Source organism: Melanerpes formicivorus, unplaced genomic scaffold, assembly GCF_026170545.1.
Source record: "Melanerpes formicivorus ecotype bairdi unplaced genomic scaffold, bMelFor1.0.p_v2 SCAF_22, whole genome shotgun sequence".
In the NCBI taxonomy this organism is placed as follows: domain Eukaryota; kingdom Metazoa; phylum Chordata; class Aves; order Piciformes; family Picidae; genus Melanerpes; species Melanerpes formicivorus.
The window spans coordinates 12,011,333-13,164,765 of record NW_027142374.1 but is presented as its reverse complement, the minus strand read 5'-3'; the positions used below and the strand labels follow the sequence as shown (position 1 = coordinate 13,164,765).

At 40.2% G+C, this 1,153,433-nt stretch overlaps 7 protein-coding genes across 18 annotated transcripts; 5 read left to right on the top strand and 2 right to left on the bottom strand.

Annotated features, from left to right (window-relative positions):
- The first annotated feature begins 223,900 nt into the window (after positions 1-223,900).
- FMR1 (fragile X messenger ribonucleoprotein 1) lies at positions 223,901-254,480 on the top strand. Of its 5 annotated transcripts, none has more exons than XM_068152204.1 (15): positions 223,901-224,284; positions 232,222-232,274; positions 233,245-233,338; positions 234,359-234,430; positions 234,735-234,883; positions 235,886-235,979; positions 236,071-236,187; positions 240,726-240,896; positions 241,073-241,151; positions 242,444-242,553; positions 245,793-245,879; positions 247,309-247,504; positions 249,082-249,261; positions 250,611-250,693; positions 252,509-254,480. In XM_068152204.1, the coding sequence occupies exons 1-15, from the start codon at positions 224,234-224,236 to the stop codon at positions 252,617-252,619; spliced, it is 1,647 nt and encodes a 548-aa protein (XP_068008305.1). In that variant the 5' UTR covers positions 223,901-224,233; the 3' UTR covers positions 252,620-254,480. The 5 variants fall into 5 exon arrangements, with proteins under 5 accessions (XP_068008305.1, XP_068008304.1, XP_068008303.1 ...); XM_068152203.1 differs by having other exon boundaries at positions 223,904-224,284; positions 252,458-254,480; XM_068152202.1 differs by lacking the exon at positions 223,901-224,284 and adding an exon at positions 230,265-230,422 and having other exon boundaries at positions 252,463-252,550.
- Positions 254,481-258,166: 3,686 nt separating this feature from the next.
- Positions 258,167-268,310, top strand: FMR1NB (FMR1 neighbor). The gene is made up of 6 exons (XM_068152264.1): positions 258,167-258,239; positions 258,324-258,395; positions 260,258-260,371; positions 263,415-263,552; positions 264,317-264,410; positions 268,208-268,310. The coding sequence occupies exons 1-6, from the start codon at positions 258,167-258,169 to the stop codon at positions 268,308-268,310; spliced, it is 594 nt and encodes a 197-aa protein (XP_068008365.1).
- Positions 268,311-277,177: 8,867 nt separating this feature from the next.
- On the top strand, positions 277,178-715,534 carry AFF2 (ALF transcription elongation factor 2). 3 transcript variants are annotated; one of them, XM_068152207.1, is made up of 21 exons: positions 277,178-277,203; positions 464,201-464,321; positions 471,662-472,552; positions 561,820-561,864; positions 583,755-583,841; positions 586,563-586,599; positions 586,856-586,907; positions 623,734-623,785; positions 637,687-637,724; positions 678,258-678,420; positions 678,957-679,976; positions 682,116-682,240; positions 688,709-688,943; positions 690,831-690,970; positions 691,514-691,577; positions 695,425-695,561; positions 698,911-698,982; positions 699,348-699,441; positions 703,138-703,187; positions 708,126-708,340; positions 712,322-715,534. In XM_068152207.1, exons 1-21 carry the CDS (start codon positions 277,193-277,195, stop codon positions 712,441-712,443), a joined length of 3,771 nt encoding a protein of 1,256 aa, XP_068008308.1. In that variant the 5' UTR covers positions 277,178-277,192; the 3' UTR covers positions 712,444-715,534. The 3 variants fall into 3 exon arrangements, with proteins under 3 accessions (XP_068008308.1, XP_068008307.1, XP_068008306.1); XM_068152206.1 differs by lacking the exon at positions 277,178-277,203 and adding an exon at positions 375,705-375,863 and having other exon boundaries at positions 682,119-682,240; XM_068152205.1 differs by lacking the exon at positions 277,178-277,203 and adding an exon at positions 375,705-375,863.
- A 107,503-nt stretch (positions 715,535-823,037) lies between these two features.
- Positions 823,038-845,970, bottom strand: IDS (iduronate 2-sulfatase). 3 transcript variants are annotated; one of them, XM_068152193.1, is made up of 11 exons: positions 845,708-845,970; positions 833,623-833,754; positions 832,299-832,602; positions 830,772-830,908; positions 829,556-829,733; positions 828,602-828,690; positions 827,655-827,855; positions 826,785-826,955; positions 826,000-826,126; positions 824,316-824,489; positions 823,038-823,657 (listed from the first exon to the last, which is right to left on the bottom strand). In XM_068152193.1, exons 4-11 carry the CDS (start codon positions 830,901-830,903, stop codon positions 823,158-823,160), a joined length of 1,572 nt encoding a protein of 523 aa, XP_068008294.1. In that variant the 5' UTR covers positions 830,904-830,908; positions 832,299-832,602; positions 833,623-833,754; positions 845,708-845,970; the 3' UTR covers positions 823,038-823,157. The 3 variants fall into 3 exon arrangements, with proteins under 3 accessions (XP_068008294.1, XP_068008295.1, XP_068008293.1); XM_068152194.1 differs by having other exon boundaries at positions 832,495-832,602; XM_068152192.1 differs by lacking the exons at positions 832,299-832,602; positions 833,623-833,754; positions 845,708-845,970 and adding an exon at positions 831,612-831,772.
- A 39-nt stretch (positions 845,971-846,009) lies between these two features.
- On the top strand, positions 846,010-857,479 carry TMEM185A (transmembrane protein 185A). Of its 2 annotated transcripts, none has more exons than XM_068152195.1 (8): positions 846,010-846,217; positions 848,865-849,041; positions 849,633-849,840; positions 851,616-851,699; positions 852,603-852,779; positions 853,092-853,215; positions 854,469-856,163; positions 856,790-857,479. In XM_068152195.1, the coding sequence occupies exons 1-7, from the start codon at positions 846,180-846,182 to the stop codon at positions 854,714-854,716; spliced, it is 1,056 nt and encodes a 351-aa protein (XP_068008296.1). In that variant the 5' UTR covers positions 846,010-846,179; the 3' UTR covers positions 854,717-856,163; positions 856,790-857,479. The 2 variants fall into 2 exon arrangements, with proteins under 2 accessions (XP_068008296.1, XP_068008297.1); XM_068152196.1 differs by lacking the exon at positions 846,010-846,217 and adding an exon at positions 846,350-846,468.
- LOC137448052 (EOLA-like protein) lies at positions 857,470-865,357 on the bottom strand. 2 transcript variants are annotated; one of them, XM_068152198.1, is made up of 3 exons: positions 865,337-865,357; positions 859,691-859,974; positions 857,470-858,431 (listed from the first exon to the last, which is right to left on the bottom strand). In XM_068152198.1, the coding sequence occupies exons 2-3, from the start codon at positions 859,941-859,943 to the stop codon at positions 858,214-858,216; spliced, it is 471 nt and encodes a 156-aa protein (XP_068008299.1). In that variant the 5' UTR covers positions 859,944-859,974; positions 865,337-865,357; the 3' UTR covers positions 857,470-858,213. The 2 variants fall into 2 exon arrangements, with proteins under 2 accessions (XP_068008299.1, XP_068008298.1); XM_068152197.1 differs by lacking the exon at positions 865,337-865,357 and adding an exon at positions 860,538-860,700.
- Positions 865,358-1,054,741: 189,384 nt separating this feature from the next.
- MAMLD1 (mastermind like domain containing 1) lies at positions 1,054,742-1,140,360 on the top strand. Of its 2 annotated transcripts, none has more exons than XM_068152190.1 (5): positions 1,054,742-1,055,058; positions 1,105,295-1,106,992; positions 1,136,107-1,136,253; positions 1,137,749-1,137,830; positions 1,138,120-1,140,360. In XM_068152190.1, exons 1-5 carry the CDS (start codon positions 1,055,005-1,055,007, stop codon positions 1,139,142-1,139,144), a joined length of 3,006 nt encoding a protein of 1,001 aa, XP_068008291.1. In that variant the 5' UTR covers positions 1,054,742-1,055,004; the 3' UTR covers positions 1,139,145-1,140,360. The 2 variants fall into 2 exon arrangements, with proteins under 2 accessions (XP_068008291.1, XP_068008292.1); XM_068152191.1 differs by lacking the exon at positions 1,054,742-1,055,058 and adding an exon at positions 1,100,368-1,100,388.
- Positions 1,140,361-1,153,433: the final 13,073 nt, after the last annotated feature.

Here is a 1,153,433-nt window from a genome sequence, read left to right as displayed (position 1 = left end):
AGAGGACCCAGTCTATTTTAGGCATACACACAGAAAATCTCTCCCTTAAGCCAAAATAAGACCACACATACACATCATTCCCTGTTCATTTCTTTAAAACAATGCAAACAATTACAGGGAGCAATGCATGTGAAAAATTGCACTGTCATCCACGCCTAGAACAGACTTAGACCTGCTACTCTAAATAGTTTAAGAAAATTTAGTGTGGGCCTGTACCTAAATTTAGTGTTAAACTTGCACTAATTTTAGTCTCTTCTATTTTAGTCTCTTCTATGGAGACTGAGAATGAGTAAACTGCAAGATTAAGCCTCAGAATCCCTGCCTATCTACAACCACAACAAAAAAAAGTTTAAGTTTACTTTAAACTTCACCTTCTTAAATAACTGGAATCAAAGGGTAAAAACCCCATGCCATATACAATTATAGCATAGATGTTATTAATTTAGAATACGGAAGAACATAGAGATAATTGTTCTAGGGTTGTCAAGATGAAGACTCAACTTTATGCGCTTAACTTTTAGGATATCTCTTCTATGACCTTCTTCCATCCTTCTTCAATCTATGCAATATTTCATTCTTCACAGTGGCTGGACATGCATTAATAATTGTTTTTCCAAAATTTCGCCAGATCAACCAGTCTTTCTAGTTCTGAAACTGACTGTACTAAATCCTGAGTGGAGCTACTCCTCCTGCAGACTAGATGGACCCACACAGAATCATAGAATTGTCATTGTCAGGGTTGGAAGGGACCTCAAGGATCACCTAGTTCCACCCCCCCGCCATGGGCAGGGGCACCTCACACTAGATCAGGTTGCTCAGAGCCACATCTAGCCTGTCCTTAAACCCTCCAGGAATGGGGCTTCTACCACCTCCCTGGGCAACCTGTTCCAGTGTCTCACCACCCTCATGGGGAAGAACTTCTTCCTAATATCCAATCTACCCATGTCTATTTTTTTTTCTATTCTCCCTAGTCCTCTCATTACCTGACACCCTAAAATGACCCACAGTGATCAGACCAAAGGCACAGAGTATATAGCTTTTTGCATCTACCTTGCTTTCTTGAATCCTCCTTGGCCAGACTGACAAAGTCTTACTAAATTGCTAGATAATTGGCTCATCAACAAAAATGGTAACAGTACTACTCATCTGATGAAAGTGATACAGAGGGATCATAGCTTGCTTTGATTGTTAAGAGAAACAACTGGGAAAACTGATACTGGAAACAACTGTTTCCACGGGCTTTACTGCATCACTTCTGATTAGTGAAAACTACCCCACCAAACACACATAAATGAGATGTCATTACCATTTATTTGTATGGAACAGAAAGGAAAGTTTCCAGGCTAATACTAAAATATTTATGGAAGGAAAAGAAACAGGCCCTCTTACCTCACATCACTTGAATTATAAGCTAACCACAGCATCAATCTGTCATCTTCAGATGCTTCCATTGCAATTCAGATAAGCATCTTCCATTTCTTATTAGATAAATATAATCTTTTCCCTTAGCTTATCTTCAGTAAGTATGCTTTTAAAGAGACAGTAGGCCATATCCTACCCCATTAAATTTTACAGATTTAACCAATTTCAGGAAAAGGGAAGGGGGAGTTAAAATAAGGCATGGATACACAACTTGCCATCTGAGATCCCATTTTTTAATATCATCTGGAGCACTGAGGCAAATCCAAACATCTCTGTATCTGAGTTGGGATTCATCAAACTAAACAAGTGTGCAGAGAGGCATGCTCTTGTAAAATTACAGATTAACACTGAAAACATTTGCAGAAAGAGAAGCAGAGGCAAATGCATGAAGAATTAGGGGAGCCAGAGCAGAAACTGGCCCCAAGCCACAGCCAAGATTTTTCTCACTTTAAAGCAGAGGAAACAAGTGGGATGATAGAAGCACGATCTGTTGCTGGCAGCAGCATCTGTGCAAACTACTGTGGGTTACACTGGTCTGCCTGGCTACCACATCTGAGTGCATGAATCAGAAGCTCTCTCTCAGGATTAAATCATTTCCAATAATGAATTCTGTTTTCTAATTTTCAAACAGTGTGATACTAGAGCTTGGGCCAACAAACCATCACAGTCACAGCACGGCCTTTGCTGCTGGCACTGCAGCAGAAAGCAATAGTGACACAAATGACATTGTCAGCAGCATTAGCAGTACAGATTTGTTTCATGGAATTGGTCAGCTAATATCTGCTATTCTAGCGTGCTAGCAGGTCTAAGACCCATGGTGTAGATGAAAAGAAGTCACCTAGGGATGTGGTGAAAGTTTGCTAGTGTCCAGTAACAGCTACATGGTAACAGTTTGTAATCTCTGCAGTAAAATCATGTTTCTCAATTCTTTTTTAATGCAAAAGCCCTTCACAACTTGCTGTGGGAGAGGCAGAAGTGATCCACAGATTCTGTGTATATCACAAATGTCTCTAACATGATAACAGGATCAATATTGTACAAACTTCTGAAGGTTTATTAGTTCTACTTTATTTTTTGTGATTTTTGTGTGTATAAAGCATTTTCTCCCCCTGTTGTTTTTCCATAAGATTAGTAGATACCTTCAGATACACTGAGGACCACTGGCTGAGAAACTCAGGAGATGGGTCAAGATGGATTTGGAGACTTCCTGATTACTCCTAGTCCTACAATACATGAGTTGAATGTTTCTTAGCAAGCTGCACAATGATTTTGATGGCAAGTGGGAGAAACACTAGCCAGATTTTTCACCCAGTTTTGTACACCAAACCATTTTTCCCACCCTGAGGGCTGCTAATTGACATTTCACATCAAAAAAATGCCTCCCACAAATCCTAACATAAGATAAAAAAAGTGGTCAAAAAACTTCCCCTCCTCTTGTCAGTTCCTTCAACCTTCGGGATTTGGTTTACAGTTTTGTTTTTTAAAAAGAAAATGTCTTATGAGTTCTAGTGTCTAATGTTGATAGATTTGCTGGTTGGCTAGAGGTTACCTTCTAGCAGATGTCATTTTTGATGCTTCATATTGCTGGATTCTTACCCTTCGGTAGCAAGGCAACACTTACTAGAAAAATCATAACCTTTTCATCAGTCACAGTAGCACTGTAGGGCCAATATCCAGCAAATGATGGTTATGAAAAATATACTCAGGTCTGTCAGTCTGAGAGAGATGAGCTGCAAGTCACCCACCCACAGGCATAACTTTACCCCTTTCGAAGACGTTCAGCCTCAAGAAATCAAAATGCAGAGCTTGCAACAGACTGAAATGGAAACTCCAGGCTTCCCAGAGAACGGTTCCCATTTTTACAACCAAATTACATAAATCTACCCTCAAGCTGCCACTAGTCAGTAATTCAGCTTGAAAAACAATGTTATTATTGCCACATGGTATCTAGGAGAAAAGGTAGACAATTTGGATCAGGACTACATGCTTTCTTCTCTAAACCCCATAATTTTCAGGTTTGATTTTTATTTGTAGGCTTATTTGTGTCACAAAAATGACTGCTAGTATGGCAATGTGCTATATTTTGTGATCAAAGGCATTGTAAGAGAAGGGGAAAAGTTTCTGTGCATATATATAGGAAAGTGGTATCTGATGCCGCTGTTGGACTTCTTTCAGATTAATGTGTTGATGTTGAGCTACTTCAGCTAAGCCCTTTCCAGACCAGCCATCAGTTGCTATTGAGTTTCAAAATAAAACTTTTTATCATACAAAAAGAACACTCAGTAGAGGACAGATTATACCTCAACACCAAACCTCTGTTATTAAAAGATCCCATTAACACTAGCTTCTATTACCACAGTTTTCACTGAAATCTGCATCACCACCCAGGATTAATGGGAGGCCAGAAAAGTGCAAATCATGGATCAGAGCAGGTTTGTTTAGAATTGTTATATATCCATCCCTTTTTAATTTTGGAAAACTGGAAGACAAGAACTACAATGAGGCAGTACATGGCAGAAAAGGGGATGTCTTTCAGATGTAGCTGGCATGGTAGAGAAGAACCCATTTCATCTAGCTCCATCTATCACTGGCTACACTTTCTGATCTGAGCCAGGTGATGAGTTCACTATCTGACAGCTGGTTTCACTCAACAATATGTTCCTAATTTTTGCCTAGACAAGTCTTACTGAAAGCAAATCAAATGTGTTGTAAACTCAGATCAAAGTAGGCCTACATTTACCATTGTGTGGAGAGAAAAAAAGATCACAAGAAAAGACAAGGACAAAAAATGAAATCTTTGCTGATAACATAAACAAAAAGGAAATACTCTGAGACAAATCATTTGATTTTGACAATAACCATAACCAGAAGCAGCCAACTGCATGTTTTTTTGTGTTTATTGTAAAACAAAGCCTAACCATTTCACACAGGTCTGATCAAGCAAGGTGACAGACCAGATTTTAGCTATATATTTAGCTATGAAGTCAGTGGACATCGCTACTACATGTGTGGACCTCTCTACTACATGCATGACTGTAATAAATACATGATAACAAAAGTAGCTGTCTTGCACATATTTGTAACTATTATCTGGGTTTTGAAACCCTGCAGGAAAAATATGAGTTGTCATCTCCTTTTTTCTTCCCCAAGTGAACCTGCTTTGAACCAGCAGTGAATACCAGAATTAACAGGTCTGGATTAGCCCAAAGATATGAATAAACTCAACGGTAATGTTATAAGCCACTGAATAGACATAGAAGTGCCTTAAAAACACAAAGTGATTCTGAGGGATTTTACTTAAGAGTAGCTCCTACAGATTCCACAGAATGAAAAAAAGCAGAAAGATCAAAGAGGTGGCTTTGTATTATTCTATGAGGTTTCCAATTTTTAGCATATTATTAAACCATTAAAAAAGCACATAGAATTATTTTAACTTTTAAGATGTTATTATATTTCAAGGAACTTTATCAGTCAGCTAAGACTGTTTAAAAGGGGCACTTGTGTTCCTCAAGTTAGTTTTTTTGTAATGCCTAATGAGTGATTGGCCATTGGGATGTGCTGCCCAGGGAGGTGGTGGAGTCACCATCACTGGAGGTGTTCACGAGGGGATTGGACGTGGCACTTGGTGCCATGGTTTAGTCATGAGGTCTGTGGTGACAGGTTGGACTTGATCTTTGAGGTCTCTTCCAACCTTGGTGATTCTGTGATTTTCAAATATATCATTCTGTATTTACTAGACTCAGGTCCAATTAGGAAATTACTTCAGAGAGTACTTAAAGAGATACAATTAAGGTAAGCAGTTTCACAAGCAACACAATTAATGAAAACTGGTTTTTTTTTACAGGCTTGTATCTCACAGCTAGATTCTTCAGGGTCTCATATAGAGCAAGGCTGAACTGATGCTTTCTTAAATTGGTTGCTCTCTCTCTCAATTCTAGAACATAATATAATGTGAACCTATGGCTAATAAAGTTTTCCTCCTTTACCAATACACCTATATTTATCTAATCAGATTTGAAACTCTTGTCAAGTTTAACTGAAATTGTCTAACATGCTAAAATAAAAAAGAAAATAAAAGAAAGTTGAGGTGAGTTCATTGAGGTAGAAGGTCACCTACAGGACATCTGCTTCATGAAGGATCTTGGGTACATTGTTTGAGCCCAAATTCTCCAAGGAAACTAACCAATGACTGCAAATTAACTTCCCTGATTCCCAGGTTCCCGGCACATTGAATGTACTGTCTGTGTAATTACATCAGATACATTGAAGAAAGAGCCAATTACTACAGCAACCAATCCATCACCTCAGCACTTCACAGGCTATTTATATTAATTTAGTGGCAGGCAGACCTATCAGCCACTGCATGAGTTACAGCAGTATTAGAAGATCTGGCCTTCTGCTGCTTTCCCTTACACTTGAGCCTCAGGAAGTTTAATTACATGGGCTTTATGCAGGTGACTTTCAAATGTGGACTTGTCAGGACCTGGGGTAGATGAAATGATTGCTTTTTTTTCTCACCTCCACACTGAAATTTTTTCTTTTCTTGGGAACTACTACAAAAGTTTTGATTCCTTGGTCTAAGGAAGTAGATAAGACATATTCTTGATCTACAAAAACCCCTGGAAATTTCCTGTAGGTTTCTATAAATATTTTAGCAAGGAACTGGTGCTTCTTGTCTTTTTACTTTTTAACCTAAGGACTTGCTCAGATGAAACACTTTGTGAAAGCCTCTTTAGTCAGTCCTGCACAGGTGTTAATTAAAACAAATAAAAATAATAAAAAGGCTTTCATTTTGGTTAATACAACTTTGGCAAGCTGGCATTCTTGCATTTCCATGATTTATAGCAGTCTTAGTCAATGATCTTGGAGACCTCTCTCAAGTGAAACAGTTCTATGATCCTATGACATGGTATATTACCTACTGCACAATGAAGAACCATTGCCACAGGTCCTAATCTATTGACACAAATTCATATTTGAAAACTATCCTTTGAATTCAAAGCCACCATGCTTTATTTTGAAGCACAGATAGGTTCATGTCTTTCCCCACCATAAAAAGAAGTCTCCTTGCTTTTTTAAAATCCTTGTGGAATATCTTCAATCTCTCTTTTTGATTCTTTTTTTTCTCTTAGAAGAAAAAATGCAATTGATCCAAACAGAGCTTTTAGAATCTCTTTTAATCCTTCAAGGAAATTAAGGAAAATGACATTTGAAGAGTGGATCTCTCCCCAGCACCAGATAAAATGCTAAATTTAAGTGCATTTTTCAAGGGTTTCAATGAGAAAGAACTAGAGAGCACCTCATGGATATTTGTCTTACAGTACACTACTTGATGAAACAAATTCCCGTAAGTCCATATTCCAGACTTATGGAAAATCAAAGTCACTTTGCAGTCTTATTTTTACAGTGAAAATCTGCTGTCACTGGACATGTCTGGCATGTAGCAATTTAATCTGTTTGCTAATTGTAGTCCCATAAGTAACTCTGAGCATATGGTCAGAGATTTTAAATTAGGTTCTGTATTCAACCAAAAGCCACTATGGAGCACAGAGCACAAAGGACTAAGATCATAAAGAGCTCTGTTTGCTTATCAGCTAAGCCAATGACTAACCCTGTGCTGAAGTAACTCTCAAATACTCAGTTGTCAGACAAAAGAGCTGAAATCCAAACTTGATCAAAGGCAACAGTGATTTGCTACAGACTGCAAAACTTCTCTCAGAGCCTTGCTGCTTCTTCCCTACTGGACACCAATTAGAAACCCAGGGCAGCAGGAATATATGTCAGCACAGAATGCATCAGGTTGGAAGGGTCATCCAGGCCAACCACCTTGCAGTGATCAGCAACAAGGGTTATTATGCCAATTACACAAATTTTAGGATTTAAATCAAATAATCCTATACTTTTATACTGCCAATTTAATATTTGACACACCACAGGAGACACCAGGATGGCTTTTGATCATTTGATGGGCAGCTAGGTTAAAAAAAAATAGAATAAAAAATTGTACCTCAATCTGGGTTCTAAGGACACCAAACATTTTTGGGTTTTTTTTGTGAATTAACAGCACTTTATACACAAACACTCCCTAATGGGATTCTACAAAATATAGGAGAAAGAATAGAATAGAATAGAATAGAATAGAATAGAATAGAATAGAATAGAATAGAATAGAATAGAATAGAATAGAATAGAATAGAATAGAATAGAATAGAATAGAATAGAACAGAACAGAACAGAACAGAATAGAATTAACCAGGTTGGAAGAGACCTTCAAGATCATGTCCATCCTATCATGCAACACCAACTAATCAACTAAACCATGGCACCATGATGGTGACTCCACCACCTCCCTGGGCAGCACATTCCAATGGGGAACCACTCTTTCTGTGTAGAATTTCCTCCTAACATTCAGTCTCAACCTCCCCTGGCACAATTTGAGACTGTGTCCTCTTGTTCTGGTGCTGGTTGTCTGGGAGAAGAGACCAACCCCCACCTAGCTACAACCTCCCTTCAGGTAGTTGTAGACGGCAAGAAGGTCTCCCTTGAGCCTCCTTTTCTCCAGGCTAAGCAACCCCAGCTCCCTCAGCTCTCCTCATAGAGCTTGTGCTCCAAACCCCTCACCAGCTTTGTTGCCCTTCTCTGGACACGTTCCAGCAAGTCAACATCCTTCCTGCTGGCCACACTGTTCCTGATACAGGCCAGGATGCCATTGGCCCTCTTGGCCACCTGGGCACTCTTACACAGATCTTCCCTTTAAATAGGCAAGAATTATTTAACTAACTGAATGCAGCTGACAACACCTCTTGAGGGAAAAAAAGAATAGAAATAGCCATCAATTACTTGTTTACATTTTTAAAATTAAAAATTACTTTAAAATGCCCTTTGGCATTCACTGTTCTTAAGCATCTGTGACTAGGTGGATGTGCACTGAAAACCTGCACTTCAACATTGAAAGATACTCGTGATGATAGGTTTGTCTTTACAGAAAGCGGTAAAATCCAGTCCCTGAACACTGTTCATCTTTGCAGTATTGTACAATAAACTGCTGTCAATATAATGCTATTGTTTCTTTTTCCAGCTTCATATAAAGCTCAGTTACACAAAAGAAATACGAGCCACTTGGTAACTCCATGCAATTGTTCTGAATAAATCTATTCCCCATGCTAAAGCATTTTTGCATGACTAGTAATGAAACAAGCATATACTGAAGAGTAACATATACTTCTGTAAGTGCCACTTACTGGTTTTCAACAGTCTTTTACAAACCCAGCCTTGGGACACGAGCAGAACAACCTCTCTGTAATACAGAATGGAAGAGAAAATTCTCATTATTCAAAACCTAAGTTGCGTTTATTGTTCCCCTTTCTCAATTAACTAACTACAATTTTCTCCTTCCTATGATAACTGAAAGTTGTTCCCTTTATAAACTGACACACTTTGTTATATGATATGTAACATATTTGCCATATCTGTATATCTTGTAAAATAAACTTTATTTTCTTTATATCTGCTAAAATATATCTTAAATTAGGCAATGATTAGAGTGTTTAAAATTCACTTCATACTCCAGTGAAGTTAACAGAAATACTCTCCCCGACTTCAACAGAAGTTGACTTGGATCCACACCATAAATTTGGAGTCCCATCAGAGAAATTTCTCTTCTAAAAAGCCAAAGTTGTATTGTTACACACCTACAAACAAGTTCTCCATACAGTTACTATTTTATAAGAGACAACTCATAGACATAGATCTAATATGACAAGTGTCACAGTAAGAAGATACTTGTTATAGCCTCAGGATTTACCTTCCATATTTGACAAACAATATATTTAGAAAACTAGAAATAGCTTAACCTAACATAGCAATTGTTCCATGCAATGATCTATAAAGCAGACATTAAAATATAAGCTGGCAGCTGTCATTCAGATATGGACTTGGAAGGTATGTCATTTGACAGTTTCAGATATCCCTGGCTATCATGGGGGTCAGTGAGGCTCTTCTTGTTTAAATAACAAAAATCTCATGGAACTATATTTGCAATTTATTTTAACACTGGACATTGTGTCTTGCTTAAAAAGCAGCACCATCAAAACCCAAACAAAACAGCCTAAAATTAAGGTGACAATTCTCTGCATTCTAGCATTAATTTTATGGGGTTTATTTATTTCACTTTGTATAGACTATCAGGTTTAGGAATCTCATTAATTCTTTCTTAGCAAGCATGAAATTTCAGTGATACAAATCAGTATTAATGGAGAAAAAAAAAAAACCCAAGATTTTTTTTTAAATGAGGAATTAGATGTTTGATTTATAGCCCACAGAAACCAAGGAAAAGACTTCTATTATTTCAGAAGAGATAGATAGTTCTATTTTTGTCAAACTGAATAAAACAATGTCACTCACAATTTACTATTCCATATTCCCACTATGGTTTTTAAAGACCTTTAGCATATATATATATATATATATATATGTAAAAAAAACCACCAAACCAACAACAACAAACTCATAGCTTCCATTAGAGGCAAAGGAAATAGTGGGAAAAGATTCCCATTACCTTATACTTTAATTCCCTAAAACCTAGGAAAGGATTAGACTCTTTAACAAGCAATCAGAATATAATCTTGATAGAAGTGATCATTATTCCACACCAAACAGGGGGAGAGAATAAGGTGTATTTCACAGACATCCTCTTTCAAAGAATAGAGGAGAAAAACACCTGTTTCTATAGGTACTAAGGGACTCTTTGAAACATTCAGCATATAAGGTTTAAAAACTGACCAGATACTCAAGAGTACCTACAGAACAACTCAAGGCTGGCACTTTTTCTTCAGCAAAATTACTAATCTCATTTTTTCCTTATTTCCCATGGCTCCAACCACAGAAAACTCCAGAAGTAACCCACTGAATCTCATCATTGATTTCCACACAAGTTTACCTCACTAGCTGCCAAATGCCTCTAGAGAGAAATGAGACAAGGTGAGAGCAAGAAGTCTCAGTTATGGGAGCGTAGATATGTCATGTTACTATGGAATTCCTCTGTAGCTCATATTTGGGTGTTTGCAGAGTGACAGGGGAATGGGAATTCAATGTTCTCCCTCCAGCAAAACCATTTCTTCTGAAATGAACATACAAATCTTGATGCAGATACCTTTTCATGCCTGGGGAGGGAAAAGGAGAGTAAAGAATATTTGCAGGAAATAGATGAGATCTTTTGCAGTCAAATCTGAGTATTTATGTTACATACAGCACTGACAGCCAAGTGTATTGCAAATCTGAGAAAGTGAATCATTGTAAACATTTAGGGTTAAATCCATATATTTTGAGTCAATAGCTGACAATGGATTTCTCTGCTAGTGCTAAATCAGGTCTTATGGCACTGTGGCACTCAGGCACAGAATTGGAGTATTAATCAAAATATTTTGCACTCTATTTCTCATTATATTGTCTGTGGGGTTTTTTTTAATAGCTGTTCTGGATTTACTTTTTCAAGACAGTAAGCAGAAAATGCTTCAAAGACTTACAAGCCAGACTGCCTGTATATCAGTGGGAGGTAAGAGGAAATAAAAATATTGAGACTAAAATCTGAAAATTTCTTATACAGTGACTATGAAGTGTATTATACTCTAGTTAAGAAAAACCCAGAAAGGTTCATTTACCAAAAATATTTCTTTTCTGTGAAGTTAGGTTTTCCAAAACTGGTAACAGCATAAGTGTTGCATCTTTCATAGTTCTTTATTCTTCTTGTTGCCCCATTTTCCCTGCAAGGAAGCCATGAGAAAAATAAACTCATGAGATAATCTGTTTAAAATACTGTAGTTAGTCTGCAAAAAAAGGATAAACCTTATTTCTAACAATATTTTGCATCAATAATTTGCAGCATTTCTCCAGCCCTTTTTTACTGTAACATAAAGAATATTTCGCTTAGAAACGAGAGGCTGGCAGACACCAGAGGTAATCCAGAGTAAGATGAAGCTGACAGAAAGACATATATTATTTATCCTCCAAAAAAATTAAATAATGGTAATAAAGAGACTGAGCTCTAAAAATAGAGGAGTGTTAAAAAGCAATAGATTAAATATTTCTTCATCCTACTTTAAGATGACAGTTTTGCAGACTAAAAGCTGCACGTCAATGTATTGCTTCCAACAGTTTGAAGCAACTATTTTAACACTTGCTTATACAGTAAATACATCTATTCAGACAGCATGTTCATGTCACTTCAAGGTTTATGTCAGAGAACCCTTAATTATCATCATTCAAGGCATCTATTTTCACCTTTTAAAATATGCAATTTACATGCAGAATAATTATCTTGATGCTTTGGTGTTTATTTCACAACTTTGTAATTTTTGTTTAGTCTACATCGTTAGCTTTACTCATACCTACATGTAATAAAGTCCTCCTCATTAGTAGGTTTGAAAGCCCTCAAAATTGTGAAAATGTTCTGGGACTATGGAAGTTGTACAAAACCAGAGCAAACCAGAGGCACCAGTTGCACAAATAGCTTTTAATGCAGCACTAAAAAGGTAGCTTCCAGAGTTTAACAAGAAGAGAAGGAATGTCTCTACATTCTTTCAAGCACTCCTACAGTTATTACAATTTTCATAAAATTACCTTGCAAAAGATTCTTCTAGTAAAATTAATATTTTTTTTTTTTCTGCAGCAGCAAAGCCTATTAGAGACATTGATAGAATGAAAGACCTCATTTCTGAGCTATTATTCGGCAACAGCTTTCCACATCTGAAGATTGGCTACAATGCAGTATCCACAGGCAATTTAAATTCAGCCCTGTACTCACAATTCAAGGTAATCAGTTCATTTCATTCGTGAAACAGATGAAGCAAAGGTAGATGGGTATGAGTTACAGAATAGATAACATGCTAAATTAACATAATGATTAGCAAGATGCAAATATCTGAAGCAAATACAGCTATCATACCACTTATGACATCAGCAGCTTTCATAAAAGAGAGATTTTCATGCATAATCCAGAGTCAAGCAATATTGACTCTCACTTATCAAAAGTCAGACCATTAATTTTCCCTCTCACCCACTGGAAAAGATAAGCATCAAAAGGCTACAAGCCTACTTTCCTGCTGTCTGGATTCCAAGCACATTAGGCACATAACTAAAAGGTGAATAACATCTCAGTGAGTACTTCTTTACTTAAATATCCTTGTCAAAAGCCATTAGTCTCTTCCAGTGTACCATCTCTGCAAGCTGTCACTGACCCAACTACACAGACAGCATCCCTAATGTTTTAGTCCTGGAATTATTCTAGAAGTATATCTTTATTTAAGCAAGAAAATTAACTAACTTTCTTTCAGACCTCCCCAACTTCCTCATACAGAATCAAGTAAGTGTGCACAGTCATAAACATAGCCATTGTACAGGCTGTCTGCTACAGGCTCCTTTATTAGAGGACAGACTTTAAGGATCCTGAGTATTTCTGGGTTTATTGGCTAAGCCTGTCTTGTCACACACAGTTTATCTAAGGAGAGCTATTCTGTAGCTGGAATGTTTCCTGCTCTTCAACTATAGGGCCATTGTATCTTCCTGTATAGGCAAGCCATAACAGTCGTTATGGCTTTGTCGTTGCCTCTTCTGCCCACAGAAAAGAAGCAAAACTACCATCAAGCACTTGATGGTATCATACATTAACTCAGTTACAAAACTGCTGGTGTGTTGTCTCTCACACAGACCTAGTTTCACTGATGCTTACCTTACACATATGATAAGATATACATGAAAAACTTTTCTTTCAACTTTCTTGATCTTGATCTCTTGATTCTTATCTAGCATTGGGCTTGGCAAATGTACATCTAGGTCCTTAAGTCACAGTTTGACAGGTTCCGTACAAACATTCAATCCACAGTTCAGAGCATAAATTATCCTCCAGCTACAAACATTTTATGTAGAGTTTGACTGCCAGTTAAGTTCTGGTCACCAAACTTTTGCAGCTTCTGCAAATTGCCAAATGCAAGTCCCTGTGCACTAACCTACAGGGACCACTATTGTTACCTAATTTGCCAGTTCCAAACACAAGTATCCATGATTTCCCCCTTTCTCTTTCCTCTTTAGGTTCAGGAGGGGAATCTCTGGGCAGAGGGAAACAAAGCAATCTGTTCCCAAATCTTTTGCTATCTTAGGGAAGTGACCAGACAAAACTACTATTTCTACTTCCTGCTTACATTGTACTGTAATGAAAACTAAAGCTCATTCCAGAGGATAGAAGTGAAGTTACAAGACAATGCCCAAACATCCACACACAACTTTTTAACACACCTACTGCATTTCAAAAAACTAGTGCTTGGCCTATTTGTTGCAGATTATTAAAACAACTAAAGATATATGGACCTATTCTATACAATATATATCCTGACAGTGTGGTAATCCCTGGATTTGACATAACCTGATGAAATGAATTCAGTTGGTCTAGACTATTCCAAAACTATTTGAAATAATATTTCTATTCCTGAGAGTTCAGGGGAGAAGCATGACTGATAGAGCACTTATATAAATGTGATTTTAGCTAAAACAGATGGAGCAAACCTCAGTGGGTAAAGGTAGTAATAACAAAGCAATATCATTGCCAACAGCCAAGCTCTGCTTAGAGAATTCTTTTTCTAAAGGAAAAAACAATAATCTTTTTGGAACAGAAAGAATGTCTCAATCCCTGAGATGAAAGAGCACTTCACCAAGCCAAAACCAATACCAGTGGCAGTAAATGTCCTACAACTATGGGTAATGTGTGTCAGCTGTTAGCTTTTTTGAGTTTTGATTTAGGCAGTGTAGATATTTAAAGGCAGAAATTAATAGAACATGGCTATAGGTTATTTCAAAAGGCCACAGGAAAGCAAGCTCCAGAAAGAGGTAGATACACCAAGCCTTGGATGTATAATAGTTCAGGCTCTTCAAGCTTCATGTAACAAGGTCACTGAATTTGCTTTTGGCCATAAATAATTAGTCAAATGACTTTCTCATGTCTCTTTCCATTAAACTAGTGAGAAAACTAAATGTTGTTGCTTATCCTCTCTTGCACAAGCTGGTGGCACACTGGCAGAATAAGTGAAGAAATGTAAGTGAGACTTTTTCCATTTTGGCTTTCTCAGGCAAGTAGAGCATTTATCTTTCTCTTCCCTGCAGGATAGAATATGAAACAAATGCCTACTAAAGCAAATGATTCATGATAGCAAGGGAGTAATATAGACACCTATCTTCTTTCCAGTGGCTGCTGCAGCCCTTTATCACCAAGAAGAACAGGCAGATGAGGGAAGACATGGAAGAGCCATGAAGCTGCCAGTAGCATTCTGCAAGAATTCCCTTTCAAACAAGATGAACTGAAAGAAAGCAGAGACAACATCAGGGCAATTTTTTAATGCATGGATTCCTCTATGACCATATCTGTATAGAGGATGGCACCCACTACAGCCAATATGACTCATTATTTTATGGGGACTCACAGCAAGAAAAAAATATCTCTCTCTTAACTTTGCATACAACAGACTGGATTCTCCACAGTTTTATCAACACCAGCAGGTGTACTTTAATGTGAAATAAGTAAGATCCAGAGGAAATATTAGCTTCTCCAACTTACTAAAAACAAGGCATGAAATTGGAATATTTTATAGCTTTTCCATTGCAGAAATTTTACAGGAGTTCAGCATGAAGAAACAAGCAAAGACATAACCTTGATTTATGTGTACTGGCATGTTCCCTGGTGCAGTTCCCTAGTAGAATCTGAAGTTTGAACTTAAGACATGGAACTATGCAAGGAGCCTCACCTGGGGGAAGGAGGGAGGGAAAAAGGCAAATAAAAAAGTAAACAAACAAAAAAACCCCAAAACCCAAACCACAAACAATCAGACAAAAAGCCCTAACTGACAACAACAAAAAAACAACACCAGGAACAAAGAAAAGCAAGACAACTTACCTTAGCAACAATAGGGAAAAATGGCTAATTTGCTTTGTCAGTGACCAAGCTATAAGAAAGTCACATTCAGTGAAAGATGTTTTAGCTTTTAGGACATTAAACTACTTTAATAATAGCAGACATTTAGTTTGCTTTAAATCCCTCTGTTAAGCTCATAAGGAAAAATTCAATAAGGGAAAACGATGGTATTGATTTTTTTCCCATCTTTACAGCTAGTGGCTCTAAATATAACCCTTAAATATTTGTTGGTTGCTTTGTGGTATGTCCTTACTTTCAAAAATGAAACAATAAAAGCCTTTAGCCTCAGTATATTGGTGCTTTAAAGTGTCTAAATAATATACTATGAGTGAAGCTGATTTCCAGGTTCATACCCTGAGGATTTATACTGGAAGACGAGAAAATTTCATTATTGAGACATTGCCAGATAATATGGCACCTGCTTAATACACTGGCTTCTGGAACTAGAGCACAGTTAAGGTTATGCTTCAAAGTACAACAGAAAGATAAATTTTACCCTCTGGTTTTTAATGCAGTAAGGCTTTTTATGGAAAAAAACCCAACAAAACAAGACAACAACACACAGACAAAAATACACCACTGCTTCTTTTCACACTAAGATTTGAGTTTGGGGAACATGATTTCATTCCACACTGAAAAGAAAATTGAAAATCTATCCCTCTGCCAGAAATCTCCCCCTCACCAAATAGGGAATTCGCCTATGATATAGCAGGTTTAGCTCTGTGTCCCTTTTCTGGCTGAGGAATCCAGTTTAAATTTTTACCTCCTAAATACAAGGAAAGCAAACAAATTATTAGCTATAAGTGACTGCACATGGTTGTAATTTCTCCTCATACAATACATTTCAAGCCACTGTTGCTATGCTTGAAACAGAGGTTGGTGGTAGTGATGGTTGACTACAGAACCAGATGCATTTCATGTAGAGACAAATAGATTTTCTGTATAATATGTTATATCACTGTGACCATTAAATAGAGCCAAAGAACAGTGATAGTGCACTGACAAAACTTCTGCAAGAACTATGCACTGTATTTTTTGTTGCTGTTGTTGATGTTAAAAGTTTTCAAGTCTTGTACCATTTGTCTTAATGCAGACCAAAACAGTCTTCTGAAGATAAAAGTATGTCAGCACTTTCAAAAATCATAACTCAAGGTAATGTACAATGCACATGCCTAAAAAGAAATTGCAGTAAAATATATCAATGATCAATGTTTTCCTCACTAGTGTTTCACAATTTATATATTCCTGACTACAGTCTTGAACAAATTAGAATAGAATAGAATAGAATAGAATAGAATAGAATAGAATAGAATAGAATAGAATAGAATAGAATAGAATAGAATAGAATAGAATAGAATAGAATAGAATAGAATAGAATAGACCAGACCAGACCAGGTTGGAAGAGACCTCCAAGATCATCAAGTCCAACCTATAATCCAACCCATCTAATCAACGAAACCATGGCACCAAGTATCCCATCCCATCAAGTCTCTTCCTAAACACCTCCAGGGATGGTGACTCCACCACCTCCCTGGGCAGCACATTCCAATGGCCAATAACTCTTTCTATGAAGAACTTCTTCCTAATATCCAGCCTAAACCTCCCCTGGCACAGCTTGAGACTGTGTCCTCTTGTTCTGGTGCTGCTTGCCTGGGAGAAGAGACCAACCCCCACCTGGCTACAGCCTCCCTTCAGGTAGTTGTAGACAGCAAGAAGGTCTCCTTTGAGCCTCCTTTTCTCCAGGCTAAGCAACCCCAGCTCCCTCAGCCTCTCCTCATAGGGCTTGTGCTCCAAACCCCTCACCAGCTTTGTTGCCCTTCTCTGGACATGTTCCAGCAAGTCAACATCCTTCCTGAACTGAGGGGCCCAGAACTGGACACAGTACTCAAGGTGTGGCCTAACCAGTGCAGTGTAGAGGGACAGAATGACTTCCCTGCTCCTGATACAGGACAGGATGCCATTGGCCTTCTTGGCCACCTGGGCACACTGGTAGCTCATGTTCACCTTACTATCAACCAGTACCCCCAGGTCCCTTTCTGCCTGGCAGCACTCCAGCCACTCTGACCCCAGCCTACAGCAATAAATGGGGTTGTTGCAGCCAATGTGCAGAACCCAGCACTTAGATGTATGTTAGCATTTGAAAAATATGGATTAAGTACTCACCTGTGGGGATTAGTGTGGCATTACAAAGAGTTTATTTCATTACAGACAGAATGTAATTATGCAACCCATCCCCAAACGGTAACATTTTTCCCCATTAAAGAATCAGTCAAGCATTATTAAAGTATATCTGTAACCCCTTTTCTTTCTGCCCATTCATTGTCCTCAAAAGGATATGGTACAACATGAACTTGCATCTTTTAAGTAAAGAGCCACTTTGAAGATATTCAATAAACTTAGCTCCCCCAGCCTCAAACAGTGCTTTTCATAGCCTGTTGAAAAGGCCTTACAAGTCAAAAGGAACAGGTTTCATTTTGCAGAATAAAGCATTTCCTTCTTTCCCACTATCTTCAAGGTCAGGTGAAACTAACAAAAGGTAGCTTGCAAGCAAGCATACTTATAAAAAGCAAAATATTTTCTGCCAGGAACAGTATACAGTCTGTGCATTTCTAAGTAATCCACAGCAGGCAGGAGCTGCCACTGTTCTCATTCTGAATTCCACCCAGAACTGTTCCAGGGTGCAGTGAGGGTGCATCCCAGCAGAAGTTTCTCCTAGCAGCACAGAAGTGATGCCACCTGTTACACTGCTACATATATTAGAGTCTGCTCTGTTTTGTCATAACACATGTATTGACTACAGTGCTGAATACATGGGCAGAAATCTGTGTTTCAGCCCTGTCCACTGGAGCTTTAAGAGAGAAGGGCTGCTGCTTTTTATTTACTGTGGAAAAACCAAAGCTTTCCAGTTCAACTTCTTGCTGCATGCATTACTATGGAAAAAAACCCAAACCAAAACAAACAAAGAAGAAAAACAAACAAGAACAAAAAAGTAAAAAATGTTTGAAGGAAGATAGGTCTCCCATACCCTTGAGAAGTAGCACACCAATTCTCAGGTCTTAAAAGAAATGTAAGTGAACTCAGGTGAGAGCAGAAACAGAATATGAATATTGCCAAAGAAGCTCTGCAGCACCACTGCAATCCTGAACCCAAAGCATTGCAGAAGTATTACAAAGCATCTTAAGATAGAACAGCAGGTAAAAGAGCTATCATACATTTGTGCACCCCACCACTTGTTACTCTTTTTATATCAACCTTCAACACTTGTAACTGAAAAAAATAGATCACTAAATAATCTCCATATATGCAAATTGTTGCTTACCTTAGCAATGCACAAGCATTCCACTATCCCTGGTTTAGAACAGAAATTAGCTTCATGTAATTAGCTTCTCAACCACAAGTTGCTAAGGATGGGAAATCAGTTACTAAGCAAGTAGCAGCAATTACATTGGTTACACAACTCTGCTACAGACAAGTTGATCTGCAGAACGACAAACAGTATCATGAATACTTGGCATGAATCTCTTGACACTTCATTTAACACAATTGGAGAGTAAATGTCAATATACCCCTGAAAATGCAGCATGGTAAAATAATGGTACCCATGGCCTCACAAGCAGAGGTCAAAACCAAAGTGAACTGGGTTGCAGCAGTTAAGGAATGGAAGAGAGAAGAGACAGAAATAACGAATCATTGCTCTCAGTTTCCTACAATCCCTCCTGCTGCTTTGCACTCTGAGACTAATCTTCAATTGTGAAATCCTGGACACCTGCCCCCTGTGACCAGGTGAGCTGCATTTTGTATGCTGGAAACATTCCACAGATGTTCATGGGATACTCACTATAGGCAGACTTCAGTGAAGAACTGTGGTACAGGGAGCATGGAACCTTCCCAACAGATCACTCTCAAAGCAGATGCAGTGCCAGGAAGACAAAATCAGACCTTCTGTGATGCTAGACAGTACCTCAGTGACAAGGCTATCCTTTCTTGTGACTTCAATGAGCTTCTAAAGCATTATATTTTTGACATATCTTCACAGTTGTTGCAGTGAAATTAAATGGCAATAGAGACATTTGTATATAATTACTGAACCATTTTAACCACCTGTCATAATTTTGTGTCTCAAAGTGTCAAAGGTGCATTTTAGCATAAAAACCTCAAGTAAACATGGAAAATAGCTTTCATTATTTGACTTTGTATGTCTATCAAAGTGAAATTTCACCTTTACAGAAAGCATCTATGAAATTAATTGTGACTTAGTCGCTTTTTGACCTGCTGTACACGTAAGTCTCTAGTAGCAAGTGCACACTCAGCTGCCTGACTGCTCCTTCTAGCTACAAAAGACATGGTAAGCATACAAACTAAAACCCTGCATTTTTATTTCCTGCAGGGCTTAATAAATTTTACACAACTCTGATACAGATGATAAAGTCAGGGTTTGACATATCTGGTGTGTCAGCCCTATTGTGTGGCAGCGCATATAGCTAAAACCAATGCTTATGACTGCAGAGTAAGGCTGAGACTCAAAAGTTTGCTTTTAATGTCACTTTTCATCTATGAAAGTGGGAGAATTAAATGCAAAACTATTCACCGAGCAAAAAAACCCTTGGAAGGGTCAAGCCATCTGCTAAACATGAACCAGAGTTCAAGTCTACAGTGAAACATGAAGCTGAGCCAGGTGGCTGTGGTTGTTCTTCCTCACTCAGAAGTACATTCCAATGCATTCTGCAACAAATGATTCCCTCTGTGGTTTGAACAAAGCCTTTGTACTCTGAACTTTAAGTGCTTTATCCAAATTGTTTAGGGGGGTGGGTGTGTGATTCTTTTTGGTTTTGTCCTACCCACAAAGAAAAGTATTCAAATTTAGATGGCACAGCTTAATGGATAACACACAATTCAACTCTCCATTTTTTATTATAGATAATTATCAGGCACTTGGTACAGCTAGAAGAGTGTTAACACTCTAGGGTTAGAACAGTAGGAAAGGAGAAATGATGGTATAACATGATTTTTCTCATGACAATTCTTAAGTCTTTCCTGCCTTCCTCCCTTATTCTCTCACTTTACTACCACATTACAAATCTTTATTTATAAGCATTTATCACTTTTTTATTGTTCTTGACCACTCTTAAGTGTCTTATATGTCTTTTTAGAAAGCTTATATCGGTCCAAAGCATGATAAAGACAATATGATCAGTGACAAATATCACAGTAAGATCAGACTACATAATGTTTGTGAATTTAGGATCGAGCATGTGAAATCACTAAAATTAAGGAGGTTTGACATGCAAACACAGGAAAGCATTTAAATACAGCACAGATCACTGCAGGATATACCAGAAAGAATTCTTCTCAAAATATAGGCAATGGCAAGGGCATCCATGGATTCAGATATTTCTTTTGTGTATGAAAAAGCCCAACAGTTTCTAATAATACAGATTATAGCCTCTGCCTCTCACCTACAAAAACTGATTCAGATTTTATTGCTGAAACTGTCAAAAATACTGCAGGCAAACTAGTAGTGGAATCATACGATCACAGAATCATTCTGTTTGGAAAAGACCATTTAAGATCATTGAGTCCAAACACTGTCTAATTCTATCCAGTCTGATGTTACCTGAAAGGAAGTTGTAGTGAGGTGGGTGTCAGTCTCTTCTCCCTAGTAACAAGTAATAGGTTGAGAGAAAACGACCTCAAGTTGCACCAGGGAGTGATACATTGGATATTAGAAGAAACTTCTTCACTGAAAGGGCTCTCAAACACTGGAATAGGCTCCCCAGGGAGGTGGTTGAATCACCCTCCCTAGCAATGTCTAAAAGACGCTTAGATGTGATGCTAAGGAATATGGTACAAAAAATTCTTGCGGGTACAAAAAGGCTTTTTAAGAAGGAGGAAAGGTTAGTCTAAAACTCCACAGAAGATAAGAAAGTAAGTGCAATGACAAAGAGTTTCTCATTGAAAAGCAAGTTGTGTACTTGACTAAAATAGTTATGTATTCAGAAAGACATTAAGGCTTAATCATATGTACTGTGTTCGTGTTCTTGTCAAATGAGACAGAAGAATTCAAGTGAATGTAGTGATTGCGCATTTAAAATGTTTACTTCGACATGATGTGGAGCAGTATTCATTAGAGCATACACATGGAAACAGAACTCTGAACAGAAAAGAAGCCCAGCTTGCTAAATACCAGTCAAGACAGGTGAAAGATATTACAAGCACATTTAAATCTCTAAATATGAATTACTTTTACCTTTTTCAAACTAACAAGGCATGAAGGATGGTATTTCTTGTACGAAGACAAGCACCCTCCTTGTTGGCTGAAATAGTCCCTAAGACTAGAATACAGTTAAAAGCATAAAACTGGGGTCATGATTTCTCTCACACTTTTTAGAGCTGTTTGATTTTGCATCAATACGACAAAAAGGTAATAATGAAGACATGTATGCTCTGAAATATATTTTCTAATGAACTAATGGAATCTGGTTTATATATATTGATACCAAAAAGAGTAAATAAAAAACATTACACTTCATATGCAAAAGCTGCACCATCATTGGAGGTGTTCAGGAGGAGACTTGATGGGGTGCTTGGTGCCATGGTTTAGTTGTTTAGGTGGGTTGGATTGGTTGATAGGTTGGACACAATGATCTTGAAGGTCTCTTCCAGTCTGGTCTGGTCTGGTCTATTCTATTCTATTCTATTCTATTCTATTCTATTCTATTCTATTCTATTCTATTCTATTCTATTCTATTCTATTCTATTCTATTCTATTCATTTTCTAAAACTATTGATGCTCAGCAAAGCTCTTCTCAAATCAGGACCAAACTATGTGGAGAGGGACTGTTTACAAAAGATAGGGCAATGGTTTGAAATTAGGGAAGAGCAGATAGGGATTCAGTGTGCAAGTTCTTTACCTTGAGGGTGGTGGAACACTGGAACAGGTTGCCTAGGAAAGTAGTTGAGGCTCCATACCTGGAAATATTCAAGGTCTGGTCAAGGTCAACAAGGCTCTGAGCAACCTGATGTAGGGGAGGGTGCCCCTGCTTACAGAGAGAGGGTTGGACTGGATGACCTTGGGAGATCCCTTCCAACCCAAAGTATGAATCTATGATACTATCTCTATCCTAATACATGCTTGAGATCAACTTAGACAAAGGAAACAAACTGAGTAATTTTACTGTCCTAAAACCACTAACTAATTTTGGACCAGAACATCTTGTATCATCAAGCAATACCAAAAAACAAGAAATATTCATCACAACAAAACAAAGAAAAAGAACATTTTGAAATCTCAGTTCCATGGCAAGGGGAGAGAGAGATTTCAGTTAAAGGGGATTCTCTCTCTTCCACCTGCTTCCAAGAAAGAGACAACCAGTTCTCATAAGAATTTTATTTGAAAGTTCTTGCAAAAGTCAAGATGAAATCAAATCACGTTTATCTGTTCAGAATGAGATGACACTATGTCATATCTGAGCTATACAAGCCTAAAGATCCAAACACTGTAATGCTTTGAAAGGCTCATAGATAGCTCCATTATTCTGCTCTACAGGAAATTCACTGTTTAGCAAAGTAGGCACTTGGAGAGTCAAATTTAATGTATTTTAATTACTTGATGTAACAACTTAACAGAGCAGAACATCAGCAAGTGAAAAATATGAGGAATATTCCTCCAACAGGAATATTTGCAGACTAGGCACGTTTCTGTGCTTCATAACTTGTTTTAAATGTAGGTTGCAATAATTCTGTGTAGGAATCTTTTTGCACATGATTTGTGCACATGGTTTGTAAACTCAGAAGTAATCTTGACGGTGTTTTTGCTCCCCTACATACACTAAGTAGTTTATTGTTGATAGTGCTTTCCCCTGGCGGGGGGAAAGCATAGTATTTTGCCATTTTCTTCTTACCTTTTTGTATGTGTAAAATGAGATTCCTTGTATTGTGTCATAATATTGAGAGTACTTAAGAAACTGTCACATACAAAGCTGAGGTATCTATTTCTCTCTCTCTAAATATATATATATACACACACATATACTTGGAATGTAACCAATAAAAGACCTTAACATTCCAAAAAAAGCTCATTTCCACAGATATTGCCAGTTGTAGCTACATTAAGTAAGGCATTTTTATTTACATTCAAGAATAGATAGATAAATCAACAGCACCTATATGCAGATGGATGATGTCAAGATGGAGTTAGAAAATATAAGCAGAGATAAACCAGCTCTGATTTGGGTTTTGTCAGAAGTGAGGTTATCCGACCCTTTCTGAAAAACAGCTTAGACAGGCATATTCAGATTTCATACCCTGAAGTACAGCCAGCACAGAACAGTACATAGAATGTTATAAAGTTTGGTTTATTGTATAATTCAATTTCCCTCAATCCTGAAAACATCAACTTAGACAGGCAGAGAGAATGATGATCATGGCAAAGATTTAAGATGCATATTGATGTCAAATAAAAAGTTCTCATAACTTGCAAAGAGCTGCATTCTCTTTTAGAATAGTGAAGCAAATAGACCTTAACTTTTGATAGAGACAAAGTGTTCAACCTGTCAAAAAATTCAGCATTATTTCTGCAATACACACAAGACAGCAGAATATTATAGGACATTGTTAGGCTACTCAATCAGTTTCATTGGCAAACATGGGACATGATTGTTGTTATGATAACTTCTCAGCAACACAGACACTAAAAAATAATCTCTCATTTTTTTCTCCAGGCCCAACAATTCTAGCCCAACTCTCACTTCCCTGTTATATGCCTATAGCAGTAAGGTATGTTTCTCCATCAGGAGGCTATGGATGCCATCAAATCCAAAGAGAAAACAAAAGGGAACCAGGTTCTTGGATATAGGGTAGGATGGGGACATGCACTGCATATACAGGATCTCAGAAAGCATAAACTGAGATTATTCTATAGAAGCACAGTGTCCTAAACTCTTCAGCAACAGGATCACACTTCTCATCAAATCAAGCTGCCCTTCACTTAAGTCACATGTTGGAGCTTTATGCCTGTCCCAGAAATTGAGTTTAGGATAGAGCTCATTTTTCAGTACCATATGAGGAAGGTTTTATAAAAATGTGACTACAGAATTTCTACAAGTTTAAGGCAAAACAAACTGAAGTTAGAAATCAACAAACCTTTATAAACATACTTAAAAAAACCCACTTATGAACATAATCTGATATCTGCTTTCAGGAGTTTATTACTATGATGTACAATCAGGTCAGATCATTGGAATATCTATTGTCATGTCTGGTCCAACTTGGGTTGGGCAGCTAGGAAGGTAAAGATTTCCCTTCATCACCTTAACTCCCTAGCCTTGTACTACCCTGTGCTCTTCCTATAAATTTCACTAGTTTGAACACCCTATTACTTAGCCTAAATTTTTCAACTACTGAATTTAGTAATTTAAAATGCTGAGATAACACAGGCTTCAGTAGTGTTTTCTCCCTTCTGATACTAGGAGATTTCAAGTTGTAGACAATTCTTATATTGGTAGCATGGAAACAGAGGTAAAGCAGACAACTAGACATGATTTATTCTGTATCAACTGGAAAACTTGGACAGGTAAGTTATTCCAGACCTTCCAGGTCCTTTCCAAAAATTCACACATTTTCTGGAAAAACCTGCCTCCTACTCAAACAGCCAGAAAGCCATTCAGGTTATTTCTCAGCTTGCACCATACAGCGCTCCTCTCCTTTTCTGTCATATTAGATTAATGATATTCTTCTATTGCCTTCTCCCTTCAAATCTATTCTGTACTACCTCTCATCTTCTGCACTGAAGTCTCCTTGATAAGACTCTGAAAAGTTTATCCATCTCTGCCATTATTCTAACTGCCAGCTCCTTCCCCAAGGCCTTCCAGCCAAGTGTGCAGCTCAGCTCCTCAGCTGGATCAGTAGGCACCTGCTCAGCCAGCTCTATCATAGCCAAGTGTCCTGCTCTTTCCAAAGGACAAAGAAGTAAATCCAAAATTTAGAAGACACTTCATCCTTTAATTTTGTTCCTGTTAAAATGTAGGTATTATGAATTGAGTTTGCAATTACAGTTATTGAGAAAAGTTCCCCTCAAATCCATAATTTTGCCATTTCAAGAGATGGCCAATTATAATAATTATGTCCTTAACAAACTGAAATCACAACAGGAAATACAGAATCGTATTTTCTTTTTCCCCTCAAGGAAAATACTTTCAATGTTTTGAATTTCTTAGCAAAAGTTGATGAAACAGTTTTACCAACACACAGTCTGATGGTTATTGAACTCAGTTATAAGGCTGCATTCATCACAATTTCAAATGTAATGGTTGCATAAATATGGAATATGTTATTGAATGACCCATATAGAAAAGACAATCAAACATTTTGAGTTTGTGAGGAGTTTTTGTAAAAGGGAGAAGTATAAGCAATGATCAAGTATGTCCTTTTTGTGTGCTTCTTTCAAAGACACAGCACACCATGTTTATCAACCATTCAATAAACTGAAGAATGTAGGGAAATGGTGCACTATTGACTGCAGTAATAGTACAGAAAATGCCATTTGTACTTAAGTAATTCTTCTCCTGTTATAACTGCATGAAGCTTTGAACATGTTAGGCAGAGAAAACAGGAAAAAAAATAGTAATTTATTTACTTGGTGAATGTTATGGCATTTGCAGGGGTACATTGTCAGACACAAAAAAACATTTTAAAACAATTTCAGTGGCACAGCAGCACAGAAAAACTTCTCATCACCAAAAATGTTTCTTTGACAGGAAAATCTATCACAGATAATCCAGTGCACTGTATGTGTTGAATCATCCTGTTGAAATGCTTATCAACAGGCCATTCAAAATGGGCAGCTTACATTTTTCTCCTGATTATTAGAAATGGGATTACAAACATCCCAGTGGGCAGAAAGTGTTTGTGTGTTCCACTTATGAAACCAAAAATCAGATAAGGTAATCAGAAGGGTACAAATTCTTAAATCCTCACAGATAGAGAGTTTGCATTCAGGCTCTTTCAAGCCAGACATTTCATAAAATGTTTCAGTTTGCCACCACTTTAAACTACTAATAAAAGCTGTAGCATTAGTAAAGAATTTGTGCATAGGTTGAAGTGTTTTATCATCTAGTAAAAGACATACATAGGCTTATTTTTGTACACAGACTGATGTGCTTGGCTTAGTCTGAGCCATAATGGCCCCTCAGTTTAGGAAGGATGTTGACTTGCTGGAACGAGTCCAGAGAAGAGCAACAAAGTTGGTGAGGGGTTTGGAACACAAGCCCTACGAGGAGAGTCTGAGGGAGCTGGGGCTGCTCAGCCTGGAGAAGAGGAGACTCAGGGGTGACCTTATCACTCTCTACAACTACCTGAAAGGAGGTTGTAGACAGGCTGATGATGGTCTCTTCTCCCAGGCACCCAGTACCAGAACAAGAGGACACAGTCTCAGGCTGCGCTAGGGGAGGTTCAGGTTAGATATTAGGAAGAAGTTCTATACAGAAAGAGTGATTGCACTATGGAATGGGTTGCCCGGGGAGGTGGTGGAGTTGCCGTCATTGAAGGTGTTCAGAAGGAGACTTGATGGGGTGCTTGGTGCCATGGGTTAGCTGTTTGGGTGGGTTGGATTGGTTGATGGGTTGGACACGATGATCTTGAAGGTCTCTTCCAACCTGGTTTGGTTTATTCTAATAAAGGTTTATTCTAATAAAGGTTTATCCACTAGACTTTATTTCAGTGAACATAGCTGGACTAAAGACTTATAAAAATCTCTGACATGTCAGTTCCATAATCTGGTAATAGCTTTTGATTATTCTTCAAAATTCTTCAGAAGCCTAGGAGTTAGGTGCCTGGATATACAAAACATCTACCATTATGGCATAGTCAACTTTTCCTTAGAGATCATACCCTTTGTATTTTTAAATACAGAGGGAAAGGGTGGCAAGAGAAAAAGGAAGGCCTGAGCATGGTACCATCTATTGCTGGAATGCATCCAGAGAAGGGCAATGAAGTTGGTGAGGGGTTTGGAGCACAAGCCTTATGAGGAGAGACTGAGGGAACTGGGGTTGCTTAGCCTGGAGAGGAGGAGACTCAGGGGTGACGTTATTGCTCTCTACAGCTACCTGAAGGGAGGTTGTAGACAGGTGGATGATGGTCTTTTCTCCCGGGCAGCCAGCACCAGAACAAGAGGGGACAGTCTCAGGCTGCACCAGGGGAGGTTTAGGTTGGATGTTAGGGAGAAGTTCTATACAGAGAGAGTGATTGCCCATTGGAATGGGCTGCCCGGGGAGGTGGTGGACTGACCATCTTTGGAGGTGTTCAGGAGGACACTTGATGGGGTGCTTGGTGCCCTGGTTTAGTTGTTTAGGTGGGTTGGATTGGTTGATGGGTTGGACGTGATGATCTTGAAGGTCTTTTCCAACCTATTCTATTCTATTCTGAAAGTATTTTAAAATCACTTTACCTGGACAAAAATTCTTTCCTAAAGAGAACAAGTTTCAGAAGATATCAATAAATTCCTTATGCCTCTGACTTAAATTTACCAACACTGAAATAGTACAACAAATACCTTAATAGAATTATCAACAATGTAGTGTTTTAAAGTGGCTGCAAAGTTAAAGATTTAAGTGTGCAACCGTCTAATACTGCCCTATAGGTTCACCACTCTCTGCACATCTGCTTTGAAATGCTTAACATCATGTCCCTAGTCACCATTTCCTACCTCCACCTTCTCTCCACTTCTGATGATACTTGTGACCATGATGTAAAATGGGTACCAAAATGATCTATTAAAAATAATACCTCCCTGCACTTGTAGGAGAGGTCATTAAGTCCTGTGGAACAAATTTTTTCTAGAAGATGAGAAGGAAAAAACACAGTTCACAGAACACAGAAGATATATTATTTTCTAAGCCACCTAGTAAAACACAAGCAGCACTTAACAGCAGGCTGAAAGTTCAAAGAAGATGCTCATACGTAAGCATGTTTCACTTTGCATTAACATAGTAGAGGAACATTTATTCAGTCAAAGCACTTCTCAGCATTTTGGCTAAGGTCAAGTGTAGTGTAATTGCAGCACCTCAGCTAAGGAAAGGATACCAGAGGGATAGGAACTTCATAATTTATATATTACTAGAAGAAGGAAAGAAGTGTCTGTTGATGACCTCAGTAACTATTACCTTGAACACATGAATTCTACTTGACTATCATCCATTCAGAATTCCTCAGAAATAAGTAATTGGTGGAATAATATTGTTTTGGTTTGTTTCCAATCAAGTTCATCAAATACTTGTAAAAAAAGCTTGACAATGATCTTGCACTTTATAAGGAAAGTCAAACATGTCTCGCTAGTATTCATCTCTCAATAAATCCTGGTAAAGCTATAAACAGCTTTCATGCACTTAATCGACCATATTGTCACCTCAACAATAAAATGTAAGTGGGTTCTTTTTTGGGGGGGGAAAAAAGTAGTAAGCACACTGCAGTGCAATCATCTGAAACATGTTCTGTGAAGACATGAAATAACTATGCAAGAAAATGAGGCAAAGTGTCAGAATTCTTTCATTCCAAGACCTCATTCCGCGCTGGAATAATGACAGAACTCACTGAGGCTGAACAGTAAATGTTCGATACAGATCTAGTAATACCCTTAAATAGAAAATCATCATAAAAAAAAATATTCCTAGTTACAACACATGAAGTTACAGTTTAACAGAACAGCATAGAGAAGCTTAATGATCTCTTCCTAAAATTCAACTTGGTAGATACAGTTTTATGGATGTTTACCACGTACCAGTATCAGAAAGTCTGGAATTCTAATGAGCATGTAACAAGGTACATAAACAGTATTATAATTTTAATATAGCCAAAAGTTTCACATCAATAAGGAATCATAACTTAGAAACCTAAGATTGTTCAAAGTATCTCATATTTCTAATAATTAAAGAACAATATTTCTAATAATTAAAGCACAGTTTACAGTTTATAGTTGCTTAATGAGTGATAAGCTTTAGGATAGGGTAGGGTAGGGTACGGTAGGGTAGGGTAGGGTAGGGTAGGATAGGATAGGATAGGATAGGATAGGATAGGATAGGATAGGATAGGATAGGATAGGATAGGATAGGATAGGATAGGATAGGATAGGATAGACTCAATAAGGTTGGAAAAGACCTCAAAGATCATCAAGTCCATCCTGTCACCCAAGACCTCATGACTACTAGACCATGGCATCAAGTGCCATGTCCAATCCCCTCTGGAATACCGCCAGGGACAGTGACTCCACCTCATCCCCAGGCAGCACATTCCAATGGCTAACAACTCTGTGAAGAACTTTCTCCTGATCTCCAACATACACTTCCCCTAGTGCGGCTTGAGACTGTGTTCTCTTGTTCTGGTGCTGGTTGCCTGGGAGAAGAGACCAACCCCCTTCTGGCTACAACCACCCTTCAGGTAGTTGTAGATAGCAATAAGGTCTCCCCTGAGCCTCCTCTTCTCCAGGCTAAACAATCCCAGCTCCTTCAGCCTCTCCTCATAGAGTTGTGCTCCAGAACCCTGCTCCTGCTGGCCAAGCTATTTTTGATTCAGGCCAGGATGCCATTGGCCCTCTTGGCTGCCTGGGCACACTGCCGGCTCATGTTCAGCCAGCTGTTAATCAGTACTCCCAGGTTCCTTTCTGTAACTTGAAGGACAATAGACAATAGACATCAGCTATTTCTAAATAATAAATAGTCTTACATAAGAAAGCAAATAATTACAATCTAGTTGCATCTACATTGTAAATGCTCGATTTTGTGAAATGTGGAAACTGCCTCAAATGAACAGTTCTCTTTTTATATCCAACACATTTTGAGTTATCTCACGGAATTAGGAATGGGAACAAAGTAACTGAGCCTGCAGATGTTTGTCTGAGAACTGAAAAATCTAAATCATCTTGACTCTTGAGAGAGGAATTTACTAATAACGTCTTGAAAATTAACAGAACTTGATTTTCCTTTGCCTTCCATATCTTGGCAGCGTAAAACCACCTTAGCAGATGGCAGAATTTTCTAGCTTACTCACACAAACATAAAAACTGTCCCAGGTTCCCAAAAGCTTTCCAAGGCCTGTTTTTCCAACCTACCACCACATCTTACTGAAGTTTCTAATACCAAGAGGAAAGAAGAATACTAATTGTGTTCAGTTTATTTCCTGGTTTATTTTTAGTCAGGATGGTTGCTGATTTTTATGCAATAAGGTTTACTAAGTGTAGTCAATATCACTGTCATTACCAACAAGACTACTTACAGAGAACATTCGATGGTGGTCAAACCCAATGCTGCATGTAGTAGTATAGCTAAGCATGTTCTGCTCAGTAAATTGTCTTTTATTGTAGCTATTACTGGATTATGAAAACCTTTTTACTAATTGATTATTAACTCAGAATAATGGAGTGTGTTTTCAAAGAATAACAAGCAGCCAGTAAATACAATATTAAATCAACAGTTATTTCTTACCTCCTATCTTGAAGTCTGACTACACCAAACACAAAAGGTTAAAAAATGTCTCTTTCTTGCAGCAGAGAGAGATGGAAAACTAAATAAATCAATAGAATAGCAAATCAAAATGTACTGCAGAACAGAAGACTAGTCACAATTTTCAAGTAGAATGAGTGAGAGAAGCTAAACATTTACAGACATTTCTTCAGCTAACCTCTGCTAAGTCTGATTTTATCCCTTTAAGCATTTTGTGTTGTTACAGAGTAGTGAAGTATGCAGCGTGCTGCCCTGGGGTTTTCTTGATCAATCTCTACATTTTAAGAGAAATTTTTGTGGGAAAGTTTATTTTTCCACCCTGAGTTTGAACATAGACTACTCTAAATTTAGTGTGAAATTAAAAAGCTGCAGGGATCAGGATAAGACACCTGCCAGAGACTACACCGCCTTGTATACAGACACACATTACTTCAACAGAGATCTGCATCGTTTAGTTCCTTAATTTTCAGTAAGTCCTTTGAGTTTATTTGTTGACAGAGATTACATCTTTTTATTTTTTACACAAATATAACATTACCTCTGATAACAGGAAGGAAATTGTGAGGGGAAGGTATTTTAAGATTTGGGTTTATTTTTCATTATCCTACCCTGATGTCCTTAAGAAAAGAATAAACTAAATGTTACCAATTTGAGTCTAATTTAAAAAAAAAAATAAATAAAACAACAACAAGATGGAAAAACTACAGACAGATTTTGCTGACAAATGCACAAGAAGAGTGTGCACTGATGCTAGTTAAGGTTGATTCAGTTGTTACAAATGACCAGAGGAGAATAAAGCTGTCTACCTTTGTGGCTGTTTAGGCTGGGTGCCACCAAAAAAGAAGCCACAGAATTGAGATCTCCAGTGTCTGGAGTGTCCAGGCCAGTGGGGGAACACAGGAAATAATGTATTTCAAACCATAAATCCTGCACTCTTACAAAATCTGTCTGCAAAGTTATTGTCCTTCTTCCTTCTCTGCTCCCCTGGGAGAGAGATGCTCTCTTATCTGGTAACAGTGGGGGAGTATCAGAGGCTTCTTTGGATTGAGTAGCTTTCTTTTTCTCCTGTGCAATCTTGGCCTGTTTAGACCTAATGTGGTGGGTTGAAATTTGTCCCCAGCATTACCTTTTTGCCAGACCAACTCAGAAGCAAATGAAGCTGTATTTACAAGCAAAAACTACACTCTACAATGGAATGCAATGAATATGTACAAAAGATACAGTATTTACAATATTATACAGATATTTACCATTAGCAAACAACATGAAAACTCCCCAGTCAAAAAGACCAGGGAAGCTGTTCCACTGCCCCCTCTCCCCCTGTCCCAAAAGAGAGAGGAGCAAAGAGACAGTCAGTGGATTAGACTTATCCAAGGCCAGCCAGAAGCATATTAGCCAGAGATCAGAAGAGAAGAGAAAAAGGAGGAATTGTTATAGTACAGCCCCTCTTATTCCAGATGTTTACCCAAATAATTTGTTTAGATCATCTTTTGTTTTCCTTTTTACACCCAATAGGAGGAGAAAGTTCTTCACAGAAAGAGTGACTGGCCATTGGAATGTTATGCCCAGGGAGGTGGTGGAGTCACCATCCCTGGAGGTGTTCAAAAAGGATCGGACGTGGCACTTGAAGCCATGGTTCAGTAGTCATGAGGTGCTGGGTGACAGGTTGGACTTGATGATCTCTGAGGTATTTTCCAACCTTATTGATTCTAAGATTCTATGATTCAGTTGTGATTTACTTATATTTTTCTACTTTTCTGCTCAAAATCTGCAACTAAATTTTAAAGGCATGGCCTAAAACCACCACATCTAATGCCAGGGTAAAAAGGGGGCACAGCTCAGGCCTGGCCAGCCTGAAATCAGCCTCGCAATGGGGTACAAGAGCAAGCCCTGGGGGTTTTGGTGACCCCCAGATGGGGAGAAGGAGAGAGTGTTGGGTTTTTGATCTGGTATAAAGGAACTTGTGTGTTAAGATTATACTGGAGATTTCTTTGAACTTTATGTGCTTTGCTATGCTCAACACTATGCTTTTTGGTTTTTGTAGTATATTAATTGCTTTTCCATTTAAACTTTCCATGACTATCCAATCCATTTGTGTGAGTGTTGTTCTTTTTAATCCTTTTGGAGCAATAGAACAATCTGTCTCTCTCTAAGCTAGGACAACTTGAAAGGAAGGATATCCAAATTCTTGGAAAGACTAAGTCTCTTAAATTGAAACAAACTCCTTGCAAGCACAGCCTCACATATGGATGTTACATAAGTCATCTACTCCAGTAGAAACAAGTGAGGTTTAATTTGATACTGAATATGTTTTGCCAAATTGTATGAAGAAAAAAAAAAACAGGTTCACAAAGGTCAACTTTAGCCAAGAGAAATCCAGCTCTCTAGGCTCCCCTAAGGATAATTTAGAACATCTAAAGTTAGCTGCCAGCTTTGAATTGCTCTCACATTAATGAGCTAGAGAGACACAAAGGCTGAATGAGTGAGAGCCTTGAAAATTCACATGGTGTGCAGCAGTGGAATAGCCCACAGAGTTCTAAGAGACTGACATAACTTAGAGCAACCGCTTTGCAAATGGATCTGCTTGCAATGTGTGCAGATGCCTAGATTAGATTCAACCTGGATAACTTGAATGTTGCTAACAAAATTGCAACAACACAGACACGAAGAGATGGGTACAACTGCAAAGCTTAATTTAAGAACCTAACCTAACTGCATAATGTGGTTTATCCCCACATCTATCTATAGTCATCTACAGATAACTGACAAGATAATCTTAGCTTGGTGAGGACTCAGAGTAGGATGTCTGCATTCATGTTAAATCATGTTTAATGGACTTAAAAATGTAAGAAGGTTGCCTAACAAACCCAAAAATGTACAGGCAATAATAAGTGCTAAATGAAGGGCAGTACAGCCAAAATATCTCACTGGAGATTGCAAAAAAACACCAAAGCATGGAATTTAGCATTAACAGCACTAAAGCAATCACTGAAGTTCTACTCAGATAATATACAGCATCTAAATCAGACAAGTTATGATTTTCTTCCTGGTACCATTTATTCATACCTAATTGAACTATTAATTCTTTTTTCCCCCATCTATCAGCAGAGAACCATTTGTCATTAAGAGGAAATTCCCATCTGAAAAAAAAACCAACAAAAAACAAAAGACAATCTTCCTACCGGAAACCCACTTTTTTTTCCTGACCTTTACAGAGGTAGCTTGAATGAAGATGAAGTAATTGCAAACCTTTCAGAAGGTAATAATAGGAACGTTTACAGCAACCTAGTTTATTCATAGGAGTCCTTCCTCTAATTTTTCTCCAGCATGGCCTTGGATTATATCCAGCTGAGAGCTGAATTAAATACATACATTATTGGCATCACTACATTACAAATAGTGTGGAAAAGATGTGCAGTGTCTGCCTTACATCCAAAACTAATGCAAGCCAATTAGAATCTTTTAATCATGGTTGAGCAAACCTGAACACACACGACTAAGCGTCATGACACAATTTGGTTCCCTTCTCACCCCACCAAAGTTCATTTCAGTCTCAAAAAGACCTATTCTTCCTCCTTGTCAACGACAACCCAGAAACCCCCAAAACCCACAGAAGCCCCTGACTATTTACAAGACAAAGTAATCATTAACGCACCAAGTGGTCTTCCTGGCCACCTTTTGTTGAGCTTTGGGGGCAGGATTAGATTCAATGAAGTAACTGTACAAGTGCAAGCCCTAAACATAGAAACACTGCAGTAGAAGCTGCAACTTAGCCTAGTCACATGTAGCAGCAAGCTGTGCCGGATTTGGTGACAGGTTTTGAGAATTTTTTTTGTGCTTTGCCAGAACAACATTATGGTTTGATGCTAATGACTAGTTGATGTGCAAATTAGAACCTTCATCACAAATCACAACAGGAGATCCTGTTCTTTCCATACCTATGCACGCTGTTCAGAAAGGCAATTTTATTTATAGTGGTACTTTTCTCTGCAGAGCAGCAGAGGATCCAGTAGAGAGTTTTTAATGAAGCAGCAGCAGAACTGGAAGCTTTTTACTATACAGAGCAATATCTTGAAACCCATGAGAAGACAGCCTTTTGGGGTGGACTCTGAGAAAAGGTAACTTTCCAACTAATAACAAATGAAAAGGAGCATAACTTCATCCTTAAACAAAATTATGAGGATATGCTCAGTTACCACAGATCCCTACACATAGCCCCAAATGTAATAGATATTCATAACATTATTGTACTATTTCTACCTGGGAAAAAAAAAATCTTATCTAACTTATCTTTCAAAAATTAAAAATGGAATGGGGACAGCTATAACTACTTCATACTGCAGGGAACTATATAATGATATTGGAGAATGATCAGAGCAATACAGATATCAAGGAAAAATATTTACAATGTTAGTATAAAAGCTCTGGAATTTTTTAGAATATCATTCTTTGTAAACAGGTAAATTTAAATATGGAGCTGGTGACTAGTTGCATAGCAGGAATAAGCAAAACGAGGATCCACAAACAATCAGCTGTGTCACCTAAGTGTGCTGCTGAGTAAAAACAATGAAGAAATTTGATCAAGGCCATTACATAAAATAATTAATATAAAATCTGTCCTTGGCTAAATTACTGTATAATCTTGTAAATTTCTGCTCTGTTTTTCGAATCATTACAGAAATTAACTTAGTCTCTTCATTTAGTCTAGCTTTTGGGCCACAGGCTGCCACTTTTAGTAATCAAGAGATAGAATGAAATTTGGGGTTCACCACGTGGCTCTAAAGTGATTTCTTTTAACAATCAGAAACACTGAAAAATAATCAAAATTGTCTAATCTCTAACATCTAATGATGCAACCTACATGCCTTGTATCCAGAGACAATAAAATGCCCCTAAAGCCCCTAGGGAAGAGTGACAAGAAAAGCATGTCAAGGCATTTGCATACTTGTGTTAGTCGTGACAGTCTGCACTGCAAAACCAGTTTGTACATCTACATTTCTTTGCTAATTTGTCATATATTTCCCTGTGAATATTTTATTTCAAATACTTGATTAGACATGGATCAAAAAAATAAACTTCTTGCTTAGCAACACATAGCAAGGTTCTTTTTGCATCATCTTCATAGAGGTAAGTAGTTAATGACATAGGATATAATTCAAATTCATTTTCATGCATTCTCCTTGTTGGTAGGAATTAAGGACAACTGTGCTATCATGGTCCTGGTCTGGTATGCTGCCTGCATTATTCCAAGTATCAGCAACTAATCTAATGTCTGACAGAATCCAATCTCTGCACAACCATCATCAAAAATGGAGGTTTGATTTTCCAACCTTCTTCAACTTATACCTCTACTGTCATCAGGGACTGGAAGCAGTTCTTTATGGAAGAATATGGATATTATTAGGAAGCAACATATGGAAAATTATCAGCAGTGAGAAAAGGTTTAGAGCCTGTGATTACAACATATCATACCTGACCACAAAATAAACCTCAACAGAACATGAGCTACACTCCAGCAACTAAAAAGAGACCAGATACTTGCAGTGCTCCAGCACAAAACTGATACCTACAAACATGTCTGCTGCAAAAGGTGAACTCACATCACTACTGCTAATTACAGTTTAGATGAGCATTAACTTATTCAAATATTTTAGCAATTTAAAGCAAAACAGTTGAAGTGGTCAGGGTAAACTGCTCAAGCACAACAGCAAAAAAAGGAATTTTCTGACTTTTTTCCATCTACAAGAACACTAACTTGTTCCATTCTTGTATTGCCCCATCTCATCCTATCACTCCGTTTGATAGGGCTTCTTTCTGGAATTGCTTTGATTCACAGTATGTCATGTTGACATGAGCTTACATCTTTTTGTGCTTGGAGCAATCAAGTAGAAAATAGGACTCAAACAAGCTGTGGAGCTATGTATCAGTAAAGCAGCTGCATAGTCCATTTATACCTGTATAGAGATTATCTAAATAAATTAATAAAAATCCTGTTTAATCCTCTCTAACAAGATAGATGTATAAAAATAATTTCATGAAGCAACACTGTAAATCATAGAATTGTTTGGGCTGGAAGTGATCTTTAAAATCCTCTAGTTTCAACCCCCTGCCATGGGACACCTTCCATTTGATCAGGCTGCTCAAAGCCCCATCCATCCTGGCCTTGAACATTTCCAGGAATGAGACAGTCACTTCTCTCAGCAATCTGTTCCAGTGCCTCACCACCATCACAGTATTTCTTCCTAATATCTAATCTAAATCTACTCTCTTTCAATTTAAGGCCACTGCCCTTTGTCCTATACAAACAAATGTTTGTTTGTGTCTTGGTGGGTTTGCTTCATTTTAAACTGTCACTGTTTTTCAGACGTTTCTGGATGCCCAGTGGTTGACTATTGATTCTTCTAAGACTCCTCCTTATCAGTCTAAAGGAATTTCTCTTCAAACACCAGGATTAGACTTCAACATTAAGTTATACTGTTCACATTTGTCAGGAATTTATCCCTGTTTAGAAAAAAATCTTCTGATCAAAAGTGCTGTGTTAAAAATGAAAACTTCCTGGTCTTAGTTAGATGACATCTCTGACACAAACACACAAACAAAAATCAAGGTATTTTCTTCATGAGCTCCTGACAAATTCTACTCCTGATCCCAAGAAAGAAAATGTTTTGCTAGGAAACAGAAACAGCACCTTTCATTCTGGAGAGCTGAAGTTTCCTCACATAATTTTGAGGATTGTCCCACCTTCCAGAAAGAACACAGTTTCTCATTAACACTGCACTGTCTATACAAACTGGAAAAGTTATCTGTTTAACTAAAACACATGAGTAGCAAAAACAAAACAAAACAGAACCATAAAAAAACCCCAAACAAACAAACCACAAGAGCAACAAGGCACTGAAGAGAATATCCAGAGCTGTCTCTTGCGAAGCAACAATACAGTGACAAACTACAGACTTTGAAGCACGCTCATCAAATATTGCAGACATGTAATTCCCTGCCTAGAAAAGTTAGAGTCAGCAACAAAAGCTATTTGGAACAAAAGAGAGAGAAGAAAGCATTCTGATTAGGGGTTATATACAAACAGGAATAATCAAGAGGAGGAGGAGTTGTGTGTAATGGGATCAGGATAGGACAATCAAAGACTGAAAATAGATACTTCAGAAAATGAAAGTGAAATCAAGAGATTTTTGCATATTATAAAAGAAAAAGTAGACAGACGTTGTTACCTGATCCTTGAAGTCCTGAAATTCACTTCTGCAAATAATTATGAGATGGAAAATGCTGATTTTATTTCAAAATCAGAACTGATGCAAACTAGAAACATCAAAATTTTCTATTTTTAGCTCTAAACCCCTCACCAACTAAATGGTATATTATTTAGTGCATTTTAATCACCAAATCAAGTAACTAAATATTCCCCCAACTCCAGTACTTAAGATCACAATTACAGTCTCAGCTCATCTGAATGTCTAGTCAAAGTCAAATTACCTTTTCCATAACATGTGCTGCAAGCATTTTGCCTGCTACGAAGATCTATGGCTTAAACAAAAAGGCATCCTTTTCTCAACATTTTCAAGAGCTGCAAACAATCTGTTTAAGCTGTATCACTGCAAGATAATCTCAGAAAAATATATTGGACTTGGAGGCACTGTGATAAAAAGTCTTTAAAACATCCCAGTGGCATGGTAACACATACCATGGGCCATTAACAATTCTACCATTACCAATCCAGGAACTATTTCTACATTAAATATATAAATATATATATATTTTATATATATTTTTTTTTTATCTACATACATTTTATATATATATACACACACATATACTCTTTACTACTCCTGTATCTGAAGTACTGAAGAGAAAAGTTGAGGCTGCCTAACATCTCCAGTACTAATACCTTTCTATTGGAAAACAAAGAGAAATACTCCTACTTTTTGCTAGCCAGCGCCCTCCCCAAACACACTGGAAAATATTTCAACAAAGGGCTCCGTTGAATATAGGAAAACTGGGGACAATAGCTCCAGGAGTGTTCTCCTGCAGAATTCTCCTGAAATACTACCAAAATGTTAAGATATCTGTAAGAAATTAAAGCTTTTCACCCTCCAGTCAGAAGCTTTCTGCTGAAAGCATTTTCACTCTCTCAGGGAAACAGCATCCACAGATAATCAGCTACAAGTTTAATCACCTGGAATGCCCAGTGTAGAACAACCAAAAGAAAATTAAATTCAAGCCTAGGGAATGAATTTTCTTTACTCATCAAATAAATTTTAGGCACCTTTGCACAATAGCACTAACCCAGGGTACAGATACTTAATTCGTGTAAACTGGGATTCACAGAGGCTAACTCGTTCACCTGTATCAGCCATCTGGGAATCAGGCAGGAGCCTGTCTGTCCTCCTTTCTGTAACTGATTCTCCATGGGATACATACTAGTTACTACACAAGTGAGAATTATTGAATACCTCAGTGGTTAGAGCCTGTACCAGAGAGACATCAGTTCCAGTCACATATTTGTGAAAATGCTTAAATATTTTGAAAAGAACTGTGGCATTTCTTCTCTTAGGAACAACCTCTAATCAATAAACTAAAGGCACTCTTTCTCACTCAACCTCAACAGCAACAATTACACCAAGAAAAGGCTTAAAAAAGGATGAATTTAAAGACTCCCACTGCTGAATACTTCCAGGTAAGTGGCTAGGGCATCTCCCTCTAGATTCGTCTCTATCTCTACTTATAGTTCCATAACCAAGGAATGCTTTAATGTAAATAAAATGGAATTGTGATTCTTCCTTCATATTTTGTGAAGTATTAGACTCATTCAGTGGCTCTGGTCTGAGTGATCTGCAAGTTAGCTAATGCACAGCTGGCCCCTGTGCTGGCAGAAAGGGTAGGCTTAGCTAGTAAACCCATCTGGAACAGAGGAGATGAGTTTGGTATTCAGATGATAAATACCATGAAAAGGGTGATATTTATATGCATACCCAACACTGGTCTTACTGAATATTTTAAGTTGGAAACTTGTCAAGGGGAAACCTAGGTGGTTGGGGTCAATAGAAAGCATCTGAGCATAAATTCTGAAGAGATCTTCTTCTTTGGACACTATTATTCTGAAGACATTTCTGAGAGGGTTGTTTTGGTTTTTGGGTTTTTTTTCCTTCTTTTTTTATCACCTATTAAATTCTCTCCTTCACCAAAAACTCTGATCAAAAACTGCAAACCATTTACTCTGCTCAATGTTGGCAAAAAAACTTCCTGAGCTATCAGCATAGACATCCTTATAGTTAATACAAGGACAGGAACTTCTAAGTATGATTCAGAGTATTCAGATATGCAATAGGCCAAATGAGTTGGAAGTCAAAATGTGCCTCCAGTGAAAATAAAGGAAGTCCACACAATTATCTCAGATATAGCTGCAATTATAGTTAAATTTATCTGAAGTCAGGCATGGTGAATCCCATGACTATTGTCCCTGTCATACATTCATCTGGGAGAAGGAATCATAGCTAAATGACAGCTCAAATATATATACTTCATTAATTTTGATGGCTGTTTTCATTCCCCAGTCATTAGTCTACATTTTCAGTGAGAAAATTTAGGTACAAAAGTATGCTGAATGGAGAAGCACCTGAAGCAGGATTTAAATCAGATTATGCACTAGCTTTTATGTTAAAATTCCATTATCATCTTTCCAGTTCCACAAGTGTAAATAAGGCTCATTATCACAATCACACTGTACTCTGTAACGTGTTATCTTCAGCTCTGACGTGTATAAATAATCATTAGAGGCACATTAGATTCACAAAACATGACATAATAAAGTACTATAAAAGACCAATGGTTAAATCTACAGGTGGGAAATTAATTCCATGTTATGTAGTTTATATCATCCAAGAAATTCAACTTCAGATGAACAGTCTCTGAAAATGACAATTCATAACAGGATCCTATTTTTAAACTGAATTACTACTTTCCATTTTCAAACAAAACCCCAAAAAAACAACCAAAACCCACACACAGGCCTGAAATAATTTTCTCACACATAAACATACACCCACACTCTCACCTCTCCATTCTTTGCTACTTATTCTCCCATAGAGATGAAATCCCTTTTTTAGTAGAGATGAGTGAAAGTTATGAATTTCCTGTATATAAAGTTCATGGTCATGGACTCACCTCACTAGGGATTGCTGATATCCTATTATCGTGGTCTTTTGAATAGAGAAAGAGATATTAATTTCAGGAACCCATCTGTTTTCCTATGATAAACCTTATTTCCTCCATGGAGCTGGAATTGGAAACTTAACTCTGGTAAATTATTTTATAAATACTGCAGTAGTAAGTGATGTGAGGGTTGCAATTCCTTCAGGCTTCATTATATATCTCTCCTGCTTAACATTTTAGCTGTTTTGCTACTAAGCAAAAGGAAGTGGGAAATTAAGTATATTTCCAAGTGTGAATATCTCCCAGGACTTCCTGAAACAGAATTAACACATCTGTGTATTGTTGAGTACCATAAACAAACCACAAACCAGTTACTATTCAAAAGCTGTGGGCACAGTTTTATCTGTGCTTGAAAGTATAAAGGAAGTTTTCACTCAAAAGAAAAATTCTGTCAGTTACAGCATCTTTATGAAAAAGACATCACACAGTACTTCCAGAGTTATTCTAAGCCAAATCAACCAACCCATGGCTAACTGGAGAGATACCTTTTTCAAACTGAACCAGCAGCTCTGCACATGGCTTTTTCTGTAGATAAAACTGAATCATTTCACTTACCAGGAAAATAAAGGTCCTGGAGTAGAGCTGATCACATCAGAATCCTTGAAACAATATCTGAAAACTGAAGGCACGTTAGGTAGAGAGGGCTGAATGGAATTATCTAAATTGAAAAATAAGTGGAGACAGAGATTTTCTTTGCTATAGCTGAAGATAAGCATATCCAGTTCTTTCAGAGTATCTAAACTCTCTCTGGTTAGTAAGTAAAACATTACTCCTCATAACCCTTTTGTTATTTGCTATCCTCAAACAGATAGTGGGATAAGAAATTTTAGATTTATCTAGATATTTTACAGCTTTTACCAACGCCCTAGGTCTTTCTTCTATTTCATTTAGTATCAGCAAGAAATAAATTCTTCTGGCGGAAAATTTACTGGTTTGATAGATGCAGAAACGATGTGACTAGAGTCTGTAAATAAAAGTATCAATGTGTAGTTGCATGAGCGTTGCATGTTGAAAGTAAAATATACCCCCAAAAAAATCACAAAGGAGACATAAAAATTGGGAAGTGGATGATTAAGCACCCACCAAAACAATATTGTCCTGTAAATGCTATTTCTCAAGTGCAATAATTGCACTTATTGCACTTGTTCATTGATAAATCTCACCTTTTACATGCAACTGCTTTGTGGGTCTTCCTAAAAGGTGTCCATGGAACTGCACAAAACTCATTAAAAATAAACAAATTACTTAGCAGAAGTCTTTGAACAGTGGGGCAACACCAGCAGGATTACAAGGTCTTGTTCCCAGGCACTCTTCAATCCAAACAGCCTTGCTAAAGCCAACTAAACCTATCTCTAGCACTGTAAATTTGCCCAGTCCATAGCAGGTTCAGTATCTGTAGCTGCCTTAATATATGAACACAGCATTCTTGTGTGACAGCACTGTAATAAGTGCTAGAAATCACAAATATTTGAGGACGTTAATTGAACAGGCTTTGAGCACTCTTGTTTGGTAGATTCATGTACACAGCAGGTGAAGTATGAAGTCAGCAATGACATGTTTCTCCAAGGTGTTAGAGGTTGGTTTTGGGGGAGTAGGTTGGTTGGGCTTTGATAGGTTTGGGGATATTTTTGGTTGGTTGGTTTTATTCTCCTCAAATGTAAGCAGCTGTCTGGATTGTGAAGACTTTCTTAGGCAGTAGCAGGATGCATTGAGGAGGGATTCTGTAAATATTATCTACATTCCTTCTGCTGCTCCTGTCTGTCATGTGTTATTACAAGGATTATTTAATTAGAAGTGTGTGTGGTTCAATAATTGGTTTAAGTCTTTGACTTTCAAGTTTGCAGGGATTAAAGTCTCAGGCAAAGCAAACAACCTTTTCCAGTTTGTAACCATTTCCATCCATCTTGTTCATGCTGCTTTGCAAGTAATTTTAAGAAGTTATTTCTCCAGACAGGCATAATTCAGTACAAGTTTCTCAGCAGGCAGCCAGAGAAATTAGGTGCCTTAGTCAAGTTCTAATGGGAAATTATATTCTACTTATTTAATGTTCCTTCTCTAGTGTACTCTACAGTATTATTCCTCTTTCCTCATGATCTCTTGTGCCACTATTTGGTGTTAAGCAGCTCTTCTTGTGTATCTAGAAAAAATTCCTAGTTTTCAGTAGAAAATATCTAGTGACAAAAACACACTAAGTTGCACACCCTTCTGCACTCAGCATGATCTTTGCTTAATATCCATTTCTATCATTTGGAATGCACAAAGTGCTAAAAGGTGGAATTACCAAAAGGTAGTTGCTCACTCAAAATGTTTTTTACTGGTCCAAAATCACAGTTCTTTTCTCATTTTAGCAACTCAGCATAGGAATTGTTCTAAAGCAAACCAGCTTGCTTTTCTTATTGATATTTTAGATGCAGACTTAGGTACATGATTTCTGTTGCTTTCATGAACATCTTTTGAAAGAATGAGAATATATGGCTGTTTGACATCCCTCTAAGGCATTATTATCCATCAGCATTAAAATAAACCAACAAAGTCCCTAAAACCTGCTTCCTCATATACTTTTCAAAACACAGAAGATGCAAGTAATTTCCTGAGCAAACTTTATTTCTCCTCATTACTTGAGTACACTTCTCAAATAATTCTTCTCAGATGCACCTTCTCTGACAATTTAATGTCTGGCACTTCCTTTTCTGCACTGTCTTTCAGTTTTGCACTGAAGAGAATGTGTTTGAATAACACACCTTGGTATTAACCTCTGATGGGCAATCTATTAAATGTATTTGCTAAGAAGGCTTGCTATGAAGGAATAATTGCAATTGTGTGTTACTGTCTGTCTCCTTTTAATATTTAGCAAGATAAATTAGAATGAAGATCCTTAGAATATATTATTTTCTTTGTCCTGGTCAAGAGATCTTTGTCACTCTGTGCCTTCCACAAAATTTCCATCAGTATAAGTTCATTAAAATTTATGCATGTGCCTTTGCATGTAGCTTCAGTTGCAGATAAAGTTAATCAGAAAGCTATTTGAAACCATAAATTCATTCAAATGTTATCCACTGATAAAAAAATGGATTATAGTTCATGTCCTCTGAGCAAGTGAACAGTCTTATTTAAAAAGAAAAGTTGCCTGAAGTGAATTTTATGGAAAGATGTCTAGAACAGGTACTGTAAATGAGGACAGACATACTTTATCACTTTGCTATTAATTAGAATTGCATTTCGCTGCTCCAATTAGAAAATAATTTGCACACTTAATTGAAGATAGTTCTACACAAGAAATCATCCCCATTTTTAATCACAGGGCTACATATGTGCAACCCCCTCACTAACTGAGAGCTCTGCTGTGTTCTTCATGCAGTGGCTGTGAGGACTGTAATAATTACAGGTTACCGAAAGGCAAGCTGTAGAGCTGCAGATCACTCAGTCTCATGTTTTGATTCTTTTCTTCCTCTTTGGTGTCCTTTATCCCATTGAACCTCCTGCCTCATATTAATGGTGCACTTACACACAAGTAGTTCTGTAGTTTTGTTTAAATCCAAAATCCCTCTCCCTCTCTGCAAAGTGTGTCAGTATGAAAAACTATAGTCCTTGCCAGTGCTCACACCTTAGCTTTAAGTAAAATGTCTTCTGGTAAATGACAAAATATCATAAAAAATTCTGCAGCAAAGAGAAGATAAAATATTAAATCTTTGAATTGTTGGCAACTTTATATTATTTATTTTTTTTTTTCAAATTCACTTTGATATTCACAACACAATGAAGCTGTGTCAGGGGAAGTTCATACTGAAGAATAGGAAAAGGCTCTTCACTGAGACATTTGGTCAGTCACTGGAACAGGCTTGGTCATGGTACTAAATCTTCCAGAGTTCAAGGAGTCACATGGATTCTCAGTCATATGGTTTAATTTTAGCTAGTCCTGTGAGGAGCAGGGAGGTGGACTCAATGATCCTTATGGTCAAGATTCTCATAATAAAACCCTTTTTTTTTTATAGTTACACAGCCTCTTCTATGAATTTGCTGAAGGGATATACAGATTTGCTCTTATTTCTTTGTTTTTCTTATTTGGCTCAGGGGCTCAATCCAATCCCTGCAAAATTCTACTGGGCTGAACACTTGGTGTTACTCCTTGAGATCACTCTGAAGAGCATGCATACATTTTAAACTTCTTGCAAAAAATATGGTAATTGATCAAAACATCTGGGCAATCCTTCATGTTTTGCAAGGGTTTGTAACTTTCATTGTTCATCTGCTGCTTCACACTGTAATTAGAGTCACTTCTAATTCCTTTGCCCTGCTTTACTGAGTATTAAGCAGAAAAACAAAGTTTCTCTACTGAGAGAGATTTATCTGGGTAAACTGAGTTGTTCATGCAGGATCCATTTACCACTTTACTATTCTTACATTTACCAACTACCTATTTGCTGCTACATGATTTATTAATATGATTTTTTTTGGTCATATAAACAGTATGAATCTTATAAAATACAGCAGACAGCGCTAACAGGGAACCATCTCATTATCTGATTGTGCAAAAATGAGGGAAGCTAGGCTTCAGACAGAAAGTATCTCTAATAGCCAATCATTATCTAGCCAGACCCTGGCCATGTTTCAAACTAAAACAGCAATTTAATTTTTTTCTTTTTATAAAATAAATAATATAAACTTGCAGACACAAGTCATAAACATGGATCAAGGGTTAGGGTTGGGCCAGCCACTAAATCAGTGACAGATGCTCTATTAAACCTTCCCTTCCCAGAACAGAAGGAGAAAAAAGAATAAGGGTGAGGGAGTTATAGACTGGAAAACTAAAAGAGCTTTGATGAAACAGGAAAATAAAAGAACTGACTCTTCTTATGTAATAATTAAGCATGAGTTGTAGAAAGATGGGGTGCTTGGTGCCATGGGTTAGCTGTTTGGGTGGGTTGGATTGGTTGATGGGTTGGACACGATGATCTTGAAGGTCTCTTCCAACCTGGTTTGGTTTATTCTAATAAAGGTTTATTCTAATAAAGATAGCTTTCCTGTATAAATGTAGAGAAAACACATTGCTGTGTTATACATTCCAATTTCTATTTAATAACAAATGTGAGTAAGAAATAAAAATGCCATAATCCTAAAGCTTAGGTTTGTTGGTTTTGCCTCTACATCCAACAAGACAGCTGCAAGAGATGCTTACTCTCCTATAATTTCTGGAATCATTTCAGTGTGACTGAAACAGACACAATGAGGTAGTATCTGTATTATGAAGCAATTCTGGAACAAGAAACAGAAGTAGTTTTACTGTTAGTCTTCTGTAATATGAACTTAATTCTACTAGAAGAAAGAAACACATGCAAAGAACTTGTAATCATGTTAGTTTTACTGCACTGAAGAACTTAAGGAAATACTTTTTTTTTCCCTCTACAATTTTAATAATCTACATACTGGATGCTAGTTTTATCTTGTTCTTTAAAAAAAAAACCATTTCATTTACAAATGGAAATAACCCCAGAAGGACTCAGATTGATTAAATCTCACCAGAAGTTCCTGTAAATATCATTTTGGATGAAAGTTAATTTAAATGTAACTTAATTAGTTTGTTTTTAATTTCTGTGTCGTCACTGGACACCTTAAAAAAAATATCCTTCAGGACATAAAAGCTATGTCAATTGGTACCAAATTTCTCTATTCTACATTTTTCAGTTGTCTTTTTTTTTTTTTCATTTTAAATAATAGTCTTTCACATATGAAAACAAAAAAAAAAGCTTAATGTTATCCTTTGAAGACAATTTTTTTCACTTGGCCAAAAAAACATTCTCTGGGTGACTCCAGTTCTATTTCCACAGTGCCAACAGCCAGCATACTCCCACTGCAACTGGAAAATAAGATTTGGCTCCCTAGGGTTCTAAAAAACCCAGATAATCTTTAACTCAAAATTACATCCAGAGTACTTGGGCAGTTCTGCTCTTACACTGATATTTTCACTGCACAAATGATGGCTGGAAAGTTTAATCAGGAAAATATAAGTGCAGAATCTATAACAGCAGAACGGCATGTGCATAACTAAAATCATAGCCAAGACCAGGAGACCATAATACAAGCCCAAGATAAGATCTCAACAGGATTTAATGAAGGCATGTCTCCATGTTGATTAAAAAAGCTGAGATTCAAACTGCAATACAGTTTGTGAAATATGTGGGGAACCCTTCAAAAATGACAGTGTCTGATGGTACTATTCTCTTGGCTAATGCCTTCAAATCCTGATACTGAAAAATAAATAGTAAACATGACTTGCTGTTATCTTGTCTCTGAGTAGAGCAATGCTCATTAGCTATTAAAAGGGCGTGGAATCAGCATTCTAACAGCCTTGATTTATCTAACCACTCTGAAAGTGAATAGCATCCGGCTAAGCATGGTGGCAATTAAATTACTGCCAGTGTAGTAAAGCAAGCGTTGACAATGTAATATGTCACCTGCAGAAACATCAAGCAAATAGCAGCTGATATCTTCTCCTCTCAAAAAAATAACCTACCAGAGTACACCAGAAACTGATAAATAAGAACATTCAAATGCATCACGATGTGTTGAAGGTTTTTGAATAAAACAAGATATTCCTTTAGAACAAAAGAAAAAAAACTATCAGGCTTAACTATTAAACTATTCTAAATCAGGAATTCAGTGATTCACTACTGTGCACACACAAAAAAAGAGAAACCTAATGCCAGAGATGCCAAAATGAAAGCTGTATCCTGTCTTCAGTGTTTGTTGCAGAGCACAACAGTTGCAATTAAGAACAAATAATTTCAAATTAATTGCAGTGTATCAAGTTTACTCAGGAGAAATTCTAGGAAATCAGTGTGTTTTATTACTTATCTTTCAGTTTAAGTCCTACAGCAAGGGAGCACTGTATAAGCAGTACTGAAACACATGCGTAAGTAAAAGAAATTAGTCAAGGACAAAGAATATATTAGAACAACTGCGCAGGATTCTGACATCTGGATCTTCAGCAGTAAGAGATGGCTTAGGCACCTGCATTCCAGAGCAGAAATGAGTTCAGATATATACTCTGCTTAGTACTTCCTACAGGCTGGTTCTAGAAGGCTCCATTTCATATGAATCCATGCTTGCAATATACAAATTACCTGACTTGAAAATAGAGTACTTCAGTGCTGATGCTGGCTTCTCTCTGTGGTAAGGCATGACAATTAACCTGTAGCACTTACGCATCAGGGAATACAGAATATTATCCACTTTTCATATAGAACAGAGAATCAATCCTTTGATTAGCATGATCTTAAGCACCAGAGGCTAGAGGACTTTAAATTACCAATTTAATTCTCTATAACTTCAAATTCAGCTGACACTCCCAGGATTGAAACAGGAACCATCTGAGCACAAAGTGTGAACTTTGCAGAAAACAATTGAAGAATTTAGGCTAAGTATCTAAGACTGTGACAGACACATTCTATATGGGACCACCTCTCTGGCACAGAAGAGAAGCTGCTCCCCCTCCATATTCTGCCATTCTCATATCAACCTTTCTCAGTCAAGGACAGCAACTGATAGATATAATTATTCATGGTGGTTCTTTCTTACTGCCTCAAGACGCTTTCATTTTTTATGAGTACACTCACATATTCTCCTCTGCACCACTGGCTTTAGTCCTATAGGCTGTATTAGCTGGTCTGTTCCACCACTGCTTTGTATGCACTGTGTCCTGTTTCCATTGTACTTTCTTGTACTTTCATGTCTTCAATGCATTTTCATCTGCTGTTCTTCAAAGCCATTAGGAACAGATGGCATCCCTATACAAATGTTCTTTCAATCTGCCATGATGGTGTCTGCTTAGTACTGGACAAATTGTTTTGATAGAAAAGTTTTTGGTTTGACATTGGCAGTCACATTAATTTGGGTGCCAAGCTTTCACAATGCATTTTGTTAATGCCTACATCAAGAAGATTTTTTCCAATATTGCTAAATAGTTCTGCATTCCAGGGATTATAAATACCCCTGAAACTTTATCTTGTCAGTCAGGACTTCCTGTTGCTCTATTCTACATACAGTGATGATGGGCAAACAAACAAAAGTTTCTAGAATGCTGAGAATCATATGTTGATTAAACAACTAACAAAGAAAACCAACCAAACAACAGACAGAATGAAGATCTGGCTTTCTGTCAATGATTTAGCTCCTTTGGAACCAGGAGTCAGAATTATGAACAAATTTTTTCCAAAGCTAAATAATGTTACTTACTCTAAACGAAAGGATTGCACCACCCAGTAAACACAAGCCAAAGTCAATTCCCCATATTTCTGCAACTGACCCAAGATATCTCCCAAGTCATTAAACCAAGGATTTGTTTATAAATCACTTGTAGATTCAGAGGGACAGGTACATGTTTGGCCAGCATTTCAATGACTACAGGGTTCTCCTGCTTGGCCCTGAGATCTCACAGGTGATATCCTGTAGCAGATGCCAGACTCAGGGACATAGAGTTTAGATTTGAGGATTCTGGATCTGTTTTGGTTTACTGCTGGGTTTTATTGGTTGGATTGTTGTTTTGGTTTGGTTCTTGTTCTGTTTGTTGGGTTTGTTGTGGCTGTAACTATACCATAACAATAAATAAATAAATAAACAACTGCAATGACCCTTGACAAATATTGTAGCACTCAGTATCTTATTAAAATGAGCCCTCTATACTTGTATACTCCAAATGAGAAAAGATGCAGAGAATCCTTTCTACATAACATGATGTAGAAGCACTGTCTGCACGTAATGATATTGTACAGTTCTTAAAATTAAAAATTACATGGATTTTGTACAACTGACATGAAATATTCTGCACAATTGCAAACCTGAGCTTTACTAGGGCTGAGCTGTCCAGATTTCTTGAAGACTCTCTGACAAAGATACAGCATTAAATGATATCAAAGGAGCAATCTTCATGCAGTAATTTCATCCATTCTTCTTTGGGAAACTGAAAAACTTTGAAAAGCCAGAGACCACTTGAGACATATTTGCTTTTTTCCCCCCCTCTACATTTTACTTCAAGAATATGGCCTTCATTGACTTGTAATTTTAACTCATTTTCGTTAAGTACTGCTAAACTTTGGCAACCTTGCCATATTTACTTTTTCAGAGACAAAGTTAACACATGGAATATTATACATTTTCCAATTTATTTTGTTTTCTTAGAATGATAGATCAGATGTGAAGTTTTGGGAAGGTAAAACATAAAAACATTAATTTTAAAAACTCCTAGAAGTATTACTTTACTGGGTTCTCAGAGAGTGATGTCACCGAAGTCAGAAATGAAACCATTCTCATGCTACTCAAAAAACACTTGATAAGAGCACAGCCTAAATACTGTAGGTGGTTCTATTCCTCTTCTTTCCTTTAAAGAAGGAAAACATTGCAACAGAAAAAAAAAAATGCTACAGGATCAAAGTTACAGAACATCTCCCACACAAAAAGAAAATAAATAGATCAGACTGAGGTCTGGAAAATGGCCCAATCAGGACTCTCTGAGCTTCCACAATTCTCTGATGTAATGGAAAAACAGACTGACAACTACTGGGCAGGGAAGTACAGCTACTGACAGAGAAGTCCTCTGAAACTTCCAAAATCTACTGCAGCCTAATTAAATGTGGTTACAGAAAATGAGATAAGCCTTGGGTCAAAACTAAATTTGAGACTAGCAGAGTTATAATTATCTCATTCCTATAATAACACAGATTTAAGAAGCAATCAGCTTTATGTTGATAAAAATTGTGCAGCAACAAGGAACCAAATAAAGGGAAGTTGTACTATGCTACAATTAATATATTGCTCAACATATTCAGATCTTTTTTACTGGCAGAAAAGCAAAGTAACCATCAAAGTACAGTAGCAGCTGGCCACTGTACATGCCAGTATCTACCTTCTCTAAGGAAAAATGTTGCAACTGACACAAGTCTGGCTTCCTGTGTCTCCTTATGAACTATTCCAATTTTTTACAAAACAAATAACAATATTGCAACATGGGGGAGTAACAGGGATAAATAAAGCAGATGTTATGAGTCAGATGCTCAGTTTGAATGAATCAACACATGTAATAAAGCCAAGAAGTAATTTGTACCATTTAATAATCATGTCTGCATATGAAAAGTATTCCTCCATGAACTCAAACAAGTACAGAGCACTAAGCAAAGGGACATCCAAGTGAGTACTGGCCAAAATACTTCAAGGCAGCATAGCCTCTGCTCAGTGCAACACATCACACAAATTGAGCTCAGAAGCCCTTCTTATGGGATTGCTTCAGAGTTCTCTGCTTCTACCTCGAAAAGGCTGTATTTGCAGAAGACCAAGCCAGGACTTCTCCTGCAGGTAGACTCCAATGTTGTATTGTAATGATAGGATTTGAGCATCTGGGTGGTTTGAACCTTCTGAGATGCTTTAGAGGACCTTTGCAGCTACATATATTATTAAACTCTTCTGAAAAATGGAGTGCTTTCAGCCTTCCTGTCACCCCCTCCATATTTGCCTATAGCCAAAGGGACAGAAAAAGACCAAATATTTTTGTTTGCTCTTGGATTTGGAAGATATTTATGTGATTCAGTCTTTTAATTCAATTGCAGTAACCTTCATGATTCATTTGTGAGTAATATACTCAGACTGGTAAGATTCCTTTCTGGAATGCTTCAGTATTGTTTTTGCAAATAGAATCATTAGCTTCAGAAAATTAACTTCAGAAAATGCACCTCAATGTGAGATGCAAGGACACAGGTTCTCATGCAAACTGTCTACAGATGTTCCTGATTACCAATGTCATAAATGTTTATATGTTTTTCACATGGAGAAACTATAGGAAAAGAATTTTTCCATCAACTGTACCATTTTTGTCTGACAGTTGGTGTATTTATTTAAACTGTCAAATTACGCTATCTGTCAAAACATATCGCCTCCTTTCTATCACCATATGCCTAGATAAGTCTTAACATTCTCACTTGGCTGTCATGACTGCTTCAGCATTTTGTATTGCATATTCTCCCAAGTGTAGAACAACCTTTGCAATAAGTACTTTACTAATGCAGTAACAAGAAACAAAGTATCTGTCGTTACCATTAATTTCCACATTGACAGCGCTGTGACATCATGACTATGGCAGGAAGTGGTCTGTTTGCCTATAATTAAATGTCATAGATATATCTATACATGAAATAAAGGTAAAGTATGACATTTAGACAGTATTAGAGGGTGAAGAGCCACCAAATTACATGGGAAGTTTAAGTACTGTTTTAAAAAATTGATGGAAGAGTATGGAAGACCATGACTTCTCATAGAACAGAACAGAACAGAACAGAACAGAATAGAATAGAATAGAATAGAACAGAACAGAACAGAACATGCTGGAAGAGACCTTTGAGATCATTGCGTCCAACCTATTATCCAACACTATCTAATCAACTAAACCATGGCACCAAGCATCCCATCCACTCTCTTCCTAATCACCTCCAGTGATGGTGACTCCACCACCTCCCTGGGCAGTCCAGTCCAATGGGCAATCACTCTTTCTATGAAGAACTTCTTCCCAACATCTAGCCTAAACCTCCCCTGGCACAGCTTCAGACTGTGTCCTCTTGTTGTGGTGCTGGTTGCCTTTCAGGTAGTTGTAGACAGCAATAAGGTCTCCCCTGAGCCTCCTCTTCTCCAAGCTAAGCAACCCCAGCTCCCTCAGCCTCTTCTCACAGGGCTTGTGCTCCAAACCCCTCACCATCCTTGTTGCCCTGCTCTGGACACGTTCCAGCAAGTCAATATCTTTCCTAAACTGAGGGGCCCAGAACTGGACACAGTACTCAAGGTGTGGCCTAACCAGTGCTGAGTACAGGGACAGAATGAACATTGTGTTCCAAAAACTGTGATTTATGTGAAAACTGTTCATCTTTCATTAATTTTAAATACAAAGTTGATGCCTAACTGCAGTTTTCAACATTGAAAACTGTTCTTGAACCTGGTGCTTTTAAAAGCCTGATGCATTGCTTTTAAAAGCCTGATGCAGCTGTGTGTGCTCATAGCTCTTGGAAGAGTTCAACTTAGAATTTCAAAATGAAGAAGAAAATACAGCTTGTTATCAATATGGATATTTTGGGGTAAAAATTTAAAATCTAAGTGTCTTTTTGTTTGTTTGTTTTAATGCTTCCTCAAGCTCAGAGATGATCAGGAGCTGAGTGACAAGACAGAGTTTTCATCAATTTCCAACAGTTCAAGGCATATTCTTGCTGTAGCTGCAGATTAAAAGAATCAGAAAAAAGAAGACAATTGCAGCACAACACCTAAGTCAGCTGTCCATAACAGCCTTGCAAAGTGTTTCATTTTGACTTAGAATATCACTTCTTTAAAATTCTAAAAGATTATCATCTCATATGCAGAATATCACGCAATTGAGGTTATTTATAGAAGAATGTTGCAAATACTCAAGTCTTATTCAGAGAAAATGAAAAGGCTTTGTACAGAAAAAGTAAAAATAAACCATCCTAAAGAGTGTTTCTCAATACTAAAAGACTTTAGTCATAAAAAAATAGTTCCCTACAAAACACTTGAGAAGCTTTAAATAGAGAGAGGCTTATTTATTTAATTGCAGACACAAGATTGTATCTGATTGTAGCTGTTTACCTGTGTGTAAGATAAGCAGCAGGAAAAAAAAAAAGCAGGAGCAGAAAGAAAAGACATCAAGGAAGCAATGGCATGGCCAAAACACAACCTGTTTGTCCCTCACATAATTCAAGTAAAAAGCTGTTTGGAAAGAGGTTTAAGATTGCAAGCTGTTTCCTGTTAGAATCTGCTTCAATTTGAATCTTTCTTATTCAAAGAAGCAAGACTATGCACCTTCTAATCAAGCTAGCTTTCAAAATACTGTTTACCACTAATAAATAACATGCAAAACAACCCCAAAATAAACAACAGTTTGGCAAGCCACTTAGGTGAGAGGGCAAGACAAAAACTCATCAAGAAAATACTGCAGGCAACAATTTTCATCAGTGCTGCCATAATCTTAGACTCCAGTCCAAGGAATAAGGAGTATACACTCATAGCCCAGATGTTCAAAAGCCTGAATCACATAAAAATCTTTTGGGAAGCAAAAGACTCATGCTCCCTTCATAGACTGTAGCTGCACCCCCTCACACTAGTCATTCTGATCGAAAGCATTGTCTTATTTCCAAGGAATATGCAAGGATTGGAATATCCAATCCAAGGATTTGAATGCAAACTCACCTACTCCATGTCTTCAGTGTCACTTTCTGGAGACAGACCCCTGGCTTGAAGAATCTTCAATGTCCCTGCCCACCAAACTATGGGCCCTGAAAGGTAAACTTGGAGGTAAAATCTGAAATCACTCCTCATCACACATAGCTTCTGGATTTTTCACAGCTCTGAGCAGTCCACTTATTCTATGGATGGAGAATTAATGATCCCTTTCATACAGAAATATTGAGATATTTGAAAATGCTCAGTTGCAGCCCAAGGTATTTTAGAAATTTACTCTGGCGGTTCTTTCCCAGACTTATTAATAATTAACTTTCATTATAACACAAAGCCTCTGCACTTAATAGTACTATCACCCATCACTGAAGGGTAATTTTCAGCACAATGATACTGTAATAGACAGGGTACCTTCATTTTTATGATCCAAGAAAACAAGCAGTAATTTGGAGAACAAGACAGCCCTGACAAACGGAGAGATTAGAGGGATAGTACTTTTTTTTCATCATGAACCTACTACATCATGAACCTACTAAAACTCTAAACAGTGCCATGTAATTCCAAGATTGCTTTCTCAGTATCAACACATCCTGATACACATACAATTCTTAAGAACTTTCTTTGTTCCAGTGCCCCATTCCAGCATATCTTTCTGGTACCTCTTCCTTTTGCTTCTGCTTATGAAAGTACTTGTGAAGGAGTTTAGGCTTCATAAACTGCAACGGAAATTTATAAGCTTGTGTAATTCAAATCCACAGGAACCACTACACTAGAACCCTCAGAATTAATTCCATAAAATTACAAGTATAACTACCTCTATATTTATCCTAATTGCTTAACTTTGGTTAAGGCTATCTTCCCAAAAGATGTTTAGTTTTGTCTTGCATATCACAAGGAATTAAGAATCCGTTTTGTTCTTTTTTTACTTTAGTCCAAATGGTCGTCATCCTCAAAGCTATTTGAAAAAGTCGTATTTCCCATTTGAATGCACCTTTCCTTGCAGAATTAAAGAGTATTTTAGAGCTAGGCATTTTTTTCCATCAAGTTTCTCCTGCACCATAATAAAGGTATATTTTAATCTGCTTTCTGATAAGCCTAAGAAACAGAGATAGAAAAATCTCTCTGATGCAAGTTCTTTTTCAAGCAATTTTGTGACTCTCTACTTACTGTTAACTCCTTAACAAGGGGGAATGTCAGAGGAAAAATGCAAAACTTTTCTCTCCAAGAAAGAATAATCAGGTTTACTTGTCCTTCTCCTGGTCATCTTACAAAAATTACAGCAACTTCATTCTAGCACATCACGCTACACTTGCCACACAATTAATTCTTTGCATACTATGAATATGAATTGCTTTGCAGATGTATCAGTTTTGAGAACAATCTATTCCACAACACAGAGTATTCTTGCATTTCTAGATCCACAGATCTAAAAAGCTTTCTGTGTAATTCAGAAAACTGCATCACTGTAATGTAAGCAATATAATTTTAATTCCTGCCATCTCTAAATAACAAACTCAACAAGAAGTTGTTCTCTATTTATTAAAAAATAATTTATGAGGAAATAAAACCCCAGAACTTTGTACAAATAGCTTCAGAAACACACCAGAATGCGAGCAATTCTAATTTTCCTTAAACCACGCTTTACACAAAAGGAGTTGATTTATACATTTTGAATTCTTCTTAGGAAATGGTCAATTGACTGTGTCATAGGATTCTTATTTGTATTTATGAAATCAATTAATTTCATTTACCAGCACATTAACCATATTTATATCTTTTTTTCTTTTTAATTAAGCCCCTTTTAAAAACATAATTTATGTTTATAAAATATCCTGTAGTCGCCCAAGTCGAAAACCAGCCTACCAAAGTAAAAGTTGCATAGGAATGTACAGGGGAAGCAGAGCTTTTAGTTGTCTTTGCAATCTGGGAATATGAGTCTAGGACAATACAGAAGAAGAAAGATCGGGGTAGGAAGAAAAGGCAGAAGTCATGATTCAGATCTACTTTTCAATACTCTGCCTCCCATAACCAGAAAGAACAAAAGTTGCTCTTTATCACAGTGATGTGAAAAGACCTGTTAATAAACTTAATATTGTACCAACACATAAGTGATTTGTTGAATATACTTGGGAACTCATTTCTTTCAACAGGCTCTGCACATAGTAAGTTCCTATTTGGGAACAGCAGAGAATCTTGCTTAGCATGGAATAACTTCCAAAACCCCCCAAAATAAACTCACTATAGTCTTCATTTGTTTCTAGTAATTATTTGAATGTTTGAGCAAATTAATTTAATATAATTTGATGATTGTACATCTGGTTTCCAAAGTTATTAAATTATAACACTAAATGGCTCATATCTCTTTTTAAATACAACTGTATAATGGATTGCATCAAAAAGAATGCCTTACAATTACTGTGATATTCAGAAAGACACAAGTATGAAAACAATCATTTCCCTCTAGAGTGGATAATGCTTCTAGTTTAACAGTCACTAGCAAAGTAATTTGTGAAGTTTATTAAGATTATGGCTTTACAGGCTCTAATTTATTGAGACAAAGCCTCATTTATGCATAAGCACTAGGACATACTACTGACTCATTTTATATCAAATATTCTTCCTGGAACAAATTTTTCACATAATTACTTCAAATAAATGAGATGTTTATACTCAATGAACCAATTCCCTTTAATCTGTTTCTGAAACAATGCATAGAAACTTATAGAAAAACAGCAGTAAGTTTTGTCAAACTAGAAAAGAACCTGAGAGTGAAACAGATCAAGAAGTTAGTATTTCTAAAGAAATCCTTTTACTTGACTAACCATATCCCCACAGAATTTAAACAATTCCTGTGATAAGTACATTATGTCTAGGTCTCAAATCTCTAGCTTATTTCTCAGTTTCCTACATTGAGAACAATTATTACCAGATCAAATTCCAGGGTTGGTTGTTGAGAAGCTGGTTTTGTACCAGACCTACTGTGAGTAACAGCACAACACTCAAACCCACACATAAATGAAAGACCAACAACTGAGCCCAGTGAATGTTATCATGACCTGCAACATTCACACATCTGCTCTTATTTATTTAAATTAAGAGAGTCTTGAATAAATCTTGCCATGGAGATACACTAAGCTCTCGGCACAGTCTCCTTAGCCCTGCTATGAGGTCTGGTTAATCAGCAGTCAGATAATGCTACAGGCCTCTAGTGATAAACAGACTGCATGGTTCCTGAGTCAGGTTGTATTATTTCATCATGCCTACACATCATACTACTGCACAGCACAGAAGTAAAGTTCCTGCATAAAGGAGACAGAAGAGTATCAAACAAGTTGCCACTGGACCATTGTCTCATTTATATGGTACTTCATTCTTTGGATGCTTTGCTTTAAGTAATCAACCTCAGTAAAAGAAACGTTTACTTCATGTTACTGTGTTTCAGTTTGTGCTCTTGTCCTGAAACTGGGAATGACAGAAAAAAGTCCATTCTATTTGCTTTAAACCCTCCCTTCAGATATTTCCATATTTCCCCCTGAGCCTTCTCTTTTCCAGTGTGAACAGTCTCAGCCCTCTCAGCCTTTCCTCACATGTGAAGCGTTCCCATCCCTCAATCATTTTAGCAGCCCTTTGCCAAATATCTTAAGAAAACAAAAATCTTCTTTGTAGCTAAGGGTAGATTAAGACCCCACCTCGGCTGAGATGTGGCTGCTTAAGTGTTCCAATTACTGCCTTCCTAAACAGATAGCCCAGTATAGAACAAGCTGGTATCTCATGATTGCGAGAAATTGTTCTGTAATCACTAGAAGATTTATAAAGGCAAACAGAGTGAAATGTCAGACTGAGTTCAACTGGTAGGACTCTGCTAATCTTCAGTGTACAACTCTGTAACCAAAACCCATTTCTGCATCTACTGACTGCAAATGTGTTCATAATATCTAGCACCCTGGAGGATTTACTGTATTGTTATGTTAATCCAGTAAATGGATAATATATGTGTTTTACATAAAGACTACCAATGTAATTCTAAAATCTCTGCAAAGCTATCTTTCATTCTAAAGAGACAGGTTGCCGGGAGGGGGTGTTTTTTGGTTTGTTTTTTATTTCTTTCCTTTTTTTTCCCTCTTTAAATTAAAACAACTCTTAAGAAATGCATTTTACTAGAGATGAGAACAGGAAAATTAAAGAAACAATACAGAAGTGTGACAAACTTTGGTAAGTTCAGTAAAAAGAATCACGATTACAATACTCTCTGGTTTCTGTTCTACTACTCACATTGCTTCTTCTTAACAGAATATTAACTGACTCCTGTTAACATAACAAGTACTGCAAATGCATGTATGTTGCTCTCTTTGGAAGTCAGTATTCAAGAACCTAATCAAGAATCTAATGTAAGCTTCCCCCCGCACACTTCAACAAGACAAATAACTTTCTTGTGGGAGCAAAGGCCTAGGAGCTTATTGCTGTGGAGGTAAGTGTTCCTCTCACCATTCACACACACTCAGAACAAGGCATTCCTCGAGATTTACTACAACAGAAGCAAAATGATTGTCAGAGTGCCTCTGCTTCCCAGTGGAAGAAAATTTAATGCAAATATTATTTCAAAGGATATTAGAGCTGGTTAGAGAAATTGTTCTTTGGCAGACAAACCACTAAACGTTCCAACTGTTTCCAAAAGAAATAAAGCAGCATTTTTCTCAATTCCAAGTGACATAAACCTATGGATTCTTATCATCACAATGACTTTGGATTTCTTCCCTTATTTCAAATCAGAAAACCTATACAGCTTTCTGCTCACTTCCATGTATGATTTGATATGATACAATACTTCACTAAGAAATACAGGTGCCAATTATGGATACTGTCCGTAGTTTGTATGTTTTTGTATGTTCAAATCCAACCTTCAGCAAGCTCAAAATGCACAATCACTTTCTAATTTATATATAATATATCTACTTCCAAGCCTGGAAAACAAGAACATTTCAAAATGCTCTTTGTCCAATATAGCAGCAACTGTGTTAAAAACCCAAAAACATACATTGTCAGGTCTTTAAGTGAAGTACAGGAACATTTGTAGCACAGCCAGCATGTCACATAATAAATGATATGAGTTTGTTAGCTTTCTTCTGTGTGAGAATCCTTTTCTTTTTTTCCTGGATAGATGACCCATGTCCTTTTTTATGGAGCCCAAATAATGATCATGTTAAGACAAGCATTGATTGTTAATATTGGGGGGGATTTTTTTTTTTATACTGGTAAATTTAGAAACATCTTCATAAGAAAGAGGATGAACAAAGCTATACTGGTCCAGCAGGTGGTAAAGATCAAAAGTGAGATAAATCAAAGAGGATGTGCAACAGTTACTGGTGCTATTATGTCAACTCATGATGTGATAGTTAAGGTTTTAACTATCGGGTTTGTTAGATGCTACCATTCCTCAGGGTAGACAACTTTGAAGTGAAAACTCCCTTGATGTACAGCCCTGAAAATAAGAGTTCTCAGCTAAAAGAAAACACCTTCTCCCATCAATCCTTTGCCTTTGGTTCCTTAAAAAGATATAGTTTAAAAATAATACATATATAAAAATCACAGTTTGTCATTAATGTGCTTGCTTCTAACAAGTTGGCAAACAGTCTTCATTTCTTGTCCTTGCTCACCATTACCTATAGGAAACTCTTCACAGGCATCATTTATTTTACACAGAAAAAGTACAGCTTACTTTACTCCCCCTTTCCCCCCCCCAAAAAAAAACAAACATAAAAGGGGAAAAAAAACCACCAAAAAAAAAAAAAAAGCAAGCATGCTGTGCCTTTGTATCCTTTCACATTTCTTTTACAGAAGTTGCATACCTGAAATCCACCACCAATTAAAATAATGCAATAGACTTCATAGGATTATACCTCTTAGAGCAAGAAATCACATTTGGTGAATCATATTTATTTCCTAGGGAGGAATTAAGCAGCTTTTTGTTAGCTACCACACAAGCTTAAGGAATTAAATTCAGGAATCTTGTTGCTCCTATAAGCAACTGAGAGGAACAAATTAAGATCCTATTCTGAATCACCTACTGGAACAGCTTCTTTGTATGCACCAGTGGTAGAATACACTTTGTCTAAGCAAGTATCACTATCATTATTCATTCAACTATGAATGAAGATCCCACTGTCTGTAATGTGGAAGAGTAGGTGTTTACAGCATTCCCACAGTCCTGGCCTTTGGAGATATACTGCCTATCCTCCATGGCACATCAGGCACACAACAGGGGCCAGAGTGGGAGAACACATACCATGCCACATAAACCTCACTTCTGCTTCCCATCTCAAAAATGTTCACCAATGGCTGCTGCCCTGATCATCACAAAGAGGAAAGGTTCCTTCTCACCAAGAGCAGGAAGTATGGAATCATGATAGCACAGCTTTTTGCCAAGAGTCAGCTTGACTAAACAGCTGGGAATTAGATGCTGTAAGAGAGGAGGCAAATTTTTCCTAGCTGATATCAAATGTTAAAGCAGAAAAGTATTGACCTATTTGTACTTCTCAGGATAATAGAATTACCCAGAAATTTCAAAGCAGTTTCTAAAATTCCATTTCAGTTCCATGTAATCTTAAGATTAATTAACTTATGTGTTCTTTCATTGCTCCTCTGTGTATAATACTGCTTTATTGACATGTAGGTCAGGAGGGAGAGGGCATGGGTGGAGAGGAAATCCTCAGATGTTCAGTATCTTTTGCAGCAGAACATGAAACATAAAGAAGTCACACAGTAATTCAATGCATGAAAGTCACTAACAACTAATACATTCTCCACACACTTTCCCAAGACTCTGCTTAAGTGACTGCTACACACATAAGAAACACAAGCAAATGAATGTCTGTCAGAAACTGCTTTTTCCTATACTTCATCTTCAGAAACGCAAGTAATTTCTAATGATATTTGACCTTTCTCATTTGAAAAATTAATCTGCAGGCAAAACTAAGAAGTCTTGTACCATCTCCTTCCCACCCAGAAAATGGTAATAGTTTTGGTTCAAATGCAAACGAATCATATTAACCTCCAAAGTTTTCTTCCTTGCCCAGCACCTACATTTACAGTTCTGCATTAATCATAATGCTACTCTCACAGTAGGAGTTCACAGTATCACTTAGGTTGGAAGGGACCTCGAGGATCATCGAGTCCAACCTATCAACACAGACCCCATGACTAGACCATGGCACCAAGTGCCACGTCCAATCTCCCCTTGAACGCCTCCAGGGTCGATGACTCAACCACCTCCCTGGGCAACCCATTCCAATGACGAATGACTCGCTCGGTGAAGAACTTCCTCCTCACCTCGAGTCTGAACCTCCCCTGGCGCAGCTTGAGACTGTGTCCCCTTGTTCTGGTGCTGGTTGTCTGGGAGAAGAGGCCAAGCCCTTTCTGGCTACAACCACCTTTCAGGTAGTTGTAGAGGGCAATGAGGTCACCCCTGAGCCTCCTCTTCTCCAGGCTAAACAATCCCAGCTCCCGCAGCCTCTCCTCATAGGGCTTGTGTTCAAGGCCTCTCCCCAGCCTTGTTGCCCTTCCCTGGACACGCTCAAGTGTTTCGATGTCCTTCTTAAACTGAGGGGCCCAGAACTGGACACAGTACTCAAGGTGCGGCCTAACCAGAGCAGAGTACAGGGGCACTATGACCTCCCTGCTCCTGCTGGCCACACTATTCCTAATGCAGGCCAGGATGCTATTGGCCCTCCTGGCCACCTGCGCACACTGTTGGCTCATATTCAGGTGGCTGTCGATCAGCACACCCAGGTCCCTCTCTGTTTGGGAGCTCTCCAGCCATTCCGACCCCAGCCTATAGCTCTGCATGGGATTGCCATAGCCAAAGTGCAGCCCTCGGCACTTGGACTTGTTGAATGCCATCTCTACCTGCTTGTGTTGCTATAGTTATAATCCCATCAACAGTGCAGAACTTCATCAATGCTACAGATTCCATTGCTTATTACTGATTTATTTTTCTGTAAACTATCAGAGTATTTCTACCTTACTGGTTTCTACCAGCCAATTTCTATTATCTGTGAGGAAGAAACAAAAATAAATAATAGTTAAAAGAAACAACAAACAACAACTGTATACTAAAAATACCAATGCCGATGGCAATCACAAACCATGTTGTGCTTGATTTCTGACCTTATTTTGTGAGTACATGAAATTAATTGTACACTAAAATTTTATTTGAACGCAAAAGTCATATGAGTAAGACAGGCAACAGTAAACTGTGTTTAAAATTCAGTCAGACCAAGCTAGTAATCCCTTTGTTTCTTTGTTTCCTATATCAGTTTTATTAGTTTAGCATGCTTTTAACAGTAGCCACAGAGGTTTGGCTCAAACCCTTAAAAATACAGAAACAAGCCATTAAAAGAGGTACCATATGGTAGAGATTATGCAGAGTAGATTTAAGCATCTTAAAACCTTTCTGCACTTCACATTTTAAACTAAAACAAGCATATGCCATCCTAGTCTATATTTGTACATATTAAGGTACTGCAAATCCTCTCCTCAGTGAAATGCTGTGACCCTGCACTGGGAAATTATTAACACCAGAGCTTTTTCAAACTTCATTAGCTATGAATGTCTCACCAGAATCTCATAACAAGAGGTGCTCAGACATACACAAAAATCATGATTCATGTTTCAGCCAGATGAGAGGATGATGTGCTCTGCAAGGCTCATTGACACTAAAGGCCTGTATGCTCCTGCAGAGTTCAAACCTGCAATGTGCTGTCATCTCTGCAGTGGCTATCCTTACAGTGTCTTTCAACCACAGCCTCCTTCACTTGATTGTAGTTACTGCTGACCTTCAGTGATGTGAAAATATACTATCTATCCTCTTTGCACTGGATACATTCAGTGCTAGAAGGTATTTTTTTCACTGCTCAATCTGTGAAAAATCAACTTTTAAAATCAGATACTTCCAGTTTTAATTTGCAAGAACATTAGTTATGAAAAGAATGAGTCAATGTCTCCAAAATTCATCCAACAAAAATATTAATCAGAGTATACTAAATTTACAAAAGCAAGATGAGAGCACTTCGACTGTGAAAGGACAAAGCTATAATGAGGTCTTTCCTTCTACACACACCAAACCATTTCATTCAAACAGAAAAATCTAAGTATTACGCTTTTGCATGAAATTGTATTAGCACTCCCTTTGCGAATCTGTAGATAATAAGATTTCAAACTGCTTTTATTGTTATGTTGCTTAAAAGCATGCTCTTCATTGCCTTCTAGAAGTAAAGAAGGTTTTCCTTAAATTCAAGTTATGCCTTCTGTGTTCTAGTTTGTGCTCATTAGCCCTTGTCCTGTCACTGCTCACCACTGAAAAGAGCCCTGTCCCACCCTCATGATCTCCACACTTTAGAAGTTAATATGCATTTATAATATGTAACAATTTAGCATGTACTGGGAATTTGATCAGAAGACCTTGCTCTCAGAGGTGGTAAATTCAAGGTATTCACTTTCAGCACAGTTACAATCCAGATTTTTTAACTTTTAAATATCTTTTTTTTTAAATATGAGAAGCAGTTTAGTCTTATTGCTATGGAGCCCTTCCACATTCTCATTTAGTAAAGAGTACCTTAAATGTGGTCTAGTCTGCAGACACAGTCATGATCTCATGATGGTCTCATTTGCATTTGTGATTAATTCTGATGGCTTGAGAATGTACCAGTTACACTTCTGTCAATTTATTCTTCCTACTTGGTTGAATCATAGATCAACATCACTGGTGTCCTGCCAGACAGGAGAGCAACAATATCTGGCAGCTGAAGAGATTTAAAGTAATTGGTGGAAAAACACCCGGTCCAAAATGACTGAAGGCCTGGCTCCTGTTCAATTGTCAAATAAAGTGTTATCTTAATTACAAGGTTTAGGCTTTGCTCTGAGCATAGTAGTTTGTGGAAGTTGGTAGGTTTTTTTTCCTCTCCTTTTTCTGTACAGTTACTGATTCCCAACTGTTACAGGATTACCTTTTCATATCTTAATACTCCAGGCAACATAGTCACAGAGAAGCTGCCTCTTGAGAGAAAGGAACACAGAAAGGACGACTGCCAGAGGTAAACAACATAATGAGCTCCAATTCTGCAACTAATACAGAGAATGCTTCCTCAGTGTGACACCACTGTTCTCTTCTCTGTATGCATCATTTTTGTTTATATAATTGCTAAAATTATTAGTTAAAAGCAGTCCTTAAAACTACAAAAGTGAAAAGATTGTAGTGTTTGATGAATCAAATAGGACACTGTACTGACCCAGGTATTTAATTCTTCTTTTCCTCCATCTTAGTCTGTTACATCAGTTTTCGTATCACTGCCATCTTGCCAGTGCTGACAGACACACTAGGGATTCCCACCAACATGCACAGCACAGAATACATGAAAGGGAGAAAATTTTAAAGTGGTGATACACTGATGTAAGGATTTCAAACAGCCCTTCTGTGCTTACTTATACATATTTTCCTGCAACTTAGACTGGAAGGAATTCACTGAGGAAACATATGCCCTCCACTCAGCTTTGTGTCCTCTGTGAAAATTCCTACTTCCTGTTATCTGGAGCAGCAAAGCTCTGTGATCTCAAAGATATTCCAGCATTTTTCTTTAGTTAATTTGAAGGCACAATTTTGTGCAGCCCTTTGGGACAGCAGCAGTAACTCAAAACACTTCTTAGCAGGGCGAAATGCATTACTACATACAAGGTACTTTGGTCTCCTGTGCTAATGTCATAAAACACCCAATATAACTAAACTATGTTCTCTAAAGCAGTTTCATTGAGGATAGGGTGGGAGAAAACGGTAAGAAAGACTGAAATTAGCAAATCAGATTTCTCCATACTGAAGGAAGTTCCACTCACAGTGATTTAGCCAAAATCATGGAAGAAAATAATAATAATAAAACCTCACATTCTATTATTTTATTCCATAAAGCATGGACACTCAGTATAACCACAAATCCCAAAAAAAACCACTGACACAATGTGCAACATGGTGAACCAACTTTGCATAAAGAACAACACAACTTTTACTTCCTGATTAAAAATGGAAAAAGTACAAGGAAAAAAAAACCACAAGCTCTTAGACCAAACAGAACTGCTGCAGCATAATACAAACAAGAGATTTATGGGTGAACTATGAGCTCTACTTTAGAAAGATTACCCTAATCTGAGGGTAATCAGAACCTTGCCAAACTATTCATATGGTTACTGTTAAATATATGGATCCTACTTCTTACTTAAATTTGTCCAGCCTTTGATTATTTTATTGGTTTTGCTAGATTCAAGCATCCCAAATGAATTTCCTTGATTTGAGAAAACTGGAGATCACTGGAAAACAATGAGCAGACTGTCTCATCTTAGCTTGCTTTTTGAGCAGAACACATAGTACAGAAACATAGAAAATATTTATCCTTCCATTGGAACCCAAATTAATTCGATTGGCAAAAGAGATGAGCGGTCAGTAAGTTCCTATGTGCTATACAGCACCACTAATAGCAGCACCACTAATTTTTGAATTCATAATGAATTGCTCATTCACCCTAAACACCTGTTCTACAGAAAATCTGAGTAATAACTGCTAATGCCCACATCACACCATTTGGACAATCCACATCATTTCTTCACAGTCCACTTCTTTCTGGTAAAATTTGTGAAATGACTGCTTCTTGGTTCTGTGTCCATGAATTGCACAATATTCATGCTATTCATGGTTACAGCTACTAGACTTATGATACACATCATTTCCAGCCTGGAACAATTCACAAAAGGTGAAACACAAGCAGTTGAAAAGAAGTAACAGTAAGCAGAAGCAATAAAGTGAGTTCCTTGTACACTGCAGGCTTTCTATTTTACAGCTTCCTCTGAACACTATTCTCTGTTATCTTGGCCTTGCTGCATCTCAAAGTACACCTAAAACTTAGCTTAAAAAAACCAACCAAAACAAAACATAGTGCTTTGATTAAAATAGCAACAACTTCCATAGAGGATGGCTTGTCCCTCATCTTAGAGCCACTGACACATTATTATGCAGCGCTGATCTTCCATTGAGCTCTATAAAGTTATGCCATATCACATAAAATTATTTCACCAAGCTACATGGCATATCATCTGTAATGTGCTATGCTGTCTTCCTGCAAAATGCTATATTTTTAATATGTCCATAGGCACAAAGGAAGCAAATTATTTTACCTGAGGGACAGTAAGCTCTGCGTTCCACTGCCAGAATTGCAAGCAGTCATGCACACTTATGAAATACATTTTTCCTGTTTCTCTCTTCTGGAGGGTAAACACCAAAAATTAATAAAAAATGCCAGTTTTTACAGCCTGCAAAAATTTCTTTTTCAAACTTCAATCCATGTTAGCTTTTCAGTTCTTGAAGTCAGGATTCCCTATCACACAGGGCTAAGTACTGTCCAAGTATATCACATTGCATTTATAGTATGCAACACAAAGTCAAGAAATGCAAAGTAAATGTTATGTCATACCACTGACTTAAAAAACTAGTTTCTTTAGGTGGGAAGTCCAGATTATGAATTTAACAGCCTGATTCATAAAATCAGAGGCATGCTTTATACCTTCAGTACCTGAAAATTCACTAAGACTATAATCCTTCTAAGGACAAAGTCACCATTATGCACAACCACCACTACACAGTGACACTTCTTTGCATTCCTTCTCCTCCCTCCATACAGCCATAACTCAGGCTAAAGCATTAGAAGGGAGATGTGGTAAATATGCTGTCTTATGCCTTAGATTATAAGGGACAGGAATCCTTACAGAACAGACCTACAGGAATGGACATGTACCAAGTCATGCAAAATGGACATCAAGGAACCTTGCCTCACTGAGAAGTATTCCTTGTTGCAATACAGAACACATCTGCAACCTTCACAAAATAGGTTAGTCTCCAAGTCTTTAAACTTTATTTATACATATTTCACATTAAACATACAGAAATGGAAGGGGAAAAGCATACAGGTATACTAAGGCCGTCCCCAGCAACCCTCAAATTTACTATGATTTCTTTCTGTTCTGGTTATGCAACATTGTCCATGATCTAATGTATGAGAAAAGGAACACTAAAAAAAAAAAGAAGGACAAAACCAATGTTTTCAACACAGTGCAGAAGTTTACCATGCGGAAATATATTGTACTAGGTTCTACATTGTATTTGGACTCAAATCTGAAATTATTTTAGGACAACTGCATTACAGCCCCTTCAGTACAGCTTTTGCCAAAGAGTAATGCCTAATTCCAAGATTCAAGACTCCATATAGAATTTGCAGATTATTTGTTTAATACTACAATCAAAAATTAATCTGTCTTCAAGCTGAGATTTTCTGAAACAGAAAATAAGATACGTTCTATGGAACACCTTTCACTAGTTATCTTTAATAAAAACCAAACACATATCCAGTCTAGCTTAGACAAACCCAGCAGGACTTGGACAGAATATGGTTAAACGTAGCAAAATATAACTTGGAGGCATGACAATTAAAGAATTGAGGAAATACCATTAAATAGCCCTCTGCAGTAAAACATGGCCAGAATTCCTTCATAGACTACGTACCTATTCTGACCTCCACAGAGGAAAATCTGGTACACATGAGGTCAATAAAGGACTTGTACTCAGTAAAAATTATTTTTGTAGATCAGAAGTGGCAAGAAGAAAGAATGGCTTACTAAAGAAAAAGGTACATAATGTTCCAAAAATGCTCCTTTTACCATTAACTTCAGCTGAGATGTATTGTGCATCCTCCTTACATACTTGGAAGGCACTCCAAATGCTTTGAAGTTCATCAGCTTAATGAGGAAGTCCATATAGCTCAGGCAACTGCTGCATACTTAGCAGCTCTTTAAAAGGAGAACCATTTATAAACCTAAAGGGATAGTTATCCAGCTACAAATAGAAATTCACTTACTAGCTCTGCTGCTGACATGACTCATTGGACTATAAGTGCAAGATTTAAATATAACACGGAAAGGTACTACAGAAGTCTGTTTTGATTCACTGCAGCAATGAATGTGAGACATCTACAGCAAAAACAAAGCTGTAGAGTTTCCCAAAGTTCTGTAAACTTGGCATCAGGTCCATGCAATTACTGCACTATCCAAATGCTTTAAAGATTTGCACATGACTCTAGCAGCATGAACAAATGTGTGTGCTTTCTGAACAGCCCACCAAAAATTAAGCCATGGTTGCTGCATTATATTTCTAGACTTATATTCTATTGCATGCCATAGGCTTAAAAAAAAGTTCCATGAAAAATGAGTAAAAGTAGAGTAAAATGAGTAAAATGAGTAAAAGTAGAGACTGAAAAACACTGTAGAAAATATCTGTCTAGAAAGCATTACTTATGACCTGTAAACTGGTTACTCCCTTTAACTCAGAATTTCATTTTCTAATCTGAAAGTACACTTTTTACACCATTGAGCTGTCCTATTAAATTCATGTACTTGAATCACATGAGAGGAAAGTATAACATTTTTGTGATGCATACCTTCATTAAGAACTTTTGCTGCCTGCTTATCTTCCAACACTTGCATTTTCCTTGCTTGTATTTTTTTTTCTGCACTCCTAATTACACTGTAGCTAAATTTCTTAAAAGAATCTGGAAGAAACAGGCCTCTGGGAGACAAGGGCAGCAATTAAGCTGGAAATGTCTTCTTTTTCCTTAGCATAAAATGAAGCATAATTATTCAAGTGATGTTTCGACTGTATCAGTTCATTATCTGTGTGCCAACATAGAGTTCCTGTTGGACAGAGGTCTCTAGTCAATCTAGGCTGTGCCAGCATGGAAGAGCTGAAGTTGCCCAGTTTTTGCAAATGCAAACAGAAAGAACTAAACATCAAAACTGAAAAAAAAAAAAGTATTTATGTATGTTTCCTAAACAACCAGGATTCTCTGGAGAGAAAGGCAAGCTGCTATTTACAACTACCTGAAGGGAGATCGTAGCCAGGTGAGGGTTGGTCTCTTCTCCCAGGCAACCAGCACCAGAACAAGATGACACAGCTTCAAGCTGCACCAGAGGAGGTTTAGGCTGGATGTTAGGAAGAAATTCTTCATAGAAAGAGAGACTGGCCATTGGAATGGGCTGCCCAGGCAGGTGGTGGAGTCACCATCACTGGAGGTGTTTAGGAAGAGACTGGATGGGGTGCTTGATGCCATGATTTAGTTGATAGATGGTGTTGGATGGTAGGCTGGACTCAATCTCAAAGGTCTCTTCCAACCTGGTTAATTCCATTCTATCCTATTCTGAGTACCCTAAAACTCATTTACAGGATGGAACTTCTTTTTGGTAACTTTAGAATGTGTTGTCTTTCTGCTTCCTACGGTGCACATAAAACTAAAATCTGAAGTTTGCAGACCATCACCAAGGAATGCTAAAATAAAGTACTGAAATGGAGTATAGAAATAGTAAGAATGAGTTTGACCATCACATCAATTTGCCCACTGAGGTCACATCTAAATTCAGAGTATCTACACAGCATACCATGGGATACAACACTAAGTTAAGCACCAGTAATATGATACACAGAAGCTACTGCCAATCATATTGTATTATTCAGGAACACTTTGAGTCACGTGTTTAGGTTATATTTACATGTATATACTGCATTTGATATGTCTATGTATGTGTGTGAATTGGTATATTAATTGATACATCAAAATAGTCTTGATGAAATGTGGCTGATGCTGCCTTTTTATTGCAGAGAGGTGACCTGGGATTAAATGTGGCACTGAGGAGGAGTAGAAACTTTCTGTTCTCAGAGATATCAGAGTTTGCTTAGAATAGAATAGACCAGACCAGACCAGACTGGAAGAGACCTTCAAGATCAAGTCCAACCTATCATCCAACACTATCTAATCAACGAAACCATGGCACCAAGCACCCCATCCAGTCTCCTCCTAAACACCTCCAGTGATAGTGACTCGACCACCTCCCTAGGCAGCACATTCCAATGGCCAGTCTCTCTTTCTATGAAGAACTTCTTCCTAACATCCAGCCTAAACCTCCCTTGGTGCAGCTTGAGAGAAACAAGGAGATTGCCAGAGAGCAATGTAGGATTTTGGTTTTAAGTTTGTCTTGGCTTTTTGCTGCCTACTCTTGAGCTTATCTCATCAATTTTGATGTTAAACATGTAATTAAAATCACAACATTCCACAGATGCCACCATGTAAAACATCTAGAGGAAATAAAAGGGGAGGAGAGAACAAGGAAATTTAATTTTACATACACAAATAAATAGATGGCAAACATGACCATGAAAGCAGATAAACAGCGAAAGCATGGGAAATCAAAAGCAAAGAACACCATCTGGGTACCCAGGACAGCAGGAATATTCTGTCCCCATTGTCCAGCTGGCAAGTGGCTGGGACATGGTACAGCTAACACTCTTAATGTATTTGAGTTTAGCCAGCTCTGTGCTGCCCAGCAATCTGTGTGTCTGGCTGCAGAAGGAATGAGAGCATTGACACTTTATGTTCTAAAAATGCAGTTTCTGTGAATCAAGATCACTTTCCTCTTGAGCTCAATAGGCATGAGCTCAAGCCCTGAAGTTAACTGGCTGAGTATCTTACATCATTTTGAATTAACTTCTCTTTTCAGTGGTCACTTCTTTTAAGGACTACCTTCATAAAAGGGAAGATTGAAGGAAAACACATGAATAATTTCCCGTATATGCTACAGCAAAGAAAAAGTCAAAATGCTGTTCTGTGTCCCTTAAGTACTGAGTAGCTGTATGGGGATTAAAGTACAGCAAGGGGAAATTAAATTGGATTTTGTCACATTTTCTAACAATTAGGGTAATGAACATTCATATGAATCAGCCTAGGGACACTACGTGATACTCACCATTGCATGATTCCAAGAACAGGTTAGAGAACTTTTGAGAGAATGCTTTAAATAGAGGTATTTCTGATTCAAGAAAAAGAATGATGGAATGGTTGAAATAAGACAAGCTCTCAGAATCTCTCCTCAACCAAAAACCTGGGGTAAAAATTCATGATGGTGAGATGACTAAATTTTCTATATAAGACAAGACAAAAACAATATAGCCACATATGGATACAAGTTTTAGCATTTTTGCTTTAAGTTGTAATTCAATTTAATCCTATAGTAATATTTTTCCATTCTGCTTTTTAATTATCTCTTAGATTAATTACCATGTCATGGCTGGCAGTCTTTCCTCAGTTGTAATCACTGCTAATTTGTCTGAAAAAAAAAAGACAATAAGTTGAAATTCTGCAAGAATATGAGAACTATGATGACTGCCTCCAGACAAAACAGAAGCACAGGACATGGAGGTATTTTCTCTGAAGTGATTCTTAAACTTCAAACTTGTCACCATAAAATTGTTCACACGTTAAATACAATATGCTCCTAGATAGACTACAACCCTGCCTGAGCTCTCTGCCAAGAATGGTGCAAAGAATGGTGCTGTTGCTAATACAGCTGTAAGGGTTGAAGTAAAAGCCAGACTATATTCAAAGAAAACTACTCTGCATTTATTTTCCTGTACTTTCTACACACCCACAAACTACACCCTACTATTTGCCATAGCCACATCCCAAAGAACTTGACAGGGCAGCATCCCTTTGTTCTTAAACTGTGCCGACCAAGCTCAGTCCTAGTGGCTGGAGAGCTGCCAAACAGAAAGGCACCGGGGGATACTGACTGACAGCCAGCTGAACATGAGCCAGCAGTGTGCCCAGGTGGCCAAGAAGGCCAATGGTATCCTGGCCTGCATCAGAAACAATGTGGCCAGCAGGAGCAGGGAAGTCATTGTGCCCTTGTACACAGCACTGGTTATGCCACACCTTGAGTACTGTGTCCAGTTCTGTGCCCCTCAATTTAAGAAGGACATTGAGAGTCTTGAACATGTCCAGAGAAGGGCAATGAGGCCGGTTGAGAGGCCTTGAGCACAAGCCCTATGAGGAGAGATTGAAGCAGCTGGGATTGTTTAGCCTGGAGAAGAGGAGGCTCAGGGGAGACCTTATTGCTCTCTACAACTACCTCAAAGGAGTTTGTAGGCAGGTGGGGGTTGGTCTTTTCTCTCAGGCATCCTGTGACACAACAAGAGGACACAGTCTCAAGCTGTGCCAGGGGAGGTTTAGGCTGGAGGTGAGGAGAAAGTTCTTCACAGAGAGAGTTGTTAGGCATTGGAATGGGGTGCCCAGGGAGGTGGTGGAGTCTCCATCCCTGGAGGTGTTCAAGAGGGGATTGGACGTGGCACTTGGTGCCATGGTTAAGTAGTCATGAGGTGTTGGGTGACAGATTAGACTTGATGATCTTTGAGGTCTTTTCCAACCTTATTGATTCTATGATTCTATACAGCAGAGGAAATATGTCCTTCCTGCTGTAGTACACAACCGTTTACAGTACACAGGTGTTAGTCAAGAAGAAAAAGCTTACTCTTTGTATTATAGAAATGGTACTACTCTGTCCATCACATTTTGTTGTGCTCAGCTATAGCCCAATAAAATGAGTGTGTGAGCTGAATATGCCAAAAGATTATTTCTGAGAAGTGTGACTTCAATTAAATATTCCTAAAGTGTAATGTGCAGGTATAATTGAATCCTTGGCTTTTTTCAGAAAGAATTCAAGAAACATTGCCAAGTGATAAGCTGACTGATATGATTAGGAACAAAATTCCAATTATAACAGCACACAACTGTAACCATTAGAGAGTTATTCGGTGCCAAATGCTACTGAAATGCTTTTTAAAAAGTCAGCTTAACATAGATGTTAGTATGCAAGGTATGTTGGCACCCTTTAACAAACTTCCAGTTTGAGGTTGTCAGTGTGAAAGATCAAACAGAGGTTTGTGCAAATTCCAGGCTGTCAAGATATATCTGACAAAGAATAAAGAGCAAAAGTCTGCAACTCATTTTAATTTGACATTAATGAGTATTTTTGCCTTGGAAAGGGCCAAAAAACGTTTGCAAGACTTGTGCTGGGAGGTGCAACAGTAAAGCATTTAAGGCTAGATTCAGAAAACATAGTAGCTGTTTAGGTATTGTGCTACCAACTGGTATTTACAGTGGCAAACCATGTAATGGTGAACCACAAGACACCACAGAACAAGAAATGGACACAATATTCCAGATGTGACCTCACCAGGGCAGAGTAGGAGGAAAGGAGAACCTCTGTTGACCTACTATCACAGTATCACAGTATCACTTAGGTTGGAAAGGACCTCGAGGATCATCGAGTCCAACCTGACACCACAGACCCCATGACTAGACCATGGCACCAAGTGCCACGGCCAATCTCCCCTTGAACGCCTCCAGGGTCGATGACTCAACCACCTCCCTGGGCAACCCATTCCAATGCCGAATGACTCGCTCGGTGAAGAACTTCCTCCTCACCTCGAGTCTGAACCTCCCCTGGCGCAGCTTGAGACTGTGTCCCCTAAACCACATGCCTTCTAATACAACACCCTAGAATGGTATTGGCCTTCTTGGCTACAACAGCACATTGCTGGCTCATGGTCAACCTTCCGTCCATTAGGATCCCCAGGTTCTTTCCCCCTTCACTGCTCACCAACAGGTCAGTCCCCAACCTATACTGGTCCAGGGGGGTTGTTCTTTCCCAGGTGCAAGACTCTACACTTGCCCTTATTGAATCTCATTAAGCTCCTTGCCCAACTCTGCAGCCTGAGTGTCGCTGTATTTGACACCATGTTCTACCAATATAATGTCTAAATTATTTTTCAGCAGAAATCTGCTACCTTCCTAAATGCCTCAATTTGACATTTCCAAAGTATTTAAAAAATATGAAAATAAAATAATTTGTCTGCTTAACACTTGCCCTTAGCAGCAGCATCTTTCACAGAGAATTCTTTCTCTTATTGTACTGTAATATGGCAACTTATTTTTAGCATATATATTATCCTTAAGATAAATCATTGAGCTTGTCAGCGAGGGCTTTTGTTTCTGTGGAATGTATTAAGAGGCCAGTGTATGCTCATGGACAGGTGCCCATCACATGGATTTTAGTTGAGTCCAGCTGCCAGAAACAGCTTTAGCTGAGATAAATAGCAATTCTGGAGTCCAGCTAATTAATGCCTAATTTGTCAAACTCTGCACCTCTGACATTTAATGGAGATCTTGTCAGGTATTCAGGATGAGATTTCTATGAGAATAAGTTTGCAGACTGCAAATGAAGCCCACATAATCCCAAGATTTAAAAGCAAAGCTAGACTGTACATACCTCTTTGGGATGGTTCCACAGACTTATGGTGAACACAAACTAGAAATTCATAAGGTCTGGTTTGAAATTTTGAGAAAAAAAGGTACCTTAAATAAATGTCCTTTGATTTTGCCATCACCACTGGTTAACAACTGGGATGAGATAAGTGTTGCTCCAAATGTTATTTGTAATAGAATAGAATTAACCAGGTTGGAAATGACCTTCAAGATCATTGAGTCCAACCTGTCACCCAACACTATCTAATGAACCAAACCATAGCACCAAGTACCCCATCCAGTCTCTTCCTAAACACCTCCAGTGATGGTGACTCCACCACCTCCCTGGGCAGCACATTCCAATGGCCAATCACTCTTTCTGTGAAGAACTTCTTCCTAACATCCAGCCTAAACCTCCTCTGGCACAGCTTGAGACTGTGTCCTCTTGTTCTCATGCTTCTGGTTTAAAAAGTCTCTCTGCCTTTCCTAATAAATGTTTATCTTGCACTTGTAATATTCAGGATCCATTATCAGTGGCCCCTTACCTGGGCCTAATTGATACCCTAACTGATAAATACTGCATGCAAAATAATATAGTTACAATGGTATCAATTTTACTTTCAGTAAATAAATTGTTTCTGTAACTCCCAACTACATATTACCCCATAACCAACAATCCCCAAACCTTCTCTACTGGATAGGATAATTAGTTCTATTCCAAAATAAAGTCACCTAGATGACGAGAGCGGAGACAGGGACGACAGCACTCAATATGAGTGATAGTAATCATCCAACTTTATTGTTCCACACTTCATTATTTATAGTCTTATGCATAGTTAATTCTATTCTAATTTAACACATACTATTGGTTTCTCTCTAAAAGGTTACATCATTGTTTTCACAACTCTGTGGAATTTCTTCTGCTCAGTCTAATTGCTCTTTTTCCCAGATCTCGCCTCCTCCTTATCTTGCTTGCCTCCCTTCTCAGGGGCAGCTGGACTTCAGCATACCAGGCAACCAACACTTTCCTACATGTCCTACTCCACCGCTATATTATCAACAGAGAATTCTTCAAGGCCTGAATTGCACAAGTGTTCCTGGGACCCATGTCCCCTCTTTCTCAAAACGATCCCCAACACCTAGAGAAGATGGAATTGAACTCAGAGAAGACATGTTCTAAGTGTATGCAACTGGGTCTTTATCATTCAGCTCATCTTCTCATTATGTTAACTCAGAAAAGAGTTAAGCAGGCAATCTCACCACCTCACATCTATGGTCCCGTTGCACTAACATATCTTCCCTTTATTTTGCTTATAAATAGCAAGTTGATTTTTATTGTAGATTTTTTACTTTTAAGCTTAAAAAGTGTTTCTGATTGTTACTCTAAGACAGTAGAGTCAGCTCAAGGATGTTGCTGGCACCATGCCAATTAGAGGTATTCAAACCTCCCATGAGTTCCTTTGGCACACGTACAGTATGCAGTGTTTTTATTCGATAACTTCTTAGCTCAAAAAAAAAAAGAATATTAAAATGAGGTGCTTTAGAGCATTATGATTTACAAAAAGGTTCTAAGCAGCTAATCCAAATAACTTCAGGATTATAAAATTTATCTCTCCCAATGACGAAGGGGTAAAATGAGCAATAGCTCATAAAGTAGTAGCAGTGTCGGAATCCATTCATTCTCCGATGACCTTCTACTGGCATTGAACTTCACTTGGCACTGGAATGCAGAAGTGTACCAACAGCGCTTACTGATGAAATACATAATGAATGCAATCTGCTTTTTGGGATATTTTGTACCTTGCACAAATGTTCTGAGAGCTCAGGAATTCTTCTGTTCCTTCTCTGCTTGTGAAGAAAAAAACCAAAAGTCTGTTAATAATTAGAGCAGCTTTTTGTATTGCCTTAAAACTCTTTTTCAAGCTTGCTCAGAACTTTAAAAAATGATCATGGTCCTGATAGAAATTCCACAGCCATTAATCTGTTAATATCCAAAAAACTAATTTAAAACTACAGAACTCATTTTGACCTGCTACACATTAAAAGCTATTGTAACAGATAACAAATTATGCCTTGCAAAACTTAATCTATTTTGTAGCCTATTGTAACTGGAAAGTCTTATGTTAAAAGAAAGGGGAAAAAACCCACACAACCTCATTCAAAATAAAATTTAAGTAGTCCATGTTCAATTACTGCCTAGCATAATTACTTCTTTTTTTGAGTTCTATTACCTTTTTCAGAACAATGTTTGTTTTCTTTCACTAATATAATGAAATGGGAATAAAGATAATTTAACATTCTAGCCAGAGGGCTCTTTTAATGCTTGTAAGATGAAAAGAATACAGATAACAAACAAAACAACAACAAAAAAAAAGTGAGACAGAAAAGATAGCCTTTTGCACTGCCACAAAATATACCAAATATGTGACTAACAATGTGTTAAAAAAAAACTCCAAACAAACAAAACCACAAAACACAAAGACAGATTGGTAAAATGAACCGAGTTTGAAGCTGTGTGAGTGTGTTTTCCACTAGGAACATCCTTGGTGTTTTCAGGAATAGAAACAATATGAGCTTTGAAATTCAAGGGGAAAAAACAGTATTGAACAAGAAGATAGTCTTTATCTCTAAAGGCTTTAATCAGTATCCAATAATTCAATAGGGTTTACCAGGCACTGTTTCCAGATACCGAGCCAAATCTCATTCACAATACAGTTCATTGTGTCCAAGAGAATCACAGAAGGGATTAATTTTACTTGTCAATTTTATTCTTTGGATAACACACTTGTAGTGAATCAGTTTACTAATTTGCAATGTTACATCACTGGGTTTGTAACTTTACCACAAAGAACTCTGTGTAAAGGTAAGAGATACTCCAAACTATTCACTGGTTACTCGGGCACTTCATGAATAGCAAAACACATCTTCAGAACCCCATACTAATCTGTAAAACTAAGCTTGTGACTTTATCCTTGTCCTAAATTCAAGAGCTATAAAACAACATGAAGAAAATTTTGAACAATTTGCAAAAAAAAAATAAATAAAAGCAAAGATATCCTCACATACTTTGTGGCACAAGAGGAGACCCAACTGAAAAGGTCCATTTTCTTCCAGGTAAGCATATTCCTAGACCCTAATGCGGTTCTTTATAGAACAGAGGTCTTTCTAAAGCCATTTATTCTATCTAGTGGGTTACAACAATGAAGTTCCTGGCTGTAAAAGAAGCAGTAAGTTTTGCAGACCTGTTGAGTAGGAGCAAGCTTGTCCAAACTCACATCTGATCTTGCACCTGTAGTTAATTTGACAGAGCTGCCAGTCTAAGAGCCAAAAGGACAAACTGCTGCCTAGAAAAATTAATCATCATTGGTCAAGTTTTTACATATCTGGACAAAGTATCCCAAGAGCTCCACTTTTTGAAGTTGTAACAAAATGTTAGAAATTAAAAGCTAGGTTAAGCCAAATTGATGACTCCACAAGCTCAACATTGTACTACTATCATAGAATCATAGAATTGTCAGGGTCAGAAGGCACCTCAAGGAGCATCTAATTCCAAAGTCCCTGCCACAGGCAGGGACACCTCACACTAGATCAGGTTGCTCAGAACCCCATCCAGCCTGGCCTTAAGAACCTCCAAACTAAGGATAAAGTCTAGTAGTGGCATAATATTACCAAAGTCATTTCCATTACACTTGCAAGAGTTAATGTTTCATTTAAATACTAAGTCCATTTGAAAAGCTGGAAATGGCATGATTTTAAAATGTTTGTGTTAATGTAGTCTGCCTGATAACCCTGTTTATCATTGTCTACAGTTCAGCAGCATCATTAGCAGTAAAGTAGACAAACATCATAAACTGACAATAAGACTTGAGTGCTTTAGCACAAATAAGAGTACGGCTTCACACTGCGTTGAATTTATTTTAAAAACCCTCAATGATTTCAAAGAGAGTGCACATACACACAATTAGAAAAGGCAGAATAGGCCCTAAATTAGCTCTATGAATTCTAGGTGCCTTACTCTTCATAATGTGCTACACCAATAAACTGTTAGAATAATCACACCGGTGCCAAAACTCCCATTGTCTCTAATAAGTTTTGCCATTTGCAAAGCAAGTGCAGTCTCATGCAGGCAGCAAGAAGGTAAAAACAGAATACTTAATGGAAAGTGTTAGTTCTGATATATCAAAGTTACTCCTGGGTCCAGAGGAGAAATCAGGACTGTAATGGCCAAAACATGATAGTTTGTATGGTCATCTAAAAGCTAACTGCTAGGAAAAGTTCAATAAGCTTTATTTTCTAATAAAAGCCTCATTACTTGACTTGGTTTCTATTGCCAATATTATTTTCACAAGTCCTATCTTAGCAAGTCTTTGTTCTTACTGTCATCTTTGGGTTACTTTCTACATTACAGTTCCACTGTGTGATTGCAAGGAAGACCTTGCACTTCAGAGACAGTGCATAAGCTTTTTCTAATAATTAAGTCTTTATTTGATTAAATTATTATACCATTTGTACCTAACATTTGAGATAGTCACAAAGAACCTCAGCAATATTTGTTGACAAACTAGAATGTTTGATCTTCATTATCAGTGATTTTGGGGTATTTAAAGTGCTGTGTCAAAAACCTGCTACCAACATTTATCATAAAGTCTGGTTCATCAGTTTGGCAAAGAAAAAGTATTTGTGCCAGAAAGTGTTTGTTTATTTAATCCAAAGTTCAGAATATATCTGCTAAACTGTAGGTTTGAAAAAAATATTGGGTATGTATGCTTACCTTACATGGCAAGGTTTCAGTAGCAAAGGGGCTACAAGAGTGATTTCCATGAGAAGCTGATAGAAGATTCCCCCATGTCTAAAAAAGAGTCAGTTCCAGACATTTTAAAACAGGCTTGCTGCTGGGAAGGCCAAGCCCGTCAATGACAGGGGTAATGCCTCTGGGATAACATATTTAAGACAGCAGTAAAACCACTGCACAACAGCAGCTGGAAAGAGGAGTGAGAATGTGAAACAACTCCACTGACAGCAATGTCAGTGGAGGAGGGTAGAAAGCACTCCAGTGCCAGAACAGAGATTCCCCTGCAGCTTATAATGAAGACCATGGTGAGGCAGATTGTCCCCCTGCAGCTCATGGAGGTGCACAGTGGAACAGATCGATGTGCCCCAAAGAGGCTGTGACTTTGTGGGAAATATGCACTGCAGCAGGCTCCCGGCAGGACCTGTGGGTCAGGATGTAGAAAGCGGAATGGAAGACCACATTGGGGGACACCTAGCAACTGGCCAAGGTCAGCCCACTACAGTATGATTCAATCTCTTTCATCTTTCCCTTCTTCATGTGAACTAATTAAACTAAATTAACATTCCCATATTCAATACAACAGAAATAAGATTTAATTCTGCAACTGAATACAAAATTCCCACCTAAACAATGGAGATTTTGAGCAAGGAATTAAGAGGAAAAAACAAATATATCAGGTGATCTATGACTGGCATTAACTTCCTACTGTTGGTAGAGACATTCTCACTGCATTAAGTTATAACCCAGAGTCTAATTCTTGTTTGGAGAATCATTATCTGGGGCTCTCCATAGCAGAACACAGATTCATTCAGCATGAGAATAAGGTCATTGTCACACCAGACCCATTCTCAGCTATGTGCCACATTTTCGTTATCATCATAACTCCTTCACAGTGAAAGATAAAAGAATTACTTCAGCAGCTGTCTCCTGAAAAGCAGTTTAGCTCTCTTCAGAATTAAAAGCCAATCAGCTAACACCTACACCAGTGATTATTTTGGAGGGTAAATAAATAAATAAAATCAATTAATACAAGTATATAACAAATACAAACATCTCAGTCGAGAATTTGATGATCAGAAGCTTGCCATGAGCCAGAAAGAAATTGCTACTGACAAAATAGAAAAGGTACTTCTGTTACACTTTGACAAATCATTTTATTGGGCTTTTCCCCATCATTTCTTAGTTTCTGTGCTTCTGATTTAGAAATGTTACAGCTAGAAATACACAGAAAAAAAATATAATCAAAACTACAGATTGCTTTAAGAATTTTTTTTTATGATATAACTGAAATTAAGAATACTTTAAAAACCTCTTTGGGTTTTTTTACTATTATAATACTCTACCAAGTCTGCACAACTGATGCTTCTATTGGAATAATAAACCTATAACAGTGAGTTAAATGAGAGAAGTTGATATTAGGGAATATTTATTATGGCAAAACCACTTAAAAAATAATGGTTGTGACAAAGTAGGTATAACTAATTAGACATTCGGTCTCCTCTGACTTGAGATATAATTGAACTCCATCCAGAGGGGTTTAAGTAGACTTAAAACAGCCAGCAAGGTACACTGGTCTTCCTCAAAGCTATCCAAGCATTCACAGTATCTTTCTATTCTCCCATATCATGGGAAACCTGATGGATATTCTGGAGGAGATTTTCTTTTCCACTTAGCAAATTTGATTAGGGATTTTTGCTTTTAAGCACCTTTACTTTGCCTTTCAAAACACTGTAAAAGAACTCAAGAATGTGCAAGCTTTACTGCAAGCATTATAAAACTTTATCAGAACTTGTTTTCCCCTCATTAAAAGCCAGAAAACACACAAAAATACAGGCAATAAATTACAGTTGTAATTCAAGTTCATATTTTCTTTCCCCCATCATTGACAGTGATAATTCTTTCCTTCCAAGAACTTAGATGCTTATGCTTTAAGAGTGGATTCAGTGTTCCAAGGTGGCAGTGCCGGCAACTGAAAGCACACAGACAAGTAGGGAGCAGTAGAAACATCAGGAGTCTTTATGACTAAACTACAACTAAGTAGAATAGGAATAGGAATAGACCAGACCAGAAGAGACCTTCAAGATCATCGTGTCCAACCTATCATCCAATACCACCCACCCAACTAAACCATGCAACCAAGCACCCTGTCAAGTCTCCCCCTGAACACCTCCAGTGATGGCGACTCCACCACGTCCCCAGGCAGCCCATTCCAATGGGCAATCACTCTCTCTGCGTAAAACTTCCTCCTGACCTCCAGCCTAAACCTCCTCTGGGGCAGCTTGAGACTGTGTCCTCTTGTTCTGGTGCTGGCTGCCTGGGAGAAGAGACCAACCTCTGCCTGTTTACAACCCCCCTTCAGGTAGTTGTAGAGAGCAATAAGGTCACCCCTGAGTCCCCTCTTCTCCAGGCTAAGCAGCCCCAGCTCCCTCAGTCTCTCCTCATAGGGCTTGTGTTCCAAGCCCCTCACCAACTTTGTTGCCCTTCTCTGGACACACCCCAGCATGTCAACATCCTTCCTAAACTGAGGGGCCCAGAACTGTACACAGTACTTGAGGTGTGGCCTAACCAGTACACTGTTCGTGATGCAGGCCAGGATGTCATTGGCTCTCCTGGCTGCCTGGGCACACTGCAGGCTCATGTTCAGCAGAACCCGGCACAATAACCCTATGAAGTGCTACAGGCTAGGGTCAGAGTGGCTGGAGAGTGGACAGGCAGAGAGGGACCTGGGGGTGCTGGTTGATGGTGGGCTGAACATGAGCCTGCAGTGTGCCCATAATAAGTCTAGAGCATCTAGTCGATAATACTGCCAATTACACAGGCCTAAGATGTTAACTTTCTAGAAATCATGTTACAGCCACACACATTTCATACAATCATAACTCATTAATAAACTCAATTGTGCAGAAATCCAAGAACCAATTTCAGAAGAGGAAAAAGAAAAATGGCAAGGGGACATAAGGAAGCCCTTCTAATATCCACATTATTTTACTGTTCAACATTCCCCAACCCATTCCTAGCAATAAAAAGCTATTGTGGCTTTAGGAATATTGAATCATTTCTATTACTAACTGTGGACCAATTAGCAAGTCATTTTCCCCTTGGCAGACTTGAAATTTCATGCCTCTATGTTTAGTTCTATATTAAGCTGATTAACACTAAGAAGAGATGATCAAACTGGTATCATATATCACAATTATATTTCCAAGATTTCCTTTAACAGCTATAAGGCACTATTGCAGTGCAGTCTCATACTTGTATTCCTTATAAACCACATGGCATTTTCAATACATCACATATATGCTGTGTATATACTGTACAACCTGCCTGGATTTAAATCATAGCCTTTGTCCCTATGAGTTGTATACATAAATGCAAACACCTAAGGAGAAGTGAGAAACAGAGCTGGTGCAATCCAGCCTCAAACAAGCAATCACCAGGGCAACAGCATCTGCTTACTTCCCTCACTGTAGCAGTTTCTCTGGAATGAAGGGATACAGCATAATTTATCTGACTCATATGTATTTATATCTGCTCATTACCCACAAAAGTCTACATCCTGCTTTTACTATAGAAAATAATGGAGGGTAAAACACAGTCATTGATGAGGAATAAAATTGCAAATTTTGGTTTTGCTTTAATAAAATACCAGAGAAGAAAGTGAGATACATGAAAGAAACTATTCCAAGTCTTCAGAAGCAGCATTTCATATTTTACATGACAATTTATGCTCCAAATGTCTTAGTGTGCTTTTATCTGCACCTATGAACTCCTAAGATGAACAAAAATACTGATCTGTAATTACCAGTAGACAGTTAAAGATTTCTGAAAATCTACTTTAATTGACTTCGTCAACTTTCAGACTCTTCAGTTCACATTTGAGCAAAATTAATCTTTAAACCACAGTCTGTGAGATGATGTTTGTCTTCTGCTCTTAATTACATTGCATCATCATTTTTGTGAGTTCTACACACAGCTCAGACACGAATCCATCCTTCATTTTCCTTAGACATGCAGTTACCCAATTTCCACTTTTGCTTTTTTTGGTTTTTTTTTTTGCTGTATGCAACCATTTTTCTTGACAATTATTTCCAGGGTGGCTATTTTATTTCTAATGCCTTTTCTTTTTAATGCCTTTTTTTTTTCCCCCAACAATCTTCTAATTTCTTTCATATATATAACCAAGTTTTTTCTGAAGTATTAACTTTCTAGTTACTTTCAGCATTCCTTAAGACCATTCCTTCCCACTAAGGTCACCACACTGCTGCTCTCTGCTGTCTGTAAGAAGAATTCACATGAAATTATTACCAAACTGCCTTTCATTTTAGGGTCTGTAGCAGAGAGATGTTCACTTTGAATTTTCACATTTACAATTTTGACTTCTCATAAGAATTAATTCTAATTTCAGCTGGCAAGAAAATCCATGCAATTGCACATACCATAAGGCAATGAACACGAGGAGATTTGGAGCATTTTGCAAAGCAGTTGCACTCATGTTTGGATTACACAGTTCAAGGGGACTATTATGCACACCTTTGTGTGGTTTCCCTTCTAGCTCCTAATTCTTTATTCCTGTTTTACAAATGTAAAATGACTTTTACAGGAAGGACATGGACCTGATGGAGGAGGGCCACAAAGATGATCAGGGGCTGGAGCACCTCTGGTATGAGAATAGGCTGAGGGAGGTGGTGGTGTTCATCCGGGAGAAGAGGCAGCTCCAGGGAGACCTAATAGCAGCCTTGCAGGATAGGCTGAGGGAGGTGGTGGTGTTCAGCCCGAAGCGAAGGCTCCAGGGAGACCTAAGAGCAGCTGTGCAATACCTGAAGGGGGCCTACAAGAAGGCAGCAGAAGGACTGTTTCCAAAGGCTTGCAGTGATAGGATGAGGGGCAATGGTTTGGGGTTGGGGAAGGGCAGAATTAGACTGGATGCTAGGAACAAGTTCTTTGCCATGAGGGTGTTTGAGCACTGGAGCAGGTTGCTCAAGGAGGTAGTTGAGGCCCCATCCCTAGAGATGTTCAGGGTGAGGCTTGATGGGGCTCTGGGCTACCTGATAAGTTGGAGGATGTCCCTGTTCTCTGTGGTGGGGTTGGACTATATGACCTTTGACAGTCCCTTCCAATCTGGGTGATTCTATTCTATGAGTCTAACCCACTATACTATCCTGTATGTAAGGAATCCAGAATTAATTCCAAATGATTGCTACATAGGCTGACCACTGAAATAAATAAATAAATCACCATTTAATGTAAGTTTGCATATTTTCCATCATGAAACTATAAGCAAATATTTCTCTTGGACAAATAGCAGAAATCTTTCAAGAACAGGGAATGCCTACACAGATCAAAGCTGCAGCAATAGAAAATTTTAAATGTTACTGTTCTTGCATGATTTTTAAAATGAAGCATTTGAAGTCATTAGAGTGTACACTCTCCAAGGGAAATAATTCTCCTAAAGGGAGAAATTTTTCCACACTAGGGCTTTATGCCACCCTAAGTGCTCCTACTTACATTTTAAGAACGTGTTCTGTACAAGAAACAGAAACCAATTCTTGTCAACTGATGCCACAATCCATGATACATCCAGTTTTATTTTTATATATATATATATATGTCAGGTACAGGTCCAAAACATTTTCAATACAGCAACATTCATGTGACAACCTAGACTTTAGGCTTAGCTGGTGTTAAAAAAGACAATACAACTGGAAATGAAATTTTACCCAATATGCAGTTAGATATTCCCCATTCTAATGGCTTTATTTTCCTCAGAATCAATTTATGCTGACTCTTTTTCTCTCCTCACCGTTTATCATCTTTCTCCTATGGTAGTACCTATGGCCTTCTGAGTAGCACACTTCACAACCCTGAAAATCTGACAATTATGCCTAATTATATGTGCAACACAGAAAAGAAGCACAGCTACAAAAAAGGTTGTGAATCTATTTTTGCATGGGTAAATCAAAGATGCTCTCTGTTTTACAGTTTGGATGGAAACACAGCTAGCCTATTTAGATTTTGTCCTCCTGCTGCAGTCTCTTCATCTATTTTGTTTAGGATGCTGCTTCTCTTCCAGTTCCTGGCATGATAGAAGAAAAGGCTCTCTATAAATTCCTTAAAAATTACCAATGAAAACAACTCCAAAAAATTCTGCACTGTGAGTCAACAATAGCAGCTGGATTGTTCCCAGCACATGGATGGGATTAGTCAGTCTTCCAGGTGCTCATGGCTACAAGCAATAAGCAGAACAGTCTTAATTACAATTTGACATAAATTAGGATTAGCATACACAGAAAAGCTTAGTCAGTTATCAGCAGAATGCATTTTACCTAAACCAGCACTTTGTATACTCATAGAGTCAGTGCATTTTTCTCCTCACGTGGGTTGACTTTTACACAAATGCATTTCATGATAGCTAAGGCAGGATTTATCGAACTCGGTATATTATCTACACCTAAAAGTATTACTACTCAGGAAGGCAGGTGCTTTGTCCAGCACATGGGAAAAGAGGGTAGAGAGGCTTTGCAGAGAGACCTCGACAGGCTGGACAGATGGGCAGAGTCCAACGGTATGAGATTGAACACATCCAAGTGCTGGGTTCTGCACATTGGCCACAACAACCCCATGCAGTGTTACAGGCTGGGGTCAGAGTGGCTGGAGAGCAGCCAGGCAGAGAGGGACCTGGGGGTGCTGGTTGATGGTAGGATGAACATGAGCCTGCAGTGTGCCCAGGCGGCCAGGAGGGCCAATGGCATCCTGGCCTGCATTAAGAACAGTGTGGCCAGCAGGAGCAGGGAGGTCATTGTGCCCCTGTACACTGCACTGGTGAGGCCACACCTCGAGTACTGTGTCCAGTTCTGGGCCCCTCAGTTTAGGAAGGAGGTTGACTTGCTGGAACGAGTCCAGAGAAGGGCAATGAAGTTAGTGAGGGGCTTGGAACACAAGCCCTATGAGGAGAGACTGAGGGAGCTGGGGCTGCTTAGCCTGGAGAGGAGAAGACTCAGGGGTGACCTTATTGCTGTCTACAACTACCTGAAGGGGAGTTGTAAACAGGCAGAGGTTGGTCTCTTCTCCCAGGCAGCCAGCACCAGAACAAGAGGACACAGTCTCAGGCTGCGCCAGGGGAAGTTCAGGCTGGAGGTCAGGAGGAAGTTTTACACAGAGAGAGTGATTGCCCCTTGGAATGGACTGCCCGGGGAGGTGGTGGAATCGCCTTCACTGGAGGTGTTCAGGAGGAGACTTGACAGGGTGCTTGGTTACATGGGTTAGTTGATTAGGTGGTGTTGGGTGATAGGTTGGACGCGATGATCTTGAAGGTCTCTTCCAACCTGGTTTATTCTATTCTATTCTATCAAAGGTTGCAGCTTCAGAGCAACCAAAGATCTGTTGCTTAATAGTAAAATATGTAACTTGAAATTATCATAACTCTCCATGCCCTTAAGAACTTTTGCTCTGTAACACCAGCAAGGGAATTGCTCTTTTCTTCTTTCACAAAACTGAAAATATTTTTCCTTCCAAACATCTGTTGAAAGCTCAACAAAAAGATGTAAAGCAGCATGTGCTAAACATCCTCCTTAAGCTCCAAACAATGCAACAAGGTTATGCACCACTTAAAATAAGGAGGGGGAGGAAAGAAAAAAACCTGAGTTTATTCCTCTGAGAACTACTAAAATGTTAAAGTTTGTTCTGTTTGTATTTACAGTAATCTTTAGAGATTCATGAATAAAATCTTAACTTCAGTTTTAAAGGATGGCATCAATTTCAAAGTGACTTTGGTTTGAGCATTAAATAATATCAGTGAATTTAACTATAAAATTATTACTGAACATGATTGCAGTTTTCTCTGATTTCTAGTTCTTTTTTCTACTCATATGGCTGCACTCTGTACTAGTCTCCTAGCTTTCCCTAGACAAAAGATTAACTTTACTCTAAGACATCTCATGAAGTATACCAGCACTTTTTGCTGAAAACAAGAAGAAAGATACTGAGAAATCCAAGAGATTGTTTGCAGTGACAAGTCTGGATTAGGTTCACCATTTCCACAAAGTTCTTTTCTTCTCATGTAAAGAACAGAGTTCTGGAACACTCATCACAATACCAACATAAAATGCTGAACTGGTAGTACTCCCTGTATGACTCAGGTCAGTCATTTGTTACGCAAACTCAAAGAATCATGGATCATAGAATCAATAAGGTTGGAAAAGACCTCGGAGATCATCAAGTCCAACCTGTCACTCAAGACCTCATGACTACTAAACCATGGTACCAAGTGCCACATACAACCCCCTTTTAAATAGAATCATAGAATCAGTAAGGTTGGAAAAGACCTCAGAGATCATCAAGTAATAGTCCTTATGAAAAAATTGTGATCTATCATTAAAAAAAGAAAAAAAGTTAGTTTTTGCATTCTTTGCTCCCTCTGAGGTCTCAGTCTTTAGGTGGCTAAAAACTGTCCTGTTGTTTCTTTTCTCTCCAATCCACTGAAAGGTTACTGCGTGCTGTAGTAATGACTTGCTGTAATAGAAACTGGAGAACAGCATTACAAAATTTCAGATCTATCCATTTTCTTCCTACTCTGTCTAGGCCCCTTTGTTAAGCATTACTCAGCTCTTTGTAAATAAGGAGCTTCCTCTGGCCTTTACTTCCTGCTACATTCTCTCAGCAATATCATAAATCCAAGGTCTGTGACAATAGCAATCAAGCTACATAAGAGTGTGTGATAATAAAAGTGGTACTGCAGATATCTTTACACCAGATATAGAAACTATTGTCCTGACTGACAATCAACACCCACATGTTCCCAAATGAATTATCTTTATCAAACCTTGTCACCCTGTCAAGATTTTTATTACTGGAAACGTATTTTAAAGAAAACAATCAAGCTCTATCTGGAATTTCTGAAGGTGCTGAAGTGCTTGAATGCTGGTGAAGTCAGGACTATGAAAGATGTAGGGGGAAGAAAAAAGTGAGAAAGGTAAGTTTTAGAACTTCAGAGGAAAACCTTGTGTGTAATACCTGAAGGAGAAAAGCATTTCAAATGTGAGAAGGTAAGGGTTATTAAAAGTTTTAGATAATACAGATCAAGGTATAAACTACTTTTTTAAGAGGAAGCTGTTGGGTGAGGAAAGACTTGTGTAAATGAGATTATTTTTCTTGTTACAGGAAAAAAAAATAATGTTTGACATTAGAAACAATTTGTCTTTGACACTGAGGTGGTGAAGATTGCGATAATTTTAATTATCTTATTTGCATTACAGTAGCACAGAGCAGTCTTAATTAAGAATTATTTTACAAACCTGCAAAATAAGGACTGTCCTTTCCTGGTGCTTTAATAGTTTAACCTTTAGGTCTCATCAGATTGATTCAACAAGGAAAGTTATGCTAGGACACATTTAGAGGTCAGCAAAATTCTTCTGCAAAGCATCAAAACAATGTCATGTGGGTAGAGTGCTAATTGCAAAGGAGACTGTGGGGGATTTGCATACCAAAGAATTGATCTTTATGGTCTCTTCCAACTTGGTTTATTATTATTATTAATTGTCAATCATTAAAAGTTAAAGCTAAGGATTTGTACTTTTCAAGATCTGCTTGGCCAGAAATAACCAAGTATCAAACTGTTAAGGTATGTAGACATGTACAGACTTGAGAATGCCACACATACACACAAGAACATATAGATAATATATTGAATAGAAAGGGTCAGGTTATTAAGTTTTACTGTTTCTGGCAAGCAAAGAGAAAACACCAAGAAAGTGCTACTGAAAAGTGGCAAAGTGTCCAAAAGAGCTCTGAAGTTCAATTTAACAAAGCAGAATTTATGTCTAGCTATTATCTCATCCATTACAATTTTTTTTTGACAATATGCTCTTCCCAACCAAAAAAAAACTATGTACAAATACCAGACATAAAACACTGCTATTGATGAAACCATCAGCTAAAAAAATGCATTCCACCCACTAACCATAATTAAAAACTACTTTCCATTTAATAAGTGTGGACAACTAAATCCATCCTGGAGAAAAAAAAAGACATTTTGTTTAATGAAATGAGAGATTTATTTTTATTTATTTATTGCTGCTAAGAAATCAAATGCATTCTGGAACCATTACAAACCTTACTCTCTATAGTCTTCTGCCCCAGAGAATGAATTAAAAGTTGGATTGTACAAACAGCTATAATTCAGCATAGCTCTTACCTAAGTAATCCAATGGTAAGGAAATTACAGATCTAATTAACACTTGTTGGTAGAGGTAGAATAACATTTTTATTGAGGGAGCTGGGGTTACTTAGCCTGCAGAAGAGGAGGCTCAGGGCAAACCTTACTGCTGTCTACAACTACCTTAAGGGAGGCTGTAGACAGGCGGAGGTTGATTTCTTCTCCCCGGCAACCAGCACCAGAACAAGAGGACACGGTCTCAGGCTGCACCAGGGAAGGTTTATGCTGGATGTTAGGAAGAAGTTCTTCATGGAAAGAGTGATTGGCCATTGGAATGGACTGCCAAGGGAGGCGGTGGAGTCACGCTCCCTGGAGGTGTTCAAGAGGGGATTGGACATAGCACTTGGTGCCATGGTTAAGTAGTCATGAGGTCTTGGGTGATAGGTTGGACTCAATGATCTCAAAGGTCTTTTCCAACCTGGTTAATTCTATTCTATATTATGTATTTCCATTGCCACAGCCAGTAAAAAAAAAGAGATTTTGCATGGTAACAGACAGAATAGAGCTTATAAACTCTGACACAGGCATCCAAGTAGAAAGCTTGAAAAAAAATAGCTTAAAACCATAAGTTTTTCATTAGCTTATCCTGGGACCAAATCACATCAGCAAAAAGGTGAGGCTGTGGAAGAGAGAATCAAAACCACAACAATTTCTAATGAAAGGAAACCTATGGACTGTATTGCTGAGCATCACAACAAAAACTCAGCCTACTAAAAATGCTGTTTGAGTGGAATGCACTAAACAGGATAAACTGCAAATTGTTATAATTTTTTTTTAAAATGAGACTTGGTTTACTTTTATTAGAGATAATTCTCTATTTCCTCAGGTTTCAAGAGGAATTAACACTCTGTAGCTGGTATTGCTGAACTAAAATGGAGACTGTTGTAATTTCTGTTATTTCTAATCAAAATTTAATTTGCACCTTCCTCCATGTGTTACAAGCCCATGATTAAGGGAATTTTAGAATCATCTTTGTCTTATCTAGAAGCATCCACATTTTGTTATCTTACACTGTTGGCACTTAAAATTAAAGGATTTTATCTAATAGATACAGCAGTCATAATAAATGTTTAAGATAACTATTTAAATTTTGACTGTATTAACATTACAATGTAAAGACTCCTAATTTTATTGGCCTTTATAAATCTCAGATTAAACTCATTATCTTGCTTGCCCTCACCCAGTTAGATAAATTCACATTAAATACACTGAATTATGTTTCTTCATTTTGTTAGCTTTGTTCATTTCCATATATTTAATTTGGAAACACAATTATTTCTAGTACTTACTGGAATGCTGATAATGAAACTACTGAATGATTTTGTTTCTGGGTCTACAGTTAAAAATAGTTTGAACTCATTCAGAGGGGTTAGAATCTTAGTTTTGCATAAATGAAATCCTGCCTCAATTTCTGTTCATTGCTATGGCAGACCTGTAGGAATCATCATGAACACTGTATTACAAACTAGGGGTCAGAAACTTGCAATTTCCCACAGATTCTCAGTAATGATCCCTTAAAGCATCATTCATAGGATTTATTGAAGTGTAATTCAATGCTCAACCTCATAATGATATTTTGCAAGATTCTTCCCAGTTCCTTTTCAGTTCAATAATAATTATTTTGCTCACACAAATACTATTTTTAGGACACAATTTCTATAACATGGACAGTCTCTGTAGAGCCATCATAAGTGTTTCAGGATGGAGAACTCTTGGGGATATATTTGGAGGAGGCACAAATTGGGGCATTTCATTGGAACTGCACTGTATTTGCAAGCAGAGCCATGCCAGTTAGACCAAGAACACAGTGTGCAGGACAGAACAACATAGTAATTCGTAAGGAGGTTTTATTTTTCCTTTAGCAGGTACCATGTGCAGAGAGAATGGTTAATAAAGCAACACTGGGGGAAATAAAAATTTGCTGATTCTGCTACCATAGATTAAGTAATAGCATATTAGCTTAGTCCTCAGCACGTTTCCAAATCATACATCATATCCCAGCTTCTGGGAGGTATTACAGAATAGATTAACACTGGTTCAACAGCAAGTTGAAAACACCTTATTGCTCACTACTACTACATTCAAGAACTGTTTCCAGTACATTCTAGACTTGTCTCTGCAGTAATGGAAAGCAAATCTCTTGATTGGCCAAAACTAACATGGCCACACTTTTCAGGTTATCACTTTAGAGGAAAACAGACATAGAAAGAGCATCTAATCTCTTTCCTTATTACATCACCACAATCAAAGCTAGCAAACTTCAATCATCTAAAACTTCCACTGAAGTTATACATAATGAAATTCTTCTTTAGACTGTCCCCCTCTACTCTTAGACAAAAACTTCCTCTTTTGCCAAATCCAATTAAAAAAGTGGGTGGAAAGTGCTTTGGAGGTAACATTTCCCCTTGGGGATGTTTCAGTGGCACAGTAATAAATTGGAGCCATGCTGTGCTGGACTCCCATGTCTGACATTCTGCAGGCTGTCATCAGCTGCTTTGCATGCAGCCCCTGCTTCTTCCAGCTCAAACCACATCCACATCTAAGGCACAACCAAGATTTAAGTACAGTAATGAACATAACCTTACTTTTTCCTCAACTACAAAAGCATTATGAGATTCTATACAAACTTTCAGCATTTATTTGCAACATAAAAACATTAAATTGTTCTAGATTTTAACCTAGGGGGTTTGCTCAAAATTGCTGCTAAACTTGAGAGTAATTAAACATGACGCAAGGTGTTGTCAGGTTAGATTAGCTTTAACAAGCTACACTCAGAGTTTCTCTGTTCATGCTGAGAGCAACAGTAAGCATTGATTCTGAGGCCCAGGAATTTACATGAACAAACTTGAAGTGATGCAAGCAAACCCCACACTTGATGTTTTATCAGGTATGATTTCACCTACTATAAAAAAGCCATATATTATCTATAAAATACACATATTAACATTTGCTGTCTCCTCCCTCCCCTGCCTTATTGCTTTTTATTTGACAAAGTAATTTAAAAGGAAAATGAGGAAAAGATTAAATTTTCTAATCATAAGTTGTCCTTCTCATTTTCAGTGATAGCTGAAGCAGGAAGAAGCACCACTATGTTACAAAACTACAGAAGCAAAAATACTACCAGAAAAGAAACTTTTATGAAGCACATACTGCAACATGGTATATCAAAGCTAGGTTAACATTCATGTACACTTTCACAAATTTCCTAGAAACTAGTGTGGCATATGGCAATTCTGACTTTGATTTATTTTATCTACCCATTACATGATGATATCCTGTAAGAATTGCTTAACAAAAATAAATATCCCTGTTCCTTGCCTTACTGTAGCCAGTATTGCCTATTTCCTTCTAATTAAATTCTCATTTGTTTTGTGATTAATTTTCACTGAAACACAAAGCATATTTGTCTCTGCAGAGACTCAGGTAAGGTATTAGGAAATCAGGGAGACCAGTTTGAGAAAATCATCTTTACTTTTGAAGATCTGCTATATGTGTGAAACTGGCACCTACCAATGTAGAGTAAACCTAAAGCAATTTACCAACAGTCTGATCAGCTATAAAGTGGCTGTTCAGTGAATAAGCAACTATTTAAAGAGTAACATTTGAAAATGCGACCAGAGCAAAAGATTTATTGATTTATAGCAATAAGAATGCCATATTTAGAGAACTGATAGAGCCAAAGCCCTCTAAAGCCATAAAAAGTGTTCTGCTTGGCTTCAGTGGTTGCTGCTTAAGGACATAGTTAAATATAAGGTAATTCATTGCAGGACTGTGGAAGACCTAGAAGTTGGATTATTTGAAGAAGACAGATGTGCCAAAACTAACATTGACTTTTCTACCCTACATGTTGAGGGAAAGATTAATGTAATCTGCCATTTGTTTTGATACTGAAACCAGAGACATTATGAGTGAGCATTTTGTCTTGAAATCAAATCAGATAGACGTGGAAGATAAGTCTCTTCAAAGATATTCAGGCTTTTCATCTACACTCTTACATCTTAAAGAAAGTAAATAGAATCTTCCTCACCCAACAGAAAAGATGCTTATCTGACTTGAACATAAAACGTTATACATATCAATTTATAGTTAAAATCAGGAATTTATTACTTCAGGTTCTGCAAAATCTCATTCTGAGAGACATTCCATGCCAAACATTTAGAACACAAGTAGACAAGACAAGCCCGTTTGGCAGGGAAAACAACAGCTGAACTCGCTCAGTGTCACACAGCAAGATAGGGACAAAGGACTTGTGAGACTTAATTCCTAGTATATCCAAAATGTTTTATTCATTGATTGCTGACTTAAGTGGATGATTTTAGCAAGCAGTGCATGTATATGCATGCAGTTTCAAAAAAGAACTACTAGACTGGAAAAATGTAATTTCTTGTACTTGTGTTGTAACAAGCTAACCTAACAAGATAATTTTACAATCACCCAAAACTTATGAATTTCACCTATGCATTTACTTGACACCCAGTTCACTTTATTCTCCTTAGGAGACTTAACTCATGCACAGGTTTGCACTGACATTGCTCTAGTGTTTCTCAAATGTTTAAGATGTTAGGTCCTCAGATGTTTGATTCAGAGCTTATGTTTCTGTATGCAGACCTACCAGTGCATCCGGAAAAGTAAACCAACTTCACATATCCAGTCAGCAGCAGAAACAGGAATACAATTCAGCACTCCAAGGTCCAAAATAACATTTCACTCTGTGAAGAAGGGAGAGAAGGGAGAGAAGGGAGAGAAGGGAGAGAAGGGAGAGAAGGGAGAGAAGGGAGAGAAGGGAGAGAAGGGAGAGAAGGGAGAGAAGGGAGAGAAGGGAGAGAAGGGAGAGAAGGGAGAGAAGGGAGAGAAGGGAGAGAAGGGAGAGAAGGGAGAGAAGGGAGAGAAGGGAGAGAAGGGAGAGAAGGGAGAGAAGGGAGAGAAGGGAGAGAAGGGAGAGAAGGGAGAGAAGGGAGAGAAGGGAGAGAAGGGAGAGAAGGGAGAGAAGGGAGAGAAGGGAGAGAAGGGAGAGAAGGGAGAGAAGGGAGAGAAGGGAGAGAAGGGAGAGAAGGGAGAGAAGGGAGAGAAGGGAGAGAAGGGAGAGAAGGGAGAGAAGGGAGAGAAGGGAGAGAAGGGAGAGAAGGGAGAGAAGGGAGAGAAGGGAGAGAAGGGAGAGAAGGGAGAGAAGGGAGAGAAGGGAGAGAAGGGAGAGAAGGGAGAGAAGGGAGAGAAGGGAGAGAAGGGAGAGAAGGGAGAGAAGGGAGAGAAGGGAGAGAAGGGAGAGAAGGGAGAGAAGGGAGAGAAGGGAGAGAAGGGAGAGAAGGGAGAGAAGGGAGAGAAGGGAGAGAAGGGAGAGAAGGGAGAGAAGGGAGAGAAGGGAGAGAAGGGAGAGAAGGGAGAGAAGGGAGAGAAGGGAGAGAAGGGAGAGAAGGGAGAGAAGGGAGAGAAGGGAGAGAAGGGAGAGAAGGGAGAGAAGGGAGAGAAGGGAGAGAAGGGAGAGAAGGGAGAGAAGGGAGAGAAGGGAGAGAAGGGAGAGAAGGGAGAGAAGGGAGAGAAGGGAGAGAAGAGAGAGAAGAGAGAGAAGAGAGAGAAGAGAGAGAAGAGAGAGAAGAGAGAGAAGAGAGAGAAGAGAGAGAAGAGAGAGGAGAGAGAGGAGAGAGAGGAGAGAGAGGAGAGAGAGGAGAGAGAAGAGAACGAGAACAGACCGGAAGAGACCTTCAAGATCATCGCGTCCAACCTATCATCCAACACCATCTAATCAACTAACCCATGCAACCAAGCACCCTGCCAAGTCTCCTCCTGAACACCTCCAGTGATGGCGATTCCACCACCTCCCCAGGCAGCCCATTCCAATGGGCAATCTCTCTCTGTAAAACTTCCTCCTAACCTCCAGCCTGAACCTCCCCTGGCATAGCCTGAGACTGTGTCCTCTTGTTCTGGTGCTGGCTGCCTGGGAGAAGAGACCAACCTCTGCCTGTCTACAACCCCCCTTCAGGTAGTTGTAGAGAGCAATAAGGTCACCCCTGAGTCTCCTCTTCTCCAGGCTAAGCAGCCCCAGCTCCCTCAGCCTCTCCTCATAGGGCTTGTGTTCCAAGCCCCTCACCAACTTTGTTGCCCTTCTCTGGACACACTCCAGCAAGTCAACATCCTTCCTAAACTGAGGGGCCCAGAACTGGACACAGAAGGAAGTTGCAAACAACCAAATATCCTGGTTGAGCCAAGGATTTAAAATACATCATAGATAAAAACAACAATATGGATCTATACGTGGTTTCAATTAATTAGCTACCATAAGACTTGGATTTTTATCCACATGCAAGCAATATGTGGTGGATTTCCCACGCTTTCTGCTTATTTCCAACACCACTACTGCAGCAGAGAGTGTTTCTCACAGAAATACACTTTAAAAAGGAAAGAAAGAAGAAGAAAAAAAATATATTAAATCCTCCATCAGCTACCCAGAATTACAAGGGAAAACAAATACAGAGCCCAATGCAGCTGCAGTGCTAAAGCTTAGAAGACAAGAATCTTCTAAAATTACAGAAATTATTTATTATCCAAGTACTCACAGAAGCATGTGAAATAAAACTGAGTCAGTGGGGATCATTAGCTTTGCTATCCTTCTGATGAAGAACTTCACAATATAATTTGTGAATCTAGTTCACCCCACTTCCATAAAACTCATTGTTGGATAGCAACTACCCAGCATATGCAAGAGTTCCACAATAGCCAGGTTTACTGACAGCACCTTAAGGAAAAGTCATACAATAAGATCTACTTTCATTGACGTCTTGCAGTTAAAAAGGCACAAGAATCAAAACTAAATAAATTAAAATTAGACATTATTAAAAGTGAACAAAATCATTGCTAAAAATTAGCTGCCACCTTGGACTATTATAGCAATTTATATTTCCCTCCATTTTCTCTTTTAAAGCTACAAGTTATTCTATTAGATTTTTATTGATGTTCAATCAATGCTGCAATAATTTGAGTACATCTGGGGTTTTGTTTTATTTCTGCCCTAGAGCTTGAGTCATACAGAATTTCTCAGAAATAATAAATATGCACTTCCAAGTTAACACAGGATTCACATCTCAAGGGCATACAGAGAGACGGTTTGTTCTGCGATGTTTCCCCCCAGTTTGCAGCTAGAAGTAAAAGCAGCACCATTTCACTTTTTGAGGTGAATAAGGTCTTGGTGCTGACACAAAACACCGATAGAACTGAGACAAGGTAGAAATATAGATCTGTATGGAAAGAAACCAAGTACAGCAGTACGAAAGGACACTTGTGTTACCTGTCAAATGTGAAAGCACCTGTAATCTTCTACAGTGCAGTTTAAAGCTGCTTTCTTAGTGGTCCATAAGCATCACTTCTGGTTGATTATCATCCAAGAACAGAGCCAAGACTGCATAACAGATGTGAGAAAAGGTTTATAAATAATTGTACCATATTAAAACTATGTTAATTGAATGATTACAGCAGCAGTTTCTTGCTGTAGTTACTTTTTCTCTTATTACCTCAGAAAATTCTGATCATAAGGCCAAAGGAGGCAGGTTGCTAATTACTTCTACCTTCCCATCTGTGCTCTTTGAAAATTATACTAATTTAGTAGTAGAGTGGGAAGGTTTGAAAGTTCTGTAACATGACCTGGGAACTGCAAATTTACAAAGAAATACTGGCTAAAGTGGAAAAGATAATCATTGTTCTTATCAGTTAGTGCTTTTCTATTTCAAAACAAAGCCTAAGCCACAGAATGGCTTAATGACAAACGCAGTGGTGCTAACACTCAGGCATGAGTGCACTATCACTAATTACAGCAAACCAGTTCACTAAGTATTTAATTTTTTGAATTTTTTGATTAGGTTCACAGAGCCATTTCATGCATGCTTTTAGCTGATCTCAACTATTTTTACTCTTGAAACACTCACGAGCAATGAAAATCAGAGATCTCAAGGCTATCAGACATCTCGGGGCTAATTCTACAAGGTCTTATAAAAAGCTATAATCAGAGATGCTCTGCCCATGAGTGATAAGACTCAGAATTACATAAAGATTAAACACTCTGCTTTGTAAGTTACATCCTATGGCTTATTACCTATAAAGCAGGAATGTTAAAAAGCAAAACAGCCCCAAGTAATGTATTGCTACACTTTGTGGGGAACCAATTGTGAGCCCTCTATCCAGAAGCACAGTTTATTTAAATGGGCTAGAATCTCAACCCCTGACTCTCCATCCACTTTCAGTAATTTTACTCTGATGCAGACAATGAATTTGCAAGATGTCACCACTAATTTACTCATCATCAGAAATATTTGATCATCTTAGAGTGAACCAGTAGTGAAAAGAAAACCAATAGGCCCAGGCAGCAAAAGGATGAATGTTTGAAAACAGAACACACTGTAAAAAAAAATGTAAGAGAGTGTCATGAAGAATGAAATCCAAAAGCACATCTATGAAATCAAAAGCAATCCAACAATTAGAAACATACATCAAATCCCAGCAGGCAATTCAAAACACAGTCATAATCAAGGTAGTATGGCTATGTAGGGTAACTGATTTATCCAGACTTAGAAACCCTTTAACATGCATTTGCAAGGTCAGGACATTGCATGGAGTTCTGATGTGCATGGAGTGAATTTGGAACTCAAAAATGTCAAAATAATCCATTTTATATTGCTGGTAATATTAAGTCTGATTGAAAAGCCTTATCAAAAAAAAGGAAAAAAGTAATGTCCATTTTTAGCAGGATATTAAGAGTACAAAAATAACCAAACAAACAAAGAAAAGACAAACAAAATATCACCCCTCAAAGAAGCTGCTGTCATCTATTGAAAAACAACACAGTTTTCAATATTGGCTCACTCTTCAAAAGTTCAAATAAAGTCTTTAAAGTCTTTGAGGCTAACTACCCTGTTTTCCCATGAAAGGTTGTACTTTCTCCTTTTTGCCATCTATAAAAATTGATTAGCAATTCAGAAAGCTAAACCATGTCAAGGATAAATAAAACAAAACGTCAAACACTTGCATTTGACTTTCCTTTTTAATCACTTTTGGGCATTAAGAACATTGCCTGTGACATAGGACGCAAGCTAGATGAGACAGACATAAAAATGGACTGTCACATACTCTGAGCAATAATAGTGTTTGCTCTTCTGATCCACTTCAATGACTTGTTGAACAAAGCTTACAACTCAGCAAAAATCATTTTGTGGTTACATCAAGAAAAAGTACAAAAATGGCTAAATATCAGCACATTAAGTGTGGGAAGACAATGTTTTTGGATAGCCTTAGAAGGCTATAGGGAAGATTTGCCTTTGCTCAAATTGTCTTTGACTCTAAGGGGAATGTAAACACCTTGTAACCAAAGGAGAGAAACTTGACAGAATTTGGTTGGATGTGTTAAAACATTGTTTTGTTATTTTGACCTATTGTATGCCTTAATTACGCACATGCCAGTAAAAAATGGTCAATTAAGATGTGACACATGTGCCTTCTGGTTGACTATATAATTTTGCTGTATAACGTAATAAATGTCTTTGCCTGCTTACATCTTGTCCTGGAAGGGTTTGTAGAGGCAAATCTACAATCGATATAAAATCTATATTACAACAAATAAAGAAGGCATCATTATAAAACACCATCAATAAGCTATTCTGCCTTTGCACTCATAGCAAGCAGAAGTCAAACTGATTCAGTGCAATAAAATACAAAAGAAACTAATTCCTCTAAGCTAGCGTTAAACATTGTTGATGATTTCGGCTGGGATGAAAGTAGTTGCCCTCCACCTTGTTATCAGACAATTCGAAAACTTCTTATATCCAGCTCACATTCAGACTTCTGAGAAGTTCTCAGTATGAAGAGTACGTGCAGTTCTTCCAGATTTCAGTCAAGAATACCTGCAGTTAGCATAGGCTGCCAAGAGCAATTTGAACACTGCTTTCATGACAATGCACTTTTAAGAGACGACATAGGACCTACTTAAAACTCACTAAGCTAAGACAGAAAAAGAGATGATCCCTGGGTTTCAGGGCTGTTATAAAATGTTTCAGGTGGTTAAAACACACGCAGGCTTTCCAGATATGTGAATTTACATCTGGTGTTTTCATAGTCATACCAGCATCCTAAAGACAGTCAGTTTTTCAGCTGATGACTGTTTGGCATCTTCCTTAGGCATCAGACAACTACCCAGTTACAGACTCCTTCAGAGAAATATTTCCATTTATATACCACAAAAATCCACTGCTTGATGCCTTTTGCTACCAAATCCACACCACACCCCCACAAAGCACTCTCTTCAGCACTTGTAAAATACTACTTTAGAACAGAAAATTATGTGCAGGAAATAACATGAGAGCAGCTGCAATGACTACTGGAACAGAGCACTTCACTAGACCAGATGCACAGTACGTATGAGACTCGTGGGTAATTAAGAATAAGCATGCAACACCTTAACCACTAAAATGCAGTTCCAAAGCACACTTTATGCTATTTCTTCATTCAGTCTTTTTAATATTTCATTTCCCAGTTTGTTCCAGCAAGTAGGTAATCTCCTACCTGTTGTACAATTTAAAGCAGGCCAGAAACATGAACCACCTTCAACTAGAGAGAATTTATATAGGTCTGTGTACGACATTTTATGCAGTCTGGAAGCAGTTCAAATGGCATAAGGATGAAAGTAAAAAAATACAGCCCTTGATGTCTCACTGCACAAATTACAGGTATTTTGTACTCTAGCTTTTTAATTCAACTTGAGTATGCTGAAAGGCCCTTGGATATGACAGGCTTTGTCTTACAAATATTGATTACAAGGCTAAATATGCAAACTGAACCAGCTAAGATGCGTTAAACAGCACTGCGATGTCCACAAGTGGAAAAGAAATTGTTGTATGTAGCATCACAAAATAGGGAAAAGTGGATGGCATGCCAAATGCAGATTTTTGTAATTATTGAAGGCCAGTATTTACAAATACAAAAGTGACACAGCAGGAGCAGGGAGGTCATTCTGCCCCTGTACACTGCACTGGTTAGGCCACACCTCAAGTACTGTGTCCAGTTCTGGGCCACTCAGTTTAGGAAGGATGTTGACTTGCTGGAGCATGTCCAGAGAAGGGCAACGAAGTTAGTGAGGGGTTTGGAACACAAGCCATATGAGGAGAGACTGAGGGAGCTGGGGCTGCTTAGCCTGGAGAGGAGGAGACTCAGGGGTGACCTTATTGCTCTCTACAACTACCTGAAGGGGGGTTGTAAACAGGCAGAGGTTGGTCTCTTCTCCCAGGCAGCCAGCACCAGAACAAGAGGCCACAGTCTCAGGCCGCACCAGGGGAGGTTCAGGCTGGAGGTTAGGAGGAAGTTTTACACAGAGGGAGTGATTGCCCATTGGAATGGACTGCCCGGGGAGGTGATGGAGTCGCCGTCACTGGAGGTGTTCAGGAGGAGACTTGACAGGGTGCTTGGTTGCATGCGTTAGTTGATCAGGTTGTGTTGGATGATAGGTTGGACGTGATGATCTTTAAGGTCTCTTCCAACCTGGTTTATTCTATTCTATTCTATTCCTGGACATTGGTAGCCTTTCTGATATTACTCTAATGAGAAAACCACACAAAGTTTTGGTGGATTTCTTAATGAGTAGGAACATTCAGACTTTTCCCACAACATCTTCAGCCTTTCTTTCTCTGAATTTTCAACACCTGAATTAGTTCTTACTAGCCAAAGCATGGAACAAGTATTCATCTGCACCTCCTTTGAGGTAGGTCAGCTGTCTCCAGCATCATAGTTAATTATTTTAACTGGCTCTAGATATTATAATAGTACAAAACCAAAGTTCCTTATCAGGCCTAAGGCTCTACTTCTGGTGTAACTTATTCTGCCCTGATAAGATATTGGTAGATACAGTAACTGATTCAAGGGCACTCCATTTCACACAGTGCAATACTGCATCTTGCACTGAATTGGCGCTAAAAACCTTTTGAAGTTTTTAAGGTTTTTTTGGTAGCTTCTGATTTTGACATGGAAGCACCAATGTTTATAAGTACAAGCTTTCTGTTTTGTCACTACCCATCCAGAAATAGACAGGAGCACTCTGCACCAGCAGAAACTACCAAGTACTTCAAATCAGAAACCTTCCTGGAACAAATTAAGTGACATTTCCTGTGTGGTACCTTCTGCAACTACAAACAACCACACTGCCTTTAGAACTGCTTGTCAATGTGAGATCCCTTTCCATCAGCTGATAAGCACAATTCTATTTTACAGGGAACTGTAAACAATTATAATATTGTGACATCTACATCCATTCATCAGCAAGTGCAATGAAATGAGTTCAGCTTTTCCAAGATTAAATTTGCTGTCTGCTGTAGTTCACTAGCTCTATAAAAGTACTCTGAAAGAATTTGCATGCTACTGCACTTGCACTGTATTAATTATAAATCAAAGCACTTCCATCGTATCTTCCACTTTAGAAGCTCATGTTTTACTAGCAGTGGTTTCACTGTATGCATGATATTCTGGGAACAAGAGCTATCAAATTTCAGATACTTCAGCTGGTGGAACAAAGGTTATTTTTACCTACTGTCATTGCTTTGCTGTAACCACTTTCAAATGATTGAAAAATCTTCTAGCTTTGAGAGAAATGCAAAGCTGCTTCTACATTTGATCACCAGTTTGTCCCTGGCAGGAGTCTAATAAATGGTTTCATTACAAGTCCTGGTAAAATTCTGTTTGTTTTTATCACTAATGAAAACATGAAAAAAGTTTCTAAACTAGGGCAACATGGTGCTAATTTGTTTAAAGCTTTGTCTCCAGTTCCTTAGGCCCTTAAACCAATGAGGCAAAAAGATCAGCGTTAACCTCACACTACGCTCATTTCAGAGACTGAAAATGTCATAAACTCATTTTCAGTTCTCTTCATCACTTGCCTGCACATTAGATACCTGCTTACATTTAGGCATAATGGTTGCTGAACTCTACAGTTCTGCATGTTCAAAGCAATAAAGATCCTTAATTTCACACTTGTGATAAAATACAGTTGGTACTTCTTTTATCTTTCCTATGTATGTGTGGATCTTCAAACCATTAAGAGCTTTAATTGCACATTCTCCCAAAGTCCTAACCAGATACAAATCTATCATTAACACAGAATTATACCATATATTTCAAATATAATGAGGCATGATTCTGTAACAGAACTTTTTTCTGGACCTTAACTGGCTTGTAGATTATAACCTGGATCATAATACTAGATAATTCAGTTCTGTACACAGAAGTATAAATGTTATCTTTCTTTGCTTTAATGTCAACAATGCTGAATGTCAATGTATTGCAAGAATCAACTTTGCACTAAAATTAGGTTTTGATGCTTTCTTTTGCATATTGTTCACTCATTAAATTATAACTGTTGGTGATCATGACTTCAATACAGTGAATTCCCCACTTCAAACTTAAATTCCAGGTGTTCAGACTTTCCCATTATTCGACATGGTTCTGATCTAGATTTCACTTATTCTCATTTCCAAAAGAAAATTTAGCAAAACCTGTCGAGCTAGTTGTGTCTAATTTTAGGAAAGCTCTTCCCATGGTGAGAATGTGAAAGCTTAAATGCAGAGTAAAAGTAATAAACAAAAAACTTTGTAACCTGGAGGGAACTCAATGACACAGTAAGAACAAGTGCAGGCAAGAAACAATTGCTTTAATTAGAGAGTACTTACTGAAGAGATAATGACTTCTCACCCATTCTGTGCAAGTTACTGTGTATCTGAACATAAAAGGCACATGTGCAAAGCTAAATGTATTTTGAGCAGAAAACCCTTCAGCTATATTTGGGCTGAATCAGGTAATCATTATGATAAGTGTCTAAAAATATGTGGTAGAACTGAGTAGTCTGTAGAGAAGTAGATAATGAGATGGTGATGGGCATCATTCATTGGGATTTAAAAAAAAAAAAATGTTGCTGAAACATCTCTGAAACACTAACTCAGTGATTACAAACAATGGAGAGAGATTAAGAAGTAGCCTATTAAAACGTAAGCCTAAATACACCACAATTACTGGACGTGGAGGGCATTTAATAGTCAATAGTTCTGGTCCTTTTCTAAACATATACTTTGGCCATTTACGGGATGATGCAAAGGGCATCCAGGGTACCTGGATCCTGATCTTCTTGGGCTTCTTAGTCAACTGTCAGAGGACTGCAAAACAGGCAAAAACCTATGTAAGCCCAAAATAGATGCATTAGCAGAAAAATAACCATCCCTGACAGCCAAATTGTCACAATCAAATTTCGAAACTAGTATTCCACTGGCAGATCAGAATAAATCTTAAACTTCCTTTCTGAAAGTATGAATATGGTATAAAACACAGTTTTGAGCAGCAATTCTGGCTGTATAGAAATGATTGACATTGGTTGCACTGTACCAGTTTTGTGGTGTTGATATATGATAGTTTATCTACAGAAAAATATCACATTTGGCCAACCAAAACTATTGCCAGAAAAGGAAAACATCTATTTGTTTAAGTAGTTACAGGCAGTATCTAAAATTTGTTCTAGCATCTTGTATTAATATTGCAAATGCTTTAATACCTAAAAGTAAAAGCTTCCATTTGTACTTCCAGGTATGCCACACAAGGAGATCCCCAGAAAGAATGTAAGGATTCTTCTGCTCTCCTTCCAATCTATCCAACGTGGTCTACACATTCTGAAAGCTCTTTACGAGTTCACATCTAAGATATCTGTTAATTTAGTTTTTGAAAGGATTCCCACTGTGGAGATTTAGACTAGAAATAAAAATCTCATTACAGCAGAGAACAGAATACATCTTGTCTGTGGAAAAAATACAGTCATAATATAATGCAGCACTGGTAATAATGCCTGTTTCTGAAGAGTGGAGTGCCACATACAGGCAGCAGCACTCCTGCTTTATTGTCTGTGTAACCTTCTTCAGTACAAGTCTGCAATCTGATCAGCTCACAAGTATAGGGAGCTGTAATATTGCACCTCAAAGTGACAATATGATGGGTTCATTTGGGACCAGCTCACATATTGTGGCTTTAGGCCTTTGATCTCCTTTCACTACTTGGTAATAATTTCTGACTTTAGCCTTCATTACAAAGATTTGTGGGTGATTAAAGTGATTAGCACATTTTGGTTTTGAAAACTCTGTGGCTAATTTTATGACAAATATGACCTTTCTATCTTTACCTTAGCACGTGGTTGCAACTGAAGTGCAATCTCAACCTCAATAACCATAACACTATAAGCAATTAAAGATCAGCTGAGTTACAGCAAAAAATTATAATTAAAAAATTATTCATCATGCTGTTTACTAGGAATGGAAATTGATATCCAAATGCTTATAGTGGAATACAGAGGTTTAGGTTCTAAATTCAGTTCTCTTTAAGATACCTAACTTTACTACAGATAATAATGCTAGGTAAGTTTATTCTGATCAAATAGTTAAGTCTTGCAGTTTGCAATAGGAGGTTACAAGCTTGAACAAGCTGGCTGATATAGGTAAATTTTGCCCTAACATAAAATTACTCTTACTATTCTGTCCATTAATTGCCATTAGATATGCTTCCCTAATGATTCACCAAAACAAATTCTTTGGTTTTTTTCCCCCTCTTTATTGAAGATGAAGAGAGCAGACCTCTGCCACAATTCTCTGAAGCAATACATTTACATATGTAGCAACTCTCATTAATTTCCATTTTTTGTGATTCCAGACAAACTGACATTTTCCTCTTCACCAGTTAAGTAAATTCTTTTCACAGTATTTCAAAGACTGTTTTTAGCCCATGTTTTTATCAGCACATGAAAGGTTTTCTAGTGTTTGAGGCTCACAAGTATCTAGACATTTACATTACAATCAAGCCATTCATAATAAAAAGTTTCAAATAAAAACTCAGAAGCAATAGCAGTGTATTTTTTTATCACCAAGGCAGATTTACACGATCAGATTTCAAGGCCCTCTGTAACCAAGGTCCCACTGACTCAGCAGACCTCTACCATCTACATCTGGCATCAAACAGGACACTCAATGCATCTCCCATAGTGGAGTCTTTTAATGTACTAAGTACTTTGGGGGAAGGGGGGGAAGATCATGTCTTTATTGTTCCTACAGCTTCTCTGTACTCTATTTCCCTCTGTAGTCAGACATCTATAGAGACCTCAGACTTCTACAATAAATTTTAAAAGTATGGTTGGCCACAGTTTATTAGGCTGATAGTTCTTCTAAATCAAAAGGCCACTGTCTGAGTGAAATATGAAATAGGAAAGAATTGCCAGTCACCCCCTCTCACAAAAAAAAATAAAACCACAAAACCAACCAAACAAAAACCCAAACAAAAAAAAAGCCCAATAAAAAACTACAACAAATACCTTAAAACCAGCCTCTCTTCCTGATTTCTCCTGGGATTTAAGGCAGACTGTGTATTCCAGCTGCTCTAATTAGCACAGCAAAGTAGAGTTTTGCTTGTAAGAAGGAACAAATTAAAACTTTATTCTTCTGTTTCTCAGTAAAGTATATCCCCTAAATAAAATACATTCTCAGAGGCGTAAAGGTAGAATACATTTCACATAATTTAAGTTTGAGAAAGGCAAAAGGCTTCCAATGTTTTTTAATACACAGGCTTTATTCTTCACTGACATTGGTTTTCTGTTAATTTTAATGAGACACACATGCAAACACACGATAAATTGTACCCATAATTGGAAGGCCTAAAACAAACAGGGACCTGAGAATAGAGGAGAAAAGAAGTGATCAGTATCATTTAGGTCTTTACATATGTACAAAGCTTAGAGAATAGAAATGAGGCATCAGCACCCCCGATGAACTGAGGTCCACTATCTCTCCAGACTTCACAAGAATCATACAGACATTAAAGCAGCTATAGCTACTTTCCCACCAGTAAAAAAAATATTTCTGTTTTAAAAAAAGCCATACATACCTACAAACAAAATCATGAATAAAAGAAAAGCCACCAAGAATAACCATATATTACTTAAAGATCACTCAACTCCTGGCACACTTTGGTGTTTTGCTTAAGAAAAGTGAATCTTGATACGTGTCAACTCGTTTAATGAACCTAAATTTAGAAGCACACATCCTAACACTAGTGTTTAAAACTGCTTTAAAAATGACACTTTAACTTACTTTGTACCAACCAGTTTCTGTTTAGCTAATTCAAAGTCAACCAGTTTTAATTCTGAAATACAAAATTAATATGTTGCTCTTCACACAGCTTTTTACATACAGTCTTTTATTCACACCTGCATGTACATTTCTGAAGATAAAATGCAATATTCAGAAGAGATGAACTTTCAGCTTCAAGGACACATTCACGTGGTGGTGGTGTATTACAACCACCATGAAAAGAGAACTAAAGGACTCATTTTTCTGCAGTACTGGAAGAGTAGTGGTTAACAAGAATGCTCACAACTCTGTGAGAGAATACATATATAGGCACACAAATATACACAAAAATACATACATATACAATGAGGTGTGGTGGGAGTATTATTTTCCATTCTCATTTTCAAGGAGAAAGCATTTGAACAATATAATTTGCAAACAAACCTCGTGATTTTCAAATCAAATGCAAGTGAAATACCTTTTCATCTGTCATCTAGAAATAGCTGTTAAATAAAGCCTGCAAGAGAAAGACACATTAAACATGCAGCTGAATGTCAAGTCATGCCCTGACAAAACCAAGAGAGTCAAAGTAAATGTATAGATCCAACCTTACATTCTTTCTTCAAAAGGAAATGTCAGCTTTTGATTATGCATCAGAAATACAAAAAAGAATCTGTCAATACAACAGAAAAGAAAAAGAAATAGAAATCTGACTATTCTGGGTATCAAACAACATGTCTAACAGGCTTCTTGACAATGCCTAGTGGGTAGAGATGCTCAGATGCCACTTGTCACCCTCATCAACACCTTTCCTCCTTTCTCTGTTGTACCTGTATATCTTTACTTTCTTATATTGAATGTAAAAGCTGAATGCAATAAAGGATTTAGGGTCTTAAAAGTTAAGTTCTGTAATACCTAGTATTTTAGTCCCAGAGTACCCAAAAGAGAAGGCAGAGCTCTGAGCTGGGTGCTTCCATGCCATCCTGGAAAGCACCTGCAGTATGTGAACTCGGCCCACCTAGGAAGATGGGCAGGTGGCCACTGCAGAGTCACCTGGCTACAGCTTGCATATGACCAGATCCAGAGTCAAAAAGTGAGGTGTGTTTAAAATTTGCATCTTCACACACCTCACCCAGCACTCTTTCAGATCAGCAGACCTATGCTCTCTTGGAGCACTACCAAGAGGCCCAAGTACATTCATGGATTGACTCTGTGCTGGTGCTGACACCCCAAGCACCAAGATCCTCACACATCCTCTGGTTTCTCATCTGGCAGTAGCCAGCTGGCCTCAGCAGGAGGGAAATCTCTATGTAAGGAAAAGCAACAGGCATTAAAGTGGCAATTATTCCCTAAGCTCCATCCCTATGATAAAATTTAACATAATAAAAATAAAATCAAATATGTGATTCTCCTCACTTGACTCCTTTGTTAACAATTTTAATATATTATAGAATAGAATTAACCAGGTTGGAAGAGACCTTTGAGATCATTGTGTCCAACCTATCATCCAACACCATCTAATCAACTAAACCATGGCAACCAAGCGCCCCATCAGGTCTCTTCCTAAACACCTCCAGTGATGGTGACTCCACCACCTCCCTGGGCAGCACATTCCAATGGGCAATCTCTCTTTCTGGGAAGAACTTTCTCCTCACGTCAAGACTAAACCTCCCCTGGCACAGCTTGTGACTGTATACTCTTGTTTTGATGATGGTTTCCTGGGAGAAGAAACCAACCTCCACCTGGCTACAACCTCCCTTTAGGTAGCTGTAGAGAGCAATAAGGTCTCCCCTGAGTCTCTTCTCCAAGCTAACGAGCCCCAGCTCCCTCAGCCTCTCCTCATAGGGCTCATGCTCCAAACCCCTCCCTAGCTTTGTTTCCCTTCTCTGGACACATTCCAGCCAGTCAACATCTTTCCTAAACTGAGGGGCCCAGAAGAGGACACAGAATTAGAATAAACAACTTTATTAGAATTAGAATAAACCAAACCAGGTTGGAAGAGACCTTCAAGATCGTGTCCAACCCATCAACCAATCCAACCCACCCAAACAGCTAACCCATGGCACCAAGCACTCCGTCAAGTCTCCTTCTGAACACCTTCAATGACGGCGACTCCACCACCTCCCCGGGCAACCCATTCCATAGCGCAATCACTCTTTCTGTATAGAACTTCTTCCTAACATCCAACCTGAACCTCCCCTGGCGCAGCTTGAGACTGTGTCCTCTTGTTCTGGTACTGGGTGCCTGGGAGAAGAGACCATCATCAGCCTGTACATCATCACAGTACTCAAGGTGTGGCCTAACCAGTGCTGAGTACAGGGACAGAATGACCTGCCTGCTCCTGCTGGCCACACTGTTCCTGACACAGATTCTTCTAATGAAATGGATGCTTTCAATGAGTGAAATAAAGCCACTTCTTCTTTTATTTATTTTTTTCTTTAATCGGTCCTTCTGTTCATCCTTCAATTCCAGGGTTTATTGCATCTCTTTAAAAAAATATCTTTCCTCTGTTCACTCTCTTGTATAGGAAAATTAATGAGAAAATAGAGTTTACTCCATAATTTATTTTCAACTGATTAAATTCCCATCATTTTGGTCACTAAAGCCTGCCCTAAACCCCACCAAAATCAATAACAATCTGTTCAGTCACATGCACTGGAGCTTAAGGTATCAACTGCCACATTCACCAATGCTTAAGCTGTTGATATTGGGAAACTGCAGACTTAATTAGTAATTTCTGATTTCTGTTCTTAAACGCACTTGTTCTGCTGGTAAAATTTATTTGATGAGATCTTATTATACAGAAGCTTATAGATACTAGAAATGGCAACTTTCTCATTCCCTTACTGATTTTGTTTGTTTTTTTTTCCTTTGAACTCTGAAGCAAATGCTTTGAAGTTGGTGGATTTCCATATTTGGGACATCAATTACCATCTACTTGTTCTTTCTGTTAAAGCAGTAACAGTGGGGCAGGTGGGGGAAAGCAAAACAATTGTGTTGCTTTCCTTTCTTATGCAACCATCATAAAAATGTTAACCAGCATCAGCAAGGATATGATCAAAATCTGAACTCAGTTTCAATTTGTTTAGGCAGAGCACACTGTATATACTTCATTTACTTCATACAAATCAAGACTCAGTCAAAGCACTGGTATGCAACAGCATGCTACACTAGTACTATACAGTTGGCAAATACTGCCACTATGGAGGTAAAAGCAAGTGATCAGCAGAAATTGTTCTGGAACATCTATTTTCCCCCTTTTAGCTGCTGCCCCTACACACTCCTATAATTCTCTTGGAAATCTGTGTTCACTGCTCAGTTTAAAAAATAAGAATGCCAAGGCAAACATAACTCAAGGAGCTATTTATCTAAATGCTAGCATTAAGTGTTTTATCAACTGTAATAAATAATTTTAACAGCAGGAATAGATTTTTTAAAGAGCCCTGGAAATTAGACAAAACAACATATTTTATGTGTAGCTAAAAGCAAGTTTAACTCATATGGCAAAAATTTGAGATACAAATAAATACAACCCAGGAAACTATTTCTCATTCTATCAGGAAAAACAAAACAAAGAACTTTGCCAACACCAAAGAAAAAATTATCTTACAAGCAGTCTACATTTTTCCCTGTATAATTAAATTGTTGCATTCATTAATACAAACACATAGGTCTCAAACTAAACATATATCAGAACAAAGAAATTATCTGTATCGTGGTGATCTGCCATAGGACAGAGAACAATTGGTATAGACTAGCACACAAGAGGTTTCACTTAAACTTTAAGGAGAAACTTCTTTACTTTGAGGGTAATGAAGCACTAGAACAGGCTGCCCAGGGAGGTTACCAAGTCTCCTTCAAAACTCACCCAGACATGTTCCCGTGCAACCTGATCTAGGCACACCTGCATTAACAGGGAGGGGTTGGACTAAATCTCCAGAGGTCCCTTCCAACCTCTATCATTCTATGGCTAGCCTATGAAATATTTTTGCAATCTTATGCCCAGACTGCAAAAGGTAGGGTGTCCAAAGTACCCCCAAAAATGCACCATTCTTATACAGGTGTCAAGCAAGCTACAGACTCCCCATTTTGAAGCTTTGGCTGGCAGAAACTAAGCTGTGTTTACATAGTATGAAAAGCACATCATCTATCATTTATCACAGTATTTACAAAGGATTTCACAACACAGTGCTCTTTTCCTCCCTCCAGAAAACAGATGCTGCTGCTTGAAAGCTGGTTTGGAATAGGGAGATGAGGGGGAAGAGGGGGGAACAACAACAAAAAACCTCACCAAAACAACCCCCAAGCAATTTGGCACACAGATTGTAAAGATAATGTGGTCTGCTCAGCTTCTTTGAAACAATCACTGCCTCTTGAACGCCAAAGATTATTTCTAACCTTCGATGAAAAGCTTTTTTTTGAGACAGCAAGATTGCGCTGTTGCTTCTTATGGGCAGCTGATACACATTTTCATCAAGTAACATTTTAAATGGCCTTGCATCTCTTTCTATATTGAATAACATGACCTCTGATGACAAGCAACTGTAATTGCATTTGTTAACTTGACTTCAGAACTGAACAAGAGAGATATTTATGATAAATTCTGCACTGCCAAACAAGCTATACAATGTATCATTAGTGAAAGGAAAACTGGGGTGGTTCAAATGGTGTAAACTCTTTGGGAAGAGTGCTGAGCTATCCAAATGGTGGCAGCTTGTGTCCTTTGTGCTGTGTATCTCATCAGTAATTTGTGAGCTTGGTGTTTTCCTGGCAGCTGGTGTATGCATGCAAGATCAAAAACTGGAGATGTAAACAACATTAAGATTTGTTAGCAATAAGGCTCCAGGAAAACTACCTCTGCAAAAGGAAAACTAAAAGCTTATCTTGCAGTGTTTGTTTGGAAGGTAAATTGTGACAGATCTGCAGGAATATTGGTTTATCCCTCTATGAGCATTCTTTACATATTTCCACATTAACACCACTTTCAAGTGCACAAAAAAAAACAAAACCAAAAACCTCTTGTCAAACAAAATTCCTTTTACGTTCCTTTTATATTCCTTTTATTGCAGTTCCAAACTAAGTCTTTTGCTCTCAGTGCTATTTTGGTCAATCTTTACATTACAAAAATAATTGAGAGAAAAGGAGCACAGGGAGACACTGAAGGCAAAAAAAAAGATAAAAAAACAAACACAAAAAAAGAGGAAAATAATATAGCCAAGGCCTGAATATGGTTACAGGAAGCATGGAACATGATACAGCAGTCACAGAAGCAAGCAAAAATGCTATTCTGACCGTAGGATCTCTAGGAAATATATTTGAAAGAGATGCATATCTTATGCTCAGTAAATGTGATTTTGTAGTGTTTCTTGACTTAGTAGATGCCAATTTTAGAAGTCAAGGGAAAATGAGGAGGTTTAAATCACTTTGATGAGTCTCCTGACTGCAAAAATGTCAGCAGAGCCACTTTTAACCAAATATCTAGCAATGTACTCCTACCTGAGCTCAGGGACTGCAGTCCATCAAGTACAGCAAATCTGTCCTAGAGCATTTTCAGTTCTCCTCTTGTTTCTGTAAGAGTGCTTTGTTTCAGTACTCTAGAAAGTATGTTGAGGAGTCACCCCCAACCTTCTGAACTGATATCAAGAAAGAGTCTATTTATTAAATTATTTTTTCCTTAATTCCAGCAGTTAAACAAGCATTTTGAGACCACTTAAATTCTAAGAATTTTTAAACAATTTATTCTTAAGTCCTTGAATTTTCTCATCTCACAGCTCTATGCTTTCATATAGTAATAGACCTCTATTTCTACTGAAAGCAAAACAACAAGAAGCAAGCAGCAACAACAAGAAGCAAGCAGCAACAACAACAAGCAAGCAGCAACAACAACAAGCAAGCAGCAACAACAACAAGCAAGCAGCAACAACAACAAGCAAGCAGCAACAACAACAAGCAAGCAGCAACAACAACAAGCAAGCAGCAACAACAACAAGCAAGCAGCAACAACAACAAGCAAGCAGCAACAACAACAAGCAAACAACCCAAGTTTCTGAAACACCAGGAGACTATTTCTGCTCATTTAACACTGCTCAAATTTTCATCCCATGCATGTAGACAAAGACAGCTAAGAATAACTGGCAAGCCAGACAGGCAGACAGCTGATGTAATGCTGAGTGCAACAGAACTGTTCAGGAGTTATATATAACCACAGGGCCTTGCCTAACAATGAACTTTGCTAAACTTTCCTACATAACACAAGTGTTCAAATAGTTTGTTTTTATTTCATCAGCTTAGGACTTAAAGAATGCAAGCAATCCTAACTCTCCAGAAGGCTCATATGGACTACCAAAAAAGCTTCCTCACACCACAACATGGCCATTCACTGAATGTGAACATGCAGGAGCAGACTTGTGCTACTCAGAAACATTACAGACATGCTGTTGGTAAAGCAACAGGATTTTCAGTCTTTCCATATGCTTTCTAAAAAACACTTAGTAGCAACTTAGTAAAACGAAGGGTTTTGTATCTATTATGCTGATTTACGATTTGGATTACAACCCAAGACATTCACTATCTTTGTATCCTCTTGCTATGTCTTATGGAAGACAATAATGTAGAAGATGATATTGAGTTTTGTGCTAGGCACTATAAATCTTACAGGAAAATAATTTATTTTACCAAACAAAACCAGCTAACATTTGTTTATTATTATTATTATTAAGCTTCAGTCATGACACTGAAAATGAATGATTGCAGCTGCAATACAGATTTTGATCTGCTGCTATTAGATATTGGTACAATTACTTGATGAATTGCTTTTCTCTAAAGAGCAAATGATAATGAGGTTTCTGAAGTTCCTGGACTTGTGTGAAGCATTTGACACCCTCCTGTACAACATCTGTGCCTGTAAATTGGAGAGAGACATCTTTGATTTGTATCTTATAATGAAACACTGGGAAAGGGCCCTGAAAAGAGTTCCCAGAAATTTGCGATGTACACGGAGATCAGCACTTTTACTCTGAACTTCTCCATCCTAAATGATCCTTTCTTTTTTGATACTTTTCCAAAACTACTTTGGACATTTGGTCAACAAATGCCTAAAGAAAGCTTATGGTTTTACTACATCCATCAAATACCTAGATAGAGACAATACCATTTAAGAGACAATATATTTAAATGACTGCCACACTTGCTAATTACTAGAAGGAGAGGAAGAAAGGAAGAATTAGTTCCCTTTTCTCTTCTCTTTTCCGATCTCTGGCTGGTTTTTCTTTGGTTGGGAGGGATAACCTACTTTATCAGCTGGCTTTGGCTAAGCCTAACTTCTCTGCTCTTTTCTCTTATCCCTTTGTACAGAACAGCATAGAATAAACCAGGTTGGAAGAGACCTTCAAGATCATCGTGTCCAACCTACCATCCAACACTATCTAATCAATGAAACCCTGGCACCAAGCACCCCATCAAGTTCTGGTATTGGTTGCCTGGGAGAAGAGACCATCCCTCACCTGGCTACAACTTCCCTTCAGGTAGTTCTAGACAGCAATAAGGTCTCCTCTGAGCCTCCTCTTCTCCAGGCTAAGCAACCCCAGCTCCCTCAGCCTCTCCTCACAGGGCTTGTGCTCCAAACCCCTGACCAGCTTTGTTGCCCTACAGGGGTGTAAGGGAGGCAGGGGAGAGAAGCTAGTAGCTTCCCCTGGTCCTTGCACCCTTTAGTAATTGTAAATACCTGTATAATATTGTAAATACTGTATACTTTGTACATATTCATTGCATTCCATTGTAGAGTGTAGCCTTTGCTTGTAAATACAGCTTCATTTACTTCTAACTGACTTGGTTTGGCAAAGCTAATGTTGGGGGGAAACTTCAACCCACCACAAGACTTTGGCTAAACATTTAACTACAGAGCTCTGAAACAGAAAAAATACTCAGTCTTAAAAAAAAAGACTACACACCATTAAGGAAAATGAAGAGATCAAGTAGAAGAGAAAAGAATAGTTTTCACCTACAAAGAGTAACAAGGAAAATGGTGCAAGCTTTCCTCTATTTTCTAGAGCCATTTGGCTAAGGAAAATTAATACAGCTACACTCCTGAAAATTATAAATTAATGCTAACCACATGTTAGGAAGGTCTAAATAATGTGTCTTTATCTATAGAAATGGGGCTGCCATCTCCACCTTTTTTAGACACTCAGTGACTATGACATAACTCTGAGTATTTACTTTGATGGTGGATAATAGTCTGTCAATCAATACTCAATCGATACTCATTCTTGAGAAAATAAAACCCAAGAAATATCCTGAGGCATCCTTCATTAAGGCATATATTATACATTTCATTTTTAACTAAGGGTATGTATTAGCCTGGAGAGGAGGAGGCTCAGGGGTGACCTCATTGCCCTCTACAACTACCTGAAAGGTGGTTGTAGCCAGGAAGGGGTTGGCCTCTTCTCCCAGGCAACCAGCACCAGAACAAAGGGACACAGTCTCAAGCTGCACCAGGGGAGGTTTAGACTTGAGGTGAGGAGGAAGTTCTTCACCGAGCGAGTCATTCGTCATTGGAACGGGTTGCCCAGGGAGGTGGTTGAGTCATCGACCCTGGAGGCGTTCAAGGGGAGATTGGACGTGGCACTTGGTGCTATGGTCTAGGCATGGGGTCTGTGTTGATAGGTTGGACACGATGATCCTCGAGGTCCTTTCCAACCTAAGCAATACTGTGATACTACTGTGATATTCTAAAATAAACTTCTACATATGACATGCTGAAGTCACAGACACTATGATTCACATTTCTTTTGAATTTAAAGACGCGTACATTTCACTAAGGAATACACAAATTGGTTTTATCCCAACTCAATTCCCTGTAGGCTGTCAATCAATCTCATCTATCCTTCAGCAGGTACAGCTAATTTCTGAAGCTAAGAGCCTGTCTCTGTGAAGTTCTTCAGGAAATTATAATTCAATAATATACAATTTCATCTGTATAATTTTATATAATTAGATTCCTGACAACTCCTTTATGTGATAATATGGTCCCCACACTGCACAATCAATGCAGCTCACAAATCTTCACAATGCCTCAAAGCACTATCTACAGGAGAAACTGAAGGAAAGGCACCTAAATTACTTGCTGCAGCAGCACAGGAAGTCTGTAACTGCTCCACACATGTAACAAGAATCTTGACGTATTGTCCAGTCTTCCATTAAGTATTTCTTTCCCCCTCAGTAAAACAGCAGGCAATTTCTCCCCCAGACCCACTTTGCTCTGAATCATACAGATGAAACGTATTATGATCTAGCTTCTCTTCAGTAGGACAATTCCTACATCCCAGTAATTTTGCCTTACTCTATCTAGCAAACAAAAGCAGCAGAACAAAGAAAGAGGAGCAATTAGTTTGGGCGGTTGCAATGCGTTAGTGAAAGTTGTGCAGCTTTAAAGATTCACAGAGATCTTTGTAATGATCCAAATGAGTTGTTATAGACGTTAGCCAAATTTTGCTCCTCCAATAATCTCTGGTGTGATAAAGCTTTCCATTCAGGTGTAGATATATCACAAAGCCCTGAACTCAGTAAATCTTGACCAAAGCTTGCTGAAATCTCTAATTATATTCATCTATATAGTCTACTTCTTTCAAACGTCCTGAAATTAAGTCTATATATAAGTGGTTTTCACCTTCTGATTGTCAATGCAAAAATTGGTAATACAGTCACCACCAGATACAGAACATCAGCTAAAATTCACAACTTGGGTCTGACAAATTGTTAAGCTTACTACAAAAGGTGGTAAGAAATAATAAGAGTCATTTTACAGAAGAGAGATTATCCTTAGCCCTTTATAAGACACTAATAAGTCCCCAGCAGACCTAAATGAACAACAACAAAAAAAAAGGCACATAATATAATACATCCAGTGACAGTTCAGAATTCTTTTAAAGCTTTCCTGAGCAGTTTCTATAAAAATCAAAGCTCCTCAAGGTGAAGAGCTCAAAATCCTGAAAGAGGGATAGCTATAGCAACCAAGGAAAAGGTGAAACACTTTAGCCTTTAAAAGCTCACCTCGTCACATACAAAACTGAAAATACCTCAGACATTCCTTTGCAAGAAGCAGAAGTGGGAGTTTTGTGATAACTTTTTCATGATCTCGTCCCATGAGCATCTCTCCACATAAGTAAGATTTCCAAACTTTAAATAAAAATCATTTTTCCATTGACTTTGAAAACTATATGGAAATTATAAGGGAATGTGGAAGCTGTGCAGAGCAAGCTATTGGTTTTTTTCTGTTTGTTAAGCATATACAGTACTTAGATTCTTCCTCTGCAGACTAAGTTTGGGTCCTTTTCTTTACACTTTTCCTAGTGCTTCTGCTAATAATCTCTAAATCCTGCCCTGTAAGCAGTCTAGTTAGACTCTTTCATTTAAAGCCTGCCTCTCTAAATACCCCATTTTTCACTTCAAACCTTTCCATGTTTTCTTCAGAAGCATCTCAGCTTCATAACTCACCACCTCTCCTCTTTCAAGGGCTGCTTCTTGCTAGCTTTGACTTCAAACGTAGCTGCTGTTTGGATGTTGTGCAGATTCATCTCAGCTTACTTACTGGCTCTGTTTTATTCACCTGTGCTGTTAGCTGATGGATAAAAGCTTTCACTAATATTTTAGAATGTTACAGGATGATTCTACAAAGTCCTTTCTCTGGGTACTTGCCCTATGTTGCATTTCTGTGGTTCCAACAGCATCCCTTTCAGATTTAGATTTTGCTTTTATTTATCCCAAATATTTTTTCCCCCCTGCCTATAACTTCACTGAATAGGCAATATCTTTCTGTTCACTAATAAGTTTACATAATTTCTAGTAGGTTTGAAAGCGAAGAAAGTTTGTCACTACTCACTCATCTGATTACTCTGTTTCATTTATGGGTGGTTTCAGTATCTTCTCCCAGATAACTCTCTGACTTTTCATCTTGTCTCCTAGCACAGACAGAAGCCTTTTCCGTCATCCCTTCTGAAACATTAACTCACTTAAAAATATTGTCCCAGCCATTTCCTTTCCTCTATCTTAATTCTCTAGAGAATTCAGCACGTATTAAAGACATCACAGCAAAACACAATGGCACTGAATTGTAAACCCACAAATTTTAAACACACACACACTGAGACAAAGGATATAGCTGATAAAGAAAAAAAGTTGCATTTTTCCTGTTTTTTCTACAGCATAATATAACTTTGATAGCAAAATATGTTCAGGTTTGCAAGAAAGCACAACCTGAGCAATTAGCTATAGGCTACATTATTCCACTGCCTTGCTTTCAGTTCAAAATGTTTGCTCTAAAAAGTTTTTTTCTAAGAAAGAGAGGCCATTTAGAAAAGAGAACAAAGACTTCAGACAGTTACTTGGGTTTCTGTCTGCAATGACACTTTCACCCAAAATAAAATGCTTTACAAATATTGCTTCTTCTGGGGCACACTTTTATGAGCAAAAACTAACTATGAAGCCAGATTTTACACTATTGTACAATATGTGCCTTGTGTCTGTATAAAGAGTAACACTAAAAGTGTTTTGATTAAATGCACACCATATACTTAAGAATCAATCTTTATCATTTTTCTGTTATGCTCATTGAAAATGCCTTTACTGAGATTGCCCTCAACTGCAGAGACCTGTAGACCAATGTCAGTTCATCTACTAGTAAGAAAACTAGTATTCATCAACAATAACTCAGCAGCATCACCTAAGCCTACGCTAAGGCCACGTTCATTCTTGGTAGACAACACACAACAATGGGACAGGAAAGCCCTGTTAAGGACAAGATAGGCAAAGGACAAGCAGGCATCAGGGTATAGCACCTGTCTCTCAATTTCTAGCAAACTGCAAACTTTGTGATAGATGTGAACCAGATGCAGCTGTCAATTGGACACAGCTCCTACCCTCCTCACACTCTCAGCATCCTTCCCTCATCTGAATCTTCAGCAAGATCTGAACTTAGGGTGTTTCATCCCTTAGCATAAACATGTGCCTCAGTGAATAGAGACTAAAGCTTAAGTTAGCAAGTCAGATGGCTAAAAAGCTTTGACTACTCAAAGTAATTGTCTGTTCCCCAGGAATAAACTCAAAGGACAAAAAACACCTCATAAATAAAGTACAGAAGAGCATAAACCCTGCTCCCTTCCTCTATGACAGCTGATCTACAGAGCAATTTTCTGCAGTGACTCTTATGTAATAACATTCTGAAAGAGGGGATTAGAAAAGCTATGCAGGTGCAACAGAAGTCAAAAAGAATGTGGTTATCTACATAGAACGCAGATTGTGCTTCCAGTAGTAAATTTGTGCCAGATTCCAGCTGTGCTTATGTATATTGAAAACTCATTATATTTTTCATCCTTTGCTCCTGACCTTCCAAATGGCCCAGAGGGGTGAGACCACATGAAGGATCATCAGTTAAGTACAACAGAGCTTCTTCACAGCTTAGCTAATGAGATTTCTCCTTTAGCACTCTGGAAAGGAGCAGAGGAAGACAGACCAGCCTAGGCTCCCGTATTAATTATTTATCATTGCTCATTTATTGGAGGTGCAACAGACATATATGGAAGTACATTTGCTTGAAAAGGTTGAAGGCCATATTTGCATGCAAAATTACACCCAGCAATTTATAGTCTACATGTTTTTTACACAAAACATCGCTGGTCAGAAAACAATGAATTATTAACATTCACCTCATTAGGTAGGATTTACATAAATCAAAAGCAAATAGCACTGTCTGTAAAAAGTAATACTGTGAGGAAAACATTCTCCACATCTGAAATAAATAAGAAAACCTCTATAAATTATAGGAAAAGCAGCAATACAGAATCTGAAGACAGGAATCACCCTTAGGAATTGCATGATTTGAAAAGCAGATGAGAGCTACAGATACACTTAAAGTGGAAAAAACTCTCTACTGCTTGTTTGAAATTAGCAATTGCAATTTCACACAAGTGCAGGAACTCAATATGTGTTAGATTTTGCCATTGCAAGCTCCCTCTCTAGCATTCTTGTATGTCCTTTTCAGCTGCTGTAAGATCTCTTCACAGCCTCTCTTCTCCAAGTTCAACAGCCTCAGCTCTCTCAGCCTTTTTGATAGGAGAGCTGAGACCTGCCCATAGTTCCACAGATCTTGTTTTTTCACCTGCTTTTGAAATGAGGAGTTTCCTTTCATTTCTACAGTCAGCGGCAACATCTCAGAAGTTGTGGTAATCCAGTGATGTGATCAATAGTGGCTTAGCAACTTCATCTTCCAGTTCCCTCAAGAACTGCCTGTTTACAAAACTGTGGCAGCAATAAGGTGACATAAATGCTAGGACAACTCCCAAGATATTGTTGTCTAATGAAAAGGACAAGTTGAAATGTCATAGAGTTGATCAAAACATTTCCATTATACATTGCAGGCTGGTTTATTCAGCAGTGACTAATTCTCCTCAGGGGCTCCCAGTGCTAGATCACAAGAAATATTTTCATATGCCTAGAAAACGTCCTTTGGTCTATACATTAAGCACTTCATCTTCCCCATTACAAATGCTCTTATATATATAAAAGGATGGAGCTTAAGGCTATGCAGTTACTTTCTGCTTGAAATCCCTTGGTAATTAGGTACCAGACTGACATCACTAATAATTTCTGAAAATGTACTAATATTTGGCTGTTTAATCACAATGTCACTTTGAAACTAATATGGTTTAGAGACTGCCAACAAGCTGCAGTATGGCCTCCTGTCTATAAAACCATGCTTTAGCAGAATTTTTGTTAGCGCTTCCTCCATAGTATGCTCCATAATATGTGAAAGTTTGATACCAGTGTGGGTTCCTAGTTTAAACAAACAGGGGGTTTTATGTGACAGTGAAGCAGTTACCTGTAAAAACTAACCAAACCCACTCACATGCTTTGGTTTTTCTATATTAGAAATGGGAACATTGGTCTGCCCATAAAATGAAATAGATATGGCCCTTGCCCATCTCTATTTCAATTCTACTTTATGTTCATTTTTCATTAGAGGATGCTCAGAAAATGTCTGCTCAGGGCTTATGTCATTATCATTTATGTCAAAACCCCCCACCATAGGGCTGATCCTTCCTAGAGCTGCATTTGCATTTTCATAGACAGATACCCTGATGACCCTGAATAATTTACAAGGATCTTTTCATTCCTGTTTGATCACCTCAGCCTAATGCTGAAATGTTACTATTTTAAGTGCACAGCCATTTAGTCATTTTTGTCTGCCAGTGGGTTGCTGGGGTTTTGGGGGGTGAGATTTCTTTGCTTTGGGTATTTTTAATTTCTTTTAAGAGTTCTTATAATTACCCACTTTCATTTGCACAGTATTCAAATATTCTGCCAAATAAGAGGAAGAGCTTTGACCTGTGCTACACTACTAATTCTAGCCTGGAAAGCCCCATGTTTAGCCTCGGTCAGTCTAATCACACTACGTCCTGTGAGGAGAAGCTGAGGGAGTTGGGGTTGCTTAGCCTGGAGAAGAGAAGGCTCAGGGAAGACCTTATTGCTGTCTACGTCTACCTGAATGGAGGTTGTAGACAAGTGGGAGCTGGTCTCTTCTCCCAGGCAACCAGCACCAGAACAAGAGGACACAGACTCAAGCTGTGCCAGGGGAGGTTTAGGCTGGATGTTAAGAAAAAGTTCTTCACAGAAAGAGATTGCCCATTGGAATGTGCTGCCCAGGGAGGTGGTGAAGTCACCATCACTCGAGATATTTAGGAAGAGACTTGATGGGGTGCTTGGTTGCCATGGTTTAGTTGATTAGATAGTGTTGGATGATTGGTTGGACATGATAATCTTGATGGTCTCTTCCAACCTGATTTATTCTATTCTATTCTAATCCTCTTCACACCATCCATTTGAATCACTCTTGCAGGGGATTGTCTATACAGGTGGAATTCAGTGGTAGGTCACTACATTGAGTATAACTGGCTGGATTTTGGTGGAGGGAGCTGCAGGGTGCCCCATGTAAGAGAAAGAAAGAGAATATCCTGTGGTAGTCCTAGCCAGCTCAACAATCATCAAAAGGGTCCCTTAGGACTGCAGCAAACCAAGGAGGTCTCTGGCCCTGCTGTGAGATATATTTAAAATGGCAGTGGCTGCTCCCAAAAAAGTTCATCTCTTCCGGGCAGTAGCGACATCAGAGCATAAAGTCAAAACATAGGCCCATACAACACTCCCACAGTAAGCACAAAAACACAGCAGGGAGCTTGGAATCATGCAGCCAACAACAAAAAAAAAAAGCCACGGCAACAATCAACAATCAGAACTAGAGAAAAAGTTTGGTCATTGTGTTTATGGAGTGTTTAGATTGCACCATGGGAAGTGCAATCGTACACCTCATCCATCAGCAAATGGTCAAAATGGAAATAAGAAACTGTGGGTTTGAATTGTTAGCCACTCTGACTCTTTCCTGTAAAAGGAAGTCTCTCAAAATTGCCAATTCTTGAAAGTGTTTTCACTAAACAAAGCTCATGCCTGTCACAAGATCTCTTTCCATGTGACAACAAGCATTATTCAAATGGACACAAATTAATGTTATTGTCCTGACAGAGAGTACGAAGGAGAATGGAGAACATGATACGACATTGTCAGTGATGTAACAACTTTCCACTGCAAAAATAACCAGCAAACAAGTAAATGTGCTGGCAGCCAGGCAACGTGACCCTAAAAAGGCACATTCTAACCCTGTTACTATCCACGTGGCTCAGGTGCACTCACATTGCATCGACTCACTTTGTGCACCTCAAATCAAAACTTTACTTCAGTTTCAGGGAAATATGAAGGAAAGACAGCAAAGAGAGATGAAAGCTATTCAAATCAATCTGCAGTTTTAACCAAGCTCTTTAGTGAAACAGAAGGTATTTAAGACTCTAAGGAAGATAAAACGAACTTTGCTTTTCTAAGCATATTACAGAAACACTATTTGATTTTAACAAATTATACATGGCCATTTCCAAGTTTTAAATACAAGACTTTAACAGCTTCTTAAGCTGAGATAGGACATTTGCATAAATACCAACATGGAGGTCCAAGTTTTACATTTCCCAGCTCAAATTTGAAAACAGTTTGCCATTTAAACTGTCATCTGATTGATCAAAGATCTCCCATCTTACATGGGCAATTAGTCCCTCCTTTTGCAATAGTCAGAAGTTAATTTTTGTTTGGTTTTTTTTTTTGTCAAGTACAGGCACACTGCTGAAAGCCCCAAAAACCCCCCAAAACAAAGAAACAAACAAAAAAAAATCCCAGAGTAACAGAAAGCACTGAATTACAAACAAAGGGGGGAAAAAATACTGGAACGGAAATGAAAAGCAAATAAGAACCAGATTTGCTCCTACACTAGAAAAGTTAGGGAACAGAACCTAAGAGTTTTGTTTTGAGATTTCTTAGAGCTCTCTGGAAGAAATGTGAATAATGCTGTCCTAAAAGACAAAAGCTACCTAACAGGAGCAGTTGATGCATCCTCTTCTCTAAAATTCAAAGATTAGAAGTTTGCTTCCTAAAAAACATGAGACAAGAAAGAGACAAGAAACAGTAGCAGGCAGAATTCTGCAGCTCTAGGAGATAATATGCATTAGAGCTACAATTAGAAGAAGATCAAAGAAACAAATTCATGCTATATATGTGCATAATGGACAGAGAATATAACTTTCTTCCCCCTCCCTGTTTAGAAGCTGCTGTGATCCCAGAATATTTTCTTGGTGGTAGTAGTTTAGGAATGCACCTATACACTAGATGCTGAATACCTAAATGCTTTTCCCTGTCATTCAGTAAAACCTCTGAAATGTGCACTTCAGCACATTTAATTTTGTTTATAATATTTGATATATTTAAGAATTACAAACAATATAATGACCCAGTGTTCTTTTTTTCTTCCAAAACCCTCTCAACTCCTGAAGGGACTGAACTGTTTACAGCATTTCTCATGTCTTGTATTCACATCTAGAGGTAGTTACTTCAAAGAATTGCAGCACTTCACCTGACCAGACATTACACTACATCATTTAAGAGTTTTGCAGAGTTTCAGACTACAAGAAACACAATAAACAGCCAAAGAAATGCATGATCAGAGCTGCAACCATGCTTGCACGTTCTCTTTAATAACACTTGATCAAAAAGGAAGGGCAGAAATATAATCTCAGAGGTACAGAGTACTGGGTTGTTTATTTATAATGAAAATAAACATTCAAGAGTTGCTTTATTTTGGTTTTCTCTGCCCATATTTTGAACATCAAACCTTCAGATTTTTTCAGAGTAGGAAAAAAAAATGTTGTCCAACAGAAAGCAGTAATTTACATGTTATTTTAACATTTAAGTTGTAAAGTTCCCAAGAGGCATGATTAGAGTAAATATTGCAGTGAAGTTAACAAGTTAGCATTTTTGCATGAATATTTGGAGAAATAAAGTCCTAACAGCAAGGATATAACCAGCCTTCAGACAGATCAAACAGAAAAAAGCTCCAGACAAATCACACAAGTAAACTGCTAACAGAAATGGTCAAATACATTACTTGGGACTTATTCATGAAAGTAAATTAATTTAACCTAGACCCTGGATTTAAGATGATAAAGATTTCCTGGGGAGAGATGGGAATAAAAACGCATTGCTAAAAAGAGATGACTTGCATCATTACAGAATATGTTGTTGGGAAAGAAAATGTATTCACATCCTCAATGGAATGTAACAGACATAGGATAAGTGTTTGCTAAGAAGAGAATGAGTTGGACTTACCTGTTCAAGAGATCACCTTTAGGTCCTGTTATCTTACATGAAGCAACAACCATTGCCCACTTTGCCAACATGTCATTACTGGAGGCGTTTAGGAGAAGACTTGATGGGGTGCTTGGTGCCATGGTTTAGTTGATTAGATGGCGTTGGATGATGAGTTGGACACGATGATCTCAAAGGTCTCTTCCAACCTGGTCTGGTCTATTCCATCCCATCCCATCCCATCCCATCCCATCCCATCCCATCCCATTCCATTCCGTTGAAGCTGCCCTACAGCATATAGAGCAATAAAAATTAAATAATTATGTATATATTAATTTTTAAGGAACAACAACAAAAAAATCTGTAACTGAAGTTATTGTTTGAGTCACTTACAGGTCACTTGTTGTTACTAATTAGGATCATGATATAATCACCCTTAGAAAGCCAGACCATCTGTTCATGAAAGTCCTAGCAGCTATTCTGAAGTAAAATATAAAGATTGAAAGCCATGTATCATAGTCTGGATCTCTCTCCAATTCTAGCATTGAAATCTGAAGTATAAAGGCAAAGAAAAATGTTTGAAGACTAAATAATAATAATTAAAATAAAAAATAAGAAAAACATAATACCCAGGAAATTAAAAAGAAAATTCATATGGCCACATGAAACATTTTTAATGCACTGTGATACCTTCTACTGCTGGTCATTGCTTGAGCAAAAGGTGGTTTAAAATTCAGTACTGTGTGTTAATGTCAACTTTTCGCTAAACCAGGATTAAGTGAAATGATTGCTTGTACTGAATACTAATAAGTCTATTTCATTGAATCATTGTGTAGTTTTCCAAGGCATCTCTATTTATAATACAAGCCAGTTATGTCAGGTTTCTTGATATTGATTCCCTTTACTGAGAACGACAGACAAGCATAAGGGAGTGTTTTCAGTGACATTTGTTTCTCATACGAGATTTCCATGGTGCATTAAAGAGTGACTCTTAAGGAATAGTTTTGCTTCTAAAGAGTATACAGTACACTACTAACTCACTGCAACAACTTTATAATCACAAACCTCTTCATTTTCTTAAAGATCTCTACAATTCCCATGTATCTAGGCTGGAGATTAATCTCTAGGGTGCTGTCAGATTTGATGGATATATTTTTCAAGTATCAACTTTTTTTCCCCTTTTTTCTCCCACTACATCATGTCTCTGATCTCAGGTTGCTATATTTCTCAATTTACAGTCCCTGAATTTCAACATGTCTGCTTCAAAACCAGCTCACACTGAATGCAAGGTTAACTGTTGAATTCACCTTCTACAGACAGGCTATCTATGACAATTTTGTTTTTCCTCTTCTTTTCCCTCTTCAAGGAAAGTTACAAGTTAACATCTAAGATTCCTTCACAGAAGCCATCAGAAATCCACACAGGTGCACACATTGCACACAATTTATGCTTCATGTGGTAACTTGTCATGGATACTTTTCTGTTCATGCAACACATCTTCCTTTAATTATGAGTGCCATTATTCCTGTGAGAATAGCCCCTATTTGAAAGCTATGGAGGTAAGAATCCCTTACTACCATATGCTACCAAAATGGACACTAACTGAAAAAGTTCTTGCCTAGAACATGGAGCACGTAGGCCTAGCACTGCGCACAATGGTCTCAAACACAGGTCACCAGTTCACTGCCCTGTCTCTGCAGGACAGAACTTTGAGACCTTTGGCTAGGGGAGAGGAAGAATTCAAGATTTCAGCCTTGTTGCTGGTGAAAAAGATATCTGCACTTTTGAACTAGACAAAAACAAATACATCAGAGTTACAGCTGGTCATTATTAATTTTGTTTTTCCAGGTATTAAAATTCGATTGCTTTGACTTTGGGGATTTTTGCTGCTTGAAGTCTGTGCCTAAATTTATTAAGATATGTTCACTATGGAACTGCTGAAACCATTCTTTCATCTTAGTTTCTCTGCCTGTCTTTCACAATGGTACTGTATGTCAAAGGCCAGGAATGGATGGGACTCTTTCTATTTTAGTTTTTGTTTTCAAAATGGTATATATGAAAACCTCTAAATTTCTTAATCAACTTTCCCCTTTTACACTGCAACAATCAGAAAGAAGCATGAAGGAAGAATATTTTACTTTCAACACTGTAAAGTAGCATACTTCACAGAAGTAAATTACAGTATCACAGTACCACAGTATAACTTAGGTTGGAAAGGACCTTGAGGATCATTGAGTCCAACCTATCAACACAGACCCCATGACTAGACCATGGCACCAAGTGCCACGTCCAATCTCCCCTTGAACGCCTCCAGGGTCAATGACTCAACCACCTCCCTGGGCAACCCGTTCCAATGACAAATGACTCCCTCGGTGAAGAATTTCCTCCTCACCTCGAGTCTAAACCTCCCCTGGCACAGCTTGAGACTGTGTCCTCTTGTTCTGGTGCTGGTTGCCTGGGAGAAGAGGCCAACCCCTTCCTGGCTACAACCACCTTTCAGGTAGTTGTAGAGGGCAATGAGGTCACTCCTGAGCCTCCTCTTCTCCAGGCTAAACAATCCCAGCTCCCTCAGCCTCTCCTCATAGGGCTTGTGTTCAAGGCCTCTCCCCAGCCTTGTTGCCCTTCTCTGGACATGTTCAAGTATTTCAATGTCCTTCTTCAACTGAGGGGCCCAGAACTAGACAGTACTCAAGGTGCAGCCTAACCAAAGCAGAGTACAGGGGCACAATGACCTCCCTGCTCCTGCTGGCCACACTATTCCTAATGCAGGCCAGGATGCCATTGGCCCTCCTGGCCACCTGCGCACACTGATGGCTCATATTCAGGTGGCTGTCGATCAGCACCCCCAGGTCCCTCTCTGTTTGGGAGCTCTCCAGCCACTCCGACCCTAGCCTATAGCTCTGCATGGGATTGCCATAGCCAACTTCTCTTAGGGAATGGTCATGCTGATCAAAGAAAATTAGAGATATCACAGAGGTTGGGAGGATTTTTATTATTATTTTTTTAAGGTTCTTTTCACTTTTCCTTGTACATTTTCAATTTATACAGCTAAAGCATTTTTACTTAACTAAACTCACAGGACAGACTTTGAAAAACAGGAGCTGTAAACTCAAGATGTGCTGGTTGTGTTGCTGCTTCCTGCGTTATAATTTCTTTACCACATCACAGATGGAAGATTTCTTTTATTACCACTATTTGACAAGATAAAGCACGGGGGAAAACACACCTTTCCTTCCAGAGATAAGGCTGGCTTCTGAAGAAAATCAATGTGTAAAAGAAAGCAGCAACAGAAGTAAATATTAGTATTCAGGATTTCAACCAGAATTTGTTGACTTCAGTTACAACTATTTATTTTACCCAGTAATATCTGGGCAGTCCCAATATTTAGGTTTCAAAGTGACTCAGAATTGTAATGCTATTTCCATTCTTCTCTAAAAGCATGTTTTGCTGGGCTGTAAGATTCATGCTGAAAGCTTGACCCCAGAGCTCAGCAGCAGTGTTATTATGCTGGTTATCTTCAGAACAACACCTGTGCATGGCACCAGCTTCAGCTAACCTGCACAGCAAAGATGTTGCAGAAAAGTTGTATGCTCAGGCTTAGCAGCACATGCTCAGAATCACTCAAGCTCCAGCTCCCACAACATTTCCCCCTCCCTACAATCCAAACCTACACTTAGCAAAAAAGTCTTTAAGTCTCTGAAAGAAATATGAACTTCCCAAGCATTATTGAATTTACAATCCTTGTTTGCTCTTGAAAAATCCTTCAGTTCTACTTCCCAACTGCCCACCACCTCAAATACTGGGAGTTAGTCTGCTGGTAGCCTTCAAAGAAAATCCCCAGAGAAATAATTTTGAACTTCTCAGGCCTTTGGGGGCTGTCCCAGTTCCCTCTTCTGTAATGCCAACCTACTTTCATGAAGCCTTGTATCCTCTTTTCTGTCCATAAAGCAGATAGTTGCTTTATTCAACTCAGCTAACTCACTCTTGTTTACTCTTGAAACTATCTCCCTGAAGCAATCTTCAAAGAAGTCCAAGGTTCACAAACTGATTTTAACTCTTTCAACTGAAAAGTTTACACAAGTCTATCTGTATAAGCTAACAATTTAACTCCTAGATCTGCAGCTTGATGGATTGAAGTACTGACATGCAGTACAAGATCTGTTATCCCCAGGGCACTTGAAAGAGATTGCGAAGTTTAGAGTTTTTTCCAAGAAGAAACTAAACTAGATACAAACAAATCAAAATTCCATGTTGAAAATAAAAGGGGAAAGGTTTAGCATGATGACACAGTTAAGACAAGTCATTAATACACATGCACACACATTCCACTGCTATTACTGTCCATTACTCAAAATCCAGCTTAATTTAAAAACCAAGCCAAGACCAATGGATTCCCATGAAATTCCAGTTACAAAAATAATACCTCTGTCTTCTACACAATTTGGCAGATGTAATTTTTCCACATTACTAATACCTCTGTTCTTTAAGGAGGATGAATATCCACATTCATAATGGAAAAGCTCAGCTCTTGGGGGAATTTTGGAGTTCTCATTTTCACAGATTTCAAAAGTATGAAACTGAGTATGTACACACCTTTTGATAATAATATTTATTAAGCTCTCTAAAGGATATGTGAAAGGAAAAGCATGACAGCAGCATTCCTGCTCGGTTTGTGAAACAAGAATAATGTTACCAGCAGAAGATACAGGAGATTTTAATGTTATATAACCAAAGGCAAATGTGTATACATGCCAATCAGCTGTCAAACAACATATACCCGTATTAAGAACACAGTAAAAGAGCAGCAGCATCACATAACAAAACTTTTATAATCCTTCACATTTCATTCTATGGTCCAATGATCATAGAAGCAGAGTTACTCAGAGTGAAGAGATTAAAGTCTATTCTTCCTTTTCCATTAGTCTGCTGAGAAAACTTTGGCAAATTGATTTACTTTTCTACATGTCAACATCCCAATTTGTCAAATTGGTGTAGCAACAATTCCTTTATAGATCACCTTGACATCCAGTGATGAAGACAGGCTTTACTGTAACAAAATGAAACAGTTCTGAGTCATTTAGTAATGTTTACTAAGACTCATTAATGAATAATAGCTTAGCTTTCTCTTTCTTTTTTTTTTTATCAGTTTAGGAAGTAATGAGCTTAGAAGTTCAAAACTGTTCCAACACTTTCAGAAAATAAAACAACTGCTAGAACACCTGCCTGGGTTGTTTTTTTTCCAGTGCTGATATTAGACAATAATATTTCTTTAAGAAATATCTCCTTAGTCAAGCATATATGGTTTCCACTAAATAACCTATCAAGTAGCTGAGAGCTAGCTATGAATCATTACCTATGGAACATGCTTTCTTTTGCTCTTCCATTTTAATTCAGAAAAAAAAAAATAGGCTATTCTTATAGTATCACAGCTATAAGTAGAGTATTACACTTTTTTGACTGCCTTTTTACTTTACATGGAAGAGCGATTGCGCTATGGAATGGGCTGCCCGGGGAGGTGGTGGAGTCGCCGTCATTGAAGGTGTTCAGGAGGAGACTTGATGGGGTACTTGGTGCCATGGGTTAGCTGTTTGGGTGGGTTGGATTGGTTGATGGGTTGGACACGATGATCTTGAAGGTCTCTTCCAACCTGGTTTGGTTTATTCTAATAAAGGTTTATTTATTCTAACTTCACCCAAGGTACAGCTGATATGCTTTTCAAATTTTGTTATATACAATTGTCTTTACATACACTAAGGTTCTAAAGAAATGGAATATAGCAAGCCCATCTTTGCCTCAATTTTATCACACACAGCAGAGCAAAAATCTGATCTTGGCTCTCAGAAATTCCTGTCTTGTTTTATGAAATCCGATTGTAGAAAGCCCTCTTTCCCCTTGTGAAAATAACTTTTGCATGGTTAATATCAAAACATTCCTTTTTCTCTCTGACAAAGTTTTCAGCTGCTCCACAAAAGGTAAAATAGTCTCTGACACTTCACCTTCCAAATGTTTTCACTTGCAGAACATATTGCAGTGTGAGTTTCTCACAGTATTTTACATCCTTATTAAGCATTCCAGGTTAACAGAAAACCCTTTAAAGCTTTGATAAACCTTTCAAAGAATCTTGCTTTATTTTTGAAGAAAGTGATCACTGAAAGAGGAAAGATTTTAAAGGAGGAAAAAGTATCAAGAGTTCACTGGATATTTGCATGTACTGAGAAATGCTAGTTTAATTCTGATCAAGTCAGAGACTTGAAGACTTAAGTGCAAGATGCAGATTTGTGCATGAAGACAAAATCTTAAATAGCTCCAAAGTTTCATCACAATCTACAAGCATGGTAGTTGCAACTTTCCAATTAGACATGAGATGTGTGTATGGATCTTTTTTACTTCACATCAGCAACTTTTATGGGGCTCTAATTGCAGGGATTGCATGAAATTGGCTTGTGCTGAACATTGGTCTAAAAAGATTTAGATCTATTACGAAATTCTCTTTCTCCTTTTTTATATAGACTACTGGTATAATTATCAGCAAAACAAAAAGCAGCAAGGACACACTGTCTTTTCCACTAGAAATACTATGCTTTGCAGAAATAATTTGCAAAATTTATGTTTAGAAGCTTTCAAATTCCCAGTGGTTGTTGCAACATATACATTCAGGGAACATTAAGTTCAAGCAAATACATTTAAACACTAAATTAACACTGCCACATCCCCACACCGACCATTCATTACAGTAACTCTTACATTATACGCAGCTGGCCTGCTTCTCTAGTAACACAGCATATAATATTTTAGGTAAATATTTAGTTTAGTGCTGGAGCTGTTATACAGCACTTACTACAGTAATATTCCAAATATTTAAAATACAATAAACTGGACTTTGTTGTTGTGTTTTCAGAAGTAAGCATCTTTTGATTAGTTTATAGGAAAATGCTCATAAGTGCTTTGTACTTTTCAATAGTTATTGTACATGCATACATGTGTAACTGGATATAGATACACGTGCCTAGTAGAAAGAATGAAAGATGGAAATGACAGGGAAACATTTTGTCTGGCTGAAGTTACCTTAAAATGATTCAACCTTTCAATAAACATTTTCACTGCATAGAATATTACAGCAAAAGCAATGGCTAAATTCACCAGGCAACCACCAATTATCCACATCCAAAGCATTCACTGCTAGATATTTATAGAGCTGTATCCATGAAATAGTAAAATATAGCTTTATATCACAAACACAAATATCTCACCACAGACTCAAGCAATTAATTAAGCATGATTTGTTGGTACACTGATTTTTGAAGAGGATGGTAAATGGCTGTTGCAAATGAGGCTACCTTGCACCTTTTCCTTTTTTCTAAAAAGTAAGTTTTTACTTTAGAATTAAATTCTGTGTAACTTACTTGTCTCTAATAGATATGAACTGAGTGTTTTTAAAGCAAGCCTTAATGCGTGACATTCAACTGAACACTGACATTTGAGGCTATTACTGAAAAACTACTTCCTTGCATGATAATTATACACAATCTTGTTCCTTTGACCTCTAATACCAGTCATGATCATCGCTGCTTTTCGTTTTCAGCTACTCACTATAACAACCAAACCATATATACTTGAATTCTGAAGCACTTTAATGGCTTTCCATTTCACTTATTAATCTGACTTCCATGTTATGCCCAATACTGTTAAAGGTTGTGAACTTTGATCCCTACTGCCCTACACATACCACATTCATTCACGAAACAAGGGTAAGCTCTCCAATATCATTCAAATGCATTTTATAGTTAGATTTTTTCCCACAGGTATAATTGCTGCAAATGCCAAAGTTATGTAAGAGTCAATCCAACATTAATTTGATAAACTGCTAAAAGAAGTACCAATTTGGTATTTCTTTCAAGGTGACTGATCTTCCTTATAACTTTAGATAAGGTGTACAAAGGGTTTAGTAGAGAAAACATTGCGTGACATGGCTATAAGATTGAACAAGAAAAACCTGCTACTAACCATTTTTTTACCATAGGATAAAAGGGGGAGGGAAAAAGAACAAAACCAACCAACAACAAACAAAAAAAACCCACCACCATAACAAAAAAACACCACACCACAAAAAAAAAAGGAAGAAAAAGAAAAAAGGTAATATAAAACATGAGAAAATAATGTTAATAATTCAGGCTGGCAGAGACCACAGGAAGTTCAACACCTGCTCAAAGCAGAGCTCACATTGATTCAACCCCACTGTTCGTAGTCTGAAACCATCAGTCTGTAATGCTTCCAAGGATGGTGATTCCATGCAGAACCACAGATCCCACATCAAAAAGAATACATTACATGGGCTAGAAGAACAAGACAGCCTCACTTATGTCTTTTGACAGACAGCAGCATGACAGCAGATGGTACAAGCAACAGTTGGTCAATTCCCTTCAGGAGCAGAGGAGATAAAAAAAGAATTCATTCCACCTCTTAAAGAACTGTGGTCATGTGATATTTCACTATTTCAGGCCACAGACTGGCACTTTCAAGGGCAATGTGCCAGCTTGTGTTGGTCTTCCTTCAACTGCAGGCTAAGCCTACTAGAATGTTTCCTGAATTCTGTGGAACTGAGCCCAGAGATCACCAAAAATTACTTTGTGTCCACAAGCATCAGCAGTGTTCAGCTCCTGCAGTTGCTGGGATTCACCAGCTCTGAATCACTGGCCACATTCAAAATAAATCACCAACCTCTATTAAGCAAGAACAAGATAAATTATCCTTTCTCCCTTTAGGGAGATGCTGCACTCAGCCTCCGAGTGAGCTATATACAGATACAGAAGATATAGAATTAACCAGGTTGGAAAAGACCTTCAAGATCATCAAGTCCAACCTATCATCCAACACCATCTGATCAACTCAACCATGGCACCAAGGGCCTCATCCAGGCTCCTCTTAAACACCTCCAGTGATGGGGACTCCACCATCTCCATGTGCAGCACATCCCAAGGGCCAATCTCTCTTGCTGGGAAGAATTTCTTCCTAACATCCAGCCTGAATCTGCCCTGGGACAGCTTGAGACTGTGTCCTCTTGTTCTGGTGCTGCTTGCCTGGGAGAAGAGACCAAGCCCCACCTGGCTACAACCTCCCTTCAGGTAGTTGTAGATGGCAATATGGTCTCCCCTGAGCTAGACACCCCCAGCTCCCTCAGCCTCTCCTCACAGGGCTGTGCTCCAGACTCCTCCCCAGCTTTGTTGCCCTTCTCTGGACACGTAGCGCTCAGGTTGAAGCACTCTTCCTCTCCTCATCTCCCAGACTCATACTCTCAATCCCATCCTCCTAGGCACATTGTCCTGATTCCTGACCTTTGATTTGCCGGGACAGCTTGAGATTACCACTCTGACTTGAGAAGGCCACAAAGGAAGCAGGGTTAAAGCAGAAGGCAACATGCAAGAGCAATGGATGCCTATCCTCAACTCTTGTAACACAGCATTATTCAGAACTATTCGATCAGATCACTAAGCATTTGAGTTTCCTAAAATTCAATGCATACATGGAGATTCTTTCCTCATTAAAAGTGTAAAACTGATTGTGAAAGATGGCTTTACAGTTCATGAAGAATGAGGGCTCTACTTGAACAAACTCACACACTAATGACCAAAGATGTGGGTGCAACATTAGCTCTAAATAGTCTGACCCAAACCTGATGCTGTCATACTACCCTGAATTGGAACAGAAGTTCTTTTTAATATGATAATACTTTACAGTTTAACCAAAATGCAGATCTTGTCTTTAAGGTCCACACTTACATGCATTATGCATCAAAGCACACCTCAGCATAGAGAACTAGCAGGGAGTTCTGGTAAGTCTCATTTCTCAAAGAGTATTATCTCCAGTATAGTGTTGAACTTTAAAAGAAATACAATACAGACAATTTCTGTGCAAACTCCATTTTAAATAAAAATATCTACATAGCCATAATTCCCACCTTACAGCAGAAATTCTATCATATTTCCAATCCTCAGCTAACTTGAAATAATAATGTACATTTACAAAGAGAGATATACATTCAGAGGCTCTTATTTCCAGGCACACCTCCTGCCCAAGCCAGTTAAGTATAAATCCTAATACTGTTTCTGGACTAAAGATGGTAAAGCAACATTTTCTGAAGCACAAATATATGTTTGGAGAGAAAAAGAAAAATGCTTCACACTGCTGGATTGGTAGTGGCAGTAATAAATACAGAGAAAATTTTACCTTTGCTTTGTGTATGAATGCTTACAAAGGATAGCCCTGGGATGAATGCAAAGGAATAAGCAATTAAAGAGAAGAGTGCAAAGCTGTCATCATGGAATTAAGGCTTTCAAACTAACAGAAAAGTAATCACAAAGAAAAAGATTAAAGGATCACAAGATACATTTCCAACCACTTCTACAAGCAGGCTTTTATGTGACAAAAAGAAATAAAAAGGACTGCATCCCTATGAGGGTTTATGAAATGGATGAGTTCCTCTTTTAAAAGCACGCATTATGAAGAATAAAACAATGAGAAGAAAAGTACTAAGCCACCTGCAAGGGCGTCAATAACCACAGGCAGGGTAAGGAAGAGTGGGAAATCTGTGAAAAAGAACAAATCCAGATTTTTTTTTCAAATCTATGATTTTGTTCAATTAAAGGGTCCTTTCTCTGCTGCACAGAAAAATCATGCTGCAGCGTATACTCTGCAAACTGCCACATATCAAACATTCTGCCAGACCAAAAAAGGAGGATTGTGAGAGCAAAGGTGTTTATTTCTCTAATTCAGGTAACATTTACCTAGAAAAAGAAAAAAAACATAAATGTTTAAATAGCAAAATAAACGTTTAACAGTTTTGGAAGCAGAGATATTGTTGCTTATTTCTTCTCATATTTTTGGGTTGGGATTTCTTTAAGCAATACTTAAGCATAAATCCCACCAAGATGGATTCAGGTTTTAAATGCTTTCTAATTGCCGCATCTACTTTAGGACAGCACCTGAAGAAGCATGTCCCTAATTCAAGACATATATTTTTATCTTGGTTTAGATGGCTAGGATTGTTTGTTTTTTTTTTTGAGGAGGAGGCATGATGTTTGTTTTTTTCTTTCTTTCTTTTAAAAGAGAGATGAACTGTGCTGGGAAACAGACAGTATGTTTTTCTCCTTCATTCACAGCGATGTGATAGCAAGCTCAAAAGTGTAACCTTTTCTTTGTTATTTACTGAAAGTAAGAAAAAAAGAAAGAAGAAAAAGAAGCAGCTTTGACCATGTCAAAACTAGTGCAGCTACTTCTGTTTGAAAACTATAGACAACAGCAGAACAAAATATTTTCTGAACATTTAAGAAATGCATTTCCAAAAGTTTTGTACTGCTTCTGTCTAGGAGGGTAGGAGCAAAAGAGCAGCAGCATTTGTTTTCTTTCAACACCCTGTTTCCAAGGATGAAAAAGTTCATACCCCAGAACACAGGTAATTGCTAAAGCTAATACTGAGAAGAGAAAACATCCACATTTCCTTCAACAGAAGATATTATTGTTCAAATCAGTGGGGACAGTAGAGACAGAAAATCTTATCCAGGAAATCTTATCTCACACCTTATTAAAGCTAAGGTTTTGCTTCAGATCTTATCTGTCACTAAGAAAACATAAATTTAAAAAGTTCACAGTAGCTCAGAGTGGGAAGATGGCTTTCTCAGTCAAATTAAGCTGATCCAAACCTGTGCTTTCATATATTTATCAACAATTAATGAACCAAGAAATGTTTGTACTCAACAGTCTTAAAAGTTTTTTCCCCAACCAAAATGTTTCCATGATTCTCAGATCTGAATGCAGGAGTTGAATGCACCATTAGCAAGGTTTCTGATCATACCAAACTAGGAGGTACTGTTTGCCTCTCGTGAGGGACAAAAGGACTTGCAGAAAGATCTAGATAGTCTGGAGCACTGCGGTACAATTCATGGGATGAAATGTAACAAGTTCAAATGCTAGATCCTTCACATGGAGCAGAGTAATGGAAAGCACAACCATAAACTGGAAGATGAGTGGCTGGAAAGCAACCCTGCAGAAGATCTGCAGGGCAGTGTGCCCAGGCAGCCAAGAGGACCCTGCAGCAGTCAGTCAGGCAAGAGGTGCAGCCTCACCTTGAGTACTGTGTGCTATTCCAAACCATACAATTTAAGAAGGATGTGAAGGTCCTTGAATGCTTCCACAGAAAAGGGATAAAACTAATGAAAAAGGCTGGAGAAAATGTCCTGTGAGGAGAGACTAAGGACTTCAGGTTTGTCTTATTAGGACAAAAGGAGGCTGAGGGGTTCCTTACAGCATGAACAAAACCAAAACAGTCCTGACAGACTTGGAGTCTTTACTGTGGTTGTTAGCGAGCTCACTCACTGAATCAGTCTTGCATATCCCCAACACCACAGCTGTAGCTTTATAACCATGATAAAAAGGCTGCAGATTATTGATTCCTCAAAAGGACTTTCAGATATGTTCTAGAAAAAATAGACAATATCAAGTACAGCTTTACAGTAAATATTGCAAATGTAGTCTCATGTCATGATCCTCAAGCTGCATCAAATAGCATTCTAGACCAATATAACTACTCTAAGGCAGAACTTCAATAACAGAATGCTCTCTATGTTGCCTCTTCAGTCTTACAATTCTTCATTTGCTACATGCTACCAAAGCATCTTCTTATAAAATAATTGCCAGTAACATACAAAAACTTTGGTCTTTTTGTTTAAAATACTCTGATAAAACACTAAATGGAAGAATCATCTGTATGGGATATGTCTACACTCAGTTGTAGGCAACATTTCTGGGCTTAATTTCTTCATGTATCTACTCAAAGTTAAGGTAACATGAAAAATTTACCTTACAAGCAGAGAGACAAAACGTTAGCTACAGCTCAGTATTTGTATTAAACTACCTTCTATATCTATGAGTTTGCAAGGGATACATAAGTACCTGCAGTGCAAAAGGTCAATAATTAAAGCTGCAAGTTATGCTCTGACTAAAGGTACAATTTAAACACAGCAATCATAAAAATGTTCCAGATGAAATCATTCCATTTTGAGAGAAATCAAATGCATTTTAAAAAAAACTGACATTTAAAATATGCTGATGAGGCACACATATACACAAAGTAACACATACATCAGAAGTTATGACGTGGGAGAAGTTATGGGGAAAAACACTGATATTTTCCAGACTTACTGCATCTCCCGGTTGCCCAGCAACTTGAAATCACCAGGTGACTGCTCAAGGCTCCAGACTAGACACAGCAAAAGACTTGAAAAGCCTGAACTTAAAGCACTTAATAATTAAGCACCTCACTCTCAGAACAGAATTTAGAAATACATCATATTTATTCACTTCCTGAGGAAAACAAAGCTGCAGGGAACACAGCTCTAAACAGCCAGCAAAGCCTTCTTGTGAGATGCAAATTTAGGAACCATATATAAATGCTGCATTTCTCTGAGGATTAGCTGCAGAGCCCAAAGTAAAGGCTTCTGTTTGGTTGGTACCCACAAGAGAGAAACTACTTGTAGGTAGGTCAGCCAGCAAATACTTTTAGGGATCATGATCATTCTCAGTAGGAACATAGGTGATAGTAATCATACCTCCTGCAAACCCATCTTGCTGAGGGAAAGCACGTGAAAAGAGTATCTAATACATGCATAATTTAAAGCATTGTGTCAGCTTTGTGTGGCTTTTGTTTAAAGTTGGTATGATCCTCACATGGAAAAAAATACAAATATTCCAAAAAACAAAAGCATTCTGCTAGTTTAAACTTGGAACCTACAGGTCTTATTTTCTATTTCTTTTTAAATCATGTTGATGTTAAAAGGGTTCTTTATTCTTAACTACATCACGGCAAACACCTTGGTCTATGTGTGTCAAGGTTCAGTTTTCAGGATCAGTCCATAAAGAGTATGGTAGGCTATTCCTAATAGTTATTTTTTTAAGTTAGCATAACAGAAATCCAAGATCATGGCACAGTTGCCATGGTTTTGACAAGGTCAACACTGAAAAATAATTTACAGAAATATGTCAAGTTTTGTGCTAATATAGAACCTATTGAAACTTGGTTTGAACATGATCAGCAGATCTTCCAATGTTGCTGCTTTTCTCTTTTGCTAGGGCATGAATGGAAAAATTAAGGCTTTCTGCTCTCTAGAAGAGTAGGAGGAAGCAGTATATTTAATAGAATAATTAAGAGAAGAAATGCCTTATGATTAAAAGCTATAAGCCAGGCCACCCTATAGGTGACCAAATAAAAAACAAGTCCCATTACTCATGTCAGCTTTGGAGATCAAAAAAGCTTTCTCATCACACAGAGAGAACACTACTGCCACATCACAGCAAAAGCACGCGAGCACAGCAAGCTTGTAGTTCTGAAGCTTGGATTTATTTCTCATCAAGAAATACCTTGTACTCATCAACTATGTTTTGCTATAGTTAACAATGAATTCAGGACATTCCTCAGTAGAAAGAGAAACCACACAACCACGTCAGTTTTCAAGGCTCTGCTTGGTATTCACTAACTTAGTGGCGTCAACTGGAAATTTCTGCATTAAATACTGCACCTCATTACAGTAAGTAAGCTACCAGTTCTGTTAAGATAAAACACCATTTGTGGCTCCTCATCATTTTCTCGCTCATCAGCTTATGATGGTTTCAAGTTTTAACATAAAACAGACAAAAACTTTCTATGGCATTTGGTTTCATTTAATTTATGTCTTCATCTGATTTTGCAAGCTTTGCTGTAAACAGCAATAACTGGAAACAACAGATGTTTCTGTTTGGGTTTTATCTAGCTAACTGTTGCGACAGAACAAGGGTAAGTCCAGCATAAGGATTACTTTTGATGTCTTTGAGCCCTAGACTGACCCATTAAGTTAGTCTCCATACCAAGATAGCTTAATTACATGTATTTGACTAAGCATACTTACATAAGTATCCAATTATAGCTTAAAACAACACTCAACACACACAGCCATCTGTCATTGGATATATCTGTTAAAGGCATAATAGTGTGCTCAGTTTCTTCCTTTCTGAATACATTACATATTTTGTGCAGCTAGAGTGAAGAAAAACTGGCATAACAATTGCCTGGAGTGCAATAATGCATTAGCTTGACGATTTAAAACACGAATTTGCAAGACAATCTCCCAATATTTTCTAAACAAGTAACCATTACAGCTAATACTAGGACTAACCACTTGCCTACACATAAGCAAAACAAAGTAGTTTGAAATTCTTCTACATTTTCTTTTCAAAATATTGTTCGATATAATTTTTATTCTAGGACAAACTATCAGCATTTCTGCAACTGAGAGATAAAATTACATCTAAGTATGTCTCGGGAGAATAGGAGTCAATCAGTAGAGCAAGAAAAGATAAATGCATGATGAGATATATTTAGGAAGCTCTGTAATGACACACTGTTTTACAGTGGGAGGCATTAAAAACCCTACTATTAGTCATTTCTGACTACAGAACTGTGAGACTTGAGGAACTTAACATTAAAGTTGCTGATGACAGCCGCAGTACACATACTCCAAGCCTCAACCATCATTAGCATATGGACTTACATTATCTGCAACTAAAATTAGTATTTTGTTTTTTAAATAGGATTTTTCCCTTGCAACACTATTTCTTTCCTTAGCAAAGCACACTGAAGTCTGCAAACTGTCACAAAGTGTTCATGTTATTATACTTAAAATAATAAGAACAACAACAACGTTTTGATACACGCTTCCCTGCATGTTTTAGGCTACTTTGAAAGAAATGTGTCATTTCAGATGTTTGTGGCATCTGCAAGAAATAAAAAGTCTTTTTTTTCTCCTATTTTTAAGCATGCCTGTAGAGTCAAACAGCTGACATTTTCAGTAAGGAAATAGTAAATAATAACATTACTTCTCTGTTGAAGCGAACTATTTTAGCCTGGAGAAGAGGAGGCTCAGGGGAGAGCATGTCCAGAGAAGGGCAACAAAGTTGGTGAGGGGCTTGGAACATAAGCCTGAGGAGAGGCTGAGGGAGCTGGGGCTGCTTGGCCTGGAGGAGACTCAGGGGTGACCTTATTGCTGTCTACAGGGGGGTTGTAGACAGGCAGAGGTTTTTCTCTTCTCTCAGGCAGCCAGCACCAGAACAAGAGGACACAGTCTCAGGCTGTGCCAGGGGAGGTTCAGGCTGGAGGTCAGGAGGAAGTTTTACACAGAGAGAGTGATTGCCCATTGGAATGGGCTGCCTGGGGAGGTGGTGGAGTCGCCGTCACTGGAGGTGTTCAGGAGGAGACTTGACAGGGTGCTTGGTTGCATGGGTTAGTTGAGTAGGTGGTGTTGGATGATAGGTTGGACGTGATGATCTTGAAGGTCTCTTCCAACCTGGTTTATTCTATTACATTATTGCTCTCTATAACTACGTGAAGGGAGGTCATAGACAGGCAGGGGCTGGTCTCTTCTTCGAGGCAACCAGCACCAGAACAAGAGGACACAGTCTCAAGCTACGCCAGGGGAGGTTTAGACTGGATGTTAGGAAGAAATTCTTCATAGAGAGTGATTGGCCATTGGAATGGGCTGCCCGGGGAGGTGGTTGAGTCACCATCATTGGGGGTGTTTAGGAAGAGACTTGATAGGGTGCTTGGTGCCATGGTTTAGTTGATTAGATGGTGTTGGACGTGATGATCTTGAAGGTCTCTTCCAACCTGGTTTATTCTATTCTATTTTCACTGTAGCTTCCAATTTGGAGAACTACAAGCAGAAGTGAGGGCAGAAATTGAGAAAAATAAGTAACAAAAGAATTTTATTTTTTTTTTTAAATAAGATTCTAAAACAATTGCTAAGCAAAAAAAAGAGTAGAAGTGGAAATACCTTCCTTTTTATAAATGTTTAAATGTGAAGTCTGCTTTCATTCTCATTATGCTGCTTAACAAAGGAGGCCACATTATTCCTTACTTGAATGTATGCTGATAATACACTGAAAACCTGTTTGCTTCTAACACTTGCTGCATGGAAGACAGATTCATTCAAAGCTGCCTCATGAAACCTGCACAGACAACTTTGTGGAGAGTACAGCATCATGTAACAAGGATAGCCAGACCTTGGACCAAACTGCATTTGCTAGACTAAAGCTCATTACAGCAAGCACATGGTCATTGAACACTCTTGAATCACCATTAAACTGGGTAAGTCACAGTGTGAGCATTGATTGTTAGGAATTCCTCTGTTTGTGGGCAAGAATAAGGTGTTAAAATGACTCAAAGTGTCTGATACACATTCAGACTTTACCACTTAAGTAACAACATGCAGCAGCTTACAATCCTTCCTATCGCTTGCCTATATGACAGAATTACTATAACTGAAACTTAAGGTTTAAATTTATACTGTATTGCTGTACTTCCTAACTTGCAAGACACCACAGAATGACAGAAAACATTGTAAAAGTTGCCACCACTAATACATACTGCACATCAGTTTGTACTTTAAAGAAAATCAAGCATACCTCCACAACTCTTTCATAAAGTACAGTGGTTTCACTTAAAACCATTACCACAGGAACCTAGCACATCCACAGTTTGGTGTTGGCTGGGGGTTTGTAAGACTTCGGTTTTGTTCCACTAAAGTTTTGAATGAAATACTTTCTGAGACACAGGCACAAGGACTATCTGAATTCTGAGCTAATTGTCTGCTGCACGATTGCCTGTGAATAATGGACTGCTTTAATGACATATGATTCCCTTCCAGTACTGACATCTAGAACAGAGACAGAGCGAAGATTTTGCTAATCAGCAAACAGCTAAGAAAGCCACTGGAGAACATATATTAAAACTGTATAAATGCAAAAGCAAATGACTGACTTCTTAAATATTGACTAGTCTTGAAATGAATTTGTACTTCCTAATCTGCTTTAAGTACAGTTTCATGTATTTCCCTCTTTAATGATACTTGCACATAAGTATTATGAAATACAGCTCCTAGTCATTTTAGGAAAATTGGTCCAGGGCAGCCATGATTTCCATTCTAAATATGTTATTGTATAATGAAACTATAACATCAAAAAATGTGATTCATTAGGGACATCACAATCATCATCTCTTGGAATTGCATTATGTAGATATTCACTGTAGCTTTAAGTAATTTTTTAAATATTAAAACCAAAAAACTTCAGAAGCTCAGTTCAATGCTAATTCTTTAAGTAACACTAAGAAACTACAGCTGTTAATGCAGCAATGTTACCAGTGAGACTATGCTTTCTTATCCTGCGATCTTACTCATAACTCACTACTACTAATTTTTCATGCATCTGGAGCAAAGCAGACTTTGTGTATTCAATGTAAGGCACACAGAGATGGAGCTTTTGCCCTCCAGCCTCAACCACCAGCCCTCCCTTTGCCTAGTTCTTGTCCTAGCAATCACCATTCTCTTTTTCTTGTATTTCTCACTTAATCCTGGTATTAGATATCCTCAATAACTAATCCTCAATGAAGTCACCTAAGCTGGCTGTGTTCCTATATTGATACATAAGCACTTGAACTTCTGCAGTCTTAAATTCACCTGAGAAACAAAACTGCTCCAAACAGTTCAAGCTCCAAAATGCTGTTAAGAAGCTAAAATAGAGGGAAAAATCAGGAAAATCTAGTAAGAGTGGTACTAGAAGCAAATTCTGTACTAGACTGGTTCCCCACCTAAAGATGCACTGAACATCATTTTCTTTTACACATGACACTTATGCTAGCGGTCTTCATCTAGTTGGAATTACACTGATGGGAAAAGTAACAAACTCCACAGAGATCTAGCACTACTTCTTCTAAAGGTAATACAAATCTTATGTTGACACCAGGGTTCTATTTTACCATTTTCTTATCACCACAGCATCCAAAGAAGCAAACAGGAATAATTATGCTCACTCAATGCCAGTCATGGCTGCAAGAATTTGCATTTACAACAAGATGCCAGAGATCAAGTGAAATACCAACAGCAAGACTGGAGTTGGCAGTAGCATATTCTGATATCCCCTAGACAATATTAAGGGTTGACAGCAAAAGATAACCAAAAACTGCACCATGAATGAACTCTCATCTAATATGACCTAAAGCAAGAAGTCAGCGTGCTATACATAATTCTTCAACATTAATTTCATTGTTCCAACACAGATTGCAGCAGATGAAAGACATTGTAAATGTTTCAGCTAGCAGAGTAGCACAGCTTTGATTGTTTTCCCTATACCATCTACAGGGATTTGTCAACTTCAGAACTTTTGGTCAAGTTCAAGGCCTACCTTAACAGCTCAAGGACATTTCCTATATTCACATCCTCATGTACATTTATTATCTCTGTTCAAATAACAGTACTCCCTGTATTTCATGAGAATTGTGGAAAAAACCCACACTAATCCATGCTGCAAAGGGAAAAATTCAGAAGTTAAAAATAAAAAAGGAAAACAGAAAATGGATCCTGTTACAGAGTGTCTTCTGATAGTATATTTGAGTTGGAAGGCTAGAGGAAAGTAATTTCTTTCTGCAGTAAAGTTTTGTGTTTCCCACACAACGTCTCCATGAAGTCAGAAGCAGCTGTGGCACAGCCACTGTTGGTCAGAGAAAGGGTGGAGGTGAATGGAAACCAGACAACAGGGAAAAAATGCTTAAAATATTGAAGCATTAATCCATTATTAATAAGAAAGGTAATTTTTTTCCACTTTGCCTAGCCAGAGCCCATTAGGCCACACGCTATAGGAGCTGGTTTGGATTCTGTATGTCACCAAAGCAAGTTATCTCCATGCTCTCTTAGACTCCCACCTTCTGTACACAACATACTTTATCAGTAGTCACCATCAGTGAAGTATTTTAATTAGATTTTGAGGATTTCTAATGTTCTTCTCTGCTCTCATTTTCCACAGCCACAGACTGTATTGTCAGAAGAAAGTATTTCATTTCTGTCTTCAAGTTTCTTGGGAGTTCCTTTTTTCATTTCATGATTCAACAGAGAAAAGGGAAGAATATATGATGCACATTTGTTAAATATTCAGCATCTTTTATTAAGCAAATCAAAATCTGCAAGCCTGAAAGCCTCTGTATAACATCCTATTGAATGACCTTTTATATTTACTCTTTAGAAACCATGCATTGACTTAATAACCATATTCCCTCATTATCATTTACTCTGACCTAAAGGCTGATTTTGCAGTCCACAGGGGGAAAAATTTTCCTGATAATTAGTTCTTCTTGGCTGTAGACCAAGAGAAGTGACAAATTTCACCTTGTTTGAGATGCCTCTTGATAACGGTTTAAGCCAGCAGAGAAAGCATACGTTAAAAATAAAAAGAAGACATGCACGTTTTTCTCCTGAGGTTGCACCACTATTTTGTCCAATAACTTGTTATTTTACTCTCCTCTGTTAACTGTGGCCTACAGAACAGTCAGCTTTTCTTCCTTCCTCTCTGGGGAAGCTCAAAATTTGACAAGATGCAACATGCTGGTAAAATAAAGTCCTTGCGAAAACATCCATTACTTCCAGTATTACACATGCAGGTATTTGTTTTCCTAGAGGTGCCCAATGCCATATGTACATCTAAATTAACACTAGCAGAAAGTGTAAACAATGGATAAACATGTGTAACTGAAAACAAGACTAGGCCCCATGACAAATAACAAAATTTATCCTTATTACTCCTGTCTCCTCTAGCAATCCAAGACCTGGATACCACTATAAGCCGTGGAGCAGGCAATGGAGGAACCAGTGGACTATCATTGGATATGTTCAAAAATAGTTCAGATAAAGCTTTGTCACAAATACATGCCAGTTGATTTGCCTGGGGCAAACTGACAAGATAACATCCAGCCCCATTTTCTAGGGCTGTCCTATATATTCTAGTTTCATTTTTGGTTTACTAGTATGTGTATATATGTAAGTATAAATACTACGATATACTAGACATAGTGTATATATCTCTTTAGATGTATTTTCCACCATACACTTCCATATCTACCCATCCTTTCTGTATTTTTCTTCTATTATATATATGTATACACATATTTAGATATAGTGTATCCATTATTTAACTTTCTTTAGTAAGACTCTATTGTAGGTTGAGGACCTTAGAGAAATTCCTCCAGAGTACTTGGTGGTCTCCAGGGTGGACATAGGAAATTGTAATCTTTGTTATTCCATCCCATCCTGCATCTCCCTATATAAGGGGAGTTCACAGCCAATTCTCCCTCTTTCTCCCTTCTCTCTGTACCCAGTGTGGCTGCTGCTATCTCTTGGATTGTGGGGGAGTTTGCAGTCTTCTGTGGCTTTCTTGGCAAGCTAATTCCTCACTGCACGATTCAGCCTAGCCTGGCAGGGGGAGGGGCGGCATTGAGGCCTGTCCTGGTGAGGGTATTTTTCATTTAACCTCCAATTCTGTATGAGTGCTTTTATTTCACTCCTTCAGGGTAAAATACTTTCTGTCCTTCTGGCCTGGGCATTTTGTGGCTCAATGAGGACAGAATCATTACAGTCACAAACAATTCTAATAAATCTCAGTTTCTTCTTTATTTGACAGCAAATATTCCAATTTCAGCCCTTAGCACATAATATAAACTGAAGTTTTTAAGGACTCCTAATTCCTACTGCAGTCTCTTCCCCACCCAAATAATGTGTTATACAATGGAAGCATAAATTAAAACTAGGAACAAAATTAAGTTTGTTTCACTGTTTCTATCAATTTATCACTATCCAGTGACCAACAGTTACAGAGAGATTAGTATATTATAAACATAATTGGAAATGCTTATTTTCACGTAACTTGATATATTTGTGCAAATTCAATTAATGTGACTAATGAATGAGAGCCCAAGAAGGCATTAGATTTGTCTTCTGTACTTAAAACAAAAGATTAGATGATTTATGGTTGTCAGCAAGTTAATGTATGAGAAAGAAGGAAAGAATCATGAGCTCCTCTGAAACAGAAAATTCAAGATCCTGAAATCAAGAAAGTTGTAGCAATATTTCCATCTACTGGAGGCTGGAGATAATCCACAGCTACTCACATCTGCCATGTTCACTTTTTCCTCTGAAAGTCAAAGAAAGTATAAATGCCTCTCTTACTGGATTGACCATGCAGTCTGGCTTGATGAGCTCACATTTTTCATATATGACCCCAACATTAGGACGTAAAAAGAAGATATTCTGTTGAAAACCATTTGCTTTCTTATCTTAAAGGACTGGAACAATACTAAAGCAATATATAGAAACTTTTGCAGAAAGACAGAATGTGAGTCAGCCACATATCTCCATAAAGTAAGACTTCTAGATTCTATTAATGCATCTACTGTTAGACAAATTAAGTTGTTACATGACAAAAGCTTGATTCAAGGAGGAAGGTCCTGGCACTTAAGGAACCAATGATGTCAAGGTTACAACTATTTTTGTAGCCATAGTATACAGTAGAAGTTGCAATTCTGTTTCATGTGCAAGACTATTTGCCCATGTCAGCACATTTGTTAAAAAACAATCTGTTATTTCCAAGTGGCATTTCACAAAAAGCTTAAAATAAAAGTGATCAACGCATCACTGCTAAGCAGCAACCCACCAGTCCCTACACTGTCCATTTCTTGTGGCAGAAAAGAAGGACTGAGCGCAGAGTTTGAAGGAATCTGTTTCACTTGAAAGACTTTTGTCTCTTTTCAAACAGAAATTACTTACCATTGTCATAATTTCTGTGTTCAGCTAAATCCCACCATATGCTATTCGATGATAGCCTACAGCACTAGATTGAACAATTTAGTCATAAGGCTTTACAGATGGGCAGTTGTGGATTCTGAGACCACTGAATTTTGAGATCATCACAGATTTATGAAAACGAGTTTCAGCAAAACACTTCAAATAACTTGTTAAAGTCCACACAAGATGAGGATTCATTAAATCTTCTACAGCATCTGAAGAATAACAAACAGACCAATGTCTTGCATTGCTTTTGTAGTTACTTCACAACACAACACTGCCAGTTTGAAAGTAAAATCCATATGCAAACACAAAACATCCATAGGAGTAGCAGCACCAACATTGACCTCAGTTACCCAAACACACAAAGCTTCTGACTGACAACAATTCTACTCTGTATTTACATACCCTCACATCCACAACAGAGTAATTTCAACCACTATACCAACTTTGCCATTACAGGAAAGATCAGTTTCCCTTCTCTAGCATACCAGTTTCAAGTAAAGCCTTCCAATTGCTTTTGTAGAGTAATTTACCCTACTATTTGTTGTTGTTGTTCATGAATAATTCAGACACTGGCAGTTAAGTCTCTGTTATTTCAAATTGTGCGGACATGTTATGTAAACATTTTTCAGCACCTGCTTCTGTTGTTTCTTTTGTGCTTGTGGGAGGAGGTCACTCAACTTACATGGCAGCATTTATGCTCTTCTCTTTGAGAGTGACCCTTATAAGGGAAATAAAAGCTTGCTGCACAATGACATTTGTTCAAGCCTCAGAGTCCACAGAAAACTCAAAGTTTACACAAACTACTATTGTCCATATGTACACTAACTAAAAGAAAACAAAGGAGGTATTTGAAGATAGACAAAAATAAAATCAATGAACAACTTATAAAAGGATCTTACTCCTTGTTATTTAAGAGGTACTGCAAAGTACAGGTCAGTTGCAGCTGGTTTCCAAGCAGTGGCTTGCGGCATATTTGTAAATCACCAGTAAAGGTTAATTCATTTTTAACCTGCAGTCAAACAATTAAGAGACAAAAGTTCCTTGACACTAATCTCAATAATGGTCCTTGACACTAATCTCAATTAAAACCCACTACTTAAACTGGGAATAGCAAATACTATGTCAAAAATGTTCATTCTGAAAATACATCTGCATGACTTCACATCTGGTTGCCTTCCACTTACATCAGTTTTCTCTAATGAACTTGAACCTCCATACATGCTAGACAGAATTATTTGACAAGCTCATGGGTAACAGAGACCAGGTGCAATGCAGGTGTTTCAGTGTTTATTTAAAACAGAAAGTACATTTGTATAATTCATCAATAGATTGTCTCAAGAGAAGCACTTAAAGTGCCACTTAGGTAAAAAACAAAGTAGAAGGCATTGGTGCTATGTCACTAAGTGTACACAAGCTCTTTTTTCAATGGAAATAGGTTTGGGCATTGACAAAAAATCCTTCCTGGTATTAAAGCTAATCTGCAGTATGAATTCTAACCACCCTAAAAGAACGTTCTACTACTTTCTTAAAGACATGTATTCCTGGTGTATATTGACTAGCCTGCCTAAATCATCATGATTAATTAAATTGTCAGTGAGCCATTTTGGAGGAACCATCTGCTTTCTATCTCTGGAAAGTGAAAGTTATTATGATTACCTAGTTTTAGCTACCTAGGGCTCAGGAAAGACTTTCCACTTGAAAGGATTTCCCCAATGCAGCATGTAAAATAAGCTATTGTGAGCAGCAGTTATCACAGTGATACCTGAGACAATAGAGCAATATTTTTTCACTCACAGATTAATGTAAAACACGTGGAACAGAGCCTTAGGGCCAAATCCTATGAAAACATTTACTGTTTGCTGATTTAAAAAACCCTAGTAAAACCAACCAAGAAAGCCAGCTGACAGAGAGCTGCAGAAATTCAGATAAATTGTAAAGAATCAAAAGTTTTAAAGCAAGCAAATTCTTTTCTTTTTCCCAAATTCCACCCTTCTCTTATTTCCATGTTACTTTTTATATCTTCTTTCTCTCCTATTCTTAATTTCTTTTTTCATTCTTATAACAGAAAGATGGGAAGTGAGAAATACAAGAGAAATCACTAATTCCATTTCATGGACTATGTTTCAGTTTTCAACTTTGCTAAGCAGAAAAAAATATCTTCAGGCTTTTAGACCAGCCCTTTAACTGCAAACCATGTAATCTCTGTTAAAAAACACCCTATGAATCTTCCTTTCATGTTCCTTATAAGCATAATAAGCCCACTTCATCCTATGAAGATTGTTGTAATAATGCCACATGGCGTAGCATCCACTACAAGAGACTGTGTAATTACATCATAACAAACTCCTTCCCTTAGAAGAATCTTCCCTTCAGTTAGCTAGTGTTGTCTTTAAAGTCCACATTTCAAAGAAGTCAAAGGGAATGTTTATAAAAACCTTAAATAATTTTCTTTCCTTTACAAAGTATAGGTGTGCTATAGTATGTTAAAAACACTCTCATTGCTTAATAAGCTAGTAATTTTCTTCCTAACCTCACTTTCATAAAAACCTGAGCTGCTGTAAAAAGCTTTAACAGATCTTTAGCAGAGAGTTAAAGCAAGTTAGCAAATAGAAGCACACCTGTTAAAGGGAACTATAAAGCAATCTTAATAATGACTTACAGCACAATTTAAGACTGTGAAGAGGCCCAAAGGAAATCCATTGCCAATTTTTCACATTTTATAGCACATCTTCCCTTTTAGAAGTTCCATAGCAAAGCATAGAAACAAAATGGTACCATCAAAATGGCAGTGAGTCAGTAATAGTCACTGAATACAGCTTGTAGTTTTATGAAACATTTGGTGTGTGAGCTAGTGGGAAACATGACAATGAAGATAGCTCATGTCTCATCAGGTCTCATGTCAGTTCCTGAAGATGTGGATTTTGCTAAATAAAATGCAAGCACAGTAAGTTATCATCTCTGTAGTTTATATGTCTGAATCTATTCAGCTGCTGTCAAGTAATAAAACTCCTTCAGAGTATTTTTGCAGAAGTCATGCCTGCAAAGCTCTACAGAAAACATAGAAAAGCCCTCAGAAAAACACACAGCAAAATGTCTGATATGCAGCTACTTCTCTGATCATCTAGGAATCCAAAGGCAAATATGAACTTGCTCAATCAATATGTTATAGGCAAGCTGGGCCAGATGACATAATGAATAAATTAGGAAGTGACCCCCTCCTACAGAAGGGATATCACTCATGATGCATAATTCATTCTCTGAAAGAACAAGCCCCATCTGTAAGAGGAATTTTGTTCTTTCTTCTACTCCTGTAAGGTCAGTTTGGAGCCTCTCTTCCCCAGATCCACCTTGTGGAAATCTTATTTGCAGGCTACTAGCACTTGCCAATTGTCATCACTGTAGCTTTCCCACACCCACAAAGACATGTTGTCTTTTAATATCAGAAATTTGGGGCAATTCAGTAACTGCAGAATAAGTTTATTACTTAAACAGAGCTACTTGCAATCCAGTCTGACTTATCTAAGTAATGGAAGCCACACAGCCATATGTCAAATTTCAGCAACAGTTTCTATTTAAATGCCAAACTGACTACAGTCCAAGATACAACTGCAGTAGTCAATACTTTCTTTAGTTCAATAATCTGATAAGCACATGAAGCTTACACAGTCAAAATCTGCCTTGATTCACGCATCTTTAGCGACACTGATCTTATGGGTCAAGTCTCAAGGAAGATGCTCTATTGGTATACCCACTGATAAAGCACTTTAAAATCTTCTTTAAAAGCTACTTGCTGCTACTATATATTTCAAAAATAGAATAAAAAAATATATTCCCAAGGCATTAAAGGAAAGCAAAACATATTCACTGAACAAAAGCATTCTTTTCAGAGTAAGAGCATTTTCTGTAACTACCCTCAAAAAGTCTCTCACTTTCTTCCCTTTGAACACAGAGCCAGAAGAGCTGGGCAAAAGAAGAATGGAAGAAAAAAAATATATGCAGAAACTGACACACTGATTTGGTACCTGAAAGCATGGAGAATGTCTGTGGATAGGACTAGAGAAAAACCTAAATAAAATTCAAGCTCAAAGAATGTTTTCCTTTTAAAGAATTAAAGAATTCCCTTTCCAATGTAATTGTTATTATAACTAAAATACACATTACATGAGGAAAAAAATATTTCTTTTCTTTTTTTTTCCAAATGCTATCTGCATCCATGGAAAAAAGTCAACACTTAGCTAAAATCTGACCAGGGAGATCAAAGCACTTATACTTGGTAGCACTGGTGCAGCAGCCTAACTGCAAGTGCCTGAAGCTACAATCCACAATAGCCAGGTTTCTGAATCACACTGACAAGAGTAAGCAAAGACTTCTGTGCTTCACCTTGATGGCTCAGCAGAAGGAATCGTGAGAGAACATAAAATTTGATAGAGGCTAGTCAGGCCATAACCAAGAACAAAGACTTTTAAAAAAAAGAAAAAGAAAAAAAAAAAAAAAGACAAGATTACAGTTCTTTTGAAATTCAAAACACTTCACTTTCAAGTGAAAGTGCAATGTAAAGCTTTGAACTTTTCAGTGTAAATAAAAATTTGTTGCAGGAAAAAAAGAACATTTTTCAGCCAGCTGAGTTTAGAAGTTAAAAATATATCCAAAAACATAATCTGGAAGGCAGCAAATTCAGAGTTAAGAGTCCTCCAACACTCTGTCAATAGTATAACTATCTTTTCAATCCTTCAGTCAAAGAAGAGCAATGAACTAGAGATGCACTTCACAGACCTCTTCTCACCTCTTTAAGGGAGAGGGAAATTAAAGGTGTTACCATACTGTGATCTTAAGAAGTTGTGGCAACCATCAACCATGTTCACTTCATACTGGGTCCAAAGCTGCCAATCAACTCAAAGTAAGAAGTCATAGAGTCAGAAATAACAGCCCTGTTCCATGACAAAAAAAAGCTGGCTTTATCTTTTTCTATTGCCATTACAATGTTTGCTTTCCATGCCTATCTCTACAGAGGAAGTTAACTAAACTCAATATTAATATGAGCTCTTGTGATTCTGTGACTACTATGACCCTAAAGGGACTGGTAATTATCACTATGTTCACACTGTGAGAAGATTCATGTCAGACTAAGTACAGTTCTCTTCATCTTACACTACACTAGACAATATTGCATCTTGTTTTCTCAGTCCTTATAGAGCACAGAAGTGAGAAAAATCCCTTGAGGACCTGCGAGCAGAACAGAAACGTTCTTTCAACTGACACAACTACACATCACACTCCCTCTATGGATGCTCCATTAGCTGATGCATCTTCTCACTCCTTTTCTTTCCAGATTGTGATCTTGAAACGCTGTTTACTAATTGCTTCCACTTTGAAAGTGCTGGCACATTCTGCAAGAAGTCTACAAACATCTTTGCAGCAATGTGATGCACTGCTCAGCTTTCCTGAAGTTCTGTGCTGGCAGATCTTGCTACAGGTAGTTATTCTTCTTCCACTTGTAGAAAGCTATCAATTAATTTTTTTTCAGAGAAATTGAATGATGAAGAAAACACTATTTTGTACAGAATTCAGGTAAGAAGAAATCTGAAGTCATCTCATCTAGCTGTTTCCAAGAGAGCTTAGTTTCTGTGCCTTGATTCTCTCAAGCACAACTACCAATATCACAACATCTGTCTCTAAAGCACATACATCACTGCTTTGATTAAGTGGTACAATTAAGACCTTTTTCCCCCAAAGGATCATGAAACACTTGACAATAAAAGGGTCTTCTGAAACATCCCTTTTTTCAAATTGCATCCATAACTCAAGCCTCTGAACATACACCTGTGTAGAGCAGCAAACTAACAATAAGAGCTGTTTGACTGAACTGGGTTATTTGACAGGTATTTTGCACTGGCTAGAACAAGGAAAAACCAGTGCAATTAAAAAAAAAAACAACCCACTCCCTTATTTTTTATTTACTCTTTTTCCATTTAAAGTATTTCTGTGTTTGCACTGAAGGTAGAGATTTCATTTACATTTCATGCTGCTCAAGTCTCTGGTCTTGCATTAGAGGACAAAGAGAAAGTGGTTTGTTTGGGTAGAAATCTAAACAGAATCAACTAACCTACACCTTATGCCATAATAAAAGAGGGCTCACAAGCATTCCAAAACACAAGTGAGATTATCTAATACATGCCTACGAGTACAATTATGGTAAGAGATTAAACCATAGACTGAAATCTGTGTAGAATCTGGATTTTAAAAGTGCATCTTCACAAATTACAATGTTTGGTAGTTTTGATTGTAATCCAAGAAATATTTGTCATCTCTGGTGAAACTGCATCTGTTTGAGCCTGAAATAATTTCCCATCTGAAGAAACTGTTTTCTCCACTGATACACTCTCAGGCTGATTTGAAGCCTAATTCAAAAGGAGCTCAATTTGATATTTAGGCATATGTTAAAGTTTAAGCATCTGGATAATCCCTGTGGAGACTACTGCACAACATGTACTTGGCACCACTTCACTAAGTTGAATCCTATTACATTTCCCTTTGTGTGATCTGCTACCCTTGGGGAGAGTTCAAAGTGATAAGGTGCAGTCCATTTAACTTACCAATAAAAAGAGTACTAACACTCATGAGGAAAAATGTAATCAGCTTCAGACCCCAATCAAGCAAACTGTAATTAAAAAGCATCTCTCTCCAGATGCAATGAATTACATTGACATCTATTAACTTCCTCATCTTTTTCTTTCCTTCCTCCTCCTCAAAAAGTAGATTACATTCTTTACTCTCTTGCATAACAGAGTAATAAACTGAGGCAGTATTATTGTTTTGACTATACGATGAACATCTGCATAATCAAACACTATCCAACTAAAAGAGAAGGGTAAGAAGAGAAAGGTATTTCTATCATGCTTTGGACTGGAATGAGTTCAAACACAATGTAGCCAGTAAAGTCAGGTCAGCACTGCATAATACTCTGTTTATATGTGAGCTTCACTCAAATTCCTCTCCATTATATATTTGCCTCCAAGACAAGGTTCTGCAATTGTTACTATCATATTAGTCAGGTTCCTTTCACAAATAGAGAGGAAATTAGAAAGCTTGTATATTAAATATGGTTCATCTTGCTTTACTGAAAGTTAAAATAAAAGTACCTTTTAAAATAGGCAATAGAAAGAATTCTCACACTAAAATGAAACCAAAGTCAAAAAAACCCAACCAAAGAAAAACACACAAACACACCACACCAAAAAATCCCCAAACACACAAAAACCCCTCCAGTAAAGACAGAGCAAAAGTACCTTTACTTAATACCAAAACTATGCTCTAAAGTCATATTTTTAACTAAGCCAAATGACAGATTATGTATTAAACACTAACTGCACTTGACTGAAACCTAAACAACCCAAGGATAACTGTATAGACTAAAATCCAACTCCTCCATATGCAAATCTACTATTTACAAGAGAGGCTGACCTGCTGCAAGAACTGCGATCAGAGAACATGACTGACAGACGGAGCAAACCACTTTAAAAGCTCACACATCTAATTCTCAGGTGCAAATCTTAAGCACTATAACACAGAAAAAGTTTAATATCTCCAAGCCACTTTATCATGGCTTGAGGACTACTAAAAACAAATGTTTGTGCCTCAAAACAAAAGCAACCTAACTACATTTTCTGTTGCATCTCTTTAAGTCATCACCAGCAGTGAATGCTCCAGTCCATTCATTTCACGGTCAGAAAATCTATGAAGATAAATTCTAAGCACACCAATGCAAATCTCTAGGAAAAAAATAAACATAACTCAAATGTCTTATGCAGCTAAGAATTTTAACTAGGACCCAGCTATGACAAACACTTTTGCTTATTGAAATGGGAATTTGCAGAGAAGTGTGTAAGTTTTTGCAGTTAGCTTGGTTCTGCTTAACCTGACTACATTTTAGGAGCTAACCTTTTTGTGCTCCCTTACCTCTCCCTTTCCAGTTCTGCTCTGGAATATTAACAAAAGAAATAATCCTTCTTTGGACAGAGTGTCCACATGAAAAAGTTGTAAGGTAGTAATATTCACATACGCTATATATCGCCTACATGTACCATTGCCATATGTTCATCAGCCTTACTTATTAGCACTCCTAAAGATATCTGTCTCAGTAGTGAAACAATCAGACTTTAGCCTGGGATTTGACTACTCATAGCCTGATACAAATAAATGCCCTGAAGCACTTTTACCATTCACATTTCTCGTTTGTGAACATTCACTAGCACAATCCACTGCAGGAGATACAGACCAAAATGCTCAAGAGATCAAACATTTCAGCATAAAAGTCCACGTGTTGTCTAACTTGACTTTAATTAAGTGCATCTGATCTTATCACCAAAGAAAATATCAAGTGTGGCACAGCCTCCTTGCATTCAGCATGCAGGTCAGACTACCCCTTAAGTTAAAATCTGTCTGCACAGATTTGACTCCACACTGATCACCATCCAAACAGCAGTAGTTCCATCAAACCACGTATTAGAATACATTTGCACCATGAAAGTAACCAGAGTATAAACACAGTTTTGACAGAAGCATCTGTAAGATTCAGCAACAAATTTTATAGCCCTTTTTTGACACACAGGCTATTCCTATAAAGCAACACATTGTCACAGAAAGTTTTCTTTCAGCAAATGTGGAAATGTTCACAAAAAATGTCTAATGCAGTTCAAAGTAGGGAAGTTTGACTTTCTGTTTCTATTTGTGCAAAGGCAAAAGAAAGCAACCAAAAGTCAGCATAATGTATTTGAAAAAGCTTTTTTCATGCCACAAAAAAAAACCCTCTCATCTGATTATAAACTTTATTAATGTTTCTGAGCTCAAAAACAAAAAGAGACAAAGAACTGGATTTAAAGTTAGAAATTGCAGCATTAAGTTACACAGAGCTGATTGGTTTTGCTCTTGGACAGTGAACAGAATTCAGACTCATTAATAAGGGACATCTTTAAAGAAGTCAAGCAGAAACTTTCTAATTTTCAGCTCTTTGACAGCTTATATAATTGTGGCTCAAATTAGCCCCAGACTAATAATGACTTGGTTCTTTCTACACAACATGATTTTAAAAAGCTTTCATTAACATGGGAAAAGAAGGAAAGAAAAGTAATTCAACCACCACCACCAATGGGGTTCATAAACAACTATACTGTTGTGCAAGTTTCCTATCTTTCCGTTTTCCAGAGAGCTTTTGCTGTTTCCTCTAGGAGATGATGGACCAGCTGCCTTGTCTCACAAATGTATTGATTCCTCTTTAAGCAATATACCTGGTTTAGGTGTAATTGCTAAAGCACTCTGTTGAGCTTCTCAGAATGTCTACTGGACTTCTGCCTGTTTTGACAAGTTTCATGCAGGCAAGTACAATACCAGCCCACACCAGGCTGACCAAAAGAAGCATGCTCCATGTTCTTTTAAGTCTAATATCCTTTGTAACATAATATTTTTTTGAATCTATCTTATCAAATCTAGAACTTAATGTCTCCTTGTAATTTTTATAGTTCATAATGGCACTTACCCTCATCAACAGCCTGCAGGGATAGTTACATAGGAAAAAAAACCCACAAGCTGGATGGTTGCTCTGGCCATATTTTAAGTAGCAACAACTTTATTGTTCAACAGGACAGGCTTAGAATTATAAATTTTATTTTCCCTGTGGGTAAATGTTAAGAAATGCAGCACCTGGAAATCTGAGCTTGGTATGGTAAGATGTAGGGAGAAGTTGTAACACCAGCTATGTCAACTAGGTAGTAATGATGAAGTACAGAGTAACTCATATTTAGGATTAAAGTTGAATCTTCAAAACTTAACTGCTAAGGGCTTTGCCACTCACTAGTTCTTCCTAGCTGATGAAAAGCAGTACTACAAAGAAATAAGTATTTAAAAGAGTAAAATCACTAGTCAGGTCTCTCACTTCTTCCAAAAAACAAAAAGCTGCTTAGGACCCTAAAATTCTCACAACTGTTGACTGAGTCTTGCTGCAGTTTATTCTTATGCTAGCAAGTTTTAAAAGCAACAAATACACAAAAACACAAGGTATGAATTAAAAAGAGAAAACCAACCAACACACACGCATTTCAGATGTCCTATTCTGCTATCATTAAAAATCCTCAGGTATTAAGAATTAAAAAAAAATATAATTAAATAAGTCTTACCTCCCTTATAAGATAGAAGATATGTTAAATCTGTAGTAGAATTAGGAGAGAAGGCACAGGGATGTATTTATTGGGTTACAGAGGCATTGTAGTTCCTGAGCTACAAAACCATCTGTCCCAAACAATGCAAGGGACTCAAGACCTTCATGGCAGCACATTACTCACCTGCAGCTTGCAGGCTATTTAGCACATTTGCAGACTATTTAGCACATTCTCTGCTCTTTACCTAAAGTGAAAACAAAAAAATACTGCTTGTATCACAGAGATACTCTTATCATCGTCTTTAACAGGATAAAGTTCACAACACCTTTGCATGCCTACAGTTGGAAGTGTACCCCAGACTTACCTGAGAACTGCCCTTTGAAAAGTAGTTGCAGACAGCCCAAACCAAGACAATCAGCTGAATTTCCCCCTCTTCACAGCAGAATGGCTGGAAACATCAAGCCACATTACACAAACTCATTCCATGTTCCTATGTAAAATGAGCTGATTGTGTTGTGGAAAGTAACCCACAAGTATTATTCCCATAAATTTGAAAGAACTTTCATCCCATTTCCTGTTTGGGAAAGCAAACATCCCCTCACCAGAGGGTTTTTTTTCATTTCTATTGTTCCTGCAATTCAATATATGCAGCTAAAGCTAATTAATTTTAAAATTTAAGCTGATACTCCTCCTAATATTCTCTAAATTCTATTAAACATATAAAAATGCTGGTCCTTATTCAATACTGAAACTTCCTATATTTATTGACCTAATATTAAGTTCACTGAAATGAGTGAAAACATACATTACTTTGGCACAGTTATTTTTGTTACTTCAAAACTGCAGCATGAAGTTCTGTCAGCAGTTATACCTACTCTGCTCTGAGGGAAAAAAGAAGGGAGAACGTGGCCCTTGTACCTCCATTTAAAATATTTATATTGGCCATTTAAATATTTATATATTTGTCACTTTAAAATATTTATATAACTACCTATTCAAGCACTTCATCTATTGGAGAGTGAACTTATATAATGCAAATAAATTATGTATTAAATATTTACCATATGTTAATATTTTATGACATTTATTGTACACAGAGTAGGAACAAAACTGGCAAGTGATGAGGAACTCAAAAGACTGCATTTGCACTTTCAGCACAAAACAAGAAGTATCACCCCTGCACTGCTTTTAACTGATTTTATAGGCTTGCTAAGAAAGATCCTCTGTTTCAAAATTATGTAGCTAAATACCAAAGGATAATTTACCCTTGGGCAGAATTCTGCCAAGGTTTGTGGCATTAGACACAAATCAAGTTGATCCTGCAATTGATAGGATAGCAGGTGAAAGAAGGGATTGGGGAAAAAAGAAGTTCTATATTTTAAAATATTAATGATCAAACTTCTAAAGCTGCTTTTGACTCCTGTGCACTCAATATGGGTTTCTAACAGTCTATTCAAAGAGCAAAGCAAATCGAAGTATTTCCTTTGTCCTGAAGATTTAGGCATGACCAGAACCTCTCAACAGCTCATTACAAAGACAGGCTGAGGGAGCTGGGGTTGTTCATGGAGAAGAGAAGGCTCCAGGGAGACCTAATAGTGGCCTTCCAGTACCTGAAGGGGGGCTACAAGAAGGATGGAGAGATTGTTTACAAAGGACTGTAGCGATAAGACAAGGAGAAGTGGCTTCACACTAGAGAAGAGTAGATTTAGATTGGATGTTAGGAACAAGTTCTTTACCATGAGGGGGGTGGAACAGCAGAACAGGTTTCCCAAGGATGTGGTTGGAGCCCCATCCCTGGAAATATTTAAGGTGAGGCTTAACAGGGCTGTGGGCAACCTGATGTAGTTGAGGATGCCCCTGCTTACTGCAGAGGGGGTTGGACTAGATAACCTTTGGAACTTTCTTCCAACTCTGACCATTCTATGATACTCCATGTAATAAGATTTGAAAAAATAAGCAAACATTTCTTCCCCACAGCTCTGATAGGTTTATTACTCCATCCACAACTGAGCTCCTGTTTTAACCATCAGGCCAAAACTTGTCCCTGTGTCAAATTCAAAACAGCCACAGTCTAGCTGAACCTTAAAAAAAAGAATAAAAATGCTGTGAATTAAGAAACACAGCAGCAATTCCAAACATCTCTCCCTATGTTCTGGGACACAAGGATGAGTTCAGGATCTCAGAAGTCAGCTCAGATAACTATGGAGGCATGGTCACTCTTCAAATGAGATACTTCTAGCAATGACTAATAAGAAATTAATGCCAAAAGGATATTTGCAGTACAAATAGAGTCATCATTTACATTTTTATGACAAGTTGAGGTATCAGCAGTAAGTTTACACCAAGGAGCTATATGAGTAGAAGAGTTCTTATGGCACTGAAATTTCCTCAAAGCTTTTTAATTCCTTCATAAGGTTTTAATTCTGATTAACAGTCATAATATACTCTACATTTACTTACAGTCACCAAGCATTAGACTTTATTAATCTACATAATGTGGCAATTAAGTTAATATACTTCAATTCTGTCTGGTTCTGAAAGATGTTTTAATTTCACTGGCAAGTACAAATGCAAACCAGCAAGTGAGACTCCTTGTTCATTTTTTGAACAATTGATATATTTTGCTGCATTCTAATAAATTAACGTCCTTATGGGAAGTGTGTACTTCAAGAACTAGGGATTGTTCCCCTTGCTAGCAAACACAGCAAGGTTCCTGTCTTTGCACTGATCATCTGAAAGACACACAGGAGTCAGACTTCCTCCAGAGGTAGAATTTGTCCACTGGTCCAAGTGAAGTCCTCCACAGCTGCCTGGGTAACACACATAACATGACAAACTCTTCACTGCCATATTGTTAAAAGTGCTTATACCATAGTCTCCCCCTTGAGAGAATTGTTCAGTGGCTCTTGTATAAACTCAAGTAGGGGACTAACAAGACACCCAGAGCTCTCAGGCTTACAGAATCATTAGTTTTGATAGATGGCTGTTATTACACCTGTCCATGTTTACTTGTTTTCTACTCCAGTTTCCTATAAGCCAATTAGGAAATGCCTGCAGCTTCTTTCTTTCACATAAATGGCACCATCCTGATTTCAGGGCTTCCAACAAGGAATGAAAAAAGCCTCTTCCAAAAATATCTATACTTGAGTCAATTGTCCCTCCTGATGTGACTGCCTTTTTCTAAAGAATTGCTAACTATTAAAAAAATATGCAATGCTGTCCTCTCAGGTGAGGTGACATGTTGATTCACAGGTAGGTATTTTCTTCACAGTTTAGTTCTAGGTGTGCTAGCCTAATATCTCAAACACTTTAGGAAGTGCTCTGGCTAGGAGCAGCTGGGCTGTAATGGTCAAAGCACTTGGAAGCAGGTCTTTCAAAAATTACACTGTGGAAGGCAAGACACCACCTACCTGTCACAGACAGAGAGCATATGATCAGACACTGCAAGAAAGTGACCTGCCATCAATTTATACCCAACTGGACTCAGACCAGCTTATCTACCTATTTCCCAAATAACAACATGGAATGTTATTGTGTATTCATAGTACACTCCTTTGGATTTCTTATAGCATCCTTTTTTATAGAGGACAAAATTTGAAAGAAGAGAAGGAGGGCAGTGGTGAAGAGGATATTAACAGAGTCTCCTGGGGACCAGTAGGCATTTTAATTGATGGTACAGGAATACAGAAAAATCATTAATCTAATATGGAGAAAAAAAAGGAATAGAAGCACAATGACCATAGGAAATTCAGCAGAAAAAGGCATGAGAATGCTTAACTGTCTGACCTGCCTTAATGCAATTACGGCTGCAGATGAAATAATATTTCATAAAAAATGTTCCTCAATTAAGTTCTCAAGCAGTTACTTCACTTGCAAAATCAATCACGGTTTGAACACGTTCATTTTGCACAAAGTATTTTACTCATGAATCAGATTGTGTAGAGGGTTTGATACAGAACTGAAGTCTTAGGTTCACACATTTATTTGGACTTCTGAATATTCTGTTCAGCAACACATGCAGAAAAGTACTAGGAATTAGTTTAGCTCTGTCCTTAATCATGGGAAGTCAAAGCAAGAGTAGTGCTATATTTCTGATGCTTCCCTTGCAAGGTCAATTTTTTCTAGTCAAAGGCTCACGCTGAACAGTAGCTTACAATGTATTTTTGAAAAGTATTTACAAATCTCATTTCAGCATGACTTGGAAAGGTTAAATTGCAGTGAAGCAAGCTGATAGTCACTTACCATCTGTATCAGACTTGAAGACTTTAAAATAACTCTGTTTAAAACCAACTGTCCTTCCCCCCATCCCCAAATGAAAACAGAATCTCAATCCTCAACATCAACAACTGTGAGCAATGAAAGCAAAATGAGTTCTATACAACACCAACAGAAGTCAGAAGTTTCTTAACCTCGATATTTAATGACTGATGTGTTTTACAAACACACATAAATAAAAAATATCTAATAATGACCTTTGGATTGAGAGAATTAACATACCCAAGTACTACAGATAAAACTGACGCTGGAGTTACTTCAGTAATTTCCTTAGAAATTGGTTTGGGAATAAATGCTGAGACATGAACAAAAGACATCTTCATCTCCACAGATCCTGGAAAAAAAATATTGCAGAGGTGTGGTGAGAGTTATACTTGCTGACAAGCCTCATTTTTTTCTCTATTTTTCTCAACCTCCCTTTTTGCTTTTGGCAGAATGATTAAGCAGCATTTTGCAGTGAATCATTCACACAGCCCTCAGCAAAGCCTGTCGTGGCCTCCTGTTGCTGCCACAGAGGTTACACCTCCGGTGTCCCAAGTGTCCAGCCCAGTAGGTGGACACAGGGAATAGCATATTGCATAGCCATAATATCCTGCACCCTATAAATCTATCTGCAAAGTCTTTCACTTCCTCTGTCTTCCCTCCCTGCTCTCGTGGGAGATGCTCCCTATTGGGTACTGGTGGGGTGTTATCTCAAGGGGGGGAGGAAGAAAGAGCCCAGGAGGTTTTGGGTATACCCTCAGGTGGGAGAAGGGAAATGTTGGGAGGCTTTTGGGTATGCTGTAGGAGACTCTTTTGTCACTATGCTTGTGGCTCCCTGTAATGCTAATTGCTTTTTCTATTTAAACTTTCCATCACTTCGACAATCCATTTGTTTGAGTGTCATTCTTTTGCTCCTTTCAGGGGCAAGAGAGGATCTGTCTGGCTTCAAACCAGGACACCTGTGAAAGAACAACACCTTGTACAAGACCCAGGACTTAAGCAGAGCAGCTATAGCCATGGTCCAACGCAGAAGCCCTGAAAAGCTGGCCAGACTGCACATTCAAGATGGCAGTCAGTGGAAATATTTTCAAGCATAAAGATGACAATACAAAAAGAGGTAGGAATGGCCAGCAGACTCCTATGAGGAGATAGTCTTGTTCCCATTGCCTACTTCACCTGTGCCCTGCATCCCAGAAGTCAGGCTGGCTGCCAAAGTGGCTGGGAACACTGCTGCTGTCACAACCAGCACACTCTCACGTGCCTGTTTGTCCCAACACCTGTGGCGGCAACAGCAGGAAGCCCAGATCCTCTCCTTTAGTTTTCCCCATCCCTTTCCATGTCAGAAGGGTTGCTGCACCAACCCTTCTTTTTGACTAACAATATTTAAGTTGTCACAACATAAATTTAAAATTTAAATCTAAATTTTAATGCTAGAAACAATGCTCATGTTTTATCTTCAATGTCTGTTTACACAAGTGTCTTGAAGTACCATCTAGTCACAGTGAAGTCACAAGCTTTGAAATGTTCAGAACCGTTAGGCTTTGTACTCAGTATGTTTGGTGAATATTCAATCAGGCTTCTTCTCTCCTTGTACAACTAGTTCCCCACATGTAAATTTCACATACTGAGTCATTCACATTCAAGATGACAATGTATCAACACAGAACAAAAACACTCTCCAGAGACCAATGTAGATATCACAAAGAAAACACATGGGGAGAGAAAGGGTACCACAGCTAAAACCTGCTCATGCTTCTTAATGAGAATCATCCATGTTAATAGGAAATACCACTACATTTCTTCTTTAAGGCAACTGGTGGACCCTCCCCAATATCCTCCACATGTCAGTCATTGCATGTGTCTCCAATACGTTCTTAAAAAGTACTGCACTGACACAATCCCATCATCTGACTCCCTTCTCTGAAATGGGGATAATAGAGTAACTCTCTGCACACAAAAAATGAAGCATACTGCTCAAGTCATAGTGCACTAAAGCCCCCAACCAACAACACACCTTTTTCTCCTATACAGTTGATGTAGTCAGTGAACATCCCTGGACTTTGCCTTGGAAAGCCATTTCTTGTTGCAAGGTCTGGGAAAGGAAGGGGGTTCAATTCTATAATAAATCTCCTTATTTTCTACAAAGACGTAGTGCATATGTTCGCACCACAAGGATTTGCCTGCTTATGATCATCCTTGTGAACAGCACAATTAATCACAACCAATTCAAAGATCAGAGATGTCATTTGGTTTCCTTCATGGAACGACACTGATATATGCAAGTAGAAAGACTAGTACTAAAAAGGATGTAACACCTTTGCACTTTGCTGAATGTAACTCTCAAACAATCTGAGCCACCCCAAAGCCAGAAGCAGCCACTTACTGTCTTACAGAAATGCTTACAGTATTTTTTCTTACTATCTGCACAACTCTTAAAAACTTGGAAGTAGAGTCCTCCCAAACCTAGAGAGCTTAGTATTTCACACATCTAGTTTCTAAGCACAATCAGTTTTTGACTGATAGACTAAACTCAAGCTGCTTATAAAGTGATTCAGTTCTGGTTAATGGAAAGGCAGATTATGTGATATCAACTAAAATATATTACAGGGTAGGTGCATGAAATCAATGACTCGCTTAGCTTTTATAGTCAGCCTGGTCACATAGCAGATGACCTTGTCCTTTTCACATCTCAGGGATCAAAAGTATGCACTTCTTAACATTTTTCTTCTTTATCTCACAACTGACAGTCCTACCATCCTGGTTTTTCTACTTTCATTTGCCAGTTACAGCAGGGAAATTATGAGTGACGTACGTGTTCAAGATCAATATGCCTATAAGGATATGGAAGTCATGTTGATCTTCAGTCAAGCAGCACATATGCCTTATTTGTTATAATCCTTTCACTACAAGCAGAAGCGCTGCTCCTGCATGCTGAATTTTTGCCTTATTACTGCTTCAGTAGTGCTCTTTCCTGCTCCTACATCCCATTCTCAGATTGCCCCTAGAGCACTATGTAATCGCTGCTCCTAGGCTTTAGAAACTAAATGCGAACGGTAGTAACAACTGGATTTAGTGTTTCATGGCAGCAAAACTGAGGCTCCACTTTCACAGGAGAACTTCAGCTACTTCAAAAACATGGAACATTTGTATATGAATATCTTCAATGGCAATTAAGCATCTTTTGAGTTTCTACATCTAACACAGCAGTATTAATGAATTCATGCAACTTTTACTCTAAAGTAGCAAAAACGAGAAGGATTTAACAGAATAGCCTGTGAAAAAGTAGTCTGGGAGCACTCCTGTAGAAACCAAGATGATGAATTAGAAAAAAACAATATTAAAAATTAATCTTTTCCCTCTCTCTACTTGATTAACCTGTGATTTCAAGGAGAGCATTTGCATAAACAACAGGAACACCACGACATATGTCATATTCAGAGAGCACACGGTGCAGAAAGGTGGAAGTGTATCAAAAAGCAGTTTCCTTGCAAGAGCCTGGACAGGCAGGATTTCCAGCAACTAAAGCAGTCTATGTAATGACATTCTGTTTCTTCTTTAATTTAAAGTGTGAATGCCAAAAACCCCTAAGACTAAGGAATGTGCTTTTCTCTTCAAAGGCAATACTGAAGATGAGTGGCATGAATTCAGATTCTCCTCCTTCATAAGGAAAGCAAAAAATGTATTCCCTTCGTAATTTCAGTGCACACATCAGCTCCCTCCACTGACAGAAAGAAGAAAACATGGCACTGTTGACCTGAGATTCAGTCACAGTCCAGCTTCATTGCACTACACTGCTAAAATATTGCACCCACTGCTAAAATAGCCTTTGGAAAAACATCCCAGCATACAGAGGTTGTCTGGCATAAGCTCAACTGAACATCCACTGCAGAAGGTGTCTATGGCATGAGTACATTGCGTTCTGGATAACCTTTTGAGTAGCAGCACTAACCTTTATTTAAGGTGGACAGTGAGAAAATCACCAACTGTCCCAAAGATACAGGAAGAAGTGGGTTTTCTTCCTTATTGCACTGCCTGAATCAAAAGAAGACAAGAGATAAAAGGAAAACTGAGGGGTTTGTGCTTCATACGTGAAACTCAGTTAACCAGCAGATCTGTAGCTCTCAACCCCCTTCATCTGCCCTCCCCCTTCTCTTCTACCCACTCACTGCAGTTTCATTGATGATCTCTGAACTGTCCCCTTGTGCAATAACAGACACACAAGGAAGGCATGCTGGCACCAGGAGGGGCTGAGGGGGAAAAGCCACTGAGCAAGAATACTGCCAGAGGAAAAGAACAACAAAGAGGTAAGCGATTGTTTGATTTAGATACATATTTGAAGAAGACCCAGGAGGGTGCTAAAAACAGTTGCAGAATCAGACAGCATTTAAAAGCAGGAAAGAGGCTTCAATTTCATCTCAATGAGCTAGCTCAGGGGAAACACGAAAAACATTACTTTCCTCACATAGCATGGCAAATCTGCTCCCCCTATGACGCATCCACAGCTGTAGACCAATTTGTTGCTACTTTTTCAAATATCACCCCACCTCCCCCAACACAGTGGTCCACAGTTATGGAGTATCAGAGACACGTGAATTACGCAGCAAGGTGCATCAGGCTGCTTTGCAATGTCAAGCATAGTAAGTCAAGGAACATAAACTCACTAAAGACGCAGTGAAGCATCCAGGGAAATGAAAAAGGTAGTCTTTGTATTGATTTGTAAAACAAAAACCTATAGGCTTCAGGCTTGGGCATAGGGCAGCAAGACAACTCACTCTGTACCTCTGGTACAACTTTGGAGCACTGTTTTGAACCATGCACCAACACAGGGTCTCAGCAACAATAATATAACACATCAAGAAACAAGCAAAGATTGCAACATTTTTAATTTGGGCTTTTAAGACTAATTGAGGTCATTAGGAAACAAAGCAAGGGAAGCTTCTGAGTGCAGAAGCTCATCAGCTGTACTTGCCTCACCCAAGGAACTGGCAGGAGGTATGACGGATCGCCAGTGTCATGTCAAATACCTTCAGTGATGTTGGTGGTGCAACACTACTACTGTTAGGATTACTGCTTCTCAGTGTTGAAGGTTTGGGTTTCATAGCAGTCCCTCAAATCTGGAATTTGAATGCATTCCATGTAAGAGTCCTTAGTCAGGCCATCTGCCAGGGTGTGGGCCTGAAGTAGCATGGCCAGCGATGCAGGAGTTTTGAAAGAGCAGCACAATGAAGTCCAACAGCATTAAAGCACTGAGAGTTTTCAGCACAAAGCCCAAGATACACACTCTTGTATCAACAACATACTTTTGCTACATAAAATCATTTTCTCTTCTCTTTAAACAGAGTACAGAAAGGGAGGCTTAAAATATACCTCAGATGACTTAAAACATAGCTCATCCTTCCAGTGCTCATTACTAGAATTAGTTTCATAGTTTCATAGTTTCATAGTTTCATTCAGGGTTGGAAGGGACCACAAGGATCATCTAGTTCCAACCCCCCTGCCATGGGCAGGGACACCCCACACTAGATCAGGCTGGACAGAGCCTCATCCAGCCTGCTCTTAAACACCCCCAGGGACGGGGCCTCGACCACCTCCCTGGACAACCCATTCCAGGGTTTCACCACTCTCATGGTGAAGAACCTCCTCCTCACATCCAGCCTGAATCTCCCCACCTCCAGCTTCATTCCATTCCCCCTAGTCCTATCACTACCTGACATCCTGAGAAGTCCTTCCCCTGCCTTCCTGTAGGCCCCCTTCAGATACTGGAAGGCGACAATTAGGTCACCTCGGAGCCTTCTCTTCTGCAGACTGTACAGCCCCAACTCCTTCAGTCTGTCCTCATAGGAGAGGTGCTCCAGCCCTCTGATCATCCTCGTGGCCCTTCTCTGGACACGTTCCAGCACCTCCACATCCCTCTTGTAATAGGGGCTCCAGAACTGGACACAGTACTCCAGGTGGGGTCTCACCAGGGCTGAGTAGAGGGGGAGGATCACCTCCCTCGACCTGCTAGCCACACTTCTCCTGATGCAGCCCAGGATCTGATTGGCTTTGCGGGCTGCAAGTGCACACTGAGAGCTCATGTTGAGCTTTTTGTCCACCAGCACCCCCAAGTCTCTCTCCTCAGGGCTATCCTCCAGCCAGTCACTGCCTAGCCTGTATTTGTGCCTGGGATTGCCTCGACCCAGATGCAGGACCCTGCACTTGCTCTTATTGAACTTCATGAGGTTGGCCTGTGCCCACCTCTCCAGCCTGTCAAGGTCCCTCTGGATGGCCTCCCTTCCCTCCAGCGTGTCTGCTGCACCACACAGCTTGGTGTCATCAGCAAACTTGCTGAGGGTGCACTCAATGCCACTGTCCATGTCCCCCACAAAGATGTTGAATAAGATAGGTCCCAGGACTGATCCCTGAGGGACTCCACTTGTCACTGGCCTCCACTGGGACATGGAGCCATTGACAGCCACTCTTTGGGTGCGGCCATCAAGCCAGTTCCTTAATTACACATTTTGTATCTGGCTGTACATAGATGGATTTTTTTTTCCCTGCTTCCTGCAAAACAACATTTGCTTATTCAACTGCCTTTTAGCAATGGGCATAATCATAATCCCAAGTGACATATGCAGCGAGAGCAACTGACTACTTCTCTCTCTCCAGCACTTTATTTCTAGAGATGCTGTGTTTAATTAGCTCCACCGTAGTCAGAAGAGCAAACAGGTCACCTCTATGCCAAATCTCTGATAGTCATCTTCCTCACCACTACCCCCATCCCCTTAATTTATTTTACTGTTTTGCTTTTGTTTTGCATATAACAAGTAAGGTTATTAGTGTCACATAGCTTTTTGTGTGTGTGTTATGTTCCTGAGTATCTGCACTTTGGGGAAGGCAGTGAAATAAACTGTGAACTCCAGCTTACAGCATCTGTGTGAGGGAGGGAACATTTCAGATAAACTCTGTATTCAAACTGAATGTCACCAGAATTCTCTGAACAGATGATGTCATAAACATAGCAAAACCCTGAAAGTTAAGAAGGAAAATGAATTTTATCTTTGGCTGGTTTCCAAAATATCTAGGGTACCTGTAATATTAATCTTTTTTTTTTCCTTTTGCCATATCCTGTGAGAATCTGTCCTTGGATTTGCATTCCAGTGACACTACACCACAATCTATCGCCTTTAAAATAGGCTCGCCACAAATGTTGAGTCACAGGGAAGCATATATGAGGGGCAATTAGATGTAGAATAACTGTTCTTTGATGCTTTGTCTGAAATAGACCAAGCTAGCAGGCAGAGGACAGGAAGAAGATGCATTTCCAAATTTAAGATGTGTGTAAGCCACAGAACTGCTTAGTTCTGCAGGAAGTAGTTTGCAATCACTGACATTGTGGCAGGGCCCAAGTGACTCAAGTCCAATCTAGAGTATGACTAGGGTCATGCTTCTTTGACTGTGCTTCTACTGCTCAGTTTCCTAATTTAGATAGCAATCCTTTTGTACAGTGGCAATCTAACTGCAAAACTATTAATTTGAAACCAGCTGTTGACTCTTGAAAGAAAGGCAGTGTTCTATAACACTTCCAAGATACCAAAATCTTTTTCAGTTTCAGTATTCTTTGATCATTATAAACCATCCCACATTAGATTTTTGCACATTATGTCTGTAATTTTACCACTATTATGTAGATTATGTAGAAGTTAAGTTTGCTAATTAAGTATAAAAACAGCTGAGGAATGTAGACAAATATTTTGTAATGTTATATGCTTTTTTAAGTGGATTTGGAGGTTTGACAGTCTTGGAAACAACCAACCACTGCTGCTGGTATCGACAGATCTCCACTGACCTCAAGGTAGCCACACTAATAAAAGCAAGCTAAGTCTCCAGCCCATGTATCTCTATCTGTCCATTGAAGATCTGTATGCATAGGATAAAATAAGTATTTATCCAAAATACTGTTCATCTAAATACATATCTATTAATAAAGGACCAAACAAATACTGTTTCCTTCCTTTCTTTTTAGTAAGGTACCTATGAACAAGCTACTTTTGACATGCATGTGTGGTGCCAGATGGCTACACCCTTGCACTTCTAACAGGTGTAGATAGGAGGGGGAAAAGGTGTATGTATATAAAACTGCTACTTAAAATATAATGAAAATTTGGTAAAGTTAATCTATTGTCCCTTGAAAGCAATGGAAAATATTATCTTCTATACAGTCAGGTGACAAACAGAGCTATTAGGTTCTGCATATTTAAAATGAATGTAAAATTTTGAACTCCTTCACATAGAACAAAATCACTATTAAATAAAATAACATTCTGAGGAGAGGCTGAGGGAGCTGGGATTGTTTAGCCTGGAGAAGAGGAGGCTCAGGGGAGACCTTATTGCTCTCTACAGCTACCTGAAGGGTGGTGGTAGCCAGGAGGGGGGTTGGTCTCTTCTCCCAGGCAACCAGCACCAGAACAAGAGGACACCGTCTCAAGCTGTGCCAGGGGAAGTGTAGGCTTGAGGTGAGGAGAAAGTTCTTCACAGAAAGAGTTGTTAGGCATTGGAATGGGCTGCCCAGGAGGTGGTGGAGTCACCGTCCCTGGAGGTGTTCAAGAGGGGAATGGACATGGCACTTGGTTTAGTAGTCATGAGGGCTTGGGTGTCAGGTTGGAGTTGATGATCTTTGAGGTCTTTTCCAACCCTATTGATTCGATGATTCCATGATTACATCTGAAATCACGGCAGCATCTCAAAAAGTACAAGTAGCTGTCTGGCTCACAAATTGTTAAAGAAAACCAGAATGCATAAGACTTCCCATAAGTTTTGGGAAGATAATGTTTGTTTTTCAAAAATAGCCTGCTAATACAGCTTTCTGGTATCTGGGGCTACTAGAGGCATTGAATGTTCTTCCTACTTAGTATTTTATTAATGTAAAAGCTCTTGGAGAGACAAAACTGTTTTGAAGAGGGGTGCTGTTCTTATGAAATATGTCTGGCTGATAGGTCTAGAGGAATATTTTCTCATTCCATGTAAGGCATAACAGAATTTCACTGAAGGATTAAAATGAAGTTGATATTGTTCACTGCAATTCAGTGTTTTGGGGCTTTTTATAAGACACAGATGAAATAGGAGGCAATTTAAACAGTTAGGGCTTTTCTCATTTATTTAATGTGTCATAGACATTATGAGCATCATTCTTAGAGACTTAATTTTAATCTTGTTTGCTACAGGATGAACCATAGGTAATGTCACTTAAATACTTGGATTTCTATGAGGGGAAAAAAAAAATCTATCTAATTAATTTCCAGTTATCACTATTTTAAGTCCCAAATATCTTACAACACCTGAGGCTGGGTCCAAAACAATAACCATGGCCACCCACTGCTGGGATGAGAGATGTTATGTTGGTATTACACTGTGTTACACATTTTACAGTTTGGGCTGCCACAAATTTCTTCATGCCTCCCCTTTTTTGGAAAACATGATCTGTTTGAACCTTTCCCAAGCACCAGAGATAATGCATAAATTGGACATTTGCCAGTGCCTGTACTCTGTGCTGGTGTGTACACACCAGCTGCAGAGGTTAAGATGACTGGTATGTAATTTAACACAGAAACTCAGTCAGGACATACACTTTTGCATCTAGCTATGAAGGTAAACATGAGGCACCGGTGATGGAAGTGGAAAATAGCCTAAAGCAGGCTTCTGATGTCCTGAGACACGGGAATACTGCTCCAGGTACCAAAATGAATCTACTATGAAATTTCATTGGCACTTACAAATCTCCAGCAGTACCATGTAATTTGGTTATGTGTGGGCTTTTTTTTCCCCAAACAGAAAAAAAGAATGCTTGGTAGAAACACAATAAACATTTCAGAAGACTGGTAATATTAAAGGGTTTTGTATTTTTATTGTCTTAACAAACAAAAGACTCCCTTTGCATTTCATGGGAGCTCTGGCTTATCAGTCCAAAGATGAGTTAAATTAGAAGTGATTGGGAGCTGTTACCATCTGTTGAGTGCATGGTGGCTTGTGCCATATGAGTTAATATATTTTAGCAGACAGATGGGCAGAAATGTGCAGGCCTCAGTCAATTAGCACACTTGTTAGCAATCTGAATAGAGAGATCAGAAACATGGGAAGCATAGGAATAAATTTCTTTTAAATTCCATTACAAAGTCCCTATGCCTTGTGCTTTTTGGCCTTTTTCAAGGATATTTCTCCAGTTTCTTTCTCTTATATATATATATATATATATATATGTTTTTTTTAAGTGGGATTAAAGGAAAGCATTGTTTTTTTCCAGAGGCTGTCAATCTTGGCCCTTTCTGTTACTCTAAATTAAAATGTTAAGACAAAACAAACACACACAACAGCAAACCCCACATTTCTGTTTATGCCTTCAGGTGTTGAAACCCACACATTTATCTCTTCATGGACTGTCGCAGTAGTTAAATAATGACAGTGTGAAAGAACACTGCCATATCAACTATGATTTAACTCTCTTTTCCCTCTTTTCCTCCTACCCAAAACAGCTTTTCAGGTCTAAAATCAATTCTCCTACAATGTGAAAGAAAAAAAACAAACAAACCCAAAACCTGAACTGACAAGGAACTATTATTTAGTAGACAGCCACACTGAAAATCAATATATATCTTTTGGGTAAATATTGCTCCATTGGAAGGACATTATCCATCTTCACACTCAGAAAAATCTTTCTTATACTAGATAGTCTAATGAAAAGGAACTAGTTTAACCAAGGAAAGAGGAAAAGGGAACACAACAGTGTAGTTTCATAGTTAGCCCAAGCTTTTGTGTGCTCCTTCCCTCTCTATGCATCAGTTTCCTCATCTACAGCTGGCAAACATTAATCCACATAAGCTATCACTAAATCCCCAGATCCAATGCCTTATCTTTTCAGTTTCCAAGCATCTCTTTCGTATCAGTTAGTTAATTCTATTTCATCATGCCTCAAATTAGTACAGTTTTGGAGCAAGGAGATTACCTTTTACTCTTCAAAACATTTGCTCCATTTTCAGAAGTGTATATATAGTTTCATTAAGAATTCTACAGCAGAGAAACATCAAGAAATCAGTCACTCAACATTACAATGTGTCAACCTAAACGATTCACATTCCCTTAGCACACCCATATTTATTTAATCAAGCCCAGCTTTCCTGGATCCTGAATCTGCATTTTTAACAAAGACTAGAAAGTGTGGTGTCTTCCTGAAATCCTTCATTGCTCATCCTGGAAGTCTATATAGTAGGTGTACCACATAAAAAGCAAAAGAAAAGAAAACAACAATCAAAACCAAACATAACAAGAGTAACTGAAGACTTCAGCATTATGCATAAAAAACATTCTGAGGAGATGCTGAAGGAGCTGGGATTGTTTAGCCTGGAGAAGAGGAGGCTCAGGGGTGACCTCATTGCCCTCTACAACTATCTGAAGGGTGGTTGTAGCCAGGAAGGGGTTGGCCTCTTCTCCCAGGCAACCAGCACCAGAACAAGGAGACACAGTCTCAAGCTGCGCCAGGGGAGGTTTAGACTCGAGGTGAGGAGGAAGTTCTTCACCGAGCGAGTCATTCAGCATTGGAACGGGTTGCCCAGGGAGGTGGTTGAGTCATCGACCCTGGAGGCGTTCAAGGGGAGATTGGACGTGGCACTTGGTGCCATGGTCTAGTCATGGGGTCTGTATTGATAGGTTGGACTCGATGATCCTCGAGGTCCTTTCCAACCTAAGTGATACTGTGATACTGTAATAAGGGTGCAGCTTCAACAGTTTCTGAAACAATTTTCACATGAAAATTTGCCCTGTATTTCTGACCAACACAATTTCCAGTGAGGCACAATCAGAAGAAAATATGCTGCATAACCAGTGTACCAGCCCTTAGAATTGCAGCTACAGAATATTTCAATGAATTTAAAATAACAGATTGTTATCATTGTACTTTTGAGATTAATATATCATACTGAATGTCCAGCATAGATAATGCAATAAAATGCAATGCACATGGATGCATTCCTGTGCAGACTACCCTAGGTGATCCTGCTTTTAGCAGGGGGAATTGGACTCTATGATCTCTGGACATCCCTTCCAATCTCTAACATTCTGTGATTCTGTGAAACTGTCTCTTATCTACCATTTCAGGATGGTAATACAAAATAATCTGCAAATTTAAAATCTGACAGAATACCCTGGGCTAATGTTATTAAAGGCCCTCAAAGACTTCTGCTTTCTGGGAGGTGGGGAAGAGAAAGCAGAAGATTCAGATGAACTTTAGTAGAATGGGGTGCAGAGATTGATTTAATAGGTTTAAAAGGTCCATAGTTTTGTGGTGAATATTGACCTTGACTCTGGTGATACACTAACTGTGCACACATTCAAGTACAATGTGAAACAGTACTCCTACTGGTGACAGATGAACAAACTTATGTCCCATCATGGTGCTCACAGCTCATGAAGTAACCCCTCTTCATCTGAAAAGTAAAACAAAAGCATCAACTGGTTATGCTTTTTAATCTCAATAGTAATTGTCTCCAAAGGAAAGCTTTAGCCCATAAAGCTCAAGCAAGCTTCCACTCTGAGTAATCACATTCTGCCTACAGTAATTATGTTCCTACTGCAGTTTCACATGAAACTAATGTCCACCCACTTGCTACACTGAACTATTTTATTGCTGTACAATTGCTGTGAGTAGCTGAAGAGTTGCTGGAGTGGGAGAGGTAATCTGGGGCCAGAGACAGCTGCTGAGCAGTGTCTGCATGGTGGCAAACCATTCCCTATCAACTGAGCCAGAATCTGTACCATAGCAGAGAACACTGCTGAAGGAAAGATTATAGTACCTAGGCCCACATTAAGTCTTCCTCGAAGATAATTCAGCTTATTGATCTCAATAAGTGTTGTGGGATCTTACAGGAAGAAAGGCAGTAAGTACAGAGTATAATGAGATCAGCAGTTACTCATTAAATGTAGCAGCAGACTCCTTTGCTGTACTGAGCACTAAGACACACAACACTAAATACTCAGAAAGCTTGTAAATACACCAAAATGGCATTGCCTTCTCTTTTCTTAATGTGGGCTTCCACTGTCATTAGAGGCTTAGACCAGCAGCAATTCAAGTTAATAGAAGTTTTTCCATGCAGTTATCAGAGCAATCTTAAGCACTGTCATTCCACCTCATGAATTGAGTGTAGTCTGAAAAAGGCTCAGCTGAAGCATTACATCAACGTAAAATCCAGAAAATGCATTAAACATAAGCCATAAAAGGATGTTACCATTCCCCTTAAGTTGTGGAAACTGAATGAATGGAGAGTCTAAGTATGGGTTAACAGATTCGTGTGCACAACAAGTAATGCTTCTGTATTCCACCAAGGAAAAATAACACCTGTTCTTCAGACATTTCCAGAGTGAGGAGGCTTTTACATTTCATAAAGAAAGAGAATAAATCTTTCACTCAGAAAATCATCAGGTACCTGCGATAAGGACTCCCTAAATAACACTCTGTGAAATGCAGCAATGACTGGCCTGTTGCAAAATAATCTATGAGCTTTTTCCAGTGCTTTTCTGAACAGCATGTGGACACAAATCATGTAGAGGATCCATGTTTTAAGGGCACACTGAATGCATTGGCTCACTCACTGTTACATCTCATGCAATAGCTCTGTCCACCTCCTTCTCACGTTCCTCAATAGACTACGGTGATTCTGTCACAGATTTTTGTCTTGCTTTTACAACACTGATTGTTGCTTAGAGTCATGTCTACCTAGTAGCTACTCATAAAAAATGCTCTGTGCACCTTCACTAAGCACCAGATTTTTTTGATTTGTCTTTGAAAAACACTATAGGACTTTGCCTACAATATGGAAACAAATGTATTTAACAATCTTGAATTTAATCATCAAATGTCTGTCACTGATTTTCTGCAATGAAAATATTTTCCTTTCTCTGCTTTTCATGTCCAGTTAGCTATGTCTGAGCAATTGTAAAATTCTGGTTTGGGCCTGTGTTTTTTTTTCAGTGCTTGCTGCAAGCTGAGGATGTTTTGAGTATTCAGTAAGTGAATAGTCTGCCTAAATTCACGGGGGCCCAAGAGTTCAGACATAATACCATGGTTTAGCACCTTCTTGATCCGAGTGCTTTTCCTGTGTGCTTCCAATACATCAACAAAGGAGTTCATTAGCTTTTCTTCCAAGATATATAATGAAAACAGGTCTATATCTGTTTACTGTGTAGAGGTGATCCAAGAATAGTATCTAATTTTTGTAGTATAACAAGAAACAGAAATCAGCCAAAGCTGAATAAGAAGCTGAGCAGTAGATGTGAGTTTAAAAAAAAGAGAGAGAAAAGAGAGAATGGGATGAATCAGATCTATTTGTTAATTCAGCAGCTGTCTCAAATTTACCATATGAATATTAAATCAATTGCAAAACCTAAAGAGTCATGAATTTTTATTACATACTATCTTTCACAAGTTACTGGATATTATTTTATTACAATTAATAGCCATTATAAGACATCATGAAGTCCCTCTATAGACATTGTCTATTGCCCAAATGTTGCCTGGTTTGGCTATATAGAAGCAGAGAAATTGAAAGATAGCCCTTAAATAATGATTATGCATTACCTCAATACAGAAGTGAATGTAGCTAAATAAACCATGCCAAATCTTCTAGCAGAAGGAAATGTCTCCTCTTTTGGTGCACAGTAGGGTCCATCCTAGCAAGCTTCATATATGAAGCAATTCTGCATTACCTCTAATCCCCAAAGCAGGTTAACAACCATCACTACCTCTCTTTCTCTCCAGCTGCTCCTCAGCAGCTGGGACTGTCCTCTCACTGGTGCTTGGTGCTCTCCATGCATGGCTGAACACATGCTAAGAATTTCATAAGTGAAATGATCTGATTGAAAATGGACAAGATAGCTGGGGAAACCATTGAAAAAACATTGCACAGATCCTCTTTAGCACAGACACAGAGCCAGGTGAATCAGTTTGAGCAGATGGTAGGAATTAAGCAATAATTTCTTTATCCAGCTCTGCCTTAACTGATTCACAACATGGAAGCGTAGGTAGGACCTTTGCTAAATCTTCACAGATCCCCCCTTGCCCACTGTCAGCTCTGCTGCCTGTCCTGCACTTATCATAGGGCCACAACCTGATGATTATCAGTTGGAACTGAGAGCCAAACCATGTTAAAGGAGAGTGGCTATGATTTGACAAACTGTTTTCTTCCTGCGAGGAAGAATTGGTATTCTTTGAGAAATGTGATTCATAATAAATTAATACAAGCCCTCATTTGGTCTGCTTTTCAAATTGAAGGCTTTGACATGTAAACAAGTCTTTGCCCAGGAACACCACAGCACAAGCAAGCTGCAAAGCAGCAGCTCTCCATTTATTGTGAGGCAATGGACAGTCATTTATTCTTCCCTTATTTTTCTGCTTTTAAACTTTTCTTTTTTGTCTAATTCACCATTTGGTTTCCTCCTCTTTTCCTGTTTCTGGTCCTGCTTCCTTTTCCAGTCTGTTAATATTCAGCCTAGATGATCTGCTCTTCTGTTTTGCAGTGGGACTTAGCTGCTGGGACATGTTACTGCTGGCCTTTGAAACTACTCACTGCTGAGACTGTGCTGCAAAACTTCACATCTCCCACAGTTAACTTTCACGGTAGTAAAGAGTCTGCTTTTAATTGGCCCATTTGCTACTTCTAAGTTTTGCATATGCCTTTCACCAGCACTACTTACAGATTCTTGTGATGTGACAGTAGCAGGCAGGGAGGTGATCTGATTTTTCTGCTTCTTTAAATGGTTTTAAACAAAACATTTTGTCCACAGACACCAATGGTATGGGGCATATAGAAGCCACTTCATTTCCAACTCTGTTTCTCTCCAGGCTCCGTGGCCTAAGCCATGAAGATGAGTCTCAGTGCCCATAAACTGATGGACACTCATCAGCTAATAGAATTTGAAGAGAGAATATACAAGTAGTCCTGAAATACATTGTGAATATAATCTCCATATAAGCCTCTTACAGCTTTCAACATCTGTTCTGTTGACTGACATTTTCCCCGATGCTGTATGTTTCACAAATAAATCCCCGAGTAGGTTATTAATGTTAGAAGTGTAAGTGAGGTCTTTTAATGCTGATTGTGTACTTTAAAAGGACACTTATGCAAAGGAATGCTACTCTGTATTTGAAGGCCATTTGTTGGCCAAGCTATTTTGTGGGTTTCTCTTACCTGAAAACACTAGCTCATCCATTTATAGCTCATTTCCTGATAACAATCTTTTTTACTACAGTAAAGTGCTTCTAAGAAAAGTGCTAAACTCACTGAGCACACAGAAAAATTATATTGACCCCAGCATGGCCAGGGTTTCAGCCTTGATTTCCAGATTGTTTGTGGCATAACTGCTTTGCAGTCAGTAATTGGATAAAAATCCACAGTGGATAAGCTTTAGCCCAATTAGTTACATTCATGACCCATATTACCTCTAAGAAAAGAGACACAACGTCAACAAGAGTAACCTTTTCACGAAAGAGAGATACCTACACAACTCAGAAAAACCTCTTCCCGTTCCAAAAGTTTTCTTTGCTGAACACTTTACCTTTAGGGAAAACTACCAATGCATACAGGCCTTCTTATAGGGTATTTTTCTGCCTCACTTTTTTGACCAGTCCTTTAAATTCCTTAATTTCCAGAGAAGAGATTTTTTTTTTAAAGCAGCTATTTTGTAACTGGTTTCTTCTTCTCCATTTCTGCCAGCAGGTAGAATATTATTTCCAGTGACTTTTCTTCCCCGTCCTCCTTCTGAAAGGGATGGCATCTCCATGTAGCTGCATATTAAGTACTTAGCACAAATTTTATGTTTAAAGTTATGAGATTAAAAAAAAAAAAAGAAAGAATGTTTACTTTGTGTTTTCAAGTTATAAATATTTCCACTGAAGGTTTGATTATAAGAAAGGCTTCCCAGCTGAAGTCCATCAGCTTTGGTAACAGAACAAGCAAGGTGAGGTACTTCAATGACAGATTTTGGTCTGTGCTGTTTCCCAAAGCCCTCTGGCTCAGTCCCTGGACCTCTGTGTTTCACACTGTTTCAGCCATTTCCCAGCTCAGTGAAAGCTATGGCACATGTGCCTACAGTGCTTAACAAAATTTGTGTCTGCCATTTTTGAGCAGTAGATGTTTGAAGAGATGTAAGATGATTTTAATCCAAAAACATGGATCTAGGCTTTAATCATCCACAAGTTCACAGCAAGAAACAACTGCAGCTCACACCACAGGGGACTGAATAACCATGGTCTAAGATAAATTTTGGCCTTTCTGGGACTGAGAAGAGTCAGAGAGCGGTTGGTTTGAGCAGAGTATTCCTACCAGCAGGCTGGGACAGGCCAGCTGGCTGCCTCAGCTGTGCTCTCTCCTTCCCATGGAAACTGAATAATGGGCACAGAAGGGAACAGAGATTTGCCTCTCTCCCATAACAGTTCAAGCATTTTGATACACTCTCTCAGACTTTTACAACAAACATTAGACTTTTTCCAGATATGTTTGGCCAAAGTACCGCTATTTTTATTTCCATCTCTATCATTGTCCATTTATGACAGTAGGGGGTTTGGGTTGTGCCCAATTTCTTTTGAGCAACTTTATGAAGGATTGTGATACTCCAGAATTTTTCTACCAGCCCTTATGCATGACTCAGCATAGCACAAAACAACTCACACTCAGAGCTGCCATTGCTGTCCTTATAGATAAAACCAATCACTACCAAATCCCTCACAGCATCAGAAATGTATTTATGCAAGAAGTATATATAGGCTGCATCAAGTATTCATAAAACTGGAAATTATAACAGACTCTTTAGGTTCACAAACATGAGGGTTTGGGTTGGTTTTGTTTTTGCAGCTGGCAAGCTACAAAATAACCTTTAAAAATAAGTACATAAATGTTAACAGTTTGACCATAATGCCATATTTTCGGATGCTGAAGCTTGGACTAGAACATCAAATATTATGAGCTTCATGGCAAAAAAACACAAGACTTGGCAACCCTGGAATTGTGGCAGCCTGTTAAATTGCAGCATTTTGTAATCAGGCATCTGGCATTCTTAAATATCCCACCCCAAGGCCCTGAACACTAAAACCTCGGGTGGCATTCTGCAGAAATGACAGGGACTCTACCCAGGCAGGGTAGCCTGCCTGCGTGGATCACCTTACATGAGCAGGGCAACGCTGAGGAAGGAGGGTAAATTAACAAGCTTGGACAGAGGCTGTGCCAGCACTGCCACTGTATGGACTAGCCAGCATATGTCAAATCAAGACAATATTGGTCACTGAGCCACAAGGCCAGCTGCTCTGCATTCAGCACTATTTTACAAGGATTAACAGCCCAGGATTACTAGAATGGCTATTTATAGGTACATACTCACTAAATTGCAGCTCAAAAAAAAATTGCTGTTAACATTTGGCTTCCTAGTGTGTATGTTTGTCAGAAAGCATTTTCATTAGATAATCTAAAAGCTAAAGCAGGATCTGCAGAAACAAAGAGTTTAATGGAAAACCCCGACAAATTTTAAGAGATAAGGAGATGGAAATTTAACAGGTTCTAATAATGGAAAGTTTCTTGATGTGTGCTTATCTCAAGAAGCCTTTTCTTTTCTTTTCTTCAGTCATTTTCACAACAGAGAAATGCAAGATTTGAAACCATGTGTGCATGTGCATGTAGCAGATCGGATGCTCAGTTGGTACAAATCCGTGACGTCAGTGGGGCTCTGCTGATACACTCCAGCTAAATGTCTGCTCTAATATGTCTCCAGACCATTCATGTGAGAAGGCTGCTTCTCACTAGTCAACCACAAATGCCTACAGTTGCTTAGTGATGGCCTCTCAGTGCAGGAGACCGTGCCACCAAGGTACCCTCTGTTCATCTGCTCAAGCCCCTTCTGTTAACTCTTTCTTTTGTATGATGGTGGTCACACTATTACAGTACCCAAGGCAAGAATTCTGTGGGATTTAAAATGGTTTAAGCACCTAAACCTACAAAAGAGGGATCAAATAATGTTGGGTGCAAAATGTTGGCAACTACATGGGGTTTAAGAAGAATCTTTTTCTCCAAAACCATAAAACATTTTATCATGAGGCTTCCTGACAATACACAGTGGTGGCCACCTCTGAAGGAAGAATGACAAACTCACCAGTCCTTCAGTTATGATCTAATATGACAATTCTGATGTTTCTGTCAAGTACTGAGTAGTGCAGAGCATGAAATGTGTACAGTCACCTCTCTTCTGGTCATTTATTCTAACTAATACATCCTCGGGCTAATGAATACTTTATCTCCTGTTTCTAACAGATAAATGTTCTACAGTAATGCCTCTCACTAAGAAAACATAATTTTAACCATGTAAGAGGTTAAAAATAACTAGAGAAATATTGTGACAGATGGTGCCGCTCATGCTGCCGTAATATTTGGGCATGCTCTGTTTAACGTTTCTTTCATTCTCTTGCTTCAGAACAGAAAATCCAATTAAATTAAGCATGTTGTAACATTTCTGACTTTTTTTCTTCTCCTTTCATTTCTTCTTTTTTTTTCCTTTTCCCTTTTTCACTGATGGAACCAGTGTGAATTTAATGTCCTGTTTAGATGAGGAATAGGAAGCCAGGGAAGAAATGTTCTATGAGCAGACATAATGAAGGTTTTTCTGCCACACTGTAAATTACTGCAGAGAGGGAGCCTGTACTTCAGACTCTGTTTTTTCAGTCCTCTACCTCTTGAGGAAATGCAGTGAGTTGTGTTCAAATTGTACTGATTTTTCTTCAGAAATATGGTTAAGATTTCCTGGAGGGAAACGAGCTACACAAGACAGAATTTATGTAATATTTTCTTGTGGTTTTCCCCATTTTGGAGGTCTTATATCTGCTTCTTTGTAAAGTGCAGTGGAGATGATAGCCCAGTCCCAAATTTCTTTTCAGTCCAATTTAATCACAAAGAGAGAGCCAGGTGTAGCAGTTGTAGATATGTTTTGACCATGTTTGTTCCAGGCTTCAATAGATGTGAAATTTAACTGCTTCCATCAGCCTTACAATACCACTTTTCCCTCTTTCCTCCTTTCAACCCAATTTTAAGGTTCTTTTGGAAGAAGAATATAGCACAAAGCTTTTGTTCTGCATGCTGTAGCTCTTGCTGCTAATGGGTCTAGATGTAGCCTTAGCCTCTTGCAATTGTGTCTCTTGGAGGATTTAGGCTACATCAAAGAAGCATCAAAGGTCAGAAGGACACAGTGGCCACCCCCAGTCCAGCTTTTGTGGCTACTGCTCAGGTGTGATACAGGGGTCAGCAAACCAGAGTAGTTCTCATGACCCTTTGGAAAAACTCATCCTCTCAGACTTTTTACCAAATTAATTCCTATTTCAGGCTGTTAACTATTCCAGGAATGTACCACAGTCATCCTCTGGCTCTATCAACACTTTAGATTACATTTGAGATCTACATACATGCTCAAGAAGGGCCAACCTGGCAGAATATTTTTAAGAAAACTGTGGTCCTGCTCTCTCATTATGCAGAATATTCTTTCCTAAACATTTCATGTAGGTTCTTTCCTATAAGTTTTGGAAAGGAGATGAATAGAAGAAATCTGAGTTCTTCCCACTCAAACTGAAAAGATAGCACCAGACAAGTCTCACATTTGATTTCTCTTTGTCAGCTCTACCAATCTGACTATTCCATGGACATAATCATGTAATTCTCTCATGCCACTGAACTCTCACTCCTTTGAACTAGTCCCACATGTGCCTAGAGAGCTACTAAAACTACAAGCCCTATGAGGAGAGACTGAGGGAGCTGGGGCTGCTAAGCCTGGAGAGGAGGAGACTCAGGGGTGACCTTATTGCCCTCTACAACTACCTGAAGGGGGGTTGTAAACAGGCAGAGGTTGGTCTCTTCTCCCAGGCAGCCAGCACCAGAACAAGAGGACACAGTCTGAGGCTGCGCCAGGGGAAGTTCAGGCTGGAGGTCAGGAGGAAGTTTTACACAGAGAGAGTGATTGCCCATTGGAATGGACTGCCCGGGGAGGTGGTGGAGTCGCCGTCACTGGAGGTGTTCAGGAGGAGACTTGACAGGGTGCTTGGTTGCATGGGTTAGTTGATTAGGTGGTGTTGGATGATAGGTTGGACGCGATGATCTTGAAGGTCTCTTCCAACCTGGTTTATTCTATTCTATTCTATTCTATAGGAAGTGAAGTTAATGCTTTCCCTATCTGGTGCCTTAATGCTTCTAATGCTTTCTGCTGAAAAGAACATTTCTCACTCTGATACAGTCTAGTTGTATCAAACAGTCTCTTGCTGCCTGCACCTTTTTCATAGGGAGAAATGAAGAAAAATCTATATATACAACACAGCAAGTGTCTACAATTACTGCCATTCCTGAGAGGCTCATCAACTGGCAATGCACCACTTCTCTCTCATATTCCAGGCCTCTAAGACCAGCCTTAGGAAACAGGCAATTAAAGACGCTATGACCCTGCTGTAGTTTTCCTTGTGTGACAATCAGAAGCTCACCCGGAGGCACAAGCTGCAATTTCCAGCAAAGTTTTCTACTGTAAAGTCACATCTGAAGACACTTTTGTCATTTCAATAACTTTTAAATGTTTTGTCTCTACCACTCACAGAGGAGAGTGAAACTTCCTTCTGTTGATTGAAGAGAAAACATACACAAAAGTCATTTCCACAGGGAAAAAATAATCCTACATGCATAACTTCAGCTTTGGTCCCTAAATGTGTCAAGCTTTCAAAAAAATATAGTATTCAGCTACTCAGTATAAGTGAGTCTTTTCTGATAGCTATTAAAACAAATGCCACAGAAGGCTGGGAAACCACATAAAAACTAAATTCAAATTATATTATAGCTGAGCCACCTTCACTTCCTATGCTTTTGATAGGTGCACTTGTGTATGTATTCCTTCCCAGAATGAGAGCAGAAGACTTTAGAAAACTCCTTTCTAACAACTTGCAACGTCAACAGAAGAGGAGAGAAGGTAGGCTTTAAAACAATTCAGTTAAATGTCTTCTTTTGCTATTGCAGAAATTCTTTGTTCTCTAGACATCCAAGATGTTTGTGCGACGTGTCCATGCAGCTGACTCTGTTTTATTCCATCAAATCAAATGAAAAGGAAATCTGCAGGAATCTAAAAATATATGGTCTCCCTCGTACAAATATGACATTTTCTGAAGTGGCTATGAGCTACTTTCATCCCCCAGTACCCTCACGCATTTTTAACGTTTGTATTTTGCTTCCCCGGATTGCTTTTGGAGGAAGAGGTAACTAAGACATATAGCAGATTTGCCTGTGGGTTCATCTGCTTGTTGCCTGGGTGCCTTTTGTGGCAGTTTGGCAGGACTGGGCTTCTATAGCATGAGGGGCTAATGATTTTTTTTGTTTATAACATTTACAAAGGAAGACTGATAGCTGAACAGAGGGTCATAAAAGAAGAGACAGACACAAAAGATCATGGGCCTATTGGGTATCTCGTAGAAGTGTAGTGAAGTCAAAAATCTCATCTTCCTGATGGGAAACTGCATCAAATCATAGAATCACAAATTCTTTTGGCTCCCGGGACACAACCTTGACTCATATTCAAGTCTCCATTAACCCAAACCCTAGGAGTTTGCATGAGGAAGGCAGGAAACAATCTCTGCCCTGAACCAGGGCGACTGTCTCACCACCCCACCTGCCAATATCCCAAATTCTCTCCCACAGAGGCAGAGCCTCTGTAGCCAGAAATGCTTCTACGACATCGGGAAGAATCCTTGGCTGTACTGCAAAGCTGAAGCCCCAGCTTATCAAAGCTGTTTCTCTGAGCCCTGGCTGTCCATCGGCTGCCACTATCTCCCTCCCACCCAGAGAGTAATCTCTGGGGCAAGGGCAGGCATTTTGTCCTGTGCTTCAGACAGCACCTGAGGCACAGACAGCGGCAGCTGGCAAGCTCATCATCATAGCCTCTATTCTCCCAAAGGCTTCTCAGTTTGCTTTACTATTGATAATAGCTGAAAACATTTTCTCACTACATGTGTGTGTTCTTTCCTTATCCTCTTCCATAGGCCTTTCTTCAGAAGCAACAATAGTGTGAGTGGTACCTTAACAGCTCTTCTTTGGAGAATAACCTTTTCTGGGAAGTGTGGGTTTAGTGGAACAACCATGTCTCACTCAACCATTCACATATTGTCCTGAATAAGGGCTTCAGCCTAGGAAAGTAATTTGCATAAGCAGAAGTAATCAGCCTGGTCCTGCACCTGCAGTCATGGGGAGCTAAGCTCTTCACAGATTTCATACAGTATGCAGTCTTCATTATGAAAAAAACCAGTAAAAGAGAGCAGATGGCTAAAACTTCTTTAAAGGGGCAAATGTCAGATAGCAAATCAGCAGCCATACCTTTCACTGACTCTTAATTCTGTCAATCATTATTTTCTCCAAGCAAAAAATTAAAAAAATAAATAAATAATCTGACTGTTTGTCTGAGTCTGTTTTGCTTTCAGGAAATCATCATATTTTTCAACCTATTTCCCAGTTTTTATATGTGCCAAAGAGGGCAGCCTCGATGATGTCAATCCCTCCACCCACCCCACCTCCCTCTAGAACTCTGAAAATTCCAAAGATTTTTTGTCAACCAAAAGTAATCAGCTATCAGGGCTGGGAGGAAGTGGTATTTTCACTGAGGATCCAGTCAGGAGCGTATTCTGCCTTCCTCATAATACCTTTTATAGTTTGAGATGTTTTGAACACTAAAGCTTAATTATTACAGACACTTATGCATTGCACACCTTCATGACAAACAAGTGTCAAAGCTGTCAGCTTCTGCTGCCAATTTATTTGAAATAAAATCTTCAGTTGAAATAGACTTTCACATATCTGAATAATTGTCTCTTTGAAAAGGGTTCTTAAAAGATAGATGTCAGATTCTTAGTCAATTTCATTGTTTACTCCAGGCCACAAACATCTGAAGTTAGATATAGTTTTTTTTTAATCTATCTGCTGTCACAGTGATTGAAGTCAAAACATTGTGTTCTACCTTTTGTTTATGTACTGCAATCAGCTCCACAAGCCTCTACAACTAGAAACACAGCTGAAAACTGCTTTATGTGCTCCCTGGAATATTTTTCCTTCTATAGGGTGGACTATACCAATAATCTTAACTGACAGAAACAAAACTAGCATTAGGGTTGCAAACAAATGCTCAAAAAAAAATACTTATTTAGAAAATAAAAACCCTTAGAAAATGTAACACCTAGGTTTTAACCATTGTGATGGTGGTTCTGCAAGAAGGTATCTCTGATCACACTCAGATGTTATGCTTGGAAAACAATCAGCATGCAGTTAGGGAGGAAAACTTCATTTCATTAGCAGCTCTGCTCTGAATGCCTTGTCATGCACAGTGCATGGTGGGAGCTTTTTGAGAGGGGAGTGAGGAAGCTCAGTCTCCACAGGTAACTGGAATAAGGCTTGGAGCTGAAGTGTGCTGCAGCATCCTGCACAGTGGTCCCTAAATGCACCCTAACAGTTCTCATACACTCCCTGTGGGGGTGCTCAGGCATTTCCAAGTGGAACATTTCCCTGGAGACCTCATGCTTTCCTGTGGCTGGTGCTGGCCTTTCCCTCTCCTTACTGGCAAGCTTGGAGCTACTCCTCAGTAGCTCTGTCTTACTATTGATTCAGTTTGGAAACCAAAAAGACATCTGGTATTCCAATGTGACTACCCTTTTAATGTAAAAATAGGTAGCCAATTGTAATTTGAGCTACTTCTGATGAATGAGAATACCGGGAGAGCAGTTCGCAGTTACAAAGCAGGAGGAAAACTATCAGTTGGAGCAGAGGCTTCTGTGCTGAAAACACATTTCTGCAAGCTGCACCTAGAGTACTCCCACTTGGAAGAGGCACTGAGAGGATTTAATCCTGCTAAGGGTTGGATCAGGAGGGGAATAGGGAATACAGCTGGCCAGATTCCATCCTTGGACCCAAGAAAAAGGTGCTGCTCATTCATTTGACTTTTCTCTCTCACTTTCTGTCTCACCTGCAGGTGACTGGTCTTCTCATTCTCACTTCAAGTAAGAGTGCTAGTAACATGATATCATCCTGCAGATAGGTTTTCAAGTGTATGGAATGTAAATGAAGGATTCATTTTAAAGGGACAGAAAACTACACATATGCTTTTCCGTCTGATTGCGCACTAGAACACTGTTTTCACATTGGAGTTTACAGTGCCTCAGTAGCTACCAGCACACATAGCTGCCACATCTGCAGCTATGTACTAGATTGCTTACTCTTCTTTTGAAGTATCCAGGGTCTCAGACGTTATAGAGACTGAAATTCATGGCTGTTTATTTGACAACAGTTTATGGATGGGTGTCCAAACACGTGGCAGCCCTTTAGTAGTTACCTCTCTACCTTATCGTGACAGCAATAGACTCTGCACCATTTTATTAACCCCAGTTCCTGCATGTTACAAAGCCTTAGTTATCTAATGCAAATTGAGTGGATAGGTGAGGGACAGGCAAGAGGCAGCTGAAATAAATGATGACTTGAGAAAGTTATAAACCCATGCTAGTATGTAAAAGGAGTATTTGTCTTACTTTAAAGTGGTGTGAAAACTGCTGACAATAACACTTGCCTGTAAAGTGTCCTTTGCAATGATATTAGAGGTCATGGTACCTAAGCAAGGACTACTCTCTGTTTTCCTTGAAAAGAACAAGATTACAACCAGGATTATGTGATATGATTTCATCCTTGTTGGTGGCACAAGTTCCAGTGGGAAATGCTGTCTTTCATTACATTTGGAATTGAGGGATGGTGTAAGTCTTGACTATGCTGCAACAAGCAAAACTTCAGAGAGCAGGGTGAAATTTGTATTTAATATTGGTTATCTAGATGCTTCTCATCTCAGTCTTTGTTCCTGATTTAACATTCATACCAAAGCCTACTGTTAACTCATTTAGCATTTTGACCTCATAAAGAATCCATGTAACTTATTAAAATGCTACCACATTTTCCTTCAAGGCTGATCATTCTCTGGTTTATTGTGCTCATCCTTTTGTGATGAGTCTGTCCTCTTTAGCACAATGTGCAAGCAGCAATATTAATGTATAAAGCTCACTTCAGTTGACTTACCCTTTGAATGACTAAAAGCTTTGCTCTTGTGTCTGGGAACTTTTTTTAAAAGCATATGTCCATGTCTAAATGTTTCCAGTATCATAGCATTTTGGGTTTATGTTCCATGCAACAATTTTAATTGGAGCAGATTTTATGCTCAGCTTTAAAATTACAGTGTTGGAGAAAAATAACATTATCATTTCATTATCCAGCTGAACCTTGGAAAAATTACGAGTTCAAGTATTTGTAACAAGTGAGTTCTGAGGTCTCACACCAATCCTTACACTGAGTAGATGTTAGTCAGATTTAACAAAAGGGAAACTATTAAAAAAAACCTGAAGGGACACTGTGCTAAGCTAAAGCTACATCTAGACAGTACTTCTGATATTTTAAAAGCCACTTGCAGCACATTACTCAATTCCTGTTTCACAGAGTGGATAACAACTGATGACATTAACCAAAAAAAAAAACTATAAAGATGTCCCCTGGCTTGCTGAGCTGTTCATCCATTAGATGCTACTCATGGAAGAAGCAAAGAACAAGCCAAAATTCTCATCTGCTTCAAAGGAATCTGTGCTGCAAGTCTCCAGGAGTTCACAAAATGCCTCTGCAGCAAGATTGGTTTTATAATATAGGAAACAGAGAAATCCATGATATAACTAAGCCAGTATCATTTTCACAACCAAGCTTTATTGTATTCTAGGCTTTAAAAATAAAATGTATTCTCATCTCCACATGGCTCTTTGGTTCCTATTAACAAATAAAAATGTTCATTGCCTAGAGTGTCTAGGTCTTGTGCTGCAACTCTAACACTATGAGACCAGCATATGTCAGATAAAATTGCTTTAGGTTTCACAGAAGGCTGTTGAGAGCTAGAAGACCCTCAGACACAGATGGCTACAAAGAGGAAAGACCTCAATTTTATTCTTGCCCAATGTGGGTAGGACAAAAAAATAATAAACTATTATAGAGAATATTTAAGTTGAACACAAGGAAAATGTTGTAATGGTAAGAACATTAAGAATGGGATTAGATTGCAAGAGTGTAGCCTTACCATCATTTCAGGTTTTTACAAACAGCTTGGAATGACAAATTATTCTTGACAATTCTTAAGGTATAGTTTACTCTGCCTGAGGGAGAAGAGATGTACTCAGTGACTTCTCAAGGTCCCTTCTAGAGTCATTTTGTGTGATCTTACAATATCATAGCTGCAGGTCTCCAGAGGTTTTTTTCCAAGTTTAAAAAAATACATTGGAAGTGTTCATCAGAAACAAGACCAGTGCATAAGACTTATGGGGAAAAGCCTTTACCAGCACTATAAAGCAACTAGAACCAGTAAGTTCCTGCACAAATTTTGCTTCTATTATATTGAGAGCATAAATAATGACTTGAAATATGAAGAAACAAATGAGAGAACACCATTACATAAAACTCCATTCCACCACAAACCTCACATCATTTTGGACTGGGTAGCAAATGCTCTGAAAATTATCTGGTCCTGAAGGAATAGCTGGCACGAGCCCAAGATGTCTGATAATGAGACATTCTTGCAAATATCTGACTAGTCTCCAGCCCCAAATCATTCAAGCTGATATTTGATTCCAGCTGAATGAGTTGATGTCAGTTTAAGATGAATGTATTTAACCTTTCAGTTGTTAAATCACTATGGAAAACTTAAGAGACCCTATATATACACTTTCTTTTTCTCTTAACTGCCAGGCAATTTTTGCTTAGTTCCTGGCCTACAGTTTACAGGGTATAGTCAGCTATAAAAGTTCCTAAGTAAAAACAATTTCCAGAAATGCTGTGGTTAAATCAAAAGCTTTTAAACAGGGAGTTTAAGAGTTTTCAGAGCATATAATTCAATTCTTCCTATTTCAGACACTGTGTTATCAATGGACTTAGTAATTTTTCAGAACCTGTGATATATCTAACTTCAACATTTCTTGTTCAGATCTATTTCAAATTTCCACTTACCAAAGCATTTCCAAATGGATGTTTCTGAAGACAGGCCTCTACACTACCTTGGACAGCCAAACACTGTCTGGAGTAATGCCCAGCTACTCCAATTTCTGCCACTGGATAATACCCAAATATCATTCAGAACAGTAAATTTTTAAAGCTTGTATGAAAACTCAAAAGTCATCACAAACAGCAACACCTCATTCACAAATGTTGAGCTATTACCATTTGCCATGTGTAAATCTCTGCTGGACATTTCATAAAGGAAAAGAATGGGCACTCTCTCAGCTTCTACTGGGAACTTTACAGTGAGGGAACATGTTCTTATTTCCACTGAGTATAGAACTGTCAGCCCACACTAGCTATCACTGCAGACAGGGCACTAGAATTTGGCAGAGCTCAGATCAGGCACAGAAAGTGCATTTCTGTGGAAGGCTTATTGCTGACAACACAAGAACAATAAATTAAGAGTCAGGAATAAAAGAAGACATTAGGGCCCCCATGGCACCATCTTAAAAGAATTTAATGTGCTAAGATATTTCACTTTCTACTCTATGTGCCATTTATAATCTAGACAAGGCAATATCCAGAGAACAAATGAGGTGTAATATTCATGCTAATTATGCTAGATGCATTTATCCTTTTCTCATACTTATTTTTATATTGTGCCTTTAAAATGTAAAAAGACAGTAATATTAAAACACACAAATTAAATTTTAACATTATTTTGCTATCTTCATTCCTTCTGTTTTCATAATAATTCCCAGCTGACATTTCATCCTGTCTTCTCACTTCCAGTCTCAGATGACAGACTTATTTAGTCTCTTGGCCAAACCCTAGAGGTTTCTTTTCAATCCTTGCCCAGCAAAACCTTGAATGAAATGTGCAGGTGCTCTGAGCAAGGGCAAGAGAAGTTGTAAGAGCTAATGTCGTTTAGCTTGTGACTGTGTAAATCAGGGGCAATATAAATGAAGGTAAGGAACTCACCAGTTTTACAGTGATGTATGTGATGGTAAAGAATTGAATTGATGGATAACATCCATCCAATGTCATGTGACATTAACCAATTCTTTTTCATTGCTGCTATGTTTTCCTTAAGCAAATTAAATTATAAATTAAATTAACCAACCAGTTTTTGAAGGTCTCTTCCAACCTGGTCTGGTCTAGTCTATTCTATTCTATTCTTCAGTCAGAATACAGTTACAGCCACTTGAATAACGTTTCTTAAGGAGAAATGAGTTGAAAATCTTGTCACATATTTATCAGTGTTATTTAATATTTCAGGCAGTTCAGAGAATCAGTTTTATTTGCTTATGTATTTGTGGATTTAAATGAGCCCATCATCTTTTCTGGGTGAGTTCACAAAACTGACATCATGAGAAACTTAAGCTGACCTGATGCATCTCACTACCAAATCATCTTCCCAGGCTGCCCCAGTAATACACCCACCATTTAGTGCTCCTTTGCAGTCATGATACTCAGATCCTCTCTGGCAGCTTGGAAAGCAAATTTCATACTGCAAAAAAACTGCAAACTCTTGAATTTCATTTCCCAAATGATCCACCTGGCAGTAGGCAACAGCAGGTTGGGGAAATTCTTGTTTTAACTGGAATTTGCTATCATCTTGAGCCTAATAGACTAAAAAAAAACCAGGAAATTAATCCATATCCACAATGATGCTACAAAATGCTGAGCCCCAGCCAGAGACTTCTCTTATATCCTGCCTTCATCTAAGAATAATCCTTGGCTTCATCTCCTAAAGGACAAAGAATGAAAGCGCTTATGTCAGTATATTTGTTGTTCATCCCATAATGTTTTTTCTCAAAAAGCGGTATCAAACCCTGAATCCACCAATTTTCCTGTTTAGATGGACTGGTGCTGCATCTGCCACCATAACTGCAAGTTTTGCTACTATTTTCCTAAACATGGTGCTTTAGAGTACATGCTGAAAAAATAGTCATGGAAATTGGGCTAATTAGACTGGATTAAAATTACACTCCCAGAATTATTGCTGAGTCAAAGTTTGATGCAAATTTCTATTTCTGCTTTTTATATGCCCCATCTCAGCATCATGCCAATTTTCACAGCTGGTCATGTTAAGACAGCGAGACTATTCACATATTCTTTCATTGTTCTGAAAACAACCTACTTGAGACACAGCAGAACCAGAGCAAGCCATGATGAGGAACCCCACACAATGTCAAAAGTTCAGAGGAGCAAAGCCAAATGAACATAGACCTTGACATGTCCCATATTATAGTTATCCTTACATTTCATAGCTGTTTGAAATCATACATAAAGCAGCTGGCAGGGATGATATTGGGACTTACTCAGCTAACCAGCGAGCTACAAACAGATGTTGTGTACAAAATAAGAGCCACTGCCATTGACACATCTCACATGCCAGACAGTGGGGCAAAGTGACTCAATCTGCCATGAAGAGGAAATTGTGTGTGACATGTCCTTCATTTCAATGAGTAATGTGTCACTTCTGGCCAAACTTTTCATCTGAAACATCAAATGCTATTTGACAGGACACACATGTGATTTCTGGGGTGGTGAAAGTCTACTGATGTATATATACCCACACACAACAAATATAATGAGGGACAGAGTGACTATGCAGCAGGAAAACAGGATTTCAGCACTTAATTATTGGACTGAAGATTCTAGGGGTTTTAATAGACTATGTTGGACTAACATTTCTTGTAAATACTGCCCACAAGCATCAACAGTCATTCTAGAGGGGTAACTATCAATGTTTAATTCTTTCCTACAAATAATGGGTTTGCTTCCAACAGTGCTTTCTGACTGGACTGAAAACAATGTTCTATATAGATGAACACATAAAAGATGACTCAGAAGTGAGGAAAGACAGTGACTTGTGCAGATATATGGCTGTGATAACATAGGATTTAGAAGTTTTCTCTGATCTTTGGTTAGATGCTTTTGAACAATGGTGCTTGCTCACGTATCTGCTTACACAGCGACAACTTTCTTTTCCAAACTCAGGACTCCAAATCTGAGAGAAATTTAACATTTTACAGTAATGACAAAACCACAGAATTCGTGGTCAGATCAAAATATTTCATAGGTTCCTTTCTCAACACAATTTCTCCAGGTAGACAAGTGCTCAGGTTGCCAAGGACAAAGTTACAATTATGTGAATGAGAATAGATTCCTTGTGTAATCACGTAGAGTTACAGATGGGCCCATCCTTTCACTCCTGACTAGAAGATGCTTCAATGTGTACAGCACTGTGAAACAGGCTGACAAACAGTGAGCAAAATAGGAGCTCAGTGCAGCAGAATGTAGAAGCACTGTTTCTTGTAGACAGCACCTAGCTTAGGGTTAAATTTTTGGAGGAGATTCACCTGTGAACACTTCCAAGTGAAAACTAAGATTATTTTTCTTTAAATTGTAGGTAATGTTCTAACCACACATGGAGAATTTAGTCCTGGCTTCTCAAATTCAAAGCTGTGAGCAAACAGGATGATTTCCGTGGGTAAGGATGAACATCTTGGCCAAGAGTAAGTTGTGAGATACCCACTCACTTCCTTGTTGCTCATTTATGGATACAAAAGGCCTGTAACAAACAGAAATCTGGGAAAGGAGGTCTCATGGCAGTATAGCACATCAAATAGTTTATACCCAGTAATTAACATGTTTTCTTCATGCTTTCAATTATCAGATATTCCCAAAGCATATGCAGTAGAGAGCAAAAGCAGATTTATAATACTAACAGGAATTTTATTAATGGCAACATTGGCAGTGTATGTAGGCAGAAAGCCAAAGGGTACAAAAAATTGGGTAAGGTTTTTTTGTTGAATTAGTCATGTTGCAATGTTCAGCAAGGTTTTATTTGTGATACTAAAGTTTCCAAGTACTGGTCTAGCTGCCAGGGTTCAGGGCTTCAGCTCAGGTATCAAAGTGTTGATATTGACTGCAGTAAACGAGAGAGCTGACTCTGAAAAAACCTCATAGCTCTACCAGTATGTACAGAGACTGCACTAACTCCCGAGGCTCAATGTTCTGCTTTCAGTAGTTTTTATATTCAGCCCCAGCTGTTGCATCTCTGCACAGCCAATTGCTCCCCAAGCTCCACAGTCACTCCACCCATGTTTTTGTTGTAAGCACCATCTGAGGGGTGTTGTGTGGGCCAACACTAGTGTTGGCTGCTATGACCTCTGCTACTGATGATTCCCAAATCAGACTGCTTTGGTGGTCACTAGCAGAAAATAGCAAGGAAAAGGGAAACAAAGTAATTTGCAGTTGAAAAGTGCAAGACTCAAACTCTGCATCATTTTCAAATCTCTGGGTGCTAGTGTTCTAGAAAAAATTCTTTGAAGGTTTTGATTCATGGGGAACTGAAAACATCAACATAGCAATCTGATATCATATCTAATCCTAAAAACTGTAAATACCCAATGAGTCAGAGATCAGACCCATCAGACTACTCTCCAGTTTTAACTTGTCCAATTCCAGTTACAGAATTTGGATTTGCAAATAGTCATGTCACTGTCTCCATATAATTCAGAAATAAAGACATCATGACCATGCAGACAGGTCACTAAGGCAGACAACTCTCCTTTATTTTGTAAAAAAATAAGAGACAGTAATTTTTAAGAAGTATTTTAAATAACACTGAGGTGTGGAAATACATTTCCTCATATATTTCTTAGGCACTAACTCCACAATTGTTTTAAAACAGTTTTATGCAATAGGATCATGAACAGCTGTTCACCTTGATTCTCTGGTGTCTAATAATAGTCATGCTATCGACTTAGTTTGGTCAATTCTGTGACCCACCTCAACAAAACTTGTGCCAATATCATTATACAGACCAGTACCTCCCTGCCAAGTTTAGCTGAAATCTGGTTTGGGGTTAAAAATATTACTGGGAGAGGAAACACAGATACACAGATGGCCCAATGGCTTAAATCGTATTTCCTCCTGAAGATAAGCTTTAGAACTGGTGATATACCAGACTAATGTGGACCAATAAGCCATGGGAATGCATCTAAGTGCTTGAAGCATGATAATGTGTTCCTCTAAAATCTTACAAGTGGAGTCAATGTTCCAAAGCACTTTCCCAAATAGGCAAGTAGTTTGTGAAATATGTTAAGAACATGTGCCCCTTGAAATTCAACTGTAGCTTTTAAAAAGAGACAGTCTAGAAAAAATAGAAGGGTAAATACAGTAAGATATACAGAGCTGGAACCATTTGCCAACTGGAAAAAGCACAAAGGGAGCATCAACCTACTCTACTCTGCCTGGGTCACTGCTTCCTGCAGCCAAATATAGCAGCTATTTACATCTGTCACCGCTTTTAAGAACATATTAAACTATAATATAGTCTTGCTGTGATATATAATGACTTCCCTCCCCTGTTAAAATTGGGTTTGCACACCTGTCATACAGTTATTAAAATATTCTATGAGTAACAGATTAGAGGTCCCTTCCAACCCAGACCAGTCTGTGATTCTAGCAGTCGATGAAATGCTACAGATCACATAAAATAAAATATTGTTCCAAGTTAAGTACCTTTGTACCCTGAGGAAAGCCCCAGAACAAAATGTGTTCAAAGAGAGATTGGATTGCAGCTCTAGGTTTTGAGATTTTTTTTTATTATTTTTTTTTTTTTTTAGCCCAAAGGAGCTGTTTGCAGCAGTTCTGGGCCACTCAGTTTAAGAACGACATTGAGATACTTGAATGTGTCCAGAGAAGTGCAACATGGAAGGGGAGGGGTCTGGAGCACAGCCCTGTGAGGAGAGGCTGAGGGACCTGAGGTTGCTTAGCCTGGAGAAGAGGAGGCTCAGGGGAGACCTTCTTGCTCTCTACAACTACCTGAAGGGAGGTTGTAGCCAGGTGGGGGTTGGTCTCTTCTCCCAGGCAACCAGCACCAGAAAAGAGGACACAGCCTCAAGCTGTGCCAGAGGAAGTTTAGGCTGGATGTGAGGAGAAAGTTCTTCCCAGAAAGAGAGACTGGCCATTGGAATGTGCTGCCCAGGGAGATGGTGGAGTCACCAGCCCTGGAGGTGTTCAAAAAAGGCTTGGATGTGGCACTTGAAGCCATGGTTTAGTTAGTCATGAGGTGTTGGGTGATAGGTTAGACTTGATGATATCTGAGGTCTTTTTCAACCTTACTGACTCTATGAAATAACCCACACGCAGAAATAGTTCTGCACGTTGAGAAATTATCCTTCTGAATCAGCAATGACATGTTAACAAAAACTTCTCAGCAGCATATCAGTGCACTGGTTTGGGCTAGAATGAAGATAATTTTCTTCATAGCAGCTTGTAGAGGGTTATGTTTTGTATTTGAGACCAAAAGATTGTCGATAACACAGTACTGGTTTGACTGTTGTTAAACATCAAGGCTCTTGCTGTTTCTCACACTGCCCTGCCAGTGAGCAGGCTGGCGGTGTGCAAGAAGTTGGGCTGGGACACAGTTGTGACAGCTGACCAAACAGACAGTTATTTCATACCATTTGATGTCATGTTCAGCAATAAGAGCTGGGAGAAGAAGGGGGAACATTGGAAGTTACAATGTTTGTCTTCCTGAGTTACATGTGATGGAGCCCTGCTTTCTGGGGGATCACTGGATACTTGTCTGCTGATAGGAAGTAGTGAATGAGTTCATTATTTTGCTTGGCTTGCACATGCCTCTTTTCCTTTACCTGTTGAACTGGTTTCATCTTCACCCACAAGTTTTGAGTTTTGCCCTTCCAATTCTCTCCCCATCCCAATTGCAGGGAGTGAGGCAGTGAGTGGTTGAGCTGCATAGTGTGTGGGTGAACCCACACCAACCATTAGACCATTCATCTTGCTGAACTGACTGAACAGCACATTTCCATCTGTCTTAGAAGCAGTGTTTGATTATACTGAACAAATAAATCAAAGAGATGGAATACATAATCAAGGTGTGCCATGAAGTAGTCCCTGAAAGAAAGTAGACTGTTTCACCTAATTCCTGCTACATGTTAAGTCAGATCTATGGAAGAGTCATAAACCATGCCTTAATGTTTTCAGTAACCGATGGCTGATGCTTCTACTAATGAAAAATCCCACAATGTTATTAACTGGATGCATTTATTAAAATACATAAAGAGATGTCTTCAAGACAGATGAAAAGGCTCTCTGCCTGCATTTGATTGCCCAGCAGTAAGTACTGGTCCTTAGGGGAAGAGGTGCCTTATAGGATATTAAGAAAGCAATATATATGCTCTGATGAAAAAGATCAGAGACAGACTTGATGAAAATCACTTTAAACAGACATAGGCTCATGTCATGCTGGGTTCACAAATCCCACTGAGTGTTCCAGACATCAAACAAGAGCAAGGACATGAGTTGTCCTTTGAATTTTATTTCTTTTTTTAAATATGTCCTGCTTGAGTAAGTCTACATTGGACATGACTCCAATACTTTAGGTCACAGAAGAGGAAGAGTGTTTGGCTGATGAGTCCTGCAGCTGCTCTGTGTAGTTTGCTGCTAGTTTCAGGCTGAGTAGTAGAATTGGACACAGCTCAGGAAACAGGAAATTTATGAAATTAGTAGAAATCTTCACATAAACTTGAGCAGAAAGATTTGGACTTCACTTCATCACCAGGACATCTGTGTGTTAGGTCTTTTAAGAAATGGTTCCAGACATTTCCTGAACAGCAAGGAAGCTGGCTCTTTCTTGACCTTTTTTCAGTAAGAAGGGAGACTTTCAACAAATATATCACTTTGTGGCAAAGACAACATCCTGCAAGTAGAATTTTCCATTGTAGACACTCTTAGCCCAAGGAATATGAGATAAGCTCTGCTGCAGCTCTAAATAGACAAGGAAGCTAAATGCAGGCTTTTCTGTACATCTCTGACACATTGTCTGAAATTGACTCCATCTGCTCTGAAACCCTGTGGAGAACTACTGCACCCCCAGGTCTCCATTCAGCTAAATTAGCACTGTGAATTCCCTAGGAGAGGAGGGGACAATGTGGGGAGTGCAGTGCTAAGAGGTACAAATGCCGATTTGAGAGGACTCAGTACACAGGGAAATACCACAAGCCCAGAAGTGAAACCAGGAAGAAGCCAGGATGCAGTCTGGTCAGTGCTATTAGACTTCCTTCTAGATCTTTTTCAGTTCTCCAGGAACCTCCCTTGCTCTACTTCCAGGATGTGTTCATTTCATCACCATTTCTCATTTTCCATCTTTCACCCAGCTACAAGTACTTCCTACATAGGATAGAAAATAGTCAGATTGCACTTAGCATGGGAAAAGAAGATGGAAATGAAACTTTGCTGGATTGTACCCAGACTCACTCCAGAAATACAGCACGAAGTCCTCAGTGACTCGATATCCTTCCTGTCAGAGTCTGAGGAAGCACTCGAGAGTAGCCCCTGTTAAAGTGGTTCATTGCAAGCTTATTTTTGGAAAGAAGCCTTCTTTCTAATCTTTGCCTTCCCTTTACTTGTACCTGCCAAACATGCCTGTGATACTGTTACCAAGATTTTATACTGCTCCCTAAGGGCAGGAGCTAATACAGCCAAAGTCATTTTATGCTGGGTGAACGGCCAATTGTTCACACCAGAGATATTTTTAACCCTCAGTAATAACAGTCAAAAGCATTAAAAAAAAAAAAGTCTGAAAGCTTCTTGTTTTTCTGCCAAATACTTTACACAGGAAAATAGATTTTGTTAATACCAATTTTCCCAAGTGTCTCAATTACCTGGAAACATTGCATAGTTTACATACTACAAGTGAATGCAAGAGAGAAGAAATACAGTGAACAGTGCCAAATATAAAATTGAGAAATCTTAGTTTATGGATGGCTCACCCAGTGCTATCAACATCTGAGCCTAGGGAAGAAACATCTGGATACCATAAGCACTTATGCTGCACTTGTTCATGATTGGTATCTGTTCCCAGCTTGATCACAGCCCTGAAAGCACCCACTGCAGGGACACCATTTGGTTAAGTAATGTTGGAAATGTATGGAAGAGTTTGTGTAAACAAACAGAGGCTGGTGGTCAACAAGTGTTTTGTTAGGTACTGGAAGAAGGGAAGCCTTGATTTTCCGTTGAGCATGGGTGATTCTCATCACACCTGGCCACCTGTTAGGACTATCCACCAATTTGGACCCGGTTCCTCTGGCACTTGTTTTGTAAAGGCTCAGATGAAAGCTTGGACTCTATTTTCTTCCCAGCCAAGCCATAACAAAGCCATCATTGATCCTTGTGATGACAGCACACACTGCCACAATGAATCACTATCTCATTGAAGATTTCTTTAGCAGCTGCTCACAACAGCAAGGACAAAGTCTGCCAAAGGTCAATATGTTAAACTCTTGCAAGAGATCATTTTGAGTTTACTTCACAAATGAGGTCCAAGACAAAATGTCAATAACCAGAAATGAGACCTGCTTCTAACACAGGGAAGTACTCCAGCCAAAGGCACATTTCTGTAGTAGATTTCAGTCCCACATTTTAAGTGTAACAGCAGTGGACTATGACTCCCATAGGGAGCTCTCAGGTAGGCAACAAGAATAACTTTCTTGTAATAGGCAAATCTTTCTTACCTTTTGTCTTGTGTAATTTCATTTAATTAATAAAGTATTGGTGCTTGGGTTTTACAAATCAAACATTGTTTTTCACTGACATGCCTGCATACAGCAGCCACAAATCATCTGCCCATTATTAGGCACTCTTGTGGATCTCTCACCACAAAATAGGCAAGAAATGATGGCAAGCAGGATGAAGCTCATGATCAGCACCATATGGATTTATGAGAAATAAAGCCTACTGCTTTTCAACCACAAAGGTATTTTTGTTATTCATTTTAAATGTTACACATTGAATAAGTTCACTTCTAGATAAAAATTCATCCTAACCCACAGTCTAATCAGGGTGGTTTTCTCAGGCTGATAAAAAACAGTGGAGCTCTGGAGACTTCTATGGGGAGTATTCCACAGTCTTTGAAGATCTAAAGTTTGTTGCTTAGACACAGGTTGTTAATCTAAGCCTTCAGGCTACAGGATGAAACAGCCTGGCAAACTAATTTTCTGTGTTTCTGTGATGGTCGTTTTAAGTACGCTCATGCACAGCTCAGGGAGCGACACAAGCCAACCCACTTCCCAGATCTGAAGATCAAGAGCTCAATCACAGGTTAGGGTGTAGAGTTTCAGCTATTAGCACCCACACTTGAATTTCCTCTTTGGAATTCACATCAATTCTGCATTTTCATTTGTTCAGATGAATTTAATCTTAATGTGCTTCATTAGTAGCTTTTATTACAATGAATTATTAATGAGCTGTGATAGCACAGGAGAGAAAAAGCTCGTATTTTCAGCAGTTTGTCCAGCACACTGAAATCTGCTTTCCCTCTCTTGGCTTGGACAAATGCATGTCAAGTAGAGTCTCTGCACGGCTCTTGTACAGAGGGTCCTGTACTAGTTACATACTAATAGAGAACATGTAGTACATGCAGTACTCTATATATGCTGTTGCAAAATATAAAGCAAAAGCACCTACATATTTTTACTTTCACATGTAATATATCAGTCAGGCCACCTGATGAATATTTAGAGTTCAATCTGGGTTCCTAATAACAAGGCCAATCACTTTCCTAGGTATATTTAGCATAAAGAAAAAGCTCTCCCAAGAGGACCAACAAACCCTTGTGTGGGCTGTTCAAATCCTGTGTAAAATCTGCATTCAGGAACTGAGAATTAGGAGGAGTGGGTGGTAGATTGAACCTCTGCAAAGGGTTACTGCAGCTGTAGGGATTCCTGTAAAACACAGCATGTGTCACAGCCTGTGCAGGCATACTTGAGCCCCATCTCACCTCCCTTGATGCACACTTATGACAATGAAGTCATGGAAACAGTGGCTTCACTGTCAGCTACATGAGGCAGATGGGCACTGGCTACCTGTTCTGGCAGCTATCACACAAGACTGAATTTTGGCTCCTCAGTTCAAACTAGCTGGATTGATGCATACATGGAAGCTATAATGTTCTCCTTCATTGCAGTGTAACTTTTGGTGACTTGCCATGCCCTTTTTCTGGATATGGGATATTCTATGGCTCTATCCAGCCACAGGCGTGGGAATCAGCCTATTTCCCCTGATGTGACAAGAAAGCAATAACTGAGGCACTGGACCATATTCCACTTGCTCTTGAATCAGATCATCTACTCATGGGGGGAGCTTCAGTCAAACGGTCCTGCATAGTCTGTATAATAGTAAACCTTTTTTGTAATCTAGTTACCACCTATGCAACTGTATTCTCTAAGACAGAGTGTATAAATAAAGTCACTGAGTTCTCACAAGCTTTTACACAGCAAATGGCCAAGTGTTCTGCTTGTTCAGTTTGGATGTAAGGAGGAATGCAGAATGCTAGCATTTCAGTTGGGAACTTAAGATCCTTATGCAGCAATACACTATTTCATAGTGACAAATCATTTTTCAGGTTTTTAGAGTATACACTGGTGAGCAATAGCCTCCTACTTCATACAAGTTTATTGCAGAGGAAAGAATAGTGGTGGTCATCATCCTCTCATTTCCTTCATGCCAAATGCTATGGTTATGCAGAAATTTAGAACAGGTTAATTCTCCTCCCATCCCTTTTTTCACAACAAAGTTGTTGAGAACCGCATCAGTTTATGATGGGATCATACATCAATTTCCAAAATGAATTATAGGATAGGATTGCCCCCAGTAACAAGGGACTGGATATGATAACCAAATGAGCCTTTTCCATTCTTTGCTTACTTTCCTGCTCAACGATTTAGCCCACGCACTGTCTGGTCTGAATTCCATGGGATTTCTCCACATCCTCAGTTTACGTGAGAAGCTGTATATAGTGAATGAAAGGTTCATTAAACATCGGAACTTCCTGGCCTTTTCTTTGCCTTCACTCTCCCCCTTTGATAGCTGAATGTACTGCTTTACTGACAAAAACCAAAGTGCCCTGGCAGGAGGGAGGCATAACACAAGCACGTGCCCTGAATACGGAGAGTTGAGAGAACAGCTCTGGCAGAGCTTCTCACTCCCAACCCACAGCACCTCTGCCACAAGCACGTCTGCAGGGCTTAACAGGGCAGACTCAGCATACATAGCAAACCTCTGCACAATGGTGTAACTATGCAAAAATTATCTACTGAGCAGTAGGTTCCTTCCCTGCTTAATTGGAATGTGAAGACATGGTGTTACAAAAGAAAATGCTAATAGTTTTTGTCGCTCTGGTCTTTCCCAGTTCAGCCTCTTCCTGTCTCTTAAACCCGATAACCTGTTTAGACATGGTCAGGAAATCCAGCAACATCAAGCATTCTGGTTCAATTCATTTCTTGTCTGAAGTAAGCAATGTGAATAAAGCTCTGTACATAGACCTAGGGGAATCTGAAGGCTGATTTTAGTCTTGAAGCCAGGTTACAAGTATAGCATGACAACATAAAACCTATGTTCTCTTTGGTTTAGAACAGAGCTGTCATTCATTGAAGAAGTTTACTTTTGTACTTTTAAATGAAGCAGTTCTGAACCATATATTAGAAATTTATGACTACGAATGCACATACACCCCAACAGTATTTCAACCAATAAGAAAAGATTTATTGCTAAAAAAGCTATCAAAATTCAGCATCAATTAAAGCTGCACTTTCCCAACACCTCTTTCACATTGTGCTTAACATGAAATTTTCATGCAAATTCTGCTATAGTTGTAATAGGTCTAGAAATATTATAAGTCAAAAAGCCCTTGGATCCTCATAATTCATTACAATATCATAATAGAATTTTTTTAGCATGCAATTCTTAATTGATTGTATTTTAGGAATGGTTCCCTGATGCTGTTAAAACACCTTTGTAAGTGGAAGGGAGTCACTGTGAGTTATTAAGCTTGAACATTACAAAGATTTTATTTCAATAAAGATTGCTTCTCTTTGGTGCTTTAATAATTTTAAAACACAATGATAAATGTAAAACTGAACTTAATATCTCATGTCACCTCTTCATAAAAGAGTAATTTTGCCTAAAAGCAATTTAGCTTTGCTACCCATGCATTATGTTCTGTTGCAGACATGTTGGAGATATTTGCTGTGTGGCTTGCTGTATCTCATGTGGAGTTTGGCTTCCAGGCTACCAAGCAGCAGACCCACAAGGCTCCTCACTGTCTAACAGTAGGACTGTAGCACACCATCTTACTCAGCCTAAGCCCTGGCACATTCTTAAAAGACATTTGTGCCCTCACTTGACTTGGTTTTCCTTTGCTGCAGTGGAAGACCAATGTTTGGCTTTTAGTCCCGCGTTAATTTATGGACAGCTAAGTTTGCTATCTTCACTTAGGAGTAATAGCAATTGTATCTTCTATACCAATTTCAGTAGATTCCCAGCTTTTTTTCCTGCTCAAAAAGACTATCAGGAGTGCATCTAAAACACTAGTTTGGGGATAAAAGAAGAAAACCAAAGTCAACTGCTCCTTACACCCCTCTTTGAGGTAATGAACTAACTGTAAGAAAAGAAAATACATTAATTTATCTGTGGCTCATAAAGCTGCCCTTTCCTGACCTGCAGCAAGTTGGCTACAGCCATCCAGGCCTATGACAGCTTTTGCCTGGATTATTTTTATTTGTGCCAGAGTAAGACACTCAGTCATATCATCTTTGATGAGGATGAGAGATGTCAGACAGTTATGAGGTAGGGCAAGCCAAGGGGAGCCTATTATGGCAGTACTCCACAGTTTCCACTGATTACTTATAGTCAGCTCTACCATGGGGCTTTGATGCTATTCTTAATAGGGCAAATTTGTGGGGCAATTTAAAAATTGCCTCCTTATAGAAAAGATGAGAGCATGCTGCATCCCCAAGAGCTGTCCTGAGTCTAACAAAACTGCAGCATTCCCAAGTTCTGAGATAGGCTGTCCTTATTTGGAAGGGAAACTAATATGTTTGTGTTGATTGAGGTAAGCTTGGTTGGTCTTTCTCCTCTGAAAACAAATAACTTTTGCCAATTTCTCCCCAGTTATTTAAAACTCTTCCATGTGTTTTTTAATTTCTTTCATTTCCTTTAGCAGTCAAAGCACATACCAAAAAAAAAAAAAATTGTCAGAAATAAGGAGAAAATTGCTCTTGTCAGCCTCTTACCCCAGACATTGCTTTGTTTTGCATTCAAGTTTACACCCCATTAAAAGCTATTTTCAAAGTTTTGATGTTCATGCACTCTGTTCAGTGCTAAATTTCACAGTATCTCCTACTGTCTGCTCCACTGCCAAAGACTCTCCCTTTATGAAGGCTAAATACACAAACACAGAAACGCAGATTTCATGTAAGCAAGTTCTTCTCCAGAGATCAGGAACTATTTGCATGAGCATGGATTGTTAGCTTAATTGTTTCTTAATATTGAGCAGTCCTAAAATTGGTGGTTAAATAAAGCCAGGCAAGATGCATATAGACTGATTTATATAGTGTGCATAATTAAGGTAATACAGGATCTGAAGGAGCTGTAAAAATACAAATCTATGCAAGTAACTGCCTCGGAGCAGTTTGAGTCTCAGAGTAAATTAAATGAGCTGTTTGACCTGACAGACCTTGTTTTGGAAGGGTTTAATGCTTCCTTCAACTTTCATGTATGAATCAAATTTTAATGCTGAATGCAATCCCCAAAGCTTTCAGGTCAACCTATGGGTGGATTAAAATCTTGGCAAACCAATAGTTTTAATTCTGCTTTTCTTCTTCCTTAAATACAGTTTATTTACTGGAACACCTAACAGATTCACTGGAAAACAACTTGCTGCAGGTATCAGAGGTGGAATATTGTGAGCTCAGTACTTCTCACTGACCAAAAGGACTGAGGACATTCATATGAACCAGGAGTCAATGTAAAAAGAGTAGTGCAGAGAAGATGTAAATTAGTCCAAACCAGAAGTCTAGCTGACACAGACACACAGTTGCTGCAAAGGAGAAACACAAAACAGGAAGCTAACAGCCACTGATTTGTTACAATTAAATCTGCTCTCCTTTCACTGCAATAAAATTACAGGTTCAGATAACAGTAGGGAAAAATATTGTTGGACAACTAATTAAACTGCTAAACTATTTGAAGTGGTGAACCAAAACATGCACACATCTCACTCAGAAAAGGAAAGTCTCCCACACATATCCATAATTATAAATATATATATACTTGCCAAAGCAGAGCAGGGGGACTGGGATGTGAGATTCCTTAGGTTCCATTCTAAAGGGGAGAAGTTCTGAGATGCAAAAGCTGCTTCCACAAAAGAAGTTCTTTGCCATACCAAAACTCCTTTTATACCCCTTTCTGTTTGGCTGTGATCAATTGCTCAATTAGTTGGAGGGCAGGTTTCTCCAACCAAAGAAAAGAGCCTTACACTCATCAGAGACAAGGAGAAGCTGAGCTTTATCAGCTGATCTTTATCAGCTTCTAGTAAGCTTCAACCCAAGGGCTACCAGGTCCTCATTTGGGGGAGATGCATGGATGCATTTGAAGGAAAGCAAGTGTTGTCTTACTTGACCTTCAGTGATGGTTGAAGAACAGCCTTGTAATATTTTCCTGAGTCTAAAACCTGACCAAGTGCAGCTGATGTATGCTGAGCAAAAAATAATGGTTTCCAAAGTGACACATCATGCTGCACACCCTGCTTGGGTCTCAAAACTCTTCTGTTTGCTCAGCATCCAAGAGCAAGTATGAGACCTATTTAGTCAGTTACATGAAAACCTGAACTTTAGGGCTCAGTCTAGCAATGTCTACAATTGCTGAACTCTATTCTCACTGCTAATGGTCATGATTTTGGGGGGATTGGTCAAGGTTGCAAAGTCAAGGATGTGTTTGCAGACCTGAAGCTCAACAACAAACAAGTTGCATTGGAAGGAGAGGAAGAAACAAAGTCATTTAACCTATGGAACAACTCAGAAATCATGTATGCCTGACAGAAAAATGGGGTATTTAAAAATACAAGTCCTGTACTGAACTTTCTCTGGAGAAAAATAACTTCTTGGCCTGAGAGACTTGTCATATGAAGAGCTGCTACTTACAGAATCTCTTCTCCTTTTCTTCATTTGTCTTTTTGCTTTAGTGGTGACTTACAACAGAGGTAGACAACTGAAATCTCTTGATCTGAGAGCCTTAAGGAATAGTTACTATGTGAAAGCCTGTCTGCTATGTCTGATTTAACAGATGATTAACCAATGTTTGGAATCTTTCAAAGGTTCACTGACATAATAGACTGCATCAAGTTCTTGGTTTTCAATACCTTCAAACCATAACTTATGGTGCAATTACTTAGCTTGAGTTGGTCTCATAATAAGTAGAAGTGGTAATGACCACTAACCAATACAGACACCCCCAGCACTACACCTCTGCTGATGTCTGACTTTGCACTGTGCTACCAAGGTTGTGGAGAGCAGTGCCTGGCCCATAGGGGAAACTCAAACCAGAAAACTCAGCTAAACTTGCCACTGAAATTTTCTGTAGCAGTGCTGCTGTCCTTTAGAAACCTGGATAAGCATGTTAATAAAATCCAGTCTGACTATTAAATGTTTGATATGAAAATAGATTCTCATTCTGCACAAAGTCTCTTCCTGGTGCTCCATAAACAGGCTGGTCACATAAGGAGTCTCCCTCCACTGTGATAACTAGTTGGCTTGTGAGGTAGAGTTCTGCATCTGTCATTGCTGAAGGAACAGCAAGAGATTTATTAAATGCATTATGCATTAAATGTATTTAAGTCTCTCTAAATAGTATAAGTTACACTCTTCCTAAAAAGAAGAAAAGAAAAGATGCTGAAGAGCCCAATCCTATCTGCAATACCATACCCCCCATTTGCCCCTCTCCCCCCAAATCAAAATTTTCCACACACTGAGGGGGAGATGCCTACAAGCACATAGAGCAACTGAAAGAAATTGTGTGGTTTCTGTTAATGAAACCTGTCTCTGCAGAGAGAAAATGGTTGGAACACTAAATAATACAGTGCAAAATATTTCTCATTCTATGCAGGTGCTTCAAAAAAGGACAACAGACTTTTTTTGCAGTGAAAGAAGAGATGGTGGATTAAGAAAAAGAGTAGAAGATAAGGAATAAAAGAAGCAAATCACAAAATTCCAATGTTGACAGACAAGGATAAGCATCAAAAGATGCTTCAGCAATACTTATTTTCTACAGGCTGTTTTAAAAATACTAAATGCAGTCTTTTGTGTTTATACCAACCCAATGTTTGGAAGAAGCACAAGGTATTGTTTTACAATGAGTCATGACCAGAAAACAACTGAATTTGTGAGGCTTGTGAGCATTGCTGTTTGAGATATAAAAAAATACTCGTCCATTTTCTCCAGATTTGATCAGCTTTATTGCAGTGTGATGAACTTGCAATGAAATAAAGGGAGATTTCATTATTATATAATAATAATAATAATAATAATAATAATAATAATAATAATAATAATAATAATAATAATAATAATATAGGAAAAAATATTTCATTTACAGCAGTGTTTCTCAAAAAGGTTGCAGAGTTTTCTCAGGGCAAAATCCACATGCTTCCACGGGAGTTTTTCTGTGGTCTTGTGAGCAACTGTTTATAATTACATCCACTCCTCTGCCTTTTTGAGTGACCAGCAATCACTGATCTAGACTTTGTAATACTCATTTGCATTCATTCTGTTTCTGGATATCTTTTTCCCACTTCCACAACGACCCTGATTGAATTCTGCTATGAAACAATGTTTTTTGTTTTGGCAAGAGGATCACTGAGGTCAAAAATTAAATATCAGAGTATTGGGTGATATGGATTCTTCTATCTTTGCTCCTATTCCAGCAGTGTTTTTTTTCCTGTGCTATTTAATTGCTTCTCTGTGGTGTTCTAAACATATCAAACTTCCTATAGAACTAATTTCAAAGTAAATGAGGGCTGATCCCTGAACTGAGCTCCTGTTGCACCACTGACTCATGCACTACATTAGGACTAGGGGGAATGGAATGAAGCTGGAGGTGAGGAAGTTCAGGCTGGAGGTGAGGAGGAAGTTCACCATGAGAGTGGTGAAGCCCTGGAATGGGTTGTCCAGGGAGGTGGTTGGGGCACCATCCATGAAGGTGTTTAAGACCAGGCTGGACGAGGCTCTGGCCAGCCTGATCTAGTGTGGGGTGTCCCTGCCCATGGCAGGGGGGTTGGAACTACATGATCCTCACAGTCCCTTCCAACCCTTACTGATACTATGATACTATGAATTAATACAACCTGAATTAGCTGTCTTTAGGATTGGAGGAAGAAATAGCAAACAAGTGATGTATCTCACCCCTGCTAGAAGCCTGAATCTAGATTGCTCCATTTGTGAGGGCTAATTCCATACAGTAACTTTATAAATACGCTCATTACAAGATTTTTCACATAAAGAGGAAGGATCATATGGTGATGATCATTAGCTCTTCTCAAAGTAAAATGCCTCTATGAAAGGCATTTGTGGAGGTGTTGCCATCTGTAGCTAAACAAATGCAGGTAGCTAGGGTTACAGGTAATGTGATAATGGTAAAATGCTGTAGTAGACTGAAGAAATGAATTTCAAGCTAGAAGCTAATAGGTCCTGTTCCAACAGTCTCTTATACATAACGTTATAGTCCAAAACAATATGCACTTGAAACCATAAAGGAAATGTCACAGTAAAATCAGTGTCCAACAAGATTGTTTGGAGAAAACAGGGATCAGGACCTGGTAAAAATGAGACATGTAGTACAGAGCCTTCATGAGTACCCAGGCTCAACAGAAGATAGACCATAGAAAAGTAAAATGCATTCCTAAAAGCCATGAGCTTGTCTTACAGGAAAGATACATTTTGCTGCTTTTGCAAGCTCTTTGTTATTCCAGTGGCACTTCTCTTAATAACACCTTTTAAGTAAATCCCCTGCTACACAGTAAAAGTAATATCCATTGTAAAAAAAAAAATAATAAAATGAACCAACAAACATATATATATGAAAAAATATGTATTAAGGAGAAGATCTTACAGGATGTTCAACTTCTGGAGCAATTATTTTCTTCCATTGTAGCACATTGCAGAGAGCTACAATAGGTGCTCAAAATCCAGAACGTTTAAAGCCTAAGAAGGAGACAGGAGTTTGGGAGGGTACAGGTCACACCTTGCTTTTCAGCCTTAATGTTGAAACTATGCATGTTCAATTTCCCCATGATTTGCAGGGTGTAAACCTAATTTGTATTGTTCTGGCTACCTGGGATTCTATTTGCAGATCAGACCTGCACATAGCAGAAATAATGAGAAAGCTCTTAGTGGAGTTGTATTGACTTTGTTGCTACTTATCAGTTCACAGACAAAGCACTACAGACAGTAAGACTTTCTCTTTGACACCTCAAGTTACACCCTGCTTCCATGGCTTCTGCTGGAATGACCTGTACCACTACAGCATAAGGACTGAGAGCAACCCAGAGGGTAGCAGACTGAAACCAGCACATTTTCTCTCTCAGGATACTACAGAAGAATGCAAAGAAAGCCTTTGAGACAAGATAGAAGCAGCAAGATACTATTTTCTGCTTAAAAACTTAGGAAGTGCTCTTGTCATACTATGAATGAAGCATAGACTTCAAAAAGCAGCTCTTAACTACATATCAACCCTGGAACTTTTTTTCCTCAGTCATTCTGAGGTTAGCAGCAAGCAAACAAACAAACAATCAAACAAGAGTGACAGCTGCATATAGCCTTGTACAACCTCATTTCCTTCTAACCACAAAACTTGCCTTCTGCTTTGTTGTTCCAAAGTACCTAAATTACTTTGTTGAGACTTCCAATGAATTCACTCTGGGCATTGAAAGTTCAGCCTCAAAAAGTAAAATTGTAACAAACCTGGAAGGATTAAAATGACAGAATAGACCAAGCCTTTACAGCAGATTTTTTGAAGCAAAAGAATATAGTTCCAAATTCAGCTTTAAGCATGAGTATACTCATGAGTTGCACATGTCTTAAAAAGGATAACTATTGTCATTGGTGTATCTAAAATTGGAGTTTGAAGTCCACAGGAGACATGCATCTGTTTCTTAATAATGGGAGGAAAACTTATAAGTTACACAAATGTTCTTAGAATCTTTTTGATGCTTTGAAGATGTAAAGTTTCATAAGAATGGTTACTGCCTCTTACTGCTTATGAATTATCACAAGAACAGAAGACTGTAAGCTACTTCAAAAACAGTGAGAAAATACTTCAGATGATGTCCTAATCAGGTACCATCAAAGCTAGCTTTTGGTTTCCTATCTTGTGAAGCTAGATACTAATCACACAAGCAGGTGTAAATCTTTAGTTCTCTGAAATCTGCTAAAACTATTTATCCTCGTATGATTTAGACAAGGCTGTTACCTGAAGTCTGCGTTTTTCTTTTCCCTGAGGAAGTTTTTCACCTACATATAGAAAGATGCTACTTTATTCTGGAAAGAAAAATCTGGGTTTTAATTGAGGATTTCTTTGTTAGAAGAGAAACTCAGTTGTAGAGTTGCTCTTATGATGCTGTGGGAAATAATGGAACAGAGTATGCTGAAAGGGGCAAGGAGAGGAGAAGAAACAGAAGCGTTTTCAAATATATGTCACTAATATTCTGATCTATGGAGGGCTCAGTCCGAAGCAATGCCATTTATTTGAGGTGGGACAGCACCCCCGTGAGGCGCAGGTCTTGAACTGATGTCAGAACTGGAGAGGCATGAAGAGCACAGAAGGGAACTGCTGCTTGCTTCTGGCAAGTCTTTATATAAAAATCAATCTGCTGTGAATAACAGTGGCTTTGGAAGCAGAGCAGAGAAGTGTGTGCAATCAAAGATGAAAGAGTGCAGTGATTTGGGGTGCTCTCTTCAGACATCTATGTGTGTAACTCATTAGGAGAAGACTACAATTCATGTAAATAACTGTTGCAATTAATGTAAGGATTAACGCTATTAAAGCAAGAGTTTTTCTGAATTTTAGGGGTGTCTGAACACCAAAGCCTGCTAGCATTAGGAAGGGAATTAGGAAGAAGTTCTTTTCAATGATCACCTGCTCCTATCAGTGAATAACTAGTAAGAAGCATTGTGCAGTGTTTAAAGTTAAAAGCTTTAGCTCTCCTTCCTCGGAGATGAGTAAAACCCAGCAGGAAACTCAGCGTGATATGCAATTTGTATTCATAAAACCATGGATCTAAGAGCTGGATAAATGCCCCTAGCTTGGATCATCCTGAAGTCTACAATGCTCCTACCACCTTGGAAAAGAAAAAAGAGCTTCATGTTTGTTACACATGATGTAGTAGTCAGTCAGCAAGACCTACTTAACTTTTGACTTCTGAATACATTCATCTCTCCTGCCTTTGAGGACATGCTCAGTATTTCATGCAGGAGAAGATATTTTGGATTTGCAGCTAAGCAAGTGGTTTAGTGCCTGAAATGCCTGCATTATAGGTCAATAGGAACTCTTTAGTCAGCTTTTTCCCTCCTCTGTGTACAGAGAAAATTTCAAAACACGTCACTCAGCCCAAGAAACAAGCTGATGCTCTGACTAGTTATTTTTAAATTTGGGTCTTCACAAACAGAATATCTAACAGACTTCTTGATTTGTTATGCCACTCACTGGCCTCAAATCTATATCACCATTTAGCAACAAGCTTCACTGTCACTCCTGCTACCTGCCGTGTTGTACTACCTGCAACCTTCATGACAGCCTGTATGTATGTACTTGAAGCAGCTTCAACTACAGTTTCAGCAACATCATTTTATTTTGGTATAATGAATTAGCAGGTTTACACTGCATGTGTTTTGCTACCTACCACATATGAGCTATGGAGTTCTAACTCTTTGTGTTGCTCTAATTTGATTCCAAATAAACATGAAGTCCTACATCCCTAATACAATGAGGAAAGACAGTGAAATGGTAACAGTAACAGAGCAGAATTCTATCACTCACTTTCCACTACAATCCTTGAGTTGCATGTGCAAAAACCTGCCTTATGCTCAAAAGAGACTCCTTCAATCATGCTCAAAGTAGCATGACTGTCCTATAGTATCTGAGATGATGCCAATAATCATCTGAAGTTAGATCCCAAGGCATTGAGATCACCTTACAATTTTGACTCCATGTGCCTCAAACTTGGCTTCAGTATAGTTTATGAACTTCAAGGCATAGATATCAGCCTGCCAAAGTCTCTGTCAACCTATGTCCCTCTGTTGAGAAAGCATTCAATACTGTCTCAGTGAATGCTGACAGCTCCCTAGAAAGCATTAAAGTGTTTTGTAGTTTTTGTTCTCTTTCATTTGTCTTTGCTGATGAAGTATCCTGTTCTACTCATTGATTTCCACAAGTACTATACTCAGCTGCAAGGTCTCTTAACTACACTTTGTTCTGTGTAAAGTTCAACAAGCATGAAAAGTGACAATCTGATTTTGTATTTTTCACTCCCTTCACCAGCAACTTTTTCTTCCACTTTCTATTTGATTTAATGGTCTCACTCAGACTCGTAACTCCCTTTCATGTTCTGGCAGAAGTTCGTCAGATGTCAAAATCATATAGTTTCCATTGCTTATGCTTTATGCCTTTTCTCTAAAACCCATTTTGCCTACTCATATTGCAAACAGTTTGGAGTGAGCACAAGCCTGACTGTACCATGCCACCCAAGTAAGGTCTCACTCTAGGCTCTGTCCAATACAGCAATGCAGTAAATGTAGTAAGAGGAAACTGCAGTGACAATCACTGGGGAATCTGGTTGCTAGACAACTGAAAGAACAAAAGAGAAAATAAAAGTAATACATTTGCAGGTAAAGTTCAAAGAAATCTGAAACAGATTTCTTTAAAAGCAAAGTCAAAATTGAATAGTAGACCAAACAAAGCAGCAGAAATCAAGAACCTGGCAAAGAGTTCAAGGGAAGTCAGGATTTAAATGTGATACATTTGTTAAAATCTCATGTTCTTGCAGATATTCTCAACTCTGTACTGACTACTTCCATTTCTTTGATTCTTCCAATTAATTTATTTCTATGGCTCTTATATCCTTCTTACCTAGCAGGGCTTGTTGTTTTCTCATGAGTTCTCTTTTCTAAGCCACTACTTCAACCACACACTCAGAAAATCAAGTTGTCTGGTGCAATAAAAGAGATTTTGGTGTGGCCAGCTCAGCAAAGGACCATCACCCATACCACAGAATTCTCTTATGTACTTCACAGGAATGATTGCAGACCCAAACCTTCAGGAAGGATCAAAAAGATCAACCAATAAGACAAAAGAATCTCAGATATGGATGCAGTTTGTAAAGTGAAATCTCAAACTGCTAGCAAAACTTGGGACAGAGAGGAAGGAATCTTGATTACTATTTTTTAAATGGCAAAATCTAAACAGGAGTAGTCTAAAAGAGCTGGGCTTTGCCAGTATGTATTAAACCTGAACAATACAGGCTGGCTGCAACAGAGCTGTTAATATAACCATTCTTATTAGCACATTTTTACCACAGGAAACAAAACGTTACTGTTTCCAATCACTAACATATTGAATAGTATTTTCAATATGATAATTCCAAACACATTTCCTCTTGTAGCTATTTTATTACATTTCATACAGAGAATGCTTATAAAATTATCACACTTATTGTTATTATTATAGCCTCTGGTTCAGGAACCAAACTCTAATGAGAAAAAAAGTTCTGTTTTACATTTCTTAGACCCGACAGGGATACAACCTTCCTGTGTTTAGCCTCTGTTATCAAAGCTCACAGTGGAAAGTGACCAAAAACCCATAAATTAATCCATGTCCTAAAAATAATCCCCAAACATCCATGGAACAATCACCCCTAGTCTATCAAAGGGGGCAAAAATACCTTCAGCTTCACTTCTGAAGAAGCTATAATTAGTTTGTTTCATGTGAGTGAAAGATTAGAAGGCTCATGTCACATTTTAGGGGAAAAAAAGGAAAAATAAATGGAATAATCACTTGTTAATGACAGGCTTTCACACCAAGATAGGAAAACTAACGTTTTTTGCACTATGGTGCATCTGAAAGTATGGTGTGATGAGAAGAAAATTAAAAAGGAACTACAGTAAGCTGTTCTGTTTTATTGTGCTGACCAAAAAAAAATATTTAATCCTGTTTTGCAGCTAAACAAAATTCTCTTCTTTTTAGCTTTGCACAAGAATAGCTGATCAAGGAAGCAGTCCCAGTAGATAGCAAACAACTGTAATGGAATATAAATTTCCCAGAAAACCATTTGACAGTCTTCTTTATAGTAACTGAGGAGTTTAAAATGAGGTCCTATTATTCTTTCATTAAGACTGGCATCTGATAAGCACTCATATTTCAAGAGACAGAGAATGCTGCTTAGGAAGCAAGGTTTCATGTTTTGACAGACATGCTGCTGTATTGGTCACCTTAGATAAAATCTTAATGATGATTGATTTAGCATAGATGAAGTCAAGGTTTCAGGGAGCTCAGGTTTTCATTAGCATATATATATCTCTCTAACAACAGCAATTGAAGAATGCTATTCTTATTTTGTTTGTGGGTATAAATTCAGATCCTAAAACCAAAACAACACATTTTAAAACCCCAACAAACAAATGAAAATCCAACAGTTTATGTTCTTGTATGTGATAAAGTTTGATATTTTTCTGCCTGTTTTCTCAGAGTCTTTCTAGTTTCCATCAAAATAATTGGGAGATTTGCCTTCATTTCTGTGGTGACTAAATAGGAACTTCAATTGTCGAGAGCCTGGAATGGTACACCATGTGCTTCAGCCTCTAAGAGAGATGGGAAATGTCTCTTACTGGTGACCAAGAAGGATACTTCTCCCCTCACTGTGTACTTAATTTAGACTGAAAACAGTCTTGAAAAGAACCTCAGTTGTACTTCCTTATTTATGTTCTTAATGCCCTAAATCATCTTTATTTCCACATAGCTGCTCACAGTTTTTCTTGGAACATTCTTGCTCTGTTCCGGTGTACAATTTTGTTATCCACAGAGGCACGTAGAGCCTCTTAATCACTTTTTTTTCACAAATCACCTTTTTTTCTGTGAATGACTTATTTTAATCATTCTTTTTCATGTTGGGAAGCTGTCAAAGCTAAATCAAATCAAGTGAACACATCACCAGTTACTACATACACAAGCACTGCTAAGATTTGATAGATCTGTTTCATGCACAAAGCACTGTTGGGTCTACCTTGTTCTTATTCAGATAACAAATAAAACTGTTCTTGAATTTAACAGCAATCATTCCTACTTGATATTCATTTTACTGGAGCACTTAATTAAGATTTCTGGCCTATTACAATAGACCTGAGAGATAAAGGAGAAAGATGCTACACCACACAGCCTGCCTGTGCACTTGCTGTTCTCCACAAGTCTCACACTTAGCTTTTCCTCCTGTCCTCCCCCATGCTCTTGCAGGACAGAGGGCAGAGAGAAAGTGGAAACAGGCTTTATGCCATTGCCCTGTTCCGTGTGTATACTGACTTTTTCACCTCATGCAGCTTCACCATCAATATGCTGTTGGCTCATAAAGCAGCTTGCTCACCAGTAATTCTCTTCATATCCAGGATCATACTTTCATCTCCTTCAGTGGCAACTCCTCCTTGGCCTTTCACCCTCCTCTCAATTGCATCATCCCAAACAGAGTTTCTTAATTCTTCTTCCTGTCTCCTCTACAAAACTATTATTTTGATAATGATGTCATCTTTCCTAGTGCTTTAGCCCAGAGGCTGAGATTTATTTATTTTTTGTCCAATCAATATGAAATAGTTGAGAAATTATCTGATAACAATATTGTTCCATAACTTCTCAAGTAACCACAGTCCTACTGTTCTTTCTTGGGCTGTTGTGAAAAGCATAATGGATATCCAATGGACCTAAATCTTTGACTAGCTCTATTTTCTTCTCTTTCATGACTGACATATTGATAGCCTTTACAGTTTACTGTAGAAAATTTTGTGTTTATACCATTTGTAAGCTGCTTTACATGAAAATGCCACACTATTTCATTAAGACAAATTCCTTCAGGATTTAAGATGTCTATCACCATAATGTCATATAAGAAGAGCTGGTTTCTTGTCATTATGACTAATAATGTTTGTCTCTTTCTGCTGAGTGTTAGTCATTTCAGAGACATTTTCCTTCTGTGTGGAGATGCTTTTTCTCAGCTGTTAATTAACTATGCCTTTTGTTATTTTATCTCTCTCTGTTCACCAGCTACCTTCTGGCAATACCCACCATCCCCATAAAGCCTATGTGGCAGAACCTGTTGCCACATTACAACCTTTCCATGGTATAGTTTCCAACTCAGAGATCTGCTGCAATGCACTCTGTAGCAGGTGAGACTTAACAAGGAACTGAAGTAGTCAATAAAGCAGAAAAATACTGTCACCTAAGCATTATTTTTAACCACAGATGTGGCATTTTAATATTTAATGAAAACTGGCCACATGGACATCACTTCTTGTTCCATCAAACAGCATGAATATCTGAACATGCTTGATGTGCAGAATTACTCCACCATTACAGAATCATAGAATAATTCAGGTCAGATGTTATATATGAAGGTCATACAGTGGCAATGGTGTTTACAGCTGGGCAACTTAGATCCTGAAGACTTAAGTGGTCAATGGCAACAGGAATCTTGACATCACTGAAACTAGTTGCAAAGCTCCTGAGTACTTCTGTTCACCAGAGCACATCACCAAAAGTATTTGTATCACAGCACCTCACTAACTGTGGTGTGCTTTATTTTGTGATACAGAGTGAGAAAACAACTTGTGATTCCTAGTGATGACTTTATTTGGCACCAGCCCAAGCTGTCATTTTACATACAGACTAGGTGATGCCAATTAGCCTACGCTCTCCACCAACCAACAGAAAAACAGCCAACAGCAACTGGTGCAAAGGCACATCTCTACAAGAACAACCACTGAAATCTGTAACTTTCCTTCCACAGTTGAAACAGTTCTTCTACCAACTCCCAGATTCAGCAATGTCTGTTGCTCCAAGAGATTCAGAGAGTGCTCATTAAAAAAAAAAAAATTACACTTCTTTTTTCCATCTCTTCAGAAAGATGTTACATGTACAAAAGGAAAAATGATGCACTCACTGAATGACACCTCTTTAAAATGTAAATCAATAATCATGTCTGACATCAAAACACTAGAGTTCTGCCAAATCTTTCAGAGAGGTGTATATTGCTAATCTAACTTGGTACAGGGACTAAATGTTTTGACAATGACGTTAACAAAAGCTGGAGAAGTATAAAGTGGAGAGACAAATGATTTTTTTTCCAAAACATATGAGAGCAACAAGAAAAAGGACCACACAATCATCTATTTAGTCTCACGAGGCAGCTAGGGGAACAAACACCATGTTGTGCCCATGGCACTGAGCCCATCACACAAGTTGGGATGCAAGAGCCTTTCAAAATGTATTTTCAAAAACAGAACAAACAATCACAGGCTTTTGCCTGCAGTAGAATGTATAAATACAGGAATGAAATAGCAGTGAAGTTAATTTATATCTTATTGATGAACATACTATATAAATTTGGGGCTGAACTCCCTTCAGGCACAATACCATCATTTATAAAGGAAATACTTTTAATTACATTCAATTAAGCCCAGCAGTGCTTCTGCTTGCTGTGTGGCATTTTCCACAGTGACAGGGAAAAGACCAGTCGATGGAGTCAAATACTTTATTGATATTTACACACACAAGAACCTAGCTTCCTACTAACTTGATGATACATCTGCATGAAAACACTATCTTTCTACAGTAATGACCTAATCTTTTCTGTTGTTTTGCAAAGACAGACTTTTACAACTTGCCATTAAAATGAAGTTTTAAAGTTTTGAATAATTTTCCATTCATTGTTTGATACTCCTAGGTCTTTATATACTTTTTTTTAGATTAAATTAGAGGGGATGTTCCTTTAGCAACCTTCCATTTAATATGATATTTTTGCTGAAAATTCTATTTGATTTGGCTCAGCTTTTTAAGGAGTAAAGAGCCTAGCACCTAAGCCCTTCCTTTAGAACAAAAACATTTAGCTGACTTTTCATAATAATCCAAGAGAGCACAACCTCACTCTCCACTTTCAGTACATATTATTTTCTTTGAAAGTCTGTGAAAATGAACTCAGTTGAAAGGCACAGAACCAGTGAAGCAGGCTATGTATAGTCTAGTTACAGGCTTCATATGGAATGTCATGATTCAATGCATGGACCACATAAGTGTTTCACAGTCTTCTCAGTAAATGAAAGTAGTGGAAGAACAATCCAGATCATGGTATACAAGAGATTAGAATACATTTAGCAAATAAAAAAATGATCCCTTAAAAGTGTTTAAGTTTACTGCTAACAAAAAATAATAACAAAAGGCATGCTTCATTTGGTTCAAATGTGGTGCCTGAGTTCACGTGGAAAAAATAATTAGCCCTAACATAGTCTGTAGCCAGTATTTATGGAGCTACTAATATATCTTATTTCAAAATCACAGTGAAATGTGCAAGTTTTCTTAAAGCATAGTTAAATACACGGCACACATCAGTACTCCGAAGACAAATCTTTATCATCCCCCTGTCCAAGCTGCAAACAACTTATCCTTGGGCGCCCTCTTGTGGTAAAACCTATTTATTGCATTTTAAATCTCGGTGTTCAGGTAATCTTCAATGTAATCTGCCTGCAAACCTTATTTTCTGCAGTTTGTGAAGATACTAAAAAAATAAAAAAGGCGAGTTATTATTTCATTATGTTTGAATCCCACAGGAAAAAAAAAAAAGTAAAGCTAAAAGTATACCTATGCCAAATATTGCCAGGATATAAAGCTACAAATGTTATGTCAAAGATGCTTTTCAGACTAATAAAGAATAAAATGTTAGCTATTGAGACAAAAATGTCAGCTATGTTAGCTTAAAAACAAAAAAAAAAAAAACAATAAACCAGAAATCAGGACTAAAAGACTATCATTACAAGCTGACTGATTCCTTTGTTTTCTTGTTTGTTTGTTTTTTCACACTATTTACTTGTTGCCACTGTATAAGATTCTAGCATTGATTTCTATTACAATTTAGTGGGAAAACACAAATGTTTTAAGCTATATATGCTTGCAATAGGAAGTTAAATATTACAAGATGTCCAGATTATGACATTTTATATAGTACTTCCATAGATCTACCTATCAGGGTCAATAAAAATCACACTAAGCTATATAAATATATCAGTGTCTATAGCATGTATGGTCTTTGAAAGAAACCTCTTGCTGTCCAACACTCTGGAAAGCTCTACTATGGATTGGAAAGAGTCATGTGATCCTTTCAGTGAAAAGTGCCTTAAAAGAGGCAGTAATCAACTTGCTTAAATTTCTGTATCCTGATTGTACAGGGTAAAAGCACTGATGATCTTCATCTGATTTACCACGGTTGCTTTCTGTGTTATAGAATCAGATGTGAAGTACTCTAGAAATGTCTGTCCACTGAACAAAGATGTTCAAGATTGAACCCTATAAGCTCATGAGTCCCACCTTTGACATAGATGCTGATGAATATTGCCCTTTAACAAATAACAGGAGCTGGCTGAAAACTCAGAGAAGACTCATAATGTGGAGTTCATCCAACCAAGAGTAGATGTCTATAGTGTAGCTGTCCTCAGCTGAGTTGTCATTTAAGGTTCTGCTTATGACCACTGAAATGTAGGGCTCTACTTGCCTTACTCTCAGGATGGCTAAGTGAATCACAACCATTTTGATGCCAGTAACTTTTGGATATGATTCTCATTCTATGAACCATGCATCACTGCTGAGTTAACTCCTGATGCACCAATCTCTTCTTTTCTAACTGGCAACATTAGTGCCTACAATCATGAAGATCATAAGGTTTATAGCTTCCAGGGTTATAAACTACTAAATGCTTTATGTTCATACTAAAACTCACTTAGCTGAAGCAAGGACTACTGTATGGATTACCATACAGATTCATACACAGTTATGCAGCATGCATAGTGTAGGAGAGCATCTGCAGTTTTATGGTTATGAATGCTCTTTGTCCACATGAGAAAAAAGAAAACATTTCTCTTGCATTGCACTCTAATCAGGTGAACTCCCAAGTTTGCTGTCATTTTTACTGGCTTAATTAATTCATTTTCAAGTCCCACTTAATCCAGGTAATCCTTTCACTTTCATCTTAAATGTGCTTTGGTTAATAGTTAGTAATAACATAAAAACTGAATAAATTAATGTGCAGCCTTACACATAAATGTGAGTGTTGTCTATTAACGTGGTCTGTTTACAATAGCAAGATACTTCTGCAGATGAAATAACATACACTCAGAATAGAATAGAATAGAATAGAATAGAATAGAAAGAGAATAGAATTTAAAACTACATCTTTTCAGAAGATTATATTTTTGTAACTTAAACAGTTTAATGATTTTCTGAAGTTTAGATTCCAGTGCTTGCTTCTTTAACTCTTCTCTGTGAAACTGAGAAACTTCTGTACTGTAGGTGCAAAGTAGACTTAAAACCCTCAGGCTTCCTTCCATATTCAGGTCAGGAAGACACAGTATACTGTAGAAACTGAAAACCACTAGTGGAAACATATATCTACATTACAGTAGAATCTGTGACAAAATGAACCTTGGATGCCTATCTATTCCAAACTTAATATACAGAAAACTGTACCCTTGGGTGAGGAGAAGGTGGAGTGATGACTTACAAAAGGAACAGTCAAGCTTAATCAAAAGTCAGTAATTATGATAAAAAATGAACAGAGATTAGTTGGCTTTTCTCCCTGGTATATTTTACAGGATCAAAGATTACCCATCAGTCTAAGACATATAATGAAGGATTTGGGGTTTAATGATTTTACAATATTCAGTTTTGTCTTTTTGTAATGGTTACACTTTCATTGCCTTTCCATGTGAATGCTGCCTTTTGAAATATTTAATTGTGACTCCCAGATAAAGCCCACATTAGCTATTCAAAGAACTGAATGAACACGCATCACATAATCTGATTTCTTGTAAACATACAGCAAGACTTGCAAATCCTCCCTGGTTTGGTTCAGCTCCTCTTCACAAGTTCTGGGAATACCTGCTGTTCTACACCCTGATTTGGATATCTGTAATATGTGGGCATCACTTTAGTCAAGGCCAAGGTAACAAAACCACAATACTTTAGCTATATTCAACCTTCAGCCATTATTGATTAATCAGAAAGCAACATTGTCTATGAAGTGACTCGTGTTCATATCTCTATTGTTTGTAACTGCTTCTTCCAGTTTCAGACCTGATTATTAAAACATGACCATTGCACTTAAATTACTGAAAGGCACTTTATTGAGACTACATTGTAAACCAAGAAGAAAAGAGCATCTGACCACCTTTAAACTGGTGTGATAGTCTCTTGCTCTGACACTTTAAGCTACAGCTATAAACTCACATCAGTCGGAACTGTTCAGTCCAATTCAAGTAACTCAAAATCCTATGTATCTCAGATGAATGCAAAGTCTTTTGTTTTTTGTTTCCAGTATCAAATACAGTGCCAGAAATACAACATACATACTGTATGTCATGCTGAAAACCGTAACGTAGAGGAAAAGACTTCAAGGAGATGCTTCTGTCTGAAGAGATGTACAAAAAACCCCCAGTAGATACACATTTGAAAGGTTGAATTAAGAACTCTGTGAACCTTGATAAGACTAAGACTGATGCTGGGAAAGGCTGAGCTGCTGCTGTTGTGAAAGGCTGGTGTTGACAGCTACACTTTAAATGTTTAACTCCTTCAATGCACTGAATCAAAGCTATTGGAGAAGATCAATAGACAATGAACTGGAACACCTAAGATACAAACCCTAGGAACATATTAGTTAAACTGGTGATCAAGGATACATGGTTCTCAGATGTCCTTTGCTTTCTGTATTTCAACTTTCCTAAGGAGGACATGATGGCAGGAGGCCTTTTTCTTACATTCTTTACAAATATCTAAGAAAGCATTTGAATAAATCCATTTGTGAATAAAAGTCAAAGGTGGTTGCTGGGTTTTATTTCACAATTTTGATGATGAAAACAGGTATGCCAAAGACCTCAAACTGCCTTCCAGTCAGCAGATTAATCAGCAAACACCAAGCAGTATAGATCTGGGCAAGAAACAGAAGCACCAAGCATCTGTAGGACCAAACCCAAGACCTGGAACATGTGGAGTTGAGATCGTTGGAGACTATGAAATAATTCAGAATCCCACGGCAACTGCATAATGTAGCTGAACACTAAAACAATATATAAGAAGTCTAACATTTAAATGAAATAACATTTTACTTTTATAGTGTCATTGCATTTTAAGCATACAAATATTTTAAAGGACCTAGTTTACTCTAAGCTTAAGAATTAGCTAATTCATGAACACACTTCAGAAAGGATAGACAATTCAATCTGAGGACAGCTCAATCTGAAGACAGTTCAAAGTAAAATAGCAAAAACAGTAAGTATTTTGAAAAATAAGAGGAAAGATTAAGGGTCAGTCAGCAGAAAAACTTGAGAATATGCTCAGGAAATATGCAAATTCCCTTACTAAGTAAAGAAGGATTAGAATATTCACTAGTCCAGACAAGACGGAGACAATAGTGTCAGGAAACACTTGGGGCAAACAATCAATGCAAAACAAAAATGTTCAGTTACCTTTGTTTTGGGACTCAGCATCATCTCTCCTGGTAGACAGCTGAAATTTTGAGTTGAATCATGTGTATGTTTTAAACAAATTATTTCTAACATGAACAAGTAAAAATGAGATTTTTTTATTATTATTGTTTGTTGAGACTCTGCAATATCTGCATTCCAATGTGGTTTTATGATCACATAAACCTTGTATCACTGCCAGCACCAGAACAAGGGGACACAGTCTCAAGCTGCGCCAGGGGAGGTTTAGACTCGAGGTGAGGAGGAAGCTCTTCACCGAGCGAGTCATTCGGCATTGGAACGGGCTGCCCAGGGAGGTGGTTGAGTCATCGACCCTGGAGGCGTTTAAGGGGAGATTGGACGTGGCACTTGGTGCCATGGTCTAGTCATGGGGTCTGTGTTGATAGGTTGGACTCGATGATCCTCGAGTTCCTTTCCAACCTAAGTGATACTGTGATACTGCGATACATTCTTCCTCCTTCATTCCTCTCAGACCCTCTGCCAAACCCAGGCATGTCAGTTCTCTACCTCTTCAATGAGCACAGTAAGGCTGTCAAACTGAATCAGTAGATTTACCTCTCATCATACTGAAGAACGAGTACCCAAAGCCGATGAAAAGAGAATCAAACACCCTCCCTTAAAGGTACACTGCATACCAATTATACTATTAAAATTTACTTCGATACTGTGAATGCATACAGTAAAGATCACAATAAGCAGGTGACTGCGGAGCATGCAGGAATTATTGCAGGCAACTCAATCTCAACCACATTATAAAAAAAAAAATAATAAAAATTGGTGGCTTATAAGACATGCCAAACTGCTTTAAAGGGAAGGATGACATCATAGGCTTACTAATTTCAGGAGTTTTGAGCAATAGGTGCAGAATTTCAGCCTACGATTTACGTAAGGAAAGCACCACACATTTATGAGGAGAAATGACAGCCATGGTTAACACAGTGCAATTGTGATTTTGGAAGATAAAAGGTATAAATTTTTTTCTTCCTCTTTTTCTTTGTAGTTGTGTGGGGGGGAGGGAGATCAAGTTAGAAAATCATGTTAATGCTTGCGCAGGTCTAATTGAAGGCTGAGCAGCATACTTCCAGTTGTAAATCCTTCCTCACTGGTAGAGGAGCTCTTTAAACCATTCACCACCCGATTCCACACTGTAGAATCGGGTTATACATGGTCATACACGGTGTAACACCTTGCGGACAGAAAGCTTCAGGAGTTGAAACGTGCCTGACTCTTCAAATGTCACTAAAATAATGTGTGTGCTACACGGGGAACTTGTTAGCTTGTTGAACAAAGCTCAACTCTCTCATGAAAAGGTAGAAGGACTAGCGCATCAGTCTTCCAAGCCAACAGGCCTGTTCATCTTGTATTCATTCCTTACGAGGTGTTCAGCTCTACAGCACTGCTACCACCGCCCGTGCAGCCGGAGCACAGACGCTACCTCCGCCCGCCTCGCCCCTCTGCAGAGCTTGGCGGAGCAGGCCGCGAGCCCGGCCCCTCCCCGCTCAGGCAGCGCTGTGCAGCTCGATTGGTCAGGGGGGAAGTCATTCAGGCGCGTGCCAGGAGTGTAGGCGGGACCTTATCCGCAACTTCCGGGTTCGATCGCCCCCTTGCTGCTGCGGCTGCGCGCGCGATCCGGCCGTTAGGCGGTGGGTGAGCGGCGCGTGCTGGCCGGGGCCAGCTCCTCGCCCCGCCTTCCTCGCCACGGTCCGTCACGTGACGCGGACTTAGCGTTGACATTCGAAACGGGCCCCCCACGGCCCCCCTGACCCGCGCGCGCCGCCCGGCGGTGACCGTTTCGGTTTCATTTCCGGGCGGCCGAGGGCGAGAGCGGCGGCGCGGAGCGGCCCTGCAGCGCCCCCCCCGCAGTGCCCCCGCCGCGGCCCCACCCCCTCGGGCTCGGAGTGAACCGAGGTTCCCCTTCCCCTCCCCCGCGCCGGCACACACACCCCTCCTCCTCCTCCTCCTCTTCTTCTCCCCCCCTTCTGCGCTGAGAGAGAGAAAGGAAAGGGAGGAGGCGCCGGGCCTGGGTCTCCCGCTCCGAGCCGCCGCGGCACAACATGGAGGAGCTGGTGGTGGAGGTGCGGGGCTCCAACGGGGCCTTTTACAAGGTACCGGGTGCTTGCGGCTGGGTCGGGCTGGGCCTCAGGGGAGGGAGTGGGGCCTGGGACGGGAGGAGGAGGAGGCGGCGGCGGTGGCGGCTCCTCCTCCCCGCTCTGAGGGAAAGCGGAGGCCTCGGGGCAGGAAGGAGGAGGAAGAGTGGGGCAGGGGTGGAGGCCTCGGCGGGTCCTTCTCGGTGTCTTGAGAGAGGCAGCTGGGTCTCTGGGGCAAGAAGAGCCAGGGGCCGCCACCGCCCCGGGGCTGAGCGAACTTGAGGCCTGATGAGGTGGGAGAGAGAGAAGATAAGAGAGGGCCCCGGCGACGAGGAGGCCTTGGGCCTTCCCCCTATTGTGGGAAGGTTTGGCCCTCGCGCTGCCGATGGGAGAGAAGGCGAGGAGAGCCCTGGGCCGCCTTCTCCTTGGCGCTGAGGCGAGGATCAGAGCTGGGGATGGGGCATTAATTACTAAATCCTCAGCTCTTGTCGCTACTTAAAGAAAGTCTTTCTTGCTCTCTAGGTTCCCAGGAGAGCTGCACTGCTAGTGCACGGCGTTTAAGGCGGGGGAGGAGGGGGGGGGGGGGACCCTTCATAAATACGCGTTCGTAATAAAACGCTGCCGTGGATTCCTGCTCTTAATGCCATGGCAGAGGACACTGCCTACTGATATTAAAGAGAACCTTGCTTGACCGAAAATATACGTGCTGAGTTGCTAAACACATTTAGTTATCAAATGTACTTCTTAACTGCATCTAATTAATGGTATTCAATGTCTGTTCGCAAGCCCTTCTGCTTGGTGCTGAATAAAGCCGTCATTGAGCTTTGAATACATATGCTGAGTGCTTAATATTTTTATTAATATGTGTAGTATTGCGTGGCTTTGCATGTGCTGGGTTCTATTCATCAGCATATTAATGGAGTATAATTTTTTGGTTCATCCTGTTCACTAAACCGCAAAATTCAGACACAGTGGGTTTGGGCCTACTATTACTGACTTACCAGCATACCAGAACTCGGTATGGATTATTTTCTGCGAGTCTACCTTCGTTTAAATGTTTCTACTGCTTTAAAAACTGGGCCTAGTTATTGTGCGACATCCAATATTTATGTTAACAATGAAGGAACAGGTAGAATTTCACACTCTGTTAGTGTGGTGGGGCAGGTTGATATCCCAGTGATACAGTTCCAACAGCTCTGAGTGTTTCTAAAGAAAAAAAAGAGACACTTCGTCTTTAAAATACATGTAATAGTTTCTTATTCCGATGTTTTTTTTCAAGCATGTATGAAGTAAGTCTGTAAATATGTCAAATAAGCATCCCATGTGTTTGCAGTGTTGTAGTCAAAGTCCTAAATCTGTATGTTGCTTCCTGGAATAAAACTGTTTAGCAGCTTCCAAAATCAGGTTTGCGTTTTTGAAGATACAGTATTTGCTTAGAAAGAAACAGGAGGCACAATATGTTGCATAAGGGAACTTTCAATGAGTATTTTATCAAGTTGCATGAGAGTATTTACACAGTCATGCCAAGTAGATGATAGAAATTATATTGTGCATTCTTCAGTAGCAAATACTATCAAAGAAACCTGGGAGAAGTGAAAACTTGTAGAACTTCTTTTGATTACAATTTTGGCATTGTAGGATCCTGTGCCTATTGTATCCATAACACACCAACTTTTCAAGTTACACTTAAGTGAAAATTTAATTTGAGCATTTGTTCATGGGAATTTATCTGTTGTAACTTAGATTAAATCATGATTAATGAAGATTTCCTCCAAGTTGCATATTAAGTTTGCCTTTTAACATTTAGAAATTGACACACAGGATTTTTTTTTTTGCCTCTTTTCTTAATCCCAAACCAAGAGGATATAGTTATATTATCTAAGCAAACAAATGGAGCACAGAGATTTATTGATCTTCACTTGCATTACTTCTTTAGATGGAGCATCACACTTAAACGCATCAACTTTTTCATTCAACTAAAAACCAACAAAATCTCATGCAATAGTGTTCATTATAAATCAGCAGTTTTCCTCTGGCTTCAATTAGTTGAATTGCAAGTACAGTTTTTCCTTTCATCATAATGTCTGAATAGCGCTCTTATGAAGTAATTTATATGAATGCTTTCGTGTGAGTTTTATGCCTGTCTTTCAGATGGGGAATTTGATTGTAAAATCAGTTGACCCAGGGTAACAAGTATGTGATGTCAAGTGCTGATTTAGTTGCAGGATAATTTTTCTTTTTTACATTTCTTTTTTTTTAAATTTAAGAGGTTTTATTGAAGCAACCTCTTGAGAAATGTTTTGCAACTGTAATGCTGCAGACAAATCCAAAGCAAAATTATTTTGTTGGGGTAGTTTCTTTGGCTTTGAATTACTCTGAAAATCATCAGAATTTGTAAATATTTTGGAAAAATACATCTCTCTTCTTATACTAAGTCACAGAAGGAAGGAATGTGACACTTGTAGAGGCTTGAAGGAACTAGGTGGCACAAGTAGGCACCTAAATGCCACTTTACATGCTTGTTCCTGCTGGTAGCTCTCTTTGAGAACCTTATAAATTCAAGTCCTGAAGCACATAGCTTGGTTTTTATTATTGTACCCAGCAGAATCTTGATAGTACAAAACTGGTACCTAGTTATCATCTAAGCCTACCTGCTAGTATTACCTGTGAGATTTTATCCAAAACATCTTTTGAGATAGAATGGTTGTGTTTTACACACACAAAACACAGGAGGTGGTTTGAGGATGCGTTAACACTCAAAAGATTTCAATTAAAATTTCATCCTGGTCAGGTGGGCTACGTTTCACAGAGTACTGGAGTGTGTTGGTGGAGACTGCTTCTTCCGGAACTGAATTAAAATATCACTTGGTGGTGAACGCTTCATACCTTCACAGATCTTTTCTTGGCTAAGATGGATTATTCCATGGAAAGTGCAATGCAGCCAATGAGCATGATTCAGGGATACTTGACAATCTATTACCTAGAGATGCTTAGTCATGACCTGGTATGTTGCAGGCTCCTGAGTCCTTGGGGATGGGGAGGGGGAAGAAGAACCCCATACTTTAAGAACCCTAGTCCGACAAGCCACCAGGACTGTGAATCCTGGGGGGAGGGGACTGCCTAAATCGTAAAGATGTGTGCTATGAAGGCATATCTCTTCACATCCTTTTTGTATAGGTGTAGTAAATTGGGACTTGAAGTTCTTTTACTCAGGGGACCAAGACAGTTAGTGGGATTGATTTTTACTTTTTTTTTTTTTTTTTCCTTTCTAGTTTGGAAGTGATTCTCTCTTGTATCCTTTGCTAATGATAGCAAGTGTCCTGTTTACAGGACAAGTAGATTTGGAATGATGTTTGCTGTTAACATCTGTGTTGTCTGTAACCAACTCTTGCCACTTCTTGCTCTATAACCTTGTAAAAAAATCTTCCACTTTTTATCAGTAGTTCTAGCGCTTTGCTATTGTTTCCTTGGTTTTATAGATACTTTTTTTTTCCCTAGTTGAAGCTACATTTGACAAAATCATTCGTCATTCTTAGTTCTTTATTAATTCGGTTCTCACTACTAACACGTGACCCTTTTGCCTCCTGTTGCATTTTGTATCACTTTTTCTTCTCTTTCACTGTTCCATGCAGACATACTCTTGGCAAATACCTTCAGTCTCTGTATCATCCTCTTTCTGAGGATGGTTGCCTGTACTCTTTTCCCTCATTTGGTTACCATTTCTGTGACTGTTCTTTCCCTGTTGTTTCTTTGTATGGCCTGCCTTTCTCAGATTTGATTAGCCGTGTGTGTTCCCTTTTGACTTCCTCCTTCCAACAGGTATGAAATGTTACAGAACTGTCATGCAAACAGTAGAGGCACGTTTGTATCAACCTAGCATTTTTTTTAATCTTAAAAAGCGTACTTCCTCTGCTTTAATTCCTTACAGTTAATTATCCTCCTTTATTAAAATGGCTGACAATGCTCACAGCTGATGATGTGACCAGACTTCAGAAAAAGCAACAAAACTTCATAGCAGCTGGAGCCTTTATTTGTTCCTTCAAATTGTCTGTCATTCTCAAAAAATAACAAATATATTGATCTTTCACAGAGTTCTTGCATTGCATGGAATAATTTTAAAATTCAGACTATTACCTTCAGAAAGTAGCCCTTCTTAAAATGTGAATGCTCATGTATTTGAAAAATGCCATGACATGTCAGCGCTGGATTGTGAACTCTTACTTAATTATGTCAGAAGCATGGAGACGAACATGAATGGTTTATGTGACTTAAAGTCAAAATTGATGTAGAAAACTGATCACATTTATTTTTTTCCACTTCAGAGAATAAGAATCAACTTTAGCCATTGTAAAATGTGCTTCTGTTCACAGAAGTAAAGCCAAACCTTTTTTACAGATTGCAATTTCTTTTTGGTTTATCTTCTATTAATGATATTGCAGCTGCTGCAGTTTCTCACTGTCCTGTTCCCTCATTTTACTTCCATCTAATTTCACTATATTTCAGTGTTTTCATCTACATGTTCTCATTTGTCCTACACAGTGTTCTGTCCCTTCTTGGGTTTGCATTTCAAACTCCCATATAAGTGCCTTTATGTTTCAATTTCCATGCCCAGCTTACACTCCTTATTTCAAAAAAAGATGGATGAATTCTCATTGTCCTGCTCATGATACTTCACCTGAAATCAGTAGCTCTTCTCTGCCATTACTGGCATCTGGGCCTGGCTTGTCCTGTGTTTCTGCATTTGTTTTATGATGTTGAAGGACTCATCTCTTTTTAGCATTGTGTATAATTTTACTTACCACAGAATTAAGAAAACCAAATTGATAAGATTAAAAAAAAAAAAAAAAATTAATGAAAACTCAGAAATGCTTAGAAACATTTGTACTTTCAAGTGTACAAATACATAGTGCTGTAGAGTCCAATTAGATATTACTTGTTACAAATCTGTCCAGAGGAAAGTAGACAGTGCTATGAAAAACTGATGTGATAAGTATCTTTGGCATTTTTCTGTGCCACAAGAAACTGAAGAACAAGGAAAATCACCTTTCTATGGGTAGATGGGATCAGACAACCAAATATTTCAGCTGTTAATAATTAAAAACTCATTACAGTGAACTTTTGTGGTTTTGCAAGGCTAGAAATTAAGAGGCAAACAGTGTTACATCATCAATTTTTTTGTCCTGGCTGGATTGAAAAGTAGATATTCTAAGTCTTTGTGTTTGAGTCATCTGAAGTTGGTATAAACTAAATAACTTACACCACTTTTATAATTTTAACTAGCAATGTCTCTATTGATGCTGGTTGTATATGGTCAACAGGTATCCTTAAGGTTCCTCATTCTCTTCAGGTCTCTGGGTTGTGATTAAAACAGTGCTCAAGACTGTTTAAGGATAGCTTAAAGCATAGATCAATAGTGTTTCAACTAGCTTTGTGTCCCAGGTTTTGCTTTCTTTTCAAGATAACATTCAGTGCTAGACTGTTTAAAGGTCTTAAGCTAGTCTTCGGCTTGATCGCTTACATTTAATTTGTGTCACCATCTGGTTTCCTTATTAATGGTAGGTTTCAGCATTATTACCACCAGTTACATATATTGCTGTAGTCATTAGGATTCTACTCAAGATGACTTGGATGTTATGAGCTATCAGAGCTGAATATGAGATGCTGTCTTGCTCTTCGCTGTACTAGTGCATTTTTCTGTCATTTCCTGTAATATTTACAGAATGCTATATAGAGCATCTTCGTTGTTCATCACCATAAGATGGGATGACTTCTCCAAATGTCTTTTGTAGCAGAAGTCCCTTTTTTGCCAACTTGAGGATAGAAGTAATTCGCACAACAACAAATTCTTTCTTAGGGTATTGTCTTGTGTCACTCTTGCCTGTAACTCAAGGCTTTGTAGCTTTCTTGGAGTCATTTCTGTTGAATTTGCTTAATAAAATAATTTCTGCTTTTGCATACTCAAGTGTTACTAATAATACCAAGTCCTATAGTCTTCCAGTCTGGGGGGTGAAGGAGCCATACCAAATACTTGGTAGTGACTGCAGTATTTGTCAGGTATTAAAGTCATCCATTTCTGCTGCATCTAGAAGTATAGGTGTTTCAGAGCTGCACATGACAAACTTTGGAAGAAATGTGGATGGAGCCTTTGAAGGAAAAGTATGTAATATGAAATAACTACCATGATACTTGTCAAGTGCATATCCCATTCTGCACTCTCCTTACAGACAACACAGCAATATGAACCGTTTATCTAATGCGTAGTAGCTGTAATGATCAACTGGGACTTCTGTTGGTCTTTATGTAAATAGCACTTCTGTACTACTATCGATATGATCCTGAGATGCTGTCTTAAATCTTTGGTATCATGTTATAAAAACCTATCATCAACTGTACTTGTAATTCCTTTGGAAGGAATACCTTGGAATTTTGAAATAGGTAATTATGTAAATACCGTAGGACACTGTTTTAAATCCTTGGGGTGCTAGCAATAATAAACTTCCCAGTAACCTTGAGCTGAGAGGTAAGCAAGGTATAAAGCCATTTTTTGATGTTTGGCTTTTTTTTTGACTTCTATTCAAGGTGACATTAGTTATTTTCAGATTTTTAACTGCCTTGTTGTACGGAATGTCTCTGAGTACATACATTTGTATGTATGTACTGCTTAGTTTTGGTATTTTCAGTCCTTGAAGCTTTTTATCAATCATCAGGTAGAGGTGGTCTTTGATACTGAGGTGCTGCAATACTGCTGCAACTCAGGAAATACTTTGGAATGCTTTATAAAGGAAAAATATTAGAACTTTTTTAAACCGTTTGCATTCAATATGAGAAAAACTCTTACTTTCTTGCAAGAGATAAGAACTGTTCTTGGCTTGGAAACTTGAAATTCAAGGAGAATAGAATGTTTGACGCTTCATTAAGTTGTCTTCAGAAGCAGTAGTTACTGCTAAATTATTTTCAATTTCCTGGGTATTTTTTCATATACTAAGGTGGGTCTTTGTTGGTTGAATAGACTTTCATACTCAGTCTTGCTTATTTATCTACCTACCTTTTAAGAATATACTATTTGTGGATGAATCACTAATGTTTATCAATTTCAGAAGTTCATTCAGATGTTTCTGAATGGAAAGGGTGGGAAAAAAGCCACAGCCTTTTAATCCCTGTTTGCCCTGTCACCTCCATCATTTGAGGCTACAAAAATGTTTTTATTGGTAATCCCAAAGTTCTTTGAGTTTGATCTTGCTGTTTGTTCTGTAAGTAGGAGAGGGTGTTCAGGCTTAATGCTGAAAATTGATCAAACCTCATTTGAGTAGTACATGAGGCAGGAAAGCACTCTCAGTGCTGATTCTTAATTCTATACTTTGCTTTGTGGTTGCATTGGAGATTTTGTACAATTCCTGTCAATCTCTAGAAGGAAAGTGAAGGAAGGCTGCAGGGCATTTGCCTTGACTTGCCTAGTACATGGACATGAGTGTGCTGAAGTAAATAAAGGGGAAGCTGTGCTGGAATGGCTGTAGATGAGTTTTGCTAATCCAATGTTCAAACTTGCCTTGAGGTTAAAGAGACAGGATTTATTTTTTGAGGAATACTGATGTTTAATTTCTCTTCCTGTGAAAATACATAAAATACTATTAGAAAATCCAATATTTTAACCTTTTGTTTTTAAACTATTTGTAATGTTGTCGTTTGTTAGCAAACCTTCTCCTATTCTAAAAACCAGTAAGAATGGGTATATAGCTCAATTGATCTACCAGCATGTTAGTATGCTAGCAGTCATGACCCCAGTAAGGATATCAGCTTTCACTATGCATTTTGTATAAGTCTTGCAAAATTAAAAAGGCTGACTTGAAAACATAGTTACATTTTGCATTTCATCAAGAGGAGGACATTGTGTGGGTTTCATACTATTTTTTAAATACCTATAAGCTTTCTCTAATTATACCTTTTTTCCTACACAGGCTTTCGTAAAGGATGTGCATGAAGATTCTATTACAGTTGCATTTGAAAACAAGTACGTATGCTGCCGAGGTTATACCTATAACCCTTGCCTTTGAATAAATACAATATAGAGTAACATCTTTTAGATATTCTGCTAGCATATCTTAGAATTGTTTGAGATTTTCTGCAGTATGGTATTTCTTTAAAAACAAACAGTTAAAAAGCAATTATAAAGTACAAAACTATAGTAACAGGATTTGTTGGGAAGATAAGCGTGTTCTTGAATGTACATGATGACAATCGATGTTTGAGTCAGCCAGCAGTGGTAGCATGACTGCCTCTGTCTTGCGTGAATGTCTTTAGATTTAGGAGAATGCATTATTACAAAATTTGGTTTATAGTGAGTGATAAATACCAGATTTCTAGGCTATAAATTAAATTATGTTCATTTCCTATCATTTAAGGACATAAAAAGTTGACTTTCCATTATACCATTTAAGTTTCGTTTCCTTTAGGAAAGGAATAACACGCTGCTATATACTTGTTCCTGTGAATCTTTGTTATGGCATCACCTCTTGAATTTTGGAAATTGTTTTCTAGTTTATTTTTTTAAAATCATCTTTTTCTGATGATTTTATCCAGTCTGTGTTAACTGAAAATTAAAACTGTAATCAGACTGAATCCTCATAAAGTTTTCATGATCTATGGTAGATCCAGATAAAAATAATAAATAGGCTTGTTTTGAAGGAAGTGTCACTCTGTGTTATGGAGTGCATTTTGAAACTGTTTCTTATGTTGGGGGTTATAACCTAGAACTGTAAAGACTGCAGGTAGAGTCAGGGGTTGGTTTAAGATGCTAGTTAGTCACTTAGGTATGTTTCATACTATTATTTATACATTAGATCCTGTTATATTTAATACATATGTGCACAGAAACTCCATAAAATTTAAAAATGTAGAATTAATGGAATAAAAATATTTCTGATTTCTATTGACAAAGCAAGTGAAAATGTTTAGACCATTCACTGTATTTTTATTTGTAGCTGGCAACCAGAGAGACAAATACCATTCCATGATGTGAGGTTTCCACCACCTGCAGGCTATAATAAAGATATAAATGAAAGCGATGAAGTAGAGGTATTTATGCTCCATTAACATTTGTTTTGAGAAGTGAGAGAAATCCGGGTGAAAACTGTCAGCCAAGCCAGTGGAACGTTTACTTCCATGTTATGTGCTGTCTCCTTTTTCATTTTCAGTACTACATAAAGCACAATGTCTCATCAAAAACATTTTGACAGTTGTGAACTATACAGCTATTTTAGAATTCCAATCACCATAACCTCCATGCTGATTTACAAACATCAGCACTGTTTCTTTGATTAGATCAGTTTGTTATCAGAATGGAGTTAATCTAGAATTAATCTAGAATGCTGAACTATAGTTATTCAGCTGCAAGTTAATAATGTCTGTATTACCAAAACATCAAGCTGAATGAGATAATTTGCATTATGCTTATGCATGTAAAATACAATAATGTCTATATGTAAATGCTTCTGAATATGGAGAGACTGGCTTTAGTATAGAGCATTCCTAAATTTTCTTCATTTTATAGACTTAGAAAAATTGATTTTTCTAATTCTAAAAGAGAGAAGTTTCAACATTTATATTATGCTTACATTCTATTTAAGTTTATTTTGATTTGAAAGACGAGAAAGTGGCAAAACTTTAGTGTGTGTATCAGATCATCCACTCGAAACAAGAAGTGTAGATACCTGTCCTCTTCCACACAGTGGTAGGAACTCATTGGACCTGCAAATAATGAGAATGTTGTTGATGAAATAGTAACAGATGTAAAAGGCTGAATTATCTCTCTCCTGACCATATACAAAACTGAAGCAACTAATGCCAGTATGCTGGGTACAATTTATTTATCTAAATCTTCTATACTTAATCTACCTGTACGTAAGTCTGTCTATATTTGCAATAGACGTTTCATCTGTTACATGCTCTCTGTAGTGCTTAGATTAGAGACTTTATGCACCTATATTTTTTGCTGGATTTTGCCCCTATAACTGAGTTCTGGTCATACTAGAGTCAACTTTTGTGATGTCTTTAAGAATGCTACAGATAATGTAACATGTGATCTTTATTTTTTAGGTTTATTCTAGGGCAAATGAAAAAGAACCCTGCTGTTGGTGGTTGGCTAAAGTGAGAATGATAAAGGGTGAGGTAGGAGTATGCATATATACATATATATATATTTTTTACATATTTATGTGTATTTTTGTTTTTTATGTTGATGTGCATAATGCTTCCTAAGTTGTCCCTCTTGATTTTCAGTTTCTTGATTAGAACTTTTGCAATCACCTTTAACCTATTTATTTATTCTAAATAAAGGTTTTTATTCTAAAACCTCAACCTGAAAAATTCTAATTTGACTTAGTTACCAAAAGTGCCTTTTGCTTAGTAATGTAATAACTTGCTCTTGTTGTAAAATACGTGGCTTGGATGATTTTATTATTTTTTATATCAGTTCTACGTAATAGAATATGCAGCCTGTGATGCTACATACAATGAAATTGTCACCATTGAGCGTTTGAGATCTGTGAACCCCAACAAACCTGCAACAAAAGATACTTTTCATAAAATCAAACTGGCAGTTCCGGAAGATTTAAGGCAAATGTAAGTACAAACATTTATTTACAGCTGACATCAAAATATGGGTAACTTCCTGAGCTTGATTCAAGAAGGAATAAAAACATCTTTTTACTGCTCTAAATTAACTTTAGAATTTGCAGGTACAATACAAATGCGGACTTGCTCATACTTCAGAAAGAGAAAAGTGATTTTTGGAAAGACAGTTGAGTCCTGGATGAGGAAATAGTTTCTTCAAGGCTTGTATGTGGTACAGATTAAGAATTTAGTTCTTACAGATGTTGAGTTATGTGCAGACTAATCTGAACCCATTCTTTGACAACTCTTTTGGTAATTTTAAAGAGGCCACTCTTTCAAGGTGCTTTGATGGCTGTGGGAATAGTTGTGCAGCAATCAAACCTCCTGTAGTAAGATACGAAACCAAGTAGTTTTCTCCCGGAACATGGGTATGTCAGTCTCATGTAAATATAGCTCTAAAACTGACTCCCCCTTTTTTGCTTCAGATCACTTCCTGCTTTTTTGAGATGCACGTTATTGCCTCAATGTGGAATAATCCATAAATCCAGAAATTCTTCTTTTAACCTGACGTTAATGCTATAGTGCACAAGTTCACTAAGTAGCAAGTGGACAGAAGAAGCCTGGAGAAGCAAATACATCATGGAATGAGTTTAAGGTCATTAGAATGCTGCAGCAGTTACAGTGAAGTTGCATATACTGATGCATGGTGTGTTTGAAATTTGGGACTTGCTGATTGCAACAATTACAGCTTTTTAAGGCAGTTTTGCTTAACCAGTTTACATTTGATAGATGTACATGCAGAAAACTCTTGAAATCTTTCTAATCATACTTATATGCAAAGAGATGAAAGAAAAAATAGCTAAGTAAATTATAACAACAGAATAATAATAACACCTGCATTAAAAGGGAGAACTCAGATATATTTAAGTGCTTTGTATTAAGAAGTTAAATTTTTTTGGCTCTGAACCATAAATGCAGCAGTTACAACTTGGCAGGTTTTTGTATTCCTAGGTGTGCCAAAGAATCTGCACATAAGGACTTCAAAAAGGCAGTTGGAGCTTTTTCTGTAACATACGATTCTGAAAACCACCAGCTTATTATATTGGTAAGTAAAGACATCCAAGCATACCATTGCCAGTGGTTTGTTTTAAATTGTTTGTATGTAAACTGCTGTGTTTTCCTTGTTAATAATTTAGTCAATCAATGACGTAACCACAAAGCGGGCGAATATGCTGATTGATATGCACTTTCGAAGTCTTCGTACCAAGTTATCCCTGATACTGAGAAATGAAGAAGCCAGCAAACAGCTAGAGGTATGTTGTTCATTCTCCCTGAAATGGTTTGAGTTACAAAAATCAATGCATAGAATATTTGTACATTTCCTAGCTGGTGAGACTTGCATTGGAGCTGTAGTAGTTATGTATTGTTGGTGTTAAAAAGGGGTGGATGGAGATGTAACCAAACAAAGTCGTTTACAGGTAAAGGGCCTGTTTTGCGAAGGCTCATTTTCATGCAATCTCATCTCATTCAGCAGGACTTTTTGTGGGATAAATAAACATATATATATATATGTATCTATATGCATTTATTTCTTTTATATTTTGAAGCATAAAATTATTAGTCATTGTTGCAGAAATAATGCCACATTCAATAGCTTTGGATTACTTTAAAGAAAAAAATAGACGGGAATGAATATGGGATGATATTGAGATTGCAAGATCCAGCTCTAGGCCAAACACCACCGTGAAAATGAGGAGTGCAAGGGGTGCAGCTAATGTTGGTAGGCTGTACAAAGGGATGGGTTTGTCTATAGATGAAATGTTAAGGAATCATCTTAGAGCAGATACAGCTTCTGATATTCCTGTGACTGGAGAGTGGGTGTTGACTGGTAAGAAGCTTGACTCATACTTGCCCATAGAAGGGGAAGGAGGAAAAAAAAAAAAAAGAGTAGGAGAGTAGGCTAGGAAATTAGGGGATGCTTATAAAGTAGAATTTAACATGTCATGTGTTTTTCCTGTCTACAAATTAGAAAAAATAGCAACATCTGAAAACTTCATTTTAGTATGCCACTGTAACTACTGTAATTCGTTTTACATGTTGGTATGCCCCAGCCTTGTTACTTTAAAGCCAGGTTTCATTCCCTCCCTCATCCCAAGGGTTACATGTATTTGGTTTTACCTTGAACAGAGATGTCTAGTTGACACCTCTTTTATCTAGTAGGTGTGCTAGTTGTTTGTAGAAGTTCTCTCTCCTGCTTCCTTTAGTCTTCTGATTTCTGTATTTCAGAGCTGTAATCCAAGCTTGTTTGGGTCTTGACTTTCCTCAAGACCAAGAAAAGACCGGTTTCTTCTCATTCATGTTCCTTCTTGAGCACACCACTGTAGCTCTTCAGTAATCCATTCTTCTGTCTTCCTCCAGAACTGACAATTGTGTGGGCAGTTTACCTCTTGAAGTGCAAAGTATTATTTTAGAGGTGGGAAGAAAAACAGCCTCTATAGAGCTAATTCTCTTCATGTGCCTCCACAAATGCATGCACCAACAGCTGTTGTTATTGATTCCTTTCCCAAACTAATCTTAATTGTTCAAATTTTGAAGTTCTTACAATGACTGGATTTTGTTCTCACTAGAAAACTGTTGTTGGACTTGAGCTTTTACCTGAGCAGTATTTAAGTGAAGGTTGTGAGATAAACACATACTGTTGCAATTTGCATGACAAAAGTTGGCTGGTGTTTTGCATGTTGACATTTGCTTTTTCTGCAAATAATAAATACAAGATCCATTTCAACCAAACCTGAAAAGAAAAGTTCTGTGTTACAAAAACTGTACTTGTTTATATTGAAATGCTGACATACAAACAGACTGTACATGTCTGTCTGCAGCAGAGATACTTAGTGAATGCTTTGGATTTTAGTGCATTATTAATAGTTCATTGTTTCCATCAGTGTTCTGTGTCATACTCTCTGAATTTAAATATCTGCTACTAATTTTTTTCTTACAGCAGTTTTACCTTTCCTGCTTTCTGAGCCATTATCAGCACACCAGCTCCTTTTTTTCCATTTGGTTGGGTTTTTTCTTTCTTGTTTTTTTTTGTCTGGTACCCTTTCTGTATGTTAGCTTCTTGAGTTGCTTGGCTCTGCTTTTCGAACATGGCTTTTAGAGCATCAAGTAAAATAACCACTTTTTGTTTGCATTGTGGTTTCATTGTTTTGACATACAGAAAAGCTTTAATTTACAAGTGTACTTTCACATTCTAGTTCAGATTTTGTCTAAGTACAATTTGGTCATGGCCTCCAAGTAGGTTTCATGCTAATCTATCGGAGGGAAGTAGAGTACAGAATTTCCTATGCTTGAACAAAATACATTTTGTAATAGGCAATTCACAGAAAAGGTAATGTTATTTTAGTACAAACAATGTAACTGCAGCCAAGGCCCCCAGTGACAATGTTGGTCTTTTCTACATATCATAGATATGTGTTAGTAACTGATTGTTGACTTGAGAGTAGAGAACAGGGTGACCACGTGGCAGTCTGTAACAGATGTCAACTAATGAATCGACATGTGAATTATCTGTTAAAATGTAGATCTGTGAGCATTTTAAAATTGTTTGCTTTGAGTTGTCTGTAATCTAGTTCATGAAGTGCTTGATAAAGCTCTCTGAGTATATGAAGTATTTAATGATAGTTGGATATTTTTACCGTTGTGTACTTTAGCCAGTTCTCTGTGATAGTGATTTAGCACAGGATCTCAACAGCATTAGGCTGGAGCAGGTCAGCTAACAGCAGCAGCTTAGCTGGCACAGAGTAGGGCTTACTGTGGGTACTTTCCTGATGGTTTTTTCAGCCTGTGTAGAACCTCACACTGCTGAGGTTAAACTGCTAATTTGAACTCTGCTTATATGTGTCTTTATGGTAGTTACAGTTTTGATTATGTATCTTGGCTCTGGAAAGATAATATACAGCTTTAGCCCTTTTCTTCCTTGCAAAACTCTTTCCATTTTACTTGATAGACTATCACAATTGGAAATTCTCTGTCTTCCCTCGCTGTATTAAAATACTGCTACTTTCCTCAGATGTTTGTTGATAGTGTCCACGCTTATTATGTAGGAATTTTACTCACTGTGGCAAATAATGACTTTTACTCACTTTATATTTGCTCTTCTTTGTGGATTTAGGTACTGTAACTTCCTTTAAATATATGACAATGTTATTTCGAATTTTAGAATAGAATATAAAGAATACTTTTCCTGTATGTTTATCTCTTACTGATTTTTCTTCATATGTTTATTTTAGTTCTCAGGGTGACTACACTTTGCAATTTTCCTGCTTTGTGTAGCACAAGCACCCTATAAGAACTGGTTTTGAGACTATGAAGAGGCTGTATAGGAGAAACTTAACAGTCATTGTTTTAGTCTTTTTAAACTTGTGGGGAGTTTTTTGTTTGGGTTTTTTATGGTGTTTTTTTTGTTTGGGTTTTTTGGGGTTTTGTTTGTTGTTTTTTTTTAAAGAGTCTGCTTATCTTCAACAGTTTCCCTACACGCTTAACAGATTCTGCACTATATGCAGTTCAGCATTTCCTAAGTGTTTTTCCTTGCACTCATACGATCTGTTCATGCTACTAATCTGAGCCACCTGGGATTGACTGAGGGTGTTTATACCAGTGCAGGATTGTATGGATGTTGACAAAATCTAGGTTTCCTGCATGTTCAAATATTCTCAGCACCATCCTACTCCAGTGTGCTACAAAATATTTCATGAACGCTTTCCTCTGTTCCCATCTCTCTTCTGTGATCTTACTGTGTGGTGGAAGCTTTATATAATTAAGAAAATACTAAAACTATATTTTATATATGGGCATTTATATGTGTGCTTGTGCATCAAGTCAGAGCACACTAACAGTTCGTTTGGAAGTTCAGGGCTGTTTTGGGGGGTTCTGCAAATTTTGTCAAGGTTTCTAGTGCCACTTTTTCAGTTATTTAGAAAATCTTCCAAATATAAAAGTTTGTTAGTTCTTGTTGCTTCTCTTTCTTTTCTGGTATCTCATTTAATGCAGAAGATACTCATTAAAGCATTGTTAGCCATTTTGTGTTAGGTTACACCATAACAGTTGCATGCAAGGGTGATGAGATTTGCAAAACAGTAACCAGGTTTTTAATTCAAAAGCATATGATTGAATGTCTTTTTAATAGTATAGTCCTTAGTCATTGTTACTACCCTGCCAAAACAAGGAATTTTGTCTTGTTAGCACATGACAATCTCAAGTTCTCAGATTGATCCTTCTGTCTTGATAGAAATGTGATTGAAAGAGATTAAATTCTTCATGTAATTGTTCTCTGAATCCAAGCAGTGTATTCCAATTACACCTTTATTTTGTCTGGTCTTTCATAGACACAAATTATTCTTTTTGTGGATAAGTGCAATAGGTGTCTATGGTTGCTGTTTTCTATATGATTTTCATGCCCAGTGAATGAGTTCCTCCTGTTTCCACCTACCTGTTGAAATGGATGTAGTTCTTCCCTCAGATCACAGGGTGTGCTTTAATAATCAGTGCAGGGCTGGTGGCTTTATTATTAATGCAAATGCTGCCTTAAATAGTTACATATGACAGCTATGGATACTCTGTGGTAATTGAAATGTAGAGGTGTCAATACAGCTAGAGGCTAGCCTTACTAATACTTAGAAGCAGTATCAGGAGTTCTGAAGAAGACTCCAGTATATTCAAAGTGAAAATAAGTGCATTATAAGGATAAATGAAAAAGTAGGCCAAGTACCCAATTAAAGAATTGGCTGTAAATTTATGTTGATTTCTCTCTGGTATACTGAAAATCCAAGTAAGCTAATATGCTTTTCTTCAGAGTTCTAGACAACTTGCATCACGATTTCATGAACAGTTTGTTGTACGTGAAGACTTAATGGGTTTGGCCATTGGCACTCATGGTGCTAATATCCAGCAAGCCAGAAAGGTCCCTGGAGTGACTGCTATTGATCTCGATGAAGATACTTGCACATTCCATATTTACGGAGAGGTAAGCTCCCTTCTTTAGCCTTTAAAAAGATAAAATCCTAACAATCCAAACAAACAAGAACAAAAACAACAACAACAAAAAAAACAGCTCTAAACAAAATAAACTCACAAAACTGAAAATCAATACAAATAGTTTGGGAAAACAGAGCTCACTTCTTTCATATCTGTCTCTTTTAGGATCAAGATGCAGTGAAAAAGGCCAGAAGTTACCTTGAATTTGCTGAAGATGTCATACAAGTCCCAAGAAATTTAGTAGGTATGTCAATTCTGGCGGCTGTGTGATAGTAAGGAAAAATGGTTTCTGGGAACTGTGGTTTTACTTTTAGAATGGTGGCAAGGTAAAAAGCTTGAAAAATAGGAAAGGTTTCAAATGTTGGGGTCTGGGGCTTGTTTGGTTTTCAGCTTCATGGAGAACTTTTGTAGACAGGTTTACCTTCAGTACATTGTAAGAAATTGTCTCCTGCTTTTTAGTTCAGGAATTTCTTAAACTAGGAGCAATGTGCTGATGTTAAATAAGTAGTAGAGTAGCTTCTGGACTGAGCCAAATAATTAAATTACTTCCTCCAAAGATTTCTAGAGATTAGTTTAACTATACAATAGATTTATCTGCAGTCTTCCAGTTTCCTACTGTACTTTTAATCTTTTTTTTTTAACTTGTATTTGCCTTTTTTCCCCTTCTCCTTTGACATCTGAAATAGTTTTAGCAGCAGCACAGTGTGATCAACTTAACATCTAGTTAAGGTCCCCCAGAAAATACTCCAAAAGATGATCTAATAGATTTCCTTTATCAGACACCTTACAAAGTCCTCAAGAATGCCTGCAACCCTTGTGTGTGAGGAGAAATCTATAGCTTCATTTGCTGTCCTTATCTGCCAGTACTGGATAGTACAACATACCTCTACAAGCAGATACTTAATAGGTTGTCAAGCACTCTATTAAAGCTAGTGTTGAAGCAATATGAAATTCTGCAAAATAAAACTTGTAAAAGAACTACGAGTTTCTCTATCCGGAAGGTGGTTACAGCAAATGTTAGGGTATTGTAAAAGGAATTTTTTGTTTCTGTTTGTTTTTCCTTGGTTTTTTGGGGCGAGTTTTGTTCTTGTTGGGTTTTTTGATGTAACCAACAACGTTTAGTTGTAAATCACTGAGGTTATTTTAAGCCTACCAACGAAAAATCGAATAAGCATGAAAGATAACTGAATATGTCTGTAATTGCATAATGTTCAACAATTTTATAAAAGGTAAGGCATTTGATTGAATTTCCTTTGATCTTTTATAAAAGCTTTGAAAAAGAAGGAAATTGTTTTTAGTAACAACCTTTATTATTAAAGTCCTTCTCTTTCTGTATGCTGCAGTGGTTGCTTTGGACCATTACCAAAGTTAACACCACAAGCTTTCTTGGACATTTTAATTCATGGCTTGTTAATGAAATCTTTGTTGTGGTGTATGAAGTCATTTTTGACAAATTCTTGCGCGTACTCCTGTTTGATTGTAGTACTACTCTTGGGTTTAGGGGAAATCCCTACATTCTGTCTGTTCTCTTTCTAGGAAAAGTAATAGGAAAAAATGGAAAACTGATTCAGGAGATTGTGGACAAATCTGGTGTTGTAAGAGTGAGAATTGAGGCTGAAAATGACAAAAATATTCCACAAGAGGAGGTATGTTTTCAGTTAATGTCACTTCCCTATGAGTTGACTGTTATAATCTGCCTAATGATAAAATCTTCTTTGGTCTTCGTAGTGCTAAGATAAAGTTTTGGTTAATGTGGAGTTTTCTGATGGAATCTGTATTTCCCTCTTAATACTGAGGGGTAATTTTATATAAATTGGACTTGTTTGAAGAATTTGCTGGTGATGTACTTTACAAATTATATTTTATTCCTGTTAAAAGCATTGATACTGTTTCCCAGAAGCAGCTAAGCTATAAACCACTGTGCATAAAATTCTCTATTCATTGATTTGCTTTGAGTTTCATCTCTTAGGGTTTTACCTGGTTTAAAGTTCTGTTAGTAATTTCTGAAATCGTAAGGAAAAGCCTGTACTTGATGTAGAAAACCTTTTGGTTGGTTGGGTTTTGGTTTTTGGCACTTTTTGGTTGGGGGAAAAAAAAAGAAAACTAAATTCAGAATAGCTTGTAAACTGTAACTTAAAGGAAAAAAAGTGCACACAACATATGTACAGGAAAGCTGTCAACCTTCTGTGAGGCCTTAATGAGGTCTTAAACTTTGTAATTTGAGGTTCTTTTATGTGGGGTTGTGTTGAGGAGAAAGTTTACAGATTTTGAGTAATGTTTTGGGCATGAAACTTTTTAACATCTCAATGCAAAAAGATTGCCTGCAATTTCAAAAGTGAATTGTGCTCAAGAAAAACTGAACTGTCTGTAATTTACTTGGAAATCTAAATACATACCAAGTAAGGAACCTTTGCTCCTGTGAACAAGGTATGAAATACCCTTTCAGAACTCAAGTTCTTGCTTAAGGACCTATTTCATCTTTCTTATTACCACTGTAAAACTACTATTGAAGACTCCAAATGCAGTTTCCATTTTTCTGTAAATGGTGGCTGAGGAATTAAGTAAGTTCGGGGTTTTTACTTCACTAGGTTTTTACATCTGTCTGAAAAGGTAATGATCAATGTTTAGATAAAAAGGATTCACTGTCATATTTAACTTCTAATGATAAATTCTTAACAAAAACTTAACTAACTTTAGCAAGAGAGTGCTATCATTGCTGCAGGCTAAAACTTTAAACATTGTTAATGTCAGTCCAGGGAATAATAAAAGAGTAAAAGAGAATCACTTAACTGTTGTGGCTGCACATTGTATGTCTGGGTTTTTTGATTAGTTGGGGTTTTTGGCTTGAAAAAGCTTACTTGTTGATGCTCTTTAATCTGAAATGCAGCTTTTAAAGATTAACTTGAAAGCTTTTACCTGCCAAGCTCTGAATTCATATTCTGCTAATGATACTGCTAACACTTGGCATTGCCTACGCTGCTTCATATGTTAGTGGTGTCATACCAGGAGCAACACAGAAACATGAGATCAAATCTTGGCATGTAATAGTTAGTTCCTGCAACTTTATCTGTATTTCCTATTTGAAATGTGCATTGGTCTTCACCTATGTGAACTTGGATGTTGCAGGCCTTCTTTTTGTAAAGATTAGTTCAGTTTTAAATTTTAGTAAATTCTATTTCCAGTGAGTAAGATGTTAGAGTGCTGCCCATGAATTTCAAGTGCAACTTTCTGAAGGTCTCATTGTCAAATTATACTTTTCATCTTTGTAAAATGAAATAGGCACTGCTTGTGACAATAGTATATTACTTTCATCTCTACATGCCTTACACATGTAAGGTCTGCTCAGTGTTCACCACTGAAGCTAAGCTGAAGATTGGTACTTTTTGCTTTGAAGATGGAAATGGTGTTTAATAAATAAGCACTTTGATGCCTCTGTATGGTTAAAAGCATTGGACGCTGTTACCAGCTCATATTTTTAATAGTTGGCATTGCTGTATCTAGAATCCACTGCTAAAAAAATAGCAAGCTGTTTTCTTAAGTGTTTTAAGTTGACTGTCTTGTGATCTTTTAATAATTGATGTACTATGTGCTAGTTAAAGCCAGGTTAGTAGAAATTTCATTACCCTTTATCAGATTAAATATTTATGAAAGTTAAAATACCCCAGAAAAAGCATTTCAATCAGTGATGCCTTTGACTAATGGATTTCTCATGCTCATGAATAGTAGTGCTAGTGTTGAAGTTTAAGATTGCATAATTTAAAAAATTTATTTCATGCAAATATAAGATCTACCAAAAGTTGTTTAGCTGTAACAAAAAAAAAGGCAAAGACAAGACAAATGACGGACTTGCCACTTGAAACCTCACCATGTTGTGCCTATATCTTATTTTTGAAGATATTTGTGTCTCAAGTTGCTTTACTTCTGTGACCAAAAAAACAATTGAGATACCAAAATTTTACTCCAGTAGGCATAGTCAAGATGTCAGTCTACAGTGGCACAGGTTTAAGCAGCTAGGTGTTTATGAGGCTTTTGGGTTGACTTTTGCATTCCACAGTGAAGTTTACACTGCCACAGTGATGCTGCAGCTGGTCAAGTAGTATAAGGTTAGACCATTGGGTCTGTGTGGGCTGCAGTCACACCTCAGAAATGCTGCTTAGATCTTTTTTAGTGTCAGGAAGTTTGGTGTGGAATTTATTCTTGTATCTGCTGAAGTTCAGTTTTCAGCACTCAAGGGGACTCTTTTAGGTTGATCTCTTATTCTGTTTTGGCCACTGAAGTTAGTCTTCAGGTATTTTATTTCTGAGTGTCATAACTTCAGGCATTAGAATATGTAGCTTTACATTTTTCAGGTAGTTGCTGAATTGCTTAAACAAAATGCTTGAAAGGTAGATGTAGGTTAACAATCATTAATGAAGTACTAACTCTTTAATTTTTCCCTTTTTACAGACTGGGAAATTCTTAAAAAGGGTCAAGTTTTGTTTTGTTTTATGGCATGGTGTTAATTTGATTTACATTTTATAGATCAAAGGTTGCTTTACCTATCTGTAGCTTAAAAGAACGTGGTGTGAGAGTAGACATCAGCAAAAATAATGTTAATTTTGAAGGGAGGAAGCATGAAGTGTTTTGAATTGACTCTTTTCTACTTTGTCAGAAAAATGCTGGCATTGTGATACATACAATCTCAATTTCATTGCTGAAACTTTCTGCATGAAGGGAATTGGTCTACCTGATCTAAGTAACACTAAAATGTATATGTGACAATAGTATATTTAAAACATGCAGAAGTTAAAAAAAAATATTTTTGAGTTTGATTTTAGTATGTTTGGTTCTCTTCAGTATGTGATTCCTAGTGAATAACTGTAGGACTACTGTTACTGTGTTTTAGGGAATGGTACCATTTGTGTTTGTGGGCACCAAGGACAGCATCACTAATGCAACTGTTCTTCTGGATTATCATCTTAATTATTTAAAGGTGAGGAAAATTATGCTGCTTTGCCAATGGAATTTTTCTATCAATGTTTAAGATATGTTTATGATCCAACTCTTCAGGTCCCAAAAGCTGTTGAAAAAATTGGTGTTACAAAAGTTTTTTAGCCTAGAGTTTTTTTTCTCTAAGCCATGTTGCATTGTCATGGAATCATTTAACTGAAGGATGGGCTGGAAACCAGGGTTTTTCTCAGATTCAAAATACAAAATAATAAAATTTATAAGTCTGTTTCAGGGGCAGATGCTAACAGTATCAGGGATCACTTTGAGCTTCTGGCAAAATTCAGGTATAAAAAGGAAGCATACACCATGAGAGTGGTGAGACCCTGGAATGTGTTGTCCAGGGAGGTGGTCGAGGCCCCGTCCCTGGGGGTGTTTAAGAGCAGGCTGGATGAGGCTCTGTCCAGCCTGATCTAGTGTGGGGTGTCCCTGCCCATGGCAGGGGGGTTGGAACTAGATGATCCGTGTGGTCCCTTCCAACCCTGAATGAAACTATAAACTATAAACAAGGGGTGGAAGTGAGGACAGGTGAGCCAGGAGGGATGAGTTCAGGAAAGCTGAAGTCCATCTGGATTTGTGGAGGGCTAGGAATGTCAAGGGAAGAAAGAAGGGTTTCTACAGTTATATTGACAGCAACAGAATCCTATAGAACATGCAGGCCTGCTGCCTAACGGGGGTAGGGAACTTAGTAACAAAGGAAAAGGATGAGTATTGAATGGCTTATTCACTGTGGTGGTTTGGTTTGGTTTTTTGTGTTTTCTTTTTTTCTTACTTTATTGATGAGATTTGTCCTGAGGAGTACCAGCCCCTGAAACCAATAGGAGAATCTAAAGCTACAAAGACTTAGCCTTCTTAAAAGAAGACTAAGTTAGGGGGCAGGATCTGATTGGATGCATCTGAGTGCTGAGGCAACTTGTTACAGACCTAGCTGGACTGGGTGACCTGTCTAGCTAGGCTGCATCTCAGACTAGGAAAAGTATTCTTATGTTGCTGTAGAGTATTGTTTATCTCTTTTTAGCATGTTAAGAATTCTGTGTGCTGGCTGTCTTTCTGGGCCTCAGTTACAGCACTATGCTTTTATGCTTCCTCATTGGTATTATTCATTACAATTAAGTGGAATTTAACAGCAATATAGTTGTATCTGCTAAAAAACATTCATTAGATGACTTTCACCTGATATATCAGTTTTAAACAAACCTAAACTTGACAACTGTGCCGCTAGGAGATTTATGTTGGTAAGAAATAGATTTGAATGGAAGGGGTTTTTTGGTAAACCAATTTAGCAATAGCTATTTAAATACTAAAGAGATTATTAGTCACAATACTTAAGCACTTTTTCTTTGAGAACTGCGTGCCTGTACATTCAGACAACTTGAGGAGTGAGTGCTTACATATGACTTGCTGTGTTTGTGTAGGAAGTGGACCAGCTGCGTTTGGAAAGATTGCAAATCGACGAACAGCTTCGGCAGATTGGAGCTACTTCTAGGCCACCACCAAATCGTACAGATAAAGACAAAGGGTACATGACCGATGATGGTCCAGGACTTGGACGTGGAAGTCGACCTTACAGAAACAGAGGGCATAGCAGACGTGGTCCAGGCTATGCTTCAGGTAGGTAACTAGAAGTACACTTAGTATTTAGAGAGTGGCCTAGTGGTCTTCCACTTCATAAAAAACCCTGGACTTGGAAGGAGAGCTGCTAAAACAAAATTTCAGTTAATACTGAATATTAATATTTAAAGATTATATAGAGCTTTAAGCTGCAAAAACAGTCTGAGGTAAAATGCAGAGCTTATAAGTATTCTAAACTTAGTTCCATGCAGTTCCTGACTGACAGTATACTTGTAGAATAGTTCAGGCAGGAAGGGACCTCCAAAGGTCTGACCTCCCTACAGTCAGCAGGGACATCCTCAACTAGACCAAGTTTCCCAGGGCACTGTTGAGTCTCACCTTGATTATCTCCAGGGAATGGGCCTCAACCACCTTCCTAGGCAACCTGTTCCAGTGATCCAGCACCTTCCTAGTAAAAAATGTGGTTCTAATATCCAGTCTAAATCTTCTCTAGTTTGAAGCCGTTGCCCTTTGTGCTGTCACTGCAGGCCTTATGTCTTCTACATTATCAATTCTTTTGGGCAATGATTGTTATTTTATCCATATCTTGAACAGTTCCTAATGATAATGCCTCAGTTTTTATTTGACCGTATAAGAAGCAATCATAATACAAATATTCTTATGTTAAACTATGTAGCTCAATTTGCAGAAAAGCTATTTTCCTTGTATTATGTTGAACTTTGTTTCTACTACAAGAGCCTAGTCACCAAAATGCAATGTACCATTTATAAAACCTTGTGTAATTCATTAATATTCAGGAATATTAATATTTTCAGGACTGTGCTGCTTCAGAGCAATTTCTTAGTTCATTATCCCTAATATAAGTTAGCTGCTGTTTGTCCTGGCTGAAAGGCCTGTGTTGAAGTTTCTCTTCTGCCTCATAAAATGAATGTTTTTGTGCTGAAGCTGATTCTACTATTTTTAGAAGATCTTAGCTCACCTACCTGATAACAGGGTTCTGCAGGAAAAGATTAGGGAAAAGAACCAGTTTCTAATCAGTGAAGGTGATCTGTTAAGTACAAAAATTATAACGGCCAGTTAGTTTGGATTTGATACATTTCTAGCATTCTGACTTGGTTATCTGCTTTTGTAGTGTCTGTTACAGGCTGTTTCATGATAGAGTTTATTTTTCTTTTCATAGAGGTGTTGTGATGGTGAGGAAAGACAGAACAGATTTTACTCAGAATTTTTGGGTTTAGAAATACAAAAGAATATTCTATTAGACTTACTACGCTTTACCAGGCTTGCTTCATTTGCATAGTAGATTCAGTAATACATTGGTAGGCTGATGACACCAATACATTTTCTGGTGCACTTAATTAAATACACTTCTAACTTCTGTCTGTCTAATTTTTGAAGAGGCAATGCATATCACAGTTTTATGTATTGCCTATACTGTGTGGGTTGGGAGGCAAAAAACCCCAGAACTGTTCAACAACACCTGAAAAAAAAAACAAACACGTTTTTGTAAGGGCTGGTGGTCTGTTGGATTTTGTTGGGTTTTTTTGCTGCCTCAGTGTTTTGATGGTAAGCTACACTGGCATGTTTGGAAATTATTTTTTTTATCATCTCGATAGGAACTAATTCTGAAGCATCAAATGCTTCTGAAACAGAATCTGATCACAGAGACGAACTTAGCGATTGGTCAGCAGCCCCAGCAGAAGAGGAGCGAGACAACTACCTTCGTAGAGGAGATGGGCGAAGACGTGGAGGTGGTGGAAGAGGGCAAGGAGGGAGGGGTCGTGGAGGATTCAAAGGTAAGTGTAGATTTGATTTTGAAACAGGTTAGTGTTAGAATCCTTGAGCAAACTCCCTTCTATAAGCTTCATGTTTGTCATCTGCTCCTGCCTTCTAGTCATCCTGGTGGCCCTCTCCTGAATTCTCTCCACTTTATTAGTGGCTTAAATTGACTGCTTTGATTCAGATGTGTTAAATGTTGAGGGGATAAATTCCTCCTACTCTGCTGGCCACATTCCTCAGGAAACAACCTATTATTCAGTCAGCTGTCCCTGTTGCAAGAGTACAGTCATGTCTTATTCAAGTTGCTGTCCACGGGACAGCTCCTTTCATGTGGAGCTGCTGCATACGTAGTCATTTCGTGGCATGTACTATTGCATGAGGTAATCCTGTTGAAGCTCTGGAACTTGAGCTTCATCCTTAAAGCTAATGAGTTTTTGTTGGCTCATTCTTTCAGCTTGTTGAAGTCCGTGTGATTATCAGCCTTGACTGACCTCGAGTGTATCAAACTACTTCACACATTTTGGTGTAGTCTGCAGAATTGTTAAAGGGGGATTTCATCTCTGACTCTTCATACGTTATGTGAAGCCTATATGAATAAATTGGGGTGGCATTTTGAATAATTTGCTTTCCTGATATGCATCTTAACAGAAGTTTGTGGGCTGTGCCATCACTCATGGGGGTCAAGGCATCAGGTTGTAGTTCATCAGTGGATAGAGAAAACTCTTTTATCCTGTTTTACTCATCCCACTCTCTGTATTCCCATCTTGTATTTTATTTCTTGCAACAGGATTGTTTGGGGTTGTAATTAGAATAGAATTACTGTGTTTAATGGAAATGACTAAACAAAAGTAAGATGAAAGAACTTAATTATGTGTATTTCTTGTGGTATTTCATTATTTAAATATTTTTTTTTTGTCTACAACTCTCCTTATATCTTGATATTTTTTTTTTCCAAAGTATAGGTGTGGCTGAACTAATAAGATTTTCTTTGTAGGGGGTAATGCTTATATGGTTTATATGTGTATATGCTCTAATGGTTTATAAACCATTAGAAAAATTGTGAACATGTTAAGCAGTACTAAAATCAGTGTACTTCTGAGGTTAATTATTTTGAGAGATGTTTTTCTTCAATAGATAGTCTCTTTTTAAACTGCAGTGGGTTTAGACACAGTGGTTTTGTCTACTTTAACACGTGAGAACATTTTCTTCAGTGATTCTTGGCCCATAGTTTAAGAACTGTTACGTTATTAAGAATATCTTTAAATTTCTTATCCAAAAACATTAATTCTCTATTATGCTTACATACCACTGAAGTAAGTGAAGATCATAGTTCTTTGCTGAACAACTCGATAAATTCTTCTTATAGGAAATGATGAACAGTCACGAACAGATAACCGTCAACGTAACTCAAGAGATGCAAAAGGGAGAACAGCAGATGGATCTCTTGAGGTAATTTTTCTCTTATTAAAAGTCTGCACTGCTTAAGGTTGAGTGTCATACTGACTTTAGAGTCTTAGCTGCAATTGACACAGTGGCCTTGTGCTTCCTAATTCTCTAATGGGATGTGGAAGAGTTGTGTGTCATTTTGTAGCATGCACACAGGAATCTGGATATATCAAGTTGTGTAAAGATGCAACACTGTAATGTTAGCTTAGCTCTCAGTTTAGCTGGAACTCTAATCACCAGTACCAAGCATTTATTAATCAGATTGATTTCAGTCTTTGTTCTTACTGGCTTTTTGGCTTTAGCTTTTGTTTCTTGCTGCATTTTGTGGTGGTGTTTGTCACCTATATACCTGAGGGAGGAGAATCCCAAACACTTCATATAAAAAGAGTGTGTTGTAGCCAGAGTCTTCAGAGTAAGATTAAACTTCAGAAACTACCTTCACTACTAAATGAAATGTTAGCAATTGAAGGCTATGAAATCTAGAAAGTAAGTTAAAAATGCATGCCAAGACACTTTCCAAAGTCATATATTGAAATACTTTACAACCTTAAATATTTTATAGTCTTTGATAAGGATATTTCTACAACTTTTTCAAATACGTGGTGTTGGGTAAAGTTTTCAGGCTATTTCATGTAGGTTAAGTTTCCCCATATGGAAACTGTTGTTTGAAATAACATGCAAACCTTCTACCATTTCTTACTGCATAGGATGAGTTATGTTGGGAAGAACTAATGAGCAGCTATAAGCTGCTGCCCTCTGCGTGGTGCTTCCAGGAGTCACACTTCCAATGGGAGATTGAGATGACTCTTGGTTTGGTTTTAGAGAGCCTGTTTAAGAAATGACAGGGGGTAGAAATGGAGCAATTGATTTTCCAAGTGGGCATACTACACTTGAAGGTGTAGTACCTGAACATATATCTGAAATACAAATGTGTCATAATTTTTTTTTATGTCCATGGAACTTCTATAGTTAAAGACTGATTAACTTGCAAAATTTGTTGTAGTTAGTAGTCAATTGTGGTGCTGAAAAAGAAACTAAGGCACTTCTCAACAGGCCATGATCCTTTTTTTTTTTTTCCTGTTGCTCTGAGATCTGGATGAGATTATATTCTGTATGGGAATTAGTACTTGGATATTGTTGAAACTTGACTCTTCAAGTTGGAAGCCTTTTTAAATACTTCAAGGAAAGACTTATTTCCTTTATCAGCATTCAGGTTTTGCTTTTGAAATGCATCTTGTGAAATTTTTTTTGCGACCACTTAAAAAGGACAAAGAAGTCTTTTTGGTGGATTGAATGAACTTTTTTTTCCCCCCCCAGATTCAACAGTTGGCTGAGTAGACTTTTATGAGTGTTAGTATCATTTCATGGCAACTTTTCTGTAATTAAAAAGAAAAATTGTATATGATAAGTAATAACTTGAATTATTGAAAGTGAAATGATTTTTCAGACTTCAGTCTGCTGTTAGTTCTTCAACTTCCTTTTGCACAAACACACTGGGAAGAAATTGTTTTACTTCTAAGGCTAGGTAGAATGTAGATAGGATTTTTTTTAGTTGGTTGTTTGGGGTTTTTTTGTCCCCAGTATGTGGCATTTTTGAACAGAAACACACACTCTTTGTCTGGATACAGTTAACAAAGCCATGAGTGTGTGGTATTATCCGTGCCTTCTGTTCAATAAATAATGCTTCTCCCAGGCAGCTAAGGTAATGAATGTGTGAGGGGTGAATGAAAGGAAGAGAATGCTTTATATAACTCTGACTTGTTCCAGATCAGAATTGACTGCAATAATGAAAGGAGTGTCCACACTAAAACATTACAGAATACCTCCAATGAAGGTAGTCGGCTGCGCACGGGTAAAGAACGTAACCAGAAGAAAGAGAAAACGGACAGCGCAGATGGTCAACAGCCACTGGTGAACGGAGTACCCTAAACTGCATAATTCTGAAGTCATATTTCCTATACTGTTTCAGTAATTCCTATTCTATGTTAGAGAAACTTGTTAGGCCAAAGACAAATAGTAGGCAAGATGGCGCAGGGCATGAAATGAACATATGTTCTCTGTTAGCCTTTTTTAACATCGACAGTATGCAGTTGTTTTCAGAATAAGAAGTTATTCAAATATTTGCATAAAAATATCTGAATTTCTCAAAATTGCTTTCAAGTACATATTGCAGTTCAAACAATGAAAGATTCTCTTTTGTTTTAAAAATACTGAGCTGTGCATTGGTAAACTTTCTGTTCAGTTGTACCATTTTAACACATCGGGTCAAATCCACTGCTCAATTTCAATTTTCAGAATAAATAGTGTTTGCAGTAATCAAATTGGCTTCTGTTTTCAATCTGACTTACAAGTTCTTCATGAAATGCTATGTCGTTTTATGTCCTGTGTCAGTTCACATTCTGGTCCACCTTTTTCAATATTTTAGTGGACCCCGAAATACGTGTGATGTAACAATTGTCATTTTCATTAGCAAAAAAAGTTGTATGATCTGTGCCTTTTTTATATCTTGGCAGGTAGGAATATTATATTTGGATGCAGAAATCAGGGAAGATGAGTTGGTAACACTAAATGTAAAATATATGTAGCAATCCTTGTCAGGCGTTAGTACTTTATAGACAAGTGCATGCTTTCCATAATTTTTTCCTTACATAAACATTGAGTTAGGCAGTTATAAGAATAGGAAATTTATTTTGCACTGAAGATTTGGCATATAGTGTTATTGAAAACGGGGTGTAATTTTTCCTTTGTAGGCAGTACAGAAGCTTTTTTTTTTTTTAAAAAAAACAAAAACTAAAAAAAAAATAAAAATAACAACAACAAATCACACACTCAAAAAACAAAAGCTGAAAAAAAAAAAACAACCACACACCACCTTTCCATTGTGGAAAACTAAAGTACTCCATCGTTACTGAGGGAACAAGTGTAACGTGTTCACAAGCTAGTAATGTGTGCCTGCTCTTTGGCCAGATGACCAGTTTAAACTGCTGATGTTTTTCATCCTCCCAAAAATTCTTTAATTATTTTAATTTGGGGGCTATCTCATCAGAGTGAGGAAGAAAATCACCAAGTGTAATGCCATGAAATGTACAGAAACAGTAGTCGGAGATATTGAAGGTTGAATGAAAATTGATCATCTTTTGAGGTACAAGGTCTGAATTACCCAGCCAGCTTGAAGGTGTCACAGAGTTTAATCCAAAGTACAGTTGTACAGCAGGAAAGGATGGGAAGTGGTAGGAAGAGCTGTCCTTTTTATTTCTGATCACACATTAGACTTGGCAAAACTGTATAAGGACCTTCACTTAAATCCATTTTTACTCAGATTACTCCAGGAGAGCCACTGTTTTATGTACGGAAGTGTACAAACTTGACCTTGCCTCTGTATTTTGTGAGTTTTATTTCTTTGCTTTTTTCATTCTTTTTTTTTTTTCCTTGCATACAGGTGAGCATACTAAAAATGGCAACAAACTGCACATGATTTAACAAATATAAAAAATGTCTTAAAAAGTATTGCCAAACATTAATGTTGGTTTCTAGTTATTTATTTTGGGAATGTATAGTATTTGAAAACAGAAATTGGTACCTTGCACACATCATCTGTAAGCTGTTTGGTTTAAAATACTGTAGATAATTAACCAAGGTAGACTGACCTTGTAATGTAACTGCTCTTGGGCAATATTCTCTGTACATATTAGCTACAACAGATTGGATTTTATGTTGACATTTGTTTGGTTATAGTGCAATATATTTTGTATGCAAGCAGTTTCAATAAAGTTTGATCTTCCTCTGCTAACTGATGTTGATGCAATCCTTATGAATGATTGCTTTTAAAAATCTCAACTCATAAAAAGTAGGAAGTATTACTTTGTTTAGACTAACTGTAGTCATTGTTCATTTACACATTTTAAGAAGGCATCTAAAATATTACCAGTTTGCAAAAATATGGCACATAATGCTCAAGAAAACTCAGTCTCATTATGAAATGATACAGTACCTGTTGTCACACTACATGCACTATATTTCTCACGTTCAGTGGTTGAGTTCACTAAGGTGCTAACTAGGTTAAATGTGAAATTACTAAACTACAGTCTGACTAACTAGCTGCATTCCATTTTCAAGTGCATTTTGGGGTTATGACCTTTTCCAGTATTTGTGCGCTTCACATGTATCCCTTTCAATTCAGACTCCAATGTTTTTAAATGTTATGAGATTTCAACCAATTAAACTGTGAATCTAAATGTACAATTTCATTTTGCAAAGTCACGTTGTTACGAAACTTGAAAGTGCAACAAATGTCTGATGCTTGAGTTCAGGTCCGTCCTATTGGTAACTTATAAAGTATGGTCTAATGAATTAAAATTATTTTTAAAATAAAGTTCTTTAAAAAGAGTGAGAGGTATTGTTGAGTGGTGCCAAAGTCTACCTTCAGTAGGGCTAAGCACAAAGCTTAAGTGGCTGTGAAAATAGGAAGCTTGCGTTTCCTTCCTTTACCGAATGCATTTTTCGTTAATGGTGGTGGGAAGTGAAGATTTCAGAGTTGGTATAAAATGCTAATCAAGGAAAAAAATCTTTTACACAGAGTTAAGAAGCAGAAACTGCTTGAATCACTTAGCAGTTTTTTCAGCCTTGTGTCTTTTACTATCAGATGTCTCATCCTTTCAAGAATCCAGAAATGAAATTAAGTACTGTGAATATGATACTGAGTGTAGACTCTGCATTCTTTGTAGAACTGCTTATTGTGAAACTCATTTTCCTGAACTGTAGTTTTTCTCTGCAATACCCTTCAATATTGAATATTAAAAGAGAATAAATTAATTAGCTTCCAGTGAATATTCCCCAGTCACTGCAGTAACCTTCCTGCACAGTTCTGGTAAGTGACGTTCTGAACTGATCTGCAAGATTTATTTACAAGGTGGATCTCTATTTATTTTTTTTTCTTAGCCTGTGTATTGTGAAAGATTTTTCTATTTTCAGAAACAGTAATGCTTGTAGTGAAATACCTGTATTGAGGGGAGATGGTGATACTGAGTCTGGGGGCTACTTTATGAAGAATTTTTTTAACAAGTGACAAGGCTTAGATTGATGTAGCTTCCACGGTAGTGTACAGTAAGCTGCTTCATCATCCCCCTGAACTTAACAGTACTTAGATTTTCATTTTATAAGTTGCTAGTCAGTCTTTTTTCCAGCCATATTCACATCCATGAAAATTGGTGTGACTAAGAACTTTTAATACCTTAACAGTAAAACATCTTTTAATACCTTAACAGTAAGACAGCTTTATATATGTTGTGAAAAGTGAGATTAGTTCTTCTGAGTTAAGTGTACTGAATGATTTCTGTTTGATTTACAAGGTTTTCCTTGCCAGAGATTCACTAGGCTTAAGTGCAGTATAGTTTTCACATCATATTTTTATGCTGTTTTTACCAGGGTTAAATTGACTACAACAGCTCTTTACTCCTCAGCAGTGTCAGTTTCTCACAGCAGCCTATGGATCTTTGCCTGCATCAGGGTATTAATATTTTACTCCTGTTTTTTAGATGTATCTCACATCTGTCACTATTGCTTTTGTGGTTATGAAGTCGATCTGTCTTGAGCAATTAATGATGGAGATAACTAATTGCTGCTAAACCATGAATACAAACTAGTCCCCACTGATAGTTCAGTTGTTTAAAAGTTTCTTTACAATAGGCTTTGAAGTAGTAATTCTGTGTACTTTTGAGTGCTGTATGGAAGTGGATAATAAAAAAGCCACAATCATAGATGGTTGTTTTGTGTTTCTGCTGAGGGTTCAGTAAGAGACCTTTTGCATTGAATATAAGACACTAATTTTCAATAATTCAAAGCACACACAAACATCCCATGGATGGAGTCTTATTAATGACTAGAAACTTGACTATCACAGAACTGGTGTAATGATAGTTTTGGGTGGTCTGGGGTTCATGGACTTCAGCCGACTCCTAGATACAGACTGCAGAGACAGCAAGGGTAGTCAACAATCCTAAATGTAATTAAAACAAATAAAAACGTAAAACAGAAGCAATTTTTGTGTATTAGTCTGAAAAGTCCCATATTTGTGCATCTGAAATGCATTGTGCTATATACAGTGTTCTGTAAAAGACAACAATGTGGAGGATGTTACTTGCATGTGAAGTCGTGCTACAGAAGCAGCATTCTTCATTTTCTGAATTAGGCATTTCTAATTATCTTCTTGGTACTACTGAGTGGCTGTGTCTAGTCTGTATAGAATGAATAAAATTCAGGATATTGTAGCTTATATTGGCAAGCTAATGCTGCATACAAATCGGGTTAAAAAGTCACCCTTTGAACTAATTACTCAGTTAAATGAAGAAAACCAACATTTGCATGTGAATATAACTTTTTCAAGATCACTTACCTGTTCAAAGGGCTGCTAACAGCATGTGTTTTCTAAAAGGTGACAAGCTGCTTGGAGAACTGCAGATTTGGGGACATCTGCATTTATTTTAGGCTCCAGTATTTCTTAAGTCACCTGCCCCTAGTCTGTTCATAGAGCCTCTCCTTAATAAAAGGAGTGGAAGTGTCTAAGAAGTACTTGTTTCAGACTTTGCTTTTACATCAGGTATGCAGATACTTGGTGAAGCAAGGGGATGATCCTGTTACCTAATTAATTCACATTTAATGGATTATTGGGAAGATTTAAGTAGCCTGAATAAACTTTGAGTGCCTTTTGATGTCCTAAGGTATCTATTACCTGGTTGGTAAAATTAGATGGTGTTGCTGTGTTTCACACTGGGGTGGGATTAGTGATAGCGTAAACTTGGTTTTAATTTACTGAAGCAGGCTAAGAGTCTTTGGTAACAGTTGTGAGGATGGTGGCTGGTATTTTCTTCTTTAACTCTCTGCACAGCTCTTTTTTCTGGCCACTGATGCACTTGGCACATCTGTGTGCTTCATTCTGAGCTGTATCATAGCAACAGGGAACCCATTGTTACAAGCTTTGATTCCATGTCATGCATAACCAGTCTGTAGTTGCTGTACTCGAGATAGCTGCAGTCTTCCTGTTCCAGCAGTAGCAGAGAAGACAGCAAGAGAAGTATGTAATGGGGAAAATGGGAATTCTCTCTTAGCTCACTTGCTTTCCTTGTTCCAGGAATTGTTTTCCCACTTTATCCTAGATAGCAGAGATTTAAGTGTCTTGGAAAACATGATTCCTGTTCACTTAAATAATTTCACCTTTAACTACCAAAACAAAGTTTATCTGTGGGACAGAATGTGTTTGTGTATTGCTCTACAAAACACATAGGTTCTGTCTGCAGGAAAGCTCCCATCATTTAGCCACAACAGCATAGAGAGAACAGGCCCTTCAAAAGCCAATACTTCCATAAAATACAATCTTTGTTTTACTTGTGATCTTTTTACTTGTGATCTTTTTTAAAAGTGTCAAGTTTCCTGCTCTGGGATACTTCAGAGATACTTTTTTGGCTAATCTCTGTTAACAAGATGTCGCTAAGCGCTCTGCTCCTCACTGCAAAACAAAAGGGCAGTCCTGTTCTGTGCAGCAATCTGCTCTCACGTTTGTTCTAATCCATATATGTGAAGTTAAGACCAATAATGTTTTCAATGCATAGCCACATTCTTACTGTTGGTTTTATTTCAGTAATGCTGCTAATTCGCACCTGTCTAGCATGGAGCTATGTGGTACCAATACTGGTTCATAGCATCAATTCAAGTGAGTACTGCAAGGAGTAAAGCATTTTCAAACCAAGAAGTTAAGCTGACAATTTTGTTGTCTTGGCAATGATCAACAAATAGTGCTACCAACAGTTAATTATTTCAGATGGGATTGACCAATCCTGACACTTAAATACAGCAAAATAAAAGGTTTGTTCTTCTCCCAGCTGTAGTTCACATTTCGCTCTGTATTTGTATGATAAATGCACGCTACTTGTTTCTGCTTTGGCAGTGTCTTGCTTTTATTTTACCCTGATTATAGATTCTTACGTGTTTTTTTCCCCCCACTTTGACTTCTTTTTCCCTATTTACTATCAAAACTCTTCTTACCTGTTGAGTCTTGATGTATTTGCTTACTGCAGCAGGTGGCTCAAAGTAATGTATACACAATCAGCCCACATGTTGTTAATCTTGCATTTGATTTTTATGCATTGAGAAACCAGTCTTCAGAGACTACCTTTACAGATCTTAGTGAAAGGCTATTAGTTGCTGCAAGTGTCATCATAAAATGTTTCTGCACTATCTAGTTCAGGTAGTTCTGTTAGAGCAAGGAAACACAAATAGCAAGCAACCAAAAAACACACCAAGGCAGACTTCAAAACAAATAAAGGAGGCAGAAACCAAGCAAATGTGTTTTTCTTGGGTGCCTTTGTGAGCTTTACATCTGCAGCTTAAAACTGCTCAGTACTTCTCATTTAGTGTACATTTGTGGCTTGATTCTCTTAAAACTTACATGAGAGAGTAATGTAGGAAAGCCATAGTCATATTTTTAGATAATTCTGAACAAAGTGATTGCCAGTTGCATCATCTCATGAAATTCCTGTGAAATCATTCCAGAATCTCATTAATTCTCTGTTCTTCTATCTTGATTACTGGTGAGGAGGGGGGCCATGAAATAACTGTTAGTGTGAACTTTGGCCACACTTTGGCTACCCTTTAAGTCTCTTCCTTGACATGCATTCAATTCTTCTTACTCTGGAGTTTGTCTTTCACAACAGAGTTTTATATGGCACAAAACAGCAAACAGCTTACACACCTGGGGCTTCACATGCTGCTGCCAAAAAGACTGAATTTGTTCAATACCTTAGTTTTGGGTTACTCCACAATCTCACTCCTGCTCACAAGGAACTGCAAGACCATGAAATGGCATTCAATGTGCCTCATCACTGAAAGCTATTGAAGTTCTGATGTTTCTTACATGCTTAAGGAGAAAGATGTAGTTAAGCAACAAGGTTTACTGATGTGACATTTTTTTGAGTAGTGTGTATGAAAGGTGCGTGAGAAGTCCCAGAGCAACAAATCACTAGGGGAAAATACTGCAGTGTGTCTACACTCAGGAACGTTTTGCTCTTTTCTACACTGCTACCATAGCTCACTCTGAAACAAGATGTTGGGATAGATGCATGTTAGGTTGTATCTGGTAATGCTGCCTTTCCTTTCACTACATTGCTGTGTTTCAGCTGGGGTCTGATCTTTATCTAAAACAAAGGATGCAAGTTCTGCTTGCATCCATAAGAGAAATACATCTATAGCTACAATGCAGACTTTTCATGTAACCTGCATCTTCTAAGGTTAGCAGGAGGGCTTTTTGTCTTGACAGTTTCCACCTGAATGGCTTCTTTAATTTAAATTTCACAGCTTTAGTTCTTCATTCATTGTGGTTCATGAGGCAACTTGGAAGTAATATAATTGAATACAACAGGAAGACATCTACGCTTAACCTTGCTAGCCATCAGTAGTCGCTATTCATAATGACTATAAATGCCTTCATAATGAAAGATAATCACTATGAAAATGTCATTGCATTTAATTAATTATGGATATTTTGATGGTAATGAGGTAATCATTATGAGCTTTCAGGTTTTGCATCACCAACTCAGCATATTTTAGAAAAAAGAGAAGTGGCACCCAGCAACCTTAGCATGGAAGCGCAAGATGCATACGAACATGTCATAAGCTTCTTCAGGCCAGTGAGTATGTGTCACTTCATCACTGCAGCATTGTTTTCTTTTCTGTCTTCTCTCTCTTCTGCCTCACTTCCAGTTCACCTTCCCAGCCCTACTATCAAAGTATTTAAAACTCTGAATCTCAGACTCTAAAACCTACTGGATCTCTTCAAAATCTATCAAAGGGGCATTTACCAATCCCAATCATAAATTTGCTTCCCCTGCATTATTACCCTCCTATGGAATCATTAAGGCTGAAAAAGACCTTCAAGATTGAGTGCAACAATAACCCAACCACCATGATCACTAAATCATTACCCACGCCACATCCACACACCTCTTGAACACCTCCAAGGGCAGCAACTCCACTGCCTCCATGGGCAGCCTGTTCCTCATCCTCAACAGCAGTGTTCTCCCTGCATGCACTAAAGTGTGGATTTTTTCTTGGGCTTTCTTATTGTTGTTAATGTATTTATAAAAACATTTTTTGTTATCCCTCATGGCTGTGGCCAGGTTGAGTTGTAGCCAAGCTTTTGCCTTTCTGGTGTTCTCTTGTATGACCTAAATAGATCCCTGTAAGACATCCTGGGTTGTATGCCCCTCTTTCTAAAGGGGGTAAATTCTACTTATTTTTATCTGAGCCCCTACAAGAGTTCCCTGTTCAGCCAGGCCAGTCATCTTCCCTTCCAGTTTCTCTTGTTTACTGCCCATGCTGTATAGATGCCCTTGAGCTGGCCTATCAGTTTCATCCTTGACATGGGCATGCCACCTCTAGGTGAGCTTGGATTTTATCCCCTTACTCCTTCAAACTTAAAGCTCTATCAGCCTTGCCAACTCACATGTGAGAATCCTTTACCCCTTTTGAGACAGCTGAACTCTCTCTGTCCCCAGTAGTCTTCTTGGTGCCTCATGTTCCCAAGATCAGAGAAACCAAAATTCAGCATGTGGCACGAGCCCCTGAGCCACATGTTCATCCTCTTCCTTTCAGTGTCCAGTGCAGTCTTCCCTGCCCCTGAAAAAAACACCACCTGTGCTCATGATACTGCAACCAGTCACCCCAGGGCCTTGAGCTCCTTTTTAATTGTTTTTGAATGTGTGTACTCAACCTTATGGAATCCAACCTCTATGACCAGTAATGGATAACCATCAGAGGGACAAACCAGACTAGGGAGTTTCTTAGTAACGTCTCTGACCGGGGCCTCAAGGAGGCAGCAGATTTCCCTGTGGGATGGATCTGGCTAGCATCTGGGGCCCGCTGTTGCCTTCAGAATTGTTACTTGCAACAATTATTCTCCTTATTTTTTTTTCTCTAATACAAGTAGTTCTAGTGCTTGGGACTGGCTGACTCACCCCAGGGAAAAAAACTCAAATAGGCCTTCATCTACTTCCTCTATAGCCTGGGCCTCCAGTTCCAGAGCCCCATACCTGTTGTGTAAGGGCAACTGGGAAGGCAAGGGAGGCCAGGAGGACATTTGCCTGCATCCCCAAGCAGGGACCTTCCTTACACATTTGAGCCCTTCTCACAGATGATCTCATGATTGTCAATAAATCTGTTATTAAATAGCACATTTTAGAACTTGGTTAAATATTTTGTCCAATAATTAGATTGGATATCTTGGAGACTTGTTGCCATCAGCTGATTTTTAATTGCATGCATGAACATGCAATCAGTGCTAATGAGAGAGCTGGGTAGTTGCATCCAGCTCTGGAGCCCTTAACACAGGAAGGACATGGGTCTGATGGATGTGGTCCAGAAGAGGGCCATGAAAGTGAGCAAGAGGCTGGAACACATCTTCTACAAGGACAGGATCAGGGAGCTGAGATTGTTCAACCTGGAGAAGCGAAAGCTCTGTGGAAACCTAATAGCAGCCTTCCTATACATGAAGGCCTACAATGAGGCTGTAGATGCAGTGACAGGATGCAGTGACAGGATGAGGGGCTCTGGTTTGAAGTTAGAGAAGAGTAGATTTAGATTGAACGTTAGGAGCAAGTTCTTTACCATGAGCATGGTGGAACACTGCAACAGGTTGCCCAGGGAGTACTGTGTCCAGTTCTGGGCTCCTCAGTTTAAGAAGGACATCGAAACACTTGAATGTGTCCAGAGAAGGGCAACAAGGCTGGGGAGAGGCCTTGAACACAAGCTCTATGAGGAGAGGCTGAGGGAGCTGGGATTGTTTAGCCTGGAGAAGAGGAGGCTCAGGGGTGACCTCATTGCCCTCTACAACTACCTGAAGGGTGGTTGTAGCCAGGAAGGGGTTGGCCTCTTCTCCCAGGCAACCAGCACCAGAACAAGAGGACACAGTCTCAAGCTGTGCCAGGGGAGGTTTAGACTCGAGGTGAGGAGGAAGTTCTTCACCAAGCGAGTCATTCGGCATTGGAACGGCTTGCCCAGGGAGGTGGTGAGTCATCGACCCTGGAGGCGTTCAAGGGGAGATTGGACGTGGCACTTGGTGCCATGGTCTAGTCATGGGGTCTGTGTTGATAGGTTGGACTTGATGATCCTCGAGGTCCTTTCCAACCTAAGTGATACTGTGAGGTGGTTGGGGCCCCATCCCTGGAGATATTTGAGGTCAGGCTCAATAAGGCTCTGAACAACCTGGTAGGCTCATTGCAGGGGGATTAGAATAGACAACCTTTGGAGGTCTCTTCCAACCCAGACCAGTCTGTGATTGTCTAAGAATTTGTGCTGGGCCCCTAAAATATAAAAATACTTACATGTATGTTTTCCTTTTTTTAATTGAAAATAGCCCATTCAGAAATGTTAGCTTGCCTTTCCCACTTCCTTTACAAGCCTAAGCACAAGGAAGTGGCACAATAGTGTTTGGATTTACTTTTGCAAACGTTTCTTACTCAAAGAAAGCAAATTACTGAAGAATTTATATTACATGACTTTAACTTTTCTGTTAGGCTGATCAGTTTTTGGGCAAGAACACATATAAAAGCCAATTACACTGTTTTCTGGCAGACTTACCCTATCAAAACATACTAAGGAGGAAAAAATGCTAACTTCCTCTACTTAAGCATTGCTCTAGACTAAAGATCTTACATATATTTCTCTCCTTTTTTTTTAGCGTGCCGTCACAAAGACGAACAGATCTTAATTCCTTGTCACGTAGGAGAGGACCTCGACACAAATGAATGCTTGGAAAATAAATGTTGTCCTGCCAAAACCAGCCTTGAACTGCAATGTTACATGCCATTTAAAGACAGTAAGTATAGTTCTGTAGATAACTTGTAGTACAAACAATGAACAAGTGTGTGACAGAAAAAAGAAGTAGTCACATACATTAGTACAAAGAATAGAGTGGAAGCTTTATTTACAGAAAGGGATGGGGGTTAATCCAAAGTAAGAGTGACTGTGCTGTGAAGGAACTGAGGCTAAGTGGTTATGCAATAGCTACTTGAATGCTTCTGGATGCATAACATGTCCAAAGAAAATACAAACACTGCCCTGGGAGCGTGTGCTGTTTGCCTTCTAGCAATCTGTTGACAAAATAAAAGGACTTAGCAGACATTGGACTCATGACACTTGTGTTTCTGTGAGATGGTTACAGGCTACACACTTCACTAGTTCTTATTTGGGAATTTTGGCTTAGGTGAAGCTTTAAGAGAATGCTGCAAAAGTTATGAACAGAAGTAGATACATAACATTCGTTTGAATGAATCTGTCCCTATTGTTAAAGAAGAGTCTGAAAGATTTTGATTGTTTATATTTTTTTTGCCTTCATGCCCTGAGCTCATTCAAACCCCATTTCTTTCTGAAGCTAACCAAACACTTGGGCTATTCAAACTCAGCTCAAATCTGAGACTTGATCTTTCTCATCTGAGCCTGTTTTTAACACCTACTTTCCCCCATCGTTCTGCTGGCTGAGATTCAAGCATGTCTGTCTTAGAGGCTAATCTTTGTCATCTATACCTCAATGTGCATCTCAGAATGATTCATGGCTAATGCGAAATTCTGCTCACTCTGCAGATGTGCAACTGGCATTTCGACTGATTTTGCTTGTGGCAGGAGGACTTTTTATTTTGGGGTGTCTACCATTCTGTTGTGCCTGTTTGCAGAGAAGGTAAGCATTAGAGCATAACCAGACCAAATTTATGATGTGCTGCTTCTAAACATAGAAAATATGGAGAATAGACATGTTTGTAGTCAGTGAGGGAAGAAAAGACTTGGAAAAAGGCAAGAAACTACTGTGCAAACATGAAAAATGGGACCTTCTATTTTGAAGCTACATAAAACAGTCAATTTAGCTTAAAGAAAGTCAGTTTGTGTATGCCCCACTGCTCTGTCTAAAGACCCAGTTATAAAGGACATGGACTTAGTCTTCTCTTGCTTGGGAAATTGCATGTAAAATATGAAGGCACATTGCCTGCAAGTTAGAAAAGAAATCTCCACAATAAAGCCCTGAATGGGGCTTGAGCAGTGGTGAGCTTGTTTTCAGCTGTGTTGGAATTGGATCCTGGTTTTGGGCTTAATAAATGAAATATATAAGACCAGACCTTTACTCCCTTGATCCTCCGGTTATCTTCACCCACTTTCTGCCCCTGCTCTCCACCAAAGGCCAGCGTATCCATATGTGTTAAATGAACTTGGTTTCCATTGTGCTTTCATTCTTCATTGCTAGTGGTGAGGGAAAAATAAAGATGGCAACAAGACTTAAAAGCAAATCACACTCTTGGGCAAGATGTGGCACTGCACACAGCTCACACTGTTCAACCCAGAATAGGCTTTTGCAGTGCAATGTCCTGAGTGCAAAGAAAACCCAGAAAAGCAAAGTTATGAGCAAAAGTCAATTTCACTGTTTAACCTAGGTTTAAACAGAAACAACTTAGAAAACTACTGACTAATTGTCTTAGCTTTCAAAAATCACAGGGTGAAGGGAGACAAAAATGGTTCTTTAATCACTGCCTTCAAAAGGCACTTCTGCAAGAGAGTGATGTTGCATATGGGAAATGATTGACTGCTTCAGAAGAAATGATGTGCAAGCAGGAATTAATTGTTTTAATGACAATAGGGAAGAAATGAATGAGGAAAAGCAGTTTGTAAAGAACAAGTAAAAATGTGTAGGATAAATATAGAGTTGCACAATAAGGTACAAAAGGAAAGAGCAAAGTTCTAGGTCTGAATAAAGTAAGAAAGATGGGCAGGGAGTTTGCTTGGGAGAAAAGTGAAGTGGTTATCTGTAGTGCTTCTAATATGCTGGGGGTGGGGGGGGTTGTAATGTATAGGGCATATCACAGCCTGTGAGTGCTGTGCAAGTAGTTGAGCATTTGATAGTGTGAAGAGTTTTGGTATGTGTACGTGTTCTTGTGATAATGGGAAATGTTAAGCTCAACAACATCAAAAGTCATTAAACTATGATTGAATGTATTGACATAACTGCTCTATTTTTCTAAGGTGGGAATTCAAATATAGTGGCTAATGCTATAGCTAGATTAATATCACAGATTTGTCTTTTCTGTGAAGATATTTTTTTTCCCCAAGTGATAAAACTTCTCCTTTCCTAAGATACTAGCAGTTTGTATGGGATCATATATACACACATACACAGACTTCACTAATGTGGCGGCTTAGCAGATGGCTATTTGCTGTGGAATTCCACATTTAGACAAAACCTGCTGTGAAAATCTCCACATTACATCTTACACTGTGCTCAACAGCTGATGTTCAGCATACAGATAGCTGCACTGAGTCATCAGTGACTCTGAAACAGGAGGCAAAGAATTAACATGAAATTATCATAAATTTTCTGGAAAAGGAATTAATATGTGTTCGTTTGAAGAGAATCCACATTAATGTTTAAATGATCGGTTTGGGTTTTTTCATAGCCAGTGAAACTAGGAATATTGCTGTTCTGCTATGACTTGGGCTTTGCTTTGCGTTTTAATGCAGTGATTAACCAGATGCTAAATGCATTTAGTTTCCAGCATCATATATTTGAATCATAGCATCAGAGAAACAATAAGGCTGGAAAAGACCTCAAAGTTCATCAAGTTCAACCTGTCACCCAAGACTACTAAAACACGGCTTCAAGTAGAATAGAATAGAATAGAATAGAATAGAGCAGACCAGGTTGGAAGAGACCTTCAAGATCATTGCGTCCAACCCATCAACCAATCCAACCCACCTAAAAAACTAAACCATGGCACCAAGCACCCCATCAAGTCTCCTCCTGAACGCCTCCAATGATAGTGACTCCATCACTTCCCCAGGCAGCTCATTCCAATGGGCAATCACTCTCTCTGTGTAGAACTTCTTCTTAACATCCAGCCTAAACCACCTCTGGCGCAGCCTGAGACTGTGTCCTCTTGTTCTGGTGCTGGCTGCCTGGGAGAAGAGACCAACATTCGCCTGGCTATAACCTCCCTTCAGGTAGTTGTAGAGAGCAATAAGGTCTCCCCTGAGCCGCCTCTTCTCCAGGCTAAGCAATCCCAGCTCCCTCAGCCTCTCCTCATACAGCTTGTGCTCAAGGCCTCTCACCAGCCTAATGAGTTCTAGGAAAGGAGCAATCCTGTCACATAGTAACTAGTTTTGCCAGGTTTAGACATAGTTGGTAGACTATATGGCTTTGAAAAGCATTCCTTTAGCAAGCCTCAAACTTTCTTTCTGGATGAAAATTGTTTTCAACTTTGTATGGTCATTTTGGAGTGTCCTACACACAGTGCCAAAACTGTGCTGCAAGGGACATGCACAAAAGCAAAATTGTTCTCTAAAGCTATAAAAAAAAAAATCCAAGGGCTTGTGCTGATGGAATTTGGCTAATTGATCTGTTCCACTGTGACTCTTCTAGAGCAAATTTCAACGTTTCCCATAGGAGTCTGTATTTACCTTTTTACCTCAGTAAAAAAATAAAAAATAAGGGAAGAAAAGCCAAAAAAAAAATATATGGAGGGAGCCAAAAGAGGGAGACTTCACACCTGGATGACTGGCCTTGGAATGCTTTTGTAGGCACTTTTACTATGTAAGTAGGGTGGGCTGTTTGTCAAGAGGTGCCCAGGACTAGCACAGCAGAGGTAATTCCATAATGTAGCCAGTCTAAGAATACAAAGGAGCGTGGAATTCCTGGAAAAAGGGAGGCAAGTACTCCTCCCCTTGCCACACTTGGTCACTGCTAGGTTGGTCAGTGAGGCTTTGTTACTTCTACATCCCCACTCATGAACTTTGCATTTGCCTCCTTCCAATGGTATTTTTGATGCTGGAAGCATAATCTACATGTACCTGTTCCCTGCTTATTGCCAGTTTCTCTTGTGTGCTATCAACAGAGTATCTTTTCTCTTGACCTGTCCTCTCTGGTGCTTTTGTTACGTCTTTAACTGTACTATGCTACCTTATTCCTCTCTGGGTTTTTGAGTCATCTTTAACAGCCACACACAATGATGTTAAGACACTAAAGGTTAGGAAAATACAGGTGTAATTAACTAGTACTATATTGAGTATTGCCTTGAATATTGTTGTATTGAATAATAATATTAAATTGAATATATTGTGTAGATTTTAAAAGTAGAGTTAAGAATTATAAAAGGCCTTATTTTGTTCTGATGAATTCCTAGTATGGCTCTTGGAAGCAGGCCATAAAATACAATTGGCTAGTTACTGGGGATCTTTCTGGTCATGATTGCATTATATGAATCAGAAGGTGAGTTGAAATTAATGAATTGATGTAAGCTTACTGAAATACTTTTCCAAGGCTTTATCTTTCTATGTTCTAGTCATGAATCTTGTGATGGCTCCTGAAATCAATGGTAGCTTTGTGTTTTTTTCCACTAGATGTAGGATTTCATGGGTAAAGTCTCAGTGATGTTCTCTCAGTTCCCTTTATTTTTTGGAAATCAACCAGTTTCATTTGCTTTTAATATGTTGCAGCCGATGTGCTAATCCTTTACAAAAAGCCAACAACAAAGTAAAGCAAACTGTGTTGAAGAAAAGAGTACATAATGAAGACATCTATATCCCTTTATTGGAGTGACTTAAGAAGGATTCTGAGGACCAGAACAAAAGAAAGGTAAAGTAACCTTGGAGTATTCTTTCATTCTTTCAGTTTAGGATTGGTATCTTCTCTCCATTCTATATAGAATGCTAAACATAGGCAGTACTAAATGCCTGTTGCTTTCCAGTCTAATAGACTTAGTCAAAACACAGTGCTCATCAGGCATGACCTTCAGATTCTGTTGTGGGAGAAGCAATGAATCTGCAAGAATTTGATTGCTGTACTGGGATGCTAAATGAGAGCAGAGGAAGCCACAGACTATAATACAGTCCTAAATTTAAGTCCTCTGCCATTTCAGTGATCCTTGTCCCACGTGTGTTGTGTAGAAAAGTGGAAAAGCAAAGTAAGGTTTTGATGTTTTCAGGAGATGCAGATCCATTTACAGGTATTGAGAAATCTGTCCTTCTGTATGCACAGAGGTGTTTTACAGCTGACATGTTTACATAGCTTCACATTTTGGTGTTCTTCCTCAATGCTGAGGAGCAGTTGACTGCTGAAATAAATGTAATCTAAGGGTGAAATGCTATTCACTCCACATAAGCATGAAAAACTATAGCCTAGTAAAAGTGACAATGAAATAAAAAAGTGTCAATGAGGTCATTAGGCAATAAAGAAATATTTCAGGGAGAGTACTGATTTGGCAAAAAACTAAAAGTGTCCCTAAATCTAATTGTACTAATGTTTAGGTTTGTTTTTTTTCCCCTTTAGTGTAGAGGATCATCCACCTCATCTTGAAGACCTCGAGCTGATGGACATGAGGATTACTTGCATATGGTCTAGAAAATTAGATGTGGGGTTTTTTAGTACCAGAGTAATACAATATTGTCAGCTTCTGATAATGCTGTTGATTTTGCAATAGAAGGTCCTCATTTCTTGTTTCCTATGCTTATTCCATATTTTCTGTATAGAAATTCTAATAACAATGAGAGGTAAAACTGCTCATGGCAGCCCTTCAATAATAAAGCCAGTTTTCTCTTGCTAATCCAGAATCCCTGTGGAGGGATATAAAGATACCAGTTAAGTGTTCATCACAATTTAGAGGTCAGTCTCAGTTTATTATCTGGATTAAGAGGAAATTGCTGCCATTCATTAAACTGGTAGTTCATTAAACTTAAACTTATTCTAAGTATTGGATGGCACCATATCTACTGAGGAGAATGGCTTAATATCTTACCATGCTGCAGAGGATGTGGGAAATCTGTTGTTGTGGTGGTAAGGTTCTCTCTGGCATCGTTCCTTCTATGGTATATCACTGCACCACAGAATTTTCTTTGGATGACCTGACTCCCAGGGTAGATGGTTTCATAATGCAGTTACTTTCTGTTTCCCTGTAGCATAACAAAAAATAAAAGAAACAAACATGTAACAGTCTTCAGCAGCATGAATTTAGGGGCACTGCCACAGCTGAAATGTGTATGTCAAAAACCATATACATCCTCATGGCTGATGGTGGTTTTGGAGAGAGAGGGGCTTCATGGTTATGATTTGAAGGGTAATAAATTCCTTCTGTTTCAATGTCATTGACAGCCCAGCTGCTTTCAACATCACATAACATTCTGACAAAGGGACTCACACTGATAAAACAATTCTATTTAACAGCAAGCAAATGATGCATCTGCAGGAACTGCATCTGGCAACACCAGAATAAGATCCACATAAGCAAAATATATGCACTGTAAGGGGTGAGATAAAAAGACACAGCAGGATTAGTATTTCCTCTGGTGGGACAGTAGTCAAGAGCAAAGTGCATGGATTTGGGCCCTGTCCTTTTTCCATGTAACAGCTTCATTGTAAAGATGTTCTAAAAAGCTGTTAAGTTGTGCTTTTCGTTGAAGAAGATGCAAGCTCTGATTTTAAATGTTTATTTCTATAGTAGCATGACAGTTCCTTGAATCAATAACTGTCAAGCATGGGTATTGCATAAATAACTTTTATCTCTGCCTTGTGTGGTTGTTTTATACTCTTAAACCAAATTTCAGCATGGGATGACCCCAGATCTAACTGGAACATGTCTTTTCTCCAGTGCCTAAAGTGCTGGTATCTTTTATACAAAGCTGCCTGTTACTGAGACAACCCAATTTTCTTTTGTTCTTTCTGTCCCTCGAATGATTTCGATTAGGGCTCAAGTCAGCTAGAAGGCGGCACAAGCACTCTCACAGGGCTCTTTTGTAGCTAGCAAAAGAAGCTGCTTAGGGCTGGGTGCGGCTCCCAAGTTTGCAGAGCCAACCTTCCAGGCCCAGGGAGAGACACCCTCAGTACTAAAATCTGGGACCACAAGATGGTGCTGCAGGAAAACGTTTTTCCTCGGCGATTTTGATTTCTAGAGAGCTTTATTGATTTCCAGCTTTTACAATGTGGTTCATCAAGTCACAAAAAAGGCAGATAGTGTACAATAGAGCAATGGTCACTCAGTAAAAAAAGACAACATAATACAGCATATGATGACAAGGCTTTAGAAGACTTACAAGATATACAGACTGTTGCTTGTGGCTTTAGATCTGCGTTCTCTGCTATTGAACCGATAGAGTGAAACAAAAGAGCTCTCAGTGGAACATCCTTCTTTATCCTCACAAAGATTAAATAAATACAAGGCTAAACAACCCGCTGCAATGCACAATAGCCGTGTCCAAGAGTGGATGCTACTACCCTAGAAGCAGGAGCTATGATGGGCCTTCAACAGTAGCACAGCTCTTTCACATCACCCAGAGCCTGTATCGTGTTTAACGGCAAAGGGTTTGTCTCACTTTCTGTTTCCCCTGAAACCTAACCCACACCTTTAATCACATTCTGTAAGAAGAAGAGAAAGAGTTGAGATGATTTTTGGAAAGCTTTAAAGCAATATAAGACGACTGCATCACACTGCAGGCAGTTGTGGCAATATCTGGCACCTCTCTCCATCTGACCTTTAGAAAGCTTTCAAAGTCATGAGAATTAAAATGAAAAAACAAATACAATAGAATGAAACCCAAGCTTCTCAGAGTCATAGTGAGAGAACAGATTCAAACTGTAAAGCTCAAAGATCCAAAACCAAACACAAATTTGTATTTAAGCAAAATCCCTGTGACTTAGGAACTTGTCTCATATTTTTCAAGGCTTGAGGTTCAGTTCTGAAGCCTGTCTTCCCCAGCCGAGATTCATGTAATGCCAGATAGTGCACATATAGGAGGCAAATGTACTTTGTTGCTCAACAAATATTTTCCCAGCTTGTCTCCATGTAAGGGATGCAATTTTGAAATGTTATGGTTCTTCTGATCCTTTGCCAACCTAGACTTGGATGCACAGGTACAATGAAGTACAAAGGTCTCCCTGGAAAAAGTGTTTTGTGTTCTCCTATAGGGTCTCAGTGGAGGAACTGGCTCTGTCCAACTCAGTATTGCTTCTGATCTTTATGCTCCAAAATATTTTTGTTCTCACAAAATATTGGGGGGAATTCTGCCAGATGAAAGTGAAAAACCATTCACAGCTGTACTATTCTAGCCTTCTAAGTTTCATTGTACTCCTGCCAAGTCCCTTCACAAGAGGCATGTTTCTTACTGCATTGCTTCCTTGCAGGTTCTGCTATCTTACATATATCTCCCATCCGAATCTTTGACCATATGCACATGTTCTATTCTGTGTATGGGCAAGTACAATAGAGCTTCACTCTGCAACAGCTGTTTCTCTGTAGTATCAACCACCATCACTGTCCAGGTAGCTCTGCAGGTTTGGTAGTCATCTGACATTCAGGCACTGTGGGAAGGGTGATGGCAATTCTACAAAGAACCGCCCTTTAAAAGGGAGCATGGCTACAGATGTTTCAGGCATGCTGCACCCCATCTCCCTGACTTTCATGTCTGTGAGGCTAAAGCTTTTCAATATTCCACCTAACTGTAGATCATTGGCTCAGCTGAAGTGAAACAGTTAAAACAACTTTTCTTTACACAAGGAGTTTTCTGATACATCTGCTTGCCCTGTCATTTAGCACTGCACACGTGCCCAGGCTCCTGTTAAGGTTTTTACTGTCTCTCTAAGCTTTTACCATTTTCTTATTCAAGATACCTGATCTAGCACTGACATTCCTGGACTAAATGTGAGATGGAGGAACTAAGGCAACAAAAAGGGCAGGTAATCCTGTGCTTAGGAGTTACTACACAGGCGGGAGATGTGAGGAGATAATGCATACACAAAATACTCTTGCATACACTTCCTGACAGGAAATCCCTGCTTCAGTTAAATGCTCCAGGTAAGTATCAGCATTACTAAAAAGCAAGTTCTTTAGTTAAACTTGGGCTTCTAGGTTGCAGTAGCTAAACATTTGAGAACTGTGACTGGCTCGGTGATGCATCTTTTCCTATCACGTTCAAGGAAAGGGAGGAAAAAAATTCATTCCCGTTCCTAATTTTGAGTGCATTGTTGCTGACATCTCAGTTTTTATTTCATGGATACCGAGTTGCTAACTTTAAAGAATGATGGAGCTCAGTTTGAAGGAGGAGGAGCCCTTTGGGACAACTATCAGAAGCAAGGAAACCTGAGAGCCTGGGGAAAACCTGTTATTGGGATAGTGTTGACCAGTCATTTTGATGACACAGTGGGTGACCAAGATCTAGTTTTGAGTAGTGAATAAGCATGGCAAATTACTGTTATGGTCTTGCTCACTCATAGCAGTCCTAGAATGCTATAAAATTACTATAGTTAAACCATGAAAAATCTGGAGTTGGGGCACATCAACTAATGACCAGGCTGTACAAGCTGGAAAGGAAGAGAAGGGAGATCATGGGAAAAATAACCTCATGAAACATGACATGGAACATTTTACCAGAAGGCAGCAGACTCTCATTCTCATTTGGCTTTTGAAGTTTATTTTTGTTAGTGTCGTCACATGTCTGTAATGGCAATAAAGCATTTATCTTTGTGGGTTTGTTTGTTCTTATTAATAAGCTTGTGTGTGTGTGTGTTTAAAAAAGTATAACTACAATTAATTAGAACTCACCAGTGCAGCTAGCTTGGAAACAAAAGGTTAACAGAAAATTCTATTTTACTGGTTAGAGATGCTACTATTGCAGCATTTGCTCAAATGGTTGTTTTACACATGCAGTGGCATCATCCAGTTTAAATCCTGCTGTGTTTCTTTGCCAACAACTGCTAGTGAACATTTGCCCACCTTCCCTGCTGCTGAGTAGTATCAGGATTAGATGCAGGGAGGCGAGCAGGCTTACAACTTCATCTGTTGGCACCACAGGAATGCAGGAGCAGAACAGCATGGCAATAGGAAAAACTTTCAAAATCATCAATTTTAAGGTCTTACCTCAAAATGGCTATTTCCTAGCTGGGAGGAAGGGTATCTTTCCTCAGCTATACAAGGAAAAAGAAAAAAAAAATCAAGAAGAAAATCTTTCTCAAATAAAGACATAATGGGCATTTATTTATGATCCAACCTAGCAGGCAGGTGGACATCTGCAAAACTGTACTGGGAAGCAGATTTTGACATGGGAGAAGTGTCTGTCAAGAAAACACTGGTCTTATCTGGCTCTGTTGGAAATAAAAATTTAGGGAGCTTTAGTACATCTTGGACTTTTTTAAGATGATGGATAGCTTGCAGCAACAGGCATTTTCCTCCCCTCACCAAAGGAAGCCACTTTCCCCTCAGTACTTAGCAAAAGTCTCTTTGAATGACATGATTATAGAGAATCATATTCTGAGCAAAGAGACTGGTAGAGACAGACAACTGGGATTGCTGAGCATCTGCATTAGCTTTTGCCTGCACTTAAGAGCAGCTGAATGAAATCTACTTGCTGGATTCCGTTTTTAACCTGCAAAAGTAGGTGCCTGTATCTGACCTTCTCAACCACTAGCTTATGCTTATGGGGCAAAAGAGAGGCAAAGTAATGTGCCAAAGGGCCTAAAGACAAAGGAAAAGGTGGCATTACTCTTTCCCAAGTTCCTATGCTGGAAGTTTTGGATGCACTGGCTAGGTCCAAACTTGTTGCTACAATGGATGAGCCGAGCTGCACCATCTTTCCTAGCAGAGCATTCTTAGCTGACCTGCAGTAGACAGTTGTTACGAAAGGGTGGGCAGCAAGCAGCTATAGCTTTTTAACTCTAAATGTAGCATTAGTGTTTCCTCATCATTTTTTTCAAGCAGCTGAGTAGAGTTAAACAGAGGAATAATCTGTCTTCCATCGCATCTTTTCTCATTGTTTGTCCTCTGTAAACATATGGCAGGCATCTCCATGATTAACTTTGAATTTGAGTCCCCTGTGATTTGGCTGATGCTAGTGATGCCTGTTTTTCATAGTTACTGTAGTATTTCACCTTCCATGATTACACCGTGCTCAGCTATGGCACCAAACAATCAGCTTAAATTGCGTGTTGGCAACTACAAAGTAATTGAGATCTTTTTTTTCAGGTTATAATGGATTGTGACAAACTCAGATGACAGCTCCAAAGCAGCTGTTACAGTCTACAGTTAGTGGTGTGCACTGAAGTGCTCTTGACCATGTATTTATGCAATAAACCCAATAGCTCCAAATTAGCTATTATGATCTATAAATTAAGTAATATATACCATTAAGAATGCAAAGATAAACCCAAAGGAGTCATTGTTATCTACTGTAGCAATGTTCATGTTCTTCAACCAACTTTTTTTCTTAGAATAATTGCTGTTCTGTTTGCTTAATGCTGTTAATAAGAAACACACAGCCAGTACTGAATGACATGCTCAGAATTTGCAAAGTCTGCACAAAATACTGTAGTCAGTTTAAAATATCATCTGTAGATCGTCTTGACAGGTTTGAGTTGTTACAGCATGAATCTCACATTTATGCAATTATTTGGAACAGCAGCAAGAGGTGTAACAAGTGACTGAATTTTCCTTCTTTTGTGGTCATCTTTACCAGCCAGAGCATTGTTTGCTTTACAGGCATCTCCACGTGGGCTGATGTTCAGGGCAGGAAGTTCAGGTCTTAGCACTAGTTTTATGAGTAGAATAATGACTCTAACACTTACCTGTTCCAGCTATTTTGCTGTTTCAGGACTACTCCTAGTGAAAAGGCTGATCTGGAGCTACCTGCAAGACCAGTCCCTTGGGTTTGTGGTCTTTTTGATCACATGTCTCTATGAGTCAAATATTTTTGAGCATGCACCCTTATTCTACTCTACTAATATGTACCACATAAAATATACACAAAGATAGTACTTGAAAAATGATGCAATGAAGATGGAATAAGCACTGGTTTAAATTCTTTTAGAAATTTGTAACGGTATGAAAAATACTTGCTTCCTTCCAATGTGTCCCCTTGAGGGCCTACACTCCTCTTATGAGACCCCTGCTTTAGTGTGGTACAAGAACAGACCTCACTCCCTTCCTTCTTTAAATATGATCTTCTGTGTTTTAATGCTCTTTACACTACTCAGTTTTCCCCACACAGATATCCTAAACATACAGGAAATGATAACCAATGAGTCAGGTATATGGCTATTTTTCTGTCCACCCTTCACCTTGTAATGACAAGCCTGTTACAGATATAGCAAGTTATTGACCACTATGAAAATGAAGAGTAGAACATAATTATTCTTAGGATGTGATGTGATTAAACTGCTTTAGAAAGCCCCTATAAACTGTAATAAAATTTGGGTTTGCTTATCATTACAGGTTAGGAAGGTATTCTCTACTCCTGCCCTGACATTATATATGCCATCAGTTGCAGAGTCCTGTCATTTGCTCCTCTGCTTCTTTATTTGAAGAAAAATGTGCTCATGCTTTCCAGTGAATGGAAATGACACTTGACTGAACCAGGTGGCACACTGGAAGGCATCATGCATCCCTCCAACCAATGCTTTTCACATCCACATTTAGCTCTTATTTGTCTCCTAGTGCATGAACTAGATCATCCACACATTAGCCTCCTCCTAGCTGTCACCTTTCTGAGCTCTGTGACTCCAGTTAAATAAAAGTACTCAGGCACTTAAGAGACCAGTGGTTTATGTCACAGGCTAAAGTGAAAAGAGGTAGAGCTTCCTCTGCAGCCAAGCCTCCCAAAGTTGTAAAGCTGCTCAGACCTGTTTTACTCATACTTACTTCTGCTGAGCAAGGGGAGAATTCTGCCAATCTGAGTAGGGAAGCCTCAGAGAAAAGAATAATTATTTCTTGATTCATTCAGACAAGCAGCTGAAAAGGGTTTTGTCTCCTTTCAGATTTGATTGTCTTCTTACAAAAGCTGTGGACTTGTTGACAGCAGTGTAGGCAAACCTACTATTAATGCATTTCTTTGGGTTTGTGATAGCCTCCTCCTTCTATTCTAGTCATGGCTTGATGTATTGGAAGAATACAGTTTGAAACTGACTGATGTTTTGGAGGATAAGAAACCACATACCAGATCCAGAAAAGTCCAGTATTGAATTAAGGTTTTATGGAATTCTGTGGGACTGCTGGGTATTATGTATAGTCTTAGGTTGCTCAATCATTTTTGCATTTGTTTTAATTTACCATCCTTTGGGGGTTCTGTAGTAATCCTTGATACTTTGTCTTTGAAATACTGTTGATTATGTAAAACTATTCTTGAAAGAAGAGATTTTAAGAAGTATCTTGGAGGAGGAGATTGAGATTGCTGCATGGAAAACACTTGCCACTAGCCCTTTACTTTTCAGTGGCTGATCCAGGTGAAGATGATGAACCTGATGATTAGGCCACCACACCTCAGTGAAAAAGAAGTAAAAAGCAAGATGAGAGAGCAGAAATGTTATGGATTGTCTGCAGCTGGTAAGGAAGATAAGTATTCTGCATTCACACAGCCCCATAGCACTTTGCTCCACTCAGTGCTTTCATTTTGAAGCTGGCATGATGGAAGCAGATTCAACTGAACCCATGGCACCAAGTATCATCGATGGCTAAGAGGTAAGAAAGAGATTGATCTAGGCAGTTGATAACAATATGTTCTTTTGTATCTCCTGGACTTTTGAACAGCAGTGGATATAGCAGAGCTGATGAAGAGGAGAGAAAATAGAGCTGTTTAATCTACTTGGTGATTAGCCTGTGAGAAGGAGAAGAGTAAACTGCATGAGCTTCTTTTGCCTAGTTTAGCCATCTACCTCCCTACAGTCTCTTTGTTCTTTGTGGTGTAGCTTGTTACTTGTTTTATCCCCTTCACCATTTTGTAAGGAAGGAAGGGCAACCTGGTTAATGATAGCTAGTTTGTGTGTCTGGGCTCCTTGACAGAGCAAGTTAAGAGTGGGAAAATTAACCCTTGGTGGGAAGAATAAGAGAACCTCCTCTTGCTGGAGGATGTAGCCAGGGAAGAGGTATACCAGGGAAAGCAGAGGACAGGTTGTTGTGGTGATGGCTTACATGCAGAGTGGATTTCTGGGAGCAGAAACTTCTTGGCTCACTTGTGTGGAAAGGTGGAGTATTAGGTCTATGTTTCAGGTAGGTAAAAGGAGAGTGTATCTGGAGCACAGTGAGTAGATCTGAAGGTGCTTAAAGTCTTGCTCTTGTGTCAGTGAGCTCAATGGTGTAGCTCAAACCAATTTGTGACTACAGCAAACAGGAATTGGGAAAATCAGCTCTTCTTTATTACCTGTGATTCAGAATTTTTTACCATTTCCATAAGTGGCCTTCCAATATATCTGTGTGACACTTTCTGTGTTATGCCATGTAATTCTGAGATGAAAATCAATTAAAAGGAAATACGAGAAGGTATGATAGGAGAAGGAAAGCAGTAATTGCGTTTCCACCATAATACAAGCAAAACCAGTAGACTGTAAACAAAGGTTTGTGAATATCTATTTCTGCTGTTAGTCATTGCCATTGGTCCCTTTGTTTAAAAAAGACAGGGCCTGGACTCTGAGGTTGTGACAGCCTCTGTTCAAAACATGCAAACAGCTTGACCAGTACCATTCGGAGGTATTAACTCTGCAACAACATATGCCATTCATCTAATGGTAATTGGTTTTGTAAAGACTATTTTTACATATGATTGCACAGGACAAAAAATTAGAAATTTAAAAGAAAAAATGGATCATCAAAGCTGTTGCACTTAGGGTTTGGCTCTGGATCCAAAATATTTATGAATTGATGCTGACGTAAATTTCTTGGGAAACATTCATTCACAAGTTTGATTGCTTTAAAAAAAAATGCCATCTACTGAAGAAATAAGTTATGAAAGAATCAAGTTTCATACAAGGAGCCCTGGAAAACAAGCCTACAAATGACAAAACACACTATTTGGAGCCCAGATGGCTGCATAAAATAAATAGCCATTTCCTCAGTGGAAGCATAGGCAATTTGGCTGTGTGAAGCTACAATTCCAGCAGAGATCCCTGAAACAGATGTGAATATTGCTTGTGCATGAAAACTTTAGTAAAAAGCAAGATGCTCAGGTACCATGAATGTAATGACTGACAACCTCACATTTCTTTGTCTGTAGGAGAGATATGTGCTTAAAACCTTAAGATGACTGCTGTAGAGCTTGGAACATAAATGCACATGTTATAATGAGCTAACACATGTGACTGCCTAAGATGCTGGGGACATTTTGCTAATTTTGCCTTAGCTGTAGCTGGTAGCCCAGTGAAATATATTTAAAACAAGAAGAAAAATTGAAGCTGAACTGAAATATCAATAGAAATATATAGATATAGATAAATATAAAGGTATGATATCTTTATGTAGAGAAGAAAGAATGCATGAATCACTCTTTCTTTATGTCAGGTAACCTTAAAAACTGTTCTGTTTTCATGTGTCTATCAAGAGTGTGTGTTTATTTCTGATGTACTTGATCAAACTAAGTAAGCCCCTGATTAGAGGCAAGCCCTACTTGTCTTTTCCTCAGGTGGTTATATTCTTGACTCATGTGGCTCAGAGCAGCAGACACTTGAGTGTGTTTACTGACCTCAAGATACCCTAGTAATCTCCCACATCGAACTAAGTTACCTTATAAAAAGGAAAAAAGATAAAATACTTAAGGGTGAAAGGACCTTGATACTTGAAAGAGATTAACAGAATATGTAAACCATTGCAGGAGATCTGATAAACGTGTGGCAGAGAGCTACTGCTGTCTCTGCTGGACAATGTTGGAACTACTTAGCTTGAAACTGTATCTTTGAGTGTGTCGACTATCCTTGATTGTGTTTACTCTCCTTCCGAACAAGCAGTAGATATATGCTCTCTTGATAAAGGTTCTGGGATCTCACCCCAGCCTTTATAGCCTGGCTCTGAGTCATCTTGTTGCTCAGCTTAGTGACAACTTCTGAAAGGGTACTGCTTATTGCAACAGTATAAAGCCTCTGTCTTCTAAGGCTTAGTGTTTCTTGAGTAGAGCATCATAATTAAGACTCCTAAATCATTCACTTGGCTGATCTCCTTCAGAATAGCTCTGTCTCTGCTACATTTTCCCCATCTGCAATAACAGACATATGCCTGTGCAGGAAACTGATATCTTCAGCTAAAAGTCTAGTACCAAATACACATTTTTTTAAAAAGAAAGCATCAGAAATCTTTCCAAAAAGAAATAGCTTTGCTCTATGCTAAATTGCAGAATCTCTGCTGTCACATGATACTGCTTCTCTAAACACACCTAAGTCAGCTGGCTCAACAAGCTAAACACCACACATCCCAGTATTAATTTCAGCAATCTTGACACCTCTGTACCATAGTGTTACACTTCTTAACTCAGCTGTCAGCATGCAGTAAATGTAATGGTACTGTCAGCCCACACAGTCTAAGGCTTAGTATCACAAGGAGAGAGTTTTCTATGCTCACTCTGAGAAATTCCATTTTTATATGCTTTCTACATTCACAATAACAATGGACTGTTTGCCACCCAGTTAATGTCTAGTGCTAATATTGTAATAAACACTTATTTGCTGAGTCTTCCTCTCTAAAGAATCCCTTTCTTTGCTGTAGAACCAAAAAAAGTGTTCTTTCAGTCGTTCTTTCAGTTTCAGAGGAAACACACATCTACTGGAAATTCTTACAACTGGGACACCTGTTAGCCTGACCAATGAGACAATAAAATCAGACTCAAATTGCTTTATTCAGTAAAGATAAGTAGATAAAATCACAGAAAATAAAGTCACAGTAAATTCTTGCTCCATTCACAGCTGTTAGTTTAATGGAATTGCCTTTCTCATGAAAAGCACAGCTGCTCCAGCCCTGCCTGCAGTATGTATGGGTGCATGGGCTGGGAGGGGACTCTGGTGCTCCAGCAACACTTGTCCTAAGCAGGCAGGGCTGCCATTAAAAATCACTCCAATTAGACTATACATCTAGAGCTAGAGCAAGCTGTTGAGTATTTTGACCAAATCATACTGGTGCCCATTTGGTTGGAAGCTCATCTGGGAGCTTGATTTATAAATAGCTCAGCATGTTTGCTGGCAGACCACTGTCCATCAGGCTGTAGCAGATCTTGTGCAACTTCTTCCATTCTGCCTCTTAATACCATCAATACTTTTCCTTGTTGCAAGTGAGCATTTGTCCTCATGAACTGGTAGAACTTTGCAAACCACACTGTTAGCCTTGGTGCAGAAAAGTTATTGGCGTCTTGTGTTTGCAGATATTGGGGCCCACATCTTTTCAGGTTCAATTAGTTGTGTGTAGAAATGCAGTGTTAGACATGGATTCAATTTGTGAGTCTGCTCAGTAGTTAAACGTATAGTGCTTTTTTCTCTACTTTACTCCATCATCTGTCAGACACACAATAGTACTCTAAGCCTTAGTCTGCCATTTCTAAATGAGAATAATAAACCCCCTTATCTCACAGGAAAATGGTGAAAATAAGTCAGTTGGTGTATTGGAAATGGTCTGATGTTGCACTGGCAAGCACAGAAACAATGCTGCTTTTAGAACTTGGTCTAAATAGTATGTAAAAAACCAAGGCTCTAGACCAGTAATGAACAGTGACAGAAGGAGAAATTATTGAATCGTTGCTCATTTAGTGAATGTGATTCCTGCTGTGCAATGGATGAAATTTGCCCTGTGGGGAAAATAGAAAGGAACAGGATAATTCTTACAAAAACAAGAGTGACTTATGGTTGCAGAGACAAGCTTCAGTTTAGCATTTCCTCACTTTTGAGTGGTAAGTGTGGCCATCCAAAGACATTTCAGAAAATACTGTGTGGGTGTTTGATTTGGGTGGTTTTCCAGCGTTTGAAAAGAGAACTTAATTTGTAGCAGTTCTGTCCTGATGCATTGTTCTAGTATCTACTGGAAGTAACAGTTGATTGAAAGTGCTGAAATGCATAAATCCACAGGTATCTCCTTCACTTCAGCTAAGAGAAGCTGCTTAGATGGTATTCTATCACCTTCTGCACAGGGAGATGTTGTGGGGAAATACGAGCTTTGTCACAAACAAATGGAGCTTCTAACGTGGTGGAAGAGGGAACCAGTACTGAAAGTCATAGTACTTGGGTGAGCAGTCAGAAGTATCCTCAGAGTAACAGAACCACAGAATATATTTGGTTGGAAGAGACCTTCAAGGTCATCTAATTCAACTTCCAACCCAGCACTGCAGGGTCAACACACCATTTAAGAACCTCCAGGGATGGTGATTCCAACACTGCCCTGGGCAGACTATTTAATGTTTGTTCCTTCTCACTTTTAGCTTGGTTCAATCAAGGAATGAAACTGAAAGACTTAGTCCACCTTAGATGAATAAACTGGTTTGTGAAAAACAGGATGGATCATAACTTTCTAAATGCCAATGGATTTTCATGGGGATGTCACGAAGTAGCCTTCTCTTAGTTTTCAAACCTTTTCCTAAATGTGTTTTCTGAGATGGATTCATTTGGGTTTTTAATGTTGAAGAAGCAGTTGCTAGAATTTTGTGACACAGGTAAAATATCTTCTTTTCCTTGATATCATCCTTGGAAAATGCAGAAATGCTTTGCGTGGTTTTCTCCACTATGGCCACTGTGAAAACTTTGCCCCAAATATAATAGAGAGATAGTTACAATAGAGATAAATTGTAAACAATTGAACACAGAAACTTCTAATGAGAGGTGTCAAGAAATATTAATAATAGACATTACTTCAGCCATGCCTGTAATAATGCATGATAGGATATCTAAGGTAAATAGATGCAAGTGCAAAGTGAGGCAAATGTATGTATTCATCTCTTACATTTTAATGGGACTAATTAATGAGGCTGGCATGCTTTTGAAAATGCTTTAATTTATTCTTTGATTAAAAAGTAGGAGTCTCATTAGTACAAAAATATCCTTTCTGAGTTATACTTCTGGAGTGTATAAAACAGATCAGTGCTGATATAAACTGGGAATTTCGAAATTATTGTTTACATTGCATACTATTTCTGCATCATTCATTGTGGATTCACATCATAATTAGTTTGCTCTGTTTTCCCTGCAGTGAGCTTGACTGGAAATGGGAAAGTCTCCTGGTTTTAACTGTTGCACCTGGTTGCTTTTTTACTTTCAGACATTGGCCATAAGGCATTTATTATTTTTATCTATTTGTTTCAATGAGAAAGAGAGAGGAGGAAAAAAAAAATCTGCTGCTGTATTTGATTTATCAAACAACTTCTTTTCAGTTTTGGCCAGTTTTATGTAAGGTGACCTTTGCGTTTGTGGAACGGTGTTTTGATTATAAAACGCTGCTTTGGCTAGCTCAGAACTGTGGGCATATACCTTAATTTACATTATTCCCCTGCAGACCTCATTTGGGGGAAAAGGATCTAGTGCAGCCATTCCGCTTTAATGCCAGGTTCTGTAATTAGTATCTGCCTTCTATTTTCTCACTATTTGGATTTATTGATATTAAATAATGGGGGGGGGGGAAGGAAATGCTGTTCCCACTACAGATATACATGGGGTGACACCATTCATGGAAGTAACTGGATATGGCTCCAGAAGGAGCAATGTAGATGCACCTTTGGATAAATGCATGATTCTGATATTTCTGTGCCTTACTTTGATGGATAAAATTCTCCCTAGGCTAGAGGGTTTATGAGGTCTTTACATTACTAAAACATCCTTGAGCTAAAGCTAAAATCCTGCCAGCTTTCAAGAATTCCATCTAGATAGAAAAGAATTTGAATGTGTTGCCTTGCCAGGTAATAGTCCTGTAATTCCTACATCAGCTGCCTGCATTTCTGCAGGTTGTCAGCCAGAGCAGGGCTGTCCTCAATCATGTTGTGCTGTTCTAGCCCTTCTACTCACCAGCCTTCACCTTTCCTTTCTGCCTGACATTTGCAAAGCAGTGGAGGAGGGAAATTGTTGTTTAGACTGAAGAGTTCCTGGTTTCTGCCAGCCTGCTAATGTTCTGCATGTTGTCCTTTCTTGTATCCCTTGAAACTGTCACAGAAGTAAGGAAGATAATGGTGTGGTCACCTGCTGTAGAGCTCAACCTTAAAGCAGCTGAAAATGCTGTGAATTGAACAGTGGCTTATTGCTTTTAAGGAGACTTTTGTGTGTGTGTGTGTCTTTCTGCTGCACAATATTCAGTCTCTGAAGTGAAGTTTCAATCTTCCCTGTTCTTTGCTTACCCATGTTGTGTGGCCAGGAAGATGGTTGTGACAAAGGGAGAAGGATTTTCCTTATAGAAAAGCAGGATAAGATCCAGAGCGTCGTCTTGGCTAAGTAGAACAGATGGGAAGCATACAGCTTTGCCCTCCTCAGCAGGTTAGAATCTGGTGGCTTGCGCATGAGATTTAATGTGGATATGAATAAATAATAGAGAGAAGAGAAGGAAATATTTGCTGAAAAGAGAGTTTACAGAGTGATATGACTGATAAATCAATCCGAAAATACTTCCTTGTCGAGACTAATTTTTCAGCTCCTTTGACAGCAGCTAGTGTCCCAATTTGAAGGGCTCTCTGTAGCTTTCACTCCCACTATTCCTCCACATCCCAGCAATGTTACATCTCCCAATTTTGCAAACACAGAGCTCTTCCTTGTGTAAGGAAAATAAATTAGCAATTTAGAAATGTTGAGCAGAGACAACTCATCAAAGAGGAGTCCAGAGCTGTGTGAGTGGCAGCACTATCTTACAAGTTCTATAAATACTTGATGTCACTCCATGCACATCTTCCTTGGATTTTGCATTTATTTCTCCCTGCATTATACACCAACATGGGTAGCAAAATATGAAAAAGAGGAGACAGCAGAGATTAGGGGCTGGAAACATTTTCACAGCAGTATCTTGTCAGCTTTCCAGCACACTCTGACTTATCGAGATCCAAACACTCACAGCTGGTGCATATTTTAATGCCAAATGACTGGCATGGCTGAAATTGGAATTCACAGTCTCTCAATGCACTGTACTAGCGCATTTAGTCAGCACATTGCTTTTGTGTGACTCTTTTAAAGTTAAGTTACATTTCAATGAGGGTATTTTTATGGAGGCACTGTGAACTTGCACGGAAGAGTGTGTGGCTTGGTGTGCCAAGTGGCTGTATGTCTGATTAAAATTAGAAGTAAAACAACATGAAAAACCCTGCTAATTTACTACCCTAAAATTGTCAATTAGAGCAGTGCCAAGCAGTCTGGCAAGAGCTCCAGTTCTTCCAAAAGGCAAAAGAACAGTGCCAACTTTGAAGCAAAGGAAAGCTGAGGAAATATTTGTCAACTCTATATAATAACTGGTCACGTAATAATTGGGCAGTAAATTCTCTAACCTGAGCTGTTTGGGGGAGGGACTTTAAATATCTTTAGTTTGCTATCAGTGTGTTCTTTATCATTGGTATTGCAATGGGCAGTTGTGCAACTCAGTGCTGAGCTGCATGTTCTACATTGCCATGTTTCCTGGACATCTCAGTGTATGATGTTGAATGATCTTTGAAATTCAAAGTAATTCATCAGTTTCTTACAATGACCCTAGAGGAAAGAAATTATTTAGGACAAACTGCTTCAACAAGGTGATAATTGGTGTGTATTGGTCCTCTGAAATTCAGAGGCCAGAAAGATGAAGGCCATTTCTGGGTTTCAGAAGTACAGTTCAGTTCTGTAGTAAGATGTTGCCATGACTTTGATTTCCTGAGCACACCACAAAGTACCACTGTGAAGTAAGGGTCCACCCAAGAACAGGTCCTCTAGCAGAGCTATTGAGGTTGTCATCCTCCTAATGATACTGCTGGAAAGGGTTGTGTCATGCAATATGGGCTATTTGGGAGCTTAGGAAGATCCCAAACACTGTCTAAACTATTCTAGAATCATGGAGCAACTCAGATTTAGTTCATTAAAATTCTTGCTAGACTGTGAACTGAATCCAACTCAATTCAATGGAAGCAAGATCTCACGATGAGAGATGCTTTTGAACTCTCCAGACCTACAAGAGTTTTCAGTTTTTTTTCATGTGATCCATATGTTTGCAAGCAATTATTACACTGGATTAATTTGACACAGAGGGAGGCAACAAATCAACCAGTACTTCTATTATAACCCAGATTTTCTGGGACTTTGTTACCTGCTTTCTCTGGGCTTGTTTTGTTTGTTTTTTAATCTTGAATTTTAGCTTATTTTAATGACTGCATTAGATTCAAACGTTAAGGATGAACAAAACACAGCATATGCACCAGTGTTAAAAAATGGTTAAATATACCCTTTAGTAAAAAAGCTGGGGAGGAAACAATAGAGAAGGTAAGTGAAGACACTGTCAAGAAGTAGAGCCAGTTATTGAAGAACATGTGGAAAACAAAATGAGCAACAGGTGGTATAGGATACTAAGTGGAACAGAGGAGTTCAGGCCAACACTCTCACACATTGAACTGGACAAACTCAATCCTTCATTAACTTCTTTCCCTCATCATGCAAATCTGTCCCAGGACAGAAAGAGATGTTTCAATGAGTCATGGGAAGATACAGTCAAAAATTGAAGTAAGTAGGAAAGGGTGGTAAAGGGAAAGAACTTTGACTTGTTTCACAAGAGTAGTTTGGTTTGGTTTTAGTTTGCCTTTTTTTGTTTCTTTCTTCCCCCCCCCCCCCTTGGAGGCTGGTCTGAGACAAATGAGAACCAGATTGGCTAGCTGTTGTGTCTGCTCTGTGTCAAGAGCTTATGCCTCAGAAACTAGTGAGGTTCAACTCTGGGATCTCAGCAAGGCCTGAAGTCTGACTATTCTGTAATCTGAAAGAAAAGAAAAAAACAAAGCACAACAACAAAACCACAGTGTCTATTTTTTCCTAGGGTTCAAATCATGTACAACTCTCAGTGATGTTTCACTACCACCTTCAGTGGAAACAAAACCAGACCATGAACAGTGTATTTTACTGTTATTATTGAATGTACTATGTATAAGGGAGAGGGAAAAGAAAAATGCCAGTGCTGTAGGAACAAGTCTGAGCTCTTTCACAAAGACCTTTCTGGTCATCAAGAAAAGCTGAGGTAGCACAAGGACCAAATCGTCTGTATTCTCCACTTGCACGCAGCATGTTTAGGGTTTGGAAGTTCCATCTTGGTGGAGTGCAGAAACAATTATTTATGTGCAAAAAACAGACCCCTACCAAATAATCTAGAACAGCTGCTTCTTTTGATATTAAATTCAGTGGGAACAGGAATAGGGCCATGATGAGTCCGTATAAAAGTGCAATGATCTTTGGCATAAGCATTTACATTTTACTCTCAGTTTCAAATTCATGTTCCCTTCTTAAGGCTTCCATTCCTGTACTGATTCGAGACAGGGTATATGCCAACTGTAGTTCTTCACATGCCTCTTATATTGCAGATATTTAATGAGCTTTAACATAATTTATTACCAGTAGAGAGCAGTCTGAGATTAGAATTAATATTGGGCCTTGCATGAGGAAAATATCATGGCTGAGCCATATGTAAATACACAGTACAGAATTAAACTGATTAATTTCTAAGCATATGTCAGATGTAATTGTAAAAGTAGCTTATTTTTGTCAGTTGGGTCCTTAAAAAGCAAAGAGTTGAAACTTTTGAATATAGCCTAAAATGAAAGAATACATAGTAGTGTTCTTAAACAGCGTAAATTTTGAAGGTGTGACTGCTAGAGGTCATATTACTTTGTTTCCCTTCCCTTGTTTAAAACCAGATCTGTTGTAAATAGTATTTATAGTCATGGTTTTCCTTAGTTTCTGAGCTTGAAGCTTGCCTTGGTGAACACTGAGTAGAGCATTACGTTGTTGTCTTCATTTCAGCTCCCTGAAATTATTTTTATTCATTTTCAAATTACAGACATAAAGCCTGTTTTTCATCAGTAACTTCATACAGTGTTTCATTCATCCTCTTGAAAGATGCAAGAAGTAAAAATCATTGCCAAAATCAATAAACGAAAAGTATCGGCTTTCAATCTCGTCCTGTTTAGAAGACATTAATCTACATACTAGATCATGTCATCATTACAGTTCTGTCCATCTTGCAGTTTTCATTCGTTTTTTTGTACCTTGTCTTCTAGTTATATTGGTCTTTCTGTACTTGAAGGGTTTGGTTTTAAATGATGTTTTGGTTTGTTGCTTCACCATATAGCAGTCGGTGCTCTAATGTTGCTGCACGACCCAGCAGACAGATGGTGCTGTTAAGGGTGGATCGCCAAAATCTTTAACTCCTGAGTTTAATTTCTCTGGCAGTATGAGCAGCAGCGTACCAAGCCATAAAGAAAGATAGATATGTTTATACTGTACAGTAAGCTTCAGTGCCTGGAGCTGCATCTAAACAGATTTTATTTTTCTTAGGCTTCTGCTCTCTTATGACTGCACCTTGCCTTTTGTGTGTTTTTCTTGTGGTTTCTTCTTTCTTTTGTGCATCTTTCTGTGTGGTTTTCTTGGGGTTTCCTGTGCTAGGATACTCTGTCATCCTCTCCACCAGGGCAAGAACTCTCATATTCTGCAATGAAATGGTGGGAAAGAAACTGCTTGACCTACCTCTTCCTGGCATAGGGCAGAGATATCAAGTGAAGTTAAAGCACAGCTGAGATTTACTCCAATACAGATACCATAGGGCATGGATGACAGGTTTGTATATGGATGGTCAGGTGGCTCAGGCAAAAGAAAGCAAGTAGGAACAGAGCTGAATCAAGAGTGCAATCACCTGTCTCTGGAGACATGAAACAGTAGGTGTGTATTGTGTATATATTCATTAGTGTTGCAACAAACAAATGTGTGACCCATCCCTCCAAATGTCTAATCCAAGTTGACTCCTTTCATCACTGAAGAGCCTTTTAAGACTTCTCCAAAAAAAAGTTCAGCTTACTTTCAACTCCACAAGGCATCAACAGACTGATGTGGGCCTACAGGAATCTTTCTAAGCATAAAAACTCACTGATAATGACAACTTCTTTAAAATGGCATCATATAGTCCTTAAAGCTGAGGAATGTGTGCATGGCCTGCCAAGAACTAATGCACAGTTGTCTTTACAAGATTCTGGTGGGGAAAAGGGAGATTGGGGTGTTTGCATACTTGGTGAAATGGGAAAGGAAATCAATACTAAATGAGAATTTGATTTGTGCTGTGATTGTTTATACAACCCCAGTGTGTCAGTTAGGGGAAGAGCATAGATTAGACACATGTTGAATTGTAGTCTTTTATTCTAGTTTTTGTGTATGTTTTTAGGAAAACCAATTGAGAAACAGCTTCATTTTAAGGAAGCAATGATGTGATACTCTAACTGAGCACAGTTACAATGAAACAAACCCCCAAACCTTAAGGAAACTGAGGAGGCTGAGAAGAGACCTTACCACTCTCTCAATCACTCTGCAATAGGACATGAGGAAACAGCCTCAAATTGCACCAGGGGAGGTTTACACTGCACATCAGGGGGAAAAAAAATCTTCACCAAAAGGGTTGTGAAACAAGTTACCCAGGGAAGTGATGGAGTCATCACCTGTGGAGGTATTTAAAGGATGTGTAGATGTGGTGCTGAGGGACATGGTTTAATGGTGGACTTGGCAGTGCTAGGTAATGGTTGGACTCAATGATCTTAATAGTCTTTTTGAACCTAAAGGATTCTATAATTCTAAGACTTTGTTTTCAGTCTGAATCAAAATTATTCATTTGGCCCTTTTGTACTTGATGTGCACTAAGGATGTACTGTGCTTGATATTTTCCAGTGTGTTACATTGATACATATAAAAACACAAGCCTGAGACAGCAAGACCTTACCAAAAGCACTGGCAGGGCAGACACACCAGGACTGAAAAGTGTACATGTTAATTGTGTCCACAGTCCTGCACTAGAATGCTTATTAGCCTTTAGACAGAAACTGATTTCATCACAGCTTAAACTTTCCTTACAGAATCTGCTTGGTATGCTATTTGTTACATCTGTGCAGAGGATTAAGTAGTTAATTGCCAACCACTTTTGATTCCAGACTTCTTGTTTATATATTCGTAGGTTTTCCTATTTGAATGACATAAATAACCGAGGCAGAGACCTAGCTTGCAGGAGCCTATCTTGGTCTTTATCATTGAACAGAAGCTGTCACTTCATGGGTGCGGTTCACTTGTTTCTTTCATGTATTTCTTGCTCTAGCGTCAGCCAAGCCTCATCCCATGAGAACTCGTGGTTGCTGTTTTTCTCAGTGCTTCCTTATCTCAGGTTCCAGGGTTGTCTTTTTTTAGCTCTCTTGTTGTGTTGTAATCTCTCCATAGACTCCCTGAAATACAGTGCAATAGGGCAGCTGAGGGGCATTGTTTGACTCTGTGTCTTGGCTTGGATATGTTTAACCTCTCTGGTGGTGTGGGGAAATTGATAATTAAAGATGAGAGGCTTGTTGCTGTAGCATAATGTAGGGATACTTTAGAATCAGAAAGCAAGCATCACAATGCTCAGGAGGAAATTAAAGTTCAAGAATGTCCTCATTATTAATCACTTGCATTATTTATTTCTTTGACAAAAATTATCTGTATTTTCTGACTCTGCATGAATATTTACAGCTAAAAAACCAAACCGATGTATTCTTTTAACACAGTTTTCTCTTAATGGCACTGCTGTGCTGTAGATGCCCATAGGAATCACACTTGGGGGGAAGATTTATATCTAAATTCTCCAGCAATAAAATAAGAACATTTGTTTGAAAAGATTTGCCTAAATTTTATGTGTAATCTGTAGATTATAAATTCTTGGAGATAGAGAATGCCTTTTATTCTGTGCGAGTAGGGTACCTAGAACAATAGTGTCATTGTAAGCGACTGTAGCTGAATAGATATTGAAACCTAATATTTCAACAGCAACAGTACTCCAAATGTGTTTTGAAAGATGATATATAAAGGCTCTTGCAAGCCTGTAGTTTGTAAACAATATAAAAATAAAAAATATGACACTTCCTTTGCCTTTCCCTCTGTCCAAATACTCAAAGCAAACATAAAATCCTGAGCCTAGGGAAAGCAGCATTACAAAATACTCTGCTAACACGAAAGAGCTTGTAGTAACAGCTTTACCCTTGTGTTTGTGCATCTTAATACAGCTTCAGTTACACCTGACTATGGTATTTCCTCACTTGTAAAGCACTCAGGTGTGCTTAGCATAGTTTTGTTTTAAATATGGAATATAAATAGTGCTGTTCAGAGAGCTGTTCATCTGGCAACAGAGGTTACCAGGTTCAGCATATTACCTTCTGTTCAGAGGGTAGCAGAAATGGTTTTGGAGATGGAGTAGCGGAGTTGGTTCTCAGGCTTGTGCTGAGACAAATGCTGCACAAAGTGGCTGAACACAGCCAACTCCTCTGCTCCTTTGGAGTCTGCACCTCATCTGCAGACGACCAACACATGCTTGCAGGACAGCAGCGGAAGAACGGGAAGCAGGTTACACAGTTGCCTCATGGCAAAAGCTCCTTTGCCCCTGTGTTTCCACTTGACAGCACAAGTAGAAGCACTGGCTAGCTGAAGAGATCATGTCAGGTCTGAATTGAAGAGCAAATGCTACATGCAGCCTGCTGCTCTGGCAGAATGGAGAAAATCCAGGAAGAAACAAATGCAGGATTTATTGTAGCAGTTCTGCCACTTTCCTTCTGTGGTATCTGTCCTTGTCAAAGATGGCCAACCCCCTTCACGGTCAATTGGCCTCAAGGGAACTACTTGTCTCCAGAGAACTGCATCTGTCTCCTTCATCCCTCTCCAACTCAAGCTCATCTACTAGCATGACAATGTTTTTTCTCTTTGAGGGATATTATCTTTATTGACTGCTCTTTTGTGTGTGGCCCTTCCCCCTTCTTCTGGCCATACGGCCTTCCCCTTATGCATACTTTCTCCTTCCTTCCTAAGGTTTCCCTAAACAATGAATAGAAACAGGAAGCCACTTATGTCCTGTTGCCTTCCCTTTCACTGAAAAGCATTGGGGCTTTTTACACAGTGACCTTGACATAGCCTTCCTTTCCCAACTCAGACTGGGGCAGACTTTGGGGGGGGGGGGGGGGGGTGCAAAGACAAAGAGGAATTGAAATAATTAAAATGAAATTAAACAAAGAAAAAGAAAAATATTGATTCTGACTGAGTAATTCGGGGGGGGGGGGGGGGGAATAGACAAAAAGAAAAAGGGCAAAAATCCCAGTCAAGCCAAAAAGGCAAGAACCCCAGTTCACCTGTATAGGCTCTGATGTCTCTGAATAGCTACCTCATGGAGGTGTGATTGCTCTGTAGGTCACAGTCATTGGGTGACTGAGAGCTTGCAGTCAGATGCCTGGGGCTTCCTCTTCCCACAAAAGCAGTAGGGAAAGAAACAAGGGTTTAAAAAAGTATAAAAAATAAAACCAACCAGAAAATTACTGTTTTTTTCTACAGGCTTATCTTAAAATGTTACTCCTATCAGTATCAATGGGAGAGGCTTTGGTAAATTATGGCCATTTTCAGGAGTGCACACTTATCCAAAGGTGTTCAGCTTCACTTTTTCCTTGAGTTCCTGCTGACAAAACTGCGCTGTGAAATGGCTGAGTGTCAATCACCAGCAGACGCTGTCGCGTTCAGTGGAAAGTACTGAGCAGCTCGAAGAGGGAGTGTTTAAAACATGAGCAGCCTCAAGGAATAACCACTGTGTATTGCCTCACTGTAGTTTTGGCTTTGCTTTTCCACTTTATTTTCTTGTTAATTCCACCTTCTAAATGGCAATATTTTAAGTCATGCTTAATAAAATACCTGTTTAAAGGTTATGGTAATGAGCAAATTATAGAGTTTCAGAGCATGGCAGGTATCAACATATAAGTCAGGCAGTTCACTATGTCTTTGAGACACTAAAAGATTATTTCCCTTAGACAGCTGAGGACAATGCTGACTAAATGACTTGCCAAAGTCCTCAGGTGTGTCTGTCAGAACTGCCTTGTGAGTTTGCCTCATAATCAGTTTGTCACCCTGGCATGAATATCAATTAAATATAGTCTTTTCCATTTGCTACAAACAATGTCATTTGAACTTTCCAAATTTCATGGAGCTGAGCCTGTTTATCTGTTTTCAATGCTACAATAATGTGCTTTGCTAGGTCTGTGATGGCTTCCATCTCCTTTTGTGCAAAGAGCTGCATTCTGGAAGCAAGCAGGGAAGGAAGAGTCCTTTTTCCCCCCTCAAAAAACATTGATACAAAATCAGCTGCCCTGGACTTTTCAAGTAAAGTGAAATACTTTCAATTCCTCCTCATGCTTTTACTGTTCTTGACTTGACTCCATCTTGGTATTATAATTTCCTCTGGATTCTTCACTCACCTATTCGAAGTCCTAGCTCTTCTGTAAAGGAACTATGACTGGCACTGCTGTTATTGCTGGACATGTCTACAAGTCTCAGGCTAGCACCCTGGATTTAAAAGCTTGCAAGACAAGAGCTCTGATTATCTTTCTGATCTTAAATACAGTCTGGGCTGTTCACATGCCTTTTACCAGGGTGAAGAATTTGAGTTACTGAAACTGGCTCCTTTTGAAATGCAAGGTACATTCATGTTTGCCATGAGGCACTCTCTTCCCACCAAAGCTTACATTCCTGAAACCTGTTTCATTATGTGTGCTCTACGGAGAACCCTTTAGAGAACAATTATGTTATCTAAGGTATCATGACAAATGCTAGATATAGTAACTCCTAACTCATAAAAAGCATGAATGCCTCCTTTCTTGTTGCCTTGTATTTCTTGCAGCTTTACATCCAGATGGATTTCCTCATTGTCACTGCACATTAAGTTCAAACCCATAGGGATTTTTCCATTCGACTCTTAACTCTTTCTGGGTCATTTCAGCAGGTATTTCCCTCCTGCAGCTTTCCCGGTTCCACTAGAGGTGTCTATCTTTCATCAGTTCTGTTAATTCAGATTCCTTATGTGTGATCCAACCAAAACAATTTTCATTCTTTCCATTCTAGCCACTCTATTCTCATGGTGATATTTTTTAGAAACTGGGGGTGAGCAGAGCAGACCTCTCAGCATTTTATGGAGATTAATGACTTCGCCTTCTTAATGTCCCCCACAAGAAAGAAGGCAAGGAAGTTTTACGCACACACACACAGGCAAAACATAACAATGAAAAACCTCACCAACCAAACAAAAAGAAAACACCACAAAAAAACCCAAACAATAAACACACAGGTAATCCAGAGAGATTAATGGATTTGGTGACGATTACAAGGAAAGTAGTGGCACAGAGATGACAAGCTCTGACATAGCTCACAGTCCTTACATTAGGAGTTATCTTGACAGGAGAAACTGTGGTTTCTATACTGAGTAGTTTGTTATTTAACAAAGAATATAGTCCCTGTGACTTCTTATAGAGGAAAATAAGAAACTATCTATCCATTCCCAAATAAATGGATAATTTAAGGCAGTAGCAAATACAAAACACAGGTGTCCAGGGAGAGAAGATGGAGCCAAAAAGCCCAAATCCATGAGTTTGTCTTGCAAGCTGAGTCATAATAATGAACCAAAAGTCAGGTGTCCAGACAGTGTGGAACACTGACAATATGGAAGTTACTGAATATTTCCTTATTCAGTATTAAATATGTTAGGCAAAATGTTACATGCAAGTGTAATAGATCCACCATGATAATTTTTGTTGATGTTGACGGTAAGGCCAAAGTCTGCTCTACACTGTCTTTTATCAGTCCTCAGCTTCTACTGGGTTGAATACAATTTACCACCTCATGTAGGAAAGGAATGTGGAGCTGAAATCTGAATGATCTGTTCTGACCTGTCAGTACATGTTGTGACCCTCCTTATTTATACAACATTTTGTTTTCTGTTTGAGGGCTGAAGCATCTTAGGGAATACCGTTGCTTTCCATAAATGCAAGCTTAGGCTCAAGCCATGCAGTGTACTTTGCAGTGATATTTAAATGACCTTTTCAAATACATCCAATTAATGAAATTTATTTCAACTTATCCTGTATCACCGATTGAAGTGAAGAACTTCATTTTTGCCTTGAAGGTGGAATACGTACGGAACAGTCTCTGCTGAAAGCTTTAATCAAATTTGGGTGGGATTGCTGGATTGCTTTCCTTCTGTTCTGTAACCTTCCAAGTGTCCTTAGCTTTTAATTTTTCATGGTTGTCCATTTTCTGGGGCCTCCTGGAAATTCTTGGTAATAGAGTGGCAGGTTTCTATGCTGTACGCTGGGCCATCTTTGCAAAGACAGAAGTCTGTCAAACAAATTGAAGACCTCACTGAATTTAAACACAGAATTTAGAAATCAGTTGAGTAATCTTCAGATCTTCCTTGGCAACTGAACAGTAGCAAAGAAGTAGAATTTCTCTCTTTGGACTATAAACTAAGTGACATTTCCTCTGTAGTCCCTGTGAGTGACTAGTAGTAGTAATATTTTCTTACATCTCGTTTTATATAGTAGTAAATATTGTCTGATAACTTCTGAAATACAGATATGGATGTGGGTATCTTTGTTTGAAAATACCATTAAGTTCCCCTGTTTTGTACTTCCTATTAAGGGAAGACCTGTGTTCAAAGGGAATTGCTTTATTTCCTATGCCAGAGGCACCCTCTCTGATGTTAGATGAGGTCACTTATGATGTTGATCACATCATCGTCCCACACAGTTTTGCATGAGTGACTTCTACAATATTAATCTCCTTTGGAATTCTGTCAGTATTTGGGTTGCAGGTACTTTCATGCACAATGATTTCTTGCTCCACTTATGCAATGCCTATGCAGCTTCTTACACCAGGGATACAAACCACCACCGTACCCCACAGTCTACATATTCCTCGAGTTTTCTAATTCTTCTTCTGCTTTGTTTTTCTCCAATTTTGTTGTTGTTGTTGGGAGCTTTGCTTAGCATAGTCAACTTGCCAGACTTTATTGCAGCTTGTTTTGGTGTCAGCCTGATCCAGATGGAGCTTTCATTTACTAGCTCTGCTGTCCAGAACGGTTAATTTCTCAAACACAGTCTACCCTGTTTTCAAATGAGATTATAGATTTATTTCTTTTTCTCCAGCAAATGCATCTCACCATGGAGTACTACTGTACTTTCTCTCCAGCTGTCTTGTGCTTAGTCCTCATGCCCTATTGTTGCTCCCTCCAACAACAACAAAAAACCCCAAACAAAAAAAAAGGCACAAGTAAACTGTGTTGTGGTTCTTTGTGCCAGAGTAAGAAGGGAAAAAAACAACAAGTATCAACTTCCTTTTTATGTTTTTCTTGAGTTTTGTCTCCCTGACGTTTCTTTCTTTGTTGTTCATTTCTCATCTGTGTTGTTCAGTATTTTGGTTTTTCAAATGTGTCTCATGACAGGAATGAAAAATGTGTTTTCTGAACAAGGCCACAGTTGAAACCAACTGTGCAGATACTGCCTAAACCACTGAACACACATGAGCAAGGCAAAAGCATTTCCTATCCTTCTCCCACTGCTCCTAATTGATTCCCTGCAAGGGGCATGAAGGTTGGAGGGGTGGAAAGCCTGATAACACACAACATGTAGTCATGGTCATAGCATGGCTTTTGGCTAGCTCCTGGCAGTATGCCAGGCTGGTCCTTGGCGCACAGCTCTGCACACACAGTCCAGTAGACCCGGAGCAGTAGGGACCCACAATACCCAAAGCCCCGCACGCCCGCGCCAGCGCCCCCTGAGGCAGCGCCGGGAGCTGTCCGCGGTGCTGAAGCCGATCACACGGCCCCTCCGCCCTGCGTGGGGCAGCCGCGGGGCCACGCTCAGCCTGCGCGCAAGTTGTGGCCCCGCCGCTGTACTCCTGGTACCAGTATGAGTTTCTTGCCGTACCGCAGTGCCCCATGTCGTAGAAAATATACGTCTGAAATACTAGAGGAATCAATGTATTGGCACTTCTTAATCATATTTTCTTAACCTGTTTTGTGTGACCCTTTATGCAGAAATGGAATGGGTGAGGTAGTCGAGATTGCTCTGGAAAATACTTCTCGCAACTAGTCTTCAGACTTGGCAGAATGGCAGATTTATTTTATTTTTCAAAATGTCTAAATCTTAAGTTCTAGGCATATAAGTATATTCAAAATATGCAGCACCTTAACTGACTGTGGGATGGAGCTAAGCATTTAGTGCTCTATTTTTTTTTCCAAGTATTAGGAGACTATTAGTACTAATATAAATCTACCTGTACTAAGCAGAAACTTAACAGTAGAAAGTACTAAGCTGGATCTTTTAACTGAAAAGGTCCTGACATGACATCTAAGCAGAATACTGTGATCTGGTAAATGCTTAAGGTCACAAAATAATTCCATAATATTTTGGAACAAGAGCTTAGCATCGTAAAGTATGTTGACTGTTCAAGGGAATGTTAATATATCATTCCTGTATGCACTGTATAACTGTACTTTTCAATACAAGAAGTTAAATATCAACTTGCCACCATTCCATTTATACATCTCTCACTCAACCTGGGAGTTATTATTTACTATGCTGATCTTGTATGGTGTTGTGATAATGACAGAAGGGTGATGCTTGAGAAGTAGTGGGGCTAGTGGAGTTAGAACACCTCTATTTCAACCCCATCTTAGTTAATATTACCTCATTACTTTAAAATGCATCACCTATGGCCATGGTGCATCAGCAGCTAAGTGGGAAGTAGAAGCCTGACAGATTCTCCAGCTTTACTAATTGCATTTTCACTTCATAATAAAGAAGGTACATGAGGGAGCTGTAAGTTCCCCAGTCTACTCAACATTTTTTTGGTTTTGATGAGTGTATTTATTCAGCTTTGGTTCTGTCCTGAGCTTTTGTAATTTTATTTATTGCTATGCTTATTTGTAAAAATGAGAAAATCAATAGAGTATTTGGGAAAGGGAGGGAAAGAAAAAGGAAAAAAAAAAATCACTTGGAAGCACTGCAATAATTTTACTACAGGATAGAAAACTCCAGAGACAAAAAGGAGATAAATGCTTGATGATAAAGACTGAAGGCAAAATCTGAATCACTCATTGATTCATCATGTCTTTTCTTCAGTATCTATAGAGAGCCAAACAAATAAAAGGAAGAAATAATCCCAGTAGCCTAATGAGAGTTTTACAGTCACCATAAAGACCTACATTCTGAGGACTGAACACAGTGACATGCTCTATAGATTTGTATTTAATAATGGACAAAAGGGTGTTGTGAACTCACCTGGGCATTAGATTAGCTTAGCTGTCTTGGGAAAACTCATTAGTTTTATCCTGAGATAACTTTACCATCTTGGGTTTTTCTATGATTATTAAGCCTTGTTTGTTTTAGAAATGAGGGGATAAGACCCTGTTGTAGAACTCCCTTCTATCCCTCTCCTATTAGCTGGATGCATTGATGATTTTAATGGAACAGAATAAAGAAAGGATAGACCTCCATGAGGTATTGTTACAAGTTTCATGACAGTACATGGTGAAAACAACCATGCTGATTATCCCATTTAAAATGGGATGTGGTTTCTGAGTTCAAGTGACACACTTTCCAAGGGAGGTGGGGTGGGGGAAGGAGGAATCTGAATGCCTTGTTACTTAATGAAATACTGTTAGTTAAAACCTACATCTGTCTAAGGATGACAAATCCACAGGAAGTCAGTCTTCGTTAGTTCTGCTAAACCAGCAGTTACAGTACTATCTGGGAAGATTGTGTGTGTGTGATTTTTGTTTATTATGTTAAGAGAAAAACTTATGCATTTTATTTTTCAAGGCTAGTTTGTCATTTAGGGAACCATACTTTTCAAGAAGGCCAAAAGTCAATATTTATTTGTAGACATAGCTTTGCATTCCTTTTCACTGAGGAGGCATATGTGGTCATCAAAGTAGCAGACAATCCTTGGCCTGAATAGCTTCTAGACTGCAGAGACAGACAGCCAAAGTGGCAAGGAAAGGATAGCTTCCAAGATGTATAACCACTATGGTAACTGGCAAAGTTCTGCTGGTGTTTATTGTTTGCAACGGACGGCTGCCAAGTTACAGATTTTGCTTGTGAACAAAACAAGAAATGAATTTTTTTTTTTTTCCTGGCTGGTGCAGAAGTGGGGCTTTCCAAGATGAAAAAGACTGAGAATACTTGACTGGAGTCCTCCATACTGTAAATCTTTTCTTAGCTCTTGTATTGCTGCTCTGCAAGTTTTACTCCCTTGCAGTTCATTCATTCTTTTTCCCAAGTCCTCACAGACTATATCTTAGGTGCTTAAAAAAAGTTATGGTAGGCACAGCTTAGCAACACCAGTAAGCAGAAATGTCTTCTGATGTTGTCATGCTGGTTTCACTGTGAACTGCTGTCTCCTTCAGAGGCTCAGGCCCAAAAGAGCGTAAGAGGAAGGCATATCGGTTTCTCTAGAAAGGCTACTGTTTTGCATGGACTAGTTGGTAACACTGAGCAAAGCTCTTGGTCTCCCAAGGATTTCTTTTTTCTTTATTCTTAACACATTCTTTTTCTCATTTTCTGTGCTTGGCTTTTATATAATAAACTGTTACTGGTGTAGGGACTGGATCTAAAAGACTGCTTTTTTTCCTTGCTTATGCACCCTGATTCTACAGATGAACCAAAGCTCTTACTTTCCACAAGATTTAAATTGGATTTTTATTCAACAGCCAAATCATTTAGAGAGTTTCTCTAATCTCTGCTACTCTGGTTCATTAAGTGCAAAAGGATTGTCACTTCCACTCACTCTCATTGAAAAAAACAGCCTGTAGTAACTTTGCATATAGCTTGAAGGCTCCTTTTGTTCCCCAAAATTAGTTTACGTTTAGCCTATATTAGTTATTCCCCTAGATACCGTGTCCCAGACAGCCCAGTATTCAAGAGTCCTTGCAAATATAGAAGAATAACACCAAAGACTCTCTACAAAGACCTCATTGTAAGACTAAAAGGATTTCCTGTGAATAAGAGCTACACATGGAGTTAACACTGCTGGGAGCAAGAACATACAAGGAGAAACCAACTAAATAGCGAAGCCAAGACATTACTGTTTTTTAATGATTTCTTTGTAGATAGGGAGAAGAGGCCTTTTCCCAAGGAGCTCATGATAATACAGCATAGCCAAGAACACAAGGGAGAATGTTGTATGGAAGGAAAAAAGGGAGCCTTGAAGGAAGAGAGGAAGCTCTGAGCTTTCTCTGTCTTTCTGTTCTTTTCTACTCATTTACATGAGGTGTGAACGTAACTGATAGGCAATGCACAGTGCCAGGCAATGCACACTGCCTCTTCTGCAGAGATTCCAGTGGGATATAATGATTTCTTAGTCCTATACTATGGTGACAGTTCAAAGAGGTGGCAGAGCACAACTGAAAGTAACATCATTCTTAAGGCATATGCTATAGGACTGCTCACCAGAGCAGAAAAAAAAGATGCCTTTAAGAAATCTCTAGCAACCATTTCCAGAAATGCATGCGAGATGGTATGCATTTTACACAAAAAAATGTCTTAAGAAATAAAAAATAGCAGTATGCAATGGGAATGGAAACAATAGAGGAAAACAGTAGAAACTCGGGAGTAAATGTTGGTTTTGGTAAGTTAAACTTCAAAATGTCTTTAAAAAAAAAAAAAACACCAAAAAACTGAGGCATTTTTTCTTCATATGAATCTTCTCCTTTGGATAGCTTTAAATAAACTCACGTATATATCAATAGGGAAATTTGTTGTTTCCAATGCAAAACAGGAGTAACTTCAGCCTGAAAATATGAAGGGACAGGAGCCTTTGTAGGCTCTGTGCACAATAGGCTCAATAGCTCAGTTCCCTGAGTAAAGCTGGCCAAGGAATGGTTTGTTAGGCAGCTGAGTATCTAGGGGTAGTCTATTGGTCCTAGCGTATGGCAGGATCTGATACTAGTTTTGCTAAATAAAGAGAAGTGGGCTTGTTTGTGCTATCCTCACCTCTTCTCTTTGTAACAAAATAGTCCATTCATTTGCTTCAGCCCAAAGACCAGCTTACATTTTATCCCATCTCTGACCAAAAGCAGTAGGGGATGCTTAGGAAGATGAGAACAACTGCAGTCTACTTTCATCTTTACCAGCGGGCAGCTCAGAAACTCCGTGAAAGAGAGGGTAGTGCCTACTAGCCTGGATTTTGACCATCTCTCCATTGCTGATCCATAGGATCATCAGCTCAGCTTTATCTCTAAAATGCAGTTGGCTGGAGCTAGCTCTGGAGTTGGCATTAAAGTGTTTCTGCAGTTTAGAAAAACAAGCTTTGTTACATGTGTCTGCAGAAGATATTTATTCTGGTCTGCGCTTCACCATTTGGTGGAGAAACTTCCATGGTATTTAAAAAGGAAGAGAAGCTCTGAGGATGCAAACTTCTCTGTCAAATTAAGAGTAGAACTGTCAGGCCTTTTCATACCTTTTTGTTCCTTTCTGCTTTATCTAATGACACCTTGTTCATTTTTTCGCTTCCCTAAAGCCTCCGTAATGAATCTCGTAGCTGTTGGACCAACCCGATTACATGCTGAACCACACTGATGTAATCTTGCTCTTTCTCTTTCCTCGACCTTTTCACCTCTTTCCTCCATGTATTCAGCCTCTCATTTTTATAAGAAAAACGAAAAGCTACTCATAGTCTAATCACAGTGACCTTGGAGTCTCAGTTGGTGAGAAGCTACCTCATTTTGCATTCTAAGCCATAATTAGTGTCAGTCAATGTCAATGGCATGAGAAAGGGTTACACGCAAGAAAGGTTAGAGACTGACTGTTCCTTAGGCTGAGTGCACAGTGGGATAGGTAGGTGTCCCCTATCTGAAATTTGTGTGTGTGAGTAATCTAACAGGATACTCGACCTCGCCATGTAGTTGCCAGGTACAATTTCAGATCATAGTTTTTTTCACATTACAGTATTAGTTTTGATAACCATGCAGAGACAGATGGCATTTTGTCGGCTTTCCAAAGCAGAGGAATAATTTGCCGAGCTGTAGCTAGTGTAATGAGAAGCCAAGTAAGTTGAAGATGAGGTAAAACCAAAGCATCTGTCGGTCCTCGTTTGCCAACTTTCAGATGCTGCAGACAAACTAATATTTCCACACACACACACACAAAAAAAAAAAAGTAGTGACTGTTATGCATTTGGGTAAAAAAGATGGCATTTGATAACAATGCCACAACAGATGTCGTTGAGTCCATGCTTGATTTTTACTACTGCTCTGTGCACGTTTGGAAGAGATACTTGCTCTGCACAGCTTGTATGGAGTATGTTCATTATAACATTTTATTTTTCAGGAAACAATGAGATAGAAAGTTTGTAGCTAATCTGATATTGTCATCCTTTATCATACTTTCTTAGTGGTTAGGGAGGAAGAGTTTATTCTTGTTTGATTCCTTTTCAATCTTTTTTTTTTTATGGGACAGAAGTGTCTATACATACAACTATATACTGTATATCATATAAAAAAAATCTTAAAAGAGAGCTCTCTATTAAAATACAATGAAAAATTTGAGGTTACTTGCATTATCCAATATTACATTTTCCAGCATGTGTCATGGAAAATGTGTAATTATATCTTCCCTATTCAAAGAAATCCTTCTCTTCACCTTAATCCTATTCTTTCTCATCTTCTTTGATGAGAGAGAACAATGTTTCAAAAGTTCGCCTTTAAGAGCAAAGCTTGCAAAAAGAAACCCATAGAATACTGTAGCCTACTTGACTCTTTCTCTTCGGTAATAGATGTGGCAACTTAATAAAAGCAGTTTCTATCTAGGTCAAAATTATTTGAGGCATGCATACCTCACCTAATATATATATTTATTTATTTTTTCCAAATGCCTACTATGATGTGGTATCTTCCACACAGCCTGCATTGTGTATTCAGAGTGTGAGGGGGCCAGTGGGAGTAGATGAAGGTGAACACATTCCTCAAACTGTGGACCTGACAAAACCTAAACATTTATGTACAAGCCCTTCTCAGAATTAGAAACAGTAGGTCCATGGGTCAGTGAGAGGGAGGCTGAGGAGAGAAAAACAGCACTTGGGAGAGAGTAGAGAAGGGAAGCAGGATTCCCCAGGCACCAGAGCATCTCACTGAAGGCCTGTGTGTGGCTGAGTGTAAACCTCAAACAAAGAGACCCAAGGCTAAGCAGCTGCTTGTTTTTATTGTGCTTCTACTGCTTTTTTGTTGGTTGTGAGCAGTGGTGCAAATGTTGCTTTGCTGGGTGCAGGGGTGTGGAGGAGGAACGCAGGTGTAGTTTTGTGTTTAGCCGTCAATGTCTTGCTCCCAGGGAGCGGCCCTGGCTTACTCTTGCCAAAGTCTATCAGTAGGACTGAACTGTAGCCAAGAATTAGAAGTCCAGTTTGGGGCAAAAATGACAACATGTGAACGGTACAGAGGCTGAATTTGAGGGGCAAAGATAGAACCTTTGATAAGAAAAACATACAGGAGTGTTTGGTTGATTCTTTTTGATACCTGAAGCCCAGAGGGAAGGGTGAAAACCCTGAAATTATAAAGTGCTTTCACCATGGGTTAGCAGCTGCTCTCAGCCAAGGGAGTACTCTTAGACCTTGCCAATTCTTCAAAACACTTTTGTCTGCCAACCAGCATTACCTCTGCCTTATCCATGTTGAACTGAAGTCTAACATGCTTTCATCCTGTACCAGATTTTTGCCAAGTGTTATAAGAACAGACATTTTTCTTGCAGTAGATCTAATTCACTGACATCCTCCCCATTTCATAGCATTCAAAGGGTGCTTAAGACATTCAGTTAGAGGCTAAAATTAGCATATTTTATACAATTACCATTGAGCTTTAATCGACTATCCAAAATAAGATCTGCTGTTTTCAAACTGCTGATGCCTTGTAGCTCTTACATATCCTGCTTTCATTGTATATGTTTCCTTATGAGTGTGAAATACTCACATTGTTTGGGGTATTTAAACTAAACCTTTCTACAGACTCTGTTCAGTAGCAAGTATTAGTGCACAGGAAGTCCACTAGTGTGCGAGAATGGAGTAAATACACTTGAGCTAGAGAAAGAAAGAAAAATAGCATTTAGCTTTTTACTTCTGCACCTGTACAGGAAAATCTGGCTCATTCAATGTTTTTCATTGTGCTTGAATGTTCATTTATTGCATATACCATCTATGAGAACCTTGCTTCCACTCAGATACTGCACACAAAAAAAATATCATTTGATAAAACTAATGCTGATAACATCTTTGGATGTTATCTTTGGAGACAGTTTGAGTTTCTTTATATGAAATACTTTTAAATGTCTGGATAAGTCTAGACATCACAACAGCTTGCAATTTTTGAGTCTTTGCAATGCAAAAACTGAAATTACTGGGAAGATGAGTAGGGGTGTTCATGATGGTCCAGAAGAAGAAATGATGCTGCACGTTAAGACACAACAAACTTGGGTTCAGTTCCCAATCTGTCCAAGGATGACCTGCTGAATCATAGAATTGTTAGGGTTGGAAGGGACTTCAAGGATCATCTAGTTCCAACCCCCCTGCCATGGGCAGGGACACCTCACACTAGATCAGGTTGCTCAGAGCCACATCCAGCCTGGCCTTAAAAACTTCCAGTGATGGGGCCTCCACCACCTCCCTGGGCAACCTGTTCCAGTGCCTCACCACCCTCATGGTGAAGAATTTCTTCCTAGCATCCAATCTCAATCTACCAATTTCTATTTTTATTCCATTCCCCCTAGCCCTATCACTACCTGACACCCTAAAAAGTCCCCCACCAGCTTTCTTGTAGGCCCCCTTAAGATTCTGGAAGGCCACAATAGGATCTCCTCAGAGCCTTCTCTTCTCCAGGCTGAATAGCTCCAACTCTCTGTCTGTCTTCATAGGAGAGGTGCTCCAGCCCTCCGATCATCCTTACGGCCCTCCTCTGGACGCATTCCAGCGTGTCCGGATCCCTCTTGTAATAAGGGCTCCAGAACTGGATGCGGTACTTCAGGTGGGGTCTCACCAGAGCAGAGTAGATGGGGAGAATCAGTGGAGGTAATAATTGGAATCTCAAATATGAAAACTCTAGCAAATCAAAATACAGATTTAAAATTTACAAGTTTAATCACTATAAGAATAGTTTTAGTAGATAAGAAGATGAGCACATAAATATGAGACTTTAAATTTGGTATCATTAAAGATGATCCAAGAAGCTAATATAATTTTGTTCTGCATCGCTTTCCTTAAGTACTATTTTGCTTTAATACTGAGCATAATAGATGTTCTGATGAGCCACTTATACAGTGCCAGCTTGAAGTGCATTTAATCCTTTTTTTCTTGAACTATTGGTTATTCTTCTGCATGTTCTCTCTGCTGTGGTTTCCACTGACCCCTGTTTGCTAATAACACATTTTATTAGTGCCAGTTAGAATAAATTGGTCTGTTAGGTTTAGAGCAAAGATGTTAATAATGTTTCCAACCTTAGCACAATGAATATCATGCAAATCACTATGCACACACTTCAAAATACAGGGTCACTTGCATCTATGCAGTTTCAGTGATTTGTGAATTTGGTGTGCCGGTTATTAGAACACCATTCGTAACCCATTTTCTCATCCAGGATACATTACTTAATCTTTCAGGTAATGAATTTCAATCATAGGAGTGTCCTTTGCACCAAGGACCACTTACCAAAAAAAACCCCAAACACAAAAAAATAATACTTATAGGCTCCAGTGGTTTTCAGGAGGTGCTTGCACTCAGACCAAAGCAAATACTGGTGCAACTAAAATCTAGTGTGCTCTACTCACATGTTCATGAGGGTTAAACAGTAAACACAAGCCCTATGAGGAGAGACTGAAGGAGCTGGGGTTGCTTAGCCTGGAGAAGAGGACACTCAGGGGTGACCTTACTGCTCTCTCAAACTACCTTAAGGGAGGTTGTAGACAGGCAGAAGTTGGTCTCTTCTCCCAGGCAACCAGCACCAGAACAAGAGGACAGTGTCAGGCTGCACCGGGGGGGGGGGGGGGGGGGGGGGGGGGGGGTGCGGTTTAGGCTGGAGGTTAGGAGGAAGTTCTACACAGAGAGAGTGATTGCCTATTGGAATGGGCTGCCTGAGGAGGTGGTGGGGTCACCATTACTGGAGGTGTTCAGGAGGAGGCTTGATAGGGTGCTTGGTTGCATGGCTTAGTTGATTAGGTGGTGTTGGATGATGGGTTGGACGCGATGATCTTGAAGGTCTCTTCCAACCTGGTCTGGTCTATTCTATTCGAGGATGACGACTAGCTTCACATCTTGCATCAGTGTCAGTACCACAGTGAATCTGTTGCCAGTTGCAAACATAGCAAGAAAATTCTGCCCATCAATTCAGAGGCTAAGAATAAATTAAGTAGTCTGTTTTTACTGGGGGGGGGGGGGACACACACACACACACAAAAACAGTAAATCAACTCTAAAATATTAATTCACTTTTTGATTCTTCCCAACAGAACATGATTTTGCTCGTATCTGGTGTTTCTTTTCCCAAAGGACAAAATTGCTTTTAGAGCCGCTACTAGGAGGTGCCATTTTACCTGACAGCTTATCACTTAATGGTCTGCAGGACCAATGGAAAGCACTGGGCTATTTCAGAGTGCTGGGCCTAGTTGTCAGCTGTCGTTAATTGACATCAGTTGAGTTATTTTTGTTCAGTGATGTCTAATCCATAGGTTGCAGTTCTACTGTTCAGAAATGTTCCAGTTAGGGTTTTTTTCCCAGTTTGAGGTGTAGTTTATGGCTTTCATATTCAATGTTTTCAGTCAGGAAGCAGGTTAAGTTCTGTCACATCCTCTCACCCCTTGTTATATCCTCTGTGCTGTGCTAGGTGTACCGTCTCTTTGACTTGCCCTCCTTTCCCTGATCATCTTCCCTTATGGTAGGACCATGATCCTCCAAGAACAAAGGACACTTTTATATTTTCAGAGATATTTTAGGCCTAAAAATTGTGTGGGTGTCCACTTTGTGTTCATTCCTTAAGAATGACCCAGAGAGGCAGCCACAGTCTTCTGGACTGCACAAGGAAGAGCATTGCCAGCAGCTCAAGGGAAGTGATTGCCCCACCTACCCAGTACCGGTAAGGCCATGTCTGGCATGCTGTGTCCGGATATGGGCTCCATAGCAGAAGAAAAGGGCTTAAGGGAGGATGTACAGCAAAAGACCATGGAGATAATTAAGAGACTGGAGCATCTGTCATGGTAGAAGAGTCCACAAAAGTGGGGACTGCAGCTTGGATAAGAGGAAGCTCAGGAGGATCTTATCAGGCAGTATGAATACCTGATGGAGAAGTAAAGAAGACATAGCCAGGCTCTTCTCAGTGGTGCCCAGTGACAGAACAAGAGGCAGTGGACACAGAGAAGCTGTTCAAGCATAAGAAAAAACTTGATTGTGAGGGTGGTCAGACACAGAACAGATTGCTCAGAGAAGCTTTGGAATCTCCATCCTTGGAGATACTCAAAACGTAACTGTATGCAGCCTGCTCTAGCTGATCCTTGCTCTAAACAGGGGGTGGAACTGGCTGATCTCCAGAGGTGTCTTCCTACATCAGCTTTTCTGTGATGAGACCTCAGAACCTGCTACTTTAAGTTCTTGCAAATGCAATACTAGATCTCTGGCATCCTATCTGCTCTCATGCCCATCTGCTAGAATGGCATTATGCCCACTCAGAAGGTGCTATGCCAGTTTCAACAAGGCACAGGTGCCAACCAAACATAGATTTATAAAGATACCCTGCATAAGATCCTCCTGGTAGTAAGTAATGCCAAATTAGGCCCACATGCTTTATTATGAGAGATCACATCTGTTGAGGCTTGTGGGCATTGTACCATCAATTACAGCCTTTATCCTCTCTTTCTCTTCCCTGAAAGCTTTAGTGAATGGAAACCAACATTTATGAGCCAATCAAGTGCTTTGAGAAAATCTGGATTTTTCCTCAGTGATCTCTCTCTTTAAATCTCAAATTTCAAGCTGCTTGTGTTTATTTCCCTCTGTTAGACATGCTTCAGTATATACTAGATTTGTTTATGATGGTAACAAAAGAAGACACTGAGAAATATATTATCTCTTGTCATTTAATACCATGAGGGAAGGATTGTTTGCAACTTGTTAGATCCTCAAACATTTGGACTGGTACCTTCATTTAGTATAAGAAAACACACTATTTGGTTGTTATGTGTTCTCATTTCACATAAGCATCTAAGAGATCACAAACCCCAATCTGCTGACCACTGTGGTGCCTGTTTTATGTTGTCTATTAATGTGTCTGAGACTTGAAGATACTAGATTGCTCAATATACACTATAAGAAGGACCAGTGACCCAGGAAGAATGAACAAACCCTCTTGCTCCAAGAAAATCTGGCCTGGGTAGGTAAAGATGAGTGGCTTAGTGCTGCCAGGCTCACTTGGAGCAATTATTATTATAGGACATTTGTCCTTCATCACATAGGCTAACTTGGGAGTTTATGATGCCAAGAATACATCTCCTGAGTCTTTTCACTGTTGGCCCTGAGTTATCCTGATCTTTGCTCAGTGAGTTTCCTTCAGGATCTCCCTAAACTAGAGACTGTGACTTGACATGAATAAAATAACTTAAGAAGGACTGAGTAATGCTAGAGTAAGGGTGAAGAACACAGTGAAAGAAACTGTCTTGAGCAGAGCTGTCTAGATAACATGATTGAGAGTGACAGCCTGGGCTCTCCATAGTGTGTCATGATTTACCTCAGGGTGTAGCTGAGAGAAGGAGGGGTACTGCTTTGTACCTGTCTACACCTCATATTTACCCTGATGGGAATTGGCTTGCATTAATTGGCAGTCAGCTTAATTTGAGTTATACCAGCCATAAAAGCACAAGCCCAGACAAAGCCCTGTGATGTGCCAGAGTGTGCTTTCTCCTGGTTGAGCTGGGAAGCTTGCAGGGAAAGGCAGTTCTAGCTCCCACCCGCTGCCTGTGCAGACAGCGTGGGGGGCCTGCCAGGCTGGAGGGTCGGGCACTGAGCTCTGTGCAGCAGTGTGTGGTTCAAAGTGTGCCTCCTGCCGCTGGGCTGATGGGCAAAACAGCTGCAGCACACACCAGTAATAGAAAGCATCATAATTTTGATGATGTTTATTTCACACTTAGATCATTAAGAGAAATATGTTTCAAAATATTGGCGACTCCTACAGACTGAATTTTACTCTCCTAATGATACAAGTATTGATATCCGAACAGTCCATTATTTATGCACCATTAGGTATTCTGCTCCTGGCCTTTTCCCATATCCTTCCATCTGAACCTGGAGAACATGTGCTGTCATATGGCTTGTCTATTCTTTAAGAGTTAAAACAATAAAAAGAGCACAGCAGGGTCTTGTCCATAAACAATGGAAACATTGCTCTAAATTCAGTAGTACTTCTGTTTTTATTATGTGATCGCTTCTTTGTTGTTAATCACTTGCCCTACTTAATTCATTCATTATACTCGAAAGCTTTGAGATTAAACCCCCAGGCAGGATAGCTTCATATGAATCCTTTCTTTTTTATCTGCTCCAAGTTAGATTAAGTCTAGGTCCTGTTTAATGAGGTGCCACTTGCTGGCTTTTCATGTAGAAAGAATTCCTCATACTCAGCGGTATGTATATATGATATAAATTATAAAATATTTTACATTTTTTTCTGAATTTCTAACTAATATGTCCTGCAGAAAGCACTGTTATTACAACTTCCCTGGGATATGGGTGGTTAGCCACCTGTGATTTGATTTCCCTTTTTTTTTTCCCTTTAGTGATGAACAGTACTGCTATTTCTTTTATTATTTTATTTATTTTTTATTCATATTATGTCCTTTCGTTACAATCTTGTTGTTTATGACAATGATAAGACTTCCTATTTGTCTATGCCTACAACTGAGTAAGACAGTTATTGGTATGTCTTCACCTGCTGTACAATGATGACAGCCTGACCATGGCCAGCCATGCTTCAGTGTTCATAGCCTAGCAGGGCACATAAGGCTTAGGTATGGCTGGTTCGTGGTCAGCAGTAGCACGGGGAGTGTGATGGGGCTCTCACTTTACAGTCTGAGTGATGAAGTACTTTATACGACCACGCTGACTGGGGTTAGGCTTCAGCATGGATCCATTGTTGGAATTTGTACCTCTGCATCCTTACTGAAACATCTGTTGGAATCTTTTGCAGCCTCTGTTGTGTGGTTAACAAAACTGCTCCATATCAGCAGATTCCTCATACTTATAGCATTTTCTCTGCAATCATGGAATTGTTTGTGCTGATACGATCTGGGCTCTTGATTTGATGCTGGACGTATATCCATGGGTTTGGCCTTTGCACATTCCTCCATTACCTAAAAAGTGGTTGAAAATGCCATGTGTAGATTTTCCTAATGTTTCTACCCATTTATAGGGAAGATACACTCAACCTGGGTTTCTGTAGACTCTAGACTAATGTAGTCAGTCAGATAAGGTCTTGTATTTAGGCTCTTCTTCAGTGCTGTTCTGAACTGTTAACTGTTCTGTTGTGAAGATCTTGCAAGAATCCTTCCCTTTTGTGCAAATGAAAATTGTGGGTTTGTGTGCCTTTTGGGTTCCTCCATCTTTTCATGCTCCTTGATGCAAAGGTTTTTGTTATTTCACCTCAAGGACCGTTGAGAGTCTAACGCAAAGGAATCTGTATACAACAAATATAACCACAAATGACTGGTAGTGTTTTCTTTTAACTGTGTTCCTGGTTAGTTCTGCAGCTGGGAAAAGTTTTATTGTTATCTCTACCACTAACCACAAAGTTAAAAACCATATAAAGCTTCATATTGAAGATTAATATTCAGGAGAAAGAGGACAGGGACATGAAATGTTGGGGTTTTGGAGCTTTTTTTGCTTTTTAGCCATAGATGACTAATTTTGAGAACCATGATGGGAGAGAATGGAAGTCTAGAGTTTAACTACACGTAAATATTTGGTGTAAGAAATGGCTTACAATTTATTCTTTTTTTTTTCTGAAGGAGTGACCAGTCAAAAGAGAGTCAGTACTAATAAGAAAAGATATTTGGCTTGGGCAGAATAGTAGATTTAATTCTGGTTTCGATAATGCTTTAGGGAACCTACAATCACAAACTCCTTAATACCTTTTTTTTTTATATATATGTATGAAGAATATGCAGAGGCAGCAGATGGCTCAACAAGTAAAAATGGAAGAAATTTACTTTTCTGAAATACCTCTGCATAGTCAAATGTCATGAATGCAAGTACTGGTATATAGATATCATCAATCAATAAGGAAACCCATCTATGTTCCTGTCTTTACAAAGTTCAAAGTGAAAAACCGAATTAACCACTTGTTTTACTTCTGTCTGCCCTCCACTGCTAGATTGTGCCACTTACAACCTGTGAGACATCCAGACCTGGAACAGAAATAACAAAGGGAATTGCAATGCTTTCAATTCAAGGGACTGGTGGTGGTTCACAGTAGGCTTGCCCCCCACAGCCAGCTTTAGAGAAGAGATCGGTAGTTTTTCAACTGCATAGTGTGATGTTATCAAATATTTTGAACTGTAATCTTGCAATTACTATTAATGTTGCATTAAAAGATTATTTAATGAAGGAGATCATGCAGAGAACAAGCAATATAATGGCTCCAAGCAGCTTGCCTCCCACATACCTGGAAAACCTCCCTACTGCTACAGAGGGAGGAAGAACAGTTAGTGCCAGTTCTAAACAATAGGTTTCACACTGTATCTGTTAAGACCTGTTGCTTTTGGCAACAAAAACTGACTCAAAGGCATGAATTTAAATTTTAAAAAGTGGTGTTCGGTGATTAAAGACAAACACAGAATATTCTAGTTTCTGCTGTGCATTGTTTAGTATTCAAAGGCAGTTGTGGGGTTGTTGGCTGCCTGGGCGTTCCTTTCCACCGCATATTGTTTAACCTCTCTATGCGTTTCGGGGCCAGATCGTGTTCTGACAAAAGTGTGGGTAATTCAGAAGCAGATGCAGTTGCACTGGCTGTAGTTCTGCTTTAGAACTGAAATGTATTTCGTGTTGTAAATCTGTCTGTTGCTCTAGTGCTCAGCTGGCAGGACCCTAATATAGCATATCTCACTTTGGTATCTATGACGATGGCTGCCTGGTGCTTCCTTAAGCCTTCACTTCATGTATCTGTTTTTCTCTTTGCAACACACTGAAAGCTGAGTAAAGTGTGATGATAATGCGTGGCTAAATCCAGACAAGACAGTAGTTGCACAGAGAGTTCTAGACTACAGATACTTTCAGAAATTTTTCCACATTAAAGAACATGTAAGACATGGGTGCATTATATACAAAGTAACACTAACTAAGAAATACATTCAGAAGAAAAGGCTACTAGAGGTGGCAAAATTATCACCGCATCACAGTATAACTTAGGTTGGAAAGGACCTCGAGGATCATCGAGTCCAACCTATCAACACAGACCCCATGACTAGACCATGGCACCAAGTGCCATGTCCAATCTCCTCTTCAACGCCTCCAGGGGCACTGACTCAACCACCTCCCTGGGCACCCCTTCCCAATGACAAATGACTCGCTCGGTGAAGAACTTCCTCCTCACCTCGAGTCTAAACCTCCCCTGGTGCAGCTTGAGACTGTGTCCCCTTGTTCTGGTGCTGGTTGCCTGGGAGAAGAGACCAACCCCTTCCCGGCCACAACCACCCCTCAGGTAGTTGTAGAGGGCAATGAGGTCACCCCTGAGCCTCCTCTTCTCCATTTCTGGTGGTCTAAAGATACAGACATGGCAAGCTTTCTAGGAAGAAAACTCTTTTTCTTTTTTCACAGCTGGGATTGCTTAGCCTGGAGAAGAGGAGGCTCAGGGGAGATCTCATTGCTCTCTGCAACTACCTGAAGGGAGGTTGTAGCCAGGAGGGGGTTGGTCTCCTCTCCCAGGCAATTAGCACCAGAACAAGAGGACATAGTCTCAAGCTGCACTGGGGGAGGTTTAGGCTGGATGTTAGGAAGAAGCTCTTCATAGAAAGAGTGATTGACCATTGGAGTGTGCTGCCCAGGGAGGTGGTGGAGTCACCATCACTGGAGGTGTTTAGGAAGAGACTGGGTGGGACACTTGTGTTATGGTTTAGTTTAGATAGTGTTGGATAATAGGTTAGACTCAATGATCTTAAAGGTCTATTCTATTCTATTCATCCTGTGCAGAGTTAATAGGAAAAGTCAATAAAAGATAAGAACCTTCACCTCTGCCTTTCACAACTTTTATCTTTTACTCTACTCACTGTGACACTGTATGTAAATCTACTTACACAAATTTGTCACCAAGCAAAAGAAAATCCTACCTCTGACAAAATCTAATTGTTAGGCTGGAGATATGAGTGTTCATATCCATTTCTTTACATGTTTAATGTTAAGTGTTTCCATCCAATTCATTACAGAATAAGCCTCCTTTCCTCTCATCTTTATTTGCAATTTCATTTAGAATCCATGAATAATTAGAAATAATATTTGAAACAAAGGCCTTTGGGGCTATATTAATCAAGGAGAAAAGTGTTACTCATGAAATTTTATGGCATAAGCACAACCATCAATAGAAGGTTATTCCTGCTGCACCTTTTTTTTTCCTTAGTCACATTAGAAATACAATATTTTGCAGGAAAAGTACAATATTTTCTCAATGCATGATGTACTTTTGAAATGAAAATAATATTGTGTTTAACCTCACTATGCCTTTGGGGAAAAGATTGGTTTAATTCAACCCCTTTTACATATGAGAAAATTGCCTAAGTGATTTTCAGGGCATATGGCCTAGAAATGGAACTGTATGTCTTGAACGAGTTCCAGCAGATTTCATGTGCTCTTCTTTCACTGCATCTTTGTTGACACAGAGGACAAATTACTTCAGTCTTCCAAGTTAGTAACCCTGAGTAGATTGACAGACTGCCTGTCTCTTCCTCTACAGTCATAATTTTCCATGATATTTGTATTCCATTGGGCATTGAAATCTTCAAAATTAGCCATAAATTCATGAGCACATGAGGGAGCTTTCCTGATAACTGGCCAAATCTTTGGAATACTTGCTAAAAGGAAGAAAACATGATCCTGGATTTCAATATATTGAAAACTATTACCCAATTATTTTTAGATTATTCTTTTCTATGATTTATTTTTCTCAATAAACCACTGCTGGCCGTGTGCTCTCCTCATCCCTTTACCTCTGTAGATTAAGCAAATGAAACAGAAGAAATAAATGGAAGAAATCAGCATACTATAGGAAAAAAAAAACACCAAACCTAAACACTTATAGATAGAACTGCATAGCAAAAGAGAATATTGCAGAAATCTGTAACAGACCAAGTTTTCACCATCTGTTTATCAATTCTCAAATTGAAGCAGAGCATGTAAAGTACATTTCAAAGTGCAGAGTAGCCCATTGTGGGTGGTGTGGTGCTAATGAACTTCCTCAACACCAGCCTTTCGAGTACAATCCTCTTTCTTGTCTTTATGAGCTTTGAAACCAAAGTTTTATGAGTCTACCACACCACAATATTTCTTCCTCTTATCAGCGGGCTTTTAAAATGACTGTCTACGCTGCATTCACCTCTCAGACACTGACAAATTTTGCCCCTGTTTCTAAGCACCAGCCAGTCCCTTAAATGCTTTTACAAATTAAGCTTGAATGCCGGCTTTCACCACTACCTGAAGCGCAACTTATTTTTTCTAATGATCCTTCCTCCTTTTTGAAATGCCACTCAACTACTCTTTACTGTAACCATTAAATATAGCCAAACAAAACATAAACGAGAATGCTATTTCTAGCATGTAAGCCTTGACAAATGTATCAGTTACATTTCAACAAATTTTCAGTTGATAACAAAATCCTCATCTCTGATTTATTATTTTTTTTTTGTACGCTGCTGTGCTGTATCTCATGATGAAACTTCATGGAGTTTCTTTTAACACTGTTGGTGGTAGTGTTACTGGGAATTTGTGTGAACTTACGAATGTTACATTTATAATGTCTTCTAAACTGTTGTTGGAAAATGGTGTCTGCTGGAGATTTATGAATATGTTTACAGGCGTAGGAATAATTTGTAGCTATATAGTCACTTATTAGACAAAAGTAATGAAAGTCTTGAGGCTAGTTCTTACTTGAGTGACACCAGTTAAAAACATCACTTCCTTTTTGAACCACTTGTGATGTAGACAGGATTTTTCCATGAGCGTTCAACAGGAATTCTGTTTCATAGTGAAGAAGTGTCGTTCCTCCAAATTCAAGGCAAGCAAAATATAACCTTTCTTCCACTCCTTAAATAAAAATTTGCTAATGATATGTTAATTAATTGCATTAAAATGTAGGAGGAAACCTGTACTTGTATTTGTACTTGTTCAAAATTATTAGCCACATTTTTAGTGTTATATACAACTTGAAAACTGAACCACTCATCATTATTTATTTTTGGCAACCATGCAACACTTGGATGCTTACACCTTGCATAATGTAGCAATGAATAAGGAACAGCTTTATGTTCTTTTGCTGTTTTAAACACTTTATTTTAATCTGTGATCTGACTATGTCCTCTGTTTTACACAGAGGCTTTGTTCTCAATTTTTATTCTCAAGAGCTGTGGAGCTGAGGTGAACTTCTAGCTATTACTGAGAAGCATAGCTTGGAAAGCAAGTTTCTCAAAGTTCAGTATCGACAATGGTTTTATGTCAAGAGAAAGTATTTAGCAGTGTTTAATTTCAGGCACATTGAATCCTGTGCAAGTTTACATGTACAGGTTGAATGGATGTGCTTTCACTTCTACACCAAGGCTAAATACAGAAATCACAAATACTGTACTCAGATCATCAGACTAGTAGCGAGATGACATGGACTAGGAAAGTTTTATGAATGATGTAAAGCTGAGAACCACTGAACTTCAGGTACACGTCGTCACTTTTGCTATACCCTATGTCAGTAGAAGATCAGAGCAAGTAAGAGGACAATGACATAGAAACCTGTGTTGTTTTGTCATCTGCTATTAGCATTCTCTGAAATCCACAGATAGAGTTCTTTTTCAAATAGTTGCAACTAATTCAGTTATAGTCATTAACAATAAAGACTGTAAAACAGGTTTACTTCAGAAACTATGTCTATCTGGTCTCGGACTGACCTTGCCATAGTGTAACTCTGAGGTGATGCTATTTATTCAGGTTCTAAGGATTTTCTACTTGTGCAGCAGAGTGGAGAATCACAGGCAAGCTTATTTTTCTGGGCTTAGCATGTCTTGCACCTTTCTGTTAAAAAGTGAGAATCTGGAAAATCACTGGTGGTAAGTGTGGGCAAGTTTCCAAATGTGCATATTTAAACAGAAACCTGAAACTTTAATTTCTTCCAGTCTGACTTTTGGGAAGATTTACATACTTCTAAGTGGAGTTTATTGCAGTCTTTGCTTTGGGGCAGTCAGTAAATGGGATGTTTTGGTTTGTTTTTTCCTTCGTGAATGGATAGATATCTGGAAGAGTTAGGTATTGCTGCTCAGACAGTTCTGCATTCCACTGACATGCTCTGTGCAGCTTTTGCTTTCTATGGACTCTTGCAACTTTTCCTGCCAGTCTTTTAGACTTATATGAGAGAGTAGAGACCTGAGTGGTGTCCAGCTGGAAACTCCTTCTAAAAAGCCTTTCAGTGTGAAACACCTATTTTTCCTCAGAAAATCAGTCAAATTTTGCATGAGATGGCTTGCTACAGTATCAGACTAAACCTGGGCATTGGCCTTTTCTCAGTAGTCCTGGAAGAAGTTGTGAGAGTGCAGTTTGTAGTTTCAGAAATAATGACCAGTCTGTTTGCTGGTGTTTAACTTACTGCATTACTCTTCCAGAGCCTGATGTGACACTTGGTGGCATGGTTTAGCTGATATTGTGGTGTTAGGTCATAGCCTGGACTTAACGATCACAGAGGTCTTTTCCAGCCTCAATAATTCTGTGAGGTCTGCAATGTGTCTGTGTTTTCTGATCCACCTTGTTATGTCTGTCACAAAAATTAAAAGCTGCTTTTTTTTTTGCTCCTCTTCCAGCTCACTTTTAATATTAATTTCTGTATGTTTCTGCTACTATTTCTTCATCACTTCAATAGCCTAAGGTGTATTTAATTGCAACCTAAGCAGCTTGCATTCCCCTTGCACACATTAAAGAATAAATTCTGAATGATTGGACATAACTAGCACTTATCATAGTAAATAACATATTAATCTCCTCCACAGTCAGACAATTTTTGTACTGTGCAACTTTTCTGCTTTCTGAAATGCCACCACTTAAACTTGTGGCATGTTGTTCCCATGAGGATGCATTGGCAAGGCCTTTACTGAAACACAGCTTGGAAATGTAACCTGCACATTATATTTAACCCAGTTTTATAGCACTTAAAAATTGGATGAATATATACAATACTCACACAGTAGAGACACTGTGCTTTTTTCTTCCCCCCCCCCCCCCCCTTATTTTAATGAGTTTTGAATTCTGTTTTAACGTTTAAGTCACTTGCCTGTTCTGTGAAAACATTTCTCTATTATTAGTCTTTGCAATTGCAGAAGTGAACTCAGAGTTATCTCTCTGAGGTGATGCATATCACAATGAAAACTCAGATGCTGCACCTATAATTTCTTAACCTTGAAATGAAACCATCATGACTTTTATAGTTTTTTGGATCATGACTTTGCAGGGGAAAGCTGCTCTTTTATTGGTGAAAAATGTTGGGGTGTTCTTTTTAGCAAAAGCTCTATGAATATGGAAAAGGGGGAAATAAATCAGGTTTAATTCAAAATCTGTTTGATACAGTTGTTTCAGTTCTGAAGCAAACCACAAAGTCACCTATCTGCAAGTAGACACATGAGCTACCATATGCAGCAGTGCTGTCCTGGAAAGTCTCCCTTCCTTCTTAGTGCAGTATTTTATAAATCCCAGAGAAACAACCAGAAAGGATTTGGTAAAAATCATCAGGAGGTGTGGGGGGGAATACAACTTAATACCACAGATCAAGTTAAAAATAGAGATTTGTCAATTTCTGTCAGCTTAAAATGTGTCCATTAGAAGGATCAGCACCAGAACCCCCAACACAGCCACCACCATTCCTCAGGGACACCTGGGGAGAAGCTGGCACAACTTGGACAGCGCACGACCTCAGCCACTGCCAAGTAAAGCCAGTGGGGAATTTCTCTTGAAGTGGCTTGTGAATGTCAGATCATGCCAACAGAGAATTGCATTCCAGAACTATTCATCATATGTAGGGGTCTTTTGATACACTTGAGTATACTTGTCCTGTGTAATAAAATACAGAAAGGATGGACTTTTCAAGGACTTACTTTTGCTTCTAAATAATGGAGTTAAGCTACTACATTATTTTTCTAAGTCGATGAATGATACACAAGCAACTGTGGCACACACAAATATGACTTAGTTTGGACTGATGTGTCAGATTGTTGGTTTGGGCTCTGGTTTGGTTTGGAGGGCCAGTGCCAGATAAAGGACAAGTGTTACTGTATACAAAGTTGCTATTGGTCCTTATTTAAAGATGGATATTGTGCCATTTTACACGTAAGTGAAAAAGAAACTCTTTGGGTGTTTGTATTATGTGTAAGTTTCAAAGCATGGCTAATTAAGTGATGGTCTTTTATTAAGGTTGAATTTTACCCAACACTCAGAGACCTACAGGGGACAAAGCTGTTTACATGTGGTTAAGAGTATTCCCAAAGGACTGCATGGCAATGTCTTAAACTGGCTTGAACCTGTGAACTCATAGAAATATTTGCCTGGGTATTGGGGCTGCATGGAGGGGCTGTGAGCTGGGAATGCCTGTGGGGCCTAACCCCAATGGTCAGTCACTGAAAGACCACTACAGTGTCACTGTGAATGGATATTGCAGAACACCATGTGCTGCCAGTGCAGCAGGTTCACTGGCACCCCTGGGCAGTGGCTGTCCTGCAAGGCTGAGTGCCCTGGATGAGTGCCAGGCTGGGACAACCTCCATCCTTTGGAGCTAGCTTTCATTTCACCTGTAGCCTGTTTGTCCATTTTTGACAGAAAGCAATTATAGATGGCAAATATATGGTGTCCTGTGTGCACTTTTACTCTGTGTTTATGGATACCAAAGTGTCCTTTCAGCACACTTCCTTTCACTAAAGGAAGAACGGTGTGATGTGGTTAGTCCTTGCTGTTTTAGTTATTTCCCCACTGCAATATAGCACTTATTCATTTTATCTGGATGTATTTTTTCTCCCCTTTGTGCCAACAGCTGAATACCTCCACTTGTGTGGTTATGTTTCATTAATTGGGTCTCAAGCCATTAGTCATTGTGGCTTTAATGGAGAGTCTGATAGTGAAAAGAAAGAGGCTCATGATATCCTTAGAATTCTGAGGCTGGGAGCATTCAGAGGTAGGGAAGAGCTTCATGCAGGAATTTGTAGGAACTGTTGTCTGGCCACAGGGTTGAAAGCAGCTCTATGTTACCATGAAGTAGAAATTAGAGGTTTCAAAAATACTAAATCCCACTCAATGCAAATACTATCTGCCATATAAACCATGTAGCTATTGCCAGCATGACACCAAACCTGAATTAGTGTGCCTTGGGCTGACACAGAACGCCCACAGCTATCCAGCTTCTAAGCACCCATGAGTGGCTTGTCTGCAAGAGATCGTGATGATGTCTTGCACCCTTGGGAATCTTACAATCTTAGAATCTCTTTTAAAGTTCACAGAAGTTATGCAACCCAAAGTTTCTGAAGCTTCCTTGGTCTACCAAAGCCTCCATCTCATTCTCCAGAAAACATGCAGTCAGATGAGAAAAGATTTGCAGTGGTTTAGTTTTTGTTATTAACCACACGACTCAGTAATGTCAACAACCACCTTAGAAACATGGTGCTGAATCAAACAAAGGACACTGCTACTCTCTACCTTCTCAAGCCCTTTCAGGGAGCACATTCTCCACTCGTATGTCTGATGCCTACTACTGTCTGATCCTAATCTGTAGAGTCCAGGACCTGCAAATATATATGGATGCATAAACACACCTCTGTTTGTGTAAATGAATCCCTGTGTGTGCACCTATATTCATGTCTCAAAACAAGCTGAACATATGTTAAGTGCATCAGCTGGTCTGGCAGTGCAGACAGCTGAGCCAGAGTTTCAGCAGTTTCATCAATGGCTGTAATCTAAGCAAAAGGCTCTTCCCCTCCACAAACTCTTCATCTCCAGTGCATTTTTGTTTCCCTACCTATGCATAGATCAGCCACCCTGTGATAGAAATGGTAGTTTCTTAATTCATGTGGTTATTCCACACCCTCCACCTTCTCTTGCCTAAATGCTGTAAACAGTGATGAAAACAGCAGTGAGAGTTCCAGTTTCCTCTGGTGGCAAATCCTCTTCTGCAAATTACTGGAAGTATTTTAAACTGGGGGGGGAGGGATTTTAAACGTTTTAAAGTGTTGCTTCTAACTGCAAATCTGCACTCAGAAGACAAAAATGAAAGAGGGTGGAAATGTGTGGGCCTGATCCTGCTTTCAGGGCAACCCTTTGCAAAATTTCTCTGGCAAAATCCTAAAGGAGCTTGACGCTGACAGCCTGCATGAAGTGCTCTGTATTTGAAGCAATTGAGTTAATGTTTGAGACTCTGACAATCGGAAAAGTAGGTTGGCATAATTATATTAAGATATCTCAGAGTATCATGTACTTTGCAAGACTGAATTTTAAACTGTTGATTTAAATTAATAAAGATTCAAGAGTTTATAATTTGTTTATTTATTGAAATCAAATGCAGTCCATGTTTCTAACTAATTGAAAAGTATACTTGTGATAGAGAAAGTATTTAATTTGGGCAGGCAAGCTACCAGACTTCCAAACACAGATGATGAATTGCAAATTCTCAATCTTAATCCCTGTAGGCTGACAGTTACCCCTTTAAAAGCAACATTTGAGTGATATACTGTAGCTGGTAATAGCACACAGCTGCAGAGTAGGAAATCCCATTGCTATTTTGCAAAGCTTTTATTTTGCCTCATTCATTTATTTTTCAAAATGATACTTTCCTTATTTAGAATCAAGAACTTCTGGGGTTTTTTTTGCCATGGCAAGTGGACTGGACCTTTAACAAACACTTGCCTGTTTGCTCTCCACATGCAAAAATGCCTTGAGATCAATTCAGAATTTACTTCACTTGCAAGCATTTGTGATTTTGCAGCCTTTTCCCCACCAAGTGCAAAGAACACATTTCCGCTATACATCCTAACAGTCAGCACACAAGATCAAATGCAAAGAGGGTTTTTTCTGTCTTTAACGTATAAAGCATGTGTCCAACACCAGCAACAAAATCAGTGCCAGAAGAAGCAGTCCATAGGGAAGCAGTAATTTGTGTGTCTGCACATTATTCTGTGTCTATGCACATATTAACCCTGGTATACAGTAAATTGTGTTACCATGGCAGCCCTCACATGGAAAGTTATAGACTAGTAGGGTATCTCTAACAACCACCAGCGGGGAATACACGTCTGCTGGCAAATGGAAAAGGCTGTAGTGTTTTCCTGGGAGGAAACAATGCACTATAATTAACGATGGGAAAACCAGGTTGCAGAAGGGAAGAAACAGATCAGTATTTGCCCCAGATGTAAGAGGTGAAAAAAAGTCCTCAGAAGAACTCCCTTCCCTCCTTTTCCCTGTGTCAGCACCACCATGACTCCCATGGGCTGGAGTGCTGTAGCCTTTATTCAGACAAAGCTGCCATTAAAATCCTGTCTTATGGTTTCCATCCTGTATACTTTTCACTGAGGCTTTTACAAGCACTTTACTTACATTAGCTTTTGTCCAGTTTTGAGATCACACTTCTTTCATGATGAGAAAGATAGTTTTTTTTCTGAGGGTGAGCTCTTATCTGTGATGATTACAGTTCTCCAACACTGCATGCTATCGTATGCTGTGTTATATTTATAGTTGTATATACAACTTTGCCAAACTTCAGCTTTGTGGCTGACATTTTGAAACAGATGCTATTTGCCTGAGTGATGACTTCTTTTTTATGTTTAAACAAAAAAGGTTCAACCATTTAGAGGATTCAGGTAGAGGGGTGGGGGTGGTGGTGGAATTAACCCCCTTAGAAATGTTTTTGATAGTTGTCCTGGAATGTTTAGCACCTGCTGGTTTGAGTTGGAGTCTTAATATTTAGGGATGCTTATATGATATTGTCACTCAAGGAGAAATGAGAGACAGTGTCAGTGTTTTGTGATACAAACCCCAGCAGTGAGTGGAGTGATTGTAGGGTCAGTACTTTGTGTTTATCAGTGATTTAGAAGGAAGAAGAAAAGAAAGACATGACAAGATAGACACTCCCAAGAGCTACAGACCTGTTGTATTAGCTGAAGCTTAATGGAAAAGCAGTGCTCCTGTCAGCTGGTGTTACTGCATAATAATGCTAACACTACTAGAAACAGGTTGTGGCTTATTGCTTGGATTTCTTATGTACTGGCAAGAGAATTAACAAGATTGATGCATTAGGATCTTAGATCTCAGTCAAATTAGATGACTAAGAGAGTGATGAAAAAAATGCTTATTCTTTGAAGGAGCACAACTCCATCAGAAACTTGTTACATCCTAGCATCAAACCATTTGATGAGCTGCTGATTTAACAGCACACTTAGCAGGCAGTAGTTACATTGATAGGGGCAACTACTTAATCAGTGCTTTAAAGAAATTATGTTCAGAGTGATTTAAAGGGATATTGTGCTTTAGTAAGTGTGTCGTGGGTATGAATATGTTCTGCATGAAGTGAATGCGAAAATGAGGTTGCAAGTGTCATTTATACTGCCAGCTTCTTTATTTGGACATATGTTAAAGGAAGAAAACCCCAGTAAATGCAAAACAGATAATAGCATTTTGAAAACTTTACTTACTGGAAGGAAATTATGATTAGTGGAGAAGAACAGGGAAAGAAAATAACAACTATCAGATTCTATGCATTTACACAGTAGAGAAAGAGAACATAATGAAGTGATGTACAATACAGGAGATGAGATTTTTTGAAGATGCAATGGTGATCAAAGTGCTTGTTTTCCACTGTCTGGATTCATGGGACAGCAATGTGCCCTTGTGGCCAAGAAGGCAAATGGTTTCCTGGGGTGCATTAAGAGGAGTTTGTCCAGCAGACCAAGGGAGGTTCTTTTCCCCATCTACTCTGCCCTGGTGAGACCTCACCTAGAATGTTGAGCCCAGTTTTGGGCTCCCCAGTTCAAGAGGGACAGGGATCTACTCAAGTGAGTCCAACAGAGGGCTATAGGGATGATTAAGGGACTGGAGCACTGCCCTGTGAGGGGATGCTGAGAGACCTGGGACAGTTTAGTCTGGAGAAGAGAGGCCTGAGAGGGGATTTAATAAATGTTTATAAATATCTGAGGGCTGGGTGTCAAGAGGGAGGGGGCAGGCTCTTCTCAGTTTCAAACTGTGGTAGGACAAGGGGCAATGGATATAAAGCACAGGAGGTTCCACCTCAACACAAGGAGGAACCTTTTCACTGTAAGGGTTGCAAAGCACTGGAACAGGCTTCCCAGAGAAGTTGTGGAGTCTCCTTCTCTAGAGATTTTCAAGACCCATCTGCATGCATTCCTGTGTGACCTCTGCTAGATTCTATGGTCCTGCTCTGGCAGGAGAGTTGGACTGGATGATCTCTGGAGGTTGCTTCCAAACCCTAACATCCTGTGATCCTCTGAGCCAGTAATTCTCTGACTTGGAGAATTTCCCTCATCATCATGAACATATCCAGGAATGTTGACTGCCTTTTGATACCTGTCTCATGTAACAACTGTCTGTAGGAATAGATCTTGCATACCTTACCAAACAAGGGCAAACCAGCTTGGTACAGAGGGAGCTGTCAGTGCTTGTAGATCTGACACTGCATTTTGTATCTTATAAATATCTGTGGAGAATCAGCATGGGAATTGCTTTCTGAAGTCTCACAGAAAACATTTGAAGTAACAAACAGCAAAAAAGCCAGTGAGGAGGCAATATCACTGTACTTGCAATATCTGACACTGGAATATGGCTGAGGTAGAGGGTGCTTCATGCCAAGTGACTGATCCAGATCTAAAATGATTGCAGCTTTTACATAGGCTTTGTCTTTAATTTTGTGCTGGTGACTGTAGCTCTGTAGCTTACCTGCATAACTTGAGAGGGGTTTGCAAATACATCCCTTTCTTGCCCTGGAGTCCAAATGTCTAATGCTCTCCTTAACCGTCCACAACACACTGCAATTTGGCAGAAGGGGCAGAAATTAGCCACCCCCTTGCTGGCTGATTCTTCCTAGTAACATCCACTTACTGCTGGGACAATGGGGTGCAGGCAGTAGAGCCTGGAGCCCAGTACCAGGGTCCCATGGACAGCTGTGGTATTGTCATGGAACTTCTCCTCAGCATTGAATTAATTACCTTTTGGAAATGGTTATATTTTTAAGGTCCATCACAGCAAGCACAAAAATAAAGGAGAGAAAATAAAAACAGGCTTTGCATAGAGCAGGGGAGCTATTCATTTTGTTGAGGAGAAAATGGAGCAAGGCAGAGTCATTACGAGGGCTCCTTATGAAAGCAGAAGTTGCTGGGGAAATTACAGTGCCATTGACTAGAATACATCGAGTACAAAAGGGAGATATAATAAGAGGAAAGCAGTTATGCACCTAAGCCCTGAAATGTAGCATTACATCCATCCTGAGAGGTAATCATTCCTGTCATTACTAAGCTGTAAGATCACTCAGTCCTAGCATGGCAGAAATCCCGGAGCTCAAGACATCAGTCAGGTAGTTTTTCATAGCACTCTGCTTCTGTGGCTCAACTGGAGTTTAAAAACCAAAACCAAGCAAACAAACAAACATATGGTGGCAGTCACTCTTAAGGTTGCTAGCAAACCTTGTAAATAATAAATTATAAACCTCCTTAATTGAAATAAATCAAATTTTCTCTTCATCACTGCTTTGCAGAGTCATTTGAAAGTGCAGTGTTTCTTGCTCAGGAACTGACCCGTAGATATGTGCAATTGTGGCTCCAAACAGAAATCCTTTAGGTTACCATTGGTGTTCCCCTCAATTGCTACAGCTGTAGTTTGTCTGTTCGTTTGTCTACATAATGTGTACCACATGGCTGACCCACACCTGTGTAACTAGTGTGACAGAAATCACAGGTATCCCCCTCCCAGATAGGTGATACATGTAGCCAGAGGTGATGGCTGTATCAGCAGAGTAGAGATGTGACATTCTGTCTGCAACAGAGATAAGCAGTGGAATAGAAATCCTGAACACAGACCAACTGTTTGACCACCACACTGCCTGTGTGCAGCCACTAATGACTTTACCAGTCTTACTCATTGAAATTGTCTTTTCGCTGCTGTAGAAACCATTCACATTTTTCCTAGTACCACCTCACAGATACAGGACATGATATACTGACTTGAAGAAAAGGTCCTGCACTCTATCTGTGAAGCAGCCAGAGAAATCGGAAAGTAAATGTCTGAGTTATTTACCACAAGGTTTGACAAAATACAGAACCTTCTGACATCCTTAGAGGATAGAAAACAGCGACAAGCACTGCCAAAAAGACGGTCTTGGAGAATGAGATGGAAAATCATGTTTCATTGAAAGATTCAGAATAAAGCTGTGACAGAACAAAATACTGCATAACAGTGCAAATAATTGAGGATTTCTCCTAAAAGATGCAGAGGTTCCTATGACCTTAAGATTAGAAGCACCACAGAGCATTAGACTTGTCCCCATTAGTTTCTGTGTCCAGTCTTTGCTCTCATGTTGTCTGAGACCACATCCCAGAGAACAGACAGCTTATATTTACAGGATCAAGTGCTGAGGAATTAATTTGAACTGTGGATGTATAGTTGTATCACCCCATTAATGTTGCTGTTTATTACCAAAAAAACCTTAACTCCTGTGTCTTCATTCTAATAAAGGTTATTCTTTATAATGGACCATGTATGAATCACCCATTGGCCTTTTTTGGCATAACCTAAACAGAGTTTCTGGCATCTCCAACTGCAGGATGGATTCTGTGGCCTTGAAATCTTTGCAAAAGGGTTTCTGGATCACTTCCAGCTTGTCAACAAGCTCCTAAAATGTGTGGATTGAATACTTAGGACTTAACATTGTGTCAGAGGGCAATTTACTAATTTCCCATTTTCTCTGCTATTCTCAAGGGAAGCATTACTGAGTATCCTGGCTGTGTATACCCTTATCTGCTGGGATGGATGCAATATACTTCAGTTTCCCAGTCACCAGACATATAGATCAGGCAGGCATCTGCCCAAAATGTTTTGGAGTTTCTGTGGAGTCCTTGCACCCCAGAGCACCTGTACTCAGGAACCAGACATTTCTGCTCATCTGGTGATAGACACATAGTGCCTGTTGGTTTTGAGTGGGACTCCTGTCCATCTTATGCTACATTCTAGGGAGAGAGAGAGCGTGCATTACACTTTGCTTTCTGATTTGTAGGTTGAAAACACTAAAAAGACTGCTCACCTGGAGAAAGAAGCTGTACTGAAGCTTAGTCCTATAAATGGTATTAGTCTTTGCTGCTTGTCATCGCTGCACCTAGCTTTTAAAGACCTTAAAATCAGTGAAAGCTGTGAATCTGAATTAAAGGCTTTAAACTGCATTTTATGGGCAAAGATAGGCACCTCAGAAGGGTATTCATTGAGCAAAAGCTTCTAATACCAAACCTCTATCAAGATTGCAAATAGTGCATCTCAGATCTCCAAGATGCTCTGTGCTTCCAGCAAGTCTTTTATAATTTTTTCCTTATTCTCCAAAGATAAACTAATCTAAAATGTCTGAAAAATCTTGGGAGTGCAGACTAATAGACCTGTCCCAGTTCAGATGGGGTCATGCAGGTTGTAGTTTTCTTCCTCTAGAACAGGGAATTGGAAATGTTTTCTTGCACAGAGCCGCAATTTCAATTTTAAGAGTGACAAGTCTCAGGTCCCAGAACAGCTACTGATACTCTTACAAGATAGGAGAGAAGGTTTTAAAGTCCCTTTCCTGAAAGGCTCTGTAGCCCAGACCTCCCAAACATTGTGTAAGGGACTGTGCAGAGCTGGTGTGGATAAGATGGACACCACCCACCTGAATGTAAGCTGCCCACACTGCTATTCTTTTGTGCGTGTGACTCACCCTGTGTGTGCTAAGCTTGGTTTGGGTGTTTGGTGCTGGTTCCTGCAGTGATGTGGACTGTGGTCTGAGCAATTGGAGAGCTCCTGAACAAGTGAGGCACTTACTGTAATGTTCTGGGAAAGTAATGCTTCTTGATAGGCAAGTTAAATTCCTATGGACTTTAGAAATGCAAATTTAGATATCTAAAGACTCCAGCCAGGCTTTGTGTAAGATATTTTAGGAATTATGCTCTTCTACACAAATGCCTAAATTCCACCCATATACCACTTCAGGTTTATTAGTCCCTTTATGGATTTAGGTCTGATAAAATAAAAGGCAGGATGCAAGAACCACTAGACTGTACTTAATAATGAACACATAGGCTTTGGTTTGAGGTCCAGCCAAAATTGGAGTCAAACAAGAAGAGAAAACACATGTCTTTGGGGATAGAAGATCAGCAAATTAGTGCTGAATAGAAAGAGAGCAGCAGAAGAAGCTGAAAGAGAAAATTGGGACTTACAGAAAATTGTCCATTCTCTCGAAAACATTGCCAACATTTGCTACAAGCAGGGGCTATTAAAATACACACTCAAAGATGTTCTGATCTGTTTGGTTTGGTAGCAATCTTGAAATTGCAATTTTTTTATGCATGATGAATGATAAGTTAGAAACTGCCATGTAAACACACCTGGATTTAATATATATTTCTTTATACAGCTGCTTTCCACCAAAATAGCTAATGAGGTGCAAACTTGGAACCTCCTCTTAGGTTAGTTTTATATTGTGCAAGGAAAGGAGTTTACCATTTCACTGGAAAGAATGGGCCATGGTCACAGCAAGGTCACAGGCAATGTTCACCCACTGTTCAGCATGGGGTGGGTATGGTCCAACCACAAATGCTGAGCTGAAGTTTCCCATATGGAACTCACTGTCTTCTGTGGACTTCTACCTACTCTATACTGTTCCTGAACACTGTTACCTGCAGTTATGGCAGTAGCCTGCTTGTGCTGAATTGGAGCTGGGAACATCTAGATGAAGAGTGACCTTCCCACCAGTCCTCATCTCCTTTAGCCTTTTTAATCTAGTGATATAACAATAATAATAACAGCATCAGTAATAATGTAATCACCAAACTAAGAACTCTGCTCATCACTACATGGAAGTTCAGCCTGATGCTCTAGTTTACACTGAACAACGCTTTAAGCTACAAATGAACTTGAATGAGGGTAATTGTACAGAAAGCGATTACTCAGACTGTAAACCCTGTGGGACAGCCACCATCTCTGCTCTGTGTTTGCACAGCACTTAGATGCACCGAGGTCCAAGTCTCCTCTGGGGGATCACCATCTGTGCTGAGATAAACTCTAACTAATCTCTGAGGATTAGTGCCATCAGCACTACAGAGTCTCTGTTCTCTCTTGATTTTTCCACCACCATTTTATTCAAAGATCTTAAGCAGAAGCAGTGAAAGTAGCAAGCATATAAGGTTATGCAGAACTCTTTATGGGGTTTTTTGGATGTTTGACACAGAGGAGGTCATCCTTAGCATCGTGTTTTCCATCTTCATTGATTTTCTGCCATTGGCAGAAGCCCAAGAGAACCCAGGATTGCTGGGCAACCCTTTCCCTCTATGGTTCTGAAATTTATGAAAGCAGACAAAAAATATTAGAGAAATAATTTCATGGCTAAATTAAAAACAAAACCAAAAACAACCAAGCAGAAATGTCAAAGATATTTCAGCAAATGAAATGCTAGTTGTCTTAGTCACTGGAGAATAATTTAAAATCTATTTTGTTTTATGGTGGCAGATTGTCATGTGCTTTTCAGTGACTGATAGAATGACTCTATGGGAAAGGCCCAAAACAATGCCACATTTTATTCCATTTAACCAGTGAAGAATATTAGACATACTGGAGATAGGAATATTGGAGATACTGGCTCCTTTCAGTGTTTGGAGTACTTCTATTTTTACTTACTTTGCTTTGTAACTCTTCTATTATGATCATAGATCCATGTTGTAATACCAGGATACTGTGAAATTCAAATTCATAGCAGTTTCATAGATGTCCTCATAAATTCGAGTTATGGCAGCATGCACATGTTGTAGGGAGGATTGGAACTAAATTGCTCCTGGTGCTGAACAAACATGGGAAAGGTGATTCCTCATCCTCAGTATGAGCCTGTCTAAAGAGTAGATACAAATACTTTCCTGTGATTAAAGTGACCAATGGACCAACAGAGTTTAAATCTCAGATATTGTGTTTTGCAACTGATCTTCACAATAAAAGACTGTAAACAAGTTAATATATATACATATTGCCAAGTTAATTCTATTGAATAATTGGAGAAAATCACAAGCTGTTTACAAACACTCCATGAACAGAAAGTGAAGCTATATTAAATCATGTAAATGATTCTCTGTGAGCTGTTTACTCTTTCCCAGTAATGATGTTATTTGTCACCCCAAGCCCCTGTATGTGGATGTAAACCAAAGCACATGTTAGGAAAAGGAAATAACTATACACGACGTGAGCATTTCCTCTCTAGAGAAGTCTAGTGCTGCTCATTTTCATTGTGGCCTTAATTAAGCAGTGATTGATGCTTATTTGGAGAGCTAAAGATAATTACTACCTTTTCTGACATGAACTGGCTATTCATTTGACCTCCCTGTTTTAGCCAAAGAACATTGTGGGGAGTACAGTTCTTTTTATAATGCACAAGAAAAAGTGCTTTTTTTTCCTGTTCATATATTTGCTAAGTTTTGCTCTTCAGAACAAGACTCCATTCTCCTGCCAGTTGGGTTTCCAGGCTCCTAGGGGACACAACAGGAGGAAAAAGTGCTTCAGGATGATACCTGCTTAAGATGAAGATCTACCTACAGCCTATTCCCTTTTCAAGAGGGGAGAGAAGAAACATCCCAGTTGTTGCCTGTTGCTTCTGCCTTGTGTTTGGATGGCTAGGAGGGCAAACAGACACTGTCCATGCAATTTCGTCACTAGTGGCTTTCAAATCCTTTAAAAGCTAGAGCATGATCACCATTTCCTTCAAAGGAACCTTATTAAGCCTCTTTATTGTTGCTGGTTTGTTTGTTTTGGTTTTTTTTGCATTACTACACAAGTGTGTTAATGTCCCAATTTTATGACAAAGAGGAATGAGAAAAAGATTAGGAGCATGCTTTCTGCCATCCATCTCTGTCTGTCTGTTTGCTTGCTGTCAGCAAGAAAACAAACTCCACTCGAATACAAGCTTTTCCTTTTTCCACATTCTTTTCCTTTGTTGTTTTCCATATTGACCTGATGTGAGGCTCTGCAATGGTGATCTCCAAAACCTTGAGCTCCCTTCCTTATCTTGACTTACATTACATGCAGCTAAAGCAGAATCAATCAACAACAAGGTTGGAAAAGACCTCAAAGATCGTCAAGTCCAACCTGTCACCCAACACCTCATGACTTCTAAACCATGGCACCAAGTCCCCCTCGTGAACACCTCCAGGGAGAGTGACTCTGCCACCTCCCTGGGCAGCCCATTCCAACGGCTAACAACTCTCTCTGTGAAGAACTTTCTCATCACCTCGAGCTAGGTAGCCTTTATTTTATAGCAGGCATCTGGCGAGATTTAACCACCTCCAGGAGGCTTCATGCTTCAAATAAAATATGGCAGATACCTGGGCCAATGAGCTGATGACACATTTTATCATTCCAATGGGCATTTTCCATTCTGATAACAACGACTTCACAAGTATCATGTCAACGAGAGTGAAGACAAAACAAATGTCCATTCTGTCTGAGACAATGGATTTGGGGTTTTTTGTATGACAAGCTGTAAGTAAGCTAATTGACTTCTAGGTATGTTACAGAGACATGAGAAATCTTTGTGCTAGATATTTTACTCCAGTGTGTGGTGTGCATGCTCCCCTTCCTCAGCAGCTCCTGCTTGCCTTTCTGAAGTGCTGCACTGACGGTCTAAGGATACACTTCTTCTCAAAACCACCTTGGGAGATTTCAAATGGTGTGATAAAACAACTGTGTGATAGAAATTAGAAATCATACAGTAAGTACTCTACTGGGGATGTTTAAAACCCCATGAAAATGTGTGTGTGTGTGTGTATGGTATCATTAGAAAATATGTGAGTCCCTTTCTCATTTTCCTAATAATTATTTTAAGTTCTGCATTCTTCATTGTATTCCTGAAACAAACAAGAGCAGCAGATCCCATCCACAGTTAGGGAAACGCCAGTCACAGCCTCATCTCACATAAGTAGAGGATGGCAATTGCATTTTACAAGCAATTGGAGGAACTTCTGGAGTTTCCACATGCACTCTGTGATTTGGCAGCATGGCAGAATTGGAGAGATTTTAATGTTACTGCTGAAGGATTGTAAAATCATGCCTTGCGATGTAGAAAATGGGAGTTCCTTTGAAAACTGCATTAATGAGCTCATTTTACTAAACTTCATTAAACCAGCCATATAATCTGGGCAAACTTAGTCTGCTTCTCAATTACATGGAAATGGAGTGCACTCTGACGAGTTAGGAGGCAGTGGCCATTACTGATTGTGTCATGCCAGGGAGGATAAACCATTGCAGATGTCTTCTTTTATGATTTTTTTTTAAAGCTGTGGGTGAGAAGAATTCAACTGAGAAATACAGCACATGGCTGTGGGTTGACAAAAGACCTGCAGGACACAGGGTCTTTGTGCACCAGGGCTGGGCAAACAGGCCAGCAGACAGCAGATACAGCAGTGCTGCATTTGGGTTGGCAGTTGCGCTGAGTGACAGATGCAAACAGGTATTTTCCAGTACTCATCAGAAATTACCTTAGACCTGTGAAGGAACAAGGCAGAGACTCAGAGAGGATGGGATGATCCAATGTATCATCAAACAAACCTGAACAAACAAAGCTATGGGCAACATTTTTATGTACTTGAACACATTATCTCCCTCTTACCCTAAAATCTCTGCTATTGTCTTCTGCTGTGTTGGACAGGGATAGAGTGCTGCCTGTGAATGAAAACTGTGGTCCTGCAGACACTGTTCTCTGCTTTGTGGGAGTCTGCATGCTGTAGAAGTTTCCTACAAGGAGTTTTGTTTCATTTCACATCTTTGAGAGATGCTAATCTACCAAATGCAAAATATTTCAGAAAGAAATTCAGTTTTGTGGAATTTCACAACTCAAAACATTCCTGCCAAAATCCACCCCTGCTGCTAATGATTTATTGCGTATTGTGAGGAATAAACTTAGCTTTATAAGTCAAATAGAGAAAATTCAAAGAAAAGACTGAAATAAAAATATTGAATTAACCTCAACCTGCTTCACGGGTTTCCATTTTCAGTTAGCAAGTAGTTCTGGCAATATAACTTTTCATCCCATCTCAAGGATTTGTTTGAACCTTTGATATGGAAAACATTGGAACGATCAGGTGCCTTATGACATGTTGTAGTCCTGTCTCCACTGGTGAGGCAGGCTAAATTTGTGCCTTGCACATGTTAATAGACTTTTGTTTAATTATCTGTTTATCCAAAGTCTATTCCAAACCTATAATATATATCAATTGCTAATCAAAGGGTCCAGTTGTCAGGAGCAGATGTGGCTTGCTTGCCTACTTTCTCTTTTATTGTATCAACCTGTCCTTCAAGTGTCCTGGTGTTTTAATTATGTACCAGTTGTGCCATATCCTGTCTTGTGGGACACAACGTGCTCTTACAATAAGACCAGAACATCAAAGCTGACTCAGCTTTTATTGGTGAGGGAAAAGTAATGTTAAGTGGTAAAGCAGCACTTCTGGGATACCACAAACTGTCTTTAATCACAGGTGAAACTAGAGGATATAAAAGTGAGCGGGTGACTTGGTCTTTTAATGTGACTTAAATAAAGTAGTTAAATCTGATACAAGTGCTTCAAAATACATACACTTAAGTTACTCACTGTACATAAATCAGCTGTTGGTTTAGATACCCTAACCTGGGACACTCAACAGAGAGGTGGTTTTCAGAAAGTGTTAAGTATCTGTCCATCAAAAAATTTGCTGTCACTACAGTGCTGAGACAATGTGTGCCCCGTGGTTAGAAACATTAAAGAGTGGCAAATCATTTACAGTCCTGGCAGCCACCACCCCACCGAACCATGGGCAGATTTACCAGCATAACACAAGCCAAAGCAAATTGAAGATACAGACTGGCCAGGATACCTGGATAAGTTATTTAGAACCTCTCTATGAAGGTGTTTGGTTCCTTTGCTGCATATGGTCCCAATAAAAGCTTGCTGTAAATGTAGTTTTATCTGATGCAAACATTTGAAAGAAGAGCTTGTGATGAGGTTATTTAAATAAACCGGCTGTGCCTGTTTTGCCTGCATGTGAGATGATTGGTTTGAGGCAGCATTATTTCCAGAGGAAAGGTCAGATCTTACAGAAGGTCTGTGAGTAAGGATGTATTCAAGGCCTGTCTGCAAAGTCTTCTGTTCTGTTGCATAACATTATAATCTGATGTTGTGGTATTGATGATAATATCAATGTTAGGACAGTGGCAGCAAAACTGACTTTGGAAACACCACAATGCTAACGGGACAAGAGGACCCATATGGCATTTGAACAGGACCGTTTTGAAGTTCTCTTGTAACTGGGTCCTTGCATGTGGCTCTGTGCGTGGAGGAGGTTTAGGAAGACTGACTGGGGTAAGGAATGGAAGAGAGAGACTGAGAGCTGGCTCTCAGGGTAGAATGGCAGAAATGAGGCAACAGAGACTCTTCCTTAAATAGTTCCAAGTTTTGTGCTGGCACAGACTGGTGTTAGAAATGGGGAAAGAGTAACTGGTTGCTGCTGTTCCCCCAGGCCTCAAGGCCAAGAAGATCTTGTTCAGAAAAGGTTCTGGTTGAAGGCAGTAATTATCTGGTAATTAAATGATGCTATTGCATATGGTAGATTTCCAAAGTGGGATTGTCCTGGATTAATATAAACCTGTCTATGAAGAAGGTGAGCAAAATCTTGCCCTAAGTCTTCCATGTGCTTTTTTACCCTGTGTGCATTCTGTAGTACAAAGCCAATGTTAAATGAAACTATAAAGTGAAACTATCCACTGCATGGCAGTGGTTCAAGCAAAAAATACTTTTAAAGAGCCGTATCATATTATAAGCATGAAAAATCTTTTCTGAGTGACTGTGTTTCAGGGAAAACCAATAGTTGTAATGCTAACAGTAATTGCATCAGAGGCAAACCAGCATGTATGGCTAAGGCTTCAATATGAGCAAACTTTGGAAGCTGATACATTAGATTTAGTGATTCAGGTGTGTTAATATATTAAGAACCATCAGTAAATTCCTTCTTAGTCTGTCATTTTTCCAGTGCCCTTCTGGAATAATCTCTTTTCAGCAGAAGCAGCAAAGGTAGAAGCACTTACATAGGTTTGTCTACAGTGCAAGACATGCTAAGACTCAGGCTAGCAATTATTTTTTGAACACAGAATGTAAATTTTCTCAAGGCAAGATGTTCAAAGGCTGGCCTCAACCTGCCATTAGAGCTTTATTGGGTGGTTTCTAATTTTTACCTGCATGAAGGATCCATATTACGTTTCCTTTTGTGCCCTTTCTGCAAACCAGTGCCTCTAACTGAACCTTCCCAAATTTCCTTATTTTTTTTCCTTTTTAGATATTTTTTTCTTTACTCTTGAGAAAAATCTGTGTGTACAATGGAGGGCAGGGTGCGATTAGAAGATTTAAAGTACTACCCTTGCGGTGTCTGAATCAGTGTGTGAAAAACTCTGTTTCAATCTGGGGACTTAGAAGAAACATTTTCCTCAAGGCCAGAAGCCTTTCATTGATGGGTCAGTTCTAAAGATGAGCCCTCAGAGTTAAGAAAAGGCTGACCAAAGAACAGACAAATTGTGCTGGTGTTGCAAAAGTGTGTAGGGAGTGATGACAATTTGGATTAAGAAATGAAGAAAGTACTTTTTTCCAATCCAATTTTATTCCCCAAAAGCAATGCTTAAAAATAAGACAAAAGTTCTCTCAAGAGGTTGACTGCTGTTCCTATCCAAAACAAAGCATATTTGCTGCTACTGAATAAATTTCACTTTTTCCTGCATTCTTCAGTATGGTTTTAGTTTCCCAGTCAATGGAGCCCACATTCAGAAAAGGTATCATTTCTTCAGCTGTTGGCCATAGTTGCTTTGTTCCTTATCATCTGTGGAGCACAGTCCTACTTCAAAGAGACAAAAGCAGTCCTCTGCAAGCCATGGGGTGCATTCTTGCACTTTTCTCTCTGTTGCCATGCAGAATTTATGGCAGTTGGATTTTTTTTTATACCCTGATGTGACAGAACACAGAACATGGCCTGGTGTTTGAGCTTGCTGAAAAGTCCATACCCATGGCCCCCAGCCTACAAGGTGCTTGTTGATAACCAATATTGGCTGCACCAAAGAGGAAACAGGGTGAGGGCAGGAGAAGGCCTGACCTCTGCTTCATAATGACAAAAAGACTCCATCAAAACTCTAAAATCAAATTAAATACACCTTTCATTTATATTCAAACTGTTACTCTCTTGGATTGCAATGGCAGTTGATTGATTCCCACTGAAAGCCTTCCTTTCACTCAGCCATCCTGTTAAAAGTCAAAATGCTTCTCTTATGGATCAGCAAAGCTTGAAGCTGGATATTAATCAAAGCATACTTGCACAGTTCCATCAGGAGCAGAGGTCAGAGGACTCCAGAAGAGCTTCCCTGACCATCCAGAGTGGTGTAAAGACAAGAGTGGGATATGGATTGCAAAAAGGAAAGGGGTCTGAGTTGTGCTCAGCCCTCTGTCAGAGAAACGATGGTTTCCCTGGAGATTTAGGAAGATGAATTGAACTCCCTGCATTCCAAACTTCATTTTAAGACTACTTCCTGATAGCCTATTTTTACATGAGGAGTGAATCTGCGCAATTAATTCTGTTGCAATATTTTTTGTCGCTCTGTTTTCACTGGCGTAGCTTAAAAAGTCTAGTCCCGTAATAAATAACATCTCAGTAAGCCCTGAGCTCCCTGTCAGTGATTCTCTTTTAGTGCCACCTGATTCATTTCTAAGGCTCCTGTTTCTCATTGTGGCTTATTATTACATTTTACTATGCTGAAAGATGATGTAGGTAATTGCACTGGTCCCTTAGCTAACTATAGATTCTTTTTAGTTTCTTAATAATAATGAAATTGCCATAGATGCCTTATAATATTTTTCTTCAGAAATAAACATTTAAGTAGAGGTTCACACAAAGTAATCCTGGGCTGCCCTGTGGCAACAATTACAATTAAAACATAACTGTTTGATTATATAATTGAAATTGCTTCCATTTGATTAGCTTGGATCCTTTCCATGCCCATACCCCTCTTTCTGAATAACTCAGCCTTTGTACTCTGTGCTGCAGGAACGTTAATGTAGATGTAGTCGTGGGGTGAAAAATATGTTTGTCTCAATCTACAGGTAAAGAAAACATTTGATTGTAATGCTAATTGAAAGAATCTAGTTTGGGTGTAATTAGATGGCTACGTAGCACGTTAGAAATACAGAGCCAGTGCTTAAAAAAATAGCAAAACAGGCAGTGAAAAGCAGAGCTCAAGTGTCTCTTGTCACTGACGATCAGTCTAAGAACATGTTCATGGAGTCACATCCTTGCTCATGGGTGGTTTTTCACTCTTGTGCATTTTTATCATCAAAAGAAGTCTAAAGATGATCCTGAGAGCTCATCTTGTTCATTACTCTATCCAAACAGCAGAAAATGTGGGCTGCCTGGGTTTCTTTCAGGTTTTCCCCAAGAACACTGGTTAGAGAAGAGAGGAAACACACTTCTGGGAAGAGTGAGGCATTGCTGGCAGTGGAGTACTTCCATGGTGAAGCCCAAGTGGATGTTATAGTCTTCCTCAAGAGCTTTGTGGTAAAATATGGTGAAAGCATGTAAGGTTTTTATATAGGGCTCTGAAATGGTAATTTGACATATATAACTCACCCAAAATCATCCCTGGGAATAGCACAAGGGGCAGTTGGTATTCTTTTACCACAGTACAAGTGACGTCAGAAGCTGTGAAAGGGCACGGCATGTAGAGTAACTGATTATTTAATTTGCACAGTTTGCAATCAAGTTGAGTTTATCTGGCAGCAGAAATAGAAAGCAGCTCTAAATATTGCTAGAATTTCAAAGAAGAAATAAATTTGACAGCGTAATTGCAGCTTCCTTTTATGGTTCTATCAACAATATTTAAGTGCACACAAACCTATGCTTTTACCAAAACAACAAAAAAGAGAAAAGCTTCATGAAAATCCCAAATTGCATTGAAATTCAGGAGAATGAGGGATGAAAAGTCAAATTTGATTGCTTCATAGGGCATAGACATAGAGCGTGATGTTCCATTAAATCATTATTAAATTGGGGGTACTGGTCGACGGTAGGCTGAACATGAGCCTGCAGTGTGCCCAGGCAGCCAAGAGGGCCAATGGCATCCTGGCCTGCATCAGGAACAGTGTGGCCAGCAGGAGCAGGGAGGTCATTCTGCCCCTCTATACTGCACTGGTTAGGCCACACCTCGAGTACTGTGTCCAGTTCTGGGCCCCTCAGTTTAGGAAGGAGGTCGACTTGCTGGAACGAGTCCAGAGAAGAGCAACAAAGTTGGTGAGGGGTTTGGAACACAAGCCCTATGAGGAGAGACTGAGGGAGCTGGGGTTGCTCAGCCTGGGAAGAGGAGACTCAGGGGTGACCTTATCACTCTCTACAACTACCTGAAGGGAGGTTGTAGACAGGCGGATGATGGTCTCTTCTCCCAGGCACCCAGTACCAGAACAAGAGGACACAGTCTCAGGCTGTGCCAGGGGAGGTTCAGGTTGGATGTTAGGAAGAAGTTCTATACAGAAAGAGTGATTGTGCTATGGAATGGGTTGCCCGGGGAGGTGGTGGAGTTGCCGTCATTGAAGGTGTTCAGGAGGAGACTTGATGGGGTGCTTGGTGCCATGGGTTAGCTGTTTGGGTGGGTTGGATTGGTTGATGGGTTGGACACGATGATCTTGAAGGTCTCTTCCAACCTGGTTTGGTTTATTCTAATAATAAAGGTTTATCATTGGTTAATGACTTCCTTATTTGGTGACAATCACGTAAACAGAAAAGTTGGAACATAGCAAATTAAGGAAAGAACTGTGAAAAAAGTTTCAGTTCAGGTTGAAAGCCAATGAGTTGAAATATCAAGTCAGTCACTTAAAAAAGGATTAGAATTCAATAGTTCAAAATTTGTTAATCATTTTTATAATCATTTATAATCCATATTACATATGGAAGGAGCAAAGGGTCAAAATACAGAACTGTGAGCATATTTTGGCCAATGTAAATATTGCAATGAACAGTGTAGTTGCATTTCACCTGGAGTACATTAGCAACTTTCACAATGATTATTTTTCTTGCTTTCAAGGAAATTAAATAATCAACCAGCCAAGACAGTTCTAAAATAAACAATTGACCTGTCACAGGATAGAGGGATTGGTTATTCTGTAGTCTTCATTTCACTGTACTGGATACACATCAGAGCAGACTTTCAGAGGTGTCTAAAGGTTAGCTCAGCCATTTTGAGCCCCAGCCTCAGGACTGTGAGTACATTCAGTCACAATGAACTTTATAAAAAGTAACCCAGGGTTTATGAAGTGTCAACCCTTAATCATGTGGATGCCAGGTAGCACGGCTGTCTATGCTGAGGTGGGGCAGGAAGAAGGTGTCAGGAGCATCTAAGTCTTTTTGCTTCAGAAACACAAATATTAACAGTTTACAATCATGCTGTGAGGTACAAAGATGCCAAACTGCTGTAAGAGTCACCAGGTTGCTTATTTTGTGGTTACTATCTTCTAAATATGGCAGGTGACTAAGAGAGGAATGAAAGGGTTGGCTAATCTTCAGTGTGAGAGCATGGGAGAAGCACCATGTCAGCAGGCTGAACAACAAGCACATGGTGATGTTTTCCTGATGTTACGCTCAGTAAGAGCTGGAGCTCTATTTTTAGAGAGGACATTGATACCACTGCAAAACTTCTCGAAGCTTATTTGTGCTTTGTCAAAAGCACATGGAGAATTTATTTTGGTAGGTGCCAGTACCAGAAGAGAGGCACAGTAGAATTTGCTTGGTCTGTGCTCTACATGCAGGATTTCCAGGGAATCCAGAGGGATCTCTGTAAGGGGCTTATTGTCCAGCTGAACTTTTTCCCTGTTAGGGCACTCTGTGTCCTGCAGTATTTCCAGAATAAACACCAGAGAACATCAAAACCATGCTTTGGTTTTGTTCTGTTTGAATTCTTAGGAAAAAAGAAAGAGATTGTTTTCTAAGTAATATGATTTCTGCCTGTTCAGTGCCAGTGGTGATACTGGGGTTTTGTTAAGAGTGGACAGCAGGGAAAATAGTCTGCTTGCCTCCTGGGCACTGCATGATATAATTAAGGATATAGCCACAGAGAATAATTGTCATTAAGGACAACTGGGTAAAGCCAGACTGGGATCATCAGTACCCAAGAACAGGAAAGCAGAAATGACCACCTGGGACAGCAAATAAGATGAACAATCTAATAAAATCTATCAGATACTATTCCACATGCCATCTTCCACTGGACAATCTCCAGTGACCCAGAAGAATTTAACTTCTATTGTACAAACCCACACTGACCAATAGTCCCAGGACATCTTGTATTTGTCTTGCTGTGGTCAGCTTTTGGCAATTCACATGTCTTCTGTAAATGCTTGCGATGTGTGACAGCTTACAGACTGCATCCAGGAATGGCAGGAATCACAGATGGAAAGGAACTGTTAACTTTGGCCTCATGGGACTGCTCTCCATATTTTAATGCAATGTGCAGTTGGCCCATTCCAGATGATCTGATAGAGATGTTACTGTCACTTTCCCCTCTTAGTCAGAAGAGCTCATCAGTGACAATGAAATAGATAATGTTGCTGCCAATAGGAGAAATACCGGAGCCATGACTCTATGGGTTCTTTTGAAGGAAAACGACTTAATTATAAGGCTAGAAAATTACCATGGAATAATTAATATGCCTGGTATTTTCACTTAGGAAAGTGATTGTAATGCATAAAATACAGTATTAAATTGGAATTAGCTACACATTTCAGTTACTAATATAGCCGCCCTCCACACCACCTCTTGTGGGACCTCTTCAACATCTGTTTGAAAAAATGAAACCAAATCAGCCCACGGTTTCTGCATGACCTAATTGTAAATCTCCAGCAACTTCTTGGGCTCTGTCCAAAACAACATGAGTTCCAATTTTTCCAGTTTTTCCTTATGCTGGGAAGTCAACCACCCATGTTATTACTGGGAAACATGACCCTGTGTTATGTTCCCTCACTGAGGTCCTTGAGTCAATAATCCCAGCAGTGCCTCAGCTTTTTTAGAAGTCCTGTTCTCTTCTTTTAACACGCTTTACTCTCGACACAGCGCCAAATGTTGCAACAAGTTTTCAGAGGTGCCAGAGTTATGATAATTAATGCTAAGAGAGTTGTAGAAAGGATGTAAAAGCTCATACCTCCGTGTTTCAAACACTTTCCCACTCTAAGAGATTAAGATGAACCCATTTTGGGAGGGGTGCTTGATGAGTCCCTGTTTGCCAAAACTGATACCTCTTTTGCTTTTGTCCAAGGCATCTGGTTATGGCTGCTATCAGGGATGGAAATGTGGACAAGGTGGGACTCTAGCTCTGATCTGGTAGTTCAGATGCAGGAGTGAAAAAATAGGACAGACTTGTTCTGTCCTTAGTTTGTGGGATTTTGTGCATGCTAATGGAGTGATGGTCACAGCAGCTGCTGCCATGGAAGGGAAACAGGGCAGAGTAAGTCTGCATCAGGCCATCGAGGTCTCCAAAACAAAACTTTCACTTCAAAGTGTGCAGTCCAGTACTTCTGAATTCCAGATTCAGACACTTGTTTTGCATGTTTGAAAGGTTTCACTCAGAAGATGGCAACCAGAAGTAATTCTGTGAGAAAACAAACCTGACTGAATTAGCACAAGTCAGGATCCTGTAGCACTCTTCCTCAGCTGTACTTGTGATGCTCTTTCTCTGAACACCCTAGTGCCTGCCAGAGCAGGAGTTAGAGCAATATTACCTCATCAGGATTTTGCTGCCTTCAGAAATAATGTTAACACACATTCTGTGTTTGTATTTTTACTTTGTGCCTCTCCTGCCAAGCAGTGAGCCTCAGATCAGGTCCTGGTGAGGATGCTGCCCTTTGCAGGGTTTTGATGAAAAAGCACCCTGCATGTCATGCTGGTGTGGCCACTCATGCCCTGACTGTGGGCAGCACGTGGTGTGGAAGCCCTTTGGCTGTGGGCTAAGGGGGGGTTAATCTCTTTGGAAAACTCTTAATTTTATTAAAGGGTGAGTTCCAACAGTTTTTCAGCATTGAGAAAGAGGTTGTGACCCTCTGACAAAATTTTGGCTGCAAAATGAAATTTCCTCTCCATGCAGGAAACCACTGGAGAGAATATTTCTATAATACTTCCATTCAAACAAATCCAGGTATTCCAGTAATTGTATGGTCTCCAGTAAAAATATCAAATAAACCTGTCACACACTTTTCTCCCAGATGCTTAGATACTGTCTCCTTTCACTGCTTACCCATGTAACACAGCCTGAAATGCTAACGGACATCCAAAGTTACACTCCTGCGGTTCAGGCTCCATGGCTTGTCCTGGAAGGAGACAATGGTTTCACTATGCTCTGGGGTCTGCAGCTCGGCAGTGCTCCTGCTTGCCCAGTAAATGAGGTCAGAGCGGCACTCTCTGCTGGTACCTTGGGTAACACAAGCTCTCGGTGAGAGCAGTTTGAATGTGATGCAATAAAAGCTCATAACTATATAATTTATTAACTTGCTTGGTAAGGCAAAAATGGCACCGCATAGAAAAAGTGTACTCTGTAAGGAATGTACAGCAACCACAGTGGTGAAACTGTCTAATAAAGTCTTTGTTCTGTTGGAGAGGTTTGCTGCAGAGGCAGATAAAAGACAAAGATCAATAAAATGTAAAAACCTTTACTTAGAAGCCTTCTGTCTTAACAGGAGACAGGTCTGCCTAGCCAGTGTATGGAGGGTGCATGTTCTTGTGGCTGCTTTTGTACTAAGGCTCAGATCTGACTATTTCTGCTCCCTTCAGGTCTGCAAAACCTTGCCTTCATCCATGCCATGGCCTTCCAGTGTCGCCCCTTGAGAGAGCTTTCATTTGATACAGAAACATTTAAAAGACTGTTGGTCATTTACACCACTTTACCTCCACAGTAGACCTCTCCGCTCATCTACCCAGCTGCAGAAGGGCATTTTCAGCCTTTTACATGCAGCTCACAGCCTCAGCACAGCACTGTAGACCCAAGCTCCCAAACATTTTAAACAAACCAGAGATGAGACACTAACACAAGTAGTAAATCTCAAAGACAGCTCAGTGATAGCATGTGCTGCTTTAGCTTTGGCATACAGTAGCTTAAAAAATTAGAATTAGTTACGAATAGTAGATTTCTCACACTGCCAGCCTGTATCATTTGTCTTACATAATTTACTACATCATTTTCTCTTATAAACAGCTCAGAAGCCTAAGACTGGGTTAAAAAAAAAAAAGCAAAACAAACAAAAACCAGAAATGGAGTTAATATTTAACTGTTCTCAGGGGACCAAACTCATTCCAGGTAGAACTGAATGAGTTTGACCCACTCTGAGCAATTCCCATCAACTTTAATAGAGTTTCCTCGGGGCTGGGCTCCACCCTATCTGTTTTTTAGCTCTTATCTGGATGACACTATTAAAATTAGAGTACCTTGACCTCCACTGGCAAAAGAGACTAAAGCCCAATGTATTTTTCTTTCTTACATCTTGTGGCACATCCATAATGACTTTCATCTCAATGTAAGCACTTTGGATATATGAATTGATGTGTAGCAAAGTTCATCGATTAGAGCATGTGTACAGGCACCTCTCCTCCTAGTATTGTTTGTGAACATATTCACTCACTTATCAATGAGAAATCCAGAAATGTATGTGGTTGGATAAGTGTTTCCTGCTTGGAGATGTTCAGTCATACTTGAGCATTAATTTTGCATACAGGAAGAGGGATTTCCCTTTTGATAGTGAGTTCCTGTAACAAAGAGATGAAATGGTCTGAATAGTTGATACTATTTATTATTATGAAATGGGCAGGAGAAATTGAGTGACCTTCTGGGTTAATAAGAATTTCGAGCAATGGATTCATTGAGATATAATTCAGTGTTCAGGAGGCATAAGTCTTATATCTTAATTAATAATATATAGATATTTTAAAATAACATTTTGTGAGTATTAAATCTATTATCACAATAAGACACTTCAGTGTGTGAACTAGTGTGAATTAATTCACACCTAGTTGTATGGATGGCTCTTAGCCCTTTGGCCCCATACTTGACAATATGCTAGGTTTGAATTAATGCACTGTAATTCACAGCTTGTAATGCACTGTAATTCACAGCTTGTCATGTCTTATTGCTGAAGCATATCCCTGAAGTGGATTCACCAATATATAGGCTGGCTTCACACTGTCTCACAGAAGAATGGCTGCAGCTCTTCCCAGTCACTGCTACTCTCCAATGCTTTTACCTCTTAGAAAGGTGTCTCATTTCCCACAGCCATCAGCTGGAATTCCCCATTCACAAAGCTATTCCTACTATCTCTATAGCCTCGGTGCCTGGTATGCAACACAGAGCTCAGAAGCAGCTTCCTTACTTTGAAACATTGGATATGCAGTTTGGAAAAGAGCAAACTTATGAGAGACACCTTGCTATAACTTGACTGTGCCTGTAGGGTGAAATGCTGTATTGCATCAGCATGGTACTGGCAAGTATGAGGGTTCACATGCAGTGGAGAATAAGATTTCTCCTCCATTCTTGCTGAACAGAAATAATACTGAATAAACCATCCAAGACAGACAGTGACTCATCCACTGCCGGAATTGCTCAAGAGAACTTCATTTCAATGCGTGGGAAAATACTACCCCTGTAATATTGCTACAAACTGCGTCGTCTTGATTTAGCCTCCTTCTAGAAGTGCAAGCATTATTTGCTGCATCCACCTGGATGGTAGCCTCACATAACCTGCTTACTTTTCTGCTTACTCATTTGTTTGGTCAGCTGGCTGGTTGTTTTTCAGATGCAGTTGATCCCATTTGACATTCCTGATTTGGAGGTTTATGTGGGAATACCGGAGATGCTCTGCCACTCTGAAAGAGTAGGAAAAGCTCCAGTTTTGTCATGAGCTCTTAAAAAAACAGCTGAGGTGATGAAGTTAGGAAAAGGGGAAAAAAAACAACAAACAAACATGTAAAAGCAAAGAGCTTGATAGGTGTGGTGATAAATCTGAATAAATAAATGAGAGTTGCTGCAAGACATAGAGGTAGCAGTTTTGCTGAGCTGTGTTGGAAGAAAGCCCAGATCGTGTGCCAAAGTAAGAGAGCAGCTGTGAAATGCTGGGTGTGGGTACTCAGCAGTAATCTGATTTAACCCAGTACTTAATAATATAATGCAATGTCCAGCCCAAGATCAGTAAATGGTAAACCACACTAAATAGTTGCCACACAGGCATAAAATATACATAACCAGTTTCTTTTGTTCTGCAGTAATCCACAAGAAGCAGTACTTGTTCTTCTGTCCATCTCAGGAACCATGAAAAGATGAGGCTGAAATCTTGGTGTGATCAAAACCTCTCTCCAGACCAGGTCACAGGTCTGTATTCTTTTCTGGTGCCGTCTTAGTGCTCTTCTCAGCATTTCCCTTGCATAAATTGCCAAAGTTGCCCTTCGGTGCCAGAGTGAAGACAGCTAGAAAGTTGTAAAATACAACCGCTATGACAAGAAGAAAGTTTCTTGAGATGCAAGTTCTACAGCAATGTGTGTTTTCCCAAGGGGGGGAAAAAAAAATCTAGAAGATCTCAGTGGATTTATTCAAATGCAGTGCTCCCAAGGTTTTCAGCTCTGGATTTTACTCCAGTCATTAAGATCTGTTTTCAAATGTGAGTGACCAAAATATTTTATCAGCATCTTAATATAGATGGTTTCTTTTTCTTCTTCTTCTTTTTTTCTCACCTACCATAGGTGTCACCTATTCAGGAAAGAAAGGCCTATTATTCAACAAAATTAAAGAAGTATATAGGAAATCAGTATCAGTTATTTTGGTTTGGAAGTGTTGTCAACGTTGGTTTTGCTTCCATGCACACCTCTGGTTACACAGCATGCGTATACAAAAGCTGATAAATTACTATATACATCATGTCTGAATACATACAGAAGTTCAGTATTTCTATTTACAGGGTAAAGTAATGGAGTCAGTCTTATCTGAGAGAGGTTCTGCATGCAATTTGAGGGAATCTATGTTTAATTTAATAGGTCATGTATCTGTCTCAAGTGGGGATTACAGTATCTGGTTTAAAGTGATCTACAGTATCAGACTTATTATGTAGCTTTTATTTTTAGCAAGAAATGGATTTGACAGTTGACACTCCTACTTAAGTATGAAATACATCAAATTTACAACCCAGGTCAGCCTGCAGGCTCTACTAGACACACCAGTTTACAAACAACCTTGGGACTTTCACTCGTTGGGTAGTTAGGGGCAGTGCAAAGTGGCAGGCTAGAGGCATAAAATCATCATGATCCTGCAGCAACCTGGGCTGATCTATGGAGCAGTATTGTTGGTGAGGTTGTAAAGCTGATTGGAGGATGGGTTGATCGCTGCACTGGGAAAAGTTATAGAGCAAACCTGGGTAGAGAGAATCCAGAGTGAAAAATAATTCATGCTCAAATGCCCTGAAAAATTGTATCGCATGCCCTGCTTTATACTTGATGAGTGCTAATGCAGCCAGACAGTGGGACCAGCAGAGCTAGTCTGCAAGGAATGAGAGAAAAACAAATAAACAATAAAGAAGTAACATGAGCATAAGATTTCTGAGGGCTGAAAGGAAATATATAAGTGGTTGCAATGCATACTACGGTAGAACCAGGGTTTGCATTTGATAGCCTTGTTGCCAGTTGCAATGTTTAAATGATTTGGATACAGCAAGAGATCAAAAGATTATCGTATTTCCTGTGATGATTGGCTGCTCCCTTGATCTCTCCTTGTCTGTACCTGCCTATTCCTCACTACATCTATCTTTGTAGCTGGTTTCCAGCTAGAAACCAGTATCAGGAAGCTGAGTGCTGGTACAGTTTCTAGCATAATGAGATAACTTTCATTTTGCTTGTGTAATAAGAGTGGCAAAATAGAGGCAAGTCATAAAGAGCTTATCTGTATTCTAATTAACTCACTTCTTGTTTCTGGCCTGGTCTGTAGGTTTTCTTGGCATAGGAATGAATCCTCTCAGGTGCAGAGAAAGAGAAGTGTAATATCTAGTCATCATAATTGAACCAGCGAAAACTGCTATATAAACAGAATTATTCTGCTAAAATTGCATTTCTCCTAGGAAGTCTATTCTGCTTCTGCAAATGGCTCTAATGGAGTGATACAAAACTTTCCTTGTATGTCCTGGCTACATAAAGACTGCTGTGCCAGGACCAAACAACACTAGCATGCCTAAATGAGCAAAAGGTTTCCATAGCAGATACTGCATTGGTCACTGAGATAAAGCTCAGGATTTTTTTTTTCCCCCTTTAACTCATTTATATCTAGCTGTAAAATCAATATCTCATGGCAAGAAGTACAGCTATAAAAAGTCCAATAAATCCATTTTCAAGTGCAAGTTTTGCTTCTGAAAATGGTGCTGTAACAGAGTCATCACGCAGTTCCCTGTCTACCATGGAACAAATCTGCTTCATTTGCAATTGAAAGTTAGCTTTTCTAATTGCCATCCCTAGTAGCTCTCTACCTGAGCTCTGACAGCCCACCCAGGGTCAGGCCTCCTCACACATCTTTAGCAGCTACAATGACTTTGCAAGCTGAATTCTATCCTGCTTTAGGCTTCATTCTCCAATAGTGAGAATGGTCAGGGGTCATAACTTCAGCTTTGTACAAAAGGGAGAGAACCTGGCTCAGGTGACAGAGTACATGCTGAGTTCTCTTCTCTGGTCTTTCAGATTTATTCGCTTGCATATTTACTTTGGCACAGCCACTCCCTGACATTGACTTTTTGGGATACCACAGACAAGGAGGCCAAGATTTTTCCACATGGTGGTCGTTTTGACATGGTCAGTAACAGAAACAATTGGAAACTTCAGAATCTTCTTTTGTCTTCCTCTTCTGCCCTCCTGATACAGCCCTGAACTAAACTCCACTTTCTCAGCTATTGAACAAAAGGTGGTGTGCACGCAAGGTGGCAGGTTAGTGGCAGGAGGACACTGCCACACCGATGATATCCAGGAAGTTTAATTGGCTCCCCAAAGGTCCTATACTTCCAGTATGGCTTTTGTAATAAATCCAAAACGTCACTTGTTCAATAACCCAAGACCTCTCTTGTAATCACACAGGATTACATTAGAACATTAAATCAGACATAATTGGACTGTCCCATTTAGACATAATTTTAAGGTTAAAAAAATGCTAAAAAAAAATCAGACAGTAGTGTATTATAGGTTATGAGAAATTTATTGCAATTCCAAAAAATACCTTCACTGAAAGTATAAAAGAATTTATGGGCTAATATTTTTTTGTCTTAAATACAAAAAGAACTAACTAGAGTGTTTTAATCTGCAGCCATTGAAGTAAGCACTTTCTGATACAAAAGGTTTGCTTTTATGAACAGTAATTAGATCTTTAGTTACCTGTAGAAGAAAATATTCAAATGCTCTGCTCTTCCCTCGTCTTATCTCTTTAAATTACACTTTCTACTTGTTCTTATCTCTTTAAATTACACTTTCTACTTGTTCTTGAAATAGCATCAACATAACTTCATTGGCTTGGATATTTTGACATATAATCAACCTCAGAACTGATTTCTCAAATGAAAGGCTTAGAGTTAAACTGGAGCCTGTGAACCAAGACATATAAAAATATTAATTTCCTTTCTGTAAAGTTTATTATTATTTATAGTCAAATATATTCACTGTCAGAAGGCTTCCTTGCAAAAGAGGTTGAGAAAAGGCAGAACTACTATTAGCACTGCTGTCTTCCTGGAAATGTATGCTCTGCACATACATTCAGAGGAATTTTTACAGAGATTTCTCTACTCCAGAAAGTGTGGGAAATGATCAGGCAGTAGGAAACTACCCCAGGCACACAGACATCCTGCCCAGAGGGAAACCCCAGTAGCCCATGTGTGGGGTTGTGGGATGCGGGTGAGTTAAAGAAACACACATAGGATGCCCACAGCAAGGTCATACCGCTGATGGTTTCCTTCCAAGGCCATTATGATGCACCAGAGCTCTCCTCTGTCACACAGCCCAGCATCAGTGTAAGGTGGGCAACGGGTTCCTGAGATGGTTCATGCTCCTTCACAGCATGTTTCCAAACCCTGCTGCTGTTACGTCTTTTCATAATTGTGAAACAAGTATATGTGCAGAGGGGTTTGGCTTAAGATCTGATGAAAATTATGTATGATTTGGCCATTTTTGTATACTGGCCAGTCTCTGCCTTCAAGTAATTCTGTGCTAATATCACTCTCAGAGAAAATTTGTGCTTCAGGAAGAGTGCTGAGACTTCAGTCTTTATTTCTCATGCTCTCTCTTTTTGATGTGCTTTGCATGTGTTTTAAATGAGGTGGTTTGGAACTTATGGATGGTGTGCTTCCATCTGTGTTTTATAGTCTTTAAGATTTCTAAATCCATACACTTCATATTTATATCACAGAGAACTCTAATAACCTTGTGTTATTATGATTTATTTCAGCTTGACATAAATCAGGAGCCAAACGAAAGGGAGGACAGGTTTTTCTGTGTTTAACTAGGTTGCTTCACATTGCTTGACATTCTCCATGACTTCATTTAAAAGCTTCCCTCCAGCTTCATTAAACTGCCTTTGACAGACAGCAGCTTAATATACACGTGCACACACACATATGTATATATGTACTCATTTAAATGTGGGCCCTTTCCCTCTGGTCTCTGGTAATTACGATTTGTGTCTAGAGGGATGAACTGTCTAAAAAATAATAAATAAGAGGCCATGAGAATTGAAAGCCAGCGTTCAGGTTCATCTAGAAAGAAATTAAGCAAATCAAGTTCAGGTTTATAAAGGGAAGCAAATTACCCTGGGGTCTCCACACACTGGATCAGAACTGACTTGACATATTTAATTATATTGCAGGTTCCTGCCCTTCTAAAGAAAACTGTGGCGCTTTTACTACAGCCACCTAGGGAGGTGACAACAAGGTTATCAGGCAGTCTAGAACTGCTGCAATAGCTCCTTAAATACACCCAGCCAGGAAGGGTTACTAGTGTTAACACGTCCTCACACCAACAACTTTGTGCCCAGCTGGCCAGTAATCATCTCTATGGCTGATTGCAAACTTCAGCCATTTGCAGGTGTGGGTGGGAGGAAGGGACATGCCTCCTAAGGAGATAAAGGAAGAGGAGATAGCAGTGGGGGAACTTGTTGATCATACAAAACATGCCTTCAAAGTGGCAGGAGGCTAGTGTGGAGGCCACCTTTGCCTATTCTACTGGGTCTGAAGGGCAGCAGGTGCTGGATTCATAGTCTGCTTGTGGCTGCAGCTCTTGGTATGCTGGGAATGCTGTGTACCACAGAGGTATGCAAAAGAGATGACTCAACACCAGTCTGATCATGATCCTACAAGCAGCTTGGGGATTTGGTCTTGATGGTGAGCTGATTATTATTTTATCTCTTACCAAACTGCATAATTCACAGCAGTCTAATATTTGCATGTTTTCTTTGTAAGCCACTCTTGCTATTTCTCTAGTAGCTGTGTTAAAAGAGAATGCCTTTCCCCCCACAAAACTCTCTTCTCTTTTATGCAGAATGCTCCCAGCCTTTCCACCTCCCCACAGAACCCTGAGCCCACTTGAAAGGTTATGTTTTTGTAGTCACTAAACAATCCATTTCAGCTGGATGCAGAAAGCCATCTCTGATTTCAATTTTCTCCTAAGTGATTTAACTAGGCTCCTGGGTGAGAACAGATCTTGAGAGGGGTCTGGAGTGGTTTCTGAATTCAGTCACCCAGAGGAGAAAGTGAAATTTGAAGCTGCTGACTGTGCACAATACATCCATGCACCCCCACAGCCACTGGCCATGGTGAGAGATGCACCTGAGCACGTGTCTTAATGTTGTGGGGCTGAGGATCTTGGCAGCATCTTCTCTCCAACCGCTGAGATTTTGACCTTGTTTTGCCAAGGCCATGAGCAGAGTAAATAAGCAAATAAATAAACTATCAATACAGGAGATCTTTGCACAGTTACCTGGAGTGAAATCCAGGTTCTGGTTACTTACGGGTTTCACTTAGAAACACGTGAGTTGATGTTGCCTCCACAACCCATGCAGCCTATTCATGTGGTCACAGGCAGCAACAAAGTTAGCTCCCACACTGTGCAACAGAGCAATGAATAAAACAACCAAGTGCCAACCAGTAAGTAATACTGATGGTGTACTCAATAAGAGGTTGGAGGAAAAGGGGAAGGAGAGAGCACTGCTTGAGCAGCATATGCTAAGACACATCTTACATCATGCAATCCTGAGGACATGCTAAATCCTTCTCACCCTCATCCTATGATTAAAATCAGTAACTGAGAGCTGAGGAAAAGGCATGGGAATTATGTTGGTAGGTCTTTCTTTCATAATGGAAACATTATTTGGATGGATGACACTCAGCTGCTGCCAAAAGGTTTGGAAAGCAATGCTGTGAATGAACCAAATGTCATTGAGAGTGGAAATAGGAAGCTCCTTCTAAAAACTGGGCTGCTCTTTGCTGTTTTCTTCAATAGTTAACTTCCATTTAACTTGTTTTCAGAGGAGCATTTGTTTCTTTAAAGAAACAACAAAAAAAAACCAACCCAAATGTAGTAAAATGTTTGCATCTCATGGGCAAACCATGTCCAGATCAACTTCATTCAACTAGTCCCTTAAACTTTGTTTGCTGTATCCCCTACAAAATGTGTTTAAGCTGTACCTTTGGTGTTGGAGGGGGTTTTATTCTGAACATTGCACATTTTCGCAGCCACAGCTTGTGACAGTTACTAGGCGTTCCTACTTTACTACAGATGAGACTTTCAGTTTCAAATTCTTTACCAAATTGTGCAATACACATTCTTTATGAGACACTGAGTTAGCATTTAAAAAAGAAAAAGAAAAATTGGCAGTGGTAAGACTGTTATAGTTGTGTGACAAAATTCAGATTGGAAGGAAATAGCTCACAAAAGCATGAATTAAACATCTAATTAAAAGTGTTAAGTCTCATTTTCATTTTCTTTAAAATGCCAAAGACAGAAAAGCAGCTGTGTGCCTGAAGAGTGCAGTACGACAGGATTCAGTTGGATATGAACATAGAACTGATACAGACAGCTTGAGGAAACAGCTCTGGAAAATGCGGATTTGGGGAGTTCTTTAAGACATGATTTACCGCAGAGTAGATGTTTTGTAAGGACTGTTGATGACATGAGATCTGAAAGGAGTGGTAGGATGATGGGGTTTCCCAATTTAATTAGCTTCATTTTTTCAATTAGCAGATGATGCTCTACACATAACCTCGTGCCATGCCTCTAGAATTGGACTAATGGGTTCACAGGGGTCTGGCATAAATAGGCTCATATTTTCAAGCAACTACTTGAAGATATGCAATTGTCTCGGCTGAGAGTTACAGCATCCTGTAAGCAGTCATTTGAAAATATTAGCAAATAATTTGGCTCCTTCTACATTTAGAATTGCAGTTCTAAGCCAGAAACATTTTGTATGAAAGCTCCTGTAATTTAAGGATAATACTACTTTTTTTTCTCTCTTTTTTTTTTTAATCTTCTGTATTACATATCTACTTAAAAAGAGCATACAGCATGACCTAGGATTGTTATCTATTGTTCAATAATGTAACTGGACAGTCTAATATTTGCTCTATGAGTGTGAAAATTGGAATGCTAAATTGCTTGGGCCATTCCAAGTGATTATAGGGGAAAAAATCTCCTTGCCTAATTACAATTGTAATTCAAAATGTATTTTAAAATATTAAAAAGTTATCTGCCCTCGCAAAACTCAATCTAGCCAGAAAGAAATGTGTTGTACTTATATTCCTCTCTGTGGGCTGTGTTCTGTCAGATATTGTGCGGAGAAGCAAGGTTCAGAGAGATGATCACTGAGACTAAATGCAACTCTCTCCTCCTTTCAGCTCCAACCCATGCAAAAAGCTGCCTGCCCAGACAGAGTGCAGGTACTTCTGAAAGTTGAGGGACTAGACTTGGATCTGCCCTCTAAATTAGGATGGTTTTACACTGGAGCAGCTGGAATGGAGTTCTTGTTTTACACCAGTTGCTAAGAATTAAGAAATGAGCTTTTGAAATCAAACTGTTTTTCTTTTCAAGTCTGCCCTGATGTTGGGATGGCCTCTGTGCAGAGCTGAAATAATTGATACTTCTAAGGAAGCAACACCAACAAAAGGCTGCACAGCTTTGCTGAGAGCCAAAGCATACTTGCAGACTTGCATGGGTGCTGCTGTGGTTGTGTGTGGTCTTTGTGTGACAGGAAGTTTCTTCAATTTGAGAATCCTCATATTTTGCTGTTTATATTTTGTAGAGAGTGAAGAATTTTGTGACTAAAATGCTGAACAGGTTGTTGGACACATCTAGGGGAAGCAGATTGATTGATTTGAGCTTATTTTTCTTTGATGTGAGAAGATACAAGGCTTTATTATACTTTTTTATCTTCAGAAAATATCTGCGGTCTGACTAAATGCACACAAACTGGAATGCAATTACCAGTAGCTCTACAGGTGTATTTTATTCTGGGTTTTCAGGTATTGATACCCAGCTGGCCAGGTGCTTGGGTTTATGCCTTGCATGTCTGAAAAACTGCAACCAACACTGAAACCACACAGTGGAACAGTTCTGCCCCAGTTCTTCCCTCTCCCCAAGACAGTGATGCAGCCGCCTATGGCTGAGTGTTCCTGCGTGTGGCTTGGGGAATCAAGCAAAGCAATACATGAATTTCAATAAGCATCCCCCCGTCTCTGTGCATGGTTCCACATGCCTTGCCCAATTCTGTTTCTGAACAGAACAATTAATGGGCACAGGCTGTGTGAAGCCATGGGCAGCTAGAATATGGGTGTAATTTAGCACTGCAGACACAGTACTTGTAGACGGAGACATTGGGCAGAGTGAGTCAAATTCAGTTCTTTTGTTATGAAGGTCCTGGGTGCTGGTCGATACAGGTAGAATAGGTACATTAAAATGCATTTAACATCACTGTGAGCTGTTCTTTATATATACTCTGATTAGTTTTAGATCTATAAATAATGCCTTACAGTATTGCCAGGAACCATCGTGCATGCTTTGGATTAAGAGAGGAGAGGAGGATAGTGTTCTAAGAAAAATCAATGAAATATTTAAGCAGAAAAAAAAAGTAATTTTGTCTATTTGATTTCACCTGGTAGCAGCTAAAAATACAGTTTAGGAGCCTTTAAAGTGCATCTAATTTTTCATTCACTGCCAGGAAAAAAAGAAAAGGAAAATTCTGTGGCTATTCACAAACACAAGAGTAGTATGAAGTGGTTACTCATTCAATATATTATTGCACAACAGCACTCTAAGAGGTGTAAAGAGGCTGGAAATACAAAGCATTGGAGTATAGCAATGGTAATAGTAATTTGCAGAGGGCAACTGAAAACTGGAGAGGGAGGAAATGGGTTGGATAATAAGATTAGGAACTCATAAAGAGAACATCCTGACTTTCTTCTACTACCCCCACCACACCCCCCACCCCCCCAAAAAAAAAAACACACACAAAAAAAAACCCCAACAACCTAATAAAAAAGAACAAAACAATCAAACAGCAACCAACCAAAAGCCCAAACCAAACAAATCCAACCAGCAAAAAAATCCCTCAAACAAATAAACCCCAGCAGCAGCAGCAACAAACAAACAAAACCCAAACAACCCGCCCAAAATCCCCAAACCCCACCAAAACAACCAAAAACCCCAACATTAAACTCCCTCCATAACAACACAACCAAAACCCTCAAGAAGACAAATAATTTGGAGAAACTGCTGAAATTAAATAAAACATCAAGTGCTAGCCTACTGAAGGGTGGGAGAGAAGGATTGGCTAAGAAATGGAAATCAGCTATGAGGCAGTGGCTGGAAATGTAACAGTGAAAACAGCTTCATAATTTAAAATAAAAAAGCTTTGTAATTAAAAAAAAAATATATATAAAAAAATTGGTCACTAAATAATCCAAAGCCCACCCTAAAACCTGGAAATGTTTCTTTGCCCAGAAAAGGTTACTTCTCTGCGTGTGCTGGATTCTCTGTCCACATATGATATGCATGAAACTGTAACTATTGCAGCAAAGGTTGAGCAAGCAGCTGATGCTGAGGAGTTGGTGTCTGCATTGTCCAGACTTCAGGCATTTGTGTTTCAGATTGGCTCTAGCCTGGTCAGGCTTCATGTCCTGGCTTGCAGCGTGAAGCCAGTCTAGAGTAGTCAAACAGGCTTCCTTTTGATGGAAAATAAACTGAGATGTGGCCTGTTTGATGCAGTTGCTTCAAAAGAGCTGTCTTGACTTGAACTGCCAACAGACACTCTCCCAGCCTGGGAACATGGGGTGTGCTACTGAAGCTCTTGTGCCCAGATGAAGCTTTTTGGAATTCTGGTACTTGTAGCCTTGTCTAAAGTTGATCAGCAAGGCCATTGCTTGCAGATGATGAGTCTTCTGCACACCTTGTGTTTTGGCTAATACCTATATTTGGTGGAATGATCATGTGCTTCTTCTGTCCCTCTCACTCACAGCACAGATAACGGGCTGATCAAAATGAGATTGCTGCAATAGTTTGTGAAATGATGATTGCTGGGGACTGCTTGTACTCGATGGGGACTTTACCTACTTATTGCTATGTTGAGAAATCTGATAACTCTAATAATTCTGCTTTTTTTCCCTGTGTTAATACACAGAGTGGTGACCAGTCCCAGTTATCAAATACCACATGGTTGACAATAGAACTGATTTTAGACCAATCTTCTTTAACTTTTTGTGCATCTGTGCCTCTGTGTTCTGTCTTGGTCATTACCCAGAGGACAATACTCATATATTGCATGGCATTTGAGCGTAGGGCATTAGTTTTGTTAAGAGTTGTGCACCCCATCAGAATTTTGATTTGCTTATTTTGGAGTCCCATGTGTGATTAAGAAATAGAGGAGCAAACTAAAATGTACTGGAAACGCTTAGCATCAGTGCATTCACTGTTGTACAGGAAACAACCAGCACTTTACAGTGCTCTCCAGGCATTTTATATCTGTTCAGAAAAGGTGGCACAGGAGGCTCTGTACCATTTGGCACTCTTTTTATGTAAATGAGCACAGCTGAGGATTGTGGCTATTAATATATTTTTAATTGAGCATGCATTAACTAGGCAAAAAGAGAGATGTTTATAGAAATGCTGCTGGCAGTCCTCTCTCCACAGAGCATCAACCAGCAAAAAAAAAATAAAAATGGTGGCATAACTATTTCATAACTTAAAGATACATTTGACCATAAGATTCAGGGCAAGATAATACTAGCAAAAGTTTCTATTGCATTATCTTGCTCAGGCTGTCCCAAGGAGCATAGTGTAGGTGCTGACCTGGCATGGAGAGTAAGGTATCTATCTAGAAGATTTTCCCAGCACTACAGGTCTTTCATCATACTGCTTTAGTTTGTTCCCCAGCAGTACACCTTCTGCTAGCCCTCTGCCTTCAAGAACACCAATAGACAAATATCCTTAATATAGAGTATAAGGAGCAGCAGTAACTTAAATTAAGCCTGAATCAAAAGACTGCAGAGTCACTGGGCCAAAATCTGCTCCCAGTTCCACTGAAAACACCAGCATCTTGTGGCTGTGCTGGCAGAGTGCTCTATCACCAGCCATCAACCTCAATGAGCACTGCTGAGTCACCTCACGCATGGCTGGGCCTGCCGGGATCTGGCTTCCCTCTGCCAGGCTGGTCCCTCCACTTTGCTGTGCGTTGCATGGCACATGCACACCTGAGGCCAGGATTATGCCTGTGGATAAAACTGAGAAGGATTTTTCTGTAGTCATTCTACATCAGGAGTTATGTCAGTTTACTTAAAGGGTGTTAAATGTCTTCTATATTGAATTTTTATATCAATAAATATGAAAACGCAATCCTGATAACCACTCATTAGCTATGTGTCTTAGGTCTTATCAATCATGAAGAAAACAATACTGTTATTACTTTGTTTTAAAGCTACATTTTATTCTTAAAGCTGTAGATGACTATGATTCATTGTGGGTTTTATACTAGGAGAGAGTTTTATCAGATTATCTTTTCTAGCCTGGAAAAAGGAGATTTAGTTTCTCAGCACAAAATGAAGTTACAGATAGGGCCACCCAAAGCATTGGCTCTTAACTTGCTTAATTTGCTTTGAACCACAGGCAAAGCAGAATTCCTGGTGAAGCAGTGGTAGGGAAAGGTGTAGACTTGATATGGATGTAGGGGATTTCCCCTGTGTCAGGTGGGTAGGAGGCAGATTGTTAGTGAACAGTGTTTTTCTACAAGATCTGGAAATGCAAGCAAAGATGCACTCTCATTTTCCAGTGAAAGAAATATTCACCCTAGTACTTGAAACATTAGTCTTCAAGTTTGGAAAGAAAGGATAGCTGCTCATAGTGGATTCTCAAGCTGCAAGGTATCTGTTGTGACAGGTACGGCATAAGAGCAGGGAAAATGATAGAAAGCAAGATTAAAAATATTATAATAATATGATTGCTATTTTAAATTCTCATGTTTATTCCTGACACTTCACATAACACTACAGGGCCATCATATCTTGGTTTAGTTCCTAAATGGATGGACTTGCTCTCCACGTCAGACAGTGGCAAAATGCATGTTTCAAACTAGAATTTGTCTGGTGATTCTCAGGAGGTGAAACTACCAACAATGCAAATGAGACCCCGGACTAAAGGTTATTCTGTGTGAACAAATCTCCTCCTTCAGTGTTGGAGTGGCTGACTCCAAAACATTGCAAGTTTTGAAAGTGCTTTGATCCAGAAAATCAGTGCTAACCCCAGTGGTGGACTCAATGTTGCAAATTAGCCCTCATACCTCTTGCAGGGAAAGCGTTCTTCCAAAAGATAACTTCCACCTTTCATTATTGGAGAGATTAATGATGCTGGGGAAGTACTGAGGTAACTACAAAGGGAGACAGGACAGAGTGCTGAACATCTGGAATGGGCTGCCCAGGGAGGTGGTGGAGTCACCATCCCTGGAGGTGTTCAAGAGGGGATTGGACATGGCACTTGGTGCTATGGTCTAGTCATGAGGTCTGTGGTTACAGGTTGGACTTGATGATCTTTGAGGTCTCTTCCAACCTTTGTGATACTGTGATCTGATAAGGCTGAAAATTAATGCTTTGTTCTGAATCACATGGCCCAAACCCAGAATAACATTAAATAGTGACACTCAAGGGACACTGACGAAGTGGGACTTGAAGGAAGCAGGAAACTTCAGCAGTGGAACAATACATAACCAGCTAGAGGAGTTTTGTGCCAAGTGGAAGGATAATTTCTAAATTGCCACAATATTCTGTTTAAGTGAGAACAGACCCATTAACACAAGGCAATACAAGAGCCCCACATTTGTCAATTAATTCCCAAGCTGTGGGATTGTCTTAATGAGAGAGGAAGGGGAAAGGAAAAAAAAAAAAAAGACTGAATTTGAAGGGAGAGGAGGAAAAAGGAAGGGAAATGTTACCATTCTGCGACTGCTCTGTATCTGCAGGAGAAAAATAGCTTTCATTTCATACCACTTGTCACTTGCTGCCTGGGGGATGGTGGTTTATAATATGGTCATAGCTGCACTTCTTTGGCCTTTTATAAAGCGCTGCCATTTCAATTTGCACTTTGGTTTTTAAAAAAGTCTTGTTACTTCTTCTCAGTTACAACTCTTTATCCTCCTGGAACTGATTTGTCCCCTCTGATTCTGCTACTGTCAGAAATGAATTTCCTGCATATCATTTGTGGCCTTTAAATATCTCTCCTTTAATCTGCCTTCTTACACTGGGAGGCCATCTAGCTTACCCAAACCAGTCTGCAGGGGACAGAAAGTCCTCTTGGTGTATGACCTGCCATCCCTTGGGGCCCTGCAGGCAGGAGGTGCATTATCAGGGCTGGGGAGGGGGTTCTCCCACAGGGGCATGGGAACTTACAGGAGCAGCAGAACTGCTACCTAATTCACCCTGCTCTGACTTTCCTAGTTGGAAGCATCCTTGTGTGCTGTCACCCATCATCACCATAGACATTTTGATACTCTGTGCCTAACATTCTCATCTAAAATGTCAGAGGGCAAGGTAAATGAGTTGTTAATTTTATCCGACTGACTGTGTAGCTAAAGAATTTATTCACTGGAGATGCTGTGAGCTAAAGGCTCTTTTTGGCTTGTTCTTTCCCATGAGCTGAATTTTAATGCTATACTCATGGGGTTTTAAGTCTGTTTAATGACTGAGGTATTATTGGATGGTTCTAGAAAAGGCGATGTGGGGAGAAGTCATGTGCAATTAAAGAATGTTCAAGTTGCCTTTTTGAAGGATTGGTTTTCTTCCCTGTAATTCTCATCTGGAAAGCACTACCTGCATTTGGTTCTCATATATTTTTTTCCATTAACTATGTTAAAAGGTAATAATTTTCTGAAACAATGAAATGGTAATGTTTATAAAATGAACAATAGAACATACGAAATGATGTAGCAGTGCTTGTCAGGATGATTAAATGTAATTTGGTATTTTTTGATGCTACTGTGTACCTTATGACAGATAAAAACAGTAGGTTCTCTTGCACTTGGCAAATGCTTTATCTGTAGTAGTGTAGTATCTTAAATGTACAGTAGATTCATGAAAACTACACATTTCATACTGTGAACATGGTGCCTGACTTCACATTACCACCAGTCATGTTAGGAGTTTCATGTCCCTAGATGTAAAGAATTAAGTCAAGAAGCAAGATAATTGAAAAGTCAGTATAAATGTAGACATTACAGATCATTACAGATCAATCAGGAATATCCCAAAAAGTCTTGTCATGACCTTAGCTATTTGTTTAAGCATAAACAAGTAATCCGCTACATTTCCTGTCTAGAAATAGGATCATTGCCAATTAACTTAGGACTTAATCATCTCTCTAAGGTACTGAACTTTAGATGCATCATAGACTGTGTCTTAACATTATTATTAGTTATTGCAGTGACTCTAGTATAGTCTTGATTTATTATTATTGTATAACTATTACATTTACACTTATGATGCTATTAAAAAACAAAGCCTCCAATATTACATTAAAGTTAATGCCACATAAAGGACAGAGGTATTAAATAAAAGCAGAATGAAACAGACAATATAAGTTTACATTGGAAACCCACTGGTACAGCTTCTGTTCTTTGCTGGGAGGCATCAGCATAAGAGTTTATATGTTTAGGGGTATTAATTTTCCATTGCCAGCTATAATTGCTCTTTATTTCTGGTCATGAGTTATTGGATTTGCCAGCCCTTTGGCATCTCAGGGAAGTTAAGTTATAGCACTGTAATGTAATCCCTACCTTCTGAAGATCCTTCTTGTTTGTCTCCTGTAACAAAACACGGACAATCTTGATTAGTTTTTTCTTCCTTGCTCTCATGATATCCCGGCAATTTCTTTTTTTGGATACCTCGCTGACCCAGTTTGCTTCTTCTGCTTCTCCTTCTGTTTTAATAACTACAAGCTGCATTTTTCCAAGGCTGAGAAGAATTTGTTCTGTGTTTGCCAGGAATAAACAGTCCAGCGGAACAAGTGTTCTCTCTGCTGTACAGAGGAGTGAAGAGAGGAAAAGTTGGATCAGTGCAGGCATTTAAAGCTGTTCCTGTGCTCAAAGAGAATGTTAACGTTAGTTGTTTGGCGGCATATGATAAATGTCTCTAGAACACTGAGTGTTTGGAAATAAACCTACACTATAAGTGATATGCAAGTGGAGCTATCTCCTTGCGAGCTGGCAATAACACCACCAGCACACATCTTTTGTAAATGGGCATTTTGTCTTTTTTATGACCCTAAAAAAGTCACTGCAAAAGTATTTCAATCTTTTATTTCAGAAATACTGTCACCTTGTCTATAAGTCAAATCTTTTTTTGGGTACTTTTATGCACTCTTTCCACTTGGTAGAACAGTGCGATCTAGTCTTCACCTTTGGCTTTACCACAGTTTTAGCTGGCATCTAGGCTTTGGCTTCTTTACCACTTTATGACTGAACTGGACAAATGGGGCTAGGAAAGTCAATGTACCTTTTGGCACTAATTATATTTACAGCAACAGTGGCCTAACAGCAATTTTATTTTTTTCATGAAAGAATCATTTCAGCTTTAAGAAAAGCTCATAGCTCCCCTGTGTATTACCTTGTGGTTTTGGGTTTGTTTGGGGGTTTTTTGTTTGTTTGTGATGTCCAAACTTAGGAAGTAAAACAATCTGGTATCTGCTTCAAATCTGGCAACCTAAACATAGGTGGATTTTGGATTTGCAAGGTTTGTGTTGAGAAAGAAACGGGCTCACAGAGAACTCTTTGACAGTACTGAACCCGCTCCTTTACAGTGTCTGAAGATTTCAGTATTCAGTATCACTAAGGTTGGAAGAGACCTCAAAGATCATCGAGTCCAACCTGTCACCACAGACCTCATGACTAGAGTAGGGAGGACACTACTGCCCACTGCAGGCTTGAACTCATGAGATCAGGAGCTTCCTTGTTTGAAACGCTCACTGGTACATGTTTTGTGATTGACTTACTAATGATATATTCATATCCATGGTGGTGTTGCCACAGGCTAAACTAAAACTTCTTCATCTCTTCATCTACTTGTCCTAGGCTAGGATTACTGTTAAGATTTCCGACTCTACAGCATCTCTGACAGGTGCCATATACATTCAATACATTGCACACATCTTCCTTTAATTCTTGTCTAGACTGGTTGGGTTTGATTTTACCTGGATCAAATAATAAGTCTCATACAGCAAAGTGGGTGTCTAGCCAGGGAAGTGAATTTGGCAGATTCTGCCAAATGTAGCAGGTGAGCTATTGTTTATAAAAAGGCTAAAGGAATCCAAAATGAGACACTTTTGTTATTGAGTAGAAATAGCCATACTGGGAGTGTCCTTTCTGGAAGTGAGCCAGGAATAAGTCTGTGGAATAAGGCCACACGAGGACTCAATGTTTTCTGTTGTCTCCTGGGCTTTTTCCTTGTTAAAAAAAAAAAGTCAACACAAAACCTCCCTACTACATAGAGAAGTGTTTCAGTTGCTTTCGGAGTTACTATCAAACATCATTTCACAATACACCTTGATGTTATCCAAATCCATCTATTGAGCACATTTTCTAAAGAAGCCATGTTGTTATTTCTTTTTAGGGGAAACAAATGAACAAACAAAACAACCCCCCCAAAAAAAACCAAATAATGAGGAATACTCTTTTTCCTTCTTTTTCCTTTTTTCTTCCCCCCCCCCCCCCCCCCCCCCCAGATGGAGTTCTAGCTAACCTATATGTATATATGGATGATTGGAGTAACGTTACCATAGGAAAAATAGGTCACTTCTTGCATACATGTCTGCCTTGGTTTGTGTGCATGAGCTTCCTAGAAGAAACATGTCTGGTAGGAGACTGAGGGGGACTCATGGTACTCATGTAGAACTCATTCCTTCAGTATTATATCTCATGCTCTGGTACTTTTCTTCTAGGTCCTTCATCTCTTCCTCACTGTTCTTTATTTCCCAAGGTAAAAACTAACCTAACTCTCAGATAACTGTGACCATTGCTAATGTCAAGGATAATATCAGCTCCTGTTCTGGCCCTTTGTGACTCAGCTGCTGCTTTGCCTCTGTGTGGCCTTAAAGCTAAACTGAGCAGGGAAGCAAGCAGCTTCTGCAGTGTGCTTCTCTGTGTTGGCTTGCCAGTGGCTTCCGATGTGCAGGGAGAAAATGATGATGTTATTGCTATTGCTGGGTAGTGCAGAGGTACTAATATCTCCACAGGCATTAAGGAATTGAGTTATGCCTGGGCATTTGCTGGTTATGTACTAGCTCACAGTCACGCAAAGAGGCTGTTCAGATATGGAATAGGGCACATCTACTCTGTCTCCCTTTCCTGTGATTTAAAGGACACTCCTAATCATGACTTTATTATGCCTGCCACGCACTGCTTATACTTCTGAAAGGGACTTGACTGAGAGTACTGACATTTCTTAATGATATTTTGATCATTTTCCTGTAGATTATAATGTTAGGAAATGTGCCATGAAGAGTAGAGGAAGGAATGGAGGATTTTACTTTCAGCCAGACGTAGATGAGTAAATTTTGCCACAGTCCTGAGTCCTTGGGTCTTCTTAAGCTGTGCTTAAGATATTAGGAGCCACACTTGAAATTTCTCCTGAATTTAAATATAGGGTTTCGATTAGATGCTTGAATATTTAACTGGTTTTGCAATAGATTGTGACCATGCTGCTTTTGTAGTCTTCAGCTCACCAAGTCCTCATATCCTCATGAGCAAAAGTAACATCATCATTGCTGTTGCTTAGGAGTGATTATTGTACCGAGTACAGCAACACACAGTTAGGAGATTAACCTACCCCTGCTGAGGGAAGAAGGAGGCAGCCTATGATGGAAGGTCAGGCTGGTGGCAATTAATGGTCTTTTCATCATATTCAAGTATGTTGTTCTATTTTGGTAGCTGGTGGCTTAGGCAAGAGAGATTAAACTCTGTGAGACAAAATATAAGGGAGGGAGAAGGAAAGGGGAAGAAAAATATACAATGTATGACACATTGCAATGATGTAGTAATTTTGGCAGTTCATGAATGACACAGCAAATCCCAGACACTATGAACAATGTTAATTTTGTGGGCTGTGATACAGACTCCTCGTGTTCAGCCCACCTAGATCAGAAGATCTATCATCAGTAATTGTCACAGACAGAAGCCTATGTTGTTAGAAACAATCTGACCTCAATGGCAGGTGGGATTGGAGCTTGCAGCAGTTTTTGAAGGCTTGCTTTATTTATATTTTGCTCCATGATGCCTGGCACTGTGCATGGACCAGAATCTGGGTGTGTTTTCTCGGATTTACCACCTCCCCTACCCAGCAGTCTTTAATCCTGCTGCAAAGAGACTTTCCATCTGGAAGGGAGAGATTCCCATCGACAGAAATTACTTTGCAAATTGGAGGGCAACAGCTAAGAGGGTTCCTTATCAATAACACATACTGGATGTTAGCAAAACTATGAGCCTATCTGAAATAAATCAAGATAATCTTTTTCAAAACCTCCTTCAGCATCACCCTGAGACTGGGATTTTATTGTTAACTTCATAAAATAGTCTTTCGCTTTCATGATGTGATTTACAGGACAGACTACACAAGCTCACCAGGCTTTTGGTGGCAGCCTGCATGGCTGAGTTTTCTTTGCTTCCAGCCCTTAAGTAACCAGGAAAAATCCAATCAGGTATGTTGATCCATAATGCAGATCCACTTATAATTATACTATTAGAGTATGAAATCGTTTACTTCACCTGGCAAAGTTTTAAAAGAAGCAGCAACAACTTAAAGCTTGGCATTGGAAATCCAACTTCCAGATGCTTTTGTAGAACTAACCAGCCCAGGCAATCTTAGCAAAGTCAGGTCCACTTAGTGACATTTAATTCAGCCATTTTGTTGTTGATTTTTCCCTTCATAAGCAAATACTAAAGCTCTATGTTTCTTCCATGAGCATGTTCTTGCAAAGCTCAATTCTGAGCTATAAACCACAAAAAGCTGCAGCAAATCCTAAGGAGCAGGTTAAAAATACAAAATGTAACTTCTGGAATTCCTAATGGATAACATAAGCATATCACACCTGCAATTGCTATATCCCCAGTTAATGCACCTACTGCCATTTTCAAGTAGTAATTTAGCCCTTCTGCTTCAAAATTCTTCAGTCAAGCAGACCACACACTCATAAATTGAGGTTATCTGAAGCAAATATTGTTCCATTTTTTTCCTCTCTAAAATCTTTAAAGATTTTAGACCCATGTAAAACAGAGCTTAGCAGAATACATACTGTTATCGGTGACTAGAGCCAGGCAATCAATCTTAGAATCATCCCTGGAGTGCACTAGCATTTCCTTGCACATGGGTGCTTTCAGAAAGCAAGTAAATTACCTGTTTAGAGAGATTAAGTGAGCTGGTGTACTAACCTGCAAACTATAATTTAAGGAGTCAAAAGCCCTTCTCTCCTCACCCCCTTCCACAGAAATTAACAACTCCAGTGGCATAATGTTTTTCTGTGCTGCCGCTCTCTCTACAGTAAAATATACTTTATTACTATTTGGAGGCTTTATCCCTTTATGACAACCAGTATCAAGAGTAATATTACACCAATAACTTGGTTTGCTAAGTATTAATACAAGGGAAATTATGCTAAGAGCACTGTGTGAGTTTAATTGCAATTCACACTTTAATATTTTGATGCAGCTGTAAAAATGTGGAATGAGAAACATTACAATTCTATTAGATACTAATAAATTGTGTTGTGGAGTAGCGTATGAGCTGTGCTTGCCATAATGAAGCACATTTTACTTCCCATCTCTCTGTTTTGATCTGCCATGTGCATGAATTTGTAGAAAGGTTCAGCAAAGGTGCTACAGAAGAAGTATTGAATGAATGCAGGGCCATATATTTTTGTTTCAAATAATCAGAAATAAAGTGGAAATCATGTAAATCATCTTGCTCGTGAAGTGTTTATGTCAAACACTTCATTTTCTTTATGTAAAATGTGGGGTTGTTTAGAATGAATCCCATTATGTTTAATTTTTTTTTTCTTTGCTGTGCTTAAGCTTTTCAGGTTTGGATGCATTTGTATATACAAAAAAAAGCATTCTGAAGTTCCTCTCTTTTGTTTTTTTCCTAATAGAAATGGCTTTTTTTTAACTGCTATACTTATACCTGTTTCTATTAATAAGGGATGCACTATTGTAGCGATGTTTCCGTGAGCTATATCTTGCTGGCCTGTGCAATTAGTCATGTTGCATTTCCCTGGGTAATCATTTGCTGAAGGCAAAATGCATGTTTGGCCCTGGACTAGTAACTTCAGCAAATAGATAGATCAATAGATCGATTGATTGATTGATCTGAGACTGGCCTGCAAGAGCCCTCAGAAGGACAATGTAATCCATGGTGCCAATAGTACAAAATTACATGTGATGTATTTGAGCTGTTGAAACCCTTGTGGTGTTTCCAGGTACTTCTCTCTTTTTTGATCTTATTTTCCTTTTGCACTGTGCACTGAATCAGTTGCTACAACACACATTGGTTGTTGTGTTCAGCTCTTTGAGAATGCAGCCTGGATCAAGGACTCTTATGCTGGATGCTGCAGGTAGCTACAAAAAGATATGGTCCCAATTGAGTGATCTTTCAATTAGGCCAAGTAAATGGCTGAAAAAGGTAGACTGCACTGGAAGATCCCCAAATTTCATGCCTTGCATGTTCTCAAGTAACTTGTGTGTGTTCAAAACATAAATCCTGTGGAGTTTCCCATTATCAGCATCAACTGAAAGGAGACTGAGCTGAGTTTAGTCTTTAGACATCTGAAGATACATAGAACTATGTGACTTCAGGCAAATCACTCAAGATCTTGGCTTCTGTTTCAGCGGCTGGGAAGCAGAAAAAGAAATGTCTTTCTCCATCCCCAGTACATTTTTCTGATGGAATAAGGGTGTTACTTGTGTCTAGTTTCCCCTTGTTCTAATTTTTGGAAATGCATGTAGAGGTTGGAGTGATCCAACTGCTGTGCCACCGATACAGAGGGAGCATAGCATCCTTTAGTGACACTCTCCTTAATTTATCGGTAACAAAGACAATATCAGCCACAAAATATTTTGGCATCTGTGCCAAATGTGGTGTCATGCCACTGACAGCAGTGCAAGACTTCATGAAGACCCATCTTATGTCCTCGGGGACAGCAGCCCAGCACCACTCCAACAGATCTGCTGACTACCTAACTGTAGCTGTATTAAATAGTGGTTTGCTGTGATTTTCCCCTTTGAATATGTGTGAATCATAGTGCGCAGGTAAGAGATCATGCAAGATTTCTGGTTAATTTGTTCTCCTTTATAAAGTAGAAATTCAGAGTGAAATCAAGGCTTGTAATAGCAACTCTTACCTTTTTCTCATCAGGCTTGATTCTCAAAGGTCAGTGTAGTTTTCCACTGGCTTCAGTGGATATTTCAGGGCTAAGACCATCCTCCCCTTGTAACTTACCCTAGCTTGTAACACTTTGCCTTTGCCTCTTCCACCCCTTCTGCCCATCCTGAGCTGGGTAATTTGTTGTATCTGGTTCTCTGCCTTCTGCCTGCACTTTCCACCGAGCACAGCCAACTGAACATTTCTCTCATTCCTGAATCTAAACCCATCCATGTGTCTTGAATGAGCAACTTACGCGGGGATCTTCTCAATTAAAACGTTCCCAGAATCATTAAGCTAACTAATGGTGGAAACTTCAGTAGAAATAATGCTGTAATGAGACAAGCTTTCATCGTCTCGCTGAGGAAAACATATTTCACTTGATTCAGATAAATTATATGCCCCTACGTATTATGATCAATATTTTAGCAAGATTTAGCATTTAACTGTGTCATTTTTGAGTAATGAATAATCATGTTGAGGGTATGAAAAATGGGTAATGACAGATATCACTGGACTGGTACGTTTCTGACTTCTCAAAATGATGTTTAAATTTTTATGAAAATGTTGTACGAAGGATTCAGTGACTCAAACTTGTTCCTTTTAATGGGCATCTATCATTTAATACGGTGACTACTCCCAAAGAGCAGGTTAGCATAAGTAATCCTAAAATACATTCAAAGAGTTTTGCATTTTAACTGAGGAAAATGGAACCCAGTTGTCAGGAAATGCACGCGATGAAACTGGATTTCAGAAATAGGAGGTCTGAGCCAACCACTAAAATTACTCTCGTGTTGCATAATGACAGCAGTACTTAGTCATTCCTGGCCACTTCATGGCTTTGCTGTTACAGGAAATGAAAGGTGTAAAGCACTTTTATCAGAAATAATATGTAAAATAAATAATTATTTTTAAATAACGTACAGAAAACCGCAGCAGTTCTCCTGAGCTAGACGTGGTCTAACTTGTTGGATTATTTGCCTCTGCTTATGGTGTCTCATTTATTTTGTGTATAGCCTTCCCAATCGCTCATGCCGTGATTCTTTTTTTAAGTGCTTATGCTTGAAACTACATTCTTAAAAATACAAACCAGGACCAAAGGAAATGTTTTGATTTACCTCTAAAAATGCCAATGTGATTTCAAGCACCTGCTTAAGAAAATCTTTGCTTTGTCCAAGGCCTGTTAAACGAACCATCAGTACATATGTGGAGGTCTTAGACCATTGCAACTGTAATCCAAAACGAAATCTCGCTATGCATAGGGTACTAATTTTTTCTCAGTCAAGGAACTGATTACTTGATTACATTCATCTGTGGTTGACTTTTTTTCTTCCAACTACAGATCTGTCATGTAGGTTTTAGGTTGCAATTGGGTTGATAGATATTGTTCTATGTTTTCAATATCCTGAGGCTGCAGTTGGCTGTTCTGATCTAGATTGATTTTTCCGTGATGTCTAGCAGGTGCCTAAAACTAATCTGCAAGTATGATGGGTGACTTAGAGACTTGCTCTCACAACTGGGTTTAGTGGTGCAGTATTGTACCTCTTCCCTGAAAAACAACAACCAAAAAATCCCCAGAAACCCAAAACAGAAAAATAATGGTATTCATGAGTGTACCATATTTCAGTTGCATTACAAAGATCCATCATTGGCCTCAATTGTTATTTTTTGGCCTTCAAGATTAAAACAGGTCAAGTCTTCTGTCAAGCAGCTCCTTGCAGAGGTTGGCGCTGGTATCTGTAACAAGCACCGTTTGGTTTTAGTCACCTATAACTTACAAAGAGGTTTCTATTCCTAACACAGTGGACAAAGGGCTTTTCAGGTGTCTCCTCAGAGTAGCTGCCTGTAAAGTTTCCTTTCAATATTCAGTTATTTTACAGTCCAGATAAATGTTTCTATCATTTTGTGGAAGAATAACCTCAAGAAGATCATCTATAATCTTCTCATTATATTTACATAAATACTATTCTGCTTTTAAACTGCTTGCCAAGTGTGGCTTTTTCACTCAAAGTGAAATTCTCTCTTTGTCAATATCAGTGTTTTCCTTAGGGATGAAACTGCTAATAATCCATACTATTTAATAGGAGAATTCACATTAATACTATCACAAGGATGATGATTACTGACTTGTGTAGGACTGGTTTTCCATAATGACAGAAAGGCATTGTAAAATGCATTTTCATAAATTAGGTCATTTAAATCACTTCAATATGTAAGTCACAGTAGCAAATTTTTCACTTGGAAGCTTTTCATTATGTAGCTTGGATTGATTCTGATTTAAGAATGAATGTTCAGTTATTCACTTTTTCCTCAGAACTTCATTTTCAATACCTGTGGTTGCATCACAAAACGTTACAATGTAATTTGGTCCACCTGCCTCCTCCAGCTGTGGAGGTGACTTCAAGAGGCACAGTCCCTGTAAACATGAGAAATACAAGTAAAGCAGGTAAATAACTGGGCAGCAGTTTTTCATTTGGGATAAGGGGAGAAAAAAAGAAAGCAGGAGCAGAATCGCACCCCACGCCAAATGATGGGAGTCAATGGAAGTTATAGTACTTGCTTTAGGAAATAGCTTTTAAGAGCATAAGTCATTTAACCACTTTTAAAGACTTCACTCTGTGGTGCCTCAATGCTAGAGCTGTACAAACACATGGTAAAAGACAGTCCGTGCCCCAGTGAGCTTAATAGCCCTCTCTGTTTCCCCCGGCGATGCCATTATGTTCCAACCCTCTTCTCTTGTGCAGGATGAAGGCCTCTGCCTCCTCCTCCTGATTATTTTAACAGACCTCCGGTTAGCACACAGAGCGAACCCTCTAGACTTTGCCGTCAGCACTACAATCCTTTCAAAGCTCACCTGGCAGGTTTCCCAGAAAAGCAAGACACGGTCGTTTAAGCTGGTTGCCAGGAAAAAGGCTGAATAATGCTCATTCTAGCTATTTGTTTGGGATACTGGTTCTCACTTTATGAAATAAATATGCCAGACATTCATTTCTTGAATGAAAAGAAATTGCTGCACTGTTCTCAGCAGAACCCTTCCAAGACCTCTCAAAGGCCTTTGATGGACCATCTCAGACACTGTAATCCTAATGCTGTTTCTGTGTGGAGTATCAGTTTCACTAGATCTTCCAGGGCTCAGATGGAGTTCATTGTCTTGTAGGTGGGCCTGAATATCTTCTCCTCAAGTCGGAACTGGCCTTTGTTTCTTGTTAAAAAAAAACAGAGCTGGGGTGGGGTGGGTGTGTGAACACCCAGACCACTAGCATTCATGCAGTGCTCTGTGCTTGCAAAGAATGGACATGTGGGCCGGTACTCTAAAGGTATAATCTATATCACAGTGTATGTTATATCATAGCAAACCAGGATGTAGTAAGTTGATGGGATCATGCAGTAATGGCTGAAATATCTGGAAGACTGTCTCTGCCTACCCACAGAATGCAGACATCTCCATTTTTTTTCACAGTGTGGCCAGGAAGACATCTGCTAACTCAAGACTATTGGCCTCTGTATGCACCAGTAGCCTCTTAATTGTGTACATGGAATGTTTCTTGTATATGGATGCTATTTGTGCATTTTAATGCTTCATATTATCATGAAGTTTTTTTGGTATTGGACATTAAGACAAATGCCTGTTTCTGGGATTATGTTGCTTTATTATTGTTAATCCTGAATGGCTGTAAGATCTCTCTCATGTATTTGTTATAGATACCATACTCTAATATTAGTAGAAGACAGGAAAGACTACTTTCTAATATAGGGGTGGACCAGACAGTTGAGGTTGAAGGGAATGAACATAACCAAATTATTTTATCAGAGTAACAGAAGAAAGGAAGGTATGAGAAAGGGAAAAATAGATCAGCTTTTCTTGTCTGATATTCCACCTCTGTGTTAATGCTGTCTGCCATATATTATTCTTTTTGTTTCCTTCATAAAAAGGATGCTTTGCCTAGTCTTATGTTTCTGCAAAATACATTAGAGAAAATCATCATAAAAATCACTGACGACAAGACAGTACTTCAGCAGCTTATATATAGGCATCATCGCTGTAAAGTGCTTCTGTCTTTTGAATGCAACATGGTAGAAAGAAGGAAGCTTGATGTGAAAGGCCTTTTTGCCATGCTTTTGCACTTCCATTTTCTCATTGTATTTGTGTTTCAAAGTTGGTGCAGCAGTTTTGGTTTATGCTATGCATTAGCTTTGGTTCCACTCATAAGGAGCATATGGTCATGCAATTGGTTAAAAAGCTACTACAGGGATTGCTTCTGCATTGCCAGGCTAGGAGAGGGTAAGAGCCATGCTAAGGCTGTAAGCAATTGCTTTGGTTAAAGGAAGGGATTGCAACAGATGGTCTCTTCTTTAGCTGCTCAGTTTGGCCCATCATTTACAATGAGTTGGTAAACATGTAATAAAATTTAGTTCCTTAAATTTTCAAAGAAGATAGCCAGCTGCTTTGAAACATACGAACCAAAATATTAGTCATAAACATGCAAACAAGAAGGGAAAAAAAATAAAAGGAAAGTAAAAAGGGAAGCAGGTGGAAGAGAAGGATCAAATTGTGATGATCTGAATGAAATCTCAAATTATCCCCTCACCCCCTGCCCTCCATGGAGCCTTCGTACTTTTGATCACTGGTGCTCTCCAAATTCCTAGTTGTGTCGCCCCCCTATTTTGCTCTCTGTGATTGATTCTTATCTGCTTTCCAGCAGATCTTTTTGGTTACTTGTTTCTGAAGAGTGACTTTCTCATAGCTTTTGAATATAGTTTTTGGAAGTTTAGACTATTCTGACAGTGTTTTAAGAGTTGCCTGGCTAATGTGCAGAGTGACAGTAATAAATAAGAAGCTCATTATTATTGCTTTTTTTCCCCTTTAATTATTTTGTGAAGCTGTGCCTTGGTCAGGTAGGGTCACACAGTGCCACAGTCTAAGCACTGCAACACTTCTAATGGATTGCTGGGTTATGTGTGCATCTCTTGAAAGCATTAGTTTGCAACATGTATTAGGGAGGACTTTCTCATCACCTGAAAGGCATTCCTGGAGCTTTTGCTGACATGTGGACAACATATGGAGAGGTACCAAAAGAGGGAGCTGAAATCCCCTACGACCAATCCACATCTGACTATTGTGGGACCCTGTAACATACCCTGTGCATCTTATATGAGCAAAACATGCTGAAACTTGGTGTACCCTTGCAGCTAGCTGTGGACATATCTTAACAAAAGATATGTAAGGACTTGCCATTATGAACTCTAATGTAATTAAAATATCCAAACATCATGTTTCCTAAAGGAGTCTTAAAAAATTTACTCAAGGCAGAATTATTCAGCAGGATGTGAAAACATTCCCCCTTCCCACAGGAAGAAAAATTATCAATACATTGCAGAAGTGATTATTGTATTAAATTATTCCTGCTTTGTAAAATAGGAGTAACAGCACTAATAAGAGAATAGCTCTGCACAGTTGAATAAATCACTCAGGCAGCACGAAGATGATAATTGCAATTAAGATGGCAGGAAAATAAAGATTAACTATACCTATGCACTTGAAACTGAGGACCAATATACTTTCAGTAACTAAAATTCTTATGTACTTCCAAACAGGAAATTTAGCCATAGCAGCGGCACATGATGGGTTCCTGCTTTATATATGCACATATCAATGTTGATATAGCAGCTTTAGGATACATAAGATTTATGCACTCATGCCAATGGCCTGTTCTCACGGAACTGGGCTAAATATTCTTGTGCTGCTTTGAAGCAGATGCTAATGTTAACTCAATTTTCAATGTATTAATGTAATCTGGGTGCTTTATCTGAGGTGTTATAAGTTTGTTCTCTATACATGTTTAGTGCAGTGTGAATGAGACATAGAAAGAAAAATCAATCATTGCTTCACAGAGAAATATGAACTCTGTTAGCTTCATTTTTCACACTGTGAAAATGACTTGACCTTCCTTTCCTCAGAAATCCAAATATCTCCAATCTGTATTCAACAGCATAGCTGGGCACAAATTTTCCATTAATGTTCTCTGGATAGAAAACTGTGATTTCATTCTTGTTGTTTTGTGGAAAAATAGGGTTTTCTTTGGATCAAATTGAGTATTCTCAGCAGAAAAGGTTTCTGTGCTGTCTCACAAGGGCTGCAGTTCAGTTACCTTCTGCCTCTGCAGTTGTGGACCACTGGTCTCAGTCTCTCTTGCCTGACCCACCATGGTCACAGCCCTGCCACTCCTCCTTCAGGAACAGGGACAACAGGGCAGCTGGTGGAAGCTGCAGCCTGGCTGCTGAGCCCCGCCTTTACAGCAGGGCACTGAACAGCTCCTCATTACTACTTCTCCATATCTTCCTCACTGCCTTTGTATTTCCCTTTGCATAAAGAGCACATGTGCACAAAGCCTTTGTGTAAGAGGGGTAGCATGGGATGCATGTAGAGAAAGAATGAGGCTGGCATGCCCTTTCTCAACTTCAGCCTCTGTACCCTGCTGTTTGTTGTGGACTGGGAGGAGCATGTGGAATGTCCAACCATTTTGGTGCAACCTCAGCATTTCCCTTGGTTGTACAGTGCTTCCAACCTTGTTCTGCTATCCACACCAGCTCTGTCTTGGCCACACCACCTGCAGCTGCCACCCATGGGGGGCAGGTATTTGTCTCTTCACCAGAACGGTGCTCTGGCAGGCTTCCTCCTCCTCTAACCCTAAATGCAGGCAGCGACAAATGCCACCCACCAGGAGCATCTTGCCAGAAAGCTGGCTCTGGCCTTGTAGTGCTGGGTGAGTGGGGGAAGTGCTGACTGGTGCAGGTCAGTGGTGGGTGAAATGGCAACAGGACTTGTAGCTTGCAGCCCCATTGACAAAACAGGAACCTATTCAATGCGGAGCCAGCATCCCCCTTTGTAGAAGACTGTGGGGCCAGGCCATGGTGAAGAGGGCCAGGAGACCTGGCTGATCTTACTGTCCTTGTCCTGAGCTGTTGCAGGTGCTAAGAACAGTTATATCTTCCACTGTAATTTTAAAGGAGGTCATGCTAAGGGCAGTTGAACTTTCTGTTCCTGGCAGTTTAGGTAAATGAACCTTTTGCTATTTGAAGCTGGGACATCATGCTTGCACTTGCCCCTAAGTTGGCAGTTTGCAGAGGCTGTTTGTCCCTCACTGCCAGCTATGAGACATGCACTGCAGGAGCACCCTGATATGCTTCCTGCAGGCCTTTGCTCATGCAGCCCACAGCCGTGGCAAGCAGGCTGTGAGCTCAGCCAGCTCTTGCTCTGGTTGCTATGCATTGAGGTCATGTGGGGCAAAGTGTGGCCACCAGCAGTGGAGTGTTGTTTGTGGTTAGGGAGAGAGGTGGTGAAAGCACCCTCCCACCGGTCCCCTCAGCGGCAAATGTGTCCGTTACTGGGCTCCAGTGGAGCCTGGGCTGGGTGTCTGCAGAGGTGACAAACGCATCTTTGAGTGGTTTGAAAACTGCAAAAACTTTCTTGTGCAGCTGAGAATGTGAGATGTTTGAGGAGCTTCAGGCCCAAACATGACTTCTGAGGAGAGGAATGGTCTCTACTATTGCGCTTGATGGGAACAGCAGGTTTGCTGGTGAACACAGGAAGTCCTGTCCCTTATCTTTGCTTGACTAGGCTCTGAATGCCTTTTGGGGAATGATTTTGTGCAGCTCTTGCTAGTTTCTGAAGAATTGATAGAAGACTTACTTTAAAAAAGTGAAGGCATTATGGGAAGTGGGTTTGGCTTCTGCTGGGTAAGAATAACTGGAGTTGCAGACCCTTTTGGTGTAGGGAGGCCAGCTGGCAGCCACCAGACCCCTTTCTGAGAGCAGGAGGGGAGCAGAACTGCCACCTCCTGCAAGTCCCAGTGCAGAATACTTCTAGTAAGTCATTAAGCTGAGTTTCATGTTTTAAGATCAAGACACTCAAAACAGGTGAGTTAGGGAATGCGATTAGGTAACAAAGGAGGCTTTTAGTTTTATTAATAGCAATATTTAAAGCCAAACCCTTCTGTTTCTGAAAAAAAAAAGTTCTGAAAACAAGACTATACCTCTTATGTTGGAGCAAAATATTGGCAACAAATCAGGATGCTGAATGGGACTTTTAAAACCAACAGGATCACAAAAATAAAAAATAGGAGTGAGGGGCCTGACTCACAGTATTTTAAAGCTCAAGCCCCAGAGCAGAAACAGAGATTGCTAGAGAGGAAATGCTGCATGCACCTGCCTGCCTGCAGCAGGGAGAGCAGCAGTGCTTTGGGTTTGCTGGGTGTGAGTGCAGGCTGTCAGTCACACAGCCTCGCCTGAGGTCCCTCCCTTTTGGGGGCCCATAAGACACAATGCAAATATGAATCTTGTGGTGAAACCCAAGCTCAGATGAAGTCTGTCATGTTTGACTTCCACTGATAACAGTTTCTCACAGCTTTTTCTCTGTGATATTTTTAACCCAATAGCACTTATAAAAGAATTGTGCCCTCCTTAGGAGGGCAAAAATTGTGGATTACATTAGCTGCTCTGCCACCAATCTAACCCGTAAGCTTGGATTTGTCTCTTACTTCTCAGGGAGTCCATGACCATGCTTCTTCTATAGGGTTCACTGCAGCCTGATCCCTATGGTGGCAGAGCTGGCCATTTTGACTGGCTGTGTGAGCCTCCTGGGGCTGTGGCATGAGTGTAGAGGTTGGGGTTGTTTTGAACTTTGCCAATGCCACATCCCCAAGATTTGCTGATTGGAGAGAAATTCTCTGTGTATCTGGTCCTATGGAAAAAATGGGGGTAAAAATGAACTTAGCTGTATTCTTGCAGTACCAATCTACCTACTTGTTCACTCAGTATGTGTATTTGGAATGTTTATAAGGTGGATCTGGAAAATCTTAAGATACTAGCTACTGCTCAGAAGGCAGTTGGATACAAAAGCATGCAGGCGGGGTGCACAAACCTGCGTAGAAAATAATTTGATTTAGGGTACAGAGCACACAATGGACCCCTTTCCCCTTATGTCATGTGGGAAGAAGTCTGGAACGCGTGCCTGGCTCTCCCTGGGGTCAGTGGGGTGGTCTCTGTAACAGTGCCTGAGGATGCCTGAAGGTGCAGGTGAGCTGTGCCACTTGCCAGTCCTCATGAGTCAGGCAGGCAGGGCTACCAGCCCAGCCGGTGAGCAGACGGTGCCCACCTAAGGCAAACCCCCCGGAGTGCTCGGAAGGACCCTTCTTTTTCAGTCGTTCCCCTTGCCCAGGGAACTTGGGTTGTCCTCTGCCCCCTTCCCCTGCATCGTGCATCTCCCAGTAATGCTGAGCGGGAGCGTTGTCCGTGCCACGTCTGTCACCGCTCGTGTCAGTCGGAGTCAGGTTTGCCCACTCGCAGAGTTGGCTTTGGCAATTAAATGAAAAGGGCACCTAAGATGTAATTATTTTTTTTCTCTCCCTGCCCACACTTCTTTCACCCCCGCTCCGATTATCCCAAGGCGCGAGGCCGAGCTGATCCCCGCCAGCCCCCGCAGTTTCTCCCTTTCTGCAGGAACTTCTCCGCGCACCCCGGGTGGCGAGGCTCCGCCAGATCCCGACGGTGCCGCCGCGGCAGCTCCATGCCGCGGCTTCGGGCCGCCCCGGCTCCTCCCCTCGCGGTGTGTGAGTGTGTGTGTGTGCGTGCGCCGGGGCCGCCGCCGCCGCCGTGCCTGCCTCTCCCAGCCAGGCAGCCAGCCGCGCCGCGCTGCTGGCGGCGGCCGGAGCGGGCGGCGGCGGCGGCGCTCGGCGAGCCCCGGGCGGCTCCGCGCGGCCCCGCGGCGGCCGCCGCTGCCCATGCCGGCCGGGCTGCCCTAGCCGCGCCGGCTCTGCTCAGCTCTGCTCGGCTCGGAGCGGGGCGGGGAGGGGGCATCACTTCTCTGAGTCTCCCCACCAGATCGTTATGGACCTATTCGACTTTTTCAGGGACTGGGACTTAGAGCAGCAGTGGTAGGTTTTTTTGGGTTTTTTTTGGGGGTGGTTTTTTATTTTGTTTGTTTGTTTGTGGTTTGTTTCCCCCCCTTCTCCCCCCGTTGTCTTTCCACCCTTCTCCCAACAGCTGCCTCCTTCCTCTCCTCCCTGCTCGCTTCCCCGGTGCCTTAGCCTTTGTTGATGGGCGAAGCGCCCGGTGCCCGCCGGGGAGCGGGTCCGTGCTGCACTCGCGGGGAACCGCGCCGGGGCAGCCGCCGGCCGGCTCCCGCCACGCTCCGCAGCTGCGCAGCGCTCCGCAGCCGCGTCGCCGGCTCCGACTGGTGGGGGGCAACTCGCGGTCCGCCGGCGGCGGGGGACGAAGTTGGCCTGAGGGGGAGGAGAAGCATGGGAAGCGCTGAGATGTGCCGACTGAAATAGCAACAGCAGTTCCCGTCTCCGAGCCGGGAAGCGGTGCGGAGAGGCGATGTTTTCCCTGGAATCGCGGCTCTGCTCATGTTGTGTTCACTGCTGTCAGTGGCAGTATTCCTTTCACCGAGAGAAACGCAACTGTAGTTTTGCAGTGTGGCACAGTTCAGCCGGAGCCCTGCTTAGCGTGGGGGCTTCTGTTGCTGTTTTTGCTGATTTTCTGTTCTGGGTGAAGCGTTATTGAAGTTAGTTTTGGAAGTGGGAAGATCAGTCCCCGTGATATTATAACAGGTCTTTTTTTTTCTTCTCCCCCCATTTTTTCCCCCCTTTCTGCCCCTTCATTTATATATATATATATATACATTTAAGAGTGGAATTTTAGGTTTATATTTCTCTATGTGCACACCTTGAAAAGGTCGGTGCGTCTGCTTAAGTGTGAACTTGTTCCAAAGTGAATGTTAAGGAATTTTAGATGGGTGACAAGTTGCGGGGAAAGTTAGAATTTGGGTAGGTATTTAGTCACTTCTCCAGCAGTTTAATGAGATTATGCTTATTCTTTGGCTTTATCATTTCTTTCTTTACTTTTCAATTCAGCAAATACAGTTATAATGCTTTGTGCACGATGAAATTCAGTGGTTGGTTACTTCTTTGTTAAATGCTTTTAGACTGTACTGCAGTTGGCCAAGAAAGAGACTAAAACACTGCATTTTGTGATCCTAATCTCTAGATGTCACACAGATTGTATGTTTGCATGCGTGTTTGGACCTCATGTTTTGCAGAGGGTTTACTTTAGTTTGTGGATAATATAAAGATAACTCTTGGGAAAAGATAATCTATTTATTAACTAGCTATCATTTTGCTAAGCACAGCCTAACAGTTACAGTTGCAAATCCAAGATAATCAGAACCAAATAGCTGTCACGTTCTATTTTACATCACTTTGTAGTAAATCCTTGGAACCATAAATTAGACTATATCAATATTAATCTGTAAGCGGGCGTTTTGGATCATGTGCCTGTTTTATCAGCTCTGCATAAACCATAGTATTACATCTTTTAATAACCATGCTGTTGTTATTTAAAAGTAATAATCACAATAAAATTAGCGCTCAATTAAATATTATGCTTTTACCACACTATCTGTTCTCTGCTACACTAATTTATTCTGCAGGCAACTGATAACCACCGTATTACCCCTCAAATAATATTTGCATACAATTTGCCTAATTTATAGTATGGGTAACATTGTTAATTTAATAGAAGATGTTACAACCCAATATGTGGGTGTAGTACAAATACTATGCACATTGTAGGTATTGAGTTCTAATGTTTGCTTAATAACTTACTTTCATTTGGCTATGGTTTTATGTGGATTTAGAGATGTACATCAGAAAGAAGGGAACTCCCGTGCCTCTGTTTTCCCCTAAAATATGAACACATTGCCATTCCTAGAAATTCCATTTGCTTGCTTTCGTACAGTGAGATTCATTAGTTTTAGTGCTTTTTGTGGCATATGAGGAAAGAACATTTTTACTTTGACTGTTCCCAAGTGTTTGATAGCTATGCAAACTCTATGTGGCACAGGCATTCACACACAATTACTTATTGCAGGGATCAACTTGGATTTAGCTTTTAATAATCCAATTAGTATATGCAAGTGCACATGTATATAATATGTAGGTACAAAATCTACATGTGTGCACAAATATTACATGTATTTTATTGTACTCACATGGATTTCTGACAAGTGGTTGTGTTGCCTAAGGAGACTTGAATTCAGCTTATCCATAAATATTTGCATGTTCATGTGTGCAGTATGTTATACGTGCCACATCTTTACACACCCAGAAACAGGCATGCTCACCCATCAAGATTTATTAATCTTTGTCTGTGTATCCAATATGGTGTGGTTACTTCATAATATTTATGAGTAAGTATACATAACATGATATGTGAAGCGCTGTTTCTTATTTTGAAACTGCCCTCCTTCTTTCTGTTTGTAAGCTGGCCTTAGGTAAAACATGTTTCACAAGCATCTATAAGGCAATTAGAGACCCTCTTCTGCATTCCTTGCAAACCCAAAACTTCTGCTAATCTGTGCTGCGATCTCCAAGAAGGCAAGCTCAGGCCTACAGCCTGTGTGGGTGTTTGTATGTATTATCTGTATGCGAAATACAACAGAAACATAGTTAGCCTGAGAAACAGACATGAAAAAAAACACAGCTTGAGGAGAGATTTTTGTAGTGTCTTTTCTTTTCTTTTCTTTCATTTAAATCTCATGGAAAGGTGCAAAGGTAACGCTTTCTGTGCATTGCCATTATATCAGGAAATGATTCTCCAAAACGTTTTGGGCTGACGGGGAAAAATACAGTTAATTTCCACCCCCCTTGGATGGAGGTATGTCTCTGTGTCACTTCTTGAAACATACTTTGTCAAGAACTGTCAAGGGTTACAGCGTGTGCTGTTGCTACACGTGTTCTTAAATTCTCACCTGGCATTCTAGATGACTAGTGGGAGTTTTGTCTTGCTGCAAACCGCAGAATCAGCCCTTTAGTTTTCCATATCAGGAAGGATCACAGTAATGTAAGAGTGAGGTGTTTCGTTGAACCTTCAAGAATGTGATTGGGAGGGTAGCTGTGGATTGGTGTGGGGTTTTGGTGGTGGTTTTGGGGTTTTTTGTGTGTTAACACTTAGGTAAAATGTGTAAAATAAGGGCCACAGATATCCCGATGGATGTTTTGCCAGACATGAAAAGCAGGAAAAAAACCCCAAAACAATATAAATTAATCTAAACTCTGGCAGAGGTAAAAGGGCCAAAGCTAAAGTCTGCCTGGATGAGTAAGAAATGTTTACCTGGGCTTGTATTCAATATGAGCCATACTATGAGGGAGAAGGGAAGGGAGATGGATATAATGAAAAGCTTGAATGCCTGTGTGCACCAAGGGGACCACTTGCTGTTAAAAATCAAATTTCATCTTTTAAATCACTTTCCACGCTTGTCTGTGGTAACCAAGTAAATGAAATCTTGAGGTGTCCTGGGACCGTGTGGCTAGATTTGAACCTGCTTATGGAGTAAGGTGGTGCCATTAATCACCAGCTGGGAAACAACAAAACCCAACAAAAACCCAACCACCCCGGAATGTATAGCTCCTCATGAGCACAAACAAAGGCAGAGAGACCCATGGTTTGTGTTATATCAATTATTGTTGGTATGAATAGTCTTTTAAGTTCTCTAGTCTTTTAAAGAAGTGGAAGCTGAGAAAATACTTGGTTGGAAAATGCACATTGAGGCATCTGAAATAAAACCCGGGAAAAAGAAATAAAATCAGCAGGTAAGAGGATTGTAGTTACGTGGATGTGATGGGGAAGACTGCAGAGAAACAAGCCTCTTGGGGGTTTTTGTTGTTTGGGGTTTTTTTGGGTTTTGTTTTTTGTTTCTGTTTTTTTTGGTGTTTTTTTATATTATGTATCACAAGTAGCCTAATTACAGCAAACCCAGCAAACTGCCAGTTACACAGGAAGAGGCTTAAACTCACTAAACTGTTACATAAATAGAAAGTTCAAAGGTCTGTTTGTGGCTGACAAAGCTGAGAACAGGCCATCTGCGGGCCAGGTTCCTCTCCTGTATGAATGCAAAAACATACTGTGTGCCACAGCAGTGTGAGCTTTCAACGTAGTCCTCAACCTGGAGGGGGTGATCCTGCTCTCCATACAAAGATGAACTGTTTCAGTTCCAACCTTGGGTATTTCTTCCCCCTTCACCCACCTTCCCTCTTCCTTCTTCTGTCTTTGCCTTGTGCCTCTGCAGAAGACCTTCTCAGTTACTGTTCTTTCACCAGCCTCTGTAATAGCTCAGTAAATGAAAAGTCTTCTGAACATGGAAGCAGTGTTGTGTTTCTGATGGGAATGTGTGAAATAGAGCAGATAGGCTCTTTGGGAGTTAGATTGATTTTTTTTTCCTTTCTTTTTTTTTTAGTTTTTCTTCCTTTTCTTTTTGGTGAGGGGATGATGGCAAGAGCATTAGTATAGCAAAAAGACACATTTTTAATGGATCTCTGTAAGGTTCCCCCCCCTACCCCCTTTCTTCACTTTAAGAAATGTTACAGTTGAATTGCAGTTACTTTTTGGATTTGTGTTACAGACGTCCTCAAGGAATTATTTGAAAATGTTTTGTTTTGAATTTACTCTTAAAGTGTAAAGGGATGGATTGTGTGGCTGCTGGTGGGTGGGTGAAAGGGATTAGATGCTGTCAAAACAAGCAGCTGAGGAAGACTAAAAATAGTCTTGGGCCAAAACCTGTACTTGAAGCACATCCTGATTTAGTAATTCTTCCCTGGCTGATATTGAACTCCACAGAGTGTAAATCTTAAAAGAATTTGGCCATTTGCACACATTAAGCTTACATCTATCCTATGAGGCAAAATTACTATCAGTTTAACAGCATTTGAATTGTTTTCCTAATGATTCATTCAAGAATTTAATGACTTTTAAAATACACAAATTGGGATGGAAAGTAGATACTTCAGATACTGTTCAGCTATTCTGAAGCCAGGCAGAACTTCAGAGCATTTAAGCACTTTGTATGTGAATGCCAATTATATTGTTTGGGATTTTCTTTTTGAGTAAAGCAGAATTATTCCTTTTGTCTGTGTGACAACACTGTCACTGCAACCTGGAATTTAACTAAATAATTTAAGGGGAATATAGGACATTCTGTGAAGGATTAAGTTAGTAAAGATAGTAGATAATCACTGGGGGAAAAAAAGTGGACACTACTGGCCTTTGGGAGCTTCTTAGGACTGTGACAGCATGCTTCAGAATTGTGGAAGGCACGCTGTGATGCTTTCCATATTATAAGGCCCTCTGTTTTTATATGAGTCAAGCAAAATCCCCATCATGCAAGATGATGGGGATGAAATTTGCTCTAAGACTTTGAAAACACATGTGGCCCTTCGTGTAGCAGGGCTACTCAGATTTTAAGTTGTTTTACTGAACTGTGCTCTTGATCACTCCAAAAAGATCAACATGTTTTACTAATGACTAAACCCTAGTTCTCCATCTATTTAGTAGTGGAAACTGATGTTATTTTTGACGGTGTAGTACACATCCATTTGCCTGAAATCTATCAGCAGCTTTGCATGATTGCACAAATAACTGGGCAGCCAGAAAGAGTGCAAACATTAAATCTTATTTTTTTGAAAAATCTTAAAGAATAGTGGAAAATGTTTTATGCCCTTCAACCATGAAGTAGGTGGACTAGGCATTGAAACAGACACCATTCTGATCTTTCCCTGGTGCCTTTAGTTTGAGGTAATGAAATTTCTTTGTGTAGATGACTTGAAGGATTTGGCTCCTGGATAGTTGTTAAATGCATATAATCAATAAATACCATTGAGTACCCATGTTGTCCTCCAGTCTAGACCTGAGCCAGTAGCCAGTGACATCAACAGAGATGCTCCCAGTGGACTTTTGAGAGTACTGCATTTGACCCTCTTTTTGGCCAAAAGGTAGAGTCCATGAAATGTGGAGCAACTCTTTAATGACCAGGATCAGCAAGGCGCTTTGCACACACCCACCTAATGCTATGCATGTAGAGAAACTCCACAGAGCCCAATTCTGAACCTACTTCAAATTTACTGCCTTTCTTTTGAGAAGAAAGAAAAGAAAATGGAGAGGAAAGCTTGAATCTGTTCTCTTGGTTGCAGTTAATGGAATGTATTTTATAAAGCCATCAAATACCTATTAGCACTGAACCTGTGCTGCAAGTCTGGGTTTTGCGATGTTACAAATTCTTTCTTAAGCATGGAAAAAGAAGATAGTAAATCCAGTAATATGTCGTGTTAGTAGAGCCTTCCAGACCACTCATAATATAATATAGTCAGGAAGTTACAACAGTGACTTGAAAAGACAGCTCTTTCATCCTTTTATTGTTACTGAGTGTTCTACAGTGATGCTTTGTAATCAGAATATTTGCTTAAATTGTTCTAATAGCTTTGGTCAGAGGTCAGAAGGTACATTAGTCCTGACTAATGGACCACTGTGGAGATAAAAAATGAGAGGAAAGATGGCAACGTGCACATCAGTAGCTTTTAAGCTCCATTTTGAATAACTTCTAATGATACAGTTGTTTGGCTTTTTGACCAGAAATTCTCAGAAAAGGCATTCATGGGGGGATTTGTTTTCAAAAGCTCTGTATTGAGTCTAGTCTTACAGAAGCTTGGAAAAAAAGAATTGCATGTTCCTTCTGATTTTCAACAAGACTGCTGTTGAGTGAGGGTTGGGCTCACAGAGCTGAAAAAAATAATATGGAACTAGAGACCTGAGTTAAGGGAATAACCCAAAACTTCCTGTAGTTAACTTCTTCGCTGTTACAAACTGTTTTATCAGAAAAGACTGTTTTAAATCTTGTACATAGCAGATCCACACCATAAATTAACTTTTAGACAAAGGTCTAGTCAATAGTCTGTTCTTCTGTAAAACTTTATCTCACATTTTAATGATGTTTTATGAATGTGTTCAAACCAAGCCACCAAGAGAGGAAAACTCTCACTTGCAATTCTTTCTTATCTGACCTCAGCAGTTAATCTGTGTCTTTTCAGTGATGGTTATCCATGAATCCTTACTCCAGGTGATTTGGAATGCTGATGTTTAAAGAGAGTAGGAGATGGTACCACAACTGGAAGCTGATTTTTCAGTGTAGTTGAGACAGAGAATGGGGGAAATGCCATTTACTACATGCAGCATGTGAGTCGTGTTTAGTGAGGAGCTGTAGTCAGCAGTTCACATTCCTGGCTCAGATGCTGCATGGTACTACCAGTTATAGTAAGACATGAATAGCCCACTCGTAATTATATGTTTTTATAGGACTGGGGTATTAACAACCAGCAAAGAAGAAAATGAAGTAGAGCACCAAGTTAAAAATCACTCAGTTGTTCCTTTGACAAGTATTATGATAGCTATTTTTGTATTGCTGTGGGTGTACATGGTGTTGTGGGATAAGTAAATTCTGTAACTCTGCATTGCTTTCAGTGCCTGGGGCTCAAACCTGCAGACATCTTACTACTGAGACTTGTCTTTTTCCCTGCGGCACTTTGTGTGGTGCGTAGTGGTGGACTTGGCAGTGCTAGGTTGGTGATTTGACTCAATCTTAAAGGTCTTTTCCAGCCCATATGGTTCTGTGATTCCGTGGACTGTTGTTAGGATTGAACTGAAGTTCAAAATTTCTTCTTGGTCATTCAAGTGTAGACCCTTATGATAGGTGATGGTATCTTGCAAAATGATAAACAGTGGAAAGTAAGGCTGGGTAAAAATGGAGCAGTACTTGGTGAGTTGCAATCTGTGTTGAGAAGGTAGCTTCCCAATGGAATGTTTTTCACTTAAAATACTTTTAGACCCAAGGGTAACAATCCGTTATGTAGATCTACTTGTTCATTTTTTTTATCCCTTCACTCTGTCTCAGTGGTTTAGGTCAATATTTCACTTGTGAGGAAAAAAGCAAACAGCTATCAGTAGAGAGAGCAAATGCAAAACTTTAAATATAAAATCAGGAAGTAGAAAATGTCATTAGGATTGCCAAGTCTCATTTACTTTGGTGTTATGTCATCAAGGAAACTAAGATTCTGCAGTAACACCGTGTTTAGATGACTGTTTCTATGTTGCCATCAGTAATAATGTTTATATCTGAGAATGTTTTATTCAAGACTTATTCAAGAGTATGTACCTGTTGATTATGGACTTCCTTTGTCTGCACAGAAGCTAGTGTGACAGATTACTCCAATGGGCTTAGTTTCAGAAGGTTGCACACGTTTTTATGTCTCTGTCCTCAACTCTCAGGTGAGATGCCCATAGCTTGGGGTAGCCAATTCATGTATAAAAACTTTGGGCTGCTCTTTTGAATGTGGGGATGATTTATTCTTCCAGTTTCTTTTCTGTAGAACAATGGAATGACATTCTTCCTGGTATTTCCTATGAAGAATAATGATGAGGAATTATCTTCTCTGTCTACAAGTGTTTAAAAACTCATTAGTTAGGGTCCCTGAAAGAATTCCAATACAAGTCAGTGGGTGTGGTGAAGCTGATTGTAATGGGAAGCGGACTGGGCCCCGGGGCTGGTGATCAGCAGGGAAGCAGAGCTGTAAAGAATACTGTGCATATGCTATAGTAAGCATTTTCATGAATCTTCTCTGTGGGAGAGGACAATGGCTTTGGAGCTCATATTTACTCAAAAAGCAGTCCTTTGACTTTTGTGGCTTTATGCTTCGCTGCACATTGGGAAGCCCATTTGTCTTCACCAGTCTTTTGAAGAGGGATAGGTGAAGGGATTGAGGCATTGGCCATTAGCTGAGGAGGGTAGCGGTTGCTTTGCTTTTTTTGGTAATATTTTGGCAAAGCTGTTGTTTGCTAAATCAAGGTGAATATATATTTAGGAATAGAACATGGATTCTTTTCTTGGCTTTGCCACTAGCTGCCGTTGGAAAGTCACTTTGTGTCTGTCAAAGTGGGGTAATGGTATTTACATCTTTGATAATCTGTGTTATTTTTATTCAGGTGGAAATCATGAGAGAGAAGGGCCAGCTGTGTAGTTACCTTTATCTGGTGTTTCTCTTCATTTTTTCATCCCCCTGGGTGTCAGCTGGGAACTGCTTTTGACATTTTCTCTATTCTGAATGTTGCTCTAGCTGCATTGTCCTTCACTAGCTTGCTTGTGCTGTCTTACCTACAAGAGTAAATGGTGTTGATGTTCTCTATAGCATAGCTTATGTGCTGAGGTCCTGTGTTGGATGTGACTTTTGTGTTTATGATATCTGAACACATATTTAGAAAAGTGAGATGATGTTTGTAGCCACAGACCTTTCAAGTAATGTTGATTTATGTCTATGCTTTACCTCCTTTTGTAAAGTGAGAAGAATAACATCTCAGAATTCTACTGCTAGACTGAAACATTTTGTAGAGCAGACATTGTCGTTACCCCTTCTTATGTAAGGGGGAATGGAAAGAGAGGAGCAAAGTGACTTGGAGAAGAATCTGATGTTGGTCAGGACTGCTGTCAGCTGAGTTCCAGTTCACTGCTTGCCCACTGATGAGTATATTTTCCTATTCCACAGGGGTGTGATGAGGTTAAGTCCCTTAATGTTCATGAATGTTTATGGTGATAGAGCAAGACAGGAACCTAGGCAGATATATTAGTAGGGAAAAGGCAAGATCATAAAGAGGAATGGTAGGATTTGGGCAGAGTGTATCTACCAGAAGAGGTAATCAAAGCAGAGAAACTCTTATGAAGGGCAGAATTCATTTACAGTGTGCATATTTGATATAATTTACCCTGCTCTCAGCTGGACAGTGAAGGTCATGGACCTTCAGAGACAGAATGATCTTGTTACTCCAGAAGGCTTGTCATTTCCCGCGTTCTTATAGCAAAGCTTTGTATATGGACCTGTAGCTTAAGTAAGCATTGTGTCTTGGATGCTTCACTGAATAGTACATCCACACGTTTTCAGAAGCATTGTTGCTCTTTGAACCAGCTGCCTTTGTTTCTAGCATACTGCTGCTTTGCTGGTTAACCCTGGCCATGAGTTTTCTTCACATATGTTATTAGACTGAACGTATTTTCTATTTATACCACTTGGGGATACAAATTACTGTGTTGCATTTAGCGAGCAGTAGGAAGAGTACATCTTTGTGATGTACAAAAAAAAACCCAAAAAACAAAACCCAGAGGGAAATATTTATTCAAAGATCTTTTCTTTCAAGGTTCAAGGGAAAACAGGCAGAAAACCCAGTTGATAGTCTTTATTTTTAATGTCCTTGAGATGCAGGAGGTATTTGTGCATGAGAGTTTTAATAGATTATGTTGGTGGAATTTGGTTCTGAAATTGAGAGTGGGCTTTGAAGAAGGGGATGAATTTTGTTGGAATCCTGTGTATCATTTTAGGCAATTAGGGAGATTAGTAGCATACGTGCTTTGAAGTATTGTCTTTGTGGCTTCGATAGTTGTCTGTGGGCCAGTAAAGTTGCATTAGAGGGCTAAGCTGAAGGCCACTGCAGCCAGTTGGAAGTTTTTTTCTTGGTTTACTAAACTATAAAACATACTTGGCTAGAGCTTCCTTTGCTTGCTCACTCCATTTCTGAAGAAGATGACCTTTACCTACTCTGTGGTAGAACTCCAGAAACATTATGCAATGCATTGCAATATTTCTGTTACTGTTCAGTTTTTCCTTCTCTAAGAGCCCTTGCCCAAACTGTCAGTTCTTTGATGTGCACGTGGATGGATCGTAAGTAAGGAAACGTAATTCAAGAGGATTTTGTTATCTGTGTAGGAAAAAGCGGTTGTGTGCTCATTCGGAATCATACAGCCCCGTGAGCAGGACATTGAAACATGTTTGGATTGTAGACCATGACTAGGTGTTACCCTCATCAGGATAATAAATAAAACACCTTGCTGTCACATCACTCTGCTTGGTTCATTCCCCATTACCCAAGACAAGCTGTTGTGCGAGAATTTTGCCTGGTTGTAGACTGCTCATGAATCTTGCAGTACATGACATGCAGACATCTAGCAAACATGACTAGAAGCTGCATAAAATACACAGACATAACACAGAAGTCATGTGTTGGAAAACACATTGTTGCTCCACAAATAACTGGGTATCTGGAAAGCTTTTTTTCCTCCTGTATATCCATAACCAAGTGTATTCTGCTAGCTGCATTTCAACCAGATCCAGGGTTATTTTAGATTTTGTCATGATTCTCAGTTGTGTAAACTCACACAATCTGCCTACAAATTCAACTTCAATGATAAAAGGTCTTATCAAAAAAAATTGAGGCAGACTGTGACGTTTGATTAAGATTTAATATCTTTCTAACTAATTATAAGGCAGTGTCAATGTGTGGTTTAATATCTGTGGAAAGAAAAGGAACCTAAATGATACAATTCCATTCTACCAGGTCTTCTGTAAACAATTAATGGTTGGGTGGATGTTTGAAGAAAGGGTGAGAGAACTGATAAACCTATTCCAAAGGGCTTGCAAAGTTGAAGTGATTTCTAGATGTAGATTAGTAGCAAATGATGACAACCAAGGCAGCATTACCTCAGTTGATTAATTTATAAGGATACTGGTCAATGATTTTAACCAACAGCTATGCATAGTGGAATCCTAATGGGATCTGTCTGTTAAGATTACATAAAGTAGAGCATTTGATTTATTTCATAGCTTTCCAACGCTCCACTTTAACTTCATACAAATAATGCATTAGTCACACTGGATAAAATGGTGTATTGAATAAAGTTGTGATTTTGTCTGCTTCTTATAATCTGATTTTTATAAAGGATTAAATCTGTTTTAGTAGTTTATTCATATCATAAAAGAGATTGTTGGTTGAATGAAATCTTTACATCTGCCACTTTCTATCTCATTAGAAAAGACAGTAACATAAAGTTCCTCATTTCCTCCCAGTCTGTTTTATCCCCTGGCATGTCTGAGTGTGTATATCTTCTGTGCATGTTTATATATTGTAATGTCAGTGTGCTTTAGAAGTTGTGGTTAAGACCCAGTGTGGAGGGAGAGTAACATGGAGGGATATAAATGTTCTGGCAAAGAAAATAACCAGCCAGAAAAAAACAAACCACCACCAACCAAAAATGGGATGCAGCAAGGGGGGGTCTGTCAAAAAAGCTGAAAATGATGGCTTTTAGCAGCATGGCCACATGTGTGTGCATTGCCAGATCCTGCAAAAAAAGGTATTTAAGTAGATGCAGTACTTCACTGTGAGTGTGCTGCCTACGTCAGCAGATGCAAGTGCGTGCTTAATGATAAGTGCATGTTGACTTATGGCTGATTTAAGAGGACGTGAAGGGTGGGCATTCCTTGGAACTTAAATGTGAATTGTCAGTTGTGATCAAACTGCACAACAGTCATTCATCTGTCTCAATTGCAGTACTTTTAAAAAACATTCTTCTGATTCAAATGCATTATTGTTGTTCTTGTTTGTTTGTGGTTTTTTTTTTTAAAGCTAAGTATTTAATAAAGTATTATAAAATTGGGCATGTTTATCCCTTATTGCTGAAATGTTAGCTATCATTTGTGTATTTTATCATTTTTTTCCATGTATCATAGTATCATTCGGGGTTGGAAGGGACCACAAGGATCATCTAGTTCCAACCCCCCTGCCATGGGCAGGGACACCCCACACTAGATCAGGCTGGCCAGAGCCTCATCCAGCCTGGTCTTAAACACCCCTAGGGATGGGGCCTTGACCACCTCCCTGGACAATCCATTCCAGGGTTTCACCACTCTCATGGCGAAGAACCTCCTCCTCACATCTAGCCTGAATATGTATGTCATTAGCAGGATGCTGCTGTTATAACTGGCACTTGTTTTCAGGTAGACCTCTATAAAGTCAGCACGGCAGGTGATCTTTTCATAAATGTTTTATTATTTGCATTTGAGGTTCTTGCCTTTTCCCGTTAATCACATTAAGTGTTTAGGGCCAGACATGGTCTTCTGAACATGAGGTTCTCTTGGTTTCTGATGTTGAGCAGGGAGTTTGTGTCTAGGTCTTTTAGTTTTCTTTTCAGTTAGAAAAGCATGTTCTGCGGATCTCGCTTCTCCCTTCTGAGAACTTGCTAAGGATGAAACTTCTTCATTCAGATTTTCATATGTTGATACATTGTGCAGTTTTATTTGCTCTGGCTTTTCAGTCTTGGCTCCTTTTCCCACATACTTCAAATCAGTAGGAGTATTTTGATATAAAATGTGAAGTCAGCCTCTTCTGTAGAGCAGGGAGCTCCTTGCAAGCTTTGATTGCAAGTACAGTGGGAGCAGCTGTAGTGCCTGGGTGGCAGGGAGGCTTGTGCTGGGCTCTGCCTTTGCAGAGGGCCTTCGTTTGCCAAAGTGTTAATACAGGATTATACCCATTTGACTCCCAGTGCAGGACTGGGGCTTGTACCAGACTCCAGCTAACTTCTTGAATAAGACTTTAAGAATTGCATGTCATTCATCAGCCCACTTTGAGGAGAAGCTCTTTGCTCCACACTGGCCATTTCTCTGCAGCAGTGATGCATTTGCTGACTGAGCTGTACAGTCCCAGCCCAGTCATTTTTTACTTAAATTGTGCTCGTTACTGAAATTGAAGAAACAAACCCTTGTCACAAAAATGGTTTTGGTTGTGAATACATTTCTGAGATACAGAATGCTCCTATAAAGGGCAGTAATGCTTGCTGAGGTGGAGATACACCCTGTGTTGCAGTTTTTGGGGCCAAATCCAGGGAGTATGCATGGGTTTGTTTGCTGAGTGCAAGTTAGTTTCCATTTGGCATTACTAAATGAACAGTGCCCTCTTTCTCAGTTACATTTAAGTATCCTCTGTGGCAAGTTTACTTACACATGTGAAGCAGCTCTAATATCTCTGACCTTGCTTTAAAAGTGGGTAGTCATAAGAAGCAAACACAGGTCCATTGTGTGCCTATGTGTGGCTTCAGCAGCACTGGAGGAGGTGGGCATTGTAAGCGTCTGGAGAGCCAAGGGAACCTTCCCCAGCCACCCTCCTTCCAAGTAACCTGGCCTGTTGGAGTGGTCATCCTGGAGCTGCATAAGGCTCTAGCACACATCCATCACTGCTGTCAGAGAATGTTCAAACCAGGCACCTTCTGCATGCATTACTTTTTAATAGAAGCACGTTAGCTTTCTCATATATGTAATATATGGAATGATTTCAGGGTGGTGAGCACATGCTGGTTCCATAGGAATCTAGTTGCTCTTTAAGAGCATGACCTGATGGTGGACCTGCAGGTTTGTAAGATGGTGAGGCCTGTGGGAACCTACCAGCATTCAGTTAAGAACTTATGCTGCGAGATGGTTAAGGCAATAAGACACAGCATAAGTATTTAAATATGAAAGAGCATAGCCCACTGTTTATTTTCTTTGAGGAGTACTGACTGTATCTCTGAATGCACAGACAACAGCCTTTTATGGGGGATTTTTGTTGTATTTTATTTGGCAGCTGTTTGTCTTAATAGGAGTACTTCAATAGTATTTATTGTATTTTGTGCTGGTAGGGGGGAGAGCCAAAGCAGAATCTGAACAATTTTACTTGCTTTACTCATGAACAATAAGAAAATATTGCTGTATTAATTACTGTTGTGCTTTATTGGCAAAAATAAAGAGATCCTATAATATGAAATTGCTAATATAAGAAAGGCTTTGATTTTCTCATTAGCACAGGATATTTTGCATCTGTTCTGGTTCATGAGTGCATTGCCGGCACTTAAATAATAATAATGACTCAGTAATGAATAAGAATAACAACAAAGAGGCATGTGAGTATGCAGGCAGTCAGGCACCCTCCGGTGTTTATCAGTAGGTTGGTTTTGGAGGTCTTGCAAAATGAGCTGTTCCCATATGCCCATTCAGATTTTCTTAGATCATTGCACAGCCTGGAGATTCATTTTGCTGCTGGCATGGCTGGGTTATATACAAGCACTTTTTTTCATTGTGTGTCAGGAATAAAGTGTTAAAGTTCTCGTTTGAAATGGAAAGTCATGTTTCTTCCTCTTAGAAATATTTAAGTCTCTGGTTTTGGTCTGTTTTTTTCTCTCCCCCCCCCCCCCCCCCCCCCCCCCTTTTGTTTTTGTTTTTGTTGTGTGTGTGTGTGAATGGAGTCTTCAGCATCTCATTGCTTTGAATTCATGAAGATCTCAGAGCTCTGGATTGTTCTGCAAGTCTTTCAAATATGTTTTTCAAAAAGTAGCCTGGAAATATACCTTCACTACAGTTCAACTCAGTTTGTACCAAATTGTCCTTTTTTTCTGTAGTTACTATTACAAAACCTGGTGTTAGCAGTCTGTCTTAGACATTAAAAGGCCTAGGATTCTAAAATTAAGGTGTAAATTCTGATCTGGTGGTTGGTTTGTGGCGCTGTCTCATCTTGTATGAAGTCCCTTGCCCATCTGTATAATGTGCTGCACAGTACAATTTACAGATTTCATTTTTTTCCCTCCAGGTCTTATCTAATTCTAAATTGTTAAGAACAGTGACAAGTGAAGGATAGCACAATGCTCCCTTTGTTGTTAAAGCAGTGGCAAATTTCATCAAAGAAGGTTAAATTTTAGCCTTATGCTCAAAAGAATTTGGACTAATGATATGGCTCAAATGGTTCTGAGTTTGAGACAAGGAAGATGTTTAGTTCATGTTGGGGGGGGAGGGGAGTCGGAAACCATCAGCAATCATGTTGTGAATTACCATTTTCTTAAAACACTACTCTGCATTGTAAATTATACCCTTGTGACCCTGCAGCTCAAGTGAAAGTCACAAAAAAGGCGTGTGTCTGTATAGAAACAATGATCTAGAATTTGACAATTCTGGTCAAAATACATAAAGTTCCAGGCTGACAGGTGAGAGAGGGCATCTTCTGTGTGAGGGCTCTAAATGGTACCTGTCATTTAATATCCTTACAAGACTACTTTAAGAAGAATCACCCCCAAAAAAGTGGCCTTATTGATTGCTCCAAGTGATACTTGCTTTAAAAAGTCTGCATGTGTTAATGCACATTTTAATGATGGCTGTGAAGCAAAGCAAAACAAAAGTGTGTTTTGGTTTTCTGTATTATTTGTATTTTTTGGTTTTGTCCAACAGCCATTAGCTGTAATGGCACAAACATTACAACACATGCAGAGTTAAAATAAAACAGCAAGGGAAGAATGAAAACCAAACAAACAAAAAAAGAAAACAAATCAAAACCCAAACTTCCCCTCCAACTAAAACAGTTTAGCCCAGGGTAAGCCAAAAGAAATTGGTAAAGCAAGTAGTTTAATCGCACATGACCTGTAAAGTACTTAAAGTGATCTGTGAGTGGAAGCTACTCTAAGTCTGCTTCTTGTCACAGTAATTTGTCTGGCTTAAGGGCAAAGTAAGTGGGTATCCTTGGCAGTATAAGAGCAAGTAGATCACCAGGTAAGATCAGATAGGAGTCTCTGGTGGTATCAACAGAACTACAACAGAACCCTCTTTCTGACACCATTTCTGTTGCTTTTACTGCTGTTAACAAGTGTGCTAATTGTCATGAAGCTGATAAGGCATATTATTTGAACTAAATCTAAGTTCTGGTCAAATAGAATAGACTTCACAGGTGCTGGTTTGCTTAGCTGCTGTGTGCAGTGTAAAGTATGCTTCAAGTATCTGTGTTTTGACTCCTAAATTTTGGGGAGTCTAAAAAAGATCCTGTTTGACTTCCAAAACATAAAAGCTTGAGGTTTTCAGATTGTCTTCTGCCTTTCTCCCCTATCCTGTGATACTTTATGCAAGGACAATTAGTACCTGGAGTTTTTGTACGGCAGTAAAATCCCTCTGTAGTCATTTGTCACATGTTTCCATGGCACAGAGTAGTGTGGACTAACTGTTTAATCTCCAGACACTATTACAGCAGTGAATGTTGGATAATAAATAGCAACAGCAACCAGTTTGATGGCTGTAGACTTAATGTGGAGGACACTGTATTGGGCTTTTGGTCAGATAATTTTCTATCTCGCTATACCCATTTAAAAATGGATACTGTAGCATACAGTTGTGTTTAGAGGCAGCTTACAGCATGCCTAGTAGCTGTGAATATACTTTGAGGTCTTTCAAATCTCTTTCATATATCCAGGCAAAATGGTATCAGTGTGCTTCTTTTACCAAGGAAGAGGGCATTACCTGACTTAGGTGTTTCAGTGTTGTAAGTGAAGACATGGAAGGTGGTCATGGAAGAAACAAGCATGATACCTCTGGTGGGAAGTATCACAGACATTCATTGAAAATGCTGGCATATTTGTAGTATATTTTATGTATTCCATAATGAGGCATTGCCATTAGTGCACATGACCTCTTCATTTTGTCGGGAGAGCTGTCACACAGTAGCATATGCTGATGCTGAAGCGTGTTGCAAGAGCAGTTGAGTTTTGTCAATTCTCTGCTACATTGTATTACTTTTAAACATTTCAATTCTTTTCCTCAGTCTCCCTCCAGTAACTTTGTTAATATTTTAAGGCAGGCAGCTCTGGAAACCAGTGTCCTTTGCCTTTTAGGAGGCCTTGGCAGAATGAAGTTCTTCATCCGTGCAGTGGCCACTTCTAGAAGAAAGAGGGTATTTCATTGTCCCTCGTTTCTGTACTTGATGTCCACTGTAATCTGAACCATACTCTTCTATTCACTCTTGCTGTGTAGTAATTGCCCTCAAAACCAGCCAAAGTAATCTTCCCAACAACTGCACACAAGGCAAATCCTAGTGTGAGGCTTGTGCAGAATTTCAGGACTCTGTAATCTCGCTGTGAATGGGGCTGGAGTGGTAGTCAGTTAATTTTTATGCACGTGGGATAAAAATAGCTGTGTGCTCTCTGCCCTGTGCATGCCACCTGTTCCAGTGAAAAGAGGAAGCCATAGTTGCTTATAATGGTCATGAAACTAGCTGCATTTTACTGAAACATACAGGTGCAAATAACCCCTTGTTTTAAAATATGTAAAGTAATACATTGACTGTTGAGAAATTAGAATGAAGATGGACACATGTCCAGGGTGAGGGTGGCTTGTTTCTCTGGGTGCTCCCTCTTCTATCAATGCATGGTAGTTACCTGCTGTTGCGCTTCATTTTGGATTACATGATCATTTCATCCTTTTACTACATGCAGTGCATTATTGAAGGTATATTGCACTATGTCTACAAAGTCTTTTTTTTTTTTCATAAGAAAAAGGTAAAAATTTACACTGGCTTCCTGCCTGATGAACATGCTGCAGGGCTTTTTAATTTTTGTTTTTGGTTTTGTATTCAGTAATTTATTGTTTGTTCTAGAGCAGCAGTGAGTGGGAGTTAAAGTTTAAGTGCACATTTGGCTCTTTAAAAAGACATTTAGTGTACAATTACTGCTGTTTACCATCTTATAATTGTTGTGTGTTTAGGATTTGTCAGGCTTAGGAAGATGGGTATCTGTAATCTTTTGAGGGCTACAGCTCCCTGTCCTAGTTTTCACAAAAGAGAAAGTAATTATAGATATTGAGATAGATACAGATATAACACAACACTCTGTGCTGTGATATTTTACTGATTAGTGTAAAATAAACACATAGAGAAAGAACTTATGGTAGAAGATGCTGTGTTGGGCTGCAGTTTCAGTCAATGATATTCAGTGTGATGCTCAAATAAGAGAGTCAAGACCACTCTTCATGGAGTCCCCAGTTTTACTGTTCTGTTGTTACACAGGTGCACAGTTTGCAGAACATTGGGTTTAAGTATGAGGCCCTATTTGTAGTAACAATGATACGTTAAACCACATCAGAGCAACCAACTGCAGTTATGCCTTGGTTGACAGCCCCATAAACAGGGGTGTCAGCATGTCATGGAGGAGAAAAATCTCCATCAGCCTTTTTTTGGTGGACATGTTTGTTAGATAGGGAATACTAGAAAGGTGGATGAGTTTGTACCTGGGAAAAACTCAGACCCGTGTCAGGATCTTGACAGTGCTTACAGTGATGTTATGAGAGTGACCAAGGCTTGGAAGCTGCAAGGTTTCATAGTTTGAGGTCCATCACAGGAAAAGTGATTTGGCAAATGTTATTTGGTGACCTGTGTTGTCTGGATTTTCTTCACAAGGAAATATATCTCTGAGGAATGGAATGAAATGGGACTGAGATGTGTACAGTAAAAAAAAATAATATGTAAATGAAGTTGTGTGAATTGATTTTGCTTTGAACTTGGGTTGAAAGGACAGTTGTGTGAAAACAATGTAAGAAATATGTAACTGAAAATGCCAGAGTACTCGAAAGGCATGAGAGATAGGTAGTTAAGAAGCATCATTAGCTAAAAAGTATCGTCTTCCTTCAATTTTATGACCCACTGTAATTGGAAGATGTAGCTCCTCTGTTTTTCTTTAAACTGGAGAATATTATTGGATTTAAGGCCAGTCATCTGAAAGTTTTCACTTATAAACGTAATGAATGCTTTCAGCTGCATTTGTAAGAAATGTTTTTGGATTACAGATGCTCTCGAGAAACAAATCTCTTGGAGGGCTATTTTGTAACTGAAAGCCTTTGAGAAAATGTTCCTATCATTCAAAGAAGATCTGAAGCTCTGAGTATGTATTGTGACTGTCATATTAACTTTCATACTCGGAATGCAAAGGACAACTAATCCTTCCCTCCATGGTAGGAGTCATATGCTGCTTTTTAGCTTTCATCACCATGTTTTTTTTTTTAATGTAATTTTAATGAAAAGGTGGCTCTGGCATCTAAAGTGGTTGTTTGTGGCTTATCTTCTGATGTCACAGTGATAGGAGTTCCAGAATATTATATATATTCTGCATTCAAACTTTGATCTTTTGTTTAGTCCTATGAGTTGAAATCCATGACACTTTTCTTTGGGCTTTATCTGTAGCCTTTTAAAGCCAACTGCTATTTTTTAAACAGACTATAATAGTCTCTGGATTGAGACCACAGGCTTGAATACTTGGGTGTTTCAAAGGTGGAATATGGGGAGTGAGGTGGTGAAGATCAAATCCACCATCCCATTTGAAGGATGGAGATAAAGCCTGATAAGGTACCCCACCTCTCCTTGATAAGGCTGCTCTGTCTGTGTTAATGCTGTTCCTCCTACAGCGGTGAACTTCACCCACTGACATTAAATCCTCTCTCATAAGTGATTGGTGTACAAGCCTACTCTCTGATTTCCAGGCGTGTCAAGGGATTTAGCTGTACAAGCTTTTTCTTGTATTTGAAATGCAACTTTTTGATAGTAATAGGAAGCAGGGATCAAAATGTGTGATTCATCCTCTTTTATTTTTTTTTTAAACCATAAACCCCTGTAACAATAGCCAAGCTAATTAATAAAGTTAATTCATCTGTTCAATCTGCTAATTAATAGGGGGAGAAACCCACCACAAACCAGAAATCCTGAAACCTATCTACATTAAAAAAAAACAAACCAACAAACACCAAAAAACCCAACAAAACACAACCCAGACTAAACAAACAAACCAACACCCAACAAAAAAACCCAAACAAGCAAACAAAATAAAACAAAAACCCTAAGTTTCTTTTTTTAAATGAAAATCTTGGTGTGTTTTTTTTTTTTTTAAGATCATATTTTTATATAGGAAAAATATTTTTCCCCATAAAATGTCAGGAATTTGATGTCAGTACTGGTGGAAATCTTTCTAATTTAGAAAAGGATCATTTTTGCCAGTGGAGGAGGAAAATTGCTTTGCTTTGAGAAATAAATTTGAGCATCTCCTAATAAACACCAGCATTACTCTGTGTTTTATCTCTATGTGCTTTCATAAAAGGTTCTTTTTAGTGGAATACACATTTGGTTAAATCCTACAATACCTTAATGCCTTTCATGCTAGTGCATCCCAAGGCACTTTACAATCTGTAAAGTTAACGTTAGAAATGCAGCTCGTAAAATTCCCGAAGACAATCCTTTGTAAAATGCTGAATAAAACATCTCAACTGTTAACTTTGGATTAAATGGCCCAGCAGTTGGTGCATTTTTTTTTCTGTTTCTGTGGAAAATATGGTTGAAACCAATGACTGAAATTAATAGAAGCTCTGTAAATAATATGACTTCAAATGATAATTCATGAAGGCCGAAATCTGCCATTCTGCAGGAGGAAGTCTAGACATGTACAAAGTTCAGCTCTGTTAATTAAGAGGGAGCAATACGCTGCAGTGAGTCAGAGCAATTTTATAATCCAAATGCTGCTAAAAGGGACTCTTGTCAACCTCAAAATCTTATTTGTTTTGTAATCACTGGGTAAGGAGACTTGCTGGCTGAGGAGATACATGTCTCTCTCAGATTTGAATGCAGTCCAGCCTGGTAGTGACCAAAAGCTGTTACCATCTGATAACTGTTTGTTAGGCTATGCAAAATAATTGTAGTCTCCAAGCAGTTCCCAGTGTCAACGTCAAAAAAACACCCCCGCGCTTGGCGCTAATTATTGCCCTTGCTGGCAGCCCTGGCGAAGAGGCCAAGGTTTGACTGCTATTTCCCCTTTCAGTGCTTACAGTGGTCCTGCTGAGAGTGTGTGTGTCTGGTTTGTGGTTAAACGGTGTATGCTCTGTTCTCTGCAGGGCTGCCAGCCTGGCATCTTTTAGAGGTACTGATTTTTATCATTTAGAAAACAAGATCCTTCATTGCCGTCTTACTCCACCTTTGTGTCTGCTGTGAGCTGGTTTTTATCTCTAATCTTTTTTTATATTGATGCACTTAAAATATCCCCAAAATAATCCAACCAAAAAACACTAACAGACACCACCAACAAAATGCGACCCCAAACCCCCAAAACTAAGGATCCCAACAAACCAGCAGAACAAAATGAAAGAAATGGCAGGTATGACTTTGTTGGGCAGGATAAGATGGGGTCAGAGAGAATCTGTGCTTTTTTTTTAAATAGCTTTTTTTTTTTTCAAATTAAAATAAATGAAATGTACACTGGAAAATGAAAACAAGAATAACTGCCAGCTGATAGCAGTGGAATACATAAGAGGAGAACAAAAAAAAAACCCCAAACCCGAGGATTATGCAGCCTCAGAAAAAGCCAACAGATGTTCAGGGCGGGTTAGAAAAACAACGTGATCAACTGTATGAAAGCTGTGACAGATCTAAACAAAACCCTGAAACAGATGCAATTATAGAATAGGCCTGAAAAAGAGAAAATCGTTATAGGCTTTCCTCAGTGCAGCCACCGGTCTCTGATAAAGCAAGATTGAAACTTTTCAAAAAAGGAAATTTATACCACTGTGGGTTTGCAACTTCAATTCTAGAGACTTCTCATGCACCTCTGCCAGTGGGTAAATTGGAAAGAGGATAAACCTGAGCACTCTGTTCCCCAGGCAGGAAAGGTGCCTGAAGGAAGAGCTAATCACTGACCCTGTAATGGAGTGGCACTTTCTTAGGAATTGGTAACATAGTTGTTGTATCACTTTAAAATAGGTTTTTTCATTTTACTGGACAATTTGATCTGGAAGTAAGTCTACAACTTACTTGTAGTTGTAGAAAATCACATCTCTCACCCTTGATACTGTGCTGCATATTGCCATAAAATGAAGGCCATGTGAAGCGCAGGTGAAACCACATCAGTGCGCAGCAGTGTCAGGGATACTGGTGTCCCTCGTGGCCACTGCTCTGAAGCTTAGATGAGTGTTATTGCCTGACTTAACCATCCTCCTCCTTCAGCACCAGAGAAATCACTTGTTGGGGCAGACTGAGGGCAGGCTGTTTCATAGGGGTCTGGGATGCTATGAAACTGGTCGTGCTCTCATTGGGGTCCAAGACAGCTTTCATCAGACACTGGTGGCACATGAGTGAGCCCTGTGTAATGTGTTTAATGATCTGAAGCCCTTTCATTCCTACTTCAAATTGTTTCTCACCTAAATGGACTGGATGTCTATTTACTCCTGGGAGGAGTAAAGTGAGAGACATCTGATGCTGCCTCCCAGCAGAAAGGGTGCCTGGCCTGGACAGGAGTCCAGAATATTGCTTTATTTTTGTTCAAAAATTGGAGAAGCACCAGAGTGATAGATCTTGACTTAGTGTTACAGGAAGGGCATGATGTAAAGACCTGGGTGCCATGTTGGGTGAGGTGCAATCCTGCTGCTCTGGGCTTCTCTGGCCTACAGGAATCCCTTTCAAAATGCTAATTATTGAATCTACATTAAATTGTATAAATTATGCAAATCAAGCAGCAGTTGCACACCGCTGTGGTTTAGGTGCATCTCATGCTGTACTTCATGTTGGACTGACACAGGTTTTGTTCAGGACAATAAATGGGTTGGCTGTAGAGTGTTTGGAAAGCAGCTGGTGGTGGTAAATGGTTGTAGATTATACTGCTGCACTTTGTTAGTTTATTTAATAAATATGTGGTGAGAGAAAATGGCCTCAATTTGCACCAGAGGAGGATTAGTTTGCATATTAGGAAATTTTTTTTTCGCTGAAAGGGTCATCAGCATTGGAGCAGGCTGCCCAGAAAAGTGGTGGAGCCACCATTCCTGGAGCTGTTTCAAAGACCTATAGACATGGTGCTTAGGGATATGATGTATCAGTGGACTTGTCAGTGCCAGGTTAAGGGTTGGACTTGATGATATTAAACCTGTATCCTTCAGGGGAGTGCTGTAGGGGTGTGTTTGTGGAAACATGAAAGTGATTGTGTGCTTTATTAAGGATAAGTAATTTATTTGTCTCTCCTCAGGTTTAGGAAATTAAGGAATTAGGAATTCATTTTGCATAGTACAGAAGTGGGCAGGTTCAATAGTTGACATTGTACCGTGGGTTTTTGGTGTTGTCTTGCATTGAGGCCCTGTGCCATTGGCTGCCCTCCCCTGCTGTCATCTGGTGATGTCCAGCGTCTTCCTGTGGGAGCATGCTGAGCAGAGCTGAGATCTGAGCATATGTTTCCAGAAGAAATCCAGCTCTAGCTTTTCAGATGAAAAGGTTAAAGGCTTTGACACAAGATAATTATGAAAGGAAAATTAATCTTTTCTTGGATCAAAAATTATTGTGTAAGAGTGTGTAAATTATGGCGTGCAAGTTAAGTAACGGCTTTTATACTGAAATCTGGAATTACTGTGATGAAGGAGATGGTGTCAGACTGTGGTAATTTATTTCATTTTGGTTTCTCAGATCTGCAATGAATTTAGAAAATTCAAATTTATAGCAAGTGGGACTTTGTAAGAATTTCTCTGCAAGAATGAGGATACTTTATGGAACTTCCATCAGGGTCATATTCATACCATTATTCTAGCTAGGACTTCCAGTTAGAAAGTTCCCACATATGATTTGTTTCACTGGCTTCTGTGAGTGGATTTTTCAAACTTTAAATGTTACTTCCATTTTCTCACTTAACTTGCATCGCTGCGCTTCAGTGTTTGAACAGGGATCTGGTGATGAGCATAATGCAGTATTTTGCTAATGAACCATTTAATCTTCCAAGCACTGTTTACCTTTTTACTAAAATAAATAAAATAAAATAAAATAAAATAAAATAAAATAAAATAAAATAAAATTTGGAAGTTGTTAGGGCTTCTTTCCAGATGCTGTATAATTGTAGTTGTTGTTATTGTAGGAGTATTAAGAGCCCAATTTGAAGCTGTCCTGGAAAGAAAATTGAAGTTCTTAAAGTTGTATTTTTGAAAGATTTAGTCAGATTAACTACAAGGGCTCAATTTTATTCCCAAATGGAGGGTGGTTATGAATTGGTCATAAGTATAATTCACCTCTGAGTCGCGGCACTTCATACAGAAAAGTACTGTTGATGCTGCAGAGCATATCGTCTGCCTTGCAGTAAATCAAAACCTAGGGTATAGAGTCCTTCTGTGTGTGTTTAAAGAAAGAAATGAGCAGGCTGTGTATCTGCTGTATCTAAACTGTGTTCTTTTGTAAACAGAAGAGCTATTTTTGAACCTCTAGCAGGATGTTTCTGGCGAAGGGATAACGCAGATGGATCCTTGCATGCACACAGGCATGCACCCGTGTTTATCACCCAGAGAAGGGGCTATGTGTATCATTCATTTAACTGGCAATTCTTTTGTGGTGTCAGTATCATTTCCTAGCGAAATTGGCTAAAGGAATTGTTTCAAACACAAAAGATGTTTTGAACCGGCCTAATTACTTGCTCACCAGCCAATAACTTTGGGAATTGTTTTCTATGTGAATTCTAGATACAAATTGGGATATCTTTCCATTTGTTTAAAAAAGATTAAGCCAATAGGAGGAAAAAAAAAAAAAAGGATCTTTACCCATTTTCACTGAGCAGTGAAGTTTGAATATACAGCTTGCAATTGAAACTATTTTTTTTCCAAAGCCTTTGAGGGCTGTTTCTCAGTCTAGTGTAAACAATTTATTGTTAAAGTCCTAGAATATTTGCATTTTAATTAAAGACAATTTTAATTAAATACAAAACTTTAATCAGAAAAGCAGAGTTTAGGCAGATAGTGTGCTTGCATGCTAAACAAGCTTGCTCTGAGGGGACCTGTACTCTGTGTAAAACTGGTTTGTGTGATATTTTAAGCAGAAAAGTTGTAAATGGATCTTTCTTGGCTAAGTTACCTACAAATACTAATCTCCTTCTTGCATCTTTTACCTTGCAGTAAGATAGTCTCCCTAAGGGCAATGAAGTGAAAGAGAGGGCAATACAGAAGTCTTAAAGGGGCAGTAAGCAGGAAAAAAGCTTCCTTTGAATACATAAGGATGCCTATAAAAACAACTGTTACAATCATGTTTGCATTTAAAAAACTAATGTTCTATTTCAGTGATGCATTCCAAGTTAATTTTCTTTGAAAAAGCATAAGCAACACTATGGCCATTTGATGTCAAATAATAAATGTCACATCTGGATTTGTCTGTGCTCGATAATGTTGTAATGCTGATTCTGCAACAGCATCTTGAGTTATGGCCCACTGCTTTTGCCCTGTTTGTAAATGAAGCTGTCTGTGCCCAGCCATAGGATTAATTTGGGACATAATGGGCACATCTGTAATAGAAAGTTATGGTGCACCATGAAGTAAATTCTGAGGTCTAAGAGGTAAATGTACTTGTGGAGCTTTTCTCCTTCAGTCTGATGGAAAATTGCTTAGGCCAAGACCTCATACCTGGGCACTGAGTAAATCCTTCCACAGCGAGCTACGAGCTAGCCTTCTGAGAAATTCAGTGGCAGCCCAACTCTGAGATTTTGATTGGCAGTTATTGTATGAGTTTATTTCTATATGTAAAGTTTTAATATCCTAAGGTAGACAAGAAGCAGGTCGGCATCTCTGCTCCTACTATCTGTCTATTGGAATTCACTTAAGCCATTGTAAGAAAGCAACTAAGAACTAAAATGATAAACAGCCACAATATGAAAAGAGGATATTTCATGTTTACCATTAGCTCCATGTTTTGAAAGCAGCACTTCTCATTAAGGTCTCATCATTGACAAACTGCTCATAAAAAATTAGAATGCAGGTGTCACTCAAGATCTGTTTAAGAGTGAGACTTCAGCTGTGATTTAGTATAATATCAGCATCATGTTTTAATTCAGAATGGATATATAGCACACATACAAAAATATTTTCTCTTAGGCTTAAAGTTGCTTGCAGTAATGGCAAAGCAGTTAATATATTACCTTTACTAACAGGAAAAGGGCTGCATATAAATATTTTTAGTCAATAATGTATTTTAAAAGATTTCTCGGTGGGATCAGATTTATGTTGTCAGAAAAATTTATTCTGCTGACAAGTGTGGATGCCCAGCACATTGCATATTCTGAGATTTACAAAGCAGTTTCTTCCTGGATGTCAGTTGGATGTGATTATGGCAGGGTTAGGTAGAGAACTGGAGAATCAGTCCAGAAATCCTGTTGTGCAAAATCATGCCCTAGATTGGCATGATCCAATAAACCTCTGCCTCTACATGTCCACAGTAGCTTCTGCAGCATTAGATACTCAGGTCAAGAAGGGGCAGAGCGCTGGAGTCAGGATCTGTGGTACGGATCTGAGAACAGAATTTTGCCTGAAGCATTTGAGATTTTCCTTATATATTAAACGGGCCATTTCCCTCCCCTTGTTATTTGTGTGTTGCTGCCAGATGCAGTTCAGCTAGGTAGAAGTTGGAGCTTTCTCCTTTGGTTTCCACAGATAGAAAGTAGAGGATAATAGTACTTGTGCATTAGGTTTTTGCCAATTGTACATGTTTCAGCTACGATTGTCAAAAAGATCTTGCTTACTGCTTGCTGTACAAAATACGTACATAATGAGAAAAATATGCTTGAACTGAGATTTCACGTTGCATGTAGTAGCCAAACTGTATAATTAGTACAAAAGAACAATGCTGCTTAAATCCATTTCAAAACTAATTATCACACCATAATGGAAATTCAACATCTTTGAAAATCAAGTCTTTAAAGTATTTAAAACATCATATTTCCCCTTTGTTTTTACAGTTCTAAGATCAGTTTGTGAACTCGTTGCATCAGTCTTCATACCTTTTTTTTTTTGTTTTTCTTTAAGGAGCTGTACTCAGTTGCACTGATTTTTAATTATTTTTTTCAAAACCACCTTAATTGGTTGAATGGAATCTCTTCTCCTAAGATAGAGGTAGCTAAAGCCAAGGAGGCTTTTTTTTTAGCTGCTTAATTAGCTCGATTTGCGAAATGATTCGGTATAGGGGATGTCAGGAAGGATTTGACATATCTGTGCTGACTCTGAGGTAATCCATTGATTTTTATCAAATAGAGAGCTGGAATTTGGGTGGTTTGGGTTTTGTTTGGTTTTTTCTTTTTTCTTTCTTTCTTAATCAATAGGTGTAAAGTACGCAGAATATTTCCCCTTTAATTTTATGTCCTTTCTGAATAATTATAGTTATCTAATCAGCATAAAATTTTTACTGCAGTTAAATAGCAATGCATGATTATACCTGATGATTCACTTTTCTTTTTTTTTTTAACAAAAAAGAAAAAATCTAATAACAGGATTCTGTATTGATTGTGCTACTAATTCAGCCTCATAGCACAGACTGGCAGAAGGCAGGTAGCTGAATTGTATTTAACGGTTTTATTGTGATGTGACTAAGATGGATGTGACATGGTCCTCTATTATTCGTTTGAGAGTGTGGACACTAATGAAGCCATTAGCTGAGCTAAGGCAAGTGAAGAAAATAGGGAAATTACCATTATTCTGAAGCCATTAAGTTGTAATCTGCCACTTTCTCTCCTTACTCAAAAAGGCATCTTCTTTTTAAGGCCTCCCTGACTGTCCTTTAAAGATTCATTAATTCATTAACTTTCCAAAGGAGATGGAGGAAACACAATTGAAATTTTAATCAGCTCAGCATGTCATATTATTAACATTTTGAGTGTATCTGTATTCACTGTTGCACCACATCAGGTTAAGGTTAAATAAACTACATTACAGCAAATAATGTTCTGTTTCATACCGTAAAACATAAAATGTTGAAGGCAGAAATTGGTTTCATGGTTAAATTAAATTACAATACAGAACTCATATTATAAGTTCTGTTATTCAAATGTATATTCTTTGGTGGGAATGCAATACCACCTCCATCTTATCAACATTAATATTTGCAAAATATTCACTATTAGTCTGTTCTGTGTGCAGGGATATAGAAAGCACTACAACTTATTTTTCATGTATAAATGTCTGCTTTTACTGTATACTCACTTATGATCAATGCTTTTATTTTATCTTTTGTGAAGTGACTTATTTTAATGCCTCTTGTAATGGGTCATTCAAACATTATATACAATTACAGCTGTAAAATTTCCTCTTTGCTATTAACTTTCATCGAGATACTACAGAGTGCTGTTTTTATCTGTACTTTCTTGCTGAAAATAACCAAAAGAAACCCAACAAATTCCCTTTTGCTTGAGTTGCACTGGAGCCTCCTGGAGCACAGTAAGAAGCTTTTGGTCTGTGTTGCTAGAACTGATTGAGATACTGCTCAAAATTTTGAGTGCTCTTTTTCAACATTGGAATACCCCAAAATGTGACCTAGGATCTGAGTATGGGAACACTGTTAGATACCAGGTAACAAACGGGGGCGGGGAGATCCTGTTTCATTTTGGCCTTTCTAAGAGTGGTTTTATTAATGCCTCAATAAAAGGAAGCCTGGGGTCCAGACACTTTTCTGGAAGTTGCTTGTTTTAAGGGCATGCACAGGGGTATGGTGGGAAAAAAGGTGTAGGAACAAAAAATAGAGGGGTGCTGACAGCCTGCAGGTCGGAGGTAATTCAGGCATAAAGACGAAGGGAGGTTAATGGAGGCCTGAATGTGGTGTTGCTTCTGTACAAGTTTCAATCCAGGTTCATCAGATTTCTTCCTCTTCTTCCTATAATTTTATGTTTGAAAACACTTTCTGTTGGATTCTGGACTGTTTTGCCCTTGTGAGGTATCACAGAACTTTTAAACAGCCATATAACAAAGCCTGCATGCTTAGTATTTATGCTAGGCAGGCAAGCCTGGTATAAATCCGAGGTGTTTTTCCTTTTTTCTTTTTTTTTTTTTTTCCTTTTTTTTTTTTTTCCCCTAGCTGTGATAGTGTCAGTTTGATATATCACCTTTCATGTTGTGTTTGTACTTGAGGTCAGGAAACTTCTGAGTTGTGCGTATCATCAGCATTGTAAATACAAAGTAGCCTTTGGCACCTTAGTGTGGTGCCTTGCAGTGGATTTGTCAAAACAAAACAAAATCCCCTCTTTTGTTTTCCCCTGGAGTCAATTACACTGGGGATGAAGCAGTTAGTGACACCAAGGATAGGAGCTGAAGCGTTACAGGTTAACCTGCTTTTCAGAAGTGCAGGCATTGGTATTTTCTAGTATCACTGGCTAACTTTTCTGGTCCATTGAGAACTTCTGCTTTCAACAGGCCTTTGAAAACTCCCTAAAGCATCTTTGCAGATTTTGAGCTTCCAGAAAGTGCCTACCTAAATAAACCGATTCTGATGTGTCAGTGCTGGCTGTCAGGGCAGGACCTTTTGTCTTTTGCATATGAAAAACCCCTTTGATCAGAGAAGTGGAGCGGTTGTGCCTTCCAGCCCTGTCCTGCATGGCGTGTTGCAGGGACAGGGAAGTCATGTGCCAGTCCTGCTGCCCTGCTCTGCCTGATAGCTTTGGGGACATACCAACTCTACCACTGCTGCATTCACTCTATACATTTATCTAGGATATACTGTCCGTAAACGGGTCCTTAGTGCAGACTAGGAAGAGTTCTTGGGCTTTAGAGGGCTCAAGTGTAGCTGTGCATTGTTGTGTATGCACAGCTTTGTAGGTGTAGGTACTGTTGTATGCTGTATGATGATGTAGGACATATCTATTTCATATATATGTATATACACATGCAAGTATATTCCCACATGTGAACAATATACCTGCTTATTCTTAAGATGCTGCTTTGCACCATCACATGGGGTGGTGTAGTTGCAGCTGGTTTCTCCACACACTTGGAAAATGGGCTGGAGATCTGTGGTTATCCTAGGTTTAGTACAGCCAAAGAATAGTAATTCAGCAGTGGTTGGTTCTGTGTGTCTTGGACTTCAAAGTGCCCTCTCTATGCGTAAGTATATATAGCTTTATAATATGAACTAATCTAAACAGATCTATTTCTGAACAAAGCTTTTGTTATTGTGCAAGAAAAGTTGGGGTTTACTCCCTTCTCAGATAGGTCAGCTTGTTAATTTTGTTGCAGATGCGGTGGCTCAGGTGTTCCTGTACTGCTGTTGCATGTCAGTTACAAGCTGGCTTTTCTAAGTAGTTTCTGTATGTAAGGCTAAATTTCAGCCATATTCTGGAAAGAAAAAGAATTGAAAATCTAAGGGAGAAAAAGAAGTGTGTGCTTCAGGAGCAGCAGAATGTATATCACATGTTGTTGTTTTGATGAGATCAGTAGATGTTCATTACACATCAGTAGATTAAGAAACTGTTATTGGTTTGGTATGGGGTTTCCAGATGTATTTGCTGACAAGTAAGGTTTGGGACCCAGTCACATCTCTTGTGATGTTCTTTGCTTCAACAGAGCTTTCTTCCCATCTCCTTTCACTGGCTGGAGATTAACATAATATATTTGAGCACAGAAAAAGGTCCAGACATCCTGGCCAACAACCAAAATATGCTCTGTACTTAATACTGCTTCGAATTTCTCATAAATGCTCTGTGATTATTCCAGTCACAAATAACATTGAGAGCCTTTGAGATAGACTTTATGTCCTATGGTTATGAGTTCTTTTGTAATAAAGCCAATCCTCAGGAGTGAGCATGAGTAATGGTTGATCCTGAAAAATGAGGAATAGGGCTGTGTTTTGAAGCTGGGTGAAAAACCCCACATGTTGTAATTTATTTATTTACTTCCATTACTCTGCACTTCTCCAAGCGCCGAAACACAACCAGAGCATAAGAACTTATTGCAGATCTGCAAAGTCCTGTACAGCAGGGACTGCTCTTAGTTATTGCTATCAGCAGCAATAAATATAGTAAACATAAACCTCTCATGACAGCCTCATACATCCCTCAGTCTGTGACTCCCCCAGCAACCAAAAAACAGATGAACTTTTCAGTGGGCCTGTAAGGGGTTATCAGCAAACTATGGGTCTGCAGACTTGTAGATCAGGTTTCAGTGTCCCATGATCTTCATGGAAAACATGATGTCATCAGGATTTTCTAAATTTTTGAGGGGCTCAGGTCATAATTTGTTGCCATCTTCCATATGAGAAGTAGGAAACTACTTCGTAGGCAAAATACAGCTAGAAGTGTTACAAGCTGAATTCAGTGTCAAAGAGCCTATGTCAAAATTAGCCAAGTGCCTGTCCAGACTTTGGAGCACCAGTGGCCTGTGTGAAGTGGGGCTGCAGAAATAGGTAGCCCCAAGAGTGTGCATCAGTGTCTTATTTTGAAGTGAAAAATTCAAAGCATGGCTAAATCTGAAAAGAATCTCAATTACATCTTTACTGAGTCTTTCCTAAGATCCATATGAAAACTTAGACCCCCCTTGTCTTCAAAATGTATCACTGGTGACCCCACCACTCTTGACTGTGCATCAATATCCCTCAACAAAAGAGAGGTTCTGGGAGTTGGGTTTGTTCCCTTAAGTGTGTGTAGGCAGAGATCTTGGTGCTGTGGGGTGGGTCACCTGAGTATATTGAACTTAGGAAATGCACTTCTTGTGAACTTGGTTCAAGATGGAAATATATGTGAATAAACAATGTGTATGATTCAATTCTCCCTCTCGTGGTCAATGGAGGTCCTTCTCACAGCCTTCAACTACACACAGATGTTTGTGTTTGATGTAACCTGCATCTTTGGAGGACTCTAATGTTTGTAGTACAACTAGGATTTAGTGGGAAAGTTACTGATGGTTCCTGAAATACATATATTGACTTTTTGCCACACTGTGAGTGGACAGATTGGAGATCTGAACTGAACTGCGACATTCTGTGGAATTGTGTTAACCTTACTTGTACACACCTCCCCTAAGTGCTTCTAATTTGTCTCTGTTTAGGTGTTAAAGTACTTCTGAAACAAAGCTCTCTTTATCATCCCCCTGCACTACTGTTGGCTCCAATGGGTGACACAGTGTAAGCTCTGTTGATTTTAAAGGATGCTGCAGTGTTTTTCACTTGGGTGGGAGCGTTCCTCTAAATAAAGAGAGTAGGATTTGTCTCTATTATAAATCCCACTGTTTGCTAAGAAAAGTCCGGAGGATTTTGTCCAATGATATTTAAGTCTCCCAAGGAGCAAAACAAACCCCAGCTTAAAAATAAATTTACAAACGTGCAGGATTAAGCATTTCAAAATCAATTCTTAATTATTGTTTAATTGATTTCAGATACAAAAAGGAAAAGAAGAAAATTTTCAAAGGTATCTTTTACATGAGGCCTAACAGCCTTTTTCTGTCACAGTCAATATTAGAATAATACCAGAATTCTGTCATGCACGAAGCCATTGCACACCAACAAGCCTTTGGTTTGGTTTTATTACTGAGGAGCAGGAGTTTTACTTGAACTAGTTTTTCTGTTTAATTCACCAACATTTTCCGTTGCACGTATCAGCTTGAAGTGCTGTTAGCACTTCTACCTCCATCCACTTCGTGAGAAAATAATTGCTGCTGGTTTTGAAACTGTTACGTTCTTGACGCAGTAAGTTTAATTGCTTATTATGTATTTCTAAGCAGTTAGTTTCCTCTAAGAATTGGCTAAAGATTTTCCTCACCCAGATCTTGACTCAAAGATTGTGCTTCAACTAGAAAGCATTGATTTGCTTTTGTTTGGCCCCTGTGGAGAGCACCTTATCTCCAAGACTGGGTTTTGTTACGATGAGAGTTGACAGAATTCAGATGTAGCCACCTGAAGTCTGTCATGGTCAGTAAAAATATTGAGGAGTCACAGTAATAAAATATTATATTAATCTTCTGTGGTTTTTTAATTGTTTTTTTTTTTAATCAAAGGCAATTTTTAATGATGCAGAGATTTTGAGGAGTTTGGGCTTACTGAAGTAATTCATACTAATTTTCTCATCTGCTTAGTATGTCATTTGTCTTCTGCGAATATCGCTGCCTACATCCATTTAATCCAAAAATCATTAATAGCCAAACAATTAATAATGAGAGATAGAATCTGAATTGAAAAGAACTTTAAAAGATGTTTAAATATATTCATGATTGTTAAGACAGAAGATAAATATTGCATTACATTTCAAATTGTTTTATCAGAAGAATTATTTGAACAACTCATACAAAATCATGCTTCTTTTTGTTATACATGACAACTATTACTTCATTAGCAAGTATATTGTGGCAGGTCAGGGATCAGGCTTATGTGCCATAGTACATGAATTGTGCAAGCTTAGTAAAAGGGCACTGGCTGTAGATGGACAGCCCAGACTATTGAAGTGCAGTGGCTGCCTAGCTGATGTAAGCAGGGAGATAGGTGCCTTTGAAGAGTGATTCAGCAGCTCTCGGTGCTGACTAATCAGTAGATTTAGCCACTAGCAAATGCAAGATCCACGGTGATGTCTGAGCTCCTGCCTTTTAGGGCTGGCATAAGGCTCTGACTCAGGGCTGTATCTGCCCACTAATGATTTGGTGCCTACAACCCTCTTCTGATGCGAGATATCTGAGCCCATTTTGAATCCTTAAAACTAGCAAAACCTTCAACAAAATGTTTCTGCCTTAAATAGTACTCTGTAGCTTTTCTGTGATAACCTGCTGACAGAGAAAGCATGGCTTTGGGGATCTCAGCACCTTAAGGGGGCAGAACCTGCTGCCCTTGCCTGGGAGAGGATATCCCTGTGAAACTGCCCTCTATGCACCTGCCTGAGGATGAGCTACAACACAACTGAAAATGCAGCAGTCACAGCATCAAAAGTAAGTCTGTTCCTATAGCCTTGTGGCCTGGGATTCACCTGAAGGGGATTGGTTGGGTCTTTGATCTGGAGTGTTTATATGCTTTTCTAGCAGATAGGAATTGGACAAAATAAGCATGAACACTACTTCCAGTCTAGGGTGACAGATACGAGCTGCTGTTGTAACATGGGACAACTATATGCACTGCCTGTGGGGTTCAGCAGGATCTATGTAACTTCCACGTGGATTCCCCACTTGCTTTCCAATGTCATTTGCTGCTTTTGGCTTTAGCAGAGTTTTTGCACTGCTGAGGAAAGGACTTAAAAAATGTGAAGGTGGGTTAAGTAGATGTGGAAGCAGTAGCCAAGAGCCTGCCTCTGGCTCCCAAAACCTACTGCGCTCATCTGTGCTTTCAGACATACATGACAGGGTGATGTGGAGGTTAGCCAAGTATGGCTAGAGGCAGAATATGGCCAGTCACACAATTTAACCGCCTTGCCTCTTGGTGCTGACATCTTTCTTCACTCAGCAGGGGACAGTGTACCCTTGGTCACCTCTTTTCTGAGTGTTTTAGGACATTGGCCTCAGACAGTCTTCCTTAGCAGTTTTCTGATGTAAGTAAGCTGGTGGATTCCATGAGTATGTTCTGTGTTATTTAAGTTAATTTTCCTTACTACAGGGATGCCTGTGGGCTATAGCAGAGCTGGCATAGTTTGGCCATACCAGTTCTGTAGTAATAACCTCATGTGCTACTGGCACAGGGGACATGGTAATGTTGTTACAGTGGTAGGTTTTGTATGTGGTTATCTGAGCCAGAGCTAGTTTGGATTTCCAAAGGTGGGAGTTGGAAAGCATGAAGGGACAAAAGGGATAATGAACCTTGGATATATTTATTTTAATTTTTAAAAAAATCATCTGTAGTATAGTCTCAGCCTGGACACTGTCAATTGTAGGTGTGTTTCTTCATGCACTTTAAATCTGACACATAGACAGACTGCCAGGACATGTGCTGTCCTGTCTTCCAGTCCTGCTGCAACTACGCATTTGTTCTGTCTGCCTTGTACTGCTACCAGCTTTTAGGATGTCATGGTGTGAATTAGATCAGATGATCCTGTGGAAAGCATTCTCTCTTGGGGTTTTTGTTTGGTGTGGTGTGTTTTTTCCTTTGTTTGCTTGGTCTTTTATTTTTTGTTTGTTTGTTTTTAGTGGGGGTGAGAATGGGAGAGAGGGAAATTGTTTGTTAATTTTCTGGTCCTGCCCATGCAGTTGCATGCCACAGCCAACACGAGGAGTGGAGCAAAATTACTGCAAAATGAAATTGTTTGTGGACTGCCATCTTTAGATAGGAAAGAATAAGTGTGATTACTGTATCAACATTACTTTGCTCCAGTTTTTACATACTATAGGCTAGGACCATGTAGTTGTAATCATTATTCACTTGAAGTGTAGAGTAGTTGTCAAGCATGTTTTTTGTGACTTCTCTAAGTATATGTCTGCTCATGTGTACTGTGGTAGTCATTGTTTATTAGATGAAATACATTTATTGGTGGGAAAACAGAGCTTGACTTTTCACCACAACAGTTGTAGCATGAATGATAATGTTGCATCTGCTTGATGGTGTTAGTGTCTTTTAAACACATGTCGTCCTGAAGATGTTTTAGCTAATTCTCACTTTTGTAACTGCTGTTTGCAAAGGGTTGAAGGTGCTGAATAACTCAGTGGTCTTTGCTGGCTGTGGCCATGGATTCTAATCTTACCATTGATGCCTACTGTGTAATTTTTTTTTCAGCTTTGTATATGAATTTACCCAGCCCTGAACTTACCCCTGCACAGTCTTAACAGTTTTACAAAGTGATTGCCATTAGTGTAGCATACCCATTCTGCGTTCATGTTGCTGTTATAGACATGCTGGTGTACAATTCTGATTGGTCTTTAATCAATGTTCTGCATATCAAAAGTAAAGAGTATAGAGTACTGTGTCCAGTTCTGGGCCCCTCAGTTTAGGAAGGATGTTGACTTGCTGGAACGAGTCCAGAGAAGGGCAACGAAGTTGGCGAGGGGCTTGGAACACAAGCCCTATGAGGAGAGACTGGGGGAGCTGGAGCTGCTTAGCCTGGAGAGGAGGAGACTCAGGGGTGACCTTATTGCTCTCTACAACTACCTGAAGGGGGGTTGTAAACAGGCAGAGGTTGGTCTCTTCTCCCAGGCAGCCAGCACCAGAACAAGAGGACACAGTCTCAGGCTGCGCAAGGGGAAGTTCAGGCTGGAGGTCAGGAGGAAGTTTTACACAGAGAGAGTGATTGCCCATTTGAATGGACTGCCCGGGGAGGTGGTGGAGTCGCTGTCACTGGAGGTGTTCAGGAGACTTGACAGAGTGCTTGGTTGCATGGGTTAGTTGATTAGGTGGTGTTGGATGATAGGTTGGACACAATGATCTTCAAGGTCTCTTCCAACCTGGTCTGGTCTGGTCTGGTCTGGTCTATTCTATTCTATTCTATTCTATATATATTAATTCTATAAATGCAATCGTAGTTTGGTGACAAAGTTCTTGAAGCAGACAGTTGCTTCAAATATAGCTTGTTTTGAAGTAAAGTGAATAGATAGATACCTATCCATTATACATTACCAGCTGTAGAATAATATAGCAAAATACTTAAGTTCATTCTGTTCCTCTATTTTATTAGTTTATTAGGGTAGTATGACTTCAGTGGATGTGAGAGGCAACTTGAATGAATGAATGTGAACAAACAGGTTTCCAGACAGGATACATTTTTTTTCCCTTCCATTAGTATGTATTTCAATGCATTAATTCCAAAGCTACTTAATAACTTTGTAGATGCAGTTAGATTTTTATAAGCAACATTCTACTTCTTTCCTTCTTTAAAGGCTTTTACACAGAATTCACTCAGTTTACATGTATCTCTTTGCATAAATACCAATAATGCTTTAATTTATGGGTGTTTGCTGTGGGGCTTTGTTTAAATGAGTTCCATCCAAAAGGAATCAGAGCCTTCTATTCTAGCAGAAATGAATAAACCACATGAGGTGAATTTTCATACAACCCATTTCAAACCTGGAGTTTTCAGGGTATAATTTAGATATTGCATTGGTGGTTTATGACCATATAAAGTGTAGGTGTGTAGGTAGGAGGTTAGATAGATGTACTTGTAAATGGCTAGAAGCAAGGAGGCTGAGTATGGTCTCCAGCAGTGCATTTTTCAGCTCACAGTTTCACATCTCTATCCCAAGGCATTAGGTTACTAATTCTCCAAAAGCCAAAGATTTGTTTTACAGAAGAAAATTCTGATTTGATTAAGATATTGCTTTGAGACTTAATGTTCCTTTAGTGAATCATGCCACGACTGGAAACGTACATGATTGGAAATAAACTGCATGTTATCTGAGAAAGAGCGAAAGCGCCTCATGATTTGGAATGATCCTGCAGAAGCAGCGTTTAGTGTAATGACAGTACACTTAGATTAATTATAGCGCTGCTTGCAGGCGCCACCATATACTTACTGTTGTGTCAGCATTTTTGCTGTTAACCCTGTGTTGCAAAAGTTCATCATTTCCCTCTAAAAACGAATAAATCTTCTAATTTGAATTCAGGCTTTTGTGCTGCATGCACAACACACCCCACCCCCACCCCCCCAGTTAGTTATAGGGCCTGAATGTTATTGTTGTATCTTTAGCTCTTCAAAGTGTATAGCTGTAGAAATAATCTTAGCTGTTTAATACTGTGTATGTTTTCTGCTCTGCTCACTTCTGATGGAAAGTTTAATTTCATTAAATGCTTGGACTGTGTTGTGATCACTTCAGATGGTATGAAATAAAGCACTGAAATATTTGACCTTGAAAATTGGAAGGTATAATTATGAAGCCACTGTTTTTCTACTCAGTATGAGTTAAACTTAAATTTGGCTCAGCGTGTATTTATATGATTAGCTGCAATGATTTTGAAGGATTGTTAAGGTCTAAACATGTTATAAAAGGCTGTTTACACTTAGAAACTGGAAATACTCCGAAGAAGCTATTATAATTAGTCATGTAAACACTACAAAGTGGTTTTAAAAATAAACATTCAAAATATACTATAGTCATAGAATTGACAGGGAAGTTAAGTAGCTTTTTGACTAAATCATCATAATGATCTTTATCTTCATTTTACTGTTGACAAGACAGTAATAAAAGCTGAGCAAATAAACTTGCTTGTACCTAGAACATCTCCTCCTGCAAATACAGGAATCTGTGCACATTTTTCTAGTAGCTCTTAGTCTCTTGTCCTCTCTTCTTTCTAATTTCCACTGTTAGATTGTATATTACGCTTTTCTGAGTAGTGCTGACAAGTGGCTCTTATCAAGAACAAATGATGCCATAAATCAGGACCAGAATCAATGATGCTGTGGGGCTGTAATAGCAAGATGCGGTTATGTGGGCCTGAGTGTTTTACCTGCCTCTGAAGCCAAGAGCGAAGCCCTGGGTACAGTTCCAACCCCTTGGCTTCTAATTTACTGGCAAGTATCTATATATACAGCTGTTTTGTCTCAGTCCTAGAGTGGGGATATCAATACTAAACTCTTGTTTTAATGTGTCTTTCCCCATAATGCAAACAGTAAAAAGCAAGTGGACATTCATATTCAAGTAGAATTGCATAGGAATACAGAAAACACTTAATCACTCCACCTTTAATGCTGTTAGAGTAGGGTTTAGGACTGGCTGAGGTGCCTGGCAGCATATTGGCTCCTGTCTTTTTCTTTTAGGTGGATGTAGATGCAAAGGCTATTGGGTGTTCAAATCACAGGACCAGTTCCAATAGTTGGAGGAAGGTTTATTTGCCCAAAGCAACAGGGTCCTTAATGTCATGACTGGCCATTTTCAGCTGTAGTTACTGCTCTTCTCTATGATAGGTGGTAGTATAAACAAGGAGTGATTTGTGCTGCTGGAATAAGGCCATGTGTGTTATGCCAAATATAAAATGAGAGGGCTGATATGAGTGCCTCTTGGACATGTCTTTCATTACCCTTTATGCTTCCCTTTCCTAATAGAAATTGGAGGAACCAAACGCATGCTGTATGCAGGGTTTTATTAGAGTGCTTTGCCTCGGGCCCTTAACTCCTTTAGCTGGTCATTACCTGACCAGTAAAGACCTCTAAACGGGTCATTAATGCTTAAGTAATAAACTGTTTCACAAGACTGTCTGCTACAGAACCTCTTCTATCATTTTTACAGTTACTGTTTTATAGATAAATCAATGACCAACAACTGGATATTCTTGTTTTGCTACATAATCTTGTAATAGTGGTCACAGTAAATAGGTAGTGGGTTCAGTTAACTCTGTTCAAGAGAGCTGAAGATGGCCACATGCAAGTGAGACTCACTTATATGTAGGGTAAACTGGGAACAAATTAAAGAATGAAGGCATGTTCTGATATTAGAAAAATAAAGAATACCTGCCTATAAAGGGTATTTGTTTTTTTTCTTTCCCCTCTGGAAGTTGTTTAAGTTCAATAAGGTGGCTTTTCTTCCCCCACTGACATATTAGGGATGAATAGGTTTCAGTAAAGCCTAATGTAGGGGAGAGAGAGATTTCCTACTTTCACAGAGTGTTTCTGAACTAACAATTAGCTGATATTGTAAGTCTTGCACTCTTCTATACCATACATCTTTTGACTTTGAATTCAGTATTTATTAAATATTTTCTAGATATGACAGTAAAAGTCGGCTGTGGCTCACATTTTTCTCCTCATTCTTCACATGAAATTTTCAGGCCACTCCTTTGATCAGCCTAGCCCTTCAAATAGGTTTCTGTGCCTGAAGCTGTACAGAGGTCTTTCTCTTGAAAGTGCATAGTAGGTACCATACAATTTTATGGCACTGTATCATTGACTGCTGAGACTTGGAATTAACAACCTGGTCATATACATCTTTTCTCATGCTAACCTTTGAGGAGTGCCAGTCTTTGCTGAGACTGTTGGGGTTCTTTGGTTTGCTTTACTTTTAAAATGATTTTTATTTTTTTCATCATAATGCATGAATTTTCTGAAGCAGAATGAAATGTAATGCTGAAAAAGCTTCTTTGTAGACACACAGTGTTTTCTCTGTGGTAAAATGAAACAAAACCTCTGCAGATCGATGACATTTGTTGTGATTAGTGCCCACGGAGCAAACACTTGGTAACTATTTCTCTAAGAAATTGAATATATAGAATAGAATAGAATAGACCAGGTTGGAAGAGACCTTTGAGATCACTATGTCCAACCCATCATCCAACACCATCTAATCAACTAAACCATGGCACCAAGCACCCCATCAAGTCTCCTCCTAAACACCTCCAGTGAGGGCAACTCCACCACCTCCCCAGGCAGCCCATTCCAATGGGAAATCACTCTCTCTATGAAGAATTTCTTCCTAACATCCAGCCTCAACCTCCCCTGGTGCAGCTTGAGACTGTGTCCTCTTGTTCTGGTGCTGATGTTAGTTTTGGGATAAGTTATCTCTTGCAATGTAAAACCATTAATATTGAACAGCTGTTTCTAGGGTGGGACTAACTTTTGTAAAAGATGGGTGTGTTTCTCTATTCCATTCTACACTGAATTGGGACTTGTGTATGTGGAGCTACCATCTTGAATCTAACAAGAAAAATGTTGGGGGGAAAAAAAAAGACAAATGATTTACTGAAAGAAATAAACGCTTTTTTCTTTTCCATCTCTGAGAAAAACAGACAAACAACAAACAAAAAAACCCCAAAGCCAAATAAAACATTTTAAGGCAAAGCTTCAACCCAACCCACCAAGGACTTTGAGGTGACTTCAGTCCCACAGCTTATTCTGCTAGATCCTCAAAGATGATGCTGAAAGTCATAACATTATGTCCAAGAATTGTGTGCTGACTTACACTTTAAGTAGGGATGAATCTGACACAGCACTTTGTTCAGATTATGACTCTCATATTCTTAGCACCTGCAGAACGATTTTAATTCATTCAAAGCAAAAAAATGCACAAAAGCTGACATAGGATTGGAAAACAAATCACACTTCATAGGTTGGAACTCCATGGTTGTACCATTGTCATCTTTGCTGATACATGATACTGGTATGGTAGTGGCAGCAGCAAGCCCAGTATTTGTACTGAATCATTCCCACGTATTCCCTGGACAGAAGCTGTCCTGTGTGTCACTTTGCTGTGTTAGAACATCAGGAGCCAATGTAGTCCCATCTGCAATCGTCTGATATAATCAAGCGCTATTCTGTTTACTTCAACTCACTACCTACAGTAAGTGATTTGTGTGTGCATGAATATTAACCTTCCCACATAAATGTGTGAGTAAATCTGAGCTGACTATAAAAGTAAGTTATTTATGTGCACTGAAAACTAGTGTGTGTTACTGTTTTTATAAAACCCCATTATATTGCATCATCATAGTGTGAATAATGATAATTTGCTTCCCTTTTCTGTAGTAGGAGAGAACAGGAGATCCCAAATAACATCTGTGTATTACTGCTTTCACTTGTGACTGGTGTAGTCTCCATTAGTTTATTGTAAAGACTTTCATCTGTAATTTTTAAAGTCAAAGCTCTGTTAGAGAAACTTTGAACAGCTCAACAGCTCTTAGTTTCTTCCTATGACTTGAGTGCAAGTATATTTGCCTAGTGATTACAACAAGGCAGATACAATATTTACAAGCCTTTGCAATTCCTGTGCAAATGCAGTCTCCAGAGAAGGGCACAATAACAAAGCAAGCAAACATCACAGTTATCTAAATAATAAGAAGTTGTAGGCATTGGGGTGGTGACTCTCAATGTGGATGGAAACCCTGGAGTTTGAGTAATTTATGGGGGTGCCGAGGAGATGGATTTAACTTAAATACAGTAACTGCTGAAATATTTCTAAGTTAAGAAGTCAACCAGTGGTTAAGTAAATATCCTCTTGACCCCTTTTAGCTCTTGTGATGTACCGTTGTTTTAAAGTATTTACTTTGAAATGCTTGAGTCATAAAATGACCCAGAAGAGATGAACTGATCACAGATAGTTAATGCATAGGATTGAGTTGCTTAAAATCTAAACCCCATGCCCATTTTTTATCTAATCTATTGTTCTTTAATTGGATGAATGAGGTTATAAATGGAAGGCTGTGTAGTCTTTTAAAAAAAATAAAAAAAAATACAAAAAGAATTGGTTTCATACAGTACTGCAGAAAGCATTAGGGGAAAAATTTAGAGAAGAACAGAGATTCCTTCTTGTTTCTATAGAAACCAATAGTGATCAGGAGGGGAGAGGATTTCTTTCAAGTGTGCATTTTAGTGAGGCTGGCTCAGCAGCTCAGCACACTGGACGGCCAGTGTGAAAAAAAAACCCCTCTTGTGGCTTGAGATGTGGTATTTCTGCCCCTGTGATACCAGCTGGAATGAGGGTAACGCATCACTGAGAGCTGCTGGTTTGCACTGCTGTGGGCAAAGGGAGCTCTTTGCAGTGCCACATCCCCAGGGAGTGCAGCCTGGCAGGAGGGCTCTCGGCAGCTGAGCATCGCTGAGATGGGAAACCAGCTGCAACGGGAGCTCGCACAAATCGGATGTTAAAAAGGGGGCGAGGACAAAAGAGGAGGAAAATACTGACGGAGAAGTGTGCTGTCCTATGTCAAAATTAACCATGCTAATTGCTTTGAAGCAATAACCTCCTTTGGTTTTATCATGGCAGAATCATGGCCACTGAAATACTGTGTGTCAAAACGATTACAGCCAGAACTCAGTGACTTGGCTTTTGAATCATGATCTTATCCCCAGTATTTGACATAATACCTAATCCCCTCCACAACAGAATTATATTCTTAATTATCTTCTGGTTTTCTAATATCACTTAAGTGTTGCCATAAAGTGCAGATCAAGGGAACATTTGAAAACAACATTCTAGAGCAAGTCTAAGTCTTAACCAATATTATACCTTTAAAATAATTGCAAGATTTCTCTAAATGAAGTTCAGGTCAAATGCAATGTCAAAAATAAGGCAGTTTCAATTTGCTGTAACCTGACAGATCCAAGAAGTGACTGAGGAATATCTAGTAACTGGCAAAGACACCTCTGTTTGACATTTACTTTCTCATGTAAACAATGGAGCACTGTATATTGGCATCTGAATGTATTATCTGGTGGTGATCCAAACCATAGTATGAATATAGATGGTTTTCTTTTCTGTTTATAAATACATAGTCTTGATAACAAGGGAACATTTACTGCAATCTTGCTCTGCAGTTGTCAGAGCAAAATGAATCATTTTGAAACATAAACCTCCTCAGATCTCAAAAATATCAAGAAAAACATAAAACATAAGGGAAAAGGATTATAAAATACAAATAAAAAAGGCTCTTAACATATTTAGAGGCCTATGGGCTGTAAACACTGTAGGTTATCATTAATGAAACTCTCTGCCAAGTACACAAACCACAGTTCGGTAGCAGCTGTTAAGCAAGCATTGTTCAAAGCTGGATAATCCCTTGAACATTATACATTGTGGCTCTCTACCTCTTCCTATTAGTAATCAGATAATTGCCTTGCATTTTCTGTTACACATTTTTCTTTCAAAATTCAATTTCATTCCTCTTTATGTCAAAAGGCTTTATCTTGCAATAATCACTTAGGCAAAAATCCCGCAGAGGTCAACAGGCAGGGCTGCAGTCTCCTTTATTTTCTGGAAATCTGATGTAATACAATTCAGTCCTGTGGAGTTACTTTGGCTTTACAATAGTGAAAGAGAGAAGAATCCCACTCTACAAAAAAGGTGCTTGAATCGTATTGTAACTTGGTTCCATTTTTTCTCCCCCCTTAGCAAACAGGCTCTTCTAAATAATTTGGGATTTAATTAAAAATACTTTCTGCCACTACTTTTTACTTTAAAAATGAGTTTGCTGTCACATGGTGGGAGGAGGATGAGAAGGTGGGGGACTTTTCTGATTCTGTTTGTCCAAAAGTTCAAGCCTCTTAGGAAGACTTTCCAGGATATGATGTCTAAGTATCTTGCCAGAAATTTGGAAGTGACAGCAACTAATTTTTTTTTTCCTGCACTGAAAGATCCTTAAGTCATAAAAGCACAGAAATAGTGAGCCATAGCCTCAGTAATTGTGAGTTCCCTTGAGCTCCATTGGCTATTAGGGTTGAACTGAGAGAGTAGCTTATCTTGCACTTCTGGAATTTCTCATAACCCTACAACAAAGCACTATTGATTTTTCTCAGTCAGGCAGGAGGGGAGGAGAGATAGAAGAAGGTCATATGTAAATGTACTAACTTTAGTAAACATCTGCACCAAATATTACTGAGTCTAGAACCTCACTTATACTAAGTAAATCCATTTTATAACCTCTGAACTGTATGCATGCTGTCCCTTCTCGATTAGCAAGCACCTTACGTCTCCATTGGAGTGTTCAGCCTAACAATATTTACTGACGATGGCCATTCAGTTTCAAGCTGCCCACATCATTTTGGTGGGCACTGGCTTCGAAAGCTGTTGGCATCAACTTCCTTAGTTCAAGATCTGGTTCCTATCCCAGAAATCAAAGCAGATGGAGACATAATGTGGAGAGGAGAAAATATGATTCATCCTTAAACTTGCAAGGATTGCAAGGACTGTTTCTGTCTAGTACTTAAAATTATGGCTGAATCATAGAATCAATAAGGTTGGAAAAGACCTCAGAGATCATCCAGTCCAACCTATCACCTAACACCTCATGACTAACTAAAACATGGCTTCAAATGCCACATCCAGTCCTCTTTGAACACCTCCAGGGACGGTGACTCCACCACCTCCCTGGGCAGCACATTCCAATGGCAAATAACTCTTTAAGTGAAGACCTTTCTCCTCACCTCAAGCCTAAACCTCCCCTGGCACAGCTTGAGACTGTGTCCTCTTGTTCTGGTGCTGGTTGCCTGGGAGGAGAGACCAACCCCCACCTGTCTACAACCTCCTTTCAGGTAGTGGTAGAGAACAATAAGGTCTCCCCTGAGCCTCCTCTTCTCCAGGCTAAACAAACACAGCTCCCTCAGCCTCTCCTCACAGGGCTTGTGCTCCAGACCTGTCACCAGTCTCATTGCCCTTCTCTGGACATGTTCAAGTGTCTCAGTGCCCTTCTTAAATTGAGGGGCCCAGAACTGGATACAGCAAAGGTTTCGAGAGATGGTGTCACTCCCTTTCCCGTTTTCCCCTCCCCCAGCAAGGCATAAGGGATGTTTTCTAGCTAACATAACTGTAGAAGAAAAATTTGCCTTCAAAAAAAGCAAACAAAACCAAGCCAAAACAACCACCAAACCCAACCAACCAAAAGAACCCAAATTGCAACATTTTTGTTTTCAAGGGATTCTATTGCAGAAGCAATATTATTAGTGCCAGTCAGCAAGAAATATTAGAAAAAGGATGGTCTGAAAGACAAAAAGAAATGCTTTCCCCCCATTTTCCAAAAATAAATTACCAATGAAGCAGGAGCTGTCTTTAGGCAGGGTTTCAGGAGGCAGATTAGATAGCAAAGCCATTTCCTTGTTCTAGTGAGAGGCAGTTTTCGGTGAAGACAGGAATTTAAGAGTATTTCTAAGGGAAAAGGTCTGGCAGCTAGACTGCAAATTGGGCCGCATTGTGCATAAAGCAGCTAACTCACTGATCCTCCTAGCAAAGCAATACCAATTAGAGAGGTGTCTGTAACCAACAAAGTATAGGTATACTGATCTCAGGTGCTGTGAAAGGAAGACATGTATGAAACAATATTATTCTAAAGTGCAGCTGAAAGGTTTGGAGAAAGCAACTTCAGCTGCCTTGTTGTATGAAGCCCCACTCTGTGCACAGTTATCTGCTGATAAATTCCTTCTAGTGTATGTATTGATTTCTAGGCTATTCTAGAAAAACAAAACAAAGCAAACAAAACCCAGCTCTGTAAAGATACCATCTTTTGGGTGAATTTACAGACTTTACAGATTTTATTGTCGTACATACCCAACAAGGTGCTTTGCCCTCTGTAAGAAGGTCACAACAGTAGCAGTTTCTGTACCCTGTTTTCACACAGCCATTTGGGGCTTGCTGGAGTGCTTGTGGCCTTCAATTGGGATATTTTCTTACCCTTAATTATCTTTACAGTTACATAAAACTATTACATTGTCTTGGTGGTTTTGTGTTGGTTTGACTGTTACATTGTCTTGGTGGTTTTGTGTTGGTTTGGATTTGCATTTCTTTAGAATGCAGAATGTGTCAGAATCTGCCAAGCAGTCTCAGCAGCACTGCTACCCAAGGAAGGCTAAATGGTCTGTGATTAACTCCACATTTATAGAGGCTTTAGTGTGCCAGTGCTATGCAGTGGTTGGGGGTGTTTGCAGGTAACAGTTGGGGACAAAACACCAGCTCCAATGCTAATACTGCTTGATGTTAATCTATGTTTTATTGTTAGAGAGAGAACGTTGGCCGGCCACACAGGTTGTCCTGTGGTCTGATGCTTTCATTTGAATTTACAAGAGCATAGTCAGAGATGATCTCTGAAGTTGGAGGGATGGGCAGTTTTGAAGAATGTTAATCTTCTGGTATTGGGCACAAATATGGAAATAAACCACTTGGCTTCCATGGTCTATTAATTATTAGCATTTTGCTTTTCATACATGTGAGTTATGGAAAACAGGGAAGGGAGAAACTGGAGGAAGCATCCGATCCCATAACTAATCTCATAGTTTTCAGGGAAGCTGCAAAGCAATTGAGTAGGGGATTGAACAGTGGTTTCCACCCACTCCCTTCTCATTACCTAAACATATTCTGGGATAAAACACTGTTTCTGAGAAGTCTAAAACACAGCTGACCTGGTTGCCAGGCAAACACAGAATCTGAGACTTTTCTTATGTTTTAAAAGAAAACAAAACCCAACTGTTCACAGTTCCCCTCGAGTGGAATCCAGGAATGCCTTCAGCGTTTGACTCCTTATGATGGAAGGCTCACAGCTTCAACTAGAACCTAGGCAGCTGCCATTTGTGATTTGGGTAGTCTGTTCTGGGTGAAAGGAGAAGATTGAAAATCTTCATTTTATATGACATGAAAAAAAATAAATCTGTGTTGTTATCATTGACCAAATGTATGGACTTTGAGCACAGAATCCTTATTAACAGATTATTCTAATAAGGAAAAAAAAAAGTTCTGATTCCCCTACTGGAGAAAATTTGCAAAAGACAATAGCTGTCATTGAATCAGGTGGAACATGTGCTTTGGATGTCAAAAATGGTGTAGATCCACAGTAAAATTAAGATCCTGTTGTAGGAAAGTGTGACTGTTTAAAAAAAAATCCAACTGACAAAAGAAGAAAAACACTTTGGGGTGAAATGAATCTAAAAGGAGATGGAAGGGGTAAAGCAGTGCTTCCCTACTAATTTTCCCCCCTTCATTCTGTGTTTAATTTAGTAAAGCAGTCATAAATGTTTCTAAACAGTCGAAAAATTAAATGTTGCTGTATAATTTATGGTGGTTACAGGATACATGAGAGTGCACTTTAATTAGCAAATTGCATGTTTATTTTATTTGCTCAGCATATGATTTAGATTGGATAAATGCACTTTGACTGGCTATGGCACCTTGGTATCCTCATTTGGTGTAATTTTTAATCACATTGTTTGGGAGTTTTATTGCAACATTATACAGTTGATATAACAGTGCACAATTAAGTATGCTCGGTTCACACCTTGCTCTTGAGGAAATTACTTTTTATCTGTGTTTGGATGGAGCACTTTGCATGGCAAGTGAGAACTTGGGAGTAATAAAGAACACACACTGTGGGCACTAGAACTGCAACCTGAATAGTAAATAATAATAGTAATGATGGTGCCCTGCTAGTGAAATGTGTTTGGGAGAAGGATGTAAAAAAAAGCCCCGAAACAGCACAACCCCCCCTCTACAACAACCCAAACAAACAACCCCCCCAAAAAATCCCAACACGCCTAAACAAAACCAAACCAAACCAACCAAACAAAACCCCCCAACAACAACAAAAAAACCCCAAGAAAACACCACAAAAAACCACAACCAAAATAAAACACAGACAACCCTTGGAAATAGGCAACTGGAAATTATTATCCTATGTAATAGTTTATTAGCTGTATCATAACAATATGTTGACCTGCCAGCTCAACTTAGAGAGGATCAGGATTGTGGTAGGTGCTGTAAATAGCCAGAGGGGGTGAGATTTTCATGCAGCAAATATTAGGGGAGGAAGCAACTGTTGAGTAGAGGGTAAGTAGGTGATACAGGGTGTGAGACATTATCAGAGAAAACTGACATCTCAGTCCTGGGTCCGACTCCTGCACTGCTGCCACACTGGGACCTGTGTCAGCACGCAGACCAGCTTCTAAAATGTCATCAGCATGAGAACTACCATAAGGAGACAGTATATTGGGAGAGGTGAGTACAGGCATGATGTGCTTCTGTCATTCTGAGAATTAAAAGTATTTATGCACTTTTTGGTTTGTTTTCTGTTGTGCATTTGACCATCTTCAGGGAGTGTAAATCTGGGATCCGTTCATGGTATTCTGACTTTAATAGGCTTTGAATCTGGATCTCTGTTTTCCTTGGTGTTCACTTGGCATTTTTTATGTGGTGACAGGACTGAAAGAAGACCATGGACATGCTTTGGGGAATTCACATTCACCTTATCATTATAATCCCCACTGCAGGTAAAAAGGTCAGCAGCAGGTTCAGGTAATCTGTAGATGTTGCTGAAGATGTAACAGGGCTGCAACTTGGAGGTTCTGGAAAGAAAAGATACATTGATTTGCGTTTGTTTCTTCTTTTTTTTTTAATATTATTTATCTTTTTTTAACTGAAAAATATTTCCTAAGCATAGACATGAATAGAGACCGTTATTTTTATAGCTAAAATATGGAAGGAATATGGAGCATTTAACTGAGATCCAGAATAGATCTCAACAGTGGCATTTTATGTAGTGGTTCAACTTAGAAAATTCTACAGAAAAGCTATCACTTTCACTTACGTTCTGTGGACTTCTTCCATAAGGGCTGCCTGAGTATTACATATATGCCAATCTGAGATCCCAAGCGACTCGGTGTTGGGAAGATTGATGCTGGGCCAGATTATGCTTTCAGTCACACAGGTATAAATCTGGGGTAACTCTATTGTCTCGTTTCCACTGAGGAGAGGATCTGGCCCACTTTCCTTTCTTCTCTGCCTTTGAGTAATTGGCCCTGTAATGCGCCAGTGCTGCTCTCCTGTGATTGGCACTGATCGTTTCGCTGTGACAGGACGTCGGCGGTGGTATGTACTGCTTCAACACTGACATTTCTTACTTTGTTACAGTGTGTTTTGATAACGTTATCTGTAAAGAATGTTCCTTGCACTGATTATGGTTATTAAAATATACAGAGATCAACAGATATGGCAAACAGCTGCTTAGTCACAGCTGATGTGAGAAATTTGATTTAATGTAAGTTTTACAATTGGAAACTATATCCTCTAGAAAAACACAGGCGATTAATCTGTGCTGTGTGCAAGCTGGTTGACTTTGTTTAAAATAGGATTATATCAGGATGATAAACAGACTAGAATTAAAGCACCTTTTTGAAGATTGTTGAAATACAGAAGAAAAAAAGGCAGAGAGCAGAGCTTTTCTGGTTTGGGTTAGAGTTTGGGGTTTTTGAGGATTTTTTTGGTTTTGTTGGGGGTCTTCTGTTGGTGGAGGTGTTTTTTGGGTTTGCTTGGGGTTTTTTCTTTATTTTTTTTCTTTTTTTTGTTTACTGAAGTACTGGAGTGTTTAAATAATATTTATGAGACCTATCATGTAGATGTCATAGTGCTGTAAGAAAATACCTGTGATATTTAGAGGCAGTGATGCAGTCCTTCTAAATATCTCTATTGCTCTATAAAGGCAGTGCTTCCCAGCATTCCTTATGGAACGCAGGGAGAATAGCATGGACCTCTTGAATAATTAATATGGTTTTCAGAGCAGTAGTCATGGAAACCCAGGCAGTGTCACATATATGGATTTTAGGAATTAGGCACATTTTGAATTGCACATTTAGCCAAAAAAGAGCATGCTGTAAGTCCTAAAGATCAGAAGCGTTTTCTCACCGAGTCCCTTGTTTACTCTGACAAATGCAAATACTTTATATATGTGCTTGATTCAAGTAATACTTGGACACAGACAAAATTACATAGAGGGGGGCATTAAAGGCACTAACTGCCATAGGTCATCTTTCTTTGGTATCTTACTCTTTTTTCTTTCTTTCTATTTTTTCTTTTTTATTTCTTTCCTCATACCTGCCCCTGGAGGTATTAGGATGTAGGTTTTAAACTGTATAGCCAATTGCCGTTCACTTAAAGGACTGCAGCTTTACCACTAAGTTGCTAGGCCCTTTCTATTAGTTCACTTGTGTGGCTTTTTTATCTGTCTCAAAAAATGTCTCTTCAGGATCAATATCGTCATTACCTTGGGTGTGTATGTTGAAGAAGTCAACCAGGCAGCAGTGAAAAGCTATCATCCAGTCCTCAGTAATATTGTACGTGTAAAGAATAAAAATACATGGAAGTTATTTATAGACCATAAACCCTCTGGTTTCATAAACCATTTTATACTATTATTTGTCCAAGTCTATAGAGTCTCTCCTGAGTTCACGGCACACTCAAAAGCCTCTGTTTTTTATTTCTGGCTCTTTGAATTGGGAAATTAATTAGAAATACACTTAGCAATTTATGGACATGAAAAAGCCATTTGGCCCAGTAAGTCTGCTTTCTTTTACCTTTTTTCATCCTCATTTTGTTTTGTAGCTCTCTTTCAATCTATTCTCTGCTAATAAAAATATCAATCTGCTTCATAAACTCATTGAGACTTCGTGGCAATAATATTACTTGGCAGCATAATATGGCGTATTCATTACTCTCTAAGCAAAATGGTTTTTCTTTACATTTTGTGATCCAAATTCCTCAATTAGATGCACACTTGCAGCTTTCATTTAAATCAATGGGAGTTTTATAGCTGTCACTGACAGCAGATTCTGGCTCTTCATTTCCAAATGTGGAATGCCCGCAGTTTTGGTTTTTATTCAAAGTGGTAGTGAACAGGTTCTCCTACATCCCTGTGCTGCATTTACAATTTTCCTAATAAGAAATGCACCCTTTCCATCCAGTCATTTTGAAGTGATCACATTCCTCACCAGAATAAATTCAGTTGCACTGGCCTGTCTTGGCAATAAATCTTTACATATCCAAGGTTCAAGGTTTTTAAAGGTGCTCCCCTCTCCACAGTAAAACTAACTTTCCTGTCTGATGCTTAAAACTGTGGACAGAATTCCAGTCGTGAAATAGTTATTAGAGAAATCATTTCACCTCCTATGATTTGTATTGCAGCCCTTTGTTGATGCATCTCTATGTCCTTGTTACGTTTTCTTTTACTGCAGCCATACACAGAACAAATGGCTTCAGAGATGTATTTTTTTACACTAAGCTCTAAATACCTTCCCAGTTGCTCTGAGCACTATTTGGCTGTTCCCTTTTCATATGTATTCTCTCTTTCCTGGCTTATTATGCTACAGCTCTCCCAGCTAAGTTAGCCATTTGTAGACTTTTAAGATGATGTGTGTTAGTGATGGAAATAGTCATAAATGCAAGAGGAGCAAGTCAGAAAAGATATGTCTCAGAATTTTACCCAAGGACTTTGAGGACTCAACCCCAGAAATCCCATGAAGTTGATAATCTTCTCAGCTGTAGTGTTTTCTGGGAAGAGTCACATGGACTTAATTAAAATGCTGAGTGCCCTTCAGACTTTTAGAGTGATTAGAGAAGTTAAAGGGGGACAAGAATTTAGTCCAGAATTGTAGCTGCATGCAAGACAATTTACTGATGAGTCAAACTGACATTTCCACAAGAGCAGGGTGGGTCATGGAAATTATAACTGAAGAGCTGAACTTCTAGGTGTGTTTGACTGGCTCATTTTCTGCATCCTTTCAGCAGCAGTCCAGTATGTTAGTGCTACATACCTTCCTTCTTCCACTGCGAACCAGTACATTCATGATACTAGTACTACCCCAAGCTCATTCTTACTCAGGGTTGTTATGCTTCCCTACACATGGAAGAAGTCATTTTAATGGCAACTTTTGCAAAAATCCAGTTCTCTCCTGGTTTTAATGCAGAAAGTTATTAAGCAGTTCTTTAGTTCCCTTCTCACAGAACTGTACATATATTTTTATAGAGAGACAAACACAGACAAACACTGCTGTCATATCAGCAAGTAATCTGCAGTACCATCATTGCTGCGACCTTTCAGACTGCTGAATGTAAATCAGATTCTTACTCTGTGGTCTCTGTGGCAAACTAAAATTACTCACAGATTGTGTTCGAACAGTGCCTATCAAGTCAGATGACAATGCAAGAAGCACATCATCGTTCGGGTTGCACTGGCACATTTCCAATGCTACACCAACTGCAGTGTTTTACAATGCAATCTGTGGTTTGTTGATGGTGTGTGCACCTCTGTTAGCTGTCACATGATTGCTCATAACCATTTTGTTCTCCCTGCCTTCTACCCCCCCCACTGACCCCATTGAAGAAAATCCCTATTCTTGTTCTTAACCCATCAAATACCTTCAAAGGTTACTGGCTTTGTGGATTTGGGCTTTTTAGATGGACACATGACAGTAACATCATGCCAGGTAATCAGTGAAAGATGTTTTGCATACCATATTTTGCCAAATTTACATCTGTCTTCACAGGGACATTTTGAAGTCCAGGCAGGTGTTTTAGCACTTGGACATTTTAAGTAGGGTGCAATGCCAGGTCCCTGGGAAAAAGGTGATGTGGAAATAACTAAGTGCAGAGGAGCAGAGTAGTACTGGAAATTTTCGTTGTGAGCTATTAAACTCATCATCTCCTGGCATGATCCTGTGGAGACATGTGTGGGTTAGTAGGTTCTATCTTACAGGAAGCAAAGTGACCGTGATCACAAGGTTCTTTCATTGCTAAAGAAAGGCTATAACTAGGATGAAGAAGAGGATCAATAAATACGATTTCCACAGAAATTGGTCGGTAGGTGAACGAAGAGCACTGTTTTTAGTTCATCCATTGGTGCGTTCCATGTGACTGTAACAGCACCAATCTTATCATATCTTGCCTTTGTTAGGCCTTTCTAAGTTACAATTTATCAATTTTCAGCGAAAGATCAAAGAAGAGAGGAAGATATTTGTGTAAGCCAATCTAGGTTTTGACCTCTAGAGCCTTGATTCTCAAAGCAGGGTGGGTGGCCTTGAGCTGTAATTCTTACAATGGCGTTCACTGCATTGGGCATTCTCCAGGATCCCTTTCTCCTCTCAGACATACAGTGGTGATAATCAGGTAAGAGATTGATAGTCCATCATTTTTCTCCTTCTGAAATTCTACATTTAAGTGACTGCAGGAATTTCAGGACTTAACTCAGCTCTTTCTGGCTTAAGAGAAGGAAAAATGTGTGTGTTTGGATATCTTGGTGTTCATAGCCTGTTTTCATCATCTGTCCAGGATTGTGTAAAAGGGGTTGGTGTGAGGCTAGATTAAAGAGACTCAAAGCACAGCTGATCTGTCTTTAATACATTGTCGGTAGAAGAGACTGTCTGAATGCTGCAGTGGGCTTTAGATCTTCTTTCCATCAGCTCACAGTGGAGATCAGGTGAACCAGTGTACCTCATAGAGAGAAGGAAACTGAAACCATGGATCTTTGCCACAAATCTGCATGGCACGTGGCCAGTTAAGAGCTGAAATAGTTTGGTATTAGCGGCAGGGAAGTCTGAAAATGCTCTAATCATACCTATCCCAGCAGCGCTCTTAGTGCAATGACAGGACGATCATCTTGACAGAGAACTTTGTTCTTTAAACACACACAAAATGGGGGGAGGGAGGGGCTGAAAAGGAGAGGAGGGAGAGGGGAAGACAGCAAAAAGCTTTAACTCTGCTGATGTGACTTCTTTAATTTGCTGTCAGTGATGCCACCAATGTTAATTCTGGCAGGGTTAATTATGAGAAATTAAAAAGCTGCTCAGAACAGACTGTACCCTTCGTACTCCAATAAAGAGGCAGCTCTGGCGTGAGAAAATTTCTTCATTAATATATATCCCCAAAGGGCTACTGCATACAGCTTTCTGAATATGAATCATAAACTCCCAGGGACCCTGCAGGAAGCAAGGGAGATAGGATTCAGAGGAGATTGACTGTGCTACTTTTACTGCTTCAGGAGAACGACGCTTAGGCTGGCAGGAAATCACTATGCCGGTGACATTTGGGAAGAAGAATTTATTAATTTGCATGTTGGCATGTTACAAGCTTTGAAATATGGTTTTAAATATATTCTGTATGGACACTGCTGTATCAGGGTTGGGTATGTCAGTCTAATGCATGCAGCTGTTAACATGGAGCTTAGCATAAGCATTGTAATTGTTTACCATTTAGTATTTCGCAGAAATGGCTTCAGGGAAGGCATTTATTTCTCAGGAAAATTTCACTGGCTTCTCACAAGCTAGACACTATATACTCTTAGCCTAACACATTATACCAAAGGGCAATGTGGTTATACCAGATGCATTGCAGAAAGTAAACTTGAGAAGAATCCCACAGAACAAATCGTGCAGCTCTAGAATATAAGCTGAAAAAAGAATGTGTCCCAAAGCAACAATCTATAATTTCTATTGGTATAAACTTGGCAAAGCCACATTGCCAAAGATAAGTACAAATTGAGCTGGGTAAAAGTGAAATGCCTCTGTGATATTAACTTTCAGCAGAAATAAAGCCCTATTGTTAAAAATTTGTGCACTTAGAGCATTTGCAGCGTAACTCTGTGCTGCTGACAGGGTGTTCCACTGTGCTGGTGCAATTTGGAAGTCTCTTCCCAGGAAAGGTATTATGGTCTGTAAGGCATTACTACAAAGCAAGCAGTTAAACAAAGTTAACTTACAGCATAAAGGTCTAAAAGGAGGCCAGAGAATCAATTTTTATAAGAAAATATATGTTGTTGTTGTTGTTATTTTTCCCATCCTCTAGTATAGAGTGAAGCACTGGTGTTCAGAATGTAAATTTTCATTCAAGAATCTCAACAGTCTTTAGAAATATTAATTAATTAACCTTAAGCAGCTGTGGTCCATGAATGTTATTTGGAAAGCTGTTGTAAATGTTCATTTAGAGGACTGATTAAAAATCAGTTGAGATGGACCTCTAAGAAAGATGAAACATTACTTGCAGCAGTTGAGAGTATTTGGGGACAACCTTTTAGGAGAAGTTATTTAAGCAGATTTCTTTATCAGGCAGATGAGTGTATATGACAGTTGCAGTTAGCAGTGTAACTTTGTGCAGAAACAGAAACTTTGGCACATCTGCAGTCCCAGCATACTGGGGTCTGTTTTGAGAGCTCTTTGTATGCCAAGTTAACCTTGCTTATCAATATTTTATTTTTTTTCTGGCCTCTTTGTTAACCTGGAACTAGAGGCACAGGTAAACTAAGTGCTACTCACAAAGCCACAACACAGCATCAGGCAGGACCATTGCGACTAGAAGCAAAGTCAGAAAACCTGGTGGTCATTTTCTTTGTTCTAACACTGGAATCCCACTTTCTTACCTACATAACTAAATCTCTGCTATCAAAACTAAGGGGAAGATTAGGTATGTGCTATAAAAAATGGCATTCCTTTTGCTGCTGAAAAATGACTTTAACATTTCCAGGAATAAAGACCTCCTTTGTTTTCTCCAATTCTAATCCTGGTCTCCAATTTCGCCTTAGAAGTGTGTGTCCCTCCCAAACCCTGAATCCCTGCTGTCACCAGCTGTGCGTTTCTTGGCAGAAACCCACTTATCAATGTTAAGGATGAACTTTGGAGGCTCACTGAATCATTCATTGTAATCCTCATGTAACAAACATAACATTTCAGCAAGATTTCTAATTACCTTTTGACTGTTTTTTTCGTAGTGCCCTGTTGCTGTTGGAATGGTTCTCATGGCATACACAGAAATAACGTTAGACTGTAAATCTATCGACTGGAGCAGTGGTAGGAAGAAAAAAAAAGTGGAAGGGGAGAAGGTCATTTTTATAATTAGTGTAATATATCAACATGCTAGGAAGCTGAAATGGAAGAAGTTGTTAGAAATGGAAATTTGACTGAAAGTGAAAGTTCATCTGTGAGTCTCTTCTCCACTTCCCTTTTGTTACCTTACTCTCCAAAGCAACCCTTCTGACAGCTCCTGGGTATACTGTTCTCACAGTCTGAATGTGCAACCCAATACATGGGCAGGGTGAGCTGCTTGTACCCTCCTGGAGGATGACTGCTTTAAAATATTCACATAGTAGAGATGGGCACTGTTCTCAAATTACTCGAAACCACTATTTCCAAAGCCCTGAGGAGGGTAAAGCAGCAGACCAGTCAGAACTGGGTTATGCAGGTGTGTCTTCAATGTTTCCCATTCAGGTCTGCACAGAGCAATTAGAAAGCCCTGTTTGTTCCCAGTCCTTGCTAATGGGTGACCACTGGACTCTCAGTAGTTCCCAGCATTAAGGGGAGTGATAGAATCTGAGATCTGTGGTGAGGATGGTCAAAGTCTGCTTGGATGAGATAAGCCTTATGTACCGATACATGTGGTATCAGCTAGGAATTAATATACAGGCTGCTGTGATTTGGAATGGTTGCCCTAAAACCTTTTCAAAAGCTTTTGATTTCTAACAGCCTTTCCCAGACATCAGCATATTATTTAGGCAAAGATCATGAAAACTGCTCTGTTTTCAACTGGATTTTTCATCTAAAATGCAGCTCACTCACAACTTGTTACTGTCTAAAGAGAATGCTAACACTGCCACATTTCCTCATTAGCTTTGCATAAGACAGACTCCTGTGTCACAGCTGATGGAGCCTTTATGAGCCTTTTAGCCAAATGACTGATGTTTCCCTCGTTATGTCAGATCTGAGGGCACTGCTGGCATCTTTCTTTATTCGCTGTCTAACACCATCAATCGAGCAGCTGCCATGCACCCATGATCAGGCTGATTATTAAAATGTGCTCAGGAGGCTGCCGACACCAATTTTCTTTCATCTGAAGAGGCCAATATACACTGGCTCAAGCCGACAGTTATGTACATGGAATATTTAGTGCAGGAACCAGCAGGTAAGACTGAGGCTAATTCCTCACAATCTGGATCCAGTCCACTGGGATTATTATTAAGATGTTATAGAAACAATGGTGGTGTTTGTTTTGGGTTTTAAGTTGGTCTTTTAATTGGGGAGCACTTCCTCTAAAATGTAGCCCTTCCCCTTATACCTAGATGTCCCCGGTGATAAGGGATCACAACCATTGAGGAGCGTGTTAAACTTGAGTCCTGCTAAAACCAGACTTTTGCAGGGTTACTCACTCCTAAGGTTTATAATACTAGTTTTACTCTGCTGTCTCTTCTTTCACTGATACGTCAGTCTCCTTCAAAGGAAGACAGCCCTTGCCTTCTTTCTGATGCTAATAGTAAAAAAGCCTTCTGTAAACAGTGTAGTTCAGAGCCATGAGCTGACCCAGTGTGTCAGGGATTGATCAGGATCTCAAGCACACCTAGAGTTTCCTGACCAACAGCAAACATGACAGTTTGGGCCCGTGTTTAGGCGTGCAGTTAGGAACTCCCCTTTTAACCCACTTCAGTCTTTGTCTCTAATCATGAATGTCCTCATTTCCAAATAGTAACTTCACATCTTTATTTCTAATGCAGTTGTCATCTTGGTATTTAAGGATGACCTGTGAATGTATGATTGTGCCATTGTGAAGGTCTGATTGGGCCATATATTTTTTAAAGAGTATTTTAAGTTAAATGGTTCTCAGAAGTAGTTTTGGTTTAGTACAACAATTTAATTGTGAGTGAATGAAAGGTGTAGCCAAATGAATGTCATATAGAGGTTTTATTCATAGGCTTATGTACATATTATAGTAGCACAAGACCAAAGGCAGGGAATATCTGGACAATCCAGGCTGCAGAGCAAGACACGGAGCAAGAGGGCCTGTCGCTGTCTGGTTCTTGCTGGAACAAACAGGGGCAGAAACTTTATGCTTATGTGGTGGATCCCCATTTCTTGCCCTTGTTCTGCGCAGTCTGCTAATGTGCCCAGACCTCCCTTTCTCTGCATTGCCTTTTAAATAGACTGCTATGCTTCAGAAGTGGGTTCTGCCTTCGTGCGGCCGGTCATTCTTTCCAGCTGATGCAGTGTTTAGACCAAATCTGTAAATTGGCTGCAGAGGAGTTCTAGGAGTTGTGTCACTCAGTTTGAGTAAGGAAATGCAAACCTGAGCTGTATTGCACTATATAAATGCAATATTTTCACAATGGAGTAGCTATTTTTCTAAAGAAGAAAAAAAAAGAGGGGGGTGGGGGGAGTATGAAGCTGCCTGTATTCCTTGGGGATAGAGATCCTCCTAGACCGCAGGATAATCACAACCTCCCTTAAACTCTTAGTACTGCTAATTAGCTGTGTTGCACTGTGGGGCAGTTAACACTTGTATTGTCTGTCTCAAGTTCACACCCAAGAGGTTATTTTTGTTGAAGAACGCCCTCCGCTTAGGGCGAGGCTAGGAAGGACCAGATGAGAGTGACTAAATGATCAAGATGCTGAGAGTAAAGCTCCAGTTACTTTGAAACCTGTTTTGTTCCTGATGTACTGGTAGGAGACTTTGCTGCAAGAGCTGGTGAAGGAACATGTCTTAAAGAAGACAACTGCAAAAAGAAGGTTTGGTTAAGGTCTTAAATCTCCAAACAGCTGTGCCTGTGCTCCTGTGTAGCCTTTATGTCAGTAGTTTTGTGTGGCTGAGAGTGCATGTATGTGTTACGGCATGTGTGCTGAAAATTCAGACCATGGTGCTGTGCAGTTTTTAAACTCTTACTCTGTAAATACTACAGGATTAACACGAATTCTAACAGCGTGATATTCTGTGGTATTAAGTGAATATGTTTTTCATGGCCCACCTGCTAGTGTAACTAATTAACAGCCATTCTCATTAATTACATTGATCAGGATCATAAAATACTTTCAATTTGCTGAATATGATCAACAGGAGTGAAATGGTTTCACTTTAATCCCTTAATGATTTTTTTCATGATTAATCAAACAAAATATGTGTAGTTGTTTGATCATTTTTTTTTTTTCCCTTCTTGGAACTGCAACTCAGAGCAATTACAGTAGACATAAAGTTGGTGCAAACAGAACTACATTTCATCTGGTAGCTAATTAAGCAATAAGGCACAATAGGATGGGGGGGTGTGAGTGTTGTGAGAAAATCACCCGCCTGAGGATTAGGGAAAAAAAAAGTACATATGAGGATCTCTTCTCCCCCAGGAATCTGATTATATTTCTATAACCACATACTCTGCAGTTGCCTTCTTGCTAGCAATAAGTTCTTTAAGATTTTATATGAAATAGAAATAAGGGGTGGAAAAGAAAAAAAGAAGTCTTGTCAGAGTCTGATCAGAGAAATGGTGAGCTGTAGTGTCGGTGTCGAGCTGGAAGGCTCACCAAATCAGAACTCATTTACAACTCAAAAACCCAGTCACCAGCTTTTCTCAATAGAACCAGCATTTAATGCCAGGTCTTTGGATGTTGTATAGGTCTGTCTTTGACAGCATGTAGCTCTTTTTCCATGAGCAAACAAACATGGCCTTTGTTCACAGTAGCTTCGGACGTGATGTTGATAAACCCTGAACTCAGGCCATTCAAGTGGGATGTTAAATATTGGTGGTTAAACTGTAAAGAATCTTCATCGTATGTATATGCACAAAATAACATATGAATCTGAAAAATGTTTAGAATGATGTTTGTCATGATTTATTGTGCTGTTATTACTCTTCTTTATCCCACATTACTGTGACATTGGCAGTGTTTTGCATGGTCACAGAGGTAGAATGGTTTGTAGCCATACTGAGATACCAGCAGGTTTCTGTACATGGTAATTCATAGATATTTAAAAAGGAAAAAAGAATTAAAAAGGATGGGGTCATTTATGATCATTAGGTGCCCATGATCAGAGTTGCCTCAACTTAGAGGCCATAATGCTGAGGTACTTCCTAAAGACTAAAGATTAGTATGTCTAGTCATGGAGAAACATGCCTGATGTCTACCAGTCCTGGCCATATATGTGGTAGGGTGCTGCTCTCCTGGTAGCCAAGGAAGAGAGCTTAAAAGTCCACATGGTAGGAGCACCTTGTGCTCCAGCTGTCCTTTCCAGCTGCGTACATGGCAGTCAGAGGTGGGAGCAGTCTGTTGATCTTCTGAGCGGTGCTGCTGGTGAGTGGGGTGGGTTGACCTTGGCTTTCTGTGCCCTTGTGTACACCAAGGAGAAAAAGGATGTGTGATGGATGATGTTGTTAGTGGACCTGAACGACCAGGCAAATTCAGTAATTTGTTCCTGTGAAAACTTTACCAGGCAAACATTCTGTACTTAAAGCTTGGAGATTTTTTTCCTGATTTGATAGCTTGCGGTTGGACTTACCGCGGCTTACCCAGCAACAGAAATACAATAGCATAGTCTGTCATGATAATGCTTTCTGTGTGGTCATAAAGATCCACAGTATTTAACCTAGTTTTGCATGGAATAACTAGATTTAGATCAATCACAGTCATTTTGTAGAAGAGAGAGAATATTAACTTGGTCTTGAAATGTGATTAATTCCAATTTGCTGTTTTCAAAGATAAGCGATGCTCACAGTCCTGTTAATTAAAAAATTTGGAGGTTTCCATTTTACTTCATGCACTATTTTTTAATGAAATAAGTTTGTCTTTTGCTTCTTATTGTGACTGATGCCTGGCTCCACATGCCACAGGCGTCCTGGAAGAAAAGTGGTGTGTACTTGTTGTGACCCTATGAAATGAAGATAAATGGTCTCATGCAGGATACATTATAGGCTTTATGACATGCATAAATATACAGTAGATTGTATCCTTTCCATAGAAGTGTTCTTATATTTCTAATATTGTGTTTTAATGCAGTTTTGTTAACAGGATGACAAATAGTGAAAATATGTAGGCATTAAAATAGGATCCCAGATTTGTGTGCTGTTCACTGAACTGTCAGCAATTGCTGCTTCTCAAAGAGCAGTCCGACTTTGACCTTGCTAAATATTCATTTCATGTCTCCACCATTGGATGATTAAGTCAGGCAACTTTCTGTGTGTAGCTGTACTTGGCATGAATCTGACTGCCATGTGGAAACACTTTTTTGGTCAAGGTTAGGAATGAGCAAGACCTTGTTAAAAACTAAACAAGCACAGGAGTTAGGAGATTTGCATGATACAGAAATGCTGGTTTCTTATGAGAACTACTGGTTTCACATCTTATCTTTAGGGCTCAGCATTTGTCAAGCCTGCATTATATATTAAGAAGAGGAAATGTCAGTTATTAACGTGCTCTTAAGTGGCCTGGCCAGTAATATGAAATGACCTTTAAACTAAAAACCACAAAAAAAAGAGGAGGGGAAATAAACCAGATTTACTTTATAATTTGCTTTAGTAATTTTATTGTTTGACGTTTGGGTTTTACATCTTGCTTATGCTGGTAAACTCAGTTACTAGTAAAACCAGTGATGGCCAAACCAATAACCATCCTTTAAAAAAGTTTTACTGTGCTGTGAGTGTATAGGATGTGTGTGCAGTGGGCTTTGTCTGTGCCCACATTGCTCAGTCATTACTTCTAAAGCCCTGATTGAAAACCACTGTTGCTAACAAGCTGCGCTGTGCTGAAGCATTAAGTCACCCATTAATTGACAGTGTGGGATAGATTCGGAATGTGCAGAAAGTTGTGCATCAAGTGCTCTGCAGTACTCAGCTGAGCAGTGTTACTTGATATGTGCTTAGCATCTGATCCCATGCCTTATTTGGAAAATAAATCTTAGAGCAAATTGTATGTTTTTAAAATTGGATTGTCTAATTATTGTTGCTAATCAAGAAGGCAATAGGGTGCAGGAATGTTTATACCTGTAAATATCCAGGTGCTTTGCTCTTTTGAAGTAAGCAGCAGTCAGAGTTGATAAATGTCTTGGCTGGAGTTTAGCAACACAATGAACCTCTGTATAGATATCCCACATGGTATCAATTGAAGCTCCATTTAAGACCTAATCGTTGGCCCATACAAGCAGAGGAAAGCTTGGCTAGACAGATGGAAAGAGCTGCTTTAAGAAGGGATCAGAAAAGGCATTGCTACTCGGCTGGCCTAAATCCACTAATCTGATGTTATTATTAGCGATAAGGAGCAGCGACCAGGATAAAATCTCATTCTCTGCAAATGTCATTTAAATAGGACTCTGATATTTTCCAGTCAAGTAGACAGGCTTTGGTCAAATAGTGAGCACTTTATTTGTAAATGCAGGAGGAAAAGAAAAGCTTTAGTTCAGCAAGTTCTTAAGATGTCAGCTTACCAGTATTGATTAATCGTTCAGCAGTGGCAGCTGCTTCTTTATTAAAAGGGTAGCTCTCTGTACAAAAGATATCAGATGTAGGAAATGTTTGTTGACAATTTACCTTTTCTCACAATGTGGCAAGTGCTCAGTCTGTTACACATTCCCCCACTTTCTGCCCCTGCGACTCAGATAATACCCGTGAAGGAATGTGTTAGTCCATCTGCACAAGGTAGATTGTGGCAGCTGGACTCCCCTGGATATGTCACTCTGTTTGGGAAAAAACCTTCATTGCATTAATTCCCAGCATGGGAATTAATTCATGGAGATCCAGTGCTGCTTAAGAAAACCTTTGAGTTCACTGTTTTTTTTGGAATATACAGAAAAACAGGGCCTGATGGAGCCAGATTGAAGAATAAGATGAATGCTGAACTTCGCACAATGACGGATAGGACCTAAGGTGCATCGTCCTGCATTTGCATTTCGAATGGTTAAAACCTTTGGTTCCACCCACTGCTGAATCAAATGGTTGATCTAGTAATGTGTCATACCACAAAGGCACCTGGAGGTGTGTATGAACATGGGGACTTATTGCAGCTAAGCATACAAAGATATCCCAAGATGAGTATTTTCTTCTATCTTTAGACTTAGGACACAACTTCTCTTGTTGAATTTTGAATATCTGATCATGTGGGCTCCCTCCATGGAAAAAGGTAGGCAATGAGGTACATTTCAGGGGAGTCTCCTCTTTGCTAGTATAGAGGAAGCCTGTTGTGTTTACTGTCACCTCATTTCTTGAGTGTATTTCTAGAACTAACAAGGTTGAAGCCCAGTGTTAACTGGTTGTGGAACAGTGGAGGCAAATGTTGCACAGTGTACTAAGAGCACAAACCAGGTTTATCATATGGCTTATATCTTCTTTTCTTACCAAATGCATAGCTGAAGAAAGAGTTGCTTTTCTAAGGGATTAGAAGGGATCTGAAGTTGCATCAGCATACATAGTGTCTTTTCTTATAATGTAAGTGTAGTTGATAACCAAATATTATTCTGGAAATTTAAATAATTTCTTTGCTGTACAGCATCTTTGACTGAATCTCCTCTCTCCTGTTTCCTCTTTTGACTTCTTCTTTCAATCTGAGCTCTCCTGCCATGTTCTTTAGAAGTAACACAGTTTGACTGATACCATCTGAATTTGGCCTCAGCTTTCACGGAGGCAGGGGAATTAAAACGGATTAAAACCTGCAAACTCTACTCTCACTTTCAGCAAATGCATAGCTATAAAAGAAAAAGGAAAGATACTTCAAAATCCTTGTAATTACTGAATGCTGAGTGTTCCTAATCTTGGATTAGTACACAAGGGGGGTTGTATGTCAAATACACCTGATGCTAATGCATGCTTGTGGCGAACGTGTCCACCAGACCCAGACGTATCCAGTGAAGTCGAAACTATTTGCTATTTGAGCTATGGCTGAGTAAACCTATTAAGGACTTCTCCAAATCTTCACTGTCATGTCCAAGTCCTTGGGACACAATAAATTATTTGATGCCTTGTCATTATCATTTTCATTTATATGATTTTGCTTTCTGCAGCAAGCTGGCTTCTAGTAGGTATTAGGCGTATGAATTTATTCCTTGAAATCCCAATTTGTAGTTTCTGAGAGCTTCTGTTCAGTTGAAAACCCAAATTAATTTCCATGTTATTAGCGATGCTTACCTGTGATTAATTGTCCTAAACATTTTTTACAGTAAGTGGTGAAATAGGCATTATTAGTCCCTGATCTGATAATTTCAAGTTTTCATCAAGGCTCTGTGATAGTATATATATTTCTAAGGTTTCAAAAAATTTAAGTGTCTGTGTCAAACACTCAAGCAAGCCAGATTTCACCTGTCTTCTCTTGTTACTGAGACTATGACATTCTGTTTCTCTCAGATGCCTGTAGGTATAGTTTGGATTTTAGGTGTTCTGAACTAGTAATTTATGGAGTCATCCAGCAGTAAATTCACCCATTGACCTTTGTTCTTGCTGTCCAACTATTTATGGTTAAGAATCCAACTGGGGCGATCTGGTGGATAATGTATGTTACTGTGGTGTGTCAGGCATTTCTGTTCATTTAGAAATCAAGGTACATTTGTAAATGGTGTTTGGAGAAGGGCATCTTCTATGCTTAGTAACTCCATTTACTTACTACACTGTTGTCTAGGGATCAGTAGGTGACTTTACCATGGAGATATATATATATATATTTCTCTTTGTCCCAAGATTTACATTCTTTAAAAAGAAACACTATTAAGCAATCTGTCAATAAAACTCTTCACTACTGATGTGATGCTAAATTGGATAAGTAGTTCCCTAGAGTTGATATTTTTATACAGATTCATGAAATCCAGGGCTTGATATAACTTGAGATGACTCAGCCTTGGCCACATAAATTTCCTATTTGTCTTTCAAGTGCTGCTGCTGGTCTGTTGGTAGTTGCTTTGAGCAGAAACTGGTATTAAATTTCCATAGTGGGTATACAATAGTGGTAGTGTGGAATCCTGATCCCAGAGAGCAGAGTTTATTTTCACTTGTGATTTGCCATCTCCAGCCAGGGCAAAACACCAGACTTCTCACATAAAACCCGTGTCTCTTTTAGCTTCATTATGTATTATTTTGGCAGTGAAACATTTGCCCATTGTTTTTATGTGGCACTCTCAAATACCGTGCTTCAGTTCACCTTTAGTAACTGTCTGCAGAGTCAAGAATTACTGAAGTTTAGGTAACCTTCTTTTCCTTTTAATTAAGAACATGTTTAAAGTATATGCTGCAAGGGCCATGTTTTATTGGCTTGGGCACCAAGCGATGAACACCTTCTGCCAACAATGCCACTTTTTTAATGGGAGGTGCTGCACAGTGTCCAGTAGGAAATAACTGTGGGCTTGGACTGATGTGAGAACACAGAGGGACCTTTGCAAGGCATGCTGATGGATTTTAAAGATGCAGTTGTGTATTATTTTCTGAAACACATCTCAAACATAAGATAGTTTTGGTGTTGACTCCTAGGGACCACAGGAATGCAAACGGAGAGTGCTGTATTTATAAAATAAAAATAGGTGCTGGTCTGAAGCTGTCTGCTAGAGTAGAAATGATTTTTAAATTATGTGTGCCTGAGGCTTTACTTTACTTGCCGTGGGCAAGGCAGATCCTCCAGCCATGGCACTATACGCACAACTGTGCTACTAACAAAACTCTGCTTTGGGAATAACTGAACCTGTACACTTTGTAAAGCTTTTCCTTCTGCTGAAAAAATATTACCTGATGATTTTTTATATTTTTTCTTTTTTTTTTTTGCCATCCTTCCTACAGTTTTACTCTGCCGTGCTTAAGTTAATGCAGAGTTAAACACAAAGCTGAACTTCCACTCTGTCTGAAAGCAATGCTCTGCTAATGCCATCTATGAATCTGAAGCTATGAGCCAGATTAATGGAAATGAGATGTTCCACTTTTCCGCCGGCCCTAAAAGTGATTCTCTGCCTGGCGGGGTGAGTGCAGAGGAGACTTGCTTTCTGCTTAGTGCAATTATAAAATCCAACCAGACCAGTAGCACTTGAAAATATCAGCTTCCAGAATCAGCAGAATCAAAACATCAGCCCAGCCTTTCACATTCTACTTTTCATTTTTCTTGGGGCTCTTTGAGGATACTTGTATTTTTGAGAGGAGGATTAAAAAGAAGTTTTGATATAGTGATTGCATAGATTATTTTTTTTTCATCATCAGTTGTATGTGGAAGCATGTAAGCAGAAAAAAAAACCCCAACAACAAACCCCAATTCTTTGTGTGGTTTGTTGGGATGTTTTGCTTACCTGCTTTTCAGTGCTTTGTAAGAGGTTACTCTGCTTAATTGAAAATATGCTGCAGCTGCTGAGTAGAGCTGCTGGCTTGGGTGGGATTGCTCATGTGAGTAAGGGCAAGTTCAGGTCTTTTGTGTTGCTTGTGCCTCTGCTCCCTGTGAATATAAAATGTCATTTGGCATCAGTAATATCAAATGGTGAAACTAACACTGGAGAGTTCAATATTTACAAAAACTCTGTAAAATAAAGAGCTCTAGAGATTTGATTCCAAAGTCCTGAAAGCAAGCATAAAAACCTCCCACATCCATGAATGTATGTTGAGCAGAAATGAAACATTTAGATTTTGCTTCTCTCTTTCTATTTGTGCCTTTAGGGGGCTGTAGTAGAAATGGAATACATAATGTATTGACAGGAGATATATATTCCACTTGTGAGTAAGGCTCTGAATCCTCTTGGCTTCACTGTTTCTGAATCATCATGTCTTTCCTCAGTGGAGAGATAAATATGGCATTCACTTCAACCCATTTAGCCCATTATTCATTTATATAAAGCAAGACCAATTAAGACATTCTTTTGTGTATTTGCACATTCTACATATAGAGCAAAAGGGAGTTAAAAATATCTGTTGCAGCAAATGTGACAGGATGCTCTCTGAATACTGAACACGTTACTCCTGCAACTCCTCTGAGCAGCAAACTGACATTCGGGAGCTGCTGAAATATACAAATAGACACTTGTTTGGTTTTGTGTTTGCTCTGTTTCTGATGTGCAAGATGCAGAGTCACCCACTCAGTTTTCTAAAACAGTGCATTCCTATCCACTGCTACTGCTGCCTGCTACTGAGTAGACAGTGCATAGGCACAGGTCTTCAGCCATGGACAGAGGCAGAAATGACCAAACAGCTTCTGAAGCAAATGTTTGTATTCCAGGAGGGAATAGCACTGGTGTATCAAAATGAATTATTTTATTGCTGTTGCTGCTTTCTTTCAGAACATGTGTTTTGACTTTTTGTTCAATCTCTGGGAGCTTGAGAATGAAGTTAAAAATAAAATAATAACCCCCCCCAAAGAAATTCTTGCTATCGCAGGCTTAAGGAAATAAGCCAAAATATACATTTTTCAATTCCAAAAACATTTCAGAATGGTATAAGTCTCTGTTGGCTTAAGTGTTTCTTGGCACAAAATGCTGATTATGTATGTCTCAAGGAGACAATCAGCATGTTCTTACAAAAGTCTCAATCCCTAAAACACAATAACATGTGGTTGCCACTAAAGATTTGCTGTCGAAATAGATAAGAAAAGTTCTTCTGGATTACGATATGGGGCTTTACATTGAGAAGCTTTGTTTTGCATTAAAAGGTAGTTTGTGGCATTGTGAAGTGATGAAATGGTATGCAGCATAATACAATTTGAATGGAAAGGAAATACAGTAAGATATAAACTGTTTTGATGCTATTTTTCCTGGTGACTCAGTAATGTTTAACTATTGTGTTGCTGCCTGAAACAAGTCGGTCCAGTCCTTGCTGAGCAAGATGCAGTACTGGAGTGCAAAATGTTTCTACAAAGCCTTTTGTACTGGCATTGCGGTCCAGTTGCAGATGGGCAACTGCTGCTTTTGCAGAAGGGTTTGTCTAGGGGAAGGCCTCAGGATGGCCAAATATGTATAAATAAATCCTGTCTTGTAGACCAATGTAACAGTGATGCCCTTGGGTACATCACTTTGTATCTTTTGTGTCTGCTAGGCTGAGTTTTGTTGGTTTTTCATGTACGGTCTTTTCCAAGTATTTCTCTGTATTGTGGTTTAGAACTTCAGCATCTCTCTGTGCACAAGTTAGTGAATGTCAGTGTGAACATATGCTGGAAACTTCTGGTCCTGTAGTTTTGTTGTGTCGAGTGTACTGTCTTTGGAACAGGCAATTTATGAACAAGTCCAACTTTCTCAGCTGCTCTGGCCCCGTAAGTGCACCTACAGAATGTCAAGCGAGGAGCCCACCCCCAGAGCCATGGAGGGCAGAGGCAGAGCAGAGTGGTGCTGTTTGGCTGGTGAAGACTTCATTTCATCCCTTCTGCCAGGGCCTATGCTAACCCTCCTGTGATGTAGTGTATCTTTAAGAAAGCTGGTTCCAGTTCCTGTGTAAAGGCTGTAAGTGGCTGTGAATCCAGTGCTGTTCTAATTAAGTTGTTAAAACAGTTATTATTCTCTCACATTGAAAATTGATACTGCGTAAACTGGTTTGAATTTGACTGGCTTCAACTTCCAAGCACTGGATCTTGTTACGCCTTTTTCTGCAAGATTAAATACCCATCTGCTCTCAGCAATCTCTTTCCTGTCTGTGATCAGGTTGCTTCTTAACCTTCTCCTTTATGAACCAAGTAGACTGAGCTGCAGTCACTCCTTGTAAGGCGAGTTTTTCCAGGCGCTCTAATTGCTCTTGTAGCACTTGTCTGAAACCTTTCCAAGTGTTCAAGAACGCAGGGTATAAACCAGCAAAGCACAGGAGGCCTGCTTTTGTTTGAGCAGTTTGGTATCAGGAATTGTTCATTCCTTTCGAGAAGACCAAGAAGGAAAACAAAGCGGTGTGTTTCATCTGGCAAGTGGAGGGGCATTGTCAAGCATGTCTTTTCCAACCCCCCCATCTTCTTAGTCATTAGAAGAAATTCAAACTGAACCTGTAGTTGTTTATTCTTCTTGGTCCTTCTATCATATATTTCCTAACAAGTGCAAGTGCTGACCTGTGTGGATCAGGTCTCATAACCTCTGACCCTACCTGATGAACTAGGGTGAAGTTTCTCTGTTTGCTTTGCATAGTGCCAAAATAAATATTAATCTGACCACGAGGGGCTCCCAATGGAAGCACCTTGATAGTTGCATAATTTAAGTATTATTTTAAAATAATATTTGTTATTTTTTACTTTAAATACATGTAATGGACCACTGATCTCTTTTGTAAAGCAAGGTATTTGTATGTACAACTTAGCTGACCTATTAGCTGTCCAACTTCACGGCACGCGGCAGCCATAGTTCATTATTTGATGTAACTGCAAACCACTGTGGTAAGAGGGAATGGCTGTCTCCTTTTGGTTTCTCATTTTCTAAGAGCAGAATAACTACTTATAGGCAGATGTGACTAGATCTTCATGCCATACAGTTAAATAAATTGTTGCTGTATTGAGATTCTATTTAGTATAAACAACAAATGTGAATAATTGACGATCTTAGCGAAGTCTTCATATTGATTGTATTGCCAGTGGTTTGTGCTGAGCATTTGGGATTCAATAGAAATATGTTGTAAATATGTTCTCCTTTAATGCTGCTCACATTTAAACATGGCATGTTGTTAGGAAGAAGCTTCAATTGAAGAATCAGAGCAACTAATCCTGGGTAAAAATCAAAATGCTTTAAAAAGTTTGAGCAAATCTTTTGTCCTTCAGGTTATGTGACCTGAAAATAGAAGTATGCAAAAGGATTTAATAAAACATAGGCTACCCTGTGTGAGAGCTCTCCCAAGGCTTTTCAAGGAGTAAATGGTTACCATTACCAGAGGTAATGTACTTCATTTGCTTTCCTAAGAAGCTACTTTGATATTAAGAGAAACTCCTGAGATAGGATTGGAATTTAAATTCCTGTGTATTATCTCATCTTGTGCCCTAACAGACTAGCAGTCTGTTTGATTTGGAGGTCAGATGTGTTACTGGGCATCAAACTGGCCTTAATAAGTTCAGTGGTGTTTCTTTTTTCTTTTTCATTTTTTTTTTTTCCTTATTTCTGTCTTTTTAAATGTTGTCTGTACAGCTCCAGTAGCAACTTCGAGCAGTTATGGGATGTGATTGCAGAGTAAACTGATGATGGCTCTGTTCAGAGTTTCTCATTTAAAATTTCCTGTATAAATAATATTGTTTTCTCTCACCAGGTCTGTATTTAAAATGAACCAAAAAAAACCCCTTAATTGTAAATATGAAACCATACAGGGTTTCTTTATTGGGACACCGCTGTAGCTGGCTCCCTAGAGTACTTCTGCGAGCAGAGGTTCCCAAGGGAATAGTAGTACATGGGTGCTTTGAGGATGAATATATTCCACCCTCCCCATTTTCTTAATAATGATTCAGTGGAAATAAATAGGTGTGCCAGGAAGATTCTATATAGGGGTGTGTGTGTATGTTTAAAAATAATTTATACCTGTGTGTTGCATTATGTGTTTTGATGTGATTTTGTTAAATACTGTCTATCTGTTTGGAAAGTAAAGCCATATTTTGAAGGCACCAGGGCCTGATTTCGTGTTTGCTGAGGTCAGCAGGGAGCTTCCACTTCATTTTGAAGGGATTTGGTTCTGGTGCACAAAGAGAAAGTTGATCCACAAGACTGTGAGCTGTGCTTGGGATAGAAAGAATAGAAACTGAACGCCGGAATGTGATACTTGCCCTTAGGCACCTGGAGGAGATGATGACCCAGTGGAACTAGAAACAAATATATTCTTGCCATTTTTGCCATTTCAATTTCCATGTTGTATGAGAAAATTGTTACCCATTAAACTCATTGCTTCATCTCTGAGCCACTTTTTCTCTCCTTGCTTTAAAATGCTGCAGCTGTTTCAAAACAATAGAGACCTATTCAACTCCTGGGTTTCTCAAGCACTTACATGTACAATTTTTACATGTTATATTTCTTCTCAATTCCTTCCTCTGGTAGCCCAGGTGCTGGGAGGTGTAAGCTGGGGACATTTGAGAAGCTGGTGCAGTGTAAAGTCATCTTTACTGATATATCTGCTCTGAAATCTGTCTCAATTTAACAAACAAACAAACAAACAATCCTCAACAGAGATGTCCTCTTTGGTGTTTAAGACTGAAGCCTTGTGTTGACAAGTGAAGGTATGACCTCTAACCATAAACATCGTTTCTCCTTCCCTTGCTTTTGGCACTAAGTGCCATCATCTTAATGTATAAAATTCTTGTTTGGCATGCCAGATGAGTTTCATTTTGAGGCAGAAATACAGTTGCTCCTTGTTACACGTATACAAGTGTAAAACAGAGACTGGAATTTCATCAGGCACCATACCCCCCAGGTTTGTTTAATTGGACTTGCTATATGCAAAGGACTGGCAGGTAAATGCATTTCATATTCATATTGGATGCTGGTTTCTTAGGTAGAAACAAACTATTTGACTCCCAGTTTATCATGGTCAAGTAATATGTAAGAAAGCTTACTTCTAGTTGATGAGTGGAGGATTATATTCTGGCTTGATTTTTGTTTTGTGCTTATCAGTTACCTCACTGACAATAGATATGTTCCAATATTTCACATTCTGTCCTACTGTACAAATAATAATAGTATTTCCAGTTCTCACAAATGGTCATTATTACCCAGCTGCTCATGACTGTTCTGTTTTCCTAGTCCTTTCCCTGGAAAGCTCTTTTTTGCTGCCATAGGTCTCTGCATGCTTCCTTACAATCCTGCTGCTCTCCAGTAAAGTTCTGTCAGTGTTTGCTGGATTAGCAGGGTAATTTGCTCTCCTAGCATGTTTTGCTTGTCTGTAGGGACAGGCTGCTCAAAGGAAGAGAGACTTAACCTGGTGCATCAAGATGCAGAGACTAGTAACTATCATTAGTTCTGAGTTCAAACCTCTTGGCACTGGACTGCGTGGTCTTCAAGAATGGAAAGATTGATGTGTCTGCTGCTAGTTTAACATGCCAGCATAGCCTGTTTCCAAACTGAGTTGTAGTGTTATTATCCTTCAGTGACAGATATGTGCAGCGATGGTGATCTTTGACCTGCATAAAATAAGTCAAAGGAACAAAGCAAAACTTCAAAGAACATGAGCGTGCCCAACACTTTCAAGCTCATGAGAACAATATACTGTTAGCGTGAGTATTGCGGAGCTTTAATCGTTTCATCTGTGTCTTACACAGGTTTGTAATTAGGAATCAGAAAATCCTTTTCATTTTAGGCCTATGATGTCTTTCCTTTTTCTTTGTCTTCCTCAGAAATCAATCCTGTGCTTTGGGTTTTTTTTTCTTTTAACATTTTTGCATATTGTGTACTCTAACTTACCAAAACAAATCTAAGTTGCACATGCAGCTACTAAAAAGCACTAACGGCCTTGTTTTTGACAGAACAAGTCATTTGAGCCAGCTGCAGTAAAATTTTCTTGGTTCAGACTAATGAACAGGAGAGAGATTGCAAATTCCAGAATTTTCTGATGTAGGGAGCCAGCAAACAGCTCTAAACCCCAGAACAAATGCGTCCTATAATGTACTTTGTTCATTTATTTCGTACCATAAGGATAGTTTTGTTTTAATTATTTATGATAATAAACTTCTGAGCAAAGGCATTCTGCTATATTTTGTAATGATAATGAAACTTGAGTGATGCAGGGCCTCTCCACAGCATCCTGATAGTAAACGTGTCTTGCAAACAAAATAAGGAGTTGGTCTTTTAGGACCTTTTTTTTCCCTTGCTCTCTAAGTAGGGGCTGAAAGCTTGCTTTTTCTCTCTCTCCTGTCTTTCCCTTCCCCCTCAAGATGAAACAGGGGCTTAATGCTGCTTCGTGTATTGGAAATTCACACTATTAAAAAGAAGCTCTTAATTAAGGCTCAATATCATGCACTTTTTAATGTAGGAGAGCTCGTGGAAAGCATCTTAAGGAACCTTTCCAAACATTCTCTGCAAGTTTATAGGGAGCACCACAAATTTTGCCCACTGGCTGCTTCTATTGTCATGAAAAAAAAAAAAATGATAAAAAAAAAAAGAGGAGTCAGAAATAGAATTAAAAAGGCCTTTGCAAGTTGCCTGTAAAGTCTTTATGTGCAAATTATGGCAGATGCAACTCAGAGACTCCGCAGTGGTTCGTTTTCAGTGGCATGATTCTTTTGCTCTCACTGGTGATCTATTTAAGCAAAAGCTATTGAAGCAAAAGGCATTTCATGGGGAATTAATGATCGGATGGGAGGAGTTGATAACCTAATGTACAAGTGAGGGCCATCTATCCCAGCCCATCATTAGTCTCCAGAAAATGCCCTGTACTGAGGTCACTGATTCACGGATTTATTTCTTTTATTTTTATTTTTTTCTTCAAAATGTACAAAGGCTGAGGAGCGCTTTCTGCATTTTTTATGATGCTCACATGTTGCACTTATATTTAATCTGTTTCGAGCAGGTGGATTGATAGGATGACATAGTATGGGGTGCTTAATAACTTGGTAAATAAAAATACTTGGAGCATTTATCAAGAGATAATGCCTCTCTGCTAGCCAGTTGGAGTACTTTAAAATTTGTTTGTGTTTCATTAATCTGATAATCATTAGTTTCCCAAGTACTGAATTTGTACTGTGGGGGTGTTACAACTAGAAAGAGACAAACACTGCAAGTAGATTATTAATGGTAACACTCTGTTTAGGTTTTAGCCCTTACCAGATGGTACCTACTTTCTGACAGGTAATGCAAATAGAGGAGTTGTAACATCAACTCTTCACCATTAAAAAGGGAGGTTAATCAAGTTGTAGTTAACAGGTCTAAAACATGGGCGATGGGAAGTGGTTCCTCTCCCACTGCTGTCACTGGTTGATCCTGTGGCCATGAGCAAGTCCTTTCACTTCTCCGTGCCTCAGTTTCCCAGTTTGGAACCCTTGTTGCTAGTGGTAATTAACTACTTAAATAGTGTTTGCACATTTTTCTGAATGAATAGCTGTCGGGAGAGCCCTTGTTCCCTGTTGTTGTTAGCAACCATTAACAATGGGGAAAAAATGAGTGATTTATGTGATGAATCACATGTTCTCATCCTTTGGTGTGGCAGGCAATCCCATCTTCACCCTTTGCCTGATGATTTCTGTGATCGTTATTAGATGGAGGCCTGTTAAAAAAATCTCCTAGAAGAGATCTGGCTACAAAATCCTATTTAGACTAATGTTCTGATGTGATTGTGCTGTAATCCAGAAAATTAACAGGAAGATTTTTAAAAAGTGGGCAAATTATGATTTATTCAAGGAAATGCTTCACCAGAATCTGTGCAAAACTGAGGAATGTAATTGATACAGTTTCCTCGGGAGGGCTCATCCAGGATGAGTTGAACTGGCAGAAACGGATGAAATTGGTAAGTAGTGGTAGACTGGCTCTCCATAAGAACAGACTTTGAGGTATGGAGGAACTGAGACTATTTCTGTTCACTGACACAAAGAAAAAAAATCCAGGGAGTCATACAAGTGGATGCTTTTATAGTTAGGAGTATATTCCTTGTGGTACTAATTTGATACAATACGAGTTAAAAGAACATAAAGCTGTAGTTCTGTCTTCTGACTGCTGCTCGGTATTTTTAATACCTGGTCTACAATGGTGAAGGGATCCACAGGGCCATAGTCAGATGAACTTCTTGAAGCTGAAATCATCAAAATGTTTAAATCATCAAAATAAGTAAAGGTAGCTGTGAAATGTGGCTATTCATGTGCAGTCACGAGGCTCATAGCTGATGATATGCAAATAGCTGTAGAGGCTGTTAGCGCCAGGCACTGGGTTCTTGCTGATGAGCTGAAAAGCCACATTTGGCCCTGGCTGACTGATCCTGAGGGTGTTGACTGGCTGGCTGTTCCTTGTGTGTCTGGAGGAAGCCAGGCTGGGACCTTGTTTTCTGAGGGTGTGGGATGTGCTGGCAACAGAGATGAGCCACCTTAAAGATTGACCCTCCCTGTAGAAACTTCTTGGTTCGTTGTACTCCTTCCATTAGCTCTTTTAGGGCATGTTTTCTGATGTGGGCATTTGTGGCTCAGGAGGCCAGGCTGGGTCTGTCAAGGCACTTAGTTTTGTCTCACAGGCTTGTCTTAACCATAGGTGGGTGTTATATGGCTATAAAATCCACGCTGTAGGATTGCTTGAACAGATGTTACATTGGCTTTAGAGCTGTAATTCTTTATTTATGTCTGGTTGCTCAAAACTGGCATTTAAAAAATGACAGGTTCTGGGGTAATATAGAAAAGGGGTTTGGGGTGTGTGAAATATATACAGTGTGTCAAGTTAATGTGAAGAGAATAATCCACATTTGTAAAAATCAGAGAATCCTTCCCAGGCTGCCAGTAATATACACTTCTTTTTTCTTAAGCTTTCAGTGTAGCAGTGCAAGACTTTCAAGTGGAAAATTGTTAATTTACTATAATGAATTGAAATGTGAAAAAAAACAACAAATATTTAGTTAATTGCCTCATAAATCTGTCTGTTACTATCAGTGGAATTAAATTGGTAAACAGTTCTTTAAAATTAATTTCCACATGGCAATGTGCAGATTTTATTTTATTCAAACCCCATTAGGTATTTGTATGAAATAAAACACAAATTTGTATTTCTGTCACATTAAAGAGTGTGTGTGACAAAACACACGGTTTATACTGTGGGTACTGAGGTATTAATATGTTTGGCATAATGAGAGCTCAACGTTAGTTATTTTCAAAGGCAATGCCAGCTGAGAAAGTCAAAGCACACCATGCTTTCCTGGTGGTAGCATGGCACTTTGCTCTCAATACGGCTTAACTCAGAATCCTTTTGCTGTTGGGGTCAGGGGAGCATGGACACGGTGTTTGGAGGTCACATGCGGTTTTGGGCTGTGGCCAGTGCTGAAAGTGCATCAAGAGTCTGAGGGGAAGGAGGACTCTCACTGGGGGACTATGAAGCTTATTCCTGGTTGGAGGAGGGTTGGTGGTTTATGTTACTGGGCCCAATCTGGCTCTGCAGCCACAACTTTTCCCATTTTAGAGCCTGCTGCAGGCCCTTGATATGAAAAAAGGTGGGAAGCTGCCTGTTCCTGTACTTTAATCACCTAATGCCATTATGCCCTGTGCAGTATCAGTTTGTCAAAGTAAGTGGGGCACTAGACAAAATTAAATAATTCGATACGCTTCCAGCAAATGTAATCAGAACATCCTTGCTGACCTCTCCCAGAGACATTCAGCAGAAGAGAGCCTGTCTCACAGTGTATGACCCCATGTTCTGGAAACACACGTAAAGAGAATTCCTTCTTGCCGTACGGTGTTGCTAGTTTTAAATTTCAACTTGATGGTTGACATCTCAGCGTTTAGTGGTGGTTGAATGGTTGCAAGTTACAGCTGGTCATATGGTGAAGTTTAACATCTGAGAGTCAGGACGCCTCAAATTTCTTCCCACAGCCATTTCTTGCTTCTTGAATGACTGTCATCAACCCACTTAAACTTTCATTCCCCTAGTTGTTTTCTTTGACGGTAGTTGCTCCTTCCCAGAGGTGTCATTGGCATGACTTCATAAAGAGCATGAAGATCCCCCAAAGAAGCCAACTGGAGGGATGAAATATTATTGATAACAGTGACCTATAAGACTTCAGAGGAAGAAGATTGCCAACAGATTTTCATTTAACTTTAATAATACTTCAATAATCAAAAGAAAAAATGTAATGTTTAATATTTAAACAAAATTGCATTCACTTTCTTCTCATGCTAAGTGAGTATTAAAGCAGGATGGAAGCTAGTTTACATATTTTTACACTAGACTGTTTTATTATTAACTACTGAAATGTGCTAGAGTTGGCCAGCCTCCAATGAATATGACTCAACTTATATTGCATTTTTAATATTTGCATGTTGCATAGTATAATATTTCTATTAGAAAAATGCTTGATGGTAGGGAATTTAAAAAGGATGCACTTTATTGCCACCGTGTTTATGTTATGAAAAGAAGTGGTATTCATTTGTTTATTGACAGCCAAAGGGACAAAAATATAAAATGTAAACAACTATTATTTAGGATGCAAGAATCCCTATGTTTGGTCTTGAAAATGCATAGTATAGTAAGGTCCATGAGTTGTGTGCCTGAGACACTTGAAACTGAAGAGTGCAGGGGTGTTCTGCTGGCCTTGTAGGTGCCGCCTCAAGAATGTGTGTCAACTCTCTTCTCTCATATTCAATAAAATAGAAACAATCTTGTTAAATCAATCAGATCTTCAGACTTCTGAGAGTGCTAAACTTAGTTTGAAATAAGTCTTCTACAGATGTTAAATACAGAGATGCCAGGCCCCTTGCATTTAACACATAGCTTCATGTGCTAAAAGTTTCACAGGGCAAGGTCACTACTTTGGGGAGCACTTGGTCCTGTTCCTAGGGACTTTACTGGGCATTTGCTGTTGGCTGTTGTTAGAAGCAGGATAGGTTAAACAGAGCTTTGGTCTTACTTCTGAGAATTTGGTCTTAAATGGCCTTGTTTTCCCCACTGTAATATTTCTGTCATTCATGAAGTTATACATGCGAGACTTCAAACACATTCAAAATATAACTGGGAAAACAGATGCAGTTTGTTTGGCTCTGGAAAATGCAGCACTGGGATAATCATTTGCATCACACCCATCTGAAAAATTCAAATAATTTCAGACATGAAGCTATACTTTTGGCCAGTCTAAAGAAGCTAGTATCTGTTGTAATTAATGACTCTAGAAGCTCTGTATCTCTGGCACATGCTGGTTTGTGCTTTGGACTTTCTAAACTCTTGACAGTGGATGCAAAATTTCTGTTAGCATGAGGAACATAACAGAACAGCTAGCTTATACCAGCAAGTTGCTCCTGGTTAGAGCTGGCTGTGTTATGAGACTTGACTTTTTTTGTCATTATTAAATGACTAGGTCCCATCCAACCCTCATTGAATTCACTGGGAATATTGCCAGTAGCATCAGCTGAAGTTGAACTATGCTCTTAGAGAGGATGTAAACCTCAGCAATACTGATGAACTTTGTGCTTCTTTGGTTAAATTATTTTGTCATACTTCATACCCTGTTTATAAATGAGGAATAAACATTAAATGTTTGCTGAGGACATGAGCAGTATTTGTTACAGATTATCTTCCTCACTAGGAGCCAATGGTGATGATAATCCATTGACCTACTGACTCTGAATCTCTTTAGGAAAAATAAGTGCAAATTATTATTATTATTATTATTAGTGTAACAAGCATCTGGTTGATGTGGGACTTCTTAAAGTTTAGTGGAAGAAGGAGTTTGAAAAGTTGTAGGTTCTTTCCAAGCTGATGACCATTAAGTGTCATGGAGCTGGAAAATCATTTTGTCTCCTGCAATTTACTAGTGTTCAAGATGAGTAATATGTTCACAATAGTCCACTGAGGAGGGGATGTGTGTTTACTTGAATTTAAAAATGAGAGCACCTTGCATTTATTTGATCATCTCTTTCCTGTCCAGTAGATATTAATTACAACAAATGGAGGCAATTGTATAGGATTTTAGTTCAGAGAAGAGTAATATATTAAGAAGATAATTTCCCTAGCCAAACAGTGTCCTAAATGACAGTCAATTAAATTCTATTAGACTTACACTATTTTTTCCTGTGCATTGGGGTGTAAATTGGTCTGTATGTGTGCACTGCACACAGACCTGCATGTACTTCTTCAGTCCAAAACAGATGAATGAAATAATCATCCTGCTGAATTCTTGATTTGCCTGTGGTGGTATTTTTTAGCACGTGTTAAGTTTAAGAACATGTGGTTAAAGACTTGCACAGCATGTGAAAATGCTCAAGGGAGTAGAGGTGCCTGTTAGTAAATGAATGCATTTATTAGAGCTGTAGGAGTAGCATGGAATCACTTCTGTGATAAAGTACTCAAGCAGTTGTCTGCTGATTCATCTGTTTCCAAAAGGTTGTGTTAATCAATGATTGTTTAGTAACATTTTTTTTAAAGGCTAGATTTATTTCTGTTAGCTGCCTGTTGCATATCATTGCCATATTTCAAGCAAATACAAATGTCTGTGGACTCCATTTTGAGTAGCAACATTAAATAAAGTAAGTTAATAGGAAATCTTAAAAAATATAAAGGCAGAAGTAAGAGTTCCAAAATTATTTCCAGCTCAGATGTAAGAATGCAATCTGTACACATGAAGTAAAAATAAATTAAAGGGGGTATGTTTCCACAAATTAAAATACATTTTAGTCTTTGAAAATTATATGCATACAAAACAAACAAATTTGGACATTTTCAAGAAAATTGTCATAGTTTGAGGTATCCAGATGAAGAAAAGCAGACAGATATTTAATTTCATCAAACTGATGTTATGCCTTGTGAGTATCACAGTATCACAGTATCGCTTAGGTTGGAAAGGACCTCGAGGATCATTGAGTCCAACCTATCAACACAGACCCCATGACTAGACCATGGCACCAAGTGCCACGTCCAATCTCCTCTTGAATGCCTCCAGGGTCGATGACTCAACCACCTCCCTGGGCAACCCGTTCCAATGACGAATGACTCGCTCGATGAAGAACTTCCTCCTCACCTGGAGTCTAAACCTCCCCTGGTGCAGCTTGAGACTGTGTCCCCCTGTTCTGGTGCTGGTTGCCTGGGAGAAGAGGCCAACCCCTTCCTGGCTACAACCAGCTTTCAGGTAGTTGTAGAGGGCAATGAGGTCACCCCTGAGCCTCCTCTTCTCTAGGCTAAACAATCCCAGCTCCCTCAGCCTCTCCTCATAGGGCTTGTGTTCAAGGCCTCTCCCCAGCCTTGTTGCCCTTCTCTGGACACGCTCAAGTGTTTCGATGTCTTTCTTAAACTGAGGGGCCCAGAACTGGACACAGTACTCAAGGTGTGGCCTAACCAAAGCAGAGTACAGGGGCACTATGACCTCCCTGCTCCTGCTGGCCACACTATTCCTAATGCAGGCCAGGATGCCATTGGCCCTCCTGGCCACCTGGGCACACTGTTGGCTCATATTCAGGTGGCTGTCGATCAGCACCCCCAGGTCCCTCTCTGTTTGGGAGCTCTCCAGCCACTCCGACCCCAGCCTGTAGCTCTGCATGGGATTGCCGTAGCCTAAGTGCAGCACTCGGCACTTGGACTTATTGAATGACCTCCTTCTTGTGGAGTACTACATGTACAAATACACACTTGGCAGCAGGGCTGTGCCATGTCTGCTGTGATGTGCATAAAGAATAATACACAGCATGCAGCTAGACATAACTGTATTAATCTGTGACATTAATATATAGCATGTAACAATATGTAGAATGCAGGTGCTGATAGGCACGTGGAGTAAAAGGGTAGCTAGGAAACCAGTAAGAGATATGCTTTGAAATATGTTTGAATTAGTATGTATTTTCACAGAGAATTAATGGCTTCATTGCCATCAGTGATTCTTGAGGAGGCTTCAAATCATGGCAAACATCATCAGAAATAAAATGAACAAACAAACAAAAAACCAATAAACCAAACCAACCAAAAAAAAAAAAAAACATAGAAACTAACTATCATATCCCATAAAACTCGTGAGAACAATGAAATTCAGAACTCAGGTTGAACCTCCTTCCCTGTTCAACACCCTTGTAGTAGTCAGAGTCCCCGAACAGTCACAGCACATTACCCATCTAATAAAGCTTCCTAACCCAGCTCCTGTGTTCAGATGTAATCTGTTTGGTGCCCAAAATGCTCATAGATATTGCAGGTGCCTAAGTTTGTTGAAGTTTGTCAGTGGTTCAGTGCAAGTCATAACTAGAAAACTGGATTCCAGGTCTTTCTGGAAATAAAATAAGAAAGGGGTGGGGGGACGGGGACGGGGGGAGTGGAAGACAACAAAAATAACCCCACAAGTGTTGACTAACTCTTCTGTTTACATGTCAGATGTTTGCTCTTAGAAATATTGCATATTGCATAGCTATTTTATGTGACTGATGTTCTAATGACTATTTGTCTTTTAATGTCCTTTCCAAGCTGTGGTTAGAACCATTTTTCTCTTCAGTTTTATTCCTCCCCCTTCCCCCCCACTTCCCCTTCAGTTTTGCTTTTGTTTCTCATACTGCAAATTTGAACTGACAAGAAGACTGTAATAGGACTCCAAAACATACCTTGAACAAACATTGTTAACCAAATTACAATTGCTGATGCCATTTACACGTGTTGCCTTTCAAAGGATGAACATGTTCATTTAATTTGCTTTTTAAATATCCATAACAGTGTCCCCAAGCATTTTAATAAAACAGAAACAGTTAATTATTGCCAAATAAGGATATCCAAATATAGTGATTTGCAGCATGCATTTAAATATATCTGACAGCACTTCTCTCTTGAAGAGAAAATTGTGTAAATTACCAGTTATTATAATTTTTAATAAATAAGTCTTATCTTAACTCGGTTTCTATCTTTCTTTCCCACCCCTCTGCAATGCTGTTCAACAACCATACTTTCAGTGGGACCATTTCTATTACAGAGTGATTGAGCTCTGATTTACACATCAATTACCCAACTTCATGGAGATTTTCATGCTCCCCTAGCTGACATCAATGAAGCATAACTGCGTAAGAGCTTTTATTTCATCCCAGTTCTTGATAACTCAGACTGATAACTAATCATATTGAAAGACAATGTGCTGTGATACAGGAAACAATAAATGCCCCCCTTTGAAACCTCATCTATTCTTTATACACTTACTACTCAGGAGCTTATCTCTGTCATCCTTCCCCCAGATTCCTCCAAATTCATGTTAAGGAAAGGTTTGGGGTTGTATAATACCAAAAAGAGGAGAAAATTGAGTGAAAATAACATTTTCCAGGTACTTGGTGGGGGAACCCTACAAAAGAATAAAGGATATGACAAATGCAAGCCAAAACCTTAGCCTCCTAGCTTAAATTTACATAAATTGCCCAGGGGATTTTTGGGTGTTATTTTATTTGGAAGGTTTAATCTTCTGTATTCTCTACCAAGTGTGCTACAGGAATGGCATTGTTTTTAATGCAAATTCTTAAGAGATTGAGCTCATGTGGATAGATAACCAGTGACCATCTCAAGTGTTTCTCTGCAGAACTGTTGAACATCAAAGACAGAATATTCTATTTTTTAAAGATGAATCATTTATCTGGAAGTGCAATGATAGATATGTTCTGTGCTAGATACTTTCAGTAAGCATGCTATGAAGAAGAGCACAACATTAAAGTAAATGTTAAATATGACAGATAGTGAGGAGTGTAAAGCTGTTCTATCATGGCTTGATTTGTCTCTGCCAAGTAGTAAAATACCAGGACAAAGACGCAGGTTTAGTGGTGATAAACAGAGGAAGAGGAACTTTGTGGTACTGCTTGTGATGTTTATTAGTAAGTGAAACAAAAACTTAAGTTGAGCCAGGAAGATATGTTAAGTTGGCCATAGTTCTCCTTAAAGCTCAGCTTTTGAAATTCCCCTTATTTACTGAATACATTGTAAGATCTACAATGAAATTTAAGACCTGAGGCTGCTTTTTTGTTCAGGTGTTTTGTTTGTTGGTTGTTTTAGTTTTGTTTGGGGGTTTTGCTTGGTTTGTTGTTTTTTTGGGGGGGTTGTTTGGTTTGGGTTTTTGACATTTGCACAATAAATATATTGAAATACCAGAGTGTATAATGGGAGAATCTGAATATACCAAGGAAGCTGTTCTCCTTCCCAGGTGCAGTATTGTGGTACTGTGCTTTTACATTAAATCAATGGAGTTATGGTGAGAATTACATAGCAGTGGGTTCCCAGTGTAATCTATTAGTGTTTTACCTAGTTTGATTATCAGGTGAAATGCTTTTTTGCCTTAATGGTTTTACTTGCACTGAAAAAGAATTGCCCTGGTGTGGAAAAGCAAGCCTGTATTTTGAGCATGGGAATATTCTTATTGACCCAACTTAGGTTACTCATGTCAGTTAATGAGTGGGGGTTTATTTCGTATGTTTGATACCTTCTGCAGACATCTGAATTAACCTTTGAGTAATCCCAGTTTCTGAATTTACTTTACCAACTTCCTGAGTGCTTGTGACAGAGCAATGATTCTGCCTCAAAGTAACAACTGTGAAGAAATGACCTTGGGAAAGGACTTTCAGATCTCAAATTTATACCCTTTTATATCCGCTATGTCTTAGTTCAGAAGCTCATGTTTGTTTCTTCTTTCCACAGATGACAAACATTTAAGTTTGAGAACTTCTTTCATCATTTAGGCATATCTGATATTTGGTGGGGGAGGGGAGGGTGTGTGTGTTTGGAACCAGTACAGGGGGATATTTGATTTGATCATAGTGTACACTTCTGTAAATTCAGACATGTTATTGAGAACAGCAACTGCTTCTTCCCTAGGTTGTGGGTAAATGCTGGTTTTTCTTGAATGTTGTTTATTTATCCTTGTGGATGTAGTCTGTCACTACTATAAAGCCTCTCTGCTCCAGCATTTTTATTGATTCTTTCCCTGTTGGGTTTTTGTTCTTTTGACTGTATCAACAGAGCAGTGTGCTGTTCTCACTCATGATTCTTCTGCAGTGTTAGGTATTTGATGATTTTTGTTCTCTTTTTTCTACATATCACAGTGACTACTCCTTCAGACTTTTCTAGTCTGACTTACTCTATTTTTTTCTCCTCTCTGAAGGCTTCACCTGCCATGTCTAGTCTTCTGTGCTTTGTGAGACTACTTCCATGGTTTTAGTTAGTACATCTGTGAAAATAAAGCCCAAATGCTATCTCTCAGTCTTTAGCTGTTGGTCTCACTTACATCATCATTCCTTTAACCCTTCCCACTAACTTCTTGCTCTGTTGCAGCCTGTCCTAAAATGTTGGGTTTTTCTTCTTCAGATCTTATGTATCACATCCGCCCACTTTCACCACCCTTTCCAATGCCCCCCAACTTGATTATTTTTCTAGTTCTCTTTTACGCAGACAATGTATATCTGACTTCCTTCTTATCACCAGATCTGCACTTTTAGCTTCCAATCTGACACCTGCCTGCATGCCTGTAATCTTTTGCCTTGATATAACTTCCTCCTGTCTCAGCCATCTTCTTCCTTTTTCCATTCTCTGCTTGGTGGCAATTGTCCCTGCAGCCATCGAGGGCGGCAGCGGGTGTGAAGGGTGCAGCCTCATGGGCCTCACTGACGCTCTGCAGATTCATACAGGCTGAGCACCTGGCCTGTCACAGTTCATCAGCTCACTACTGTCCCTTAGGGTGCCTGTAGCTGAGAAGAATGACAAATGGATGTGTGCTGGTCTGATTTTGAAGGATTAAGTATCAAATGCAGTTATTCAAATTGCATTTGCAGCATGTCTCGATGTTAAACGTACTAAAACAGTAATACAGTTGTGGTTATTGTTCTTTCTGCCACATCCAGCATGCTGGCAATCGTAGATCTCTGCTCTTGTGTTGCTCACCATTCCTGAGCTTCTCGGGTTTATGTACACACTTCCCCATTCAAATTCAATTATTGATCTGATGAGTGCTAACAAAAAATGAAGCTCTTGTATTTAAACTATGTTGTCACATAATAACTGTTTAGGGAACTGACCCTCAGTGAGTGTTGTGGCCTGCAGCTGTCTTCTACATCTTCTTTAAAAAAAATATTTGCCAAAGCCTGCCTTTGTGAATTTCTACACTCCTAGCTTTATAGAAGCCATGAAGTATTTCTCATACTAATGAGACAGATTGAACTCTGGCGTTCCTCATGGTATCTGGCTATAGTTTTCACTGACACCTTCAGCACTAATCACATATTTGTATTTCACAGAACATTAGTTAAGCTAAATATTAAACATAAGTCCCACAGATTGCATTGTAGCTGCATTAAGAGTTTCTGGAGACCATCCCATTAGGTTCTCAGTGCATTGCAGCCTTAAGATGTAATCAGCGTCCCTCTTTGGATTACAAGGAACCCAAAGAAGTTGTTATCTTAATCTGTGTATGATCTTATAATATTTGACTTTCTGTAGCCCCAATCAGCACCCTGTCAAGCATTTCCATGGCAAAAGCACATTTGCAGAGAAATAAGCCAAGTAATTGACCTGACAGAATGAGCAACCGCTTCCTTTTGAACAGATACTTTGTACACTTCAGGCTGCAATGTGACTCTGAGTGGAAAGTTCAAAATGAACCTTTAATTTTTAAAATAGTGTTATTTTTTTTTTTGTTCTCACAAGAGAATATATGAGAGAGCGATTTGGATTGATGCAGAGGTAGCGATTCACTTAAGGCTTTGCTTGGACTGCAAAAATGGATGCTCACAGTTTGGTGGTGTGTAGGCATCTCTGGCGTCCAGGGCATGAGAGGCAACTTTGTGCTCAGCTTTTGGTGTTTGGAATTAGTATCTTTCATAAACACACACACCAACAGAGAAATACTTCACTATATTGTGTTGGAAAAAGGAGATTTTTTTGTTCAAACCTTTTGCTGTTAGCATTGTAAATACTTAAGCTAAGGTTTAAGTTAATATCTTTTAAAGTGATGATGACCTCTTCATTTACTGCTGTTTTCATATTTTTTGTATTTGTGGTTTTGTGACATGTTACAATGCAGATCTTAATATTCTTAGAGACTTTGCTGCTTTTCCTCAAATGGGATAGAGCTTGATGCCTCACATGAGTCCCTAATTACTTTGCATGCTTGAGTCCAGAAGCAGCTTTTAGATAACAAAGCACTAGAGCCTCACTTGAAGGTCGAGATCTGTGCTGTAATCGGCACTTCTGTGATCTGTGTGTTCAGTGGCCAGATTCAGTTTGATTTGAGTGGGCTTAGGACTTCACCCTGAATCTCCAGGCCAAGGTTGCCATTGGGAAGCTGTAAAACACAGCTCTAACCTTAATGAATCAGCAATAGGACTACTCCCATAAGCAAAGATTGTATATGTAGAATGTAAAACCCCACTTAGACTAGGGCCACTCTGTTGGCATTAAGACTGGGTTTATAACATCATAATGGTCTCATTTTACTGCAAGAATCTGTGGATCAAACTGCCAAAGAAACCCTGGAAAGATATACCATGAGTGGAATATACATTGTGTTTCTGCTGCTCCTTAGCTAAACCGGACTGTCCTCTGGAAGAGTTTTGGGCAAAGATGGGATCAACCTTGTCTTCATGTGCCAATTTGGGAAATAGTTTGTGCACACTCTCATGTATGTGGAATTCAGTCTTGATTTAGGACATGAAGGGAGACTCATTCTTCCCTTCTGAACAGGTTACTTGTTTGCAGTAGTGTGTCAGCAATATGATCATCTATAGTATATTAAAAATGACTGCTGCCTACAGATTTCCTCCTGTCTCCCTCAGGAAACCAACAAATAGTACTATAGCTTCTACAGAAGTACCAAGAATGATTTTTGTTGGTGCCAGAGATATTGCTAAATCAGGAGGTATTAAATAAGATGTGGCGTCATTCAGCTCTATGGTGACTTCGCATTCTGTTTACAGGCGGTACTCAAGCTTTATTCAATCCAAGCCTGAGTGATCTTGAATTGCTTAAACCAATTATTAGCTCATATTTTTTATTTAGAGATCTCATTGTAGCATTTGTCCCTTTTTTAATTTTCCTTCCCTATACAAAACCAAGTATATGAATGTAAAAGATACATGGAGTCATCAGGCAACAGACATATGCTTTCCTGTGCTCTCTGCAGGGCTTGCAGGTTCAAACACAACCTGCCTGAATCATAAGAACTTTAATTGAGTAGATAAAGAGGTCCTCATAATTATAAACTGCAGTAGGTATAACAAGAGGCTAAATACATAGCTGTGGTTTTAATTAGCTGGTGCTTCAAATTAGTAATTGTGGTTTCACTCAGAAATCAGTGACTTTATACACTGTTAAAGCCTCATCACTGTGCAGTTCATTCCTCATTATATCTCTCGGTGTGAAGCTTTCAATACAACATCATGCTGAGCTAAAAAGGCAAAAGTTGTAGATATTTGGTTATCTTCCAAGTGCAGTGGAGCTCTATGGAGATTTAATTCATTCTTGCCAGAGACAGGAGAATTAACTCTTCTTTGTTACATATGTAATATGTGTGTTTGTCCGTATGCGTTTGTACGTGGCGAGTGTGCTTGGATGTGTGCATACATGTCCAGTGTCTATCAGGGAAATGATGCTTACAACAGATAACATCAATGCATGTACTGAATCTGCTATTCAAATTGTCGTCTGGAATTTGATAGCTAATTAACTGACACAAAGCAGAGCCAAAAGCTTCATAACAAGTCAAATATGGGTTGAAAGCACAGAAGTGTCCCTTAATGCTTGTCACATGAGAGGTTGTCAGTGCAAGCTGAAGCATGCATCTTTTCCTTTCCTCTTTCGTTTCCTATTTTTTCCCCTCTCCTTCAGAGTTTTAATTATATCTTTTTCCTCAGAGGAGCAGGAGGTAGTTTGCAAAGCCAAGAGACCAAAGTACTTCGGTGCTATTCAAGGGAGAAGTGAATGTGGTTTTCTCAGCTTGTCATCTAGGTCTGGCAGGTGCACAAAGTAAGCTGACATACAGATAAGTGCCACTCGCCATTGCTACACTGAGGCACTAGATCCTTTTCTATTCAGCTGTTTGTGTGTAGAATTATCTGATACTGGAGTCACCTATCCTAAATTCTCTTCCGGGAGCCTGCTCCAAAACCAAATTTTTTAACCACCCCCTCTCCCCGCCTTGACACCCACAATGAAGCCATACATAAATTTCAACAAGTACATGGGACAGAATTAGGTGGTCTAAATCACATAAGGCTGAATTGGAGTATTGAGATGGATGGAGGCAAGTGTTACCCAGTTAAAAGGGTTTGAAGATGCTGCTATGCTTCATTGGCTTCACCTTTGCTGTCTCTGCACAGACACATGCTCTGCATAGGTGCATATGTGTGTGTGCACATGTGTTTTGCAGACTGTTCATACAAGTGCATCAAAATGCATATTCTTTTTTATCCATAATGCTCTATTAATTTGAAAATACAAATTTTGTCTGTTTTCATTTGAGAAGTGTCCTGATTGTCCTACTGTCCAATTTCACCCAGCATTAGAATTCCAGTTTTGGGGAAAATTGTTCAGTGGCTGCTTCTTTCTTTCAGAACTGTCCTTGGGAGTTGCATTGTTGCTGGTGTTTTGCTGCTCTTGCTGATAGTGATGGATGTGTCACTAAATTATGGGGAAAATAATGTATTGTCTTTTTCTGTCTTTCTCTTCAGTCACTATGAACAAGACCGGAGTGCACTTAAGCGGAAAGAATGGGAGAGAAGAAACCAAGAAGTCCAGCAAGATGAAGATCTCTTTGCTTCAGGCTTTAACCTCTTTGGTGAACCCTACAAGGTAAATTTCTTTGTTATGCTTTTCTTTTTCAGAATGTCTTTTACCTGAATACATTTTACAGATACAAACAAAGCTTCTCACCACTAGCAACAAATGGAAGTGTCTCATCTGCCTGGGTGCTTATACTCGTGAGTACACTGATTATCCAAATCAGCGTAAGGCAGCAGAGCAAATTGGATGCTCTGCCCAGCATTGCATATTGGCATTGACAGAATCAGGAGTTTTGGTTACTGTCCAGTTCAAGATTGCTTTCTCTAAATACAGAAAAAAAAAGTCCTGCAATAGAAGTATGTACAGCTGATATCTCTAGAAGTGAGTTTGTTCTTACAGAGCTAGCACTTAGTCCTTTTATTTTTAAGAAGATATGCCTGAGTTGTTAAAACCAGTGTCCTCTCTAGAGATAATGAGTCCATAAGCTTTCTTGTGCAATCATAACCATCCAAAAAGTCTTTTGGGAGACTGAATCTTTGGGGAGCATAACAAGGGTATGAAAGAGACTTATGACAAGTCTTATTCTCTCTAAGGAGCTTTGCTGCCTGAGATTTTCCTCACCAAGGGATGTCCCTCTTTATGATTTCTGCTGCTTTGATTTTCAGTAAGACATTCCCTGAAGAATTCATCAGAATGTAAATTTCCATATCTCTTTCTCCTCCCAATCAGTGACATCCATTGAAAGGCCACCACTTCATCTTTCCATTTTACATTGTTAGCAGCCATAGGGAGGATGAGGGCTCTTTGAAAATTGCCTGAAAAGGAGGAGGAAAGACTGACATTATTATCAAATGGTGTCTAATAATTATAGTCTGAGAGAGTGTGACGAATACACTTGACTCCTAGCTGCATTTGGTTCCAGCTGACTAAAGAGCAACAGGCTTGGGGTGAACTTGTGAACTGAAAAGTCCCTGGCTTACATACAAGGTTGTGGAGGTGTCTTGAAAAACATTTTGAAAGGTGTCTTTGAAATCCAAAAGTGCAAGATAACAGAAGTACAGAACAAGATATCAGAGCTAAAAGGACATCTATTTTGTCTGTACAATTGACTAGAAGCCACTACTTCACCCTGTACATTACCATCAGGATGTGCCCAATTTGAGCTTTCCCTGAACTGCAGCTGGACTGCATGCCAGGTCACTCTCCCAATAAGTTGAGACACCTCTAAAGGGTAGAGATTCTGTACCTAAGAGACCTTCTTTACCCAAGGCAGGGCAATCCCTTTACCTGTGACAAATCCTCAGTGAGTTACTAAAAGCATGCTGAATTAATAACATGAAACATTACTAGTCCATGTAACTACTCAATAATATTGTACATATTGTATGGGTAATTCCATTAAACATGAATTGTTGACTCAATCTCAGACTAAGACTGGATCCAGCTGTACCTAGTCTCCAAAAGTAATGGGGTCCACTCTGAACCTCATGATTCAACAGGAGGATCCTCCTTACTCTTTGCACCTCTGGTCTTTGTGTGGATCATTGTAACTTGATTCTAATTCAGATTTTGTTTGAGTGTTTCTCCCATGCAGTAATTAATAAGATGAACTTTGCCATCAAACTTACTGAATCTGGTCAAACCACTCCTAAACTGCATTAAATTCAATCAGACTTGCTGAATTCAGTCAAATGATTATTTTACCTGAGTAAAACATATTTCTGCTTTTCTCTTTTGAGCAATGTATTCTGGTCACCCCTGACAGGAAATTTACTCAGCCAAAGCACTAGGACACGCTTTGGGGTTTTTTTTGTTTGCTTGTTACAAAAAATTTAATCAGTGCACTATTTCTGTGTTGGGCCACATTTTAACACCCGTATGGGAATACCAGCTTACTATGAGCCGATTTCATTGAGACTTCCTGCAGGTCATGCAACTGGGTTTCTTTAGATGAGTGGCTATTTGGAATTCAAATATAGACCGATATTCAAATCCCTGCAAAATTTTGTATCAGGAACAAAAACATGCCCCCTCCCCCCCGATATCTACTATACTATAAGAATTACAATGTCTGATCTTAAAGCTGCTTAGTGCACACACATTTGCACCACACATACACAGAGCATATATCACAGAATCACCAAGGTTAGAAGAGACCTCAAAGATCATCCAGTCCAACCCACTACCACAGCCCTCATAACTAAACCATGGCACCAAGTGCCACATCCAATCCCCTCTTGAACACCTCCAGGGATGGTGACTCCACCACCTCCCCGGGCAGTGCATTCCAGTGGTGAACAACTCTCTCTGGGAAGAACTTCCTCCTCACCTCGAACCTAAACTTCCTCTGGTGCAGCTTGAGACTGTGTCCTTTTGGTCTGGTGCTGGTTGCCTGGGAGAAGAAACCAACCCCCTCCTGGCTACAACTATCCTTCAGGTAGTTGTAGACAGCAATAAGGTCTCCCCTGAGCCTCTTCTTCTCCAGGCTAAACAATTCCAGCTCCCTCAGCCTCTCCTTGTAGGGCTTGTGCTTGAGGCCTCTCACCAGACTCGTTGTCCTTCTCTGGCCATGTTCCAGAGAAACCTGTTTTGTGGAAACCTGAAAAACTAAAAAGCAAAAAGTTATCCTAAGAAAATTATTTTTATTGCTTTTCACCTGCTTGGCAGAGTAATTTTTCTGATTAAGCAAAACATAACATATTCCTATCATAAAAAATGCATTGTAATTATAAATTGAAAAAGGTAAAAATTAAGAGAGAATTGCTTGCAAATGTAGTTCTGTCATAAATTTCTTAAATAAATAGAACCAAGACTAAATAGGAAAGCTGGGTCTTGCATACATTCTGTGCTATGGGAGTGGAGGGGGAAAGGACAATGTTCCAGAGTGGCACTTCCTTTTTAAGTTCTATTTGCCAAGAACCAGTTTCCTAGGAACTAATGAAAGCTGTATCTAACTCTCACTGGATATGTGGTGACCACGTGCAAAGCTAAATTCAATGTTTTGTTCATGTTTATTCTAAAATAAAATGAGACCATGAGGTGAGAACAAGTATTCTGCATATTCAGTTTGAATTCCTTTTCCATTTTAAGCTGAACAGATGTTTCTGTGTGCATGAGACTCAAGGTCTGTGTATACAATAGACTGACCCAGTCTTGTCTCTTCTGGTTCCACTGAGTGGGAGCAGAACAAGGTAAAACACCACTGAGCAAAGTCACCTCTTGTGGCCTGTGATGTGCACATCTTTTTTCACATCTTTTATTTCTGGACTCTGTTTCCTGGCTTGTTTATCATTCCTTTTTTCACAAAAATAGCTCAGAGAGGGGACTGTTGTGGTAGGGAACACCACCACTGCTCTTTTGGTGCTTAAATGCTAAACAACTGGCAGCTGTTCTTAGATCACGTTAAAGTTTGGAATTTAAAATCTTGGTCAAAGAAAACAGCCCAAATTTTCTCATGAAGCTTAGTGTCAGTGTATATCACAAGAAGTGTGGAGTATCCGCTTCCATCTATCATCTCCTTGCTCCAGCTGTTAGAGAATCTTTCTTTATATCCCTCTGTCAAATTACACATAGGTGGTTGTAATAGTTTTGGACAAGTGCATATTTCTGCATTGATTCTTTGTAGTGTAGGCAGGTGTGCGCATACATGAAAAGCTGTTTCTGGGGGTGTTTAAAATACCTTTGTACATAGTTGTTAAAATATAAAAATGTTGTTCTGAAGCTCTGCTGTCTCATGGGGAAACAACAGCTCTGACAATGTGATGAGAAACAGCATTATTTTGGGAAGGTCAGGGAATGGTGGCTACGTTGCTCTTCTATGCGAAGTGGGTTGTGGGTCTTGCCTTCAAACTCTGGTGCAACCTGCTAATGCTTGATTTTGCAGAAGAGATCAGAGAAAAGCCTGCAGCCTTAGGACAACAGGCATTTGAAAAAGCAATGTCAGAGTTTTCCAGAGAGAAGCTGCAATTTTACTGCTGAATTGTTGATACCTTTTAATGTATTGAATTAGTAAAGGCTTTCAGAGATGAGTATTTTAGAGAAAACAGTGGGAGTATTCTTGTATATTTCAAAGGAATTGGCTCAGAAGAGTTCAGCTGGAGAAGGAGAGCCCAATGGGCAGCATTTCCATTGGGGATCTTTTGGTGAATGTTAAATCATTTATCTTTTCCAGGTAAAGCCACTCCATGCTATTCAAGCTTAGCATAAAAAAGATCTCAGTTTCTAATCCATGGAGGTTAGTTTAACTATGAGGCATGTGAAACTAAATGAATTATGAAACCTCAAGTTTCATACAAATTTTCACAAAACCCTTGAAAATTGGGCCTGTAAGTTTGAGTGCATTAGTTCTTCCCTTTGTAAAACTATAATGAAATAGCTAGCCAGCAAATTAGTCTCCCAATAGGATTCTATTACGGATCATTTTTGAAAGCAACAGAAGCAAATGTAGGAAGGTGTGCATTTCCTAAATTAACAGGAGCCTACAATGAGGGGGAAGGCTACTAGTCGTGAGTCGTAAACCAGACATAATTTATGCCTTGAAATACTCAGAAAATGCTGCATTTCCTTGATAGCAGCAAAATTGTGATTCAACATGCTGTTAGGAAAGTAAGATGTACAGAGGTTTCCTTTAAGAAATCAGCCAATTATCCAGAATATGAAAGTAGAAATTATCCCTGCTCTGCAAGTAACAAAGAGCACCCCGGAATGGGTTATGTGTCTGTCTTGCTGGTATCCAGGCTTCTCAGGAATACTCTGCTTCTCACAAGAGCTCTGAATTTGTTGAGGAATTAAAATAGAAGCATTAATGTTATGCTTTGTTTTAAAAGCTAGTACTACGCTGTGCTACACATCTGAGCTTGTATGGTCTTAGGTTTATTTAAGCATAAGCCAAATTGCCACTTATATTCACTGTCTTTTTTCTACTTTGCAGTCTGGTCTAAAGGCCATTGAAGACAGTAATGATCCTTCCATTGACTTCAATAGCTACTGGATATTATCTTTAGTACACTTAAAATATGCTAAATCTTTAAATTAATTTAATCTTCATGCTTTTTCAGGAAACATTTTTTATTAATGCTCCCAGTAAATGACTACAAATAGCAATTCCTGACATCTCTGCAGCGGTTTTTATCCCCAAGATGTGAATGGTCTTCATAAAATATAGAGAATATCAAGCAAAATTATGTTTATTACGTGACATGTGAAAGAAAATAAGTTGAGAGAGTCAAGATACCCCCAACACAGAAATGACTGAAAAGTTTGCATTCCAATTAAAATATTGATAACCTCTGTGAGGATCTAGACAAGAGCCATTTAATGTTGGAAGTGTTACAGTGATGTTCTGTTGTTTAAACTTTTACTTTCCAGAGTGAGCTGAATGCACCCTGGCAGTGTAGCTGAACTAGAGGTGAAAGTTGGTAATCAGGCTTTTTTTTTGACACTTGGTTGTTTCCTGTGTCTATCCCATAAGGAGTTAAAGTGTTTGGGGAAGGAGGAAACCGAACAAGTATGTAAGTGTTTAGACTTCGCATCATAATTCCTGCTGGGCCCTTAAGCACAATGGAATCTCCTTGTTTTAAATTTGGGGGTTGAACAGAGAGAGTCTGGTTTTGGCTGCTGCCCAAACAGCTCATTGTGCAACTCAGTTGAAGGAGACTGCTCATATACAAAGAACTTATTCTTGGCTTAGCTAGAATATAATTTTTGCCACTAAAATGACCAACCTAAGGATTTAGTGAATAAAAGTGATTCGTGGTTCTCCACAACTGGGATTATTAACTCTGTCAGTTTGGAGCACTGGCAAGATGTATATAGATGAGAACAACACTGAACAGTTAATTGTTAAATCACTGCCTCAATGCAGTGGTAATATATGTTACAATCCCTGAGAATGAGCAAAAGGAAATTTGCATTTATTATCTTCTTTTTCAACATCTTTTTAATGTCATGTGTAGTACTGAGGAAAAAAAAACCCTTCAATATTCTTCTTATCTCCAGTCTACTTCAGCAGTGGATTATATAAGATATTCCAGGAGAAATCCATGCATGGATATTTTTCATCACTCAAAACTTCTGCTCAATGCTTGATGAAAATGGGATCAGTGGCATGGTAGGATCCCTCACTGAGGACTGAGGTGTGACAGTCTGACCATGCACAAGCTCAGAGTCCTGCCTTTCCCCATGGCCTGGTGTTAAGGTGTTGTTAGACTGTGGAATTACTTGCTGTATTGAGTGAAAAAGAAAAAAACAACCACTCAAACCCAAACATAAGTCAAACTATGGTTGGCTGCATCCTGAAGTATCTTACAGGCACTGCAAGTTTGCTGTTGAATTCCAGACTGTAGAAGTTCACCATCTGCTTGAACAGGAAGCATAGTTTTGCTTTGTTTTTCTCCTTTGAGTCTCATAGTAAGAATAAGGAATAAGACTTTTAGTTTTCTGCTGGTCCTTGCAATGGAACATAAAGGTCAGTAGAAAGCTGGTATTTTGGGGCTCTGTGGGGTGAATTAGCACAGGAAGAGAGGGTATTATCTGTGTATTACAGCTTCCAGCTTTTTGCAAGTGTAAGAGAAATGGAAAAAGAACCAGAAAAACCCACTTCATGCTTCAAAAGAAAAAGTATGATAGCAGTGAAGCATGGATGAGTCAGTATTTATTTAATAATTACTGGAATTCAAAGAAAAGCACGATTCACAAATAAAACCAGCCTGCAGACAAGGAAAGAATCCTGATACTTGAGAAGGTGGCAGTCGTGTCTGTTTATGTTCTGTAAGAAAATATTTTTGAAGGATATTTTATCTGAAGCTACTGTAGCATTTGAGTGGGTAGAAGCTTTTTCTCTTCTGAATTCAGATGGTAGATACTTCAGGTCAAACTGAACCCTCTAGCAAAAAGTAATTGGAGTCACACTGGAGTGAATAGTTTGGTGGTCTATGTTTATTGCAGACTACCCAGCTTCTATTTATGGCAGGATTATGGGTCAAGGGGCTGATGGAGCAATAACATACTTAAATAAACTGTGTGATTGCAATTCAAATGCTCAGTATCCAGTAATTGCACATTCATGTTTTGCATGATATGAAATGTACAAGCCCAGCATCTCTGACATAAAACTAGCTCCTAACATCCATAACTGATGCAATTTAAACACTTCTCTGAGAACATATTTAAGAAAATGGGAAGCAGTATACAAGTGTTACTTATGAAAGCCTGTTTAAAGAGATTCTTTGAACACAGTTATTGATAGGTTTCTTGTACATAACATATGCAAAATGTAATTGAAATTAAATTAAATGTCAGCATGACACCAGTACAGAGCTAACATTTCCATCTTCTAAGACAACTTCCTGAGCAGTAACTTCATAATCAGGAATTTGCTCACTGTTTTCCTTTATTTTTTCATATTTTAGACAAATAAAGGCGATGCCCTTGCAAACCGTGTCCAGAACACGCTGGGAAATTACGATGAAATGAAGGACCTGTTAACTAACCATTCCAACCAGAGCCACCTTGTAGGAATCCCAAAGAATTCTGTCCCACAGACACCCATTGACAAAAATGAACAGAACTTTTTCCCAGAACCAAGAAACAGGATGATCCCATCTCATCAAATCAGTGGCCACTCATCAGCATCGATGCCTCCGCCTTCTTCATTGTCATCTAATTCTACTTTGCTGCACAGTCACCAGAGCAGCCGGAAGTCGAGGACAGACTGGTCACGTGGTGGTCACAACTCTAGTGGGGCTCAGCCAAGCCAATCCAGTAGTCAGCAGAGTCGGACAAAGCATAGCTCTTCTCACGACCAGCCACAGGGCAGATATGAAGACCTCTATAATTGTCAGAGTGAGCAGCATAAAACTGGAGGAACTGAGGAAGCAAATTCAATGGCAGCATCTTCACATTCAAGGAGGCATACTCATTCAAAGTCAGCGCCTGGAGAACATACTTACAAAGAGAACAGTCATTCAAAGTCACCCACAGAGCTTGAATTTGTAGGGCATGGTTCTGGATCTCCACTTCCTTCCACTTCTTTGTTATCGGCGAACAATGGTCTTTCGACCCAGAACTTCCCACCAGGACTTCACTGTAAAAACAGTATGGTCCAGCAAAAGCCTACAGCGTACGTCAGGCCTATGGACGGTCAGGACCAGGTACCAAATGACTCACCAGAACTGAAACCTCCGATAGAAATTGAGAATGGATATGGAAATCAGCCCTTCGGTACGCTGCTGGAAGGAAAAGCGAATGCACCTAGTTCGAAGAACAAAGTACCAAAGCTCAACATTCCTCCTGTTAGTGAAGTAAGTAGTTTAAAATATCTTCTTCTAGCAACACTTGAGTATTTCAGGCACTGTATATTTCTCTCTGGCAATATGCAGTTCCATTTCCTGGAATTACATTCCTTTTTCTAGAATGTGCATGGCTACTTTTAGCTAAGTTTGTTGTGATAGTCTCAGTAGCAATATTTAATGAGGCTTTAAAAGCACAGTTTGGAATACTAGCATTGCTTATTTCTGATTAATATTAAAAAGCTCTGTCCCTGTTGAGAGTAATATATTTATACTATCTAGAATTCTGGTTAGAGAATACTGTGGTTCATCTGCAGTTTTCACTCTTGCATTCTCAGGAGCTAGTTTGATGGAAAGATTGCTCTTTTAAACTCTTAAGGAAAAATGGCAGTGTTCAAATTTCAGTGGTACTAAATAGTTCTACCAATAAGGGATTTATCTGCAGAGCCTGATAAATTCCTATTGCTTTTAAGAGAACTAATGTGGCTTAAATTCTGGGTAATGCTTATGAAAATGTGTCCCATTAAAGCTTTTATTCATTTTTAAGAGCTCTTAATATTGGGATTCGTTCCCAATCTCTGCCACCAACAGTTCAGGCTGTTGAATGTTGTATTGCTGGTCAGTAGAGTGGTCCCGTGAGGAACATTTTAGTTGGTTCACATTCATGTCCATTCCAAGCGCAGATGTGTAATAAGGATACCAACTGAACTATTTTTACTCCGTGTACTTTTCCCCTTATTCTGAGTTGCTGTAAAACGCTAACCTCTGCAGGATAGGTTTATAGTGTACATATGAGCAGAATTGCAATATGGGTTTTTCATAGCTTTCGGGTTTCCCCAAAATATTTCTCTGCTTGGTAATATTTTTATACTAGGAATGAGGAGCGATGCATTCTTGAACCACTTTATTGCAAAAGGTCAGCTTTTTCGACTGGAATAATTGTTTCAAGCCAATAATTTGTTTGACTATTTAAAAACTTGATGTTATTTATTAACATTCCAGGCAGCAACAAAGACTGATGTGTTTTGCAGTAGAGCTTGGAATAATTTTCTGGGAACTGCATCTGAAAACAGTAAAAGGCCTATTTATATCAAGTGGAAGCTGAGGGTTGCTTGCAGATGGTGTTTTATTAGAAAATGTATTTGTTAATAAACGTAGCTTTGTACGCGATTACTTTACAGATGTTTCTGTTTATTTTTACCTTAGGTTAAAAATCTGCTGAGGTAGATGGCTTCATAGTCTGTTGTGATTTGTCGCTAGCATTGTTTGGCAAGTAAATAATTGCTTGAAAAGGAAATAACGCTGTTGCAAAAGCAAATACATTTCTTTCCACTTTTGCCATCTATTAGCAGTATGAGTCAATAGAGGGACTTTAAAGTGCAGCGTTAATATGAAGTATTTTTGGAAGTAGAATGTAGCTTTTGCAAATGGTATCAACTATTAAGAACCCTTTCCCCCCCCCGCTCCCCCCTTTAAATTTTGAGTGGGATCCTGGCACTGCTGAAATCAGTTGAGTTATTGGCAATGTGTTTTGGTGCAGGATTTCACCCACGGTCTTTTTGCATAGCTCTAGGAACCTCTGATGTGAACTGTTGTTTTTGGAAAGATTCCTAGTCACACAGATGAAAAATTACATTGTGAATTTGTTGCTATAACTGCTTTAGTTTATATCTTGTGCTGAGGTGTATAATTAATTTCATTTATGATCAGATAAATGGTAAACTCTAGGCACTTCAGAAATGCAGATAGTGATCTTAAAGCAGTCTGCATTATAACAGCGGACAATAATTTGAAGAGGGAAAGAAAACCCAAAGCTGTGTTAAGGTAACAAAATAACTTTTCTCTCCCATACAGAACATGTGACAATAGCCAGACTGATGGATCTTTTACAGGCAAATCTCCTCCTGAGTTTGGAGGGTTGGATTTTTTGTTGCTTGTGTCAGGACTGTGAACTTTGGCCCTCTGTGTTTTTCCACAGATGTGTATCCTGAATTTGATTTACCCTGCATTCAGCAATAAAACTCCTTCCAATCCAAGGTTATAGATAACTGGGTTAGTTTAAGCTTAATCAGAACTGACAGTGCACACCTGTGAAACCCATAACCTTTTCAGAATGACTGCAGCGAGTGACTCTGTTGTAATCTTTAAACAATTGATGTGGAGGCTTATGATCCTTCGGTGGTGCTTATCAATTTATGAACCTTCCCTAGCCACCTCAGGCTGTAGTGATCTGCTTGAAACAATTTTGCTCATGCTCCACAGGTTTCCATCCTAACTCTGTTCCAGTGGTGGTGGTGATCTTCATCAAACTAGCAGTAGGAGAGTTACTTTTTTGGGGTGTTCCTCCATAATTTGTTCCATGGATCCTCTGTACCTTTGAGTCCATTTTATAAGTTGCTGGGTGTACACGTAGAGATGGCACTCCAGTGATTTCTCTCAGATTTTAACATGTTTTTAAGATGAGGGATTCTGTGAAGCAATTAAATTCCTCAATGGTGGTCCTGCAGTAACGGTCTGTATTAGGATGTACGAAGCAGGTTTTGGTATCTTAAGGGGGCAGGGGAGGGCAGTAAGTAACCAAATATTTGAAGGAAAGGAAAAAAAAAAAAAAGGTGAGTTCAGACTGATTTGGAAATATGGTGTCATTTATTATGGCTTAATGGCATAGGATGTTGAGTGCCCTGGAAGCATTCTGCCATGTGTAAGAAAGTGATCATTTTTACAACATAATTTGTGTCACTTGAGGTGTTGCTCTAGGAATCTTTGCTCATTCACTGGGCCAAATTCTGCCCTCAGAGATGCCCATCCATCTTTCGGTTCCTCTGCAATGGACAGCATTGTTAATGCCTTGCTGCTAGCATGTCTTCGCTGTGAAATAGATTGTGTTTTAGTGACAGAATTCTGAGTTTGTAGGGATTCATGGTGAGTTCACACAGACTTAGCAGCCTGGATCAGATGATATGTTAGCAGCACTTACTGCCCCTGAGTAGGTGTTGGTGTGTGATTTCCAGACCTTGACTAACCCACGTACAGATAATTCAGACCTGTGAGCATCATGTATGGCCATTTCTGGTAGGGAAATAGAATAGAATAGAATTAACCAGGTTGGAAAAGACCTTTGAGTTCATCGAGTCCAACCTATCACCCTACACCATCTTATCAATTAAACCATGGCACCAAGTGCCTCATCCAGTCTCTTCTTAACCACCTCCAGTGACGGTGACTCCACCGCTTCCCTGGGCAGCACATTCCAATGGCCAATCACTTTCTGTGAAGAACTTCTTCCTAACGTTCAGCCTAAATGTCCCCTGGCACAGCTGGAGACTGTGTCCTCTTGTTCTGTTGGTGGGACAGTAGAGCTTCTAGAGAATTTTAGGCATATCCTGTAAGGATTTCTTTATGATTTTGTGGATTCTTTAAAAATTTCTTTTACCTGTCTCATTGGTTTTATATATCAGGATTGTTTCCTAAGTGTGAAGGTAAAAAATGTGGTGCCTTTAGTGAAACCCAGTCTAACCACTAGTACCACAGCCTACCAGGCTCTGAGATTCAGAAGTTCTGAAACTCACCTTCTGGAACCAGGAGGCCATATGAGGGCATTGTGTGACTTCAGGGGACATGGAGAAATGCACCAGCTATCGTGGTGTAGAATTGATAGCAATGGTCCTGGAACAAAAACTGAGAGAGAATTTTGTAGACATCCTCAAGCTGTAAACATTATTTCCTGTTCCTTTTTTATTAGCTCTCATCTCTTCACTCTGTGTTTAATCTGTACTTATGTACATATGTATTAATTTTGAGTTTGCATTTAACATTTGGTAAATTGTGGCAAGCCTGGGACATCACAAAGAGCTTTCATATTATGTACATTTCTGTCTAATTAAATTGTTGATGGCAGATGATTGTTACCACTCAAAGAGAGCTGCGTAGTTAAATCCTTTGAGTTCTTGAAAAAAGTAGAGGTTAGAGACCACAATAGCAGCTGATCCTCTCTCTGCTGCATTACAATCCAGAATCTTGATACTTGTATGTATATTTAAACCTCTAGGAATCAGATGCTTACAAATTATTTCAAATCGCCTGACTCGGCAGGAGACAGCTGAAAGAAAGCCTGTACTTTTCAGATTGGACTTGAACACAAATTACTGAGAGTAGTGAGTAAAGCAAGGGGTTTTAAGGTCTGTGGGAACATCAGAAGATGTGTTCCTGGAAAATCTCAGGCATTGTTCTCCAGAACAATGCATAGATTTCCAATAAATGTTTCGGGATGGGAAATCAAGGGCCATTGAGATAATGTTTGATTTTTCAAGGCAGAGTTTTTAAATCTCACTACAAAATTGGCCTCACGTTCCTACAAAGTAGCAAATGCTCATGTACCAAATTTTCGTAAACATGCAAAGCTAGGAACAAATCCAAAAGGCCTACAACATCTATGTCACCACCCACTCAAGTAATAAAAAATGGAGAACTTCTATTTTCACTTTACTTCTAGGAAAATATTTTGACGCGTTCAGTGTACTGCAAAGTGATAAGCTTCTGTTACATGTTTCAAATCATTCTGTTATCACTGCATGTATTGATTAGCTTAGTACTTTCTGAGCTAGCTATAAAAAAAGGCTGCTCTCTTTCTGCATTAAAGAGCAAGAAAAATTGACAGGTAGATAACCATATTGATTGAACCCAAATAGTAAATGCAAGAGCCTTATATATGACTTATAAAAGTCTCTATAGGAACCTAAGCCACTTTAATATGTTTATTTTTTTTAATTAAATAAAAAGTGTCTTTAATTAACTACCACCCCCACCTTTTTTGATTTACAAGATACACCATTTGTCAGCCATGGTATATTACCATGGTTGTGGGCAAATCACTTTTTTTCAGATTGAAGCTTTAGCTGTCTCCCAGATTTTGAGCTCTAAAGAACGGGCTGAATCCCATATTAAGCTGAAATCCCTTTTCTTGGTTCATGTTTCAAAAGTCTGAGGCCAAAAACAAACCCAAAGAGCAATATTTCTTGCAGTATTACAGGTTGCAGCCATATGGTTTTCATTTGTAAATACTGTGAGAAGTAATGTTCTTGTGATACTTCCAAATGAGGACCATATGATACCATTCGACTGAAGACCTCTTCTAGTGGCCTTTCTAAGGCTACTGTCCAGTTGCTTGGACAATTGCTAGCAAAGCTATTTGGCAGGGATACTGAGAAGTAAAGTTGCCTATTTTAATTCAAACATTAATAAACATATTTAGAGCCTGTCTTTGCATCACTGTGACCAATGGAAACGTTTTATTTCACATGAGAGTGCAGAACAGGACACTTTAAGTGTGCTTAAAGGAACTGACCATCATGCATTCCTTGGTGTTTTTTTCTTTCTTAAGTTCTGATCTTTTCTTGCTGAGAAGTAGAAAAGAAAGCTCAGTGAAATTAGTGTACCTCTATTTGTGAGGAGTTGTCTCATGGTGTCTTGAAAAATAAACCTTTTTACAATTACTGTAATTTTTTAAAACCAAAGTAACTCTTATAAATGCAAGAAATACTTGTATTCAAATGATGTCCCTGAAATGTCACAGGGCAAAATGACCTCAAAGGGTTTGGAGAGACCAGTAGCAGAATTTGAGTTTCTTGAGCAAAGATGTGGAGGCATTATTTAACAGCTGTCAGGGAACTGTAGGGTATATTCCTAAATCTGCCAATAGATTCAGTGTGTGACTATGGGACAGTCACCTTGGCAGAGTCATTATAGCCACTTTAATTTGTAGAGGGTTTTTAGTCAAAGACATAAATACTTTTGTGTTGTTTCTCATTTTGATGAGTGGTCAGGACTTTGTTGCATCTCACTAGGAAAGGGGGTTATAATATTTACTCTTTGACATTAGAGGAATATTGTTCATGTATTCAATAGAAAAACACTTCTATGGTTGCCTTTCTATAACTAAAACTGTAATTTTTCTACTTCCATTAAGTTAAGGAAAACATCCCAAGCCATTTAAAAACAGTGTTAAGTGTTGTGGTATGTTCATGCAGACCAGTAATGTACTTTCTGAATAATGATTGGGACTTGGTAGAACTGATTTTTCAGCATGTAGTTTCCATCCATCTGGCCTTCAAATGCATAAGAAAGGATGCTCACGATTCCTGGTAGTCTGCTTAGCTGTCAGCTAACAAGGGCATTCTAGGAGCAGTCCAGCAGGCATAAGCAAATTAGAGCCTTTGCACTATTTGTTAATACTTTTCTGGAGCAGGACCTGCTTGTATAAATATTCTCTGTGAACTGTGAAACAAAGAATGCTCATGTAAGAAAAGATCAGGAATTACCATTTTCAGGTATTTGAATCTTTTATGATGTGTGTTCTCACTCTGTAATCAGCCCTCAAGTGAACAGTATGCATGCTTCTTACAGAGAACAGCATTGGCAGGTATTTGGGTGTCAGCATTTGGCCTTCTGTGCTAGAATGAATAGCCATTTGTAAACTGAACTTGTGGCTCCTCAGGACAGCCACTGCTTCTTTAACAAGAACAAGGGCTCTTGCTAGTAGCTATAATTGATTTCTCCCAGGGCTACTCATTTAGTGAATGTGATGAAAACATTTCATCTAACACACCTGTTACATGTATAAAAGGGGGCATAAAGAAAATAAGTGGTTGTAAATGTAGGCTTGGAGAAGGAAGTAGAAAAATAGACTTTGCTTTATGTGGGAAGCACAGATCTGTAAGAAACAACAGGAATACTTTCTTGCAAATGCCATGAATCTGAACAGCTGAATGGTGCAGAAAGTGTGATTAGATATTGTAGAAGCAATAGGAAGCCAAACACAACCCTCTCTTCAGAGGCAATCTTAGCAGCTGAGACTGAAATCCAGCTAGCAAAAGGTGAAGGAGGAGAGATAGTACCATGGGTAGCCAAGCTGAGTGAGGATTTATAAATAACATTGCAGCAAGTAAAATAAGGCATAGGAACAGTCTAAGAAGGAAAAAATAATTATCCCACAGAGGCGTGGTAGATATGAAGGAGATGTGGGTGTGATCTGAACATACAGTGAACCATCACTTCAGCCTTCATTAGGAAATGCTGACCATGAAGCAGAGCATGGACAGTGGAAGTGAGGACTGGGCAACTGGAAGGGAATGACAAAATACAGTACTCAGACATGGTCAGCTTTCTGGTGGGAATCTCAAGAGCAGAAGTGCTTAACTGTTCTTGTAAAAAGCTGCATGTGATGTGGAAGTAATTAACCCATGATCCAGGAGGCAGCCTCCTCCTGCTCTGCGTTCTTGCATTTGTACCTGCATTAGATGCTTGCTCACATGCACACTTCTGGGCATTTTGTATGCTTAGTTTGTTGACATGCAGAATTATACACAGATTTTAAAACCATTAAAGCAATACCATATGAATCATATTTATAACATACCTTCAAAGTGAGAAAATCAGAGGAGTGTCTTATATGAGCATTCCCAACTTTCTGGCAAGAGCCACCCCACTATAATCTAGTAGTCTGTGATTCAAGTATGGAAAAGCATTTAGGAGCTGCAGGTGAAAACATCATATGGGAACACTTTAATAAAAAATAAAATAATAATAAAAAAAAGCAAACCAGAGTGAAAGAAAGTTGAGCATATAACTTGGCAACTCTCCATGAACTGCAGATACAGGTTAAAGTTATTTAGTTGGCAGGCGATTGCTAGTGTATTAGTAATGCTGGGAGAGGGGGGAAAAAAAAATCTAATTTCTGTATTTTGGCTTGTGCAGTAAAGAAATTCCTCCCACATAAATATGTTCATTTCACCTTCTGGGAAGCAAAGAAAGGAAACTGTAGCTGCAGTCTGTTATTTAATCTTCCTGAAATTAGCATTTGGTGCTCAGAAAGATTGAAAGATTTAATGCCAATGCCTTCCTCAAAAGAAAGAAATGACACACCACATATGTTTTAGCACTGGTTAGACTGTTAAATGGAATTAGGCAAAATCCATGTTAAAATATTTCCATGTGTTAATTAGCAACGGTTTGGAACATTAAAATACATATTGGCTTGGGAATAAATTAGTGAAGAAATATCAGATTGAGTTTGTGGGACGTTAATTGTAACATAATATACTGTGTGTTTTAGGAAGGTAAATATGCTCCTATGAAACGCTATGGCAATGTACATGTAGAAGTTGTGTAGTAAAACAATCTAAACCAGACTTTTATTGTGGCAGAGACAGTGATACTATTTCCCATTTTAAAAGAAACATGAAATATTCCCTCATATAATAAAGTGAGAGAAAAACAGTTTAAAAATGTCAGGAGTTTCATCTCAGGCCAAAGGAAGCTTTAAAATTTCTCCTTTGAAAGTCATGTAGCAAGTACCAACACCATGTCTCCTGTTGTGCGCAGAAGAATTCACTTTTGACTTTTTATTCCTGCTGGGTCTCTGCAAAGTTTGTTTCCTATTCCCTCATCCTGCTTTTGAGAGCAGCAGAATAGCACAGATTTCCTTAAGTATGCAGTTGAGACTGAACAAATGGGAATGTTCATACTCATAAATTAATGCTCACAAGAGAGATGGAGGTGTCTATGGTAGCCTTATAGATAGCTAACTCCTCACTGATGATAGAGGCCATGATTGACCCACAGAGGAGGAAGGATCCATTTTTCTTCCTAGAAGGGGCATGACCTTTATTTTCCATGACAAAAGAATATGTAAAATCCACCTCAAAGAGGTTTCCAGAAATTGCATCCTAAGGTTGATCTCCCATGATTATGGTGGTGGGGATGATTTTTATGTACCTCCAGTATAGATGACTCAAGAAGAAAGCAGTTGCTTTTAATTTTTTATGGTTGTTTTCAAGTACCCATTTGTAAAACAACATTGAGCCTGAAGAAAAGGTTTAGGGAATAGAGAGAGGAAGAGGCAAAGTGAGTTCAAATTCACCCACTTTCCAGGCTAATAAGCCTGCTTTTGCTTGGATTTGCAAAGATCTCTGAGATCATAGGTGTAAGCCTCAATCTCCATTAATACTGCCAATTAATACTGCCAGTCTAAACATTTCAGTTAATACATGCTGCTTTCCCTTGCATGTTTCCTCAGAATAACTTCCCATTGTTATATCCCCCAGATGTGTAAACTCGTTGGGTTATATTTCACTGAGCTGCAAGCTGTGACACTTAAATCCACAAGACAAGCTGGCAATTACTTCTGCTGTTTGTAAATATCCAGGCATCCATTTACATTTGCTGGTATTTAAAATATAAACATTGAGATAATTCTTTCTTAAATATGTTAAAACACTGACACATACCCTTTGTAAACTTAGAAGGCAGTAAAAATCCTCAGATCACTTGGGGGAGTCAGGACTTGGATTTTACTATATAGTTTCCCCCCTGAATGAAGGCCTTCGCATCCCAGTCAGTAGCTTGCATCTGTGGCTTTTAATTCTTTTTGGATGCCAAGAAACCCTAACTTCTATGTCATTAGAAATTAAAAACATCTCAAAAATGTCTCCTAGCACATGCCAGTGAAACTTGAATATGCTTAATTTTGAACTTCTCTTTACATCTGGGAGTATCTTTCTTAAGTGGCTCTCTTGTGAAGTAAAATTTCGCAGTATATTTTGCACTGAGAAGGAAGAGGTTGTAACATCTCCACTCCTGCCAACACATGCAGTTACACATTGACATGAAATATGGCACAAATTTAGCTAGGGAAGTATTAAAAAGAGTAATTTTTATTCAAAGCAATTATTCTAGCAACCACATCGTTTGCTGCACAATACCATGATCATTAAGGTCACTATTTAACATGGTTTCATGGCAAGGATCACACACTGTGGTGTCATGGACCACAAATGGTTTGCAGATCCAAGTTTGGAAATAAGGGGCTTAGGGCTTTGCCAATATTTCTGAAAGCAAAACTTTACCATTAAAGTTTCCTAATGTCTGTGGAGTCACAAAAAGCCAGTGAGGGGCTATGCTCTGTGCCAGTGGCTGACATTTTTTTAATTGTCATAAATTATTTCTTCCACCACCAGATAGAAAATGACTGTGCAGAGTGGAATGGAGACATGGCTGCCTTCAAAATGTTTCTGTATGTGAATAAAAACCCAAACCAAAACAAAACCCCCGGCACACTTAAATCCCACTACATTTGTACTTTCAACTGTTATTGCCTTTTCCCTTCCATTTAGTGATGAACCTTAAAACTTAAAATACTCTGTTCACTGTACTCCAGATAATCAAAATAAACCAGGCTGAGGAGCAGACCCTTCTCTAAGGGATGTAAAATATAGCTGGGATAGACCTGTCTTACCCTTTGATGTTGGAATCGCTGGGCAAGTAATCCCCCTAATTCCACATGAGGACTCAGGCTTTCTGATTTTGACTAGAAGAAGCAAAATTGGGCCATAAATGATCAGTCTGAATAAGACTGATTTAGGAGTAGCAGCAAGAGTAGGCTGGAGCAGGGATCTAGGGAATGATTACTCTTCAGAGAAGTAAAATTTGCGAATGCTGTTTTCATAAACACATTTTATTAAGATGTAACTGCACCTGCATTTCATCAAGAAAATTATTTTGCTAGAGGTTTTAATATACTTTGATGTGCTGAATATATTTGATTTATTTTGATAATAATATTTTTTCTGCTTTTACTAGTAGTCTATGTTCTTCAAGTCCCTAGTCCCAAGTATCAGATCTTGTGAGAGACGGTCTGTTTACTTATAATTCTCATCCCAGTTTTTAGCTATAATGAAGACTTCAGATAATCAACCAGATTTCAGATGTTTAGCTGAAACAGGCATTTCATATGGCTATTGACTTTGCTTGGTTACAAGAGCCAGGTGCCAGAAACAAAAAAGGAGCATTTCTGTTAACCTTTCAGCTTATCTTAGCAGCACACTTTGCAAATAAATCTGATTTTCCCCTGCTCTGTCGTTCACTGGGTGTTGGTCTTAGGATATGTGAACTGAATCTGTTTGGGTTGAAAGAAAACCGTGAGAAGCTCTGTAAGGATGTCCATAATGTGCTCTAAATGTTCTGTAGGGCCCAGGTGAAGTCAGACTTGCAGCCCCTTCTCTTGCCTGCTCTCCCCCAAGGTGCAAGATGGCTTTTTCTCTCCACAGATTGACTCTGTTGTGTTGTGCTTTTTAGTAATGTAGATGCAGCTTAATCCTCTGGCACTGGGACAGGTAGTCACCTGGGATAAAATTTCCTGTCATAGTGTTATAAAAGGGGTGACCAACTGATACAGCTTGCATCTAAGAGCTGTAAACATGAACAGCTGCAAGAACTCAGAACACTGCCCTCTCCCATACCACCACCTGCACCTCTGTAGGACAGCCCAAGTTTAGATCTTTGAAAAGAGATAACTCTCTTAGTGATAGAGGCTAAGCTAAGTGCATTAAAGCAGAGCTGATTTTTACAGTCTAGTGTGGGAGATTTTCCATAACAAATCTTGCATATAGGTTCAGAAGTGAGAACACAGAATAATTCTCCATGTCATGACTGCTCCAGTAATTTTTGGTTTTTAGGGTAAGGCATATGTCACTGAAGGACAGAAACTTGAGGGAAAGGGATTTCCCTTTCCATTAGTCACAATAAATATGTTTGCTCAAGAACAAATAGCTGGAATAAGATGTGCAGTTTTGATGCTGAGAAGAAGTCTGTTTGTGTTAAAAATATAGGAAACAGTTAAACCATTCTAAGTGTTGTCCTTTAATGAGGCCAAGTTTACTTGGAGCCCTGAGTACATAAAGGCTTTGTATTTCATTCCTTGTTCCATTAGCTAACGTGGGGCACTGCATGGTGAGCAAAGATGTGACTGCAGTGAGCTGGGCTTTAAACTCTTTCAGTAGAGTGTACTGCTTTACTGCAAGCTGCCTCAGACTTTGGTGTTGTCAGAAGTCCTTGTTGAGTGGGATTTCCAGGTCTAAAGTCAACAGCTGGAGGCAAAAAGAAGAGATGCTGTCTCTGTGGCATGCCTTTAATAAAATGTTTGCTTGAACATATCTCTCTTATAGCAAATCTGTGTATGATGACAAGAGTATTTACTTGGCACTCATGGGACTACTCATGGTATTTTGTTGTAAGGTGGAGAGAGAGAGAGAAGTTCAGAGAGGGACAAAGCCTATAGCATTTGAGCGTACCAGGAGTACTTCTGTGGCTGTCCCAGGCAGAGAGGTGGCACAGGGTCAGGTGGCCATAAGAAAAAACACAAAAACAGTTTTCCCTTCCCAGGGGACCTGGTGCCCTGTCTGAAAACTATTCTACAAGTAAAATTGTGGCCATTTATGCTCGTAAAACAAAAGACTTGACCAGGAGCAAACAGAACTGAAGGTCTGAGCCCCAGTAGAAGACTGTGGCAAAGGACATGGGGGAAGACCTAAACCATGCTGAGGATGCATTACCCAACTTTCTCAACTGCTACAGCCTCTGGGCTTCTCCAGAACCAGGATGTTTCTTCTTTGTGGGGTTCTTGCAGATCTCATCTTACTTCCCTTTCTGTGGGCACCTATTTCTTCAAAGTACTGGAAGTAAAGTCAACTTCTATACTGTTTGTGAATTTGAGCTTTTGTAGACTTTGTAGCTTATTATTTTCCTGGCAGTGCTGTCTTCAGTTTTCTCTGTGTGTGTGCACACATACAAATCCAGATGTGAAATTACAGATTAGCAGTACACAGTCACATAACCACTTAGATCTACATCCACATTTGCAATACAGAGGCTGCAAAGTCTCTCCCTGGCACAGTGCTGTGGTTTCACAACAGATCACAGATGATGAAAGTGGAAAGGAATGGCATATTTTGCTGCCTCCTCTCCTGTGACATAAAGCCACGTGGAGATCTTCACTGTGTCTGCTTTCTGATTTTGGCTCTGAATATGGGCAAATATCATAGACCTTAATAATTGTCATTTCTGGTCCTCCCTTCAAAAGGGAGACCCAAGGGAATTAGTTTTCAGCAGAATGCTCTGTTCTGTTGAATGCCCAGATTTACTGGCATTGTTTATCTCTTTGTGAGCAGAATCATACAATTAGTTCTGAAATGCCTTTTTGTTCCCACAGCTACTTTTGCACTTGGTTCTTCTGCAAACAAAGTAAGATTGGCTTTGCTCACAGTGTCTGGTGTCCCATGGCTCCCAGCACTTACTGCTTCCTCTGCCATGGGGAAGGGTGCAAGTCAGTGGTGTGGAAGTTGGAGAAGAGGAAAACAGTTTGGCTTGTTGCCCATGGTGTAGGGAGCAGAAAGAGCTGTGGACTTCAGGAGCTGGGGGAGAGGAAAGGAAGACACTGCAATCCCTAGGTAGAAGAGCAGAGAAGTGATGCATCACTGTGTGCTTTAGTGGATAGAAAGATGGACCTGAGAAAGGGAAAAGTACAAGGGGAGAACAAGGCAGATATTCACCTGCAGATATTCAAGGTGCAGGGTTTTGGACTCACTGTCTAGAGGAGGCAGCAGCAGGAGCACCCACCTGGACAAATGGAAAAGCTGGAGGATATTCTGACAGACTTCTCAACAGTCTTACCTCTTCCTGTGAGTTTGCACCATTTGCAGAGTGTGGCAGTTAACTGTAAGAATGTGGGTTTAGCTCAGATCTCCAATACATCCACTGTAAGGAGAGGTAAGATGTGCATGAGTCTTCTGCCCATCTCCGGTTTCCTTTTATGTAGCACCAGATACATGTTGCAAGTAGCTGTGGCTGTGATAGCAGCACAGCCTGTGCTCGGTTGTGAGAGAAAAGCCTGGATGTTTGAAGTGAATGCTTGGTACCTGAGAAACAATCCAATATCTGCTGCTAGGAAGCTTACAGTTTGCAGGCTTTGAGTTAGCAAGCTGCTGTTAAACCTTGAGGTGATTATAGTACACCTGTATAAGATGTAGAACCTGAGCTTCCGTATTTTTATCTGTGTCTAAGAGAAGGTAGTCAAGTATTCCATCACCAGTTTCCATGTATTTTTACAGTGGTGATGGCTGGACTTTGCATATGGATTAATGTAATCCTACATCTGGTAGCAAAGTCTCCACTTGAATTGAGTGTCACATTGGGAAAGACCATGGCAGGTATTTTGGAACAAAGGTGTTAGGGTTTTTTTCTGTCAGTGACCGCTTTGTCTCTAATCTGAGGAAAGGAACAAGCTACAGGACTGCATTTACCACAGCTCTCTGTCTGAGCTAATAAACTGTGCTGAGAGCTTCAGCTCAGTCTTACACTTTTTTTTTTTTCTTCACCAGCCTGAAACACAGAGAGATAACTCAAGTCTGCCCACAGTAGACAGCACAAATATTCCTTTAAAGAATTCAAAAAGTTTCATGGCCTGGATAGCTACAGCAAGAGTTTGTATGAGTAGAAAAAGAAATACCATCCAGGCTATGTATAAAGCCATTTGAAAACCAAGCAAAATGTGCCCCCAGCTCCATTGAGACTGCTGTTGAGAAAAAAAAAACACACACCAAAAAAAAGGAAAAAGGAAATTTGCAGAGTTTTCTAAACACAAACACACAAAAAAACCCCAACAGCCACAAACCCCAAACAAACAAACAAAAAATAAGGAAAAGCCAACACTGGCAGTTTTGCATGTGGCTGTTATGCAAGTCTCCTTAGGGATTACCTTTGACACTGGGCTCTTAAAGTTGCAGCATCTTGCATAACGTGCTTGCACAACACAAGCACTGGCTTCACAGGCAGCAGGTTTAGACCCAAGGCAGTACACAGCGATCACTGACATTGTCTGCAGCACTTTGTGAGAATGCTCTGAACCATTCCAAAACTGAGGGATAGAAAATGGAGTAAGGGAGACTGGGGGGGGTGTGTGTGTGTGTAAACTAAAGAAAAGTAAAATCCCCACCACACATCAGTCTTTTACATTTGGCTTTAAGTGAAATAGATATAAGTAATTATTTCAAAATCTGGTGTCTAAGCTTTCATTTACTAAAAAGGAAAAAAAATCAATGTGTTTTCTCCAGGAGGATCAATTTGTGCTTCTGCCAGAATCACTGTACTTTTTATTTTTGTATTCAATGAAAAAAAAAATGTTGACCCTTTTAATTAAGGTTAATATATGAAAGCGTTCCCCATTTCCCTCCCTCCCTGCCCCATCTATACCTATTCTACAATACGCCAAACAGTGAGATCCAGAGATGAACCTCTTCATCTGCAGAGGTTATATTTTCAGGGACAGAACTCCAACCCCACTGTTGCTTATAGAAAACTTATCTTTTACTTTTACTTCAGTAGTGTTTGGACCAAGACCTGTAAAAATCAATTCAGAAGGAACCACTCTGAAATTAGTACTTACAGAAGATGACTGCGTTATAGATTGGCCTGGACTGTGTATTTGCACTGTCCTCTTATGTAGCACTTCAAAACACCACAACTTTGACTGGAACAAGCTCTTGGGAAAATAAACAGAGAAGTTTCCAAATACTATAGCTGCTTCAGTATTCATACATAATAAACCCAGCTTCTGTAAATAACTCATTTTATCTGTCAAACATTGTAGGCACATATGCCACATTAACTGTCACTGGGGTCGTAAATAAACAATGTATCTGTCTACACATTACTTATGTCTGGGGGGAAATGAACAAGTACACAAGAAAAACAGTAAGGAACATATTTTAATTGTAAAATAAAATGTTGAAGTTGCCATTACTAATTATTTTAAATACATCTGAACTTAAAAATGCCGTTCATAATTCAATGCAAGAGTAATATCCCAACAAAATCAAGTTAATAATGCATCTAGCATGTATTTCTTAAATGCACTTCTCCTCCCAGTCATGCAAGTGTGACTCTGGGCACATTTTAACTCTGTTCTAAACCAAATAGAAACAGCCCCCCACCTCTCCCCACCCAAAGCACAAAAGCAAAATTTGGAGGCACATATAGCAATGTCTGTAACTGATACTCTCTGATAATGCTTGACTTGGTGGCTGGAGACTTTGAAACAAATGGCATTTACAGACTTGTCTCAGTTCCATCAGATTCAATTGTGTTCTCTGTATATGACCACATAGAATTTACATTTGGGTTTAGACTGTAGGTCCCAATTCTGGTTCACTTACATCTCTTTAAATTGTCACAATGGATTCTCTAATAGTCTGTCTGCGTGATTTCTGCCTAACTGTCCCTGCTTTACTGCTTGCTTGTGATCACATTTATGCACCAGAGATAGCTGGAGACTTCTAATGAGATGCCAAAATTGCAGGAATCTGCCTTTGACCACTGGAGTGTCTTAGCTGTTGAGTTATTTTCTGTACCCTTTCAATTTCTAGTTCTGTAGGCAGCGTTGTCATTTTAAAGAGTAATTCCTGAGCCTTTCTTAGAATAATTTGCTTTCTGATGTGTGCTTGAGAACATGTCCCAAACCAACAAACCCACAGATTCCCTTCAGCCCCTTCTAAATTTGTTGTACTTTGGGTAGGGGGAAAAAAAGTTCATTAACCAGCTGGGTACAGATAGGGATAACAAGCTTGACTTACGATAGAGTAAAATTAAATTAAGCTCTGTCTGAGCCAAAGTGATAGTAGATCTTACTTTGATATTGTTAGGTTATAATATCTTTATTAATTATAGAATTACTATGATTTAGAGTCTGTATTGACCACTAATGCTACAAGAGAGACAGTGTTTTAAAACAAAACAAAAGCCTTTATAAATCCTGTTGATTGGCTGAAATGCACCTTTTATATTAATAGTCCTTTACCTAAGCTAATGAGCCAGAATATTAAGATTTAAGACATTAGTGCTATTAATGTGATAGCTAATGATGATGAAATTCAACCCTCAGATATTTCCACGGATCTTTTGGTAACTTATGAATGCACAGAATTTGACCCTCCATGCTTCACTAAAACACCAAAAATACCATGTTAAAAGGCTAAGGTATATTTAATATGGGGATGATTAAGTCACAAAGAAGCTATGTCTTTGAAAAGTACTTCTGCTTGGCATGTATATAGCCCAAATCCATTATATGTATCCATGTTATTTTCCTTTGATGTTGTTAAATATCTGGTAAGTTGTTTTCTGCCACGCACAACATTGCAAGTGGCACATTAGAAAGCATATATGATCTATAAGGAGCTCTTGTTGCTGGGTTTGAACAGAACAGCTATGAGAAGAATTCCAGTGCAGACATCTCTTGTTAACAGCCCTTCCGTAGGTGCTTAAGTTCAAATTAACTGTTCTGAAACCCAAATTAGAGTAAAATCTGACGTGAGCCAATTTATTCTTCACAACAATCATAGGGAATGAAAAGTGTTCTGCTAGATTGCTGTTTAAATTGGATCGCTATAGCTCCCTTGGTGGGAAAGTAGTGCAGGGTAACAATGGCTAGTGGCTAAATGTAATTTAATTATTGGGTTTATGTATTGGTTAGTTCTTGCATTGTTTAAGAAGAAACATTTTCAAGCCAGGTATACAATTTCTGGCCAGTGTTAGAAAGAATATAAAAAGCCAAAGGAATAATAGACCAATGATCTAACACATTTAAATTAAGCAAGGTCTGATTGTTGAATCTTGCAGGGTGGTGAGTTCATTTCCATCAAGGGCTGACATTTTGTCCTTTTTGTATATTGCATTGTTAGTAGTATAATGCATACAGAAATATGGTGATGAAAAGCCTGAAGACTGTGAGTTGGAAAATAAAGCTTCCTTAGGGTTGAACTGCTTGTTTCACACAGCAGTTTTTCTGGGTGAAATCAGATGGTAAATTTGAGACCCTCCATTTAATATTTAGAAATCAAAGGAAAAGCGAACTAATGAGATATCAGCCCATCTTCATCTTTCATCTGTTCATTAGATTTTGTTCCTAACTGAAAAGTGCTCCAGGTTGCTGAATGTGAGGTGGTGCAGGGCATCCTTGTCCTAGTACTGCACTTTTTTTCTGTCCCCTCCACGTTCCTTCTTATGTATCATAACAGCAAAATTCCATATCACATAGTTGTTTGATATGAAATTGCTTGGTAGGGTGTGATGACACATTCATATTATGTTAGCAGCATAATTTAACTGCTCTGTTTTTTAAAACCATTTGCAAAAGTGCCTGAAATGCGTGCATTGTAAAATAGGGTCATTAGAGCTGTCGTTGAATTGGCATCTCGGTAATAAACCCTTTGGAGAGGGCTAGATGTTAATGCTGATCTTTACCGTTATAAATATGAATCAGTCAGCAACAATATAGAGTCACTTCAATAAATGGACACTGGAAAACCTGGTTTGATGAATGCTGATACTCTGACTCTCAAAACCTGACATCATGCCACCAAAATGCTTGCCAGGGCTGGTGCAAGTCAAGAATGTAGCTTTTTTGGTTGTTCAGAGGAGGAATGCTGCTCACGAATCAGCTAGTACCACAGGTCAGAAGTGTCTGGCATCTGCTGTGTTTGCAGGAAAGGAGGATGAAAGGGATTGCCATGATTGCCATCTTTCAAACGCAGCCTCAGTCTGTGCCTGTATTTCATACAGGTGCCAAAGCCCATCTCATTATGTACCTCTGTGGCACTGTGGATCCAGGATCCAGCGGGCTGTCTTTGAGTGAAGCCTACTGCAATGAATATCAGTGTCTCCCAGTAAAACTGGTACAGTCCTTTGTGCTCTGTTTCAGAAGAATGTTTTTCACACCGTGTTGAGAATAGAAGTGTCTCTTTATTGCATATAGAGAACTGAACAAAAAGATTTGTATGCCAAAGCTTCTCATCTCATTCTTTTTGTGTCCTTTCTTTCTGAGGAAGTTACTTTAGCTGTACTTCCCTGGGGGATAAAAGACATCCCCATGGGAAAGTGAAAGCATGTCTGGTTGTGAAGGGGAAGCAAAACACTGATCTCAAATTTGGATTTGAAGTAGGTTAGTGGACACCTGAAGAATCTTTCCAGATGTAGCTCTCTGAGAGCACAACCTCATGTTTAGTCCCATATACATTTCCTTCCTCTTCTTGAGGCATGGGATGGAAGGAGCAGTTACCTCAGCTTACATCACCAAAGCTTGTGGTCCTAATTCAAGGAATATCATTGGCTGCATTGACTTAGGTTTTATCAGGATTTAGACTTCCAGAAGCCTATCTTTGGAATACCTGTTACAAAGTCAGGTACACTTCTCAGTAATGATACAGTTTGTGTTGTCACTTAGGGTATGGGGTTTCTTCTGAGTTTTACTTTCTCCTTTTTATACTCTGTCCATGACACCAGTAGTAATTCACAAAAACATGTTTTTACTGCTGGACTTTTTCTGTGTAATTCTTTGTCATTTAGTGGTGCCATTTCTAATCCATGCCATATTCTTCTGTCTTCGGCAGTATGATCCCATAGCATGGGACATGTTACAAACTGGGAATTTCTTCAGTAGAGGCCTTGTCTATTCATAGACTTAATGCCTACTTTTCTGCATCTCTGTCAAACAATGGCTGAAGAAAAACACCAATAAACATGGATTTTCACTTTGTGATAAATTTAATGTCAGTTAGTGTTTGGGGACTACAGACATTTATGAATGAAGCATGAATAAGCAAGATCCATTCCCTACTGTATGTCCATTATGAAATGCTAGAATTTGGTCTGTCTGCACACTCTATGATTTACAGAGATTTTTAACTTGAAAGTATCTAGGTTTTGTTATTTAAAGGCTCTTGTGGTGGAAACACATACCATAAGTGGCTGCTAAGTGAAAATGCAACTGACATTTCTCAATTTCACATCATATTGTTTAAAATTAGAATAATGTTGGATGGCTTTTTTTAATGTTTATTCACTGAATGGGCACAAAAGTCATATCTGCCTGCATGGTCTATTTATTTTTTAGGTCAGATTTGACACATATATGTGTTATTTCAGGAGTGTAATCACTCAACCTGTTGCTGGCTTCAGGGATACATATTTTTTTTATCCTTAGGTCCTTGTGAATTGAATTAAATGGCTAAATATTAATTTGTTATGAAAAATAAACAAACAAATAGATTGATGGCTGTTTTCCCTCTAATTAAACAGCATGAAACAGAGAGATGGTTCCTTGTTACATGTCTGTCTGGAAGGCTAAGTGTTCCAAGCATTTGAGGGGGCCACCATGTCTTAAATTTTAAGCAGCTGAAATTAGTAAGGCCCTTCTAATACAGGTGGAGATAGGCCTGACCTGTGAGTTACTTGCACCATGTGAGTCCACATTATTGAAACCTGTAGTTTAAATGAAGTCATTTCCCATGTTGAAAAGGAACAGAGCATTTCCAAAACTCCAATATTGTGGGGTGTGTATATTTTTATATATATATACACAAAATCTATAGGTGTTCTTGATGAATAACAACATACTCTGACAGCAAAGAATCAACACAGAAAAATTAGGTCACAGCAGCTTGCTTGCTCTTTACACTGTCATGGTTGATTGGTTATTCTCATCACCCTTTGTTTAAAATCATTTCAGAATTAATTGGCGTTCATTAACGCAAGTCTTTGTAGCAGAATCGCAGAAACAGTCATTAATGTAGCTAATAAACATAAAAAAGAAAAAAGGATCCTATTACCAGGTCCCTACAGGCTGTTAACTAACATTTTGAATAAGAATACATAAACATAAATTAAACATTTTTACAAACTGCTAAGGATGTGGGAATTTAGCATGGTGGTCTGTAGTAGTGCTCTGAGCCAATTTGTCAGGCTATGTCGATTTTTTAAGGTTTCTGCTATTAAGATGGTGGTCCTGATTACCTTAGATTTTCATTGCAGTCACGCAGGTTTCTTAAGAGGTCTGTCTACCTCTGCCATCTACTACAGGTGAGCCTGTGATCCTTCTCCCGTGAGTTCAGTGAATACTTTTTTTTCATGGGGTGCAGAGGTTCAGGTTCCTTTCATGACATTTTGAGAAGAAATGGAGCAAACAGAATCTGTTTGGATTGAGGGCCCAACAGCAGTTGGGCTTGTAGAATAGAATAAAATAGAATTAACCAGATTGGAGAAGACCTTCAAGATCATTGAGTCCAACCTATCACGCTGCACCATCTTATCAACTAAACCATGGCACCAAGCACCCCGTCCAGTCTCTCCTAAATACCTCCAGTGATGGTGACTCCACCACCTCCCTGGGCAGCACATTCCAATGGCCAATCACTCTTTCTGTGAAGAACTTCTTGCTAACGTCCAGCCTAAACGTCCCCTGGTGCAGCTCAACACTGTCCTCTTGTTCTGGTGCTGATTGCCTGGGAGAAGAGACCAACCCCCACCTGGCCGCAACCTCCCTTCAGGTAGTTGTAGAGAGCGATAAGGTCTCCCCTGAGCCTCCTCTTCTGCAGGATAAACAATCCCAGCTCCCTTAGCCTCTCCTCATAAGGCTTGTGCTCCAAACCCCTCACCAGCTTTGTTGCCCTTCTCTGGTGCAAGTATTACCTGCTTAATTTGTATGGGTGAAAGTTGGTTGCTGATTTTATCTGGGTGCTCTACCATGTCTGCCATGTAATTTTTCTGTTGCCTTGATTTAGACCAACTCTGTAAAATGCACTCTCAGATTTGCTGTGTGCTAAGTACAGGATTTTCCTCATTTGGGCTGTTGCCCTGACTTGATGGAATATGCCTTTTAGAAGGCACTGCTGTATCTCTTAACATCCCTCAGACACTTTTTCTCATGGATGTCCCGAGCTAAAGGGTTGTTAGTGGTTGAGTACAACACACGTAGGAAATGTCACCTCTGCTCTGTACCCTGGCATGCATGGGAGAAGTGAATGGATACTATGGTGTGTGCACAGCAGTGGGTCTTGAGCATGTCTCTTCCTGACATTTTTACAAGTCTGCAGGGATGCAGTAGTAGTGCTCTGGCACCTGGCCTGGGCTGGAGCTCTCTAAGGAAGAAAGCTCATTGCTGTGCTGGCAGGTACAAAGAGAAATGGTGCCTGTACTGCCTGCTTCCACATGGAAGGGAATTGTGGATGTCCAAAGGGTGTTAAAAGCAACCGCAGTATTGGGCATGCAGCAGAAGCTCCCAGCAGCACAAGCTCCTGCTGGCTCTTTAGGAACTACTTCAGCTTGCACAATAGGTTTTCGCTGTTCACCCACCCTGCTGTAGCATGGGGAGCAGGAAGTGCAGCTGGGAGAGGCAGCCAGGCCAGCCATGTTCACACAGCCTTTCTGCACCTGTCCTGGACTGGCACAGCTGCCTCATGGGCACTGTTCAACTCCCTTGAGAGTCTGCAGGACATCTGAGCCCCTAATTTGAAGGCATGAAGCAGCCAGGTGAGCATGGCCTGAGAACAAGTGAATGGAAATGCCAGATTATTTACCCTGAAATGTTGTAGACCCTGATGTGGAGCCCCAGTGAGGGGCAATTGGAAAATGTGTCCCCTTTTTAATTTTCTAATGGCTCCGCTACAGCATAGTGAATATAAAGAGGGTAGTTTGCAGACAAACGACCTAATATACCACCTCATATAGCTAGCTGGTAAATTCTGGGGGCACTGCAATGCCTGAACAGCATTGACTGATGTACTTTCAACTTTGGGTAAATGCAGGGTCTCCATGCAAATGCAGTCTTGGCACGCAGAGTAAGTTACAACAAACATTTCAAATATGAAATCAACTAGACAAATATATTGCTTCGTATGTCTGACTCTTGATACACAGTGTCTGTATACATTCTGACACAGGCAGAGAAACGTGAAGGCTTGCCAGTGATCCATATACATTGCTTTTTATAGCATGCAATTGCAAAGAATTCAAGCCTTAAGTAGCATACAGTTGGTAAAGGGAGAAAGAAATATATTTACCCCTGCAATTAAAATATAATAAAGGAAAGACTAAAAATTGTTTTAGCCTGACTTTTGTTTATTGACTAGAACATATAAATGGCTTTAGGCACTACTAAACAATAAAAAAAATGTGGCTCACTATTGGGTCTTTTATCCATTTTAATTTATTTTGATGCTGCATGCAGTTTCTGAATATCTTTTGTGGGTTGTAATAAAATAGCCGCAGTGCAATTTTGCATGTATGTCAAGCGGTGCGTGACCTGATATGCAAATTTAATACCAAGGTGCCAAAACTGAATTCATAATGTTTCACATCTACAGAGCTGTTTAAGGCAGTTTAGAAATCAATGAATATGTAATATGAAGGTGATAAGACCTAAATAAAACCCCTATTTATCTACTATGAAAAGTATTTATATACAGAATATTTAGCACAAGCAGAAAATGGACAGAGTTTCCAATTATATGGTTTGCATAAACAAATGTTGAACCATGTGCTTAGAATAGATAATAACATAGCGAGTTCCTTTGCATTATACTTTAGAAATGTTTACAGATGTCTCTCTCTCAGCATATATATAAAATGAAACACTAAACTGAAGCAGCTTTTGAAGAAAGCCTCTTTGAGGTCTTTTCTTTTTCATTTACAGTATATGGGGTGCTTCATTATACATTTCTGTTACCAGTTTTCAGGTTATTAAAGATCAGTGAAACAAGATACACTTTGGTGGAGTCTCGTAGTTAATGGTGAAATAAGGGGCATAAATTTAACTGGTAATAAATAAGAATCAAATGTTTTCCATCTGCTTACCTTTAAGACCAGAGAAGATCTAATTTTGGAAGCATTTCAACTTTTGAGATCTTTTCCTGGATTGATGAACTGATTATTTCTATGGTTTTGTCCAAAAAGTTAATCTAATAATGTTTCAGGAGTTTACCAAACGATACTTGTGAATTAGATTGGCCTTTCATTGAGCATATTTATACGTGCAGATGGACTGGGAATCCAAATCTTGATTGATGGCAATCAGTCCAGGCTATACAACTGAAAATATATACTGTCTCCCCATGGAGGAAGAGAGAGTATGTGTGTTTGATTGGAGGGCTGGCTGCATTGTTTTACAGCACCCTGCCAGTCGGCACAGGGACACATTTATATTTCTTGGCTTGAAATAAGTTGCTACAGTAACGACTACCAATGTGTTGAGCAATCAGGAAAAATGTAGGGGTGCAGCAGATTTTGAAAAGTGTCCATCATGCCATATGTGCACTGCTGATACTTGGAAAAGATTTTGCATCCGCCTTGCTAGAGGCCAAGGTCCATCACAGCAAAAGCCAGAGCATTGGACTGACAGGTGAAATAATAATTTGAAATAAATACTGGTTAACCTTTTTTCTTGTGTAAGAAACTAGGAGAATCTCAGACCCTAGAAGTGTACACTTTTTTTCCCACACCTGACTTTAAACCAGCTTGGGCGTAGATTTAAACTGTTGGTCAACAGCCTGTTGAGTTAATGTCTTGAACCTCATCAATACTTTTAAAGTCACATAAAATTTGAAGATCTTCTTTGTCTGACCAGATACAGATGGGCAGGACTGGGAGGTAGATAATAATCAAGAAGATCTTAGGTTTTGTCCCTTGTGTGGCTACTACCCCGTGAAATTGCTGCCTCCCTCTGAGAAATGAATGATGGGGTCATTTTTTGTTTCTGCATGAGGGATTGCCTACGTTTCTTCAGTGAGTGCTAGAACCATTCATTTTTATGAATTTTTCCTTTGGCTTGTGCCCCTATTTATTAATAGAAGATTGTATTAAAAAAGATAGTATACAGCATACTGTGAGCTGTACTTTCCTAGGTCTCAGTTATGTCCAAAAGCCTGTACCAAGTATGCCACATTAACTTTCCTCCACTGAGGGCATGATGCCACATTCCTTGGAGGGGAGGCATTCAAGTAGCCTTTGCTCAGAGGTGCTGCATAAGAGGTTTCTTTAAAATGATCCATATGGGTCTTTCTATATGGAAATAGATCCTTCATATTCCATCCACAATATTATCTTTTTGTTGTCTTCAAGTTCCTGAGGAATGCTGGGCTCTCTTGGAGACCACGTCTTTTCCAGTCTTAAAAGAAACCTACAGTAAAAGCCCAGGTTCAGATGAACTGTGGAACTGTACCATAGAGAGATATACCTCCAGTGGGACATGGTGCACTTGTAGGAACTGTGCTGTCATGTTCCTCTTTGCTTGGTCACACATAGGCACTGAAGGGACTGAAAAGCCAAAACTAAGTCTTTATATAGTAAAAAAATGCATGGATTAGTAAATAAGTGAAATGGAATGTGTTGCATTCCCAGGAATATCTCTGTTCTGTAAATCTTTTCCTGGAATGTATTACCATATTATTAATTTATCTTTAAAGTGAATGGACATTATTAGAATTTCCATGGAGTCTCTATTTTGATTTTGGCTGTGCTTTTCCCTTTCTGACTTAAGAGACAGTGTTTGTTTTCATTCTTTTTTTATTAACAGAATATTCCATGGAATGCAAATTCTGGTTCCTAACCAAGTCATAGAGCACATGATAATGTTATGGCAAGCAATTTGAGTTGGTTTTCTCCAGAATCATCATTTCCCTCTCCAGCCTCTTGTCACAGAGTGTGGAGGAGAATGGCAGGAAAAGTTTGTAATCTGGAACTGAATGGGGCAGGAGACCATCACTTCCCTTTGTGCAAATTCTGGGGTCCCACCAGGGAGTGTCTGGGCTGTAATAGAGACTGGAGCTTTAATTGTTTGTTCCTGGCTTCAGCTTTGAGGTTAGATGAAAACTCCCCTTCACACCGAAACAAAGAGGATTTTTCAGTGAGCTGAGCTACTTAACCTTTCTCTATGCAAACCCTGAAGCAGCTGTATTATGTGTGGCATTGAATTTTTCATAAACTTTGGACTAGCATGGACATGGATCTACAGTGCAATGACTGATTAGTCAATGCTACTAAAAATAAAGTGGAAGTCTTAGTCTGTCAGTGAGAGCTGGGACCTCCCTTGGGGTTTCTTCTGGTGCAGAAAGGTGTAATGCACCATTTTACTACTGTTGGCTTAAGACTTGAGCTGCCAGCCTGTACTCAAAATACATCTCCTGTGAAGTTCAGTGTGTCATTCTGGATTGTTGTCTGCTTCATTATTCAGCAGTGATCTAAACTAGTAATTAGGGAGACTGATGTCATTTGGAAAATACTCCTAAAATTGGGAGTATTTTTGTGTTACAGATCTGGTTTAGTGACGGGTTTGCTGCTTTGGAGAATATCTATCCAGGAGAACTATATTAATAAAGGAAGCATTCAGTACTTGAAAACCTAATTTTCTTGGCAGCTTAAATGTCTTTATTTGTGATCTTTCTGTCCATGTCTTTTAATCAGTGTCATGCTGTGAAATCTGCCATTCTTGCCATGACCAACCCATGAAATTTGTCATCGCTGTTTGTGTGATTTGCATGAGGCTTATTTTATGATTATCAAGGGAAGTTTACAAGTGGCTGCTTTATTTCTGTGGATCTCTGCTCTCAAAAAAAGTAATGCATGATTTCCTAGTCTTGACTCTCAAAAGAGGCTGTAACCTAAAGCCTAATATTTCAAATTAAGGGATAGTTATTTTCAAGTGATATTATGCTCCTTTCTGAAAGTGATTATTGGGTCAGGCAACATGGTGCTGTCAGTGGATCTTACCTGAAATGCTTGTGTTCATCACCTGTTTTGCAGCATGCTCGTCTTTACTCAGTTTGGTATATAGGGAAGCCACACAAGCTTTCTGCAAAAAAATAATTCAGACACTTTAAGAGCGTGTCCTGCAGCAAAGCAGATTACCACAACAGGCTCAGCTAAGGGCTGAATCCCCAGTTTGGAGTGCAAAATCTGTAGGAGAAAGTGAGGCTCTTACTATTAGATATACAGTAATTATATAGTGAATTATAGTGATCTATAGTGCATTGTTTTTAACACTGAAGCACTACCCTATGAATGTTTTTGGCTTAGCAAAAGACAGTATGCTTAGTTTACCAGTGAGATGGTATTTTGACATTTTAAAAAGGAGAAAAAAAAAAAGGTTTGGCTTCATTTTAAGTGTGTGGTCAGAATGAATTAATTTGCTCTTACTGGAAGAATACTTATCATAATGGATTCATGTGGTATCCATGTGCTTATCATGTGTTCTTTTTTTATACCCATCCCTCTAATTCCATTTCAATGCCACTTTAATTTAGCACTAGTTGATGGACTCCACATAAAGGTTGCTCATTTTTTAACTGGATTCTCCAAATGAATTTCTGATATTTAATACTGTGAAGCTGGGGAGGAGAACACTAAATAGCAGCACTGAAAAATTAACAGAATTATCTGCCTTTTTGTCTGTTGATTCCCTTTTACCACTTTACAAATGAATAAGAAAAACAATAAGGGGCTAGATAGTAGTCATTAAAAATGAAAGGCATTGTTGTAAGAGAATGTGCAGCATACGTGCCAGTCACTGGTAATTCTTGGGCAGCATGAGATGATATGGAGATCACCGGTGGTGAGCATGGTAGAACAAGAACGAATATAGTCACCAGTTAAATATAGAAAAGGTGCTTGTATTAGGAGCTCAATTCTAGATTACTTTCTGTAGCTGACAGAAGTAATTCCCCTAATTACATGATCTAATTTCTGGAGATAACTGCTTACTTTGGACATTCACCTAAATCTAAGGCAGGTGGTGGGAATATCTCCTAATATGTAAAATCTGGAGAGGTCCATGGGAGTTATGCAGTTTAATTTAGTTGTAATCTAGGTTTCAACCAGAGGCTCGAAGGCCTGACATTTTTGAGAAGTTTTTCCATTGACTTCTTCAGGGTCTGGCATAGGATGGATGGGCCAACATTGTGGTGTGAGACACGAGCCAAGGTAGAAAAGATCCATTACAATAGCCAGTCAGGAGAAGAAAATACTTCAGTAACTAAATTGGCTCCCATTGTTTATTATCTATTATTTATTATCCCATAAAAAGGCCTGATCCAATAAGACCAGACCTGAATTTTCATAGGGCGTTTTAAACAAAAGTGGCTTCATGTCAAATTTATTTGGGAAAGGTCAACATTAGTTTACATCAAAGGTTTGGGTTGTTGAGAAACAATAACATAAGGTCATAATTTCAGCTTGTTTGAAGAGCTGCAATGAGCTGTTTGCCAGAGATTCGATCTCTGGTAAACAGGCCCCTCTAGGCTCACTTGGAAAAGCTTGCAAACACACTGACTCTTTGCCCATTAGGTTCAGACTGAAAAGGAAGCCTGAAAGCTGTCAGTGCTTATATACAGAATTTGCTTCTTTCTTCTTCTTTTGATTGATTTTATTTTTATTTTTATTTTTCCTCTACTTTTTTCCCGCTTCTTTTTTCTTTTTCTGTTGTCCTCCTTCTGTTCTCCCTTGTCCCTTTTCCTTGATCCCTTCCTCTTCCTCTTTCCCTTTCCTCTTTCCTTTCCCCTTTCCATAGAGTAGAACAAAAAAATGGTGAAAGGAAGGGAGTAGGTAAGAGGAAAGGGGTCATGACATTCAGACCACAGCTTAATCTGGCTTTGCAAATGCATTGTACAATTGGAAGTTGCAATAAAAGTTGATCCTAAGGGGTCTTTAAAAATATTTTATAAACTACATCTGGTTGAGAATAGGTCAGAATTGAAAGCTTCCCTCTGTGTAGGAGGAGGAAGTCCTTGCTTAGCTGATCACATGGAGGGCTCACTGAAGTGCCAAGCCAGAACCCCTTCCCAAAGTCAGAAAGGGCCAGATTGGTCAATTTTGAAGGCTGCCTGCAGCTGGTTCTTGTGGGCTGGCATACCTTTGACCTGCGGTAGCCCTTTTTTCAGAGGGTAGACTGCACATGCTTTGCTGTACATTTGCATCTGTGTTGTCATTGCTAGTGGGCTGGTGGAAAGGGTGTGCTGAGTGCCCAGGCAGGAGCAGGTGAAGGCACTGCCCTTTCTTTACATGGTCAAGATCTCTTTCCATCCCCTGAAGAGTAACATTTCTTTCCCCTCTGGTTACCTCTCAAAACGCACATTTCAATTGCATGGAGACCATTGAAATGTTAAAAGGGCCTTGTCTGACACAAATACTGCAGCTGTTTGTTGGGCTTTAGGAATCCATGCCTCTCTCCACATTTGGTTGTTGGAGTGATGTAATTTCCATACTTTCACACACATGGAAGCTATAATATCTTCTTACAGATGGAAGACTCCAATGATTAGCATTCTAAAGAAGGTTGACAAATCCCATGCAGTTTAAGAATCACCTTTAAAAAAAGAAAGCAAGAACAATAGAGTTGCAATGCTGTCTTTAACTCTGAGTGAACTTTGTAAGCCTCATTTATTGGGGTGGAATATTTGGCCTCTGGGGCTTGTTGAAGCCCTAGAGTCCCATAGGATCAAGTGACAGACCTTATATTGGGAGTATCCAGTAATTACCCAAATCCTTTGAGTACCATTACTCACAGTTCTGATTTTTACTCTAACATTGCTGGTGGTACTAATTTTTAAGTTTCTTCACAGACTTCTATTCATTACCCCTCAGTGATGTGCTAATTAGAGCAGCCAAATGCTACAAATGAGTCTGTGTTTGCGATTTTTTGAGGACTGGAGCCTAATCATTTTCTCCACCACTATAAAGATGTCATGAGGTAATGTGCAAAGTTATGCCATGGGAAACCAAACAGAGAGAGAAGGAGATAAAGCATTCAAGGGTGTCTGATTTAACTCCTCTGAATATGGTCGTGCTCATGCACTCCAGGTTGGAATAGCTGGTATACACAGGGTACTCTGCAGCCTTGCACTTTCAATTGCATGAGTGTTTTTTTTTCCTGCTAAGAAAGAGAGATAGTTTAATACTCCTAAACATTTGTTTAATCATTTGAGTCTGGAAGGGAGCACCTCCAGAAGACTCTGCACAAGTGGTGTTCTTCAGAATAGGCAGTAAACAACGTCTGCTCTTAGTCTGCCAAAACCAAAGATCTACCTAACTAGACAAAAATCTGTGAATAGGGGAATGCCCAAAGAAAATTCATGGATTCAGTCCCTTTTCCCCTAAAATGCCTTCCACAATAAACCAAAACAATCTGTTTTCTTTTAAAAACAAGCACCCTGGAGACACTTGCAAGCCTGACACTAGTGTTTTATCAGCTGACTGCAGTATGGCAGCTCTGTGATGTGTGGCAACTCAGTCAGACATGGGAAAACATAAGATAGGGAATTTCTGCTATCTGAAGTTAGATTCAAATCCTTGCTGTGTGTTTTATCCCACCAGATTTTCGTCACTTCTTATAAGACACTTTGTCCAAGATTAGGTTGTCTTCTGTAATCAAGTGAGAGAGATGGTGAGAGACCTCACCTGCCTTGTAACTTTGGCTTGCAATTACATTTCCATATATATTGACCTAGTTACTATACTTTCCAATAAGGGTTTAAAGTTTCAAGTGTGTTTACTCATGAGAAGTGGTATCTTCTTTCAACACATGCAGTTACATGTTCTGCGTGAAGAAGAGTGGTGAGATCCCAAAAAGCTAGCACTGACACTTTCTTAGTGGGATTTACCTGTGGTCAACCTAATAGCACAGAGTAGCTTTGTATGCATATTAAGTTTTGAATTTTTTAGCAGAGAAATGATTCAATGCCTCAGCACAGCATGCAGACTTCACATTTAGTACATGTGGCGGCTTACCTTAAATGCATTTACCCCGTGCTAGAATATCCTAACCTAATGCATGAGAGACAAAAGAGCTCATCCACTCAAGGACTGAATCAAACCATTTTGAAAACAGTCATCCTGCTTTTCTTGAACACAGTGACAAAAAATATTGCTCTCTTCAGCAAGTTAGGATTGAAAATTCTCCTCTCCACTGGCATTTTTGTGTGGGTTCAAAATCTGTTCTATAACACTAGTTGACTAGATCTATGATGATGTATGCCAGGACATGTCAAAATAATTGTGTGGTGACTATTCTGGGTTAAGGAGAATCATATTTAATGTTACTAATTTTCACATTATTTCACCCATAAAAATCTTTCTAGCAGCAAAAGTTTTATTGCACTGTATTTCAGAGCCTCTAATTTATTCATGGGATAAATGTTTCATGTAATGAATTTTCTAGTAAATGTATTCTGAAATTCATACAGAAGCAGAACCACTGTAAAACTGCACACAGTTGTGCTAAAAGAGATGGATTTTCCCCATTTGAAAGTTTGGAGGGCAAATCCTGTCACTTTGTGCCCTTACAACCCTAATTTCTTCTTTCATTAAGGTTTTGTAGAGCTTTAACAGCTTTATCCTTAAAATGCTATTGCCACATAATATGCAAATTAGATTTTGAGTTGGTTCATATTTGCAGTCCTTTGCACTTACAGAATATTATTAAGCCTGATGTCTTGATCATGAGGCTTAACTGTGTTTTTAGTGTTTACACTGAATTGTCTTTGTTCCTACTTCACATCTGGGCACTCTTAGGCAGGGAGCAAAAGGTCTTGAAAGCTCATATTATTTTTGCTAGAATTAGGCACTGTGTTGTAGACACACCGAGTGAAGAGGAGGCAGAGAAGAGCTCTGTAGAGAACGATTCTACTGTCTCTTGCTCAATGTCCTGGTTTTCTTACACTAGAAAATGGTACCTGTATGATGTGACATGTACAGAGCAGCACAGAGATCATAAGGGCATAACCACAAGCAATATATTAGTGACCTTAGGTTTCTCTTGAGTCAGTGTAGAGTCATTTGGCTGTAAACTGTCTCTTGCTGCACACACCAGGTACCAAACGCAGTATTTCTGACAATCTAAAACCTCACACTTCTACATCAGAGAAGTAACAGATGTTCCTCAGATGCCTCACCCTTTGACATCAAACAAAATTCCTTACCTTAGGGACTATGCTCCTAACCATATTGTGCTGAATTGGTGAAAAAATTGTGGTTAAAACTGGGTTTGAATAATAAAATTATGTCACAGAAGGTCTTATCCACAAGCTGAGTAAGTTTCAGGGACAAATTCACTGTTAGACAAAGTGCTTATTGGCAACTTGCAGCAAAGCACATTTACACCACTGCCATGTCATAGAAAATGCACACAGTGATCAACATTGACATAGTCATTAGCTAAAATTACCTCTCTCCAGAGAAGTAACACCTGTGTATTTTGAACTCTAGATGTAAGAAAATACTGAAGTTTGCACTGTTTTTTAAATGCTTTCTATTTAACCAGGATCAAAATAACAAAAAAAGTGAAGGATCAGATCCTAAACTGGAGTTAATCAATGTGTCAGGGGTACTGGTTCAGTGAATCAAGAAGTCTACACTGCAGTGGCCCTAATTAGTTACAGTGCTGCACCATAACCTTCAACATGGTCAAGGCAAATATTTAGCAGTAATCAGAAAAAAGAAGCATTGCCAGTCTCTGTGGTGAACAGAGTGGACATCTGTAATCTGAATGGGTATGGTCTCCCAATGTCATTTCGTTAAGGCCTCTTCTTAAATAAATGAGGCAACCATAGCCCATTCCAGAGCTCTGCTTTAATATTCTTTTCATGGTATGGAAATCTTAGGATGTGAATCTCTGAGTGACCAGATGCATAGGAGCAGGTATTAAACTGCTACAATCTAATTGATATATGCTGCCATCAGTTCTGACCCAGGTAATAGCACAGCTAAAACAATTTCGAGTGGGATGAAACATCCCTGGAGTACTTACTGCAGTGATATAAAAATCTTGAAGCAATGTGTCTTAAGTCCCGTAAATCATGTTAGACTTAATGAAATCTCCTGCAAGAGTGTGCTGTATCTATGATGCATTCAGCTGTAGCCTGTTGACATTTTGTATCTGGTTTTAAGAATTATGTAAACTTTTGATGATGTGCTTATAGCAGATAGGACTGAAAAATAAGGATTGCTTTTTAATGGTTCATTTTTGTGGTGATCCTAATAATTGCAAAGGAAATTCCCCAGATCCAATGTATTTCATCCTAATGTTTTGATTTCTTTTGCCCAGAGGAATTTTTCCTTATGAAAACTTTGAAACCAGAGATGTGTCTGTTGTGTACACAATATCTGTTTCAGCTGGTTGGATGCAATTGAGTCAGACCAACTTCATACTTGTGTTGCTTCTGTACATAAAATTTATCTGCCTTATATTTACCAGTGAGCTATAAATGTTGTCCTTTGGAAAGGAAGTTACCAGATAATGACAAGAGAAAGATAACAGGTGAGACTGCAAACACATAGGCATACATTCTTTGCTGCATATGCACACATAAATCCTTCTGACATTAATGAGGACAACATGCATGTAGTGCAAAGCAGACAAGACTCCATAATAAAAGTTATGCCATGTGAAGCACTTAAAATGCCATATCAGGCTCTGTTTTCAAATCTTTTCTTATCATTATTGCCGTGCTTAGCACATACAAAGGTTTTTATCTCTTATAAATTAGGGTTGTGCTATGTATTTTCTTAATTCATCCTTCCACAGTGTGTGTTTATTTAGTAGAAACTAACTTCTCAAGCAGAAGAAAATGCTACTCTGTTGTTCCAGAATATACCTGAAATAAATGAATTCAGCAATTCCAAGGAACTTTGTTCACATTTCCAGAGCTGTGCATCTTGGAGCTGTGCTCGCCCCTAGTCTACAGTCTGGTGGATTCAAGTACACTGGGAAAATGCTTATTTTAGGAGGGAGTGGAACAAGCCGAGGAACCCTAAAAATCCCCAGAGTGTCACAGAAAACACTCAACAATTTTGAAATTCAAATTGGACTTCCTCTAATTAAGCCACACAGACCAATAATCATTTTGGAAATGGTGGTGTGTGATGCTAAAAGACCTATCCTTCATTTACAACCAACCATTTATCAAACAAAGCCATTTAACAAAACAAAAAGCCCAAACCCACAAACAGACAACAAGACTAAAACCAAAACACAGGTTCTTTCTCAAAAAAATCCTGAGCCTGGCATAGTTATCGTGACATTTAAAAAAGTAATAAGGTCTCATGTGCTCTTATTTGCTTTCTGGTTTCCAAACAAATAAAGGTAACATTCTGAAGCTTTTCTCTGGGACTGTGTAAGCTAGAAAGCTCTTAAATAAATTGAAACTAAGTTCTTCATATGAATAAGTGATGTAGTAGCTTAGGCTTTAGAACAAGCACCAAATGTCTCAGAACTCTGTGTAAATCTGATGGACTAGCACTGTTTCTTCAAAGCTGGTAATTCATTCAAATGCTTGCTTGGCAAAGGTAAATACATTTTTTTTTTTAAATCATGTTGCTATCTTAAAAATATAAAGGTCCTTTCTCCTGTAGTTGATCTGGTAGCAAAGAGATACTGCTTGATTGCTTAAATAAGAAGTTTTGTTTCATGAAGGGTCTGAGAATGCATCTTCTACAATTAGCTTAATCGTAAGGAGCATTGTGTGGTTTTACCATGTAATCCAAAACCTGTTGTACACTGGGCTGTTTTGAAAGGATCTGGCATGCATGTAGAGAGTGGGCTTCACAGTGCAAAGTATGGAAAGATGCTACCATTTAGTGGAATCAAACATTTTGAGTATGAAGCTTGCCAGTCCTATGAATATTAAGCTTCATAAAACCAGAGCCCATACTTAGTTCTTCATTGTCTCACTGAATTGCATCCTTTTCAGCTCTTCAGAAACATTAAGCCAATATTCCACAGAACTCTGGCTTCTTGTCAGTTTTTCTCCTGAGTTCTGCTCATGGGCTTTAATTCAGGGCTCGGTCAATTGCCTCATGGAATCTGGAAGGGTCAGAACAGGGAAATAGAAGCAGCAGAGCCCCGTGTGTGGCAATGCAAGAGGGAGCACACCACAGATACCTGCTGACAAGACTGTAAGAAATGCTGACAGTTCCCATCATTCCATGCTGTCTGGAATTTCTCCTCTGTGTGGGCTTTATTGTCATAATACCTTAATTATTGTTGTTAATCAAATGGGTAAATTATTACAAGTCTTGAGCTACTAGCAATGTACTGGCTAAGTCAGACAGAGAGAAGGTCATTTTAGTTTTCCTGGGTCAGTGGAAAGCTGAGCTCTGCTGGTTTCTCTCTGTGGCCAGGAAACGTGGCTTAGAATCTGCATTTTCTGTGACTTGGGATCTTCATTTTCTGTCATCCTTGGACAGGGCAATGGCTGTCCTTTAACCTGTGGCTCCTTATAGGTGACTGCCTGAAGTGTTTGGGCTCATGCAGTGAGTTCTGTTTGGCATCATGGGGGAGTCTGAGCACCAGGTCTTCTGCCATGCTCAGCTGTGCCCCTAGTAACGGGACAGTCTTTATTTGGAAACAAGTACAATTTGTTTTAATAGTATGTGAAAATGCTTAGAAAGAAAGGGGTTTAGAACAATCCACCAGCATTTCCATCTCACCATGGGTCTTATTATTCCCTTGGAGCAATCCAGGCTGGCCTAATTCCTTTAGTCACCTTCTGTAGATGTAAAAGTCAATACAGAAATCTGATTCCCCTGAGCAGTTCCCACTCACAAGGGAAAGCCTCTCTCTCAGCAGCAATGGTTTTGTGTTCTTTGCTGTTCTGGGTGAAACCAGTCAAGTATACTTACCAGAGACAGAACCATTTGCTCTCAGTGTGACAGTGCACTGTGCTACCATGGATACCCTTGAGCATTCTCCTTTCTTCTGTGCTTCTCCTGTGTGTTGACATCACCTCACAACTTGAATCTCTGTCATTGTACCATAAAAATCTCAGTTGAACAATCTGGTCAACTTATAATATCTTTTATGTTTCACTCTGGTTTAGATGTGCTCAGTAGATGTTCTTGAGTGGTCAGATCTTTTTTGAAAGTGTGCTGATGCTGAATGCTTTTGAAAATCTGGCCCTTAGGAGAATGCACAGGCCCTAGAGTAGAAGTACTCTGTGATATGGCTTTTATGTGATGAGTAGTTTCTTTTGCTGCCCACCAGGTCACACTGTGAACACAGGTGTGACTGAATTCCTTAGTACTGTCCTGCAGGATGCCTGATTGGCCCCTGAGTTTTACGGTTTCTGATTCAAGTCAAATAAAGGATCCTTCCCAAATACAGTTAGATGTGAGAGGTGTCAGCAGCCATGGTAGAGTACAGATCTGAAAGCAGTGAGTCTTTCTGGATAAATTCCACCATTTTTTTTAGGTCTTTGTCAGTCAACACTGTTGAAAGCTAAGGTTGCTCTCCAGGTATTTCTTGCCAAAGGCAGCTTTACCCATTAATTAATAGCAGGGATTTACAAATCCTTCAGTCACTCCCTTCTCAGCACTGTTCCTGATCCACAGAACAGCCTTCCTGTGTTGTCTGCCCTGAGTTCCTGCCAGGCTCACAGTGGGGCAACCCAGTAGGCACCATTCAGCACAGACAGAGGCAACCAAAATCTCACTACCAATAGATGCAGAAAAATGGTTTGAGACGGTGCTAGGTGTAGTACCTGTCTCAAAACAGAGTAACACTGTGCTTTCTTCCCCCACATGGGACATCCTGTAGAATATAATTGCCAACTGAAAGATTAACTCCTCCCTAAAGCCCATTCCAAAGAGAGTCTATCACACTCAGACACTGTAAACACTCGCCTCCTTATCCCAGCCCTCTCTTTGTATTCCCTCCACATGACCATTCTTTTCTCTGCTTATGATACCCATTTTCATCTTTCCTGTTACATCACTCCCACCACACTGAATTAATCATCTGGCCACTATCACATTACACTTAATAAATGAACAAGATCTAATACGAAAATCCCTCCAAACCAGATGACTTTATACTTTTTTTTTTATGCTTAACTCTTTATTTTATTCCACAGATGTCTTGCAAACACTCATGAATGTTCCATAGTGGATGAAATGCTTTTAACAAAAATAGTTTGAAATATGTGTAACTTGTATAAGCTATTTTAAATAGCCATGTTCTTTTCTGTTTGATGGAGTATTGTACATCCTGTCTTTATTGTAAAAAGAGAGAATATTGCTATTTTTTGTGTGCAAAAAGGACAACCCCCCCTACGTTATCAGCCTAGTTTAACATGTGGCTCTAAGAATAGGAGATGTCAGGGCAGTCCATGGAAGAGCTGGAACAGCAAACGCTAACTGTAGCTTCAATATTCTCTTCTAACTGAAATACCCCATTTTCAGGGGCAAAACAAATCACCTTCAAGGGTGCAAGTTCAGCTGTGTTGGGAGCCACTGGCCCCAACTCCATTGTTTTTGCTTTCACATCCCCTGTTGCAGTGTTGCCTTGTCATCTGTGTTTTGGACCTCATAAAAAGTTGAATTTTCATTTGGTATTTCTTGCCCCTGCAGAGCTCCTGTGCCCAGATGAGGTTGTCATCCCCAAATATGAGCATTGCACTTTGATAGCAGATCTTCCAGACCTCCTAGGTCTGCTCTCCCCTTCCTGGCTGTTTAAGCAACATTCACAAATTTACACTCCCTTAAGTTTGCCTGGCAAGTCCTTATATTTGGCTTTCTTTTGCTGAAAGTTTTTAACTTCCAGACTGCAGTCTGTTCACCTCAAAACATTCTACAGAACACATTAGGTTTGTACATTGAAATAGTAATGACCCTTGTATGACCATGAAAGATTAAGCTCTGGGCTTTGAACACATCAGAGGCTTAAAAACACTGGTAAGTAGGTATAACGTTAGGTGATTAAGAGAAAGAGGTTGAACTTTGCATCTGGTGTAGCTACCATGAAGTGTTCCTGGAAAATGTAAACCAAATTACCCGAGTGCTGGAAAATTGCATTTGAAAATAATAACGGTTTCATTTAGTTTTATCATGCAGAGTGACAGCTGGAGGAGACTCGGTCCATTGCCGAACCCCCCAAATCAACAAGTTTTGTCTCTTGACACACACAGGGGTGGGAGAAGCTGCACATTTAGGATCAGTAAACAGCCTCTGCTGTGAAATTCTAATCCTTTCATTAAGTCTTGCTCTCGGACTGCTGGCTATGTTCACTTTCCTTTCTCTTAATGCACTATCTCCTAAATTATAACAATTGAAAACACATTAGGACCAAGAAGGGAAATGGAAAAGCTAAAGCAGACAATCACCTTGTAAACATCTTGTGATGGTGATGGCTATTAAACAGGAACGTTCAGTACCAACTGAGGCACAGGCGAGCTTATCCAAGCAAATCAATGCAAGTTAATCTTTCAGTGTCAGCTGGCTGAGTTTTGGACTAGTGATGAATGCCTTGACTGGAAAGATGAAATGCTGGAATGCCAGGCACTGCTCTGACAGCTACAGATGGTGCCAATTACTGCCAGTAGAGCCTGTCCTGCTGTGAGCCCAAGATGTCTGATTTGTGGTCACAGAAAAATGAAAAAGAGGTTTCCCAGCTGGGCCTGTCACCTGTCCTATATTGCTGCACAGCAAAAATGGTATTCATGTTCTAAAATCAAATATCTTTGTATATTTATGCTAATGATCCCATCATGCTAATTACCAGGCATATGCCTTGCAAAGATGCAGACACTATTAGAAAATAGAATTTTCCTTTCCCTTGATTAAAATAAACTTCAGAAATTACACAAAAGTTAGAATAAAATGCAGTGTTGAAATAAAAGGAAAGGAGGAGGAAAAGTAATTCAATAGTGCAGGCAGACACGTGCTTAATTTTTCTCCATGCAGTTGAAAGGGATTTGCAGGCTGTAAATCAGAACAGGATCTGGCCCATGGTCTCCAGCCTTACCATAGCGAGCTCGTATGTTAATATAAGCCTTTATTTTTCCTTTGTATATTGGAGCCTTTTTGTGTTTGTTTTTCATGTGCCGTCTTATTCCACTGCTGCCCAAGCTATACAAATTGTCATTTATTGCACTTTCACATTATTTCCTGCCTCTGTGATATTTAAAAGGATTAGTCTAGACATCTGTGATCTGTAATTGGCTTTTTCCATGAAAGGGGATCAGCTGTAAGAACTTAAGCAACCCAGACTTATTTTACTTGTGATACTTGAAAGCCTTCTGGACAGAGCACCTTCACTGCAATGATTTAACACCAGGTTACTCAGTGTGCAAATGCAGCTTCAGTCAGCCCTTTGCCATTGAATCCACTGTGATTTTATCCACCTGAAAACAGGCCATGTGTTTTAATTAAAATATATTTTGAAGTAACTGGTTCCAGGTTTGCCTTGCTTTAGCATTGTGCTGTGAAAGGAGACTCTAACTCTGAAATATATTTTCATTCTGCCTTTATTTATATATTAAATTAACAATAGCATGGTAATTATCCTTATTGGAGCATGAAATACAAATCTGCCTCTTTTTCCCCTGTCCTTGGAACTCGTTTACCACAACTTGCTAATTTGTAAGAGCTCATAGATGGGGGCTGAGAGGCAGACAACTGATTTCCATTTTATTAGAACTCAGCCTTTGCTAATGAAGCTGTTTTCTCTCTACCTCAAACATAAATGTTTAAGATGTTTAAAATTCATTTAACAGTAGTAGTAAGTTAGTAGATAAGCTGTACAATAATAATAACTCTTAAAGCAGCTGTGGAATGGGGTGGGCCGAAGTACCTTTAGGTCCTGGACTGAATTGTGGAGTATCGAGTGCTTTCAGATAAGCACTCAGTTGCCAGTGGTAATTCCACCACATAGACTGAGAGAACTGGTGTTGTGAGTTCCCAATAGCTGTGAACAATAAATGATAAGCTTTCAAACAATGATTAAGTATTTAGGAATTAAATGGTAATGATAAAATGGAAGAAGAAGCTACAACTTGTCTTCATTTTTATCTTTTCATCTTTTGTCAGGTGATGAGGAAGGTAAGACACTTGGGAAGTTTGGGAAGGCTTTCAGTATGTCCATAACTTCTTGTAGCTTTTGTGTGCCTGTTGTCTGAAAGTGTCATTAGGTTGCAATCTTTTATTTGTAACTGGGTTTGCTTTCCCCTACCTGTAATTATTTGACAGTTAAAACCGAATATATAGGTTTTGCTGCCAAGGTCTCAGCTTCTTGTAGAGCCTCTTGTTTTAGCACACATCAGTGAAATCACTTGTAGTTGTTTTCTTGTTCTGTGTAGGTTGCCTATCTTTAAAGACATTGTCATTAATATAAATGCAAAGAGAGTTTGCCAGAGAGGTAGTGGGAAGAACCACATAAAAAGCCATTACCTGTGTGAGTAAGATCCATAAGCTCCTTCTCAGGTACTGCTATGGGGATTATAGATTTCCTAACATGAAATAGAGAAGTCTCCCAACCTCCTTTTTTCAGTCAGAAATGAAAAGATGGTAAAGGAGCAAGACACCACATTTGAGGCTTACTCCTGCAGGTACTCAAGGTGCCAAAGCTGTGCTGTAGCTCCTCACAGGGCAGTGGGGCTGCAGGAGGATGCCCGGTGCTGCGGGTGCATTGCACAGTGTGGTGAGCCCTCAGCAGCTTTCCTGACTCTTGTCAAAGAGCACCATTAGACTGCAACCTCCCATTTGTTACCGGATTTTCTTTCCCCTACCCCTAATTTTGTTATAGTTAAACTCAGATATTTAGGTTTTACTGCCAAGGGTCTCAGCTTCTCGTAGAGAAATATTTCAGATGTCTTCTGAACCACTTTTTCATTTCCTGACTGCTGGGAGAAGAAGGATAAAACGAATGAAAGCCACAGTGGCGGGCCTCCCGAGTACAGCGTTTTTGGGGGCAGATACACTGTTTTGTGTAACATTAAACCTGGGGAGATACTTAACCACTTTGCCTCAGTTCAGCATGTCTAATACTTGGCACAAATCAGCGTATTCGTGTTTCATTCAGCCTGGCCAACAGCCAGCATAGAGACTCTATTTTCATTTTTGAATTTCACTTGGCAGATCCTTAAAAGTCACTGGAGAACTTTGCCTGGGTAATAAAAAGCAACTTTTTATTGAAAACTAATTATTTTTTCAGCTTCATGTGCCAGCTGTTTAAAAATGTTGTGGTCACGTTAGCACATACTTTAATTACAGAGTTCTAGAAAAATGCAGATCCTATTGTGAAATGTTCCTCACAGCAGTTAATAAGCTGCTTATTTTCAGCCATGTCCAAAGTGTTAAAATACAGAGATTGGTAGGTTGGTTGGTTTGTTTGTTTTGTGGGGTATAACTAAGTATCAGTTAACACTAAATGCACAGATACCAGGATAAAGCAGCTGCCTGTTTAAGGTGAGCTTAAGGCTAGAAGACCAAGCCTGTGCTTATGTGTAAGGACATGGGTAATAGTGAGTGAGGTTTCCAGAACTGCTCAGGACTTCCCATGTCTCTAAAATCACCAGACTCAAAGTGCTTTTGAAATTTCTGCAACTCCCCAAGAAGATCCCTGGAGGATTCCTTTAGGCATCTTTATGTATCCTTAGGCACCTAAATGCTTTTGAAAATCAGATGTGAAAAGACTCCTGGGATTCTGGAATGAGCTCTGCTATCTCAGGACACAGTACTTGGCTTAGGAGGAGCCAGGCCCTTGATTTCAGTGACACAGGCCACAGCACCAGAGGCCCAGCTTCCTGGCAGCTGTGTCCCTGAGCTGGATGGAGTGTTGGTGTCAGGAAAAGAATAGGGGCGAGAACAAGAGGATCAGCGGGGAGGACAAGCGCTACATGAACCGAAGCAGGAGGTCTTTTCTGCTTTGAAGTGAGCACCACAGGGATGGTGTGAGCTGGGTCCCTCCGTGCAGCTGCAACTTGCAGCTTTCCTGCGTTCACCCTTCCTGTGTGACCCAGCTTCCTCCACGGAGGACGTGTTTCTTCCAACACGCTGTGTCGCATGAGACTTCATCTTTCATAGTGCCAGCGTTTGCAGAGCATTTGGCCTGCCAGATGCTGCTTCAAATTAAGGATGGGTCTGAGCCAAAATCTTGGGTTCAAACACCTTCAAACTTTGGGAAAGTTTTGCATCCCAGTTTTATGGCTTTGCTCTATCCCTGCTTCATTTCAGTCTTACCTAGTTACAGTTTTTATATCCTCCTGCAATCAGAAGCTGCAAAGAAATGTGACGGGAACAGAGTGGGTGGATGTTCCACGGGAGAATAGTAAAACCTCTCCTGGCTGGAGGCATGCTTGCTTTCCTTGGTCAATTTATTGGGACATATAAAAGGGATTATTCAATGGACAAGAACAGTCCTGCATCTTTACCTTTTTTAAACACTCTATTTTTGGTCATACATTTCATATAAAAATAAAGTACCTTTTGCCTGTTACATTTGATTTGTCCCCATGAAAACTAAAGTGTTGCATATATATAGGCAGAATTTTTATTTAAGCATATAAACACTAAGGGAAAATGGCAAAGCAGATGGCAAGTAATAAATCCATATAAAGGTATTGCTGGACATGCAATACCAGACATATTTCTTCTTCAAAACTTTTAATTGCTCTTTGTTTTGGTTGCATCTGGCATATTTTCTTTCCTCTCATTGTTTTGAAATGGGTTGAAGATTCATTTCACCTATATTCATGTGTTTTAAGAGTAAGCATGTGGTAGTAGAATGGTAGCACAGCAAACTGTGTAGGTATGATATTTGCTTGTATTTAGTTATATCTAATTTGTGTCATGAGAGACACCTGCAGCTGTTCCAAGTAGCCTGTTCTAGAAATAAAATAAGATGGAAGTGTCAAATCAGTCTGAAGATGTGAATTTCAAAACTATTTCTTTGACCCCAGAGTGTGTCAGAATGATGCAGCTGAGGATGTCTTTTGGAAATGAAAAACCCAAACTAGAGTAACTGTTTTGATACTGTCCAATTTGACATTTTCTTCCAGGAAATGCTGAAAACCAAGGAGATGAACCAGTTTAAGGTGAAGAGGGAAGGAAGAAACAAAAAGTACATTTTAATGATACATTTACAAATGGTTCAGCACAGAGAGAGGCACATTATGCTAGTACTTTGTCACTGTAAATATTGCAGATGTCATTCCTCTCAGTTTGTCCTGGAGCGTTATTATAACAAAATATACAAACACAGGGCCAAATCTTTCTGTGTTGATATTAATGCCTTTGAGTCAATCAGGCTTGAGCAGGGGATCCAGGTCTGTGCCTCAATCAAGTAGTCATTAGGACCCAAGACTAATTGCTGTGACAATTAATTCCATGCAGCCACCAATACTAATATTTGTCTGCTGGTGGGTTTTGTCTGCAGCACAGGAAGGAAAAGCCAAAATCCTGGTGAAGCTGCAACCCATGTTAGGTGCTAAGTGTGGATCCCTTTGTGCCTTGCCCAGCATACTGTGTGTAGCAGGGAAAGCTAGCCGATGTGATGATGCTTCCCCCAGAAGCCCTTCCAAAGGGACAGGCTGATCCTAACTTGTGATCTGAGAGATGGCTTGAGGGCAGCCAACCAAGAACATGCATTCAGCAGCCACACTCCTGCCTGCGAAGTGCTGGGACATCACATGCCTGAGACTGGCTGCTATTGTGGCACAGCTGGCTCTGTTGGGCTTGTGCGAAGTTTTCTTTTACTGCTTGTCAAATGTCCCTGGCCTGCCACTGCAGGCAGACAAACCCTGCCAAGCGTCTGGGCTGACCAGGCAAGGTGTGCAGCTGCTGGTGGGCCCCACTTGGCCCTGGCTATAGCGAGTAGGCTCCATAAGAAAGGGGGCTAAGTTCTGAATTAAGAGACTCTCATGGGACCTAGCAGAAAAGTAGACAAAACACAACTGGCTCAAGCAAGGCCTCACATAAAGAGGGGAAGGGTTCTTCTTGCTGGGGAAGAGATCTTTACAAGTAAACATGGCTCTGCATCATTAGCACCTTATCACTCAGCAAAACAGCTCAGTGCTTTATGCACCCTACATCCATGAGTGTTTATTTCACCATCCTTCCACACTTTATTACCACATCTTTTACCAGATCTTTTAGTTAAATAGCAGAAGCTTAACTTTTTGTTGTTGTTGTTCCTATCATCCTGAGCTGTCAGTCCCCCTTGCCTATGTTTCATAGCTGTACTGGTTCAACTTGATTTTGAAAAATGTGCAGGTGGAGGCAGAATCAGGCAACAGGGAGTGAGGAAGGAGGATCTGCTGGGTCTGTCTCTCCTGATTGCTTAACTGGCTGTGTTTGGCATGACTTAGTCCTCTTTAATGTGGTATAAGGAAGCATACTTGCTTTGGGGCGAGGTTCCTCCTGAACTTTCTCAGGTGGTGCATTGTTATGAGGTTCTTTAGCAGATAACCCACAGAGAATGTCACCAGCTTCCCCTACAGTGGGTGGCAAAGCTCCAGCTGGCTTTTACTGGGGTGAGAAGGGTTAAGAGGAAAACACAATGGTTTTGTCATATTCCTTCTTATCAGGAACTGATGGTTTCAGTGAAAGCTGTCAAACCCAGAGCATTCGTGGATGTTTCAAAAGCTCTATTTTCCTCTTCAGATTTTGCCAGGAAGAGCAGTTATTTTTATTCATGCTATATTTCAAAAATGCAGTTGAGCAAAAAGTTCATATTTTCTTAAAACTCAATCATTCTTCATAAATTAGTAATGTTTAAATTTTTTTGGCTGCTAAGCTTTTTTGGACAGCTGCCATCTTCTTAATGTATCAGTGTGTATGTATGCACTCCTTACCACCAGTGAATGTAATTAATGTTTGAAAATTGTGGCTTTCAGTCTCACAAGCATAGAGAAATGTTTTAATTTGACAGTATGGCTGACAAAATACTCATTTGTTTTGGGACAGACCCTCACCTAGTTGTGTGGAGACAAGTGAAAATAGGAAGCAAGGCCTTTCCAGAGTTTCCAGCAGGAGTAAATACTAGACTGGAACCTGTATTTAGAAAACACCCACATCCATTATAATTATGTATTTGTAATATTAGCAATTTACAATAGTATAATTTGATAAAACACTCAAGGTACAATTAGCTATTAGGAAAGAAAATTAAAATTAAGAGCAGCCTTTGAGAAGCATTAGCTTCTTTTATTTGAGACAGTTTGGTGTGCCCATGAGAAATAAATGTGTATTCCATTTATGGTAGAATGGACTAAAGTAGAAAAGCTATGTAAGTGCAAACAGAGAAAAATACAACATTTTATGAATAGGATATGATGGACTACTTTCAGGAATCAAGGTAATTGTGAAAGATCTCTCTGGGCTAATGACACCGCTTTATATTTTTGTCATGCCTTTGTAACATTTGAGATCATTAGGAACTGTCTCTGGGGAAAGGGACCTGTGTCTAAAATCGGTTTGGGCCCATTATCTTCAGTAAGAGACTGTCTATACCCCAGGCATGCTGAATCCTCTATTTACTGGGGGGAGGAAGTACATTGTGTAATGGATATTAATACAGTGGGACCCCACATTTCTAGAGCTCATTAATCTGAATGACTTGGAGAGTTGAACATCAGTCTGTTACTACCTCTGCTACTCCTGCTGTTCTGGGGGGTGTGTGTGGGGGGTGGGTGTTGTGTTTCCTGTCCTTGCTGTAGTTATTGTTTCTTCTATTTAGTCTTGCCCCAAAACACTCATTTGCCATGAAAAATCTTCAGTATGAAACTTAAAGGATATGTAGTGGCACAAGCAGGCTCCACAGGATGAACTTAGGTGACAGTGTCCCCAGGTTTTGTTGTTAATGAGGTTCCTCTGCTGCTGTATGCGTTATGTGGAGGAGAGGCCGAAGCTGATAAAGGCACACGCCTCCCTGATCCTGCCAGCCAACAAGCTTCTTTAGGCATTGAATTTGAGATTGGTAGCAGCCTAATTTGTTAAGTGTTCATGGGGCCAAGTTTCTACCTTTGCAGTAAGCTATCCTTAAGCACATTATCTTTAAGCTGCTCCTCCAAACATAGTGGTAATGTTGAAATAATCTAGCACACAGATACACTCTAATGAAATCAAAAGTAAAATACGAGTATAGGATGCTAGCAGAAATGTAAAATTAACATTATTAAGTGCTATTTTAAAAATACATATAGCATCTGAGGCTTTTTACCTCCCTCAAATTACACTTTAGATGTGCAAACAAACAAATGTTAGAGGTGTCAGTTAAAGATCTGTGGGGTTTTTTTTATTTTATTATCTGTTAGAAATTTTTTGGCTTTCAAAGAGCCAAGAATGTCTCCTACTTCTCTTTTGAGACTGAAAACGCTATGAAGTACCAAGTAAAATACGTATTGGTCCCCTGTTCGTTAATCAAAATCTGTAAGAATTGGCACAGTGTTACAGAATCAACATTTCAAAAACATAAACTTTGAAAGTTTTGGGTTTGTTTTTTTTTTTAACAGTCTAACTGTATTTCTTAATGTGCCTCTAAACAGTATTTTAATAGCTGTGGAAATAGACCTTTAAATGTCATGGTGTCTAGAAAAGCTATAGGTTACGTCATCTGGCACATTAGGCAAAGGTGTCAATAACATTAAACACAGGAGCTTTATAATCACTGTATAAATACCTACAAATGGTACAGCTGGAGATCACACAGGAAATGTGTCTGTAAGCATTAGAGAGATGGTTATCTCCAACCCAAAAATTACTCTAAATCTGGTTAAATAGTTATTTGCCAGAAGTACAATAAATAACTCCTGGGTTTATCTGTTAGAGAGATCTCTTCTGAGGTCATCTGTACAGATAGCTAAGCTTTCTCTAGAAAATGTAATTTGATGGCCATCTCCATAGGCAGAGTCCTGGGAAGTCTTCAGTGCCCTTTGACAGATGATGAGGAGCTGCAGGATTAGTAAAGCCTCAGTAAACTGATACGTTGGTGGTGTTGCCAAATTTACCCATCCCCTGAACAGAAAAGAAATTGTAAAGCTAAAACATATGCCCCTAGGTCATTTTAATGCTGGAACATGCCTCCACGTGATCATATTTATTTCTTTAATTTCTTATCTAAATGATGGAGATAGGAGCCCAAAGAAAATAAATAGATAGAGGTGACCACCTACTAGGCAGGCAGGCTCTTCTTTCCTATCCTTGTGTGATTTTTAATAACTAAACTGGTAGAAGAGATTTGTGAGTGTGATTGGCTAAGTTGTAGGGCATAGTCTAGAAGGTTATCTGTGCTGTGGTTTGCCAGCACCCTAGCTCCTCCATCAAATGCCACCCAGGTTTTGGGTTGTTGAGCTCATCTGCTCTAGCAAATATGTTGTTAAAGTAGTTTGATTTCAGTAACGTTTTAGTGCTGGTAGCTCCTGCCCTGTACATGCCTATCAGAAATGTGAAGGCTGATCTTTAAAATTCAGTGCTCTAAGCTGTTTTCTGCTCTAATAAAGCGGGGCTTAATAACTTCTATTTCTCTTTCTTAGCTTTCTGTTCAAGCCTAATTAAAACTCAAGTCTGATCTCTTTGGACTTATTCCATGCTACTGACCTCATGTCCATCTGCTCACACACCCTCTCCCAGCACAGCCACTTCCATTTGACAGTTTTCCTTCTTCCTGTGTTACCTGGTGCACTGAAGGGAGGCCATTTTTCCTCTTGAGCTACCCTACAAGCATGGGAAGTGGTCTACCTGCCCTCTTCAACTACAAAACAAGATCTTTTCCTAAAAACCACCTTAATTTTCTTTTTGTTTGCAGCTATTTCTACTTCCCCCCCCTTTCCTTTCTCCAACGTGTCTCTGAGACTCTGTCTTATGAATACTATATAAAATAAAGTGGTTTGTATTGTAATGTTGTAAAGAGAGCTGCTTCTTGAATGAGGTGCTTCCCAAGGAGTAACAATATTTGTTGAGCAGATGTTGTTCCATTCTGAATAATGGAAACCATTTGGTGTCCTTCAAAATCATCATGAGGGCAGTAGATGGGAATAGAAAAGATTCAGCAGAGTCCTAACAGCTGGAGAATTTCTTCCCCCCTCCCTCTGTACCATGAATAGTAGCTATTGCAGATGTTTGAAAATGGCCGAGGTGCTGTTCAGGAGAAAAGCTCTACAGCTTTCTGCACCATGTGAAGCCATGCAACTGGCTCCTGCACCCTGCTGAGCTATTCAGTAGAAAGCTCAGCTGGGTCATGGAGTTCCTGCCAAGGGGCCAGAGGGCAATTCCTGTAGAGAGCATCAAAATCAGGGCAGGAAGCTCTATTCCCTGTGCTCCTCAGAGTCTAAAGCAAAATGTCCCACAATGGGCACTTTTGTTTTTATTAGTCAGAAATTCTTCTCTGTGCCAGGAGATCATCACTTATGTAATTTAGCAGGTATGGTTACACTTCATTTACCAAGCTTATTAAAGACAAAGTTTTGTTCCCTGACATAGATCAGAGGAAATGCAATTTGCATTACTTTTACTTTAAGAAGGTCTTAAAATATTTAAAATTGCAGAATGGCAGCTTTCCACCAGCCAGATACCTGCATGCTTTCCTGAACAGGTAGTTGTGAAATCTGGAACCACTGGATATACTCTGAGGCTATGTAGTTGTGTCTACCTCTATCTGATGAAGAAAGATCAGAAAGTACTGTGAAGTAAACTGAGGTTGGTAGCTTACTTAGATCAGGTGTCCCATGAGAATGGATGGATCTAGTTACCCTCAGTGGTCATACACCAGCTAAATTTGTAAAGATGAACTCAGCTGCATGCTACAAGCAACAAAACTGTAAACAGCATCATACCTACTGCCCTCTGTCCAGGAGCTTGGCATATGTATGTATGAAGAAATCATAATACTAATTTGTGAAACCAGCTGTTGCAGGGAGTCTTTTTGGTCTTCTGCAATTCAGTTGTTTGAAGAATCTTCAGGCTGTAATGAAGTTCATCAATTTCAGCAAGATCTTTTCTGTGATAGGGCAGCGCTGAAATAGCACACTCTTAACTACAGGGCCACAAATACCCGCTCAAGTAAGAAGTGGTGAAACAACTGTAATGTAAGAAATACAATTTTCAGGTGATAGTGTCAGAAGAACTGGCTGCTTTATTAGCAGAAGGTTGATGATACTACAGCCACTCAAGTAGAATATTCATCTACTTTAGATCTATTCTTAATTAATTCTTGAGTACTTGACAGCTTTTTGCATTTAAGATTCTGTTTTCCCTCTTTGAGTATTCATCCTTGTTTGTGCACTGGTACTTAATTTTCTTATGGCTCAGCCTAACCTTTCTTTTCAAGTCTTTTTCTTTTTTAAATGAACACTTTGTATCATCAGACTCTCACACAAATGTTCCAATGTGGTCTGAGACTAAAATAAGAAACTGATGTTGCTTTACAGCAGAGACCAGCACTTCTAGCACGGTGTGTTTCATTGCTTCAGCCAGACTAGAGTCCAGGTCATTTTCATATTAGGATGAAAACTTGAAGCCCGGACAAGAGTGATTATTTTACAAAATCTGCCTCAAGACAGTCTTTGAGAATTCCATTTCCAAGTGATGGTGGAAGAACCAGTCTGGGTAAGATTAAAAATACAACTAGCACAACCTTTTTTGATGGCTGAGGAAATTAGCAATATTTTTGCTTCATTTTCCCAAGGAGAGATGAGAATACTGTTGGACCCTCTGGAAAGCCCAACCAGCTGGAGCAGTTGTGCCGTGACTTTGGTAGCATACATTTGTTACCAACCAGCTAATCGATATATGTGTAACTCCAAGGTAATCCCTGCATGGTGCCATATGTGCCCTGTTTGGCCGGGATGAGTGCGGGTGTACTGGATTATTCTGCTCTGCAACGACCATGGGCCATACAACCAGCCCTTGCTATTTCCACAGCTTGTGGAACAACTTACTCTGACTGGAGGGGAAAAAAAAAAGAAAAAAGGTGTGAACAAAGAAAGGACCTCCTTTCAGAAATAATGGAAAACCTAGGCTGGACATGTTTCTTAAACATCATTTCTTTTCTGTCTTGCGTCTCTGTTCACATGTTCACACAGCTTCTTTGTGCTGGCAGAACAATCTGTCCTTCACTGCAAATTGAGATTCCAACCTGAAGTGGTGGGCAGCTGGGGGTGGGAGCATTCACACTGCTAAGCCTCACCCCCCTAATTTAATGGCTAAATTAGGAAGCCAGTCTCCTTGGCTTTCACAGATCAGTATCAACAGAGATGGGCATCTTTGCAGTGTGAATTGGAGCAGCTGAATCAGCTAGTAGACCCACACACACACATGGAGTGAGTGAAGTTGCCCTTTGGAGGGAAAATAAGTGATGCCTCTTTGTAGGCATATGTGAGCCACATCCATGGGGCTTTTGAGGAGTCCTTCTCTCAGTCATGCCTCAACTTCAGCCCTAAACCAGCAAAACCTCAGTAACATGGCCCCAGGTTAAGCTTCCCATGTTTGTTCAGAATGTACATAGCTGACTCAGGAATCCTAAAAGGTGCCTGTTTGATTTTATGATTTGTTCTTCCAAAGACAGGGGAAATTTCCCTAATAATTCTTACCTAGTCTCCCAGCTTGTTGTTTATGGCTTTTGCTGTCATTTTCATTAACAGCAAATTGTTCAATATGATGCTAAACTGAGCTATATTAGATCAGCTAGAAATCTTTGTAGGCTCTCAAAGCATAGGCATTACATATTCAAAACAGGACCTAATGTTTCAGAGATTCATATTCTACTATAATTATATGGTTCAATGCAAGTGATTATATCTCTTCTTCAGTATCGGACTGAAAAGTTTTGGTTTGCTGGCTTCCTCATAATTTACTGCCGAGGCATAATAGGCCAGTCTTGCGGAAAAAAAGATGATAAATGACGCTGGCAAGGATTCATAGATTTATTAAATTTCTATCAAACAGTGCAACAAAAAAAATCTGCTTAAGTTAGAAATGGGCTCAGATTTTTTAATCAAAATTCATGAGTCCTGATGCTTGGTTCAGTAGGTCCAAGGAAGGCTTGAATTGAGGACTGATTAAAGAAAATAAAAGGCTTATTTGAAGTAATTTTTCAATGACGGCTTTTAATTGGATGTTAAATCAAATTCTTATCTGCTTTTCTGCAGATAGCACATTATATAAAATACAGTTAGTGGCACTACCACTGTAACTGATACACTGAATAACAATTGACTTCTTACTTTACACCAAGAGGATAGAAGAACTGCAGTTGTCAACCTGTCAGAAATTAAGTATGTAAATTAATGCTTAAGTATATGAATATGATTTACAAGAGGCTCTAAGTGCTGTCAGTAAAATTACTGATTTCTCCCCCCTACAAGGTTAACAATTACTCAACTGACCTTTACAAATTTGGACTGTTTTCCCTTTTTCCTTTCTTTTTGTTTTGTTTGTTTGTTGTTTTGTTACTGGTACAATGTTCCAGAGCTCTCAATAATGCTGGAATAACCTGAAGTAATTTGTCATGTACAAAGAAAAATATCTTACACATTTCATGTGTATAAGGCAGTAGGTTACTAAAGCTAATAGGTATTATTTAGTTCAATAGTTAGTGTCTTTGAAATTTGTTGCTTACTTTCCCTGTAGGCTAAGTTGTAGGGAAGCACTATTGGTGATGGGGATGTACATCCATTAATTTTGCAATGTCTTACTGCTGAGAATAAGGTTTGGTTTCTTGGGCATAGGAAAAAAGCCTCTGTTCTTATCTAGACTAATCAGAAGCCATAAGGAAATGTGAAATGTGCTGTAGAATTATGCAGTTCAGAGTGTGGGAGAAAGAGGAAAACCAGCAAGGTTTAAGCTTCAATGTTACACTCACTCTTTCTTCAGTAGGAGAAATGCATATGTGTGGGTTTTCTCTGCTGGAGTTTGCATCATGCACAGTATAATCACTGCTGAACATTATGATTATTTGTACCACTGGAATTTGCATCTAGCTCTTATGTATTCCCCTGCCTATTCCTACACAGAAGGGTTCCCACCAGAAATAAAACTCAATATTAGGAGATCCTCAGTGAGATTTTATTTTAAATTCAAGAGAAAATATCCTCCAAAGTCAGATCAGAGGCTTCTCTGAACAATTAAACTTCACAAGGTACAAACAGCATTTTTCCACAGAGGCAGTATTGAAAACAAGGTGCTACAGGTACCGTATCAATTGCAGGGTTCTCAGGGCCAGGATGGAAAACTAGACTTCCCTCATGGTTTCCTTGTGGTTACTCATATTTCCCCCAACCCAGATACCAAGAACATTGGGATCCCTAACTTCTGTGGCTGGGACAAGAGCACTAAAAAAGAAGGGAAAATACACTGTAAAATTATTACATGCTAAAATGAGGTTAAGCAATTGCAACTTCTCCCAGTGCCTTGTAAAATGGACCCCCAGAGCGGAGACAAACCATCTTCAAAAGATTCTGGAATTTGGTTTGGATAATCGTCAAGAAATTCAGCTTTTTCAAAGCTTTGAAGTCCCTTATTAGTCATGCCCCTGAGCACATGGAGCGTCAATGGCTTGTGGGCTTCTGTAGGTACTTCACACATTACGGCATGTAACAGATCTTCCTGCCTGGCTCGCAATAATCGGAGAGTGCCATTGTGCTCCGGGCAGCTCTGGGGTTGTCCTGCCAATGTCGGTCCAGCTCGCTTCCATCAGAGATGACCACACGTGGCTGTGGTCTGCTCTCTGTCAGTGTCAACTCTTGTGTCAGCCTGCAGGAGACTACTGAGAGGAACAGGTAGATAGATCCTCTCTGAGTCCCTGGTTTAGTTACTTGGTCAAGCACCAGGTTAGATCTCAAGTACCATGTTGAATCAGGCTTCACTGTTTCAAGAGAAAGAGGTGTATCATGAAGGTAGTTTGCATCTGATTTCAAACCTTCTTAGGTGTCTTCCCTGTGCTGAAAACCCCAAGTACAGCTTGTGTTGACCAATTGGAAAGGGTAAATATTTTTCAGGAAAATTCTTCTAATTTTACTATTTCCATCATTTCTGCATCACAATGCACAATATGGATGCCCAGTTTCATTTTCTAGAGATGAAACTTGGGCTCCTTGTAGCGCTTCTGGCAGGTTTCCTGTGTTCTACTTTAAATACTGAGCTATTTCTCTACCAGTGCAAATTAAGCTGTGCTGGCTTAAGCTGCACAGAACTCTGACACCTTAACAGGAGCAAGCCTGAGTTTGCATTATCAGAAGGGGGACCTTGGTCACTCTCTCTGCAAAACAACATAAATGTATGGGTATGTGCATTGAGTTATATGTGGGAGGTAAATGAGTATCAGAGAAGAATATTCCGAGGTAGAAAGGTGTATACAATCTATCATTTACCCTTTATGGTAACAAAATTCATCTTGCTGAATCGGTATTATTTGGTAAATGCCCCGATAAACACTGGCAGCAGATCAGGAGGGATTTTTCTTTTAACAGCCTGGAAGACAAATAGTATGTTGCTCAATCAGATATGGTTCTAATTATAGCGTTTGCATTATACTGTTTTAATTGTCCTTTTAAATGCAGTTTTTGACATCCTGCCAAGAACTTCTCAATGATTTCTTCATTGAATAGAAGACGTTTAGTCATCCACTACATTTCTTAAGGCCATAATTTTCAACAGCATTAAAATCCACTTTTTCTTCCTTGCCTTGTGCTGCAGTTAATATCATTCATCTCAAGAACAATTGTCCTGTCAGCCATTTACCTGGGAAGCACAGTCTCCTTTTTTTTTATTATTAATCCACAGAAGGTAGAGATGGAGTAGTTCAGGGAATGAGTAACTGCCATCTTGCTTGGCTTACATCAAGGAGGTGATGGTGATGTCGATTTTTGCTCATGGGATTTAATAAGTAAGAAATCGACAGAATCCATATTCCCAGTTTTCATGGTGTGCATTTTTAATCTTATTTGCTGTATGTGGAAGTCATGGAAGATGCTCTTTCCTTCTTGATTTACCCAAAAAAAAAAAAAGGAAAAAAAAGATGCCTTAGGGTGACACTGTTTTAAATTCTCTGGGAGAAACTGTGAGTAAAAACTCTTTTGCTAGTTGTTTTGTAGCTCATTTATCGCACAGAAAATGACACACTATGGGGTAAATTTTAAGTTTGGTTATAAAATTCCAGTGGAGACTGCTGCTGCAAATAAGAATGAATTTAAGAGGTGACTCAGTAGTTCAGAGCAGGGGGCAATGCTGCAGAATTAGGAATAGGCATCTAAGGTCATTCAGAAGCAATCAGCCTTCATCAGTCCCATATACTTTGGTTGTGTTTAGGTTTTATTTTCCCCCTCAAAATACATTTAGGAAGTAAGAGCAACATGTGAATGTCATCCCCATTACATTTGTATCAATCCAGAGGTACTCTCTTGAACAGAAGTGCCTGCTGTTAAATTACAGGTTTACAGAGGACTCTCTGAAAGACTGGATTTTATCTTGTCATACACATTGACTAACACATTTGCTAAAGTTTCAATTATTATTTACTAATTTGTGTCTTCAGAACCCAAACATTTGCAAAATTAAAAAATACATATTAGACCCCTCTCCAATCAAACACTTGACATAAATGCTTAACTTGGAGTATTTCAGCTGTTGAGTTGAATTCAAACAAACTATATTTCTGTTAAAAGTCTACAAGTACTTGCCAAATCAAGGTCCTAGAATAGAAACCACATCTATTTGGAAGAGTGCTCGAGCTTGTGTTTGAATGTTTTCCTGAATCAAAACCTTATTTCTGAAGAACATGCTTTCTGTCAGATAAACCCAAACAAATTCTAATGGCTGTGCTGCTTAGGCAAGATCTCAGGTAAGCAGGTCTGCAAGAGAAGGTAGTAAGTATCCTGAAGTTGCACCTACTGTTCTTTTTTTAAGGATGTTTGTAGTGATTCAGAGAGATTTTGTTATCAAAAGGTATGTTATAAATTTGTGGTAGACATTTATACTAATGTGTTTCTTTTAATCACCAGCTCAATCATGTTATTGCATGCTCTCCAGGAAAGCTCATGCAGCCAAATACTCATCTGCAGATGGAAGCAGTCCAACCCATTTCAATAAGTCATTCATTTATTAGGAATATTTGGACTTGTAGGTAAAACCTTACAATACAAATCCTTTCTGCCTTCCCAGTCTGCAGAATGTTTTTCTGGTAGCAGTAAGCATCTGACTGTTTTTAAAAGATTAACTAAAACAAGATTAATAGTTAAATTTACCTATTACTCTCAAATTGTTGCTGCAGTTCCTGTGACTCTCTGTTGTTGTTTGATAACTGGAGTCCTCCTGCAATGATATTATAATATGTTTGTCTGCACACACACCTCTCCAGCTGGATTATTTCAGCAATGAACAATTAATTGGAGTTTGATCACTGAAATTCATTAATTGTAGCCTAATTTGCTGCTAGTGAAATCTGGCAGAGATCTGTGAGATCAGCACAGCCCTGGCAGTTTATACCAACCACGGATCTGACCCATTATCTTTTGCTGTTAAAGCTTTATTTCTTTTGAAGTAGTTGTATGCTTTGTCCGTAATTAATTATGATATTAAATTGCAGAGGAATGTTTCCATTTTCTCCAACTGCCTAATCTGAGTCTTTGGTCTGACACATCAGATTAGTAGAGATTTAAACCAATGACCTCCTGGCTCTGGATAATGTCATGTTGGTTCCTGTACAGAATAACAGGGCTGTCCCTGTTCAGGTTACACTAAATCACAAGCTGATGAGAGGTGACGGGTTCTGCAGCAACTCTGAATCACATGTTGTTTGATTTCTGCCTCTCTGGGCCAAATTCCTCCAGATAAAAGGTACAGAAGGTCACCTCCTGTCCACAAGCACTGTGCTGAGATCACAGCAATACTCCAGCAGTGTATTTTTCTTATGGCAAGTAAAACAGCGATGGTCTTGTAAATGGAAAAAATTAAAAAGCTGTTTATAACAGCAGCAGCACAAACAATGCTTTTGTGTGCATCCCATCTCTCCTTCATAAGTAATGGCATGAAGTGATGAGATGTTGTGTAAAAACACTTTTGGGCATAGTTTTTCTCAACCCCATAGAGCAGGCAGAATATGCTGTAAATATATTCTGAAGACAGTGACCAGTCAGAATTACTTACATGCAACCTTGACGTGCTCTCAATTCAGCATCTGAGACAGCAGTTGGCACAGATCAAGTTAGAAGTCTAAATGTCAGTGAGTGGTAAGTGTCTAAATCTTGATCTCTCGAGTCGTTAGGTTGTTTATCTGAGTGGTTGCCCCTGAGGTGGACAGAAATGTCAGAAGAAAACTGTTCAGAGAGATGTTGCACCGCTGAGCCATTGGATAATAGGTAGCCTTGTTGAGTCTTGACTGTGACCATAAAGTTGCCATAAGCATTTTTAATTTATTTATTTATTATTTGAATAAAAATGATTATTTTTTTTTAGCTTTCTAATGAATCCCAGAAGTTTGGTTTTTTTTTATACACGCACACATATACACACTTATATATATAATTAGGTGCCATTTGGTTTTTGTGAGTCTTACAGCAGCTAAGTGTCAATGGCTGTTTCTGTGGAGTTAGGGGAGGGAAATGAGGTCTGGGAGAAGATAGCAGTGCAGAGTATGAGCTAGAAATTGATTCTGAATGGAAAACCAGACATCTGCAGCTGCAGAAAAGGAACTGCATACTTCAGTGAAGGTTTCAAAGTTTTCAGTCTTATCAGTCAAACTTATTTTGTAAAGGAGGGGTTCATGTATATAGTTGTGTCCATAAGTATCCAGGTTTTTGGTTTTGTTGGGCAATTTCAACCACCTATCAGTGAAGCTGTTGAACATTGTTGTTAAAGTTGCTGTAAGTGTTGTGAAAGCAGTGACATAAAGGACTGTTGACTAGCAGCAGGGCTTGAATATGAACTGTTTATGCTAGACATAAGAGACGCAGGCACCTGAACTGTACCTGGAGACCTGACTAGGTCTCAGTTGTTATGGTTTTGTTGGCAAAACAATAATTCAGGATGTAAATGCAAGTGTGTGCGCTGTGGTCCTGGTAGTGTTAGAATCACGGCTCTCCCAAAGCGTGTTCTCTTGCTACCACCACAAGAACTTCATCAGAAGACATGACTAGCAGGCTACGTCCCATTTAGGTGAAAGCTAGAGAGAGTCTATGTTGTTGAGGCATTCCCTTCAGAGCAAGCCTTGCAAAACTCATAATTTAATTTAATTTTTATGCCTGTAAGTGTGAGACTCCACTCAAAGTTTGGACAAATGTCACAGAACTAGCCACCCACCATTTCTATCCTGCCTTCTTCCTAGGATGCCTACCTGTGCTGGATTACACAGATCCTGAGTGGGTGGGGAGGCACGCTACACAAGTGTTGATGTGCTCAATGACAGAAATCTCTGTAGACTATCCCCCAAAACCTTGACTTCCAAATAGGAAAATATCAGGGAGATATGTTCCATGTTAGATAGAGATAAAATTATATCTCTCCATGTTGAATCTCCTTTTTTGCCTACAGGGTATCATTCAGTATTTTCAGTGCGCTCGGGTTCAAAGCCCACAAAGGTCATGTTTCCTTAGGAGTAAAGTGAGCAATTAGGACAAAAAGTTTTATTTCATTTGATAAAAGTTCACATACTTTTATATGCAAGTAATAATTACAGTAATCCATAAATTACTCATGTAAAATATTAATTCATTTGGCACAGTCCTAGCGTGCACTGTCATAACAGTGCCTGACAGGACAAGCTGAAATCCTGTAGTTACCTTTTTAAATACCACAGAATTTCTTCATTGTTGTGATAAAATACAGATGTGGCTTCAAATGAAACTTGCTTGGTGAGCAGAAATAGAATATATAATTAGAACAAAGAGGGCTTAAATCAAATTAATCTTTATCTGACAGGAACATTTACATTTACATCACTGAGTGCAAAGTCATAGCCAAAATTGAAATTAGAAACAGATAATTATGATAAGAGAGGACACTTATGCTGACTTTTCTCATTCATAATTGGAAAGCACACAAAATGCACTGCTTGTTATAATTAGAATTAGTGTTAAAAATATGCCACTTTTGATGAATGATGGTTTGTTGCCGTTAAAAGTTGCCTAAATACTTGTCTGGTAGAAGCACAAGTTGTTTCTGATTAGAAGATCATAAAGAGGGAAGATGGTTTAATAGCTTTTCAAAACCAGCAACAATAGAAACGGGCTCGGTAATGTTTTGCCTAATATTTTGTCTTCTGCCTGTTTGAAAGTGTAGATTTTTGGATGCAGGGCCTAAATCCAGGCCTCTAATTAGTGTCATTGAAAAATTGGAAGTGTGCATTATGAATGGTTCACCAGGCACTAAGCAAGGCATTTGTCACACCGCAATTTGATCTTGAGAAGAGCATGCTTCGCTTCTGTCAATATGAGGCAGCAAATCATAGGTGCCCAGCATCTGAGAGGATTGCACCCAGCTAATGCACATGCAAGCTACTTTTAATTTACTTTTCAGTACATATAACCTGAAAGCATTTTATGTATACAAACTTGTCCTCTTTGCGAGGAAGATGCCGCTCCTTCAGCTTGAAGATGCTGCTCATTCAGCTTACCGGGAGTTTTGCTCTGGGTTCACTGTGGACACAGGGTTTGCTGCTCAAGTCCCAGGGAAGAAGATATATTATACAAGATTTGAAACCATGGAGGGGATCAGGATAAAAATCAGCACTGAAAATCTTAATTCATTGGGGTCTCTGATATGTCCTTGCTCTATAGATCAGTCATCCTTTTACATATGGTTGCAGATTGGAGGGTTAGATTCTCAGTTGCTGTAAATCCAGTATGACTTGCTTGACATTGTCAAATTTGTCTGATGTACCAGACAGCTGAGGATCAGAGACTATGTATAGATAATGCTCCGAATACGCACAGATTTATGGTGTTTGGAAACAGCTCTGTAATTGCCCCCAGCTGTAAAAAATTCCAGATGTTTAGATTTTTAGATTTCAAAAGAGGTATATAGCTGGAGCTCTAAGGATGTTTGTCTGCCTAACGACGCCTTGGCATAAGGGAAGCTGTTTCCATGATGTTAAGGATGATAGGAAGAGCTGAGATGTGAAGTTCAGCCTCTGGGTGGATTCTCACAGGCTGTGAACAGTTCCTCCTTTGGCTTTTACTTGCAACTTTTATTAATGAAACAGATCCAGAGGGTCTCTGGGAATTCACCACCACAATAGTTTAGCATGCTGTCAGAAAGTAGCTTGTCAGATGGCTCTATTGTACTGGGATGTGATTTTTAGTAACATGTAGGATTAGGGAAGTGATTCATGTATTGTGCACTGTTGAAAAGAAGGGTAATTTGAGGTAGCAGAAAGGATTTTCAATGCCAAAACAATAAGGATAATTCATCCTGTGGTAAGGAATTGTTATGACACGTTTTCTATTATTAATCTGGTTAGAGGGTCTAGGTTAAATGACTGTAGTCGATTAAAAGATATATAGATAGGGAAAGCTTTATGTATTTATTACCTGCTTAAAGAAGAGGAAATTTATCTGAGAAAATTACGACATGGAAGAGTGCACAACTGTGATTTAATGAGCTGCCATTACATGAACATCTGGAATTATTACAACTATTACCATTATTATCATTATTATTATTATTATACATAAAAACAAAATACTGACAAATTTGAATGAGAAGTAAGTTGTTTTATGTTAGCAGCGGCAAATACAGCCTGTGTGGTTAAAGCAAATCTAAGCCGTAGCATTTCTACGGGCCCTGTGCTGCCACAACTGCTGTAAATTAGTGCTTTTTCTCCTGAGGAGTGTCCCACTTAAATCAGGGAATGCAAAGGCTCTTGATGCAGAGTTTGTACAATGTGGTCCCCAAACGATAAATACAAGCTGCTGTAATTTTGAAGAAAACATAGCTAAAGGAAATAATCTCGCAACTAGGAATTCCATTCAGCTGATGCCCTAAAATGGTTTGTTCAAGGAGGTCAGCTCAAAGTACACACTGTGGTATTAGCTCACCTAAAGTCTGGCTTTTGTCAGGCACAGGGAAGCACAGTGGTGGCACTGGTTTGGAAATCAAAATTCACTCTTGCATACATATTAATTTTCCCAAAGCCTAGAAATGGCCAGATGTAAATTAACATACAGTTGCTTGAAGAAGGGCTGTTCTTTCCATTATTTTTCTCCCAAATACAGAACTTTAGCTCAAACTGTCTATATCTGGTACACTTGTTTGTGATCCTAATCAGTTAATTTTCAGTGTCTGGTATTGTTGCACTAAATAGAAGAGTTTAATCAGAAGAGTTAGAGTGATTCTGAAGTATTTAGTGCAGAACAGAACCATATAGACAACAACATACTTCAGAAAAAAATCATCTGAGATTTCTGAAATGTAAGTGTAGATACAAATGTTACCCAAATTGTGTATATATATCCTTATGCCAGAATATTGGTCAGAATAGTCTATTAAGTGCCAGGTTCTACACGTTGACCTCAACAACACCATGCAGTGCTACAGACTGGGGTCAGAGTGGCTGGAGAGCGGCCATGCAGAGAGGGACGTGGGGGTACTGGTCTATCATAGGCTGAACATGAGCCAGCAGTGTGCCCAGGTGGCTGAGAAGGCCAAAGGCATCCTGGCCTGCATCAGGAGTAGTATGGCCAGCAGGAGCAGGGAGATCATTCTGCCCTGTACTCAGCACTGGTTAGGCTGCACCTTGAGTACTGTGTCCAGTCGGCCCCTCAGTTTAGGAATGATGTTGACTTGCTGGAAGGTGTCCAGAGAAGGGCAACAAAGCTGGGGAGGCACTTGGAGCACAAGCCCTACAAGGAGAGGCTGAGGGAGCTGGGGTTGCTTAGCCTGGAGAAGAGGAGGCTCAGGGGAGACCTTATTGCTCTCTACAACTCCCTGAAGGGAGGTTGTAGCCAGGTGGGGGTTGGTCTCTTCTCCCAGGCAACCAGCACCAGAACAAGAGGACACAGTCTCAAGCTGTGCCGGGGGAGGTTTAGGCTGGATGTTAGGGAGAAGTTCTTTGCCATTGGAATGTGCTGCCCAGGGAGGTGGTGGAGTCACTGTCCCTGGAAGTGTTTAAAATAATACTGGATGAGGCACTTAGTGCCATGGTTTAGTTGATTAGATAGTGTTGGATGATAGGTTGGACTTGATGATCTTGAAGGTCTTTTCCAACCTGGTTAATTCTATTCTATTCTATTCTATTCTATTCTATTCTATTCTATTCTATTCTATTCTATTCTATTCTATTCTATTCTATTCTATTCTACTCTACTCTACTCTACTCTACTCTACTCTACTCTACTCTACTCTACTCTACTCTACTCTACTCTACTTCTCTATAAAGCTGAACTCTTAAATTTGTTGGCTTTTTAAATTAACCTTGCCAGGAAACCATATTTTAAGCTATCCTATAAAGAGGTGGGGAAGCTAAGACAAATATAATTGAGACATACCTAGAGTAAATATGAATGTTATACCAAAGTACCTTTCATTTTCTCTCTATACTCTCTGGCTTTGCCATGTATGGTTAGATGTTGTGAACACATTTCTTGTCAGTTGGAAAACAGGACAAGCATCCACTAGGTTAATTTAATATCCAACAAATATCCCTTAAGGAAAAAATGCTGTGAATCTCTGTTACAGTATTTCACAAATCAAATTAACGACCCAACATTATGGAATTTGATTGACACGTCTGATATTAACCATTAGTGTCTCTATGGACTTGAGATTTTCCTTATTAAGTGAATTATAAGTTTCCACCTCTTGATGAGAAGAAGAGTTTAGTTTGTCTTTCTTGAATGAAGGGCAGCTCCATTCACATCAGCTCATGTACTACAGTTTACATCTACCTCAACAGTAAACTCTTAATTTCCAATGGAATTCATTTTACAGGATGAGACTTTCTGAGAGCACAAGTGGGTTGTTTTTTTTTTTCAGATTCAAGTTTAGCCTTTACAGGTAATATTGTGGCAAACCAAAGGTGGTGTTACTTCCCTGCTCATGCTTCTGTGGCCAATTCTGAACTTTCACATTGGAGACTCCAGCCACTGATACACCTTTGGCGTTCTGTGTCAGCAAAGTGACAACAAACCATTTGAAGGAATTAATTGAAGGGAAGTGAGCATGCTCTCCGAAACAAAAAGGTACTTCCACTGTAAAACATATCCCTGTTTGGACAGGAGAGGGCCACCATTTTGGTGCAGGATAGTGAGTAACCATTCACTGTACAACAATCAAAGTGCTCACTTGTGATGTGGATGGTAAAGCTTCATACTCCTACTCCCTTGACCTCAACTCACAGGCTCGAACTGTCACTTACTTTGTCAGTATTGTAAACACCAGGGTGGTCTTGGTTATTCTGGTGCAAGTCTTATTTTTTTCAGTATGTTGGAACTGTTCTTCTCTGTGCAGTGTAATTAATTGTCAGCCTGGGCTGGAAATTTGAAATCAATTGGCTAACTTGAAGGAGACTGTTTTAGCATCATTGATTGGTCTGATGTGAGTGTGAAGGAGCAACTCTCTTGGCTTTGTTCTACGAAACCTGAAAATGTTTCATTTCCAGATCCTCTAGAAAGGCACTTCAAAAACACTTTGAGAAAAAAAGAAACCCAGAAGAATTAATAGCAATCAGGGCTCCTTTCAGAAAAGTGAATCTTGTTTAGATGCTACCTACCAGTTTGTGAACTAAAGCTTGAAAGCCGTGAATCTTTTAAAGAGAAAAGATGACAGAGGTAGGGAGAGAATCAATACCTAATTTCTTCTCTGGAATTGCCTAACAAAAAGAAAGAACATGGAGGATAGTGTTGCTATCATCATAACCATACTAAGTGTGTTTTTCTTTAAAGCCATGTATGCAGATATAGATACACATTGGAAAGCACACAACAGATACTGGATTTGCTGAGCCTTCATTTGTTTGGCTTCTGTAACACAAATAGTTTCCTTGAAGAATATTCTTTTTTATTTAGTTAGTGTTTGACCAACATCCTCACCTCCGTGATGATTATGAAGGTGACTTACTCCCTTAGAAATAATGTCTTCTATCATACCTGATGTGTCTTACAAATTAAAGTAGATAAGTGGGCAATTTATCTCCACAGATACCTCAGCAGAATCTTTTTACTTTACTGACCAATGCTTTAAATTTCTCCTGCACTAGGTAGGAGGCTACTCAGTTTCTTCTGCTATGAGCAATATACTGGTTAACTAAAAACAAATTTATATGATAGATAAGACTAAGCATTAATAAAAAAATGCTCAGCCTCACACCTGCTGCTGTCAGGTTTGCCACCAACCTTCCTTGACAGAGCTAGTATGAATTCAGATTCAACAAAGCAACTGGAACTTCTCTGTGCCTCCCTTAATGACTGTTATTTTTAGAACAGTTAAAAGCCAGCAATGCAGCGTGAAGGATATAAAAGAGTATGGAGTATAAGAATAAAAGTATAATAACTCTGAAGGAGGCAGAGGTGGATTTTTGTGTGTTACCTGCAAAGCTGCCTAGTTCAGGGTGAAAGCATCTGTATATAAATGTTTTTCTCAGAGTAAAAGCTTTTTCCCTGATGGATAACTTGATCAGATTGTTTTTTTAGTAATGTATATATATTTAAAAATTAAATGCTTTGACCCTTTTTCTTTACCTAAATGTCTAGATTTTACACCATTACCCTTTGTGACTTAACACAAGTTTCTCATGGCTTATTCCTATCTTGCAGTCCATTTCTGTGACCCCTCCAGGAGTGAGATGCTTCACAATGGTTATTTGGCCTAGCTCTGTTGATGTGGCTGGGTCATTGACACAGCAGCTCCATTAATCAGAAGTACATCTGCTTCCCCACACTAAAACTGTTACAGTCTTCAGCACTGTGCTGAAACTGCAAGCCATCAATGTTTCTGCCACAGTTCTGTATGCCTGTATCAATGCAATAGTAATGTTTAAAACGTTGCAAGTTTGATTATAGACTCAGTTCTACTAGAATTGCCATGGAAGAACTCTGGTGGCTTCCATTTAATTTCTTTCGATTAGACCTCTGGTGCAGATGAAAGCAAAATCAAGCCCAACCCAAAAGATCATTCTGAGTGATCTCAAAGGGAAGACATCCCTAAAAGTCTCAATAATACTTACATATTTTAGCATGTGACATAAAGCAGGCTTTTTCAACCCATTTGTCGCAGGGAATACAAGGAGGCAAAATATTATCTAACCTGGTCAAATTATACACTTCAAATATTAGAGGTGCTTGCTGAAAGTAATTTAAATCAATCAAAAGGAACATAGAATAGAATAGACTAGAATAGACTAGAATAGAATAGAATAGAATAGAATAGAATAGAATAGAATAGAATAGAATAGAATAGAATAGAATAGAATAGAATAGAATAGACCAGGTTGGAAGAGACCTTCAAGATCATCGCGTCCAACCAATCACCCAACACCACCTAATCAACTAACCCATGTAACCAAGCACCCTGTCAAGTCTCCTCCTGAACACCTCCAGTGACGGCGACTCCACCACCTCCCCGGGCAGTCCATTCCAATGGGCAATCACTCTCTCTGTGTAAAACATCACTCGGAAGTTAGTCACAGCCAGCCAAAGTATACATATATATATGTGTGTGTGTGTGTGTGTGTGTGTGTGTATAAATTAGTATTAGAAAATTTCACCAAACTAGAATTTCAGGACATTTTACAAGATTTTTATAGCTCTTCATAGACAACTGGATCAGATCTTGAGCCAAATCATTGACTCCAATGCAGATTTACCCTACTAAGGAGAGCTTACTTTGGGTAAGATGGCAGAGAATTTAACAGCATTATGAAATGCCCAGTAAAGCAGCAGGGTAATGGTGCTCTTTGTGGATTTTCTCTTGCCTGTTTTCTGTGTCTTATTTGCTGTTTAACTTCTCATACATGGCGTGTTCTTCTGCATAATGTTGAAGAGACACACGTGTGTTATTTCTTTATGGGTGTTGAGTAAACTATGTGTGGAAGGTAAGAAGGCAGTAACATTGCAGGAATGAAAAGGATAGATTTCATGTTTATTTGAAAAAGACACCTGCAGAATTCATGCTAGATTGGCCATTGCATTGAGCCTGTTGGCCCTACAAATGTGTTTTTTGACCCATAATAGGTTACAGCTTGATTTAATAGGTCACATTTCACTGCTTTTATGGACACCTTTACATCGTCTTTTCAGGGTAATTATCTTTACACACATCTGATGTGGCAAAGTAATTGACTCCTGCTTTTGTACAGCTATAGGTTAATGAACCAAACTGATAATTTTTTTAAAGAGGATAAATCACTTGTGTATTGTTTTTGAAATGATAGTGGAGCTGTGTGTTTTGAGGCCTGCATTTGATTTAGCAAGAACACTTCACAGAGAGGCAGCCATCATCTTGAGGTTGATGCTGCAGGGTGCACAAAGCATGGGAGAGTGCTGGAACTGGGCGCTGAAGAGGCAAATACCCTGAAAGCTGATCCAAAGTAAATAAAATTATAGTAATTTACATCTGCACATGTGCTTACCTAAAGTCTGGATGGGAAAAACATTCTAAAAATCAAGAATTCCTTTTTCTTAAAAGAAAATCACAACACCTCCTAAACCCCCCTTTTATTCCAAAGCCATCATTTTACCTCAAAATGTGCACCAGTGTAAGCTCAGTCAGTTTTCAGTTCCTCATGCAGTGAAGTGTTCATAGGTGGCAGTTCATCATTTTTTTATGCTGGTTTGTTTTCATACAATCTGAAAGGAGTCTTTGATTAACAGTGGTCATTTGGCATGGTTTCTTAGCTGTTTGAAAAACCTGTTTGACCAGTAGGAGCAGAAGAGCAGGAAAAGCCAAGTTTGCAGGTGTCTTTAGCACCTTTCAGGCTTTGAATGGACACTGCACAACGTCATTGCCCTTATTTTCCTTTTTATTTTTGCTATGGTCTGAACAGAATCCAGTAAATTTTTTGTTGATGTTGGGGTTTTTGTTTGGGTTGTTGTTGTTGTTGTTGGTTGTTTGTTGGCTTTTTTTATGAGTGGGAGCGTGTATTTAGGAAGATGGGAGAGGAGGAGCATGCTCTAATATCTGTGATAGGAAATCTTCTTGTTTCCTGAGAATGAGCTGCAGCCTCAAAACATAGATGGTGTCCCATGTATTTTAACTTGCAGAATTTCTCTATAGTTTTACTTGTACTTTACTCTTCTTCCTCTCTGATTTAAGGCTGAATACTGCATCAAGCATCAGCCACATCCTCTGCACAGGGTGTCAGGAAGCCATCTAAATCTGTCCAGATGGATTTTAATGCAGGTTTCTTGCAGAATTTTTCATATTTGCTATAACAGTATCTCTATTTCTACTTCAGATTATATTGGGGGGGGTTGATTTTTGCAGAGGAGCTGAAGACAAGGAATTTGAGGCTAGAACATGCTTTTATAAATGTTACTCACATGAATGTGCCTATTAACTTTTGACTACCTGTATGAGAAAAGGCAATGGGTGAGCAAAGACCCTGCTGGGGGCCCTAATTAGTTAATGTCTGAATGCAGAGAATGTGCTCCAAAAGCCTATTCTCATTACTATTCAGGACGTGTTGGTCTTTCTTAATAAAGATGTCACTTACACTTTACTATCCCTCATTTAGTTTATTACTGATTAATAAATATCTGATAGATGAATTGTACATGGAGTGCCAGAGCTTGTCTGGCCTTTTGATCATTTTGTGACAGAAAGAAGATGCAAAAGGGTCATAAACCTCTGGATCTACCCTGCAAAGGTTGTGTGCATTAAGTGGGGATGCAACCAGGTTGCCCAGCAATATTTACTACCTTTACAGCCCTTGGGAGTGAGGGGCATTCAAGAATTTTGAGCTTCCCTGAAGATGAAAATGAATGGAGTCACAGATGGCTCATTTACACCTCTCCTAGCTGCTTATTGGGGCATAGCTAAAAACAGACATCAGTGCTTTCAGCCTGCTAAATGTCCCATTCTTAAATCATACTTCTGGCTGAGTCACCAAATTCCCCCTACCTGCTATTAGGAATGCAGTTTATGCAGTTGAAAGGGTAGGACCCACTGCTGGCTCGCTCAGCAGCTCTTGGCCACATTCCACCAAGATTGGAAGGGATGGTAGCACTCTCAAGGTTGAAAGTTTTGTGAAAACAAGCAGTCATCTAGGAATTGGAAAGCCTAGTGAGGCAATGGTCAGGAAAAGGGACTCTCTTCAGACACTAGAGCATCCAGTCACAGAGGAGACACAAACATGCACACATGTGGAGCTGTAGGAAATCAACTTTACTTGCACTGAGCAAAGAACTGTATGTAAAGCTTTAAATAAGCTCTTTCATTTTTGTACTGTGGGATACCTTTACGTGTGGGACTTAGGAAGACTGTACTGTAAAGCTTTGGTACTTGCTGGTTTGGATAGTAAAACTTGGAAGATATGCTCCAGAAAAATATCCCAATGCAAATCCAACCTCTTTCTTCAGTCCTCCCTCACAAGTGGTCCATGTTATAATTCAGCTCTAAGAGCAGACACAGCAGCAAGCCAACAACTTCCATGCACAAGAGCAGACCTGCTGAGTTCAAAGGAGCTGAGCATATATATGTAAATGTTTGCAGGATCAGGATCCTAGGTATTGCATGGAATTTGGCCTGGCTTTCTGCTTCCCTGTAGGATTTGACCTATTGTTTTTAAACAGCACCATAATCAGTGTGTTTTAATATTGCTGTGATGTTATCCTGAAAGGCAACTGGGAATTAGCATACTGTATTTCATTATTTCATGACTTTTTATATATTCATATTTAGACTGAGCAGTGTTAAAAAGAATATTTTATTTCATTATGCAATTTTTAGTGAGCTTATTATCAGTAATATGTTTAGCATAAAATTTATTAGTGACATGCCCTTTAATTTAGCCTGTCTAATTGGTGCTAATTTAGTTAGATTGCATTAAATTACACCCTTTAATGTAGCTATGTGTGGGTCAAGAAATCCATTCCAACAGGTTAGGTAATTTTTCATGCAGCTGAACAGTAAAAATGGTCTTAAGGTAGCTGAAAAATGCAATCATGTTCCAAAATAATAGTTTTCCTGGATATGGTTATCAGGCAAACAGGATTTCTGTTATAAGTGTTCTTCCTTTGAAGACTTACAGGGTTCATCTCCCATCTAAACTCACGTCCCCAATCTCCACAGCAGAGACAAAGGGTGGGAATTACGATCATTACTCTTATGTGAGGGGGAATTATTAAGAATGATCTTTATTTCAGCCTTCATTCCTTCTTTATCATGCTCAGCGCAAAGATAACGGTGAAAAATATGTTGTCCCTTCTTTTATCTGAGTTTCTGCTTTCTGCTCCATTAGAATTACTTTGGTCAGATGGCTGGAGTGGAAAGTAATTGATTTGATCTCAGCAGTGTACAAAGAAGCAATCTAAGCCTGACAAAACAAAACAAAAAATCTGACCTGTAAGAGTCATCGATCTCTAGCAGTAAGAGCAGGGGACGGCAAGGCAGGACTCCTGGGGGCAGGTCTTCAGCTGGTGTAAATTGTTGTAGCTGTTATGAGTCACTGGTGTTTGAGGTCACTGGCAGTTTCGCCAGTGGAAGTGTCAGAGCCTGCATTCACTTTTCAGTTTCCCTTGCAGCCTCCAGAAAACTCCTGGTCCTCTCTGGTCCCTGAATATGTTGTCTCTGTTCTATGGATTAGCAATTGCTGCACTCCTGTGCCCCCAGTCTCTCCCTCTGGCTTGATTTGTCTGCCAGGAACCTAGGCCAAGTGTAAAGCAAACTTCTTCAGTCTTTGAAGGTGTTTTAATACATAATTTCTGTGCATCAGGGAGCCCCTTTTCCATGTTAGTGCTGGCTGTGGCAATATTTTCAAGAAAAGAGGGGGGGGAAGACATTAGGTCTCAGTGTATATAACTGTCAGTTCTAGCACATAGAGGGTGTGCACTCAAAGATGTGGGAGATCAATAGACAATCTCCTCCCAACCACCTTTTACTTTGGGTTTTTTCCAGAGAACTTGAGTCTTGTATAAGAGGACCTGGCAGGTTTTAAGCATGCTTCTAGGGATGGCCCTTGTAGCATAATGGTTCACTGACCTATTTTTGTGGTTGTTTGCTGAGGTTATGATGTGATGTTGTCACCACTGCTGAAGGAGTTATGTTGTTAAACTGCACTTTCCAGTTTTATTGTCATCATCCTGTTCTTGCTGAGCTTAGTTTTACTGTAGGCTAAGTACTAACACTTGCTCTGATTTCCCACTCCTGACATGGCAGTATTTGTAAAGATTTCAGGTCATGATCTTGGATTAGCCACATCTTTGGAGAGCATCTACACATGCATGGGAGTGGCATGAGGAGGAGCAGTCAGTAAGAGCTTACATGCAGGGAGCTACAAGGGATGAAGAACCAGGGGTGTTGGCTATTTTTTTAACCTTTACCAGCATATATGCCATTATTGCAGCTGAATCACAAATTATTGGGATTTTGCAGATAACTGGCAGCATAGGCTCAGAAATAAATCTGTTGCTTATTCACCTTCTGGCTTTTTCCCTCATTTAAGCAGTTGCAGTTTTCCCCTGCAGCACCAATGAAAAAAAATGGCTTGGAGGAACAATACTCATAGCTATTTTCTCTTCCTACTAAGTGGTAATCTGTAGGCTATCTCCATGGCAAAGAAGAGCCAAAATACATACCAAATATATACCAATATGTACCAAAATACTAAGCTGAGTTTCCTGACACAGCATTCAGCATTCAGAACAAAGCTAAATATCTCTGATCCAGAAAGCTTTTTAACTCCTTGGGAAAGGCTACCATTCAGATGCTAGAGCAGTGGTAGGGGATTTAGCCCCTAGGAGGCATAGGAAGGAGCCCCTTTTTGAGGGCAATTGTCTGTGCTAAGATGATACCTGTTTGGTTTTTGGAAGCACATGAGATCAACTTTGCCTAACAGCCCAGCTGTAAAACTGGCAGCAAAAGAGCAGCAGCAGCAGCGCAATTGCAAGCATCACACAGAATATTATGTTTTGGGTAAATAAATATAAAAGAGAGTAAGTGGAAATCTTCCTCTAATAGGAAAATACATCAATGATACTGTAATTAGAACCAACATTAGTCAACTGTAATAAAGTATTTATTTTACTGTGATTACAACAGTTGTTTATTCTTGGGAGCTGTATCCAGAAGCAGAATATCCAGGCTGGATATCCAGCAGAATATCCAGCAGCTGCTTCACACAAATTTCTTAAGTCTGTGCCTAGCAGCTCAGTAGATACTTGTCAGTAGAGCCCCAGACGACAGACTGGGCAAGTATGCCAGTTTAGCTAGGTCACAACACAATTGCAAGCCAGTGCCTCAGAGTGTGTAGCTGGATATTAATGAAACTGCAGCTTAAGCAGGATGGAGGGAACAGGCAGAAGCCCAGTGCAGCTGCACAAGAAATTAGTGCTCAAGCACTGCTGTGGACCTGCCATGCATGCAACAATGATGGACAGATTTTATCCCAGAAATGAAACTTAATAGTCTGGGTGGGTTTTCAGGGCTTTAAGGAAAAGAGTGGATTTTTAAAAAGATGTGTGTTTATATATTGGCTTTCGAGTTAGAACAATAAACACTCCGCGTGCGCTGGCGCTGAGCATCCTTCCAGCTATTTAAACTGTTCCCAAACTAAACATACAGTTCAGTCCATTCCTGTGCTCTGTCATCGGGAGAAAATGATTAGTTCCAGCAGCAAAGGCAACTTTACAGCCAGATTAATGGGGCTGATCCCAGGCAACTTGCTGCATCCTTCTCAGTAGCCCTTCTTAGAAGGTGGCAGCTGAGGAGGACGTAGCAACTGGACAGACTGTGTGGGTCAGGGGATCTCTGCTGAGAAGGGAGAGATGAAGTATCTGTATTTCATGGACACCTGCCTGCAGTCTAGAGGCTCTGATAATACCCAGTGATTCAAAGTATTCAGAATCATCAGGGTGTTGTCTCTAAATTAACCATATAATAAAATTTATCTTTAATTCTGAGGCTTCATGTTGATGTAAGGGAAATCAGTTCTTTAGTTCTCCCTGTGCCCTTCTATTCTGCCCTGCCTCAGGGCTGTTGAATGGGCTGGTCACTCCAGGCCTTACTCTTTGTGTTCAAAGTGAGGGGAGAAGTGGTGCCATCCCTGCCTGTTGTTTGATAAGTGCTAGATCTGGTGCTAGTGCTGCCCTTGCTAGTACTTAACTGCATAAATGGGGACACTGAGAGGTGATGGAGGGTTGTGCTGGGATGCTTCCATTACAGAGATCTAGGCCATCAGTAGTGTCCTTGATCTCTCTTGACATATTAGACTTGTAGCTTTTGATTTCTTGCTGTAAATGCAAAGCTCTCACAAGAAAATGTTCTGTGGCTGGCTGTGTGCCTGCAGCTTGAGGTGATGGTATAGGGAATCATAAAATGGCTTCCTGCTGTCAGGTGTGTTGTATCCCAGAGTCCCTGTGTCATCATCCTGGTCTTTGGATAGAAGCTGAGGGTCAGACAGAGAGTGCAGTCTCTAGGGCTTGCATAAGAAACATCTGGCAGAGCTGCAAGCTAAACTGAGGCCTTCCAAGAAATCCATGACACATCTCAGCCTTTTGGCATTGGGTCAGGCTTTGGGAAAAGATGCAAGTTGCCCTGAATTGGTTCCCATTCCACGCAAGTAGCAAGCGGCAGCTCTGGCACTTGCTCATTGTTTTGAGTGCTGCTAGGTGGGATGTGCTGGGGGGATGCAAGCCAATACTTTGTATGATAATATTTAGAGATAAGAAGAACCTGCTTTTCATCTCATCTTATTCTTCCCTGCCAGCTTGTGCTTTCTTTCAGCTCAGGAGACTGAAATCTTCTGTTCTCTTGTAAAAAGAAGTCACTCTGTGAGCAGAGGAGCTAATGAAGCCTGTCTTGTAATGTCTCTCTCTCTCATGCGGATCCTCTGATATCTCACAAAGGGTGAGCTTTATTAGCTTTTCCTGTAATGGGGCAGCAGTAGGGTCCCTCTCCTCTCCCCCACGGCCTTCTTTTCAAACTCCGAAGAGTTTCCGTATCTTTTGACCTTGATGCTGGACAGCAGGGGTGTGTTGAACACCCTTTTTGTATGAGAGCACAAACACAATGCATTATTTCAGACTCCCATGACTGAAATCTGTGGGTGTCTCATTTCTGTCAGGAATCAGGCTAAAAATAAACAAATCCCCTGAAATTAAAAAGAAGCATCAGTGTTCAAGTGGGTTTACTATATAAACTGGGAAGCAGTCTAAACCAATTCAAAATAAGGGCTATACTGGCTAAGCTTAACCCACCCACTCATAGCAACAGGAGCTGGTATATTAGATTAGTGGGATGTTGCTCTCAAAAACTTATAGTCAGTCTGTTTACATATACACAAGACAACTCCATCATGTGGCTTCTCTTTTCGTGGGTCAGCTTTCTGTTTTCTTATGGTTAAAACTGATAAGGGCGGAAATAGTGGTTCATCTCTGCCACTAGCAGGCAGAGGGAGATAGGGGAAGCTGAACGGGTTAAAATCAGTACTGAATTCAAGCGTCAGATTTTCCTTGTCAGTTTGTCACAAAAGCAGCCACATTGAAATTAGTCTGCTTGGGTAACACACAAAAGCTATCATTGCTTTAATGCAATTATGATAGTGCATCAATTGCTGTAAATCAAAGCTATAGATAGGGTGTAGTTGTCATGTTCTTTGTGATTAACAGATGTAGAATCTCTAATCACTTCAATGAGAGAGGCTGTCATCGATAAAGGGAATCTGGGTCTGAAGAGCAGCATTGATTGTGCTAAGGAATCTGCAAACTCTGTTTCTCAGTTTTTGCACTTTGAACAGCCTTTCAAGACCATCACCATCACCTGCCCTGTCCAGGGTTGTAGTAATAAACAAATAGGTTAACATCTGTCTTGATCAGGCTCTCTAGCAAACAGGTGTTCAGGAGATGCTAATTTTTTAGCAATTTGTTGTCCAAAAGGGCATGCTATTTTCAAAATTGGAAATAGCAGAGTTTATTTCCACTTTGGAGGGAGTAATGACAATTAGCGATCAAAGTCTCGCATCGCAGACAGGGATGTCTGTGCCCCCAATTGCACTGGTGCCAAACCAGTGTGAGCTCTGTGCAGCTGTCAGAGGCTAGCTGCAGAGCCAGCAGCATGGCCCTGGTGCTGAGCCCAGCCCCAGCACAAGCCAGCATTTTCTCTGCTGTGGCTTTAAATTACCTCCTTGAACCTTTGTGCAAATGACACGACCTTCGCTACCTGTAACTGGGAACCAGGATTTCCCTCACTCCAAGAAGATGTCAGTGCTTATCATCTGTGTTCCTCTCCTTTGAAAACAAAACAAGCACACAGAAAAACACACCAAAATCCCCCAAATACTTCACGACCAATATTCATAAATTATTTACGTTCAAACTGTGGGATTTTAGGCAAAAATGAATATTAAATTACCAAGTATGATGAAAATAAAAGGATTGCACTGGATTGTCAGGCTGCTTGGCTGTTTTTCCTGCACTTGGCTGTTTGTTTGCTTTTTCCCTCAAGAATTTCCATGGATCAACATACAAAGAATTTATTTGATTATTCTTTTATTATTATTAATATGTAGCATATGGTTTGAAAGCTTTGATATATTTATAGCTTTCATCCACCATCGCCTATTTCCTTGTACCAGTGTGTCTGTGTATAGCTGTGTTTGTACACAATATCTGTATGTGCATGTGTTTAAGCTAATATTCTTTGTATAGAAATACTATAGCCTCGTCTTGCAGTTTCTCTGGTTTTCACCACTCTCTTCTTTATGCTTGGGTGGTCATATTTTGAAATTTCCCCAGGACCAGTTTTTCATGCAGTCACGTTTCTCATCACATCTGAAGGATGTTGTGCTTCGCATGGTAATTAGGTCCTCTTTGTTTCATCTGCTGAACTGCTCTCTGTTACTTCCTGCAGCACACTCGCGACTGGAGGCTATTGCTGAAATGTTAGAGCAGTGGAGATTCTCTAGGAATAAACAGCTTCAAGTCAACGTGCCTTTTTCTTTCTTTTTTTTTTTTAATGCTGATTTACATCCTGTTTAAACCTTGTGCAATTATATTTATCCTTGTTGCTTTCCTAGAGTAGTGCCATTTATTGGAATAATTTATTATTGCATTGTGTGGCTGGTGAATGTGTATGGAAATCATCTGAGTATTTACAAATACATACGGCTTTATATATAAAAACACACAACTATCTCTCTGTCTCCCCAAGGCTTGAAAATGCTGATGCCTTAGCTGGGAGTGCAAGTTGCTGTCAAGCTTTACAGAGTTTAAGCTTTCATGGCTTAAAAGAAAGCTCTAATTGTTAGTTTTTCTGGCCCCACGTGAAGGCAGGTGGAGGGTGGCTTCAGGCTGGGTTTGGTGTTTGTGGGATCATGCAGGGGCTGGGTTGTAGTGGCAGTACGCTGTGGGAGCACCTTTCTGTGAATACTGGAATGAGGCCCCATGCATGGCACAGTGGGACCAACAAGCCAGTTCTCCTGCAGGCCTGGCCAGACCACTCTAAGAAGGGGTTTCTTCCAGCACAATCGTATGCCTTGCTTCTAGCTGTCAAGTTACAATGGAGTTTTTAGCATTTGTTGTGTAGAAGGACACTTTCCAAACCTACACAACCCCTTTTGCTGGTGCAGCCAGCTCCTGAGTCTTAGGGCTCACAGGTTGTTCAAAATGGAGCCAAAGAGCAATTTGTTGGAGGCAGTTCAGGTTGTACTGCTATGCTTGTGAACCCTGGTGATGCTGGGGAAGGCAACAGGAACCCTGTCAGGTTTATTCTGAGGCTGCTGGGGAACCCCTGCCTGGGGTCCCTATGGAAAAAGATTCAGAAAAGGAGCACTGGAATCCTTGCAAACATCTCAAGAAATGGGAAGCGATCTGGTAACTGACCCTGAATCCCCTTTTAGTCGGTAAGAAGCTCTGGAATGACTTTCTGCAAAGCATAAATCAATTTTGTTATAGTGAGGACCATAACACTGTCTGAAATACCAGCCCACTGGAGGCCAGCAGGCCAGGAGCTCTCCAGGCAGCTCAGAGTGGCAGGGCAGGAGTCGCAGCTGGGTGATTTTTCACCCCGATAGGTTGACTGATACCCTTAGGTGTCAGCCCAAGCTGGGTACGCTGCTGGCCCGCCCAAGTGATGCCCGGATACCTACACAGAAGTGCACGTTGGAGAGGGACAGATGGGAACACTGATAGCACACAGCAAATGCTTTTGCCAACATGTGGAATTTCTACTGGTTCTTTACCTATTATTTTTCTCTTGTAATTAATAATGCCATTATGACTTTGATTATAATGATTGCATATCCCCTTCAGTGGTATGCAGATCAAGGTTTACACGTAATTTTTTCCTTCTTTGTCTGTTCCACAAACTTATTAATAAAAAATCTCTAAAATAATATTGCCAAACATCAAGTAAAATCCTGTCTGCTGAAGGGCTGATGAGATCATATGAGTATGACTGTGTGTTATCTTAGCCTGACACATGGAATTAAGTCTTGGACTACCGTCACCTAGGAAGACATCATTCTGCCAGCGTTTTCTCTCTTCTGGCCATTTCAGATGTGACAGCTTTTTTCCCTGCAACCAATTAAAGTGGGGCTGTTCTCTGTAAAAGCCAATGCAAAAAGAAAAATGTGGCAGTTTGATAATTTCTGAGAGATTCTTCATTTCATTTTGTTAAGCTTACTGGTAGCACACTAACAGAGGCATTTGTGTCAGTACTTCCCCACCTTAGCCCTGTAACAGTTCTGTGATTTTTAATGAGCTGAGTTGTATGTGGAAGGAAAACTGGATTTTCTGTTATCCCACTGGCAAAGCTGCGGGTGAGGGAAGCCTGAAATTCAGCCATACAGCTCTGCAACTTGAGGGACAGCAGAAGATCAAATTTAGCAGCACTGCTGCTTCTATTATTTTATTATTATTGGATTTTTAAAAAGCTGGGAAATGGTGAAAATCAGAAGCAGACATTTAGGTATTTCCCTAACTAGCATTTCTGGGTTTTAAAGCAATTTCTCTCTTGTTTCTTTCTGGAGTTCTTGTCATTTTCTGTTTTGCTTTCTTAATGAAAGTGTTTTACTGGGTTGGAATCAGAAGGAGACACTTTCATTTTTGTCACAGTGAATATATTTTTTAATCATCATAAATGAACTTTCAAAATTTAAACTTCCTGAAAAGTTTATGAAATGTTGGTTTAAGTCCAAATCAAAGCAATTCTTCCTCCTCCTCCCAATTCAAAATTGTTGTTAGACAACAAATTGCTCATTGTCTAGCTTGACAAGAGTGGCTGGCTCTAGGTCTTGCATTCAGATCCCTAAGCCACTCTCTCATAGGGAATTTATTCTCTTCTGTTTCCATTTGTGCACTGTGAGTTCAGCCTGGCACATGAGCTGCAGCTCAGTTGTGGGTTTTGTGATCCATATTTAATTCACCTAACTTTCAGTCTTCAACTGTGATGCCCTGATTAAGCAGAGTGGTGACCCTGACTTCTCTGTGTAGTCAGTGCAGAAGTGGGTTCATCCAGAAGGTGACTCTGCCCATGGAAGATCTCAATTAAATGCCAGAAGAATAACTTCTCTAAGATCAAGCTGCTATGTGCTTTAAGCAGTTCCACTAAAAGAAACCTTGTTGGCTTATAGAGACATGCTGATAATGGGCTCATTGGCTTGTTAGGTCAGCCAGCAAACGGATGCTGGAAGGTCCTTGGGGCTTAAGTACCAAGACAGCATTGTATTTCTGGGGAGATCATTGCATTTCAAGGGTGTAATGTGAGACATGAGACTGCAAAGTCATCCCCAAGCTGCATTTATTCCCCTGAAATGCTCAGTGTGTCAGATCTGATTTCAGTTATAAAATGGAAATAATAGATAAAAAAGGTCAAACCATTTATTGAGGATTGACATTTACAGCAGTCAGGAATCTCCAGTTGTACATGGCTTTGTGTATATTGTCACTCCTATATGACACCATGCTGCTGAGGATCTCCAAACCACTGCTTTCCTGCTGTAGCTAGGTGATGGTTAGTTGTAGATTGCTGGTTGTATTCATATAGATATGCCTAAACAAAGTTAATTTATTGGCACCCAGTTGCAGTACATCTGTAGCAGAATGAAAATCTCAAGTCCTGAATCCTCTCTGTCTCTGTGGCTTCAAAATCCTTTTATTTTTTACTTTAATAAATTTTGTCAGAATATTTACTATAGAGTTTGTAAAATATAACTGTGTGAAATTCAGTCCATTTTTATGAAGGCTGGCTGTGTCTTTGATCCTGTTGTGTCATTGACAGGGTATATGGCTTGAGTGCAGTGCAGCGAATCAGACTGAAGGGAATAGTCCAGACAGGGATCCGAAGAGCAATTGCTGCCTGTGCTGCATCAGGACCTCAACTCAAAGAGGTGTACCATAGGCAGGGTCACACTGTCTTTGTGTGAAATAACACTAGCAGCAGTCCGTAGGTCGTGAGGTCATCTGTGCCATTAAGATGTAGGTAGGAAGACAGAAGAGAAGAAATACACATACACTCAGTTATGTGCACATGCACCCCTGTGCAGAAACACACATGCAGAGCAGGAGACAAACATCTTGGATAGAACTGATAACAGCAAAGTAAGTTAAGGTGCTGAAGCAACAGCAGCCAAGACAACCTCTCCAAGGGTACAGAAGATTTGATAATGGCACTGTTGATGTCCCTAAGGTATTGAGCTGTTCTGTGAGATTTGCATTGCCTAGGAGCCAGTCTATGTTCTCATTGCCTTAATGGTCTGACTTTGAGAGCTGAGCCTTGAGATTACTGCACCTCAAGGAGACCCAACACACACAGAGTTAATATGGTCTTCAGGGCCATTTTCTTCCTATTGCTCATGCATTGCTGCAGTATTATTTCTCAGTGCTTTGAATTAAGGAGCTCATATTCTGGCACTAAGGATTTAAGGGACCTTGTGCAGATACAGACAGTATAATTTATAGAGCAAATGCAGGAGTAGTCTTGAAAATATTGATTAAATGACCTATCATTGCATAACAGACCTCATGTTCCCTGTTCCCCCTTCCAGCTCCCCAAAAGAAAACTTTCTAGCCTCTGGATAAGATGCCAAGAATGGCATAAGATGCTGTGAATAAGGGGTGAAGTCAGCCCCAACTTTAAAATTAAAGAAAAAAAGAAATTAGGATTTTAATTAAGTATATCTTCCAAGCTAACTTAAATGCCTCTTTAGGTAGATTTGAAGATTGCTCTAGGAATAATAAACTATTATTTATAGGGAACTTCCTGGCCAAAGACCTCTGGGCAGCTCCAGAATACCAGAACAAAGGATTTACAGGCCACTAACTACTTAGAATGGTGATGTTATTTGCAGATACAGATTGAAAAATCCTTTTTCCTATATGAGAGCCTTTTGCTGAAGAGCTAAAGCTGTCTACTGATCCTTCATATTCTGGAGTTACTCTTGATGGAGTAATACACATGGGTCAGTTTATTTAGCTTAAGTCTGGAGCTTGTACAAATCTGTGTTACATCTTCTGTGCAGATTTGTTTTTCTATTGATGTCATTAGTCAGAATAAATGGAGAGATGGGATCTGCCCTGGCTGCTGTAGGGAATTTTCCCAAAGAGTCCTCAGTCTCCTAATAAATCAATGTCTTTCCTAGTCTGTTTCTGATGGGACCCGGCAGCAGGTCAACATCCTTAGGTATAGTAAGGCTTCCTGAAGTGAGCAGCAGTCACAGAAAGTAAATTAATAGAAGCCAGCATCTGATGATCTCTTTGACAATAAGGAATTTCGCTGCCAACATTTAGAAACCATTGGAAATGGTCTCCATTGGAAACCAGATTTCGACTTTCTGCCCTGGGCTGCCAGAAGTATTTCAGCATAAAATGCTAAAGTAAGTTGAACTTTCAATTATAATTTCAATGACTGTCTAGTGAAATGGATTAATGCTCTGGCACTGCACCTTTGAGGCTTTGGCTCAAATCTTGTAGGATAAAAATCTGTCTGCTTTGACAGTTGAAAAGGTCAGAAGTGAAATAATGTCAGGTGGTCTTAGTCCAATTCAATGTCTCGATTAAGAAGTAGATGTAAAAGTTGTTGATGTGGGATATCATATCAGATCCTTTGCAAATAATATATGTATTTTTTTTAATTTAATTTTATCAGCAATATTAGATGCAGATGGCCACATTTTGGAGAGGGGGCTAAATTCAGGCTTCAGGAACACTAGATTGCAAGGCGAGCAAAATGCAGGTTACAATAAGTGGTGTCTAAGCTTAAAAGGCAGTATCCATCAGGAAAATTGATTTCTTGATATTTGACTGTGTCAAGCATAGTTCTCTCTTAAATATTTTTTAAAGTTTAATTTGGGAATTTTTATTAGCTGAGAGTGCATTTCAAGAACATGTTTTTCTCACTGTTCAGGCAAGATAAAGAGTCTCTTCAATTTACTTTTTGAAAATGCTGCAATTCAATTCCTAAGCTTATTAAATAGGAGCAAAACATGGATATTTGCATAATGCATTTTTCTCTTGTTTGAATATGTACTTACATAATTTTAGAGGATAATAATATGTAGGCATATATCTAAATTGCTTTTCCAGACATCCTTGTGGTGAGGGTCACTGTGACTAACATTTCTAGTAACAGTAAGAGAAGTTTTTGTTGGGAAAAAGGAGCACCTAAGAGTTTGGGGTCATGTGTTTCAGTGATGGGCATGATGGCCAACAGAGTTGCAGAACACTTCTGCTGCCTTTGAATTGCCTCACTTCTCACCTGCCCCCCTCATGTTAGGCGGTCTTGGCACTGCTTTGTTGAGCAAGGTTGCAGGTTTACTTTGACTATTTGAATACACACATACAAAGTATTGCAAATTAGAAGTCAGCTGTCATGGTGTGCTACATAAATTATCCAGTTCTGGTTGGTAATCTCTTGCAGACAATTAAATAAGTGAGCAGTTATATCCTTCTCTGCACTGGTGCACATCTTCATTTTGTTCAACTCCCTGCTCCTTGTGTGTATGCGGTGTGTCATGAGGTTTTTTCAAGGTGTGTTTCCATCTTAAGGCAAAGAAACCACAGTCTCCACGTGTGATCGTGATGCAAGAGCTGATGGGACTGCACATATGTTGTAAAGATTAATTGGCATTCAGTTAAGCCCCATAAAGCATGGCATGCCATGCATTATCTTCTATTTTGCCTTCAATTTACGGTGCTGTTCAGTTCAAATGCTGGCCACAGACTCATAAAAAAGGTGTATTTCTGAAATATAAGATGTGTACTTTTTAGTAGTAGATCTTCCCATTGACAAAACCTTAGAAGAGCTTTGGAGATTCAGATAATAGTTTAATTGTGGGGCAGTGTAATATAATCTTGCTTTCTGTGCCGAGATCTACCAAGTGGGGTCCAGGGGACCATTGAAACCACGGAATTGTCTCTTATTCTATAGATTTTTCTTAGTAGAAACAAAGGTCATACATTGCCATCTTCATGCTTAAGATGTGGAGTTTAACTGCAGTGGCAAACCAGGGGGTGGCCCGTGCTGGCAGGACACTGGTGCATCGTGGCAGTGGGTGGGTGCCGCAGCTGGGCCCTGGCTGGGCTGCTGTGGAAGGCAGGGAGGCCAAGCTCCCTGATTGCCAACCCTTATTTATGACAGAGCAAAGTGGTAATTTCACAACTATCAGGGCTCAAATACGGGACCATTTCCCTAGTAATAAAACCATTACTCTGTAACTGTTTACTTATCAGGAGACCATTATTTGATTGATGACCTGAAAACAGAGGTTATCTTTCAATTCATTTGAAATGCAAACTGACTAGAAAATCTATAGTTATTGCAGTGTATTTTTAAGCAAAATCAGGCACCTACATTGACCTCCTATTTACATTTCTTTGAGAAGAAAAATCACATAAAAGCTATCAAGAAACACATTTCACAGCAGGCAAATTAATTGGTTTTACTGTATTTGAATGGAGGGTTTGTCAAATAAAACATGCCATGACAGTTAATAGTGTCATTTAGAGGCAGAAAATTATTGGCTTATTTGTTATTGGATAAAAGGAAGGCAAACACTTTGTATTAGGAAGTTTTAATGTGTTTAAAATCCTCATTAGGGATTTATGGACATTCTTGCTTAGCATAGCGCCTCATTAATTTGAGGCTAAACAGTTACTTCTGTGTTTCAATTCCAATTTTTTTTCCCCTTTTCTTTAATTAGATCTCACATTAGAGTTTGGTCTCTACACCACTGGAGATGTAGAATTAATTAATGTGATTTATAAATCTAATGGAAGTGAGTTATTCTTAGATATCTTTTCATTTTAGTGAGCGGTTTAACTGCACTAAGTGTAAGTGCACGCAGATCTGAGAGATTTGGGGAGCTCAGGAAAAGTATGCAACTTCTGCATTGAATACATTTAGCAGCATCCCTTGGCATTAATAGATCAAAGCATTTTAATTAGAAATGTAACTAAAAGAGAGGCCATAAAGATCCCATTCAAATCAGATTTTCTTTGTTCTATGCTCCGTGCTGTCCAGAAAGTGTTATTTTAGCTCCTGTTTTGTGGCATTCAGTGGCAGTTGGGATAATCATGTGTCCTACTATTTAGTGAATATAGGATCTGGCTCTTAACATAGTCTGAATTTGGATCCAGTCCCAATAAAAACAGTTATTCATTTTGCTGTTTTGTTGTTGTTAATGAAGGAAAATTCCTTTTATTTCCTATAGAAAATTAATTTACTTGATTTAAATTTATGTAAAAAATGAGTGAGTTTGGACTAGTTTTGCTAGGAGACAGTTTGGGTATTTAAACCCTAAGATATTTTAAAATACATTAGTTTTGTTTCCCCTTGGGCAAGACCATGTCCTTGCCCTTTGAATTCTGGCCCTCTGTTTTGAAGACAGTCTGAGGACATGATCTGCAAGTTGTGACTGTACTGAAGGGATGTATGAGAACAACTGATTTGCAAACAAGCTCTGAGCAATTAATTTGAGTCTCAGCATTGGCCTTGCAGCTGTGCAAACTGCTGTTCAAATTAAACCCCAAAGTACATTTTTTCAGTGAGGACATTCATACCTGCTCCAAAAAACAAAGTGAAAACAGGGAGCTGCCACAGTCACCCCCTGTATTCTTGTAGCTGCAGTAAAGGTATTGTCAGATATAGATGCTTAAAAAGGTTCCTCTTTAAAACCCTACACAAAATGTTACAGCCTGAATTCATGAGGTCAGATGATGCTTCAGGTTACACTGATGCAACTTCCCTGACATGAGCAAGTTTTAGTCAGGTCACCAAGGTCACAGTCTGACCGGGTGAATTTGCTACTATTTTAGCATGAAGTTACAAAACTCCTCCCTGATGCTGCTTGCTATCCTGCTGGTGCGTACTGGGAACAGACACCAAATTCCACCAATGTGAAGTGGATTTAAAGGAGATCAAATTCCAAGTTCTTTTAAATTTAGACAGCTATATCTGTATAGTAAAGGGATTTTGAATGATTTCCAAGAGGTTCTACTCAAAGAGTTACACTGACAATAAGTATGGTGTCTAATTTACATCCCTCTAACTGAGGGCAAAGATTTGGAAGCCAAATCTACCTTTACACTCCTCTTATACTGCTTCATTGTCCTCAGAGGAGTTAGATTTCATTCACACTTGTGAAAGTAAGACAAGAAACAGACACTTGATCTTTATTCTTGCCACACCGTGTTTCTCACCACACCAGAGAGTGTTAGTCAGGCTTTGATGTTTCAAGTGGACAGGTGCATGGTGGAATTTTAGGTCAGGGTGCCTTTTATCATCAATTGAGTGGAAATGTATAAGGTAACCTCTTCCAGAATAAGGTGAAAGTACCAAGGCACATATGAAAATGTATTTACTCTATGTAAGCAGATAAGTACTTGCTGTCATTGGATGTGGAGGGACAGAGAGAAAATAAATTAATTAAAAAACAAAAACAAAGAAATAACAAACCAACCAAACAAACAAAGGAAACAAGGAAATGGGAAGCTCTAAATTTCCTTGCTCTTCACTGATATTAAATGGTTCTAACAGCCTTTATGCAAGACACTATTTTGGTCACAAATTAAGTACTGCAGATGCTACAGTTGTTGTGGCCTGGCTGAATACTGACATTACCAGTTACTCTGGCGTTATCATCACAGTGAGCTTCTAAATACTACATTCAGAATATTCCATGAGTAAACTGTACAGCCTTACCTACATTAAAAAACTCCCAGGAGACCTTGAACTGAGCGATCACTTTATCAGACTTCTCTCTCTAATAGAGTTTGGCAATTTACTGCATGAAAATAATGGAGAACCATTGAGTTTAAATTGAACATCAGCATATTGTGCTTTCATGGAGACTATTTCATGCTGATCAACATTGAAATGGTATTGTTAAAAGAAAACATCAAAGAAATGAAAAAGGGAAAAAAAAAAAGGGGGCTAAATACAGCATGCACTGGGAAGAACAAGAAAAAATGTAATTGTCAAATCCAGGTCAGTCTAGTCTAAAAGTTGCTGTAGCAGAACTAAATGCCAATGGAAAACATTGTCTTTGCAGTTGGGGTTGCTCTGACTGGGAGGTCACTGTAATCTGAGTTCATTGTAGGGAAGTCAGACTATAATTCCTTCAGATTTGTGGATTTGTACCCAAGTGCCCCAGCCTGGTATAACTGCACCATTTTGTCTAGCTCTTATGTGACTGGAGAGAAGCATATTAGAGTTGTTGGCTTTGGTATGAAACTAAAGGTACCTGTCGTGGGCAGTTTGGGCTTCTGAACCAGAGACCTTTTGGGAAGTTCAGTGGAGTCATCAGCAGCCTGATTCAGTCATGTTTTGGACCACACTAGTAGTTTTTCCTGGCTGATGTGCTTTACTCAAGGGAAGAGACATAAACTTCTTCATCCACCACTGTAAGAGCAGCTCTGACTGCAGACCAGACTGACTGAGCTTCACAAAAGAATTAAATTGGTCTGCTTCTTAAAACTTTTTCCCACTTTCATGGTTGACAAAACTGCTTCAGCAGTGTTTGTATTAAAGGGAAGCACAGGAGCAGCTCTCTGTAGTTTGTTTTAGGAAATAGCTTTTCTTTCACTCTTAATTTTTTTAGTTATATATATGATGTATGTATTTTCACAGACCTTTTAATAAGCCCCAGGAGATATTTTGGGGGTTGAAATAATGGGAAATGTAGTCTTCTCATGGAGTTTTGGTTCCAGGATGGCGGAGGTACTAAAAGAAAACAGTGGATATACATTATTTGGGACCCACAAATGGCTCCCTTGAGAATTAAGAACCCTGTGAAAACTTTATGTATTTGAATACCAAGGGAGCAATTTTATGTGTTGGGTGTTTTTTTTAATACCACCATGTTTGACTTCATTCCATTTTCTCCAGACCTCAAACATACAGTCCTAATATATGTTGGTGATAACCTTATGAATATCAAATACACCAGAAAAAAAATACCACTCAGTTTGCCTGTGCTTTTCGTGCTCCTATTCTTACCCTAAAGTTAGCAAGAAAAAGCCAAGATCCTCCCAGCTAGTGGGATCAATTTGACGTCTGTTTTAGGTGTCTTTAACGTGAATGACCCTTTTGGGACGTAACATTAGTAAGATAGGAAACAGACAAAAGCATGAATTGTGGAAGAACCCAAGGAGGTTTGCAAAGTGGGTTCTGAGCACTGGTGTGAAGTTTATTTCAAGTAAATGTGAAACAGTCATCCTGCAGAAGAGAAATGTGTAGTCTGATGGCAGCTGAGGGACAGGCTGCCATCTGAAAAGAAGCAAGTCCAGAAGTGGTGTAGGAAATCACTGAAGAGGCAAAATGAAGCCTAGGCATGCAAGGAATCACTGCTGGCAATCAAAGGAAAGCTGGGGTTGGAAGGGCATGGATGTGTAGTCCGTTAAGCACAGGTGAGGTATTGTATCTTCTTAGATTAGTAGTGAGCATATTGCAAACATTGAATCATAGGTTTGTACAGGTTGGAAGGATGTTCAAAGGTCACCTAGTCCAATGTCTAGTATCTGGAAATCCTGCTATTCTTAGTACTGCCCAATCAATTTCCCACTTGTATTAATCAAAAAAAAGAAGCACCCTCTGTTATTATTGAGTCTGGCAGGAGCTGAAGGCATTCATAGTGTGAGGCTTCTGCTGACAGCCCTGGTTCTGCTGCTTCTGGTTTTCTAAGTGTTTTCCTCTTATCACTGCATAGTGCACACTGGAAATGATCAATCAAGGTTCATGCACAGGATCTTTTCATGCTAGCAAGTGAAAAATCAATTTATGTTCGAAGAAGTAAACACTAGTGTGAGCTTCATCTCTCCAGAGTCAAAATGTGTTCCTTGATTAAGGTGATGGCAATGAAAGCTGAGCTCTTGATGTGTAAGCACATAGGTGCTTATGTGCAAGAAATGAGAGTGGGTTCCTACTTTTATTTAACATGCTACATTTACCTTACAAAAAAAAACCAAACAAAAAAACCCAAACCAAACAACCAAACCCCAAAACCACCAAAGATAGGACAAGAAGATTACTTGTTGAATGCCAGTTGTGCATCAATAAAGCTAGAGGGGTTGTTCACGAACAGTTCATCCAGATGAAAATGTAGTCGGTCAGTTCTGGCAAAGATATTATTCATTGTGTGTTTCTGCTTTCTGACACTACATTTGAATTTTCAGAACTATTCTGACAAGTCTGTTGGAAGATTTTGTTGCTAGCATTTCTGAGAAATGCCTGCTGTCAGATGTAAATTACAAGGAAAAGAGACTGCATATGATTTTTCTGTGCCTCAAAAACAATATCTGAGCACACGCTAGTTATAAATTGTCCAGGAGGTAAGAATGGTCAAGAAACTGTGGAGTGAATAAACAGAAGGTTAGATCAACATGACTCATCAGATATTGTAACCGTTCACCCAGTGTCATTTGATCTGCATAACATTAAGGGCTGCTATTCCTGCACTCTTAGGTTTCTGCCCTCCTTCCCTCCCTTTAAAGTTTTGCACTGAGCCATACATCAAACCTTTGGTTCCACATCATTTAAGCTCTCTCTCTTTCTTCTGAGACCAAAATGTGCAGAGAGACTTATAATATTAGCTTGTATTAGGTGGAATATTTTGACCATCTGACCTTTACTTTTTTTCTCCTTTATACTTTTTGTTAGCAAGCAATATTTCAAAGCAAACATGAAGTGTTTTGACGCAAAAGAGTGTTGCCAAATTAAAATGAAATTGGAAGATAACTTCAGTGTACCATGTAGTGTTGTGAAATCTTTTTGGTTTGATTGAAGTTTTATTACCTCAGGATGTCTGCCTGCAGCTTATGTAATATTCACTATTCACTGTTCTTCAGTCTGGGGTTCATGAATGCACTGCCAGCCAAGAGAAGAGCTCATGATGTGAGATGCAACTACTCAGTCTTATGGAAGCCAGATTCTTGGAATCTGTCCTTTCAGCTAGACTGTGGTGCTCACAGAGGAGGAGAAGCATGCACAAATGCAAGCCCTGCCCTTTTTTTTTTTACAATCTGATACCTGATGAAAGCTGAAGAGGAGAGCGGGTGGAGAATTATGTAATAGGTCCTAAATGACTTGATTTTTATTAGATTAGGAAAATAGTAGTATGGGATGGATGGTCCAATCCTGACTAAACTACAGGAGAAATGTGGCACTTTATTAATGGCAATTCTAATAACAATTTGTTATAATGCTAGCACTTGAGGAGGTGATGAATATTGTATCTGCTCTGTTTCATTCTGTCCTGATGAATCTGTGCTTGGATGCCGTAGTGTGCCGTGTGGGCCTGCTTGCACTTGTTAGCTGAATGCAAGCGTTCATGGACAATTAAACTTGCAATTTTTGATTCACACTTTGAAAGATGGAGAGGTTGGTTTTTTCTTTTCTTTTTTTTTCCAGGACAGAGTACATTTCTAATAGATCTGTGCCTTTCAAGTCTCTTAGAATGTGCAACTCTAGCATGAATTTAGAAAAATGGTCTCATTTCTTTAGAAATCCATTAATAGTAATGTACTGAAAGACTCTTACATTGATCTTCTCTCTGATAGCCATGTTGTAATAATTATTCTTTTAATGTTTGCATCAATCTAAATGTTTTCCTCTTTGTGCTAGCTCCTACTTGGATCTCCCTATATGACAATCACAGCACTTTGACATCTTGCATTACTTTAATACCAGTGATTCAAAACAAAGCAATGCCAAAGGGAACAAAAGTTCTGTCAAGCCGTTAAAATCTTCTTTGCCATTAGCACAATTAAATTGATGCATGAGCATTTAAAGTTATTAGCAAGTGCTGCCAGTAGAAGCTGGTTGTGATTGCATAATATATAGTGGTCTTTATTAAAGTAAAATGGTATGTTTATTGTTATTATCACCATTAGTTCTGAAATAACATAAACTTAAACAGGGTTGTGAATCGGGAGAGGACTGTGAAACAACTAAAAGCATGCTCTGGCCCATGTTAATAATCAGGGACACTTACCACAAGACATTTCTAAACAAAAGGAAAACACATGGTATCCCAGCTAACCATTGAAAATGGCTTGTGTAATGGTAGGGAGGCGTGTTAAAGAGTGGGCTTCTGTACCTCTGCTTCTCTCACTCTTCCCAGTCAGACTCACTCAACTAAATTTTGGGCTGCTTCTGTTACTGCTGTGAGAGATTTTGTGGTTGGTGTGTACACTGCAAGCTTATTGGGGGATATTTATTTTGTTTTCTCATATTCCAGCACACTAATTTTTCACTGAAAAGAAGATCAAGAGTCTATTGAAGACATATGTACTCCCACTATGCCACTGCATGTTGTAGTAATACCCGTGCTTGTTAAACTTTTGGTTCAACTGTATTCCTTGCTGAATGGAGAGCTGAAATGAGATGTGGAAAACAGAGATTATCAAAGGATCTACAAGTATGCAGAGGGGGGGAAAAATTAGTTAAGTGAAAAATAGGGGAATGAAGGAAGGCCAATGAAGTGCTGGAATATCAAGTCATGTGGTGTGAGGATGGACTGCATGTCTATTGCACTTAGTGCTGCCCATCCACTAGAAATTCTCAGCCTGTTCTTGTTAGGTAGAATTTGAGCTGAGTAGCAACTGGGTACAAAAGGTAAGGCTCTTTTTTTGATCAGTTGAATGTTTTTAAGATGTATTAGGGAAAATGATAATCTATAGTTGCTGAAGTAGATAAAAATCACTGATATCCCAAAAGTGTAGCCATATTCTCTTGAGTACTTCTTTTCCAAGATATTGAAGAACCCTTGGAAATTCAGAGAACAATGATGAAATAAGCCAAAGCAATGGAAAATCTTGTTTAACAGGAAAGAAGGGAAAAGTTGAAGATACAGCATTTGAGGAAAATGGAGTATGACTCTGCATGTCTGGGCTTGGTGTAGATGTGAAAGGAACTAACGAATTACTGTACTGGAAGGAGCTCTACAGAAAAAACACCGTGACACTGAAATTTTAACAAAAAGAGCCAAATAGTTTACACCACCATTCTATATTTTATTAATGGAGATGATAGGAGACCTATTTACCTACAGTTTTTGTGTGAGCCTAGCCAGAGTACTAGAAGATATGGGGAAATGTGCTACAGTAGCAGAAAGTGAATTTGGTGATCTAATAGGTCCTTAACTTTTATATTTATTCTTGAAGCTTAGTGCTGGCTGAAGTAGTAGGAAAGCCATGGTCGGTACTCTTGGTCAAGCTCTATAGCAGATTAGGATGACAGGGATTAGGCTTAGTCATGAGTGTCTTTTACCAAACTGCTTATCAAGGGCAATAAGGTAGAAGTGTCAGGCAGAAAACGCTCGCTGAATATTTATGGTACAAAGCCCCTGTTTTTGCAGCACCTTCCTGAATGTGATCTCTTCCTCTTCTGCTATATCCTCATGATAAGAATCCATCATAACTACCTGCAGGTGCTACGAAATGGTTGTACATACAGGTCATGTCTGCCTGTTATTTATGTAATTGTTCCCAGTATTTAGAAGGTTTGTGCTCTTTCCTTGTCCTTGGAATGACGGATTGTGGCAAATGCTGTGAGACCACCTTAAATGAATATTTTCAATTGGAAGCTGTAAAGCCACCACTCTGTGTGTGTGCATGGCTATGGTGTGTGCATAGATATATCACATCTTCCTAGGGGGAGAAGAAATATATGTCAAGCCTCTCCAGGTGGATTCCCACATGCTGTGCAGTCTTCAGAGGATACTTAACCTGCAACAGGCTCATGAAGTGAGGGACAACAAAATCAGCAGCCACCCTTATAGTCCAACCATTATTTTACTACAGTATATGTTTAAATTTTAAGAGCTGCCTGGGCTGTCAGCCTATTAAGCTGTAGGATAAGATAGTTGATGATAACAGCTTTCTCTTAACTGCTATCACCTCTGTCCTTCACTGCAGAGTGCAGCAACTTGAACCAAGCCTCGCCTTCTCTCTGAAGGCTGCCGATCGGAGTAACAGTGGGATCTTAGTCAATTACAGAAGTTTCAGGCAATGCTAGTTCCAGTTCTCAACTGTGAGGAAATCAGAGTAGTTTATTGCTTCAAAGTGTCATTAATAGCACAGAGCAGTGCAGAAGAAAAAAAAAACAAACAACTTTTGAGAAAATGGGTTCTGATGTTGATCTGAATTAGAAAATTTGGTAGGCAGCAAGTGTGGATCCAGCAGTCTTCAGACAGAGATGGTTGCTTTTTAGCTGTTCACCTGTGTGGCTGTAGTCACTGACCTTTTCATCCAGCACCTGACTAAACATTTAATTTTTTTCTTTAAACCTAGGTTACCCTTCCCAATGACTCCAGCTGTGTGGAAGAAATATTACGGGTGAGTAATACCCTTTGCTTTTCTATCTTTTGTCCAATTATAATGCTGTTATTTCATCTTTCATAGAGAAGGGTTATTGGCTGTCTTTAATACTGTAGTTAAATAATAACATATTAGTGAGGCTGTATTAAAGAGACAGCCAAGTGGTAGGCCCAGGGTGCTCCTTAGTGAGCAAAGTCAGATGACCTAATACTCTGCATCTGCCAGCTTGTCTCAGTGAGAATTTATAACACATCCCTGTGCTTTCTAAAACTCTCAGTCCCTGTGAGTCTCTTCAGGACATCCTCCTGACAGAATCCTCCTGGAGAAACTGGCTGCTTATGGCTTGGATGGGTGGCTGGTTTGCTAGGTTAAGAACTGGCTGGATGGTTGGGCTCAAAGAGTGGTGGTGGATGGAGTTCAATCCACTTGGCAGCCAGTTACTAGTGGTGCTCTCCAGGGCTAAGTGTTGCGGCCATTCCTCTTTCATATCTTTATTAATGATCTGGATGAGGGAATTGAGTGCACCCTCAATAAGTTTCCAGATGACTCTAAATGGGGTGGGAGTGTTGATCTGCTTGAGGGTAGGAAGGCTCTGTAAAGAGGTTCTGACAGGCTGAATCAATGGGCCCAGGTCAGTTGTATGAAATTTAACGGAGCCAGGAGCCAAGTCTGGTGACCTAGCACTGGAATAGGCTGCCCAGGGAGGTTGTGGAGTCTTCTTCTCTGGACACATTCAAAACCTGAGGCCTTGAGCACAAGCCCTACAAGGAGAGGCTGAGGGAGCTGGGATTGCTTAGCCTGGAGAAGAGGAGGCTCAGGGGAGATTTTACTGCTGTCTACAACTATCTGAAAGGAAGTTGTAGCCAGGTAGGGGTTGGTCTCTTCTCCCAGGCAACCATCACCAGAACAAGAGGACACAGTCTCAAGCTGTACCAGGGGAAGTTTAGGCTCGAGGTGAGGAGAAAGTTCTTCACAGAGAGAGTCGTCAGTCATTGGAATGGGCTACCCAGGGAGGTGGTAGAGTCACTGACCCTGGAGGTGTTCAAGAGGGGGCTGGACATGGCACCTGGTGCCGTGGTTTAGTAGTCATGAGGTCTTGGGTGACAGGTTGGACTTGATGATCTTTGAGGTCTTTTCCAACCTTATTGATTCTATGATTCCATGATGCATTCCTGTGTGGACTACCCAAGGCAATCCTGCTTTGGCAAGGGGTTTGGACCCGATGATCTCTGGAGGTTCCTTCCAATCTCTGATGTACTGTGATATTGTAATGGCCATGGAGGTGTTAGATCAATGGTTGGACTTGATGGTGTTAGAGGTCTTTTTTAACCAAAACAATTCTATGATTCTATATATCCCTCCTCCCTTGAGGTGCAGTTGCCTTAATTTTTCTACTCACAGACTGACCCACAGTATTCCTCCTTCTTCCCCCAAACTACGTTGCTCATCATTCATAATTTTGTTAAAGACCCATAAACATTTTTTTCCTGGGAGCTCTGTTCTGTGGTTGAATAGAGAAAATTAAAACAACTACTCCAAACTGAGCATGACTTAATTGCCACAAGATCATGTATCAAATAAAAGGGGAGTGAGCACCAGCTGCATATAAATCTGCCTTACTTTAAATGTAAGATGGGCTTTTCCACAGACACTCTGACTTTGTGGTCCCCTCTTGGCAGTGAGATTTTTCTAGAGGCAGCTTTTCTACCCACTAGTTCCTATCTGGGATGTAGGGTTTTATCCTCCTGGGTTGTTACTCATCTGCCAGAGCAAAATCCCTGCCAGCCAACCTGCTGGTTTTCTGTGTAGAGGGGATAAAATTTTGGTGGGAGTTTGTGCCAGCCATGTCCTTACCACTCAGAGCAACTGATGCAAACTAACCCAGACATGAAATCTTGTGTAACAATTGAAGCAACTTGCTTGCGAAACATAGACTTATTCTTGCTTATACAATAAAATAGACTTCTCAGTATTGATTGCAATCCAGGGATCAATAGTTTGGGAAACTTGCTCCTGGTTTGGTGTCATGGGTTTGGCTTGCTGAATCTGCTGATGGGTATTCAATACCACGCTGCCCTCATGGCAGCTTTAAAATAAAAGAGCTGGCTAGAGCAAAGCATCATAGGGTTGGTAGTTCAGCTTGTAACAAGAGAGGCCTCCTGTTCCAGTTGCTGCATCCCATTTCTGGTTTGGAGTGCTGGGCTTTTCTGCTGGGCTGGCTGCAGACTTGGGGGTGGTAGAGTTGTTTTCTGGGTGGCTTCTGCTGTGCTTTTCTGCAGAATAGGCTAAGCTATTTGTACATTGGATTGTGTCATTGAACTCCTTGTCTCATCCTTGCACTCTTTGTGTTACTTTCTCTCCCAAACTTTGTGTGGGAAGCTAGTGTGTGAGAGCTGTCTTAAACGAGGACATTTAGGTATACATATCTCAAGATGCTGTAGATAGCCTTCTGGGCTGCTACTGTTGCTGCAGATGTTGGACCAGCAGGCAAGCATGCAGGTGCAGACCTGCAGTAACAGAGGAGTGAGTATACATCTGCCCATGTACCCAGCAACAGTGAATGCAAGGAAATAGATAAAAGTTCGTTTGAACCCTCAAAGTGATAAGTGGTTTATTACCTACATAACACTCAGGGAGCAACAGCAAAGACAATGTTGAAAGGCTTTGCAAAATACTTGGTACATTTTAAATGTTTTCTTCCTCTGTATACTTCAGTTAGGTTTGTTCATATAGCTGGAATTAATTACTTGTTAGCTGAGGAAAGCAGTTATTTTCAATAAACAGTATCAAAAGAAAATGTGATGTAGCAAAATCAGGAATCAATCATCCAGATGACAGTTTTAGTGTGGGACCGGTGCATATGAACCCCCAGAAGCAGAAATGGCTTTTTTCTAATCAAGGGAAGGTGATCCTATTTCCTGCCCCATAACTGTAATTTAAATTAGCAGAGGCAGAACATCCTGAGCTTCTTTCTGAAATCTGCTGAGATGGGTGCAGGACTTTCTGTCATCTTCAGAAGATGAGGATGAACCACAGAGTGTCTAGCTGCAGGCAGCACTTCCTACCACCATCAGGCTGTTAAACTCAGGAGGTCTCTTGGGGTGGACAGAGCAGGGGTTTGGCTCCATGTCTCTGGGGCTCTGTCTCATGTAATGGGCACCCAGAAAAAGGATACAAATCAGTAGATCATTCTTGACTGCCAGGTGAATATGCCTGGAGGCATCCCTTGTGCCCAGCCCTGCCATCCATGAAGCAAACCTGCCAGCCATAGCTGCAGGCATAGCCAGAAGCCATCATGAGCATATCAAACTGCCAGTGCTGTGGAGCAGGTGTGGGCTTGGCATGGCATGGGTGAGTGTGGGACCTCAGCCAGGCTTTGTCTGGAGTGTACACTCCTTTCTATGTGTGCAGCTAGGTAGGTTTGTGTGATGTTACATGGTGAGCATGGCTTAGAGTGCTATCAGTATGACTGTGGGCAGCTCTGGCCACCAACAGGCTATCTGCAGCCTTCTTGTAATCTGTCTGCAAGCAGGCTGCAGGATGTCAGCAAGGCATTGAAGTGTATGAAAGCAGCAGATCATAGAACCACATCTGGGGCTGCCCACCAAAAGCCTAGCAAACCTCAGTCCCAATTGGTTGCCTTCAGTGACAGCTTTGTATGGTGCTGAAGTACATGTGGAAGTAAAAGTACTAACTTTTGTCAATAACTTTGTTCTTCTCAAATTTAAAATGCAGAATAAGCTAGTGGGAAATGTGTTTTGGCTACATGCAGAGTATCATCTTCTACTTGGTAAAGAAAGTGAGTAAAAGAATGTGATACCCAGCAGTGGTCAAAATGCAGTCTTCTGACTCTCAGTTGAAGCCCAATGTCAGGAGATTCAGGCTGGTCTGCTCCAGATGAAAGGATGACCCTTGGTTTCAGCAGTGATTTGTGCTTTGAGAACCTGGATTGAGTTCCTTGCTCTGGCAGATACTTTGTGGCCTTTGGGGGTCATTTACGTAGGATCTGAAGAGCCTTTATATATGTGGACCTCGCCTTCCTCATGTCAGTATTCCCAGGGTAAAAATTAGGCTATTAACATTTCCTTCCTCTCAGGGATATTGTAGAGGGTTACAAGACAGTCAGGTTCCAAAGGTAGGCAGATGGAGCCACCACAATGTGCGTTTTGACCAACCAAACCATTGGCAGTGACTAGCAATTTCTACTCTTGGCCATCTCTGCTGCTGAGCTGTGCATCCCAAAGTGTTGGAGGAAGAAGGGTGCTGCTGCCTGCTGCACCCTGACCCTGCCAGTCTCTCCTTGAGAGCATTTAATACCTTGAAGTTTGCTTTGGGGTTTGCTTTTCTTTTTTTTTTCTTTCTTTTGTTTTAGCTGAAGGTATTAAGGGACTTCAGTTTCACCCCTCAGAAAGACACAGTAACTCTTAAAGGTTATTATCCCAAACTTACAAGGAAGAGGGACCCAAGCTAAGATCTGTGACCTCTGATTTTGCAGAGCTCTTTTTTCAGGCTGAAGTTGATTAATGGTTTTTGTAATTGTAGAGGTTTGCAATTCTTAATCTCTGTCGCCTTTCTTTCATTCTGTTTTTCCTTTCCTTTTCTTTTTTTTTTTTTTTCCCCTAGAAAAAAAAGTGTTTAATTGAGTTTATGGTCAAAAATTTCCAGCTGAGGGGAAAGGTCTTGAGTCCATTCAGACCTCTGTGTCTTCAGAGACGAAATTTCACAGTCCTTCAGATTTCCTGAAACACTTAGCCACTTATGTCATCTTGTGTAAATGCTTTAAGGACTGTTCCTGATACTATAGCCAAAGGTTAATGACAGACCAGTCTCCTGTTGATTTTGCTTTTCTAACCAGCATGGCTGATAACGTTGTTAAAAATAATTATTAAAACTAAATAAATCCTTGTTGTACAACTAAGGTCAAGCTGGAAAGGTAGTACAGGAGATTTGAGTTTAATACAGTTGCTCATACCAAAGTGAAAGATGAAGACGAATACTCTGGTGGTTGGGAGACTTTTTCTGTTCCAAAATGTGGCTTGGTTTGTTGGGTTTTTTTAACCCAACATAATGGCCTTGAAACTGTGGATAACGTGGAAGACAGGCAATCAACAGTGTGTGTGTAATTCACGTTTTAGTAATATGGATTTAAATTAAGTTGTCACTTGTTATGTGCAGCCATTGAAAAATGAGTTCATTGAAATGTTGTGATACGAAGTGCAGATGAGGCGGGAGAGCTGGCATTTTAAACCAGTGTTCTGAAGCTGTTACTTGCACCACTTGTAGCAGTGCTTTACATCAGTGTGCCTTGCTGTCAATGCCTCTTATGTGACCCATCATGCTGGTCCAGGCATAGGGGTGGGGGGTGTAGGTGTGACACTAAGGGCAATCTAGCAGCGGTCCTTTTTCTGCCTATAGAGAATACAGAAGGGACTCCCTTAGCATTGGTTTAGCTCTGGGTAAAGATGTCATAACCATAAAACATTACACAGGAAAGAAAGGGAATTTTATTTAACTGTATTTTCTTGAAGACTTGCAGTATCAATTGGAACTTTGGGCTAGGTGTTTAGGCAATCGATCAGATGTAATCCCACAGAAGTGAGGCTCTGGTCTGTATGCACTGAGCTTTCGTGTCTGTGTTGCTAACCATCTGGGCAGGCACTTCTGTCTAAAAATCTGTCTCTGCTTAGAGGAACAAAAGAATTCTTGTGGGTTCATAGATGCTGTAGTAAGGCATCAAGTAACTACATGGACTTCTGATGTTATGTGGACAGATATGTTAGTAATTAAAAGCTTTCTAGTCTGGAAGCAAAACAAATTCTAAATGTAATTCAGATTGTAGTCAGTATAAAAATGATTGGAATTAAATGAGCAAAGTCTATAATTTGCATGGTCTTCCATTCTTCTGGTGACTAGATCATGTCTAATGACATTGGAGAATATGTAAATTGATCAGCAGGTGAAAATGCCCTTGACTGTGTAAATTGTGTGTAGTATTACTTTCCTCATGCCAATTGAAGGCACTAATGAGTTTAATATGTATCATCCATAGCTGAGGTGAGCTGTTCACGAAGCAAAATTAGACTGTAACAGATACAGCCCATTATTTGCCCCTCAGTAATTGTTTTCTCTTCTAAAATACAAACCAACATTGAAAAATGATGCTAAACCTAATTATAATAATTGTGATTTGAAAAATACAGGTATGCTGTCCAGTGTGGTTACAAATGCACTTAGTAGCTGACAGGCAGTTTAAATATTTTCATGTGGTAACTGGGGGCTTGGTGGGGAGGACATGATGTGAATTTAAAATGATTATCCAGACGTCATTGGACAAGTGAATAACGAGCTGACTGGCCTAGTAAATCATGTGAACCTGTCAAATGTGGGAACACGTTGGGGAGGAGATGATGTCAAGTAACAGTAACTTAGCAACCTGGCATTTAGCTGTCCAGAGAATGAGTAAGAGTAGCCACTTTTAAATAGCTGAGTAAATAAATGAATCCCTATATGTCTTAGGTATGCTATAAAAATAGCCCAGTGCCGTATGTTTTGTGTCAAGCTGCTTCTTTCTCCAGGATAAGGTGATTTATTATTTCTATTGAAATGAAAAAAATGGATTGAAAAGTTAACCCACGTGTAAATGTGTATCTGTGGCCTTTGTCCCTCACCTGGCATGCAGCCTTTGGAAGCATGTAAGGCGATGTGTTGCAACTTTGGGGTTGTTTTTCCTTTTTGACTTTACTTAGGAATTTCTTTTCTTAGCAATTAACAAGCCACTGAATTTTCAAGTCTTTATCAGCATTTTCTCAGTGCAGGCAGAACCAGTTTCTGCTCTCACTTCAAAATAAATCAAGGGGTAATTCCACTGACTTCTGATCTCATTTGAGTTCACTGAATTCTTCTTTCTACACTGATATAAATTGGCAGCAGCTCCCCTTACCTTGCTGCTGCTGTTATTAAATAAAAAGGAGTTACCCTTGCATTACTTTAGGTATACATAAAAGCAGAACTGGTCCTTTGTTTTGATGACTCTAGATGTAGTCTCACTCCAGAAACTGGAAATGCTGAATAGTTCATTTGAGAACAGCTCACTCCTGGTTTGGCAGTTCTCACCTCCCTACCACTACAAGATTTAAGCAACAATTCCAGAGAGGTCAGAAGCAGACTTTTCCCAGCATTTTGTGCCCTGTCCAGCTGTATACACACAGTCACAGTGAGCTCAGTAGTTGGGAGTCATTTGAGGACAGCCTGCTGTAGGTTTGAAGTGCAGAAGGCTCTTTCAGAGTTGTGGAATGCAGCCTTAGGTCTTCCCTGTCTAGGGCACACCCTTAGCACAGAGTCTTGCCTTGGCCACTGTGAGTTATACCTGAATAAAGCAGAACAGGATTGTTGAAGTTTTCAGCCATTCACTTTACAGTGACAACATTATGATGCCACCTGTTAGACAGGCACCTCAGGAGCCTGTCCAAAATTGTCTACATTAACTTGAAGGTAAATAATGTAGAAAACTCAGCTAACTTTTAGGCTGGCTGAGTAGGAAGTTGGCATGAGCCAATACTTAAGTACATAGCTTATACAATTGGGTTTGTGGGCCACCATTGCACTGCTGGCATAGTGCAGGCTGAGTATGAGAGGAGTTCACTTGTAACGTAGATATATACTATAAATCTGCTTTGTGCTGCCAGATCAGTGCAAAGCAGACTTCATGCTGTTGGGGAGGTGACAGGGAGAAAAGGTTGACTGTCTGATCTGACAAATGCTTGTGGGTGTGCAGTGTTTCCTGTATTCGGAAGGTGGTGTTTTGCACCTGCCTGTTACAGGGATAAATGCCTCTTCAAGATGTAAGGCAGCAAAAGACTAGACCTTTGTCAGGACAGAGAAGCAAGGTCTGATTCCAGCCTGCAGGCACATTTATCAAATACAGATTTTTATTTTCATAGCAGTATTAAAGAAAATTATTTAGCAGAGAACTTGGAAAGGTAAAACCTGTTCGCTGTGTGGGTCTGTTGCAGCCTGTCTGCACTGTAACAATAATAATAATTAAAAAAATAGATTACAAAAGGTATTCAGGAAAAGAGAGAGAGATTGCTGTGCATCAATTTTGTACTCAGTATTCAAGTCTGGGTTTTTTTTTTCTATCTCCTTAACCATAATAATTTAGCATATATTTTTGTACTGCCAGATTGAAATATTGGTGGTACCAGCGGCATTATATAATTCTGTTATCATGGCCAGATTTACCGTTGCTACTGAAGTTACTGTAAAGTGAGCTGACATCATGAGAGTTCAGACATGTATTACTGCTCCCAAAGAGAATTTGAACACTCTCGTGAGAAATTAATAAGTAAAAGAGAAAATGTTATTTGTATTCCAAGTTTTTCATCAGCATTTTTGCACCGAAACAACCACTTTTAGTTTCTCTTCCTCACAGACAGTCACCTCAAAAATGATTCACTATGTAACAACATAGTGCTCAGCATCCTCGTGCTGATTCAATACTCTGTTATGAGTTAAAAAAAAATAATAAATCATAAGAGTATACAAAATACCTTTTTCAAAGCCAGTGCAACCAAGTAAATAATTCAAGCAAAACAATTTTCTTAGAAGAAAGAAGTCTTGCAGTTTTCTCAGATCAGATGCACCCTCTGCAGCACTTAAAAGTGTTGGTCACTTCATATGCTTTTTTCAAATGCCTCTAAGTTTTGTAGTTTCAGAAATAACTAGAGGTGAAAGAGACAGAAAATGGGGGAAATGGAGTCAATGGGGTCTTGTAGTTGAGTGGATAGTATCAGAAAACTAAGATCCCTCCTTCAGATTTGCAGACTTATGGGACCTGACTTCCCATCCCTTTTCATCATTGTATACAAAGAGTAACTCTCTTATCTTTGAGTGAAAGTGCGAGAGAAAACAGACCCAAGGAATCTGGGATGTCAGATCAACTTTGACCTATTGTGTGCTCCCAGGAGTAAAATAGGCCCTAAGAGCTGAACTGGACTGAAGATTGTAAACATTTCTTCACTGTGATAGTGTTTGGCTCTAGCCGTACCAGGTATCCTCCCTTAAGGACCTCGTGGGCTGTGCCAGTTTGATTAGGAACTTCAGAATCTGTCATGAGCCTGCCCTGGAGCATGCTGCCAGTTTCAGAATGACTGAACAGTGGCTACTGGCTCTGTGCAGTGTGGTTGAGCACAAAAGCCGACTGAAGCTCCTCTACTCTACATATGCATCTCACTGCCCTATGAAAAATCTAGTCCTATTTTGAAATATAGGTAGTAAAATATTCCTCTGGTCTCAGATTAATCACTGCTGTTATTTCATCTTGTCCTGTCAAAATGAAACATGGTTAAATATGGGCATTGAGTGCTTAAACTGCTAGCAATGTTACCTTTCATTTAAGTAGATTAATAATATGTACTCTACATAACAAATTGCTTTAGGCGCAGAATGAAGACATTGAAAACATATTAAAATCGAGTTAGGCTTTCTGAAATGAATGCTTGCTTTAGAAACAATTCTAGTTTGAAGTGACAAAGTCTGTAGAATCTTCTGTGCCTCTTTATCTCACAAAAGGAAAAGGCTCCATTTTTGCAGCCCTGAGGGCACGTATTGTGGGTCTTACGTCCTGGCAAGAAACCTCCCCATAAGTTAGCACTGCTGAAGAAGCTGATGGGGCCTGTAGTGGATAAATTGGTCATACCTGACCTAAAAGTGGTTAGAATATCCTTGAGGTGTACTCTGTTTCACTGCTTTAAGTACACCTCCCATGCTGCAGCTTTTGATGATTGACTGCTTGTGCTCTTAGAAGGAAGGTAAGGAAAACAGGGCAAAGATGACACCTGCATTAAACCTGGCAGTAGAATTTTGGATTACATTGTTAATTTTCAGAGGAAATGAGTGTAAGTATTCTGTTACAGTAGATACCAGCAATATTTGTTTCCATTTTCTTCATGTACTGCAATCTAAACTTAAGCCAAGTAGTCCCTAATCTTTTCTTTTAAAATAAGAATACAGACACAACAGACCTAACTACCAAGTATATACCAAGAAGTACTTATTCCTGAGAAACCACCTGGATAAGCAAGTCATTTCTCCTTTCAGGGAATCAGATGATGACACACTGTCAGCCTTGCCAGACTCCATGGGTTTTGTGGAAACAGCCTAACATGGGCAGGCAATCTTGCAGTTGTCACTTCTCTTAAGTTACCGATCATTCTGTAGAGAGAATAGTTCTGGAAGTCACTTTTTTGCAGGGAACAATTTATGTCTTTCCTACAGTGATCTGTAGACTTCAAGATTGTGGTGCAGCATAATCAGTGGCGCTCTTTCTGCAGGTATCTTCCTTCTTACCTATGGAGATCATTTTAGCTTCAGAATGCACCACTTCACACCTGCCAGTAAAAGACTGATATGGTCCATCTTCCCCTCTCTTTGAACATCTTCTCAATAAATGTTTGAATACATAGACTCAGATAAAATATTCTACCTTTAATCTTCCTGTATAACCTTGAGATGCCCCTTCACTCCACAGTGACTCTTTCCATGAAATGAGGAAATAGAACTTCACCCACGCTGCCATCGCGCTGTGAAGTTAAATTAGTTGCTAGCAAAATGCATTGAGGTCCTCAGCTGGAATTATTGGTGTTACAATTGTGCAAAAGCAAGGCTCAATCAGATATTTAAAATTATATTGCATACTGTGGCTTATCCGTTTCTATAGAGAATTTCTGACGCTGCTTTAAGAAAGCGTGTCATTGAATTTAATGTTCTGAGAAACCTGATGAACTTCCAATCTGTTTCAGTGATACATTTCAAATTGTGCTTATAATTGTCTTTTACACTGAATATGCAAGTCCCTTTCAATGTCTTAATGCAGTACATGAGTTTCAATGCACCTTCGAGAAGAATGCACGCCGTGGATGGCAAGCACTTTTAAGCATTTTGAAATTGTCACAGTAAAATTGTCACATTTGTTTAATTAGCCTGCAGATCCTGCCACGTTGACTTCTGTCAGCTGCATTCCCATTTCATTGGATAGCTAGAAAATCTGACCAGAATGTTGGATGATTTAATGCTTTTTTCTTCTTTTTCCTGTTGTGCCAAGGAAAGCAGTCATACAGGCACCCAGCCTTGTAGAAATCAGCTGAAGAAAATGTCAGGCTGTAGCATTAGAAAGGAAGATGGTTTTATTAGTTCAAGAGCATTGAGGTCTTTCTTTGACTGACTACAAACTACAAAAGTGACTACTACTCTGGAACAGGTTGCCCAGAGTGATTGTGGATGCCTTCTCCTTGGAGGCCAGATTGGATGAGGCCTTGGGCAACAAAGTCTATTTGAGAGGCCACCCCTGCCAGGCCAGGGCTCCAGTGTGGATGTCACTGAAACCACATACTCATCAGGTTGCAGCTTTTCTTTAAATGTTTCCTCTATTGCATTCCATTCTGTGCAATGCCTAAGAAAATATTTTGGGTGAGAGAGGTGGAAATAACATCTACTAGTACTTTGCAGGGTGAAACAGGAGCAACATGGACACACGTGGACTGGGGAGACTTGCATAGGTTACTAGGAGGTGGTGGGGGGAGGAAGGCAGGGTAGTGTTCACTGTGTTTGCTGCTGGCTGAGTGGGTGATTTAAGGCACTAGCCAAATTTCTGGAGGCAAACTGGAAAATGGCAGGTACTGATCTCTTGAGGAATGCTTTGAGATCTTATGGAATTTATTGCATGAGCACTGAGTGTTAGAAGCCCCTCTGGGGTTTGTAGTCCATTAATTTCTTTGCCATGAGTATAACCTGCTAAAGAATATGCTGTTTGTGTACACCAAGCTACAGTAACCTTTAAAAATACTTTTCTGAGCCTCAGAGAAACAAAACAAACAACTTGTGTTTGGTTTGTAGGAGAATATTCCCAGTAGTGGTTTTTAATTATATTATTTTAATCAAGCCAATTAATCCCTTCCTACTTACTCCAGTATTTTATCACTTGTAAACTTTTGAGACCCTAATCTTTACAATGTGAGGTCTGAGCTGCCCATTTCTCTGAAAAAGGAGTGTTGCACCAAAGGAGTGAAAACTGGTGCTCAGATTTTTTTTGAAGAGCAGCCTCTTGTCATTGCTGAGTTCAGACAAAAAAAAATGACACAGCTTCAACAGTGAGACGTTCACTGGAGGCTTCTTTCCATGAAAATAGTTATCACTCCTTTTTTCCTTGCCAATTGAGGCATTGTTGCTTTTAAAAGAAGTTGTCATGATCTCCTCATTAACATTTTTCTAATATGATAAGTGTAAACTACAAGAAAGCTATCGTGTTTGAAAGGATACAGGAACCCTAAGGAATGTTGCACTAACTGCTTGTGCTCTTTGAAAAGGCTTAGACTGGGAATCTGACTAAATGTGTCATTCTGTCTCCTTTGCAGCAGTGTTGTCATTTTATGGTGTCTTTCACTTACAACACAAGTTACCCTTCAAAAAGAATGCAGTGTTACTGCTTCAAGCCTTTGTATCTCTCCAGCAAAGTGAGATCAACAACTCCTTTTGGTAATTGCTTGAACATCATAATACATTACACTTTGTGCTACAAAAAAAAAAAGAAAAAAAAAGTAAATTATTCCTTGGCAGGTTTATTCCAGTTAGTCTTTGTATGATAACTGGTAATTGTCACTGCTTGACATCAGCTGGAGTTGCAAATAGCACTAACTGCTTAGAGCTAACTCGCAGCCATGGATCTGCTGGGTGGTCCTTTCTTGGGTTTGCTCCAAGTTTGTTCCAGATTGCTCCTATGACCCCTGATAAACTATTACTAATGAACAGTTTGCTATTCTTTTTTGGCCATCTAGAAGCAAGATAATGCATGTCATTGTCTAGTAATGTATATATATATAATTTTTTAATGTTGGAGCACCAAACTTACCGCATTGTAGTGCTGTGGCTTTTGTGTCCTACTCACTGATTTTCCTGTGGGGAAAAAAAAAGAAAACCAGAAAGTAGTGCAGTTTTGAAGGTTATGGATTTAGCCTTTCTTCAGCTTAGTTTCTTTCAGTGCAGCTTGTTGTCAAAAGGTTTTTAAAAATGCAGGCATGGGAGGAGGATAAATTAATCTGCTGTATAGTCTCAACATGCTGATTTCAGACATTAGGACTGCTCTGTGTGTGACCAAGCACCCTCAGCTGTCGTATGTCTTAGTGGCAATTCCAAGTATTTAATGTTCCCAACCTCAAACTTACTAGCTTTGGAAGAAAGAATGAGCTAGGAAATGTGGGATCAAATATGTGCATGTGACAGTGGGAATCTATCTACCAGAAATACTCTGTAGTCTCCATACCTTAAGGGAGATCAAAAAATACCTCAGTGTATTTTGCTTTCATTATTCTTTACTCTTTAAGCTGGTTTATTTGGGTAAGGCTGACATGCCAAAAAGTATATGTTGTATCAAAACATCTTCTGTAACATAGATCCATTTTTTTCTACACCTGTTTGCTTAGCAGCAGTGGATCAAAGGGGAGCATTGGCATGATTTACAGGACTCATAGATGCAGGAACAGACCTGCTTCAAGGCACGAGCGAGGAAAAGGAAATCCAGACTGAGATGTTTGTTCTTTTCCAAAGGCTTGAATTACTATAATAAATGCCAGGTCACCTGGTAGAGTTTCAGGTGACTGCTTAGGTCTTTTCGTAAGAGAAGAGAATTAGTGCATCAAGGCAACAAGGCCTCTCTGTTACAGGCCAGACCCAATAATATATTTTTAGGCAAACATACAAAGCTTTTAAGTTTACAATAAAAAAAAAAAAACAAACAAAAAGAAGCCCCACAACAGCATGCCAAATTAGAGGATCCAATGGTCAGGCTTCAGTTTTAAGTATTCTGTCTGTCCAGGATTTTCTGGATGCTTATCAGACTGGTTGTGTCGTCCACCCAGGATTTTCCAGCAAATATTCGCTGTTCCATATTTCCAGCCAATATTCAGAAATTCCACCACTGCCCTATGCATTTCATCAGACAAAATATGAGGCAGTCTTTGCCCTCCAAGCATTTGTAGTCTCTGATGTAGGCACTGGGAAGATAATCATACTCCACAGGGGAGAGTGCATTCTTAAAACGCTAAGGGCGAAGAGAGTTTTTAGCTGGGACACGTGGTAGGAAGAGCATCACATAGAGGAATAAAAGGAGTGAAAAAGGAAGCTCTGTAAGGGCAGGTTTGAGTTCTTTTATAGGTGTTCACTGTGTCTTTGCTTGAGCCTCAAACCACTCTTTTAATGGCAATAGAGTTGAGGTGTTGATGAGAACATGTGAGAGAGAAAGAACATTAAAAAGAAACACTGTCCTAGCACACCCACTTAGGAAAAGCTGTGCTGCAAAACTGCTTGTGTGGTAAGCAGAATAAAAGAGATCTGGCAGTCTTGGGTTTGAAGGCAGAACCCCAGCTTTTGTAAAAAAATTCAATGTGTATTGTACAGTAGTGTGTGGTGTCTTCATTCCTTTGTATTTGATGAGTAACAACTTGGAGTCCAATTTTAATGAAAGCAACCCATGGCTTATGCAAAAGAATTCAGCTTTAAACTGAAATAAGTTGCCCAACCTTGTTTCTTGATTGCCCCCTATATTCTGTTTGAGATAATTGATGTTCCTCTTTTAAGACTAAAGCATCTTCTTTAGATGTCTTTACATCTAAAGACTAAAGTGTCTTCTGCCACAAGTTGATGCTTTCAAATTCACGATAATTTTTAGACTCAGTTTCATCAGGCTGCCGAGATGTGGGTTATAAGCTGGTTACATGGGACTAAAGCTCAATGCACAACTGAAAACTTTAGCAGTTTCTGTGCTAAGCCTGCAGAATGAGAGAAATGTTGTCGTTTAGTAACTTAATTTTGCCTGATACTGAATTTGGAGGTATTATTATTTCATGATGTTGCCATAAATGGCTCCAGAAATTAAAAGCATTTTGTAATAAATTACATGGCTAAGGTCTTGTCATGTGACTACATAATTCACTGCTGTATTTGGTATGAAAAAACCATGAATTGATTACATCTGGCAATGTAAAGGAGATGGTGTAATGTATTGTATAAATGTGCACAGTGGAGTGCCTCAGGGTAGGTGCAGTCTTGTTTTGTAACTGTAAATTATAGTTCTGCTCTCCTCTTGGTGTGAACCCTGAGTTTCAGAGAAGAAAACAGGCGATTCAAGACATGCTTTTTTGCTTGTGAAGCTCAGGATGGATGGAACAAATTACCAGATTCCCTTAAACAAGTGCCAGCAGTGAATAGTTTCAAAATACAGTTGCTTATTTACTTGGAGAAATGTTGCCAATGTTTTTTAAATTGCAGAGATGAAATTATATGTTGGTATTAGTAACTTTTGAAAGAATTAGCTTTTTATTACTTATTGTGCTTTTGTTTATATTGTACTGTTGTACTGCCAGGATATTATGTTGTATTTAACAGTTCGGTGCATACTTCCTATCTCTTGGGGCCTGCATGAAAATTAGATGTGCCATCCCTGGAGATGGTTACCAACAAGGATCTTTTTGAATAAATAAAACCAATGGGATGTGGCTGTGCTTCTCAGTGGGGATGAGGAGCTGCCAAGAACAGGAGGTATTGCATTGGCCATACTATCCACAGCAAGACTGTGGCATTGTGTATTGGGCAATGAAGTCATTAATTTAGTTACTGAGAGGGAGAGATTGAAGGTTGCCTAGCTTTCTGGAAGTGGGTTTAGTACACATGAGTGCAAGTACCTGAATAATTATGGACATATTATTAACTTTTAGGACTCTGAAAGTGGTGTTATCTGGTGTTGACTGAGTGTTTAGCTCTGGATGCAGTATTAAAAGATTATGGAGGATCAGAATTTTGCCATAATAACTGCTCTGGTGTTCTTGAAGTGCTTTGTGAATAGCACAGCACCTAACCACTGTCTGCCAGCATGCCAGGTGAAAGGGATGTCCAGTCTGATCCATTCTGTGTTCCTGACAGATCAGTATGTCTGTCCAGAAGGATAATTTTATCACAATATGAATGCTGTAGTAGGACCCTTAGGGAGTTGTGCTGCATGAACAAGAAGACACAATCTCAAACTACACCAGGGGAAGTTTAGACTTGAGGTGAGGAGGAAGTTCTTCACAGAGAGAGTTGTTACCCATTGGAATGGGCTGTCCAAGGAGGTGGTGGAGTCACCATCCCTGGAGGTGTTTAAGAGGGAATTGCACATGGCACTTGGTGCCATGGTTTAGTAGTCATGAGGTGTTGGGTGACAGGTTGGACTTGATGATCTTTGAGGTCTTTTCCAACCTTATTTATTCCATGATTCTATGCTCTTGAAAATGCCAAGAACATATGAGAATGTGCTCAAGTGCTCATGACCTGCTTGGGACTGAATTGAAGGACCATCCTTGACAGTGTGAGCCACATTCAGGATAGTTTTTAACCATATAATCTTCTTGAGGTGGACTCTGAAGAAAATAATTTTGATCCACTTTGTAGAGCAGTATCTAACCTGTTTCACAGAGGAACCTTGGGAATGAGCTATTACAGGCACAGCTTGAGCCATTTGGGGCCCAGCTACCAGCAGGGAGGTGAATCATTTGACAGTGTCAATTGTATAGATTGTGGTCACTTTTAGGATTGTGTCAGACTTCTCAAATTGGGAATCCAATGGTGGATTCGTGTGGTGTAGCTTCATTACTTTCCCCCTGAAACAGCTTGTTGAGCCAAGACACCTTCTCACTGTAATGGAGCATTGTTTTTGTTCACATACCACAACACTGTTTAGACCATCAAGTACATCAGTATTATTCACCCTTTTTTGGGGGTCTTCCAAATGCTCTAAGCAAAGAACCTTAGAAATACTAGTTGCAAAAGCTACAGTATGAGGAAAATACATTGAAAAGTGTGAGGTATACAGGAATCAAGCAGTACTATGAAAATGTCTCAATACTGCTATCGCTTTCTTTGTGGATTTCAAAATGCTACCAAAGGAAGAAAGGAAAATGTTTGCTGTGAAGTTTATAGCGGACCCCTGTTGGCTTTTACAGCAATTTCTGTGTTCATTTTCACTGAATATCATTTTCACCTGTCCTTCCTCTTCCTCCATATATGGAAAGTATTATTAATTTACCACAGGAGGATAAGGAATGCATCCCATTCCCCACTTGGGCAAAGGGAACTTATTTTCTGTGACTGATAAACCCCACAAAATGAATACTGTGTTTTTAGATTATGGTCAGGGAAATGATTGCTCATTGCAAAATAAACTCGGGCTTTTCAATAATAAACTAACAAATGTATGCATTCTATGTTCAAATGGCTTTCTAATAGTTTTTTGGACAGTAGCAAGATGAATTCTACTATGACAAAGGCATCATTGCAGATGCCACCACATTGTTCCTCCAAAAATATGTGCTGAGCACTAGCCACTGGTAGTAAATTTGCTAAAATATGTCAATGAGTACAAACCGTCCTGCCTTAAGATTTGTACTTTCTCTTGAAGGCAGCCAGACCATCACAGAGGGTTTTTTCTTGCTTGCTTTCTTGTTTTCTTTCTCTTACAGGAAAAAATTATGTGATATCCCTTTGATGCTGAGAATTTTCTGATGTAATGAAACACAATAATCAAATACATAGTCATGATTTTATCTATCGTGTCCCTGTCAATACTGACAGTGTATCAAAATCCCTTTCTCAGGAATCCCTTGGCCCAGCATAAAGTAGGCCATATTACTGGTCAGGATATTCCCAACTGCTTATACAAATTTTCCATTGTTTTATAAGGTGTATGAATGAAAAACAGCCCATAGGTTTATTGCCTCTGTGTTCCTTTAGGCTTCAGTGTTGTTTCCTTGTCCAAATATAAGTATATATCTTTGTATTCATTCTTTCATTAGCTTTTTCCTCAAAGATGAAATGGATTGAGATGTTCTTTTAATTCAGTATGTATCACACATAAAATGTTACTACCCCTTATGCACTGCTGGCTTCCCAGCAGGGAGGGTTTGATCAGGTTTATATAGATGCAGAAACCAAAAAGATGCAGTGAAACAAGACATGCTTTTTATTAAGGTTGCATTGATAAATAGTTAATAAAACATTAATAAATCATTAATAGAGTCTTTAATAAATGGTAAGTCACTTGGTGATCCTTATTCCATCAAGGCAGTAGGTTGCTTAGCACCAGCTGTAACATCAAATTTGTAATAACCTTAGAATATGTATTCATCATACATTATTTTTTTTTCTGAGTGTAGTTCTAACATGCTATGTAACCAAAAATTGGAGGAAGTTTAAAGCAAAAGATTTAGCTAAGAGTTAAAAGGATTGACAAGGGCAACTGACAGAGGGAATATCACAGATAAAGTGTCTTTAGCAGCAGTGGCCTCAGATTAGATTTATTGCTATCAGTGTGTGTAGGGCTACTCTTCTGGCTGCCCTCTAGTGATTTGGGCAAAGTATCCATCCTGAAACTGCCTATGTGGACTCTAATGCCATAGAAGACAAGCATCAGGATTGGGTCTTTTTCTTATGTCTTTTTGTGCATCTACCATCCATGAGAGAGGTATTAAGTGTAGTTTTTGACCATCAGAGATCTATCGAGATCTATCAAACCCAAGAAAAAGGGCTGGGAAGGGTCCTGGAAATCTCACCATCTACTATACATCCCTGTCCCAGTGCAGGAATCAATTCTGCCTAAGCCATTCCTGACTGATGTGTGTTAATCTCCTCTTAGGTGGGTTGTTCCAAAGATAGAGTCTGTGTAGCTCTCTGAGCAATGTTTCAGTGCTGCACAGTCCTTACCATTACAGAGCTTTTTCTGATGTCTAACGGGCATCTTTCTGGCTGCAGCTTAAGTTCATATCCACCATAAAATGGAAGAACAGGTCCTTCTGTATTTGAAGACTGTTTTCAAGTCTTCCATCACATCTCCTAAGAGAAGGAGCATAAGCCCCATATCCTGGGAGACTTCAAATTAGATCAGGCTAAGCAGAACACACCATAGGAAGGGAAGCTGCCTCAGTAGAAACACAGAGAACATAGTCTGGCTGCTTTTTTTCCATAATGACCTCTTAGAGCCTGGCCCAGTGCTTTTATCTGTATTTTAAAACACTGCACACTTTCTGTTGAACAAGAAGGAAATGATGGAAAAATGAAATACAGAGAAAGGAAATAAATCTTGAAAGTGGCTATTAATTTTAGGGACTGGTTTTGTAAAGCTATTTTCCATCTGCCCCATATTCCCTCTACTCAATTCCCTTGCTCTGACCTTTTCCTTAGAAACTTGCAAGTTTAAATCCTTCCCTAGTCCCTTTATTCCATTTAATTCATTATTTGGCCTTGTACCTCTGCAGCCCTTAAAAGGTTTGCTTGGAGTATTTGTATTTTTGGTGATTCATTAGATTGTGTCTGCATGTGTCCTTCTTAGTTACTTACCTGAGGGCTTTTATAGCTGAAAAGAGCAGACTTAGCTAAAAGGACGAGCGTGCCTAGCTCTAATAAATAAAGCACATGGAGTCAATTAAAACAATGTTTAAATAATTTTCAAAAAGGAGGATGCCCGATGTTACTACATCAGAAGACCACAGTGACTTTTAAGCCAACAAACTGTGCAGGTTTACTTTCTCATATAATCTCCAGGTCTATAAAGAAATCCACACTTCCATAGCAGTCATCTACCCGCTCCAACAGTTAACATGATTTTGGAATCATTTTAAGTCCAAACCATGTGAAAATAAATCCTAACTCAATTTTGTGGGATTACTTTGTTTCCATTAAATTCCTCTTTAAAGCATTTCATATGCTTGGTTTTATTATTGTTACTTCCAGGAATTTCTAAATACTTCCAAATTTGGATTGATTAAAGTTTTTTTAACTTTTCCTGGGGGGAGGGTGGGGGAAATAAAATAATGCAATCCCCTGTCTACTTTCCTAGGTATTTACAAACCCAGATGTTTATCTATGCAACTTAATGGATGCATACACAACACACGGAGTCTGAGTGGTTCTTTATAGTCATAATATATTAGAAGGTAGATATATCAGATTTCACAAGTTGAACAAAATAGAGCTTAGCGAGTACTTAAAGATGAGAGACCTCCAAAAGAAACTGGAACACAGCAAAAAAGAAATGGTGAGGTCATGTGGATGATTAAACAAATTACATCCTTCCTTCCGATTCTCCAAAGTAATGTGCATGTGCCGAAGGAACAGAGTAGGAGAGAGTTAAGCAGAAGGTCACATCTCTGCAGGATGTGGGGATGGGGTTTTGTCCCTTCACTGAAAACAGTGCAATGCCATTTTTGCATGTCATTCTGTAGCTCAGTAGTGCTCTGTGTGTGTATAATATGCAGCTGTGTGGTGGTCAGTGTGGGGTTGCTACCCATACATTTTGAAGTAAACTCAAAACTTTATGATCATTCAAGGTTCTTTGATCAACAGTGCTGTGGGACTCCTCTGTAGGTAGATGTAGGTATGTTTCTTTAATGAACTGTGCACTTCCTCACCACTTCTGCACATAGTGTGCATTTACATACTGAGCATTAAATACCTGTGTTGCTTCACATATGTGATCCTATCTGGAATTTTCTATTCATTAATTTTAATACAGTGACAACTGAAGTGCTTCACTGTAGCTAGCTTGTACCTTTGTAATAACCTCTGAAACTCAGAAGGCCCCTCAAACACATAGATCAGGTAGTCCTAACTTCACTGAAGGGTGAGTCAGTATTTCTTAGCTTGTAATTGAATTTCCTCAAATGACAGCCAACTATTTTTTTCCTTTTCCCATTATTTTATGTTAAGATGTCCCCTAAATGGGAGATTGCTAGATTTGTTTACACTTCAACCTTCCAAGTTGGTATGCAGTAGATAGCTGTGTAGGCACAGAGAAACAACCAAACATATAACAGGTTGCCAAAGAAAGTATTACTGCATCTCTGAATATTTATTCAATTAAAAACAAAGATAAGAGAGAATAGAGCAGTATCTACCACAAACCACACTCATTAGAAGGGCAATTACAGGCTCTGCCTAAAGGAATACTTTTGCAGTTTCTCTGTTTGACTGGTTTGCCCCCTTCTCTGAACTTAAGTCTCAGTCTGCCTGCACTGAGCTCAGCCTCAGTATGAAGCAGAGGGTGCACCAGCTCTTCTGCTGGTGTGTCAAAGACGTAGGCAACCACGTGGTTTCTTTGAAGGTAGTTGGAACATGTACGTACAACTGATGAATTAATACATTGATACAGAAAATGGGCATGTTGCTTAGGAGGCTTGGTAGGCAGGTCTTCACTGGAGATCTGGATTTCCTAGTTAAGCATGGGCTTTCTGTGAAACCCTGTACAAATCACCTAATCTCTTAGTCCCTCATTTTCACATGGAATCAATAGCGTTCTGGTGCTGTGACCAGTGCCATGAGATGGTGCTTTGGTGCATAGGACACTGTCCCTAGTCTTCTACACCAGGCATTCATGGTGCAAGTCCACTCCAGCTTTTTCTGGACTTGATTTGCTCTGCTGCTATACAACCTTGAATAGGGTTGTATTTTGCTGCCATGCAATCCTAGCTAGGGTTACATACAGTGCAGTACAGGAGGGATCCCCTTCCTGCTTGGGCTTTGCAGGTGAAACCTTGTTTTGTTCTTATGATGGCTTAATGCGTACAACGTGAGAGTCTGATCACAGATGTGCAGTCAGCTGCCACAGATGGTCAACATTTCCAAGAGTAAAACCTGTTCTTAGCCTCATTCCCAGGAAGTGCTTTCTGTTGGGTAGTTAAACTCCTCATCTACCACATAAGGATGCATGATGATACTTCCTTAATCAATTGCATCTCCAGGCTCAGTGGAGAATACATGATCATTTTTTTTCCCTCTTTCTTCCATACAGACATTAATTTGTTTTCAAAAACATGTCTTTTTTTCTTCCCTAGGAGATGACCCATTCCTGGCCGCCTCCTCTTACTGCTATTCACACTCCAGGCAAGGCTGAGCAGACCAAGTTTTCTATCCCAAGCAAGGTACAAGTAGGCTATTACCAGTGACCTGATTACCATTCTGTTCTGTTGAATGTTCTTTGCTGGAGAGTTAATTTTTGTAATTGCTTCCATTTTCCACATTTTCTAAGGCTTCTTTATAGTTGAAAATTCCTACTCAGACTGTTGCTACTAGTAGTAGGATTGCTTATTTAAAGCTGTAGAAGCTACAGTGGAGGCACAGTGAACTTTATCTCTGTTATTATAAGGTTTCCTACGTCAAGTACAATTTTGGTTGGTTGTTTTCTTCCGTTATTATTTCTGCAGTACAATGAAATGGTCATTTGTTCCTACTTAGTGGTTTGATTGCATCATGAGGCTTAGGCTGCATGGTCACATTATGGTGAGTTAAAACGATCCTTCATGTGAGCAGTGCTGTGGCATCTGTCTCAGTGCACACTCCCAAGGGTTCACAAAGTTGTACAGTGTGATCCTCTGTATTGGCTTTGGAAAAAGCAAGCACTCAGCACTTGCCACTTCAGAAGCATGTGCCTGGAGAGTACCTGCAGTTCACCTTATACCCAGTGAATTGTTCAGCTGTTTGATTTGAATGTGCCTTTAGCCCAAATTCTATTGTTGCCTTCTAGCACTGTTGAGAGATTGAGCTCATACCCAGGGCTATCATTTCCAGAGGTATCTTTTGCTGGGACCTCTACAACTGTGAGATGATGATGTTTAGGGAAGGGGACAACTTTTCTAGGATGGGAAATCTACAACAGTAAGACGTGGAGCTAAATAGAAGTTTGTATCACTTACAAAACTGATACTGCTTAACATTATGGTTCAAACCCACCATACCCTGGTTTAGAAGCTGGAATGTGATTTTCCTCATACTGATTTTATCTGTTTGGCAGATATTCCTGTGCCTGAAACACAGCCACCATACTTATTTGGAAACCATATGAAATTAGCAGTATCTGTGGCTCCTTAAAATCACAAAGCTGCTGCCCAGAATGCCTTATTGTAATGGAATGTGATTGTTACTGCTCTAGCACTGTCATTGTCATTGCAGGTAGCTGCTGCAGCATTAAGCATCACAAGTCATAACCATACAAGAGTACAATCCTCATTGCAAATTGGGTTAGAGTCAATTGTACCCATTTATGTGAAACCTGTCTGAATGCAGTTAGAGCAGAGGGGTTTGCCTACTGGAAGGGGTATTTGTTTTCCTTTCACTTATACCATGTCTTACTCAAGTGTTTAGGTTTTGATGAGCTCTACAGAAACTGGTCTAGGTCCTGCAGACAGCTGTGTCTCCGTTGGCAGCAGTATAAGCATAGGTTTAGAAAAGCTAACATTTTGGGTTGCTTTTCTGTTTCCATTAAGTTTGCTTTGAACTCTTAAGATCCACATCAGAGTTAATTTCTGAGCATGTTAAACGTTGATTCTGAAATTCTGGACTGTGTCACTTCAATGCAAAATATAGAATTACATAGAATAAATATAAATGAGACTTTTTAAAAATTATTTTGGTTTATTTATTTTTTTTAAGCTGGCATTTCAGGAAATAGGCAAGCACATCAATGTTTCCAAGTTCACTAGTTTTACTTTAAAGCATACAACAGAAATTGCTCTTCACAACATCACATTAAGTCAATTACGGCTGGCCAAATTATACATCTAAGACACAACGTGGCTAGATTTTGCAGCCATATAAACTGGGAAAGGTACTCTTAGAAGTTCTTAATTTAACTGTTAAAAAAAAAAAAAGAAAGAACTATCCTTATGAGAAATGTGTATTAAAAAGTGTGATAAAAAAGGTGGAACTTATCAGAACAATTTATCCCTTTGACATTCAAATGTAAAGGGCCGTGTTTACTCTTAGGGCATGATTTACTTCACAAGGGACTGACTGACAGCACAGTATAATATTAGGAACTAATAATGCCCTAAGAGGAAGTGCAGTGAGGGCTTTAATGACTTTAACATCTTACAGAACTAACACTTCCAGCAAAGTAGTGCCTGGCTGTAAGATCAGGTTGTAAATAACACCTTAATTTCAAATGATCAGTCTCTGCTTGGAAGGAAAGCTGATTACAACCACTGTAGACTATAAAGCCTAGAGAAAAACTGAGCAAGAAAACACTGTGACATTAAGGAGGCAGCTTAGTTGTGAGCCAACAAGAATCCTGGCATTAGCATGCTTAGTGTTACGAACCAGATTCTTTGCTGTTTTCAAGTTGTTGTACTTTCATTGATTTCATTGGATTTGGACCAGTTTCCACCAGGCAAAGATCTACATCCTGCATCTTTATTAAATCCCCTGTGTCACAGTGCAAATAAAAACAGTGACTATCAATAAAAGGTTACTGTATTTCAAGCAGTCAGATAACAAGAAAAAAAAGAAAGGCAGTGCTGCCGAATTTAATACATAGTTCCATTCATGGTGGGTCTAGATTGTACATGGTGGATGGCTCATGCACACAGGCATGGCCAAGCCTGGAAAATCTCTGCTGTGTGTCCAGCTAAGGACAAGCTCTTGTCAGAACTGCGAAAGGGTCTTTCAGTGGTGCTCTGTCTCCACGGTTAATGTTTTCTTAAACTAATGTCACTGGCACTGCCTTAACAATCACATGATCCCTTGCCTGTACCATCTCCATCCCTGTTTGTGTCATACCAGTGTCCTTAATCTAGCAAGGCAAGATGTATCTTACCTTCTTCATCTTATTTAACTAATGTTGACATTTTCTGTGTTCTTCTTTATAGGACTCCCAACATCTGACCTCAGGATACAATGTACAAAGTAGGTCTTTATCATCCTAGTCCTAACAGGCAGGGTTGGCTTGTTGGGTTTTTTTCCCGCTTAACATCATTAAAACAAAGGGGGAAAAAAAATAATTCCTATGATGCTAAAGCAGATCAGTTCCACTTTTTATTACATGTTATGCATTGTGGCATGTTGTGAAACCAAGTATAATTTGATGGGCTGACAGCTTTGGATGCATTTTAATTCTACAGTAATCTTTTGACATTTGGAAATGTGTTTCCTTTGTTTGCAGAGTGGAGTGATCCAGCAGGAAAAGTTGCAACTAAGTCAGTGCCACAAAAGTCGTAAGTATGATTATTTCCAGCTTTAAATCTCATTTTCAATTTATCATAAAGAATGAGCTTATTTCTCCAAAGGTAACTAAAATCTAGCTCTGCTCATAATCTTGTCCTGGTGTTCAGGTGTTCTCAGTAGTCCTTAAAAATTAGCCATAAACCAGTTTTATGTTTTCACTGCTTATCACTGTTTCTTCTTTTTAAGCATTAGCTAACAGAGGTATGTGTGAAAGATGAGTTTATTAAGCAGAAATAATGCTGATTTTAGTTGTACAGCTTGCCAAAATTAAATCACTTTTATGCTTCTCTCATCAGATACTAAGCCTCTTACAATAGAAAATGCAATCCAATGAGCATATGATGCAGGAATTTTAACATTCATACAGTGAGAGAGAGTAAAATACATCATACAGAATGATTCTACTAGCTGGTGTGGAAAAGCTGCTCCTGAGTTTTAAACTTTGAAAAAGCTGAAAATCACAGATGATTTACAAATATGACAGTTTAAAATCATGGAAGAGCTAATTCCCCGTAGTGTCAAACCATTTTTTCTTTGGTGCTTCCTGGTGTAAGGCTGCAGTGAGTTGAGACTGAACTGTTTTTCACTCTTTTACCCCAGGATCTCAAAGTAATTTACAAACAGGAATTGAATAATAGCTTTGAAAAGGAGGTTGTTGTTTTTGTACTTATGAAAACATGTGGCTCTGATTTCAGTTCAGCTGCTATTTTTTTAGTGTTCACATGTTTTAAACTACTGAATACAGAACTGCACTATCTTAACTGACATTTCTGTAAATACACGTGTTCATTTAAAATTACTTCAGAATCCCCTTAATCTACTAAGGACAGAGTTTTAAGTAAATCCCTGCAGAGGAAGAAAAATGAATGTGAACAAAAACTACACAGGCTTATAAAATTAATTTAAATATATTGATTCTTAGTGCAAATTTGTGTACAGGAAAGGACTTGTTGGAGTTCAGCGATTTGTCTGTGGCCATGTAAGAGAAGCGGGACTAGAGTAGATGCAGCTGCTGAATCCATTGGTGTACTCACCAGACTCTAAAGGTCAAAGCCTACTCATACACTCAAGTCATGGGAGTACTTACTAGAATAAAGTTTGTTGAGTGAAGCTTTACAGAATTATGGCTGAACAACTAATTAAATTCTAAAATGAAAGCTTTTTTTTTCTTCAGTGTGCGTGAGAATTATATAGGAATGCAAATGGCAGATTAATTTGCATGAATACCATTTGTTTATGAAACTTGGTAGCACATTAGGTTTTGCACTTTGCTTTTTCATTTCCTTTTTTAAGAATCTAGTCAACTGTACTCCCTGTTCTTGGTAACAAAATGGGTGCATTCATGTTGCAGAATATGTGTGTTATCCAAGACTGACATCAAGCATGTTCCATAATATATATATATATATATCTATTAAAAAAGAAAGGTAAAAAAAAATATTATTGCATCTTAAAATGATTTTTCTACTAAAGCAAGTGTATTTGGATTCCACTGTGAAAAATATTTCAGTGAGTGTACCATAAAATACAATATTTCAATAGTTTGTAACCAACAGTAATAGACTTGTCAATCATGGTTTATAGTTATAAGCTGAATTTCAAAAGAACAGTGCTTCAGAGCTCAGTGGTATATAGTGCATTTAATGGGACCAAAGCTCTCTATAGGAAGCCTGATATAAAACCTGAAGACACTGAGTACATTTTATGAACCAGTTGCTCTCTGTTCTGCTGCTTGATCTAAAGTTCCAGTACTATCAATCAGATTTCTGCTGCAATGAACTGCCTTCTTATGGTAGGTGATAGATTTTACACATGAGAGATCAGAGCTGCAATAAAGCTACTTTTATTTTTAGCTTCCAAATGAAGATCAGCTAACCCATTACTATCACTTTTTCTCTTTTACTGCAGAAAAATTGTTAAGGCAGCTTCTAAGAATTTCCATAGGGCTTTGGGAGGTTAGAAGGCAGTCTACTGTGAGACTTGGTATTACGAGGCCAATTTGTTTCTTTAGATCTGCATGTGCTGTTACCACCACTTTCACTGGGAATTACAGTACTTGAGGACATAATGAAATTAAAGCAGAGCGGGACAGAAAGATGTGATGGTGTCAAGTCGAGTTGGATAGCGTGATCCAAATAAATCCTGATAGATTGACAGCTCCTGCAGTCATTGTGTATTTTAATGATACAGTATTTAACAGATTGCAGTTGTATTAAGAAGGATTTAATCTTGCTAACATTGGTCAGTCCAACAGTAACATTTGTTGCTACACTGTCAACCACACAGCATGGTCTTACTGATTTCCAAACTGTATCTCTAACCAGCTCCTTATATATTTTGTCAGTGGGCCCTGTTATCTATTATTTCAGTTGGATCAAATCTGACTGAATTTGGAGTTGTTCATCTATATGCTTCATTAGATACCTCTTAACCTAGACACATTTCTTCATACTCTGCAACTTGTTGAAGTTTGCATGCGATTCTAGTGAAGCTTAAGTTACATTTTCCATTTCCACTGGTCCAAGAGACAGCCTTATAGATTCCACTGGCTTTGTTAGAAATCTATAGGCATTGGTAGTAATGTGCTTGGATTCACCATATCACTAGTTGACCACTGTATGCAGAACAAAGGTATTTACCTTCATGATGCCTCATTCTGCTCCATCAGCCAAGCTGCCTGTATGTCATCACAGAATTCAGGAGTAGAAACACTGTCACCATGAAAGATCAGACCAAAGGACTGTGTGATCTTAGCTTTCAGGTACCTGCTTCTAGGGGCAAAAATGGAGGCAACATACTGCAAGGTAGATCAGTTGACCAAGATCTTACTTTTATAGGGCGTGTAAGATGCATGACTTCTTGTCTAATTATTCTGAAATACAACTTCCATCTTTTCTATACTATTTTAGTCTACTTTATTATAACCACATGGTGGGAAAGCCAATCTCCAATGCTTTGTAGCAAGTAAAACTGAAGGTAGAGTAGTTAAGATTCTGCAACAACAATCTAAGTTGTACATGAGTGTACATGAACGTAACTAACTTCAGATCCTGATTACTACTCAAAAATCTTGGCAACGAAATTTTGCACACCGATGTGTGCACATTTGTGTACCTGGTCAATTTTTGTAGCTGAAGCCAGGCTATGTGAAACTACAGCACTTGGCTTCCTTCTTCTGTAATTTCAGATTCATTGCAAATCTCCACAGGGTATTGTGAAATCAGTTTTCAGCCAGTCCGCTGTGATTAGTTTATTACAAAGCATAGTAAGTAGGAACAGATAAGGTGCAACCAATTGTGCTGAGAAAGATTTTCTGTCAGCTTCCATGAGTCTGAGTGTATGAACTTAGCTCATGACTTGGGTTTCTGTTATATAATTATCATTGTGCATATGTCATCCTCAAACATCCAGCCCTTTTGTTCTGTTTTGGTTGTTAGCATTTGGCCTCTGTCCAGTTGGCAACTGCCCAAAACCTTTTTAATCAAGCACATCCTGTGTTTTGAAATCATACTGCAGAGTAGTCTTGGGTAGTTTCCATAAAAGCCTAGCTAGAAAGAAGAATGTAATCATAATGGTATTCTTCCCCTGTCATAAAATTACTTCCTATACTTACTGTATTAATACAGTATTAAAAGGCCCTTCTCATGGGCTGAGTGAACTACCGGAAACCATTAAAAATTTAGAGCAGCACACTTTTATGGATCAAACAAAACCAGCTTATTTCATCTTTATAGAGTTTTCATTACCCATCATACTTAATGATATGCAACCTGTGCTGAGGCTAAACAACAGCTAAACACAATGGGCTCAACAAACAAAACAAGCAGCTGAAACTCTTTATGTGATATTTCAGCAAGGATTTTCCAAAGGGAGCCAGCTCACCACTGGGTTCAGCTGAGCCAGGATTTCATTTCACAGTTCTAAAATAACCTTCAGTAAATACCAGTACTTTTCTAATCCTAAATGTTATCATAATACTTGATGGAAGGCTGTTTGAAAATGGAAATGTGCTTCTTGACATCTAGCTACTTTTCATAAGTATCTGATGGCTTTTTGGAAGTTCTCTACTGTGTCAGGGACAGCCACCTGGGAGCGTGGAAAACAAAAATTGGCAGCATGTTCAAGCTATGAATTAAAGGTAATTTACAGTTTGAAATGAATCAGCATGAGGTCCTTATGAAGAGTAATCAGACATCAAGAGGATTTTACACCAAGGATTGTATATTGGATAATGCGACAACAAGTAATGTTGTTATTCAGAACATTCAAATCAAGATGCACTGATGAATTCTTAACCTTGAAAAAAAATCAGTTTTAAAAAACTGGGATTCATTCAATGTTGATGCATCATTTCTAGTTCAATCACAGGAACCAAAAATGTAAAATTCATCTCCAGCTGGAATTGGAAGGATATTTCTTCTTAGGTATCCAGCCTTCTATCTGAGTTCCAGTCACAATCCAGACCAGATGTAATACACTGAAGAACCTCAAATTTTAGAATTTCTAATTACAGTTTTTAATGGATCATACAGGAGCATAGCAGCATCAGTTGATCCCACAGTGTTGATAGCCTGCTTGCTTTTATAGCATACACTCATTTTCGCTTAGTACGTGCGGCAGGCTTTAATCATTTGACTAAGCACTGCCTGTTTGTTACAAGTAGGAAGTTCCAAAGATATTCCCTCTGGGTAAACTGCAAAAGCCATGAATACAAGGAACTTGTACTGCCGTGTACAAATTATGATAAGTGAAACAACAGTGGCGTGTAATTGGAACTCCATTAATCTTTAGAGACCTCCAGTGCACCATATTAAAGGGACAAACAGCAAATGAAAATAGAAGGGTCTGTTTTGGTAAGATGGCATTCATCTTTCATATTCACTGTTCTCTTTTGTGAGTGAGAAGTTTGCTTTGCATCCTTTTGCCTGAGAAATTGTTCAGTTTGGAGAAATGATGGTCAGGACTGAATCATTTTGCTCCTCACTGCCACAGAGGTTTTTGTTTTCCTTTTGGGCAAAGTACTAAGTAATGGGGAATAAAACATACAAACATTTCCTATGTACAGCTGCCTATAGAAGCAAACTTGAAAAAATATTGTAGCTGCTGTGAAATATGTTAAAATCCAGTGTCATAATTAAAAGCTCTGTATCCTTGAAGATAAGCCCATTATTCAAAATAATTTCTAAATTAGACTTTTAATTTGTTTTCATTATTCAGCTGGCTCACATACAGTTTAACCTCCCTGTCAAAATAAAGTTATTTCCTAATACGTTCTTTTCCATGATCTCTTTCTCCTGACATGTTTATAAATCAGTTTAAAAGATTGTGGGAACAGGACTAAATTAATTCTCTTATATTTTGCTGATCAATGTCGACTAATTTTTCGTGACTATCAGAGACTCACATAATTACTGCCTTCAAGAATGCATGGAACAAGCTAACCAGCGGCGTTCTTGCCAGTAGTTCTGATTGCAACTCAAGCAACCAACGTTTCCTCTGATACTGTATAGTCCCCTATTAAAATTTAAACATTTATTTGCCCTGAGTAATGAGTAGCAGTTGCAATAGCATGTCCTCAAGTAGGATGCACTACTGCATCACTGCCAAATCTATGCAACCACTGAACTGCAACCACTGAAGTATCAGTATTAATAGAGACAGGTAAACAACACGCATTAACGTGTTTGGATTCAGGATGTGTATCTCTGTCTGCTACATATCAGTTCCCATCCTGGCAGCTGGTTTCCCTGTATTTAAACAGATTTTTCACAGGCAGCACATATGTGGTACCTTCATGGCTTAGGGCCAGTCTCAAACTGACCTCTCAGTTTACATTTCTGTGGGATGGAATCACTTCTGAACTTCAATGCAACTTCAAACATTCATTTTGAAAAACAAATGTACTTGGAAAACCTGAACATTTCAATCAGGATAAAGCAGAGACAGTCACCACACTAAATACCTTTCCCACCCATTTGTTTTGTGAGCTGAAGGATTGACAATAAAATGCATATAAGCTAATTTCTTTCCTGGCTTTCTGGCCACCATGATTTGGGCCTCACCCTGCTCCCTTTTGTTTTAATTCTGTCCTGTCACTAAATTTCAGGTTCAATGCCAAGCCATTTCTCTCTCTGGCTCTTCCTGGTGCTCTTCACATTAGTCCCTTTCATCCTTACTGTCATATTTTACTGGCTTTGTGAACTTCAGTAGCCTGAGACAGACTGAGAAAATTGTCACTCAGATTCATCTGCACCACACTGCAAAGTAGTCATAATCGGAAATAGGTGATAAGCTTGAAAGAAAAATGGGTTTTGCCAGAAATCTTGGCATTCATAATACCAAAGTGAGCTTGAAACTTCCAATTTGTGTCCTAAATATCCTAGGTAAGACTAACAGCCACTTTTTCCTAATATCACAACTTAATCCTTTGCATCTTTCCTCAGAATCCTTCTGACAACCCCAATAATCCACCACATTTTTCTCAGCTTTACACTCTCCATCCAGAGGAACTTATATTGCTACCATTATCCTTTGGGCCGAGGGCTCAGCAGGGCTCCAGAGCCTATCAATTTTCTGGCCAGAGGGCTTATTTTTTATGAAGTGAAGTTCTCACAACACCTCATGGGGCAGGGCCGTGCTCACTGCATTATCCTCTGTCTTGGATAGCCCTTGGAGCCACAGATTCAAAATAGCTTTACCTTACAAATAGGTCATCCCAAATGGTGAGAAAGGAAAATATTCCCCACTGCTGGGCTAATTACTGCTCTAAATTCCTGGAGGAAGAGATGCTTCCCTCAGTTGCATTCTGGCATCTTGGAAAAATGCATGAGGCTTTCCTAATGCTGTAATTGTAGCTTCCCCAAAAAAGGATGGGACCCTGAAGGAGGAGGAGGGAGATGTCTGTAGCCTTACTCCAGTAGGTGCGAACCAATTGTTTAATTAAAATCAGTACTATGGAAAACACAGCAAGGGGCCTAGGAAAAAAATGGCAAATAAAAAGCTATTTCCAAATTTCCACAGGAGCTTTTTATCCTTCAAGATAAAGATAGTAAACAAAATCTGAAGGCAGTTTAGCTTTCAGGAAATTGTCACTTGTTGGAAAGTCTTGTCTAGTTGACATGCTCCACAAAAAGATCTTTACAGGTTTTGAAAGAAAAGATGTTGTCTTCTACCTCATATTGACAAGAAAGACTTAAATGCAGGTGTCAGACTCTTCTGAGGCTGCAAAAATAGTATCTCCAGTAATGAGAGAATTGCTTTCACAGCTATTTACCTGTTAGGATTTACTGAAGCACTTGCCTTTTTGGGTATCTCTGATAAGTTACATGCACATAACTGTGTTTTAGGGACACGTATGTGTTTTTCTGCAGAGAGGGAGGAATGTGAGTCGGGGCTGCTCATACTTGATTTAGCATGAATTTCAATAGTTCCAGACAAATTTGAAAGCCTATACAAATCACATAGCTTCAAGTCTGGCTGTGTGCTAGGCTGGAATTTTTTGTTAGGTCAGACCTTTATCTCAGCCTCTTTTTGTGGCTCTTTATGGGGAGATTGAAGAGGAACTGAAACTGGTGACCTGTCTTGACCTTTAGTACTGGATTAAAATTCCAACTTGCTGCCATGGCAACGAGGCCTTGAAAATTAGATCCTGGCAGAAGCAGGGAGAAACTTAAAACTGCAACTGCTGCACTGAACTGAAGAAAGGTTGCTTACAATTGTCAGTGACAGGCTCTTAATTGAAATAATCTGCCCTTCCTTGTATTGAAAAAAAAAAAAACCCAAACCCTAAGGAAGAGAGAAATTAGAAAAGGGGGAAAAAAAAAAAGGCAAACCAGAAAACTGTCTTTTTTTTTTTTTTTTAAGGCAAAAGTCTGTTGCAATTCAAAGCAAAGCACATGCTGGAGAATCCAGCACAGATTCTAATATTAGAGGTGGCAGCAAGTGAACCTGAATGGTGAAGAGGGAGCCAGACATGCACTCACAAAGGTCTAAACCACCCAGACCAGACTGGTCGCAGGAGCCAGACAGTGACCAGTGTTAAATCACAGGTTAACTTCCTAATTTTTTTTCCTGCTTTAACCTGACACCAGGGATCAAAAGAGACATCACAGTGTCATGCTTGACTCCCAGGATCCATGCAGTTATCTGTTCTGTAGATGCAAATGGACAAAGGAAGCTAGCTAGTGCTATTTCAGATCAAGTGTGATAAAAGTTACTCATTTTCTAATCTAATCAATGCCACAGTCAGAGGGAGATAATAGTTCAAGTCCTTCACTGCTAAAGGAGGTTAAGTTGGTTTTTTACATATGAAGAGCAGAATGTTGTTGTAATCTGAAGGGAGAAGGTTCTGAGGGTCATGTAAAGGTTTTCCTGCTCTTTATCACTTAATCCAGAAATAAAATAACCTTGAAGCAAGATCAGGTGTCAGCACCATCTCTTGTTAACTTGTGGCTTTCCCCTAATATTCAAGGGTTTTGAGGATGTTCTGAGGACCCTGCTCCCTTTCCCAAGGTGATGAAGGACCAGAATGACCCTCTCATCATGCAGGGAGATGCTGCCTCCCTCTCTTATTCACACACACACCAAAGAAAAAAAAAAATCATACAAAAATGTAGACTTCATATATCAGATAATGGCGATTTCTTGATGGACAAATAGATACCACTGGATTGGATTAGATGCTCTGTATGGTTAGAAAACTGCTGTTGGACTGTAAGTACTATAGCTAGATGAAAGTTTAACAACTCTAGGTAGCTATTGTTAAATTTTTGGAAGACAGAGTTTTGTGAAAGCTTAGTGTCCACATTTACCACAAAATCTGAAGACCATGTTTGCAGTCTGAGGTCAAGTAGGCAGCATGCACAGAAATATACTTCCTTTAGTTTCTTTGGACTGAGTTGTTATGTATTGGCATATTATTTAGGTATAGGACCAGACGAAATGTTGCAGATGTTCACAAAACTTTGGGCAATGCATTTTCATTGCTGCCTTCACTGCGTGGGTTTAGGATGATGTGTGTATTGTTAATACTGTCCATTATCAAGGGCAGGTAAGTGTTAAGCAAGTGCAGATTGAATTGAAATAATGCCTTGTATCATCTTAACAAAACTCTTACTTCTAGAGTAGACATGGTGGAAAGTAGGTGAATTTATGGGCAGTTTTCTATCAAAGGAAAACAAAATCCACTTAACATTTCTTAGGTTTTGAGTTATGTGCTCCAGTAATGTCAGACATTTAAGAATAGAGGCCATTATTTGAAATATCAAGTGTCAAATTAATTTCTAAAGTAAGTTAGTTCTTTCAGAGGAATTGCAATCAGAGATGAATTTGGTCCATCCTGTTGCTACTGTTGCCATTTCCTTCAAAGCACCACTAATTCTGCCTTAATTACTGTCAGGCTGGACTATGGAGCCCTGGAGTATCTGGCAGTAAACTTGTGTTTTGCTAGGAAGGAAAGTAAAGAAACATTTAAATAGGCTTTAAAAATGAGCATGGAATCTCTGAAGATGTACTGTTATGGTGCATGCTGTATATCAAAATATATAAGCATCTAGTTGTAACAATGGCTTTGTAAACACATTACTGAGCAAACTATGAAAAGTAATCCACCAAGGGGCTGTTTCCCTAACTCATAAGCATCAAGCTAAGAGACCAGTGCCATAAAGTAGATATGTGCTGTTAAAAAATACTTCCTTTTATGTGAGATTGTTTTGTTAAGCCCACTAGATGATTCTGGTTTTATTTTTAGATGCATGGCTTTTAATGCTAGGACATATTTGTGTTTAAGGCAAAAGTCAGCTGTCCTTGGGAAATCCATTAATAATTCATTAATATGTGAACATGAGGGATATAGTGCTTAAGGCTGGCATGAAAGTGCCCACATGCATCTCACATGGGCAGAGTGCAGCAGTGCCATGCAGTCCTACTGCAGCTATCTGCTAGATTTTTGTGGAATTACAATATTGTGATGTATAATGAGAAAAGCCTTCAGCACTGTCATTCCTTTTAGCAGCCTGCAGGCATGGCCTGAGGGGCAGTTGGAGCCTACCTCCTGGGATACACAGAGACTCCTCACTCCAGAGCCCTTGGGTGGCTTGGTGAGCTATCAGCTGCTCCAGGGCAGCTGCACCATCGCAGGGCTGTTGACTGCTTACCCAGGAGGAGCACAATATCTTAGAGCCATTTTGGAGGCCACTGTTTCCAACTAATCTTGGCACAACTGTCAATCACATGTGCATATCACTGGCCTTCATTTCCCCACCCCAAATCAGTTCAGAGCAGCCTGCAGCAAAATAGAAAAGGAGTGAGGCAAACCGTGCTACGATGTGAATAGTTCTGATCTCTTATTGGCATCTTGCCTCCTGCCTGGCTGAGGAACTTTCCCACCATTCAGTGTTTGTGGATAATGTCAAGAAAGAGAGATCACAACCAGAGGATGATCTGAATTCTGGGTTGATAAGGTTTTCTGCATTCACCTATCATGTCTTCTGTCAAAGCAAATAGCAGTGTTCCTGGTGACTACAAGGGGAGTTTGCACAGTTAGTGTACGGGAGGGATTTTATTCAGGAAATTGATAAACTTGAGTAAGAAAAGGTGCTAAGTGAATTATATATAAACTGGATATGGAATTAATCTGCCATAGCCAAAATCTAGTAAAAGCTTGTGTTTGCCAATTGCTGACATTTCTTACAGTTCCATAAAGTGTGCAGCTATGCAAATACTGAGCTGGAAATTCAGTATCACCTTCCTTTTCCAAAATGCAGAACTTTCTATGCTGTTTTACTTTAGCCAAAGTGATCCATATGATTCTTTTTGTTATTAATTGACTTGTGAGTTAAAAAAACTACCTAAGGATTGATACTGGTTGGATCCTTGGTAATATACGGAACAGAGCTCAGACTGATTAATACCAGTGAGAGAGCAAGCATTGATTTTGTTTACTTTGTCTCAAGCATTAGAATAAGTACCTGTTGGGAACTTGAGAAAATTTATATGGTTGAAATCTCAGATGTGAGAGATTGAGGCTGTTCAGGGGGGGAAAAAAAAGAGCAGTATACCTGGTTTGGAAGATTCTGCAGGAGTTGTTTAGTGTAATGATACGGTGTTTCAGTACTGTTGTGCTTTTAGACATTGAAGGCTTTACTAAACAGCTGGTCTTTATCTGTTTTAAGTGTTTTTTAAAGTCCATTACTTCATGTGTAGTCTACAGAAAACTCACCATGCATTGTATTAAAAAATAACAAAGCAAACACAATGAATCTGTTAAATTGTAATGGTTCCCAATCGTGACAAATTTGCAGATTAAAGCTCATTGAATACACATTTAAATGATAAATGATAATGGCTTGGAAAGAGCTATTATGGTCTATTTCATCAATAATCCACATTTTTTGCCTTGTAACTACACCAAGGATGAGCATAATGGATACTGCCTGATGAAAAAAATATTTTGTTTATGGAAGAGAATCAGAGAAAAGAAGTTCTCAGATTAACAAATGTAAGCTGTTGTTACTGTTTGTTTATATTGTTTATATGTGACAGATTTTTCACGTTATTAGTATTAATCATTTGCAGCTCCAGAGCTTGTACTCGGGGGAAAAAAAAACAACAAACAACATGTTTAGTCTTAGTATCCCTCAAACAGCAGATGATTTCACTGAGTTTTGGAAAGCAAAAGCAGGCAAAATGAAGCAGGGATGCAGGGTTAAACATTCGAGGGTTTTGACTGTAGTTTATTCAGCACTTGTGAGCATCCAGCGCTATAAGAGTTTGTGAGAGATGTTCAGTAGGTTTGTCACTAACCTGAGACAAACTTCTGTGTCCCATGCAGAAGCACCTGCACATTTTCATAATTAACTGTGTGGTGGGGTTTGCTGTGCCTGCCCAAGACAGTCTTCAGGGTACTGCAGCAGTTCCCAAGTGTATTCACTTCAGTCCGGATGGTGCTGATGTCTTTGGCACTCATGGGCATGCACCAGTAGAAGACCTGGTGGGATTGTGTTGAAAAAATCCTCAAATTCCGTGGAAAAAAAGATTTTCTGCTGAAGAAGGAGATGGGGTAAGGCTAGACTGAAGTGTGCTATGTTGCCAGCTCTTGGTTCTAATCTTATGTGCACATGTGTGTGATCCATGCCTCACCAGGTTAGGACTTCAGGGCTTCCCAGGGTGGTGGTGGAGTCACCATCCCTACAAGGGTTTTAAAAAAAGACTGGATCGCAGTATCACAGTATCACTTAGGTTGGAAAGGACCTCGAGGATCATCGAGTCCAACCTATCAACACAGACCCCATGACTAGACCATGGCACCAAGTGCCACGTCCAATCTCCCCTTGAACGCCTCCAGGGTCGATGACTCAACCACCTCCCTGGGCAACCCGTTCCAATGACGAATTACTCACTCGGTGAAGAACTTCCTCCTCACCTCGAGTCTAAACCTCCCCTGGCGCAGCTTGAGACTGTGTCCCCTTGTTCTGGTGCTGGTTGCCTGGGAGAAGAGGCCAACCCCTTCCTGGCTACAACCACCTTTCAGGTAGTTGTAGAGGGCAATGAGGTCACCCCTGAGCCTCCTCTTCTCCAGGCTAAACAATCCCAGCTCCCTCAGCCTCTCCTCATAGGGCTTGTGTTCAAGGCCTCTCCCCAGCCTTGTTGCCCTTCTCTGGACACGCTCAAGTGTTTCGATGTCCTTCTTAAACTGAGGGGCCCAGAACTGGACACAGTACTCAAGGTGCGGGATGTGGCACTTAATGTCATGGTTTAGATGTGGAGTTAGGTAATAGGTTGATCTTTTCCAAACTAGCTGATTCTGTGAAGTGCCTTTGAGTTCCTGAAGATGATTTATAAAGCAGCAGTGAAACTCTGTTTGATATGGGGGGGTGACAAAGTACAACTTTGTGGGATATTCTGACTTAAAGCTGATTTTTTTGGTTTGTTGTTGTTGGTTGGTTGGTTAATTGAGTGAATATTTGCATATGCAAAACTCAAAAGCCAAATCTTCTGCAAGTATGAGCTGTGGTGGCTTCGTTTGCCTTACTGTGTGGTTGGATAAATGGAATGAGTTAACAATAGAGCAGAATCCCAGTACACTTACTCATAAAAGTCACCACAGTGAAGTTGCTAGAGTCATTCATCTGAAGGTCCTTTGAAGAACCACGTTTACCAAGTACTTCTGGGCATTTTCTGCTTCCTGGTGACATAACCATTTCAGATTAACACCATGGAGCTATTTAACAATAAACAAGACTCTTGGAACATCATCTGGGGAAAAAAAAAGAGCATGATCCAGTTCTAGGGCCTAGATAGCCCTCTTAAAAACATCCATGTTTTATGTCGTTCTCTTCAAAAGGAATTACTTGTTATTTTGCTCTTTGATGTCACACAGCACACAACTCCCACCCTTCACCTTAGATATTTTCACCAGGAGCAAAACGCTTCAAGTGGCTGTGTCAGGCAGTCAGTACTGTAGCAATTCAGTGTTAATAGCATCCCACACTACCACAATGTTGTGAATTACAGAAGAGAGAGAGGAGGGCTTTTTAACTTTGAGCACAAGTTTATGTAAATACTCAAATAAAACATAAGCTTGCAATGAATTTTTGTAGCCTTTCTCCTTCTGGAGGCTGTATGCCAAGACAATCCCTAATGCCTCTGGCTGAGCCTCAGAGGCTGGGGTGATGTTCAAAAGTCACTCAGAGGATGAGTGCCATGGGAACAGCTGCAGTGTCACCCTTCATTAAGGCTGCCCACACCAGTGCTGAGGAGCTGGCATGACCACATGGCCCATGCTGTCCTCGGGCAGCAGAGCTGTGGCATTGTGGCAGTGCAGTACTCAGCTGAGCACTGCCTCTGCACTGGCACCAGTTTGCTCAGTGTGAGCTAAACGTTGCCGTGATGCACTGGAGACACAGCCCTCATTCTTTGGAGGTGTGAAGACAACCAGTTATGGGAGAGGCTGATTGCTTCTCCTTCCCTGGTCTTCACATGGGTGCTGGTCTCAGCAGCCTCCAGCAAGCTGAGTGCAAAACTGGACCCTGTGTTTTGATAACCTGGTCACTCCCTGTGTGGCCTGCTCCAGCCTCCCAAATCCCTGCAGTCGCATGAGATGCTGTTATAGCTGGGCTAATGACTTAGAAACTTCTCATTAAATATTCCTCTTGGCAAAGTTTGGTTCATGGATACTCTTGGGGGGCAGGGGGATCAGTCCTGAGCGTTAAAAAAACAGCTCTATTTTTAGGCCTTTTTTTTCCATAATAAGATTTTCTCAAATGACTGGCTGCAATAAATGGGTCTTTTTAAATTTGAAAAGTTCAGTTCTGGGTTCAGGGGTAGCCCTCAGGCATTGTACTGGAAGATCCTTGTACATACTACAGAGTGATTATTGATAGAGTTTAACTTTATTGACCCTGCTTTCCTAATTCCTGACAAATTTTCTAAATGTACTCTTTAAAATCCCTACAGAGCACGGCAGACTTTGGGTAATTCCGGAGCTGCGCCTGAGATTATTGCTTTATTACCTCCCTTCTTTCCATCCCCTTCCCCAAACTGACTGGTCTTCTGACATTTCTTTGTTTAATATATGCCAAGCAGAATATGTGTGTTTGTCCTTCCTGTAGCTTTCCACATAGCAATTGTTCCAGCATATCTGATCTAGTCTGTTGATTCAGGCTCTTTCCAGTCATACTCTAAGCCATTCCAGCAATGTACCTGTGTGTGCTAAGAAAGAAAAAAAACCACAACAAACCAAACCAAACAAACAGCCAAAGTTGTTTGTTTTTTTCAGCAATTTGATGCCTTTGCCAATGGGCTCAATGAAAACAGATTCCATGTTTACTCCTGTACTGACAACTGACAATGTTCTGAAAGTTTGTAAACTTTCTACCTCTGCAACTTCCTTGTTGTGTCTCCTCTCCCCAGCACCTGCTGTGATACAGTTTCAGAGAATCAAACCATGTTACAGGTTGGAAGGGACCTCCAGAGATCATCCAATCCAATCCAATCCAATCCAATCCAATCCAATCCAATCCAATCCAATTCAATCCAATCCAATCTCCCCTCCAAAGCAAGATCACCTAGGGCAGGCCACACAGGAACACATGCAGGCAGGTTTGAAAATCTCCAGAGAAGGAGACTCTGCAACCTCTCTGGGCAGCCTGTTCCAGTGCTCTGTCACTCCCACTGTAAAGAAGTGTTTCCTCATGTTGAGTTGGAGCCTCCTGTGTCCTAGCTTGTACCCATTGTTTCTTGCCCTATCACTGGGCACCATTGAAAAGAAACTGGCACCTTCATCTTGACACCCACCCTTCAGATACTTCTTGATATGATCCTCTCTCAGCCTTCCCCTCTCAAGTCTAAACAGCCCCAATTCTCTCAGTTTTTCTTCATAGGAGATACATTCCAAGTCCCACAATTATCCTCAGAGCTCTCTGTTGGACTCTCTCCAGCAGATTCCTGTCTGTCTTGAATTGGTGAGCCCAAAACAGGACACAGCATTTCAGGTGTGGTCTCCAGCAAATTCCTGTCTGTCTTGAATTGGTGAGCCCAAAACAGGACACAGCATTTCAGGTGTGGTCTCACCAGGGCAGAGCAGAGGGACGGAAGACCTCCCTAAAACTGCTGGACTCACTTTTCTTACTGCATCCCAGGATGCCTTTGGCCCTCTTGGCCACAAGGGCACATTGCTATCCCATGGATAACTTGCTGTCCTCTGGGACTCCAAGGTCTTTCTCCATGGAGCTGCTTTCCTTCAGGAAGACCCCTAGTCTGTACTGATGCTTGGTGTTATTCTTCCCCAGATGCAGGACTCTGCACTTCTCTTTATTGAACCTCATGATGTTCACCTTCTTGATGTTTCATTTTACCCACTGTCAGGCTTGCACAATTGAGGGATAAAAATCCTACTTAGATCATCAGAGAAAAACTGAGTATTTAATTCCTGCATAGGATTCTGGGGTTGATAGCTGATAGCTACGCATCATATAAATTAAGTACATTTTGTGCTTAAGTGCTTTTTTATTAGATGCTGGTAAGACTGCTAATAGCAGATATGTTCTTTGGATTTTAGGGAGTGTTGCTTGCTCTGAAGTGATTGAAAATCAAGCCATATGTCTATCTTTAGGCATGAAATTATTCTGAAAATTAGAAGGACAACGTGCTCTTCCTTATTTAATGTTTCCACCTTACTTAGAACTAATTATATTGCATGAATACTGAATATGCCTAGGAAGTCACCAAAAGACTTTCTTCATCTCACTTCTTTCCCATGATGGCAGATTAGGTGCTTGTTCTAAGGGTTAACCTTATTTCATACTGAGTTTTAAGGTTCTCTCATACATGAGTTAAGATAAAAATATTGTCTGCAAAATTTTGCCTAAAAGTTTTATTTTTGTCAAATATCTTTTACAGAATGTTGAGGGGAAATAGTTAATGAAAAAAAGAAATAGGTATTTTGGGTGTCTTTGGGTATCCCCTTTCTATTTTTTCTTTCTGAAGAAAAGGAAGGAACATTATGTTAATTACACGAATTCTCCCTAATTCTGTCCAAGCAGGATGTGTTGTTGGAGGCAGAGAAGTGTCCAAAGGTGGTCTTATGTGGTGGCAGAGCAGGAGGTGTGACTGTTGGCTTTATACTGCTCACAGGAATCATCGTGAGCCAGAAGAAGTTTAAAGAGGAAAGCAAGGGAAAGTAGGAAAGAAAACTGAGAAAAATCAGCTGAAGTCTGTCCAGTCAGCATCAGCTCTGTTTCTGTTGGAACTTTCTCTGTGGGGCTAAGCAATTGCCTTAGACTAAGTTTAGGCAACTGATTGGTAATGGTTATTGTACAAAACTTAACAGTCACTTCCTGACCCACCGAATGCATGACCTGATACCCCTACTCTTGTTCCTCATGAGCTGGCTTGTCCAGGTGTGGGCAGTTTGTGTGTGTCAAGACAGGTACTAATCATGTTGCTTAACAGTACCAAAGAGAGATGTTTAAATTGCACAGGCATGAGCATGGAATACAGTAGATAAAGAAAAACACAGATGTTGGAGAAGATGAATTTGCTGTTAAGGCACTCTATTGATGCTCAGGAGAATTTGATTTTAATTCCAGCTCTGACAGGGATTTCCTGTATAACCTTTTGGATATAACATCTCAGTTCTCAGTCTGTAAATAGGAATAATTCCCCCCCCCCCCCCCCCCATTCCCTGTCCTTTCAGTTTAGACAGTGAAGTTCCTAGAGCAAGGATACTTTTATACTATGTCTGTGTACTTAACCTAGCACAAGGAACCATGACCTCTCTGGGTGCAGCCACGTGTGTTTGATATAACACATAGATGTGATTAGAGATAGGAAAAATGCAAACTTGTGGACTGAAATATACATGTCACTGCTTAAGAACTTACAGAATTTGATATGGGATGCTTGGGATAAACCTCACGAAAATATTGCCTATTATAGACTAAGATTTCTGTAATTTCTGAGAACCTCTATACTGTAAGAGGCTTCTGTAAAAAAAAAAGAAGAAACCTGTTAGTTTAATCTCTGTTAAATTCTAATGGGCTTTTTACATAAGCTGGTTTTTAGCATGCATTTGAGATGAGTGTATTACCCCTGAGTAGTGAACTCACAAGAGAGTTATGTGGGTAATCCCAAACGAATGCCAATAAAAGTTTTATAACACGTAGCATCATTATGGAATTCACTTATGCCACATATTTTACAAGGGAGAAAAAATGTTTGGGTCATATATTAGAGAGTTTATGATTATTATTTTTTTTTGCTGGTGTTGTTTTTCACATCCCTCTGCCTCTAAAGCTGAGCCAAGTGAATACTAGGAGGAAGGGGAAATTAAAACAAACACATGTTTAAAATCTCTTAAAATAAGTCAAGGGCCAGATTCTAATCTCCTTACTCATACCAAACACCACCTTGCTCTCTGAATAGCCCCATACATTTCCTTGGGACCATTTGTCAAGTGAAGTGCTATTTGACATATGTGGCAATACCTAGAATTGGCTCAATCGAAGCTAGCTTTTTCCATTTAAGCCCTCCAAAGCTTGCTGTCTTCAGTGGTTAGAAACATATATTTATGGGGGGTTTATTACATCAAAAAAGAACAACTCTCCCACTGCTTAAAGGGCTTATTTCAGCCCCTTTTTCAGACTTGGGTGATGCAAAGCAGAATCCTAGCACTTTCATAAAGGTGAGACAGAGAAAAGCCCTCCTGAATGAGTGAGTGGCTGAGCACACTGCTTCCCACCTCATTCAATGGGTCATGTTTGGGAAGCAGAGAAGAGGAATTTGGATTTTCCACTTTCACCAGCTGGCACCAGCAGCTTTCCAACCCTACCTCATATGACAGATGTAAACCTGTTGTGCTGTTGTAATACCCCATCACTTCAGCATATAAGCTTCCGTGTCCCACATTCAGTTTCCCTCCTGTTGGGAGCAGTTATTACACCTTAGAGACTTGAATCTTATGTCTTTCTTATCATAAACACAATCCTTCTGAGGGTAAACACAGTGAATTGTAAGAGAGTTTTGGTGTCTCTTTCTTTTGTTCTTTGGCTGCTGTGTTAATTTTGTTGTCAAGATCATAGATCCTGAGCTAGTAGGCATAAGTCAGTGGAAGAACTTGACTTTATTGAGAACAGGATCAGGCCATAAGTGTCCTGGGTTTGTTTGTTGTTTTCTCTCATATAAAATAACTTCACAAATAAAGTGCCTTGTCTAATGAAGGCTAATCAAGGATTGCAGCTTAAAGCTCCACACGTGACCTAGCTATCTCCACATTAACCTCCTCCTTTCATTTCCTTGGATATGTTGAATAAGAAACAGTTATTGAACCAGAGTTATATTCATAGAAACCATTTGATTAATTGACTGTGTTTTGAACTCTTGTGACCCGAGGCTGAAATATAGCTCAGACGAAAGTGACAGAAGCCCAGCAACGAGATGGGGCTATAAAAGAGCACCAGTAAACTGTCCATGGGCAGCCCACATTCATGTTCATGTTTATCCTTGTGGAACTTGCAAAAAGTAAAGACAGATGTCCAGCTTATCTCATGGAGTCAGTAGTAATAATATGTGCAGATACTGCTCCCTGCAAGTTGAGCCTACCCCTGCTGTCACTATGTCTTTATGTGTCCACAGAGAGAAAACCTGGAAGGCAGAGGGAAAAAAAAAAAGAAAGAAGTATTGCCAGAAATCCCTGTAGGCTATCTGAGAAGGAGTGGATGTGTAAAGCATTTCTTTCTGCATAAACATTTAGAAATCAAACTCTCATAAGTCAGGGATCCACCAAATGTGGTGTGAAGAAGCAGATGAAGCCTGCCTTCTGGCATGCCAGCATTTTCTGATTGATTTGGAATGCAGCAGGGCCCTTTTTATTTTTATTTTAAAATTTGAACCACATCTTAATACAAATCAGGTGAAAAATAAATTGAAAAATAGCAAGCCTGAGATTACAGATGTGCCAGCTTCATATTGTTCAGTTTAGCTGAGGTCATAGTCAAACCCATCAAGTTCACATTGTTTAGTGTATGGCCACTGAGGTAATATTCAAACAAAAGAAAAGCAGTCAGAATACTGATACGCTCCTACTCTGCCAGCTGGCCTCATTCAGCTGTACAAAGAACACTGGCTTCAGCTATGCAAGGAACTCTAAATCAGTCGGGAATACAGGTTTTTAAAAGGATATTCTGTTCCAAATGGCCCATGCGTGCTCTAGTGCTCAGACTTTAGCTCTGTTATAAAGAGGAAATACCTCTCCTAAAATGCAGTTTCACATTCTGAAATTTAAGATGTGAGAGCTGTGCTAATGATGATACGATTAATTTAGACAGAAGAATTTTTCAACAGGGGGCATTTGTATTCTGCTCAGTGGTTTAGAAAAAGCTTGAAGTTCCTAGAAAGCCTACATGTAGAATTACTGTCATCCATTCCTCTTCTGTAGTGGTGATGTTACCATGCTGGTTCTCTGCACACAGGTATAGATTTATGTAGATTAATTTGGTATAGTACAGTGAATTGCCACTATGATAGATATTTTAGAATTACTTCCTAGCACAGCCTAATAGCTGGAATCAAATAAAACATAAAAGTAGATTTATATAGATTGCTGTATAAATCAGATAAAGCTTTATGTTACCTAGCATTGGTAATGGAAGCTTTTCCTGCAAATAATATAGAAGTTGTTCATGTAATATTTTCATTATTTCGGTGAGAGTAAAGCAACAGAAAAGAAGAAAAGAAGTAAACAAGTCTGTTGGGCTTAGCTACCATTAAACATCATTAACTACAATTTTGCCTGACAAGTTCTCTCATCTGGTGATGGGTGAAATGCTGGAAAAGTAGACTGAACAATTGCATAAACCCAAATGAAATATGCCCTTGTATTCTAAGTGTGTGCAGTTCAGTCAGTTAAAATAGAGCAATTTATTATGCTTTAGCAGCTTGGGCTTAATCTGGTTTTAAATAGATCTCTTGTGTTTTTAACTTCTTGCTGAGCCTTAACTGGTTTGAGACGACACATGATGTAGTGCTACACAATCTCTTTCTCACTCTCTCGCCAATTTACTCTGAAATAACTCAGAGTACTGATGATGAAAATAACTCACAGGAAATGTAGATGGGCCTTTAAACAACAGTGAATGTATTTGTTTTGGTTTGAACGAGTGGATGAAGGCTAATGAAAGAACACAGAATGGAGAGAAAGGAGATGGGTGTAGCAGGTGGAGCAGTCAGCAAGACCCTTCTGGGGCTCTGGGGACTTGCTCAGGCAATGGTTCGTGCCATGGGGCATCCCCTTCTCATACGCTCCTCAATGTTAAGAACTCTCAGCATTTTGGGGCCAGCCTATCAAATTTCATATGGGTCAGTTTTGAATATCAAACTGCTGCTGTGAACCGGTGTGAAACACTTTGCCATATTGGCCTCCCCTTGTCAAAACGAGTCGAGACTGTTGATCAAAATATCCTCACATAATATAGGCAAAGCTGTCACCTGCCTGCATTCAAAGTGTGCTCTGCTATTCCTCGAGTAGGGGAATATATGACCTTTAGCAAGCAGAATATTTAGAGACTGCAGACATTTTGTTTGGTATTCTGCTGTAGTTTTCCACTTATTCATTACATCCCTAAGCCTTTGTGGTTTTTCACAGGTAATTTTGTAATTACACCAGCTGTGATAAATACTTTCTTGAAATCTTACTTGAAGAAATTTAGCTCAGCCCCTTTGCATGTGGAAGGAAATAAGCATCTCACTTAATGTTTGCACTATTGATTGATCCAAGCAGCCATGCCAGCTGCATGGATAATTGCTTGTGCATTTATATTGAATGTCACAGAAATGGAAGAGGGTATTTTTTTCAGGGAATTGTGTGTGTGTGTTGAAGAAGTTCAGCAACCAAGTGATGCCAAATTCTTCTTGCAGCTGGGAAGGGGACTCTGACTGGCACACACTGCCAACAATAGGGTGATGGATCCTTTCACCTTCAGGTTACTAGTTCGAATTCAAGGCAAATTTGAAGTGAACAAAAGTAATTAGACTCTTAGAGCTATTCAGTGGCCTGTGTGAAATGAATCGAAGGTCTCAATCAGAGTCTAATGGATACGTGTCCAAATCCTAATTGGCACTCTTGTTGATAGTGGCAGCATGGAGGCCAAAGACTGCATGAGCATACAGACTGAATTTGCTGTCCTTGTCCAGAGCTGGGTTAAAGACCGGTGCAGTAGATCATAGGATGTTCGTGTTACTGCTGCACATGATATGAATGTTTTCCGGACCGAGAAAGGGCTGCAAAGTTTAAAAGCAGTCATAGAGTCTTAAGTCTCACAAAAAGCCATGAACTTTTTATTTTTATTTTCATGTAGAGAAAAAAATGTTTGTTGAGTTGGCTGAAACTTTGAGGTGTCTTACATAAAAAAGTAGGGAAAAATATGTTTTAATTGAAGTCAGAGAATACCAAGAAAATCAGAAGAGAGTCTGCATGTACTGTTCCTTCTTATGAATGACTTTTTAAACAGAACCAGATTCTCTGGTCTTTAAAGTGTATTTTCCTAGAAGAAATTTGCTGTTTCCTAATAAAAAAAAAAAAAAAAAAAGAAAAAGAAAGAAAAAGAATAGCTCTAAAAAAAAAAGAATGTGCCCCCAGCTGACTGCCTGAAGGAGCTCTACGACCATGAGTACATATTGTGATCAGAGACCATATATTGCTAAAACTCCTTGATGGAATGAGTTTTAATTTGGTTTACAGAAAGCTTTAGGGGATATGACTCTCTACAAATTAGACCACAGGAGCTATAAAATGAAGGATGTCCTCCCTAATTAGAAACAGTGGAGCAATCTGGTGTTCTTCCTAGTTACAGCCTCATGGGTGCTCTCTTAAAAGTGAACTCTAGGCAATAGATACTTCTCTAGTAACTGTTATCTGTGTTTTTACTGGAGTTTTATCTGTTGTCCAATTTTCTGTCTCCAGTTTTGAACATGGCTTTCTACACAGCTATGGTAAACTCTTAACTGAACTATTGAATGGCTGCTACAAAACAAAAATCCCTGTGATGCTCAGTGATTAGGCACCACTACCAGAGTAGCTTGCTTGTTTGAAATACTAGGTTCTGAGACTAAGGTGAGCACTGCAGTCAGTGGCTGTACCCACGCTGTTTTCTCATTCCTCTAAGGAGAGGGATGCATAGATGGACTGAAATAAATTATGCTTTAGAGTTATCAAATTCAATTTTCTAGACACAGTTTTTAAACAAGAAGGCATTTGTCAAACTGGGATCCAGGATTTTGGACAAAAACAAATATAAAATTAATAGCTAAGTAACTAAGGCTGGGGGGGGGGGAATGGTGCCTGCAAATCCAATAGTGCAACGTCTACATCTGTTCACTGGTGCCAAATGATAAAACCAAATTTAAGCCTAACTGCAAAAGAGCATTAGGCATAAATGCACAACAGTGAAAAATCAGCTGTGAATGTATTTCCAAACTGCATGACTAGAAAGCTGACTGTGGATCTGAGCTGGATACTGTTCTGAGGCTGTGCTTAGGCAGCTGCAATTTGCCTTTTTTAATTGTCAGCGAGGGAGGACATCCAGGTTCTTAATTCATCAACATCTTTTCATGTAGAGTTATATGGAGTAGGACCAATGACTGGTCCAATGAAAGCTTTAATTTGCTAGTGACATATTGTTTCCACTAGGAGTTGTTGTAGATCAATCTGAGAACAATTACTAGGTGAATAGAAGAGAGGGAAAAAAAGTCAAGCATTACTCTGGTATACAAGTTAAAAAATGGAAATTTAAAATGAGTCAAAATATTTATTTTGCTGCCCAGTATTGGGCATTACTGACAGGAAAGGGCTGTATTTTTAACTGTGATTGCTGTTTAGATTTTACCAGAATATACAACCGAACATGTCTCATGACCGTCTTATTTTCACGTAGTATTTCATCCTCTGGCTTTGTGGGGGAACTTTATGCCAAGAGAACTCACTGGAGACTGAGTGACAGATCAGGCTGTTGTCCCACATTCCCTTTCTACTAAATCACAGTTTTCTTTAGATGGAAGGTGGCTATTGTGAAGCTGTCAAACTGAGGAAAGTTAAATGGGCTGAAGTGAAGGCTCCTGTTAACAATAGCAGCTATCTCTGTCAAATGAAAGCTCAGCAGACAGTTACAAGGCAATTCGGCACTGATGGGTGGTCGATTAAAAACAACAAAAGGCAAGATGAATGAAAGGGGAAAATCCCTATTACTTTGTGGTAGAAGCAAGGGGAAAACCAAAAATAAAATAAAAAGCCCACCTCACCCAACCCCGTAGCAATTGGAACAGACTTGTAGTTAGCATGACCTTCATCATCTCAGATATGGCACAATAAAACTGACAAGATTATTTTCTCTTCAAGCAGTGCTGAGATATTTTCATTGGCAAAAATCTGGAAAAGTAAAATAAATGCAGAGTTCAAGGCAATTGAAGAATTCTTGAATCTGATAACAGCTGGAGCATAGTGCCACCAGGAAAAATAGCTAGGTTTTGTGATAAAAAAATTATGACTTGATCATTTTTTTTACAGTGTCGTATCTGAGAATTTTGAAGGTTACCCTATAGACAACCAGGAGAGGATTAGAGAAAAATTATCTTTGAGCTCAAGGGAGCACCAATTTAAATTGGATTTGAGATATAACTTTTGCATTACCTTAGGAGATGAAAGGTGGTATTGTGCCCTGATAGCTGCCCAACTACCTAACCATATGCATTAACTGGATTAGCCTGTAGATTAACAGCTCACACACCAAGTGCAGCTTGTGTCGTGCAATTTCCTCTTCGTGGGACTCATCCTGTTTCAGCTGAACTAACATCAAAACTCAGCAATAGTAGGGAGGGCTTTCCAAGTTGCAGGTCAGGCATAGGGTAAATATACACACTTGTTTCTTAGAAGATAATTGTCGCTATGGGACTTGCTACAGCAGGTATATAAAGTAAGATGAGAGCATAGGATAAAAGGTGTGTTATGTCATGTAGCTACCCTGACAGAAAGTCAAGTTTTGAAACTCTGGTGGAATTTGATAGGAGGCAGGCACCTAGACCCACTTAGACCCTATGAAATTCCTTTTCTCACAATTTAAAGGCTGGGAGGCATTCTGTGAAATTCAGAAAGCCAAGAAAAGCAAATAGGTTCTTACATAGCATACAATTAGGACTCAGGTTGCTGCCAACAGTGGAGCCAGGGTTCAAAGAGATTCTGAAAAAAAAAGATTGGAACAGAGAATTTGGGAGACATATGTGCTCCATGAACATAATGAACCAACGTCTCATTCCAGTTATATTGGGAAAAAAATAATTCAGCACTAACAATTTTTTCCACTGAACAGTCTCCTGTGACAAGACACAGAACCAGATGTACCACAGGCCTGATCCCGTCTGACAATTCAGACATATTATTATACCAATTTCTGTCTTTGCAAATTCATGATGCCATTAGAATTTATCAATGAAATTAAGTTTAGTCTGCATCACCCCTAGGTTTTGCCTTTTGAAGAAAAGATTGACTATCCATTTGCCAATTTTATGTAGTAATATTCTTGTCTTACAATAACAGTGAGACACTCTAGTCATGGACAAAGAAACTTAAGTGCCAGGTATAAATGTACAAAAGAAAAGCAAAAAATCAGTAGCCTGAAATGTTATTGTCTGGAATGTTTTTAGCACCGAAGCACATGTTATGAGTGTCAGGATTTTTTTTAATTTCATGCATTTGGTATGAAAATAATATTAACCTGCCTCTCAGAGAATCAACCACAATGTTCTTCAAAGGCTTTGTGGTGAAGAAAGACCAGAATGGGCTCAAGATCACTTTGGGTTAGAGGTGTTAAAGAAGGGAGCTGTTAAAAGAGGTCACGCTTCTCCTGATCATGAAAATGTCAATGTATGTCATGTTCTCACTAAGATCAGAACCATGATAGCAACGTGCAGGGCTTGCTGTCAGTAATTAGACATAAACAGCATCTGTGGGTATCTCTACTGTAACCTTTTAAACCAATAACTGAATATTATTTTCTTAGTTCCTCCCAGCTTCATCCATCCTTCAAACATTGGAAAGGGCTCTGCAAGCTCTAATTAGGAGGTAGCTCAAAAGTAGCCTGGTCTTCCTAGGGAATATAAAGAACAGAGGGTATTTGTGCATGAGGTGTGGATAAATGTGGGGAAATGCAGCTTTTCCATAGTTACACCATTTGCAGTGACAGTGAAAAAAAATTACCTCTGCAGATTTCAGGCCAAAGTGCGGTTTAACCATGTGGCACAATTTACAGGGTAAACAAACTTAGTAAGAGCTAACTCTATCAGAAAACTTGTTTAACATGCACAGAAGGCACTGTTAAATTATTTCAGGGCCGTAATTCAAAATGCTGAGGAAAATTCTCTTATGTTACAGCCAGTGCAAGATTGGATCTGTAGCCAAGTACATCAACATAAATGTTCAGCTGTCTGGGGAAATAGAAGTCTTACGCTGTTACTTAGGGGAAAATGTGCACAGACATGGTGGAGCCCCTTAAGAAACAATCCTCATTTTGTTAAACAATAGGATCAATTTTTCAATCAGGTTATCAAGATTATTGCATTCTTCAACCTTGCCAAGCAAAAAGAAGTATCAGCATGAAGACAGATATATTTTTACAGAATTAATGATGTATGAAATGTGGAAGTGGAGACATACATTTTCATTTTATCCCTCTAATTTTTCTTTTTACATTATAAGTGAAAGGAAATGCTTGGAAGTATTTGCTGTTATTCATATCTGTTTATCTTAGAGTGATTATCAGAGCAAACAGTGTCAGGCATTGTGTTTGGATCTGAGCCTGAAAAATAGTGCTTGCAGGAAAGAGGATTACTTGCATGAGTCAGTGTTTTCAGGACTGTGCTTGGTACTTGTTTTCTACCATGCATATTCAGTGCCTTATAAATCATCCAGATTCAGAAATCATTTAAGTATTTTATTCATTTATCCCCTCTATTTATATTAGTTTTAGTCTTGCTTGGGTTTATCCCCTCTATTTATATTCAGTTTAGTACTGCTTGGATTAATCTGTGTTTACATTTTCAGATTGATGAACAGAATGTTCATTTAAAGAAAGATAGAAGTGAACTTTCTTACTGAAGATTCATTTCTCTTTGCAATATTTCTATCAGGTCTGTGGGATAGGTGCGAATTCTCAATGTAGGATTTCACAGCTGCAGAAGTGAATTTGAAAACAGACCAGAAATTTAGTGCAGTGAAAATGAAGCTTACCTTCCCCTGGATCACTGTATCTTTGCTTCCTGTGGGGATTTGTGCTGATTGATCAACTCTGAACTACCTCATATACCATGCACGGTCCACTAATATATTTCATAAAGGTGTAATGTCTTTGCAGCACTGAGAAACCCAGTCCTTTCTCTCATGTACACTCTGGTACTTGCTCATCTTCTCTATGGCCAGCCCTTACTCTTCATTTACTGTGTTTTATTGCCAGGCCAGCACACAGGGCTTGCATCCACTGTCTGGAATCCTGCTTTGGTAATAATAGATACCCCTGACAAACTCTCTTTAAGTCAAGTGCTAAGCTTAAAGCACTGTTTAAAAAACTGGCATGTGACAAATTTCACTTTCCCCCTTATGATCAAACACTCTTTCTGAAGCTAAAGCTTCCATTCTCTATAGCCTGATGTCTCACCAAAACCCATATCATATCTGTGTTGTGTTTCTTTTTGAGTGTCTGTCACTGGAAGACCTCCCCCTACCAGTCTTTGTTAGACAACTTGAGTCTTCCTTTTGAACAAGCAGTTTGATGAAGTTACTGTTCATTTGCACTGAGCCAGAACCCTTTATTGGGTTACAGGACACTCATCCCCCACAATTCAATCTTAAGGACAAATTGACCCCAAGGGTTCAAAAACATCTCAACCTGAGATAATTTTCAGAGAGCCTTTGTTGCTGTTCCTCCACTCACCTGATTATTTAGGGTCCACTCCCAGTGAACACTGAACTCTTTAGAGTACAAGGACAATAGCTACACTGCAGCTTTTTTAGAGGCTAGCACTGTGAAAGACGCTGGCAGGCTTGGTTCTTGCCAAATACTCTATCGTTTCTGTGAAGGGACAAGTGGATCCTGGTAGTGCCTGAGCTGTTGATGTTCTCTTGAGTTCATTTTTGGAGTTGGCAAGCTTCCTTATGCTAGAAAATACTGTATCATTTGAGTCAATTTCTTCTAATGGTCAGTCAAAACCAAGATGTTTCTACTAAGTGAAAATCTGCTTTGTATCAGGAAGACAACATCATGCCTCTGCTCCTTTTCTATCTGTTCCATCCTTCCTCCAGAACAAAGCTGGTACAAGTAGACAGTCTACAAAAGCACAATGAGATACTTGTGGTGTTTTCTCCCTCTTCTTCCACCTCTGCCTTCTCTTTTCCACTTTTCTATTACTGCTTTTTATGGGATTTGCATAGGATTGTGTTTTCATGAACAAAAACGCTTCTTCCACTGTAGACCAGGTTAATGAAACATAAGATTTACCATACACAACTCCTTTACAATCAGCTGAAACAAAAGCATTCTACTCTCCAGGTGCAAGATTAGTCTCTGTAAGGGGAAACCACGGACAAAGATCTATGAATGTCATGTTGGTGCTGTCAGCTTATCAAACAGCTCCTTGAAGTACCACTATACTACCAGATTAAAAAACCAACCAAAAAAAAAGGAATAAAATAAAAGAATGTAATCAACAAATAAGAACAATGTCCTTCCATATGTACTGTAGAACATTGGATAGATGAGCCAGTCCTATGTTAGTTCTTCCCAGTTCAACAACTCTGTTTAATATATTTTCAGGTATGACTTTTTTAAAGTCATCCTTGCAAGTTACTGTAGAATTATCAATCATTGTTTAAGTGTGTGCTGAGTTCCCAAAGCCTTTGTGTGTAAATATGCCGACTGAAGGCTTGATTACCAGAGAAAATACTGGTGCTCTGGCTAGGAGACAGTTTTAATCAAATATGGTTGCAGTAAGCAGGCGTTTCTCATGTGGAATGTGCTGGAAATGAGTATGTATCACAGAAATGGCTCTTGGACTATGTATTGCTGTTGACAAATAGCAGAACTCAAAATTGTATCAACCATTGCAGTTGATCAAAAGGAAAATAGTAAAAGCTTTGGGCATGCTGGCAGAATTTGGCCCACTAGAAAAGGTGGTGTCCTCATTTTTACTCTTCAAAAACTTGACGAATACAAGTTTGTGGCATTTGTAGAAAGTGGTATTAGTCCCTCTCTGTATTTTTCCTGGACCCATATTTTTCTTTCTTCTTGTCTCTTTTCTCTTTCTCTCATTCTCCTAACAACCCCCCCTCCCACCCCCCCACACCTTGCTTCAGTGATAGATCATTCTCAAGCTATGTCAAAGAGGTATGCTGTACTGGGGAGTCATTGGATGGTGAGGGAGACACATGTAACAGTGATTGCACTTTTCTAGACAGAAGGCATAAATGATGATATTAGTGTTAAGACAAAAGTATCAACTCATTAGCTGGAAACAGATGCTGCTCTTTTTTTGACTTTTTAAACTGCCTGTAACACTGTTTAAAATATTCTGCCCCAAGTGTGCTCCCATTCTATTAGGAGTGCCTTGGGAGCAGAACTGGACCTCAATATGAATGTGAAGCTATTGAATATGCTACAGTATTGTTCATGCTAAGCATACAGATTTCCATCTACACTTCATAATATACAGATAAAATTTGGCAGCAGGTTTCTCCCTCCTCCCAGAGTTCTTGTCTCAGCTTTAATGAAAAGCAAAATGCCTGTCAACAGAGCAGTAGTTATAATGCACTTAGTAGCAACTTAATATTTCAGTTGCCTCAAAGAGCTTTTCGTATGTAGAGATTAATGGTTGGCTAGATAAAGAAACTCTTCTAGTGAAAGAATTAATTTTGCTTAATCCTTTTGAAATTAGGAGATGATACAGAGAGATGAGTAACGAAGTGCACTCTCTGATTGTGAGGTACCTAATAGATAACCACAGGGGTTACTTCTCTCTCACCAGCTGTAATTACACTAATTACTAAGATGGTGCCAGGAACACTAAGGCAGGCTGAGTGTGACAACAAAAAGCAGTGTGTTTCTTAGGAAGTCTTCTTTCTCCATTAGCTGGGCCAGAGGGAGGCTGACCTTGTTAGGAGGCTAATGTGTGCCTTCTGTGGGAGGGAAAAGACCAGGTACCTCTGTTGCTCCCAGGCAACTTGCTTGTTGTGAAGACAGGAAACTTGACTTCAGCTCTTTCTAAGGGGAGGCAGTTTCAGACCAGAGGCTGAGGAACTGATCTATGCCTTAAGCGAATTAGTCCTATTCAGGCTACTGAAACTTTGAATGGGTAGAGGTTACTCCTGTGAGTAAGAGTTTGCCAGACTGACCTCATCATTGACAAGAATGTAATGAAAGAAAATGGTGGATAAGGAGAAGGGAAAATTAATAAGCTGTATTTAAGTATGTATAAAATTGCTGGACAAGTGGCCTTGACCATTAAGCTAAATGGTGCTTGTAAATTCCATTTAATATGATGAGAATTTCTTTTACTGTAATTCACAATATCTCAGAGGAAATATTTTAAAGATGAATTCCACATTTCAGCAAAAGGATGAATATCAGGTTTCAAGATGTATCAATGGGATGTTCTAAAACAAAATCTCCTCTTCTTTTTTTGTTGTTGTTGCTTGGAATTACTCTACCGTTTATTTTCATTTCCCCAGTTTTCTTGTCCACTGCATTATGAACTTCTCTGGGGAAATCTATTGTTAGATGTTTTCACACACGTAGGCCCCCTTCTTCCCCCTTGATAAAGGATAAAATTGTGCTCCAGTGTGTGCAGCACATTCTCGAAATACATCTGAATTCCATTATGCAGTTTGTCATTTGCATGATACCTTTTGAGTTACCACTCTCAGAGAAGCCTTATATACTACAGAGAAATATACTAGGAAAATGAAAAACAAGCTTGGTATGAAGTCCATAGGGTAAACTGGCATAGATTGTGTTGAACTGATGGCCTTATTCCCATGGAAGTGCAGGGGTAGAAAATGGAGCATCTCAGTGATAGGCACTATTTACATGGATGACGTTCCCTCCGCATAGGTATTGCTGCAGAGTGTAACAAGGGCTTCATAGCTCAGGATGGCAATGTACTGCCTTTTTTCACTTCAAAGACATTTATTTGATTCCTGCCTGTTTTGGATTTAAGTCTTATTAAGTATCACAAGTGAAATTTGCTATAAGAGTCTAAGCTCTCTCTTTAATATTGACCAGAATACCTAGTTTTGCACGCGCTATTCCAATCTAAATCACACAAACCTCCATTTAAAGTTGTCCTTTTCTATCAGTGGCAGACTGAAGCAGGAGGGATCTCTTTCCTTGGAAAGCACCCACGTCCTCTATATGCTTCCTCTACCAAGCACTGTCTCTCCTTATCAGCACTTCATTGTGTCTTCTGTGTCACTAAGCACAGTTTCATTCTTACCTTTTCAGCCAAATTTAAGCAATACATCCTGCCCCTTTAATGAGACAGATGCATAGTTTGCCCATTGAGGTTGCAAGGGCAGTGTTACAGATTTACAAAAACAAATGGGCTAAATGTTTTGAAAAGCAAGAATCCCATTCCCATTTTACTAGAGACAAACCTGGCAAGAAAAGAATGGTATGTCTGCATGCCTGCTTAACACAATTGCCTGTCTTCCTTCTTGCAGAAGCAACGTTTATGTTTGTTGTGATATGACCCAGATGGGATATGCATTTTGTACAAATGTGGTTTGACATGAGTGAGTTAATTTTCTGGGCAGCTCAGGATTAGGGAATTGCCCAGTATTCCCTTTGCTGTCTGCTTGCAGCCCCCTCTCCCCTTTTCTTCATCTTTTTCATTCCCACAAGGCTTTTTTTACATCTGAGTAGAGCTCCAGTGCCGTGGTGAACTGATCCCAGAGCAAATTAGAAGAGCAGAACCTCATCCTATTTAGGCTGCTTTTTAAAAGCCTTCTCCTTGATGAAGCCATCTCACCAAACCCATAACATCTTATTATAAACACAATGTACTCCCATCACAGCCCTGCACAACCAGAGCAGGAAGAAATGCATAGCATTCACAGAAGTTTGTTGGCAATCCAAGACTTAGTCACTCACTTTTAAATACTCTTTATGTGAAACAGGAAAGGAAAAAAGATGTTGAGCTGTGAAAACTCCTTTGAGAAGAGCAGAGCAGAGCCTTCCACAAAAACAGCTGAAATTGAGTTGCATTGAGATAATGCCTTTTTTTTTTTTCCCAGAGAGGAGATTATCTCTCATCTTCTAATCAGATCCTCGCTTGCTCATTCACAGGATCTCAAACCGGCACAAAGTATGTGCTCAGCAAAACAGCCAGAATGGGATACAAGTCCCATTTCAGCATGATGCAGCTGAGCTGGGTGACACCCCAGTAAATTTCAGCCTAGAGCTGAATTGAGGTTCTGCTACCTTTGCTCCTCCCAGCACTGATGGGTGGGAAAATCTATTTCAGTGGCCCTAAAAGTCTCATCAAGTCCTATGTTATCTTGCTCTGCAGCTTTAGCCTCTCACTTTTCATGACTTCTCTGAAGCAGATAAAAAAAATGTGCCTAGGCTTAGATTTTAACTGAGTGACTCCTGCTGTAACAGCTACTGGGAGTGACTAGGAGGACTCCATGACTCATTCAGGATGACTCATTCAAGGCAAAAGGTATAAAACAGTCTGTCCCACTGAGAAATAAGAAGTCTTAATGGGACTTACTTAATCTTTACTTATGATCTGTTAGGGGAACACAGAGATGTTTCTGATTATGTTTAAAATGGCTTATTATTGTGGTGTATTTTTAATTGATATTTTGGGAACATGCATGAAGATGCAAAGACAGAAGAGAAAGAATTGGCTTGCTATGCCAAAATCACCATAAACTCCTATAAAAATAGATCATTTTGATTTTGGTCCATCTCATCATCTTCTGAGGCTTGGTGCAAGTTGAAGGCTCCTAAAAATAATATTTTGTTGTTACTATTTCTGGTAAGACTTTTTCAGAACTCATCATAATAAAGCCCTCATCCAGCCATTTGTCTAGTTAAATTTGCAGTGTAGGAACAACCTGCTTTGGGAGCTGATTCATCCCTGGAGGAAGTGGATATTGTAGTCAGTCAATGAGATTGCCCCTACTTACACCACAGATAAATGTAGTGCTTTGTCCCCACGTTTCTGCTTTGCAATAATTTCACATTCCAAATTACAAACCTCTGGAAATTGTAGATTGTAATAAATGTGCTGACACAACTTCAACTGCCAGAGTAAATGGCATTGCTCTAATAATGAAATAAAAAATCCTACTTAATCCCATTCTTTCCCTAAAGTGGTGTTTTGCATTAGCTATGGATGAAAAGACAAACAAGTACATGTATATTCAATAATAATGTCAGCTGGGTCAGAGAAGAATATGAAACGAAATTAATTCATGACACTTGTGGAGACAGCTCTCTGATACAGGCAGTTTTCTCTTTGATTTGCCCTCATTGACAGCATTCATTGTAACTTTAGCATACCCACTGAATTGGCCTTCATTAACAGCTGGCCTGATCTTCATAACAAATATACCTTGTAATCTTCAGCCTGGGTGTTGCTGAGGTTAACAATTACATAAAGCAGAATAGATCACATGCGTATTTACAGGGGTTGCTCACTCAAGAGGACCTGATTTCACATTCAAACCATCCAGACTGTTCTTTTGTCTCAGGACTTTGAGGCTGGAATGGGTTATCTCTCTAGGTATGACAGTGAAATAGTCACCTTGCATTAAGGTTGCTGACAATCTTTAAAAGGCTGCATTGGGCTTTGAGTGTGATCAGATGCTACTTGCTTATAAATGAGAGTTAATAGAAACATTAAGCGGTACAAGCTACTGTGACCCATGTCTTCAGTATGTTAAACACATTTTAAAATAGTGGAAGACAATCTAGTTCTCCACTTTCTGTGATATATTGTCTCTTCTAACCAGTATCCTCTGGGAGCAGGTTATTTGAACTCTTCAGCATCCTGCACTCATTTGCACATACTGTGTATTTTTAATTTATTCCTTCCCTTCTCCAGCTACCATATATTTATTGTTGATACCATACTCAGTTTCTCTTTAATTATTCCATCTGCCACAAGAGTGTAATGCATTTTAGAAGCTGTGTGGCTTAGTTGTTTAACCTTTGAGTTTTTTAACTGGATGGGTTGATGTATTCTTCTTTAGCAGAAGAGGGTAAGAAGAATTATATACTCCAAGTGATAAGCTTGGAACTGCTAAAGAAATACCAAAATCCAATTTTTTTCCTCTCTCTAGTTGTCTAAACATCCATTAGTCTCTTGAAGGGAACTCATAAATCCTGCAAATTTAGTTTATCTGAGACCAGCTCTAACAGTTGTCCTTCCTACTAATCATGTTTTATATCCATTTTATATTTTTCAATATTCAATAAACATGTCTTGTGCTTACTGTACTTGTTAGAGTCTGCAGTGCAGGCTGGATGAGGACAGTTATTAATCAGCCATTTCAGATGGCTGTTTGGTTAGTCTAGTAAGTGTATTCATTTATCTCTTTTATGTTTTCTTCTTAGTTCTTTCCATTTATCCAATATGGAATTTCGTTTGTCCTTTTTGGTTTATTTCTTAAAAAAAACCCAAAAAAACCCTAAAAAAGGTAGCTGGAATGAAAAAAACACCACTCTGGGCTTCATCCATGAATAGATCCTTTGCATTATGTCCTCTTAGATCTGCATTAAAAAATAATAATAGAGTGCATTATCTGGCAGTGCTGCTTTAAAGCAGTGGATAATTTACACATTAAAGTGAGATGTAGGTTTAAAAGTAGGAGTGTAAGATTGAATTAGAGTTAAGAATCAGAATGATGTAGCCCTGTGTGAAGATGGTCTCGGTTTCCTGGGGGTATTGTCCTTCTGGTGTGTAATGAGACTTGCAGATAACAATCTGGGACTGCAGATAGATCGAGGTACAGCAATACATTGAGAATGGCACAGCAAGTAATGACACTGGGGAAACAAATGAATGTGTCTGCTAGATAAACAGCATTAAAAGTTCCTGTTCATCACCAAAGTCCAGGCCTCTGAAGATGAATATTTCCTGGAAAAGTCTCTATTAAGTTTGCTCAGCAAGGTTTTGGTAGCCAGGGGAGGAAGGCTGAAGAGATGGCTTCTATTCAGAAGATGCCAGAAGCTGTCTTCATTTCCAACAGAATCAATGCCAGCTAGCTCTGAGAAGGTTCCTCTGCAGGCCAAAGCCAAGGCCATCAGTGACAGTGGTAATTCTTCTGGGATAATGTATTTAAGAAGAGGGTCGAGGGTCCCACGCTGGAGCAGAGGAAGAGTGTGAGGAGGAAGGAGCAGCAGGGACAAAATGATGAACTGACTGCAACCCCCATTCCCCATCTTGTGCTGCTGAGGGGAAGGAGGTAGAGAAATTGAGGATAAAGTTAAGCCCAGGAAGAAGGGAGGGGTGGAGGGAAGGTGGTTTTAAATTTGGGTTTATTCTCATCACCCTCCTCTGATTCGATTGGTAATAAACTGATTTCCCCAAATTGCATGTGTTTTGCCTGTGACACTAATTTTTGAGCACTCTCTCCCTGTTCTTATCTCAACCCACCAGCCTTTCGTAATATTTTCTTTCCCCTGTCCAGCTGAGGAGCGGAGTAATAGAGCAGCTTTGGTGGGCACCTGGCACCCAGCCAAGGTCAACCCACCACAAATTCTTACTTCTAGAAGATTCTTTATCCATGCTACAGTCTTACTTTTATGGGTTCACATATTACAGAGAGGCATCTGCCATTTATCAAGACATTAATGACTAGTAGTTATGTGTCCAGATACTTTGTAACCACTGAGCTGCCCGACAACAGAGGTCACCGAAAGACAGATGACTTACAAACCGGTTTAAAGATCGCCTTGCACTTTGTCTTTTTAAGAGCACCAGCAGGGCTTCAAACCTTTTGATATTTCCACATTAGGATTAGTGTCCCCTCTTTAAAGTTCCTTATACCAGGAGGCTTCCATGATTTACTGTCAGTCTTCAAATAAGTAAATAAATAAGAAAGAAAAAAGAACCCCCAACTTTATAACAGAACATCCATTGATTGCTACAGATATTTAAAGGCTAACAATAAAAAATCATAGACTTCAGTCTCCATCAAGGCAGAAAGGAAACAGTAATTGCAATTTGCAAGCCTCCTGCCGTGGGTAAAGGAGCTCAGGCTGGGAGAAAGGAAACTCAGCAATTTTAGTGGCTGTCACAGCAGATCTGGGTGAGATGCGCCGATTCATTCACATGTCATCCTGTGATAAGAGAATTTGTCAAGGTGAAAAGATGGGTGTGTGGTAGAAGTGTGCCCAAAGGAGTATCAGTCCTGAGAAAGACTACTAGATAAAAGCATTAATATATGGGAAGCTGTATTGAAGTGTATTTGGGGGTTTCTAGTCACGTGTCTGTCTCTCTAGGCAGACAGAGCTTTGAAGAAGAGACCTTTTCTGCAAAGATGCACTAGCAAATAATACAGTTTCTTAGCCTGTGTATTCTGCCATACCCAGGTTTTGGATTAAAAAAAAAAAGTAATAGAGATGAGTGTTAATATGCATTGGGGCAGCCACACCTTTAGGAGTTTCCTTCCCCTTTAATCAAAGGCGAGGAGCTGTCCTGTGAGATTTCTCTGTATTTAAAAATAAAGAAAGAAAATGAGGATGTGAATTTTCAGGTTCCCAGCTTGCAAAACATTTGCTCTGCTTCTTTGAGATCCTAACAACTGTGAGGTGCCACCAAGCTTGAAACAAGCACTCCCTTCCTATTCTTCACTTTGCATTCTCAGTTTGATAAGATGGGGATTGATACCAGCCTCAAAGGGTGATGCTCTAGAAACATGAAGGACTTTCTTCCATTTTTAAACTGCCTTAGAGCTGGATTTCCTTCTATTTTTTGACTTAGAAGCACGTATAGGTATATATGGACTAATCACTGTGTGACAATGTGTAAATGAAAGAAGACATGAAAGAGGAGCTGACTGCTAAACTTTGTGATGGATGAGCCTGAAAGGCAGTTCTTCTTAGCCAGCAGCACACAGAGTATTCATCAGTTTACTTATCACAGACCTGATTTTGCTGATGTTGAATTGAAATAAAATTTTTCCACTGACTTTGCTGAAGAGTAGATTCAGTCCATTGTGTGTAAAGTTAATTCATTAAATGTAAAATTCTCTATTGTCTCTCTTTTGTTCAGAATGCTTGAGGATGATCTGAAACTCAGCAGTGATGAAGATGACAATGAACAGGTAAATACATCTGCTATAAGTGCATAGACTATGTAATCTGACAAAGTTGTTGTATCAGTTGAATGTGATTGCATGACAGTTTACTGTACTTGCATCAAAAGCATTTTGGGGTGTTGCAATAATACCATTCACAGCATAAGCTGCAGGCCAACAAGAGAACATAATAAGGCAGTTTCATGTACTTTCTCAAAAATTCCCTTAGCTCTCCCAAATATTTTCTTAAGAAACAGATTGTGGTCTGTCTCTGCAGGGATTCCAAACATGAACACTTCCAATCATGGAAGAAACAAATGAACTGTCTGGACAAGCAGCAAACTGAGTATATTTTGTAAATGCCTGACACTTCAGGGGAAACCTTCACCTTACCCCATACATGTACAGTTGTGTCTCTTATTTGTGTCACAAATAGAGGCTATAGATGAAGCTATACACATTATCGGAAAGAACCCACAGCTTTTTAGGTTGCCTGAATGAGTTTGTCCTTTAGATTTTTGTCACACACTGCATCCCACATTAAGGCCTTGCAAAGCTGAGCAGCACAGCTCTGCTGCGCCACTCAGGCATTACACTGGCAGCACCTTCACACTTTAGCAGCTTCTGCCTTATCTCTGTAAAGATAGGGAGTGGAAGTGTGAAGGAAGGTTGATCTGGCCCACTGCTCAGACACATAAGCATCAACAAAGTAACTGCAATGGTCTCTGACTGCAAAATACTTTTTTCCAAAAAGTATCTAAAATAACTCCTTCATGAGGGACAGATCAAGGCCACTACAATATGTGAACTTTACAGTGTTCCATATTCAGCTGGGGAGATCAAGGTTAGAAAAATACTTATTTTGATTCTTTGGCACAAACCTTTTGCAGTCAGGTGACGCTGTTGTAATTCAGGTGTACACGTGTGCATTCTGACAGGGAGAGAAAAGGTTAAAACTCTGCTCAAAACCATTCCAACAGTCTATGCAGTGTTTCTATATGGGAATGGATTCACTGTCTTTGCACTATTTATTTATTTTTTAATTTATTTTCCCATAGGCTTATAGCCAATGTGAAGCATGCACTAGAATTTACTGGGCTTTGGGGTAGTTTTTAAAGTAAAAATCAGGTTTATTATCTTTACAGCTACACATATTTCAGGAAAACAAAAATCCTTTGAGAACAGTGGTCAGTTGGAAACCCTAGGATTGGTCCTTTGAGAATTGCTAGGGACTCTTCAATCTTTACATGACAGGGGTGGTTGTAACACATAAATGCACCTTGATCTCAACTTTTAGTGAACGTCTTGGTATGTGGCGAGAGTTTGATCTATCAGCCTGTCTTCTGAGACTACCAGTAGTGTATTTGTCAAGGTGGAAGAGTGGTAGAAGCTTGTCTACAAGAAACAAAGCTCTTCTTTCTTACTTTCTCACTTCCGTGAAGGAGCACACTTACTTCAGATCTGGACTGCATGTATTTAGGAGTCCATGGACCTCATGCTCTTTCAGGTGTTAAACATCTCCTTTCTATTGCCCCACTGTTGAGGGGAAACCAAGTCAGTCATATAATAAAGCAATTGAGCCTTGATTTCTGGATAGGATGAAAACATTCAGGGGGAAGTAAATGGCAGGTATTTATTCTATTAGATAGTATTAGTTACTGTTACTAAACATGCTGCCCACTTTTATCATTCATATTTCAAATAGGTTTTTAAATAACTGGAAGTCGTTCCTCAGAGTTATAAAACCAATCTGGAGAATGCTCCTTAATATAACTGTTAGGTCTTTTTTGGTTAAGGCATGCATGGTGATGACCTAGCAACCTATCACCAAGAGAAGTATCCCTCAAGTGAGACCATACATTTTAATTTCACCCCAGAAGGTTTAAAAGGCTTCAGCAAGTGGTAGCTGGCTGGAAATCCTAACTGCTAGCGCCAAAGTGCTGCAAATTGGTGGAAACCTTGTGGTCTTCCTCTCAGACTTCTAACTGTTGTGGGCTTGATGCAGAAGCTGTCAAGTGAATTTCTTTGAGCTGTGACATGCAGAAAGTCCAATGAGATTTGTTGCAGGTCTTTTCAGACTTCAGATCTCTAAAGCTTTAGACCATAACAGTCATTGCAATAGTGCATTAAACAAGTAACAATTTACTCCACCGCAGCTTCAAACTCCCTGTATCACCTTCTGGGCCTTGCTAGGGGAGACCTGTTACTGTCTGCATCTAACACATGTAAGCACACCCCACAGTGTCTCTTCAGTGTAGCCACTGTTGAGCTGGCCATATGACATGTGCTTTGTCCCATAGACAAAGTGCTGATTCTCGTGTCTCATTGCAGGTGATTTGGGATTAAAGACACACAGAAAATGACGGGTTAGATCTGGAATCAATTTTCATTTACAGCTGAGAAGCAGTTATTGATGCTGTGCTCACAGTTCAATAAAAGATCTAAAGATATAGACCTTGTGTTTCTCTTTCAATATAAGCAGCATAATCAGTGTCAAATGTTTTAACAAAGAAAATTGTATTGACAGTTTTATTAAAATTCCTGTCTTTAAAGTTTTAAGCTATCTCCAATTTGACCTACTTGAATGGTTTTTAATATGCACACTGACCAGCCCAATAGATTTTTATGTCACATATTTATCATACCAGGTACACATCTGTTTAATGTATTATTTGAGAAATATTGTTACATGTAGGCATTCTCTGGTTTGTAAACTCTTTTAGCATTGTCACTGAGAGGAATGTTGGCATATGCATCACTATTACATTCAGAAGTCCTACAGTGCAATAGTTTTAGATTGGCTATGAGATACATTTTAGATTGGCAGATGACAGGTATGTTATTAGTAAAACCATTAGATGGCAAGGCATTTCAGAGTAGCTAATGTTAACACTTCTGTGAGGAAGGACAGAGCTTTTCAATAGCTTTATTACTCTGTTAAAAAATACATCAGAAATTAGGAAGACTTGTGAAGATTTTTAATTAGTGGCTTGGTTCAGCTAAAAGAGCTTAGATAAAACACAGGTTAGTATTTTTGTTCTCTAAAGCACCTCTGTATGATTCAAATTAGCTTTGAGCTCAAAGGCATCCAAATGAGTTGTGCCTGGATACAGTATTTTAAGTAGCTGTAGTGTACCCAATTTTCTTTAACCAGCTCCTCTTTGTTCTTCTGCCTAGAGAACAGTCCTGTTAACCTTTGAAATGTGTACTTAATTTAAAGCACATTGCTGGTGAACTGTGTGTTTTTGAACCAAAGAAACTTTCATGCTAGTTACAGAGCTGCTCCATTTTCAGTACTTTATGTGTATAGTGGTTTTGGCAGACAAAATCAATGGATTTTTTTTCCCCTTCCTTCCCTTAGTGACTGTCCCTTTACTGCCCTTCCCTGATAACCATACAAACACAAGACATGCATATACTCCATAGCCCTACTCTATTGTTTGTATTTCACACAAACATTGGGTTTTGCTAGGCTGATGTTAGGTAATTGCATGCAGAATGTTTTACTTTGTGGCTGAGCCTGAAAATGTGATCAGCTTAAATCAACTGAGCTTTAAATTCTTATAATGCATAGTGAGCTGTCAAAGCCTTTATTCACTTTATTTATTTCTTTTTTTAAGTTTATGAATTTCTAAGATGTGATGTGCCTTCATTGTATCATGTAAACACTTTTAAGAGTGGAACAGTGACTTCTTTCCTTGGAAAACTAGAGATCCCTTTCCTGCTGTAATTTTCCCTGTTTTTTAGCTGGATCCTGAGCAAGCTGTTTACCTCCCCAAGGTTTCTCTACATTTCCATTTACTTTTGTTATCAGCAGAAAGGCTGAAGAACAGCTCTTCAGTAATGACATCAATACTGCACGCACAGTGAGAGAGGTCATCTTGTCAAAGCTGTAGAAAAATCAGATGGATTAGGATGAAACTAGTTGCAAAATAACTTTGATAGAGTCTTTTAGTGTAAACAGTTTATCTGTCATTGGGTTCCACCAAAATTCCAGAGTGGTGCAGCATCAGTTGTAGCTACAGCGGCGTGTGTTTTGATAAAGAACCCATATTCAAGTGTTTAAGATCTACAGTCATGTTTTATAATTGCAGGGAAATGTTTTCATTAAGCCATTAATGAAAACAGAAGCTATTAGGATAATGCAGTCATTCTGTAGCCTTGTCAGTCTATAGCCATGAAAAATCCTTTCATGAAGCTATGTCTCTTCTTGCTACGTCAGCCCATGTTAATTGGCACTCAGATTTTATTCTGCACAACACTAGTTGAAACAATGATGTATTATCAGTTGTGTAAATGAATACTCCAGCTTCTGTTAGACAAATCTCTGGTAATAAGATATTTGATAGCTGACATGTCTAAGGGCATGATTCACATAGTAATGACATAGGTTCATACCATATATTTGTTTATTGTCAGCAGAAGCCTTCAGTAATCACTCTGAGATCTGGGCTGAACTTGCTGCAGTTATGAGTGAAAACATCTCACACCACTAAAATACACAGTGTTATCAAAAGCTTTTAACTTGTTCAAATTCACAGAATCTCATGTAATTGTTTCTGCACATGTTGTTATTGTGGAGGTCATCCATCAGTGAGGAAAGGGTTTAATACAACCCACAGGACAAATGGCTGCTGTAGAGTGCACAGTACTACAGATGAACAGTAAGTTTGCCACTGCAGGCTGCAGCCATGCTTTCACCTGGGCACTGAGGTAGCAGCTGCCTAGACCAGTACAGGAGCTGGAGGAGTCCAGTCCCTCCTACTGCCCTGTCTTTTTCCATGGGTTGCTTATTATGCAGTGGCAGCTCACTGTTTCAAAGACCCTCCACCACAGTAAAGAAAATAATATGGGGAAAGGAATTACTGGTAGGCAGCTCTAACAAAAGGAGAATGAAATGCTTTAGTTAAAAAGATGGATAAATACAGTTGCAAGAAGTCCTCTCCTGACTTCCACATAATAATCAGGAACTTCATAGCCTCTCAGCTAAGTCGGGTGCTTCTCCTGGGTTTAGTTTTTCATGCCACCAGCCAGAAGCATCCAGGCTTTCAAAGCCATACCATAAAATATTCACCTGAAGGAGAAGCTTTAAAAAAGTCTGATGGCTCCATCACTACTAAACTGAATGGGGAAAGCCAGTTGTTCCTCAGTACAGTTGTAAGGACCAGGTGCTGGAGATCTGCCAGCCTTTTGGGGATGGAAGGGAGGAGGAAGATACATCTTTCAGTCCACAGGACATGTACTCTGTGTGTGTGTGTGCATGCTTGTGCACACACTTTTTTTGTAAAGGGGGGAAATCTGTTTCCCCAGGGTCTCTTGCTATTTGTACCACTTACCTTTGCACTTAGAGGGCAAAAGCCCTCTATTGTTTTGGCAGCAAGTCGAGACTGCAGTAGGTGAGATAGCGGATTGACACCACCAGTGTTGTTAAGAGAAAAGTCAGACCTGACCATACTGTCCTATTAAAATCAATCTGAAGTTTGTAGTATCTGCAGGCCATCTTAGTGCTCAACCCACACTAATCTGACCAGATAGTAAGCATTTATCTCCCTTTTCTTCTCAAAAGGAGAATGTGATTTTTATCATGAGAGCCTTGTGAAGCATTTTGGTAAAGTGTCTGCCTTTCTTATGCTGGCCATCTGCAGTGTCACTCTTTTGTAAAAGCCTAAATAACCATCTGTGAACTTCAAAATCCAAGTTCTTGGGAGTTTTTTACACCAGTAGAGGATAGTGCTAGTGCTGGCTTGGAAAACTAGAGGGGTTGTGAAAGTTTGAAGGAGAGACTCAGGTGGCCAGAACAAGCGTAAAGCAGGTGATGAAAAGGGCATGATAAATCCAGTAATTAGCTTCTGTCAGCTAGAATAAGGGGAGAAGAAGTGAAAGTTGATCTCCCCTGGAGGTATTCCAGAAGGAAAACAGTAGTGAGAACCAAACACCTTAATTTTTCCTCAGATGAATTCATCTGCCACAGCAAGGTTTGCTCCATTCTGTGCCAGCAGGATGAATCTTCGCAGAACAGACCTTCTGCCTGCTCCCAGGGACAGGTCAAGACCACAGTGTGACAGTGCAATAGATTTGGGCAGGGTGGTCTCACAGAGAGTGTGCCTGCTTTACAAAATTAGCAATTTCATGATAATGATGTTAAGCATAATTTTTGGAGCTGTACAATTTTGTAGCTACCTATGTCATCTGAGCAATGTACTAAATGAGACCAAGGTCAACAAAGGGTTATTCCATGTGTGTTTGCCTCTATTACCTCTGCTGCCTGTTTGTACTAGATTTAACATTCAGTGGAGATGTAATGTTAAGTATAAATTAAAATCCTTAAAGTCTTTAGTCCTGCACAGGAAACAAATGGGCAGCACAAACCACGGCAATATCAATTCACATCCTCCCAGCACTGCTATTGCTGGTAGTCTTTCACTCTCCCCTTCTGCTTCTCAAGTCTAGGGAACTATTCATTGATTTACAGTAGGGAAGACACTACGGATAGGTTGGACTCCTGAAGGAGTAAGATAAAGGCCTTTGCCACAAAAGAAAATCTAACTGGATTAGATGGCAAATGAGTAGAGGTGCAAGGGGCTGTTTCCAAGGTGTCTGCCTATCCTCCATTCTATTTTGATGCAGCACGTTTTAGCTAGTGTGAATGTTGCAAAAGCAGCAATTAGGCATTGCACAATACAAACACACCTCATTGTCAGACCTCAGAGTATCAAAGCCATTCAAGTGAGCTTCAGAGACCGAGACAGAAAGAATTACCTTCTGTTAGAACCAGGAAACAGAGGACTTCACAGATTGTGGAGATTATCTGCAGCTGCACAATGAAATCACTGGGCAGTCTTTGAATCTAGCCTTTTGCTGCTTAATTCTTGGGGGACGTTTAGATAAACAAAATATTTCTCTTCTTTTCTGTTTCTTTTGCCTCCTCAAGATTTGTAATCACGGTTAACATGTTGAAATGCAACTTTGGAGCAAGCTCAACAAATGATTTATTTTATTATTTGGGTTTTTTTTTTTTTTGGGTTTAGCCATCTGGAGGGTTGAACCAAGCACAGGTTTTAGAAAAACTCATCAGTAAATAAGGCAACAACAAATGCTGAGTTTTATTCCTAGCTAGATGTTTTTATACATACAATAGTATTGTTACCCACCAAGCCTAGGTAATTTGTAATGGATTTGTAGCAAATTATTTGCTAGGAAAAGATGCCAGAATACCAATTTGGAATGTTTTTTCTTAAACATGGACCATTCAGTACTATTTGACCAACATTTTGGAAGCTCTCTTCTCTGCCATAGGAGTCTTCAATTATCAGGTCAATTGATGTTGTCAGTCCATGTGAATCTGCTAGACTTCATTGATTAGCATTTGTAAAGGAACTTGACAATGTTTTTGCAGGTCTGCAAAATTCAAATCGATAGCATATTAGAATTTCTCCTTTGTTGGATGGAGAAGTCAAAATAAGCACAGGTCATGCCAGAAACATGTTCCAGAGCATGCTTCCCACAGAGTCAGAGCCTTCATCAGGTGCATCCATCTGCTCCACCATGGACCTCCAGGGCCTGCAGGGTGTCAGTCTGCCTCACCATGGTTTTCATTTTGGGAATCTCTGCTCTAGCACTCTGGAACACCTCTTCTCCCTCCTTCTTCACTAACCTTGGTGTCTGCAAAGTTGTTTCTGCCATGTATTCCCCCTCCTCTCTCCACATTTTCTCCCCGCTTCTTAAATATGTTATCCCAGAGGCATTACCACTGTCACTGGTGGTAATGCTCAGCCTTGGCCAGCCTTGGTCAGCAACAGGTCCTTCTTGGAGCCAGCTGGCATTTGCACCATTGGAAATGAGGGAAACTTCTGGTATCTTCTCACAGAAGCCACATGTGTAGCCTCCCTATTACCAAAACTTTTCCATGCAAACCCAGTAAAATAAGGAATAGTCATTCAAGAATGACTACAGTTTTTCTTGCATACATCCTTAGCTTGATTTCTACCATTGGCCCAGTAGAAAAATAGAGATTTGGGAAAGAATGCTGACAGTCCCAAATGTATCTGTGTTGTTGCTCAATTAAAAGCAGCTCACATCAAGGACGAAGGTGACTCCTAACTCACAGATGGACTGTTTTAGAGATAGTCACTTAAACTCTGCTTTTCATTTTACCCAGCCTCCACTGCACCAATTGAAATTAAATGTTCAGTATTTCAGGTATTCTTAAGCAACTGTCTGTGAAGCTATGAAGGTTACTGCATTGCTCAAAGCAATGATGAGAAGCTCTCTGTGCTTCATACACAGCAAGAGTTCAATGAACCATTCTGATTTGTAGATAGCACATGCATGGTGACTTGATATTTTGAAATATGGATCTTAGCTTATCCATTCCATGTTTGGCTTCTGAAGGAAAAATACTCATTTTAAAAAAATGCAGCATGATGAGGAAAGTATCTTCTCCATTTATTTTTTTGCTCCTAGATACATTAACATTGGGCTTTTTGTCCTCGAGGTGAGGCTGACCTGGAACATCACACACAGAATCTCAAATACAAGGTTGCCAACTTGATGTCAAAGGCAATTAGCAAGAAAGAAATACAATCTCCTCTGTTGACATTAGGGGACAGGTAGAGGAGAGTGTAACCAATGAAGTAAAAAAGAAAATGTATGCATGTATCACCACACACTAATCCTTCAGCCCTTGTATTTGGCTTTCTGGATGGTTTGTGTGCTGCACACTGCATTCTCCTCCTCCACAGGAAGTTGTAGTTAGCACCAACTGTATCATTACAGAATCAGAGCGTAATACAGTGCAGTCAGTAAGTAGTGAGTTTTGGTTCATTATTTAGGATCATAGGTAAGACATTCTGTATAAATAAGAGTGTGGTGTAAGTTCCAAGACAAATTATAATTACAAAGACAGGCATACATATAGCTATAGACATAACTCAGCTAATGTGAAAAATGTCTTTGTTTATATTGGATTGCTGAATGGAATCTCCAAGGAGTCTCTTCTATACTTACAGGAGAGGAGAACATCAGTGGGTTGCAAACTTGTATTGAGTTGCTTAGATATTTACCCAAGCATAAAGAGGTGCTTAGAATCTGGGAGATTAACCTAAATTAGATTTGCAGCATGTGAAAAAGCTAAAGCATGAAGACCTTCCTTCTGCCAGCAGATTTGATGGCATGAAGCATTATCTGTCTCAACCTGAGAGACTGTTTGAGGTTCAGCAATTCCCTCCTTAGGTGGCTGATCAGTGTTTCTGAATGAAGAAGACAAGGAGGCATTCTCAAAAATTACTTCCTATCTAATCTCACTTTCTCAAAATCAAATAGTTTTCACTGAAAATCCTGGATTTTCGCTTATGCAATGGAAGATGTATTTTTATTTTGGATAGCAGACACTTCCCCTCTAACACTTGACCAAAAATATTATTTGCTTTCTTGCAGATGCCAGTTATTTTAATTCAGCATTTTTTGACCCAGCCTCTTGCCAGTTCATTCTCCTCAAGCTTTGTGATGCAGGGAAGTTGTTCTGACTGTAGTGTTTTTTCTGGTTCTTATCCAAGCATCAGTCCAGTTATTGGTAGTGACAAAGAAAAGCATCATTTTTCACTGTTTGCAGTTATTGCATGCAATCTAAAAGCACTTTGTGCATATTCCTAGCTTTAATCTTCTCTTTTTTTTTGCAACAGTTAAATACCTGCTAAAAAAACCCAACTTTATGAGCATATCCACACTGCAGATCAAGTAAGGCACAGTGAAGATGGTTCTTGAGCTAATGCTAAAACAGCTAGTGCCCAAATCAGCTGTAATGCAACATAAGAGGTAGAAGTCATTCACAGTTATAAAAGTCATGGGGAAACATATACTCTCTGATGGATGATCCTCTCTAACTAACTACTGTTCACGTATTCTTCATTTTCATCCTTCTTACTCAACATTCAGCTGTTGAAATAAGGTCTTGGAGAGCAGAGGCACAATTATGGAATGGCTATAACTGTAAAAAAAGAAAAAAATTAAAAAAAGGAAGGACATTACAAATTAAAGTGGAATGATTGTCTACTTTACTCTGGCTTCCATTTTCTAATCATCCTAAATTATTTTAATGCATGTTTTCAAACTCAAAATTAGCAAAGGCCCCATGATGTAATTCTCCTTATACCCATTGAATTTTAGATTATACCAGCCCAAATTCATTCTCAGCATCATCTCCCACTCAGGGCACATGTATCATGGCTTAGGGACCTCCTAACTGCTCTGTTTCTTGCTAGTACTTTTAATATATGAAGTGCAGGAATCATTGTGAAGTTGAAACCAGTTTCTTATTTGTAAAGGACTAGGAATATAAGATTTAAAAAAAAAAAAATAACTCTTAAAACATGTTTGTCTTTGAAATAGCTTAAATTAATAATCAAAAGCTTGCATCAAGTCTAAAACAAATCAAACTCAGTCATGAAGATGAGAAACAGGAATTATTAACTGACTAGCGAGGCTGATGGAAGCTCAATGAGATCATTTTGTTCAAAGATTAAAGGCGATGAACACTGAAATAGTTGAAGAGGACGGCTATGAACACATCTGACTAGAGCTGCTAAATTCAGTAATGATCAAAAGTTAATTATCAAAGCAGAGAGAACTACTCAACACAGACAATTTGAGTCAATAGCTAAGCAGCCCAGAAAAAAAAGTAATTTGGAAGATTTTCCTATAATGAAGTTATATAAGAGCCATACATTTCAAAGAAACCTGCCTAAAACAAGATTTCATTCTTCCTGATCAGAGAAAAATAATTAGCTCTAATTGACAGACCTACTGCACACCAAACATTTTCAAACAATATGTTTCTGCATCAAAGCTTAATGTGTAGAGTTACTCAACGTCACTTTGATTTTGCCTTCCTTTATCTTCTGCCACTGGGCATGCTCATAATATCGCAACAAATATGCTTTGCAAAATGAATGAGCAACACCTACAAGACAAATAAAAGCAGAAGGACAGATCCCGCATTTCTTTCTCAGATGGAATCCTTAACGTATTTTGTATTGCGTTTAACACCACGACAGTCCCACTCATAGGCAAACTAAAATGGCCAGTGGCCTAATCATGCAACATTAAACCAGGCTGGCATCTAGACTAGCCTGAGCATTTGCAATGTTTATTTAAAATCACATGAATGGGCATCTGTCTGAAGGACACTGTCCCTCCAGCATGTGCCTTTTCTTTAGAGTTAGGAAAGTGCCTTCTCCCAGTAAGAAAGCAGGGGTAGGGGTGGAAAGTGGAGTGGAATGGAATGGAGATTCTCCTTATAAAAGTTGGAAGGGAATATATGTGCTGCAATGTTCATGGTCCAAGAAAATAAAATGCATCTGTAATTCTTTCTTGCTAAAGTTACCGTGTTCCTTTCAGGGTAAAGAGTTGTCATCAATGTAGCTAGCTAGTCAAATATCATCATCAACATAGCTAACTAGTCAAATATCAAACATCCAGTGTAGACTCCACTCTTTAATATTCTATGACTTCTGCATTGCCAGTTCTCACTCCTTGAAATATCTTCATCTTCTTTAATCTTCCATGTAAACACTTTAGCTCACAGCATCACACACATGCTCTCCAGAGTCTCTTTTGTTTTACTTTGTATTAGGGTCAGCTGCAATATTATTACTTACTTGTGATCATAGACACTCTACAACTCTTTTATTTTCTTTATCTATATTCTCATATCAGTTTTTGTGTAGTGATTTTTGAATAATTGGGCAGGGGGAAGGATTATTTAGGTGTAGTTTTCACATGATTGAACTCAGAATTGTTGTAGACCAACTATGTAGTATATAGAAGAATCCAGCAAAATATGACTGCAGAGTCAAAAGAACTTCTGCCATTACAGAAGTTTATTTATGAGCTTTAAAAATGATTCTGTTTCACTGCAGGATGGGGCTGAAGCTTGGCATTTAGTGTGAGGCTTGGGAAAGTGAAATGCCATTTTTCATGGCGTTTTAATCCACTTTAAATGAAACATTTGTGTGTTGTTACAGGTAGTTTGCTACTCAGAAAGATTTCTTAATAACATTCTTCTGACTCTTGCATTTGCACATAACAGTTGAGAAAGGGAGATCTGGGAGACTATCATTGGGAAGAGGCACCACTCACTTTATCTCACTAATGAGGCAGAGACCCAGTTGTATGATGGGCTTGTTAGGTTTGAGCCTGTAGCACTTGCTTATGCAATCTTTAAGTTTAGATTCTCCTGAGGTTTAAGTGTTTTACTTAGCAATCCTACTGTACAATTAATATAATTGTTTTCTATCATGCATTCACTGGGTTATTCATTGGATGGAAAATAGAATCCAAATGAAAGAAACACATTTTTATTCACACACTGAGAGACAGCTCAGAACATTGCTGTTGTCCCATCTCGGCTCTCACAACTTCTATTTCTTTCTTCCAAATTTTAAACTAATTAATAGGGATTGCCATGGATTTTGACACAGATTTTATCTTTACTGTGATTGGAAGCAGAAGTGCCAAAACAGTGGGTATTTTGAAAAACTAGCCCCGTTGTAGAGCTCAAAGGAAAACTCATTTTGGCAAAATTTGGAGCCCAGTTGTGCACATCCCACAGCTTTCAAAACTTAGCTTCCATAAAGGATTTAATTCATCAAGGGCTTGTGTAAGCATTTTTTCAGAACACTAACATTAACAGTTCCTATGTGGGAACCATTTTATTCCCGTTCCCATCCATAGCAGAGGTTAAAGTTTTTCACCAAACCCCTTCTATTCCATCTTGGTAGGCTTTATATAAATATCTCTGAAGGTAATTAAGCACTAAAACTTTCCTTACTATAATAGGTTTATGGATCAGTTGTCTTAATTCTGCATTTCACCACTATCCTTGCTTGTAATCTCATGAACCATCTGACCGCTTTCCACATTTAAATCTATTACATCCTAGCTCTGCAGATGCTAGAAGGAATTCCCTGAAGTGACACAACAGCACTGGTTTATCTGAAGGCGACGTTTCAAGCCTTCTTGTGTTAAAACATTATTTACCTGTTCTGAAATAAAAGTCAGGGGGGATGCAAGGTTGGTTCACATTACATAATTATGCCACAGAAGCACTAAAAAAAAAAATAATGTTAAAACTAAATCTCCACTAAGATCTTGAGCAGCTTAACCAGTGTGATAGAGTGGCGCGACTGCCATCGGTGCCCCCAGCTGTGTTGCTTAGCAACATTTTAATTCAAGAAGAATCGAAGGAGATGAAATCCCCGTGGAGAGGGAAACAGAAATGAGAGGGCCGTTGACAGATGATCTGAGTTGTTTCTTCTAATATACTGTGAAGATCACTGGCTCTTTTCATGAATGATAAATGGACTGTACACAGATCAATGGGTTCAGCAATAAACTGGAACCAGGCTCCATGTCTGAGGTGGTGCAGGCCGAGAGGCCCAAAGATTTACTCGTTTAGGTGATTTGGAGTGTGTTTTCTCAAAGGTTTCACAAGAGGAAATTGATCTGAATATTTGGCCATCCTTTGCCCGTTTCGGCTGTTGGTGAATAAAACCTCTTTTGGAAATGGAGTCCGTTCTTCCCTTTCTTTTTCCCTCTTGTTCCAGATATGAACAGATAGCTTGTGATAAAGGGGCCAGGCCTTGGAGCAGGAAATGAAATAGTCACTCTGAATGAGCAGTCCCTAAACACTCGTGGGCATCAAAAATAGACAAAGCACTCTGATGCTATAAACTGGGGCAAAAGTATTTAAAACCTGTAGCACTATCTCTCTGGAAGGGTCCAGTTCCTCAGCCCTCTGCCCTGCCTGTGACCAGCTGCCTGGGGGTGCGCTTCTGAAGAGCATCTGCAGGTTAATGTTTGCTTGCAGCTTGGTTGTGCTTTGGTGTGGTGCTCACTTGTTTGTTTCCCCCCACCCCCTCTTCTGTTTGCAGGCTGCTGAAAAGACGAAATTGAGAAACATTCCTGTAAAGTAAGTTATACTTCCATCCGTTTTAAAATGCAAGTTTAACACAGTTGTTGTCTACAATCACTAAAAGGATTAGGACAGTAGGAAGGGTGATGAAAAGATAATAGAATTCAAGTTGCCCCTAATCGTAGCTATAAAAAGGTCAGTGTCATTGAGGAAAGCTTTGGATTTCTTATGTGTCCCTAATGACTGCACTCCCCAAGTTTCATTCCGTTTCCATAAATTATTGTGTTGTCTATGAATAGCTGCCAAATAATATCACAATCATACTCAATACATAGTGCTCCTAGCCTTGGGGAGGTTCGTACATGCTAAAAAGATTATGATTTTTAATTGCAATCCTTGAGAAGGTCTGACAGGGGAGAAATAACTAGGAATGTGCCAAAGTATTTCTAGACACATGGGAATATTTTGCACCTATGTATCAAGGCTTTGTCATCCTGTTGATTAAGAGCTCTTTCTCACTCCGTGTGTGCGTCTCTTTCACACACCATACACACACGTATGTTTCTGCTCTTTACAGCTGGGCTCTGTGAAGGATGAGCAAGCTACCAGGGAGCAATTTCCAGGGCATTTTATGAGAAGTTCTTAAATCTTAGGGCACCAGCAGCAACACTCAACCATATATCATTGAATTAAGAAAGTTGCTATATAGATGTCCTGGCTCTTTGAGAAAAGGCTTTTTTAGCTAACGCTACCAGCAATCAGTGATTCTGCTTAAATAATGAATACTTCAGGCTTAATGGGCTCTTATGTACCCATAAAACACAGATTTTTAGCTTCAGTAGGTGATCATTGCAGTTTAACTAAGTCCCAGTAACTGTATATTCCTGTTACAGACAGAGGAAATATTTTTATAGCAGTTTGCTGATGATGCTGGCTTTTGGACTGGAGTGGATTTGTATTTGTGAGGATAGGCACTGAGAGGACTCACAAATCATTGTGGTTTAGTACACAAAACAAAAGAATAAAGTTGTTCTTCTCAACTGGCTTCCATCACATATAGTCACCTTCTAAAGTGAACACAAAGTGCATATGAACACTCCTTGGAGAGCTCAGGCAAGATGCAAGATATTCATAAACCACTCTGTGTTTCATTCAATCTGATAAAAATTAGAAACAGGGTTCAACAGGAACCTGATGGCACATGAAACTTCTAATAAGACAAGGGACCTTTCTTGCCTATAGGGCCAGTTCAGGTTCAGTGCAAGCTGAATTAAAGCCGTTGTTAGCTGGTGCTTGTTTAACAATGAGTATAAAATGGGCTGTGTTTATACCTCACATTCTAGAGAAGCCATGAAATGCAAGGTGATGAGAGTACTATGGAACAACTCTAAAGTAATCATTTATCATTCATTTACTTTTTTTAATATTTTGAGTCAAATTCTCTGAATTGAGTTTTCCCACCTATGATAGAGATACTGATCCTTGTATTTATTAAGCACTGTGTATGTAGCACTAATGCTCAATTATCCACCAGAAGGACTTGGGAGTGAGGGGAAAGGGTTATTTAGGTTCCTTTGTGGGACTTGAGTAAGTGTAACATTGTGGAATGGAAGAAGGCCAGATGGACAGGCTTTCCACCTACATGTGTGCATATTTCACCCTGTCATGTTTCCCCCAACTGGTTGTTTAACTTCTCTTTGACTATGTTCATAGTGGCAGCTTCTATTAGTACCCTAGGGAATCCATTATACATACTAATTACACTCTGTGTAGCAAAACAGCTGAAAAATCTGCCCAGAATTTCTCAGTGACAGTGTAGGCACTTAAGATACCTGTAAACAGTTATGATTGCTGCTAAAATATTATGTCTCAGGACAAAAGTAAGAATAGTGTCTTTAAGATAGCAGTAGTAGATATGGATTGCATTTATATGTGTCACAGCCACACTTACTACAGTTCAGACTTGTCTAGCTTTTAGTCGTTGCTTTTGTAGCTCTCAAATGTCAAAGAGAATTTCACTTGAATTTTAATGTTCTTCAGCTATGCAAAATAAAGTTAGTAGCTTCCATTGTCATAAGGGCTGAAAGCTGTACAGATTCCTTCTACCATATGTGACTTATCACATACATTTTTAAAAACACATTTCTGATATTAAGACATATGTGATAGTACACTTCTGCAAATGTGAATTGCTTTTGGCTAAAAGCCATGCACTAATAAGTTGAGTTGAAACTAACTGCCTTTGACATCTGCTACAATATATATATTTTTTTAACATACATAAATATATATATAAAATATTAGCAGTTGTCATTAGCATTAAATTTTTCCCTGTTCTTACGTTGTGCTGACATAGATCTCGTGTCTCAAAGCTGGAATCAGAAATCATTGCCTTTTAAAGACTATCATTTATATAGAGTCCTTGGACAGAGTCTAATAATGCCACCATTTCATGTATTGGTTGGGGAGTGTGACAAATGTTTCAGTAGAAATGGTCTAGTTCATTTTCATTGGTTAGTTTATTAGTGTTACTTGTTTCATGTCCAGGAGGAAGCTTACTGGGTTGCGGAATGGATTTTGGGTTTTCTGGGGTATTGTTGGTTGGTTGGTGGTAGTTGCTCTTTTGAGGGTTTTGTGGTGTTGGGTTTTGGTGGTTTTTTTCTGGGGGGTGGGAGGGGTGTTGAATCCCTCCACCACTTAACAGTTGTGGGCAGAAAAGAAACAATAAAGTTTCTTTGCTGCAGTTCAGTGAGGCAGCCGAATAATAGCTGATTTCTTAATGTCTGAGCATCTATAGGTGCCCAGTATGAACTTCTGGGTGGGCAAGGTAGATACAGGCAGCCTCCTTCAGAAGGCTTGGTCTCATTTCTGTGTTGCTTATAGCACTGCAAAATACAAAATCCTTAGGACCTCATCCTTATGGATTGGTAGCATCGTTTGACAGAATACTACAATAAATAAGCACACAGAAAATAGCTAAGTCTCTTTGTCTGCAGAATGGTGGGGTTGGTTTTTTTTGTGTTGGATATGGTGCAGTTGCATTTCCAAAGACGTAAGACCCTTTTCTGTCTGTATGTGGCACCAAGGTGGCCTCCGTGACTGCAGAATCCATTAAATTTAACCTATGTATCCTCTCCTGCCCTTGTCATATAAGGAGCACTTGCTTTTCCCCGTTGGTTTTATCCATAGTTACATTGAGAGTCTGTAGCAAAAAAAGGGATGTCCTGGATGCAAAGCCTGAGATACTTTTTTCACTTACTTACTGGTCCTTATCATGTTGTTCCTATCCTTGAGTCTGAAAGAGGTGACATGACCTAACCAAGTTTACCGTGAGGAGGGTTTATGGTTTCTAAATTGCTGCTACATGAAAAATGGTTTTGGATTGGGACACATCCAGATGAAAAAATCTGCTGTATACCTTGTGATTTGATGGAAGGGAGGGAGAAGAGCAGTATCACAAAAATTCAATAACAGCTTTGTTCTGAAACCCAACTGATGGTAATTCTTTCCAGATTTTTGTCCAGACTTGAGTAGGCAATGGGAGCCCTTATCAGCATAGAGCTTAGAAGAATCATGTTCATGTTGACTTCTACCATATCACTTGCCTTTTCTAGTGGGTTGAGCTGCAGGATCCCTTCAGATACAGGCACAGACAGAATTAGGCCTCACTCTCAAGTACAATACACTTGACTTGAAAGCTTGTACATTAATGTAGGCTGAAAGTCAACCAACCCAATGCTTTATTGCTCCCAGTGGCAGAAGGTGGTGGGAAGAAGAACACTGATTACAGAGGTATCCTCCACAGGGAGAATCCTCCCACCTTCCTGCATGCAGAATTTTGCACTTTGGTAACTGCACATCCTGTGTTTACAAAGTGCCAACATACTTGCCCTCCATGCAAAATCTCTTGAAATCTGTTGTCCCCTCAATTTCCTGTGGCATTGAAGTGTGGGGAAAAAAATTACTGCCTTTTGGTTATTTTGAACCCTTTTCCTCGCCTATTCACTGGAATATACACAAACAGTTATTCTTTCACAAAAGAGCAAATGATTACTCTCTATTCTTTATTCCTGATATTGCATATCTCTGTCTTATACACCAAGGAACCTTCCTACTCAAAAGACACTAATGATGTTGTTTTCCCTTTAAGTGTGTGAGCCCACCCATGAGCTGATAAAGATGTGAGGCAAGTCTGCAACTGGGAAAGGAAGGCTGTGTGTCTAATAGGCAGGCAGAGAGAGTGCTTAGGCAGATAACTAGTTTCTTTTCACTGTTTTCCATATTAAGGAGATGAGTTCTTTGTGTGGCAATGCCCTTCTGTCTAAGGACTAGATAAAATGTCACTCTAAACAGATGCTCCAGTTTAGAGCTCTTCCTTTATAAACATGGCCAAACTGATTGCTTGGAAGGCTTTGGGAGGCGAAAGAATGATTTGGCTAAAACCTGATGTTGTCCAACAAAAAAATTACGAGAGTTTTGTAAGAGAGAAATGAGATTTTTAAAGTGGAAAATGAATGCTTTTAAGAGTAGTCTGTGTAGTCCATGAACTGCTGTATCACTGTGAGAATATTGGAATTGACTTCTTGCTTCAGGGAAGAAAACATTGCCTTCCTTGAGTGTCCTTTATACTCTCTTCTTTTTATAGTGCCTTTAACAATCTTCAGTAGAAAGAATGGCATTTCCCCCAAACACCTGCATATGCTTAAATTTGCTGTAGATTTAATGACTTCCAGATACATGTTTGGGATTACAGCTTGTGTTAAAATCCCGCTGCTTTTTATATTTTCAAAATATATTTGTTTTCTGTCAGCCACAAGTTTGTTAACTAGAAAGACTTCTGGTGTTTATTGTCTTTTCCTGCCATAAAACTAATCTTCTCCTCAGAAGGGCATCTGGCTTGACTTGGTATGGTTTTCTGTCCCAACCATCACTGGAAATGCAATCCATTAACATTTGATATCTTGACATTTCAATTGACCTCTCATTTGCAAAGCGCAGTGGTATTTTTCATGGCCTTTTCATCCTTGATTATACATGGAATAAGAGTGACTGTTTCTACTGACTGCACTTTAAAAATATCTTTGTTTTACCAGCTGGAGTGGCACCTTGTTTTTCCCTCCCTGGACAGACCTTATTCTGCATGGAAGGTCTGAGGTCTCAGCAAGTCATGCAAAGCCAGAGGATTTTCTTATTGACTCACTAAGCGGGAGGGCAAGCAGGTCAGCCTCAGAGGGTCAGTTAATGTGCACTGTAATAGCAGTAACCATAAACAGCTTTTGCTCCCATTGGCAGAAGTGCAAGCCAGCGTGCTAGGTCTGGTGGTTGGTTTGTTTGTAACCAGTCAAATCAGGCACTTGTAACCAATAGAGGCATGGAAGGGGTGGTGTGGTGTTGGTAGGCAGGCTGGGCTCTCTTCCACAGCAGGATACCTCCTGTCCTGTATTCAAGAAAAGACCAAAAATACTGTGTCATCTCTGGACTGAAAAAGCCTCCCATTCATGGGTAATTGTATGGGAGGATGGCCATATATACACATATGTACGTGTAAATATGTGTATATATGTACATACATTCATAGGCACCTATGGACCATAGTTTCCTGTGTGTGTACCTAAAGGATATTTGCTGAAGGACTTAAGCCACTTCTAACTATAACTCTCATTCTCAGTAGAACACCCAAGCAATTTCCACACCACCACCTGTTAGTCTTTGCTTCGAAACCTTCATATAATCATATGAATCACAGAATGTTCAGGGTTGGAAGGGACCTCTGGAGATCATCTGGTCCAACCCCCATGCCACAGATGGATCACCTAGGGTAGGTCACACAGGAACACATCCAGGCAGGTTTTGAAAGTCTCTAGAGAAGGAGGCTCACAGCCTCTCTGGGAAGCCTTCCTTTTGTTTCTCCTCAGACTGTTTCTGGTGAACTACTAAATCAGCCAGCACCGATTCAATTAGTTCTAAAAATCCATTACAACATAGTGCCTAAACTGCCTGCCCATATTCATTTCTCAAAGAAATCCATTCATATTTATGTTTTAATACTTTAAGTCTAGCATGTGAAAGCACTCAAATCCCCAGTAGAAATCCAGGAAAAAAGCCCGCTTACAGGCAATTATAGTCAATGTTCTTTAGCCTCTGATCCTCCTAGTCTTTCCACTTAGGCACCTACACAGGTACAGAGTTTGGCCAGTGGGATCCTTTTATTGTACTATAAACCCTTCAAACACCACTGATTCTGCAGGTTGGGCCACATGGTAGAGCCTGAAGCTGCCAGCACTCACAACGGTGTCAGCAGCTGGAGTGTCACTATGAAGGCTGGTGCATATGTGCTACTGTTGGTTTCCAGTGAGTTTTACTGGGGGAAGGGGGGATGTGTGTGTTTCCTCAGCAGAATGTGAACTCTAGAAATGTTGCAAAGGATTATTTTACTCTTACAAGTTAAAGGTTAGTGTTGGAAATGGATTATAGAAGTGCTGCTTTTAAACTGTTGGCAAAGAAATGCACATATTAAATCCTTTTTGATTATATCACATTAATCCCTAAATACTGATTTTTATGTAAATTTTGACTCTTGCAAAGCTCTGACAATTCAGCTGTCCCCATGTGGTTTTATCAGAGCTCAACTGCTCCTTTAGATCTTTTTTTTTCCTTTCTGCAGTATCTCCTGCTTTATTCCAAAGTCATCACAGAAGCTGGAAGATGTAGTACTTTAGACATAAAATAATAAGTCTATTTAATATTTTACCTTTATTTTCTGAATTTGTTCCTCTGACACATCGTGTTAGATATATTTTTATCAGTCCAAAGGATAACCACAGTAGGGCTATTTTTATTTCTAGGGAAATGATGCATGATAACTTCTGGCAGAGCCCAAAACAGTAAATCAGTCCTGTTCCAACCGCAGAATGTATTAAAAGTCTGTAGCCTGTGGTAATAAGTTATAATTTAGTTGACTAGCAGTTTGTTTGGACTTAAAACTGAACAAATGAGTCACATTGGCTAGGTCCTGAAATATAAAATAGTTTGTGCTTTATTAAGGTTTTTAGCTACTACCACAACAGGTACCTAGAGAGAACACATTTTTCAAATGAGCGTAATACATTTTTATAGTGAAATGCTTCCGACTTGATTGTATAATTTATAGTAGATGGTTAAATTACCACACGTCCTGTGTAGTGCACAATGTTTGCTTACAAGACAATGAGATGAACAGACTCTGAGAGCTCATTCATCTAATCTCTTACAAATCTGAGCATGCACCATCAATACCAAGCACCGCTGGCTGTATCCAGCCATGAAGCGCCCCTCAGCTGCCAAGCCAGGCGTGTTGCTCAGTAGCCACCACAGAACATCAGCCAGCTAGAGAAGCCTTTTCTTTCGTGTAGTTTTATTTGCAGGGACATATATATGCCAACTGACCAAAGCTAATCATGCATTTATGTAAAATTTTCCAGGAGTCTTGCAGATGAAGAAAAACAATTACTATTTTTTTCCATTATAGCTGGGTCACTTTTGTTGTTTTTCAAAACAGCACTTGTACACTTTCATTGTGATATAGCTTGTCAAGATTAGACTTAGGTCAATTTGTACAAGTTTTGAAAAACTGGAAATTTGAACCAAACAAAACCTTTCTTTTTATTCCCCACCCCCCAATTCCTCCTTTAGAGAGAAAAACAATTAAGGTCAATATTTTTCCCAGTTTTAGCATGTATCATAGTATCATAGTATCATTCAGGGTTGGAAGGGACCACAAGGATCGTCTCATTCCAACCCCCCTGCCATGGGCAGGGACACCCCACACTAGATCAGGCTGGACAGAGCCTCATCCAGCCTGCTCTTAAACACCCCCAGGGACGGGGCCTCAATCACCTCCCTGGACAACCCATTCCAGGGTTTCACCACTCTCATGGTGAAGAACCTCCTCCTCACATCTAGCCTGAATCTCCCCACCTCCAGCTTCATTCCATTCCCCCTAGTCCTATCACTACCTGATATCCTGAGAAGTCCTTCCCCAGCCTTCCTGTAGGCCCCCTTCAGATACTGGAAGGCGACAATTAGGTCACCTCGGAGCCTTCTCTTCTGCAGACTGAACAGCCCCAACTCCCTCAGTCTGTCCTCATAGGAGAGGTGCTCCAGCCCTCTGATCATCCTCGTGGCCCTTCTCTGGCCAGAGCCTCTTGCCCAAAGGAATACCTATTCTTCTTCACTCATGCTGTGGTTTTGACCATTTTAGGTTTTCTATTTGTCATTCTGGTTATTATTTTTCCTTTAAGGTTACTTAGTATTTATCCAAACAATTATTCTAAGTGTTTGCTTTGGGCATTGTATTAAGTAGCAGCTGTTTTCTAGCTACCTGTGATCTTTTTTAAATTAATGCTTTAAAAGTGTCCTTCTGTGCCATTAAGATATTGCAACCAAGCAACAAATGCTAGCAAAATTGAAGAAAAGGCCTGATCCTAATATAAATGGGGGTACCTGTTCATTTGTTTTCAGTACAACTGGCTCAGTCCAGCATAGGAACCAGCCTTCAGATCGCATACTTCTGAATTTCACTGTTACATACACGATTGTATGGATTATTAGGGTTCTACCATGTGCTAGACACTGTCAGGTGGAGAGCCTGGTGAGAGGCATTGGATAAAGCTATCAGGCAATGACACTTAACTGAGACTGACAATAGTGTCTTTGAATTCTACAGGCTTGTGTCTGCCCTCTTTGGACAGCAAAACTCCACTAGTTCTACTGACATTTCTCCCACTTTTACTGTGGTGTGAGAAGAAATACATTTCCTTAAATTCCTGACTTGTGGCCTCCTAGTAGTATGCTTAATAGGCTTCCTCCACTTTGTGGGGTCTCAAAAATGCAATCAAATAAAGATGGGCCTGCTTGGTATGACCTTTTATGTACCAAAAGTGCCTGCCATACAGCAAATGGTCCTTTATATTGGCACTGATTAAGTGAAATAAAAGAAACACAAGTGTCTTTCAAGCACTTATTGGGGTTTTTTACACCAGTACAAAAAAATAATGATCTTGTGCTAAGTAAGAGAAGGAGAAAAAAAAGTCCAGTCATTTAGGATCGATGAATACGAAAGAAAGGCAAAAGCTAGATAATGTTTCAGGAAATAACACTGCTACAAGGTTAATTTTGCCTAGTACAACATTTCCTAGTATTGAATTGCCTGATATACTCCCTCAGGGATTGCTCCTGCGCTTGCAATAATCGAGGCTGATTTTATTGGAAAATCACCTCTGGATGAGAGACATACTCTAGAGAGAACTTTGCATGGGTACAAATAGGTTTTTGGTGCCAGTGCCATGTTGCCCAGGCCAGCACAGTTATAGTTCCCAATCTGTCTGTGCATTCAAGCAGCAAATTCATTAGCAACCCTTCTGGCAGGATAGAAAAATAGACATATTAGGGAAATTTACTTTGAATTGTTTTCAGGATTTGTTGGATAACAGTTCAGTAATCAAATTGTGCCTCCTAACAAGAGCATTAAATATTTTTATTAATAGTGGCAGGGAAGCTGCAGATATTCCTTTAAGTGCAGAACACTTTACCATAATGCTATGTGACTTGCAAAGATCATGGATGAAAGAAGAGATTAAGCGTAGCTGGAGCAAGGGTGCTTGTAATGTCGGAGCTGATTTTTGTTTTGTGTTGTATATCGAGGCTGTGTTGACTCACATAACTCTGGCATTACAGATGTAATGTATGTTCAAGCATCAGCTCATTCATCAGACCCTGCCAGATTGCTCGATCTTTAATTGCAGAAGTGGACCATATCTTGACAGTGCTGTGCTCTCTCTAACTGTGGGACCTAAGTTCAGATATATGCAGCGGCTTCCAGGCCTTGTCAAGTGGAAACTGAGCATATTGTAAACAGAGCGCGTTTTGCCTCCAGCTGGGAGGAGGGACACGTGGAGCACCCACGTACCAAGGCCCTCTGCTGACCTTGGAGTGACTTTGAGTGTGAGGAGGCTGGAGGAGCACAGGGGGAAAGGCTGATTCAGAGAGACAGATGAGCAAGGAAGAAAAATCAAGGAGATTGGCACAAGTTCGGTGGAAAAAATCTTTCTAAAGAAAGCAGGAAAATTTTTTACACTCAAGGCCAACACTGAGCCCTTATAATCAGGCTTGTCTGGCCACATACCAACAGTAGCAAGAGAAGAAAACAAAACTGAATGCAGCTTGCAACCAAAGGTCTGTGCAAAAGCTAGTGTTCTGCCAGGGAAAAGAGGAGCATGGGCTGAATCTATTAAAGAATGAATTCCATTAAGCTGCAGGAAATGACAGGGTTAAAAATTAGGTATGTAAAAAAGAATCTGTATACTCTTATTCCCTAATTCCTGTTGTCTTCATGATTATTTCACTGTGAAAATGAGAGGCACCCTCAGTATCAATCATAGTAAGCTATTTAGACACAGAAATAAGTGGCATATGGCTTAGCACTTTTGGGTTTAGCAATCAAGTAGCAACCTTCTGCAACACAACTGTAGTTCGGTTCCCAATGGACTTCACTTTGATGATTAGATTTATTGAGTTCCTTGTGTCACTCAAAGACAGCAGAATTTTATACAAGTTGGTGTTAGCTTCCTCTCTCTTCATTTCAATTTTCAATAACCAGTGTCATCATATGGAACAGTTTCTTTGTAATGGAACTTCATGTTGAATCAGATTTGTCTTTCAAGTGAAAGAGTACTGTGAAAACTGTTCTGAAATACTGATCTCTGGAAAAAAAAATCTTAGACAATGAAAATAGAGAGGGATTATTTATTTATTTCTCCTAAAGATGCTTAGGTGACCAATCCTCAGGTTATTCAGGAGTACTCAGGAAAAAACCAACACTTAGGCAGTACGTTTGGGGATGGTATCTGCATTCTTTACAGGACTTACCTAGGTGCTTGCTGAAGTAATTTTTGTGCTAAGTAAATATAAAATATGTGTTCAATCATAATTGAAGCTTAAACTGTGATATTTAAAGCCAAGTTCTAAGTGGAGATCTATGTAAGTGTATCAGAGGAAAATTTGGACTGATCCCTCTGTGTTTCAGCACATCAGCTGTTGAATACTAACATGTTTTGCTGACACAGAGCTGCTCCTTTCATGGTATTTAGCTTCTCTCCATTGCCTCAGCCCCTGTCCCTGGTCAGTGAAGAGTCGTCTGTGCAGGCAGGTGGAGAGAGCCAAGTGCTTTGCCCACTGGAGGATCTGCCCTCCTGGACCTCAGGGAATAGGGAAGGAAGGAGAGAAACTCAAAGAGTAAGCAGCCCAGAGCATTTGTCAGGGTGAACATAAGCCTGTGAGTCAAATGTCTGCCAGTTCTGCCAGGGATATTTCTGGAGATAACTGGTGTCTAGGGGAGTCTTCTACCCATACTGGTGCTTGAAGCCCAAGTGGGCTATGATCTCAGTTTGGTCTTTGGTACCCCTTCTCCATAACACTTCCAAAATGGAGGAACTCTTTGAAAGTCCACCTGTGTCACACAACCCGTGCATTGAGATTCACCTGGAGGTGAACCTGGAGGTTCACTCTCTACAACTACCTGAAGGGAGGTTGTAGACAGGCGGATGATGGTCTCTTCTCCCAGGCACCCAGTACCAGAACAAGAGGACACAGTCTCAGGCTGTGCCAGGGGAGGTTCAGGTTGGATATTAGGAAGAAGTTCTACACAGAGAGAGTGATTGCCCATTGGAATGGGCTGCCCAAGGAGGTGGTGGAGTCGCCGTCATTGGAGGTGTTCAGGAGGAGACTTGATGGGGTACTTGGTGCCATGGGTTAGCTGTTTGGATGGGTTGGATTGGTTGATGGGTTGGACACGATGATCTTGAAGGTCTCTTCCAACCTGGTTTGGTTTATTCTAAATAAAGGTTTACCATATAGCATCTCCCACGGATACAAGTTGTGCCAGACAGCATTAACAGCACAAGCAGTGGTTTTGAAAAGTAAATTCTGGGTCTTACATTCACAATGAAGCTCTTGCTGTGTAATTCACAATTAGCCTTACTATGCTGTAAGAAAAGCAACTGCAGATGACTGTCTCACAGCTTTATAAGCCCCACGTTTACCAAGCAGCAAAGATGATGTGGCTGTCTGTATCACATATCCAAGACTGCCCATCCCATAGTTTTATTTCTTGGCAGTTTCCTCCAATTTTTGTGAAGTATTTTTTTTAATGTGACAAAGTCACTTCAATTACACAGTCATTATAAGTTTTGCCAAGGTTGACTATGGATCGTTTTGTGTTCATTAGAGCACAAAATTAGAATTTTCATTGCAGCAACTGTAAACAGGATTGGCTCAAAGGAGTCAAAGCTTTTTTTCTCTCCATAAAATCTTGGATAAGCTATAACTGAGGACTTCTGTGGGGTTTTGACAGATTTTAATTCTTTCTTTTTTTTTTTTTTTTAACTGCCTTCTGGGTTGTTGAATTTTGTCTTCTTCTTTCTAGCCTTTGATATATTTGTTTAACTGAATAACCAGTTCCCTTCAAAATGATGACATTGCCGCTATGTGCACGAACAAGCAGGTGCAGTCAGTGTGTTTCTAAGGCGTGAATACATTGTTTCTCTAAGTTCTTAAGTGTTATCATTGGGTGCTTGTCACTTTAGACCCAGTCAGGGTTTTAAAAGCCAGAAATGGTCTTCAGGAAATAGCCCTGTTTCAGAAAATACTTCATCAACTGCTTAAGCCCCTCTAAGCCCCATTAAGCTTTCACTTAACTAATCTCAGAGTTTATTGCTTAAGTAATAATTAGTCATGAATTCTCATGAATTTATGGATATATATGATTGAGCTTGCTGGTGTATAGCTAAAGAAATTGCCTCAAACCCACTCATTTTATATGTGCAAAAATTAAGAAAACAGCACAGAGTGTTTCAAGCAATGGAGATAAAACAAATGGGTTTCCAATAAAGTCCAGGCTTTCAAAAGTTGTCTGGAACAGGTAAGGAAAAGGACAACCTCTTCTTGTATTTAGAAAAAATAAATAAAATCCAGAAGAGCATCTTGGAGAGAAGATTACATTTTTCACTTGATTTTTATAATAATTTCTTCTAGGTTAATTTAACCTTCTTATTATTGATTTAGCTCACTAGAAACAGTAGTATATTAAGCAGTGGGAAACCACTTAATGGGAAATACAACCAAAATGTCTTATCTACTAGCCTGAAGGTGAAGATAGGCTGCTCTGCCTTCCTTTTCTGTCTCTCAGGAATAGGGAGTTAGTGCTGCTCCTAACTTTCTGCTTCACTTGGAAGAATTTCTAGGCTTTGTTTTTAACCTGATGTGTGTTTACAAAGAAAGAGAAACAACTGACTCTTAAGAAAGTAGCAGAGAAGTTCAGCAGACATTCCAGCTGCAGTCTCCTGCCCAGCTCCTAAAAATCTATGGACTGCATGCTTCCCTTGGTATGTGCCATTGCTTGTATCTTGCCAATGGGATGCCCAGTCCTTATTTTATGTATACATAGAGAGAGATACAATATGTCATGATAATGTCATTCAGAATAAGATATGTCAGCAAATGCACCAACAGGCTTTATTGGCTTATACCTCTTAGCAAAACCTAGAGCTGAAGTGGATGGGGCCAGCAGACACATAGCTAAGGCATATCTGTTTCTCTTGAAGAAATGTGTTTAAGAAGATTATGTACTATTTGCATTCTCAGTTTGCAATTAGCACCCTGTGAGCACACAATGAAATCATCCAAGTGGCAGATAATGTGTTAGCTATATGTAGTTAGACTTTTGTAGATTAAACACACTATTAGATATGTGGTAGCACAGCTACATGAATACATTTCCTAGAAATCAATCTAAGCTGGATATTATGGGAACTCATTGAAATATGTCTCTCATTAAACCTGTGAAGTATGTATGTTTGTGAATGCATGTGTGTGCATGCAGGAATGCAAATTACTAAGTGGAATGATTAGCAAATTGTGGATTGTGGGAGTGCTACTGTATATAGTACAAAATTTTCCTTCAAAGCCCATATAAAGGTTTGATTCTGCAACTTTATTCTCAACCCTATAATTTTACACTAGCTGGCATAAATTAGCAAGATAGAAGTCTAAATATATGTGTCTGACATGCCTCTCACTAACAGGATGAATGCACATAGTGAAACAGTAGTAGTGTGTGTAAAATATCTATTCTTTTCGGCACATAGGTTACATTTAAGTCAGGGAAAGGAAAGAAAATTCCTTCAGCTGCAGTTTATCTGTGGTGTTTGTAGTCTGGAGTTGTCTGAAGATATTTCTTTTTAACTTCAAGGATCTTCAGTCTTTAAAGAAACTGGCAATGCCAAGCATTCCTTCTCCAGCAAATGTGATAATTTCTGAATCCTGACAGTGGCTCAGTTGCATTAATGTGCTCAGTGGTCTGGTGGAAATCAGCAAAATGATGAGGCGCAGTGAAGGGGGAAGGCGGGCCTTCCACATTTATTTATTCTGGATAAATGGTACCCATTAATCTATCAGAAAAATATGGAATTAACAGGGAAGAAACCACAGTTGCAAATTTGGCAGTAGCTAGCATGCACAGATGGCCTTTCAGTGTTTTAAGACTTTCCAGTCTTTTGATATTGATACCAACATTGAAAAGTAGCCTGTGTATTGCAAATGTTTCTCTAGAATAGCCATAGGAAAACACCATTGTGTATTTTGGAGTGTTCAATCTCCTCTTGATGTATTTGCATAACATTTTTTACTCCTAAAGGTAAACTTTTTATGCTCTTTGTTTTAAGAAGCATAATTAGAGTGTGATTGCATAAAATAAGAACAACAGCCAGTATATCCAGATGATGGCATTAGGAAGAAAGAGGCTCTTACATGTGAGCTATTTTGAACAAAGTTTGCAGGTTGGTAGTCCAAATTGCTTTCCTACTGTTACAGATAGTGTTCTTTCTAGTATTCTCACAACCAGGATGTGGAGTCCCTCCTCCACAGAGTATTATTTATTCTTACTCTGCTGACAAGCACTGATTTTCAGTCGCTTCAGCTTCACTGAAGCTGGGAACCTGACTCTGGCAATGTCTCCATTCATGTTTCAGGGCATGAAGTCAAGAGGGAAGGATAATGTCATCTGCTTAATTTGCTTTGGGAATGTTTGGTTGAGGCTTTAAAGATGTTGTTGAAATTTTTCACAGAGGAAATCCCAAAATAATTCTTGCCCACTTTATTTTCAGTCTATTCTTAGCTGATCCAGAGGGTACAGCACCTTAATGAACTATTCTGAAATGTGCCTTTTGCAGCCCTGCAGTGCTGTACATAACCCAATGTGCAGAGGACAAAGATCTCTGACTGCAAACAGCCCAAGATGCTTGTATTAAAAAGCAGTAAACTCTGATGGTGAAAAATAGATAGATAGGTAGGTAGGTAGACAGAGAGATCTCTGTGCATATTTGGTGATCCAGAAGTAAATTGAAAGGTTTAGATGACTTGCAGCAGCACTGTATATTGGTGTCTCCAGTGTATCCAGGAGTGTAGGTCTCATTCATATATATCTGTGTGAAGATAGACCAATGGACAGGTAGGCAGACAGATAGGGATACCTAGATAGAAGTGTGCCAAATCTATAGGACCTTAGGGCATATAGGGAAGCTTTTGAACATTTTTTGTTTTAAATAAAACAAGGCAAATGAACACTGTCTTGCCAGTATCTACCAATGAGAGGAACATTTCAGAAGCATTAAATATTAGGTGCTAATGCAAAAATTTTCTAATTACTGTTCAGCAGAAATCTTCCTTAGCATCAGTGTAGATGCCATAGAGGAGACCTAGAAGCACCTTCCTGCTTCAAACAGTAATTTCCATCTTTGATTCACGAAGTCATATCTCATGTACCATCCCAGAAACAGAACATGGGTTTGTTGTACAAAGAGGGATGCCAAATGCAAGAGTTTTATTTCCCAGCTTGCCCACAGCCATCTTGGGTTAACAGATACTTAAACTATACTTGTCATATAGAGCAGAAGAATTATGCCATATATTTTGCAAGCTGCACTTCTGTTTGTTCAGCCCAAGAGAATGGTTACCTGTTCTGCAACCACCTGATACTACTGACCAATGCTGAGGGTGTAATCCTTTATAACCATCTGATCTTTCTCTGTAAAACTACCTCACTGGTCATTCTCTACCTTGGATTTTTGCTGTTGAACTTTCCTGATAAACTGTTGTACCTTGTGCTTGTTCACACTGAATTTCACCCTGTTTCTTCAGCTCTTATCTCCACTTCACCAGGATCATTTTATGTACTCACAAAATACCTGCACATCTACTCACATGGGTGTTACTTGATAACTTCCAGACTGTTAATGGTATTGTAAAGTGTCCATGTGTATTGGCAGCTGCTGTGACAGTAGTTAGGCTTTAGTCTTGACAGATGTTTCCTACCAGATCTATAACTAAAAATGGGGTATAATACTGGTGATGATTTAGGCAATTTATGTCATCAATAACTGATAGCTTACCAGAATGGATCAACCCTTTAAAATCTTGAAATGGCTGCACATCTTGCAGGACTTCTTAGGGCAGTCTGAAGATCCCGGAGGGTATGAACTTTTCTGCTTTTTGGTGTATATGTGAAACTTTCATTTAGCAAGCCACAAAAATGCACAAAAACCTCACTGCAGCAAATGTTGAAGTCCCACACCAGCAATTAAAGGCTCAGCACCTCTGATTGTCTATCTTCTAACCCATCACGTCTGACTTTCATGAAGTACTGCTCGCTGTCAGTGTTCTTGCAGCACTGGCAATTCTTTCATTTTATATGTTCCTATTTTGTCTTGAAAATTGTATTGAGGAAACCTCAAATTTCTTTCTAGTCTACATGAAGCTAAAAAGAGTAGTGCAGATCCTGTACCACTGACAGACAGGAATACAAAAACAAAGAGAGAAAGTGGAAGTGGCTGGAAGCAGATAGAAGTCAGACATCAGGCTAGACTTAGAAATGAGCACGCAAGATTGTTGTTGTGTAAGCAAAAGCTGACCCTGGTCAGCTCTAACTAGTGTTATCTTCACTTATTCCAGATATTGCTAGAGGAATTTCTTCATTTGTTTAATATCAACAAGCAATTCATCTAGACTTCACTCAGCAGTCACATACAATCATATCATCACTCATGCACATACTCCAAAATTTATCTGCACATTTCAAGACTGAAGCCATGCATCTAATATCACACATAGAAGATTGTTCTGGACATATGTTCTAGCCTATGGGCTTCAACTCCTCTTTTAAAAGGAGCCATTTGATTTGTTTTTTAAAAATCATATAATTGTGCTACAGTCAAATGATCATTGCTCTAAGAGTCCTGTGTGCACGATAAAGGATTCCCCACTCCTTTGTCCTGTGTTCTCCACTACAGTGAATGGCTTGGTTTCTCTCCCTAACTGACCACATAGAGGTATATAGAGACCTAAACGCTGCCTCCACTCTAGAAGCCGTCTCACACCCTCACTGTCCTGCTTTTGCACCATCCAACAGGAGTTCACATGCCCTCCAGGAATGCTAGCACAGTTGTGTGTCACTTGGGTGTGTATATAATGCCATTCATATTTACAGCAGTTGTTTTGCTTCATCTTCTAAACAAAATGTCCTGGAACTCAGCTCCCAAGCTCTGTCAGATCATTCACCTGCTTGTTGGATGTTCTTCACTGCATTTTATGCATACCTGATTGTTGTATTTTTCCTCAACTGATTTACCTGGGTGCATCTCTTCATTTCATATTTGCCAGGGTTAAGGTAGAGCCGTGGCTTGTGATTTGACCCAATAGATCACTAAGCATCATTCTCTTCTTAAAAGTATTTCTGACTCATTTTTATGGGGTACCTCCATTAGATATTCTTTTTTTCTTGGCCTATAAGCATAGTACAATGATCAGTCCTTTAAAGAAAAGTGCTTATCTCTAGCACTGAAACCCAAGGTAGTTAGTTTTCATGTCAGCCTTCTAGTGTACCCAGGAGAAAAATCTGTCCTCTGCCATCCTTGGAAGTGAGAACTTGGGGGAAAAAAATCTCACATCCATTTTTCCATTTAGGTTTCTAAGTGCTTTTGTGTATTTGCTCTGACCTTATGTTGGGAAGACTTAAAAGTTACTAGTAGTCATTTTCTCCATATATTTTCTGTGACCATAGTACAGGTAATGGAAACATTCCAAGACAATTAGAAACGCAGTCCATATAGCAACCTGCACTCAAAAATTCAGTATAAAACACTAACCTTCTTTAAAGAGGTAAACCCCATCAAGAAGATGGAGCTATTGCAAGTCCTGCATCTGTTCTTCATAAGCTTTACACTTTGGTCGTATACTAGACTGCATCTTAAATATAAACCTATCATCAGGTTTAGCAAATCAATACCATAAGAGTGTGAAATGGTCCCCAGAAATCTCCAGAATGCCATTTCACAGTAAAAGCAATTGAAAAAGAAGCTGCAGTGGAATATCTTATGAGATAGCCATTTAGATCACAAAAGGATCGTAAAAGTCAGAAGCAGTTTGTTTGAAGCAAGGCTTATAATATAGCCATACAGAGCTTGCTGGGAAGAAAGAGGAAAATTGCAAACCAATTTGTGGTTACAGCTTTTTCGGTCAATTCCACAGGGATTTCAAACTTGTAAAAGGTGGAACTTCTGCCATCTTACATCGCTCAACTAGAAAGAGGTAGCTTTAGTCATAGAAGCTAAACAATCAGCAATTATTGAATAGCAATATAGTCTCCATTAACTTCAAAGCAATTAGCACTTCGTTAAGTTCATTTACTGCTGAGCAAGTTGGAGTCAAAAGAGTGGCATTTGTCAGTAATCATCTGAGCACCTTTTGAGATTTGCCTTCCTGTATTCTCATAATATTATGTCAGTCAAGTTCTGATACTTTATGTGCTATAAAGGCACTGAGAGCATTAAAAGGCATGTTTCTGTGAGCAAATGCCACCTGAGCATGCCACCCTGTTTCAGATAGTTGGTATCACATTACTACATATTTCTTAAAATATGATTGTGTCCCAGTGCAGCATAGGAGTAGAGCAAGTCATATGTCACAAAGCAAAAGAACACCAAAAATAAAGTTAAAAAAAAAAAGATTCATTTTGCCATGCCCTTTCAATTCTACAAGCCAATTCTTTGAATGAATATATCATTTCTGCCCTTCCCTAAGAGCTAACAGATGCCCTGGTTAACTATAATGGCTCAGGTCAGATTTTAAAAAACAACTCTCTCCAATGGTTGGAAACTTAATTAGGTTGCAGTTACAAGCCTTAATTTTTTTGGTTTAATCTTTGTGATTCATGGTTGATTAGAAGCTAATATGGAGCCAGTCTACCTGCTTCTTTGCTTCCTTTCTTTTTTAAAACAGTAGACAATAAAAGTAGTTTCTGTTTGTTCTTCTGCTAACATTTCTCTTTAAAGAGTGGTACTGCTTTAATAAAGATATAGGAAATGAAATTGCAGCTGTGTTACACTCAATCAGATTACTTTGGACAAATGAAAAGTCATATTGCCTCCATTAGAAGAATTGATGTTGCAGAATTCTTTTCAAATCACAGTGCTCTGATGACTAGAGGCCTGATGCTGTTTACCCTTTGGTAATACCTATTTGTTGTGTCGCTGGGAGATGTCTCAGTGGTGAGTCATGGACCCAGGAGGTGGAGGGCTAACATGCTGTGATGCCCTTGGGAACCTTCCCATTTTCCTTGCTGCCACCATCATAGGTGAGGAGGACAGGGAGCACAGCCAGAGGACTGTGCATACGTGTAACTCTCATGGCTGGGGATGCTCTCCACAGTTTATAGACTGGGGCGTATCTTTGCCCCTCTTGCACCTGTCCAAGATCCGGGAGACTGATGCAGTTATGCAGGATGAAGTTCTAATTACAGTATTTTCAAGTAGTGGTTGTCCTCAAGAATTCACATCTGTATAATGGAGTGAAAACCTGTAGGTTGCCTTTTCTCTGCTACCTTCTAGATGCCTGACCCTAGCCCCTGGAAACCTTACTTGCCAGATTTGGGAGTACTGCAAGGCTGTCTAGCAGTAGCAGCACAAGAAGTTTTTGCTGCCTGCAGCTGTGCAGTATTGCCAAAGGAGTCCCTTCTTCATGTAGATTCAGTTGCTGTCACACTGGAGTACCTCAGGTACCAGCCATGAAGTAGAACAGGCCTCCAACAGCTCTCCAGTGGGACATGCCATTGTCCCAGGATCAGGCTAACACTGATTCTTCTCTTGATTTCCTAAACTGCTGCTATTCACTCCTCAGCAGCTCAAATCCTAGGCTATAGAGCACTGAATGAGTGCTTGAAGTGATTAGGCATTATTTATCTACATTTATGAACAATGCATTTCATTCCTGTCATCATTTATTGCACATATTGGGAAAGTTATTGGGCTCTTTGGGCAATTTCAGTTGCAGGCAGTGACTGTGGTGGTTTTTTTGTCTTATGTAACCCTCCGTTTATCTCCCGGAGTCTGCTTTCTGGATCACTGCTTCATTCCCCCCTCCCAGTTTTGCACATATTCTTGTGCCTGAAACAAGGAGGAAAAAATGCACATTAAAACATCTGTTCTAACCCATTTATCAGAGAGGGACAATTACAAATAGCACTTTACCAATTAATTAGTAACCTTATTCATCGTTTAAACTCGAATCACGCTAAGGCAGCTTCTTTTCCTTTGCATGATTTGTACCATTTTTATCATCTTATATGACCTCTGCAGCTGAAATAAATTTCTCAACATGACTTAGGGAGACAAAGGCAAATTCTATCATTCCCCAAGTGAGCATTAATGAGCAGGAGGCTGGTGTGCATCATCTCTACCACTTCTGGAAGTGTCTCTTGTTGCAGAGTAGAAAAAAAAAGAAATCTTAATTATTAAATGCCACTAGAAAATCCTTTGTCCTCATCTGCGGGTAGCCAGAGCATTCTCCTAGCACAGGGCCATTGGTCTCTGTTAGCCACAAGGAACAAGGTCAGTGCAGTGCTGCAGGTGGTGGGCTGGCTGGGCTAACCAGTGTGAGAGAAGTTCACAATGTTTAGCAACAGCAGCAGATACCACTGGCAACTTAAAATCATCTGCAGGCTGGAAGTAAAGGGACACAGATGCCACTGATAGTCTGTCATTACAGACGTAATGCACAGCCCTTAACTGGTGTAGGGCAGCAAATCTCCATTTGCTTCATTAGATCAGCATCATTTTATAGCAGTGAAGGGTTTGTCCCATGAATCAAACCCTTTTCTGACATATCTCTGTTGATTTCTTTGGAGTTACCCCAGCAGAGAATTTTGGTCCAAAGCATTGCAGAAATAGAGAAAGCTGACAAGATGAGAGGAGGGGCTAACAGCTGAGGCCGTGAGGGATGAGACATAGAGTGAAGACTGTTTGTTGTTTGGGGGTAAATGAACTAATTCTCAGGATTAAAGATTACTTTTAATTTTTTTAAAGTTCTACTTACTTTTGAAGTCTGACTCAGCTAAGCTTATCATAGTATTTAGACTCTGAGCAGGGCCAGGAGTCGCAGGAGTCACACTGGTGTAAATCCAAAGCAATTCACCTTCAGTGAGGAAATACCTATTAAAAATCTATTGAAACCTATTGAAAACCTATTGAAAACAAAGAAACAAAAAGTGTCTTTCTAGCTCAGTGTTAGGAATTCCAGTTAAAACAAATTTCTCATTATAACATCTGCTTTTAAAGAGAGTATCAGGAGGATTTTGAGTGATCTTCTTACAAAGCTTTACTTTCGGTAAAGCTGAACTGAAAGAAGAGCGTGATGCTTCCCTATGAAGTTAGGGAAGTTTGGTGTGTTTTTTAATTACTTTTTTGTACTTCAGAGCAGCAGCACTTTGGGGATACAGCTTAGGATCAGCTCCAATTCTCAGTCAAGTTAATGTGAGCTGGATCAGTTCCTCCACAACATACAGTTGTAGTCAAGTTCTAAGTGGAAACAAGCAAATGTGGTTGAACACATGCCTACACGCATCGTGTGGCCCAGGCAGCTACAGAGGGACCTTCACACTTCTCATTCTGCAAAATGCAGCTCTTCAACCAGCGTTTGAAAGAAGTCTTTAAAATGTGAAGCAAATATAACTGGTAGAGAAGTGTCTGGCTGACTTGTGAATAGCCTGAAACTACTTTCCTCTGAGATGCAAACGATACTTTTCAGTGCAGTGTGGGCTGATACAGATGATGACAGGGATGCTTCAAGGATCAACATCTGTTACCCAAACAGTCAGCACAGCCAGAAAGAAGGAAACATCTCTCAAAGAGATACAGCGTGGGCATTTATAGGGTGAATTCCCCCTGTGCTGTGGGATGTGAATCTATGACAAACTATCAGTATGGAGGATGTGTGCAGCAAAGTTAGACATGAACATGTGCAGGCATTTAACAAGATATAAATGGTATCCTGGATGTCCCTGGTTGTATTTTACTACATCAGTGTTCTGCATTTAAAAAACATGAGAAACCACCCTGGTAAAGTCTAGTCCAGGGAAATAGGAATCCATTCTATACTTGCCTTTTTCCCCTCAAAAATCTCTGCAGCATTGGTCAGACAATTGAGAACTTTCCAGCCTGCATGCTGAAATTTAGACATCTGAAAAATCCTTATAGGAACAAGAAGTACAAGAAGTTTTGCTTGGGATTTGGTAAATTGTTGTGGGAAATGCACAGGAGCTTGGAAGAAGACATTTTACTGAAGATTTCATATATTGAATAGTTGTATTAGGTGTTCTCATATATATGTAATATGTATGTCCTGAACATGCAGAAGACATTCACTCTAGTTGCATCTTTTTAAAACACAGATGTAGAGAAAAGCCTGGAAACTCTTAACATATTCTTTTGGGGGGTGGTTGTGAATATATGTGAAAAATCAGAGAGCTGTTGGTCATACAAAAGAATGAGAAAAATTCTAGTGTAGTCAGAAAAACTGATCACTTTTACAGCAAAGAAACAGAAACATATAGTGCACCCTAGGCTTCACTGATTACACAAAACTTTTATATCAATTGTATAAAATATTGAATTGTGGAGGAAATTAACTCAAAATATTTTATTTTGACCCATGTAAATGTGTTTGGAGGGGAGCTTGACATTTTCTTACAGGTAGCAATGTCAATTTTAGTAAGAATTTGTTTTTGTCAGGTTATCCTGAGGGACAATTTCTAAAGAGCTCTGCTATGTTTTCCATAGAAGAGCTAATTAGGATTGCACTTCTCAACTCTAGCTGGAGGGGAAGGCCTGTGGTACAACCTCCCACATCACCAGTGGAGCACAAACCCCTCTAAATAAGTTATAACAGTACCTCTGCCTGACTGTGAGACAGGATCAGGCCATGGGCCTCTGCAGGCTTCTACTTGGGGCAGTGCCTTTGGGTGATTTAGCTTTGCCAGCAGTGGAGGGGTGAGCGCTGAGGATGCTCATCTGCTGTTCAGCAAAGGCAGCTGGAGCTGATGTGACTGAATAAAGAGGATTTCTTTCAAGCCCATTGGGCCCAGGGTGATTACTGAACACTACAATCAGGGTCTTTTACTTGCCTTTTTTTTTTCTTTTTTTTCCTGAGTTTGATTGCCCTCACATGAGACTGGGAGGCAGAGAAAGGGCTATGGTAGTACAGATTCCTATGATCTCCCCTTGCCATGTAATCAGAAGAGCTCTGCAATTGAATATTTCACAATAATCACTGCATTTTCAATGGGACGATATAAAAGCAAATATCAAGGCCTCTGGCTGACAAAAGCAGAATACAGAGGGAAAATATGAAAATAGCAACTGACTTCAGCAATAAAGAGAGTATATTTTATACTGCAGTTTTTCTTTTTGTTAAATCATGACTTTCTAGTAAATGACATCCCAGAAGATATTTATCAAAGCAGGAAAGCACTAGAAAGGAGCACCCTGCATTCACTTTAATATTTCTCCTTTTCTTCTGACATTTTCTTGCCTAGAGATCTAATTCCATTAAATATGTACATTTTTGACTGGAAGACTTCTTCATGTATCTTTCAGATGAATCTTAAAAGTACATAAGGTCTGTAGGGCAGGGTTTTTTAAGTGCAAATGAGGCGCACTGTAGAATATTGTCTATGAGGCTTTTCAAATTATTTATATTCCTGCAGTGCTTTACCTTTCTCTTTCTGTGATAATGATAAGGAAGCAGTGAGACTCTGGCGCACCTTCTGTGGAACACTGTCAAACAACATTAGTCATATTTAATATCTGACATGCAGGAACTTACTTTGGTTGATCTCCATTTTTATTGGATTTATTAGGCATTATCACGACTGTAACTTTCTCTGATCCCATAGCACATCGGAATGTTAAAACCCGTTAGGCCCATGATGGGTCAGTGTTAGAGCTCCTAACACTCCTGTGAATGGATATAAATTAACATTCCCTCATTAAGCCTGCTTTGCAGTACACCTGAATGTGCTGCAGGAATAATGACAGCTAAATGCTCTGTTGGCCCCCAGCCATGCCCACTTGTGCTGTTCTCCCCCAGCCTTCTTCTGAAGCTGTGCAAATCTGGGCCATGACAGAGCCAGGAAAATTGTACTCTCCAGGTCACTTGGATGCTGGCAGGAGTGATATGGAGGTGGACTAGGTGCCTGTTTTCCGCACTCCACCTTTGAGCTAGTGACTTCATGTTGTGTTAGGGGCCACTGTGCTGGAAGAGTTGCTGCTTCAGGTTTGGTATAAAACAAAGGTCCTGGCCATTTGCAGTCATTAAAGATTTCATTGCATTCTCATAACAATTTGAGTTAAGGGTGTTAATCCTGGTGTCCCAGCCAAATTGCTACTTAAGTAATTATAATCTGCCTAAATGTCTGCCTGTATTGCTGCTATTGTCACCCTTTTCCCATTAGCTCTGAACAGCCTTATTTCAGATCCCACATTTGAATAGCTTATCCTTACTATTGTGCAGTGGTCTTAGCTGTGCTTTACCAAGAAATATACAAAGGTATGCTGACATAAAGATTTGGATGGTAAGGCTTTCCTTTCTCTGGTTGTGTTGAGAAGAGGTTTAGTGAATTAAACTTCTGTGGTGAAGAGAGGGTCCTCAGCAGGAGTAAGAAGTGACAGAGTGATCTGTTAAGTCTTTCTGTCATGAATCTTAGAGATGAATAAGTCTTTCTAATGCATTTGCTCAGCCAGATGTATAAATACCTTCCACAGTGTTACCTACCTATAATACCTCCAAAAAATTGTGTGGTCAAGGGCTGTATGACATCTAGGGCCAACTTCAGTCCACAAAACTCTGGGCTACTTATTCCAATCCTAACACAAATGAAAACTTGTTCAACAGAGCTACTCTTTCTCCTGATCTGTGTAATCCTATGTTCTTGTATCTCCTCAGCCCTCCCCTCAAGACCTCCTAGTTCTTCTGTACTGTTGCAGACTTCGGCTTGCGGCCCCTTTCATCAATTACTTCTTTAAACTCTTTCTCTCTTAGACTCCTCCATGTTTGCAAATTATTTCTTTTTGCCTTTGATGCCTCCCACACCTGGCATTGTGGGTCATGCCTGGTCCAGCACTGTGTTACAGATTTGAGGTGTGGTTTGGAGGCCTGTGAAGGTATCTTTTACCCAAAGCAAGTGTTCACACTTACCTTCTTTTAAAGGGTAAAGGCTGTTTCCCCTCATATATTGGCCATCTTTACTGAGAAGAACAAAATGTCTGTGACAAGTTATCTTGCCTACCCCACTTAACTATCTGTCCTCCTTCAGCTGGTGAGCAGCTGTCCCACATGTAAGCAGCAGCCACTAAGCTGAGCAAGGTCCATAGAAAATCTCTTTCTTCTGTCTCTCATGTTATTGTACTGAAGTGCAAGTGCCTGTGGGGATGGTTGCACTAGGTGTGTATATAAACAAGTTGAACAAAACAGAGTAAAAATCAGGACTGCATCTAGTCCCAGAGACTTGAAGTATTTCTGCCAGAAAGCAGAGCTTTTTCTAGAAATACAGTTCACTGTTTGCTTACAAACTGCAGGATATAAATAAGCCTTATTTATGGTTACCACCAAGAAAGCCTAAACCCCAGATAGTTGACACCAGTGTATTAAAATGTGGCATACTCCCAATGAAAAACAGTACTGGCATACAAATTCTGTAGCTTTTTGGTTGTGCTTGGAGTTCAGCTCCATGTTAGACTTGGAGCTTTAAAGCCTGGGTGTAATTTTGTTCTCCACCTTCCCCAACAAAGCTCTTCTTATTTCTCCTCCTTTCACATGTTGTTTTGCTGTTGAACTTCATTCAACATGTAATCCACTGTGATATTATTGCTTTCACCTTAAGTTCCTGAAGTGTTTTTGAACTGAGGAATGCTCTCATCTTCCTTTGCCTTCTGCTTTGCATTCTTTCCTTTCTCTTTTTTTAATTTTTCCTTTTTACCTTATTCTTTTTTTCCTTTTCCTTCTCCTTCTCCCTTTCCTTTTCCAGTGTGTGGCTAATTGGCCCCACATCTGGAAGACAAGACCCACTTCTGCTCAGATTCCTTCTGGTTCTCTGGCTGAAGGAGGATACTACCATTCATCAATGAAGTCAGACACTGTGAATAGGATGTCACCTTGTCCCTCACTGTCAGCTCAATTCCATTTAGAAGTCTTAACATGACTTTGGGGTGATGACTTTTGAGAGGGGTTAATTCAAAGCTTAAGTCATCTAGCTGTGGTTGCTGCAAGTTTTGAAAAATCATATTGCAGATGTTGAATTATATCTGAATCTTTTACTTGCTCAAGGAGGTCTTGTGCCTGCTGACTTCTGCAAAATGTTGCCTGATAGCATCTCCCATCAGCTCAACATATTCCCAGAAGTACCTGAACTGCAGCAGTTTTAGTTGCACTGCAATGACTGTCAGAACTTCTTTCTTAAAAAAATTATACTTTAAAAGAACCTTTCATTTTAGCACTGAGACTGCCAGAACTTCCTCTCCATGTTTCCTTCCTGCCTGGCTGCAGCTCTCCTCATACACGCTCCATCCCCAGATGTTTTGATAACATCTCTGCTGATAAGTACTAACAATACATCAACAAATAAAAGTGCAAAGTAAATAATCACTGTCAGCAGAAATGTATAGTCAAGACAGCAGGTTTTGAAATATGCAGAGGTGAGAGTCTGCGATCCCTTAAAGAGCCAAGACCCACGTACACACTGCCATATGGCTGCAGGCACCTATGGGATCCAGTAAGAAGACTGTCAGCAGTTTTTCATTTGCAGTCACATAGCAGAATGCAAGGTGCATGCATCTCTTCATGTCTTCCACGTAAAACATCTGAAGACAATGGATGAGGCATTAGCAAGATAAATACATGGCCAAACCCCAAAGAGAGAAGACAGATTGGTGCTAGGAGAAAAAGTAAATTAGATTTTATGCTTAACAGCCTACCACAGGAAACCAGTTGAAAAGAGGGAGTGATGCTTAGTATGAGAAGCAGTTCCTTCTGTTCTCACAAGGTTTTCCTTGCCTGCATCTCATCAAGCCTAAAAGAGCTTCTCTAAGGCTTCTTGTCCCCACTAAATAATTGTTTTATCCTTGTTTTCTTTTGTTCCTACTTCCACCATTGCTAGCAGCCTGAGGGAAGAGGGGTGGGGAAATAACATTGCTTCTGCAAAAAATCATTGTTGGAAGAATAGCCAGAACATAAATGATACTGTTTTGGCTTCAAAAGGGTAAGCAGGTGTCTTAGGAGTCCCAGAAGAGCGATGTGCAAGCTTGTACAAACAACCTCCGAATCACGCCTGTTTGTTATTCACACAAACAGAGCAGAAACCCTCTGAATTCCTCAGTTCCCAGAATTCAGATGGTGCACAATGGCCCATAATGAACAGCACCTGTGCTTACCTCAATTACCACATGGAGCCCAACAACAGCAAGAAGGGCTTGCAAGAATATTTTTGCAATAATAGATTTAGTTATGACTTTCATAATTGGATTCAAAAGCTCAAAATTTCATTTTGCAACTTGTTCATGAAATTTGTATGAAAAGTCTGGCGTTTATTCAAAAGAAATACTCTATGAACAAGAAACTGCAAAACAGCCAACTGCTGGTAACTAAGCAGCCAAATTATAGTCCAAGCACTTGGCAAACACACCATCTTTTTTATTATTTCAGTAATTGAATTTCTGTTAAAGCGTGGAGCATAATTTAACATCAGGAATTTATTTATAATACAATAGTGTTTCAGTAATAAATGCATTATTATTGTCACTTTTAATGGAGTCTTATGTATTCCCTCAGAGACTATGTGGCAGACTCTGAGACAACCACTGCATCAGTGTTGTTTGTAGACAATTGAATTAATTGGAGACAGGGTCATTAACTCGACCTGAATACCTCTGATTGCTTCTGTAAATAAGGTTAGAGAGCAAATGGCTAATCTTTGTTGTCATTATAGATTCCTTTTACATTTTCACACTGCCTCGTGTATTAAGATCATTTTGCTAAGCAGCTTTTCAGGCTGTCGTCGTGTTTACAGTATTGTCTTGCGTGGCATACAACCGTAATTGTATCAGACTTACATTTCATTTCCCATATCTGTATAAAACATGATACCAGAGAGAGAGAGACCTATTCCGAATTGCAGCACATAAAAACCATTGGACCAACAAATTAATAAAGCAAAATGAATAAACTGTAGCATTAAAAAATAATCAAATCACAAAACAAAAGTTGATTTGGTTTGCTTTTGTTTGAAAATTCCAACCTGCGAGGCTTGCCAGGGATAATACGGCGAGTCCATTACTCAGCTGGGAACATGACCCACAAGGCCAGCTCTGTGTATACCAGCCTGGGAGTTAAATGTTATCCGGACTTTTGGCATGGGTTTTCTTGGAAAACGAGCAGCAGGCTGTCACTTAAGCACAGATAGAACACAGATATTTTTCGAGGAGAGATCCAAAAAAAGGTTGTGAGCACTCTGTTCCATTTCTTAATAAACTTAATGAAGAATGTAGCCTGAGAGGCCTAAGAAGGCATGTGTCAGGAACAAGAGACACCCTAAACTTGAGAATGAGGTCAGGTTCACATCGAGCTCAGGGATACCAGCTTGTCATCACTCCCATATTCCACCATATACATTGCTTTTTCAGAAAATGGTCTTGTAAGTGGAAGAAAACAGCTGGCAGTGTCTTATAATATGCCTGGTATTTGCATGTATTTCTTTAGTTCTAAATTTATATTCAAGATGGGCTTGAACCCAAACCCCAGATATGCAGTGTGAGTTATCCAAACTCTGGAGCCAAGTGTGGGATCCTGAGTCCATCTGTAACCTAGATGATAAGTGATGTTTTATGAATTCAGATGCAAAAATAACAGCCTCTCCACTTCAAAACTAGCAAGTACAGCTTTCAGCTTCAAAACCCTGCCCATGTCAAACTCCCATTGACAGTCTGTTGGTGCAGAAATCCAGCCCGACTTGAGCATGGTGGGAGGAACATGCTGCCACACTGTTTTCTCTCTGCAGCAACTGCACAGTTCACTTATAAGAACATTTAGGGATGTTTCATTTAAAAAGCAAAGGGGGAAACAAAGTATTAAATAGATGCTAAATTGTTCCAGGGTTTTGAAAGCATCTGAACTTACAGGCTGGCTTTGCAGGTTTTACTGTGGGGGAAAAAAAAAAGTGTGAGAGAGAAAGAGAGAAGCCCAGTAGTGTTACTACTGAGTAGCTTAGTCCTGATCTGAAATTTAGGGTGAGACATTTAGGTCTGGGCCACAATGTCCCTGTCCCTCCCTGCACATTTGTAGGAGGACAAGCACTAGTGATGTTCACTTTGGAGCACTGCTACAGAAGCAGTCAGTCCTGCTCAACCTCTGACCATTTGTACTCCCTGCTACTGTAGGAGCTAGCTTTTGAGCTTCTGAGCTTCTGCAGGCAAAATTAGAGAGGGTGGGGGTTTTTGAATTCTAATGTGGAAAACAAGTCAATAGTTCTTTACTTCTCTGCTAGTAAAGCGATGTCTCGCTACTGAGTTTTGTCATTTACGAGCAAGAAAGCTTCAGATCTTGTCTATCAGGCAACCACCATGCCACACTAGAGTATTAGGAGATTGAGGCTGTCTGAGCAGATGTGTGAAGAATGCCACCTACTACTACCTGAAGGGGGGTTGTAAACAGGCAGAGGTTGGTCTCTTCTCCCAGGCAGCCAGCACCAGAACAAGAGGACACAGTCTCAGGCTGCACCAGGGGAGGTTCAGGCTGGAGGTCAGGAGGAAGTTTTACACGGAGAGAGTGATTGCCCGTTGGAATGGACTGCCCGGGGAGGTGGTGGAGTCGCCGTCACTGGAGGTGTTCAGGAGGAGACTTGACAGGGTGCTTGGTTGCATGGGTTAGTTGATTAGGTGGTGTTGGATGATAGGTTGGACGCGATGATCTTGAAGGTCTCTTCCAACCTGGTTTATTCTATTCTATTCTATATTATCAGATTGATAACAATGAAAATTCAAAAGAAATCAAAATTTGCCTATTTACCTCTGAATCCATGAGTGGTTTGGGTCTTCCTGACCTTTGCTTGCTGGCAGACCTTCAACAAATCATTGCTGATACAATAACCCTTATCAGTCTGAAGGAAAATGGATGGGTAACGTTGAAAAATACAATTTTTGCAACTTAGGAGTATAACTGTCCAGAGTAAAAGCTTTTTTTGCTAGAAAAAATTAAAGAATAAATAATTTAATTAATTCTAAAGATCTAAAGTATTTTGTCCACACTGAAAAAAATTCTTTTTTTCAGCACCCCCACAATTTATGCTCAGGATTGTGGTCACTCAGCTTCTCTTTTCCTGAACCCCTATTGAGGGCATGGTGACTCTATTTGCTCACCAGATCCCAGAAGCAGGCTTGGAAGCTAATAGGATCTTCCCTTTGTTTTGCTGCTGATGAAGAATTCTGAAAGGAAAGATATTCAGCCCGATAAGGTTAAAGAATTAAACATTCTCTGTTTCCTTTTGCTGTCATTCAAAATAACAAGCATAGAAAATTCTGTTTAATAGCTGAGCCTTTTGACTTAAAGGGTTTTCATGTTGAAGATTTAAGATGTCAGGTTTAAACATGACACTGATAGTATTAGGCAAAGAATGAGAGCAGATACTTGTAGTAACTGTCATTTTTTCTGACTGTTTATTAATGGCCTTTTGTGATTTATAGTGAATGTTGTGAAGGATCTTCAGGTCCATTTATCACTGAAAGAAGCACCTTTTTTTCCTTAATACCTATGTATGTCATAATTAAGGGTGGATGCTGCTTAAGATTCAACTCTGTTCTTAATGTAAGATCCTTCAAGGTGATATTTAATCCTAAATAGATTTAATACGTTGGGTTTTTTTAATCTACAAAGCAGTGTCTTATGTAACTGGCAAAAATCAATAGCATTAAAAGGAGCTCACGTTAGACAAAAATATAGAGAAGGTTTATCTTTTCACTCCAAATGGAGTTTTTCACCACATTTTAAAATAAATTATAAGGAAGACACCTCTGTTTCAGCATTCAGCTTTATTAATATTTCACTAGACAGATTTCTCCTTGTTCAAGAAACAAGTCATGTGTGCTGGAGTACATCTTTATACCCATGAATGGCTCTGGTGGTGTGCCATAAATTCATCATGTGCCTTTAGGAATACTTCTTTAAAAACTATTTCAGAGTAATTGCCCATTATTAATAATGATGATTCCTTTTTACTGTTATGACAGGAGCAGTGAAACTAAGTGTCTGCTTGTGGTTTTCATTAGTGTCTGTGTACATCTGTAGCCCCTCTTATCCTACAGCTCAAATCTGATGAACATAAATATGCTTGTAGTCTCACAATACCATCAATATTAAAAGCAGGGAAGAAGGGCCAGGAATTGAATTACTTTGCCCATTATTAAATCTCAGAAAGACACAGGAATCAAACTAGTTTTCTAAAGTGGCATACTGGTGCTATCACCACAGGATTGCATTTGTTTGCAAGGGTGCAATAACCATCTCCATGGAGGTGGATTATTTGTGCCTTAACCATTTGAGCACATGCCTATTACCCATACCATTCCTCTAGCACCAATCTTGCTCATTCACACTTTGTGCATGGAAGTTGCTGTGAGCAGCTGAAGTCTTTATCTGTGCCCTTTTCTGCATTGCTTGTTTTACTTGTCATGCTCCTGACAATAGCCACAGCTGGAGCAATCTTGGGCCTTTTCTAAATAGGGGTGTCTTTAAGAGACTGCAGCAGGCTGTTTTTCCTACTCTGACTTGTAAAGACTGATGTTCCCAGTTCCATCCTCTTTGCTTTGATCTGGAAGTGGTTATACTGCAAATCTGCTCCCAGGGGATTCCCCTGGAGAGTAAATCCTCAGGTGGTTTCTTGAGCTGACGTTGTGTCACTTGTATGTAGTGCCCAGGTGATTCCATGTGTGCTGTAAAGCTCTGAAAAAACAGGATATGCCTTTTGGCATCTTTTCAAGCTCAGAGATGCTGTCTTACACTGTTAAAAGGGAAAAAAAAAATACTACTTTCTCATGTTTTCTGACTGCTTGGTTGGTCTGGGTAGTAAAATTAGCTTTCCTGAGATAGCAGATGAGACTTGAAATGTTGAGAATTTAGAGATGTCATGTGGATCCATCTGCAACCCCGTTTCTGTTTTCAGAACTGAAGTAGAACTGAGTTAGAACAAGCAAGGGACTTCATTTGCAATGTTATATGTCTAAATTCCTGCCATAGATGAATGAGAAAATAGCCAACACCTTGCTTTTAAAGATTCTCTTTGGACATTTTTTATCATGACCACGTTTGGACTTTCTGCTGCAATGTGTAAAATAAAAGTGCAAACAAGTGACTCATTAAAAAACATTTTATGGTAACTTTAAATTATGAACAGCAGAGGGGTACTTCTAAATTTTCACAGGAAATTCACAAAATGTACTGAAAGATGCAATATTCCACACTTCCTCTGTGGAATATAAGTGAGTTTCTATGTATCAATACTCATATCTAACTTGATTCAGTGAGGCAATATTGATATAATAAAATGGTTCCATTTATATCAAATGAGGCCCTTTGGAGTCTCACAGTAAGAGATGGTATTCTTGTTCTTCCTGATGCCAGACAAACAGCAGCACATCAGGGCACAGTACAAATAATGCTCCCTGACACTTAAATCCATTCACTAAAATATTATACATCAAAAAGTCCACATACATTGCATTCCCTGAATAATATGCTCACAAAATTGTTTCCTAACTCTGAGGTGAGCAGGGTGATGCATGCACAAATCATGGATACAATATTGCTTTTAATATGCAAAATCCCCTTTCTTCCATGTCAAGTGTGTATAAGAGTGCTGTGAAATTGTGAGGAGAGCGATTACCATACCAATAGTTCAGAAAGTTTTTTATGTGCACTGTTAGGCATGTGCCATTAAAATCCTGCTCTTCCATTTGTTTTTTAGAATTTCACAGGCAGTTTGATATGTTATACCTGTTTTTTACAGCAGGTTTGATAAAAAGTCAGAATTTACTGTAGCCAAGGAATAAAACCTGGAAAAGGGTCAGAATAGGACAGTAGAAACACTACCATGGTTAAGGTCACATTGCAGATGTATATACACAGTTCCACCTAGGATTTGTGGCTAATGTAATTCTTTATTGGAAGGCTTTGACCTTGTTACAGATTCTTGGCAGCTTTTCCCCACTCTATTCATTACTAATGCAAGCTGTCAATCACTTTCGTTCTGCTTTGACATGGATTGTGGCTCATAGGAGTTAGCTCTGTCATTCTTTTTATTTCTTTCATCTTTACTATCCTTTTTTATGGTCTTTAAAGCTGGAAATATAAAAGGTTTATATGTAAGTGGAAAAAGTCTGTTTCAGTAACTCTTATCAACCCCATTATAAACAGTCTTTGATTAAAACTGTTACTTTTGAACACAGTAAAATGAGAATGTGGCTTTTTACATAGAACATCTTGTAAATTACACTCCCCCTCAAAATAAATCAGAAGTGCTCTTTGCATTACAGTGTTCAGGATTGATACAGGCAGATCAGCTGCCACATCCTGAATAACATATTAGAGAGGTTTTCCCTTTCCACATGTTTTGACATGAAAGCACCATCACAAGTGATGTCTTACTATGCTTGCTAATGTTAGCCAAAGTAACAGTTTCCATACCTTATTTCATTTCATTGACCTGGGTGCTGATTAATATTTTAAAAGGACTTGGTACACATTTTCAGTTCCTGTGTCAACCCAATCTTTGAAAGTTTAGATTTAAATCCTACCAGCCTGATGATAAATAATTTAATACCAACCAATGGGAAGGCAGTGAGCAAATCATTCAGAGCAATTCTTTTCTTTAAAAAGCAATCTAATGGCAGTCATATATAAGTTTGAAGATATAGATATGAACAATTCATTACTAAAAAATGGCAGCCCCCTTTCAAATTAGAAGAGAATATTACTTCCTGATAATGATGTGAGAATAGAAGAGAAATAAAACTTGGTTATTGAACAGTTATGGTATTAAATTCTGACACTAAATATTAATCTGCTAGGTGCTGCTCTATTATTATCTGCTAGAATAATGAAGCAGTCTCCTTTGAACATTACACAGAATTCAGTGAGCCTAGTTCACTCCTAGTAATTCTACTCAGGTTCATAGTTGTTCTGGAGAAAGATGCTGGAGGAGAAACTGATCTAGCTTTTGAAAAGGTGAAGCCAGTTTGTTTCTCTATCTCTTCTCTCAGTATGGAGCAGAATGAGTAGAACATTATCCCTACAGGAGTGAGTGTTAGCATCTACTCAGTAGGTGCTGGAGTAGCAGGCATATTGCACAAAAGTCTTGCTCAGAGCTGGATGTCCACTTTTCAGTGCCCTGTGCAATCAGAGTCTTTGTTCTGAGGAATTTGCTTTTTAAATAGACGGGTCAGATTAAGGATAGGCAACATCAGCAGGAACAGCACAGGCGTATTTTCTTCTCAGACACAAAGCAAAATTCATCCAAGTCCAAATCCAGTGCCTCAACATAAAGATCAACCATTCTGTCAAGTCCGTAGTGAGTTTTCCAGCATAGACCTTCCCCTTTCCAGATTTCATTGGTTGAACTTTCCCTAAAAATAGCCTGTGCAGTAAAGCAACCTTTGTAGAGCGCTGCTTCTTGTGAAAATACATTGCCAGCATTGACATACTGTTGACTCACTGGTCAGTTCCCATCTACAATTTCCCACTGCCCAGCAGCACTCTGCTTTCTCAACGTTTACATTTTGATTTCTGGGTAGAGCAACGGAACAAGTGGCCAATTCATCCTTACCCTAAAAAGGAAGGGTTGGAATGAATAAACCTATTGTTGGAGGGCAGCGTCTATTTGCCAAATTCTCTTCACAGCAATTAACATGATTACATCAATTGGTGAAAAGTTCAGGAAGATAGCTGAGGACTTGTTGGGAATTTTTGTTCCTTGATGAGTTTTGCTGCATTCATTGAATTACACAACTTTTTTTTTCCTTTCTTTTTCGTGTGTATTTGCAGGGTACAAAGTTTGTTATTTTTCATATCAGAGCTTAATGAGTTTTAGTATTTCACATTATCTTTGTTGTAACTACCAAGTTTAGTCCTGAAATTATTTATTACGACAGCCGAGTAAATGATGTGTTGAAAATAGTACAATAGTCTAGATGACAACAACAACAAAACCAGCTTAAACTGCATGTTGGTCCTTCAGTTCTCCAGTCAGCATAATAATCCAGGCACATAATAATGCTATGTCTGCTTTGATTTGCTTTGGGAAAGTAACCCAAGAGGTAAAAAACAGACAAGCTGCAGGGTGACATTGAAATTTAGGCAGATTACTCATACCAGTGAAAGAAAGATGGTTGGCGTGTGATGAACTTGATGGATTTCCTCACCTGGGGCCATCCACAGGCAGACACCTCCATGCCTTAGCTGCTCTGCTAAACTTGAGCTCAACAAGTACTGAAAACCCCTCTCAGGTACTGGTGATAGCTGTGTTTGTCCCTTCCTTCAAGACATTTCTCATGTCATACTTTGCCTGTGCTGCGCAGAGTCATGCTGCCAAGCAGCAAGTGCAGGGGACATGTCGTGTGCTGCAAAAGCAAAGAAGGGAGGTAGGTGAAAGTGCTGCAGAAGAGCTTCCTTCCAAATTGCTTTCAGACATACAGGTCTTTTCTGTCTGCTTCATTGTTTGACAGCAGGGAGGAGAGTAGCTTAGCAGCCTGCAGGCAGCTACAGATATCATCATGGTTCTCTTCCCACCTACAGTATGGGTGTCACTCCAGTGTCTCTCATCTCCTTGGCACAGGAGAAGCTACTTTGGAGAGAGGTAAATAAATACTGATCCATTTGTCCTGAGTAATGGGGGTCCTTGCTGCTGAGTCACATGTGTGCTTTCCCTCCCAGGTAGCACTCCCATGGACTCTGGGTAAGGGCAGAGCAGGATTCAGCTCAAGTGCTGAGCACAGGGCTTGGAAAATGGGGAGAACAAAATTAAAAGGAAAACAAACCTGATGTTTCCATTATCTGTAGAGAGGTCTTGCACTTAGAGAATGTGACAGGCCAGCACTGAGTATGAGGATGATTGTAATACCTCTAATGTTTGCTCTGTGTGTTTGGATTGTGAGCTCTTTGGCCCAAGGACTGTGTCTCATCATGTATTTACACAGATCCCAGCACAGCGGGTCACTGGTCTCAGTAGGAGCCTCCAATCTCAAGTGATAATAATGAACTGACTTTCTTCTAAGTGTTATTTACCCAAACAATACTGTGTTTCATTGTGTAGCATTGTTTTTATTAATTTTTTTCCCAGTTCAAATGAAATAGAAACACTGTCCACCCAAACACTGAGAAACAACACGAGTGCTCATCTCCTGCTGGGAAATAAAAATTCAATGTTTCAAATTCAAGAGTGCTTCCTGCCCCCTTTAGTCACTTTGAGGGCTTGTGTCTGATGATAAAATATTTTAAATCCATTTTAAACCTTGTCCAGGCTGGCATTCCTTGACTGGATCTTAGCAACACCACAAAGCTTGCTTTGAGGCCAGTTCATGTAGTTGATACTTTGTGAAGAAGCCAAATTTATGTGTATAACAGCCGCTTGAATGCACATTTTCAGAATCAATCCCAGCAACTTTTAAAAGATGTGATTTAACTTTAAAGACAACCAAGTCTTTGGGAAGAGTGCAAATGAATCTGTTCCTTTGAACTAAAAGATACATTTTATTTAAGAAAAAAACCAAAACAAGCAGAAGACAACCCAGAATCTCTCCACTAAATTAACTTTATTGGAAGCAAATGTGTTTGGGTTTTCTTTTTTTCCATGCACTTGTATGTAGATTTTCTACTGTTCTAGTGAACAGCATTATTAAAACTTGATTGTGCATGTAGCTATGTGCAAGGTCTCTCTACCTGTAGGATGGTGAAATGATAGAATAGATATTTTGGGTCTTATCTGATTGTTTTGCAAAGCATACAAAATGCTTCTACTTTAAAAATGTAGATCAGCAGTGATGCTTTCAGCATGAAACCGCCCAGTGTAGCCAAGACATAATTTTATTATCCCAGATGAAAGACAAATATGACCTCATTGTGTTTTGTATGAAAAACATTATTTTGAGTCTGTCTGGTTCCTGCAAGCTTGCTGAGCTGTGTTATTCAGTAATGTTTGGCATGCGACAACTTTTTTGGAGGCTGATGTGCAGAAAGAAAGAAAATACAGCCAGGTTGGAGCTGCCACCTATTTCCATGGTTTTATTCTTGCCCTTTGAGTTCTTTGTCAGACAGTTGCACTCTGCTACAGTACAACTCCAGTTGTTTTGTGTAAGTGCATCCCACTACAGTGTCAGTTCTCTTCCAGAGTGCTAAAAGACACAGATTGTGTGTAAAGCCTAGAGAGGTCTGGCCTTAGCTGCTGGGACACTGCCTTTTCCTTCTTTGATCTATTGTGAGAGCTGATATTCTTTAAATCAGTTAATGAGAGCAAACTTGGCAGCACTGACAACACAGCATTTTCTTAGGCAGATCTGCACAAATGTGTGAGCAGTCCCACACACATCCTTTTGTAGCTTTTAAACCCTGCCTGCCCCAGGTGAGGAGCCTTGTCACTGTGAGTCTGGTACAGGTTTGTACATGCCCTGCTACAAAGGTGCATCAATTCTCAGCAGGAAGTGACCCACAGGGGACACGGCTGATGGCTCACCAGCTTGGTGCAGCCATGGTCATTGCTCTTCTCTGTAGAACCAGCATGTGCCAGGCAGCTGTATGCCCAGCCCTGAGCCCTCAAGGAGGCTGCTGAGCATTAAACATCTCTTTGTCTTCACAAGCAGGATTGTGGGAACTGGAGTTTTCAGGAAGGATGAAACATTAAAGTGCCATGTTCACTTCCATTTTGGGATGTAAACAAAAAATAGAAGTGAAACAGATGAGGCTCTCAGATTTAGGGATAAAGTGATTTCTAAATTACAACTTTCTTGTTCTGATAAGTCCATAAATAATTTTTTTCCCCCAAAATTAAGGTTCTATTTTTGTATTTTAGAATGGAATTGGCATGTTTACCCCCCACAGTTTGGGAATCCTTTACTTTTTTCCCTGTTGTTTTTATTTTCATTTGCTTTGTGGTTGTTTGGTTGGTTTTGTTTTGTTGTTTTGTTTTTCTTCTTGGAAATAATTATAATGGAGTAGGAAAAGTCTGGTTTTATCTACTTTCAATGTTTTCCAAATAGAAAATTTAAGACCAAATTTACAAGATTTAGTTGAAAAGCAAACTCCCCTTCTCCTCTTCAAATACATTCACTTTTCCTCTATTTTTCTGTTTTCTTGTTTACTGTAAAAAAGAAGTGAAAAATTCTATTTCCCTACACTTTCTTGAGCTTCACTGAAAGGGGTTGTATAATGAAAGAAGAACAAGTGTACAAGTGGTTACCAAAAATAATGGCATTAAATACAAAGTGCTAGATCTGGCTTTGTTGTTATTCGGTAATGTTTAGTTTTCCATAATACTTTTGTAAATGCCCACAGTTTTCAAATCCTCTCTAATTCTAATTTACCTGTTACTTCCTGCTGAAATTTTTAAAGTGGCTCTATTTGAGTCAGTTGAGTGAAGAGCCTCTATAAGAAGAACAAAGAAAAAAAAGTATACCACTTAATGAGCAGCAAAGTTAGTGATCTGTAGCAATTACCCAAGTGAGTAATTTTCTTTCATTAATGCACCTTAAAGCACCAAGCTGTTTTGTCAATGGGCACTGCAGGACCATTGCAATGCTCAAAGAGACAGTTATGTTACCAACTGCAGTGTAAGGGATAGGTTTACCAACAAGGAGGGAGAGAGGAAGTAGCTTAGTGTAAGAAGAAAATTAAAGACCATCTATTACTGTCACAAAAGCCAATGGCAGTACTTGTAAAGATTCTAGCAGAGCAGGGTCACACAACAGATTTTTTCTGGCTTTTCCAACTTTCAGTTTCTTGGTTACTGTGCATTTTTAAGAGGGCATCTTGATGCATATAGCCTCTGAGATTGGAAGGGGAAGATGGACATATATCTGGCTTACTTGAATCCTTCTTAAGGGAAAGTAGAAAAGTAGATAGCAGAAAGCAAGGCAGAGCTACATTGTAACTTCTAGGCATCTCTGGATCACTCAATAAGGGACACGCAACATATGATATATTAAGGTGAAGTATTGAATATCCATAAAGGAGTACTAGCAAATGGTGTCAATTTTCAAACACTTTGCTTTGTCAGCCTCACAAATTTAAAATCAATCATCAAAAGGTCTCTGTATAGATCAGCTTAAGAGACATAAAACTTTACGGTTATCTCTGTGACACAAGAAAAGAAAAAGAAAATGTTTAAATTAAAGATGAGTTCATAAAGACTCAGAATGGCAGAATTCTGTAGTGGGGTCATCCAGCCTCTCAGTTCAGAAATAAATGCTGTGGAAAAACAATGACACCCAGTGCACTGCTGGTAAACACACCTTGGAGGACAGTTGAACATGTAGAAAAACAGATTTCATAGAGAGGTTTAGTTTCAGCATTATTGCCATTTTCTCACTGCATTATCATAAACATGAGAGAAAAAACAGGTATAAATAAAAAATTCCTGGGCAGTCCCTGGAGACTCGTCAAAAATGTGGAGGTTTTGTATTCTGCAGTGTAGAAGTATTCATTAAAATTAATTTTTTAAAATGCCCTGCCCAATATTAGTTGCCTGATGTCCTTCCTTTGATCATAAATTATAAATGAACTGGCAAAAAATGAAGAAACCATGATTCCATTAATGAATTATTTAAGTGTGATTGTTAGTTTTCACAATCATTGGGCTAATAAGCTCAGGCTTGTGCCACTGAAGTGTTTCTCATTTGAGGGTGATGATGATGGTGTTATTAACACCATTATCAGTGTGTCCCATGAAGCATAAACCTGACCAGCTCCTTTGGTGGTTACATGGAGGCATGGCCACTGGAGCTTTCGTTTGGACTGTACTGCAGGAGAGTGGGTTGACATCAAGGAAAGTCAGTGTGAACAGGGTTCCCTGGGTGGCTCACCCCAGAACAACACTTAAAAAAAAGACAAGCAGCATACTGACACCTGAGGATCTTCTCCCCACAGCAGCCTGCCAGTGCCAACGGCACACTCAAGTGGCTTGGCCCATTCCAGTGGCGGCTCCGGCAGCTCCAGCGAGTCCGAGAGCAGCTCTGAGTCCGACTCTGACAGCGAGAGCAGCTCCAGTGACAGTGAGTGCAACGAGGAGTCGCGCAGTGCCACGCCAGAGGTAAAGTTGTGTGCTCACCTCAGCTCCTCACCAGTGGGGACTCAGAGGGAAAGTATGGAAGGGAGTTAAATCCTGCTCCCTCTTAGGAGAATGTTGGAATTCTGTGCTGTTTCATGCTGTTGACTTTTTTATCCCTTTACAGATTTATGTGTATGACCCATATAGTCATTCTAGCTTTTGGAAGAATCCTTCTGGCCTACATTTGAATTGCTTTAAAGAAATATTTAGATTTTTGCCAGTAGCTAGAGAAGATTTTATTGACACAGTATTCAGCTGGGACTAAGGAAAGGCAACATGACAAAACTATGTCTTCAGGGACCAGCTAAACTTTTTAGTTGTATTAAATTTCTCCAGGGCCACATTGTAAACCAGATAAGGAAGCCTAATTAACCATAAATACTCCATAAATACTCCCATAAAACTAGCAGTCACCACAATTTGACTGAAATAAAAGGGTACATTTAAAACATTCTTATTTAAAGGGAAAAGCATTGCCTCTGTCTGAGATATGTTCCTTGTCATTCTTCAAACTGCAGCCTGAACCTCCCTCTACAAACAAATGGCAGCTGGATAAATGGCTAAATAAAGTGAACCCCCATAACAAGACCATCATCAACAATCAAAATGAGCCTCACAGCGAGACCAGCTCCCAGGCTCAGAGCAACCAGCAGGCCGAAGGGCCAAACAAAGGGAAGCTCAACAGCAGCCTGCCCCCAGCCGATTCCAAAGACCGGGCAATCCTTAGTCCCATCCGAGAGAAAGCCAAACCACGGGTTGCCCAGAAAACCCCAGAGGCAAAAAGCTCCAAGCAGAAGTCACCAGCTCATAATGAGCCAACTTCACAAAGGACTACTGGGAAAAAGCAACCCAAAAAGGTAGAAAGGACTTCCAGTGTAGAAGAGTATAACTGGCCCAAACCAAATAATACCAGCAACACTCCCAAAGAAAAAGAAACACAGGAACCCCCCGAGCAGCCAAAGGTTCGAACTAAAGCAGCAGTTGGGAAGACTGCTCCAAGGAAAGAACCACGAACTAGCACAGGTCTCACTTCAGAGAAGAAAAAGTACAGAGGCCCCAGCAAAATTGTCCCTAAGTCCCGGGAATTCATTGAAACAGATTCATCTACTTCTGACTCAAATACAGACCAGGAGGAGAGCTTGCAGGCTAAGATATTGCCAGCTTGCACGGGGTCTGGCAATGGCGTCAAAGTGAAGGACGCTGGCAGTAACATCCTCAGCGTAAGTAGTTTAACTAGCAATGGCAGCAACACATCCATTGACCAGACCAGCAACGACTTGGAGGAACAGCTCTTTTCTCCTATCCCAATCGTACAAAATGAACTTCTGTCTCCACTGAGAGAATATGAAGAGCTCAAATCTCTGTGGGTGAAAATAGACCTTAGTTTACTCTCTAGGATACCTGGACAAGAGCCTTTTGAGACTACATCTGTGAAAAGTGAACCAAGAGAGGCAAATGTGAAACACAGGCGACCATCTCGAGAGTCCCCTACCCCAGCAGCTGAAAAACCACCCACAAAATCCAAAAGGAAACACAAGGTAAGTTGTTTTCATTGTTTGGGAGGAAAACTCGGAATTTCTGTGCATCCTGGAGGTCAAGACTGCCGTCAGTGATACCTCACTGCCTCTGCAGCAGGGCTGGAAGGAGGCATCATAACACTACAGCTTTATTGTTGTTACAAAAGATATAGATTTACAAGTGCATTACAAATTAACATTGAAACTAGTGGAGGGAAAAAAAACAAACCCTCCAGCTGTCAAAATCAATGAACAATGCTTTTTTTTTTTTTCCAAGTGGTCTTACAAGCTTTCCCACTTTGTTTGCTCGCCCATTAACTTCCTGTGTTTTGTAATCTGCAGAATGGTTCCCAGTGATGAGTTTGTATTACTGTGGGTTTAGCCATACCCAGAAAATGTGACTTCTACTTGGAAGGCAGGTTTTACTGTCTGCAGAATTAAGGCATTGTCACTGCTGGCTTGAACAGGCACAGCTTCATTACAGTCAATGGAGTGGTTCTTGCTTATGCTCCTGGTGAATTTGGTCTTTGTGTTGTTTTGGTGTACAAACAAATGTGATTTCATAGAAATGTCATTTGCTTAACTAGCTGCTTTCTCTACACCACTACCTGAAAAAGCAAATATATTTTGACATAATGCATTATGGTTTTTGTGGTTTATGTTATTTATGCCCAAGGGTATCCTATCTTGTGGGATGTGACAGTGTACTTCAGACTAAATGTGTTTTCAGAAAAGAAACTGAAGTTTTAGATAACAAATGCATTTTTGTAGCCAGTTTTTCCAGCTGAAATGGTTGTGCTCTGGTCTGTCTGCAAGAAGTCATCATAGTGTATTTTATTTTTACCCCAAATTTTATAAATCACTGTGAATGTGACTCCAGCTGTCTGTTCTAGTGGACTTCTTGAAACCCTGAGTTTGAGTAGTCCGGTGGTATGAGACAGTTAATACAAGACAAAGACAGACAATGCCAGACAGACGGAGGGTCTGTACTGCTGCCTACATGAGTCACTGCACTGGCTCCTTCCCTGTTGTATTAAAGTAGGAGTAATCACATGAGTAAACCTAGCAGGTTTTTATTCAATTTATATTCTAGCTGTACACTAAAAGCAGAAATGTAAGAAGGAAGGAGAAAAGAAAGAGGAAAGAGCTGTATCAATGTCCATGCTTATGTGTATGTATGAGTACACCAGGGTGTGTATTAACTATACAAAAACCTTGCTAGGTAACTTTAGTAGAGCATCTGTATGATGGGGAGAAAGTCTTGCCTAAAACATGAGTATAGTGTTGGCAACTGTGGGCTCCCAGGGAAAAGAAAAAGGGTTATATGAAAGTTGGAACCTCATAATTTCATTAGTTGGAGCTTGGAATCAGAAAGTAACCAAATGAGGAATCTCACCCTGGGACTGCACACACATAAGCTACCCTCTGAAACAGCCCATTCAGATGCTTTGTGACTGTTTACTGCTATCCAAGGGAAAACAAACCACTTAGGATGGCTTGAGGGTATATCAACAGTTAAAAACAGGGTAGGGAGAGCCTGATTTGTGTTTCAAAATCATGCTATTAAAAGATTTATTTTAGCCATCTACTAGTGGGCTTGAAGGCTGATATGAAGGTTCCAGTGACAGAGCAGTAATCGGCTTTGCTTGTATCATCCTAGTTCAGGCACAAAAGTCATGCATCAGGGAATCTTTCAAAGCAAATTTTAAACCAGCTATCGCTGTTAATGCCTATCTCCACTCAGTCCTGTAGACTTTTAGTCCTGTGAGGAATACTTACTCAAGGAAGTTTTCCCATCAAGTTCCATTAAGTCAATGAGTAGAAGCTATTTACTTGAGTGAGTTTTGGTGCTATCAAGTCATTCCATCTGAATTATTAATTAAATTCTAGTGCACTACAGCAGATAACTATAGCACATGAGGTGTTTTGCTTCCTAATTATCTGGCTGTGTCGCTTGTTATATAACTTCACGTCATGTGTTTGGAGCACGTTTTAGCCCTGATTTCAGGTGGCTTTCACTTCTCTTAGTATTTTAGCAGTATTTTAAATGCTTCTGCTGTAAAGAAAAAATGTAACACTGAGATTCCCGAGCTCCTCTTAATGACGAGTAAAATTGTGCATAGATGCTGGATATTTCAAGCTGTACCTTTCTTGTTAAAGCAGACAGAAAGCCTGGATACCTTTGTTGAAAGCAAGAAGCAGCGCCTGGAGGATCCTTCAGCTTCATGCCTGCTTCCACCTTGTATCTCTCCAATACCGAATCACAGATTGACCAGCACTAAAGAGTAAGTGTTGTTGGGTTTTTTTATTTCTATAGCATTCATGAGGGGTTTCACAGCACTGTTCTACAAATGCCTTTGCTCTAGAGCCAGATGGGCTTTACAGCCCATAAGCATAAGTGACCCAGCATTGCTGTTCCCATCCATCAAGAAGACAATCCACATGGTGTTGGATGAGATTCATGCATCCTTCTGGTGGACTACAGAAATTTAGAGTGTCACCACAATCCTGGTGTATTCTGCTACCCCATACTGCATCCTTTCGATTTTCTTTGTTGCCCTCAGCATCCTTAACCTTTGTGGCCAAAGAATCCTGCTAAAAGCAGGCTTTATTTGATTGCCTGGTATTTAATTTTATTTAAATCATTTTCATGTGAAACAGTTCTCAGTTTTATTGAACAAAACAGTGACTTTGCCATTCACTTCAACAGCTTTTACTCTGTAACTGTGCATACAGCAATGCCAGGGATGACCATCCTAAAATGATTCAGACATACGTGCTTTGTATTTCAGCAAACATAGAATCAAATAGTTTGTGCCTTTCAGAGTGTCTTTGAGGGATGGCTATAATGCTTGAGCAAACAGGCACCACGTAAATAATGATTCTGATTAGTATAATCACAAGATTAACATTCTATAAATAACCAAAGAGTCCAATTCCCTTCTGTCATCAATTCTGTGCGTTTTTGATTTTGAGATGAGGCACTTCTTTCCGCTTCACACTAGGGCAAGCAAAGAATCAAACCCACCTTGTGCTTCCGAAAACAGTTTGCAGCACTATTTACATTTAGATAAATTAAAAAAAACAATTCTTGAAATAGCACACAAAATTTCAAGTTGAGGGTTGAGCATAATTTTACTTCTACCGGTGCAATTACAGAGTAACTTCTGTCCTTGAACTAACCCTTAATTCTACCCCTGCGAAAATCTCATTGGAGCCTGGAAAAGGCCGATGAGTTGAAAGTTACAGTGTGATCTGTAGCATGTTGAACATTTGATACACATCATGGTGGGTGTTGCCTGATTGTCATTGCTAGAAATGAAATGATCAGAGATATATCACAGAGTGAATCAAAGAATATCCATCCCCAAGATCTCCACAATCCATTAAAAAAAAAAATCTTTCTATTCCTGTCACCAGCAAGCCCTAAGGATCCCCCCCCCCCCCCCCAACCTGATGTTTCTTAATTTGAGCTTGTTTTCCAGGTCATTAATTTGATTCCTTGGAGCTTTCAAGCCTTTGGTATTCTCTGTTAAAATATAATTGTGTCCATCAATAGTTATTTTCATATGCTAGCTTTTTCTGTCATCTGCCTGAAGTTTTGAAACAAAATTTTCTTTCCCACTGTAGCAGCTGAGACCTGGATCACACTGCATTTGTTATTAGTGTCTTTTGAGTTGCCTCGAAACAAATGCAATATTGTTTGATAATTCAGGTCTTCAACTCCCAGAGATGTGCAACTGAATATAGATCAACATATTTCCCAGAAGATTAAGAAACTGGCTGAACTGTGTGATGGCAAAGTTCTGGAGAGCCCCAGTTTGTTTTTAAGCAGTCAGGAGTGGTTCTGTTCTCCAGAGGGTTAATAGAATTTTAAGGAGAGGCAGAAGAAAGGGGAAGCTGAAAGTCAACTGTTCAAGGGCATTGGGGAAAATAGTGCTTCAGTAGTAAAAGGTTGAAAGGCAGGCTTTGCCATTTGCTCCTTTATTCCCAAAGGTTTTACATTTTCTTTTACAACTCCTAAATCTCTATATAAGGGCTTTGAGAAATGAGGATGATTCGGCTACAGGTGTAATGAGGTCTTATGTGTTAAGGTGATTGCCCATTAGAATGGGCTGCCCGGGGAGGTGGTGGAGGCACCACCATCGGAGGTGTTCAGGAGGAGACTTGATGGGGTGCTTGGTGCCATGGTTTAGTTGATTAGGTGGGTTGGATTGGTTGATAGGTTGGACGCGATGATCTTGAAAGTCTCTTCCAACCTGGTCTGGTCTATTCTATTCTATTCTATTCTATTCTATTCTATTCTATTCTATTCCATTCCATTCCATTCCATTCCATTCCATTCCATTCCATTCCATCCAGTGGTGGATGTTCTCACTTGGGAAGAACCTTAGATCTCACCCTTCAGAACTTGATCCCTATGCCAACAAACCAAATTTCCCAAGGCAATCTATGGAGTCTTTCACTGGATATTTTTACAGACACAAGAATGTTTTGACAGAAAGACTGTGCTGTATGGGACAATATTTGGAGGCATTCAGAAATCTGAATGAATTAGTGAAAGATAGGCCATACTTATGCTTTTGAAGCTTTCACTGGCTGCCTGTGGTACATTTCTCTCATAATCTTCTCCTAAATAGACAGGCTCAATAAAGCAAGCAAAGATGAATAATTAATTTTTAAAAGGTGACATGTCTAATATGGGCAGTTATATGCCTGATTTTCACAATTTTTTATGGCTACATGTACAATTTGAGTGTAGAAATTTCAAGTGGTCAGCTGTGCCGGTCAAAAGCCATTCTCACAACCCAAGAGCTGATTTGTATCATGTGGTCATTTCTTAAGCAGCTAGTTGTCTTTCTGTTTGCTCCTTCCTTCACACACTTTGGGGGCCTTTTCATAAAGCTGATATGACACTTAAAATATTCAGAGTATTGCCACTCTCTTTTCTCTATTTCTGATATTTCATAATGAATTAATACGTGATGCTATGGTTTGTCCAAGTAGTTCAGAGTAATACCTTGAAACACTTCTGGGAGGCTGGATTTTTGTCAGACCAGCTGCCCACTTTGCAGCAGAGGGCTATTAATGTATTTACTTTCTTGCCAGAGCAATTTTAATTTAAGCATTAACTGCATGTGCTGCTAAATACCATTTATATCTCAATACCTCATTCCCAAGACAGCACACTATTTGTAAACATTTGGCAGTTCATAACAACACAGAGAGTTATTTGCTATGCAAAGTTTGAGTCTGAATTTAAAACTAGACTCATACCAGTGAAACATGCCTGCTATTTAACAGGCACACTGGAAGTCTGGCTGAGGTGAGTATTTCAGCCTGCTTCTCAAGATTTGCTGTTCCTTTTTGTGTGACCTTTTGTTAAAGATGCACCTGTACTTGGCAACATGTATTAGCCAATCTCTTGGGTGGGCACAACAGCATTCACTGAGGTTCCTTCATGGCAGAGGCAACTTTCCCCGTCTATAACGTTGGCTCCAGCTACATTCAGTTGTTGCTATATGGTCCCAGCTAATGCAGAAGTGACCTTTCCCTGCTCACCCCCTGCAGAAAATCAGATGCACCATCAGTGTGCAGCATTTAACTCCAGACAGGGAGTGGAGGCAAAGGAAAGGCAAGTGATTAGTATAGACAATGGCTTTGTCTTACTAACAGACCAGAGGAACCACTGCGTACCACAAGGAGTAGGTAAAGAAAGGGCAAAGAACTGCAGCTTGAAATATGAGTGTAGATGGAAATTGTCTCTCCTTCACATACTGATCTCTTATTGCTTGTTTGCTTGCTTTCTGCCCTAAAAGAATCCAGGCTGGGAAAAAAAACAGTGGAAGAGGAGCCTTCTCTTTCCTTGATAATTGGCCTTTTCAGACACAAAGATTAAACCCTGCAGCCACAAGACCATCAGTTCTGCTTGTATTTTTTCCTTGCACTTTTACTGTGCTTCTCTCTAGATTTTAAATATAGTTTAACAATCATGTCAGCAAATTAAGCCATTGAGTCCTGGTAATTATTGCAATAAATTCATTCAAAATTAGCGATTACTGCAATCAAAGACCAGTTTCTTAGGCCATTAACAGCCCAAAGCAAAGTGACAATCTGGTTAACTGCTGGTAACAACTTATTTCGTGGAGGTTATTGTTGACATAAGTGTTTTGGCATAAATCTGATAGAGGTAACATTGCTAAATAAATTATCAGCTTAATTCCTGTGAAAACTCATAGTATTAAGCGGGAAATAAGGGGAGAGAAATAAGGAGCAGACAGAATTATAACCATAAAGTATTGCTGAGGTTATGGGGGTTTGTAGGATGTTTGGTTATTTATTTATTTATTTCAGTTGCACAGAAAAACAAACAAACAAACAAACCATCTTCAAGTACATTTTCCTTTCTTGGTTAAGTCTTCTTGCCCACACAATTACTTGTGTGCCAGAGCTGAGTAGATGCACCTCTATCTTTGTTCGCCCCATCTTATATTTGTTGATGTAATGTGGTGAAGTTTTAAGTAGTGAAGGTTTAACCACAGTACCTGCAGTCTTCTTAATTTTTTCTTGTACTGCTCTCTTAATCTCTTGATCCCTGTGTAGCAGCTAAGGGATGCTGCTTCAACTGCTTTATATGTGCATTAAATTTCCCCATACAGTGATAGACTGTGCAAGCAATAGGCCTGCATTAGCCCTGGAAATTGCCAGGTGTGCTGCATCTGCTGAGAAACCTCACTTGTTGTACAGGGTCAGATGGCAGTAGCTTACATTCAGTTTTTCTTCAGATGCTTTTGAGATAGATCTGCCAGATTTGGTTGCACTTCTTTTTTCACAAGGCTGTACCAGGGAGAAGGAAGAGTTCCACACACTGCCACGCACAGGGCTGTGGAGAACCACTTTGCTCTGTGCTTTCATTCATATGTGCACATACAGGGTACACTGTGTAGGCCACTCATTTGGGAAGCAGAGGGTTTGGATTCTGCTCCTGGATATTTTGTTTAATTGTGCCTCCTTTACTTTGTACAATCCAAAACTACAAGCACACTTTCTAGGGAGAGTGCTTACCTGCCTGTGAAAAACTTCCTTGTGGACAAAATCCATAGTATTATTGTGCCATAGCTATAGTAATTTGTCTGAGTTTCAAAAATGCCCTTTGGGGATAAGAAGGCTAACAGATGGGGCTTTGAGTGAGAACTTTTTTAAGGACATGTTGCAGGATCACATGTGCATGAAATCAGTCCCCTCAAAGAACTGCCAGCCTCTCTCAGCCTGGTTGCTTTCCTTTGATCTTCTTCAGGCCCATGTGTTTTCTGAGCAGGACATCATCCATACCAGCCCTACTGTAAAACAAGATGAATCCTCTGCTCCTTTTATTTCTTCAGTCTGAAGATCTTTAATATCAGAGTATCAAATAAGACATTTTAACTCTGCTTCAGTCAAATTAAAGCAGTTCTGAGTATAAGCTCTAAAACCTGAAACATGGGAAGTTCCTCTGATTACATTCTGTGATTTCACATTTAGGCTAAAATATTTTTGTATCACCAAAGGTCCAAAGTGCACAAATGCACAAAGCATGTGTAGCTGTTGATACTGTTGGTTAAGCTGCTGAAGAGGCCAGATTGACAGGAGAGAGACCTCCAGAATGGGGAATAAGGAAACTTAGGTTTCCTTCTCCTCTTTCCCTGGTTACTTTAAGGCAAAGCAGATCTATAATTCCTGACACTGACTTAAAGTGACTGGGAACAAAACATAAATTCTTGTTGACTTAATCTGTTATTGAAATTTTAGTCAATAATCATGAAAAGTAGATGATTGTGTAGTGCAATATTAGACGTCTAACAAAAGATTAAAATTCAGGTTATCTTCATTGACTGAACTAGGACTGTACCTAAAATAAAAATCTATGAGCAGATTAACATGTTAAAGAGTCAATGGAGTGTTGAGGTTTGGGGGGTTGATTTGTCAATATATTTGAAGAAAGAAAGGTCTAGCAGGTTGGAGGGGGGGGAGGGGAGTGTTTTTATTGTGTATCACAGCTGCCATTTCTAGCCAGCTAACCATTTCTGTACATAAAACAGACAATAGATTATCATATTACTTGAGCTTTCATGTCAAAAACACATTCATTTTCTGAATCATGTTCAATTCATCAACCAATATTTGCTGAAGGGCTTTTGCCAGCTACAGTGTATCATTTAATACAGTGTTGAACACTGGTTTTATTCTAGAGGTCAAATAATTATTATCTTGTTATTGTTATGCTTATAATTTTGTAGCCATTGTAATATTCTTTTTGTTTTGGTGCATTTGCCATGTGCTATTATGTTTTTTAGCAAAGGTTGCTTATGTGGGTCCTAATCTACCTCCTTAAAAAGATGCTTAAAACACATAAATGATCATATTTAATGTCAGAGGAACTAACCCCATGCATAAAACTTTCCAGTACTTTGCTGAGTCAGAACCTCTCTGACCTGTCAAATGAAGACTGACTCAAATTAGCATTTAAATTGGGTGCAATTTGTACTAATGCACTGGAAGTTATCCTCCAAAGCAGGGGTTTCTGTAGTCCTTGAAAGGCAGAAGTATCTCTAGGGATTTCAATTCCTGTCCCCTTTTGACTTATCTCTGAGGACATGCGGACAGCAGGACATAGTTGAGGGTAGAGGCATCTCAGTAAACAAAGTCTAGAGCTTTGTGCTATGGAGGGTTAACCAAGGTTCTTGAAATGCAGCTGCTTCTTTTCTGTGTCCCAGGAGCAATGGTAACTCAGTGAAGAAGGTGGCAAAGAAAAAAGAAGAGAAGCTGTTCCCTCCTCCCTTATCCCCTCTCTTGGATGAGCCTGTGCACCGGCGGCACAGTGTTGAAAACAGCTCCTTCAGCCAAGAGACCACTATCACAAGCACCTCTCAGACCAGCAGTTCTTCCTCCTCTGTTTCTAAACACAGAAAGAATGAAAATAAGTCCTCTTCTAACCCCAAAGGAATCTGTGTAAGTATCGGACCTCACTTTCTGGAAGTGAATGAGAGAAAATAAAATTAACTTAGGTTTGTTCTGTTTGTATTGTTTCCCAATATATATTGCTGATGTAGACCCACTGAAGAGCAGCAAGGGGTTGGTATTTGCAGAGATGGGTATAAGCAACCCTTGCACTTTCCATTTTTAGGTCAGCATTAGGCATCTGCTTGGCACTGGGTGTCACTCCCTGAAGCCCCAGTCCCTAAGCCTCAGAGGAGAGCTTTTGCAGGCACGAACTAGCTGCAGTTAGTCCCTTAATTCTGCAGCTACAACACACATTTTGAAAACAAAACTTCAAGAATTTTGGTATCCATCACCTGAATAATTACCTCAAATCCTCAGCTGGAATTAAGCACCGTTGTTATAATGGCCTAAACTAAACAGACAGCAAAAATCTCAACAAAAGGGTACCTCTCTATAGCATACTCAACATGGAAACATCTTCTCTCAGGCTTGCAGGCTCCCGGCTTCCAGCAGTAAGGTTTATTTACACCAAATCTCCATGAGTTACATATATAATCTTTTAGACACTGTGTAAATAGTGGTTTGCTTTTCTCCCCTAAATCGTCATTCTGTTAGGGCCATCTCCCATCAAAGGTTTTCACACAGACAGTTCTTTCTTGCTAGCTTTTCACCAAATTCAGATGTTTTTATACTGAGATGAAAAGAGCCAAATGTCAGGGCTGCATGGCAAATTCAATTTGACATCCTTTCTTTAGGATCAACAGGCAAACTTCAGAATTTTGGCCCATTTTAGAAAATAGTCCTCCCTCTAGAGTTTCAAACATATCATTTAGTATCAAACCATATTTTAGCATCCCTGTCAAAATTAAATGACAAGAAGAGAATTCTGCCACAGAAAAGGACATGCATAGCCCTGTTTTTCACAGTTCGCCGCTTTGTGAGAGGTTGTTACCCTCCACTGTAACAGTAAAACTCACAAGTTGCATTGGATTGTAGGTGACAAATCACTTCACCGTATTCATTCATCCCTGTTGCTTTCTGATATCATTGTGTCACTTCAAGCTGTGAGAGTAATACACGTGCCTTCAACTGAAATCAATGCCAAAATGAACTGCATATGTCAGCAAATAAACAATGCTATGTAAACAGCAGGGCCACTTCTTCGCACTCCCAGCTTCTCTAGTCAGATTTATCCTTGGTTTATCTGTTGCTCTGATACATGAAATATTTGTCTTCTAAAATATCTTAGACTTCTTTCCCTAGTTCATTGGTTCATCTGTAATTTAGTTTATTTGGTTGTGGACTAAGTCTGCAAGTTGCAATTGCATGATTTAAATGCTTCTGTTATGCTTCTGGTTTTAATCAATTTAAAGTCATAGCTCCTGACTTCTGCTTTCCATTCTTCTCTGTGTTGCTTGTAGTAAGCCTGAGGAAACTTCCTTGCTGAAGTCAGAGCAGGCTTTTCAGACACCACACAGTTAGATAATAACAACAGGAAAAAAGGTTGCATTAGCGTGATACACCTCAAATGAAGTTGAGTTTACATCCAGCCCTACTGCATTGGATTTCCCCACCCTTGCTTTAACCTGTGTTTCTAGTTAGTAACACTGCGGTATCCAGGCTGACTTCACCTAAAAGTGTAAGTTGATGAGTTCAGGTGAGGGGTCAGAGGTAGAGTCATACTGCCTAATGAATCTAATAGGCTTTTGTTATAAAGCATAGAAGGATGGTTAGGGCAATAGTTGGGTATGTCTGAGTGCTACTTTGTTACAGCCTTTTATTGATTTGGGTCAGGTTTTGTTTGGAGGCAGCAGGGAGGGTTGGATGTGTGCATTTAGCTTATTGAAAAATGTTTGTTTGAACTACGAAGAGTTACTAAGAGTCCTTGTTTTCTAGGAGGAAGAATCTCACAATACACCAACAGCCAACACCCTTCTTGACACCAGCCATCTAGAAACAGACATCTGGTCTGCAATGCCAATGCTTTCTAATGGGAATTCTGAGCCCAGAAGACCCAAAATAACATTTGACGATGTGTAAGTATTGTTGGATCTCTGTACTTGCTGCATGCTACGGAGCTGGGATTTTCATGCAAGCAGAGCTCGCAGTAAAAGTGGGTATCTTTGAAGGAAATGCTAGCACTGGGCACCTGTGTGGTTAGTGCTGCCCAAAGGCACACACAGTTTTAATCTTTACAAATGAACTGTTGTCACTGATTAATGAAGACTCTGTTGATAAATGTTTTCAGATCATGAATGTCGGTTCACAGTCATTCTTCTTCATTTTTTTTTTACTTTAGCTCCTGTAATGGAAACTTCTTATACTTAATTAGTTTAAAATATTTTTCCTTTCCCTCTGTTCAGCACACATTAATGGGTCCTTTGGGTGGCCAGCTTCTACTGCTAGTTATTTTACATTCTGGTCACCCATCGTATCTTTGCATACAGGAGCTTCAGATTAATATCAGGTTAAGATTTAAAGAGATAAATGGGTGTATATGTTGAAATTGTTCTTGCATTTTTCTCAAACAATATTTGTCCAGAAACAAAGGCTTGAAATAATTAATTGTGTCTCTTTAGGCTTCACAATGCGGATTATTACATGCAAGAGGCTAAGAAGCTAAAGCATAAAGCTGATGCATTGGTAGGTTGTTACAGGGTTTTTTCCTCTCTTTCTATTGTGGAGCTGGATGTTACAAAAATGTCCATTCTGAGTGTTATCTAAAGCCTTGAGAGACCAAGAGGAACCCTGCTATTGACTAAAACGTGCTTCTGATTGTACTCCATAAACACACTGTCCACAAGTCAAACCCCGCAGATTATTCTTAGCCTTTAACAATTTGTTCCCAAACCCCCCAAATCCTTACAATAGCTGGTATCTCTTCCCAGGAGGAGCAACAGTCATGCTGTTTATGAAGGATGGAAGATAATCTCATGAAAGATGATGTGTTTTTGAAATTTGTTTTCCTATTCACTTTGAGCCTAAAACAACAGTGTTGAAATCTTCCGGAACAGAAAGTTAAGGAAGGCAAATCACCCTCCACACCATTATCATGTGGTTAAAATGTTTGATATTTCCAATCCAATTGTTTACAATTTGCAACAATTGATTTTTAAATGGTACATTCATTTTTGTTGCGTGTTTTTAGGCTGGTAAATACAGACTCAACGTGCTGTTCCCAAAAAAATCTTGGGATGGGTTAGTTCAGTGCCAGGAAGGCTTTTTCTCTCATTTTGCCCCAGATGAAATTCCAGTAAGGTTTGCCTAATTTTGCACAGGGATTTGATTTTGATAAAGATACTTAATTCAGCAGATTATACTCTATCATAGTTTGTTCAATGTACACTCTGCTAGGACTGAAGTATATGTTTTGTATGTAGGGACTTTGCTCCTGTGTGCTACATAGAGTGCAGAACAGCAGCTCTTTTAAGCAGCCTTAGTGACAAAATTACTAAAATGAGTATTGCCATTCACTCGTCCCTCAAAATCATAGCTGAAAAAGAACCAGGTGATTATTCACCTCTCACTTCATTATTTGTGAGGAAAATGTTGTTTTACATCAGAGACTTTATGCTGGGAAACAAATGTTTATCAAAAAACCCAAAATAAACTCAATCCTATTCTGTGTTTTTAGAAAACAAAACAAAGCAAGCAAAACCCCAGCCCTCCCTGGGCCACTGGTGAGCTGAAGGAGAGTTGGCATCTCAAGCTGCCTGCTTCAACTCTCCAGCCTGTCTTTTGACTTAGGGCACAATGTTACTAAGTGTGTTTTCTGTGGGAGGTGGATACAGCTTTTGGCAACCTACCAGTAAGTTAGCAGCTGTCCATCCTGACCTACCCACTTGCAGAGGTGGCCTGCACTGGTTCCTGCAGCCCAGCTCCACAGAGCACATTCAGACAGAGCCCTGACATACACACAGGAAGGGCTGGCAGAAGCAGACTGACAAGACCTCCCACAGCTGATTGACCTTTAAAGAACATCCACGTGGTCTGGCACAGGAATGCCTGCTCCACATTAGCAAATATTTACAGGCTCAGGCTCCTGATGATCTCAACATACTATGTCAATCCACTTCCCTCTACAGCCTGATTCACTCAGAAGTGTTGACCTGTCTCCTGTCCTCTTACCTTTGACTATGCCTTGAGGAATCAGGGATGTTTCTCAAGCAGAACTAAGAGGAGTAGGCACAGCACATCATGCTGCTGCCTGCAGGCAGGCCTTGCCTGTCGCATGAATTTTGACACCCTGAGTGCTCTCATGGGATTGTGAGGCCATCCACTACAATGCAACTTGTTGGCAGACATAAATAACCATGAACAAAGTATCTGCTTTTTCTTTCCACTGTTTAGGTCTCAACTTTGTTTTTTCCCACCCAATACAGCTGCACACAAATCATCTCCATATAACACATTTACTGTGCAATCCCATAGTGTTAGTTGTCCTATGGAAACAATTGCTTCTGGTTACTTGGTGCTGACAAGACAAAGCACACACAGCATTGAAAGATGTGTTGCAGTGGCTAGAAAGATAATGCATGTGACCTCAAAATGTGTCAGCAAATGTTAATGAGATTTGTGGCAGTGCTGTTCCTGAGCTCGTAAGGAAAATAGATTTCTGGTGAAGGGCAGGGCATTTTGCATCTTACAGGGGCAACCTCATGAAAACCTATCCTTGTCTGGGCCAGCAGTAAGGACTCAGCTAATTTGGATGGGCTGTTTCAGTGTCAACTGACTGTTGGAAGAGATCTTGGAGACTTCACTTTGCTTTCAGCTGAGCTGTGATGAGCTGGAGTAATTCCACCCTACTCCATTAAAGTCAGCATGGAGCAAAGGGCAGGATCAAATCCCATTTCAAGCTCAAACTGTGTGTCTGTCCTAAATCTGCTTTCAGACAGATCCCTTTTTTTTTTCATATACAACAAGTTAATTTTGGAAGCCTTGAAGCAAGGAATTTGAGGAATATTGTGAGGTGTGGCCACTGCAAGAGAGAGAAAACATTTAGAAATATTTGTCCTTTTGTGGTCATTCACAATTGTATCAATTATAGTTTCATAGTTTCATTCAGGGTTGGAAGGGACCACAAGGATCATCTAGTTCCAACCCCCCTGCCATGGGCAGGGACACCCTACACTAGATCAGGCTGCCCAGAGCCTCATCCAGCCTGCTCTTAAACACCTCCAGGGACGGGGCCTCGACCACCTCCCTGGACAACACATTCCAGGATTTCACCACTCTCATGGTGAAGAACCTCCTCCTCACATCTAGCCTGAATCTCCCCACCTCCAGCTTCATTCCATTCCCCCTAGTCCTATCACTACCTGAGATCCTGAGAAGTCCTTCCCTAGCCTTCCTGTAGGCCCCCTTCAGATACTGGAAGGCCACAATTAGGTCACCTCGGAGCCTTCTCTTCTGCAGACTGAACAGTCCCAACTCCCTCAGTCTGTCCCCATAGGAGAGGTGCTCCAGCCCTCTGATCATCCTTGTGGCCCTTCTCTGGACACGTTCCAGCACCTCCACATCCCTCTTGTAATAGGGGCTCCAGAACTGGACAGAGTATTACGCAAAGGCTTTGCACATAATCAGTGCACAAGAGCAGAAATTGAAGGTATACAGAGGGAACTAGTTGTAAAGATTGCTTAGAAGCAGCCACAAAGGCAGATATACTGTTGCTTTGGACCAACACTCAGTGCTCTGCTTCATGTGTTGCCATGATAGCCTTCCCTTTTATGAACAGGAAACGTACTTAGCTGCATAAAAAATATTTTGACAGAGACACACAAAGACATTTTTTAATTGAAGTATTTTGGATCTTTTCTATCAAATGCCACATTAAAAGAATTCTTACACCCAGCCATCAAAAATTGAAAATGTTAAATACTGTTATAAAATACTTACTATAAAAGTGTCATATATAATATTCATTACACATAAAAAAAGAAATCAGTATGTTTAAGTCAGTTTAATCACAATCATTATGAGGGCTAAAACCTTTTGCAATAAAATCCTAGTAAAATAAAATATTTAGCAGTGCTGTATTTTATCCCTTTTTTTTCCCCCCTGCACTTTCAATCTTAATATGAGTGATGAGATTTATCTCTTTTTTTTGGTCAACAGTTAACAGAGGATGTGATGTCTGACAAATGGCACAGACTTGTCGCTTAACCCTTGCATGGCCATATTCAACCTTAGTTCGTATTTTGAGGAGCAATATGGATTTGTTGAAACATGCTTAGTGTCCCTCACTGCTTGTGTAAAACCATGCATGTCAATAGATGTCTACTGACTTTCCTCCATGGAGTGTCCAGCCACATACTACCTGAGAAGATCTGGTTAAAACATAGAGACTCTACCATAATAACTGTACGAATTCATTCTTAACTGCCAGCGTTGTTTTGCTTTCATCCTAATGCTAGTTGGGCTTTGTATTATGATCTGTCTGCCTAGACATTAAAGCTGAAGGATTTTCTTGATGGTGTCATTCCTGTTTCAGCTGGAGAAGTTCGGCAAAGCAGTGAATTATGCTGATGCTGCCCTCTCCTTCATCGAGTGCGGGAACGCTATGGAGCGAGATCCATTAGAAGCTAAATCTCCATACACCATGTACTCAGAGACTGTGGAACTCATCAGGTTAATGTCCTTTCTGTGATCATTTTCATAATCTCATTTCAGTCATAATTAGAACCTGCTATGTTTTAAAAAATACCATTTCAACGTATTAATGATTTGTCCGAGGCATCTTCATCTCAGAAGTCATCATAATTAGTTCTTGCCATTTTATTAATGTCATGGAAAATTTATAATTGATGGACACTGCTTTTATAAATTATCCCCTTTAGAGGTTATAATGTGAGTGTTATAATTTGCAATATTCATAAAATTAAAATTGAAATGTAGTGGGTGGAAGTAAAGTATAGTAATTTCCCTGTTTGGCAATGACACTTGTCTTTTAAAAGGTGTAGTTTTCTAATTCCAAACATTAAAGTGAGTCTATCAGGATTTCTATTACAAACCCTGTTTTTAGAGGTTTATAACATAGCTGTTAAAAAAAAACTATATTAAAAAAAAAGGGCTGAAACTTGGCAGTTCAGATCACAGCCAGAAAGGAAGCTTTCTGCATGTATTGTATTACAAAAGGGTATTTTGTAATGTTAAAGGAATGTGAACCAGCTGAATCAGTTGTTACAGATTTGTGGGCTTGTAGGCTAGGATATGGATGAGAGAGCCTTTACTTACTAATAAAATGTCTGAATTATTATTTTTAAGTCTTCTGCTGTTCCCTATAGCTGTTTCATAGTATAGGCTCTGTAAAAATAGCAGTCTCCTGAGTAACTGAGGGCTTGTTTGCTTTACTTGAACAAACTATCAAAGTGAAATCAAGCAGGGTTAAATTTACCTGTAAGCAGAACAGGATTTTTTTTCCTCTTCACTGTGATGCACCTTTGCTCTCCCCAGTGTATGCTGGGAATATCACCATTAAACTCAATGTAATTACTGGGGGTTTGCACTAGAGAAAGAAGAGGAAGCAAATCAGGCCCTAAATGTTTGGGTTTTAATATGACAAAAGTGGGGTATTTTAACATGCAGGTTTTTAACATGCCAGATTAGTGATTAGGGATTGCCAAAAATAATGCATGTTTTACATTTTGAATAAGGAGGCATTTACATAATAAAATGTATCAAATCATAAGAAGCTCTTACTCTCAGGTAAATAAGATGCCTGTTAAATGTTTTTAAATATGTTTTACATTCTACACTACATAAAGAAAAGAAGAAAATCTGAGTAGATTACTCAACAACAGAAAGAATTATGTTCACTCAACGCTCACAATCCAAGTTAAACCTTTGAGAGCAGAGGATTTAAGAAAAGGAGTTGCCTAGCTCTGCTCTGCTATGCTGGAACCCTTCCTGCACTCTGACAGTGGACAGTTTAGTACTATGTGTCTTGAACTACACAGTTACAGTTTTATGGCAGGATAAATAGTATTTAAAGAAACATTCTTTAAAGAATTGGGTACTTCTTCATAGAAGCCCACATTTGTTTTTATTTTTAATGAAATCACATGGCACAGCTGAAAATTTTGTTCCCCTCTCCAAGAGTCTGTTCAGAAATGGATGAACCAAAAATCTTTGTTTACTCAAGAGCTGCAATGCAGGCAACTACTTAACTCAGAGTGGGTGATGCCTGCAGCTACCCTCCACCCATAGCACTGGTGCTGGATGGAGTCATCTGAGTGTATGGTTGCATCTCAGAGCAACTGTCCCTCATCAGCATACACAGACCCACTGCCTTCCTCTTCCCAGCAGCGCCTTTATCAGCACAGTCCTGCTGCAGGCTACATGATAGACTTTGACATGGAAGCAGCACCTGAACTGCTTTTGAATTGGTTTTTTTTTATCTGCTTTTGGCTATAGAAGAATCTGAAGGACTTTGTTACAGTAGATTTCTGATTTCTAAATACCTGAAGTTAGACAAGATTAATTCCACCACCTACCATCAAAGGTAGAGTTTAAAGTAGCAACTCTTGTAGGCAGCCAGTGAGAGAGTGATTTGCCCATTTCATTGATGTCAGTGGTTTGACATGGAAAAAAGGTGATTGCCCAGGTGAGCAGCAAGCTGGTACAAGTTCAATAAACTACAAACACAATTCTTGTGCATTCTTGTGGGCTACAGTGGGTGCTGAATGTACAAACCAAGCATGTGGCTGTGCATGCAGGCTTTAATGTAGCTCCTAATGTTACCATAGATTTTTACTGTGAGATAAGAAAGAAAAGGAGATATTTCTTGCTTTTACACCTCCCTTCACCAGAAGAAGCATTTTCTCTCTCTGCATTAGCTGTGTCTGCATCAGACACCTATTTGTGAAAGCAAGTCGAGCATCAAAGAGACTGGGAATATCAGGAATCTGACTGTCAAAGGTATTTTGAGCTAATGGTGTTGCTAAAATCCCTGGTGTGACACTGAAAATCCCAAAAAGATGTATATATCTTTGTGTTTGATCAGATTAATTCCATATAACTGGAACAACAATACCAAAGAGCAGGTGAGATAGGACTCGGAGGAAACACATCAGGTGGTGTGCCACAGCTGTAAGCTGGCGGCTGATGATGGGGGTGGTGGGAGGAAGGCAGAGTAAGAGCAGCACTGCTTGCCTGCACTCCATTACCTCCTTGCAAATGAGAACTCATCAAGACTGCCTGGATACCTTAAAAGTTTCTTACGCAACGCTGAACCCTATTACTTATTCTAACACAAGTACCTGTGAAATTGCATTAGGGCTCAGAACAATGATTTTATGCAATGAATTGATTTTCAAGAGACTAAATGCATGGAATGGAGTGTGCTCAGTTAAAGAAAAAAAAGAGAGAGAGAGAGGAGGTTGGGATACTCAGTCTTTGAACATCCAAATGCAGGACAGCAGCATTTAAGTAAAGAAGGAAGACCAAGTACACATGACTCATAAAGCAGCACACCCAAGAATTAAAAAGCTGTGAACCTGACCTTTCCTGTATTTAAAACCTTTTTCTAGATGAAATGTATTAGAGGCTCTGAAAAAAAAGCATTTATGAGAAGGATTTTGAAGGTATCATTTGATTCCAAAGTATTATCTGTAAAATCTGATTATATATTACTGTGCTCTTCAGTACATATCAGGCCAAGATCTTATGCTTCTGTACAACGCTCACCACAAATGCTTGCAGGACTCAGCCTAGGTGGCTGGATATACTGTCATTGGTATGCCCAAGAATAGTTCACCTCATAGGCGTAGAAGATTGGTTAGTAATTTACTTTAGCCCTCCAAATTTTAAGTGATGCTTTCTGTTGCATTTTACATTGATCTCATTGTTGCAGAACAATGTGACCATTAACTCTTGCAGTTGGAGAAGAATGTATGTGGCTGTTACTTTTCAGAGTGTCACTAGTATTCCTAGAAATGTCTTAACTCTCAATTTCTTTTCTCCTCACCTTTCTAACAAGGTATGCAATGAGACTTAAGAATTTCACAGGCTCTTCTGCCACGGAAGGAGACAAGAAATTAGCAGTTTTATGGTAAGTCCCATTGCGACAATGAGAGAAGCAGCTAAAATCTTGAGGAGGACTTTTAAAGTACTGAATTACTTAAGCAGCTTACAGAAGATCATTATTCTTGTTTTCCATTAAACTATTAAAGGATAACAAATGGATTCTTCAGCAGCTGACTAAACATTTATTCTTCTAATTTATACTCTTATCAAGATTGGAGTTTAATGCTTTTGACCACTTTTTTTTTTTTTTTTCCATTTATCCATTTGCTACATTTCAAAATCTAACCTCTAGAACAGAAACTGCAAAATACAGGTCAGCATTTTTTTCCCCCCAGTTTATAGGTTTCATTAAGCAATGGAATTAACATAATCCTTTCCTAATTACCACAGCTACCGATGCTTATCACTTCTCTACTTGAGAATGTTTAAACTAAAGAAGGACCATGCTATGAAGTACTCCAGATCTCTGATGGAATATTTTAAGGTAATCTTTATTGTGCTTAATTTATTGATATGAAATGAAATTCACACCAGCACCGAGAGCTCCCGCAGCTATAACTGTGTGACTTTAAAGTCCCACATTTAACTTCACCCTTGGGAAATGCAGGCAAGGTGTCTGCCAGGGAACAAGGAAAGAAGTAATTTGAGAGATTTTTGGATTAGTCACCTGATTCAAAGAACTATAAACAATAATTCTACTGAAATAACATTATTCTCAACATCATGTAATGTTTATGCAAGTTTCTGTAAAGGAAACTGATTCTTTCAAGATTTCAATGTGTGAGTGATTATGAACTGACCCCCACTGAACCATAATGAAGGAAATTCTTAGACTTCAGTTGGATTCCAAGTTCAGTGAGATTTGCTGAACCTTACTGCAGACTCAGAGATTTCTCCTTATATTTCTGTGGAACTTCAAATTGCCTTACCTACAACCTGAATGTTTATCTTTACCTTGAATGATGAAGATACCATTACCTTGACATCACTCAGTGGTGTCTTCCTCTACCACATCAAATGCTGTTTACCCATGTAAGAATGACAAGTCCTTACCATTCCTAAAATAAGGGAGAAACAGAATCTTCCTTCAGCTCTGCCAGGGTTTTGATATGTATATTTTGCTGGTTAATGCTATTTAAGGCATGCACCATATATTATGCTATAATTACATAATTATACAGGTTTGTCAGCCCATCAGTCGTTTTTTGCTGTTTTTGTCAGCCTCTGTGAATTTGTTGCAAGCTTTAACATATTAGCACTGCAAGCCAGTAAAACTTTTCACACTGCAGTCTTAATATTTTCTAGTAATGGTGATAAAATGGTCCTTCTGCTATAAAACTCCAGTACTATCATGCTAGCAACCACCACTTAGTCCTAACTTCCCTGGTGTCCTCTATGGGTGCATGTATCTGTAACTTCAGTACTGTCACTACTGATCTTCTGCTCAAATTGAGGCTCTCTTGAAGTCATTAAGAGTGCTTCTGTTGTATTCACAGAGTTTTCAATCAGGGATTTGGACAACAAATTAAATTTGAGTCAGACACAGCCTCAGCATTTTCATGAAATGTATTCCATCCACTTCAGATTTTTTTCCAGATAAATATGGAATGTCTCTTAAAAACAGGTTATTAGACAAATCATTTGATAAACCTTTTCTTCAGAAAGTAATGATTTTTTGGTTTTTGTTTTTTTTTTTTTAAAGAGGAGGCAGGGGAATTCTCTCTTCCCTTAAAACCACTTTACATTCTCTAGATGTGCAAATAGGTACAATGAAGAACATCTTACTACTCCCAGCGTGAGACCATTTTACTGCATCTGCACAGAGAAAATGTCTTTTAATGTAAATGAAAATAAGAGAAAAAAAAGATGTAAAATGTGATAAAACAGACAAATCAGGAATGCTGGGTCTAGGCATCCAGTTGAAGCTGAGTATTTCAGCTAATTTTACTGTGCCTGTGCTGTGGGCACTGTAACTCATTTGCTTGAAGTAATGCTTGAGTGTATGCAGATGGAATGTCTAGGACCATTTTTGTAGTAAAAGCACAAGAGAAGGAAAGAAAAGAATGGGAGCTATTAACTATAGACTAATTTTGTATTTCTGCACAGTGTTCTCTGTGCTTGCTAGCAAGAATCTGCAATACAAATGACATAGATTAACTCTTTGAGTTGAGTTGTTATTCAAAACTTTACACCAGTTTAACCATGAAAAGCAGCCCACTGTTTGCAGCACGGCTGGGGAGGAATTTTTTGACAGAATTGCTTTTCATACTTTGTCCAAATTGAAAACATTTGTGGACAGGACTGATTCTGATTAATTTCCAATTAAAAGTTTCAAATTTATATTTCTGATGGTTCAAACCAGAAAATAATCTTTTAATCATAGCGGTAGTTTGGAAATTTGGAGACAATTCCAAGTAAATGGAATCTAAAACAATAAATGTTTGAAATTTAAGGCAAACTTTTTAAAATTAGCAAAACTGGCACATTTGAGGCTGGGGTTGCTTAGCCTGAAGAAGAGGAGGCTCAGGAGAGACCTTATTGCTCTCTACAACTACCTGAAGGGAGGTCGTAGACAGGCGGGAGCTGGTCTCTTCTCCCAGGCAACCAGCACCAGAACAAGAGGACACAGTCTCAGGCTGTGCCAGGGGAGGTTTAGATTGGATGTTAGGAAGAAATTCTTCATAGAGAGAGTGATTGCTCATTGGAATGTGCTGCCCAGGGAGGTGGTGCAGTCACCATCACTGGGGCTGTTTAGGAGGAGACTGGATGGGGTACTTGGTGCAATGGTTTAGTTGATTAGATGGTGGTGGATGATGGGTTGAACACGATGATCTTGAAGGTCTCTTCCAACCTGGTTTATTCTATTCTAATCTATTTGAGATTTTTTTTAAATGTTTTTGAACTTGTGTTCCCAATGGACACTGAAAAAAAAAATATTTCAAGTATTTTCATTGTCAAATAACTACCTCCAATGGAAATGTATTTTAATCTTGACAGATCTTGACTCCAGATACCGTTGAGAACACTCCCCAGATAATAGAAACGAACATCAGAGTTGCTTTTTCATTTCTGAAGATTTCACAGGGGAGATTAGGATCTCCCTCCTTCTTACATATGAGTGGGAAGCAAAAATATACAGTATATATATTCTGTACTGCAAAACACTCCAGTTCATGCTCACATCTTTAATAAAACACTGTGACATGCTTTATAGGAACATATAAGCAAGGCCAGTATCATATTTTAGGCAGTGTTTTCTTCTTTGGTCAATACTTCTTGGCAAGTGTAACTGTGTTCTAGAAGTCAAGGTAAGATTTTGCTCCCGGAGTCAGCTGCATTACCTTGGGCCATGCCCTGGGTAGCTTTGTGCTGCACTAGGTCTCTGTGCCTCATACACAAAATAGTGATTGCAGTAACCAGATGAGTCATGTAAGAATGACAGTAATACTTTGCAGAGAACTTGTAAAATTTGATAGCATTTTCATTGTGCATGCTGACTTTTTTGCAAAGGAGCTCAGAGCAATTGTTTTCAGAAAGCATACATAGGTAGCTTCAGCCCTGGTGCTACCACAGTTTACAGCAGTAAGATACCAGCCTGTCTGAGCAAGAGTGGAAAACTCTGGGCTTTATTGTTGCTGGGAAATCTTTTTGTGCAGGGTTGTACAAGGCACTATACAAAGGCAAAATGAGTAAGCAGGTAAGGATAGTCAATTTGTGCAAGTAAAATACATTAAAACAAGCAGGTTATTACTGGTTTTACTTTTGCTACTATCTGAATCCCAAGCCACCTTCCCGAGCAATTTGGGAGGGATTAACTTCGTTTAGGCATCAACCCAAATTATTTTTTGTTTGCATTAAAAGATTACAGGTCCCCCTAAATATAAGAAGTGATTTGCACTCTGAGAAAGTTATTTTGTAAGATAAGTTTCAGCAGTAATTAAACCACTTCTTTGTAAACTACCTCTGCTTTTACTGGAGCTTTACTGTATTACCTCTTTCATCAAGTGACTTTCAAGCTAGTAGTTGGAATCTACCAATAATCCAACATCCGTTCAATTATGGGACTGATGTGCAGAGCTGTTCTGCTACATGTAGCTCCTGTAACAAAAGCAGGGAGTGTTGAGTGTTGTGTCATCAATATTCAGCTGCATTTATTTACATTTTTATTTTGTGCTTACAGAACTCTTCAAAAGCCTCACAGGCCCCCTCACCTTGGGGCGGCAATGGAAAGTGAGTATTTTCTGCTGAGTACTTCTGTGTGGGAACAAGTGGTTCAAAGAAGTGGGGGGAAATGTTTTGGTGTCTCTGAAGGAAAAGGTCAGACCATGACTCAGTGGTTTGGGAGAGCTACAAGTATGTTTCAAATATGTGGCAGGTAGAAAATATTCTTTCTGGCTATAGAATTGATCATAGCTGCCTTGGGTTTGTGGGGATGAAGAACTCCCACTGGACTAAATCAGTTACCCATGTGAGCCATCTGCTGTGGGTAGGAAGGAAGAGCTGAAACACAGCTTCATCTTTGTGCAAAGCCCTGTTAAGTCTAAAATCAGCTATGGTGGGTCTGTGCTTGTCTTCGACAACTTGCTTCTCAAGCCAAATGAAAGCCATAAAAATACCTGTTAATTATCTAGCAAGTGCCATGTCATTTCAGGAAGCCAAAGTAAAGTTAGCCTTCATTGCAATGATTTTTCAATGATTTGTTCAGTAATGAAAGGCCAATGAATATTTCATTGATATATGGTAAGTGCTGTTTAATAAAACTGAAGGCATAATAGTGGTGAAAATGTGAAGGCACTTAGTCAACCAATTATTAGTGGCTTTGTGCTAATGTTAAAACACCCTAGCCTCAGCTATGAAGTCAGGGTAATGCAGTTATGATATGCTGTTCAATGAAGGTGCCTTGCTGCTGCAATCTTTCCTTTATCTTGCCATTTCTATTGCCACTTGGCACGTTTCTCCTGCTCCTTTCTCCTGACTGTGCATACAGATAGAGGTAAAGCAAAGACTTCATCTTTCTTTCCTTCTTTGTCTGAGTAGGCTGAATTCTAAGTGAAAATCAGTGGTCTCTTTCTGATGGTTCATAAGAAGAAGTGACTATTAGACACTCCAAGGAAACAAAGTAAAACTGTAGAAGGGATCAGAGGTTAGCACACAAAGAATTAAATTTCCAGACAGACTTTGTTCTCAGTCACTGCAAACTCAAAAATTTCAACATTATGCCTAAAGGAAAATATTGTCTTAGATAGTTCAAAATATTTTGGGGTATGTGTATATATATATATATATATATGTACACACGTACCAAATACACATTCAAGTATTTATAATATGTGTGTGTACATAGAGGTCTAAGTATAGATTATAACAAACTGAACTGATGAAATACAACATGACTTTAAATAAAAGCTGAAAAGATATTTTAACATTGGGAAAGCAAGTACTAAATTAAATTATTCAATATGTGCCAGTTTTTCGAGGCATTTAAATGTCAGTGAAACCTTGAATTGCAATGAAAACACAGTAAGTTTTACATGGAGTTTCAGTGCAGAAATAGACTACTAGAGCAGTACACATCTGTTCTTGCCTAAGTGCCTTATACCTAAAACTCACATGGAGCCAAAGTTGTCCTTTGATTCTTGTCTAACAATAGATCCCTATGAGGTCTGTGCTCTGCAGGTGCTGGCGTCTCCCTTGCTATTTAAAGGAGTTGATTAGGTGCCCAGGATTTAGAATCACTGGATTTTAACTTTAAGTGAAAATTCCTATCTGGCCACAAGGTAGGCACAGAAATTCAGCATTTAGGTCAGTATCACATCTAGCATAACACCCAGCTGATCAGCCTTCCCACTAACTTTGGAGGCAAGGAAATAAACCCCTGAAAGTTAACATCTCTGGATTTTATTCATAGAAGGAAGCACTTGACATATAAGAGTTACTGAATATAACTCATTATAATAGTGTTGCAATACCTGTGATCCAGCACACAAAGACCACAGTCCACACTCAGGTCTTCCATCCCTTCTTGTCTGGAGACGGAGAAGAAAAGCTCTCCAGCTGGCTGAGAGTTGCCATGTATCTTAGGTGTCTCCTGCTGGTACTAAGGATTGTCACAGACCTGGTTGCTGCCACTGGCAGTTTGTGTTTGGCCTTCCCCAGGGCTACTCCCTGTACAGTTTCCTCTTAATTCCTTTCAAATTTGTACCAGATGGGAAGAGAAGTTGCACACCACAGAGGAGAGACCAAACATGATCAGGATATGGCACCACTGGAGATGAATAAGCAGCCTAGTTCAGAATGGAGAGACAGCAGGGTGTTCTTAAATCTTTTTTTTTTTGAACGAGGCAAAACATCCATTGCCATGAAGTGTAGTCTGCTCAGGCTCTCAAACCATCAAAAATCTCAGCTTGACTTATTGGAATTTCTGGCCACTTTTGTTTGAAAGGGTTGTGAACCTCTGCAAAGTTGGCCTGAGTTCCAGGCTGGCAATGAAACAAATTTTCCCTGGTTTCATTACAGAAATGTTTCCCACCTCTAGCGACAGAAAGCAGAAAATAGAGAGATTTAATAGACTCACCACAGTAATAATGGCTGTGCACAACAGGGTAAATCCAATGAACAATGTGCTTTATTTGGCAGAAGTGCGTCAGCTTGTTGTAAGTGGCTCTAACAAAATACTCCTGGTCTCCTCAGATACTTATGATTTTTAACTGCTCCCAGAACAAATCTAGTATAGTTCATCTCTTCTGTGCATTAAAGACACTGCGGCTTGTCAAGTAACCAGGATGTTCTGAGACTTAAAACGTTTCTGCCATAGGATGTGCTTAACTATAACACATCAGCTGTGTAAAAAGCAACTGGCTGTTGAATTAACGTGGTCTCTAGCTCTGGAACAAAAGATGTCTCACAGGAGCCTGTTGTTGAGCACAGATAATAGCAAGGCACTGCTGGAAAATCTGCAGCAAAAGCTGTTACCATAAATGCCTGTCAGCCCAAGGCTGTGCCGCGGTGTCAATCTATCCTACAGCACCTGCAAGATACCAGCAGTGCAGGTCTGTGACCACACTTCATGTTCAGGACTGTGCACGAGCAACTGTGTTGTCACTAGCAAACATGAAGGGCCAGAAGGAGGATGGGAAGAACTGCAAAACTGTCAACCTGACCTCAGTGCCAGGGAACAATTACTGAGTCGATCATCTTAAGTGTCATCATGCAGCTCATACAGGAAAACCAGGAGATCAAGCCCAGTCAGCATGGGTTTATGAAAGGCAGATCCTGCTTGACTAACCTGATACCCTTCTGTGACAAGGTGACCTCCTTAGTGGGTGAGTTTTGTCTACCTAGACTTTAGGAAAGCCTGTTTCTCACAGCATTTTGCTGGAGAAACTGGCTGCTCATGACTTAGGCGTGCACTTCACTGGATACAACATTGACAGGATGGCTGGGCCCAAATAGTTGTGGTGAATGGAGATAAATTGAGTTAGTGGCTGGTGTTCCACAGGGCTCAGTGTTGGGGCCAGTGCTGTTTAATATCTTTACCAGTGATCTCTATGAGGGAACAGAGTGCCTCCACAATAAGTTTGCAGATGACACCAAGTTGGATGGGAGTGTTGATCTGCTTGAGGGTAGGGAGGCTCTGCAGAGGGATCTGCACAGACTGGATTTATGGGCTGAGGCCAGTGGTATGAGGTTCAAGAGCAAATGCTGGGTCCTGCACTTGGATCACAACAACCTCATGCAACACTACAGGCTTGGGACAGAGTGGCTGGAAAGTAGCCTGACAGAAAATGACCTGGAGGTGGTGGTTGACAGATGGCTTAATATGAGCCAGCAGTGTGCTCAGGTGGCCAAAAGTGCCAATAGCATCCTGGCTTGTATCAAAAACAGTGTGGCCAGCAGGCCCTGGGAAGTGATTGTACCCCTGTACTTGGCACTGGTGAGGATGCACCTCAAAATACTGTGTTCAGTTTTGGGCCCCTCACTCTAAGAAGGGCATTGAGGTGCTGGAGCAACAAAGCTGGTGAAGAGTGTAGAGGAGAAGTCTTATGAGGAGTGGCTGAGGGAACTGGGATTGTTCAAGCTGGAGAAGGCTCAGAGGACATCATATCCCTCTCTACCTGAAAGGAGGTTGTAGTGAGGCCAGGTCTCAGTCTGTTCTCCCAAGTAGCAAGGACAAGAGGAAACAGACTCGAGGGGAGGCTTAAATTGGACATTAGGAAAGATTTCTTCCACAAAAAGGTTGTTGAGCCCTGAAACAGACTGCCCAGGGAAGTGATGGAGTCACCATCCTTGGAGGCACTTAAAAGATATGCAGATGTGGCACTTAGGGACATGGTTTAGTGGTGGGCTCGGCAGTGTCAGGCTAGTGGTTGGACTTGGTGATCTTAAAGGATCTTTCCCAACCTAAACAATTTTATGATTGTATGATTCTGCAAATTTTCCAAGAGAGTAGCTGTCTGTAGGAGTGCAGTGCTGCACAGCTCCAAACATGGGCATGCTGTGCTGACCTCCACACTGCCTGCAGCCAGCAGGCAATTCCTAATTGCCAGGCTTAGAATTAAAGGAAAATCTATATTGGAACATTAGTGCTGCACTAAGTAGGTAACTTAAAACACTGCTCTCTGCAAAACTGTGTGGACAAACTGCAGGCAATTAGAAACAAATCTCCATAGCCAATCATCAAGAATCCTATAGAGATATTCATAATCCTACAGTACCCTCAGCTCCTAATACTGCTCTGCAGGGTGCTTTTAAGACTTGCACTTTACTTGTTGTGGTGACTGTATTTGGAGCAAACTGTCATTGTGATTTCCACAAAATGCTTTGATAATAAGCCAATATTGCACATTGAGTGTTTTCTAACTGCCATTGCAGCTTCTGGTAGCAGGTAGAAAAATCATTACAGCTATGAGATACTTCTGTCTCTGAAAGACTGCTCTATGATAGATTTTTATTTTTCTTAATAACAGATTCATTTATAGGGAGAATTAAATCCCTTTTTTATTTTCAATCATTCCCAGTTTATAAGCTTTCCTTTCTCGTAAAACCAGGAGATACTGCTACACATTTGCCCAGACTGGGGTGCAGTCAGGTGCATTTAGACAAGTGCATTTAGGATGGCGATGAAGTGGTGTGTGTGAAAGGGACTCATAACTCCTTTACCTTTTGCAGGAGCACAGAAACACCATCGCCCATGTCCCTGAGCCCGTCCCCTGTCAGCTCTGCAGGAAGCAGTGCAGGGACCGCTGGTTCCTCCTCAGCAGGGACCATCACCATCCCTCAGCGCATCCACCACATGGCTGCCAGCCACGTCAACATCACCAACAACGTCCTGCGGAGCTATGAGCATTGGGACATGGCTGACAAGCTGACTAAGGAGAACAAAGGTGCCCCCCTCCGCTGCTTCTCTGTCCCCTTCGGTTTATCTGCTTCAGCTTGCTTTCTGTTCTTGTAGATGGTGTGGGGCATGGGACTCAGAACCACCACATCTAAGAGCACAACTGTGACAGCTTGAGCAAACAGAGCAAATCTGCTTGCTGGTCACTGTAGCCAATGCGTATCTTCTCTTGTCAAGCACAGAGGGGGATGTGTAACACACGCTGAACATGGGGTTATCTGAGCAGCTGGCAAATAATTTAGTGAACATGAGCCCCAAGTGATGAGAGCCTTGGAGTCTGCAAATTCTTTCACAGTTTCAGCTTCTCATAGAGCACGGAGGTTATTTTCAGAGTACTCTGTCAACAGGTTTAAGATTATTAAAATGCTTTCTAGGATAATAAGCAAACATTAGATGTTATGTTTATGCAGGGAATCCTATTAGATGTCCACTGAAAGCCATGACCTTGAGTCTTCTATGGTTGGATTGCAAATCTGCTTGTTTATCCCTAAAAAAAAAAATAAATTAAATCTTTACTACAGTTGTTTGAAAGGAATTTTGGCAAGCAGTTTGTGACTGGTTTATGTCGAGCGTAGTGAAGTGGCTCAGATGTAACTAAAGGACAAATCCGGCCTATTGTTGGTCAGCTGTGAACTTCCCTGTGATAATGTAATTATTCAGACTCCAGCTTTGGGCTTAAACAAATCATAGACAAAGCTTTCTTTTGACACTAGAGGTGCAGAACCTAAGTGGGAGATATTCTTACCATGAATTGGCTCATTCTCTTAAATTATGCTGCAATTTCAGATGGCTGACTTTTCCTGACAAATGTTCTCACTCTATGCAGCTTGATCTTTCTCCCATTAATGTCAGTGGCAAATTTCCACTGATTTAGAGAAACTAAGCTTGAGATTTATAGAGTTTTATGTCTGAATGATGGGTCATAATGATCTATCCCTGGATGAGGAACAATAATAGAAGTTCTGTCCAGTCCTCCCCACTGCTTCTTGTCTTTGTTCGCACTGGTTAATTTAGTAGCAGTGCAGTCATTTTGGATTTTTTCCATAGCTGCATTCATTTTCACAAAATGTGAAAGTGATTCCCTGTCAAATGTACTGCAGAACGTTACAGTGGGAATGCAGAAGGATGCTCTGATAGGAGAAAGAGATGGCGATAATCTCGTAATTAGCCCTGTGCGTTGTGGAGTTGTTAAACGTTCTACTTGGTATTGAATCAAAATAGCTCAGGCATTCAGCCAGCAGACAGAAAATGTTCCCAGCCACTGCTGTTATCAGTCCTCAAGCTGGATGAGAAAAAGCCTGCTGACTCTTTCTGTGTTCCCCCCCCTACACTCGTCTTTGTTCTTGTTCTGATTTACAATCAAATAAACCCAGTTCTGCAAAGCCATGTAGGAACAATCTTTATTCAGATGAGCAGTCCTTTTGACTTTAGTAGGGCTGGATGTATGAGTAAGGGTTTCTCAGATGAACAAGACATCTAGGGTTGTGCCCTGTTCTTTTATATCTTATTTCACAAACTGCAGCCATGTTACAGGGGATGGAAATTTCACACTACTTCAAATTTAATTTAAATACTATAAACCATTGGAGAGAGACGAGAGTTAAATACATGCAGTAGCATATCTGTCTTTACATTTTTGCCTGGAAATATACTTTATTTCCATTTAAATGCTCAGTTAGTAGTAAGTTGCATGTTTGAACACAAATAAACTTCAGTTTGTTTGTTTGGGTTGGATTTTTGTTTGGTTTTTGTTGCTTTGTTGTTTTTTTTCGTGGTCAGCTCTTATTGTTTCTGTTCTTTCCTGCATTACAGGGAGTCTCTTGCCCAAGAGCATGGCCCTGATGAGCTAATAGAGAAGGGTATAAAAATGTGGCCCCATGATTGTAGTGTCTAATAGATTTTACCTCAGGGTCTTACTACTGTCATAGATGTTTCTTAGGTCATGCCCATATAGACACAAGAAATTTTTTCCATGTTGTAGGAGCTGCACAGCCTCTCCTTGTCCATGGCTGTCAGCTTAGGTTTTGTGCTCCTCTGAGTATGCCTGCACACTCCCAGTTTGGACTTGACTCATGTCCAACTGGCTCAGAGCAGGAGACAGAAGCCTTTCTTGTCAGCCTGACAAAAGATGTGCCATTAAAATAAAAAGGCATAGCATGAGGGAGAAGAGCAGAGCTGTGACCTGCCAAGCTGATCTGATTTGAAAAGGAAAGTGGGAACATCCTGCCATGTAGCTCCAGATGAGCCTCCCCTGGCCAGTAGTTTGCAGTGTATGGGATAGTAGGAGGAATTTGTCATAAACTCTGCACCTGTAGCAAGCCAGGCTAAACTGCAGTCTTCCCTAAGCCAGCCCAGGGGCTGGCTTGTGTTGGATCACTGTAGAGACTTGTCCACCCTGTATAACATCAAACTCTCAGCTGACTTTGCAATATCAAGTAATTTTTTTGCACTTCCATAGTTAGCAGCACTTTTCCCCACAGTAGAAAACGATCAGCTCAGGAGTGACAAAGGCCTCTGCTTTCACTAACACATCTAATAAGTGGCTTCAGTGCTTGTAGCTTTTGTAAGAAATATTAAGCTGAAATAAGGCTTTAAGGTGAGTTCTCAGTGGTTAAAGCAATTACTAATTATTTGAGCCTAGAATGAGATCACTAGAATGTGAGCAAGACAGTGCATTATTCCACTTCTAAATGTATTGATTCTACACTGGAGGAGGGGAATAAAAGACAGAGGAAGGAAGATTAAAAGTAACTGCTGGCTGCTGCACCTTAACGTTAGCAACTGGTGATAGCCCTAAGCTTTCATTATGCTTGCCTCCAGCCAAATCACTTTGTGCTGTGATACTGCTGTAGCTCCCAAGCTGACCAGGGTCAGACTGTCAATACTTGGATAGAAGACCTCAAAGCGGTACTTAACTTGCTGAAGAAAGTACTGATAATGATTTTGTACCCTGCATCTGCTCTCCTGAATTGCAGGCAAGACAGCGTCAGCTGGCTGAGTGCCCAGCACTGGCTTTTAGACAGGGTGAGAACGTAAGGGCTCAGACACTGGTTATTGTGATTGCTGGCTGTTATCTGAGCTCTGAGGGCCTTTCACTGAGAGTGGGCTCCCACTTGCCTAAATACAGTGTAAGTGTTGTATATGTGGGAAAGCCTGCACACCAGTGCAGAGCGAAAAGACAAGCTGTGGGAGAACAGAGGACACAGTCCAGTTCGCCATTGAAAGCAATTAGGAAAGGTCTGTTGGCCCTAACAGGATTAGTCTTTCACCCAAGAGCATCTAACGCATGGCATAAAGTAAACTGGAGCGTTGCTTCCTAACTATGGTTGTCTGTTTAGTGACCTCCTGTTAACCCTTCAGCACCAGATCCCAATCGCCTTACCTGTTTTTTCTTTCCCCTTATATGTTCCCATCTCCTAGATGCTATTTTCCTGATATGTTCCCTCTCTCCTCTTCCTTCTCCCCTTCCACCTCATAAGTGTCTTCTGGGGCCTGCAGCTGCAGCAGGAAGATGGGCCAAAACTGCTTCAGTGACATTAACAGAAATTGGAGGGTGGGGGAAAAAGAAAGCAAGGTCTTCTACAAGATCCAGACTAACTCCTTGTGCCCAGGAGAGGGTACATCATGGAAAAGGAAATACCACAGTTCAGTGCCAGCTATTTAAATCATGCAGTCAGCAAATCTCATCTCAAAAAAATCAAAGCGCAGATCATCAGAGCTAAAGGAAGACTATTGGCAACCACTCCTACCATGTTGTGGTTGACTTCCAGCATGGATAATCTAATTTGGGCTATTTAAACATATAGTTGCCTTTGCTGAAATTCTTTCCTACTGACCATGTGCTCATGTGTGCAATATTTTGAGAACTTCTAATTGCACTGCTGCTACTGAGTGGGAAATCACAGTATGCCATACATGTATTTCTGCACCACTGCCCAAAACAATAACTTCTGATTCTTCTGTATTGCAGAATTCTTTGTAGACCTGGACTCAGTGATGGGACCATTGACACAACACAGTAGTATGACCAATCTGGTTCGTTACGTTCGCCAAGGACTCCACTGGCTCCGCATTGAGGCTCATTTGTTGTAGTGACTGCTGCCCTGTTCATAACATCCCCATTCTTCTACCTCTACCAGCGCAGAGACGATCACTGGTGGAACTCCACTCATTTCTGGAAGTTTATTCATGTAACTTCATTTTTATTGCCTTTTTTAATATCCTATCTATTGGAAGTAGAAGTGACCATAAATGGAACTTATGACTCAAGAGCAGTATGTGTTGTACCATCTAATCATTTTCAACAATTTTCTATGCCTTGTGTCTCCTGGATCCTGCCATCCTTATGTGCTTTATGGAACGGTACATTCCCTGCAGTATTGTTTTAAGTCCATGCTGCCTTCAAGTGAAAACAAAAAGCACTTTGAGAAGATATGGATTCCTGAGAAATAGTACAAAGCGTCTTAAATATTTGAGGGTATATATGAGAAGTCCCTTTTGAAATAAATTAGTAGAATTTATAGCTATTCATTCAAAATCATCTTCTGAACCTAAACCAAGGTTTTTTGATGCATAATTCGGGCATCATTACCTGACACAGTACATTCCTGAGATTTCATACTTCCTATAGGCTTAATCTCTAAAAGAGAACATTGAATATCTTACAGGTACATAATGTAAGATCACCAAAGGTGTTAAAGAGGTAAAAGGTTGAAGGAATGCCTCATTAAAGAATGATGACACACTATGCAATGAGGTTTTCGTATTCCATTCTTCCTGTTTATTGTTGGCTTAATAATTTCAGTAGGCAGCAGAATTTATTGCAGTTTTTAGGCAATTTCACCATATTAGCTTTCATAGTCTTATCTACCATTCCTATACTAAATCTGTGAATTTTCTTTCAGTTTTACTGTTTAGTCTCAAACAAATACTCATCCAAGATTTTTCTTCATAGGACAATCTCTCCTTGCATAGTGACTCAGTGAAAGCAGACTTTAACAGGACCGCTACACTCTAAGCGTTGATATTGTATGTAGAAGTCCATTAATAAGTGTATGCAAATTCTTCACCAAACTCTCTAGAAGTTTAACTAACCAGCTACTGTTGAAACATTATAATTCCATGTGGCATCGATTTTCACCTGTTTTGTTCATTTCAGAGCGTTAGAAACGATCAGTATTACCTTGCTATCTTGAAAACAATGTTAAATTAAATAAAAAGACCAGATTTACCCAAAAGCAATATAACATTTGTTTAATAATGGCCATGAATAATTCAGCCAGATTACCTGTTTTCCGAGCTCTGCATCTGTTTACTCATGCTGTCATGTTTTGGACCATTCCTCTAATGCGTGAATAATAATGAGACAATTCAGATAAAATTTCAAAGCAATTGTGAATAAATTACCACCATTTCACATTTGCTCTTTCCTCTTCTTTTTTTCCCACCCCCCCCCCCCCCCCCCCCGCCCTGTTACAAACCGCACTGCTCTTCTGGTGCCGCTGCAAGAAGCGCCGGTGCCTGAAACAAAACAAAATGAATTTGTATCAATAATTCACAAGACTTTAAATGGTCTCATCTCACTCTTGGTGTAACGCCTGCATACCTTACTGAACTGTAAATTCCATTTCTATAAACAGAAAATGCTCATCGCAATGTAAATAGTATCCTGTCTCATCTCATTGAAATAATACAATATGTGTATTAAATGCCATCCAGATATTAGTTAATTGCAATTACCTTCTGCTATATAATCCTGTGTATCCTTTAATCTGGTGAGTTATTGGATTCTACTCACTGGGTTGCGACCAGATAAATAGGACAAATTTGCATTTAAAAGGTTCAGACTGTTATGATTTTTAGAGCAGGCCTTGGATATTTGCAATAAGAGCAGTTTAAGGTCTCTGCCCAAAGCATATTTAAGTCAAAGGTTACTGTAGCTGTTGTCTATTAGCTCCCTGTAGTACTACCTTTTCTTGAAAATCAATGGTTCCTAATATTTTGTTCCACAAGACTGTATTGTAAATGTAGCCAAGGTGCATCATTAGAGAAATCATCCAGTTTAGGGTTGTCTGCAAAGGACATTTGCAGAACATGCACATCGTGTATTATCTGCACATTCCTGTTCCTGAAGTGGTCAATACACCCTTATCTATTCTCTGAGGGTTTCAGTAACATAGCTAAAACAACAGTCTGACAGCATTTGTCACACTGATTCTGGCCCTAGTTGCTAATGAATAAAACCACAACAGTGAGCACAACTCAGAAATGTAGATGAAAGGTGGTTGGTTAAAGTGTTTTATTTTCTTTTTGAACAGGCTGAGTACTTGAGATGAAGTAGCATTGGAGTGGTTTTGTCATAAGCCAGAGTTTTCCATTCTTTTTTTTGCAAGATCTCACTAATGAGATTCACCAACTATTTAATCTAATTAAGTGCATTGTTGTCATTTGTTCCTTTAATGTAGACTGAAATCCTAGACTTCCGTGCATTTGTGAAGGATGGATACGTCTTGAAATACAATCTTCAGACGCAAGGCTGTTCAGAGTTAGCTGCAACCACTTGGTGAAGGCAATGTATTATCTTTCCCTTGTTGGTTGCAGTAAACAGACTCCTATCTCTAAATTTACCCTCTGTTCACAATCTTTTGCTTAAACAGCTTAAGGAATTAGCCCACCTGATTTTGTATCCTGTGACTTAGTTTGAAAAGTGTGCTGAATCAATGGCATGATTAGAGTAAGTCCAGCAAGTCAAGTCTAGGATCACAAGCCAACTTACTATTTAGCAGTCTCGTTTCAAAAGCAGCTTAGAAACAAATTAAATATGGAGAGTGAATTACCGTCTTATCCCTGGGGATGATGCTTCTTTTGGGTTAGTTATTAAGGATTATTGCACTTCTACCAGCACTATATTCATCTCATTTCAAATGCCAACATGTCATCTTTGTGGAATCATTTTACCCTTTAAAATATTACTTCCAGCAGAGTTAATCAAATGAGATTGTTTGTTTCTTTCAATCCATGGGGAAGCACTGTGTTTTTGCTTGGCTGTTTACTATGTCTGCTCTTGACACTGCCCACTTCAGACATTCAGACTTATGAGCCAAGTACACACAAAAAAATAATACAAGTTTGGCTTCAAATCATAAGCTGTTGGGTTTTTTTAAATAAACTCTTTTTTTTTGGTTCCTCTGTTGCCTTCTGGATGCTGAGCTTTGAGACTGATTTCACGACGCATTATCAGGCATTTTTCAAACATGCTGAGGTCAGAAATGACACATTTGTTTTAAAAAGTGATAAACTGGGACAGCAATGTAAGCTCTTGATTTCTGCAGCTGGGATTTAAGAAGGACATCAGGCTTCATGAAAAATTGCCAAAGCTGACAAGACTGTCATTTGTGTCCTGTGCTTCAGAAGGTTTGGAGTGCTCCCAGTCGTTCAGCAGTGAAGGGAGCATGCCAGAAATGGGCTAAATGCAAGCATCCATGCAATGCTCCATCCAAAGGAGATCCAATGGCAGCAAAGTCCTAAGAGCTCAGTCGAGGCATTTACATAGCACTTAACCTCCATGTCAAGAGCTGCAACAGGTCTTAAGTATTTGACAATGTGCAGGCAGAATATCCTGTGCTGAGTGCAGTGAGTGTCTCCAAGCCATGTGATGTGTGTTGGGTCCTTGAAAGAAGAGATCAAAGGAAGAGCCTGAGACAATGTATGCAGTATGGGCCATGTTCCCCTAGCCCATTGTCCTATTGGTCACTAATCTCAGGTCAGTTCATTTGGCCCCTTTCAAAAGGACAAAACTAACAGTGTAAGTGGTTCATCCCGTGTTTGGATAGCTAGATTTGGACCAATATTTTATTTTATTCTATTTTATTTCATTTTATCTCTATTTTTTAAAAGTCATTATGGTTTAGCTTACAGCCTGTTTGTTGATAGTGTTAGTGACAACTTTCACAACTTGCTTCTAGTTTAATTTCTTTTTTTTTTTTGTGACATGGTCTTTGGACTTTTAATCACTTAAATAGTCTCTCTGTGAATACATCATCTCTAATGACCTCCTTTGATAGACAAGGGCATGTCTCTTGATACCAGGTTGTTGGGGGAAGAGAGAATGAAGATCAAGATCTTCATTCTTGCTGAAGAAACAAAACCTGAGAAACTGAATTTGAACCTGAATTTCTATGCTTTTTAATTTAACAGATTTTATGGTCTTCTATTATAGCAGTTTAGAGTCACTGATAAGTTTTTAGGTTCTTTGGAGAAGTGTTTTCATTTTATTGAGTACTTAGTGCTCTTTAAAACCAATGATTAGTTTTGTGAGTGCAACTTAAAAGATGACAGCAAAAATGGGGCTGGTAAGGATTCAGCCTTAATTATTAATATATTTATTTGCTTTGAATTAAGGAGAAACTCCACTACAGACAGTGTTGAAGCAAACACCTATGTGTGTGTGTGTATGTGTGTACGCGTTATGTGTGGATTTGGATCTGGATTTGCAACAGAAAACCTTTGTTTATTGCTTCATAGCACAGATAAAATGATGCAATAGCCATAAAGATAAAATACTCTTACCACTGCTGAGTGGTGGCAGAGCTGTTAGTGTTCCTCTGTAGACTGTGTATCATCCTATTTGCATCTAATGTCTCCTTGCAGGCAATGAAGGTATGACAGAAAGTAGCAACAACTGTGTCATCTTGGTCCTGTGGTCCCTGAAGTCAGTGTCCAAACTGAATGCGCTGTCTATGTATTGTTTTGTTTTCAGAAAATTGACTCATTTGCAACAGACTAGTGTCTGGGGATTTTAAGGCAAAATATTTCACAAGTGACCAAAAAAAAAAAAAAGAATTTGTAATTTTGAAAGAAAATGAATTTGTAGTTTTGAACCAAGTGTAGAAATGTCCTATACAGGGGCAGGCCCACAGACCAAGGTGTCACTGCAGAGGGCAGCATCACCCTGACCTCACTAGAGTGCACTGGGAGAGAGGCAAAGGGGGTGAAGATGGGAAACCAGTCTACTGTCTGTACAGAATCATGGAATTGTTAGGATTGGAAGGGACCTCAAGGATCATCTAGTTCCAACCCTCTTCCAGCTTTACATACTGTTGTATCAACACAAATAAAACAAGCTTGTTAATGTTACGGGGCTCAAGTCCTCTGATACCGCTCCTGGGCCTCTGTGATGTAACCAGGCCTCTATACACAGCAGAGCCTGTAGGCATTCAGTGTTGTCTGATGAGGGATGGGCAGATAGAGATCTCACTACATAAAGTGCCATACTTTAGATATATCACTTGTTATTTAGGCTAAAAGCTCAGCTGGGCTCTCCTTCAATACCCCTGCGACTTGCTGCAGAATCTTCCTGCCTGCTTTTCAGAGTAGCCATCTCCTCTACAGTGTTCTTATAAGACTTGCCTTTCTGATGGACATAGTAGCTTTATTTCAGCCATTATGTCTCAAAGATGTTTCATCTATTTCTTTTGTCTTCCAAGATCATTGAGTCTGATCATCTCATGCCAGTTTAAACCAATGGTGGTAAGCTGTTGAAGTCAGAAGAGACTGAGTTCAGATCTTCTGTACAGCCAGGGGGATCCTGTGGTTCTACAGACTGAAATGAGAGCAAGTTTAAGTGCAGATGAGTTAAACTGCATAAAACTGTTTTCAGATATGAGAATCAAACCTGACCTCATCAGGAGGCACTTCAACAGCAATACCATGAAGATAAGCAGTGCCCAGAACTACGGGGTATGTAGCAACATCTCAGGCAGCTCTTTGACCCCATAATCGTATTAGGCAATGGTAAAAACATGAAAAATGGTTTAAAGAAACTGGGGCAAGTTGGTGTGGTCTGGCATTATGAATTTAACCTGTGTGTGCATTTTGGGAAAGGGCATTCATTAATGTTCAGATGTCCTGCAAAGTAACACCTTTAACATGGTATCCTGCAAAATCCTACTGTGACACCATCCCATCCAATTCCTTAAACCACCTGCAGGTGTCACCACGTGTCACAACGAGCTAATGCTTGTGACTGCCCTGAGGCCACCGTAGAGTTAAACTATTTTTTTCCCTTAAAACTTGAGCAAGGACCCAGCAGCCAGCTCAAGTAGCAATGTGTTTACTCAGTGCTTTGGAGAATGGCTGCAGAAAAGACACGACCTTGCCTATCACAGGCTGTGGAGCTGCACAGAGTTCCCTGAGTCCTCAGCCTGCTCAGGATGTTAGACAACTGCAGGTCTGTTCGGTGTGAATCTCCACCTAGCCCTGACCACAGCATGGGTGTGTATGGGGCATGATGGGAGACAAGTGCTGTGCCCACAGAACTGGGTGACCCCAGCCCCACTACCTGGGTGCAGCGGAGTTGTGGCTCTGCATTGCTTTTAGGTCTTGGTTCTCTGTGGCTACAGATGGGACTTGGATTTGAGCAGTCACTTTTTCTTGCACTGCATCTGGAAACACCAAATGAGGCAATATTCACTGTATGCAGAATTGTTATTTTAATTGTAGTGTCCACAGGACCACTCATGCTTACAGGACTTTAGCTGAGTCCTGCTGATGCCAGTGGTAAAAGCCATGTGAGTGGATGATGCAGCTGTTTGAGACTTGTTTTCTTCTTTGATTTTAATTGAGTTCCCCTCTATGCAAGTTCTGTAAGCTGTCTGTACTGACAGTATGAGTTTACTCACACTTGTGTGGGCATCCCCCTGCTGTAATTCCATTGAAAACCCATCAAAAAGAGATGGCCCTAATGTCTACCCAGTCGTTTCCTTCTCTGAATTAGAAGGAAAGTCAGATTCTGAAGTGAATTTCATTGCTATAACGGACACAGTAACTACAATGGACCAAACCTTGAGCTAAGTAACTTGGCTCAGCTTCTGGAATTCATGAGACCAAATTCTGCTGGCATATAGCAATCATGCAAGTCTTACTGAGCTTGCTGAGCACTGTTTTGCAAAGGAGAAGCTGGTTCATGGAAATGGCATTGCCAGAGTTAAATTTATCGGGCCAGAACATTGGTTGCATTAACCCAGTTAATTCAATGGAATTACACCACACCTGGTTTTGTTCTGGCTGAGCATTCACCCCACTGAAATGACTTCAATGTCTCTGGACCAGAGCTGGGATAACTGCAAGCAGGCTTGCTCTTCAACCAGCCCTTGCTCAGGGAAACCACCATTGACTTCAGTGACAACATGAAGTTGCGGACAGGAAGAAGCTTTGACTCACTGGCAGGAGGCATTTACCCTTAAATTTATGAATGAACTGAATAGTGGACAGCAACACAACATGCTTTATTTATGACAGACGCAGAGTACAAGTTCCTCAGCTGGTGTAAACTGGTGTAGGAACACTGATTTCAGTGGAGTTAATCCAATATGCACACACTGAGGAGCAAACCATCTAACCCCAGACTAATTTTTGCCAGTATATCTCTATGCAGATAAACTCCCAAAGCTTTTATCGTCATGCCTTTTTTACTGATCATGCCAATAAAATGATTAATGTACCATAATCCTTGCCTGTAAGGAAATATTGTATTTTGCAAAGCTATGCAGTATAGAGCACACCATAAAACTACTTTAGACCACACGGTCTGGAAAAAGCGTTATCAGAAACTAGGCTAACAGAGCAGCTTTTTATCTGATGTTGATTACACTGTCACTCTGCACTTCCACCACTGAGTTTTACATATGGAGTGAATGATGGTTGCACGTTTCTGATGACTGTGGGCCAAAGCTTCAGCTGATGTGCCTCTTAAGTAGCTCTGTAGATGTCAGTGCTGATTTACACCAGCTGAAAAACAAGTCCTCTCACTTTTTGTACTGTGCAGAATGCCCTAATGCAGCTTTATAAACACATAGAAGCTGGCTATATATTGAACTATTCTGCTTCAGCTCCAGATAATCCCTGCTAAAAGAATTGGAGGGTAATTTCTGCCTGCCATCTAGGCTTGCATATGTTTTGGTTTTAACTAAAAGGCATGTTGCAATTTCATTACCTCCAAGTTTAAATATTTACTGGCATCAGCATTAGCCTGCACAGAAAAATGGCAAATAAATTCAGACGTGTCATAAATGCTCTCAGTCTAGAGATGGAATCTGTTACTTTAGTTCAGAGACACTGCAGAAGGCTAAAGTGGTTTTCTGAGCCAAATGGGGTTTGTACATTTAAAAGTCAGGGCAAATACTTACCTAGGCCCAATTCTGCTGTTCTTCCCCTGAGCATCCTAACTAGCAGGTTGCTCTGCTGAAGTCCACAGGAGTAACTGTGTAAATTAGTGCTGAGCACACAGATCACAAAGTCAGGGACCGAACATATTAGGCTGATGCAATCAGGATTTAATTTTAGCCATACGTATTATTTGAGGACCCTTAAAAATTAGGTATCCAAGCTGGCAGTCCCTGTAATTCCATAAAATAGTGTACAATTTATTCCTGTCTGTATTTCTGACATCTCTGGATTGCATATCTTCTATGAATCTTAAACGCTTGTGTTTTGCAACTCACAGGCAAAAGGTCTAGGACGTAATCATCACAGAATATGGATGCTGGTCCAAAAAATCTGTTTATTTTTTGCTTTGGTTTTGAGCTCTCCTTTGGTTTGTGTTTTGTCTTTGGCTGTAGTGCTCCTGGTATTTTCAAAATTGCTCAGTTCAATTCGAGTTGCTTCCTGCCTTCTGGAAGGAAAAAGAAAAACACAGCTAAGGTTCAGCAAACGTAATCCTGGCAACCTCAGTGGATGTTTGCCCTTTCTGGTTGCCTCAGTTTTTTTAACCTAGCCATGCTGGGAGTAGTCTAGTATGTGTGTTCTCTTGCCCACCATTTCTGGCTGTTGTGGCAAATATTATTTTTTCAATAGCCTTTTTTTTAATTTCTTTTCCTTTGCCTGTTTCCTTTCCTTTTGTGTGTATGTCTGTGCACACACATGTATAAAATTAACCAAAATATCAGGAAAATGTATATGTGCTTTCTTCTGGTTCCTGGAAATAGAGCAACATGACGACCTTATGGTCTTCCAGCAAAAGTCAGATTTAATGTCTGCATTGCAGTGCAACTTAATTAGCTGTTGGAATTAGATTATGGTTTACTAAGTAGCCCTTTACCTTACATTCTTACTTTTTATTTACTCTCGAAGTAGCCTTTTTTCCTTCTTCTTCTTCTTCTTCACGTGTGCAAATATCCTACCAATAATCGCTGCAACTCCACAAGGTGTCTTTGTTCTGAACAAGCATGTTATTCTTGTAAAGTTTGAAGTATAAGTTAAGATGTTTTGTACAGACCAAGGTAACTGTTAAAATGTCAAGCGATTACAGAAATGTTGTATAGTTCCCAAAAGTTTGGTTTCTTTCTGCTTTATATGTACAAAATTGTATCTTGCCTGGGTTTTTGCTTTGTATTTCCCAATGTGTTGCACAATCCTGCGTTTTGTTTACGTTTGTTCCTTCTTCAGAAAAAAGAAAAGAAAAGAAAGAAAGAAAGAAAGAAAGAAAGAAAGAAAGAAAGAAAGAAAGAAAGAAAGAAAGAAAGAAAGAAAGAAAGAAAGAAAGAAAGAAAGAAAGAAAGAAAGAAAGAAAGAAAGAAAGAAAGAAAGAAAGAAAGAAAGAAAGAAAGAAAGAAAGAAAGAAAGAAAGAAAGAAAGAAAGAAAGAAAGAAAGAAAAAGAAAGAAAGAAAGAAAGAAAAAGGAAGGAAAAACACAAAAGAAAAAACAAAGGAAACAACAACAGCAGTAATACTTTATGTACAAACATTTTAAATGTACTTTTGTTGTTTTTAAACACAATGTCTCTGTATAAATGATATTGGTTGAACTGGTACATTTGTGTCTCTTATAGAGGGATTAATTATACTGCCAGTGCATTGAATTATTTAAAAAAAAAAAAAGAAAGGAAAAAAAAAAAGGTAAAAAAAATCTTAAAAAAAAAAAAAGTAAAATAAAATTTTTATGAAAATGTAACCTATTTTATCACTATAAATTATTCTGGCTTCTGCTGTTTTCTCATCCCTCCCCCCCCTCCCCACCCCTCCCCAGGATACAGTAAGTACTGTTTGTGGGAGACGTGCCGTTTGTTTTAATTTTTAATCAATGTGTTTCTGTCATTGCAGAGGCTGGAAATGGTGTTAGAAAATAATGTAGTGCTGATAGCAGCTGTGAGGTAACAGGATCAATAGTGTGTTTTCCTCATCCCTGAGGGGCCTCAGCTGCAAGACAGCAGCCTAAATCAGTCTGTCCCAAACCCAACCAAAAGAGCAAAGGAGACAGGCTTCAAAGGCAAGGGATTTTCTTTTTTGGTTGCTCACTGACAGGCAGCCCTGGGCTCCAGCATGACTAAAGTGGTGCAATTCAGCATGCTGACCCTCTGCACAGGGGTGCGTTTCCTCCCCAGGGGCTTCCTGGGATGACAAAACTAGAAATGCCAGGTTTTATATCATCTGCGCAGAAATAGCTCTAAGAGCCAGTGCCAAGAATACCAGCTCAAAAGAGATGTAAAGAGCTCTCCAGAGATGCTAAGCAGCGTGTGTCTGGTGCAAGTCTGAACACTCTGTGCTGCTGAGTGCAGAGCAAGTGAGGTCAAGCTGCCTGCTGGGAAGGGACAAGCCATGACGCTCCTGACACAAAGTCCATCTCAGGCCACTGTCTCCAAGCAAAAGAAGCCATCACTGTGATTTGCTCTTCAGCCCCTCACGCTTCCTTAGTCTGGAGAATTGCGTGCTCTGGAGGTGCTGCAGGAAGGCACAGCCGGGAGGCAGCTGGCAGGGATGTTTTAGCCGAGACAGTGGAAGAGAGTGGCTTTGTGAGCCCAGAGTGCAGATGGTGTTGCAGAAGAATGCCCTGAGAACCATACCAGTAGGTGTTTGTCTGTATTTGAGAGTATTCCTTGTAATGTCCTGCTTAAAACAAAGGCCCAATTGCTGATACACTCCAACCCTCTACCACTCTGATATCATGAAGTGGCTTAAAGCTGTCCAGGCCAACAAGGCCATGGCTTTTCCAATGTTCCTCATCCTACTTGTATGAATGGTTACCTGGAATGTGAGTGCTAGAGGGAATGGGCTATTTGGAACTCACTTTAGGCATGTGCCCATTTTGTGTTCAAGGAGACACAAAACATCATCTCTGAATATCCGAGAGACATCTTTTGGGTCAGCAGGAGGGAGGTCAGGCCTGATGCTGTCATTCATTCCCCAAGTCCTTAGCATCTTCCGGGTGAGCCTAGGAACCAGCTTGAAGCTTGACTTCAGATAGGCAGCTGATGTCATTCCCTGCGTGTGTAACCTTGTAATCGGCTGTGAAGTGGTCTGTGATCCCAGCTATGAATGATGAATGGCTCCACAGAAACCTGTGCTGTATGGCAGTGCTACTACAACTGTACAACTCAGAATAAAGCTCTCTGGAAAAAAAAAAAAGAAGGGGGGGGGGGGGGGGGGGGGGAGGAAAAAAGAAAATTACCCATATAGCCAGTACATGGGATTCCCACAGTAGCAAGAGATGCCAGCTTGCTGACTAGAGTAGCTCCTCCAAACATGGCAATGGCAGGGGTTAATAGATGATGGGCGTTTGGATGCTCAGTTTCATACACAACTCACAACAACCTCAGGCGAGGTACAGCGTGCTCTTTTTCCTAGCCATGGAGATATCCTCCCTGCCTCCCTGGTTGTGTGGGGCTGAGACAGTGCAGTAAGATGCTGGCAAAAGCTACGCAAGGCGAGAGAGAGAGTCAGAAGCACTATAAATTCTCAGCCAGCTCAGATGATTTAACTGCACAACTCCCTCAGGAATAAATTTGGCCTATGACAAGCTGCCCTAGACCATGGGATGTTTGGTTGCCAGCACAAAGATGTAGAGGTTGTGAAGACTTATGTCTATCTGAAAAGTCTGACTGGAGCTTCCCATGGCCCATGGAGCTAAGGAGTAGGAAGCATAGGATAAATCTTTGCAGTAAAAGTCCGAAACTCTCTTCAACCCCTCCTGCGTAGTCCAAAAGGAAAGCAATGAAGCTCCACATAAGAGAGAGGAATTTCACTTACCAGCTGCATTTCAAAGTGAATTTAGATATCCTTTTATCCCTTTGAAAAAGGCACGTGTGCATGGAGAGTTTCAGGGTTTTTTTTTCCTCCCATACCATGTCCACGGTTGGAAGGACTTTATTATAGCTAATTTAAATGTGTTCAGCACACAAACCACATGTGAAGCTAACATTAAGCAGAAGTTCATGGTCATATGCACTACAGAAGAGGTCCTGTAGACTGGCCTTCTCAAAATGAGATGTGTTCTCTCTTTTGGAATCCTCTACATCTATGACCAGAGGAAAACAGCTAAGCACAAAGGATGGGGTGAGTAGGTTAGACCTCAGGAGCTAGAGTGCAGAAGAAAAGATACTACCTGACAGCACTGGCCTTCCTAGGCCAAAAAAATATTTGGCAAATTTGGAAAATAATCTTGAGAATCAGTTTGCCTTGAAGTTATACATCTGTGAAAGCATCTTTGGATCTGTTCTCACTTGCTTTCTTGTTATGTTTCTTACACACACAGGGTTTGCCTTCTGCCTCTTGGCACCTTGTGCTGGCCTCAGTGGTGATCTGCAGTTTCTAAGAGAATCCTGCTGCCTGGGTGCCAAGGGGCCAGTTTCCCTCTGCCCTGCCACCCTCAATGAAACATCAGTGTCAACTGCTCTCATTCAGCATAGCAGCACTAGTCCACTGTAAGAATGAAGCCCCTGAGTGTTTGCTGCCTTTGAAGGGCAATTCCCACCTGCAGCAGGAGCTGCTGGAAAGCAACACACCCCGAGAACCCCTTAGTGCTGATCCCAGGCTTTGGGTACCACTAGGAGCTTTGTTCAATTCTCCATCCAGAGGAATTTCCACACAGTGGTATAACAGGGGGCAAATTCTGCAGCTTTTTTGCTTGCTTTCTTGTATTTTTTTCTTCCTTTTTTTGGCAACTCTACATTTGCTGCTTATCAAGCAGGAACTAAATAAAAAGGCTATTATTGTGCTCCAAGACATCAATTTAAGAGCAATCACCTATGCATTTGGGATGTGCTGGCAGGGAATTATCTGCAATGAGAAGCTGCTTGCCAATCAGTGCTGTAAAAGCCTGTTGGCTTTAGCTGTACCTGGAAGTGGGTGCGACTCATTCAAGTGCAGCACTCAGATCTCTAATGCCCTCTACAGTCTGGGGGCTGATCAGCCAAGAGCAGCCTTCTCCAAATGGGTGTCCAGGGCATCCCCAGTGCTCCAACCACCCACTCCACACTCCAGAGGCTCTGATCCTTTGCTGCTGTTATTGAGTGCCCTGCTGCAGCCTGCCTGATTCCATAGAGCCATAATAAGAGGCAGTCAATTTGCTGTGGGGGGAGCACAAAGACTGCAATATTGTGACCGGGACACCATGGAGCAATACGCCTGGGAAGCTCTGACAATTGCATTGAGGAACACAGGGTAACATGAAGGAATGAAATACTTTCATATCAAATGTTCCACAGGCAAGATGACATGGTGTCTTCATTTTGGACCAAGCTGCAACAGAGAGCCTCTGCCAGCCCCAGGCAGAGAGATCAGTTTCTCCCTAAGGGTTCCTGTCACTGAAGGTCACCTGAGTGTCCAGAGACTGGATACAGACATTTTGGCAGCAGACTCTTTTCCATACTATTCAAATAAATACCTTCTTGGCTCCACAGAGCTGGTGTTGGTTCAAGGACAGATTTGTGTTCTGCAGTCTTCCCCAATGTGATGCTGATGAGGGACTGGCCTCACAGATCATCTAATTAGTTCTGTTCTAGGCAGAAGAGGCCTCTGCTGCTGCTTAGCTCAGCAGGTTACTTCCTCCTTTGGTAGCAGTGTCCTTATCATTGGTGGCACTGGGGATGTGCACAATGGTTGTCCTGGCAGCCACTGCCCTGCTGAAGGACGGGCCCTGTGCAGCCACTAAAGGCAGATTCGAACAAGGATTTACCAGGTGAAGTTTAGTGTCCTCTTGTAATTCAGGAGGTTAAAGCAGATGACCGCACCTAGTGGATCACCTGTCCTCACCCGCGATGCTTTCTGGAGAGAGAAGGCCTGAGTGTAAACCAAGGTTATTTCACAGTGACTTAACATGTCAAATCCCCAAATGAAATCAGATTCAGACCTTCAGCTTTGTAACACCAGCATGAAAAACAAAGCAGCTGCACTTGAATACTTGAGGTTTACACAGGCAGAACTATGATTTTTCTGTCAAAACTGGCACCTCCTGTGGTGAACACTGGACTCTCTCAGCCTACGGAAATGTCACCTCCGTGTCTCAAGGAGGCATTTCAATCTCAATCATCTCTGAATCAATCAATGAACACAGCACATCTATTTCAATCATGAGGCACCATGGGCCAGCGCACAGAACTCCTGGTGTCTGGCACGGGGGCTGCTGATGTGCTGCCAGCCCATTGCTCAGACCCCAGCTCTCTAATTGCCTCCACCAGCACTATCAGCCCCCCAAAGTTGCTGTTCGTGTGCCATTCCAGGAAGGTAATTTATTATCCTGAAGAGCCTGACTTTTCTCTCCCATCTATCTATATCTCTGTGTCCCATTGTTTATGTTAACATAATCATTTCTCATGGAGAATGTCAATAAATGCTGGAGACAAAAGCAACACCACCACCAACAAAAAAAAACCCAACTGCTAAATAATTCCTAGAATGAGTTGTCAGAAACCTTTTATTTACTGATTCCACGCATTTCATTTATTCCTGGCAGCAGGCCAACCTTTCTGACAGTTAAGATTTATTGATTTAATTGCCTAGGGTAACCATGCAATAAAATCATCTCAAAGATAAATTTTCATGGCACTGTGCAGCATTGAAGTAATTTTTCAAGTGCTATGGCTATATTTCTGCAGGTTACAGGTGCAAAATTTGCTTAAAGCAGAAATGTCTCATTATTGTAACCCCAGCACATCAGTGTGGTCCCTTCCGTGAAACTCCTTTCTTCTTTTCTTTTTCCTCTCTCCTTTCTTTCCTTTTCCCTGCCATTGGCTCTTTATCTCCTTCACCACCACCATCACCACCCTCCCTCTCCACCCTGTGGGTTTTTTGGGTGGATTGGTTTTTTTTTTAGGGGAACAGCACAGGTCTCTCAGAAAAGAAATTATACTTCCTTAATTGGTTCATATATTCAATGCCCAGGAGAAGGGAAGCTTCAGTTTAATTAGTAGTGAGCTTAGAGGTTATTTACAATGTTATACAGAAGCATTTGTTTCCAGCTGTGTGATGCTTTTTCACACAGAGGCCTCACACGGTAGATGATTGCCATTTGTGACATTATAGTTTATTGAATCTTTAGATCTTTTTATTTACACTGTTAAAGGGCTCATTATAGTTCAGAACAAGGAGCAAATGAAAATCTCTGATTAATTCCCAGGTTAATGGTAACACATCTGAAGTCAGAGATAGTATAAACTCCTAACAATGTGAAATGTTTTCTTCTCTCTTATGGTTTATTTGGGGTGGGAGATGTTGTTGCTTTTGACTGTGGGATTTAATGGCCTATTGCTCTGGCAGCCATGGAAGCCTCCCTTGCCAAATCCGAATATTTAATTTTACTCTCCTGCCCCATTGAGGACATTTGGGCAGCGGCAGCTCCAAGGTGCTGATAGCACAATGTAGGCACCCAGCCTTACGGTGGAAAGGGTGGCAGTCCTGTGACTTTGGACACTGTGGCTTCTGTGAACCATGCCAGAATGGAGACCAGCAGCCCAAATGCCAAAAAATAAACTAGGAAACAAGTAAGGGTTTTACTCTGCCATCCTGGCACTGAAACATGGACAGGACAGGAGATAGCTCTGGTGCGGAGATGATGAGCAGATGGATGCCAGGCACCTCCTCAGGGTGACACTATCCCTTGAGAACTGTCCTCCCATCAGGTCCATGTTGCTGAGGGCCAGAGGAGATTTCCCAACACCTCTGATGGCCCCTGGAGGAGCCCTTGGGCTACAGCCAAGTTTGTCCTCCTGCCTTTTAGTCTATATGCTAGTGGAATTTCACCTACCCTAATCTCATTCTGCAGCTTGCTTGCTTACTTTCTCCTTGTTTGTTCATTTCTTTCTTTCTTTCTTTTGCTCTCTCACTCTGCCTTTCCAATTCTTATTTTAATTCAAATCATGAGTAGAAAAATGTGAAATTGTCTTGATGGCTTACATTTTTTGGTGGTAAAGAGAGCCTGGACTTGCAAATCTGCTCCGCTGACAAGCTTGTGGATCTCACATAGCAAACATTGACTTTAAAGCATAGGACCTTTATGCCTGCAGTTTAACCTCTGCAACCTCTACCCCTCTGACTTCAGCCTTTCATTGGGTGAAATATGAAGGCAGGTTAGATACATTAAAAAGAGTATTAGTGAGGAGAGAGGCAGTTGAATCAATAATGTCAGTAAAGGTAGACCTATTTATAGAGAAACAATGTCAGCATATGATAAACCTGTGAGTGAATTGGCCTAAAGCCCAGACCTTTGTACTGCTTTGGAGAGTTTGAAGGGATCTGAACAGCAACAAGCATGATCAGTAGTCCCAGGGCTCAATAATGCCAGCCATGCCAACTGGGGATCAGAAAAACAAAAGAAAAAAAAATTAAAATGTTGTGGTATGGGAGAGAAAGGATGGAAAGAAAGAAGGAAGGAAGAGGGGAAATGGGGCATAGTTTCAAGTATTGCCAAAGGGAAGTGCCAAGTCCTTAAGGCTGGGCAGCAACAGTGAAAGCTGAGATTTGTGTTTGCTCTCTAAAACAGGGAGCTGAGCAGGCTGTGAGCCACGAAGACCTCCCACCCTGCACCACACTTGAGCCTCCAGGCATCTAAAATAAATAGAAGCCTCCAAATTCAAGACAAAACCTGTCCAGGTATTCAGAAAAAGCCATGACATTTCATGTGTACTGTCTAGGAGTCCCTCCATTGATCACCCAGAGAAGAAACTTGGCAGCTTCAGAGAATCTTACTCACTCTAATCAATCTGATGCTTGTATTGGTCTTTTTTAAAGCTAAGAGAACACCCAGAGCAATCTGAATGCAGTCTTGAGTCTATACTCAAGTCTGTAAATAACTAATATTGACTAGATGTAACATCCTATTTCTTTTTATTGACTCCATGGGAAGTCAAAGGATGTGAGCTTTATCAGAGTTAAGTTGATGTTGTAGGCACTAATCCTAAGAGCCACAAGGGCTTACCATGAAGAGTCACATTCTGAACATATTCTTAGTAATGCACAACAGTTGGAAAATGAAAAGGGAACAGCATTTCTGTTTAATGTAATGTAGACTCTCGTTCTAGTCTCAAAGCAAAATGCTTTCTATTTTCCCAGCTGTCAAAATTTGCCTTCTCTGTGCCCTCATCCCCAAAAGTCCAACTTTGGGGCAAAGTGGTTCTTAACAGAACACTCAGAAGACATCATTTTATGATGCCAGACTAAATTACAAAGTATCCTTTGTTTTGTTTCTGTTTCCATCAGCTAAGTGATGGTTTCAGTGAAGTGGGACACACCGGATGAAGTGGGCAGATACATTTCTGCTTAACTAACTCTTTCTACTAAGTTTTTTCTTTTGCAATTCATTGCTGCTATGGGCAGGCTGACAACCCATGAAAGTGAGAGTACATGAAATATGACAGACTCATGTCTGTGGGTGGAGTTCAGAAATAACACCCAAACAGAGGAGTCTTCAAGTGGATCAAAGCCCATTCAGCAGCGCAACCAGAGAGATCTAGCATCTGCCCTGAGCCAGATGTGTACCATATAAATGTGTGGGTACATTCAATGCTCCAAATAAATAAACATAGGAGGAGATAGGCCCACATCAGAGTGCTCAAAGCACTTGAGCTCTGCCAAAATCCACAGTATCGAGCTCTTCCAGGAGATCTCAGCCACCCTCACTTGAAGTGGTCAGATCAGACAGTGAAAGCTTAACATGTCACCAGATTAGAGGGCCTCATGAGTACTGGTGTCCAAAAGCCACATCCTAACCCACACTCGAGCTGCTGGTTTTGCTGCACTAAGCTTAGTGTTCAGTTTAGAGCCATGTTAGCCCAGTTTTGGTCACAGAATGCCTGCTAGATATCCCAAACTGAACATAAATAAAAAGGGAAAGGGCTATCAATCATGTTAAGACCCCTGCTGACACATATTGTGCTCACACACAGAGCATAAACACCTTTAAATAGCTCTTTTTAAAGAACCAGAGTTACAAGCTGTTTCAAAACCCCTGCACTTTATTAACATTGAGAATGTGTCCTTTGATATAAACTCTTCCAGAAATGATTCAGATGAATTAGCACAGGAAAATCTTGCTGAGTTGGAAAGAGCCGAATCGGAAGCAGAGCAGTCAGTGAATAATGAAAGTACACCATCATGCTGAAGTATGACTAATGGTGACATGGCCTGTCTAGAAGAACAAATAACCAAAAGACATACTACTTGGCCCCAAGACTGGGCTGAACATTTTCTGGAATAACTTCACTGCTGTATGAAGACTACTACCAAAACAGGAAACCCTGCCAACTTGTGGACTACAAGTCCGATGAGGGAGAATTTTACTTGTCCACAGGAGGGACAGATGATTCACTTTGTAAAAGAGTGGGACTTATTACTCTTAGAGGTAATATTAATAGGTCCATCCAGAATCACCCATGGAACAGATCTATTGACGGTGCCAAGATCCTTAGCTGAAAAATGTGCAGAGAAACTTGAATATGCAATGCTGCAGTGAAGTGATTACATTTTGTGGCACCTAAAATGCTTTTATCAAAGGACGACTTGACAAGACATCAAGATAGCTAAATGCTTAGGACTGCATGTCAATCAAAAACTTCCATGTATTATTCAAGGTGCAGAGTGAGCTTCAGCTAGGCAAAGGGAAAATACTAAACTAAGGCTTATGGAGATTGAGTGGAAAGATAGCAGACATCTTCTGCAATCTAAGTATGTTCATTCAGCTTGTTGGGCTAGCTGCAGCAGGTGTGACACTACCAACTGTATGGGGAGGGAATCTGCCCCATAATATCACATTTAGGAGGTGAGATAAATGGACTGTCTAGGCACACTGTGGTTCCAGGACCCAGTTAGGGCTGCAGAGGTTTTCAGCTGAGTGCTGGTAGTCCAGCAGCTAATGGCTACCATTTGTAGTATGCAGTAAAAGAAAGAGCTGCCATCAAGAAATTGTCTTTTCTTTCTAACAGGAAAGCAAGACCAGCTGAGCAGCAATTTGGATTTAGCACAGCAATCCAGCATTTGAATGCTCACACACCAGTAGGAAGGTACCCCTCACCCCAATATTTTCAAGCCCTAAAGCAAGCCAATACCACCAAGACTTACCCATTCAGCATCTCAGAAGACGTCTCAGTCCTCAGCTTCTCTGGGATGCTGACCACAGCAATGGCCATCAAGAACATGCAAGTCCTGCTCAGCAGTGGGACATGCACCTGAAATTGCCACTGATTTTCTTCCACCTATATAATAGTCATGAGCCTTATATTCAGTCCTGTAAAACATCAGAATGACAATCAGACTCAAACAGCAAAAACTGCCTTGCTACAACAAGCAAACAACTAGAAAAGACCATTAATGTATCTCTATGTCTTTACACATGAACGCATAGAAAAGCTTTCTAATTGTCTCAGTATTCTAAGGTTTACATAGCTAAGAGTCAGGGAGGTACACATTCTAAAATCCAAAATTAGCCTTTCTAAAATTCCCTTGGCATTGCTTCCTACAGACCACTCAGAGCATCTGACATGAGGTTATTAATTTTATTAAAGAGTGGCAAAATGATGGGACAATGAATCAGGCAAGGAATCAAACCTGGGAATAACCCACCACTGGTAATACAAAGAGAAGGAACAGATACTTTCACTCTCCTTCTCCCTTGTGTGGCCCAGCTGAAATATGGGGCATCACCTGAGAAAAAGACAGGGTCAAACTATTGCACTTTAAAACAGGGAGTGAAACAAAGGTAAGCACAGCTTCATGCTTGATCTGCCATCTTCCTGCAACTAATTGCTTTCCACACCCAAAGGGTTTGCAAGGCAAGAATGGAAAGAGAATGAAAGACCACTGCCTTAAAGATGTTAAATGTACCCATTAAGTGGGGTGGGGAAAGGAAATTTTTCTACAGGGCACATGTATCAATTAAACCTTTCAAGGGAGACACCTCCCTTGTGCTCCCAATGTTAGCACTGGGTGTGTTACACAACTCTATTTACACCTTTAGTTAACATGAAGGAGCACTTACCATAGCAATTATGACATTTTACGATGTACATAAAGTTCCTGATACAGTTAAGCGATGGGGTCAGTGTTTAAGCTTAGCTCAGCATTTAGCAAGCTTTCCTTCCTAGATGTTTTGATTACTTAGGATAGCCTTAACCTCTGCAACATAACGAAGGACTGGAAAGTTGCAGGGTAATTTGTAGGAGAAGGGCTGTGCATGAGGATATATGCACTATTATAAAGCTCACTAAATAATCACATGAAATCATTGGCATTTAGGACCCTCCAGAGAGGAGCTTTCCCAGCTGGCTCCAGATCCGTCATACCTTGAGTAATTCCAGATTAAACCCACTGACTTGGTGGAAGTGTACGTGACAGCAGAAACCCACCACCTATTTCCCGAACGCACATTAACCGGCTCCAGACAGCAGCAAGGGGGTTACACAAGGCTGCAACCCTGCGGCTTCAGCTCCTCCATCCCCAGCATGGCTTGTGGGGGGGGAAGTGGTGCAGTACAAAAATGGCCAGCTGTGGGAATGATGTAAGATGTCTTCCACTTGCATTTTATTGAGAAAGCCCATAAAATTCAAAATCCAGCTGTGCACGTTGGGTTCAGTCTGCCTATTTAAAAGCAGGCATTTTCTCATGCCTATGATTGATATGGCTTCAGGCACATCTGTGTACTCACTTAACCCCCTCCCCTCCACCCTCTCCATCTCAGGCCAGTGGTAGACATGAAAAGTGGGAATTTGTCTTTTGTACGTGAGGGTGTAAAATGCTCCTTGACTTGCACTGAAGGACAATAAGTGGCAGGCCACTTTGATTCCATCTCAATGCTAATTTTACCTTACTTTTACCCAGGGAAAATATGGAAGACCAGCACTGGGGCAATCAGCCCTGGTTGGTTTTTTTTTCCTTTAACCTCTAAGGGGCAGGAAAGGGGCAGCTTGGTAAAGTGACCTGGACATATGTTACAATAGATAATCAATGGCTCTAGTAAAATGTGTGTGAAAGCATTTCAAGCCCCCATTTCAGTAAACATTCTCCAGAATCTGTGGCTATTTATCAAACATGAATGTGCTTTTCAGGATGAGGATCTCATTTCCCCCTGGTGTTTCTGTTCCAAAAATAATTGGAAGTGACAATACAGAGAAAGATGATGTTTCAACTTCATGTTTAAAATAAATATAAGGCTGTCATCAGAGCCTTGCTGTCTTGTGAAGATCCCTCTCACAGGAGTCAACAGGCAGCTCTACTGATAGGGAATTGTGTTCCATTATTGATTAGCTTTTAAGTTCTTGTTACATATTAGATTAGGATCGCTGTATGCATAGGGAATGAATAGCCCAATTACAGTCTAAAATAGCTCATCTCAAAGTGGTTTAGAATTTTGATATCATAGAAAGAATTTTAAGGAAATTACAGGTTTATTAAGTAAGCCTTCAAGGCAGTTATTTACATTTTTACTGCATGGCTTTTCAGGATGGGGAGGGAAAGACATCCCTCTTTTATTACAGACAATGTTGAATTTATCTCCTTCCCGAATGGCTTTTTAAAACTTTGTGAGTTAGGGGTTTGCTGTATTTGGGGTGCAACCTCTAGGCCAAGACATTTTCAAGACTAGAGTAAGCAGAGCTGTAGCTGATGCAGCCTGACATTGGTGATACCCCGCTTCAGGCAGGTGGGAGCTCAGACCTCCAGACCCTTCCAGTTGGTGTCTTGTTTTCCTTGCAGACAGCCTGGAAGTAACCCCAAGGTCTGCCTAGGAGCTGCCCTGTGGAGGGGGGGAGAGCTGTTGGCACAGCCTTGGCTGCTGCAGTGGGGGTCAGAGCTTGCCAGCCCCACCAGGTGACAGGGAGCTGCATATCTGCATAGCTGGCCACCTCCCATGGCAGGGCTGCTGAGCAAGCAGAGAAGAGCAGCAGCAGCACTGCCCCCGAAGGAGCAGCGACACCAGTCTGGCTGCAGGGAGAGTGAAGCAGAAGTCAATGGTGTGTGTCGCACTCAGCATGCCAGCCTTGACAGGATGGACTGCCGGCATAATTTAGGGCCACCTGAGGTACCTATGGGCAATGCCAGCCTTGGGGACTGTAGGAGAGTAACGGAGAAAGCACTGCTTCCCTTTCCTGCTGACACAAACATGCACACAGAGCCCCATCACCCTTCACCCTCCCTCGCAACCCAGGTTATAGCACCCACTTCAAAACCCCACAGTGTTAAACCCCCACTTTCTCTAGCTGTTTAAAACAGCCTTCTTTGATTGCACAACAAAATACAGTTTTGAGATTCAGGGTCGGGTACAGAAGTCCAAACTCAAACCTCAACTTTCCATATTCACTCATCACTCTGACAACACTGCATTTCACAGTTTTCATTCCTCAAAACCACCCTGAACATTTTTTGGTCCAGAAAACAGCCACTCTTTTTCTATGCAGAATCCCCAGCCTTCAGGAAGGTGGAACAGTTTTTTTAAATTGATCTGACTTTCCCTCAAATTTGCCTAATTAATCACTCCCTTTATAGGTTAATTTGAGGCCAGCATTGACCACATCTCCAGCAAAGCTTGCAAAAGGTCACCAGAAATAGATTGCCAAGGCCTTGAAGGGACCCTGTAGGCAAATGGTTTCCACTATCCACCACTGACAAAGTGTGATTAAAGGTAAAAGGGAGAACCAGGTGAGGAACCCGCGTGACCCCAGGATCCCTGCCAATTAAAATACACAGCAAAAACATTTAGGAAGTACTCCAGGCTCACCAACCCACTCTTTTTAGAAGGTGACACATGAAATCATAAGTGAAAAATTCTGCTCACCAAATTGTACAGCACTGATAGACTCAATATTCCTATTAGTCTGCCACATAAAAAGCCCAGGTTTCCTTCTTTCTGCATGGCTACAAGTAATGAAAGCACCCAGAAGGCTTTACTTCAAGAGTGAAAGTCCAAGTCCTCAGGTATATGTGTGCACACAAGGTCACACAGGCTGCTCAGATTAAATATTTCTCTTTCTCATCCCTTTCCTGAACTCTGTGCTGATATCCCACATCAATTCACAATGCCTTTCCAAAAAAGGACCAATTCTGTGAGATGCTGAGTACAGCTAGTTTAATCCAAGAAAGTACTTCTTTTGTCCTGAAACTGCCCATCTGTGCTCAAAATTAAACAGGATCAGGACAGACTCATATGGCCCTGCCTTATGGCCTGCAGATGAACACTTGCTGGCTGCGAAATCGAAGACACAATCATAGATGTCTGCTCCACTTCATGCACATCTGCAATCTAATATGGAAAGCCACTGGTTCAGGGGGAAAAAAGTGTAGCTGAACTTAGACAGAAGACAGGTTATCTTGAGCCTATGCAGCTATCTTTTTAATCTGGGGATTTTCCTGTCTCAGGTGCATGGGGATGGCTGCAGATCCCCATGAACAGTGGTAGTCAAGCTAGAAAGAGTCAATATAAATTATGTGGACTAAACGAGGGATGAATGATCAAGCAGATGAAGTGCTTGGTATCCAATTCTGTAAGTTCAAAGTGATCCCTGGCCCAGGACACTGACTTCAGAAGTGAACTGGGTTGGCAGCCTAGAATGGGAATTCTACTATTTGCTCCATTGAGACAGGCCCACAATTGGTGCTGCAGAAAGTCCTACCTGAGGTGCTAGTTGAAAAAACAGATAGGGCAGGTAAAACTATGCGGTTGGTGCCTTTCTTTTTCCAGGGCGATGAAGAGTAGTCAGGGAGTATAGCTGCATGGCAACACAGAGCACAGTGCAGGAATGTTTGAACACATGGAAAGGTGAACCAGTAAGTCCAAGTCTGGATATCATCTGCCTCAGCAGGCCAGCTCTAAACTTGAACTTAGGTAGGCCAGTAGTGGTTACTGGCTAAACCACAAACACCACACCAGTGCCACACAGGCTGCAGATTACTCACACAAGTGCCATGCTGAGCACCACTCAGCTCTCCCTATGCAGCCCCAGGCCAAGCAGCAATGAGCCCAGGGCCAGGACCATGCTCCTGCTGCATCAGCATCCTGCATAGTGACCTGTGTGGGGACTGAGCCAAAGCTCCTGTGCCGTGGTGTGCATCAGAAGATGCTCCATCACTTGGCAGCCCTGCTAGTTCCTCCAGTCTTGTCTCTAAATACCTTTTTACTTACCTGCAGTGAGGATGATTCCTGTTAGATAATGAAACTTTCACAAGTAAACTGCCCAAGCTGAACTCTCATTAGAACACAGTATCACAGTATCACAGTATAACTAAGGTTGGAAGAGACCTCGAGGATCATCAAGTCCACCCTGTCACCACAGACCTCATGACGAGACCATGGCACCAAGTGCCACGTCCAATCTCCTCTTGAACACCTCCAGGGATGGTGACTCCACCACCTCCCTGGGCAGCACATTCCAATGATGAACAACTTGCTTGGTGAAGAACTTTCTCCTCACTTCAAGTCTAAACCTCCCCTGGCACAGCTTGAGACTGTGTCCCCTTGTTCTGGTGCTGGTTGCCTGGGAGAAGAGACCAACTTGTTCCTGGCTACAACCACCTCCCAGGTAGTTGTAGAGGGCAATGAGGTCACCCCTTCAGCCTCCTCTTCTCCAGGCTAAATAATCCCAGCTCCCTCAGTCTCTCCTCATAGGGCTTGTGCCAAGGCCTCTCACCAGCCTTGTTGCCCTTCTCTGGACATGTTCAAGTGTCTCGATGTCCTTCTTAAACTGAGGGGCCCAGAACTGGACTTTGCCTAACCAAAGCAGAGTACGGGGGCACAATGACTTCCCTGCTCCTGCTGGCCACACTATTCTTAATGCAGTCCATCATCTACACGAAATAACTTTCTTTAGTTAAACACATGCACAATACTTACCTGTCCAAGTGGAGACAATACTTTGTTTCTAACAGTATGTTTTTCTGCCTTTAAGCAAGATCAGAGTGCTCTCTTAAAAAAAATATTGTTATTATTGTTATTATTGCTATCACTGTTGCTATTACCGCTTCACGCTTAGAAAGGTTTCTTTGCTTTCCTTTGCCTCAGTAAGGCAAGAGCAATTACATAGCCTCATACATTTCTCTAAAAGGCTACAGGAAAAAGTGTTGCTTTCAAGGGGGAAAAAAAAAAAAAAAGAAGGATTACTTTTTTTCCCCCCACAAATACATAAACCAAAATACTGGGGGCATTTCAGAGAGTCATTCTCACATATTGCTGAAATTACACGCAATGTGTGAAAATTTGCATAACAAATGTGACAAGATGGTTACTTAAGGGACCGAAACAGAAGGAATAAAATATATATTAGATACCTCAGATCTCATTAATTATTATTCTGAATGAGAAATAATGCCAGGAGCAAGAGGGGTGCCAGAAGAAGCGATGGGGGGAGGTGGGGGGAAATATATTATCATGTATTTAAAAACCTTTAAAAGGCATAATAATAATTAGGAAATTATTGCACTACTGATCTTTTTTAGTAGCAGTGCAACCACCTGTTCGTACTTTTATTAATCACTTGTTCGCCTCTTCCTTAAAGGTGGTCTGTGAAGAATTAAAGGAAAAGCTACCTGAGTAGGAAGGAGGAGAAAGTATTCATGTTATGTAGGCAAAACCCAAAGCCCTATAAAATTCATAACTTTAATTAAGAGCTACATGTGAAAAGGCAATACTATTTTCAGACTGCTTTATAGCAAAATACAATTTTACTTCAAACAATAGAGATGGAAGAGAGTGAAGATCGTTATTGTTACTGTTGCTGTTGTTGTTGTTATTTTTCTCCAATGCCCTGCCTTGCCCAGATTTGCCTTCCCAGTGCTACCTAAAATACCACTGCACACACATGCAGTTAAGGCAGCTCTGTGGGCCTTGCTCAGCACAGGGCACCCTCACAAGGCCGTGGCTATAGAAGGTCCAATCTCCACAGCAGCACATGGCCTCAGATAATATTCCTCAGGCAAAGCTGTTGCTAAGCTAGAAAACTGCAGCCCTCCTCTTTGGGGAGATAATGCCATTTAATGTATGTTTGTTGTCAGATACACATTCATCTCCTGAATTACACTGTGACATGCTCACGACCATTGTGCCACCCCTGCTGCTCCTCTCTCTCCTGCCTGCCCACAGATGGAGATGAAAGTGCAGAGGTGTCCTGTTCCTGACTGAGCCCTCCTTGCTGCTGCTGCTGTGGAAAGGTGTGTGCCACTGCAGAATCACTGTGGGCGTTTGTGCATACCGTGCTCTGTAATTAGAGCAGGCAATTTTGCAAGCGTTTCTCATCATACCCTGCTTCGGGCTTTGAAACATTTACACTTCATCTGTCCTGAAACAGGGAAATCCATTTTTCTATCAACCTCTTTCCTTCAAGCCTCACGCAGAAGTAGCACAGAGTTTCCTATTTGCTGCAGTCAGATCTTGTCTTGGTTTTTCCCAGAGGTTTTGTCTTGGCCTTCCCTGAAATCCCCATCTCTCACACGCACTTTAAGCCTGACATCAGGTGTGGGCAGGCAAGCTACAGGATGAAGGAGGTGGAGAGGGAATCAAAACACTTTGTACAAGACAGAGAGGGTGCCCACCTAATTGTGAGAGGACCCATGTGCTTTCCTTGGGCTCTGTGACAGGCTTGTATGCCCTCAGTCAAGTCTCCACCCTACACTGGGCACCTACACTGCCAGCAATTCTCAGCAGTGATTCCCTCCCAAGGCTGCAACACAGGAGCTGCATGACTCCATGTCACTGGGCTAGAAATTAATTTCACTGCAACCACCTCCTCTGCTGGACCTGAGTGCAGCAGTTAGTAAAAGCTAAATATGTTTGAAATCCTTTTAAGAGGGAAAATAAGGCCCTTTCTGGGGATATTATTTCTAAGTCATGTTTTACTCTGCATTAATATACTCCTGGAACGCGTGAGAGCTCCTTGCACCCAAGGCAGGTAATAACAGTCTATTACAAGACACTATCTCTGTTTCCTAATGCACTATCAAAGGTTCATTGGTGAAAATAACCAACTGACTGCTCTCATCAGCTTTAAGGAATGCCATAAAAGAATGACATATGCTTTCCCTATAATTGCCTCTGTATAAGATTTTTGGCAATGTGAGCAATGACTAAAGAGGGTGCTTGATGAACAAGACACAGATTTAAGATGTGCCAATGCAAACAAGGAAGAGTCCAACTAAGAGATGCACTTCTTTGGAAGTGCTTGCCAGAGCCACAATTTACCACACACACCTGGCTGCATTCACTACTGGCATAAACACATACAGCCCCAGGGCAGCCAAAGGTACTGCTTCACCTGGCTCTAGCATTGCATTTGAGTTTTAGAGGCCACTGATCCAAACCACTCACAGCTGAGAACAGGACCTTGGCAGCATCTGGAAGATGTCCTGGGCATAAATATAGCGCTGATTAAGCAGTGAGTGGGTCTTGCCACCTGCACCTGATGACATTTTATGTGCAAAGAACATCACATGCTTGGGGGAAGGAAGTCCCTCACTGCCTGGCAACACTGTTTATACTCAGTGGAAATGGACTGTGTGATTAGTGTTGTGGGATAATTAAATCCCATTTGCCAACTATTCATTTGGCTTAAGCAGGCAGAAGTGCAATGGTCATCACTGTGCCTCTTCACAATTGTGCCAGTAATATGGTCCTATGAACTTTTGGCTCCTGGATTGACACTAAGGAGATTCTTTATCTATTTTCATCTCTTCCACCTCCAAAACAGGAATAATCAGAGAAACATAGAATCATTTAGATTGGAAGAGATTTTTAAAGATTGCTTGCCCAATTTCATTGCCCTTTAGGAGGCAATCAGGTACTACAGACGTAAGTGCTGCTTAAATACTTGTAAACATGCCTGTCTCACTCTATATGATAAGGCAATCACTACACTCTCACTCAATGCAAACAAACTATTCAGTCATGTACAGTGAGGGTCTAAAATTGCTAATGTATGCACATTTCTGATGTTGCTTCACCTCTATGTGTGTTTGACGTGCCCACCTATGCATCCAGTTCAGTGGCAGCCCGGTCCCACACAGGAGTTGAGAGGAAGTGGTGAGCATTAGCTGATCAGTGCCAGAAGATGTGAATAATGTGAGGTCAGATGAATTTGTGAATCTGCCAAAATGTGAGTCTATACAGACATGCCTTCTCAAGCACTTTCTCTCTCAACATTTTCTGCCTTTACAGGCAAGCATTTGAAGACTTTCAGCAGGCCCACATTTGGGTACTATTTTGCACCCAGAAAAGCTGATCACCAGCATCCAAAGTTTTACACCAAAGATTTGAAATGTGCCAGAGTCCTAGGTGAAAGCAGAGTATAAGAGGGGAAGGGACAGCCATTTTGGTAAATCAGTACTACAGCCCTACTTTAACACCCTAGTTACTCCTTCAGCTTTTCCTTTTCTTTTTAGTTTTCTTTTTCTTTTCTTTAAGCTAATTACATCAAGAAGCTGTTGCCAAATATTTAAAATGAGAGCAGTTCAGTTGTTACTTCAGTCCCAGGTTATGCTGCTAAATTGTACATGCTCACCTTGTGCATTCATTTGTGAACATTTGACATATCAGTGATTAATTAATATTAATAGCAGAAATCACTTCAAACTTGCTTTATGCAAGAAATCACACACAATCCTGGCTCTAATCACTCGGCACAGAAAAAAAAACCCTTTAATTGATAACCCAGGTTTAATATCCATCAGGAATGGATTCTGTAGGAGGAACAGAGCAATGTTCCCTGTAATCATCCTAGAGGAGATAGAAAGCTTGTTCTACCAACATCAAAGAAGATTAGGCAGCAGAAGCCTGATAGTAAAGTAGCAATTATGGAGGGTTTTTTTAATTCTGTGCACCTGCTTCATCAAAATAATAGGCATCTTTTAGCAAAATAACCTGAAACTCAGTTCACTGACTTTCAATTATCTGATGCTGGGAAATGCATCTGGAGAGACATGAAAAAAGGTGATAGACACAGAGAAATAAAGAGAAGGCAGAAATTAGAATGAGGGAGAATATGAGGGCCTGTGTAAGTAGGTGTTATAAATATCCTGTGCCTCAAGCTGATTATAGAATGGGAATATTTTTGCTGAGTTAGGACTGTGGCATCAGACATATCTGACCGGATCAGCCCCTGGTGGAGTGCCTTTGACTGCAATAAACAGCTTACACCAGGGACAGATTTGCTCCCCCTCCCCCTTTTTTTTTAAGGGGAATTTTAGGCATCAAACTTCAATGTAAACAAGGGAAGCACACGTTAACTTTCCATGAACATCTGAGGCTTGTATAACTCTATGCAAAAATGACTATCCTCAAATTGCCCTTTATCAGGCAAAGCTAGGAATGACCCCACAACTTTGTTTCAAAAGATGAGTCTAAAGGTAGACCAGAGACAATCTTTCCTGAAGGTGGGAAGCAATGAAAAGCAGTCTTGGTTTATTTCAAGGACTTCCCATTTTCAGAAAACCACAAAGCAGACCCTCAGATCAAGATTTGAAAAGCTGGCTGAGGCTTTATTCCCTTCCTTGCTTGACTCCATGGGTGTTGCTTGGTATTTAATAAATCCCAGACTTTTCTGAAAACACTCTCTGGAGGACAGTGGGCAATTCACTTAAACATTTCAAGATCTGCAGCTCTGGAGCCTCCAAAGGCAGAGCACAGACTTTACCAGAGAACAGTGGCATTACCAGCCCCATCACTGGGTAGAGTTCTTGACAGCACTTTTCCTCCTTTTTTTCCTAGCTTTACATCCCTGTTGAACTCACTGTGCCCTCTCACTCCCTCTTCCATTACATACAACCATTTGCATCGCATTCTAATTCAGAAATGAACCTCACATGAATGCTGGGCAGGAGACCTGTACTCCATGTTTTATCTCCTGAGCCTCTGCAGCTCCGACTTGAGCTCCCAACTTCCTTGCAGGCCACCCAAGGCAGAGGCAACTTAACACCACATCCTCCTGTGCATGCCTTCTCTGGGCTCTGCTGTCCCTCCCATTGGATCACAGTGCTGTCTTCGGAGCCCTTTCTAAAAGTTGATGGCCTTGTAAGACAGCACTGTGGATGACATGGCAGTGTAGATTTACACTTAACCAATGTGCAAAAATGGGCTCTTTGTGAGGCAGTTACCTTCCCTTCAGCCATGCTGCACCCTGACATATGCCACATCCAGCAGATACTGTTCTGCATGCTGGAGGTGGTAGCACAGATCACAAATCAACAACCATGGCTGTCAGAGGCTGATCCTTCAGCAAGAATTACAACCACATCCCACTTCATGTGAACAAGGTAGAAGTAATTCCATTGTAATTAAATAGGAATTTTTGTGTGAATTTCAAATGAACCTTTGTAACATTATCATTAGCTCTCAATACATCTCTTATTTTGCCTCATTAGAATTATTGGTAATAAATGGTAGTAACTGGATGGTAATTAAATAGGAATTAAAATCTGACTTCCTAATGAACTACAGCAAAGCAATCACTATTTCAATATACATTAATTGCTGTTCTGTTAGGAATACGGGCAACTTATTTTTAATGAATTGCTACAAATTATTATGAATATATGGCCTGAGCCTACAAAACAGTCTCACACCAGTAAGTGTGCCTGGTAGGTGTCAGCCAGCTGTGCAGTGAGCAGATCTGCCCAAAGATCCTGGGACTAGCAGCACACTAATGCCAGTAGAGAATACACTGAGTTATGGCATTTCCACAACATTCTTTTCTTCAGAAGGCTGCAATTAATTTACAAAAAGGCCAGGCACGATGCCACTGGGGGTACCACTGAGGAAGTGGACTAAAAGGTGAGAGAAACTAATAGCAATAACACAAGACTAGTGCACTTTTATGTTACTGGTTCCTGTTTGATAATAATAAAAGTGTTTGCAAGATGTTGCAGGGTGGCAAACTGCATATAGAAAACTCCCTTGTATTATTTATACATTCTTTCTCTGTATATAGGGATATATAAAATATGTGTATGAATAAATTTTCACCTATATGACTGGTCTAGATTTAAAAGCCATAGATGGTGTTTGCTTCTTTGTATTATCATTGAGGATGTAGCAGGCATTTGTTATAAGAATGAGTAAGCTATGAGAGGCATGTTTGTAATAGGGAGTACTGACAGTCTAATAGAGGGTTTGTGTCCACATTCAGGCCAGGCTTATGCTGGTTTGATGGAATGGGTGGAGGAAGGAGCCCAAAGCATGCTTGCAAATGCTGAGAAGTCAGCTCTCTATTCTCATTTTGGAAGCTGGCAGCATGTGTCCCACCAAGCAGCCTCTCAGTTACCTTCTGTCTCCTGAGTTCCCCAGGCTTTCACAGGGTATAAGTTCCCTCCACTAACTACTGAGAATTTCTTTTTCTACCCAGGCTCCTCATTTCTGGCCCAACGTTGTCATCTCGCACAATGAGTTCTAGGGGACAGCAGTAGTCATTCACCACAAACAGGGGATAGCCATTTCTCTTGAGCATGACGTGAGCCATCCACACTGATGGGGTCACAAGGTCTGCCTCAGCGTGGTTTTACATCCCCTTAAATACCTTCATGTCTACATTTGTTCACCATTGCTATGATTTTACCTCTCATCATACTGCAAAGCCAGTGTCTGACTGACATTTACAATCCCTTCCGATTTCCGGACCCAGCAGGGGCAATTCAGAATCAGGCTCTGGATGGGATCTGTGAAAGCCACAGTCACATATGTGGGCTTGGGAGAGGGCAGCTCACTGCTTAGACATCTTTGTTATACCCAAATTTAAATCACAGAGATTGGACAAGGCAAGCAAACTCACTTTTTCAATTTGGTTACCTAATCAAAACTCTGAAGCTTTCTAGCGCTGGAGAGCGTTCACATATCATCCACTTTCCATATCCAATGCTGACAAAACAATAAGGCAGGAATAACATAAGTCGTGAGAAAACTAGTCTGTCTCATAAATCTTCACAGGAAAGTGGCTGCTGGTTTATGTTATTGCAGTGTGTTGTTTCCAATGAAGTGATTACTGTTAGATGTATTTTTAAATTGCTTTTGGTATTTTTAAAAATACATGACTTTGAGAGGGAGAGAAACGAGATTGAGTGGCAGTAGACACTGCCTACAATATGATTAACTTTTCCCCAGACCAGCTACTTCTGAAATTAAGGTTAGCAACATAGCTAGTGTCAACCTTCCCCTGTCTGAAAAGGGCTCATAGGAGTCTGTGAAATGTATGCAATTATCCAACGGCCCCATCTAAACCCTCCTCATGCTTCAGACACTACATGGACTTGCATTCTGCTTCAAGATGTTTGATTAATAATCACTAATGTTATTTTAAAGGGTGAATGTGCACAAAAGCTCTGTAAAACACAGAGCCACAGGTTACATCCTACTGTGCCTGGGAAGTTCTGGGTTTTGTCCATGGAGAGGAGGAACAGCTTTGTGTGTTACACATGCTACCAAAGAGGCTGAGCTACATTTTAGATAAAGTACATTTAAAAGACAATTCAAGGCAATAAATATGAAGTGAGAGTTTTCTCAGGGCTTTACAAGACATTAAAACTCCAGGTAGGATATACCTGGCAAACTACCTACTTGTGGCTTGCTGAGCTCTCACAGTCCATTTCCTGAATGTCATCGTATCCCTTCCAGTGTCTCATCTGTAACCATCCCAGTGCCCATCTGCAGGGTTCCTCAGATGCTGTGTGCTGCACAGACCAGGCTTTACAGGGTTAAGCTTAGCCAGACAAGAGAAGACTCAATAAAAGGCAAAAGGAAAATGAATTAGAGGGAAATCAACAGGCAGCAAAGGAAAAACTAAATTACATTTCATGTACACACATGCACTCTTTTGGCTGGAGGGGCAGAAAATGTAGCCAAATTCAGGCTGTTTTTACTCTAAACAGTGCATCAATCCATTGATTAATTTTACACTTTGTTCCTTATGAACCTGGGCTGGGGCCATGAATGCTGCTATGAAAAGAAGAATATAGCCAAAAAGGAACTCTTAAAAAGTTGGCAGCCGTTTAAGGCAATGTGTCTGGCCAGCAGGAAGGAGATGGCTCCTCAAGGGAAGTGTATGGAGCTGTAAAACCATTTGTGAACTGGCCCTGCTCAGTTTATAAGGTGTGTGACTGACTTAAAGTCAAGTTTCTTGCACAAATTTGTGACTTGTAAATCAAATGATAAAAGTAGTCTGAAGTATCATTTTTCCAAAGGGGCATTACAAGACTGGTTAAGAATGACTGCATTTCCTCACTAATACCATTAACTTCTGAATTGTTTCCATCCATTACTGAGTTGAACAAGGAGGGTTTGCCATAAATTCCTGCATGCAGCGTGGTTCAGCTGGTCAGCTTTATGATATAAGAAGCAGAAATAAACCAAAAGCGAATAAAGGAATACAATAAAACACCATGGATCGATTTCAATCTTGGTGTAATCAAATGCAAATGGAAATTAATGGAGTTAAACTCACTCACACCAAGGGTGACACATCCCTTGGCCACGGAGCAAAGGGAAGCAGCTAACCTCTCTCAGTGCTGCTTCCCAGGAACAGGTACAGTGAGTAGAAAGCTGCCAGCCCATGATTTCCTAGTTATCTGCTATCTGCTGCCTAAGTGTTTCCTGAAAACCTTAATTTACCTCAGGATTTCCCTTCCATAACAGCGTATTCCTTTCAGCAAGCAATGAAGCTAAGAAATTATTTGGGAAATACTCCTAAAATCTCTCCAAGATAAGCTAAGAGGGACTTTAAGTAGGTGGAGGTCTGTGTAAGATCTCAAGAAAATTGGACAGAAGGAGGAGGGACTTCTGCCTGTGATACATGTTGTGCCTTTTCCAGACCACATTGCTTAGTGGGGGATAGAGCCAGGAGTTTCTGTTTACAGCAGATTCAGAAATCCCATGACACTGTTTATCTTATTTGCATCAGGCAAGAGGTAGCACAAATCCCACTTACTGATAAGGGAATTCACCTTCTGCAGAAGACTAACACAAAGCCAGGATACCACTTAAATGCCTTAAAACAAGGAGCTGGAGGGGCTCAGGGCAGGACAGGTTTGACACAGGCAATCTGACCATTCGACACACACTGCCATGGTCAATACATGTAGAATCACAGCATCACTTACATTGGGAGAAATCCTTAAGATCAAGTCCATCCATTAACCCAATACTGACAGGACACCACTAAACCATGTCACTGACCACCATACCTACACATCTTTTATATACCTCCAGGGACTTCCCTGGGCAGCCTGTTCCAGTTCTTGAAAAACCTTTCAATGAAGAAATCTTTCCTAATATCCAACTTAAACCACTCCTGGAACAACTTAGGGCCATTTCCTCTTGTTCTATCACTTGTTACTTGGAAGAAGACAACAAAATCCCCCCTTAACCACAACTTCCTTTCAGGTAGATGCAGTGAGCAGTAAGGTCTCTCCTGAATCTTTTCTCCAGGTTAAACAACCGTAGATCCCTAGCTGCTCCTCAAAGCACTTGTACTCTAGACACCTCACCATCTGCCTGCTCCAGCACCTCAACATCCTTCTTTTAGTGAGGGGCCAAAACCCAAACGCAGCATTCAAGGTGTGGCCTCACCTGTGCCTGAGGGAAGAGTTAAGCTCAATGGTGAATTTGATTAGATGCTGCAATTTGGCATCTGCAATGAAAAAAAACACAACCCAACAACATTATATATAGGTGAGTTTCTAAACCATTGAATATCTAAGCCAGAAATCTGCTCCTGCTTAAGTTGTCTGACTTGCCAACTACCAGATTTAAGCATCAATAACCTCAGCATAAACACTTCTGAGCAAACAGGGTTAAAAAACTCTCTGCCCAGAAACAATTCTTTCCCTTCTTACTGCATTTCAGTATTGCTAATTGCTAATTAATCACAGGCTTTACACAGCCTCCCCCTTGCCCAAGCTTCACAGTTAAAGTTTTGTTTGAACTATGCTTTACCCAGCTGAAGAGTGCTGGAGGGTCAGCAGAGCGACGCAGTGTGCCATGAAAAGTGATGCTCCTGCTAAGAGGCCTTGTTATTGAAGTAACTGTTGAGTTAATGCTTGGAAATAACTTTGAAATGAAGACTTGCACAGATTTGTTTTCTTAGAGCAGCAATTAGCTTCATGAGCAGTGACTGGCTGCAGTACCTTCTGCCATGTCTGACACATTAAATGAATTATTCACTCAGTTCATTAATTGGAAATACAGTTTGCAATACCTGCCGAGCTACAGGACACACAGCTAAGCCACGGATCATCTCAAATAGGAAAATGAAGCCAGGTTTTGCTGCTTCTGCATAAACAGAAAGGATGGGGGGGGAAAGATAACAAAGATGCTGTTTTTTCTGTCACATGGCTCAGTTTCATTCCAAAAAATGCCCCTCTGACCTATTCCTTTTTCAATGATCAGATTACGAGTTTCTCCTTCCCACTACCTCAGCAAAACCTCCTTCTGGTTTGCAAAAAAACATTGCCTCTGGTGAAAATATACCCAGCATTGGCTACTTTTTAATGGAAATGTGATGTCACAGCCCCAAAACAGCTTATTATTTCCCCTGTCAGTTTGTCTCACTGTTAAAAGCAAGATCGTTGCAAGTTGTCTATTTGTCAGGCTTTAGGTGGGCAGGCAGCAGCAACCAGACACCTTTGTGGAAAGGTGGAAGTTGGGGCAGGGAAAGCACATGTTGCCCTTCATGCTTGCTGGTCTCCAGTTGGTGCACTGGGACAGACTCATAGCACCTGGCTGCTGGGGGAGATGGGATGAGATGTGGAGACAGCAACTACTGATCCAACAGCTTTTCACCCTGTACATAAATAGGGAAGACAAATGGGTCCATGGCTGGAGATACAGCTACTGCTGGTCTGAGCTGCTGGCATGCAGGTGTGGCTCTTGAGGAGCCCAGTCTGGATGCAGAAGGTGGAGACCGACCCACTTGAGAGCACTAGGGCTTTCCATGAGTAGGTGCACAGAGAAACACTGGGTAAAGACTGCAAAGGGCCACCCAGAAATGCAAGTCTTTCACCTTTATTACTATCCAGCAGCCCATGCAGTCAGGGCCCTGGCCTGGGGTGATACAATATCTTAACATGCAGAGCATGACATTTAAAGAGAGAAGGGGACTTTTAAATACCAGTTGGCAGGTGAGCTTAATTAGAGATGGCAGGGCAAGAGGATGAGGAGACTTTTGGAGCCTTACCCTGCTCTTCCAATCCTCATCATTCAAAGCAGCTCTGGAAATAAAATAAAATAAATAAAATAAAATAAAATAAAATAAAATAAAATAAAATAAAATAAAATAAAATAAAATAAAATAAAATAAAATAAAATAAAATAAAATAAAACCCCACCAAATTAAAAGAATTCTAGGTCCAGCCAACTTCAGCTACATCCTTGAGTTCAAGATGTCCTCAGCCAAAGAAGAATCCTTCTTTTCAAAGACACCAGAGTCAGTCACTAGTGGTAACTAGTCAGGAAACACCATGCAATGAAAGAGTGGGATTCAGGCCAGAATACATTTTGCAGAGTAAAGTGTAATTAAAGGCACCTGTAATTAAGCTCAAAATGACATATTCAGCCATCAAAATGGGAGAGACAATTTTGCAAAAGCTCTGACAGCAGTGGAGGCACCAAGTGCATGTGGCAACCTTGCACTCACCTCCATCAGAACTGCCACCTTGAAGCAGGCCTTGGATGACTTAGTGCTTTTTTTGTGTGTTCAGTCAAATTCCCCCAGGTCAAATTAAATGGTTTAGTCATTGCAGGTCAACCACGCTCTTCCCAGTCACATACCATGGATGACACAGGTCTGCTATGCAAAACCCATGTTGTGTAGAGAAAAGAATGAAAAGAAGAAATCTAATGAATACTCCATTACTTCCAGCATATATTATGCAAAATTTGGCATGAAATCTTTATCCCACATAAAAGCGAAGGTCACTTATTTGTTCATTAAATTCTCCTCAGTCTACATCATTATACTCATAGTTTTTCTTATACTTAATGTAGTAAGGGCCTGCCAAACTCATTAGACATCAGCTGATAAATGGATTTGAACTCACAATCTGTTAAAAATCACATTGGCACATTAGAGCAATATTTCCGTGGCTTAGAGACCGTATACATTTAAATCTTCCCAGAGAGGATTTGGAGTATTTTTGATCCAGTGCAGCAGACTCAAACATAATTCAAGTCTGCTTGCTACAAAAATTTACAGGCTGGGAGCTTAGTATCACTAGTCATAAATCAAAACTGCACACTTAAAAAATGTGGCAGCTGCAAAATGCTGGGTGGGTTGTAAACATCATCAAGCGCATTGTTACGCAGCACTTGCATTGGAATAATAGGGGGAGATACTGCCAAATGTTGCATGTATTTCCTCTCATCTGCTGGAATTTGTACAGGTAACCCTGTGTCATTTCCAGCCTAGGCAAATCTTACTTACCCAAGTAAGAGATGTCTTGGATTCTCACCATAGTGCCGTGACTTCAAATAAGCTCTTACACAAAATATGGACAGAGGGCATGTTTATGCTGCAGTTTATGTTTCACTTACTCATTGTTCTTTATTGTAATTTCCCCCAACTGATGATAAAATGCTTCCAAAGCATTGGGCTGATAATTTGCAGGCTCTCCCGCTGCTCTGTTTGTTATAAAGTTACTCATGTCTCCAGGAGGGTCTTTCTTCCTTTTGGATTTATGAGCCTAATGAACCACTGTTATTCTCCATCACAGGAGCCAGTGATGCTGTGACATTATAGCAGGAAGATTTGAAAACTTATGAGAAAGCACTTGAAACAAACTGCTGCTCTTAATAAGTGCCTCTTGTCTTCCGTGTGGTCTGAGGAAGATCTAAGTGAGCTAATGAATGAACAAAACTGTGTCCTGCACTAACCCTACAAGCTCCACTGCAGAGTGAGCAGTTCTAGTGAGACAAATCCTCTGCTGGGATCAGCCGTATTTATCAGTGGCAGAATGTCGACACACAGCTCCACTGAAGGGCTCACTCAGCACTCAAGGAGCCCAAGTCCTCAGGACTGGTTAGATTTTCCAGATCAGGGTTGTTGGATGGATGAGTCTAAACACAATTAAATTGAACTGCAATTAAATTTAACTTCCACCTCACCGAAAGGTCTTTCACTGCGGCTGACTAGACAGTATTTTGCCCTCTGAGCACTCTAGATTCCTTCAAACATACATTCTTCCTGGACCATTCTTGACAGTCACCAAATCAGATAATTTCAAACCAAGGAAACAAAGCTGGGGAAAAAGAGACCACTTCCTGAAGAATAGCTGCAGATTGCTGGTCACCTTGTTGTTTCCATAAAGGAGCACATTTCTGCCCACCATGGCAGGACACAATGAAAAGAAAGGCAGTACCATGGTTAGGTCAGCCCCAGGCTGTTTAGGAAGTTGTAGGTCATAACCCACACCTTCATCTCCACCTGGAGACCATTAAGAAGCCATGTGAAGCCTGGAGCACACGGTTCATTGGCTCCCAGTGAGATGCCCAGAGTTAAAAGCATGTCCTGTTCAGAGCCCCATTGTGCAAGCTGTCATTATCAAAGAGACCATTCTTGGACCCAAAAATTTACTTCAGCTAAAAAATTGTGGGGAGAAAAACAGAAGTGAGTTGCCTGGTGTTAAGTAACAAGTCAACAGCAGCACTAGATGTAGAACCCAGGTATCTTGCTTGGCTGGGAGCACAAGAGAGAGACCAATACACTCTGGCAAGGTTTCTGCTGCCTCTGGCTCTTCTGCTGGATTCCCAGAGACAAGTGGGTTGAACCAGTTCAGCCATGCTGGCTGTTGGGGCAGAACTTGAGATGATGCCAGTCCCTCCCCACCCTGAATGTTGCTAACTGAAGAGCCAGCTGGCTGTCTCCAGACCCACACGGGAGTGTCAGACACCACCTTCATAGTGTGGCTGGTCAGGAGCTTACCTGCAGATCAGTCCCGAGCCATAGTGGTAGTTTTGCCACATCCCTTGTTTTCCAAGGGGGTTGTTAGAGGTGGCTGGAAGTTAAGTTTGAAGGTAAGCAGTCTTGCCAAAATAGCAAGACATCCCACCAGACATGATGCTTCAGCCTGCTGTTGACTCTGTATAATTCATAAATGCTCTGCTGTCTTCAGTTACTCTGCAATCATCACATCTTTCATCATGGCATATGTATCTCAGCAATTGTCCTCATTACAAAATCACCATGGCATAGTAGGGGAAAAATGACATGTTCCTTCTGTGCTGCAGTGGGATTTGAAACTCAGAGTAATGCAGGTCACTTAGTCAGAAAAACATTAGTAGAAGATGTATGGTGACATGCCAATCAGTGCTTCGAAAAACTCAACCTAGGTGACTCTGTTTGTTAGAAAGTATTCAAAAGCCCCAATTACAATCAGTTAAAAGCAATAAGCATGCAAATTATTTTAAAACAAACTTTAATTAATTTCAGCATATGTTTCACTTAGGCTGATTAGTCAAATCTGATTTTCTGAAAAGAAACAATAAACATCTGCTAATGATGATTTACATATTACAGCTCACATGGCCTGCAGTGTGTTCTGTGGTGATGGAGGTTCTGCACAGCACAGGGGAGAGACATTATGCTGTGCCAGCTCCCTCCAGCCTGCAGCCTTCAGGTATGGGGAGTGACAAAAATGATTATTGATAAAATGGATAGACATGCCCTTAAAGAACGTGATGGCGTTTGTACAAACAACTTTCTGGCTAAAAGCTTTCCTTTTTTGTAAGCCCTCTTTGGATGAGAAACCTTTAAAGCAGCCTGAAGGCTGGGATCACAGGACCCCAAGCTGAAAGTCTCCACAGCCTGACCTTGTTACAGACCCATACTCCAAGATGCCAAGTGGGAAGCTATTCAGGCAGCTGCATTCAGAATAACAAGAAGGGCTTAACCTATTGTTCAGATGCCACATCCCTCTAAAATCAGTGAGAAAACATTATCACTTGCTATAAACACATAACTTAGCCAACACAATCATTTATTCTCTGTTCATTATATAGGGAGACAGGATGTGATAATCCTGCATAGTCAGGAGGCTAAATCCCTCTTTACGCCCGAGACTCCATCGTGGGAGGCCTGAATACAGCCCCCTCATACCTTTGGGCCTGTAGCTCACAGCAGTGTAAATATTTGAAAGTCCATGGCATTTTATATTCACAAGGCTGATAATGGAATAGCTTTAATATCCTTACAACGCCAAATCCAGATTAGAGCGATAGTAGTCGCTCCCAAGCAGTTGATTAGCAGTCATAACCAACATGCAGTAATCCTAGAGGGGTGAAAAAAAAAAGGAGATTAAAAAAAAAAAAGAAAAAAGTCCTGCCAATGTATACTGCACACCAAGCTGTAGGGTGCTGTATTCCAAGAGTTATTTCAGTTGCAGAAACCACGTGGTATCATTACTTGGCATGAAGCGAGAGGATAAAGAGAGAACCGTCTATGACAGGTGTTGCTTTAAATATTTTGAAGATATGCATCAGGAAGAGTTCATAAAAGTGCTTCCAAAGTAGCTCTTACACCCACTGGGCTTGGCAGTCCTCACTCTTAAAAACCATGAACTTGGCGCAGTAGTCTCCTAAATCTTTCAAACCAGCTTAATCCTCCCAGTAATGAAACGTGCACTCAGCTAGATGGGTGCATTTATCTGAAACTCACTTATTTACAAGCAACTAAAACATGAAATTAGCTGCTCCCGGAAGGCAACTTTGTACTCCCCAACTCTTCTGCTCTCATAAATCAACCCATTCAAGGCAGCACAACATTTGTTTTTCCCATTTCATTGGGAAATTTTCATTTTCCCATCCCATTTTCATTCCCCATTTAATGCCAAAGATGATCCTCTGGAGGTGCCTCTGCACGATTCTGTGATTTCTGGCTTCTTTGGGACTCGAAGTGTATTAGCGTGCTGGCAGACGTCAGGAGGTTTGCAAAATCTGCCATTCTGGGAGTGTTTCAAATGGGGTTCCTTTACCAAACAATGCTACTGCAGTGCAGGTATTGAATATGAGCATTAACAGTAGGATCACCACTTTTCCACCACTTACTCCTCTGCATGGAGCAATCCAGCATGCAAGAAGTAGAGCTGTACTTCAAATGCCTACTCCTTTCATGCCTATACTACTGTGTCCAGACACACAGCTAGATGCACTCATCACAACCACTCAGTGCTTTGTGGGAACACAAGTTCTGCAGAAGGCTCTTGTGTCTCCTCCAGTGGGAGGAAGAGCAGACTTCAATTATTCAATGTAATGAATTAACTCCCCAACCTTCTGCCTAGCTTGGTGAAATAAAAGGTTGTCCAGGTTTCCTCACCAGGGTATTTGCTAAAGTGTCCTTGCTCCATTATGCTATTTCTGCATAACAAAGTGTTCAGTGGTCAAGTCAAACAAGATATTTTCAGCTTTGGGATCCAAAAATTAGTATCAAATCTTCTCTTTAGGGAATTCCTTCCAGAAATTACACTACCCCAACAGAGAGCACTGGTTCATGACTGCAGAGAATAACACACCTTGGAAGGAGGGAACACCAGAGCAACAGGAGATTAAAGCTGGCAACTGGTAGCCAAAAACACCATCACTAAGCCAGCCAGGGCCTGGGCAATCACAAAGCTTCTCCATGCTTCATCACTGACTGGAAGACAATGCCAGTTGGCTTGTATTAGAGAGAGAAAGAAGCCTTTGCAAGGTTAAAGCATTCCATGCAAATTTATCTGAAGATGAGAATTTGCCTTTTATAGTTATTTTATAATGTGGCAAGTAAGGCTGCTGAAATAAAAACAAAAATCAAGCTTTTCTCACTTGCCTGAGAAAATGGCATTATTCATGAATACACTTGTATTTGCCTTTTTACACCAAATTATCACCTGTCACCTGATCAGTTCAGCTGCACTGCTACTACAAGGACTGCTATTTATTCTGGAACATTTTCAGGCACTGGATTTAAAACAGCACAAAGAGCAGAACTATGTTTGAGAACACCACCACAGAACTTTGGGGGAGGGGGGGAATCTTTTTCCAGAGGAAAAAAAAAAGCGAGCCTGTAGCTCTTCATTCATTCCTGTATCTTCTTTGAGGTCTCAAGTAAAGATTTGCTGGGAAAATGAGTTACATGTGAATGTATGAGATGATGAGTCAGAAAAGCTCTGGGCAAGAATTCAGCAAACCTCAATTTTACCAGGGTTCATTTGGTCCTAAAACAAGATCCTGAGGAGCATGTTGTCAGGCATTGGGGAAACTGGGCATGCTGCATATGTGGCTTTTGTCAGCCAGCAAACTGCATATGTGTGAGATGGAGGTGACTTCTCGCAAATTCTACTCTCCACTAAATACAGAGAGCCTCAAATTTTGTTGGCCTGCGAGCAACAGTGAAATAAAAAACGTTCTGCCAGAAGCTCAGACTTTTCTCATCGTGTCTGCATCAATGTGAACTTTTTAATTCCCTGATGATACAATCAACACTGGAGGGTGACAACAGAAGCCTGTGTTGTAAGAGATGGTCTCTTTCCTGGCAGGTCTCAAGTAACATCTTCAACTTCCTCTGGAAAAAGTGAAAGAGTGGAACAGAATAAAATATACAATGGGATAGCAAAGTTCCTTGTCTTTGAGAGCAGAACTCCTATTCTGTGCAAAGAATATGAAGGAAACAGATATTCCTGTGTGGAGTTTAATGGCTAGATCATTAAAGGGATAACATAAGTTCTCCTCTGACTGTGTGATCAGACTAGTACAGCAAAACTATTTTCTCATGACCTGATGATTCTTGATTAAGGACCAGATTCTGACCAGTTCCAAGGCAAATGAGTAGAAAGGCCCTGATGGCAATTCTTTTATAAGTGCTCTGCATTAGAAGCTGAAAAATCAGCCCATGTGCCATTACCACAGACACCTTCCTCTACAGGTCACTGGAAGTAGGCATTTCTTGGTAAGAATACTACCAGGAACAAAACAGAGGTGAAGGGGTTTCTGGGCAGCCTTGCTTCTTGACTAGTGACTATAAGCAGTTGTCCTTTGGGGTCCACAAGCTCACAGAAGTTGCAAAGCCCAGTTGGCAATCAAGCTTCCACCAAACTGTCTTCCAAGTGTCCTGACCATAGACAGGGTGTCAGCCCTCAGCTCTGAGAGTCAAGACTGCAAGAATCTCAGACCCCCTGAAAGAGAAGGGTGCACAGCACTAAACCCTCTGTGCTGTGCCAGGCTTCCTCATTAATCTTGATGCACTAATGGGCAGAATTCACAAGGTCACAATTCAAATTTCACTGCAGGCCATACATACTCTCTCCATTTTTCACTTAGGTTTTGAGCAATTGTTCTGGACACTTTTCATGTCAGCTCCTTCACTCTTAAGATAACCCTAATTTCTATCTGAAAATAAGAGCAGAGAACAACTGCTGGGAAAGCCAGTAGTTAAGAATCACCTACATGACCATGTTATGTCCACGAGAGCTCCTAGAAAAAAGGTCACCCAGTATTTATCTGTCTGCACGCTCAGTAGGAAGTGTGTTCTATAAGAAGTGCTTTTAGCAATGGTTAACATTTTCAAGACAATATGTCAGCCAACAGTAACCTTTGAGAGGAGGGTTCAAAGAAAGGTTAAGGGAAGTTAACCTAAATAGCTTAGAGAAATAAAGAGAAGTGTTGGAGGTAATTAATACTGGAGAGGAAATAATGTAAAGGAGAAGAAGACTCATTTAAGGTTGGCCAAGTGCAACGTACTACAAGAGGTAATGGCTTTAAATTAAAGAAGGGCAAGTTTAGATTAGATAACAAGAAAAAACTTTCCATCAGGAACAGTAATTCAACAGCATAGCAGTCTGAAGAGAGAAGCAGCGCACGCGTTATCTACAGACACATTCCAGCTGACGCCAGCTAGCACACTCAGAGGGAAAATACCTGGGATAAACCACAGGAGATCCTGATGATTTTACTCAACAGTCTATAAAGACTATTCCAAACCCAACAGCTATGATCCTGTGATCACCTATTAATCTTACATGTTCCAATGGCTACCACTTCCCATTTAAAGTATACCCACCTGACATAGATGGATGGTGGATTGTAGAACCATAATGTAGCCCTACAATGGATTATTGGTCTGATCCTCCCCTCAGCCATGCATCACATCTCACCTCATATATGTTATGTTACAGTAAATTTTCCAAGAGCAGCCCCCTCCCTCAGAAAAGCCAGCTGCAAGAAGCAAGTTGGAAAAGTTAAGAAGTGTTTCAGGCATCGATTTAGCAGCGTGTTTAGCTGATCACACTTTGTAAATGTGCTGAAAAGCTTCAAACTGAAAATGATTGGATCTTCTAACAACATGGCATCAGATCCTATTTTATGAGCTTATTTCCCACGATCTCTATAATTCCACAAGATTCAGATTTCCTTCCTCAATCTCATAATTCTCCTTCAGCCTACAGTGTCATCTGTTAACCTCTTCTTTGTTTGCAAGGGCAGTTGTTCAATTGAATTTTGAAAAGATTTGATGGCTTCTGGCAGGGAATAGAAAACCTAAGATGTTGCAAAGTCTGAAAAGGAAACAGGATAGGATCTCATCTATCACACAGTATACCACACAATTAGCAGAAGCATTGTTTCTCTCTGATTAAAACCATACTCCTCACAGCACAGTTGATCTGCTGTCTACATATCTAAACCCAGACATTCCCTCAAGATTAAAACTTCTCAGAAAAGTACAGGGTAGCTGAAGACATCCCACAGGAAACTAGCAACTGTCTCCAAAAGTATAGTGCTTGTTCTCGGAGAGGTATCACCAGGGCAAACAACTGCAGGATTAGGGCAGTGATATTTATGTGCTTAGTCACCACTGAAATCTGAGAGACACTGACCCATGCTCTGGTAGAAAGATATGGTCAGAAACATAGGCATGAAATTAGGGCGCTTGTTTCTTTTTTCCCAGCATCACCATTGACTACCCACAAGGTTGTGGGCATAATAACAATTCAGTGCAGGCTTGCAAAGGGTAATTCATGGACTTTAAACTACTCAAATTAAGGGTAGGTTATGTCTCCCCCACAGCTGTAAAATGAGGTAGAATGAAGCCTTTAAAGGGTTTGCCTGGGGGACTTGGGAGAGAGATTTGCAGTCTTGGCTCTCAGCTGAGGGTTGAAATGCTAGCTGGCTGCAGAATCACAAAGTTTCTCACGGGCTAACATAGCCTGCTGAAAGTAGAGGTTGCGTCTCTGAAGCATCTAGTAACAATATCATCAAAAATGAAGCTTTTGATAGCCATTTCTACTCAGAAGCTTTCTCAGTGGTTGCTTAAGTCATCACATATGCAAAGGCTGCTCTCCTCATGGGCTGTCCCTCATGGCCATCATGGGTGCAGATTAACCACCATCAGGCAGAGTTCTGCAGTGTGACAGAGGATTCTGCCTTGAACTGAGCTCTGATGGGAAGAGGTAGTTTTCTTTACAAGAAAAAAAATCTGTTCAAGTAGTTAACTATACTAAAAATGTTGGAATTCACCTCAGAAAATTAAAAAAAGAAATAAGCCAAATAAAGTTGAGTAAAAAGTAAGTTTCACTTCTGCAAAGAAATGCACAGATCACTGCTACTGGCCAAGACCATCTCAATGTTGCACCCCATCGTATGTCTCTGTTAAAGAAATTGTTGCCTTTACAACTTTTATTGCCTTAAAACAGGTGTCAAATTCTGCCCCAGCTCTATCACACTCTGTGGAGTATTTCACATGTCCCTGTTCATCCCTAGAGCAACGAGAAGCCTTGACAGGAAAGTGGAATTGAATAACCCACAGCTCCAAGTTCCCGTGACAGGACAGGCACACTTCCTGCTATGCTCAGGGAAACAGAAATCAGTGCTAAAGCAGAAGATTCTCTCTGGAAGTTAAATTACCTGTTCTCTGAGCAAAAAAAAAAGCTCCACAGTCATTTTAAATGTGGTTGTCTTCAAAGACCACATGACCATACTTTTGCCAATAGTTTAATAGAGCTAATTTGGCTATGAAGTATGAGCTGGATATTTGAAGAGGTTTTGGTCCATCAAAGGAATAAGATACTTAGAACAGCTGTTCAACAGGGACAAGAAACCACATGTACTTTAAGGTGGAGCTGAATAAATGAATCAGAGAAATTGCAGGATTGATTTATCTGCAACAAGACCATATTTGGGGAAATGAAGTGTTCTTGTAAGTCATTGATTTGCTTCCTGGCATCAGTTTCAGTGATGTCTAGGAACGTTACAAGATCATCTGCAATTTCTGAGTGCTGCCACAGTTCAGGTTAAAGCTTACAGGTAACGTGGTCTTCCAGAACAAAAGCTGTATTTGTGGTTATAATCCACTTTCTTAAAAAAGCATAAGCAAAGTCTAAGTTCTTGTTCCAGAGTCTACCTCAGATGGTAAATGCTTTCCACCTATCAAATGAAACGTAGGAGTCAAGCAAACATTAGTTGATGACATTTCAGTTTTATTCATGAACCACCCTGGCACCCATAGCCCACACACCATACCTTGGATCTCCAGCCATCCATCCCACACTTGCTTACATTCATGCCCACTAACAACAGCATTCACTGCGGTGCTCCCAGCCAACTGTGGTGAAGCCCATGAGATACTTTCCCTGAGCCTGCACTAGGCACTGACATCAAAATGGTGGGAGTGACATAACTGTCTGCAGCCTGTGCTTGGAGGTACCCAATGCCAGCCCAGAGTCCTAATGACTTCAGTGGAGCGTGAGTGTCCGTGGCTATCTGCATGCCTCAGTGCATGGCTGTGGCATTGCAATAGTCTGTAACAAGGGAGAAAAACGAGCAGCCAAACTCTCTTCTGTAGCCATTGGTAGTGACCCTACATCACACACATGCACTTAGCTGTATTATTGTTCTGCATGGGTGTGATACTTTGCCTGTGCAGCCACATGAGCCCCTGTCACTCACATCCCAAAGAGCTGCTTGCAGGAGTCTGGAGGTCAAAACTCACCTGGTGTCTTTAGTCCCTCATCAGACACCAAAGGTGTTCAAACTGCAGAAGAGGTTTCTATGAGGCTTTTATTAATACTGTCTTACTATTCACAGGGGCTTGTTATTAATGGCCCAGTAAAACAATGTATAGCCTGTTGCATCTTAACTCAGTAGTCGGCAATGACCAAGTAAGAGAAATCATTTTAGACCTATGGGTTTTCTAAGGCCTTTTGAAGGCAATGGCAGTAAAATATGCATATATTAATGTTACTTGCAGAAGGCAGAATATAGTGGCAGTATAAGCAATAATACAGCACTGTGTAATAAAAATTGAAAATTCTTTTCCCTAAGTGTAAATATAAAATACCTCTGGGGGACATATCTAAAGGAAGAGTGTTTCAATAACACATAGTTAAATTCAAAATTATATTTTTCAAAGCTATCCAAGTATAGTCTAATAAATAAACCATAAAATAAAACAACATTTTACAAGGAAGACTCGTACTGTATTTCAAGCCTTTTGCCACTCTTAAAATCATTATTTAATACGGACAGTTCGAGTCACAAAATTCCAAGAGTTTATTCAATATCTTTTATGTGCTTTACAAGGTTATTAGAGAATTTATTTTCTCTTTCCCTCACAGATTTGAAGGTGGGCAATGATATATGAGCTTTCACATTTTATTTATTCACCAAACTGTTCCAGATGTGATCCCATCATTTATCCACTGACACATCAAACCTGCTGTGTGACCTTTACAGTGACCTCTTTACAACATTTGCTTTCATGCTCTTAAAGTTATAGCAGCTTAACAGTGCTTGCTTCACTGGGAGGACAAGAGAACTGATATTGGGGGGGGGGGGGGGGCTATAATTTAAAAATAATAAAAATTCAATTTATCTCCTACAATATGAAAACTAAGTCCAGGTGGTAAACTAGCCAGTGGAGTTATATTCCCAGAAATGTTGCAATCATATTTTACTCCAAACAGTATTTCACTCCGTGGACTTCGAATGTCCTGGATTTGCACAGGCTAAGTTTGGCAGGCACTAAGTCTTTCTCCACTTGTGATTTGTCACAGCAATAGGCATTCTTGGGGTGACATGCCTTTCCTTACCATACATCAGCAAATGGAAGAGGGATTCATCTGCAGTTTTCCTTCTTAAAGGAAAAATGACTTGCTTATAGCGTATCCAAAATGTCCACTAACTAAAAAATATTTACACCATTGTGACCTTAGCATCAAGATGAGAAAAAGAAAAAAGGTACATCTTTGGTGTCATGTCTTAGGGAGTCAGTGAACACACAAAATTATTCCAGGTATAGATCATTCATTCCAGGCAGCTCCCAAAGCCCAGACCTGGTCATTTGGGAGTTTCCAAGTCTCGTGAACTTTTCCTTAGTATTTGTTTTATGTAGTTCCACATTTGGGCTGATACTAGCAGCAGACATGCCTCTGTTGTGGTTCATGCAATATTTATGGCCCAAGAGGTAACAGGGAGTATCAAGAAGCAAGCACACATACACACATATGCATACATCCCCCACACACAGTCTGAATGCAGGAGAGTTCTAGCCAAGGGATGAAGCTTTGATAGCACAAAAAAGATGCTACACGTCTTCTAACTAACTCAGAAAAATTCCCACCAATTTAAAGAGAAGTGCTCAAGTAAAGTCTAAGTAAGAGATTAGTAAAACTTGGGAAAAGGCTCTAGTGAGAACTTCTGGATGGCCTCTCAGTTTCCATGTGTTCTTTGCTCTACCCACACCCACAAAAGATTCGTTTCACAGGAATGTCTTATTTTGGGGGTTCATATCAAAGCAAAACCTGAACTGTGAAGTATTGAAGATTACCTCAACCTTTTTCCTTGTCCTCTTCTCCCTTCCCTCCCTCACAAAGTTCACAAAGGTGATCAGGATATATACCATTACAGGGCAGACATATGATCATCCCAAACTATCACAGGTACCAAGTCACTTGAGGCCACACCGCAGAATCACCATGCAAAAACAGAGAAGCAGAATAATCCCTGCAACTTCCTTTCAACAAGCTCGCCCCATAGCTACATACAGACACCTCTGGTTAGCCCAAACATAGGCTGCTATTTCAGTGACTATTAGAACAGACTTCAACACTGAGCTGAAGATGAGCTGTGAGATTTACACTCAAAGTAGAAAATCATGGAATGGTAGGGGTTGGAAGGGACTTCTGGAGATCAGAGAGTCCAACCTGCCTGCCAGAGCAGGATCGCCTGGGGCATGCCACACAGGAATGCTTCCAGTGGGGGTCTTGAAAGTCTCTAAAGAAGGAGACTCTACAACTTCTCTGGGCAGCCTGTTCCAGTGCTCAGTCACCCTTATAGTAAGGTTTTTTTCCTCATGTCGAGGTGGAACTTCCCACATTTATTTTGTGCCCATTGCCCCTCATCCTATCACAGGGTACCACTGAAAAGAGACTGGACTCCTCTTGGCACCCACCCTTCAGATATTTTTAAACATTAATAAGATCTCCTCTTGGTCTTCTCTTCTCAGATTCACTCCTGACACATTTTCCCCTGTCTGCAACATCACATTCTGAAATTGGGTTTTAATTTTTTTATGTTTCAGAAGCAATGAGGTTTCAGAGTAAGATCTTAAACAGTTTGGGGTTTTGGTTTTGTGTTGGTTTTTTTTTCAATATTAGTTCATCAATAACGAAAAAATGACATCAAAGAAAACACTTTTGTTTCTTTAGATGTAAAGCAAAACACAAAGCAAAGCTGGTGGAAAAACAATGCATTAACCTCACGTGCTTTGAAAACAGACGAACAGTACAAATAGTAGATCTGAAGACGCTGGCAAGAGAACATTATGAAGCTATCTGGAAGTACTGCTTCCAGGTTAGGTGATCACAGAAAGATTACAGCAATGCACCGCCACTAAGCGATTAATTCTCGGGGAAAAAAGAAAGGTGCAGCCTTGTTTTGATCACTTCTCTAGTTCACAGGCTTACATTTCAGCTGGAGTCATACTTTAAATAAGCAGAGCTGAGATTTGAAACTTTTTAAATAGCACTCAGAAACAAAATTCAAGTGAGCTCCCCCACTTGCTTTCTATCGCTTATCCCTGCTGGCAAAGGAAATGCAACTGTTGGCTTTTGAAAGCCACAAATCTGCAAGGGTCTGGGGCGTGAGCTGGCAGGAGGCTCAGGCTCCTCAGTGTTTGTAATTGAAAAGGACATGAAGTAATTTCCCTGTCCCTATTCTCCATGTTTATCAGAGGCCTGTCTGCAGTGGAGGAAGGGTGACAGGGTAATCTGAGCCTCCACAGAAAACCTGCTTTTTCTCCAAAGTTATTTAGATTTCCATGAGCGCTGGCAGAATTTTGGAAGGAGGCCAGGCGAATGAAGGAATTTGGCTGCTCTGAAAATATCATACAGGAACTTTAAAAATTGAACTGATTTATGCCCTGTAATGTTTTCAATACTGTATAAATTAAATTTGAGTTCCTAGCCTGGATTTTAAGAAGAAATTTTATATGTTATGAGCCATGAAAGAACTGGAGGAAAAAATATCTTATTGTATGATAATTCCACCTCTCCTATAAGAAGTGCTAGACTTTGCATATATAATGTGTTCAAAGGAATAATATGGAAAATGCATTACTTTGTAGCATCAAAGGATGTTCCAGAATACCTTGAGGTCTTGACAGCTATTTGGAGTTTGCTAATATCACAAAGCACTGTGAAATATATTAGCAATATAAAGTTTATATGTGCTGTTCACCACCAACTAACTCTATAGCTGGGCTTGGGAACACTGTAGGCTTCTACAGTGCAGCATCTATAAAGTGTAACTTAATTGAAGAGAGAAAATTATCTCCTGCAGAAGACTGCTTAAAGCCACCTTTAGTCTTTCATGTGTAGATGGCAGTGTCTGGGCTTTTTTTCCCTTGTGGACATCCTAGCCCATGTCAAATACTCTGAGCAGAGACTTCCCCAGCGTAGTCTCAGGAAGTCCTCTAGCGTCAATAAACAGCCATGTGCTTTCTGAGGCTTTATCACAAACTGTGAGGTTTTCAAAGGAACCATGATTTGCACATCTAACAAACACAAATACATTTAGCTGTGGTGCCTTGTCCATAGTCAGAGGGAGATACAGCTGTAAATAGCTAAATATATTTTCCTCTTTTAATCAACCATGGACGCTACCTCAGCTGGGGATCTTAAGGTTGAGTCACAGTTGATCCCTGATTTGATTAATCACCAACCTCCTCTGAGCTTTGAGTCTTGTTTCTGGTTCAGAGGTCAGCATGTACAAAAGGCCATTACCAATGAGCCAGCTACCCCTGTGCCAACAAACACAGTGCAAATGATGGCCACAACTGTAAACTGGAGAGCTGCAGAATATGCACCTACATGCTCAAGCTGGTCCCCAGCTTTAGGCTCTGAGGAGAAGCAAAAAGAGCCCGAGAAGATGTAGCTGAAGAAGTTACAGATACAGATACATGCAGAGTTGTCACTAGCATTTCCTATAGAGTGGAAGGGAACAGAATCTATTGTCCATGACTGCTGTCATGAGCCACTCTTCTTTCATCCCTACAATTATGGTTACCTTTAAAAGAAAAAATTTTCTACGTCTCCATAATTCCTGCATGCCTAAAGCAAGAATGAGAACAATGGGCCAAACCCACCCCTTATACCTTTGAAAATAAAACAGCCATAAAATCCAAAGCTGTTTCTAGTTCTGTGGAGAAACCTAGAAGTTTAACCTGTTGGGAATGGCTGTTTCCACAGAGACTCCTAGCAGAGTGGAGAAAGCTCCAGATTTACAGTGTAATTAAACTTACATTTTTCCCACTATATTTTCCAATGTGTAGCTTCTTTTTTCCCCTCTGCTATAGTATTCTGAAGGCCTTAAAGAAGTGTCCCTCTATCTTAGTACACAGAGGTCTTGGGATATTACTTGAAAACAGTACACCAAGAGGAAATTGTGCAATCAATTCCATGAGAATGCCTCCCTCAGCAATAAACACTGCCTGTGCCAAATAAATGGGTGATGTGCGTCATAAATTTCCTTTTCCTGTCAGAGCAGCCACAAGAAATGGATGAAGTTATGCACATTTGTATAAAAATAAAAATGTGTTATTTGCTCTGGAGCATGGTGCAGACAGGGCACTGCAAGCACTGAGGAGCTGCAGAGCGTCTGCTTGGGCTCCCAGCACCGAGCAAACGAAGGCAGGGCTCCCCACACGCAGAGGAAAGCACATCCAGTTTCTCTCACAGTCATGCCAGTTCCAACCCAAATGGTCACAAATGATGAAGAAATGCCTTAATTTTTGCATTCAACAGAAGCCCTTATCAAAGACCTCTTGCTAAAGAGGAGGTGTTTACCACTTGCTGCATATCACACCTAGGCACAATCTTAGCCAAACAGCCCAAGCCTGACAGCCTAAACCCACTAGCTGCTGGACTGAAAAATCAGCATCTTTTATACTCTTTTTTCCTCTAGATAGTCCTTTTTCCACTGACTGAGCCTACAGAGTCAGAAACTTGCTTTGCATTTACATCAAAAGGACATAACTCACCAGCCTTACACACTGAATTCAGATCCTCATTTGGTGTAGACAAGCACAGCACACCAAATTTAATGCTACTTGGAAAGCTCATTCCAAATGGGGATGGCGACAACACAATTGTGGGCTACTTTATCCTTTATTTTACTATTCTTTATTCTACCCCAGTTTGGTGTTTTTCCTAATTGCTGAAGAATGTTACTCACTGTGATCGTCGGTGAGACCATCTGAGCCTGAGCCAGTCCAAGTGCCCGCACAATGATGCCATCTGCATTCCTTTGCACATGCCCAAGGACAGCTCCTGTCTTGGACACACACTGACATGAAGTAGCATCATGTCTGCCTCTCCATTGCCTCTGCTCACATTCCTCCTGAGGAAATAGCTCTCTTTTTTTACCACCCACTTCCATAAGATTCCTGGTTCAACTGGGGAGAAAGAGAGAGCTGTCAACGCAGATATATTAGAAACACAATTCAAGCAGCTGCTATTTGTGTTTTATTTTTAGACTACTTTATTTTTTCCCCTTATTTTTTCAATTTCTATAGCATTATTCTTTCTCCTAGGTCAAACAACATCTGTTGTATAAAAAGGAATGCAAGCTAATTTGCATTATCAAGTTTACATCTTTCCATTTATATTTTACTACAGTTGCCTCAATAGAAATAGCCCCACTTTGCCTTCTGATACTTCATGAGATACAGGATCCATAAGAATATCTTGGCATAACTTCAGCATCAATAACTACTGCACAGGTCTTAATCTGATAAACCACAACTGCTCCACAAATTTACAGGCCAATGGAACAGTGCAGCAATGGGTGCACCACACTTCTTCCAGGCTTACTGCCCGCTCCATAAGCGCAGCAAGCTACATCAACAACCTACCATCCCTGATGCTGCAGAGGGCTCACTCCAGCCATGAAAGGAGTCACTGGTGACTGCCTTTAGCAGTCACTGTAGGCACAACTATCCTCTGCCAAAAGAACATAGAGAGACATAATATCAGCTATTGCAAACAAGCATAACTCTCTAAAGCATGCTGTCAATTCCACCAGCTGGGCATCTAGTCCTGGGCTGGCTGTAGGACTGGTACCAACAGGGAAGGGCACTCTTCATTTCAGAACTCACATACTGTGAATTGAACCAATCCAGAAAGTGAAAATCAAGTTCCTACATCCAAACCTGATTTAGTCCAGAAAAAGCAAAGCTATTCAAACTCGTGGAAAGCTCTGCAGCTCTGGCTCTGGCCTCTGTGCCTGAGGACCACTGGCAGCACTCATCGCCTTTGTTTTACTTTTCTACTTCTCAAAGAATAGTGCCAGAAGGGGGAAAGAAAAAAAATAAAAGGAAAAATCCCAACTCTTTGTAGGAGCAATATGAAATCAATGGCATTGATTTGATCCCAGCTGGCATTTTGTATGCTGGAACACCAATCTTTCCCCCTCCATGTCAAAAGGAGTTGACTATTAGAGCAAGCAGGACAGAGAAAGACAATAGCCTTTGTCCAGATGTGTTCCTCACAAGCAAAAATGTTATTCTCATGTTTGGTCAGTTCTGAGAAGAGCAATTGGCTCAGCCATCAGAGGACAAATCTACACAAAAGATGAAGAAAGAACTTTCTTGCTTGGAAGGACCGGTAGTGACCTCAAGAAGCCAAAGAAAACTCTGATAAGGTGCTATTATTTTTCCTGTGGCTCATACCTGACCTTATTTTCCTCCTCTGCCACTACCTCTGCTTCATAAGCAATGATGATGATCAGAGCTGCAAAAGTTTCCATTATGTCTTTCATAAAAATTAAAAATCAAAATACACTTCACTCTTCCAAAAGGATTTGCTCTAAGAAAATGACAGTTTACAAGCATCAAAAATCATTGCTAGTACATCCTAAGGCTAAGACAAAAGAAAAGATTTACAAACCCTATCTCCATATGTTCACATTTCTTCTTTTAGGTAAGCATGTTGCCTGTAATTTCACTCACTACTAGCACATTATGGTTTTCCACAACAGAGTTTCTCCCCCACAATGTGAGCAGCTGCATGCAGAACTGATTTTCCTTTCAGTCTGAACTTTCAGCATGTTTTTGAGCAGCAGCAAAACCTTTATTGCTGATCACGACAGCAGTAATTTTCCTGCCACACAGCTGGACACAGGAACATTCCCCCCATTTGTTTACACTTTATTCTAAGGATGCACACAAACACTCTTCCAAGCCCTCCTCCCAGACACAGCTCAGGTAGGAACACAAAGCCAGCCTAACTTCACTCACAGAGGCAACAATGAATGATGCTTTCCTGCTGAAATAGTGAAGATGCTTCTCACAAGATTCCCTTTGTGAGACCAAACAATGACATATGCTGTGGGTTGAGGGTTCAGCCTGTCTGCCATGTCACTGTAGCTCACATGGCTTCAAGTAGAATGATGGAGGCAGCTGTACCATCTCTCGTGCTCAAGTGCTGCTGCTCAGCCCTTTGAGTGGCTTATACCCAGGCAAGTGAAGTCTTGCAAGCCTTCAGTCAACACACAAATCAAAGGCCAAATATCTGGAAAAGAAAATGAAATATTCCCAACATAATCTTGTTGAAATTTGATGGGGAACAGGCACTTTTGCTGAAGCTGGTAACAATCAGAGCATCCCACACCCAGTCCCTACTGTCAGCAAGGTATGGACCTCCAGATGCAGTCATATCCAAAGTCATCTTCATCTGAGACACCTCAGAAATCAAGGAGGAGGTTGCAAAAGGAGACTGTAGACTTGCATCTCCAGCCTAGAATTACAGTGCTCCTGGTCTAGAAAAAACTGCTGGGAGTTGTGAAAGAGTGGCATTTTGTACAATAGTTTGAAGAGTTGATGGTTCCAGTTTAGCCAAAAAGCCTCACAAGAAGGGCCTGATTTTGGAGCTTGAAGAATTTCTGTTCCCAAAGGGCATTAGAGTATGGAGAATCATACCACAGTTTTTTATGGTTAACTGAACATTTCTTTTCAATCTCTGAAGGGCTTGGGGTTTGTTTGAATTGTGAATGATGGCTCACGTCCCAGCTCTGTGTGTGACATACTCCTCTAGTGACAAAGTTCACACACTGAGCCTCAGTCAAGAATCCACACGTACCCTGAAAGTTGCTGGCACTCACAGCATATAATTAAGATCATATGAGATTTGGCATTTCTTTCCCTTGCCCAGCTACATTCAAGAGAAAGGCTGAATGACTCTCTTTGCCCTTAAGATTTGGAAGGTAAATCCTATCATTTGCCCGTTCCTCACACATCTTCATTTCTAGCGGTAATTTCTATTTAAACATTTCATTACACTCTCCACAGCAACCATTGTCATGGTTCATTTTGGCATTTCCCGCAAGACAGCAAGGCAATGTTTTCAAAAGCAGCTAAAAGAGTTAAAAGCACAAGTCTCCCGTCATCTTTCCAGGGTGAACAGTTCAATGAGCAGGGAAGCTACATGAGCAGAACAATGAAGATCCTCACCTCAATGGTGCCAAGAGATTATTTTGGCAAGAAACTTGAAAGATCCTGAATTTAAAGGCTAAAATGTCGGTTTGGCAAGTTGAAATAGCAAGGATAATTCCACAGTTTTATCAATAGGCAATTCTGCTTCAGGAGATTTCAACATCAAGAATAATAACAAGTTTTCCTTTTCTAATTAGCCACCTATTTTATCATTTTGTGCATCAGCCTGCTGAGTGTTGTATCAGTCAATGGAGAGAAAAATGCACTATTTTAGAGAAAAATTAACCACTGTCTTTTAAGCTGCTGTCATGATTGTGTCTTAGAAGTAACAATTTAAGGTACATACAAACCTAAAATGTTCAGCCTTCTTCCAGTGGTCAGGGCTGGTTAAGAGAGCAGCAGAAGAAATTAATATTACGACTGTTTGTCAAGTGCCTTTCACACCTGTTGTATTGACTGGCTCTGGGCATTGACTGACAAGCTCACCATAATCCAAGGAAAAAGCAAAATAAGATTGTGTCTTGTACAGCTGGAACAAAATCAGCTGTCCTCTATAGCTGGGTAAATTCAGAGCAACTTGCTGAACTTGCTCTGAATGGACATCAGTGAAAACAAAGAAAGGCTAAGTATTTTATGATTGGAAACAGTCATAGCATTCTGAACTCCTTTGAGTGTGGAAGCAAAGCCACATCTGAGAGTTTCAATGGTCAGTTTGTGTAATATTCCACGCCCTGCCTTTGGTCTGATTGCTGAGCTTCTCTTCCACAGTAACAACTCTGATTTCTTTTCATCCAAATCTATGGGGAAAAAAGTATTGTTCACCCTGCTGCAGAGTCTGTAAAAGTTGCACTGCTTAAAGTAACAACCTCTCCATTGGAAATGGGAATTCTCCAGGAGTCAGAAGAAGCAACACAACTAAACAGTCTCACTTCCTGGGCAGGAGCAGAGGAGAAACAATAAATTAGGGAAAGACAAACAAAACCCCAGACTGGAGATAGGAGAGAAAGAGGGTAGAACAGAGGAAAAATTAAAAGAGAGAGAATAAATGGAGGTAAGAAAGCAAGAGAAAGACAGAGAAATAAATACTCTGGAGAAAAATATAACTGACTTCAAAATTCTCATCCTCTGTTAGAGCTTAAAGGCAACATCTTTGTGCTCCTCAGATTTCCTCTTTAGATGATGAATGGATGGGGTGGGCAGAAACCTGCAGAGGAAATCTCAGTGCTCTCACCTTTGTTCACAGGCTGGGCTCTGCAGGGATGCTCTTTGTTGCCTTATGCTACAACACGCTGGTACAGTAGCCAACACTGCTGATAATATTCCAGGTGGAATCTAATGCCTTTTACAGCAACAGACAGATCGCCTCTTTTGGTTTTTATCCTGCCCCTCCATTAATGCAACCTTGTCTCCTGCTTGCCCTTTTACTACAGCTGTGATCTAGGCAGCCAGTTTCAATGATTTTTCCAAAAGAATCTAACTCCCCCTCCCCATCAAATCCTCTCTTGATCCCTCTGCTGAGTGCTCGCTCTGTTTAACAGATATTCCACAGTCTAGTTCCCTGCTTGCAGGTCAAGTCACTTCACATTTCTCCACATTGAGCTCCATTTTGCCATTTGTTAGCAGAGTCACTGAAGAGAATTTGGTCCTGGTGAATCTCCTTAGCTTGTGGCCAGTTGCGGGGACCTTACACCAAAGTATTTCTTCCCTCAGCTTCTCAGGCATCTGCAGCTTCACATTTACAGTGTCTCTGAGAAGCAGGTTCTTATTTTCAAGGCCCAACAAATACACTGGCTGTTCTGAAACACATGAGAGCATAGCAGTGCTGGGGCCCCTCAACATGGCTCCAGAGACAACAGTGGCCTCCAGACCATGCTGACAACTGTTCCCACCCAACAAAGACATGAAAGGACTCCTGGCTGGGAAGTCAGAAGGAGGTCTAGCTAGGAAGCTTTGATGCCAGTGGTGCCAAACGAGCTCTGCCATAAGCGACATCAGCATGGTGGGGCACCTTTGTGCTCTCTGGATTATGCATTACAGAGGTCCTGAAGCAGTCCCAAGAACAGCCTTCTACCAGCTTGAAAAGTTTTCATCTGTGCTTATTGTCTCATACCTGTCCTTGAGCTGGTTTTGATCCAACAGCCTTTATTACCTCCTCTTCCTTTACCTTTTGCCTTAGCTATTAATCTCTGATGTGGAACTTTGTGAAATGCTCTTTGAAACTCTAAGCACACTGCTGAATTCCCCTTATCTAGCCTGGCAGTAATATCTTCAAAGAACTCCGGGAGGTTAGTTAAGTATGACCTCCTCTAGCTTCAAGCGCAGCTTCCCAGCAAGCCCTTCACTTCTTTGCTAGAGATGAGAGGAAGAGGATGGGGAACTCTGGGACAAAGAGGCACATAACTGTTACAATAAAGCCAGCAGAAGACACATCACCACTTCTGCTGCCCTGCACGTTTTTAGATTACATTGGTGACACCACACTCTCACACTGCACCTTCTGTTTTATAAAGACTCAAGACAAATTGTATCCTGCAGGCAAACTGCCATTACCCACAAGGGAGGACCCAGCTGCACCTTTGGATACCCTGTCAAGCCCCTTTAATGCCTGCCAGGTGTCAGGCATCTTTCACACCCTCCAACCATGGAGCCATTTTAGACTTATTTAACACCACAAGAAATTTCTTCATTGTGAAGGTGTCCCAACACTAGAACAAGCCTAGCAGAGAGGTATCTCCAAAGATGATACCTGAAAATCAAAGTCATAGTTTCATAGTTTCATTCAGGGTTGGAAGGGACCACAAGGATCATCTAGTTCCAACCCCCCTGCCATGGGCAGGGACACCCCACACTAGATCAGGCTGGACAGAGCCTCATCCAGCCTGCTCTTAAACACCCCCAGGGACGGGGCCTCGACCACCTCCCTGGACAACCCATTCCAGGGTTTCACCACTCTCATGGTGAAGAACCTCCTCCTCACATCCAGCCTGAATCTCCCCACCTCCAGCTTCATTCCATTCCCCCTAGTCCTATCACTACCTAATATCCTGAGAAGTCCTTCCCCTGCCTTCCTGTAGGCCCCCTTCAGATACTGGAAGGCGACAATTAGGTCACCTCGGAGCCTTCTCTTCTGCAGACTGTACAGCCCCAACTCCTTCAGTCTGTCCTCATAGGAGAGGTGCTCCAGCCCTCTGATCATCCTCGTGGCCCTTCTCTGGACACGTTCCAGCACCTCCACATCCCTCTTGTAATAGGGGCTCCAGAACTGGACACAGTACTCCAGGTGGGGTCTCACCAGGGCTGAGTAGAGGGGGAGGATCACCTCCCTCGACCTGCTAGCCACACTTCTCCTGATGCAGCCCAGGATCTGATTGGCTTTGCGGGCTGCAAGTGCACACTGAGAGCTCATGTTGAGCTTTTTGTCCACCAGCACCCCCAAGTCTCTCTCCTCAGGGCTATCCTCCAGCCAGTCACTGCCCAGCCTGTATTTGTGCCTGGGATTGCCTCGACCCAGATGCAGGACCCTGCACTTGCTCTTATTGAACTTCATGAGGTTGGCCTGTGCCCACCTCTCCAGCCTGTCAAGGTCCCTCTGGATGGCCTCCCTTCCCTCCAGCGTGTCTGCTGCACCACACAGCTTGGTGTCATCAGCAAACTTGCTGAGGGTGCACTCAATGCCACTGTCCATGTCCCCCACAAAGATGTTGAATAAGACAGGTCCCAGGACTGATCCCTGAGGGACTCCACTTGTCACTGGCCTCCACTGGGACATGGAGCCATTGACAGCCACTCTTTGGGTGCGGCCATCAAGCCAGTTCCTTATCCATCTAGTGGTCCACCAATCAAACCCATGTGTCACCAGTTTGGAGACCAGGATGTGGTGCGGGACAGTGTCGAAGGCTTTGCTCAGGTCCAGGTAAACGACATCAGTTGCTCGCCCCTCATCTATTAATTTTGTCACCTGCTCATAGAAGGCCACCAGGTTGGTCAGGCAGGATTTGCCCTTGGCAAAGCCATGCTGACTGTTCCCAATGACCTCTTCACTATTCTTTTGAGCGAGTAGTGACTCCAGGAGGATCTGTTCCATGATCTTTCCAGGCACAGAGGTGAGACTGACTGGCCTGTAGTTCCCTGGTTCCTCCTTCTTGCCCTTTTTGAAGATGGGGGCAATGTTTCCCCTTTTCCAGTCTGTGGGGACTTCACCAGACTGCCAGGACTTTTGAAATATAATAGAGAGGGGTTTAGCAACCTCATCTGCCAGTTCTCTCAGCACCCGTGGGTGTAACCCGTCGGGTCCCATGGACTTGAACACTTTCAGGTTCTTCAGATGATCACGAACCTGATCTGCACTTACAATGGGCAGTTCTTCCTCCCTGTCCCTGGCTTTGACTTCCATAACATCAGGAGTGTGGCTAGAGGCCCTTGCAGTGAAGACTGAGGTAAAGAAGTTATTAAGTACCTCAGCCTTTTCCTCATCACAGGTGACCATGTCACCATTTTCTTTTCTGAGGGGGCCCACACCTTCCCTAGTCTTCTTCTTCCCATTAATATACCTGTAAAAGTTCTTAGTATTCCCTTTAATCTCCCTGGCTAGATTCAACTCAAACTCTGCTTTGGCTTTCCTGACCAGGACTCTTGCTGCTCGGGCAGCTTCCTTGTATTCCCCCTGTTCTACCTGTCCTTCCCTCCACTTCCTGTAGAGTTTCCTTTTAAGTAATAGTGTGTCCAGTAGCTCCTTGCCCATCCAGGCAGGCCTCCTAGCATTCTTACCTGCTTTTCTCTTTGTTGGTACACAGAGCTCCTGGACACAGAGGAGGTGGTCCTTGAATACTGACCAGCTGTCCTGGGTCCCTCTTCCCTCCAGGGCTTTGTCCCATGACACTTTGGCTAGCAGATCCCTGAAGCGATCAAAATCTGCATGCCTAAAGTCTAGGGTCATGAGCTTGGAATACTTCCTCCTGATTGCCCTGAGGATGTTAAATTCAACTGCTTCATGGTCACTGCAGCCAAGGCCGTCTATGAGCCTCACATTGCTTACCAGCCCTTCCCTGTTGGTGAGAACAAGGTCCAGCATAGCACCATTTCTTGTTGGTTCCTCCACCATTTGGAGGAGGAAGTTGTCTTCTATGCAGTCCAGGAACATCCTGGATTGCTGGTGCCTTGCTGTGTTGTCCCTCCAGCAGATGTCCGGGTGGTTGAAATCACCCATGAGGACCAGGGCTTGTGACCTGGAAGCTGCTTCTATTTGCCTATGGAGGGCCTCATCTGCTTGGATCTGCTGGTCAGGTGGCCTGTAGGAGACCCCCACAGTAATATCTTCTTCCCCTGTCCTGCCTTTAATTTTGACCCATACACTCTCAACTAGCTTATCATCCCTCCCCAGTTGGAGCTCCACTGATTCCAACTGGCTATTGACATAGAGGGCAACACCTCCTCCTCTCCTTCCCTGCCTATCCTTCCTAAAGAGTTTATACCCATCTATGCCTACATCCCAGTCATGGGATTCATCCCACCAAGTTTCAGTAACAGCCACTATGTCGTGGCATCCCAGCAGCACAGTGGCCCTTAACTCATCCTGTTTGTTGCCCAAGCTGCGCGCATTCGCATAGAAGCACTTCAGCTGGGCTGGCCCTGTCCTCCTCTTGTGCCAAATCCCCTCGGTTTCCACAGAATGTCCTGGAAAGTCCTGAGCAACATTGCTCAACTTCAAAAATGTCCCTGATGTGAGCAGGAAAGCAGACTGCAGGGTATATCAGAATAAGGATTACTGGTGATTTTTGTCTCCTCTTTGGACTCAGCCCTATCTTCTTAATTGGTGAGTCCAAGAACCCAAGCCTCATTGTGAACTGCCCACTGACCTTTCAGAACCTCAGTTGGGATTAGGCACATCTTGGTGAGTTCCCTCCCTTCCATAGCAATAGCTGTAAACTACTAACTTAAACTGTAACACTAGCCCAAGCAGTATTCAGTGTTTTATCTCTGCAATTAAGTCAGTTCCAGGCTTTAATTCCAACTCCATTTGCCACTTGCAGAATTTCCCCTTGCACTGTGCTTCCTGCTCCCTCACAGAGTACCTTGCTGTGTATCCATTCACACATCATCTCTTGCTGGTTTCTCATTTACATCATAATACCAGAGTTGCTGTTTACACTGAGCTGCACAAAGGTATGCTTTATATCTTACTGTGGTGTGATCATTAACATCACACTGCTGGCCCCAGGGAGTTTCAGGACTGGATTCAGATCCATCTGTCCTGTGTTCCCAACAGGGGCTCCCCTTGCAGGCCTGAATATTTTGGCAGGAGACAATTCAAAACGTGCAAAATGCTACATGTCAGGCAGAATGTGTTACCTTAAATGATGATCCATTATATGCATGTGCTGCTTGTTTTGTACCTTCCCTCTTTAAAGAGCAGCCTCTTCAGAAATCATGGTGCCATCTATGCTCCATCACAATAGACATGCTAGGTATACCTGCAGTGAAGTAAACTCCCTTCACACTCTCAATTTATAGATAAAAGTCTCCTAAAAAGAATAAAAAAGACATAAGATAGATTTCCTTATTTACAGCTGGTACAAGGTTAGTAGATTCTGGTGCATTCTTTTTATGGGTTTGCACCTCAAAGGTATATATCATGTTTTTACCACCCATAACAGCATAGTCTCTCTGGAAACCAAAAGAAAGACACACCTGGCATTGCTTCAGATTCAACCCACAGAGCCACAGACTGATATATAACTCTGAGTGTTAATCATGAGGGGAACCAGGTGTTTCAGATGTGCTAGTAGCCATGCTGTCCACAGGGATTGGGGTCCAGGCAGGGGGACAAGACACATTGCTTTGGAAGTAAGCACCCACCTGGCAACCCAGTTGAAAACAAGAGCTACAGTGAAAAATCAGGAGGGTGAATGTGTCTTTTTCTTACAGAAAGTCCTGTGGAGGTTCTTTCACTCTGATGCTTGGTTTTAGTAGGAGATAGTCCTTTTTTATTTCTCCTCAGCTGTATTTACACCTAAGGCTTACTGCACCTGCCTTTGAATTCTCTTCCACTGTGTCTATCTACCATTTGCTCAAGTACATTACATCAGATCCCTCAAGACTAGATTTTAAGGAACTTGTGTGGGTGGACAAAATCCAGACAGTTTTTTTTACCCTTCAAGTATGAGAACAGAACTTAGCTCACTTTCTGCCTTCTCCTCCTCTATATCCTTGGAGGGTAGACACTTTCATCTGCACTGGTGAGAAATGTCTCCAGCTTTGAGGAGAAAAAGTCATTCCTGACACTTGGCACAGAGTAGGCTCAAAATCAGAGCCTCAAAGTGGCTGAATGCTGTGAAGGAAATGTAATAAATAAATAAATAAATAAATACTAGCAGAATAATACATTTGACAGAACTTATCCTAAACAATAGCAGTCTCTGTAGACTTCTCAGAAGTTGCAAGGCACACACTTGCAAACAGAAGTGGCCTCAGGAGAGATCCACAACACAAACTGGGCCCCTAGGCTGGCTTTGGGCTGCATCCTTTCATCTGTAATACACAGCTCAGGCTGACCTTTAACTAGGAAAAATAAAAAAGGGAGGTGACTGCTACTGAGTCACAGAGCAGGGAAAAAATAAGGTGTGAACTATGATGGAGAATATTTACAAAATCCTAGGAGGCAGAATATTTTATGAATACTTCTGTATGGGCCAGAGATGCTAACAGCACTGGTTTTGCAGAAGTGCTTACTTTGGTGCTGATTTGCCGCTGGGTTGCCCTAGGCCTTCTCAGGATGGATGCCTGAAGTCTGAGATTTCAAAATCACAGGTACTTTTGAAAATCTTGGTTCCTTATATGTGTCTGCAGTGCTCCAATTGCTGTATAGCTCTGAATTTATTCAGCATTAAATGCTGCTACAAGGATCAGGACAGGTATATGTCTTGGAAGTTGCCCCAGGATCTGGGAGGGAATCTCCGTCACACCCTCTACCCTTCACTGCAAGTAACAAGCTCAATGAGAAACAGAGATTCCTCCACATCCGCCCAATGCTCCTAGATGAAAAAGAACACAAACATTTTGGGATTGTTCTGCTTCCTTCAGTGCAAGGCTACAAAGTCAATTTGCACAGGTACTCAAATTGGCTTTAAATAAGCTGTGGTACAGCAAACAACACAATGGTGATGGCAGCACATTATCCAGCACAGGCTGGAGAATAATTATCACCAATATATTCACTTTCTTGGGAGAGCTTTGCAATCAGTAGTGACCACTGTCTACCCTTCACTGTGTTGCTGACCATACACTGGGTAAGTGGTCTGAAACTACTCCAGCTACATTTCTACCTGTTCATGCCTACACAGGAGCTAAAAACCCAACCTCCCAGGCGACTTACGGCAACACATACCACACACTTCACAAACTCAGACAGGGCTCCAGGATCCCTGCCCTCTACAACAAGCCCCAAGCTGCCTTTACCTGGGGCTCAGGGGGGAGCCCAGAGTCTGCATTTGCTGCAATGCAACTTCATGCCAGTCAGAAGAGTTGTGTGGAGGAAGGTAGAAAAAAAAATTACCAAGAATTAATCAAGCCATCATCAGAAGCTTCAGGTGCAATAGCTGTAGAAGAAAAACAAATAAATCAACCCATGGTTAAAAATAGCCCTTTTGATTACTCTCTTCAGTCTTCATCTAAAGACAGCATAACGACATTACATTCTCTCAGGAACTAACCCTTGTCCAATATTTTACTGCTTCTGCCCTTAGAGCTAGTCAATACTTGCAGAAGATAGAGAGGTAGACTGATTAGAGGTAAAAGATACCTGTACTGTACACATTTGCTTCTGCTGAGCCCAGAGCCCCCTGCCCACAGGGGTCATGGGAGGGATCCTCAGTACCTCCACAGCCTGGTGGCCATGCACAAGCCTTCACAGCCCAACAGCCACATCAAGCAAGTCCAGTGGTCAACCAACCAGCCAAGCAAAGGCAGTAAGTACTCGTTTTGGACAACTGGCCTCTTGGGAAACATTTCTATTGCTATCCGTGTCTCACAATAAGAACTTCAATGCCACACCTCTAGGAACTCACACCTGCCTGTACCGGCAAGTTAACGTGCATTAAATCATCTTCAACAAGCTGCACCATCTCAGGGACAGCTGCTGCTCCTGGGAGGCTCTGCTAATGCTCTAGTTCTAATCATATTCATAAACCAGGAGAAATAGAAAAGATGTAAAGCAGGAATACAAGAAATACATTGCTATTTTTTGACCCCTTGGGATTAATTATTAGCTGCTCATATGTCCATAAGAAAAAAAAATCATTTGCATTAGTGTTACTTCTAGCAGATTCTCCACCAGGTTCTCCAGCCAGTGGGAAATCTAAGGTTTAAATCCCAAACACCCAACTAACCAACCAGATCTAAAAATATTTGGCAGTCCCCGCTAGTTTGGGGTCTGTGTTAGTTACACACCCAGCACAAGGACTTGCTGCGCTGCGGGGAACCCAGCTCGACGGGCAGGGGGAAACCGGTCGCGGGCGGGGAGCGGCGGGACCCGGCAGGACTCAGCGGCGCGCAGCGAGCAGCGGCAGGACACGGCGGGTAACGCCGCCACCTGCTGCCGGCGCCCCGCGCTGCAGGCACCGCGCTGCCGCACTGCCCAGGCCGGAGAGGGTCCCTCCAGCGCTTCACCAGGAGCTGCTGGTAAACCGGGAAGCAATAAAGAGCGCGGTTGTTCCCTAACGGTGAAACAGCGCCGGTCACTGCGGGTGTTCCCACTGTCCACAGAACTGTCTAATCCTTCCTGGAGCCCTGCTAAGCTCGCGGCCCCAATTAAATCTTGAGGCAGTAAACGCGACAGGTTAATCAGGGGGCTTGTTTCTGCAAACCCAAGTGGCCTCACTTAATTTTAAATGTGGCATCTTCCCACTTCAGTATCTTCTTGAGAAAGGGCAAACAGGATCAACCAGTGTCTGCTTTCACGCTATTCAATGTTTTGATACAGTCTTTATTATATTTCCTTTATTAATCACCGCAGTTATTAGTTGGCCCAGATTTCTAAGCCTGTCCTCACATGAAAGCTTTCCCCTGAATCCAGCTGGTGGATAATAAACTCCTGCCACATTACATGAAGTGTCCATCTTATTTAACCCAGCCTTACTAGTGCCAGGGATCACAGTGGAGTACTTCAGCCCAGCTGACCCACACATTGGCACTGTCAGGCCTTACATATCCCATATGGTCAGCTCAGATGTGCAATCCTTCCTTTCCTGCATTTATTCAAGAAACATAATCATCATCACACCATCACCCAGAATCAGCTAAACTCCATTTTAACTGTAAGACAGCTCCTTCTATTTAAGGAGGAAAAGGCACTCTGATTCTGCTCCTTGCTTTGGAGTTTGTGCTTGGTTGTTCCAGCTTTCATCTGCAGCTCAGTGTTTGCAGAGGATACACAACTTGTCAGTCTAAGATTTGATAGTACAGAAAGGTGTTCCAGGAATGTCACACATAAATGGATGGCCTCGGCATAGTCTGATTCATCCAGACTAATTAAAAAAAAGTATTTCTGACTTCATTTGCCCAAGAATGCTCTCATTTGTCTAAGAATCATCAACACTGGCAGCAACAAGTCCTCACCCTATAACCACATGCCCTCCTGCTGGTACCTGACTCAAGGTGTCTCAGACAATTATGAAGAATGGGAGCTGGACCTTTTCTGAGCTTGCAGGGAGGAGGTGCCTGGTCCCTACTGGAAAACATTGAGAAATGGGTAGAGCTGAAATCATGATCCAAAATAGATCTTCTGACTCACTACATAGTGAGTCACTGACCTGGCTCCACAGGAGAACCAGGAACCACAATCCTGCACTGTTCAGATACCCTTAAGTGGCTCATCAGCACACCACAGGCTCCCAACATCAGCAACCACATCCAGCCCGAAACTCACTACCTAAAAATCCTTTTGATCCATGGAGAGCAGACTCTCTTACACCTGGTGAGTCATGGCTACAGGTAGAATTCTTCCTTCCATCTATCAAGAACAGCATACTCTCCTGGGAAAAGTGCTGAATTCAGTGCTAGGATAATGGAAGAACTCTAAGCAATATTCTAACATTTCCAGTAACATCATGCACAGCCAGGGCTGAGAACGGGCTTAAGCATGGGTGAGTTCAGTTGGAAAAACTCAGCATGTAAGAAAGCAGCATTAAACATTCAGTTCAACCTGAGCATGACAAAAGAATTCTAATGTCCCTGGGTTACTTGCTTTTCAATCTAGAGAGGTGGATATAACCCACCTCTGCTGTACATATCTAGCAGTATGGCACACCCATCTAGCTGCTTGTGGGACTCACATCTCTACATACTTCTACTGTCAAAATAACGATAGGAAAGAAAGGATTTTGGAAACATGACTTAAAGTCATCAGCACAAGTTGAAAACTACTGAGCAAAAGAAAACAGGGTGTCATTTCCAGAAGCATATATATATGACAGAGGCTTACATACCTTCAACCAACAAAGAGGACATGGCTCAGATCGTTTGCATTCTCCTGAAGGATGTCCATTGCCTGGCTTGTCTGTCATACATACAGCAATACACTGTTTCTATTGAGACTCTTTTCTCTTCCTCAAATTCACATAACTTGACTTGATGAGAAAGGATTGAAGCATAGTGGCTATGACCACCACAGTGGTAAATGATCTCAACTGGCAGTTAATTTCTTCTAACACAGACCTGCCCTCTCTATGTGGTGTTCATCTGTGGGTGGCACAGTGGCTTTGAAATGCTGGAATGTCGCTACCTAAGTGTGGGTCTTGCTAGAAAGAATGGGCCAACAGTCAGAAATGCAACCACAGTCTTGCAGAAGGCTAGTACAGACTCATGATCTGCTGAATATAGCTTGTGCCTTATTGGGGAAGTCATTGGAATCCAGAGTTTTCATGTAATTAAAGGTGCAGCTAAGCACCACCTGGAATTTGCATAGGTATCAAGGCACTTGTTGGGGGGGGAGGGAGTATCTCTTCTCAGTGGCTGCATTTTCCAGTGCTAAAAATGAAGAGAAAGACCTCACCCCACCTCACAGGGCTATTGTCAAGAGAAACTCACAGGACTCTCTAACACTGTGGTTAACAGATATACTTTTGATTTTTGGCTGTTTCCTTCACTGATGGGCTTATTAATGTAATAAATAAAGGAAGCATTCACGGAGGAAAGAAAATACAAATATTTATCAGTATATTTCCACTTAAACTTCAGAACATCAGCATTATTTTTAGCTATGTTAAAAACATCACGTATTTCAGAGCAGGATCACTTCTCCATCTTTATTAATAATTCCCTATTGTGAACAAGAAAAGTATCATTTTCCTCACACCTTTAGGGAACAAACAATTTTCCCATTTTCTACGACACTAATATACTTTTAATGGCTGTAAATTGTGCACATGTAAGAAGTGAAAGATTCCTATCATTTCCATCTACCTGAAAGTTTCAGCTGCAGCATTTACCTTATTCTGACTCACTCATTTTAAAATTACAGGAATGCCCCCCCCCCCCCAGGTCTTTTGAATTAAAACAAGATATAGCTTGTGGCTTAAAGTGTGAAGTTAGCTTCCTGAGGTAGTCAAATTCATACTGTACACACCTGGATATTTTTTTTTTCCACATCAAAACAAACATTTCTTGAGAAAATTTGAGAGGTACCCACACCACACACCTGGCTTGATTTGGAGAAGGACTTTGATTCATCACCACATCAGGTGACAAATTTCCTTGCACTACACCAGAAGCAAGTGCAGGTGAATCAGAAATGGAGGATGCATTGAATGAGCCCATCAACCAGAAACAAAGAAGAAAGCAACAGCTGGGATGAGATTCAAGGCTATGCCAGTTCCTCTTAAGACACTCACATTACAGTGTCAAACCTACACTCTTTGTCAGAGCATATATTGCAGTCAGAGGCAAATTTAGTGCTGCCCTATTTGTGACAGTAGATCTACTGCTGCAGTCTACAATCTTAACATTAGTATGTTTCTATCTCTGATGGTTTTCTGGGACCTAGTGGTAAGACACTGACTGTTACAAATCAAATTATTGGTAACTAGAATAAATGCTCAGGAATAGCCCATCCTAGGATTGTTCTGTTAGGAAGACCTGATTGGAGAAGAGAACATGCAGCTGTGTGAGCAATTACAACAATGTGGACTACTGAGCCTCAAACCTATGGTTTCCAAAACTTCTGCTAACCCTCTCTTCCAGCCTCCACATTGTGGACTAAGATATACCCAAAATGAAGGAAGCAGGCACAGGCTATTTGCATTCAATGCTCAAAGACTGTGCTTCTACATTGAACCCATGTCCTTTTATTAAAGGTCACTCATCAAGTGTAATGTCAAAACATAACTTGTCTTCTAACCTGGTGGTACAATATGCCCCAGATGCACCTAAAAAACCTCTCAGCAACTGGGGAGGAAGAACATGTGCTATTTTTTATTGGGGGGGCGGAGGGGGGAAGAGAGATACAGAGACAGATGTCACCACGAAGCAGATAAATTCAGAAGGTACGGCTTCTGGAGGAGAACAATATATTCATAATACAATTATGGCAAAATGGCAAAAAGACTGATAAACTAAATAGCCTTAACTCACTCCCCAAGTTCTAAGTGGTGATGTGTTCACTGGTTTAACTTTCCACCAAGATTACAGCTGTGTGACATTGGAGCCTATGAATTTAGATAGCTCATTGGTTGTAGGAGACTAAACACGTACCCGTATCAAGTATGTTTTCAGATCCTTCAAACATGAGGAGAATTCATGTATAGTATCATGTGCCGCTGCCGCCTGGAGTCTCTGACACCACTCTGAATTTCTATTATGGCTTTTATACATAACTTTCAGACTTCATTAATTCTAGTGGAATTATGATTCGTCTTTCACTTTTTTTAAGGTTATGTGTGACAAAAAAATTATGCTTTCAATTTGTAAAACCAAATACCTACGTGGGACCTGTCGCCACCAACAGAAGCTCCAAACAATCACACTGATGGGGTTAATTGGCATTTTAAAATAAATCACTGCCTCCAGATTGATTTATTTTCCCCCCTCTCTTTACACAACATTACTGCGTTTCTCTATAATTATTCAATGTTAAGTTCATGGGTTTGAAGCAGACGACTGCAGACTTAGGAAATGGTGTTTGATTTGTTGCCATGGAAACATCTTGCTGTAGATGTACTCTAATCCCATGACAACTCTGTCTCTTAAGAACCATTTTTTCTGACATAATAAAAATCTGATCAAGGTCAGATTTAATAACAATCTCAGTTCCTAGACTTTATTTCGTAAAGGTTTAGAGGAGTTATTTTTTTTTTCCGAAGGGATTCTCTGGAAACTTTGTTTGTTTTCTTAGCTGGATTGGAATTTATTCCTTAAAATACATAAACCTGGCGTGGTGTCATGTTAATTTAGAGTGCACCTTTTGTTATGGTGTAATTGCATCATTAAAAGAAAGTTACTTATAATTGTTTATATTGTCTTGACAGATGTTAACATTCCACATAACATTGTTCTCACTAATACATACATTTGGGATATCAATAACACTTATCATTTCCTAACAACTGGTGTTTACATAGTAGCAAATGCCAGCGTAGTTTCATTTTCATTAAGCTACTCATTTACTACTATAAGGGTTTTTTTCTGAGCTATTTACCACAGGCACAATCAAACCTGGAAGACTGGAAACGAGAGCCAATGCTTTATGTGCTCCACCAGAAAATAAAGCCAACATACGTACAAGAGAGTCATATTAACGCACACACACAAAGTGTCTTAGCAAGGAGGAACTTGCCAAGAACTCAAGTATGAGTTTGGGGATTTTTTTTTCCTCCTTGGCACAACCATATTTGTCCTTTGGCAGTTAGGTGTCCACTGAGACCATTGAACAGTAACAGCTCCATAAGAAAAGAGACTTAGCAAATGCAACTCAGCTACACACTTCAAGTTGGACTTTCAAAAGACAGTTAGGTCCTGACAATGCTGATAGAAGAACAAATTGATTTCAGAAACACCTTTTCATCAGTTCCAGTCCTGAGCAACCGAGCCCTTTAGATTATATGGTCCTAATGGGTAGGGGAGGAACTGAATTTAGATCTACAATGGGGAGTACTCCATTTATGTTTCTCGCCCAGTATGACTTTATAGCCCCTAGAGGGAGAGATTTTACATGTTCATCTCACTCAGGTACTTATCAAAAAGAGATCAGATAAATCAGTGTAGAAAACATTTCCACTGATTATGAAAGGAATTAAACTACACTCAGAGGCAAAGGTTTCAGATCTTCTGTTCCAGAAGCACAGTCTGCAAACCTGGTCCAAGACAGTAAAGAGAACATCTGTGACTACACCCTTCCTACAGCAAGAATTTATTTTCCCACATGTATTTAGCCTTATGCATCAATAGTTCTGTCAACAAAAAATATATAATTGACTCATTCTGTCAATGTAAATAGCAGTCTTGGAACACCTCACTACATTGCATGGTACATTTTTTTGCATCACAACTACCCATATTTCTTCTTATTCCCACAGGCACATTTTCACATATATAGATGATCCTTTTGTCTGTATCTTTTTAATACTCCAACACTGGACTATTTGATCTGCTCTGTATATTGATACTGCATCCTTGTAACTGGCATTCACCAACCTGTTTTACAGTACTGTTTGGATCCACTCATGAGCCACAGTGGGTTATGCAAGATACTGTAGAAGATACATAGTAGAAAGTCCTCACCTCAGAAGGATAGGGAATGGCCTCTACCCAGTGAGGTCTCTGGCAATCAAGTTCAACCTGTGAGGTGTCATGGCAAAAATAGTTTCTGGGACCACTGCAAAAACATAGGAAACTTCTTCAGCAAGCATTCATATTGCCATGCATTAATACTAAGAAGACAGATGAAGCCACGGAAACCATCATTTAAAGCAAGGATTGTAACAAATTGTGTTCATGATTAACTTGTTCAAAACCAACAGCTTTTCCACACTGATTTTTAAGTGTGACACCACAGGCAGAATATAAACCCCTCTTATAATCCAGGGGAAAAAAAAAAAAAAGAGCGAGCTACATCTGTTCTTTGACATTACAGATGATAAAGCATCACTTTGATGGCTCAGCTGAGATCAGAGCACATCCTAGGTACCACATAGACACACACTAAGATACAGCATCTGCCCTGCAGAGCTTTCATTTTAAGTACCATAAAACAGAGGAAAAAGGAATTATTCATAGTCCTGTATGACAGGTCAGAAAGCCAAACCCTAGACTTTAAGTACAAGATTGTCCCTCTTTTTTCATTATCAGTATAAACAAGGATTATTGACAGTATTATTGTGATTGGAAAAAATAATAATAAGAAGAGCTGAGACATCTTCAGTGAAGATTATACTGCGGCATACAAGTCATTTAAAGCATACAAGTTTGGCCCATAAGCAGAGAGACAGAAAATACTGATGTTACCACTGTTGAACTTCAAGGTTCTGATCACAAACCCTGCACCCTTTCTGATGGATGTTATAAACACACATACATTTACACCTACCAAAAGATGGTTTCTGCTCTGAGAAGCAAAGGGTCCCATGAGGATACAGCTGCAAGATCCATGCGTAAGTAAATACTGCGCATCGTGCTGTCAGTCTTTCAGCATTCAATCACCAGGTGAAAATGCAATATAACAGAAAAGGCCACCCTGCAGGACGAGTCAGTCAGGTACTCTACAGCAAAGGGAACAGCAAATGCCATTCACCCAGACTGCCCTGCCATCTCCCTTAATAGAGTCAACTAAAGGATTCCTCCTCTTCATGCTTACCCTGAAGCCTAAAGGAAGAGGCTTATAGTGAGTTATCACAGTGAGTGGACCAATATTGTGCAGTAGCTAAGTGGTGCACATAAGTAGAACAAAAGGATGCTACTGAAACTACAGAGCTCAGAAGTTGCTTCTATGTTAAAGGTGATCGATGTCCATTTTTCCTTTTTTTTTGCGTACTCCAAGCAGGCTTCTTAATCTGCCCTGTTAAACAGTAGCCCTTGATCACTAACTACCCAGAACAAGTTAGAGACAGAAGCATCAATGCCAAATATTGGCTGATTTTCTGTTATTCCCTCTTGGAAGGGATGTCAATCCTTGGCTATTTTTACTCAGTCATTTCCTATTGAAAAGTAAAAATTACCAAGAGAAATCTGGGTGGATTGTTTGTTTGGTTTATTGGGTTTTGCAGGGGGAGTGCGGGCACAGAAGGAAGAGATTTTACAGCTCGTATTTGGTGCACTAGTAAAAGCAAAGTTGCCTTGACAACTGTAGCCATCTTTACATAGTATTTTTCTTTGTGGAGTAGAAGGTTGTTTTAATTCCTCATCTTTTCTCTCTGTCTACAAGAAGATGCCCTCACACTCCCAGGTAAGATTCTCTCATGTACACACATTTTTCCCTTCAGCATATACCTGGGGTGCAGCCTGATCTCCTGGGCTAAATCTGGAGTTTTAATAGATGCTATGTGACTTTTATAAGCCTTTTATATTAAGATTTTCAGATTTAATTGACAGATATTCAATTTCAAAGCCTTACCCCCCTCTTCATAAATCGCTAATAGTATTTTATCCAAAACAGAGCTAACCTAATAAACAGATGAAACTTTGTTGTCATTTCAGCTGCTTAGAGCTCTGGGCTCTATATAATTGCTCTCTTCATTTTACAGTTCTTCTGCTTCAGATTAAACTTTTTCAGGATGTTGCAACGCCAAAACATGCATTCTAACAGGAAATCAGCATCAAAGGTAACGGGCTCACAGACATCTTTGATGCTTTGAAATCAGAGGAAGAGAAGTAACTGTTTAATTTACAACAGTTACTGCAGAGGAACGGAGGAGGGAAAGAAGCAGAAAAGCGTGGCTAAGGGGTACAAAGGAGGGCTCAGCACCGACATTCCGGCGCATTACCCAGGCCGGCAGCCAGCCTCGGCGTAGGCTGCGACCGGGACTCCCTCTAGTGCCCGCTCCCGGCGGCGCCCATCCGAGCTCCGCGACCCGGGGCCAGCGCTGTCCGTAGGCTCCGCCGCTGCGTAACCGGGGCGGGAGCAGCACCGCGAACCTCGCCATGGGGAGAGACACGAGTCCCGTAGGCTGCTAAAGGGCACGGCCAGGTCTGCAACTTCCTAACGGAGAACTGACCGTTATCAGCGGTGGGAAATTGCTCTGGAGCTTCGTTTGGAGAACCTGCCGAGACAGGAATGAGAAAGGTGTTAGGATCAGGGCCGGGTGGGATGCAGTTGCACTTCTCAGCTGAGAAATCCAACCGTTTCCTTGGCTGCATCCCCAGCAGCGTGGGCAGCATGTGGAGGTAGAGGACTCACCCTCTTCGCTCTGCTCTGCTGAGATCCTGCCTGCAGCGCTGGGTCCAGCTCTGGAAACCTCTGCACAGGAGAGATTTGGACCTGTTGGAGTGGGGCCAGAGGAGGCCACAAATATGAGCAGAGGGCTGGAATATCTGTCCCATGAAGAAAGGCTGAGAGAGTTAGAGTTGTTCATCCTGGAAAAGAGAGGAATCCAGGGAGACTCTGTTGTGGCCTTTCAATACTTAAAGGGGGCCCATAAGAAAGATGGGGGCAGGCTATTTTAGTAGGACCTGTTGTGACCAGACAAGGAGTGATGCTTTTAACCTACTTGTTGCATAGATTTAGACTAGATATCAGGAAGACCTTTTTTACACTGAGGGTGGTGAAACACTGGCCCATGTTGCGCAGTGAGGTATTAGAAGCCTCATCCCTGGAAACACTGAAGGCTAAGTTGGATGGGGTTCTGAGCAGCCTGATCTAATTGAAGACATTCCTGCTCACAATAGGGGAATTGGACTAAATGACCCTTAAAGGTCTTTCCCATTCTAGGATTCTCTGCATGGTATTCTAAATATTCTTCATAGTGTGAAAACAGTAAGTGAGGGAAATGGTTTTCTTCAACAAAAACAAAAGCAAAACAACAACAATAACAACAACAAAAGAGAACAGCCAAATGAAATAATCCTTTATGATAAAAATTCCTTCCTGCTGGGGATTGGAGAGACTTTCAATAAAGAATTTGAACTTTTCAGGAACAGACATTTTTTACCAATCCTTTACTGTGATTTTTGCATCCAGTAAAAATGGTTTTCATGGATTGTCCCTCAATAGCTCTAGTTATAACAACAACATCCACACATCTTCATACTCACCTTTACAGAAATCAAAGAACAAACTTACAGCAAAAGAATCGTGGAGATGTATATCAAATCATGGAGATGCTACTCTTCCAGCAACTCTTCTCAAAGAACAACTAATGACCTAAGGATGGCAATTCTGGTTACCCACACAGTCCTTCCACCAGAAAGCCAATTGCTACATTCCAATACATGTGGATACACACTTGCCTCCTTCTCCACCTCCAACACCCCGTGACAATACTCTGACAACAAATTTATACAAAATCTGAACCACAGCCCCTCAGCGCAGAACTGGCAATTTTATTTCTTCAGTTCTAAGTTTTATGGCAGACCCTTGTGGGTTAGTTAAGTGGAGAAGGTAGTAAACACAGTTAGTACTGGACAGATGGGCAGAGTCCAATGGGATGGCATTCAACAAGTCCAAGCGCCGAGTGCTGCACTTTGGCTACGGCAATCCCATGCAGAGCTACAGGCTGGGGTCGGAGTGGCTGAAGAGCTCCCAAACAGAGAGGGACCTGGGGGTGCTGATCGACAGCCGCCTGAATATGAGCCAGCAGTGTGGCCAGGAGGGCCAATGGCATCCTGGCCTGCATTAGGAATAGTGTGGCCAGCAGGAGCAGGGAGGTCATTGTGCCCCTGTACTCTGCTTTGGTTAGGCTGCACCTTGAGTACTGTGTCCAGTTCTGGGCCCCTCAGTTTAAGAAAGACATCGAAACACTTGAGCGTGTCCAGAGAAGGGCAACAAGGCTAGGGAGAGGCCTTGAACACAAGCCCTATGAGGAGAGGCTGAGGGAGCTGGGATTGTTTAGCCTGGAGAAGAGGAGGCTCAGGGGTGACCTCATTGCCCTCTACAACTACCTGAAGGGTGGTTGTAGCCAGGAAGGGGTTGGCCTCTTCTCCCAGGCAACCAGCACCAGAACAAGGGGACACAGTCTCAAGCTGCGCCAGGGGAGGTTTAGGCTGGAGGTAAGGAGGAAGTTCTTCACCGAGCGAGTCATTCGGCATTGGAATGTGCTGCCCAGGGAGGTGGTTGAGTCATCGACCCTGGAGGCGTTCAAAGGGAGATTGGACGTGGCACTTGCTGCCATGGTCTATTCATGGGGTCTGTGTTGATAGGTTGGACTCGATGATCCTCGAGGTCCTTTCCAACCTAAGTGATACTGTGATACTGTGATAGAAGGGACTTTCCCACCAGAAGCAAGTTCACAAACTGGCCACCTGCAGTCAAATTCACCTGGCAAGGTACTGCTGGATCCCTGTATATTGTTGGAAGAAAACAGTGCAGCAATGGTCTGGAACAAAGCCAAAGTAGCTTTATGCACGTGCAATAAACACAGAGAGAAAACCAGACATAATGATTAAGCACATGAACCTGAAACATAATTCTGAAAAACTCAAGAAGAATTTTAATATATCCTAGTTAAATACCATTTTGGTTCAATGAAATATTTTATTGCCATCAGATTTTGAAGAAGCAGGAATTTATTTATGGCATTTTTTTTTCCACAATGAAAAAAAAAACCAAATAATTAATAAATAAAATCAAGGGCAATTTTTTTTCCATTTTTCCATTTACAAATCTGTGGCCTATTTATTTTCATTGAAATTGTTATTCTTGGTGAATGATACAAAAGTACATTTACATTCTTATAAGGGTTTTTTTTTAAACTCACTTTAAAATACTTGATATAGACTGATCCCTTCTGAACTGGGTAATAATATAAAAAACACTTTTGTTTAGGGTCAGTTCTTCTGTCAAGTGACAAGGGAATCTTTAGGATGGCCCAAGACATCATGATCTGCTGAAGCTTTGGATCTGATACGCTGAGCAACCAACAACAAGACACCCATCACTCTGAGCCTCAGTTTCCCATGTCACAAAAAGGTAAAAAAACTCTGTCTTTAAAAAGTAAGGTCTGCAGATGAAGTAAGCCATATGATAATTGCCATCAATCAGAGCAGCATCCAAGTGAGATGTGGCTCATCTCCCAGATTAGTATTTGGATAAACATAGATAGAAACAAATAATCAGCCAATAGAAATCTGTTTTCAGCAGGGATGATATGTCATAATGAGGATATTCATTATATTTTGGGGGAGTATAAAAGAAAATAAAGATGAGTGGACACATATCTAAGTTCTCTTACAGAGTTGTATCTTGTTTGTAAAGTCAACAGTCCCCTGGTCCTCCTACTCAAAGGAATCTTTGATAGTTCACATGTGAAATTAACGGCATCTTATTTATTCAGTTATTTATTATTCTCTGTAAAATGAGTTAGAAATTTGTCCCTGTGAATAATGTTAGCCATAATAGTTAATTTACTCCTATTCATTGGCAGTAATAAAAATGTACAAGGGGATGCAGAAACATTATTATTTCGTGCTTGAAGTGCAATTTCATGTGGTGAGAAAAACATGCTAATATGCTGCAAAGTGCTACAGGAATTTAGTTCTCAAAGGAATGGCGGTATTAAATGTATTCTGACAAGAAGGGGCTTTGGAAGGGAAACATTTATCTTCATAAAGTCATTAAATTTACTGAGCAGCACCGCATTCTTACTGCAATCTGCTCACTCCATTAAAGGCAGAGCTGTGGAACGGTCTCTGCTGTATTAGGAGCATCTACATTTTTGAAAATTTTAATAATGGGGGAAAGAAGACTCAAGGAGGGAGAAATACCCTCCTTCAAAAGAACCTTCTGCATAAACCTCCCCAAATCTCAAAATTCACCACTCAAAAAGGACAAATTTCACTGCTTACCTCTGGGGGAAAACCAGAGCCCCAAACCAAAAACCAAACAACCCACAACATGTTATAGGGGAACTTTGACAGATAGGTCTTTAAAACACTGAAATGAGGGCTAATGGCTTTGAAGGCCTTGGCAGCACATCACTGCATGAGAGAGATGCTCAAGTTGAAGGGGTGGGAAGAGCAGCTTTGCACATTTGCATTTGGCCTGGAACTACCTGCTCAGGCTTATGGTAATAAAGTGAAATTAGGGCAAGTAGATAGCTCTTGAAATTAAAGATGCTATTCTCAGTGTGATTTCCCATGCACTTGGTTACTTTATTTCTCTTCATCTTGATACTTAGCTGTAAGTAAAAAGATCAAATCTCTGTCTGTATCACAGTGCTTAGGTAACATTTGGGGTGAAGTCTACCACACCACTTTAGATGACTCAATTCAAGGGCCTGTGTCAAAGTAACAGCACAGTGGTCTGCATAACTGAAGAAGAAAATCCTCCCTCCAGAGGAAGCAGAATAACTTCTCCAACCAGGAAAGCAAGGGTTATTTTTAGAGAGAACTTAGCACACTAACTCCAAAACAGTCCCAAAATTAGTCATGCCTTAAATGTGAAATTGTTGCATGGAAGGCACCAGAACCAGGACACACATGTTCTTTTCTTTAATGACCTTCAATGCACCCACTACAGGAGGAATCTACCTGCACTTGCTGTGATTACATCAAACATCAATAACAAGAATCTAACTAAGTACCAGTCACATATGACAGTAAGGCTTTAAAATCATATTTCTGAACAACAGCCAGAGCCATCAACAACACCTTTACTGCAGGATTTTTATATTGATATCACAGGACACCAAAGCTCTCCAGGAATTCATTTCATAAACAAGGCAGTAAACCATAACAGCACAAACCCACCTACACTCCTAAGCACAAAACAACACAGCACACAGAAACACCTTGGCAAAAAAACCACCTACACAAGTACCAGAACCTGAACCTCACTCTCAGCATCTAAACTGATCTAAAATAAAAGAAAAGCATTACTCTTAATGCCCCTCTTCACTGCAATGGAGGATATCATACCTCCTTTAATTGGTTTTGTTATCATCACATCCACAGACAAGCAGCAGCTCAGAAACATTTTTGCCTGCCTTATGCAAGCAAAATGAGATGTTGATAGAACTAATTGACCCCATTTTAGCAAAGGTTGAATGCAGAAGGTTTCAAGTGATGCATGTAAACTCTTCAAGCTTTTTTTGTGTGAACAGACAATCACCACCAAGGCCCAGAAGACTAGATATTCACTGCTTTCTGGATCTAGTAGGTCTGGAGAATGGCTTTCTTATAGCTTTACACCACAAGTGCAGCAGTGCTGCAGATTAGCATTCTCCCACACTTAACAACATCTGGGTTAAAGGGTTGAACCTCCTGGCTTTGTTCTGCCTCTAAATGTGCCAGATAAATATAGTGGGTAGAAGTTAGATAGCCTGCAGAATAATTGTACAACCATACTGATTTCTACTATATTGTAGCCAGTTGCATCCTTGCTGTAACACAAAAGGGGGGAGGAAAAAAAAAGAAACCTCCATCAGGAAACCACAGACTTCCCTAATGGGTTACAGTGCATAATTGAGTATAAAGAATAGTTATTGCTTGAACTACAGTTGAACTGAGATTTCCAGCTTCCCTAGCAAATGTTCTGCTACTGCTGCTAAGCTATAGTAATAATTTCTAATCGTGTGGGTTTTAAGTGAAAACAGTAAGAAATGCTCTTCGATTGGTTACTGTAACTTATTCCTCCCAATGCAACCAGGTCACTGGAACAAGCCCTGGAAATCAGAAGTATTTTACCTAAACAACACAAGCAGAAGCTGGAAACTAATGAAGCAATGCTGCGGTAGCATCATGCCCATTACATGATTAGAGGGACAGCACTGGACACCGTGAGATTGTCACACACCTTGCTAATGAACCATGCTTTACACACATTTAATTAATTAATTATGGCTGGAGTCATTCGCTGCTAGCCAGCAACTGCTTTATTATACACAAACCTGACCACCTTACAAATACCACTCCAGAGTGCTAATGAGCTATTAACTGGGACTGCATGTTACCAGCAATTTTGTGGGAAATCAAGTAATAAGAGATCAAATATCAAATAAAGGAGCTTTTAATCCAAGTGAGATAATTAATTGCACCTCCTGTCTCGCAGCTTTCCTAGTACTTTACAAGGAAAAAGAGCTTTCTCATCAAGTTAATTTGATCCTATTGCCAAAACCTTTTTTTATTTTTTTTAAATTACGAGTGCCATTTAGCAAGTATGACAAGAATTATTATTATTTACATAGTGCTTTCTCCTTGGGATTCCAGTATACCCCAGGGACATCCTTCAAACACCCAGGGAAGCACAGTCAGTAAGCCCAGAGAGCTGATGAGATGGGTGAGGGAGGAAAGAGGGGAAGGTTACAGTTTCTGCATGGGAGCTAATAATACCACACTACTGTTCCAGATCTCACTCATTTCTTGCCCTTCATCTGCTTCTCAAAACCAGGGAGGATATAAGCAAGGTGCAGAGAACATCCAGGGTACTTTGTCAAAGGCCAGGAAGAACTGAAGTCCTTGCACACAAGTCAGATCTCAGAGGTAGGCAAGGCTGGGAAGCAGGGTAAGAGCCTGCTCCTCCAGCATGAGAGCTTGGTGGACTCTGCAAGTCTGCAACCACCTTGATGTCCTGAATTCCCCCTACAACTGCACCACTGTTGATCCCCAGGACCTGTTGCCCAAGCACATTCCAGCCTGGAATGGGAAGGAATTTGTGAAGACATTTCCTTGTGCTCTACTTGCTTTTGAAAAGATGCCACTAGCAACACCATCCAATCCAGTTTTAGATGCTCACAGACTCTGCTCTGCCTTTATTTTCCTCTTTATCATAAGGATGCTTGCAAGACAGAACAGAAGATGATGAGAACATTTGGGGAGCATTAAAGCAGGCTGATTTATTTTTTTTTTGAGCAAGGGAAATCAAATAGCTGAGAAGGCCCCAGCTCAATTTTGTAGCCTAAATAGCATTCTTCTTTGGCTTGTATAAGTGTATGTGCAAATGTGTTATAAATCCCTGGGGCCTTGGTAGAGCTTTTCTTCTAAATTTTCAGTTAAACATAGGTTGGCCATGGCATCCATAACCCCCACAAAATGTTTAAAGTACCGTGATGAAAGCGTGCTTCGTTTTCCCCTGGATCCAGAATTAAATGTTCACTGTGCTTAAAAGTCTTATGATTTTTTTAGCTCAGTGGCTTATACCATTATTTCTGTTATCCAATTATTTCACTTTTTCATGTTTTTCCCTTTAAACCTTTTGGTCTTTCAGCATTCTACAGCCCATCATTAGTTAATTCCAGTTGACTTTTATCATTTGTACTCTCCCTAATTGGTTTGTCACATTCCCATTTCCTTTTCATTCCCTTTCCATTTTTTTTATTATCTTACATTGTAACTTCCTCCAATTTATTTTCCTCCTGCCTAAACTATGATTTTTATTGATGCTGAATGCAGCCCTTAGGCCAAAACCAACAGTCAGTCCAAAACCAAGTGGCCACAGTTCTTCAGTTTTCCACAGATTAATTTCCAAAAAGAGGCTCCATTTGGCTAAATTTCCTTTTCTGTATTTCTAGCTACTGAAGAAGCTGCACATACAATAAATATTTAATAGGAAATCCCCTCCAGCTGAATTTAGGCCCCACAGCATCTCATTACCATGTCTTGGAATAGCATCCTCATTGTCACTTGCTTAATTATGCTAAGAAAGAGTTGAATTGTGTGGCTGTTGGGATCAGAAAGTGATTAAATTCACTTGGCAAGACTTTGGATATCTCATTATGATCCTCATTTAGCACTCCTAATTGAGTCCATTTGTAAATTTTATTTTTATGTTTTTAGTTTTCTAGAATCATAATTTGGGAAACTCTTTCCAATAACACCAAGCATTTCCTTAACTTTTTCCTTCTTCAATACAAATTTCTGCCATGAAGAAGAATCACATTAAGATTAAAAGCAATCTGTCGTCCTAGTGCACCACTAATCTTTTTGAATTACTGTCACCCTTACAGAAAAGGCAACTGAAACTCCCTGGAGTAGACACCTAATTTCTGATGGAGTTCTCTTTCCCATGCACTAACTCTTGCTAAATATATTGCCCTCTGTAAGTGATCATAAATGACAGCTTGCTCCCAAGCAATCCCCCTGGCCCCTACTCTCTGGCAGTTTGTTGAGAGCTTGCCTCCTCATTTCAGGTGGGAGAATCACTCTGAAAGTGAAGATGAGGATGCTGCTGGGAAGGAGAGGATTGCTGCTTTAAGAGTTGCTACCTCACTTACAGGAAATTCACTTCTGTGAAGTAAACCAGCAGAAGAGCTAGGTATCATTTCAATCACAATTAACACATCAAAAGATGACTCAAGTGATGCACAAGTGGCAGATATCTGTGCAGGGGGTTAATTTCATCATAAGAAGTCAGATGGTAAGAGATTGCTCTATTAAAATCAACACACATACAGTTTACCAGCACAAATATAGTTCTCTTATTACTATTGGGAAAGCATCATAACAACATCATACAAAAAAACTCTCATAGTATGCAGTGAGAAATAGAAAGGGTGACCACAGGCTCGAATTTGTATGAAACTTTACAAAACAAGCATCATGAATAGACACCATTCTGGATAATGTCTGTGCTAAGTGAGTCCTATCTCGGTGCAGGAACAGTGATGAAAGTCTCTTCCTCACAGTGAGATATAAATAACATAGCTATAACCTCTGAAGTTAACCATCATTAAAGAATAAAAGACTTTGGAGTGCAACAATAAGGACAATAGGACAAAAAGAAAACGGAAGAAATACTTCCTACAAACATCTTTAGTAGTCTTTATAACCCACAGTCATAGCTCAACAGTGGTTGACAGATCTTTTTGTAGATATGTAGACAAATGAAGGAAAGTACTTCAAGAAACCCTGCAGCAATTCTGCTGTAAGAATAACAGAAAGAAATAATAAGAAATAAGAAGTCATGAAACATCTCAGCACCCAACAAGGCATGCATATATAAGATCTTTTCTAGTTTATGTACACACAAAAAAAGAGATGAGAAATGGTTATGTGACTTTGCTGAAGCTTACATGAAAAGGCCAGTATGACCTGAAATGCAGACCTTTAATGAAACTCTTGTCCACACAGAGCCCTACTGAAGACACGTGCTCTAACTCTGCATAGCACCACTACTTTTAGTCCACTCCAATATATGGCATGCAAAAATGGCCAACTACCCCCTCCCAAGTCTCACCCAGAGAAGCACATATGGCAAGGGTACTTAACTTTCAAAGACTTAGTAATTTCTTCCTTTCTTATCCCTGTAGAAAGAACTCCTTTTAAAAGTATCTCCCATGAACACGTTCCCATAAAGAAAGAGATCTTAGGTCTTTGTTCTTTTTGTACGTGTGAACTTCTCCCAAGAGAGTCAATGTAGATGGGACTATGACCATTTACGTTTAGCACAATGACTGACACAGAAAAGTTTCTCTCTAAGAGTTCTAAAAGCTGCACAGCAATGTCCTAAAGATCTCCTTAGCTACTCCAAAGCCCAGATTTTGTTGGCTGGTAGTCTCAACTAATTTTGTGAACTACCAAATGTTTGTACATTTAATAATGTCTTCTACCAGTTCTTTAAAGTCTACTCAGAGAAACAAAGGGGGGAAAAAAGAAAGAAAGAAATGGCAGAGAAAAACTTAAAGCCTCAAGGCCACCATCAGCCCAAGGATTTGTGGTTCTCCTGAGTGCATTTTTTTTAGTGTCTTTGTTCAAGCTGGTACAGGAGATTGACTTTTAAGGTTGATGGTATTGATCTAATTCACAGCCCTATACTCATTTATCATGATTCTTTAATCAATAGCCTAGCTACTTAAGATACTAGGAGTTCAGGTCCTTATTTATCTAGATGACATTTTGATAGCACCTATCTCTTCAGGGGCTCTTGTCTTTTAGGTCAGTGCTTCATTTCACCTCATCTTTCCCCAAGGTGTGTATGCAGTGGGAAGACATTAATGTCACTCGCCCTAGTGTATGTTTGAGTGTGGCAACACCACATTTTGGACTTCTCAGCAGGTTTTATCATAGTAAAGGCAAACAGGTGAGGTGCTGAACTGGTTGAAAGGTAACATCCTTTCACCGGAGCCACACTGATTTTCACCAGCCAGAGCAATCTCCTTCACAATCCATGTAGGCCTCTTGACTTCTAACACAGAAAGAGCTCTTGAAGCTTAACCAAAACATGATCCCAAGCCTCACTGTTTCATCTCTTCACTCTCTTATCATCAAGAGTAAGCATCAGGAGAGGGTTTCCCGACAGCCTCTTCAATAATAGTTTCAGTTCTACAGAAAGAGCCACTTTCTGGGGCACTTGGTTGTCCCTGCTTTGCAGCACATTCTCTCCCCTGAAGTTCTATCAAAATACATGCTGGCAATGAGATTACCACAAGATCACACTCATGTATCTAAGCACAAGTTCCAGGTTCAGTAATTAATTTCAAAGATTTTTCCTATGTTAGTATTTTTTGTGAGGATGGAGGATTTCTTTTTTATTAGCTGGTATTTCACTTTCATTGCAAAAGCAATGCACCTACATTCCAAAAGGCTGCTGAACACTTCAGTAAGGAGAGCAGAAACAGTAAGAATAAACAGAAACCTGCTGGGTCTTCATACCGCAACATAACTTGTCTCAGACTTTGAGGTGTCAGAGTTCTGTGCTGCAGCCTCAGCTTCTGTGAAATCAGGGAAGATACTTCAGTTTCACAGCTGAACATCTGGTCCCATGCAAATGGACTTTGCATTCTTTCAGCTACTGTATTATGCAAGATAAATAACACAAGGGATAGACGCTTGAGCCTTGAAAGTGAATGTGGCTGTGTCAAGAACTCGCTCAAAATTTGCCTGTCTCAAAACTGAATTCAAGCCTTCAGTGTTTTGCAAGTCTCAGAGTAACCAACACACAAATACCCTGTAATTTTTTCCACAGCTTGGCCCAACCTTACCATCTGCTATCCAAGCAATTCTCCCTGACTGATTTCATGCAGACCAATGTCAACACTTGCTGGTCTCATATCTTTTCCAAAACCAGTTGGTAACAGAACAGCTTCCTCCCCAAAAATGCCAAGATCCACAAACTTCCAAGACATTAAAAAGATTTTTAAAAGGTTAAAAAAAAAAAAAGCTGTTATTTGCAGCAGGAGGTTTCTGGAGGGAAGGTAAGAGCTCAGAGACAAGGTGTTTTCATTACTATAAAAATTCTATTTGTCACCTTTTGCTATGGCTTACAAGAAACTGCTGCACTACAAAAGAACTCCAAACTTCCTGAAGCTTGCTTCAATTGGAAAATTGTTAAATAATTACAAATCTACAAATGCGTACACAAGGCTAAATAGTATTTGGGTGGTGCCACTGTCATACTGAGCACTGCTTTGTTTTGAAAGTGCTTCTACCTGCTGCAAAAAGACTCCTCAGGAAGTGCAGTGATGTTGCAGTCTGGGGCTGGAGGACCAGCAGTCTGGTGGCCAGGAGGGCCAATAGCATCCTGGCCTGCATTAGGAATAGTGTGGCCAGCAGGAGCAGGGAGGTCATAGTGCCCCTGTACTCTGCTTTGGTTAGGCTGCACCTTGAGTCCTGTGTCCAGTTCTGGGCCCCTCAGTTTAAGAAGGACATCGAAACACTTGAGCGTGTCCAGAGAAGAGCAACAAGGCTGGGGAGAAGCCTTGAACACAAGCCCTATGAGGAGAGGCTGAGGGAGCTGGGATTGTTTAGCCTGGAGAAGAGGAGGCTCAGGGGTGACCTCATTGCCCTCTACAACTACCTGAAGGGTGGTTGTAGCCAGGAAGGGGTTGGCCTCTTCTCCCAGGCAACCAGCACCAGAACAAGGGGACACAGTCTCAAGCTGCGCCAGGGGAGGTTTAGACTCGAGGTGAGGAGGAAGTTCTTCACCGAGCGAGTCATTCGGCATTGGAACGGGTTGCCCAGGGAGGTGGTTGAGTCATCGTCCCTGGAGGCGTTCAAGGGGAGATTGGACGTGGCACTTGGTGCCATGGTCTAGTCATGGGGTCTGTGTTGATAGGTTGGACTCGATGATCCTCGAGGTCCTTTCCAACCTAAGTGATACTGTGATACTGTGACCCGCTCGCTTTCTCCTGCTACTGACGTGCCTTCTCACGGGACTATAGTGACAGTGCAGAGTTCATGTCTGCATGGCTCTGACTGAGTTTTCAGTATGTCACCACACTGGCTCCATGCCACCACAAGGCTCACTCAGTAAAGTTTCCACCTTGTTCCCCTGTCACTGTGAAGCCTTTCTATGCCATAAACTTGCTTGTTCAATCTCACTGTTAATTATAATCTCTTCTCACAGCACTAGATGGCTGGGGATTACCTTCACCAAGAGACCTTGGTACTTACAGTGTACTTATAGCATACTTACAGTGGCACAGTATGGTCATAGTGCATCCAGTCCTCAAGTGACTATGAATTTCAAGTTATTTGCAACTGGGAAAAAAAAAAACCAAAACTCTTTTCCATTGCTTTAGAAAGAAGAGTAAATTTAGTCAATTCCCACCAAGAGACCACTATAATGCTGTGAATGAAATTTACTCCTGTACATGAGGTCTTCGCATTCACTTCTATGTTTAAAATAGGTTTATCTAGGAGAGAAGTGGTGCTTGAGCCTTCTGCTGATCTCTTCTGTACAGAGGGGTGAATTTCACCAGACTATTTAACCAAAGCCATTGCCTCCCAAATCAGTATAACAGCTATAGCTGCCTTTGACTTGCAAAGAAGGGTTGTCTTCGAGAAGGTCTGCCGCAGCTTGTATCTCAAAGGCAGAATAAGTAATGTAGGGTGACAGATGCTTTCATAGTTGTTTTTGCATTGTAGAACTTACACAGCACATACATAAATACATCTATTACACATGCAAGAAAGACTTTATTTACACATTTCCTTCTTGTCATATTTAATTCACACACGCACACACTCAGTCTGCTATGTTCCAACTTGGCCAAATCCTTGTTCACCAAACTATCTTCCCTCAGCACTGCAACATCCTAAGGGCACACAACTGAGAGAAGAGGGAAAGCCTATTAAGTGATGAGGATGCAGTGTTTATAAAAATTGAAATGTGTGCTGGGTGTTTGGGAAAGAATGAAAAAAATTCAAGAGCTGCATTGAAGTATGTGGAATAATTTTAAAATATTAAATCAAGGCCTTAATTACTATGTCTCTAATCTCATACAGTCACACTTCACTTTGAGGCAATTTGTGATTAAATAATAATACTTTAAGGCAAATAACAACACTTGGCACTTTTATAGTGCCTTTTGCCTAATTAGTTTGGGATTAGTTCCTTCGCATTGGGTATGGGGCTTTGAAGATATAAAGTGCTAAGTATCATTATGACCTAAGGATCTCAAAGCATTTTACCCATACGCATTAATTAAGCCTCAGAGCTCTCCTATGAGGTAGGTAAGTGTCTTTGTATCCCTCTGTGTTTGGCAGGCCCAAATGGAGAGAGGATTGGCCAGTGTTTTCAAACTTGCAGACGCATTCTGCAGGCATTTATGCACAAGCTACATTCCTGGACTAGGCACTCCCATCGCCCCTGAACTAGAATGGTATCTACACTCACACTTAACTGTAAGGCTCTTGTATCAGCAAGCTCTGCAGTGGTGGCTGGGGATGCCCAGAGCTGTTGGGAAATCAGATTGTTACTTAGGAAAAAGCTGTAAGAGTGCATTCCCACCTGCAAGAATACCGATGAGAAAGATACCCTTAGTTTCTTGGTCAAAGTCTTACAGATACAAGGAGCCAAACTGAAATATTCCAACACCTCAGATCTAAGCTTAGATTTATGTTGTGAAGTCATACATACAAAGTCATGTGCCCCATTTCAGCGTATATAGCCTTCAGGCCTTCTCTAGAAACACAAGTTTCCCTTGTTTTCCTTGCTCCCTCCAAACACCAGAACTTAGAGGCACCTCACAGGGAACTCAAAGGGACCAACTTGGAGAACTCAGAGGGATCATGGGCTGTTACTAAAGCAAAGAAAGGAAACTTTCTCCTTTTTAGTTCCTCCATTATGAAAACATATATCAGCTATAAGAAGCTACAAAATCTTCATTCTATTTGTAATTAATATTGTACCTGAAGCAGTCACCTGTAGAAGAAAGAGGTATGAAAGGATTTCAACTTACTTTGGTAATTAAGGGTATTTAGTGTCCTTTAAACATAAAGTTTAAAAAAGAGGAAATCCACAATCTGCCTGAATGTTCTTAGTTCAACAAAGTCTTCGAGTTGACAGCTAATAATTAATTAACAATGAATGGTGTCTTTCAGTCTGTCACCGTGATTGACACTATCATCTTCTGAAAAGTGAAAGATTTGTTAATGTGGCAGACTACAGTCTGGGAAACATTAAAGCTTCACAATTCCCACTGCTTTCAGCTAAACGCTTGACATGACAGGTTAGCTCAGTGGAAAAGATGAGGAAGAGGTGAAGAGACCAGCAGCAACCTCTGCTGGTGGACACACAGCTTCCCCTCCAAGCAGCAGGCTCACTACAGACCAAGAGAAGAAAGGGTGGGTAAAAAGATCCAACTGGCTCTGAAAATCCAGATTGCTGTAGGCTGGGTCAGTAGGCTGGCAAGCAGTGAATTGCACACCCACGCTGTGCTGACGGCCCTTCCTGGGGCTGGATGGGCCCTGGCAGACCTCGCTAGAAGGGCTGCTCTGATCACCTTTCCCTCTACCAGAATGGCTCTGCTCAGCAGTGCAACTGCTGGTTTATCCCTGCATATTCACCAAATATGAAACAGCTGTCTAAGGCAGTTGGGAACTGGGAGCTCATTTTCAATTATACATATTTGTTGATTATTTTAAATCCTATTTTTACAGACACTGCCAAAAACTATGAAATATGTGTTCTAATTTAAAACAATTGGCCTAATTAAACTAATCAAGCAGCAGAGAGATACTGCATTCTAGTAAACACAGAGTCCTGCCATCTAACCTGCACAGTATTGCTACTCTCTACCATGGATGCAACTCCTCATTAACCTTCTCCAGCTGACTCTTGGCTCTCCTTCAGCTTAACTCTCAATGACAGTAACTTCTACACAGATGAGCCATGTGTGTTCATGGCTGCCCTTCTCTCTGGTCCCACATCTGCAGCTCTGGCTTGACTTTTCTGCTGCAGAGTGTTTGTTCTACAACTCTCCTTATTAGCACTATCCACTTTCTCCGCCTCATTCCCATTTCATGTCTGTCAGTTTTTCACAACTGAATCACATCATTTGCTTTCATCCCCTTCCTCATTGCTTTCCTTTCTTCCATTAAAAAGATCTCACTTGCCTTTTCACATTTAACAAGGTCTGATTTTCCAAGCTTCCATCTTGGATCACCTCCATTTACATCACTTCAGCTCAGCTCAACTCAGAGGAAAGCAGCTCCAGTAGAACGGTGGCAACCAGAATTAGTTCCTCTATCAGTTTTTCTGGCATCCCCCTGGCAAAGTTTACTTTTTCTGATAAAAATAAACCCACCTCCTCAACTCATTCTGCTTCCTATTGTTTATACAGACAAGTTTTTTGCCAACTTTCTACCAAGGGAAAAAGGACACAAGACTTTCTTACTTTTCCTTCTGCCTTTTCTCCTCCTTCCTCATCAGACACAGAAACTACTTTGCTTCTGCCAGCTCCTTTAGTTATCCAGGTCTTCTCATCCACCATCCATTTTCTATTTTCTTCTGCATCATCATACACTCAGTATTACCATACTCAGTGTCTCCCAGCTCAGAGTCTCTGCACTGACTCTTTTTGATTCTCCACGTGTTGATCCATCCCTACTTCAGTCTTCACATCTCCATTTTGCTGATTCTGTCTACATAATGCTAGGGTTTTCCACCTTGCTCTTTAAGACATGAACCAGCCAATCCTATTGTCACATCAAAATGCTTCTTTTGGCCTTCCTAATACAATCTTTCTGCAGTACCATTCACTCCCAAATCATGTTGCAAATACCTTTTTTTTTTGTTGTTAGCTCATGTTCCTGTTTTCCCTCTTCCTTCTTAAGCTCTGTCTTCTCTATTATTTATGGGTTGCTTGCCTTGAGTTTGTGGCTGTTCATGATTTACTGATACATCCCATTTCCTCTCATCTGCTCCCAAGATGTCAGTCCTTGCCTCCAATCAGCCCTTGGCACCAAACTTCTCCATTTGCTACTTTTTAAAATTAGGACTTTCTTGCTTTTTTCCCTTCCTCCTATGTTGTTCCCTCACACAGGAAACAACCTAAAAATTAATTCATTCTGTTTTTTCAAAAAGTCTCCTTTCCATTAATCTCTACAAAGAAACTGACAACCATAGATCATTTTCTGCAGAGATCTCTTCACCTAAAATACTGTTTCCTGATACTATTTACACTGCTGCCTACCAGGAATGGCCAAAATTCTCAAGTGGATCTTCTAGTTGCTATAGAAATATACATACTAAATAACAAAAAGAACTTGGAACCAGAGTAGGTAAAGTACACACGATTTATACCATTTGCTCCTTGCAGGGAAAACTCCAGAGAGCACCTGCAAATAAACTAACAGCCCCACATCCCTAGCAGGCTTACATGCCAGTATTGATGATGTAGGCTTAAGCTCTGCGCTCCAGCTTACCAGTCTCCTTCAGGTGTTGTTTTCTTTCTTATTTTAAAGAAAGGACTGCAGGGGAGAGAAGGGAGAAAGCACTACAAGACATCCCTTCTAATCTACAGTCTCTCTGAAGATGAAACTTGGGGAGCCTTGATTAAGTATGCTAAAACCACTGTAAGCTAACAGATGCACAAGAGTACAACTTGACTTCTGTGGGACTCCTGCAAGCACAGTCTGCTTAGTAAAGGCCTTAATTAACAACTTTGCAAAGGACAATGAGATTATAACAATTATTCACTGCAGGCAGCCTGTTTTTTCCTCCTCCAGTCTCCAGCATTTGCTTTAGCCTGCATTCCAGATAAATATTTTATTCTGTGCAGGCAGAAGGTTCATTATGTAAGTGACAAAGAGAAAGCATCAATTGCTACATACACGAATCCTAATGCACCTGGTTAATGTAGTTATAATATGTCACTGCAAACATCTTGTCAGCATTTTGTAATTAAAAAAGAAAAGCTACTGCAATAATAAAGGCAATGCATTTAACAGAGACGAATATCACATGTAAGATAATCTTTCAAAGCAAAAAATAGACGTTACCAAAGGAAAGCCTGTGATAACCTTGCCCTACATACTTCAGTACCCTTGAATGCTCTTTGGCCCAATAAAGTACCCTTTTCCTTTCTACAATAGCACTATTCAGATAAGTAGCACTGACCAATCTACAGGGCTGCAACATTTTTCAAAGGACAAAAAAGCGTTTCTTTCCCATTGAGTCAGCAGGATATTTATTTCCTTGTAACAAAGAGTTTTCTGAACTGCTGAGAGATTTGTCAAAATGGAATCACAAGTGATACATTAAACAACCAGAGGGGATAACTTATTATTAGGCATTAAAAGAGAAAGCTGCAAGTTTACAAATAAGAATAGGATGTGTACTTGACTCTGTAAATTCTCAGTTAATGAGAAATCAAACATGAAAGGCAAACATTTAATCTAGAGTAAATTTAGTCATTTAAATCACAGCCACTCACAATCCTTCTGTCTTACATTTCATAATACACAGCAAAGGGTAACTAGCAGGGCATAAACATGTGCCTGCTCATTGCTCTGGAATATGCTGCTGTTGTTTAAATATGAATTAACAAACCACCAGAAAGAACTCTGTGTTAGGAAAATGCCAGCTCCCTCCATTGCAATCTAGCCCATAATAAAAGGCAGGCCACTTACTGGCCTCTGGTTCACAGGGCAAGACAACACCTTTTCTTTTTCCAAGGGCATGGCGTGCTGCACAAGGCTGGAAAATCTCACTGCCTTCCTCTGGCACAATAAGTCCTGGGTGGTTAATTGCAAAGGCTTTAAGGCCATGGCACACTCTATGGGCTAGTGTTTAAGACTTAACACAGAAAGAAGGAAAGGTGGTTTTACATACCCACAGATCAACCACCACATTAAACCTGCATGTCCTATGCTCCAGATTTCAGAGATGAAAAAGGAAAGAGTAGCATCTGATTTCTTTATCAGCATGAGTATTAACTGCCATATTTGGCAAGGGACAACACAGTACAGCAAAGACATCTTAGCTGTATACACTGGTCTGACACCGATGCCTTCTCACTGCCACAGCTCCAGAACAATAGACTTAAGATTTGCTCATTCTTGAGCTTTTCTCACTAGCTAAACTAAGTGCCTCCCTGCTCAGCCAGCCCTCTATCCAGAGTCCACTGGGAGGCATTTACCTTTTCCTGCCCATCCTAAAAGCCCTGATGTCTAGTCACAGCAGTACGTTTCACCTCAAGCTAGCATCTCAGTGTCCAGCCTTTGCTCTCCATTGATGGTTCTGATGTTTCTTACATATAGCATAGAACTGGAAAAGACCTCCTAAGCTCAACAAGCTTTCAAAATTGTAGTACTGGAAGGCACCCCAGGTGGCCATTTAGTTCAGCCTTCTATCCATAGTGAGACCAACTGTAAATGCAGTATTTGGTCTTGAAGATCTCCAGTGATACAGACATCACAACTTCCTTGACAGGCTCCAGCTTTTGCTGTCCTTTACATCAGTATGTTTTGGGTTGCTTTTTTTCTTAAAAATCTATCTTGAACTTGCTTCAGTTTAAGGCTACTGCTTCATGCTCTGTATTCACACACATCAACAAAAATCATACACCTGCCTTCTTCCAAGTTTCACCTATTAATCTGTAACACTCTCAGGGAAGATTTTTTAGAATTAGAACTCTTCTTTGTTTCCAAAACAGCTACTATATGGCATGGGAACATGACAAGGACCTGAATGTTTTATGAAAGATTTTTGCAGAGGAGGAAAAAAAGAGGAAAAAAACCCCAAAGGTGATCCAAACTTTGTATTTCTATTTGCTTTTCACCTCACTAATGATGTTAAAGACATCAAAATGCCTAATGATGGTAAAGGGGCATGTATAGCTTTCAGATGGAGAGGATGATTAGCAACAACAGAACTCTTACAGTTATTTGAACAGCTTCTTTTATCAACAATAAAAGGAGACTCGTCCTACACTTCAGAATTTCAGTCTCTGTGGTTGAATTATGTCCTGGATTATCATGCACTAACACAATTATGCTGCAGCCAGCAAAATATAAGCTGTCCTCTCCTTCCCTATTCATCTCTTGTGTACATCCACACACAGTGTTCCTCTCTAATTTGGTATCCTCCAGCACAAGTAGTTATTCATCCATTACTGCAATCAAGGCTGCTGATGAATAAAATAGAGAAAAATAGTACTGGAACTTGAGGAGAATTGGTCTATGCTGTGAACAAGTATTGACTAACAGGAGGAATATAATACTCTTTATTGCAACTTGCCCATGGGTAGAACAGCTGGACACTCTGTTTTGTACAGAAATATACAAAGTATACACTCTGTGTATATTTTCACTGGTTTATGACTTTGAGAGTATTGATAAGAACATACAGAAAATTTCCACCCATCAAAGATTCACCTAATAAATTATCAGAAGTTGGAAACAGGGCCCTGCCAGGAAGTCCCTCTGTGCTAGGTGTTTTTCTTGCTCCAATGACATTTTCTATATGGAACACTTGGGGGTTGCTGCTGTTTGGAGTTTTTTGGTTTGGTTTGGGGTTTTGGGTTTGTTTTGTTGTGTTTGGTTTTTTTTTTTCAATCTACCCTGTCTCCATAGCAGCCAAAAGTTAATCTTTAATTGATGAATGCAAAAGCTTAGACAAACCACAAACACACTATTCAGCATGTCAGGCTTACAAAGGAAGTTCTGGTTCTATCAGGTTTCCACACCACATACAGCTGCAACATTGGCTTATATTACTAATCACTTGCAGTATTTGTGTCTTGGGTTGTAACAGATGGTGTTTGTGAGGCATGCAAAAGCTTCAGATAGCCAAATGGTACAGCAGTTGAGATAAGGAAAAAAAATTCCTCAAAACAAAATACCCATCCCTACTGTGGAGGCTGGAATGTGAGCAGTGTTTAAATTATTCCTAGTCTTTATAAGCACAGTGGATTTGCAGACTCTTAACCCTAAACAAAGCTAGATTCAATCTTTCATATTTCATTACCCCAGTAAATCCACACAATGCCAGCTAATAGACATGAAGCACAGCAACACAAGACAAACCACAACACAGGAAAGTTATATTCCTGATATTTTGAGAGGCCTGGGCTCCAGCTTGCAACAGTACAACTCAGGTGTAGCTCAGAGGTGTTTTGGTAACATCTCAGTTCTGATAGCAAAATGTAGCACTCCATATGCTAGGGCACTTGAAAGTTCAGCATGATAAACCATGAATTCAATCTGGTCATCTGTAGAGAGTGCAGTAACCTGCTCTATAGTGGCCCCATAAGCTGTAATTCAGAATGCTGAGCCATTGGCAGGTAATTTTTAGGTAATTTCCATGAGCCTCCATCCCTGGGGAATAATTTTCAGTCATGAGCCTTTTTTGCCTGCATGCTGACCTAACAGACATGGAACAGCTGAAGGACACAAAGAACATCTTCATACCAGCACACAGCTTACTGACATCTCAGGAGATCTCTCAGCATTTTCATATCTTTCTTTAATAAAGATGCTAGAGCCCAGGGCAGCTGCCAGCTAAGACCACCATCTTGAGATGAAAGAATAGAGACAACAGATCTCATTTCTGTCACTAGCAGGTCTTTCTAATAGCATTCTCAAATAATGTAGTAATCAAATTATGACTGTTTGCTTATTGTCTTTGTTGAAGCAATGATCATTCAGCAACATAGCATGGGTATTAGATGGGGAAAAAAAGCGTACTTCATATCTAAAAGTTATAGCTGATATTGTAATATCTTTTAGCAACAAAATAGCTCCTCCCCAACTTCTATTGTTCATTCTTCATTTTCCTTTTATATAAAAGCATACAAACACAACAAAGATTAGTTTTTCCTAATTCAATAAAAGAGGATGCCTCTAGAAACAACTTGGAGGAAACTCTTCTGTTATAGATAAAACTTTTAGAAGGTGTTCTGACCACTGCTAGATACCATTATGCAGGGCTGACTCCCATTATATTGAACACAGCTGGGCTCACTCATTTCTCTATTTCTAGGAGGTAGTTAGCACTGAAAAACCAACCTGCATTGCCTTCAAAACTGTTTCAACTGCAGGCTTCAAATTCTCTCACCGCTGGCTAGCGGCTTAATTTTATGGTGATATGCTGCCTTTGCTTTTAAAGCTGCCTAGTTTTGTTTAAATTATGATAATATTTAAGAACAATGCCAGTGCGAACAGCCCTTACTACAGGTTTATGTGACCTTGACATGCAGCAGCACTGACATTTATTACCAGTAATACTCGGATGATATTTCTGATGTCTCACAATCAAATTTGGGACCACTGAACAGAGAAAAGATTTTACTATTACTCTTCTAGGAAGCAGGACTGCTTCTGTAGAGTGACAACCAAGAACATCACTGCAGAATCTCGTTACTGCAGAACACAAAGCACAGAAAATTAATACAGCATTAAAGGAAAAACGACCTTGACTGGGCCATTTCAAATAGTGCACAGATGGAAGTGGGGCACATCATCCACAAAGGATTTGTGGACACTCCACAAAACATATCTGATCACACCTTTCTGCAGTAGCAAAACTACAGTCACCTGTCCAGATAATCATAGCTTTCCTTTGTTCCTCAGCATATCAGGTTTACAGAGAAATCAATAATCTGATGCTTCTCTGAGTGCCTTCAAAGGGCCCGATCCTGAAAGAAGTCTTTCCTCAAGTCTTCTCCCAGAGAGGACATAAGAGAGTTGAGATAAACATCAGCACTGCACGCTACAGGCACACAATGTAGCTTTGTTTGCTTTTTCTGTAACATAAAACTACAAGGAAGTCATTGCAAGTGTAGAAAACAAAATAGAAATTCAAAAGGCTCAGCCCACCATGCTGTTTGGTTGGGGTTTTTTGACACTCTCACCAATATTATGGTATCTTACAGTGATCTACTTGCTTCCCCTCATTGCATAATACAGCCATGGACAGGACAAAGAGAGGCCTGCTCTGCTGGACACACAGAGAGGCCAGTGTCAAGGCTAACTGCTCCTGCAGCAGCCTTCATTGCATGCATTGAATTGCCAACTCTCATATCTAGCTCCTTCCCAATACCTTTTGTTCCAGAACAATCAGAATACTTCAGGCAATATCTCTGTCAGTTGTATCCTCTACTGCTACCATTAATGACTAAGTAAACATATCAAATTTGTGTCAAAAATCTTTCTTCTTGTGGAGCTGAATATGAAACTAAACTTCTGTTAGAATACACCTTGAGCTTATTGGCACTAAAAGGAGATGGTCTGAACTGGAGACTTCCCTACGTGGCAGCCATCTTTTAGTAGACCTATAAGCACCTCAGGCATACCAGCCACTAGAGGTGTAAAATCACATCCTACAGTAACATGAGCTAAATTTGTAGTAGAATCAGTCAAAATCCTGGGTCACTCAATTTCTAGCAATGATTTCAAAAAAGGAGTTTCTCAAAGAGGCAATCAACCTCGCTAAAAGTACATGAGCATAAACTGAATCACAGCTTCAGAAACTCACTTTACATTTTATGTGAAAATAGAATAAGTAATATATGCACTAGAGCCATTAAAATGCATGTGCATTTGTGTGCAAGTTCTCTTTCTTCTCCCCCTCTCCTTCCCAGCTTGATAACTATATTGTTGATGGGAATAAAATATCAGCCTTTACTTGTACACATACCCGAGATCTTGTAAGTCATTACAACGTGTTTTTGAGATTTGCCACTTCACTGCTCTATAAAAAGCTTCCTGAGAAAGTATTAACAGATGGCCTCTTACTCTCTGAGACTGTTCGCAATACACCAGATGGCAACCTGAAAGAGAAAATCCAACTTACATTTTCAAAACTGAAAGAAATGTGACAATATCCTCACAATAAATATACAGCATGAAGGTAGCAATAAATGATCCGTTTGAAGCAAACTGGCTTTATTTAAGCAGCGAATCCAGCCCTCATTTTATAACATATTGCAGATTGCTTCATATCCAATGCTGGAAGTAATTTCTGATGCAAGCAGAAAGTTTCCTTTAAATGAGCAACAGATTTATGAGAGGCAAGGTTATTTGAAAGAGTGAAAAAATGAGCCAATAGCCTTAGGGATTAAGACTTTTTATGCTGGATCCCTAGTATCTGGTTTGTGTCTGGGAGCTAGTCAGTATGTTGCAGCATTTTTGTTATTAATGTTAACAAGTATTAAACCAAACTTGCCAGTCAGGCTCTTGTTGGGGGAAGATACTGTTCTAGATACTGCTCTCAAGCTTTCCAATTCACCTGCTTAAACTTGAGAGCTCTTCTCAGTGTTACTGGATGTTCTTTTGGGCAGGGACTATCACTTAGATGAATTTGGACATCCTTCAGATAAAGGGACTAATCCCTGTGCCACAAGAAGTCCCACTAAAACACAAGGACCATTGATGGCCTTCCAGCACACATGAGGAGACCTAAAAAGAAATCATTGTACTTGCACAGTATCAGCATGATAGGGCATCTTTTCTGGATAAAGCTTGGAGGTGTCACTGCAATTTGAGTAACATTCATCTAAGTTTTGATCCTATTCCTAAATGGCAAAGCTCCATGGGATTTTGAAGAGATTAAAACAATTCTTAAGGGGAGGGCAGGTACCTTTCCAACTATCTCTTGCCATGGATCAGCATAAATTGAACCCAGCACTTCACCTTTCATGTGCAGGACACACCTGAAAAGCCCACCAATTTCTTCCTCCAATGCATCACCTAGGGAAAGACCCTGCCTGCATGGAAATACAGTTATCTGTTGTACCATAAAGTTGTAAGCTGAATTCCTGACCGAAGTCAATACGGCATAAGCAGAAAATTGCCTGTAGGACAAATCATAACAGTACAAACTAGACAGCTGTCCTACCATCACCCACAAAAGGAAGCTGTTTCTAGAAAACTGTTATTTATTATTAATAATATAAAATATTTATAATGATACCAGATGTATGAAAATTGTCAGAGAGAGAGAGTTTCCCTCTTTGTTTTCTATTTGGCAACAACCCATTTTCACAAACTATAAACAGTAACAAAAACAAATTTATGGAGATAAGACAATAACAGGACTAAAGCTGGGCTTTCTCTGCAAGTGTACCACCATGCAGCTGAAAGACTTTCTTCTGTCAGTCCAAGACAGTGGACTGTACCAACAGACTGGAGGATTTCAGGTAAGAGGAGAAGACATCTGATAAGCCAACTGCAATATCCCTACCAATTTCACCTGGAGCTGGAACAACCACTCACCCTAGAGCAAATGTTGGTTTAGTTGTCTGTTAATAGTGTGCAACTTCATAAGTTTCTGAGGAGACTATACTGGTAAAAATTACACTGTACAAGAACTAACCTTGAGAAGGACACAGGATAAAGCAACATCCCAACATGCATACTGTGATGGGTTTTGCAGTCATTATGATTAAGTACTGGTTGTTTAAATGGGCTTTTGTATCTGACAAAAGCATCAGTGCTTTAGGAACTTTAGATTGCCCATTTTGGACAGTGATAATACCAGATCCCTGTTTTAATTACAAGTTATTGCTGTTCATGATATGAGCTCATTTCATCCAGTTCTCACCTAGTGCTCATCACCTTCTGGAATCAGGCCGGACTAGCATCATCACCCCTTGCAACAACTTACTAATGCACATTCCCTAACTGCATTATGGCCCCCATACAACTACCACAGTGCTTGAAAAGTCACTTAAAAAGTTCAGATACATTACTAGGAAAGAGAATGGTAATTGCATTGCCTTCATCTGTCTTCTTCACACAGGTGCTAAATTCTGCAAGGCAGGAGCTGTCTTAGGCCACATGCTGCCTCCTGCTGTGGCACTTCTCTAGCTTCTTGGTGAGCTAAAGTGTGCTTTGTGGGGTAATCAAGCTGAACCAGCTCCCAGGGAACCAGACAAGCACCAACAGAAGGGTGAGGGCAGATCCTGCCAGCTGTCAAGAGCAGCAGGGCGGTGGGACCATCTCTGGTATTGTCAGGCAGCTCAACCACAGCGCAAAAACCTCTACCCTGCCATAGTCCACTGAGTGTCTAGCACAACTGGGCCCTTATCCAAAGTCTCTAGACCAAAGAAAGATTTCAAACACCACATTTTCTAGTTAATAGCCACACAGCACCACTTAACTAGAACTATACCTTTGCCATTTGAGTGCAACAATGCAAATCTGCTAATCCCAGTGGCTTTTATGAAGTTTCACCAATAGAGAACTTGATTTACTTTATGAATTTTTTTTTTTTTCAGTAAAAAAATCAAAATAAAAGTCCCTACTACATTTTGTTTCCTCTATTCATTCAATGATCAAATGCATGAACATCCTCATTTCTACCCCACAAGCCTGGGTTTCCATTTGAACATTCCAAACTGATTGAATGACAGGGGATAACAGATGATGACGGCCTGTCACCATTCACTTCTGGAGCTGGCAGGCTGGAGTGGAGTGCTTTGCCAAAGTAAAAGCTCAAGAAACAGAGATGCCAGACCCTAAGAGAAGACTGCCCAAGGCTTTTAAAAGCAGTTGCATTGCTCAGCCTCCAATGAGTGACTGCTGACTGCAAAGATCTCTTTGCCTTGCTGGTGCAAACTCATCTCCATTGTCCTGCCCATAACATCCCAAGGCATAATCACTTCTTAAAATCAGCCTCTTTTTGCTGCTCCAAGAAGTCTCCTATGTTTGCAGTTCACAACAGGAGCCCTTCTGACCTGATTTTATAACTTCAAGTTGTCCTTTCAAATTACACCAAGTTTCTTAATGAAAACATGACTTTATATTCCTACTGCACAACAGGTTCCCTATGAACTTGTTTGCACAGATAATAACAACCTGCACTGAGAAAACATGTCTCAGAGACTTTGTTTTACTCTCTTGTGCTTCTCCTGAATCTAAAGAGGAAGGAAAAGAAAAGGGGGAAAAAAACCCACAACAACCTAAGCCAAAGTTCAAAATCTGTCTGAAATTAAGTCCTTAGCTCAGTTTTGAGCCAAGAGCATGAGACACCTGTGTTAGATGGCATTAACCATCTTCACTCTCTTGTTTCAGAAAGAGATTTTTGCAGTGAGCTTGGTGAAGTCGTAGGGGTCTGAACTGATGGTAGGCCTGCCACTCAAGTTGCCATTACATTCATCTCTCATCTTGAGATCATTAATTGGAATTAACACCATTCATAATAATTGTCAGTATTTTAAATTTTAAGAATACTGGGTCTGGTTCCACTCTTACTAACCATGGCATAAATCATAACATATCTTGCAAGTGTAAAACTGGTGGAAGGGAAGGAAACAAGACTTGTGTAAGAAAAATATTGAAGGGCCTTGGCCTAGGTTTTTTTTATCCAGGGGATGGAAATCATCTTAACTGAGACAAGAATGCTGGGAAAGCAGTGATTTCTCCTTCATAAACAGAGCACAGCTCTTAGGAGTGCAGCATTCAAATAAGAATCAGCATTTTAGCTGGAGACAAATGCCCTAATCACGGTCATGAACGCAGCTGAACTAAATGTCTCAGCAAAACCACTCCGTAATGGCATTAGTCATGATAAAGGAAATGAGTATTTTCAGGATAGAGCACACTGAAAGAATACAAACAGAATCCTTTGTGCCTGCTTCTATGGAGGAATGATTCAGAGTATGTATTTGAACAACTTGCTACTAAAATAGCAACACAGTTCAAGACATCCTTTAAAGAAATGTGTCTGGAAGAGGAAGAGCTGCTCCATAGACTGTTGTGGGGTTTTTTGGTTATCCAGATAACTAATTCCTCTAGCACTGTGCAGCAAAAAAACAACCAAAACAAAACAAAAGCCAAACAACAAAAAAAGAAACAAACCAAGGAGTAGTTATAGGAATGATAAATCTCCATTTCACCTTTAAGCTTTCCTAAACTTACCCTTTATTAAACCATGATTGAGCTATTCTATACTCTGTGAAGTTGTACAGACATGACAAATAGAACTTGAGCCTATTGGTGAAGTAATCTACTTTTAACCACCTCTGCTTCATACACACTCATCTTTTCTCCCAAGCACATTAGCTAACGTCAGGTAAAGAAAATGCCAAAGCCACTGAAGAGATCATATATGGATTTAGCAGCAAAAATTCCTAGAAAGCAATTTTTTTTCTAAACTACATATCACACAGAAATATGCAACTTACTGTGTAAGAAAAAGTGGTGTTAGAGGTATGATATTTTATGCATTGTTTAAAATTTAGAAGCACTACTCCCAATATGCTTCTAAAAGAAACAAAAAGGGGGGGGGGGGGGGAGGGGGGGGAGGGGGGGGGGAAGGACAATAGAAGCTGACCAGAGCAGTGGAATGTTATCTCAGTAACTTATAGCTGCTGATGATTAACTGTATCACAAGTGTTCATTTCAAATGCAAAGCAAAATGTCTAGTGGCAGCTAACATCCCACAGCTTGTGATTTCCTGTCTCATGTTCTTTGATGTGTTACTGACCTCTAGTCGAGGAGCTCGGGAATTACAGGGCAGAGCCGCTCCCACAGATGCAGATGACATCTGAGGAACTATTAGGAAATTGTAACAAAGAAGTAGGAAGGATTGCCTCCTTTCAGCTGTGGTCGTGAACAGCAGGCAATGCCATATAGACAGGCACTACCTGTAAAGCAGAAGGAAGGTTTACACGAGGTTTGCAGGTGAGATTTGATGTAGGAACATCATGTGTTTGCCCTTCCAGTTTTCAGTTTTAGCATCTTGTGATTCATTTAAACCTTCTGAGGAAAGTGAAATCTTCTTGATCTGCAATCAAGAACACAAGAAACTTTGAGGAATCCAGACCTGGCTACAGTTTCAAACTAATGAATGTGTGAAAGACAAAAGGGAGTGATCTGGGAGCCTCATGAGGTCTAACAAGCACAGAAATTCCATCCTGCGCCACACAAACCTTGGCACATGAACCCAATACATATGCTCCTGAAAAGTGAACCACTGTCCTTAAAATACAGAGTGCCAAGATACTTTTTTTCTAGCAGTAGTCTTACTAACACTCACTCACTCACGCGGGTAACTCAAATTGGTAACTTCAGCCCACTGGCTTCCTTTGGCAGCACTAGTACAGGAGATGCCTCTGGTTCAGCAAAGCATTTAAAACACATAAGCTAACACTTAAGTGTGTTACTGAATAGGAATGCACTTAAGTGCATGGCTTAGTGCTTTACTAGGTCAGTGCCTATCTGTATTTAATACAAGTAAATGAAGATTAGCACTTATTTAATTCACAAAGTAAATATGAAAAAATCCTTAGAAGAACCATCGCTTACAAAGACAGTGCAAAAATTCTGATCTCATTTGCATGGGTTTACATCACAAAGAACATCATTGCTTTCATAGAGCAGCATGGAACAAACACAGAAGAGATTAGAGGTGTTTCCACCAAGTATTATCTCGGAAAAGAGTAATTGTAGGGAAGAGTAACTGTTACAGAAACAAATAATCCTCAAAAGAAACCAGGGTTTGCAAATTCTTAAAATATGAAGACTCATTTAAAGCAAACCCATCGCAGCTTCCCTGTCCAGAATGCTGTGCCTCCAGAATAAATAGCTTTAATCTGTGCTAATCTTATTTCAGCAAAGAAAAGCTAAAGCTGGCAACAAGAAAATTATTATACTATCAAGTTCAATAAGCCAATCTATTTGTTTTTAACATCCCTGGCCTTGATTTTGTTTACTAAAACAAGGTATCCAAGTTTTCCAGCAGAGCAGATAAAGGAAAAAGATGAGTATCCCACAGCTGCATGTAATGAGGGCTCCCTAAGTAATGGATCACATCCTTCTTGCTGTGAAATATTTGAGAGGGCTCAAATAAGGAGAATCATTTCCTTCAGCACAAGATCAAACTCACTTTAAAAACAGGAAAACGTGGGAAGCATTAGGCTAGACTGTAGGTTCAATCAAGGATAGATATTACACACTTCATACCTGCCAAGATTTGTCTTCTAGGAATTACATCCTAATTCTATTACCATGAAAATATTTCAGAAAGGGCTCTGTTCTTTAAGGCTGGAATAGCAGAGAGAGATCAAAACAAACTTTTTCCAGACACATGATTAATACTTGCCCTTTTATTAGGCAATTTGTTGGGAGAAAAAGCTCTGCTTAAAATTCACTGCAGGTCTCTGGCCAGGGGCAGCATTTCTGGGGCTCTGCAGGCACTGTGTAGCCTTCTTTCCAGGAAGCAGGAGGAGGAGAAGTATCTTTCTGACAACAGCACTAGAGTGAGCCTGCAAAGCTGTACAGCAGAGTTTGACCATGGGGGGCCTAATTCTTCAGAGAAGAATTAGCACTAGCCTTTTCCAGTCAGGAACCTATTCTTTATGGCAGCATCTCTTCAACTAAGATTACTTTGTGTTATCTGTAGACCACATTCTGGAAGCTTTAGAAAAGCAGAAACAGTGTGGGGTCAAAAGCACCAGATAAGGAATCAATGCCCTTTTAAATCCATGTCTACACAATTCTTGTCTGACTTGGAGCAAATGTTTCAACCCTCGAGGCTGGAGTCCCCTACCTGTAACAAAGCAGTGATCCTCCCTGAATGCTCTTCTCTTGTTTAGTCTGAGCACTGGGGCACAGATACTGTTCCCTTGAGCTCTGCAAACAGAAACGGCCTAAACCCAACTCTAGCCTTCAACACCACGCCAATGTGAATAATTATTTGCGGAGCCAAATTAGAATTGGCATTTTTAGTACCAAGAGAAGCTGCACCAATTGGGATTTTTTTCCTTCCATCACTTTCTTGTTGCCAATCAAAGTTTTCCCACAGGAGAAAAAAAAAAAATTACTCACAAAAAAAAAAAAATAAAAATAAATCTGCTTGAAAAATTGATGCTTGTGAAATGAGCCATTTCATCCTGACAAGCGCAACACTTCCCTTCTGGGGGTCAAAAGTTTTTGTTTTGACTTTATTCTCGTCACAAAGTAATTGCATTCTCGGGTGTTACAAAGCTCTTTTTGTCTTACATCAAAATTATGCAATAGGATTAAAAAAAAAAAAAATTGAGATAAAATTGAAGAGAAGGTCCCTGATCTTATCAAAGCAAAATTCTGCAATAAAACTGTCACCAAAGCAATATCAGTTTGATTTAATCGAATAAACATCTTCCCCCACCAAAAAGAATAAGAAAGAAGAATGCAGTCAGATGATGCTCTGCCAGCTCTTATAATCTCTACAAAAGATGCGTAAGCAGGACTTTGTTCAGAAGACTTGCAGCAAATGCTGCTCTTAAGCATAACCAGTCCCTGGCTTCATTTGCATCTACTTTACCAAGCAGCTTCAGCAGGCTGCTCAAAAGGAACCCAGCTCGGAGATTGTGTGCAGCTGGCCAAGGAGCATGTTCAGGCAATTAGGGATGTGTAATCTACAGGTAACTGCTCTTCAGTTACACAGTAAGGAGCAAACTGGGAATCTTCAGCACAAGTGTATAACATACTAGAAATTAAAGACTTTGATTCTACTAAAGCATCAGGACCAAAAGAAAAGAGCAAGAATTTGGAATAACTGGATAATGCCAAACTGAGTATGCTTGGGACAAAATCACAACACACTGCCCAGAGGCAGATTTTCAAAAGTGCTCAACACACAGTCACAAAATGTGCAAAGCTTAGAGATGTTATACCTGAACCAGAAGTAAATTAGCACAGGAATATCTGAATACCCCTAGATGTCTGCAATGCTAAATCCAGAGATAGAATAGACCAGACCAGGTTGGAAAAGACCTTCGAGATCATCGAGTCCAACCTATCACCCAACACTATCTAATCAACTAAACCATGGCACCGAGCACCCCATCAAGTCTCTTCCTAAACACGATGGTGACCTCACCACCTCCCTGGGCAGCCCATTCCAATGGCCAGTCACTCTTTCTGTGAAGAACTTCTTATATATACAATACTTCCTTTTTCCAGTCTTGCTCTCTTTGGATTTCTGTTTTATCTTCTTGCTGGATCCTAATCTTTCAGATCGTGACTTTATATCCAATTTCATTGTTCATTACATCTTACTGTTCCTTTCCCCTCTGCTGCGTTAGTCTATTATCCTCACTCCAAATCCAACAGCACCTACAGAAATATCACAAACTTTGCCATTTCCTCTTGCTTACTTTAAGCTCCATTATAGTTGGGGCCTTCACACACTGCTGGATAAAAATGTTCTTCCACTACTCACTATTGAGCCAAGTGTTAAACATAGAGGGCAAAAGGTTCTTTTTGCTGCTTCATATGGTGGATCTTGACATCAGTAGTCAATCTTCTTTCATAAGCAGAACTCCCACAGACTTTAAAAGGAGATCTGTGCACGTAGGCTGAGAAGAACACTGAAGTCAAGATTCACCCATGCAGATCTGAAGATAATTTTCATTAGCTAGGAAGTCAAACAGAGGCATAAAAAGTTTTGATGCAGTCATCTTAACTTGGTTGGGAGTTTGATGTGAAGAGCAAGGTCTATAGCCTAGAAAGCTGCAAAGTGCTGAAAACCTAGTTACCAAGAAGGCAATTTCCTTCTTTATGTAGCGCTTCACATTTGAATGCTAAGTAACCACTGGAGAGGGGAAAAAAGAAAAGAAAAAAAATAAGAGAGACACAGAGAGAGAGAATTCCACATTCAATGCAGGATCTCAAATGCTTCCATCAGGCACTTCCCAAATGTAATATGCTGAAGATCTGAAACATAAGCTGAGCACAGTGCCCTGCAAATTCTGGCTGCCGACCATGATGTTATGGCTATTTTGCCAGTGGTGATATTGCTGCCTATCAGGGAAAATATACATCAGCACTGGGAACAGGGCAAGCATGGAGTCTTGCATCTGGGAGAGACCAACCCCATGTATCAGTATAGCTTAAGGACTGACCTGTTGGACAGCAACACAGGAGCAAGGGACATGGGAGTCCTGGTGGACAGAAGGATGATCATGAGAGAGCAATATGACCTCACAGCCAAGAAGGCAAATGGCATCCTGGAGTGTATTGAAGGGGTGTGGTTAGTGGGTCAAGAGCAGTTCTTCTCCACCTCTACTCTGCACTGCTGAGGCAGCATCTGGAATATTGTGTCCAGTTTTGGGCCCCTCCCCTCAGTTCAAGAAGGGCCACAGGGAACTGCTTGAAAGAGCCCAGCACAGAGCCACAAAGATGAAGGGAGTGGAACATCTCCCTTATGAGAAAAGGCTGAGGAAACTGGGGCTCTTTAGCTTGGAGGGGACTGAGGGGTGACCTCATTCATATTCATAAATGTGTGAGGAGTGTCAGGAGGACAAAGACAGGCTCTGCTCCCATGATAGGATACCAAATGATAGGACAAGGAGCAATGGGTACAAGCTGGAGCATATGTGAACATAAACAAAAAACTTTTTCCCTGTAAGGGTGACAGAGCACTGGAACAGGCTGCACAGAGAGGGTTGTGGAGTCTCCTCCTCTGGAGACATTCAAAACCTGCCTGGATGCATTCCTGATGTGATCTACTCTATGTGATTCTGGTCTGGGGGGCGGAGGGGAGATGGGGGAGATGGACTAGATGATCTTTCAAAGTCCCTTCCAACACCTAACTTTCTGTGATTCTGTGAATTAAGAAATATCCCTGGCAGCTGCATCACATCTCTATCCCACCCTTCATGCTACGGAACACTCATTCCAGCAGGGGCCTCCACTCGACCAACACAACACAGCAGCCAGTCACTAATAATTAACATGCAACAGTGATTAATTAGGTAACACCTGACCTGTAGCAGGGCCACTCTGCTGCCTTTGCCCTGTCTCACCACACAGGCACATTTGCAATCTACACAGACAGCTATTAATTCCAGATGTACCCCATTTCCCCCAGCATGCAGAGAGCACAGGCCAAAGGCAGGATTGCTAACTGTTGCACAGCACAGTATGTGGCTACAGCATTTCCATATACTCCAGCGTGCACAGCATGCCTGAAATGAGACCCAAATCTTTACCTTGCACACAGCATGCTGTAAACATTCAAGCAGAGTGTTAAAGTACACCCAAATACACAGCTGCCTCCATTTTTTTAGAGTCCTATTGCTTCTGCTTTCAGCGTGGCAGATTTTTAGCCTTCCTTTTAAAAACTTTGCTTTTATAACTTCGATTTCAGCTTGCTGTACATCTATACACTAGAAACAGTGTCATGAGTTATGATTGACTGATGTACAGCTGTTTAGGGATCAAAATTTTAATTCCATTGCTTAATCACTTCTGTACATTAGCTTATTAACAGAGGCCTGTTTATTGACTCTGCTTTGTGCCAAGTGCTTACGATGGCTACTCTGGGTCCCCAGTGGAATCTCTCCGTATACGTACTGCAGGTAACAATTCCTGCTGATGCAGCACCATGCTGTTCTTCCAGCTGTTCTGGTGCCATCCTGAGAAACAGGGTCAGCACTGGCATCTCATTTGTTTCCTGATGCTTGGTTTGCATCCTCTTCCCTCTAGAGAGATCACTGTTCACAGGAACACTTTACTTTTATTGCTCATGTTAAGCTCTTTTGTTCTTCAGTGGAGGCTGCTCAGCCTAGCAAGCCCACAGCTCAGGCTCTTGAGAAGCAGTCTGTGTGCCTTCTCCCTTTGTTTCTGCTGGTTTTACATTTTGCTCAACCAATTCTGTAACAAAATGAACTCACACAGCATATGCAAGAGCAAAGCTTTTGTCACTATGCCTCACTCCTCAAAAACGTTATGCCTCAGCTCAGCAGTAGGCAGAAGGGCTCAGGAGGTAGAGGTCCTGCTCAGCCACTTCTGCAATTATTCAAGAACGTCCCTGCCCTGAGCATGTGGTTACCAGTCTTGATTCACTGGCTGTCAGAGGCAATTCTGCTTCATGTCTCCCCAAAAGATTACTGGATTTTGATTTAGAAAGGTCAAGGGCAGCTTTTCCCTTCCAACACAGAGTACGACTTGAGGAAAAAAATACTCATCACCTAGCACCAGGACTTTTATCCCCACTTGAAAACTTAATTTGCCTGAAGTGATGGGAGGCTTAAGGCAGGGTACGTACAAGAATATTTTCATGCAAAGAAATTCCTAAATAACTTATCTACATGCTAGAAGTAAGAAAAAAATAAAAAACACAATATGAGTGTTTTAGCAGGAGAACAACACAAAGCTCAGGCAGCCAAGTCAAAGATAATACCCATTTGCTAGCTCAATTTCAAATGTACATTGTATTAGTGACCTAGCATAGTAGAGATTTAAATTAATCCTTAATGCTTCAATATCCCCTCAAAATAACTTTCCCAATATTTGATATTCCTTTGAAGGAAAGTGCCCAAGATATAACTAGCTTTAGCTGCAGACTCCAAATCTCTGCCTAACACCATTCTCAAGGAAACACACCTTCCACCAGTGTGAAATTGGTATGGCTACACTGAATCTGCTACATGCCACTGCAGCACTTCACAGAAGCTGATGATCTCAGTGTACGAGCGTTAAGTGAGGGGGAGAAAAAAATATGTTTTCATCAGGATAATAATGCTGCAGAACATTCTTGGGCTGAGTAAAACAAATTAACAAGTTCACAAGAAATATGTTTTTCTAATTGAGTCTAAAGGCCCTAAATAACTGCTGTCTTCTAAGACAGAATCAGATTCATGGTGGGTATCTCTATATTAATTAGGAATAAGAGTGTTACATGGATTTTAATGAAATAAAGTTATGTCTGTGGCTTCTCTAGGATATTAAAGTCAATTTATCTGAGGAACACAAGTCATGGCTGGGTTTTTCTTTTTGTAGGAGTTGCAGTGGTTTATTGGGAAAGGTGGTAAAAGTTAGCAGTCTGAACAGGCTCTTATCTGTTAAATTTGGAGAGCCTCGATTACCAAGACGGAATGACAGAACTCTAGCAGGCTGCTAGAGCACAATACAAATTACTGCCATCACACTAGAGTACAGTGTACCTCGTGGTTGTGAGCATAAGGTACAAATAACACTTAAAACACTCAGCAAAAACATTTTTCTCAGCTACAAACTCACAAACATTTACCTTAATGCATTTGGCCATATGGAAATTTACTTAACAGCACAGCTTGGGACAACTACTGATCCACATCCTGTGCTGCTAAGTGACACACTAAAAACTTCAAACGAAATGGGAGGCTTTTAGCTATCCTAATCCCAAACCAAGAATGCCAGGCCCCACTTAGCACCAAAGAATGCACACACCCAAGTTCCTGTCACTGAATGTGAAAAATCCTCGAGAGCAGCAAGCAGTTCAGCAACTACAGCAACCTAAAGGTTTCCATCTTATCTCAAGTATGGGGTCACTGGACCAGTCCACATGAAACACTACAGAAGATCATCCTGGCGTTACTTTAACCCTAAAGTCTTACTTAGTGTTTCAATGATAAAAGCAGTCATTTCATACACAATAATTAAAAATTCAGATCCCCTCCTGTATGGTAAGAAACACGAATTTACAGATAAAAAAACCCTCTTATTTGAAATTAAACTTGAAATGAAACGAAGTTTTACAGGAGCCCCAGACACCTGAGGCCCCAGAACAAGTCAGGATAAAGGAGGAATTTTCCTTGGTTGGACTAGATGATGTGTCAAGGTACCTTCCAACCCCTGACATTCTGTGACTCTCTTTTGGCTCTAGCCAGGAGGTGAGGCTGACAGCAAACACCGCAGCTTTTCACTACTATCAAAAGGTTCTTTGACCACTCCAGCCCCAAGTGGACAGGACCTGTTTACTGACACATGTTTTCTGCACTTAAGTTCCTTTTTGCACCTTTCACACCACTAGTTGCAGCACAGATAACAAATTTTAGTTCTTCAGTGACTACAGAAGACCACAGCTATGTTTCACAGTATGGGCCTCCATATCCTCTTCAGAAGTGTTGTGTGCTTGTGTTTGAAAACTGCAGAAGTTCACTCTGACTCCATTGAATCACTAAGGCTGGAAAAGACCTTTAAGATCAAGTCCAACCATAACCCAGCCACCATGACTACTAAATCATGTCCTGAAGCAGCACATCTACAGCTTCTTGAACACCTCCAGACATGGTGACTCCACCACCTCTCTGGGCAGCCTGTTCCAATGCCTCACCACTCTCCCAGTAAAGAAGTTTCTCTTAATGTCCAATCTAAACCTCCCCTGGCACAACTTAAACCCATTTCCTCTTGTCCTATTGCTAGTTAGTTGGGAGAAGAGACCAGCCTCAATACAACCTCCTTTCAGGTAACTGTAGAAAGCATAAAGATCTCCCCTTAGCCTTCCCCAGACTAATATAACAAGACAAAGGCAGTAGCTTAGTGTTTTGATACAAAGAGGATTTTAATTCAATCCAAGTGTTCTCTGTACAACAGAAGAAAGGTTCCATATATAAAACAAAAGTGTTGCACAAACATGCACAAAGAAGTTTCTGAGCTCTAGTGCTTCAGGAAGCCAAGGATTTTTTTGAGAAGATAACCATGTGAGGTATTGTTATAGATGTTATGATCCTGATTCGGATCAGTCTCCACCATGTACAACTCTCCTGCATGGACATCTTCAAAGTTAGCACTGAAGTTGTTCGGATTAAACTGAACCCATACAGTATACCTGTAGTCAACTGTACGCATGGAATAGCCCATGATTCTGATGTCCTTCAGCTTTGGCTTGTCAGAGTTCCACTGAGGAGTGTCTGCAGGCCTGGGATATTGGCTGAAAGCAACAGTTTCTTCATTGAAACATCTGTAACTGTCACCACACTCATCTTTCTCTTCCTCTGCATTTTCAGAGGCATTCAAATACCAGACAATGCTTGTCCCCTCAGTGCACAGTGCCACGTGAAAGGAGGTCTCTGGGCACACAGGAGGAACCTGCAGGCCAGCAAGTTCAGCAAGTGTTGAAAACAAAGACACAAGCTCAACCACTTTTTTGCTCTGCCCTAGAAGAAACATCACAACACAAGTTAAGGAACACAATGGTTTGACAGACTCTGGTAAAACATTTTAGAAACTTACTCTGATAATTAAGTTGGTGTTTTATTGAAAGTGCTTTGTACTGGATTTGTGGGGTGACAAAAATCAAGGCAATTATGGTGTGGCAGTAAGCTCTGAAGATGCTAGTTGATGCATTTATGATGTATTTTTAAAGAGAACATTTTTACATTTACATTTCTCAAATATGCAGCCTTCAAGACAATAATATTCGTTGCTTTCAACTCTTCAGAAAGACAAAACAAGTTCCAGTGTCAGCAGTTTAACACAAGTGTGCCTCCATCAAAACAGTTTCCAGTGCTACACAGAGAATGTTTACCAATTACTGCTGAAAAGACAGCAGGTGCACTACAAAAGGTAGGTCAAGTATACTTTCAGGCTTCTACGCCACACAAAACCAAATCACCTGTTGTGTTAACTCAGACATCTAGCTATTTCCACCTAAGGAGATCTAACCAAAGCAAAGATGCCTTCACCATCCTGTTTCTCCTCAGTACAAGAAGCACAGCCAAAGTGGACTCAAGCTGCCTGTAGGCAAAGTATCATTATATCACCATCTCTTTACATGTATCTACTGCAAACCAAAAATAAATGCTGGGAACTTACTTTGAGGAACCAAGCCTGAAACGTGGCTAAAAGGGTCCAGGTAAGGAAAGACCCTCTCTCCTTGACTAGCAGAGGAAGTTGTCATCCCTGGCACATAAAACATCAGTGGCACACGGGTAGCAACATCAAAATTGCTGTATTTTGCCCATTCACCATGTTCTCCCAGGGACCATCCTAGATAAGGAACACAATTCAGAACAGATGCTGGGTTGTAGTTCAGCAATAGATTTTTTTCCTTTTTCCACTGTGAATTGACTAGTTTGTTATCAATGTTAGATTAAAAACAAATAATCTATCTTTAAATACAACCAGATTTTTCTTTAACATGAAAGCTATTTTGACTGTATCTTGCAACTTGGTACTCTTTTATTAAGGATACAATTACACCTTTCCTTATTTCCCCCTACTCCAGATTACAATAGGGAAATCAGCATTAAAACAGCAGAAAAGAGGAACTGGGGTGTGTCAGTACCTACAAGAGCCTCCAGATCAATTCCACAAAGCACTTACTTAAGCTCTGGGCAGCTGCCAGCTCTGCAATACTCCTGTTAACACTGTGACCAAATATCCCTCTGAGCCAAGGCTGCTATCTATGCCAGACTGCCACATCAAGATGTAACTCCCGAGGAAGCAATAGACATCAAAACTCTTTAGCTTTCCTCTTCCATTTGGAAGAGATGCCAACATGACCTCCTTCCAGGCCAATTTATTGCCATCTTCACTTTAGGGGTAGACAAAAGAGCTCTGCAACAGCTATGTTAACACATTGGGGTTTTTTTGGTCACTTTGCAAGCTATGGTACTGGAAACACCAAGTGTTTGGAGTGAATCACAATAAGGGAAAGAGAAATTCAGTTTACAATGGGAAACCCAAATCAAGGCAGCAAGTCAAAAGGAACATCCAGAGTGGCTTTAGTACCAGAATTAAAACCCACAGCTCTACAACTTGTAAGGGCTTGCTTAGACACACATGCTCATAGAATTCAACTCAAATGAACTAAGTATGTGACTTCAGATTGATCTAGTTAAGCCATACTCTAACTTTAAAGTCAGCTAAGCCAACTCTCAATTAAAAGGATCAGGAGGAGGTTATTTTAACAAATATTAGAGTATTGAAGCAAACATTTGTCCCATGATTCAAACTCAGTTTTTCACCCCCAGGATGCAGAGTGTGTAAGACCTTAGTTATGAGGGGGGAGCCATATTGCTATCAGTTTAGATGCTCTGCAAGCAGCAATGACAAGTGCAAGGAAACACACTTCAGCAGTTAATGAGAAAGCCTGTCATCCTCTGTACCAGATGGCTCTCTACAAATTGTAAGGGGGGAGCTGGGAGGTGTGGGGGGGTGGTAAGTGGTCGCTATCCTTTCACAGCACTGTTCCCAGCAAGAGCCACTCTTTGGGTAGGAGGTGGGAAGCCAGCAAGCTGAGACACAGTGTTCTGTCAGACAGTCTCATCATTCACTGGTAAATCCTCAACCTGATTAAAGAGAGGTGCCTGCAGGGGCACAGAGCTGTGCAGCCCTAGATGCCTGTGTCAGTCCATTTAATTAGAGACAGATTAGCCAGATATACAAGGTATGGTAGCTCTACTGTACATCATATAAACACACACTTGATTAATATATGCTGGCATTGAGTTGCACAATTATTAAGAGTGAACTGGAGAAAGATTTAAATGCTTACCATGATCAGCAGTGAAAACTACTATTGTGCTATTTGAGAGTCCTACATCATCCAAAGCATTCAAGAGCAGGCCAACTTGCACATCCAGGTAAGAAACTGCTGCATAATAACTCTGACGAATCCGACGCTGCAAGGTAAGAGAACAGGGGAGAGGGGCAAAAAACCCAGTTAGCTTTTCCCTAGACACACACTCAGGAAAACCAGTGGGTGGCTGTCTAAGTAAAGAAACTGAAGGGTTTTACTTGTAAAGCTATATTTCAAGTGTCTGTAGCCTGATTCATGTCCCAGAAAAGGTAAACAGGGAGGAAGCAGTTAGAAAATTCAATTTATCTCCCAGAAGATTTTTCAAGCAAGATGTTACAAACCAATCAGTTTTGCTTCTCTCAGGGTCCAGACAGTGCATCTTGTTTTGGCTTAGGCACTGGAAAGTCAAGGGAAATCTTGCAAAAGAAGATAGACTGAGTGGCAAACAAACAGATGAACAGATTCAGATCATGAAAACAAACACAACATTGGTAGCTGCTACATACATTCCCTTATATACAAACAAGGAGTACATAGTTGATGGCTGGTCTCTTCCTCCCCACCCCCACTAGCCTGACTGCAGTTAAGAGTGAAGGCTTGTCTACCAAGATAGAGGTGACAGTTTGCAAGGCAGGGAATTAACAGTATTTGCAAAGTGTCTGTTTCTGAATACCTGGGAACACCTAGGGGCAGCTGACTACTCCCTTGCATTTGAACAAGTTAAGGCAACTTGACTTCAGTGCATTGTATTGACAGCTTACCTGGAAGTCATCTGGAAGTGGTCCATAAGGGAAACTAACATTTAAGGCTTGCACATCATCCCTCTGTCTGATATCTGTCCAGGGGTTGTATGCCACAGAAGGTAGTTTCTCTGGTACCCAGGGATCTGGAGCTAATGTGATGTTTTCCAAGGGGTACAGCTTGAGAAATTCCTTTACAAGACAGAGACACATAAAGACTGTCCTCACCTCTAAGATCTGTTGTGAACTTTGTGTTGTAAAACAGCAACCAACTCTTGGATATTCTTCAATATTCTTCCAGTTTATAAGGCTTCATTCACCCACCCCAGAGTGTAAAAGCAAGCAATACTATGGATGTCAGCCCCAAACAGTTCCTGAGAAGTACTGAGTTAGTAGTACCCATAAACAGTCTCCAGTATCTCAAAGCAACACTAAAATAGAAGATCAAACATCACTTTCTCTGAAATGAGTAGGAGTTTTGCCACCAACTCAAACAGAGAATGGAGTAAGTCCTCATTATGTCATACTCCATCAAGCTGAACACTGCCTCCATGCAGTGGCAGTCATTATTATGGTGGCAGAGGCTGAGCTTTCAGCTGAGTGCTCCCAACTCCTTCTCATTAGACATTCTGAAACACAACTCAGAAGCTGGTTTTCAGCTTCCCTTCCAGAAACAACACCAATAAACACTTTTAAGATTCAGCTAGACAAGGTGCTGGGCCATCTTGTCTATCTTGTGCTTTTGCCAGGAAAGATTGGCCCAGATAACACTCAAGGTCCCTTCCAACCTGTGTTCTGTGATTCTATGATAAATCCTTTGTGGACACAGCTTTGAAAAGCAAAAGCAACACTTCTCTAGGTTCCTTTCTGTGCAAGCTCCTATTTCCTCACCTGTGGGTACCTCAGTGGGATATGTGGTTTGTGGTAACCAACAGCCAGGAAGAATTTTTGGTGTTTGGCTTTCATAACATTCAGTAAGCGTATGGCCTCTTCCGTGCTCTGAATATCAGGCAGAGTACCACTGGGCATTTCTGACACATCCACTGGGCACACCAAGTTAGCATAGAGTTTCCCATCTTTACCCCTACAAGTCTTAAACAAGAAAAAAAAAGATAATTAGTTAAGTAGTTAACTTCTGTAAAAGCAAAGAAGAAATCCACTGTTCTGTAACTTTCAAACCCATTTGTTTCTCATTCCTTCCACCCCCAAGACTGCAGACTGGATACAAAACAGGAATTTCAGAATTGCTGTGAACGCCAAAGGTGCAGAATTACACTGGTGACTGAGCAGACAGCTTCAGGAGCTCAAGAATGCCACTTCCCTATACATGGAAAATCAGACTCCTCTCTAAAGCTGGGCTGAAGATTAAACAGTCCCACGGGAAAACACATGGCTTCTATGATGAATAGAATCTTTGACCTGTTAGCAAGAAGCTAGAATTTGGTTTCAATATATATACACATGTGTGTGTGTTTTTACTCCTGATCTCAAGAGCTCATAGAAACCTGCCTGGAATCTACTGACTTTGTTTCTGAGAAAATGCCAGCAGCAGGTGATATATAATTGGTGAGTAAAGATAAATTAGGTGACTATACAGTTGCCAGGAAAATACTAGAAGTATCTGCAGGATGGGCAGATGAATTCTGTGAATTAACATAACACACCACTGAAGGGACAAACCTCCTTTTGACAGGCTAGGAAACAGGATGTAAGACTGGCCAGTTGTTTCCCTGTAGAGGTTGTATTCTTAAAAACCAGGGAGCACAGCCTAAGCTCCACACAAAACTTGATTACACCCTGAAAACCTCCTTCGTTAGAGTTACACAAATCACTCTTACCTTATCATTCTCATACTTTTCAGTTGAGGGATGAAAGGGTGGAACAGACCAACTGTATGGATAGTCATCACTGTAATTGGATGAAACTCCTGAAAAGGGTAAAGATATTAGGAATGCTGTAATAGTTTACTGAACCAGGAAGACTTCAAACACAAGTTTAACTTGATTTCAGTTGTTTCTTTTTAAATGTGCTAAAAGAAGAAAGGTTTTGAAGGATCTTTCACAATTGAAAAAAAAGAAGCCCAAAAAGTAAAAGTTAAAGTTAAGAACAGACAATTTTCCCTGGAACACCTTTCACTGGTAAGGGAGACTCAAGGGTCTTGAAAAACTTTATTTCAGGGAAGTGCAACAAAAAAACCCCACACAAAAATAGGATTAAAGAGCAGCCTTCATATATACCCTTTATTAGCTTTACTATCAACCAAAAGTTCATATATTCATACAAGTTTAGTTCTGGGGTAATGAGCTACCAAAAAGAAGGTCAGTATTACAGTATTTCAACTCAGTAGTGCTATTGCCTTTTTAACTAGTGAGCTAGTTTCCTATTTAATTGGTGATATTAGTCATACACTCTGTATCTCCTGATCCAGACAGATGGTCTATTATGAAACATGTATATGCAGAGCTAAGATAATGAAGCTGTTCAGTAATTTCATCTTCAGGGGATACCTAACTTCCAGATGTATTTTTGGAATGTTAGACATTTATTCCCTCAACCCCTAGACTAGATGTGAAAATACTCATTAGATAAGACTCATATACTATGTTCATCTTTAATGCCTTAAGATTTAAAATTAAGATTTAAAGACAACCTACAATCATTGTAGGATCTGGTTCATGACTATGATTGAGGCTGGCAATACAGAGAAGAATCACACAGTTGATACTTCTACATGAAGTCCATTCGTGAGAACATACACATTAAGCATACGTAGATGACAATTCAAACCATACCAGGATGAAAAACTTTCCCCACAGACAGGGTCACATAGCCATTCTCCTTGAAATACTGGGGCATCGTGGAATAGTTTCCTGCATGTACTCTCCAGTAGGAGTAGAAATCATACAGTCTGGTGGTATCAGGTCTGCGTCCCGTAAGAAACGACACTCTGCTGGGAGCACACACTGCTTGCTGAGGAGAGAGCCATCCAAAAAGAGAATCACCTCACAACAGAAAAATAGAAGACATATACAAACTGACTTAGGTGTAGCTGAGCAAAACATCCAAAGCCTCAGGAGCTGCAGCTGGACATGTTTCATGTAACTTCAAGCTGGAATGAACAGCACCCTTACTAGGAGTACTAATTCCCAATTGCAAACTTTTAGCAAGATATGCTTTTACCTATCTATAATTTTTTCCTCAAATAACCAGTTCCTAAGCACTAAAAGCTTTGATTATGCAGCTAGCAGTAAAAAAAAAAAAAAACAAAAACCTAGCCAGGCTGCTGTTGAAATCTGGTAGCTCACACTTACACAGAATTAAGCAGAAGCAGCAGATGGACTGTGGTAACAAAAGCCCAAGCCTAGCTGATCTAGATTGCCTGAAGAATAATGAAAAGGATAAACATACAGAAGGTCCAGGTTATGATTCAAAGGCCTTATGAATTCTGTTCCAGGCTGGCAAGAGTCAAGAGTTACTGCTTTGTAAGTTTCTAATCCCTAGTTGGAATCAGACTCAAATTTCTCATTTCTCAGCATAGCAAAATTTGGGAGGGCAAGCATCGTAGTCAAGGTATTAATTAGTGTGATTTTGCAGCCTGTATTTAACTAATGCTGACCACAAAAGCTGCCCCTTTGTAGAGATCTGTGGAATGGATTCCTTGGCAGAAAAAATTAAACAGTGAAAAAAAAAAATACACCTTTAATAAACAGCAGAAAGAACTAATTCTGATTTAGCAAAACAGCATTTTTAAGCAGCTAGCCGTGAAAAATGTTTGTGTGATACTGCACTCCTCCAAGGGCTACAGAAATACCATCATTCAAATGCCTCATTTTAATTTTTCTCACTTTAATATATAGGTTCATACAGCATATTTCAGCCCAACCATTTATTTTCAACTGGAAATAATTTACCTTAACAAATACTTCTTTTTCTCCAACGATCTGCCTAACACCTAATAAACCAGCAGTTTATTTTGTAGAGGGGAAAAAAAATTATGAGGTCTCTCACCTGTGCATATGCATTGGTGAACACAACACTTTGAGAAGCAAGCTGATCAATGTTTGGAGATTTCACGAGCTTATCTCTGTAACACCCCAAAACAGGACGCAGATCATCCACAATTATAAACAGGACATTCATACCATCTACAAAGGAACAGAATTAGAAATATATTAATTCAAGCTCCAGCGAGTGGAGATTACTCTATGCAGATTTGTCAGGTTTAAACCCCAAATTATACTTAAGAAAAAAAATTTAAGTAAAATCAACGAGAACATCTGATATCTTTGTAAGTGTAAATAGTGGGATTAATTCCTTCAACGAAGGAATGCATATTTGACATAGAATTGCAGCGGTTTTCACATCCCTTCTAATGACATTGCTTCCTCTCACGGGATTTCCGTCAGCTGCCTTCAGCTGGCCACTGAGAGGCGATGTCATTTAAAGAGGTATTTCATAGCTCCACCCAGAACTGAATCCTACAGCTCGCAAGTTCGAGACGATGTCAAACCACGGGTATGTCTCAGACGCTGTCATGCTAAAGGATTCCACTCCAGATAGATAAAAACATTTTAAAAGAACTAATTACACATCACTAGAGCTGTATCATGTTCAGCGCACAAACTGATGGATGTCTAAAGCCAGAAAGCCTTCCAGGAGGCAGATGGAGCTTCCCCAAATGCTCTGCGCGACTCGGAGCACGAAGCACCGGGGCCACAGGCAGGCCCCTCGGGCGCCTCGCTGCAAACCAGGGGCCGTTACCGGGACGGTGCAAACCGACCCGGCTCCTCCGCGTACCCTGCCGACGGTCTAGATTCCCCCCACCCGGGAGAACAAGCCCCGCCGCACCTCCGGGCTCCAGCGCCCCGCGGGTGCGAAGCCAACGGGTTTCCGCCGCCTCCAGGGCGAACGCATCGCAGGACAGGAGCAACAGACTGTAGCAAAGGCAGGCGGCCAGAGTCAGCGAGGAAACCTGCGCCATTTCCTAGCATGGCAGCAAGAACGGGCAAACCCATCGCCCCGCCCCAGCTGCCGGTGCTGGCCCATTGCCGGGCTTTAACCCGCCCCGGCCCAACCGGCAGGCTTCGGGGCCGGGAGGGCGCTGTTTCCCGGTGTGACCACACGGTGGCGCCGCGGCTCCGCGCGTGAGCCCTAGCCCGTGCGAGAGGCCAGCGAGGCTTGACAGGCAGTGCCAGAATCAGTGCCAATGTCACCGGCAATGGAACTCGCAGTGCCGGTGTCAGCATCCCTGTCAGCGAAATCGGCAATGTCAGCGTCACCGGCAGCAGAATGGCAGTGCCAATGCCACCGGCAGCAGGTCGGGCAGTGTCACCTGCGACTGGGCATTCCCCGCAATAGCACCCTGGGCGTTCTGACATGTGTTTCTCATGCAGATAACGTTGGGAAACGAAGTCAAGCTTTAGCATACAGAGCATCAACCTCAGAGTCATGCTTCACTTCAATCCTCTTTGTTAATCAGTTCTACAACCAGTTAGCACTTCTGCTCTTGAAACAAACACCGTATTCCCACATTACCCCAGGATCTGGTGAGCCCAAGTTCCCATGGGCTGTTGGTGGAAATGCATGTTCAGCATTGCCAGCATGTTTCTTGCAGTCACCCTTCAGGTACTAGAAAGCCACTATAAGGTCTCCCTGGATCCTTCTCCAGGCTGAACAGCCCCAACTCTCATAGCCTGCCCCCATAGGAGAGGTGCTCCAGCTCTCTGATCACCTTCGTGGTCTACTTCTGGACCCTCTCCAGCAGCTCGATGTCCCTCTTATGCTGGGGGCACCACAACTGGAAGCAGTACTCCAAAATTTTTCACTGTTCTCTTCTTAACTGTGAAAGAGAGAAACAGGTTCATTGCCGGTATTCCTGCACAAAATTAACTCACTGTTAACTATAGAGGTGCTTCCCAATCTGCAGCTGTAAGCTAACCAAAGCCCAAGATGGTATAATAAAGCTGTTCATGAGAAGATTGTAAAAATATTAAAATACTGTAACTATGTAGTCTTGAACCAAGTAAAGTCATGCCAAGTACACTAACATTTGAAAACGACTGACTTTTCACTCTCATGTGAAATCCACTGTGACAAGGGTATCCGTGAAGTCATGCAGAGTTTTCTCTTTTTTCAGCAAGTGTTAGGTACTCCTTTCACTACAACTGCCAGATTAACAGTGAAATGTACTGGCAAATATCAATGTCTTTAGGATCAGACTATTAAAACCCCCCAGTGTCTAAGGGAAAAAGCCTGCCTTTTCCACAAAAGCAATGCATCTCTAATGGAATCTATAATTTTATGCTTTCTGTGCTTCAGGACTGTATCAGTTGCTCTTTCTTATCAAAATGTTGGCAGCATGAGTTCTGAGACAGAAATGCCCTAATTCATCACTTTTTTTTCAAATACTAAAGACTAGCATACAGAAAGAAAATCTGTAACTGAGTGTGAAAAGTTCAGATAGCAGAACCTGCCTCATGAGAGGCTAGCAGGTAGGTGGATTAGTCCTGTGCTTCTGAGATTGTGCAAGCAGTGGTACTTCTGCAACTTTGAAGTTATCTGCACTAAGAGAAATTGCCATGAAAACAATCTGACTGTCCAGACTTTCCTAGATGCTCCTCTTTTTTTTCCACTTTTCCCCACCTAGAAAGGTTATTCAAAGGTAATATAAAGATTTTGAAAGCTTCTCTGGGATTTCTGCGTACCTTATCACTTACACAGAAAGCAGAAAGTAGATTTACCAGATGCAATTAATTTACAGCATGTTCAGTGCATAAATAGCACAAAGCACACACAAAACTCAATGCCTTCTCGAGAAGTCAGACATACTGTGCATGTGCACATCAAATGGAGAACACACCTGATAGGAAGAGATCTTCTCAGGTAGGCTGGATCTGCTGCACACTTACTGTGTTGGTAGCTCGTACAGTACCTCCAACGCATGCAAGGCACAGCACGCTCGCTGCATCTGTGCAAGTTCTCCGTACACATCCTACAAACCAGATCATAACACACAGGGAGTAAACAACACAGGCCATCTGCAGCAGAATTACAGGAACTTTACCCTAAAAGCACTGAGGAATTCCTGTCAAGCTGGTATCAGTTCCCCAAGCTGGTGGCTTCTTTCACTGGAGGGTATCTGTTTAAAATGGGATCACCTCAGAACCAGAAGCCTTCATCTCACCTCTGAAGAAGCTGACAGAACTATGAAACTGAATTCAATCTCAGTGTTTTTGTAATGCAACACAGCTATTTCATTAAAAAACACATAGGAATACTTCAGAAGAGAGCAACTTTACTGGAAAAATTACAAACATCAGGAAGTGTAAAGCCAATTACAAAAAGCATAGGGATCATCAGAGTTAAACCTTAGTTTCCTGTAACTGGCTTGCTTTGGTAACTCTTTGAGAGAATGGGATAGAAAATAGCCTGTTTCTCTGCTCTGTAAAGCATCATACCTGAGGCTTGAAACATGCTGTGTGTGCACCCACCATAAGCTTACCAGGAACACTGGCTAAAATAGTCTGTCACCATCCAATTTGTTCAGCAGGACGTCTGGTTCAGAATCTGTATTTTGCCATGAACACATGTTCAAACACACTTCCTCTAAACTGTTACAGTGAAGTTTATTTTTGTGTGGATCTTACACTTCCTTTCTACACTCCTTGAATCAAATTAAAAACCCTGCAACTACAAACTCAGTTACTAAGGAGCACACAACATGCAACCAGCTCATGAATATTATTCAGTGTATTTGATGATTGCATATTTTGGAATTAATTTTGTGTGTAAACAGTGTTATCTCACAGGTATTAGCAACTCTCCTAGCATAGATCAGCTGCTGGAAATGTATTGAACAGTATATCCCCGAGAGATACTTCTTTCCTCTTCATTTGAAGACTTTTTCTGGAAAAGGCTGAGGAATTATTTTGCTGTGGCACATGCATTTAATTATCATAAAACTTGCCTCTCTCAAATGCAAATAGGCTAAATGGTACTTGATATGAATTTCCTGGTTTGCCTAGCACAAGTATTTAGCAAACATCTTAAGTTCAGTCCACTAGAAGAACAAATTACACTAGAAAAATTCTGTATCAGCACACAAGTTTCGATGCTTAAAAGAAAACTGGGAAGATGCCAGGTAAATTACTTCAGACACTGAAATCACAGCCCTAATAGTATGTCACTGACAAACTGGTCTCACAGCCCAGATGTCCACTCCACCCTAGATGTATGGGCATTTGAGCTGCCTGTCATACAGCTTCCAAACCACTGTTGTATTGGGTGTGGCGAGTTAGGAGTGTAATGGGAAAGGTTAAACCTAAACCTTGTTGAACTTAAGTCATTCTGCTAGAAGGCCTAGAAGTCCTTACAAATGTCAGCCCCCATCACCTATCACCACCACTGAGTATCAAATTTAACAATTTGATAATTTAGCAATATGCTGAGGCATATACTGAAGGTTTGGGGGGCTACAGGACTGCTTGCAAAAGCGTTAGTGATGCAGATGAGGCTACTAACATAACAGCTAAGCATCTTAAAATCAGTTATTTCCTATGACAGTTGTGGTTTAACCCCAGCTGGCAACTATGTCCCAGACAACCACTCACTCACCCCCACCCTGGTGGAAGGAGGGAGAGAATCAGAAGAGTAGAAGTGTGATAGCTCATGGGTTGAGATAAAGACAGTTTAATAGGTAAAGCTAAAGCCACACAGGCAAAAAAACAAGGAATTAGTTCAGCACTTCCCATCAACAGGCAGGTGTTCATTCATCCCCAGGAAAGCGGGGCTCCATCACATGTAACAGTAACTTAGGAAGACAAATGACATAGCTCCAAGTGTCCTCCCCTTCCTTCTTCTTCCCCAAAGTTTATATACTAAGCATGACATCAGCTGGAAGGGGGTATCTATTTGGTCAGTTGAGGTCAGCTGTCCCAGCTGTGTCGCCTCCTAACTCCTTGTGCACCCCAAGCCTACTTGCTGGTGGAGTGGTGTGAGGAGCAGAAAAGGCCTTGACTGTGTGAGCACTGCTCAGCAGTAACCAAAACATCCCTGCGTTATGAACATCACTTCCAGCACAAATTCAAACCACAAGCATACAGTGGCTACTATAGAAACAATTAATGCTATCCCAGCCAAAATCAGAACAGAGAACTACTACAAGACATGTTAAAAGTTAAGCACAGCAAGATTTTTAGTGGGAAAAATCTTATTAATGAACTATAAGAAATAGCTGTACTTTCAAACCAACAGTAGACCTTATAAAGTAGCATTTTCATAGCTATGATCACTTTCTGTTTAAGGAAAGATTTCATCAGTTTCATTTGGAAACTGTATTTTAATGTTCAAACTTCTTGAGCTGAAGCCCAAGAAACAAATAGGTAAAAATATGTCAAGTCAGCATCTAAGGAAGAGGATATAAAGAAATTAGTGCAATTATTATTATTAGAAATAATTTTACTTTGATTTATGAAGTGTGTGATCAACTTGGCTCTTTCTCTGCTGTTTCCTTATATTGCAAAACGGCTTTGATCCTCCTCTGCTGGGTGGAGGACAACAACATGGCCAAGGAATAGCTTCCAAAATGGAAATCAAAACTAACAGTAAGATTTGCAGGTTTTGGTGTTCATTATTTCCTCTGACATGGGAGATAAAGTTTTTATTTTTAGGACTAAGTAAATATGGTTGGGCAATACAACATAACACAGCTGTTGATCTCTGCTTATGAAGGACGTCTTGGCTCTTCACAAACGTTCCTCCAATGGTTTCACCAGAAGTTGCATTTGACTCAAAACAGTAATTGCAAACACCATGTTAGACTTATAAGGGAACCTAAGAGCCTTTTTCTGCATCACTCAGTAACTCTATGAAAGCAGGTTTTCACAAACAAGTGGTTGGGCACTGTGATCAGTTCACTCAAACTCTCAACAAGCAATGTTGTTTTCACAAATCATTCAAACTAATCAGAAAGAGATTATAATGTATTTCTCTTTCATTACAGAAAGTATTTGAATAATCACTACAGGAAGTTTCTAACTGCCAAATTTATTGCTAAACAGATTTTTATCTAAAAAGCAGTTTTCATTTTTGCCTTATGACTGATGAAATCTACTTCTGTACAAGTTACTATGAAGAAAATGAAAGCCTGGTTAAAAATGTTAACACCTGCATTACTATCTGTAGCCTTCTCTGGCATTTACAGTGAGGAAATGTAATGCCTACAGCAAGCATGGAGCTGCCTGAACTGCTGAGACATAATGTAGATGAATCTCTAAACAGTGTTTTTATTTTTGAAAGCTTCCATAATTCTATTTTCAGAATCAAAGCAAACATACTTTTTAAGTCATCTGTGAACATCAGCACTCAAGGATAAGCTAAAAGCATCATATCAGAAGCATTTGCATAGACTCTCAGTTCGACATTGTTATGATAAGTGATAAGATCCCATGGTAGTCTGTTCTTGCATTCTAATCTGCAGAGCTATGCACTGGAAAATACTGTGTAAACCTTAGGTAATACATTCTTAATCCAAAACCACTCATTCTAAGCCTTCATTTCACGTAAAGTCATTTCTCCATGTCTGAAGTGACTCATGCAGATCTGTTCAGCTGCCAAGTGCCAGGTTAGAGATCTCACACAACAAGTACTCCCAAGCACATGTAGTGTCTGAGCTGTTTCAAAGATACTATTTAGACTGACTTCAGCATGCTGGGCAATAGGTACTATTACCACTAACAAAAGCAATGAATTAAAGGCACACCTCAGTCATGGTTTCTCCCATTTCCGGTTCAGCCTGTAAACATAGCAAATTAGACACTATCAGCTCCATCTCTGATATGCTGGCCAGAGAAGAGATGGGTGGGTTAAGGAACTGGAGTTCTTCCTGAGCCTCCCTGCACCCATTTCAGGAAATGTGCCTACAAATCAGGCAATGCCCAAAGAAATCACACTGTCCCAAGTGCTTATTGAGAGCAGGCAAGTACATTGCAGCGTAGCCCTAAGAAACAACACGTAAACACCGAGCCAGGCAATTTCTCAAGTTATACAGTGAGTGCAATAAAGAGATAAGACCTGTAAACAGGAAAGCCTGTGTAAACAAGATGTCATGTAGTGCTACCAATGTCAGCAGCTGGTAAGGACTGGTCTATTTAAACATTTGGAAACTGTTTTGTTTGTTGCTGCAGATTTCAGAGGGTATTTTGTATGGCATCCTCAGAGTAGTTATAAAATACAGCTGTTAAAGCCACAAAATTAATCTGACCCCCATTTATTGTTAATAGTGAAATCTAACTGCCCCTCTATCCTCCTTGTTACAACTGCCTTAGAGGGGAAGTGAATAAGCTCATCAGTATTCAGGTATTGCTAACAGGGAGGTCACCTTCTTCTCTTAAGCAACTCTCCATTTCAAACACTAAAACCTTGTAATTAGTAATTTGACGAGGACACCAAAGCACACAACTACTTTGCTCTGACTAAGGTGATATTTTCTGTCATGTCATTCAACTTACAATGCATGAGAGGAGTGATCCCTGCAAAGACAGATCCTGCTTCCCACATACATACAAACTGTGGGACACAAAGCAAGTGTCATGAAGGCAGAAGCAGGGAGGAGGATAAGCAGAGCCCTGTAATTGGGCAGCAAGGCAGAATTAAAAATCGCTCAAGGCTAGGAATCATCAAGGACTTGTTACTCTTTAGAGTTCTTTTAATAACACTTTTTATCACTTTACTGAAACAGTACTAAGATCAAACAACACAGAACGAGCAATTGTAATAGTGAGTAAAAATGTCTGCTCACAAGAGCAAATTCTTCCTTTCTCTACTGTTTCCTTTCGTCACAGTTCAAGATTCAAACTACAAAATTTTTTTTGCTTGGTGCCATAGTAAGCATTTCTTGCACTGAGTTCACTGTGTACACAGTAGGACTTTTCAAGACCATACAGCTATCCAGGAGTTTCATGGGCTGAAAATGGCCTATACCTCCAGAAGTATCCCATCAACGTGCCAGATATGACCCCAGCACACAAGAAGCTCTGCAGAAGGCTTTCTGGTACAGCAGAAGAAAAATTCTTGGGAACCACATTTCCACAGCAGTGGTTTTCCCAGTTCAATACAAAACAGATCAAGATACAATCCTCAATACATTCATAGATTTGGACTGCAGGATTGAATAGCTTGTGTCTGGTTATTAAAATGATTCTACATTTCATTTCATTATTTTATTAATATAAAAGGAAACAAAACTCAAAGGAATTAACTAGAAAACCATGGGGAGACAGATTATGGCCCAAACTCTACTCTTTTTGTTTTGCTCATCTAGAAACCAAAACAGTGGGTTTGTCCACTTACAATCTGATTTTCCAACCTTTTTGTTGTACATAATCCTATTAGAAAGGTTTGAATGAGCATAGCTCCTTAGCACTACTACTGCAGGTGTGAGTGAACTATGCCCCAGGATCTCAAACACAGCATACACAGGTGATGCTTCACTAGACAACTTACTGCAGGAATCCTGTGGGGAAAAACAGCGTGTGATCATGTCATTGAAGATTTCTTTGCAACAGCTTAGCTGTGTGAGAATACTAATACTTTAAAATACTCTTTTTTTCCCCCTTCAAGACATATGTATGCTCAGTACAATACAAGTTATAAAGGCTCAGGGAACATGAATCACCTCATGCTGTCCTCTTACATAGTCATCCTTTCTGAGCTTGGACTGGGTAAGTCAAGATTCCTCTTTGGATCATTAAGCTGGAGCTTCCTGATTCTGCTACTTAACTTGGACAGCTCACAGGTGATCTTGAAATGTCATCTTGCTAGATCTCAGACCTGAAACCATGGTTAAAAACCTAAAAGTTCACTTCTTTGATCTTGTTCACTTCCTTTCCATCTCCCATGCAATTTTGTTAACAATTGGTTTCTTAGTTCGTAGCTGAAACATCAGTGACTTAAGTGACTTGTACTGGTTTTAAATATCCTTGTGTCTTTTCAGTGTGGTTAAGATGTAAGTAGGTCCTTGTCAAAGAATAAAATGCATCAAGTAGCTGGTTAGTGTTTTGCCTCTATAAAAGCCATGTAAATTTCCCACAACCGTATTGACATTTAACCTGATCCTTTTCCTTGAATACATTGCAGAAGGAGCTATGTTATATCCAATTACTGATAAGCTGAAGCCTGATTTATCACTGTCCTGCATCACTGACTAAAGTATATGTTGTGCAGTGTTACTACATCAGGATGCCAGCATTTTAACCCACATGCTATAGTGCTGCAAATTATAACACTGCTGCAAGGCACACTGAACTGAATTCACCTCTTGTATACAGAATCCAAAACTGTTATTCAATTTGTTGGCATTTATGCATTTGTCTTGCACTGTCTGGCTTGACTTCTGAAAGCAGCCCAGAGGAGTCATGGAGGAACACAGCCACCTCAGGATAGATATCTCATTTGAAGTCAGTGTTATCTGGATCTGCAGATCCTGGAGATTGTTGGAACACTTGACCTATGGCAGTGCCGAAGTTTTTAATGTGAATAATGCTTCAGCTAAAATTACTGGGTGTCTTTATTTTAAAAAGGAGAAAAATAAATAGATAGAAGCTGAGGCATGCAGGACTCCAATTTTCATAGGCATAATATGATAGGCACAATCACAGACCGACCTTCTGGGTGAAAGATTCCATTCCTAGTGCAATTTCTGTAGTTAAAAAAGAACGTTTAGCGAAGACAAGAGCTCTGAATTTTCATAAGATGACAAGTCAGTCTTTTAGCATGAATGATCAGGTTGAGGTAAAGTTCAAATTGCCTTTCCTTCGTAACACACAGGACTGATCAAGTAGAGGTTTAGTGGAAATTAACAAAAACCATAGCCAATTTAGAGAAAACACTACCAGAACTGCGCTGTAATTCTTTCTAATTACTTAGAAACCTCATGCTAAACACCTCCATTTTTTCCAATAAGAACACAGATTATAAAATTGAATTACTTGGTGTTGGATTAAGTTGATTAGTCAACCTCATAATGAAAGTAAGGTGTATTAGTCAACTCCATAATGAGTTTTATAGCAAAACCATGTGAATTTTATGTAAAATATTCTACCTGTACAATCAGTTGTAGTTTACTATAATAAAATTAAATGCAACATTTAAAGGTAAACCAAATGTGTGTTGATTTCTATTATATAAACTACTTCATGCATTTTTTTTTCCCAGTTGCAAATTTATGCCATTTTTTATTCAAATACACTGCAAATTAAATGCTCTCTTTTCATTTATATAAGACTCTTCCATGGCAGACATCTTTTTGGGTAACAAGAAACATGAAAACCTTTAAATATAGCAAAGAAATGTGATGCTTTGCTATTAAAGAAAAACTACTTGGTAAATCCTAGTCATAAACTACTGCAGAGCAGAAAATCTGCACTTTGGTTAGTGGTGTTTAGAATTTGGATGACTATTACTTTTGGCAATTAAACAAGAACAAAGAGTGAGCTGAAAGAAAATATGAAAATCAGCACTGTGCAACTTGAACAGACCAAGTTCAATAGTGATTAAAAACCCAAAACTCTCCAAGGGACGTGACAAGAATATCAATGAAGAAGTCCCATTGTGACAGCGTTTGAAAAAGCACTTAAAGGAAGCAAAAATCAAATCTGAATAGTTCCTGGATCTGTTTACTTTTAATTAATGAAGAAAATGTTACCTAAAATATGAATATAGTGCACTGGTCAAACTAAAGAAGTCTAAACCCAGGTCAGGCTAACCTGTGTTCCCTCAGACCTCATTTTGACTTTGTTTGAGTCAATAAGGATACCACCATCAGAGATTTTTGCAAGAGCCATATTAACCTCCCATTTCAATCACTGTAAAACTACCATGGTCATTACATACTGAAATCTTCAATACTATAGAGACCTGTCAAATCTGTCACACGAGATATGACAAAAGTTAGAAACACAAGAAGAGAAAATCATGCTGCTTCAATGACAGTTCAGATGTTACTGAAAGTATCCATAATTCTAGACACTCATGACACCAGATGTATTGGCCATGGCACCCACAGCACTGATTAGGTATGAGAAGAGGACCTAGGAATCTTGCTTGTTGTTCTTACTGTTTTAAGGTTGATAGCATCTCCCTGTTCATATAAAAGCAAAAATCTAATTTATTCAATTTTCTGCTTGGCAGGAGCTCGCTTACATAGAATCACAGAATCACACAACGGTAGGGGTAGGAAGGGACCCTGAAAGACCTAATCCAACATCCCTGCCAGAGCAGGATCACAAAGGAAACCACCTTAAAACACCTTTGTCTCTTGGAACTAAATATAGCTCATAGTTGGCATCTTCCTGAAGGAGCGATTTCCTTCTGTTTTCAGAATCACATCTCCACTGAGAAATTTATCTAACTTCCTTAATGGTTATGGGTTCAGCTGGTCCAAGTAGCCTGATAGGGTTAAAAATTAAACATCTGCAAATAAAAGTCTTTGTGCTAGATGCTATGTGTGGCTTTTAAGAACAGAAGATTAAACTGATTTTGTCAAGACAATATGTGTGATCTGACCAACCACCAAAGTCCAGTGAAATTGAGGTGGCCTTGGAAGGAAAGCACTGACTCAAAAAATGACCATCATTAGGAGACCAATACCATTTATTTATAGAGCAATGATCCAATTCCTTCTTTCCTAGCTTTTTTTCAACAGCTCCTGAACACAGTGGAAGGGAAAGGAGTGGCAAAAACCTCACACACAGAGTATCATAAAATTTCGTAATTTTGAAGCTGTGGCAAAGCAGGAAAAAGACAGATTGCTTAAGAAAAGGGACATGTAACATGACTTGTCTGAAGAAGCTTCCTCTCAACAGGAAGATGAGTAGTAAGGGAAACCAGCTGAACAGTTTAAGATGGAAAAGTGGAGTGTATATATAACTAATTTTTGCAGGTGATGCCTAAACATTGTGACAAATCCTGCTCTGGCCAAATAGCTGCACAATAATGCATTTTCTAGCATCCCATTGGCAGAACATCTTAAGAAATTCACAGTGGTTTGGTAGTATCATTTGCCTCACATCACAGTCCTAGCTGGCATTAAAATAAACAGAAACTTGCTGAAATACTACAATTCTACCACTAGGTTTCAGGCTGGAGGATATTCATTTAAGGGCCCAATATCCAACAGACAAATGCAAATAGAATGATTTAAAGCCTTTGCCTTTTATCTACCTTCCCAAACAGGGCACAAAACAATGTTCTTACAGTTTTGCAATCTTGACTGAAACTTAGGGCCCTAATTTCAAAACTATGCAGCTGCATGCAATGCCAATAACAATAATATCTGTACAGATACTGAATCATTACTGGTTTTAACTGTGCAAAATCACAGGCTGGTCTAAAGATTTCCTAACAGATTGAGCAATCTCTTCTTTGTCAATTGCTGGTCAATTCTGCTTATTCTGTGAATAAATGCTAATAGTAACCCCTACAGTAAAATCAACACAGATTCAGATGGGGATTTTCAAACAAGAAGAGTTGTTTTTGTAACCAGTTTTATGTTCTGTCATATACCATAAAGGATGATCCTAGAAACCGTTCACGGCTATGCTCTCAGCCACATAAGTCAATTGTTACTGAGCTGCTGTCCCCTCTTTACGTTACTGTATTCCAGTCTTCTAACTTCTCAGTGACATCCTGAGAAGTCCATAAAGCAAACAGTATATATGAATTACAAGGTATGCTAGAAAAGAGTCAAGGCTGACTGTCAACAGAGAAGCAAGCCTGACAAATTATAAGGCTGATAGAGGTTTTGCTTGCTTCGCTTAACTTTGGCCAGTCAGGGATAAGGAACCTCCTGTTTTATGGCTTTAAAGCAGAGTAAGAATACAAGCAGATGGCTTATGAAAGCAATAATGGCAGTGACTCTAAAATAAGACACTATATATGACTTTGGTAACTAATTTGAGCAATTAGATAAATGTAACAAAAACAAAATGCCAGTTTGTGTTGGAGACCAAACAATCTCAGGGGATTCAGATAAATTCCTAGTGTTCAAGTCTCAACCAGAAGTAGTCAGGAAGTCTTACCAGAAAGCAGATGACTTGCTGCTTCTTTTAGCCTCTCCTCATACTCCTCTTCCCACTCTTAAATCACCATAACATGCAAACTCAATAGAAATTTTCTAACTCTTTTAAGTTCAGACAACACTTTGGTTTTTCTTTTCTGCCCAACTCTCCTCAACATCACCCTCACAGCAATTAAGAAACCCGAGACCCTCAAAAGATCTAAGAAAGCTCCTAACTTGACCTTAAGCCAAAAATTTATCCCCAGCCTTCCTAAAGTAACAGTACAAAAGTACATCAACTGAGCTTAATCACAAATTTAACAGGTATTTTACAGGCAGAACAATGTCACCCACCATGTTTGTCAGATCCAACAGCAGCTGATAAGCAGCCAGAGGAGATAACGTAGGTGGAGGTTTTCTCAGCTACAGCACCTGCATGGTGGGTTCAACAGCAAAGAGCTCTTTTCTTTCTGTCTAGTTACCTCCTTTATCTATCTAATCTATATATCTAATCTATGTATTTAATATCTTAGTCTCTATCATGTTTTCTGTAACTAGGGACCTCTTTCCTAGTTCTTTGTCCCTTGTAGGAACTATCTTGCTGCCTGGGCAGTCAGCCAGACTTTGTAATTGCAGGAGAAATCTTTCTTGATTTATTCCTACAGACCTTCATGAATATTCTTAGAAATGGCATGCTGCTTTATTTGACTTCTGAATTATTAACAGTCCTCAAGATAATTCTTAGTTAATATTATTTTGACTTTATGATTGCATCTGGCTGAGGATAATGCTTACAGGTACTATCTTGTCTAGTAGCTTCTTTATGCATTGCAGTAGATGTATTTATATCTTGGATAAATGCATTATGCATAAATATTCTCTTTGCTATACTAGAAAGGTTTGGCTTTTGAAAAAACAGAATGAAACTAAAGTTTCTAGGGTTTTTAAGTCTGGCAATTCTTTGGCTCCTTAGAAGTTTGTGCACTGCTCTGCCACAGGTCTTGTCATATGGGCACTTTTCATCTTAGTCTCTGGAAACTGCCTAGCCCTCACCCTTTCTGTCTCTTCTCTTTTATGCCATTATGTTTTCATGTTTCTCTCATCTTGATTTCTTACCAATCTCCTCGCACGCCCTCCCCACTGGCACTGGCAGTGCTGACATGCCAGTGCTTTCTTGTAGCCTTTGATGTACTGCTTGTGCCATTGTCAATGGAGTTAAAATTATATCTACAGTTTGCCAGTGAATATCTCCAGACGAATCACATCTTTGGCTAGACTATATTAGCTTACGAATGCTGTCAAGGCCCACAATTAGCTATGCCATTTAATAAATCACACTGCATGTAAACCTAGCTTCTTAGCTGGTATAAATTAGCAATGAATGAAGACTTAGACCGTTTACTTTTAAGCCCTTTCTGCAGAAGTTAGAGCTTCAGATGATTGAATTTTTCATTTATTAGCATTTCACTTGCAGTGTAATCTTCATTAGTGAGGAGCTATGGGGATTTTTAGCTGAGTCATCAGGTAATCTATAAAGTCATCCCCAATAAATTTAAGCCTGCAAACAAACTGGATAGAAACACTATTCTGCCTCATGCAGTCTGACATATTACATGGGCATTTTGTTCTAAAGTAAAGGCTACAGCATTGTGCTAGTTCATCAAAAACTGTTTTATATGTAAGCCATACTGATTCCCCCAAAGTTAAATGGGATATGTATACGCACACACAATATATACACACACACTTCAAACATTTCTCGGTGAGCACTGGATTATGACTTCTAGTAAAGCTGCTCCTAAATACCGAACGCACAAAGCCACCTGCTCCAACGGCCACCGCACTACCGGCCGCTGCGGGAGCTCCCGACTTTTAGCCTTGCTCCCCTCACCTATCGCTCCAGGAGGCGGTCTCAGCAGGGACGGGCGCCGGCTACGCCATCCCTTCTCCCTGCAAGGTACAGCCTGCCGGCCACAGCCCCGATGGGTCAGACCCGAACGAGACCCGCGCTCGTAGGTACAGAGCCGGTGCTCTTCCGCGCGCGCTCAGGTGATAAGGACCAGGCTGGGCGAGAGCCAAACTCTAACTCTGTAAACGGCTGCAGCCCGGCCCATGTACTGGCACTTCCCGGCTCTCTTGGGGCGCATGCGTATTGCTCGCCCTGAGGCCCGGTGGAACGGCCGCCCGCTTCCCGGCGGAGGAACGCATCGTGGGGCCTGGCGGGCGGCGCGCATGCGTGGAGCCGTGAGGGCTGCCCGGTTCCGGCGAAGGCGGAGCGGCGGCGCGGACAGGCCAGGGTCCGGTGGCGGTGGGCGCGCCATGTGTGCCTGGTAGAGTGTGACGGGGAGGAGGGTCGAGCCGCAATGAACCTGCGTGGCTTGTTCCAGGACTTCAACCCCAGGTGAGGATGGTCCGGCGCTTAATAGCCTCCATCCGTGCCGCTTTATCAGTGCCCGTTCTGTGGGCCGCTATCGGTCCACCCGGTGGTTCAGTGGCACCTGGCCCGGTCCCGGCGGCTCTCTGCCCCGGCGTAGTGCTGTTGTTGGGCGGAGGCTCCCCTCCCCCGCGCCGGTAGCGGGACGCATCCGGAATCGGCGGCGAGGCCTGAGCTGCCTCTAGGTTGAGGCGGTGCCGACGGCAAGGGGCGCGGGGGTAAGCACCGGCGGGCCTGGTGTCTCTGCTCCTCTCAGCCCGCTTCTCAGCGTGAGGTCCGAATGCGGCTTTGCGGCACGGCGGGTCGCCAGTGGCCGAAACTGCGGAGCGGCGCTGGCCCGGTCTGGAGCAGCGTTAGGGTGTGTGAAGCTCGTGTTTGATCCATGGAGCTCAGCCTCGGGTGGTCCTTCCACACGGTGGATGAGAGCGTTCCTGTATAGGCGGCTCTGGTGGTGTTCCGAATACGCTGCCCCTGACCGGTTTCCCTCCGAGCGGCCGCGGGTGTCTGTACGTGCTCCCTCGGCTGGCCCTTGGGCAGGGCACGGGCAGCCGTCAGCTGGTTGCCAGGCCAAATTCTAAACATCTTTTATTTAACTTCCGCAAATTACTCCAAATCTCATTCTGGTTTTGGAATTTTCCAACTTGATGATTTGGGTTATAAAGCTTTATATTGGAAGGCAAAGCATTTGCCTCGTGCTAGCACAAGCATTTAGCATATGGTTAAGGCTTATTTTTTTTCAGATCTAGACCTAGTCTAGACATGGTGAGCTGATGATGGAGATTCATCTTTCAGAGCTCTCTTATAATTAGCAAAATGATAGTCGCTTCAGTTTTGAGCTTCTGCTGTCTTTCCAAGCAAGTACAAATTCATGTAAGCTGAGAGAATGAGTTGAATTTTACTGGTTTTGCGGTTGCCAGCTATTTTAAGACTACAGAACAAAAGACCTGCAAGTAGTTTGTGAAGGGTGGCATGAAATAGCAAGAGTCCTGGAAGAATCTTGGTTGTGGAAAAGGTCTTACATGATTGCAATTACAAAAAGCTTCCTTCAATTGATTGTTCACACAAACAGAAGGGTAGCTAATGCTTCAGGAAATGCATTGTTGCAAAGAGGTTGAAATAAACTACTTAAATATGTGTGGCTGGGAGTAACAGAGAAGTAGGAACAGAAGTTTCAGAAGCTTATAAGTTTTGTTATTGGTAAGAAATGCTTGCAGCTTTTTGGGATGCTACCTAATTTATGAAGGAGCAAGCTGAATATTACACTTGTGCAGATATTCTGCAATGCTTTGATGCTTACAGGAACACTCAGGGAGCAGTGGAGTTCTACTCTATGGCATTTTACTTCTGTATTTATTGAGGATGCAGGGAAAGTACAAATTAAACACAGTGTTGGGAAAGTATGAATAGCCTAGAAACCTGAGGGTTCCCTTCATTGCTGTGAAGAATGGTTGTGATGTTGTATCATCCTATCCTGAGGTACTTTCATCAAGTATAGGAGGAGATGCTGACACAGAACTACTTTTTCTCATTAAAGGGCAGCTGAGACATATGTTCTGAGTAGAGAAAAGGCAGCTTGATATCCAAACAAGGCAATGCTCATCTATTGGATGTTGTACTATGATGAGTGAAAGTGGATAGTTGTAATTGTGCTATTGGAATAAAGGTGGTATTCTTGACTACTGCTGCTGTATCAAGTATTTACTCTGTTCCTTAGTTTATCCATGTTTTAAAATACATGTAATTACTGCACTGAAGTGGTGTTGAAGCCTAATTATGTGTTTTAGCAAGAAGTCTGTCATCCTCTGGTGAATGGGTGGGTGACTTTTTCCCTTCCTGTAGTGTGAGGAAATCATGTGCTATGTAATTATTTTGATTCCTGGTGGTATAGGAGGTTGCAGTGCCACTGCTCTCAAGTGTTCCGGATACATTCATTCATTCTTAGGTTGAAGGGTTTACAAAATATAGCAGCCTACCTATTTTAAGCTTGTAAGTATTGGTCAGTATTCCAGATGGAAACTTCACTCTATAATCACTAACTTTGTTCATATTTTAAAAGTTTTTAACATGGTTTGTGGTTTTGTTTTCCTATGACATTGCTTTTTCTAACTGAGTTTAAAAACTTAATAAAACAACCCAAACCTCAGAAGTCTACCACCTTCTACTCTCTAGTTAAAAAGAATATGGATGAAGTTGCATAAATATTACGTAACTTGGGTTTGAACATCAAAAACTCTCTCATTTCATTTGCAATGAAAGAACACATTTTCTGAAAACATGTAGATCTATTTCTGAGCCTCTAATAGAGCTCCTGACTGGATCCTTGTGGGAGGAAACTACTGATAGATGCCTGTACATTAAGTTTGTCATGCAAGACTGCTCATGACATGTTCCCTTGAAGCAATGATTTTATAAGTGAAAGAGATGACAGGCTACATTTATGATGAAGTGTTTGACTCTCCAGAACTGATTTGATTCTTTGCAATGAAATTTAACACGTGTTGGAAAGTATCTTGATTGCATTTCAGCTGTGACTGATTTTCTAGTTCTCTACAAAACTTGCTTTAAGTCTCCTGCCTTCATGTCTGACTTTGGGGTGTTTTTGTTTGTTTAATAGCAAATTTCTTATTTATGCCTGCTTGCTGCTTTTCTCCGTGTTGCTCTCTCTACGTCTGGATGACAAAATTCAATGGAGTTACTGGGCTGTATTTGCTCCAATATGGCTCTGGAAGCTAATGGTGATTGTTGGTGCCTCAGTTGGAACAGGAGTATGGGCCCGAAACCCACAGTATCGGTAAGTTGAGGGTATTTATTTTGCAAAAAAAAAGAAGGAATGTAACGTGTTTTCCATACTGAATCAAATTCATAAATAGGTTTCTACAAAACATAAGCTTAAGCATCCAGATGCTATTAATTTGCAAGCATTTCACTTCTTGTTAGTACTCTGTAGCGCTACACTGATTTTGGTGAAAAAAGAAATTCTGGACAAAGATGTTGATTCCATGAAAACTGGTGCAGGAACCAAACAGATAATTGTAGAGTTAGCTTATTTCTAACAGCCTGCATGATACCTGAGTCTTTGAGTAGTAGCAAAGAAATGCTGCTTTTCCTGCATAGCTCTGGAATCCTTAGAAAATGTTCAACTTGTAAAACTGTTACTGCCTTCCTTGAGTGAGGCACTTTAGATGTGCAGCTTTATGAACAGAACTCTTTTGTTATTAGGAGTGTAGTTTAATAGTGGCTATTTGGGCATGATGTATATGTGTAATCAAAACAAATGTTACTATCTGCAATTTGACAATAGTAAATAAACAGAATGTCTTGGGGTGTTTGCAGGACAACATGCTTTCCTACTGACAAGTAAACTTCCTTATACTCTCTTCAGAGCAGAAGGAGAAACCTGTGTGGAGTTCAAGGCTATGTTAATCGCAGTAGGCATCCACCTGTTGCTGCTGATGTTTGAAGTTCTGGTGTGTGACAGGATCGAACGAGGCACCCACTTCTGGCTTCTGGTCTTCATGCCATTGTTCTTTGTATCTCCAGTGTCAGTTGCAGCTTGTGTGTGGGGATTCCGACATGACAGGTCTTTGGAGGTAATGCTTCATTTGTTATGTGTCAGATGTGTGGCAATGTGAGACTCTATCAATTTGGTTACAGCTCATCTCTCAAAGCACAGTATGGATGACTGCATTGCTTCAATTAGTTGTTTGCACTGACCTCCTAGAGTGAAGGATCAGGAGTAATAAGATTTTTCTAACCACTTAGCTTTTTTCTAAGTACCAAATTGCAGTATGTTTTATTATTGTGTGTTACAAGAACTCATCACAAACTCTGCAATATGGACTAATACAAGACACTAAAACAGAAATTACTGAAGAAAATCCTGCTGATAGTAAACACTGTCCCTGTGCAGAACTGAACTGAGCCCTGATAATCAGGGTTGAAAATGTCATACTGTACCAATCTGTATGCATAATCTTTAATCTGAGAATGTGGAGAGTAGGTATACAAGAGGAGGTTTTTATTTTCTGTCTTCTGTCCATTCTAGCTCATTCCTTCTAGTTTTAGAAGAATTCCACAAGGATTCTCAAGGTCTTCCCATTGTGGTGGGATTTGACAATAAATTAGAATTCCTTTTGAATTTATATTTTTTTAAAGGATTTTTGGTTTTGCTATGGCCTCAAACAACCCTATGAACTCTTAAAAATCAGAATTTTAATTGAGATTAATTATTTCAGGTTTTTCAATTTCAAAGCAATATTTCTCCAACATTACTGTAAGACAAGTATCAAGAGAGAAACATTTTTTGCAAAGTGGTTTTTAGGGTGGCTGGTAAACTGAAGCCATCAACTGTTGATTTAAAAACTACTGCAAATACAATTTCAGTTTGCAGTGTTCTAGTCAGAGTTAACCCTTCCTAAGAGTAAACTTTGTGTGGAAATAATTTCTTTCTGCTGGATGATGCTTGGTTACCTGTTGACTTACAAGTGACTGCACAGCTGCTGTGTATTGGCAGAAAGAAATGGAATCCACTCACCACAAAAAGAAAACAGCTGTCTCAAAATAAGCTCTGCAGTTGAACTGTCAACTTTTTCTACTCTTATGTCACCTTTACTTAGAGCTGTTCTGTGTTCTTCCTTTAACTCTGGGAAGACTTCATTATTTCCCTTTTGTTTCCTAGAAATATGAGGATCCAGGATACTGACTTTTGGCAGTTGATCTTCTTTAGTCTTTTCAGATAACAATTCTCTGTCTGATCTGTGAAATTGCTACCCATATAGGATTACCCATAAACTTTGGAAACAGAATCTTGCCAGGTCTGACTGTATTTCATTGTTTCACTTTGCTTAAGCAAGACACAAACTTCATTGATTTATTTATTTGATCATGGAGTATACTTTAGGATTCTTAGTGGCAAACAAGACACAGGAAAAGCTTTTGTTAGCATTGTTGATGAGTAGTGTCACTTCTCTATATTGCCTTAAAACCCAAGTGTCTCTGGTGTCATTTAAAATCTCTCTCAATTATACATCATATGATTGAATGTGGATGTCATCTTCCATTATTCTGTGTATTTCTTTGCTCCCTCAGATAAAGCTGGGACTCTCTAATCCTTCTAGTTAACGCTGCACATACTGCTTTTATTCTTTTTTCTATGCCTCAGGAGACTCCTGCTTCTGTAGTTACGTTATTGGGATCACAGCCTCCCAGATTGAGGAATGCAATGTAATATCTAATGTAAATGCAAAGGATGTTCCATATTGCAGTCATCAGCCCAGAGCCAGAAGATCCCTTTAACAGATGTCTTAATTATGTTGTAAATAGCTTTATCATGCTAAGAGTTAACTAATTTGTTTTCTTTTCCTAGCTGGAAATCTTGTGTTCAGTCAATATTCTACAGTTCATATTTATTGCACTCAGACTGGATGAGATCATCAGATGGCCTTGGCTTGTATGTAACAAGTGTTTTCTTCTTATTCTTGTTTAAATGCTGAATTTCCTAAAGATATTAACTGTAGGGAGCAGTTAATGTGTGATCAGAGTCCATGATTGCAGTTTTGCTTGCTTGACAGTCCTTCCCTAATGCTCTGGCATTTCATTCAGTGGTCATGTGAGACAGAAGCTGTTCTTTGGGTATTTGCATTTTTTGTGAGAGATTGGCAACCTAACCAAAAGTTTCCAATGGAAACACTAAACTAGCTGTGACAATGACTGGTAAATTAGGAAATGTGTTGGTAAATAGGGTGTGGTAAATAACTAGCTTTGTGTTCTGTTACCGTGCATGTAAATCCACTTGGTGTGCAAGTGGTCTCTGTCAAAATGGCTAAGATTTTTTTCTGTCCCAGGTGCTTTTAGAGTACAAAAGTACTATTTCTATGTCTGGGGTTTTTGTAAAATACTATAAAACTGGTAATCTGACAGGACTGTGACTGTCCTTTCAATTTTTCAGAAAAATGAGGAAAAAGATCTAATTTAGATAGTATTTTAAGTAATGTTTCCAGTGTGGAAAAGACTTTTTAAAATCAATTTCAGGCACTATTTAAGCCCACATGTCACAGAAGTCTCATTAAAGTTGAACTACTTTGACTTCATTTTGAATTGTTTCAGTTTGATGGAGTTTACAAAGCTGAGAAAGCTCAAAGAGCTAATATGGCTTGTAACAGTGCAACACGATTCGTAACACTTTTCTCTTGCAGATTATATTAAAGAGCATGACACTTAAATTTCTCCTTCTTGCTTAGACGTACACTTAGACTTGCTTTATTTAAAACACCTGCTCCTGAAACAAATCAAACTGATAAAAATGTGTCTCTGTTAGGGGCAGGGAAAGCAGTTAATCTCTTCTTTCTTGTAGGTTGTTTGTGTTCCGCTGTGGATCTTGATGTCCTTTCTGTGTCTAGTAGTGCTCTATTATATTGTATGGTCTGTGCTGTTCTTGCGCTCTATGGATGTGATTGCTGAGCAAAGGAGGACGCACATAACAATGGCTGTCAGCTGGATGACAATTGTCGTTCCACTGCTCACATTTGAGGTAGGGAAAAGCATGGTGTGTTTGATGCATCTTGGTCTTTTCTCAGTGGGTGAGGAACGTGGTTGTGTCTCTTTGAATAAAGTGAGAATACTGCTTTTTGGTTTGGGTATGAAGGAATTCTAGGTTTTTAAAGCTTTTTTGAGTAAAGCATTCATCCCATTAGAACTATAACTACATAGTTCTGGTGTGAGGCCATTTTTCTTCACAGAAGTGTGAAGTTAAAGATCTGGTGTCAGCATAATGCTTGAAGAAGCTTGTAAAGTGAGTATTGCAATTAAACTGACATTGTATTTATTTTTTTTTTCTATTTAGATCTTACTAGTACACAGACTGGATGGACACAATTCTTTTTCTTTTATACCCATATTTGTTCCTCTCTGGCTTTCACTGATAACTTTAATGGCAACAACATTTGGACAAAAAGGAGGAAATCACTGTAAGTATTTAAAAATTATGGAAACAGATTACAGCTCCAGGCTTCAATGTATTTTAAGACTATTTCAGATAGGGCTTTTGTGTGTATATTCTCTCATGAAAGAAACCAGAGGTGTCTGTTACTGTTGTCTGGTGATTTTAGTAAAGTTTTCAGTGCTTTTTGTGCCTCTTGCTTTTTTTGTTTTCTTATTCCTATATATTTGTGTGTATAGAATTTGAACTGTAGCGTTGTTGTGTGTTCACATTGTGAGGAAGATCCCCATGTCTTGCCTGTCTCAAAACCCCGGCACTCTCACCAAGACTCTTTGGCAAGATTAACTTTTGCCACTTTTCCAGCGGCCCAATAAAGATTTGTACTGAAATGGGTTCAGAAAGTTAAAGTCATAGATTTAATAAATTAAAGTAACAGATACAACAGATTCAGGATTGCCAGAGCTCAAGTTAATAAATCCCAGGTAACACCTGACTAAGTCAGAGATGCAAACCTTTGTGATAGTGCCAATACCCCACAGCAAGTAGGTGTCCCTGTCTTGGGTGGAGGAAAAGGAGCACAGCCTATCAACCATCCCTGTTGCTGCTAAATCTAGTCTTTCTCCCCAGAGAGGTGTTCCACTCATGTTTGTTTGTTTTTGTTGTTGTTTGGGTTTTTTTATTTATATCCTAACCCTGGCTGTCTCTGCTTTCTAGATGATGTTTAGCATGATTTGGGTGGGGAGTTGAGTAACAGTTATACATGTTTAGCTCTTTATCATACTGAGGGGTGTAAACTGCTAATACTCATTTTGCAGTTAATTAGGCAAAGGTCTCTGTTCAGACACTATAACCTTTGAAATCCATTTGAAGCTGTTAGTTTTGTTCTTTTAGCCTTGCTTCATTAGTTTTAGCCAAAGCACAGCTAAAACAGGTCTTTTCTTCACAAGGCCTCCCCCCTTCATCACTTGGTAGACCATGGTAGATCGGTTTCGTGGATCTTCATTCCCAGAGATAAAAAAAAAAAACATCTCTTGGTTGTAAGCATCTCAACTTTTCTCTCAAAGCATACTAAATTAACCTGCATTCCTGTCCTGTAGTAAGATGGGCAGCTATCCCACACTGTGATAGGTCGATAAATACCTGAGAAGCAGCACTGACACATTTTATATCGGTCATATGCAAACAATTAAGATAACTTAAACAAGATCCCATGGTCTGCCTACTGAATCACATTTTCATGCTCTGCAATAAAACAAATTTTTCCTTTATTTTTTTTTCTAGGGTGGTTTGGAATTCGCAAAGACTTTTGCCAGTTCCTGCTTGAAATTTTCCCTTTCTTACGAGAATATGGAAATATTTCTTACGATCTTCATCATGAAGATAACGAGGAGACAGAAGAAACACCACTGCCTGAACCACCAAAAATTGCACCAGCAATGTTTCGAAAAAAGACTGGAGTGGTCATTACACAGAGTCCAGGAAAATACGTGATTCCACCTCCCAAACTGAACATTGATATGCCAGATTAAGGTGACGGTAGCATATTTAAGTTGAACTGGGATTCAGCAGACAAATGTATTTCATCTCATGCCTTGTCCTGATTAACTTTAAAATAGGCATTGCAGAATCAGTGGCTTGGATGACACAAATCAGAGATCTTGAAGATAATCAGACAATTTTTCCAGAGAGATGTGGTGGTCTAATTTGTGAACCTTCCCAATGGGTTGGTTGCACGCTTGCCTGTATAGTATTTATATGAACATTTTAGCAGTGTAATATATTGTTTACAAGTCTTGTCCTGTACAGTGTAAGTATTATCTATTTTTTTAAAAACCCTGTATGAAATGCCTATGCTATTCCAGGTGTCTTCTAGGTCCTAAATATACACTTGATTTCCATGTCTGTTTGAAATGCCTTGGGATGCCTTAGTATAGTACCTCTTCTTTTTCTGTTCAGCCACAATCATTGTCCTAATCGCAAGAGCACAGAAGTGTTGCACTTCGGAGGCAAGACTGGAAAGCTTTTTGGGAGGGAAACAGAATGCGTAGCAACTTAAGTGATGGTTTGAGTTAGCTCTGTAAACTTTCATCTAAGTATTTCAACTTTTGCCCTGCTTTGGCAGTTAAGTGTTGCTTTGGTTGCTTTTCCAGTTTCATGGTTTAATTCCTGTTGAGCAGCACATACACCATTCTGCCATTAAATTGGCTGCTCAATAAGCTGTTCCCCCTTACTCTTTGTGTGCAGTCTATGCCAGAACTATCAGCTGTAGGTTTTACAGACTGTGCTGTGCTGGAAGGGACCCTCAAAGGTCATCTTGTCCAGTCCCCCCTGCAGTGAGCAGGGGCACCTCTAACTAGAACAGGCTCTTCAAATATTATAGCTTGGTCTTCATTACCACATTTGTGTTGGTGTAAATGATTAAACTTTTTCAAGACAGGAACTCATTGGTGTCAGTAGAACTCTTTCTCATTTGAAGAAAGACCACCTTTGACAGATTGTCTTAGACTTCCAGGTGCTTTAAAGGAACATAGTCTTTGAAACCTATACCCATAGCTTAGAACAACAGCTGTCTGATACTCCCACGTCTTTGCAGCTGCTCTTTGTGTTTAGGTGACCCCCTAGTTTAGGTAAAGACTGAGAAAGGTCCTTACAACGTTGGTCTAGACAACCCTGTGCAAAAAGAGCACCTTATATTCACTTGAGGAGAGCTCCAGCAGACACCATGTCTGAATATGCCTCAGCTTTCTGAAGTTCTGGGAGGTTGTTGAAGACATTATTTTGTGGAGTGACAATGGAAAGTGTGTAGTGATCCATGAAGAACTCTTCAAAGAGGAAGTACTATCATGAATTTTTCAATGTGAGACTATGAAGACCTTCACACAGCACCTCCTTCTGCATGGATTCACTGGAAAGCTCTAGGATTTTCAAAAATTTGGCTCATGCAATGCCTTGCTCTTTGAAGAAACAACTTGGGAGGTATGTTGGCTCCTCTACGTGCAAACTAACTCTGAGAATAGTCTAGTAGGACAGATTTCTGCAATTAAATAAGCCTTTACTGAGTATGGCAGTGTATGTTCTGACTGTTGTTTGTTTCTTGGCTTATGCTGAGGAGTTTTTGAGGTCACATTTCTGAGTAGTAGAACTGCTGATAAAATCTGTTGCTTTCCAGTGACTGAACACTTGAAAAGATCCTCATACAGGGATGTTTTGTGGGAGATACTTGTTATGTGGCTTGCTGTACCAGATGCACAGTGTTCTTTTAGCGCTTACTGAAGGCTGAGAATTTATGGTTACCTAGGCGTTTATCTCACAGTCAAGCTGCTGATGAGTAATGGTGGTTGGGTTTCTAACCAGTTTGGATGCTTTTGAAAACCCTACACTTCCTGCTACCAAGCAGCAAACCCACAAGGTTGGTCACTGCTTAACAGCAGGGCTGTAGCACACCATCTCACTCAGCCTATATGCTTCAGGTTTGGAATGCTCCTGAGAGCCCTTTTTAATTTCATTTCTCTTCCACCATTAAAATTCTTAATTCATTTATTTTTATGGTTTCCAGCCTCAGAGTGATTGCAACTAACTCTTTGCCTCTGCATTTTTTTTAGTTTCACTTCTACTATGACCCATATTTAAGAAGATATTTGCCATATCAGCTGCTGAAGGCCATCTTTGGCCTTACAAATCAAACTTCAGTGGAATTTTCACTGAAAACAGACTGCACACGTCACCAGAAAAGTGGATGTTGAGCTGGTGTGGGAAACCACTTCCAAGGAGGAAAGCAATCCATTTCCAGCAAGTCCAAGGGAGAACATGGACACATCTGTAATCAGGGAGACCACACCTGGCAAGCAGGGTACCAAGGCATCTCCCTAAGTCAGATGTGCCTTGACATCAGCATGTGCTGCTGCCGTGACAAACACAAGGGCCTGTGGCAGCAGTACACAGGGAGCAGCTCAGTCCTCTGGCTCCCTCTTCTGCTGCAGCACAACAGCCCTGGCCTGGATGGCATCCAGGGTAGTGCTGGTGCTGCTTCACTGGTTCCTGTCTTTTTCCAGCAGGGCTGCCACTTCCCCCCTCTTCTTGGCTGTTCTGTGCCAAGGCCAGCTTGGGGTCAAACTCCACTATGCCACCACTGCCCAGCAGGTACTTGTGCTCCAAACAGTGGAACTGCAGGCACTGGCCTTGGACCCCAACCCAAGTCACATCAGGTACCTTCTGCAGCTCTTTTAGAAGGTGTGTAGTCAAACAGAATAGAGCCTCTCAAGTGTTCCAATAAACTCTGAATACAAAGCCTCTGCCACTTGTCCTGTCCTGTTTTGGTGCCTTTGCCTTCATACTTGATTGAATTCTCTATCAGGTTTTCATCTTAAATGAAAGAGTACTTGCCTCACTTAATTCTGCACAAGCACCTTGTGCTTATGTAAGGCTGTTGGGTCCCAGACCGCACTTCCTCCCCCATTGTATGTACAGCAACCTGTGCATGAGGAAAATCTGACACTTGCAATTTTATGGTTATAGCACATAACACACAGCAGGTACAGAAGTGTTGTCCAGCAAACCTGAGCCTCTGTGACGCCCCTGGGACTGGCATCCTCTTAGATGATTGCATTCTCAATGATCCCACAAAGGTAGGGCTAGGAGTGGACTCCCAAGACAGAGATTCCTGTTAAGAATGGCAGCCTGTGTTCAAATAGTGCTTTACTGAAGGGTCCTACAAACCTTCCTCAGAGATTATTACATCATAAGGTTACATTTATGTTTTAAATGGGCACATAATTTAGCAACCCTATTTCTTTTTTGGGAAAAAAAGCCTTTAATACCCAAAATTCAGTAATCAAAAGTTTCCAGTAATGATCATGAAAATCACATCTTGGTTTGTTTTGCTTTTTTGCTCCTCAAAAAAAGCACTTCTGTATTTTCTGTTTCAAACAAGTAGTTTTGGAAGGGAGTCCTGAACAACTCGCTGGTCTTCAAAATACTGAATGGTGAATCACAAGTGTACATTTAGGAAAAATAAGAGGAGCAACACCTATGCTTCTGAAGGGATCAGTTCTTCAGGGATGTCCACCTGCCACATGCCTTGCCTCCCTCTGGCAGGAATTGGTTCCAGGAGCCATCGTGGATTTGAAATAACAGTCAAGTATTTCTGTTCTAGATTCCTGAGAACAGCTTTGTCTTCCAGCTCGAGAATCTTTTCAGGAGGCAAGTCTTCTGGATATAATGAGGTCTCTCCAATGTCAACTAGCCCTGTAGTATAAAAAAAAATTCTAAAGTTAGTTGGCTGTTTGATCTCAAGTTTTCCAAAAGTAAACCTCCCAGAAGATACACAAAACAGCCTATTTATTCCCAGAAGAACAGAGTCTGGAGAATGACCATCAAATCGTCACTGCAGAAGATGGCCTATGTGATGAAATGTTGTGTTACAGGAACAAACTTCATTGCCCAAATAACAAGAGTGATGGAGCATCTGTAGAACTGAAATAGAATGTATTTATTTAATACTTGACCTGCAAAGCACCACACCATCCTTACTTCACTTGACTACAAGTACTGCAAAATGGTTTTGGCCAAGGGTTCTTAAGTTCCAAAGGTGGAAAGTGTGGAACTGGCATTTATTACTGTGCTGGTTTTGACTGGCATAGAGTTCATTTTCTTGCTGGTAGCTATGGTTTGGATTTGTGCTGGAAACAGTGTTGGTAACTCAGGAATGTTTTCATTACCACTGAGAAGCACTTCCACACAGTCAAAGCCTGTTCTGTTCCTCACACCCCCTTGCCAGTGACGAGGAACTTGGAGAGGACACAGCTGGGACAGTTGACTCCAACTAACTAAAAGGATATTCCATATATCCTGCACAGTACATAAATCTGGGGGAATAAGGAAGGAGAACAGGAAAGGGGAACAATCTGAGTGATGACATTTGTTTTCTCAAGTCACCATTATACATGAGGGAGCTCTGCTTTCCTGGGCTTTTTCTTTGCCTGTTAAGCTGGCTTCATCTCAACCCACAAGTCTCGCTTTTCTGATTCTCTTCCTTGTCTCCCACCCAGGTTGCAGGAAGGGAGTGAGTGGCAGTGGGGGCTTAATTGTCTGCTGGGGGTAAACCACAACGATTACCATGAAACACAATAATAACCAACACCTGTCATACTGTCTCACTGCATCACGAGCACAAATCAATTTGATTTTTTGTACGGACATGAGAGTTGTAGCCTAGGGTTTTTTGTAGAGCAAGTACATTTTAAAAACCAAGGCCTGACTAAATAAAGCTCAAAGAGACAAAATATTTCCAACACAATTAAAAAGAATGCATTTTAGTCACAAATTCTCTCACGAATTTCAGCTTACAGTGAAAGAAATAGAAACAGCCAAGTCACAACTGAGGCACTACACTCCTTCCAAGTGTTAATGTTACATTGAGTACAAGTGTAGAAGGCAGGTGCATAGTTTACTGAACCTTAACTGACTGAAAACCTGCTTGGAAAATAAAATTCGAAGTTGCTTACCTGCAATAACTCCTCTGCCAAATTTTTCCCCTTCATCCAACAAATCCTGCACTTGTTTCGTTGTCATGCCAAACCTATTCAACAGAATTTCTCTCCAAGTTTCATCTTGCCAGTCCTGGACAGCTATATGAATAGCAACGGTGCAGTTCTTGTAAGCTGCTAGCAAGGGACGCCAGCGCGTCTCCACTGTTTTCACTTTGTTTAAAACCAATCCTGCATAGGGCTGGCGGAAGGAAAGGCAACCAAATCTCATCGTTCTCCTTGCATCGGAACCGGTCTGTTTCCTATAAACAAACAAGCCCTGAGATTAGCCAGCAGAAACCTGTCTGTGCCCACCGCAAAGTGCGAGGCCTGCCCGAGCAGCTGCCCTGCAGCGTAGGCCGCTCGGCTAAGGCCAGCAGCGCGCTGCCTGCCCCGGCAGTGGATTTTCTGCTTCGTGCGTCCCCCCAGCTCGGCAAACGCCGCCCCCTCGTCGCGTTCGAGCACAGGCCGACCGGGACCGGCCCTGCACGGACCAGCTGTCTCAGCGCCGCCAGGAAACAGATCGGCCTCGGGGAAGGGAGGGTCCGGTGCTGGCGGGCCAGTATCCCGCGGCCGGAGCCATTGCTTCTGCTTGCAGGAGTTAACAGAGCACGTCGGCTCGGCCTGGCTCGGCCCGGCCCAGTCCAGTCCCGTAGGCCGAGCTCAGGAGAGGGTTGATCCCGGGGCCGGAAGGGGTTTAGAAAGCCGTTCTTCAGGGGGTAGCCTAGGGACGGCCTCAGAGAGACAAGCTTCTGCGGCTACCGCCGCTCACAGGGTCCGCGTCCCTCTTTCTCCCTCCCAGAGCGAGCACTCCACCATTACCTACCCGGCGCCGCACCCTGCCCTCTGCTAGCGCTGAGCCCTGCCGCCGACCCACTCGGTGCCGCGAGGGAAGGTGGGTGACCATGAGCACGTTCCTGCACTCCGCTTCTCCCGCGGCGGCTGCCCTGGGCCCCGGCCCCTCTGGCGCTAGGATGTGAGGGGGAGTGGCCTCTATCCGCGACCGCCTGCGCTGCGAAGGTAGCGTGGGCAGCGCCTGGCTGCACGTAGCCGCTCGGTGTCGGTGGTGATTCAGGGCCGTCGAAGGCTTCCCAGAAGACAGCGATGCCCGCGGCGTGTTTTGGTGGCTGGTGAGAGGAGATGGGAGCTGGAGCCTCCGCCCCGGTGCTGGGACTCCCTGTGGACCTTGGCCCTAATGAGGTTTCTGCTAATGCTGTCAGGGGCCCCTGGGAGTAAAATGGCAGCAGAAGCTCTGAAGTGCCCTTCCTGCTGCACCACGGCACTTGTGCCCACACTTGGTTGGGTGTGCAAAGGCCCTGCTCCCCTAGAAGTAACTGAAAGCCATTTGGTACCTAAAATCTGGGTGGTCTCTGACCTCCCTGCTTTCTTCTGCCAATAGCTCATCTTGGGCAGGATTTCACGAATTCTGTCGTTCAGCCTGACTCATTTGTAGAAGAGAACCTTCTTTTGTCTACTGCTGTCCTTTGAAATGTGTGCTTGCATCACCACCTTGCCTTTCTAATACAAGTACTGGGAGCACCACAGTTACTGTTTGACAACAGAAGTTGTATCTGGTCTCCTTTTGATCCTGGTAGGCTATCGCTGGCACCAGGAGCAATCTGTGAAGGCCTAGTAAATACAATAAAAGGCCTCACAGTAAAGGATAATTTGGAAAAGAAGGGGGTTAAAATAGATGTACAATCTCATTGTACTTGCTCAGTGTTCTTAACCAGTAGATACTTTGTGTTGGTGAATACATGTTTTAACAGAGTTCATTTCCAACATGGACAAATAAAGTGACCTTATTAAGGAAGACCCTAATGCTGCATAGCAAGAGGATGTGAAAGCTGGTATGCATGCAACAGGTTGAATAGCTGAGATCCTTCCTGAATTTCTGAAGTTACAGAAGACACAAAATGCAGCTGCATCTGTATGCAGGCAGAAGTTAGAAGAAAGTCATCTTTCTTGTTGAGCCACAACTGGTTGAGGGTTATAAATGTGAAAAGTATTTGGGGAGTTTTCCCATGCATGCAGCATCTTAGAGAAAGCAAAAAGGGAGGAGAGAAAGGAGAGGACATTCACACAAGGGTGTCATTCTGCAGTAAAAGAAAGGAGAGACATCCAAGAGAATGAAGGAGGGAAATTGTGAGAGTGGAAAATAAAACTTAGTCATATCTGTAGGGGGGAAAGAGGGCAATCACCAACATCAAATCCTGGTTTTGAATACTGGTTTCAGTGACTTAGAAGTTCTCTTATGCTATATTGCACCACATGTTTCAACCAAGAGAAATCTCAAAATTACTTAACAACTGCAGGATCTCCAAGAGGTAGAAAGAGAAAAATGACCTGCCAGAATTCCACTGATAGAGAGGCATGTCCTTTTAAGAAAGGCAAAGGAACTTGCCTTTCTTAAAGTGCAAGATTAAAGAGATTATTTGTTTTGTCCAAGTCTATGACTTTGCAAGTAACAGATATTTATTGATAAAACTTCACCTCTGAACTTCATGTTCTGTAGCTGCATTGGACAACATAGTTAGATATACTTTTGTGATGATAAGTCCTTCAAATAGCTTTTATGATAGCCCTTTTTTGTGTCCGTTAACTACCTTCAGTGAATGTTGTGTGTTCTAGCAGGTTTTTATGGCTGGTAGACTTCAACTCTTCAGACCTATTTTTTTCTTACTACCATTTTCAGAAATTCCTCTTGTTCTTAATGTCCTTTTTTCCCTTGGATATTTCTAATATCTTGTTTAAAATTGTCCAGATGGGAGTTATTCCTGTTCTTTATATAATGTTATAATGACAACAAAAATTAATAGATGGTGTGAGTTTAAGGTCATTGTAGTTTTTACAGGGTTGTTACTTTAAATGTTCTTTGGCTTTAAGCTATTTCCATCGTACTAGATGTGCATGGTTAGTTGAAGAACCTGTTGAATCTGTTTAGAGTTGCAGCACGTAATGAGCTTTCATGCTTCTTTTGGTATTTGCTTTTGGTGTTTGTCCTTCCATAACTACAGTTTATGTGATGTTTGCTTATTTTGGGGAAAATAGAGGCCAAATTTTTTGTGTTGTGTGTGTTAGCTTTGTTCTACACTCATGTAACTTACAACAGCATTGGTATCATGATTTATCACATCAATAAAATAGTTTTTTCCTTGATTTAAGCAAAAAATCTTAAAATCTCAAGTCTAACAGTTCTAAATAAAGTATAAATAGCATGGGAATTGTGTCCTACTACCAAAGGTATGTTGAAAATCTGTCACAAAACTGGGTTACTTGGTTTGTAGAAACCTTGTCTCATCTGTTGTAACATTCACCAGAAGAGACAAAAACAATTTATAGCAGCTCCTAAATAAATAAGATCCTGAAATGATACAATTTTGTGTATGTGTTCAGTCTTTTGTGTGATGAATGGTAAACTAACTTCAGTAGGTTATCTCAGGATATGAGAAAATTATTTGAAGAGTACATCAGTGACTATGAAGACAATGCATTTTTATCTTACCAGATGATCAGCTTATGCTTGACATCTTAGATACAGTTCATTGTTTTTCAGTCACTGTGGCTTTCACATGGTAACACCAATCCCAAAATATTTAGTCTTGGCACTGTACCTCACATGGTGAGAACCTTCAGAACAGGAAATTCTACAAGTTTGGTCTATATTTCTGTATAGCACACTTCATTTCAGTGTCTCTAAATTTGCTTTCCTTAGGGTTTCCCTAATTTTGATAGAATAAAGACTGCATAATTCCTATTGAGGAATGATTTGCTGCTTTCTGTGGAGCTAAACCAAAGCCTAGTACATCACTGATAAGGACTCAGGGTTGATCTCATCAAGATAGACAAGTGTTGCTGTGCTTCTTGTCAAGTTCGCTTAGTAGCTGATTTTACATGATTCAGTACACAGCAGTAAGTGCTGGAATATCTTGGGTCAAAATCAGGTCAAGGTACTTGATCAGATACAACTCGTTTCAGAGGTGGGTAAAGATGTGGTGCAGTATGTTCCAGGGTATTGGAGGTCAAAATGGAAATTTCAGCTGTTAATAACCCGTGAAATCCAGTACAGCCACTCAAAAGTGGTCACTATTAAATAGTCACCATTCACAAGAGGCTGGAATGTGTTGACATACGAACATCCATTACATTTTCCTGTCTTTATGAACATCAGACAATGTGAAATGTGATGTTGTAACTCCATATTCTTTTGGCAGTAATTCCATCTTAAGGACTTCTACCAGCCTTTTAAATTTTATCCCCTATACCTTAAATTTACTCTGCCTCATTCCAATAGTGAGTTTACAGTGCCTTAGTACATGCTGGAAAACCAGCTTCATATTATTCTCATATCCAAATAAAGAACTTCTAATTGATTTGTGAATTAAAATACTTAACTTTTACCATGCTGTTCTGTATTTCTTTGTATATATTGAGAGAAATTATGACTGTCTTAAATGTTTTAGTATCATTCAGGGTTGGAAGGGACCACAAGGATCATCTATTTCCAACCCCCCTGCCATGGGCAGGGACACCCCACACTAGATCAGCCTGGCCAGAGCCTCGTCCAGCCTGGTCTTAAACACCTGCAGGGACGGGGCCTCGACCACCTCCCTGGACAACCCATTCCAGGGCTTCACCACTCTCATGGTGAAGAACCTCCTCCTCACATCCAGCCTGAATCTCCCCACCTCCAGCTTCATTCCATTCCCCCTAGTCCTATCACTACCTGAGATCCTGAGAAGTCCTTCCCCAGCCTTCCTGTAGGCCCCCTTCAGATACTGGAAGGCCACAATTAGGTCACCTGGGAGCCTTCTCTTCTCCAGACTGAACAGCCCCAACTCCTTCAGTTTGTCTTCATAGGAGAGGTGCTCCAGCCCTCTGATCATCCTTGTGGCCCTTCTCTGGACACATTCCAGCACCTCCACATCCCTCTTGTAATAGGGGCTCCAGAACTGGAGGCAGTACTCCAGGTGGGGTCTCACCAGAGCTGAGTAGAGGGGGAGGATCACCTCCCTCGACCTACTGGCCACACTTCTCCTGATGCAGCCCAGGATCTGATTGGCTTTGCAGGCTGCAAGTGCACACTGAGAGCTCATGTTGAGCTTCTCCTCCACCAGCACCCCCAAGTCTCTCTCCTCAGGGCTGCTTTCCAGCCAGTTACTGCCCAGCCTGTATTTGTGCCTGGGATTGCCTCGACCCAGATGCAGGACCCTGCACTTGCTCTTATTGAACCTCATGAGGTTGGCTTGTGCCCACCTCTCCAGCCTCTCAAGGTCCCTCTGGATGGCAAATAGTAAATGTATCTCCAGTTTCTTTAGGTAGTTCTCTTATTTCCAGAGTTGTTGCAACACTTGTGTCATCTGAACAGTTCTCTGAAAATGTGAATCTGTGGGTTTTTTTGCACACACCTCAACTCCCACACACCCCCTATGTGAACACATCATTGATGTTACCTTTCTCATAAAAAAATTTGGCTTTTAAAATAATCATCAATTGCTGTCATGGGTTAATACTGTCTGCACTCAGAAGGCCCCCTCCTTACACAGACAGGAGGGAAAGTAACATAAACAAAACCTCTGGGCTGTGATAAAGAGTTTTACTGAAAATTATACAATGCACAATTACCTTAGCCTGTTTGCATCGAAGTGCAGCAAAATGTAGAGGCAACAGCAGTAGCCAGCGACCTCCTTCCACCCCTTGACCTGCAGCCCACTCAGCAGCAGCAAAGACCAACAACCCACAACCCGGAAACCAGAAGTAGCAACTGGAACCGGAAGCCTCTTATGTTGCAAATCCAAACTTCAAGCCCCATCATACTTTGCTCCAGCCAGCACTTTGGTTTTGAAGCTGGCATGACAGCAGCATGGCAGAATATAAGCAGCAGATTCACCTCAACCATGGGCAGTGACTGGCTGGAGGATAGCCCTGAGGAGAGAGACTTGGGGGTGCTGGTGGACAAAAAGCTCAACATGAGCTCTCAGTGTGCACTTGCAGCCCGCAAAGCCAATCAGATCCTGGGCTGCATCAGGAGAAGTGTGGCTAGCAGGTCGAGGGAGGTGATCCTCCCCCTCTACTCAGCCCTGGTGAGACCCCACCTGGAGTACTGTGTCCAGTTCTGGAGCCCCTATTACAAGAGGGATGTGGAGGTGCTGGAACGTGTCCAGAGAAGGGCCACGAGGATGATCAGAGGGCTGGAGCACCTCTCCTATGAGGACAGACTGAAGGAGTTGGGGCTGTACAGTCTGCAGAAGAGAAGGCTCCGAGGTGACCTAATTGTCGCCTTCCAGTATCTGAAGGGGGCCTACAGGAAGGCAGGGGAAGGACTTCTCAGGATCTCAGGTAGTGATAGGACTAGGGGGAATGGAATGAAGCTGGAGGTGGGGAGATTCAGGCTGGATGTGAGGAGGAGGTTCTTCACCATGAGAGTGGTGAAACCCTGGAATGGGTTGTCCAGGGAGGTGGTCGAGGCCCCGTCCCTGGGGGTGTTTAAGAGCAGGCTGGATGAGGCTATGTCCAGCCTGATCTAGTGTGGGGTGTCCCTGCCCATGGCAGGGGGGTTGGAACTAGATGATCCTTGTGGTCCCTTCCAACCCTGAATGAAACTATGAAACTATGAAACAATTGCTTACAGCAGAGTTCTACACTGTCCAAGATTTTAATAAGGTTTCTCTGTGTGGATAGCGTGGTGGTAGAAGTGCAGTAGTAGGGCACTATTAAAAAATACAATGTATACATACTGAAGCTTGCATAGGAGAAAATTTTGATTGTTTTCATTACATTGTGTGTATATGACAGATCTTATATAAGGACACTGTGGTGGTGAGAGAAAGTTCAGTTCTCCCTCCCCCACAAAGAAACTGCAGCTAACTCAGTCGGAGAAGCAAAAGATGAATGAAAGCTATATTTACAAGCAGGATGAAATGCAGTGAATATATATACCGTATACAATATTTACAATATATACAGAAATACACAGCAAAGAAAGTAATATAGAACAAAACTCCCTCCTCCAGGCAGAGGAGGGCTCCCCCCTGTACCCCCTCTCTCCCCTACCTCTCTTTTTTCCCAAAAGGATTAGAGAGAGAGAGACAAGATAATTATTAAGGAGGAAATTCTGTTAGGCTCAAAGTGCATGCAAGAATTAGTTTTTTCTTATCTGTTATCTCTCAAGGTTAGCTCCAGCTGCTGTTGCTCAGAAGCAGACAGGCTGAAAAAAACAGAACAGACTGGAACTGAGACAGAGACCCCAACTGAATTAAAACTTCAAGTTGCATTCTACCAAGGAAATTCATTTAGAATATCTGAATGTTTTCAAAACACTCAACCAGAGTGTTCCTGCAACTGTCCCTTTCTTAAAGGCACAGCCTAAAATGGTCACACTGTTGCTTGTTTTTTTAAATACCCACATGAAAGCATAAGGTAGAATGTGAGCAACAATCCCCAGTATCTGCAGTCAAACATACTGCCTTTCCTCATGCTATGTTGTAGTAACTGTGTAGTGGTATGTAGTAGCTAATGTACTACAAGTTTTGTCTTTCTGATTCAATAAATGTAACTTCCTCTCTATATCACAGTTTCTGTACAGAAAAAAAAAATCACTGGAAGACTTTGCCCTTTGCTTATCAGTGTTAATGGAAGTACTGTCACCTGAAAATTAAACATGTTGCTGAGATGTAAGAAAGCTTTGCTTTATTGATTTAGAATTAACTCCATAGATGAAATTAAAAAGCATTATTTCTTTCATACAGAACAAATACACTTAGTGGAGAAAGAGTGCAAGGAACCTTTCTGGCACATTGCCAGAAATGAAAGATAAATCTAATGTGCTTTGACTAGTCTGTTTGTTTTCTTCTGTTCAGGCAGTAGAGTGCCTTCTAACTTTGAACACTTCAATATAGACAGAAATAACCGCTTCAGGAAATACCTGCATGCACATCTTCTTAGAGAATGCTTTGGATTATATGAAAGTATGTAAGATGGACTACAATTAACTAAAAGAGAGAGAGAGCAATTTGGAAGGATCTGTTTTCTGGGGTCAGACAAATTAACATTTAAAACAGCTTTTAGTCACTCAGTTGTAGGTGGAAATTGCAAAAACTCTTTTCAGACCTTCCTTGGTTATGGAGGACATGAACTTTTTTGGAGTATATACACAAAAATTTTTGGCAAAGGGACGTGTCTAGTCATGTTCCTATTGAGGGTACACCTGAAGCTGCACACATTGCTTATATAGCTTTGTGGGGTATGCAGTAGGGAAAAGAGCCAGCAGCTTAAATGTACTGAGGCAGACTAGATGTGATGCAAAGTATCAACAAGGGTCTTACTAACTTGGGAGTTGAACTCCTAAGCTTCCATAATAAATTAACTTCTTTGTCAGTGATTGCCCATTGGAATGGACTGCTCGGGGAGGTGGTGGAATCGCCATCACTGGAGGTGTTCAGGAGGAGACTTGACAGGGTGCTTGGTTGCATGGGTTAGTTGATTAGGTGGTGTTGGATGATAGGTTGGACGCGATGATCTTGAAAGTCTCTTCCAACCTGGTCTATTCTATTCTATTCTATTCTATTCTATTCTATTCTATTCTATTCTATTCTATTCTATCCTATCCTATCCTATCCTATCCTATTCTATTCATTGCCAGTTACTGGAATTTTTTTACTGGATGATAATTTATCTCAGAAAAGAAAAAAAACAAACAAGGACATGCATAATACCCAGTGAATCTCTGTATATTTACAGCATTACTTCAGTGACACTCATGGTGCCTTCCAGTCTCTGACTAAAGGTGCCACACACTCTTAAGTCCTCAAAAGTTGTCACAAGTGTCTTATTTTCTAACTTGGCTGGGACAAGGAGGCAAACATTGTCATTTCTGTCCACAATATTATGTTTGGATTTAAAAGGTTTCCAAACACTGATGCTATGATTTGGAGCTCTTTTAAGTGGGGTCCAAAGATTTCCCACAGGCAAATTTCTTTGCTTCCTGCAGCCATGCTTATTTTTCTGTTAATTCAGGCAGCTAAATATGCAATATAGCAGTTACCACTCTGGGAGTTTGGGTTTTTTTTTTTCAAATGAGAGGTTCTTCTCAGTACTTTACAATGTGCTAGACACTCCTAAACCTCCCCATTCCTGCCCATCAGGTGCAGTGTACTTCCTTGTCTTTTACATCAGGCCTTGCTGCTGATTTTCCCACATGTTTGAACTGGGTGGCAGTTGTGTGAGCATGAGGCAGGTCAGGACTGCTGGTGAGTCTTACCTGCTTAGTGATTTATTTCTGAGCTTAAAGTTTGCTGATATTCAGGGACCATCCTGGGCTTTCTGCTTTTCTGAAGGTTAAAAGAAGGTCATAACTATAGGCTGAACATCGAGCTAGCTGATTTAGAAACATCTTGTGCAGCTCTCTGTGGCAATCTTTTTTTTTCTCCTCTTCTTTTTTTTTTTTTTTTTCTTTTTTGATTGAGATATGTGGCTTCATGCTGAGGTAATCTGCAGGGGAAGGAGAGCTTCTAGTAATGAGCTTTCCTTCCCCTGCTGATTATTATGTCCAATCCACAGGCAACTCTGAATGCAGTATGTGGCTGCATAAAACGTTTTTAAAGATAAAGACTGATCAACAGCTGTATGGCCATGGGTCCATGGCCACCAGGGTTCATTGCTTCGAAAATGCTGAAAACTTTGTAATGAATCTGCACTCCTCCTATAAAGGGAGTAGGTATCCTTACTTCATCTGAGTATTCCTGTCCATACAGCTTTAGAATTAATTCAGTGTTTAATCTGTTCTCAGATGCGAGGTGTTAGTGGAAGTTTTGAAAAATCATTTAGAGCTAATTTGAGTAGATGGAAAGTTTGCACTACCTGTGGCAGCTTAAATGTGAATGACTTCCTTTGTTTCCTTAGTAACATCTACCTCATATGACACTTAAAATGCTTAGGAATTCTTCAGTGATTTCTGCTGTGTTTGGCTAAGTACTTTCTTCTTCTGTCTCATCAGGAGACACTTGGAGGAGAAAATGAATTGCCTCACCATTTTGAATTAATCACAAAAGATATTCCTGCAAGGACTACAAGAAAAAGAATTCATGTGCAGAAGCAAATGCACTTTCAGACTGGTCCTGTGTTCTTTTGTAACTAAAACATTACTTTTTGGCTATTGATAATAATAAAATGAAATAATGGAGTCATAAAAATAGAAAAGACACCTTTCCTCTCTGAATTCAAACTAGCAAACTAAATTAACCAGCAAATATTATCATCCCAGAGAGAAGTGCCACATCAGAAGTCATTACAGTTCTGTTTCTTCTTAGCTGGTTGGTTGGTTTTTTTGTGGTGGAAGGTGTTGTTATTGTTTGGTGGGGGAAGGTTGGTTGGGGTTTTTTGTTTGTTTGGGGTGTTTTAAATATTGGTGTCAATATAGGCTGTGTTAGACAAGGCACCACAGAAAAAGGTTGTTATATTGTTTGGAAGGATGCTATTACAGAATTCAGGGAAAATGCTGCTTCTAGCTGCTACAGGTTGTTTTCCTAGTCTTCCTATCTAAAAATGTTTGAGATAAAATAGAAACTTACAAAGCAAATGTGCTTATAGATGCCGTGTAAAGTTGATGGGCGTGTTTGTGATCATAATGATTAGAAAAAGTATAAAAGCCAAACCTGGAACTGATTGGTTTCCTCTACAATGATTAAAACTGGTTTTAGCATTCCACATAAGATTGAAAAACAGTTCTGACTTGCTCTCTCTAATAAGCACCTGGGTATATTACTTTAGAGAGTTTTGTGGGTTTCACTGCAGTACTAATAGTTTTAACTGTGGTTGATTTTATGTAGTTTTTAATATGTATGTATTGAATTTGTAGGTTATACTTGGAGTACACTGTGTCATACTTTCTTTGCATTTTTTTTCCCTCTTTTGTTTTCAGGAATTTTTCATCTATATTGAACTTAAATGATCTCTTAATTATCAGATATCTTGATCACCCCTTTCCAACATTGGCAAATACAGCATAGCTTCATCATGTATGTCTACTTAGATGAAGTGTTGACCTTTTTTAGGAATACTTTTGAAGGCAAAGCAGTATAATATCAGTTATTTATACAGTGTTGGTCTATTAGAATAAAACCTTTATTAGAATAAACCAAACCAGGTTGGAAGAGACATTCAAGATCATCGCGTCCAACCCATCAACCAATCCAACCCACCCAAACAGCTAACCCATGGCACCAAGCACCCCATCAAGTCTCCTTCTGAACACCTTCAATGACGGCGATTCCACCACCTCCCCGGGCAACCCATTCCATAGTGCAATCACTCTTTCTGTATAGAACTTCTTCCTAACATCCAACCTGAACCTCCCCAGGTGCAGCCTGAGACTGTGTCCTCTTGTTCTGGTACTGGGTGCCTGGGAGAAGAGACCATCATCCGCCTGTCTACAACCTCCCTTCAGGTAGTTGTAGAGAGTGATAAGGTCACCCCTGAGTCTCCTCTTCTCCAGGCTGAGCAACCCCAGCTCCCTCAGCCTCTCCTCATAGGGCTTGTGTTCCAAACCCCTCACCAACTTTGTTGCTCTTCTCTGGACTCGTTCCAGCAAGTCAACATCCTTCCTAAACTGAGGGACCCAGAACTGGACACAGTACTCGAGGTGTGGCCTAACCAGTGCAGTATACAGGGGGAGAATGACCTCCCTGCTCCTGCTGGCCACACTGTTCCTGTTGCAGGCCAGGATGCCATTGGTCTAAGCATATGCTGGAGTCCTCCATAGTGTATTTTGAGTTGGAATGTCAGATGAGTATCATTTCTAATAGATCAGCAAGCAGGAATTAAAACAAAGTATGGGATGATTTTGTCCAAAATCTGAATAGATTTTAATTATTGAAGTAGTTTTGAACTGAAGATTTACATCCACTTTGTTGTAAATAAGATCTATAAAATAACTTGTATCTCATAAAAAAAAACAAAAAAAAAACAACCAACAAAAAAAAACCCAAACCCACAACGACAACAAAACCACAAACAAACAAACAAACAAACAAAGCTCAATATACATTACAGAATCACAGAATGGGCTGGGCTGGAAGGGACCTCCAAAGGTCATCTAGTCCAACCCCCTGTGCAGTCAGCAGGGGCATCCTCAACTGGATCAGGCTGCCCAGAGCCCTGTGGAGCCACATCTGAACTCCTAAATAACAGGTTATTTTTCTTCTCTTCGAAGTTCAATATGCGTTCTTCATTTCTTATGGTTGGGTGAACTGCGGAGCTTTGTTCATTTGATGTCTCCTCAGTCCCTGTTTCTTAGCCTCTTCCAGTTTTCCCCTAGGTGGCACCACGACCCACAGAACAGCTCCTCTGCACTTCAGAGCAAGTAGCTTTAAACTGCAGATGTCTCTGAGTGCTACAGACGCATTTTCAAACATTGCTTGGTCATCCTTTTTGTATAAACCACTTGTATGGTTTCTCGGAGAGAACATTGTTTCCATACTGGATCAGAAACAGTAATGATTAGAACATGGACAACAAATTATTTTAGTTATATGAACTATTATTTACTTGAAAAAAAAATACTTAGTAGTATCTCTTGTACCCAATTTGATTTATTTGCATTAAAGGAAGGGAGAACAGTGGCATTTTGTGCAGCACAATAGACTATGGCACACTTATGCATATTTGAGCAACAAAGAACCTCTGTTGTCTGTATAGAGCTTCATGCTACTACATGCTTCATTTAAATCTAACTTGGTTTCCTTCTCCAAGTTCCAATCCTAGTCCTGTTTTACTGCCAGTATTACCAATTCTTTTGTGCCTCATGCATTATTTCTTTAGCCTCTAAGTACAAATACCTGTGGGGCAAATAAAGGTCCTGTTTCTCAAGCATGGTAAGATTAAGCAAAAAGAGTTTGATCTGATCTGAAAAAGCCACGTAATTCACTTTTATGCAAGTACTACACTGTATAATCATTACATATGTGCTTTGTCTTCATACTCAATGTCAGGAAAGCACACCAGCTCTTTGGAAGAGAGGGCAACAGAGCTTTAATAAAAAGACAGTATTCTAGAGCTAAATTGATGTATGAATAGTGAGGGGGTTGCTGTCATTTATTTTTTTCTTTTTCACCCTGTTTGGAGGGGGTTGCTGATATTTCTGCATTTTTACCTTTATATAGCAACCAACATTTGACAGTATAGTTCCCTTCAATATTTCAATTCCATGTGCAAACTTCGGTGAGAAAGGAGTCCACATTTTAGAACATGATCATGTAAGCTTATCCTGCAAAAATCTGAATATTTTTAATTTATATGTTTGCTGCTGAGAATGCAGACAGAAGTTTGCAAAGTGGGTCAGTCAGTCATAGCTAGAACTCAGAATCAGCCATAACTAGAACTCAGAATCAGCAAGTCTCTTGCTATGAGTCGCATCAGAAGGTGTTACTCCCCTCTGGAAGGTGTCTTTTACTTTTTGTGGGGGAGGAGGCACATGCATAATGAGGAATGGATCTATATAACTAAATAAGTAATAATAATCCTTTATAGCATTTAATCATCTGGTATACTTGAGTTTAAAGTGTGCAGAGAAATTACCAGAGTTAAAACTAAATGTGGTTAAATCTATGCAGAGCCTGAAAATAGCAGTTCTATATATAAATATTTAAACTTACTTGAAATCTGATGTATCAATTTTGGCAGCCTTGGAGGCAGCAGAGCCTCTAGTGTTGTTAGTGCCTGTGAAAATGGCACAGGGTGAATGCAATGTAACAAAGTTTTGCAGCTTTAGATTCCCACATGTAAATTATTTCTGTGCTCAGTACTTAACTCAAAAGCCACAACAGTTTTTAACCTCAGGAGCTATGGAATCATATTGATGTGAAAGAACAGGACTGTGAAACCACTAGAGTATTTACTTGTATAACATCTATTACATATTCTATCACTGTTTAAGGTGGTTGTACCATACATCTCAAGCCCCAGTAACACTGTCACCTATACTGTATCTTCTGCTTAAAGAAACTGAACATCCTTAGAGATTTGCATGCTGTAGTTGCGTTCTCTTTGTTTTGTTAAATGCCTGCTTCCATTTTAGTAAGGTAACATTTACTTCAGTTAATATTTTTTTGCTTGTAATTACCAGTTACCACAGGCAGGTAGTAATTTCCTTCACGAGCAGAACAAACAAGTAGCTGCTAAGTACTGGTGTGTTTTCACACAGTGGATGCTTCCCCATCCTAAACTGCAATTCTGCAATGCCACAATTTTTAGACAATCTATAAGAACAACAAACATTGGTTCAATAGTGTAGTATTTAATTGTAATGCTTATGAATGTAGCTGTATGTTTTAAAACATTCTTCTTTGCACCAGTTCAACCTTACTGTCATCTTCCTAGTTTTCCTGTGTTCCTTCTGTTCATGCGCTTAAGATTCAGATTACTGTCTCATGATTTATCAAGATGACTTGATCTTATATTGAGTCATTATAATGCACAGACCCTGGCTTCAGTGAGAACAAATTTGATATTTCTAAAACCATAAGTTTGGGAAATATTTACAAAATGATGTGATGTAAGTGAGCCAGAGCAAAGGATATCTATTTATTTACATTTATGGGTGTGGCTAATTTTTGTTAGAGATGCCTAGAAATCCAAAATCATAGCAGAGGCCCTTTGTAGTTGCAGTGCCTATGGAGATTTTTCAAAGTGAAGAATGGCTAGAAAGGTTCCTTGGCCTGCTGTCTGAATTGGTTGAATGTAAAGCAGGTAGTCACACTGGATTGCACATCATGCTGTGCTAATACACTTAGACAGTTATCTGAAACACAGAAAAACTTGGACTTCTGTACTCTTGGCTTTATAAGTGTATTCCAAGCTGGTGTTGCTTCTTGTTTTGTTTGTTGGTTTTTTTTTTCCCCTCAGAAACTGCTATTACTTTCAGTCAGATGTGTGACTTGAAGTTTCCAGTTTAGCATTTCAGACACACACCAAGAAGACAGTTTCTGCCCAAAACTGGCAGAGAAATGAAACAGCAGGAAATAAAATCATCAAACCAAGGTCACACAGGAAATCTATTCAAAAGTATTAAATAAGTTTAGAGATACTGAGTTCTGGTTCAATTTTTTAATCTCACAGTCGCTCCTTTTTGGATGCAAATGTTCATTTTTCATAGCTGTCTTTCAGACATTGTTGAAAGCCAATTATAACAACTGTTTAATCTTGTCTCTGTTTTCTGTTGTGAGGTAGTTATTAGTGCACTATAAAGCATTGTCTGGGTCTCTAATTTGCTATCAGAATGCCACCATTTGTTTTAAGAGTTTCTATCCATTAGTGCTATCCAGAAAGTGTAATAGATTTTTGGAACAGGAGCCAGGATTTATGTAGATTTCTTTGTATTGCTAATAAATTCAGAAGAAAAAAATAGCAGGGTTACAGAACTTGATTCTCTCATTTATACAGCCAGCTTGCTTTCAAGAACTGGATGATGCCTTATTCAGCCAGATAATGAGCAAAGTGGGCCTCTGAAAGATCCTGTTCAGATAACATTACACTATATCTAACAATTACCTTCTGCTTCTTTGAAAATGTTGATGTTTACATTGTTTTAATGTGGGGACCACAGTGTCCTTTGGGCTTTTTCTTTGTTTTTGCTTGTTTTCCCCAAGATGCTCTGTTAAGTGACTAGGCTGCTGCAGTCAAGACATATTGTCATTCTAAGAATTCTGTGCCTTTTTAGTCCATCTCATTTCATAGTATATTTAGAAATTGACTTGGTACAATGAATTATCACCTGGATAAATTCAATGAACATATGTTAGAAGATTTAAACGAAAGTTTATTGTGATTTGTTTCAGAAGTCTGTTAGTAAAAATTACAGATTGCATTTCCAGAACCACCTATCTTTATTAAGAGATTTGGTACTTGAAAGGAAGCTATCATGGTTTTTTGAATTACCAGTTTTAATGTTTTAAGGTCCCAATGTCACATTTCTAAACAGTATCACAGTATCACAGTGTCACCAAGGTTGGAAGAGACCTCAAAGATAATTGAGTCCAACCTGTCACCACAGACCTCATGACTAGACCATGACACCAAGTGCCACGTCCAATCCCCTCTTGAACACCTCCAGGGACGGCGACTCCACCACATCCCTGGGCAACGCATTCCAAAGATGAATGACTCTCTCAGTGAAGAACTTTCTCCTCACTTTGAGCCTAAACTTCCCCTGGCACAGCTTGAGACTTGTGTCCCCTTGTCCTGGTGCTGGTTGCCTGGGAGAAGAGACCAACCCCTTCCTGGCTACACACCTTTCAGGTAGTTGTAGAGAGCAATGAGGTCAACACTTCTTTTACCCCCTAAGTTTATTTTATTCTTTGCCTTTTGGCATGCACCTTTTCTTCACACCTTTAGTGCCATTGACATATTTGGCCTTAGGTTGTACTTACTCTACACAGCACTATGGGTCAATGATGTTAACATGACGTCAGATTCACTCTTCACTGTGGTGAACTTGCTCTGCAAGCTGAAGAATATCCGTGATCAATCAGTGGGCTGCTTAGCTTTCTGTCTGACAGCTGTGAAGAAATCTAATGAAGAAATCTCTGAAGAAATGGCAAAATTCTAAAGAAACGAACAACCAAAAAATCTTGAGAAATTGCCTGTGTATTTTGTGAGTGTCTGTCTCAACAAAGCTAACTTAGAAGCCATATTTTTCAGCAGTTTAAATACTTATTAATTCCTTGTGATTGTAGCTTCCATGTTACATTCTCTGGGCAAAGTTGTCATTTTGCTTTCAGACTCATCTGGATAATTATTTGGCACAACATAATAGGCCTTGAATAGTTAAAGGGCTGTTGCTGAAAAGGGAAAGAATGAGAAGCCTGATGGCCATTAAAAGAAAGCTGCTAACAGAAGGGTTTTAAAGTATTTCTCATGTACATCTACATTTGTTTGTATCACAGTCTGTAAAACTGTTTGTAAAATACTGTGCTCAGTATGTCTAAGCCATCTGAGTCAGCTTTAGTGTAAACTCTTCAGTCGCATTTCACTTCACAAATCCACCAAACTGTATAACAAAGATGGATGCTTTTAAAAAAGATCCTGATACACCAAACTCTCTCTGAAAGCAAGTGGGCAGAAAGAGTTATCTTTTTTCAAATATTTTTGTCCCACCCAGTCATCATTGTCAAGTCTTCTCATTTATTGTATGCGTATACAGGAAAGAGACAGAAATACCCCACATTAATGTATTAAGCTAAACAAGTCATGGGCCAGCTACCACACTGAGCTATTCTATGTGTAACTGAAGGCAAGCAAAGTGTGTAATAACAGTTGCAAAAAGTTATGTAAATAAGGGTTCCAAATGGAAAAAATATTGGGACTCCCTGTTTCTGGATTTGGAACATTACCTCAGTCACTGTGGGACTCAGTGCCTGTGTAGTTTATTTGTTTAGTGACAGATTGGTTGTTGCTGCTAAAAGTGATGATCAAATATAGAAAGATGGCTTAGCTGTTGGCAACTTGTATTTTATCCATGATCTCTTAGCTGAAAATTCCTGGTTGTCAGAGTTCCAGCAATCATTTATGCATTGCCTACAGAGCTAGCTGTAGGTACCTCAAGAAAAAACAAAACAAAACAAAACAAAACAAAACAAAACATTGTGGTTATTTGGACAGATTAGGAATAGCAAAAGAATTAAGTGGTTTTACTTGGTGATTCTGCACTAAATTAAAGTTATTGTATTGAAAAAGAAGAGAAGGTTGCATTAGAAGGAGCTGTGATAATTTTGATTAATCTGGATTGCTAAACCCTAGAATGAAAAGTGTGAATGCACCAGAGATTTCTGCTGTCTTTAGACTCTTAATCATATTTGCTTCATCACAGCAAAATTAAATCTAAAATATAATTTACACTATGAAGCACTAAGCAGGGATTAACCACCTACCACACAGGTATGAAAGATGATGTGTAAGCAGGCACCTTTTAAGTGGTGCAGAGCAGAGATGGCAAAGGGCCAGGAGTTTACAGCCAGGAGCTGTGGCATCTTGAGAAGAGGCATCTGTGAGAAGTAGCTGCTGCCAGCTCCCACTAAGGTCTGATCTCAGAGCTGGAAGTTCTTGCCTTGTACATAAACAAGATTCCAGAGATCAACAACACCTTGCCTGTGTGAGAGGGAGAATCTCCCAGTTCCCACCAAGTTTCAGCTGTCACAGTACACTTTAATGTGTAAAATATAAATACAGACCAGTGCATACCCCCCTTGAAAGATGCATGAGGTAATGGATAGGGCAGTCAGAATAAATAGTCAGTGAGAAACACATTACTAAAGTGATTTAAAAATTCTTGCATTAAAATGGCCAAAGATTAAAGAAATATCACAGTATATTAGAGGTTGGAAGGGACCTCCAGAGATCATTGAGTCCAATTCCCCTGCCAAAGCAGGATCACCTAGGGTAGTATTATAGTTAATTCACTGCAAATCTTGGGGAATTGTCTAGTAAATTAAAACAGTTGACATAACTGTGTTTATATTGTGCATGATTCACCAGTAAACTGCTGGTAGGCTTTAATGATGCTCCCATACACAAAGGGGGATTTTTCTCATTTTCTAAACAAATCTTGCATGGTAACTCTCACATTTGTGGCTTGACTGGACACTGCCAAAAATTAGAATTTTCTAGTACTCTCTTGCTTAGATTGCAGTCCTTGTCCAAGAGCTCAATCTGTATTTACAATTATGAATTTGAGGGTTGTAAATTACAGGTTATTCACAAAATAACACTTCTATCTGAGCCAAATATCTTTTACAGGGTTTGTTTTACAGATGGGAAAATTGAGGTACAGAAAACTGGTGACTCTGCAAGTCACAAAGCACAATAGCAGCACAACATGGTGAGTCACTTGGATCTGGAAACTTCCCATCACTTTGAAGATGTATCTGTGAGTAAAAAGATATTCCTTTAAAAAGAAAGCACAGATGCTTGCTATGATTGCAAACATCTGATAAATATTCATACAAGAATTCTCATTCCTGGGATTATTGTGGGTTCTTTTCCTGTGGCTGACTGTGACTCATGAAAATTATAGCTGGACCTAAAAAGGGCAGAATTTGGAGCTGAAGTTTTTTGATTTTCACTGGCTTTTGTGCATTTCTTGCATTTTGTTCTGAATATATTAAAGCTGACAGTCATCCTTAATCCTCTTCTGGCAATGAGTTCAAGAGTGTAGGTCTTAGTTCTGTGTAGTCCTAAATTCATCTCTTATAGTTACTGCCTGGATGAGAGAAAATGTGTTTCTGTACTTCTAGATTGAAGTATGATGCCTGTAGTGTCTGAGTAATACATTTTATGCTGCAGCAAACTATGAATCTCTGCACTGAGAGCAGAAGCCTCCCAGGCCCATTTACAGGTAAATGAGCATCATACAGAATGCAAACTCAGATGCAAATGTTTATGTACCTCCCCTGGAATTATGTGCTTATACTTAACACACTATTTTATGCAGAGAGATCTGTGAAAAAACTTGACATCACAGAATTAACTGGGTTGGAAAAGACCTTCAAGATCATCAAGTCCAACCTATCACCCAACACCATCTAATCAACTAAACCATGGCACTAAGTACCTCATCCAGCCTTATTTTAAACATTTCCAGGGACAGTGACTCCACCACCTCCCTGGGCAGCACATTCCAATGGCCAATCACTCTTTCTGTGAAGAATTTATTCCTAACATCCAGCCTAAACTGCAAAATTGTTTTAGAATCATAGAATTGTTGGGGTTGAGGGGACCTCAAGGATCATCCTGTTCCAACCCACCTTCCATGGGTGGGGACACCTTACCCTATGTCAGGTTGCCCAGAGCAACGCCCAATCTTGCCTTAAAAACTCCCAGAGATGAGGCTTCTACCACCTCCCTGGGCAACCTGTTCCAGTGTCTCAGCACCCTCATGGTGAAGAATTTCTTCCTAACATCCAATCTGAATCTACCCATTTCTATTTTTTTTTCCCCATTCCCCCTAGTCCTATGATTACCTGACACCCTAAAAGTCCCTCACCTGCCCTCTCTTTTCCCTCAATCCCAGGACACCTGGGCTCTATTGGAGTCTCCTCCCACCCCAAGTGGGGCCACTTGGTGCTCCCCACCCACTCCCCTTTTTAATCCCCCCCAGGAAAGGCAGAAGCCCTAAGCTGAGCCCATTTGGGCAGGAGGATCCTCCTCTCATCACTGGTGAGTGCCCATGGTGTGCACCGGGTGATGGTGGTGGTGACAACAAAGGCCGGGGGGCCTGGTGGCCCCCCGGCTAGCTAGGAAGATTAATCCAATATTGATGATTACTCCTATATCATCCACGGGTGCTGGCTAAGTCTCCTTACTGGGGCTTAGCTCCTCTGTGTGGTATCTTGGCTGGAGAGGGTCTTGCCTCTGGCTCTGGGATGGGTGCAAAAAGGGTGGTGCTGAAGCAGTAGCTGTTAAGTCTAGTGTAATTAGCATCATATCATATTTTTTATCTGGAGGCCCCCTGACTTTGGTCTCATAGTTCAATAAAGCTCTACTTTTGTGCCTCATTTACAGACCATTTCTTCCCCCTCACTGCTTTTTGGAAAGGAGGGAAAAAAAGCAATAAAGCATATCTCAAAAATGCATTCACTTATCAATCAACTCTGAGCAGGAAGCCTTCAGGAAGAGGGGCAGGTTGGAAAGTGAGACTCACTTCTTATGAATCACAAGACAAATTTCCTAATGAACAGTCTCTGACTTTATTAATACTTGGTGGGTTTTTTTTTCCCATTCTAAGTCTTCTGGAATGTAATTTCATTATCAAGCATGTTTTATTTGGAGCATTTGTGGGGATGAAATAGTTTCTTTTGAGACACATGGAAAAATGTTGACATATTTGAAATAAAGCATGCAAGTTTCCTACTGAGATTCTTTCTTACCACTATGTGATCTGCTGTGTTATCTGTAGAAAATGTCTTTGTACATCAGAGAAACAAAAAGACCTTCAGCAGATTGTTTTATTGAACTCTTAATAGATATTAAGAAACATAACGCCAGCACTTCTGCCACATTGCTGTCATTAAATAATAAATCATTGCTGTAGCTGCCCTAATGGGATACGTAGCAATGCTGATGGTGGCAGTCTAGACCTGAGCTGAAGTGGATTAATTTAAAACACAGAGCAAAAATAATAGATAGCAATGCTCAGCAAAACTGTTTTGGGGCTAGGACCTGGTGGCTAACTGCAAGAAAAGAAAAAGATAACAGAAATTACATCTAACTGGGAAATGATAATGATGTCTTTCACAGTCCTTAGATATCCTCCAACACCTAATTAGGAAACTGACATATTAGCATATTTTCAACACTCCTGTTTATCTGAGGTGTCCTGTCCTTATATATAATAAGTGACCTTATTCCAGAAATAATGATGACCTGTATCTACCTTTTGTGCCAAATGCAGTATGAATGCCTGGGCCTTTGAAAAAGAATGTCTTGTGGTACTTATCCCTAATGCAGTGCCTCAGTTACATTAGTCTTGGTGCTGTTTGTTTTAGCAGGATTTGCTAATTAGGTGGGGTTCCAAGCAAGCAGAACTATAGGGTTCTGTGCTTCTGCCTTGAATCTAGCCAGCTTAGAAGGTCCCATATTTGGAACTGAGATGTGAGTACCATACCCAGATGAGAGTCAGGTACTGAGGTCTATCAGAGATTCTACCTCTAGTGGCATACCCTTGAGACACCATGAGTGATTTGGCCTATTGTATGCACAACTCATTAAACAGAGACACATGTAGCTATCTACTGTGCAGTTGTATGTGTCATTTGTAACATGACATGTTACTGAAACTTATCAAGTTGTTACAATTATTTACCAAATTATTAACAACAATCTGTTCAAAGACAATAGACTGCTTTGAAAACAAGGAAGCAGTCCAGGTGTAAAACATGCCATGAAAACTGAAAGCAATTGTTCTGTGACTTTTGTTATTTGTTCTGTGCAGGAATCTGAAATGCACAAATGTTGAATTTGTGAAACTAATTAGCACATAAAAATCCAGCTGTAATAGTAATCAAAATTTGCTGGTTCAACAGACTATGAGATATTTTTTTTTTCCTGCACATATGGCCCCCAGTTAAAGATCTGGAGCTGCTCCTACTAGCAAGTTAACATCAGGGGATTTAGAAACAAGTATTTATTGGTGGCAGTTGTGGAACCAACATGTGGTCTAGCTCTGACAGCTTCCAATGCTGCTTGTGTCTGTAAGGGGAAAAAGGGAGTGGTACTGGCTTCATGAAAACAGTGCTTTAATAGATTTGTTTGCTGAGATCTCATTTGGAGAGGCCTTCAGATGATGAATTGTGCTAGAAGTGGTAGCTGCAGCAATAAGGAAATACTGTCAGCTTTCTACAATTTGATGTTGCGATTTAGTTGCTTATGTTTGTTAGTATCTCGCTGGCATTTTGTTTACAGTCTTTCTTTGTGACAGCATCCTGGTATGAAGATTTTGTTTTACACCCTTTGGAAACACAAAAAGCACTTTTTAGGTTAGCTGTCTTGCAGACCAAAACAGGCTATCTTGTAAAGTATTAATAAAGTAACTTTAAAGCATCTCTTCCCCTGTGACCTGCAGGTCATGACTTAGTGAGTCTTAGCATAGAAATTAGAAGCTTAGAATTTTCAGTGGAAAGAGAATCAGAATCTATTTGGTATTATCATAATAAATTAGTGAAATACCTGCTGCATTGCAACTAGGCAAGTGCCTATAACTGACTAAAAAGGCACTTACAGTAGATCATTTATATACCAGACACAACTTCTGGTGAGAGACTTCCCTTAATGTGAAAATACAGTGCTGTTGGCATGATGCAGCTACCTTTGATCTCTGTAAATGACTAGCAGTAAATTTTGAATGTCGGAAACTGACCAGTAGGATGTCTTGGGGAAGATGGATGAATGGGATGTTACCTTGCAAAACCTGCTGACCGTTAACAGGGCTCATATGGAGGGAATCTATGCAAGGCAGTCGATGGTATTTAGGCTACCTACTTGTAAAAAGCCACATAGTAAAGCACTCTTCTTCAAATATGGCAACGAAGTTAGTACTTTTGCAGTGAATAAAGCAACCTACACTCAACGGATAGTATGCTGATGCTGCATTCCCTTCTCTTCCAGTTTCACTTCAAAGTGGTAAGAATTAGTACTTTTAAAGAACTTTTAGTACTTTTTAAGGCACTTAAATTATTTTAAACATTTTTCTTCTGCTGCTTCAGTGAAGTAACTCAGAAGCTTTTGCTGTGTTTGATCAAAACAAGACTTGGAGATTCCTTATTTTGTTAACTATTTCATTTGTAATATTTAAAACTATCTGCATCTTTTTACTTAAACTGCATTGCCCTCTATTTCCAATGTGAGAACTTGCAAAAAAGGACAACATTATGGCAAATAAATTGCATGCTTGCTTGAATAAAAATGTGTAATACTGTGAGACAGGAACTGCTGTTGCCTTGATTTCATAGTGTTATGTATTCCACATATTATTGGTGTACTTTTCTTACAGTGTGTGCCACTCCCTTCTTTTTAGTCACTTAAATTCAGGACTTTAGAGCTCTTCTGCAGTTTGTAAACTGAAATTCTTTGAGAACCATCAAGCCTACACCATTTTAATGAAGAATACCTTGGGCTATGGAAGAAATCTTTTTTTCTAGGAATTCTGTTAATAGTACTGATGTTCCTTAAGCAAACTACATATGAAAGGATAGACAAAAATCTCACTTGTAAATCTACTGTTTTTTATTTACATTAGTTCCTAAACTTAATTTTCAATATTTAACCTGTACAGAGTCAGAATCCACATATACTTGATTTGCAGCTATTCCATGTTTTCAGTGATGAAGAAAAACAGATTTTACTGCTACTCTAAGTGACTCTCTGAGCATGAAGTATAAAACTCATGAAGCTAGAGACTTAGCACAGTATGTTTTACAGGGTTCTCCCCTCCCCCCAACATTTAATCAAAGCCACAGTCTTTATGTAAATTTAATCACCTTACAACAAACTAATAATTGTATTGTGCTCTCTCCATTTGACAGTCCTTAGCTGCATTGGAGTTTAAGATTCCTGGAAGACAATTGCTTTAGAATACTCAGTATTTCTGGTCTCTGTCTACAGTAGGTACTGAATATATTTACAAATAATGAGCCAAGTCTTGATTTATTTGTTCAAATAGCCTAAATGAACAAGGCTTACAGTATTTAGTCCAGAGGGCAGCTAAATTTGTTTGGTATCTATAGATACCTATCATAATTAAATTACTACAGTTACAATGTGATAAAAATATGTATGTTTTATATCTGTAATGCTGAAGAGCTAGCAGAACAAATCCCTGTTTTGTAAGACTATTCTATGGCTTTGTACACACTAATATTCAACTCTAGATGCTGTACAATCTGAGAAAAAAGAACCTTCTACTGTTGTGTTGTTGTATAGACGTAGCCCAAGTTCATGCCGAAACTGTGACCTAGCCTGCAACTGTGATCCATCAAAACATTTAATAAAGTGCTTAAGTATGTGAATAATCCCTTTGAAGATCTGTGGAACTACTCAAGTGCTTAAGACTCTATGCATGTCCTAGTATTTTGTTAGATTGTGGCAAAACTTTGTATAAGCATGGGATATAGCACACTACAGTTTTAACATGCAGTATGCTTCAACAAAGGATCTGATGGTTTTAGCTAATAAAAATTTAAATGGACTCTTCATCTGTGTTTTACAACAGTGTTCTTACGCTAGACACAACTGCTCAAGTATGTTTTCAGGAGGGTGGATGGCGTTTTATCCATTAGGGGTTGTAAATCACATACTCTTCACTGACCTCTAACACATGGAAGGATCGAAGAAGGTGGAAAATGGGTCTGGTTATTAAGGAAAAGGGGGGGAGGGAAGCACCAAACATCACAAGTTGCTACTAGGAAGGTTCTTATTAAACATGATATCAAAAGCCCAAAATTTCACAACAGGCAACCCCAGCACTAGTTCAGTTTGTCAAGAGAGATTGTGGATTCTTTGCTGCTTGAGTTATTAAAACCTTGCCTGGACAGGCTGGGAGCAACTCAGCCTAGCCCTTTTGGAGCAGGCTGTTCAGACTAAATGGCATCCCATGCTTCTTTTCAAGTAAAGGTGTTCCACAATTGTAGCACAGTTATTACTTATTATTTTATTTACACAGTCACTGCACCTTTTGCTGTAAACCTTGAATACTAGAGGCATTGCAGAAAACAACAGTGATTAATGTGTCTCAGTTGTAGTCTTACTGTTTCTTTCTCACCTGTACTTATAATGTAACAAGTTTCTGTTTAATACAGTTGTTTCTATGCTTTTTGCCTTGCCTCTGGCAAAATTAAAATTCCACCCTTCCAGCATATGATTTATGTTGTTCTTCACATTGAACTTCATGATTATGCTCTCAAAGTTCATTGTTCTTTAACCTTCAAAATGCCCACAGACTAATTTAAGAATGTGAGGAAACTGCTAGAGGTAGCATTAAAACTAGTGGGAAAAAAAAACACCCCAAAACCAAACAAAACCCCCACCACTCTGCACAATTTGTCCTTGACATACACTTCATGCTTTGTTAATTTAAATATGTAATCTGTATTTTCATTTTTTAAAACAAATTCCTCCCTCAGGTATAGATAAACAATGTTCATTTATATCAGTAGGGATTACTTGTAGATACCCAAGTGCAATGTGCAGTCCTAACTACAGTAAGACACTGCAAAGTCTTTTTAAAACTGCTTCCCTGAAGATATCAATTGTTTTTCTTTTTATCACAGTTCCATGCAAAAGAATAAGGTTTATTTACATATTCTTACTGGTTGTCCTGCTTTCAAATTATGCTAAATAATTCTAGTTTTGTTGATCAGGAGTTATCTAACCAGGTGCTTTATTGGCCAGATTTCTTCAAACCACATTGAGCAAATGTTCTGTCTGCTGCTAGATACTCTACAAGGATGTTATCTTAATTTGCCCTTTTGGAGGGAGGATGGAAATCATTAGTGTAAGGTGGGAAAATAAGTGACATCTTGATTTTCATGAGACAGGAACAAGTGTTTGTCATTCAACTCAGGCTCTTTGCACCACACTGTAGGGATGGGATACCTCTGATTCAGATTTTCATGGGTTTGATGTAGCAGGAGAATTACACAAATTAAGCTACAGTGGAATTTAGCCACATTTATTTCTGTCTTTCCCAAACTGATGTTCAGATAATGGAATGATGCAAGTAGATGCTTCCAGGATCTACTCATGACTGCACAAGAGCTGTTTTTAGTTTGGATGCTTTGTTTGCTGTTGGCATACTGAGTAGAGTTTTTTCCACGTGTTGTCTAAGAAGGTGGAACAAGGCAAACACTGCTGCTTTGAATACAGCAGTGTACATGATGGATATAGCCTGTATTATTCTATAGGTCTGGGGCAACATCTTAAAGTGGGCTTTGAAGAAGGAATGGAAGACACAATGCAAAAGCTTCTTTTAAGTGTGCCTATTGTCATAATCTGTATTTGTGGTCTCCAATGGGTTAATTTACACCCTTCACAGAACAAAAATATTGTAAAGAACTAGACCATGTCTCCTGGTTTAATTCTGGCTTTCAGCAACCGTGGGTCTGAAGTAATTGAACATATATCATTTACCCCCCCAAATATTAAAGGGCAGGTTGTTATTTCTGGCTTAAGTTGAATTAATAATTTACTCAGGTTTTACATTACCTAGTTAATCTTATATACTTGTGTAGTTACTCTGGATGATCAGGAACTCTTGAGACTTAGAGCTTCCTGAAACAAATTTTAGCAGAACTGCTGTTTTAGTTATTATTAGTAAATAATTTTATCCCAAATCACAGATAAAAAAAATGAGCATGCAATGATCCTTGTTTTCTCTAAGTTGTAGTTACCTTTCAACGGAACTAGTGAAAAAATCTCCTCTGTCCTCCTTGTTCAGTGAGGCATTTACTTTTCCTTTGCTATGACTGCATAATGAGTGCCTGCTGAGACAGTGCGTGTAATGCACACTTGTGTGCATCAAAACCCTGGGAGCTCAGACTTTAATCATAGGTCTCTGTTTACATGGGAAAAAAAAAAGAAGTTACGTGGGTGTTCCAGTTATGTTGTGGAATTCTTCTTGGGAGTTGTTGCACATTTCATGTCATATTTAGAAATAAGATCCTTTTTTTTCTTTTTAAAGCTGGTTTGACTGTCTCTTGGTATGTGACTCGACATGAACCTCAGGAAACAACTAAAAATAGAAAATTAGCATCCATTCTTGAGGAAATTACTCATTTTCTTTAAAAAAAAAAAATCAAAACACTTGTTCTTGACTTCTTCAAATTATTAGTATTTGCTAATTGGCTTTAACCCCAAAGCATAAAGAAGAAGTTTGAATCTGCTTGATGCTTGGCCATTCTTCACAGGTGATGTATACAGGTGTTCTGTCCATAGTCTGTTCAATTGCCCAGGTGCAGGTGACTTCCAGAGTCTGTAGTTCTATTCAGGTATGGGTGGCAAACAGAAGATTTCAAAATCTTCTCCAACCATGAAACCTTACTCTTGCTGTAAGCATGTACTAAAACTATTAGTAGCGTTGAAGGCTTTTTGCAGTCTGGTCAGGTGCCAATATGTCTAAAGAAGTAGCTCTCTGTTATTAGACTGCTTGATGTGCCTGATAGTGAGGGCATCATCTTGAAGCTGTATTTTCTCCAAAGTAAGTAAGGATATTTAAGAGACAGGAGTTTAGAGGAAAGTTCCATTTTTCTCTCCTTATTGACGTGAATGAAACCAATAATTGTGTACAAAGAGTTGCAGTCACATCTTGGTGTATCTTCAGTCGCACATCCTGAACCGTGCCTTACAAGACAGTCTAATCCTTTTTTTCTTTCTAGGGAGTTTTTTACCTCACTTTTTCATTAGATGTCAATGATATCTTAAGCAAAATGCAGTTTAGAAAATTAATTTAATTTAAAATTATATTAAAAATTCAGCTTGGTGTTACAGGGCTCAGTAAAGATGCACTGAATACCCAGATTAACCCTGGAAGTTAGCTCTCTAGACCCTACCATTTCTTTACTGAACAGGACTTAAACTAAAAGAAAGTAGCAAATGGAATCCAGAGTCCACGGATAGCCAGATTTTCAGTCCTAGCTACATTTTATGCTTTCAAAAGCATGGATCCTGCATTGTTTCCAAAACCCTGTGCTTTTGAGAATTATTGCTGTTCAGGGACATACAGCACACTCTCTCTGGACAGCTAACCCAGTGAATGCTGTTTGAAAAGCTTGAACATCTCCTAATGTCTGCAGGAAAATAACTCCTAGAATCAGCAAGCCTCTGTAACAAGGCTTAATTTATTTTAGCTTTTCTAAAAGCTTTTGATTACACAGCAGCTGCCAAGATCTAAACTCCCCCACCCACTTCAAGACAAGTTTTCTGCTTACACATTTGGCAATGTTTGTTATTTGTCATCCATTCCCCTGGCTATGATAAAAATCACATACAAAACTGGAAATGTTTTTGTTGTTGAGGGGAGAGAGGCTGGAAATAATGATATTTGAGAGATACCTCTCAGGACAGGAATGTAAAAGCTTTCTGGAAAAGGCAAGCTATAAAGTAAGAAGTACAGAATGGTCTTACCTTGAAATTGTGCTTTAGGTAGAATGCAGTCTGAATCTTACCTTACTTCAGGGTTTGTATTTGCAAGTTCTGAATACATTGGTAAGGCTTGGGATATTGTATTAATCATAGCAGCACCTTTCTTCCCATCTCATGTTTTGCTTTTTAGTCTTTATGAGCAAACAATTTCCTATGATGGAAAGTGCCCTGCTTAGCAAAATTCAAAATACAAGATAAAGATATATGTAACAATAAACGTTTTGCATTTACATGCGTGCTATTGGACATTAGGAAGAAATTCTTCACCGTGAGTGTGGTGAGACACTGAAACAGTCCAGAGAAGCTGCGGAGGCTCCAAACCTGGAAGTGTTCAGAGCCAGGTTGGCTGGGGTCTTGAGCAACCTAGACTAGTAGAAGCTGCCCCTGCCCATAGCAGGAGCATTAGAACTAGATGATCCCTTCCAACCCAAACTATTCTATGATTGTATGATGATTCTATATCATGGGGAGGCTGCAGCATAGGAAAAGAGGGCTACTGTATAACATCAGTTTAAATACTATTAAGCAACCGACTATTTCTAGGAATCTTTTCCCTGAAGTAATATGGGAATATGTACTACAAATATCACAAGTTAATCTATTCATTTGAAAAGGAATGATAGATCATTTCACTCAAATCAAGCTTAGTAATCAAAGCCTGGGGCAACGCAACGAGAGAAATGTAAGCACATAACGCTGCAATATGTTTTGGGTTGGGTTCTTTGTTGTTGTTTTCTGGTTTGTTTGTTGTTTTTTTTTTGGGGGGGGTTGTTTTTTTTTATTTGTGTGTGTTTTTTTTTTTTAAGAAAGAGCTCTTGAATATTTTAAAGATGCATTTAGCTCTGCTCTGCCTTAGGGACTGAGAGGACATCATTACAATTTCTGCATATCTCTGTGTTTACTCTGAAAAGGCTTACTTTGTAATTTATGCGCTGTGATTTTGCAGGGAGCACCCAATAGTGTAGCCATGTGCAAATATGTTTTGATTACTTTTTAAGGAAGAAACTTTAAGTGAATGTGACAGAATTATTTTTTAAGCTACCACATAAACTAGTCACATTTTGAGATGACTCTTTGACAATTTTAATACAAGGACCTTTTCTTACTTACTACAATGGATGAATGAACCCATTGTCAAAACTGCAGTCAGTGTAAAATGACATCCATTTAATGTCTTTGTCGTCAAATTAAGATCAAATGCAAAAGGCTAATGAGTACATTCAGTACTGAAGTGTATTTTCCGAGGATGACATTTTCATTTCAATGAAAAAATAATAAGGGAACTGTATACTAACACTGTGCCTCCCTCTTTCTAAAATTCCCTTTAATAAGGAAATAACTTGTGGAATTTGGCAGATTTTCCCTTAACTACGAGATAAAGACCATACATAAACAATAATATCCTGTCATACTTAGTACCAAATTAGCTGACTTTTATTGCCACAGAATACAAATGTGAAGTTGGCTGCTTGAGAGTTCATGTTTGAAATTCCAGAAATAACAGAATTGAAGTAGGCCACTTCAAAGGTGGCTATTCATCATCAGAAAACTTTCTGACCGTTTGCTGACCGTTGATCTTCACACTCAATCTTCTACATTTAGTTTATTTGGAATCACAAAAGAGGCAAATGCTTTTAAAGAAGGTATTTTATGCTTAAAGGGCAGGTGCACTGAGTTGTCATTGCCTAATTAGGAATTACCCTTGTCCTTGGGAAATATGGGCTACTTTGAATGTGGAGGAGAGATGGCTTCTGGCATATAATGAGGAAATATTGTAGTAATATTTCACCTCTTTGCTTATTGATCTGTGTGTACTATACAGTGCTGCTTAAGTAAATATTAGCTTTTCCAGAATGATGCATCTAGTGTCCTTATTACTGTGGTCTGATAATATCACTTACCACTAAAATCTCAGGTACCTCTGCGAGATAAAATTTATAAGTTGTCATGTTTTAACCCCAGCTGGCAGCTAAGCTGCACACAGCCACTTGCTCACTACCAGCCATGGTGTGTTGGGGGAGAGAATCAGAAAAGTAAAAGTGAGACTACTTGTGGGTTGAGACAAAGACAGTTTAATAGGTAAATCAAAAACCCCACACTCAAACAAAGCAAACCAAGGAATTCATTCAGCATTTCCCATGGGCAGGCAGGTTCAGCCATCTCCAGAAAAGCAGGGCTCCATCACAGGTAACGGTGACTTGGGAAGACAAACATCACTGTGAACATTCCCTTCTTCCTTCTTCTTCCCCCAGATTTACATACTGAGCATGACATCATATGGAATGGGATCTCTCTTTGGTCAGTTGGGATCAGCTGTCCCATCTGCATTCCTTCCCAACTTGCTGTGCACCTCTAGCCTTCTCACTGGTGAGGTGGTTTGAGGAATGGAGAAGATTTTGACTCTGTGTGAGTACTGCTTAGCAGTAATCAGAACATCCCTGTGTTATCAACACTGTTTTCAGCACAAACCCAAAGTGTAGCCCTAAACTGGGTGCTATGAAGAAAACTAACTGCCACAGCCAGAACCAGCACATAAATACTGTTAGTTTTGCATCACTGGAAACTGAGACACATACAGAGGAAATTTTCTTTTCCTGAGTGCTAGAGCCAATGTCATGCCTTCAGACCACATATGTTCCTATGGTAATAAACTGCTCTCACCTTTCACACTTTGGGCAGCTGTTTAAAGTTATGTTATACGTGATGTCTCTCAACAGCCCATTTTCATTTTACTCATGTAACCCAGCTCCATTAGTAATCACAGTGGCACAAAATGAGTTCCCTAATTGCCTTTCTCATTTTTATCACTTGGAAAGTTGTATTTCAACTAATTTTCTTGACTTTCCTGTAAATGTAGGGTACTAGGGAAGTGAGGTCACAAAAGGCTATTGAATATTATAAAGCAGATGGAGTATGGTTGCTAGAATCTGAGGACTGTGTTGAAGGTACTGAATTAAGATTTGCAATAAAGTAACAGCAAAAGTGAAATGTGATCATCCTTGGAGGGAAGCTTTGACAGACCCCTGCATGTGCTGCTTTGTGTTGGTCATTGCAGGATCCCATAGGGCTTTCCCCTGCTTATGGGTAATGAAGGATTTATGTGATTATTGTCTCTGGGAAGTGGCACACAGGGGATTCATGTTAGGATTTTGTGAGAAGGCAGCAATAACCAGAGTCTTCATATTTCTTTCATCTTGGTCAGTTTGTAGGTAATGCAAGGGCCGTTCTAACCTTAGTCATCAGTTCCCATAGGCACCGAGTCTATGCTCTTTCCCTTGCACTGCCTTCATACGCCTGGCTGTAGCACTCTGTTCCTTTGACAGGGTTAGGGAAAATTGTTTTGGAGGTCCTCTCCTCTTTTTTTCTTTTTTTTCTGAGAAATCATACAGAGTTCTGCTGAACAAAATTAATAGATGAGGGGCGAGCAACTGATGTCATTTACCTGGACCTGAGCAAAGCCTTCGACACTGTCCCGCACCACATCCTGGTCTCCAAACTGGTGACACATGGGTTTGATGGGTGGACCACTAGATGGATAAGGAACTGGCTTGATGGCCGCACCCAGAGAGTGGCTGTCAATGGCTCCATGTCCCAGTGGAGGCCAGTGACAAGCGAAGTCCCTCAGGGGTCAGTCCTGGGACCTGTCTTGTTCAACATCTTTGTGGGTGACATGGACAGTGGCATTGAGTGCACCCTCAGCAAGTTTGCTGATGACACCAAGCTGTGTGGTGCAGCAGACACGCTGGTGGTCCCTTCCAACCCTGAATGAAACTATGAAACTATGAAAATTGCATACCTGTTTTCAAAACATGTAGTATGGAGGTGGGCCTCTACCACCCCTCTTTTTCTGTATGCATAAGTTAAAATAATAAGGGAAATAATGAGATGTGTTAAAATATGCTCAGTAGACTGTGGTTCACATCTATGTCTTCACAGTAGCCAACCTGACTAATACTTCTCTTAATTAGAATGAGATTTTTAGGAGAGCTAATTGACTGAACTTCAATCCAGAGAAGCCTGAAGAAATACTCATTGTGTGGAGAAAGCAACCAAAAGAAATAGCTGAATAATAATTTCCACTGGTGGGGGGATGGGGGGGGAGAAAAAAGTTGTGGCACTGCCAATTTGTTACTCAGTTGCATTTAGTTATGTAAAATTATACTCTCACAGCAACAAAGGCTCATGATGCCTTTTGTTCCCTTTGTTTTCTTTAACTTCTAGTGAAATGCAGCCTGATGAGCTATTGGATTAAATGTTCTGAGTATTTTGAGGCTGATACTGAATATATTTGATTTCCCATGGCAGCAGTACTTTGTACAAGGGAGGGTACACTTGAGCTGTGATATGGCTGAAGATTCCCTAGCTCTGGAACTGGAGGCAATTTGTCCTTTTTAAGGGGGTACTGCAATGATTGTTATCCTGGAATGTCAAAGGCAGGATCTGGGGTTGAAAGCTGTGAAACAGCAGTATTTCTGGTGGGTTCTATTAGAGCTACTGGACCTTTTGTTATTTGTAAGTGCACCATCATATCAAAGGAACTTCATCAACTTTCCAATAAAGAGTTTTGTTTAATGTTTCATTTTGATAGTTGTTCATGGTGGCAAGGCAGACTATAGAGCTGGCTTGCCTAGATTTTGAATATATGTTAGGGATTTATATATAACGACAGGAAATTTTCCAGCAGTTTTATAGCATCTTAAAAATTGTTAAAGAAATTTCACATTGATCTTATTGTTGTAAACAAATGGGAGTTGCATATCTTCTTAATGGGGCTTGGCAGTACTTGTGGTTTGTGTCTGGTCTTGCTTTTCATTCTGCCTCAGTATTTATTGATTTTGAGCATATGTGTATGGATGTCCATTTCAAGGGGAGACAGATGCAAGCAGGACTTCCCCAGGAAAGCAACCAAAATTTTCACTGTTACTGATTCTTCCAATTGATTAGAAAAGCTAAATTTCCACATTCTTTAAGATTTCCTTGATGTTGATAGTAGAAATGTCACAGAGAAGGAAGTGGGATGTGCATAGGCCTTCGCTTCTAGTGATGCTACCAAGAGCAGCCTGAAGATGGTCTGCTCCAATTAAAATGCCAATCTGAAGTGTACATAGCCTTTTCAATAAATATTATTAGGAGAAATAGTAGTTATTCTATCCATGTTGAGACTTCTTTCTCTATCATGTTCTTTATTGCATTATAATACTTTGTTGATGCCCTACTTGCTTAGTCTTATGATAAAGAATAAACAGACACTACCACCACAGTTTATCCATCCTTAACTTCTTTTCCCCTCAGTTGCCCAGTGGTGAACAGTGACTTTTAATTCTGCTGGCTTTTAAAGCCTCTGTTCTAAGGACTTGGGCTTTTATAGATTTCTTTTATTAATGTAAGTTTTCTTTTCCCATCTATGTATTAACCTGCACAGAAAGACTTCTGCACCTCTGTATTACTCAGTATGAAGAATGTGCAATAGGAAAATGGTACATTTCTTTTGCCGTGCATTTGAGCATGGATTCCTTATTCAGAGACTCTGTCTTTTTGAAGCATATAATAAATCTGTGCAGTTCATTTGGTCTTTGAAAACAAAGTGATATCCTCTAGACGTGAGGGGGTTTTGTAATACAGGATGTGAAACAGTCTGTATAGATGCTGTTCTTAAGCTCATTTCTGTTATTTTCATGTCTACGAAGCTTCTGTGTCCTTTTCCTCAGCTGTCAATGCCTTGTACTCTCCTGGGTATTACAAGGAATCAATCTACTTTGTTTCCAACGCAGCAAGGTGCAAGCCAAAAATTAGAAGGCTTCTAAGAGAAAATATTTGTGTTGTAACACTCTGTAGTCAGATGGTATAATTCTTTTAATACCAGTGTACCTAGTTATCCCACCCTTGATCTGAGATGCAGGTGGAGAGAGAAGAATGAAGCTGAAAAAGAGCAACTAAAACTAAAATGGATTGTAACAAAAAGAGGATAAAATACTTTCATTTAAATATATGCATTTATATACATGGATACATAAAACATTTAAGGAGAAAAAAAATCTGTCTGGTTTGATAGTGAAATTGTTTATTACAGGTTTCTTCAGGAATAATATTTTCTGATAATCTCTGCTAAAGAAAGATTGGATGCAAGAGTATTTTCCTATATGCTTTAAAACTTATGTTTATTATTGTAGAAATTGCTCCTTCATTTATTTATATTTTAAAGTTTATGTTTTTATATGATAAAGCATCAGATGGGGTATCTGTAGTTCACAATTCTGTGAAGTATAAATTCTGTAAGAGAAACTTAGCTTTTGGTTTCTGCCCTTTATTAAGTATTTGTTTATGAGCTTATAATGGACATATATTTGTCTTGGGACATTGTCCTTCTCTCAATTACTGTCCAGCTCTAACAGGTAAGTCACTGAAGACTGGATTTGGATTCTGATATGGGGTAAAAGGTAGGAAAGGAAAAACTAGAAACACCTGTCATGACAAACCCAAATCTTCTCATGCCTTTTGTAACAAAAAGCACAAAAATTGTACCGAGTTTATGTTGAAAAACCTTCTGAATTGTCACTGCTCTCTAAACCTCTCCAAGCAGTGACCATACCCTCTGCCTGCATTCCCTCCTAGTTTTTCCACTCTTCCACCCAGCCCTCAGACACCAGAAGTGAAAGGATGTAACCTTTGGTGTAGGTAAAAGTAGAGCTAAACATACAGAACTGTTCCATTTTTTGTTTACTTCTGGGCTGTGTTGACAGCAGATTCTTTGCTCTTTTCTGTGATTGACTAACATATGGAAAATGTACATGTGGCCGTGACTCAGGCAAGCTGAAGTTGAATGTTGGCAGCCAAAAAACAAACATCTTTTGCCAGGCATACCTCTACCAAGGGACTCTGATAGGGAGCAGTTACTCTCATGTCTTCCCCCAAGTCTGCTCCTCTTCTTCACTAAGCACTAATTAAGCAGGACTCTTCCTTTTTTGTTCCTTCTTTGAAGTCTGTTGTTTGCCTCTGGGAGAGGCTGATTAGGCACCCAACAGCCCATTAGCTCCTTCCAGACTCATATAATGGGGTGTACAAACCCTGCATTATGCCACTGCAAAATCATCCCATTGGGAGCAAAAGGACAAAAAGGTTATGGAAAATAGATTAATAATCTCCTACCCCTTTCCAGTATTACAGTCATACAGTCATCTGTGCACAGTCTGTCAGGCATCTGCGTAATCACCCCAGCACAAGTAGAGCAGAACCTTTTGTAGTGCCTGATTATTAGAGCTGCTGATCACAGAAGAAATCCCATTGATGTGTAATTCAGAGAAGGCTGTGTAGGAGTGAAACTTTGCTTATGCAAAGTTTTCATGAATTCTAAGAATTGTTTAAAGTTCCATAAGTGAGTTTTCATTACATCTGAATTAATGGTACAGCCTTCTAAACACTTCTCTCCCCTGCTTTATCTGCCCCCTTCAGCTTTGCTGATAATGCCAGAGTAGAGTCAGTGGGAAATGTAGAGGTGAAGAAGTGTAGAATCATCTTAAGCAGACATCATTGTATCCAAGTTGCTTTTATATACATATTACATAAAGGATTGCTCCTCCTTCCTACAATCCTGAGTGATTAAATTGTGTGGTGAAAGAGCTGCCTGTTCAGGGAAGTTCTGAGCTGCTCAACAGAAATGGATTCCCATGCACTGATTATTACACTGTCTTTAGAATTCTGCTAAGAACTGTAGAACCTGAATGAAAATAGAGCAACTGTTTCGTTAAGTGTCTTGCATGCCATGAGACACTACTGATAAAAGGCCTAGATCTTCCCAGAACAAGAGGACACAGTCTCAGGCTGCGCCAGGGGAGGTTCAGGTTGGATGTTAGGAAGAAGTTCTATACAGAAAGAGTGATTGCCCATTGCAATGGGCTGCCCAGGGAGGTGGTGGAGTCACCGTCATTGGAGGTGCTCAGGAGACTTGATGGGGTACTTGGTGCCACGGGTTAGCTGTTTGGGTGGGTTGGATTGGTTGATGGGTTGGATGCGATGATCTTGAAGGTCTCTTCCAACCTGGTTTGGTTTATTCTAAATATTTGTACTGTACTTTTCCCCCTTATAAAGTGTTTTGGGTTTTTTCAGCTAAATGTCCCAGACAAATTATTTACAGATAGAGATGTCAGCCCTTTTCCCAAAACTTTAATGTCATTAATGAGACTTTAAGAAAAACCTTGGTACAATCTTCTTATGCAATGTAAAGCTAATCCAAAACTACTTCATTCTATCTAATCACCGTCTGAAAATTAGTCACTAAAATGAGTCTTAAGTATCAGAGGTTAATAAGCAGTCAACACACTCAGTGCCTTATTTTGTATTTTATTCGTATGCAGTTGAGCTTTGATGGTTTTTGTGTCTTTCAGCTTTGTTGTATTCATTGCAGTTCATGGGCATTCATTAGCCCATGTTAAATCCACTTAAATTAGCCTAGTCTGAGTCAAAACAGATAGACTGGAGAAATAGTGCTTGAGCTGTGAAGACTTACTGTGAAGCATGACAGTGCTGGCATCTGAAAATACCTGCTTACTTTCCTGTAAGGCCATCCAGCTGCAATAAAAATGTAGGAGTTTGGCATGCGTATGGGCCTCTAACTATCTGAAGCTGGTGAACTAAAACTCAGTTCTGCTGTAAAGAGACTAATAACTGAAGATGTTCTGGGGAGACCTTATAGCAGGCTTCCAGGACCTGAAGGGGATCTACAAGAAAGCTGGGGAGGAACTTTTTTGAAGGGTTTGTGGTGATATGATGAGAGGGAATGGATTTAAACTAGAAGAGGGTAGATTTAAACTGGATATTTGGAAGAGATTCTTTACAGTGAGGGTGGTGAAACAATCAAACAAGTTGCCTGGCGAGACTGTGGATACCTCCTCTACAGATCCAAAGAGCTCCATGAAAAAAAATTTCATCACTGATTATTTTTATGATCAAGGAGTGCTAAAAGTCATGATAGTTTTTCTTACACTACCAAAATGAAGCTAGAATGAGAGAAACAATTTTTGTGCTTATGCATCTGCTCACAGAGATTATTGTTCTCGGTGTTTAATAAAACAAACAAGCTTTTCACTTAGCTTACTGGCTTTGAACTAAGCAAGAAAATGTGGTTTTCACACACTGTCAGAATAAGCTCATTGAAACAAGGACATTGTCCTCACTGGTGTAGATATCACTGGGCTTGTGAAGAACATATTGTTTTGGTCATTTTTGTGACTGGTGAACTGGGACACTGAGCAAGCTGAATCAGTTATAATAAAGCCAGTTCACAAGTCAGGAGGGAGCAGCAAATGGGTACTCAGAATTGTATACCTCTAAACTGTGATTTCCTTTGAATGTGAACAGCAATTTGCATTTTTCTGTCCCTCTACTTGACGCTTCAATAGGATGTGACATGTTTTTAAAGAACTGGGAAGAGCAGAGATTATAATTGAAAGAGTGGAGTGGATAATATTTACAAAACCAGGTTATTCAACCCCTGGATGTAGATTGTCCAGTTAGATGAGCCTAATTTATGCCGAAAGGAAAGTGTGCTATTTGTTGAAAGGTCTGTTCTTTGCTATCAAGCTTGATGGATGGATTAAAGGAAAAGGAAGAATTTCATTAAAGGCACATTTCAAAGTCAGCATGAGGGATACATCTCTGCAAGTTATTTCCACTGAACAAGAGGGATTCTGAGTCTGGATCTGAATTCTAGGTTGTTTTTTTCTATGTGTATGAAGATGGTGAATCTTTTCCCCTTGTGCTAGCCAGATATGTTAGTCTTTGCTAAATACTATTATTTTCTCTCATACAAAGAAAATGCAATTAGCCATTTATGCACCTACTCTGCATACACTAATCCCAAGCATTCTGAAGTTTATTGTTAGCCTTGTTTTTCTTGCAAGACTTCAGTAGAGTTGTGTCCTACCTTCTAATAAGAAGGACTACTACTCAAGCACTTTTATTAGGGCCGGACTGGTGATTTACCATCATCTTTCTCTAAGGAACAAGGATAGCTGAAATTATTTTGTGACTGCTGCCTTTCTCCTACTGCTGTTTTTATGCTGTTCCTCTATTTCCCCTGTTAGTGCAATCCACATCCCATTCCTCTCTTTCTCAGCCATACAGAATCACTGAAATAAAAGCTGGCAATGATAGACTATTTAGGGAATATGTAGTACAGAGAAGGAACTTCAGATCTGAAGGCAGAGGTTCTGCTGCTAGTCTCACAGGTTTTATTCCATGTTGCTACCATAAGACCTTTTTGTAGCTTCAGGATACCACTCTAATGCAATTGTGTGGTAATAACACCTTCAGTTACTTAGTTTGCTTTTCACCACCAATCAGGTTATTAAATAGCACTATTTTCTAACCATTTTATCCATCTGCAATTTGGGAAGGGAAAGTTATGTAAAGTCTGGACATACTAGTATCAGGTAGATAGGAAGAGAATTTGAGACAGTTTTTCTCTCACAGGCTTAAGCTGGAAAAAAAACCCAGGAATATGTGCTTAACATAAGAAAAGACAACTGAAAAAGGGAGCTAAAGCTTGAACAGTAGATCTCATTTTTCCTGTGGGTATTAGCATTTCTAATCTCAGAAAGACTAAAAGGCAGCCCCTCAATGACAAGCACAATGTGCTTTTTTCATACACTGTTTTATTAATGTGCCTGAGGTGGGACCTGTAGCAGCTCTAGCCTGCTGAAAGTGTTGAGCTACCCATGGCATGCCACAAGGAAGCTGTGCAGACCTACAGCACTATCATGTTCTGTAGGGACAGAAGCTTAGAAAGCAAGGGTTGATGTTTTCATAGAGGAAAAGATGAAGTACTCTAAGCAGTGGGAAGTTAAAGAGGAACAGTAAGTTTCTCACCATGATTTACCTTTATTGAACAAAACTATAGGGGAGCATAGTTAAAATGCAGAAAGGCAGAGCTTTCTTTTGCGCCGTCTCTGCTTGTATAGAACTTTGATTCTATATCAGCGGTGTAGAGACTTCAGGATTTTTGAACAGTTGTCAGACACAGTGGAATCTCTGCATACACAGAAAACTATGTCATTCATAGTTATTTTAGCTTTATTTATTTTTTACAGAAACAGTATGATAAAATTATCAAGGGCAAGGGTGGAGAAAATGTGTGTGAACATTTTAAGTCATATGGTATTTTCTTTTCTTGAGGTATATTAAACTATAAACATAACTACTAAAACCCAAGTTCTTTTAGTAGGCTTTGTAGTTTCTTCTGTGCTTTAACTAGACTATGTTTCTTTACACACTTAAATAACATAATTTCTCAAAAAAATATCTTACTGTGACCAAGTCTGTCTTGTATTCCTTCATTTCAGTGTGATCCTTAAACTACTGCTCTTTATCTTTTGTGGTGTTCTTCAGTCTAAAATGACGTTCATATTTCTTTTCACTTATTTGAAAGCTTATTTGGAGACTTGATGGGGTGCTTGGTGCCATGGTTTAGTTGATTAGATGGTGTTAGATGATGGGTTGGATGTGATGATCTTGAAGGTCTCTTCCAACCTGGTCTGGTTCTATCCTATCCTATCCTGAAGGGAGGTTGTAGACAGGCTGATGATGGTCTCTTCTCCCAGGCACCCAGTACCAGAACAAGAGGACACAGTCTCAGGCTGCGCCAGGGGAGGTTCAGGTTGGATGTTAGGAAGAAGTTCTATACAGAAAGAGTGATTGCGCTATGGAATGGGTTGCCCGGGGAGGTGGTGGAGTCGCCGTCTTTGAAGGTGTTCAGGAGGAGACTTGATGGGGTGCTTGGTGTCATGGCTTAGCTGTTTGGGTGGTTTGGATTGGTTGATGGGTTGGACACGATGATCTTGAAGGTCTCTTCCAACCTGGTTTGGTTTATTCTATTCTATCCTATCCCCCATATACCTATCCTATGGTAGTCCTTGGTTGTATGTGTGCACAAGCAGTGCTAAACATGTGACTGTGCTTACCTTGTAAAGCAGCCTACCTTATGTGCATGGGGCTTCCAGCTGGAAAGAACTTGTCAGTGCCTCGGGCTGTTGTTTCTGTTTCTTGCTTTTACAACTGTCCTTGTACACAAGACCTATGTCTATGTTTAGATTTAAATTTTGCCAGAGGGCTTTTGTATTCCAATTGTAAGTATCTGTAGTTGGAACAGACCTCTAAATATATTAAATAAATGCAAAGTTACAGTATATGATTCTGTGATTATTTCATTACTTTGTGCTTGTTTTCCACAGGCAGGTACTTCTGGTACACTAAATGAAGTTTTTGCCTTTGTTTTTAAAAAAGTAATTTATGTTTGAGTAATGTATCTACTCTTAAAATTATTAGGCTATTTTTCTTTTCTTTCTTCCGTGCAGGTTGTGTTATTCAGTACACTACTGTCCAAGTGAATGTGATCATAACTGTTCAAAGTGTTGGACAGGAGCAACAGTGGCTCCCTGTTCAGTTTTCTGTGAGCAGGAGAAATGTGTTATTACATCCCTGAAGCACATGCCTCAGGAACATATCTGGGATCTAGTTTTGCAGGAGGGGTCTAATAGAAATGTGTTATAATAGTGCCTTAGGCTTTGCCAAAGCTTGTGTATTCATACACATTCTGCTGCTTAGAACGTGATTCAGAACCAGCTGCACTTTTGAAGAGATTCATGCTGTAATTATAAAAGGGGGCTACCAAATTATAGCTGAGTCAGCAGATGCTTTTGCTTTAGTGATATGAATGTGCTCCAAGCCAGCAGTAATCATAAAACTAACTGATTATTTGTACACGAGTAAACATGTGAAAGTCTGTGTGGAGAAAAAGTAGCATGGAGATCTTTTTGAATGAATCTCTCTAAAGGATAAAAAAGAGGTGGTCTGCAGTGTGTGTGTTAATCAGGTGTGTTTCTTTGACACTAGATTTTGTATTTTTACTCATTCTTTTCATAAATTGTTTTCTCATTTCTTTGAAGTTTGACAAAATGTGATGTCAGTGCGTGAGAGCAGTTGAATTACTTTATAGATCTGCTTTTAAATTTTGCTCTTTTGTTCATGTTTGGGGTTGGTTGGTTGGTTTGGTTTTGGAGTTTTTTTTGGTAGGTGAAAACATTCTGTATAATATGGATTATTCCATTTGCAACGAAGTTCCACTATAGTGACTTGTAACATTTTCATTATGTTTAGTTTGTCTTGGAGCCACTGAGTTAGTTACAGATTCAGGGGTAAGTCTTCCCAGTAGTTCACTCCCTGGCTACTCTCAAATATTATCCTAAATATTTACAAGGAAGGGAACTTTTCTGAATCTGAAGAGATTTGGAGGATAAGCACAAGATTTTGAGATGAATACAGTGTAATTCTGGCTTAGGATTTGGAGTTTATTTCAAAAGCAGCAACAAACATTTGAGGGAATCCTAGAAGTACAGGGTGGCTGAGGTGGGCAGGCACCTCTTGAGAACCAGCCAATCCAACCCTGCTTAGAGCAAGGGTGGCTACCACAGGATGCCCAGGGTTGTATCTAGCTGGGCTTTTAATGCTTCTAAGAGTGGAGACTACACAGCTTCTCTGGACAACTTTTCCTGTGTCAAATCACGCTTTTCTTAGTTTTAAACTATGTTTTAACTGTGGTGAATGGAATGGTAAAGTTATGGGGCCTTTAACTTTTAAGCCTCTTACGTACAACCTGGGTTTTGATAACATCTAAATGGCAATTATGTATTCTTAAACTACACTTAATATTAAAGTTAGTAATTCTACCTATGTTGTGGTTATTCTGTGCATGAATGCTGGCCATTGCACCTCTTGCTGGGAAATGTCTATAACAATTGTTCTCTTGACAATGCACATTTGTAGTTCTTAATATACTTAAAAGATTAATACATCTTTGGCATCCTGACAAGGAATTCTAATATCAGCATTTATGTACTTGCAATGAAAACAGCTTTCATGCAGGCAAACTAGTGATCTGCTCAGTATGATACAGTAAGTCACCAGCAGATGGGAATGCAGTCTAAGACTCGAGATTATCTCTTATCTTGCTCTAACCTGCTGACTAATAAAATTAAAACAGAAGTTGCTAATAAATTGTAGAAAGTTCTTTCTTTATGAGCATACATTTCAAATAAATGTGATGTTGCACTGTGCAAAATAAGAGGAAATCAAAGCATATTCTATTGGCAAAAGTCATCCAAAATTAAGTCCTAGTCTCTGAGCATACAGCAGTCTATTATTTGTGTGCATAGGCAACACTGTACTTCTTGTATACCTCGTTTTGTTTGTGCCAAGGCACTTATCTTGGAACTAGAATATTCAGTCTTTCAAAATTTCAGTTCCAAAATAGCTTACCATTGCTATTGCCACATAAGTTGCCAGGCTTTTATTTTAAACAGATTTGTATTTTAAACTCGCATAATTTCCTTGTTTTTCTCCCTTTTATTCTTTTGTTTGTTTGTTTGCTTTGTGGTTATGATACTTAGTGAGGCAGTTGAGGGCTGCTTGCGCTGCCAGCTCTCAGAGCTATTTAGAGTTCCTGCAGTTAAAGCCCAAAGCCATTAGATGGTGCAATGCTGTAACCAGAATTTTCTCTGCCTGTGCTCGCTCCTAGCTGTGTATCTGGCACCATCTTAAATGACTAAACCTATTCTTCTGGCGCATTGACTTGCATTGGTCAGCCTTAGTCATTATGCGCAAAACCTAAACAATAAATTAAATCGGTAGAATTTTTTTTTTATATTATTATTATTTGTTTCAATGAAAAGACTGCACCATCCTGAAAATTCAACAAAAGAGAAGGCAATGGCAGGACAGATTTACTGTCCCTTTTTTTCAGTTGAAAGCAGTGTGCAATCTAAATGATTTACTTGTTTGCTAGCCCTGCATGGTGCTGTCTCCTGGGTTATCATTCACCTAAATGGCCGATGTAGTACAATGAAAATGATAGTGCAGTTACAAATTCACAGCAATTTACTGGTTAGAATCTGAGACTGGTAAATTATTTAATTTCCATTTTTTCACTTACTGTCCAAGGCTGAAAACTTAGACATGGAATGTTAAAAAGAAAAAGAATTTAGCAGCTTTGGAAGCCCAAGTTGTAAAGCCGTGGTGATCAAGTGGTGAGCTTTATTGTCTATGTAGATGTGATATGCTTAGGCTTTTGAGGCTTACTACTGTGGGACATTCTGATAAAAAATATTAATGCTCTACAATATCAGCAAAGCCAATCTGAAATGGATTAAGTGTTAGTTAACTGGCAGATATCAAAAAGTAGTTGTTAACGGGGTGTCATCATTTAAATGGGAGTGGGCTTACGCTGGTTTTGTGGAAATATCAGAAAGCCCAACTCCCTGCACTTCAGCATGCAGATGATAGGTATAAAATCATCCCTAATATCTAAGGGTGACATAAAAATTGTCAAGAGTGGCAGGTCATGACCTGGTCAGGGCACCCATGAAGGGAAATTTGGATTACTCTGTGACCTCCTCCGCCGATGCAAGCAAATCTACCTATTAATTTCAGTTAGCAAATGTGGAATTACAGAGCTGGCTATTTAGGAAAAAGCAATGCAATCTATATGAAAATGGGGGCTGTATTCTGAGAAGTGAAAATTGGAAATAATCCCTAGATAATTTTTAATGATGATGTTAAGGCAATGTAAATCCTGGTTCTTGAAGGAAGATTTTTTGCTGTCATTTCCGTTGGCACGTGGCCATGTGGTCACCAAAATGAAGGCTAGGTCAGTTTTAAGCTGGATCAGTTCCCTTAGCTGTCTGAATGTGTGGCCTCATAAGCTCTTGTGCTTGGCATAGTCAGGAGCTGGAGAATAATTGGATTGCCTTTTTCAGTGGAATTCATAATTGATTATAAAAGCAAACCCTGTCACCACACAATTCAGCAGGAGCTCCCTCTAAGAAGCCTTAAATAATAACACTGCAGAATAATGCAAAAGAACTACAGAAAGGACTTTCTTTATATATGTGTGTGTGTATCTCAGCCTTGAGACCATGGTGATGGCAGTTGTGGTGTCTGTAACTTTACAAGATTTTTGTCTCAAGATGATTCAATGATTGGAGAAAATCTTTGGAGGAAAGAGGCTTCAACCTCAATAATTTATTACCTGAAGAACATCAAAGAAGATCTTTATTACAATGCATGTAACAGCCTGACCAATAACAAAGTTCATGACCATGTGGTGTGACTACCTGATGACATTCAGCAGTGTGCTGACTACATGTCCACAGGAGCATAAATAATGGAAGCCCAGACTGCAGCATGGTGTATTCACAGCAGCTGGACATTTCACAGGTGCCTTCTGCAGTTATCTGCTCAAAATCCAGATCTTGTCAATTAGGAAACTCCTACTGATCTTGGAACATTTGACTCAGGGCCTGGTGAAACATTTGACACAAGTTCAGGAAGGGCCTTTCCTGTGCTTTCAAGTTAATCCAGGTATTAGTGTTTCCGCTAACAAAGAGGTACCCTACGTGTCATAGGGTTTCAATCAGCTACCACAAACTTATTTCTTTGAATTTTCTTTGTGTCTTCTTTCAATCTGCATTGAGCCAGTATGACAGAGTTACCACTGTCCTTTACTCCTTCATATTTCATATATATGAGAGAATAAATTCAAGCTATCATTGTTAGTCTTGATTTCTTTTAAAACTCTTAATAAAGACCAAGAATAAACCAATTGAAGTATTTTACTATTTTCTTTTTACTGTTTGGCCATCAAATGTGTGTGGGGTTTTGGTTTGGTTGGTTTTGTTGTGGTTTTGTTTGGTTGGTTCTGGGGATTTGGTGGTTTGTGGTTTTTTGGTTCCTCAGATAAATGAGCATACATGATTCCTAAAAAGAAAGAAGCAAAAGAAGAATGAAGGAATAAGTCAAATTTGGCAGTGAGTATATTAATTCATAACCTTCCACCTCTGAAGACTTTGCTTCAGAAACAGTTTAGGACAAGTGAATTGAGCTTTCTCCTCCTCTCAGTTCAATTTGCTCTCTACAACTACCTGAAGGGAGGTTGTAGACAGGTGGATATTGGTCTCTTCTCCCAGGCAGCCAGTACCAGAACAAGAGGACACAGTCTCAGGCTGTGCCAGGGGAGGTTTAGGTTGGATGTTAGGAAGAAGTTCTATACAGAGAGAGTGATTGCCCATTGGAATGGGCTGCCTGGGGAGGTGGTGGAGTCGCCATCATTGGAGGTGTTCAGGAGGAAACTTGATGGGGTGCTTGGTGCCATGGTTTAGCTGTTTAGGTGGGTTGGATTGGTTGATGGGTTGGATGCAATGATCTTGAAGGTCTCTTCCAACCTGGTTTATTTTTATATTATTATTATTATTATTATTATTATTATTATTATTATTATTATTATTATTATTATTATTATTATTATTATTTCAAGAGGACATTTGTGAAAATTACAAACCCAATCCTGAGTCTGGCCCAGTTTTCCATGACTGACAGGTTCTGTTCAGGTGAGGTTCAGCAGCTGAACAGTGAGGCTATTGGAGGTCAGGACTGAGCTGCAGGGGCAGAATTGCAGGAGGGAGTTTTTGCTGAGTTATGGATGCCTCTCTGAAGTTGGCAGGTTGGGCTATTTCTTCATTTCAGCTGAAGCTGCCAAAAAGTGCTGAGAGTTGTGACAATCTTTTCCAAAGTCTTGACTTTTATTCTGTTATGTAACCACAAAGTAGTGGTGGCAAACTGAATGATGCTAATAGAAAGGCTCCATAACAGGAGAAATTAAAACTTTCACTTCAGGGTGCATTGCAGGCAGTGAATTGTCAGGGTGCCTGTGTGGCCAGCCACTTAAATATTTGTTCTTTTAAGCTTTGAAACTTAAGACACTTGATTACTTAGAAGCCTTTGTAAATTTGAGGGGACTATGTCCTTATGTGGTTCAATTGATCTAATTGCATTTAATTATTACAGTGGATCCTGATTTTATCTCTCTACAGCTCTAGCAAATTACATTCCCGACGTAAAAGCAAAAGAAGAGGATTATATCACAAAGTTCTTGTCATCCTTGTAATTTGCAAGATCTTAGAAATGCAGAATGAGGAAGTGCATTGAATACTCATATTGAGTGATTATTCTAACAAACGTTTGTTTGTGATATGGTTGTCTTCACCGCTCAGATCCCGCTCACTTGAGACAATACCAAAGCATCTGCTAGTCACTGCAAAATCCTACAAAATAAAAGACTAAAATTTTACCTCAACTGACACCAATCAGTGCAGCAGATGCTGCAGAAACACTGAAGAGAATTTTAACATTGTTTTAATTGCATGTTAGAAGTCAAATAGGCTACATCTCCATGGGGCAGTGAGTTAAAGGTGGGGGGGAAGGATTTTTTGGTCAGTTATTCTGTGAGTAGTCTTTCTTAAATTGCTCAAATGTTTTATATATTACAATCTATGCTAGTTTGTTTGGCATCATTTAAGGTGATTTGAGAATGCACCTTCATGCTGAAAGATTGTTATCACCAGCGTGAGCATAGCAGCTTTTCAGTTTGAAGTAGAGTTGCTTAATATAAGCATTTGCTTTTGGGAATTTGAAACTTTGTTTGAAGTGTCACAATTCCTGCAGTTTGTTCTTTGGTTGATGGTTGGTTTGGTTTGTTGTTGTGTTTTTTAAAAGACTATAAAAGAGTAGTTATCATTTAGAGCCCAGTAACTGAACTTTTAAAGCTGGCTACAATGCTTATTTGGAAGGAGACTGATGTTTCAAGTGAATTTTGTGTCAGAGCTAATTGTTTTCCTGAATGTGATGTCTGTGAGAGATGTGGACTCTGATATGGGCTCTTGAAGGTGAAACTGATGACAGCAGTAGGTACTGACTGTGGAGCTGTATGAGACATTGTTGCAATTAGAGGAAACAGAAAGATACCTTATTGAAGTAAAGCAGCAGGGTTCTCTGTATTCCACTTCAGCCACTTCCTCTTCTCAGTGATCTCTCAAACTGAAAGTGCTAACTGCATGCATTGCAGCTGAATAATGCTTACATCATCAGGAACCTCACATTTATTCTGCTACTTCAGATGCTGGATTTTCCTAGATGTCAAGATGTTTGTAGCATTACCAGAAAAGAAGAGAAACCAGAAAGGAAAGCAAGCAGTGTGTCTTAACCACAGAGAGATAGATAGAGTTGCATTATATCACTACATCTGCGTAGTCTTTAGGGTGGAAAGATCACATTTGTTGTTCTCAGTGCTTACAGCTTTTATGTCAGCTGTGGTAGTTCAAATGAATTTGTCTCTACTGCTGCAGTTTACTTACTGATAAAGTTATGAATTGAAATAACTGGGGATTACACTTACTTTTATTGACTATATAAAAAAAAGCAAGGCTGGAAAGCATTTTGTACCAGTGCCTTCCAACAGGCTTGGAAGGAAGGGGAATTTAGGGGGGGGGAAATGATTTACCATGACGTTCTCATGAGAGTCACATTTTTGTAATTTGTAAAATCCTGCTTTATTTTATTAATACAACATGGTGGGGGGGAGGTAGACAGTTATCCTAGCAAATAAAGTCTATTATTGAATGATTGCAATAGAATTAATTATTGAAATATAATTTAAAGGCAAACTTTAACTTCATCTGCTGTGTCTCCTGATGTGAGGAATCAAGGAAGTGTATATAGGCACTTTGTAGAGAGTGGGGATAGTGACAGAAATAAAAGCTCTGTTGACCAGATTAGTAGACAGGAGGTGTCTTCTCCGACCCTTTGTTTGCTAATAATTAGTTGTATACTTTTTTAGGTCATAAACATTCTTTGAAGACATTTTTTCCTGGCTGCATTTCGGGTGGTTGGTTGTTTTTGTTTGCAGGTGCTTGGCTTTTTTAATCTTGTTCTTTTTTTCTTCTTTCCTGCTGACTCAGTCCATCAGTTTCCATTTAGCTAGGCACAAAACTCAAGGAAGCATTCCAAGAACAGCACAGAGGTACATGCCTCTTCTGAAATACTGTGAAATTAAATTAATCCATTATGTGTTTAAAATGAAGACCTACTAAAGAGTGAGTGCCATTACAGACACTGTGTACAGGTATGTAGGGGGGGGGAAGTTAAAAAGTGCAGCTAAGTATGACCAGGCAGGATGTGATGGAACAAAATCACTTATACTTCACAGGAAGACAGATGTTTGGGTCTAGTGAAATAATATTTACAGATAGGAACTTGCCTCTGCATACACATATAAACCCTTTTACAAGAAGTATATTCATTTGTCTTCACCGAGGATTTTACTGGCCTGTACTCAACACAGATTGAAGCCTGTGGAGCAAAGCCCAAGAGTCACAATTCCCTAAAGCATAATTTAGAATCTATTTTACATGAGCAATGCATGTTGGGATATTCCCAAAACCAGAGAAGAAACAGTGCCCTTTCAATAATTTTTTCCCTCTTATCTGGTCTATTACAAGAAGTACACAGGACAAGACTCATGTTCATCCTAGACCCCATCCGAATCTCTGAAGTGAGTTCATGATTTGATTAATTTCCATTTATAATTCACTTGTCTTTTTTAGTGGCTCTTCACAGTGCTCCTTCCTAAAGACATTTGGGTTATTTTACCAAACATAGTAAACAGAAACATTTGCCAGGAGCTGCTTAAAATGGTGCAACCTAATGGACAATTCTCTAAGTTTTTCCCCAAGGGTAATAAAGTTGTGAAGGATGAGCTTTTTCTCCTGAATATCCCAGAACAGAAGAAATTTGAACAAAGGTAGTGTGAACATCAGTATTTCTGGATCATGGAAAGATGTAAGTGCTTCATACATGAAAAATGCAGGACTGGTTTTTGCATGCTGAAGACTAAAACTTAATACAAAAAAAAGATAGGTATTTCTGTGGTACAGCTGATTATTCACAGTGGGTTGGGAATATATAACCTGAAGCACCTGTCCCATTGTTGCTATTTTTCTTGTTACATAGAACCCTTACTTTCATTCACTAATATTTATTGCTTACTAATAGGAAAAGTTAGCATGTTACCTGACTAAAGGACATTCTGCACGAATTTGTGTGGAGCCCATTCTCCAGGTGGAAATAAGGAGCAACTGTAGAAGAGAATCACTGCCAACCCAAAACAGTATACAAAGACACAGCGCTCCAATTGACAGTGATCCTTGGCAGCAGGATTTCAGTCTGAACAGAAGACTCCTTTGAAAGATATTAATCTTCTACAGAGCACTGCAAATACCCTGTACATAAAATCCCATGAGCCTTGGTTTCATTTTGGACAGCAGTAAAAAAGAAGGGATTTGGGGTGGGGGTGGCTTTGCCTGATACTTTTTTTTCTTCTCCGGAAAGTGTAGATCCCTCATCTAAGAGGCAGATGGTCACAGTGGTCATACTCCCTGCTTTGTAACTGGCACTTGGTTTTGGCATGCTAATGATTTCTTGTTCCCCAAAATAGCTTTACAGACAGGGTCAATTATATTTTTGGATTGTACAGAGTGTAGAGCAATTAGTTAGTTGCACAAGGCAGTTGGTTCATAATGCAGCACACCCCTTCTTCATAATTGGCACCTTTTTGATATCCCATTTATAATGGAGGGGTCTATCTTTACAAACATTCCTTGTATTAGTATGCAAATGCACTGGCTTCCCCCAGATAGTTTTACACACAGAGTCAACTATATTTTTTGCATTGCAGGATGTGTGGACTAATTAGCTATAGAGAAATGGGGCACTTGGTTTTCAGATTTCAAGATCTTACTGCACTAAGTGCTTTTGAGACACTTTCAAGGGCAGACTGGTAAGTGAAATTACAGAAAGATTGTACTGGCTCATCTCTCAGACTCATTTGAATACAAAATGAGACATTTTATAGTTCTGTTGTTTCATTTTCCTTCACTGTCTAGATCACTGTGAAGTGGATAGGGTCTGGTGCCACACACAGTACTCTGCAGATCTTGGTGAAAACTACATCTTGGGTTTGGTCAGGTGGGAAACATCCTAGAAGTAGTGTGGGTAGCAGTGCATGTTAGATTCAGGTAGTAATTAAGATTTTAATAAACATGTCAGTAGTTACTGCTCACTGATTCAGTACCTGTTTTGATATCAACAATCACTTTTGTTGACGCAGATAAAAGAGGGAGGAAAAGTTTTCATACATGATATTTAAGACAAGATTCGTCCTTAATGTATTCTAAATTGAGCTGTAGCTCGGCTAGAAGAAGTGCTGCTATAGCTAGAGATTAATCTAGTCTGGTGTTTAATATAATTCTTTTTCTTGCATGATAGAAGACTACAAATGAAGATGCAAACAATGAATTTGCAATGTCATCTCTAGTCATTATGACAGAATGGTTGTCTGGAAAAGGCTGGTCAGAGGTACAACGTACAGATACTACAGATACTTCTCATTCTGAGCATGCTGAAAAACCATGCTGTATTGTATGTTAGCAAGCAATTCCTGAAATACTGGGGGCTATGAGTTTTAATTTGGGGATTAAGTTAATATGTTTTAGAGTGAGGAATGCTCCATTCATTCATCCATTTGTTTCTTTATTTATTTTCCTTAATACCCTCTCATGTGTCACTGGGGAAGCAGAGAGGAGATAAGAAATAACAATGCCAGCAGGGAATGAATGAAAATTACAGATTTGAAGCTACCTTAACAGAAGGGTTCCTGCTCTAGCCTGTATTATAGGTTTGAAGACTAAGAGATTGTATGTTCTTTTCATACCAAGGAAGAAAATCACATATGTTCTTGATATCTAATAATGGTACCACACTGTATGCACAGTCTGAAATCAAGCAGAGAAAAAAGATAGGTTTCCTGCTGCCCAATGGGACTGATGTGATTTATACACATTTCTGAAATACCTTTTAAGAATGGATTCAAATGCTGGAATCACTTTAGAGTGAGAGGAGATGCTCCTGTAGCCTCCACCAGTACTGTGGCTGGGGCATGGCTTACACTGTCCTTGCTGGAAGTCTGGCTTCTTGTAAATTACAACCACAAGTGCCTAAGGACTTTCACATCATTAATAAAAAGGAAGTGATGTAGCAGCCTGTGAAGAGGAGACACATGCTAATAGAAATACTTTTAAGTAAAACTCTGGCAGTTTAGCTAATTTGTTTCTTGATAATGTATGTGTACTACACATCCTATACACTCATAGCTGTTATACAGCTTACTGCTCCTAAGTGAGAGAAAAAGGAGAAGCAATAGGTAGAGACTTAGCTCTGCCAACACTACATTGGTAGTGCTACTGAGATTTGTCACTGCTGGAGACTAGTAGCATGTTACTGTCTCCTGGGCCAGGAAAATAAATGATTCTGGGGGGGAATTAATTAGTTCAGCATCATCTCTTTGTTTTTGAGTGAAATGTCAAAATTATTACCAGTTTGGCAGGTAACTAAGCTAGTTCAGTAATTTACAGATTCTTTGTTTACCTAATGGCTTTGAAAACTTCTGTTTTCTAATCACAAGTGATTACACAAAACTGTAAAATGTAATTTCCTCCAAGTCAGAATTGTTTCAGAATATGGATGTGTCTTTTTATAAACTTCAGCAAAACATGCAACAAAGTCTTCAGTTTTAACAAAATCCTGAAAAAAGCAGAAATCTTGTTTTATATCATTCTGGGGTTTGCTGGAATGTGCCTCAGACTGATAAGTAAATTTAAAACATACAGGAGTGGTTTTCTTGGTCCAATGAATTTTGTCATGACTGTGTGAGAAAACCAACAAGAGTTAATTGAGAACCAGAAGTTCTATGTTGTTTAAAATCGTGCTTAGAGATATTTTTTTGTTCTGTTTACAGCAATAGCTTGTGCTTTAGTCGAGATAAAAGGTTACTTTAGGTTATAGCTTGTTGCTGAATTTATCAGCAATACATTTTCTCACCCATACCTCTGGACACACAGTTCAAGTGTTCCTCTTCAGAGGCTACTGCTTCAGATTTCATGTAAGATCACTTTGACTTCCTACCTCAGTTATGCATCTGATCTCTGTCTTTCCTGAGCATCACTCACTCTTAAGAAATTTGTCCACTGTGAAAACAAACTCTTTAATAGAATAGAACAGCAGATAGATGAGCACATACACTATGGCACATGATAGATCTCCATCAGTCAAATAGAAGTGCTTTAATCATAATTTGACATAACTTTAATTAAACAAACTTTTGCTCTTTTACTGATAATAATCTTATACCAACCCCAAGCAATGGCATCTACATCTTGGGAAATTATTTGGATTGATTACTATTTAATCAGCATCTAAACAAGATGCTTTCTGCCCTTGTTACCTTTAAGTGTTGGTGAGCAAGTGTGGATCAGAAACTGGATTCACATCGACTAGGGACAGTAATTTTGGTAGAACTCAGGTTGCTTTGGTTGTAAATGTATCCCTGCTTATGAATTATGTTACATCCTCTATTACTGGTAGGACAGGACTAACAGCATGACAAATTAATGACCTGATTATCATAGCTAATGCACTAACTCCAAATTTACTTGCAATTTGTAGGCGACAACACTTCTAATTCATTAAAGGAATAGGCACATGCTGCTTGTCTCAAATTCTGATGGGTCAGCTGCTGATGTCTTTTCCATGTAACATTAAAAGTGGCAGTAATATATAATATCTAAGATAAGTTAGAAAAGCACTGACCTCATGCAGGTGTTGAGGGCGGCAGATGGTTCTGTCTTTCTATCAGTGATACAAATGAACAGGCTGTTTATTTTCAGTGATGTAAATTCAAAAAAGCATATCCAGGTTCTCAGGGAAAAGATAAACTTGAAGGGTAGTTAACTTGTGGTACTGGGAAATCCATTTTAATTAACTATTTTATGTAGAGATCTTTTAATAAGTTATTTCTAGTAAAATCCTTAGGATATCTACATGAATATAATTCTGGAGCCAAGTACAAGATATGCTGTCATACATCCCACAACAAAAAGGCAGTGTCTCCATGAAAATGCACATCTCTCTCTGCTATTCACATGAATTAAATATATAAATCTATTAATCCATAGATGTAGCTTTATCAATGCTTGATGTAAAGCAGCTGTCTCTCAAGGGCTAGTCCTATAGAAGGGCAATAGACTCCTGAGGCCTAGTCTATTACAAATTAAGACCAACTCAGGAGCTTTGTTGTTTACTGAAGTTTATGGTGCTATTTTATTCCCTGGTGCCCAATACACTCATTAATTCTGCCTGTGCAGTGTTTGCCTCTGTTGTGAAAAGGAGTGTGCTCTTTATGTACCCTAGCACCTGCCACTTTCTCCAGAAATTAGCATCCATGATGTTGCCCATTTTCAGCTCCCCAAAGCAGAAAGATGACAGAGTAGCTCAATTGTCTTTCTTTTGGGAAGATGCTGGGGTTCCCCCAACCTCCCCATCCCCAACTATCCTACTTATGCTACTTTACATTATTCATTGTATTATACATGATGAACATCCTGGTTATGAATGATTGCTCTCAGCTTTAACTATCTGTCCTCAAAGAGCAGCACTCTCTGAATCATAACATGCTATAAGTGTGATATGCAAATATTAAGACATAGTAAGAAACAATGCCATTTATTCCAGAGCCATTCAGCTGTGGATCAGAACGAGCCAGTTTCAGCTACAACAAAAAGCTCCAGATATTTTTTCTGCTTGCCTTTATAATTTGCCTATGCATAGTACAAAAGTTATTGCACTCACTGATTAAAATGTCATTAATATTGAGCTAATAAGAGCCAAAGATGAATGTAGGGCCAAAGCTCACTCTTTGTACACATCAGTATAATTTGCAGTAGAATTTTACCCATCATTTTATATTCAACTAAATGGAAAACATACCGTGGGCTGCACTTAAAGCAAAACCAATACAAACAAAAACAAGGATACTAACAATGGATCAGCCAAAGGATCGTAAAGATGGATCTCTAGTATAATTACGCAGCACAGCACTACAACCAGATTGTCTTGAAATGTGTATCTACCTCTCAGGCTCCATGTACAATTAAATATCATGAGAAATCATTTCCACAGGAGCTGCTTTATTTTTGCTCAGGAAAAAAAAAAAGAAATTGAAAACAGTTTGGTGTAAACTTCAGAGAAAGGTCATAGGTTAATAGAGTTCGTAAATAGAACAGCAAGGGAATCAAAACTTTAATTACTATAATGTAAATTACCTTAGAGAGCCCAAATTAGTGATCACTTAGCCTAGCCATTCCACCTTCCCAGTAGGTTCTGCTCACTTTGGGGGCTTAACCCAAATTCCCTAAATTCCATCCAGACTTCTGAGACTCTGAACAATTTGCATCGTTGCAGCTTCTTCTCCAGGTATGCTAGGATGTCTTTTTTTTTTATTCCAACTCCATTTTGCCTGCTTGTTGCAACTGTTTATACAGTTGGATGGCTGAAGTACAGCTACTAACTTTTCTCTCAAATGAAGAAAATGCCAGAATCACTTATAGTAACTCATTCTGGTGAGAAGACTATCAGCACTGGGGACAAGCTGGCATTGCAGTTCACATTCCTAAGCATTAATTATTCTGTGGATGCTGCTGGTTTTTAATGATAAGCCCAAATACATTACAATGTACCATACAAATAAATGCATTTTAAAAGTTGTATATCAACAAACAACTTTCAGGCATTCCAAAGTTTCAATTCCATGAGAGGGTGGAAGTTGAAGCACCTGTTTGGAATGATCACTCTGATTAACAACATCAAAATGTTGTGTTCTCCCCCTCCTGTCGGTGAATACTCTGCCTGAACAGATGCAGTGTGACAGGAGCTGGGATAGAGGAAGCAGCTTTCTTTTGTGTTTGCATTTATTAAGTTTTTTCTCATCACTTTAATAAGTGTCTGAGTTTCAAACATAGGAAATGCTTTTTCCCCAGCATGTCTGAAATTATGTGAGCAAGTGCAAAAGAAAAATGAAGTTTGGCAAGATCTGTGAGGTTCCCATTCCAGAGGAGGAATGGTACCTCTTTCTTTTTATTGCTGTTTTAAGTGGAGATTAATCTATGGTCAGAGGTAACCGTGAAGTGTTTATTTCAGTATCACTAAGGTTGGAAGAGACCTCAAAGATCACCGAGTCCAACCTGTCACCACAGACCTCATGACTAGGGTAGGGAGGACACTACTGCCCACTGCAGGCTTGAACTCATGACCTTCCCATTAAGGGTCTTATGCACTACCAGCTGAGCCAGATGTTGCTGATTTATTGGTATGTATGTTAAGGGAAAAACAACAATATCTGTGTTTGTAGTCAAAATGTCTTCAAAGTTTCAGTGGCCTGGCTCTCTAATCCTGGTTCCTCATTTGATTCATCATATAGACTCAAGCAGAAGTGTGCTGCAGAGAAATACTCCAACAATATCTCACCTTAGAACATAAAAAAGTATGTTAAATAATGAACTTATTTGAGAGTGACTATAGACTTTTTAAATTGACTTCAGAAAGTAAAATGATTGATGATTCATTGCCAGTTAAGTCTAAAAGCATCCCAAGTACAGAAAATACTAGAATCATAGAAGGTTTTGTAAAGGGAAACATTACATATATATATATATAAATATAAATATATTTATGAGATAATTTGCCTCATTTTTATAGTATTAGAATAACTCTGTGGATATATGCATTTGATTCATGACCTTTTCAGTGAGACTTCCTATAGGGCTAACTGTCAGTGATTATGTCCTACATTTTAAACATATAAATAAATAATGCATACAGCTGAGAAGCTCTCCAGGACAAAGAACTTAGAATACATTTTGCAGTGCCCAGCACACTCTGCTTTCGGTTGAAACCGGATATTTTAAGTCTTACTGCAAATTTATTTAAGGATAATTTAAATAGTAGTAGTAAAATTAGCTAAATAAATAAATAAATAATGTAAGCTTAATAAGGAACATTCTAAGTAAGGATGTAATCTTTTAATTCTAGCCTCACTGGGGTAGAAGGCTGATTCTTAATTAGGTTAGTTCTGTTAATAAAACGTCTACAACAAAATCTTACATAAGACTCCCGAGATAAAAATTGCCGTCTCCCCAGCGGCAGTGCAAGATCTTATTTCTTGACCGACGAGAGCATCCTTCCAGGAGAGGGAGCTGCTAAGCCTAGTGACTCAAGGCTGGCCTGCTCCACTTTTATCTTGCTGCGGGGATGCAAATTGCAACATTTTATAAACTTTCCCGTGCACAGCAAACCTGCCGCTAGTAGTCTGAGTGGTTTGTTTAGGTCTATGTCTGCTACACTGTAGCCTCTCGATAGGAAAGGTACCACAATACGTCCTGAATGGAGGATGTGAAACAGCCAGGCCAGTCTGTGTTTGTTAGGTGTGCGAGGCAATACAGGGAAAACAGATTCTAGGACTGTCTGCAAAAGATTCCTGATCCTCCTCTGTGTGTGACTTCCCTGGGACACACCAGTGTGAGTAGGATGAACATGAGCCTGCAGTGTGCCCAGGCGGCCAGGAGGGCCAATGGCATCCTGGCCTGCATAAAGAACAGTGTGGCCAGCAGGAGCAGGGAGGTCATTCTGCCCCTGTACACTGCACTGGTTAGGCCACACCTCGAGTACTGTGTCCAGTTCTGGGCCCCTCAGTTTAGGAAGGATGTTGACTTGCTGGAACGAGTCCAGAGAAGGGCAACGACGTTGGTGAGGGGCTTGGAACACAAGCCCTATGAGGAGAGACTGAGGGAGCTGGGGCTGCTTAGCCTGGAGAAGAGGAGACTCAGGGGTGACCTTATTGCTCTCTACAACTACCTGAAGGGGGGTTGTAAACAGGCAGAGGTTGGTCTCTTCTCCCAGGCAGCCAGCACCAGAACAAGAGGACACAGTCTCAGGCTGCGCCAGGGGAAGTTCAGGCTGGAGGTCAGGAGGAAGTTTTACACAGAGAGAGTGATTGCCCATTGGAATGGGCTGCCCGGGGAGGTGGTGGAGTCGCCGTCACTGGAGGTGTTCAGGAGGAGGCTTGACAGGGTGCTTGGTTGCATGGGTTAGTTGATTAGGTGGTGTTGGGTGATAGGTTGGACGCGATGATCTTGAAGGTCTCTTCCAACCTGGTTTATTCTATTCTTCATCTCTATTCTTCTATGTTAAGAAAAGTTACAGTGCTGAGCACAAAGAGGAATCAGCAGAGTCAGTGAGAAGTCAAGCAGGAGATGCCAGGGCTGATAGAGATCTCCAAAATGCTACCAATAATTTCTTTAATGGAGTTTGTTTGGCTTCCATAATAAAAGCACATTTATAAAAACAGCAAAACCAGCAGTTGATTTGTTTTAAGCACATGAAGAACAAGCTCTGAGTTACGCAATGCATTTGCTGTGTGTTATTTTACTTCCAGAGTGTGGTCTGCCTTAGACAACAAATAGCATCTTTGCATGGAACAGGGAAAATTGTACAACATCCAGTTGATCCATGCTGATCTAGTCTGCTTCCAACCAGGAAAACAGAACATGAGCTGTTGTGGCAGTTTCACTTAACTGTGCCCTGAAATGTTAGCTGCTTTTTTCTCTTTGTAGCCCTGCTGGTGCTGCTTTCTGTTAAGATGGGATGTTAATTATCAGTTTCTAAGGTAGAATGTGAGCATTTTACCTGATTCTTTCAGACTCCTCAATGGAATAATAGTCTCCCTCAGGATGCACATGCTGTTGGTCCTACTGAATCTGACATATGGGGTTGTCATTCTTGCGCTTCACTAGCATTGATCTTTTCAGCATTGTTAATGGGGACTACGTGTATCTCTACTCACAGTCCTGTCTTCTCTCTGTAACTGAATCTGTGAAATCCATATCTGGTACAAATACAAGGGTAGTATTTAGTATTCTATTTTTCATCATCAAAATCAACAATAGCTTGTTACTGTGTGTTGCATGGAAGAGCTCTTTTACTCTATGCTGTTCACTCTCAGATCAAATGTGAAGATATGTTTGCTGCTGACCTCATTTAAAAGCCCTCTAGAGGAAAAGTCTGAAAAAGTTGATAGTTTGGCATGGTTATTCATTATGCATGGGAAGTGCATTGCTTTATTTTCATTAATTTTACATAGAAATGAGATAAAGCACAACATGCTTTTCTCATTTTGGGGAGCTTTGCAAAGCTTATGTTGTTACGTTCTCTGAGCAGAACTACTTACAGCCAGGCAAATCCAAAAGCATTCTCTATTTCCCAACTCATCAATCCATGTTTAAAGATGATGAGACTGTCCTTGTGTTAAATGCTTGCATTCTGTTACTTATCCTGGCATAATAGTTTGTCTCAAGATTGGTTTTGCAGAATGACTGGCACTGATGAAAAACATTCAGGTGTGCTAAAAATATAAAACGCTTCTTTGGCATATCACTGGAAAATATGACTAATAATCATGATGTGAGTGTGCTGGCTATTGAAATACAAGAACTAAGGCAGAGAAATCTAACTTTAGCTGTACTGGACTAGCAGTGCTGTTCATAAAAAAGACTGCAACTAAAATACAGTCCTATTGCTGAGCTGCACTTTTAATAGGACTGAGGATTCCTACACCACACCGGTTTCATTAAGTAACACCAAGTTTCTTTCTGTCGATTTTTTTCTGTCTGAAGGAGATGTAATTGAAAGGTCAGCCTGTCAAATTTAGGATGATTTTTAATAATTGGATGAATGAGTGGAGTATCATTTGTTATTGAAATGTGTACTGCTTTTTATGAGCATGCAGCTAAAGCTCAGAGAAATCTTGGGGATCTCGTCATAAATGATTTACATACTGCTGAGAGCACAAATACAGTGGTTTTTTTTTCCTAACCTCTTACAGAACAAAACAATATGGAATGCAGCATTGTCTCAGGAACATAATCAGTATTTAAGGTATTTTATATACTTACATTCATGTTCCATACTAGTCACAACAATCTTAGTTGCAAAGCTCCATGTGTTTCCCAAACCCTGAAGACTGCGAAGGTCTGCAAATGATGTGTGGTCCCTTTTTCTGTTTGCCTTCCAAGCTCCCTGTGCAGCACCCAACACCTCTTACTCAAACTCCCTTGTTGTAAACACCACAAATGCCATTGTAAATCAAATCCTGTAATCCTGTAGCCTTTTCTTTATAGCATAAATTACATTAGCTACACTCCTAGCAATCATAAAATTATTTCTTTTGGCCCTAAAAGCTTAGTTAAGATCTAGTGGTTTGACCGCAAAATTAGGAACCAGAAACTTCCTGCTAATTCCATAACCGTTGCCACTTGTTTAATCCAAAGTAAGCAAGTCCTGAAAGCTGCTTCTGGTGTCAGTTCTTTGTATGTAGCATGGTGATAATACCTCTTGCCTCTTTGGGGTGTAACAGAATCATTTCAAATCCATGGTCTTGAGTGACCTGGAAGTACTAGATGTTATCATCTAACTAGTTCCAATTATGGATTTTGTATTACAGTATCACAGTATCACTTAGGTTGGAAAGGACCTCGAGGATCATCGAGTCCAACCTAGCAACACAGACCCCATGACTAGACCATGGCACCAAGTGCCACGTCCAATCTCCCCTTGAACGCCTCCAGGGTCGATGACTCAACCACCTCCCTGGGCAACCCGTTCCAATGACGAATGACTCGCTTGGTGAAGAACTTCCTCCTCACCTCGAGCCTAAACCCCCCCTGGTGCAGCTTGAGACTGTGTCCTCTTGTTCTGGTGATGGTTGCCTGGGAGAAGAGGCCAACCCCTTCCTGGCTACAACCACCCTTCAGGTAGTTGTAGAGGGCAATGAGGTCACCCCTGAGCCTCCTCTTCTCCAGGCTAAACAATCCCAGCTCCCTCAGCCTCTTCTCATAGGGCTATTGTGTGGGAAATGACAATTATTTGGTTGTTTATGGTATTCTTTTCAGTGGCCTAATGCATGCACTAATACCAAATTAAATTTAATTAATCACTTCTCTCTTTAGTTACTAAAGGCACACATTCAGCCTTCACCCCTCTGTGGTCCTATTGATTGTTTTCTGATTTACTTAGAGCTTAAAAGAGGATAGACTTGGACCCAAAATGTTCACTTCTAATGTAATTTAGATTTTGACACCAGTGCAGATTTTATTCCACCTCTGCCTTGCAATAGCTCATATGAATTCCATGCAGGACTCAGCTAATGTTGTAAGCGGAATGTGTGGAGTATGTTTTGCACAGAAGTTATTCCCTGCATTGTATAACCAAAGCTGTCTCAGAAAAGGAGAGAGAATTGCTGAAACTTTGGATAGCTACTTTGTTAAGTATAGAAGCTGGTAAGAGTAATATTACTTATGTGTCTGTGTATTAAGAATATGTAAAGCTCTTCCCAGTTGAAAACACAGGATCCTGTTTTTCTTATCATACCCGATCAGAATATAGTTTTCCATGCAGGCATGGCATCAAAAGACAAAAGAAAATGCAGAAACAGGCCTTCTTCTGCCCAAACACCTTGCCACCCTGACTCCAAAGTGGTGATGGAAGCTGTTCTTTTTCCTTCCCGTTTAATCCAACCCAGAGCTGGATTAGCAATGGCGCTTTTCTTTGTCAAAGTGCAAGCTTAGACTGGATGGACATGTGGATATTCCCATCTGGGAATCCTGCCCTAAGTACCCTCACTTGACACACATACACAGTCCCTTGGCTGTCTAAGACCCCTGCCCATCTGTTTGAATGGCATTGTGCCCACTTCCCCAGCTCACTGGCCATTTTCAGTTAGGCACTGCTGCCAAATGGTGATGGGTTTAGATGGGCAGCTGACATAGCATTACTGCCTGCTCCTCTGCTAGCAAGTCTTTCTTTTCTAATAGTGTAGAAGCCTGTGTTACATATGTATTTGGTCTTGCTCTCTTTAGGGTTGTATGGGGTAGTCTTACTAATGACCTGACTGAAAACAGATCTGAAATAGGTCTTTTCTACACTGGAGGAAAGACACAATAAAAAAAGGGTCTCAGCTGATGCTGAGCCCAATGCTTTCCTATATAAGTTCTTTATAGGTGACTTAGAAGGCTGGATGTAAACAGAAATTCATGATAGCTGATCCACCTTTCTAAAAGTAAAAGCATCTGACTTCTTGACTAGCTCACACCCAGATGGTTTATGGCTTTGTAAAGATCTTGCATCACAACCCATGTGTGTGCAGATGTGACAGACCTTTCTACATTTGGGTAACCTTCTGCTCCATTTTCTTTTCAAGACATTGGAAGTGCTTTAGAGCTTCAGAAATCTTTTGTTTTGTTTTGTTAATGTGCATTTTTATTATTTTTTTATAGAGGACATAGCTACAACTTCTGGTTTGTTCTGTGAAAGACAAATGAGAGAATCATCTCACAAATGAAATACCAATGCCAGTTCATTCCAGTAAAAAGAATTCTATGTCTTTTTTATGAATTTATAGTTTACCTGACAGAGTAACACATGGAGAAAATTTGGCCCTATGTGTTGCTGTGTAAAAGGCACAATAGGAAGGGAAATGGGCTGAAAGTCAAGCAGGGCTCTTTTATTGCCTTTGCTATTGAGCTACTTTATGACCCTTAGCAAGTGACTCAACTTCTCCTTGATTTGGTTTTCTTTTGGTATTAATTAACTAAATTGTAAATGATTCAGAAACAAGACTTCTACCTCGATCTTGCTTTGGGATTCAAATGCTTATGTATCAAATGTAATAATGTTGAGAACTTTATAACTGATGTTGCCTTTAGCCAAACATATACTTACCCTTTTGGGAAAACACTGTTACACTTGCATGATACTGGGATTTTGTAACTAAGGAAGTACATCATGCCATTTATCCTGCATTGTCACTCACCCATTTGTCCTTCTATCCCATATTCAGATGGAAGCAAAATAGTTTAGATCTTTTAAAGCAAAGAACATAGCAAAACAGGGATTTGTTCTATCCATGATAGCTTTTACAACTAAAAGTGAAAAATAGCTCTTTTCTTTTAGCTAGTATATGTGGCTATAGCTGTATGTGTGTGTGCATTATAATGTATATCCTGTATGCAGATGCAGTGCATTGAAAGGAAAGGTTTCATCTATATTGTAGGTAGACATTAACTTTTCACGGTTTCATTGTTGTGTGCGTGACTGTTCTGGATATAACCAGTGTCATATGGAAGCCTAAAAACAGCCATCCCCTTCAGTAAGATGAGCAAATGGCAGCTTCAACTCTTTCTGTAAATGTAGGTCAATTCCTGCAAAAGGAAATTTGTGCTTCAAACTGCAGTGCACCATGTGTGCAGTCCTGGGTCCCACAAACGCTAGATGTTGCCAGCACAGCAACTTTTTCAGCTTCTCTTCAGTTAATTGTATTTTCTTTTCCCCCTTAGATAGATGATGTGTTTGAGTTGCATACAGGGTATCTTTCTCCATTCTTAGTTCAGTTGGTTGAGAAAGACATTTCTGCTTTTGGAAAGTTAGGATTTTTCCAGTTAGAACAGAGAGATTGTTAAACTTGTTTTCTTCTCCTCCCTACCCCACCCCAAGTGTCTTCCTAGTATCCTTTCTAAAATAATATATGTTTTGAAGCTCTGTGACATTAGTACAAATAGATAATAACTTAAGTGTAGTATAAAAGCTTCTTGTATCACTGCTTGCATATGAGAAGGTTTAAGAGTAAATGTGACAAAACTCACATAACATTCATACAACTTCTTGAAGAGGGGTGGTTAGATTGTGCAGTGGTGGAGATAAATCCGCTTTCGCTTTGCCATCAGGATTTAGCTCACATATTTTATATTGTTTTAGCTATCATTGCTTCTTTGGAAGTTTTAAGGATTGCTTATTCATGACCTGTGATCCCAATTCCAACACTGTAAAATTTCCCATTTATTCTTACTCCTTTGTCCTTTTGAATTTTATTGAGAAACTTCTGAAGGTTTTCATCCCGTTAGCAGAGGCATTGTTTACCTTGTCCATCTTTCTCCCATTTGCAGCCACAGTTTAAACATAGCCTTGAGAATTTTAGACACCTAGTTGAGAGTATAGTGGAACAGATGTTTATTATTATTTATTCTGATCCCTTAGTGCCCATCCAAGAAAGAGATGATTATCATGTATGTACATATGTACATTTACACAAACCCCCTTTTAAAAAGCACACAGCTGTGTATTTATATATAGGAAAGTAACCCTTGAAGGGTGCTTGCTTTAAATATGAAATATTTGTTTTAGAAGTCTGTCTCCTGAAGGGCAAGGTACCAACAAATATTCCACTCTGTATCACAGCTAAATATCTACAGTCTACACTCATTGTTAAATATGCTGGAGAGAGGGGTAAGGGAGGTAAATCCCACACCACCACTTTACACTTTTGGAAAAGGGAGCTTATTTAGAGTGTAATTGGAGAAACATTGTAGCACCTCTGATTTCCACACTTGAGAGAGAATCAAATTAACCATTCACATTAAATTAGGGTGTCCACATGAATTAGAGTCCTTCAAAATCCATTGTTAAGCAATTAGTGGAACTGCTGCAGTACACCCCCCCACCCCCCCCAAATGCTACTTCTGCCTCTGGAATACAGGCTTATACTGTTTCCAGCACTGTCTCACAATCTCCAGTGAAAAAGAACGGTTGTTGAGGAGACAGGATGACTGTTTGGGTGGCTGAGAGATTCGTAATGTAGAGAGGAGTCTGAATAAACCACTATTTAGTTGACATTTTTCTCAGCTAATATCTGGTAGAGAAGATCTGCTGTGGTAATGTATTTACTAAAAATGTTTTACAGATACCAGTATTACCAGTGTGTGTGTGCATGTGTGTGTATAAAATGTTTGTTGCTATGGAATCACAACTTTCACATGATGCTAACATGCCAAAACTTTGCAATGCTCTGACCATTCTGTGCAGCTGTGAGCATTTGTTTCAGGTCTTTCTTGCTAGCTTTGGGAACTTACAGATACAGGCACGTATGGAAGTGCTAGGATGGCTCAGCTAACTAAATAAGCTAGGATCAATCCCCTTTGATGGGCCCCCTTTTAAAAAGGTTATACAAAAGAACTGTTTTGTTTGAGCAGATTGCCTTCTACTTTGTGAAAATCATATATAAATGAGTCCCAGATCAACACTCTTGAGGCTGCAAAAGGGAAGGGGGGGAAAAAAAAAAGCCACAACCAAAACCAGTATAAAAGATAAATCAGAAGCTATATTTTAGCAAAAATGTCTCTTAAGTGCTGTTGTCTGACACTATGAACTCCAATCAATGTGTCAGTATTTTGGAATTTGAAAGGAAATAGGGATCAGACCTGACAATCCAGAGCAGAAATTTGATGCTCTGGTCTTTTTGATAAACTGACAGGCAGTGAAAATTGCACACGTCTGCAGGGATTCAGGAGAAAAAGAGAGACAGTTTTGTAGAAAGTCTGCTTATGATTCACAAAGGCATGCATTTTATCAGAATGGATGGCTTTTGCAGTGTGTGGCAGGTTGCCTTCCTTTTTGAATGGAGGCTTTTGCAGCTTGTAAACTGGTGGGCTTTGTACGCATCTACAATATACTATGACTTCTGTTGGCTTATGATTTCGTCTCAGTTGCTGTCCTGTTCTTGCAACTGATGCAAACTTGATAAAAACAAACAATCAAAAAGGAATTGAAAACTTCACCCAAAAAACTTTTTTTCTTTCCCCTTTTCTAAATGAATGTTCAAATTGGACAAAATATTGTTTGGTTTGGTTTTTTGTTTGTTTATTTAATTGTTCTGCAATTTAAAATAACTGATAAAAATTCTTCACATTTTGTCTTCCTATGCTTTAAGTCCTCTGGATTTATGTAATACTTTCCATCTGAGACTCTCAAACCAAACTACAAATGCTCAATCTTAAAATATCTTAGTCATACAGACATATACCCACATTGCTGGCTGGTAAACTGCAAAACGACAAGGTCAGCTGACCTACCCAAGATCATATCTCAACCAGGAGTCCACCATGGGAACAGAACTCAGGACTCCTAGCTCTCAGAATGGCATTTAAGATATTACAGTTTGCCACTTTCAAAATACTGGAACCAAATCCCGAATCCTGCATAAAACTGTGCTTAGATGTGCTTTGTGTAACAGAACAAAGAAGTTGCCTTATGGGACAGGTTTGCTGATCCACTGAGTTCAGCACACTCTCTGTGGGAGCAGCTAATACTTCCAAATGGTTCACCCACTCTGTGGTGGTTTTTTTTTTATGGTTAATTCATTCCTGGAATTTATCTTAGTCCTCCAAATACAGGGATTAAAATCCATTTTGAAATTTCTCTCCCCACTGCCCCCAGTATTTACTATTTTAACTCGATTTTGCTTTCAGACATATAACCAATTTTTTTGTGCATGCGGGAAACAAGCAGTGGAAGTGGAATCCCTTTTTCTAGCATTGCCAGGAATGTTGAGCTTGGAAACACTTCTCTTTTATAGTTTGTTTAAAATTTTAAAAGGTCCCTGGCTCTGTTGTTTCTACAGCTTTTACAGAGGTCACAGAAATTGTAACCTGTAAACTGCTTTATGCCATTTTAGCTTTAATATATAGTCTTATAAGGGAGTAAATACAACTACTTTTCATCATTAGAAGAGTGTTCTTAAAAGCTTTGTTATGAAAGGAAAGTTCTTGGAATTTAATCACTGTTTCCCTGTGCTCCTGGAGACATTAGTGATATCAAAGCAAACTTTTAACTCTGAAAACCAGCATTCATAAAACTCGAGGAGATGGCCAGACACACTAGAAGCTTTGGCTTCATGGTTTTATTGGCCATGTTTGAAATTAGTGTGCTGTGTCATTTGGGACAGAAAGCAGAATGGCTGGAGGGGAGCTGCAAGGAGCTGGTATAGCACAATATGGAGAGGACAGAGTCCATAACCAGGGCTGTAGGTTATCCAAACCCATCCACCCAAATCTGCTTCAGCCTGGCTAAAACTGAAGTCATTATATGTGTTATTTGCATGCCTTAAAATGTGAAAAACCCTTCTGATCTCTCTGTCACTGAGAGAAGGCCTTACTGTACTCCATGCCTTTTGTAGAAGGGGAAAATAAAATCTCTTAAATGAAGTTACTGTACTGTACAATACTGGGCAAAACCAGCCAGTCCCAGGCTGCTGCTATTTTGCCATCCATTACTCTGGTTTCAAATAGCAGCAGCAGTACATTAAAATGAGTCTCTGACCATGTCAGCTTCTAGAAATTCAAGTCCAGCTTTATGTTCGTGGATCCCCTACATAAATCAAGTGCAGTTGTGTCTGAAAGAATTCTCTGCCAAGGCTAATACAGCTGTTTCATTCTTATATCATATCAGGCAGTAAGCAGGTTATGATTGTTTATGCAGCTGTGAGCCTCTTGCTTACTGGGTTTGCTCTGTCTCAAGCATCATGGAGCATAATCTAAACAGCATGTTATGTTCTATACAGGCCACTTATGTGGAAGAATCAATAAGGGAAAAGTAAGTATTGTGTTATCAAACAGAGAGAAGTGTCATCTGCTTTCTTTAACACTATTACATTGCATACTGATGTTTCACTGAAGAGAAAACCCACTGACATTCATTGCAAGCAAGGGAAAACAACTGCTACTACTACTTCTTAAATAAGTGAAAGGTTGTTTGGCCTGGTGTCTTTCCCTCTTAACATTATTTTCACCTTGGGGAATGGCTGCCTGTTATTGATTGAGCCAGAATATATTAAATATGGTAGGTCCTGTTCAAACTGGCAGCACGTGTACAATTTTACCTCTTCACTGGAGGATAAAGGATTAGCCACTTTCTGTTTCCTTTTTACAAACAGATTTGTTTAAAAAGAGATACCTTGTTATATAGCTATTGATTCTTTTTTTCCCACTGTGCTTCTAGTTGTGCCCATCCCATGCCTCCTTCTAGGTTGTGGTTTGGGTTTTTTTTTAAGCATATCCATAATGGATATGCAGAAATTTTGACCCTTCAATACCTTTCAGTATGTTTGTTGCAGCCATCTTTCTAAGATTGCAGAGAATCTGCATTAGTTGATTGTCTTACTAGCACACTTTTGCTTCAATTCTGGCCAGTCTGACAAGTGAAAAATAGATGTCTGTCATGTGAGGAGCTGGTGAATATAAATTCTGTTAGCATTTGCTTCTGAGAGAAAGAGTGAGAGTTGGGAAAGGGAGTGAAAAAGGGGAATTAGAGGAGACTGGAAAAAAGAGGAAAGGAAGGATGTTAGCAACTCTTAGAAACATCAAACCAAAAAGAGAGCACTACCAGACCAGTTAGTAGAAGCTAACAAGCCAGTCAGCTCTCTTGTCTGTAGATGTCTCATAAACAGTCACAGAAGAGTACTACAGTTTCAAATAGCTGAATAAATAAAAGCAGTGAAGAGGCACATCTGTGGTGTCATATTCAGCATGTTGTCAGATCAACCTGGTTTCAGTATTGACTGGGCAAATGTACTGAGACTTTGCAGAAGAAGGTTATAGAAAGATGTTAATCTAAAATCTCATCTTACTTCTGAGTGATCATATCCAGCACTGCCTTCAGAGGCATGTAGCACCTTCTGTTTATTTTCTGCAGTAAATGCTGTATTTGTTTTGTTAGTCACATAACTGAGAGAGGTGATCTTAATTTAATTCTGCAACCTTATTTTGGGGAGAGATGCTTTGCACATCTAGAGAACTGATCTTGCCAGTGTTTGAGAACCTTTTAAGCAGAGGAAGTTCTGCTTCTGCCTGGCAGGAGACCAAAGGGCCATGGATATATTTCAAATCTTACCTTTTACAAAAGTGAGTGATTTAAGCTGCTGACAACTTATTAGCTCTAAGTTAACAAAGATCCCAACAGAATTGGATCTACATAGTTAAAAATATTGTACAAGCATTAAAAACTATTTATTTGATAGCAGACTTGTAGAAAAAGATCTTTTGGCTGTTTCTATCCAAAGAAGCTTGTTAAAGGTCATCTCCTGTCAGATTTCTACATAACAGTACAGAGAGTGAGGATAATATGTGAGGCCACACTTCGACGCTCTCTCTGTGATTGCCAGCATCTGTTGTGGTTTCCAGACTTGTCCAATGAGATTTGTTAATACAGTTGTGTGTTTGATGCCATGTTACTGAATGCAAATATATGGAGCATGTTATATCCAATATAGCTCACCCTCAGGGAGTCTTACTGCCACACTTCCCTCTATACAGCCCAGGATGTATTGTGGAGATAACACAGATACATAGATGAAGCTGAATCAAAACTCAGATGCTGTATTTGCATCGGTAAATATGGACCTCAGCTGCAAAAATAGGGAGCTGGGTTCAGACTTCTACAGAATTCTGGTCTGTTCAGATCAGAACTGAGATTAAGGCCTTACAGTAATGAAGGGAAGTTTAGCAGTGATTTAGAGAGTAATAATAATAATAATAATAATAATAATAATAATAATAATAATAAAAAACAACCAGGTTGGAAGAGACCTTCAAGACCATTGCATCCAACCCATCAACCAATCCAACCCACCTAAACAACTAAACCATGGCACCAAGCACCCCAGCAAGTCTTCTCCTGAACACTTCCAATGATGGTGACTCCACCACCTCCCCAGGCAGCCCATTCCAATGGGCAATCACTCTCTGTATAGAAGTTTTTCCTAGCATCCAACCTAAACTTCCCCTGGTGCAGCCTGAGACTGTGTCCTCTTCTTCTGGTACTGGCTGCCTGGGAGAAGAGACCAACGTTGTTCCAGTTTGTCCACTGTCTGAATTTCTGACCATTCTTCTTAGGTGGAATGTTTTGTGATTCATGCCTTCCAATAGTCTATCACTGAAAATCAAAAGGATGATAGATAGCACTTGGGACCTGGAATTAGAGTGATTTTTTTGTTGTTGGGGTTGTGTCTGCTAGCAAATGATACAGGGAAGTTAAGTGACCAGAGATATAAATTCCAGCTTTGTGACTCATGCTTTTACTATCAGTTCATAGAACACATGGAACTAACTGATCTAGTTAATGCTGTTACCTTCATGATGGAAAAATTCAAATGAAAGTTCATTCTTCCATTTGTAGCCAGTGGTGGTTCCTAAGAATTCGTGTTCTAGATAAGAGCATACTGTACCATGAATTTCTCAAAGGGAAAGTAATTCCTGAGTATCATCTCTTGCTCAGACAAATTCATATTCTCAGATATTTCCATGATAGATGTGGTATGAAAATACAGAGGGAGGCTTTCTCTCTCTGCTTTTACCATCACTTGTACTGTTCTACTTTGTTGCTTTATATTTCATCAGTGCTTGTTCTAAGGAGCTGCAAATAGAGATGGGCAAAAAATGGATATTTATGAAGAGGGTTCTGAATTTTAGCCAAGTTCTGTGTTTGTTATCAAAATGTCTAACCAACAGCTATCTGTAGAGGTCATAATACATATTGTGGCTATAGCATATTGTGACTATATCCATCATTGGTAATGTGTTAATGTATTCTTTTGGTAATTAAGGTACTAACATCCTCTCCAACATGCAGAAGTGTGTTTATGGGACAGAATCTCTTACTATGCTGACATATTCAGAAAAGCTTATAGAACTGTAAAGTGTGTCATTAATTAACAGTAAAATTTCATTGCTTCCAACATTTCTGTGAGTCAGATAATATATCTGCAACCATGATTCTACTTACGTCTTTTCCAGAGCACTGTGCAACCCATCTCACTGTAAAGCTTGCACCTGCCCTGAAAGCAAGTATCACAACTGGGACTTGACCTCCTCACCAGTGCTCTTATCCTTTGTATCCACCTCACTGGCCTCCCATGGAAGACTTTCTAAATAAATCTTCGCTTGAGTACTTAACAGATGACTTTCTTTGAGAGCCTGTGTGCCGCTGACCCAGAGTTCTGATCACCATGAATCTGCTGACCCTCCTATACAAGGACTGCATTAGATGCAAAAGGTGGACAAGCCAGTAAAATGAAGGCCCCTTGCCCCTTCTCCTCTGGACTATTCACCTACAAAAGTGCAAAGTAAAATCCTCTGTACAGTCACTCGTTCCGGTGTAATCTCTTCCAAATCTGAATTTTTATTAAAGCAGTAGGGGATGAAAATGACTGGGCTAAATGCAGGTGAGACAGGACCCTTGAGAACTATGGTGAAGGAAAGGCGAGTAAATCAATATGTGCCATGGGATCGCATAGTGTCTGAAATGGCATGATAATGGCAGCAGCTGAACCTTGTATCGATGCAGCAGGAAATGCTTTTCGCTCCACTGATGACTGTTGTTCAATTTCAGACAATACAGAAAGTTCTCTTTCATTATTAAAAATCAGCCAGAAGGTGTCTGTGTATTGGGTACAAATGTTTACAAATTGTTAGAACAGTCGTTTATGTTACAGAACAGCAATTTCTGTTACAGAACACTAGTCCCACCATACATGCACAGGAAGGTCAGTGAGTTACTTAACAATTGTGTTTTACTTACGAAGGAAATTGGGAAACAATGATCTAATCCATTTGGTCTTAATAGTGAAATTTACCCTAGAATGTAAAAAAAAGGGTTTAGCCCATTTAAATAATGGCTGTGCTTATAGCATGCTAATAGGGTGCATTCTCTACCACATAACATGTTATGAATAGAATGCTGAGTGACTTTATATATATATTTATATGTGTATATATATGTAAATTGCACAGAAGCACAAAGGCTGCATCTCTGAACTGTTTTTGTTGAGCTGATTATAGGTTCTAACTGCTATAGGAGGAGGCTGAAAGAGCTTTGTTGGGAGGCATTGATTGATTAATAAAGGGTGCAGCAGCAACAGACATAACATTGCAGTTATAGATTTTCCATACTTTATCTTCAGGGCTTGTAAAGATACAGTGGTGATCAGATGATGAGGTTTTCTTCCACCTTGCAGTAACACGCAACAAATCACGCATCAAAACAGCTTTTTGCGGAACACCAAGGAAAAGAAAACTCCTCCACAATCACGACTTTACAGTTAGACATTGTCCTTTTTCCTTCTAATCTCCTTTGGTGAGAGATACTTCCAACAATAATTGAAAGTAATGTCCCAAATTTAGAAACAAAGTGGGAACTGTACATTCAAACACTTAGGCATTCTATTTTTATTAAACTGAAAGTGTGAGTGGAAAGTCACATGTGAAGCGATTTATTCCTGCTGATAGATACAGATTTGCTGAAGAAACCTGTATTTAGATTCAATGTCAACCAGTGCAAAAGTCTATAGTTAAAAATAATGTTTGTTAAAGTGAGACAATAGCTTTATGTACCTGCTTAAAAGAGAAGATACAAATAGACCCACATCTGCATGTGTCCAGAATATATCTGACTTGATATTTTTATGTGTCAGTCAAATCCTGGCTGGGAAAATAGCCCATTCCAGCTATAGGAGGACCAGTCACATGGGCACTGCTGGAAATGGTGTTGATCCTTATTCATTAGCTGTCATTTTGCTGCACCTCTGTAGCAAATGTCTAAATAGGAACAGAGAAAAGAAATGCCACCACAGACAAATGTTGTCTTTACCACAGAACTTCTTCTTAGAAATGTGTGTGTAAGAAAAGGTTCTTTGACTATTTTCATGTCATCACATACCTTTCCACTAAATCTGCACTTACCTAAGTGGAGACCAAATTATTTGAAGTTTAGTTTAATAAGAGCTGAAGAGTGAGCTGGTTTGCAGCTGCTGTTAAATCCACTGATCTTTCAGTGGTTTTAAACCTGGTTGTAGTAGCATGTTGTCTTTTGCTTGGTGATGTGAAAAGTCTGTACAAATGGGATATTGAGTGTAGTCAGATACACAAAGGTGTAAAACAAATGGAAGAAGTAGGTAAAATATAAGATTATTAAGAAATGCCAGAAGCTTTTCAGACAGTAGTCTGTTCTTTAAATTGACAGTAGCCCTTTCATGTTTACATCATTTTTGTTCTGGCTTTAATTTACAGTGCATCTATTTGCAATACAAATTAAGAATCAGAACGGTTCACATAAAGTTCCTACTAAACAGTCCTTATTTTTAAGAAAGAAATAATTTGTGGAGGAAGTGTTTCCTCAAGGTTACCTTTTGCTAAAATGTAATTTAAATTAGTGGTAGTATTCCTCAGGTCCTAAAACTCCAGTGAAATTTCACACAGAAGCATTTAACTTGTGTTGTTCGGTTTCAGGGCTGATTTTAGTTTCATCTTGGGTGAAGTGATCTGTATACATATATCTATAAATGTAACTCAAGTACACATACCCACTGGCTGGAAAGTAGCCCTGAGGAGAGAGACTTGGGGGTGCTAGTGGACAAAAAGCTCAACATGAGCTCTCAGTGTGCACTTGCAGCCCGCAAAGCCAATCAGATCCTGGGCTGCATCAGGAGAAGTGTGGTCAGCAGGTCGAGGGAGGTGATCCTCCCCCTCTACTCAGCCCTGGTGAGACCCCACCTGGAGTACTGTGTCCAGTTCTGGAGCCCCTATTACAAGAGGGATGTGGAGGTGCTGGAGCGTGTCCAGAGAAGGGCCACAAGGATGATCAGAGGGCTGGAGCACCTCTCCTATGAGGACAGACTGAAGGAGTTGGGGCTGTTCAGTCTGCAGAAGAGAAGGCTCCGAGGTGACCTAATTGTGGCCTTCCAGTATCTGAAGGGGGCCTACAGGAAGGCTGGGGAAGGACTTCTCAGGATCTCAGGTAGTGACAGGACTAGGGGGAATGGAATGAAGCTGGAGTTGGGGAGATTCAGGCTAGATGTGAGGAGGAGGTTCTTCACCATGAGAGTGGTGAAACCCTGGAATGTGTTGTCCAGGGAGGTGGTTGAGGCCCCGTCCCTGGGGGTGTTTAAGAGCAGGCTGGATGAGGCTCTGTCCAGCCTGATCTAGTGTGGGGTGTCCCTGCCCATGGCAGGGGGGTTGGAACTAGATGATCCTTGTGGTCCCTTCCAACCCTGAATGAAACTATGAAACTATGAAACTATATTCATGTGCTGAAGTCCCTATGTGCTTTTTCAGGATAAATACTGCAATGGGGAAACATGAGGTGAGCATCACTCCTTGGTATATGTTTCTTGGAGGTGAGAGTAGAATGCTGAGTAACAGTCACTGGATTTCTGTATGACACTTGTGCTTAAAAAAAGCCCTGTCTTCAACACTAGTCCAGATCTCTTCACTTCTTTCTGTAAAAGTTGTCACTGCAAAGTGCCTCAGTCAGAACATCATTGCTAATGATAGTTTCCATTTTCAGCATGTATTAACGAAAACTCTTTTGTTCCACATGCAGCCCACACAATGACGCCATAGTCAGTGATCCCAAAGTTGAAAACTGAAGTGAATTTTCATTAGCAACTTAAAAATGTGTCCAGTTCCCTAAGCTGATGTAAATTAGTATTGCTCCACTGAAGCAAGTGGAGGTATGGCAGTTACAACACTGGAGGATTTAGCCTATGCTTTTAATTTTTAGGTAACCTGGAGTCTAATACAAAGTAAGACCTGTGGTATCCCACAGACGGAATGAGGTGAGATGGTCCAGTTGCCTGCTGTTCAGGGGTGCTTGTGTTGAATCTGTTTCTGTATTGAATCTGATTCTATGATTCCATGTTCTGTGCATAAAAAAGCATCAACTTGATTTAGGAATCCCATAAGCATCAGGAGCATCAAAGTCATACAGTTCTAAATAAATAATCAATGCTGTGTAATTAGCTATCTTTGTGACATAAAAAAGTGTGAGCACATGCAGGCATAATGCATTCCAGATTTTGCATAGGATTTAGCAGCAGTCTGTTTCAAATATCAGCTGAGAAAATCCTTTTCTATTGACCCAACAAGGAAACTGTGTGAATTCTAAGATCAATTGTTTGCCAACATGTTCCAGCTCTTTTTAAAGATAAATATGCATATATTTATATACTAAACTTCTAAATTACTTTCATCTGATGATCTTGAGTAGATTTCCAAACTTTGATTTTTATGTAGCATACAGTATTCCTGGCATCTAGAGAGATCAGACTCTTCCACTCTTAAAATGAAATCCCATTTGTGAAGAAAGACAGCGACTATTTAAAGTGCGCAGGAGCACTTCACAACAGCTTAAAATGGGAAATGAAAAATTCTAGTGGAGACTTCAGGTGAATTTATTAACTATATTGTTACTGACAGGAATATGATCAGAATAAATATTGAAAGATTTCACATGCCACAGCAGAGCCTGTTAATGTCATCCTGAAGCATTGTTGCAGTAGTGAATCTGAGAGGAGAGAGACCCACGCTCTGTATCAATATTGTGTTTCATAGTTTCATAGTTTCATTCAGGGTTGGAAGGGATCACAAGGATCATCTAGTTCCAACCCCCCTGCCATGGGCAGGGACACCCCACACTAGATCAGGCTGGACAGAGCCTCATCCAGCTTGCTCTTAAACACCCCCAGGGACGGGGCCTCGACCACCTCCCTGGACAACACATTCCAGGGGCTCACCACTCTCATGGTGAAGAACCTCCTCCTCACATCCAGCCTGAATCTCCCCACCTCCAGCTTCATTCCATTCCCCCTAGTCCTGTCACTACCTGAGATCCTGAGAAGTCCTTCCCCAGCCTTCCTGTAGGCCCCCTTCAGATACTGGAAGGCCACAATTAGGTCACCTCGGAGCCTTCTCTTCTGCAGACTGAACAGCCCCAACTCCTTCAGTCTGTCCTCATAGGAGAGGTGCTCCAGCCCTCTGATCATCCTCGTGGCCCTTCTCTGGACACGTTCCAGCACCTCCACATCCCTCTTGTAATAGGGGCTCCAGAACTGGACACAGTACTCCAGGTGGGGTCTCACCAGGGCTGAGTAGAGGGGGAGGATCACCTCCCTCTACCTGCTAGCCACATTTCTCCTGATGCAGCCCAGGATCTGATTGGCTTTGCGGGCTGCAAAGGTGCTGGGAAGGTGTAAAAAGCCAGTTCCTTATGGTGAACACTGAACATTACAGGTTTGCCAAGTCCTTTGTGGCACTGGACTCTTAACATGGAAAGCAAATATAACAAGAATTGTTTTGAAAGTAGATCCACTCAGATTGCCTCAGCACTTTGGTATATTAGCAGAGTTCCAAAGGGGATGGAGAAGAATGAGAATGCTTATTCATCTTGGCTTCATTAAACACATTTGCACAAATAAAAAGGAAAAAAAGAAAAGAAAAATAAACCATGTGTCTCAGACAGATTTAAAGCATGTTTGCATCTCTGTAGAGTTCATAAAAATTCTGAAACAACCAAATTTAGCTAAAATGATACCTTATGGTGGTGCCAAGGTTGGTTGCATTCTCTGTGTTTGCCAATATCTGCTGGAGAAAGCTGAAGGGTTGATTGAGGTAGATTTACACTTTACTGCTCAACTTCGTTTTGCATCCATGTCTCCTGCTCCTTCCTCTCTTCCTTTCACAGTACACCTGTGTCCTCTCCTTACCCAACAGCCTTAGAACTGCTAATAACTGTTCAGATTTCTTGTGCCATGTCAGCCTTTGATTTTAAGTTCCTCCCTGGAGCTTTTACTTTCATGTAAATAAGAGCATACAAATAGAGCACTTTGTATTTCTCTCTCCTAATGGCAACAAACCTGCCTGGCAAGGGTGATAGCTGTTGGCACTCAGACCTTCCTCCCTTTGGCTCTCCCATTGGCCTACTGATTATTGGGAATACTGCCGAGCAGGTAGAGTAAAACAGGCTCACTGGATTGAGCAGATGCTAAAGGAGAAAGAGGCAATAAAATACTTAGCCTCTCCCTGTCATGTCTGGATTCTTTCAGGAGATCTCCTTAGAATACAAAAGATCTTATTGTAACAATATCAAAGGGAATAAGTGGAGTGTTTCAGTGAGAAATGCATTTTCTGCTCTTGATTTTCCGTCTGCCAAAGACTATCTCAGGTCACTTCTCACTCTTCAGCTCTTACAGGAACATTATTGTATTCCTTATGCCAATTGCTAGTTGTGGGGAAACAGGCACAGAAGAGGTGCCGTCTTTGGAGGGTCTTGGTACTTTGGCATGTGCTTGTTACACAGACTTGATGCTGCAGCAACAAAGAAATATTAGCACAATGTTCAGGAATATTATAAAAGGCATTGGTCTCCAATTCATTTGCAGGGGCAGTCTGAGGCGTTGACTTTTAGCAAGCAGGCCATTCATGCTTTGAGTTGAGCCTCCACAACAGCCACTGAAATTACTTGGGAGTCAGACATTCCTATATTAGTTCTTAATTGTGGAATTTGCTGCCCTTGCTGCTTCAATGGAATTCAAGATTGTTGACCTTTGGGGCTCACTTTGAGGCCTATCTCTTCTCTCAGGCAAAATAAAAAACCAGGATTAGCTAGGGAGGGGTTGTTATTAGGAGCAGGTGAGATATTTATTATTTGTTCTAAACTTGATGTGTCATTCTTGGCACATAATACCCAGTAAAGTAATTGTGGTGGGGTTGGAAGGGTAAGGCCAAGAAGCCTCCTCCCTTCCCCCTTGTAAAGTAAAGGGAAAGAAAATTGAAGGGAAAGGAAAAAAAACTCACAGCTGAATTAGCAAAGCAGTGGAGCTGTATATTTACAAAGCAATGTAGGATATGCAGGGGAAATATATACAAATTTACAATATTTACAATATATACAAAGATATACAATAAAGTAACACAGAAATGAGAGTTCCCCCCCTCAGCAGAGGGGGTTCCCCACCTCTGCTCTCCCCTCTCTCCCCCCTTTCCCCACAGTAGGTTAGAAAAGAGAGAGAAAGAGGAAAAAAATAAAAGTTAGAATCAGTTTGTGTTAATTGGAAAGGAGTTAATACAGGCCTTTATCAGTTTCAAGGCCGAAGCCTTGGCAGAAAGCCCAGCACAGAAAGCTGCTGCCCAAAGGAAAAGTGGAAGCAAGACTGCAGAAAAGTGCTGGAAAGCCCAGTATACCTTCCTGCACTCCCAGTTCAGAAGGTGCTTCCTCCCACTTTACCAATGAAATTAGTTTAGATAATTCTTTTCATTTACCAACTTCCGTCCACCATATTCCCTTTCTTAAGGGGACAGCCCCGACCGGTGACAGTAATGAGTAAGGATTGTGTACTTATTATATAGTATATACTTTGTTCATGCAAATGCAGTGCCAAACCCCACATGTGATAACCCAAAAGCTGAAGAATTTTGAAGTATCTATTTAATTTTGCTTTAGTCACCATACCAACCTGTTGAAAGAGGAGGCAATGCTGTGGACATAGGCTGAGGTTGAGCAGTTTATACAGAAGGGGTACCGCAGAGAATGATTTTCCTGCGCAAACTTTAATGAAGATAAGGAGGAAGCAAAGCGTAACTCAGTCATGTACAGCAGCCAAGAGGGATTTTGCTTTTCCCTGCATCGGTATGGTTTTGAGTCCCTGTGTCTTTAATCATTTACATCACTGGAAAGCTTTTAGAACTGCACATGCAGACATTTTTCTCTTGGAGCACCACCAAAAAGTCTGTGTAAGCACAATATGCAGGGGGAAAAAAACATGTCTTGAAAATACTGTCCTGTGGGGAAAAACAGAAAAAGCCAGTATAATGCAAAGGATTTCTGTCCTTTCCTGGAGTCATGACACTTGGTTAATATCAGGGCTATGCAGACTGATTTTTTTATTATTATTATTATTTATTTATTTACTTAGAGAACAAATAGAAAAGCATTAGCCTAGAAGCAGAATGGAAGCCTGTAGGACTAAAATCCATGGGTAACGTTTCATCTTTCCCATTCACCTCCTTGCTTGTCTCCATATGGTGCTTTATAGTTAGCACTGAAACTCCCATTTTTATATAGTGTTTTTTTTTTTCTTCAATAAAGACAAAACCATTTTGAATTAAGAAGGTTGTATTATGCAGTGCAGTGAGATTTGCACTTCCCCACCTTTACTGTTAGCTAAAGCTGCTCTGCAATACATTAAATGATACAACACAAAAGATCTAATAGAATCTGAAATATCTCGGGTTCCTAGAGACATGTAAAACTCCACAGTAAATGAATATTGCTAAAGCTCTGTCTGATTTCCATATTCTTTCCATGTTGTATTTGTGTATAATAGGCTTCCAGGAATGTTCATGACCTTAGAGCTGTCCCTTTTGTTTACAGTCCAGTGCTCTGTCCTTGAGATACTGCACAGAGAATGAAGACAAAATCATCGCTTCAGGCCTCCGTTTCCCTCCTCTGGAAAAAGTAAATAAACCCTATAGAGGAGACGTTCTCCACTTGGTACTGTTACAGATATGTATGAGTAATTAAAACTTGGGAAACAATTATAGACGGTAATAAAAGAAATGAAGCTTAAAGGGATTCTTTTCCTCAAGAACTGCCATGAAAAAGGCTGCTAATGTGGGGGGGTTGTGGTTTTTTATTTAAATCAACATATTTTTCTCACCAAACCAAACAAATAAAACCAGAGGATTAATTTCCTAGGAGTTTAACTTGATGCTTTAGAAGATCCTTTTCTTTCTGCAGTGACTGTATTCTGCTCACACAAAAGCAGCTGGTTTCTTATTTGTTGTCAGAGTTAGCAGTCAACATATGTTTATAACACCACTATGGTGATGGTCATGTTGGGTTTATTTTTGCTGCTGTGCAAGTTTTCATTCAAATAAATGTATTTTTCTGCTGATATTTTGCTTTCTGGCAGGTGCTCAGAACTTCTTTGTTCACCTGTATTTGCAGATGGCACAGTCATGGCTTCTGTGTGGTGTCTGTGGAGACAGTGTGCAGCCTGAGACAGAATTACAACCACTAATTATTTTAGAATGAAGGACATGTGTGAGATTTCAATATCAAACATCTCAATATCAGCAGTGCTGTGCGCAAGCATTACCTAATGTAAGTCTGTTTGTGAAGTTTGGCAACTGAATTTGGAAGAGTTTGGTGCTGAAGGGCGTGAGAGTGAAGAACCAGAACAGCCATGCTTTTCATTAGGAGCTCTGTGTCTAGAGGCTGGCCCAGAACAGTACAGACAGTGCTGTGCAGGTAGAAGAGCTGTGCAATAACACTGAGAAGCGCAGTGGCTTCTTGCTGTTAGTGTCCTGAACATTAACATTTTGATTCAGTTTTCTTCCTGCGCTAGAAAAGTTACCCATTTTGCAGAAACAAAATGGGATGGATGCCTGATGATTATATATTGTGAAATGACTGTGTGACTCATAGTATAAACTTAATTAATTTAGATTATAGTGTAAACTTTCTCAGTAATTCCCAAGTATGTGTGAATGTTCAGGCCCATACAGATCCGTGGGGTTTGAACTTCATGAATGATTTTTAATTGCAGGAAGGTGGAGCTGCTCAGGTTAATCAGGTCTTTTTGGAGACACCAAGCAGCTATTTCAAAGTGTTGTTCCGTGTCTGGACAGTAGTTTTGTGTGTACATACACAAGCAGAACTTCTGGTGAGGACTGTTTCACAGCTCTGGTAACATTCCTGACGTTCAGCTTTTACTAGCTTGTAACTGGATCTACACACATGCTGACTGCATGCTTCTAAACTTCTCCAAAGTCACTGGCCAGACTCCAGACACCATTTTTGGCATTCTTCCTGGCACAGGTTTTCTGTCTCAGGGTAGAATATTACTAAAAATTAGGGTCTTTCAGCTGTCCTTCCCTTAATTTCCAGGACCAGTATTAGCCTGATAGGGCACTTAATAAGCTTATCTATCTCTTTCTTCCTGCCCCACATCTGGTAGAGTGGTTTCAGCTGTTCATCACGAATATAGACAATGAAATCAACACGTTGAGCAGAGGGGATTTAAGTGCAAACCCTCTTTGCTTCAGCCTGAAAGATGGACATATTCAGATAGAGCAGTCATTCTCCCCTGGCATTTTCTGGGCCTCTCCTCAGTACTTGCTCTTTAGGATTTGGGTATGTGCCCTGCCAGGCACATACCAAGTTAAGGCACTCGCCTTCAAAAACTGAGAGTCTGTCTGAACTTCTCAGTCAGCATCTTTCAACGTCAGGAGTTTTACAGATTCAAAAAAACAATGTTTCTCTCCTCATAGGAAACTTGTCCATCTCAGTGTTTTTCTTGGTCCCTCATCACCTTCAAGTAGAGTTCATAAACAGTATGTTATCAGATTTCCCAAATTATCAGAACTCTTCCCATTATTAATTTGGTAAATAGGTAGATGCATATAACAAATATAGCCCTTTTCCAAAACAACTTCAGTGACCTAAAAAGCTACCATTGGAATATAAAACCACAAGCAAAAGTGTCAGTAGGACAGAAAATAAAGAGTAAGTTGTGTCACCTGTAGTTCAGCTGCATCATGATATCTAATGTTTCTTATTTATCAGTTTTAATAATTACATGTGTGAGGTGTATTTACTAACAGGTGGTTTGAAGAACCAGTGTCTGGTGAGGCTTTTTTAGGGAGAGTAGGGTGTTTTGTCTAGTGCTCTGCTTAATGATGCTATTTCAGGGTTTTTTTTCTTCTTTCCCTTAATTCAGACAATGGCACTCTGGGTTTTATTGCTTGTCTCACTTGTGTAAAGGAAGGGCATTTACTTTCTTCATGCCTCATTGTCTGAAAATAATAGTGAACAGGCACATGAACTGTAAAGAAATCTCCCTTGAAGTCTTAAAGGCAAGCTCTGGGAAATTTTAGGGTGGATGTCAAGGCAGATATATGCACTGTATGTGTTTGTGGAGGGGTGGTATTAAGTGTCACATGAGCCTACAGAGCTTTAACACAATGCCTCATGAAGCCAGAGTGGGTTCTGGCACTCCATATCCTAGCTGCTGATACAGAGAGCAGCTAAACTAAAGAAAAACATGGAAAGGAAGGAAAAAAAAAAATGAATAAGCAAACCATCTTTGGCAAAAGTGGAATAAGGAAGAAGATTCACAGTGTTCTTGCTTTCCAGAGATCTTAATTCATAAGTTTCAGAGAAAAGTTGTGGAAAACATGTTCTGACTGTGCAAACTGTGCCTTAGAGTTCAGTCCCTGCTTCCATAAACATTAAAGTCAATGTCTGAATGAGAACTTGTTACACAGATCTGAAATGTACTTTGAAATACCCTAATCTATGGAAAGTAAATAAAGTAGATAAAGATACTGCTTTAACTGAAGTGTACTGATCATTAGCAGTTTAGCAGTCACACAGCAAATTATTTTAGGTGCTCATCATAAAGTTCCTTAGTATGGCACAAGGACGAATTACATCCTATCGCCAGGTATTCTGCTACAGAAGGTGCAGAGAGGTACATTTATAAGGTCTGATTTATAAATGATTTTAGCAAAATTCGCATCTATATTTATAAGAAGTACAAGGATCTGTCCCTTCCCTGCTGAGCTGAGCACCTTTTATTCTCATTATGAATTTATTAGCAGTGCAGGATGTTCAGCAGTATGAAAGAATGTGCTTTTAATCCAAGAGACTTCTGGTAACTTCTTATAAGTCACTCTGTCTTTGGTTTAAGGGAAAATACTGCCCTTCCATTTTGGAATACAGCTAAATAAGAGATGTTGAAAGACAGGCCACATGAGAGCTGCCACTGTCACAAGTGAAAGCTGTGGGGTGTATTCTAGGGGCACATATACAGAGAACGTAAGCGTCTTTCAGATGAGAAGGAACTCAGCACATTCACAGGGGATTCAGCAGCGTCCCCAGACCAACAAGCTGAAGGGAGTGAGTATCAGCATGAACCCTTCTGACTGGCAGTTAATCTGATGCTAAGATTAAACTTCATGTTTTCCTCCAAAGAACATCTATCTGAGGAAGAGATGTATTGCCTCCTATTTTCCTTCCTCAAGGTGTTTTGCTACAACTTACCCGTAGCAGAGATGAATTACATCGCTGGGTTTGTATTGTCAGTTTGCCTTTTCACTCCTCAAAAGTAGTTCAAATACGCTAAAATTTTGATGTGTCCCTATATTCAGTACATCAGTAAGGAACTGCAAAAGCTTGGTGAACTTTAGAACTCAAATTACACATAAACCTGTGTGTATGTTTCTGTCAAGTGAGAAAATGGAAACTAGAAAACTGTAGCGTTTCTGTGGCCAGCATTTAAGACGCTTAGGATGCTGGAAAGGAAAAAATAATGGAAGCACTTGTCATGAGCTGGAAAATAGATTTAGTGTGTATAACAGGCTAAGGTAAACAAACAAGATCGAACAAGAGCTGAGCAGGCTTCTGTGTAACCGAATGCCACATGAAGTGCAACTGCTGAAAGGGTTCTGTGAGAGGGGAAACGAAACTGAGCAGGCAAGACAGACGACATAGTCTAAATTGAGCAGTTTCTGATGACACTGGAGATTGCACTCATTTTGGCAGATGATTTGGTGTTTTCCCCTATTGAAAATGAGCTGGAGAAGTGCATTTTGTTCGGCTCTTGCACCTTTGGTGACAGAGTCTGCAGATTCTAGATTAAACATGTTCTTGGCAAACAATGTCCAGCTCTTTGTGCACTGTGACTCACTAAGGAGGAGGTTAAGACTGTTCAAGAGTTGGGTTGTCCGTATTTTAATACAAAAAATGTCTCAGTGTTGGTCTTTGGCATTTTTCCTTTTTGATTGCTGGCATATTTAGTGGAAGAAATTTGCCTTTTTCTTAGTTTTCTGTTTGTCTCCTGGGGTTTTTCTGTATGACAAACTGTGTGATATATTAGGCCACAAATGTAGACAACACTTCCTGATAGTGAGTGGTAAACATAAGAGGAGGTTACTTTGCAATATCCTGAGTACATGTGCACATTGCAAAGTTGCTAATGCACAGTAAAATATCATTCTGGTTTTGTTATACAGTAACTTTCTCATGTAGGAAAGCCCTCATTCAGCTTTTAGTTATATAAAGAGGTGCAAGTTAATACCCTGACAGTCAGGGAAATGCAGTAAGAAGCACTGATGACACACAAATATTTTGGAAGGAAGTGGTAGGCACAGGAACTGTCTTGCTTTTCAGCATTTGTTTTTCTAGAATCCAGCTTTTAGCCAATCCCATGTATGTTCTCTGTCTGCCTGCCCACGGTTCAGTCACTCAAGTCTAGCTTTCTGGCATATTTTTTTTTTGAACTCTGGAAGTTTGATACCACTGTAGAGTTTAAAATTATCCTTGCAAGGAATATAAGTCTTTTCCATGTTTATTCTAACTGGGGAAACTGATTAAAGCAGTCTATGACCCACAAGTTCAGCTTGCAAGAAGGAAGCAGTGAACTACCAGGAAATTCTGTGGGCTTCTTTCTGATTTATCACCTCCAGTCTAAGGAAAAATGAATATAATATATAGAATATCCTCAGAATGTGTCTTAATGGTTTTATAACCTACTATGTTTTAAGGGGATAAGCCAGGAAACCTGCAAAATATACTACAAACTAGGCTCGAGGTGAGGAGAAGGTTCTTCACCGAGAGAGTAATTTGACAGTGGAATGGGCTGCCCAGGGAGGTGATGGAGTCGCCGTCCCTAGAGGTGTTCAAGAGGGGATTGGACATGGCACTTGGTGCCATGGTCAAGTCATGAGGTCTGTGGTGACAGGTTGGAGGTCTCTTCCAACCTTAGTGATACTGTGATACTGTGACCTGTGTTTCAAGTTTTGTTCTTTACTACCCTTTGGGTAGTAGGGTAAGAACCTTCTGCACAAATCATTCCAGTGTCTTTGCATCGGTTAGTTTGTGTTTGTTGAAAGCTAAAAATATCTTTCCAGACCTTATCTGCAATGTTGTAGTCAGGAGACTTCATCTTTGCACAAGACAGGACCATTGATCAGGCTTAAATATCATCATAGGAAAAAGCAGTCAAAACAAGCCTACTGAAAACTGCCTTCCAGGAACCACAGTAGGTAAAACTGGTGACACAAATCCCACCTCTGGTACCTTTGTGCTAAATTTGCAGCTTTGTAGCTTTGTGGAATATATTCACTCGTACTCTGCTCAGCAGCACAGTCCTGTATCCTGACAGCTGAGTAGTGTTCTGCTCACGTCTTACCTTGTAAAATGAAAAAAAGTAGATAATTTAATATAGATGTGACAAGTGCAAGATAGATTTCTACCCAGCACAGTTCACTGCTGAAAGCATTAGGTTTGAAAACCTTCTTTAAAGATAACCAGATTCTTAAGTTCTCCAAATTAAACACAATACAGAGAAAACTTTAAACTGAAAATTGAGTTTATTCTTTGATCACTTTGGTATGAAAAAAACCAATCTTTTATGTCTATTGTTCCAGAAAATAAACCAATGTCTTTTATTTCTGCTTAAGAGCAGGTTTTCTGCAAGGCATGCTAGACCATCATGCTTTGGTCCATCACTGCTTTGCTTTTCTGTAGGTTTTACTCTGCTGAATCACAGAAACAGATCACTGCTACTTCTTGTGGCCATTGTGGTTAAGAACTAAAGTAAGTTTATTGCCTTCTTAGGCAAAACATGACAAATTCTGTCGAGTCAAATTACATTTCTGAGCTTGGCAGAGTATGTAGTCTGGTTGCACTGGCCCCTTAAAATGAAGACATTGAACAATTCTCATGCCTACCTGTGGATTAGTAACGGGCATCATGCTGAATACCCAGCATTATTGTGCTGTCCTGATACTGTAGTATTAGTCTTATATCCTGTTCTCTAGCATTCAGACCATTTATATTCCCCTCTACCATTAGTGCTGTTAACAACCCTTCTCCTCCACCCATAGAGTGACTGGGTGCTTGAAACAATCTGTGATGCTACTGTTCCTCTCAGCCAACAAGGCACCTCCTTGTCTCCAAGACAACTCAGAAGTCAAGCAGAGCTGTGGCTGATGTGGGAAGTCTATGAGTCTTTGAGGGATGACATCATGTTGGAGATGAGGCGAGTTTAAGAATGGATCCAGCACCATTGCAGAAGCTGCATCCTTGGTAACAACAAAATGAGATTGACTCAGGAAAGGTAGAGGTTAGAATGTGATTCAGCTCACTCAAATCCCACTGAGCTTTTTCCAAACCTTTTTCCAAAGTCCAAATCCATAGTGTAATGGATTTATTGATATCATCATACTTCCTTTTAAAATCACTGTGTGAAAATCAAAATAGTTGTGAGCCATCACTGAACTGCTTTTATAGTACCTATTGCTCCCTAAGGTTATCCAGTAGCAGAATTGAAACTTTAGGGCAATATTTTGAAAATATTGAGAACAGCCTATTTTATTTTTTTAATTAAGGGTAGAATAATAATTGACTTCAATGGGTGAAATGTTAGCTTACTGCCAAACATTGAAAAATTCCTCACATTTGCTGCCTCTAGACATTGAGCAGAATGTTTTTACTGCACATTTATTCTCTATGTCAGAGGAGTAAACGTCTTCTGTGCAGTTACTGTATCACATACATGCTGCATCTATCAGATTCTGCAGACTGCTCCAGCTTTCTCAGGTCTCCCCACACAGAGGACAGAATGCAAATTAAAAGGTTGAATGAAAAGGACCTCTCATTGTTTTCACCTGCTTAGAAATGACTCAAATACACTAGATAAGGAGAGAACTGACTCTCCAAACTAAAAGGAATATTTTAATCTAAGAACATTTTTAACAGCATTGCTGAAAAATTCATAACCATTGACTGTTTGCCCAAACTTGCAGTGCTGTGCTATTGACTCTGTGTTCAGCCCTGCACAGACAGTAACTCCCATTCACTTTGATGGGAGATTTGCCTGGGGTAGGACTGCAGAACTGATGCCTCGGATGTTAATTAAATTTGCAGTCAGCTGGCCAAAAAGTGGATGGTTGAGTCATAAGGCCAGATCTTCCTGGCTTACCTAAGAATACTTCTTAGTCTATAATTAAACCACAAAATCTGACATCAAAGTTATGATAAGGGCCTAATGTACTGCACACAACTGAGGAAATTCAGGCCAACATTCTTTCCTTTGATCATCCAACTGGGCCAAGTTACTACACAAGGTTTGGGTCTGGATACCCCCTTTCTCAAGCACTGGTAGAGGTGAAGGAGTTAAAACTGATGGGACTGGCTAGATTGGCTGAACTGGTTGAGAGGTAGTAATTTGTCTTGCACATACCTGCAAAATTCCTCCACAATTACAAGATAGGAATAGGGATCTTTAGTTAAAAGGAGGGTTTCCAGAGTGTGAAGGACTAAACTCAGAGGCAGCATACCTCTGTAACTTGATAATCTCCATACCACTCCAGACTCCATGAATTTATCAGCTCAGTGATTTCTATCATTCTTTACACTGAGAGAAAAATCAAGGCAGGTGAAGGGATGACATCCCATGGGTGTCAAACTACACAGGGAGTGCTCTTTGAAGGAATGAAGGTTCTAGAAGCCTAGGAACAGTGTTTTCACCCCATATCTCTTGAAGCTATAGAACTTAACTTCAGAGATGCTTTAAAACATTCTTGTCTCACACAACATTGTCTTAAACAAGATGAATAAGATCTGCTATAGAGTGTTAGCAAAATGAGCTGGAAAACCAAAGTTAAAGAATAGTTACCAATGATTTGCTGCAAATAGAGAAGGATATATCAAATGTGGTTCCACAGGGAGCTGCTCTGCACCAGATACTGTTAACTATTTTCTTTAGTGACTTCAATGATAGGATAAAGAATGTTCTTATTAAATTTGCAGATGTCACAAGCTTTGAAGGCTCCAGGTATGGAGGAGAGCATGATTAAAATTACAAGGGATCTTGACAAATTAGAGAGTTTATATGAAAAAAACAAAACAAAACACACAACCCCCCCCCACCAGGATGCAGTTAAAGATAATTGCAGTTTGTGTGCAAGAAGAATAGTTTATAGAATCAACTGAGAAACAAATGACTAATTTACAGTCTTATAGGAACCAATGGTTGTAGCTTGAACATGACACCAAGCTGTGTATGACACCAAGCTGTGTGGTGCAGCAGACATGCTGGAGGGAAGGGAGGCCATCCAGAGGGACCTTGACAGGCTGGAGAGGTGGGCACAGGCCAACCTCATGAAGTTCAATAAGAGCAAGTGCAGGGTCCTGCATCTGGGTCGAGGCAATCCCAGGCACAAATACAGGCTGGGCAGTGACTGGCTGGAAAGTAGCCCTGAGGAGAGAGACTTGGGGTTGCTGGTGGACAAAAAGCTCAACATGAGCTCTCAATGTGCACTTGCAGCCCACAAAACCAATCAGATCCTGGGCTGCATCAGGAGAAGTGTGGCTATCAGGTCGAGGGAGGTGATCCTCCCCCTCTACTCAGCCCTGGTGAGACCCCACCTGGAGTACTGTGTCCAGTTCTGGAGCCCCTATTACAAGAGGGATGGGGAGGTGCTGGAGCATGTCCAGAGAAGGGCCACAAGGATGATCAGAGGGCTGGAGCACCTCTCCTATGAGGACAGACTGAAGGAGTTGGGGCTGTTCAGTCTGCAGAAGAGAAGGCTCCGAGGTGACCTAATTGTGGCCTTCCAGTATCTGAAGGGGTCCTACAGGAAGGCTGGGGAAGGACTTCTCAGGATCTCAGGTAGTGACAGGACTAGGGGGAATGGAATGAAACTGGAGGTGGGGAGATTCAGGCTAGATGTGAGGAGGAGGTTCTTCCCCATGAGAGTGGTGAAACCCTGGAATGTGTTGTCCAGGGAGGTGGTTGAGGCCCCATTCCTGGAGGTGTTTAAGAGCAGGCTGGACGAGGCTCTGTCCAGCCTGATCTAGTGTGGGGTGTCCCTGCCCATGGCAGGGGGGTTGGAACTAGATGATCCTTGTGGTCCCTTCCAACCCTGAATGAAACTATGAAACTATGAAACATGAATGGGTAATGTTTTACTAGTGTGAGAAGAAAGGGGGGAAAAGTAATCTTGAGCCTTACAAACAGGAGCATATTCTGCAAAATGCATAAAGTGTCTAGGGAAAGGTCTGGGCTAAGCTCAGGTTTAAGTCTCATGTGGACCAGAACAAAGCAATATAGCAGTTATGAGAAAAGATAACGAGATTTGGGGTTGTTTAGAGCAAAGAATAAAAGACTGAGGAAACATGATTGCAGTCTTCAAATATGTAAAAAGCTGATGCAAAGGCAAAGGTAATAACCTTGTGAACGGGACAGAGAGTAATTGATTCAAGTGCAACCCAAAGTTTGGCTAGACTTTAGGCCAACCCTTTTTTGACAATAAAGATAAACACAAACCACTTTGGACCTTTTTTCCACTTTTTATTTTTGTCTTTTTTATTATTTTTTAAGCTGAGACTAGCAAAAAGGCCTGTTCAGAATGATAGGATTATAGTTCAGCACATCTTGGGGGAGGCACAAGCTTTCTTCCTCTTCTGTTTTCTTTGTTCCTCTCCAGTTTTGTAATCTTCTCCAGTCTGTTTCAGTCATAGTAATAGCCTCCCAAGGCCTGGTCATATTCCTGAGATGCAGGATGGCACACTATGTGGCCAACCTTCTGGGTTATCTAGGAGCAGGGTAACTTCCCTCCTGACACACTAGACAACTGTACAGCTCCCCTCCTTTATGACTTGCTTAGGGATTATGTAATTGTCTTAGCAACTGGCTGCATTTTAGTTCCCTGAGCAGTTGCCTCACTGGGCAGCTATTTCCTTAGATACTAACAAGCTGAATGGTCAAAGAGATGAGTAGTCCCCAAATGGCATTTTAGTTGTCTCCTTCCAATAAAAACAAAACAAAAATTTGCCTGGGGGCTGGTGAATGTGGGTGCCCAAATTCAGGAGGAAGGGTTTGTACATGTTTTTTTCTTAATGAAGAAGGTTCTGTTAAAATCTTACTTAAAAACTCTTCCAAGGCTGGTTGCTTGTGAGATCTGAAATCTGTCATGAGAATCAGGCAGTTCTATAAAAAGGACTATTAAAATCAACATGGAAAATATCATTATTTCTTACTGCTACACGAATAGGAGGCAACCCTTAGTATGGGTAGCAACTGGAAGCCAGGTGACCCCTCTAATGGTATTAGAAACTAATTAAAAATTAATAGTAGTATTTTATTGTCTTGGACTATTTTTCTATTCCATGATGACCTCAAAGCCTTTATGAGCAAGTTTCCATTGAGTCTGTGTCTTAAAAAGACTTTTTTAAACACATTGAGTATCTCACGAGTCTGATGTTGTCTTGGAAGGCTGCTGGGTTTTCCTATGTCATAGTATCATAGTATCAGTCAGGGTGGGAAGGGACCACAAGGATCATCTAGTTCCAACCCCCCTGCCATGGGCAGGGACACCTCACACTAGATCAGGCTGGCCAGCAGCATGTTTTCAGTGAGAATGTCCCTCATTCTAGATTAATGGCAGCAAGAATGAGTATGTTTGTCCTCAACACCAATCCTCACCAAATTAAGTAAAGATGACTTCTTGCTCTCAGACATCCTTAAAGATTTAAGGGTACACAGCAGGTATTAAATAACAAGTTTAGCATAAGTTATGTAAGCTCATAGAAAAACAGTAAACTCTAGGAGACATAAATGGATGGTACTTCTCATTGGACGATATACCAAGTCTATCAGGCATGAGACACATTAGCTGGATGCAGCCAGATAATTTTATTTCTCTAGGCTCTATTTGATTTTAAAATAACACTATAATTTGGCTTCAGACAGTAGGAGGCAGTGAAAAGTGCTGCAATGTTTGTGTGTACAACCTGCTTGAAGCTCATAGGTAAAGATGTTCTTTTCGAGGACAAATTATTTTCCTCCTGAGAAAGTCTCTCGTGCTCATAAGAAAAATATGGGGAATCAGATTGCAAAGTCTTCATAGACTTTTCTTTTGGGTTTTTTTTTTAGGTTCCATACCAAATTCTAAGCTCTTGTGAGTTCTTGAATACTCTCTGATTTCACAGGGACCTCTTGGCTGTAAAAGAATAGATTGGTTTTTTTGGTCTTAAGGTCTAAAAAGCTTCCTCCTGCATAAAGTGCTTTACACATGGAATGGCTGCTGAAGCAAATTGACTAGAATGGTATTCAATTTTACACTGCTGCCTTCCCACCTGAAAAGCACTTTCTGTGCCCTACAGAGAAAAGAAATTAAAGAGGAGGGGTAGAAACATGCACATGCACACACACAGAGAAAAGAAACGTTTGAGAAGAAGGCTTTAAAAAGGGAGAGAAAATGAAACAGTAGTGTATACTGACTGCCCTAGATATTTGTTGTACTGCATGAGGAGAGGTATTTCTACAGATTGGAACATATCCACTGATACACATGAAGCTAAATTCACTTCTTATCTGCAGTAGGACATCAGCTTCAAATAGCTTTTCTTAAGGGCCAGAATATTCCCCAGGGAAAATGAAGCTTTCAGGTTCAAATCCATTTTTAAAAGATGCATACCTAGTGTCTTGCTATGTTGTAGTTTTTAGGGGCAGGTTCTGTACTGATGTAAATCCAGCATCTCTCTACTGAATGTGTTTTACATCAGCTAAATTTATAGCCCCATATCATCAAGTCAAATTACAAGCTTTAATAAATATTGACCAGATGTCTTTAGTTAAAAGTAAAATTATGTCTTCGATAAAGAGGGAGCCCAACAGCTCTGGCCAGCGGCATCATGAAGCTGGGACTGTCAGAGTCTATTCTAGAGCATATTTAGTAAAACAGAAGTGCTGCTAATGCAGCAGTTGTCTTAGCAGTATGAAAATGGGAGCAAGAGGAGGACAAGCCAGGAAAAATATGTTGATTATGCAATGCCTCTGTTTTTTGCAATAAGAATGATGTAGTGATATGACACAAGACTGAACAGCTGTTTCTCTGAACACTTGAGAGCCAGTGGAATGTATCTTAAGGATGTTCATCTGTGTCCAAAAGGCAGCCTATTTGGGCCTGTTCTGGTTTTATTTTCAGGGATATGACAGGAAGATTACACACAACATAACAACTCCAAACATTATTCTATCTAGGGGCAGCCTGGTACATTCACCACAGTACAAGTACGTTTTTCCTTTTTTCTGTTCTGCTGCTTCTACTTAAGAAAGTAGGTACTGTAGTGAAGGTACAGCAGCAAACACAATATTTGCTTTTCAGAGAACTTATGCATCAAGTTTTCTCACGTTTGCCATTTCAGATCTATTGGAATGCCAGAAATTTTGTAAATTAATTTGTCCTTTTCTAAGTTTGGAAGGTGACCATTGCTATAGGCTAAAGTTATCACTCGTGCTGTCTCTCCCCAAATTAACAAAAGTCTTTAATAATGTTTGAGAAACACTAAACTCAGTGAATCATAGAATCAAGAAGGTTGGAAAAGACCTCAAAGATCATCAAGTCCAACCTGTCACCCAACACCTCATGACTACTAAACCATGGCACCAAGTGCCACATCCAATCCCCTCTTGAACGCCTCCAGGGGCAGTGACTCCACCACCTCCCTGGGCAGCCTATTTCAATGGCTAACAACCCTCTCTGTGAAGAACATTCACCTCACTTCTAGCCTAAACCTCCCCTCGCACAGCTTGAGACTGTGTCCTCTTGTTCTGGTGCTGATTGCCTGGGAGAAGAAACTAACCCCCTCCTGGCTACAGCCTCCCTTCAGGTAGCTGTAGACAGCAATAAGGTCTCCCCTGAGCCTCCTCTTCTCCAGGCTAAACAATCCCAGCTCCCTCAGCTGGGATGTGCTCCCTAGGGTTTGTGCTCGAGGCCTCTCTCCAGCCTCATTGCCCTTCTCCAGACACGTTCAAGAGCCTCAATGTCCTTCTTAAACTCAGCTGGACATAAATGCTTTGATCCTTTTTGGTTTTTTCCATTTTTGACATACAGCCATACCCATGATACTTCAGATCCTTTTGCTAAATAAGCAACATCCTACAGTATGTTGTCTGTTAAAGCTGAGATGCTGGAAGAGTTATATCACAGCTAGGCTTTCCATCACCACATGGGACGCCAAGAAAGAAACAGCTTTGTAATGTTCCTTGTGTAAAATGTTTGGGGTTTTTTTTAAATATTGACAGTCATGAAATGCAGCAGGTTTTCCAGAATTGCATCTGATTTCAAAGCCCAAGAAAAATTTGAAAGCTCTTCTCAGAAGTTCACCTCATTAAGAAAAGCATTTTTAAAACTTATTCTTTTCAGATAAATTTCTTCATTTATAGCTACTGAGACTGCCTGAGTAGCTGTTACAACGATGGCCTTTGCACTGTTGCCATTTGTTTTCCTTTTCCATCTGAAAAAGATTCACAGCATCACAGTATCACTAAAGTTGGAAGAGACCTCAAAGATCACCGAGTCCAGCCTGTCTCCACAGACCTCATGACTAGACCATGGCACCAAGTGCCACGTCCAATCCCCTCTTGAGCAGCTCCAGGGATGGTGACTCCACCACCTCCCTGGGCAGCCCATTCCATTATAAGATGTTAGGGAAGTCAAATGGGGAAAGAAGGAACCTTGCAATGGAAAAACTGAAATATAGTGTCCAGTATCACAGTATCACTGAGGTTGAAAGAGACCTCAAGGATCATCGAGTCCAACCTGTCACCACAGACCTCATGACTAGACCATGGCGCCAAGTGCCATGTCCAATCTCCTCTTGAACACCTCCAGGGCTTCTGTTTGATTGTGGTTCTAAGGAGGTGTTCCTCTTTACAAATGTTGATTCTGTGCTACTCATTGGCTGAAGATAAGGAAAAGATTCTCAGATATTATATGTTGTCATAGCTCCATCAACTCATATGCTGATTTAGACAATATGACTTACTAATTGCAATCATATACATTTTTGCTAATCAGGAGCAATCTTACATTAAAACTAATGTGAGATTTCTATCATCAAAGCATTAGAGTTATGCATTATCTTTTGAAGAACACTGATTTGTATGTTTATTTTCATTCAGAAGGAAATGTATAATCAATTCTTTCTACTCAGTTCATTTTAATTAGGTAGATGTCTGGATCTATATTAATTATGAGTAAATCTTTAATTTTATTAGGTAGATATGATCTAAACACAGTGGGATCTTGTTCATTGGAACTTCTCTTTAATGAAACCTCTTGTTATCCAGAACTTGGACTAGGTGCCCCAATGTGTGTCGTTTGTACCAAAACTGCATTATTTATCAGTAGCATATCCTCTCCTGATCAGTTTTAGATGAGTTGAAAATACTTTCACACTATTTTAGTCTCTCTGTACTCTGTCCTGAGTATAGTATTCCTTAGCTTTTAGTCAGTAATGGAATTATGTAGGATCTGTCATATTTTTTTATTATTCATTTCTCTTCTACTTCTTATCAGCTTGCCATCAGTCAGCACGAGGATCTGGCCCTCAGGTTGCAGACTTAGTGCTTTACTAAAATCATCAACAAACTAAACAGATCATTTCAAGAATGTTGCCACTTCCATCAGTTGAAAATACTTTCACGCTAACTATTTTATTCTCTCTGCATTCTGTCCTGAGTACAGTATTCCTTAGCTTTTAGTCAGTAATGGAATTATGTAGGATCTGTCATATTTTTTATTATTCATTTCTCTTCTACTCCTTATCAGCTTGCCATCAGTCAGCATGAGGGTCTGGCCCTCAGGCTGCAGACTTAGTGTTTTACTAAAATCGCCAGCAGACTAAATAGAGAATTTCAAGAATGTTGCCACTTCCATCAGTTGCAATTGTTAATGTGTGAGATTCATTTCTCCCCATGTGGATTATACCAGAGAAGCTCAGACATGAACTAGGGGTCACATTATACTTTTGAGTCCATTTGCTATTTCTGTTTTGTATTATTTATGCCCTTGGTCAACAATTTTAAAGAAAGTGATATGTGTATGATTTAAGAAGTTTCATGCCTCATTAACTGCAGGATAGCTGACAATCTGATTTCAAAGTCTTGCTTCTTAAGTTAGCAGATTTTTAGCACAGCCTAAGATACTTCAGACCCCAGATGTTTGAAGGAATAAAAGAATGAGAGCACTCTTGCCTGCTCCTATTCTTGGGGCTCCCCAAGGAACAGCAGTTATCCTTGAAAGCTTCCGTGCTAATGCAACTGCTAGTGTGAGGAGGAGCATACTCAGCTGCCCCTAGGCATAGCAGAACGGAGGACAGCTTTTAGAAATTTAGGGAAATAAGGCAAAGGATAGGTGCTGGCAGTGATCTTTATCTTAAATCTCACAGTTCATAAACTCACTGCAACCTGACTGGATATTGTAAACCAAAACCGCTGCTACAGCTCTAACAAGGACTCTTTGAAGCCAGAAGATGAGGTCACTTTAAGAAGCAAATGAATTTAAATGGACTTGTGCCTGCTGAAAAAGAGAAGCCAACTTTAAAAGAGGAACTTCCAATCTGCAGCTGGAAAATGAAGTTAGAAGTTATGGACTCTCCTGAATCCAGGCCTGTCGCTGTGGTGAAGAAGGATGAGTTGAGAGAAAATGTTTGTTTGTGGCTGGTCAGCTGAGGTCTTGGTGAAATACCAGTTCAAGCACAGGATCCTGATCTGTGACTTTTTCTATAACTTTTTCTAGGAAGCATAGTCATTCATATTCTGCAGTGAATGTAACCTGAAATGAAGCAGCTCAGCATTGCTGCTAGCAGTGAAGTGCTTCATTGTAGTGTATTTCAATCAATTTTAATCCCAAGAAACAGACATTATCTCATGACAGCCCCTTCTCTTCTTTTGTCTCCTTCTGTAAGCTGCTTCCTCAAGGAAAGTTCAAACACATTAACGTATTAAGTAATAATTATGGTAATAGAAACGACATAACAAATGATGGAACATGTTGAGAAATATATACATGTTCATCAGATGCTGAGATTTGTAATAACCTGCTCCAGCTGAACATTTATTGCAGTCATTCAATGTAGTCTCTCTTGTTTTACCTGTTGCTTTTTTATTGTCACGAAATGATAAACTGCAATTATGCTTTGGTCTTCAGCCATACCATATTACCTCACTAAAACACACTGATGGGACAGCACATGAGAAGAGCCTGGCTCATTCAAGTGTTCACACATGTATCTAACTTTAAACATGTAAGCTTTCCTGCCATAAGCATTGTGCTGACTTGAAGCCTACTTTCTTAGAAGACAACTTAAGCTCTCCTCTTGACTGTGCACTGCGTTTATGAAATGTATGCATCCTGGTGAGAAAAGAAACTGAAGGCTCGAGTGACATTCACACATCCATCATGCAAATACTGTTTGTACCTGCAAAGCTGCTTGTGCTCTTGGACCTCCTGTCCTGCTATGTGTGTCCTTTTAGATGCCCTAGGTGAGAAGCAACTTTGAAATTGTAAGCAAAGATCTCAAAACCCAAAATACACTAAGTAGCTGTCTTGTCAGCTAATACCTCTTGCTTTAATGACAATAAAGCCTGCTGACACATGTGATAGTGGCAAGAAGGCTTTCTGCAGTGTGAATGGAGCAGCTGCTGCTGATCAGGGAGGGGAAATCAATGACTCAGCATTCATCAGAAGCATCCTGCTGGTCACCACTGCCAAGTGCCGAGTCATCGATTTTCCTCCCTGCTAAGCGTAGACTGCTCTATTTTCTTTACAGCAAGCTTTAAAATGTTTCCAGTGCACTGTATGCAGCTGTCAGTTCCCATTGGTAGGTCTCAGTAGGAGCACCCCAACACAAGAATTGTATTGAAGCTGGGGGATAAATCTCAGATTCTCCCAGTGTAGGTTTTTTCAAAGTGCCTGAAAGCCAGCATGCCTGAAGCTCAGCATGCTTCAGTCTACAAATCACAACAAACATACCACAATCAGCATAAAGGAGGTGTTCTGCTTGCCATAAACTCACTAAATATTTTTTCTTCCGAACAGGCAAATGGAACTCAATATGCATGGCTCACGGATTCACAGTCACTGAAACAAATCCAACAGCACGCAGTTGTCATCAAGAAATATGTCTAGGAAAATCTCTATAGCCATGCAGCTTCAGCACAGCATGCTAGTACCAATCAGTTCTTCAATATTCAGACAAAGAGGGTGCCATATACAGTGCACGTGAGAAGTGCTGCCCTTTGAGTTCTCCTTTTAAAAGAAATCATCCTTACAGCTGTTCTCTATTGTCCCTTAGCCTTCTTTATTTGAAGGGACACTGGAGATCAAAAACAGAATCAGAAAGGGGGTCTTTGTCTGCCGGTATTAAAATCTTCTGAGTCATGTTTTCCCAAATCCTTCGCAAAATTCTGTCAGAATTCAGCTTACAGCTTCAACTTCTGGAATACTGTGAAGGTGACTACAAACAACGACGCTCATTTACAATTTGAAAAGCTCATTTAGGCTGAACTGTGTGACGCATTCACATACATTTCTTTTCTCTTTCATTTACAAAGAGCAACAGAATTGCAGAGTTGAACAATAAAGCTTGAAAGCTTTCAGTTCCATTCCATTTTCAAGATGCAAATGAAGCAAGTTCTGAAATCTGCAGCTCGGCTCCTACTTACTGATTTTAATCTAAGAAATAGCGTATTTGCTACGATACTTGCTTAAATAGAATATTTACTTTTAAATATCTCACTGTATCATGGTTGCAAAGATTTTTTCAGACCATAACATTGCCATTCTCTTCACAAACAAGGAAATATGCAAATAAGTTGTTATTTATAATGGCTGCAGCTTGCTGTGTTTGTAAAATAATTATATTTGCCAGTTAATTGACCTTGTGTGCACTATGGGGACAAAAATAAAGAGATGATGCATGAAAATTCAGAGCAACACTGGGTTGGTGTGGAAAAGTGTATTAAATGTTAATTTTTAAAATAGGAAGCAATTAATTGGTGCTGTAATGAACATTTCCTTTACTCTGGCAAGCATATGGTGTTAACACAATATATTGAGAGTCAAGGCAGACCACCTGGTTGCAGTGTTTGCGCTGTAATAAGTGGTTTAGATTCAAATCTTCATCTCAAATGTTCTTACAGGGGTGCAGATGTTGTCCTGTTTGTCAGTCTTGTTGAAATCTTTGTCATGTCAGTGCCAGTGGCTGTAGCAACACCTAATAAATTATGTGTGTGCTGTACTTGTGTGACCATTTCAATACACTGTAATTGTTTTTTCAACACTTCCCCCACAGGTTAGTCTGGCTTCCAACAGAGGCAGAAGTGAGTAACAAGCCAATCAACATGCAAAATATTGAACAGAGGAGTTCAGCACAGAGCCATCAGCCAAATGTGAGATTAACATGTGGTTGCAGTCAGGACAGTGACTCTTTACATTGGCTTTCTAAGCTTTGCACGTCTGCTCTCTGTATCTTCTGAATCATATTTCTGTTGTTTACTAGTCCAAAGAAGTTAGCTGTGTCAACACTGGATGATTAATGCAACTGCAGAAGTAGGGCTGCATTATGTTCATTACAAATTACCAGCTAGGGACTTGCTTTTTGCCTCTATTGAAACTTTGGAACTATGCTCAGAGGAGCTAAGCTTGAGCTTCCAGGCCTGATTCTGAACTGTTAATGCAGGTAATGCAGGCATACAGCCTGGTGATGCCAGCTGACACTTGTGAATAGCATGTGGGGGACCCTGTTCTGATATGTAAAGGCACTCTAGGTGTTCCTGAGGAAGTTTGATTGCATTACAGTGCCGTACTCAAGTGGTACATTCATTTTGACTTCAGTGGATGTGACTTTCAGAGGCCGTTTCCAGAGGCATTTAGTTTGTGGCTGAAAAAGTTGTCTGCAGAACAAACCTGGGTCTGTGGTACTTGGAGGGCCTGCTCTCAGTAGCTGTTTCCTCCACTGCCTTTCCACTGTGCCCCCTGGGTGAGTGTCTGTGCTAGTACCAGTTCTTAGAGCTCTCTTTTCTAATGGAAAGAGCTGAAACTAGCAACTGAGCTGAATTCACTGCTTCCTTTAGACCACACTTTACAGATTTTAGAAGGCAGCAAGTGGCAGTCACTCCTAGCCTGTGGATTTAACCAGTAGTTTAAACTGAAAACCTTCATACTGCATTACAAATCCCCAAAGGGATCCAGCTGGACTTTTTTGTGTGTGTGTGGGGGGTGATTTAACATGGTTTTTTCCTTCATTTTTTAGCATTTGCAGAATTCACATTGGCTACTGTAAGACTAGATGGATCACTGCCTGTAATTTGGCTCAGTTCTCAAACAGTCAGGTATCTACAAGCTGGGAAGCAGCAGCTTTTGCCTGTGCCTTTCTGTGAAACACATAAAGTGGTTTTTCCTGTATCTTTTCCAAAGTGGTTCTAGTGCCAGTATGCTTTTACAAAAGGAGCTAATCTGTGCTAATGATTGTGTAAGAATAAAATGGAAAAAGAGAACACAGGAACTTCTCTGAATTTATGGCATTACAGCCCTTCCCATGGCAACACAGATAGTCAGATGGTTAGTAGCAAAGTACAAGCAGGAAGAAACGGCAAACAATGGCAGAAAGGAGAAAGAAAAAGAAAGACAACTAAAACAATGTGATTTTGTTTAAAAATTTAAGGAGTAAATTGTAGAAGAGACTCCTTATAAATGGTACTGTCTGCTTGTAAAGAATATCCTTCAGTGTGTGTTCATTACTTTCTATTAGACTAGCTTGTCTAAAACATCCAGAAAGCCCTTTAATATCCCATTATACTGTATACTAAAGCATTCAGGTCTAATACTATTACTGATAAAGAAACCAAAAGCATATTTACAGAGACTGAATGTCTATAAAGAGCAGATCAAGCAAGTCTCTTGAGAAAAGAAAGTCCCATATCAGATTATTGTGTGAAAAAAATAGCATGCTCATCTCAATTACAGCACCAGTTGGGTTTATTTAAAAAGGAAGTAATTCTGGGTTTATATCATAAAATAACTTTTGTTAAGCCTGTAAACATCCAATAAATTGAATTTTTTTAGATAAGATCCATTTTGCAAAAAGCTACTTATGAAAAGCTTCAGATAATAATTAGAGAGGATTTAATAACCTAATAACTGACTAATACTAGCACAGAGTAAGTACACTGAATTAGAGTCTGCTGTGGAGTTCCTGTTTTACCTCATGTCATTTGGCAGTTTCTTATACAAGGCAAGGTGCTCAAGCCTATAATTCATACACCAGTGAAGGTGTGTAGCAAAAATTTCTCATTACAGTCCCTTTAGGTTGTAAGTAAAAAATCTGCAATAGTGTTTGTCAGAGAAACTGTCTCTCTGAACCTAATGCAGAGGCAAATACAATGTGATATTGTGACGTTATGAGTATTAACATTTGAAATAGAAGAAGAAATTATGCTGCTTAGCATAAACATAGACCAATTAAATATTGTGGGTATGGTATGGAAGATTAAAGCTTTTCCTTAAAAAATATGTGTGTATTATGGATTATGTTAACTTTAGTACTCTGCTAAACACTGTAGGTACTCTGCTAAAATTAATACAAGTCCTTTCATTTATTATATTGCACTTTGAGCTAGGCCCTGGAATTAATTTCATTCTTGGTCATGCAATTTACCTCTGAATAAAAATGAATTAAATGTTAACCTGAGCCTGGCAAGAGAAAGAGAGAGGGGTGATGGTCTAAAATCAGAAACACTAGCACAGTACAAGTTATATCCCTTAGAACCAAAATTACCACTTTACTACTTTAATCTTTTCTAGTGAGATTTAATTTAATTTTTAAGAACTTCAGGGCAGGTTAATGAAGGTCTACTCCTGTAATAGACACAAGGTATTCAAAATGGGTCAAGCTAAAACCCTAGACAGACCATTGCAGTACTTTGGGACTTTGAAATCCTGAACCAAACCTGTTAGCATCACTTGGCCATTCTTGCTCTTAGAACTGAGGCTATCAGTGGTCACAACCGAATGATACAGAGTTCTTTCTTCACACCTATATGCTGGTCACTAGCACCAGATAGCGCATACTGAAAGACAGCATACTCCAGTGGATTAACACACCTTGTGCATAGCCACAATACATTTCTATGTGTGTACTGGAATGCAAAATGGCACAGAAGCAGTTAAGAAAAGGTAGAAGAGGAAAAAAATCATAGAATCTGTCAGGGTTGGAAGGGACCACAAGGATCATCTAGTTCCAACCCCCCTGCCATGGGCAGGGACACCTCACACCAGATCAGGCTGGCCAGAACCTCATCCAGCCTGGTCTTAAACACCTCCAGGGATGGGGCCTCGACCACCTCCCTGGACAACCCATTCCAGGGCTTCACCACTCTCACAGTGAAGAACTTCTTCCTCATGTCCAGTCTGAATGTCCCAAAAAAATAAACATATGCAAGCAGAACTGTCTCTGAAGTAGTACATGTATGCAAATTAAGGATCAGATCCCTCATACTGAAACTGTCTTTAAGAAAGAAAAAGGGAAAATTCAAAGCTGTCAGGCCACTCCCATTAAAATGTTTCCACTGGAGCTAGCTACAGTAATACAGCTACAAAGGTAGAGTTGTAAGGTGGTGTCGGTCAAACTCCACCTGAAAGGCAAACAGTCAGATGGCCATAATGAGCAAGAGTGAAAAGCCAAAGAGAATTTTTAGGTTTTGAACAAAAGGGGGTTTGTGTGTGTGTGTCTATGTATGCCTGATAAAAAGTTAGCACTTAAAAAGCTATACAATTGCTGCATTGTATTTGTGGAAGTGTCTTATTGCCACTGCATTGCTATTAAAATGCAAAACAAGTGCTAGCATGTCATGTTTATTAAACCCCTAAAAAAATGTTCTGACAGCGTTATGGTTTCAATTTCAAAAGCATAGAAATGGGCAAGGAAAAGAAGGAGGAGGAATCAGAAGCCAAATTCTCAGTTTACTCTTTTGTACCTAATTATTGGAACATATAGAGTGGATTATGTAGTCCTCTGAGATGTCTGCAGTAATAATCTTACATTTTAGAATAAATGATCTCAAAGTGCATTGCAAATGTAACAGTTTGATATCAGACTTCGGCACAAGATGACTACAGCTATAGCTGAGATTTTTTAGGTGTACAGCAGTGGAAGCACACATCTTTTTCCCCCCTAAGAAACTGCAAAGGAATCATAGGTGTGCAGAATGTAATTATGCAGACTGAAATTAGGCCAGTTAACTATAGCTAATTCCTTGTCTCTTACAAAAAAAGTGCCACAGGCTCTTTAATGCCACAGATGATTAGGTTGTCAGCTCTAGGTATCATCTGCAAGTTGGCAGCTCCAGTAGCTTAGTGCGTCCAGTTTTCAGAGCGCAGGGATAAATTCTGGCAGGACAATTTGCAGCATTTCTCCTCGGCTCTTCGTGATCCCATGTTGTACATCACTGGTGCTGTAGATCCAGTGCCTCCTCATTCATGCTTTCAGCTTAAAGTTTCCATTTATTAAATCTGCTGTTCCATCATCATCATTTATGTCCTATTCATACATCATTTCTATCTATTGTAGTACCTCTTCCCAGAATTCAAATAACTCTGGCACTGACTGACTTGTGCAATCTGAACAAAGATTCTTAAGCTATCAGAATAGCTTTATCTAAAACATACTTAAAACAAATGAAAGGAAAAATGTTGTTTGTGTTCTTTTTGTGTTTTGTGAATAAGAGTTATGCAGGAATACAGATATTTGGCACTGGCTGTTTTCTGGAAATAGTCTGATGCAGCCCTGTCAGATAAAGGAAGTTGCCATGACTTCGAAACAAACTCTCTCTGCAAATCCTGGAAATGTTCTTCCCTGTCCAAATAATTGCATATCTTCAAATTTTGGATGATATCAGGGACTAAGGCTAAAAACAATAACACTGGGCTTGTTTTAACTTTTAAGTCTGTCCTCTAAATCCCAAGTGTTAATTTTGTTCTGTTGCGTACCGTTCTGGGTAACATTACTGTTCTTCAGCTGCCTTTCACAAACCTTTTGCCAGACCAGCATCATATCTAGATTTTTAACTGGGAAAAGTGCATTGCTACCATTTCTTTGCATCAGAACTGTTAGATGTTGTGCAACATCCCAAATTGCTCTAAGATCAGGAGATAAAAATAGACCATTGGGAATCCAGCACAGATTTAAGCCAGTAACCACACATAATTCTTGCCCTCCAAAGATTCCACTGCAGATGCACTTTTGAGAGAGTCTAAAAATAAAAACAACAATTCTTTTCAAACTAAAGCTAGGCTCATGCTTGGAAACTCCTCTTCAAAATGCAGAAGTCTGCCATGTTGGTGGTGCTGTCCTAGAAAGGAAAGAATATAGAGAAAATATGAGTGACATCCAAGAGGAGATCCAGCTGTGTTGACAGGCTTTCTCTTTCAAGTTCCCACTGTTTCTTCACAGCTCTAGAAGTGCTGAGAAAGAGATGGCTCTTCCCATTGTAGGCAGTGGAAGAAGGCACTTTGTCTCATGTGTTCTGTGGGCCCTGGGCAGCAGAGAATGAAGCTCTTGGTGTAAATCCCCTTCTGCTTGTGTACATTTAAAGATGCCATCCACAATCCTGCTAAGAAAAAGAAGTAAAATGACATCTGACATCTCTATTCCTTGCTATAATGTGTAATGACCCAAGCCTGTTGCATGAGCTATGTCAAGCTCATGTCAAGGTAATGACCTTTGGTAGGTTTGGAGAAAGGGAATGAGGAATAACTGTTACTTAGGCATGGTTTAGAATGACATTGAAATTTTGTTTACTTCCATTTTCAAAGTGCATATTACATGTCAGATTTTGATGAATATATTTTCAAGACAAGAACATTTCTTTCATACCTTCAGTATTTTAAGTTATTATTTCAAAAGGATCACCAGAAATCATTTTCCCAAACCCATCAGTTTGTGGGCTTCTGACAATGTGATTCTCCATCCATTTGAACCTGCTCTTTCTTTTCCTTGTACTCCATTTTGCTGTGTGCTTCTTTGCATTCTGTGATGTATCCTTTGTAAAATTACAGAGTTTTACCTTGGTGTTCTGTCTGAAGGTGGTGCATAGCATGTAGCAAGGCTGAAGCTGTGTGAAAGGGAGAATCCATTTTGTAGCCTGTATGCAGGACACAAGCATTTTTATTGCCTGTCACTTAATCTTGACTTGGAAAGCTGGTGGCACTGGCTAAACCCAGTGCAGTTGCTACCTTGGCTCTCAACCTCAAAATGACACTAGTAGTTCCTTTAAGAGGACATACAAAACCAAAGCTAGTTTCTGCTGTTTAACACTTCTGTTTATCTGGTTTTCAAAGGGGTGATAATTCATTCTTTCATTTCCTATTAAAAAAGTTGTATCATAATAAATTAGTCCAGACTGAGCACACCTTCTTTCTCTGAGTGGTCTGGTCAGGGAAAAGTATTTTTACTTTCCTAAATAAGGGTGTTCAGACTGGAGATTTACTAATAGTGTTTTCTTCTTGCTACAGGAGTTCCTGTGTCTGTGATTTGGTGTTGTGTGGTAATTTAAGGCCAGATGTAGAAACACCCTTTTCTTGGATCTCTGGAAGTAGGCTAGCAGTATTTAATTGTTATTACATTAAGATGATTCAAAGCTAAGAATACTGATGTCACCCTTCCCCCACCACTCTCTGTAGGCACAAGCAGACACATGCACACAGGCGTGCACACAGAGTATTATCTCTGTTTGCCTTACTAATGTCATTGTGCAATATTCCATTTTCCTCTCTTTTCTTGTCCCCAGGGTCTGTAACAAACCCCTGCTGGACCTTTTATCCACCCACTAAGTCCAGATTAATTTATTATACTCCATCTAGTTTTTGAACTGTTCCTTCTAAATGTGTGATGGGGCTTAGGGCTGTGCAAAGGGGATTCAAGGATAAGGGGAGAAAACATCCTCAGGCTCTAGCTTACAGTGAAAGGTTGTGTTACAGTATGAACACCTCTGCTATTATTATGCATGGCCATGGAAGATGATGCAGGAGGAATGCCTGATTAGAGCTCATATTTAGGTAAATTAACATCTCAAGACCATTTTTTTTTCCTGTAAGTCTGAGTTCATCATAATCTAAAAGCAAATATTTGTCTTTAATATCTCTGATTTATGCATAGAATACAGTGTACTCTTCATTTCCTTCTTAATTATTATTATTTTTTTTAAACAGCTTCCAGGCAGAAAGTCAAAGCCTGCTGTGTTTTATATTATGCTCTGCAACTCATTTTCCTATTTTTTTTTAATAAAACATCTAATTAATCCATGTAATCTGAGTACTGTCTGTTTAAACTCAATGTGCTAATGAAAAGAAGTGAATGAAAATGTATCTAATTTGTTGTACCTACGAAAGCAATAGCTAGGAGAAAAAAACATATAGGTATAAAAACCTGAATGCTTTATGCCCAGTGTGTGAATGGTGAAGGAAAACAAAGAAGGCTGACTGCAGTAGGAAAAGGTCTGAAAAAACAAAGTTCTTCAATGAAGTGGAAATTCTGCTCCTGATTTTTGTCATCTCATTTTTGCTCATTGCATTACATAAGCTGGGCCTGATGATCTTGCATTTGTACCAATAAAACTGCAATTTCTCTTCCATTTGCGGGAAGTCCTAATGCAAGCTTTTTACAGGATCCTGGTAAAATGAAGGCTTGAAAGATTGTTGCAACTCAGGGCCTCTTTATCTTGGGGTTGAACAGGATAAATGACTAGCTGTGTTAGAAGTTTCTTTTTCTTTATCTCTGTCCGACTCAGCATCTTCTCCTGGGGAGAAGGCAAACAAGAGGAGCTGGAGCCAATTATATATTTAGAAATTAAGCATGTAGCTTCAGGTGGCAAAGTCTGTAATAAAGGAGTGGAAGCGTGCATCTTGATGAATTAGCACCAGCACAATTTTTAGTAGAATGTTTGTCAGGATCTTCCATGAAATACCAGCAGCTCTTTAACATCTTTAAAATTATTACCAAGACTCTTTCCAGTAATGATGAAGTCGAAAATCGATGTAGGAAATAGCAAAAGCGAAAAGACGCCTCCAAATGGTAATGTGCAAAACCTCACAGGGGAAAGCTTACTTGCCTGGGAAGCTATCCTAGTAGAAATATTATAAATCATACATAAGTCAGAGTATGAATGAGAAAAAGAGGAATAACTTTCAAGATGTAGATTAGGATTGCTTAAAAAGTTCATGGGTTGGCACAGACAAATGCAAATAGAACCTGCTTATTAAGCATGGTCAGCAGAAACATGGCATCTCGCAGTATCTGGGTTGAAGCTTTGAAGCCCTGCTATTCTGAAAAATGCATTACATCCATTTCTATGCTCTCTTTTGCATCTGCACCAAAATCAGTCATAACACTTCACTGCTAAGTGGCTGTATAGTGAATGGAGGGTCAGACCCATTTTTTTCCGGGAAATCTCACCTTTGAGGCAGTGACTTTTGCAGCCTGGTCTTGGTTTTACCTGCTTGTGCAACTGAGCCCACCCAGACAAAAATAGATACATGGCTTCCCCTTTGGCACGGAGTTGGTTCTTCGCATGTAGAGCCCAGCAGGAAATCTCAGCACCAGTGGCAAAATTCCAAATTACTTAAACAGGAGCAGCAGCCTTCTGATCCCCTCTCTTTCGCTAACTACAAGATACCATTTGTTCTTGGCAGGGACTATTTACACTGCAAATACAAAGAGGTGCATTTTAAAATACCCAGGAATTTCAATGTAACCAAATCAGTCAGATTTTCTTCAAGATCTAATTTGAAACTAGAATGAGAAATGCAATAGTTGATTCCATACCATGGCTTTGTTCCTACCTATACCCAGGATCACTTTGTCTTCATATTGTACAGATCAGTAACAAGAAGATTGTCTCCATCCTTCTTCCAGAGTTTTATCCATTATGCGCTGAATGAGATACAGCAGGTGGCAAAACAAGGACAGGAGTGCCATGGAAATATCAAATAACAGTAAAATAAATAAAGTTTAGCAGAGAAGCTTGGGCTAAATTTTCTCCACAAAAGCAGTCTCCTCAATGGGAAACTGCCAGAGACACATACCTTCTCCTTTGGAGGTACAAATTGGACCTTGAACATGGCTGATACATGGACAGCAACACAAATTGTGATGGTGGCCGTGTCAGTTTTCCAAGAAATAGATCTTCATACTGCAGCGTTTTGTAATTAATGTTGAACTCAAAAAGCATCCACAAGATCGTAAAAGCACCACGTTGTGAGCACTGCAGATGCCCAGGTTACATTCTGTCACAGCTGAACCCAGAGTGACTAATGTAGCATTCCACTTGAAAGGAAAGATTTCTGAAAGGTAGCAAAGAAAACAGAGATTTGCCATCTAGTTTAATATTTAATCACCTCCATATCATGCACTTGTATTGAAGAAACATCATGTAACTGCTTACAAAAATCATTTCCATAGATTTCCTTATTTCAATGTCAGTGTATCTTATCACTGGCTACTTAGCTGCTTTCACCTCCAACCTGTTTCATGGCAAAAATCTGTTAAATCAAGTGCTATATACTACTCCTCAGTAGCCTTGACCATGTCTGATTTTGGAATGCCTTAGGGCTAAGTATCAATTATAAATAAGTATCAATTATTACTTTTTTTTTTTTTCTTTTAATGCATCTATGAGGAAGGAAAAACAATAACAACAACAACAACAAAAAAAAAGAGAGCATTCAATTGTGCCAATATCATGCTATGGAATGTTTGTACACCAGCAATGTCACCTTGCAGTAGAAGCATGTTTACCTGTGGATTTGCATCACGCGTGCAAATTAGCAGAGTTTATGAGCACGTGGGCTTGTCATATTTTGCTACTTTCCAAGAATTCCCTCTTCTAATTCTTTTTTGTTTTTTAATTAGGCTTTTCTTTCACCTTATAGATTATATCTGTAGCAGGTTTTAAATACCATGCAATATTATTGCGTTGTCTTAGTACCAATGATGACATTGAGCTTTAAAAGATGAGTCAAACCCAGCCCATCCCTAAACTGATGTACAATGTTATCATTGGTTTGGGGTGAACAGTTCAGTTTTATCCATCTGGCCAAAGGCAGGTGTCCTTTTGCTAGGGAATTGAGAAGGGGAAGGGAAGATGTAAAATAATAGGACAGAAGTTGACCCAAGACAGGGAGTTGGTAAGATCTCAGTCATCTGCCAAGGTGGCTCCACATGGAGCCTCCAGAAAAGATTGCAGATGACACTAGAGTTGTTGTTGAAAAGGTTCATGTTTTAATTTACACAAGGGCAGAAGGGTGAATACCAGGCTATTTACAAATTCAGCTGTGCCCTATTTCAGTCTGAAACAAAGTCACATTGCATAAAGGTAATGCTGCATGCCTGATTCAGGTAATTTCTGACAGTTTCCATTTCTCTCTTCTCAGCTTGCTTTGATATAAAGCAAATGACTTATCAGTGGTTTGGGTTGTGTGCTCTGTAAGCATGCTGCTTGACCAAGAACAACAAAAGCTGCTAATTCTCCTACTGTGAAAGCATCTCCTCTTTTTATGTGATGAGCAAGATAGCAGTTTCCTGATCTCTAAATGAGTGGAAGAACAGCTGGCCAGGATGTAAAATGGCACAGGTACTGGGACTCAGAAAAGGTCTTAGTTCCAGCTGGCACAAAAAATAAACTTCCTTCCTAGAAAGAGCAGTGGGTTATGTAGTGGGAGCTTTGGCAGAAGAGAAGGTCACAGAGGCCCTATGGCCAGGGGGTTTTGAATTGGTGTGAAGAGCTGAATACTGTTCCCTAAGTTGCAGAAGATAGGTGCTATTGGCAGTTGTGTTCTGTTCTTGGGCTGAAAATAACAACTTATGCTAGACATTTTTTTCACCAAAATGCTGGTAGCCATCACCCTGCACGATGAGCTCATGATATGCCTAGAGACAGCGCTGAGAATAAGTTGCTCCATCATCTTCCCAGGGATGGAGTTGAGGCTGACCAGACTGTAGTTACCCAGGTCCCCCTTGACCTTTTTGAAGACCAGAGTGACATTTGCTTCTCTCCGGTACTCAGAGTGGCCTAGCAATGACTTCCACCATCTCCCTCAGCACCTGTGCATCTCATCAGGACCCATGGATTTATGGATGTCCAGATTGCTTAACTGATCCCTCATCGACCAAGGAAAACTCCTTTTTTATCCTGACTTGCTCTGGGGCCCTGTCTTTGGGTCTCTTTGTCATTCTTCACCTTCAAAGGCAAAAAAATATGGTGCTTTCTTAAATCTTTGCTGGCATAGGCAATGTCTTTGGAGCTTTTCTGCAGAAAAATTAGGAAACCTCTTATAGGGATTCACCACAGCCTACCTCTTGTCATTGCATTCATTGCTGCAGATCTTCCCTGTGTGGTAATCTGTTTCATTGAAATGAAATAAGGGAAATCCTGAAGTGCACTGAACTTCCTTCATTTGAGGTGGAAGTCTGCATGTAAAAAACATCATATATTAGGACCTGGAAAGCATAGATTTGGGGAAAAAAAAGTATCTTTCTTTCTTATTTCACCAGGGGAAATAAAACTGCTTCCTTTAAACTTCTTTATTGACCTTTACATGTTGATTTGTGTCTCTGTCTACTACTACCACTTTGGATAGCAAGATGAGTCTTTTGTAGCCAAGCACTAGTAACAGACAATCACATTTCTCAAGAGATAGTAAAGTTAAACTATTGAGCAGTGTGTTGAGTGGTTTAGTTTATTTAAATGGGGCTGCTGTATGTTTTCTGTTGCACTGGCTGGTATGGTTCAGTTTCCCTTTGAGTAGGGAAACCAAATCCATAGAGGAAAGGCTTCAGGAGAGCTCTCTGATTAAAGTTGTGAGATAGGGAAGATGCTGTTTTGGTTGAGTGTTGTTGGGTTTTTCTCCCCAGTAGTACAGAAGTGTTTGTGTTGCAACTCCTTCATTCTAGGAATTTGAACTCAAATAATTCTCTTTGTTCAGGTTTGAAAAAGATTGTTACTCTGCTCTTGTTAATGACTGAGGTCTGGTCTTGGGCTGAGGCTATGAATTAGTTTATGACTTTGGCCTGCTTTCAGCTGCAGTTCACTCAGAGTTGGACTAATAGCTGTATACAACCTATACCTTCCATTTTAGCTGACAGTCTGCGTTTGAGTTTTACAATGCAATGAGAAGTAGATCATATTTGAAGCCTTCAACAAATATTTACTAAATGTTTGATATTTTTGTGGGTAGAAAGGCCCTAGAAAAAAAAAAAATAAAACACTGAGATAAACACAAAAGTTAGTGTACAGTACCGAATGAAGAGTAAGCAAAACTATTTTAATAGACAAATCTAGTTAAAAAGAAAAATCTTTAGACAGTCTTTCAGTTCTATTAGCAATCCTAACACAAGAAAGATTCTCCTACTCTTTCTTACATAAAACTTCCTCAGAGGAGTCAAACAACTCAAACCTTTTCAGAGTTTACATTCAGGACCAGCTGTAAGGATCTCTTTAGGGAGGCTTGGTGTTTGCTGATGTGATGCTAGGGATAAATGTCTCCAGCAGCTATTTCTGACTAAACAGGAAATAGTCAAAGCCAGACTGGCTCCGTGCTTTGTCCTTCTGCAATGTGTCACCTTTACTGAGGATAAAAGTGAGTCAGATATTGAATGTCATTGCTGAAATTGCTTTTGTTTCTGTGAAAACAGAAATGCAACTTTGTAGAAATGTGAAAATACATTTATGTACACACATACTACCTTTTACCATGTTTGAGGCTCTGCTTTCAAAAGCCTACTTCAAGTATACCTCATGCAAAATGTTGCAAAATAATCCTGTAAAGCATAGTTATTTGCCAATAATAGATACTCTAGGCAAAGCTGTTTGAAGTGCTGCTTTACAGTCATCTGCTGAACTGGGAGGGAAAAAAAAACAACAACAACAAACCTTTAGAAACAACATTTTTACATTTCAAGGTAACAGTTAAATTATCTAGACTTGGTATCCCACACTCGAAATTCTCCTTTCCGCTGGTACAGGGAATACTTATTTTAAGCGCATCCAGTAAAATACATATTTTAAATGATATTTTACGGTTCAGTGGTTTCTCTAACCCGAAGATCCCAAAGTGCTTCTCAGATGGAGGTGAAGCTAGCTTAAGAATAGTCCTATGAGCACAATTATTTCCATTTTACATACAGAGAAAATGAGCAATGAAAACGGATGGTTTGTTGAAGGTTGCACACAGGTGCCGGCAGTAAGAATAGAAACTGCACTTCTTGCCTCCCACTTCTATGCTTTAACTATAAAGCCATTCTTATGCTTTGCTCATCATCCTGTGATTGACTAACTTTCATTATATCAGTGGAGATTCAGGATTTCTGAGCTAATTAATGCTCTGGCACTTTTCAAACCCTCAGCTGTCCTTTACCTCTGATGGTTCCATAGGGCTCGATGACTTGCAGTGATGTGTCTCTGAAGAGACAACAAAGAAAGGCAAATAAAGGATGGGGATTCACTAACATGGGCTGACAAAGGTAGGAGCCATACTCAGAAACACTTGCCTAGGTTTTATAGGCTTCCTATTCATTTTAAGCAGAGAGAGTGAAAACTTCTAAGAGAGCCCCTGTCATGTTAAAATCTGATCATTTAAAAAGTTTTTCCTTGTCACCATCCACTATTCCTGTGTAAGCCACAAGGAATCAAGTATTACAAATACTCCACCAGTTGTACTTCTGAATAATTAGGGAGGGATATAAACTGCTACTCTTTGATCTGGATCAATACCTCCCAGAAGTTTTGGTTAAGATGGTTTGGTTCAAATTGGCAACGCTGCTGATTCCAGCTTACTGTGTAAATTGTTTCAACCGTTCTGCTAGTAAGAAGATTAATTGTGAAGGCAGAGAGGATAAGCTGTGGCAAATTTTGGAGAAGGGGATTTTTTCAGTCCCATTAACCCCAAATGGCCTGTCAGTACTGTTTGGACATCAAGAGGTAGTACGTTGTATACAACCAGGAAAACTTAAGAACAGTCATCATTAAATTGTAATGTCATCTAAATTCTTGGTCTCTCTCCCCATGGCAAAGGTTTGTGTTCTGTTTGCAGTTTACTTTGTTGTGTCAATACATTCCAACAATCCAGAAGTGGGTCATCATTAATGAATATGTATATACCCAACACAGGTAATTTACTGTGTTAGAAACAAAATATACAAACCACAATTTCTTTCTGAAACTACCTCTGGTTTTTTTTTCCTCAACTTGTAGTGCAGAATAGGAAGGCAGATTTTACAAACACTGTGTGGGTGAACCTAGGCCTCTAAATCTGACTTTAAAACTATCAACATATATATGAGAACCACTGCATAAACTGAGTACTTTGCATGCTTTTTATATGTATATATTTAATCTGCTCTTTAAATATCCACAAGGAAATCAGGGTGAGGAACACAGGGATGAAGTAAGTTTACAGTGTTAACAGGTCTTGATATATAAAGTGTTAAGCACCACTGTAGCACTCATAAAACAACACGGCTAATGCTTAAACTTGTTTGACATTAGAGCCCTTTTACTACTTATATTCCAGCATATTTACAAATTGAGAAGAGGCTTGTTGAATCTTGTTCCATGATAGACTTCTGAAGTATTCAGGCTGGTAGTTTTCAATTACTTCATCTTGGCTGAGATTCAAAGCAGGCCAGCACAAGGGGAGGAAGGCATTCAGCTTGACCAGCTGAAACAAGAGGATAACACATACTCTTAAAGGGGAAGAGCCTAAATACTGGGCTTTTCTTGACATACATCATTAACTATTAATAGACATTCATTATTTTGAGGATTTGTGTCAATTTGCTCTTAGGACAGGGTGTCTACATGCTTTACTAATTATCCCTAACCTGCTTGGAGGCACATTTGTGAATGCCAATCATTTATTGCAATTTACATACTTGGGGGAGGGGGCTGAGGAGAGAGATTTGGTAATATGAAAACATGTTAAGGTTCATGCATTAATATTTCATGAGGAGATCACAACCCCAAGATCACCTTGTGCCATGACTTCATGAAGTGCATCTCTGTCCTAAATAAGCCTAACCTCTTGCCTTCACCTAATCCTTCACAAGCAACAGAAAAGCTGAAGCATTTCCTCGAGACTACTTGAATTCCTTGGAATAATGTTAGTCATTGTGTTGAATTTTAGGATAGTTTTAAAGAATGGAATGATGTATTATAAAATGCTGATTTATTTTATATGAAATGTCAATGTTTTCTTTCTGCATAACCTACTCTGCAGTGTGCCAGGAAGTGTTTTCCTAACAATTCATAAGGAAACATAAACCCCTGTTTGAGTACATCTAAGCTTATTATATTCCTCGCCCTGAGGTTTGAAGAGACTTGTTTTCACATGGTAGGAGAGTCAAAGCTCAGGGTGTAGGTGTCAGGGTAGTAACATTAGCCACCCATACCTAATCTGAGGTGTCATTCCTGACTGTACTGTGCCATAATGACTGAGGTGTCTGTGCTTTGTCATCATTAAGTGGGTGGCTACTGTGGCAAGATGCTTCAATTCAATGAATCAATTGTAAAACTAATGCTGGTCTTCTGCAGGGGGAAGTATCATGCCTGCTTCTGTGATTTCCCACCCCCAAACCCTTTTCTTCTCCTGCTCTGCTGACATGCTGCAACAGCTTTATGAAAATCAAATGCTTTAATTGTAAAACTACCACATTACCTGAAAGCACACAGGATTTAATTCATGTTCAACTCCTAGGGATTATTTTATTCACCTTTGTGTGTATGATTGTTTTAGATGTCGCTTGGTATTGATCAGTTTGGAAAGTATCTTTCCCTTGCCACATAAACCTGTGGGAAAAGGTAGCCTCTAGCACAAACATTAGCAGCTGGCAGCTTTGCTCGCTGTTGAGGTGTGTCACCATTTGTGAGGCTAAGTTTTGTCTGCACTTACAACTGCTCACCTTGCTAAGGCTGCTTACAAATAAATAAGCTGTGATTTCTAAGAATCTGCTGTAATACCTCCTGGGAGTTATTTATCCCATTTATTCAGTAGTGGCTTCTTTTGAAAAAGAGGAGGAAGGGAAGAGATGCAGCTTCCTACATAGTAGTGAATGCATGCTGCGTATGCATGACAATATAGGTCTCCGAGGTTTAGTGGATCTGGAATTATGCCATTTGTTTCACACTAATTGAAGCATGTGTCTACAAGTATGCAGTGCAAAACAGGATAAATGGAGACTGTAAAATAAGAGTACTACATAACCTATCTTATTATTGCACAGGCAGTCCCTTGCACAGTACCTGAAAACGTGTATTTTGTAAAGGAAAGCTGCTCTTTTCTGTGCATATGTGTATACATATTAAGCTAATAGGATTTATTTCTGCTAAGCCAGTCTGAGACACCACACAGTCTTTCACAGCCTTTCAGAATCTTTCCTGTATGCCCCTTGTGTTTGTAAAAGAGAGCAGGTACTTTTCAATGCTTTTTAAATTGTGAGCCCAAAGTAACTAGTGTTAGGCTCAGAGCTGCTTCTGTGTGAGAACAAGACATCTCAAAGAGTAAGTTGTCTTACAAATGATTAAACTTAATTTGCTTGTAAACTAGACTCTCTAGAGAAAGGTGTATACATTGTGCAGTTTCAAGAGACAGCAGCTGAGATGAGGCTGAGCTTGATTGCAGTTTGAAACAACCTGAGTGGTACTGGAAAGAACTGGTCCATTTCTCTACCTGGCAGGGACATTCAATGCACTATGTAGGTTAGTGTCATGTGGCCATTAGGGCAATTTGTCATGACATTCCATTTATTACCATGGTGTCATGAGATCTCATTCTAAATGATTTCAACAAAGGGAATTAATGCATTTTTGTTATCTGAAGTTTGGTTTCACCAGCCAAGGCAAATGGATCTGTGCTATTGACTTCGGGATCAGACATCTATATGACACTTCTGTTGGTTTTAAATTAAGAAATCTTTGTGATAAGTCCTTTATGTTCATTGTTATGTCTACAGTATGACTGAGATGTATTGAGCTATGCAAATGGGTAGGAAAAAGAATGAGGAAGTTATAATGCAGCGATATCAAACCATTAAGAGAGAAAACACTTCTGCTTTGTGCCTGATCTCTCCAAACCACTGAGGCATCCACCCATAAACTTGGGAAAAAACAAACCAAAACAAACCAAAACAAAAAAACAACCAAACAATAACAACAAAATACAAATTAAAGAAAGGAAAGGAAGGAATGAGGGAAAGGAAGGAAAGGAACAGAGGAAGGACCAAACCAACAAAACAAGGGAAAAACCTCTCCAACCCCCAAACACATTTTTCTCTCTATCTGTACGCTTCAGTGCATAACAAGTGATGTATGCTTTTTAGGCATGATTCACAAGACAGATTCATGTGCAAGTGACTTTGTACAGCAGTGAGGGTGGATCTGGATCATCTAAGGCCAGTGCAGAATATGGAAAAACATCTTCCCCCCTCCTCTCCACTAAAAAATGCCAAATAAAAGGTTTACTTGGCAGTTTTACTGTTAACGCAAGAAGAAACCTGGGTCAAACCAAAGGTCCATTTAATCTTTTAATCTCTCTACAATAGCAATTAGTATCTGATATTTAAGGAAAGAGGGTAAGAATGAGGACAGATAGACAGACCTGCACTTTGGAGATTGTTGGCGTGGAGGTAGTGTTTGAACCATTGTGGTCTGAGCAGCTGATGGAATTACTCGGTGACTGCTTTGAGCTGTGATGGTGAGTCTCCACAATTTAACTGGATACTGGGTGAAAATATACTTCTTTTTTAAGCTTTCTACCTATCTAATGGTTGCACTATCAAATTATTGGGATATGAGCAAAAAATATTCATAGGCAGCTTGTCTGTCTTATAACCCTGCATCTTATCTACTCATTATTGCTTTTCCAGTCTGAAAAATCGCAATTCTCTGTGTAAGAGTATTGTTCTGTACCTTTAAGCAGAATCATTGCCATTCTTGTTGCCTTTTCTGTACTTAAAAAAACCCCAACAAATAAACAAAAAACCAAACAACAAAACCAAGGACACACATACACAAATAATCGACCCACAAACAAAAACAAACCACAAAAACAGAAGGAAGGTCATTAGAAAGGTCACCTCAGAGCCAAAGATAGCAGCACACCAACTGACAGATGACAAAAGTATAGTTATGAGAAACTAGGTGCCATCAGGTGCTCGCTCTCAAATCCTAAGTGAGTAGGCAGAAGCATTAGTCATCTTGGTGTTTTCCCTTGGATAATAAAAAGTAAACCCCAAAAAGACTGGTGAAACTCAAAATGGAAGTAATTATTGGCCTGCTATATGAATTTTTTGCTTATTTCACTCTCATGCATTTATATTTATTTCAAGTGGGTTGATTGTAGAAGCTGATAAATGCTCCGCTGTCAGTTGTAGTCCATTGTGTTTGTCATCAGTGCAAGTTCATTGTAGTCAGTGATGAAATTCTACCTGCTGTGTGAGAGAAAATAAAATGCACAGTTGTAGTTGTAATTAGGATTGAAAATCAATAGTAAAAGATGTTTTAGAAATGAGAAAGATGGTAAAAGAGAAAATGAGGAGAAAACTGTGAAAATAGAATTAACTGGGGACAGATAAGAGCAGTGAATGCAGAGACATATTAGAGGAAGTGGAACATTAATCCAAGGTGGAACATCTACAACCACTTTTTGCAAGAGGCTTCATTTTGAGTGTAAGAATGTCTCTCTTCCTGTGGTGGTGTGTGCATGTGTGTGAACAGAAAATGGAGCTGCTAATGGTGCCTTGAAGACCCTCACATTTTTTCCGCTTCAGTCCCTTGGTGGCCACCATCCTGGAAAATGAAGTAACTGTATGAAACTCACTTAAGAATTCAGGAGGGGATGTCCCTGAATTAGTGAGAGAGCAGCATGTCACAGTACAATTCACAATAAAGAATGCAGCACTTTTTTCTTTTTCTCTTTTTTTTCATTTGCCTTTACACTATTGTTTTATAGCCTCTGAGACAAAGTACCTGGGGGCTTGGATATGACCAGATGGCTGAGCACTGAGTAGCCTTCTTCTAAGGCACTCTTAAAAAGCACCTGTACTAAAAGGGTGGAAAATTGAAAATTCTTGTTTGCTCCACAGGGGATGACTTGTGTTTGGTTTTGATGGAGTGGAATATCTTTGACTATTGCTGATTATGAAAGGGCTTATTACTGGCTAGGGAGTAGAAAAGGCAAAGCATTTCATTCTGTGCTTTTCTTAGCTTTCACCTCAAGAGCATCAGCTTAGGAAATAGCATGTCAGAATGTCAAAGAAATGCTCAGGCAGTTTGTTCTTTTTGTTTTATCTTTCTCTAAATACCAAAAACCTTGGTCATAGAAAAGACAGTCTTTCTCTTTAATAAGACTATTTCCAGTACAAAGCTGGTACAATATGACAAGCAAATGCAATAACCTCATTAAAGCATCTTCTGTATAACACACAAATGTGTGAAATGTTTTCTCCTAAATAAATAGCCTCCAGTAAGGTGTGTGCATTGTGCTTAGTTATTAGACAGCATTCTCATATCACTTTGAAACTACCTCTGCTGTCTTTTAAATAGTAACCCACAAAGGGTGATGAGATGGCAGAATAGTTTAATATCATGCCCTTTATCTGCCTAGAGAGCATGAAAGAAAAATAAAGCATCTGGCTAGCATAAGAAGGAGAGAGCATGTTTTTCTATCAATGCAGACATTTCTGCTCCTGTTTGGCACATCAGTGGTATAATATAGTGATGAAAATGAATCCTTGCACAGTGAATTGGATATTTCCTAGAAGCTCTCTTGTTGGAAATGCTTTCTGATGTTGTTAGTTTAGGAAGATTTACTTCATGCTTAAGCCTTCAGACATCAGTTTTCCACTGTACAAATCGACAAAAACAGTATTCACCGGTATTTGTGAACCTTTTTGAGGGGACAGCAAATCTGTCCACCACCAAATCTATCCAACACCTGACTTTGTAGAGCTTTGGTACATGTCATATTAAGCATAAAGTATCCAACTAATAAATTTTATGTGTTTTTTGTGGAACTGCAGAAAGACAAGATGATGTGTGACACTGCATGTGCTTGTAAGGGGTGTATGAGAACAAAAAAAAAGGAGGCAGACAGATGTTTAGAGCCCAGTTCAGCAAACATCACCTTCAAAGCACAATGTTTGCTTTTTCATCTGGGCACACAGACTTCTTCAGTCAAAGAAGCCAATACAAATAACATCCAGTGGGACTCCCTGCTCCTGCAGACACAGTAATACTTACTACTCAGAGTTAAGAAGGTGTGATTAGAGTAGTATTTTAACTGTCTCATACCTGTTTATGGACAGCTTGTGGGCTTCTCTGGTTTACTTAGCTGAGAAACTTCCTATAGTTACAGAATAGAAACAACTTCAAATACAAAGCTTCTGTTGACTACAGTAAGGCTGTGGGTTCCAGTATCTTTTGAGTCAGTAGGTCCCTTGTGCATCCGTGCACACCTCTTGCTGCCAGACAAGATTACATTTAATTCTCAAGCTGAGTATTCAGCAGTCTATGGCACTGCTTAAATGTAGATCTGAGCCTATTCTCAAGTCCCAGCTTGTTCATTATCAGTGTTGTTTATGCATGAGCCTATGCTAAAGTGAGGATTTAGGCAAAGCTCCAGAGCACACCCAAGAGCAACAGCTCAGCCATGCTCAGCTCCCGAGCAGAGAAAGGAGCTCGTTAGTGCTGGCAGGATGGATTGGGTACAGCAGAGGCAACGTGCGCTACCTACAGCTCTGCCCAGCAGCATGCATCCTGCTGTCAGGTATTCTGAAGGACAGGAAAGATGGGCTACAACTGAGCTATTAGCCAGCAGCGTGGGTGGAAAATGTGCACACTACAAGTCCCATCATGCTAAACTCTTTATCTTTTCACCTTTTATTGGAGGTACTGCAGACGACAACTCTGTGCATCTGCAAGCCTGAAGCCCCAAGCCTCTCACTGCACTATAGGTTCTACAGTCCAGTCCTCCCCCACTTCTTGCACACACCTTTTTTTGAATGTCACATTGGCAATCTACAGGAAATCCATTTGCTGTTCAAAACTCCCACATGGTATGAATTGGAAAGCAATTTAATATTTCAGATGGTAATGGTGTGCTTTTACCCTGAATGGTAGAGTAAATGGCCACTGTATATAAATAGGGAACTTAACATTTGCATGGTTTTGAAAATGTCAGGATGTAAAACTAATGGGGAGGTTGAAAGAGAGGCAAGAAGTTATTAGCACTGTAGTGTTTACTCAGTGTACAGAACATGGCCATTTAAAATCTTAATAGGCATATAATCTCTGGTAGTTATGGGGGGGGGGGAGGGGGAGAGAGAAATTTAAATAGCCATTTCCACAAAATCAATTGTTCAGCCTCCTCAAATTGAAAGTTGTTTTAAAAATCATGAGGATCCTAAAAAAAAAAAAAACAAAACAAGGCACTTCCATTTTCATTTCCTCTAGTTTTTTTTATTATTTTGAGATGTTCTTGTCTTATTTTCAGGCTTTTCTTTGTCACTAGAAGCTCTTGAATATGATCAGAATTTTAAAGGGAAAAAAAAGAATATGAACATCATCTACTACAAAGCTGAGATTAGTTTTACATTGTTTGAGAGTTGCCAATACTACTTAGATAATGAAGTTTTGATGTGATTACAAAGAGCTGAAAATGAATTTTTTTTTTTAGGGCAAGAATTAAATGAGAATAGAAATAAAAAATACTTAATAAATGAAAGGAAGGCTAAGTGCAGTCTTCAAAAAGCCTGATAAACAGGCCCAGTTCCTCAGCTGATGTAAACTAGTATAGGCCAGCAAAGCTTTCATAAACTGAAGGGCCTGGCTCAGCCTCGATCCAGTGAAAGAATTAGAACGGTATTTCCACTTTGGAGGAGCCCTGGGGAATTATTAGAATCTTATAAGGACCATCATAAATATCTTTGAAGTACTGAGCACCCTATACACACCTAGAATAACGTATACTGCATGTGGTCTTAATGCACCTGCTGTATTCAGTCCCTCTATGGATGCAGACGTTCAGCATCACATCTGCCATGCAGTGCTGAAAGGTTGTGTCTCTGACCAAGGCCCCATGTCTTAAAGCAGGGCTATAACCTCGACTCAGGCTGCAAAGAGGATTCATTGCAAGGAAACAGTCCCCTCTAGGAAAGGAAGGCAATCTAGGAGAGGCAATTCTTAAGTAACTGATATGAATTTGCAGGAGTAGATAGTGTTTATGCTTCCTCTCTGGACAAGTAGGGGTTTTTAATCTAAACAAACACTATCCTGAAATGTATTTTCACAGTTTTCTATAAGCTATAAAGCACATAATGATAAGCTTTAATGACCACATCATAAAATGTGTCCCTGCAGATGTACAGAAATCTCTTCCAAGTTACAAAACCAAGACTGTAGGGTTTTGTTCTGAGCTGATTCAAGGGACAAATTAACATGTAAAGCAGAGGGGAGGAGAAAGTTTTCCATCAAATGCTCAGTTGTTGTAAATGAAATGTACATATGAAATGTAGAGGTTTATCTTACATGACTTATGTGAGCTGAGGATCTGATTCACCATTTACACATTTCTTTGCGCCATAAAGGAGTATCTTGAAACATTTTCTGATAAATTACATTTTTTTTTATGGTTAAATATCTCTAGGAAAATAGGAGGGAACTCCAAAACCTGCTGCTACCGCCCATAAGAGTGGTGTCTGCAGCAAATATTTCCAGGCAGTTCTGCTCCTAAATTCAATTACACTGGTGGCATCAGTGTAGATTCCTGGTGGACAATCGCCCACATCATAAAAAAAGTGTAGGTCATTTGCCACAACTGAGCAAAACTGTCATTTTCTGCCTAAAAGAAGCTGGGGCTAAGCTAAGGCAGAAAATAAATCCTCTGTGACTCATAAAGAGAGCGCTTTTTTAGGTCAGGTCAAGAACAAAGACATTGGCAGTGCAATGCTGAGAGGCTTATGGTGGTACATCCCTAAGGACAACTCCCGGCACCAACAGGAAAATTGTTTTGGTTTTTTTCATGATGGACTGAATGGGTTTTGAATGGATTTGTAAATGCCCTTAAAATAATCAGTTTATTCAATTAGCAATTTTCCCTTTAAATATGGAAGGCTTTTTAATTTATTTTTTTTCAACCAAATACGCTGCTTAGTCTCTGTAGCAGGAGGAAAAAGAAAGAGATGACTCGGAGAACAGGGACAGAGTAAATGCTCTGGGGAGGGTGAGACTGAGAGAGAACATCACGCACACTCTCTTAGCACTCTGCAGCCACAGTTTTTTCAGTGCTGAAGAGGAGGGGATAGAACAGCCTTCCACCTTTGAGTCAAGGTGTTTGCTAGCATTATTGGGATTAAATTATAGGTTTGCCTTGAAGTTAACATTTTCCTGTAAGGCTTGTTATTCCTGTGATATTTTTTTCTCTCCACAAAAAGCCCAGAGTTAAACAGCTGCTTTCCTAATTTCCCCAATGTCACATTTTCCAACTTGTTTTTAAACTTTTTCTTTCAACAAGAGTATGCATGGATTTTCCCACCAAGTCTCATGGTTCTCCATGAGAGCAACCAACTCATGGTGTGTTTGCAGGGGATCGGCATGCAAAAGGCTAATGCCAGCCTAACAAACTCTGAAGATGGTATAATCTTTTCCAGAAAGATAAGTAGAAGAGGGTGTGAGAAAGGAGTGCTTGCTTGGTTTAGTCCAACATCCCCTTTACCCTTGGGGTTTGGATTCAGCCCTGAAATTGTAATTATGCTTTAGAAAGAAATTATGTAGGATAGCAGTTATGGGTTACTTATTACTTAGCACTTTAATTGTTTTGCCTCATGTACTGCTGCAGACTAACAGTTGTACACATGTGAGCCTTATTGATCCTTCAACTTGTGAACACCATTTAGAGTTGGCCAATTTCAGAATTAGCAAGGTACTCCTGTTCTTGCCCAAGCTATTCCTTCCACACAACTCTCTACCTCCACTAATGCAGGAAACTCTCCTGAAGGCTTCCATGTGTAGCCACAGCCCATCTGCAGGAATTGGGTCACAAGGAATAAAACTAATTTCTGCCCCTCACTTTCTGAGCTCCAGAAAAGTGTCACAAAGTCCACAGATTGCAAATGGCCAGTGGAAACCTGACTCCAACCACTTGTGCTGTATGGGAGACAAATAAGGGTAGTGGGACTGTTCTGGAAAGAAAGCGTGCCAGTACCCCTTGGAGAGAACAGACTCCTGCAAAGTCCGTCACCTACTCTACTCATCTGTGAATCCTTCCTTTGTTGCTGGATGATCATGTATTATGTGGGCAAAATAAACCCCATGGGACTGAGAGATTTCCCCTGTCCCTGTGAATTTCTGCTGTGTCTGACAGTGGGTTGCTCTAGAAGTGTGTGTAATGTCATGGCTCAGCGACTGCCTGCCTTTAAATCTTTGTTGGTCAAGAAATATTAATTGAATTGTACAAATTGCATGTGAGTTGCCCAGAAGAGTTTGTCATTAAGGAGGTGTTACAACTCTTCTAATGCATTGAATTCAGGGAAAATGTGAACCTTCAGAAATTTGTGACCAAATAGGAGACAGACAGGAATCAACCTGAGTCACAGCTCAACAAAACTGATCTGTCAGTTGTGAAACTGGCAGACCTCTCAAGGCAGCCTGACTTGCTGTCTGTGCAGGTTCCTACAGGGTCAAGTGATTTGACATGTGTCTGATTTGGTCTAAGCTTTGCTTTATGGAAGTGAACATAAGAATTTTTGAGGGTCTAAGATAAACTTCTGAGAAGGTTTTCACATGCCCTAACAGCAGAATAAATGCAAAAATGCCCTCTGAGAAAAGAAAGCCTGCCCACAGTTTTCAGTCTGTTCAACCAAGATGTACCCTGGATCTCACATTAAGTCCTCCTTAGTGGTATTTCTAGCCTGACTTTTTAGCTGAAGAGCTAAAAAGCAGCCAAACTTTGAATCCTAATGAATCCCTGTGCATCTTTGAAGCTTTGCCCATCACTAATCAGCCCATCCATGGAAAAAATATTCCAGACGTACCCACCATATGTACACGCACGTGCTGCTGTAACTGTTAATAAACCCAGCAATGTTGTCACCTCTGTGATTATAACCCACACCTTATGGAATTGCTTTCCCAGTGTTTGAGGTTTAAGAAATCAGATCTCCGTCTCCATTGTATAAACACTTTAAAAGCATCACCTAGTTGCAAAGTATTCCCCAAATGCATGTTTTTTCTTTGAAGATATTCCTACTAATGACGTGTTACCAGTGTGAAGGGCCAAATTATCTACTCATCTAATTGGTTCAGCTCCACTGTGCCGCAGAATTTGACATTATCATTTCTCAGGGTCTAACATAATTCATACAAAAGATCAATTTGTTATACTTATCATGTTAGTATGGAGCACCCTTAATAACAGGACATTTTATGCAGCATTAGCTTTCCAGCATTTTTAGTGCAGAGAAAATAGTGTGGTGTTTTTTTTTCCTTCCTTAACATTAATTTAGGCAGCTCTTATTCAAATGTTTGTTGCTCCTCTGCTTTTATAAATCAACTAGTGTAATTGTATGGTAAATATTTATCTTCCCTAAATTAATGGGGAATCAAAATTAATCAGTTTGAAAGATACGAATTGCCACTCAATATCACATTTAAGCACATAACAAATTAACAGGGTAATTTTTCTGTCCTCCCCTCTGCCTGTGAAAGCTAGCCAGTGTAAACCTCAAGACATGGTTTCCTTGTTCTCAGTTGTCATTAAGCGCAGGCCTCTTTTGACAAGTTTTTGACACATTGCTCTTCCATCAGGTTCCTTACTTTCGATTGTGGAATGACAAGTCTATTTTGTGGCGGTGTGAAATGAACCATGTACTGCTACCGCTGTCTCATGTCTCATAATGGAAGGTTCACAGCATGGACAATTGGGAATTTCTCCAGGCAGGGGAAAAGCACTTATTTTCAACCCCTAGCTTTAATCAATCAAGGAGAAACTGGAAATCGCTGTAAAGTAATGAATGTCAATTTATGTACATGCTATTGATTTTCAGGAATTTAATGCTCTGTTTCCCTATTTTATGTTGACCTTATGAAGCTTTAAGATGGACACAAAAGGTGAATATTCTGAAGACAGAATTGTTTTTCTCCTGGAAATATATTAAAAAAAAAAAAAAAAAAAAAGATTTTGTACCTTGGAAGAGAGGGGAGAAAAAAAGAAAGGAAAGAGATGGGGTCATCTGGAATTTAAGCCAAAGGGCTGTACCAAGTCAAGGGACTGGAGAAAACCAGGAGCATGTTATTAAATCCATTTATTGCAAAATGGACAAAAACATTCCTGCAAGATACATCCCCAGTTGTTGTCTTGGCATACTGAGGATTTGGGTTATTAAAATTCACCTTTTGGTTAAATGCACTCATGATTTAACATTCTTTATTTTCTATAAAGAGTGAAGGTGTTGTTTTGAATAATTCACTGTTCATCTACCTTGGAGTCTGCATGCTTTGTGCTCCTTCATAACACTCTGACAGAGAGCGAGAGAGAGATTAGTAAACATGACCCCAGAAGACCTCTGTAAGTGCCTGTCTAGCATAACTTATTGGCTTCACTTTCTCTGCTCTGAGGATCGTTAGCTTCACTGGATATGTTGCACACCAGTCTTGCTCTTGCTTATCTTCACAAAGTTTACATCTCCCTGGTTTTCATTCCCAGATAAGAAACTGGGGCACCGTCAGTTAAAGTGCGCTCCCAGGAACTTGCCCTCTCCCCCGTAGAGGAGGAAAACATTGACTTCAGAGATTATATAATTTGAACCTACGTTGAAAACCCTGTTCTCACAGTCTTGTTTCTCTAATTCCTCATAAGCATAAAAAAACCCAAACAATTCCAGTAAGAAACTGAATGTTATGCTGGTGTTTTAATCAGTCACAACATTCTCCTCCTACAGAAGCAGTAAGAAAACACGTACAGAATGTTTTGTTCACTCAGAGGACTTCTTGTTGATCTCCACTGTATATTTGTACAAAAGCTCTCCCGGGATTTCTCGTGTTACTTCCCTGAATACACAGTAACAGGATTGCACAGGAAAAGTGCTGGGAGTAACAGTATGCTCTTAAACAGCGTATTCTTCTACTGCTCTGACTAGTGCAACACAAAAAAATTGAAGGCAGCTCTGAAGGACAGGTTTTTCCCTTCTTTGCAATAGTTTTACAAATGAAATCACAATACTCTCTGAAATTACTAGTGCACTTGGCTCCACGATCAATTTACTCCATTTTCAATATAGACTTTGACAAGAATGATTTGTTTATGCTGTCACATGAATCAGTCTCAGTAAATTAGACCTGTCAAAGTTACTTTTTCGGCACAATACAGTTTGCTTTATTTTTGACACCTGTGCATTTGGGAAAGCTATTGTAAATAGTGTGAAAACCTGAGTCAGAAGCTAAGCTACCTGCCTTTAGATCCTATTCCTTGTGTGAAAAATACATCTCAGCAGTCCACAGGTGTAATTTTTACTTCGTTTTGGAATTGACAATGGCTAATAATGAAAATGTGACTTAAAGTTTGGATCGTGAATACTGAAATGCATAGGAAAGGCAAACAAATGTATCCATGAGGGTATGCATGCAGCAGAACTTGGTACTGCAGAAAGGTAGAGAGATGTCACGTCACCATCAAAGCATCAATGCAGCATGTCAGTGTTGCAGCATTAGGTACTCTTATTTATTTTTTTTTCATTATTTGCCCTCTTTTTATCACTAAAGGTCTAGACTGTGCCTCGGAGTTCAGTGGAGCCTCTTAAATAGCCTTGCCATCTCTTCTCTGAGGTGAGCCCTTCCAGCCTGGTTTGAGGTCTTGTTGCCCTAAACATACTGATAGAATGCTTGTGTGCTCGTCCTGGGTGGGAGGAGAGTAGCAGCTCAACACCAATGTGCCCAAGCTTGTTCCTTCAGATGGCCTGATAGAGGTGTAACCCAGATCAAAACTGAACTTTGACACTGAACTGCACAGTTTGCTTCAGGGTACTGAAGGAGAATAATCGCAATGATAATTTCTCATGAAGACAAAACCCCATTTAATCTGTTTATGGAAATTAGAGTTGGTTTATGGGATCAGTTATTACTAGGCAAAAAAAAAAGAAGAAAAGTCAGTAATAGCTATACACTGAAGGGTCAACAAAAAGGTCTCAGTTTTTGTGTGACAAAGTTGCATCAGTTGAACTTGAACATTTTGATGCAATATTCTGTTTGCCTGCCTTTTCCAGTGCCAGGGAAACTTTCGGTTTCATTTAGAGTGATGCGTGGTCACCTTGAGTTTAACCACAAGGAGCCCACTTTAAACCATAATAAAAGTCCTGCCACTTTCAGTGATGTAGCTCAATTGTTTTACATAACAGGCTTTGTTTAATCTGGAGCAGCCTTTTTATGTAGACAGGCCCTTAGTGCTCATTAAAGCAATAGAGTGATGTCTGCTTAGATTGAGCCTGAATTTTGTACTTAAGGAAATCTAAACTGAGGAGGAAAATATGTAAAAATATCGAGGTAAACTGAAATCAATAACTGCTAAAGAAAGCCAAGGCACAACAGTGATTATCAGGGTGATCTGCTACTAATTAACTAAAGAACCAAATTACTGAGGCTCTCTGGTTCCTTACTGTGCTTCTTCCTTTCAATTCACCTATGTCTTTTCAATTTGAATGTTCTGCTAGAAAGTGAAGCACTCAGTGCTTAACAGACCTTCATGATAGAGTTCATTTGAGCTAGGCAGGCCCAATTTATAGCTGCTTCTCCCCAGAGCCTATTTACTTTGCTAGGATTATGATTTGCTGTTGTAATATTGGGATGTCAACAAAAGAAGCTGAAGATAAATGTTGTTGATTGATGATACCCTATGTTTCTCCAAGAGCAGTGCTTTATCAGCATCATAAAGGACCTTATCCTTTCCAAAAATAGGGTGGTTTTTGTGGCTGTGACAAACAGGAAGGGGTTTTATCATTAACATTGTAAACAGTTCTGTAATCATACACATTTCTGTGTGCCTGAGCAACTCCTGGCTCTTATTTGAGGAGTTGAAATCATGCTCTGAAACCTGAATGTAAAGGGTGAATATAGGATTTTGTAAAGGAAACTAATTTTTAGATTAACAGCATTGTCAGGGGGCTGTTGTTGCAGTTTTCCCTTTCTTCCTCCAACCCTCCAATTTGCAGGCTTGGATAGTGATATTTGATTTATCATTTTCAGAGCAAATTTTGGTTTTTTAAAGTGAAATGGTCTTGTTCCTGTGTATTTTGGAGAAATTTGTGGCAGGAATCTGTCTCCATAATTGGTAAACTGTCTTGTAAACCGTGGCTTGTGAAAGTAATTTTTATGAATAATCACTTGTATGAATAATCTCATTTACTTCCTTGGGGCAGGAATACTTAAGTAGTCTTAAAGAATATTTATAAGATGAGGCTTTTGCTGGCAGTAGTCTTTAACTCATACCATTCTGCTTCCTTTTCTGTTCTTTAATTAAAATATGCATGAATCTGACCTCAGAATCAAGGGAGGCCAGATCTCACCGGCTCTTACTGGTGTAACCTGTGCTCACTGGAGCAGTTCCAGTGGTTTGGAATAAGGGTCACTTGCATCAGTTAAGCTTGGCTGGATTAAGCCCTTCTTTCAGTGTTAAGATACAAAGTGCTGTTGGCATTGCTGCTTAAGTGTGCTACACAAGTCTGGTAGATTTGACAGATAGGAACCTGTCACCCTGGATAGTTGTTCTCAGTGGCCCTGCCCAGCTTCCCCAAAGCCCTGTCCATGATACAGGAACCCCACTACAGCTGGGGCTTCAGTCACTGCCAGAACTGCAATGTACCTTGGACCTGGCACATAAACTCCTGTTCACCTGTGGCTCACTGGGATCTCACCAGGACCTGTGCTGTCACTGTCCTGCTCTGTTTGTGGGGCCCCACTGCTGGGGGACAGGTGCCCTGGTTCTTAGCACCCAGTTGGTGCTTTGGTCTCACAGCTCCTGACTCAGCAAAGAGCCCCACTCATTCTGATTCCTGACAGTAAAAGTTAGGGAGGTGCCTGGAAAAACTGTAAGGGTTTGTGTTTAACACCTTGAAGGAAACCTAAAGAGGAATAATTTATTAACAGTTTTTGCAGCAGCCATTAATTTCTGAAATGTCATTTTTCCTAATTAGAGATTAACCATTCTCCTACCCCAGAGGATGTAGCACTGGTTCTTGTCCTTATCTTGCTGGTGGTGCTCAAGTTCCCTGATATTTTAATTAAGAAAAAAACAAAAGTCAACAACACCAAACAAACCAAAAAATTGTTTGCACAGATTCCTGACTACAGGTCTGAGCTTGCAAGCCTTGCTCGGGCAGAGTTCCCACTGAGCCTGAGATTCCTCCAGCACACCTGGCCTCAAACAGTGGATGGGCTATCAAAGATTCCAGCTTATCAATGCTAAGATCAACCCTCTCACACCACTCAAGACCCTTCCTCCCTACTCGTGATTCCCACCCCACCTCAATTCCTTTACCTCTTTAAGACACCTTTCTATCCTTGTCTCTGGCTGCACTTGCCTTAGCCTCATTACCTATCCTGAGAGCACTGCTTCTTTCTTCCTTAACAAGAGTGCTCCTTTTCCTGGGTATCCTTTTGGTTTGGTTGTTTTTTGCCCTGAGACTCCAGCAGGCAAGTAGCAGTTAGGACCAAGGGAAGGTGTTTCTCTGTCTGACTAGTCAGAATGGGGTATCCAGAATGTGTGCATGCTCTGCCAGTGCCCCATGCATGCCTGTTACTAGTCAGCTGCAGGCAACCCAAATAAATTGTCCTATTCTCTGCATTCAACCCCTGGGCAACATGATGAGTGGATCTAGTCTAATATATGTGCACTATAGGTCTGACTCTTCTGTTAGTTTATGACTGCCTGCTTTCCTACAGTTGTATTTGATTTATAGGTTGTAATAACATGGGAGTGTTGTTTGTGCAGATGGTACAGCCTCTAACACCACTCAGTAGGGCTTGTGCAGAACAAGGAATGTGCTTTGAGATACTGCAGTTGTGAACAGTTATTGGTGAAGAGGTCATCTGCACTTCTGTAGCTCTCCTTAGCCTGAAAAGGGAAGGACTGCTAGTGCTGGTCATTGCACCTGAGCCATAAGTCTAGTACAGCTGTAGAACTTCACAGCAGTCACACACATTTGTATCTGGGGAACAAATTCAGCTGTCAGCAAAGCCTTAGTTTAGGGATGTATTCTGCATCTAATGGATGTCAGAAAGGAGTTGAGAACTAGATTCTCAGCTGATACCCATCAGTTTACATCCAGCTGACTGAAAATATGGGAAAAGTTGTCCCTTTGGCTTTTTTTCATTAAATGTGAAAGCTCTGATCAGCCAAAGCACGTACAATTGCATTCTTAGATTTGTGCTGGTCATTTGCTGGACAAGTGATCTGGTGAAGGAACTCACCATTGGACCCAATCTATTCCTGACCCAATTAGAAAATAAATATTTATTAGGAAACATGTAACTGATCCTGCTTTTGAGTTTTCTCTCTCTTGGCATCAAGATGCTGAAATGTTCCTTCACATCCATTCACTGATGTGCTGAGCCCTTCTTATGAAGCTGTTAGCATCTTCAGAGAACATTGTGATGGGTGGGTATCTTGCAGGATGAAACTGAGAGTTAAACTTGGAGCTTGAGTTTCGGAAGCCGCAAGTTTGTGCGTGGATGCAGCTGCCATTGGGTGGCCCATAGAGAGAAGGGAAGAGGTTTGTTAGGATTTGGAGAGTGTGTAGAGGAATGACTCTGCATGCTGGGATGGGATTTAAAGCTTCAGACCAATTAGATTTTTTAATTGTTTCTTCCCCCCCTCCCCCTCTTTTTTTTTCTGTTTGTTAGCAGTTGTGATTAACCACCCTAGGCCAGTTGATAGCTAAAGCACTTCCCCACGTAGGGATACCACATCCCTACCAGTTTTGGAAATTTGGAGTCCTGAATTACCTCCAAAATATTCACAATGCACAAAGACTGCATAAACCTGGTAAAAGGCATGAGGTTGTTTACTGCTACCAAATTTTAGGGCAAAATGAGAATGCTTCTTTTCTAAACACATTGCAGTGTAATTTTGAAAGGATGCCTTTTTTTTTTTTTCCCTTTACAAATAACAGTTTTAATATCCTGTGCTTCACAAGTGTTTGATCTAACCACAGTTGATGTTTAGCCATGGTAACACTCGAGATCTCTTTTTCATGCCTGTTGCTTTTCTGTCCCCCCTATGCTCTCCGAGACAGATTGATTTGGAAGCTATCCAAGTTCTCTCAGGAATGATATCAGATTTGCTCTGTTCTCTCCACACCTGACCCATTCTGGTTTCCTTTAAATGCTAAAACTAGCAAGGACTCAGCCACGATGGGGGAAAAGAAAAAAACAACAAACCACAAAGCTAAGAAAATCTCATTACATGTCATCCCTGTACACTAAAGGTAGCTAATGGGGAATGGTGTTTCAATGGATATATAACAGACTATGTTAAAAGGGATGTTACCAGTCAGGTTTCTTTTTATATCAGCTTATATTTAAGAAAGAGGGAAAAATAAATGGCATTTCTAGAACATCTGTACCTACCTATGTACCACTTTGTGCCCATCTGTGTATACCTCTTTATTCATGCAATAATAAAACCAAACCGGTTCCATATTCACACTTTAAAGCACGCTCTGCAGTTCAATCTGATATTTCATGTAATAATCAAACCAATTCCCCTGCTAATAGCTCCACACACGTTTGTGCGTCAGTTCTTTAAATACCCGACCTCTGGGAAATCGGCCCGGGGTTGGAGCAGGAGCTGCTCAGGCTGAGAGTACAATGAGTTTAAATGGAATAAGCTAATTTGTCACTGTTTTGTTATGATTGAATGTATGTGTTTAGAATGAAATTTAATTTAAATCCAATTTGTAACATCTCTGTGGGTGGGACATAGGGAAAAAAAAAGCGCCACCCCAAAGGAGGTATTAACTGGCTACTGTACTGTGAATGTAATGGGACTTCTGAGTTTAATGTTCAATTAAAAAGCCCTGCATGTTCTTATTACTGTTTATAGGAGTGGGTTTGGGGCAGATTTATGTTATAGCCCCTCCTCTCCAACCCTTTTTTTGTCACTGACTTGTGCAAAGCCTTTACCTGGTACAGTTAAGCCATCTGTTATTCGTGAAGGAAAATTCTGTCACAGAGGTACCGAGAGATAAAAAAGGGCATTTTTATCTAAACATTTGCCTGAGTTGCCATGTGTTTTTTTACTTCAGAAAATGAAGATGAATTAGTATAACTGGCTGTTGTGTTTTGATACGAACCAGAAGAATCTAAGTGGAATAAACAAGCGTGAGCCTTGTGGGGGCTGATTAGTCACACACCGCAGGCGCAGGAGCAGCGCTGCACCATGCCAGGCTGCAGCCCCACACCCAGCAGTGCAGCCGTCCTGCACTACCCAGGGCCGGGCAAACCTGGCAGGGTCAGCTTCACCTCTTCTCCTCCCCTTGCTACTTTAAAAGTAGTTGAAGAACATGATAAATGGTAGGAGGAAAAGCAACGTTTTTCCTGCTGGTCGGTGGATTGGCAGCTTGTTATCAAGTGCCTGGCTGGCAGGGTCAGAGTCTCTAGGTGGGCTCCCAGCTGGAAGAAGTCAGGATTCCTGGGTGGGCTTCAGTGAAATTACAATAATTTCCACTGGATTTATTCTTTCCAGTTTTGGTTGGGATTTTTTCTCCCTTCTTTACTTGAGAAAAATGTGCCAATTATCATATATCAAGCAAGGTGTTTAGAGAAGGTTCAGAATATGACACTAACCCAGGAAGACCCAGGAAGCATAAAGTCAGGGGGCAGGCGAGGTGGGCAGACAGGCACTCACCATTCTTCTTATTAAGGATAAACAGCATGAATCAAAGGTAGCTAAGTTTGAGTGGGTTGGCAATCATTACTAGTTCATATCACATTTGCATTGTTTATTTAACCTTGAATGTCTGTGTCAAATATGTCCTTTTCATAATCACTATACATAGGAAGATATATAAATATATAGCTATAATAGATCCTGCAAAGATAGGTTATTTATTATAGACCCTTAAAACACATGCAAATAATTAAATACTTTGTTGCTTATACAGTATTTATAACATTTGCATGGTATTTACTTAATATTAAGTAAGGACTTATTACAAGCTCTCAAAACAGATATCCCTTATTGGGTAATTAATACTAATCTTGCAAATGCATTAACAACACAGAGACAGTAACAGCTATCTTAGGAGCTGTTACAGTCCGTCTTGTAAATCCTGTCTTAGTGCATGGATTAGTTCATGCTTCTTTGGAGATGTGAGAATCTACTGTGTCAATCCTGATGCCATGAACAGGGGCCAAGTCTGGAGGGATCCCTTCGCCTCCAGATTTCAAGGCTTTTGAATGCAGCTCTAACAGTGTATGTGAGGTGAGGGGGGTGGATGAGAGACACGTAAAACCCACATTTGCAATCATGAACTACTTTGGTGTTTTCTGTTGTATTTGGTTGGCATTAGGAATAAGCAACACAAGCATCTTAATTTATTTTTTTTAAAAGTTAGCTTTAACAAAATAAAAAAATCAGAAGCCCCATTTAAAAGTTTTATGAAGCAAATACATAGTATTGTCCAAGGTATTTTTTTCTTGCTATTCCTGTGGCAGTTTTGTTTGGGTTTGGGTTGTTTGCTGTGCTGGTTTGTTGTTTTTTTAAAGTCTCAAAAACCTGCAAGCATGATGTTTTCCCTCAGATATAAATATGCTTTCAGGTTGTAACCTCCAGAAATTGCTTCCATAAAGGGAGTGCTGGCTGAAGTGATTGTAACCATGATTTTACTGTAACACCTTGCAGAACAGAGACGGTGCAGTAAGTGTGACGGTTTCATATACATTTACGCATGGCTTTTAAAATTACTTTTGTGGCTAGCTAGTAAGACCAACCTGCTTTATCTTCCATATGTGTATTTATATTTGGCTGTCCACAAGAACTATATTATCCTGTCCATGAGTAGGAAGTGGATGGTATCTTCTGCCAAGCATTGCCTACACTGGCTGTGCTACACCCTCACAGAGCAACTGGTGGTACCTGCTCTCTGTCTGCATTATGCTTTCTAGAAATATAAGGAAAAAAAAATATGGGTGCAAAGGAAAATGTTATGGTGGTAGTAGTGGTGTGGGTACAGGCCATGTTTACAATTCTATTTAGAATTAATAAAGAAAACAGGCAGATTATATATACAAGAAGAGAAAATACAGTGGCAGATTATTGATTGAACTGAGTTGTGTTCGTGTGACCATATTGTCTCAAAAGTAACCCAGGTCCACATTCAAAGCCTTGTAAAAAGCCTGAGTAATTTTGAATCCAGACCCACTTTCTGAGATCTAAAATACCAGGTTACTTCAAGCACTGCAATAAATATTTTTATCTGCAGACTTCTTTGGTTTGAAACTTAGTTTATCATGTATGCCAGGACAAGAAACACTCTTACACTGACTGCATAGAGCATCTTCTGATGTAGTCTCTTAGAAATGAGCACTTCTTCATTTTTCCTTCTCTTTCCTCTGAATCTGTACTGTCAAATCAGTGTTTGTAATGGTACAAAAAAGGGGATATGCTATGGATAGCTCAGCTTTCATTAGAGAGGCACCCAGTGATGCAGGGGTGGATTTCAGTTCATCATGGGAGAGTTACTGTAATTGTCTCAGAGATTCATTAGTTGTCAGTCTTCTCCTCTGTGTCTGACATGTTAAAACCCAGAGACAAGCTGCTAATTTCTTGTTGAAAGCAACTACAGTCTTTAGAGCTTGAGAATATATACAGGCTCCTTCCTTTTATGCTAACACACCTGCCAAGTGCCAAGTGCTCTTATGTCTCAGTGAAATCTGAAATCCATAGGGTTTGTGGGTGCTCAGAGCTCTGAAGTGGAACTTTTAAAGACACAGACCCTGGTACTTTTCCTGGTCTGGGTTTTGGGGAGTTTTTGGAATACTTCTGTGACTCTGCCATGTGTATCTTGTTTGACCTTGAGCAAGTCACTGAAGTCTGCCTCCTCTTCTGCTACTTGATCTCAAAATGGATCCCATGACTTTTTGTATCTAACAGATGTGTGGTGAAGATTAATTTCTGATTATTGGCAATGTGTTCCAGTTTTATGGAGTTGGCTATTGTACAGCATAATGCCATGAATAGCATTTGGACCCTAAAGGTGTTCATGTGGAGTTGTTCATGCTGGATGATTGCTGACTCCAATCCTGGTAGGATATAGGTCCTATCCAGCCCATAGTCTTGTTTCTCTGAGGCTCAAGAGCGTATGTGGAACCACAATGCGCAGTGTGTGTGGTTGCACCATGGAGAACATCTGCCCTACAACTGTCTTCTCCTAAAGCTTGACTTTCTCAAATAGCCTGGGGGCACCTTAGCAGCTTTATTATTCCGGACCTAGTGGATGCAGAGTAGTCCTTGGGGTAGTTCTGTGAAGGCTGTGGGTTCTGCCTACGTAGTTGCCTTCAGCAGCAACATGATAAGCAGCAGCTTGTGGCACCATCACACCCTCCCACACCGGGGATGACTAGAATGTGCAGTTGTCTTCCTTGTTTCCTAAACTAGTACATGATTTTATAGCTCTTGGATCCTGCACCGATCCCAGACAGGCATACGGATCTCACACACTGTTACAAGGGAGGAAACTCAGAAATGCTAAATGTCTACAACTTCAGCAGAGTTGCTAGTGAATCTCAGCTCTCAGAACTGCACCCCTTCTCCCATTAAAGGGTGGTGTATGAAGCCATTTTGCAGTTAAAGAAGAATTTCTTTTCTTTTTCTGTGGCTGGCATTGGCGAAAAAAAATGGTTTAAATACACAGATGTTTGTGTAGTCTCTACCATGATTGCCTTCTGCACTTTTGGAGCTGTTATTTTTAGCTCTTATTTTCTACCACAAGACCTTTTGGTATCTTTGTGGAACAGGAGCAGTGTCCTGATTTAGCACAATTCCATCCATGATAGTGACATTGTATAACTGAAGGAAGGAAATAGCTCCCTCGGTATGTACTTTTACTGTAAGCAGCATAGGGATATTTGATGAGATGCATTGAGGAGTAGAAGCTGTAAGGAGTTCTGGAGCATTGTAGCTTTCTAGCAGAGGACAAGTGTATGGAGGTTCCAAGGGAAACAGACAAACTTTCTAATTCTCATGATGCTTTGCTTCCAGGATGAGCAAAGCAGTAAATATCAAGCAAAGGATGTTGATTTGTATGCACAGCAATTGTTGGAATAAAAATCAGTTCAGACCCCGGTGACTCTTGCCAGCCCTTGTTATGTCTGTGGAGATGTGAATGCACACAAAGTAAATAAAACTTAAAATTCAAGCTACCCATCAGATTGTAACTCCAAATAGATCAGTCTCCTTTCCAGAAATGACTGGAATGTTTCCATGGGAGGGGAGAAGCAGCAGGAGAGCAGGACCTGTGGAACTATGCTTGTGTTGGGGGGTGCTGTATCACCAGCCCTGAGATACTGCTGGCATTTTATTTCAGCAACACAAAAATCTATTGTAGAGCACAACAAAACGAGAACTCTGTATCAGAGTGTAGATGCCAGTCTTGCATTAATAAAACAATAAATGAAATTAATTATTTATCTGTGGCTGGTTTTACTTTTTTGGGGTGGGTTGTTTTGTTGTTTGGGGTTTTTTGTTATAAACACTAGCAGAAAGATAATTTCATTCAAACTGAAATGGAGTGAAATTACTTCTGCTATAGATAAAACATATTCAGATGAGCTGCATGCTCTCCCCACAAAGCTAACTGCAATCCCAATTAACACTTCTCAAAACTGAATTTATTTTTTTCCCCCTACTTCCTAATGAGGTTTTTTCCTCCCTGCTGTCTTGATACAAAGCTTTATGCCGTATGAGTGTGTTCATATGGTGCTTGAGTGCGTTATCTGACCTTGATTGGTGTTTTGGGAGCCAGTTAAATAGATTACATAGAGGTTACCTTGACAACTGTCTTTGCTGATTTAGCAATGCAGTTCATTCTTGGGCACAAGACTCTCAGCAACTGTGGAATTCCACTGACTTCATATTAATCATTAACACAATGTTCTGGGGAGGCTCTGCCAAGCTAGCAATAAGGACTGTATTGAAATTATTTCTAGTTTTTTTTTTTACTGGGTAAATGTTATAGACCAAGATATGTTTACAGTATGAAATGTTGTTCACAGTCATAAAATGAAAATATATGTTCCTGTTTATTTTTTCTCTCTCTTCTAGTTTCAACAATAGTATTGGAATAATAAATCTCCTATCATGTCTGATGGGAAAAGATGGTCTTTTAAATGAAACTCTTGCCTTAACATTGATCTTACACTGTACCTTCTTTTAGGTCTGTGCTGTAACCTCGGAGGCATGACAGATAGTTAAATTCAGTGTGCTAAAGCTTATGAGCCTGGAATCTGATCTCTATTAGCTTCAAGGAGATTGCCCCTGCTTTACATTTGTGTTACATATCAGTCAGAATCTGGCCCTTTCCAGAAGATGTTTAAAGATGGCCACTTCCTTTTCCAAAACTGTTTACAATAGCCTTAAACATTAAAGACAGTTTGTAACAAGGGCTTTGGGCTTTGTCTGTAAAATCAGTCTTTTTGCATTTAAGTACCCAGCTCAACCAGAATTTTGCAGGATGATGTCAAGATTCTGGGTCTCTATTTTGCAAGAGGCTTGAAATCTCGTGGAAATTAGACCAAGTTTTTAATGAATTAAGGATGAAAATGAATAATGTAGTCAGAGCAGGGGCCACACCATGTTTTTCCTTCTGATATTATATTCAGTGTATCTCATAATGCCTTGTTTGTCCTCTCCATTTTCTATCTGCACTGTTGTACTGCAAATCCAGCTGTTTTGGAGTTGAAAAGGAGTAACTGAATCATACAAAATGTCATATGCAAAGCTGAAGTCCAGGAAATGTATGGGCAGACATATCAGCTAAATATTTTTCCTAGTGCTATCAGGTAATGAAATACTAACACACACACACACCCTTTTTTTTTTTAGCTGCCATCATTAGGTTTCAGCAGTTACAAACAAGACAGTCACTTGTGCTTTCTGGAGCAGCTGATTGCAAACTCAGAAAGACAGAATTGATCACAGCGTCTTCAGCTCCTGATTTTGAAGTTAGCATTTGCACAGTCTGAGAAATATTTTCCTTCAACTGAAAATATACTGAAGAATAACTTACCCTAAATTTGCCCTTTCATTCTTTTAGCAGTTTGGTGCTGGAGCAGTACCACCTTTGCTGTTTCGGGTGAGGTCAGTGCACATGCTGCTGTGCTGGGTGCTGCTGGCTGTGGAGCCTGTAGCCATCACAGATACTGAGGTGTTTTCTGCGGACAGCACTAGAAACGATTGGAACTTTCCTCTCAAGCAGTGTCTGAGAATGGTCTCACATGCTGTATGTGGTCAGGAAAGACCTTTCACTCACTTCAGCGCAGAATTCCACTTGACCACAAAATGTGGCAGCTTTGCCTAAGCAGGTTTCAAATCTTTTGAAGGCAGGTATCTATTATCGTTCCACAAATGTCTTAATGAGATATAACAGTTGCCTTTGTACTCCTGATTCTGTGTTCCTGATGCTGTCTTGGCATGCTGATAGCATTCAAGACAAAACAAAGGAGGTAGCAGCAGAAGAGTCAGTAGAAAGTGGATTGTGTGGTGGAGTTACTGTACCAAGGTATCAATCTTCTCTGGTCCCCTCCAGCAGGCTTCTTCTGCAGGTCAGGTTTAGGATTTCTTAGCATAAAAATACACAGGTCTGGAGCTGAAGGCTAATTTTGGACATGCACCAAGGTATCTCTGATACAGTACATTTATATTTCATTTTTGCTGGTACAAGTAAGATCAGAACCAATATGGGGCAGGCCAGTTTGGCTTGTTGGAGGACTTTCAGAAGCACACCCAAATCCTTCACTGCAAGTACGAGTGGAATTGCTCACAGATTGCTTAAGGAAAGCAGCAAAACTTTGTTACCAGATATTTTAATTTGTGACTTCCAAAGATAGTGAATATTTCTAATCTACGCTCTAGGATGTTTCATGATTGGCAGAGCTGATTTATTTTGGAGGCCTGTAACCCTGCAAGAGTTCAGAAGTAACACACTCGGGGCTTCTGATTTTAAGTTATAGGGTACAGATGATGAACATTTCCTTGACACAATTTCTTTCTCTTCACATTTAATATCTGGGTTTGAATTTTGAACAGAGTGATGCCCAGCTAACAGCCACCTGATTTTGCTGTGCTGCATTCTCATTCCTCCTGAAGAAGGACATGGAATAGCCAAAGCATAAACAGAGAGAGAATTATTTGTTGTTTGGGTAGGGCTTTTTAATTGCAACCAGAACAAAACATAGGTTTTATCAAAGGAACCTGCAAGCATAAAACATTGAACTTCTGTATTTTGTAGGAATGGAGTTTCCAACTACCTTTGATTCATTTGAAAATCTAAGGCTCAGCAAAAGCCACCTTCTAGAACAAGATCTATCACAGACTGCTTTTAGCCCTATGCCATTTTTACACCCATTTACTCTCTCCTGCAAGCTGTCACTTCATGTGATCAGAATCAAACCCATTGCTCCTGGCTGAGAAACCAGTGTATATCAAGGCTTTAATGACTAGTCAAGACACACATCTATGGTAACATCTGGGATGTATCTGTGCTTTAGCCATTTAAACAACCAAGTCAGAAGTTTCAAGGCAGTGTCTATATGGGCCTGGGAAAGTTTTTCCAGGATTACTGGATACAATTTTGAGGTCTACAGACCGCCTTCTGAGATTAATGGGTGCTTATGGCTTTTAAATTTCTGCAGAGGAACAGAAAAGCTGAAACTTCCACAGATTCAGATATTGTAAGAGCCACTCATTGATTATTAGGATGACATTTTAACTAGATACTACAGAAATGTTATTAAATCATGAATAAAAGTCAGTCTGGTGTATTCTCACATGAGGTGGCCCAAACTGTCAGTACTGCAGTTATGCAATGAGTTAAATAAGGATTTCTCCAGGCTGGTGAAGCAAGTGGCTCTGGAACCTATTAATCCTTTTCCCCAGAGAATACTCCTGTGGTATTAGGGCATGTTTCCTAATGGGCTTTGGTCTGGAACATGTTTAGATGCTGATGCTGAAGTCTGCCCTAACTTATGCTTGAGGACCATCTAGCAATTAGCTTGGGATCATGGATTTCAAAAGTCACCCTTGTACCTCCTGTTTTGAGCTGCAGCTTGGCTTTTTATCTTGTATCCTATTCACACCGGGGTAGGTGACCAGAGCAGGAATTTACTGTATTATTTTTCCCTACACACTAATAAATAAAAAACATTTTAGAGATTTTTTCTTTTGAAATAACTCCAGGATTTAGGATTTGTGCACTGTTTGTCTGGTAGGACAACACCTCTGCAGGCTTTTGCTGTTATATATGTTCTTCTAAAGATCTGTAACAGAGCAAGATCATTCCACCTGTGTGTCATCATTCAATGTAAGGGTGAAGTTGTCAAGAGGTTGTGCAGGGAGATGAGCATTCTGCTTCCCTTCGTGTTAAAGTGAGATATATGTGTGTTATTTCCTTACATGTCACCTAGAAGGTTTCCCCTGAGTATTACCAAGTCATGCAATTAACACTGCTGAATTCCCCAAGAGAGTCTACACATCTAATTTTCTAACCATACTAACAGAGTGATTTCAACCCCAGACTACCTCCAGTGTTGAGTAAAACTTGTATGTGTGTATGTATGGCAAAGGCTTTACTAAAGCAAGACAAAGCACTAGCTGAGAATAAAGAATGATTTATCTGTGTTTTGGTTTTTTTTTCTTTTTAGGGGGGTGGGGAAATGGGGAAGAAGAACCTCTTAGGTCAAGGTTGAAGACTTTGTAACGCAGACCAACAAAGCTTGACTGTGATAATCTACAGAGCACCTGCCCTGAGGATAAACAAACAGTTCTCTTTTTAGTGCTTTCAAGTATGCTATGAGCAAAACAGCACAAACAAAAGATTCCTTTGAACCTTATAGAAAAGGAAAAATGGAATCCTTAAGAGCAAAAGGATACTTTATATCCTGTGATGAGTTTTCTGTTTAAGAGAGGCTGCAGCATGCGAATCAAATTGATCAAAACCAGCCGTGTCATTAACCACATGGTTGGATCCAAATCATCCCATTAATGATTTCAAATTCTAACCCATGAATTAACTCCATGCTGGTATTTCTAATCAGGGTATGTCTGCTGTTGCTTCATTCTATGGTACTTTGAGTAGTGCCAGTGTGTACAAACTGCAACTGTAACTTGGCCAATTAGTTTAGTCTAAGTAGACTGAACAAGGCTTGTGTTAACAATCTGATCCTCTCCTACTTGGTTTCCCTTTGAGCAGAGTGATATTTCCAAAGAAGTTTCCTAGTTGCCATTCATTAATATCCTTTATATATATTCCAGAAATTTCCAGCACTTTCTGTTCTTCTTGGCCTGAATGGTCACATTTTGACTCTGTGGTTCTGAAGCCCTCTCCTAGCTAGCAAAATTTTCATAACTAATACACCACACAGGTATCATGTGCGGCATTCTGATCATCCTACTGACATGCATGCAGATCTTTCCTCCTTGGATTTCATTCAGTTACTCCAATATGGTATCGACAAGACTCTAGAATAAATCTTGCTTGATCTTTGCTTTGTGTGTGGTGTCCTCTCCAGCCTCTGTGAAAGTCTTATTTGGGATAATCCTTCAAGGAAAATATTTCAAGTCTGGGACTTTGGTCTCCTAACACAAATGCTTAGCAAATGAGCTTCTGATAACTTGAATTTTACTTCAGGTGATAGTCTGTTCTATATTGAAATGGAAAAGAATTGTGGTGAGAGAGCACATTGGCAGACTGGACAGGGGACTACTAACCAAGAGCACATTGTTAAGCATGGACAGGAAGCTATATATTATTGAAACAGGCAAAGTGAAAGGGAGCACAAGCCTCAGAAATTCTTGTTAGGCTAAACAACAATTGAGTCCAGCAAATAGCCAAGATTGCTGGTGTCCTGAGAGTTCTTACTGACTACAGACAGGCTCTGTCTTGATCCCACTGGAAATCCCTAACAAAACACCTATTTATTTCCATTGCTGCACAAACTGGCTCATGTGGTTATTTCAAGATTTATTTGATAATCCTAGGAATAATAGAAACATCTATATGCAAAGAAAATGTGTGTTTATGATGCTCCTCTGGGTTCTATTTTCTCTAGAATCAAAGTCCCAGTTCCCACATCATAATGAATCCAAGTCTTCAGTTCAGCTTCACTTCTGTTAGCACCACAGAGAAATCTCTGACAAGACAGATGTCTGCAGCCACCAGAAGCCTTAAAATGAACACCTAAAAATAGAAAGCTACAGAACTTATAAATATTTTTGCAAATTAACCTTTTACAACTACCTTCCTTTTGTAACAGTGGTAGTTAGCATTGAAATCCAAGTGTATTTCAGCAAAAGAGAAAGCTGACCAAGCAGCCCAAGAAATTCTGCAGAGTTCTGCAAATTGCAAGAGGCCCAGGGAAGGAAATCACTGCATGCCAAATTTTCCCACTGATTCCTGTTGTCTCTACTTATCATATGTAACCCTAGGAATTCATCGTGGAGCACCGCATCCTCCCCGCAATTCTTACCTACCTAATAGCTTGATTATGGTTTATGACTTTGTGTTCTCATTCAACATAATTTACTCTTCAGTTAGAAAATATGACTGTCCCCAGAGAAGCATCCAGCCCTTTGTTCTCTTTGTTCAAGAATTAATTTGGAGAAGGATCGACCGGTAGTGTAGAAAGCCTGTATTAGATCTGCTAAGATCTCTTCCTATTCAGATTTGCTTTCTGTTGCTGGAGGCTACTCTTGATATTCATTTGGGATGAAATATTGTTCATCCCTTTAACAAAGAGATAGTTGATTCCATTCAGTACTTCCATGAACCTCAGACAGTGTTTATATAGTGTGTATTCAAAACATGCCAGCTATTTCTTACCATCATGTCGTTTCTCTGACCATGGGCTAGACTTCTGTTTTATCAGAGGGCTTGTGTCAACTTGGCACCTTTTTTTGTTCTTCTCTATCTTTCTCTGTGAAATAAACTGCTTAAGTAAATGTGATTATGAAATGAAGGAACTGCAGAATTCCCCTGCAGTAAGTTGTCAGCTCTTCTTCCAAAGACTCCTCTCCTTTTTCTCACACCTCAGGTTTGGATACCTCTGTGTGACTCCTAACAAAACCCCACGTTCCCTTCTCCGCTTTCCTGACACCAGCATGTGGACATTGCTGCAGAGCCCATGGGCAAGTCACTGTGGATTATTTCCATTTATATCTGATGTCTTAGTAAACCTCCACCTGGGGACTTCTCTCCCCTCTTGTATATCCCATAATCTTTCTTTCTGGTTTCCTGCTGCTACTGGAATGATCCATGCCAGATAGGAACAAAGTCAGGGGACTGTTAAGTACAAAGTTACTCAGCCCCACATAATTTGTACTTCCAAGAGAGGCCTTTCCTGTTTAATATATCTCTTAAGATTGATCTGTACTTCCAGGACGTTGCCAGGGAAGTCAAACCAGTAAGTGCTCCTTGAGGAGGATAAAGTTCTGAGTATAAAACCTGCCTGTGTTGCTAACCAGGCTTCTCTAATTACATAAACCATGCTGCAGAGGATTTATTTTGCTGCTACAAGTCATGCCAGTCCAGTTTACTTCCTTTTTGGCACAATGCTGCCTATGCAATGCTTCGTGGGCTGAACTGATCCCTTGGTGGGGAGAGGGGGGAGTGTTTAAATTGCTTATTTATTTTAACAAGGTGAATTCTTTCTACAAGCCCTATGAGGAAAGACTGAGGGAGCTGGGGTTGCTCAGCCTGGAGAAGAGGAGACTCAGGGGTGACCTTGTCACTCTCTACAACTACCTCAAGGGAGGTTGTAGACAGGCGGATGATGGTCTCTTCTCCCAGGCACCCAGTACCAGAACAAGAGGACACAGTCTCAGGCTGCACCAGGGGAGGTTCAGGTTGGATATTAGGAAGAAGTTCTACACAGAGAGGGTGATTGCCCATTGGAATGGGCTGCCCAAGGAGGTGGTGGAGTCGCCGTCATTGGAGGTGTTCAGGAGGAGACTTGATGGGGTGCTTGGTGCCATGGGTTAGCTGTTTGGGTGGGTTGGATTGGTTGATGGGTTGGACACGATGATCTTGAAGGTCCTGGTTTGGTTTATTCTAAATGGTTTATTCTAAATATTGGCTTGATACAAATGTAAGTGGCAATCTAACTTGGGTCATACCAGACTCTTTGGTTTAACCTGCATGAGTGGGAAGATGAGAGAAGGAAGGCAAGAGGCATATATTCTATCCTAGGTACTGCAGGCAAAAAATCCCCTAAAAGATCTCAGTATGCCTAATCCAGATATACAGTTCATATATAACATATATATGTGTGTGTATGCATGTGTGTGTGTGTGTATATATCAACTGTCCCCAGAGTATGTGAACATGGGCAATATGTGTCTTGCCTCTGCTGTGCACTGAAGTCATCGTGGACAAGATGCATTAGGTACTTTATGCAGCCCTCTGTAAATGCAGGGCCAGATGCACAATTGCTTTAGATTAATGCCAATGCACCTATTTCTACCAGCTGACAACCTAGTCCACAGTTCACTAAGTGCTATTTATTATTTTATTTTGTTTGCTAGAGTGACAATGGAAATAACACTGATACAGAGGTCAATTCAATCCTGCTGATGTAGCCTCAAGGGGGTTTTTGTTTATTTGTTTATTTTTCCCCTCTCCCAAGAGAATCTCCCTTGCAGTTTTATTTTCTGTTAATGTTTATTTAATAAGATCAGCACATTGGCAGCCTCATAAGCTTATTATTTTATGTATCTCTCAATTTCTTCAGCTTTATTAATCATCATGGTACTTGAAGTTACTAGCATGAAAAATGCACTGTAAGAATAAATAATAATTATTAGCAAAGTGCCTCTCACAATAATGATCTGTAGGATTAAATCCTTATTAGAGCAGCATTATTGGTCATGATAATTATTACATATTAATTAGGAGTATCAAGATAGTGCAGCTTTCAGAATTATCATTACTAAAGTCAGTTAAATATGAAGGTTTGCAATTTCAATAGATTTAGTGGTTTAGGGCTTGGTAGTGGGATTACAGGTAATATTATTTATGCAGTTCAGAACTTGCAAGCACCTGACAATGTGCTCAGTGGTGTGCACAGGAGAACTTGCTGCCTTAAACATGTATTTTAAGAAAGGGGATGAAAATAGCTGAATTTTAATAAGTCTTTTTTCCCCCCCCCCTTAATTCTGGAATCCAGGAGTTCTCTGTTATTTATGGCTCTGCCACTTCCTGTGTCTATTTAATTTTGTGCTTTGTCATTTATTTAATCTTCCTCTGCCTCAGTGTATTGATGTGTGTAAAGCATGCTACATTAATTAATCTGGGCGAAGCATTTTGAATTATAGGTACCATATAAGAACAGAGCATTATTTACCATACCTGAGAAGCAGCTCTGATTTCCATGGATTGCCACGTTATAGGGCTGTGTATTTTTCATAGGTGTGTTGCCTGTTTGGTTAATGTAACTGTGAGGTGACATGATGGGCAGATTGTGTGCAGCATACTTCTCTCTTTTTCTTTTATCTGAAACGATGCTATTACTCCTTCCCTTTGATGCAGTAACCTAGTCAAGCTTCAGGAGACATAAGATGAGAATAGACTGACAAATAAAATATTGTTATGGCAGGTGTCATGAGATGGTGCTGTTATATAAAGTCTTCCAAGTTCTTTTCTTTTTTTTCCCCCACCTTATAATGTGAGCAAACATTCAGTCTTGAGAAGACATGCTGTGTTTTAACATTTTCTTTTGGAAGGCCCTGGATAGAGAAAGTCAAATGCATTATCTGTTTTGCCTCAGCCTCTGGATGGTGTTGTTCTGGAGACAGTCAGTCCCCAACAGACAGGCATTAGTACTTGGCTAAGATTCCTGAGCAAAGCCATTGCCCTGCTGTTGCCATCTCTTTTCCAGGTTTAATTCTGCTTGTTGCCTTCCCTCTTTATGTCATGCCTCAAATTTAGCATCCCAGGCTTTTAAGAGCAAGATCTCTGCATTAGATGCAGAAATCCAACACAAGTACAGACTTTGCCTGCAAAGCAGGAGGGAGGCTGGGTAGTTAAAAATGCCAGTCTCGGGGGCCAGCATGCTGAAGGGGAGTTAGGGAGTGAGTCAGGAGGAGACGCTGTGGGGAAGGACAGCCTTTCAGTCTGACCTCTGAGTGTCACCTGGGGCTCCTAAGTTTCTCTTAAAGGCAGTGCCCAAAAGAAGTTGACCCTATCCTACAAAAACAGTGTGAGGGAGACACCACTTCCTTTTCCTTCTGTTAATTTGGCATCTTCCATGAGATGGGAATATAAATGTCCCTCTGCCAGATCTGGTATATAGAATTAAATCTAGGTCTCCCACTTCTTAGGAAGGGCTCTGCCCACCAGACTTTTGAGTGCTGTGGGCTCCTTCAGTCTCTTCCAGTGACACTGCTTCAATTTGTACATCCAGTGAAATACCATCAGTTGAAAGAATTACTTGATGAGGTGTCCTAACTTTGCCACCTGCCATGTAAACACTGGTTTATAGGATCCTCCTCTCATAACCATTGTCTTGAGAAGAGCCTGACACTCTGAAGAGGTGGAAGAGATCTGGGTTGAAGTCCTCATCCAAGTGAGGAAGAGTAGGGTTTAAAATGCTGATCACAGGCACGTACCCTACATCCTATTACATGGGGTTTAGTGCATTTCTAAAACGATCTCCTAAACTGGTCCCTGTTGGTTAGCAAATAGGAGATCCTAAGGTCTGCTGTGCTGAGTAACCTGGTCTAGATTCTTGTCATTAGTGTGCCATGGGGAGCTTGATGGATTATGGACATAATGGCTCGTCCTTTAAAAGCACCAAATTCCTCCTGCACTCAGTGGCATTTTGGGGTATGCAAAGAATGCAAGAGCAGGCTGCTGAGAACAGCAGCCAGTCATTTGAGCAGTCTGAACTTTGTGCTTGGCTGCCCTATTTAAAATGGGTACCAGTGGAGCAATAGATTGGCATCTGATGTTAGTTAGAAACATTTAAGTGATAGGGTAGCAAAGTGATTTTTTTTGTAAATCTCTGGAATTAATAACTACAGCTATTTGAGGAGAGAAACAGTATCATTCATACTGAAAAAAATATTCTCTTCCCTCCCACAGGGGAAGCCTGTGTAGGTGTGGAGCTGGAGTCTGGGAAATTAAAAAATGCAAATTAAAAAATGCAAATGTAAGAGAGAGGCATTGCTTGCTGCAGTGCTCTAAGGGTTTTCTTGAATAGCAGCAAATTAAAGAAATGCTATGTAATCAAAGTTTATATCAAGCCTATGAAAGAAAAGCACTATTATCTCTAAATATAGTGATACTACTCTCTGCTCCTGATCTTTTTACATTGTGTACATATTACCAGTAAATTACAGAGATACTGCATTATAGTTTTCAACAAGTCCTTGAAGAAAATGCACATTACCTTTTTATTTGCCACTTGATTCTGTTGTATTAAAACATTATGATTAGGAAGGAAAAGGTAGTTGGAGTACTTTGTGTGGTTGTTTTTTTTTTTCTCCAGCCTGGTTTCTTCATTCAAGTTTCTTTGTTTCCTGTTGCTCTTCAGTAACAGGGAGGGCTACCCAACTGCAGCCACTCACTGCTGATGTTAATACAGTTCAGTCACATGAGCTTCATTATTTATATATAAGTTTAGATAGTAGATATGTTCTGCCTTTAATATCCCCTCTCAATTTATCTCAGTTTAGGAAGGATGTTGACTTGCTGGAGAGTGTCCAGAGAAGGGCAACAAAGTTGGTGAGGGGCTTGGAACACAAGCCCTGTGAGGAGAGGCTGAGGGAGCTGGGGCTGCTTAGCCTGGAGAAGAGGAGACTCAGGGGTGACCTTATTGCTGTCTACAACTACCTGAAGGGAGGTTGTAGACAGGCAGAGGTTAGTCTCTTCTCCCAGGCAGTCAGTACCAGAACAAGAGGACACAGTCTCAGGCTGCGCCAGGGGAGGTTCAGACTGGAGGTCAGGAGGAAGTTTTACACAGAGAGAGTGATTGCCCGTTGGAATGGGCTGCCCGGGGAGGTGGTGGAGTTGCCATCGCTGGAAGTGTTCAGGAGGAGACTTGATGGGGTGCTTGGTTGCATGGGTTAGTTGGTTGGGTGGTGTTAGATGATAGGTTGGATGCGATGATCTTGAAGGTCTTTTCCAACCTGGTCTATTCTATTCTATTCTATTCTATTCTATTCTATTCTATTCTATTCTATTCTATTCTATTTATCCACCCTATATGCCTGCTTTTCTCAGCTTCACATCAAGTTTATTTGGGGTCTTTTGCAACATTCCCCAAAAAAGGCCTACAAAGGCCATCTGGGGAAAACAAATGAATACAAGCACATAGTCTAGTCAGTATTTCAAGATAAACACAATACATTATGAGAAGGAATTTAAGCTACATGGATTCTTAAGGATTTCTCAGCGTGATGGTACTTTGGGCAATGTCCAAATGGTTTAACAGCACAGGGAGCAGGCAATGTGGCTGAGAAAAAGGAGAGAATCAGCCAAATGGTGCATCCTAGCAACATCCAGGTAACCTGTTAGTGTCCAAGGCAATATGTAACTGGTTTTGAGAGTGATGAGATCTTTGCCAGCGAAGGAAGGAAGGAAGGAAGGAAGGAAGGAAGGAAGGAAGGAAGGAAGGAAGGAAGGAAGGAAGGAAGGAAGGAAGGAAGGAAGGAAGGAAGGAAGGAAGGAAGGAAGGAAGGAAGGAAGGAAGGAAGGAAGGAAGGAAGGAAGGAAGGAAGGAAGGAAGGAAGGAAGGAAGGAAGGAAGGGAGGGAGGGAGGGAGGGAGGGAGGGAGGGAGGGAGGGAGGGAGGGAGGGAGGGAGGGAGGGAGGGAGGGAGGAAGGGAGGAAGGAAGGGAGGAAGGGAGGGCAGGCTGGCATGGAAACTCATATTTATTTGATTGGTAACCACAAGAAACCTCACTTCCTCCAGCAGAACCCAGAACAAGCTAAGAACAGAGGCACAGCCATAAATCATGTAGCTGGGAATTTCACCAAAGGTAAATTAATGCTATTTAAACTTCGATTCCTCTGTTTGAAAACAACTTCTATTGTTTTGTGCTATAATAACAGAATAGAATACAAATGGACTAGACTAGACTAGATTCAGAATAGAATAGAATAGAATAGAATAGAATAGAATAGAATAGAATAGAATAGAATAGAATAGAATAGAATAGAATAGAATAGAATAGACCAGGTTGGAAAGGACCTTTGAGATCATCAAGTCCAATCTATCATCCAACACCATCTATTCAACTAAATCATAGCATCAAGCACCCTATACAGTCTCTTCCTAAACACTTTCAGTGATTGTGACTCCACCACCTCCCTGGGCAGCACATTCCAATGGCCAATCTCTCTTTCTGTGAAAAACTTCTTCCTAACATCCAGCCTAAATCTGTCCTGGTGCAGCTTGAGACTGTGTCCTCTTGTTCTGTCACATGTTGCCGGGGAGAAGAGACCAACCCCCACCTGTCTACAACCTCCCTTCAGGTAGTTGTAGACAGAATTTCACAAGTTTCACTGGGTTTTGGTTGGAGTCTGTGTGTGTGGGATTCTTGGTTATTCCTTTCTGACAGGAAACTCAGTTGGGCCAGATATTTCTACATGACTATCTGAGTTCCTCCAGAGACACTAGGTGGAAAGTAAAATAGAAATGGAAGTTTCATGGGGCCTTCCTTCCTCAAGTGTTGCAGGGGAAGCTTGCAACCATGGCAAGTTGCAGAGCCTGGAAGCTGTGGAAAGCAGAGCAGAGGTAGAAAGACCAGATTTGTGTAAAGCAGGAAAACTTATATGAGTGCTTTTGACCAGTGACTTCAGATTCTTTTGGCTGAAAATGTGCCTGCAGCCTTAGCTATTCACAGAATGCAGGTCTGTGGATTTGGCAGACGGAACAAATGACTTAAACAGAATCTCTAGGTACTTGAAGAAAGTAGGACAAGCATGCCCAGGTAGATAGCCACTGAATAAAATATTTTTTTAGACCCTGATTTTAATTAAAATGAAGCATAACTACCCCATTGTGACACTACTACACTTCACAATCCTTTCTTCATTTATTTGATCAGCCAAAACAGATAAATCAGAAAATGGTGCTTGCAAAGTCTCCTAGATTAAGAGAAGAAACTCAGATAAACTTCACCAAATATGTTAATAAAACCAGAATTAGCAAAATCCCCCAAATACCTCTGTGGATGAAAAAATACTACAGGGATTTGAAAACAGCTCTTAACAGTGAGTGTAAACAGCATATATTGTTAACCTAATACAGTAGTACAGTGTATGCTGCTTACAGTTCTGACTCATTAGCCAGTGGATATCTGAATAAAATTCAGGCCCTGGATTGAGAAATCCTGCAGTGGGAAAAAAGAAGTGGCATTATCAGCATCTGTTATCACCATGGTGTGGTGAGGTGAGGTGAGCAAAGATTCCCTCAGGCCATCTTCTTGAGCTACATCTTCTGTTTTCTTACATTTGTCTTTCTCTGGGTCTGTCAGGGGCGGGGGGAGGGGAAGAAATAACATAACTGCATTTGGGATGCAAAATACTCACTTTTAGAACCATGAAAGTCACTTATGATGTGACTGTTGCTACCTCAAAGTGATGGGAAAGCGAACTTCTCTAATCCCAAGTCATTTACTGCAAAGGAGTATCATCATCGCTGTCTCTTACCTCACATACTGTATCTCAACAGACTTCTGTCACTAGTCTCACTCTGCTTTCAGTGTGACAGCTTATTAGAAAAAAAAACTTAAGTGTTTCCATGATTAGTGTTCCAAATACTTCATGGTACAACATATTAAATGCCAGTCTACCTCTCTCTTGACATTTTAATACTAAATTGAGATGGCCACTCAAATTTTACAGCCATCAGTGTCTCTCTGCAGCGTGCATTTAGCAGCCTTGAAACTCTTCCAAATTGTCTGGGTTTAGCTGCTTTCAGAAGGTTCCATTACTCTCAAATTCAAATACCATCATAAAAGCTGCTGTAGCACCAGGGGTCTTCAAAAGGTCTTTGTCCAATTTACCTAACATTATCAAAGTGGTTGTAACTGGACATTTATGTTATATTCCTAACTTTAGTCTGTTTTTAATGTAACTGGCATTGGGAAAAGATGGTGAATTTCTCAAGGTCTTAAAAGAATCTAATATATCTTTTCTATGGGGTCTTCTGTTCTTTTCACATTGTCTCTTGTTCATGACAGCTAAAGTCAAGTTCTGCAACCAGAAGTTACTGTTTTTATGGGTGTCAACATTAGCTGTTCTGCAAGCCTCTAAAGCTGCTAAAGAAGTTACTGAAGTCATTATCATTTCTATGGGACACACAGGCAAAACAAGTTGAGGTGTCAGCCTCGTCATTTTCAGACCAACTAAATCATACCTTCCTGCCCTGACATCATTGGAATTACCCATCTGTTTCCTGTATTTTAGTGCCTTGTTGATTTCAGGAGTGCTTTGCTCATGTTTCTTACTAAAAGTGATGTGCTGAAGCACATCAGCAGGCATTGAAGCAAGCGTGCAGCACCTATTTGCTGAAAGGATTGAAGGACTTTTTGCCTCTAAAGCTATTAATCTTGCAACTTCCAAGCACAGAAATCAATAGCATTTTACAAAGTCAAATTGTTCATAAAGGAACTGTGGGTGGTGTCAGTACAGGAAAAAAAACAACAAACATATTTACTGGAAAATGCAGATAAATATATGTATGTATTTGATGTTGGTTGGCATGTATCAGAAATGTAACAAATATCTCAAGCAAGAAACAAACAAGGGAATTTGTGTAAAAGCCCATTTGGCCAAGGAAAATAGATCTAAAACCAGAAGAAGCAGGGCTGCAAGGAATAAAAAAATAATCAAATGCAAATAGTAACTAGAGCTGGACTACAGTGCCTAACCTTTTCCTTCAAATGTGGATTGAAATCTTTCCAAATATCAATTAATCCCTAATCTACCATGCATTTCCTAGTTGCTTCCTGTGCATTATTAATGGACTGGTCACCCTGAGATGAAGGTAGGAAGTAAAAGCAATTAAATTCCTCTCCCACCCCTGCAGATACATCTGACCTAGAGAATTCAGCTACAAGTAAAAATTAAAAAGCTCCAGAAAAAGAATAAACATGCCCTTCTTGCCTGAGCCAGGCTGTGCAGTTTAAAAAGCAGCATGCAAGAGCAACAGCAAGCTCCCTTTATATAAAACATCAAATTCTAAGATCCAGGGCTGATCAAGGAAAAGAGCAGGTGCCCACTCTCTGCTGATTTTCCTGGTGTTGTTCTGTAGCTGAATGAATACTTTGAGCCAGAACTCCAGACACTGATTCTTTTTTCAGTGTAGAAAAGAAAACCCCATCTGTCTCTTGAGAGGTATTGATCCCATTTGAATCTGAAGAAACAATTTTAGTGTGATGTTTTTGTGCAGGGTGATGGCCACAGAATTCAGTAAGGCTTCTGACTGTATAATACAGTTAACTCTGGCCTGAGAGGGATAGTCATCCTAGCCTGCAATTATCATACAGATCAGTCAGCAAGGACAAGGAGAGCTTTGTGGTTGCTGTTTGCATTCTAACATTAAAGATTTGTGCTTGTTTCCACAATGTTGTAACACCATGGTGAAAGTCTATCCCTTTTGCCCTGTTCAGCATCATTGGAGATAATGTGCTAAGCAAAAGTATGCATCTCTCCAAATCACCCCAATTATTCTTCTGTTTAGCAAAAGTCTCCTAGCATAACAGAGATTGTTACCTTCCTAATTCAGGGTGTATGAAGAACTAACTGGTAAGGGAAGAGGGAGGAAAAACATTAACAGTGCCTACATAGCACAAGGAAGAGAGTGGAAGGAGTATCATGTGGTTTTACTAATGTAGAGTCGGATCTGAGTACCTATGAATGAGGCCCTTGGTTGTACCTATCCTGTGTGTGACTGGAAGTATTTTCCTACTGTTTATTCTCTCACTAATTCTTTCTTGCTCTTCCAGGAACATTAAAGTCATTGGGAGCACACAAACTCAGCTGAATGGCAGGGAAAAGAGAGGAAAATAATAAAAAGCATGACCTGGACTTCTTTTTGAGCTTGAGATCTAGGGAGCCATTTGGGCTTTCTTATGGTAAGATGGGATGGCAATAGGAACACAGTTAGAATGAGAACCAGTAGCACTGTGGAGAACCAAATCATAGGTTTTCTTGAACCATTATCTCCTAGCAATGCTAAAGGTTTTGACATCAATATATAGTTGACTGAACCTGTGTGAGTCTATCATATGCAGTGTCTCCCTTTCTGGATGATTCTTTGGTCCAGTTTAGAAATGACCACCCAGCAGTTCTGCACGGGAGCCCAAGGTCTGCAGGAAAAGCTAAGGTTCCACATATGATCATTGTGGGAGAGGTCATCTGTGATTCTGTAAACCTAGAAACTTAAAGATTAGGAAGAGCAAAATTTAGCAGCAGACAGGAGTGAGGAGAAGATCAAAGTCCAAAGCAAAATCATAGAGAAAAAAAAGCTGGGGAGGATAAAGTGATAGAATAAAGTTCCTAGAAAGCAGGCATCCTAAGGCTTTGTTGAGCTACTTGCTTTGCACACTGTCATCTTGATTTCTTTTGTAACAGTTTATTACCTACTAAAAAAAAGACATTTTGAGTAACCAGCTTTGACTTATCTTTTCCATTTTCACATGAAGCATTTTTTGCAGAATAATTTCTAATAGAAAGGATAAGTTTTTATGAACAAATTAGTTTCTGAATAAAGACATCAATTACTTGGCCTCATTTCATGGGACTTCGTTAGCTCTTTGGGGATATCCAGTAGACATTGCCATTAAGATATATAGTGAGTGAATCAAATACAGCTCTCCTTGACATGAAATCCTGACGCAGCCAGAGGAGCTCCATGAACAGAAACGAGAGCTGACTGATGCTAAAAGGGTGAGTTGGGAGCACAATGGAGTACAGTTCAGTGTGACTGGAATGGGAAACAAGAGGTGTTCATTTTGCATGGTAATTAAGAATGGCCTGGGAAACAAGAAGTGCAGAGAGCTGGGCTAAGGCTGAAGCGACCGTAAAACTACAGGCAGGGTACAAATTGGTGGTGTCACAAAATGCTCTAAATGATATAAAGTACTAAAAGCTATGCTTACATGGCAGCAAAACTAAAGAACTGAGAAAAGCCACAGAATGTGAGCTTGGGTTGATTCTGTGCCTTTTAATGAGACCATTGTGCCCGTTCTTCATAACAACATAAATTAAGGAGAGACCATCCACTGATTTGGAATTTTCATATGTTTGTCAAACTGAGGGTTTTGGGGGAGGTTGTTGCTCTTTTTCCTTCGGAAAAAATTGAGATAATATATTCTCATCACTTGTCAACCTTTTCTTTTAAATCCATGTTCAAATTAATGTTCAAGAATCCCTTTCACACACATAAAGTCCTATGTCTTACTTTCCCGTGTTTTAAAACTGATTTTATTAATATTAGCAAGAAATGTTCTCGCAGACAGACGGAACTCTTGTGCTGTAACTCAAATCCCAGCTAATTATGGCTCAGCTGTAAAGTTGTAAACCCTTGGAAAACAAGGTTTATAAGAGAAGTATTGACAGCCTTAACTATAGCCGTGTGAATGGAGCCACTGTAATATTGTTTGGAAATAGCGCTCTAAAAGGGAATCTTTTATGAAAAGAGATGCCAGCTGTTCACTTTGGAAACATTTATTTCACTGGCTCGTGATAAAGTTGGCTGTGGAAGATATTATTCTCCAACACAGCAACTTCTTAATTTCATTACGACCTGAAGTCACTGCGGAAGACATGATGCCGAGGAGCTGTGAAAAAGGATTGTCACTGGGTCTTTTCCTTATATTGCTTTTCAAGAAATGCACACATTTGCTTAGAACAATTCAGGCTGGACAGGCCCTCAGAAGGCACTCTAGAGCATGTCATGCTCAAAGCAGGAGAAAATATCCGATACGCCATTTTAATTTGATTTTTGGAACAAATATTCCACTTAAATAAGTCAATAAATACATACATGCATACATACATACATAAATAAGGAAATTAGGAATACATAAATAAATAAATACATAAATTAGGAAAGCTTGCACCATTAAAAATTTATCTACAATAGGATATGAGATATATATAGAATATAGGATTAAAAAGATATAGTTTCAGGACTCCATTCAGAAGAACACCATTCAGGCGTTCCTTGCCACATATAAGTCATACCATTCCATACCTCTCCTTCAATTTTGACATAAGGGGATGCTATGATATAATGATATATGATATATTATATGACATAATTTTTGGCTTTTGGCTACAGTTACCCAGTTAAGAGCCACTTCCTTTGGTTTGAGGAGGTGGAAGTCCACAAGCATGGCTAGAACCATGTGCCAACCCCAGCTGTGCTACACAGTCCAGGATCACGCATGGATAGGTGGCTTTAGCCACAAGAAACCAAAATCTAAAGAGATGAGTAAGAAAAAAATGAGAGAAATTGTGTGTCCTGTTGACTGGCTCATGGTGATCTGCCACGTGGAGTCTCGCTTCTGAGTCAAAAAGGTTGCTGGGTCCGCAAATCAGATCCAGAATCCAAGAGTGTTGGCAGGGGAGTTGCTGCAGCTGAAAATGCTTCTCCAGTGATATTTTTCTGTAGAGAACCTAACAGGAAATAGCTGTCTACTCTCAATAATAAGATCTGGCATGAGACTCTTGTACATCACATGGAACTTGTTCATCACATAGCATCCCCTTGCCTCAAAATTGAAGGAGAGGTATGGAATGGTATGACTTATATGTGCCAAGGAACACCTGAATGTGGAGTCCTGAAACTATATCTTTTTTATCCTATATTCTATATATCTCATATCCTATTGTAGATAATTTTTTAATGGTGCAATGCTCTTGGACATGTAGGGAAGAAAAGAACTTCTATTTACCTGAGTTATTTTGCTTTGAATGTGCAGTGCAGTGCTGTGCTAAGATCAGTGTGTGTTCATTCCTCTCTGCTACATCTTGGTGTCCTTGAATAGTGCTGATGAACTTCTTGTACCGGCCGGTGTCTGCTGCTGTTATTGACTGCAGTCTCTATCCTCTGCCATGTCATTGAACTTCCATCGCCATTGGCTTCATTAGCAATTATTGTTTTGGGGGGGGAAAAAAAAAAATCCTACACCACATATTATGGGATGACCTGAGGCCATTATGGAACTGAGCGTTCCCATAAGGATAATCTAGCCACAATATATCAAAGCGCTGAGAAAATATCCTTTGTCTCAGGTCATGTAACCAATGTGGCTGTTAAATGTTTTAAAAGCAGTTATATAACTGGCATTTAAAATGTTTTATTGAAAACCCTTAATGCTACTGTAACTAAAATGACCTTTAGAGGCGTAAAACACATCACACCTTAAAATGGGATTTGATTAAAAATATCAAATGTTACAAAGCGTTCATGGCTGTACATGCACCATCTTGTTAGACCAACCACAGAAGCAGATGCACTGGCTTTGGCTTTTGAATGCTACTTTCAGCTTAGTTTCTTTACAAGGAGCAATTGTTCTGTAGTTTTAAACATTCCCTGCAATATTTGACATATGAGTACTTTATTATTGGTAATTTATTAATTTTTTTTTATGAACAGGTGGCATCTTTTAAAGCAGATGTTCCCCGAAAGAGAGCATTTGATCTAGGGAGAGTTGGCTGATCAGAGAATTGTAACCAGCTTGTCTTTTTTTTCTCATGCTATGATTAGATCTTTCTGAGAAAAAAAAAAACAAAAACCCAAACACAAAACAAAACAATAATCCATTAATCTGTACTGTCATAGAAGAAACCACAGAATGGCAAGAATCTAGAGAGGTGGTTTTACATGCTGATGCAAAGCAAGGTAGGCGATGAAAGTTGTTTGGTTTTTTCTTTTAAGAGATTATCCTTACTAGAAGCCATCCTAAAAGCCCCACAGAGCAAACTTACATGTGAAAAGTATATTAAATGTCATGTTACAACTCATATACTACTGCTGGTGTGGAGCTCTGAAACACAAAACCACCTGAACGCTGAGAGGGGAAATGTTTTTGAACTCAGAATTACAAAGCTAAAAGTAGAACAGATACACAAGTGGGGGGAAAAAAATAATTCCTTGAATGACAATTGAAAGGAGAGATACTTTTAAAAAATAGAGAAATGCTCTCTCTGAGTCTGTGGCCCACTGCAAAACATAATCCTTTTTTCACTTTCAAGTACTCTGAAGAGAAGCAGGTGGAGGAAAAAAGCCTACTCCAACCTATGAGAGCAAAAGATCTTGTTATCTTTCTGCTTACATACCTGTCTGTAGCTCTTTCCCCACAACCTCATGAACACTGGTCATTCCAAATGGATTATTCTCTTAGCTATAAAATTATAGCTAAGAAGTTTGAGTCCTACAGGAATAAAGAAAAGTGTCCAAGATCACCAAGAAAGCCTGTGATAGAATCAGGAGCTGAACAGAGTCCTTGACATACACTTTTATCACATAAGTATTCTCCCACCAGTGCCTATGCAAATCTCTCACCCATATTGATCTGATATGTGCAAGGTGGGTTATATCTGTTGTATATTAGATTGTCTGGAGTGGGATTCGAGATCCCAGAGGATGAATTTGTTACCGAAGAAGATGGTAATTTGCTTATAAAGTGGATGTGCTCATACATGAACTGAAGAAGCGTGTGGCCAAAGCAGACATGCAGCTTTGAAAGGGCCACACAGACATATTTGGGCGGGGAGGGGGAAGAAAAAGTTTATCTGAGGTGTCAAGGGGAAAATGGAGAGATAACAAAGTTTTATGTTGAAAAACATGGACTTTAGAACTACCCCACTTCTGTTAATGCTTTCAGGAAATCACTTCTGCCCCCACAAACTTACAAGATACAGCCACAAGCTTTTAAATACCTTGGTGAAATGCTACTAATTGAAGATTCAGCACATTAATTTAGCAACAGCTGTGGCAAATAAGGGAGGATCTTGTAGAAAGAAAAAGCTTTTAAGGCATACTCAAGCCAGAGCACTGGAGGAGCTTGGAACTACAAGGAGAAAGGATGGGGAGCTAAGAAACCTTATCAAAACAGGTACTGTTTTGAAATTTGTTTGAGAAGTGAGATGATTTGTCAGGTATCAAATAGCTTCTCTGTGGGCTGGCATTTGTCTGTGAATACCACAAAGGTTGGCTGGATGAGGCAGAGTTGGTGTTGTTATTAACAGAGCTGCTGAGCACAGAAGGAAGTTCCTCTCTGGGACTACTGGGGTGCCTTAGGAAAATGTTTCCAAGCAGCAGGCATTTAAGAGTCCTGTTACACATTTAAACCAAAACATAGAGAAGGCTGTAGGTTTGGGTGGCAATTGCACAAAAACTCTGGAAGGGGAAACCAACCAAGCAGTAGAAAGAGGGAAGTTTGGGGGAGACTGGAAATAATTCTGACTGTGAGGATCACACTAAACAGTCAGGTCAGCATTTGTGCTCAGTCAGATCAGGACTTTGCTGCCAGAGAGTTTGATTTTGCAAAGTGAGAACAATGGAATCACGCATGCAAAAAATTATTCTTTGTGGAGGGGAATGTTGTAGTCCCTTCATCAAAAGGAAAAGGCAGATGTAGGGAGTGTGGACTAAACTGGTGCTTTAAATTTACAAACTTGAGCAAGAGAAAATACAAAGAAATAGACAAATGTCCCTAAATAAGCAGCTCCAGAGTTACCAGATAAAATAGCAGGCACAATGGTGATGGGTTCTATATACAGCTGGGATGCTGAGCCATGGTGGAAGTACCAGTTAGCTTGTAGTACATAATTCATTTTAGTGCCTTTGTGATCATAAATGAGCAGTATCAACAATACAAGAACAAAACAGATCTAAGAAATGTCACTGTGGAGCAGGGGAACTTACAGGTTTCCCATGGAACTTCTCAAAGGAAAATGTGAAATAAGGCGGAGAACAGTAAATCCTGGTAAATGTTTATATACTAAACTTCACTCTCTGATGTGCAGTCCAATCCCCCTCCACTACAGGGCCCTAGGGTGGAGCTGGCAATTAATCTACAATTGCTTGGGAGGGAGCAGTTCACAGCTGAAGGGGCTCTGTGGATTATAAATTTAGCAAGCAAAATGGGAAGTCAGAGAACTGGTAATAAAGGAAGTGCCAATAGTTAAAGCTATAATCATCAGAACTCTAGGGCAGATAATTGACACCTATATGGCAATTTTCAATTCAATAAATAAAGCTAAAGGAGTTGCCTAACAACGCCACTGAGCTGCGATTACAACTGGCAGCGTTATGTAACTGTGACAACCAGGCGAAGCAGAAAAAAAGAGAGAAAGAGAAATGCATGTGTATATATATATATTTCCTGTCTTAGTTACTGAAGGAGTCTGGGGGATGGAGCCCCATGTTTGAAAGCTGTGGAGACAGCATACTACAATCCATTTCAGACACTCCTCATCGACACCCCAGGGATCTGCACGCACGAAAGAAAGAAGATTAGACAAAGACACTTTTCTTTTTTATCCCCACCATGAAAGTGGCACTAAAACCATATTCCTTCCATTCTTTAAATAATGCAGTCCAAGTACACTTAAAGAACCTGGAGGCATGGTTAGCCTCAGCTCTAGCCACCAGTGTGGAATTTTGCACTGCAATGTTCACATGCTCAAATTTACCATAGCAACCTCCACATCACATTTAATACACAGAGACATCCCTCCTCTTGCCTTTTTAAAGAGCCCTTGTTAAGTGGTTTTGCTGTATTTTAGATGCCAAGATGTCGGTAAGATTGATGGAAGGGTGCACAATCAAACTTGCAAGGAGAGCCTAGCATCTAGCTCATTATGTAAGAGAATTAGCAAGGCAGTTCTTTTGACATGACAGTCCATTATGGCGGCTGTCAATCATATCTTAGCATATGCTTTTTTTGTCCTCTTCAGTGGTTTTTTTCTTTTTTTTGAAACAAAAAGGTTGCTCCATTCCTGTCATCAATAAGGCAGAGTGTAAATGCTTTTTGTGCATGCATGGTAGCTGTTACAGATCTAGATGGGCAGTGCTTGCTCCACAGTAATCGGTGGGCGAATATATTATTATGCATGTACATGTAATCCTTGCTCATGTGGTTCTTTGTCCAAATTATATGTGCACAGAGGCTTCAGTGTGCTGTTGCTTCTCATCCATCTGCTAGTTTTGGTCCTTTCATGTGAGATAGCAGTACTTAGACATTTTGGTGTAGAAAGTCTAGGTTTACTGCCTGAGGAAAATCTATCTAGAAGAGCAGTTACATTTATTTGTCTGCTCCTCAGGAGAGGGAAGGAATTGCACTAAGAGTTGACTCAAAATGTCAGAATAATAGCTGTGCCTCTACCACTTCTCATTAAAATATTTCCATGTAATGAACAGAGCTTAATGAACTAAGCCTGGAAGATGTTTCAGCATTGTACTAGTTGGTAAGAGGGGAAATAGAGGCACAAGGAATCTCAAGTTTCTGGCTCTTGTGTGATACCATTTCTGAAGTCTTCTATAACAGAGCTATCTTCTATTAGAAAGGAGCTGACATGGAAAGGAAACAACTTCTGAGAAAGGCTCTTTTCATCTCCAAAAGAATGTCTGAGAAGGGGGAGGGGGGAAAGAAAAGGACAGATTGTCTCTGAAAAATAAAGAAGTTCATCTGTAAAGCCACATCTTGACTGGTGTGCTCATTGGAGAGAGGTGGTAACTGGCAGTAACGTGTACTAGAGAGCCTGAGAAGTTAACACATACCAAACAAGAGTGCATTTGCAAACACAGAATGTTGTATGTATTGAGTTAGAATTGTATTTTCATGTTGTTTCTATGGAAGGAAAAAAAAATCCTCTAAATTACAAACCAACTCTTGCAAATTCTAGCTATAACTGCTTTTGATTCACACACATGTATCAAGCAGTACAGGTGAGACTAGATGTATACTTTACTAGATGCTCCTGCCCCAAGGATCATACAAACTAAGGTTTCTGTCCTGGAAATTGCTAATTGAGGCAAATGCTCTTGCTCACATACCTCGACAATGATTTCAAGGGGATTTTCAGAGCCTAGGCTCAAGAGAAACTTCCAGAAGAACAGGTCTTAGACAACTGATACTGTAAGCATTGGTCTTGCTCTTTCTGCACAAATGGATCAAATATGCAGTGGTGTGCAGATGTTTGCTTCTGACCTTTCTAATCTCTTTTTCCATTAAAAATAAATGATGGCATGAAATTCCAAGCAGAAGTCCATTCACATTATTCTAGCTGACTGCAGGCTGTATTTTTCCCTTCTGGGCTATCATTTGATATTTCCTAAATAAATACTTACTATTCTGGTTTTCAAGGGAGAAGTACACATATATTCAACCTGTTAAACAACTTCAAGGATGCTTCATTCTACTATTTCATCCTAAACCAGCCATGTGGTGACTCTTCTCCTAATCTGGTCTGCAATGAAATCAATGGGAAGTGTTCTATTAAATTCCTTTGGCTTCAGATCAGATGCTGCCATTGAAAACCATAATATAAGCAGCCTGGTCTTTGTGATATCTACCATAATGGCACAGTGTGGTCCCAATCCTGCAGTCTTACTCTGGGAAAATCCCTATTGACTTCAATGAGAGCTCTCCTTAACTAAAGGTTTCACAATCAGGTAATGAGAAGCAATGAGCATACGCTGCCCTCTCTATTAGATCCTGTAGTCAGACTACTTCTGATAGGCTTCTATAAAGTCATTTTCTACGGCAATCTGTGCTTGCAGCAGCACCTGCTCTGTTAGTCTCTCAATTCTTCACTTAACAAAACAGCTTGACACTGCAGGTGAAAGATTCTGAAATGTTTTAATTAACTAGCTTGAGCACCATTTGATTTCTATTTCCCTAGATGTTCCCAAAATTCTAAATTTCTTGGATCCATGACTGCTGTCAAACGAGGTTTGAATGCACAAAATAAACTTCTGTAACAGGAAAAGATTATCAGCTTCTATTGAAAAGTTTCTATCAGGGCACTGTAAACAATCTGTTTACACAGCACATTATGACTGGGAAATCTGATATTCCTCAGCCTGCAAGAATAGTTCTAGAAATCATGAGCCAAACCTCATAGCTCTGGTTTAGTCAAAACTCTCATTGATCTCGAGACTTTTGGTTTGGGGCTCATCTTGAGTTTTAGAGAATAAAGCAGAAGATCAATGAGAAGAACAAAAAAAAGAAACTCGGGGGGGGGGGAGAGGGTTTAAACTATTCATTTTTCAGGTTAGAGAAGAATATGCATTCGTGTGTGCTCACAGTGTGCAGAAGCAATCAGAGCTCTCAATCATACAAAGAAATAATTACTGAAATGTTCTGGCCATATTAGCAGAGCTCAGTTCAGCAGGTCAGTGCTGTGCACCTACTACAGCACACACAGGGATCAAAGGAAAGCAATAAACCCCAGCACCGGCAATCTTCCTGTGACGGCCCACGCCATGGGCTGCCGCACCCTGGAAGGGCTGGAGATAAGGGCTCGTTGTCTGACTGCAAAGAAATAGGGTTCTCTCAAAGGGCTCACAATGGACCTGTATTTAGCAGGGACGTAATCTAGCAGGAGCAACTATTAGCTTGGAGAAGACTGGTTTTGTTGGGTGTGTTTCAGCCTCCGAGTTACTTCCTTGCAGGGTTCTACTGGAGGCTTCTGAAAACCTGTGACAAGGTGGCATGTGCAAGGAGGGAAAGCCATCAGGTGTCTGTCACGGCCAGTGGAAACTTTTTTTCAGTCCTGTCAAAATGGTGAAAGTGTACTTTTAATAACAAGATAAGAGCTCAAATTCTCCTGTATTGGTTTGCCTTCACAATCTGAACTATCACAACTCTTACAAAAGGATGAAAGTGAAGAAAAGCCAGTGTTCATTTGATTTGAACTTGACTTAGTCTACATGGAGTGAGTTTTAAATGCTCTATATGTACTAAGAAATACCACTTAACAAGAAATGTTTAACAATCAGTAAAGTGCTGCGGGGGGGGCAGGGGGGAGGGAGGTCTGGGGCTTTTTGTTGGTTTGGGTTTCTTTCTCATCCAGGGTTACAATGCAGGAACCTTTGCAGAATTATTTGTATTGCTCTTCTAAAGTCTTGATCTGTAGGGTTTTATCCCCCCACATTAAGCACAGTAAGCTAAATTAAGTGTTCTGTGCTCCATTGTGTCTTTTCATAGTTTCTGAACAGAAGCCAATTTAAATAGTTAAAATCCATTTATGGGTAATGTTCCTCACAAACACTGCACCACTGAGAATATTTGTCTTTCTGAACCTGTGCTGCTGCTCATTGCAGTAGCAGTTTAATCAGATTTGTTAATGAATAAATGCTACACTTGCAAAGTATATCTTACGTGCATTAAGCTCTTAATTGTGGAGTGCCACAAGCCCTGGATAAAAGGCAGCACACACTGAAGAAGCCAAGGAATCTAGATCACAGCTGGGTTCCTGTTTCCCCTTGCTCCTGGGTGTTTCAGACCCTGGTGAGCCCATTCTGGCTTAGCTGAATTCTATTAGGTGCTCTGAAGAGGGCAGGCCCATTGCTTTCATGCTTCCTTCTAGTCCGAGCTGGAGGGGAAAAAGGAATACGTCTCTGATGTGGGCTTTTTTGGTGGATGCTTTTATTTGGTGGGGGCTTTCAGTAATCAGAAATGTACAGGGATGTTAACCCTGAAAATACCAATTTAACCCCATAGTTTCTATATTGCTGATTACTTATGTGGATTTGTCTACTGGTAACTTTGCCTATGAAGCTTTACTCTCACTCTTTAGCTTAGCATTACAAGAAATTAACCAAAAAATGGAAGTTTGATGTAGGCCTTCAGCAGTCTGAGATGCTTGAGCCTGCTGTTTCTTACTGCTTGGTCCTTACTTTGACCTTGAAGTTTCCTTCATGTCTTTTATTCAAGAGGATTTAATTCATTAGCAAAATACATTTACAGTTGGGCAGGACAGTCCTACAAACTGGGCAGTCTTTTTTACTCAAGCACAAGCTAGCAGCCCTTACAGCCTGACTAACAATAAATCACAGTATTGTGTATCAAACCGGTCGTTTAATTGCAGCGTGGAACAGTGGGACGGCAGTAGGAAGTAAGGTTTTATTTCTCTTTGAAGTTAAACACTCCATTTCTCATTTCCTTATCATGTTTTCAGTTTCACGTGCCTCTGAAATACAGTGATTATAATTTAGAAATGGTCTGAACTATGTCATAGAAAGCTGCTGGCCAATTTTTTTTTTTAAGGGCCTGGAAGTACATTAAGCTATTTCACATCATATCTGGTTTTGTGGGGTTTTGGCATACAAACTAGAATATTGAAGCAGGGTTAGGTATGTGTGTAAGGACATAGTGAGATCTAGACTTTATCAAGTAGGAGATCAGGTCCTGAATCCAGGTGTTAGTGGCCAGTTCCCTCCTCAGTTTGGTTTGCAAAGCACTTCTGCATTGTTTTTAATATATCCATTTTCTTCTACTGTGATTTCATTGTATTTTCACCAGGGAAGACCTGTGTGCTCTCAAGTTGGATTATCTGACAGTGCCTTCCTTAAACCATCTTTTTCAATACTTTTGTTGAGTCATTTTGAAATAAGCTTCAAAGAAACAGGAGAGATGTGCCTCACTGGGATGGCTTCGTAGGCTGCTTTGTGCCTTTGCTGTTGGGCTTTGTCCCACTCCAGGACAAAGCTGGGCTTGAGAGCGAACAGTCTTGAATTATCAAAAGCACCCATGACCAGTAAGATGAGCATCGTGTTTGCTGTCTTTCACCTCAGGTGACACCTCCAGCGGCTCAGCTGTCAGCAGAAGTGCAGCAGTATGCACGTAGGAGACCACTCAGGAAAGCCAACACAGATCTGTTACAGGGACCTCTTCCCCTCAGCTCCTCTTTTCTCTGTCACTCTGTCCGTGCCAGCAGCAGAGGAGTTGCTTCCGGGCTGCTGAGCACTTTGAGGGAGGCAGCGGCTAATAGTCCTCCACTCCTGAATGTGATCAGGAACTATCTACATGTACCTTCCCCCAGATGGCTGGGGAGGCAGTGGTCTCAGGTGAAGGGTGGTGCTGACAGCTGGGACTCCTGGCAATGTTGCAAGGTACTTACTTACTCCAGCATGCTCTGTATTGAATGTTCCCCTCTGCCTGCATTCACTCCCAGCCAATACAGGGAATTGCCCTGCTCAAGTGGGGCTCATTCAGGAGTACGGTGGGTTGGCATGGTAGTGTCTGTGGAACTCTCCTGTTTGGTTTTGTTGTTCTTGATTTTTTGTTTGTTTTTTGGTGGGTTTTTGTGTTTGGTTGTTGGGGTGTTTTGGTTTTGTTTTTTGTTGGTTGTTTGTTTTCCCTCTTGAAAAAAAAAATACTTTGGGTCCTCCTGCAATGGTTTCACAGGTCAGGATTAGCTTGTGGCACCATGGTGGCACTGTAGCTTCCCAGGCAAGGCTGGAGTTTAGGGCCCTCCTCCCATGAGGCTCCACCACCAAGCCCTATGTCCAGCTGGCAGGGGCCACCACCAGCGTGTCCCCGTGGCAGAGGTGAAGAGCAGCACTTGGTTGTGCAATCAGACTCCCACCGCAGCAGGCGCCCGGGGCTGACGCATTAACAATGTGCACAGTGAGTGAGGCAGGGCACAGGGCCAGCACACACCAGGGTCAAACGCGCGCTGCAGACGTCACCGTTACTGACTGCTCTTCTACTAGGCTTTAGTTCCTTCCTGGTTTTATTTATTCCTTGTGGTGAGCACCAGCTGAATGCTCCGTTTTATCCCTAGCAGGACAGGGCACACCCAGCTAGGAGAAGCAGAAAGTTCACCGTGGCTCCAGCCAAGCTGGGAGTCTCTGTGGAGTTACTGTCAACAGTAGCTAGTGGGGCTCATTTGACCTGGGAAATATGACGAGTAGAATTTAAAGTAGGAGGCAGAGCCAAACCTGTCAGCTCTATCCAAAGCAAAGCTAGGTAAAACTGCAGATTATTGGGTTACACCAGCTGCTAGAGCCCCTTTTTCCTAGTGTGAAGGCACAAAGAAACCAGGTTGTGGCTGAACATCTGCCCTTGTGTCACCACTCTACCACTATATTTTGGCAATCAGAAGAATGGAAATTGAAATTAAGGGACATATGACTGTGATTACTTTTGTTGTGTGTAGATGATTACGTATGGGTGGCATATCTTAGTATCTCCCACTGATTCTAAAGGCAGCTTCCTTCTGCTTTGAGATTTCTATGGAGGTTTATCTGGCTGCTCATCCTAATCACAGTAAGCCTTTTATTTAACACTGTGTCAGTTCTTTTTATCTTCTCCCTTCCAAACGCACTCTGAACTTGCAGCTCACTCCCCACCCCCAGAAGTGTTGCAGCTTGCCCTTCAGGTGATTCCTCTCCAGCCCCCGTGGCAGAGAAGAATGTTTCAAAATGTTGCTAAGCTGACACCATTTTTCTGCAAGTTTCCCTCATAAATCCTACTGACTTGGAGGAAGTAATTGCTCCGTCTTTGGCTCAAGATAACTTCTGACACCATGCAATGTTTTATAAATACTCAAGAGGCAGGGTTTTCTTTCAGGAGAGAAGGCTCACCACCTATTATGAAGTGCAGGAACAGTTAGCTCTGTTTGATTTTATTCTGGTGTTTAGAAACTTCTGAAGTTTTACTTTCCTAAAACCAAGATGGCATCTTTTTGGCTGACACAGGATGCTCTCAGCAGTTCAGTGTGATCATCATCCCAGTAACATCCACTATCCACAAAACCATATGATTTCATTTCATAGATTCATAGAATGGCTCATGTTGGAAGGGACCTCAGAGATGTTCCTACTTGCAACTAGATACCTCACCCCTCATATTCCTTGGGTAGCTCTGGTACCTTTTTATGCACAGTCCTATTTCCTTTATGGACACGGTACTGAAATGCAACAATGCCAAGATATAAAGTGCCTCTGAAGAGCAGAGTAGCTTATCAGCACAGCAACTAGTGCTATAGCCAAGAGTCTATGCACAGATTGCATTTTTGTGAGGACTGAACTGTGGTGTAAACACACAAGAGAGAAAAATCTCCCATCAATAAGAATACTGTTACATGAATAAATTCATATTTATTTATTTGGCCTAAGAAAATGTTGTGACTAAAACACTGAGGGAGATCAAAGAGACCAACAAACAAACAAAACACTAAATGAAACGGTGAATTCAGCTTGCCTCTTATAAACTGGTCAAATGGGACAGAGTAAAACAGGTTCTTAAGCCCTTCAGTAATCACAATTGAAATAAGTAGCTGCAGAGCACACAAGAGGGGAGGCTATTCTTAGCTATGTCCTAACTAACACAAACAAGTTGGCTAAAGGTGTAGCTATAGCTGAACCACTAAGCAGCAGTGAGTACAGTGAGTGGTGTGGGGTTTTGTTTGAAACTAAAGCTTTCTCTTTGTTACAGAACACATGGAAACATCTGAGGGGGAAAAAATTTACAGTACTTTAGGAAGTGAGCAAATTAGATCTGACAGAACAGTGATATGTAAAATAATGAATGTGAGACAAAGGGTGCATAAGGGAATTCTCAAGACACCTTTCATCATAACAAAACCAAAAGTCTTGCAAGATATTGAAAGATATTTTCCTTTCAAGCTATGGAAATCTTTCCCCCCTTTTTCTGGCATGTGTTTTCTCAGTCAGATGAGTGGGAACCACTCTTCCATCTGGCTGAAGTGCTGGGACTTGCTTGCACAAGACTTGACCAGTGAGTAAAGGTGCTCAGACTTCATACTCACAAACAGAAAGTGTTCTTTTTCAGCCCATTTGTAATAGGTGGAACAAAATATTGAGACCTTACCTTGAATATTCAAGAAAGGACAACTAAATGCTCACAAACAGGTCATGAGCATATCTACAGTAATATGAACTAGGTTAAAAATCTTAAGAGATTTAAATGTTCATGATTCACAGTGTATATAAGTACTAGCTGATGAGACTTAACGAAATATTTCCCTTTAGGGCAGACTTTTCCTTAATCAACCATCACAGAACACTACCTCTGGTCCACAGTACCAGACTAAAGGGACAGCTATTGTGAGCCAAGATGGCAGGCTCCATCTCCCTGCAAGGTGACATGCCTACCGCTAATGTAGAGTGGAGTTGCCATCATTGGAGGTGTTTAGGAGGAGACTTGATGGGGTGCTTGGTGCCATGGTTTAGTTGATTAGATAGTGTTGGATGATAAGTTGGACACAATGATCTTGAAGATCTCTTCCAAACTGGTTTGTTCTGTTCTGTTCTAATATGGGGGTTTCCATTTATCTCTTTCCTCCCATTTTAAATTCCTGCCCAGGTAAAAACTTGCAGAGTTACTGTGTGGATTGATTGTTTATGTCTTGCACCAAATTAGCCAGTGACTGGTGTGGACAAGGAGTGTTTACATACATGTGTGTTGCTATTAAAGTCTGGGTTGTGGACTGTGCAGAATGTAATTTTGTGAGGAGTTCCCAGTTGGCCTAAAGGGAAAAAAAAAATGTATCTTGGCTGTATTGGTAGACTACTTAGTATGATCTGCTTTGGGTGGGATCTTGCTTCTGTAGCTGTCACCTGCCTTACTTCAAAATCAGCAGAAACTGCAGGTGGGACTGGCAGGAAAGCAGGTGTCATTTTGAACAAGTGCAGTCCTGTTAGATCAGCAATGAAAGCTGTCATCTCCTGCCAGAAAGGAGAGGGGGGTCCTGTCAAGCTACTGCTTCTATGCTGTGAAAGTAATGTATGGATATGTTTGTAGGAAAACGCAGAGCTGTCTGATACAAGCAAGCGTAGTGGGCAATCAGCAGCTGGTGTGGTTGCCTACATCTTGCACATCTAAGGAACAGCTTTGTACACTGATTGAAGCAGCTCAACATCCACAGCAGTAGCATGATCTATAACAAATCTCCTCTGCCGTGAAGGCATTAAAACTTGAAATCAGCTCCCTATTCCGTTGCCAGATCTTTATGATCCTTTCATGGGAATACTGAAGTCTGCAGCTAAAGCAGAAGCAGAAGTATACTTTTGTCTGTATTTTCCTTGGCTAGAGGCTGAAGTAAGTACAGTGTGCAAGTGATGCAGTAAAAGGGGCTTCAAGAAAGAAAAGAGCATGAGATCTGTGTGTTATAGATGTAAATATCACTAGCAGAGCTGCACTGCAGAATAAATTTAAAGGTTTATAATGGGTTTCTGTCAAGAGGTTGCATAATGGTTAGAAAGGCGATACATGGTTCAAGTTCACGGTTCAAGTCTAGAAATGGCTGCAGATGGAAAAGTATTGATTTATACTACTGACAGGAAAAAATAAAGGAAATAATTGAGCTACTAGAGATGGTTTCATGCTAAAAGAACAATGTTGATGTTCCAGTTGCTTGCTGCTACTGGGTGTCAGGGTGACTACAGTAGAAATGCCTGTATTTCAACCACTGATTTGCATCTTTGAGCTTTGAGATACAAATAATTTCATTTTAATAGCTATCAACACTGACTTTAATGGCATTACTCTATATTCAGTAGTGTTGCTGGAAGCAGAGGTTTTTGTTAGTAGGAAGCAAACCAACCAACCCATCTGAATTTCTACCCAGTTCTTTCTAGTAGCATAATTCTTCTCCACACTGGAGAGTGAAGATGATGTCAAAGATGTGACTATAACTGCCTATATGCTGATCAGTCTATATTAGCTAACCCTAAATGACTTAAAAATGATCATGAGATCACCCCAGTCTACACTGTTGGAATGGAATTTACATGAAATGGAGAATCACTGAAGCAGAGCATCCCTTTGTTCCCAGTTAAAATGCTTAATGAGATTGGAAGGGCACAGAAATCACTCCCTCTTGGAGGGAGGTTTTTTTTCTAGACACTTAAAGCAAAATCTGTTACTTTGTGCCACTAGTACAGTATCTGCCATTCTAACTTAGGATTTGCAAGTGACCTGTATGGGAGCTGTACCTAGACTGAATTGTTTAGGAGAGGTCCCAGCAGGTTTGAGTTCCACAGTCACTCAAATCAGTGACCCTCTACCCAGGCAGCCACACTCCTTCCTGTGAAATCAGGAGAGCCCAGTGGTGAGTTTCTGGGTCTCCCCTTGACATGGGTTAAGCAAGACAACTGAAGTTGATACCTGAAAAGGGAATGTACTTCTTGATCTTCTTAGTTGAGCCTGTGGCATAATCATTGGATAACATCTAAGTTGAAGAGCTGCATACAAAGTGACCTCCCACTCCCACTCTCTCCATTCATTTCTTGCCTCTTTTCTGAGCAGAAAGGGTGAGCTGAAGCTGGCTGGGGACCACTTCAGTTACATCTTGCCCTCCTGAAGTTTAGATTAAACTGGTCTTGCTTAAGTTGTACCTGAAATCTTGATGTAAATTACTGCTAGACCAATAAATTGTAAATTGGGATTAGCTAAAGGTGTGACCTGTGTTGTATGAAATGGTATTTTCATCAGCCTTCTTTGCAGACCTACCCACTTAGATACTGACTCCTCAAGCTGCATTTATACTATAGAGAGGTCTGGCAGAAGTGTCCACAATGGCAGAATGAGGCTTTGAGGACTTTTCTTGTGTTCCCTTTGGAAAGATCAGGTGTGCCTAGCTCTGGAGGGGCTACTGCCAGACATGCAGCTGATGTGTTCCTGCCTTTTTCCACCGGTCCATCTGCCCCAGTAAGAGACAGTGCAAAGCAACAAGATGAGTGGGATTTCTGGGGGAACCTAGGCTTCTTCCTAAAGGAGTACTAATGCTGGCTGCTGCAAGAGCAGATGGGATTCGTAGGAACCCCAAGCTCCATCTGTTCACAATAGACTTGATGAGCCCAAGATCCAGGGCACAGCTGAATGCAATGGTTAGCCCCGCGCTGTCAGCTGGAGGTAGAGGACAAGTGGGTCAGAGCAGCAAGATAAGAAAACAGAGGGCAAAGGCTTTTCCCTTTAGGAAATAGCAGAAAACACTTTTCACTGCTGATGCAATATACCTGTAGTAGAATCCAAACGCTTCTAAATACAACTGGCTGTCCTTTGAAGAGCCTTATTTTACCTTCTAAGTTGCCTACAGTTGTGCGGCACTGAGCAAATCGGCTAGCCGATTGCAGCCTACAACCTTTTACTTAGTGGGTGGAGCTGGCACAGCAGCATTTGTAACCTCAGAAGCTTGAATAACCCAGTTTCTAAAATCATTGTACTTGCCAGCCTATGCAAAGAACATATAATTAGAGCAGCCTCGACTATTTCTGTTGAAATCACTCTTGCAGCTTCTTGTTAGTTCCGATAACAGGAATGTTGCTGCTTCTGCACTAATTGCTCTAACAATCTTCTGAGGGTTCAATCCTGCAGTTAACATGAACAGTTCCTGCTGAGCGTGCTGCTCTTAAAACTAAGGGACTGTCAGCCCTGGCAAGAACAGAGAGCAGTGCTGCCTGATGTTTTGAAAGTTTTTCTTGCATAAGAGGGAGAAGAGACATTATCCACTTGTTATTGATAGACTGCACTCTAATCTGTTCAGACAAATGTGTTTGCTTCCATCAAGATTTCCACAGCTAATGTCTACCAGCGTTCATGAGCTCAGTTGTGACTTTCAGGAGCAGTCTTTCTCTACTGCAAAAAAAGCGAACCCTCCTGGGTAAACAACGAGTTCATCTGAGATTGCATCCTTTTGCTGATTAACTCGCTGCTTTTCCTATGGGGAGAAGACACTAAAGTTATCTTAACTCTCTATTACCTTTTACATGTTTGCCTTTTACCTTCTCCAGGAAGGGAAAGCTGCTGCCTTATTTTGGCTGTGATTCTCAGTTGCCACCTGAGATTTCCAATTCTGGAGCACCAGGGCAGTTTGCTTCTTCATGGCATAAATTCCTAGAACTGCTCAGCCTCAGGTGAGGCCATATTTGCAAGTGAGCTTGTTTTCTCAGCTGTCTAGTCCTGCCACAGCAACCCCAAACCACCTCTGTGCATGCACAGAAGACAAAATCAGTTATGTATCTTGAAATGCCTAGGATGATCAGAACTTTCCACACACAAGACAAAGCTCTCCTTTTAGAGGCTTAGCTGCTGTTGATAGGTTCAGGCTAATGCATTAGCGAGACAGGATCTTGCCCATGTAACACAGGTTAGAGTGGTGTATTTGAAAGTCTTTAACACAAATTTATCAGTCACTGCCCCTGGGGAATTCTCCTGGTATGTTGCAGTCATCTGGATATTTTAACAGAGTTTCAATAGACTTGCATCAAAATCATTTTGCCATCATCTTGACATAGTAATGTAGTCTCCAGTGACTGCAGTGACATTATTTTGCCATCATCTTGATATCATCTATTACAGCATTGTGGTCCCCATGCTCTGGCTTTGCTGAGTGCTTTGCCTCATTATATTATTTTCTTGGGCTTGCTCTGAAATTAGCACAAAATCATTTCAGGGAGTTCCCTGAAATCAGAAAAGATATTTCAAGTACACTGATCTGCTATTTTAAGAACACTCCAGATTTTTTACCATTTTTCCTTTAAATGACCAAAATGTTTAATTCATGCAAAACTGCCAGAGAAAAAAATAAATGTTCACTTAGGAGGTAAATGATGTTTTACTCAGAATTTGGCAAGAGTACTCAAAACTGATTCCAAATTATGCTTTGGTCAATTCTCCATCATTAAAAGCAACATAAACTTACTTAACCTTTTTAGGGCACACTTTGCAGCCTGAAATAGCCACAGTATTCCTGTGTTTGTGGTGCAGTGATGCCTGTGTTTGTGGTGCAGTGATGCCTGTGTTTGTGGTGCAGTGATGCCTGTGTTTGGGATCCACCTTATTCTGAACAAGCTCAGTCCCTGACTATATAATTTTAGGTCCTGATCACAAACCTATCACAGATACCTGCACAGGTAATTTAGAGATTGATAGTCTTGTTGAATTGTTTTGCATAGGGAAAAGCCTGAGTTTGGGCTCAGCCTTGCCAGGTATAGCTAAAGCTCAACTCAGATAATTTTTGTGGGGTTTAGAGAAACAACTTCTTCAGTGGAATTGCTCCTGCATGTATGAATAAACCTTTATTAGAATAAACCAAACCAGGTTGGAAGAGACCTTCAAGATCATCGTGTCCAACCCATCAACCAATCCAACCCACCCAAACAGCTATATGAAGTAGGCACATAAGTACTTGGAGAATCCAAGAGTGCAAGAGACAGATGCAAAGATTCCCACTGACTTTAATGGCTTTAAAATGGCTTCAGTAGCTTTACATCAGGCCCTTGGAGAGCTTCTGCTTGTTAATATTTGTAGAAACAGGAGGAAATTTTAAGCTTGGTGCATCAGTCAGTGAACAACAGTAAGCCTCTGGCAATCCTGGAAGTATTATAGTTTGAAACTTAAGCATGGAAAAATGCTGTCTGTGGTATTTCAGCTCTCTGTAAGCAGTAGGAAGGAGGAGGCACAATGGTGACATAAGCAGAGCGCCAGCTGACTCGGAACCTGATGCTAAATAGCAGTTTATACTTTGCAACCTTTTTTGTAAATTGCTGTAGGGTCCCTGCTTCTTAACACCCTGCCTTGGTGTTCTCATGCCTCTATTCCACTGGTCTCTCCTTCACCTTTTTTAGTTAATTACATTTTCTAAAGAAAACAGCAGTTAAAAATAGGTTTCCAATGAAGGCATTAATCCTCCTTTTTTCATGCCTTCATAGGAGGCCATCAGATTATAAACATGAAGTTGGAAGAAAATGAGTTTGATTATTTCTTAATCAGGGGAGAAATAGCTGGGTTTCTTCTTTTTTTTTTGCTATTGATGTTACCCTTTTCAAAAGTACACACGTAGCAGGAGTTTTAAAGTTTCAGCTTTTAAAGTATGTTGTCTCACATTCCAGTACTGATCCTTGCAGTATTGTCTCTTGGTTGGCTGCCCTTTCATTTCTCTTCAATTACAGCTCCCTCAAAAGCTGTATAGAAAAAGATGCAAAAGAATAACACAGGCCATTATTCTGGGCTTTCAGTGGTGATAGACTCCCCTACAGCAGACATTCGAATAATGGCTGAACTATCACTTCCCCCAGAGGCTGTTCTAACAAAATACTACCCCAAAAAAAGAACCCAAATTTCGTGGAGTTAGCTAATGTTTAATTTTGACAAGCTATGGGATGAAGTGGAATCACTGTTTTTTTGGTATAAAAGCAGAATTACCTCACGGTTCTGTTAGCCATATTAAATCTTCATTAGTCCAAAAATGAGAGTGAAATCAGGCCATTCATACACTGACATCTGCTGCGCTTGCAGATGAATAAAACTTTGTGCTTCTCCCCTGCATTCAGTGGGCTGGCAAACAAATAATTATTTTTTTGTTTCTGTTTTGTTCATACAAAGCCACCAAATCTTGGTGCACATACATACAATAGTAAATCTCCCATTGTCTCGACCCAAGCCATGTCTGGGTCCATCTATATGCATGTTGTTAAGTCTGTCCTGCAAAGAGCTGCCCAGTAACCGTGTTCGTGTGCCAACAATCATAAATGTGGTCTATTTTACGGGACATGCTGGGAAACTACTTGTGCTAGGGAAAAAGTTACTGACAGAAGCAGCGGCTGTCCCCAGGATGAGAAAACAGGCAGGTCCATTAGCAATTCCTTTGTCAGGAGAAGGAGCAGCTTATCTTCATCATGCAGCCAAGGGAAGTCTGAATTACTATCAGGAAAGCAGGAGGGTAGCTACTACTATAAGCTGAGGGGGAGGAGAAAGAGAATGGGGAGCAGGTCACTGGGACACTCTGCTTCTGTAGGGAGTGAGAGGGCAGTTAGATAAAATGAAAACAGGGTCAGTGTCAAAATGAGGATGTTTAATTAAGAGGCAGCAGCAGTGGAGTGAGCAGGGACAGGAGAAAGGGGGACAAAAGATCACACAAGATAAAGGGATTGGGGGGGGGGAAGTAGCAAAGTCAAAAAGCTCAAGGGCTGTCTTCTAATTCTCTCTTTTTTTGACAAGAAGAAACATTTCTGGAAAAGAATCTGTGCAATACTTCAGCAGTCATGCTGGAGGAGGTAAGAGATGCAGGAGGAAGGTCTGAGATTGCTTCAGTGATCCTCAGAGAGAGGTGGGAGACCCTTGGGAAAGGGACACAGCTGTTGGAGGGGAGTGGAAGCTTTGTGTGAGCAACTCTTCTTACATTTCAGTGTAGGTGAGCGGTATTACATTTTCATGGTGGGGACAAGCAGGTAGAAACCCCCTTTTTCCCAAAGGCAGGGAATGGCTTTTGTGAGCCTATGTGCTGACGCTGGCGAGATGAGGTGTGTGAGGAAAAGCTCAGCATGGAGGGAAAAGGGCTTTTGCTATGAGACCCCAGGCTGAAGCACAGCACAGTGTTTAAAATCCTTCTGCCAGGCTCTGCTTGCATCTTTCATTTTAAAACAATGAATATCGTTATTCCTAATTTATTGTAGGATTCTCAGAGCTGGCAGATCACCAGTGTTGTTCCTTCTCCCCTTGGATTAACTCAGCCAAGCTCTTTCTGTATTTCCCTGAGCTGCTGCTGTCAGTGGTGTTGTTTTGAATCCTGCAGCACCAGCTAAGTCAATCAATCACCACAATCAGTGCTGGCATTGAGACACAAAATAACACAGGGAAAAAAAAATCTACTCTAACCCAGAGAAGGACAGAGTGGCACTGTGAAATCAGGAGCAGACACATCCTGCCAGTGGCTACACCAGCTCCTCCTTCCCTGCTGTGCATATGTATGTGTTGTGGCTTTTGTCTTTCCTGCTACAAGTTGCCCCAAAGTGTTAGAAAACTCATCTACTGAAACAACAAAATATTTAACTAGCACCTCAAATCCAATCCAAGCTAAGCAGAACGGGGGAAGGATTTGCGATTAAATAACTGGGTTGGAGTATTCTTAGTATATGTTTTATGAGCATGGAACTAAGTGTTATTAATTGAATGAAATCCATTGTGTAACACATCTCCTCTACACCTGTCACCCTGAGAAATATATCAGTGCTTGTACAGGAGAGGAATGCAAGAGTTCTTGCACTCTTTTGCTTTTCATGTACCAGCAGACAAGCTCTGCCAGCTTCTGATTCCCCCTTCCCCAATTTTATTAGCATTACAGCAATGTCAACTCACACTGTGTAAGTTCATCTGCATTAACTTTCTCATTAATTGGGGGCTGTGGCTTCAGTGGGCAGAGATGGTTTGTCTGGGACTTCTCTGGGAATATTTGTCTGGCTGTCAACTTAAAATGATCAAGATTCTAGAAACAAACAATTTTAATGTTAATTATAGAATCGACAAGGTTGGAAAAGACCTCAAAGATCATCAAGTCCAACCTGTCACCCAACACCTCATGACTACTAGACCATGGCACCTAGTGCCACATCCAATGCCCTCTTCAACGCTTCCCAGGACGGTGAATCCACCAACTCCCTGAGCACCCATTCCAATGGCTAACAAATATTTAACAACTGTATTGTTTAGTGTTTTCCACACGTGGCTAGGTCTGGGTTTAAATGCATCTGTCACAGGGATAAATCCCTGGCTAGTGGCCAGCGATGCAATGTCTCCACTTTGCATGTGCATTACCTACAAATCGTGCTGATGCTCCTGAGCAGGGCAGGACGTGTAGTAGGTAGGACATGTTCTCCTACATGAGACTGTAACTTGGGCTTCAGCATTTCTGGGGTTTAATGACAGCATTTTGTGCTTTCTCTTTTCTTCTGAAACAAATTCTTAGCTTGAGCACAGATTTCATTTTCTCTAGGCAGTTAAATCTGCTCTGGAAATGTGCACTCAGCAAAGCCCCTCTGTGGTCTGCAGAAGCAGGTCCAGGATGAGCATGCTGCCACAGGTGGAAGCAGTAGACAGTAAAACTTGAATAGTTGTACTGCAGCACAGCAGAGAAAAAGCTGCCAGTTTAGCCCCCAGTTCAATAATGCATTGAAACCTCTGTTCAAGTGCAGAAATGCCGGCAGGAGGGATTGCCTCTCTGCTTGAGATGAAGCACCTGCTAAAGCACACTGCTGAGACTGGGACACTGTGAGAGGGCTGGGATGGGGATTGCTGGAGCATTGTGCCATAGCAGCATCCAGGCAAAGCTGCTATTTCACTGGAGTGGATTGTCCTTTCTGAGTAGTCAAGTGAAGTAGATTTTGAGAGGTCATCCAAGTCCATCTGCAACTTTAAAAGCACAGATTCTGCTAAGTCTTTGTGTACTCCTGAAAACTTCCAAGGAGGTAGGCTCTGCAACCTCCCCAGGCGATCTTTTCCAGTGCTTAACTAGCCGTATTATTACCAAGTGTTTCCTAATGTTTAACCTAAATTTCCTGTGCTCCTGTTTAACCCAATACTTGTTATCCTATCCACAGTGCATAAGGAAGACTACTTACACCTTTCCTCTTCATGTGCATAGGTAGTCCTTCTCAGCCTTTTCTCCAGTCTATATGAGAACGTTCTTTCTAGTTCTCCTTGTAGCTTGTATTTCCTAGACCCCTGGCTGCTCCCAGTGCTCTCTGATAGATCTTTTCTGTTTGGTATCTGGTGTTTTTGAAGCTGAAATATGTTGCTTCAAACTGGAAACGTGGCTCCAGCTGTCAAAATCACATTGTATTCTAAGCAAACATCCTCAGACTAGCCTGCTATTGCCCATGCAGTCCTCCTCAAGACTCTTCTGCACACTCTGCTGAATGCCGAAAGTAAGTCACTCTTGTTCCTACAAACAAGACTGCAGCAGAAGTATTTCACAGAAGCAAACCCAGGGCAGATGCCTACAGAAATGGATTTAACAACATCCTTCCAGTCTGATAGAGAATTTTGTAGGAGGAGGGAGACCATAAATTTTCCTAGCTTACTTATGACCATGAGGAGGCTGATACTAGAAAGCTTTAATAAAGTTGAGATTTATCTACTGCTTCTCCCCTATTCCCACCGAAGGAAATTAAATTGGTTTAACAAATCTGTGTTTTTGACAAAGCCATGCTAGCTGTTACTCATCTCCTTGTTATTTCCTGAGTGGTTACAAATAATTTGATTGCTTCTGTATTTTTCCAAAAACTGACCTTCACTCACTGCTCTTTAATTCCCCATTACAGTCTTTTCACTCCCTGTGAGGAAACACTATATGCCATTTTTTTGTCCTCTGGATATGCACCCATGTTCCAGAAGTTCTTAAAGATAACCACAAACGGCTTGGATACTGCTTCACGCTCTCCAGCAGGATACCTTAGGACAAATTGTATCTGACCCAGCCAATTTGAAGGATCTAATTTATCTAAGTACTGTTTAATCTGTTCTTTCCCTGTTTTCACTTATGTTTCTACCCCTTTGTCACTAGTGCTGTTCCCTGCCTGATCTCATTTGACCTTTTTGGTAAAGATTGCAGTAAAAGAGCTTTAAGCACTCGCCCTCTTCAGCATCACCTGTCAATAACTTTCCCTGTCTTGTTCAATAGCAGGCAAACACTTTTTCCTCATCTTTCTCTCATTATGAAGTATGTTTGCCGCATGTTTTCTTGTTATCCCTTCTGCACTGATGTGTTCTCCATTCTCGTTTGATCTTCCTGGCTTGGGCTTTACGCTCTCCTTCTCATCTTCATCCTGGTCTTCAGTAATCTGACCCAGGTTCAACTTTCTGGTGTTTGAAGGTCATCAAGGAGTTTATGATTTAGCTAAGGTGGTTTCTCACAGCACTTCTAATGGTTTTTCTGCTTTGGGATAATTTACGTATGTGCCTTTAACAGAAGTATTTCATGGCACCATCAGCTACTCTGAGGTTTTTCCCCATGATGTATTACTTACCAGTTCTCTGAGTTTATTTCAACTGGCTGTCTTCACGTCTGCTGTTTGTGCTTTGCTGTTCTTTTTGCCATCAAGGAGCAGTGAGTTTTCTTGTCCTGTGATAACTATCACCCAAATTGCCTTCTGTTTTCATATTTCTAAGCCTGTTACTCCTGACTATTGAAATCAAGAGTAAGGAGCCTTGTATTCCGTTGCTTTTCCAGCCTTGGTAGCAAGACATTAGCAGCATGGGAGTTTGTGTCCTGTGATACCCTGTGTCCCAGCAGGTATCTCCATTAGCCTCCCTGCTATGTGCTTCCATCATCTTCAAGCCCTGTGCACTGGATGTGTGATTCATCTTGTTGCCCTCCAAAATAAGTAACTCTGTCCATCTGTTCCTTGTGGCTTTACTCTAGACACTCCATACCCCCCCATTGTGACAGCACCTGTGTTCAATCCCTAGCATTATTAGCTAGGGATTTTCAACCAGTTCATCTCTTCCCACATTTTACAACTGTGGAATGAATGTGTCTCTGGACAGCATTTATCCCTCTTCTCTTTCAACTCTCTCTATTCGTGTTCTAGTCATGCAAATTATCCCAACAAGTTTCTCGTGCCAATTAATTCATCATTTTGAGCACATATTAAAACATCCAACTCCTCCTGTTTACTCCCTGTATTTCTTGCATAAGTTCTTGTGATTACTTTTTGTGATTGCACCCAGCATATACCAGAAGTACCTCTGAAGCTGGGGGGTCCTGTTCCGCTGTCAGTTACGTGAACATCAATCCAAATGATTCTACTGCTAGGCAAGAAGTTAGTTCAGATTTGCTTGCATGAGGGTAAAGGAAGAATTTGGCCCATTGAAATTAATTCTGTGTGAAATAGGTGTAGGCCAGGAGGATTAAGCATGTTTCTCTAATTGCTAGATGTGTTATATTGTATGTAATCAGTGTAGTGGCAAAAGAAGACGATTGCCACACCCAGAGTTATTTCATCATCAAGCTTTTTGGGATCCTATAATTGTCCTCCCCTTGTTACTCTGCTCACATTAATAAGGTGCAGAGTTTTACATAATTGAGAAAGTAAATTTTAAAAATGGGGGGGAAAAAAATGAAACACCCAAACAAAACCAAACACTAGCTGAGGTATGCTTGCAGGGAGAGTTACTACGTAGTTTGTGCTGCAGCAAAGCAGCAGAAACTGAGGTAGAAAAAGTCAGCTTTTGAGGTTTTATTACTTTTTGCTTTGTGATGACTGGCTTTGTGCCCACACATTTCTTGAATACACAATGGGGAGTTGGGCAAGACTGCAGAAATAAATTTTATTAACGCACAATCACTGCAGCACCAGACAGAATAATCTCCTTTAGTCTCCTCTAGCTGGCAGAGTCCTCTTTGTACCAGGTCAAGTCAATTAGCAGTATAATGTACGACAGGTTTTATTTAAAAAGGGTTTAATTAAAGTTTTGTTACAAAGCTCATACAAACTAACAATCTGTCTTTTAGGGATATGTATTATCTAGAAATTGATTTTAACTTAAACACTAATTTATAGACTGTCCCCTTTAATAAGTATAATTCCTTGGAAGATATTAAGGTCCTTCTGCCCCAAATAAATTCAGGTCCTGATTCAGCAAAACACATAATTACTAAGGACTTCAATGAGGCCACTCATGCACTAAAAGCTGAAGGTGTGCTTCAGCACTTTGCTGAATTGGGGCCTTGCTGTAGCACCACTGCCCTGATTACACACATTGTTCAATTCGGCCACGTCTGTACTGAGAAAGTTGTTTACAAGAATTGGTGATGACTTTAAAATGGTTCATACAGGCCATTAAAGATGGGAACTTGCCCTTCTGCTGGATATGTTTTTTCAGTAGTCCTGGCATCTTCTCAGTTCCTTTATCTAACTGCAATGATTTACCTGTGTTACCTGTACATATATTTTTCCAAAAAAGCATTGGTCCTATCAAGCCTTGGTTTTTTTCCTCCCCACAAGAGAGCAATGGCTGGCACCCCAGCAGATGTAGTTAAGCACAGCTCTGCTAACATAAATGGAGCTAAATCAGTTTACACCAAATGAGGATTGAAAGTTTATGTAAGTAGTCCTTCTTAATGGAAACTAGGTATGTTATTCTACTGACTGCTAACTACAAATGCTCACCTTATTCTACTCCCCATACAAAAATAATAGCCTAAAAGCTGAAGAATATATCACACTTCAGGAGAACTTACAATTCATCAGTATATGTGAGGTGTGGTTTTGTTTCAATCATGAGCTACATAAATAAGAAATGGGTGGATTGAAAGGATTTCTGTATGGAAAAGCTCCCAGGTGTTTTTCTGGCTCTCCCCTGGGCAGTGTGGTTATATTACATCAAAACTCCTGGGTAATTAATTCGCTCAACGGCCAGTGAGGCAGGCAGACTGGGTTCTATAGTTAGCCTTGGAGACACCACAGAACTTGCTACACGTTTATAGCATGTGCAGGAGCCAGGAATGATGGCCCCTGCTGGGGCAGCCAAAGTGGGTGGGTCAGATGCTGTGAGCGGCGCTGGGAAAGACCCAGCAGCACCCCTTCGGTCAGCTCACAGCCATGAATCCACAACAATGGCCAGAGACACCAAGAAGCCTTCAAAAGCATCTGTCTTCTCTTCACAGCATTTGGGAAAGTTGTGCCTTTTTGTTGTAATGTTTATTACCAAAGCAAAGGCCCCCTCGGTTTTTATTTTTACTTTTTAAATCTTCGAGACACATGGAGCAGCAGGCCAGAATTTGCTTTGATTCATCTCCAGCCTGGTTCTACTCTGTTCCTCTCTGTGGTATAAATCTAGACTGCAGCTGGTAGGGGGTTGTATGCTTTACAAAATAAAAAAAGTCTCAGCACCAAAACAGCCAAAATACTTTTTCTGCCACCTTCTGCCTGAGCCCAACAGAGATGAGGCAGGGAAGGGTTGTATGCATTGGAAATGGGTGACAAAAGAATAAAATGGGGAGCAAGCAAAAACAGCTTGCAAGTGGATTCAGAAGACCTGTAGAAAGAAATAGAGAAAATAACTCGACCAGAGAAATTCTGTGGGACAAGTCCAACACTGATGGCTACAGTCACAGATCCTTTGATTTCAACGCAGGCTCTGACACTGTAAGCAGCTCAGGCTACTTCATCTTGATGGCCTTACTTGTTTCAGCATAGCTGTTGGGTGGGGATGCCTGGCTCTAATATACATCATAGGCTCCGGCTAGCTAGAAGAACAGGCTTGCTCATTTGAAATTGAATCAGGCTTTGAGCTTATGTTTGCAACAGAGAAACATAAGAAATGAAATAGTTTGTAGGGGGTGGGGTGGGGGGGAAGTCTTAAGCAATCTGATAGATTCTCAAACCAAACTCTTCAAGATTTGCCCAGGATTAATGCTCAGTCATCTTGCAAGAGAAATGCATGCCATGGCATATTTTACAAAAATGGAAAGTGCCTGTGATACCTTCTGTGAGCTCCAGCACACAGCAGGGTGTGAGGTTCTGCTGGAAGAACTCTTGGGCTCAGGTGTGCTGGGAGGCACAAGAGATGGCCTGTGCTCCTGATGCGGGTTACGAGGCTGAGGGAGGTCTGACCCATGCAATTAAACAGAAACATTTTCACTGTTTGGATTTCTTGTTGGCCAGTCAAGAAGCATGGGGGGGTTTTACTTGCCCATTTACAAGTCTAATTCTATGTACGACCATGTTGTTTGCAGTATGTGACACTGATAGGAATTTAAGGACCGGAGCACAATTTTCTTGCCTCTGAGCACATACATGCACAAGTGTGTGCTAGCTGTGGTAGAATGGCTGTGTTTGAGGCTGTGCAAACCCTCACCAATGTGAGCACTGACAGAAAGTTGCAGCTGAATGATACATGGCAGGAGCGAGGCCAGAGTGTCAAGAGTTTGCTGTGTAAGCTCCTGCCTGATGTTGCAAGATGCTGAACAGCAGCCGGTGCCTGGTGACTAAGCTTTCAGGTACATGGTTAACTTTTAAGGTCCCACAGTCTTCATAAAGATACTTGCAGGTTTAAAGTCAAGTGTATTTTTTGAAGTGCATTTGAGTTTGAGGACAAACTGATCAGCATTTTGAGAGTTCATGCCTAGAACTGTAAAGCAGAATAACCCAGGCCTCCACGTGCAAAAGCCTAATGCATCAGCCCACTCTTTCATCCTCCCTTTCCTTCCCTCCCCTCCAGAAACAGTCTCACCCAATTTTACTGTACTGTAATGGAAAATAGAAGCCACAACACACTTGGGTCTCCTTTACCAATTTTTTCAGTGTCCAAATAGGTCCCATAGTGCTTCTCACCATATGATTTTGCTTCCCTCAGTCAAAGTACCCATATGGGATAAAAATACAAACAGCATTAATCCTAGAAGACAAAATACAGCAGGAGGAAAAATAAAGTAGCAATGAGAATGAAAATATCTGCAAATGAATTAGCTAGCATCCCCTGTCCTTTTAACATTTGGAGTGATCTTCCTCTGGAAAAAAAATAAATTAAGGTCAACACACAAACTTCCTCTGCTTCCTGGAATTCTTACATATTTTCACTATGATAACATGATTTGTGTGTGTGTAAATGTAAGGGGAGAGGCAGCAGAAAGCTGGCAGAGAGCCCCCTCCCCCTCGGTCCTGGGAGAATGCCTGAAGCATGAGCTCAGCTGTTCGGGCTCCGTGCATGGTGTCATACACTTCCACAAGCAAATTCACAGTGACATTAAGAAAAGAAGATCTGGGGCCCTAGTCTCTAAAGTGTTCACAGTGTCCACGAGACAGCTCCTACATAAAGGGCTGTTTATTTGTTGAATTATCAAATTGTTGCCCGCAAAGGGGCTTGGGGAGTCCTGGGGTTTTCTGTGGTACAGTCACAAAAATGCATTTTCTTCTGTGTTAGTTTTCTCTGACAGAAACCCAGGTCTGCATTTCTGCTTCTCTCCCCCCTCCTCCCACGTATATAAATACCCTTGAATAAAAAAGGTAGCCCACAATTACCCATGAATTAAGTCCCTTACAGGTTTCAAATAAATAGTTGAGGAAAGCCTAGGAAGAGGAAGGATCTCAGCACAAAGCATGTCTGTATGACATGGTGTGCTTCTGAGAAACAGAATTTAAGTGATTTGCATATGGCCACCTAAATATTTAATGGGTTTGCAGTTTAGGAAAGCAGGCTTAAAACTGTGCCATGCAGTCTATGATCTTATCTGTCTCCGCTGGCTATGTTAGGTCAAATGTGTTGTTATTTTTAGGGCCTGATCCTGGAATTTCAGAAGCTGTTTGAGCACCCAGCACCATTTTAAATTATGGCTCCTCTTCGGCATTGTAGCTGCACACAGCTGAGGCCAGTACACATTCAGGTTTCTAAAGCTGTTAGAGTGTTTGAGGCTCTTTAAGCCAAAACCTGCCAATGTCGTTCCCTTCACAAAGAAGTTTCACACTAGCATCGTATCGGTTCTCAAGCTGCCTTACAGCCCCTTCTTTCTTTCCTCTGCCCCCATCCCCCAGCTGTGGCCCGCTCTGTACATGCTCCCAAACTCAGCTAAGCATTTCGTGAGTGTGCAGGGCTGAATGCACATTCACAGGAAACAAAACCGTGAGATACTTTCAAAAATGCAGACACACAAAACACTTCCAGACAGCTAAGGCAGGTGCAGAGTTTACGCTTCAGATGACTGTCCACTTTTACAGTGCAGGACAGGGGCATTCTGATGAGACTGCTCTCAACAGCCACAGTAAAATATTAACTGAATGGAAAAGTTAAAGAGAAAGAAGGGGCTCTTCCCAGTGGAATTGTAGCATTCTCTCCTCTTCACATTCTTTTGAGCTCATTCATTCCTGTGAGCTGCAATAACAAGTTAGCTATTTGTATATGGTGAGACTTGTAATAGAGAAGAGAAACTCACTCAGAAGCAAACTCCTGTATTGCTGCACTTTCTGCAGTGATCACTCTGCTTCTTCCCCCAGCCACAAATAGATTTTTTTCCAATTCCACTTCCAGGCAGCCTAACTCTTTGGCATAGACACCTGGCCCCTGGAGTTTAAGGATCAGTCCTCCCATCACAAACACGCATACAAATGACCACCATTTTTTTGAGCCCTCGCTCCAAGTTACTTCATCAGCTAAACGCTGGAGCCAAGGAGGCCGACAGCCCTTGGGATTCTTAATATCATGCAGAGTCAGATTTTGCTGGCCCAACCCTGGTTAACCAAAATTCCTGTTGACACCAATGGGAGTTGCAGGTGCTTGAAAACCTCTCAGATACATGGATCGTTTCATTCATCATTCAGCTGCAGTCTTGTCTGGACAGGAAGACAGTAACCTTTAAAGAGCAACACTTCACAACCATTAAGCAACTAATATTTTATGCATTTGTATCACAGTTGGCTCCAAAGACAACCTTGGCAAGTGTCTGGGGATTTCTCTTGAGAGTAATTTTGTCTGTTTATACTGCTGTTCTGTTTAAGGTGTTTAAGGCTTGTTTCCCTGATCCTTCTTCGTTAGCGATAATTGAATAGCTTAGAAGTCCGATCATTGTTTGGCTGAGTCTTCCAGTCAACAACCCACTGATTGAATAATCACTCCGGAGGTACAGGGGCACAGAAAGATAAGTTTATCACCATTTTCTAGCACAAGATCTTCAACGTGCTTGTCAGACCATTAATTACATGTTTATGAGCAGCTGCAAATTCAGAACTTGCCAGAATGCAGAAAGACTCCTGTAGCCTATGATTTCAATTTCCCTACAATTTCACTGGTGACTTGGGCAACAACGTCCTTTGCACAGGCTCCTCACTTGGGGGAGAAAAAAAATCCCTTCAGTTGCTTTGCAAGGAATTTCTGCGCAACCCCAGGTGCCAGCCCCTTCCTGCAGGCTCCCAAGCAGCTCCGAGTTCTTTCTGTGCTAAAAGATTTCCTTTCACCACCCCCAGCGAGACAGAGTTTACCTTCTGCCTGAGGCAGATTTGCAGCTCAGCCATGCCAATTATAAAAAATGCCTCCCAAACGTGTATTCCTGGTTTCCAGAGTGACTCTGAGGTGCTGCCACACCTATCTTCAGACTGGCTAAAAGTTACCAAGAGGCAATGTGGCCACAAGGTAGTCACATACCGTGGTGATGAGCATAACATGAATTGCTAACCAGATAGTCAGGGATACTTGGATTCTCAGCCTAGAGTCCCTAACTGGAAAAGGCTGTTTTTGTTGTTTTGGTGGGTTTGTTTTGTTTTGTTGTGGGGGTGGGTGTAGATTGCTGTTCGGCTCTTCTTGCCTTGCTGGGACATACCATGCCTGGCTTCCCTCATATGCATTACTCCAATGTTGTACTTGCCTGTTTCCCTGTCTCTTCAGACTGCAGTGCTAGCCAGAAGATCAGTTGGCCAAGCTGTCTGGACAGGTTAAAAATGGCTTTCAAATAGGGGCTATTAACACTGAAGGTGTGAACTATCATATTCAAAGGCAGAAGGACTCTCTGGGAAGGAGTGTGATAATTGAACATTGTTCCCACCTTGTTTGTATCGCTGCTTGGCTGTATTCTCTCTGAATCTGAGGTGAGCTCCCGCAGAGAAAACTGCTCTTAGCTCCATGCTGCTCCATTTCATTGCTGTTGACTTCAATTCAACTGTCTTGAAAACATTTTCTCATGGCTCCTATGGAAACTATGATATGTATTCGCGCTAGCATCTTACAAAAGCCTTCAAAAATACTGTGAATCCTAGTGAAGTTTGAATGTGCAACTGCTTTCATCCTAAAACTGCTGACTGCCCAAAAGCCTCGGAATCATTGTGCCAGTAATTGTATCAATATGTATGGTAAAAGTCCAGAGGGCAATGCAGCCAGAGCAGAGTGCCATTACTGCTGCATACAGGGAAGGGAGTACAATAATTTGGCCAGCAGGCTAGGCTTAAGGTCACCTGTGCTATAGGTATTTCAAATACACCCAATTAAACAATGTTAATTAGTGGTGGTTCTTTTTCCTAGAATAGTCATAGCTGTTCTTCCCTGTCTAATAGTGGAAGAATGCCACCAGCTCCAAAAGTGATTTCCAAGGACTGATTAAGGAATATTTGTTCAACTAGAGAAGAATGAAGTCCTACATATATGTTAATACATCCCCACTAACACAGAATGGCTTTTTGTTGTTCTCCTCTGTCTGGAACGTGAGCAATTTATAGTCTGCTGCTGCATTTAATTAGTGGATCTGATCCTTACATTGAAGCAGTAAAGGCTTGTGATTTTTAAGTCCTACATTTCCAGGCTCTGTTGTTGGGGGGGGGGGGGGGGGGGCGGGGGGAGGCTTAATTAAAGCAAATTATGGAATTTAAAAGTTAAAGTTGGATACAGCCAGAAAATAAGGGCATGATCTTAAGTAGCTGCATGGCTGTCTCAGTTCAGATTACCAACACAGAGCGAAGGTAAACTGCATTCAACATAGATATGTGGGAAGAACTTGGCCTTGTATAGCTCCCTCCTTGGTACTAGCCAAGATAAAAATACATCAGGATTACCAGCATCTAGGAAACTAGCATATGGTGCTGCCGTAGAATGTAACACTAATATGTTTCAGAAAACCATCATTTTTTTTCCCCTCTTTTTGCACAGTTCCTCATTAATCTAGGCACCATTCATTCTCTGCCTGGATTTTTCCCGCATTTTTCCCATGAAAAGAGAGGATATGCTTGAATTAATTGAATTAATTGCCAGATGTTTTGTTTAAATAGCCCTGGCAGAAATAACTTCTAGTAGCCAGGTTAAATAGCCCCCTTCACTGCAGCAGTTCACACTTATTGTGGCTGTCAGCCCCTCTGCATTGAGTCAGAATCACACTGCTGTTGCTGTTGAAGTGGCTTGGGAAGTTGCAGTGCTTCTTTTCTCTCTCACTCTCTGCTTTCATTTCCCTGCAAGAATAAGAAGATCTCACCCTAATCTGGGGATAAATTGTTTTCAAATACTTTAGGAGGAGACAGAGTGCTCAAAAGGCATTTAGAGGCTCATTTCAAAGCCAGCTGAAAATTGTCTTCAAATGAGCAGACCTGGTCCTCCTCTGGTATAAATCTCTGTGCTTCCATGGGGGTATACTGTTTACATGAAGTAGGAATCAGCCAGGTGGCATCCCCTAAGACTGGAAGCCATCTGCCTACAAATCCACCTTCCCATGGCAAAGCACAACTACCTTCAATTCAATATGTAAGCTGCTCCAAATAGCAAAGGGTGCCCAAGAGCTGCAGAGCTTTCTGACAGGGTAATGCCTGCCTTCCTTGCCCCAGCTGCACTGGCCCTGGCAGAAGGTAAGGAGAGAAGCTGGTTTGTGTTCCTCTTGCAAGCTTTACCTGCAAAGGTTAGCCTGGATGGTCACGTGAGGGCTGCACCCTTTTCTGCTTCTCCCGAAGTTAATCTATTCTGCACTGCACAAAAACAAGTGAGGCTGAAGTGACAAGACAAAAGAAAATGCAATCCTGTTGATTCTGTTGTTTCTGCCACTGCTGTCAGCCCTGAAGGTTTTGTATTCTAGTAAACAGAGAACTCATTATGACGTGCGAGTGACTTGAGAAAAGTGATGGTAAAAGAGAGAGATGTAACAAAATTTTTAACGTTTTTTTTTAAAGAAAAATATAAAACCAAAACCATGCTCTGAATACTGAGATGGGTGTGCACCACAGAGAGCAGGCAGTGGAATCATCAGCACCCTTCACCAAATCCCACAAATGTCATCGAACTTTCAGACACAGCTAACCGCTGAACCATAAAGGTTCAAAACCTCACAGACCTTTCTGCTGGTCTGTAAAGCCCACTGCCACAGTGTGGCATGGCACATCCTGGTGGCAGTGGCACTCAGCAAGCAGCAGGTCAGAGGTTCATCTGCACCCAGAACTGTTTCCCTTGGGGAAGGGGACAGGACAGAGCCTGTAGCTGGTATTAGGTGTGTGAGCACAGCAGAAGGACCAAGCAAAAGTCTTACAGAAACCAAACGAAAAAAGTCTGTTCAGGAATGTGTCAGGTGACCAGGAGCAAAAGATGGACAGGAGACCAGCAGGACCTAGGGGAACAGGCTGAGAGGGCACGTGCCCAGACTTTCAATGGTTTACAGTAGCATTCTCCTTTTTTTCTGACCTTTACAATTCAACTATCACTCTTGGCCCTAATGAGCAGAGAGTTACTATCCCCACCATCCTTTTGCCCTTGCATAGTATGTTACTTGCTCCCGAGAGATCTCTACCTAAAAGTAGTTAAATTCAAGCTGTTTCTTGAGCTATATGAGACATCTGAGATTGTGCCTGTCTTGTAATTTAAAGATGCTCTGTAAAATCTTTTGAGTCATTTCCTTTGGGGGAGTGGAAGGGGACAGTGGTGCCATTTCTTAGGACAGTGCCACCTTACTCATTTTAAGAACAAAATGTATAATTCTGGATAGCTGTGCAAGTTGTGCTGATACTGTAGTGGACACAGCAATGAATTTTAATAGCTGGTATTTGTTCCTGTACTGAAGAGAAATAGAGCTTTATTTTTTGGCTCAAGAGATGTGACACTAGTTGAGACAACACACATTTTTATACAAGGCTGCAGCTGCTAGCAAATGGATGTATATTAATATGACAGGATATGCTCAGTAGCCCTGGGAAAACAAGATTTGAAATCAATAATTTCTAGTAAATCACAAACTGACATTGGCAACATCCTAGTCTGGCTGAATATTTGTATCATCACAAACCCTCTTCCTTAATAAACAAAACAGAACACGTGATCGTTCAGGCATTGGTTTTGCATTTTCTTGACAACCGAGTAAAAGTATAATTTCTATGCCTGATCCAAGGGAGCTCTGACAAAGGGAAGAGGGTGACATTTGTTCCTGTGGGCTTTCTGATTTTAAATCTCAGGGCCAATTCTGCCATCAGGTAGTCTATGAATATTCATGTAAATTGTTTTGAATTGAAGAATATGTAACTTTGCCATGTATCTGGCATGGAAAGTATAATTTGACAGTCATGAAATAGAGAATGATTTAAAATACAGTGTCAGATTTAGCAAAGAGAGGACAACTCTAGAAACTAAATGGAAAATTCAAGAAGAAAGGTGTGTTTCCCAAGTGAAGCAAAGTTATGTGTCTTAAACCCAGTGAATACAGAACCATTTTTTGAAGACTTATATCTATTTAAAGCAATTTGAAGTCTCGTCTCAGCTATGGGCCAGAATCTGCCTTTCTGTTGACTTCTAGAGGAGTTGAGGAAGGTCCATATGTTCCTGATCCATGGATGTGTCTGTGAACTATGTGATCCAGCAGTGAGAAAACAGCAAAGCTAGAATTATTGCTAAAGCTTTTTTGCAGTATTGTATCTCCTGTGTGATGCCTTACTTGCAGTCAGGTACAGGAGTCACAGTATCACAGTACCAATAAGGTTGGAAGAGACCTCATCTAAGAGTGTCCCATTGCCCATTGAAATTTGGCAAGTGATGCCTGTCACTATTTCCTCCTGATTTGATACCTTCCATGGGCTGGAAGCTGCTGTGTGCCCACTTGGCTGCTGGAGCTCTGCAGCAACTGACAAATGTGAGAATGCTGCAGAATGTAATGCCTGGAGAAAAGGCATCTCCTGGGTAGTGACAGGCACTGCAAACACAGGCTCGTGTCGGCGGTGCCTCTGCATTTGCATGTGGACTTTTGGTTGAGCATAAGATGGCTTTTACTTTGAGATGTAACTGCTGCAGCCTCAGCCCTGCCATCCTGTACACCAACAGCCCAGTTCCTTTGGTGAGAAAGGCCAGTGCCCAGCCCATGCTCACTGGGCAAAGCCAGCTGCAGCCACACAAGGAGCACATGTACTAAATCAACAGAGAAGACATTTTATGCACAGCTCAGAACTGGAAAAATGCCATTAGGAAACTTTTTCTATATGTGATTGCTAACAGTACAGCTGTTAAACATGATATTATGTTCACTGGTATCATACACTAGAGTTTTAATGGAAAATATTACTAGCTGCAAGACAATCGCAATGGAAGTGACCGTTAAGTGCTGTACAAAGACAGTTACACATGTTGGTTGTAATTCAGCCTCTCTATGGAGTATTTTGGCCTTGACAAAGGTGCATCAAGTGTTTGATATTCTTCTAGCACTGCTTCTTAGCCTCTGCCATGGTGGAGATCTGCCCTTTTTGCTTCGCAGCTTTGTATGGCCTGATTGCAAGTAGAGATGAAGAGAGGTAAAATATTACAGAGCTAAATCCTGCGGGCCAGATTTCACTCAAGTGAAAATGAAACACCTGGATCAGATCATCAGACTTCTGTTTACATGAAAAGATTTTGAGTAGTGGTCTTGAGTTTGAAATGTCAGTAGGGCTGGGGTTTTGCCTCATAAGCAATGTTGCTGGTGCAGATATATCTGTGTGCTTACCTAAGCACTCAAGTAATCCCTTCAATTTCTGAGAGTGTCATACATAATATTAAGCATGTGCTTAAGTGAATCTCTGAGCAATGCAGATAATTGATTTCTGTTTTTAAAATATAAGTTCAATGTAGATCAATTTGGAACAAGCATTTGGCAGCCACGCAGACATTAACAACTTGAATTTAACCTATACTTGACTGGAGGCTATATGCTTTATGCTATGTACCTTTCTATGAAAATGTGAAGAAATTACCAATGGTAGTTGTCATGTCTTAGCTAAGCACAGAGGTTCTGCATCTGTTTTTCTGTACAAAAGACTCAGCACTCACTTATTTACATAATTTCCTAAACTAGTTCCTGTAGCCACTGAAGCATTACCATGCCGGTATACCCTTTGATGACTCTGCCTATACACTCTCCCATGGACACTCACTTAAATAGTGACCTAGTGGAGGAAAAGTTGATCAACTGTGTTCTTCTTTCCTGTCCAAATCAACGAAGGCCATGCTGAAAGCCTTTAGGTGACTGCTCACAAACAGAAGCTTTTCCTTGAAGCTTCCTGTTTTCCACAAATAATGTTTCTTTAAAGAATTAGAATTGATACATTAAGAATGATACACATTTTCCTGCATATAAATTTACTGCACCTAACAGTACTAATTTCTGCATACAAAATTACTTAATGTGGCAAGTATTACTGAGGAAATTAAAATTGTTTATTGATGTAATTTATCGGGTTTGGGGTATTTCCTGTACGCTTTTACTAGGAAAGAAAAAGAAAGTACGTCCAATTAAACACATTCAGAAATTACCCCAGATGCTGCTTTACTCAACACATAGTGTTACTGATGTTAACAGTATAATGGGCTTCAGAAATGAATGGAAATTGTGCATGCATTAGAAATGTCAGCCCAAAGACATTATAGTGTCCTGTGAGGGAAGTGCACAAAGGATAGGAGCCCTCTCTGTTCTGAGCATCAGTCGTTACAAGTTGTCTGTCCTTAGGAAGAGACTTGCTAAGGAACAGCAATTGTTCAGTAAAGTTTTCTTTTCTATAAGGAACTGCAATTGTTCAGCAGAGGTTTCTTTTCTATCCTGTGAAGCATCAGCTGTTGCCTGTGGTTAGAGACAAAATACCAAATTAGCTAGATCACTGAGCTAATCTAGCATAAGAAATGCAATACTGACCAATCAAACTGAAAGTTCATCTAGCCCAATGCCTGTGACTGTTTGCTACTAGACCTTTAGGAGAGAAACTCTGAACACAAGGCACAGACAAAGAGAGTCCTTCCTCTACTATTATCACCTACCAGCTTCCGGCGTTCAGTAGTTCAGAGCCAGAGGTCACACCCAGAATTTCATGTTAAATAGCCACTGATTAATTCGTTCTCCATAAATACCTCCGATCCCCTTTGAACCCATTTATTCTACAACGTCCATCTGTGGTAATGATCCCCACAGTTTAATTAAGTACTTTTAAAAAATAGGTATCACTAGTATCCAGAAGGAAAAGCTTTGTTAGGTGCACCTTGGAGCTGATGGGAATGCTTAAATTCTCATTCATATTATGCTGCCTTGTATTACGCCACGGTTGTGTTTGTTCCTTGAAAGCAAACACAGTGGGGTTTGTGTGGGCTTTCTGTCACTTTCTATCAGAGGAATAACTTTATATATATATATTTTTAAACATTATTATCACCCTGTTTCTGTTTGGACTAATAATTATCTTTGCTGTGAGATCCCAGTTTATGCGTCTCTTCCTTGAATTTTGCGCCTCATGCTCGTGTGCTAAGGGTTTGTGTTTGGAGTAGAATTAGGACAAACTCTTGTTTTAGCTTGTGAAAACTTGTGTCTATCTGTTGCAGTTCATGTGAGTTTACCCCATGGGAGCTTTGCCTTGCATCTTAGCTCCCAATAAACATACACTCAAAGTGCATTTCATCCAAAGCCATTGATTTTACCTGTTTTCAGGTCAAAAACATGCAAGTAGCAAGCATCACATGATTTCCACCCACCTGATTCTGGGTCACTGACAAATCTGTGAATCCTTCAGTGAATCCCTGGTGAATCCTTGCACTGCTCAGCTGCTGCTTCCTTTCAGTGTACAAGGCAAGCCCTGGAGAAGCCCTTGTCTGCTCGGACTTTTGTCATTCTTGATGATGCCAGGAACACCCAGAGGTCAGCTGAGAGTCAGGCATGATTCTCCCATGAGAACAGAGTCCCAGAATCTAGATTACCTGGCTCCTCAGTTTTAGCATGTTTAGTTCACATCAACTTGAAAGATGCAAATCTTTCTTCTAACCCTTGGCCTTCTTATTGACTGTACCTGCTGCTCGCAGAACTCGAGACTGAGTATGTGATTCTTCAACTGGTGAGCGTAGCATTGGGCTGTTGTTTAACATATTGCAGCTTTCCAGGTAACAGTTCTCCTTAGATAAGAAGCTATGGAGTACAGGACAAGCATTGGTCTTGTTTGGTTTTTTAAAGACAAGACATGGTTTGGTGCATCAATTTGTTATTTTTTAGATTTATTACTTCTCAGACACTAGCTTCTGCATAAGATGTTTCAAGTTGGAAAGAAATGCAGCTAGTTTTACAAGTGAACAATGCAAATTATATTTTCTAGGGATATGAAAGATGCTATGTGAAATATAGCAAAACACTAATATTGACAAAGAACAGGATTCATCCCAGCCAGTCAAGTCCAGGTTTGATGTCCAGCCTTCAGGGAAGCACTGGCAGTACAAGAATACATTTTGGCAAGCTTCAGCCTGTGGCCATAATAGCCTTGATGCCCTCAAACTGTCTCTTTTCCCCAGAGTTCCAGAGCTTACCTTTTAGCCCCCAACTTGCTTGGGGTAGGCCTAACCTAGGAAGATAAAATACCGCCCTGAAGAAGCCAGTGGAAGTTTTGTCATTGGTTATAGAGTAACCAGGGATTCCCCCAGGTCAGCTATACTAAATATGCCTAAAGAAATGGCTCATAACTAAATCAGCAAAGACCAAAATCACACCCCTGAAATCCCCTGCTTAGCCATTACCCCATTACCCATTGCTGGAAATGAGTGATCCCTGCAGGGGTGTTCCTTTTCTGTCAAATATCCCCACTGCCTGGATATAGGCTTTCTGTGCACACCCGAACCTGTTTGTGCTGTGACACTTTTGGCATCCCAGGATGTACCTTACAGCTTCATTTGATCAGTTCAGAGCCCCACACTTGGCGCATGGGGATACCTGGCAGTGGGCTGCCAGTGTGAAATCCAGACCTCCAGATCTTGTGCAGCTTGAGCTTGTAGGTTCAAAACAGTGGCAAAAGTGTTTGCCACTGTACTGTTGTGGACTAACCAAGTGATATAAGGTTTTTTTGTCTCAGCCTGATTTTCATCTGAGAGCATAGCTCACCTTAGAGAGGAGAACAGAAACCATTATCTGGCAAGCAGATCCCTGTGACAACTAAAGATAACAGCATCATTCCTGCTCCATAAGCAGATGTAAACAGGACCTCTACATATCCTACTCATGTCATCTTCTTTTTGGGGGAAATTCTTTGGTCTAGTTTTATGAAGAGAACAAAGCAACTGACATTCTTTAGGAAATATTGCATATTGCTATTTGTCAGGAACTTCAGATGTCTGGCAGGAGTCATGAGTGATGTGGTTTGCCCAAAACTTCTGGACAAATTCTTAGTATGCACTGTAGGTGCTGCACAGAGAAATTGACATGGACCTCCCATTATCTGGCATTGTCAGTAAGCTCCATATATCTACAGATATGTATGTGTCCCACATCTTTCATATATGCATATTTTAGGCCCTCCAGATAGATGGGAGCTCTTACACATGCATTTCACTTCTGAGGAGGGTTCCAGGTACTACACACTGAACAGGCAAGTGTAATTCCTTTCAGGTGGAGCTTAATGACAAATGCATGTCTTTGTGCTTGCTCGTTTTGTGTGACTCCTGCTCAGCATGTTGGCTCTTTTAGATCCCATGCTGTGTTTCAGCCCTAGCATCTCAACCAGGGCTGTAGATTTGACCAGGGCAGCCCAACAAACCCAAACATCAGGGGCCTCCCCTTACACCAAAACTTTTTGAGATCTGGCCCTCAGAGCCTGTAGAATTCAGGGTGTTCACCCACACACAAGTTTATCTTTTTTGTGCTTCTTTTTTTCTCTTCATGTTTTTTTAATGGACAAAATACATCAAAATAATTTTCAATAATACAGAAGGCAAGATCAGTAGAAAAATAAACCAATAAGCTTCCAAACAATACAAACCGAAGTAACACAAACACTGCTCAGGGCAGTGGGCTCTATTGCGCAGCAGTCACAGGAGGCTTTAGCAAAGGTGAAATGAAATGCTTCTCTGTTGATGAACCAATATTCCTGATATTTATTCACTCAGGGCACCAAGATGGATTTGGTCCATAAGTTAATTGTAAGTTGAAGATGACTGCTGTCTGGAAAACTTTCAGGAAAGTGAGGCCAGGTTCTGGCTGTGCTTGTATTTGGCCACAGTAATTGGGTTTTATTCAAATAACTTTGTCTTATTAATTTTATAGGGCATAATTTACTAGTATTAGAATAGAATATTGCTATTATAGGAATTATTTCTAAAAATTAGACATTTTATTAGAAATGGTATTAGGTCTTCCTGCATCTCATCCACTGAGTCCGTGGAGCAGGACAGAGATTCTAGCACCACCAATGTATTAGGACAGGAGTGACAGCCATACTGATCTAGCAAGGTAATGAAAAGAAATTATACCACCAATTATTTGTGGACCCAGTGTGCTCTCCTAGCTGTCTGCAGCTTGCTCTTCAGAGTCCTTTCTGTGCAATCCAAGAGGAGGTCTGAATAGGTTCTCAGCTTTCAGTTGATGGTCTGTCAAAATTAATATTCAGAGGTTGCAGCTTGTAACAAGCACATTTAAAGTCATATGAGAAGTGCATGGTTTTACGACAGGTCTCTATTCCGAGTTGTGTCTGGCTTCAGAAATACACGGAGGGGAAAACCGAAACAACTCTGCCGTTTCCTTCTTGGTAACCTGAGTTCACCTGTGTGAGAGAAGTTTAACCCTTTTATGAGTGTTAAGAGTGCTGAATATTGTATTGTAATGGCGTAAAGAAACAGGAAACCACCCGTCTTAAGAGTAACTGAAGCTTTTATACGTTATGTATCGAGCTCTCTTTTCAGTGATTTATACACTTTGAGGTAAAGAGAAAAGTTAAAAAAAAAAAAAGTCCATTAATCGCCAGCGTCTTTCTGAGCTAACCTGCTGTGGTACTAAAAGAACTTGAAGCTCTGCAGAGAAGGCACCAAACATGCTAGGCACCTTTTTGCGTGTTAAAACACTGTCCATGGGCTGCATGATTTTCGCCATTATGCACAGAAGAAAATAAATAAAATCCTCGGATCTGTGAGGTTTCTAGTTTCTGAAAAGAAAGTGCTACTTCCCCTTTAAGCCTGAAGCCGTTCGTGCGTGTGCGAGTGTGTGTGTATGTGTGAGAGAGAGTGTGTGTGTCTCCTCCTCTTTGAGTGACACAGCACTTAGATATGCCTATCAGTAACTTAAACCCCACAAACTCCACCTTCTAAGTGAGGAAGCTGTGGGTTGATGGAAATGTAGTGAGCAGATTGAGACAGACAGTGAATCATTAGCAAACTGCAACGCCAGGATGAACTTGTCTGGAACCTAAAAGGAAAAAACCGTCTGAGAGTCCTTCGCGGTGCTGGGTTTTGCTAAATACAGCCAAAGTGGATCTAAAAGCCGGTTGATCCCCAGTCCAAGATGCTGCTGGTTTCCCAGCGGGTAGAAGCACCACGCATGGAGCCACATATTCCAGTAAGTAGCATCTGAAATCGATATGGACAGGAAAAGTAGGAGTTGCTTTAAAAGGACTTAGCCACCCTCGGAAGAGTTGCTGGCCCGGACCCGCGGCGGCTGCAGCCGGGGCTGTAAAGTTTGCAGAGCCGGTTCGGAAAAGTGCCCACCTTAGGCGGGCTCTGCCCGGGTGGTTGGTGCTTGTAGGGGCTGCGCAGGGGCTTTGAAAGAAAAGGAACCAGAAACTTGGGGTAAAAAAATTCGCCCCCCGTTCCGGTGAGAGCTGATGCCAGTCCACAGGGCGAGGAGGGAGACTATCGGGGCGGGGGTGGTGTCCGTGGGCTTTAAAATGGTGGGGAACAAGGTGCTCTCCGGGGCGGTGCGATCTCCGGCACGGCAGAGGGGCAGCCGGTGCGTGGCGGCGGAGAGGCCGGCTCCGGGTGGCGCGCGGGCAGCACCCGGGGCTAGCACCGCTCGGTGGGGTTTGGTGTCACCGCTCGGTGGGGTTTGGTGTCATCGCTCGTGTGGCGACGCGCGGGGGTGAAGTGGGGAGGGAAGCGGGGGGAGGGTGCCGCCGGTGTCGGCCCGGGGACGAGTGGGATGCGGGAAGTGCTGGTGCGTCCAGCGCCGCGGGATCCTGCTGTCCCCGGGTACACACAGCCCGGACCGGAGTGGCGGGGAGGGACAGACCTTGCGGCGCTGGGGGAACCTGCCGGGAAGGGTCACACGCAGAGGGTCTGTGTGCGCCGGTCTGTGTTATTATTTTTTAATAACTCCCGGTATTTGCGTTGGCAGCGACGAGGAGGGTTATTTTGGGAGGCTGAAGCGCACGTTATATAGGCAGGATTTTGAACAAAAGGCTCCATCGAGCCCAAAGAAACCCTCGGTTGTTCCTGAAAAGTATGGAGCCAGCGCTCAGCCTCCCTTTTGGGCGAGGGTGCGTGTGTGTCCCTTTCTCGAAACGGGAAAAACCCTTAAGTGAGGGAGATGGTGCAAACGCCGCGCGTTTGCCGCTCTCCCCGAGACTATACATGTATTTGAAATAAAATGCATGCTGACTCACGATTTAAACTGTTTTGGTTTCTCATCCTGTGATTAAGATCGGGGTTTAGAGCAATTGCAGGGTAAACAAGGCGCTCGCTGATTCGGTCCCACGTCTCCTCCCGAGGCAGGGGCTGCCCCTCTCCCCCAGTCAATAGACGATCCCTCCTCCCGGTCTCTCCTCCGCCGCCTTCCCCGGCCTGTTGCTCGGCCCGGGGGAGCGTCGAGGCCGAGGGCAGCACGGCTTTTGTTCGGGTTTGGCTGGCGGGGGGTTGTCACCAGGGTGACTCGGAGGGATCCCGGGGAGAACGGCCGTTTCTGGAAGAAAACGGGCTTTGGTTTCCTTTCACACCGCCTGCCTCCTCCCCCTCCCTCCCTCCCCTCCCCCCCCCCCTCCCCCCCCGCTTCTTCCCCCCCCCCCCCCCCCCCCCCCGAACAATAAATTAAAAGGCTGCTTTTGTTTTTCACGGTGCTCCCGGCAGGGCGGCCGGGGGGAGGCGGCGGAGCCCGGCGCTGGGGAGCGGGGGCCGAGAGGCGCCGCGGAGCCGCGGCACGGCGTGGTCCCTGGTACGGTCCCTGGTGCGGCGTGCGGACGCGCGGTCGCCTCGCCTCTTCCCGTCGGAAGCAGATGAGCCCGTCGGGCACCGGGCGCTTGTAGGAGCTTCCTGGCACGGGTGCTGCAGGAAGAGCCTGCCGCCTACTCCGGCACCAGGGGACACCCCGCAATCCCTCCCCCGAGCCGCCAGCGGGGAGATTAACTGCGTCTGGCCCCTTCCCTGAGCCGGGGGCGGAGGCGTCGGGCACCCCCCGCCACCGCTCCGGCCGCCTCCCGCTGCTGTGCAGCCACCTCGGCTTGGGAGGAGGGAGGGAGGGAGGGGTGTGGGAGCGCCGGGAGGGGCGAAATGCTCCCCCTGTTATATAATGTGAGTGTTTCCCTGCTTAGCTCTGTAATCCCTGGGTAATGCTTAATGCCCGTGCCCCGGAGGGGGGCTGAGGGGCAGAGGGGGCCTGGCCCTCCCGGAGCTACCCCTCTGGGCCGAGCTGACGGGGAAATAAAGCTGCTGATGTGCGAGATGGACCATATGGTGCTTCTAGGAGAGAGGGAGCCGGAACGGCCTTGAACCTGCCGGACCTAGCAGCTGTTTGCTGCCTCCAGCCGTGGGGCAGATGATGGGTCCCCCCACCCCGGCTCGGCGGCAGTGGCAGTGACATCTCCGAAGAAGCGGGGGCCGTTGAGCCCGGCGTTTCCTCGTCAGAGCCGGCTGCCGCCGGAGCACGTTGCTCTGTGTTACCGTGCGAGCAGGGTACCGGTGGGGGGTGTCGGGTACTCCGAACCGAGCCCGGTAGTAGAAGCCGCCTCGCCCGGGGGCTGCCAGCCCACCGGTACTACTCCAGGCAAAGGCAGGCAAGAGCAGTCGGAGGGAGTTATACGCTGGCACCCAAAAAAAAAGCAGCCATCTAGTTCTGGCACTGACCATTTTCAGTTCTCTCTCCCTGCCATATGTTTGGAAGAGGTGGAAAAAAAAAAAAAAAAGGCAATTTGGGAAAGATGCTCTCAGCTGAAGGGAGGAGGTGGGCCGAGGGAGCAAGATAGAAGGAAATTCCATGTTAGGAAAGCATTAGCAAGGGGTGACTTCTAATGTTTTCCTGCCACTGACGTTGACAGTGACACACATGTGTGGGTTGAAATTGGAACGTCACCGAGTTTTTAAACTCAACCAGGAAATAGTCTGTTGCTCAGGGATAAAAAACAAATAGTATCTATTGTAAGACAGGTAACATGCAGTTAATATCTCCTCTCAATGAGTGATAAGCTGTTTAATGGTTCTAACTGAACAGCTCAAATTTAATTTAGCTTTTTCCTTTCAGAGAGGGTTAAGGGGGGGGGGGGGGGGGGTAGTTGTGTGGTTTTTTTTTCTTTGAGGTTTTTCATCTCTATTTTAAATCCTTTCAACTAATGCTTGAGAATCAGAAAAGCAAATATTGACAGGGCTTCACTTATTAGTCCCTTGTAACTAAGTAGTTTGAACCTGTAAAGTCTCCTGGGTTTTTTTTCTTAGTTGTTAAAGGGTTGGGGGTGGGGGATTAGTAATTACAGGAGGCAGTTAAATTTTGTGAAATTCTTTTGTATGGCTTCCTGTTACACAAGGAGGAATGTTTTATAAATACAGAGTGTTTGGGTTTGCGCCGACCTTGTTACAATGTTACCGTGTGGTAGCATTTGGAGATTTAAAACAGGATTAGGGAGCTGTTATACTGGATGGTTTCTGAAGGTACAGGAAGATGTACTGCAAGAGTTCATGATCCAAGGTGTTAGGCTGACACTCCTGCCCTGGCTGACAGGTGATTAACCTGCTTGGGTGCAGCAGTAAGGACAAGGATCAACCTAGGTACTGGCTTCACGAGTGACAAAAGTTAGGGAGGCAGGAGGTAACACAAGGGCAAGAACAACAGTAAGTAAAATCCGTGAGTCGTCCTGTAGGTTAAGTACAGTGCAACTCACTGGTTCCCAGTCATTTAATCAATAAATGTTCTATGTTACTTGCTACTCTGATGAAAGTTGTCTTAAAATAACTTTTATGAGTACATAGCCATGGGAAAGTGAAGTAAGTCTTGCAGAAGCTGTGACAAATGGACTTACTCAAACTGGGGGGATGGAGTTCTAGAAAGTTGCCTGAGCTCCTGAAGTAGGGGGGAAAGGCAGGATCCCCGGGTTTTCATTGTTCCCCTCCTGCTGGCTGCTTCTGAGCGTCAGCCTTCTTCAGCATTTAGGCAAAGGTGACTGTAAGTTACGATTCATTAGCAGCTGGTATGGTCTCTAAATAGAGATAACTAAATCAGTTTAAATGATGCTGGCACCTCTCCAAGGAACCCTCTTTGTATCTGACACATTTGCCACTCGCTTCTTTAAGGAACAATTAATATTATACACTGCTATTTTTTCCTCTATGGGAAGAGCAGCAGTGTAAGTCATTACGGAGGCTTTCTACCTGATGTTCTAGTTTGACTCGCTATGTTAAGGAAAAAAAACAAGTAAAGTATTTTGAACTGAAGGAAGCAGAAGACACACCAAGGCTTTGCGTTGAACTGTTTTATATCAATATTGATTTTTTAAGGGGGTTTGTGTTATAAAGAGGGAGCTTTTATCCCCCTGAGCTCTTTGGCAATTATCTTCCTGCCATAAATGTTGATACGCACATAATGGATGTAACTAAAAAATCTCCTTATCCCAGCAGAAAAGGCTGACTGTTTGTTGGAGCAGAGAGAATGCTGAGAGTGTGAATAGGCAAACCCATATGTCGCTGGTGAGAGAGATAAATGATGGACGAACAGGAGTTGGTTACTATGGATCAGCACAATAAACCAATTCCCATCATACACCTCTCTTAATAATATACCAGTTTCAATGCCATTGACGGGTAACCTAGGTAGCACCAGTCAACTGTAAGTTTTTCAACTGTTCTTTTATACATCTCAAAGAACAGTTGGGACTGTTCTAATTTTTTCAGATGTTGAGTGCTAAAATTATGCAGAACTTCCTTCCTTGCCAGTAATTTTGAAGGGGAACTTTAGAGCATGGCTGTAACGTGCCAAATGTGCACAATGCTGTTGTATACTCATAGTAAGTTTTGTTTTCTGCATTCGTAAAAGGAGTGCACTCAAAAAGGCAATTGCTGAACAAACACATGAAGAAACTGTTTAGGTGTTTAGTCCTACCCTCATTAGTGGGGTTTTAGATTAGACTGGATATTGGAAGGTACTGGAGAATTGTTTGAAGTGGGAAAAGCAAAAGAACAATGCTGTTTATATTCTAAAAAGCTGCCAGCCTTGCAGAGTCTCAGTCAGTGATCAATAACACGGTTTTAACTTTCTGTAACCCATTTCAGGGCTGCCAGCAGCTGAAGGGAAGCTTTGGAGAACAGTCTGTGCTTGCATCATAGTCTCCTTCCCATGTTCTTTATTATTACTGCTAGTGCTTTGCACAGAAACTTGAAGTCCTTGTCAGTTAAGGGTTTTACTTTATGTCCTTGTCTTCTGGTAGGTATTTTTCATTGCAGTTGCTGTGGACCAGCCTGTTAGCTCTGTTCAAAATGAAAGTGTATCTCCAGGTGACAGCATAGGCAGGGCTCACGGCTCTTGGGATGTGGCTCCATCATTTTCAAAGTCACCAGCTGTGATACCAGAGAGTGATGCAGTCAGAGAGGGATAACTAGCAAATGCAAATGAGCTATGGAGAATCTTTATTCCTCTGGGAAAGCCTCTTCACCGATGATAATTTTCAGTTTTTAAGTGAAAGAAAATGTATTTCTAAGTCATTAGTTTCCTTCAAGGGGAAAACACTTACTTTGTGCAACATTTACCTGCAAAATTACAGTTGCTCTTTTCAGAGCTGTTTACTTTGGGGTGCATCTTGGATGAACTGAAAGATGTTTGTGAGGCCAGGCAGTAAGAGTGTACACCAGTCCTCCTCCTGTTGGGGCCCAGCCTAGCAGTCCTTTTTTATTTTATAATAGGTGAGACTCAGATTTGATCCTAGAATTTCAAGGATCAGGCCCTTGAGTAGGAAAGAAGGGGTTGTGTTGTCATCCCTCTCCCACACACACACTCACTCTCACCTCTTGGAAGAATTGAAATGGAAGCAAAGCAGGGTGAAGGACATTATCTCTTCAGGCTGAACTTTAGCTGGCCCTTTGCTTCTGTGGTGGAACCACAGTGTCCAGAAGGGTAGAGCAGAGGAAAGACCTATGGATTTCCTTCTTCCCCTCCCAGCCACACAGTCCAGCCAGCTGGACCAGCTGGGAGATGTGGGCTGTGCCCAGGGAGTGCAGCCGATGGCTGTTTCCGTGGGGCCAGTGAAGTGCCAGTGAGGCCCAGGCGTGGGAGGTGCAGGGGGATGTGGGATTTCGTATGGTCCTTCACTCCAAGCACTGCCTCATGGCTACAATGAGCCATTGATAAGCGCTGACCTGATTAAAGGGCTGTTGCGCACGGGAGGCTGGGATGCACCCTGGGATTTGCGCGGGGGCTGCTGGCCTGACCAAAATTGCTCTTTGGGAATGGGTGGCCGGGCTGAGGAGGAGGAAACTGGAATTCATCAGCATACCCTGTCCAAAGGGAGGCATCGTATTATGACTTGTTGAAATCTGCTCTGCTTTTCCCTGCAAGGGACTTGGCAGTTTTATTGATAAAGAAGTGTTACATAAGTACCCCATCAGGCATGTCCTAATTTGTTAATAATTGATGATCTGGGTAGTACAGAAATACTGGTGGTGTTAATGTGCTCCCATACTGATCTGCAGTCTCCCCAAGCCCCCTGTTTTGCTTTTACTTTACTTCTAGTGCAGCCTTTTCCTTTTTTTTTTTTTATTTTTAATTATTATTATTTTTCAAATTTAATTTTTCTTTTGACTATACCTAGTGATCCAACTGCAGGTGTCAGTTGTGCTTTCCCGTTCAGGCAGGGACAGCTGGGGGCTTATCCTGTCCCAGACGTGATATAGATTACCTCGGCAGGGGAGGGTGTTAACTACATTATTGTTTCACCCCATGTCAGGCAATCTATTGAGTGGCATCAGTGTTAGCCCAGGAGGAAGCCAGTTTTTTGTACCTTCCACCTTTGGAGGTAAGATAACAAGTGAAGTGGGACGGATGCCGAGGTGCCTCAGCGGTTCTTGCATCAGGATTTGTCAGCGCGGGAAGCCAGCACTGAACCAGCACCCTTTGGTTGCTCCCTCTCTGAGAACAGGCTGTATTTGCATGGGTTTTAGAAACAGCTCCTTTTGTCATGCCACAGCTAGAGAGATCAGAAAAAACATTTACTTCTGTTGACACACACCAAAAAGAAATAACTGCTGGATATCATCAACATGATCTGGCTGCCTCTTTTGTCTTGTGTTGGTTTACTTTTGCATTTCTGGGGAAGCGTCTTTTTCTCTAGAGCTAAGTATCTTAGAACTCTGAGCAAGCTTGGGATTTACACCTACCCAAGACATACCTATATACTGTTTTCAGAATAACATAGCACATTTACTCTGTTGTGGGCAATGAAATCCATTACAGCATTCAAATCAGAAGCAGCAAGGTAACTTTCTAGTTATGTTGTGAAATCTAATGCCATTGTTCGCTTTTATTAACGTCTCGAGGTTGATTATATGCTGGTTAAAAGCCTGTTCTGCTGTGCAAAAGGCTGTCTTTAATTTCAAGTGGTTGATCCTGATCAGGCAGTTAGAGCGGCTGTAGCAACAATTGCTTGGAGCTCTAAATCACATTTGTCACAAGATCCGCCTGGTACTATTGGCTGCTCCAAGACTTACTCCCGACTTTTCAGCGGTAGCCTTTGGTTGGATTGCAGTGGTGAGGCACTTGCCAATCTTGCATGTTCTTTGTGCCTAATTCTGAAAGACTGGCAAGCTTTATGCTGTGTTTTCTGAAGAGGGCCCAGCTTTGCTAAGCTGCCTGTCTGTCAGGGATTAATTTAACCTCTAATTACTACATTTTCTTCACAGTTTGCTGCACATGAGCGTGTTATAACAAAAGCACAAAGAAGTATGTCATTTTATTTAGCCACTACTCTGAAATTAATTTAGGGGGTATAGAGTCAGATCTGACACACTTGGTGTTAAAATAATTGTGCTGGCATTAGAATTAAAGTACATAATCTTGTTGTTTCTAATGATACAACAGTACTAGTGTAAATAGAGTTGTTAACTCGTTAGTCATAGCCACAGTAATAGAAATGATATCTAGTTGCAGAGGAATACTCAGATGGGCATGGAAGCAAAAGTTTCCCCAAAATAGTGCATGGTTCTCCCAAAATAATGTGTGGCTCCTGCTTGATTCCCTTCCACCATTTGAGTTTAGGATTACGTGCCTACGAGAGGTTTGTTGATTATTTTTATTGGGTTTTTTTTTTTTTTCCAGAAAAGATCTTCCAAATGGCAAGAAACAAACATTTGCAGTGGCTTGGGTTTCTTCCAGCCTGGGTAATGATTTTTGAATATATTGGGCTTTTTTTTTAACACTCGGCATCTTGGGAACAGTACAAAAGGCCATATGTCCTCTTCTGCCTGCTCACACTGACATCAGCAGTTCACGTTGCACTGAGAGCAGTGTGTAGTCTTGAAGGAAGGGAGTGAGCCTGTTTCTGTTATGAAACCTAAGATGACTTTTTGTTGTTTTTTTTTTTTTCTTTCATAATTCTGTGTTTCATAATATTTACAACAGAGGGGTTTTGTTTTGTTGCTTTTAACTACTTTGGGAAGGTTTGGACTGGGAAATGCAGCCTCTTTCCTGGTCAGGTACAGCTGTTTAAAAGGATTGTTGCTGTGGCATAAGAATTTTGCAGTTGCTGTCTTCATTCTGCCCCAAGTCCGTCACCTCTGAGCAGGTTTGTTGAGATGACTTTGGAAATGTAATTTCTCACATAGGGTTGGGTCTGCAGAATTGTTGGCTCCTCAGTGATGATTTATTTCTACTGAAAACAGAAGATCAGGTGTTTATTTTCATGTCATGCATTTGAGTTACAAAGCACGGCCCCAAACTAGTAATTCTCTTTTGCATTTGATGGGAAGCTTCCCCCAAAGATGCCTCAAGGTCAGATAGGACACAGTTACCAACTCAAATCTTGTAGTCTCTTTCTCAAAAGGAGAATTAATGTGGCATTGTTATCCAGGCTTGTGACAACAGTGACACAGGACTGCCAAAAAGACTAATGGAAGGAGATGGATGATTGATTCTCTTTACAGTAGTAGATCAGGTTATTTCTCTCAATTCTTTCTTCAGTTCTCTCAATTCCCAAACTGTAACCAGTTACTGTAATTATTTACTCTAATTACTTCCAATCTACAAGTAAATTGAACATAAATTAAGATCAACTGATGTACAGGATGGGATGGTTCAGTGAGCTGGTGGTAAGGTATGGAGATGCTTTTGCTGATCAGCAGTTACACAGGATGGCTGTTCGATAGCTGTGTGGCCTGAGTGGCAGGACCCTGCTCCAATTTTTGTGGATACAAGTTTTCATATAACAATTTGAAGATTTCCTGTTTGTTACTGGCTGAGATCTTTAGGGACTTTTCACATAGTTGGAAATTGTATTCAAAATAAAGGCAAGTACACTTTACTCTGTGACCCCTTTGTTGTGAATTAAGAGTTTTATTTCTTTGCTTTGGCTGTAATGCCAATGCAGATGGATTTTTATTTCTTTCATAGAATGGTTTGGGTTGGAAGGGACCTACAAAGGTCATCTAGTCCAACCCCCCCATGCAGTGAGCAGGCACATCCTTCACTGATCAGGTTGCTCAGAGCCTTGTCAAGCCTGACGTTGAATATCTGGAGAAGAGGAGGCTCAGGGGTGACCTCATTGCCCTCTACAACTACCTGAAAGGTGGTTGTAGCCAGAAAGGGGTTGGCCTCTTCTCCCAGGCAACCAGCACCAGAACAAGGGGACACAGTCTCAAGCTGCACCAGGGGAGGTTTAGACTCGAGGTGAGGAGGAAGTTCTTCACCGAGCGAGTAATTTGTCATTGGAACGGGTTGCCCAGGGAGGTGGTTGAGTCATCGACCCTGGAGGCGTTCAAGGGGAGATTGGACGTGGCACTTGGTGCCATGGTCTAGTCATGGGGTCTGTGTTGATAGGTTGGACTTGATGATCCTCGAGGTCCTTTCCAACCTAAGTGATACTGTGATACTGTGATCTCCAGGGATGGGACCTCAACTATCTCCCTGGGCAAACTGTTCCAGTGTTCCACCATCCTTGTGGTAAAGAACTTTTTCCTGACATTGAATCTAAATCTACTTTTCTCTAATTTCAAGCCACTGCCCCTCATCCTATCACTGCAGGCTTTTGGAAACAGTCTGTTTCTTGCCTTCTTGTAAGCCCCGCCTTGGAAGGTCTATTAGGTCTCCCCAGAGCCTTCTCTTCCCCAGGCTGAGCAACCGCAACTCCCTCAGCCTGTCCTCATAGGACAGGTGTTCCAGTCCCCTGATCATCTTCGTGGCCTTCCTCTGGACCCACTCCATCAGGTCCATATCCTCCCTCTCTTGGGGGCTCCAGAGCTCAACGCAGGTGTGGTCCTCCAGGTAAGGTCTTGCCAGAGCATCATAGTACATTCCTGACATTGTACATTCCTGACATCACATCATAGTACCTTCCTTTTTGGTGAAACTTCAGAATTTGATGTAAAGGGAAAGAAACTATTTAAAGACAAAAATGGCATCAACTCCCAGGCATGTATTTCAATCTTTTATTCTCTGTCACAAATCTTTGTGGGCTACGTTTGGGGCACTGGTAAACAAATAAGTATTTTATGAAGGTATTTGTCACACACGGGTCCACTCAAACATGAAAAGCTGCTTTCCCATACCTGAGCATGTAACACTTAATATATAAATATTTTCATTTTTTTAAAGAATAGTTAAGAATATATTTAAGAATAGTCTTACTTTAAGAATAATCCAATGCTCATTTCACGTGGCAGTCAGAATAGACACTGAGTTTAATTTCATTCTGCTTTGACTAGTTACTTTAAATCTTCCCAGGATTTTCACAATTCCAAATTTATATGCAGAAATAAACTCTGAATTCCTGTGGTATTTAAGGAACCCAGTAGATCACACTGATGGCCAGGTACTTTTAAAGGTTTCACTTTTCCTGTTCTCTTAACATACTTATTTTATTAATTAACTGTGTGGGTTTAAATAAAGTCATGCAGACTGAAAAATAACCCCAAGTATATACAATCTTGCAGTCACAAATACAGGCAAAAGGTTTTGATCTCTGACTGCCAAATGGTGACTCATTAAAAAGGAATTTGTGTTCCTCCCTTTTCAAAGGGTTACTCACTACCAAGCAGTAAATATCTAGTTTTGATGCTACTGCATTGAAATGCCTGACATTGTTGGTGTATTAAATCCAAACTCTGTGTGATTGTTTGATCATGGGCTCCGTGAAGTTTTGTTCTGTTGTTTGTCTCAATTTTCTTCAAGCCTTACCCTGTCAGTCTGAGTGCAGTCTAAACTGAAACACATTTGGATTCTAGTAACAGAGGACCCTTTCCATACTTGAAGCAGTGGGTCATTCAAATTATTTTTAAGGACACAGGACCATGCATTGGGTTACACTAGACGAGGACATTGGAATTTATCTAAATCAAAAATACTCTCTTTGTCTTCCACATCATGAGTTGTGTGCTAAGCACTTTCTACTCTTGTGTTACACAAAGCTGAAAATAAAATGTACTGAAGAGACACAGTCAAAATCCAAATCCAACAAAAAGACACATCCATTTCCTCAATTTCCATATTAATTTTGACTCTCTGAGCCATCTCCTTTTGTCTTTCTCTTCTTACCTATTCTGTACATTCAATGGAAGGGCACAAAGTCATATTTGAATCCTCAATCTCATCTCCTTGTCTTACTTAAGGATTGGTTTGTTTGAACTTTACGTAGCATTGAGAGGATGTTTTCTTGGTTGCAACGCTACTCATGTTTGGCTTGAAGCAGGAAGAGAGTGTGTTCAGGCTTTTCGGTCTTCATGAGAAATGAGTCTTGGTCCCTGATCCCAGAAGGTAGATCAGCCTTAATTTCAAGTGAAAATCTTGCATCTTCAAATAATTTCCTATGTCAGTTAGAGTTCAGTATTCCTGAATTCCAGTGATGAGTGAAATCTAAAGTTTAGGGCAAGTGTAAAGGATGTAAGAGAAAATGCAGATGTTTCTCCTGATGCAGCTCCCCCCTTTCCTTCAGGGCTCCTACAGTCTGTCAGCTGTAACGGAGAGATTTGATTACTTTGTAGTGTTAAGCTAAAAGAATAAATCTAAGTGCCTTGGGAATGGGGAACCAATCCAACAATCAAAAACAAACAAGTTAATAAATGTGAAGCAATTCTGCATGGTGCTGCTGCAGAAATGCTACTTCCAGAAATGCTTACGGGCAGCCATGGCCATTGGACCAGTCAATTAGTGTAAGTATGTTCACTGTACACACCACCATTAATTGGATGCTGGGGGGTGTGCTCTGTGTTTTGAAGAAATGTGTGTCTTCTGTTGGTTATAAATTATGAAAATCTTGAATGTCACAGTCTGAACTGTTTAATATTCAAGCCCTTGTTACCCAGTCATTCTAACATACCTGGGAAAAGCTTGACTTAGGCAGTCTTTGTTGCCCTTTCTTTAAAATCATTCTGGCGCTACACACCATCTACAAATTCTCTCTTTCCCTTTGCCAGCTCCTCTTTCCCCCTACGCTGGCCCCCAAACGTCTAGCCAGAAATAGAGCATTTGAGTTACTGTCCACACTGGCAGTTTGAAATTCAAACTGTCCACTTGGACTGATTTCTTCTGATGCCTGTGTGCCAGGGTATGTACAGTGTGGAGTCTTTGTAAGGACAGTGTGCTCAGAAGTATTATGAACTACAGCAACAGTGTCAAGTGCTGTTGTGTAGGAAACCCCCCACTACTTGTCTGCATGGAACTGAGTTTGAATGTTGGTACTTGTACAGATAAGACACAGATTAATTACTGGAAGTCTCATGCCAGCCTGCAGCATTAATTTTACCATATCTAAGAATGGCAGGAATGGCAGATTAACGGGTAAGAGACTGATTCTGTCTGCCCATGAGTCCTCCCTTTGGAGAATCTATATATTGGTAAGTACATGTCTTATTTCAGGATTTAAAATGGTCACTCATTTTGCAGCCTTCATATGGTCCAACAAGCATCCCTTCACTGGCGTTCACACCCAGCACAGAATCAGGTACAGGCCTTTGTGCAAGGGCTGCAGAAAATGTACCACTGAGTGCTTTGCCATCTGCTACCTAAAGCGCAGTGAAGCAAACTGTTAAACTTCATGTGGAGCTTAGGGCTTGATTAACTTAAATTACCTGTTGTATGTTTGCAATGCCGAGGGCATTAGGTGGCATATATTTTCAAGAAATACATGTTCATTATTAAGACATGTTAAGCAATAACATGGAGTGGTCATTTCCTTTTGGAGCATAGCTCTGTGTCTCTAGTGTAATTTGTTTGTTTATGCGTGCTGCTGGATCTTGGCAAGGAGGTGGACCAGCACTACAGGCACGAGCTGAGCTGCTCTGCAGTGCTGGCTGGCCTAGCTCCACAGGCTGATGCTGCCCAAGCCACTGATGAAGAGCCAGAGACCTCAGGACACATAGAGGTGAAGAGGTCCAAAGTACAAGGAGGCAATGGTAGGGGACAGAGTGCAGGGATGGGCTGGGACCAAAGGCAGGGCAAGCCAGAGGAGACAGAGAGTGCTGAGGAAGCCAGGCAGGTATCTGGAGGAGGATGGAGGCACTGCAGGTCCAGGATTCCTCCTGTTCCTGGTCTGCCAGGTCCAGCATCTCCTATTGCTTGCACTGCAGTGTTTCCGTGTTCAAGTTTGTTTTGTGCTCCTTCAGTGCTGCCTTGCAGAGTGCTTTTCTCTCTCTCTCTTATCTGTTTAAAGTTTGTGACTCTTGGTTTTAACTTGTACTCTTGCTTTCATACATTTGTTGTGATTGCTGTGGTGGAGAAACTGGACTTTTTTAGCGGTGGTGAAGATATGCTCCAGACATCTAACCCTGTGTTGACTCTTCAAAGGCAGGCAGAGCTGTGGCAGGGAGCAGGCATAGTGCACCTTTGATTGCTCTGTGATTATGGCCATGTCTTGGTTTACTTCGTTAGAATGATTTTCATTTGGCAACTGCAGTGCTTGGGCAGCCCAGCTATTGACCAGCTGACCAAAGCACCCAACTGCTATTCAGGGTGCAGCTGCAGTACATGCTGATTGGCTTGGAGCCAGAGTAACACTGGGACAAAAGTCATGCTATGTCTGTGCTGCTGTCCTTGTGTAAATTCACTGGTTCAGGCAGAAATCGTGAAGACTACTCTTATCTGGCTAACCTGCTGGTTACAGATAGCAGGACAACTATGTGTGAGCCAAGTTTGAGCCGCTGAAGTTGCTTAAGACCTTAACTAATCTGACCCTTAACCCACATGGAACAGCAAAAGTGCACAGAGCAGCATCGCTAGCCTTCTCTGGGCCAGCCCTGTGGGCACGTCTGTGAGTTCAGTGCACCTTGCTATGCCTGGAAAGCTGGTTCAGATGATCAGCTGAGCTGCTAATGAACCATCTTCCCAAATCTCCTTCAACAGAAATTTCAGATCTTAGTGTATTCTTAGATTGTCTCATCCTACGATGGCAATGTTCTCTTTTACAGCTGGCTCTCAAGCATTCTAGTTTCTCCAGAGTAAGGAGACGTAATTCAGTGTTTATAAAGGTTCTCTCTGGGAGTTTTCTCACATGTAGAAAGAATGAGTCACTTGACATTTCATTATTGAATAGGAGCTGATTTACAAGTGTGTATGCCCTAAGATGAATGCTGGTGGATGAACTGTACTACGGTTTCCTCCATGGCCATGCTGTAAATGGGCTTCAGCCAGTTTGATGTAATTCATTCTGTGACATTGTGCTATTCTTTGAAATGGAAGCATCATCCTTCTTATGATCTTCTGAAGGCTAGAAGGCCAATTAACACGGGAATTCTTGACTAGCTTTAGTTCAGCTCTACTACTCCAGGAAAGCATTGTTCCTGAATTGCACAAAGAAAGACTCTTCAAACACGGATCCAAATCAGCATACTGGAGATCCTGTTGGTAGGTGTGGTGACTATGATTAATATTTACTTGATGTCTTTCATCTTCCAAGTACTTTACACAGAACAAGCATTTCATCTTCACAAAAGATGCATGAGTTAGGTGAAATAGGTTTTAATGTCTCTGCTTTATTAATAAAGGCAGGGAAACTGAAGAAAAGAGAGTGTAGTAGTAGTTTGCTCACAGTTTCAAAGAAGGCTGGTGCAAAACTCTGTAGTTTCTTGTTTCTGTGTCCAGACTAATGTTTCTCCTTTGTAATAAGAAGCAGCAGGAGAAACTTTTGAGTGAGAACATCATGAGAATTCAGTGAGGCAGCTTAGCAGATGCTGCAGCTTCACCTGTGGCCCTTGCTGAGTGATGCACTGTGCTCCCTTGGCACTGCGATCCCTCATCCACCCTTACAGAGGGATCCCCACAGGTTGCTGCTTCAGTTCCAAAGAATCTGTGGATCTTTTAGGCTGATAAAACTGCTCCATTTAGTCATGAGTTTGGCTGGACCATTGGAGACAAAAGCACATCTTGAGATTCCTGGACTAAAAAAGTTTCTGCTGGAGTGAATATGATGAGGGGCATACGTGATTTTAGGCAACTTTTTGACTTTTTGAGATGTTCATGTGGAGATGTACTAGAAAGTGCTTAAATTACATTGTTGAATTTTAAGCGTGTAAGTCGTCCCATTAGTATGGAAACATTAGTTGTTTACTTTTGGCTTGGATAGGGCTACTCAGAGAGCTTGATTAGAGTGTATGCTCAAGAGCATTGCTAAATCAGGGCCCTAGTTAACAGCAAAGGTTGTGTCACCCTCAGCTGCAGACTGGCAGAGAAGTTGTTGAGGGCCCAGAGGTAGTTTTTTTTTTGATTAAGGCACTTCCAATCAAGGTGAGTCAATGGGCAAAGCTTAACATCTGAGAAAGTTCATACCTGAAAAGGCATCTGACCTTTTGAAAGGGAAACCTCCTTTGTAGAGGCATACAAGTCTTGTGCCCCCTCCATCAGATTGTAGTCAGTTGACTGTAACGGAAATCCTCACCTGGGAAGGTTGCGCTGCATGCAAGCTTCTTGCCCTCTGTGCAGGGAAGAGCAGTTGAGTTTTAGTTCCTCCAGTCCCACCTTGAGTGAACATTAAAATGAGGTTGAGCTGACAAAAATTAAACTCCTGAAATAATGCTCCTGCCTGGAATTGGAATCTGCTCAGAGGTAGTGGCTCTGAAAGCCACTTCATTTAGTCTGGATTTGACTGTAAATTCAGTCTCCTGTTTCACATGGAGTAACGATTTTCATGCTGCAGTGAGGAATCACTTGGCAAGAGGAAGGAGACAGGAGAGCAGAGCAGTGCAGCCCTGCACCCCTTGTAAGGCCATGGTTCAAAATGTTTAATTAGTTGTTTCGAAACGGTGTCTCTTCTCCTTTGAGGAAGGAATGATGTATCAGCAAAAGCTGACCAAATTGATGTAGCAAATCAATTCTATGGTAATCCGTTTATTTAAACTTTGGTACTTAATTTTATAAGCTCTTCTCAAGTGTTCCTGTGCTCCCGTTCATTAGCCAGTATTCTTTTATGCCATTGCTTGGAGGTTTGTGCTGCAGATAGCAAAATGGCCAGGACATGCCACTTGAAACTGCCTCCAAATGTAATTCAAGCAGGTCTGCAATAATAGTGCTAGAAGAAGAGCTATTTAGTAGCATTATTAATGGGCAAAGAGTTCAGGCAGGATTATGAAAAAGTAAATTTTTATTAAGAGTGGAGGAGCTAGAAGAATGGACTGATTGCCCTGAGTCCTCTGGGCCCTGGAGCAATCAATTTCCCTTTCTAGTATTCAGTTACTTGCTAATTGTATTGATTTTTATCAAATATGTGTACAAATCAATTTTATATTTTAGTGCTGTTAAAAGCTTCCTTCCTTCCTTGCAGGCAGTGCTGCTCTGATGATTCTCATTGTCTTTCTTTATTTTAATGCTTTTATCTTAATGCATATTTTTGTTAGGCCACACATGGTTTTCTTTAGGGCATTTGACCCCCTAATTTTTTTTCCCAGGTAGGGATTTTCCCTAGCTGCTTAGGGTTGGACCAAATAGGTGTCACTCGGACCAAATCTCTGTCAGGTCAGTGGAACTGCCTGTTTCAACTGCAGGAAAGGGATGTGTTGTGTTGTCAAATGGGTGGGTGCAAGGGACCATGTAGCGGTGACCCCCCTGACGAGCAGGAAGCAGTGCTAGCACAGGAGGTGACTTGTGTTGTGGAAAGATTGTAACTAGAAACAAAGAAGGGGACAAATGCTGAACCTGATGCGCTCTGATTGAGTGAACATTAAAATGAGGTTGAGCTGACAAAAATTAAACTCCTGAAATAATGCGACCTTTAGTACGGCCTCCGTTGTTTGTGAACACGGAGTCACTGGAGCTCTTCAAGTAAAGTGGATGCTGGAGACATCTCTAAGCAAAGTGAATGTATTGAGCTCTGAACAGAATAAAACAACAGTCTCCATTTGTGTTTGTTTATGCCCATGGCGATTTAAATTGTTCCTGTCAAACGTACCTATTTTCCGAGAGCACGAGCTCGTGCTCTCCTTTTAATGTGAGCTACACAGTTTGCAGCTGAGCAGAATCTCTCTGGCTGCCTCTGTAAGCCTGAGAAATAGACTCTCAGAACTGAAATGTTTGGGGTATGTACAGCACTGCTGGAGATGGGGGGAGAGACTTTCAACTTTTAATGGTGTGAGCAGTAGTCGTGAGAACAAGGAGAGTTAGAGCTCTGCTTTTCTACTTGCCTCTGACTTAATATTACGCTGCAGAGTTTATGATGCTGTGTTTTTTGTTCTTATTGATAAGGCACTTCAAAAGAAACCCAACTCTTATCCTTTTCTTGGGGAGGGAAGAGGTGCATTAGCAAGTGTCCAGGTATATACACATATCCATCAAAAATAGCCTTTACATTAAATAATCTACTACAGTGGTAGAAACACAAAGTGGTTGTTTGGTTTGCATTGATTACTTCGGTCTTTTTGTTGTTGTTCTTCTCCATGGTTTCACTGTTGTTTCTTCATTACACAGTGATCCCAGCTGAGAAAGCTAGCAGAAACCACAGGTATCTCAGCCTCTCTTGTCTGCTAGTAGCTGCTCCCAAAGGCAGTGGTGCTGTGTGGTATGAGAAGACATACCCAAGCCCTCCTGCCAGTTCAGATGGCATTTAGGAACCTGGGTGGTGTTCACCAGGAGCCCACACACAACAGCTCAGTAAGAAGCAGGTGTCTTTTGTGGCCTGTAACATGGCTTTGCTATGTTCCAGCAGCTCTTCTTGCTATGGGGTGCTTGATACTTTCACATCCAGTGTAGGCACCACAGCCATAATCACCAGTGTAATGTTTTAGAAGCTGGTTGGGAGGAACCAGTCTTATTATCCTTTGATCTCTGTGTGCAGTGAGATTCCTCACTGCATTCCCAGCTAGAGAGAGTGGGACAGATTCTGCCTACCCCTCGAAGCTGGCAGGCTCTGTACCCCAAAGGGCAAGGGCTGGGCGGGAGGAGAGCCCCTACTAGTGCTGCCTCTGGCTCAGCATCATCTCGAGCGCGTTTTTGTCATCAGGTTTATACAGCACCTCTTGTAGGAGAAATCATAAACTGGATAAGCTGCATGAGAGGGGTCATTATAACACAGAGAAGATAAATGTACCGGTTCTGCTGGAGGCTGTCCTCAGGCTGTTTGTTATGTGTCTCTAACACTGTCACTACATCACACACTTCCTCGATCTCCGTATTACCCTACAAGCCTGTCTAATGGGATCCTCTGTTGCTGATTCCGGCTTACCCTGACCTACTTCTTTCTTGTGTCCCAGCAAGCTGTCAGGAGCTATCAGAGCACTGGGAGCTGAAATAAACACTCACTGAGGGGAAAAGCAAGGCTGTCTCTAGTGAATTTAATTAGCTTTGTTTAACTGGCTTGTTTGCTTTGTAAATCACATCATTTTTAGTCAAATTTAAAGGATAAAAAAAAATTCTGTAATTAAAATCAAATGATGCACGACCTTATTAAAAGTCAAGGGTTTTAGAAGTTCAGTACAAAAAGTCATTTAGTTTGTAACACATTTGCAGTGCTCTGCATATTTTAGGGGAAAGAAGGATGCGTTGGAGGTGCTGCTTTTTGGTTGTTGGGGTCTTTCTTCAGGCAGAAGGGGAATTGTTATTACTACTGAGTCCATATCTTTACACATCCTTAAATTTGGAGGGGGGGAGGGGATTAAAAATCACTGGGTTGGGGTTTTTTTAATTATTACTTAAGTCTTTCAATCAGTACTATGAGCTTGCTAGATACAATTTTTGAGTCCAAATGAAGACTTTTTACTGGTTTGGTTTTTTTCCTGTCCTCTTGCCTAAGCGTCGCTACGTTATCCATACTTTGAATCTCTGCCGCTGCGTGAGGCCATGGTTTAAATCATGGTTTCCCTTTGCACTTCTGTCGCGTTTTTGAGCGTTAGAACAGAAGTCACTGCCGTTTTGGCTCTGCCAGACAAATGAAGCACTGACTCGGCAAGTCATCACTGGGTTGAATTCGCAAGCACTTATGGTGTTTTTATCAGGCAGTATGTTATGTCTTTCAGGTGCTTTACTGTATTTCAGTGTGGTGCATATTTCTTTTAACAATTGATGTTCTTGCTCTTGTCAGCATAGGGTCTAATCCTCTTGCTGTTGGAAATGATAAAAGCCCTATGAATTCCTAATATGTCTTATCAAAATCTGGCTAAAATATAAAATGTCTGACCCCAACTTCTGATTCTTCTTCAGCAGAAATATATTTCTTCCTTGCACCATGCATGAATATTGATAGAACCTCCTGAGTACATGGCTCATAGAAATAACACCCATCCTTGTGCTGAGCTGCAGCATGAACAGAAAAGGGATTAAAGGACCACTGAGAAAGAAATGGGTATGGATGAACTTGCAGTGGGCAAAAAAGGTAAAATAGAGGATAAAATGACTACCCCAGAGTATGAGAGGAATTCAAAATCCGTTTCATGAAGCTGCAGTATTTCTTCCAATCCTTTGAAAAGGATGTAAGATTGGCCAACCTGTAGTACTGCACTGAGAATTATTCATGGTAATGATTTGATGGAGGAGTATAACGAGCAGTCCAATTGCTCAGTGGCTTCTGAGAACTTGCGGGCTTAGTGATCACTGCGAGATTTCAGAGAAGGAAAAGAGAAATGTTCTCTCCTCGGTAAGTGTTGGAGGTCTCTTGGTCCACTTCAGCCTATGGGGCTCTCTGCCAAGCCAGGAGTGGAAGTTGTATGGAAATCTTACCAAAAGGAACACTTTGGGAGACTTCAGTGGTTTGACAAAATCGAATCAGAACAAGGACAGCCAGGTAAGTGGGGTAAACCAGTACCAAACTTTTGAAGTCAAGTGAACTAGGTTTGTTGAGTTACAGCAGTGGGGAATGAGGCAAGGAAAGTTGAGACATCCCAGCTGAAGAATTCACCTATCTTCAATGACTCCACTGAATGCAGACCAGAAAATTTGAAGTTCTGTAACTCAGAAACTTTGCTCACGTTCTGCTGCTTTACTGGATTCTCTCTCTCCCTTATGGATTGAGGTCTTAAGTATTTCTGGCATCTGTAGCTGAAATGTTTACGATTGGGAGGAATACAAGTACTTCTCTTCGGTCATCATAGAAAAGGGAGTGAGGTGAATATCACGGAGCTTTTATCATAGGCATGGAAGCAGACATATTTTACAATCTGATCCAATGTGAACAGCAAGAAAAGTTTTATGGTCTTAATACCCTAGCAGGAAGGTGAACAGTGTGATAATGAGGGGACTAAAGCTGATGCTCATTTGGACCCAGTAGCTGCTGAGTGCAGCTCACTGCAGCTGAGATCTGGGTGTAAGGACGAGGAGACTTCAGCACGGTGGGAAAGTGGGGAATTTAGTGTGTTTGGCAACAAACATGATTAATTGAGGAGTGCCTGCCATCTCTGCGATAGCACCCTAGTGCCTCCATTCATCTCCCCAGTCACAAGGGAGGGAGCAGCAGCGCGGCTCCATGCTCGGAGGGCACGTTTGCTCATGGTGTAAATCAGGAGCTGAGAAAGGGATCCGTCCTGGCGCCTTCCTCTGCGCTCAGAAAAGTGCCTGGCATGTTCTGGGCACCGCCGTAATCTGAATAATAAACACTTAATTCCCAGCTCCTCATATTTGGCTGAGGTTGTTCTGTTAAATGATGCTTTGCTTAGAGGACACAGAAAGGGGCAAATGTTCAGCAAGACTTGAGTCGTTTAACTTAAATCAACCTCCTCCTACCCACTATTGACATATCAAGAGAACCAATGAGGCATGTTTAATTACACATGCACTGAGTTTACAATTAGTCTGCAGACAGTGATTTTTTTTTTTGGGGGGGGGGGCCTTGGTTGTTTTTTTTGGTTGGGTTTTTTTGGTTTGTTTTTCTTCTGACACAGCAAGGAATGATTTGATCCTGCAAGAGGTCTTACTAGCTGTAATACGAGCAGGGCTTGTCTGGGTTTTTTTCCATTTTAAATGCAAGCAGAATGTTTTTATCTTCTAGGTCAAATGATTTAATCTGATGCTCTAATGTTACATGGTCTAGCAATCCTTCTGCTCCCCTTCTGCTTGTAATAAGTGACAAAAGTACGGCTTCGTGCTTGATAAATGGGTTAACAGTATTCACAAGGCAGGTAATAGAAATCCATATTAATAGGTGGAAATTGGCTCTTGATGCCAGGCAGGAGAGTCTAATGAAAGTATTATTGTTTTAGCTTCCAGCTCCTTTGGAAGCTGCAAGCTAAATGCCTGTATTACATTCTTATTACCTATTTATCACACCATATAGCTGAGTGGATGTTTATTAAATTACATTCATGTTTAGTGCCTGTTTGTATACTTTTCACTGAACAGTGTTCTCAAAGGAAAATTTCTGGAAGTGTTTCAGAAACGCACAACTATTTTCCCACTCTCTTTTTAGAAATTAAACCCATTGTTGCCAACTGTCAATGTACAATTGGCTTGGAAATTAAATTGTTTCCTGCTAAGCTGTAGAGAACCAGCGAAACCTGCTCTCTAATTTAGGAAATACATACTTAAAAATCTGAAACCCATACAGTGTTCTTGGGTAATGTTGATTCTATTTTAGTCTTTGAAAATACCCAAGATCCCAGGAGTTGAGCTTACCTAGTTTCAGCTTTAATTTAGCATTAAATTGCTTCATTGGGGATTTTATATATATGACCTCCTGTATGTTTGTGATTCTTTTGAGAATAGTTAAAATAGTACTGAATACCATCAAAGATAAGAAATTATGAGCCTGTTTATTAATATACCTGCTTGCAGCGCTTCTCCAGCTTTGTGTTCTTATTTTCTTCTTAAGCAGCACTTTCAATTCATTCCATCTAGACTAAAAAGGGGAGGGGGGAAAAAAAAAAAAAAAAAAGAAAGAAAAAGGGGAAAAACTCAACCTGAAAGCCCAGCACAGTTCAGATATTCCCACATAGCTTTGACCTGTAGAGTGCTGGGATTTCAAGGGCATTCTGCTCGTTATGGGATCAAGAGGGAAGGTGGGCTTGCATTTTCTTCTACCTATAATAGTCAGAGCTCATCCCCCTCATCAGAGTACAGTGACCACCCAGCATGGTAGAGTGATGCAGCTTCAGACACAGCATGAGTCAGGCGAGGATCATGGCTGTAAGCCAAGGGCTCCTGGTTGCATCTCTGCCTCATTTGGTGGAGTTATACCACTTCCTTTCCTGACCCTGCATCCTCCCTTGATACCTGTGAACTGTACCTACAAACCAGATAGGAGGGATGCCCAGCTTTTCTGGAAGCTGTGTTTACTGCTCCTGGGCTGCAGAGACTCAGGGCTGGAAACCTGTCTCAGTTGGTGTAAGCAGTTCCAAATAAGAGGTTTGACTCCCACTCTCACACTGAGAAGCATTTGTAACACGTTGAAATCTGAAGTGTATGTTCTTTTGCTTCAAGTTTCTAGCAGATGCCTCAGAAATTCCTGGGGCTTGGTGCAGATGACTCTTAGGCTTACAGAAAGCCTCAGCAGCTCTTGCACCCTGATCACAGATGAAAGTAGCCCAAATGTTGGTGAAAAGCAAGGGTTCCTTCCTATGAAAGCCTGCTTGGACGATCAGGCTATAAGGTCTGGACTAAATGAGGAAGACCAAGGGGTTTTTAATCAAAGGCTTTGATAGCTCTTGTCTGCTCGAAGTTTAAATTCAGTGGAATATTGTATTGATCCTTCAGTGCAGTATGTTAAATACTGCAGTTTTAACCATGCTTGCTTGCTTGCTTATAGTAAGAATGAAGACATGAGAGCTGCTGCATGCATTTCAGCTCCCTGCTGTGCAGGTAGTAGTGCAAACACTTTCACTTCTGTAATGAGCAGGTTAATCACTTGATCACTTTTCCTAAACTTCTGGTGCGGCCGGTCTTTAAAGAGCTAATCTTTGTCATTAGTGCCTCCTAAAACTGCACAGTGAACAATACTTTCAAGTTAGAGAGATTGAGGAAAAAAAATTGCTATAAAAGAATGTCATGTTATGCCCCACTCAGTACTGATTTACATTATTAATTGAACAGAACAATTCAAAACACAATTGTAATCATGCTAACAACTTGTTTGTTTGTTTGTTTGCTTGTTTAAATAGTGGGGAGAGAAACAATCAATCGGTCTCCTGGCATAGGTGCAGCATATGAGAAAGTATTTCCAACGGATTTTAGCAGGCTTACTGAGTTTTGAAATGTCATCTATCTTGCTCCAGGAAATATTATTAACATTTTAAGAGGCACTGCAAGTGTTCCTTAAATTTCATGCATATAAAATTACATGTACACTAAGAGAAGTTAATATATCTGTTTATGTATAAATAGAGGGGAAACTCCATCTTTGTTAAGCCTCTTAGATGTCGTGGGAATAAGATCTTTAAACTGTTATTCTTTCAGTTTTAATAATCTTAAGTTCCTTGTCAATGCTTGCACCTCTGCTTTACCTTTGCCTTCACTCACTTTGATAAGGACTCTATGGACTAATAATTTTCATTTCTGCTCATGGCTGATCTCTAATAGTTTTCATTCTTGTGGCTCCTCAGATCTTGATCAATCCTTCAGTATGTTTGCTGTAAGCGCTGCAGGCTTGACTGTTCCCTTTTCTGTACCCTAGTAAAGTACTTTATTTATTCCCCACCTTGTAGCACCTTTGAAATGTGGATCTATTTGAGTCAAAAAGCATTCAGTGCTTTCTGAAATCGTACTGCTAGAAATGCTGCATTAGATCCTTTTTCACATAGTGTTAACAGTACCGCTGAATTTGTAGCAGTGGAAGTCATCTGAAAGACATCCATATATATAATAATGTCCATATATATAATAATATATATGGACATAATAACACCAGTATCTCCTGACCTTGCTTTTCATATTCCAGACATCTGGAAATTCACTGTGATAATTTTGTTGCTGTTTAATTAAACTCTTTCAGATGATACTTTGCCAATTGGTGTTTGGGCAAGTGTTTAAGGTTTTCTTATTTATTTTTTCCTAAAACTGTTGTCTAACTATCTGACAGTTTGTGCATATTTAAGTTACATGAGTTTGGACTCTATCCTTGGAAGTCAACACAAAGTGCTTAACACGAGGGAGAGCTCTTCTATGGTTTATGGTACCCTAGACAACAGCAAAACCACTTAACAGGTTTAATGTGTTTGGATAAGGAATGCCCAGAAGAATGTATTTGTGAGCCCTGTGTTGTTTGTGAAGTCACACTGACGCACAACCGAGGGCTGGAGGGAAAGTTAGGAAAGGGGGAGCCTGACAGTGCAGGGAGTGAAGGAGAAACTTGTCCAGGGAGCATTTCTGCAGAGATAGTTTGTCGGCTGTTTATTGATTGCGCAGGTCATTGGTGAAAGGTCAACAGCTCTGCTGTGTCGGCAGATAAAGATAGAGGAATGGCATGCTGAGGTCACATTGGAAAGGAATTCAGTCACGCTAAAGAAAGAACATTTTTAAACCTTTATTTACTCAAAAAGGGTTGTGAGGTATTGAGCCTGCACGTTTGCAGCCTTTCAGTGTGAGATTAAGAAACCTTATTCACAGCTTTCCCCGGGAGTTTCCCCTTTGCTTTACAATCTCCTTAGAGTCAGACAATTTCTAAGCTTGCCACTGTAGTTCCTGGTGCCTGTTTTTGTTTCTTGCAGAGCATGAGAAGGGTACTTCTTTGAGCAAAGAAAGGCTGCTATTTTTTCCTGAGCTACCAAATTTTGAAGCATGAATTGAAATATCTCTCCCCCCCGCCCCCAGCCATTTTTGTTTTTCCTTTAAGTGTCCATAGAGTGCTGAGCAGTGTTTATGCTGTTTATTTCAGTTGAGTTTTGCTTGTACCCTATTTGAAAGTAACTGTTGCATTTAAGAGCTGAGATTTAACACATCCGAAGGGTAAACTCTTTGTGTTCAGGACAGAATATAAATTGGGAGGGCTCAGGTCCTGTCTGATTATCAGCTGGTGTCTGCTGTGGTTTCCACAGGCTGGGTAAACCCACTCCTTTTCATTTTTATTTCCCTCTATTAGGAACCAGTTTACATGGAGGCTAATTGGCCATTATGATACTTCAGAAAAAGTGTTGCTGTACAAACAGCTGAAGTTCACACATAACTAATCCACTGCAGAAGTGTGCAGAGAAGGTGTCAGTATTTTATGGCTAGTTGTTTTCCGGAACTGTGAGTCAAAACACTTTCCAATAAGTGTGGTATTTTCTCTAATGCAAAGTCCTGGTCCAGACCTTCCCTGTCACCAAATTGCACTTAGTCCCTTGAAGTGGTGCAAAATCTCCCCAGCACCAGGAACTACGCTGTGATACAAGAATTGCCATGTGGAGAGACACCTCAAACTAAATCCAGACACAAGGATAACCTTGTGGAGAGACACCTCTGACAATCCCTTGGCAAAGTGGGTGGCAAAGAGCATGCTTGTTTCCTTTGTTGGGTTTGACGATGCAAGAACAAGATTTGCCTTTATAGAAGATGGGAAAAAAGGTCTCTGTGTTGGAGGTGACTTCTTTGACTGATGATTTTAATATTATCACTTATTCTGGGCTTCTAAACTCCAAAATTACATTTTCAAAAGGTTCATGTCTCTTTCTCCAGTGACTTAAAGCCCCTGAGTTTATTATCAGGGTAGATTGTTTGAATATTTTAATAAACTAATAAATCCTGCCTCTTAGGTCCTCCAAGACTGCTCAGGTAGTTTGCTTCCCCTCGCTAGTGTTGATGCATTTCCATGAAGACACTCAAAACTGCTCCAGAGAAGATGCTAAGCAGCATATCCAGACACTGGGCATGTTCCCATCAGCATCCTTATGTACCCTCTGCATCACCACGGCCAGCTGGGGCTTCTGCCTGCTCAGGTTTACAGGTTGATATTTTCAGGTGCAGTTGGTTGCCTTCTGTACCTCCCAGAGAAAAATAGATGTTCCACCTACGTTTTGCAATCACCTTATCTCTGCCCTTCCCCAGCAGCCTGTGTGGGTGGGTGGAAGATGATGGTATTCTCCCAAACTCTGCCCATGGAGCAGGGTCCAGTGGGCATGGGCAACTGACGTGTGGTTGTGACAGGACAGAAGAACAGAGAAGCTGCTTCCAGCTGTTGGTGTAAGACAGGTGTGGCATGGGCTGCATTTTGGGTGACATTTTAATAATACAAAGAACAAAGTTTTTCAGAGGCTAAGACTGATGTGATGCCAAGAGCAGGATTTATTTAGTTACTGATGTGTGGCAATACTATGATTGAAATCTTCTTCTGACTTCTGGAGGAGAGGGCTGAGGTGTGTGTTAGGTTAAATCAGGCCAAAGTAAAAATTACTAAACTGGATTTTAGTTTAATTTATTAAGAAAAAGATAAAGGAGTCTAGAGAGGATGTAAGGGATACACTGCTACTTGCCTGTAGCTGCTGAATCACATCCTGCTCCATACAGAAGTAACTACATGTTGGCATCTAAATGCTGTTGAGTCACTTCTGCAATATGAGCTGCTGATTTACAATCATATCTCAGAAAAGCATCTCCCTTTAGTAGAGAAAAAAAGAATAATTAAGAAAATGCTTCTGCAAGGGGCTGCCTCAGAATAAAAACCTCTGGAAGGGGGTGAGACTTCCTTTGGCAACAGGCAGGGAAATCTGCAAGGAACGTGGCCCCCATGAGTTGCTTGGGGAGCTGCTTGGAGAAGGTGCAGAGGTCGTTAAATAGCCAGCTAGCAGTGTTGGCTAGAAGCACAACCAGGAGGCTGGCACTGAAGATGCAGGAGCTACAACTCCCTCCTTTTTTTGTTGCTGTACACTCCTGAAACCTGAAGTGGATCTGGGGGAGCAGACTCCTACAACTACCAGCAGAGTAACTTGCCAGCACTGTGCCCAAAACACCATGACTGTGTTCTCTGGTGTGTGTGCCCTCCTCTTGCAGAGAATCAGGCCTTTGTCTGAACAACTCCTTTCTCCTTTTCTTTCTGAAGTTTTCAGTTGGCGACTAGAAAAGCAGGGGGAGAGAAGGGGGCAGCCTGCAAAGATGAAGCAGTTCATGAAAAGAAAGCTGCTGAATAGGCAAATTGTTTTATCTGGGTGGGTTTTGTGTTCCTGACTCGGTGTTGTAAGGGAAGGTACAGTGGAAACACTGTTCTGACTCATGTGCTTCTGCTCCAGCCAGGAGATCACTCTTTCTCCTGCTGCTTCTGATGCTCGAAAGCTCTGAGCCTGTGCTATCTTTTTCCTCCTCCTCCTGAAGAAACCCATTCGCTGCTGATGGCATTTCTATTTAGTACTGGCCGTGTTTACACATTGTAAAAAAACGTGAACTCATCTCAGGGATTCTGCAGTTTTGTGGGCCCCCACAAAGTGGCATTTCCTATGGCAGCTGACTCCAGAAAGGTCCTGTATTTCCAACCTCGTTTGCTTAACAGCCTGGAAAGAAATACGGGAAACTGAGGATAAATCACCTACACGAGCTTTAGATGGACATTTTTGAAAGCCCAGCCTTAGGAGTGGAGATCCCAGCTTGCTGCGCCGTTGGCTAAAGCTTCTCCTGCTTTTCTCTTCTTCCCTCAGAAAAACTTTTGAACCAGCTGAGGCTGGTGGCCACTTGGGTAGCTTGTGTAATCCCAGGCTCCAGCATCAGATGTGGTGATAGTCTTTGAAAGGGAGAAGTGATAGCCTCTGTATTATTAAAGGTCATCAGGCATCTGGTACAAGCTGAAGTGATTTTGTGTTGTGAAGGCAAAAGAGCAAAAAGGATGTATAAATGTTGAAAAGTAGAAAAGAAAAGGGGGGAAAAAAAATAGTAAATTTAGTGCTTCAGCACTGTGGGGAGGGACAGAAGGGTGGGATGTGTGTGTCCAGGCAAAAAAATCCTGATTAAGTCAGTCCTGTTGATTCAGGGACCTTGAAAAGAGAATTCCTTATCTGATGTGACTGTTGGGGTTTTTTTTCCCCCATTCTGAACTGTGTCAGTGAGACACTAAAATCCTCATTAGTGATGGGGGGAGAGGAATGGGGCTGCTGACTTCTTCTGTGCTGAAATTGTAATTTAAGAACGGGGGGGGGGGGGGGGTGGGGAGGCTTGAGGGCCGCGAGAAGTTTTCTGGCTTTTCATCTGGGAATAAAACGCTAAGCCATCCCCCCTGCTCAAAGGTAGAAAAACAGTGAGCAGGACTCTGTGCAAACACAATGGCTCTATCTTGCTCTATTATGCCACAAAGGAGTGGCTTGCTTAATCTCCGAAATTAATAGAGCAGAGAGGAAACGGCTCTTAAAGAGATGTGTGCCTGCTTCCTTCCTGCGCAGAGCACGGGGAGCCTGGGGCTGTGAGGTAATGTCATTTCACATAACTAGAGGGCTCTTCTTGGGAAAGGATGATTACAGTAAGTGTAGCGACTCTGGAATTTTTGACTTCTCAGGGTATTTTTTTTTTTCCCCCTGCTGTGGTGGTGGGGATTTTCTGTTTTTGTTTTAGTTTAAACCCTGACAGGTTATTCTGGTGAAAGATGATGCTGTGAGAGTTTGTCTCACGTTTGATTTTCAAGATTGTTATTATTATTTTGTTGTGGCTATTGTGTGGTGGTGGTTGGTGGTGGTGGTTGTTGTTGTTGAGGGGGGGAGGGTTGTGCCTCTTCTTTAGTGACATCAGAGCGAAATCAGCCTGCTGCTCCATTCCCTGCCACGCTTAGCACAATAGTCTAAACGTGTTTTGAGCTGCTGTCCTAGGAGAATGTCAGTTCAACCAGAATTAACAGAGTGTATTCTAGTAGAACAGCTCCTTTTTCACACTGTGTTGGCCCTTTATAGCAGTGTGTTACTCTTGGTGTGAAGCCAAATTGACTGATAAGCAATGGACTAGATTTTCCTGCACGTGGTCAAGGCTGCTCACATCTATCCAAACATTTTTAGCTTTAGGAGCAAGACCTAGCACTTAAAAAACTAAACCCCACCTAGCCATTGTTGCTTTGGAGGGAGTGAGAGAAGAGAAAAAAAAATAGGCTTGCCCAGAAGCCTTCAGGTTTTTGTAGTTGCTTCAGGGAGAAGGGTGGGAAGACCAGGAAGAGAAGCCTTAGGGACCAGGGCTTCTGAGTACTGTATTGCCTCCAGCCCATTTAACTTGGGAACAGGTGGATGGTGCTCAGCATGTTTCGGGAGCTGACTTTAGTTGGACAGATGAAGCTTTGCTCTGCTTTCACTCCTTAACTTGTGTTAATAATTTATGTGTGATACAGCAGAGTAGAAATAGGCCTTCAAGACTGCATTTTAAACCAGCGTCTAGAGCAGCATAGCATGGTCCAGCCATGTTGTGTATCTTCTGAGTATCATCTTTCTTAAAAAGAAGGGATGCATGAAGCATTTGGGTTTTGAGCTACAATCAGGGGGATCCTAATAAAATTACTATCTATAAAATGCAGGGCTGTTTGTTCTCTGCTAGCAGAAGGATGTATTTTACATATGAACAATAGTAGGTTGCTTTGCAGAAAATGTGTTTTTGATATAAAGACTATCAGTGCTGCCACCCCTCTCTCCCTTCATTTATTATTGGACTCACCGCAGCAAAACTGCTGAGCTCCAAGTGCTTTTTCAGCTCTCATTCAGCTGCATGATTTGTAATGACTGTGTTGAGCTAGGAAAAGGAGGAAGCTTAAATTTGGACAGTTGTGCATCTATCCACAGTTAACGAGGCATCTAATTTCTCTTCAAATTCAATACAGCTTTACCACAGTCCTGGCTGTAGCTTCAGGTATACTGTAGTGTTTTTCGATTTGTTTCTTTACCTTTGCTGTTATCAGTGTCTGTTAACATCCATCTGTTTTGGGTTTTATTTATCTGAAAGATGAGATGAAGAACTGGCATTGTATCAGTGCTACTCACTAATGGCTAGGGAGGCTTAGTAGCCTTTGGGCTGCCTGACTCCACGTTGGCTACAGACGCTTCTAACCAGGTACTTGGTGGAGGTTGTATCTCTGCAGCGACCTCTTTCTCATGATGCCTTTTCAGGAGTACCAAGTAGCTACATCCCTTTAATGCTCCACACCAGATCTCCCTTCCAAGTGTCGATAAAGCTTAGCTTCCGAGTTCTGCAAGCTCTTGGGGGCAGGGACACATCTTTTCTTCTGGTTTTTGGGGCAGGTATCTAGCACTGGCAGTTCTGACTCTGCCTGATCTGCAAGGATTACCATGATTTGCATAATACTAAGAACAAACAGCAGCACATCACAAGGTGGGGTGGCTACAGTTTAAAATAGAAGATGGCATAGTGAAGTTCTTAGCCTAAATGACAATGTAAAATTAGCATTTAGACACCCCCCCACACACACTTAGTATTTGTCTGTTAATTGGGTGTCATCGTCTATATATTTACTATTTAGAGACTGTTACAGCAATATGAACATGATTGAAATGCATTGCATAAAACTGTAATATCCATCAAAGTTTCCTCCTGGTGGGGGCTTAGATCATCCAGCCCACAGCTGGGAATGGTGTTACTTTACTTGTTCTATTATAGACATCCAGACATATACACAGCCCTCAGACTTATAAGAATGTGTCTGCCAGGTGAAGTAATAAGCACATACTAGACAGTCCACAGGATCATAAGGCTATTTAAATAAGAAGAAAAAAGTTGGGAGCAGAGATGAGAAAGGAGGTAATTATATGGCTTGTAATGATACCCTCTCTAACCTTCCAGCTAGGACTTCTCAGGCTTTCTCTTCTTAAGACAAGTCCAAGCATCCTGGAGCAGGTTGGATAGAGAGGATTTCCATCACATCCTTCCTTTGGACTGTTTTTTTGGTTGTTGTTCTGGGGTTTTGGGGGTTGTTTTGTTTGGGGGTTTTGTTTGTTTTTGATTCGTTTTGTTTTGTTTTTAATGATTAAATCTCAATGTAGTGCCTGTCATGTATTTTGATGTCAACTCTCACCAAAGTGCAAAAAGTTTCCATTTCTGGCTGTTCTCCAAAAAAATACAAAGCAAACCAAAACTGACATGGCCGTGAACTGTGCTGTTGGGCATCCCTCTGCAGTCAGGGCCTCTCTGAAACCCCATGTGGGTTTGCCTGTTCCTTACACTTCATAATGCTTCCTGTTCCCATGCAGTCATCGGGCCCCCATGATGTGTGCTGGCCTGTGACAGCTCTGCCCATTCATTTCCCCCCGCTGTGTTTCTCTCCCCACTCATAACCAGCACAGAGTTAAACAGAGGCTGGGGCTAGATGCAGACTCTGGGGTCCTGTGCCGTGCACCAGTGGAATAACAGAAGGCAGGCAATTTGCATTTTAATAACTCCCTCATTATGTATTTGTCTGATCTTGTCAATATTTTGCATTTTTTAAATTTTGCTGACTGCAGATGCTGTGGACTATCAAGTCGATAATTAGATTGCCTGATTTTAAACACCTCAGTTGTAAATCAGAGCAGCCCATTTATACAGCCCAGTGCTCTGACTGGAAAGCAGCTGCCCTGGATGTGGAAGGCAAAAAAAAAAACCAAAACTGAGGAAAGCTCTGCAGGCAGATTTGCCATTGTTAGGAATTCCTTCATGACCTTAAAATCAGTGGGATTGCTCCTTTTGCATCACCTCACCTATGAAGCGAGCGTGGTTCTTCTGGCACCAAGCAGCAGTGTCACAGACTTCACCTTCAGTTCTTTCCATCTGTCCAATGAGGGGTGGGGTTTTTTTAATGTTTCACCTAAAGCTTGAGCTAACAGGCAAAAAACCATTAAATGCAGATTGCACCTTCAGGGCCCCCTTTGAATTGCACAGCACAGCTTGCACTGCAGTGTTGTCTAAGGCTTTGGGATTATAAATGTTTGTGTTAGACGCATAATTTCTCTTCCACCTAGCACAGTTATTTGTATTGCACATGAGGTTTGAAACAAGTCAGGTAGGGTGAGTGTGCAGGAGCAGTAAAAGCTCTTTATATGCACTGGTGTGTGGAAGGTGAGAACAAGGGCTGGTGTCATTATAAAAGATGTGGTGATCATTTCATTCGCACAAGAGCCAACTGTCAGCAGTAGATCTGCAGAGAAAGCCCCACTGAAACCAGCAGGAAAGTCTCCAGTTGTTTCATCAGCTCAAATCCAGGAATAGAATAGAATAGAATAGACCAGACCAGACCAGGTTGGAAGAGACCTTCAAGATCATCACGTCCAACCCATCATCCAACACCATCTAATCAACTAAACCATGGCACCAAGCACCCATCAAATCTCCTCCTAAACACCCCCAATGATGGTGACTTCACCACCTCCCTGGGCAGCCCATTCCAATGGGCAATCACTCTCTCTATGAAGAATTTCTTCCTAACATCCAGTCTGAACCTCCCCTGGTGCAGCTTGAGACTGTGTCCTCTTGTTCTGGTGCTGGTTGCCTGGAAGAAGAGGCCAGCTCCCACCTGTCTGCAACTTCACTTCAGGTAGTTGTAGACAGCAATAAGGTCTCCCGTGAGCCTCCTCTTCTCCAGGCTAAGCAACGCCAGCTCCCTCAGCCTCTCCTCACAGGGCTTGTGCACCAAAGCCCTCACCAACTTTGTTGCCCTTCTCTGTTATAAAACAGGACAGAGATTATTTTGAGTAGAGAATATCATGAAGACACATTTCAGAGAGGAAAAGACCAAGTTCTGCTTTTATTTAAAAAAGATATTACTGAGATAATGAAACAGAAATGTGTTTGATGCGTGGGGCCGTGACAAGCCTGGACCAAATCATATTTGCAGATGGCACTGGAATGTGGCAAAATGGGTCCTGAGAGGACATCTGCTCAAGGAGCACTCAGGAGCAAGTAAGCATAAAAAAAGGCAAGTTTTGCTTCTTTAAATTTGTATCAGGAACCAGGGGGGAAAGTTGTGTGCAGATGTGTTGGAGGCAAAGCAGCATCACTTACTGTAAATAGCTTTTTGTTCAGCATGGAAAGACAGCAGCTCTTCCTGGGGTTGTTTGCTGTTCTCATGTGCCTATCTGATGGTTCAGCTCGTTAATGGATCAGGTTTCTATAAAAAGTATGTATTTGTTTGAGAGCCATGTGCTTCAGAAGCTGGGAATGCATTACATTCTGGAGAAGGCTGCTGCTGCTTTCTTACATGGAGATAAACACATTTTTAAGGGGTAACTAAAGTTCCTTCTTGTTCCTGGATTACCCTTAGAGGGAAACATACACCATTAGCAAGTCAAGGAAATGTACTTGAGGTTTATTCTCCATCCCTCCCATTCAATCAACGAGCTTCTACACATTTTTGGGGGGGGAAGATAGTTCAGCCTCTCTCAGAACCCCAAAACTAACATGTGGCCTTGAGACACCCAGATCATAGCAATGTCAGAGCTGTCTAGGAATCCTGTTGCAGCTCCTTTCTGGCATAATTAAATGGGCTGTCCCAATGGGCTGGTGGTTCCAGAGTCCTTATGCAAGAGCTGCCAGAGGCACCCTCCTGGCAGAGCCGTGTCCCAATGGGTGCTGTGTCACCCATGTGCCCTGGAAGCAGGAGGTTCTTATCAAGGAGCAAAATCTCATCTTGCCCAACCACTTGGTGAACAAATGTAGTGACACAGTGTCTGATCAGCTTGTGCTGCACTTCTTGCAGGGAATTTTCTTTGCTGGGCTGAGGAATCAAGGCTTGGACTTCACTGTTGGTGCAGCTCCTTTGCAGACAACCCCAAAAGTCCTTTGCCCATTGCTCAGTTTCATGTCCCACATTAGAAATACTGTATCCTAAATGAGCAAAGTTTATTTCCAGGGAGTTCCTCATGTTGACGCTTCTGATTCAGTGTCTGTCTTGTTCCGGAAGACTTTATTTGTCTTGCAAAAATTAGGAGACACCATTTAAGGGAACACAGAGAGGAAAAAAAAAAAAACCCAACACTTTCTTAAATCAAATTCTACCCCCATGTCACCCCATTTCTCCCTGCATTATTTTTGGTATACAAAGCACTTTGAATTTGGTTCAGTGCCGTGAGTAAATTCCCGATTGGTCACGAGCAAATATAGTCCTGACTTGATTGTTCAAAAATTGTCAGCAGTACAGATGGCTTGATCTGGGAGATGCTGGATGATCAGTTAGGACTTGCAGGTTCTCCAGTGATAAAATTAGGTTTTCTTGGCAGTAGATAGAAACCACAAAAAAAAGGTAAGACAGCTCTTGTTAAAAGAAAGGACTAATGCAGAAAGGAGGAGATTTTATTGTCTCATTTTTCTGTTGGAGGACTGATAAATTGTGGTGCGTTTTTCCTGTAAAGGCTCACTTGACATTTATCTTTCCCTGTTCACATGTAACTAATGGGGAAACAAAAGAGGAAAATAGTGTTTAAGAGGAAAAGAGGGGTAGTTGTATTAGAAAGATACAAGCTAGGTCTGGTTCCACTCATTTACACTTGGATAAAGTGAACAGAAAATGCAGCCAGCTTAGAAAAGTCCTATTTTACATCCACGTCTAAGTGATTGCACAGAGAAGCAAGGTGAAGGACTAGGTCTTTGCTGGTTTTCTGCCTTGGATTTTTTAATGGAAGCAAAATTAAGATGACTGTAAAAGGGACAGGGAGAAATATAACAGCTGAAGCCTCCTGACTCATGTGCTTAATCATAGTACACCTTTTCTGTGCATCAGCACCTCTCAGGTCTGTGCAGAGCTCCTGGGATATCAGCTCTTTAACAATCTTTATACTGGTACCGAAAGGCATGAAAAGTAGGTTGAGTTTTAAACTTTTTATTCATGTAGCAAAATCCATGCAGTTACAAATGTGCAGTTTTAGATTTGATTGCAAAGAGGTATAAACCAGGGTGTCAGTCTTCCTTAAAAATAATTAGGCAATGTGTTTGGCTTTTTATTCGTTTCTGCCTCCAGATCTGACTCAAATGTTTGTGTAAGAAAGGCTTCACTTAAAAAGTGCAAGGTCAGGTCTTGGTGTGCTGCTCAGAAATGATATGGAAGGAGGGGGAAGAATTGCTGTGAATACATAAGGCTGACATTTCCTGCCCATTTCCTATATCTTGTCTGGCAAATCTGGTGACTGAGGCACAGGAAATCAGGTACAGTTTCTCTGCAGTCCCCACAAACAACTTCAATAGGAAACAGGCTCGTTTTGAAGAACTGGAGCTCTCTTCCTCCAAGACAACCACAGTGCTGGGACGAGGTGTACTGGCCTGGGTGTGTGCCACACTACAGTGTGGTACCAGTGGCACTGGTGGGCTCTAGGAGGGGCTCTACTGAAAATTTAATTCAGAAGAGAAGTTGGAATGTCACTAGGAACTCAGGAAGGGGTAACTTGTGAAATACATATCAGTACTCATGACCCATGCTGGAAATACTGTTGAGAACCAATGCTAGGCTGGTGGGAGTTTTGCACAGTGGTAAGGATGAGGGCAAGGGGTTGCAGCCATGGTTAGCACTTGGAAGTCCTCAAGTCAGTCCATTTGATGAAGTTGTATTCCCTTCTACAAAGCACTACCTGAAGAGCAGGTCACCTTAAACCAGAAGACAGCCGCTGTACCAATATGAAATAAAATGGTTGCCCTCAACCATTTTTAGTGGCTAACCTGTTTCAATCTCCACTGCATTTGCAGTTAGTACTTCTCAGCTGAGTTCAGGGACTTCCACCTGAGGGGCTTTCAATTTTTATAGTGGATAGTCATCTTACTGTGCTGAAGGTGTGCCTGTTCACTGGCACTAAGCCAAAGGTGACTTTCTCTCAGTGCAGTTCAGTTTGAGATTGCTGAGACTACCTGGGCACAGCGTACACACTGTCCTTCTGGAGGTCCAAGCAAGGCCCAGCATGGTGGGTCACACGAACACAGTGCTTGCCTGCACTAATTAGTCCCAGAGTTACCTCAGTGGACCCTTGGCTTTGGGATGTCTGAGCCCTGGGGAAATAATCTGAAGTGATGAAGTGACCTCAGGCAGCTGTGTTGAAACAAAGTGAACCTCACACCTTTGGGCTAGGGTTAAACTAGAGCTCCTCCAATTCTCTGAACATCCTGAAACTTGAGAGTGGACACAATACTGTGCTTAGTGACAGATCAGAGCATCTTCAGCAAAACCAAACTTCTGTGCCCAGTTTGCAAAGGTCTAACTCCCCAATAATGCTCCATAGTGCCGTCCGGACGTGACAGTCATTTCCTGATGGTTACAGCAGTTACACCCTCACTAGACCATGCAACTGCAACTGAAAGAGGAACTTCTTCTGTATTTCAGGAAATTTCATAGTTCTTTCAGGTTTGCAAAGTTTGGTGTGAATGGTCATGTGTGGCTCTCTCCAGCAGTGACTTGCCATGGGCTGCTAGCCAAGCAAGTTGGATTCCTCTGGCCCCTTCTTCTCCAAGGTGGGCAGGGCATCCCTGCCTGCACATCTGCTGGTGACTGAAGCCCTTTGAGGAGGAATGGCTGTACTCTTGAGAAATCACTGGACTCAGTGATACCTGTGAAAAGCTAATACAAAAAAGAGTTCTACCTTCACTTTCCAACACTGGGAGAAAAGCATGTCCTTGGAATTGAAAACTTTTTGGGAAACAGCGTAATTCATAACTAAAAGGCACAGGGTTTTTCATCCTAAACTAGGTACATGTAGTTTAAGTGTTCTGACCTTTCAAGAATGTGTTTGCTCAGCTCCAGACATCGTGTCTGTATTTGAAAATGGAAGGGTAATTTACTGTTGATGTCCCAACAGTATGCACTGAGTTTTCCTGCAATATCACTGTTTCTTAGTAAAGGCCAAGTCTTTCAACCCATGGTTTTCAGCTGAGGAACCCTTAACAGGATGGGGACCATAGCCCAGAATGTCAGCCTCACATCCTGGCTGGAGGAGAATCCTCTAGTCATTTAAAAGTTAAATTCTTTAAGAAAGGACTCAGAAAAAGCAAAGTACTTCAATTATTTATTTTCTCGTTAACCTGATGCTCCTGTTACATGATGCCAACACTGAATGAATCACTGATGTTCTTGATTGTATGCATTCAGTGCTTTAAAGTGGCTGCCTGGCCACTGCCTCCTGTGCATCTCAGCCTTGATTTGGTGCTGCTGCAGAGTCAAAGGACACCCTCCTAGCCCTCACACTGTTTCCCCAGTTCTTAACCTCCCAGATGTATGGTGATACCTCTGGTAGGACAGAGGAAGCTAATGAACACACTTTGTTTGGAAATTCCCATTATCATTTAAAGAATTTTAATAACAGAGTGTTTGCTAGCACTACAGTAATGGGAGAGAAGGTGTCTTGGTCCAGAGAGGGAAAGAGACTCAGTTCTTTTGAATATTCCCATGTTATGAAATTAGAGACACAAAAGAGGCCAAAATATCAACAGCTAGACTATTTATTACACAAATAAAGTGGATGGATCAGAAGGGGAGAGAGAGGAAACAGAGTGAGAGAGAGAAGGGAGAGAGAGAAGAGGCAAGGAATTATATTACCACACCCCTCTCACTACCCAAGACAGTTTGGGACTGTGGAGGAAGGCTGCTGCAGCTTTGGAGTGGAGATGTTGTCCTTGTTGTCTGTGCTGTCCTCTCAGCAGCCTCTTCAGCTCCATGACTTGTAGCAGGCAGAACTTAGGCCACAGAGAGAGGGTTCCTCTTGGTCTGCTTCTTCCAGGCTACATGGTGATGTTTCTGCCATTTTTCTCTCTGGGTATTCTCTCTGTTTTGATTCAGAGCAGCATTGCTCTGGTCTTTTCCTTCTCTTGTGTTTTCCTTCCCAGCAGCATTGTCCCGGTCTTTTCCTTCTCTCATGTTTTTCTTCTCAGCGGCATTGTCCAGGTCTTTTCCTTCTCCTGTGTAGAGGAAGCTAATGAACACACTTAGTTTGGAAAGTCCCATTATCATTTAAAGAATTTTGATAACAGAGTGTTTGCTAACACTACAGTAATGGGAGAGAAGGTAAGCATAAATGGGGAAATGAAGAGCCCATTTGTGAAGCACTCACAGCATCTAAGGTTTTCTAAGGGTTTTCAGGTTATCTCGTCCCCTTGAAATTAAATTGGAGACAAGTGTCTAGGCTCATCTGCAAACCTCAGCTAAGGCACTTAATGAAAGAAATAGTTCTTTACATAATTCCCTTCACCATTAGCAGGATGTATGGGATTCCATCAGTACTTCCTCTGTAAATCAAGATATTGCAGGCTATTGCCTCTATATGCAGTTCCAGCTCAGTGTGGAAAGCATTTCAGATTTGAAGCTTCAAAGGTCAATCATCTGTTTAATACTTCCATTGCCATGATGAATTTCTTCTCTCTTCATGGTAAACTTGTAGTTTTGAAATACCTCATACAGATAACTCTTAACACTGTTTCCTATGCACTCAGACCTGACCCAGCTGCTGTAGCTGAAAGTTGGAGCTGGTGGTGCTGGCACCATGTTCAAAAGTTGCTCTAGGGAATAAAAGAGCAAGCTTGGGGCCATGCCCCAGCCATCCAGAAGGTTTCTGCAAGATAGCCCCACTGCGGTCAGCAGTAAGTTTGAAGCTCTTTTTCCCCACCAGCAGTACATCACCTTCCTAGAGCTTTACAGGGACCACATAAAGTATTCCTGAAGCGAGCAGCATGCTTCATTCTGTGTGTTCAAAACTACCTCCTCTGTTATGACAGATAACTGCAGTCTGGCTACAAAATCTGTAACAGGGATTGGTAACCCTCCAGGATGATACTTGGCACTCAAGAGCTAACACATGTTTTTGTTACATGAGCATGAGTCTAATAAAATGGCTCACTGGTTTAATATGCCTCTTTGTAAAAACAAGATGCAGTTGGATTTAGAAATTGTGATGATTTGGCAAGTTCAATTATTAACTTCTCTTGCAGGGTTAAGCTTTGACCAGAAATTTGCCGTGAACCCGTGGGCACATCCTGCTAGGAAACAACAAGCAGAAATACTTCACTGTCCTCCTTGATTTATCTGCACAATGCAAACGTGGAGTGTAGAGCTGTATTTTCCCTGGAGGAAGTCACAGCAAGCTCCATCACCACTCCAGTGTTTTAATGTTTCAGTACATTGCGACAGAGCCCTGCTCTGCTCAGGACAGTGCATCTGAGGAAACTTTGGCAGGTCTTAAACTGGCCTGTTGTCTAGTCTGCTTTCGCCATATTTTGGGAGAAAAGTTGAATGTGGTGAAGAGCCTGAGCTATGTTAGCTATGCAGTGTCCTGTGGGATTGTTTGTGAACACAGCAGCTAAAGATAGAAGTGCACCATAGAGATGCTAAAAATACTGTCCAACTCTACGGTGGTTGTTTAGCATTTGGAGCGCTATAGTTGGCCTTGCACAGACAAAAGGAAGATGCAGTTTTGCAATTTGAATATGCAAATGAAATCCTGATCTTGCAAATGTGCAATCATATGCTCGAATCTGAAAAGACCACTTGTATTCCTGAAGTTAAGCACTGCCAGGATTAAGAATTTAATCAGTCAAATGTGGTGTCATCAGAAGTTAGTGTGATTGCATGTCAATGTGGGGACTTCAAAAAAAACAACCCAAAAAGAGTCACATTGTGTGATTAAGATCAGATTTTTTCATTCCACATGTTGATACTTTGGAACCATGTTGTCTGATAAATCACCTCTTATTAACACAGCAGGCTGCAAACAGTTTCTTCTTTACATTTATATGCATGATTTAGTAAACAGTATTTTAATATCAGTGAGAACACATGCTATGCTTCATGGCTTTCAACTGTGTGACCTTTAAAGGCAGAACAAAGGCTTAGAAATTAGAGTTTACATAACACTGAGAAGGGTAGAAAGCTTGAAAGGCTATGTAATTCACTTCTGCAGCAAGAACACCATTTTCCCTAACGTTGTTTGCACAAGTCAGCATTTATGTTGTCAATTTGCAGTGATGAATGTGTGATTAACATCGCTTCTAGAACAGAGGGAACTGGTGTCTGCAGCAAGTTGGGAGGGTCTCTGCTTAAAAAGCAAGTAACTTAAGTGTTGCATTTTCTGCTGGAGATAATTCCTCCAAATGCTCTGTATTTTTAATTCACTCCTTCAGTTAATAATAAAGAGCAAAGAGTGAAATCCCATCCCTGCTGAAGTCAGTGTCCCAAAATATTTATTCCCCTGAGGCCAAGATTTCAAGGGCTTTATACAGGATGGAGACTTGGGGGGTGGGGTGATGGATGGTCTGTGTTTGGGTTTAGTTAGGTCTTTAGTACCACTGTTTTGCAGAGTCCCTTTGAAGATGCTTGTGTAAGTAACAGATACTGTTCAAAGAATGTGTGTTGTAGGAGCCAGAGTTGCATGCTGGTCTGGTCACCTCACTGCTCCAGGAGGAAGGAAGCCTACAAATAACATGTTGCAAATGAGCTGTGCTCCTATTGCACTTAATGCATGCTCAGAATAGTGGAGTTGCTGTGTAGGTAACAGAGGAAAGTTTTGGGATAAAATTAAGTAGTCAGGAACAAGTTAGGTATTCACCACTAGACTCTTCTGCTTTACAAAGCATTTCTACTTCTATATAAAGACTTCTTTCTACACCCATGTTTGGTGAGAGTCTCACTGGATTCATGATCTTTTTACTCATCAGTGAGGCTTGGCTTTATGGCTCTGTATTAATCAATACCTTGATTATTGTTTCATTTTTTGAGAGGCAGAGGAACATCCAGGAGGCTCGCTAAGTCCCTGGACGAGTGTGTAGGAGCCATTCAGGATGTTTCTTTTCCTTGCCCATTTGTTCCATCCTTCTTAGAGTCATGCTCTAGTTTCTGATACTGCTTAGCAGAAGCTCCAAACTGCTCTTTGAAATGTTTTGTCCCCTGCCAAGCATGGAGAAGAGCTCTGGACGCAGTAATGTGATGCTTTCCAATACAGGATGTAAGCAGAAGGTGGCTCAGCAGTTGGACCCACGTAGGGCCATATCAGGTTAGCAGTCAGGTGCAGCCACACAGGCGAGCTTGGAGCTGTTACTCTTTGGTGGAGTGAGTGCTTCAGCTGCTGAAACAGAAACGCCTTCCCCCCCCCCCCGGATGAAATACCATTGTTTCTTATCGTTCTGAGAATTTGAGAGCTTTTTTGGCCCCAAGTTTGACCTAATAGAAGACTTTGCCTTCAGGCTGTTAATTCCCCAACCATACGTGTGCACAAAATGGAACCTATAGTTTGATAAAATCATAGGAGTAAGTCTTCAGGGGTGTTAAAAAACAGTGCAATATGTAGCAGAAAAGAAGTGTCAGACTAGGTTTTATCTGGTTATCTAGCAAATGGTAAACCTACCTCATAATTTAGGAACCTATACAGCCTGTTTCTTATACTCAGCTCCTTTTAGCTTCTGATCATTGCACAACTGTGACAGCATTAGGGGCTGAAGAAGCAGAGAGAAAGGTGTCTCTCAAATCCCAGGGGACCCAAGCAGCAAAAACATAACTTTTTGCTCAGTGAAGAGGATCTGCAATTCTCCAGCCTAGCTACTGCCATGAGAAATTAATGTAGTCTACAAAATTACCACAGAGTGTTCCACAGGACTTTGAAATTAATGGACTATAAAAAAAGATATAAAACAATACTGCTGGTATTAAAACTGAGGTAAGATGAGGTAATACTGATGGAAAGGTGTTGAGTCTAAGATTGATCTTGATTTACAGCCAGATATGAAAGAAATGCTCTTGCACTACAGCTTAAAAACCAAGAGGCAGAGAACTTGTTCTGTCTTCAGCTGTCTAGTTAATAACACTTGTCATTAAATGGAATGTGGAAGTTACAGCCAAACAATATGAGTGACGTGATTGCTCTAAGTCTTCAGATGACTAATTAAGAGGCATCTGTACAGAGATCTCCTGCTAGCAGCACAAGGCAGGAGCAAGCAGTAGTCCTGTTCCTCCAGATCCACTTGTCAGCAGCAATTTTTCTCTTGGAAAATGTTCCATTTTAACAGGGTCGTTAATACTGAAAGCAGATGAATTGCTAAGGAAAGGCAAGATAGGAAGGCTCTGAACATTTGTTTTGATAGGGCAGATCTCTGTTGGTGCCTTTGAAATGAGACTGGTAATTCTGTCTGACCTGGAAAGCAGCAAAACTACTGGTCTGGAGGGTTTTCTTCTTTTCTTTACAGCAAGTGTTACTTGCTTATGTGGGATGGCAAAATGGGTATTTTCTTGGCTATGGTTTTTTTCCTCCTTGGAACTGATCCTACAGTGCTATCTGCACACAGACACTAGTCACGTTGCCTGTAATTTTACAGAAGGATAATCAAAAAAACCTTGCTGACAAAGTTGCTGCTGTGTAGCCTGTAAGACAGTCCATTTTAAAGCAGGGTATAGATCACATATATTTGTCATTATGAGCATAACCACATTCACATAAACCAGTATGAGAAAATTGTATTTGTAATATTTCCTTCCCTTTCATTTTTTGTTAATATTTGGGGGGGGGGGGGAAGACAGAAAAACCACAACAACCAAACCCAACAAAAACCTTAGGCTCTTGGTAGTCCAAGTTGAATTTCCTGTTAGTTTCTGTGGTTTAAGCTTATTGTAAGCTCACATCTTTCCGGGTTTTGTATGTTCACGATGTTTGGGATTTTTGTGCTAACTCGCTAAACAGGGCACTTCTGAGTATTTGCAGCCAGGGTTGCTTCCTATTTATGCTGCATGGTTACCTGGGGAAGAAGGCCACATAGCTGAAGGAAAGTGCAAGGTCAGCAAGCACCATTTCAAAGTTCACATCTATTCAACAGTCAAAGGAGACCTTCTGTGCTGCAGGGAGCAACAGTGCAAGCAAGCAAAACCTGTTGTCATAGGCTCTAGTGATGTACATGAGGTGTGCCTGTCAGCCCAGGTCCAGGTGATGCACGCTGGCATGGGAGCAACTGCCCCTTTACTTCAGGTATTTTTACATTCAGAACAGAGAGTGTTGCCACCTTCATTAAGGGAAAGCACACACTTCTTTTTCTTCTTATAACACAGCTTGAGGTTCCTGATTTACTGAGGAAATAACTGGAGAGGATCACAATGCGTGGTGACAGTAATGGGGCAAAGGATCACAGCATGCTCCCATCAAGTCAACTGGTGTTTGTTGTACTGATGGGAGATTGAATTCTACAAATGCAGCAGCAGTGTTTAGAAGATATTTTTACCTGTACATAATCCAAGTAGGAACTTCCAACCCATGTTAATATATAATAGTTTTAAAGATGGCAAATTTCACATTGCCACTGTAAATTATAAACTGGGAGAAGCTGTAGTTTCAGGTAAAAATAAGCTACACAATGCATACAAGTAGCTAATACCTGATGTTCTTTCATGCTTAAAATGACTGCTTACATCCCCGGTTCCTCTTCCTACATCCTCCCTTCCAGTTGCCTGTTTCCATGAGCATGATGAATACAAGGAAATCCACCCTGTGAATTTTCCCTGTTCATAATCCTTTCTCCACTATCACACCTCATTATAAATGGATCTGCCACCTTCCCAGCCTGCAAATACCCCAAAGACCCCAAAGCAGACTTTACTCTGACACTCCTTAGCTGAGGAGTTGGGGCATTGCTATTTTTAAGCATGGTGAAGCACATCTCTGGTAGCTTGGAATGGCTGTGTGATCTCTTTCCTGACAATGTGAAATGACAACTTTATGTCCATCCATGCTGAAATCGCTTGAAATCAGAAGGGTCAAAAAGCCTAGAGCACTAGGAAGAATGTGATTTTAGCTTATGTTTCATCTTAATGTGGAGAATGTGAATGGTAGTTTTAATTGCTTGAGCCTCCTTGAGTTCTCCTTGTAGCCTGTAGCCTGAGATGTGACTTTGATAAAGCATAGTTTGTTTCTCATAGGCATGGACTGCTTTGGCTACTCACTGGTCAGCAGGAAGCATTTTCTCTTGGATTCAGACATAAAATGTGAGTTGCTGTTACCAGACGGCAGCCAACATGCACAAATGGAAACTTGCAGATGTGCTAAATGCACTTAATGTGGTGCCAGGATCTGCTGTAGTTAAATGGAATCCTTGCCCATGAGCATTTGGGGTTTGTTGCTCATGTGCAAGCCAGCCTGCTCCTGAAAACAGCTCAAGCAGGGTTGCAAGTAACTGCTGCCATTTGAAAGGCAGTCTTACGGCAAATCCACTTTCCAGCCTTTAAACACGCACTCAGATTCCCACCTCTTTTTTGTGAACTGTCCTCAAAGATTAGTAGGACATTAAAATCTTATCTGGAGTGTGATAAATGAGGCATAGAGAGCACAAACCTTTCCAAGCTGTGTATTTAAGGCACAGGAGAAAAATTTGCGAAGTTTTCTTGTTTTGTGTGGAGAATTGCCAGTTTCATTTTCTCATTACATGACTGTTTTTGTCAGAACAGATAGAAACATTTTGGGCTGATGGGCAGATAGCTCTCGCTGAAGCTTGTTGAAGCCACAGAGGCTGAAGTCTTGATCGCTGAATGCTGCAAACAGTTTGCCTCTGGCAAATGCATACTTCCAGTTTTGGCAGTGCCTAGTATTTGAAGGAGACAGAGAGTGATAGATTCTCTGGTCAGCTCCGGTGAGCAAACCTCAGACTCAGGTTTTATACTTTGCAGAGGAAAAAAACCAGTCTGCAATATACCTTGAAAAAATACTTGGGGGGGGGGAACCAAAAAACTTCTGCTCATCTCAGGCTGCTGTGTTTCTCAGCCCTTCTACTAATAATGAAACGTTTTCTCTCTGTTAAAATAATAAAGATATGCCAGGTCTTAGCAGCCTGTTGGTGACCTGGATTTTCCTGAGTTTCTGAGGGACCAGTGTCTTGCTCTGGAAGGCTTGGTGCAAAGCTGCCACAACCCTAGAAAATCCCAGGATCTGTGGTGGGACTGAAATTTTTCCCACCTGTCCAATCTCCCTTTACCATCATTTCTCTCTTTTTCTTCAGTCAAACCAACAGAAAAGCCAAACCCTGGGATTCCCCAAGCGTTACAAGCATCTGGAGATTTCTAGTGAAAGAAGGTTATCCAACTCCCATTCTGGATATCCCAGTCATGGATTCATAGATTCTGTACTATTAAATCAAGAGAGTCTCCAGGAATGATGGTGCATGCTGGAGACAGGGGGTAGACTAGCCACTGAAGGAGAATGTGGCTCTACAGACATCGGTTCATAACGGCAGTGTCCTGTTGGGCTTGGTTCTCACTTAAAGAAGCTGCGTAGGTGTGGGAATCGCTGCTGTAGGTTGGATCTCTCAATGGCAGTAAGTGGGGTGGGTGGTTGCAGATCAATAATCATCACACTGCGGTTGCTGTAAATCAAGGCTTGAATCTGACAGGCTGCAGAAGCCAGGAAGAGGCACAGAAATACCTCAGCTAACATTTTTTCTCACTCGTGTCTGCATTGCATTGACCTAAATAGGAATCTCTGGTTGGATTTGGCTTATTTCTGGTGCAAGGGGGATCATCGCAAGGCTGGAGAAACAAGGCTCTCCTGAGCAGGCCACAGTGGCTCTTTTCTCCCAGAGACCATGCCAGGTGAAGGAGTCAGTGACGGATGGAGAATTAACAGGGGCTGGCGGCAGGGCCATGGGGCAGCCTGGTTCATGTGGAGAACTGTAGTGGCAGCTGAGGACAGTTGATGTATTACAGAGAAAAGGAAGGCTGAGTGACAAGGAGGCAGGGAGCCAGTCCAGAGGTGCCCGTTCGGTTGGTTATTAAAATCCAGTGGAACCACCACTGTGTATATTTATTAACAATTTGTTATCTCTGCTTCCTTTTTTGCCACTTCTGGCCTTCGTTTCTCCCTTTGTTGAGAAATAGTAAGTTACTCAAGGCCAGCACCGCCTCCTGAGTTTGGAAAGTGCCTGATGCCAAAAGTCATCCAAGCAGGAAACTGCAGAGAGCTCAGTCGAGGAGAGGGCGCAGCTGAGGACTAGTTTCACTTGCCGAGCCCACCTTTCCTGCCTTGCCCAAGAGAAGCCTGTGGAGTGCTGTCCCCACACACAGGCAGTCAGTTCTGTGCAAAGAGTTAGCGTGTGACAAATGAGCTGTTTGTAGCTACAGCTGTATCACCACTTCCTGGGAAGGAGCAGGGTAAACAGTTGTCATTTACTCTTCTTGTGCTGCTACTGAGAGCTCGCAGTGCTGTGTTTTGTAACTTGGGACTTTCCCAGAGAGGCAGCCTGTTGGCTTTGGGAGGATGGTAGTGCTGAGATCAAGGTACTCTCACTTCTAAAGGCAAATCTGAGATAATGCAGAACTCATAATCGAATACTCCCAGCCTTTGTTTCCCAGGTATTCCCAAACAGAACTTAGCCTGTGCATGCTGATGCATTTTAATGAATGTTGACAAGGTCACAGGAGCCCCTTCGTTGCTCGTCTGCTTCGTCCTTGCTTGCACATGAACGAAGCCCTCTCATACATAGCCACAGACAGCCTCCAGCCACCTTAAGTGCATGGGCATGTGTGTTACATGTTTCAAAAATATTTCTCTCTGTTTCTCAGGTGCTCAGTTTGAAACAGCTGTCCAATATACACATCAGCAGAGAAAGGGGAAGAATGCATTTTGGTCATCGTTTATGTCAAATAGCATCGGCCCTGTCAAAGAGGAGGAGAAAGAGTTGGAATAAATGCTCTTCTTACTGGGGGATCCACGGCTAGATGAAGGAAGTGGGCAGTAAAAATGTTTTTAGTAAGAGAGGAGTCTAGAAAAGGATAGGTAGACCTTAAAGAGATGGTCTTGAGACATCTGAGAGGACTGGATGAATGATCCGCAACAAGCAGCTTCTTGAATTAGTTAGGTCAAGAACTCCTTGTCCTGAAAGCTGTAGTACTTACTGATGATCTCTTGCCACCATTGTTGTTAGCATGTCTGAGCCAGCTAATGTCCCCATAAGATAAAACTCATTACTGTGCCCTCCACTGGTCAGGCCTGCCACGGTGACATGTTCACGGGGAGCAGGCACTGAGAGCTTCGGGACAAAAGTACTGGCTCCTCAAACAGCACCAGCAGAGAGCAGAGCATGCTGTATGGGAGTGAAAACCACCTGTGTCTCAGTGGAGAACAGTGAAACAAACCTCCCAGCCAGCCTGCCCAGCCCAGGAGGGGATTTCTGTGTATAGATGATCAAACTTAGGTGCCTGGTGAAATACTGTTGTCTATTTTGTTTTTTCATTTGTGTGCTTGAAGCAGAGGGCTGATGATACCCAGGTGTCCCTTCTAACCAAGATTATTCTGTGATTTGTTTGGTTGCTTTAAGGACGGTATCTTTCTCTCTCAAATTTGGGTTTGTAGTCAAATCTGTCTTAAGCAAAAGCAATGCTACTAAATTGTGTGCCTGCACTGGTGGAAATCTGTCTTCCAGATTTTATGGTCCTTGTGCAAATACTCGCCTGGGAAACAGGATTCTTGCTTTTCAAGAGAGCATGACACCCAATGTCACTGCCTCTCTTACAGCCAGGCTACTTATGAGGGCCAAGCAACAGCATCCTATTTAAAAATCCTGTCCCAGTTCTGGAACGCCTGTGCCATCTGAAAGCTAGGGCCTTATTTTATCTGTTTGTAGCTAGTAATAGTCTTGTGGAAATGGAGTTTTGTTTTCCCATCACAATTACTCCCCAGTGCAACAGTTAAAAAACTATTTTTCATAGTGTTTAGAAAGCCCAATTTTTTCCCCCCAGTAACTCAGAGCATAGGAATGTCCTATGGCAATAGAATCACTGGCAAGGACATGCATGCCAGCATGTCAGCTGGCCAAGTATGGGAGATCCCCCACCACTTCCTGCCTGAAGGTTCCCAGGGTGCAACTTGGAAACACAATGTGTTTATTTTGGATGTGTGAAGCCCCTGTGAAGATTCTCTATACATGTCTGGGTTTAAGTATATGTAGTTATGCTCTACCAACATGTTTCAGCCTACACAGTGCAACATCTGTTGAAACATGCAGCTCTGGCTTAGTTTCCATGAAGAAAATGAAGGAAAACAATTTTATCCATCATTAGACCAACACTTGGGAGAAGATTTAGGCCTTGTTCCATTTCTTAAAGCTAAGCAAATTTTGGCCTCATCAGCCCAGAGGAATGATCGAATCACTGATGCCTCAGCTGTCTCTGGCTGTGATGTCAAGCAGCCTCTTGCAGGGCAGCAATTCACACCATGTGTAGGCACTGCTGGCCAATGAGGGTTGTCAGGTAGCCAGTGAATGGTGCACTGAAAGCAATGCTCCACATTCAGCATCAGTTCTCTCTTCCCAGTGGTTTCAGAGTGCAGCTCTTGTTAAAGCAATGCAACTAGAGGTCACAAGAGAAAAGCCCTAATTGCTCTAGTAAGGGATGACTCCTAGAGAGTAAAGGGAAGATAGCCATGCAGGAAGGTCTCTTTTCCACAGTGCCATTCAAAACTGCTGTCTGTTGATGGAGGGTAAAGTGAACTGCTTCTAAAACCTGATCAGCAGGTTAGATCTCTGGAGTATGCAGACCTGTTCTTCCATCTGCCATGATGATGGTGTACAAATAAATTGAATCCTCTCACTCTCCTCCAAATGTCTGTGTAAGATGGATACCAACACAACAGCATCCAGTACTGATCTTAAACACCATCTATAGCCTAGGCAGAGGTAGGCACAAATCTGCAGTCCTCTGCCTGCCCCCAAGTTTAGAAACAAGCAAGAAAACAGCTCTTTTGTGACTTCAATTGAGTGAGCCACCAGATAGCTCTCCCATATTCCCAAGTCAGAACAATGCATATTTGTGGTCGATTGCTTGAAGATGGGTGGACCTTGGCCATTTGCACAGTGACCTTCATGGGCACATTGCAGGAGGAGTCATACAAGTTGTGCCCATCCTCTGCCCTGCAGCCTCTATACACCCTGTAGTGACAGTCCTATGATGCTCCTGTAGTGACTTAGGCAAAAGTATGATGTGCTTAATAATTAGTGTAACATTTGGAAGTTAGCTGTAGCCACCACAGCCCTGGAGTGGATCTGGTTACACTGGGGTTGGTGGCAGGGCTTCTTTGGTAATACAAGCTGGTACTAGGTATGAGTATTTTTTGTGGTACTAGTTGACTGGCAGCACTTGCAACTGTAGGCCAGAGCTGGGAGAGGCTTTATGTGAACCAGCTTCTATGGTTTTGCCATTGCTGATTAGATATGTTTCTAAATGATAGCTCTTCCATTGATAAGCAAGGACTTAATTCTTATTTCCCTTAACATGAAGCGCCAATGTTAATGTCTGGTTAATCCTATGACACACAGGTCAGGCTTGTTAAAACTGAAAGCCACAGATGATTATATTTGGAAGAGATTGCCATAGCACACTGACTTAGTATTAGAAGCATTGTTTTCAGTTTCACTTTCTTTAGTAGAAGGCAGGGGTTTCTTTCTTGCTATCTGTGGATTTACAACTCAATCATTTCTTGTACATCAAGATAGTTATATAACTGTATTTTGAAAACACTTCCATTTTTATGAATGAGTTGTAATCCTCCAAAAGAACAAAGCTCACACTGCCTTAAACTAAGAAGAATAAACACAAAATAAATAATAATAAGATGTTTAGCTGTTATTTACTGTATCTGAAATCTAAAACATCTGTGCTTAGGAAGCTGGAAAGTCTGTTTAGCTAGATAGTTGAGAATTTGTTTTGGTTTTGGTTTGTTTGGAAAGTATGCCAGTTATTTCAGATGTCCTGCCTATAAAGAATGTAAAACAATTTAGTTGTCTCAGGTCTGAATTTAATCCGAGTCACTGGCAGAAGGTCACCAAATTCAGTTCAGGATTTCATTTAGATCTGCCATTTAGACCCAAAAAAAATGTTACCAGAAAACTGCTGGCATGTTTGTTATGCAAGGAGTATAATGTCTTAATTGAAATGGTACCAGAAACTATTTTAAAAACTTCCATTGCAGTTCACATGACAGTATTTTATAGCTGTAACATCTGTTTTAAGGCCAACATGTGAGATTTAGCCTTTGTCTGACTACAGCTCTTTGAATTTCAGCAAACTTTTAGCTGCTTAAATCCTGATTGAATTCGTCTCGTACGATTGGGGTGGTTTTAATTGTGTGGTTTAATTTTCTCTATCTCCAACCCAGTGTTACACTGTGGAACTAGAGAGCATGTTAGAATAACATGGCAATAACATGTTCTTTCTTCTTTGCTTTCACAGTTACAGGGATCCATTAAAAGAAAACTGGAAGATGATAGCTCTCCTGCCTCCGGTGGTGTGCCTGATGTCATTTTCCCAAATGACAGTAAAAGACTCTGTCTTGATGACGTAAACCTTGCCATGGGCCAAGGTGCCAATCCCAATGTGGCATGTCCAGAAATGCAAAGTTCTCCCTTCTCCAGCAGCCACAGTGCTTCTTCCCTGGGAGTCACAGGTCATCCGGTTCTCCTTGAAAACAATCACATGAATGGTGGCGGCATTGGTTCCCCCTTTTCAGTGCCACCCAACACAGAAATAAGTCAAAAGGGGTCTATAGGAGGGCAAAACAATAACATTGTCCACTATGATGAGAAAGGAAACAGCTTACAGTCTGTGGACCAAGAGCTGCAAGATCTACTGGAAGAGCTGACCAAAATGCCTGATCCTTCTCCCAATGACCTGGATCTAGAGAAGATTTTGTGCAGCAAGGCTGAAGAGCCACTTGGGCTGAGTCATTCTCAACCCAGCTTAAGTACCACTCCAAAGTCATCTCCACAGACTTCCCACTTGGAGAACCATGTTGCTAACAAAGATTTTTCTCCAGGCTGCAATCCAACCAGTGGAGGATCTCCTCAGATGAGACCATCATCTGCTGGAGCTAACTTCCAAGTTCCTGCCTCAAATAAACCTGCTGTATCCCCCATCTCTACAGCAGCTCAGAGCAAGAACCAACCACCACCTATGCTTCCAGTACCCTTACCCAACATACCTGGCTCCAACTGGCATGCTCAGCAGCTAAAGCAGCTGGCAGCTAGCAAGCAGGTGTCTACTACTAAGCAACAAGTACAGGCTCCCAGCTGGCCAACTATGTCTCCTCCTGGTCTCTCTCCGCCTTACAGGGCAGGATCATCCCCACACCATCAACCTTTCAGTCCCCAAAATGTTATGGTGTCTGGCATGTCTGCTAATAATTTACCAGGAAACAACATTCAGAGTCCTCAAAACACTCTGCTTTCAAGCATGACTTCCAGCAGCACCGCATCCAATGGCCCCTCTCCTCCGTATGGGTCTGAGAAACTCTCCAGTCCAGCTCTGAATCAGCAGCCCTTCAGCCCACAGAACTCCATGCTGCCCACCCTGACAGCAGCCAGCTTACCAGCCAACAACATTAAAAGTCCACAGAACAGCTTGGTTGCCAGCATGGCCTCCACAAATACTGGACCTTCTCCACCATACAGGCCAGAAAAGCTGTCAAGCCCAGCTCTGCATCAGCAGCCCTTCAGTCCTCAAGGTACATTAATCTCTAACATCACTTCTACCAGCAACCCCACAAATATGCAGAGCTCACTTTTTAAATCAATGACAACAAACCAGTCCAAAAATATGAACATAATTATGCAACAGCCATCTAGTAGCTTACAGCCAGGTCTGGTGAATGAGAACCCTGTTAGCCAAGACCAGTTTTCTTTCAATAACACCAAACCACTGTCTCACTTTGCCTCAGAGTCAGCTACTCAAAAGATGTCACCTCTGACAGCAGGACAAGGGCAGCAATCTCTCATTCACTATCTCCAGCAGCAGCAGCAGTCTGCAGCCACACAGCAGTCCCAGCAGGCTAACAACAGCCAGTTTCTCCAGCAGCAGTTTCGACAGCTGATGCAGCCACATCGGATGCAGAGGCACATGCAGCCTGCCACATTGCCATCTCAGAGCAGACAGGTGAGAATGTCTCTTCTGTCTCATAGGGCTTCTGGAAAAATACTGAGTCATTTATTTTTCTTATTTTTACTTTCTGTTTCAAATGCAACGTGGCTAAACTTCTGGGGTGTGCACGGTGTGTACGTGGACAAAAGCAATAACAGAATCTGGTGCTATCACAGTAACTTTATTGCTTCAGTTGAAATGTACCTTAATTCCACTAGGCATTGTCTTTTCTAGCCCACTGGAGAACTGGGTGCTATTAGGCAGAACACATCTCATACCACTAAAATAAATAATTGTGTATAGGTGGTATTATTATTTATATTTAGTTGATATTGTAAGCTGTAGAGATGTTCCCATGTTTCCCATCATTCTTTAAAGTGGGAATATCTTTTTCTTCTCTTCTCTTCTCTTCTCTTTCTCTTCTCTTCTCTTCTCTTCTCTTCTCTTCTCTTCTCTTCTCTTCTCTTCTCTCTCTTCTCTTCTCTTCTCTTCTCTCTTCTCTTCTCTTCTCTTCTCTCTCTTCTCTTCTCTCTTCTCTTCTCTTCTCTTCTCTTCTCTTCTCTTCTTCTCTTCTCTTCTCTTCTCTTCTCTTCTCTTCTCTTCTCTTCTCTTCCTCTTCTCTTCTCTTCTCTTCTCTTCTCTTCTCTTTCTCTTTCTCTTCTCTTCTCTTCTCTTCTCTTCTCTTCTCTTCTCTTCTCTTCTCTTCTCTTCTCTTCTCTTCTCTTCTCAAGTGCCCTTCAACAGATTCATCTCCATGTTATGTTTCTGAGGCTAGAAAAGATCGGGTAGGGAGAGAAGTGAATTTAACATCCAAGTCCTTCATGGACAGCAGGTCAAACAGTGCAGTTCCCGGATAGCAAGGAGGCAGACTTGAAATACTTGTTACTAGCATTTGCCAGAAGCAATGCCCTGCTTTGGACGAGGGCCATTCCCCTCCCTTTGTTGGTCTTTGATACCAAGCAAGCTGGTAAATGCAAAAATGTGGCTGGCAGGAGTAAGGCACAGCCCTGATTTCTCTCCAGCAACCTTCTCTCATAGATTCAAGGTTTGGTGTGAAGCACTATCCTCTACTGCCCCAGAGAAGAGAGGTTCACTGTGGAGACTTCAGAGCGAGTAAGGGCTTGGGGACACAGTCTGAGAGCAGCATGGGTGTGATGAATAAATAAATAGCTCTCCTTTTGTTAGGAAGAGTAGTAGGAAACATTGAACCTCATCATCAAAGCCTTGTTAGGCTGAACCAACACTTTGGAAGCAGAACCCTCCAAGCTGCTCGGCTGTCCACCCAGTCACTCTTTGTGAAGGACTGGAACACTTCTCATCCAGCAAACCACAGATACATCTCTGAAGCTCTGCTAGGGTCTGCTCAAAAGCATGGTGATTGGCTAGAGAATGCTCTCCAAAGCCTGGGCTTCTTTGCTCTTCTTCCCTGCTAAGTGGCTGGTTCTGTAAGTGACTTGGTGTAACCTTGTCCCATAATAGCAATGAGAAATAATGGGATAGTTACGAAATGGCAGCTTCTTAGTGGTCAGTCAATGAGGTGAATTTTCCACTGTGCCACTTTAGGATCTTTTCCCAGCATTGTGCATGCTCAGTACTCCCTTGCTGCAATACAGCAGCTTAAAATGGGAAGGATTGGTGATTTACTGAATTTGCTTATCCAAATATGTAACTCATAACTATATGGCATGTGTAGTTCACTCTCAAGGATTATCAATATGAGGCCCCTGAGTCCCCAGTGTTCTGAAGTAATTAGGTTACTTTAAGCACATGAAGACCCTGTTTGTGTTCAGCATTCACCCAAATTAAACATGAAGTAGAGGGACTTGCTGGCTTGGAAGCTAGAAGCATGGATGGACACACAACAAAGTGAGTGAGCCTCTGCAACTTCATGAATCACTACTGCACATCAGATGTTTTAGTCTGGAGGCAATGTGGGTGAAGAATACATTTATGGTGGCTTTTTACTGCATCTCGAATGATGGCTAGGAAGTTGTTAACTGCAGTAACATGATCGCTTTTGATCCTGTGTCCATAACCTTTGAGCATTTTTGTTGGGTGGTTGGGTTGGTTTTTTTTTTTCTGGCTCCACTGCTGGGTGTGTGGAATTGCCACATCCCTGGTGGATTCCTGAGGTTTCCTGTGCCCTACTTTTCCCTGCTTTGCATTTTTGTCTCACACCTCTGAATCCCCTACATCACTGATTAGCCAAAAAAAAAAAAAGGATAATAAAAATTTTCTGCAGTGAGTCTCTTTAATTGGCCAAAACAGCCTCTCCTCCAGCAACTTTCCTAGTGCTCTGCCTGGGCTGCGTTTTTACCTCCTTCTCACTGTCAGAGAGAGTTATTATAATTTGGCGGCTATCAGTAAAGATCAAGGACAGTTAAGACAGTGATTACAGGTGATGAGCATTTTACATTTTCAGACTAGTTGGGTAAGCTTATGGTGCCTCCCTCATTTTACAAGTAAGACTTATTACAGTAATTATACACCAGCTGACAGTGCTTCAGTTTTACAGTCTGTCGAACTGCTGAAGAAAAAGTGTGGATGTTCAGGAGTAGAACATTTTGTTAGGTTTTGATAACTTTACTGCAAAGGTTGTAGAAGAAAGTGGACCCTGAGTGCTGTATTAAAAGGAAACTGACATGGAATAAACATTCTCGGTAAGAAAGCTTAGAATTCTTGGATAGTTGCTATGTTTCTTTGAGTCTAGCCTGTAGATCTGTTACTTGTCTGCAACAGACTTCTTATTTACATCGAGATACCGATACTGATATTTTGGACCTGACCTGCTGTGTACCAGTTTTACTCCGCTATAGCAAAGTATTCCCAGTGGCTGTGGTTTTGATTTCCAGCAGTGTACCCGAGGCTGAATTTGAGCTTTGCAGAATCTTGGTGCCAATCCTCTCCCGAGGCAGGTGATGAACAGGACTTTGCAAGCATACAGCAGTTGTTTCATTAAAAGGCAGAATATTCAAGATTCAGAAGACAGGGGAGGCAACTTCTGCATCTTCGAAATTCAGTTACTTTTCTGATGGAAAATTGCCCTTTTTAGTCTCGTTCCCAAGAACATTCACTTGAAGAGAAATAATCGTGTTCCCTGGAATGTTGTTTAGTGTTTAAAAGCTGTTGTCCTGTTCCTCTGTGTGTGTGTTTGTAAATGTGACTAAAATTTATAAAAAGAAGGCATAGTCCTCTCTTTTTTGTGTGTGTGAGCAAGAGGTGCAGCTTTGTACAAAAGAAGAATGTGGATGGTGGCCAGTTGGAAGGAGAACAATAAACCATGAAATTTGATCCTTGTAGCAGGCAGAGCAACACGGGGAAAGAGAGCAGGGACTGGGACAGAGACCCAGAGTGAGCTTTTTGCTGCTGTTTTAATGCGTGTTAAAGCAAAGGCTCCACATTCCCAAAGCTGGGTTACTGCTGGTGCCTCACACCTCTGCTGTTCTCATGCTTAATGATATATCTCTTAAGCGTAATCAGTCTGCATCCCAGATCCTGTATTGCCTGGACAACTGGTAAATCTGATAAGGGCTAATCTTTTCCCATCTGAAGCACTATGCCTTTATTGTTGAGCATTGATGGATATTGATTGAGGCCCTGACAGTTTGCATTGTGCACTACTGCAGAGCCTGCTGGTGCTAACATCGCTCTTGTGGATACGTGCAGGTTTTCATTTTACTCATGTAGGACTGATGCTTGCTGACTGAAAATATACTCAAAGGTCTGGGCTCATAAATCTGCAATATAAAGATGGTATCAAATGCCAGGGAGTCCAAGATAGCCTGCAAGCCTATCACACAGTGTTTACTGGGCTTAAGCTTAGCCACTTGACTTTACTGTCTGGTTTTGGGTGCATGAAAATCTGCATTTGCCCAGGCAGGTTGAATAATTGGGCACCTGCCTGATTTTCATGTCTAAATAGTTTGTACTTGCAGATCTCCTATTCTGGCATGTCAGATATATTGGACTTAATTCTGCCTTCAGCAATGCTGATAACATGACCACTTCCAGAAGTGCTCTTCTTTCACTCCCACCGATATTAGAACAGACACAGGACTTTGTGAACAGAAAGGAGGGTTCTCCTGAAGGCAGGAAAATGAGCTGGTGATCTGTGCAGTTTAAACTCAGGCTGGAATAAAAGAAACCCTTTGGGTGGCCATTAGTTTTCCAAGCCCAAGTTTGCCTGAGTTAAAATCTGAGTCTCGGGGAGGAGGGCAGTATTGCCCACTGCTCTGTGTGTAACATGCTGAAAACCAAAACACAAGTGAAAAGGTTGTTTTGTTTTGTTGGGGGGATGTAGCTAATAAATAGCCATTGTTTGGGTGGGACACACTGTGCGTTTCTGAGCTCTGCTTGCGCTGTAGGAACCAAATGTGCTATTCTTAGAGCTCTCTGCATTCCTGCTGACATCCAGAGAGTTGTATACTGGATTGTCAGCGAAGGGTATATTTGTTTAGCTCCATTGCCAAAAATGATGGTAGAGGGAAAATGATAGAAGGGACAGAGAGAAAATAACATTATTTGCAATAAAAAGGTCTGTATTTCACTGCATGTGGACTGCCTTTGAGATAGTGAAGAGTATGCTCAAGACAGAAGAAAAAAACTTTGAAAAGGACTGGATAGTTTCTTTAACTGTGGTAAAAGCTGCAATACAGTATCTGAGTTGGCAGAGTAAATTATAGGTTGCAGAGAAACACCAAAACCCCTGAGCTAGATTAAATATACTGGGGGGGAGGGGGGGGGGGGGGAATTAAACAAAAATTCTTGTTTCTGAGCATGAGTTTTCTAAATATAGAAACAAAACTGAAGAATAAATGCCCTGTTCTAAAGAGCAAAGCGACCCAGAGCTTAGATGTCAAAGGTTAAATAAATATAATGGAATACAAAATACAGCTTTTATTAATATAAACAGAAATGTTAATAGCACAGACTGATTCCTGGGTGTCCTACATTGTGTGAAGTTATTTCTGCCTGTGAAAAGTCAGCACACCGGGGCTGTTAGGTGAGGCTCTTCTGATTCAGCTGCACTTCATGTTTATAAGCTCAGATGCTGATTGATTAAGAGTTTGGAAACGCAGAGAACGCAGCCCACAGCATCTGAGTACATGCAGTCCTCTTGCAAGTACAGGGGGAAATCATGTTTTATTTGGCATTTCCGAGATGTCACAAGGAGTCTTTCTAACAACCACGGAATCATGTATTATTAATTAGACCAGAAGCACTGGACAAATTTCATCTGCAGCTTCAAACCCCTCCTCCACCCCTTCCTCTTCCTTTAAGTGTTAAATCCACTTTGAATGAAGTCCTGCTGGTATTTTCCTCCTTTCCATTTCTCTTTCTCTTTTTTCCCCCCACTGTTTTCACTTTTTTTTTCCCCTCTTTCTTCTCTTTAATTTGCTTTCTGTTGTTCTTTTTCTCTTTTTCTTCTTCTTTTTCCTTCTTTTCCCTGTCTCTATCTCTGTTCCTTTCCTCTTTCCCCTTTCCTTTCCCCTTTTTTCACCAAAAAAAAGTTTATAAAATACTACCTTATTACCTTTTTTTTTCCCCCCCCTTCCAAAGTAATGCAGTGGAGAAGAAAAACAGATTCGATTTCAAAGAGCAGTGGTAGCACAATACTGAAGCAAAGCCTTTGAGGGAGTGGAGAGCTTTTGAAGGCAAAGCAACAAGCCCTTCAGCTAATTAAGTGCCTTTGAATAGGTGAATAAAAGAAGATGGTGATGAATCTAGATTACAGAGAGCACTAAGGCTGAGCCTGGAGTTTGACCTCTCCACAGATGTAAAAACATCTTCTTGAATGGTCATTTCTGAATTTATATTTATCTGTGCACTTGCAACTGAGCTGATATTTCTTTTTCAAACTTAGAGATTCTCCTCTCCCTTCTCCCAGCAGAGTCTGAAAGGAACTTGACCGAAACTGACACCTTCTCCTTTCCCTTTTCTTTCCTGTGAATAAATAATGTAAGATAAAGTTTGGGAAGTAAGGAGTAAACTTTTGGAAAGAAATGAGATGTTTTGCCTCAACATGACAACAGTAATACAAAAGTTGCAGAAATAGAGTAATCAAGATAAAAAACATGGTTCATAGCTGATCTTAGCTCATTGCTCTTTTGCCTGTGTTGCCCTACTCTGTTAGATTACAAGTATTTCAAAGCAGTTCCCTGTTGCAGTGGAACCCTTGTAGACATGTCTTAACCTTCCCAGTTGTTTGGATTTTATTTTAAGATGTTTACAGGCGCTGATATCTCTAGCAGCTCTGCCCATTGCACTCAGTCATTCCTTCCAGTCTAGCTATCTGTTGTGCTGAAAGCTCTTTTGGATACCACATAGCACACTGTTAGGGGAAGCAATCTGTAAAGAAGCAGCTTGTAAATAGGCCAAATCCTTCTGAATGCCATGTGGGGAGCATCCTCCCCTACCCTCACCCTTCTTTTGGATCTGAAATTAATGTGGACACTACATCAAAGCTGCATCCATCTGAATCTTTCCCTTAGTTATGGCCTGATTAATGAAATGCAAGATGTTCTGCCAGCAATTTAGCACTGAAGGCACAAACAAATCTATGGGAATCTCATGCTAGATAAATTAAAATCCACCTGGAAAGAAAAGAGAGACTTGGGAGGTACTGTAACCACCAGGAAGGGGTGCTGGAAGAGGAAGTAGTCATGTACCTTGAACATGTAGATGGAAATGTGACTTATGCCAGAGAAATTTGGGACAAGGCACTGACAGACTGCTTTTAATGCCCAGGACAAAGGTTGTGTGTCAGTGCTGTATCCTCCCCACTCCACTCCTGGCAGGGTTGTACAGCCATGAGGTGAGTGGTGGACAGTGTGTCATTTGCACAGAGGTTCTGCATTAGCTCTAAAAGCCCTCCCCTTGGTTTTGTGGTTTTGAGCTTTACGCAACAGGGACTTGTTTCCTTCTGCTCCAAAGTGCAGGGTGGAAAAGAACCTTTTCTCTCAGAGGCGTAGGGAAAGTGGTAGTGCCATCCTAAAAAGTGTCTGATTCCTTTGATGTGAAACCATGTTGCTAGACCCATTTGTACCAAACCCACCCTGATCCTGCCAGTCTGGGCAGGCAATTTTTCTTGGGTTTTCTAAGCAGCTTGGTAGCATCGTTCACACATTTTCCTGGCCTAAACATTGGCTGAATCAGGCCCCAATTGCAGATTTTCTGGCTTGCTTTCTTTTCAAGTAACCCATTTTGCTTTCCTTATTATCACAAAACAAAAAGAAAAAAAGAGATCATCCATCCATATGCAGAAATCTTTCATTTATAAGCAGCTGAGCAAAAAGGCTTGAAAGGTTTGAACATATTTTTTTCTCAACAGTGCCTTCAGATGCAATGAAGTTATAGACATCCTAAGAATCTAGAGAAAGACTTAAGGAACTTCTCTGTTTGGCTTCTTACTGAATGCCATAACTTCCTTCTGTGTATCACCCTTAAAATAACAACATGACTAGTGATGGGTAGGACACACTACTTGCCTCCTCACTTATAAGTCAGTGCACCCACAGTCCTTATATTGAAAAGGTGTGTTCATGGCTTGGCATGCTGATGAATAGCAATGAGGAAATGGTTTCCATGACCTTATTGCACACCTAACTTGTTTCATCTCTGCTGTGAATTCCCATTAATATCAGAACATCTTAATTCCATTTGTTTCCCACATTTGTGGTAGATTGGTTTGTTCATTGCATTTTCTGAATCCTTCTTCATAAATGGCAACTTGGGAGCTTATTTTGAAATAAAAGCCAGGCTGGCTTTCAGAAAATGTGCTCACTTCCCTAAAAGCATGCCCTTCTCAATAACTTAGATTTGATGCCTAAATTAACACTTAATTTTAACACTTCTTTTTGCTGTGATACTGTACCCTTGATTTTGGAGGTGATGTCTACCTCGTGTGACTTCGTAGCAGTCTAAAATTGCATCTGTGTTCCACGAGGCAGAAATAATTTCAGAACCAAAAGTCTAATTTGACAATTAGAATAAAAAGGCAAACAAATAAATGAGTCCCTGGGATGCTGTTAAATCATGCGCCTGGCGCCCGCCGGCGGTTCGGCAGGGTGGGGTGACTGGAGCAGCCTACTTTGTCCTTCTGCTCTGCTCCTCTGTCATTTCTGCCTCACTGCAGTAAATGCTGCACACAAAATAAAAGTACAAACATGTTTTGTTTCAGATGCAATACCTAGAAATAACTTTCCTGGTAACATGAACTCAGTCTCTCTCTCTCTCTCTCTCTCTTTTTTTTTCTTTGGGCATTTTGGAGAAATTTCAGCGTGTGGGTGGGGGGAAAACAAAGCCGTGGCTGTAAACAGGAACTGATATTGTCTCTGTGCCTGAATGGGGGGAGAAACTGAACTGGCCTCCGTGGTTCTCTCGTACATCTGCGAGTCTGGAAACACTGGGATGATTCACAGTTTGCTGATTAATACAGGAGCAAGCAAAATGGTGTGAATTAACGGCCATTACAGAGCTATGCTGGATGGCAAATATCCCCCTAGAACAAATGATGTTTCACAAAGATTGCTTAGAGGAAGAGGTAATGGGTCTTAAATACAAATTAGAAGCAGTCCCATCAAAGCTGTTAACATTAAGGTTTAAAAGCCAAACACTATTATGAGCTGTCTTCAAAAACTGTACATTTAGGAAGCATATCAGTCTGTGTGGTGGCTGTGTAATATTTCTGTCTTGAGCACTTTGCACTGTTTCAAGCAGCCTGCACTAATGATTGATAGAAATCCACAATCAGAACATAGCAGCTCTTCTCAGGGCTTTGAAGGCTGATCACTGCTACATGTGCTTTTTAAAGTTAATTTTGCTCTATAGCATGTATAAAGGCAAATATTATCATTACCAGTATGTAATTCTTAAAAGCAGTACTGCTAACAAAAAGTAATCCTGTACTACAATTTAACCCTTTGCATATAAGAATGTTAAAAGAAGGAAGATTGGAAATATCTTACTTAAGCATGCATAATGTTCTGTGTATAACCAGGAAAATGATTTAGCATTTCCCATTGAAGTAATGAAAATGCCATTGGATCAGTGTTGGTCAGATGCAGATGTGAATGCAGCTTATGGACAAGCTTTGCTGAGCTGTGTTTTCCCATTGCAGAGCTGATAAGAGACTCGCAAGGAGGGTAAGCCCTGTAATGCAGACAAAATAGTATGATATACCAGTCTAAGGCATTACATTAACAGCTTGATCTTGTAAAGATTCAACTACACACACACCTACATTTCTACGCTGGGAGGTCATTCCAGGACGGCTACAGGATTATTTTTGAGAGCAGAGTGAATCATGTATGTATTATAGTACTTGTGTGCTCAAGAAAGACCAAAGGTGGAGGAAAAGGATGCAGCAAAGGGCACAGTAATCATTGGCAATGGCATATTAGTACTACGACCAAAAACAAAGGAGAGAGTTGGAAGCTTTGATGCACTTGTTCCTACCTCAGCTCAAGTTTGCACTTCAATTACTTTTGGCTTTTCTGTTGTGGTGGTTTTTTATTTTCCTTTGGGAATTAGTACCAGCATTTTGTAAACCTGCCAAACTTTGAATAAGTTTGTTTTAATCAGTCCAGTGATTATTTGCAGTCTTGTTGGGTAAGTTTTTTAGAGTAATGCATTACAGAAGCAAAATTTGCCCCGTGGAGGAGGCAAAGCTGCCCCCTCCTCAGGCAACAAGAAAAGCAAATGAGGGGGGGAATAAAAATCTTAACAAAGATTTTTCCCCTTCTCTTTTTCTTTTGTGATTGCAGGCTGCTAATGTTAATGTGTTTCCTCTCTTTCCAGAAAGATGAGGATGTACTATCCTGGGATACCAGTATTATGTGTCCCTGTCATAAACAAATCCATTTCTCCCAGTACTTATTTACTCGAGGCTTTCGGAAGCTTCTCTTTGCATAGTAAATGTGTTTAATATTTCCTTTACTCCACGGCACTATTAAGTATAAACTGTTACTGTACTGTAATGAAGGGTAGTTTACATGGCACTTGGATTTGACAGTCTGTTTTCTTTCACCCGTGCTCTGAAGGGCGTGTTTAAGCAATGAATGAATGATCGTGTGAGCATTATTTTTTTTTCCGGTTGTTGTTTCGTACCAGCCCCCTTTTTCTCCTCCTTTACAACTCACTCAGAACACTTTCTGGAGCAGCATTTTAGTTTTCTACGTGGAAACATGATGCTTAGTAGAATAGATGCATAACGAGGACGAGATACTTTTTTTTCTTCTTTCCCCTTTCTCCCAAGAGATACCCTGAGACTTCCTCTATTAGTCCATTAATCGCCATAGCTCAAAATTCGGTTTGATCAAAGGAGCAGAACAAGGTTGAAAAGTGCAGATTCTGGCAATTGACTTGACTGTTTAGACTCCCTGCTGAGCTCATTTAGAGCTGGAATTAAGCTATTCCTGCTATATTTTTCGTCCTTGGCTCAGAGACAGCGCTGTGCCCAGCGCCGCGCTGGGGAGTGCTGAAGGCAGCGTGGCTGAACCCAGCCTGCATCAGCCAGCAGCCGGCAGGAGCCAAAGGAGCTGAACCTCCCTGTGCCAGGAGAAAGCTGAGTAATCTTGTCTTAGTTTGATAAGAAGGTTTGTGTTTACATTGCATTCGTTATTCCACTGCAGAAAAAGTTAACTGATGTTGCCGGGGTCAGTATTGATGATTCTGTGTTTTGTGATGGAAGCCTCAGGTTTGTGTCTCTTGCAGCTCTTTACTGAGGTTGGAGTGTGTTACGAGTGGGAGGGAAAGAAGTTTTTTATATGGGAAACTTGTAAAGAACGTGAAGTTTCTTGTAAAAGTTTTCTTTATCAATGTAATGACTCACTTAAGGAATCCATTCATTTTTAATGCCTATTTATATGTGCAGTTAGAAACTGGTGCTGTTTTCTGGCGTTAATAGTCTTGTTGGTTCTTGTTTGCTGAAGGCAAAAATGCAGACTGCCCATACCTGTGTTGTCTGCTGCAGATTAACAGCCGATTTTGCAATCCTTACACATCTCAAATTCGTATTGATGTAACCAGGAGTTACAGGTTCTCCAGGAATAGTGTCAGACTCTTGATGTCATTATTTGTGATTCTGCAGTTCCCCAAAGTGTGTTAATATTTCTAAAACGGAGATAGACTCATTTGATGTGTAAGTTCTTGCCTCATTAAAGTGAATTATCGTTACTGAAATGTGAACGGTATTCTATTATCAGAAAATATTATGTATTTAATGGTTTAACAGTGCCTAAGGTCAGCAAGAACAGAGAAATGCTGATAACATCACCACAGACTCTGTGATGGTCCTGAAATGTGAGCGAATCTTTGACTGGAAAAAGTTTTGTTAGACATATCAGAATTTTCTCATAGCTTAAGGCTGTCAAAAAATCCCCAACATTTGTTTAAGTTGCATTGTAATTGGGAAACAAACAAACAAATGACTATTCAATAAGAAGTTTTTTATTAAGAAAAGAGAAAATGCTAGCAGCGTGGGGAGAAATGGGCAAATCCATTTTGTCCCCAGTTCAAAGTCTGAGCTTTTCCTACATAAATGGCATATATCTATATTTCTATACATTTCAATTTTAAAGAGAACCATGACCTTCATCAGGGGGCCTATGTAGAATAAGATCAGAAAGGAACTCCTGACTTGCATGTGCTGCTCCGTTCTAGGTTCATGTGTAAAACTACTGTGCTTTAGCTTACACAGGTTTCCTCAGATTTTGTGTTTTACAAAGCTTTTGTCAGTATGGTGAGCTAAACTCTTGCTCTCTCTGTGATTTCTTTTTCTTTTTTCTCCTGCTTATGATAACAGTAAGGCTTTTCAGAAGACAAAGTGCTGTCTAGTTGCATGTAAAATACTCATTTTTTTTGCCTTAATCTGCCTGGATTAAGCTAGGGGGAGGGTACCTACCTGCTGTTTTACTGTCAAATTTAACAAAGGTAAAGCTGAATTGTATCCGCTTGTCCTAACAGAGACTCTTTTCTCCTGACTGGGTACTAAAAGGCTTTTACTGCAGCACTAACATTTTTCCAAATAAAAACTTTGCCAGTTTCTGAAGAAGCAGCAGAACAAGTGCCATCTTAGACATGCTGGAAGGATGGATTATAAACTGAAACAGTTGGCCAGAATAAGGAATTAAAGTAATCCCTGATATTAGGAACACGAAAAAGACATGACCTTCTGTGTGAGTTTCTAACCCAGCTGCACTGTAGGCTCCCCTTTATCACCATTCCTCCTGTACCTTTACTGTGCAGAAAACAAAAGCCCAGACATGAAGCGGTGAAACTGGAAGGCATGCTTGCAAATATTAGAGACTTAAATTCATTGTCTTTTTAACCGTAGTTCGTGATTAGAATGACAGGAAGGAAATGAGCATAAAACATCCTATTCTATCTCTATATAAAATCTTGCTTGTGAGAGATACAGTTACCACAATAATGATCAGACGCTAATTGATTCATTGTGCTGGGAGACAAGTGCTGAGCGGAGGAGCCAGCAGGGTCATTTTCTTGCTCTAACTCTACTTTAGTTGTTTGCTGAGGAAGGGCAGGAGAGGGTTATAAAGCTGCTGCCACTACATTCAGTGCATGTTTTTCTCAGAAGAGACACCGCCAGCCAAGATCTCTTTCCTTTGGAAATTGTGGCTGGGAAGGGCCCCTTTGGCTCGGCAGACAAAGTGGGCAGTCAGACAGCCCCTTTCCTGAATCCCAGGCAGGCACCAGACGGCTGAAGGAAGAGAGGCACCAGGCTGAATTAGATTGCCTCCTGCTTTGGACAGTAAGGCAGAGGCAGGCTTAATTGCTTTGCAGCTGTTCATTTTTTCCCCTTCTCCCTCCCTTGCCCTTCTCTCCCTCCTCCTTGCTGACCCCTGTGGCAGCTGCAGCTGCAGCCCCAAGGAAACCTCCCAAACTCAGGGAGAAGTGTCAAACGTTTCTGGACTCTTTTATCAGCCTTTTCCTCAAGTCTAGCAGCAAATGGGAACAGAAAGGGAAATACTAAAGGGAGGAGAGAGGGGAATTCAGTGTAACCTAGTAACTTCTCACTTTTTTAGGGATTAGTTTGTACACTGGCTTTTGAATGCTGCTTGTGGCATGGGGCAGGTTGGGACAGGGGACAGGGCAGTGACAGGGAGATGTCTCCGGTGACATCCTTTCAGAAGAGGCAGCTGAGTGTCAGGGCAGGTCCTGGCACCCTGTCCAAGTGGACCAACTGGCAGAGCCTTCAAATGAGCCCCTGTGATGTGGCACTCCCCACAGCAGGATTACAGGACATTTGAGATTTCCTCTCCGGCGCTGTGATGCCGTTTCCGGAGATCTCCCAAACTGCTGCCTGGCAGCCTGAATGTTAGTTGAGGCTGGTTTGGTGGTGCTCTCACCAGTAAAAGAGCCTCCACTCTGAAATATTCCTGACCTGCCACTATTAAAGAAAAGGCTTTTTTGAACCTCAGAGAACTTGCAGGGATCTCCATCCCTCAAAACTGTCTCAGGCTGGACTTGCAGGTTTGCATCTATCTCATAATCCCAAACTGTTTGAACCTCATATTCATGCAGAAAACAGTTTGTTTTCTTAATTGTTCTCACTCCACTCTCAGATTTAAAACTTTAACAAACCACGTTTCCATGCCTTAGCAATGAGGCTACAGCCAGCTTTCAGCTCACCTGCTCTGCAGAGAGGGGCTTTGCTGTCTGCTGCTCAGCCTGCCTTCCTGGGTCTGTTCACCTCCAGCAGCAATGTCAAACTAACCTGATTTTACAGCTGGTATCAAGTGCCAGAGGCAAGCTTTGTAGATGTCTCTTTAATTCCTGCACTTGTAGAACTTAGTGTATATTTTCCCTCCAGTTCCACTGACTCACACAGTCCTTGGGGGTGGAGGCAGGGGAAGAACAAGAAGGCTATAACCTAGGTCTAATTTACTCATCTGGTAAAGCCAGTCATCAATGAGCCTTTCCCCTCTCTGTCCACAAAGGCAGTCCCTCTCGGGAGCCTGTTTGGCCTCCCAGTTATAATTATGGCATCAATAGTTTTGTAGTTGACTGTTCTCCTAGGCTAACTGCATCTCCTCTGCCTGGGTGTCATGTCTGGGTGATAGCACTAAGATGTGAAATGCCCGGTGAGCCGACAGCACAACACAGGGCACGCAGCCTGCGCTCTTCAAGAGCACAGGCTGCCATGGCACACTCATCTCTTTAGGCTGCTTATCTTTTATGATATCCTTAACAGCATAAACCAGAACTTGAGGTGGGTGCCAGTGCAGGTTTTTGGCGTGTTTCTTTTAAAGCACAGAACTGTAATGGAGATCTTCGCTCAGGGCTGGTGGAGAGCTGGTGGGTGTCATTCCTGGAAAGGTAGCGCAGCTACCAGATGCTCTGGTGGTCAGAGGGATTTGCATCTGTAAGAAATGGATTTTGAAATACGGTACAGGAGCATGTAAGTGACTTTTTTCCCCCCCTTATTTTAATCTGTTCAACATGCTGCCTACAATAGTTCTGCCAGTTAGATTTGAATTAAAACCGGCTCCACAAGGTACAAAGGCTCTCGAGCCTCGTTGCAGAGACCGGAAATCCATTGTGGCGTCCTGATTAGTGCCGGTGAAATCGGAAACCTTTCTCGGGGCAGATAACAATCTCACGAATGAAAATATAACCTGTTAATCCTGAATTTTAACAAGGATGGTTATGCAACTCCAGGCCAAATCCGGGATGTGTTCTATCCGTGTGCCCCTTGGTCAGAGAGGATTTGCTGATAGGGAGGAGTGGGATTGTACCCCTGTAGTACTCTCTCCCCAATACACCCATGCTTTTTGCTAGCTTTTTGCAGCCAGAGGCAGGAGAAGGGGTGCTGAGGGGTGAGGCTCAGTGCAGAAACTGGGATTGACATGTTGGGACCCACCCCACTGAATTTCTTGGCTGAAGTTTCTGAAAACGGAGCCTCTATTTAATGTTCCTCCCCCATGTTAGTTGTTGCTGCCTGAGGAGGGGTGGTCTGGCTGGGGCCATCCATGCTTTTGCAGTCCCATAATAGTCCCTTTAATTATGGGTAACAATAGGTTCTGTTTTTTCCTATGTTAATAACAAGTTCCAGGGTATAAATAACTCTGCAATTAAAACAAAGCACCTAACGATTTACCATTTGACACCTATGCAGTCTGCTGGAGCCTTGGCTCTGCAAGGAATTTATTCTCCTGCCCTGGATATTTTATAATCGTTTCACAAAGAGCACATGGATGCTCCAGTCATTAAGAAATGCCAACCAAGGTACATTGTGCTACTGGGGAGCAGAGAACAAATAGCTACACCGGTGCTGAGGCTGTAGAGAGCGCTCCTTGCAGATATGCAGCCATGGTTTGTTTGACTGCTTCTGTACTTTTGCTTTTAAAGAAAAACACAAACAATCAGGACTGCTTTATTGTGGGACCCATCTGCTCCTCCAGAGACTTGGCAGTGCTTGTTGATAAGAGCAGCACATGTGTGGCTGTGTCCTGCAGTCTGTGAAACACCTCTGCTGCTCTGCTGTGGTTGGATGTTAGCAGGCAGATGCTGCATGTCCCTTGCTTTGTGCATTTGGAAGAGCCAGTGTAAAGGTGAAAATCCATGTAAATAGGCCTGGGGACTCCAGTCACATTGGCCAAGGAAACTGGGGCCATGGGGAGAGGGGAATTCAAATCTGCTTTCAGTGGGACACATGGAGCACCACCTCTCACTTCTGAGACTGTCTGTGATGCGTTTAATGTGGAGCGTGAGAATGAAGTTGCTTAAATATACAAGTGTGCCTAAAAATGTAAAAACAAAAGCAGTGCTATTTTAAGACTCTAGAATCAAGGGTTATAAATAGCCCAGCTGCTGTGTTACTCCTGGCTGGGTGTGTCAGTCTTAAAACATCACCACAACTGTCACTTCCCTTTGAAGCAGCTTGTCAGCTAATGACTCTGGCGGTGGAGCCTCCTCTGCATCTCCATGTTCTCTTGATAAGCACAGGTCAATGATAAGGTGCTCTCCAGGCTGATGTGTCCATCACACAAGCTTTGCAAGCACACACAAATGGAAAGGTGGATGCTCACTGGTGAGGAGTGCTGCAGATTCGCTGGGATTCAGTGGTGGGAGGTAGCACTAGCAGGGTAAAGCAGAGCTCACTGCTAATCACAAGCTGTGGAGCTGGGGCTGCTGAATCATGGATAGAAGGCAAAATAAATTACATGATGAAGTGCTAGTTTGAGACTTGGGACTTGTGGGTTTGGCCCTCTCTGTTGTCAGCTTTCCTCTGTGTCTGGTTGGGATTCATCTTAGTCTGCCATCTGCTGTGGCCAATGGGGGAAAAGGTCTTTAGAGAGTAATTCCACCTCACCCTAATGTGTACCTCTGATATGTGATGGATGGTCAGTGGTGACGGAAGCCTGGACAACATGGTTAGGCTTGGCCCATGTCTGCTGGAAGTACCTTTTTTCTCAGCTGTGGAGAGCCAGTACACAAAAGTCTGGGAAGTTGAAAGTACCTTAAATAGCTGACTTCTGTCTCAGAGAGCATTTTCCTTTCAGTCTCGTTTTCCAGTGTGGTGGCTGGAAAGAGGTCCCTTTGATGGTGTTCCACCACCTCAGTACCGTGGGCGAGAGGCTGGGGGACAGGCTCTTCTCTGGCAGCTGTTTCCAAAAGGAATTCTGGCCGACTCCAGCACATGTAATGACATGTTTATTTGCAATATATGGAGCCAGGAGACGTCTCTGGGTGATAGAGATCTGGAGACTAGTAAACAAAAGAAGGCAAAGTTGCAGCTCAAACTCTTAAGAAGGCTTTTTAGGGTCTAAAGAAAACAACTATAAAACCAAAGAATGAGGTGTTCCAAATGGTTTGCAGTGGTGTATCTCAGAACGAGGTGCAAATGTATCTGCCAAGCCCCTGCACTGGTAAGATACCAAAACAGAGGTTATTCTTACAGGGAGCTCTAAGCTGCCTGTGCCCAGAAAATGTGGGAGGGACGGAAAGAAAGAGAAAAAGGAGCTTGTTTGCCGCTCCTTTCTTTTTGTAATAGATAGAAATGGGCCAGGAATCTCTCCTGGTGTAGCTGAGTGTTCCCCAGGAAGGAGGAGTTTACTGCATGTTATCTCAGTGTTGGAACACTTGCAAATAGGATGTGTCTTAGCATCAATAAAAGAAGCAAGACATCCTGATGTCTGGAGGTTTCCAGGAGTTTGTGCTGAATTTTTTCTCCTTAGCCTGCTTGTAACACAGAGGAGTCATGTCCTGATGTGAGGCTCCCCTAGCACAGAACAAGCCACTTGTATTTTATGGTGATAAGATGATTTCCATCAAGAAATGAATGGGGATGACAGTAGTGATGAATAAAGATCTTAGGAGTTCAAAAATGGTAAGCTGACAGCTCCATTTTGAAACCTGGAAGTCTTGAACTAACCACCTAGCCACAGTAATTTGGCAGTCTGCTGACTGCAGTGGGCACCTACATTCTCCTCACTGCTGAAAAACAGGGAGATTCTGGGGGTGGCCTGGATGTGGATAGCAAAAGTTACAATAAGTGTTAGGTGCAAAATCAAAGGCTTTGTCTGAAAGCAAAGTTGTTACTTCGGTCTGAAAACGGGGACCTCTGCCGCTGCTTGCCGTGGTCAAAGTACTCCTGGAGGGCAGCAGAAGGACTGACTTAATGCTCCATGTCTTTTTTCTTTTACACTGAACTCTTAATTATGCCTGCATTTCACTGCAGATTAGCAGGGAGTGCAGTGTGGAGCCCGAGACCCCCAGGGTGCAGCGAGTGCCCAGATCTCCTCTGCCCTGCCCCTGGGGTGTGTTTGCAGAGGAGATCTGTGCCTCTGTGAGGATGCTTACACACATGCACGCACTCTTACGGTATGAAGCAGCTCAATTTGCTTTTTATTCTTCCCCCTCCCTTCTTCTTTTCTATAATCATTGCAAAACAGGAACAAATGAGTGTGTCACTTTAAACCATGAAACCACTTAGTCTGTAAAGACAGATTTGGCGTCTTTGTGCTGGCAGTTACAGGCCAGCGCTGCGCTCCATAGTGATCCCACTGTTCTCCCTCTGCCCCGCACCCCACCGCTGCTCCCCACCCCCTCCGAGATTTGCTCTGTGTTTGCCTGCCTCTGTTTTTGTGGTTGGTAACCAGCAAAAGAATGGAATGGATTTAATGATTTGTTGGCTGCGGTGCCGGCATGATTAAGTCAATAAAGCTGCAAGCTGAAAACAGTGTAGTTACAGTATATGACTTTAACCTTGTTAATGCATGTTTATGTCCTCCTGCCCACTGTATAGCTGTACGTTGCATAAAGAAGATCTGACCAATCTTTAACCCATTAAATAATTCATAAAGTGAGAGCAGACATCAGCTACTTGCGGAGCAGATCAGTAACCATGGGGTCAGCAATAACTTTGGCTCCCTGGACCATATCCAGCATGTTTAAACTCTGGTGATGTCACCAGGCAAGCTTCTAACCTTAATCATTTGGATGGGAACAAAGGGAAGTTAACTGTTGACATGCGGTGTCGGAAGAGCCCTCGTGAGTGCTCTGCAACATCTCTGCCTTGCAGGGAACGTGGACTAGCTCCAGCCTCCTTGCTTCTTTTACACGCTTCCTTCTTTCCTTACAGCAAAGTGTGGCTGGCCAAATATTCAAAGGCACATGTTTCCTAGACTCCTGTTATCTCAAGCGACAGAGGCACCAAAATCCCACAGAATTTCAGGAAAATGTTGGCTGACTGGCAAAGATGGTATTTGAAGGCACTTGGTTGTTTTTTGCAGCATGGATAAGTTTTGAATGAAAAGTATCTCCTGCTGTGAAAATGACAGCAAAGGGCATGTGATGGGGGTAGAAGGGGGCAGAAGGCAGGGATGCAGGAGAGTCTGTGGAATGAAGCAGTACTACTCTTGCCACAGTAAAAGCTTTTGCTATAAACTGTCAAGCAGGACTTGCAGGAAAATCCAAGGATTCTCATCCGTGGCTGCCTGGGCCAGTCTTTTCTTTCATACTGGTCAAAACATGGGGCTGATGTCTCCTAGCACACAGCCCTTTGCACAGCTCCTGGCTGGGCACCGAGGGATTCTCCAGGAGCAGTGATGTCTGTAGTTTTGCAGCAGCTTCTTTTGCTGGCATGTAAGAGGTAAGTCATGGGATCACAGGCGTGTGGCCGGGACACGCTGCGCTCCACTGGTCTGTGCAGCCAGGTTAGAGGCCCTAGGGGACTATTACAACTTGGTGTAGTTTAGTGCTGTTTGAGATGCAACCAGCTGTGGCCGGACCTGGAGGAGAGATGCAGAAAGGAGGACACGACAAAATCTTATATGTGGAGTGAAGCAGAAAAAGTCTTTCACCTCTTACTGGTGAGCAACATGGAGCACACTTCTGCTGCAGGTCTCTGGACTTGTAACCTGAGGGCAGGGCTCACCATTTCAGGAGGCTGAAGACATAACCCCCACGCTGCCCCTGGAACTGATCCTCAGCCTCCTATTCAGGGAGCAACTTTAATTTCTTTGGGGAGACAGAGGGAGAAATGAAGCAACTTGTCAAGTCAGGTGAAGAAACTGTATATGATGGAACTGGAAACTGAACCTAGTCATGCGAGCCCCAGTCCATAGGGCCAAATTTTATCCTGTGACTCAGTCATGAAACAAGCTCACCGGTCAAGATCATCTCCTTTAGAAGTGGCTTGGGAGTTCACCTTTAATGATACCATTTTCTGTGTCTCCTGACAAATTGCATGCTCACAGTCTCATGAGGTATCCCTCCAGTGTGTGTTCAAAGACACGCTTGTGCAGGTAATCCCATTGGAGGATTCTGTGTATCTATCTGTACAGCATGTATCCAGGTTTGCTTGCAAGACCTCTATGAGGTGCACCTCTTCATGTCTAGGACTACTGGGGCTATTAAAGGCACCCATATAAAAGCCCTACATGATTATTTATGAGCCAGATGGCAGCGTATAGCAGAGCGTATCTCAGAATCCAAATCAGCCCAGCAGTGAATTTTCCAGGTGCCAAAAGATACACAACCTGAGTTGGGGATTAGAGCCAGGACCTTCAGTGTGCTGTTGCCAGCATCTGCAGCCAGAGACCAGGAGGGAGACTGACCCCTGGAGCTAGCGCTGATTATTCTCAATCACTCAGTTATTCCCTGTTGCTTTATGGGTGTGCTAATGAAGACTCTCAAATTAATTTGCTCTTTCTTTCTATCTTTTTTTTTTCTGGGGGAGAGGTTTGATTTTGCCATAATCCAGAGCAGCAGTCTCTGTTTCAGAGAAGATGCTTCAGAATTTATGGCATGTCAAATCTGAGCTGAGTAGAAATTCCATGTTCTGTTTTCTTTGGTTTTGGCTTGCAACGTAGTGTGACGTGCCTGAAAATCTTTCTTCACTGGTCTGTTGATTTCAATGAATGAACGCACATACACCTAGTGAGGTTTTATTCTCACTCACCCACACAGGGTGTTAATTTTTGTGCATTGACTGCATGTTTTTTTTCCTGCTTGATGGAAAACAGAGTCGCTCTAAGCATATGCTAATATTGAAGGGGGGTGGGGGTGGGGGGAGGAGGCCCAACTTCTGACCCATAGCTAATATCCTGCAAGTCACATGAAGCTACCAAGGATTCTTGAGCTGGAGTTTGAAATGCCTGTGTTATCAGCAAATAAACACCATTAATTGCTTCTAATAAGTCATGCAGTGGTTAAATGACAAGATCCTTATTAATGTGTGTGTATATCAGCCTTTTCTCTCTGTGTGTGAGGGGGAGTATGAAGTGGTAAAATTATTTAAAATTAGTGGGGAATATTTACAGGAAGGCATAAAGAACTGTCAGTAGAGGAAAGCGGCGTTTTATGTTCTTGTCCCAGATGACCTTGCTCCAAGGACAAACCAGAGCTTGATGAAATGAAGCTGCAGATGGCTAGTGATCTCAACTCTGTAATAATGAAATGACACAAGAACAAAAAAAAAAAAGAGAGACATATACAGTTTGTAAATACAATCTGAATGGAAGGGGAGAAAGGAATTTTAAAGGGGAGATTGAGTTGAGTTGGTTAGAGCAGTTCAGCTTTGGGTGTTTTAATAACCATTTCCATTTTAAAAGATAATGGAATCGCTCCTGGTTCCTCACACACAAGGTCACCTTAATACAGGATTATTATTTTTTTTCAAACATGTCAGTAGCTTGGTCTGGAAAATTTGATCCTGAGGACTACCTAGCTGCAGCCTACTTTGTATTGATTATTTTAGCACGTTATTTGTCACTGCATTTTGTTTTGTGAGATGTGGTGGTGATTTCTGACGCCTGATTGGGTAGAGGATGATCTGATACAATTGTTTGCAGTGTTTGAATAGTTTCATCGGTTAGGAAAGAGTAAGCTTGTGAGAGGTTCGAGACTGAAAAAGTGATGTGATACTTTGTGCCAGAGAGTGCTTGCTTTGTGCACCTACATGGGAAGTCGGGAGTGTGTGCTGTTGGGTTTTGCATGTGGGCAGGTTTTCATGCAAAGGGCTTCTCAGAAGCTGTTAGGCAGCCAGCTGCTCTTGAAAGTTAACAGGACTTGGGCATTTGCCTCTGCAAACTGAACTTTTGCATGGAAAGGAAAATGAAATTCATGGAAACATTAACTTAGAAAAATCTAGGGATTTGGAAATCTCTCTGATCCAGACCACCTTACAGCAGTTCACAGAGCTTTTCAGAAATGTGCAAGTAGACAGCTGATTTCTCCTAGTAGCTTAAGAGTTCCAGACATTCACTTTGTTAGAGTGGTCTTCACTTCTTTTGATCAGATCTGTTCTACTCACCATAATACATAAATTCCCCAGCCAGCCACTGCATTTCTCTGTAGCAGCTTCTGCTGGGTGTTGAGCTAACCTGTCTCCTTTTGAATCTCATTGACACCTCTGAGAGCATGCCTTGACATAACACAAGGATTACTCGAGTCAAACCACTTTATAGATATGAGATGTTGTAGTTTGTCATCACAGCCAGCGCAACCTTGTAGAGACAGGCAGAAGGACTACCGGATGAAAATGGGTGAGATAAATACAGTTTTAGATTATCTCACTGAATTTATAGGCAAGCTGCCCTCCATGGGAACAAGAGCAAGGTGTCAAGGGTTGGAGAATCATGACAGCTGTACAAGCTAAATATAAATATTTTGTTCTTCACAGAGGAGTCAATTTTAGGTCTTGACTGTATGTTACATAGACAGATACAAAATACTCACCTCTGTATCTTTGGATGTATACACCAAAAAAACAGTAACAGATATAATTTTTTGTCACAGTACAGTGATGCAAAGACTGGTGGGGATGAGTTCAGCCCTACAGCATTGCACTCAGGGAGAAGGAAAGTGTACTTAGGTCCCACTGCCATTAGGGATTTGGAAGAGCTTCCATGAAAGGTTTGCCTTTCACTTGAGGTGATGCAGTAAAGCTATTTGTCTGGGCTGCCTTCACCCATGGCTTGGAGGTTCATCTGGGCCAAAGGATCTATTTGCAGGGGAGCTGCTATTGCTGGAGTTTTGATCATGCATCCTTGCAAGCATCACAGTCCCTGGGAGGTTGTGTGTGTCTGATACACCCTCTCTCCTATCTATCTGTATTGTGCCTCAGGCTTTTGGCTGCTCCCAAAGCTGTTTCCCGTGTTCTTTCTAACAACATGGTGCTAGTAACAGCATCACAGCTTGATTTCAACTTGCCTGCTAAGGGATGCATTTCCATGTAAGAGAAAAATCACTGTGGCAGTGATTCACTCTGGATTTGTATGCCTATTCTGTTGCTCTGATTGCTGCAGCTCTTCAATGGCAACTCTGAAAATATTGATAGAGTCCTTGGACAACAGCTTTGACTAAATTGATTAAATGTTTTTAAGAGGAGAAGTGGACTCAGTTTCCAACTAATTAATTCTGGGTGCATTTTTAAAAGCACTTTGGATACTTTGATGGGATTTTGCTTTGGGTTGAACAGCATCCAGTATAAGAGCAGCTATAAAGAAATTTGGGGTTCATCTGCTTTGCTTGAAAGGAGGAGATCCTGGTATGACTGCTAGCCAGGTGTGGTGATCTTGTCATTGCTCCTAACAAAGGAGGAGGACTACCTTTGAAGGAAGCTGTGCATGCCTGTGTCATATAAAAAGAAAAAACCAACAAACAACCACTTTAAAAGAACTTAATTATTTTAAACCAAAACTGTATACCCATGGATCACTTACAGTCTTCAAACAAAGCCTTTTACTGACTGACAGCCCCCAAGATAAGGTTAGAAACTTGAATCTGGTAGTATTTCACACGCTTCTGTGTCAAGTAAGTGGGTGAAAGAGGGGTAAAAAAAAATAATCCACTGAGCTACACAGTTTTATCAACATTCATACATTGTGTTAAAACAAACACACAAGCAAACAAAAAGCTTGGGAGTGTTTCTGAACTGCAAGGCTGTTTTATCTTGAAGAGCATCTCTGAGTAGTGAGCAGAATAAAGGAGAGGGAAAACAAGACAGAAAACTTCCCAAGAGCAAAGGGAACGTTTTGTTAAAGGTAAGAAGCACACGTAGCCCCTGATTTCTGTGAAGCAAAGGACCCTGGCATTGCACAGACATCACACTCTTTAGTGGACTGCCATGATCATTCTGCCAAGATATAACCCTGGATTTTGTTTGCTTTGTTTGTATGCATTAGCCAAACAGATTCACCATCTTTGTATCTACTTAGATAACAGCTGTGGAGGCAATGGTCCTCCTCTGTAAAGGTGGCATCAAGGTTTTCTATGGGGCTGCACAAGGTTACTAGACACTGGGAGTCTGGCTTCTCTGTGGAACTAAATATGAAACTCTTAGGGTGAGGCAACTTTAATACTGTTAGTGTTTTAATTCCTTCATTTGTAATATTTATAGAGTCATTGTGCCTAGAAGTCTTAGTCCTGGCCTTCAGAGGCCCATGCCTGAAACCCTCACCAAGGAGCACAGCATACCTACCAAGCTGGAGATGATGCACTGGCAGGCAGGCTGGAGCACAGTGAAACACAGAGGCATTAGTTTGAAACCACTATTTGCATTTCCTCAGCAGAGTACAGAACTCCCCATACACACCAGATGTTCTTAAAATACAGAACAAAACTCAGCTAATGAAACTTCACCCCACCCCTAGAGAATAGCTGTCCATGCTATGACTGTGGATCCACCCAGAGTCCTTGGCTGAGTGGCCAGGGCATTGTGGTGGATCAGTAGCACGGGCTCCTGTCAAGTTCTGTAGCCATGTTTTTCCTCTCTGTGATTTTTTTTTTCACTCTGTCATGCCTCAGTAAATACTTCAGGCTAAGTTATCTTTGGTTACAAAAATACTAATAATAAAAGAAATGACTGGAAAGAGTAGTTGGTCCCTTTCTCATACTTACAGTGAATATCTACCCTGAGCAACGCATCTCCTTTGGTCTTTTCCTTTTAAGCTGGTGGGCTGGGGCTTATCTCAACAATCTGTCTGTTTTAAGATCTAGAATTACTGGATTCAGCTGGATGTCCCATTGGATGTGTAAAGAATATTTTTCAAATCAGGAGTGTCTTTGAAATGGAATAAACTTTTTAAGTGCAGATACTATATGCATTTTCAATTAGACTCGTTTCTGTTCTTCCACTTTCAGTTTGGAAGTGCAGTTCTTCCCAGACTCTGCAAATACCTACTGAAATTTGCAGAGCTGCCTGACTCCCTCTCAGTAACCTTGCTGTGACCTGGTTGTATGTTAGAACCACAAAGAATTCAGTCTCTAATTAGTCCATCTGTTAACTATTGAAATTCATGGCTTAGTTTTATTGTCTGGGTCTGTAACATAATGCTGAATGGTCTCACCTGGCAGCTTATTTCTTATGAAGCAAATGTGCCTTTCCAAGAGCCATTTTGGTGCAGATAACTGTCTTTTCAGCATTGGACAAATGACTCTGTCTAGCAGCCTGCGGTCCCCTTCATGCCCTCACTGAAATAAATTGTACATCTCCAATAGCTCTGGGCTTGAGTCAATACAATTTAACATGTACATTTCTTTGTTATATTCTTTGGAGTTACACCGTAAGAGCAGATGGGGAAGTTTAATAATGATAAATGAGTGTAGTGTTTTCACATAGTCCTAAAGAACAATGAATGCTCTTTATTGAAGATTAGAGGGATTTTTACATATTTGCCAAAGAGTGATTACAGCTCTAGCTCAGATCCTCAGAAAGTCTTGCTTTTAAATTCTTTTTGGACTGTTTGTTAATGAGGATTCAGAGGAATTAGGGGCCATAAATTTCTTCATTCTCGCTTAAGTGAAGCCACAAAGTGATTACTGGATGTATAACTAAGTGCTGAGGACTGGAGTTTATCAACTGTGTTCACACAGAACAATTCATCTCCATGCTTATTTACTGCAATTGTGCATCTTGGATGTAATCAGATGATGGGGTTGGGTGAGTGGAGCTCGTCAGTGGGTTTTAAAAGGATGTAGATTCATAAATATACATGGTAGGTTGTGGTGGGACTTTTTGCACACTGTCCCATCAAATGTGTGCCGAAACATTTTGTGGGACCAGACCCACACTTGCTACATTTGGATGCAGTATTCTACAGATGCATTTGCCCAGCCTGAACAGCCTTCCATTGTGCCCTGGCTGGGAGGCACTGGTTTGACTGGGTCATGCAGCAGCTTTTACAGCTATGATCAGTGCCTGAATACAGACATAAACAGTGTATGTTCCTGCACACTCAGAACCTGATTTTCTTCTCCTTGTTCTTGAAACAAGTGCACAAAATACTAAGTCAAAACCATGAACTTCAGTGCCTTTTTGAGCAGAAACTGACACATTGGAAAGCCTAGGGAATGCTTCAGGAGCTCTGGACCTGCTGTGTGACAGTTTGCCTAGCAACAGAAACACATGCTCTCAAACATGTGCTCTCCAATTCCAAGTGTGTGTGGCCTGCATTTGGGTAGGGATTCTGCCCAGTTGATGGTTTCATAGGAGTTTTTCCAAGGGAAAAATGGCAAAACCCATGATACTTACATGAAAACTCATTGATTTTAAAAGCTGAAGAATAAGAATCCCCTTTCACCATCTGTACCCTCCAGTACAGCTTGCAGGTAGCTCAGCCACACCACCCTTGGGTGCAGACACTTGCTTCCATCATTACCAGCTTCAACAATAGAATTTTCCTCTCTTTGCTGCCTTCCTGTATTTGAAAGCAGGATAGTCCAATCTGTAGGCACACTAAGATTCTGACTTGTTTAGCTTCGCCTTACTATGGAAAAGAAAGTGATTTTTCTTGGGGAGTGATGAAAAGGAAAAACATTTAAAGTTCATTAACCTTTGGTACAGATAGCAGTGTCCTTTAGACTACACCAGAGCTATTCTTAGTCATGACGTTGAAGTGGTTACTTTTCATTGTAAGGGAATACAGTAGTTCCCACTAGTGGTGAAAGGAGAGAACTTTTTTTTCCCTTTATTTTCTTTTTCTTTTTTCCTTTTTGTCTTAACCTAAATGCAAACCGTAGAAGGAAAGATTTTGAATTAATTCATTAATTCCTTGTCTTCTCATCTATGCTATTTTGTCCTAATTTCCCCAAAAGCAATATTTGTATCTATAGATTGTTTCTTTACTGGCTAATTAAGTGTTATACAACTTTGCTCTGAAAAACTCAGCAAGTCATTCTGTGTATTTGCAAATGAACTTTGCTGATTGTCATTATTGCTATAGGGTGCCTGCAGAAAATCCCATATAATTAAGTTGTGGCACTGGCAGAGCACAAGAGCTGCAATTAGTAAGGTGATTTACACTACTTTACCATTAATAATATGGAAAAATCAACATTATTTTCTTGATGGTGTTTAGGAGAAATTAGAATGAGGTGGACATGATTAGGAAAAGAGACTTTAATGTTATGACTTGCTAATGCAATAGCCCTGAGCAAGACATCAGGATGATTGTCCTTGCACTAAACTCATTTGCTTCAGTAAGCACAGACCCTCTGCACGCAACAAGACAAGTTTGGAGGAAATTGAATAGATGGCAGGGATTTTGGTGGTATGAACATTTCAGTGTCTTTCATGTGCAGAGTACACAAACTGAATCCCTCCACTTTCAAATATTCCCCTAGAGGCAATCTGCATTATTCAAGGCTTAACTATGGTTGCAGAATCCTGTCTGACATGAAGGCAGAGTGCTGGCTTGACACGAACTTTCATATTTACATCAATAGTAAATCATATTTACTTTTTTTCCTCTCCTCCCTCTTTTTCTGTGGGAGAAAGAGAGTAAAATGGGTAGGAGGAAAGGGGGAGGAGGAGAGATGTCCACCAGAATTGGAAGCTAAGCACCAGTAATAAAGTCTAGTCTTATGAGACTGCCCATGAATAGGAATGATAATGAGAGCAGTGATGAGCTGCAGGTTTGTGTCTTTTAGTAAATTATCTAGCAGGCATTTACATTTCATCAATTGTGCTTTTGCATAATAGACCAAAGTGCTACAACAAAAGGAGGCACCATAAAAATGAGTAATTTCAGCGACCTTCTTGGTAATCACTCTTACAGAGAATATCTTGGAAGGAGTTGGGTGATTCCTCACGGTGAAGCTGCTGTGGAAAGGTGCCCCAGGCCTGAGAAGTCTGCCTACTGACAAATGCTTTCCAAGGCTTTCTTCTGGCCACTCTGAAACATGGCTTGCATCCTGTTTTTTCCATCTGAGCATGCTTCTAATTGTCAGATGTCAAAAGGCAACAACCATTTTCTTCTTGCTTATCTCCTGATAACATTGATTCTCAAACAAAGGATGTGGGCTTCCATTCTGAAAACAAAGGAAGCATGGCCCTGCTAAGGATGCTGGCTATAATATACATACTTCTCCCTGCCAATAATAACAAAACATCATAAATAATATAGAAGCTGGATGTGAAATGGAGAAAGGGGAATACACTGGTACTGCTGTGCCTCGCTGCTTCCCTTCTTGTCCTCAGTGAGGCCTTGACTTCTACCCTCGTTGTTCTCTTCTATTTCCCCAACTACTTGCCGGAGCCTAAGATATTTAGACCTCAGTTTGTGTTGGTTTTTTTTTTCTTTCCCCCTTTGAGTTGTGTCTTCATGGTCAAGATACAACTTGCTGGTCAAGATCTTCTTCCTAACAGACAATTTGAATCTACCCATTTCTATTTTTGTTCCATTCCCCTTAGTCCTATTATTACCTCACACCCTAAAATGTCCCTCACCAGCCTTCTTGTAGCCCCCTTCAGATACTGGAAGGCCACAATAAGGTTTCCTCGGAGCCCTCTCTTCTCCAGACTGAATAGCCCCAGCTCTCTCAGTCTGTCCTCATAGGAGAGGTGCTCCAGCCCCCTAAACACCCTCATGGTACTTCTCTGGACACATTCCAGCATGTCCAGATCCTTCCTGTAATAGGGACTCCAGAACTGGATGCAGTACTCCAGGTGGGCTCTCACCAGAACGGAGTAGAGGGGAAGAATCATCTCCCTCAACCTGCTGGCTATGCTATTCTTGATGCAGCCCAGGATGTGATTGGCTTTCTGGGCTGCAAGTGCACATTGGTGGCTCATGTTGAGCTTGTTCTCCTCTCCTTTGACAACTATCTGTCCTTGTTTGTTTGATCATGGAACCCGCAAGAACCACATCAGTTTCAGGCCCACATCTTTCTCATCTTCCTGGGTCTGTTGGCACCTTCTCATCTCTTCTGCCTTTAGGTCACTGTTTTCTTTTACTGTAGGCTTTCCTTTACATTCAGGTTCCAAACCCTACCCTAATGCAACTTTTCTTTCCTTATGTCTTTCATTGTAACAGTTGGGGAGCTGGTAGGAAATGTGACCCTTTACTCACATCCCTTCTGCCAGCGATGCAGCCATATGACTCCAGTTACAGTAGTGAATCAGTCCTGTGGGCTTGGGCTAGTCACAAATAATTTTGGATTAGACTTTTACTTCTCTCACTTCTTCTGCTGATCCTCAGAAATCAGGCCAGTCCCCCATCCCTCACTGTTCTCACCATGACTTGCGAGCCCATGTGAATCCACAAGATGTTTTGTCTTTGGGACAGCCAAAGACTGGGGAGAGGGCAACAGCAGAGAGGATAAGGGCTTCTGTTGTTATCACCCTGATGAGATTAATTTTCTTGTTTCATGTTTCTTGGCAGGATCAAAATCCTGGAATTGTTGCCAGACTTCAGGAGCCGGGCTCCATCCCAAGCGGAGGCTCTGTGCCGGCACCAGCCACGGTGAATGGGTACACGATGAGGAACCATTTACTGAAGCAGCAAATAATGAAACGACAGCTGATGCAGGTACAATGTTCAGTGCCTCTGTGGGTTGTTGTACTGTCCACCTCACTGGGAAGGACAGGACTAACTGGAATGGGGAAATCACCGGTCAGCAAGCATTAAGGAGTGACCCTGCAATTGCTGGGTTGAGTCAGACTAGGACTGTGGTTGAGCCTAGGATGTCCTGCACGAGAGGGCAAGGCCAAGTGCTGCTCAGCAAGTCTGAGTGCAGATCTGCCCACTCATATGTGAGGGAAGGATTCAGTCACCTCCGTATCACTGCTTGGTCAGCCACTGAATTGGGAGGGAAGATGCAGAGAAGGGAAGCTTGGAGAATGAGTCAGCCCCAGGAGAGATGTTCTCCATGGTTGCCTTTCTCTGTGGTTTCCCTGGAGATTTACCATAGCAGATGTTAAACTCCAGTTTGTCCTGGATTTGGCTGGACTGTAGCAACAGAAGTCTCTCTACAAAGCTTAAAACATACTGTATGGAGGAGCAGAGACAGGGGAATCATACAGACGAGCTGGGTGAGGCAGCACTGAACATGTGTCTCTGACTTTCTGAGTGTGCTGCAGAATTTGGGTTAGGGAGGCTTATTTCTTTGGATGGGAAACAAGATGAGAAGTAGATCAGTAAAACCCTCAACAAAGTACTGTCCTGCTCATTGATAAAACTCCCTTTCAGAACCAACTCTGCCTCCTTGTCATCAGTTGGCTTCAAGCTTATCTGTGCTGCTCTAACTCAGTGGGAGCCAGCCTCAGCTCCCACAACCCCCAGAGTTCCCCAGGTTCCAGCTGCTGTCCCCAGCAGGGATGCAAGTGTGGTGCTGGGTTGTGGGGTTAATAGGTGGTGGAGATAAATCAGGTCACTTGGAGAAAGCCAGCAATGCCTAACTCAAGGAGCACCTGCCCTGGCTTCCTGTGGTTACTGCTGTGTTCTGGTGCTGGTTAGAAGTGGCAACCAACACAAAAGGTGATGGTTCACAAGAGCAGAGCCTTCCTCCAGACAGACTAATGGTCACCAGCAGTCTCCTGTTTGTCAGCATGCGCCTACAGTGCCACCGCAGATTCTGTTCACTAATAGACTTTGGGGCATCTTTTGTCCTTGTACCTGGTATATCAGAGAATATGTCCAAATAGTTAGCATGGGAGGTGCTGGAGAGATCGGAGGCTGCAGCCTCTGGCTCTGCTGCACCTCACTCAGAAGCTGGTGAACATGGGGGTCTCTATGTGCACCCAGATCACCCTGGGCCATGGGTCACTGCACAACATCTGCTGAAGGATGTGCTTCCTAATGCTGGACTGTTTTCAGGACACCTTTGCATAAGGGGCATGGGAGCAATTAAGACCTAGTCTGAAATTAACTGTCAGGACTGAACCTCATCAGAGCTGGGGGGGGCGGGGGGTGTGTGAGGTGCACAGGAAAGGTTAGTGGTGACAATAGTGACATTTCAAGTGTCTGTTGCTATTCTAGCTTGTGAAGAGACTGCAACTTGACTCTTGTGCCCCTTGTTTTCCAGGAAAAACAGAGACAAAATATGCTGGGAGTAACATCTGAGCAGAGGAGTTTGTTTGCAGCTCAGCAGATAAATCAGTTTCAAGGTAAGGAGGGAGATGGCATGCTATGAAAGAGCCTGGAGGAACCAGGGCCTAGGATCTGATTAAATATAGGGGATTTAATGATTCTCTGCCCTGAAATAAAAACATTTCACTTTCTAACACATATCATGAGGTTCACCTATTTCCATATTGCTCCAGTAGTAGCTATGTTATGTTACAGAGGAGTGGCCCGTGTAATGTAAGAGAAAAAAGGATCAGCAGCCTTTTCAGGTTCTGCCATGTTTCCAGGGTGAATGTGTGCTCACCAGCTAACATGTCTTTTTGCATGCAGCTGTGCAGCAGCCCATTCCTGCTGACTGCAGCCAGGTGATGCCAGCTCCTCCGCCCAACCACCGCATGCTGCCATCTAACCCAGCCATGCTCCAGAGCACCTTGGGCTCTGGCATGGCCTCAGCCACTGCCAGCCAGAGCAGCGGGTCGATGGTGATGATTCCTCACAACACTGGCAAGCAACAGGGGATTTTTCCACCTAATTCTGACTTTAACATCCCACTGCGGCCGAGCCAGAACTCACTGGGCATGAACTCGGGGTGCCAAACAGCGCACAGCCACTCTGCTGTGCGGCCAGGAATGCCGATGTCAGGCTTCAGTTCCGGTTCCTTAGCAAATCACTCTGCCACTCAGCAGCACCTGAGGCAGCCGAGTATGCCAAGAATCCCTAATGTCTACCCCAACTCATCTGCCCAGATGTGGACACCGACTGCTGTGCCAAGAATGCCAAATCAAAGCCAAATGGATACCAGCATGCAGCAGTTCTCTGGTAACGCTCTCTTCTCCAAACAGAACGTAAGACCCACTGCACCAGGTCAGCAGTTCTCTCAGCAGGCTGTAGTGCCACCTAATCAGATCGCTCCCAGCGTCCAGGTCAGACAGATGCAAAAACTGAGCATGGGGCAGTCTGGCCAGGGCTTGAGCTCAATGAGTAATCAGAACTTGAGACACAATTTAACCAGAGGACCGTTGCCAGCTATGAATGTTATGAAATCAATGCCACAAGGAGTCTCCAGTTTTAACCAGCTTAATCCTGCCTCAAGCCTCGGCCCGCCCAGCTACCCTTCCACGGGGCAGCCACCCGACGCCTTCAGCAGGATGAGCGCTGGTGCCGCCGAGCTGCCGCAGTACGACTTTGTGTCCCAGCACAGCAGCTCCGTCATGCCTGCGAACTGCAGCGACACCGACTTCCTCGACTCCCTCATGAAGAACAGCAGCAGCAGCAACGACGAAGAGTGGTTGAACAATCTGACAATGATAGATGACATTTTAGGACAGCACGCTCAAAGCTCCAGCCACGTTTAGCTGGGAGGGAAGCGGCCTGATTGTACATAACATACCTATGGCTTTGGGAGGGAACAGACAACCCGGGAAAGCCGCCACCTCCTTCAGTGCAGAATGAATAGACTCAGCCAATTCTTTGCCTGCATCAAAGTTTAATATTGGCAGTTTTTCAGATGACTGTATATATATTTGAATATTTTGTAAATTATGTTTTCCTAAACCTTAAATGTAGAAGTATTTATACTTCTTTGCTGGACTGTTTGTAAATAAACCTATAGCATAACTTTTTGGTTTTATTATAGGGATTTCATTATACCTTGTTATAAATATGCAAATAATATCGTTAGTTTCAGTAATACTGTGTATTACAGCAGAAAATACTTATGTTTTTGACATAACTTAACACATGAACCAGGGGTGTCATTGCAGCCAGACTAAGCAGAAATCAAATGTGGCATCTGTTCTCCCAGATCAAAAGGAAAGAGTGAAAATTGGCATTGAAGAAAATAAAATCCATAAAAGGAGCTGCTGCTTGCCTTGTGGCTCAGTCTTGCAGCCCCATTCTCGTCCGTAGGTCCCGTGAGGACTCCTAGTGTGTTCAGGGATCTGCCTGCAGAGATCCATTTGCAAGATCCCAGGCATGTTCTCAACTTGATACACTCCAGTAGGTCGATTTGAGGCTGACAAGGCATCCTCCGTTGTCCTGCAGTGAGCGTGTGCTTGTGATGTTTCAGCTGCTGACCGGCGTGTGTGTCTGTGTGTGCGTCTGGGCATCGCAGGCATGGCGCTGCCTGCGCTGGGTTGCACTGGGGAGGAGGCACAGGGCAGGCACTGCCAAGCCACCCCGACAGCTGTACCCTCCAGCAAATAGGTAGCCTGGTTTGCGCACCTCTGCCATGTATATTTGTAGTGTACAGGTGATCTGTTCCTGGTTTTAAGGCTTTTCATAATTTCTGTTTTAATGTGAGACTTTTTTTCAGGGCAAAAGTCTATAAACATTAATAGTTAATTTTGGATGTTTTTTTCTGTCAGCTACTATTGTCCTATGTATATTTAAGAGTCTGTTTATAAAAGATTCACTGTACTGTAAACTTCTTAAAATGTTCATACTTTGTGTAATCATATTTTAATAGTCACGTCATACTTCGCAATACATTTGTAATATATCGTCAGCTTCAAGCACAGAATGGTTTTTTTTTCCTTCATACCATAATAAACTGCCAGGGGAAAAATTGCATATACTTTTATGTGCTCATTTCTCAGCCACAATGTTTCGTACCTGCAGATATTTGGATTAATTTGATTTGTCCAGGATGCTACATCGTCAATCTAATAACATGTACAAATGCATGCGTGCTGTTGGTAGAAGAAATGGGCCAGACAAGGATTTGAAACAGGCTTTCATTTTAAGATGGGATTTCTTAGGCTCACTCTCCTTTCTCAGTGTAACATGGGTGAACATGTAATTAATCTTTGTTTGATAGGGGTTTTTTACACAGCACCGTGTTTATTCAAGTGTCAGCTCTTGTTTCTAAATGCTTTTATCAGTTGGCCTGTCAGCAAATGAAGCTGTGCCCAGTGTGAGGTGGTGAGGAGGGCTGGGGCCCACCTTACTCATTCAGTGACACCTGCAAGGGCAGTGGCAGGTACAGCATGTCATGTTTTTGACACAGGAATTGTCTGAAGGGAGAGCTGGTGTGTGCCCTGGAGGAGGTGAGGCTGGGAGGAGGGGTAGGAAGGAACAGGAAAATTTTAAGAGTCTTAAATAAATGCACAAATAGCTGCCATGGCTAAAATTGCCTCATTTAAACAGAGCCGGATGCTGCCCAGCTTCCTAGGGCTAGTGGAGAAGATGTGTTGGTGCTGCCTGTGGTCTTGTACACACTGTGGGCACAGCAATCCTGAGGAGAACTCCTGGGAGGGGTTCTCCCTCAAAGTGATCCATGACAGAGGAGGGGTTTGGCAAGGGTGTCCCCACCCTGAAGTAGGGCCTTCTAAAAGCATGTTCTCCACAGCTGGATGGCAGAAAACATCTCCTGAATTCAAAAATGAGAGGGGGCAATCAGGGTTTAAAGCAGTAAAATAGAGGTGATGCTGCTAATGGTCAGATGGTCAGAAGACCTCTCCCAAGCACAACCACCACCATCCTTGTCAGAGATCTGCATGGCTTTGTGATGGCAGGGGCAGGTCCTCACAGTGCAAGAGGACCTAACCAGCTGCATCTTGAGAACATTAGGTACCTGTGTGAAAGCAGGGTGAGGAGGAAAGAGGCCAGGTTTTTCCAGCAAAGGAAGTCAGCCCCACCAAACAATTGCCCAAAACAGACTGAAACATGGCAAGCATCTGAATGAGACAGAAACACCAACTCGACTCCAGACTGCAGAGAGGGGGGAAATTACTTTGCCTGTGAGTGTGTCTGTGGCGAGGACAAAGGTGAGTTTGTTTGGCTCCACACACTGGCACTGTTTCAGCAGCTTTCCTGTTGTGAGCTGTGTCCTGCCAGGGAGCAGCTCTGGCTGCGGCCAGGCCTGCGTTGCTTTATGGAGCAGCAGGTTTGACCACAGGTCTGGGAGCCAGAAGTGCCTGACCCCCTCTGGGCCAGCAGCACGGCAGTCACAGATGGCAGAGAAGGCTACTGCCCACATGCTCTTCTTTAGGGTATTAATAAAAATAACACAAATGCCCTCTTTTCCTTCTTGATTTTGTTTGTGTCAGCACACTTCCAGCTTCTCAGTTCTGTGGGATTTGGGTTACAAGTGCTGAGGAGGACATCTCCAAAGGCCAACTGTTTCCCAGAGCATTTATGGAAAACTGTTCATCTTGTACCTGTGTTGTGTACCTACTTGTCTCCACTGTGGGGTTTTGTCTAGCTTTTGAGCAGATAGAGCTTTTCACCTCTCCATATGCCAGTTCTTCACATCTCGAGAGGAAATAGTCTCCTTGATGTGAGGAGTCAGGAGTATATCAAGCTTGGAAGAATGGGATTAAGTATTATTATTATCTTGCTGTCTTTGGTTGTATTTGTAACTGCTGATTCTTGAACGTGTCTTTGGGCTGTTGGCATCTAACTGCAATGGCCAGTGTGCTGCTTGGGCTGCTGCTGCTCCCTGAGGTTAGCAAGCAGCTTAGGCTGGAACACGACACACAGGTATGTACAGGGTGAAGGTCTGATGACCATGGTAGAACATTTCAGCAACTGGAGCACTAGCACTGCAATCCTGGTTGATGTCAGGCAGCAACAGGTAATGCCTCTATCACAATAAATTGTTTTGCTTTGAGAAAAAAATCTTTGTCTGTACTCTATCTTCCACTTTTTTCCCCCCTCTTTTCTCTGCTTAGAGTGTGAAAATGCCCAAAGTCTGATCTTGCCTTCACCTCCATGGTCTGTATCACTAAGGTGAATAGTTACTGCTAGTGAAGGAATACAATCTGTATGATTGCCCCATTGTGTTTACTGGACCAGCAGATCACACCACAAGGTGTACATAGACTTACGCCCCGAGCCAGACCTGCTGCCTTGTACGCAGTGTAAACATGGAATAGGTGTCCCGAAGGCCGTGGTGTAGCACAGGATTTACACAAGCACAAATAAGAGCAGCATCTGGTGCTGTGAAAGTGCCACATTAATTTGGATTTCTAAAATAGTTACAAGGCATGAAGTGTCTGGCAGCACTCGCTGTTGAAAGCTATCATTTATTTCCCAAACAAGTTGCGTCACCAGACGGCCCTCATAATTATGGCCATGAAAACAGAGGCAAGACAGTAAGGTTTTTCCCTCTCAAATTCTAAAATAACTTCAAATGCCTATAAAGGCCAGAATTTCCAAAGACCTGCACTCACTAAAAGTCTGTCTGTCCAAAAGGTTAGTAGTATAGGTCAGGCAGACTTACTATGGAAAAATTCTCCTTGAGGATTTTATCATCTGAAGCAGCTCGCTTATGACAAAGACAAAACAGAAACCCACTCTCATTTCTGTCAGAAAGGTGCCTAGGAACAGATGTCATGGGCGTGTGGATCAGGCAATTTCTCTGGCAAGCCTAACCCTGACTTATGCAGAACCTGAGCTCTGCAGCTCAGTGGCTTTCCAGGATTGATTACATGTCTTTCTTAAGAAGCTTTCAACAAAGGAAGCTGCACTCATGTTGAAGTGTAAGGTCAAGTTCTCCTCTTGTGTAGGATGTTGTAAATCAGGAGCTATTCCACTGCCTGCAGCAGGGTAACCCCTGATTTACACCAGCCTGGGAGCAGGAACAAGCACCTGGTGAGAGGCTGGCACCTGCCTCCTGGTCCTGCCCATATGGCCCCATGCTGTAGAAGAGGGGCTGCAGATGTGCAGGGTGACCCCAGGAGAGGACTCACTCTGTGCTGGCACCTGGCTGCAGGGCAGGCAAGGACGAGGGAAGGCGTGAGGGTGAGCAGCTGGCCACCACACTGGCTCTGCCTCTTCTCTTGCTGTGTGTCTGCACTGAAGGGCAGGTCCTGAGAGGGCCCTTGGCTCTGGCACATCTGCCCAGCCATCTATTCAGGCTGAGCTCAGGTTTTGGTGCGTAATGCCAAATGAATGCCTGTTTCACCTTTTATTCCCTGCTGTATATATAGCAAATTGGAAAAAAAAAAAAAAAAAAAGAGAGAGAGACTGGAAAAGAGTTGGGTGTTTTAAATACAAATAAGGGTCTCTCCTGGGCAAGCTACACCACAAGCATTGGCTAGCAGCTGCAGAAGTTACTGAAAACTTTGGACTCTGGTTGGTCAAGAGGCCTCCTGTGTACAATCCTGCAGAAAACTGGGGAAAGGCACCTTGTTAAAGCAGCCAGGCTGAAACCAGCAGGGTTAATCACAACCATTTTCTTTGCTCCCTTCCTGCTCACCCAATGGTTTTGTAGCACTGTGCAGAACAAATGCACTGGTTTATACATGTCTTGATCCATTTCCCATTATGCAGAAGGTCTGGGACTTGGCTTTCATCCTCACTCTGCCAGAGGCAGTCATTTGCCTAAGGTGGGTTTGCACTGCCTGAGATGGGTTGTGTCTGCTGGTGCTGGGTGTGTTCATGTCGGGCTATGTACCCTTTGTGTAGCCATGCAGATGGTGGGGACACGGAGCCTGATTTATTTGCTTTCCTGAGCTCAGGAAGTAGAAACAGACAGATTTTATTTTATTCCTGGAGGTTGGCATGACAGTGGTCTGGGTTGCATCATGACTGTATGTCAATTAAAGCAACCCATAGCTACAGCAAGGATTTCTCCCCACAGCCCAAAGGGCCCTTTGTTGTGTGGCTGAACCCTGCTGCCAGCCTGAAATATGTCAGAGTCAGAAACCAGGGAGAAGCTCCTGGGTTTTCTGCATCACATTGTTTTTGTCCTTATCAAAGTTTATGATTCTGCAATTTAATGTCTGAGATCTGAACAATGTGGTTGGAGAATTAAAAATAAATGCCATTTTTAAGCTCAAAGTTGGACTTGTATCAAAAAAAAAGAGGTCATTTTAATTGTTCTGCTGTTGTCTTAATCCCTTTTCAAGGAGTGAAAGGACCCCAGTGCTGACCTCACTTGGTTTCATATCCCAAAGCTGTGCTGTGTTTGATGAAGGGCTAGGATAGACAAGACTCAGGGCAGTGGCAGGAGGTGGTGAGACCAGCCTGTTTTCTCTCCTGAGGGGAAACCAGCCTGAAGCTATAAAGTGGTGAATTCTCTTTTTTCCTTTGCTAAATGTAGAGCTGTGCTTGACTCCATCCAGATGCAGAAACATGCTTTGTTTCAAGTTTACAGACTGCTGCTCCTTGTCAGTCCCGATGGCTTTGTATGGCAGCTGGGGAAACAGAATTACCTGGCAGGCCAGGACCTGTGCTCCTTTCCTCTTCTCAGCCCATAAATTATTATTCTCTTTTACCTATTAGATTCTTACAATATTTGCAGTTCCCATTAGCCCTCTGAACGTCACAATAAACACATATATTTTCCTGTGCCCTTTCAGGATAGTTGGTGATGTCCATTAGCAGAAGGGGACTATGGGGCACAAAAGGCTCAGGACTCAAATCCCAAAGCTGTTTAAGTGCCCAATGAAGCAGGCAGACACCAGTAGGACTTTTCAAGTGTCGTTAAGCAGGACTAGCAGCCACATCCCTCGGCTAGGGGGTTGTGTATTACCCTTGGTAGCTGTGCACCAGGTTGGACTTCATTTTATAGCTCTGGGAGGATAAGCTGGTTGTTTCTGTATGGCCTGTTGTGGGCAAAATGAGACTATGAGTCAGGCCCCTAGGTGTTTTAATTTTCCAACCTCAAAAGCCAGTTGGCTTATTCTATCTGGGAAGAGCATGCAGCCCAGCAGGTAGGCAATGGAGGATGAGCCATCAATTTCACCTGTCTTCTGTGCAAGCTTTTTGCTTTACTTGACAGAACCATGCCTCGTGCCCATCTTTGGGATGCAGTGCACCTTACCCTGCCAGAGGGGCTGGGCTCACAGCAGAAATGTGAGTGGTTCTCTTTTATTGGCCAATATTCCTGACAACAATCTTTCAAAGAGTCTGGCAAAAACTTTTTGTTTTGCCACCTGTGCAACTTGAAGAGTGTGTGGAACCCTACTTCTGCTTCAGACCTCCACACCTTTACTCTGCTATGTTTTTTTTGGCTATGTCCTGTGGCTGAACTAATGTAGCAGTATATTTCTAATGCTAATGGAGCATATGCCCAGACAGCTAGGAGGGGACAGAAGACCTGTGGGGAGCGAATAGGAGAAAAGGGACAGACCTGAGCTCTGCTCCATCTCCAGAGGAAGCAGGAGTTTCCTGTTCATGGTGGGGAGGATGAACACATATTCAGATGAGGAACAGCCTGACTTTAGCCCCAGTGCAGCACAGCTCCTCCTGTGCAGGCAGGTGGACCGTTGCTGCTCTGGCTGACAGGGTGCAACTTTACCACTCTGGCCTTGGCCATGTTGCAAAAGCAGGACAGTGGTGAATGTAACATTGCCTGGGGTGAATCTGAAAAGGATGGAGGGAGGCAGGGTGGGAGAGAGGGCTCAAAAATGAGCTGGAGATAGATTTCATGGCAAGGACTTCACTTCGAGCCTCATCCTCTGTGCATGAGGGTGTCTTTTCCCCAAATCCTGTGGTATGGTCACCTCTGCCAGAGCCTGCTCTCACACCAGAACATGCAGAAATATAATGGTGTCTCTTTGATAGGAGAGAGCTGGGAGTGTGGCTGGGGGGTTTGCACAGCTGATTGTTGTGGGATACTCCTTTGCTGCTCCGCAGAGCCCTCTCCTTGGTTTCAGGAACCTTTCCAGCCCAGCGGTGTGCTCATCACTGGAAACCAGAGGCTGCCAGTGTTCCAGCCAAGCTTTGCACCTTAGTTTACCTACCCATAAAATTGAGAGAGTCCCTCTTCCATACAGATAGTTTGAGAGGTAATTATTTAACACCGACAAAGTGCTTTGAGCAGCTTGTGCTGTAAAAGTGCCAAGTATTCTTATTAGTCCCATGTCTTTGCTTTGCTGTGTCAACCAGATCACAGAGCCTCCTGGTACCATAGCAGCCTCCTGCAGCACCCCCTCCCCAAGCAGCAAGGCCATGCAAAGCAGATTAGCTTACAGCTGGCCTTTTCAGGACAAAAACAGCAGTTCCCACTGCCTGCAGCAGGTGACTGCATATCCAAAGAAAAAAAATTAACTAAATGCTTGTAAATGCTTGGCTGCAACAGGCTGAGTTTTGTTGCTTGAGTGACTGAGAACCCAATCCCTTGTTGAAAAGGGAAATTAGTTTTTACACTCATGAATTTCAGGCCACGCTCTGAATCTACCTGGAAAATTAAGTGTTTTGTTGGTGTGTCACAATTTGTGTGGGCAATTGTGCATTTGTAGTTATTTGCAGCTACTCAGAGACTGAGTTCATGCTGTTCAGCTACATGAATACTCCAAGAGGGTATCTTCTGTTGGATTTGCAATTCAGCTTCAGCAATTACTTGACTAGCTTTAGCCTGAAGAGTGGAAGTGATTTCCTATTGCATTTACAGCTGTTCTGACTGTTTAACTTAGGTTTGCTCTTTTTGGGGGTTGTGTTTGGGTTTGAGGTAGGGTTTCTGGGGGGAGGTTTGCAGTTTTTTTGTATCTCTTCACACATCAATGTATTTCCTTTATTTTCTTCACACAGTCCTTCATACCCATGATAATAACCTATGGACTGCCATATCTGGCTGTGAAGAATGGTTGCTTGGCATCTAAGGCTGTTAAGAGATGAACTGGTGAGTATTTGGAAAATGACCCCCTTCTCCCTGGCCTGCTCTGTGATGCTTAATTATATTGAGACCTCTAGTGTATTTTGAATTTAGTACAAGTAACCTACAGTTCAAAATCATCTAGTGAGGGGGTGTGCATCAGAGAGAAAGGCTTGCATCAGACTCATTCGCAGAACTGGCTAGAAGTGAGTTGTTATATGAGTACAGCATTCAACAGAGAGGAGCCAAACATTATTTACTAGAGGTAGGAAAGAAAAGGTCATTGCATTCTGGAATGATTATTAGTGTTTAAGCCAGAAAACACACCCACATCTCCAGCTGCTATGCTAAATGTTAACATGGTAAGCCATGTGTAGATCTACCATCACAGGCCCATGCTTTTCCAGCACCCTCTAACTCACAGGGATAAGTAACCACTTCACCATTTCACCCATTGTTCCATCTTCCAGCCATCTCCATGGCCCACTGACTTAGAAACTCAAATACCTAACAGGTCTTGAGCTTCTTATGGATGGCTAAAGTACCCAAGAGTGTAGCAAGACACCATCTGCAATCATGCTCAGCCTGGCATGAAATCAGACAGGGAAGGTCTTTTCATCTTCTTGCACCTTGAGGTATGATCCTAGAATAATGTTTTGATTTTAATTGTCTGTCAGTGGGTAATTTTATTCCTGGTGTTAGCATCCACAATAAGCATGACAGGAATTTTGCCTCTGTGGCAGTGACGACAGCTGTGGTACCTCTTGTCCACAGCCTCAAACGTAAACTGTCAGCTATTCTAGAGAGCAAATACATTATTTGTGTATTTTATACAGTGCCCAACACAATAAGGCCCTAGTCTCTAGACACTACCATAATACTACTAATAAATAATAACTCAACACTGAGATTAATACTGCCACACAGAGACTTTCTGATTTGGTACATTAAGTTCTTATTCTTTTCATGCTGTGAATGTAAGCTGTAGCTGGAGATACAAAGTGCTGTGAAGATTACTGTAAGTATGCTGATCTTCTGAACCCTGAATGGAGGTCACTGTTGTATAATAAATTGCATTAAAGTATAAATGAAAAGAAATCATGTACAATTTTTCCAGCAAGAATTATTCACAAGAAGCTTCATGGAAGAAGGGACTGCATTAGCTCCAATAGAAGCCATTATTGCTTTCAGGTGGCTGCCTGAAGTTTTGCTAATTGTCTGAAGAAACCTAAACCAGCATCTGATGTGATGTTCAGGGCTTCCAAAGACCCCTCTTGTCTCAGTGGTTTTGCAGAGCTGAGAGGTTTTGTTTCGCTCATTAGATCAACCAAAGCAACTCTGGTTTGTAATAAAACAATTTTCTCCTACTCACCAGAGTGCAAAGATGAGCCAGGCTAGCTGATCCACAGCAGTGTGGCTTTTTCAGTCCCACAGGAATGACCCTTGGTCCCATGGGAGTTAAGAGAAAAACTTCCATTGACTGCTGCAATGGAGGTTCCTGCTAACACCATGAATGCCAGCTGTTTTTAATCCTGCCAATAAATGGCAATTTTCTCTAACAATAGGAAAGAAAATTGTATCTGAAACACAGTTTCTCTTCTGCCCACCATGACATACTTAGGCAAACTGACTATGGTGGTGGGTGTTCTTTTTTATTATAAAGAATAACACTTTGGCATAACAAGATTAAATCTATTTTCCCTACAAAACATAGTCATGGGAAAGTTGAATTAAGCCAAAATCAATAAAGCATGAGGCTTGAAAAGCACAAGAGAAATAGTCTCCATTCCTCCATCTACACGCTGGCAGTCTCTGTGGACACAGGCTTGAATCCAGCCTGAAGTTTATCACCAACACCTGAGAGTGTGGAATTTCTTCTGAATTAATGGATCAACTGGGCTTTACAGAGAGAAATCAGTAAAGCCCTGGTGGGTAGTGGTGCCTGAAACAGCTTGCCAACTCATTGATTGCTGTAACTTCATCAGCAGTCACTTCTGTTTGCAATATGACAGCGAATACTACCACAGAAATCAAGCAAGAACACGTTCTGATCTAAATAGATACAGGTTTCCAGAATAACTCTTACAAGCTGAAATTTAAGTTATTCAGACATTATTTTAGTTTAAATTGTACATGTGTGGACCTTGACAATAAGAAGCCGTTGGGGGGTCCACCTTAAACAGGTTTTTTTTACACTGATAAAACTGATGCCAAGCTGCTAAGCTTTTACAATATGTGTTAACTTTAACCACTTCACTGCTGCAGTCTTAGCTGCCCTGTATGACTCCAGTTCTTCTGGGATTTGAATGAACACTCAACCCTTCAGAGAACTTCGGAGCAAAGGCAAAGCACTTAACAGGTATTAGTCTATGAGGTACTTCAGTTTTATGAGCTACATTTACACATTTAACAGGTAACTTTCTGGTGCAATTTACATTTAAGTGCACTGGAAGCTTATTCCTTTGTGTGCTATTTAATGTAAGAGGATTTTCTTCTTTTTCTCTTAATTTGGGGCATTGTTCTGATGCTGCTAAAATTAATTCCACTAACAGTTCTGGTAATTCAGTGCATATTACTAACTTCTGTTTGTTTGGTTCTTTTCATCCAAATTCATTCCAGTTCTCTTAAAACCTATTTACTATGCAGATTGAGAATGACACACATGAGGAGGAGTTTGCTTTCCCGTGAAATGCAGCTTTTTCTCAAATAAAACATACCAAATACTTCTAATATCTGCATGGAGAAACCAGATATATTTTTTTTTTCTACCTAAATATAGAATCACCAAGTACTTGATGTCAATTTTCTCTGTCTTTGAAGATAAAGAATAAGCATCTAATAGGAGGTATCTGTCTGCTAGTTGCAGCAGATGTATGTATGTATATGTATGTATATGTATATATATATATGCATGTACGTATATGGCTTCTGTTGCCATGTGCCAGGTTTGGGAGACAGCAGCACTGTGCATGAAAGCCAGCATCTGCCTGATTTCACAATAACAAGTATGTACATTCAGTCAGTGTTTCTGAAAATGGTTCCCAAAATATAATTGCTATTTCCAGCCCTTGGGAGTTGCAGGATCCAGAAATACAACTGGCCTCTTATATAACTCACCTTAATGCTATTGTGAGTTAAGCAGCAAGGGGCAGTTGTTTTTTTTTAGGACGCTAAAGGTGCTTTATTTGGTAACATGTTACTTGATAAAGAAATGATTAGGCTAATTGAGGGAAAAGCTAGATAGAAATAGGTTAAAGAGGTCTTGAAGTACAGCTTTGAGAATTAAATCTGGCAGTCTTTATTTAGCAGAGACAAAAATAAACATCAAGGTAGCAAACAAAGGACAATAACAGGAAACTAAGGGTGTAAGTGGCACAGTGCTACAAAAGTAAAAGAATCACTGATACACCATATCTTTTCTAATATCTAACTCATAAAGGGGAAAAAAAGTATGCATGTGAACATACACCCTCCCCCTATGTATGTGTGATGTTTAACATACATTGTCTTTCCCAGGCTATCTGTCACAACAGCAACTATAGCTAAGCAAAAATTGTTGTGAAGTAGATGGATATAAATCATCTTTAACCTGATCTACTGTCTTGATTTAAAGACGTGGTTCCCTACCTCCACTTAGTTTTGTCCCCCTACTCTCCAGAATAGGAAAACAAGTTAATACTATTATCAGGTATGATTACGCTCCCAAATTGCACTTTGTTGTCATCAGTCTTGCAACGAGGTTCTTCCTGGTATTTATTATTTGCACTGCCATAGTGCTACAGGATCAAGATCAACACAAAAGACAGTCCTGCCCTGAGAGCTTTACAAAGTGTGTAAAGTGAGGACTGAGGAATACAGGCAGGAGAGCCAGCATGAAGACATGTGACACTGTATTGTAGAGAAAAGTTTTAGGGAGAATTTTGAAGAAAAATTATCGCTAACTTTTGGGCTGTTTATGGGAAATAAAAGGCAGCCAAAAGGATGCACAAAAGAACAAAAGACTGGAGATGCAGTTAGATCTCATCAGTGAATGGAAATGGAAGGTGAAGTGAAGACAGCCTACCAAGATCTCCAAAGTACAATAATGTGGGTAAGAATTGTTAGAATAGACTGAGCCAGCACTACAGGGATGAAAAGAGAAGAATAACATGGTGAAAATGACAAACTAAGGAAAATGATCTTTGTAGAAGTGTTCTCAGTAAGTATGACCAAGACAAGGTTATACTTTCCAAGCCCAAAGGAAAGGATGTTGCAGTAATTGAGATTTGAGAAGGTGGGAGTTTAAGCCACACGAAGATTTAGACATAGTCTGAACATAAAGGGCTAGGAAAAGGTCTGAGTCAAAGATGATTATGTACGGGAAAAAAATACTGTAATAGATAAAGTAGAGAATACTTCTGGGAGAAGACTCAACACTATTTAACTCTACTGAGCTTAAAATTACATTAGGGTTGTCAATTAACCAGTTTTTATCCAGATGGTCCAGGGATTGGGGCTGGAGTATTTGTGTGCTGTCTGACCCAGGCACCATATGCTGCAATACAAAAGAGCGAGAAGCAGGCTCAGAAATACAGAGGCACTGAAAACATCCCAGAACCCCCCTCACACACAAATTTATTAACATGTGCTCTCCCAGGTTCAAATAGCCATCAGGTGAGTCATCAGTCAGGTGACTCAAAGCATGTTTCTTCCAGATCACATCATCTTCAGGCATCTGACCATGCAGGTGTAGGGCTCAGGAGGCGTTTGTGACTGCATGAAGCAGATGGTGAAGTCCCACTGAACAGTCATAAGAAGGTAATAGAGACACAAGCCAAGAGTTTAGGAAAGCGTGCCAATCTGCAATGAAGAGGCATAGCTGTGAAAAATCTGAGTGAAAATTGCTGTTTGAACTGTAGTTGTACACATTAGCTGGAGATAAACCACAGAGTGACTAGCGGAGTAACCCAGTGGGAAAGGCCTGGTTAACATCTACTGGAGGCTGGGAGGCACATAAAGAAGAAAATCCCACAAAATGTGCTGATAGGTGGTTTAGGAAATGAGGACAAAAAAAAGGGAGAGGACAGTGACTGAATAAGACTTACATCATTTGACAGATTGGGGTGGAATAATAGTTGTGGTCATTAAAGGTCATATATGCAAGAGGACTTTTGAGACTTTGTCTTTGTAAAGAAATGCAAAGGGCATAAGCCAGGTTAGAAAAGATCTAGGGCAAAACTGATGGAAAAAAATTTATGAGAGAGTATTTGTGGAGGGCACTTTTAGTGATCTGAGCTGTGAAGTGTCATCAGAAAATGAGTAAGGCAGAAAAATAAATCTTTCTAGTTCTCATGATGTCAGAGAAAAGCTTTAAAATGTGATCTGAATGAAACCTTGAATGAATGATTAAAGATTTTCTGTGTGCACATACATACATGTAGACCAACAAATGTATACCTATAAATGTAAATATGCATATAGGTATATGTATAAACCAGTATCTTGATTTATGATTTGCAGTTGGCAATACCACACTGGAATCAGCCAAAGCAAAACTTCACAACCTCATCAGTGAATTTTCTATTACTGGAGAGAGGATGTCAGAAGCAAAGGCGTATCATACCAGAAGACAACAGAAACTACTGCCTACATGAAGTGAACTAATGTTTCATCTTCGTTTGCCCAGTGCTTGCTTCTGCTAATTATTAATGTAAAACATGCAGTTCCATGCTTGTTGTAGAAACATATTTTTATTTCAGAAACCAGTTTTCCATCATAAGAGAAGCCAACCCAATTCCTTTGTGGTTTTTTTTTTTTTTTTGGTTTGTTTTAGAATTCCAGATGTAAATTGTAGTAAAGGAGAGACCTAAATGTAATGAATACAATTAATTTTGCAACTGTTCTCCTGCAGCTCCTTCTGAAAGAAACAACACATGCATGGATGATTTCAAAGCACCTTCAGTTCAGTTAGCTTTTCAGATGGTGTAACTGTCTGTTCACAGACAACAAGCAGCTGTTAAATTAAAACAGAGAAAGGCTTTTCCAGGAAAATATGGAAAAGCAGAGGTGATGGTGGTTGGTTTGATGTTTGCAAACCAGCAGGTGACCATCTTCTAAAGGA

What these genes read in the sequence shown, in the direction of transcription:
- FMR1 (XM_068152203.1), top strand. Translation starts at nt 224,234, where the DNA reads ATGGAGGAGCTGGTGGTGGAGGTGCGGGGCTCCAACGGGGCCTTTTAC. An exon ending in AAAATATTCCACAAGAGGAG is followed by an intron (nt 242,554 to 245,792) that starts GTATGTTTTCAG and finishes ACTGTGTTTTAG; the next exon opens with GGAATGGTACCATTTGTGTT. An exon ending in ATCATCTTAATTATTTAAAG is followed by an intron (nt 245,880 to 247,308) that starts GTGAGGAAAATT and finishes GTGTTTGTGTAG; the next exon opens with GAAGTGGACCAGCTGCGTTT.
- FMR1NB (XM_068152264.1), top strand. Translation starts at nt 258,167, where the DNA reads ATGTCGCTAAGCGCTCTGCTCCTCACTGCAAAACAAAAGGGCAGTCCT. An exon ending in GTGCAGCAATCTGCTCTCAC is followed by an intron (nt 258,240 to 258,323) that starts GTTTGTTCTAAT and finishes GTTTTATTTCAG; the next exon opens with TAATGCTGCTAATTCGCACC. An exon ending in GGTTCATAGCATCAATTCAA is followed by an intron (nt 258,396 to 260,257) that starts GTGAGTACTGCA and finishes ATGAGCTTTCAG; the next exon opens with GTTTTGCATCACCAACTCAG.
- AFF2 (XM_068152205.1), top strand. Translation starts at nt 375,817, where the DNA reads ATGGACCTATTCGACTTTTTCAGGGACTGGGACTTAGAGCAGCAGTG. An exon ending in TGGGACTTAGAGCAGCAGTG is followed by an intron (nt 375,864 to 464,200) that starts GTAGGTTTTTTT and finishes CTTTCTCTTCAG; the next exon opens with TCACTATGAACAAGACCGGA. An exon ending in AGCATAAAGCTGATGCATTG is followed by an intron (nt 691,578 to 695,424) that starts GTAGGTTGTTAC and finishes TTCCTGTTTCAG; the next exon opens with CTGGAGAAGTTCGGCAAAGC.
- IDS (XM_068152192.1), bottom strand. Translation starts at nt 831,744, where the DNA reads ATGGCGCAGGTTTCCTCGCTGACTCTGGCCGCCTGCCTTTGCTACAGT. An exon ending in AAAAGTATGAGAATGATAAG is followed by an intron (nt 827,856 to 828,601) that starts GTAAGAGTGATT and finishes TTCTTGTTTAAG; the next exon opens with ACTTGTAGGGGTAAAGATGG. An exon ending in TCCCACTGAGGTACCCACAG is followed by an intron (nt 826,956 to 827,654) that starts GTGAGGAAATAG and finishes TGTCTTGTAAAG; the next exon opens with GAATTTCTCAAGCTGTACCC.
- TMEM185A (XM_068152195.1), top strand. Translation starts at nt 846,180, where the DNA reads ATGAACCTGCGTGGCTTGTTCCAGGACTTCAACCCCAG. An exon ending in TCATCAGATGGCCTTGGCTT is followed by an intron (nt 851,700 to 852,602) that starts GTATGTAACAAG and finishes TCTTTCTTGTAG; the next exon opens with GTTGTTTGTGTTCCGCTGTG. An exon ending in ACAAAAAGGAGGAAATCACT is followed by an intron (nt 853,216 to 854,468) that starts GTAAGTATTTAA and finishes TTTTTTTTCTAG; the next exon opens with GGTGGTTTGGAATTCGCAAA.
- LOC137448052 (XM_068152198.1), bottom strand. Translation starts at nt 859,943, where the DNA reads ATGAGATTTGGTTGCCTTTCCTTCCGCCAGCCCTATGCAGGATTGGTT. An exon ending in TGGCAGAGGAGTTATTGCAG is followed by an intron (nt 858,432 to 859,690) that starts GTAAGCAACTTC and finishes TTTATACTACAG; the next exon opens with GGCTAGTTGACATTGGAGAG.
- MAMLD1 (XM_068152190.1), top strand. Translation starts at nt 1,055,005, where the DNA reads ATGCTGCTGGTTTCCCAGCGGGTAGAAGCACCACGCATGGAGCCACAT. An exon ending in GCATGGAGCCACATATTCCA is followed by an intron (nt 1,055,059 to 1,105,294) that starts GTAAGTAGCATC and finishes TTGCTTTCACAG; the next exon opens with TTACAGGGATCCATTAAAAG. An exon ending in GCAGATAAATCAGTTTCAAG is followed by an intron (nt 1,137,831 to 1,138,119) that starts GTAAGGAGGGAG and finishes TTTTGCATGCAG; the next exon opens with CTGTGCAGCAGCCCATTCCT.